The sequence below is a fragment of the Dunckerocampus dactyliophorus genome, chromosome 12 (assembly GCF_027744805.1).
Source record: "Dunckerocampus dactyliophorus isolate RoL2022-P2 chromosome 12, RoL_Ddac_1.1, whole genome shotgun sequence".
In the NCBI taxonomy this organism is placed as follows: Eukaryota; Metazoa; Chordata; class Actinopteri; order Syngnathiformes; family Syngnathidae; genus Dunckerocampus; species Dunckerocampus dactyliophorus.
Window position 1 is genome coordinate 16,216,761 of NC_072830.1, and position 1,153,433 is coordinate 17,370,193.

The 1,153,433-nt window shown below is 40.6% G+C and overlaps 19 protein-coding genes and 2 long non-coding RNA genes across 54 annotated transcripts; 10 read left to right on the forward strand and 11 right to left on the reverse strand.

Moving 5' to 3' along the window:
* The first annotated feature begins 6,432 nt into the window (after window positions 1-6,432).
* Window positions 6,433-109,097, forward strand: zgc:77784 (uncharacterized protein LOC402947 homolog). Of its 5 annotated transcripts, none has more exons than XM_054793672.1 (25): window positions 6,433-6,848; window positions 23,899-24,225; window positions 50,539-50,696; window positions 51,697-51,956; window positions 59,373-59,500; window positions 69,974-70,098; window positions 72,272-72,443; window positions 72,667-72,872; window positions 77,976-78,057; window positions 78,186-78,354; window positions 84,323-84,489; window positions 86,546-86,667; window positions 86,792-87,008; window positions 87,118-87,236; window positions 95,263-95,440; window positions 95,518-95,742; window positions 96,654-96,696; window positions 97,389-97,552; window positions 97,659-97,901; window positions 99,138-99,273; window positions 101,301-101,593; window positions 101,791-101,907; window positions 104,945-105,103; window positions 105,370-105,473; window positions 106,850-109,097. In XM_054793672.1, exons 1-25 carry the CDS (start codon window positions 6,794-6,796, stop codon window positions 106,859-106,861), a joined length of 3,981 nt encoding a protein of 1,326 aa, XP_054649647.1. In that variant the 5' UTR covers window positions 6,433-6,793; the 3' UTR covers window positions 106,862-109,097. The 5 variants fall into 5 exon arrangements, with proteins under 5 accessions (XP_054649647.1, XP_054649648.1, XP_054649644.1 ...); XM_054793673.1 differs by having other exon boundaries at window positions 97,416-97,552; window positions 106,850-109,096; XM_054793669.1 differs by having other exon boundaries at window positions 97,632-97,901; window positions 106,850-109,095.
* Window positions 109,098-111,458: 2,361 nt separating this feature from the next.
* On the forward strand, window positions 111,459-115,252 carry lim2.3 (lens intrinsic membrane protein 2.3). Its single transcript, XM_054794436.1, has 5 exons — window positions 111,459-111,621; window positions 112,943-113,118; window positions 114,482-114,631; window positions 114,822-114,956; window positions 115,024-115,252. Exons 2-5 carry the CDS (start codon window positions 112,944-112,946, stop codon window positions 115,083-115,085), a joined length of 522 nt encoding a protein of 173 aa, XP_054650411.1. The 5' UTR covers window positions 111,459-111,621; window position 112,943; the 3' UTR covers window positions 115,086-115,252.
* A 5,755-nt stretch (window positions 115,253-121,007) lies between these two features.
* On the forward strand, window positions 121,008-170,819 carry cbl (Cbl proto-oncogene, E3 ubiquitin protein ligase). 2 transcript variants are annotated; one of them, XM_054793663.1, is made up of 16 exons: window positions 121,008-121,873; window positions 128,505-128,752; window positions 146,629-146,775; window positions 148,261-148,417; window positions 151,273-151,394; window positions 152,127-152,264; window positions 152,915-153,002; window positions 153,378-153,509; window positions 156,122-156,340; window positions 156,989-157,120; window positions 163,042-163,461; window positions 163,566-163,654; window positions 163,771-163,974; window positions 164,232-164,320; window positions 164,383-164,583; window positions 167,059-170,814. In XM_054793663.1, exons 1-16 carry the CDS (start codon window positions 121,727-121,729, stop codon window positions 167,364-167,366), a joined length of 2,841 nt encoding a protein of 946 aa, XP_054649638.1. In that variant the 5' UTR covers window positions 121,008-121,726; the 3' UTR covers window positions 167,367-170,814. The 2 variants fall into 2 exon arrangements, with proteins under 2 accessions (XP_054649638.1, XP_054649639.1); XM_054793664.1 differs by lacking the exon at window positions 121,008-121,873 and adding an exon at window positions 121,889-125,092 and having other exon boundaries at window positions 167,059-170,819.
* A 54-nt stretch (window positions 170,820-170,873) lies between these two features.
* Window positions 170,874-202,370, forward strand: sytl2b (synaptotagmin-like 2b). Of its 8 annotated transcripts, none has more exons than XM_054793656.1 (21): window positions 170,874-171,012; window positions 172,173-172,335; window positions 175,670-175,846; window positions 182,282-182,442; window positions 182,547-182,658; window positions 187,216-187,267; window positions 187,359-187,452; window positions 188,061-188,463; window positions 188,601-188,779; window positions 189,265-191,295; window positions 192,787-192,894; window positions 192,967-193,017; window positions 193,546-193,670; window positions 193,780-193,860; window positions 193,988-194,157; window positions 195,916-196,018; window positions 196,124-196,285; window positions 198,002-198,086; window positions 198,174-198,276; window positions 198,364-198,569; window positions 200,348-202,370. In XM_054793656.1, the coding sequence occupies exons 3-21, from the start codon at window positions 175,746-175,748 to the stop codon at window positions 200,494-200,496; spliced, it is 4,476 nt and encodes a 1,491-aa protein (XP_054649631.1). In that variant the 5' UTR covers window positions 170,874-171,012; window positions 172,173-172,335; window positions 175,670-175,745; the 3' UTR covers window positions 200,497-202,370. The 8 variants fall into 8 exon arrangements, with proteins under 8 accessions (XP_054649631.1, XP_054649630.1, XP_054649629.1 ...); XM_054793655.1 differs by having other exon boundaries at window positions 170,945-171,012; window positions 172,076-172,335; XM_054793654.1 differs by lacking the exon at window positions 170,874-171,012 and adding an exon at window positions 171,367-171,402 and having other exon boundaries at window positions 172,076-172,335.
* si:dkey-4p15.5 (zona pellucida-like domain-containing protein 1) lies at window positions 201,930-208,524 on the reverse strand. The gene is made up of 12 exons (XM_054794871.1): window positions 208,520-208,524; window positions 208,342-208,404; window positions 207,943-208,046; window positions 207,636-207,862; window positions 207,374-207,558; window positions 207,223-207,295; window positions 205,159-205,256; window positions 205,021-205,101; window positions 204,759-204,930; window positions 203,202-203,301; window positions 202,735-202,764; window positions 201,930-202,656 (listed from the first exon to the last, which is right to left on the reverse strand). The coding sequence occupies exons 1-12, from the start codon at window positions 208,522-208,524 to the stop codon at window positions 202,538-202,540; spliced, it is 1,257 nt and encodes a 418-aa protein (XP_054650846.1). The 3' UTR covers window positions 201,930-202,537.
* Window positions 208,525-212,625: 4,101 nt separating this feature from the next.
* On the forward strand, window positions 212,626-217,919 carry hspa8b (heat shock protein family A (Hsp70) member 8b). Its single transcript, XM_054793999.1, has 9 exons — window positions 212,626-212,789; window positions 213,669-213,878; window positions 213,953-214,158; window positions 214,937-215,089; window positions 215,230-215,785; window positions 215,863-216,065; window positions 216,192-216,390; window positions 217,138-217,370; window positions 217,441-217,919. Exons 2-9 carry the CDS (start codon window positions 213,674-213,676, stop codon window positions 217,615-217,617), a joined length of 1,932 nt encoding a protein of 643 aa, XP_054649974.1. The 5' UTR covers window positions 212,626-212,789; window positions 213,669-213,673; the 3' UTR covers window positions 217,618-217,919.
* Window positions 217,920-222,732: 4,813 nt separating this feature from the next.
* On the reverse strand, window positions 222,733-640,992 carry grik4 (glutamate receptor, ionotropic, kainate 4). Of its 4 annotated transcripts, XM_054795184.1 has the most exons (23): window positions 640,483-640,992; window positions 584,596-584,687; window positions 582,315-582,413; window positions 555,451-555,630; window positions 464,108-464,241; window positions 414,541-414,705; window positions 406,435-406,532; window positions 356,972-357,137; window positions 339,588-339,766; window positions 329,322-329,375; window positions 299,432-299,593; window positions 293,782-293,934; window positions 290,134-290,238; window positions 266,238-266,345; window positions 257,707-257,910; window positions 250,833-250,946; window positions 234,151-234,260; window positions 232,363-232,536; window positions 231,938-232,103; window positions 226,528-226,753; window positions 225,555-225,683; window positions 224,362-224,480; window positions 222,733-223,448 (listed from the first exon to the last, which is right to left on the reverse strand). In XM_054795184.1, the coding sequence occupies exons 5-23, from the start codon at window positions 464,187-464,189 to the stop codon at window positions 223,065-223,067; spliced, it is 2,898 nt and encodes a 965-aa protein (XP_054651159.1). In that variant the 5' UTR covers window positions 464,190-464,241; window positions 555,451-555,630; window positions 582,315-582,413; window positions 584,596-584,687; window positions 640,483-640,992; the 3' UTR covers window positions 222,733-223,064. The 4 variants fall into 4 exon arrangements, with proteins under 4 accessions (XP_054651159.1, XP_054651160.1, XP_054651158.1 ...); XM_054795185.1 differs by lacking the exon at window positions 582,315-582,413; XM_054795183.1 differs by lacking the exons at window positions 582,315-582,413; window positions 584,596-584,687.
* A 4,214-nt stretch (window positions 640,993-645,206) lies between these two features.
* On the forward strand, window positions 645,207-653,139 carry LOC129191657 (uncharacterized). Its single transcript, XR_008573242.1, has 3 exons — window positions 645,207-645,336; window positions 646,987-647,101; window positions 652,988-653,139. It is a non-coding gene; the product is annotated as an uncharacterized LOC129191657 (long non-coding RNA).
* A 2,099-nt stretch (window positions 653,140-655,238) lies between these two features.
* arhgef12a (Rho guanine nucleotide exchange factor (GEF) 12a) lies at window positions 655,239-696,531 on the reverse strand. 3 transcript variants are annotated; one of them, XM_054793748.1, is made up of 40 exons: window positions 695,389-696,531; window positions 682,535-682,555; window positions 680,043-680,134; window positions 675,986-676,051; window positions 672,814-672,912; window positions 671,039-671,088; window positions 670,838-670,895; window positions 670,587-670,759; window positions 670,363-670,482; window positions 669,850-669,957; window positions 668,727-668,861; window positions 668,500-668,598; window positions 668,307-668,417; window positions 668,128-668,226; window positions 667,994-668,036; window positions 667,815-667,920; window positions 667,572-667,709; window positions 667,447-667,479; window positions 666,929-667,043; window positions 666,739-666,844; window positions 663,799-664,002; window positions 663,592-663,730; window positions 663,479-663,511; window positions 663,248-663,399; window positions 662,971-663,117; window positions 662,801-662,886; window positions 662,084-662,209; window positions 661,845-661,959; window positions 661,393-661,493; window positions 661,195-661,272; window positions 660,463-660,538; window positions 660,210-660,377; window positions 660,052-660,139; window positions 659,740-659,817; window positions 659,553-659,647; window positions 659,267-659,473; window positions 657,470-657,697; window positions 657,170-657,399; window positions 657,028-657,094; window positions 655,239-655,483 (listed from the first exon to the last, which is right to left on the reverse strand). In XM_054793748.1, the coding sequence occupies exons 1-40, from the start codon at window positions 695,418-695,420 to the stop codon at window positions 655,473-655,475; spliced, it is 4,233 nt and encodes a 1,410-aa protein (XP_054649723.1). In that variant the 5' UTR covers window positions 695,421-696,531; the 3' UTR covers window positions 655,239-655,472. The 3 variants fall into 3 exon arrangements, with proteins under 3 accessions (XP_054649723.1, XP_054649722.1, XP_054649724.1); XM_054793747.1 differs by having other exon boundaries at window positions 675,986-676,054; XM_054793749.1 differs by lacking the exon at window positions 675,986-676,051 and having other exon boundaries at window positions 695,389-696,529.
* A 1,194-nt stretch (window positions 696,532-697,725) lies between these two features.
* Window positions 697,726-701,746, reverse strand: tlcd5a (TLC domain containing 5a). Its single transcript, XM_054794872.1, has 2 exons — window positions 701,527-701,746; window positions 697,726-698,243 (listed from the first exon to the last, which is right to left on the reverse strand). The coding sequence occupies exons 1-2, from the start codon at window positions 701,744-701,746 to the stop codon at window positions 697,726-697,728; spliced, it is 738 nt and encodes a 245-aa protein (XP_054650847.1).
* Window positions 701,747-703,440: 1,694 nt separating this feature from the next.
* On the reverse strand, window positions 703,441-729,720 carry oafa (OAF homolog a (Drosophila)). The gene is made up of 4 exons (XM_054793750.1): window positions 729,092-729,720; window positions 708,071-708,205; window positions 707,801-707,981; window positions 703,441-704,535 (listed from the first exon to the last, which is right to left on the reverse strand). The coding sequence occupies exons 1-4, from the start codon at window positions 729,329-729,331 to the stop codon at window positions 704,261-704,263; spliced, it is 831 nt and encodes a 276-aa protein (XP_054649725.1). The 5' UTR covers window positions 729,332-729,720; the 3' UTR covers window positions 703,441-704,260.
* Window positions 729,721-738,316: 8,596 nt separating this feature from the next.
* LOC129191348 (uncharacterized) lies at window positions 738,317-758,712 on the forward strand. 3 transcript variants are annotated; one of them, XR_008573192.1, is made up of 7 exons: window positions 738,317-738,447; window positions 738,528-738,565; window positions 740,536-740,659; window positions 753,350-753,505; window positions 755,212-755,264; window positions 755,405-755,572; window positions 756,746-758,712. It is a non-coding gene; the product is annotated as an uncharacterized LOC129191348 (long non-coding RNA). The 3 variants fall into 3 exon arrangements; XR_008573194.1 differs by having other exon boundaries at window positions 753,350-753,420; XR_008573193.1 differs by having other exon boundaries at window positions 738,368-738,447; window positions 738,531-738,565.
* pde9ac (phosphodiesterase 9ac) lies at window positions 744,113-774,098 on the reverse strand. 5 transcript variants are annotated; one of them, XM_054794603.1, is made up of 21 exons: window positions 772,690-774,098; window positions 772,550-772,616; window positions 764,092-764,322; window positions 763,864-763,997; window positions 761,317-761,387; window positions 759,984-760,061; window positions 757,078-757,121; window positions 756,936-756,990; window positions 756,727-756,797; window positions 756,543-756,630; window positions 754,767-754,848; window positions 754,611-754,685; window positions 754,392-754,478; window positions 751,668-751,772; window positions 751,477-751,559; window positions 751,137-751,293; window positions 750,958-751,071; window positions 750,688-750,792; window positions 749,832-749,960; window positions 749,649-749,744; window positions 747,676-748,720 (listed from the first exon to the last, which is right to left on the reverse strand). In XM_054794603.1, the coding sequence occupies exons 4-21, from the start codon at window positions 763,930-763,932 to the stop codon at window positions 748,670-748,672; spliced, it is 1,560 nt and encodes a 519-aa protein (XP_054650578.1). In that variant the 5' UTR covers window positions 763,933-763,997; window positions 764,092-764,322; window positions 772,550-772,616; window positions 772,690-774,098; the 3' UTR covers window positions 747,676-748,669. The 5 variants fall into 5 exon arrangements, with proteins under 5 accessions (XP_054650579.1, XP_054650578.1, XP_054650575.1 ...); XM_054794600.1 differs by having other exon boundaries at window positions 764,092-770,052; XM_054794599.1 differs by having other exon boundaries at window positions 764,092-769,730; window positions 769,829-772,616.
* Window positions 774,099-775,630: 1,532 nt separating this feature from the next.
* On the reverse strand, window positions 775,631-791,831 carry hepacama (hepatic and glial cell adhesion molecule a). 3 transcript variants are annotated; one of them, XM_054795249.1, is made up of 9 exons: window positions 791,690-791,831; window positions 790,676-790,945; window positions 785,729-785,863; window positions 782,458-782,805; window positions 781,922-782,203; window positions 780,287-780,377; window positions 780,114-780,181; window positions 776,438-776,508; window positions 775,631-776,311 (listed from the first exon to the last, which is right to left on the reverse strand). In XM_054795249.1, exons 2-9 carry the CDS (start codon window positions 790,776-790,778, stop codon window positions 775,943-775,945), a joined length of 1,467 nt encoding a protein of 488 aa, XP_054651224.1. In that variant the 5' UTR covers window positions 790,779-790,945; window positions 791,690-791,831; the 3' UTR covers window positions 775,631-775,942. The 3 variants fall into 3 exon arrangements, with proteins under 3 accessions (XP_054651224.1, XP_054651225.1, XP_054651227.1); XM_054795250.1 differs by having other exon boundaries at window positions 790,676-790,921; window positions 791,690-791,752; XM_054795252.1 differs by lacking the exon at window positions 785,729-785,863.
* Window positions 791,832-800,187: 8,356 nt separating this feature from the next.
* Window positions 800,188-810,509, reverse strand: LOC129191578 (neurogranin-like). 2 transcript variants are annotated; one of them, XM_054795041.1, is made up of 3 exons: window positions 810,342-810,509; window positions 807,944-808,102; window positions 800,188-800,764 (listed from the first exon to the last, which is right to left on the reverse strand). In XM_054795041.1, exons 1-3 carry the CDS (start codon window positions 810,354-810,356, stop codon window positions 800,741-800,743), a joined length of 198 nt encoding a protein of 65 aa, XP_054651016.1. In that variant the 5' UTR covers window positions 810,357-810,509; the 3' UTR covers window positions 800,188-800,740. The 2 variants fall into 2 exon arrangements, with proteins under 2 accessions (XP_054651016.1, XP_054651017.1); XM_054795042.1 differs by having other exon boundaries at window positions 807,944-808,099; window positions 810,342-810,500.
* Window positions 800,785-822,376, reverse strand: LOC129191576 (serine-aspartate repeat-containing protein I-like). 2 transcript variants are annotated; one of them, XM_054795035.1, is made up of 7 exons: window positions 822,164-822,376; window positions 821,823-821,984; window positions 821,671-821,741; window positions 821,554-821,597; window positions 819,213-820,261; window positions 819,047-819,123; window positions 800,785-801,110 (listed from the first exon to the last, which is right to left on the reverse strand). In XM_054795035.1, the coding sequence occupies exons 2-6, from the start codon at window positions 821,974-821,976 to the stop codon at window positions 819,047-819,049; spliced, it is 1,395 nt and encodes a 464-aa protein (XP_054651010.1). In that variant the 5' UTR covers window positions 821,977-821,984; window positions 822,164-822,376; the 3' UTR covers window positions 800,785-801,110. The 2 variants fall into 2 exon arrangements, with proteins under 2 accessions (XP_054651010.1, XP_054651011.1); XM_054795036.1 differs by having other exon boundaries at window positions 800,785-800,984; window positions 801,097-801,110; window positions 821,823-822,376.
* A 596-nt stretch (window positions 822,377-822,972) lies between these two features.
* On the reverse strand, window positions 822,973-827,254 carry LOC129191577 (uncharacterized). 3 transcript variants are annotated; one of them, XM_054795039.1, is made up of 9 exons: window positions 827,167-827,254; window positions 826,789-827,094; window positions 826,647-826,694; window positions 826,416-826,526; window positions 824,056-824,080; window positions 823,935-823,975; window positions 823,812-823,856; window positions 823,600-823,718; window positions 822,973-823,440 (listed from the first exon to the last, which is right to left on the reverse strand). In XM_054795039.1, exons 1-9 carry the CDS (start codon window positions 827,213-827,215, stop codon window positions 823,309-823,311), a joined length of 876 nt encoding a protein of 291 aa, XP_054651014.1. In that variant the 5' UTR covers window positions 827,216-827,254; the 3' UTR covers window positions 822,973-823,308. The 3 variants fall into 3 exon arrangements, with proteins under 3 accessions (XP_054651014.1, XP_054651013.1, XP_054651015.1); XM_054795038.1 differs by having other exon boundaries at window positions 826,410-826,526; XM_054795040.1 differs by lacking the exons at window positions 826,416-826,526; window positions 826,647-826,694.
* Window positions 827,255-837,126: 9,872 nt separating this feature from the next.
* LOC129191488 (multiple epidermal growth factor-like domains protein 6) lies at window positions 837,127-849,057 on the forward strand. Its single transcript, XM_054794876.1, has 18 exons — window positions 837,127-837,242; window positions 837,319-837,471; window positions 837,548-837,749; window positions 838,428-838,568; window positions 838,665-838,850; window positions 838,980-839,051; window positions 839,122-839,248; window positions 839,316-839,449; window positions 840,964-841,161; window positions 843,159-843,308; window positions 843,517-843,696; window positions 843,941-844,057; window positions 845,591-845,740; window positions 845,826-845,978; window positions 846,064-846,279; window positions 846,353-846,457; window positions 847,734-847,878; window positions 848,838-849,057. The coding sequence occupies exons 1-18, from the start codon at window positions 837,129-837,131 to the stop codon at window positions 849,055-849,057; spliced, it is 2,763 nt and encodes a 920-aa protein (XP_054650851.1). The 5' UTR covers window positions 837,127-837,128.
* A 3,321-nt stretch (window positions 849,058-852,378) lies between these two features.
* On the forward strand, window positions 852,379-918,735 carry si:ch211-286b4.4 (zonadhesin). Its single transcript, XM_054794877.1, has 63 exons — window positions 852,379-852,430; window positions 852,498-852,597; window positions 852,746-852,909; window positions 854,306-854,542; window positions 854,628-854,800; window positions 857,546-857,669; window positions 857,906-858,056; window positions 858,196-858,335; window positions 858,588-858,734; window positions 859,071-859,193; window positions 859,907-860,062; window positions 864,928-865,044; window positions 865,180-865,341; window positions 867,102-867,320; window positions 867,467-867,637; window positions 868,788-868,928; window positions 871,383-871,598; window positions 872,020-872,198; window positions 873,769-873,871; window positions 873,951-874,109; window positions 874,186-874,348; window positions 875,452-875,555; window positions 875,654-875,833; window positions 875,896-876,117; window positions 877,192-877,371; window positions 877,449-877,640; window positions 879,867-880,016; window positions 881,993-882,096; window positions 882,551-882,753; window positions 884,605-884,825; window positions 884,894-885,040; window positions 885,146-885,310; window positions 885,419-885,570; window positions 887,350-887,518; window positions 887,603-887,711; window positions 889,608-889,744; window positions 890,574-890,699; window positions 891,729-891,908; window positions 892,466-892,690; window positions 892,773-892,899; window positions 894,707-894,906; window positions 895,706-895,918; window positions 896,900-897,045; window positions 897,145-897,272; window positions 897,350-897,494; window positions 900,740-900,872; window positions 900,948-901,091; window positions 901,177-901,303; window positions 901,378-901,589; window positions 903,625-903,790; window positions 903,882-903,949; window positions 904,034-904,194; window positions 905,058-905,175; window positions 905,468-905,589; window positions 905,691-905,727; window positions 906,771-906,917; window positions 906,993-907,325; window positions 907,389-907,486; window positions 907,549-907,628; window positions 907,699-907,778; window positions 913,633-913,652; window positions 913,727-913,819; window positions 914,077-918,735. Exons 1-63 carry the CDS (start codon window positions 852,379-852,381, stop codon window positions 914,206-914,208), a joined length of 9,393 nt encoding a protein of 3,130 aa, XP_054650852.1. The 3' UTR covers window positions 914,209-918,735.
* Window positions 918,736-982,201: 63,466 nt separating this feature from the next.
* Window positions 982,202-1,061,618, forward strand: drd2a (dopamine receptor D2a). Of its 3 annotated transcripts, none has more exons than XM_054794858.1 (8): window positions 982,202-982,578; window positions 1,027,688-1,027,998; window positions 1,039,274-1,039,383; window positions 1,048,607-1,048,743; window positions 1,052,769-1,052,977; window positions 1,057,314-1,057,400; window positions 1,058,967-1,059,351; window positions 1,060,570-1,061,618. In XM_054794858.1, exons 2-8 carry the CDS (start codon window positions 1,027,720-1,027,722, stop codon window positions 1,060,764-1,060,766), a joined length of 1,404 nt encoding a protein of 467 aa, XP_054650833.1. In that variant the 5' UTR covers window positions 982,202-982,578; window positions 1,027,688-1,027,719; the 3' UTR covers window positions 1,060,767-1,061,618. The 3 variants fall into 3 exon arrangements, with proteins under 3 accessions (XP_054650833.1, XP_054650831.1, XP_054650832.1); XM_054794856.1 differs by lacking the exon at window positions 982,202-982,578 and adding an exon at window positions 994,975-995,165; XM_054794857.1 differs by lacking the exon at window positions 982,202-982,578 and adding an exon at window positions 994,979-995,165 and having other exon boundaries at window positions 1,057,314-1,057,397.
* A 34,267-nt stretch (window positions 1,061,619-1,095,885) lies between these two features.
* ankk1 (ankyrin repeat and kinase domain containing 1) lies at window positions 1,095,886-1,129,071 on the reverse strand. 3 transcript variants are annotated; one of them, XM_054795326.1, is made up of 10 exons: window positions 1,129,017-1,129,071; window positions 1,109,113-1,109,309; window positions 1,108,760-1,109,042; window positions 1,106,246-1,106,397; window positions 1,106,038-1,106,087; window positions 1,105,751-1,105,906; window positions 1,103,873-1,103,997; window positions 1,102,610-1,102,643; window positions 1,102,094-1,102,334; window positions 1,095,886-1,097,330 (listed from the first exon to the last, which is right to left on the reverse strand). In XM_054795326.1, exons 2-10 carry the CDS (start codon window positions 1,109,292-1,109,294, stop codon window positions 1,096,277-1,096,279), a joined length of 2,277 nt encoding a protein of 758 aa, XP_054651301.1. In that variant the 5' UTR covers window positions 1,109,295-1,109,309; window positions 1,129,017-1,129,071; the 3' UTR covers window positions 1,095,886-1,096,276. The 3 variants fall into 3 exon arrangements, with proteins under 3 accessions (XP_054651301.1, XP_054651300.1, XP_054651302.1); XM_054795325.1 differs by lacking the exon at window positions 1,129,017-1,129,071 and having other exon boundaries at window positions 1,109,113-1,109,407; XM_054795327.1 differs by lacking the exons at window positions 1,106,038-1,106,087; window positions 1,129,017-1,129,071 and having other exon boundaries at window positions 1,105,751-1,105,863; window positions 1,109,113-1,109,407.
* Window positions 1,129,072-1,153,433: the final 24,362 nt, after the last annotated feature.

Consider the following 1,153,433-nt stretch of genomic DNA (forward strand, 5'->3'; position numbering starts at 1 on the left):
ACCGCAGCACACAATCCTGACAAGTATAACTTTTTTTCCCCAAACAAATTCTCCAAAAATTCCAGCTTTATTTTGTTTTGTTTTGTCATATTACAATTTTTTTGTAATATGACAAAAACATTTGTTTTATTCCAACTATATGCGACCAATATGATGTTATTTTTCCCGACATTATGTTATTCTTGTAAAATCACAACTTTTTCTGAGATTGCAACTTTTTTCTCTTAATATTTTTACTTTAATCTTGCAACATTAATGATGATTTTTCCATTTTTGCTCCTTTTTTCTAGTTTTCTTGTTAAATTATATTTTTAGAATGCGCCGCGGGCCAATAAACACCCCTGACCTTGGGGATGTTCCATTATAATTCAAACAACTTGCAAAATTGGAAAAAATCAAAGGCCAAGCTGCTTCCTGAGCCGTATTGTGTTTGCCTTCAATGTTTTGCTAGCTTGTAAACACATAGTGTGAGATAAATATGGATTGAGTCACACACATAAGGTCAGCGCCCAGGGGGGTCGAGAGGCCGACAGCTGAATCTTACATTCTTCACTGCAGTCAGACAGGCTGCCACATCCCACCATCTGTACCCCCCACTAGTGTCACCACAGACACACACACACACGCACACACATCAACAACAAAAACACGGCACATAACGTACAGTGGTAACGTTTCAATTCACAGACGCAAAATGTCATGAATGCTTAATCTTTCTTACAGACTGGTTTGTGAGAATGTACGTTCTTTACAAATATATCTTTTTAAAGGAAACCTTGACATAGTTATTGCTGAGCTTTATGCACATTTCCAGGAACTCACTTTTCCTATGTGAAAAGGAATCCATTGACAAACTGTCATTTTATCAAATTACCCTACTGACATGAACATAAGATAACCCCTCATTTTCGAAAGCCATTTTTTGGACAAATGACAAAAATCAAATACAAAATGATTATTGTATTTTCAGTGTTTGCAATGATGTAATAACAAAGGATATCATATTTCCTAGCTTCTTGACAGATCACTCCGCCTCACTGATCAGCATCATAACTCCTAATTTGCCCAATGGCTGCGTTTTCCCAGGTGTGAGTGACAGGAAGAAAAGCTCTGACTTGCTTGGAGATGAGTTGTTCGGCGTTTTTCAGACTTACACATACCCTGCAGTAAAACAATACAAATAATTTTGCTTGCTTCTCATAACACCCCTTTCTAAGGCTGGTGTTTTTCTTAGCTGTTGTGACGTTACACATGATGGTGCTTTTGCGCATATTTTTCCCGGAGATGTTGGTGTATTTACATTTTGAGGTAGCATTGTGGTTTAGTGTTCAGTAGGAGACAATAAGCATGAACAGTTTCACTGCATGTCAAATAAAAACGCACAATGTCAAGGACAATCCATGGGCAACTCACGCGTAAGTGATGAACGAGTTGTTCAAAACTCACAATTTTCTTAAATGAATCATGACTCACGGGTACTCGTCTCTGGTAGCTTGTTTTCTTACTCACCCCTGCTACCTGCTGGCTAAATGAAAAATGGAAGCCAGTTAACATGTAACCAATTTTGCAACTGCTACTCTAACTCAGGGGTGTCCAAACGTGTTCCAGCGAGGGCCACACACAGATGCAAGGGCCACTTTTGTAAAGCAACACATGTAGATATGGTAAGAAGTTACATGTGTATATTTCAAGAAAAAAACTGCGTCTCAGCTTTGTGATATAGGTGGAAAAAGTGTATTATTAGTATCCACTTTGGTCTTTTTACTCATTTTTGTGGTTGTTGTAAAAAAAAAAATTATATATATATATATATATATATATATATATATATATATATATATATATATATATATATATATATATATATATATATATATATATATACAGTATATTTAAATATTTATTTCTTCTCAGGTAATCCTCATAATTTTTTTCTGGTAATATTACTTTATTCCCATAATATTTTGCCTTTATTCCTACAATATTATAAATTTTTTCCCAACTTAATTTCACCCAAAAACATTTTTTTATATTTTGACTTTAATTGTGGAAAATTGCTGCAGATTTTTTCATTTTTACTGCATTTTTTTTTGTAGTTGTTATTTAATTAATATTTTTATTAATGTTTATTTAATATTTTTAGAATGTGACACGGGCCAATAAACAGCCATGGGCCGCAAATTGCCCTCAGGTCACACTTTGGACACCCCTGCTCTAACTGTAATTTGTATAAATGTATTAACCCTGTGGAAAAAGCAACATATCTGTTCCTTGCTTTAAATCTACTCCCCTATCCCTTCCAACCCAAGATGTGTGATTGTTTCACTGACTCACATGTGCTCGGGAAAGTCTTGAGTTTCACTGACTCACAGGTGCTTGATGAAGACTTTAGTTTCACTGACTCACAGCGGCTTGGGAAAGTCTTGAGTTTCACTGACTCACGGGTTGACGATGACTTGAGTTTCACTGACTCACGAGTGCTCGATGAACTCTCAAGTTTCACTGACTCACAAGTGCTTGATGAAGACTTGAGTTTCACTGACTCACAGCGGCTTAGGAAAGTCTTGAGTTTCACTGACTCACGGATTGACGAAGACTTGAGTTTCACTAACTCACAGGTGCTTGATGAAGACTTTAGTTTAACTGACTCACAACGGCTTGGGAAAGTCTTGAGTTTCACTGACTCACGGGTTGACGATGACTTGAGTTTCACTGACTCACGGGTGCTCGATGAACTCTCAAGTTTCACTGACTCACAGGTGCTTGATGAAGACTTGAGTTTCACTGACTCACAGCGGCTTGGGAAAGTCTTGAGTTTCACCGACTCACAGATTGACGAAGACTTGAGTTTCACTAACTCACAGGTGCTTGATGAAGACTTTAGTTTAACTGACTCACAGCGTCTTGGGAAAGTCTTGAGTTTCACTGACTCTCGGGTTGACGATGACTTGAGTTTCACTGACTCACGGGTGCTCGATGAACTCTCAAGTTTCACTGACTCACAAGTGCTCGATGAAGACTTGACAATCAATAACTCACAGGTGCTTGATGAAGACTTGAGTTTCACTGACTCACAGCGGCTTGGCAAAGTCTTGGGTTTCACTGACTCACGGCTGCTCGATGAACTCTTGAGTTTCACTGACTCACAAGTGCTCAATGAAGACTTGAGAATCACCGACTCACAGGTGCTTGATGAAGACTTGAGAATCACTGACTCACAGGTGCTTGACAAAGACTTGAGTTTCACTGACTCACAACGGCTTGGGAAAGTCTTGAGTTTCACTGACTCACGGGTTGACGACGACTTGAGTTTCACTGACTCACGGGTGCTCGATGAACTCTCAAGTTTCACTGACTCACAAGTGCTCGATGAAGACTTGACAATCACTAACTCACAGGTGCTTGATGAAGACTTGAGTTTCACTGACTCACAGCGGCTTGGGAAAGTCTTGGGTTTCACTGACTCACAGGTTGACGATGACTTGAGTTTCACTGGCTCACGGCTGCTCGATGAACTCTCAAGTTTCACTGACTCACAAGTGCTCAATGAAGACTTGAGAATGACTGACTCACAGGTGCTTGATGAAGACTTGAGAATCACTGACTCACAGGTGCTTGATGAAGACTTGAGTTTCACTGACTCACAGCGGCTTGGGAAACTCTTGAGTTTCACTGACGCACGGGTTGACGAAGACCTGAATTTTACTGACTCACGGCTGCTCGATGAACTCTCAAGTTTCACTGACTCACAAGTGCTCAATGAACACTTGAGAATCACTGACTCACAGGTGCTTGATGAAGACTTGAGAATCACTGACTCACAGGTGCTTGATGAAGACTTGAGTTTCACTGACTCACAGCGGCTTGGGGAAGTCTTGAGTGTCACCGACTCACGGGTTGACGATGACTTGAGTTTCACTGACTCTCGGCTGCTCGATGAACTCTCAAGTTTCACTGACTCACAAGTGCTCAATGAAGACTTGAGAATCACTGACTCACAGGTGCTTGATGAAGACTTGAGTTTCACTGACTCACGTGTTGATGAAGACTCGAGTTTCACTGACTTACGGGTGCAAGTTGTTGCAGACGTGTGAGTTTCTGCACATTTTATCTGTGACATTCGATTTGTGACGTGTCACTCCAATACCCGATTCACTGGAGAGGCTTTTGCGCAATCAATCTGTGACGTGTGACTCGAGTGAATCAAGTACCCAATTCACTGGAGGGGCTACTTGTTGCACATCTGCGAGTTTCTTCACATGCGCTTTGTGACGAGTGACTCGAGTACCCAATTCACTTCAATGTCAGTCAGAGTCAGTAGAAATAATTGAGTTTCCCATCAGTACAACTCATACATGAAGGAAGTGAAGTTATATGGAAGTATCCAATGACTCTTTTGATGCTTTTAGTAGAAAATAAGATGAATCCCCTCAAGTAACATCTTCAAGATCATTGCTTCACTCTCCTGTTGAGATACCTCTATTTGCCCTTTGTGGCCCTTAATAAGGTCCACAGTGAAGCAGAGTCGCCACCATTGTGGGGCCCCTCTTTGTGTCCCACTCCGCAACAAACATCTGGACTCCTCTTGTGTTGCTCAATTCCCACTCCCATTCAAAGGGAACAAAGGCGAGCAGGCGTCCGAGCGTCCAAAAGTCGCTTTCCATCATGTCGCCCTCTCCCTGCCTGACACAGAGACAATGAGGTGCAGGGACGATATGCGCCGGCACCGATGAACCAGTCTGGTCTTTGCTCCCAGTGAAAGTGAGCTCGTACCCCCCAGGGAGACGTGTGTCCACTGCGCTCCACAAGAGCGAGACCTGTGCGTGTTGTGAAGATGCCAACTGGGCCAGATTGTGGGAGGGAAACAGCAGATGTCTAATAAATCATCTGGGAAGCTACATGGGGGGTGGGGGTGGTAGGTGGCTATATGTGTAATGGCCAGGACCAATTGTGCTTTTATACTGGGCTTGTTTGCTCTCTCAATATGGAAGGAAGGTCATCTTACACAGAATCTGTTTCCTACCTTTGAACTAAAATCCACTATTGTAGAGATTTATGTAAAATTTAGATAACAGCTTGGGTGCATAAAATTCACTTAGCTCTCTTAGCATCCTTTTATTAGCATTTTGAAAACACAAACCAAATTAAAGCCCTTGTTAGCGTCTACAGTCCGAAACGGACATTTGCAGAATACATTTTTCCGAATTAAGAAATAATGTAAATCCAAATAATGTGTTCCAGAAAGCTAAAAATGTTAACACAAAAGATGTTTTTATAGTTTTACAACTATAGTTTCACATGCAGAAAACAACATGTGTCATGTTGTGTGTGCTTTCTGCTGCCCTCTATCTGCCATGTGTTGCAGCACACTGCTGAGCCACTTGGGGGGAGCTAATCGACACACCTGTGTGCAATTAACCATCCAGCTGCATTGTGCTACCTAATAGGATGCTGACAAGAAAGAGTGTTTTGTGAGTAAAAAATACATTAAGAGCACAGTTGGACTGATGCAGTGTATTAACACGACAAGACTCGCACCATATTGGACGCTAACTGGAGAATGCACATAAACCCAGGCAGAATGGTGGCGGCAATTTTCTTAAAACACGTTCGCTGATGTTCCACTGCATAGCAACGAGTTGGCCACCGTTAGCTTGTGCTAGCATTATTAACCACTATGGATTGACTAGCAGCCTGTTAGCACTGTTAGCTCTCATTTGAGCTTGTATCTTTTGGTAGTCGTGGGTGAGCTTGTATTAGCAGTGTTACTTAACCCTTGTTAGCCTTTATTAGTTGCAGATGTAGCCTCTGTTTTGAAAACACTGGCCAAACTGAAGCCTCTTTTAGCAAGTATTAGCCATGTGTTAGCACCTCTGTTGGCTTGTACTAGCAGTGAAACCATTATTGTTTAGTAGCCTCTTAGCACTGTGCTAGCTTGTGTAATGGATGCAAACATCCGTGGCTGTGCGATAGTATGTTGCGTAAACCTCACTCCCTGAGGCCTTAAGAGCTACGCTGGACATTGAGTTGACAGTCCAGGGCTATTAGCTCGTTGGCTAGCTCTGTGTGTGGACACGGGTTCCACAGATCCCCACTGAATGAGTGTAGCAGCACTGGCAACACATTGTCCAGCGCTGCTCTTAAGGCATCAGGGAGTCAAGTTTACATTTCGTTATACTGTCTAAAATCAGCTATTCATTATTGGTTTTCTATTTGCTTGGAATAATTTTAATTATGAGTCACAATTCTGCTTTTTTTAATTTATAAAGAGCTAGTCTATTATACTTAACCAAAAAGAGGGGAGTCTGCGTTATTTGGGCATTTGTTTTGTCTGCACACAGGCGCACACACACAGGCAGCGTAGATGGCGTGTCTGTCCCTTTAAACACTGGAGCTTGGTGAGGATTTGTTGCGGCTATGAGGCAGGAGGAGTGTAGCCCTGCATGCTTTGCTTCATATCGCCACAAACTGGCAACGAGCGCACACAGAAAGCCGACTTCTCATTCAGGACTGAGCTAAATTGAGTGAAACCTTAATTTTTGTTGGCTCCAGTGGAAGAAAATCCTTCGTGTGAGACCATGACGGGACTATGTCATGCCGTGTTTGAGTTTTTTTAGGCTCCTCGGCTGCTCCTGCCGCTCCTGCTGCTGATGGTGATGATGCCGACATGGCTCTCTCTCAAGCAGCGACAGTAAAGTTTTTGGGGGGCTGATTTCCCTCGCTTGAAATCCTCCAGCTGAGGCTCGTTGGAGCTGCTTGAGTGTCAAAATCTGGGAGTGTAGCCGGTTTGAAGATGAACTTTGGACATCTGCTGCTTGTGTTGCTCACCTTCACAACCATTTCATCAGGTAAGACGATAAGTGCATGTTGATATCACACTGACGTTTAATACATGAACTAGATCCTATGTGTGGATGACCACTGGGCATCCTCCACATACTCATGATGTAATATGTTCCGCTTAGTGAATTCAACACAGCAATCAGGTATTCACATGTAAAAGTACATGTTTACATGCTGAATGGTTACAAAAAAGTGGCACACGATTTAAGAAATGGTATGGTCATTTAAAAGTATATATGTCTGACAAAATGTCCATGCGCATAAATATTCACCTCTTTCCTCCTCAAAACATTACATCTATGTAGTTAATTGGGATGTTCTAATCTATATTATACTAAACTTTGTCAGGATCTTTTAGAATGGTCTACTTTAGGATACTGTCCAATAAGCTTGGGGTAGCAATAATCAAAAAACAAAAATAATGTTTATAATGGTATCCAAAATCTGAGTTTTGTTTTTTCAATGGCCACTGGCATATTGTAAAGATAATGTAACAGTTTCACAGAATTATTTATTGTAATAAATTATTGCAAGAGTTGTTCATTTTTAAATCGGAGCAGATTAGGATTATGTTTAGAACCTTGCGTACTGATATAAAAAATATAATAAAAGTATATGCAGTAGTCTTTCTCCTCTGGTGGGATGCAATCGTACAGAAAATGTCATTAAGTTTCGTGTTTCTTGGTTATAGTTAGACATTTTATATATGCACATACTGTATATGAGCATTTATATACATATACATTAATCCCTCATACATGAATCCCTCAAGGATTCCTTATTTATATGGAATATTTTTGCAGTTGGAGCATACAAAACCAGTGTAGAACTTCTGAATACAGTTTTTAACATCATGAGAGCCCTCTAGACATAAAATAACGCCCCTCTAGTCACATTTACACTCCTATTACCCAATAGTAGACATAATAATAGTAGATTTAAGACATAAATAAGAATAAATGTGTTCCCTAGGGGAGATGAGTGAAGGACGGACGGGAAGTGAGGTTGGGGGTTCAGCGTCGAGTTTTAGCTTTGCTTGGGTAAAGGCGGCAAAAGTAGCCGTGTTTTTATGAGGGTTTATTGTGCCTATTGTGAGATAATTCAAAGCTGCAGTAAAAGCCACTCGTTCCGGCAATTAAGTCTGGTGCTTGTGTGTCTCACCGAACATTACAGTAGCATTACTGACACCTAGTGACCAGTGGAAAATACTACATTTCATCAACATCTTTGAATGCGTCTTTTGAATGCCTTACATTTGGTTTTACATCTTTTAGCCATTTTTATGTTTGAAAATGCTTAATTTAGGCAAAATAATATGTTAAATATGCATATTTTTGAATGATAATAGGCCACATTCAACCACAAAATGTGTATATTTAGGAACATAACTGTGCCCTTTTTAGCAAAAACAAAAACAATACCCTAGTAGTCCAGTAATTAAGTCCTATGGGGTAATGTAATGTAATGTGCCCCTATTTCTGATTGTCCCAGAGGCAGTGTCGTATTACTATTTGCACGCAGAGACGGTGGCCATAGCTTGAAAAGGCCACCTCCATACCCTCTAACCCCCCATGGGGGAAAAAAAAATGCTTTTAAACGCTTATTTCTTATTACCGTTGAAAGAGATTATACAGTATTCCAACCATTGCTTTAATAACAGATTATATTTCCAAAGCTTTAATCCGAACCCCAAATTAAAGCTCAGGAAATAATTCACAAATGCAGATTCAGATTGTTGGTTGATCATTTATATCCGACTGTGGTTAAGATAAATAAATACAATAATAAATCATCCAAAAAAATCCACCTGGAAATATTCCATAATGTCATGCACCCTTCTAATCTTTTTTGTTTTGTAGTTTTAGTAACATGAATGAAATGGTAAACATGATTGTTTTTATAAAGGCGCGTGCAGGCCTCAATACTGTAAATACGTTTTGGTTTATGACGTTTCATAGTTACGACCGCATTCCCATAAATTAATTAAAAGCGTAATTTTCTCTGTAAACTTGAAAATCGCTCGAGCATTAGTTACCACGCAAGAATATGCTCATGATGGGTGGAAGAATGCAAATGCCTGCACAGCCACACCGAGGAAGTATAACATCGCTTTTTAGTTCAATTTTTGGACTTCATTATGTCCCCTGAGCGGCAGTGTGCCAAAGATAAAGAAAACCATCACCATGAAATTGACAGAACATCATAAAAAGCTCTTTTGGTTCCAACCGCTTGACTGTCATGACCATCATAAATATTATTGAATGCTAGTGAATGAGGTCATGGATTCTGTGCGCTGTTACAAAGACATCTGGGAGAAGAGGAAGTTATCATCCCAGACTAGCCTGGGACAATATTTTAAGAAGGGATAAGAGTAAATCATGTTTCATTGTTACTGTATATGTAATCTTTTTATAACTCCATGTGTTCTGTGTACAGTGTGAGTGACTTAGGAGTTAACTCGTTCGTAAGCCGAGGGCCACCTGTACGACAATGATTAGAGACATAAAGTCATTTCCTTGCACAAACTTTCTTTAAACTTCTGCAAAAAGTTGAATTAGGCCAACTTAGGTCAAATATTAGTAGCAAATGTAATCCAAAATGCTGACTTCCACTTTATTCTAGTGACAGTTGTGACTTGTCTTGTTTACCATCAATCTTCATTGTTCAAACAGTAGCGTTGCCCCCTGGCGGCCAGTAGAAGAACCATCAGGTGCTTAAATGTTGCCTCCTAATCTCTGCTATTCACTTCTCAGCGTGCATTTGCATTAAATCCGTTATTTAATTATTTAAGGGGTCACTGACCTTTTTGTATTCTTCTGTGAGTTGCTCCTCAGCCCTTCTCACGGCGCTACAAGATGGTCACACTCTGTCGCCCTTTGCAACAGCTCGTGTGTGTACCTAAGTGGTGTAACTTCTCACCATCTCAGGTGCTCTCTTAACACCCACACCTACATTTCTGCCCACATCCATTAATACTGTATGGAGAGGCTCCAGCTCATTTAAACTGCATATTTCCCTGCGCGTATTTGCAGCAAAGCACTCACACAGGCTTGAGTGGATTCTAACAGGGTTGGAAAAGGTGAGGATCATTTGGTGGTTTTAATACACACAAATACTGGATACTAGATAAAATATTGGTGAAAGTGTAGCTACATTCTGTGTTACGCTGGGCACACAAAATTAAGTATTTTAAAATGACACCTTTTTAAGTGTGATATTGAATTGCCTCCAAAGATAGTTAGTGTTAAACTGTACAGACTTACTGATGCTTCTTTTCCATGCATGGAACCTACTCAGCTCTTTCAGCACATTTCCATGGATAGAAGCAGGTACTACGATGCACCTTTTGTGGTACCTGGTCAGCCAGGTGTCCTAGCAATTGAGTAACATTTGAAGATATCGTCCATGGCTAGAAATGACCTAAAGCATCAGTGTTACCTTTCTCTGTTGATGTGCCTTATCTTGGGGCAGGCAGTATGATACGCCACAGGCTGCACAATGCTGCTGCAGCCCGTTTTCCCACTACCCTCAGTCTTCTTGAGTAAAATTTGCCTCAATACCACAACAATCGGTCACATGCGAGTAAATGCTAGCGATGTCCTGATCCACATTTTTTGGCAAACAGTCGGATTATTTTTTAATAGTCTTGCCGATCTGATCCAATCCAGTACATTATTATTTTTTTTAATAATAAGCTTTTGTTACAAACATGGATTTGTGGAATTGAATATGGTTATGAAAATAGCCCTTCAAAGCATTAAAAATAATGCAACCAAATTTACTGTTTTTACTTAACTTTTTAAACTTTTTTGTTAAACCGTATGACCAACAATATTGTTTGGCTTTTGTAACAAACCTCTGTAAATCAGGTCCCTAATCCAATACAAGTCCATCCAATAAAAGATAAAATTGGAAAAAATGGGCATGCAAAATACTTTTAGGGTAGGAGTAATCATGTGACAAAGTTAATGATCAATTTGTGGTGTTATTTAGAATTACTTTTTTTTTTTTTTTAACAAACTCAGCAATAGTAATTTATTGACGGTCCCTAGTATAAACAACCAGCGGTTAGAGTGCACTTCCCATGCGAGCTCCCGGCACCGTGACGCAACAGTCCGGGCACAGTGAGGGGGAACTACCGCTGTAGCTACAGAGCCAAATATCCAATTTGTTGAAATTTGTTGTCCGTGACCAGCACGTAGAGGAAGTAGGGTCTCAGGGGGGTTGCAAGTGTGTCGTACTCATGGAGCAAGTGATTTGTGACACACGTGTGCTCGCCCTCCGTTGGTAGCTTTTAAATCGTTAGTGCGGCATGCGACTCGTGCGAGCTAGGTGTGCTTCATGTAAGACTGTCATACGTTCCACTCACTGGGGACGTACCATGTGTGGGCATCGTACAAGGCTCGTGAAGCCCACTCACTTCAATTGCAAGATGGGCGTACGGGCTTCCTACGGCACTTACGGCTAGCGGGACCGGGGGAACCAGAGTGTACAGCGGGAAAGAGCCGCCCGCCGTTGCCAGGTAAGGTGCATTAATTTCGGATATGCTTGTGAGCAGCCGTCGTGCGTCCACGGAGTTCGAGTGTACAGCTGGAGGAGTCTCAATGTACACAATGTACTTTTAAACTTGCAACGCACGTAGGAGCGCGTACGTCGGGATGCAACTCCCCCTTATGGCTTATGCTTCATGGTTTTGTAGTTTCCAGCGGTTTTATTTAGGCAACACTGTCCGCACCAAACCTATTCAATATCCATATATTTGAAGACATATTTGTGTTATTACAGTTGCCCCTTGCCACTTTGTGCTTCAATAAATGTTATGTATTTTTTTGCTTAAATTAAGCATTTGAAGCATAAAAATCGCTAAATGCACCTGAATACAAATATAAGGCATTCATAAGATGTATTCAAAAACATGATGCAATGTAGTATTCTACACTGGTCACTTGGCATTAGTAATGTTACTGTAATGTTCAGTGAGACACACAAGCATCAGACATGATCGCTGGAACAACATGCTTTTATTGGAGGTTTGAATTATCTCGACAGCCACAATAATCCCTAATACAGGTTACTGTTGCTGCCATAATCCACGCCAAGAAAAAAGTCAACAAATAAAACGATAAATAAATAAAATTTAAATATAACCCATATAAGACTCAGACTCAAAGACATTATGACATATCTTCATTGTGTGAAGATACAGTACTTTGATGAGACAACGGCCACTGCAGTAAGTACTGGAACTCTACCAATGCTAACGTGTTAGTCTATATTTTGTCTTATTCATGCCTTATGTCTTATTTTCTCACGTCTACTATTTTGGGTAAAACGGGTGAAGAGGTGACTATAGGGGTGTTCATGTCTAGAGGGCTCTAATGTTAAACGTATTCAGAAGGTTGTAAACAGATATTTTTTTTAATACTATAACAAAGAAAATATTTCATCTATAAATAAGGAATTCTTATTTGGCTGAAATTCACTAATCATGGTGGGGTCTGGAACCAATTAACCGCGATAAACAAGGGATTACTGTAAAAGCAAATATAATTCACACACTATACGACCTACTTAACTGTGTTCATACTGATGCAAGAAACAAATCTCTCTTAATTCTCCATTAGATGCCAGCAAGATATCAGTTATCTTGGCGTGCGGTGTGACAACTGATGCCAAAACAACTTTGGCCTCGTCGTTCGTCTCCACTCTCTTTGTGTCCTTCTGGTTGCAAAATGATAAATGTAGCTGGAGGCTGATTAAAGCATCCCCTCCCACCCGTTTTCCTTTCTGGCCACAAAAAAAAGGATGATGAGGCCTCCGTAGAAGGTAGTCTGTCGTGTAATCTGCCTGTCTGAGTCACGCTGCTGATGATGCCGCTCTTTCGGGTAGAGCCGGTGATGACATCAGGCAAACAATGTCTCAGACAATTCATAGTGATACCAGAAGAAAATCTTACCTAACTTTTTTTTTTTTTTTTTTTTTTTACCCCCTGTGCTTTAAATGTCGTTTAGAACACATTGTCAGCCTACTGCAGTGCGTAATTGGTGGCGCGACAGAACCCCATCTGCTTTTATTGGTCTTTTGAGTATGTATTTATTTGTGTAAAGTTGTGAGGTGTTAGATCATCAACCTCGCAGCAAAAAAAAAAAAAACAAAACACTGGACATCCCCTATTTTCACACATTAGCGTGACACTTATGAGTACATTACTGCCACTAGAGGGCTTTAACATCACAACATTCTAACAAATGACACCAGTTATGCAACGCTCTGCAGCTAAGAGCCAAAAAAGGCCGAACACATCCTAGAGATGAAGGGCGGTTTTCTTATCCAGCCTGCTAACCTTGTGCGGTTGATGGGGCGTAAACACGTGGAAAGACGTGTGTTGCTTTGCAATTAAGAGCGATGTTGCAGCTTGTCTGTCAGAGCGTCTAATGGTTTGGGCCCCGCTTCCTGCGTCTGATGTGTTTGTGCGGTGGGAATAAATGAATAAATCCTTGCAGTTCAGATGCAATCGGAGCAATGAGCGCTTCTAATCATCCTCGCAGTCTTGTCACAGTACGTGAAGTCACATGTACCACTAATAAATAGCTAAAGTTGTCTATTTGGATGGCGGAAGGGTAAATATTAGTGATGAAAATATTAAATCGAGAGCAATGGACTGTAATCCTGGCTGAAGAGCTGCAGATTTCACTCGTGTGCACACAGGCCACTAGTGTGCAATGAATTAATAAGCTTGCACAAAACCAGCGACATTTCCTCATTTGTCGATAAAACACAATAGCTCAAGGTTGCACTTCGTAGTTACTCTGTGGAATGTCTGCACTTTATTTTGCCAACATATTGAACGTCCCTAAGGAGGTGGAACAATACAGCACACACGATAGAAAGAACAGAGTATATGGTGCTTGCGCCGTAAAAGAATGGAATGCACTGAGAGAATATTTTATTTAATTTTGAATACAGTCTAAACCACCCCTGGTTGTCCTTCAATTTGTTTGTTTTGTAATCATTTCTCCCATAGGAAATTGCAGTAAATGTTCCAGGATCACACAAGTGCATTCTAGTAGTCACACAAGTGTCAAAATAAGTTGTAGCTAGTGTATGTGTTAGGAATGGAATATTTTCCATTACGTTTTAGACATTTGCTTATCTACCACAGAGAAATAACACACTCGGATGACCTTTCACTTGGAACGGATGCACCCTGTTGTTTTTATCTGCGTGCACACACACACAGTTTTTAGATATTCCACCTTTTTAATCTCTGTCTGAGGAGCGATTAGCTGTCCAGCCGAGACTCCCTGGAGCCCAATATCCCAACAACTAAAAAAGGGAAGTTTACACCCATTGCACCATCTCTCTGACAGAACTCACAAAGTCCTCTTTGGATATTGATTGGACTTCACTAAACCTTCACTGGCAGCTAATCTCTCTCTCCAGGGCTGGCATTGCAATTACTTGTATCAACTTCTGTTTTAATTATATTGCAAACTGTCCTTGAGATGCCTAGTTTCATTTCACAGCTTAGAATAAAAAAACAGTAAAGCCAAACAAAAACTAAAAAGAAGGTAATATAAGAAACAGAGGACCACACAATTCACGCCGAGTTAAAAGCCAGAAAATAAAAGTGGGTTTTGAGACTAGACTTAAGCCATTCAGCTGTGGGGGGCGTTTTTACTTGATTGGGAGAGAGTTCTACAGCTTGGGCTGACTACAGAAAAGGCACCGTCACCTCTGGTCTTAAGTCTCGCCTTAGGCACCACTAGTTGGAGCTGGCCTTCGGACCTCAAAGAGCGCGCTGGAGTGTAAATTTGGATGAGGTATGAGGTGTAATTAGGGGCCAGTCCATTCAACACCTTAAAAACAAACAATAAAACCTTAAAATCAATTCTATACATACAACCAGCAATACACAGATTTTGGTTGAATTCTGAGTTGTACTACTTCAGAGGCATTGGATTTCATATAATATCTCACTAGAATGCTGACTGTTAATATAATATTTCCCCAAACATCAATTAATTTAACAATATATCCCCTGCATCATACTATGTATAATGTTGGATGGTAAATCTATTACAATGAGAATATCAAATATAGTTAATAATTACCAGGGTTGTCAAAGTCAATGCAGAAATAATGCGTTCACGGAAATTTATTTTTTTTCACTTTTTTTGGGACGCACGATTAACATGCACACATTCTGTTTGACACACCGTAGCTTGAGGAAACTCAGTGGTGGATGTGGAGCCACAAGCAGGAACAAGTGTTGAGCAGAAATGTACAAAGAAAAGGGTATTTTGAATGGTAAGCGTAGCTTCAGGCAGATGGCCCCCTCTTGACAAGACCAAAGTTATTTGTATCTACTGTCTCTGTGAGTTGAGTTATCACGGAGTATGTCGACTGCCAGAGAGAAGTGAGAAGTTACTGGAGCCTCTACCTTGCACTCGTATTACCCAATATAGTAGCTATAATAAGAGTAAATAAGCCATTTCAGACATAAATAAGACTTATGCTCGTGTGCTGCCGTGAATGTGTTCCGGTGCTCGGCGAGTAAAGTGCCGGGCGGAGAGGAAGTGACGTCAGTGGTTCAGAGTTGAGTTTAACCTTGGGGTCGCTTACAGCCACAACAATAGCCTGTGTTTTTTTTAGGGATTATTGTGCCTGTTGTGAGATAATTCAAACCTGTAATAAAAGCCTCTTGTTCCGGCAATGAAGTTTGGTGTATCTCACCAAACATTACAGTAGCATTACTGACACCTAGTGACCAGTGTAAAATACTACCTCATTCACAGCATCTTTGAATGTGTCTTCTGAATGCCTTATAATTGTATTTTAGTTCATTTTATTCTTGAAAATGCATAATTTAAGCAAAAATATGTACAATTTGCTGCAATATACATATTTTTTGACTAATAAGCAGTTTTCAACCACGAAACAGCATGATGAAATGATGAAACCGCAAAATTTGAAGTGGGAAGTGGTGAGCGACAAGTGTAATAAGTGCTTTTAATATAGTTCTATTGAAGGTGAAATTTTCCTGAATTTTTGGGCCCCCTAGGGGCCACAGGGCCCTTAGCGTTGCCTATATTGCCCAATGGGCCAGCTGGCTGTGAGTTGTAAAATGTTACATGTAGCAGAGAACTGAAATCATACAGTGCAGCTGTACATCACAATAATAATACACGATATTAAATGAATACCTCTCCACCAGTGTCAATGAAAGCAGATGATTATCGTTGTAAAAGGAAAATTTGTAATGCAGCTCTTACATTGAATGACTGCATCACGCAGGTCTAACTAATGGAGTGTCTGCTGTGTATTCTGAACATCTGACTATATCTACATTTGCATAAAAACCTCACTGCGGAGTGCAAAAACTAAAACACCTCCAAAAGGTGTCCATTATTTGACCACATCTCTCACAGAACAAAATGTACCATCAGAGGTACGTACTTTCCCCCCTGAAAGGTGCTTTCAAGCAATCATCTTGTTACCACACAAACATGAGATTGAAGGTCCTTTCTTATATGCCGAGTGTGTGTGTGAACATGCTTGGTGTGGTGTAGACGCTTTGCTGATTGCAGACTTGTAACTGGTACCTCTATCCAGCCTTTCTCCCTATCCATAAAATGAATGAGCCAGAGTGGTGTCACGATGACAATGTGGAGCGTTCAAACAAGTGAATGCACTCAGGTTGTCACAGTTTTGTACACACAGACAGCTGCCGCTCTTAAAATCGCGGACAGGACCAGCCAAAGCAGGCTTGTGTGTGACACAATGTTTCAAATGGCTGCTTATTAATAAGAAGCAGGCTCAGTTATGGCGAGGCGTGTCATTAATTTAGTTGGTGAGACGACATCAGGTCATTGGTCTGTGAATTAGGTGCTCCGTTCCAACTGTGAATAGAGACATTTCAGCAGACTATTTGAACACAGCAGTTTGAAAATAACTGCTTTTTGTTGCACGCCGTAGCTTCCTCCTTGAGGAGCTTACAGCACAAGGATACAAGCAGGCTGGCCATTACTTCATTTAAATGACCAACACCTTCGAATGGTTCCTCGTTCAAGTAGAGATTTGTTTAATCTCCTATTTAGGACATGGGTGTCCAGACTTTACTGAAAAATGAAAGGATGCAAGGGCCACGTTGATATTATCTAAACCTACACATGTACATATGCTAAAAAGATATCTATATTTCAAGAAAAAGATGCATTTCAGCTTTGTAATAGTCGTCCCTCGCTACATTGCGGTTCAAACATCGCTCCCTCACTGTAATCGTCAAAAAATATTGAAAGACAAGTTATATCTTGTATTGTGCTCACTAGGCATCAGTAATGGTACATTGATGAGACATTAGATTAGATTACTTTAACACTGCATGGAGTCAGTCATGGCATGTCCAACATGATAGAGTGGGGGGGAAAAACAGTTCTCCTACCAATCTGTATGGAAGTGGTGAATTTTTGGCTTTTTTCTTTGTCCATCTCTCCCACTCCGTTTGAATGCCTTCTTTTAAATTGAGAAAAAAATGGACACTAACTAATTAACTCCAACTTCTTTGTTACACATTGTTATCTTGCTTAATTATTTTCTCTTGGAATTTCAGAACTGGCAAAGGGCGCCTGTTGAATAGGAAGTGAACACATTTCTTAGCAATTGATGTGAAAGGAAGAGTTTAGGATGGAAAAGTGACAAGATTTCTCTGTCAGAAAAAAAGGTCTTGTGGGCACTATAGGCCTGGGACGCTGGAAATGAAACACATAATAAATGAAAATGAACTCGATAATTTTGCCTGCCTTAATATATTGCCATGAGCATGCGTGTCTCCAGGGGTACACCCTGGACTGGTCGACAGCCAATTGCAGGGCACATATAGACAAACAACCATTCACTCTCACATTCATACCTATGGACAATTTATTCATTGCCAATTAACCTCACATGAATGTTTCTCCGGAGTACCTGGAGAAAACCCACGCACACATGGAGAGAACATGCAAACTCCATAGAAATGCCCAACGGCGATTCGAACCCAGATCTTCCCGATCTCCTGACTTTGTGGCCAGCATACTAACCACAAAGCCACCGTGCGGCTCAGGATTGCAATATATTGTCATATATATTTTTTAAAAAGTAATGTTTAAAATCTTGTAAAAATAAAATAAAATCTTGTCTTTTCTCATCGTAGTAGAACCAATCACGTGTATTGCCTCGCAGCGGTTCTACTTGTCTACTCGGTTCTACTTTTTCTCTCAGGGAGAGCCCAGCCACCCTCCGGAGAAAACACATTTCGGCTGCTTGTACCCACTATCTTGTCCTTTCGGTCACTACCCAAAGATCATGACCATAGGTCTATGAACAAGAACCCGATATACTTAAACTCCTCCACATGGGGCAGGATCTCGTCCTCAACTTGTAGATGGGACTCCACCCTTTCCGGGCAAGAACCATGGACTCGGAAGTGCTGATTCTCATCCCGGCCACTTCACATTTGGTTGCGAAATGATCCACAGTGACAGTTGAAGGTCGCAGCAGGACCCCTCAACGCCCTGACTGTGCCTAGAAATTCTGTCCATAAGAGTAATGAACAGAATCGGTGACAAAGGGCAGCCCTGGCGGAGTTCATCCCTCACTGGAAACGGGTCCGACTTATTGCCACCAATGCGAACCAAACTCTGACACCGGTCATACAGGGAACGAACAGCCTGAATTAGCTGGTCCGATACCCCATATGCCTGGAGTACTCCCCACAGAATTCCTCAAGGAACACGGTCGAATGCATTCTCCAAGTCACTGGTTGGGCGAACTCCCATGCACCCTCAAGGACACTGCCGAGAGTGTAGAGCTGGTCCACACTTCCACGACCAGGATGAAAACCACACTGCTCCTCCTGAATCCGAGATTCAACTATTCGGCGGATCCTCCTATCCAGAACCCCTGCATAGACCTTACCAGGAAGGCTGAGGAGTGTGATGCCACAATAGTTCGAACACAACCTCCGGTCCCACTTCTTAAAAAGGGGACCACCACCGCAGTCGGCTGATCCAGAGGCACTGCCCCTGATGTCCATGTGATGCTGCAGAGTCACACCCACGGCATCCAGCGTCTTAAGGAACTCTGGGTGGATCTCATCCTCCCTTGGGGCCCTGCCACCGAGGAGCTTTGGCAACCTCAGCAACATCAGCCCCAGAGATAGGAGAGCTCACCGTGGAGTCCCCAGGCACTGCTTCCTCATTGGAAGACGTTTCAGTAGGATTGAGGAAGTCTTTGAAGTATTTCTTCCACCATTCCACAACATCTTGAGTCTAGGTCAGCAGCACACCATCCCTACCAGACACGGTGTTGACTGTTCACTGCTTCCTCCTCCTGAGACGGCGGTTGATGGTGGTCCGGAAGTTGTTGCCTCAGCGACTGCCAGAGCCGCAGACCGCTTGGCCTGCCGGTACCTGTCAGATGCCTCTGGAGTCCCATGAACCAAAAAGGCCCGATAGGATTCCTCCTTCAGCTTGGCGACATCTCTTACCACTGGTGTCCACCAACGGGTTCTGGGATTACCACCACGAAAGGCATTCAGAATGTACCACGGGCTAATTTATGAAAAAAAGAAAAAGACATGTGCTGCAAAAGGCTCCAAGGCCATACTTTGGACACCCCTGTTTAAATGAATCTGCGGCCATGAACAAAAAGATGACCTGCTCTGCTGTCAGTGTGGGATTTGGTACATTCCCTTTCCGTCTTGTGTGATTGTAATTTGTCTTGCCTTTTGATAATGTGTTTTCCTGAAATGTAAAACGTTTCACAGTTTTTTAGTGTTTTGCACATATCTATGGTCACCATCAGTATAAATACCATCACTATGTGACATATTGTATTAATTTTCTTCCTATCTTCCAAGTCATTTACTGCCATTGAGTGTTGCGTGTGCTTGCATGCTTTTATGAACAGCCTCTCCGTGTGCCTTGAATAGCCTCTGGGGACGAATAAAGTTTTTATAATTGAATTGCTACGATTCTATTTGCAATAATCACACACCAACTTTTAAAGAGGTTTGGTAGCAGAGCTGACACAATGTCTTTTTAAAGACAGGTGCCGAATGACACTTTTTGGAAAGCATGGTGTGGAAATGTCTGCTATAAAGTGTGCATGGGAAGCACAGTGTGTTCCTGCAATAGTTTACAGGGAAATTACACAAAGTGTTAAGCAACAAATCTGACTGGACTCTTTTCTAGCAACATGAGTATGGAATGTACTTGTGTGAGCTCTGTCTGTGTTTTACAACAAGTCCTACAACAACACAAACGTGTCTGTGTTAAAACCGTTATATGGAATGGTATTTATTAAAGTGATTAGGGCTTTAGAATTTATTTATACAAATATTTCACAGCACTACTATTTGCAGTCCAGTTTTTGTAGAAAATCCTACTAATTTCTCTTGGGAACAGGTTCTATGGTATATCTTTTGTTACATTGAGGGATGGGCTTTGACTACATTTCCTTGATCTACTCTAGACAAAATGAACAACCCATCAATTATTTATTTCTTTAAGGGTGTACTAGTTGTCTGTTACAAATGTTCTAATGGCAGCCTCAAATGTTGTTGTTTTCCCATCGGGGATTTTTCTCCTCCTGTTGCATCTTCTACTGTTATCTCTCCTTCCGCCGTGTCTTCCTTTTTATTAAATCTATAAAACTTAGTTGTGATCAACCTTGCTTTCTGTTTACCGGCATTTCCGATTTCAGCACCTTCTTACCCCCAATATGCACTGCTGACCAAAATTTTAAGATGCATTAAAAAATTACAAGAATTTACATTTTGCACAGTTGGATCTTAATGAGATTCTAAGTAGAGCTTCAAATGCAAAAAAAAAAAGAAATGTGAGTGAGACAAAAGTTTTTTGGTTTATTGCAAACAAGCAAAATAGGCTGTTCATCAAAGCCCACAGCCTTTAAAAGCCAAAATCTTGGCAGAAATGTGGATTCAGTGTCATTTTCTGTCAGGTATTCACACGGTCCTGATCTCTTGATGGCAAAGGCAAAACAGCTTTCTCTCTTTTGAATGCGGTGGGATTGTTGAGCTGAATAAGCAAAGCCTCTTGCAGCGCACCATTGCTGCTGCGGTTGGACGCAGTAAGACAGTCATTTGAAACTTCTTCAAAGAGCCTGAGGGTTGTAGAACAAAAAAAGTCAAGGGTCACAATATTTTACCAGGCCTGAGCCGTAGGATACATATGGCTGTTGGTCAAGACACGGGACCATCCTCGGACCGAATGAAGGCTGTTACGGGTGCCGAGTGCAGTCCAATAACCATCAGACGGCCTCTGCGAGAGAAGGCTTTTAAGAAAAAACGTCTCCCGTCTCCTCACACACTACAAAATTGCCCTTTAGGAGAGTACCAAACATGGGACATTGATCGGTGGAAGAAAATTTTATTTTTTTATGACAAAAAAAAATCTAACCTTGATGGTCCCGATGACTTCCAACGTTACTGGCATGACAAAGAGTTCCCACCTGAGATGTTTTCCATACGGCACAGTGGAGGGGGCGCCATCATGGTTTGAGGTGCTTTTTCCTTCAGTGGAACAATCGAGCTTGAGGTTGTGCAGAGGTGTCAAATGGCTGATGGCTATGTGGAGATGTTGCAGGGGTTCATCTCCGATGACTGAAGGCCCTCGCCTGTGTGGTAATGACTGGCTTTTTCAACAGGACAACGTTGCACTTCACAATGGCCCCCTGACGAGACTTCTTCCAGAGGAATAAACTCACTCTTTTGGAACAACCTGTGTGTTCCCCTGATCTCAATCGGATTGAGAACATTTGGGGATGGATGGCAAGAGAAGTTTACAAAAATAGACATCAGTTCCAGACAGTGGATGCCCTCCATGAAGCCATCTTCACCACCTGGAGTAACATTCCCACTAGCCTCCTGGAAAAACTGGCGTCAAGCATGCCCAAACCCATTTTTGAGGTGATTAACAAGAAGGGAGTAGCTACGCATTACTGAGTTGTCTTTTGTCCTTTTCTATTTTAGGCAGGTTTTGTTTTTTTTTGGTTTTTTTTTAGCTATTTTCTTAGACTTCTGACTTTTTGTCTAATGAGCAGCCTAATTCAGTTTCAATGGCAGGATTGATAGTCAAATCAGACTCCTCCAAATCGAATCATCAAATAGTTGACTATTCTAAGACACCCCTAGTTGTCATGTTACACAGCACCCTGAGATGACATTTCAGGTGTGACCAATAAGGATTTACAGAAGCTAGTTCAAGAATGCCAAACGTCATCCAGTCATTGTTTTTGTGATGTAATTCATCTTGCAGTGGAAAACAAAACGGAGTTTAGAGGGATGTAACATCTTTTTTGAGAATGTATTTAACATCATGGTGAAAAGTGATGAAAGTGAATCTAACCAACCAGGATGTTGTGAAATGTGAAAAGCATCAGCTCGTGGATCAAGCATGACGGGATCTATTTTTAACGGCGTGCTAGTATTTTTTTTTTTCATTTATTTTTTTAATGGCACGATTAGTCGCCCTCCTCATCGTTGCATTAATGTGTAGAGCAGTTTGTGACCTCAGGGTGTTAGCGCTCGCATTGCTCTTTAGATGTTTACTTCAGGTTCATGCCATGGTGATGCCTCGCCGTCCACATGGATCAAATCAGTTCACGAAGACATAAATCTGCTTAGTGCTGCAAAGTGAGGATTTATACTCATGCTGACCATTAAAGTCAAATGTAAGAGCAGCATGTGTGTCATTAGGTTACTCCAGACTACGCATCTCCAATCATAATGGATGTGTTTTTTATGTTGTCCAGATTATGTACTGAAAATAATGCAGCTCAGCCACACAGTGACCATTTCATTTTCTTCTTTTTTTTTTTTTTTTTTTTTTCTTTTTAATTCCGGGAGGGAGAGACCATCTGTTCTTCAGAATCAACCTAAAAGCAGCGACGTTTGAATTATTCATCTCTAAGAGTAACACATTGTTAGGGACATTTGGTCTTGCTCTAAAAGCTCCCCGTAAATCTTTAAGCAGTGGCCGTTTTTTTTCTCTGTGCCAAGGAAAGCTAGTAATGGATCCCCAGGGAGATTATAGAGGACTTGTCTGCATCTCCATGGCCCCCCTCTCATTCTCTCAATTTCCATCTTTTGGCCCAACAACTGTCTCCCTCTCGAGTGCAACAGCTCTGACACAGGCTGACCATTAATATATTAAATCTTTCATTGCATTCTCCGTGTTATGCTTGTCCTCTGAGAAAATGATGTCACGTTTTTATGCACTTCGGTAGGTACACCTGCATCCTCCTAATACAAAAATTCAGCCTTCACAAATATAAGTACATTGTTTTGCCAATCTAGCAGAGGTAGGCTATAGTACAACTTTTTTAGTGAACATCTTTGAAAACAAACCATAAAAAAGTAACTGCAAAATGTGGAGGTATTTTGTTATTTGTGGCAAGCAGCATAAGAACAATATATAGCAATATAGCAGAACATTCTCTTCGCAAGCCTCTACTACTGTGAGTACCCCTTAATACTGACATTTCAACAGTGGTAAGTTGGACAATATTACCTAAATTTTATTAGTGGAAAAATAAGTGTTAAAATTGGCCAATTATAACCAATTATTCTCTACAGGCTACAATTGGCCAATTTAATCGGTCGGGCCCTAGTTTACTATAGTTTACTATATATGGAGTATTATGGCCATACGAGGGACAAAAGTCTTGAACCTTGAAGATTTGATGTTGGGTCTGTGATCCAGGATGCGTACACTGTAATACAACAGTTTAAGAGCAATGTTGTAGAATGACCGAGACAGTGTACTATTTTACTATTACTTACTATTTTTCTCATATTTTTTTCATTTTGTATTTTCTATATTTTTTCTTTGTTGCCCTAATATGCCTTACCAAATTGGAAATTCAATTTCTTTTCAGTGAAAAATAGCCTTGTAATGTACTACAGTATTTTTTTTCTGGGGTTAAAAATATCCATTAATTTCCAAATTAATTGTGACGGTAATAACACCTTACCACGCCTCCATTTTACAGGGTCTCGAGTGCGCTTCGAAGACAGCGCCCCTCGGATTGTGGAGGACCCTTCAGACCTGATCGTTTCCAAAGGGGAGCCGGCCACCCTCAACTGTAAGGCGGAGGGCCGACCCAGTCCAAGTATGGAGTGGTACAAAGATGGAGAGAGGGTTGAGACGGACAGGGACGATCCCCGCTCTCACCGTATGCTCCTGCCCAGCGGCTCGCTCTTCTTTCTGCGCATTGTGCACGGCCGGCGGAGCAAACCTGACGAGGGTGTTTACACCTGTGTGGCACGCAACTACCTGGGGGAGGCCATTAGTCGCAATGCTTCGCTGGAAGTTGCAAGTAAGATGCTGTAATTTTGAATGTGGGGTTAGACCTCATAGTGTTTTTCACATGACTGTAAGTAATAGGGGTGCGACTGTAAATAACAGGGGGTGTCAGAGATTGGTTTGCATTGCCGGAAATAAATCGGACCGTTTCCAGTGAGGGTTGGACTCCGCCAGGGCTGCCCTTTGTCACCGATTCTGTTCATTATTTTTATGGACAGCATTTTTAGGCGCAGCCATGGTATTGAGGGGTTCCGGTTTGGTGGCTGCAGGATTGGGTCTCTTCTTTTTGCAGATGATGTTGTCCTGCTAGCTTCATCGAGCTGTGACCTTCAACTCTCACTGAATCGGTTCGCAGCCGAGTCTGAAGTGGCTGGGATGAGAATCAGCACCTTCAACTCAGAGTCCATGGTTCTCGCCCGGAAAAGGGTGCAGTGCCATCTACGGGTCGGGGATGAGATCCTTCCCCAAGTGGAGGAGTTTAGCTACCTTGGGGTCTTGTTTAACGCAAGATTGACAGGCGAATTGGTGCGGCGTCTGCAGTGATGCAGACTTTACGTTGGTCTGTTGTGGAAATGCAAAGCTCTCAATTTACTGGCCGATCTACGTTCCTACCCTCACCTATGGTCATGAGCTTTGAATAGTGACCGAAAGGACAAGAACGTCTGTACAAGCAGCTGAAATGAGTTTACTCCATAGAGTGGCAGGGCTCTTAGAGATGTCATCCGGAAGAGACTCTGAGTAGAACTGCTACTCCTTTGCATTGAGAGGAGCCAGATGAGGAGGCTTGGCCATCTGGTCAGGACGCCTCCCTGGGGAGGTGTTCAGGGCACGTCCGACTGGTAGAAGGCCTCGAGGAAGACCCAGGACACATTGGAAAGACTGTCTCCCAACTGGCCTGGGAACGCCTCGGTATCCGCCGGGAGGAGCTGGGCGAAGTGGCCGGGGAGAGGGAAGTCTGGGCCTCTCTGCTTAGGCTGCTGCCCCGCGACCCGACCTCGGATAAGCTGTGGAAGATGGATGGCAACGGTTAATTCACTACATCGATGCATTGATTTATATTCCTATGATCCAACTACATCTATTTTTTAATTCTGGACGGCTTATATCGAACTAACATCGTTTAAAATGTTATCAAACAATTGAATCGATACTAGGAAATAAAGCATTGGATTCAAGCACGACAGGCTTTATATGGTCAGGTCAGTTGATTCACTTCATTGAGTATTCATATTTAACTCACCTGTCCTTATTTGAAACTCCTTTTAAGTGATGTTTATGGGGACAATATGCAAAGTAAGGATGTTTTGTACGGCTATAGACGGTAGTTTACGGTCCAGTAGCGGTGACGCTTAGTGACGTCATCATCCAGCGCGGAGTGTCCAGGTCAAAACATACGCTTACGTACGTGGAAGCAATAAATGGCGCGCACGTGCATTACCACGTTTCCTTACGCTGCTGCACACCATCTGCCATCACTTCACATGCAAAGCATCTGTTTGCTCTCCCAGTTTGGTCTCATCATTATCAAAACTTATTATCCTAAACCCCATGACACCAGGGTATCCTGTTAAGTGCATCATCAAGACGGAGGACCCATCCCGACCCTCTCAGCAGCAAAAGGTACAAGGAGGCCACAGTACTTGCTTGTTGCTATGCTGTTCTTTCAAATGGCTGCTCTGATCATGAGTATCATCGCCACACAAAAGCCCCTGCTTCCATTGGCCCGTACAGGTGATAAAGTTTCAACACCTAATTGAAGATACCATGCCACATTAATTTGCTGAGAAATTTGCATAATGTCCCTCACCTTTGGGTGCAGAGTGCAGGATTAGATTGCACTATTTAAAGTAAATAATTAATCACGGCAACTCTGTTCATCCTGATTTTGTATTGTATTTTTAACAATTTTTTTGTACTCATTGATCGTTTATTCTTAAGTATGTCAGCATTATTAATAATTTATACCTGATTCCCTTACAACAAAACAGGAATCTAGGAAACTTCACCTGTCCAGTATCCAGGTATTTATATCACAGTCACACTAGTTGAAATTTTGGCTAAAAAGTTACTGAATCGTTTGAAATCATAACGTTCTAAATGAACCAATATCGTCCTTGAATCGTATTAGCAAACACGAATCGTAATACAAATCGAATCGTTACATCCCTAGGAAATAACATTTGTGGCGCCTCCCCTGTGGTTTTGAGCGCCCTGTTCTTGTATGATATTTCCCCTGTTCTCATGCGCTGTCTCGGTTATCGTACAGTATCGCGTGTACTACTGTTTGCTCGTGTTAGGAATGGAATAATTTCCACTCTATTTTGTATAAGTACTGCCACAGATTTGCACTTGTTTTTCACAGAGACATGAGACACGATCACAAGGCCTTGCACTTGCAACAAGCACACCCTGTTCTTATAGTTGTCTTGTATACGAACACACATAGTTTAATGGAGTGAGTCACCTTCCCGTTGCATGAGATGCTCAGCCACATATCCAAGACTGGTTGAAACCAGATCAGACCAATACACCAACAGACAGTTAACGGGAAGTTTCCTGATCATTGGGACTGCATTCACAGAAGGCATATGTGGAACTCCGTTTCAGGTTAGAGACCACTCAGGCTTCCCTGGTTAAAGGGCCAGACTGAACACCCTGTACTGTTTCATTCCGCAGAATCGAGTGCCCAAATAAAACACCCTACGTGTTGGTGACTCACTGTCTGTGCTTTTTTTAAAGTTTTATTTTGAGTGTGACTGCTAAATAACCCACTTTGGGGCCAGCAATTTGATACAGAAGGTGAGAAACACTACTGAATTCAAGAAAAAACTAAATGCAAAGTACAAAAATGGCATACTTTTTTTCTCCAACAAGAATCTTCAATAAATTTAAAAATTATAAATTTATCCATTTCATTCGCCATTCACTTTGTTTTCTGCATGTAAAACCACATGTAAACTCTATAAATGTGTTTTTGTTCATATTTTTTTTATCTGGAATAGATTCATTAGATTTACATGATTTCCTATGGGAAAAATTGCTTAGGCTTTTGTCGGACCTTCAGGTTCAGGTTCACGAAACAAAACAAGGTACCACCGTACGACTTGCTTGATGACGGCCATGTTTTTCATCAAATCTCCCTCAAAGTTTTACAGACGTGCTTGGCAGTCCCATCACGGAGTTTACCAAATTGTGTGGTAATTGGAAAGTTAGAGTGGGTGTTTTGAGCTGTGTGAGAAATTTCAAGTCCGACTTATGGGGTCAAGCTTTGAGCAACCATGTCGTGTGTTTGTCGGAAGAATAATAGCTCAGCCAACAGAGTAGGTGTGCATGTTTTGACAAATTTGCACCCTTTTGTGTGCAGAAGTTCAGTAGTAGAAGAGTTGTACTTTGAAGTTAAAATATGAATGCAATACCGTTATACCGCTCATATTAAAAGTCATATGAGCAATTTAATTTTTACATTTTAGGGTTCAGATCGTCAAGACTTTTGATACATCTCATTTTAAAAATGGATGGATGCTCAGTGTTGTTTTCAAAGGATATTGAGAAGAGGATGGAGTTGAGGTCAAAGGGCTGATCACGAGGTTTGTGTTGCTTCTCAGTGCTCAGCTCGTCAATACGTGTAAATGTCAAGGATGTTTCATGTATTTTCATCCGTCATCTGACACATGATGGATGATATAGCTGATGTCAAAGGTCATTTCAGTCGCTTTCAGCGATCGCTGTTTTATGTCAGAGAAGGAATGTTACAGCTCTAAGTTCCTCATGGACATTAAACCGCCTCTGACTAGCCAGATGAGCCCGTCCAGTGTATATGTCAACCACCTCACAGAGGGCAGCTTTGTTAAAATGAAAGAAAAAAAAAAAAAAACAGGCTTCACTACATAGTTTAAAGGAAAAATTTTGCCCATAATCTGCAATGAACACACGTGTTTACCTTTTCTGTGCGTTCTGGATGGCCAACTCGTGCTGGCAGTTTTTCATTAAGAATGCACATAATTGGGATTCAGCTGTAAGCCCTTTTAAAAAACCTCCCAACAAACGCTCCATTTACATGCTGTGACCTGCATATTAACCAAGCTATAACGACATACACGGCTAGATGGACTGTGTATACACTGTATAACTGTGATGCCAAGCACTACGTGTTCCATGTATCAGAATCAATATCATGGAGACTTACTCGATGAACCGTGTGGTCGACCTGGCCGGGGGCGTCTTTTCAAGTAGATTTTGGGTAGGTTTTGTTAGTGCTAACAATTCTTCGTTCGCTGTGATGCAATCTCTTGGGGCAGCGCCCTCCTCACCAGATACACAAAGCCTTTCCATCGATGGTAACACTGTATGCCACTCAATGCAGCAGAAACACTCCATTTCCGTTGGCATGGCTTGGCAAGCTCCACATTTACACCACCAAGTCATGCCGGTCCTGACTTGCAACAAGCACACCCTGTTATTATAGTTCTCTTGCATACGAACACACATAGTGAGTCACCTTCCCGTTTGTTGCATGAGATGCTCAGCCACATATCCAAGACTGGTTGAAACCAGATCAGACCAATACACCAACAGACAGTTAACGGGAAGTTTCCTGATCATTGGGACTGCATTCACAGAAGGCTCCACATTTACACCACCAAGTCATGCCGGTCCTGACTCTCTTGACCCCTGTCTGTACCGTTTGACTCCCTCTTCTTGCCCGCTCAGTTTCTAAAACCTGTAGCTCATCCTCAATATATACAGGCTCAAAAAGATAAGGTTGTGGATCCTCATTGGTCCCAAAGTAGTTGGCGATGGTGGCTCGAACCAAGTTCTTGTCTCACATAGGGATTGTGGTTGAAGGACAGTTGTTATTTTTATTTTATGCATTTTCTTTTAAAAGAAAGCCTGCCAGCTGGCAGTCAGCTACAGACATGGACGCTGTAATTTTGACCATCCTGTTTTTGTTCAGCAAATAGACAAAAGTACCATGATGTGGCTGTTAAAATGTGACTGTAGTGTTCGAATGTAATTTAGCACTATAGTTCACGTAGCAATGCTAGTGATGTTTGTGCCCTCCTGTCCCACTCCTTCACGTCAGTAAATTTCAGTCACAATTTACAAGTGATCGTATTTCAGGACTTATGGATCCATGCCCATGAGGAAGAACTCTATAGATCGGGGTGTCCAAAGTGTGGCCTGAGGGCCATTTGCGGCCGCAGTTCATTTTACAGGCCCGCAAGAAGTTTTAGGGACACTGTGAAAAGAAAAAAAAGTTTACGAGAAAAAGTTTAAGCTGACCAACATTAACAGCATTGATAATCACCAAAATTTAATTTACCGGTATATCTACGTTCCTACTCTCATCTATGGTCATGAGCTTTGGGTAGTGACCAAAAGGATAAGATAGCGGGTACAAGCCGCCGAAATTAGGTTTCTCTGTAGGGTGGCTGGGTTCTCCCTTTTTGATAAGGTGAGAAGCACTGTTATTGGGGAGAAACTCTGAGTAGAACTGCTGCTCCTCTGCATTAAGAGGAGCCAGATGAGGTGGCTTGGGCATCTGATCAGGATCCTCCCCTGTCGTCTACGTGGGGAGGTGTTCAGGGCATGGCCGCCCGAGAGACTACGGCTCTCAACTGGCCGTCAGGAGGAGCTGGACAAAGTAGCTGGGGAGAGTGAAGTCTGGTCTTCCCTACTTAAGCTGCTTCCCCCGTGACTCGACCTCGGATAAGCGGTAGAAGATGGATGGATAATCACCAAAATCATTTTTTCTGTAACCAAGCTATAACGACATACACGGCTAGATGGACTGTGTATACACTGTATAACTGTGATGCCAAGCACTACGTGTTCCATGTATCAGAATCAATATCATGTAGACTTACTCGATGAACCGTGTGGTCGACCTGGCCGGGGGCGTCTTTTCAAGTTGATTTTGGGTAGGTTTTGTTAGTGCTAACAATTCTTCGTTCGCTGTGATGCAATCTCTTGGGGCAGCGCCCTCCTCACCAGATACACAAAGCCTTTCCATCGATGGTAACACTGTATGCCACTCAATGCAGCAGAAACACTCCATTTCCGTTGGCATGGCTTGGCAAGCTCCACATTTACACCACCAAGTCATGCCGGTCCTGACTTGCAACAAGCACACCCTGTTATTATAGTTCTCTTGCATACGAACACACATAGTGAGTCACCTTCCCGTTTGTTGCATGAGATGCTCAGCCACATATCCAAGACTGGTTGAAACCAGATCAGACCAATACACCAACAGACAGTTAACGGGAAGTTTCCTGATCATTGGGACTGCATTCACAGAAGGCTCCACATTTACACCACCAAGTCATGCCGGTCCTGACTCTCTTGACCCCTGTCTGTACCGTTTGACTCCCTCTTCTTGCCCGCTCAGTTTCTAAAACCTGTAGCTCATCCTCAATATATACAGGCTCAAAAAGATAAGGTTGTGGATCCTCATTGGTCCCAAAGTAGTTGGCGATGGTGGCTCGAACCAAGTTCTTGTCTCACATAGGGATTGTGGTTGAAGGACAGTTGTTATTTTTATTTTATGCATTTTCTTTTAAAAGAAAGCCTGCCAGCTGGCAGTCAGCTACAGACATGGACGCTGTAATTTTGACCATCCTGTTTTTGTTCAGCAAATAGACAAAAGTACCATGATGTGGCTGTTAAAATGTGACTGTAGTGTTCGAATGTAATTTAGCACTATAGTTCACGTAGCAATGCTAGTGATGTTTGTGCCCTCCTGTCCCACTCCTTCACGTCAGTAAATTTCAGTCACAATTTACAAGTGATCGTATTTCAGGACTTATGGATCCATGCCCATGAGGAAGAACTCTATAGATCGGGGAAAGTTTACGAGAAAAAGTTTAAGCTGACCAACATTAACAGCATTGATAATCACCAAAATTTAATTTACCGGTATATCTACATTCCTACTCTCATCTATGGTCATGAGCTTTGGGTAGTGACCAAAAGGATAAGATAGCGGGTACAAGCCGCCGAAATTAGGTTTCTCTGTAGGGTGGCTGGGTTCTCCCTTTTTGATAAGGTGAGAAGCACTGTTATTGGGGAGAAACTCTGAGTAGAACTGCTGCTCCTCTGCATTAAGAGGAGCCAGATGAGGTGGCTTGGCCATCTGGTCAGGATCCTCTCCTGTCGTCTACGTGGGGAGGTGTTCAGGGCATGGCCGCCCGAGAGACTACGTCTCTCAACTGGCCGTCAGGAGGAGCTGGACAAAGTAGCTGGGGAGAGTGAAGTCTGGTCTTCCCTACTTAAGCTGCTTCCCCCGTGACCCGACCTCGGATAAGCGGTAGAAGATGGATGGATAATCACCAAAATCATTTTTTCTGTAAGCCTGGGGCCATTTTCAGCTGGCAGTTGTCACCTATAACACAAAGCCGACATGCAGGCAGTTTTTTTTCTTTGCAGCCTTTAAAAAAAAAAAAAAAAAAGGTTTATAAAATTTGCAGCGTTCAGCTGGATTTTTACTGGCCTGAAGCACATTCAAACAATAAAAATGATACAAAAAAAACTAAAATAAAAAAACAACTAAGAATGGAAAAAGAGCAGAAAGGCGCCATTACGTACATTTTAATGTCAACATAAAAATGTTTATTTGGTTATTGTGTGTGGCCTAATAAATCCTTGTAAGCACTGTACCTTGGATTGTTTTTAACATCTTTCATGTACAAAGTGTATCAACTTGGCCCCGATGCATTTTCAGTTCTCCTCTATGCGCCCCTTGGTGGAAAAAGTTTGGACACTCCTGCTATAGATGTTGAAACATATCTGACCATGCATCCATTTTCTATGCCGCTTATCCTCACCAGGGTCGCGGGGGCACGCTGGAGCCCATCCCAGCTATTCGTTTTTTAAATGTAGGATTTGCGGTAGAAAGAAGAGGTTCTCCGTCGGCAGATTTATCTCAAGGTCAGAGCTAAACCTAACAATAGTAATATTAATAGCAACGGTACTTATTTGTTACTCTTTGGCTTTCCTTTATTTGTACACACTGATCAGCAACAACACATTATTTATGAAATGTGTTTATATAGAGATGCAAGCATTTAAGGATCATTTGAATACCTCCACCAACTTGTATAGTATTTATAAGTTTTAATATATGTATTATTTGATCACATATATGACTTAGTATAATAAAACAATGTAGCATCCGACACTGTCAAGCTGGAGGGCAGGTGAAATAATGAGGTGCAGGAAGCCGAAGGAGGAGAAGGTTTGGAAGGCCATCAGTGATGTTCCATGGTGGTACCACACACCTGGCTGTCCTGGAGCTCCATCCTGATCATGATTATCTTTACTTTAAAACTATCCTATTCTATTTGTCTTCTTGATAAGGTTTATGGTGGACGTCGTTTGTGTTGATATGATTGAGAGAGTATTTTCTTTGAAAAGGGTTAGTGAGATGGCAGTGTAGATCACCCTTGCACACCCACTTGATGCATGATGGAGACGACAGTGGAGACGTGCACCAGTCCACATGATGTCCCACTGACAGATACAAGACATCTTTGTTGATAGAACACATATGCAGTCATACTCAAATAATATTTATTTTAAATACATGTTTAATAATAGGCACTGTGTTTTAATTCATGTCTAAAATGTAGCACTTGCTGCCGTTTGGTGAGCCTGTTATAAATGATAGTAATTTACGCTACTTGTAAAAATGAAGTTGAATGCAGTAAATCATTTGTAAGGTAGCAGATCCCTATTCATCAGTCTTTGCAATTAATATGGAACATGAAAATCACAAGAGCAGTAGTTTCAGCACAATATTCATTGACATTAAACACTGAAAACGTTAAAAACTGAAACCATAATTTTGTTTGCCATATTATCATCTGAATTTGTACATAGTCGATTTTTTTTATTGTCCTTTTACCGTATGTGCTCGTGAGCCTGTGCATTTCCTGATTGTTCTAAAGACAGAAGCAAGAGAAATGTAAACCCAAGATCACAGTAAGTAACAATTAACACACGTACAAACATTCATAAAAGTTAACACACAGAATTTCCCAATAAAACATGTACGTGATGTACGCAAAAACAAAATTACTTCATCTTGTTCTATTTATATATGTAATATGAAGTGTTAAGTATTATGTACTAGTAGGCTGCAGATCCCGGATTCACACCATTCACGCTCGCATTCATACCTAACATGCATGTTTTTGGAATGGGGGAGGAAACCGGAGTACCCGGAGAAAACCCACGCAAGGGGAGAACATGCAAACTCCACACAGATTTGAACCCAGGTCTTCCCGATCTCCTGACTGTGTGGCCAACATGTCAACCACTCGACCACCATGCATCCCCATATCTGACCCAAATAATTAAATGGTAGCTGGGGGTCAGAGTTTATATCAGGACATAAAGGTGGCTTTTTGCAAGATAGAACTTGCTGTGTTTAGTCTGGGTGTGTTACAAATGGACATTTCACTTGTATTGTTGCTGAACTGTGGTGTTGTTCTTTAATTGCGTCGTGAGATTTGTGTGTGTACGTGAGGAAGCGAGCGTGCAACTTTTGTTGTGCAGCTGTGTACAGCAGAGTAGGGTATATGTAAATATATATATATATAAAATGTGTGCACTGTACTTGCTCACTGCTCTGTGGAAGTGCATCTCCCACTTGGAGCCGCCGCTATTATTCTTCCTCTTCGGTCCGGGACACGTGCCATTGTCTTGCCTCCTCCTAATTGTGCCAGTGTGGCTGGGCCCTGGGCTGAACCGCCGCTCGCTTTGGCACGAGAAAATGGATTAGTCTGTGGGTTGATTAGGGGAAGGAGCAGAACAGATTAGCAAGGTCGAATCGTCCTCGTAGGGATACACAAAACACAGCAGTTGGACTCTTATCTAGCAACAGAGGCTTTCTGACAGGCAGTGTGTTCTGCCTGGCTGGCCTCATCTGCATCTTACATTCCTCTAAAAAAAAAACTAGCTGCTGCCTCCTAAGATTTGCAAAGCTGCGTGGCGATATGAAGTATATACTGTCAGCGTGGCTTTTTAAACTGTACATAATATTGAGGTTATTGAGATTACATTGCTTTCGCTTTGGTAAAGGCATGCTTCCCCTGCAGCCACACAGTGACTAACAGTATTAATATGTTTTGTTCTAATCTGGCTTCCTCCAGCTTGCAGGGGCATATGTTAAACCAGCATGGTGGTGGTCTTAGACTCCCCTCGCCGTACCTCTGAGGGTGGTTGTGCTGACTGTAGGCTAAAAAGTGACCCAATTAGCTCTGGCAAGGAAGATGAGGGTGTGTGTGTGTGTTAATTACAGGCAGTTTTAAGCTGGTGGTCTTTCAGAAGTGTGTGTGGCAGGACAACAGGTGGTGGGAGGAGGATGTGGCTAAAACTCCAACTGCGCACTAATGAATACTAATACATCTGTTGTAGTGCTTGGGCTTGTTCACTGTGGATGACTTTGCAGCACTCTTACAGACTCCAACTAGAATGACACTCAAAAATGGGATTTTAAATACATTTTTATGGCTTCTATTCCTTCCTTCTATTCCTATTTAACCACAAAACATGTATAGAAATGTCGCCTTACATTAGTTTATTGCAATGGCAGACGCACCAATGCGTGTTTTATACATAGAGTGGAACACTGCTGCTCCAAAATGTTCATATTATAAAACAATTTTTCCATTAGAAAATATTGTACAGTAAATTCATCATATCCAGGATCTAACTTGCATTCAGAAAACATTCAACCTATAACTCATAACATTAGTGGAAGAGCATACAAAACTCCAAATTGAAATGATAATGTCTCGTAATTTCCATGAATTTTAATTGAATATGAATTGCAAACAAAGTAAAATTGCAATTCAAATTTGAATTGATGGAAGTAGAAGTGAAATTTCTTATGTCTTATGTCACCTTATGTTATGTCACCACCCTTATGTGGTGACATAACAAAAAAGCCAAAGAAAAAGCAAAAACTATTAGTGTTAACCGAGAACTGTAGTGAGAAAAATACTTGTAAAAATACTTGTCCATGTGTTGTAAGAGTCATTCATAATCCACGGAGAAATAGTAATTTCTGCATCATCCTGCTAACATTAGCTACTGTATTGTTCTGTGAATCTTCCCTTATATGGGCACCTCATCAGGTGTCCTATTGCCACTGAGTACCTTGTGCTTCCTCTGCTAAGAGATGCCAGCAACATTCATAACACTCGTTAAGTGTGAGCCTCCAGCTGACTTGCTTTGCTGCTTAAAAAAAAACAACAAAATAATGAGACAATGGGGGAAGGACTGAAATTCTCCTTCCCTCCCAACTGCCTCATTGTGAAAGGCGTAAGGAGAAACATGTTGCGACGTCTATTTCAGAGCCATGAACGCTAATGTCTCAGTGAAGGGACAGTCACATGGCGGTGGAGGATTAAAGTAAAGTAGGACAAATAAAAAATAAAAGTTGCTTTAAAAGGCTCTGGATCCAGATGTTCCTTACTCCTGATGAGGGATTATAGGAGGGATCAAACTTGGACGAGAGCTGTTTTCGGCGGCATTACGTGTGATTATTTGGACACGGACTGTTTCTGCCCCTTTATCTTATACCATCAGCTTACAGCGATACAATGTGGAATTTGTTGGACACAGTATCTAGAAAGTAAGTATACCATTATTAGGTGCAAGCATAATAATAAACATATTAACATGTCTTGCCCAGTGTCAGTCAAAACTAAGAAGCATTATTATTTTCTTATTTTAGCAGAATTTTCTACACAAGTCATATTGGATCTCATTAGATTCTGCACAAAGAATCATTCAATAAGTTAATATTTTGATCTTTGCCGTGTTTTGATTGAATCCTACAGTAAACGCTGTAGTTATAGCTGGAGCAATTGTTTACCTTAACTGCAAAAACGACGGGGCGATACATGAGGAGAGAAATTTGAAAATGACTTAAATATACGGTATGGTATTGTTTGTTTTTATTTTTTTTAAACGTGAATAATGATTTGGAGTGCATGAGAAAATGGAAAGGACAACGGTGGTCTCTTTGACCATGTCTATTATGTACTATATACAGAAGGGGTGAGCAAATTTTTTGACTTGTGGGCCGCATTGAGTTAACAAAAATGCCCGGGGGTCCAGACTATATATTTGATACATGCACACTAGTTTAAGCTTATGATTCTAACAGTCCACCTGGAATTATTTGTCTTATTTTATCTGTAAAAGTGTAAAAAATCTGCTATATGTGCTTGTGTCCCTTTGTCTCCCTTCAGGAGCACTTTAAACAGACCACATCAAATAACAAAATTGAATTTTAGATGTTTTTTTTACTGAATAAACCACCCGCAATGTACATGAATAAACCATGTGTGATATACAATACGATAGAACATTTATTATTAAGGAGTATGTGAACGTCCCTCCTTTTTTACGTCACAGACAGTGCAGTGGGTAGGTTAAGTTGTGTGTCACATATTTGTTGACTTGTTTGTTTGGCACCATGGGTGAGGTAGTGGATCGCTGCATGTGAAAAGCTACTTCAACCATCTATCAATCTGTAGTCTCAGATTGACTGGCTCTGCTTCTTGCAAGTCATGTTGCCAGCTTGTATGTTAAATTAAATACTTTGGAAGAAACTGGCGGGCCGGATTCAAACCCTGACATACAGGTATATTGCAGAACCATTGTTGTACAGTAAAAGCGGTAAGGAGAAAACTGCTCAGCCAGCATTAATAGTGGTGTTAGTAGTTTCACACCAACAGTTGAGTAGTGCAACATTTCAAAGCGCATGCAGAGGCAGATAATGCTGTATACTGATCGCTCATGATACTTGAAATGCAACTATTTCGATATTGCGGCAGTAATTAACAGCCACAGCTAATTTTTTTGACCTTGCGCTAATTAGAAACCCTCTGTGGTTATTTGCTTTTGGAGACTCCACACCAAAGGTGGGAGAAAGTCTGTTTTTTTTTTTCAAGTCTTAAGTAAGCCTCAAGTCTTTAATCCCAAGTCTCAAGTCATCAGACTAAAGTCCGAGTCAATGCCCAAGTCACTGATGTCAGCAAAGTCCAGGAGGAGTTACAAGTCTTTGTCAAGTCATGTCCAAAGTCATCAAATTTGTGACTCGAGTCCAAGTCGTGTGACTGGAGTCCACACCTCTGGTATACACTGGGCAGCTATTTGAGGCTTGTTGAAGGCAACAATTTTCCGAGTAGAAAACACAAAAATGAGTTTATATACAGTGCGCAGTGATGAATCATTTTGCTCACAGTCCCGCACTTTTAAAAAAAGTGGAAAAAACACCTTTTACATTTCTAATCTCATTTAATGGTGAAGGAAATTACAGCGTATGAGTTCCTCAAAGAAGCTCACAGTGTCATCCTCCATTCTCACAATGAGACAATTGAAGGATTAAAGTAATCTCGGTCTCCTCAGTAGGCAAAGTCTTCATTAGCTGTGAGGGGGCACTGCAATGAAACCACTTCCCTAATGGCGTTACAATAGGAGTGAGGAAGCATCCTTTAACATTTAACCAGCAGCCTTCACACATATGCTAAGCCTGCGCTCCGTGTCGCCGTGTATGGAGTATATTTTCCTGTCCAAACTGTCAACCATCACGTCGTCACCTCCATTATGTAAATGGCCCGTTTCCCGTTGAGTAATTCTCCCTGTGCCTGCTACTTTTTTGACCGTCACACTCTGTGATGCGTAAAAACGCCATCAACGATTTCATCCGTTAACACAACCACGCTGTTTTTGTTTTGAGTAGTCACTATTATATTGCTTCCCTGCACTCATGTCTGCCAAAATACAAGAAAATGGCCTTTCTGCAGTGCTTAGTGTAGATGTAAAGTAAATGTCAGCTAAAGATCGAGTAATGAACATCCATCCCCCTGTGGATCTTGTAATCGCTTTCCTCCCATGAAACTTCTATAAGTGGATAGAATGATGATGCAACAGTCATTTAGTGCTGTTTTGTCTTTATTTAAGTGCACAGGAAGTGCCTCGGGGACTTGGAGGATTTGTCTGCTATGAGGAAGACAGGGTCAATCCTCAGCTGCCCCGTGTGAGGCGAGTGTGTGGCCACAAAGGGAGAGCGAGCGGGCTCCATTTAGGAGAATCACTTGCTAGACTTAGTCGTATTATGTCTAAGATGTTAGGGTTAGGGACAGGAGCCCCCTGGGATGGAAGAGGATGAGGACGGGTGCACGGGGGAGGGATTCTGTGTTTCTGAGATGATTTGACACGTTGTCATGGACTGATGAATCTTATTGACGTTAAAGTCGGGGAAGATAGGATCTCATAAACTTCAACTATAAGTTAAAACTCTCGTTGGGAAACAATGCAAGGAAGAGCCTAGAGAATTATTCATAAGTCATCTTTGGATGTGTATACAGTAGGTGTTTAGTTAGTTAGTGGCTGACACGGCAGCTACAGTCTACAAGCTAGACATAATTAGTAGGGGTGTAAGGATTCATTTTAATAACGATTCGATTCGTATGACAATTCATGGTTGCCGATATGATTCAAGGACATACAGGTATATTGCAGAACCATTGCAATAACCATTGCAATAACAGTGCAGGTGAAGTTTCCAAGATTCCCGTTGTTCTTTGTAAGAGAATCAGATATAAATTATTAATAATGCTGACATACTTAAAAATTAAATGATCATTGAGTACAAAAAAATGAGTTAAAAATACAAACAAATACAAAATCAGGATGAACAGAGGGTGGTATAGCTTGGGATAATAATCCTCCTGATCAGAGCAGCCATTTGAAAGAACAAGCAAGAACACATTGACAGACGTTTTGCAGTGCACTTACAGTATGTTAGGAATGTTACAAAATTTGTGAAATATGTAAAATCAAGTCTGGGATTAATTCTGTCTGATAAAACATGACTTGAACTTGAATTTGATACTTCATTCACTTCTCTACCCCAAGTATTAAAGAAGTTAAAGCAAATTTCATAACGGAAAATAGTGCCTTTGGTGCCCGTTGTTTTAACACTGAGTCAAGACAAAAGCTGTGATCAATCCACGAAACTTGAGAAGTACAACCGTACTACAAAATATATAATAACTTAGGCCGGAACATTTGTTTTAAACATCAACAAAGTAGCCATTACATTTTTTTGGATCATCAATAAGTCTAGTGAATAAAATCAAGTGTCAGAAATGCTAAAATACGGAGATTGTATTTGTAACATTCCTACATATGTGTTTTGACCTGGACATAGTTGAATATGCAAGTTTTGTCATACAAGCTTGAAATATTGTGAGAACATGACAAATATGAAAAACCTCATAGCATGTTTCCACTCGAACGAGGACAAAAAACAGCCAGCTGAAGTTACTGTCGACCAGAGAACCATCGAGCAGGTGATACATTTTCTCGGAGAAGGCGCTGTTATGTTATGTTATGTTATTACTGGAAGCTAGCGGCTCATGTGCTGCAAATGAGAAGAATGAATGAGAGCCGTACGGGTGCGAACATGGCTGAGCTGTTCAATAAGAGGCATGTCGATTTCCTGTTGCCCATTCATTTGTATATTTTGTTTTATTTGTGAATAAGGGCAGCCTAGTTTTTTATGGTTATTCACAATGTACTAAAGTCTGCAAGCATCTTGTATGATAGCTGCTGGTACAGTAATTATATTTTGCAAGAAAGCTGTTTCTGACTTTGCTATACAGCAAAAATATTTTTTGTCAGATATTCTATGATCAAGATTTTTGTTTTTTAATTCAGAAGTCTATTATTTAGCAATAATGGCAGATTTTTTTTATGTTGGCTATTCAGAATATGCTGAAATTTGTGTTAATTTTATACATGCTGCTACTGGTGCATTACTTTTCCTGCTGGTTCTGTACAATGGGAAATATGTTGGTAGATGTAACCTTCCAATTATTAAGATGATGGAAGTAAATTCATCTGTTTTGTGTGTATTTTAATTGTGGGTCATTACAAATATGCTTTGTTTTAGTAGTACACTGAGTAAAAAGAAATTATATATAGAAAATATTGCGCATTAAAAAATGGACAAACTATTGATCACAAAAAAAGATGCATCGATAACAGTTTTATCATTGCATCGCAGGCCTCTGAGTCGTAAGCGCATCGAATCGTGATGTGGCCAGAGATTCCCACTCCTACTGCGGGGTCCTTTTCTCCTACCCAAAAAAGTGATTTTCTGTAGCCTATTTTGTAACGTTTTCTGTTCACCTCAGACTATTTTTACTCACTCACTGTAGGAATGAAAAGTAAAAAAAAGTTAGTGTAGCGGGTTTGAAAAATGTTTTTTCTTTGTTTTCAAAGCTTCTGCACCTTCTCTGAAGTCATCTGGCACCTCCCAGGGGAGGCCCGCCTCACACTTTGACAACTCCTGACCTAAACTGTGATTGAATCACTGGACCTTACTGTGAGGCGGCAATGCAAACCCCCGAGCGCCATGATTTCAATGCCCTTAACTACACTCATGGACTTCATCCCTGACTCTCTGACCCTCTGGCGGTGACCCTAATCCACACCTTTATCACCGCCAGTCTGGATTACTACAATGGACAGATTCTGGTACCTCTCTCTCACCAGTGTCCTCACCCATACTAAATGCTGGCAGCACATCACCCATACCCTCATTTATCGCCACAACTTTGGATCAAGTTTATCTGCATGCCCAGGCCTGGCCTTTCCTCACTGGCCTTCCACAGCCTATTGGGACATCCAAGGTGCAGAATAGAAAGCTGAGTTTCAAAGTGGAGAGTTTCACAAACACTTGCAAAACACCATCTGTCTGTCAAAGTGTTTAGCCTCAGATAACTTTATCCCCCTTTATTTAGTGCCCATTTTTAATTAATTCCTCTGGGATGCATCAGATTTATAGTTGGTTGGCCTCCAGATGATGATTTTTTTTTTTTAGTTCAGACAACAGGTTGTACAATTTCAAGAAAATGTTCGTTTTTTTTATTGAGGACAAATTAAAAAAAAAATTTCACTGGATAGCATTGACAAGTTTAAATGAAAAAGACAATGATGTACATCTATTATTATTGTAAACTTTTCATGGGGGTTAAGTTTCAGAACCACCAACGAGAAATGAGAAATTTGCCCATACGGCTCACTGCCCCTCCCCCTCCAAACACTCTTGCTCGCCAGATAGTGACATTCTCCTCTGATTTGAAATCAAGATTTGCAAGAAACGTATTGTAATTGTTACGTTCGATTCAGCTCCAGAACCCTTCCCGTCTCTCTTCAATTGCCATTGTTCACTCCCGACACAATCCAGATTTATGTCCTAAATATGCGTCACACACTTGCAATGAAACACATTTCAAGTATAAAATGTGTTGGTACTCACCACTAATGAATGATAATGTAAGATAAGATGATACATGAACAGATGGAGTCAGAGTCGCCGTATAGCCTCAAGCCTGGTCGTCAGCCTGGCTAGCGCTATGCAGGGGTGTCACACTCGCAAGGGCCACATCGCAGTTATGGCTGCCCTCGGAGGACCACTTGTAACTGTCAATATATAAACAAACATATGAATATAACCTCATGATATTATTATACAATTACCTATGCATTTGATTGTTATATTTTTACGACCAAATTGAGGGATAACTTCGAAATGAGGTGAAGTGAAGAGCATGATTGACAAATATTCCCAGGCTTTCGTGGGCCACATCATAACAAAACATGCTTGGAAGTTCTTGTTGCATGACCAGATAATATTAACTCATTCAAGCCATCTGCGATTGGCTGGCGACCAGTCCAGGGTGTACCCCCCGCTCTCGTCCGAAATCAGCTGGGATAGGCTCCAGCATACCCGCGACCCTAGTGAGGATAAGTGGCATAGAAGATGGATGGATGGAATCCCAGCCATTCTTCAAAAGACAACCCCTTCAGTACTGGCCATTTTAGACAATTTTGACTGATCTTTCAAGGCGCACAGAATATTGTGTTCTATGGCTATATAAACATGGAACAACCACCAAAAGAAAGATTAGACTTTAGGTCTTTCATCAGAAAAAAAGTTTGTTTCTACCTTTTTCCGTTCTTTAGTAATCAGCAGTAGAACATAGGCAGGATAACATCAGTTCCCGACTAGAAAAGGGAGAACACCAGCTTTTTGTTTTTATTTCAAGCATAGCTTTCACTTTGACATAAATATTGTTTGCTATTGTTACAGCTCAAATATCTATACCAACTATGCCAACATAAACAACACAAAAAGGTGTTAATTTACATCAACACCATGAACTATGTACAATTTTCACATTTGGAACTGAACTGTGCGTGCATGTAAATTTTCTCTACAATGTGTAACCTTCTGCACGCTACACTCCTCCACGCTCTCTCACTTCCTCCTTCGTGTCATGTGATTTTTCTACATGATCCCTGCCGAGCTCTTATCAAATGCACTTGTGCCACCTTGTGGCCGTTTTTATGGCTTCAAATTGCTCTGAAGTGAAATGCATAGTGGAGAGTTGCATCATCACCTCTTTTTGCCTGGCGCACAAAAAAAGCGCAAAAGACGTTATCGGGCGTTCGGGTTTATAAAAACGTATAACTACGTCTTTGGTAGTTATGAGTTAATGTGAAAATAATTACTCTGTCAAAATGAAAGAACAAATACATTTAGAAGGAAAAAGAGTGCATGAGTGACACACATTATTCCCGGGCTGCATAAAATGATGTGCCTGGCTACATTACGCCCCTGGGCCTTGCGTTTGACACAAGTGTGCTGTAGAGGCTAGCAGTAGTAGTAATGACTTACCGTTCACCCATCCATACAGCTAGCAGTAGTAGTAATGACTTACCGTTCATCCATCCATCCATCCATCCATCTTCTACCGCCTATCTGAGGTCGGGTTGCAGGGGCTGCAGCCTAAGCATGGATGCCCAGACTTCCCTCTCCCACTTTGCCCAGCTCCTCTCGGAGGATCCCGAGGCGTTCCCAGGCCGGTTGAGAGGCATAGTCTCTTCAATGTGTCCTGGCTCTTCCCCGAGGCCTTCTACTGGTGGGACGTGCCTTGAACACCTCCCCAGCGAGGCGGCGTCCAGGAGGCATCCTGACCAGATGCCCAAGCCACCTCATCTGGCTGTTCTCAGTGCGAAGGAGCAAGGGTTCTACTCTGAGTTTCTCCTGGATGACAGTGCTTCTCACCTTATCTCTAAGGGAGAGCCCATTTCGGCCGCTTGTACCCGCGATCTTGTCCCTTCGGACACTACCCAAAGCACATGACCATAAATGAGGGTAGGAACATAGATCGACCAGTAAATTGAGAGCTTTGCCTTTCGGCTCAGCTCTCTCTTCACCACGACGGACCGATGCATAGTCCGCATTAATATCTTACTATCATCTATTAACTTATTTTCACATTGCTGCAAATTTTGAGGCCACATTAACTGTCAAAACTAGTGCTTCCATAGCCAAACACAATAATGGTGCTTTCAAGGACCAACAAAGTGCGAAATCTCAAAGCTTGACAAAAAAATGTTATTAGTGGAGACAAATATATGTAAAAAGTGTGGGCTTTCTAACAGTGTGCTGTACATTTTACCTGCATTTTCACTTATTCATAAATTATTATCGACCTATGGTGAATTAGATGTGGAAAAAACAGTCTGTTCTTGTAGGGGAAAAAAAACCTACCAAAAATCCACAAATTTGCGGGACCGTGCATGCTGCATTACGAATGTGTAGGGATCCGCTGTAAATAATTAAATAAATATATAGAGCAAAAGTTTGGTTGTTAAAATCTTTGAGTAATTTATGCCCAACAATCCAAATAACATTACAAAACATGAACAGTATCTCATAAAAGTGAGTACACACCTCACATTTCATTACAGAAACATTTTTATTACAGTATATTTTCTTAAGGGACAATACTAGAGGAATGAAACTTGCATATACTTAAGGAGTAGTCAGTGTACAGCTTGTATTGTAGTATAGATGTACTATGCACTGAAAATGATTCATCACACAGACATTATTGTCTAAACAGCTGACAACGCAAGTGAGTCGCAAGATAAGTCAGCATGGTGGTGGTATTGTCATGGTCTGGGGCTGTACTACTGTACCTTAACTGCTGATAATATTCTTTTTTTGCTGGATGTAAACTATTTCAAACGTCCATATTGAGCCCTCGTGTAGAGAAAAGTTCACTTTTTCTCGGTCTAATTAAGGATTAAAAAAAAAAAAAACAAAGTTGAGGTGCGTCTGCCAGATGAGACTTCAAACTGCTGCCTCTCTTGTAAAGTTTCGGAATATTCATAGCCGTTTACCCAAGACAGTTAGCGCCATCAAATGAGAGCGAAGGATGATTTTCCATTTTTAAAACCCTGCGATAATTTAATTTCAAATGAGCCTCACCGGAGCCCTGCGGGTTTGAATATTGATGCTGCATTCCAGCCGAGAGCTTTTGCTGTCGACAGACCTCTCAGGCGCGCGTGTGGATAATTGATGTGGCACAGTTTTTATTGACTTAGAAATGAACATTTTTTTTTAGCCACTTTGAGGTTGATTATCAAAGAAGTTCTTAATTTTAATTCTTGATGACTAATGACTGAGGGAAGTACAAGAGTTAATGACGGACTGAACTTTAGTATGAAACACTGGTCTGTGGTTTTCATATTTTTGGGACCTTAACTACAAAAGTTCAAATATTGATTGCGCATATTTTTAAATACATTATGGTGGTGTACGGAAGGATACACAGAGGTCTGGGCCTAACTATGTATTAAAGTTGGGTCATGTGGTATTTCAGTCTATTAGGTTATGAACTGTTATAAATTATATGGTTGATAGAAGCATCTTTGTCAACATTTGCATTTGAAAATAAGACAATTTCCTGAAAATAAGATAAATTCCTATTCAGTCACAAATCTTGTACTTACGCTGTATGTCAGCGGTATTCAACTAAAATTCAAATACACGTAGGTCCACTTACAGAAAACCTCAAGTGTAAATATGTTGCATTATTGACCCAAAACAGTGGATAATATTCCATTCCGAAATATATATCTATGTAATACATACAAAACAATACCATAATAATAATAATCTATCCAAATATTTTCCCCTATTTTTCGGAAAAGTAATGCAACATTTTTGCACTTGTTCCTAACAATGTGGAACAAATTCCATTCCTAACGCTTGTTCTTCTGTGTCACTCTATTTGCTTCTCTCCTCTTTCATCAGTCTCTGTTGCTGTTAGAGAGGTGGATTTCCTGAACTAATCAACCAGTATCGTGAAGAGTAAATAAAGCATGCACCCCATTAAAACGTCCATCCATCCATTTTCTATGCCGCTTCTCCTCACTAGTGTTACGGGGGTATGCTGGAGCCTATCCTAGCTGACTTCGGGTGAGAGGCGGGGTACACCCTGGACTGGTCGCCAGCCAATCGCAGGGCACATATAGACAAACAACCATTCACACTCACATTCATACCTATGGACAATTTAGAGTCTCCAATTAACCTAACATGCATGTTTTTGGAATGTGGGAAACCGGAGTACCGGGAGAATCAAACTGACATCTTCCCAATATCCTGAATGTGTGGCCATTATGCTAACGACTAGGCCACCGTGCGGTCTTGGACGCCGTCCAGGTCTGGACTTGGTCCGCCAGTGAGTGGTCCCTGTTCTATATCATTCAACTTGTATGCCTAACTGTAATTGGCTTAACTTAATGAAGCGAATAATCAGTCAGACATTGATTTTTTTAAATTCATTAATTCATTTTTTGTCACCAAAATTTTGCCTCTGTTTTCATACTCTGTCATCTTTTTCTAAATGACTTTTTCTCAGGTGGATTATGCGTGAATCTTAGAACACATGAAGAAGTATTTTTTAAAAGGTCTATTTTTCTCAATATAGTTCTCTGTTCATACCAATTGTTTTTGCTTTTTCTTTAGCTTTTTTGTGATGCCACCAGATCATGATATCTGCATATAAGGCCTATAAAAATGTGATGATGATCATAGTAAAAGAAATGTAATTCATTGCAATGTAGTGTCTCTCTGTCCTGGCTGCTCAGTACAATATGGCTAGATCCATAATAAGTCAACAATAATAATAATGATAATAAAAAAACAGAATGTACACAGCAAAGTGAGCTGCATGAAGTCTTTATGCAAAGTGTGAGCATACATTTATTGATTTGATGTATTTTTAGAGCAGTGTCGACTTTAGGCTTGTTGTTACCATCAACAAGATTTTGTTTGCGGCCCTATTTCGGTCTATAATATTATAGCCAAACCTCAGCCTAACACCCCAGTTTTTGTAATATTTGATTTTCTGCGGAAATTTTTGCCCACTTTTTTCAGTATTGTACGTACCAAACTAGTCTGTTTGCTCTGTTTCGCAACATTGAGTGCTCAAACAAAGAACCCTGTGCTTTGTTACTCACTGTCTGTGGGTTTTTGATTGAGTGTGACTCCTAAACAACCCGCCATGGAGCCACAGGAAGTTGCGAGTACCAGCACTGTTAAAGAAGGTGACAAACACTGTTGAATTCCATCTCACCGGGATTAACGGGAAGTCTTTTTTGTTAATATTTCTGGAACTCTAGAACAAATTAATTGGATTTAGGGGAAAAATTGCCTCGGTTTTCATACGTTTCGGTTTTTGACGGATTAATTTGGAACGGATTAATAATGAAAACAGAGGTTCCACTGTATTGTGGCCACGAGGTGTCGCCAAACATCAATTACCACGCCACTTTGAAAGCAGCACAACCACAGTGGATTTTTAAAAAGTTCAAATAGTTAGACATTTACAGGAAACTATTTAAACGGGAGGGCCATAGGAAAGAAGGGCAAAACACGGGTGTTTCCCAGGGAAAACGAGAGAGTTGACGGGTGTGGATAGAAGAAATATAATTAGCATCATAGCAGGTACTGTTCAACTCCAGTCGTGTAGATCAGTGATCCTCAGATATCAGAGGTTGTATGCTTGCGGGTCTATGCCTGGGCAAAAAAACAATGTTACCCATGAATACACCTGCAGTTCTTGTCTGTGCTATTCACTTGCTACGCTGCCAACAGGTGTGTTCCATGTTTATGGGCTACTTTGTCACATCGGGTGGGGACTTAAAGGAAAACTGCACACTTTTTGGACTTCATCCACAATCCTTTTGTGAGACATGAACACACATCTTATTCATTTCTATGCATTCAAAATATTCAAAAACTGCTAACATGAGGCAGCTAATAATCCAATGTAATGGGATTCACCTATTCTGCCTATAAAGACCGTGTGGTAACATGATCACATGTAAGCATAGAAAGCATGTCTAGTACCACTAAACATGGCATACTTCATGAGAGCCGCCGCTGTCGCCAACAATTTTTTTACTTTTATTGCCCCAGGCAGAGAATAACGTTGCTGGGTGCTAGGCAGATCCAGCTATAGTGGAACCCTAAGCCATTCTCATAGCCTTATCATGTAGCACGAGTGCTAAACATTTCATTGACAATATAAGAGCATACAGTAATAAAACAGTCTATTACAATGTCCACTCTCACTGGGATGCTGACTGGTGGGATGACTGCATCTTTCAGCTCCCCGTTGAGCTTGCAAATTCAGCATAGTCGTCGGGTAAAAAAAATGCTGAGCGCAAGCACTAATCAGTATCTAGCCGCGTCTTCCTAGCGATGTCATCGGGTCTAAGTTGAGAGCCAGTATCCACTGCTTCAGTCTGTCTGGATTTTTAGCTTGTAGCGTGTGGAATCTCAAAGTTGGCCAACTTTTTCAGCTTATGTTCTGCTATGTACGTGTGAGGCATGATTTATAGCCTCGCATTAACTTTTCCAAACTCACAGGCGATGCAGCAGCTCCAGTAGCTTACATTACTTATTTTTAGAGGGCTTTATATGCGTAATAGGTGCTTCCCATTACGTGCATTGTTAACTGCCTCGTGCTAGCGCTTTTTCTCTCTTCAGAATGCACAGAAAAGGGAAAGACGTGTGTTCATGGTTCATATAAGGATTGATGGGCAAAATTCCAACAATTCCTTTAAAGGGGACATATTATGCGTTTCCTCTTTTCCGACCTATAAATGTTTCAATGTTGTATTCTCGTGTTAAACGTTGCCGACGCGTCAGATAATGAGGTTTGCACATTTGGAGGTGAGACCTGAAAGCAGTTTTGGATGGCTCTGCATGCTGTGTGTTACAGTTTTTTTAACACAGAGTTCCACTGATGCCAACACAACCCGGACTTCCTTATATGGGGGCATGCCCAGATAAACGGCGTAGGCCTGCCCTCCCCCGCTTTGCTTCGCTCTGCTCTGTTCACCATGTTAGCACATATGGCTCCCAGGAAATGTTTGTTTGTGTCTAATACAGAGGCAAAACAAAGGCCGAAAATTTGTATAACAGGTCCCCTTTAACACGCTGTGTGGCCGACACACAGCGGCAGATATCTGCTGGAGAGAAGGGCGCCATAAAGCGAGGACAACATCTCACCACTGCAGCTCACCTGAAATAAAAGATATTTGACAAGTTTGAGTCTAAAAAAAATTCAATTTGGGTCACCGCGTGTCATTGAGGGGTGATGGTGGGCACTGCAGCCAAACCAGTTGAGAACCACTGCTGTAGATGGCGATAATGTGCAATACTAACGCCACATGAAGCAAGCAGCTCCATCTGCTGGGTCTGGTGGGTCACTGCCACAATGCGAACGGACTATAACTGTGAAAAGCAAACGATATATTAGGGATGAGCTGGGTACTTCTTTTAGACGAGTATCCGTTACGAATAATGCATATTTGCAGAGTACGAGCATGAAACGAGAGCAGCTCGTCATTATCCGTAATCATGATGAAGGCAAATCCTCATTGGGTAACTACTTATGTAGTCACTCTTCACGGTCTGTGACTGGCCAGTCACGCACAGCGACCACCCTTTCATAGACAGACTCCCTACAGCCAGAGAGAGGCGCACGCGGTACATTTGACAAGACAGAGCTGTAAACAGCTCGTGTTGCGTTTGCTTGCTTCTAATTTGGCTGGTGGTATAAAGTCATTTGGAAAACTTTGCTCGTAGTACTGAACGCGGTGCTTTTGAGAAAATTACAGTGAACAAGGCTGACGGATTATTTCCCTGTTTGCCATCACTGGATGTTTGCATGAATCAGCAACTTCACACATATCATGCTAAAAATTAATAAAATAATAAAGTCTTAGAGATCACTTACACACATACACAGTAAACATTTAACTGGATAATAAACAATACATAAAGCAACTTCTGATCAATCCATGTCAATTTCAGACTTAAAATAATGTACCGATTTAAGCCTCACCCATTTCCAGTTAAACCACGCCCACTTACGGTTTATTCCCCGCCCACTCCTAGTACAGATATGGATACAGATAATTTAGATGGGTGAACAGACCACAGATACAGATATTGGTATACTCGCTCGTCCCTACTATACTATATATATCTACATGTATATATATATGCATGTGTGTGTGTGTGTGTGTGTGTAATATTCAGCAAAACGTTTTGTGCTTTGTGAAGTTAACTGGGGGAAAAGTGGACAAAAACAGAAGCATTTGCGCTAACAGTATTCACTGAAACTTGCAATGTCCGCATGGGGTCGAGGGTGTTATTGCTGCCAAATGTGCAGCTAATCACATACAACCACTATGCAAATGAGCTACATTTTTTTCACAACACTGAAGTGTATTTCTGTTAGTTGTTGAGAAGGTATTCTCTGGTGCTTTACAGCTCTCTGATAAAGTTCTAAAAGTTGATCTGCACTGGAGAGATTGTGATGATTGATTCACCCATCATTCAGACGGCTCCAGTTGACAGTCACGCTTTCGTCTGCCAATCATGGCAGGAAATTAAAAGATATCACAGTTTGCAAAGTCAAACTTCTGCCGCGTCCTGCAGTGCAAACTCAATGCAGGTGTGACTTCAGGCTCCAATCCTGAATTTAGTCACGTCCCAAACCATATTGCCGATTTTTAAGATAACGCAGTGCTTTTGTTGTCATTTTTTTCTCACAACTGCACGCATGTGATGAATTATGAATGTGATGTTATTTGTTTACTCAGTGTAGGACCGAGCGATGTATGCATTATTCATTTGCTACGACAGGATGGACAGCAGGAGGAGGCGCAGGCCCCGGAAAACGCTAATCTCGAGCGTGATGGAAAAAATGTGTAGGGGGGGATATGAGATGTCACACAAATTGTAGACTTTTGTTTTGAATTAAAAAAAAAACAAAAAACAGTTTCACTGAAAATAAGTATCACCGCCTGTCTGCAACACTCCTCACTGATCAGTAATTCACTCTTGTCTTCCCTGCAGTTTTAAGAGATGATTTCCGGCAAGCTCCGAGTGACGTGGTAGTGGCCGCTGGCGAGCCAGCAGTCCTGGAGTGTGTGCCCCCGCGTGGTCACCCTGAGCCCCTTGTATCCTGGAAGCGCAACAATGTTCGAGTCAACACTAGAGACGAACGCATCTCTGTGAGTTATGAGAATAGAAACATTTACTGTTATGATAATAATGTCCAAATATTATGAAAATTATATATAATATATATATATATATATTTTTTTTTACTGTCATAATGTTACAAGAATGAAGTCATAATTTTTGACAATGTCAAAATTCCTGACACACATGAGTAAAGGCTGCTACATTGTAGACGGCGTCTTGATCCAGGCTCTTCTGCAGGTCATACTTGTCAACATTTGCATTATAAAATAACTCAAATATTCCCGGAAAAGAAAGGGCAAATGAGGGAAATTATGATCTTGCACAAGAATTTCCACAAGCACATGACCAGCACCTGACTTTGTGTTACACCAATGTTGCCAGAGTGCCAAGTGGACTAGAAACTATGCTGCTCCACCAGCAAAAAATACGGGAAACTATTAAAACAGGAGAGGACCAGGAAAGAAGGGAAAAATACGCTAGTTTCCCCGGTGAAAACTTGAGGGTATGGGCAGAGACTGAGCACGTGACTTGCCTGCCAAAAAGGTAGGGGGCGGTGTTTGCCTGAGAGTGAGCAACCACAGCTTTCGTTGACTAGCCGTTTAGCTTCCTGTGTAGTAGTGAACAATGGCGACTGAGGTGACATCCAAAAAGTTGTAGGAGGTGTAAATCATCTTTTTGAAACAACAATCACTTTTACTGTACGCTCACCAATGTTTTGTAAATAATTGTACTTTAAAAAAGCTGACCAATCACAGCTTTGCGGTATGCGTCGCCTTCAATATGAGGTTCAAGTTTTTGGGAGGTGACGGAGCAGCATAGTGAAACCTTAAGTGTTAATTATTGATTGATTTTAATATTCTCTTACATTATATTACAACTTCACATGTCTGTGAATATTCTCATTTGGACGACAGCTGTCCTATCCAGTCTTTGAGCATGAACTGATGAGGCCTACTGAAGTCCAGCTATGACCGACTTATTTTCAGGGTCATCTTACATTTGGGTCAATGTTGTGTTTGTTTTTAGGTGCGGGGAGGCAAACTGATGATCTCCCACACGAAAAAAGGTGACGCGGGCATGTACGTTTGTGTGGGCACCAACATGGTGGGAGAACGTGACAGCGACCCCGCTGAGCTGGTGGTGTACGAGCGGCCCGTGCTGGTGCGAAGGCCCGTCAACCAGGTGGTGATGGAGGATGAAACCGTCGACTTCCTTTGCGAGGTCCACGGGGATCCTCCTCCCACTGTGCGATGGCGGCGAGAGGATGGGGAACTCCCCCGTGGGAGGTGAGTGACAAGTTAGTGATGCCGAGTGGGAAGAGGTCACGAGACAGTTCACGAGACGAGACGATACACGAGATTGGGTCTACGAGAACAAGATTTTAACATTACTTTTAAGAAAAGTACACTCAACAAAAATATAAACGCTTTTGTTTTTGCTCCCATTTTTTATGAGATGAACTCAAAGATCTAAAACTTTTTCCACATACACAATATCACCATTTCTCTCAAATATTGTTCACAAATCTGTCTAAATCTGTGGTAGTGAGCACTTCTCCTTTGCTGATATAATCCATCCAACCTCACAGGTGTGCCATATCAAGATGATGATTAGACAGCATGATTAGTGCACAGGTGTGCCTTAGACTGCCCACAATAAAAGGCCACTTGCCAATTGCACGCTCCCTCAAATCTTGCAACATTTGTGGCATTGTGCTGTGTGATAAAACTGCACATTTCAGCACTTTTATCACACAGCACAATGCCACAAATGTTGCAAGATTTGAGGGAGCGTTCAATTGGCATGCTGACAGCAGGAATGTCAACCAGAGCTGTTGCTCGTGTATTGAATGTTCATTTCTCTACCATAAGCCGTCTCCAAAGGCGTTTCAGAGAATTTAGCAGTACATCCAACCAGCCTCACACCCGCAGACCACGTGTAACCACACCAGCCCAGGACCTAACTAACTAACATGGCCCCGAAAAATAAAGATGTGGTGACAGCAGCTGTGTGTGGGGGGGCCCAGTTTGATTTTATTTTTGGGGGGGACCCAGAATTCCTGGCAACACTGCTGTGTGTGTCTGACTGGCTTTCTGTTTTTGAGCATATGAGGCTGCTATAGTCAAGCCCAATGAACACTGCCTAGCAACAAGTGGCATGACCCTGAGCACTTCCATTAATAAATTATTATAATTAATATATTACAATTAATTAATCATGATTAATTATTATATTAGAATATTTTAAAATATTTAAAACTCCATAAATAAATGTGTATTGTTTTTTATTTTTAAATTATTTTGTTAGTCAGAGGCCCGAGCAATTGCTGTAACCACCACCCCCACCACCCCACCGCGCATTGGATGCCCCTGGACACACACAGACAATAACTCACAATACAATAAATCACTTCCTGTTCGTCCCACCACTCAATTCCTCGAGGGAACACATTTATAAACACGAGCACGGATCTTATTTTCTGTTCTTATTAGGACTTTTTTTTTCCCATCTGAGTTAAAAAGCTACTTACTACTTAGTGGTCAGGCAGAAGCTGTTGCAATTCTAGATTCCAATCTACATTTGATCAATTTTACTTAAGATTTGTCAGATCAACCCACATAGATATTTTAACTTGTCTGCACCCTTAATCATGGAGCGGTTCTATTGATGCTCATTGAATTTGGCTAAGTGTCAAATTTCAAGCACCGGAGATCATCCGCTTCACAACACACCTGATACACAGAAGAGATCTGTGTTGACAATTTAGCGACACGATCAATATATTTAGCAAGTGCGTGTGCGCATTTAAGTGTTTCTTGCATCATGCATTTATTCAGCAGTTAGATACAAGCCATCAACAAGGGTGACGTGTCCTTCGAGCAGGTGAGCGGGAGTGAGGTCAGCCTCCACACCGCCGTGCAATGCACATCTGAAGGCTATAAAAATAAAACTTTTTAAAAACCTCCACAATGCAACCCAGCCCTTGACCAACATTGACAAGAAAGCAGCGCTTGGACACACTCGCCTTCCTGGCAAAACATGCTATGGAACGTGCCTCATTGCAGAAATAAAATAAACAAAAACCCAGCAAAAGTGGAAAAATAGAGCAAAAAGGTATAATGTAACTAGAAAAAGCTAAAATTACTAATAAACTAATAACTAATGAAAACAGATTTGTCCCCACTTGTGGCTCCACAGCCACCGCTGCGTTTCCTCAGACTACGTTGTGGGCCAAGGCTCAAAAAGGACGTGCAAGTAAAAAAAAAGAGTGCCGTTAAAGGAAACTTCCATTAACTTTGACAGCCCTAATTAAATTATTCTTATTTATTATTATCATATATTATGATAACAGTGGTTTATTGGGGCTCAAAAAATGTTGACAATAATATCTTTGCGCATCAACTTGTGGGACAATAAACATTTCAAAACGGACCTGCATTGTTTTGTGTTTTAGCCAATAAAAAAGTTTGTTTGTCCAGTCCTATTTTTTCATTGTACTTTTCTTAAAATTAATGTTACAATCTCGTCTCTTAGACGCAATCTTGTGCATCGTCTCATCTCGTGAGTTGGGTGTCTCATGACAACCCTAGTTATGTCTACTATATTGGGTGATACGATGTGACTATAAGGGTGTATTTCATGTCTGGAGCGCTCTAATAATGTTAAAAACCGTATTTAGAAGGACGTAAACAGTTTTTTTTATGCTCTTACTTTAAAAATATTCAATTCATAAGATTTGGTGTTGGGTGTGTGATCCAGGATGGCTGAACAAGCAATACTGTCAACTTATTAAAGGGTATAATAAAACAATTTGTTCATTCAATTTCTATGGCACTTAATTCTTATAAGGATTGCGGTGGTATGCTGGAGCCTATCCCAGCAGCCAATCGCAGGGCACATATAGACAAACAACTTTTCACACTCACATTCATACCTATGGACAATTTATAGTCGCAAATTAACCTAATTGAATGGAATCCGAAGCCAGATCTTCCAGCTCTCCTGACTGTGGTAACCACTTGGCCACCGTGCGGCCAGAACAATTTGTGACATGCAATATTGTACGATAACCGAGACAGGTCATGGGAACCAAGACAAAATTTTGGCAAAAAAAAAAAAAGAATCTTACAAAAACTGGGGCGTTCCACTGTACTAACAATGGCAAAGCAACACAGAAAGCTTTTGATCGACATTTTGATCGACATTTCGAGCACATAATCAGACAGCCTGTTTCAAACTCAACTCCTAAAAGGGAAACTAGAGAGAAAATGGGAAAGAGGTAGGATCATGGAACATCATAAAACATTTAATAATGGCACAGGCAATGTGTGTCATAACACTTTAACATTTCTTATTGTCATACCAGTTTGAGCCAGTCTCTTTCACACAAATTTAACATTAAGAAGTTTCACTTGTGAAAGGGGCGCGGAAACTGCTATATATACTCTGTGTGCTTTCATTCTGGGCTCTTCATTGGTCTTCCTTGTTGATGATGGAGTATGGAGAGATGATGGAGATGCTCTAACCAAATATACTGGTGGTATGTTTTAATACAATTTGAAAACATTTTAAATTGTGTGATCATCGACTACTTCTCTGATAGCATTGCGGTCCCAAGAACCGGGAAGAAAGGCTAAAGAAAAAAACCAAGTGAGGATGTGTTTGGCGATGCTGCAGTTTGACAGATTTGAAACTGAGGACTTGTGTCCCTTGGCCTTAATGCAACTAGTAAAGCCTATAGAACATCTTATATAACCTACAGCAACATATGTGGTAAATGTACGTCATTAACTGATGTCTCCGGATCAGTGGATTGATATAATGAATAAAGTAGAGACCAGAAAAAATGGATTCATTACTCGATTCAGTACAATTATCCTGTGACCCATTTCATCCTTTTTTCTCCTTCTCAACTCAATACAACGTATATTTAGCTAAGCCTTTTCAATTATTACGCATTTGCTCACTGTCTACTTTTAGTTCTGTTAATATTTGCATTGGTTTACTGACTGATAAATAAATAAATCTTATTCGGTACGGTTAGTGTTTAACATGGCAACACAAAATTCCTACCTATTTCAAACCAGTAAATACCCTGAGACAAAAATTAGTGCATCCTAAAGACAAGGCTCCAAACCAGAAACAGAGCAATGTGGTCTATTCCATCCACTGTAAAGATGAGGAATGCAAAGAGCACTACATTGGGGAAACTAAGCAAATGCTCCAAAAAAGGCTTTATCAACATCGCAGGGACAATGCTAGTGGTCCTCAATCAGCAGTACATCTACACCTGAAAGCTACCAATCACTCTTTTCAGGACAGCGAGGTAAAGATTTTGGCCAAAGAAAACAGATGGTTTGAAAGAGGAGTAAAGGAAGCTATTTTTGTCAAACAACAGAACCCATCATTGAATCGGAATGGTGGTTTGAGGTTTAATTTGGACCCTGTGTTCAGCAGGTTACTGAGACCAAAACCCACAGCTCTTAGTCTTGCAAATGAGGTGAAGGCAGGGCCGAGCCAGAACAATAGATGCTAACAAGCCAGTATCAGAGTCGTTCATACCCTATTCAGGGAGCGACACTTCCCTTTTATCGGAGGTGTTAATAACAGGATAGGATTATACCACTACTCCGCCCAGGCTTAGTGTAACGAACCAATAGGAGGAGGGTGTTGGCACACCAATTCCGCCCACTCTTACTGTATTTAAGGCCTAGGCTACCAGCACTTATTAGTTCGCTGACGAAGCTCTTCGGATGAGGAGCGAAACGTCCGACACATTCTTCACAGAAGTACAGATGACGTCTCAAGAAGCCTTTTCCTCGTTTAACATGTAGAGTATTAGTTGTCACTCTACCAAAGTTGATTAACCGTAAGTTACACTTCACAAAACAACAGCTGATCCTTATTACTGCTTTAAGTTGGGCATTAAAGTTACTTATTAAATATCAACTACAAACATCATTGTGCTTGGAAACAACATTATTTCTTCTTTTTACCCTTCATGTGTTTTGCCATTTACTTTGATAATCCTTTTTTTTAGTCCAAAATTACTTCATCACTTACATTTACTTGAAAAGATTCACATTGATAACAAAATAAATATTAATATTTGTCCCTTGAACTGTATTTTGAATGTATTTTCTGCATGATATGAATGGTTTTTAAACCTTTTCTTAACTAAAATCAAAGATATTTTTGTAAATTTGGGTTTGGAAAGAATAAAAAATAGACTTGCTGGCCACAACATTAGGTACTAAGCAATAATGCTTGTGTTTTCAGTGACACTGTCAAAAAACATATTACTGTGGTTGTAATTTGTATGCTATACTAAAGTTGCAAATATTATTACCCAAAATATTACAAACAACTCTCAGCTCTCAGTGTGATGCAGAGCAGTTTTATAATTAACATTAACATTAACATTAACATTAAGAATGATTCACCACCCCACGTTAACTTAAAGGCAGCACATGTTAAATTATACAGTCCTGATCAAAATTTTAAGACCAGTTGAAAAATTGCAAGAATTTACATTTTGCACTGTCGGGTCTTAAGGAATTTCTAAGTAGAGCTTCAAAAGAAATGGAAGTGAGACAAAAACAAAATCTTGGCAACAATGTGGATTTAATGTCATTTTCTGTCAGGTATTCACACTGTCATGATCTCTTGATAACAAAGGCAAAAAAGCTTTCTGTCTTCGAACGCGGTGCGATTGTTGAGCTGAGCTGCTGCTGAGGTTGGATGCAGGAAGTCAACTATAACAAGTCATTTGAAACTTCTTCAAAGTCAACTGGTAGAACCAAAAAATATAACCGGCCCTGAGCCGGATGATTCGATTGGCTGTCCGTCAAGGCACGGGACGATCCTGAGCCCAGATGAAGGTTGTTACTGGTGCCGAGTGCAGTCCAATAACCATCAGATGGTATTTGCGAGACAAGGCTTTTAAGAACAAAAAACTTCTCCAAAGGCCTCGTCTCCTTTGACGTCTCCTTGCCCTTTGGAATTTGCATGAGAGCACCAAACATGGGACATTGAACGAACATTGGGCAACTAGGTCTTCGGCGGCCAAATCTGGTGCAATGTGGTTTTCGGCTTGGTCGCGGAACACTGGACCAGCTCTACACCCTTGCAAGGGTACTAGAGGGTACTTGGGAATTTGGCCAACCGGTCTCCATGTGCTTTGTGGACTTGGAAAAGCCGTGTCCTGTGGGGGGTGCTCCTGGAGTACGGGATTGGTGGCACGCTACTGCATGCCATTCAGTCCTTGTACAACCGGAGCAGGAGCCTGGTTCACATTGCCAGCAGTAAGTCGAGCCTGTTTCCGGTGAACGTTGGCCTCCGCCAGGGCTGCCCTTTGTCACCAATTCTGTTCATAATTTTCATGGACAGAATTTGTAGGCGCAGCCAAGGTGTCGAGGGAGTCCAGTTCGGTGGCCTTAGAATCTCGTCTCTGCTATTTGCAGACGATGTGGTCCTGATGGCCTCATCGGGCTGTCACCCTCATCGTTTACTGGGGAGGTTACTGGGGAGCTTCTGGGATGAGACTCAGCACCTCCAAATCCAAGGCCATGGTTCTCAGTCGAAAGGTTGGAGCGTGAGGTCAATAGGCGGATCGGCGCAGCATCTGCAGTAATGCAGTCGCTGTACCGAACCGTCGTGGTGAAGAGAGAGCTGAGCCGGAAGGCAAAGCTCTGAATTTACCAGTCGGATCTATGTTCCCACCCTCACCTATGGTCATGAGCTTTGGGTAATGACTGAAAGAACGAGATTGTGGATACAAGCGGCTGAAATGACTTTCCTCCGTAGGGTGGCTGTCTCACCTGTGGAGATGGGGTGAGGAGTTCAGTCATCCGGGAGGAGCTCAGAGTAGAGCCGCTGCTCCTTTTGATGAGCTGATGAACAGCCTATTCCACTTTAATGCTTGTTTGCAATAAATTGCTTACTCAAAATGTCTTTGTCTCACTGCCATTTCTTCTTTTTGCTTTTTGAAGCTCTTTTTTTTTTATTTTACTTAACCTTTATTTAACCAGATGAGACCCAGTGAGATCAGGATCTCATTTACAAGGACAACCTGGCCAAGAGGTCAGCAGCACACGTCATAATAAATACAAAAATGTAAACAGTTTAGGGCAATAAATGACAAACAATAAACAATTAAACACACAAGCATTGTTCGTAGGTTTCTCGCTGCCTAGTGTGTAAAACAGAATGAAAAGCTTTGACTGAGACCAGCTCTGACATTTTCAGTTCAGTCTGTATGGTATTCAAAGCGGTGGGGGCAGCATAACAAAAAGCTATTTTCCCCAATTCAGTTCTGACTTTTGGTACATTTAGATGGTATATTGTGCAAGACCGTAAGACATAGGTGCTCCTCGATTTATGAATTGGGGAACATAGGTAGGATGGAACTAAACTAAACTGTACAAAACATCACCATAATCAATCGATAGAAAAGCTGCATAGACAAGACATGTCTGAGCTCTGAGGCCAAAACAGGATTTCTTTTTGTAAGAAAATCCAAAATCTCTACTTAGAACCTGCTTAAGATACAGACCAAACTGTGAATTGTCGCAATTTTTCAACTGGTGTGAACATTTTGATCAGGAGAATAGGATGATATCACTTGAAACGGTCACAAAAGAGAAATGACATCACATCTCACCGCCGTCTACTGTGTTATTCTTTTGTCTCTCGTTTGTCAGGTTTGAGATTCGCAACGGCAACAGCCTGCGTTTATTCCGTGTGAAAGAACAGGACGAGGGGGCGTACACCTGCACGTCTGAGAACAGCGTGGGCAAGACCGAGGCCTCGGCCATGCTGCAAGTGCACGGTGAGAAAGTCATCATGCATTTTGTATAGAGGCTGCCAATGCGCATCCACTACATACTGAAGCATGCATAAAATGCTCTTGTGGGCAGTTCAGTCATAAGAGGGCCTAGAGTCACATGGAAACCACAAGTGGGGTGGGGGTTGGGGGGGGGGGGGGGACTCTTGCTATTCCCTGTTCAGTGCTTGTTTTGGGCAGAGCTGGTGTTCAGTGCATCTGTCAGGATTATGTTAAACTGTTTGGATTACCCTATTTGACGTTTGCTACATGTGTGCTTGAACTCATTGCCAGCAAGCAGATCCTCTATTAATAAGACATGACCCTCTTCATCTCTGTTTCTCTTTCTTACACACACACACACGCACACACACACACACACACACACACACACCAAACCGCTCCCTTCCGTCCTGGTTCAAACACTCTGAGACAAATTCATCCACTAATGTTTTTATCAGTGTAAATGAAATCCAATCCCAGCAAATTGCCGTTCACTCACTTTTTTGTTGTTTTTGTCGCCTCTATGCTATCAGCGGTTTTGTGATGTCGCTGTCGTGTTTCATCCATCTCATTAATTTTCCATCTCCTTGTCTCCTTTCAAACCCGATCATCATTCCAGCTGGCCTGCTGTGTAAGTTTTATTCCCATTTCCTGTTCCTTTTTTGTCTTCTCCTTATTGTTTTATGTACTTTTATGCTCTTCTCGCCGCGCTATTCTTATATCCTCGCACAACAAAAATGCAGCAATTAAAATGACGACATCAAAGGCTCATACGTAAATCAAAAACTCTCCCTACAAAGCATTTCTTCCAGTGAGAAGATGCTGCACAATACTATAGAAATGAAACTAGATCACATTTTAAAGTAGTCAATGTACAGCTTGGATAGTACTATAGATTTGCTATCCACTGAAAAGAAGTCAAGATGGCCATTATTGTCTAAATAGCTGGCAGCACAAGTGAACATGTCCAAAGTGTGAATGTTCAGAGTGAGCACCATTGTTATCTTGCACTGCCTTAATCCTCTTGGGCATGGAATTCACCAGAACCGCACAGCTTGTTATTGGAATCCTCTTCCTCTCCTCCATGATGAAGTCACTGGATGTTAGACACCTTGTACTCCCCCAGGATACGTTCAGGTTCCGCAGCAAGGCATTTGTCAACTTGCAAGTGTGTTTGGGCTCCTTATCATGTTGGAAAACGGCCATACTGGTCCTTTTTGCACCCGATTGTCACTGCACATGTTAGAAATGAAAATTGAATAAAATGAATAAAACATTTTTTATGATATATCAACTCTATGCTACTAAAGTGACAATATTTATCCTCATAATATTACAAGTTGATTCTTGTAAAATTGCAACATTTGTTCTAGTTAAAATGAAACTTTTTCTTTCATTTCTGCTGTTGCTGGCTTTTTTTTGTGTGTGTAATTTTACAAAAATTTCAACTTTCTTCTTGTAGATTTTCTTTTCTTAACATCCGCTTTCCGCCTCTGCTCTCTTCGCTTAATATTATGACTTCAGTTCATTTTAATGCCTGATACAACTAAAGGTACCTTTGTTTGGACAAATACAACAATTACAACAAAAATAGCTCATAAGAGTTAATTTTTTTGGCAGTACAATGCTACAGCTATTCATGTAAGAACTTGGGATTTTGGTTATTATCAAGAAAACCATGAAAGTTGCTAGATATCAGCTCTTAAAGTAAACTCTTATGAGCTATATTTGTTATCATCATTATATTTGTCCAAACAAATGTACCTTTAGTCGTACCAGGCATTGTCATGTTATCTTTGCCCTCACCGCAAGTACGATGGTTAGACGAGTGTCATCTATGTCGCAGAATTTATCAGCACAACTGCACCAGGATCTCGTTACGTGCAGGTGGTTTAGCATTCAGTGTGACGAGTTTGATGATTATTCTACAAAAGAAGAACTCCTGACACTTCTGCCACTGAAGACAACAACAAGGGGAATTGACATTCCCAACGTAGTGAAACATTTCTTTGTGGAGAAAAAGGTGCCATTAGAGAAGCTGGCATCGGTGACAACAGACAGGGCCCCAGTCATGACAGGCCGGCATTCCGGCTTTATTACGCAATGCAAAGGTGATCCAGACTTCCAGAAATTTCTACACTACCACTGCATCAATCACCAGCAAGCGTTATGCGCAAAAGTGACCGGCTTTGATCATGTGATGACTCCTGTCGTGAAGATCATAAATGCCATCCGCTCCAAAGCCAAACAACACAGGATATTTCGTGTGCTATTGGAGGAGTTGTGTATGGTGACCTGTTACCACACACAGAAATCTGATGGCTCAGCAAGGGACAAATTCGGCAGCGTTTTTTGTCACTTCTGAGGAAAACCAAAGGGTTCATGCAGCCTAAGGGGAAAGACGCATCGCTGCGTGACCTCACGTTTTTAACAGATTTTATTGAGAAACTGAACCATTTGAATTGTGAGCTGCAAGATAAAGGTAAGACTGTCGCTCACATGATATGATAGGTGCAGGAAAGGCATTTACAGAGCAAAAAAATGCTGCATTTCCGTCTGTGCAGTCAGTGTTAGATGACAATGCTTCTGCACCTGCAGCTTTGGATAAAGCAGTAAACAAGTACTCCCAAGTCATAAACAGACTAGGACAGGAATTTGAAGGCAGGTTTTGCGACTTTGATCAACTTGAACCATGTGTGTCATTCATTACTAATCCCTTCATGCAAGTGGACATGACCTCCAGTGCTGAGCAGCTAGGTGCTTTGTTCAACTTGGACGTTCGACAGGTAGAGATAGAAATCCTAACTCTTCAAAATGACCTCCTCCTCAAAGCCCATCAGTCTGCACCAAACTTTTGGTGCCTTGTGGACAAAGAAAAGAACAGTTGTGTATGCACAACAGATATGAAAATTGCCTGCTTTTTTAGTTCCACCTATCTATGTGAATCAGCCTTTTCCAACATGAACTTTATGAAGAACGAACACAGAATCACGCCTGACTGATGCACATTTCCAAGACTCACTCAGTGTTGCAGTGTCAAATTACACACCAGATTATGACACACTGGTGAGCAGAATGCAGTGCCAGGCCTCCCACCAACATACGTTTGTTTTGAAAACATCATATCAATATTGCATGAAAAATATTGCACAACATGTTTAAACAAGGGGCGGCACGGTAGTCTAGTGGTTAGCATGTTGGCCAACACAGTAACAGTCTGGAGATCGGGAAGACCTGACCTGGGTTCAATTCTCCCTTGGGCATTTCTGTGTGCAGTTTGCATGTTCTCCCCGTGCGTGCGAGGGTTTTCTCCGGGTACTCCGGTTTCCTCCCACATTCCAAAAACATGCATGTTAGGTTAATTGGTGACATAGGTATGAATGTGAGTGTGATGGTTGTTTGTCTATATGTGCCCTGTGATTGGCTGGCGACCAGTCCAGGGTGTACCCTGCCTCTCGCCCAAAGTCAGCCAGGATAGGCTCCAGCATGCCTCCGTGACCCTAATGAGGAGAAGCGGTATAGAAAATGGATGGACGGATGTTAAAACATGTTTAGAAAAAAAAAATGGCCTTTAGAAGATGGATAAAAAATGTTCCAAATGATCATTTGCACTACAAGGATAGCGGGTGTTCCCCCTGACTTTCAAATATTTGAGGACATAAATATAAATGAATGTTTCTTGTTTAAACATGTTTTTCTTACCATTATTGTGGAAAATAATTACCATTGCTATGTGAGCAGTGCCTTCACATAGTGTTACAACTACTGCTATTCTTTTTATTCCTACTAAAAAGTGATCCGTGCAGTTGTGTTATTTTGGAAGTTTGACGCAAACAGGTCATGTAGCCTTCATACTATCGGTGCTCACGAAGTAGTCCTCAGCCTCAAAAAAGGTTGGTGACCCCTGTTCTAAATACTTCAGTATTAAAATCACCCCCGCTATTTAAAATATTCCCTGTGAAACTAACTCAACTAACAAACGACACATACGAATGCCTAATTAGGAGAATAAATGGCTCACCAGGCATCCCGAGGAGCTAGCTTTGTGGTCCAGTTATGTGGTGTAGCTGACTAGTGGATACACTTTTACGAAAGTGGCCCAGGGCAAAGACGCCACTCAGCCGGAAATGCATGTAAGCGAGCTGGGTGGGGCTCGGCGCACAACACTGTACAATGCATTCACTGAAGTTATGCGCAGTGCGTACTCTTTATTCCCTGGGAATGAAAAAAACATTTTGAGGAAGCAATTTATGCAAACAAGCATTTAAGTGAAACAGGCGGTTCATCAGCTTATCAAAAGTTTAAGACCACAGCCTTTAACACTAGAAGTCCCACAGCCCAACCATTTGGCTTTTCTAACTATAATGCCCAAAGGGCAGCAAAGTTGATGTATTAATTTTTATGTTTAAACTAACATCCTAACTGAGGTGTGAACAGCCCATCTTGTCACCATTGTTCTGTAAATGAAGCAATTACTCTCTATTCAATTACCAAATGGGAACCGATGGTGCTTTGCTTGAAATCAGTGTGTTGTAACATAACAAGAGTGTTTCCAACTACCACTGTTGTGAAAAGATTCACCAATGACATAGATAATATGGCAATTAGTGGATTATTATTATATTATTATTGATTAATGATATTAGTGACCATCTCCCAGTATTTACAATTAATAATAAAAACCTTGGGGAAAAAAATAGACAAAAAAACAGAATATAGACGAGTGAAGCAGAACATAAATATAAAAAAAAAATAAGTAAACTAATATAAGAGTAAGAAAAAAAATATAAGGAGATATTAGAGAATAATAAAAATAACATTAAACAAAAGATGGAAGATACTAAATAATATAAGACACAGCAATACACACAGTAGCTTACCTCAGTATTTTATTGATAAGGATATAGAATATTGTAACATGGATAAAGTAGCTAATAGATTTAATGAATTTAATGAAAAAAATAGCTAAAAAAATCCCTGATACTGGGAATGATGGAAGGTATCTACCAGAGAGCAATCCTTGTGAGCACACAGTTGTTTGTGTGTACTTGAGCATAACAGTACTATTTGTAAATACTGGTCGATTTTGTTTTTCAAAAGGTTGGCAGCCATAGACTAGGACCACACATTCATTACCATTCCAATAAATTGATTAACAAAAAGGTTAGTTTTTATGACCATTAGGCACAACAGAAATTTGATTTAAAAAGTGCTTCTATTATATGGATAATTAACTCCCAAGTATTTATACAATGCAACATTTATTTCACGGCAATTGTCTGGCAACCAGTCCAGGGTGTACCCTGCTTCTCGCCCGAAAAGACAGCTGGCATAGGCTCCAGCATACCTCCAACCCAAGTGAGGACAAGCGGTACAGAAAATGGATGGATGGAACATTCATTTCAGTAGTGGCATTGTTAATACACTTGATAGACATTAGGCTCTAATCATCATCATCTAATCATCACGTCATCAATGACATGAAGTCAACCAATCATCCAGAGAAACAAAGTAGCTTTAAGCTATATTGTGTGGGACTACACTTTGAATCTTGGCCACTGTCCTGTTTATTTCCAACTACCAGTTTTCTAAATGTCCAACGTTTTTATGACACATTCTGTAACTGTCTTTTGGAAAACTGAAAAATTACAAACCTGGACCGTCTTCGTGTGCAATTAATGGCTGCACAGTGTGCAGTGCGATCATCACAATGCAGTGTTTCTGGATTCTGCTTCCCATCATGGCAGCCAAACCACCGCAGGGTGTGCTACGGAACTGGCTGCAGAGTAGCCAGTCTGATCTATCTAGCGTCTTTGACTCAGGGGCCGTGTTTGAATACGTGAAAACACATGACTGTGATCAGAACCGTCACTTTGTGACACGGACGCTTTAATCTCCCACGTGGCGTGGGATCTGTGAGCAAACCGCGGATGTGCCAGAATTTGGAGTCTGCAGCCTCCTTGTGTGCGCTTTTTGGGCTGCATGACGTCTTTGCACCATCTAAAGGCTGTCCAAATAAGAAAGTCTGTGAAGGTTCCTCCAAATGCAGCCAACAGATGCTTCTTCCTTCTCCATGGAATAGAAGTCTGCATTCCACGCAGATGAAAATCGGTGCAGAATTTCACACAATTCACAAAGTGAAGGGTCATAAAAACTGCATGCTTGAAAATACGACTCCATAAAGCTATAAATCAGGCAATTATAGACAGCAGTGCAAGAATGTATGCTGATGCTAAGCTTCATCATTCTGATGCACAGCTGCTCCAGGAAAAAAAAAATGTCGTAATTGCTTAAAAAAGCGCAAAACGTCATCTGGACTCTTTGACACACATGACTCAGCTCCCCCTGTGTGTTGAGCCAGTGTTGTGTTTGCGTGCATATGTACCCCGCAGAGAGAGGAGAGGCAGCAGAAACTTCTCATTCAGCGGCAAGTGTGAGCCAATGACACAACCGGCGGTCAGTGGAAATCAACATGAGATCCCATCATGTGAATAATGCAACCAAGCTGGCCAGACTGTTCTCCAAATAAACAACACATATAACGCCTTGCTAAAAAAAAGGCATTTTAAGACCCGGAAACCTCTAAATCTCATCTTAGCACCCCCCCCAAAATTCCATTCCCTATAGTATCAATGATAATGCTTTAATTTTAATCAGTAATTGTCATTGTTTAATTATCTTACTTATACAGATCCCATAATGCACCACAATAGCTGAGGTTTTCCCCTGCTTTTCTGTTGGCGTTGACATTCATTTAGTTATTTACCAGTGTGGGTGTGCGTGTATACACGTTTATACTTTACAATTCAACATGTCCAAAAAGGAGTAGGAAGAAGCAGCGTTTATTTAATCCTACCCCTTTTTCCAGTCTGAGCAGTGGTGATGGGAAACTCGATTGCTGTTATTGACTCAAGTTCTTATTGAGCCACTCACTCACTCGCATCAACCATCATAGAGCGCATGCGCAGAAAGTCGCACATGCGTATTCTCAGGGCAGTCAATCAATCGCAACTGGACTGTTCAGGTTTTCTTAGATATTTCTCCCACTCTCATCCAAGCAGGCTTCATCAGTTCTTGCTCAAAGACCAGTCAGACTAGATAGGACAGCTTTAGTCTGAGAGCCTCCAAGACAGATCCACACACAACCCAGAACAAGTATGTCATTTGCTGGAACTTTGCTTCAATACCACATACTGTATTTTCAATTCATGGGAACTTTTAGCACGGTTGTGCTATGGTGTCTTTTCATCCCTTCCGAAAAGACCACCTCTAACAAATAAACAAGGCACAGCCACCTTGGTTTCAGGTGGCTCCATGACCATCATTACATATGAATTGGATGCTAACAAAGGTGTTACCACCCAAGCCACCATCGTTAGCGGGCAGAGGACTGACTCCATTGTATCCTAACGATTGTCATTTGACACCACTAAAGAGCCAAACCACCCCTGTCTGGACCTGCCTCCTCCTTGAGAGGATAAATAGGATCTTGCACCAAGCTCTGATTAGAGCTGTCCTATCTAGACTGACTGGTGTGTGTCCCACCTAGTCTTGAGCAATAACTGATCAAGCCTGCTCGGATGACAGGCGGAACGTCTTCTAAGACAATTTGGACAGTCCAGTTGCGATCGATTGAATGCCCTGAGAATACAATGACCTGGATGAATGAGAATATTCACAGTAGGGATGAGCGAGTACACCACTATCTGTATCTGTATCTGTTCACCTATCTAAATCATCCATATCGTATCTGTACCCGGAGTGGGTGGACCACAAACCAGAAGTGGGTGTGGTTTAACTGGAAATGGGTGGGGCTTAAATCGGTACATTATTTTAAGTCTGAAATTGGCATGGATTGATCAGAAGTTGCTCTATTTATTGTTTATTGTTCAGCTATATGTGTACTGTATATGCCTGGAAGTGATCTGTAAGACTTATTTATTTTTAATGATCATTTTTTAGTGATCAACATCCACTGTTGGCAAAGAGGGAAATAATCAGTCAGCCTTGTTCACTGTATTTTCTCAACAGCACCGCGTTCAGTAGTTTTCCAACTTTATATCACCAGTTTTGTGAAATGCACCGCGTACGTTACGAAGACTTTATATCACCAGTTTTGTGAAATGCACCGCGTACGTTACGTGCATACTTCAACGTATTGAGAGGGGTGTAATATTTTACCACGCTTATGTATAAAATGTAGTATAATAGCCATACAGGCAGAATGCGTGATGCAGCTGTGCAGGTGTACCTAATGTTGTGGCCAGTCAATGCGTGTTACTTTTACCACTGTCCGTGTACTGCCACCTGAAAATTAACTAAATTCCTACATTGTAGGTAGCACGCCTGTTTTATGATGACTTCATGGAATAACACAAAAATACATTACAAGGAAAAAAGCGGTCATGCTACTCCAATTAAGTTGAGTTGAGCTCCTACGTGCCTGCACAGTGTGTCTCGACAGGGGCGGTCGCTGTGTGTGAAACCTTTATTCTATTTGTGATAATCCAATAAAGGTACATTTCTCTATGTTTTCCAGCTCTTGTCCATATTAGACCTGGTCCACTTTAAAAACCACAAGACTCAGACGTCTCAAAGCTGGACTGGAATAATCTGCAGACCCCAAAGGTTCATAAAAACACAGTCTGTGATTTGTGAAACCTTTATTGTAATTGTGAAAATCCAATAAAGGTGTTTTCCAGCTCTAGTCACAAATCACAGACTGTGTTTTTATGAACCCCCAGGGTCTGTAGATGAACACAAATAAATAGCAACATAACATCTCCGCTATCAACAGTACACTAAACACATTGAAATAGTATGACTTTGCTCAGCCCTTAGTGACCATCTCGGCAGCTGAATGCTTCAGGCACACAACACGTACAATATCATGGTGCAAACAGCATCTAGCATTGAACGAATGACAAATAACCAGGTTACTCACACCTATAGACGCACACTCTTAGTTGAACATCAAAAACAACAATTATTGCACTGGTGTGTCTTAGGCTGGTCATAATAAAAGGACACTCCATGATGTCCACTTTTACTGTACTACACATTTTGGACTGGCCTTTGATCGTGGCAACCACGCTTGATTATTACAGCCTGATTATTGCACAGGTGTGCCTCAGGCTGGCCATTATAAAAGGCTACTCCATGATGTGCAGTTTTACAGCACTGCATAGTTTTGGAGATGCCTTTTGTTGTGGCCACCATGATGTCGAAGGCACACTTGATTATTATAGCATGATTATTGCACAGGTGTGTCATGGGCTGGCTATGATAAAAGGCCACTCCATGATGTGCAGTTTTACAGCACTGCATAGTTTTGGAGATGCCTTTTGTTGTGGCCACCACACTTAATTACTGTACTACACATTTTGGAGTGGCCTTTTATTGTGGCCACCACATTTGATTATTACAGCACAATTATTGCACAGGTGTGTCTCATGTTGGTCACAATAAAAGGACACTCCATGATGTCCACGTTTACTGTACTACACATTTTGGACTGGCCTTTGATTGTGGCAACCACGCTTGATTATTACAGCCTGATTATTACACAGGTGTGCCTCAGGCTGGCCACTATAAAAGGCTACTCCATGATGCCACTTGATTATTACAGCATGATTATTGCACAGGTGTTGTCTTGGGCTGGTTACGATAAAAGGCCACTCCATGATGTGCAGTTTTACAGCACTGCATAGTTTTGGAGATGCCTTTTATTGTGACCACCACACTTCGTTACTGTACTACACATTTTGGACTGGCCTTTGATTGTGGCAACCACGCTTGATTATTACAGCCTGATTATTGCACAGGTGTGCCTTAGGCTGGCCACTATAAAAGGCTATTCCATGATGCCACTTTATTATTGCACAGGTGTGTCTTGGGCTGGCTACGATAAAAGGCCACTCCATGATGTGCAGTTTTACAGCACTGCATAGTTTTGGAGATGCCTTTTATTGTGGCCACCACACTTCATTACTGTTCTGCACATTTTGGAGTGGCCTTTTATTGTGGCCACCACATTTGATTATTACAGCATGATTATTGCACAGGTGTAAATCAGGCTGGCCACAATATTGCACACTTGATTATTACAGCATAATAATAATAAAACAGAATAATGCATATTTGAATTGAGGTTTCCATATCTCCAAAGGTGTATCTGTACTGTACTGTATTTTCAAGTAAAAATATATCACATATTAGTTCATGTAGAGATATGTGGCTTGTGATTTTTTTTTTTTTTTTTTGAATCTACTTTCAAGGCTGAGCAAGACAGACCCCGGTTACAAATGCAGTGGAGCTCAGGGCAGGCTGAAAGCCATAGTGTAATGGCGTATCAATCATTTATGAGTTGTAAAATCTTACTGTTTGGCTGGAATGGTGATGGCCAGCATTCAGTGAAGGAAGACAGTGCTTAACAAGCTGAACTTCATGTCTGCTTGCCTCCCCTCTCTTCTGCAGTACCACCTCAAATCGCAAGCAAACCCCGGGACCAGACCGCATCCCAGGGGAGGAGCGTCACCTTCCAGTGTGGCACGACAGGAAACCCCCCACCTGCCATCTTCTGGCAGAAAGAGGGCAGCCAGGTGAGTAGCAGAGACAGCTCAGCATGTTGGAATATTTTAACACTAGGCAAACTTTCTCACACTTTCTTTTGTCTCGGGGTGTAATTTGGCAAAAGGCGAGCACTTGCATCTTTCATTGCTGTTCCTCCTGCACATCACAATATAACTGAATCGTGCTGAGCGGATGGGAGGAGACGTAGAAGGAGAAGGAAGGAGGAGTTGCAGGAAATACACTAGGTGTGTGAACTGCTTCTTGGGGCATTACCTGCAGACAAACGCTGTCCTCCTTCCAAGTTACAGCTATAAATAAACTGTTGCTCCTCTTCTGTGAGAAGCTGCTTCAGATGTTTTTATGGTGTTTGGGGGATTATCTGCAGCCTTATAACCCTGGTCCTTCCACTGAAGTCTAAGCCTCTTACAGGAATGAAATTGATGGATGTGCACCCCCACCCCAGTGACGTCTCAGAAAATGGAAATACTATGAAACATCTGTTAGTGGGCATCATGTGGATAACACCAAAAGAGCTGTTCATAATTTTTTTGTTTTTTTTTTCAGTTTGCTTAACATGCAGGATGCTGTACGACAAAGCAGTTAGTTATACATCACAAAAACATTGTGCAATGTCAGAATTTTTTCTGTTACTGAAAGACAAGCACAGTGGCACTTCGGTGTTTGTGACTAATTTGTTCCAAAAGGTTAAACTATAACCGAAAAGTACGAAAACCGAAGCGATTTTTCCCATATAAAATAAGGTCAATCCAAAATGACACCCAAAAATATTCCCAAAAAATAAATGTTATAAATGGTAATGGTAGTTTAATTTATTTCGAACATGCATACAGTTTACATTGAATGCTTCATGTTACAATTCACAATTCCACATGTCCATAAGGAGTAGGAAGAAGCAGAGTTTATTTAATCTTACCCCCTCTCCGTATCACATAATTACTAATACATATGTTCACTTCCTGTATTCAACATGCACTAATTCATTATTTACATTATTGTTCCATACACTCAAAGCAGTTATCATAATTATTATTATCTTTTTTTTTTAACTAAAAAAACAAAACAAACAAAAAAGTTCTTCCTTTTTCCCTGTAGTTGTCCAGATTCACTTCCAGGTCTTCCTGTCCGTCTTTTGTGTTGTACTGTGAGTGTCATTGAATGTTGAAACATGAGTTTGTAATTCTAGTTGTTTGTTGAGCAGCACGATATCAAATGTCTAATGTTATTTTATAATGAATATTTATAGTTGTACATGCAGATTACTTACAAATATTTATAAATAATTATAAATGATGATAAATGACAAATTAAATGGACAAATGGACATTGAACATACTGATGACTCTTGTTGGCGAAGGCAGTGAGAAGGAGGGGACGGGACGCCATCCTCGTACTTTGCGATGAGTTTTTGCTTGTATTCAATAGTTTTTCTCACCTTCTTCATCAAATTGCTGGCGCTCACAACTTTATTTGGCCCCATGGCAGGTTATTTAGCAGTCAAACTCATTTAAAAAATGCACGGGCAGTGAGTCAGCAACGCATAGGATGCGCCGTTTGGGTACTCGATTCCGCGAAACGTTACGTTACACTAGTTTGTTACGCGTAACATTGTGATTTCGGCGAAAATGTTTGTTTGTCGAAAACCAAATCATACGAAAACTGGGGCATTTGAAAACCGGAGTATGATTGTATTTATGTTATGAAAGTAGTAGCTTATTTGGGGTTGCCATGGCAATGGCAGAAATGAAGCCAGTGTCACATCCTACTGACTGTAAAGCTGAATTTTTTACACAGTGTTGCTTTGACTCTCTATTTATATCCCCGGTAGTTTGTTTGTTAGTTAGTTAGCAGGACTACAAAAACGACATACCGTAAATGCTCCAATAACACCCTTTATTGTACAAAAGACGTGGGTCAAACAACATAGCTGCATCTGAAGTATCACAACCTCCGTGTGCAGGATGTTGGTTTTGTTGCGGCTTTGTTTGGCAATATGCTTGTTCATTGTATGTAATAAATGTACGAGACTTACGTTTTCCTTTCCACTTTCTCATGCACTCCAAATCATTAGAGTCAAGTCATGTGACTTTACTCCCCAACAATGAGCCATGGTCCATTTTAGCATTTGCTGTCTTGTCACCTGTCACCTGTTCAGTCGTCGTAAGGTTGTGTGTTTTTTTTCAGATGCTGCTGTTCCCCGGCCAACCGGCCTCACAGTCTGGCCGTTATTCAGTGTCTATGAGCGGGCAGCTGACCATCACTGACATCCACCCAGAGGACTCAGGGTTCTACATCTGCCAGGCCATCAGTGTGGCAGGAAGCGTGCTGAGTAAGGCTCTGCTGGAAGTAGAGGGAGGTGCGTTGGATCAGGCAGAGTTAATTGTACCATGAGTGTTAATAGCATATTAATACAAAGTGCAATTATAGACCTCATGCTGGATGAGCAATTCACGTCAGCCTTCTTGTTAATTGCTCTTAACATCTCATGCTTTACACTTTATTAGCTGCAGACTTTTTCTTTATTCATATCAAACAATCTTTACCGCTCACCTCATAATAATCAGATTCTTCTCTTATAGGACCGTCAGGCCGGATCCCGCCAATTATCCGCCAAGGCCCGGCCAATCACACAGTGTCACGCGGTGCGACGGCTCACCTGCACTGCCACGTCATCGGAGGACCCTCGGTAAAGATTTCCTGGGAGAAGAACGGAGAAAGAATTGAGGGAAATAAAGCCCGTCAGACCTTGGTGGAGAATGGCACTTTGGAAATTAGAGACATACAGGTGAGCTACAGTAAGGAAGAATACAGGTGGTCCTCGGGGTACAAACGAGTTCTCTTCCTAGAATGTGACGTAAGTCAAGTTTTAGTGCAAGTTGGGACTTTACCTAAATTATACCTACATCAGGGGTGTCCAAACTTTTTCCAGTGAGAGCCACGTAGTGAAAAATTAAAGGATGCAAGGGCCACTTTGATATTTTGGCAAGCATCACATGATATGCTAAGAAGTGTGGGAATGTGGGAATTTTTGTCCTGTGGCTAATAGCATGAATGTCCTGACTTTTAATGAATGAGTTGATGGTTGGAATGAGGCGAATCGGTTGAGAAATGTGAAAGAAGTAGTAGTAGGTAACAGCAGTTTTACAGAAAAGTATGAATTGTGGGAAAATGGAATGGCATGAATCGGTTGAGAAATGTGGCAGTAGTAGCAGGTAATTAGATGTAGGGGTGAATTTGGGAAAAAAAATTAATTGAAAAGTTCTGAATGGATTTGGATGAAATTTTCAGGAATTGGAAATGGGATACGGAAGAACTGATTAAATTTTGGGGGTGATTCGTATCACCGTCTGGATCCAGGCATTTTGAAATGATTTTTTAACATTGGGGGACAGGACCCTTTTCGGCATTTGTGCATAGAACGCCACAAAAAATGGTCGGAGCACTTACCAAAAAAATACAGGACAAGTTTCCAACAGATTCTACAAAATATTAAAGGCTGATCCAAAAAAAATTAGGATTATTATTTTGGTGTGAATCACAATAGGGGGGAAACTATGGCCCTTGATGGAGGTGTGTGCTCGCCGAGTGCTTTTCTATTTGTTTTTAATGTTACATTATGTTGTAAGATAAACTGAGGTGTTTTTGGAGTTTAAAATGTATATTAGTTTATAGATTTAGTCTGCGTCACCATGGTGATAATGTCTATGTGCTCATACCATGATTAAGATACCAAGATTTCAAGGTCAATGTAAAGAAGCCTGTTTCGCCTTCATTTCCCTTAGTTTTGTGTCCGCTCAGTCCACATCGCTATTCATTATGAATTCCAATTTGCCTTAGAACATTACGACTGAGTTTCAAAGACTCGTCTTTCCGAGGTGGCCCGTATCTCTCCATTGCAATTATGTGCTCACGCGGTGTATAATTGTCATGGTAATGAAGGTTTCTTGTTTGCAAACGCTAATGTGTTGGGCTTTGATGGAAGAGGAGTCAGTATCGCTGCCATAACCCCACCTGGAGGTCCGCGAGGCAGCATCCTTTATCCCTAATTGACTGGAGATAGACAATTAATCATCTGACTGGCTTTTAATTAAATCGCCTGCTTATTTTCTTCCCCAGTCTTGGCGGCTCGGCAGTGCTGTGCTGCAAACTTGGAGCATTAACGTTTGCTCCAGTGGACCACTAGTTGGAGAAAGAGAGAGGAGGGGGGTAGATCTGCCACGGCGATGTGCTCAATGGAACAGAAGAGATGCATTAGTGTGCCACTGAGAGGTTGGCAAGGGAGTAAAGCGAAAAAAAAGAGTGGAAATGGAGATGACGAGTCAGGGACTAAAAATATTTACCCCGCCGATGCCCTCAACGCACCATCAATATTTTAGTGGCAGTTGAAATCATCTAAAGAAGTTCACCTGCCTGCACGCTGTGCTGCTGTCAGCCAAGGTCATCACTGCAGAGAATGTTCTAGATCTTTGCAGCACAGCGCAGCAGTGCAGGGCGGGGCGGGGGAACAATGAGAGTCATGACACTAAGAGCACAGTGTGCTCCTCCTTGACATGAGCACACACAAGGTTGCTTTTTTTCCTCATTGGAATGGTCACCATCACTTTACAGTACTCCATATAGAACAACTTAGGACAGGGGTCTCGAAATCAACTTACCTGGGGGCCGCTAGGAGCTGGGTGAAGCTGGCACGCATCAAGTATTCACTCCAGAGTCACGTTTGAAATAAATAACTATCTTGTCAACAAACACCACTCGAAGCTGTCAAAAGCCTGACATATGGTCGGCTGTGAGTGACAAAAAACGTACTGTAATTACAGTCATCCAGCTTCACTCCATCACTGTTTTTCAAACATATATTAATTAGTAAATCATGCTGTTTTACGGTTGAATGTGACCTATTATTTATCCAAAAACATGCATACAGTGGTGCCTTGGTTAATGTCATCAATAGTTATAATTAGGGATGCCTCGATCAGGTTTTTATACTGCCGATTCCGATATGATCGACCGTGAGTGAAATCGGCCAATACCGTTGGATGGATGGATGGCATGGTGGTGTGAAAAAGTCTTTGCTCCTTCCTGATTTTTTTTTCCCTTGCATGTTTGTCATACTTAAATGTTTCAGCTCACCCAGCAAATTTAAATATCAGTCAACCAAACACGACTGAACATAAAATGCAGTTTTTAAATGATACTTTTTATTATTGAGCGGGAAAAAAATTCAAACCTACATGGCTCTGTGTAAAAAAAGTGATTGCCCCCCCTTGTTAAAACATGACAACTTAGATTAATTGAGATCTATCAGTCTGGAAAAGCTTCTAAAGCCATTTCTAAAGCTTTGGTCCTCCAGTGAACCACAGTGAGAGCCATTATCCACAAATGGCACAAAAATGGAACCTTCCCTGGAAGGCTGGCCAACCAAAATGACTCCAGGAGCCCAGCGACGACTCATCAGGCTTGTCTCAATTTTGAAACCTTTGACAAAATTCTCTGTGGTCTGACGAGACAAAAGTTGAATTTTTTGCAACGCGTGTGTCCCATTCCATCTGGCGTAGAAAAAGAACATCATACCAACAATAAAGTCTGGTGGTGGTAGTGTGATGGTCTGGGGCTGTTTGGCTGCTTCAGGACCTGGAAGACTTGCTGTGATAAGTGGAACAATGAATTCTGCTGTCTACCAAAAAATCCTGAAGGAGAATGTCCAGCCATCTGTGACCTTGAGCTGAAACCAACTTGGGTTCTGTAGCAGGACAATTATCTAAAACACACTAAAAACCCTCCAGTGTTGCTGAATTACAACAATTCAGCAAAGATGAGTGGGCCAAAATTCCTCCACAACGCTGTAAGAGACTCGTTGCAAGTTATCGCAAACGCTTGATTGCAGTTGCAGCTCCTCAGGGTGGCCCAACCAGTTATTAGGTTTAGGGCACAATAACATTTTCACAGGTTTCTATTTTTTTCTCCCTTAATAATAAAAAGTTTCATTTAAAAAATGCATTTTGTGTTCAGTTGTGTCGTCATTAAATTTGTTTGATGATCTGAAACATTTAAGTGTGACAATCATGCAAAAATATAAGAAATAAAGGCGGGGGCAAACACTTTTTCACATATCACTGGTAAAACTTAGTCTCCTTTAAGGAGACTTTGAATGTTAGAGTACATACAGGGCTTCCAGTAGCACGTTAGTGGGTTCCAAGTGAGAGAGCAGCCAGTGAACCCAGTGTCTTCCACCAAATTACAGCTTTTTAACATGCTACCCCGGCGAGATATTTTTCTTGGCATATTCTGCAGGGCGCAAAATTTATATCACTCTCACAAACGACAGCTACGTCCCACATGGCAGACATGATTGTTTTGGGTTTGGCACACCTGCACTTGTGAAGGAAAGGAAAGTGTCATGGAGACGCTGCTACATGCTGCAATTGTACGGGCCAGAGGTGATCAGCTTTTGTGAGGCTGCTCATCTCATTTGATGAATTCAATTATTTTTGGGGTTATTAGCTTAGCCGTCTGACTGTCACACACATACGGGCGAGTGTTAGCCACAGGGCTGCGTTAGCTGCCGTGACAGTGAGCATCCAAAACTCAACCATACTCCGCCAAGTGTTGTTCTTAAAATGCGGTTTTAAAGCTTTTTAATGTGCTACCCCCGTCAGGTATTTTTTGTGGCATGTGTTAGCAGGTAGGTTCCACACGGCATACATGGTTGTTTTTGTTTTGAAGGAAGTGGGAGGATCGCGCTGCCAAAGACGTTAGTTTGGGCAAGACACTACGCTGCACGAAAGGGTCGCTTCGGAGCTGCAATAGCGCTAGCCACAGGTGATCGGCTTTTGTGATAGGCATTGCCTGCGTTTTATCGGCATGTGCCGTTCACGCAATTTTTCACGGAAATGGCTGATCGATCGGAGCATCCCTACATGATAATACTAATAATAACACAGCCTGCGGCCATAACCTGGCCATAATATCACATCCTGTCCACCACCTACTCTGCTGCCTGCTAGCACCAGAATACATTTACTGCGACAAACTCAAGCATGAGTTTTATTTACGTCTTAAAATGGATTTTGATTTTTGTCTGATTATATATACTAAATTGGGTAATACTAAAGTAAAGGTGACAATATGGGTGCTCTAATAATGTTTAAAAAACATATTTAGATGATCAGAAACAGGTTTTCTATGCCATAACTATGAAAATATTCCATTTATAAAAGAAGCAAGTCTACTTTTTGGAATTTCACTCATCATGACCGGGTCTGGAACCAATTAACCGCGATAAATGAGGGATTACTGAATAACCAGATAATGCTGTGGTGCTCTTGAGTTTCCCAAGCGTTGGTTAGAGGCACTTTTTATTTTGGCAAGCAGTAGCCACAGTGGAACTCATAATAAGCTTGTCAACACAACAGAAACAGCAGGCGATCATGACTCAACATAACAGTCTGACTCACCGTGTCATAGAAAAATAATGCTATAACCATCACACAGCAAGTTAACTTGGAGACTACAAGTATGAATGGAGACTAATGAACATCTACCTTTAGTCTAAACATGTACTTTGAACAATTATTTACAAAACAAGTGCGGCAAGGCATGCTGGTAGCGCATTTTCACAGGTCTGGCGCAGATTTTCATGCAATCTCTGTGATCTAGAATGGGTTGCCTGCACCTGGGGCAAGTGAAATGTTTGTAAATATCCCCCAAACTCGTGGATAGCATGCTTCTATTCCACCAGTCCAGTCGTGAGACTTTTTCACCCTTTTGGGCCACCGCAAACGCAGTTTAATGATGAACACTGCTACTTCAACCACTACTGCTACTACAACCTATTTTTGAAAATTATTTAAAAATGTTTTTTCCGTGTACCATTTACTATTTTCCACAGGAAGCAGACTCGGGCATGTACACGTGTGTCGCTTCCAGCACCACCGGGGAGTCGAGCTGGAGCGGGATGCTGACTGTCAGAGGTACTCACGCCAAACCTCTCTCTGTACGCTCTGTCTTTGTGTTACACTTCACACTCTGTCAGCGTGCTGCTGCAAAGTGCAGAGGAATGCTTGGGCTCCGAAATATTTGACCGCCCCTTCCTCAACAGAAGGCGGGGTCCCCTCCACATCCAGAATGTCTGAGTTCATCCAGCTGCCAGGTCCCCCGCAGAAACCCGTGGTGACTGATGTCACCAGAAACAGCGTCACCCTCACTTGGCAGTCCAACCCGCATGAGGGCGGGGCCGCCGTCACCTCCTACATTATTGAAGCCTTCAGGTGCGCACCTTATTGCCAACAATGTGCTTTCACCGGTCACTTCATTAGGTACACCTGCACAATGAAACGAGATCCGGTACAAAATCTATATAAAAATTCTGCAGTTTTGTCAGAAATGTATTTATTTAACAATATATTTTATTATTGTGGTGTGTGGAACTGCAGTGTCTCATACTCGATACATTTCTAATATTTTAGCTCACCTAATTAATGGAATGTGATCAGCATGGCTATTCAACTCAAGGTACGGGTCGTGGTAGAGATAAGGAAGGGGGAGAGGCAAATATCTGCCTTCATTATTGTTCTTATTTTGTATATAATGTCAATGCAAGACTCAGTGATTTCAGTCAGTACTTATAAATACAGTCAGTACTTATAAATACAGTAATAAAGTCATATATTAAAACAGAGAAGCACTGTTTTAACACTAGTCAAAGATCCTCTACATGACAGGAGGGCTCTGCTATTTTTAGGAGTCTGCTGCAAAAAAGATGGTCAAAGATCCTCTTGTCTGTATGAAAGGCCGTTCTGCTGTTTTTTTAGGACGTACTATGAAAATGTTGGTCAAAGATCCTCTATATGACATTAGCACTCTGCTGTTGTTTTTTTTTCCAAAGTACAGCAAAAGTGCTACTCAAAGATCCTCTATATGACAGGAGAGCTCCAAAGGAAAGGGTGATCAAACGGTCACATACAACCTATACGATACTGTGTCTTTTCAAAGACTCTGTCAAGACGCTTATAATAGACTTGGTGCTAAGCCGAAGTCAAGTTGAAATGTTGGTATCTACGGAGATTTATCATAAGCCGAAATAAAGCTAACAAGCAGATTTTTTTCCACTGTCAGAGCCAAATGTGAGTGTTTATAACAGAGAATCACCATGAAGTCAGCACAAAGTGGCAGACAGACAGAAAAACTGTGCCAAGTATCAAGGTCAAAGATACTCTGGTGCTTGGAGACGGAGCCATATCGCACATAAACATAAAGAGTTACTTCCAGCTATCCAAGTGCCACTGTCTCTGACATCAGTGGCAAAACAAGGGGTGAAACATCTGATTGTTCATGTAGGTGCAATGATTGTCAGAAAGCAACAGTCTGAAACCTTAAAAAAAGACTTAAATAAACTATTTGAGAGTCTTGATAAAGTGGCAATACCAACATCTGTCAGTGGACCTCTCCCAAACATCGACAGTAGGATGAACAAATTCAGCTGGCTACTTCAGCTGAACACATGGCTGTCCAAAATCTGTGAGACTTCATTGAGAATTTCAATCTCTTCTGGCAAAGAGAGGATCTGTTTAAAGGAGAAGAGCCACACCTGAACAGGTGTGGAGTGAGACAACTGATGGATAACCTCCTCCATGCTTTAAGGCATCACAGTGGGCCTGGACCAGATCCTGTGCTGCCACTGAGAGATGAGAAGAAGAGCGAAAGAATAGCTCTTGTCTCCCCACCCAAGGACCTAGCAAAGGATTCAGCCACATCAACCACAGCCGCTCCTCCAGAATCCAGACCTCGGGTTTCAGATGCAGCAGCTCCTCACTCACCTTCACCACAGGCCTCACCACAGGCCTGGGCCCCACCTGCTGCATCTACACCCTCCGGAGATGCTTCACTACTGTTCCTGTCTCCACCATCACCCATGAGATTTCCTGACTCTCTTGAAAGCTTGGTGGAATCAGGGATTAAAATGGTTCCCCTCACTCCTGACATGGCAAGATCAAGGATTCTATCCTCAAAAAAGAAACGGGCCCCTCTCCCTCCTCAGCCCATTACACCAACCAAAGCTCCATCAGCTCGGCCTCCACCATCTGCGCCCATAACTGTTATTCCTAACAGCATCAATGCTGTTGTCTAGGACAGTAAGGGCCTGTGTGTTGCTAAACAAGTTAAACAAGTTAGCGCAAGTTAAAGCTCCATGTTCATTATGAGGTTTACAAAGAAAAGCTATGTGTTTTCAAACAAACCTTACGTAGAACAAGGCAGAGGTATTTTTCTGAAATCATCACCTACTGTAGTAACAACTCTCGTGTACTGGTTCCTGCAGTTAACAGATTAACAAACCCTCCAGTTTCACTGCCCTTACAACTCAATTCTACATCTAAGTGCAATGAGTTTGCAACATTCTTTCATGGTATAAAAAAGGTATAAAAATGCAATCATTTCCACAACACAAATAACTATTCTGCAGCCAGCTAGCAACTCGAGCTGACACTTTCACACCTGTCATTGACAATACAGTCGAAGAGATCATCTGCGGTGTGGTTCCAACAACGTGCTGCCTTGATGAGTTACCCACTAAATTTCTAAAGTCTGTGCTGAGCAGTTTGCTACCACAACTCACAGATGTAGTTAACATCTGACTTCAGACTGGAACATTTCCAAAGTCCCTAAAAACTGCTGTGATTAAGCCTCTTCTGAAGAAGAGCAGTCTTGATGCCACAGTACTGAACAACTGTCGCCCATATCGAACCTGTCATTCTCGGGAAAAGTCTTAGAAAAGGTTGTATACCAACAGCTTACTGACTTTCTTCTCTCTAAGAATGTGTTTGACACTTTCCAATCAGGCTTTAGGGCCCACCATAGCACCGAGACAGCTCTGACCAAGGTGACAAATGACATCCGCCTGAAGACAGATGCAGCCATAGTCTCACTTTTAGTTTTGCTGCACCTGAGCGCTGCCTTTGACACAGTTAACCATGTGATTACGGAGGAAACATTGCCAAAATAATGGGAATATTGTCTAAAACAGATTTAGAGAGACTAATCCAAGCCTACTGTAACAACCTTCTCACAGGCCTCTCTAAACAAGCTGTAAAACAGCTGCAGTACATCCAGAATGCTGCTGCTGGAGTCCTGGCTACAACCAGGAAATACGACCATATTAGTCCAATACTCAGGTCTCTGCACTGGCTTCCTGTCGCTCAGAGAATAGACTTTAAAACAGCTCTGCTTCTGTACAAGTCTTTTTTCATGGTCGTGCTCCATCTCTTTACATCTCTGTCATGTGAGAGCCACATGAACCCTCTTGGGCTCTGAGAAGCTCTGGGAGTGGTCTTGTGCAGTTGCCCAGAGTCAGAACCAAACATGGTGAGGCTTAGTTTCAGTTTTATGCTGCCAAAATCTGTAACAGTCTTGCAGAAGATGTGCGACAATCCTGAACTTTGGCAATGTCCAGATCCAAGCTGAAAACACTTCTATTCAGAGGTGCATATGACAACTGAAAGTATTTCATCTGCACTCTTCATTTTTAATCTTTTTTTTTGTTTCTGTGTTTTATGGAATGATTCATAGAACTTTATGTTAGGATTTTAGAATTATTTTGTTTTTATGGAATTATTTTATGAAGTGATTTTACCCTTCTTTTCTGTAAAGCACTTTGAATTACCTTGTGTATGAATTGTGCTAAAAGACTAACTTGCCTCGCCTTGTTGTTTTTAAACACCTATTGCAATTCGTAAGTCAAAGATCCTTTATGTGATGGGAGTGCTCCATTGTTTTCAGGAGTCTAGTGCAAAAAATGATGGTCAAAGATACTCGAGTCTACATGATAGGAGTGCTCCGCTGTTTTACGGAATCTACTCCACAAACACCTGTCAAAGATCCTCTATATGACAGGAGCGCTCTGCTGTTTTTTTTAGAAACTACTGTTTTAAGCACCTATTGCAATGCGCAAGTCAAAGATCCTTTACATGACAGGAGTGCTCTGCTGTTTTTAATGGTGTACAGCAAAAATTGTGGTCAAAGATCCTTTACATAACAGGAGTGCTCTGCTGTTTTTAATGGTGTACAGCAAAAATTGTGGTCAAAGATCCTTTATATGACAGGAGTGCTTTGTCGTTTTTCGGACTTACTGTAAAATTGATGGTCAAAGATCTTCAATATGACAGGAGTACTTTTTTTTTTTCGGAATCTACTCCAAAAACACTCATCAGACATCCTCTATATGACATATGACAGGTGCGCACAGCTGCTTTGTAGGAACTACTGTGAAAATGACAGTCAAAGATCCTCTATAGATAGACAGCACTCTGCTGTTTTTAAGAAAGTACAGCAAAAATGCTAGTGGAAGATCCTCTATATGACAGGAGAGCTCTGCTGTTTTAAGCACCTATTGCAATACGCAAGTCAAAGATCCTTTACATGACAGGAGTGCAAACATGTCAAACATCCTCTATATGATAGAAGCGCTCTGCTGTTCTTAGTAATCTACTACAAAAATGTACGTCAAAAATTATCGACATGACAAGAATCCTGTGGTGTTTTTAGCAATCTGCTGCGAAAATGTTAGTCCAGGCCAAGTTTTGAAGTGATGGCGGGCCCGTGTGATGTCATCGGGCCGAATTTAGTAGCCCTGATATACAGTATCACAACCAGTTGGAGGATACCCAGTGGGATACATTGTGGAATGGGATGGATGGTGTGAAAATATCGCAATCAATTGCACTGCACACCAAAATAGTAAACATATTGTTAAATAAATGCCTCTCTGTGAGCGTTATGGTCTTCCTAATGGCAGACGTGTGGCTATAATGCTTGGTGTAACTTACTGTATGTTGTGACCAGTAGATGTTTATCAAAATTGAGTACATGATGTTTTGATTAATGTTCCACTTTTTGGGGGTTTTGACTCTTACAAAAACTGGAATGTTTCAAGTGGTATTTGACTATTAAGGCTTATTGAGTTCAGTACAACAGATATTTTGATTCAGCACTTTCCACCCTGTTTTATCCAAAAAATTATCTCTAGTTATTTTAGTCGTACCCACACTCAGTCGGCGTCTGTTTTAATCTGTGACTTTCCCCATTGAAGCCGGCCCTCTTCATCTTTAATCACTTACATTTTACCAACGACTCATTTCCGCCTGAGGGAAAAACGGTTCTGTAAAGTGACTGTGTCAAGGGAAGGCGTGACACTCCCAGCATGTCCTGAGGAGATCCAACAACCAACTCGGTGCTTCAGCGAGACAGACAGGCAGTGAGTGAGACAGGCAGCGGTCACATGGACAGCTCTGTCCTGTCCTGGGGCAACGGAAGTGTGGGCTGCTTCAGACAAAAAGTCCACTTTGTTGCTGAGCTCAAACTGTACTGCACACTCCGCCACCAGCCAGACACTGCATCACTGGCACACCTGCAGATCCATTACATTATGATGCAGTGCAAGGCTATGCAGCATGTATGTAACTATTTCAAATGGATTTCAAGATAGTGCAGCAATCAGTGATGGTGTCAAATTATCTCACCATATTCTGCTTAGATGTGAGAAGGAATAAAACTTGTCATTTTCCTGTCCTAGAGCTGCAACCGAATCCAAAAATGTCACGCTTGTCGCTGGTGGCTGTTCAGAAGTTGATGATTGCGCAAAGTTTTCGCACTAGCTTTTTTTTTTTTATATATACATAGTTCAGCATTTGAGGAAGTACACAATCATGTGCCGACATCTGGGGGGCTTCTTCTGCAGTTTCATGGCTTTATGAAGGGGAGCAAAAATCACACAATCCTCATTGTCATCCTTTTAAAAACTGTAGTTTTCATAGCGTTGTTTCAGGACAAAATGTGAAAACCGACCGGGTCTGGTTGGCACTGACTGGATTGTTGAATGAATGAATCAAAATGAAAATAAGAACATATGACTGTATTCAACCTCCGTGGTTATTTTAAGTAGTATTTTCTTTAAAAGTAGCCATCTTATCGTCAGGCTGGGAGTAGTGAGCCAACGTCATTACCTTGTTATCTGAAGAGACTGGGACAACAAAGCCATGCTCGTCAGATAACAAGAGTGAAACAATGTGAACATGACCTCATGAAGTGCAGTCTATTTAAAATGTTGCATATTGAATTATCAGTGTCAGCAAATATGCTCTTGATTAACCTTTAGATGTGTCAACTTGTGAATTTCACCTGCTGTCAGCACGTTTGTGTAAAGTCACTGTAAACGCTTCTTTTTTTTTTTTTCATTCCCCACAGCCAATCGGTGGGCAGCACCTGGCAGACTGTGGCCGACCAAGTGAGGCACGAGCGGCACACCGTCGTGCGACTCTTCCCCAACACAGTTTATCTTTTTATCGTCCGAGCGGTCAACTCTTACGGCTTGAGTGACCCCAGCCCGATATCTGAACCTGTCAGGACGCAGGGTGAGTGACATTCATCGTTGAAAATCCAGTCCATGTTTTCCGTGTGACCTTGCTTGCACTACAGGTACCTACAGTACCTGCAGCTTGTGTGCACCTTTGAAGCACAGAGAACACTGGAACAATATGTGGGTTTTTAATTTTTTGTCTTTTTGTTATGCTGTAAACATACTGTTGCTCCCCAAAGCTGTTTTTTGTTGCACTGTATAAAAAGAAGGCTGAAATAACAATAATAATACTAAATACAGTAATCCCCCATTTATCGCGGTTAATTTGTTCCAGAATGGGCTGCGATAAGTGAATTTCCGCAAAGTAGGATTCCTTCTGTATAAATTGAATATTTTCGTAGTTGTGGCATAGAAAGCCTGTTTACGGTCTTCAAAATATGCTTTTTAACATTTTAGAGACATGAAATAACACCAATATAGTCACATTTCCATTCATATTACCCAGTATAGTAGATATAATCAGAAAAAATCAGCAATTTAAGACATTTTACCTTGTAAGGGAGCAGAATCAATGGCCTTTGGTCGCAACAGTAACCCAGTATTATTCTGATTATTATTCAGTGGTGGTCTCACTGAACAGTTACTGACATCTAGTGACCAATGTAGAATACTACATTCGGAATTTAGGTTTATTGACTTTTGTGTTTTTGTGCATTTAGCCATTTTTACGCTTGAAAATGCTTAATGTGGGAAAAAAATATATACAATTTGCTTGAATATGTATTTTTTCTAAACTAATAATAGGCCGTAGCCAACCACGAAACAGGTCAGGTCAGGTCACACTCGTAGCATTTCAGCCGTTGGGGCACTGAGATGTCCTCCTCCAGGTTTCCTTATCCTGCGCCATTCTCATGCAGATTTCCGCCAGCTTCTCCACCCATATCCTCACATCATCCACCCAATTCCTCTTTGGTCTTCCTTGAGCTCGCCGCCCATCCACCCGACCATGCATTACCGCGTGCGCTAGTGTGCCTGGCCGTCGAGTGACATGTCCGAACCACTGCAGCTTACTTCTCTTCATTTTGTCCAGCAGCGGTTCATAATCCCCGATTTTCCTCCTGATGTCTTCCAGCACCGATGCATTGGTGCGGCGATCCACGAAACAGTGATCATTTATTAATTCATTAGTGTTTGAAAAGGGATGTTCGGACTCGATGTAACGAGGGACGACTGTAGCTTGTGCGCTACGTTCACTTACATCCTGTGCATCACCTGAGGGTTAGCCTCCCTTGCCCTTAAAACCCAGTGGCACCTGTGGGGAAGGCACCACATTCTTCCAGCAAGAATGTTTGCTGCTGCGTGACAAAATTTCCTTAATCGCCCATGTGGAAAATTAACAATTATTTCTGTATTCAAATTATATGGACGAAAATACTAAGGAAAGTGTGTTTTTTCCACATGGATATTTTTATCTAATGTATTTTCCTGCTCTATATGTCCACCAATTAATGGATTGCATTGTGTCTAGCTCTAACCTATTGCTACTCCAATGAAAAATGCCACAGTGCTGTTTATGTACTCTTATCAGTAGCCCTTATTCTACTGCACTAAATCAGCTCTGGTTGGGTGTTTTACACTTTAAAATAGTACCACAGGAAACTTTAAGAAAAAAACAAACTGCATTGAACACATCCATGGAGGAAAACAAGGGTCTCCTGTATTTGCTTTTCAGTAAGCACACAATTGACTGAGGGCACAAGAAAATGGACCGTGGAGACTGTGGAGTGTGTTTATTTTGGTCATTTCTAGCTGTGTACCATCAAATATACTTGAAATAGCACCTGGTAGTACCTGCAATAGAGAAGTGTTAGTGGCAAAGTAGGTACTTTGCAGGGGAAAAGGTTTTTTTTTCAGATGCATTCTCAACTTCAATGTAATGAAAACTATTTGACCTGAACTGTGTACTGATTGGTGGAAACCTGGCTTAAGATATGATAACAACTAATTGCTTTCTCTGTGTTTTCCTCCCCCGAGTCATGTTGGATGTCATCTAAAGTTTACCTTTTCTCTGAGCTGCCACTGTTAGGTATTTATAGAAGTATGTTTTCCAGATGGTAGTCCGCCAGAAACTGGTGTGGACCACAGACAGGTGCAGAGGGAATTAGGCGAGACGTCTCTCTACCTGCAGAAACCCATCGTTCTGTCTCCCACCAGTGCCAAGATTTTTTGGAGTGTAAGTGTGCCCACAGAGGAAATATGTTCCTTGCAAAGCTGACATACTGAGTGTGGCGGATACGCTAATCTTCTCCAAAACTTCTGCCCCCCATCGCTTAATCTGCTTTGCTGACTTTATACAGGTCGGTCGTCATTCCCGCTACGTTCAGGGTTACCGCGTGTTTTACCGCACCGTCGGCAGCCCGTGGTTGGTCCAGGATGTGGAAGCCGCATCGGAGCATAGCACCATTTTAATAGATCTGCTCAGCAACACAGAATACGAGGTCAAGATACGGCCTTACTTCAATGAGCTGCAGGGGCACGACAGCCTCATTGTGTTGCTGCACACCCCGCAGGAAGGTATGATTAGGGATGACACCAGTAGCAACAATGTGCACGCTTGATAGTTCAAATACCACTTTTGCGTGTGAATAATTATACCGACACTATTCATTTCTTATCACTGCAGCGTTGAGCGCAGCACCACAGGCTGTGTCAGTGGTGCAGCTCACCAACAGCACCAGAATCAGCGTGTCCTGGGAGCCGCCGCCTCATAACGCTCAGAGCGGCATCATCCGGGAGTACAAGGTGATGTTGAAGCATGAGTCTCTTCCTGTGACACTTTTCTGCAATAAAAGCAACAATATGGAGTCATTTCACCTCCAAATAAGAGCTCCATAAATATTAGGTTGCCATACCATAGATCAGTGCTTCTCAATTGGTTTGGCTGCAGGACCCACCATCAACCCTCAATGACAAGCAGGGACCCAAATTACAGAAAATTTCAACTCAAACCTCTCAAATATCTTATATTTAAAGGAACAGTTTGCAGCACAACGTGAGCTGCAGCAGTGAGACACTGTCCTCTCTTTATGGCGTGGTCTTCTCCAGCAGACATCTGCAGCTGTGTGTCACACGTTAAGTCCCCACTCGATGGCCTTCTCCTCCTGCTCAAGCTTGACAAAGTCGCCCATGGCACCACATGGTGCACAGCTTGTGGCGCTGCAGCATAGTAGCTCGTAGAACGCGAGGTGCATTCACCCAAGGTCGTGACCCACGAGTTGAGACGCCGCGGTCCTTGAACACACCATAGTTGTTGCCGATTACTGGTGACCGATTCCATCTGTTGATTATCTTACGTTATCATTCATTAGTGGTGAGTACCATTTTATACTTTAAATGTGTTTAAGAAGTGTGGGAGGCATATTTAGGGCTTAAACCTGGGTTGTGCCAGGAGTGAACAAAGGCAACTGAAGAAAGTGGGTTAGGGTTCTGGAGCTGAATCGAATCTAAGAAGTGCAACTGTCACTCTTGTGGATCTGAAATGGGAGGAAGACGACAACGTCAAGCTAGCAGGAGGGTTTGGAGGAGGGTAGAGTGAGCCGTGTGTAGACATTTAGACATTTTTATGGGCCTCAATTTGTCATGATTTTTCATCATTCACTTGTGGCCTGGGAATGTAACACCCACAAAAAGTGAGGCTGTAATGGACTGAATGGAATATGTATATAGAGTGGAACCTGTTTAAGTCGGTCTTGTTCATGTGGACACCCCGTCTATGTCGACCACCTCATCAAGTCCTGGTCCATTGTGTTCTTCTTATAAAGCCAACATCGGCATACATTTTGTCGACATAAAATCTGAGACCCAAAGGGGTAATTTCTATGAAAAATGGGTCCGTTCATGTCGACAGGTGTTGTCGTATCGTTAACTTCCTCATGATAGCTAAACAGCGTGAATGACAACAAAACTCCACAGCATTAAAACGTACATACAGTCACTTCCTGGCTGGAGGTCAACCGTATGGAGGTCAACCGTAGGTTCAAAAATCTTTTATTATTGCCCATTCTCCTTATGTAGTAAATGTGCGCAATGGCTAGGTTTGGTTATGTCGATAACCGCTTATGTCAACGTCTGAGGCATAAATGGGTTCCACTGTATATTTCTACTTGCCGTTAAATATCACCCAATGGGCCACAAGGCAAACTTGGGCTGTCCGGTATATCTTATATAACTTGACTGACTTCTTGGCCAATGCACATTGGAATCGCTGTCTGCACATATCACAGGAGCTACAGTCATGGAAGAAATGATTAGACCACCCTAGTTTCTTCATTTTCTTGTTCATGTTATTGCCTGGTACAACTAAAGGTACCTTTGTTTGGACAAATATAACAATGACAACAAAAATAGCTCATAAGAGTTAAATGTTTTGACAGTACAATGCTATAGCTATTCATGGAAGAACTTAAATGATTTTGGTTATTATCAAGAAAACCATGGAAGTTGCTAGAAATCAGCTCTTAAAGTAAACTCTTATGAGCTATATTTGTTATAGTTGTTATATTTGTCCAAACAAATATACAGTAGCTTTAGTACCAGGCATTAAAATGGATCAATAAACTGAAGAAACAAGGGTAGTCTAATCATTTTTTCCATGACTGTAGAAAAACAGTAAACAGGACAATCCTTCCTTACTGCAGCTTTAATGCACACAGTCCTTGGCACCAACTATGGTCTGTAATAAGAAAGCGGAACAAATCGTCCTGCTAATCCACCTTCGCTCGGCTTCGTACCAAATTTGCTGTGTATATTCTTGCATTATACAATTAGCAATTACTCACGGCCTCTTATCGGCTTCCAGTACGCGGCGTTGTCATCTGATTCTCAGCTCCACTGTCCCTGTCATCTCTCTCCGATGAAACACAGCGTTCTGATTATCTGTCTCCTAGCATGAGCGCTGATGACTCATTATTTTCACTGATAGAAAAAGAAAAACAACACAATTGAAATCGAGCACAGAGTTCTTAAGTTCTTTTTGTTTTGATTCATTTCAACCGTGTGTCTCTTATGTGTAGGACTTTATGTGAGAAGTCTTATTAGGATCAGCCTTAAGCGAGGATCACTTTTAATCCCTTGAACAGTCGGTTGGCTGAGAATACAACTAGTAATGGTTTGGCCAAGAATCCCTCTGGCTTAAAAGTCACATTTAAACATTGAAGCAGGAGCATTTGTACACGTATTACAACTAGTTACAACCTCCAGTGCGGTCTATCAAGACTTCCTAGGTGTTCTTATTTATTCACAATAGTAGCATCAAACCAAACAGTGTGTTCTTTAGTTTAGAATAGAATAGAATGGAATACAATACTTTATTGTCTGTCCCAAATGGTGACAGAAATTCTTCTTTGACAGGGCTCACAAACATATTTAAACATTCAAGACATATTTTACATTAGAAACACGATAAAAACAAATAATTCGTTTTGTTTTGTTGCGAATGTCACAAAACATATACTGTACATTCCTGATGAAAATTTTTAGATGAGTTGAAAAAGTGTAAGAATTTACATTTTGCACTGTTGGATCTGAAGGAGGTTCTAAGTAGAGACCACAGCCTTTAAGCCAAAATCTTGGCAAATATATGGATTCTGTAGAATTTTTTGGCAGGTATTCACAGTCATGATCTCTTGACCGCGATTGGCTGGTGACCAGTGCAGGGTGTACTCTCGCCCGAAGTCAGCTGGGATAGGCTACAGCATGCCCCGGTGACCCTACTGAGGATAAGCGGCATAGAAAATGGATGGATGGATGGATGATCTCTTGATGGCAAAGGCAGAAAGCTTTCTCTCTTTGAACGCGGTCGGATTGTTACGCTTCATGAGAAAGGCCTCTTGCTGCTGATGGTGGACGCAGTAAGACCGTCATTTGAAACTTCTTCAAAGATCCTGAGCGTTATGGAACAAAAAAGTCAAATGGTAGACCCCAAAAAAAATCTCACCGGCCGTGAGCTGGAGGATTCCATTGGCTGTCCGTCAAGACACGGGATGATCCTCAGCCCAAATGAAGGTTGTTACTGGTGCAGTCCAATAACCATCAGATGGCATCCGCAAGGGAAGGGTCTTAAGAAAAAAAAACAGTTTTCAAAGGCTTCGTCTCCTTCAACGCCACATAATTACTCATTTGGAATGTGAACGAGAGCACCAAACATGGGACGTTGAAAGGTGGAAGAAAGTTTTATTCTCTGATGACAAAAAATGGAACCTTGACGGTCCTGGTGGCTTCCAACGTTACTGGCATGACAAGGAGATCCCACCTGAGATGTTTTCCACACGGCACAGTGGAAGGGGCACCATCAAGATCTGGGGTGCTTTTTCTTTCAATGAAACAATGGAGCTTCAGGTTGTGCAGGGGCGTCAAAGAGCAGCTGGCTATGTGGAGATGATACAGGGGGCATCCCTCATGACTGAAGGCCCTCGTCTGTGTAGTAATGACTGGCTTTTCAACGGGACAACGCTGCAGTTCACAATTCCCGCCAGACAAAGGACTTCTTTCAGAGGTATAAAATCACTATTTTGGACCATCCTGCATGTTCCCCTGATCTAAATCCAACTGAGAACATTTGGGGGTGGATGGCAAGGGAAGTTTACAAAAATTGACATCAGTTCCAGACAGTGGATGCCCTCTGTGAAGCCATCTTCACCACCTGGAGCAACATTCCACTCCTGGAAGGAGTCTTCTTGGGATCCTGCGCTGCTCCGTCGCCAAAGCGGGTCTCTCAGCACTTACGACAACTGTGGCATTGTGCTGTTTGGTAAGATGCTGCTGTCTAATCAGCATCTTGATATGCCGCACCTGTGAGGTGGATGGAGAAGTGCTCATTAATAAATTTTGATTGATTTGTGGACAATATTTGAGAGAGATAGGCCTTTTGTGTACATAGAAGAGGTCTTAGATCTTTGATTTAACCTCATGAAAGATGGGAGCAAAAACAAAAGTGTTGTGTTTATATTTTTGTATTTCCATTCTTTCCTATGGGGAAAATGGCAAGGATTTTGTTCCATTCCAATGTTGCATGTTCGGTTTATGTAAGCACCACAGATACAGTATGCTGCTGGGGGACTTTTACCAAGTGTCTCACTCTGTACTTACATGTTTTGCAAGAGTATTACAGAGCACAAGCCAGATGTGGGATTTACCCAAACATAATCTTTCTGCCCTGTGAAGGTGAATGGCACGTATGTGTTATTTAATACATGGTTTTATATCTGTCATTTGCTGTTTCTTCTTCAATTTGATGGAACTTTGTAGTGACATAAAGGGTTTTTCTGTTGCCAAATGTTATCACAAGGTAATGTATTTGTTATAGTGATGGCCGATGAGTCCACTTCTGAAAAACAGAAGCTACTTTAATGACAGTATGCTGAGTCACATTAAATCATTGTAGCTGTAGGCACAAAACAGATAACAAGCCAATTTTTGACAAGCACCAATGTAAACATTAGGGATGTCCGATTTTTTGCCGATGTCTGATATGCCGATATCGTACAACTCTCAATTTCCGATTCCGATATCAGCCGATACCGATATGTGTAACATCACATACTGTATCTCCTGTCGTGGAATTAACACATATTTGTTGTGAAACTAATGGATACAGCATCAGCAATTAGCTTCTCGACGTGACTGTAAACATGTTGCGCAAGCGAAATACTGCGTCTTGCCTGCCACTATTTCCATGTTTTTTTACATTCTCGCTACCCCATAGACATATGAATTAGGGTTGGGCGGTATGGACCTTAGCATGTATCGCGATACTTTTGGGCTGCATGACTATATAATGAAATTCAGCTGAGTATTGTATAAAAAGCTACAAACCCTAACCCATATAATGAAAAAGAATTTAATTTAAAGTAAGTTTACCAATGGCACTGTGTAGAGCACAGGTCTCAAACTCAATTTACCTGGGGGCCACTGGAGGTGGGGTCTACGTGGGGCTGGTCCGCGTGAAGTATGAGGACTAGGGCTGGGAATCTCAGGGTACCCCACAGCACGGTTTGATATATCTCCATGCAGTGATAGGGTGAAACAAAAAAAACTCATTTCATAGTTTGTATTTCACTGCATTCAGCTGGGGTAGGCTCCAGTTTAACCGGGACTCTGATGACGACAAGCAATAGAAAATGGGTGGAATTTTTGCAGCATATTTTAACCAGAATACAAACAGCAATGGCGCAAAAAGAATGAGGATGTTTTAGTGCAGCAAAAGTGTAAACAGGATTTTAGTTTAGCAATTTTAAACTCATTCAGAAAACAAAACATCTCATGTTTGAGACGCGAGTTTGAGACTGCTGGTGTAGATAGTCTTCAAAGCAAGTTGTTGGAAAGAAGCAGCAATTTGTCCATCTTGTTAGGGAGTTAACGTTGGCAAGATGGATAGATGGGAGAGCAGAGCGAAAACCTCTTTTCCTCAACCTCACGAGCACAATGGCTCGTCTTCCCCGGAGGCGGTGCCGTCTCACCGTCTCCCATTGCTGCACAACAAGAAGTCTATGGGCTACTATCAACTACTATCAAAGGTAATTGTTCAGTCTTACCTGTGAAATGTTATTCCCTGGGATTTGGTTTGCAGCACATTAATGAGGCATCTTCTCTGCTGCAACTCTTGCCACATCCAATGTGGCGGCGAAGTTGACATACGGCTCAGCACTCGATGCAGCGGCTACATACTGTATAGATGTCTATGAGCTACCCTGCTCACCATTAGCAGTGTTTTGACAATCCACTACGTCCTGCCACACCGAACACGGTTGAGCAAAACATCGGCTCAAGTTTATTCTGCGTGTTGACTGTTACTGTGCGAAAGCAATGTTGCTTGTGGTGCTTAAAGGGCCATATCAGCTTTCAACATAGGGAAAAAAAACGATACCGATATTGACCCATATTACATTTTTACACAAATATCGGGCCGATAATATTGGTGGGGCGATATTATTGGACATCCCTAGTAAACATCCATCCATTCATTTTATGTAACGCTTGTCCTCATGAGAGTCGCGCACCGCATATGCTTATAAAATAAACGGAATAGCATTTTTTTTACTGTTGTCTTTCATTGGGATGATGTGTCACCCAAGTTACATGCAAATTACAAATAAATCCCAAAAAATAAAATCTGAAATACAATATAAATACCCTTATTCCAGCCACCTGTTTTCTATGCTGCTTAATCCTCATTAGGGTCGCGGGAGTATGCTGGAGCCTGTCCCAGCTGACCTTGGGTGGGAGGCGGGGTACATCCTGGACTAGTCGCCAGTCAATTGCAGGGCACATATAGACAAACAACCATTCACACTCACATTCATACCTATGGACAATTTAGGGTCACCAATTAACCTAACATGCATGTTTTTGGAATGTGGGAGGAAGCCGGAGTACCCGGAGAAAACCCATGCATGCACGGGGAGAACATGCAAAGAGATGTACAACGGAGATTGGAACCCAGATCTTCCTGATCTCCTGACCGTGTGGCCAACATGCTAACCACTCAGCCACAACTATATTCAACTAAGTAAAATAACTGTATGCAAAAGATGCAGTTTATAAAAGGCTTATATACAACTATATGCAAAACTATGTACAAAACTGATGGGCGAGGGGAGACGTATTTGGTATTATTTTCAATAATAACAATAATGATAATAATAATTGGGCAGGGCTGCACGGTGGCCTACTGGTTAGCATGTTTTGCCACACAGTCAGGAGATCGGGAAGATCTGGGTTCGAATCTCCATTGGCCATTTCTGTGTGGAGTTTGCATGTTCTCCCCGTGTGTGTGTGGGTTTTCTCCGGGCACTCCGGTTTCCTCCCACATTCCAAAAACATGCATGTTAGGCTAATAGGACATATGGAATATCTGACCGCTTGTTCGGTGTCGATAGTAACACACGCAACCGACTTGACTGCTGGAACAACAGGCTTTTATTCCAGGTTTGAATTGACATAACATCAATAACAACGTAACAATAACCACCATCGCCATCATCATAGTCATACAGTAATAACATGGGCTACTGTTGTGGCCATACTCCAGCTAAAACGCAACTCTGAATTTCAGACATCACTTTCTGTCCACACATCCAACATTTATTGAAACACACGAGCACAAGTCTTATTTATGTTTTAAAGGTCTTATTTCCTCCCTCAGGTTATGTCTACTATATTGAGTAATATGAGTGTAAAGGTGACTATAGGGGTGTTATTTCATGTCTAGAGGTCTCTAATAATGTTAAAACCCATATTTAGAAGGTCGTTAACTACGAAAATATTTGATTTATCAACAAAGAATACTACTTCAAAGAAATTCACTTTTATCGTGGTCAGGTCTGCAATTAATTAACCGCTCGATAAACCCTTGATAAACAAGGGATTACAATCCCTTACAATTGGATATTTACAATCCAAAAGTGAAACTTGGAAATAATCCCAGGCCGTAGACATACTGAGTTTGTTGCTCTGTGGAGCCATTGTGCAACAATATCATTATTGTCAGAAAAACCGATACCAATGTAATCCGATACCTTGTTTTTATGCCAATATCAGCAGATAATATCAGTCAGACATCTCCTGTTGGATCATGCAGCTGATGCTTGGCAGCCAGTTCAGGTTGGAGTCTGCCTTTTGCCTGTCAGCTGGGATAGGCTCCAGCCTCTGCCATGATCCTTAATAGCATTGTCAGTATTGAAAATGGATGGATTCTAAAAAGGAATGACAGATATCGTTCTATAATGACTACATACAGTAAAGTCTGACCAGGCGTGTCCACTGTCTTCAGGTGTGGTGTGTAAGCAGCAGTTTGGAGCAGGAGAACCACATCAACCGAACAGTGGATGGCGCTGTCCTGTCCATCCTGCTGAATGATCTGCTGCCGGATGTCCGCTACGCTGTCACAGTGGCCGCTGTCACCAGCCTGGGCGTCGGTGCGCAAAGCCCACCCGTCGACCTTCTTCTCAGTGAGTCTAACTTTGAGACAAATAAGACATCCTGTGTTGCTTCAGGGCTCTCCACTCACTCTCTGGTCATCCATCAGCTCTGCCGGGGGTTCACACCTTAACACCCGTGAGGAACGATGGCAGCGGCAACGTCAGCATTTCGGAGCAGATCACCATCGTCATGCGGCAGCCGGCGTTCATCGCCGGGCTTGGCATGGCCGCCTGGCTGGCTCTGATGGGCTTCAGCGCTTGGTTCTATTGCCGCCACCGCAGGAGGAAGCAGCTGGGCCACTACACCACCTCCTTTGCATACACCCCAGCAGGTAAGCACTTAACACAGACTGGTTCAGGCAAAACGACAGTGGGTGTGTTTTGCTGTTGAAAGAGAAGAAGTGAACTCGTGTTCAACCTCTGAAATGTGACACTTTTGATTTAGTGGCAGATGGGGGCAAAACCAGGAGCTGTCAAAGTATGAAAGGTTACTTTGGCAAAACTCGTGACTTTCAGTTTTAAGTCACCTTCTGGCGCGGTCTGTCACATCTGCCAGCTCAAACAGAAGAAGAAAAGAGACAGCTTGACAAAATATCATCCCAACTAGTGAAAAAGTTTTTATTAGATCTCAAGGGAGATGCGAGGAAGAGATGCTTTCAGTTCTAGTTTTTGCAATGCTTCATCACATTTTTAGATAATTAAAATGTTTTTGTCTCGACGATAGAGAGGAAGAATTTAGAACATGCCCTTTGACATACAGACACATGTGTTGTCTTGGAGAAGGACGTTAACTCATGAGGATAAAAGTGCGGCCCGGGGCCTTTTGAAGCCCGTGGCTGTTATTTTATTGGGCCGTTGCACATTCTACAAATAGAATTTAACAAGAAAATAAATAAATAAAAAGGAAGAAGCCACACGGGATCAAGGGAGCAAAGAGAGTAGTTGATGAAATATATAGGACTTTTTAGCATTACAAAATATCAAAGTGACCCTTGCATCCTTTCATTTTTCACTATGTGGCCCTCGCTGGAAAAATGTTTGGACACCCCCGCTTTAATTCATTTAAAAACCAAGGCTAAAGGACCCCTTTCACCTCATGATTTCTATTGCAAAGGTATCACTACTGTATACACATTTACATAGTGAGGCTGCCTTTGCTATAATCAACAAAAGGTCATGTTTTCCAAAAATATAAATAAACAAAAAACATGTTTGATAGTGACAATACTTTTTCGTCCTCTAGTTGGCTTTGCTCATGGGGAAGGATCTGGAATCATCAATGGAGGGTAAGCTGAATAACATTTAAATTCTGATGATTATTTTAGCTGTGCCTGTTTGCAGTCATGTAAGCTCACTGGACATGTCATTAGGTACGCCTGCACCATCTAATGGCTTCCAGTACAAGAGCTGTATCAAAATGTTCTGCCTTTACAGAGATCACGTTGACTTTTCACTTTTTTAGCGCCGTTCTACACCACCACTACTACTATAGCAGAATGGCAAAAAAACATGACTCATGGTGCAACCAAAAACAACACAGCAAGTAACACATGAGGGACACAGGCTATGTTGGTATTAAAAAATGCTTACACACTTAGTATACACATGCAAAGCAATAGTATTTTATATTAACGTATAACCCGCAAGGCATGCTGGGTAACTTTCTTTTGGGAAGTATTGTGTGGGCTTCCCAACATGCTTTGCAGGTTATATGTTAATAAAAAATAGTATTGTTTTGCATGTACAGTATATTAGTGTGTGTTTAGTTCAATACCCGCCTAATCCGTTATTTTTGGTTGCACCGTGAGTGAGGTAGGCATTTGGGTGGATGATGTTTGAGGAAGGATGTATTCCCCACTTTTAAAGAATTTGTTTAATTATATTTTGATCAAAAATGTAAGCGAATGCTGATGCTGTACAACAATAATAATAATAACATTGTTGTATAGATTATGCAGGTGTGCCTAATGTTTTATAGACATACAGTATCATGTAGCCTTTCCAGTCCTAGCATGTTGGGATCAAATATGGGCACCTTCCCCTGGCTGGCCGACTCGTGGCCCACTCCGAACCTGATGCACGCCAGCAAAGACTCCATCAACTGCTGCTCTGGCAAACTGGACTCAGATAAATATTACAACGGTAAGAGAGCATTGAATGAAGCACCTCCACATTACACAATGAAGGTCACGTTTACCACCACCTTCCACTTTGCATTCAGCTGTCGGTATCGCCAATTACCACCCAGAGAAACACAACGAGAGTCCCATCTACAGCACCATCAACACAGCGGCAGAGGAAGACCTGCTCACCTATTATGACACCTACTCCAGCGCCTCATACAACCAGGGCCCTGACCCGTACAGCAGCAACCCAGCGCTGTCCAATAATGGCCTCGTGGGTCTGGAGCAGGACCTGGATCATTGGACCATCCAGTCTGGTCATTCCACGTCTGAATACGCCAAGCTTCAGTACTCCAAGAAAAACAACGGTACATGACCTTTTTTCAAATTTACTCACAGTACTGTATATGTACTCATAGCACTCGCTTTTTTTTTCCTATTTGAGTCTTAACATGGTACATTGTACCAGGCGGGTTGCATGTGTAGTTGAAGAATAAACGTCATCATTCTGTCCTATTACAAAATAAATTGTAAATATGTGTAAGGGATGCCAGCTGGTGTGGCTGTGCATTGGTTAACCTCACCCCCTAACGGGCTACCGCTGCTCAACTCTCATTTAGCGGGGATCTGTGGAGGCAGCCAGGCAGGCTAGCATGCGTAATCTCTCCTCGTCACAAGTTCCACAAACACTTTGAAAATGAAAATGAAAAAAAGCAATAATAAGGAGGGTGTCCTTCATGTAGAGCAGGGGTGTCCAAACTTTTTCCAGTGCGGGCCACTTTGATATTTTGTACAGGAACACATGTAGATATGCTAAAAAGGTATACAGCGTATATATTTCAAGAAAAAGGTGCATCATAGCTTTGTTATATGGGTGAAAAAGCCTGTTATTAGTATCAACTTTGTGCTTTCCCCTCCAATTTTGCTGTTTTTTTTTTTTCTCCAATTATTTCAACTTTCTTCTTGGATATTCTTTGTAAATTTTCATCTCGTATTAATGTGACTTTATTCCCATAATATTTGAAGTTTTTTCCTCCCACCTAATTTTCAAAAAATTACAACTTCATATTGTTTTGTTTGTTTCTCATAATATTCCGACTTCTTCTGTGACTAAAATGGCATTTTTCCTCATATTACAAGTTTATTCCCGTAAAAATACAGGGTTTTTACCATTTCTGAGGGATGTTTTTTTTAATTTTGCAAATATTAAAATTAACATTTCTTGTAATATTATGACCTTATTAACATAATATTTTGACTTTTTCCCCATAATATTATAACTTTTTTTCGCCAAACAAATTCTCCAAAAATTACAAATTTATTGTTTTATTGTTTGTTTTTGTCATATTACACCTTTTAGATTACAACAAAATTTTTACTTTATTCTTGTATAATTACTGCAGATTTTTCCATTTTTGCTGCTTTAAAAAAAAAAAGTTTTCTTGTTAAATTCTATTTTTAGATTGTGCCAAAGGCCAATCAAAAAACAGCCGCAAATGCCCCCCGGGCCACACTTTGGACACCCCGGAAGTAGCGCAAAGTCTACTAAAAGTGTTTTGAGTGTGTGATTAAAGGAGCTTCTTTCACACATTCTCTGTGGGTAGATAAACTGCTAAAGCAAAGATCTGCTGGTTCCGTGTGCAAGTCCACTCCGCTCACCTGGGTGGACGTGCTGTCGCTTCCTCTCCCGGCCAACAAGGATGGAAGTCACCCAAAGGCTGATGAAGAGGAGCAGCACAGGTGAGACGTGACAGCTATCAATGTAAATATGATCTTTCACAACCGCTGCGTCTCTAATTAAGAACTTTTGGATGAGAGTTAAAGTGTGTAGAGTGCAGAGCCAGCCCACCGGGCTGCCAAACGGAATTTTTGACTTTGGGGATTTAGCAAATTAACAAAAGTCGTGGCTGCAGGCAGCGAGCAGATTGCGCTGTGTGGTTTCGGAGGGGGGAGGGTGTGCGTCTTCTCTAACAGGTTCTGACAGCTTGGATTGCAGACATAGCAACGTGGGATTGGAAGGCTGCTCTGACCATGCCGTGTCTTTTCTAATGACATTAACCGCAATCTGACAGCATGAATTAACTCTGTGATTTCACTGACATGTCCATCATTTAATTGGGCCTGTCGGCACTGCCATGAATATTAGTCACACGGGTGTTTCTGGTCCACCGCTTCTACCTAAAAGCGACCGCAGGGGAAGTTTGTCTGGTTACATCTGCTAAATACAAACTTCTACATATTCAGTAAACAGGAGAGAATCCATTACATTTTGCTGTACAGTCCACCTGCATTGGAGCCAAGTTCCAACAGATGCCACTGCACTGGATGTTTCATAATGTGAACTACTGACACCTACAGGACTGGAGTGGAACAGCATTGCTCGTTTTTAAATCAAAAAGGCCACAGGCATTCTATACAAGCAATGCACACAACTCTGTATAATACAAGACATGCTGGAAGTTTGGGAAAATGTGCGTGTGGGCTTCCCAGCATGCCTTGCGGGTTATAAATTACTTTTAAATAGTAATTGTTTTGCATTTACACATCTCCAGTCGTCCCTCACCACTTTGCCTTTAGAATTTTGCGGCTTCACGCTGTCAGTGTTTCACAAATATCCATCCATCCATTTTCTATACCGCTTCATCCTCATTAGGGTCGCGGGGGTATGGTGGAGCCTATCCCAGCTGACTTCGGGCGACAGGCGGGGTACACCCATGCTCTTTTGTGGTTGAATATGGACTATTATTAGTCAAAAATATGCCTATTGAAGCAAATTTGGGGTATTTTTTTGCCAAAATTAAGCATTTTTAAGCGTAAAAATGGCTAAATGAAGTAAAATACATACACTGCATTCAAAGATGGTGTGAATGAGAAGTAGTATTCTCCACTGGTCACTAGGTGTCAGTAATGTTACTATAATGTTCAGTAAGACACATAAGCACCAGACTTGATCGCCGGAGCAACAGGCTTTTTTGGCAGTTTTGAATTATCTCACAACAGGCACAATAATCCCTAAAAAAAAACGTAACCGCCGTAACCCACGCCAAGCTAAAACTCAACTCTGAACCCCCGACTTCCTGTCCGCCTGCCACTCATCCCCTCTAAACACATTTATTGCAACACACATGAGCACAAGTCTTATTTGTGTTAAATGTTTTTTTTTTTATTATTATGTCCACTGTATTGGGTAATAGCAGTCCTTCTCAAATCTCAAATTGAGATAATTGAGAATAATTGAGAACCACTGGGTAATTGGAGTGTAGTGGTAACTATAGGGGTGTTACTTCATGCCTAGAGGGCTCTAATAATGTTAAAAACCATATTTAGAAGGACATAAACAAGTTTTCTATGCTCTAACTATGCAAATATTAAATTCATGAATAAGGACTCCTACTTACACTTACTGCGGTCAGGTCTGGAACTGATTAACTGTGAAAAACGACGGATTACTGTTGATTATTATTATTAATTAAGCAAATTAATTTCAAAGAGACAGCACTTCCTCAAGCAAGTTGAGGTTTGTTGCAGACTATTCTCTGTGCAAATCAAGCTTTACCAATGTAGGGAACATGAGATGGGTTTTCTAAAAATAAATGGCCTAATTATGGAGATTATAAGCACAAATGGCAGGGTTTCCCAAAAATTTGCAAATTTACATGGTTAGGAATAGAATTAATAAAATGCAGTGAAAGTAGGTTTTGAATATTTACCACTTGCTTTTAAGACACACACTCATGCTTCTGTCACTTGTGCTCGTCCTCTTCTAGCTCCGGGGAGGAAGATGACGACTGGTGTCCCCCGCTGCCCGCCAGAACCTACCTAATGGACGCCCCTAAAGAGGAGCCTTCCACCAGCCACCAGCCGGCCTGGGAGCTGTCATACCCAGCTTCCCCTCAGCGGGATACGTTAGAGCCCAACGGGAGTCCGCGGCTGCAGCACATCGACCTCATGGCCCGTCACCACTCCCAGTTCTCCCAGTCCAACCCGGATCTATTTACCAAGACGCGGGATGCCGTTGAGGTGTACCACACCAGCCAATGGGGCAACAGCCTCTGCAAAGGTCAGTTTGAATCCAGCCTCATGTCTTCTCTGAAGGCAGCGCACTGGAACACAATGTCATTAGTAATTTAGTTTACCATGTGACCCAGCAGACATTACTTGCACATGAAAATCATGTCAGATTTATTTTGAAGTCCATCTCTGCGCCTTTAGTTTCTCTTCAGTTCCTCGAGGGTGATAAACACACTTTCTTGTCAGGACAATCTCTTGCTCCAGCCGGCGATTTGAGCCCTGCAGCCCAAGCACACAGATCCAGGAATAAGAAAAAACTCCCCAAGGATGGACAACTCAGACGGGAGCTACACAACCAAGCAGGTATGACGCACACTGAGGCATTCTTTTAATTGTAACAACGACAAGGAACGCTGTGATCTCTTTAAGCCGGTTTTTGGATCAACAACCTTATAATAAGAAGTGAAACCCTGACACTGAAATCTAGCTTTAAACATGTAATTGTATGCAGCACTTTAAAAAATATATATGTATATTTAATATATTTTCATTATTTCCCGTAGGAAATCATTTAAATCCAATTCATCTCTTCCAGACACCCAGAAATATGAACAGATATACAGTAGATTTAGTTTTACATGCAGAAAACCAAGCAAAATACATAGAAATGACAAATGAAATGATTTAGTGGCCGATTCTTCCGTTTGCGCTTCAGCCTTTTTCTACGCGCTTGGAGTTACACGCGTTTCCCTTTTTCATGTTCTCCCATCCAGACCCGTGCGCTCAATTTGTGAAGGAAGGCACGCTTATGTGATTCATTGACTGAAGAGGCGGACTTTGCCATGGCAGCTTTTTTTGGGGCTGTGTGAAAACCATGGAACATGGAGTTTTCCCAACACTTGTGAATGTCATTGAAAGCCATGAAAAAGATAAAGCCAATTTTTAATTTGAAAAGGCCTTATCCATTGAAGGAGAATGTAACAGGTTTAATTGATATCTGCATTTCACCGTGAAGAATATTTGGCTACATATACTCTGATGCATAGCCAGTGCTTTTGCTCGTGTGTGTCGTCATGGTGATGTAAGTGTGTGTACTGTATATACGCTTCAACCAGGGGCCTCACTTATAAAACTGTGCGTGGAAATCAAACTACAAGTCTGTGTACGCCAGAAACCCAAAATGTGCATACCTGACAAAAATATTCAGACCTAAAACATTTGACAACACCCTCATTTTAGGGTTGCTCCACCCAATGTGTGTATCTTGAATGAAAGTGCGCAGTGACAGACTTAAGGAGAGAGCCGCACAGCCAGTATCCGCACAGCTTGGTGTTTTTCACCGCTTAAGCAAATGGGAGAATGGGGCCCTTAATGAACATTTAATATCACTTTTTACCTTTATTGAAGACTCATCAATCAGCGCAGGGCGCACATTGCTCATTAGGGGGAAGAAAGGAGACAGAAACAGAGTCGTTCATTGTTCTGTGTGCGTTCTATGAACAAATGAACCTGTCGCAAACACACATAATAAAGATGATGCGCGTAATCTGCCTATCGTGTCCGAACTCTAAAAGAACCAATATCTATTCTTCACACGTGGATGCTTAGTTTGGGAACTCTTTGGCAATGCAATAGGTTTTCGTACCACCCAGTTTTCGACGAAAATGATTGCCAAACACACTTCTCGGTTTTTGTGCTCTGTCTCGGTTATTGTACTCGAACTGTTCCATTTGTTCGGTTCGTCCCTTTTTAGCAGGGGAGGAACCACAAAGGTTGTTTCATTCTATCAGCTGGGAAACAACTACATTAACTCAAATAAAGTAGTAAGTTTAAGTTTACTCCAATAAGAGTAGATAGTGACAATGGCAATGCCAGCGCTGGAGAGAAGCGATCAGCCACCAACCGAAGCAAAGCCTTGTGAAGTCTGAGCAATCTCTGAGGAAGAACTCTGGTCAATGGAGGTAAACTTCCCTCTTAGTTGTTGGGACATTAGTTTAAACTGGTTCCAGCCAGTCTTGGATGGATAGCTGATCTAGAAACTGTATGTGTGTTTGTTCCAAGTGAAAGGCCTTATTATATATCTCAGTGGTGAACAGGCACAAACATGTTGCTGTGCCAAAAGAGAGCGTAAAATATTCCATTCCTAACACCTGCGCATCATTCTGCTGAATCGAGTGCCCGTACAAAGAATCCCACACGTTGGTGACTCAGTGTTGTTGTGTGACTTGTCTTTATTACAAAACATGCCTGATAGCCTGCATCAGCTCCCACCGGGAAGTCATTGTCCCCCTGCTCCATCGCCTCTCTATGACATCATCAGTGCTTGACTCTTTAGTTCGTTGCTTACTAACACACTTAGACCACAAGTCTTTTATTGAGTACCGCTGCAAAATAACCACTATTGGCCAAAGAAAGTTGATAAAGAAAGTGAGAAACACTATTGAATTCAAGAAAGACGTGGCAGCAAAACACAAAGATGTGCATGTGGCTCGCGCTTTCCTGTCTTTGCAGAAGAGTCTTCAATAAAGATAAAAAATTATGTCAAATGTTCATTTATCCATTTCATTGGTTATCTATAATTATTTCACATTGTTTTCTGCATACAAAACTATAATTATTTTCTATCAAATTTATTTTTTCTTAATATTTTTAATATTATATTTTGAGATTTTGAGATTTGTACATATATAATCTGCACCAGACTATAAAATGCACATGTCCATGTCATAAAATTACATATTCTGTCACGCACATGTCCGTGAGGACCAGGCAGCTCTTTATTTGACAGGAGCCAATCAGAAATTGCAGGAGGTCATTACTTAATATAACAGTCTGACTCACGGTGTCATCTTAGAAAGAACTCTAAAATCATCACACAGCAACTTAACACTCACAAGTTAGCTACCTCTTGTAATTATGACTTTATCCCTATAATATTTTATAACGTGTTGTAATATTTTTGTAACGTTGCAACTTTTTCTGTAACCTAATTTTCCAAAAATTACAACTTAACTTAATTACAACTGAATAATTATAATAATATAAATCTTTCATCTTTCAACTTTCTGCTACTGAAATGATGCTCTTTTATTCTCATAAAATTATGACTTTTTCTGCCCGATCTTGTTTTTTCTCTCAATATTTATTTTATTTTTGTAAAATGACTGCTTTAAAATTGTTTGCTGTTGTTGTTGTTTTTTTTCTTTTTAGTTTTCTTGATAAATTGTATTTTTTAGAATGTTCCGCGGACCAATAACAAAATTTGGATTCAACGTTTGGATGCCCGCTCGCAGTGATAGTTGGCCCTCCGGATTTAAGAAGCCTATTTTCCCCATGAACAACTGTCCCACCCCATTTGTATGAAAGCAGGATGTTTCCCCTCTGTATCTACAACATCTAGAGCTGCCCCCTCCTCCAGCGCCTCCCCCCGTCGACAACTCCCTGCAGCTCCTGGGCGACGCTTCGACCCGAAAAGAAGGCAGCGACTCATCTGGTTCTCAGAGGAGGGACGAGCATCTCTCCCCCCAGAGGAGAGGAGCTACAAAGTGGTCATCGCAGGGTAGGAGGTTATGTCTTATTGGCATCAACAAAACAAAAGAGCACTTCCTTTCTCAGCAACACAACAGCTGCAGCTGAAATGAAGGACTTTTAATGTGATTGTACGACAAATCCCAGTTGGCCCAGAAAAAAACCCAACAGGTTCCATTGTCGCATGCATTGCTCATAGTGGCTGAGGGGGGTCTGTTTGCAGTCTGTTGCATCACTTAGGTTTTAACCTATATAAACACAGCTGCAGCTCTTCACTGATCCGCTTGTCATCTGCAGATGAGAATGTAATCCAGAACGGGCCGTCCCACCAGATGTCAGGCTATGGGTCACTGGGTGGCGTCTTTACCAGATCACCCCTTTCTGGACGGAGGAGGGATGAGGTAATGGTTAGAAAGCTACACAAAAAAACCACATTAACAGCAAAAATGGAAAAAAAAAGCCACCTGTAATTTTACAAGAATAAATTCAAAATATTATGAGAAAAGCACCGTGATTTAGCGCTCTAATATTATGAGGAAAAATAATGTTATTTTAGTAGCATAAAGTTGGAAAGAAAAAGAATAAATAGTCAAGTCATTTTTTCATTTTTATTTCAATTCATTCATTTTTCAATTTCAAATTATATTGCACATATTTTAACCAACGGAATTTTTAAACATTCGTATTTTGCTTTTTTTTTTTTTTGATTCAATGAAATTTACAGAATAATTTAATTTTTTTACACTGAATGTTTTATTTACATAGAATTTTTTACACAAAATTTTGTGAACTGAATTTGAAAACACCATTATTTTAACAAACTGAATGTTTAAACTTTCTTATTTTGCTTACGAATTTTTATTTAAGAAAATTTTCTGCATAATTGAATTTTTTTACGCTGATTTTTTTTTTATTTACATTGAACTTTTTTTACACTGAATTTCTGTGAACTGAATCTTAAAGCACTGATTTTAACAAACGGAATTTTTAAACATTCTTTTTTCGCATATGAATTTTTATTCAATGAAATGCACATCACAATTGGTTTTTGTACACTGAATTTTTATTTACATCGGATGTTTTTACACAACATTTTTGTGAACGGAATTTTAAACATTGCATTTTAACAAACTGAATTTTTAAACATTCGTATTTTCCTTATGAAATTTTCTTCAATGCAATTTTCACCATAATTGATTTTTTATATTAAATAATTTTTTTCAGTGAATTTTTTTACACTGTATTTTAACAAACTGAATTTTTAATCATTCTTATTTTGCTTATGAATTTTTATTCAAGCATAATTGAATTTTTTTACACTGAATTTTTGTGAACGGAATTTTTAAACACCATATTTTATCAGAATTTTTAAACACACGCATTTTGCTGATGAATTTTTATTCAACGAAATAATAATGCAATGCATAATGCATAATGCATAATGCAATGTAAAAAAAAAAAAAAAAAAAAGTTCCCAAAATTGAAAGACAAAAAAATTCAGTTACATCAGTTCAGTGTCTAAAAAAAACAAATGTAATAAAAATAACAATAGATAATAATATTAATAAAAACTAATCATTGTTGTCATAAGAAAAACAAATCAATATTAGTCTAGCAACAAACTCCAGGAAAAAAAATGTTTTAATTCTGTTTATATAAAAATTTAAATGCAATGTTGACGTTTCTGCTTAGAAACAAGAACCGAGATTTTAAAAATGTGTTTAATTTAGCGTAATGAGGGTATTCTCATTTTATTTTATGTTTTGTTTCCTTCCAGAACCTCATGTGAGCAATTTCCCGAAGGACTGTTTTCCATCTTTGTGAACCACTGGTTAGTCCTTCCATAAAAACCGAAAGGTTTTGCATTAGAACTCTTTGTAAAATGTCCCATCTTCAATCCGTGGCATCATTTCACCTCTCCTGCAGTGTTTAGAGCACCTGTCCAAACAAAAACAAAACAAGTGTACAGATGGATCAGCTTGTGTTTTTATCTGCATGTCTGCAACCTTCCTTCTTGCAGCTACACAACCAATCGTGTGCTTCCGTGTGGTTGCTGCAACAATGACACATGCATTCTTCCTGCTCAGCCTTCCTCTGATGCCATTTTTACTGCTAAATACTGTGTAAACATGCACAATCTGGATTATCTGTGTGCCAAAGTCTGGAGGCTACGTCACTTACATGTTTGAATCGTCTGCTGCTATTTCAACCCAAACCTTGACTTGCCGGTGTCCATTATTACAGCAACACCCATGACGCTATTGTGAGACAACAGCGGCCACTGCTGTCTAACGTAGGAATTACAACCACTCTGGCACATTGTTTTCTTGTGAACTGATGATGATGGTGATGAAATACAAGAATAAAATAAGCAAAATAATTTAGAATTATATTTCACATTTTGTATTAATTAATGGAAATTTTAATACGATAATTTAAATTTTTATTAATTAATAGACTTTATGTTTATTTCATTTTATACTATTTAAACATTAAAGAAAATCCAAAATGTTTTGCATATTGTGGCTTTAACCTCCCGAGACCCAAAAAAATAATGGTTGCATTTTTTAAGAGCCCACAACAGCACTTGTTCTTGCCAAGTGTTTCACATTGGAAACAAGGCTGTGAAAGGCTCGTCTCAGGCGGCTAAAAAGACAAAAAAGTTGTGTGATGTCCCTTATTTATTGTCTTTTATATTTTACCTGATTGCTCCTCTGTGTAAATAGACATCCTTCCCATTTTTTTTATCACCAGCTATGTTACTAAATCGCACGACGGACTTTTAGGGCCACATTAAAGAAAAACATAATCGGAGATTTCGAGAATAAAGTCGTAAATTTCCGAGAATAAAGTCGTGAATTTCTGAGAAAAAAAAAGTCCTAATTTTACCTTTGCCCGAGGCCAAAGGTCACATAAGTTCCCCCCTTTTCACAGCTATCTCAGGCAATGGCCTTGGGCACGTGGCGGGGGCGGGGTAAGGAAGGCGGAAGTGAGAAGGGCTAGCATGCTAATCTGTTTTGCTGCCACGTTATCAATAAAAGCTTGCCTGAAGAGAGAGGAACGTTTCTTACGATGTTATTCTCGTAAATTTACGTTACTCTCGTAAATTTACGACGTTACTCTTGTAAATTTACATTATTCCCGTAAACTTACAACGTTACTCTCGTAAATTTACGACGTTACTCTTGTAAATTTACGTTATTCCCGTAAATTTACAATGTTATTCTCTTAAATTTACAACATTATTCTCATAAATTTACAAGGTTACTCTTGTAAATTTGCGCCGTTATTCTCGTAAATTTACAACGTTATTCTCGTAAATTCACGACGTTACTCTCGTGATATTACAACTTTTTTTTCTCCTAAATGTACGACTTTTTTTTCCTCACAAATTTATTACCTGATTCTCGAAATCGCCGATTATGATTTTTTTCAACGTGGCCCTAATACGCCGTCGTCAAACAGAAAGGAGAGCGTGTACAAAAAGAAACAGTATTTTTGGGCAATGAAAGTGAAAGATGACATATTGTACAGCGGATTCTTGAATGTATCTTGGGTTTGATCTCGGCCATGTTGTGTTTCAAGAGGCAGAAAGTTGAGTGTATACAATTCACGCATGTGTGTGTGTGTGTGTGTGTGTGTGTGTAGGTGTGTGTGTGTGTGTGTGTGTGTGTGGTGTTGTTGAGTGTTCCTGTTTTACTTTTTCACCTCTGTGTGAGTGTACTGTGGTTTGTTTCATTGAGATTTTTTTTTTTTTAAATAATGAATAAAAGACAACATTGGTGAAAAAATGTTTATTAAGGGACTTTATTTTCTTGTGGAGATGTAAATAGATTTTTTAATCAGAATGGATCGTGCATTTTACGGAGAATATTGGGTGAAAAAAATGACGTGAACTTGCAAGAAACAAGATGGAATGTTATGAGATGAGTGGAATTTCACACCACATACGTCTATTGTCGTACAATGAAGATTTTATTGTGCTAGAATTGCCACATTATTCTTGCAAGATAACAAACAAATGAAATATATATATATATTAATTTATTTTTATTTGTCGTATGATTTTTTTTTCTATTCATGCCTTCTTCCCAAATTCTCTGAATTAATATTCATTCATTTTCTATGCCGCTTGTCCTCACCAGGGACAAGAACATTTTAAATATATATATTAAAAGTATATGACATAAATATCAACCAGTCCAGGGTGCGCCCCGTCTCTCGCCCAGAGTCAGCTGGGATAGGCTCCAGCACACCCCCCCTAATGAGGACAAGCGGCATAGAAAATGGATGGATGGATGACATAAATAGATGTATAATAAAATCATGTTACTCTCTGCAGTTCAGTACATAATTGATTGTATTTATTTTATGTATTATTAAGTTTTATTTACTTTATTATTATTATTTGTTAGAGTTTTCATATTTTTTTAATATATTTTTTTATATATCCATCCTTTTTCTCCCGCTTATCCGGGTCCAGGTCACGTAAATAAAAATGTATTTATTTCTTTTTTTTCTAGTATGATTTTTTTTATTATGCCCAAATTCTTCTTTTGACTCATAATTCATATGTGTTCATATTACTAGTGGCCATTTAATATGACACAGTACTAAATATGGAACTAGAAAAGCATTCGGCCATGGCCATGGTCATAGCCATTCGTCTATTTTCTTCCACTTATCCGGGTCTGTAGTATTTATTATTTTATATCTTATTAACCTTTATATGTTATATAAAGTGTACACCACTTGGAATGTAACTTATGTCGATACTGGAAACATCCCAGCATGCGTACCTCCACCTGGTCGCTGAAATGTAGAGGTTATCACGTGTCACCACTGCGCCCTCCAGTGCTACGACAGCAGTACTGCAGCTTCTAGATTCAATGATCACATTTTTTTTTGTGTGTGGTCTTTTGGATATTTCATTTGGCTTTATGCATTATTTGTCTACATGCAGCTATCATGTTCTTCCTCATTTCCTTCGCAAAATGCCTTCATAAATTCCTCTAAAATGCACTTTGGACATGTAATTATGTGTATTCATGTTTCAAAAGATGACAGGCGAAACAAATACATTTTTAAAAAATAAAGCTCACGAATAAAAGTGTAAAAAAAAATACATATGTGATACATGAAAAATAACTTAAATAATAGTGTAAGCAAATAAAATAAAAACAAATGAATAAAAATTTAAAATAACTTAAAAGTGTAAAAAGAATAAAAATGAACGCATACACGACTTAAAAGTTGCAAATAAAGCCTTAAAAATGTAATAAAAAATAAAAACAAAAATGACTTAAAGATGTACAAAATAATAATAAAGAAAAATAAAAATGACTTTAAAGTCTTAAAAATAATTCAAATAAATACAAGTAAAATGACTTAAATAATGGTAAAAATAAATACAAATATATTACAATTACTTAATAAATAGGAAAAAAATGTAAATGCTACACACTGAAAAATAAATTTAAAAAATACATAAAATTGTACATTTTAACCCCAGAAATCATCAAAAAAAGGAACCATTATTGTTTTTTTGTTTTTTTTTTTTACATAAGAATTATATTTCATTGTAATGTTTTCATTATCATTCCCTTCCTTCACTGATAGGCTAGGAGTGAACCACATGGTTCTACTGGGTTCTACTGCCTTACAGTGTGTATAGAACTATATATACTTTTTCAATGTATTTAAGTACCACCTGGAATAAATATTTTTGCTTTGAAGTACCACCATTTTTGCTTCCTTTAGCTTTGGATATTCCGCTTGTTGTTAATTGGTTTGTTGCACATAAAGTTAAGTGTTCAACATGAACATTTCAGCACATTTGTGGTTAATATATTTGTATGTGTGCAATTATTTTATTTACTTTTTAAAAACTTTTTATCTGTGCACTGCTAGATGGACCCTGCGTACCACCAGTGTTACTCGTCCCACAGTTTGAGAATACGTATCTACGTATCTATTTCAACTTTAAGTGACCAAACATGGTTCCTTTCCTTCTAAAAGCTTACATATTGTAGGCACACTTGAGGCAAATTGACCTCTCTGGGTTTTTGGCTGCAGACTGTTGCTCATACAGTACATAGATAGTTAGTGCAGCTGCTAAGCACAGCAAATGCATTTGTTAACTAAAACAGCAGCATCTACCAAGAAAAGAATTAGAAGGCATAATAAGTAAGTACATTAGTCAAAACAAAAAACGTTTAAGGGAGGTGGTGTAACATGCGGCTGGCTGTCCACTGCGATGGTGGCAGCATTTTGAAAGCAAAGCCCCGAGTCAGCGCTTTACTTTAGTGAGGTACGCTTTAACAGTTTTGTCTTTTCAGCAGATTCCCTCCACAACACAAAACTGCTTTGCAGTGATTGGTTGTGGCTGTGCGTGCTCCATTGTTCCACGGGCCCGTTTGTTTCGCCGGGTTTCCTTTCAGCTAACAAAACTTTCCCGTCACTCTGAGCAAAAATATCGGGCTCCACGAGGCTTTGACAGCCTGGAATATTGGAATCACTCTACTTTGGAAAAAAAAAAACCCCACCAAGGTAGGTCAATTAAAACAAGCCTTTCTTGTTCTTATTATTTTTTTTTACATTAAATGACCCTGATAGTTGTACATCTATATGAAATATTCAATTATTTGTTATTTTCATATAAGACAATGACGTAACTCCTAGTTTTTCATATGAAATATTAACACCGTATACGCCACTCATAGTACGAGTACATATCACACATTCTTTTTTTACTAGCATTAAAAAAATCTATTTCTAATCATGATATACCAGTTTAATATACCTGTATTTCAATATACCTCATAAACATTTTCACCTGGGATAAATTTTTAATTTAAAAAAATCTTTAAAAATAATTAGCATGTTTGATATATCCATCCATCCATCCATTTTCTATACCGCTTCATCCTCATTAGGGTCGCGGGGGCATGCTGGAGCCTATCCCAGCTGACTTCGGGCGACAGGCGGGGTACACCCTGGACTGGTCGCCAGCCAATCGCAGGGCACATATAGACAAACAACCATTCACACTCACAGTCATACCTATGGGCAATTTAGAGTCGCCAATTAACCTCACCTGCATGTTTTTGGGAATGTGGGAGGAAGCCGGAGTGCCCGGAGAAAACCCACGCGCACACGGGGAGAACATGCAAACTCCACACAGAAATGCCCAGGGGAGAATCGAACCCAGGTCTTCCCGATTTCCAGGCTTTCCTGTATTGGCCAATATGCTAACCACTAGACCACCGTGCGGCCCAATGTTTGATATATATGAATATATATTTAACAAATACAAAATATATAAATATGTTTAATTTATTTTTATATAATGCGTCATTCTTTAATGTGTTTCATCATAACTTGGATGATCATGACCTGTCTTCACTGTATTTCGAGCCCCCGCTTATGCCACATTACAAAGTGGACCACAATAGCGGCAATGCACATGCCGTACAAGTGTAAACATAAGTTAAAAAACGCGATATTAACACGTTCAGGAACTTTAAAACACTTTTCATTAGAGTTGTTCAGTGTCCCTTTATTTCAATATGTGATTTAATTCAAACGTGTTCATGATGAGCATCACCTTTCTTCTGATTGGCTGGGAGAAATCACATGGTCTGCTTCACGCGTGACAACCATCCAGTGTAGTTCAATAGGGCACTCACGCATGTTGCATTCATAGACAATAATACCATTTTTCACTGTATTTAATTTAAACCTTTTCATTATCATTTGACTATTTATGATTGCCTTATTAGGTGCATCAGTAGGTGTAAGCCATTGATCTTGTATTGGACCTAGTTGTGACTGAATGGCCTTTTTTTGGGGGGGGGTGGTGGCGGGACAGGATGTACAGCTTCATGGGAGGTGGCTTGTTCTGCGCCGGAGTGGGCAACATTCTCCTCATTGTCTCCACGGCAACAGACTACTGGATGCAATACCGCCACTCCAGCAACTACATGCACCAGGGCCTGTGGCGCTACTGCGTGCCCGGCAAATGCATGACGCACACGGACAGCATCGGTAAGGAGGAGGCCGCTTTATTAGGTACACCGGCACAATTCAAAAAATACTGACCAGTTTTGCAGTCCCTCGCAACATTGTTTTATGGTTGAATACTGTCGATTATTGATAAATTTTAAAAAATGATTGCACATTTCGTCAAATTGTGCTTATTATTGGCCTAAATGGCTAAATGAACTCATTAAATTAACTAAAATACAAATACAAAGCAGAAGAAGCAGTGGTATTCTACACTGGCCACCAGGTGTCAGTAATTGTTCAGTGAGACAAGCACCAGACGTGATCGGCAGAACGGGCATTCATCGCAGGTTTAAATGATCTCACAATAATAATAACATCCATCCATCCACTTTCTATGCCACTTATCCTCATTAAGGTGGGGGCATGCTGGAGCCCATCCTAGCTGAGTTCGGGCGAGAGGCGGGGTACACCCTGGACCGGTCGCCAGCCAATCACAGGGCACATATAAGCAAACAACCATTCACACTCACATTCATACCTATGGACAATTTAGAGTCTCCAATGAACCTAACATGCATGTTTTTGGAATGCACACATGCACGCTCCACACAGAGGTGCCCGAGCAGAGAGTCGAACCCAAGTCTTCCCGATCTCCTGACTGCGTGGCCAACATGCTAAACACTCGTCCACCGTGCGGCAATAATAATAACATAACAATCATAATAATAACGGGAGCCATAACCCACGACAAGCTAAAACTCAGCTCTGAACCTCCAACGTCAATTCCTGTTCTCCACACCTCTGTCCATTAACGTCCGCTGGGGAACATATTTACTGTTACACACACAAGTGTTAAATGCCTTATTTACTCTTATGTCTGCTATATTGGTTCATACGAGTGCTTTACAATACAATGATGAGACAATAGCCACTGCAGGAAGTACGACAGTCCGGAAAAAAAGCAAGGAACTGCTAATTGCGTGAGTCAATGTTATCTTACTTGTGTCCGATATGTCTTATTTTCTCTGATTATGTCGAGTATATTGGGTAATACAACAGTCAAAGTGACTATGTGGGTGCTATTTCAGATCTAGAGGGCTCTAATGATGGTAAAACCCGTATTGAGAAGATTGGGATCAGGTTTGTACGCCATAATTATGAACATATTCAATGTATTAATACTAAATTCTACTTCACGGAAATTCATTTATTTGTTGTGGAATGAAAAGAGTCGTCCCTCATTTATCACGGTGAGCGTTATCTTTGTCGAGGCAGAATGTCGTTCTGTGTTGGATTGTGCAGGTGTACTTAATGAAGTGCCCGGCTGCCCGTCGATATCGATGACGATATAAATGGCTTGTTGAATAAATGCGACGATGAGATAACATGTAAACACATGCAGCGTACTGGGATGCCACCCGGGCCTTCATGATTCTGTCCCTGCTGGCGTGCTTCATCGGCATTGTGATCGGGGTCATGGCCTTCATCCACTACTCCTCCTTCGACGGCTTTGACAAGACGTTTGCAGCCGGCATCCTCTTCTTCATCTCCTGTAAGCTCTCGTCACTCCTCACGTCAGTTGTCCCACTGAATAAGCATCTAATTCAACTTTTACGTCACAAAATATGGTTCCTCCACGACAGACATGAAAGAATGCTGAGCCTAGCAGAACACACTCGCTACCCAAAACAGCAGCACCTATCAACAGTGTCTTCTTTTTCTTTTTTTTATGATCTTTGTAGGCTTCTTTGTGCTGCTGGCCATGGCGGTGTACACGGGCGTGACAGTCAACTACTACGGCAAACGCTACGGGAGCTGGCGCTTCTCGTGGTCGTACATCATGGGCTGGGTGGCAGTGGTGCTCACCTTCTTCTCAGGTATAACGCCACTGAGACGCGCTTCCACCCTTCAAGTTGCTGAGGTTTCATGGCACCTCTCTTCCAGGTATCTTCTACATGTGCGCCTACCGCATGCACGAATGCCCGCGAAACTCAAACTCGCGCTGACCTGGCGGAGACGAAGACACACACGTGTGCCGGCCGACGCAGTACCACTAACCAATAACGTGTGACCTCGAGGAATTAAACACCCTTATGAACTCTACCACCGTTGAAGCTTCATGAATATTCATCAAGGAGCTCAATAAATGAGAAAGTGCATTTGTCAGTTGTCTACTTTTTCTCATGCATGGATTGTTACCAACCTGAAACCTTTTTTTTTTCTTTAATGTTTTGACATTCTTAATTGTGCATTTGTGTAAAAACAAGCTTACCACTCATCCATCCATCTTCTATGCCGCTTATCCTCACTAGGGTCGCAGGTATGCCGGAGCCTATCCCAGCTGACTTCGGGCGAGAGGCGGGGTACACCCTGGACTGGTCGCCAGCCAATTGCAGGGCACATATAGACAAACAACCATTCACACTCACATTCATACCTATGGACAATTTAGAGTTCCCAGTTAGCCTAACATGCTTGTTAGTACCTGGTTTCCTCCCACGCACGCACGGGTAGAGCATGCAAACTCCACACAACGGAGATTTGAACCCAGATCTCCCGATCTCCTGACTGTGTAGCCAACATGCTAACCACTAGGCCACCGTGCGGCCGTGCTTACCACTCATGTAAGATAAATGACATAATGGTAAAATGTATAGCAGTTATCATAAAACTATGATAATCAAAGATCCTCTCTATATGGCAGAAGGGCTCTGTTGTCTTTAAGGACTGACTCGAAAATGCAGGTCAAAGATCCTCTAGATCTGGGGTTCTCAAATGGTCTCACCTTGGGACCCACATTTTCCACTGGTCATTAATTTGCAGCCCACTTTTATTTAAGTCATTTTTATTTTATTTATTCTTATTAGAGATGTCCCGATCCAAATTTTTTGGCTTCCGATCCAATCCGATTTCTTTCATAGTCTTGCCTATCCGATCCAGTACCGATCTTTTTTTTTTTTTTTTTTATAACAATAAGCTTTTGTTACAAACGTGTATTTGTGGAATTGACTATGGACTATGGAATTGAAAATAGCTCTTCAAAGCATTAAAAATAATGCGACCAAAGTATTGCTGAATTTACTTTTTTATTATACAGCCTTTTGTAACAAACCTCTGTGAGTCAGGTCCCTAATCCAATAAAAGATCCAATAAAAGTCCATCCAGTAAAAAGATAAAATTGGAAAAAAAGGGGTGTGCAAAATACTTTTTGGGTAGGACTAATCATTTGACATGCTTATAGATCAGTTTGTGGTGTGATTTAGAATATTACATTTTTCAACAAACTCTCTTAGGGCCCTATGAAATCCATTTTATTTTCCATTTTATTCTGTTTTTTCCATTTTAATTTTTTAGAGTTCCGTTTTTTTTTTTTTTTTTACCTTTTCCACTTATTTTACCAGCATAGAGTGTGTGTTTTTTGGGTTAGTGAATGAATTAAATGCAAAAATCCTTACATTTATTGATGCAATACATCATTGGCCCATTTTGTCCAGTAATTGAGAAATTGATGTAGCTTAGCTAACTTTTCTAATGGGATGTCAGCCTCAGCACATATTGATACTAAATCTTTAACAAACTGTAATGCCCGTGCTTGTGATTAAGAAAGATGTAGTCACAGATGTCATTCCAATCGCGTTATTAATCTAAGATATTTTTATGACACCCTTATTTTGTTTCCACAATTAGACAAATGTGACAAACGGCGCTCTTATTTTGAAGACCGGAATGTGTTGTGTGTGTTGAGAAACGCAATTGACGGTTGATATGCGGTGGGTGCGAGAATAAACGTGCCTCTCGTCTTTTTTCACTCAGAACCTGCACGTCGTCAGTTGGGATTGTAAATTGGTCCTTACATTAAAGCGGTAAAACACAACACGGTCAAAATATACAGTACTCATCCCGCCTGAGTCGCGCACACACACACATCTGCACTAGCTAAACTAAGCGAACCCCGCTAGCTTCCATTCACGCTCCCTAACTGAGGAGTTTCCAAGGTTTTTCGCCGCCGTTTCGACATGTTTGTTTGTAGTGTTTGTGCAGTCCCTATTATAAGCAACCAGAGCGGCACTTTCTGTGCAAGCTCCCTACACCATGAGGCTGCAACTACCGCTGCAGCTACGGAGCCGATTATGCAACGTCCAACGTGAAAGTAACTTCACCACGGTACACCGCTGACATGTCTGCATGGTGGTGTTGCGTTGTCTTCTTCTTGCGGGTGGCGCGAGTCAAGTGGCAAACAGCTTTGAAACATCAAAAATACCACAAAATCAGACATTTCACTTTTAACTGTGCAACGCACATACACAAAGGAGGAAAATGACTACAGTATTACTCAATTTTACCTCAAAGTGCATTTGTAATTTCCAGGATGGATCTTCTCACCCACTTTTGGTTCCCCATCCACCAGTTGAGAACCACTGCTCTACATCAAGGGTCCCCAACCACTAGGCAGAACTTTCAGGAGCAATAATTTTTATAAAGACAAATTCTTAAAAGTGTTTTGTAAATAAATATCATTTTATTGGAAAAATAATATACTGTATAGTATACTGCGCAGCATAGAAAATGGATGGATGGAATATACAGCCATGTCAGAAAATTAGAATATTGTGTAAAAGTTCATTTTCTTTCGGAATATCATTCAAATTTTGAAACCTTCATATAGACTAGGTTCATTGTGAACTATTCAAAACTATTCAAAACCTTTTTTGTGTCTCAATTTAGATTTTTATGCCATACAGCTAAAAAAACAAAACAAAATCCAAGTGTCACAATATTGGAATATTCTGACAGTACTCAGTTACTCAGTCTCAAAGTACTCAGTTTGCTCATTTAAAAAGCAGCTAATCAACTCAAAACACCTGTTAAGGTTCCCTGAGCCTATACAACGTGTCAGCCTAGTTCAGGTCACAAAACCACAACCATGGGGAACGCTTCTGACCGGACTGATAAGCAGAAGACCGCTATTGACATCCTCCACCAGGAGGGCGAGAACCAAAAAGACATTTCAGAAAGATTTGGCTGTTCACAAAGTGTCGTTTCAAAGCACATAAGAGGAAACGCTGGGAGGGAACGCTGCACAAGCAGTAGAGATGACAGGAACTTTAAGAAAATTGTGAAGCAGAGCCGCTTCAAAAATTTGACTGCACAAAGCAGTGGAATGAGGCTAGAGTGGGCACTTCAAGGAAAACCGTCCACAGACGTATCCTAGAAATGGGCTACAGAAGCCGGATCCCCAAAGGTCAAGCCAGTCCTGACCTCAAAACAACAAAAGAAACGTCTGAGCTGCAGCAGGACATCCTGCAGCACTTCATGCTTCCATCTGCTGAAAACCTTTTTGGAGATGCTGATCATATTCCAACTTGACCTGGCACCTGCCCACAGTGCCAAAACCACTAGTAACTGGTTTACTGACAACGGTATTACTGTGCTGGACTGGCCTGCAAATTCACCTGACCTGAACCCCATAGAGAATCTGTGGGGTGTTGTGAAGAGGAAGATGAGTAACGTCAGACCCAAAAACAGAGATGAGCTGAAGGCCGCTATCGAAGCATCCTGGGCCTCCGTAACAGCTCAACAGGGCCACAGGCAGATTGCCTCCACGCCAGATCGAATTAAAGCAATGATTCAAGCAAAAGGCGCCCCAACCAAGTATTGAATACAGTCATTACACATAATTTTCAGCGGATTTAAATTTCTGTATGATAAATTACCATTTTTTAAATTATTTTGATGAAATATTCTAATTTTTTGACACAAGGATTTTTGATTTTCATGAGCTAAATGATATAAACATCAAGATTTAAAAAATAGAAGGCTTGAAACAATTCAGTTGATGTGTAATTAATCTAGGATGTCTGAAGGTTTATTTTTTTTAATGATATTACTGAAGAAAATTCACTTTTACACAATATTCACATTTTTTGACATGGCTCACTGTTTGAAAGCTCATAGTTTTTTGTCGTTTTGTTTCATTAGGTTTGGCGGATCGTTTAATCCCAGCGGCCAATGAACGCACCACAGATGTGCGAGCGGAGACCAAGTCTACGTTTCTCCATGCTGCCAGAAATACTTATATTTTGCCCGTTCTTCTTTCACCCCATTGCTGATCCCAAATGCGTGTGAATTCATAAAAGTGAGCTTTGATGACGATATTATTATGTGTGTGTTGTTTAGTGGCCATGTTTGTGTTTATTCAATGTTAAGTGAATTCATGCTAGTACGCTGGCTGTTACCCACACATCCAAAAACGATGTGGTCATCTTTCTGGAAAACCAACTCCAGGCTCGTAGCAATGGCGAGTCAGTGTTCATTTTGTGCGTTTAGTTTGATGTTGTTGAAGCAGCTTTTCTGTGACTTTTGTTCAGAGAAGGGCCGGAAGTGTGTTGTTGGTTGTCGTTTCCGTCATGTTAATCTTTCACAACGGTAATGGTCATCTTACTAAGACCCTCAGTTATATATGATGAGGTTTTATACACAACACATAGATAAATTAGTAGCATTACATTACAAAAAATATATTAAGAAGCAAAAATAGGAGTGGATAAAAATGTGAAAAGTAAGGATGAAAATAGGATTAAGATTTAATTAAACCGATAAAATAAGAATACGATATAGAAATAAGTAAGTTAGAATAAGTGGAGGCATCAAATATGACAAATTAAAATGAGAATAAATATAAAAATACTGGAGTAAACATTTTGACTGACTCTCACATTTTACAAGTAATTTCTGTATATAAATTAATAACTTATTGTTGATAATCAACTCAATGTGTTTAACATAAATGTTTGAATTTGGCATAATGTGGTTGCCGATTGCTGATGACTTCAAGGTGCATCAAGTCTTTGTGAGTTGTGGTTTTTATTGTCTGTGTAGTGGAGATGATGCCATCTTCAGTATTTGTCCAGTTCCTTGATGTCTTTGACAACAAAGTACTTTGGCTTCCTCTGGTCCTCCATCAGTTAGCGCTCCAAGTGCCTTGAATTTTCCCCTGGTTCCTTAAGTGGCATTCGCTTTCTTGGTGATGTCAGTGCTGTGTTCCATTCAATGCTCATTGATGTAGGTGTTTGTTCCTTTCAGTATCTCTGCCTCAGAAATACCATCTTGTTTTTTCTGTTGATCTTTGTGATAATAGTAGGTGCGATGTTGTTATTCCTGCCAGACATTGGAGTGCATGCATTGCTACCACTTGGATTGCAGAAAGTTGGCCACGCGCTGCTCTGTTGAAGCAACTTCTTGTTTTCCTCCTGTTATCAGCTGCCCTGGCATACAACTTGCCTGTAATGTGGAGCCCAGTCACAATCACAGTGTTCATTCAGGCGTAAAGTTTCAAATCGTCAATTCTGCACATTGTTTGCAATATAATGTGAGCCTTTTCATCATTTTGCTTCTTTAAGGCATCCACTTTCTCTTCCAGCCCACCCACTTTTCCTTGCAGACCATCATTTTTTTAATGAAGAGATGTGTTATCATTCCACACTTCCTTGATGTGTTTCATTACGGATGTCATGTTGTCATGCTGTTTATTTTTTTTAGCTCCTTGTTCCAAATAAATATACATTCATACTGTACATATACAGTACACAGTATATACATACGCACTTACATAGATATACATATAATGTACACAGACCTATACATACATACACAGATGCAGTACATACAAACATAGGTACATACATCGATACATATTTACATGGATAGATGCATGCATACAATACATCGATAGACACACATACATACATCCGTGAAAGAGCATTACATGTCAAAAGCGTCGCTCGTTTCCAATGGTGAACAGCCCCCCCCCCCTTTTTTTATGAATGTTGTGTGCAGACATACGCGCGCTCCCGACTACGTTCATGCGGCGTGAACCCGCGGAGCGAAGGCGTGGAGATTGGGATTTTGAGGGAGGGAGGGTGGGTGAACGGAAGGAGACGAACAGGAAAGGAAGGGACTGCGTATACACACGTCATAGAGAAGGGAAATATTAAGAGGGAAAAAAACCCAACAAAGATACTCGGCGATGTTTCATATCCACCCTTGTTTGGTCGCTCTTTTCCATCCTGTCGCTCTCCCCCGCCTCCTCAGCAGCAGCAGCGCCACTTCCTCACCGGAGCCCTCGGCGAGTGGTCTCCGCCACCAGCCAGCAGACAGCAGCCTCGCCGCCGCCCGGTGCCCGGACAAGGCTGTCACACAGACAACGCACCACTTCCCGTCGACAAGCAGCAGCAACACGGGTTGAGAGAGCTCTGGCTGCTGCTGACTACACTGGAGCTTGTCAGGAGGACAGAAGGGGTGCCATTGTCCACTCTCTCGGCTCCCGTAGACGGGCTGCCCTCACGCCGAGGCTAGTCTAGCATAGCGAGATCTCCACTCAACGTGGGGGTTGTGTTAGCCACAATCGGGTTTTTATTTAACAAACTGATGGGAACCTTCACTCGATAGCCCCCTCTCTTCCTCTAACCCACCGGGTTAGGGGAAATCACCGGATTAGCCACACGGGCGCTGTCCTCGCCGAGGGGGGCTCCGGCCGGATTCCTGCAGCGGGTGCTTCGGTGTCCCCCCGTCTCTGACGCCTGCCGCGCCTCACCTGTCTGCGGCTCTGGAGAGACCCTAAACGCGGACAACGAGACTCTTACTGAACATGGCAGGCAACCTGAAGAAAGGCGGCGGGCTCATCGGCATGATGAAGGATGCCTTCCAGCCACACCACCACCACCTCCATTCGCACCACCAGCCCGGGGCTGTGGACAAAAAGACCGTGGAGAAGTGCTGGAAGCTGATGGACAAGGTTAGTTAGCCTGGATGTGTGTAGATGCTAAGCTAACTGGCTTTAAGCTAGCTAATCGTGTGCTGCTGGCGTTGCTAAGCTAATCAGCTGTGGTGGTTAGCTTGTGATTGCTAATTGGCGAACTACGTTTTAAAATTACGTTTATCATTATTTTTCCATTGTCAAACCAAAGGACTTTTAAGATTACTGCGTCAAAGGGTGTCCTAAACGCTTGCAAATACTTCCCCATGCACTCTTTAACTAAATATGTATATACGAAACAATGTTGTACTAATACTGGCGTTTACCAGTGTAGTAAATCGTTAATTGTGTAATTTCACGGGGGAGACTCGTTTCTCGGAAAAGCCTCTTTTGCATTTTGACCTCCAGTTTCCTGTGAGCTTCTTCACATATTAAGAGTCAAAAGGAAGACAAGACACTCTTTTGTCTTCTTCCTCTTTGTTTTACCACTAGAATACAGTAAGGAGGAGACTTTTTCTTACATTAAAAGTGAACTATCATTTCTGTACAGCAAAAATATCTACATATAGTGGTGTGAAAAAGTGTTGGCCCCCTTGCTGATTTATTTTTGTACGTTTGTCACACAAGTGTTTCAGATCACCAGACAAATTTAATCAGTCAATGGCAACACAACTTAACACAAAATGCAGATTTTAAATGAAGCTTTTTCTAATAATTATTAATCAAATCACTTGCACAAGTCACCTCATTTAAATATTGATCCTTTGCTTTCTTTTTGAGTGTCACATTGAATCCATCACTAACAAATTTAAGTTGTAACCTAGCCACACTCTACCGTTGTGTAAAAATGGTTTACCTTCAGATCAGAAAAAGAATTGTCTCTGAATTATTACTTCCTATTCTGGACTATGCTGACATTGTTTAGCAGTACACATTTTAAACATACTGTACCTCCAACCTCTAAATGTCATTTACAATAGTCGATGCAGATTTACTATTAGGTGCCCATATCGAACTCATCACTGCTCCTTGTATGAATCTGAACTGGTTACCTCTAAATAGAAGACATTACCAATGGCTCCAATTTACTTTGAAATACATTCACTTAAACAGTCCCCCTTATCTAAAACAAAATTTAATCCCTTTCACATCACCATACCCTCTCAGACACACTCACCTTTTTCTTTGTTTCTAAAACTAAAAGAATTTGACAGGCATGCTTTGAAATGTAAAGCTCCATCAACATTGGAACTATTTACCAAACAATATACGTATAATCAATTCGCGTAATCTTTTCAAGAATTCCATATTTTGCTTTCTTAAAACATTATGTAATTGCTTTTAATGGTTGTGGTGATATTAATTGTGGAATATTTTAGTATATTAGTGCTTTTGCTGTTCTGTGGATGGTGTAGTAATGGTGTGATATGTTGTTATATAGTATCGCCATTACTACTGCCTTAATAATGTTAATGTTGACATTATTGCTATGGCTGGTACTATACTATGTGCTTTGTGTGGGTACTGTAGGCTTGTGGAAATGTGGGGGTGGGGTGGTAACTTTGAGCCTGTGTATGCTTGTGACTGTGTTGTATGTTTTATGTTGGACCCCCCCCTTGAAAAAGGGGTGGTTCATCTCAAGGGGCTATCCATCAATAAATTTGTTCAAATTATTAAGGGAGAAAAAAATCCAAACCTACATGGCCCTGTGTGGAAAAAAATGATTGCCCCCTAAGACCTAATAACATGTTGGGCCACCCTTAGCAGCAACAACTGCAATCAAGCGTTTGCGATAACTTGGAATGTCTCTTACAGTACAGCGCTGTGAAGGAATTTTGTCCCACGCATCTTCGCAGAATTGTTGTAATTCATCCACATTGGAGGGTTTTTGAGCATGAACCACCTTTATAAGGTCGTGTCACAGCATCTCAAAAGGATTCAGGTCAGGAATTTGACTAGGCCACTCTAAAGTCTTCATTTTGTTTGTCTTCAGCCATTCAGTGGTGGACTTGCTGGTGTATTTTGGATCATTGTCCTGCTGCAGAACCCTTGAGGATTTTTTGGTAGACTGCAGAATTCATGGTTCCATTTGTCACAGCAAGTCAGCAAAACAGTCCTAGACCGTCACACTACCACAGCAATATTTTACTGTTGGTATGATGTTCTTCTGAATTGCGGCGTTGCATTCAGGCCAAATGTAATGGGACACACACATTCCAAACAGTTCGACTTTAGTATTGGATTTATTTTCCCAAAGGTCATCAAGATGTTTTCTGGCAAAATTGAGACAAGCCTTAATGTTCTTCTTGTTCAGCAGTGGTTTTCGTCTTGGAACTCTACCATGCAGGCCGTTTTTGCCCAGTGTCTTCTTTTGGTGGCGTCATGAACACTGACCTGAGCTGAGGCAACTGAGGCCTGCAGTTCTTTGGATGTTGTTGTGGGGTCTTTTGTGACCTCTTGGATAAGTCGTCGCTGCGCTCTTGGGGTAATTTGGTTGGCCGGTCACTTCTGGGAAGGTTCTCCCCTGTTCCATGTTTTCACCATTTCTAGATAATGGCTCTCACTGGTTTGCTTCATAACATTTTCCAGATTTACAAATCTCTATTAATCTCAATTAAGTTATGTTTTAACATGGGGGGAATGGCTTTTTTTACACAGGGCGATGTAGGTTTGGATTTTTTTTCTCCCTTAATAAGTTTCATTTAAAAACTGCATTTTGTGTTCAATTATGTCGTCATTGTCCATTTGTTTGATGATCTGAAACATTAAGTGTGACAAACATGCAAGACATATAAGAAATCAGGAGGAGGGCAAACACTTTTTCACACCATATATTTTATATATCTATATTGTCTTAAAAGTAAATACAAGAGAACCTTGTTTTTTTCCATACATTGTTGTTTGTTAGCCTAATATCACTAAGCTAAAGCAGTTCAGTTAAATTCTTGATTGTGCTTTTTTTTGGACCAAATACTAAAAAGACATTACAGAGCTTTGTTGTCCCCATGATTGCTAAAGTATTTTTGTTTTCTTCTCTCGCTCTGGACTTAGATAGATGGTATGTTTTCCAGGAACCAGTCTTATATGTTCTACATGGCAGAAACGAAGCGTGTTCTTGCTTGTTTACAGTTGAGCTCATAGAAGAATGCAACAAGTGTCATCTCCAGGCTTCCAGGCTCCAGAACACGTCTTCAACCTCGCTACCAGACAGCCCTATGTTCTGAGTTGTTATCTTTCTTTGCGTCAAGCTGAGTCACGGTAACGTTCTGTGGTTGTGATAAAAGTTGCATTAACATGGAAAGTGCCTTAACAGCTCTGAGGCATTGGGGGTGCTTGGAAAGCGTGCACCTTCCACCAAGCCTTGTTCATAATCTTTTTTTTTTCCTGCATAATATAAACTTTAGGGAAGCATCTTCATGTATTCGGCCAACAGGCAAAGTTGGTCGGATCAATGTCACAACATCCATATTGTCGATACTCAGGTTTCAGATACGGGTGTTTATTCTCATTCTACAATATCGATATTTGGACACATTCTAGTGAGGTGTGTGTTGGAGAGAATTGACATGTAATTTTAGTCTGTGCTGTGTTTATCAATTAATATCATTTTAAAACAGCAAGTGTCTCAGTGATACAGTGTTTGCAAGAACTATTTTCCTTCCGCCTTCCGTAAGTTGTTTATTCAGGCTAATTTGGCCCACTTTTTAGTTTGCAGTATGTAAAAACCTGGCTGGCTTTCTTGTCAACATAGTAATGCATATCAGTGTAAAGGTAAAGAAGTCGGATTAAATATAGGCCAAATATACTCGTGTACACGTTGGCTAATTCGAAGTTGATTTTGTATACTGCATAACTGGTCAGTTTAAAAAAAAAAACAAAAAAAACTTAACTATAAGCACCTATTTTAGCGTAATTATGGTCTTTGATTATGCAACTGATAATGGTGGTGCATTATCAAACCATTGCTTTGCAGCAGTATCGGCGAAATAATGCCGTTTTTCACTTGGTATTTGGGGTATCGCCAATCACCAATGTACGTGTTTGCCACCGTAAACATTTAAAAAGCTCAGCACAGGCTAAACAGTTTCATGGGAAAATTAACACTTTTTATTTTATTGCACAGTTTTAGATTTGCAGATTATTTCAAGAATTTTTATTTTTACAAATGTTTTCACAGTTAAACAGATCTACGTATTTGCTTGCATTCCATGCTGTGCAACACAACAGCTTGTCAAGCTAATCTAGTTGGGACTGAATCAACAGTACCTCTGCTGGTGCATTTTCATTTACCCTCAATAGCTTCACATGTTGGTAAATAATGGTGTTTTTTAAACCCTTTGTCCACAGGTTAACTAATGGATTTTACAGTGCAGGAACAGTGATGTGTACGTGACACAATGAAGCAGCAGTAGAAAGCAACCGCTCGCATTTAAACAAGAACAACGCGATAACTATAAAAAAAAAAAAAATGAAAGATGGACTTTTAACAGCTGCTGGACTACAAAATATGCATTTACCAAAATGCAGCCGGGAAACACTTCGCCGTCCTGCCGCACTCCAAAAACAAGCATGTTAGGTTAATTGGCGACTCTAAATTGTACATAGGTATGAATGTGAGTGTGAAAGGTTGTTTGTCTATATGTGCCCTACGATTGACTGGCAACCAGTCCAGGATGTACCCCGCCTCTCGCTCCAAGTCAGCTGGAATGATAGGCTTTAGCATACGCACGAGCCTAGTGAGTATAAGGCGGCATAGAAGATGGATGGCAGCTTTTACTTTGTAACGAAGTAAACGCTGTTTTCAAAGAATATAACCTGCGGACGCACTTTCAGACGAAACATCACAACTTTACCCCCATCCACCATTACTATTGATGTGTGGGGTGGTTCTGGATTTTAATATTTGGACCCGTGAAAGACTCTGGACTGTTGTGGCTTGCCGCAGCACAGGTAATATATTTTTTTGGTAAAAATATATTTTAAAATATATTTTTTATGTTAACATCTGGTCCTTAGAGTGTCTGCCGAATGCCCTTGGACAAATGTAGTTGAGGACCCCTGCTCCAGTCTGTCTCCTTGTAGTCTTTTTTTAATGGTAGACAACAAAGTGACTCACGTGCATAATTGCAGCAGTACAGTAAGCCGGGCAAAACATTACTGAGGATGAGGCAAGAACGTGCAGTCTAGTGATGTGTCTGGTTGATCAATGACAAATATTCATACACTTTAAACGACCATCAGATGGAAGATTGTCTCTCAGTTCACCAATTGCTGTATTCATCTTGTGTCAGTGAGTGTTTGCTCGGCTAGATAAGTGAAGGATCATTGTTTTTTTGTACGTTTTTCCCCATTTCACTGTTATGGAATTTGTATCAGGGCTGTAACTAGCTACAGGAGTGGCTCCAAATATTAGAAACCGGTCCCAAAGCAGTTGTCAATACAAAGCACAACCACATTAAGAAACATATTGTGAAAGGTACTGTTAAAGCACTTCATCACTGATAAATTCGCTTCTAGCCATAAGGAATGTAATCGGTGTTTGAATCATATCCAATACAGTGTTCCCTCGCTGTAATGCATTTTTTTTTGTGTGCAATTTTTTTTTTACAGCGTAGCATGCTTTTTTTTCAGTGTATGAATGAATTGGGTTCTGCCTCCTGATTCCCTAAGGGAGAACCTGCATTGTCCTCTGCGTCCCGATTGGCTAAGGGACTGTAGAACATCAGTCTCCTCCATGCCATGTGTCCTGTACAATACAGAATGCGCCAGCATGCCCAATTTACATTTACATTGTACGATCGTTAGCAGTGTGGCTCTTGAGTGCTGTATGTTTGCAAGTTTTCTCCCCGACAAAACTCACAATGTCGACTAAACGCTCTGCACCGACAAAGGCACCTGCATTTGCACCCTAAAGGCAGAGGAAGATGCTAACCATTGCAACAAAAGTTGGAATTCTGGACATGATGAAGGAAGGTAGAACTTGCGCAGCTGTAGGGCGCTATTTTGGAATCTTCGGTTCGTACCATAAAGGAGGAAAATAAAATAAGGACGACAGCAGCAATAAATTTGAACAAGGATGCAAAAAGGGCTTTAACTGTCCGCAACAAGACCACGGAGAGGCTGCCTCTGCGGATGCCGGGGCAGAGGCATACGTGAACAAATTTAAAGCCATCATCGAGGACGGGGGATATAAGCCTGAACAAGTTTTTAATATGGATGACATGGGCTTATTTTGGATGCACTACAATACTGATTGAGCCCGTTGACCAAGGTGTGATCGGCGCTTCAAGGCCCTCTAAATGCGCAACATATGTATTTTCTCATGTCTGAGAAAAGTGGATAAAGTTTGTGGATGGGGTGTTTTACATCCTTAAAATATATATAATAAATGGAAAAAACATATCCTGTAAACGAAAAAACATGCACTGTAAATGAAAAAACATAAATGAAAAAAACATATCCTGTAAAGGAAAAAACATTCTGTAAACAGTAATATACATAATGAACGAAAAAACATATAAACCGCCCCCCCAAAAAACAACTTTTCACTTAACACTAGTATTTTTTAAACCTAACCTGTGTTAAACGAGGGAACACTGTAGTACAAAGATGTCCCCTCAAAGAGCTTCTCTTTCTGCCTCTGTTTAAATGCATCCACCATCTGTTGCAGGTGGTGCGCCTGTGCCAGAACCCCAAGTTGGCGCTGAAGAACAGCCCCCCATACATCCTGGACCTACTGCCAGACATGTACCAGCACCTGCGCACAATCCTGTCACGCTACGAGGGCAAAATGGAGACTCTGGGAGAGAATGAGTACTTTCGAGTCTTCATGGAGAACCTGACCAAGAAGACCAAGCAGACCATCAGCCTTTTCAAGGAGGGCAAGGAGCGCATGTATGAGGAGAACTCGCAACCCAGGTGAGCATCAATGAAATCCTTGAAGGATGTTTTTTTTTCTCAAATGGATGGATTGGTGGTGTGAAGTTGACAATACAACAATTGAATAGTTGAGACAAGGCTGGTACAGAGAGTGAACAGTTGCTCCCAGCCCTCGGGGCGCTTTCAGCCTGTATCAAAACAAGACTTGAGAGGGGTTGTGGTTGGAGCGTGTCAGCATCTGTGGTCAGAACAGCGCTTCATCTGCAGATGCTGTCACTCTTGTTTGTGCCTCCCCCAATCTCTACCATCTACATGCAAACGTTGCCTTTATGTGTAAAGCTTTGTACCTTTGTGCTGTTTTGGAAGTGCATTTAATACAAGATCTTAATAAGCTTAATAAGATACAAGATCAAAATAAGCCTTATTTTGACTTAGGACATATTGGACCTTTTCGTCACATTGCTGTAGTAATATGTAAAGGTGCATCCCACTTTTTAAGATACTTTTCTTTGTGTTGGTTATGCTGTTACCGCTGCCTTCAGGAGCTTCTGTGTTGATCTGAGGGACAGTGGCGTTAAGCAGATGAAAACAGGTGGACCAGAACCACCTGAGAGTAGGGTTGAGTAATGAGCAATGGTTGAAGTTGAATCGAGGCAAATGGACTCTTGTGGTTTGTTGAAGCCATTTCAGTTTTTTTTTAACCTGTCCTGTTTAGCAGCTTAATCATGCAGTATCAGTGAACTGTATGGTTGTTTTGCCAGAATTGTTTTGCTTTACAATAGGTGAGTCTGGTATACTCCTCCTGTTCAAATTGCATTGCAAATATGTCGTACCACCGAACAGAAAATGGCTAAAGGGACAACAGACAAAGAAGGAGAGATGAGAGAAGACAGCGTTAGGTCACATCAGTAACTGTGATCTGAGTAGGGCGTATTGGGGAAAGGTTTAGGAAAGAGAAGGGATCAGAATGTAGCCACAGATGGTGGGCGCATACACTTCATCGCCTGTTTCTGGAGTGGTGGATGGGCCAGATCGTCAGCTGGTGCAGGAATAGTACGGGTGTAGTTGTGAGAACCGATTGAAGAACCTTGGGACTGGATATACAGCCGAGTAGGAGAACCTGGGGATGGACGGAGAGAGAGAGGGGGCGAGACATACTAGCGGCATACAACAGCTATACTGTAGTAAAAGTATCTTTCTGTATAGTTACTACTCCTACGGTTACTGTCATTACTGTAATAATAATATAATTGCAACGACAGAAACAATTCTGATAACAATACAGTTTTGACTCATTTATCATAGGGGATAGGTTCCCAAAATATCCCGCAATAAGTCTCATCTGCAAAGTAGCCAACTTTATTTTTGTAGGGATGTCCCGATCCACATTTTTTGGCTTCTGATCCGATCCGATTTTTTTATAGTCTTTCCGATCCGATACCGATCATTTTTTTGTTTGTCTTTTTAAAAATAAGCTTTTGTTACAAACATGAATTTGTGGAATTGAATATGGTTCTGAAAATAGCTCTTTAAAGCATTAAAAATAATGCAACCAAAGTATTGCTAAATTTACTTTTTTATCACACAGCATGACCAACAATATTGTTTGTTCTTTTGTAACAAACCTCTGAGTCAGGTCCCTAATCCAATAAAAGATCCAATAAAAGATAAAATTGGGTGTGCAAAATACTTTTAGGTAGGACTAATCATTTGACATGGTTAGAGATAAATTTGTGGTGTGATTTAGAATATATGATTTTTTTTTTTTTTTTAACAAACTCTTAGTGCCCTATGAAATCTGTTATATTTTTTCCCAAATTCATTTTTTTCTGTTTTAATTTTTTAGAATTCAGTTTTTGGAAGTAGAGAGTGTGCTGGAGTGTGTGCTATTTGGGTTGCTGAATAAAATGCAAACATTCTTACATTTATTGATGCAATACATCATTGGCCCATTTTGTCCAGTTATTGAGAAATGGATGTAGCTTAGCTAACTTTTCTAATGGGATGTCAGCCTCGGCACATATTGCTACAAAATCTTCAACAAACTGTAATGACCGTGCTTGTGATTAAGAAAGATGTAGTCACAGATGTCATTCCAATCGTGTTATTAATCTAAGATATTTTAATGACACCCTTATTTTGTTTCCACAATTAGACAAATGTGACAAACAGCGCTCTTATTTTGGAGACGGGAATGTGTTGTGTGTGTTGAGAATGGCAGTCCTGGCACAGTGAGAGGGAAGTGCTGCTGCAGCTACGGAGCCGAATGTCCAACGTGAAAGTAACTTCACCACGGTACACCGCGGACATGTCTGCGTGGTGGTGTTGCATTTGCTTCTTCTTGTGGGTGGCGGGAGTCGAAAGGCAACCAGCTTTGAGACGCTTTACTGCACCTACCTACCTGCACCTACCATACAGCGGATCGGCAATCGATCACGATCCTGAAGATCGGAGAGGGACATTCCTTTTTTTTTTTTTTTTTTTTTACAATTATTTATGTTTTAAGGCTGTAAAACCCCTCACCATACACTTAATATAAACATTTTCTCACATTTCTCGTTTAAACACTCTCAAAGTTCAAATTTTGTTTTAATTGTAATGATCAACTTACTAGGTAGGCTCCAGCATGCCCCCGTGACCCTAATGAGGAGAAGCGGCATAGAAAATGGATGGATGGATGGAATTTACTAGGTTGGACACAAGAGATTATTAAGTGAGTTGCACGTATTTCCTCTTTGTCCTGGCACCGCTCCACTGAAGCGTTTTTGTGTCCTTGTTAAAACATATCGCGCCTGTCGTCGTATTTTCCTCCTCGTCGTCCTCCATGAACCGAAGATTCATTTACTGCTTAATGGCGCCCAACAGGCCCCCTTCAGCATGTCCAGAAGTCAACTTTTTGTGCACTGGCAGGCTTCCTCTGCCTTTTGGGTGCTAAACGTTTAGTCGACATTCAGGGTTTTGTTGGGGAGAAAACTTGCAACCATACAGCCTTCAGAGTCATACGTTTAGCTTCTTCTGTTTCTTCTATTGTTTATTGGTGGTTGTCAAGCAGATCACATGGTTAGCTAGTTTTCAAGCGATGGCCACAACAGGAGACGGCACAAAGAAGTTTGTTTGACAATGGTCTACAGCCAATCAGCACGCAGAAGACAATGGGCACCGGCACCTCATGCTAAAGCACAGAACTACAACACTCTCTTCCCACAATGCAATTCTTCTTGAAGGGCTAGGCTCGGCCTGTAATAGCGTTCATATGCTGTAAAAAAAAATAAAAATAAAAAAAAGGCACTAAAATTGCACCAAAAAAAAAATCTGCGAAACAGTGAGGTGAACCGCGATGAAGCGATGGAACACTGTAATACTAATAATATTAAGTATTGAATTAAAAGATGCTGAAAACAGACCATGCATTCATCAGAGTTGTGGCATTAAGTGTGTTAAAATGGGTCGATTGGAGCCGCTGCTTGTTCTCCCTGGGACTGCCGTGCTGCCCCTATGCTCCGGACGGCACAGAAGACTCTACTCAGTCCAGACCGGCCCGGCCCCCCAACCTCCAAGAGCACAGGAGACCCACAAAAATTCCAACCCCGGTAGCCCAATGCCCAATCCACCGAGGGACTCACAGCGGGGCGTGAGGATGCTCACAACCCCAGCGGGGTAGACCCCAGGAACAGGAATGGCAGGGCCACCAAGCTGGCCACCAAGCCGCCGCCCCGCCCGAGGCCACCAAACTCCATGCCCAGCAAGTGGGACCCCCCAGCCAGCGACACCTCCGAACTCCCCATAGGCAGACCGCCAAGGCCCCGCCACAGGCCGCCCCCAAGGGAGGAGACAGAGCACCTCCGCAGACTCCACATTTTACAGACTATTTTTCATTCTCACGGTAATAAGGGACAATTCTCGGGCGTACTTTTATCTACTCACAACGTCCCATATTTTTGTCACAAATCTGACCAATTAGTCGCATTCTGGAGCCCTGATGAAGTGAATCAACGTTAAAGCAGAGCTCGCGCACAACAGTGAACAGTAGCCAGGCTTAAGTCACAAAGACTGCCTTTGTATGTGGTAAAGGCTATAACTACCAAATGCTATGGAATCAACCAATGACTTGATTGACGATAGCATCTTGTTGTGACCACCAGTCACACAGGAGTGAAAGACTTTGGGCGACCCTAAGACTAGTAAGTTGGATAACCTGTAAGAGATTTACAGACAGCCTCCTGAAGGCTCATAGAAAGCGTCTTTACATAGCAAAGTACACCTAACACTGTGTACCATAAGCCAACATTTGCACATGCTGTTTTGCAGTGAGAGGCTAGTCTTAACTTCACTTTGGAGTTGAGTAGACGGGAGGTGCCTATTATTATTTAATATCTATACTTCGAATAGACATTTGACTACAGTATATTTGAGACATAGATATTGCGTTGACTGCAGAAATGTTTGCTCTTCCAGCCACAAGGCAGCATATGACACGAGTGGGATGTCCGCCCTTTAATTCATTATATACCTCAAATTGTAATTTTACTTGAATATTGCATCACAGCAGTATGCCTAACTTAATAACTCAGATTATAATAAGCACGACAATCGATGATAATCGATTATCCAATTAATAGAACAACTATTTTGGTAATCAAAAAATCGTTTCATTGAAAAATTTACTGTACATACCCAGATTTCAGCCTCTCAAATGTGACTATTTTTTTTTTTAAATTTCCGTAGTCATCCATGAAAACAGACCTATTATCTTTGTGTTTCAGGCAAAACAAGATAGTCACACACATCAGCTTTGACTTTGGAAAAGATCAATGGACATTTTTGCCTCTTTCTGATATCTTGCCAAGCAAACCATTGCAGACGTGTGTGCGTAGAGCGTCCGTAAGAACATTCCCACGCAAAGTTGAGATTTGTTACTTTGAGACTTGTGCGTAGGAAAATGCATACATTTATGCACAACCCTTACCATGCGCACACACAAAACCTGGTGGTAGAACAGTGACACTCCATATAGCTATGGCTGTGCCTGTCCAGCGCAGGCCATATCGTCTTGCTACGTGCTTCACAACTTGACCATCAAACAAGGCGCCACCACTCCCCGTAGAGCAGACGAGCCGATGCCAAACGCAAAACCTGTCCCTAAAATTTATGTTATTTCTTATTTATTTATTGGTGATGCACATGTAGCAGTCTGTTGATTGTTTATACAGTCTTGGAAAAAAATATTAGACCCCCCCTTGTTTCCTCAGTTTATTGATCCATTTTAATGCCTGGTACAACTAAAGGTACATTTGTTTGGACAAATATAATGATGATAACAAATATAGCTCATAAGTGTTTAATTTAAGAGGTGACATCTACTCCCATGATATTCCAACTTCCATGGTTTTCTTGATAACCAAAATCACTTAAGTTCTTACATGAATAGCTATAGCATTGTACTGCCAAAAAATTTAACTCTCATGAGCTATTTTTGTTGTCATTGTTATATTTGTCTAAACATAGGTACCCTTCAGTTGTTTCGGGCATTAAAATGAACAAGAAACTGAAGAAACAAGGGTGGTCTAATAATTTTTTCCCATGACTGTACGTCTCTACTTCAATTTCGGTGTCAGAGAAATTCCCCTTCCTCGTCCTCTTTGCTATCATTTTGGGGAGAGAAAAAGTGCGTTCATTCAGTATTAAAGGGATTGCTGCTAAGAGGCGGAATTAAAAATGTGTTTTTTTTTTTAACCGATTAATTGATTAATTGAAAAAAAATAATCGACCGATTAATCAGTTAATACAATAATCATTAGTTGCATCCCCAGTATACAGTATGTATATCACATGGCATAACATTCAGAATATCGGGGCCCAGAGGAGGTCTGCTTCTTCCTCAGGCCACAAAGCAGTTGAGACTTGATAACAGCCAAAACTGCACTCTGTTTAGCTTCAAGATGCAGTTGATCAATTCTACACAGTAAATAATTCTCACTGGTTAATCAGCTAAAAGTGCCAAGTTATACTATTTTTCAACAACTTTAAACTTCTCCGGGCTTTATTTAAGATGTGTAGCAAAACTGTCCTTTTTGGCATGGTGGACGTACACTGGAACTAGCTCGGACTGGTTCAGAGGTGGTATGTCTATGAGGAAGGAGGGTGTGAAACTTTAGAACAGGGGTCACCAACGTTTTTCCTTGTAAGAGCTACTTTTCCAAAATGAAAATGGCCAAGAGCTACTCATTTTTGTAACATTTATTTTCAGAGCTTATTTTAAACCCAAACAAAGCCACTATGCTTGTTTTACCAGAACATTAACAAAATGCTGGTGTCTACAACTCACATTTTGTATTTCAGAATGCATTTCTTTCTACTGTTCTTTCATTATTAACTGAAAACTTGAATGGAAAAACAGGCTTGCGGGCACCTCATGTGGTCGTGGGGGGCTACCTGTTGCCCGCGGGCACCACGTTGGTGACCCCTGCTTTAGAACTTCAAAAGCAACTGTTGGAGCAAAAAAGTGAAACAAAACTAGTGCAAGTGATGACTGATGAGTGGTATTTCTTGCACTCTGTGCTCATAAACAGGCTCTAGAGTAAAGCAGCGCTATTATCTGATCGTATCGTGATAGGTGATAAATTTCAGGTCAGTGAGCATATGTACTCGGTCAAACATGGTGGAAATGTCCATGACAGCAGCCAGCCAGAGTCAACCTTTTCCTGTTATGTTGCTATTTACTTTGTATGTTAATACAATTTTGAACTAATGACTTCCACTTTTCTTTACATTTATTTCCATTTAAGTTTTTAGTATAAATGCTTTAAAACTGGCAAGTGAAAAACAATATAAAAAATTGCTATAATGATCTGAAAAAATATAGCATGAGAACTTTTTTTTGCCAATTGGCCAATAAAAATGAATTTACTTATTGTTTACTTATTATTTATAATTTATTCTTGCACCCAGCTAGTCTTAGAAACATTCTCAACACACACAACACATTTTCGGCTTTCAAAACAAGAGCGCCATTTGCCCCATGTCCTCTAACTGTGTAAACAAAATAAGAGTGTCATAAAAAATATCTTTACATATGCAGTTGGAATTGCATCGGTGACTACATCTTCCTTAATCACAAGCACCGGCATTACAGATTGTTGAAGATTTTGTAGCAGTGTGTGCAGAGGCTGACATCCCATTAGAAAAGTTAGCCAGTCTGGGCAAAATTGTACATTGATGTATTGCATCAATGAATATAAGGATTTTTGCATTTAATTAACAGGCATACACGCTATGCTGGTAAAAATAAGTGCAAAATGAAAAAAACGGCATTCTAAAAAATGTAAACAAAAAAAAACTGAATTTGAGAAAAAATCAAATGGATTTCATCTGGACCTACTTGGTGTACTTTACTGACAAATGAGTGCTTCACATGTAACATGGTTGCAGTGTCCAGTGTGTCTTCACCGACAAGGTGCATGTATATGTTAACCATTATCCGGCTGGTAGCCTTTGAGCACTTTAACACAGTAGAAGGTTGATCAATGTGTTGACAGTAAAGCCCCCGGATACAGCTTTGACCTCTCAGAAAGACTTGTCTTTCATCTGGTCCCTGGATGAAGCTTCAATCGCATCCTGACCACCATCCATAGGTCCAGCTGGTTGCAGGAAGTGGTGGGCTTGTAGGCGCCGTGGGAGGCCGTGCACTGTGCACAGAGCGATGGACCTTTAGGCTAATAGTGGTTTGGAAAAGATGTTCTCTTACTGACAATTCACATGTGTTCATACTTGTCACAGGACCAGACAAACGTGATGTTTGTCCTGCCAGTTGTGGAGCTGATCATTTGTTGTTTTGATGAGAAATTGCTGATGCTGAAAGTGTTTGATTAAAATGTCTACAGCATTAAATATATTCACTGGAGCTATTGAAGGCCTGCTGCGTTGGCAATGTCTGTAGTCAAGCTTGTGCACAGAAAGAAAATACAGTCAAACCTAGGTTTTTGTACACCCTGATTTGGTTTTTTTGAACATTTTTGCTAAATTATTGCACTTAACTAGTTGGTTTGCCCTGTACTGTACAGTATTACTGTATTGTTCCATGAAATCAAGTGCCCAAACAAAGCACCCCGCGCCGTACTCGTCCAAGAATTTTATATTGAATAACCTGCCATGGAGCCAAAGAAAGTTGCGAATGTGAGCAATTGGATAAAGAAGGTACCAGGATGTACGGGAAGTCCGCATCAACAATAAGTTGCATTCATTTGGCATTTATAGTTATTTTGCATTGTTTTCTGCATGTACAACTGCATTTATTTTCTATTGAATGCATTTTTTAAAATATCTTTTGGTGTGTCTGGAACTGAATTGGATTATATTTTTCCTATGGTTAAAATTGCCTCGGTTTTCATACTTACCGGTTTTCGTCTGACCTTTTGGAAGTACAATGAAAAAAAATATGAAAATATATTGTAATCTACGAATGTAATTTCAATTGCGTTACCTTGCATTGCTCCTCACGAGGTTACACTCTGCTGCACTTTTTGTGTGTATGCTACCGGCCCCGCCTCCACCCACCGAGACAAAGAGACTGTATGACAGACATGAGGCCTCACTTTCTTCATGCCATTGTTCTATGGAACACGCATGCCAAGGTGCTGAAACCAATGCACAGAGTGAACTTTCCTCCTGCCTGTTTGGAGGCGAGAGACGAGGAAAACAGACACGCATCCACATGGCAATATATTAGGAATATATTGAGAAAATGATCCGAGTTAATTTTCATTTATTGTGTGACTAATTATGGGCATGCCTGTAATGCATTGCAAAGATGCCATATTAATATTCATCCTGATGTTTAGCTTTTATTTGATCTTATTCTTCCACTTTTTGTGTGATTAATGCCGCAAAATCCGCAAGAAGAATCCCCAAACAAGTTACACTGTCGGATTTGTGACGTTCAGGAGCAGGGCGGTATTTATCTTTTGGAACAATTTGTGTAACCATGGCGACGTTATTAGTGAAAAAATGGGCCAATTGATAAAGGTACACCTGTTCTATTTTTAGAAACACCAGCAGACCAGGAGAAACAGCAGCATTTTCCGACTTTTCAAAGCCTTGTAGCTCAGGCATACGGTCACGTAGAAACACGCTTAATGTCTCATTTTTTAGACACCCTTCTCGACTCTCTCTGTGCCTAAACAGTTTTTTTGTCAGATGTTTTGTTTTGGCTCTATCGTCATCAGAAGAAGGTGAGTGCACAGCAAAAATCCACCTCTTCTCGCAAGCCAAAAAAATAACTTCTTTTTTTTTTTTTTGCAAACACCTCCTCCGCCTGGCCACACCGTTCAAGCTAACTTAATGTGCTTTGGTGAAAACATAGACATTTCCGCCCTGCTTCCAAAAATGTCACTTTGGATTGCATTCTATTGCCTCTTGAAGCGACAAAAGTCTGAAATTTCTCCCACTGACGCTAATATAAAAGTGGTCAATGTTTTTTCCTCAAAATTTTCTATGTTTTAAACTCGCCCTATTTTGGCTATTTCTGCACTGATTTACAATGTGAGCTGATGTATGCGTAGCCTAAAGCATCAGGGCACTAACGGTGGTCTTGTGGTGTCAATATCTCAAATCGTTTGGCCCTAAGAAGCTTTTGTTCGACATGAAGTTTTTTCATACATTTTTCAATGGTTTTGCTGAATCACTGTCAAAATGGCCGACACCTGGTACAGTTGAGTTGAGTTCCCGCTTTTTCTCTGCCCCTCCCAACCGGAAAATCGTCCTTTTCTCAGCCCCACCCTCCTAATACACTACACTAATGTACTTAATGTGTTTTTTTTCATATCATTATAAGCATATTTACATTGAAAAATGTACACACACCTGTGACCATGCTAGCTATTTGCATGCTAGCTATTAGCATCTTAGCATTGAATTGCTGTTGGCATTCTCCCAATAAATAAAAGTACTGTCTGCAGTGATGTGCGACCCCACTGACTTCCTTTCCCATCCGATACTTAGTCAAATTCAGGCTGCTGTCGGCCATGGCGATCCGATGACGATACTTTGTGCAAATACATCTCGTGTGTCTGGTAGTATGTTTCAAATGAAGCACAGTGTGTGCAATGACTGTAGTATCAAAATATCAATATTTTAAGAAACCATTGTAGAGCATTAAACTCTGGTATGAGAGGTATCGATATTTCAGTATTTATCTGCACGTTACTAGCTGTCTGCCTTGGTTCGCTACTGCAGGGCTAATTGGAAAAACACACATGGCATTGAGCGTTGTCTTGCTAGGTGTTACCATGATAGCTGTTAGCATGTTAGCTATTTAGTTAGCAAATACACACATGGGATGATGAGGGACTCTATAAAACTGCCATGAGCCTTTCGGTACATTGCGCTATCTAGCTTGGTGCTAGGATGCTAACTGTTAGCATGTTAGCATTTAGGTTATTTTACTCAAGTCTGAAGGCATATATGTACATGTCACGATATAGGAACACTAGGACAGTCTTGGCGCTTTTGATACTAGCATGCAAACTGTTAGCATGTTATTATTTTAGCTCATTTACTCACGACTAAAGGCTAATACAGACATGGCATGATGTAGGAGTTTCAAGCTCAAGCTTTTCCTTGGCACTCTCGTTCGCTAGCCAATGGCTGGGCTGCACTATATTTGTTTACCAATTACTGTCGTGGCTTACATTGACCATTTGGGCACATCCTGTTATTTGGATATGACACATTTTGCTTAACCCTCCTTTAAACATGACTTCCTGTTTTCAAAAGGTCATTCTGGGAGACAATCTGTAAGCTTCCTTTATCGTCACATCTCTCTCATTGCTTCAAAAGATCTGTTTGTGTAGCCTTGCATGGAACAATATGCAAATAGTCGAGTAGATATCAATGCTGTTTGATCAAGCTGATTAAGGAAGTTGCATGGAAATCAGGAACTCATGTATTATCGCTAGCTTCTGGGCAAATGTTGGCAGAACAATGTGGCTACTCACATTTTAAACAGTAAAACACAGTCATGGGTTGTGATAATGAGGATTAGTCCTGTTAGCCTTGTTTGCCTGCTGAACGTGGCAGGGCCTCATGCTGCAGGAAGGAGCTCTTTCGACTAAAGTACTATGACAAGACCCTTGTTTTTCAATTCTTCATTCTTCAGTTTCTACAGAAAATGTTGAAAGGATAGCAGCCAGGCTGTATTCTCAAGAAGCATTGTTCCGTTAAAAAAAAAAAAAAAAAAAAAAAAAAAAAAAAAATATATATATATATATATATATATATATATATATATATATATATATATATATATATATATATATATATATATATATATATATATATATATATATATATATAAAACCGCCAACCTCATTGTTGTTTCACACCTCTTGCTGATTCACATTTTGATATGAACCAAACTGAACATGTTGCTTTTGCCTCAGCTAACTTTACGGACACTACTCAAGAAAGACGGGGGCGGGGGGATGTTAGTGTTTCCGTAGCTGTGCTAGCAGAACGAGAGTAAAAAGATGTTTTAATGGTGGGCCAAGCATGTAATACCATCAGGGTCTCTCACATAGGAGACTGAGGATGTTTGCAACCATGCATTTATGTCATATGAGTCATAAGTCCTAGTTGATTAGCACACACACACACACACACACAGTGTGCTAGTTCTTCAACACTGAGCTGAAATATGCACACATTCTGTGTATAACTATTTAAGAGGATTATATATACCCTCATAAATTTAGGGGCCGGTTGAAAAATTGAGAATTTATATTTTGCACTGTTGGATATTCAGGAGGTTCTAAGTAGAGCTTCAAAATGCAAAGTGCAAATGCTGTTCGTTTTTTTTTTAGCTATGGTAAACTTTTGCTTAGCTGATGAACAGCTTTTTTCACTTGAATGCTTGTTTGCAATAAAGTGCTTATTCATTCATATTCTTATTCATGTTTTGTCTCACTCCTATTTCTTCTTTGTGCATTTTGAAGCTCTACTTGAAACCTCAAAGGAAAACTGCACTTTTTTTGGAGTCATCCACAAGCCTTATGTGAGACATGAACACATGTCTTTCTCTTTTCTGTGCGTTCAAAAGATCTAAAAAGACAGCTCATTACTGCACGTATGGGACTTACTTTTTGTGCCTATAAAGTCATCTGAAAACGTCTCCAAAAAGCGCCAACAGCGCCCCATGTACATATAATGTGACATGCATATTAACCAAGCTATGACGACATTGTTATTATTATTATTAACATTGTTACGCCGATTGAGCTACAGTAGACGCCCCTACAATGTAAATAATCCGTTCCAAGAACCTTTATGTTATAGGGATTTTATGTTATACGAAGCGTAAAATACATGTAAATAGCCTAATCCGTTCCAAGATCTTCCCACACTCACACCATTGGGCCTTCAAAATATTCAAAGTCCACCAAATATGGTGGGAAAATATAACAAAACAGCATAAACATAGTAGTGTAACATTCCAATATAAAATAAGGTAAATAAGGTATAATGGTCGATGGGGAACGGCCGTATAGTCTAGCAACATCACTTAATTTCATACCACCGTCATGCTTCTGGATCATTTCCTGCTTTGTTTCGATCGACAACTTTCCCCTTTTTTTCTTCTCACTTACACTTGGTTTAGGGCCCATGACTACGGTCATTTTAACACAAAAGTAAACAAATTAAAAAGAGATTTCAATGCATTCAAACTAGTTTAAGGGCGACTACGATGAGGAAGGGAGCTCACACACAAACTTGGACGCACTGGATAAGTCAGCCAATGAGATGAGAGCGTAGGCGGTGCCCCGATCATCAGCCAATGAGAGCATGAAACGTCAAGAATTTGTGGATAACTTCCTGCTTCCTTTCCATCAACAACTTTCCCCTTTTTTCTTATCCCTTACACTTAGGGCCCATGACTACGGTAATTTTAACACAAAGAAAAGTATGAAAGTCAGCCAATGAGGTAAGAGCGTAGGCGGTGCCCCGATAATCAGCCAATGAGATGAGAGTGTAGGCGGTGCCCAGATAATCAGCCAATGAGAGCGTGAAGCCAGAAGGCGTCACCAAGTGTACTCTTTTAGTCTCTCTGCCGCTTGCACGGACTTGACGCTTTACGTTATATGGAATTCCTTACGTAATACTATGTGGAAAAATTTACATCAATTCTTTACGTTCAGTGGAATTTACGTAAAAGGAGGTTTACGTTATGCGAGGTACTACTGTACTTTACTGGTGCATTGACTCTCAGCCATACCACACCGAGTTGCGACTAGCGCCGAACTTCACCACAGATTTGTCATCCCCACGCTCACAACGCCTCAGACCACTACCAAAAGATAACGCTACATATTCGAGATGCCGCCAGTGCTTTTGTGTTTTTATTTTTGCGTTAGTTAACGCTAGGTGTAGGTGTTCGCTTCTATGCTGCTATATGAAATCAATGCGCCGAGAAAGGAAGTTCCGGTAATGAACAAAAAACGCAAAATACTGCACGTTTTACATGTCATCATGAATGTACCAGTTACTACATAGTCACAGCATGTACTGTATATAAAACCATCAAACGTTGTTGGAGGTGTTTTAATAGCAGCCTTTGGAGGCAGCATAGGTGGATCCCAGAGCTCGAGCTGTCTTCTTATCTTTCGAACGCACATAAGGGATTCTCACATAAGGATTGTGGATGATTGGCAAAATACAAAATAAAAGTGCAGTTTTCCTTTTAAGATCAATCAGTGCAAAATGTAAATTATTGCAATTTTTCAACTAGTCTTAAAATTTTGATCAGGAGTATATATTTTAACACTAACACGTAGAAGTTGGTCAGGGACTTGTGGCATTTAGGTGCTTGTATGGTTGGATCAATATTCAAGTGCACTATGTGTGTTTTGTGTGCTATCACGGCTGTTTCCTGATGAAGATATGGAGCGACGCCAGTTTCGGAGGAGTTGAATTTGTAGAGTGATGACTGGAGATAATTGGGACAAATTTCAAACACAAGCATCCACTGTGTTGTGTTTCGTTTACTGTAAAAGGCAGCATTCAACATAGTAACAAGTTTATTTGGTAGGAATATTATTTGCCTTCTCCTACATTTTCCACATAAAAACCATTTTATAAAAGCCAGTTTAAAAGCGGAACACAGGATCTCTCTCTCAAACCTGTGGAGGACTTTCTCACGGTCGCAAAACATGATAATGTTGTATAATCAATGTGATCGTTCCTCCCGCCATTTATTGATGACAAATGCCATCTTAAAGTTCGTAAATAAAACATTGCAGCAAAAATAGTCCACACGTGCTTTTTCCATGTTATTAATGATAACCCTACATTGCATAATAGAATGCTTGAAATCAGTGACAGTGATATGTGAATGTTTTATCTTAATGGTCAAGTAAAGTATAGCTTGGTTCAGCCAGGATGTAGCTCGGTCTAAATGTTTGTTGAGCAAATCCACAAAAACAGAATGAAGCGGTGACTCTGGTGTCTAGATAAAGAGCTTTGTGTTTGAGCTTACTTCAGTGATCTTAAATTACTTTAAATGTCATCTAAACAACATCTTCAAGCCTTCTTTCAAGACTCTGGCTTCATTTCTGCAATCTGAATTTCCCTTTAGCAGCAAAGATAATACAGCTGCACGCTGACATTTGGGCTACTTGTGAATCCACACACACACGGTCATTCTGTAAGGGCTGACCCTTGCTGCTGTGCTGCGCTGTACTAGCGATGTGTGCTGTCTGGCTGACGAGCCGCACTACTTTATCACAGCCAGCAGGAAACAGGAAGGGAGCAGCCAGCTGCTGGGTCAGAGGTCGGACTATAGTACGAGGGTGAATGAAGGGGGACAAAAAGCTAGTGTTAAGGGGGGGGAAAAAGCTGTTGCTCTTTGCTGTGGTTGTTGACAGTGGGAGATAAAACATGGCAATCAAATAAACGTGATTGTGTTGTGCAACATGTTGGCACAGCATCTTAGATAACAGCAACGGTTGAAGGGGGTAGAACAAACAATGACTACACAGATTCCTGGGAAAGACTCATTTATTTATTTTATTAAGTTTTATAGGGCTGCTTTTCTCTACTTCTGTCAAGGGTCAGGTTAGCCTCTGTCACATTTTCATTTTAAGCCACATATCGACTTAAAGCTGCTGTATGTCACTGACTCAAGATTCCATTTTTTTTCAACCAAAAAATATTAACACCACCACCACCGGCTTGGATATGTTAGCAATTGTGGTTTAAAAAAATGTTCACGAGTTAAACTGCATAAAAATTGGCATGAATAGTTGTTCGGAAAGAATAAGATGACCGGTTACTCACAGCTGGCCGGTATTCACGCGTACAGTCGTCCCTCGTTTATCGCGGTTAATTTGTTCCAGACCTGACCGTGAGTAGTGAATTTCCATGAAGTAGGATTCAATATTAATAAATAGAATATTTTCGTAGTTAGAGCATAGAAAACCTGTTTATTACCTTCTAAATGCTTTTTTATACCGTGATTACAGACCTGTAGACATGAAATAGCACCACTATAGTCACCTTTACACTCATATTACTTAATATAGTAGACATGATAGGCGATAAGACGCAACTCACAGATTAGCATTGGGAATGTTCCTTGTTGTAGAATTGCGAACATAAGTCGGTCGATCTTAAGGTATTTAAAAAAAAAAAAATCATCCATCTTCCTGATGTCTGTTTCTACCATGTTGCGCAACTCTTGCATGCAGGCTGCGGGGTCTCTGCAGGGACACAACGGACGGTCGCCATTCATTTTTGAAAAATTGCGATAGTGTGAGGTGAGCGATGTTCGAACTGCAAAGTGGCAAGGGACGACTGTACACACGAAAGCAGCCTCAGAGAGGCAATCAAGTTCCAGTCATGATGTTGTTGTTATAGGCTTTACATTCGACGCAAGCTAACGTTAGTAGCTAAACTTAGCCAAATTGTTATCATTACCTGACAACAAACATAAGTAGTAGGGATGTCCCGATCCACATTTTTTGGCTTCGATCCGATTTTTTTTTTTTTTTTTTCCTGATTTGATCTTGTACAAATACATTTTTTTAAAATAAGCTTTTGTGGAATTGAATATGGTTATGAAAATAGCTCTTCAAATCATTAAACATAATGCAACCAAAGTATTGCTGAATTTACTTTTTTATTACACAGCATGACCAACAATATTGTGTTGTTGGTTGTTGGTGCCTAATACAATAAAAAAATAAAATAAAAAAAGAAAAAATGGGCGTGCAAAATACTAGCATTTGACATTTTATTTTTTTCCCAAATTTCTGTTTAATTTTGTATACCGTTGTGTATACTTTTCTCATGGAATGCCTCAGCACATATTGCTACAAAATCTTAAGCAAACTATCATGTCCTTGCTTGTGACTAAGAAAGATCTAGTCACAGATGCAATTCCAATCGCTTAAATTTTGTTTACACAATTAGACAAATGTGACAAAGAGCACACTTACTTTGAAGGCCGGATGTGTGTTGGCAATTGACAATTGATACGAGCTAGTGTAAGAATAAACGTGCCTCTTTTTCACTCAGAACCTGCACGTCGTCAGTGTGCATTGTAAATTGGGCCTTACATTATAAAATGGTCCTTACATTAAAGTGGTAAAACACAACACGGTGAAAATATACTCACACACACACAGCTGCACTAGACATTCTGCTAAACTAAGCTAACCCCGTAAAGTCCCATAAAGTTTATGCAATAATATTTTTATAAAGTTCAAGCTTTAAATATATACTTTAAAGCTCCATTGTTACATACACTTTAATTATGCATCATGAATTTCAAGGAATTTCAATTCTACTTTCTGCAATTTGAATTTGAATTGCAATTCTGCTTCCTGTTTGCAACTGCAATTCAAATTTTGAACTGGAATTTAGAGGTCATTCTCAATTAACTTTTGAATTTTGTACTGCTCCCTCATATATATCACAATATACAACGTAGCAGCAGGACACAAACGTCAGCATAAGAACATATTGATGAAACAGGTCTCAAGTCTATAGCTTTATTTTAAGATATGTCGCAAAGCCTGATTCTTATAAAGTTGTTTAGCTGTTCATAAACAGGCTCTAGGAACACATGACCGTTACGGAGCATCATTCAAAAGTGAATTTAGTAATCCGTGTGTCCTACAATGAAGTGCCTACCATGAATGTTTCAAGTTCTGAGACGATAAAGCAGCACACAGTCTGGAAGGATATATGCAAGAGAAAGGGGAGTGGCATCAGTTTTAACATGGAAGAAAGAGTGGCGTAAGTCTGAAGAAATGCAGCGTCACTACAACTTGACTTTGCAGACATGACATTGGAGAAGAGAGAACCATAGCCTTCAAACACATGCAGTGATATTACATGGGAAAAGCTTTTTTAAAACATTACATATTCAGCTTTGGTGATTAGAAAGAAGAGGAAAAAAATAGATGCTTTCTTGCACTGCCCTTTCTCTTTGATTCTTGTCGGTTTCCTTGGAGAGATCCTCCCAGCAAGCAGCACTGGTTGGTGTTGTACACTGATCTTCATCAGTCCCCCTTAGGCAATGTTCTCCATTTGCAACGCCCTGTGTTGCTTCGTAGGGTACATAGTGTGGTGTGCGGCAGCTGCAGTGTGCGGTGTGGCTGCGCTTTTTATTACTGTTGCTCCAGTGCATGTCAATTCCCACTGCCCAACAACCACACACAATCTCCTTGTGTTTAGTTGTGGCCTCACTATGTGACAGAACTTCTTTATAAGAAAAGCAACAAACAAAGTGGGATAGTGCTGCTGTCTGAGTAGGCTAACTAATATAATAACAAAAAAGTCAAGTTACACATTGTTTGTTGTGCAGTAGTACTTTGACCACAGTGCTCCACAGTCCTTATTACTTCTTTTTCTGGCTTTCACAGGCGCAACCTCACCAAGTTGTCGTTGATCTTCAGCCACATGCTGGCCGAGCTGAAGGCCATCTTCCCCAACGGTCTGTTTCAGGGCGACAACTTTCGCATCACCAAGGCCGACGCCGCGGAATTCTGGAGGCGCGCCTTCGGGGACAAGTGAGACTTAAATGTTGTATGCGTTGAATATGATATTACTGCACAGGATTCATGACAGGAGACAACCACAGCGTTACCTTTCCTTCTCTTTATGACTTACTCTTAATCCTTGACATGTGTACATAGTCTACCTTTGAAATCATAATACAACAGCAATATTAGTATATAATAATTATTTTGAAGGGAATTCAGATATTCAATATAGAGTCATGGCCAAAAACATTGATACCCCTGTGCTTCTGTCAGATAATGCACCACGTCTCCCAGAAAACTGTAGCAATTACAAATGCTTTGGTATTGACATGTCGAATCTTTGAATATTCTAAGACACCCCCAGTATTGCAAGCTTGCCATGCTCCTTTGGAACCTGTGGCAGGAACAGGTGCTGTCAATTTAGAAATCACACTTGCAGCCAGTTAATACTGAGAAAAAGGTGTGTCTGTGTGTACCACACTGAGCTTTTTGGTAAAGCACATCACAGTACTGTTTACTGAAAACGAAATGAGGCCTTCAAAGGAAAGAACACGGTTCCTATGGTCAAACATGGTGGAGGTTCACCGATGTTTGGGGTTGCTTTGCTGCTTCTGGTGCCGGATGCTTGCGCTCTTTGCATGACATCATGACCCAGTGTCAGAAAGCTGGACAAGGACCCAGCAATGAGTTTAGATGTAAATCTCATTGAACACCTGTGGAGAGATCTCAAACCAGCAGTTACGAAGAGGCACCCTTCAAATCTTGAGAGACCTGGAACAGTTGACAAAAAGAAGAGAGGGCCAAAATTCCGGCAGAGAGGTGGAAGAAACTTGTTGATGGTTACAGGAAGCGATTGATTTCTGTTATTTTTCCAAAGGGTGTGCTCCCAAATATTAAGTTGAGGGTACCAATCATTTTGTCCAGTCCATTTTTGGAGTTCTGTGTGGAATGATCACAAAAAAAATAAACATGTGACTACCGAGGCGTTTGTAATTGCTGCAGTTTTCTGGGAAAAGTGGGGCATTACCTCACAGAAGCATGGCCATGACCGTAAGTGTACTTTAATCACTGAAAGTAGAACGTTTTTCTTCTTGATGAAGACTAATATTTAAGTCCTAAAGTACAAATTCACAAGAAATTGTAGCAGTAAAAGCCGAAATTACCCTGATTAGGCTTGTCTTTCCACCATGTAATGTGTAGGTTGGGTGGAGATAGGACAGTTATGTTAGTTCGAAATGTATGAAGAAAAGAAGAAGGCATTCCAATCCAATGGCTTTTTATGTTCCATTTTAACACCAAAAAAGATGAACAAAGGGGTGGTGTTAAAGTGGAGCGTTTTGTGTCAGATATTCTGGGACCTTTTACAGTGGAATCGCAATTGAAATGTTTACCGAAGTGAACAGAACCCTATGGCTTGGTGAAAACAGCCCTTAAACTGGGGATGGAGGCATGCACAGAGGCCTTAACACTGCTCATAATTGCCATTTAACATTGTCATCCTTTGTTCAAAAGGACCATTGTGCCTTGGAAGGTGTTCCGTCAGTCCCTCCACGAATTTCATCCAATTAGCTCCGGTCTGGAAGCCATGGCCCTCAAATCCACCATCGACCTCACCTGTAATGACTACATCTCCGTCTTCGAGTTCGACATCTTCACCAGGCTTTTCCAGGTAGTCAATTCAACCCATTTCGACTAACTCCACAGCTGATTTTGCCATTTTGAGTAATGTTTGGACGCTCCTTCCCAAAGTCAACATCCCTATTACGTGTAATTAACAGCCCAGGATGACATTTACACATGAATCATGCATCTACTTTCTGTAATCACACGGGCGCTAATCAAATACTCATTAAAAATGCAGTGTTGCTGTTCATAATTTGTGTAGTGCAGGCGTGACTCTGCTGCTTTCCTTGTGTTTTGCATGGAAAATAAGCCTCAGGAGAAAGGGGGTCAGAAAGCGGATTTATCTTCAAAGCTTATTGAGCTTATAAAGTGTGTGCGAGCATTTTCTTGTCTCGTACCAGTCATTGAATGTGCGGCGGGCCAATAAAAAACAAAAAGAAAAAAGCAGTATGCTGCATAGGCCGCCACGCACCACTTTAGACACCACTGACACATTCTTCTGACACTTCCTCACATTGAAAAAGCATTTAAATGTCCGAAAACTCCAAAGGGGAACTGAGCCATTTGCACTCTGTCCTTGACGTGCACCTTACTGATGGTGATATGCTGCATCGAGTCCTTTCCACGTCTCTCCACACACGTGTTTTGTCTGGATGATGTTTGCTTTCTTTGTGTTGTTTAATCATAAGCTGAGCTGACCCTGAGAAAAGGGAACTTGGCTTTTAAAGGAAATTTTGGGCATCATCCACAATCCTTATGTAAAACACAAACACATATTTTTTCCCTTTTCTGTCCATTCTAATAAGAGAAAATAAATTAGTATGAGCCAGCTAACATTGCACGTCATGGAAGGTACCTATTTTGACTATGAAGCCCTCTAAAAAAAAAAACCTAACAACGTTTTATCCTTTTTTTCATATACAGGTCAGTTATGTAAATGGAACAGTGTTGCCGTTTTTTAAAGGTTTTTTTTGTTAGGGCTTTAGTGTCAAAATAGGTACCTCCAATGACGTGCATTGCTAGCTCGCTCATACCAACTTGTTTTATGTCGTTAGAACACACAGGAAAAGGGAAAGAAATATGTGTTCATGTTTTACATAAGGATTGTGAATGATGGACAAAATTTTAAAGAAAGTTCAGTTTTCCTTTAAAAAGAGACAAGAGATATTTGATTAACTACAATAAGAGAGCTAATGCGAAAAAGCGAATGTGGCTAAGAATGCGGCTAAGGAAGACTGTTCCTTCCTTTGTGCATATATTATATATACTGTGTATATATATTGCTCAAAAAAATTAGAGGAACACTTCGAAAACACATCAGATCTAAACTGGCGGAAAAATGATCTTGAATATCTTTCCTGATAATAAGTGGGTGATGTATTAGTAACAAAATGATGCCACATAATTTGATAGAAATGAAAATGATCACCCTATAGAGGGGGGAAATCAAAGACACCCCAAAAATGAAAGTGAAAAAATGATGCAGCACACTGGTCCATTTTGCTAAAATGTCATTGAGGATCTCCTCCGAGATCTGGACCAGGGCATCACTGCGGTACCTGGACGCATTGAGGAGATTCCAGGAGACAGGTAGTTGCTCCAGGAGAGCTGGACAGGGCCGTAGAAGGTCCTTCAACCCTCAGCAGGATCGGTATCTGCTCCTTTGTGCAAGGAGGAACAGGATGAGCACTGCCAGAGCCCTACAAAATGACCTCCAGCAGGCCACTGGTGTGAATGTTTCTGACCAAACAATCAGAAACAGGCTCCATGAGGGGGGCCTGAGGGCCCGACATCCTGTAGTGGGCCCTGTGCTCACTGCCCAGCACCGTAGAGCTCGATTGGCATTTGCCATAGACCACCAGAATTGGCAACTACACCACTGGTGCCCTGTGCTCTTCACTGATGAGAGCAAGTTCAACCTGAGCACATGTGACAGACGTGAAAGGGTCTGGAGATGCCGTGGAGAACGCTATGCTGCCTGCAACATCATTCAGCATGACCGGTTTGGTGGTGGGTCAGTGATGGTCTGGGGAGGCATATCCCTGGAAGGACGCACAGACCTCTACAGGTTAGATAATGGCACCCTGACTGCTATTAGGTATCGGGATAAAATCCTTGGACCCATTGTCAGAACCTACGCTGGTGCAGTGGGACCTGGGTTCCTCCTGGTCCACGACAATGCCTGACCTCATGTGGCTAGTGTATGCAGGTAGTTCCTGGAGGATGAAGGAAGTGATACCATTGACTGGCCCTGACGTTCACCTGACCTAAAACCAATAGAACACCTCTGGGACATTATGTTTAGGTCCATCCGGCGCCGCCAGGTTGCTCCTCAGACTGTCCAGGAGCTCATGGATGCCCTGGTCCAGATCTGGGAGGAGATCCCCCAGGACACCATCCGTAGTCTCATTAGGAGCATGCCCCGACGTTGTCAGGCATGCGTACAAGCACGTGGGGGCCACACAAACTACTGACAATCATTTTGAGTTGCTACAATGACATTTTAGCAAAATGGACCAGTCTGCTGCATCATTTTTTCACTTTCATTTTTGGGGTGTCTTTGATTTCCCCCCTCTATAGGGTGATCATTTTCATTTCTATCAAATTATGTGGCATCATTTTGTTACTAATACATCACCCACTTATTATCAGGAAAGATATTCAACATCATTTTTCCCCCAGTTTAGATCTGATGTGTTTTTTAAGTGTTCCTCTAATTTTTTTGAGCAGTATATATAAAATATATAAAATATATGCATGTGAACATATAATTGTGGTATTTTTTAATATATAGTAATTTTCAGCATTGCAATATTGACTTACTTGTCACACTTGTTTCCTGTGTGTGTGTGTGTGTGTGTGTGTACATGCGCACGTGTCTGTGTGCGCGCGTGTGTGTAGCCCTGGTCATCCCTTTTGCGGAACTGGAACAGCTTGGCAGTTACTCATCCAGGCTACATGGCCTTCCTCACTTATGACGAGGTCAAAGCACGGCTGCAGAAGTTCATTCACAAGCATGGCAGGTGAGAAATTTATTTCCTATTGGAGATAAGGGGATATTTACAATATTTATTTATGTATTTTTTTTTTTTTATGTGCTACCAGTCTTTAGTGGTATGGTTTATTTGTTTCGGACAAGTTACATGCAGGACCATCACATGTTTACACTTACACAATGCAACATGTCCAAAAAGGAGTAGGAAGAAGCTCAGCTGATTTAGTTGTACCCCTTCCTCAATGGTTATTGCTGATAATTCATTCACAAAGAAAATGTGTGGGGCCAAATGAGATGAAGTTGCGCATTTTTTATGCAAAATAATGATTTGCATTGACAAGCAGGCATTGGTTCCAGTTTGGTTAGGCGTACTTCGTGTGAGCGTGTGTCTTTGTTTGTGTGTGTGAATGATGGCTCCAGTGCAGTGTAGCACTGGTACCTAGCATCAATGGTCCGATTGTACAAGCTACAAAACGATGTCACCGCTTTGGCCTGGCTTGCATAGCGAAACATTCACATTTTAGCATTTTATTGGTCAGAGTTGAGCACAGTGACACAACAGATTGTAATGCACTTCTTGCAGTTAGAACTCCTCGTAGCACATCAGTTCATATGTTGAAAGACGTCAACAGATTGTCATAGCGCATCATGCCAGCGTCTGTTTGCACCCAACCCCCCCAAATATCCTCATTAAATCAGCGTGAAGCTGTCCGCTGCTTCAGTACGTCATATTGTATTTTCCTCATTCATGTCTCCTCAGTTACATCTTCAGACTGAGCTGCACCCGGCTCGGCCAGTGGGCCATCGGCTACGTGACTGCAGATGGAAACATTCTCCAGACCATTCCTCACAATAAACCTCTCTTTCAGGCTCTCATAGATGGCTTCAGGGAAGGATTGTAAGTCCAGAAAACATTTGCCTGGTGCACTCGTACAACATGCAAAAAAAATCTTATGCAACCACTAGCTTTACTGTGACAGTGTGGCGTTAATGCAACACAACAGTAGCTAAGTGGACACTTAGTTACCACACTATATTTCACAATATTTTGTGAAGGGGTGTCACATGGGCCAGCCCAATTCAGGTTTAAGCCCTAAATATGCTGCACACACACACATTTTTAATGATAAAATATACTCACCACTAACCATGTCAATGTTTTTGTTTTTTTTTCTAAGTTTGACTTTCGCTTTGCCTTAGTGCATTCAAGGACCGCTGAATAAAGTGCTTGGTGAAAAAACATCAGCGAAGTTTAAAGACAAAAACATGTAAAAATTGTGGGCTGGTACATGTATGCTGTGCACTTTACCTGTATTACTACATATTTGTAATTTATTACCAACTCCAGGTGAATGAGATGTTTTCTTGGGAAAAAACTGTCTATTTTCAGAGGGGGAAAAAAGCGTTTGACCAAAAATCTGCAAATTTGCAGGGTTGCAAATGTCGAACTGCAAATCTGGCGGGATCTCCTGTATACACAGTATAGTTAGATATGTTTTCAGGTACATTGGAATGAAGTCAATGTGTGTGTGCCTTCCGTGTCTCCAGCTATTTATTCCCAGATGGCCGGACCCAAAATCCAGACTTGACGGGACTGTGCGAGCCTTCTCCTCAAGACCACATCAAAGTCACACAGGTGAGAGCAGTGGACACGTGTGATGTCAAATAGCTGCTTTTTGGCTGCAAACACAGTGGAAATATTGTTTGAAAAGTAATGTTAGGGCAGTAATCAATGTAAATAGTAAAGCATGCGGGGTGATATATGTACTTTAAAAATAGAAACGTGTCATCCACCGAATTAAATGAATTTGTATCCCAGTATTGGTGGAAACCTTGGGGATACTAAGGTTTCATAATAAGTGTAATATAATAGTTACTGCATTGTTCGACAAAGTGCTCCTTTGTCAGATTTGATGTGTGGCAAAGCCCCATCAGTTCTACAAAACTACAAAAACAGGCAACTGATAACAAGTGCTGTTAACTGATGGCTGCCTCTTGTCTACCCCCACAGGAGCAATATGAGCTCTACTGTGAGATGGGCTCCACCTTCCAGCTGTGCAAGATCTGTGCAGAGAATGACAAGGATGTGAAGATTGAACCCTGTGGTCATCTCATGTGCACTTATTGCCTCACTGCATGGCAGGTAGGAGGAGGAGGCTTGTGTGGATTTTGTCGTCAGTAGGGGGTGTAATGGTATGCCATAATAACGGTTCAATACGTACCTCAGTACCGTAAGGCAACAAAATACAAAAAAATGTTCCCAAACAGGAGACTTTAACAATGGAAGAGGATTTTTAAGCCATGACTCCCGCTCGTCAAAGGCTCTGCTGCACTCTATGCCTGTACAAAGTGGACACCTGACTATATCGCAAGGTGCTAGCACTTTGTGCACCTCATTTAGTGTGTACTGAATGGGAACTCAATACGGTACAGAGGTATTCCGTACCGAAAAATCTGATTACAAATACACTAGATTCCCATTTTTCACGGGGATCAGGGTTTCCCCTATGATTTTTGGAAGCTGTGGTGGTGGGCTGCATGGGAGGGCGGACTGCCGCCGCTGTGTTGTGCCACTGCTGCGTCAAAAGTAAAAAAAAAAGACAAATAGCAATTTTTCATGACTTTTTTTTAATGAACTGATTTAACTTTTTTCCAACAACTGGCAAAACATGAACCGAGAACATTGCAAAACTGTTCATTTAATTGCTGAGGGCACTGCCAACATTTAAATTGCACTTTATTTACAAAGCACATCTCCACTCAGTGTGCTTATTTGTCATTAAATACAGGTGTCATGTTTGAATACAATACCTATAAAAATGCTATCAGGTGAAGCAAATATTCTTTGAACTACTCAACATCAGCTGGTGAGCTACTGCTATCTTATGTGATACCTGTTGGAGACCCCTGTGATAGCGTCACCGTCTAAAGATGTACACACTACGTGTTTCAAGTGCACAACTCGACACACAAGTAGTGTTTTGAAGACAAGCCATAAGTATTATAATGATAGCAAGAGAGCAGGACTGTTAAGTGACACTTTAAAAAAGAAAGTTGTGATGATAATTGATGATTGATGTCCATAAATGTAATAGCCACCTGTAGCGGCGAGCTAGCTAGATGCTGTCAGCCAGGCGTGTAAACAGAAATGCCAGAAAGTTACACATTTTACAGGCTATTTTTCATTCTCCTGAAAATAACAAAGTTAACACGAGTGTCACGTAACTGGTCACTGGTCAAGTGCCAGCAAGGCAGACAGGCCATTCCGATGCATGCTTATAAAAATAAAGCGCCGTGAAAAGTAAAAATTATAACTTTGTTAAAGTCTAAAAGGTATAAATGTACAAAATGTACATTTTACTTGTATTGGCACGTACGGAGGTGTGGAAAAAGTGTTTGCCCCCTTCCTGATTTCTTTTTCTTTTCTTTTCTTTTTTTTTTTTTTTGCATGTTTGTAACACTTAAATGTTTCAGATCATCAAACAAATTTAAATTTTTAAATGAAACTGTTTAGTAAGGGGGAAAAAAATCCAAACATACATGGCCCTGTGTGAAAAATTGATTGGCCCTTTGTTAAAACATAAGTGGTTCCAATTTTTTCTGGCCACACCCAGGCCTGAATCCTGCCACACTGTTGTCAATAAAGAAATTACTTAAATAGGAAGTGGACCAAAAGATCCTCAAACGCTAGACATCATGCTGAGATCTAAAGAAATTCAGGAACAAATGAGAAAGAAAGTAATTGAGATCTATCATAAGAAAGACGCTGGGCAAAAATGGCCTGCATAGCAGAGTTCCAAGACAAAAAACACTGCTGAAAAAAAGAACATTAAGGCTGAACCTTACCAGAAAACATCTTGATGATCCCCAACATCTTTGGAAAAATTCTCAAAAGTTGAACTTTTTGGAAGGTGTTGTGTCCCATTACATCTGGTGTAAAAGTAACGCCGCATTTCAGAAAAAGAACATCATACTAGCAGTTAAATATGGTGGTGGTAGTGTGAAGGTCTGGGGCTGTTTTGCTGCTTCAGGACCTGGAAGACTTGCCGTGATAAATGGAACCATGAATTCTGCTGTCTACCAAAAATTCCTCAAGGAGAATGTCTGGCCATCTGTTGGTGAACTCAAGCTGAAACCAACTTTGGGTTCTGCAGTAGGTCAGTGATCCTGAACACATCAGCAAGTCCACCTCTGAATGGCTGAAAAAAAACAAAATGAAAACTTTGGAGGGGCCTAGTCAAAGTCCTGACCTGAATTCTTGTGAAAATGCTTTGGCATGACCTTAAAAAGGCGCTTCATGCTGAAAAACCCTCCAATGTGGCTGAATTACAACAATTCTGCAAAGATGAGTTGGCCAAAATTCCTCCACAGCGCTTGATTGCAGTTGTTGCTGCTAAGGGTAGCCCAACCAGTCATTAGGTTTAGGGGACCATATTTAAATTTCTTTGATCTGAGACGTCCAAGTGTGATAAACATGCAAAAACATAAGAAATCAGGAATGGGGGTAAACACTTTTTCATACCATTGTATTTATAAATAATTACCAGCAGGTGAATGAGATGCGTTTTCTGGGAATTAAACGGCCTATTTGGAGGGAAGAAAAATACAAATTGTAATTTTTGTAAAATATACAAATCTTTGAATTTGCAGGCCTTGAATGCTGAATCCCAATCAGATCTACTATTCATGTGCCCTGACACCACTAGTTGTCAAGTATGTAAAAAGTGTACATTCACTCACTCCTCTCGTGTTCAGGAGTCGGAGGGTCAAGGCACCGGCTGCCCGTTCTGCCGCTGTGAGATTAAAGGTACGGAGCCCATTGTGGTGGATCCCTTTGACCCCAAGGACAACAGTGGGGGCTCCTGCAGGGGCATGTTCGGGGCCGAGGGCGCTCCGTCTCCCAGCTACGACGACGACGATGACGACAGACTTGAAGACCCCCACCTCATGATGAGCAAACTCGCTTGCACAAAGGTAAGATGGATGCAGATTTGTAGGTTTTGTTCTACTGGGATGCACCTGAAGATTGTTACTGACAGATGAAACACACCTTTTGATTTTTTTTGTGTGTCAAACTCACAGCTGCTATCTGAAGTCTTTCATCTCTGTGTGTCTTTCATGGTTTCTTGTGTTTGTGCCTCTCACTTGTTCATATGTGGCTGCCTTTCCTGCATTTTTTTATGAGCTGCATTTTACACACTGGCAACTTTAATGTGGTCAACTTCCTCTTTTGGACTTTTTTTTATTTTAACCATGAATGACTAGACTGTAGCTAGCTCATTATATTTGTTTGGTGTGAGTCACGGTTGCTCCATTACATCCTCTGAAAAATCAACAGTTAGCCCAAAGTTTCAACACATTAAAAAGCTTGGGCATTAAAATTTCCGATTTCCGCCCCCCAGCAGAGGTGGTTCCTCCTAATGAGATGTTTACCGAGCTGCGGCTTGTTATTATTGAATAAATAAGCATTTAGCAGAAATTTGACAGACTGTAAGAAGTAGTTTTCTGTCATGTCATCCAGTTTGAGGAAGTGGTAACTGTATTTCAGTCTGTCAATATTATGAAGTATGTGTTAAAAGAAAATGTTGCCCTGAATGCTACATGTCTGCATGCGTGCTGCAGGTGGAACGCCCCCCATCGCCCATGTCCATGGCTCCTCAGTCTTCCCTTCCACCTGTGCCGCCCAGACTAGACCTGCTTCCACACAGACCCCCCAACCCGCCTGGCGCCTCCAGTCCCGGAGTCACGACAAAGGTCAGTCGAAGTGCACTGCTTGGGTGCAACCAGTGTAGGCACTGTTGATTAAAGCTCATTTTACTTAATATTGTTGAAAAAAAAAATCACAAATACCCATTGTTTTAGATAGCGGAGGCATTTGCCCCACTGTTACAGTTGTAAATATAGCAGAGAAAGATAGTAAACGTGCAGGAAGTGACTCATATTACAAAGGTCTGAGCCAACCTATTACACCAGTGAAGTGTAGAGGAAGTAGGCGTATTCTGTTGCTGTGTGGTAGTTGTTCATGCAAACAGGCTGACACATTTTTTTCCCCCGGTCTTGAGCTAAGCTATGCAAACAAATGGTTGCTTCATATTTGGCATGCAGAAACGTCAGTGGCTTCTGTCAGATGACATATAAATACATTGTCTAAAATGTCAATAGGAAAAGTTTAGTTTTCGGCCTTTATAGTGTGGTATAAAATATCTATGACTAAATGGCATTTTTGGGTTAAGGTTGGTTGAACAAACTGTGCAGCTCAGTTAATGACGTGTCTGACTACTCTATAGTACTGGGGTGCCCCAAGTGCGGCCTGGGGGACATTTACAGCCCGGGGGTGTTTTTTTTTTTTTTTTAATTGGCCCCTGGCACATTCTCAAAATACAAGAAAACTAAACAACATTGAACAGAAACATTGGAGGAAAAAAGGACAGTAATTTTACAAGAATAAAGGCATAATATGAAGATAATAAATGCATAAAGTTGAAATATTAAAGACTAAAAATTTAATTTAACAGTCATTATGAAAAACAAAGCAAAGAAGAAAGCTGCAATTTTAGGAAATGTTGGTTGTAGGTAAAAGTTATAATACGATCATGAAATCAACATTTTATGTGAATAAAGACATAATATTATGTAGGGATGTCCCGATCCTATCGGCTGCTGATCTGCTGTATTTTGAACATTAGATAATATCGGCTTCCACTATGAGATTGGGCCAATCCGGCTGCCGTTATGTATAACGTTGTCGGTGCGGTAATGCACCTCAAAGTTGGTTGCCACTTGACTCCCACTGGTTGTTTATACTAGGGACCGTCAATAAATTACTATTGGGTTGAATATTTGTGGGGAAAAAAAAAAGTATAGTCTAAATCACACCACAAATTGATCTATAACCATGTCAAATGTGTAGTCCCTAATTGGAATAGGGACCTGATTCGCAGAGGTTTGTTACAAAAGCCAAACAATATTGTTGGTCATGCTGTGTAATAAAATTGTAAATTCAGCATTACTTAGGTTGCTTTATTTTTAATACTTTGAAGAGCTATTTTCAATTTCTTACTCAGTTCCACAAATTCATGTTTGTAACAAAAGCGGTACCAGATCAGATGGGATTGGCAAGACTACTAAAAAAAAATGGGATCGGATCGGAAGCCAAAAAATGTGTATCGAGACATCGCTAATATTTAGGAAAAAAATCTACAAAAAGAAAGTTGAAAAAAACCCAGCAAAAATTAGCAATAAAGCGTAAAGTAAGGAGAAAAAGTTAATTCATACTAATAATATGATTGTCAACGATAACATAGGTGGGATGCACGCAGTTTTTTCTTTAAAAAAAACAAAACGTTGCAGTGTATCTGCATGGGTTGGTTTAGAAAAATAATAAAAGTGGCCCCCGCATCCTTTCATTTTTCACTATGCGGCCCTCTCTGGAAAAAGTTTGGACACCCCTGCTATAGTGGAACCATGTACAACAGCTAAGATAAACATAAATAACCGCCAGGGTGTCTTATTAGCGTCGGCTTAAAAACCATTGGCATTAACAGCTGTTTAATTAATTGGTTCCAGACCCGACATACGGAATCACAGGAGTGCCAAAATTAAAAGGGACTACATGTGGAAATACAGAGAGAATCAATAATAATAATAAAAAAATATATACAAACGTACTCTTATTCTTTTCCCATTTTGTCATAGTTTTTTCTGTATTGTCTTTTTGTTCTTTCTATATTTGCTATATTTATTTATTTGAATTTGCCCTCACTCTGCCAGGGTGACCAGTCCATACCTGATCACATCATTGTTTTTTCTGTATTGTCTTTTTGAATTAGTATTTTTGTTCTTTCTATATTTGCCATATTTATTTATCTATATTTGCCGTCATTCTGCCAAGGTGACTAGTCCATATCTGATCACACGATTCCTGCTTAAAGTGTTCATGACACCAAAAAAAAAAACAATAAATAAAAACAATTTGCAAAAACAATAACAAAATGAAAGTACTGCCTTTAATAAAACATTTTTGACATACTGCTGTCAGGGATAAATAAACAGCTGTGAAATTAAGTGATTATTTTGACACGATTTGGATACGCCCCCCCAGCGAGTTGCTGAACCGCTGCCATCTTGGCTATGACGTCGACCCTGGAAAACCTTTCGGCTGTCATCACCCCATGGAGCAAGAACAAAGCGAGAAGAAAGACCTATTTTCTGACATTTCAAACTGTTCTTCGATAATTAAAGACTTTTTTGAAGTAGAAGAAAATGGAGTGTTTGAGGGAGCGTGGGCATCAGTCCATCGAGATTTGAGCCATATCTTGACGAGTGAAGGCGTTGTGAACGTGTCTACACCAGCAGAAGTAGGAGACAACAAAATAAAGAACGGTAGGTCATTGTACCTTATGTAAGTGTATATAAGTTATATACTATATGTCTTATATAGTATAAAGTAATTGCTTTATACTACATCAGCTCATTTTGAAAATGTCCAACAATAACAGCAATAATAATAATAATAATAATCTGACAGCTAATATACTAGTATGTGCTAATGTCTGCAAATCTGTGTCAATGTAATCATGTTTTAAACTTGATATTTATTTCATAGGTGGTTATGAGGGTGATGTGAGCCAATGAGCTCTGTGGAAGAGAGTGTGAAGAAAGAGCAGCCCAAAGTGATGGTGAAGACGAACCCAACGTCAGCTGCATAAACCAACACACTGGATTTGAACCCGTGTCTCAACACCGACGTCTTGGCAACAGTATACAGTTCTTAACGTGGACACTACCAACATGATGCGGGGAATGTTTAAGAGTTACCTCGCAGTACAGGCCAAAAGTTTGGACACACCTTCTCAATCACTTGTGGGCACATTCTCAGTTTTTGCAATTTTCCGGACTGACTGACCTCATTTCTTAAAGTAATGATGGCGAACTTGTTCCTCTTTACTTAGCTGGTTGGTTCTTGCAGTAATATGAATTGTAACAGTTGTCCAAAAGTGTTGTTGGCTGTGTATCAACCTGACTTCTGTGAGAATCTACAATGCAAAGAGTCATGAAAGTTAAGAAAACTCATTGAATGAGAATGTGTGTCCAAACTGTTGGCCTTTACTGTATGTGTAAACACCGTATATGCATAACAGTACCTGAAATATGCCTGTGAATACGCTCATTCATCCATTTCATTGTATTCTCAGGGCATTCAATCGATCGCAACCTGAACAGTTCAGTTGTGATCGATTGAATGCCCTGAGAGTCCCTGAAATGGGTAAATTAGCTTTTTATTAATTTTGTCATTTTCAATCTGCAAAAGATGTTAGTCTCAGTCCCATTTTACTTTAAGGCATATAATGTACAATAAAATAACGTGATTAAAACGTCATCAGCTGGAAGAAGTACATTGCCTACAGACAGTTTATCCGCTGCCACTCCTATCATGTGCTGTAACTGCAATCAGTAAATATTTTTTCAGTCGATCATTTTTTCAGTCTTCACTGTTTGAGCAAAATATTTGCTATTTGTCACAGATATTGTTGTTGCTCTTAATAAAGACAATATACTGTATATTATTTGTGTTAATGCTGTTTATGTTACATTTATTAAACAAATTTACATGTGCTCTCACAGCATCTTTTTGACAGTATGCAGCAGTCAGTGGCAAGTGTGCGTGTTGAACACACAACAGGTCCTTGAAGTCGTCTCCATCGTAGTCCTTGCTCCAACAAACGTCTTTGACATGAAAACACATACGGTTCTATGATTGGTAGAATATACCTAGCACAAGAATGTAGATTTACTTACTGTCACCTTGGCACGCTTTCCACAGTTAAACATCTCGGGTTTTTTTATATTGCCGTCTCGCACCCGGTCTGTATGCGGTGAACAAGCTAACTCCTTCTGCTCGAGTGGTTGAGCAAAGGCCTACCACAAAACGCTCAGGCGTAATATAAAAAAATGTATAACAGAAATTCAAAGAACGAGCCACCATAACACAGAAGCAGTGGAGGGGCGTCCTGGATTGTCCACATTTGGTGTCAGAATAAGGGGAGGGAATGTTTTTATTGACAAAAACTTAAAAGTCATCATTCCAACACACATCTAACATAGGAAATATGCCTTTCAGTGTATTTTTTCCATAAAAAAATAACATTAACATGTGTTTTGGTGTCATTAGCACTTTAACTTTCCCTCTTTTACTTCAGATAAATGTCTATGTGCGTCTACATCCTGTCCGTGACATCTACGGTAAACCGTGCGAAGAGCTAAAATATAAAAATTGATTAAATACGATATTTACCATTACTAAAGTGCTGTAGACACCAAATAACACCCTGATAGTCTCCTTTACACTCCTATAATTATTTGTTGCATTACTATACCACATTGTTAATGCGCAGGCTACAAGGTCACTGCGGGGACACGAGACGGCCATGGATTTAAGCATAGCATGCTAGCGAGCTAAGTAGTTAGCCTCCAATTTATTCATCCTAAACTTAAGAAGGGGTTTCAAAGGGAGTGTAGAAAGAAGCCAAAACCGTATCACTTACAGGGAGGATACTTTTTTTTTTTTTCCACTCTATCATGTTGGGCGCGATACGGCTGACTACATGCAGTGTGAATGTAATGTTATGTCACGTCTCATCAATGTTTTTTGTCATTACTGATGCCTAGTGACCAGAATGGATGGATGGATGGATGGATGGATGGATGGATGGATGGACTTTAATCCCATATTATTATAACTTCTCCAATCTAATTTTCAAAAAATGGCAACATAATTTTTTTTGCTTTTGTAATATTTAAAAAAAATGTTTTCTTTAATATTTCAACGTTATGCACTATTGGATTTATTTGCACTATAGTATGTTTCACAATAATTTTCACAATAATTTAATAATACTGCAACTTTAAAAAATAACGTATTTCAACTCTATGCTACTTATGAAGTAATTTTTCCTTGTAATATTACAAGTTTATTTTTGTAAAATTGTAACTTTTTTTTCGTTAGAATATGACTTTTTTCCCTAATATTTTGACTTTAGCTCGGTGTTTTTTCAGTTCTGCTGTTTTTTATTTTTTACTATTTTAATTCTCTTGTAATTTTTCTTATGTTATTCCCTTAATATTTTCACTTAATTCTCATAACATTATTAGTATTTTTTATTGTATATTATACATTTTTCCCCAACCTAGTTTTCCTAAAAAATATTATATTACGACTTAAAAAAATATATATCAACTTTATGCAATTAAATTATTTTTCCTCATAATATTACAAAATTGTTCTTGTAGAATTATAACTTTTTCTTGTTAGATTACAACTTTTTTGTCTACATATATATTTATATTCGATTATTGTAAAATTACTGCTGATTTTTTCATTTTTGTTGTTGTGGGCCAATAATAAGAATTTTAAAAAACAACAACAAAAAAAAAAACAGCCGTGGGCCACACGTTGGACACCCCTGCTGTAACACATTATTAAAGTTTAAAAAGCTATACAATTTTGTAAATAATAGCCTCTCCAACTACAGTATCACCGGCTTCCAATTAACAGCATGTTCCCCTTTGCGGTTTAGGTAATAAACGCTATGGCCATAATGAGTCATTACGGTGGTTCTGAATGTTACTTGACCCTAAAGAGGCGTTTCCATCACACTCTTTTTTTTTTTCTCCAGGTAGCATCTCATCACAAAGACAAGCCCCTCCCACTCCCCCCAGCACTGAGGGATCTCCCCCCTCCCCCACCTCCCGATCGCCCTCACGTGGCCGCCCCATGCTCGGATGGTCGCATGCAGAGGCGTCCCTTACCTTGTACACCCGGCGAGGCCCCTCGAGATAAACTCCCACCAGCGCCCCCAAACCGGCCGCCCGCTGACTGGAACTCCCGGCCCGTCCCCAAAGCCCCAACTTCTTCCTCCTCCTCTTCTTCATCATCCTCATCTTCTTCGTCCAGCCAAGTTTCCGTTGTGGACCTCCGTACAGGTGTCAGGGAGCTCTCCAACCGACACTCACTCCCTCTGGCGCTGCCCTCTACTCTCATGGACACGCGCACAGACCCACAGAAGAACAACTCCATCAGTTTGGACCATCAGCTGGTTAGCAAAAAATAAACTAGACCCACACTTTGAACCTGCTTTCTTGGTTGGTTGTGGTCCGTTTTCTTGGTGATATTTTTGAAATTCTTCTGCTTCTCTTTCAGAACTTTGTCTCCGTGGTTGGTCACGATTTCGACAACCCTAAAGTCAAGCCATCATCCTCCGCCAATGCCATCTACTCACTGGCAAGCAGGTACTTTTATTCATACAAGCAGCGCCGTGCACCCGTGGTGAGCACTGCTGCCCCACTGCAAGGAGGTTGTGGGTTTGAATCTCAATTAAAAATCTCTGGTTTTGATTTGCTCCCAGACAGCCTTCAGCCCTGAGGCCACTGGCAGCTGAGGAGGCCCGCGACAGTGAGGAGGAGTCGGAGTACATGATCCCATCCTCTCGCCCCGTCCTACCCCCCATCACAGCGCCGTCTATAGGAGAGAGCCCTCCAGTCCCGAGACCCCCTCAGCCTCTGTATACCTTCCAGATGCAGACGCAAGGCGCTGCCACGTTCAACCCACGGTAGTCCTTTATGTCCTACATGAGTGTTTCCATTTTAACTCTGTTGTTAAACAAAACAGCAGCACCAACTACTGAGGCAGATAAACCGTTGCTCAAAGAAGTTCTCTGCGCAGTATTAAAGTGATCTTACCGTATATGGAAACATATCTTCATAATAGTAAATATTTTATTTAGTTTAATTGCCCTCCACCTGCAGTTGAGGAAATAAAGCACCCCCAAAATGCGTTGAGTATGATTATTGATCATAATCATTGCAGGCCCGCACTGACTGACCTAGAGGACGGCCCTCCAATGTATGAAGCCATGTACAACATCCAGGCCAGGTCGCAGCAAGCCAGGGATTCAGGTACTTCAACAAATGAATCATCTTAAGGTATAATGCTGAATCCTGACATATTCCTCTTCCAGATTACTCCGAGCTGCCCCCTCTGCCCGTGACCAATGGCCCCCGGGAGCCTTCAGTCGAGGACAGGGAAGACGAGGACAACGGCTACGACTACCCCAAACCCCGACTGCCAATGCCGCCCACCCGACGGCCCCTTTCAGAACTGGGAGGGCCATCCGCGTCGACTGCATCCTCCTCGTCGAGCTCGTCATCTGGAGCAGCTTGTAAGTTTCATTTTTAGCATCCTAGTGGAGAATAAAACCTTGGCTAAGTAGAAGTTAACCAGAGTAATACAGACAATAAAGCACTAGGCTTGCACTGGCAAAACTTTATTTATCTAGCACTTTTTATGTACAAAATGCGTATAATCATGTCCCCAAGGTTCTTTGACAGCTCTTTGGTCTTGCCCTTGGTTAGGAAGAGGTTTGTGACGTGTCTTTTATCCACATTTCACGGGGGTGTCGAAAGTGCAGCCTGGGGGCCCTTTGTGGCCCAAGGCACATTCTATTTAACAAGAAAACTAAACAACAGCAAAAATGGAAAAGCAGCAGTAAGTGTACAATAATCAAAGTAAAAAAAAAAAAAATACGAGAAAAAGTTCTAATTTTACAAGAATAATATCGTAATATTATGAGGACAAATAACATCATTTCAGCAGCATAAAGTTAAAAAATTAAAGATATTTTCTTTTTGTCGTAATAAGAACAAAATTAGGTTGCGGAAATGTTAAGAGAATAAACGTCAAAATATGGGAATAAAGTTAGAATTATGAGAAGAAAAATTGCAAGAAAAAAATTGAAATAATTGGGATAAAAACAACATAAATGGAAAATAAACAGCTGTTAAGTTAAAATATTGAGAGAAAAAACGTATTTTAATGAGAAAAAGGGTGTAATTTTACAAGAATAAACTTATAATATTCTGAGGAAAAATAATGTCACTTTAGTCACACTGAGTTGAAATATTGAAGAAAGATTTTTTTTAAGTTATTATATTATGAAAAACTTTGTAATTTGTGGAAAATTAGGTTTCGGAAAAACAATGTTAAGAGGATAAAGTCATGATCCTGAGAAGAAAAATTACCAGAAGATAACGGAAGTAGTTGGAAAATAGAAAAAGCTGTAGATATGAAAAAAACTGTAATTTGACAAGAATAAAGTCGAAATATTAAACGAAAATAAAGTCGTATTCTAACAAGAAGAAAGGGCGCAATTTTACAGGATAAGCTCGTTATATTATGAGGAAAAAATGTCACTTAATGAGCATAGATTTGAAAAAGTAAAGAAAAAATAGGTTATTTTTTAAAGTCATAATATAATGAGAAAAACAGAAGTAAGTATATCATTTTTGGAAAATTAGTTTGAGGGGAAAAAAAGCAGCCCTTTCTCATCCGAAAATAAAACAATCACCCAGTTTCACTTGTCAGTCCACCTTTAAAAAAAATGTTTTTTTTAACTTTGGCTTGGTGAATAGATGTTGCACTGCCTGTTCGTTTCTCCATAATACAGGGTTAGCAAGCAGCAAAGCGGCGGCATGTTCTTCCTAACACGTTGTTATTGAATTGCTTGGCTGCGGAGGTAAATATGTGCAAACAGGATCTTATCAATGGCTGGACAGTGTTGGTCATTGTGTTGTTACCTCTTGTTGTTCCTTGTCACTCCCTGATTTGCATTGCAAAATGCTCCAGAATAAAATGTTATGTTTATTTAACATACAGTTCAAGTTGGATTGTATTTTGTGCGCTGCATGGATTTGCTGTGTGCTGAGAAAGCGAGAGAAATGGCCAATTGCACACGCGTGAAGCGTAGCGGGAACATTGGTCCTGCTTAAACCAGACAGTATGAAAGAGTAGAAATTAAGTGTCCAGGTTTATGCGCAGGTGTATGATGTATCCCACTTCCGGCACAATTTATGGCACTTTAACAAAAAGAAAGTAGAGGTGAGCAATTTGTGTTTTATGTGACTGCCAATATTTCCATTGTACTTTATTTACAAAGCACATCTCCACAGTGTGCTCATTGTCTTTATGCTAATTGTTCCCAATTGTCATTAAATACAGGCATCATGACTGAAGTATAAAAATACTAAAACTTGAAACAAATATTCTTTGGTGAGCTACTCAACATCAAGAGCAGAGAGCGAGGTTGTTAATTGACACTTAAAAAAAGTAAGTTAGCATTTACCCAATGAACGTGACAGCCATCGTAGCTTCCCTGTGGGACAAAAATGAGCTCCGAATGAACCACGTTGCTTGTTTGTTTTTAAAGACAAAATGTCACCGTGGTCAAACAAAAAGTCACATTTGGAGTCCGTAGACCAGAGGCTAGGTGGATAACTATAGCTAGCTAGATGCCACCAGAGAAAAGAAAGTGAGAACCAGGCAAAATATGTAAACAAAGATGGGAGAAAAGTCGATTTGATTCGATTGAAACGTCAGCGAACTCACACACACTGGCCTCGATAGGAGTAGACTGTGACAAGTTGTCGTTAATTGACTCCACATTTTACAGACTATTTTCCATTGTCACGGTAATAGTGTCTTTTATCTGCTTGCACATGCGCAAGTAGATGAAAAAAACACTATTAATGTCTCATATTTTTTGTTGTAAAATGCAACCATTTAATTGCAGGAGCCCTGTACATGTTTCAAAACAAACAGGGGAGCAAATACTTATTTTCCCCATTGTATATTCCCTCAGGCATGTCAGATCCCATTGAAGCGCCTGAGAGACCCCCCAAGCCTCTCCCCAGACGTATCAACTCAGAGCGCCGCCACAGCCCCGTCCCGCCCGTCCCGCCCGTCCCCGTCCCACCCGGCTGCGGGGCGATGGGAAGAGGAGACGTCAACCTTCAGATTAGCAGCGAGATCGAGCATCTGATGAGTCAGGGCTACTCTTACCAGGACATCCAGAAAGCACTAATGATTGCACAGAACAATATCGAGATGGCCAAGAACATCCTGCGGGAGTTTGTCTCCATTCACTCCACCGCGCACATTCTCACATAGCGCTCTTTGGGGTCTTCGGCCGGCTCACTTGGCTCGGGTCCTTTTTTGTTTTGTTTTAAAGGTCGGCCTGCAGCGCCCACCTTCTCCTTGGTGCTTGCCCTCCATGCCCAAAGCTCTTTCAGCCAGCCATCACCTCTCAAACTTCCTTTTTTTTTTTTTTTAAAGGAGCATCTCACCAGACATGAGGACAAGGTTACATTTTGGAAGCCCCTTGCTGAAAAATGTAACCAACACCTCAAAAAAAATGTATGTCTATATAAAAGTTTAATATATGGGTAAATGTATATTAAATGTGTGTAATATATACAGTCTGTATGTGAAACGATGTCCGCTTGCAGGGTCGCTGTTTGTACAAGCGTACAAATGCACACGTGGGGGTTGACAGGATAGACACCGTGTGTGTGTGTGTGTGTGTGTGTGTGTGTGTGAGAGAATGAATGAACAAACAATTAAGGCCAAAATGATTAATAGCCTGGTCAAATTTTGAGTTAAAAGTGTTTGGGGTTTTTTTTGCGTGTGGAATGGTTGGAAATGAGACAGAAAAGTGGTAAAAGATGATGATGCTTAATTTTTTAGAATTATTTTTGCATTTTGACAAAAATGTCAATAGTTAATTAGAAGGTCTTTTTTTAGAAGGTCTGTTTTTTTTCCCCCATCATGGAATGTAAATGAAAACCAAACTACAGTTAAAATGTATCAGTTTGGTGTTTAAAATACTTTATTTTTCTCAAGGCACTGTGTCTCCCCTGAAATCGTCGTCTACATACAGACTAAATAAAATAAGATATATATTCTAAATATATGCATGGATTAATCATACAAATATAAATGTATTAAAAATTCACTGAAATTTCACATTTCTGAAATATTTACTGTAATTAACTTCATATGACACAAGCCAATTACAGTGGAACCTTTAATTCGCTCCAGAAGTTCCGACTCTAACTGAAACAGGTGCTAATTGAATAAACGGTTCCCATAAGAAATCATGGAAATCCAATTAATCCGTTCCAGGATGCCAAAAACGTGAAGACAAAATGTTTTTATAGTTTCACCATTAGCTTTACATGCAGTAAACAATTCCAAATGCATATAAATAATGAAAGGGATAAATGAAGATTTAAAGTTTCTTTTACCTTCATTGAAGGCGTGATTCTTGATGTGACTTCCAAAGACACGATGTGGCAGCGAGACACCACACACACCGACAAGCTGTTGTGCCATCCATCTTCCATGCCGCTCATTAGGGTTGCGGGTATGCTGGAGCCTATCCCAGCTGACTTCGGGCAAGAGGCGGAGTGCACTCTGGACCGGTCGCCAGCCAATCGCAGGGCACATATAGACAATCATTCACACTCACATTCATACCTATGGACAATTTAGAGTCTCCAATTAACCTAACATGAATGTTTTTGGAATGTGGGAGGAAACCCTATTTAGGACCAGGTTTTAAACCCCGAATATGCGGGTGAGCTAGCCGTCTAGCATGTGTTCTTGAATTCAGTAGTGTTTCTCAATAACCCGAAAATTAAGCCACAAAGTTTCACGTGCCAGCATTTTGATAAACAAGGTGAAAAACACTTGAACTAACTCATGTCTGTTGTCTCACTGCCACATCGTGTCTTTGGGAACACATCAAGAATCACATCTTCAGTGAAGGTAAAAGTAACCTTAGATGTTGATTTATCCCCTTCATTCATCAGTTATATGCATTTAAAATTGTTTTGTGTGTGTAAAACTATAAAAACATGTTTTATGTTAACATTTTTTAGACTTTTGTTCCATTTGCCATTTTGTAACGAGCTAGCTTCTTAGAACAGGCAAAATTTGGGCGTAAATTTGCGACGTTAACTGAAAAACATGCTAACCGAGGTTCCACCGTAATTTCTCTGGGAGACTAATCTAAATATCAAAATAAATGGAAGTGACACATTCCTTGCTGAAATATTATTGATTAACTTACCTAATACACCACAAGCCACGTGTTAAAAGCTAAACCGTGATGGCATGCCGAGGTAACAATGGCATTGTGTCGTGCCATTTTCACTAGTAATTTTGTGAAAATGCCGTTGATATCTAAAATAACTTTGTTATCAAGTGTTTTACCACTTTTTGTGTGTTACTTCCAGCTATATAAGCCAGTTCAACAAATTAAAATTGACTTAATTCAGGTTATGAATCATTTGGAGCGTGTGGAAACAGTTCATTAACAACCGTGCTTTGTTTCCCAATGCCAACTTGTGTGTGTGTGTGAGATGTTTACATTAATGAATGAATGAATGAAATGTTGACCACCGTGTTCTACTCCGACCCGAGGTGGCTGAATCTTAATATTTTTTTCCCTCCTGTCTTGTGCGACATCATCGTCTGACTGGTTCAGGGTTGGCTCTCCAGCTCAGAGCGGTGTTATGATACAAAAACAAAACTATTGTCATTGATTTCCCTTTTGGTAATAATCTAAATATTGTTGTAATGAATTCAGAAGTGCTTCACTGCTGCTATTATTATTAGATGAGTGTTAAAGCCTTAAATGTACATTTGTGAATATTTTGTGTTCTGGTCCTTTAAAGTGACAGTATCGCCATTCAATGTAGCATACTTGAACGTACAAGCAGCTTGAGAGCTGTTGCAGTGTTTAATCTTTCTTTTCTGTCAACAAGCTCCTGTAGAAATGGGCAACAGTCTCTCTGTGATAAGCAGCATTAGGGCCGGTTCGAGGAAAAAACTCAGGAAGAGTCTTTGAAGTCACACTTGTAGCCTTTTTTTTCTTTCTTTTGCACATTGTTTTCCTTTTCCACCTATGAGCAGACTACAGCTTAGCCTCCAGGTACTTTGAGGTGCAGCATATATGAAGAATGTGTGTGTGTTTTTTTTTTTTAAAGAGAGGCATGTCATCCATTTCTGCTTTTCCGTTCCTCGTTGCCTTCAGAAATGAATGACAACAGCGTGTCATTCTTATTGTTTATTGATTCACACACACGGCATATATACCAAATTGTGCTCTGATGCTGTCACTCTAAAGGAGCTGGTGGTTGTAGAACAGAAAAAGAATGCTGTTTTTCTCATTTTACATTCCTTTTTGGTCCAAAGGTTTTGTTTACTTCTGTGAATAATTCTCATAAGCAGTGCCATTTGTGTTGAGATTATGTTTATAGATGGAGGCCTTTTGTTTTGAAAGTGTCTTATGTGTGTGTGCTCTGCAGGAGCTTCATCTATGAGCACCAGGCCTCAGCCTCCTGCTGTGAGCCAAAACGATGAACCATTACCGGATGTGTAGCTCTCCCCCCTCCCCACCCAATGTGTGCAAGATGAGGTCAATATGTGCTTTTTGGCCACAAGAGGGAGCTGTTGTTCCACAACTTAGAAAGAAAAAGGCATCCATCAACTTTACCATTGTTTTTAAAGCTCATATCAAATTGGAGGAATGCACAGTGCTGTTAATAAAATTGTAAGCAGTAGTTACTTTGTCTTTTTAAAGAACCCTACTTTTAAGTGGATACCGTGTATGTCTCAGTAGCTTTTTTGGGAGGGGGAAGACATTTTACTGTCGAATTTGTCGTGCATTGAATGTGATGTGTTACGAATTACAGCGCGATTGGACTGCTGAAGTTCACCAGGAGGCCAAACAGCAGCAGACAAGTACAATGTAAGTACTGTACAGTAATTGCTCGTTTACCACGGTTAATTGGTTCCAGTTTGATAAATGGATTTCTGGGAAGTACAATCTCTTATTTTGGTAGTTTACGACCTTGTAAATACGGCTCGTAACATTATTAAAGCCCCCCCACCCACACACACACACACGCGCGCGCTTATAGTCACCTTTACACTCGTAATGCCAAGTAATAGTGAATAAGCCGTTTCTAAGACGCGTGTTACTGTAATTGTCTTCCCTATGGGATCTGAAAGGGGGGCGGACTGGAAGTGATGTTGCGTGCTAGTTGCTTTTTAGCTTTTCGTGGGTAACGGCCGCAAAAGTAGCCCGTGTTTTTATTTATATGTAATTGTGCCTGTTGTGAGACAATTCAAACATGCGGTAAACTAACATTACTGTCCACACCTACTCAACAGTATAGAATACTAGACCAGTTGCGGGGCCATACATTTTTCATTGCATGGCCAAGGTCATCGCCTCGGCAGTTAATGCCTCTTGTTTATACATTGACACACGTACTAATATACCTGGGAAACAGTTAGGCACCAAAAACAATGTATTTGATCATTTTTTGGTACCTAACTGTTTCCCAAGTATTTTCGGGCGTGTGAGAATGTATAAACGAGAGGCACTGACTTAAATTTCTTTGTAGAAAAGCGCTTTATGAAAGTAAGTACATTTGCTATTAATTTACAACGCAGCCTTGACACATTCAATATGGCGATGAGGTTGACGTATCGCGGCAGTGGACAAACTCACTCGGTGCGGCGTCTATAACTATGGTCTAGATGGCCCGTGGCGTGGCCCGAGAGTGACTAGGGGCTGGCCACCCTGTAGCTACGCCAGTGGTTTTGACATGAAAAGTCGTAGTCAACCGCATATGATTTATTAATTTTTTTCTTGAAAAAACGAAGTGAAGCCGCGAAATTCGAAACGTGAACTGCAATTTTGAGCACTCCATATGGGAGATTATCATCATTTTACAAGCACGTCACCCGAGCATCCCATAATTTATCTAATTATTTTTATTCTTTTATTTATTTCTTTTTATTAGTGCATTTCTATGCTTGGACACTCCCTGTAGTCAAACAGCAGCCTAGATGGAGTTAAACAATGACCCCTGCTGGCCGCCGGCTGCTATTACACCGCAGGTACACCGTCGATACAGGAAACGCTTCTCGTCCGAGGAGGATGTGGCTTTGGGCTCCACATGTCCAGGTTGGTGCAACCCATCTGCAGAGTACCGCCCCCTTCTTTTCAGACGCAGACTTGAGGAAGTCCAGTGCATCCAGCAGCAGAAGACCAGGAGAGGAGGTAAACTCTTTTCTGAGCAAACGTAACAATAGTATGTCTGTTGTGTAGGTTCATGAGGGGTGTTTCTAATATCTTGTCTATTAGAAACAGCTCTCACTATGATGCAGCGCAATTGCACGCCACTGCAGCTACAGTAATAAACATGTTGTTCAATTAACATTGTTAATTTTGTGTATTGGATCTAATCAGATTGTGTACCTAATGAAGTTTATAAAGCTTTATTTTGTTCTACCTCTCACTGTTAAAGGTAGAATGTTGTTTTTACACTTTGAGAACATATTTGACCTTTTCTTAGCCGTCGGGAACTAAGTGTTGTATAGAGTTGTTCATAAAAGTGCAGGAGCAAAGTGGAACGTGTTTCCTTGTAAGACTGACACCTCAGCATTTAAATATTCTTGCAAGTGAGTGTAAATATTTGAAACAGTTTAAACACTGCCAACAGGGCTTGTATCTACAGCCAAGTCATAAATTGATCATGAAGAAGTTCACTTTCATGTCAGAATGGACACTATAGCACAACTTTATTATTATTTTTGTAATACTGGTACTATCTTGTCATTTATTTTCCACATTGAATGATTATTGGTGATGATGTTCACAATTATACCTCAGTCTGTCTGCCAAGTGTCAGTGCTGACAAAAAAGTCAAACTTTGTCATCTGCTGTATTGTAAATAAACATGAAAGAAGGCAGACACTAATTTGGGGGAATTAATTAAGTTAGTGAAGTACAGTATGTGTAATTGTCCGTCCTTTAATTGGTTGCACATTGTGACAGGAATGAGCAGTTATTTGCTGCAAATTATTGGGAGCTCAAGAAAAATGCTCCATTTTGAATCTAAACCGTATCATATATTGGAGTTAGTTGAATAAATGTGAAGAAAAGAAAGTGAAGAAATAAAATCAACCTTTAACCTGACTAATATCATATATTATAGTTTTCTTGTTAGCTGAAGAAATAAATAAAAGAAAATAGGGGGAAAAAAACATAAGTTCAAATATTATATGGATAATTTCATGTAGTTTGCTCGGTAGCGTAATAATAAATACAATAAAATAATATAAGTTAAAATTAAATTTAAAAAAGGCAAAAAAATAAAGAACTACGTGTTAATATTAATAATAGAGTAAAATAATAATATAATAAGAAATAATAGAGGGGGCCGCACGGCCGCACGGTGGTCTAGTGGTTAGCACCTTGGCCAATACAGGAACAGCCTGGAGATCGGGAAGACCTGGGTTCGATTCTCCCCTAGGCATTTCTGTATGGAGTTTGCATGTTCTCCCCGTGTGCGCGTGGGTTTTCTCCGGGTACTCCGGCTTCCTCCCACATTCCCAAAAACATGCAGGTGAGGTTAATTGGCGACTCTAAATTGTCCATAGGTATGAATGTGAGTGTGAATGCTTGTTTGTCTATATGTGCCCTGCGATTGGCTGGCGACCAGTCCAGGGTGTACCCCGCCTGTCGCCCGAAGTCAGCTGGGATAGGCTCCAGCATGCCCCCGCGACTCTAATGAGGATGAAGCGGTATAGAAAATGGATGGATGGATGGATGGAAATAATAGAGTCTGTTTGTTAGGTGAATAAACACAATCAAATAAAATGAAAATAGAAAAAATAAAATAAATACATTGAAATTTTAATATAAAGGATATATATAATATTGTTAGTTGAAGAAAATAAAATAAATCATATAATTAAAAAATGTAATTGGAAGAAGTGCATTTCAAAATAATGGTATCATTGCATTAAAAATAAATAAAAAATACAAATGCAATAAATTAAAAAAGGAAAAAATAAAGAAATAAATGTTACTAAAAATAATATATACTTTGCTACAATAAACACAATAAAACAATGATATAAAAAATAAATAATTTGTATGATTTAGGAATAAATACATAATTACAATTAATTATTAATATAAAGGATATACAATATGTAATATTGTCAGTCGGTTAAAAATAAAATATTCATATAAATATTATAATGGTATAGTAGAATAGAAAAATAATATTCAAATAAAATATTCTTATCATTAAAACTAGAAAAGCACTTGGAGAGAGCAGACCTCCACCAAGCGCCATAGTTCCCCCCCCATATTGTGATTGACACCATAGTCCTACGTTTATTTTATCTACTTGTTTAGATTCCGTGACCATGAATACATACCATTAGCAATTGGATTCACAATGATGTCAATATCAGTTTTGTAGTTACTCACAAAAACCACATTTTCCGTAATGGCGGGTTCCTTCTGGATCCACTGTAGCTCCATAGCTTTTGAAGATAGAACAAATCCGTTGGCACACTAGTCACACTCCAGTCACTCCTGTCACCTTAGGGCAGGGGTCACCGACTCGTCGAGCACGAGCTACTGGTCGATCTTTGAGACATTGCCATGAGAAAAATTTAAAAAATTATATTTATTACATCAATATATGTAATAATAATAATAATAATAATAGTAATACATTTTATTTATATAGCGCTTTTCAAGGTACTACGCTTTACAATGGAAGATTAAAAAAAAGGCATAAAGCTAAATAACAAACACAACAGAGAGGCACATTAAAATACAACAAACAGAAGTAGAAACAAAACAAAGCAAAGCAGCAAAGTCTAAAAAGTTAACCATTAAATACCGTTTAAAATAGCTGGGTTTTAAGTTGTTTTTTGAAGGTGGGAAGGTCGAAGCAGGCACAGAGTGGTTGGGGCAATGAATTCCAGCGGGTGGGGGCGGCAATGGAGAAGGCTCTGTCTCCCCAGGTTTGGAGCTTGGTCCTACAGGGAAGGGTCAGGAGGTTGGAGTCTGAGGAGTGAAGGGAACGTGAGGGATTGTGTCCATGGAGGTCTGTGAGGTATGGAGGGGCTAGATTGTGGAGAGCTTTGAAAGTGATCAGGAGGACTTTGAAATGGATGCGTTGAGGGACAGGGAGCCAGTGGAGGTTTTGAAGGACAGGGGTGGTGTGTTCACAGGAGCGGGTGGAGGTGAAGAGGAGGGCAGCGGAGTTCTGGATGTACTGTACTGGATGGTGTACCATAGAGAATGCTATTGCAGTAGTCATTTCTGGATGCGACAAAGGCATGGATGAGGATTTCAGAGAATGTGAGAGATGGACGGAGTCGGGCTATGTTCTTAAGATGGAAAAATGCAGTCCGGGTTATTTGTTTCCCTTCACTTTTGCTGATACTCTTTTGTCATAATCAGGGACATCATAACTATCATTCTGTGTATGTGTATTGTGTAAATAAATACTTTCCCATAGGTGAAAGTCACAGCAAAATCTTAAAAAGTGATCTAAAAAAACATGTGACACGCTTTCCTTCTACAGGAGGGAACAGAAGTGAGTTATAGTGAGACCCCCCACATCCCTCAGGCTCACCCCAGGAAGAGGAAGAAGGGCGACCATGATCGACCTGAGCTACCTGACGGAGGAGGAGCAGGGGGTCATCATGACGGTGCTGAGGAGGGATGCCCAACTCAAGAAGGCAGAGGAGCAGAGAGTCAGGTAGGAAAAAAAAGAACTGAATTAATAGACATGTCGAAGGAGGATTTGAAGGTGGGGGGGTGTGGTGGCGGTATTTACAAAAGATGACACACCTACCTGCTGACGAGCAGCACATTTTCATTCAGCAAATATTTGAACTTGACACCGCCTCTTAGCAGTGACACAAGAATGTCAAATATTAGCTTAAAAGTGCCAATCCAATGCCCATCAAAGCCATGTGGGAGGGGTAAAAGCATCCTGGCCACAACTGTAGGTATCCAAATATAACAGCAGGCGCCATCCAAATCACATCCCAGCATTTTTATTGACATGACATTTAAGTCTTTGACACAAACTATTTGAGTATTTTGGTGGAACCTCAACAAATGAGACAAGACTAGACAGTAGTCAACCTTTTTCTCCCCTTGGGAAATAATGGAAATACAGTTCAAATAATCTGTTCCAGGGTCAAACTGTCACCATCTTGCTTTATTTACTGTACAGGCCACTTTTATACTGCTTTTTTTGTATTTTTTGCTGTCAAATGATTAAACACGATTAAACATTTTAATCAGATTAATCACCATTTTCAAATTAATTAATAATGATTAATCACCATTTGCAACTATGTCTGAAATATGTACAATTTTACTGTATTTTATAAACAGAAAGACAGGGCAGGATTTTATATATGATTATATATATTTGGATAAGGGATGCTCCGATTGATCGGCCTATAACCAATATTGGCCTTCTTCCGTGGAAAAGTACATGATCGGCACACGCCTATAAATGCCTTTCAATGCCGATCACAAAATCCGATCACCTCTGGCCTGTACTGTTGCAGGCTGCAGCTTTTCGCGATCCCTATGTGCAGTGTAGTGTCTTGCTCTCACGTCTTGGAGAAGCATCCCCCGCCCACTTTCCTTCATACTGCGCAGGCATGCCAAAACCAACAAACATGTCTGCCGTGCGGAACATACCTGTCATTTGTGAGAGTGATATGAAATGAAAAAATGCCCCAAAAAATACCTGGCAGGGGTAGCAAAAAAAATAAGATTTAATTTATTCCGGCATTTGAAGAACAAACACTTGGCGGAGTATGGTGAGTTTGCGAGGCTCACGGTGCAGCATCAGTCAAACGGCAACTCATGCAGCCCACTCTGCACCGTGCGCCAACCAACGCCTAACCACTAGCTTGTTGCTTCAGCTGCCATTGTCAACTGCATCTTTGGCATTGAAGAAGTTAAGAATTAGATTGTGGGAAGTTCAGTGTCTCTCTCTTCCATCTCTCTGTCTGCACCGCCCATTGTTTTCTGCATCCTGATTGGTAGACCATTGTCAGTCAATCTCCTTTGCGCCGCCCTGCCGGGTCTCCTGTGTCATTGCTAGCTTGCTTGCTTTTAAATGACTCTTTGGTTCGAAGGAGGAGGACTGCAGCAATATGTTTTAACAAGGATACAAAAATGCTACAGTACAGTGGAACGGCGCCAGGACGAAAAGGCAAGGTCACAGGAGCGAAATACGTGTGAGTGACTTAATAATTTCTTGTGTCCGACCTGTAGGTTGATCAATAAAATTCAAACAAAGGTTTGAACTTTTTGGAGAGTGTTTAAACAAGAGAGAAATGTGAGAAAATGTTATTGCCTGTCTGAAAAAAGTGTGTAAAATGTATGGTGAAGGGTTTTACAGCCTTAAAACATATGTAATAATTGTAAAAAAAAATGGAAGTTTGTTATTTTGCAGATTTCACTTATTGCGGGCTATTTTGGGAATCTATGCCCCGCGATAAACGAGGGAACACTGTAATGCGCCTCTTATTTCTGAACATTCTTAGCTGTCAACCAAGTGTAAAAAAAAGTTCACCGAAAAAGAATTTCACCAAAACTCTCGATCTTAACCTTGATGGGGGACCATAGTGCTCATTTAAGATATTTGATCCCAGCGGGGCACCTAAAATAAATCTCAAGCCTGCGTACATGGCAAATCTGCGTTCTTCTCCTCTTGGCCGAAACACTCAATTCGGCAGCCTCCTCCCCCCTGACCACACCTACTCTTTTGCCATTGGTCAAGGGTAGATGGTCACCTGCAGCCTCCCACCCTCCAGCTACTGCTTGGAGCTGCATAGAGACACGCCCCCCTTGACCGGGTACGTGCTAATTTGCTAATCTAGTTTATGATAATAAGTTGGAAATGTAGGATAGGGTCCCTTTTAATGACAACAGTGATTTGTTTGCTTGTTTTTGAACATGCTTAGCTATCACACGTGTGAAAAGAAGTTAACCCCTATAAAAACAACAACACAAACTTTGGTTACAAATGATGACATAACTATTGGGACACTTGGAGTCTGGAGTCTTGCTACTTGTGCAGTGTGACTTCCTGCGTATGTTTGTCTTCTCGTAACACACCTCCTTTGGGAATTTAAACCAAAAAAAAGACAAGGAAAAAGCGAAACACACACATACACAAATTTAATCCTTTCATTCATCACTCATCCAGTATGCAGAAAAAAGACGAACATTATTCCAAATGGGGGTCAGAGTTCTACTATAGAAACACTTCAAAGCCTTGGAAGAAGTTTGGCCATGTAAGAATGTGAAGAAACAATGTGCTTCTCATCAGGAGCTAAGTGGAGGCGTTTGGTCCAACTCGTTCACTCAAAAGCCGCTGTGTGTCCAAGCGTCGTCTGTAAAAGGATTAAGACGACGTCCCATAATAGATCACATGACAAGAATCTTTGTTGATTTGATTTGGATTTGATGGGGTTGTTTGCCACTCTCTTAAGTCGCATCATGTGCTGATTCTTATTCAATCATAACATAAGAGCAGTGAGGGCTACATACTGAAAAATGAAAGAATGCAAGGGCCACTTTGATTTTTGGAAAGAAGTTATATCTATTTCTCACCTTTGTGATACAGGTGAAAAAGCCTATTATTAGTATCAACTTCGGTCTTTGCGCTTTTATTTCCCATTTTGTTGTTTTTTTAATTAATTTTTCAAATATTTCTTCTTAAAAAAATCTTCCTAAATTTTTTTTCTCATAATATTATGAATTTATTCCCATAATATTTCAACTTTATTCCCATAATATAACTTTTTCCCAATGTAATTTAACAAAAAATACAACTTTATTTTGTTTTATTTGTTTCTCGAAATATTACGACTTTACAAAAAACAAAACAAAAACAATTATTTAATATTTCAACTCTATGCTCCTAAAATGACATTATTCTTCCTCATATTATGACTTTATTCTCATAAATGACTGCCCTTTTTTCATTTCTGTCGTTGCTGTTTTTTTTCCAACTATTTCAACTTTCTCCTTTGTCAATTTTCTTCTCGGAATTATGACTTTTTTCCCATAATATTTTGACTTTATTTTCATCACATTATAACTTTTTTCACATTATAACTTTTTTCAGTTACAAATTTTCAGTTACAAACCTTTTTGTTGTTATCATTTTCGTAATATTATGACAAAATAACATTTTTTTTTTTATATTTCAACTTTATGCTACTCTACACTACTTTATGCTAAATCGTATTTTTCCTTGTAATATTAATGCATTATTCTCATAAAACTCCTCCATGAATCACCACCTTATCGTGGTGGGGTAGTTTGAGTGCCCGAGTGAGCCTGTTGTCTGGGACTATATGCCCCTGGTAGGGTCTCCCGAGTCAAACAGTTCTTAGGTGACGGTCCTAGGTGAGTTATTCAGGAGACCCTATGAGCAAACACAAGAGGAGGGACCGTACCTCAACCAAACATGGGATAACTGGGCCTCACCCGGGAGCCAGGTCCAAGGGATGGGCTCACAGGCGAGCGCCTGGTGGTCGGGCCTTCACCCGTGGGGCCCTACCGGGTCCAGCCCGAAGAAGCCACACAGGATCTGCCCACCCTGTAGACCCACCACCTGCGGGGGCAAGCATAAGGGTCCAGTGCAATGTGTTTTTGGTGGCAGTCAAGGGCGGGCGCCTGGGCGACCTAGTCTTCGGCGGCCAAATCTGGTTCTTGGGACATGGAACGTCACCTCCCTGGTGGGGAAGGAGCCCGAACTTGCGCGAGAGGTTGAGACATTCCGACTAGATATAGTCGGACTCACCTCGACCCGCAATTTGGGTTCTGGAAACAAACTTCTCGAGAGGGCTGGACCTTGTTCTCTGGAGTTGCTGCAGGGAACAGGCGGCGAAGTGGTGTGGGCTTATTAATAGCCCTCCGCTACCTCTGTTGGAGTTATTTATCCCCAGTGAACGAGAGGGTAATTTCCCCACACCTTCGGGTTGGGGAAAAGGTCCTGACTATCGTTTGTGCGTACACGCCAAATGGCAGTTCAGAGTACCCTGCCTTTTTGGAGTCCATCAGAGAGGAGATGGAGAGCACCCCAGCTGGTGACTCCATAATTCTACTGGGACACTTCAACGCCCATATGGGAAATGACAGTGTGACCTGGAGGGGCGTGATTGGGAGGAAGGGCCACTTCAATCTGAACCCGTGCGGTGTGATGTTATTGGACTTCTGTGCGAACCACAGTTTGACCATAACAAACACCATGTTCAAACATAATAATGTCCACAAGTGCACTTGGCACCAGGACACCCTAGGCCTCACATCTATGATCGACTTTGTAGTCGTATCATCAAACCTGCGTCCACATGTTCTGGACACGCGGGTGAAAAGAGGGGCTGAGCTGTCAAGTAAAAAAAAAAGGTGCAAAGTGAAAATTTTATACAAAAAAATAAAATTGTACTACAATTTACTACTACTAATAGTACTACTAGTACTACTAGTTATTTCATGAGATAAAGAGGTGAAAAAAGGTGCACATTTTTTAGAGTAATGTTGTAGTAAAATTAAAAAAAAAGAAAACATCCAATTGTAATTTTCTAAGAATAAACTGATAATTGCGAGACCAATAGTAATTATAATTTTGTAGTATGTACAGGTTGAGATGGTATTTCCTGCTGGACATTTTGCCTGTCGCACCTCCTCCAGTGCACTTTGGGTCAGATGCAGGATCGTCAGCTGGTGCCACCTTTCACTGATGTTTCGCCTCCTAGCTAGTACATCTCCAGGTGGGGGGGCAAGTGGCATCTTGGGACGTCTCCCTACCACTCCCTGCATCTAACCCTATTGGGGTGTCTGACCCCATCTGCTATCTTTCCTCCTTAACCACAACCAGTAGCTTGCTTTTTCTGCCTCTTCTGCTAGCTCCTTGATTGCTCGCTGTAGTTTTGCCCCTGTTGTTCCTAGCGTGCGGAGAAGCTGGATCGCTGACCTGCCAACGAAGCCCCTGCACCCGACCTCCACTGGGTGGATGGATGCTGCCCACCCTGCCTCTTTGCACTCTGCTGCCAGCTCGGTGTACTTGAGCTGCTTGGTCTCGTGTGCAGATGGTATTCCCTCTTCCCACAGCACGGTTAACTCAATGAGGAGGACCCGCTTGGCAGCTGTGGACCACATCACGATGTCTGGTCTTAGGGTTGATTGCACACTCTCGCTTGGGAAGATGAGCTGCCTGTCCAGGTCGACACGCATTTCCCACGCCTTCCCAGGGGTTAGCAATGATCTTGCTCCAGGTGCTCTGCCAACTTCCTCAGCACTTGATTGTGCCGCCATCTGAGACGTCCTTGTGACAGTGCCACTTTGCATGATGCCAGGATGTGTTGGAGGCCTACTTTGTCACTTTCACACAGCGAGCACCTGTCCTCACTCCCAAACCACGTGGAGAGGTTCTGAGGGCACGGGAGGGTGTCGTACGCTGCCCTGACCATGAAGCTGAGTCGTGCCTGTGGGGCTTGCCAGATGTCTTGCCAGGTTATGACCCTGTGGATGGTGTCCTCCCAACTGGTCCATGCCCCTTGCTTGCCCTTGGACACCGCTTTGATGAGATACTGCTCTTGTTCTGCTCGAGCCACTTCCTCCACAATCATAGCCCTTCTCTGCTGTCTTGAGGCTTTTGACCAGAATCTCATTGGTTCCCCAAAGCCGACTCCAGCCCGGCCTTCCTGCACTCTCCCGGTGATCTCTCTGTGTTGCAGCCTGCTGACAGCCTGATTCACTTCTGGTTGGGCCCTCCATTTGCGCCCCGTTCTGACGGCTACTGCCGCGGCTCTTATTATATTTACATAATAAAGTTGTATTATTACAAAGACCAAAATTTTATTTTGCAAGATCAGAGTCACAATTTTATTTTTTAAAAAGCCTTACATTTGCAAGATTAAATTCATAATATGAAAATAAAACCATTATTTTATTTTAAAAAATTGTGGCAGTATTGCAGTAATAATACAAAAAAAGTTGAAAATGTATGTATGAAAATAGAATTGTAATTGTAATTGTAATTGTCAAAAATAGGTGATAATAATGGAATATACATCTGTCGTCACCTTTCTTGTACTATTTTTTTCTTGTTTTTAGTTGTTTACCATACTTATTTGCACATATCCTTCAGGAAACTAGAGAGCATCCTCAGCGAAGGTTCATCGCTGCCAGACTCCAAGCTTAAGTATATGACAGGCGAGTGGTTCTACGAGGCCAAGTCACGCAGACACAGGGACAAGATCCATGGCTCTGAGATCATCCTGGCCTCCATGAAGCAGAAGAGAGCTTTTGGTATGTGTGTGTGTGTGTGTGTGTGTGTGTATATGTGTGTGTTCAGCACAATGTAGTCTGCAAAAACAAACCAATTTATACTTCATTTGTGTTTTCTGTTGCAGAAGAATCTTTTAGAGCCGAAAGACCAAAAGTGCCCAGCAGTCAAAGTTCTGACTCGGGGGCTCCACCAAAACCTGCCAGATATTTGGATTCATCAGAGCCACAGGAGCTAAGGTACACTTTTATCTTACATGGCTTTATGAATTATGATTTATTAGTATCTCTGACTGTCTAGTATGTTTTTTTACTATGATGCTTCCAACATCCAGACGACAAAAATCATTCTTTATGAAACTAAAAAAAAATGAATGCAATTGTAAATCCTCTAGCAAACACAGCAGCCAAGACTAACAGAATTGCTGTGATCCACTTCATCCACATGAATTTGTGGAATTGAATATGGTTATGAAAATAGCTCTGCAAAGCATTAAAAATAATGCAACCAAAGTATTTACTTTTTTACATACACAGCATGCCCAACAATATTGTTTGGCTTTTGTAACAAACCTCTGTGAGTCAGGTCCCGAATCCAATAAAAGTCCATCCAGTAAAAGATGAAATTCGGAAAAATGGGCCTGCAAAATACTTTTAGGGTAGGACTAATAATTTGACATGGTTATAGATCAATTTGTTGTGTTATTTAGAATATATGACATTGTTAAAATAAATTATCTTCAACGCAAAAGTAATTTGTTGACGGTCCCTACTATAAACAACCAGCAGTTAGAGCAGCACTTCCCATTCAAGCTCTCTGCACAATGACACAGCAGTGAGGGGGAACTACCGCTATCGCTACCGAGCCGAATATCCAACATCCATCGCAGATGGGCAGACACTGAGGGCACGGCAGACTCCGACTCTAGTGAGGGAAACAGTGGGGGTCGGTATTCGTAGGCATCATTGATCGGAGACATGCCTGTGGCGGAGCTGACGTGAGTATTTTACAAATACTCAATCCAAGGTAGGTTCAAGGACCATGAAGCAGGTTGCTGGTGGCAGACGCACCGGGTGGTGGCCTCCAAGTCCTGGTTGGCACGCTCAGTCTGGCCATTGGACTGTGGATGGTACCCTGACGACAAGCTGAGAGAGGCTCCCAGATCCTTGCAGAAAGCCTTCCAAACTGCTGAGGAGAACTGTGGCTCCCTGTCTGAGACCACGTCCAAGGGGATTCCATGTAACCGGTTGTTGCGAGCAGAATGTGGCTGCCTGGAGCTCGAAGTGCAACTCGCACTGGGTGAGGAAGGATCGAACATCTCAGAGTCGCCCGAGAAACGCTCTGGCCTTGACACTGTGGGCAAAGTGCGGCCGTGCTGTTATCTGGTGGTGGAAGGGCAACTTGGTCCTGCGGAACGGCTGCAGTGGCAGGAGGCAACGTGGAAGAAGGGTTTTGAGCTGAGTTTTGAGGGTCTCCAACCGGGCGTCTTGACGATCGGCTATGCCTTTGATGGCTAGGCCTGGTGCGTCTAACTGCTCCTTCTGTTTGCTGACACGCTGTGTCAGATTATGGAGAGCCAGTTTATTTGTGTCTACCTTCGTGGGTTCCATAATGTGGCTGGATTATTCTGTTGTGTTCTGACAAGTGCTGGACCCCGGATGCAGAGGCACGAGGCAGGTGAGCAGGTAAGACACTTTTAAACACTTGCAAAAAAACCAGCAACTACAGTAAATGACATCATGAAAGAAGGCCAAGCTGGAGCTCAGGGAACTACCGGGTGTGCCTCCTGGGAAACGCTGAGCAGACTGATTGCTCAAAAGAAGAGAACTTGTGAAAGCACTTCAGCAAGACCGCAGTGGTTAATGATGGATATAGATATCAACAGCATCGACACTTGCGTCCCACTATATGGCAGACACAACACCACACCTGTCATCATTGTTAAGTTCACCAACAGGGAATTGAAAACTGCACTGCTGAAACACGGAAAGAAGCTGAGAGGCACAAACGTCTACATGAATGAGCATCTGACAAAACGCAATGCCGACATAGCCAAGAAAGCACGTGACTTGAGGAAGCAGGGAAAGATACAAAGCACTTGGAGCACCAACGGTAAAATCTTTATCAAACTAAATGGAGATCCAGGAGAAACAAGAGTGCAGTGCTTGTTGTCAAAGATATCCGCGATCTGTACACATTTTAAAGTTACATTATTGACAATAAGGATAATGGAGAATAGAACCTACAAGAAAGAACCAGGCTGACCGAAAGGCGTGCTCCATGGCCTCACCGAACTTCTCCCACACTTGAGTTTTTAGCTCGACAACTGCCGAAGCTGCGTGCCACTTGGCCTGCTGGTAGCTGTCAGTTGCTTCAGGAGTCCCACAAGCCATTCATGCACGATAGGACTCCTTCTTCAGGTTGACCGCAGCCCTGACCTTCAGCACTAATTATTAGATATTTATTATGAATGTTATATAATTTATCAATACATCTCAACCCTTAACTCATACTGTAACACATTGTGATACTGCCTTATCATTTTCTTATGGTGTTTCTATTTGGTTTCTCTTTCAAATGGTACATGTTGAACACAGGAAGTGCACAAAAATTTTTTTAGCAATTGATGTGAAACGGAAAGGGAGTAGGATTAAATAAGTTTTGCTTCTTCCTACTCCTTTTTGGACATGTGAAATTGTGACTTGTAACGTGATGTATTCCAATGTAACCTGTGTGGATGTTCAAAATAAAATTAAACCATTACCAAAGTAATATAGCATAATAAGTAATATACCAATATTTTTTTGTTTGACCAGATTAAGACTGACAGGCTGACAGACACACACTATGGAAGTTACTCCAACAGCATTGCAATAACTATTAAGATACAAGACAAAGGCCACTTTTTTAATGATTTTTTTTATTAGGCCACTCCCACATGAAGAGTCAATGTCATTAGAATGAGCTGTTGTTTAAAGTCTTTTAGCAAAACAAAGAACATTGACAATGTTTGCTCATGTTGAAGCTTCTCTCCCACACTACTTGTGTGTGTCTGTTGGTGTGTTAAGTGTGTGTGCGTGTGTGTGTTAGTGTGTTAAATGTGTGTGTGTGCTGCATTGTGACTTGTGTAAACAAAGGTGGTTCCAACAAGGAACATGTCAGTTCCATAGGCTGGTAGCGACTGCCGACAAGGCTCGCCGTGGTTCATGTTCTGTGTTTAAAGAGATAGTTTGGATTTTTTGACATGAAGTTGTACTACATCCCCATCAGCAGTGGACTATTTCAACAGTGACTTACCCCCCTCCCATTTAGTCTTGTGAGTCCAGTTCTGGTCGGATTTCCGTGACGAGGAACGTAGTTCTGCTTAGTTGCTAGGTCATTTAAGTAAAGAGTTTGGCTTCTCAAAACAATATGCGTGGAACACATGTAAACAACATGGCCGCGGCGCGGCGAGTATCTTCATCACATACACACAAACAGAGAGGCGGCAGGGACACAGTGGGAGACAAATATAACGCCAAGTAATTTGTGAGGTCTGATTTTTTTGAGGTGGCATTTGTATAATGCAAATGTATTACTCTTTTGAACGCATATTGTTTTGAGAAGCCAAACTCTTTACTTAAATGACCCACCAACTAAGCAGAACTATGTTTCTCATCACGGAAATCCGACCAGAACTGGACTCACGGGACCAAATGTGGGGGTAAGCCACTGTTGATATAGTCCACTGCTGATGGGGATGTCATACAACTTCCTGTCAGAAAATCTGAAATATCCCTTTAACTGGGTAGAGCTCTCTGAGTAATTGCTCTGAATGAGACATGGCCATTCTGACAGGCTCGGGGGCTATTCCGGACACAGAATTCCATGCAATGTTTTGTGGATTCTTTTGTGATTGTATAGTTTAATAAATATTGTTGACTTGTTAAGGAATTTGTTGGAAGGGAGTCTGACACATGTTTTAGTCGTCTAAAGCAACTGGCAAAAGTGGCTCTTTCAACACACAGTCAATATTTGATTTTTTTTTTTCTGCAAATATTCTCCAACATTGCATTTGACGTGATTATGTGAAGGCCTCAAAGTGGGCTGTTTTGCAGGCTTTATCTTTGGATAACAAGAAAAGGAAGAGAATAATTCACTTTTGTTAAAAATGTTGTTTTCAAATAGGGTATACTTCTTAGTCCAATTTATTATTATTATTTTTTTTAATTAACAAAAAACATTTGTGTTCTTAGCTTTTATATATGCACCATATCCTTCTCGAGGAAAAGCTGATACTTTGTTGTAAAGGTCTGATCACTTTCTGGTGAGCTTGGATACATCCTCCCTTTTGGCAGTCAAATTTATTCATTCATTCATTCAGCAGAGCATAAAACTATATTTAATGTGTTTGACTTGCTGCTCTCCAGCTAGTGCTGATCCAACTAAGTGAGTGCACTCAGACAGTAGGCAGGGCTTGCGCACTAAGCCAAAAGGAGACACTCGCAGGAGCCCCATCTTAGGTTTCTGCCCTGTTTTTGATCAGGAAATGTGCAAATTCAGCGATTTTTACTTAAGAAAGTTTTAAAAACGATTGGAATCATACAGAAAATACATTTATATTACATTTCAATTGCCAAATATTAATATTCCATGCTATCATTAACATAATTTATTTTTATTTTACTTGTATGGCCTCCCCTGACCCTATGTATATCACTTACATGCCAGAAACTGCATATTTGCACAAAACTTCCACATAATTAATACTCCATAGCCACCTTTTCTCATGCCAAACATCTTCTTATATTTCCTAGCAGCAATGCAGAGAAAGAGGACTTCAAATCAGCCGTCCACTCTCCAAGAATGGTATGCATCCATGTTATACAATTTTAAAAGTTTTTGTTGGTTTGGTATGATTTGGTATCATTTCTGAGTTATTGCTTTGATCATCTCCAAGACAAGACACAACCCTTTCAACAGAGTGTCCCTTAATGTTGTCGAGCCCACTGAAGATGCTTACATCCACTCAAAGAGTCAAGAGCCAGAGACAGGTAAGTCTCAGCAATATAATATAATCTTCCTTCTTGGTAGATGTACATTGCGGTTATAAGTGAAATATCTGATTTTGTGGTCTTTTTGCTATTTGGACTGTTATTCCAGTCTATTCTGTGTATTGAGATAAACGGTGATGAAAAACAACAAAAACATGATGTGAACTATGGGAAGCTGACATCCATGCAGACCTCCACTATGGAAATTCCATTGGGCAGCATTATTTTGACCAAAACAACATTGCCACAGAAACAGGAGTTCAGGACAATTCAGAGAGAGATTCTCCCATCCCGTTAAAAGTAATATTGACTATACAGTAAAGGATCTTTGACTTGGGTTTTTCCAGTAGATTAACACTCTACTGCTCGTCAAAGATCCTCTATATGATGGCATCACTCTGTGGGTTTTAGACTTATACTGCAAAATACGCAAGTCAAAGATCTTCTATATGAGTTTTCTACTGTTTTTAAGAATGTCTCTTGAAAGTTTGATGTAATGTTGCAGGCCGCTTTGAATTACATTTAAAGGGCAGACTTGGCCAGCGGGCCATCAGTTGAATAGATCTGGAATATAAGTTAACCAATATGGTGTTTTACTGACCTCTCAGAGCCCGCCTCCTCCCTGAAGTATCAACAACCAAGTGGGAGCAGTCAGACCTCAGAGACTTCCACCACGTCAGACGGCTCCTTTGCAGGGTTCAAGCCAGTGCCCAAAAAGAGGACATTTACCTCAAAGCAAAACACCAGCCAGTCAGACAGCAGTGGCGTAGCCCTGGACCCTCAGGTGGGCTCAGTGGGGGTCGTCCCCGCCCCGAGGCAAAGCCTCTGGCAGGGCTCGAGCGGAAGCTCCAATCAGTCCAACCTGAGGGGTCAAAAAAGTGAAGCTACGGTGTCTGTCCTACCGTTCCATTCTGACGGGATGTCCCAGCAGCCCCTGTGTGACGTGTCTCAGGTTATGTCTCATTCCAGTCTGGAGGGAGACAAAAAGCTATTTTCCCTAAATGTTGACAGGTGAGTAGAAAGCTCAGAAAAGCCTTTTCCTTCAATTATTTTTGTCAGGCTTCTGAGGGGTTGATATCGCCCGATGGTTAGATCTTATGGTAGCATACATATGCTTGGACAGCCTTACAAAATATGTACCCTTTCAGAACATTCCCAAGAGGCGGCGAGTCACTCAACACAGAAAAAGCACAGATGACCAAAAACAATTTAACCCAAAGAGATCAGTCCGATGGAACCACAGGAAGCATCCTGCATCCAGAGACTAGAGGCAGTGTGTTCACAGCACTGGAGGAACATGAGTGGAGTTTACCTCCAAGTATTGTGGGTACGTTCACCAGAGAGAAGTTAAAAGTTCCTGTAATTGCAGGTGTTTTGGACCCCAGGTTCCATGTAGCCGTCCATTTTCTAGCATTTATCTTTTTCTGGGGAAGTTGGAGCCCATCCCAGTTGGCTTTGGGTGAGAGGCAGGGTAGACCCTGGACTGGTCACCAGTCACTCACAGGGCACATACAGACAAACAACCATTCCCACTCACATTCACACCTACAGAAAGAGAACTGATTCCATGCTGACTGCAGCAAAGTCCAGGCCGCCTGGTGGCTATTTTCAGCTTTGATTCTACGTGCCTGAACCTCATGGAGGGTCATTAAATAAATTAAAATCAATCATTTGTCTTCAATATTCAAAGAACATGATATATCGAGCCTCTCGCCCAAAGTCAGCACATGACAAGATGTATCAAAATTTGGTGAATCGGTAAGACAATTGAAAACTTACTACTGTATGTACTGACACTCCACAACGTTTTAGGTGGCGATCCTCCAATATCATACGATATCAACTACACTGAGTTGTCTGAGCAGAAAGTGCAAAAGAGATCACATCAGAAACATGCTTTCAAGTTGACCACGCAGACCTCCAGTCCCACCGGCAATGATGAGGACTCCATTGCAAAAGTGCTGGACTGGTTCAACCGTAGCACCGATAGTAGCAACTGGCTGAATGCCAAAGACGAGCCCGAGGCTTCAAAGAGTCACTCTGGAAGCCACTATGAGAAGGATGCATTGGTAACTGAGTTAATAAAGAAAGATGCAGGAGGTGTTGGAAGTATTCAGGAGACGAAGATGAAGATGCTTTCAACGCAAGGACAAGAGGATCTGCTGCCAAAGGATGCTGGAGATGGGATAGTGAAAAATGAAAATGAAAGCCAAACACACAAAAAAATCAGCAACAGATACCCAAACACTATTACATCCATGATCCCGAGAGGTACAGTAGAAAAAGAAGAATTGGGAATCTTCATTGGAAAGGTAACCTATGCCAAAAATGGAGAGGATGAGCTGAAATATTTAAGAGACAACCAGAACGAGATTGAATTAGATACACACAGTGATAGCTTAACATTAGGGAAGGGTTCAGACGTAGAGATGTTATGTGTCGAGCAACTGGCGCCACAATCACAATCATCTCTGAGATCCAGCTCAGAGTCAAAGGAGCTCATTTCTGTCCAAACATACCCACAAGTGGACACCAGTTACCAGTCCAGAGATCCGGCAACAGAAGAAGAGCTGTCATTGTTGACCCACACTCAACTCGTTGATCCACTCTCTGAAAAGTTGTCAAGAACCATCCACCCTGCACACTTAAAGACACATGGGAACAATGTTGAGACGTTCAGTAAAACACAGAGACATTCAGGTGAAGATTTGACAGAGAGACACGGTAAGGATCAAAGTGCTCAATCAAGCATGTCTCCCAAAACAAATGACCAAGCTGACAGTTCTCAATCCTCAGTCCTCATTCCTCAAGAAAGCACCACAAAGAAGATCAAGCAGCTTAAATCCTTCTGGGAGCAGGAGAAAACCAAGCCTGTGGTCCATGACGGTAGACCCAACGCAGCTTGGGTTGCAAAGCTGAATAAAAGATTCTCCAAATCAGAGTACGACTTGAGGGCCATTAGCAACAATTCAGGCAGCGATGGAGAAGACTGTCAAAGAAACCATTCAAATCTGAGGTTAGAAAAAACGTCTCCGACACTTGGCACAAGCCGAGAGCACTTTAACAGCTTACTGGAGTTCTGGGGTGATGCTACACCTGCCTCTAAGTCTGTTGACAAACCCAAAAGCCCCAGAAAACAACTGAATATTCAGCATACACTTCAGGAGTTACAGATTTCCGAGCCAGAGTCGTGCTGCTTATCTCCTACTAGAACATCTCATAATAGACAGATGAATGATGCCACAAACAACCTTCCCAGTCCTCAGGTAGCTGAGTTGAGTGCATCAAAAGAACCCAAAGAGATTGTGGGAAGAGAGGAGAAAGCCGCAAAACCACTAACATCTCAGACAAAGGAGGCTCATTCTCCGAAGAAACGCAAAGACAGCTTCAGCCATTCCAGCAGTCATGGCAGGTCTATGCGTCGAGCCACCAGCATGTTCACACTTATTGATTCAGAACCAAGTTATGGTCAGCTGAAGATAGATGTAAGCCCTGTCCACTCCCACAGCAGGAAACAGAGTGGATATCACAACAAAAGGCAAGCCTCAGAGGGAAGTGAGACTCCCCTCGCCAGGGCCTATGTTCCTCGAGACTACCGCCACTACTTGGGGATGGCAGATGAATCGAGCGCCCACTCCACCCCGAAGGAGGAGGTTTCTGAGGCCTTCAGTGGGCCTGTGAGGACCAGCACTCCTGTGGGCTCAGGGGAGAGAGGCTTCAAGAGGAGTACCAAGATGAGTCCGCATCACCTGTGGGCAAATAACAGCAGCACAGACGCTGATCCAGAGACTTCTGTAAGCAGCATGTCTGAATCCTGGTCCAAGTCGAGGAATATTTCCAATGGTAAGAACAGAACATTTTTACTAGGGATGAGCTTTTGACTAGATGACTACATGGAAAATTAACAAAGAATAGCTATTTTTTTTAATTGTACTTTTAATGTGATGGGAGAGTATCTCTGTGAATGTCCTTTTCTTCCTGTTTCCATGCCAAAGTCATGTTGGTCAAAATAATGCTACCCGAGGGCGTTTCCATAGTGATGGTCTGCATGGTTGGAGACTGAATCAACTGTCAATTTCAATCGACAGAATTCATAACAATGTATTATTCAAACTAATCAATTACTATACTTGCCTCTAATTTTTACCAAGGATATTTGTTGTTTCTCATCACCATTCATCTCAATACAGAGAATGGACCATTATAACAACTACTATAATAAGACATTGCTACAGCAGGTTAGTGTTTGTATTATAGACACGAGGTTGTATCCTTGACATTGCATCCGTGTCTGTGTTACCTTTATTTGCTGAGGTTAGTCTTTGTCTACACTTTTCTTTTGCCCGTGTTTGGTTTGTGGGCCAGGAAAGTTGTAACATCTGACACCACACCAGTAATACTAACAATTTGTTACTTTCACATTCTTTGGCAATGTTGCGGAATTGATTGTTGATAAATCACTTCTTGAAGCAATTAAGGCAAGTGCACTACTTGACTGCAGCTGGGGATGCGTTCCAAAACTCGCTATCATAATGGCACTGGTGCCAACATAAATGGTTGTAACTGGACAGATAAACTAAGTAGCTGTCGGTGCCTCATTTTGGTGTTAATGCAGACTCGGCCAACTGCAACAAGTGCTTGAAGGTGATATTGTGCAAGTAAGGTACTGTAAGTAATTCCGACAGAGAAACAGTGAGTCTCGCAGTCTTTTTAAACTTTATTGCTGACCTTAGCAAACCAACAGCGGTGCCTAGTTCCAACACTGCAAACGCGTTTCTCTGGCTCTCAGAGAAACATGCACGTAAAGTACTGTAAAATTACAATCACATTGCCTGTGTTCTGCATTGCTGCTGGTTTTGCTATTATTTATTAATTACTTATAATTTTCTATACAACTTAGATGTCACAAAATTAAAAAAAAACAAAACACATTGTTTTTGGACAAAACATGTTTTTTTACCGAGCAATCGGGCACCGTTTATGCACCAGAACTGATTTTGCACCGGTATCTGACAATATGTAAACGATGCCCCCCAACCTGAGCTGCAACCAGCAGCGGCACTGTTGATTCTGTCTCAACTAGTTTGCTGTCTAAAGAAGCACAGCATGATGTCAACAATGGGAAGTGCAGCTCCATCCACGCAGACCTCCCCTATGGCACAGCTCTTCTTGGCAGCTCAATACTGTATAACACTGGCATGGAAAAAGGAGTTCAGAACATTCACAGATTCTCCCATCTCATAAAAAAAAAATCACATTTAAACATCACAATTGATGCAATAGTTGTACTGTATGCAACAAATTTTATGTCTATGTATTTCTCTCAATTGTTAGGTAAAAATTATGATGACGACCAAAATCCTGTGAGGAAAGCGTTACGGCGAGCAGAAGCTCGACCTAAACATAAAAGTTTGGAGGACCTCACCGCATCCTCGTCCCCAAGTGAGCATCATCTCCGATTGTTTTTTTTCCCCTCAAATAACTTTTGATGACCTTTTGGCTCTTGTCTGGTAGGGCAAGAGAGAAGACAAGATCCAACCGTTGACATGAGACGAACCAGCAATGGTAACAATCTCCGTCTAAGTCATTGTGAATGCATACAGTGGTGTGAAAAAGTGTTTGCCCCCTTCCTGATTTCTTATGTTTTTTGCATGTTTGTCACACTTAAATGTTTCAGATCATCAAACAAATTTAAATATTAGTGAATGACAACAAAACTCAACACAAAATGCAGTTTTTAATTAAAACGTTTTATTATTAAGGGAGAAAAAACAAAATTCAAATTCAAACCAAAATTCCAGCGCCTTAAGAGACTTGTTATTGCAAATGATTGATTGCAGTTGTTGCTGCTAAAGGTGGCCCAACCAGTTGTTAGGGGCTTTAGGGGGCAATCACTTTTTCAACACAGGGCCATATAGGTTTGGATTTTTTTTCTCCCTTAATAGTAAAAAAGTTTCATTTAAAAACTGCATTTTGTGTTCAGTTGTGTTGTCATTGATTAATATTTACATTTGTTTGATGATCTGAAACTTTTAAGTGTGACAAACATGCAAAAAAATTAGAAATCAAAAACACTTTTTCACACCACTGTAGATTTTTTCACCTTGTGCTTTTGCACTGCTTTAGCGGTCATGCCGTTACCTTCTTCAACCTTGTTCTCCGATGCGGAGAACCTGAAGAAGATGAGCAAATCGGTTCCATCATTCTTGCAGAAGGAGGTACAAATGTAGCTGTCTTGGTACTCTGTACTGTAGGCCACAGCATGCTCTTCATTCCTGCACACACACACACACACACCCTCCCTTGCATGTTTACTGTATGTCGTAGGATGACAACAACATCTATGAGGACGTTTTCTTCCAAGGAAGACACATGATGGACTTCTCTGACATGGCCTCTGTCTCGTCTGTACGTCAACTCACAGCTGCATGAAGACTCTGCTTATTAACCACTTGCTTACCAATGATACATAATTGTCATTAAACATAATAATCATGAGCATCACGAGTGCAACCGCGTTCCTTTTCACTGGCAGTTGAGCGGAAGTGTGATGACCATGGACAGTGGTGACTTTGGCAATGTGGAGGTTCAAGGGAACATCCAGTTCTCCATCAACTACGTGAAAAAGCTCAGGGAGTTCCACATCTTTGTGGCCGAGTGCCGAGACTTGGCCTCTGTCAACCCCAAGAGGGGGAACTCGGACCCGTGAGTACTGGAATTGATTTTGCACAACATTTACTGTATGTAAGTAATTGGAAGTGTAATTTGTTTTATTAGATCGGTTAACTGTTGTGTTGCATTACAGTCCCTTGCAACTTCGCACTTTGAATTCCGCCGTTTCACTCTATCACAGTTTTTCATAAAACAGTAATCCCCGTTTATCGTGGTCACTTGCACTCTACACACTGCTAACCATGCTATCACTAAATACAGTCAACTCTGGCTAGCTGACATCCCACAAGTCACTTCCCAGAAGACGCACACAGCAAGTCACAGATACTCTATTACACCACATATCATGTCTTCTGAAAGCTTTATATTTGTATTTTCATTCATGTAGCCAATTTTAGGCTTGTAAATGCTTAATTTAGGTCAAGAATATATACACTGTCAACCACTAAACAGTGATCATGAATTAATGAATACATTTTTGTAAAACCGTGATATTTTTTTACCTAAATTAAGCATTTTCGAAGCATACAAATGGCTAAATGAAGTAAAATACAAATATAAGGCATTCAAAAGACATTCACGTTGTGATGATATATAGTATTCTACACTGGTCACTAGGTGTCAGTAATGTTACATTGATGAGAACAGCCACGCAGGAAGAACAGGATGCTAAAAAAAGAACAACAAGAAACTCTCCCAATGCTTACATGTGTGGGTCTGTATTATGGCTAATACTGGGTTATACAAGTGCAAAGGTGACTATAAGGTGTTATCTAATAATGTTAAAACCCATATTTACAAGGTCATTAACAGGTTTTCTATGTTCTGACTACGAGTATGTTAGATGGATACAGTAAATAAGGAATTCCACTTTGCGGAAATTCACTTATCGCAGTCGTGTCTGGAACCAATTAACCGTGGTAAACGAGGGATTACTGTACTGTTAAATGAAATTACAGTTTCAAGGTTGCACTGTGATTTAGAGGTATATTAACAGAAGTGACCATCCTGTCATTTTGCATGGCTAACTACAATCTATGTAACAATAATAATCCTTTCATTTACCCCAAAACATATCTTTACAACATGTTTTTTGCAATACCTAAGTAGTATGAAATGTCGTTCTTCTGTGCACTGATAAGACGTGAACATTCCAGTCCTAATCACTTTACCGTGCATTCTGTGGGGCTTTAGCCCACTCAATAAAGTCAAATTAAATTGTCTGCGGAGCCCAGGTTGCAAAATTGAATTAAACTATTGCTAAATAAAACAAAAAACACTACTTAGATCATTACATTGCATTGTGACAGGGAAATGATCAACATTTTACCCTAATAATGTGGTAACTTACAATGTGTATATCTCTTATTATAATGCGACATATTACCAACCCATTTCCTAATGAATGCATTCAGTTAAATAGATTTAAAAATGTGGATTACAGCCGTACAGTTCTCGGAATGCCTGATCTTGTCTGTTCTCAGAAGCTAGGTGGAGTCAGTCGGGCCTGGATGGTACTTGGAATAATAGGTTTCAAATGATGTTTGAAGCAAAAACTGATACCTTAAATAACAATCATGTTAGTTGTACACTGGCTTGTAATACAAATACAGTGATGATGGATAAGAAATTGTAGTAGTCTAAAATAAATGATACAAATTTTAATTAAATATAAAAAAGAAAATCAACAACAAAACAATGCGTATAAAATGTTAAATGATATAAAATATTGTTTATCATGTGCTGAAGAACTTTAGCTCATAACTAATTGAGTTTGGCTCATTTTTCTAGCTATGTCAAAAGCTACCTTGTCCCTGACAAAGTTCGCCTAGGAAAGAGGAAAACGTCTGTGAAGAAGAAGACACTTAATCCGACTTTTAATGAGATCCTCAGGGTAAGTGTACACAGATGTTACATCAGAAGTGCGAAGGCTACACACACACACACACACACTTTCCCACACGTTACTGTTGATTAATATGTCTCTGTGTGTCTCCAGTATCGAGTTGACATGGACTATCTCAGGACGCAGATGCTTGTTCTCTCCGTTTGGCATAACGACACATTTGGTAGGAACAGCTTCTTGGGTGAGGTGGACGTAGACCTTTCCAAATGGAACTGTGACCACACCCAGATGAACGACTTAGCCCTGAAATCCAGGGTAGGACACACACACACACAAATACAGTCAAATTATGCACCATTGCTGCTTATCAGATACAGTTGAGCACAATCTTAGAATATGGAAGTTTTCCCATAGAAAAGATTTCAATTCATGCACTTATCTGCCATTTATTGACCTCACAAGCAGGTGTAAAAATAAAAGTGTAAAAATAAGTTAACCACTGTAAAATAACACCAAACCCTTGATGATGCATGATGGACGCAGAGCATATCAAAGAGTGCCGAGAGAAGATTGACGGAACCAATCGACTTCATGCGCCATGCTTGCTCTTAACTGTCGAGCAAGTGTAAAAAGAAGTTTAACTGCGGTACAGTCGTCCCCCGCTAGATCGCAGATCAAACATTGCGCCCTCACTCTATCGGAGTTTTCCAAAAATTAATTAATTCATAAATGATCGCTGTTTTGTGGTTGAATGCAGACTGTTATTAGTAAAAACCAAATAGTAGTTATTCTTGGGTAAGCATTTTTAAGCATAAAAATGGCTCAATGAACTAACTAAAAGAACTAAAATAGAAATACGAGGTAGAAGAAGCGTTCTAATTGTGAAAGTAGTGTTCTATATTGGCCACTAGGTGTCAGTAATTGTTCAGTGAGACACACACTAGACATGATAATCAGAACAGGCATTATTGCAGGTGTAAATGATCTCACAACAGGCACAATAATAATAACATAATAATCCTAATATTAATACGGGATACTGTTGTGTCCATATCCCTTGACAAGCTAAAACTCAGCTGTGAACCTCTGACGTAACTTCCTGTCCTCCACACATACTGTATGTCTGGCCGCCACTCAGGTTCCCTAACGAACACATTTACTGTGACACTGCTCGAGCAGGAGTTTTATTTCTGTCTTAAATAGCATATTTACTCTTATTATGTCTAGTATATCGGCTAATACGTGTATAAAGCCATTTAAAGATGCCATTACAATACAGTGATGAGACAATAGCCACCGCAAGAAGTATGCCGTCCAGAAAAAACCCCAACAAGGAACTGCTAATGTGTGAGTCTATGTTACCTTATTTATGTCTATGTCTTATTTTCTCTGATTATAACTACTATATTGGGTAATACAAATGTAAAGGGTGTTATTTCATGTCTAGAGGGCTCTAATAATGTTATATAATGTATTTAGAAGGTCGTAAACAGGTTTTCTATGCCATAACTACGAAAGATGCTATTTATTAATACTGAATCCTACTTGGCGGAAATTCCCTTATCGCGGTCGGGTCTGGAACCAATTAACTGCAATAAACGAGGGTTGACTGTATATCAAAACCTTAAAACAATAAATGATGTCTTACTATTACGGTAGCTATAATCACTTGTGAGAGAAGGAAATCTCAAGGTGTGTGTGGATTAAGAGGCTGACTTTGGTTCCTCTTCTCCACATACAGTATTGTACTGAGCAGCCAGGACAGCCAAGACGTGTGTACTGTGTTCCTACTTTGAAATATGTTCTATTTCTGTTTCTGTTGAAAAAATCAAAAAAATCAAAATATGCATTTTTTTTGTGTACTTTTTTTTTATTATAGTTTTTATATCTGAATATGCAGTGTGGACCTCAGTTTTACACTCACATGGCAGTTAAAGGTGTTAAAACATTTCTTGTACTGCAAATAAAGGTAGTATGGTGTTACATTTTAGTGTAATTGAGCAAGTTGTGTCTAATTGATTCTTCTTTTAGACATCACCCTCTCTGGCGCCGTCAAGTGGTCGAGGAGAGATGAGACTTGCCGTACGTTTCCTGCCAAAGGTCAACTTGAGTGAAGGTCTTCATTCTCTTTCACACACAAAATGCTTAAAAACACTTTAGCAAAGTTTTTTTTTAATTTCAAAATTCTTTGTCTCCTTTAAAGGGTTAGCGAAAGATCGTCCGACTGCAGGAGAGATTCACATTTGGGTAAAAGAATGCAAGAACCTGCCTTTAATCAGGACCACCATCGACCCATATGTCAAGTGGTACGCACAACAGGAGTGACATAATTTACAGCGGATTGTTGACTTACTGTATATACTGACTAAAGATGTTTCTTGTGTGACTTCAAGTTTCGTACTGCCGGACACAAGCAAAAAGAGTCGGCAAAAGACGCGCGTGCTGAAGAGAACGACGGAGCCCGTGTTTAACCACACCATGGTGTATGATGGCATCAGAGAGATGGATCTGGTGGAGGCTTGTGTGGAGCTCACCGTCTGGGACCGAGACAGGCTCACCAGCAACCTGCTGGGGGGCCTGAGGCTCGGTGCTGGGACAGGTACTGTACTGTACTATTGAGATACCGTTTAGGTAAGGATTCGAGTTATGGTCTCATGGCGTTTTACGGTTCATACCGTCAAAGTAGTTATTTTGAAGGCACATTTAAAAAATATATGTAGGCAAACCTAAAAAATAAGTTTTTCAGTGTATTCAAACTAATCTTCTTCAATGTCACTGATAAAAATCAGCGTGTGAGAGCAAAATGCAAGAGCCTGTACTCCAAATAGTTCAAGGACAGCTTTACATTTACTTTGGGGTTAAATTATAAAATGTGCAGATACTCACCTCAAATGAATACAGTAATAATGTAAGGTGATCCATGAACACATGGAATTGGCGTCACGGTGCAGAAGTTATATTCAGCAATCCCTCGTTTATAGTAGTTAAATGGTTCTAGACCCGACCGTGATAAGTGAATTTCCGCCAAGAAGGATCTCTTCTTTATAAGTGGGATACTTTTGTTGTTATGGCCCAGAAAACGAGTTTTCGGCCATCTCAATATGTTTTTTTTAACATTATTATAGCCCTCTAGACATGAGGTAACACCCCTATAATTACCTTAACACTGGTATTACCCAATATAATAGACATAATAAGAGAAAATAAGACATTTAAGACGTAAATAAGACCCATGCTTGTGTGTGTTACAATAAATGTCTTGCAGACGTGTGGACAGGAAGTGACCTTGAGGATTTAGAGTTGAGTTTTAGCTGGATTGCGGCCATAACAGTATGCCGTGTTGTTATTATTATTATGTTTACAGTCATCCCTCACTATATTACGGTTTTTGACATTAGATTACCTTTCACACTGCATGGAGACTGGCTACTGAACCAGCAGAGCCGAGCCGACATGCCATGGCTGAGATCGAATGGAAAAAAAGGTTCTCCTCTCATTCTGTGTGGAAGTGGTTTGTTTTTCGCTTCTTTGTCCTTCTTCCCTGCTCCGTTTGAAACACTTAAATAAGTTTAGAAAAAGTGAATTGGAGAGGCTAACTAGTTAGCTTGCTAGCTTGCTATGCTAGCAGGGGCCGTCTGTTGTGTCCCTGCAATGATCCCGTAGCCTGTGTAATGTGATGTAAACAAAGAATAATAGGAGTAAAAGTGACTATTAGGGTGTTATTTCATGTCTACAGGGCTTTAATAATGTTCAAACCCGTGTTTAGAAAGTCATAAACAGGTTTTGTATACTCTAACTATGAAAATATTATGTTTGTGATTATTGAATCCTACTTTGTGGAAATTCACTTATCAGAGTCGGGTCTAGAACCAGTTAACCGGGACAACTGTATTGTGTTATTATTATTATTGTGCCTGTTGTGAGATCATTTAAACCTGCAATAGAAGCCTCTTGTTCCGGCGGTCAAGTCTGCTTGTCTCACCGAACAATTACTGACACCTAGTGACCAATGTAGAATACTACTTCTATATTCAGAATTTGAATGCAGCTTCTTAATTACTTGTATTTGTATTTTAGTTCATTTAGCAATTTTTATGCTTGAATATAATTAATTTAGGCATGAAATACATAACATATGCTTTAATATGCATATGTTTTGACTAAAAATAGGCCGTACTGCAGTGTCGCAAATGTGCGGGGATGTACTGTATTTGGTTTTAAACATTTGAGGTGTATTTATGCTCAGTTGCAAACATACAGTACATAAAAACACCGCCTCCTGCTGGTGGAGGAAATAGATTGCATTTCAAGTCCTGTAAGAACCAGCTACGCCAGGCTCTAAAGGGCAAAGGTCACCAGAACTTTGTCTGTCTTTAGGTCAGAGTTACGGGTCGGCCGTGGACTGGATGGACTCTACTCCCTCGGAGGTGGCGCTGTGGGAGCGCATGGCGGCATCTCCCAGTGAATGGGCGGAGGACGTGCTGCCTCTAAGAATGCTGACCTCTGCCAAAACTGCCTTCAGATAAGTAAAAGTACATGACTGTTATCATACTGCCTTAACAACAAGAGCAGAAATATTATAATAAGCATGACGTGATATGAATACTTTATCTGAACCACAAAAACACATATACAGTGACCATCGGTCTGCACAACGACTGCTACATGAACAACCAACTAATGGCCCTTTCGAAAATGCCTTCACCATATAGTTGTTTCAATGGTATGTTATTTTTTTCCCCATTTCTGCAATATACAATCTTGTACTCTTTCATTTAACACCACAGCTGTCCTTTTAACTGAACAAGTGGGGTTTGTTGCTCTCGCGCTCCCTCTACTGGTGTTCAGTGTCACCTACTGTAAGTCACCATGGTGCAGTAAATCCAAATGGACAATTTAAAAAGTATTAAGAGAAAAACATGTAGAAGATCCAGGGTTCCCATGGCAACAACATACACACACTATTCTCTTTATTACAAGCATTTTTAACATGCTTTTTAACATGCATACAATTAATATATTATTTTGTTTTTCAGAGAGAAGATTATAGCGCCGCTGCTTGATGTGTGTGCTAACAGGCAGTGTGCTAGCATGAATTAACTTGAGGCTGTGCACACAACAAATATACACATTAGCACTAAATAACGTCATCAAACTTTCCCTTTATGCATTCCCACAGAGTATCAGCATTTGGGAGCCCGATAAAAATACAGTATAGTTGACAATCTGTGCAGAGTGGGAGAAGGCTAACGCAAGTACAATGGTGCATTCAAGGACTGTTAAACAAAGTGGGACACTCACAACAAACAACATAAACATGTAAAATTTTCAAACTATATTATTTTTTAAATAAAATAATGGCCCATATTTCCAAAATTGATATGCATTGACTTAAAATTGTATTTAGTTTTTTTACAAAGGTATTTTTTTCATCATTGCGCCTGAAAGGTTTCCTCGGCCCAGTTCGGCCCCGCCCACGGACCGTTACTGGGCCCCTGCCAGGTGGTTGGGGACCCCTGCTTTAGAGGGTCAAAAAATTGTATTGCTTAATTTATGGAGTACAGAATTTTTTATATGTCCTATACGTAGATTCCAAAGTTATACCTGAAAGAATTACAAAAAAAGAAAACTTACTTTGAGAAATCAAGCCAACTTAGAAAGATATAACGAACAGTTATGCTGTTATTTAGATAAATATAAAAAAATAAAAATGATCAAATTTAAAATGAATTAATTCTGTTATGCATTATTTTATAAAAGTATTTAATTACTGAAAGGAATTACAAATAAAAGTTACAAAGATGAACAAAATTAGAGTATTTCTTTAAATAAAGAAAAAAATCATTTTTAGAAAGTTATGCTCTTGAGAGGAATTTAAAACATGAACAAAATAATTCGCTCCTAAGAGGAATTGAAAAACAGGTTTACAAGAATGAAATACAAAAAAATATACTTAGAGGATTTTTTTTTATACATTTAGAGGATTTATACATTACACATGAAACACGCAATACAAAAAAAGTCATCAACATCCTAACTCTTTGTACTCTCCATGCCATCTTAACATCCATATCTTTTACAAGCTCTTATGCTAACATTGTAGCTTTAAAATCTTGATCGTAACAACTATGTATTGCATGTATCATGAATTACACTGCTGAAAATGTTATATTGACATGTGAAAACCTAAGTGGCAGTATTGTTATTTACTGGTTGAATGTGACTGCATGTCTGCTGTATGATGAACTGTTGCACTTAATTGTAACTATTAAAGAAATGTAGTGTAGCTACAGTACCGTGAGCCTCCTTTGGCTGTTTTGTCCAATAAAATCCATGTATTTTACATTTATCTGAGAGATAGACTCATGGACCACAACTGCACAATAAACAATCATTTTCATAATGGGCAATGTATTACTACATTTTATTATTGCACAGATTCTGAGCCCTTGTCACCATGTTCAAATTCAAATAACTTACATCTACCTGTATAGGGCCTACAGAACAACTGAAGTACTGGTAGCCATGCTTTATCGATAGTGTGGATGTTGCTTAGGACATGATTGTTCATCTTTGCTTGATGTAATACACAAAGTAAGCAGCCGTTGCGGTGAAGAGGACAGCCAGGATGACGATGCAGACAATGACCGCCACCACGGGGTCGCTGTAGCTGCTCTCTGACGACTCTGAAAGATGCACAAATAGTCAAATATTGAATGATTTTTCTTTCAAATAGACAGCAATCGGCACATTTACATTCTTACCAAAAGGAGCTGCATTGGTTTGAAAATCTCCTGAAAAGTAAAAATAATAATGAATAAATAAATGAATTCTTTACCAAATTGAAAGGGAAAGTTTAACAAGCATGATAAAGCAGTATCCAAAGTGCAAAGATCCATTCAACCAGCGATAAAACCTCATTTTCGGGGGAATCCCCACACTCTCATCCCGACACGCACATACATTGGCAGGTTTTCACAGTGCGGGGATTGAACACCAATATAAATGAAATCTTCGAGATTAAGCACTCTTAATGCACAACATAATCATCAAACGTACTTATTCATGTAACTCACACAGAGCAATGAAGAACTTCATGCTCTGTCCCTCCTTCATTCTTTCTGCTCTGACTGTGTGCTCTGTACTGTGAGGCATTCAGGCATGCTCGTAATTGTGAGTGAGAGGTTAATTGTTTTTCAATTTTCAATTCAATTAAAGAAAGAAGACACACCTGTGCCCTGTTTGGCCACCACAATGGCTGGCGAGGTGACTGTAGCGTTAGCCAACACGTCATCAGCCTCTCTTCTTCGTCTTTTCTTAGTTCCGCAATCCTGTTCAAATTGAATAATACAAGTATGAAATTAATATCATTCTTCTGCAGAAACCCCCCAATGATAATCCCGTGACCAAAGTCAACAGTCACCTGTCATTCCTCTGTCAAAGGTAATATTTTATGGCATTGTGACCATTTTGTACTCAAGCTACATTGCTAATGCTAACAGCTGGGCCTCTGCATGTTGTGCAGCAACAGCCATGTTGGCCACTTGAGATGTGTTCAGGGACATCACGTAAAAGAAGCCTTCAATGTATTTATTCTGTATTGTAAATTGGATTACAAAATTGCATTAATGCCAATACACGTGAGAGGAATTTGGAATTATAAAATGTGAAAGTAACATAATTTAAAATGTTGTGAATTATAAAACTTTAATCAAACAATCCACCATATAATCATAACCAACTGAAACACTTTTGTCTTGTAAAATGGAATTCATTTTGTCATTGAAATGCTTAGAGCTGTGAGGAATGAGACACCTGCCGTTCCTCTGTCAAACTGTGTTACAGGGCACACTGAAATTAAAAGAGGTCTGCATGTGTGATGCATTGAAGCGACATCATTGTGGAGCTGCATTTCAATAAAATGAAGTCCGTGATATGAAAATGCTAATAAAATGTGACTGTATTATAATATCATACACTAAGTAAACAGTTAGCAATGATGCTAGCGTTAACAGAACATGTGTATAGAATACAGAATATGCCATTTGTTTTTGAGATGGCGTGTTTCAGACAGAAATACAATTACATGGTACACACAGGATGTCATATGCATGCATTTGCATGTGAAAATGTGGGGAATTTATTGTAAATCTAAATCTCAATATAAGACATTTTTCTGACTTTTTCTTGGGGAAAAAATACGGTCTTATATTTGCGTAAACACTGCATATGAGGCGTCTTCCTTCAATACTTCCTACACATAACAGAAGTATCAAAAAATGCGGGGGCCACTTTGATATTTTATGTTTTGTAAACCATCCATCCATGTGTCTTCTATGTGGCTTATCCTCATTAGGGTTGCGGGTATGCTGGAGCCTACCCTAGCTGACTTCGGGCGAGAGGCGGGGTACACCCTGGACTGGTCGCCAGCCAATCGCAGGGCACATATAGACAAACAACCATTCACACTCACATTCATACCTATGGACAATTTAGAGTCGCCAATTAACCTAACATGCATGTTACATGCATGACTATTTTGTTGAGACAAAATGTTTCAAATAAAGGTGGCACTTGTTGTAAAATTTGTATAGCATATTGCAGCGGTTGTCGTATTTTGTTTTATTTTAAACAGTGTTTATGTGTGAAATGCATCCAGTGGCATCACAGTCAAAAAAAAGCATAAAGTGTTCATTACATGAAAATCATTAGAAGAGCTACTGCCAATATCAATATCGGGTGATATCGGTAAGAAAGCCAATATTGAGCATCTCCAGTGTAAACTTACCGGCAGTAGGTCGCTGCACGTGGACACCTCACACAGCCTGGTGACACAGTGCAGGTAGAACGTGGACACGGTCAGATTTTTGTGCTCCACAAATCTGAAGGCCTCAAAGGAGAAGCGCGCCTCCTGGGACTCGCCGTTGAGCTCCACCGTGGTTTGGGCGTCACGTGTGCATCTTAGGAGGACAAAGAGAAGCGTGGGTGTTGTCCGCTCGCGGGGAAAGAGAGCGCAGTGTCACGTTAAGTGGGAGGCATTGTGTACTCACCCGATAAAAAGGTCATAGAAGGAGTCGAAGTTGGGATACGGGCTGGTGGTGGCGTAGCATCGATCCAGCAGCACGTTGAACCTTTGGAAAAGACCAAGTGTCTTTCTTCTGTTACATGTTAAAAGTAAATGCAGTTACCTGTCTGTTAGGTTGGTGGCTGTGACAGCAGCATAGATCTTGGTCTTCAGCTGGAGACCAGTCGATGGGATTGTAAGCGGATTCTGGTACAGCTCATCCTGACCAATCAGACCAAATGCAGCTTATTCAATATGAAAGTGGTAAAAAGTGGTGGAGCTCTGGGAGGTGGAGGTCTAGGCAACAACTACCACTTCTATTCTCTCCAGGGACGTCGACCTACAAAATTTGCTGAATTGTCCGGAACAGAAATGTGAAGTTTCATGCCTGAGACTCACTTCTCTCGCCCTGTTGTGTTCAAAGCAATAGTCAAACAAATACAGTGGAACCTTGGTTAGCATCATTTGTTCCAGAAAGTCCGACTCTAAACCAAATGGACGCTAACTGAATATTTTTTGCCCCAAGAAATAATATAAAAGAAAGCTAAAAAGGTCAGCATATTCTTATAGTGTTACAATTATAGTTTTACCTACAGAAAACAAATCCAAATGCACGTAAATACCGGTACATGTAAATGATGAATGAAATGAATAAATGAACATTTAAGGTTACTTTTGCCTTAATTGAAGATGTGATTCTTGACGTGACCGCTCCCAAAGAAACGATGTGTTAGCGAGAAACCACATAGATTTCTCACCTCAATAACCCAAAATGGAGCCACAGAAAGTTTCAAGTGCCAGCAGTTTGATAAAGAAGGTGAAAAACACTCTTGAATTGAAGTGAATTTAAGAAATAACAGGAAGATGATGTCCGTGTTGTGTGTCGCTACCACATCGTGTCTTTGGGAACACTCACATCAATAATCACGTCTTCAGAGAAGGTCAAACTGTTCTTAAATGTTAATTTATCCCTTTCATTCATAATGTAAAACTATAAAAACGTGTTTTGTGTTAACATTTTTCAGAGTCAACCGCTGATGACATCATAGACGCGCTACGTAGCTGACTTCCAGGTCTGGTTGCCATTATGTTAGCAATCTCGCTTCTTTGTTAGAAGCTAAGGAAGCTCAATCAGTGTTTCACTGCGCCGTATTGTACCTTAACCGGAAAATGTACAGAAATTGAGGCAAAATTTTGGCGTAAATTTCCGATGTTAACTGAAAAACACGCTAACCGGGGCGGACGCTAACTGAAGTTTTATTGCATTGTATTGACCGGAATATAAGACAAACCCTCTTTTTCAAGACCAGTTTTTGGTAAATATTTTTGAAGGCCCAATCAAGGGCAATAATTAATTATTAAGTTTTTAACATCTGTGAAAAAAACAACTGGTCACAGTTCACAAAAGCAACTGGACAGCTTGTTTGATGATTCTGCTTTATTGATCAGCATTATCCTCAAATTAGACCCATAGCTCCTCCTTTGTTGTTTCTTGTTTAACAACCTAGGGGTGTCTGGATACACCACAGGGGTGTTAGTCACCAAATTATATTATTGGTGTAAAAATGAGATATCTGTTCATATCAAGCAACAAGCTTGCTAGCTCGGTATGTCCGCTGTCTGGAATTATTTCCAAGTTTGCAAAGCCATGTGAGGCATCTTCCTTTAATACTTGTAATTTAATATCACACCTCTGGAAGAATCACTTGGACTCACACGCAGCTCACGTTCATGCAGCAAAATAATCAGCGACCGGAGACGTGTTTACAGTATAAGTTTATCATGTCACTGACTGTATTAGTCCAGCGTTTCATACTTTGCACTTTACTCTGTTCTCATACGGGTGTTTGTGTCACATAGAAATGTGCAGCTTTCCAAATTGCATTGTTGCCCTCATTATTTAATTGAATTCTTATTTCTGAATTGATTCGTCTTACTTGCCGATGGTAGGAGATCATGTTATTTTAGTTGCTGGCGTATTTTTTTATGACTTTTGTTGAGACAAAATGTTTAAAAATAGTTTATAACTTGTATTGCATATTGCAGTATTTGTCTTATTTTGCACTAACAGTGTTTCTTTGTGAAATGCATCTAGTGGCAAATACGGAATCTTATACATCATACAGGACGCTTCCCCCATCAACCTAAACAGGATTACCACTAGGTGGAAAAATCTACATTGTCTTACTTCATAGAGCTGCAAGCTGAGTGTGCTGATGAAGCTGCCGTTGTTGTCTTTTATGGCCAAACTCACACCAGACCTGTAATAAATGGAGGCAGAGGTTCATGTGTCCCACAAACACGGCATGGCACGGCGCCGGGGCGCTGCCCCCACTCACACGCCCAGCTGAGTGTTGTTCAGCAGATACTGCATGGGGTAAAGGCAGGAGAACTTGTAGAAGAGCTGCGGCCTGTAGGTGATCATACCCGCTGACGGGTCGATGGAGGTCACGTCGCCGGAGATGTTGACAAACTGGACGTTGGAGAAGTCGGCGAACGCCCCGCTGCCAACCTGGTTGATAATCTGTAGAAAGCCATGTTTACGTTACAATCAGACTTCTCAGTCGTTTATTTCAAAGTGGCTCCAAAGACCATGCATACCTTAAAGTCATTCCCGCACAAAGTCAAGGAGCTTTCATTTATGGGGAAGCTGAATTTTAAGACAGGGGGGTCGACGGTCCAGTCCGCCTCCCCAAAACATTCGTTTTTGGTGAACTCATTATTGAGCACCATCAGTGACTCGTTGTAGAGCTCTTGGTAGATGGGGCAAAGGTAGATACTCAGGTCCATGTGCTCGGTACCGCAGACCACCGTTATGTCTGAGTTTTCTGGGTCAAACACAACAAAGTGTAACCCCCCCTCCACAAGAATCTGCAAAAAAGTGTGACCATATAATAAGTATACATACCAGGTGGTCTGTTTGTGTCACTGGTAACACACTGAGCTGGAATCTGAGCCTTGGTCCTCAAAATAAGTCCAAGCTGGCACACAAGGAGGGCCAGTCCCGTTGATCTGGACAAATACATAAGGAGAAAGTTGTAAGTTGAACGTAAGTAAACACAGACACGTAAGGAGAAATGAGAAATATAGGAACTCTTGCAATGTTAAAAAAAATAATAAAAACAAACATTCCTCCCAAATTTAGCCCATTATCGCCCGTGTACAAAGTGATAAAATTAATCACTAAAAAATAGAATAAATATAAAAATAAGAAATCATGATATATTATTGCTAGAAAATTATTTTAAAGCATAAAACCAGTTATTTTATTCTTAAAAAAAAAAAAAAAAAAGAACAGGGGTCTCACCTGTAAATCATCATCATGCTCTCCCAACGGTCCACCACCAGAAGACTCCATTTATACTGTCGCCTACAGGGCGTGTGAGGGAATCCGTTGGACAATAGCGCAACATGAGCTGTAACTTTAACGTCACTGTTTTGTTCGTACATTTTATACTTTGAAATTCTAATACTTTTCAGCGCACTTCATTGCCAGCCAACATTATGTGCACCTGTGCTATCTAGTGAGATCCAATACTGTATCAATAAGCGCCATTGTAAATATGTGTATTATTGTGGTTGCAGTTTGCAGCAGTGGAGAGCTGCACTCAGAGCTGTTTTTGCTCACCACAAGTGTTGTTTCCAATAAGCAAATTCAAGGTTCTGCACACATGTCACGGGTAATGTATTGGAAAAAATATAGATGCAATTGTCAGTACCATTCAAAAGTTTGGAGACACTTTCTCATGCAAATGAATGACAAAGTGTCTCCAAACTTTTGACGGGTATTGTTCATTATCCACAATGTGTAAACATATGCACTGCAGTTGTTTATGAACGTTATTATTGCATGCTAAATATAGAATCTCCGTTATTCCTTTGCGTGTGTGCAGTGCATATGGGCGTCGCGAGTGTTGCATAGGAACCAGTAACATACAGTACACACACAAACAAAGTTTTCCTTTCCACAGAAGAACAACTATTCTTCCTCGCAGATCTTTTGATGTGATAAAAGTGTGGTTAGCGCTCATCAGAGTGTCGTAATGGAGCCCCCTTTTGTTATGGCCTCGGGCTGCAAACTAAAAAAAAAAACAACGTCAAAGGAATATCTTGTCACTGTTCTGAACAGTCCATGAGAAGGACACACCCATCTAGGAGGAATCTAGTTCTTCTTTGTGTGGCATCCCCAGGAAAAGGGTCAGGGACTGCTATAGCTTTACTGGTCCCCGATGAGTACTGCTACAATGCGCCGAGAGGATACCATCTACAAAATGAAAGGTGCCTATTACAATACACACAGTAGATCACGTTTCAAATGCCATTTTTAATCACTTTTGTTGCACAAATAAACAAAAATGCATTGATCTGCAAGCCATGCCCTCGGTGTTACTTGAAGGCACATTCTGTTGTCTTGAACCCGAAAGCAATAAATCTGGCCACCCTTGGGAAATATGTGTATGGATTTAGACCAAGATCCCTAATTCAAAACACCATTGCATGTTGTAAAAGCCTGACACAGAAACGGGTTCAACGAGCAGTGAGCCTTTTGAAATGTGGATTAAAACAATTAAATTTGCCCTTTTAGCTGTGCTTCTATACTGTCTCTGCACCTTTATCCAGATTTTGTTTTATTTTGCATTGACTTGCAGTTTACTATTATTACTGTAAGTCATTTACTTTTAAGTATTTTTAGGTGTTTTTTTTTTTTTTTTTTTAGCAGCGGTGTCCCGTCAGAGCCTGCAAAGCCTTCTCTGCTGGCCTAAACACCATCAGAAGCACTGACCTACATTTACAAGTTAAATTGTAGTATTTGTTCCATGAAATTGTATTATCTATTATCTTCATTTCATAGGGTGTATCTTGGATTCAGTGCTTTAAGTAAGTGGATGTGTATGTTCAGGCTTTATTCTCCAATCAGTGTGTTGCCATGTCAATATGATCTGCCGAAGGCCTTCAGACTCTGCAGTGCTGGCCCATGTCACATACACACGATTAGCAATTGGGCTGTTTCTTTCAGTCGGATTTCAGATTTGCCTCACAGGCCAACTAGCAGGCGTACAATAACGACAGCATTTTCCCATCCTCTGATTGGTTGATGTCTAACACTCGAAGTTACCAGTGTGCTTGAACGCATCATCACATAAACAGCTCAGTGCTTAATTGACCCTGCTTTGACACCAAGAAAGGAGACAGACACAATGTTGTTCATCATGCTGTGTGAGTTATATGAAGAAACAAGTGAGTTTATATACTACCAGTCAAAAGTTTGGATACACTTCCTCATGCTATTGAATGAGAAAGAGTGACCAAACTTACTGTAAGTCAGCCTAAGAAAGGGTTTGCTCGCCACTTCCACTGGAAGTCTTCCAAACCTGTGCTTGCGAGTGAGTGTGAGGTGTTTCAATACATTTTCTATGTTTTTGTCATGTTACTAGATAAATATCGATTCTGAATTACTCCTGATGATGTGGTAGTGTAGAGGTTTGGTTTAGTTTAGAAACTATGTATTCAAAGATAAGGGGTTTGTTGCTTTAGTAATACAGTAATCCCTCGTTTATGGTGCTAATTGGTTCCAGACCTGACCATGATAAGTGAATTTCCACAAAGTAGAATTCCTTATTTATAAATGGAATATTTTCATAGTTAGAGCATAGAAAACCTGTTTACAACTCTTTAAATACATTCTTTTTGTACCATTATTAGCGCCCTCCAGACATGAAACAACACCTCTACGGCCACCTTTACACTCGTATTACCCAATATAGTAGACATAATAAGAGTAGATAAGCCATGTAAGACATAAATAAGACTCATGCCCGTTTGTTGCCATAAATGTGTTCCCTGCGGACTGGAAGTGATGTTGGGGGTTTAGAGTTAACTCTCAGCTTGGCATGTGTTACGGCTGGAATAGTAGCCTGTGTTTTTATTCGGGATTATTGTGCCTGCTGTGAGATAATTCACACCTGCAATAAAAGCCTGTTGTTCAGGTGATTAAGTCTGGCGCTTGTGTCTCTCACCAAACATACAGTAAACACTACTGACACCTGGTGACCAGTGTAGAATACTACATATTAGCAAGGTCTTTGAATGTTTCTTTTGAATGCCTTGTTGTATTTTAGGTGATTTAGCCATTTTTATGCTTGGAATTCTTTAATGTAGGCATTAAATATGTAACATTTGCTTAAATATGTATATTTTTGAAAAATAATAGGCCATATCCAACCACAAAACAACATGAATTATTAATTTAAAAAAAAAAACTGTTATAGAGTGAAGCCACGAAATCCGAAAGTGGCAAGGGACGACTGCAATGGTATTCATACCCAATTCTGTAATGACACACATTATTATATATGGTCTGTATTATTTTGACGTAATTGTGGTTGTGTAAAGCGGTGGATTGGGCCACTTTGTATTTGTACTTTATTTATCCCACAGCTCTTCACTTAAAGTCTCCACTGAAGGCCCCGGTACCAAATGTACCTTTAAGTCAACTCAGACAAACATTTCTAGTCGCATATATTCTAGTGCAGGGGTCACCAACGTTTTTCCTTGTGAGAGCTATTTTTACAAAATGAAAATGGCCAAGAGCTACTCATTTTTGTAACATTTATTTTCAGAACTTATTTTAAAACCAAACAAAGCGAATATGCTTGTTTTACCAGAAATGCTGGTGTCCACAACTCACATTTTGTATTTCAGAATGCATTTCTTTCTATTGTCCTTTCATTATTAACTAAAAACCTGAATGAAAAGCAGGCTTGCGGGCACCTCATGTGGTCGTGGGGGGCTACCTGGTGCCCGCGGGCACCACGTTGGTGGCCCCTGTTCTAGTGGTTTTGACATCGTTGACATTACACATAAAAACGGGACATTTTTAGAACCGAATGGACTGGAAGTGGTTAAACTTTTTAAATTGATATTAAAACATTTCAGCAGCTTATTAGAAGAAGTTGATGTATTTATGTAACTCTTTTCAAAGTATTCCTTCCAAACACAAACCTATCATTGAAATATTCCCAAATGAGCTCATCTCTGCAAGGTTGCTGTTCTTATGAGTAAAAAGCTTCACCCAAATCTACATGATTTTTCTTTACATGCTTTCATGCTTTCATGCTGTCTGTCATGTCAGTAAGTGTGACTTCAGGAACAAAGGCATTCATGTTTACAGTGAAACGTGAATGTACAGGTATGTATACCTCAGGGGGTCCAACAAGTGACTTCTACTGTATGGTGATATAATGACTGAACAGCATTTTCAGCAGCTCTGTGCTCTCCTTACATTAGAACAGGGGTTTTCAATTGTGAATATAGGGAATCGAAGCAATTTGAGTCCTAAAGTAAATGGTACGATGTATGTGAGAGATATTAAATGAGTGACTGTGATACACGAAATATCTCGTAAACAACGTTACAGTCATCATGCGTAAATTGCCGTCCTTTTTGTCCAATTAGCTTTGCCGTAGAACGTCTGACGCAATTACGTGTCACATAAGCGTCACGTAAAGAAAAGCAATTCATACCATATATTTACTTCCGGTATCAACCTGTGACGTAGGGGAAAAGTCGTATTTTAATTGGACCCTTGCTCCGTGTGGGCCACCCTTGCTCCGCCTGTCCTTCGAGAGTCTTCGGTAAGTTTCTATGCTGCACTCTTTTAAGGAAGCGTCTGAGGCCACACCTCATTCATTTACCTGCTACCCAAACCAGCGAGTGGACCAGTCAAGCACCACAGAGGCTCAGCGTAAAGTAGAGGTGAGTAATGCTATATTGTTGTTTAAAAAAAAAAAAAAAAGTAGTAATGTCTATAGCAATAGTATATCATATACACTATTGTATAATGTTGGTCGACCATATGATTACGGTTAATCATCCTCGATCCAGTTGTTCAAGTATTAAACTGTTTAAGTGTTGCACTAGTTAGATAAATAACTTTAAAATGAGCCTCTATTGTTGTGTATTTAGACGTGGTTATGAACGCTACATCGCCTTTTCTAACTTGTAGCGTACTTAATGTCTCTGGTATCTCCAGTATATCAAACTGCAGCGTGTCTGACAGATGCACCTATCTAATCCCATACTGACGGGTGTTTGTGTATAAATATAACAGAATACGTCGTAGTTCCCGAGAGTTTGTCAATGTTGCGTAACACAAAAAAACTGGAATGGTCCAGAAAGTCTATGCCTCAAGAAAGTGCCACACCCCAGCATGAGCTGAAGGTGGAGCCCCAAAGCGCATGCGAAGATCGTCACTATTCATGAACACTCCCGCTGCATTGTCTTTTATATAATCATAATACAGACTTTAGCCTCTTGCCTAAAGTCAGCTGGGGAAGGCTCCAGTTCACCTGTGAACCTAATTAAGATAAGTATAGTTTAGTTTAAAAAATACACATTTAAGCTGTTGCACTTTACTAACATCTGCATAATGTATCAAGTCTTGACCACCAGACAACATTAAAACCAGTTTAGGAAACTACCCATTCTCCATGTTGACTAGTTTCCACCATAAGGCATCAGAAGTGCTGAGGCTTGAAAACAGGTGCTGTGGACACTTAGTTTCCTCTTAAGTCTCTGCTAAACTTGTCTGTCAAGATTAGGGCTGACATCACAGCGTTTTTTCCATCCTCTCAGGAACCATGTCCAAGGGACCGGCAGTGGGTATCGATCTGGGCACGACCTACTCCTGTGTAGGTGTGTTCCAGCACGGCAAAGTAGAGATCATTGCCAACGACCAGGGAAACAGGACTACACCCAGTTATGTTGCCTTCACTGACACGGAGAGGCTGATTGGTGACGCTGCAAAGAACCAAGTTGCATTGAACCCCACTAACACAGTATTTGGTATGCAAGGTTTTTGTTGACAAATGACCGTGTGATTGTTCTGCATAATAATCACGTCTTCTATTGCCCCACAGATGTGAAGCGACTTATTGGACGCCAGTTTAATGACTCAGTTGTTCAGGCTGACATGAAACTCTGGCCCTTCACTGTCATCAATGATAGCTCGCGGCCCAAGGTCCAGGTGGAGTACAAGGGGGAGACCAAGACCTTCTACCCAGAGGAGATCTCCTCCATGGTGCTGCTGAAAATGAAGGAGATTGCAGAGGCGTATCTTGGCAAGGTATGGCTGCATACTTTTCATGATATACTTGACAAAAGATGTAAGGGCTGTATTTTTGGTATACAGTGGAACCTCCAAAGCATTTAAACCTCTGATTTTAAGAGTGACTCAAAGCTGGATTTGACAAACTGTACCTGTAATCAAATATGACATCACTGCAATTAACAAAACATTAAAAAAATAGCGGTGGCTAAGAAGTCCAAACTGTGGCTCCAGCTGACAAAAGTCGGTATCTTCAACGACGATACAAGGCCGGTCATGAACTCACAGATTGCTGTAGCCCTCGGGTCGTCTCTCGCAAACTTTTCGCACTTTTTCAAACGTTGCAGCGATGGGAACAAGCCCCGGGTGTCTTAGTGATACTGCCGTTTCAGGTTGCTGATAAGGTTTGAAGTGTCAAAGCCCCCTCGTCGCCGAGCATGTGGTGCAACTAGCATGTGAAATGTCTTCCTCTGAAACAGTGAATGCTTGTTTGAGCTCAGGGAAAGTTACGACAGGTCGTTAATATCACAGGCAGGAGAAAAAAGGAGCGCTTGATTTGGTCACTCACAGATGATCTCACCTCCATTGGAGTTATCTGTATGACGTTGTAATAATCAACCCAATTATCATGCATCCGTAACTTAAAGCTAAGATGTTTTGTGTAGACAGCCAAAAAATCCAAAGAAAAAAAAAAGTTTTGTTTTTTTTGGATGTAAGTGTAATTGTTTTTTCCAGAATTAGATGCTCCCACTGCATGTAAAGTCTGTAGCGTAAGTGTTGTCTTTTCCTTTTGCAGACCATAACCAACGCTGTTGTGACCGTGCCGGCCTACTTCAACGACTCTCAGCGCCAGGCCACCAAAGATGCCGGCACCATCTCCGGGCTCAACGTCCTTCGCATCATCAACGAGCCCACAGCTGCGGCTATTGCTTACGGCCTGGACAAGAAGGTGAAGCAACATGTGCCACTTAATGAGTACCTTTTGAGTTGTTTCGTATAAAAAATCTTTATACGATACACATTGTTTTTTTATTGTGATATCTGATTTTGAATTTCCCATTTTCATGAACGATCCTTTCACAATTGCAGGTTGGCTCTGAGAAAAACGTCCTCATCTTTGACCTGGGCGGCGGCACTTTTGATGTGTCCGTCTTGGCCATCGAAGATGGCATCTTTGAGGTCAAGTCGACGGCAGGCAACACGCACTTGGGGGGCGAAGACTTTGACAACCGCATGGTGAACTTCTTCATCGCCGAGTTCAAGCGCAAGCACAAGAAAGACATCAGCGAAAACAAGAGGGCGGTGCGTCGTCTGCGCACAGCTTGCGAGAGGGCGAAGCGAACCCTCTCCTCCAGCACGCAAGCCAGCTTAGAAATCGATTCGCTGTACGAGGGCATCGATTTCTATACCTCCGTCACCAGGGCCCGCTTTGAGGAGATGAACGGAGACTTGTTCCGCGGAACTCTAGAACCTGTGGAGAACGCTCTCCGTGACTCCAAGCTGGACAAGAGCCGAATTAATGAGATCGTTCTAGTGGGAGGCTCGACTCGTATACCCAAGATCCAAAAGCTGCTGCAAGACTTCTTCAATGGGAAGGAACTCAACAAGAGCATCAATCCAGATGAAGCAGTGGCCTACGGTGCAGGTATCATCTACAAACACATTCCTTTTGTGCTTATCTATCATCAGATTACTGAACACAACTTCTTATTCCGTTGGCAGCGGTGCAGGCCGCCATCCTGTCAGGCGACAAATCGGAGAACGTGCAGGACTTGCTGCTGCTGGATGTGACCCCATTGTCTCTGGGCATCGAGACCGCCGGAGGAGTCATGAGTTCACTCATCAAGAGAAACACCACCATTCCCACAAAGCAGGCGCAGGTCTTTACCACCTACTCCGACAACCAGCCGGGTGTGCTCATTCAGGTAAGAAAGGCACACAGTGGCTGAGCTCTGTGTAGAAATGAGCGTGTAGTAGTAGTAGTAGTAGTAGTAGTAGTAGTAGTAGTAGTAGTAGTAGTAACAACCCTGAACTTGACCTCACCCCTGCAGGTGTTTGAAGGTGAAAGGACCATGACCAAAGACAACAACATTTTGGGTAAATTTGAATTGACTGGAATCCCCCCAGCACCCCGAGGGGTTCCTCAAATCGAGGTGACCTTTGACATTGACGCCAACGGCATCCTGAATGTGTCTGCGACCGACAAGAGCACCGGGAAGGAGAACAAAATCACCATCACCAATGACAAAGGTCTGTTGCTGCTTTTAGGGCTGCAACTAAGGATTATTTTCTTAAGTCGATCAATCATGTAATCGGTCAGGCTCCAGACCACGTGTGTCAAACTCGTGCCATGGAGGGCCGAGACACTGCAGGTTTTCTCCCCAAACAGTTTCTACAGCAGGAGATTTGATTGATGAGCTCCTTCAATCAAATTTGAAGGTGTTGATCATTAAAATCAGCTTCTGTAGTGACCGGCTGGAAAGAAAACCAGCAGTGTCTCGGCCCTCCGTGGCACGAGGGCTCTAGACGGACCAAATCACTATCGATCAAACACAAACAGTTAATGGTTTGGTCTGCAACATATCAGAAAAGAAGCAAAAATGTCAATCACAGTTTTCCCACATGAAAGCTGATGTGTGTGAATATCTTGTTCTGCCTAAAGCACCAAGATAATACATGTAGCTCTGCTTTCATTTATGACTCAGGAAATTAAAAAAATGTTCACATTTGATTAGCTGAAATTAGAATATTTTTATTTATAAATCAAAAAACGATTAATCGACTACCGAAATAGTTGTTAACTGGAAAATCATTAATCATTGATTAATTGTTGCAGCTTGTTAATTGATTTCCTGGTTTTACCACATTTTACCTATTTTCCTGTTTAAAAAAATGTGTGAAGTAACTTGTAGCTCCTTCTGACTTGCCTAAAATGGAAGTCCAGGTAGGATTTGTTACATTGTCCCCTAATGAATAGTCACATGCCACTCCCTGCAGGTCGCCTCAGCAAGGACGACATTGAACGCATGGTGAGGGAAGCGGAGGACTTCAAGGTAGAGGATGACCTGCAAAGAGATAGGGTGGCAGCCAAGAATGGCTTGGAATCTTACGCCTTCAGCATGAAATCCACTATGGAGGACGAAAAGCTGAAAGACAAGATCAGCGCTGAAGACAAGCAGAAGATTCTGGATAAGTGCACAGAGGTTATCAGCTGGCTGGACAAAAACCAAGTATGTTTTTTGTTTGTTTTTTTTGAAGCGCACTAACTGTACATAAAATTAATCATGTTTTTCCCCTTAGTCTGCAGAGAAAGATGAGTTTGACCACCAGCAGAAGGAGCTGGAAAAGGTGTGCAACCCCATTGTGACCAAGCTGTACCAGGGTGCTGGGGGCATGCCAGGAGGCTTCCCTGGAGCTGGCGCTGCTCCTGGTGGAGGCGGAGCATCCTCCGGCCCAACCATTGAAGAAGTTGACTAAACTGCACATGTGCCTCTGCTTCATAGACAAGTGTCACTTATGGTTACCTGCTTTAACTTGTAACTATCACCACTTTGGCTAATCTAAGGTCATGGCTTTCAGCTGTACTGCTAAGATTCCTGCCTAAAATCTAAACATTACTCACTTTTTATTTTGGGGATTTTTTTCATGTCTTTGCAATACAATTTTTTTTATGGGGTGAGTTATTTTTTCCACAAGCTCTGTGCAATTGATATGACTTTGCACTTTTTATTGAAGCAGCTCTACCTTGTTTTCATTAATAAAATCAGAAAAGCACAACACTTTTGTCATGTCAGATGTCTCTTTAATCATTCTTGATAGCTTTTCGTAGTATAGTGGAACATCTAGCGCTGACACGTTGTCCTCACGTCCTGCTCTGCGCTGCCCAGGGCAAGTTGGCACCGCTGCCCTGGTTCTTCCTGCTGATGCATGGCTGATACCACCCCAGCGAGCCTTGCTGGCTATTATGGGAGGAGTGATGGCGTTAATAGACTTTTTTTTTTTTTTTACTGTGCATGAATAAATACTGTGGAGGAGGCAAGTGTGCCATGGTTTTTGTTTGGTCTTTCTATTCATTTCTATTAACGTTCAATGTCCTCTGGGACCTCCCATAAAAACAGACTAAAAGACCAGTGGCGGTTTCATTAAAGCAGAAGACCGTGAGAATGAGAAGTAATAAAAAGTGAGATTTCTTGAAAATGTTAAATGCAAGGCCCTGAACGTGGCGTATGTGTGTGTGAGGAACTGTCCCAGAGAATTGCAATCTCCAAGTATACCATGTCCTAAAAATTTAGGACTAGGTATAATACACATAATATATCACAACCTAAAAAAGTCATACACAATATACAGTACATCATGTACTAATCATACACAATAAATCAGGGGTCTTCAACTAAAATTGAGTAAGGTCCGTTTACGCAATTTTTTTCACAGCGCAGGTCCGAGCCTTATTTTGCCTTAAAACAGACTATCTCATATGAATATCAAATGTAATGAAACCCTGCACATCACCCTACAACACAAATTATTTTGGTACCTAAATTGCATTTAATAGAAAACAGGACCGAAAAAGTTTGACTGTACAAACAATGAATGAACACAAGAGGCTTATTTTTAACTTAAATAAAACTGCACCGGTTTCTATGAAAAAATAATATTAAATAATTGAATAAGTGTAAAAGCTGCAACAGTACGTCCTCTTAAAGTTTCACATTTTCTTATTGTAGCTGAAGTTGGAATTTGCCTGAATTTGTCACACAATTCCTCTTTTTGTTTACGATCTCTGCAGCAGAAGCACTCCTTCCCGTCACAACTCCCCCGTCAGTGAAAGACGTTTTGTTTTGTTGCAATATCCATACAATCCTTAGTGAACACTCATTTGCACGTTGCTGTGCTATAAATGAATGTGCTATGACTCCTACATTTGTCATACTGGGATCTAAGCTCCACACCGCGCCACACTCTCACATCAGACTGGGTGGATACTTGCCCTCCAATGATTTTGCACTGTTGAGCAGCTAGCACGTGAGACAAAGCGGTTTGGCACTGGATTCTGGAAGAATGAACATACATCGGTCCGTCCATTCACTTTTAAATGTCCACTTTAGTTTTCTTACTTTTGAGCAAACCATGGTCCCCATTCGAAGATAAAGCGTCATAGAAAAAGGATGGCTGGATGGTTGTCATTCTCTCGGCAAGTAAACAAACGATTTCATTGGCTCATTTTAAATGACGTCACTGCGTTTGCTGTTACGTAACCGTAATAACTGAAGTAATTAAGGCCCGCAAACTGCTGCTGCGATCGGTCCGCGAGGACGATGATATGGCGTTATTATACTTCCCATTCACTTTAATTGGTCACGGGTGTCAAGGGCTATCACTGGATCCAGATCTGGACCATTTGGTGATGGCTGCAATAAACATGGTATATTATACATATACTTTACTTTATACATCATGGCCTCAGTAAGTCAAACTATATATCATGTCCTAGAAGTTGTACTATACATAATATAAAGTACATCATGTCCTAAAAAGTTATACTACACATAATATACACTACACCATGTCCTAAATAAGTCATGCTATGAATCATGTAATAAAAAGTAATACGATACATATTATGCAGTACATTATGTCCTAAAAATGTCATACTATACGTCATGTCCGATAAAAGTTATACTACACATAATACACATTATGTCATGTCTTAAATAAGTCACTACATCATGTCCTTAAAAGTAATACTATACATAATATACAGTACATCATGTCCTTAAAAGTCATACTATATTGATGGTATTCACATTTTTTTACAGGATCGTGCAGCGCTGCTATATTTCATGTACTAAAAAGGTAGACCATACATTATGTCCTAAAAAAAGTCATACTGTGTCCTAAGAAAATGTATATGCAGTACACCATGTCCTGTGAAAGTCATACTATACGTCATGTCCTAAAAATGTATACTATACATAATGTACAGTATATCACATCCTAACTATGTCATTGTATACATTATGTACGAAAAAAAAAGTTGTACTACGCTTTACATAATATATAATACATCATGTACCAAATAAGTCATACTGTACACCATTCCTAAAAAATATACTACACATAATATGCAGTACACCTGTGAAAGTATACATCAAGTCCTAAAAATGTATACTATACATAATACACAGTATATCCATCCATCCATTTTCTATGCTGCGTATCCTTACTAGGGTTGCGGGGGTATGCTGGAGCCTATCTCAGCTGACTTTGGGCGAGAGGTGGGGTACAGCCTGGACTGGTCGCCAGCCAATCGTAATACTATATATCATGTGCTAAAAAAGGTTGCACTATACATAATATACAGTCTGTTATGTACTAAATGGGTCAAATTATACACCATGTCCTAAGAAAATGTATACTATACATAAGTACACCACGCAGTACACCACGTCATACTATACGTCATGTCCTAAAAAAACGATGTACTGTATATTATGTACAATATAGCATGACTTTTTAGGAGGTGATGTACTGACTATAATTATGATGCATACCATACATCATATACCTATAAAAGTCATACTGTAGAACTTATAGTATACATACTGTATGACTCCTAAAAATACATGCTATACAATGTATAGTACTGTAGTACTTCAAGAAAGTAGTTATTGGGAATAGCTTGTTTGCGCTTTTGTTTGTCAGACCGCAATCAAGCACGACAGTACGTGTCTTTTTTCCCATATCCAACAGCGGTCGGTAAAGTGTGACAACATGACCGCAATTCATCTCAAAGCAATTCTTAGCTTTGTCTAACATAGCATCATCAAAGTATGAAATTGCATCTTAAATAAAGCAGAATTGCATATTTGTTGGTGTGGCAGCTTGATGCACAACTCTCCTGAACGTATGGGGATATTTGTTAAATAGCAGTGCATTTATTTAGCTTTCCTCTTGTTGTGCTGTTATGAAGTGTTGCAAAGCCGTCATCTCATACGCAGCGTTGCTGAACGGAACTACGTATTATCCACTAGTGGGAATCTGCACTGCTCGGTCATCATATTGCAAATATATGAGTGAAGATTGTGAACGGACATCGTTGAAACTGGGCAGCAGGGCATCACCGTAGCACGCCTGGCATCTGTAAAGCTGGTGTTTATATCATGGCGGTTCATTATAAAGTGCCGCTGATGAAATGATGCCATGTTTACAGTCCGGTGCAGGAGATTTCACACTAATGTATTCTAAGTTTTGCAAATATAAATGCATGAAAATGTCACAGCGTCTCGGGACGACGCGACGTGAAGGAGCCCTCGGGCGTTGTGTAACCTATCGCATTCAATTTAACGTGAGCTGCCTTGACATTTCAAAGAACACATGTCAACTGCTGATATAAATACAAACATTCTCATTTTACCTCGTGGATCTACCGTTTGTTTGTCTTTGTTTGTATTTTATTTATATGCCGCTTGTTGGCCTCAAGTCATTCTGGAATATTTCCTCCACGTGTGTTTACTTTGCCATCAAAGAGGTCATAAGGAAGTCAGGAAACAAAGGAACAGACTCAAACCGGCAATTTTGCACCACCAGAGGTCGTATCAGAGCTGTAACAGAGGCGGCACAGTGGCTGTGTATAAGGGTATCACGGAATGCCAGGACTTTTTCCTCTGGGTGAAAGTACACACAGTTCCGGCAATGTGCCGCTTGTTAAAGTATGTTCTGCATTTTTTCCTCACTGTCGCTGTTCTGTATAAACAGCACCGACACGTAGGGGGAGGAATGAAGTCGCCCCGGCAATTTTCCACTTTAGACGGTAGCCTCAGAGCTGTAACAGAGGCAAGACAGCAACTAAAAAAAGTGCATAATCCCTACCATCTGATTGTGTCACTGTGTGAAAGTGCACACTTGATGCTGTGTGGAAGGCACAGGCAAATAAATTCTTGATATTCTATTACAGCTGGAAACATTATTCTGCCTTTTTTCCATGTGACAATGTTCTGTATAAACAGCATCAGCAACAAATAGGGAGGGAACAAAGTCGACCAGGCAATTTTCCACCATTGGAGGTAGCATCAGAACTGTAACAGAGCTGTGTGTGAGGGTGTGTGCAATTATTATGAGGTTTATTACCAGTGCACAGGGAGGGGACGAAGTCAACCAGGCAATTTTCCACTGTTTGAGGTATCAGAACCATAACAGATGTGGGATGGCAGCTTTGTGTGAGGGTATGTGCAATGCCAGGATTATTATCAATGTCATGTTGCTGTGTGAAAGCGCACACAGTTCCAGCCATATCCCACCCTGCCTGGTGCTGTGTAAAAGGCACAGGCGAATACATGCCAAATCTTCTCAGAATCTATTTTTCTGCCTTTTTTTCTCCTCTGTATCACTGTTCTGTACAAAAGGCACCGACAAGCTCTGATGCTGCAATTTTGTGATATTTCTGTGTGAAAGAGGGAAGATATTTACTTATATATTAAGTATTATGATTTCATCTGAAGATTTGCATGTTTTTGTGCTTTTTTGGGGGGAATTTGAGGGATGCTCTTTTCAGACATAACATACATGTGAGATTAAAAAAAGTTCCTTTTTTAATGTCATCTTTTCCCAAGAACAATATAACAACAATATTCAGTGCTGATAATCCAACAGAGGACAGGAATAATTTAAAAAGGTGGGGAGGGAAATAAAGAAACAGCACAATGATAAATGACTGCATAGTACAAATGGCCCCTGGTCGTTTGTCCTCTGTGTGTCCTGTTTGAAAGAGCACTGAGGGCCAGCATGAGACACACTCATCAGTTTTTCCTATGAGCAAGGAAAAAAAATCAGCCCCAGGAGATTCCAAAAAAAGACCAGTCAGTACTTTCGTTCCCGAGTTCGGGCCAAAAAAAGCAGTAAGAAGCATGTCAGCAAAGTGGGTGTCATTCAGGTTCGCTGCTATTTGTCGTCTTGTCCCACTCTATGCTCTCCTCGCTAGGCGTCGGGGACTGCAGGCCCCCGCCGGGTCGCATTCTGAGTCCCTGGAAGCGTCGGCACTCGGGGCAAATGCGGATGTGGCTGCAGCCTCTGGCCACCAGGGCGGCCTCTTGAGCCAGTCTGTGGGAGAGCGGCTCGGGCAGTCCGGTGCCGGCGCACAGCTTGCCGTTGGCCAGGCTGACGGCGGCTGCTCGCGCCCGGCGCTCCTCCTGGGGGGGCAGGGGGCGCGGCCGCAGGACGGACGGGTTCCGGCGGCGTCTCACCTGCAGGCTGTCGTGACACAGTACAATGCCGTGGAGCTCGCGGAGCATCTCCTCGCATACCGATTGCTGCAAGCACACACAAGGGCAGAGGGGAGGGGGTTGGGCGGGGGGTGTAGAGAGACCACACTGAGGCACACATTACAGGTTACATGACAGAACCACCATCAACTGATATCAGATTCTTTCAAACATGCCCAAAAAGAAGTAGGAAGAAGCACATCTTAGTTCATTCAGACATTTTATCGTACTTCAAATAGTGTTGAAAAAAAAGGACTCACAAGCTGACTTTCACATACTGCATGTTTATTGAATTAAAAGTCACAGTGTGGTCCAGTTGAAAAAAGCCCATAACAGTTATCTAGTACCATTTTAAAAGCATCACAAGTAAAACACACCACGTGCACATCTCGTTGAGGTGTAGGTACATTTTTTTTATAAACGTAAGAAACCGCCATCAGCAACGTAACGGCTTTTGTGAAAGAAGGCAAAGCTAGTTGCTGCTATAGCGGCAACAATGTGAGGCTACACTTGCTTTTATTACAGTGCTTACCAAACCATTTGAAAAAGAACTTCTCCATATAACTTCTCAGTTATAATTGCTCTGTTAGTTTGAAGAAAGACGACGTTAGCTTGGATTAAAGGTTAAGGTAGTACAATCACACAGGTCTTGCTACAAAAAAGGCTACGGCTGCCAGCACCATTAATTCACCAAAAAGATGTGAGTGCATTCAGTATGACATATTCTATGCAACACATTAGGACTCTAATAGAAAATAATACATATATGCATGGAGTCCCAGTGAGGTAAATCTTTGGTTGTTGTGCTGATTGTGTCTACAAGAAGACGCCTACGTTTCAGACCTGTTCAGTGTGTGTGTGTGGAGGGGGGCAGGAGTCTGGCAGCCCCACGGAGGGGGTGAGGGCGCCAGTGGGGGGAGAGGGAAACAAAGCAGATGCATGTTAGATAGCCCTCTCTCACCTCACTTCCGGGCGTGTGTCTCAGCATCCACACAAACTCCAGCACTGCCATAAAAATGGCCACCAGCAGGCCGCACACCAGCACTACAAAGATGCCGCCGATGTTCTCCATGCCCAGACCTGTGGGGAGGACGGAGCAGGGGCGGAAGTTGGATCAAGCATGGGTAGGAAGTGGGATCCAGTGTAAGAAGTGGGAGTGAGTGTAGGACAGAAGCAGGATGAAGCACAGGTAAGAAGTTCCATCAAGTGTGGACGAGAAGTGGGATGGGGCATTGGTAAGAAGTGGGATCAAGCATGGGCAGGAAGTGGGCTCAAGCATAGGTAAGAAGTGGGATCAAGCATGGGCAGGAAGTGGGATCGAGGATAGGTAAGAAGTGGGATCAAGCATAGGTAAGAAATGGGAGCAAGCATGGGCAGGAAGTGGGTTCGAGCATACAGTAGGTAAGAAGTGGGATGTGCAGGAAGTGAATCAATCATAGGTAAGACATGGGATCGAACATAGGCAGAAAGTGGGAACGAGCATAGGTAATAAGTGGGATCAAACATGCACAGGAAGTGAGATCGAGCATAAGTAAGAAGTGGGAAGTGAATCAGACATACAGTAGGTAAAACATGGAATCAAAAATAGGCAGGAAGTGGGATACAGCAAAATTAAGAAGTGGGATCGAGCATGGGCATTAAGTGGGATCAAGCAAAGGCAGGAAGTGGAAACGAGTATAGGTAAAAAGTGAGATCAAGCACAGGTAGGAAGTGGAATTGAGCATAGGTAAGAAGTGGGATCAAGCATAGGCAGGAAATGAGATCGAGCATAGGTAAGAAGTGGGATCAAACATAGGCAGGAAGTGGGATTGGGCATAGGTAAGAAGTGGGACGTGAATCGAGCATGGGTCAGAAGTGGGATGAAGCGTAGGCAGGGCGTGGGATTGAGCAACGGTAAGAAGTGGGATCAGGCATAGGCAGGAAGTGGAACTGACCATGTTTGGGAAGTTGGATCAAGCATGGGCCGGAAGTGGGGTGAAACATGAGAAGTGAGAAGTGGGATCGAGCATAGGGAGGGATTCGGATGGAGCATCCACAGGAAAAAGCACAGATGGGTAAATTGGTGGCGAGAAGTTGGTCGAGTATGGGCAGGAAGTGGGACTGAGCATAGGCACAAGACATAAGAGGATTGAGAAGATGAACTAGAAAACTAACCTTTGGCCCGGTGGTCCTCTTCCTTTGGACACTTGCCACCATCCCACCACTTCCTTTTGAGGATTTCTAAGCGATTGTCCTCCTGAAGCTTGAGGATAGCCAGGTCAAACTCGTCCCGGTACACTGAGCCTGCACAGAAGTAAGTGTACCACAATGTCCCAGAGAACGAGAAGAATCTACACATTTTGAAGCGGATGGTGCTTTGCTTTGCAGTATTTCAGAACAGTGTCAAGAGTGCGGAGGAGACACCGGGAGACAGGCTTGATTGACACACAAGTCTTCACCGGTGGTTGAAACAGGGTCGCCTTTCTGGTTACCCCGCATATTTTTAATGGGGTTTAGGTCTTTTGCTGATTTGGATGTACCGCTCATCCTGTTCACCGTTCACAGTGAACATGAGCTGGAGCCTATCCCAGCTGACTTTAGCACACCCTGTCAATCACAGAGCACCAAACTTTTTTGGGGGGGGACCCGTGCTTGTAAAATGAAGTGAAATGTTCCTCAAATGCTGATTCCCTGAAGTGAAGTGAAGTCATCCACTGGGAGGATTTTCTGTGAGGCATGTCAGCAGTGTAGAACATCACCGTATAAAAGGGAAATTGAAATGAGTCCTGTTGACTTTCAAGGTGTGTTTTCCCCCCTCCGTCGACAGTTCCGCTCATCATGTGATCAAAGTGGAAGCAGACATTTGAGTCTCAGAGCAGCCGTTGAACAGGAACCGAATTTCCTATTTTTTTATCTTGGCTTCTCCCATCAGAGCTTGGAAACAGACGCTGTATTCAAAAAGCCTCTTTTTGCATCATCTCTCCTCCCCCATGACAGCTGCTAGTAGTTTGCCTTTGCTCAGGCATTACTTTGCAAGTCAACTCTCAGACTAATGCTCCTCAAGTTGCCGCTGAAGAACCCTCAGGTGAATTTATTTTACATTTTAACTTTCCTGCTTTTTTCCCTTCCCCATGTTTTGTCAACTCACCCAGTGGCATGCCGATACCGTAGCCCTTGGTGTCGAGCAGCCCGCCGATCTGCGTCAGGTTGCAGTTCCTCTGGCGGTAGTACTCGTTCATGGTGCTCTCCAGCAGGTAGGCGTAGTTGGAGTTGAGGACGCGCGCAATGCCCTCCTCTGTGCTCTTCACAAACACGCTGGGCTGCTTGGAGTGCATGAAGTTCCACATTCGCTGGTAGGTCTGGTAGCGAGAGTTCTGCCGAGATCATTGCAGCATCAGTAGACACATCAGAGTCGTCCGGGCACAATTTTCCATGCATTTATTTGAACTAAGAACCTGACATTCATGGTAAATATACGTACCACAAATACCTCTATTATTAGTCAAAACATACTGAAATACAAGTGATATGTAGTATTCTAGGCGGCACAAAACAATGAGGCATTAACTTACATTACATTAATACTACCACATTACAGTGCATGAAGTCATGAAGTCAGCCATGGTATGTCCGACATGATATTGTGACAAAAAGTTCTCCTCCCATCTGGTGTGGAAGTGGTAAGTTTTTGGCTTCTTAAGTTTAGAAAAAATACATCTGAGGCTAACTGGTTAGCTCACTAGCTAGCGGCCGTTTTGAGTCCCTGCAGCATAAGAGTTGTGCAGTGTGTCGTAAAAATGAATAATGTATACAGGGCTCTAATTATGTTAAAAAACATAATTAGAAAATTATGAACAGGTTTTCTTTCTATGCTCTGACTAAGACAGTATTCCATTTATTAACATTGAATCCTATATTGCGGAAATTCATTTATCATGGTCGGGTCTGGAACCAGCGATAACCGCGATAAATGAGGGATGGCTGTATTGCAGCCTCTTGCAATAACAATATACACTACCAGTCAAAAGTCATGCTACTGAAATATAATAAATAAATGAGAGACGACTATATTGTGAGTTTATGCACACAATACTGTAACTTTTTCCCCAACCTAATTTTCCAAAACTGACAACTTTATTTTGTTTTGTTTTTGTCATAACATTATGCCTTCAAAACGAGACCACATTTTTTATTTCATTTTTCAACTCTATGCTAATAAAGTGACATTATTTTTTGTCATATTACGAGCTTATTTTGGTAAAATTGCGCCATTTTTTCTCATTAGAATGCAACTTTTTCTCTTAATATTTTGACTTTATTCTAGTAAAATGACAGCGTTTTTTGTTTTTTTTCATTTCTGCTATGGTTTTTTATTTTTATTTTCCAACTGTTTCAATTATCTTCTTGTAATTTTTCTTCTCATAATTATGACTTTATTGTCGTAAAATTACGTTTTTCAGCAATCTAATTTCCAGAAATTACAACTTTTTTCACAATATAATCAGTTTAAAAAACTCAATGCCACTAAAATGACATTATTTTTACTTACAATATTACAAGTTTATTCTTGTAAAATTGCTTTTCTCTTAATATTTTGACTTAAACAATCTACGACTGTCATTAGTTTTTATAATTTTTGTATTTTAATTTCATTTTTTATTTAAAAATTTTTTTTTACAAACCTCACTCCAACTGTTGCCTGCTTCCAATTACTGTATTGCTCGTCAGGTAAACAAACACCTCAGCTATAATTACAGCATTTATGGTGTATTATGTATCATAAACAATTTGAAATTCAACCACAATTTTGGGGGAAACACACCAACAGTTTTTCTTTGGCCTTTAGTGACATTTTAGTGACATTGATATGAGAAGTATACAAACAGGAAGTGATGTGAAGTATCCATTAGGTGTCATATCTAATGATAATTATGACGCTCTTGCTTCTTTGTGGAGGCGGGGCTACTAGTGAGTGGATACAGAGCGGTAGCGGTTAACCTCGTGAGGCAGCATACGCTAACATGAATGAAGCGATGGTTTCTGAGGCGAATGCCACAGCCGACAGCCCCAGTGTGGGAATATTTCGGTTTTAAACAGAATGAACAAGGTGAGCGCATGAACACTGACGACCAACATGGACAGTTTTTTGAACTGGGGGAAAAAAAATACTGATGGAGGTGCGTCAGGCAGCAGAGCCTTCGTCCCGCCAGTCAACGGCAAAGTAAACATAAACAAAAATTTGCAAAATGGTGCGCGCTTACAGACAGACAGACAGACAGACAGAGTGTCGCTCGCTACATTGCAAAATAAATGCAAACAGTCAATATGGTTATATGGCATAAATGTTGTATCATATCGTTGTGATGTTTCCGTGAGCCATTAAGAACGATAACGTGGTTACTCTCGAACGTCTTTTACTGTGAACAGCTTGCAACTAAGCCAAAAGGCAACTTCTGTGTCAAGCTAATGTGGCTCACATAGGTACACTATGCTTGAGTACCATCTAGTGGTTCAAATGTGAATTACGCCTCTCATGACAATAATGAATTATAAAATGGTCTCAAAAAATTTTGAAAATATCGATTATCTCCGATAATTTGCAGCACAATTATCGACCAGCAAAATTTGTTAGCGCGACAGGCCTAGCTGCTAATGTTAAATATATTGATTAAAATGTTACTTAAAACATTGCCTGTGCAGTTAACAAAAGTATTATGATGCTGACCGTTTGACCTTGGTATGGATATTTTCTGTTTCCATCTTTTCCTGTGGGAACATTTGAACAAATTGGTGGTGTGCCAGCGTGCTGGACCTCACGGCTATATTGATTTTTCAAAATGAGCTTTGTGGATTCAAACAATTACTTGGCATCAAATGACTTCTTTGACAGAAATAGCTGCAGTGCACATTTTGTCACTTTGAATGCGCAACAGATTCTTCACTTACTGTAACATTCAAACTTGTCCTCTTTGAGTTTGCCTTCACTGACATCATTAACAGTGGATTGGATAATAAAGCAGCCACTACTAGACAAATATATGGTGTTATTTCACTCCAGCATACGCTTTGTCTGTTTCTTACAGCTTTTTCTCTGTAAGGTCAGGGCGGGTGCTTCACTAAAAAACCCTGAGGAAGCCACTATTGAATGTTTGTGGTAAAAGAGGCAGGAAACGGACAACACCTGTGGTGAGAGGAGCTGGACAGGAAAGCCTTTGACCCCGCAACTAAATGAACCGTGTACAGCGGCGGGAGTAACAGCGTGAAAAAATAACGATTGTTTTCCAGTAACAGGTAATGTAATGATCAGATTTTCTGGACTATAAGTCACCATTTTTTTCATAGCTTGGCCTGTTGTGCAATTATATATTAGTATATTATAATACTGTATATCAGGGGTCACCAACACAGTACCCGCGGGCACCAGGTAGCCCCCCACGACCACATGAGGTGCCCGCAAGCCTGCTTTTCATTCAGGTTTTCAGTTAATAATGTGAGAACACTAGAAAGAAATGCATTCTGAACCATAAAATGCGAGTTGTGGATACCAGCATTTTGTGAATGTTTTGGCAAAACAAGCATATTTGGTTTGTTTGGGTTGAAATAAGGTATGAAAATCATTTCTACAAAAATGAGTAGCTCGTGGCCATTTTCATTTTCTAAAAGTAGCTCTCGCAAGAAAAAACGTTGGTGACCCCTGCTGTATATACTATATATAGAATAATCTATGCCACTTCAGTGGCCACAATCATTTATTGAGTTGAGCTGGTGACAAGTTAGGCACACAAATTGAATGATTACTGCCAGCACTGCCAGTAATTTTTAATGTCATTTATACAGTGGTGCCTTGGCATACGAGTGTCCCAACTAACGAGTGTTTTTTAGATGCGAGCTGTCCTCGGCTGATGTTTTTGCTTTGAACTGCCAGCTAAAATTTGGGTTACGAGCTGCTAGTTACCGGCAGGCATAGCTGAGGACAGCTATTTGGGGGGCTTGTGTCAATGTGACCATAGCTGAAGACAAAAATGAATGTAAATAGCATTAGCAGCGCTAGCATTAGCGGTGCACTAGCTAGTCACCGGGAAAAATTTTCAACACATCAGTAAAACGTAGATTATAGCCATCTAAGTGATCATATTTATTATCTACTGTGTAAAACTATGACAGGAACAACATTACCTGTATCTGTACCTGTATCTGCATCTGTTGACCCATCTAAATGATCTGTATCCATATCTGTACTCTGACTGGTCGGGGCATAAGGCGGAAGTGGGCGTGGTTTACACAGAAATGGGTGGGGTATTGACATGGATTGATCAGAAGTTGCTGTATTGTTTATTATTCAGCTGTATGTGTACTGTGTATGTGTGTAAGTGATCTGTAAGACTTTACTATGGAGTTATTTTTTAATGATCTGTGTGAAATTGGTGATTCATGCAAACATCCAGTGATGGCAAACAGGGAAATAATCTGCCAGCCTTGTTCACTGTAGTTTTGTCAGAAGCACCGCGTTCAGTACGACGAACAAAGTGAGGATTTTCCTTCAGCACGGATAAGTACGGACAGTACGGATAATGATGAGCTGTACTCGTTTCATGCTTGTACTCGGCAAAAATGCATTATCCGTAATGGATACTTGTCTAAAACGAGTACCCGTCTCAGCCCGAGTTCAAGGACCGTCGAACCAAGTGGAACAAGTCGCCACTCGCATTAAACATGCCAAAAACTGTGGGATTTGTAACTGCATTACATATTTGGAATGAAATAAGGGCCTATATTTCCAAAATTGATATCCCTTTACATAAAATTTTACGCAGTTATTTACAATTTTTTACAAAGTGTTTTATAATCATATAACCAGTGTATCTAGATGAGTATCGAGTCATTTACCACAAAGAGATTTACATCCCTTCTTTTTATAGATAAAAACTTCTTTCTGTCTGTGATTAATTCCGATTAATTATGAGTTAACTATGGTCAAACAGTGATTAATCATGATTAAATATTTTAATCGACTGACAGCCGTTATTATAATATCTAAATAATAAAATAAAATACAAATATAATAATAAGAATTATATAAGTGCTAAATAACACAAACATAATAAATTATATACATTAAATATAATAATAATAATGAAAAAATAGAAAAATAATAATAAATAAATAAATAATATGTTAGTATAGTAGTTAGTCAACAAGAGTTGTGGTTGCTCACGCTCAGGAAAACACTTCCCCCTAGCGTTTTGGTAGAGAATTGCATGTCACAAACTCAGCCTTCAGCATAATGTCATGTACAGTAGCATCCCTAAACGGCACACGCCGCTACAAATTCTTTTGCCTATTACATTTTTTTTTTCAGAAAAGTCATTACTTCCCCTGGTAATTAATTACATTTCTGAAGGACTAATCCCGTGAATAGATTCAATTATCTTTTTTGGAAAGTAACTAGTAACTATAACTACTTCATTTTTTTTAATAGTAATTTGCCCAGAACTGACTGTGTGTGTCTCAACCACTTAAACAATCTATGAAATGCAACAATGTGCCTGACCCCTGACCTGGAAGAAGGTCATGGTGGAGCCCCCGTGCATGGTGCCGTATTCTATGGCCGTCTGATCGGCCAGGTCATCCACTGACTCGATGGGCACCTCCATCCTCTGAACTGTCAAGAAGGCAGCCAGGTTGGCGGTGTAGGAGGAGATGATGATCAATGTGAAGGCCCACCTGTGGAGGACAGACCAGAACGTATGCATTCTCTTGTGGGAGGCGACAGGAAGGTGCGTGGAAGACCTGCCCCTTGCGAAATGACGCCGCCGCATGTATACGGCCAACATTTTTTTTTAAAAAACAGGCTTTGCTACACGTCTTAAATGGCATCTATTACGTTGGCCAAGTGTAGACTCTAATGAACGTCATCGTTTGGTTGAGAAATATCAGCAAGTCAAGGTTGGAGCTAATGAAGATGATCTGACGCCTCACTGACCACACTCCGCTGACGCAGCGCGTGGACAGAGCCCTGGGGGCAATGGTGGACCCTTGCTGCATGAAGCCTCCGACGGGAAACCACAAGCTGTTGCCGAGGGAGTACTGGTTGATGAGCAGGTTGCAGCGGCCCTTTAGGCAGGGGTGGGGGTTGTACCACTCGTAAGGCGTCAATCTGGGGAACAAACAGGACACTAACGGTTACCTTAAATACAGTAGATGGAGCTGGAGGCAAGCAATATGATGGGAATAAAAGTCAGATAAAGTATTTTGAGTGGAACGAGAGGAGTTAAGGAGTGTTTACTAACTTCTCACTCCCATGTGTTGCCTGCTTCAAACAGTAAAAGTGTAAAAAGGACCATGCAAAAGTTATGCAGGAACTTTTTTTTCCAACAGAAACATTGGCAGGGCTACTGAGTCCACATCTACTGTTTATTGCACCTTTTTGGAAAGAAAGGAATATTTCTTCAGTAGTATTTTCATTGAATTTGAGAGATACCATGAAAAAAAACAAGCATTTATGTGTTGAGCAAGAGTTATTTGCAGGTCCACTGAGGCTGCACCTCATGTTTACAATAAAATGTCTATTATTGTGCCTTTTTGGAAGGAAATGCATATTTATGCAGTGGTATTTTTGTTGAATTTTAGAGATACCATCAAAATAAACAAGCTTTTATGTGTTGATGAAGAGTTATTTGCAGGTGTTCTGAGGTCGCACCTCCTGTTTGCAAGGAAATGTCTATTATTGCACCTTTTTGGAAAGAAATGCATACTTATACAGGCACATCTTCACTGAATTTCGTCTTGAGCAACAGTTCTTTGCAGGTCTATTGAGGCCACACCTCCTGTTTACAATCGTATGTTTATTATTACAGCTTTTTGGAACTTTTTGGAAAGACACATTTATTCAGTGGTATTTTCATTGAATTTTAGCGATACCATTAAAATAAACAAGCATTTACGTGTCGAGGAAGAGTTCTTGCAGGTTTGCTAAGGCCATGCCTCCCCACATGCACTGAAATATCTATTATAGCCCCTATTGGAAAGAAATCAGTCACATGTTCATTGGCTTTTACAGATATTGTTCCAAAAACAAGCATTTATGTGTTGAGCAAGAGTTATTTGCAGATCATGTGAGTCCACACCTCTTATTTACAATTAAATGTCTATTATTGCATTGTATTGGAAAGAAAAACAAATGCATATTTATGCAGTGGTATTTTCGTTGAATTTTAGAGATACCATAAAAATAAACAAGCATTATCAAGTTGTGTGCAAAAGGTCTTGGCAGGTCTACTGAGGCCACACCCCCTGGAGCTCTTAGCAAGATTACATAAGAAATTGAAGTCAAAAGTGCTTCTGGTTTTGACGATAAAACTATTTTTTTTAATGAAGCACTTTTTAACTTTGCAATTTGCTTATCTTTGGTAATATGTAGGATGACTTCTGACATGTTACTTAGAAAATTACCTGCAAATCTTGCTAGGCCTTTAATTTTTTTGCAGTGTACACTGTAATTTATATTATAACATCCCTTTGTAGAGAGAAACAGCTTTTAATATTGTGCAACAGTTCTGTCAGTTCCATGTGTGACCAGCAGGTGTCAGTGTTAAGCTGAAAAAGAAAGCCCAGGCGAGGCAGCTTTCTCTGTGGTGGACATGATCACCTGCAGAGAGTGAAGAGGATTAAAAACATCTGTCTCCACCCCCGTAGAAGCAACCATACAAATACGCTGCTGCTCTCTGACCTCCCTGCCTTTTTTCTTTTCTCTCCGAGTCTACTTGTGTACCTGGCCACCAGGAAGAGGACGCAGCTCACGGCCAGGTAGGCCAGCAGCATGAAGAGCCACACACCGGGGGAAAAGGGGTCAAGGAAGGAAAAGTAACCCGGTCGACGACCCTGAAAACACACACAGGACAGAGTTTAGGTCCAAGGCTAAAGTAACTATCCAACGCATGGGGGCCAAAAGAGTGTGGCAGTAAAGAATGGTTGTTGGACTGGATAAGCTGATGCAATTAAAGGGCCTCTTGTTTGCACGTTAGCATTCACTCCAGCAGTCGTAAACAGAGAGTCTCACATGGATTGTAAACACAGTGGAGTGGTGGTGAATATTGATACTACATGGATAATTATAAAGTGTTTATTCCCAGGATACAGGCAGTAAAAAAACGGAATTAACACGATTTGTGTCAAGTGCTAAACACTACACACTCTCAAAATTAAGGCAGAGCATCTATTATAACCACTTCAATAAACACAATTTCATGATACACACTCTAATACACGATATTAACTTAACTCTCATGTTGGAAACAATATGTTGTCTGAAGTAATGATGTTGGTCGCAATAGTTGTAATTATTGGAAAATTAGGTTGGGGAAATGTTATAATATTACGAGAATGAAGTCAAAATATTATGGGAATACAGTCATAATATTATGAATAGAAAGATTAAGAAGATTAGTTAGGAAAAAAGTTGAAATATTTGGAAAATTAAAAAAAAAACAACTTTCTGCATTCATTAGTTCATAACCTCACGGCCTGAGCTGTGTCGTTGTTTGAATGGCAATCAATTTCCATGAGCGATACAACACCGGAACCCTACAATCCTCTGGTAGAACTGAAGCAAAACCAATTTTATGAAAACAGAAAAGAGTTCAAACAAGCGCTTGAATTGGCAAAGCGTACAGTCCAAGTCAAGAAAATGTCAATAATAACTCCATAAAACAACAAACTAATCAGTCTAACTTTGAAGCAAACTATTAGCAGCTATGAATGGTGCAATACCATCCATGGTATCATCCATATGAATGGTGCAATACCATCCATGGTATCATCCATTTATCACCATGCAAAAACACTATTATGTACTAATATGTAAGATGCTCTATTGGCTGTTATGGATAATGGTTATGGATTGGCCACAATGTTAGTGGAGCTAAAGCAGCAGAAATAGAGTTCATAAGTACTGTAGCAGACCAGAGGGACTGTATGGCTTAATTCCTAGTGTTTCATTATCTATCACCAACAGCCATTGTCCTCCAAATGGACCCAATTACCAGCAAAGCGCTTATTTACGTCTGTATGTCGCACAGGACGACTGACCCAACATTCAGGGAGGAATATGATGCACCTTGTGCAGAGATGCACCATCTGTTTAGTGACCATTAAAGAGGGTCAGCGGGACAGTTAAACAGTGGAGGCCATCACACGGGCCAACTGTTGTGTTTATGAGGACGCATCATGTAGCATCGTGACATCGTTCTTCTGCTTTGGAGTCAACAGGCAGCAAAAATGACTTCTATGCTGAACAGCCTATGTCGAAGGGATGTCAGAAATGCAAAAACTCTGCGCTAATGTGTTGTCGGGACTCGTGAAATTTAATTTGCAGCAAGAGGGCAAAATCATTTTGTTGAAGATTTGTTATGATCAGTTCAGAGATGAGCGGCTGTAATTACTGGCATATTAGCCTGCCACTGCCAACGAAGATCAGGAAAGGAATGACTTTTTACATTATCTTAATTCTTTCAAATATCCTTTATATGACAGGACTGCTCTGCAATTTTTAAGGACCAATTGCAAAAATCCTGTTTTTAAGGACCTACTAAAAAAACGAAAATAAAAAAAACAAAAGCCAGTCAAAGATCCTTTACATAACAGGAGCGCTTTGCTGTTTTAAGGACCAACTGCAAACAAAAATCCTTTATATGACAGGAGTGCTCTGATGTTTTTAAGGCCCTGCTGCAAAAAAGGCTACTCAAAGATCCTTTACATGACAAGATCGCTTTTGTTACGATCACCTGCTGCTGCACCCTGTTCTCTCTCTCTCGCTCTCTCATCTCCTACAGCTGGGCGTGCGGCAGAAGCTGGGACAACTGGACACACCTGCACCTAATTGGTCCATCCCCTACTTAACACGGAGTAGGGGCAGCTGTGAGATGCTGGTTCCTTTCGTTGTATTCCAGTCCGCTCGCAGTCGGGACATGAAAAAGCTGTTCATCGCTCCTCCTGCTTCCGCATTCTGTGGTCCACCACACACTCATCTTTAACAGCTTTACTGTTTTCAAAAACCTACTGCAACAATACTAGTCAAAGATCCTTTATGCGACAGGGGTACATTGCTGTTTTCAACAACCTACTGCAAACAAAGATCTTTTATCTGACAGAAGTGCTCTGCTGTTTGTAAGGACTTACTGCAAAAATGCACGTCGAGCATCCTTTATATAACAGGAGCTCACTGTTGTTTTTAAGGACCTGCTGCTAAAATGCTTGTCAAAGATCCTGTATGTGACAGTAGTGCATTGTTGTTTTCAACGACCTATTGCAAACAAAGATCCCTTTACATGACAGGAGCGTTCTGCTGTTTGTGACGACCTACTGCAAAAATGCTTGTCAAAGATCCTTTTCTATTACAGGGCCCTTCTGTTGTTTTTAAGGACCTGCTGCAAAAAAACACAAGTCAAAGATCCTTAATGAGACAGTAGTGCTTTGCTGTTTTTAAGGACCTACTGCAAACAAAGACCCTCAATGTTCCTTTATATTAGAGGAACACTGTTATTTGTTAAAGACCTATTGCAAAAATGCTTGTCAAAGATCCTCTATCTGACAGTAGTGCATTGCTGTTTTAAACAACCTATTGCAAATAAAAATCTTTTACATGACAGGAGCGCTCTGCTGCAAAAAAACGCTAGTCAAAGATTCTCAACTGGTGGGTCAGTTTTCAGAGGGGTTGCGGGTCTTTGCCTGTGCACAAAAAAAATAATGACCCGATGTCCATGAATGCACCTGCATTGCTGTCTGTGCTATTCGCTTGCTATGCCGCCACCAGGTGCGGGCCATGTCCATGTCAAGTTTGAGCGGGAGGTGAAGGACATCGAGTTGAGACTTAATGTGCAGGCACACAGCTGCAGATATCTGCTGGAGAAGAGCGTGCCATTATATAAGATATTTGAGAAGTTTGAGTTGAAAAATGTTCGCAATTTGCCACTGAGGGGTGGTGGCGGGTCCCGCCGCCAAAGCAGTTGAGAACTGCAGCCCTACGTGATAGGAGAGCTCTGTAGTAGCATATGAGGCTGGCACTGCCAAAGAAGAAGAGGATGGTGATGATGAAAACGTGTTACTGCGAACAGGCGTATGTGCTGACACGCCTCCTCTTTGCTGGTCAAGACTGCTGCATGCTGAAGCAGCGTTCTGTTTTAACGGCGAGGCCCTCTTCCCTGCATTTTTATGGTCCCAGCGAGGTGCCATTACAAAGATGAAGAGGAGCAGCAGAGATGTCGACAGATGGTGGAGAAGAGAGCCAAAATCGCGACAAAATGAGAGCAAAAAAAAGGTTTAACAACGTTGTGCTGCAGGTTTCCGCTCACTGTGCTTTAATATGCTATGCTTTCAAGAACATCCGCCAGGATGCAGCTGCACACAAAACTCTATTTCCATTTTTCTACTTTCATCAACATCTCCTTTCATCATCTCGAGACAAAAAAAACACTAATGGGCTCCTTCTTTACCTTGAAAGTTGTGGTCTAATTTCCAGCTGTGCCAGATAAACATGTATCTGGCCTGCATTAATGAATACAGCAATAGCATTATTTTTGCTTAATGCTTTCATAAGAAGCTCCAAAAGTTCTGTAATATTTCAGTGAATACCTTCAAATGTAACTTTAATTGGAAAAAAAAGTCACAGAAAAGTCACACAAAAACTTTGCTAATGCTAATCGCTTGTGTAGTGGCAAAATCAATATTTCCACTGTATGAACTTTTGCTGTGTTTTGTTGCAATTAGGCCTGTCACAATAACCCATTTAGCTGGATGGTAATTGTCCTGCAAATGATTGTCGATAATCGATATTATTGACAACATTTTTTTTAGACCATTGTTCTATTAATTACTGTATATGGCATAATAATGCAAGTACACCATATCAAATGCAGTAAACTTTTAATTTCTCAAGTGTATTTAAAATTGTAATTGGAGTGTCAAGAGCTTTTAAATAAAATCGTAGATGCAATTGTAATATCTTTATTAATGTAAGCTACTTTTATGACACTCTTATTTTATTACAACTATGAGACAGGATGTTATTATTTATTATTTTGAAGGCCAGAAGTGTGATGTGAGTTGAAAATGTGTTTTGACTGTGGCTAAGTAATATATAGCCTCTTGAAGCAGTGGTTGTTGTCCCTATTTCACACACAACTTGCACGAAGTCAGCGGCCAACCTAAAAACGTCGGGTTACATTAACAAGCACTAAAGCGCATCTCATACAGCCTGAGCCTGCCGCTGTGCATGAGCGGTCGCAGGGAAATATATCCACACACTCTTCCCGTGCGAGCTCCCCGCACCATAGAGAGCAGTCCAGGTACAGTGAAGGGGAACTGCTGCAGTTGCTACGGAGCTGACTACCGAACTGCTAACGTGAAACTTAACTTCACCAATGTGCAGAGTGAACCCTCTTGTCATCCAGCTTGTGCGGTAAAGAGAGAGGAGAGAGAGAAAAACAAACACGCATCCACATGTCAATTTATCGAGGTGAGCAAAATGATTTATCGTGACATACCTAGTTGTAATTTTTTTTGTGTGAACTTTTCACCTCTCACTGTTGTTTTATCTTTATCGTACCTAGTTAGGTATGTTCTGGTTGGCCTGTTTTTGCTATCTCAAAGCTGGTTCCTCTCGAGAAGCAGGAGTCCCCACTCCTGTACTTTCTCAATCTGATTAGATTTATATGCCTGTTTGCGTCTTTGTTCCTTGCACTGTCGGGCAGATGGCGTTGCTGTCTCTTCAACTGTGTCTCAAAGCTTCGATAATAAAATAGACAAAAGACAACATGGTTTCTCTGGACAATCTTTATTGATTGAAAAATTGCCAAAACACTTGCCAGCCTGCTAGTGTCAGCTGTCACTAGTTTTCAAAGCGAGTTGTAATGTTTAGAGGCTTTGATGGTGGTTAGATTATTTTTACACTTCTGTCACTGTTAAAAAAAATCAGGTGTCAAAGCTCATTTGTCATTTAAATGTTGTGTTTGAAGAATTTTTAGGACAGCAGAAAGTTGGCAGCGCTTGATGTCGACCAACTCATCAACTCGACTCAAAAATATATGCAGTAATCCCTCACCACTTCGAGCTTCGAATTTTGCAGCTTTACTCAATGACGGTTTTTCAAAAATATATCACCTAATAAGCCATCTCTGTTTTGTGGTTAAATACAACCTATTATTAGTCAAAAAATATGATTATTTAAACAAATTGTACTTATTTTTTGCCTGTATTAAGCATTTTCAAGGATAAAAATGGCAAAATGAAGCAAAATACAAATATAAGGCATTCAAAAGATGCATTCAAAGACATCGGGATATGTACTGTACTATTCTACACAGGTCACTAGGTGTCGCATAATCCTACATCGATGAGCCACCGCTTGAAGTACTGTACAGGAAGCGGAAATAAAAAAAAGGCACAACAAGGAATGAATTCTCTCAATGCTAACATGTTTAAGTAAGCATTACATGTCTAATTTTTCCTATTACAGTATGTCTACTACATTGGGTAATATATTGGGTGGATATAGGGGTGTTATTTCATGTCTAAAGGTCTCTAACACTTTTAAAACCTGTATTGAGAAGGTTGTTTTCTACAAAACTACAAACATATTGCATTTATCAATAAGGAATCCTACTTTGTGGAAATTCACTTGGGTTGGGCCTGGAACCTGTTCGTATATCTTTCAATGTCATTTATTTTTACAATTACAGTTTATTTCATGGTTACAAATGTTACTTTAAACGCTTCCTGTCCAGTTAATAAAGATATTAGGCAAGTTTAACAAAGGAACACAAGAATAAAAAGTAGTGGTATTTATTTATTTTAAAGATTAGAGTCCTTTGCAGTTGGAAACGTCAACTCGGTTGCACACAAACTGAAACTTTCAACTTATGGTTGGTAAACTGTAGATGAAGCCTATTTTGATCTGATGTCAGACGCTTACAGTACATGCATATTCTGCAAGGTCAAACGAGCGCGAGTACTTTATTAATCTGCTGTGATGACATTAATCATTCCAACAGTGAGTGTAATTGAGCACTAAGTGTCACTGAAAGGTCAGCGTGCTTATTAATATCGCGCAGGCAAATATTGAAATATTGAACGTGCTTTCGAAGACACTCACAAGAGTGTTCCACTCCATGTTTGCCTTGTGCTCTCTGTATTTCTCACTGTTTGTCTGTGCATGTTACCTGAAGAAATATACTGTATGAGTCAAATACTTTCAGGCTACCGCATAATACACTTGATAGAATGAATATATTGATGTTTTCCACCATATTTCTGCATGCTAGCATGCAATGAATGGTTGAATGTTTTTAACCTTGTTTCGCCAACTGTTATATAGTAGTCTTGTAAGATACACTTGACTACTTTTAAAGGGAGTCACCTGCTTGCCTTGGTTAGAAATCTCAGTGTATTTATCTTCAGAGAAGAGTTGGAAACGTCAGATCATTAAAGGGGACGGTTTTGCGATCAAAACACAACCGATCCCCAGGAGGCAAACAAGGGGCAACTCAGAGGAGGCCGCACTGCCCCAAGGAACCAGATCAAAGAGAAGCGTCAAAGAGAGACCCCCCACCTGTCCATGTGGGGAGAGCCCTCTATAACTGTTGGTTGGAGATTGAGGAAAATCTGACATTTTGGGAGCAGCCACGCCGAGACGTTTTCCCTTCTCAAGAAGGCCACTTGAGATTGAAGCTTCTTGGCTGTTTGTGCTGCCGCTCAGCAAAAATATGCACCTGGGCAGGCCAGAGTGGAAGGTTCCAGTAGGTGGAAACACAGCGTGTACACTCACATAGTTCATGGATAATAGAGGATTAAAGGGTTCAAACTAGGGACGCTCTGATCATGCTCAGATTCTGATACCAATCATGAGTGAGATCGCCGATACCGATCAATATATTAACTGTAAATTTTTCAATTTATTTATGATGTGCTATTGGCCAGGGTCGCCATGTAGGACAATTCCAACCCAAACATTATTAATAAAATAATAATTATCATTAAAATCTAAAAAGGGGTGGGAGCCAACTACATTTTTTTTTCATGGGGCCTAGAATTTTTGGCTTGACTCCTGCTATTGGCTATACGATCTGGCAAAACAAACCTTAATATTACCTTAACGACTGAAGTTAGCTGCCGTTTGAATGTTGCTGGATCGCGAGACTCGCAAAGTCACCTTACTTCATCAAGTGTTTGTTCTTCAAATGCCGTATTAAACTTGGCAACTTGGCCGACCAGTACTAGATCAGTACTGTCTACCAGAGGTGTGGACTCCAGTCATGTGACGTGGACTTGAGTCACAATTTTGATGACTTTGGATCCGACTTGACAATATCATTAAAGACTTGCAACTCGACTTGGCCTTTGATATCAATGCCTCGGGACTTCACTCGGACTTTAGTCTGATTACTTGAAAATACTTGAGATTTTCAGTGAGTGTGTTGAGTAAAATGTGTCCCCATTCAAAGTATTCCATTAACATGACCGTTATTATGTCATTTCCAGCAAGACAACAAATTTCCCTTCTCAATCTGCATCATTAAATGCGTCTATTAACGTCCAATCAGGTTTAATAACCAACAACAAGGCTGTGGATTACTTTTCTGTGAGCGCCAGACTGCTGGAGAGTGGCAGCGATTAACACTGGGACGTGTCAACTTGCTACCGAGAACAATTTCATTTTGCATTCGCAAATTACGAGGTCATGGTATTTTAGTTAGTAAACATTTAACTTATGATTTATGACAGAACATTTGAAGCCTATGACTTCAGCCTTGACTCGACCTGTTTTGTTTTGACTTGAGACTTGGGTTTAAAGACTTGAGATTTGCAAAACATTGACTTTCTCCCACCTTTGCTGTCTACTCTACTATCTGCACTTGTCCAACATAATAGATGTCATATATTAGATATAGCAACTTAACACTAAGGAGTGGGACAGGAGGACCTAAATGTTAGCAGCACAGTGACCTACGGTGTGAACATTAGAGTCGCATCTTAACGGAAACATCATGCTAGTTTAGCCTAATCGCTGATGAAATGCAAAATAATGAAACTTACAGCTGCCACACCTGTAGATGACCGACTGATAGTTTGCAGCGCTCTATTTTAAGATGTGCAGGAAAGCCTTCTTTTGCAAAGCTGTCTTCCATGACGTGGTGGGCTTGTACACAGGCTAGAGGCTAGGGTAATGGCAGGTCATAGGCGGTATCATGTCCATGAGGAAGGAGGTTTTTCCCTTATCACGTCATGAAAAAATGCAACTTCAAAAGCAAGCCTCTTTTTTTGAAAAGTGGAGCAAACAAGTGAGGGAGATGATAGATTTTTCTCATGTTTAGTGCTTGTAAACAGGCTCTTGGGACACATATTGCTGTGAGAATGCCATTAAAAAGTCCATTTTGCTTAATAGGGGACCTTTAACAGCCAGAAGAGGCCATTCTTTCTTCCATTGCTGGCCTCTCATTCCAGCTCGGGTCTGTCTAAATAGATTGTGGAGATGCCATTGTTGTGTCTCTAAGCCTCTAAAAGAAGCTGGTGAGGTTATCCAAGTCAAGGATTTCACCCAGTCATCCTGCCTCTTCGTATGCAACACCACATTGTTTGCCCACCCCCCCGGGAGACTGCCTCCATGACTACTGACTCACTGAAGGACGCTACGCAGTGACAACTGAACTCATCCTTTCCTCTCTTCTAGCATCTCTCCATTTCTTCCGTCTGCATATTTCTCACAAACACATGCAACGGCCACATCATTAGGTATAGCTGCCCCTTCAGTAAGACCCAGTGCACCACTCTGTGGCATGTGTAGTCTAACCCAGATATACCTGCTCATAATGAACATATGTTATGCAGCGCATCTACACTTTATTATATAGTCCTCAGTCAACCCCAACCACATTGACTCATGAAAAACTCATTGTTTGCGTCATGCGGCTTTGTGCTGCACACACACACACGGGCGACAAAGGTGATGGAAGTTTTCTATGAGAAGCAGGCTGACAATTGCTCAAGGTTACATTGTGTCAGCGTTCATAACTGTGACGCCCGATTGAGGCCATCAGCACTGACACGCACATAAACCGCCTGCTGCTACTCTGTGGTGATAGACACACAACTCTTAGGCTGTAGATAATTCATACCTGTCAAATGACCAAAATGTCTACAGTGGAACTTCTGAAGGTCAAACAAACATTAGGCGACCTCATAAAGACTGACTGTATAGGCAGGGGTGTATTTAGTCATTTGGGGACCCAAGGCAAACCTAGTCATTGGGGCCCTCCACATCCTTCTTTTTTTTATTTTCATTTTTACTAAATGTGAGTATGTAATTTCGCCCGCTTTTTTCCTGCTTTTGAAATCTGTTAGTTATCTGTCAGCTTAAGTTGCTAGTTGCATAGCTATCTTTATACCCCCGCCCCAAACAAAAACAAATGATTTTAAATATTAAAGGGATTGTTTGGATTTTTTGACATGAAGTTGTATGACATCCCCGTCAGCAGTGTAATGCATCAATAGTTGGTTGGGTCACGTGACTGAAGCGTTTTGCTTCTCAAAACATTATGCGTTTGAAAGAGTAATGTCACACATTGCAGAGACATTACAAAAAGTACAAAGAACATCCTATACCATACCGATTTGTGAATGTAATACTCTTTTGAATGCATATTGGGAATTAGAAAATCAAGCTGAATAAGTCCCAAAGCATCTCGATAGTCAAGGGAGAGCTTAAGAATGTGAGGTTCTGCATTGGTGCCGACCCAGTACCGATGGTGTCAGAACAACCAGTCAAAAGCCTGGACAGCTGGTACAACGCAAGCCTCAGGGACAGAGACCAGGTACAGGTACTAAGGCAGGACATCACCAACAGTCTGGATACTATCAACAAGACAATGCTGCCAGGGAAGCTCAAAAACTAGTGCCTGAAATTTGGACTTCTCCCTTGGGTAATGTGGCCACTCACGATCTACGAGGTCCAGATAACAACGGAGGAGAAGATGGAGCGAACCATAACTTTGGATGTGAAGAAGTGGCTTAGGGTCCCATGCTGTCTGACCAACATCAGCATCTATGGCAAAGGAGTCCTTGAACTACCCATCACGAGCCTCACCAAAGAGTACGAGTGCTCTAAAGTGAGACTACAGATGACACTGAAAGACTCCAGAGATCAGACCATCAGCAATGCTGCACCACCTCTGTTAACAGAAAGGAAATGGACATCATCCGACGCAGTACAGAACGCTACGTCAACCCTGAAGCACAACAACATTGTGGGACATGTCCAGCTGGGAAAAGGAGGATTTGGCGTTGCAGTGAATAAACCAACCTGGCATCATAGCTTCAGCTTCACAAACAGGAAAATGGTGGCAGAGGAAGTGCGCCATCAGGAGGAGGCTGAAAGAAGCGCAAAGGCTGTCTCTCTTGTCAAGCAGGGACAGTGGATGAGGTGGGAAGGCGTGGAGAGGAGAAAGTTCAACTGGAGGCAGCTCTGGGCTGCTACATATGATGTGCTCCCATCCCCAAAAAACCTTCACCAGTGGTATGGCGAGGACCCAACCTGCGCCCTCTGCCCAAACCCAGCGACTCTCAAACACATCTTGACCAGTTGTAGGACCAGCCTCACACAAGGCCGCTACACCCAGAGGCACAATCAGGTCCTCAAGAACAGTCTGGCAGCAGCCCTTAAGAGCAAGAGGGCTACCAATTCCATCTCTGTGACAACATTCATTCGAGAAGGACAAAAACAGCCTAACCACCCCTCACCAAACTGGAAGCTGGACAGGTAGCCATGGCCCGGGATTGGAAAATGCTAGTTGATATCAGCAAGCAACACATTTTTCCCCCAGAGGTTGCAACCACCACCCTCAGGGCCAGACTTGGTGCTATTGTCCCCTTCACGAAAGGTGGTCAAACATCATAAAGAAACTGCGCTATGCAGACCTGGCGGCAAATGTACAACAACTAGGATGGAAGGCCAAGGTCTATCCAGCTGAAGTAGGATGCAGAGGTTTTGTGACTTCCTCTACCATCAGGCTCATGAAAGACCTTGGCATTGATAGACAGGTTCTGCTACAGACAAAGAGATCAGTCTCTGAAGCAGCCCAAAGAAGCAGCCAGTGGCTATGGATCAAGTGCAAGGACCCTTGCTGGGCTCAAAGCAGCGAGGGGGATGCCAGGTGTTGCCGATGAGCTCTCTGGAGGTGTTGTAGGCCTAGTATCAAGACACCTATTATCAAAACTGTCCTGTGGGGCAGTGTGTGTTCACAGGTCGGGATCTCACTGCCTAACTCACTGCTTGGATGAAGCAAGTGAATTAAGACTAAAAACTAAAAAAGTAATATGCACTTTAAATCAAAGAGAAAAAAAATCAATAATCTGTTTTTGTGAGACTTTTGGGAGCCCCTGGAAATTGCGGTGCCCTAGGCAATTGCCTGTGTTTGCCTAATGGTAAGTCCGCTCCTAAGTATAGGCAATGTTTTAAGTAAGTATGTTTGTGTTATTATGATTAAGAACAACTTTCCTAAAGTTAATGGTGATGAAGACGAATTTTGAAGGTGATTCACTTTGCAGATGAGGCTCACAGATCTTAAACATTTGACTTGCCACTTAAGAGTAAAAAGAAAAGGGTTCCCACTTATTGTCTAGTAATTTTCCAGGACATTTTCAGCCACTACAGAGACAAGTTCTAATGTTATACAGATCAATACTAACCACCAGCCAGAGGTGGGAGAAAGTCAGTGTTTTGCGAGTCTCAAGTCTTTAATCCCAAGTCTCAAGTCAAGACATGCAAACCCAAGCCAAGTCAAGACAAAACAGGGTGAGTCAATTCCGAAGTCCATAGGCTTGACATTTTCGAGTCCTTACTAGTCATAAGCACTGTTAAGTGTTTTTGTTTACAAATAAAATACCATGACCTCGTAATTTGCAAATGCAAATGAAATTACCCTTGCATGTTGACACATAGCGGTTTTAATCACTGCCACACTCCAGCACTCCGGCGGTCACAGAAATGTAAGCCACACCCTCGTTGTTTGTTCTTATACCTGATTGGACGTTAATAGATGCATTCAATGCCTTCAATGAGGCAGATTCAAAGTCCTCAAGATTGTGGTTCGATTCTGACTCGAGTCCAAGTCGTGTGACTCGAGTCCACACCACACAGGGTCTGAAAAGTTGCTAAATCTCGCAACAAGATCAATTGGGAGCCCTGGGTTGCAGAACTGCTCTGAACGGAAATGCAAATTTGATTGGCGTCACAAGGGGGGCAGTGCCGGCTAGAAGCAGAGAAACTCTGCCATAATGAAGATAAGGTGACAACAGACATGCATGCGCTTAACTTTGAACCCTTTTGCATTCACTAGGTAGAGGGAGGATTAATCATTTCCAGGATAAATTCACCGTTTCCAGGACATTTGACTTTTTCCATGTTTCCATGACTAGAAAATAGGTCAATAGTTTTTTACCTATTTTTGTTTTTTGATGGTTTTTGAGCACGCGTGGGAACCCTGAAGAAGTTTACCACGGCAAAATGTAAAAACGTAAAAAGTGCTGTAGTTTGACTGCTTTGAATATGAACATTTTTTATTTTTTCACAGTTACTGCTATTACAAAGGTTAACTTTTTCGTAAACCTGGACTACAATTAAAAATGTTACAAAATACGATGCATGAGGTTCATTTGTGTTAGAGTTTTACTATTTTCGTAAATTACTTGTATTATTACGGTGCTTTAACTTTCATCAAAGCAAAAAAAAATTACAAAATAAAATACAACGGGCTTATGTTCGTGTTTTATTGCTTTGACAACTTACTAGGTGTATCACATGGTGGTTAACTTATTTTTACACTTGTGTCACAATTAAAATAAGATATGTAATATGTAATAAAATAAGTGTTTACTTCGTTGACAGATTAATAAAAAAAAAATTAAAAATTCAGAAAATGTATTTTTGCTTTATGTAACAATTAGACACATCAAACTTGAAATATAATTCTGTAGTATTAAGTAATGGCATTTTTTCTTTTTGCTACTATGAACTGAACATAAAAACTGCAAAACAACAAGCGATTGCCTTTTTGGATTTAATCTTGCGCAAGATGAGAAAGAAGAGTTGCAAACAGGCATACAGGGCACAGGTTACAAGGCATCTCTCTCCTGACAGAATTGTTTAGATAGTGACGTCTCTAACGACGCACAAACCCCTGACTGATTATTTTCCCATAATGTGCCAGGCTCAAAAAACAAACATATGATTGCACATGACATAAATGACTTAAACAACAAAATATGTGTGTTTTAGACACAATCACCCTTCCGTCGTGTCTGATCCAGATCTCATGTGGTTCGCACAGATTGATTATCTGTTCAATTTATACTAAGAATCACAGACATTTCCATTACATATAATGTCGAAGATATTTAGAAACTTTTAGGGAAATTATGTGTTTTAATCACACTATCATTGATCTGACAGAGAATTTCATTTAAAGTTTGAACTGCGCTGCAACCTCCATTGTAGAAATTGTGTGACACATCAATAGCGCATTAGAAGCAAACAAGTGCACTCACTCAAATTATGAAGTATTGAATAAGAATTGAACAAGGAGGTGTTCCAGTCTTTTCTAACTCTCAAACACTCACCAGTGGATTTCTTGAAGGTATCCAGTGCTGTTGTAGAAATACACTAATTATTGTATGTCTGGCAACTATGATGGTAACTGCAGTGGTTCGCCGTCAGGACCAGCAAAGCCTTCTCTGCTGGCTTACACACGATCAGAAACACTGACTGACCCAGATGTACAACTTAAATTCTAGTATTTACTTCAAGAACTTGTATGCATTTATTCCAAACAGTCTCTTATTATCATGTAGGGCCTTCAGTATCAGTAGCGCTGGCACTACTGATACATACACACTATTTGCAATGGGGCTGTTTCTTTAACCAAATCAGACTTCTGATTGGCCTCACAAGGCCAGCTAGCAGGCCCACAATAATGTCAACATTTTCCGTCCTCTGATTAGTTGGTCAGAGCCGAACTGTTTCACAAGCCAAGTTACGCCCTCAGTGGCTGACTAAGGAAGATAAATTGACAACTCCACGGAGTAGCTGTATTTTATTTACAGGTTTTGTCATGCTATTAGATAACCATTGGATCTGAACTACTCCAGATGATGTTGTAGTGTAGAGGTTTGGAGTGGTCTGAACCCTTTATAAGCTGCTACTTTTAAGCTTGTTACATTTGCCCGAGCAACAAATTTATGGGCGCCATACACGGGAGGCGACAAACAACTGCGAGTGGCGAAACTCATCGCCAACACATGGCAAACCCTGCACACGGGAGGCAACTAGCTACACTGGTTAGCGAATTGTATGAGTCTCCCAAGGTTTTGATTGGCTGTCAGATGTGGAGGGAATTTGGGGGTATCAAAGTAGTTCAGAGGAGGAAAAGTGACCGGTGTTGAACGAGTACTCTTGCTAGTACCGGATCTTGCTAGTATTGAAGATAAACTTACATAAATGTCTGTGTGAATTAATGTAAACTTACCCGATATGTTTACTCTGGCGCCAACGAGTTCCCATGCAGCTACTTTTTTCCTTATATCTCTATATTCTTTTTTAGAAATGTCAAATAGCTCCAGGAATGGCAAGTATTCATTTTTCCCGCATGATTACCTGCGAGAGCGTACTGATTAGCATCCTGTCTGCTCATTGGTTGATCAATGAAACTCCCGCTTATTGGTCCTCGTCTGGGCGACAGCAATGAAAAGTTGAACATTTTTCAACTTTCTGGGGTCGCGTCGCAAGCCAGCGTGTGCACGATGACGTGCACAAATGTTCACACGCACGAATTTTGCGTGTTGATCGACCTTACATCTTTACAACGTCCAGGCAGACATTACGTGAAACCATTTCTCTGTGATGCCACGCATTGTAATTGCATTTTTGTGTATTATTGACAGTTTGTATACTTGCAAAGTGATAGTGGTGGTATTAAGAGCTGGATTAAGTGGGTTAAGTTCCCACTGCAGGCCCAGGCACCAAGTACACGGCCCACCACTGGGTAACTGTTGCCATTTAATGACCACTTGCCAGAAGACGATTGCGTCATGGTGGCTCACGTCTGCGTTCATTTAAGCAAGCGATGGTGTGTGAGCCCAGCAGGCTTCAGGCAGTCTCCTACTAGCCTGCAACCCTTTTAAACGCTGCACCTGCCGAGGCCATCAATTGACTTTGGAGCTCAATTGAAGTGCCTCGCTGCTACACCTATTAGCACTGTGTGCTGACCACAGGGAGGTTTACAATAATAAGCCAGCAATAGGGAATGGGGGTGAAAAATGCTCCTGGAGGACGCCAAAAGACAGTAGCAACCAGTGCTGTGCTCAGGCCCCCTAAGTCACCTTGAGTGTTCAAAGAGAGCAGTGCTGATTAATGGACCTCTGATTCCACAAACATTGGCTCACATCCTGCTGCACTTGTGTTGATGCAAGGCTTCGGTATGCTCTTCAGATAGAAGACAGAGGGTAAAGAGAGAAAAGCAAGAAATTAGCCCTGTTTTCACCAAGCTGGATTGTTTTACAGACAGCCATGGGGCTCCAGAGCACAGCGGTATCGAACTAGACACACTAACAACAAAACAGAGGAGAACAAGGAGCTCCTGTATGCACTTCTCAACATGTGGTTGTTGATCACAGTAAGGAGACACATTTTATCCAAGAGGAGACTGAGGGTAGCAAGAAAACATGCCACAGCAGCCAAGTGGAAACTGTGGAGTATACTGTAGCATCACTGTGTTATTGTGTTGTTCAAGGTCCTATAATATATTATAAGCCTTTAATGCTGAAATGTTTCTGTTTGGTATCTGATAATATCAAATCGGGACACCCCTAACTTTAAGATGTGTACCTAAGCCTGTTTTTTTTATCAAGTGTTGGGCATATACACCGGACGGGCTCATCTAGCTAGGGTCAGAGGTGTTGATTTTTCCTTTATGATGTCATGAATACATGGAAAACTGCTGACCAGCTACTACAAATAGCACCTTAATAGTACCCAGTTTGCCCATGGAAAATCGTCAATTGTGAGTATAGCTGAGCCAACTTGGTACCGTGCAGTGCATTGTTAACTTTATTGGCAGAGACTGTGTCGCTAGTGGGACATCATACTATTTCAGTAGCTGACACTTCTATTGCCATCCCGCCTACACACCATGGGTTTATTGCTCAAACTGTAATATGACAAACTGAGTGCAACTGCTTGGTGGCAATAGCTAGTGGCTTGGTGGGACGAGCGAAAGCAACAAACAATAGTCTAAGAGATTGTGGAACGATTCAGACAAACTGAGCACCTCCTTCTTCCTTAGCTGCTGTCTGCACAAAGTGCACTTACAGTAATGTACTTCGATCGTTTGGAGCGTGTGGGATGTAACTCACCAGGTGGACGCGGTACATGATGCTGATACCAAGGGTCATGAAGGGTTTGGAGAAGTCGATGACCTTCTCACGTTCTGCTGTGATGGTGAGGCCAGCCACTGCCAAGTCAGCTTTCTGAAAGACAAACAATGGGACATGCTGAAAAAAGCTCCTCTAGTTGCTTCTACTGCTGTGCTGACTGTATGTACACTGACATTGTGTGTACTGCGGTGTATTATTACACCAAGGGTGTCATTTGATAGTTATTTGTTTGGTAGCAAATGATTTATTTTGAAAAAACATCAAGCTGTTGAGACTCCATTTCCCACGATCCTCCACTGAAGTGTCTACTGCAGTGTCATAGCCTAATCTCTGTCTGATTTAATGACAATTAAATCATTTTCCTTGAATATAATTGACAATTATCTTTAGTAAATATTCATTTATAGTTGACTTCTTCTGACTTCTAGCCGATTCATCTTCCAATAGTTGGCGCTCCAACAAATATAAGGCTCAGGAAGGATCCTATCCATTTCATTGGTCGTTTATAATCATTTTGCAATGTTTTCTGTATGTAAAATTATAATTATTCTTTGTATGATGTATTTTATAATACTTTAATCCCTTGCTTATCACGGTTAATTGGTTCCACACCCGACCATAGTAAGTGAAATTTGTAGTAGGATTCCTTATTTACAAATTGTATATTTTTGTAGTTAGGGTATAAAAAAAAACAGTTTACAACCTTCTAAATATGTTTTTTAACGTTATTAGAGCCCTCTAGACATGAAATAACACCCATATGGTCACCTTTAAACTGTTATTACCCAATATAGTAGACATAATAAGAGTAAATAAACCATTTATTACATAAATAAAACATGCTCGTGTGTGCTTCTATAAATGTGTTTCCTAGGGAAGCTGAGTGAAAAGTGGACAGGAAGAGACGTTGGGAGTTCATAGTTGAGTTTTAGCTTGTCGTAGGTTATGGCAACAAGAGTAGCCTGTATTTTTATTAGGGTTTATTGTGCCAGTTGTGAGATAATTAAAGGGATAGTTCGGATTTTTTGACATGAAGCTGTATGACATCTCCATCAGCAAGTGGGGGGTAAGTCGCTGTTAATGGACAACAATGTTGATGGGGATGTCATACAACTTCATGTCAAAAAATCTGAACTATTCCTTTAAAATGTGCAATAAAAACCTGTTGTTCCGGCAATCAAGTCTTGCGCTTGTGTGTCTCACCGAACGTTACAGTAACATTAATGACACCTAGTGATCAGTGTAGAATACTACAGATCATCAACATCATTAAATGTGTCTTTTCAATGACTTATATTTGTATTTTAGTTAATTTAGCCATTGTTGTGGTTGAAAATGCTTAGGAAAAAAAAAGTAAACATTTTTTGAATATGTATATGTTATGACTAAAAATGGGCCGCTTTCAACCACAAAACGACATTATTTGTTAATTGATATATTTATGAAAAACCATGATAAGAGTGAAGCCGCGAAATTCGAAGTGCAGCGTGTCTATGCTCTAACTATGAAAATATTCCATTTATTAATATTGAATCCTACTTTGCGGAAATTCACTTCTTGCGGTCGGATCTGGAACCAACTACCCGCGATAAACAAGGGACCAGTGTATATCCATGTTTCATCGATATACAAGATATAGTGTTCGGTGCACCTGGCCTTGAGTGTGGCCTTGGTCTGGAAACAACACTTGGACCAACAAGTAGCTCCAGCAGGTCAAATAAGCGGTCAAAGCAGTGGCTGGAAAACCAAAGCAATACAAAATAGCCAACAAGAAAACAAGGCGGTAAAATGTAACTGCAAGGGAGTCTTTATCCCCCTGAGGGACACAGAGTGGAAGCTGGCGAACGAAGGGTTCTGTGACGAATGGGTGGGAGAGTGAATTGAAGGGAGGGGCAACACTGCATCGCTGCAGATGCTGCTGCAAATGCATGACCTGCTGTTCATTGTTAGATTTGTTCCTTTAATGAATCAAAGCCTTAGATCACATTTACCAGGCTGGCCTTTGAACCCTCACCTCCTGTTAGTCATCTGCCTCAATGATTGCACTACACCTTTACAAACTGTGCATACACAAGCCCAGCTTGCATCGTCCTGACCAATCCTCAGCCTGCAGGCTTTCACCCTTCATCATTATCAGCAAACCTCCGCCTCATCTTTTCTTTTTCTCCTTTTTTTAGAACTCACAGTCGTTTTGAAAGTCTGATCGCCTGCGCCCAGCGCCAGAAGGAAACCACACGCAGGGAGCGGCATCGTTTTGAAAGTCTGATCGCCTGCGCCCAGCGCCAGAAGGAAACCACACGCGGGGAGCAGCAGCCGTTGAAGCAATTTCTACAAAGGCAGATACTTTGGTGAGATGAACGCGCAATCGCGGCTGAATTATTTATGTGACAATAGAATATTAATATTGATAACTGCATTTCTGTGCCTGCCTGCTGTTATGCCTTCTAGTCCTGATAGCTTAAACATGTTGCTGGTTCACCATCATATTAAAAAAAGATGAAAATGAAATGTTAGGAAATCGTGTGCTTGTCTGGACTCAATTGTTAGGCTGTCTGACAGCTGTCAAAGTAATGCAGTGAAATAGTGTTCAGTGAGTGGCCCTGGCAGGGGTACACAGGTATTATTGTCCCTGAGTAACCCCGGGCTGTCTTCTGTCACTGCTGCCAGCTTAACTGGCAAATACAGCACTCTCTGTCTTCTGTTTTACTTCCATTTTCTCCTCAGCCAAACAAGAGGGCGAAAATCCTTTGAGATGACCTTTAGCCTATGACAGATATCAATTCAAAGCATGCCTTGACATTTGGTCAACCCCCCCACAGCTCATGCTGCCGTTGAAGACACAGAATGACATGTTTCCACGGACCAAGTGGCCAGTGCATTCAGCAAAGAACACTGCAGTGGAACCTCGGTTAAATACCCAAGTTTTCGCATGATTCGGTTTTTGACTAAACTTTTGCCCAAATTTTGCCTCGGTTATCGTACAATATTACGGTTGTTTTACCTTTTGGAATGTTGACTACTCCCAGCATTGCTTGCTTATTCAGCCACCTTGGATCACACATCCAACACCCAATTGTCCCCCAGCTCCATCACCCAACTATGACGGCATCTCCAGTTAACTCTTTAGTTCCTTGCCAATTAACATAGTTCCAACACAAGTCTATGCTTTTTTTATTGAGTAGGCTACAAAATAACCCACCATGACGCCAAAGTTGCAAGAGACAGCTATAAAGTGATAAAGAAGGTGACAAACACTATTGAACACTATTGAATTCAAGAAATAAGCCATAGCAAAGTACGAAGGTGTCCTTTCCTCCCTCTCCTTGCCAACAAGTCTCAAAAAAATAAAACTGATGTCTAATGTTCATTTATTGCTTTCATTCGTCATTTATATGCATTTTGTATTGTTTTCTGCTTGTAAAACTATACTTGTTCTAATTAAAAGTGTTTTGGGTGTCTGCCATGGATTAATTGGATTTACATTGCTTTCTATGGGAAAATGTTCATATGGTTGAGTTGTAGACACACCCTTTGGAACAGATTAATCGTGAAAACCGAGGTACCACTGTACTGTCAACTAATCAACTGCTCTGACTGCACTTTGGCTGTGTCCATTCCAGCACTCTGTGAAAGGGTGCTTAATGGAAAGAGACCTCCTCTACTGTAAATGCTCCAATTGACGCCTCTGCTCAAAAACCAGAAAGTCTCATATGGCGTATGGTGTACAAAAATAAATAACTGCCAGGGTCTCGAATTAGCACTGGGTCAAAAAACATTGGCATGAATAGCCATGGCTGTAGGCAACTTCCTGCTGTATTAAGCGGAATTAAGGCTGGCTGAGCTTCTTAATGCTATTACAACATTGGTTCTGTTGCTACTCTCTTGTTAATAAATGACCATGTGGTCAAAAGAGCTTTCATTTCATGTTTTCATTTCCACTTTCTCATGCACTCCAAAAGGGAGTCCAGCTTCTCCAGCTTCAGTAGTTCCTCGAATGGATATTCTTGCTACTTTTCCCAGTTTTTTCACACATCTTGTCCTCCTCTACCTTGCCTTTTAGGCTTTCCACCAAGGGATATAGTTAACCTCACTACCTGGTTGGCATATGGCGACTTGACAGCAGGCTTTGTCTTTCATCTCTATTGCACAGGTTGCACTTATTTTGGTACACTTAGCAAGATTAAATTTTTTTAAAAAGACTCTATAACAATGGTGTGCATTTTTCTTTTGTACTGGGGCTCTAAGGCGCCACATGACCTCCCTTTAGAGATGGAACAATAACAACATGAGTCACTCAGCATGAAAACACAGTTGTTAAAGGCCAGCTACATTGACATTTGAATCTTCCTCAAGGCTCATTATAGGACTTTAACCCTTAAGAAGTATACATGCTGTCAATCATTTGACAAAAAAAGGTCAGCTTCCAAAAACTGCTGTAAAAATATGATATATTTGCTATATATGAATTCACCAGCGCTACACTTTCAGCAGGGTCCTTGAGGGTGCATGGGAGTTTGCCCAACCAGTCTACATGTGTTTTGTGGACTTGGAGAAGGCATTTGACCGTGTTCATCGAGGAATTCTGTGGGGAGTACTCCGGGTATATGGGAAATTGGACCAGCTAATTCAGGCTGTTTGTTCCCTGTATGACCGGTGTCAGAGTCTGGTTTGCATTGCCGGCAATAAGTGACCAATGAATAACCCATTTCCAGTGAAGGTTGGACTCCACCAGGGCTGCCCTTTTTCACCGATTCTGTTCATTATTTTTATGGACAGAATTTCTAGGTGCAGTCAGGGCGTTGAGGGGTTCCGGTTTGATGGCTGCAGCATTGAGTCTCTGCTTTTTGAAGATGATATGGTCCTGCTGGCTTCATCCAGCTGTGAACTTCAACTTTCACTGGATAGGTTTGCAGCCGAGTGTGAAGCGGCCAGGATGAGAATTAGAACTTCCAAGTCCGAGTCCATGGTTCTCGCCGGGAAAAGGGTGGAGTGCCATCTCCGGGTCGGGGATGAAATCCTGCCCCAATCTACGTCCCTCACCTACGGTCATGAGCTTTGGGTAGTGACCGAAAGGACAAGATTGCGGGTACAAGCGGAAGCCAAAATTAGTTTTCTCTGTTGGGTGGCTGGGCTGTCCCTTAGAGATAAGATGAGAAGCACTGTCATCCTGTAGACCCAGTACACATTGGAGAGACTATGTCTCCCAACTCGCATGAGAATGCCTCGAGATCCACCGGGAGGAGCTGGACGAAGTGGCCTGGGAGAGGAAAGTCTGGGCCTCCCTGCTTAGGCTGCTGCCCCCGTGACCCGATCTCGGATAAGCGGAAGAAGATGGATGGATGGATGGATATACAGTCAAACTTGTCTATAGCGGCCACTAGAGGGAGACTGCAAAAGTGGCTGCTATAGACAGGTGGCCTCTTTAGACAGGTTGGCGTCCAGTTTGAATGTTGACCAGTAGAGGAAAAAAAAGAAAAAAAAAGGGAAAAAAATAGCAGCACGGACAGGGACAGGAGCAGGATAAATAGACTGATCAGGAGAGCGAGCTCTGTCCTGGACGGTCCTTTGGACTCCGTGGAGGAAGTGGGGGAGAGAAGGATGTTGGCTAAGCTGACATCCATCATGGACAACACCTCTCACCCGCTACATGACACTGTTGTTTCCCTGGGCAGCTCCTTCAGCAGCAGACTGTTACACCCACGGTGTAAGAAGGAGAGGTTCTGCAGGTCCTTCATACCGACCGCTATCAGGCTCTACAACACCTGAACCATTTTGTATTCACTATGTCACTATGCATTCTTTACTTGTGTATCTTGCTTGCTGCTGTAACAAGTGAATTTCCCTGCTGTGGGATTAATAAAGTACTACTACTACTACTACTACTATTTGCTGCGGGGGATTTTTCAGTGGCTGCTATAGGCAGGTGGCCGTTCTATAAAGGTGGCCGCTAAGACAGGTTTGACTGTATATGAATTCTGCTTTTGAGGTTTTTAATCCTTTAAAGGCGAGTATGTTTTGTAACTATTTTTACAATAAAAAAAATCCAAAAACTACAGTAATAACTAGGGATGCTCCGAATGATCGGCCACTAATCAGTATTGGCCGATTTCAGGGGACTTTGCAATTGAAAAACAACTATCTTTTCCCCCTAAACGGCACCTCTGGCCAATAGCACCCATCAATAAATAGAAAGCGGGTAAAATCCACTGTATGAGTTGCTGGCACCAGCATCGTTCAAGCATGAATAAAAACACTAACAGACCTGCCAACCTTGAAGAAATTTGATGATTAATCCCCCCTGCCTCTCACGCCCCTTTGACACCTCACTATTTCAGAAGCACAGACATAAAGGATTGTATTAGTTTATGACAGTGCTTCTCAAATAGTGGGGCGGGTCCCCCTGGGGGAGCGGTGGTGAACAGTCGGGGGGGGCGTGAGAGGCAGGGAGGACTTTCAATAATAGTGCAGACCTGCCAACATGTATGAATTTGTCATAGTCAGCATGCAATTTGACTCTCGAATACGCTTGTATGCTTCACTGCTCTCCATTTTGTTGCATTTCACTGGCGTTAGTTTCAAATTGAGTCTGTGCAGTATAGATAAATAAATATATATATTATCAGTTTCTCAATAGCATTTCAAATTGTCTCTAGAATCTTGTCAGGGTTTTGAGGTAACTAGTTGTACCTTTTCCAGATCTAAAATGCGACATGCATATTTCTAGGCTGCCAGCTGCCACTGTGCTCCTGAAGGTTCATTAATGTACTTTTCCCCAAAGAGTATTTGTATTTGAATATTTGAGAGATAAATATGGTAGTTTAACATCATACAACATATGTGTGTATTTACATACCCTCGAAATGAGCTCTCCAACCATGCCAGCCCATGTTCCGTTAGCTCCAGGGACTCCATAAAGTCCATCCCCCACCAGCCGGATGCGATACTTGAACTTCAATATGTCTGCCAGCTCCTTCAGCATGTCCACACAGAAGCCTTCATAGCGCTCATTTCCCTCCAGGTCCTGGTGATTGGGCCGCAGCATCACATAGGGATTCTCCTGGATGACAGAATAACACACTTCATGTCAGACTTCCAACTTCTGGAATCAATTTCAATTGCTGTATTGACCCCAAGATACAGTCGATACATTCATTTTTCCAAGACCGGTGTTCGACAAAAAAACAAAATGGGTATTTCTCACAATTTTCATAAATACGTATAATAAATTAATCTTTTTAGAAATTATATTAAAAAGGATATATTTCTTAGCTGTGTGACAGTTTGATGACTCATTGATCACCATTATCTTAAATTTGCTATCCCTCCGTGCCCCCAAGTTACTGAACTCATTCAACACCAAAGATATATTTATACCTATTTATATGTCTTTGTTTATTTGCGCGAGAGGCAAAAAGAGGTGATGACGCAGCTGCACACTAAAAGATGCCACTTTTCAAGCAGTTTTAAGCCATAAAAACGGCTACATGGTGGAAGAAGTGCATTTGAGCTTGGCATGGATCTTTTGTATGTAAACACACTCGACAGCAATGAGGAAGTGGAAGTGCATGGAGGAGGGTAGCGTACAGAAGGTTACGCATTGTAGGTAAATTTTAACGCATGCACACCCACACAAGAGCGCGCACAGGAATGCACACGTGTTCATTTGAGGATCATCTCATGTCTTGACGGACAGCCAATCCATCCATAACCCTAAGGATGTTTGAAGAAGTTTCCAATGACTGTCTTACTGCATCCAACCTCAGAAAGCTTTTTTTCCTTTGTCATAAAGAGATCATCACAGTGTGAATACCTGACAGAAAATGACATTGAATCCACATTTTTGTCAAGATTTTGGCTTTTAAAGGCGGTGGTTTGGAACTTTTAATCAGCTGATGAACAGTCAATTTCACTTTTTGTCTCACTCCCATTTCTTCTTTTTGCATTTTGAAGCTCTACTTAGAACCAACAGTGCAAAATGAAAATTCTCTCAATTTTTCAACTTGTTTTAAAATTTTGATCAGGAGTGAATATAAAATAACAAAAGCATAAAAAACTTTTACAGAATAAGAAATTAAAAGAGATGTTTTTTTTCTGTGAAAAAATTGTTTTCATGTCAATTTGGTATTTCCATACCTGCTAACATTTGCATTTGAAAATAAGTGATTTCTGTAAAATAAGGGACAGTGCGGGAAATTCCACCAGATTCCAACCCCCAACTCAACAAAAACATGACTCCACCTACTGTGGTGCAACCGTATTATTTTACCTGCAAGATTTTGAAGACCTGACTTTACCGGTTACAGGATGTGATATGCCAATGTTGCCCGAGTGTGGCTGAGTGGACTGCAAGGTGGACTAGTCCGGCAGGACCGGAAGCATTTTTCTTTTTTACATTAAAGTTAAAATACGGGAATGAAGGCACTGGGAAAGATGAGCAAAATAAAGTAGTTTTACGATGAAAACAGGGGGGTTGACATGAATGGGTATTTCTTACGGCAAGGTCAGGGTCACAACCACAATGTGTCATTTTATTGATGAGATGTTAGTCCAAACAAGCTTGGTTCCAATTATGTACAAAAAAAAAATAGCTTTGACACTTTCTGGTGAGTGTAGTCTGAGTGTAATAAGTGATTAGAACTCTTTGGATGCAGTGTTTTAGATGGACTTTTCTGCCCGCCAAGTTAAATTGTGAAAGTGTCTCTCTTTATGGTGTAATAAACTTCACAGGCAATAAACACAAATATTTTACAGTCAGCAGGAATGGATACAACAGTCTTTTTTCTCTATAAAAGGTGAAAGTTGACGTTAAAATGAAGCGTACACATTTAAAGAGTGCAGTCGGGGAAGAAAAGGTCTTCTTTAGTTGTTGATGTTGCAAGATTTTACGAGGTCCTTGCTGCACTATTCTTCAAATAATACAACTGTCAGGCTCCAGTACATCTAAAATGCTGGTGCACTGTTTACACAAGCCAGCAAAAATACGTCTTGTAACAACACAGGATCAGAATGCTTTGTTTTGCTGACTTGGCCCACTTCTACTAATACTATGTAGGGTTGGCTCTTTTGGGACAAGACGCACTTTTGCCAATAAATCTAAACACACACAGTTACCATGCGCTTTGTTAACATACATGGTCATGTTTGTGCATACGGAATGCCACGAGACATATAGTAATTAGGCTGTATATCTAAAGCACTGGTTCCCAAACACTGTGTGCCTCGGGATCCAATTACCAATATCACTTCATTGGTCTGAAAATCGTCTTAGTTTATCTTGTATGGTTCATATATTGACTGTAGGCCTGCGACTTATAGCGACAGGCAGAACAATTACATGCTCTTCCACTAGATGGCAGAAGGCACCTTATTGATAATAAAAGCCTACTGAGGAAAAAGTCCAGTCTGGATAAATGTCAGTCAAGATAAACTATTGTGCTGGGAGAGGCCCTGGATGATTCTAAAATGTTTAATCATGCTGCAGCTGCATTGCAAAGAGAACGACAATACACTATTATTAATACAAGTAATGTGTTAAGTATATACCAAGGCTATAGTCACTTGGTAAAAAAACAAAACAAAACCAAAAAATGCTATAAGGAAAATATATCCCTGTGATAACTGGGTTAAAACACCAACACCTCCAGGGTCATATCTACTGGAGGCACATTGCGCACAAGGCACAATATAAATGCTAATTTCCAATGGAGAAAAAATAACAATCAAGAAAAAATAACAACGGGAACGCTTACTTGCAACATCCTCTCAAAGCGAGGATGATACATGTTTGCATCGTGCAACATGTAATTATGTGGCAACAACATGATTTACGTCCACGCCTCGTGTGGATTTATGTACGTGAACAAGGGCCGCATCATTGGGGGTTTTACGAGCAAAATGTTGATGTTAAAGCTTTTACATCCTCTCTTATGTGCTGATCAACACCGAGTCGTAAAATTAAACCTAGCGATCATCCGTCACCCAAAGCCTACAGGAATCAATAAAAAAAAAAAGAGTCTGTCGTTTATGTTTGCTGATGTGTTGGCCTGATGGGGTCATGCTGGGGTTTTACAATCACATTTTCTTTTTTTCCTCTCCTGTCAGAATTATATTATTTCTAAATGAAGACATATTTTGTCTGCAGGTGAAAGTTTAAAGCCACTCTTAAGTTGATAACCACCACAAAACCAATCAATAAACCCTCATTAACCAGCAATCCATTCAGGTTTTTTTTCCATAAGAAACAATGGAAATAGAAAACTGTTCCAGGGTCAACCTGTAGCTATTCAAACTGCCCATGAGAACGCGAACAGCTATAAATGTAAAAATAAGTTCATGTTTTGTTGATGGGTAGCGAACCTCACATTCAGACTGCACGAATTCCGCTTTTGAACAATCTAAACCGTCATGAAAGTGTACAAAGAAGTTAAGCATTGTTTATATCAGGATGTAAATCAGGGGTGTCATTTTCCAGTCAGGACCACATAGTGAAAAATGAAAGGACGCAAGGTCCATTTGGATATTTTGTAAAGCAACACATGTAGATACCGTAAAGCACCGTGTATAAACCACACTTTTTTTCCACTGGTAAGAAGCAAAAAATCGGGGTGCGGTTTATTCACGATGACAGGTCTGTGACCAGACGCAGAAATTGACGAGAAGCCCATTTTAGAATAGCCGTCTGTGGGTCAGACAGTTGCTTTGACTTTAGCGCCCTCTGCTGTACAGTTGCTGCAAATGCTTGTGTATGCAACTAACTTATCTGACGGCTGTCTGTATTTTCACACAGTGAAACGATCTCTATATACACTGAAGCTAACCTAAGCTAAGTTTATTCAAAGTCACACTGAAGCAATGCAATAAAATAATAATAGAGAAAGAGAAGCAGTGAAAGATAATCATCTTTGAAACATCTCTGAAAATTGCAAATTTCTTTATTTTGATTTTTTATTATTATTATTATTATTAATCTGTGCTTAGCCATAATATTAAAGATCTAGATGCCGCAATTCAGATTTCTCCTTTATTGTTCTTTTTGAAATTGCTTAGTACCTTTACACATGTTGATTTGAGATGAAAGAGTTGGCAAACATTTATGAACTAAAAAATTTTTTTTCCCCGCCGTGAGCCTGAAAATGGGGGTGCGGTTAATACACGGGTGCGGTTTATACACGGTGCTTTACGGTATGCTAAGAAGTTATATGGATTTAAAAAAATTGCATCTCAGCTTTGTGATATAGGTGAAAAAGCCTATTACTATCAACTTCACACTTTGATCTTTTTCCCCTTTTTTGATGTTTTTTTTTTTTTATTTTACAATTACTTTAACTTTCTTCTTAAGTAAACCTCAGAAATTCAGAAATATTATAAGTTTTTCCCAACCTGATTTTCCAAAAATTGCAACGTTATTTTTTTTGTTTGGTTGTCATAATATTACAACATTTAAAAAAATCATTTTTCTTTAATATTTCAACTCAATGATATTAAAATTAAGTTATTTTTCCTCATAATATTGCAAGTTTATTTCCATAAAATTGTGACTTTTTTCTCTTTAGATTTGGACTTTATTCTTATTCTTGGACTTTATTCTTTATTCCATTTCTTATGCTGTTTTTTTTCCAACTATTTCAAATTTTGTCTTGTAAATTTTCTTCTTGTAATTATGACTTGCTTCCAACAATATTTTGACTTTATTCTCATAGCATTATAACTTACCCCGCAACCTAATTTTCCAAAAATTACAACTTTATTAGTTATTTTGTTTGTCTCACATAATAGTACAACTTTAAAAAGACCATGTTTTTTTTTCTTCAATATTTCAACTTTTGCTACTAAAACCTTCTTTTAAAATTACAACTTTTTCTTGTTAGATTACAACTTTTTTCTCTTAATATTTTGACTTTATTCTTGTGAAAATATTCGTGATTTTTTTCATTTTTTGCTGTTGTTGTTGTTTTTCAAAATGTTCTTGATAAATTATATTTTTAGAATGTGCCGTGCTCCGATAAAAAAAAGCCGCAGGCCCCACTTTAGACACCCCTGATGTAAATGCAATGAAACATCTTATCCATCTTAATTTTAATGACAATTTTTGATGGGCAGCTCACCTTACACGTGGACTTCATGCATCTTGCTTTTTACCATTTCCAACAGTCATACAAGTGCAAAAATAAGTGAGCCATGGTATATAGGCGGATGTAAAAACAATGAAACATCTTCTCCAGCTAAACTTTAATGACCGGCAGCTCACTTCCCATGAAAACCTCACACATCTTGCTTTGTAACATTATACTTTTCAAGTGTAAACAAAAGTTAACCACAGGTGACATTAAAGCATAAACAAATCACTCAATATTAAAGACAAATGCGGTGAAAAAAAAAGGGATTTTACTCACAGGTGAGCCTCACACGTCTCACTTTTAACATTCTGAATTGTCACTCAAGTGTAAAAAGAAGTTAACCGCTGTTGATAGCTAAAGATAAAAACTATAAAAGTGACATACTGTATGTGGTAATGCTGGGGTTTTCCTACCTTGAATTCATGTAATTTCTGGTATATATTCTCCTTTTTTTAAATAAAAATAAATGTCACAAAAAAAGGACAAAAAGCAAAACAAGCCTATAGTTAATGTTTATCAATTTTGTTTTGACATCTTGCATGCATGTGATTTGAATATAGAAATTTTATGCAGCTTTAAAGGCCCATTTTTGCCAAAAATATGACTTCAGAGGTTGCACATTATTCTAAATGGGCATGAAAAGCCTATTGAGGGAAATGCTAATGTCTTTTGCACAAACACACACGCACACACACACCCACACACACACACACACACAGGTAAGGATGCAGTTTAAGTTTGATGATAAAACAAAAGGCAGACTTTTTCAACCCGCCTCTTATTCCCAGGCCAAGAAGTCTGTGGTGGACTGATAAGTGTGTTGGATGACTCGTATGGGAGCTCCGTGAAAGACGCAACCAAGGACACAGGTGCACATTCACCAGCCACATTATTAGGTATATCCACACAATGAAATCATATGCACTTTGCAGCGGTGCAGAACTGCACTTTCTAGTATTCTGATTGCTTTATTTAGCTCAATGAAAGGGGCGCCACTACCATAAAGATAGTGTAATTCTTAGTCAGAAAGATCCACAAGCATCAGGGCTCGGGTATCTTCTGGTGCAGGACAGCAATGCAGGCCAACAGCAGCCAGAGGGAATGGAAGCTATCAAAATGCAAACAGGCTGTCCCTTTTTACGACTTGCCAAGATACTGCAACAAAGATAAAGCCAAATAACACACAACACATAAAGGCGATCTTTTTCTCACAGAAGCCAATAATTAGCTTTTTTTTTTTCCCAATTTCACATGCCTGTGCTTGCTGAGGTAATGAACAGGAGTGTAAACTCAGCATGTAAAAATGGCATCAGTGATTACAAACACATGACCTGGTAGCCCCGCTGGGAAGCAATTGTAAATTGTGTGACTGTGACAGCGATTGTGTAATAAAACTGTTGAAGGCGTAGAAGCTATGGAATTGTGACATGTGCAACCGCTTGAAGGAGGGGTTCATTATTACTTTTAAGTGCTAATTCAAGTGTTTGCAGGTAGAAACTGCTTGAGCTGCTGCACACCAGACAGATAAGAGCGACACTGCAATCATATCGTGATAAATGAGCGGCGATACGCCCTGAAAATTGCCCCGCAGTGGATTCCAAAGTTTGGCTGGGGGACGCTATATCTCTGAAATTAAATCAATCCCCCGAACTCGCACAATTCATTCCTTCACTCCCACGTTCTGTTGTGAAAGCAGCATCTCATTTGTTCTGACCCACAGACAGATAAACGCATCTTCATGCTGCCGTCTGAGTCAGTCTGGGTGTGTTCGAGGTTTCTTTCTTAAATTGAGTTTTTCCTTGCGAGCGTCTCCAAGGTGCCCTACACTGACTCTTGGTTGTGTTTGAGGTTTCTTTCTTAAAGGTAGTTTTTCCTTGCCTCTGTTGCCAAAGTGCCCCACACTGATTCTTGGTTTTGATAGGCCCATATGGAGTCTCGCTTCTGTTCTAGGTTTCTTCCTGAGAGGAAGTTTTTCCTTGCCTCTGTTGCCAAAGTGCCCCACACTGACCTTTGGTTTTGTTCAGCCCGCACTGAGTCTTGATTCTGTTTGAGGTTTCTTCTTCAGAGGGAGTTTTCCCTTGCCTCCCTCACCAAAGTCCCAATACTCAGTCTCTGCCCTGTTCGAGGTTTCTTCCTGAGAAGCAGTTTTTCCTCACTTCTGTCGCCAAAGTGCCACACACTGACCGTTGGTTTCGTTCAGCCTATAAGGAGTCTCGGTTCTGTGCGAAGTTTCTTCCTGAGGAGGTGTTTTTCTGTGCCTCCGTCACCAAAGTGCTCACACCGAGTCTCTGTCTGGCTTGAGGTTTCTTCCTGAGAGGGAGTTTTTGTCTTGCCTCTGTCACCAAAGTGCCGCACACTCACACCTGGTTTTGTTCAGCACACACTGAGTCTCTGTTGTGTTTGACGGTTCTTCGTGAGAGGGTGTTTTTCTGTGCCTCCTTCGCCAAAAGTGCTCACACTGAGCCTCGGTTCTCTTCGAGGTTTCTTCCTTAGAGGGAGTTTTTCCTTGCCTCTGTCACCAAAGTGCCCCACACTGACTCTTGGTTTTGTTCAGCCCACACTGAGTCTTTAATCTCTTCAAGGTTTCTTCCTAAAAGGTTGTTTTTCTGTGCCTCCGTCGCCAAAGTGGTCCATTCTGAGTCTTGGTTCTCTTTGAGGGTTTCTTTCTTCGTAGAAGTATTTCCTTGCCACAAGTAAGCGTTCAGTTGGTTTTCCTTTTCGACAGTATTAGCTCTGTTGGCGCTATATAAATAAAACTGGCTTGACTTACTTTTAAAGGTTAATGTAAATTCAAACTGAAGTGAGTGTTTTCCGTACACGAGTATTTAATGTGTTGCGGTTTTAAGGAAAATATAATATTTTAGGTTCCAAATGAAAATGAGGCCCGACCTAGAAAGCGTGTTTTTGCATTGTATTGCAGTTTTTTATGTATGCATGGGTCCTTGATGCCTAATATTGTCTGAAGTTCGAAGGGATTCTTATTCAAGAAAAAAAGGCAACAGGTAGCTGAGTGAAGGCACTGAAGCGCTCCTCACACGATCTATATTTACGACACACACGGAGGAAGGCTGACATAGTGAATTATTAGCTCCGGCTGATGTGCTGTGATATAGCCTCCTCTGAGGCACTTCGGGGCAAACAATTCACACCATCGCTTCCTCTCATCCCAAGAAGACCGCAAAATACATAACTGTTTTTTTAATATGGAAATTTCATAGAGGAGCTGCGTTAAGCGTTGGCTGTGGTGTATGCATGCTGTGCCACTTACCAGTATTGTTGTGATGGTGAGAGTCGTGTTGAAGAGGGTGTCCGTCACGTTGATGGATGGCAGCGTTTTCTCCATCGACAGTCCCGCTTCAGAGTGCCACAAGCCAATCTGCACACACATACAATAAACACACAGATCAGTCATTATGTCCAATGGGCAATCGAAACAGCCAGGAAGACCACAATGACCTTCAGGAAACTGAGTATGAGCAGACAGAAAGGTCAGAAATATGCCAGATGACAAACACTTCGGCGGTGTCTCAATTTGTGCACTTCCATACTTACACTTTCCATACTTATGCACTCAGAATGCAAAGTGTAAGTATGTAAGTGCGCGAATTGACTTTGTAAGATTGCAGTAGGAAGCAAAAGACAGCACTTGTTTGTTTCCTGAAGGAGCTGTTCAAGGCATGTGTTCAATCAGTGGCGGCATAATACATTCATTAAACCAATTAGCAGCGTTTCCTGTGGCAGGAAAACCCATTCTCATTCTTATTAGAGTGCGGATTTGCAACACTTGACAGAGCAGATGTCTCGCAAGTCCATCAGGGACAGAACTCATTGAAACTGTCGGGCAGATTCAGAAACAACCTCGAAAAAAAGCTAGGTGATTGGTTGTCGCATCGATTAGAGGCCAGTTGGATCAATACGCAGCCTGTGTCCTTGGGGAAAGAAACCATAACATAATAATACACAAAATAAGTCCAAGGAACTTGAAAAATGAGAAGAAGCCACTTCTAAACAACTGCCCATTCCAAGATCATATCAGTTCTCGGAAGATCTACGCTGTCACCTTAAAGGGATAGCTCAGATTTTTTTCACATGACGTTGAATGACTTCCCCATTAGCATCATAGTCCAATAACAGCGACTTACCCCTTTTTGTGAGGCTCGTCTAAGAGTGTCTTAGAATAGTCGGCTATTTGACGATTTGATTCTGAGGACTCTGATTTGACGGTCAATCTCGCCGTTGAATCATGTAAAAATGTCAGGTGATCAAGATTGCACCATTCTGACTACACGGGGGGGTGACCATGGCTGCTGCAGAGCATACATTTTTTCAAAGAATGTGCTAGTTTTTGTTGTAAATACTACTTTGATACAGAAACAGCCTATTTTACGTTAATGAAGAATTGAAAATGACATGTGTGTTTAACAGAAGACCTATACTTACCACGCATTCATGAAACCATCCGCTTCAAAGGAGCTGAGGTGACTTAGCGGCTCCAGGAAGTGAAGTGCAACTTGTGTCAGCAGCTTCTTACATATCACACGACAACAACCAACAGCGTATCATTTAAAACAGGTAAGATTGTTGCGGCAACTTCATTTTATAGCCCGACAGTGAATTTTAATGCAAGAAATGAGGCTGCAAACTGAGAGTTGTGGTAAGTTCTTTTTCAAGCCATGTTGTTCCTATTTTATGTGCACTTTTCTAATGTGTGCTGACACCTACCATGTTTATTTGTTTATCTGAGTGTTTTAGCCTTTTTCTGTGAGGTGGAGAAAGTCGTAAATGAGATGTTTATGTGTCGGGATCACCATTAGATAAAAAAATAATAATAATATTAGTCAATTATGGACAAAATCTAACAAATCAGATTTGCCCAAGAAAATCCTTTGTCGAAAACAGCAATAGTCGTCACTCTTGACAGTGTTTTGCTTTATCGCTTCAGAACAACGGAAGTCCACATCCAATTGTATCAGTTTAAATTGCATAAGATGGATTTGTAAGATTAAACATTTATACCGTGGTGGATCGCTAGCCTTGTTTTCCCCATCCATTGTCACCTGATTCAGCTTTTTCAACAAAACAACGATTATAATCTTGATAAAAACTTGATATAAAAATAACTGTTTTTCAGGCTTCCGTTTTTGCTTTTTCCCTTTCCAAAATCTAATTTATTTGCTCTGACCTTGAAGCATGTAAGTCAGTCAGCTTATTAAATCCTTTCCAAACTCTAGATCAGATGAAGAGACAAACCCTGACCCACAAAGACAAAACACAACCAATTTCAATGTCCTTGTCATATCAAATGTTTTACTTATATACCTGACACCAAAAAATATATAGCTTGAATATGTGGTGTCATCAGATAACACAGGAAATGTGCTTTTTATTACTTTTTATCCAAGTGCTGTTTTAATATGTGAGATACGCTACGAACCTGAGGCCACCTGCAAGCAGAATGACGCGACACACCACAAAAAACACATTTTTTCATGAAATATTCATGAGGAGCTCTGTGAAAATGTGACTCTCATTGAAAAACATTACGGTGTCAATTCGTGACAAATTTTTCTAATCATCCACATTCAAAATCCGTGGTCGAAAACATCAAGAAAACTTCCTGTTTCAAAACATGTCTGTAGAATACCATTTATCACAAAATCAACCCCACCTCCGTTTTGAATGTTGTATAGGAAGAGCAAATGATTGCTTCTAATTCAGCCTTGATGCATTGTCACTGGGTGGAATGCAAATGAGTTCTCTTGACTTCATGCTGGCACTCCTTTGGGGATACTTGCTGTTTGTTTGTTGGAGTCAGAGTGAAGTGGCGGAAAGTCTCACAAGAATAAACGGCAAGAAGCAGCGCAGACTGAGATTACCCCTGACAAGTTACTTACACGGACGAGGATCTGATATTACTCGTGTATATCATGATACAGTAGATCCCCGCTTTTTGCGGGAGTTAGTTAGGCTCCACGCCTGCCAGCGAACGGCTAAAATCCACGAGTAATTGACATGCCTATAAAAATGTCTATTTTTGACACATGGCTCCCTCCAACCACTACAAACCCTTCTGCTAGCTTGACATTGACGCACATTTCTGGTCTTCACAACAAAAACGGCGCACATTATATTTTGTCAAGCGGCAGCTAACAAACAAGGGTCTAAAAAAAAACTTCTTTTCAAATTTTTTTTTTCATAATTATGACTTAATTCACATAATATTTTGACTTCATTCTCATAACATAACTTTTTCTGACACCTAATTTTCCAAAACCTACAACTTCATTCGTTGTTTTATTTTTTTCTCATGTGATCATGACTTTTTAAAAATAAAGTCTTTTTTCTTTGATATTTCAACTCTGTGCTACTAAAATGAATTTATTTTACTTCATAATATTACATTATTCTTGTAAAATTACAACTTTTTCTTGTTAGATTACAATTTTTCTCTCTTAATATTTTTACTTTATTCTTGAAAAATATTTTTTTTTTTTCAATTTTTGCTGTTGTTATTTTTTTCTTTTCATTTTTTTTTGTATTATATTTTTAGACTGTGCCACGGGCCAATAAAAAAACATTCGTGGGCCGCTCTTTGGAAATCCCCGACATAAAGGAAGAGCCAATATCGTTATCGGTTGATATTGGCATTGGTAATGAAGTCCTGGACAATATCGATATATCAGATATCAGTAAAAAGCCAATATCAAGCATCTGTAAACATAAACATAAGATTTTTGTTGTTTTCAACAGTGGTACATGTATGCTGTACATTTGACCTATAGTTTACGTATTTATAAATTAGTACCGATTTAGGATGAATGAGATGTGATTTCTGCAAAAATTAATCGTCAATGTGCGGGGATCCACTGTATACATTTTTGTTCTTTAACACAAGTAATAACATAAGCCTGGAGGACACCGTGTTGCATTGCCGTGACAACTAAGCTGTGTCTCAATTCGCACACTTCCTTACTCGTTGAAGTGCGTCAGTGGAAGCACCCGGATGTTGCGCTCAACACGCCCCAGATTGTGAGTGTGTAAATGAACAACAAATTGCAAACATCATTTCTAGTGAGCAACGACAGTAATCGATTTGGGACAACACTATTTGCACCCTGATAAAGTGAGTACACGGAGTACATATTGATGGAAGCATTCAACGTCAGACACATTTTACTGCGAGATGAGTGAGTACCAATATAGTCATTTTCAGACTTTTTTCAAGAGAAAAAAACGTAAACCAGCTTCATGATTAGATTGCACCTGTGACACAAAGAGATAACACACTATGGAAACTCCAGTGATGGGCGCCACAAATAGAGAATGAGGAAAAGCATGAACCTATATGGTGTTGAAGCAATCACTTCTCCCTGCGTGTTTAGAGCCTATGGCTTGGCTGATCTCAGCGGGAGTCTACGGGGGGCTGAGCATGGGCGGTGACAGAGAGGATAATGGTGTGGGGGTGTCACTGTGACGCCTGCAGGAAAAGGAGGAAAGGAAATGAGCAAGATGAAGGAGCCGTGAGCAGGAAGGGGAGTAAGATGCGGCTATCAGGGAAAGGAACCGGCCCTTCGGTGGCCCTGCCTTCAACTCTCTTTGGGCCGGTCGATGAGAAACGGAGCGGTGCCGTCGGTGAGTCACAGGAAGGGAAAAATGTGTGTAAGCAAGAACGCACACAAGAGAGGAAATATAGTACGTGCCACTGATAAAGTTATCACACAGTCTTTGTGAAACTTCTCTGTACTTGGATGCGTGTACAGTGATATAAGGCGCCGAGTAAAATGCTAAGACACTCTTAATTGCATTGTACTTACAGTACACAAACGCAGCACGGAGATTATGTTTTTACCGGCGTTTATCTGTTTGTTTGCGTTGAAAATATCTTGAAAAGCTCTGAATTGATTTGCATGACATTTTCAGGACTTGTCGGAAATGGCATATGGAAGAACTGATTCAATTTCCAATTCAAAATTCAAGATTTTCCCAAAATGGATCACCGTCTGGACCCAGGATTTTTTTTTAAAGGATTCTTTAACATTGCGTGATAGGACCATTATCAGCTTTTGTGCATATACAAAAAATGGTCTGAGCACTTGGAAAAAAAAATACAGGACAGGTTTCCAATAGGTTCTACAAAATATCAAAGACTGATCCAAAAAATGTAGGATTATCATTTTGGTGTCAATCACGATATGATGCAAATCACATTATAATACACACCTGACCAAAATTTTAAGAGCAGTTGAAAAATTGCAAAAAATTACATTTTGCACTGTTAGATCTTAAGGAAGTTCTAAGTTGAGCTTCCATCCATCCATTTTCTATACCGCTTCTCCTCATTAGGGTCGCGGGGGCATGCTGGAGCCTATCCCAGCTGACTTTGGGCGACAGGCGGGGTACACCCTGGACTGGTTGCCAGTCAATGGCAGGGCACATATAGACAAACAACCATTCACACTCACATTCATACCTATGGACAATTTAGAGTCGCCAATTAACCGAACATGCATGTTTTTGGAATGTGGGAGGAAACCGGAGTACCCGGAGAAAACCCACAAGGAGACAAGGAGATCCCACCTGAGATGGTTTCCACACGGCACAGTGGAGGGGGCACCATCATGAACTGGGGTGCTTTTTCCTTCAGTGGAACAATGGAGCTTGAGGTTGTGCAGAGGCGTCAAACGGCAGCTGGCTATGTGGAGATGTTTCAGGGGAAATCCCTCATTTTTTTTTGTTTTTGTTTTTTTTTTTCACTGTATTTGTCCATATATGTCCTGCAGTTTCATCTTGCACATGATTGGGTACGATCATCACTGCATCGCCAATACTATTGGAAAACACCACCTACTTGATCAACTGCCATTTTTCAGCCTACAAAGACATTTTAGGTCAACTCTACGCTTCCAACATTGTTGCAACAGAATGGAGATAGTCTGATATCATTGACCTCACATATGTCCTTCTGGATGAATGGACAAAAATTTCGCACAGACAAATCCAACAGAATAAAGTCGTATCCTTATTGCAATTAACACAGCAAAATGTGCATTTCATTTTTTTCTACTGTTTTGAGGCTCCACATTAACAGCCAAAACAGTCGTAATTTGTTTGTGAGGCAACGGCATTGCTTAAAACCCTTTAAACCAAACCAATAACCTTTTATCATCGTGGCACGCAGCAGACTGTGCACACATCTATATCAAGAAATCCAACTTGCACATCTGGGCTGTTCTTAATTTGGTATATTTACAATGCAATCACAATAAAAAGCACAGTCTTAGAGTGCTGATGGCTTGGGCGCTGTGTTGCAGAAAAAGGGGTGGAGGCAAGATGAGGAATTGAACATCATAAAAGAGAGGGTAGGAGTAAAAAAACCTGGGGGTGGGTGGGAAGAAAATCAATGAGAAAATATGAGCAGCAGCCAGCTAGGGACGCAGCAAGGAAAAGGAAAGACAGACAGACTGAAAGAGGGTTCATGCAAGTGTAAAATCAAAAGCCAAGCCAAAGAATGTATGACAACATGTAGGATGACGCCCCTATGAGGGAATACCTTCCGCGATGTGGAAATAAAGCTAAGTGCTACAGGGATTAAGGTGGCAGCTCACTCAGGATTCAGCCAGGATTGGTTGATTCTTGCTGTCAGGCGTCATGCTGACAAAAACATCCATCACAAAGGAGGAGGAGCTGTTATCAAGTACAGTATAATGTCCTACAGGCCACTTAAAGCCAGACTAAGCCCTCGGATGGTACAGCGAGAATTTTTATTTTATTTCATTTTCTTGGAAACTATGCCTCGCACTAAAGTCGCACTAAGTTGCACTAAACTTCAGACGTTGGACCAGCCACAAAAATTCAGCATATACACTCCGGATCAATATTTTAAGACGGGTTGAAAAATTGCAAGAATTTCCATTTTGCAATGTTGAATTTTAAGTATGGGATGTGAGACAAAAAAAAAAGGGAGTCAGCAATTTATTGCAAACAAGCACTAAAGTGAAATACGCTGTTCATCCGCTGATCAAAAGTTTAAGACCACAGACTTAAAAAGCCAAAATCTTGACAAAAATGTGGATTCAATGTCATTTTTTGTCAGGTATTCACACTGTCATAATCTCTTGATGGCAAAGGCAAAAGAGCTTTCTCTCTTTGAACGCGGTTGGATTGTTGAGCTGCATAAACAAGTCATCTCACAGTGCGCCATTGCTGCTGAGGTTGGATGCAGAATTTTGTGGTGGTGGCTTGTGGTAGACCCAAAATAATGTCACCAATCCTGAGCCTGAGAATCCGATGACACGAGACTATATTTGACCCAAATGAAGATTGTTACTGGTGCTGAGTGCAGTCCAATAACCATCAGAAGACATCTTCGAGAGAAGAGTTTTAAGAACAAAAACGTCCTCAAAGGCCTCATCTCCTTTAATGCCACAAAATTGCCCATTTTAAATTTTCACGAGAGCACCATACGTGGGACACTGAAAGGTGGAAGAAGGTTTTATTCTCTGATGAGAAAAAAAATGTAACCTTGACGGTCCTGCTGGCATGACAAGGAGATCCCACCTGAGATGTTTTCACAGTCATCATGATCTGGAGTGCTTTTTCCTTCAATGGAACAATGGAGCTTCAGGTCGTGCAGGGTCGTCAAACGGCAGCTGGCTATTTGGCGATGTTGCAGGGGGCATCCCTCGTGACTAAAGGACCTCGTCTGTGTGGTAATGACTGGCTTTTTCAACCGGACAGAAGAAGAAGAATGTCCGGCCATCCAATCGTGACCTCAAGCTGAAACAAACTTGGGTTCTGCAGCAGGACAATGATCCAAAACACACCAGCAAGTCCACCTCTGAATGGCTGAAGAAAAACAAAATGAAGACTTTGGAATGGCTTAGTCAAAGTCCTGACCTGAATCCTATTGAGATGCTGTGGCATGACCTTAAAAAGGCGGTTCCTGCTGGAAATCCCTCTAATGTGGCTGAATTACAGCAATTCTGCAAAGACGAGTGGTCCAAAATTCCTCCACATCGCTGTAAGAGACTCATTGCAAGTTATCACAGACACTTGATTGCAGTTGTTGCTGCTAAGGGTGGCTCAACCAGTTATTAGGTTTTCTCCCTTAATAATAAAACGTTTCATTTAAAAACTGCATTTTGTGTTCAGTTGTGTTGTCATTGACTAATATTTAAATTTGTTTGATGATATGAAACATTTAAGTGTGACAAACATGCAAAAAAATAAGAAATCAGGAAAGGGGCAAACACTTTTTCACACCACTGTATATCAGGGGTGCACACAATATTTCAGCATGTCAATTACAAAATGATCTTCCTCATACTATAAAACATATATAGTGTATAAAATCTACCTGGTAAACTTTGAAATTACTATACTAAATACTAATGATTAGTATTTCACATTTACAGTCAGTTTTGATCAGAGTTTACAGGTCATTAAAATAGTTGATATTATTCAATAATTCACAGTTCAATTCAATATGGCAATAAAGATAACTACACATTATCCCTCAGTAGTTCTGTACATAACCTCAGTGGTATTATTATACACACAGTTCATGTATTACGTCCAGTTAGCATTTGCTATCAAACATTACAGATACACAATAAATGAAAATGTTTATGCAATGCAAAGCAGCCGAAGTCAAGTCAACATATTAAAAAGGTTTCAGCAATGGGCACATTTTACAATTAATCATAAAATAATAGTTTCACAAACGAAAGTGTAGAAAACATGCATTTCTACAGTGGAGTTCAGGACACGGAGCAGAGCCACCCAGCAATTGACTGTTTTTCTACATAACTTAGCCACTACAATTAAATGGACAACTTTTATTACGGATACACGCATTTTACAAGTTAGTTTATCCGTAATCTGAATAATGTTGATGATGAATGTTGCATTTCCGTCTGTCGTTTGAGACTGCATCTGCTCACCACTTAATCTTTGCTGTGGAGGCACAACAGTGAATTAGGAGGGGAGCTTAATGTCAGCTGACATCTACAAAATTACATTTATGACATGGGTGACACATGCGATGTAATGGGCACCCCTGATGTAAATGATACCCAACCCTAATCAATAAGTTGAATTGTTGGCATGTGTTATGCTTTTTCTTTGCAGTACTTATTCAAAGAGCACAACCAGCATGGATGAAAGTGAACTGCACCTCAGTCATATTTAGAGTACACCCACTCTCACTCAGTATCAAAACAAGCATGTGCATGTACACAAGAAAAGCCCTGCAGAAATGTGTGTGTGTGTGTGTGTCGCATGTTTTCTCAGCGGACTAGTGAGCTTTGAGTGAAGCTCTTGCTGGCATGACTCACATGGCAGGATGAGAAGAATCAGGGTGGATTGTGGAGGCATTCACAGGTGCTGAAGTGGGTGGCTGACATTGACGCACAGTGAGGAGGATCGGGCAAAGAAAATGTGGCGACTTTGAAGAAAATAACTTCTTGCAATAGCCTTTTTTTTAAATTAGGTCCAGCTGGAAAAAGACAAGAGGTTCAAACTCTGTGTGTGTGTGTGTGTTACTTCAGACATTTTGCTCCCGATGTGATGATTAAGCTTACCAATGCGTTCATTATGTGGCATCATGATGAAGGTTGCTCTTGCTCGTGTTCAAATAATTATGGCTCAGAATGGAAGAGAGTTTCTTTTGACTGGCAGGCTGGAGCTTCATGTTCTCAGCGTCTCTTGTTAGTAACAAAGCAAACCATAGAAGAGCCGCAGTTGCTTCTCAGCGGGTGAACCCCGACACCACCTACTGTTCACAAAGCCTCATGTGCACTGGCAGGGGTACAACAACAAACAAGGAGCACAGAGGAAGACCTTCTGGCTGCTCTTCTGAACAAACACAAAGAAGGAAATCATACTGACACTATGTTTTATTATGGTGGGTAGGAATTGTGAAGAGGAAGACATTTGTGGCGCCCCGTATGGGTTGAGGCCAAAATGCTTTGGAAGACTTGTTAGCATATGTGTACTACAGACATCCTCAAAGTTTTGTAAATCAGTAGACAACTGCTCAATGACTTACCAATGGATAATTAGATGCATCAGTTGGAACAAGACATGCTAACAAACAAATGAAGGAGAACGAAGGCCTCCTCTATTCACTTCTCAATAAGAAGACCAATTGTATCCATGAGGACACTGCAGGCAGCAAGAAAAGGGAGCGCTGCAGCAAAGCGGAGACAGTGGAGTATACCAAGTGAGCTAATGTTAGCATTTGCGTTTGTAATTTTTTCAGTTGTGTCTGCTCAAATGTTACAATATTGTGGCTGACCAGGTACTAGAAATAGTAACTGCTGGCACCTGCAATGCCAATGGAAAACATCAATAGTAAGTAGGTACGGTGCAGTGGAAAAGAGGCATTGTAACTTCCATCCATCCATTTTCTATGCCGCTTCTCCTCATTAGGGTTGCGGGGTATGCTGGAGTGCGAAGCTGACTTCGGGCGACAGGCAGGCTGCACCTGGACTGCTCGCCAGCCAATCACAGGGCACATATAGACAAACAACCATTCACACTCACATTCATACCTATGGACAATTTAGAGTTGCCAATTAACCTAACATGCATGTTTTTGGAATGTGGGAGGAAACCGGAGTACCCGGAGAAAACCCACGCACACACGGGGAAAACATGCAAACTCCACACGGAAATGTCCAATGAAGATTCGAACCCAGATCTTCCAGATCTCCTGACTGTGACTGTGTGGCCAACAAGCTAACCACTAGACCTTGCTAAACGCATCTGTAATAGATCTGCAGCTACTTGAGAGCTTTGTTGGGAATTTAAGAGTGAAAACTGACAACAGTGGGACGCATTTGGATTATGCAAACGCACATGAACACACACACATACACATAGCCTTGAAAAGACTGTTGAGGGGGATCTTCAACAACAACTCAACATTCTGCTTTTGATCTTATTCCCCATCTCCAGCCAGCAAAGTGTAAACTGAGGAAAACAACAGAAGAACGGGGACTGACGTGTGTCTCACTGAGACCAAACAAAGCACAACGAGTACATGCTCGTGCGTGTGCGTGTGCGTGTGTGTGTGAGTCCCTGACATATCATATTCCATCTGCGTTTCAGAGTGAAGATGCAAATCCAGCAGAGAGAAGGTTGATGACTCAGCCTGACTGCTTTCTTTTCAAATGTGATCCCAACACATGATTGGCTCACTTGAAGTGGTCTTGTGGTCACATGGTGTCTCTATTTGTTGTCCTGCCGACTATGTTTGTTTTTGTTAACCAATAAATCTCAACCAAGACACAGAAAATGGGAAGAAGAAACGTCAGGGAAGAAAATAACATGTCAAAATCTGACGAGGCAAGGCGGTTCAGTTGCAGTGCATTATCATCAACATCAATTGCATGCACACTGACACACTCGCCTTTACATCACTGCTAAAAATGATTGTGTGCATTCAAGCCTGCAGTTCACAAGATGGCATATGAACATGCACATACTCTCCAGTAACGCCAAGCCGGACTTTCCAATTAGACTTGGAAAGCAATGCATTCATGTAAGACACACCTTTCCTCAAAATTCATAGCTTCTTTGACCTGTGTGTCTGCTGGACTGAGGACATCTTTGGAACAGAAGCAGGTCTTTGTGTAATTAACTGGTGCATGCATTCATGCACTGTGTGACATTGTGGGTGTAAACATGAAATCTTTTACAGACTTTCACAGAGGAGAAGTTCAAGTATCTCGGGGTCTTGTTCACGAGTGAGGGAAGATTGGAAAGTGAGATCGACAGGCTGATCGGCGCAGCGTAATAGTAATGGGGTCGCTGTACCAGAACATTGTGGTAAAGAGACAGCTGAGTCGGAAGGCAAAGTTCTCAATTTACTGGTCGACATATGTTCCCACCCTCACCTATGGTCATGAGTTTTGGGTTGTGACCTGAAGAACAAGATTGTGGATGCAAGCGGTCAAAATGAGTTCCCTCCATAGGCAGGCTGGACTCACCGTAGAGATACGGTGAGGAGCTCAGCCCCCAATATACAGGATTAAATACTCAATCAAGAAAAGACTTGAATTTGAGTCAGACTCCCATTTTGTCAAAAAAAGTCACACTTTTGATGTGTTTGGACATGACTTGACAGTATCATCAAAGACTTGCATCTCGACTTGGACTTTGACATTGACTTTGACTAATGACTTGTGACTTGAAAATACTTCAGACACACTCTGTTAATTAGATAAAATGAATGAATGAATGGATCTTGAACGTCTTCGGAAGTTTATTTGTTGTTGTACTGGTTTGCACTGACTAAATCCTGAATGCTACGTCAGCACTCCTTTTCTGTCTTGTCACCCTGGTCTTTTTATATTTAAAAAAATGTAAAAAATGAAAATGCATTGATTGTACATGTCCAATTTAATTGAATGTAATTTATTCGGTAAACACTAAACAGTGCTTATGACTTGTAAGGACCCAAAAATTTGAAGCCTATGACTTTATCTTGACATAACTTTAGACTCGATTTGGACTTGCACGTCTTTACTTCAGACTTGAGTCGCGACTTGAAAAATGAAATACTTGAGACTTACTTGGGACTTGCAAAACACTGACTTTCTCCCACCTCTGCACAGTACTATCCTGGCTGTTATACTGGATCAAGCTATTTGTAGGACGCCATCTGGAGCGGTTTTAAGTGCCCATCTAAAGCGTGTATCACTGAGGCCTGTAAGATGTGTTGCTCTCTGCTGGAGTACGAGTCACATACACCAAAAACAGAGGCGATCCAAGTCCAGTTGTGATGTGTGGAACTCCACTGAGCCCCCATGATGATGTCCTTCTTGAAAGAAAAAGGATGGAGGCAGTCTGGAAGTTGCCGGCCTGCTGTGCCACACCACATATCTCCTCATCCTCTATCTGTCCTCCCTTGCCTCCTCTTCCTCATACTGCCGCAGCAGAGATTGAAGAGAGAGCACCTGCATGCGTGGCTGGCAGCTCAGGTAATAGTGTTCTCAGAGGCAAGAGTACAGAAAAAACAGTGTGGGGGTAAAAAGCAGATTGCCACAATAAAAGTAGAACTGACAGGAAATAAATAAATCCTCTATATAATAATAATAATAAAAAAAACGTTTTAACTGGAGCAAGTCTTGTGTAAATAAAACAGATCCAATCATTTCATGCAAATAAGGAGCGTGGGCCCATGCGGGAAGCGTCCATCACGTACAAGGCAGGCCACCATAAACAGGCCCGTCTCCAACTTTAAGGACGGTGACACAAGGACACCTGGATGGGATGTTGGAGTAATATATCAGGACAGGATATATACACTGACAGGACTGAACTATTTACACTTTATTGATGATCCATTGAGAAGAGATTCACAACGAGGAGATGGAACAGGAATGAGAACACAGGGGGGATAAAAGGTAGAGGACGCCATTAGTAAGAAGAAAAATCAATGAAGGTTTAAGGAAGCAGGTGGCGAATGTTTGGAGGATGAACATGTGGAGCATCTTCATCACTGCTTTGTATTTAGGCAATTCACCGTGAATGCTGCCAATTGGGGACACTCGCTTTCTATTTCAGTAAATCCGCTGGGGGTAGCTTGTTCATTCACCTGGGGGGGGATTTCTATTACCTCACCCACGAAGAATAACATCCATTGAAGGCATCTCAGTTTGAATGGATTTGGCATGACTCAAAATAGGATGACGCTTCAGAGACAACAACTAAAACCCGAGTCAACAATGCTCCTTTTACTACCTGGCAGCGACTTTAAGGTACTCTTTCTATTTCTCAATCAGATTTGTCATTAAAACATTTGAGAATAGACATCTGGAAATAACAAAAATAAACACACATGCCAGACACTGCAGTACTGTACTCCGCAGTCTCCACTTTGCTGCAGCGCTTTCTTGCCGCCCTCAGTCTCCTCTTGGATAAAACGTATTTCTTTAGAGAGAAGTACATTCAGGACATTGCCGTTTTCCTTCATTTTTGTTGTTTGTTAACCTGTTTCCGCTGGAAAAGCAGCGTGGTGTTCAATTTACCAACAGTGGCGGATTACTTTCTCATAAGAGGCAATGGAAACAGAAATAAATTGCTCCAAGGTCAAGCTGTCACCATCGTAAAATCTTAACGCAATTCCAATTTATTTAGGATAGCCCCTTGAGGTGCAGCATCTCGTTTTCGAGGGGATCCCAACTGAATAGATAATATTTTAAGCAACATTTTAACAAGTGTAAAAATAGTTAACCACAATAAAAGACGAATCTTAACTTTGTTGACGAATTCTGAGTCGTAAATAGAAATAAAAATAATTGTAATAATTATGTGGCCATAATTATGCTGGTGTCAGGCTGTCACCATCATAAAACCTAATTTACTTAACTGCACAGACACTGATTCATGTAACATTGAACATACAAGTGTAAAAATAAGTTGACTACAATTAATAATAGCTTGTTTTTTCATGGGCCTGTGGCACAAAAAATGGCAAAACACAGCAAAAAAGCATAATGGAACAAGATCAGACTGCAATGTTGATAATTACAACTACTAACAACACAAAGATGCCTTTCATTATATGTATAGTGTTTTTTTAGCCTTTTCAAAAAAAATAATTTTGGCCAGTTATACAAATTAGATGATGACCGATGACCCACCCCTTCCTCAACTCACCACCACAAATACAGTGCAGTCCGGTGGGAACCACTGAACGCTGAGCTGTGACCAGCGACATGCAGTCACTATTCTTGCTAAGCAGACAATCAAATACATATGAATGTCATATGGGAGGCACTTCCAGTACTGCTGCATCCTGAAGGGTTCAGGCATGTGTGAGCTGCAAGGTGCTTGTCACTGCTGTTCTTCCAGAGAGGAAAAGCAGCAGCAACACTAACTAGCAGAAAGGCAACTGCAAGATAATTTTATGCTCTGTTGTATGAATGAATGAATTTGATTGCCAAACTCACCAGGAACTGATCAGACTTTTGCAACAAAGTAACAGAACTTTGCCTGGAGAAGGAAGAGCCGCATGTACTTCATATACAGATAAAAGGTAAGAACAACAATGTTTTCCAGTTAATAAAAAATTCGGGCTGTCAAATGATAATTTAAAAAAATTCAGATTAATCACGGTTTTCAAATTAATTAATCGTATTATCATATCATATTAACTTACCATTTTCCTATGTACTGTATTTTAAACTAGGAAAGAGTACATTTGGAATACCGGAAGTGAACAAATGTATTGCAATTGATGTGATGGGGGGTAGATATAAATAAGCAGTAACTAATGTAACTTGTATGCATGTCCAAAATAAATTAAACCATTACCATTATCTGAAATATTCCCATTTTTACTGTATTTTAATGAAAGAAAGATAAATGGCAGGGCAGGCATGTTTTGATTGTACAAATTGTACTTCTGCATTAAGAGTTACAAAGCAAGTGATAAGAATATCAACTTATTACTTACTTATCAACTTACTCTTTACATTTCTGTTTATTTGGACCACCCATACACGCATTCGGAGTGTCCGTGAATGCATCTCACGGTCTGTATAGTGACAATGAGGAAGTGTCCTTGCAATGACGAATGGACTAGAGACGTGTTTGTATATATGGTGATGGAATTGCACTGCTGTTGATGTGTTCAGTTGGCTTGCCATGATGCATATGCGTTAATTACGCTAAAAAAATGTACATCATTGGTTTGGTTTGGTTTGGTTTAGTTTTATTTGAACATGCATGAAGGTTACAATGGAATACATGTCATGAATCATTGCACAGTTCCACATGTCCAAAAGGAGTAGGAAGAAGCAAAGCTTATTTACCTACCCCACCCCATCCATTCCACATCTTGTGCAGTACAAATTATTCACTTCCTGCATTCCATGTAATATTTTTATATAATAATCATAATTTCCAGTATAATAATCAAGACTCTTCTGCCTTATATTTAGCAAACATCAACTGCTTGTATTGTTTTTTGAATTTGCTCATCTCAGTACGTTGTTTGAGTAATTAATGAAAAATATTAGTTACCGTGTTAACGCGCTACTTTTGACAGCCCTAAAAAAAAAAAAGAAGTATCTGAAAACAATTTGAAGACATTTTTTTTTCAACAAAGGTGAATTATTCTCCTCTTTTTCTCGTTATCCTCTCTATCCTCTTAATGAGCAACCTGTATTAACATTGCTGTGGATATGAGCCTGCATAGTGAGGCTTGTGCATCTGTTTAATCTGGATAAATGTTGGCAATATAAGGTACATAAGCCAAACAAAAAGCAAAACATGCGAGCTAAAACTGTGCTTTTGGAAAGTACTGCATGTCCTTACAATTGTACTCCTACTTGTGGTGGCATTATAGAAAAAGCAGTATGCACAAAGTTCAAGTGGCATACAATGATGGCATGAGGATGCTGCTTACCACCCTGTGCTGTTGCGCTACGGAACCTCATGTAGCCTACAGATGTAAGTGGAGGCTAACACGCTCCGTAAATGGCATCACATACACTCTGTACCAACCCTGTACAAAGCTCCGTCAGGTTCTTTTCTAGTTTGTGGAAACACTGGCACCTTACCTTATACAAGTATAGCAATGGATAACCATCTTTTACTATGTCTTGTTGGTGATGTCTGTTTTGTTTTTAATGTTCTATGGATGTATGTGTCTGAAATAAATTTGTTGATGATGATGATGATATGCTGACATCTTGTGAGAGGTTGTACGTGACAGCGGTTAGAATGCCAAAGTTTAAACAACTTTTAGAGGCTTTAACTCCATAAGCCATTGGATACTAAAGCACTGCTGGGTGAGAAAAGGGACTCATGGCTGCCTATACAATCACAGCCTGTCTTCAACCCCAAAAAAGAGATTTGATGTGCTGTTTCGCTCCCTCTTTGCTGTTTGCTTTCCCACAGTCTTTTGACTAAGTGCTTGTATGAGGAAACTTAATTAGTGATTGCCTCCTCTGCAGGAGCTGTTCGCAGCCTGGTAGCTCCCTGCTATGAACACGTGTGAACAAAGCAACAGTACTGCAATAATGGCTCATTTTATAGTGTCCTGTATTTAAGAGACAGGCTCCATGAGGACAAAGAGGGCCGGTATAGGAGAGGCTGCAGAGGCTGGGAGTTTGTTTTGGAAGACACTTCTGAATCTGTTAAAAATGCATAGATGGCAGCGTGTGTGTAGCCAAGAAGCAAGTGGCGGCGTCGGCGTCTGGCATCATCCCCATCAGTGCTCACGCATAACTGCTGATGTGCACGCAAAGAGAAAAAGCCAACATGCAAACAGTGCTGCCAACTGATGTCAGATTGATCAGTCTGCAAGCCGCATGCTCACCCCAGCCCAGCGCCCCTCGATGCAATCCAGCAAACACATGATGTGGCCGTCCATTCTAGCAACAATTACTAATGATACTGGAGAGGAAAGACAGATGAGAGGGAGAGAGAGTGCCTTGAGAGCAGAGTGATATTAGCCATTTATATATCAGCAACGATACTGTTTTACAGCCGACTCCTGCTGTTCATACCATCTGGAGAATAAAAAACACGCCAGCAGACTCCTCCTTTAACTTACTCATTATGGGATGTAAGTAGCAAAGACATCCAGCCAATTCCATCAAAATAATATGATTAGGCATTCCCAGATGATAAAAGGGTCAATTGCATTTAGTAAGAGGTCTGATGACAGTTAAATTGAAATGGAAAAGCCTCCTGCTGTTTCATTAGGATGCATACATTCATAATGCCCTCCTACTTTTTCTACCACTTTTTCTTTCTTTCCACATCCCCTATTACGCAAAGTCGACTTTGAATGATGTTCTAACAGTGCTATGTGTCCCTAGAGACGATTTAAGACCACCAAACATGGGAAAACTTTTCCTTCACTTGTTTGTTTTTCTTCAGCGAACCTAGCATGATGTTGCTGTTAAAATATGAGTGTGATGTTAGCTCACATAGTGTAGCTCACATAGCTACTGTTGCTAACGTTTGCCTCCTCCTGTCCCGCTCCTTAATGTTACATTGTTGTATGTGATTTATTACGTTGGACACGTGCAGTCGTTCCTCGCCACTTTGCAGTTTGAATTTTGTGGCTTTTAATTAATAAATCATGCTGTTTTGTGGTTGAATACAACCTGTTACATATTTTTTGCCTAAAGGAAGAATTTTCAAGTATAAAAATGGCTAAATGAACTAAAATACAAATATAAGGCATTTAGAAGACGCATTCAAATTGTGATATGCAGTATTCTACACTGGTCACTAGGTGTCAGTAGGTGAAACATACATGAGCCAGACGAGAAAATAACACAGAGCGATTGGGAGGTCTGACTTTTTTTGTGTCAAACCATTTTGTGATGCAAATGTATTAGTCTTTTGAAAGCATTTTGTTTTAAGAAGCAAAACGCTTTACTTCTGTGACCCCACCAACTATCCGGAACTACTTTCTTCAACACCAAAAACAAAACTAACCAGAACTCGGCTCACCGGACAAAGTGGGGGAAAAATCACTGTTGATGCACTACAATCCTGATGGCCATGTCATACAACTTCATTTAAAGGGCTTACTATAAGAAATGGTCTATATTGCAGCATCAAGGCGAGATTTTTGCCAACGCACTTGCAATACATAGTGTAATGTGGGACCTCTGACACTTATCATATAACATGGGACTTTCAACAGTTTCTTGTGGGTAAAACCAGGCCGCAGTGTTATCCTTGGAGAAGCAGCTGCTTCATTTACTTTCCAAGATATCATATTTCTCGCTTCACTGCACTGGCCACCTACAAAATTTAGAAATGAGTTTAAAATTCTCCTCAGCACATACAAAGTACTACATGGCCAGGCATCAATGTACCTTCAAGAGCTTTCGGTGCTTTATCAACCTATTACAACGCTACGCTCCCAGAGCTTACACTTACTTATGCTCCCAAGAATCTTTAAAAGTAGAATAGGAGGCACAGCCTTCAGCTATCAGGCTCCACTCTTGTGGAACCATCTTCCCCATTCAGTCTGGGGGGCAGAGACTCTCTTTATTCAAAAGTAAACTTAAAACGTACCCTTTCGCTAAACTTATAGCCAAGCTTGGCTCAGACATGTCCCGGTCATGTCTTAGTTACGCTGCTATTGTTAGATGTACAGATGTGTCATCCTCATCCATGTAGTATGTTACGAGTGAGCCTTGCCCTCAACCGTAATAGATTGGTTTGTGCCTCCCCTCCCTGCCCTCACCTCAAAGACGTTGCATGGGAGGAGGTGGAGGATGAGCGACAAGCCTGGTCCAGCGGAGCAGTCCCTTACCCCCATAAAACCCCCAATTAGGTCTTCCCTTAACCCCTAAACTACTCACCATCCATAGTGCGTTACTAACCTTTCCTTGTCTTTTATTCTCTTCCCTGTGGTTGCAGCTGATGAGAGCACCATTGCACCTTCACATTTATCTGCTCATTACTGGTGGTGGTGAGGCCGGTGACGCGGACCATTATTGTCATTGTTGTTATGGGACTATTACTGGTTTTGAGACGGCTGTTGTCGTGCCCCTTGTTCTCTCTAAACCTCTCAGTTCGAGTTCTCTATCTACCCTCTGTTCCTCAAGTCTGTTTATCTCAACCCAACTGTTCGAGACAGAGAGCCACCCCACAGAGCCTGGGTCTCCTTTGGTCTTCTTTGCCACCATTGCCAAGTGCTTGCTTATGTACGGTTCAGTTACTATTCTTTAATGTATGAGGAGTGTGATTTTAGACCTGCTCCATTTGTAAAGTGCCTTGAGATAACTTCTGTTGTGAATTGACGATGTACACTCCTTATCAAAATGTTAAGACCAGATGGAAAATTGTAAGAATTTGGATTGGCACTCTTGGATCTTAAGGAGATTCTAATTAGAGCTTCAAATGCAAAAAGAAGAAATGGGAATGAGCTTACGGTATCACTCAGACACTGTGAACAGCCAGCGTTTTGGCATGACGACTATTTTGATGAAAAATATTCCGAACAAAGTCGACAAGCTAACTCTAGTGTTTGTTTACTCTGCTAAGATGAGAGCCGTCTCTACGCCGATGTCACCTGGGAAACGCCGAACGACTGCCGAACAACATGGCCGCCGACACTTACAAAAATGTCAATTTTACTAATTTAACACTCACTTTCAAAAAAGCAAACAACATAGAACATAATTACAAATAGGCTGCTCAAAAGATCAAAAGTTTACGACCACAGCCTTTAAAAGCCAAAATCTTGGCAAAAATGTGGATTCAATGTCATTTTCTGTCAGGTACTGACACTTTCATGAGCTCGTGATGGCAAAGGCAAAAAAGCTTTCTCTCTTTGAACAAATTTGACAAGTTGACCTGCATATGCAAGTCCTTTCGCAGTGCGCCATTGCTGATGAGGCTGGACCCAGTAAGACAGTCATTTGAAACTTCTTCAAAGATCCTGAGGATTATGGAACAAAAAAGTCAAGTGGTAGATTCGAAAAAATGTCACCGGCCCTGAGCCGGAGGATCTGATTGAATATCCGTTAAGACACGGGACCATCATCGACCCAAATGAAAGTTGTTACTGGTGCCGAGTGCAGTCCAACAGCCATCAGACGGCATCTGTGGGAGAAAAGTCTTAAGAACAGAAACAATGTCTTCAAAGGCCTCACCTCTTTCAATGCCACAAAATTGCCCATTTGGAATTTGCACAAGAGCCCCAAACCTGGGACACAGAAAGGTGGAAGAAAGTTTTATTCTCTGATGAGAAAAAATGTAACCATAACAGTCCTGATGGCTTCCAACGTTACTGGCATGACCAGGAAATTCCACCTGAGATGTTTTCCACATGGCAGAGTGGAGGGGGTGCCATTTTGATCTGGGGTGCTTTTTCCTACAATGGAACAATTGTGCAGGTGCGTCAAACGTCAGCTGGCTATGTAGAGATGTTGCAGGGGGCATCCCTCATGACTGAAGGCCCTCATCTGTGTGGTAATGACTTTTTCAACAGGACAACGCTGCAGTTCACAATGCCCTCCTGACAAAGGAATAATCCAGAGGAATAAACTCACTCTTTTGGACCATCCTGCGTGTTCCCCTGATCGAAATCCAATTGAGAACATTTGGGGATGGATGGCAAGGGAAGTTTACAAATATTGACATCAGTTCCAGGCAGTGGATGCCCTCCGTGAAGCCATCTTCACCACCTGGAGCAACATTCCCACTAGCCTGCTGGAAACATCGGCATCAAGCATGCGCCAACACATTTTTGAGATGATGATCAAGAATGGCACAGCGACTCATTAAAACTTAAAAAAACTTAAAACTTTTGATCAGCTGATGAACAGCCTTGGTTGTTTGTAATAAATTGCTTACTCAAAAATGTTTTTGTCTCACTCCCATTTCTTCTTTTTGCATTTTGAAGCCCTACTTAGAACCTCTTTAAAATCCAACAGTGCAAAAAGCAAATTCTTGCATTTTTTTCAACTGGTCTTCAAAATTTGATCCTCAAAAAATAAAAATAAAAAGCAAAACATGCGTAGTTAAACCTCTGGATTTTTGTGCAGAGAATCAAGTTGCACTGAAGTCTCATACAGAGCTTCAAATGTTCATGCTTTAATAGTGTGGAGGTGTGCAGAAGGGTTGAGTGCGTTTGGCTGGGAGGTGGCAGTGAGCCAACTTTCTTATCTCTGCCAAAACCTTCACACCTTGTTTTTTTTTTTTGTTTGTTTGTTTGTTTAAGCCCCCGAGTGCCCAAAGCTAGCAGTATGTGGTGCACGAGGTGTTAGTCAACAAAAAAAAAAACAACACATCTAAAGCCCTGCCTTCCCACATGAGCGTAACCAACTTCGGCTTGAAATCCCCGTATTTGACATGATTGCGTTAGCCTCATCTTACACTGGCCTGGTGCCAGCGTAAAGACAGGAGACACAAGGAGACACAGACAAGGTTGATGAAAGCAGATGAGCTGATGCCTCATGAGGTAGCATCTTGAAAAAATTGTTACAAAGCAACACCCTTCCATTAGCATAATAGCTGCAGTGGACAGGTGAGCAGCATATGCATTTGCAGGATTACACTCAATGGCTTTACAACAGGATTTAAAGCAGAAAGTGATATAAAGTCTCGGCACTGACAGAAAACAGGAGGGCTTAAACGCTGCTCTTTGTCATAATCTCTGCTCTTCGTGCATAAGAGGATGTAAGAATAGAAGATGCCGGTAATCACTTATTATCCCATCACAGCAGCAGCGTGGAGGAGAGGACACGGGGGACTCTGAATGAGGAGGAATGACTATAAAGTGTTTGTTGGACAAAGGGAGCTTAGATGATCAGCTTTGTGTGTGATTGTGTATGTATCCACACAGATCTGCTGGCTTTGGCAACCCATGATAACTAAGTGGTATGGTCTCACCAGATTATGCATTTGTCTGCAAGTACACAGCACACATACCTCATTGACTAATACAAGGGGTTAGATTCTCTTTACACTTGTGTAATAGTTAAAGGCGCTATTGTAACACAATATTGTAACGCATTGGCCTACGATGATGTATGCAAGTGTAAAAATGTCTGACCAAGTGTGCCCAATAAACAAGGATGGACATAAACTGGCCATAACATTAGGTACACTTAATCTAATGAGGTCACTGACTGGCCACAGCATTAATTGAGCAATGTAATGAGATCCTAAACAACAGCTGTATCAAAATGATCTTGTAAAAAACTGATGTCATGCAAGATTATAAATGCAGCATAACCTGCAATGACCTCACTATTATTAGCCTTCATGAACGGTTTTATCTCAATCCCCTTATGTCTAGCTAGCTCATCTATTTGAGGCCATACGGCGTCTCTGCTGCTGATTTCTATCTCACATCACCACTTTTTGCCTCCCATCCATAATTCGCATCCACTCTTCATTCCTAAGCTTTCTCCTGCTGCCGCTGACTTCTGCATGGGTTCCACTGGTGCATTTTAAGCAGGCCTTGATGGATGGGAGAGAATTGAGCAATGGCTTCTTTCTCCCGCTTAGAAAAAAAATGATGTTCCCCTGTTAGTCTTGGATTTTGAGGTGGTTTCCCAGGAATGATGAAAACAATAACGTCATAAAATGGTTACGGCTGCTGTAAAATATGTTGCATTGCTGGAATGGCAGGATGGCTGTTTCTCTCAAGCACACACACAAATCTGGTGCGCAAATATGATTTGACACATGCTGCCTGATGACAAATACACAGCAAAAACATAAACGCAACACTTTTTTATATTTGTTTCCACATTTGTTATGATTTTCTATGCGCACAAAAGGCATGTTTCTCTCAAATATTGTTCACAAATCTGAGCATTTCTCCTGCGTTGAGATGATCCGTCCACCTATTGCACAGGTGTAACTTAGGCTGGTCACAATAAAAGGCCACTCCAAAATCACACAGCATAATATCACAGATGTCGACGGAGCGTGCGCTAGGCATGCTGACCGCAGGAATGCCCCGTGACTTGAATGTTTCTCTCTACCATAAACCGCCTCCGAAGGCATTTCAAAAAATTTAGCAGTCCATCCAACTGGCCTCACAAACCCAGATAACGCGTAACCACACCAGCTCCAGGACCTCCATATTCAACATCTTCTCCTCTGGTAATTTGGAGAGATGTTCTCTTGATAGATGAATACAGTAAAACTGTACACCTCGGAGTGGCCTTTTATTGTGGCCAGACTAAGACACACCTGCTGTCTAATCGGTATCTTGATATGCCACACCTGTGAGGCGGATGAATCATCTCGGCAAAGGCCGTTCCATTTCTATGCATGCTTCTTCTCAAAGACCCAAGGTTTCACATGTCTTTTAGGTCTTGCAATATACATTATAGACATTAACAGTAAAGTGGACTTAATGAGATAATTTTGGAGTGGCCTTTTATTGTGGCCAGACTGAGACACACTGTGAGGTGGATGGATTACCTTGGCAAAGGAGAAGTGCTCACAGACACATTTAGACAGGTTTGTGAAAAATATTTGAAAGAAATAAGCCAAAGGCTTTAGATCTTTGAGTTCAGCTCATAGAAATGAGAGCAAAAACAAGTGTTGCCTTGATATTTCTGCTGAGTGCATGAAATAGCATTTTTTTTTTACCATTTTAATGATTGACTTCTGCAATTCACCCATACAAACTGGACTTGTGGCCGTCACTTTACCTGCCTTAGGCCGTCCCTGCCGCTCTGCATGATCCTCAGGGCGTAGTTGGAGCGTTGTCCTTTGCTGTTGAATTCAATGTGGCCTGTGAGCCCTTCCAGTTCTACCTGTCCAACAAAGAGACAGCAGCACATGAAAGGGCCTCTTCATTCAACCCTCTCAGCTGTGATTATGACAGATGATACTGGAGGTGACAGGCTGCCAGCCACTCTCTCTCTATCTGCGCATTTTTTTCTACTCTGCAGAAAAATGTCATATTCAGAATAATAATTTGAAGATGGAGCCATAATAGCTCAATAGCGAGGTGGGTGGAGGGCAAACCCTGCTCAGAGCATGGGATGATGCCTATAGGACAGGAGACCAGCAGGCCTATAAAGAGGCATGCTGGTCCTTGCACATAGGCATCAAGAACACCACGAAGAGCGCATCCAGGAACCTCAATAGCAGCAACTCTACTGTAGGACATGTTGCAGGGGATTGTTGCATGACAGCAGCATGTCATCTGACTCCTCAGACAGCACCTTATTGGACACCCTGTACCAGCTCTTTGCCCACTTTGAACATGGAAACCCACACCTATCCTACACTTCTGGAGAGGTCCAGCTGCAGCAGCAGTAGGTACCCTGCGCGAGGAAAGCAGCCGGTCCACAGTGTGACAGGAAGGGTGCTTAAGGGATGCGCAGACCAGCTAGCAGAGGTTTTCACCATCATCTTCAACCTCTCGCTACTGCAGTCTGTAGTCCCCACTTGTCAGACATTGTTCCAGTGCCCGAGAAGAACACAGTGAGCTGCCTGAACGACTATGCACAGTTGCTCTCACACCCGCAACCATCAGACATCAGGAGAAACTCATCCTGCCTCCCACCAGTACAAACACTGTACCTGGCACAGTCATTGACTCTGGACTGAACACTGAAGCCAATTGGGAGGCCGTCTATAAAAAAGGGACATCGGCGCCTGCACTGTCTCAGGAAATTGGCTGTTTTCAACATTGAGAAGAGTCTTGTGACTTTTATTGCACTTTTATTGAATCACTTTTATCTTTCTGTTTACTGTCTTGGTTTGGAAATGTGCCTGCAAAAGATAAGACGGTCCTCAATCAGATTTTCAAATGGTCTGGCAAGCGGACTGGACAGTCACAGGTGAGCTTGGAATCACTTTACACCAAGCAGCGGGTTGGAAACAGAGGTCTCGTATTATGCAGGACCCGCCCCGCCCCTTGAACCACCTGTTTCAGTCTCTGCCATCACGACAGAGACTGGTGGTCCAAAATGCAGATCTGATGCCTCTCTCATACCTGGATAATTCCAACACCGATATGAGGATGCTGTTTGTGGATTTCAGCTCGGGATTTAATTCAATTCTACCCCATAAACTGGTTTCAAAGCTGAGCGTCAGCAGCTCACCGTGCACCTGGACACTGGACGTCCTCAGCAACACACCCCAAAACGTCAGAATGGTATTTAACACCTCCTCCACTCTCATCCTGAACACAGGAACACCTCAGCGATGTGTCCTCAGTCCCCTCTTCTACTCCCTCTTCACACGTGACTATTCTTCCTTTCGCCCGAGCAACACCTTTGTCAAATTTTCTGCCAACACTAGCCTTGTAACACTGATAAGCGACGACGAGAAGTTAGCCTACAGTTAGGAGGTCCGACATCTCCAGCGATGGTGTGGAATTGACAACCTGGACCTGACTATAGCCAAGAGGAAAGATATGGTCATGGACTTGTCAAAATCCTGGAGCATGGAACACACCGCCTTGATGGAGAGGCCGTCGAAAGGGTAGAAAGCTTTAAATCCCTCGGAGTCCACATCTCAGGAGACCTCACCTGGTCCACCAACATTTGTTATCAGGTGAAGAAAGTATGCATAGGAATGTACTTTCTCAGGAAACTACATCAAGCCCAGCTCCCCCAATACCAGCTGAAAAACATCTACAGATCCACCGCAGAAAGCCTCCTGACCTACTGCTGTACAGGAGGGACCTGCAGCAGGTTGTGAAAGCAGCAGAGTGGGTGATTGGCTTCACACTACTCCCCACCCCAGTGACATTTACACTGGCTCTTGCAGAAAGCCAGTGGACTTACCAAGGACCTCAACCCCAAACCTCTGGAGGAAGTTATGGGATATTAAAGACTAGATGAAATGAAAATAAATAGCAATGCCGCAGACTACTATCCATCCATCTTCTATGCCGCTTATCCTCTGGAGCCTATCCCAGCTGACTTCAGGCGAGAGGCGGGGTACACCCAATATATATAGACAAACAACCATTCACACTCACATTCATCCTCACATTCATGGAGTCGCCAATTAACCTAACCTCCATGTTTTTGGAATGTGGGAAGTACCTGGGGAAAACCCACACACACATGGGAGAACATGCAAACTCCACACAGAGATGCCCAACGGAGATTCGAACCCTAGTCTTCCCGATCTCCTGACTGTGTGGCAAACATGCTAACCACTAGGCCACCTTGCCTCGCAGACTACCATTTATATCCAAATATGGCCGTACAGTATTCCCAATTTCGAAATAATTGTGTGTTATTGATCTTCTACTTTTATTTTCAATGCTGCTAATTAGGAAGAGATGCCAAACTGAATTTCATCCTGTGACAGTAAAGTTCTATTCTGTTCTACAATGTGACGCATCCACAGCCAAATAGGAGAGCCGTTGGCAATATTTGTGTCTACCATACAACACGCTCACGTATTTTACACCGATTACTCAAAACAGGAAAACACAAAACACCCTTTATCTAAGCGCTGTCCACTTTCTTACAGTATAAGAAAGACATGGTGACCTGGCTTAGTAGCGAAACTAACAGCTTAGCTACGAAGTACTATTATGGCTGTAGTGTAAAGAAAAAAAAAAGGTCAAAATAGTCATAATTTTACAAGAAAAATGTCATATCACAAAGAAAACATTTACATGGGGAAAGTTTATATGGGGAAAAATACTTGAAAAACATATGTTTACAAGAATAAAGTTGTAATATTACAACCATCAATGTATACCTAGCCAACATATACATTGAAAACTTTACTGATTGTAATATTAAAACGTTTTTCTTGATAAAATACATATTTACTATTGTAATATAACATTTTTGTTATTAGTTTAACAATACAAAAAACTCTACTGTCTATTAAATTTACATGTGAATAATTGTGATTTTATTTTGATATTACAAAACGTTTTGGGATTTTTTTTGTGATTTAAAAAAAACCCTTCATAAAATACATATTTATTCCCTGAAAATTAAAATTGAAAATAATTTTACAACTATATTCTCTCAACAGTACAATAGAACACCTACATTCTGCTCATATATAAAATGTGATTTTGCCCTCATAAAATTTGCCCTTACAAAATTACAATTAGACTTCATTGATGTAATATTTCGATTTTTTTTACTGGAAATTTCCCACCTTTATTATTATAATAATCCGACTTTAAACAGGTTGGCCTCACAGGAGGTCGTGAGTTTGTATCGCCATTGGAACGTCTCTGATAAAATGTTCCCCATTTTGATTGACCACCTATGAACCCTCTGAAAAAAATACCTAAGATAATTAGTCGCCAACATTTTTGTATTATTATAATTTATTAAAGTCACATCCGGTGTGGCCCAACTTACCATCCTAAGATAATTCATGAGGCTGGTGCCGTGCTCCCAGATTTTGGAGGACTTGCAGGAGAGCTGAGTGGCACCTACATTTTGGCTACGGTTCAGCTCCTGGACCGCTGCCACCACCACGTACACGGCATCAAAGAGGAGAGCCGAAGAAAGCTGCAGAAGACGGAAGAGGGAGGGAGGAGAATGCATTATGCATACACAAACACACACGTATACAAGTATATACCACAACAAACTGCCAGTGGAAGGTGTGAGTACTGGTTGGCGTTCAGTGAGGGGTTAAACCATCCCTGGAGTGGCACTGAGATTATTCCATTAGATCATTAGACAGACTGTGATCTGCTGACAGGGTTGAAAACTCTCTCTCTTTCTCTTCGAGACATTCTGTCCTTTCTTCCCCCAAAAGAAGATGGCAAACAGCAGTCACTGTGAGTAGTGCCTCGCTTCCTCTGATGTACTCTGCCTCAACTTCACCACAAATGCATCCTAAGCTAAGCTAAGCAAGGACGGACACTGTTGAGAGAGCCTTGATGCTGTGACGAATAACGATGCATCTTATTGAGGAAGACTACCTTCTTCACTAGGTCATTCAACTGCAACACCGTGATGTGTTATATTGCTTTGAATTATTCCACAGAAATGTGGACAGCATATTAGTGGAAAAGCGAAGAAGATATTACAGTAGACGCATGGCTCAGTGCTCTTAAGCTTTGCCATATGGGAATGTTATTGCAGCGGAGTCACGTCATTAAAGTAGCATTTCAAATAAAACACCTTGTGACACCGAGGAGAACATGCCATGCATGCTTCATGTTTGAATATCATCTGCATTGCTTGCAGTACAGAAGAACCGATAAAATCCACATTTTGATTGGCTGGCGACCAGTCCAGGGTGTACCCCGCCTCATGCCCGAAGTCAGCTGGGATATGCTCCAGCATACCCCCGCGATTAGGATTACCGGCATAGAAAATGGATGGATGGATATGCCACAAATGTAAATGACATTTGTGGCGCCCCCTGTGGGATGTGCTCAAAATGCTTTAGATGGCAGTTGCTAAATTCTACGAGGAGTGTTAGGGCTACATAGCAAAAAAAATCAATTTCAGATTTCGAGAATAAAGACGACGTACATTTATGAGAACAAAGTCGTAAATTTAAACAAATAAAGTCATACATTTACGGGAAAAAAGGCGGAAAATTACAAGAAAAAAAGTCCTACATTTACAAGAATAAAGTCGTAACTTTACGAGAAAAAAACTCGTAACTTCAAAAAGTAAGTTACGTCATTTATTATGAGAAGAAAAATTAGATGAAATGGTTCAAAAATAAATGCAGAAAATAAAATAAAATAAAAATTCTGCTTTTTAAAATAAAGTCCAAAATATGGCCTCTAGTCAGATTTCCCGGAGCAAGTTGACATTTCTCAAAAAGAATATATGGATATAAAGAAAAAAGCAGCATGGGAACTCGTCGGTGCCAGAGTAAACACATCAGGTCAGTTTACATTCATTTTACACTGACATTTATATAAGATTATTTTCATTACGAGTAAGATCCGGCACTAGCAAGAGTACTCGATCAACAGCGGCCGCTTTTCCTTCTTTGAACTACTTTGAAACTACTTTGATACCCCAAAATTCTCTGTGCATGGTTTGCTACGCGTTGCCGATGAGTTTTGTTCATGTTCTGGTAAAACAAGCATGTTCTGTTTGTTTGGGTTGAAATAAGCTATGAAAATTAATGTTGCAAAAATGAGTAGCTCTTGTCCATTTTCATTATGCAAAAGTAGCTCTCACAAGAAAAAAAATTTGGCGACCCCTGATATAGCCAGTAGTAAATTTTAAAAATTACACTAATAATTTACGTGATCAGTATTGGCTGATTTCACTCATGGATGATTGGTATCGGTAACCCTGATCGGAGCGTCCCTACTTTTTAGCATCGACATGTGTTGCTTTACAAAATATCAAAGTGGCCCTTGCATCCTTTCTTTTTTTAATATGTGGCCCTCCCTGGAGATACTTTTGGACACCGCTGCTCTAAAGTCACACTGGGTGTTTTGTGGAGTGCATTGAGCTGTGTGCGAAATTTCAAGTCAATCCAACTTTTGGGGTCAAAGCTTGGATTTATAGCACCACCATGTGGCGTATTTGTCAGTTCAAGAGAAGAAGAGTTTGCTTGTACAGTACAAACAAATACATACAGTGGCAACTTGATTCATGAGTATCCCAACTGAGCTTTTCAAGATACGAGCAGTCTCTCGGCTGACTTTTTGCTTTAAGTTGTGAGCTAAAATTCGTGTTATGAGCCATTTTCAGATACACCTCCACCGCAAGTTGGCGTAGACGATGCCACAGTGAAAACTGTCACATCCACCCAACATCCGGTGTCTCGTGTTGTGTTGTGCTTGCAGTTACTTTCATTTTTCCAACCATGTGCCCGAAAGGTTGCAGAGGTGTTATTTACCACCCACGAACCCCTATTTTTACACTTTTAGGATAATTAAGCAGAGCATATTACTTTACAATGCCTCTATTGTTGCTAAGGTTTTATCATAGCCACAGTTTGATTTCTGTTTCGTATGGGATTTTTTTTTTCATGCATTTATTTGCAGCATAAACAAAACAAAACAAAAAAGCTGCAAGCGTACTACTGTATGTTACCAGACTGACATTTCCTACGATGATATTTGGATTGACGTCTTATTGAAAACACATTAAGGCCTCAGCATGCCACATGCAAAGAGATCAATAGCATGTATTTGTTGCATATACAACATCAGCCCCCGCAGGTATAGTTATACATCAGACCTAATTACCGTCAAAGACAGCATCATCTGCTAATCACTTTCTTGCAAAAGTGCCGTCGGCCCTTTTTTCCCCTATCTCTCAAGTTTGAAGCTAATTACTCATAAAGCTACGAGAAGCTGAGAAGTATTCAAGCAACCTGCTGCGAGCGCAACAGTGCAACTTTTATATCATGCTGCGTTCTAAACGCGTGTTGGCCTCTTCCACCAGCCAGCTTGTTTGGAACACAGGGGGGCAAATTGTTGAGCGTTGTCTAATGGTTATATATTCTCTAAAGTTGAATTACACACGGACACATTTACTAATTCATCGACTGTGTTATTGGCTTCCAACTATGTTCTCGACAGAACTAATTGTTCTTTAGAAATCATTTTATTTTCTCCAAAACTAACAAGAATTCCATGTCTTTTCATACATCAAAGCGAATACACGCCTTATATTTCTCTTTCATTGCAGTGTCTTCTCAAGGGACAACAATAAGAGAAATTAAACCTGGATATACTTTAGAGTAGTCAGCGTAAAGCCTTTTTTTGTACTATAGAGTTACTATCCACTGGAAATGACTCAACACACAGATATTATTGATGATATGATTGTCTTCCCTAAGTCAAATACAGTGGTGATAGCAGCATGGCATGGGGCTGCGTGAGTGCTGCTCTGGGGAGCTGCAATTCATTGAAGGAAACAAATTCGTATTGGGAATATGTGAAACATGTACCAACATTTTTCCCTTGGGAAACTATGTCACATGGAAGTTTTCCAACATGATAAGCAGCCAAAACACACCTCCAAGGTGCTTAAGTGTAATGAACAGGGTAACAACAAGAACAAGGGTAATGAAGTGACCAAATATGTCTCCTCCAGACCTGAACCCAATTGAGCACCTGTGGGGAATCCTCAAGCAGAAGGCAGGTGGAGGGGTGAAAGGTGTCTAACAACCACCAGCTCCACAAGTGATGTCATTATGGAGGAGTGGAAGAGGATTCAAGTAAGCTCTGGTCAGTTACATGCCCAAGAGGATTAAGGCAGTGCTAAATAACAATGGTGGTCACACTAAATATTGGTACTTTGGACATAATTTGGACATGGTCCCTTGTGTCATCAGCTATTTAAACAATAATGGCTGTGTGTTGGCTTATTTTCAGTGGATAGTACAGGAAATGTCTACTGCTATTCATTCCCGATCTAAATTTTAAGACCATTTGAAAAATTGCAAGAATTTTGCACTGTTGGATCTTAAGAAGGTGGTAAGTAGAGCTTCAAAATGCAAAAAGTAGAAATGCGAGTGAGACGGAAATTTTTTGAGTTAGCACTTTATTGCAAACAAGCCTTAAAGTCAATCATCAGCTGATCAAAAGTTTAAGGCCACAGCTAAAAAAAAACACTTAAAATAGAAATACAATTTAAAAAAAGTAGCTGGTCCCTTCTTGTTAATCACCTCAAAAATTGGTTTGGGCATGCTTGATGCCAGTTTTTCCTGGAGGCTAGTGGGAATGTTGCTCCAGGTGGTGAAGATAGCTTCACGGAGGGCATCAACTGTCTGGAACTGATGTCCATTTTTGTAAACTTCCCTTGCCATCCATCCGAAAATTGTCTCAGTTGGATGTAGATCAGGGAAATGGTCCAAAAGACTGAGTTTATTCCTCTGGAAGGAGTCCTTTGTCAGGAGGGCATTGTGAACTGCAACGTTGTCCTGTTGAAAAAGTCATTACCACACAGATGTGGGCGGTTATTGGACAGTTATCGGACTGTACTCAGCGCCAGTAACAAACTTCATTTGGGGCGAGGATGGTCCCGTGTCTTGACGGATAGTCAGTCAGATCCTCCGGCTCAGGGCCGGTGACATCTTTTTGGGTCTACCACTTGACTTTTTTTTTTTCCATAACCCTCGGGACCTTTGAAGAAGTTTCCAATGACTGTCTTACTGCATCCAGCCTCAGCAGCAATTCCGCTCTGCGAGAGGCCTTGCTTATGCAGGTCAACAATTTGTTCAAAGAGAGAAAGCTTTTTTGACTTTGCCATCAAGAAAGAGATCAGGACAGTGCGAATACCTGACAGAAAATGACACGGAATCCACATTTTTGCCAAGACTTTGGCTTTAAAAGGCTGTGGTCTTAAACTTTTGATCAGCTTCACTTTAATGCTTGTTTGCAATACATTGCTTACTCAAAAAAACTTTTGTTTCGCTCCCATTTCCCCTTTTTGCATTTTGAAGCTCTATTTAGAATCTCATTAAGATCCAACAGTGCAAAATATAAATGATTGTATTTTTTCAACTGGTCTTCAAATGTTCCATCTGGAGTGTGTAAGATGTGCACTCACTACTCTTTAGTACATCCAAGTTTCATTTGTAGTAAATGCTTGCTGAAATGTGAGTGGTGCCGTCATAATGCACTTCTTAATGAAGTGTCTCTGAATACTGATATGTCCCCTTCCGTGTGTCTGACAAACGCAGAAAAACAATCAACACACGTGTTTCCCTCTTTGATGAACATGAAGGTGCAGATTTAACCGTGGCATTTTAAATGTTGAGCTGCCGTGCTTTCAACATTGTGCAATCTGTAATTCCTCCAAAGTGAATGAAGAAGCCATAAACGATTTTAATGAGGACGCCAGCGAACGAGCTGCCAGGAATAACAACTGGCTGAGGACATCCGCAGCAATTACGGCAGTTAACTGGATAAATGTCATACTTGTATATTTTGTATGTGCCGTTTTGTTTTGGATGAGGGAGCTTGAGGTGCCTTTTAAAGGTCTGTTCGGCTTTTGTAAGGAAATAAATAACAATCATGACAATCTCAGTGTATGTGTGAGTGTATGTGCGTGTGTTGTGTGTACTAACCGGTGTGCCAGCGAAAGGAACATGTTCACAGTTCTCTTGCCAGGAGCGGTTGAGGCTTAGCACAAAATCCTGGAAGAATGGATGCGCTTGGTTGAAAACGGAAAAACCCACAATGTTGACCCGCTGGTCCGCCACATCATCCAATTGCAGCATGGAGAATTCCTACAAGGGTGAAAGGAGATGAAGACATAAAGGATGTAAATGTGGCATACATGACTTTAAACCAAGCTCTGATAGCCTCTGCAGGATCAAAATGCATGCATCAGTCACTTTTGTTACAATTCTGGTTGACTGACAGGTGAGCAAAAAACAAAAAAACAAAAACGAGACTAAGAGGAGGAAATAAAACGACAAAACAATGGTAATCGTCATTTTTTTTTTACTTTACGTGTGACATGGGCCAGCGCTCCCGATTCTGAAGGCTCTGGGCAGATTGGATTGTCATGGCAACAACTAGAAGCTGAAATCTGATTGGACAAAACAAATACACATACACTACTGGAAGCAGTGCAGCCAATGTACACCCTTCCAAAAATAAAACAATATTGCTGGGAGTAATATACAATTTCATGGAACAAATACTAGAACCTGATCATCGACCGCTGGTTTACTTACACTTGCACGATTCAACATGTCCAAAAAGCAACATAAAGAAGCAAAGCTTATTTAATCCTACCTCTTCGCCATGTCTCAGCAATTTCTGAAAGTTTGTTGGTTTGTTGTTTGTTAGTTTCCAATAGGTAGTTTGTGCGTTGAAGAAAGAAAGGAAAAAAGAACAAAAAAAAAAACAAAGACAAAGTTTAAAAAGGCCAGAGAGTGAATAATGATGTTCATAAACAGTCAAAAAAAAGTGGTGCACATTGGAATGTAAGCAGTTTGGTCGCAAGCTGAGAGAAAATAATAAAGATATTTCTTCTTCTTGCTTTTAGGGATGAGCTGGTTTGCCTCTGCCTAGGGGGGGAAGCGCCAACTGGGGACAGGCGGAGATAGAGATGAGAAAGCGAAGGAAGGCGAGGAGTGAAGGCGGACTGGGGGGAGGAATGCTTCCTGAAGCCTAACCGAGGTGTCAGAAATCCAGATCCACCCCCCCAAGCCCTGGCAGCCTCTGTGCCATCTAGCATTTGACAGCCTGACTGTCACCTAGCGAGGCCACAGATAGTGAAGATAAGCAGGGGTGCACGGATGGAAGACTGAGGTGGAAAACAGGAGAAGGTGTGAGGATGAGGTGTTTGTTAATATTTTTTGTGAGCAGGTTAAAGCAAAATCAACTTTGTACAGTGATGGGACATGAACCAAGTAAGTTGCATTTTTTTGCTAGCTTTTTCCTTCACATCGCAGCACTTTCTAACCTTTTACTTTAATTATATGATGCATAATGTATGACTCTTAATGATGGGGCATATGCGAACAGCTGCTCACCTACGAAGGTGTACAGTCTGGTCCTGATCCTAAATGGGGATTTGCAGAGTTACAAGCTCTACTTGCTGCCCATTGTAGTCTAAAAGCAGAACTTAAGGGATCAATATTTGCTTTTCCTTGTTCAGTTTTGCACCGTAAACGTTCAAACGTTCAACTCAAAGTCATGTGCTGTAGTCAGAACAAATTGCTAGGCTTGCTAAGAGACGGAAATACATGCAAATCCCTGATACATTTTGTCATGTTCGCTAAAAACCAAAAACTGATCAGTAAAGCAGCACATCATACTACAAGTTAGTGTGACATCAATGTGTGCCAATATTAGTAAAATCAAATGGAATATTGAACACAAGACATTTTATAAGCTCAATAACAAACAGTATTTTCCTAACAATGCTGATCAGACTTCTATTTAGAGTTTATTTCATAGTTCATAGATCACCTGGCATGTGTTTTTGTCCTCAAATTTGTGCACATTTGGGCTCACAATTTGGAAAAATAACCCAGCCACGACCAGCCAAAGAATAAGTCTATTAACTATGTAACTATTCATGCAGCCTGCTAGGGAAAACTTGTGAGAAAGCCTGTTTTGGCTTGAATAAAATAATAGAGAAGACAGCAATGTAATATATTCAGATTTTTATGAAAAAAGAACTTGTGCTTATATGTTAATTAGACAATGAAGCAGTGGAATGTTAATGTTGTCTATCCAAGCCCACCATTAATCTACATTTGGTGTGCTTCAACTAAAACTGTGTCTGCTTTCTAGTGGTCTGGTATCTTTTAGCCGTCCCTTGTGGGGCCAATTGAGCCTTTTGGGACTGACCATATAATTACTGGCTAATTGCACTAATTAGAGGCAGTGCTGTGCAAACAAGACCGTAGTTATGCCAACACATGCAGTTATACGGGCACCAAAAAATAGGGCGCTATATTTGTAAGCACATTTTAAACACAGATTAGGGCCTTTTACTACAGCAATGGTGCTCTCTTGCATACCAAACAAGGCAGGCATGTACTGAGCATTGCTCAGTGGTGGACGGTTAGTTCTAAGCAGTTGGAAAGTGAAAGGAAGACACGAAAGACGAAAACAGGAGATAAAAGGCTGTTGCTTCACCTGACAGGGTAAATATCAATACCTATGTCTTCTATTTTCATTCCCAGAGTGGCTCTTGTAACATTTTATATGGATCAGGTCATTTGCTCCAATAATGGACCATTGCAGTCTGCGCTCAATACACCAAATACACATTTTCCTGAAAGTGCAGTATGAACATTCAGTGTTGATTTCACCGATGAATAATGAGCTCCCAAGAGGACTAATGCAGCTGACAGTGCAATAGCCTCCCATGAACATCACCATCCTGCACACATCCGCTTTCATATCCACACACACACACAAGCGCACGTAGAAGCCTGAAATCCAACTTTAAAGCCGGATATAGTATTAAATGAAAAATCTCTTGAAGTCACTAGCTTTCTTCAATATGTCCGTAAGCCACGTGGCTTAAGGATAGAGTGGACGTCGGGGAATTGGAAGATTGCCGGTTCAGACACGCTGAAGAGGAAGATGACCAACCCTCAAAAGGATTGTCTTTTTATTCTCTGTTCATACCCCCAATGATGGATTACTGTATGCGCACTCGTGAGAGATGTCAATTGTGTGGAGGTAATTGTTGATTAATCACACCTTGAAGCCAATGAAGCAAAATGATGTGCACAACTTGGCGGAAACCAGCAGGGGTGCTGCATCAAAATAAGAGTTCAGAACATTCAGAGAGCGATTCTGCCATCCCTGGAATGTAGCCTCACATGCTGATGCAAAGCCAAGTTCGCATGTTAAGATCTTTGTATTACTTCAACTGTTTACATTAGCTAGATCAGCGGTTCTCAACTAATTTGGCTGGGGGTCCCACCAACCGGCAACCAAAATTGGGGAATTTTTTCAACTCACACTTCTCAAATATCTTCTATTTAAAGGGACTATTTGCAACACAACATGAGCTGCAGCGGTGAGACACTGTCCTCTCTTCATTGTGCATTGTTCTTTATAGCAGATATCTGCAGCTGTGTGTCGGACGCGACCCACTCAATGTCTTTCCTCTCCTGTTTAAGCTTGACTGTGTTACCCATAATGATGGTAGACACCACATGGCTGTGTAGTAAGTGCGTAACACAGAGGTGCATTCACGGACATCGGGACATTTTTCTTTGCCCAGCTAGATGATGTTCTTTCCATGTTCTCAATAAGAACCAGTGAGATGTCGTTACAAATACTAATTTTCTAGGGTCACGGGTGATTTGTCGCCTTTCCAAGCTGGCATTGGGGAAGAGGCGCGGTACACCCTGGACTGGTCCCCAGCCAATCACAACCTTTCACTCTCACACCGGCAGTCACTGAGCAGCAATTGAGCCTCCCTGGTAGCATGAACATGTGCGTATGCCCGTCCACGCTTATAATTTGTAATCACTGTGAGAACGTAGGCCACCATTAGTTTTATAGCTTTTTCTCAGTAAAAAAAAAAAAAAAAAACTGAAGTAAAAGTCTAATGTTGTAGATGTTAACGGACTAAATCATCCTACACCTGGGTGATAACTCTCAGCGGTCGATCATCATAAAGGACACCTTTCACATAAGCCGTAGTCGTCTGATCCATTCCCAATTTAGCAATGTTAATTAACGACATTTCCTGCACTTTCTGCACCCTCCGATAAAAGGCAGTCTTGAGTGGTGATAACTGCTGATGATTTGAAGAATAAAGGGCAGATCTGTCTTATCTCGCGAGGCTGCACTGCAAACCAAGCAGGCAGTCTTCAACTAAAGTAATGTTTCTATAAATTGCATATTGATTGTTGGAATGATAAAGTGCTAATTAATGATCTCCCTGCCCTTTGATGAAAAAGAGAGTGAGGTGCAGGCTTCACTTTGTGATGAAATATATTTATTTTTAATATGCAAATTGTTCATGCATGAAAATGTAAGCTCTAAGCGCTCTAAAGCCTCCTGCAACCTCTTAAACCTTGAGGCGCTTTTAAAATGAAGTTACACTTTTTACCCTTAAAATGTAATATATGTATACTGTATATATTAACCCCGCTCATAAAAGTATAATAAAAATGTAATACATATATATTTTTTTCTATAATTTTCAACAATTTTAGACCTAAGCAACATATTATATATTGCCTTGCTCTTTTTGTCATAATGGAACAAAACAATTCCAAAAATGAGGTGCAAAGTGAAATATTTGTGATGACTTTATTGTAGCCTTGACTAAGTCAATAGGTGATAAGACATAGATTTTAATGCATTATTTGTTTTGGTGCAAATGAGTCTTTATTAAAAAAGTCACACTTTTTACCTTCAGGTCCCAAAAACGCTCATAAAAGTCAAATAAAAAACATAATATTTACTTTTTTTTTCAAAATCTTTTCACGATTTCACACCTAAAGATAGATATCTATTTTATGATTTAATATTTTTGCGACTGCAAACTGTTCTTGCAGACTTCAAACATGTAGAAACATGCTGCGGTATATAATGCATCCAATAGGAGAGAGAAGACTCTCTGTTGATGAAGTCAGGTTTCATACAATTAGCCTCAAATCTAACCCATATAGAGATGCTCAATAATGACTTTCTTACTGGCATCCGATGTTGTCGAGCACTTCATTGCCGATACCAATATAGGCAGCAGCTTTTCCCTCAAGCTAATGTAGTGAAATGAACACATTTATGCATCTACTGGATGCATTTCAGTATTTATGAAACATAATGCAAGTTGCCTTGCTCTCCCCTCACATTAACTAGCGCTTTATGTCATGTTCCGCATGACAAGTTGATCTTCCATTTTGGTTTTCCTTAGTTTTCATGTTGTTTCCTGTTTTGAGCTCTTATTTTGGCTTTCCGTTTCCTATTTGGTGTGGTGTGCAGCTGTTCTGCGGCCGCTACAAAGCCCATGCAGCGGTCCCTGTTTCTCATTAGTGGTCAGCACCAGAGGTGTGGACCTGAGTCACAATTTTGATGACTTTGGACTGGACTTGGACTTTGACATCAGTGACTCGGGACTTGACTCGGACGTTAGTCTGATGACTTGAAAATACTTAAAATTTTCACTGAGTGTGTTGAGTAAAATGTGCCCCATTTAAAGTATTCAAATAATGTGACAGTTTTGTTATTTCCAGCAAAACAACACATTTTTCCAACTTGCACGTCTTCACTGGTATGTGTTGCTTGAGCCACTCGGCTGCCGCCGGTCTCCTCTGTGTTGCAGTGCACCTGAGGGGCGTGTCTGGGAAGAGCCATCTGGCCACACCTGGGAGCAATCTTCTCATTAGGCCTTTATTACCTGTGCTTTGACTCGCCTTAACCAGACTGTTGTTTCTCCTACACCTGCCTCCAGCATTCGGTCCTGTTCTTGTTTTGCTATTTGCTCGTGTAATTTGCTCTTTGGCCAACATTGGCTCCTGAACTTTGTGAATACTTTTGTTAGCTTTTGCTAGTGCTGCCTTTTGCTCCCTGAGTTACCTTTTAACTGTGGCTTCGCCTGGCTTTTTTTTTTTGTTGTTGTACTTTGTTTTGTGTAATTTTGGACCACTTTTCCACTCAGTTTGAGGGCACTTTGTTTAATACACTTCTGTTTATTTTGTTGTCTCTACTTTGGGGTCCAATTCTGGCTTCCAGCCGTTTCTTAACATTTACTTGGGACTCGAGTCAAGACTTTTGATGAAAGACTTGAGATTTACTTCTCTCACCTCTGGTCAGCACTACTTTTTAGGTGGACCAGCATTACAAGCAAAGAGCAAAATGCAACACTTTATACTAATTGCAAATTGTATTTTACAATCTGAAGGTAAAACCGTGGACAAACTGAGCTAGCATACAAGCTGCTCTGTGGAGGACATCCTCACTCGATATCATCATTAGAAAAAAAAAATATCAGTATGATCCCATATCTAATTTTATTACATCCCTAATTGAGAATTAAAAAAAAAAACATTTGGTTCCCCAAGGTGCCTCGAGGCTGAATGTGGACGTTGCTGTCAGGGAGGGAAGGGGCCTTATCAAATGTTATGGGAGATTTGTTGTGGAAAATTGTGAAAAATGATGTAGTGATTATCCAAACAGCTGGACACAAGATCAGACACGGTGGGGATGCCGAACCTTGCAGCTCCAGATCAGAGAAGAACGATCACAGCATTTATCTAGAGGCAGCGTGCTGTTAATACATTAGCTTTGTTTCAAAGCTTATAATAGAAGCATACATCAAAAACAAATCTGGCTGAGCTCCTGCAGGGTGTTTGGAGAAACAAATGGCCAGGTTTTCTTCTATTATTCAACATTATTCATAGCATTGGCTTTGACCTGTAACAGGAACAGCCTATTTGTGAGGCAGGGAACTTATGCCCAGATTAATATTTAGGTCGGCCGAGTCCAAAAGGCATAAATATTTCAGACACTGACATATGTTAGGAATGTGAAACAGTCTCTTGCAGGACGTTTTCCATGGAACAATGCGCAAAAAATGTCAAGCCTTCTGCTCGAATTAGAGCATCTATAAATGAGCAAGCAGTAGGTCACTCTTCCATTCTTACTAATGACTTCATGCAGTTTATTAGGCCTTTATAAATAGTTTACAAGAGAATTAATACTCACTGTATAAACATTTATAGACCCTTTTTATAGGGGTTACCTATAAGTGGTATAGAATACTTTCAGCTTGGCTCCCTAGCATCACCATTAAACTGACTAAAGGTCATACTGAATTGTCATCAAAGGGATGGTTTAGTTGTGAGGAAATGGGAATCAAAAGACGGAGGTTTTTTTATGCACCTTGATTGTATGAAATCTAATCTTTTCAGACAAGCTAAAGTGATTTTTTTGTCCTTGCTGGATGTTGATGAATTGATGGTGACATAAGCCACGCTGAGGTCTTCAGTCCCAGGAATAGAGATTGCTGCCTCCTTAAGAATTTGTTTGCATGCATAGTTCTGCTGCATTTTTTTTTTTTATCAGATCAGCAGCTTTGTGATGGGAATACAAGTTTAAAAGCATACACTCCACAAGTATTTGGTCAGGGACACGATATTCTAGTTTACACTCATGATCAAACTTTTAAGATGAGTTAAAATATGCAAAAATTTACATTTTACACTGTTGAGACTTAAGGAGGTACTAAGTAGAAGTAAGTAGATCAGGGGAACACACAGGATTGTCCAAAAGAGTGAACCATTCCAGAGTGGACAGAGGTTATTCCTCTGGAAGATGTCCTTTGTCAAGCAGGCATTGTGAACTCCAGCATTGTCCTGTTACCACACAGACAAGGGCCTTCAGTCATGACAGGTGCCTCCTGCAAAATCTCCATCTAGCCAGCTGCCGTTTGACACCCCTGCACAACCTGAAGCTCCATTGTTCCATTGAAGGAAAAAGCACCCCAGATCATGATGGCGCACCCCTCCGATGAGCCGTGTGGAAAACATCACAGGTGGGATCTCCTTGTTTTTTTCTTATCAGAGAATAAAACTTTCTTTCAAAGTCCCATGTTTGGTGCTCTCGTCCAAATTCGGTTTGAAGCAGACAAGGCCTTGGAGACATTTTTTGTTCTCAAAACCCTTCTCTCGCAGTTGCCGTCTGATTGTTATTGGACGGCACTCTGCACCAGTAACAACCTTCGTTTGGGCCGAGGATTGTCCCGTGTCTTGACGGACAGCCAATCAGTTCCTCCGGCTCAGGGTTAGTGACATTTTTTTGGGTTTAGCACTTGACTTCTTAAATCCATAACCCTCAGGATGTCTGAGGAAGTTTCAAATGACTTTCCTACTGCGTCCGACCTCAGCAGCAATGGCGTGCTGCAAGAGGTCTTGCTTATGCACCTCAACAATCCGACCACGTTCAAAGAGAGCAACCTTTTTTCCAATGCCATCAAGAGATCATGACAGAAAATGACGTTGAATCCATATTTTAGCCAATATTTTTTTTATTTTTGCCAATATTTGATCAGCAGATGAACAGCCTATTTTACTTTAATGCTTGTTTGCAATAAATTGCTTACTCAAATTTAGTTTTTTTTTGTCTCACTCCCATTTCTTGTTGTTGCATTTTGAAGTTCTTTATAGAAACTCTTTAAGATCCAACAGTGCAAAATGTAAATTATTGCAATTTCTCAACAGCTCTTAATCTTTTGATCAGAGGTGTTTATGCTTTATTAAAAAAAGGTTTTCATGCCCTGAATTATTCCACAGGAAAAACACAAAATATGCAATATTCTCCAAAAATGAGGTGCAAAGAAGAATATTTGTGATGACGTTATAACAGCATTGACTAGGTTAAGTAATAACAACATTGATTTTGATGTATTATTACTTTTGGAACAAATGTGAGTTATTTACAAAAATTACACTTTTTACACAAAAATGTTATACTAAACATATTTTCTTCACTGCACCTAATCTTTTGTACGATTTCAAACCAAACCATAGATATTGTGTATTTTATAATACCAAACAATTAGTTGCTCAGTCCTGCCCGTGCCTCTGCAAAGATGTTTTGCTTGATGCCGACCATGTTTTTCAACACATCTTGCTCATATTTCACACACAAAGGCATCATAGTAGGGGCACATGTTTTGACAAATTTGTCCTTTTGTGAGCAGTGATTCAGGAGTAGAGAATTACCTTAAAAAAATTGTGAAAAATTAGGACTTTCTCTGGCTTTTATAAAACATTACCGTACAAATGAAGTTCACAACACAGACTCGACCCAAAATCACCACTGAGCAGGAGGTGACCCATAAACACATTCTGCTTTGAATATTTTAGAGCCACTTACTTATAAACAAAATCATTATCCTTAAGCGGCACTTGTGTCTTTTTTTAAAAACAACAATACTGAGCTGCTAGCAGGCTAAATGCATGAATACAGTATTTAATTGAGGCACACTCTCTAACATTAATTAAATCCTACTTTGATACATTTCACACAACATGGTGTGCATGGGAAATAAATGAGTCCCAGTGATAAAGAAACAGAAATGATAACCACTTAAAAGCTACATTACACGGTAGTCAAGCAGTATTGTGAAAAGTGTGTGCCACAAACAATGACCCATGATGCTTATGTAGAATCCATAATGATTACCAAATGAAGCGGCCATTGCAATGTGTTTCATTGCCATTTAATTGTGCTGAAATCAAATTATAATACAGTCGTCTCTCGCCACATCGTGCATCAAATGTCCTATTTAATGTCTACGTTATCTTATTTTCTCTTATGTCTACTCTATTGGGTAATAGGAGTGTGAAGGTGACTATAGGGGTGTAATTTCATGTCTAGAGGGATCTAATGTTAAAAAAAACATATTCAGAACGTTGTAAACAGGTTTTCTATGTTCCAAATATGAAAATATTCCATTTATAAAGAATAAATCCTACTTGATGGAAATTCACTTATCACAGTCATGTCTGGAGCCAATTAACTGCAATAAACAGTTATCGTATGGCCAAACATTGCACGGAACAAACTAGTTTGTTTGTATCCTTCCGCAAGATTGCCCATATACCCATATACCCATATAAAGCAGTACCCATATAAAGCATCCCAAGCATCAGTGACTCTGTCTTGGTGCTTTTTTTTTTTTTTTTTACTGAGTATGGCTGCAAAATAACCCACCACGGAAACAAAGAAAGTTGTGACTGCCACCAGTAGGATAAAGAAGGTGAGAAACACTACTGAATTCAAGACAGAACTCATGGCAACGTGTAAAGGTACCTCTCCCTTCCCATCCTCATTTGTCACGCCTCGCGGTCATTGCCAACAATGTTTTCTCTTTACCAGTCCAGCCATTAGGGCAGATAGTAATGTTATAGATGCCCTCATGTGCTCAACAGATTTGCTCTGCCAGGGGAAAGTGTGAGACACACTTCCCCTGTTGTACAGAATTTATTTGACTTTGATGAATTGTTGTTATACAAATTTGGAGCAGCCGGACCGGAGCATGAGGGGATAGAGAAGAAGAGCAAAGAAAACAGAGAAGGGGTGTGGGGATGATAGGGGGACAAAAAAGAGAGAGAGACAAGGACAACAGCAGCAACAACAATTGGGACAACAATTACAAGACAACAGAAACAAACAGGACTACATCAGCAAATGTCTGTGACGTGCTATAAAGACGCTGACGGAAAGGACACAATAATATCAACAACCACAATGATAATACTGCATTAAAACAGTCACACAAAATAGTAGTATTAGTAGTAGCCTACCCTAACAAAATTATTAACTATGATCGTGATTGGAATGACTAACTGTGATGCACACAATTGTAAAAACTATAATCATATTGCCGACATCACCGTCACTTTATTAAAACCAACAACATAATAACACCTTGGCTAACTCAGTGACTAATGTGGGGAAGTACGTATGTACTGTGAGTGTGCATATGTACGTGCGTACAGGTATCTCTGTATGTGTGCAAGTCTTCATGTAATTGTCACTGAGAAAGCATTTACCATTTTCATTCAGCAAGTAATGCATGTAAAACTATCATTACTCTCTCTAAAATGTGTTTTTTGTTGACATTTGTTATTGTCTGTAACCCATCAATTGGATTTACATTATTTCTTATAGGAAAAAATCCTTTGATTTTCGTACAATTCGATTTTCATCTGACTTTTCAAAAGGATTACTAACAAAAACCGAGGTGTGACTGTATATGAAAGGTTTTGCAAGGCATATATAAAGTATATTGTATTGATTGTGTGAAATTGTATCTTGAAGCAATTGATGCAAAATGGACTGCAACCAGCAGAGGCGCAATTGATTCAGTCTCATTTTGTTAGCAAGCTAAAGAAGGACAACATTATCAGACAACAGATTTGGCCAACAACCAAGCAAACCTATTGTGCTATGGCACAACATTCATTGGGAGATTCTCCCACCCCTACTCACCCATGGAAAATCAATAGTGTGAGCTCAATAGAAAAACAAAAGGGAAGTTTTTGATAGTGCTCATCCGCCACATGGTTGTGACATGACGGTGAGAGAAGGAGTTAGTAAGTTAATAGAGCATTGAAAAAAAGTCAACAAGCAATTCCAACTTTCCTTTTGCAAGAGGTGACAGTAAGCTGTGAGACTCAAGGCCAGGGATTAAGAAGATAATAGACTGTAGTACAATTGCCTTCTTCATTGAGCCATCTAAAAGTGGATGTGTGCGGTGAAAAAGTAAATGGCGACAAGACGGATGAAGAAGAATCATCACGCGGCAACCCCTCACACAAAGCAGATCATGAAGGTCGAAATGGTGCAATGCAACGCTCAAGTGTCTATACTCATTTACACACAACAAGCAGAAAGAAACCTTAAGCTGCCTCTATAGTGTGGTAAACAAGCCCAAAGTTAATACTGGTCCCATGTTTTTCTATTTTTCAACAATTTTAAATAAGGCTCAGAGGTTTTGGAAGTGTCTCGTCCAAAACCTAGCCTTGATTTTAGACCAGGGTTCTCAAATTCAATTTCACTGGGGGCCAGTGGAGGTAGAGTCCGGGTGAGGCTGGGCCGCATCAAGTATTGGGAGTAGGGCTGGGAATCTCAGGGTACCTCACGATACATCCATGTGATAACACCACTGTTAGTTCAGTGTTGGTGTTTACTTGCCCCTGTAAGTATGTAAGTAACACTGAACTTGCCCGGATGTCGCAGGCTGCAGTTACACTACTCTTTGATGTCCAGTCGCGGGCCTCAAGATACGATTTGGTGGGCCGCAAATCGCCGACGAACCACGGGTTTGAGATCCCTGTTTTAGACAGTTTAAAAAATGCTTTTAGTTAAACCCTGCTGGGAAAATGCAGTTCTGTGTGTGTGTGTGTGTGTGTGTGTGTGTGTGTGTGTGTGTATCTCTAATGCTAATGAGCTGTGTTTGTCCAAGCCTGTCTACGACAGTGTGCGGCTCAAAGAAACCCTATTGTGCACTTTATCCACTTTTTACACATACAGTGGTGCCTTGGTGAACATCATTATTCCGTTCCAGAAGGTCAGACTCAAACCAAAACAGACTCTAACCAAAGCAAATTTTCCCATAGAAAATAATGTAAATCCAATTAATTTGTTCCAGACATCCAAAAATGTGAACACAAAACACATTTTATAGACAATAACTTTAGTTTTACATGCAAAAAATGATACAAAAACAATCACAAATGACAAATGAGTAGACAACTGAAAATTTAACATCACTTGTACCTAGTTTTGAAAAGAGGGAGGGGGAGGAGAGGAGATTATGCTCGAAGGCAATCAACTCTTTCTGCAATTAAGCCACAAAAAATCTATGCAAAGAGGTCGGTGAAAGGCTTTTTAACATGCACAGTTTTACGTTCAAAAAACAATTGGCAAAAATGTAAAAACTATATCAAACTAAACATCAATGTTCTACAACCATTAAACATGTACTTTGCCGTTTAACATAGAAAATGAGGGAAAAAAAACAACCGCTGGTGGCAGTGATGTCACGGAAGTGCGCCAACAACCATATCTGTTGACGTTTGCTATGTTTGACTCCGGAAGCCACAAACATGCTACAGCACTGATTCTCAAATATTTGCCGTGTTTATGCGCCCCCTCCATTTGAAATGCTATTGAGAAATTGATCTATTTATTTATCTGTACTGTGCAGACTGAACTCAAAACTGAAACCAGTGAAATGCGACAAAATGGAGAGCAGTGAAGCATACAAGCGTATTAAAGAGTCAAATTGCATGCTGAGTACGACAAATTCATACATGTTGGAAAGTCCTCCCTGCCTCTCACGTACACCCCCACCCCCCTGACAGTTCACGGCACCTCCTCCCAGGGGAACCCCACACAATGCTAAGGTAAGTTGAGTGCTTTAATGTGAAAGAAAGGAGTAGGGGTGCACTACCCAATACATCACAGCAAGCCAATACACTGCACACAAGGTTCTCTGCAGTCTGCAATAGTATGAGCCACAAATAATATTTTTTTGATATACTGACTGGTGGCTGATCAATTGGAGCATCCTGACATTATAATTTGTTTCCTCTGTATGGATAGAAAATTGTTACATTATGAAATACTATATATAACTAAAGACACAAATTCCAAAGGAAGAACATTCAAAAACCAGCACAAAAATGATTCCAACGGCAGAACAACACAGGAACCTGAGGTCAAATGCTTGTTCAATTTCGGAATGCAACCAATATTTTTCAGGAAAAAGTTCCACAAACTTCGGAATTTGAACCCTCCCCAATTTTACAAGACTTCAACTCAGGAAGCGTCAGAGGATTAAGTATGTGCATGTTTTGCTTTTTCTTTGGCTTTTTGGCAACACTAATTCAATTAAAAAAGCCGTCTGCACGACAGCCTCTCAGGGATTACGTCACATGCAGGCTTGATGCTGCTCAATTTACTGAAAAACAATGAAAACCGGAACATTTTCATCACACCAGGACAGGATGTGAAAACAGGACATGTCCTGGGAAAACAGGATGTTTGTTAACAATACTGTTAGTAACATATTTAAAAATGCAAGTGCATAACCTTAACAAATGGCTGCAACGCTGTAAACCCTGTAAACACATTGTCTGCAATAGGATTCCATTATGGTATGTACTGTACCTTTTCCTACTTCTAAGGCCAAAAAGGAACAGGTGAAAGTATCTACCTCAGTGATATTTCCTAAATGTAGAATGTCATACTTGTCTCAACTTTACCCACAGAATTATTTATAAATGATTCATTCGCACACCCTGTGAATCCTGATGCCTGCATCAATGCCTTCCTCATCCTGTTCAGTATGTGAGAACATGGTGCTGACCTTTTCCCTCATTGAATTGGGTGACCAGATGACTAAAGCGTGCATCATGTACCGACATATCATTTTGGGCACTTGAAGCTGCACACAGTACATCTACAGCTTCATGCCTATGTGTGGGAAAAGGCTCATTTGCAATTATGCATTTAATTGTGATTGGAAATAGGGTGTTTTTTCATGTCTTGGTTACAATAATTGACAGGAAGGGGTGGCAATTGCATTATCAACCTCAATATGATACTGTGAATTGGTGGTTGAGTCAACAAAGATTGGCATTAACAGCTGAGGCTCTTGACAACCTCTTAAAGTAATTAGTATTAACTCCACAAGATGGCAGTAGTTGCATTTGAAGTATCATGAGTGGTCAGCATCTAGAGCTTTATCTACTTCTGCATGCACTTTAAAATGTCAGCTGTGTTGGTGCGAAACTCATCCCTGGAACACTTTCTGTTGTTTACAATGAACACATCATTGGTTCTGTTGTGCAAAATACTTGTTAATAAGTGACCATGTGGTCAAAGTGAGTTTCGTGCTCCTTTCCAGTTTCACATGCACCCCAAATCATTGATAAATTTCAACTAATGAACCTACATATCATAACTTTTCAAATTTCATAAATAACAGCCTCTCTCCAATTATTGCTGGCTTCAAATTAACACCCCGTCCTCTTTGCAGGATTAGATTATTAACAATGATCAGGAATTATGTTTGGATGTCTTGCTAGTTAAAAAAGAGCAGCTGGCTCTAGATGCACTCCAAATGTAGCACATAGACAAACGGCAACATAATATCTTCACAGCATGCTTAATTACAGTAGCTCCTGAACGGCATGGAAACATTAAAGATTCAGGTGAATGTGGATGTCGATTTAACATAAGCGCTCCACCAAGGTCTTTTCTTGTTAGTTGAGCACAGTTACTATGCAAAATAAATACCACAACTAACCACTGTTAGTGCAAACCATGACCTTGACTCTTTCTTGATTATATAATTCATTGAAGGTTGAAGATCAAGTGTGATCTAAATGAAATTACTGTGCCGGGGTAGAGTAAATCATAACATTAATACATAATTTATGATGGACCACGGAGACTGGCACCTATACTGCATAAAAAGGGTAATGAGTCATTCCTGGTATGTATGCAAATGGTAGGCAAGTGCACATTATTTATAACTTACTCTATAAACAACACCTTCCACATAGCACATTACTTTTTCTATTTCTCAGCTGCTTGTGTCCAAACGTGGGAATATTACTTTACAAAAGGCACGGAGGGGAATTAATTAAACCTCAATTATTTCCACAGTCGCAATGAGTGCCCTCCAAAGCAGCCTGACTGACAAAATGCTTTTTAGAATGCATAGAAGTAGATGGAGGGCAAGGTTGGTGGATGTTTTTTTGTTTTAAAGAAAAACTACCTCAAGCCATTCAAATATTGAGAGGAAAATTCTGCCTGAGCAATAAACACATGAAATTGAATTTTGTATCACCTTGATAACATTTTTTATCAAGGCTTAAGCCACCAAGAGAAAGGCAGAGGAGGGAGAGGGGTTCTTGAGGATTGGCTGTGAAGGGAAGGTGAAATGACAAAAGCAAAATGAGAGTGCCATTGGGCAAAACAACTCTACAAATGTTATAATAAGGTGAGAAAGAAAAAAATGTAACTGTTCATGATGTGCTCTTAAGTGATATATAAATAATGAATTATAATAATAATTAGAAGCATACACTATGTTGCGCTCAGAATCCCAATTGGGTAATACAAAAGGATAGGGGGCATGTCAGTGTCTGAGAAAGAATAGGGATTAACTGTCGGGACACCAGCCTCAAAAGTTTTAACTTCACTTTTTAATCCAAACCAAGCCAATAGCCCTACGGAAATGGATAAAAAATAAAATTATAAAAACGTTAATGAACAGTTGAAACTCTAATTCCAACTAAGCTTGTATTTGGAATTCAGCAAGGCAGTGAGATCCCGACCTGGGACCAAACACTGCGCCGCCGGACCGGGTCTTCGCTCAAACTCCCCCCTTGCTCCCACATTTTATCCTTGGGTAAGGCCAATAAGGGGGGAGGGCTTCAAACTTCATTATGGTCATCAGGTGGGCAAACTCTTTCATTGGTGTTTCAATGTCAGGCCCAGTGATAGGTCTACGACACCTCCAGGGAGCTCATTGGCAACACCTGGCGTCCCAGTTTTGTCCCCCTCTGCTTTGAGCCCAGCAAGGGTCCTTGCGCTTGATCCAGGTTGCTTCTTTTGACCGCTTCAGAGACTCATCTTATAGTCTATCGCAGAGCTTGTCCATGAATGCCAAGGTCTTTCATGAGCCTGATGGTAGAGGAAGTCACAAAACCTCTGCATCCTGGATCGTTTGTAAGCCTCTTCGGTGGAATCCTCCCATGGGGCCGTGAGCTCTATCCTGTAGAGCACGTTTAGTGAAGGGGACCATAGCACCAAGTCTGCCCTGAGGGTGGTAGTTGCAATCTTTTTGTCCCGTCGCTGTGCTTCATTCGAATGATTTGACTGGTTGCTTCATAAGAAGTACTGCTCAATGCAAGGCTCTTGTCTCTGCTCTCTCAAGCACCCTCTCTTTCCTTGGTGGGTCCTCAACCCAAGCTATATTGTTGCATTGAACGAAAAAGCAGCCCAGATTATGATGGCACCCCCTTCACTGTGCCGTGTAGAAAACACCTCCAGTGGGATCTCCTCATCATGCCAGTAACGGAAGTCATCAGGACCATCAAGGTTCTTCCAGCTTTCAACGTCCCATGTTTGGTGCTCTTGTGCAAATTCCAAATGGCCAATTTTGTGGCGTTGACGGAGACCATTCCTTTGACAATGTTTTTTATTCTTAAAACCCTTCTCTCGCAAATGTCGTCTGATGGTTATTGGACTGCATTTGGCACCAGTAACACTCTTATTGCGTCCACCCTCGCAGCAGCAATGGTGCACTGCGAGAGGCCTTGCTCATGCAGCAACAATCTGACCGCCTTCAAAGAGAGAAAGCTTTTTTGCCTTTGCCATCAAGAAATCATGATAGTGTGAATATCTGACAGAAAATGACATTGAATCCACATTTTTGCCAAGATTGGTCCTAAACCTTTGATCAGCTGATGAACAGCCTATTTTACTTTAATGCTTGTTTGCAATAAATTGCTTCATCAATTTTCTTTTGTCTCACTCCCATTTCCTCTTTTTGTATTTTGAAGCTGTACTTAGAACCTCCTAAAACTCAACAGTGCAAAATCTAAATTCTTGCAAATTTTGATCAGGAGTGCATGTCTTTGCAAAAGTTTCTAATTGGCTTGGGCAGATATAAAAATGTGCACACCAGTGTGGTGACTGCCTTAGCATGACTTTATTCTTACAGAGATTCAAAACGATGCTGCAGAGTTGCTGGCAAGTCCCATCCCGTGCTCAGCTAACTTCCAAATGACATTAGGGGTCCCATCATATGATGAGACACTGGCAACTTGATGTGATTTATTCAATCCCACCGAGTAGCTCGGGTGGCGGGGAACAAATCACTTAGATGGAAGCCATGGCGCTAAGACGGCGAGTGCCAGCGGGACTGAAAATGTGTTTGCCAGGAGCGTGTGCGTTTGTGTGTGTGTGTCCTTTTAGCATTCTTTGTATGTACACACACCGCCAGCTGAAGGTAAAACAAACTTGTGTGTGTTTTTGTATGTGTGTGCTGTGTTAAGTTGCTGCTGAGAGGCTGCATGATGTCGGCTGTTCACACTTGCAGCCGCTACAAAGCTGGAAAAGCAAATCTTTAAAGTCTGATGCTGCCGTTCCATTTCTTTGCAGGCTTCTTCTCATCCAAAGACCCAAGGTTTCACATCTATTAGGTCTTGCAATATAAATGATGGATTTTAAGAGTAAAGTGGACTTAATGAGAACTTTAAGAAGAATTTTGAAGTGGCCTTTTATTGTGGCCAGACTGAGGCACACTGTGAGGTGGATGGATTATCTCGGCCAAGGAGAAGTGCTCACTAACACAGATTTAGACAGATTTGTGAACAATATTTGAGAGAAATAGACCTAACATAAGTTTAAGATCTTCAAGTTCAACTCATGAAAAATGTGAGCAAAAACAAGTTGTTTGATGAGTGTAATTTGTAGAACCTCCCACTGCACTTTTCTATCACAAATGATTGATGAAACCAGTCAAAACAGAATAAAAACCCAGAATCAGAATAGTACAAAAAGCTCAGATTGACAGGTGAGCGGTGGCAGGATGTTGATGAGCATCCTGAGATGACTCAAGGGAAATAGACTAGGCAATGAAGCGCCACGGAAAATCGTTAGTCAGGGACATCAGGGTCGGAGATAAATGAAGTGCCAGTAGCGATTTGCCCAACTGGTCTACATGTGCTTTGTGACTTGGAAAAGGTATTTCACTGTGTCCCTCGCGATGTCCTTTGGGGTGTGCTCCCGGAGTACGAGATTTGTGGCATGCTACTACGTGCCATTCGGTCCTTGTACAACCAGAACAGGAAACAGGCTTGAATTGCCAGCAGTAAGTCGAGCCTGTTTCCGATGAACGTTGGCCTCCGCCAAGGGTCTCTTTTGTCACCGATTCAGTTTATAATTTTCATGGACAGAATTTCTTGACACAGCAAAGGCCTTGAGGGAGTCCAGTTTGGGGGCCTTAGGATCCCGTCGCTGCTATTCGGAGACGATGTGGTCCAGCGCCTCCAAATCCGAGTCAATTGTTCTCAGTTGGAAAAGGGTGGATTGCACCCTCCGGGTTGGGAGTGAGGGCTTACCCCAGGCAGAGGAGTTCAAGTATCTTGAGGTTTTGTTCATGAGTGAGGGAAGGCTTGAGCGTGAGGTCGACAGGCGAATTGGCGCAGCATCTGTTTTGATGCGGTTGCTATACCGGATCGTCGTGGTGAAGGGAGAGTTGAGCCGGAAGGCAAAGCTCTCAATTTACCGGTCGATCTATGTTCCCACCCTCACCGATGGTCATGAGCTTTGGGTCGCGGCCAATTGAGGTGGCTAATGGCATCTAGTATGGATGCCTCCCGGACACCTCCCTGGTGAAGTGTTCCGGGCATGCCCAGATGGGAGAAGGCTCCGGGGCAAACCAAGGACACGCTGGAGGGATTATGTCTCACAACTGGCCTGGGAATGCCTTTGGAGTCCTCCTGGTGGAACTGGAAAAGGTGGCCAGAGACCGCGAAGTCTGGACTTCTCCACTGAGACTGTTGTCCCCGCAACCCAGACCCAGATAAGTGAAAGAAAATGGAATGGAGTCGCGGTAAAGCAGACAGAAGCAGACTATGCTCGGAGGAAACACAAAAAGGAGAAGAATGAGACAAAACACTGAGGAAGGATGGAGCAGGCTAATTTATGGCCCGAAGTTGAAGAGAAACAGTGGAGTTGTGCATCATAAGCAATTACATGACCTCAAATTCACTTTAGAGTCATAAACGAATAATTTGCACTTAATGTGCATGTATTAACATTGTATTATATATTACATTTCATGTATATTTAATCTAACATTACCTTCCTTAGGAAGCCATTAATTTATCATTGCTTGTCCTTAAACAACATGATAATTTTAAACTGAATTTCATTCTTATACAGGTGCTGCTCGGTTTAAGAACCAGTTCTGTCCCTAGACTGTGCTGTTAGTTGAGTTTTAATGTCGGAACATACACACTTTCGGAACATACACACTGTACACAGAACACATAAAGGACATATACAATACTAGGGATGTCTTTCAGTAAGGATTTTCATAGCCAAATCTGATTTGTTGTTTTGTCCACAGTCGACCAATATGCCAATTTTTTTTAAGAGCACCGTGTATCCCTACTCTCCCTACAAATAAACAGAACTTATTTGTGACTTTTTACTCCTCAAAGAAAACGGCTAAAAAACTCAGAAAAACAAATGAACATGGTAAGCGTGCAACGACATTATCTTTATTTATTTATTCACATATTTATTCGTAGAGATGCACAGTCCTCCACCTTTGGTCTTGCCGGCTTGAGCCATTGTTCTATCCATACATCCACATGCATGCTGTGGAACAGAGACACTTCACTTTTACATTTGTGGAGTGAAGAGGAAATAATCCAAGATTGGGTCTCGGGAGCAGCAGCCTAAGCAGGGAAGCCAAGACTTCCATCTCTTCGGCTCCTTCGTCTAGCTCCTTCCGGTAGATCCCAAGGTGTTGCCCAAGCCACCTCATTTGGCTCCTGTTAATGTGGAGGAGCAGCGGTTCTACTCTGAGTTTCTCCCGAATGACAGTGTTTCTCACCTTATATCTAAGGGAGATCCCTAGCCACCCTATGGAGAAAACTCATTTCGGACACTTGCAGCTGAGATCTTGTCCTTTCGGTCACTTGCCAAAGCTTGTGACCATAGGTGAGGGCTGTTTAGTCATGTGAATGTCATGTGAAAATTATGATGTTGCAGTCCAAACATCTCTTTCTGTGAGTGATGTGGAGCTGTAACTCGTCCATTTTATTCACTCAAGACCGCACATTAGCGAGGAAAATGTTCTGTAAGGAAAGTCTGTGCGGTGTTTGCTCGAGCTTAGCTGGTATTCCTCTGCACCTTCCTCACCTCGGCTGGGATAGGCTCCAGCATACCCTTGCGACCCTAGTGAGGATCAGCAGCATAGAAAATGGATGAATGGATAGTCTGGAAGGATAACCTCTTCTCTTCCCTGATATCCTTTTAACAACAGACAAAATCCATGACCCCCCCAAGCATTTATTAGCATTCAGTAGCCTTTATCCTTATCGTTTTTAAAAAACAGACATGTCCATGAGCGTATCAATTACTCACAGATTTGCTGGTGGCCCCGAAAAATATGTAACCCCCACAAAATGAGTTTATCTACTGTATATGTAAAAAGTGGATTGCTTCAAAAGTACTTTTAAACAGTCTAAAGGCTAGATTTTGGACAACACACTTCTGAGTCTTACTTTATTTAAAATAGCTAAAAAATACTATTAAATGTGGGACCTTTAATATTGACTGTAACCAGACAGAAATGGACTCAAATAAAAGTAAAAGTGCGTCATTATAAAACACACCCTTTATTTGTTCCACAGTGGAAGTTAATGAGGTCCAAATCACTTCCCTCTAATTGCAGTGTGGAGAGAGTTCACTTCAAGCTGATTTATGTCTGTCTCATTACGACGAGTGGGCGAACTCCATCTTCCAGACCCTTGAAATATTCACTTCTCTTTGTCACTCTTTGCTGTCCTTTGTTTTCACGCATAAATAATCCCCTCCCATCGCTCCGTCTCAGGCAGTGTGTGGGACACGATGCAGAAGCAATGAAGCACCATTGTCCCCTCAGTGACTCGTCTCCAAAGCTTGTGCATTAAACCCACTCAGACACAAAAGTGCAAGAGTTTTTTCCACAGCAAACACATCTCATTCACCCTAAGTTGATAAAAAAGTATAAATGCTTGATAGAAAAGCATATAATGTACATAAAATTCTTAAAATGTACATTTAAATATAACATACATATAAAGTAATCCCTCATTTATCGCGGGTAATTGGTTCCAGACCCGACCGTGATAACAGCATTCCCACAAAGTAGGATTCCTTATTTAGAAATGGAATATTTTTGTAGTTAGAGCGTAGAAAACCTATTTACGACCTTCTAAATACGGGTTTTAACTAGGCATGCTCTGATTGATCGGCCACCGATAAATATCGGCTGATTTCCGTGGAAAATCACGTGATCATGCCACGAAAAATATTTTGCGGGGGTAGCACGTTAATAAGTTTGAATTTAATACGGCATTTGAAGAACAAACACTCGACAGAGTATTGTGAGTTTTCGAGGCTCATTGTGTAGCGTCAGTTAAACGTCAGCCAAAATGGTGGACAACACTCGCCTGTATGTGTGTGACAGTCAGAATGTTATGCAAATAATCCGAAAAATAATTGAATTAATAGGACTAGATGACCAGCCTTTTCTCAGCGGTGGAAGACGCCAGGTTTGCCGACTGCTCTCTCCCTTAGAGCCCACCTATGTTGTACCTGGAAGTCCTGCTAGAGCTCCAACAGACAATGTACTCTTGCATCCAAAGTCTCCTTAAAGAAGGCTTTTCATCCTCTGTAAGTTTAATGAAAAAAACAAGCGTTCTCTTGTAAAAGTAAGTACAATACGTTTTTGTCTAAATTAAGGTGATTTTATGGTTCCTTTTTTCATATCATAGAGCCAATAGCGGCCGCATGTTGGTCTAGCGGTTAGCATGTTGGCCGCACAGTCCAATCTCCCTTGGGCATTTTCTGTGTGGAGTTTGCATGTTCTCCCCGTGCGTGCGTGGGTTTTCTCCGGTTTCCTCCCACATTCCAAAAACATGCATGTTAGGTGAATTGGCAATTGACGACTCTAACTTGTCCATAGGTATGAATGTGAGTGTGAATGATTGTCCATATGTGCCCTGCGATTGGCTGGCTACCAGTCCAGGTCTGTACCCTGCCTGTAGCCCGAAGTCAGCTGGGATAGGCTCCACCATACGCCCGCGACCCTAATGAGGAGAAGCGGCATGGATCGGCATAGAAGATGGATGGATGGATGGAAGATGGATGTATGGATATCCAATAGAGCAGGGGTACAGTCAGGAATTCTGGGCCCATGAAAAACAAATCACGTTGGGCCCACCCAAAGTCCCCCTTCCTTTTATTTTGTAATAATTACTTATTTTTTGGGCCACCGGGCAGTCAGGGGACCTTGGAATTGTCCTAACTTTTCCTTTTAGATGGCAACCCAGGCCAATAGCACTCATCATAAATAGATTGAAAAATGTACAGTTAATACATGTAATCAGTAGCAGCATTGGTATTGTCCGATTACACTCTGTATCGGAATCGGTAGCATAAAACCTTGATTGGAGCATCCCTAGTTTTAACATTATTAGAGCCCTCTAGAAATGAAATAACACCACTGTCACCTTTACACTCCTTTTACCCAATATAGTAGACACAATAAGAGAAAATAAGCCATTTCAGACATGAATTATGCTTGTGTGTATTGATGGAAATTTGGACAACAGTGGCCTGTGTTAGGAATTATTTTGCCTGTTATGAGATAATTCAGCATGGTGGCCGAGTGGTTAGCATGTTGGCCACAAAGTCAGGAGATTGCGAAGATCTGTGTTCGAATCTCCGTTGGGCATCTCTGTGTTTGTTCTACCCGTGCGTCTGTGGGTTTTCTCCAGGTACTCCGGTTTCCCCCCACATTCCCAAAACATGCATGTTAGGTTAATTGGCGACTCTATATTGTCCATAGGTATGAATGTGAGTGTCAATGATTGTTTGTCTATATGTGCCCTATGATTGACTGGCGACCAGTCCAGGGCGTACCCTGCCTCTCGGATAGGCTCCAGCATACCCGCGACCCTAATGAGGATAAGCGGCATAGAAGATGTGTGGAGATAATTCAAACCTGCAACAAAAGCCTATTTGTTCCAGAGACCAAGTATGGTGTCTCACCGAACATTACTGACACCTCGTGACCAATGTAGAATACAACATAACATCACGTCTTTCAAAGCATCTTCTGAATGCAGAAGACGTATATGACATATCCCCACAACAGACGTAAGCGTGACTGGTGCCCTAGCCTGAGGTCCAGGTTAAGGGCTAGAACAGGGCTGTCCAAACTGTTTCCAGCGAGAGCCATATATTGAAAACTGAAAGGATGCAAGAGGCACTTTGATATTTTGTAAAGCAGCACGTGTAGATATGCTAAGAAGTGTATACACTGTACATACAGTATTTCAAGAAAAAACTCCCTATCTCAGCCTTGTGATATAAGTGAAAAAGACTATTATTAGTATGAACTTCGGTCTTTATTTTTTTTTCCCATTTGTTCCAAATAGTTAAATAATCTTTGTACATTTTCTTATCCTAATATTATGACCCTATTCCCATAATATTTTGAGTTAATTCCCATATCAAAACTTTTTCCCTAACCTATTTTTCCAAAAATTACAATTTCGTTTCTTATAATATTACAACTTTTTTAAAAATGTATTTTTTATTGACTAGTTCAACTCTATGCAACTAAAATGACATATTTTTCCCATTATTATTTCTATATACTATAGGCATACTATTTCCTATTATTTTATGAGTTTATTCTCGTAAAATTACAGAAGTTCAACTTTCTGTAATTATAACTTTATTCTCGTAACATTAGAACATTTTCTGCCACCTAATTTTCCTTCTTTCTTTAATATTTAAACTTTATGCTAATAAAAGGATATTATTCTTCCTCATAATATTACAACTTTTTCTTGTGAGATTAAAACTTTTTTCTCAGAATATTCTGACTTTGTTGTTGTAGAATTACTGCTGATTTTTCTATTTTTGCTGTTGTGTGTTGTTTTTTTTTGGTTTTATTGTTAAATTATAGTTTTAGAATGTGCCAATAAAAAACAGCCGTGGGCTGCAAATGGTCCCCAGGCTGCACTTAGGACACACCTGGACTAGAGAGCGACTGGATTCCATCTGTTCTATTAATTGGCTTTCATTATCATTCATTAGTCGTGAATATCTATACATTTTATACTTCAAATCCCTTTAATAAGTCTGTGAGGCATATTTAGGGCTTAAACCTGGATTGTGCATTTAGCATTTAGCTTGTAGCTTAGCTTGGTGAATGGAGTGGTAGGAGCAAGCCGTGTGTCAAAAATAGACATTTTTATGGGCGTATTTATTACTTGTGGCTTTTCGTGTGGTCTCGGAAGATAAGCCCCAAGAGCCAATCTATCCAATCTAGAAACATAAGTGCTAACAGTTCAAAACAACCAAAAAGCTTTATTACCAGATAGCAGTACAGTAAATGGTGGAGCGAGCATACAGTACAAAGAAGCAAAGGTCATAACAGTGAACGAGCCTACAGGGAGTATAATTTATTTCTGGTTTGCTCTTAATTATGACAGAGTCTCACTTTAAAGCCTGTAACCTCTAACCTCAACCATCAACTAGTTGACGCGCTTGTGTAACCGCCCATAGTTATAAACGAGCTCATCGCGGCACTTTGTAACAGGATCTTATGCTGATAAACACCAAAATTTACAGCTTGCAAAATGCTCAGTAAATTAAACAACGCTCAAGCAGATCAATAAAACCTCAAAATTACAGTCTTTGCAAGAGTAGAATTTATGACTGCCCTATAGTTTGTTTGTTTTTTTACTAATGCAACACTTTTTCATTGATAATTCTATATTCTTCCGTATTTCTTCATGCAGTGGCAGGTTGTTTTTTTGTACTCCACTCCAGAGAGTACCAGACAACTATTATTATGTGTACAAATGCATTTTTAAATATTAGTATAATGGTTATAAAACTATTATTGTCTTCGTATTGACCTGAACATAAGATACATATTTTTTTCATGGAAAAAAAGGCCTGAAATAGAAAGGTCATGTTATATTCACAGGCTGTATACAGTAGAGCTTCACTTTCCGTGGGGGTTACCCTCCAGCCCTACCAGCGAGATTGTACAACTGTTAACATATATCAGTAAGTTATTATTTCAGACTGGAAAATTTCCTAACAAAATGAAAATAGCTAAAGTAGTTCAAATTTAGACAAACATCAATTTACAAATTACCGACCAGTTTCCTTATTAACGCAATTTTCTAAAATTATCGAGAAGCTATTTAACAATGAGTTAGACAAATTTATTAATAAGAATGAATTACTAGCAGGTAGTCAATACGGATACAGAGCTAACATTTCCACTTCTATGGCACTGATTGAAATCACGGAGGAAATTTCTAATGCAATGCTATAGACCACAGAAAGTGTGCAGCTGCAGTATTCATGGATCTTACAAAAGCTTTCGACACAATTAATCACAATATTTTAACAACAAAATTAGAAAGGTACGGAATAAAAGGATTCATTTTGAATTGGGTTAAAAGCTACCTAGCAAACAGGAAGCAATTTTAAAGATAGGAGAATACACATCTGCAAGTTTAAGTATCATATGTGGAGTACCCCAGGGGTCAATATTGAGACCAAAACTGTTCCATTTTATATTAACAACATTTTTAAAGTGACAAAGGATATGTACGGCCAAATACAAATGGACGGGGTGGATATTGAAAGAGTGAATGAAAATACATTTCTGAGGATCATAATAGATGAAAAAATGAGTTGGAAATCTCATATCAAAAATATACAACAAACGGTGGCGAGAAATAATTCAATACTGAATAAAGCAAAAAATGTTCTTGATCAAAAATTACTCCACACTCTTTAGTGTTCTCTGGTATTACCATATCTAACTTATTGTGTGGAGATATGGGGCAATAATTATAAAAGCAATCTTCACTCACTCAATGTATTGCTAAAAAGATCGGTGAGGATAATCCATAATGCCGCATCTAGAGAACATACAAACCCTTTATTTTAAAAATCACAGATATTAAAATTTGCTGATTCAGTGCACTTTCAAACTGCTAAAATAATGCAAAAGTTAACAATAACTTAACAATAACCAAAAATGTCCTACAGTATTTCTCTAATAAGAGAGGAGAAATATGATCTTCGGGGAAAATTAAACTTATATGCGAGAACAACGCTGAAAACCTACATTATTTCAGTATGTGGAATTAAATAATGGAACGGATTGAGCAAGGAACTAAACCAATGCACCAAGATGAGCGAATTCAAAAAACAATACAAGCAGTTGATGTTTGCTAAATACAAGGCAGAAGAGTCTTGAACTTGCTTTATTATACCTGTCTTCATGTTATTTATTTATTATTATATTGGTTATTATATTTATTGTTCTGTCATGCTTGTTTTTATTTATGATTATTGATTTATTGTTACACTGATTATTATATGGAATAATATTATATGGAATACAGAAAGTGAATAATATGTACTGCACAAGAAGGATGGAGGGGTAGGATTAAATAAGCTTTGCTTCTTCCTACTCCTTTTGGACATGTGGAACTGTGAAATTATTCATGAGATGTTTTCCATTGTAACCTTCATGCATGTTCAAATCAAATTAAAGCAAACCAAACCAAAGGAATTGCGAAATCTTGATGAAAAAATGTAAGCATAAAGCATAAAGACGTAACCTTGCAAAGTGGTCTTAACTGTGGTACATGTATGCTGTACATTTTACCTGTATTATTGCATATTTCTAAATTATTACTGACTTAGGGTGGATGAGATGTGTTTTCTGCGGAAAAAAGGGCTGTGAATCACAAATGTGCAAGAATTTACTGTACATGCAAACTCACAGGTGGTGCCAAACGACTTCTCCCCGAGCGAGTCAGCACTTTTCTTCCTGTCACTCGCACAATTAAGCCCCAAAATAGTCATACCTTAAATGTATAGTGCAAGTGGTGTCCCAAGTTTTTCCACCACTACTGAAAAATGAAAGAATGTAGGGGCTAATTTGATATTTTGTAATGCAACACATGTAGATATGCTAAGAAGTTAGCTAGATTACATAGATTACATTCCCCCCCCCCCAAAAAAAGTTATATACTGTATGTTTCAAGAAAAAACTGCGTCTCAGCTGTGTCACATAGGTGAAAAAGCACATTATTAGTATGAACTTGCATCTTTGCTTTTTGCTGGTGTTTTTTTTTATGTTCCAATAGTGTAAATATGTATACACACACACACTGACGCCACACACAAATGCACACACACGCCCCCCCCCCCCCCCCCCCCCCCCCCCACACACACACACACACACACACACACACATATCCAGATTATATAGCTGGAGTGATGTCGACAATGTGGCAGTATTTTTCGTTAAGGTCAGAAAACGACGTTGAGGCTGAGTGCAAAACTTGTCATGCACAAGTTTCCCGTGGAGGCACAGAACCGGGGAAGTTTGAAATGACCAACCATTTGAGGCAGGATTTTTGCAAGACCACAGCTTCCTGAAACACCCACCACCACTGTTTGACATTGACATTTACAAAGTGTGAGAAACTCCCGCGGGACGGCAAAAAGTAATTGGCAATAACAGAAAAGAATCAGCCCCTTTTGGAGGTGAGTAATTTCAGGTTTAAAAGCTTCATTGAGCATCTCTAGGTCTCGCTAAATTACGCCTATTGAGGATACAATTATACCCCAGATGGTAGACGATAATTAATTAAAAAGGCATTTTTGCCCAACTGCGGTCCTTTTAACCTATAAGGCAAGTTAGGGCCAAAGATGGAACGGGTACATTCCTAAATTTCAAGGGTACAAAGCCTGTGGCTTTTTGACGGCTCCATCCAAGTGTTTGCATTGGCTGTCCCACAATGAAAGGTTGGATAGATTAGGATTATGTTATGACAGCTCCCCAATTGAAACTGAATGAATGGATGGACAAGAAATAACATGAATTCCATGTGAACTTGCATGGGTTTCAGCCTCAGCAACCAGGAACGGTTCTGTGAGTGCACACAGTATGTGTCTCAGTCAACTCTCACTACCTGCACCTGTTACATCCATGGCAGGGGAGCTATGACAATAAACAACAAGGATGCAATAGGAACCATTGTTTACATAGTAAATTCACGCAAACACAGGCAAAATGCCCAAAAGAAGCACTGGAATGCACAAGCTGGGCACATTTCTGTGGGTTATCAGCTAAATTGACAACGCTTTAAAGGCAGTTAAAAGAAAGACCTGTGTCCTGTATGTTGCAGCATGCGTTGTCTTTAAAGCTTTTAAAGTTTTCAGAACAGCATATAGTAAAAATGTGGGATATGTTGCATTCATTTGCCACAGTTAATGGCTTAATTCCTTGGTCTATGCAATACCCATCTACAAAGTCAATATGCTTCATATACCACATCCAGGTAAACAAGCAACTGACAAAAAAGTGTGAAGGAAATAAGAAAGCAAGCACGTAGGAAAGCCTGTGACAGTGTGACAACACTCAGCACTGACTTTGCATAATCTGGCCACCATGTCACATATCTGTCTCGGGTCCTGTCAGCTTAAAATCATCCATCCAATTATTGATTCAAGTAAAACCATGTTACATGTGCGGCACTGCTCCCGTGTTAGTACAACTGTATGTTTGTATCAGCTAAAGCGGGCCTTACATCACGACGTACGTGTTACCACACGCATGGGCTCCACAATTTTGGGGAAATTTGTCTGTGGCCAGCATGTAGAGGAAGTAGGGTATCAGAGGGGTTGCAAGTGTGTCGTACTTCTTCATGTAAGACTGTCATACAGTACGTTTCACTCGCTGGGGACGTACGTGTGTGGGCATCGTTGCAAGATGGCCGTACTGGATTCCTACAGCACCTACGGCTATTGTGACCGGGAGAACCAGAGTGTACAGCGGGAGGAGCTGCTGCTGTGGCCGGGCAATGTACACAATGTACTTTTAAACTTGCGAAACACGCACTCCTCCTCTGCCTTGCCCTTGCGACCTGGCTGCGTGCTTTGCGTGCTGTCTGCGGGTTTGAAAATCAGAGCGGATCACATGCGTGATTCTTGCAATTTTCCCCATTTTTGCACGTAGCCAGCACGTAGGAGCACGTACAGTACGTCGGGATGTAAGGCCTGCTTAACTCTTCTACTCCTGCACCCCTGCACACAAAAGGGTATGGACATTGGAGGTTCCACTGCATTTGTGTGTAAAAGGAAAGAGCAGCTTACCAGAGAGGTGAAAATATACGTGTAGTAGATTGACAGCATTCCCAGCTCTGATGCCTGCACACAAAAGAGGGGAAAGAAAGTGCAAGTAAATTAAAGGTTTGGATTTTGAGAGAAAAGACATGAAGACAAATTACAAAGTAGAGCCAGAGAGTGACGAATAAGAATGGGTGAAAGGTCAGTGAACTCAAGCTCCACTCTGCAGCACACTGATCAAATCCCAGCCTTGATAAGAACAGACATTTATCAGACTGCGGCTCATGGGTGGGGGAGCAATTAAATTTCTGAGGTGAATTAGTATGCTGCTCGACAAGTGTCTGACAATTTGATTAAATCAAAGTCACAGTGGAGAACGCCTGTGAAGGAGATGGTGAACTTTTCAGAGTCGCTGTCATTAGCCCCGAAAGAAGGTATTGGAACAATCAGACAATACTCCCTGCATTTGGAAACAATGACCTTGAAAACTTCAAAATAGAGATCATTCTTGAATCTTGAATAATTCTAACCTGTAATGTTGTTTCGGTGATCAAGTCTGGTGCTTGTGTGTCTCACCAAACATTACAGTAACATTACTGACACCTAGTGCCCCACTGTAGAATACGACATATCACAATTTAAATGCGCCTTCTTAATGCCCGATTTACAGTATGTATTTTAGTTCATTTAGCCATTTTTATGTTTGGGAATGCATAATTTAGATGGATGTTTTGACTAATAATAGGCCGTACTCAACCACAAACCCACGATAGATAGCGCAGTAGCACTGGGTAGCACAACTCGATGAGGGTGCACAGCTGAACAGGACACCGGCATTGTTCAGTGTTGATCAGGGATGGTGCTCCAAATTGGAACTTTTATTGTTACACTTCAAGGGATAGTTTGGATTTTTTGACATCCCATCACATACACATGCATGCACAGGCGGCAGTGCGCAGGGTTATGGCAGGAGACAAATTTAACGCCAAGCGTTTGGTGAGGTCTGATTTTGTAGAGGAGGCATTTTTGTAATGCAAATGTATTTGCATCACTCTTTTGAACGCATATTGTTTTGAGAAGCCGAACTCTTTGCTTAAATGACCCCAGCAACTCAGCAGAACTATGGACTTCATCACCGAAATCCGACCACAACTGGACTTAGGAGACCAAGTGGGGGGTAAGTCGCTGTTAATGGACTATGCTGCTGAACAGGATGTCATACAACTTCATGTCAAAAAATCCAAACTATGCCTTTAAGGCAATAAAGAACTTTAATTTCCTAAATATGAAATCTTCATTCAGATTGCTCAAACTGTCACTGTTGCACTTATAATCATAACACAGAGAGAAGCAGAAATGCACTTATCATCATATAGAAGCACCATTTCAAGAACAATTTTTCACAATTTAAAGTCTTTGTTGAGATGTCTTTGAAAGACTCCTTTGGGTATTTAACCATCCGGTGCATAAACGCTATTGCAATCCTGTTAAGCAAAAGGAAGTAATGCTGAAGGAATGGAAGATTGTTAAATTAGCAAGCCTTTGGCGAGGTTGCACACTGTAGCAAGCCGATCCTGCTCGAGGTCTGTGCAGCTGTTCTCTGACTGAATGAGATTACATTCACAGTGCTAACACCACTGACCTAAACCCCTCTGAATGCTAAACCCAACACAGAGCCAAACCTTTGTCCAGTGAGGATTTGGATGGAGGATGTACATTGCAGGGCGGGGCGGGGGGCGTGGCGGGGGCACAGGGGGAGGCTCGCGGGGATGTCTTGCATGACAAAAGAATGATCCAAAAAAGGAGGGTCCCTTTTGGACAAGCCTGGCGTCTCTTATCATCATCCGAGTCTGGCAAAAATGTCGGCACGCTGCTGTGATATGTTTTGTATTCTCTTGAGAGATGGGGGGTGCTGAGTTTTTACCACCCTTGTCTAAATGACGTCCACATTATCCACAGTGTAACACAAAAGGAGACAAAAAGAGTAAAAGAGAGAGCAACGACATGATGGGAACATAAAATTATCTTCTCAACATGGGTTAAGTGTTGAGACATTTATCAACTATAGCACCTTTGTCAAACGTTGATATTTGAGAGTTTAGGCTGGCGGTGCCCAAACTTTTCCTACCAAGGGCTGCACACACAAAAATTGAAGGATGCAGGGTACACGTTGATATTCTTCATAAAATATCAACAAAAGTCCCAGAGGCCCCAAGATAGTGGATTGGAGGTGTGTTGGCCAAAATCTAGCCTTGATGCTGGAATTTATACAGTTTAAAAGCAGCTTTTTGTAAGCTATACTGGGAACACACAGTTTTGTGTGTCTGTAGCTTTAATGCTAATGAGCTGCGTTTGTCCACGCCTGTCTCAGACAGAGTATGTGGCTCCAAGAAGCGCCATTGTACAATTTATCCACTTTTTACATATAAACTTTAACTCTGCACTTGTCCAACGTCATAAGTACCATATATCGCATGTAACAACATGACATTAAGGAGCGGGACAGGAGGGCAGGAGGACAATGTTAGCAACAGTAGCATAGCTATGTGAGCTACAGTGCTAACGTTACACTCACATTTTAACAGCAACAACATGCTCCCTGTTCGCTGAAGAAGAACCAAATGATCAAACCTACAGCTCCCACATCTATAGCTGACTGAGAGATAGTTGGTGGAGCTCCCGGCTTTATTTTAGGATGTGTAGCGAAACAACTATCCTCCATAAAGCGGTGGTTATATCATCAGTAAAATAGTAGAGTGGTCAAAGTTAAGGGGAATTCCCTTTAACGCCACTATTAATGTGCACACTTCCTGTTTGGCCCTCGGCCCGCACTGTAGTTTGCGAAACGCAGCGGTGTGGCGGTTGATGTGGAGCCAGAAGCGAGAACAAATGCTGAGCATAAATGGACAAAGAAAAGGAAACAAGACCAAAGTTATTTGTATCTACTGTCGCTGTGAGTTGAATTGTCACCGGAGTACGTCGAGTCTCAAATGCCAGAGAGAAGAGAGAAGGTACTGGAGAACTGCAGGTGTTTTTTTATTGTCATTCATACAGTGGCACCTCGGCATACAAGTGTCACAACTAATGAGCGTTGAGCCATCTCTCGGTTGATTTTTTGCTTCGACCTGACAGCAAAAATTTGGGTTACAAGCTGCTAGTTACCGGCAGGCATACCTGAGGACAGCTATTTGCAGGGCTTGTGTCGTTGTGACAAAGGCGGAATTGAGAGAGCATACACATAGCGCTCAATGAGATGGCAGTAAAGGCTTGTGAGGAAATTTATTAGCGTTTGTGCTTGAACTGCTGTGTTTGTCAAAGATGACAAAACAAAACTTGCAAGTTTCAAGCCTGCGGCATGTTCTTGAAGTCACCAGACCAAGAAAAGTGTGTGTGTGTGTGTATGTCTCTGTGAAAGAGTGTTTGGAAGTGAAGTATAAGTTATAACCTGACTGCACTACAGTATATACAGTAGGCGCGGTCCTAGTTCTGTAAACTACTGACTGTTCATGAACACTTTATTTTTTGTAAGTTGTCAATATTTCATTTTTCGAACACCCTGTTTTCATTTTATTTAGTTCAGGGGTCGGGAACCTATGGTTCTGGATAATGCGGTAGCCTACCGGGTCACTGAGATGTCAAGAAGTAAACGTCCCGCCTTTAGTCAGATAGCTAGCAGATGGCAAATACTGTAGCGCAAACACTTTTGACAAAGAGGATGGCGAAAAGAAAGCAAGATGAGAAGTACCGTAAATTTCAGCACGCGTATCCATTACGGAAAATGCATTTTTGCCGAGTACGAGCATGAAAAAAAGTACAGCTCATCATTATTCGGAATCGTGATGAAGAAAAATCCTCATTGGGTAACTACTTATGTATTCACTAATCACGCTCTGTGATTGGCAGTCACACACAGTGACCGCCCCTCCCTAGACAGACTCCCTACAGCCACAGAGAGGAGTACGCGGTGCATTTGACAAGACACTTGAAAACGGCTCGTGTTGCATTGGTCACTGCCCCCACTTTTTTCTTTCTAGGTTTTCCTTAGCTCAGCTCGTATCAAAAGTTACTTGGCAAACTTGTTTCGTTACATATGCGGCGCATTCGACAAGATAGAGCTGTAAACGGCTCGTATTGTGTCGGTCACTTCCGGTGTTTTTTTTGTTTGTTTTTTTTTCCGTCTGGCTTTTTCTAATTTGGCTGGTGATGTAAAGTCAGTTGGAAAACTTTGCTCGTAGTACTGAAGACGGTGCTTTTGAGAAAACTACAGTGAACAAGGCTGACAGTTTATTTCCCGGTTTGCCATCACTGGATGTTTGCATGAATCACCGACTTCACACAGATCCACCCATCCATTCATTTTCTATACCGCTTCTCCTCATTAGGGTCGCGGGGGCATGCTGGAGCCTATCCCAGCTGACTTCGGGCGACAGGCAGGGTACACCCTGGACTGGTCGCCAGCCAATTCCAGGGCACATATAGAAACAACCATTCACACTCACATTTATACCTATGGACAATTTAGAGTCTCCAATTAACCTAACATGCATGTTTTTGGATGTGGGAGGAAACCGGAGTACCCGGAGAAAACCCACGCACACACGGGGAGAACATGCAAACTCCACACAGAAATGCCCAGGGGAGAATCGAACCCAGATCTTCCCGATCTCCAGACTGTTACTGTGTTGGCCAACATGCTGGATAATAAACAACAAATATAGCAACTTCTGATCAATCCATGTCAATTTCAGACTTAAAACAATGTGCTGATTTAAGTCCCACCCATTTCTGGTTAAACCATGCACACCTCCGGTTTATGCCACGCAGATACGGATACAGATCCTTTAGATGGATGAACAGATACAGATAGTGGTGTACTCGCTCATGCAGAGACAGAGATATTCGCCTTCATGGAGAGCAGGTTTGGCGCTGTGTCTAATATGCAGTGATCAAATTTCGTCAATGAAACGGTCAATATAAAGCGGCACTTCGACACACACAGCGCTACATCTGTATCTAAATATCACAGCCTGAAGAAGGCATGCCAAGAGCTACTGTTTAGAGTGAAAGCTAGTCAGCAGCAACTCTGTGCATGGAGCCGACAAGCTGACTGGTCTTTGGCCAGCTTTGCTGGTTCTTGAGCAATAGTGAGGAACGGATCGCCATTCACAGATGCCAAAACATTCAAGCTTAATTGGCAAATGAACTTTTTGATCACGTTTTAAATGAATAAAAGACATGCTTTCGTTAGCAAGAACTGTTCACGATTGTACCATCATCAAACCAAGTGGAGAAAACCCAAGTGAAGGCCATGAAGCTTAACCTCACCACATATCAGCAAAACCATGCAGCACCAGAAGTCGCATTAATGGTAAGAACTATTTGAATGTATTACTGATTAGCTTCATTAAAGCAATGTCCTTAAAAATAATAAATGCAGAGACGTATTATTTTCTAAAATTGTTGGTCTTGTCTAAAAATGCACACATTTAGTTGTATTCAATGTTAAAAATAGGATATGGTTCTCACGGAAATACATTTGAAAACAAGTGGCTTTCATGGCTCCCTTAGCCAAAAAGGTTCCCGACCCCTGACTTAGTTGAAGAGAATATGTGAGTGATGGACAGTTTACCTTACCAGTGTCTACTTGTTGTATATCGTCTTTGTTTTCTACACATTGAGGTCCATTTGGTGCTGAGCTGTTTTAAAGAAACGAATATTTAATATAGAAACATTTGCATAAAGCAAACATATTATCCAGTCTTATGTTGATAGGTGTATTAAAAACTTCTAAATGATCTTTCAAAGGTAAACTTGTTATAGATAAAAACTTCTTGGACTATGGACAGCATACAATTAATGGTAATTAAATATTTTAATCAGCCCTATTAAAAAGTCAATTTTGCATCAAGGGGACTTTAATAGCTGTTTTATATAGCGATGTGAGTCGCATTTTCAATTACTGGAAGTAAACTTTGGGTTTCACAGCTAGGTCTCATGATAGCAATGGTGTGGTTCTGTTGATGAGGGCATCAAAGACGGTGGGGGGACGTAAGGGGTTACAAAAGGCGGCAACAAGTGAGACATCCCACTGCGGGCTCCCACTGCTCTTTGGCCCATGGTTGTCAGGGTTGCTATGGCAACTGGATGACCGCTGATGACAGACCGAATGCTTGATTGAGGAGACTCTGAGAAAAGAAGGAATGAGAAAACGGCTTCGCCTCTCCCAACCTCATTATGCGGCCACTTGACGTCACCCTCAATCTCCCCATCCATGCATCCATCCATCGTCTTGCAAAAATAATGAGGTGTGTATTAATTACATCAAGGCCATATGCCACAGCCAAACATCCTCGCTTCCCCAGCTCCAACGATCACCTTTATTGACGCCATCAAGGCTCTTAGAGACATTAAGTCTCCAGTCAAGTGGAGCTTCAGCATTTTAAATGTGTCCAAAGTGTGAACAGTGTTCTGAAAGGTTAATTATGAGCATGTGCTGTAGAGGAGGACGTAAGGATCATATTGTTCTGCTGGAGACAATGTTTACTGCTCACTAATGATGTCGTAAAAATGTTCTTCCCTAACACAATGAGCTTGATGGCTTTGCATAATCATCGCTGTAGTTACGAACTATGTTGTTGCTTTTGCACATAACAGTGGGAAGAAGATGGAAAAAAAATGTCTATTGTTAGATTTATAATGCAAAGACAAAATGTCCAGTTCAGATTTAATGCTCCTTTATCATCAAGTGATCCAACCATAAATAACACAACTATTAAAGTTCCCCTATGAAGCAAAATGTACTTTTTAATGATGATATAAACCCACCACTTCATGGAGGATGAGTATTTGTCAAGATGCAGGCTTTGCTGCACATCTTAAAATAAAGCCCGGAGCTCTGCCAACTATCTGTCAAGTCAGCTACAGACATGGGAGTTATAAGTCTGATCATTATGTTTTTCTTCAGCACATATGCTAACCTAGCATGATGTTGCTGTTAAAATGTGAGTGCAATTGTTTTATGTGATGGATGGCATCTATTATGTGGGACAATTGCAGTTGTTACAGGATATATCTTGGGTTACTTTCGCTACATAAACTCAATCTACTATTAAACACGGAATCTGGAGTAAATTACATAATGTGAACGAAATGCTGTCATCTGAGGAGAAATATTGGGGAAATATTTCCCCAGTGGGCTGCTCAATCGTGGCTGTATCCCCTCACAAACACAAACCAGCCCCCTCCCGAACTAAACATGTCCAAGCGGCCACCTGAAACACCGGCTAAATTGGTGAAAAAATGTCGAAACTCGTCTCTTACTCGTTAGCAAGCGTGAGTGGAAGCTGGCTAGGTTAGCTTAGTTTAGCAGAGCATGCTAGCGCAGCTGTTTGTGAGCATGCGTTAATTACAGTAAACGTTTTAACATAATGAATGAAATAAATTAGTTACCGCCATAAACGCTGTGTTTTTGACAGTCCTAATATAAATGCATATAAATGATGAATGAAAGGGACAAATGAACATTTATGAACATGATTCTTAACGTGACTGAAAACAGGAAGGTGGCGGCGGTTGGTTGATCTCGCTGCCACACCGTGTCTTTGGTAACAGTCACGTCTTCCGTCAAGGTAAAAGTAACCTTAAATGTTCATATATCCCTTTCACTCATCATTTATATGCATTTAGAATTGTTTTATGCATGTAAAGCTATAATCGTAAACCTATAAAAACGTGTTTTGTGTTAACATTTTTGAGAGTCAACCGCTGATGACATAATAGATGGGCAATGTACGTAGTCACTTCCGGTTCCGGTTGCCATTTGGTTTAGTTAGCTAATAGGATGCTAAAAATATATATGAACAACACAGTTGGACTCACTGCAGTTGTACACCAACTGAGTAATGCACGCCAACGAGGCAAACTTGTGGCATACATTTTTTACGTTAACCGAAAAACATGCTAACTGGCGAACACGAACCGAGGTTCCACTGTACTTACTAAAAGCAAGTTTAAAAGGTCTAAATTCCAGCGTTAAAGCCAGATTTTGGCCAACACACTTCCAATACACTACTGTGGAACCTCTAATACAGGGGTGTCAAACTCGTGCCATGGAGGGCCGAGACACTGCAGGTTTTCTTTCCAGCCAGTCACTCAAGCAGGTGATTTTAATGATCAACACCTTCAGTTTGAGGGAAGGAGCTCATCAATTAAATCACCTGCTGAAGAAACTGGTTGGAGAGAACACCTGCAGCGTCTCGGCCCTCCAGGGCACGAGTTTGACACATGTGCTCTAATACGTATTTAATTGTTGAACAATAGTATACTCTGGGACCTTTAAATTGACTACATAGATTTTAGTCGGCCTGAACTGACTTTCCCCCCCATTAGTTTTAAATGCAGGTAACCTCGGTATTACTCTACAGGCAGTCGCTGCCGATTGTTTTCCTTATTTAATGATCTAATATACCCTATTTATAATTATTTAATGCTCTATGATTTCATTGTAGTTTGGATTAACTGTGGGTGCATTGTTAATTCATTGTGCTGCTTGGTTAGACCAGGGGTGTCTAAACTTTTTCCAGCGAGGGCCACATAGTGAAAAATGAAAGTATGCAAGGGCGACATTGACATTGTGTAAAGCAACACATGTAGATGTGCTAAGGAGTTATATATATTTCAAGAAAAATACTGCATCTCAGCTTTGTAATACAGGTGAAAAAGGACATTATTAGTATGAACTTGATTTTTCCCCCCACATTTTTTTGTTGTTGTTTTGTATTTTCCAAATATTTAAACTTTCTTCCTAAATAACCTACATACATTTTCTTTTCGTAAGACTATGCCTTTATTCCCATAATATTTTGACTTTATTCCCACAATAATATAACATTTTCCCCAGCCCAATTTTCCAAAAATTACAACTTTATTTATTTTTTCTCACAATATTAGGCCTTTTAAAAAATAACATATCTTATTTAAAATTCAAACTCTCTGCTACAAAAATGACATTATTTTTCCCCATAATATTATGAGCGTATGCTCATAAAATTGCGACTTGTTTCTCAATCAAATGCAGCTTTGTTCTTTAAATATTTTGATATTATTCTGGTAAAATGAGAGCTGTTTTTTTTTCCCATTTCTGCTGTTGTTTTTATTTATTTTGTTTATTTTCCAACGATGGTAGTTCAACATTCTTCTTGTAAATTTTCTTCAAGTAATTACAACTTTATTCCCAAAATATTTTCACTTTATTCTCGTGGAACTTTTTCCGAAACCTAATTTTCCAAAAATTACAACTTCATTCATTGTTTTGTTTAATAATAATAATAATAATAATAATATTATGACTGTAAAAAAAAAAAAATCTTTTAATATTTCAACTACTACGACTATTGTTACTAAAATGAAATTATTTTTCCTCATAATATCATGACCGTTATTCTAGTAAAACTCTGACTTTTTCTCATTAGATTACAACTTTTTTCTCTTAACATTTTGACTTTATTGTTGTAAAATTAATGCAGATTTTTTTTATTTTTGCTGTTGTTGTTTTTGTCGTTTTTTTTGTTAAATTAAATTTTAATTCATTATTTCAAAATGGGCCGCGGGCCAATAAAAAAACAGCCGCAGGCCGCAAATGGTCCCAAGGCTGCACTTTGGACACCCCTGGGTTAGACGCACGTGTGTTTATGTCACTGGAATACATCTTCTCATATCAGGAGCTTTAAATTGTTAGTTTGGCAGCAAATCAACGTGCTTGTCAGTGACAGAGCACTTAGTAATGATGACTCATGCTTTGAAACTCAATTGTATGCTGTCATGGCTTTACTTCATTTTTTTTTTTTTTTGCATGTAACAGCATATTTTATGTATATATTTATTTATTTCTTGTATTTACTAACTCAATTCCGCTGCCTTTATTTCGGACAATTTTTGTGAGTGCAGACTGATGATGCTGTTCTTTGTGAAAGCCGTGCCCTCAGCCAAAAATGGGACAATTTATCTTTCTCGTGATTCAAGTCAACAAATGGATTATGGCAGTGAAAAAAAAAAAAAACATTTTGCACTTTCTTTATTTTCTTCTTTGTCTTTGTCCCCTGTGGGAAATGCAAGCTACATCTCAATAGATCAGAATGAAAGCCAAGCAAAGTCTTTCTTTAAGTAAAGAAAAAAAAAAGTAGAATGCTCTCTACATATTGAATAACTTTTAGCCTTGAACACTTCTTGCCGTCAGCATTTCTCCAGTCCTTGGGGACGTATGTGGAATACTTCTATTTTGTGGACCGCACTCACCCGCTCCAGAATGATGTGGGACATGGTGGCATTGGCGTCGACTATGATGGTGGCGGTTTTGTCGTCTCGTATCTCCTTCAGGAGTGGCGTGGGGTCCTGGCTGTCGTCGAGCATGCGCACTGACAGCGTCTCCTTGGAAATGAGGAACTGCCTCAGGAGCTGCTCCAGGTTCAATAAACCTGAGAAACACACACACACACACACTTGATGACTTATAATGAAGGCAAACTTTACAAGGATAACCTTTTAAAAATAAGTTAAACTTGCAGAAAAGCCATCAGGGTGTGTGTGCAGAGTGTAACCATGGCAAAAGTAATGTTACAACACACAATGTCCGGCTTATTCTTAAAATCACCTCTGATTTCACAAGGTGGGGAGAGGGGGGCACAACCATTTAATAAAGCGTAGTATTGTTTTTGGATGGAAAAGCAACAGGGGGCCAAAACTGCTTTTTGAAAATATGCAGGGGACATGTACCTGACCGTGTCCCCATCCACAAATCCACATCCACACGTCCGTGGTCTCTCACACTTGCCTTTTTCTCTACACCGCGGTAGTACAGACAACCATCCAACAAGCTTAAAAGGGATTTGTCTTAATTAAAACCTTGGACAACTTGATCCAAAGGCTCCTGGCAGCATTTATCAAGTCACTTTGCATCCTTACATGTAAGCAGAGAGACCCTGTTGAGAGATTATTTGGCTAATATGCCATATAGGGAAGTCAGAAAACACAGTTATCTGGTCAGGCCACACACGGTCATGCGGAAACATGTGGGCAACCCATGAAACATTGATCTTTTCTTTATTAACATAATGAATACTGTATCTTTGAGGACACACAGTGACCTCGTGGTTTGCATGTCGGCCTCACAGTCAGGATGCCGTTCGGGCAACTCTGTGTGGAGATTGCATGTTCAATTGGAGACTGAATATGAGTGTGAATGGTTGTTTGTTTATATGGATCCTGCTATTGGCGGGCCTCTCACCCAAAGTCGGGTGGGATAGGCTCCAGTCCGTGAACCTAATGATGACAAGCGGAATAGGAAATGGATGAAAAAATTGCGTAAATCCTGAAAAAATCCTGCAGCTCACCATCAGAGAATCTACTATGACTTTCATTGTATCAGAGTGTGCTTCAAGAAAACCTGAGAGCATTTCGTCAAAAACTGAAGATCTTTCAACATGACAATAACGCAAAACATTCCATAAATCCGAGGTGTCCAAAGTGTGGCCCAGGGGCCATTTGCGGCTGGCAGCAAAAATGGGAAATGTAACCAAAGGGCAACATGCAAAGAGAAGAAGCTGAAAGTTGGATAATAACTAATAATAACAACTAATAACTAGTAGTGTCCCGAGACACTTAACTCACAAGACAAGATGATACAAGATTGGGTCCATGACAACAAGACAAGCCCGAGTTTTTAACATTAATTTTAAGAAAAGTACAATGAAAAATATGACTGGACAAACTTTGAAATTTGTATTGTCCCACAAATTGATGCTAAGCAATATTATTGTCAACATTTTTTTAGAACAAATAAGCCACTAATGTTATGATAATATATAACAATAAGAATAAAAAATAATACCTGCAATGCAATATTTCCTTTAATATCGCTTTAATATCAACTGTGAAGTTGTGGAATTTAAGTTTCGCAGGCAATTTGTACTGGCTTTTCTTTTCTTTTTGTATTGTCCAAAAAGGAACAAGATATATTTTTCAAAAAATAAAATAATAACAAAAATAATAATTGTACATTCACTCACACATTCACCCAGACCCCCTTGGTGCGCACAGCGTCTAGATGATATTATATTTAGCCACAGATAGCGATGGACTGCTTTTAACTGGTTGGATAGACTGTTAAGGCATCAAATAGTTATATAGTTTGTTAATGAGGCTGTAAGGCATCAAATATTTTCCACAAAACAGTATTGAACTGCTTTTCTTTGTTACTGTCTGCTGAGATAGATTTCTCAATATTCAAATAGAATGTCAATAATGATTTCCATTTTTCCATGCTGGCTTTTCAACTGTATTAAAGACCAGCATTTCTTTTGTGATTAATTTCTGTGAACGCACACCATTTTTTGCTGTTTTGTTTGTATTTACCTTGCTGACCAAATGGCTTAGTGAGTGTTGACTGTCAGGACGAAAGCTCTGCATCTTGATGTGTAGTTTTTTTTCCCAGATGGGAAAACTGGGTCGGGTGGATATGTTTGCAGTGAGCAAATTTGTTTTGTTGCCTTTTATGTTGCTACCATTGACTCGTTCATGTTGATGGGCTCACCTTGTTCATTATTAATATTTCCACAAAGAGGCTGTGGCATTTGGACTTTGCAAGCATCTTTTTCCCTCCTAACTTCTAGTACGTTACCTTGCATTGCTTCTCAAGCAGCTCCACTCTTTTGCTGGGTGTGTGTATGCAAGCGGCCCCGCCTCTCCACATTGAGAGAAAGCAACTGTATGACTGACAAGAGGTCTCACTCTGTTTGCCGTTGTTCTTTGTAACGCCCTTTTTCTATGAAGCATCTAGGTGCTGAACCTGCCTGTTTGGAGGCGAGAGACGAGGAATACAGACACGCATGCACACGGCAATGTATGGAGGCAGGCAAATTAGCGAGTTCATTTTCATTTATCACGTGAGATGAATTAATTAATCTCTTTTCATGTTTTAATCTCACGAAAGTGAGTTATTGAATTGGCTTGATGTCAAGTAATGGCTTTTTTATGTCAAAGATGGCTACGTTTTCTAGTTTGATTTAAATTTTCAATTAATTTGGAGCTGTTAATACATACCGGTACATTTAATGTCCTGTTATTTACCTTTCTGTTAATAAAATACAGTAAAGGTGGGCATATTTCACACTTAGTTGCAAATGATGATTAATCATAATTAATTAGATTGAAAACTGATTAATTAGCTTACAAATTTTAATCCTTTGACAGCCGTAATTTACATGCATTTGGAATAGTTTTCTGTATGTAAAACTATAATTGTAAAACTATAAAAATGTGTTTTGTGTTAACATTTTTGGCTTTCTGGAAGGGATTAATTGGATTTACATTATTTCTCAGGGGAAAAATTGATTTGGTTAATGTCTGTTTCAGTTAGAGTTTGACTTCCTGGAACAAATTAATGACGCTAACCAAGGTTCCACTGTATTTTAAACACCCAAGAGTGTGTGGCTCCAAGAAGTTATATTGTGCCCTTCTACATATATAGGGCCCTGTGAAATCCGTTTATTTTTCGCGAATTCGTTTTTCTTTTTTTCCCAAATGTCGTTGTTTTTGTTTTAGCTGTTTAGAATTTCGTTTTTTTACCTTTTACACTTATTTTACCACTGTAAAGTGTGTGCTTTATGTCAGTGAATAAAATGTCCATTAATTAAATGCACAAATCCTTATGTTTATTGATGTAATATATCTATCACCTGGTACAGTTCATGAGTTATGAATCTGAACTCATGCATCAGTGTATCAGTGGTATGGCTTTGGCTGCCAAAGCGAATCATGTCGAACAGCATCTGTAATGATGTCTCTGCCCTGGCCTGTTTGTGTATTACCGAGTGTGTGTTTGTTTTCCTGCAATGTGGCCGCCCGTGACACTGGTCTTCCTCTTCTCAGGCCTTGAACCTGTCAGTTCAACTCCCTCTGTAGTTACAACACAGAGCGTCTTTGATGAGCTTGAAATAGCTTGGACTAAATCACCCTCCCTTGTCTGCCTGCCTGCCTGCCTGCCTGCTTGCTTGCTTGCTTGCATGCATCCACCCTCCGCCGCCTGCTCGCAGGGACATCAAGCACAATTTCACGTCGACTTTATGACATCAGATGGTGAACTGTGCTTGACGTGGCTGTGTACAAATATAGTGACACAAACACACACACACAGGGAAGTTCATGCTCTTCTCAGTGTTCTGCATTGCATTTTTTGTTTAGTTTCCATCCAATGAAAACAACACGCAGCTGAATATGAAAACATGTAACTGATATGGGTTTGGTATTTTGAAACAGATGCAGCAAGACTTTAGCCTCTTTCACACAGAGATACAGCAAAATTGACAGACTTAGCAGTAGACCCAGTATCTCTGTGCATTCAAAATGCAAATGCAATTTTTACATGGACCAAGGAAAAAGGCATTTATAAGAGAGAATTTTTTTTTTATTTTTTAGCTCTATTTTGGATGTTTACAGCACCAGGACATACTGTAAGTACAGAATTGACTGTCAAAAAAAAACAAAAAACGTGTCATGTGTCACCATCATGTATGTTAGAGCTGCATGATGCTGCAAAAAATGTGAATCTTTTTGCTGAGAACTGAGATTGCAATGAGTTTTGTCACTGATCACAATTTCAAGACCAGTTGCAAAATTGCAAGAATTTACATTTTGCACTGATGGATCTTAAGAAGGTTCGAAGTAGAGCTTCAAAATGAAAAAAAAAAAAATGAGCGTGACACAAAATGTTTTGAGTAAGCAAAGCAATTTACTGCAAACAGGGCTGCACGGTGGCCTAGTGGTTAACATGTTAACATTCCAAAAAAAACGACTCTAAATTGTCCATAGGTATGAATGTGAGTGATTGGTTGTTTGTCTATATGTGCCCTGCGATTGGCTGGCAACCAGTCCCGGGTGTACCCCGCCTCTCACCCGAAGTCAGCTGGGATAGGCTCCAGCATACCCACGACCTAGTGAGGATAAGCGGCATAGAAGATGGATATATGGAATTTATTGCAAACAACCATTAAACTAAAATAATCATCAGTTGATCAAAAGTCCACTGTTTGGGCCCAAAAAGTGGACACAATCACTTATATGATCTGAAGAAGTGCAGCAATTACAGAACAATAAGCTTGATCAGCCATCCGAGTAAAGTGTTGCTGAAGATTCTGGCAGACCGGATGAAACCTCAGATAGAAGCTGTACTCGCAGAAGAGCAAGCCGGCTTTCGGGCTGGAAGGAGTACTGTGGAACAGATCTGCAGCTGCCGCATTCTGTGCGAAATGAGACCATCAGCGAGAAATACACCATAACTTTGTCGACTTCAAGAAAGCCTTCGATAGGATGTGGAGGAAGGCACTATGGTATACAATGCGGAAAAATAACATTAGTCCAAAACTGATCCAACTCTGTGAGTCACTATATGATAATGCCACTAATGCAGTGATGTATGACAGCAGGACTCTCGAATGGTTCCAAACCAATGTTGGTGTCAGGTAGGGATGCATTCTCTCGCCAAGCCTCTATTTCTGGGGCAGATCATGATGGAAGCACTCAAAGATTTTGATGAAACAGTCGCAATCGCGGCAAGGCCAATCAGCAATCTGAGATTCCCTGATGACATTGACCTTGTTGCTGGAAATACAGAAGAGCTAGCAGAGCTGACTTGGTGCCTAGACACTGACGTGCGCCGATACGGCATGGAAATTAGCCATGAGAAAAGCAAGATAATGATGACTTCAAGACAGAATAAACAAGATGACTAAGCACAGGAGATACGGGTGGACGGGCACGCGCTGGAGGAAGTCCACCAATTCAAATACCTGGGCGCCATGATGAATGAAGAGGCCACTTCAGCAACAGTAATAAAAACTCGAATGGCCATAGCTACTATTCATAATATTCATGTAATAAAGGCAAGTAAAAGATGCCAGTTAATGTGATCGCTTCTCCCACAAGCTTATGAATAAATAGCCAGCGTGCTCTCCTCGAGCCCACGAGGAGAGTGTAGGGACATGCAGTCCTTGTGTAAAATTGTTTTGTTTAAGTAAAATTACCAATATCTGTTAATGCATGTTTGTGTGAATCGAGTTCGCAATTATTATGATTTTTTTCGTGCAGCCATAATATGTATGCGAGATGACACATACCCAAAATTGAGAGCAAAAGCTTCTGCATACATTGGAGACAATGAATGTTACAGTAGCAGAGGCTGAACTCCACAATGTGTGTAGGTGAATAATATATTACCTTTGTGATGACTCATCATTTAGCCTTAAGCAGAGTAAAGACCTTCTTTTATATGACTTTGCTACCAATGTGAACTTTTAAATGTTATAGAGGATATATGCCCAAGTATTGATGTGCCAGCGGAATCGCCGTCCCATTAACCCAGAAAAACCATGACGGAAGGTACCATAATTCATCAGCGCCTTTCCATCAGGTGCATTCACCTGACACAATGCAGTGCAGTTGAAGGTTTTAGCTGTAAAATTTAGGTCAAAGCACTGAGGTTTTTCATGTTCTAACCAGGAAGAAAAGCTATATTTATACTGCGTATTAGGGGTGCAATGGTATGCCACAAGCACGGTTTGGAACATACAGTACTTCGGTTTTAAGGTCGCGGTTTAGCACAGTAGGGGAACAAAATGCTAAACAAAAATCACCGGAAAGGGGACATGCTCCCAAACAGGAACGTGGTATGCCTCTGTACTGTACCGAATGTTCCCTACCCAAAAAATTGTTACACCCGTACTGGTAAATATTTGCAGCGTTGCAATACTGATACAGTATGTGCATTCTTTTGTATGCATTCGCTTCTAATAATGATGACAATCCCTTTCTTCTGTCATGCAGTTGGACTGCAGTGCAGTACCCCATCTGAATGTGGGTCCAGCACAGGCTGACACCTGAGATGATAAATCGTCAGTGTCTTGTTATTCTTATCCACTACATTGCCTCCCAAGCACTCACTTTCAGGATTTATGCTCCACTTCAATTTAGTGTCATTATATAGGACTCACTCCACCGCAATGTTCACCTTGTAGAAAAATGTGATTCCAGCACCAATCTTAGGGGCGGGTGGGCGTGTTCAAGCGGCATTATCAACACTTAGACTGACCACTTATTCTAAACGGGATTGGGGAAAAAGTCCCCCCTAAAAATGATTAGTAACTCACAATATACTTTTCCGAACATGCTCTGCTTCACAATGTTGGAATTCTTGTTTCCCTTAATGAACCGAAGCTCCCCAGTGCCGGCAGCACTCATGCTACAGCCACAATTATACTTACTTTAGACAATGTGTCGGTGTGTTGAGTCATTTTCAGTGCATAGAAAATATACATAATACGACTACATAATCTGTGTAATGACAGATATTTGTATTTTTTTTTGTTCATTTGACTAAAAAAACATAATAAACGAGAATATCTTGCCAGTGATGAATACATCAGAACAGCATTATATATTTCTTCATTTGTGTTTTGATTGCCAATTTCATCCATCATTTAAAAGACAGAACCCAATGGAAGACAAATGGAAGACATTTGCTCTCAAGCACACTTCCATCTGCCCACAAAACCAAAATCCTAATAGACTAAATCAGTGCTTCCCGACTCCTATTCAGCCAAGGTACATGTTTTATATGAGGAACCAGCAAACAAAAATGTGTGAATGGCAACAGGTGGATTACAGAGGTTAATTATTGTCACCTTGTTAAAATGATGAGGTCATAGGCGATTTTACCAGAGGTGGGCAGCATCATAAGGAGTTGATTTTGGAAAAAAAAATGTCAAAAGATGAATTTGGCAATTATTTTAACAAGGTAACGTTATGTACCTTGTGCTATGGAGTGGAAGAGCATTTGGTGGGTCTGCTAGTCACTATATGTCGCAGGCATAGATAGATGAAGAAACATACATTATTTGTACAAAATAAATCATTTTTGGACGAATTATCGTATTTTCCGGACTATAAGTCATACTTTTATCATAGTTTGTCAGGTACTGCAACTTATATGTGTGTGTGTGTGTGTGTGTGTGTGTGTGTGTATATATATATATATATATATATATATATATATATATATATATATATATAGGATATACATATTCCACATGACAAAGAAAACACATTGAATGAGAAGGTGTGTCCAGACGTTTGGCCTATGCTGCACGTAGTGATGGGTCGATTGCGAGCGAATCGATTCTTAGAGTCGGATCTTTGAAATAAACTACGAGAGCCAACTCGCGTCATTGGGAGCCGATTGCGAGCCGATTCGTTTTTCCTCATGTTTTTTACTGTTATAGGCGAAACCTCCACCATTTGGTTATCGTTTAGGATGCTATCATGCTCAGTTTGTGGTAAGTGGTAGTGTGCTAACGTGAGCATGTTAGCATTGCTAGCATGCTATCATTAGCATTGTAGCATTTTTAGCCATTTTCATTAGTTTTTGCCTTTTTTTTTAATTTGGAAGTAAAGCCGTAATTCTTTGACTTCAGTTGTTAGACTTTGTGAATTTGACTTAAGTCTAACTAATATACTGTATACTATGTATACTATGTATATTATATGTATGTATACTATTCCTGCTCCTATTTTTTTCTTATTGCTATTATTCCTTAGCACTTAGCGCTATCATGCTAGGTTTAGCATATTAACGTTAGCATTGCTAACATGCTAACATTGGTTAATTTGTGGTTTTTTCCCCCCTTCATCCCTTCATTCACCTCACTCTTCCTGCTCATTTCTGTTTTTCCCCCAATTCATCTCTTCATTCAGCTCACACTCGGTATGTTTCACACTATATATATATATATATATATATATATATGTATATATATATATATGTAATATATGTATGAAATTTAAAATGTGCTGCCTTGGCCTTCTCAAGCTGTTTGTGAGTTTCGTTATGGGTTCGTTTCGTCGCAGGCCTTATGCTTTGTAAGTTAGACCTTTTTGCTTAGCCACTTATTTCTCATTTATGTGCCAGTTGTGGTTACTCTTTCGTTTCATCTCCTGGTTACTTTTCCTCCGCCACTTTCGTAGTGAACATTCTGACTTTGGTTTCCTTGGTGTGGACTAGTTCAGGCCTTTCGCCTCGCACTTATTTTTCGGTGGAATTTTTTTGTCTCCATTTTCTTTCACAAGCTGTGTGCTTCACCTTCTGCTGCCCTTTTTGCCTTATGCTGGAGGAATAAAGACACTCATCTTGTGCCGCATCTGCCTCACATTTTTGGGTTCCCATAACTCAGACCCTAACAGGAATACCACACACATTTAAATGCATTTTCTGAATGTCTTATGCTGTGTTAGTATTTTCGTTCATTTACCCATTTTTAGGTTTAAAACTGCTTAATTAATGCCAAGAATATGTATGCCGTATTCAACTAAGAAACAGCGGTAATTTACTTAGAAGAAAAAGGTGATTAGAGTAAAGCTGCGAAATTCAAACTGCAAAGTGACTGTATAGTGACTGTATGATTATCTGATACCTGCATGGATTGACAAATGTGGTATTTTACACAGCAGTGTTGTCTAATTAGGACGCTAATTGTGACTAAGCTTGGACATTGTAGCTGCTGTGTCAGCCACTGACTAACTAAACACACACACATGATTTTCACTCTTATCTTCATTCATTCTACACACCGGGATGCATCCAGGCGTCATGTCACATATTAAAAGTGTCTTCTACAACAACATTCTGATATTTATGAAACAGGTAAGTTTTGATTGCATCCATACGTGAATGGCTCAGATCAAGGGTACCCTTTGCTGTCTTCAACTTCACTTGAGTAGTATTTGAAATTGTTGTTCTGACAATGTGTACTACCCCTGTCACTCTGACGTTTACAGAGTGAGGAAGTTTACCAAGCCATAAATTAAGCCTGTTCATGTTTTTATTTTGCGCTAGCACGGCTATGTTGTAAAAAAGTGTCTATATTTGGACAATGAAATGTTACATGTAAAGCTGATTTGGTCATGATGTCTACTTAGAATTAAAGAATGATGTCTGAAATTGGTTTCTAATGTGTTTTATTCAAATATTCTCAGTGTAAAAAAAGTGAAAAAAAAGTGAAAAGTACATAACCTTCGTGTCCGCCTGCCGATGAAAATCTGGAAGAACATAATTCCATGGAAAAACAAACCCCATGATGATTACAATGGTATATATTCATGGAATAATTACTCAACTCTGCAACTAAAGTGATTTTTTTTGTGTATAAAAGAGTAAAATAAGATTATTTGAACAAAAATCTAACACCGAGTGGACACCAAGTTATGTACATTACATTTAAGAAAGAGTGAACTTCGGAGGGTTGCTATGGGAAATGGAAGATGTCTCGAGCTCTGGTATGTTGGGTGTGTGTGTTTTGCAATGTTTGAAGTTTGTGTTGATAACATTACCAAGGTCTATCCACGAGTTTGAAATTTTGAATGTAACACTTGGGTACCCTTGATCTGAGCCATGCACATATACTTAATAAACGTGACTTATTTCAGCTTTTGTAGCTTTAGTTTGTCTCCTTGTTGGTGTAAACATTGCCATCTCCCTCGGGTTTTGTCTTATTGTCTTTTGACGTGAATGTCGTTGATACCCCTAAAAAAAAGATGCTCGTTCTGATGATAGCTCCAGCATAAATACCGCTAAGTACCACTTATGTTTTTTTTTTCTCTTCATGACGCATTTTTAGAATCATAACCCGGAGCGACTCATAGTCATTTCCAGCAGCACACATGATGATCTCTCACGGTTTACTAATGTGCTGCGGCGCAGTGGTTAGGAATCACTGGACTAACTTGAGTAGTTTCCAAAAAAAGCAGACAGCACCTCCTCTGCAGGTTAATTACCATCTTCAGTCCCAATAGTGTACTGTATATACCGAGTCCTGCAATTATGCTCATCTTGTCAGCCCTGCACACTTTTGTGTATACTCATTAGATCGTAAAGTCATCTCTTTTACCTGGCCAACACTGATTGGAGGTTACCAGTGGGGATTTTAATGTCAAGCGTCGCACATTGAGACAGTAGACGAACTAATTATCCAATCACAGGGAAATACAGCTCCCTAAAAAGCACAGGAGGATTTTCAATTCCTTGCTTTTTTGGTGGACAAAACCTTAGACCGTGTCTTTGTTTCATGAAGCCCATCATTTCATGATGGAACACTGCCATACTGCATTTTGCATTTTGATTTCTATTCATTTGTTTCTATTGTGCAAGGTGGAAATTGCTGGTAGGGGAAAGGTCGTACTGATTGCGCTACACATCGTCATTGCACGCGGCTGTTCTTTTTATTGGCCAGCAGGACATTCTAAAAACATAATTTAGAAAAAATAATTGAACAAATGAGTCATTTTAAAAGAATAACGTCAAATATTAAGAGAAAAAAGTTGTAATCTTATGAGAAAAAGTCATAATTTTAAATTAAATTATATGATTGTAATATGATGAGGGAAAATATTCACTTTAGTAGCATGAAGTTGAAATATTAAAGAAAAAAGGGGTAATATTATGACAAACAAACACATTTTTTTGGAAAATTAGGCTGGAGAAAAAGTTATAATGTTACACCAATGTTTTTAAAATATTATGGGGATAGAGTCATAATTACAAGAACAAAATTTGCAGGAAGAAAGTTGAAATAATGTAGTTGGAAATTAAAAAAAACAACAACATAAATGCAAAAAAAACCCACTGTAGTTTTACAAGAATAAACTTAAAAAAAAATGTAAACTTAAAAAATAATGTAATTTTAGTATCATAGAGTAAAACACTGAAGAGAAAATATGTTATTTTTTAGAGTCAGAATATTATCAGAAATTAATTAAAGCTGTAATTTTTGGAAAATTACTTTGGGGAAAAGTTCTAATATTATGGGAATAAAGTCATAATATTGCAAAAAAGTTTTTACAAACATTATTTGAGAAGAACATTTTCATATTCGGAAAAAATAACACAGCAAACAAAGGAATAAAAAAACAGCAAAGACCAAAATGTATGGTAACACCTGACGTTGTGCATTGCTCTGTGTGCAGTATATGAAGAAATAAGCAAGTCTGACAATTACCTCCACCCAGGGCAGCGCAAAGCGCAAGCGCAGTGCGGAGGCTATTTTCGCCGGTGTTTGTCTGTTTGTGTTCAAAATAACTTGAAATGTTCTGAGTGGATTTGGATGATATTTTCAGGACTTGTCAGAAATGGGATATGGAAGAACTGATTATATTTTGGGGGTGATCCAAAATTCATTTTCCTAAAACGAACCCTTTTCCCGACAACTAATTATTGTTACCTGCTACTACTGCCACATTTTGATTCACCTCATTCCAACATCAACTCATTCAACAAAGTCATTCATGCTATTAGCCACAGCACAAAGATTCCCACATCTTTTCTTCAGGAAGGCAACATGCCTTTGATCTAAAGAGCTCTATAGCTACTTCCACATTTCTCAACCGATTCAGACCACTTCAACATCATAGCGTTCAACTAATTAAGGACATTCATGCCATTTTCCACATACCAAAAATTTCCACTTTTCTTCACATTCCCATTTTTCGGAATGCAAAATGTCTTTGATCTAAAGAGTTCTAACTACTTGCACATTTCTCAACCGATTCAGACCATTCCAAAGTCAAAATTCTCAATTCATTCGGGACATTTAGCCTTCCCGCCATCACGCTAGGTTTTACCATTCTAGCGTTAGCATGTTAACATTGCTAGCATGCTAATATACTAGCTTTTTCATGGTAGACATATACAGTATATAAACATTTAATACAATCATGCTAGGTGTTAAAATGCTAATGTTAGCATGTTAACATTGCTAGCATGTTAACATTAGCAAAGTAGCATTTTTAGTCATTTTCATAGGTAGACACTTATATAAAGACTTAGCACTATCATGCTAGGTGTCAGCATGCTAACATTAGCACATTAACACATTGTAAGTATGCTAAAATTAGCATAGCAGCATTTTTTTGCCATTTTCATAGCTAGACACATATAAACACTTAGCACTATTATGCTACGTTTTAATATGCTAACGTTAGCATGTTAGCATTGCTAGCATGCTAACATTGGCATAGTATCATTTTTAGTCATTTTCATAGCTAGACACTCATATAAACACCACTATTATGCTAGGTGTTGGCATGCTAATACTAGCATGTTAACATTGCTAGTATGGTAACATTAGCAATCTAAATATGTAGATAAAATAAATGTAAGACTTATACAGTATTTATGGTGTGAATCACAATATGGGGGGGAACTATGGCGCCTGGCGAGGTCCGCACTCTCCGAGTGCTTTTCTAGTTAGTTTGTGCATTAAAAGTGTTTAATCTTGAAGATTTCATTTATATTAGTGTTCCAATTCTCTCACGGCACAGTGGTGAAAACCTGTCACTGTGAGTGGGGATTCCACCGAAAATGAGGCTTTATCGCTGGTTGCGATTATTTTTTATTCCAAATACTGCTTTATCATGATTGCTAAACTTTCCCCTTCAATTTGGTATTAAATTAATATGCAGACTTAAACCATAGCCATCGTGAGTGGAGAAAAAAAGTGAAGCTCAATTTCAATCCATTCAATGTGAATGTGCTCATGTGAAACTATCAAAATAAGACCATAAGACCATTAAATGTGCAGGAGTAGGGGTTACATGGTGGCTTCAGATCAAATGTCTAAAGGGGTACCTGACTGTAAAAAGTTTGGGAACCACTGGTGTAGATTAACACTGGTCCCGACGCACAAAAACCTGTCATTTGGGCAAGGCTCCACTCCCGTTTGTGCACAGCCATGGCTGGAACAGATTCCTGAATTGGTCACCCTCTATTGTGCTGTCAGTGGCGTGGGTGATTAATGAGGCCAGAACACGTGGCCGAGGCATGACAGCAGGCTGCCACCGTGGATGACTGACTGCAAGAGGGCGGGACCCAAAGTCAAACGTTTTTTTGTGGATGCAACACGAGGCTTTGCTGCCACTTGTGGCATTTTCAACTGAATGAGAAAGGGTCTCAGGAGAGCGTGGAATCAATATGGCCATTTTGTGAACACCCGCTTCAACGTATTAATCCACCTTCCTCAGTCCAATCACTATATTTTACCTCCACCTGTTGAACAGCATCCTCAACTAACCCCTCTCCTCCTTCTTTCCTTCTTTCATTTCCTCTTCAGTCCTCTTTCAGCCCAGCAACACACTGCCAGAGGTGGGTAAATAATGCTTCAAATTGGTTTCTTTAGTCCCAAAACGCCAAAGTCAATGTCTAAAGGGCACCTGAGAGGCCTGCCTTGTTATTCTAATATAATTTTTTTGGGCCAAAAGCTGTAAGCTGTAATAAACAACTCTCTTGTTACAAGATCAACATCTGAGAGGCACACTGGGTAGAAAATGCAATATTTGTAAATAATCAGATTTGCAAATAATATGCATTGACACATGGATACCCCTACTATGCAAAATTCACCTTTTAATACATTTTACTTCACAATAAAGAAAGTGAATGAGTAAAACACAAGCAGTAAAATACAGAAAGTATAAATCGTGTGGAAGCACACCTGAGCACTGAAAGGAATGTGAGGATTAAACATGGACAGCCAGTTTAATTAATTAGGTGCGTTTTAGCATGTTTTGAAGGTGGACAGTTCAGTGCAGGTACGGGCGGGTGCGGGGAGAGAGTTCCAGAGGGAGGGGGCAGCAAAACGAAATGCTCTGTTCCCCCAGGTTCAGCGCTTGGTCATCGAGGGTGGTGAAAGGAAATTAGCATCAGATGAGCGAAGGGGACTGTTTCGGGAGCGAAGGTGTAGAAGATCAGTGAGGTAGGGAGGAGCCGGGTTGTATATTGCTTTGAAAGTGAGTAAAAGTATTTTGACCTACAGTATATGCCATATTGGACTGGGAGCCCGTGGAGGTTTTGAAGGACAGAGGTGATGTGGCCAAAGAGGTGAGTGTGGGTAAGTAAGCAGGCAGCTGAGTTCTGCATATCCTGTAGTTTATTGAGGGTTTTGCATGGAAGTCCATAGAAAACGCTGTTACGGTAATTGAGTCTGGTAGTAATGAAGGGGTGGAGGAGGGTTTCAGCAGCAGGAAGGGAGAGGGAAGGGTGAAGACGTGCCAGGTCCTTGAGATGGAAAAAAAAAGCACTTTGGGTTATCTTGGTGATGTGGTGCTCAAAGGAGAGGGGTGGTGCCCAGGAAAAGGCAAAGAATTCAGAGGCGGGGTGAGGGAGATGTTGCCAGTGTGGAGGGAGAAGCTGTCGGCTGTGTTTGTGAGGGATTTGGGACCAATGATGGTGACGTTTGATTTGTCACAGTTCAGTTTGAGGAAGTTGAGTTGCATTCATGATTTTATTTCGGAGAGGCAGGAGGTGAGAGCTGTGTGTGTGGAGGAAGTGATGGATTTAGTGGCTATGAAGAGCTGAATTTACTGATGATCTTACAGCAATACGTGTCCATAGAGGCTATTTATGCACACCAAACGTGAGAAAAATGGATCATCTCCCTCACTTGTTTGCGCCACTTTAGAGAGAAAAGCTCGCTTTTCATGTCATGACAACATCCTTCCTTAAGGACAAAATACCACCTCTGACCCACCCCAGCTAGATGAGCCCACCCCGTGCATACGCCCACTACTTGACAGATAGCTTTATACAAAAGCAGGCTTCGCTACACATCTTCAAATAAGCCCTGTAAATGCCTCAGCTATGTCAGATGTGACATTTTCAGTAAATAGGTTAACCTAGCATGATATTGCTGGTAAAATGTGAGTGTAATGTTAGCGCTCTAGCTCACGTAGCTATGTTAGTGTTGCTAACGTTTGTGTCCTCCTGTCCCGCTTCTTAATGTTACGTTGTAAGTGCAGAGTTACAGTGTACAGTCGTCCCTCGCCACTTCACGGTTCGAATTTCGTGTTTTCACGTCTTTTCAAAAATATATTCATTAATGAATCATGCTGTTTTGTGGTTGAATACGGCCTATTATTAGTCCAAAAATATGCACATTGAAGCAATTTTTTGACTAAAGTAAGCATTTTCAAACATAAAATGCAAACATAAGACATTCAGAGGAAGCATTCAAAGATGCTGTAAATGATATATAGTATTGTCCACTGGTCACTTGGTGTCAGTAATGTTACTGTAATGTTCGGTGAGACACACAAGCATCAGACTTGATCGCCTGAACAACAGGCTTTTATTGCAGGTTTGAATGATCTCACAACAAGGACAATAATCCCGAATAAAAATACTGTTACAGCTGTAACCCACGCAAAGCTAAAACTCAACTCCGAATCCCTGACGCCACTTCCTGTGCGCTCGCCACTCAGCTCCCCAAGGGAACACATTTATAGCAGCACATATGAATCTTATTTATGTCTTAAATTGCGTATTTACTCATATTATAGCTGCTATATTGTGTAATATGAGTTCAAAAGTTACTATAGGGGTGTTAGTTCAAGTCTAGATGGCTCTAATAATGTTAAAAATGTATTTAGAAGGTTGTACAGAGGTGTTCTATGCGCTACCTACGGAAATATTCCATTAATAAATAAGGAATCCTACTGCATTTCGCGGAAATTCACTTATCACAGTTGCGTCTGGAACAAATGAACCGAGATAAACGAGGGATTACTGTATATGTAAAAAGTGGATAAAGTGCACATTAGTGCACAAACAAACGCAGCTCATTAGCATTAAAGCTACAAACACCAAGTAGGGCTCACTAAAACACTGTCTAAATTCCAGCAACAAGGCTAGATTTCAACAAACTACTGTGGGACCTCTGGGACTTATTTAAAAATGTTGAAAAATAGTATGAAACCTTCAATGTAGTGTGACCACGTCCTTTGGTTGGAATGTGGTGTTTTGAGTCAACAGTCAAAGTGTAAGCTACAGAACGATACATTGAGATAGTGGAGTTGGGTGGTTCAAAGTGTCTCAATGCACTCTGTGTGCCGTCTGATATATGGTTAGGCTGTTTGTGCTGCTCAAAGCATTAAGCTGACTGCGAGAAAGGGAAAAAAAAGAGGTTAGCTGGTGCCACTCAGGGTCATGCTGCCTTTGTCTGGGGAGTTGTAATTACTGCTCGTTGGACTGCAAGAGGGTGGGAACAGGCCATGATTTAATCTTCCTTTCTATTTAGGATAATAAATTCGCCCCAAGGGGATTGACAGGCTTTTTTGAGGCCATTCAGTTTAGTATCTTTAGAATCTAACGACTGCCTTTGACAAGGAGGTGCTGAGATCAATGCTGGCCTCAACTGCACACCTTGTTCGCTTTTTCTTTCATGCTTTTTTTTTCTTTCTGACAATCTGAAGTGTTTTCTGGAGTAGTAGACAGATTTTTCTCCATGCTATATTTAATTTGAATTTTAAAATGACAATGATGGAGAGCAGGTTGTTTATTTTGGGATGTTGGCATCACGCTCGTTCTGTGGATTGCAGCAGTGTGTCAGAGGGGTGAAATGTTGATGAAGTGCTGCATCTGTTAGGGGAACAACGTTGTTGTGCATCTGGAAAGGCTCAGTGTGGCAACACATCTTAAAGGATAACACATAAAACACTGTTTGCACGATGTCGACAGGCGTAGGGATGGCACTGTGTGAACATTCTTCCCCAGGTGTTTTTTGTCATGTGGGTGTTCATGCTGTACTCACAGTCGGCCTGTGCACAGATGAGGCATGCGGCGGTGCTGTTAAAGAAGGTGAGAAGGCTTGCTACAGCCAGGCTGACATCCGAGTTGGTTGGCCTCAGGTCCAGGGTGGTGAACCGAGGGAACTGCACCTTTAGAATGTCTTCTGGAGCCACCTTCACGTAGGGCACCTGCACAGAAATACGGACGTCAGTCGTCGTACCATTCATGGGTCAAAATATGGATTACCATCCCACTTTGCATACCTTTTGTCACAGAAATTTGAGCTGTACACTCGACCCTAATTTTACACATGGGTCAAATTATAGCTAACAGCCCCTGTCCTGACAATGACTCTGACTGTTTTCCCACAAAGGATAACCAGGATTTGAACCTGGGTCAAATGGCTGACCATCTCACTTCTGACAACATTTATTGACTATTACTGTGAATTTAAATTTTAGTGCAGGTCAAATCACGGCTCACAATCCCACTTTTGACAACATTCGTCATGGAACTGTAAAAATTAGTCCCCTTAACTCTGATTTTAACCTGGGTTAAGCCAAGAGCTGCCATTCCACTTCTGACATCAACATCAATAGAAGGCTGAAAAGTAGTACACTCAATCTGGATTTGTGCCTCGGTCAAAACATGGCAAAGCAACCCACTTCAGACACCAACTATTATAGAAGTCCGATAAGCAGTTCAATTCAATACACATTTTAGTCTGTGCCAAATAACAGTCCAACTTCTGACAATATTTGTCAGGAATAGTATGCTCAACCCAAATTTGAACCCAGGTCAAATCACAGTTTACCATCCAATTTATGACATAATTTGTTTGAGTAAAAGTACCTTCATCCTGTAATGGAATCAAACACAACAAAGCATCCAACTTCTGACATCATTTGTCACAGAAGTCTGATTTTAACCCTCCTGGCACTATTTTTTGCATTGTTTGAGGTAATCTAGGTTTGAGGTAATAATAATCATAATCTAAAACTCAACATGTCATGGTAATCATCCCACTTCTGACGGCCTCTATCAAAAAAAGTCAGAGTAGTACCATCAATCCAGATTTTAACCTGTATCAAATCAAATCAGTCGTACTTCTGACTGGGGATGTGTACCAAAACTTGGTACAATAATGGCACCGGTACCTATGTAAACGGCAGTAACTACACACAAAAAAGTAAATATTGGTGCTTCTTTTTGGTGCTACACTGAAATAAGGTAAAAATGAAGTATACCGCTGAGTCAACTGTGTTACAGTGTTACGCTTGACAGTAAACGCCCAAAAGTTTGGTTGTATTTCACATCAGGAGAAGCAAAAGATGCAAACTCAGTCAAGGAAGGTGATATTGCGCATGTAACGTCGTGTAAGCAACTTCATTTTGCTCAATTAATACACTACTCTTGCATGTAGGATTAACTAGCAAACACTGTTGTAATGATAGACATCGCTAGAATTTTGTATTAATTATTTCTTCTCGAATTGTTTGGGATGTATGCACTCAAAGTACTGTCAAATCTTTCACATTTTTTGGCGCATTCGCTGTATTCTGTATTGCTGCAGGTTTTGCTGTGATAATTATGACAATTTGGTACATTTATTATTATTAAGTTATTATTTTATTTGTATAATTTAAATATTTAAATTACTATTCTGTTCAACATGCAAGTCAGAAAATGTGTATACAGGCATTGTATTCCATTAGCGCTGCGATTGGCTGGCGACCAGTCCAGGGTGTACCCCGCCTCTCGCACGAAGTCCGCTGGGATAGGCTCCAGCATACCCGTGATCCTAGTGAGGATAAGCGACATAGAAAATGGATGGATGGATGTATTCCATTAGATTTAAACTACCTACATAAATAAGGTTAATTTGAACACCCCCTCATCAACTTGCTTAAAACATCTGCTAACAAGACTATGGAGTAGCTTGCTTGTGCGATTCCAGGTGACATGACAACAAAGAACAACTATACTAACGTACTATACTAATGTAGTTGCTGGTAGGAAATCAACATCAACTACAAATGCATGTGTTAGGCATCACACAGTTGTTTACACTGCAGGTACTTAATACACGATATCAAGTTGATGATTTATGTAGCTGTTAATTTGCAACAAAAATCTGTCTGACAGCCTTGATTGGTGAGTAGTGTACAGGATCCTGAATGGATAAATTAGGGGGAAAAACTGCTACCTTCATTGTGTCATCAATAATTAGACAAGGGGCAAGAAAAGGACAGTTAGCCAAGGCCGTCGATAAGAATCACTAAATACAATTGTCCTGTCCCCTTCAGTGGGGCACCCAATCTTCTAATTGATTGCCTTGTTTTTTTCTGCTTTGATTTGCTGTAGCATTATACAGTGTCTTCCCTTATGAACACTAATTAATTTAGCCTATACCAAGCACAATTGTACTCAAAGGCGTGTCTAACACAGATTAATTTCTGCAGCCAGTGAGCTACTCTGATGCCTGAGAGGGAAGCGGGGTAAGAGCGGGTAGCAGGTGTTGGGTCGGTCAGCTGGCAAGACATTAGGGTGGAGCTCAGTGGGGCTTGAAGGAGATACTGGAGGACGTGCGAATAATGTAGCCAGAGTGTGAGAAGAGGAACACGGAAGGGAGCCTCTTCATCATGGCAGATTGCCTGTCTGTGGGCTTCTCAGTGCCCATACATCGCCTTCCTCCTCGTCCCCATAGCCTCTCGATTGGCTTTCCATCCTTGCCCATCGTGGTGTAATGGAGTCCCTGGGTGTCTGGATGGATGGAGGTGCAGCCGGTACTGACATTTTCCTGGTGGAAAGCTCAAACCTGGGTAATAAGAAGCCCTAAACCTGGGTAATAGTTGTACAGCACACTGGGGAAATGAGCACCGCTTTGGGTGTATCTTTCATCGTTGCAGTTGGATTTGGACAATTTCTCACTCTCCTTTTCTAATTTCTGTGCTGCTGTCTTGTTTCTCCATTTTGTGTTTCATGGCTTACTTTGCTTCCTTCCCAAAATTGTGACTTGGTGTTACCTATGTCACTTTAAAACCCGCTTCCTATTCAGGATGGTCATAATAAGCCATTATTTTATTGTTATGAATTATGTCAATGCTTGTGCAATTGTGGTAAAATAGAGCACACTACTAAGTATACTTCACAACACAACAGCGACAGAACCAATGTTGTAATGGCGGTAAGGCGTAAAGTGCTCAGCCAGCATTAATATCGCTGATGAGTTGTACAGCTACTGTAACACGCATGAGTTTCAGACCAACTGTGTAAGCGCAAATAACATTTTAAAGTTATATATCCGCTAGTTCCTGACTACTCATGATAGTTCAAATGCAGCCGTGAAGTGAATAAAAAAAATACATCAGGCGGTTGCCTACAGCCACGGCGGTTGGTGTCAATGTTTATTGACACAGCGCTAATGGAATTCAAATTGAACAATTAATAATTTAATAATAATTAAATAATTTATGTCCAATTAAAGGCACAAAGAGAAGCAAGTAGACAATGTAAATTCTGTAACAGCGGTAAGCAAAGGATGAGAAAACAGCCCACACAGAATTCGGTCAGTTACTGCATATAAGAAAATGCTAAAATACTCAACCCAGGAAAATAAACAAGGACCAGATAAAATTACTGATTTGAGCCACTCAAACTTTGGGAAGAAAGTCTGTAAGTGGTTTTGTACAATGTGGCCTGCAGGCCCCCATGTAAGATATCACAGAGTGTCAACAAAGACCTGACAAGTGTCCCATTTACTTTCCAGCAGACAGTCACAGGCTTCTGCAAGAGGTTTCTGTCCTCAGGCTGATTGAATGAAACCAGCTGGTGATCAAGAAGGTGGCAATGCGTTCCATGAAGGTGTCTTAGCATATCCTGAAAATGTTCTGGTTTATTCGGAAAGAGTTTATCTTCTCTAGGAGGTACTGTCTCTGCTGACTTGGACTTCCATTGGAGGAGAATTTTAGGTATTTATATTCCTCAACATGCTTCACTGGCTCTCACCGTGGATTGTGGTGGTGACTGCTGCAGCACACTTCCCCTGCTTGTTGTAAAAGGTCACCACCAGCTCTTTGGTTTTGCTGATGTTCAGCTCCAGACATGAGTTGTCACACCACTCTACAAACTCCTGGCGGGCTGGTTCATGGGGCTGTGACGAGTCTGACAGCAGAGACAGGAGGACGGTGTCATCAGCATATTTCAGCCGATGAGTATGAGGTTGTGTAGATCTGCAGTCGTCAGTGGAAAGGATGAACAACAGAGAAGAGAGCACACAGCCCTGAGGGGAGCCAGTTGAGATGTGTCGTATGTCAGAGAAGATGTTGTTGACGTACACTCTTTGTGACCTGTGGGTGAGGAAATCCAGGAGCCATGGGATAAACTGGTCGTCCGGGTGGAAGAAGGACCAGGAGAGTTTGTTGGCTAGGATGTCAGCCTGAAGAGTGTTGAACGTGAGAACGAGGAGAACGAGAAGAAGTCGGCAAACAGGAATCTGGCTGAGGTATTAGGGTGCTTCAAGCATTTGTGGACGGTGTCTAGGATGTATATTTTGGCATCGACACCTCTACTTGTGTGGTTCACGAAGTGGAGAGGATCCATTAGAGAGTTGGTTGCACCCATGATGAGGATAATACTCTCGAGTGACTTCACGAGGGAGATGAGAGCCACAGTTCTGAGGTTGGTGAGTGCTTTGGTTGTACTCTACTTGGGCATCTGCATTTCACGATAATACAACTCTTGGATTGAAACGAGACTTCAGAACATTCACAGAAAGATTCACATCCCATCCCATCCCAAATGTCACATCCCATTAAAAATAATATTAAAAAAAAGAATCATTTATCAAGGAAATTTTGCAAATAGCCCTTTGGGAACATACAGACTCACAATTACAAACAAACTATTATCATAGATAAAGAAATGGTAGGCTAAGACTTTATACTATAACAAATTTAACCTCAGGTTATCAATACACGCAACATTATCATTATCATAATTGACTACTTAATAGTAACAGTGTTTTGACTCAGCGGTGCTGGCAAGGACAGAAAATCAATGTCCAAATGAGGAACACTGTTTTGTCAAAGCACCTGACACATTTCTTATCTGCTAGCAAAAGCTAGTCTAAGACATAACCCTAACCCGGATTCATCAAATTAGATGAACAAATGGTCAATGGGACTAAAAATGGAGACTAAAAGCAAAGGTAAAAAAAGAACTATTTCCTGCCATCTTCATGGTAGCAATGTTAGATAGCAGATGGGGATTTCTTACAATGATTCCAAGGTATATATTATATAATACATATTATTATATATTATTCAAAAAGACAAAAAATATATATATATGTCGATAGATACATAGATAGATAGAAGTCAATCGATTACAATATTTAATCATGATTAATCACATTTTGTCCATCGTTAACTCATAATTAATCACAATTAATCACAGATACAAAGAAGTTATCTATAATAAGTAGAGATGTAAATCTCTTTGTGGTAAACAATTCCTTATGCATCTAGATACACGATTAAAAACCGATATACAGTATTTTAAAAACAGAACGATACAATTTGATACAGCGTACAAATGATGCAATTCAATGCAATTCGATAGTGTACAAACAATATGATTGATATGCTTCAACGGTTACATTTGTTAATGTAATCTTACATTATAAAATAAAAAAGCCAATTAAAAGTGGCATTCTTACAGTATTTTCAAATGTGTAAAAGAGCACATCATATCCCCAAGTATACTGGAAGGCAGGGGTCCCCAACCACCGCACCGCGGGAAATGTTCAGGCGCAATGATTACAAAACAATACTTAAAAAAAATAAAATAATTTGTAAATAACTACTGTATTTTATATTTTATAAGGCACACTTAAAAGCCTTTAATTTTCTCAAAAATCAACGGTGCGCCTTATAATACGGTGCGCCTTATGTGTGCACTGAGTTCCAAAATCTGTAAAAATGTTGTGCGACTTGGGTAAACGCTCTGCTTGGTTGGCTGTCGGACCATTTCCCGCTGACACAGGGACGTAATACGTACCGGACGTACGCTGGCAGGGATAAACCAATCAGAGAACATTACGTAATACGTACAGTACGTACGCTTACTTCCGCCACGCCTCCGGGAGGTATACTACCGGTTTTCTGCAAAACAACATTTGTAATGAGAAACAAACGAAGCGAGTGAAGCTAATGAATTCGGAGCGGCGAGCGGTGTGCAGCTTGGGAGCACCTTTACTAAGACTGGGAGGCAGTGCCGGGAGAGTTACGCCACCATATGTGAATGGATTATGGATGTCTGTAAGGTATCTGCTTTAACTGTTCTCCGAGCTTTCGCGAAAGCCAGCATCATTGCTGAAGAGCCACCTGACAACGAGACTGACTCCAACAATGATGAGAGGGAACGTTTGATGGCAAAACTGCTCAGCTGTTCAATTCAGATACAGAAGATGAGGACTTTGATGGATTTGTGGGAGAAGATTGATTTAAAAATATGGTGAGTGTATTGTTGAATAGTAGAATAATGTTCAACTGAACTCACTGTTTCGCTTTCATTGCCTTTTTTTGTAGACAGTATGTTTTAGCATGCGCCTTATAATACGGTGCGCCTTATGTATGGGTTAAGTACAGAAATAGACCCTGTAATTGAGACTGCGCCTCATGGTGCGGAAAATACGGCACATACATTTTATGTAAAAGGTTATCAATTTTAGAAATATTATTAAAAAATAATATACAGTAAGCAATCGAACAGTTTTGCATATTTAATGCGAGCGGCCACTTTCCGCACCTTGTTCGGCGGTCTTTGAACGCACCTTCTCCCACAACTACTACCGTACTTTCCCCCTTTTTCTTTCACCTCATATTTGGTTCAAAATGCTTATACTATATGCGAATGAATAAAGGTAAGATTTGATGACCTTATTGAGTACTAATGTGTGAAAAACAAACTCCAGGCTCGTACTGGTGGATGGTGGGTCTGTATTGATTTTGTGCTTTTAATTTGATGTTGTTCCTGTCATAGTTTTACACAATGCATCATAAATAAGATCAATTACATTGCTTAATGTACGTATGTTTTGCTGACGTGTAGAAAATCTTTCCCGCTGACTAGCTAGCGTGCTGCTAATGCTTCTTACATCCATTCTGGTCTTCAGTCATGGTCACATTGACACAAGCCCCAAATAGCTGTCCTTGGCTATGCCTGCTGGTAACTAGCAGCTCGTAACCCAGATTTGAGGTGTTCAAAGCAAAAAATCAGCCGAGAGACAGCTCACATCCAAAAAATACTCGTTAGTTGGGACACTCGTATGCCACGTACCACTGTATAAACGACAATTTTAAAAAAATACCGGCAGTGCTCAAGTACCTTCTCACTTCTCTCTAGTAGTCAATGTCCTCCGTGACCACTCAACTCATAGCGACAGTAGATACAAATAACTTTGATCTTGATGCAAGAGCCATCTGACAGGGCTTTGAAGCTAAACTTATCATTCAAAATACCCTTTTCTTTGCCCATTGCTACTCAATATTTGTTAGCGCTTTTGGCTCCACATCCAGACTCTCACCGTCACCGTCACCAGACATGTGGGCCTAGGGTCAAACAAGTCGTTAAAGGAAATATCCGTAAAGCGTTAAGTTTGACAGCTCTAATATATATACTGTACAGTGGTGTGAAAAAGTGTTTTCCCCCTTCCCGATTTCTTATTTTTTTGCATGTTTGTCCCAGTTAAATGTTTCAGGTCAACAACCAACTTCTGTCAGCATTTGTCACGAGTCTGAGGAGTTTGAGCCTGGGTGAAATCATGGCTAATCATCCAACTGCTGACACCATTTGTCATGGAAATCTGAGCGGTATTACCCTCAACCCTGATTTTGTCATCAGTCTAATGATCACACTTCTAATTGAATCTCATAAATTTAAATTAATCACATACTGGATGTTTTTAATATGCTGATAAAAACAAATCACATATTTTCAGCGAGGCCCAAAACAAATATCCACGAGTAAACATTTGCTGAAGCGTCTTATATTTTTATTACAGACATCTGCTCAGAGTCATGTCACTATTGCTATGGGAGTGGGACTAATTACATCAGAAAAAGAAATGATCAACAAGGAGGCCCAAGGGTGGCCTGCGCTTTGCCGGTGTTTTTATGTCACTTTTAACGAAATGCCACTACGACGGCTGCTGACAGAGACAGATGTTTGTCAAGGGACTGAGGGGAGGATGAGAAGAAGATAGAGTGCAAGTCAAAGAGGCGAGGAAACTGACAGCTGGATTGTCAGATGTGGAGAGAGGCTGGGGGGTGGCTGTCAAACGGGAAATATACAGTTACCATACAGTACAACGACAATAAAAATGAAATCAGAAAAATAAAATCAGGCATATGCCAAGTCAATTTGTGGAGTAACTTAATTCTGCGCAGACAGCCTGTCTAAACGTCAAGGACATGATGAGCTTAGGCATCATTGAAATGGACAACACATTTACGATACAGGGTTCAAGTGAAGCAATTCCAGTTTGTTGCCCTCAAGTTGCACAGTTCAGATATGGCTGAAAAATGAATGTATGGAATAACAATGTAATTTTCCGAATGTGGATAACACACATACACATCGCCAATGCAATCCATTCATTCATTAAACCTTTTTTATTTTTTTTTTGTTATATTTATTTCAAGCATGTATATAAAACATTCAGAGTGTAGTTCACCACAACAAACCAACCCCAAAAAATAATAAAAAAAATATATTTCACATATTCGGAAGGGAGTGGGAAGAAGTTAAAACTTATTTACTGTCTTCACTTGGATCAAAATATCTACCTGTGCAGAAGGTAACCAGTTCATGGTTCAAAGTAACCACAACCCGGCACACACGCAACAATGTGTGTGCACCCGTTCACGAGCAACAATCACTACAATCAGCAGAACCCACCCTACAATTTACAGCATAGACAAAATGAGCCTCTAACTACATTTCACAACCAACATGGACAGAAGAGCATCAATGGTCTTGTTTTAAGTGAGATTATATCAGAAAGAAGGAATGAGACAAACTTGTGTTCGTATGGACACATTGACCAGTCATACTCTGATCTTGCTGCTTACCAGTTGTCATTTCTACCTCCACTGCAGTGATTAAAAAAAAAAATGTTTAATTTAAATTTAAACTTAATTTTTTTCTCCCTGTATAGTGTGTTGCATTAAAAAGCCAGGGTGTAGAGTGGACCAGTTGAGAGTGAGCAATGGCCCCCAGTCAACGAGCCCTCACCCTCACCCTGACTACTCATAGCTGAATTTGTCAGTGATGTTTTGATCCTTTGCTGTGTGATGCGTTAAAAAGACGAGACGTTTTGAGTCTGTCAGGACGGAGGGACCAACTGATCAAACTGAAGACGGTGTCGATGTGCCAAACTATATATGAACACTTCATTGTCAAATTTAGACTTTACTTTGCTTTATGATTAATTTTACAAGATACGGTTTTTGTATCTGTGCACAGCAGAAAGGGAGGCAGGTACAGCTGAACCAGATACATTTAATTTAATTTAAAAACTGTACTTTCTAGTTTAAATAAATGTTGGTAATGATCAAATACACGTTTAAAAAATACATGTCAATGTATTTTTTTTATCTGAAAAATATTGATCCATGACACTAAAGTATCAAACTGAGCCGAACAATGAATTTTCCGTATGGCACCCCTAATATTTATGTTCATCATACATTCTTTTTCTCCTAATTTATATTACAATTTTATCCTGGTAAAATTACTTGTGTTTTTATCATATAAATTATCACTTTATTTTCCTCAATGACAACTATTTTCTTGTACTATTACAACTTTATTCTTGTACATTTGTTGTTTTTTGATAGTATGACTTTATTCTCCAAAACTATATATTTTTTCTTCTACTGTTAGAACTTTATTCTTGTAAAAATGTTTTATTGGACAAATACTATGACTTTACTCTCTATAAATTATGTACTTTTACTCTTTTTTTTGCTGCTGTAAACCTGGAATTTCCCCGTGTGGGACTAATAAAGGCATATCTCATCTTATCTTTGCTTGTAAATTCACTACAGTTATTTAAATTAATGGCAATGTTTTGGGCTCAAGGGTTCAAGGGTTCAAGATAACAGTGTTTAGTAATATTGTAAATAGGACTAATCATCTGAACATATTGATTGGTTTAAAGATTTTTTTTTTTGTAACTGGCATAACAGTTTGTAATTATTAAGTGATGCCACGTTTATACTAGAGCGAGTTGAAGACCAAGCCACAAATGATGCATGCATTCAGCGTTTCGGTGCATGCCTTCTGGCTCTAGCTTGTATGTGTGGAGACATACACATTGTGCTCTTGTCCACGTGGCTACATGTGTGTTTATGTGTGTTCCCTGCCCAGTGACATGATAGATGGCAGGTCTGCAGACAGTGGCATGACAGGCGTTTAATGAGACTTTGCACAAAGAACACTCGTGCACACGCTTGGGCACACACTGAGCAGCCAGGGTAAGCAGGAAAAACACATGTTGAAACAATTAAAATGTGCTTGCAGTGTGTTTACCATCATTACTAACACTGTACTCTGATATGCTATCATTGGCTATCACTGGCCTTAACTTTTTCACATGGCTGTAAAGGATGTTGGCGCCCGCTATGGGCTGTGCTCTAAATTCTTTGGAAGACATTCTAGCGTACATGTATTACACCCCTAAAATTGTAAAATGATTAGACAAATTTTCACTTAGTTAGGACTTAGTTGCTAAGCACCATGCCAGCCACGCCCCTGCAAAGACGTTCTGCTTGACAGTGGCCATGTTTTTAACCAATCTTGTTCAAATTGGACACGCGTGTGCATGTCACTCCCCAAAAGTTGTGTACCAAATTTTGTAGTGATTCGACAAAACACCCTAAAGTTACAGAGGGAGTTTTGTAGAGCGGATTGGGATCTGTGTGAATTTTTGTGTGCAGTGGTTCAGGAGTAAAAAAGTTAGCTTACACAAACAAATACATACACAGACTACACCAAAAACAAGAATTAGAGGTATTTGACGTTTAGAGGGTTATGCAAAAAATACAATTCCAGAGGGAACCTGTTTCACTCTGCTTGCAAAAGCAAGGAATTATCGGAAGTAGTGTCATAGCTGTAACAGAGGTGGGACAACAGATCACGCACACCCGGGACCAAAGTGTCAAGTTTAACACCTTTAACACCTTAGTTTGAAAGCAATTGACACATGTAATTATCTGATCCGAAGCCAAGTCTTTGTGTGAAAGAAAGAGACAAATAAATTCTGTCTCTTCTGCGGCAATTTTCCCAAATCTCTGCGTGATGTTATATAATGTTATATAGTATTATGTTACAATCCACTTGCATTGGGCCCATGTGGTGCAGTGACAAAGCAGATGGAGGTGCCACCTACAGGGCATGGGGGAAGTAATGTAGCGTGTTTAGGATTCTTCTGCCTTGGTAAAAAAAAAAAGTAATAGTTTCGAATTTAGGTGGAGAATTACACTGAGCTGAAGTAATTTCCATCCAGCGCAGTCAAGTGTGCGAGTCATGGCGCTACCTGTCTGCTGTGAAGCCAAGTGGAGCCTGCTGGGAAGGCAGCGTGACTAGACGGGCGTGCCATATGGAGAGCAGAAAGGTAACGTGCGACTACATCTGTTGGCTTCCGCTCACAGCGGCAACAGAACTAAACCTCTTGATCACAACACTTTTTATGGGTCATGAAACATGTCGTGGAACGGAGGGTCCGGGGCACAGCAAACGTTCACACAGTTTGGCGGCGCAGTGTTGTTTGAAGGGTGTTGTTTACATTGCACATGGCCCAAAGTCCTGGCTGTCAATTAGCACATGACACAGCCTGGGATGACAAACTGATCTGTCCTTGAAACAACTTGTCGCCAAATGGTCGGCAGCCTTTCAGCCTCATAGTACAATATACTTTGTATATACACACAATATGTTATAAAGTGATGGACCACGTAAACATGCTGCTCTTATGAAGCAGTGTACATTGCACCTTCAGAGAGGAAAACATTAATTTTTGGTCATGTCATCCGTTAAAAATGGATAAAGTGCATGGTTAGTTGGTTGTCAAATGTCCATTCGTATGTGAGGCTTGTTAAATTGACAGCAAGACAGCAGGGGATGAGGGGTTTGCATGAGGTAGTTAATTATATCTCCCTGATCCCTGTTCACATCAAATGGCTTCTGGGAGCTTTATAAGATCAGCTGTTGGCTTGAAAAAAAATTGCTAAGTAAAAAATCGAATGGAAAATAAAGGAAGCCACAAGTCTGCTCTTCCTTCTAAACCAGCTCATCTTGGTGTCAGTCCCGGCAGCAAGATCTCAATTTGTGCTAGTAATGAGCCCGCTTCGGGGTCCCAGTGGCCAGAGTGGAAGCAGACCAGTGATAAAGATGAAGTGTGCTGCTGCTCCCATGGTGCCTTTTAGGGAAGTGGAACATTGACCACGAGATCTCTATCTCATTGATCAGCTGGTTTCAGAGAGGTGGGGAAAAAAGTTAATTTCATCCACGGGTTTCTTCCTCACTCCACCGTCCTTTTAGCAGAGCCAGTGGACAAAATGCTCTTCTGCTGGGCTACAGCGTGTTTTGGGGAACATCGCAGACCTCCACAGACAAAGTGCCAGCAACAATCTGCATAATCAAGCAATTCTTACAACATGGACTACTCCTCTGGCCCTACCAGAGTGAAAGTGGAAACAATATAGCATGAACTGCACAACCATTCTTACTAAGGGTGCCAGATTCAGACCAAAAGTAACAATATGTATAACAACTAAAAACGACTCCACTTTATAGTACACCCTGTCTGTAAAAAATAACACCTTAAAGATGTAAAATACAGGCAAAAAGTGCTAATTTTAACGACAGCAAAGCATGCTGGGAAATGCAAATTGTGATGTTTTTGTGTTGATATAAAATACTGCGGCTTTTGCCAGCACGTTGCGATGATATCAGGAACGTGGTCATTTTATTGAAACGAACAACCACGCCAAAACAACCATAGTCATAGTATATGGCGCAGCACTCAGGATACATTCACCACCTAAGAGACTATCGAAAAGTAGAAATCTCAAGCAGGACTGAACGGACACAAAGACAGATATATACAAATTTTTGAGCCTGGATCATTGGAGCATCTCCTGTCATGTGATGTGATGATGACGCATATGAGCGTGCTACATTCACCACTTATGCTGGTTAAAAGGACGAGAAGGTTTTGAAAATCCACATTAAGAGGAGCCAGATGAGGTGGCTCTGGCATCTGGTCAGCGCACGTCCAACCGGTAGGAGGCCTTGGGGAAGACCCAGGACACGTTGGAGAGTGTCTCTCAACTGGCCTGGGAACACCTGATTGTGCTATGGGGAGCTTGATATGCTTTTTTTTTATCTAACCATATTCTCAATCCAGTTCTGGGAATCTAGCCAACTGTTTGACTTATACAACCCCCACTTAGCCAGCTATTGGCAAAGAGATGGCCGACAAATCTTGGAGAACCTTTGAGCGGATGTTGTTAGAAAGACAAAAGAGTTTTGATGAGCAAGTCTTCAACGGCATCGTATTCATTCGCTGAGTGTTGCAGTCATCATAACAGCATTGTAATACGTACTTGAGCAAAGGCGCTTCCAAACCCCCCCTCAAACAATCAGCAAAATTTAAAAAACAATTTGTTGTCCACTCCACTAACCTGGGAGTCTCTCGCTGTTCTTGGCTCTCTTTCATCTCAGAGACTGTATTCTAATGACAAGATAATGGATTTGGATGTGCACATGATGGTCGAGCTGCTTGCCTTGACAAGACACATCAATAGTGCGGTGAGAAAAGGGCCAGCCGAGGTGCAACCAACAGATGTGCCCCATAATTATGATCAGGGAAAAAAAGAGAAGGACACATGCTTTTGCAACACCAGTATACCTGTATGAGCTATGGTGCTAACACGAGAGACGAATATTAACAGCAACGTCGTGCCTATTTGCGGTAGAAAAACAAATTTACAGCTCCTACATCATCTGAAACTGACTGACGGATAGTTGGCAGAGCTCCAGGCTTTATTTAAAGGTGTGTAGCGAAGCCGTTTGAGTGCCTCTTCTCTCAAAAACAAGTGAAGTCCATAAGTCACCACCCTATAAAAGTGAACCATACTGTACTACTATGACTAATTCCTCCAAAATAAAAGGTACTGAAAAGTGGGATGAGAAGGGTTGGATATTTTGGGTCAGTTTGCAATGGAAAAACTGCGTACTGTACTGAACTGCTTAGTGGAAACGAGTCTTTCATATATTAGTGTATTTTAGTGTACTATTCTAAACTACTACACTGCAGAAAAATGAAATTAAATATCTAAAATCAAGGTCAAAAACACTTATTTTTGACAAAAAATATATTTTTCTTACCAGACGCATTCTATGTGAAAATGCTTGAGATATACTTGAAAAATTACTATACAGTCATCCCTCGCTACTTCGTTGTTCAAATTTTGCAACTTCACTCTAGCAAGGTTTAAAAAATATATACATTACAAAATAGAAAAAAATTGAAAAAATATATTAGCTGTTTTGTGGTTGAATATTTATTAGTAAAAAATATGCATACTGAAGCAAATGTTATATATGTTTTGCCTTAATTAAGCATTTTCAAGCATAAAAATGGCTATATGAACTAAAGTACAAATATAAGGCGTTCAGAAAATGCATACAAAGATGCTGTGAATGATACTGTATGTAATATGTTACACTGGTCACTAGGTGTCAGTAATGTTACTGTAAAGTTGGGTGAGACACACAAGCACCAGATTTGATCGTCAAAACAACAGGCTTCTATTGCAGGTTTAAATTATCTCACAACAGGGACAATAATCCCTAATAAAAACACAGGCTACTGTTGCGGCCATAACTCAACATCGCTTCCTGTCTGCCCGCCACTCTGTTCCCCATAGTGCCCGAACACATTTACAGCCACACACAAAAGCAGAGTATTATTTTCTGTTATTGTGTCTACTCTATTGGGTAATATGAGTGTAAAGGTTACTATAGGGGTCTTATGGCATGTTTAGAGGGCTTGAATAATGTTAAAAATGTTATTTAGAAGGTTGAAAACAGGTTTTCAATATTCCATTTATAAATAATGAATCCTACTGCACAATAAATGAGGGATGACTGTACTCAACAATAGAACAAGAAAATGCCAAAGTGTTTTGGCAAGTCAATTTTTCTCACATTATTTGGCATATTTTAAGTCCTATATCATTGATTTCGGTAAATATTACAGAAGATATGCAAATAGGTTGAGCATAGTAAGGAAAAATATATTTTAATCAAAAATAGGTATTCTTCACCTTGATGTTAGTTGCGGAATCTTGCTTATTTACAATTATTGATCTTTTGTCCCCATGGCAATTCTCACCAATTCATAATGTAATTTTTGTGCCATGTTGCTCTGTTATGAAGTACCTATATCGCTGCATTTTATGTCCATATGACTGACACCAAGTCCAGTAAAAAAAAAAAAAAAAACTTTAACTCTAAAATATTCATTCGCAGCTCTACATTTTACAGATTTTTAAAAGGGCACCACCTCTAGCGGGCACACCGGGGGGCGAACTACTTTCTGCAAGACATCCCTAACCTGAGTACCTGTTGGAGAGGAGTGTAAAAAATTCAGAGAGCCTAGCAGGTGGATGTATGTCTCTCCCTGGTGCCTGAATAAAGAGATCTGAGAGAGAGCAAAAACTTGAATGTGTAGAAAAATCTGCAGCCAAGTGCTCTTCTCTGAGAACCTCGTAAATCCACTCACAATGATTTTTTAAAAACATGGTTAGATTCTCCATGTTATGCTGCATGTGCAATCACAAGCGTGTAGCAAAACAACCAGGGACAATATGTTTTAACAAGTACAGTGAAACCTCAATTAGCGTAGGTCTTGATTAGCATGCTTTCGGTTATAGAAAATGTATGCCCAAATATGCACATTGTCCAGTTGGGAAACAATATGGCGGTTATTAATACACTGCGTGAATTCAACTGTGTTAGTAAGTTATTTTTATCATGAAACGTCCTTGTTAGTAACCTATTAGCTTGCTACTACGTAGAAACAGGAAGCGGAAGTCAGCTGCATCGCCCGTCTACGATGTCATCAGCGGTTGACTTTGTAGTTCTTTGATAACTAACACACTTAGTTTAAAAAATTTTGACCACAAAGCATGATGAATGAAAAGGCACAAATGAACATTGAAGGTTACTTTTACCTTCATTGAAAACGTGATGACGTGTTGACAAAGACTCCATGTGGCACCACCTTCATGTTTGCCATGAGTTATTTCGTGAATTCAATTGTGTTTCTCACATTCTTTATCAAATACTGACACCTGCAACGTTTTTAGGAATGGAATATTTTCCACTCTGTTTTGAATAAGTTCCGCAACATGTTTGTGCTTATCTAACACAGACATAACACATTCACAAGACCTTTCACTTGGAATATCAGGCACCCTGTTGGCACCCACACACATAGTTTCTAGATATGCCACCATTTTAATTTCTGTCTGATGAGTGTTTAGCTATCCAGACTTGGACTGGCTGGTGCCTAATAGCCCAACAATTAAAGAAGGGAGGTTTACACTGATTGCTGTGACAGAATTCATAAAGGAAAGAGGACCAGAGATCGATTGGACTTCGCTAAACCTTCATTGGCGGATAATCGCTCTCTCCAGTGCTGACATTGCAATTATTTGTATCAACTGCTGTTTGAATTAAATTGTAAACTGTCCTTGAGACTCGTAGACTCATTTCGCAGCTGTTAGAATAAAATAAATTCGTGTGGACTTTCGCCCTGTGAAAGGGCTGGTCCGAAAGGTGTGGTGTTGATATTCCTGCCAGACATTGTACTACATGTATCAATGTTGTTGACATCCACATCCATTTGATTGTGGAAAGTCACCTGTTGCTCTGTTGAAGCAACATCATCTTGTTCTCCTCTGTTATCCGCTGCTCCGGCATAAGACCTGTGTGTAATGTGGAGCCCAGTCACAATCACATTGCTCATGCATGTGGACTGTTCCAAATCATCAATTCTGCATATCACGTATGCTATAATGCAACCCTTTTCATCATTTTGCTTCTTTAAGACATCCATTTTTTTCCAGCCCAACCACTTTTCCTTCCAGCTTATAATTTTTTAATGAAGTGATGGTGGTATGTGTTTTGTTAAGCACTTCATGTCATCATGATGTTTATCTCTTTTTTTATTCAACCTGCCTCTCATTCATTCTGCCCATTCTGTTGGTGGTCAACAGCCTTAAAGTTGGGACGTCAGCGACGGTTAGGTTGTCCTGCTAGCAATCGTTGCTGATCGTAAAGTTGATTCCAGCAGAAAGTAATTACAGATCTGTAATTATGGTCGAGATGTGTTGTTGGGAAAAGTGCCAAAATGGTCTGAAACTTGGGAATCAGTGGATAGCGCTTTTCAGTCTGTCCGTCTGCACAATCGTGGAAGCATGTTTTACTTTGCAAACAAACAAATAAAGGAAGCCATTATTATGATGTAGCGTGCAGCATCTTGCAATGTCCTACAAAACATGTCTTTATGTAATCTAATGAGACGAAATGTAGACAGGACTTTAAATGAACCGTGTGGGCTGGATGCCGTACCATCACAGCAAGTCTAATTAAGTGCATTTTGTCTTTGCCGTGTGAAGAAGAAGACTGAGCTGCAAGCGTCCATTGAGATTCAGCATCACAAACAATTCATTCCTTCTGGTGGTCATCTCACTGCACTGCCATCATTTAGATTCTTCCCATATGGTTATTACCTTACTGACCCAAATGTGAGACGGGTCATCTTATGATCAGGGTCTGGAGGTTTATACATGTAAACCAACAAGCCTGACAGCACTTCTAACACATTTTCTATTATATATTTATAATTTCTGCATGCTCTTCGCTGTAATTTTAAGGGTGGTCTGTGTCTGTGGAGCATTCTCGACTGAGTGCTTCATGGAGGCTGCAAAAACGGTGCTCTTTAAAAGTTATTTTAGAAGCTTTCAGTGAAATCTGAGCAGCCGGCAAAAATAGCAGAATATGAAAACAACCGACAAATTCAAGTCCATGGGCGTCATTTCATTTTTTAGTTACGTCTAGGGCTGCAGTTATCAAATATTTTAGTAATCGAGTATTGTACTGAAAAATTTTCGATCAATCGAGCAATCAGAAAAAACATATTTTTGCTTGGTTAAAGTGCAATTATAAATACACAAGAGAAAATAAAGCATTTTACTAAATAATGAACGACTGATTGTTTAAATTTTTTTAGATAATCAACCGTTTTATTTCTTAAATTCACATTCACAGAAACAGTATTTTCTTGGGTCTGATGGACTACATGATGGTGCTTTTGTAGATGAATTTATTCATCCTGGACTGTAACTACTGACTGGAAATGGAGAGAAATAACAATTACTTTACTAAGACATTACTATTACTAAATAAATGAATTATGTTGATGGCTGTGCATTTATAAATCCTAAACGTAGACAGCCTGACTAGAAATGAGACGAATATTCTTTATAAGATAAAGACAAAGTAAAATGAAGACACCTGTAGTGGAATATATTACTCTCAACTAAGTGGGTGAGACACACACTTCCTTGTTCCATTACACAGTATTGTCTGCTTGAAATGAGCAGTGACTGATCAGTGAGCTAAAATGTTTTTATTTTACATTTTCTTAACTCACAGCACTGTTTTTGCAGATAAAATAACCCTGTATGAAGTCATGTTACCATCGTAATAAACTGCCACAAATTCGATAGTTGTCATAATTAAGAGAAAGCTAGCCCTCCACACGGCAAACGTTATGTTACATTAACATTATGGTACATTAACCTTAATCTCACTGATCTTCCGCTCCATTCGGGAGGAGATGATGCAACATATAAGATGTGCTGTTGTGGTATGTAAGCGTCGCGTTACAACGGATACACATCACGGTGTTCAACTTGCTGTTTAGCCACATTTTACGCCTGTTTTTTACATTTTGTTTTCCTTCTCTTCCGTAACCTTTTTCTCACCTCTTCAATATTCAGTCTTTTTTTAATTGAGGTACTCAAAATATTGGCGGAATCGTTGCATCCCTAATTACGTCACACAATATGTCACGGAAGCTGCCCAATCATGTCGTTTACTTTATGAGAGAAGGAGAGGGAGTGTTATGATCGACTATATTCAGCGTTGTCTTATATTTTGGTTGATACGGTATACCAGTACAGTCGTCCGTCCCTATATTGCGGTTTAAATATCGCTCCCTCACTATATCGTGGTTTTTCCAAAAATAATTAATGATCTCTGTTTCGTAGTTGACTATGGCCTATTATTCGTAAAAAAAATATTGAGAGATAAGTTATATGTAGGATATTGGTCACTAGGCATGAGTAATGTTATGAGACATGGCATTTATTCCATTACATATTACATTACATTACCTTTCACACTGCATGGAGACTGACAGAGCCGAGCACGACAAGCCATGGCTGACATCGAGTAAAAAAAAAAGTTCTCATTACGTGTGGAAGTGGTAAGTTTTTGTCGTCTTTATCGTTTTTACCCACTCCGTTTGAAACAATTTCTTAAGTTTGGAATAAGTAAATTGGAAAGGCTAACTAGTTAGCTTGCTAGCAGTGGCCGTCTGTTTTGTCCCTGGCCCTGCGGTGATCCCGTAGCCTGCGAAATGTTATGTAAACAAAGAATAATAAGAGGGACTATAGAGATGTTACTTTATGTCTACAGGGCTCTAATAATGTTAAAACCCATATTTAGAAAGTCATAAACAGGTTTTCTATGCTCTATGAAAACATTCAGTTTATTAATATTGAATCCTACTCACTTATCGTGTTCAGGTCCAGAACCAATTAACCGCGATAAATGAGGGACGACTGTCTCACCATTTAAGGTTAAATATAGCATCTCCACTGGTGCTCAATTACAAGAGGTACTCGTTGACCCCCCCTGAGCAGAATAAAACAGACACAGCATACAGTATTTAGAGATTCTGTCGGAGACCGGTGGCAGCTAATTGGGAAGAGGCATAGTATAGACGGGGCAGCCCTTCGAATGCCCCGGTTTCCATTAGTTTTCTGAAGCATGGCTGAACCGGTGATCCTTTATAAGGAGCTCAGCGCGAGGGGAAAGGGCGATAAAGAGACAGGTTGTGACTAGCGACTGATAAAATAAGCACCACGCGAGAGAGAAGTGGAGACAGAACAACAAGTAAAACGCAGAGTGAGCCCAGACTCGTGTAGAAGCAGTAATAACGGATATTAGAAAAATGTACAGAGCCGGAGAGGTGAAAATTGACTGAAAATATCATACGGCAACAGGATAGGAAAGGAAAATAACTGATGGCCGTATGGCAACAAGAGCAAAGGATTTTGTAATATTGACAGGCAAAGGGATGTCATTCATTGAATGTGAAGATTTCACATTCAAGGAAATGAAATGGGCTCAGCAGTGTCTTAGATAGATACTAATATACTGTAGAGGCTTTGGTTTGGAAACCTCTCAGCTTTTAAGAAATGCAGTCCAATGCAGCACAAGTCGTACATTTTGGGATTAAGTGGACTTTTTCTGGAAGAAAAAAAAACTCAGCTTGTTATTTGGCTGTAATAAAAAGGACTTACAGTGAAACATTGGTTTGCATCATTAATCCGTTCTAGAAGGTCAGACCCTAACCAAAACGGACTCTAACCAAATCAATATTTCCGATAAGAAATAATGGAAATCCAATTAATCTGTTCCAGAAAGCCAAATGTTAACAAAAACATGTTTTTATAGTTTTACAATTATAGTTTTACATACAGACAACATTTGTAATGCATATAAATGACAAAAGACAGGGATAAATGAACATTTAAGGTTACTTTTACCTTCATTGAAGACGTGATTCTTGACTTGACCGTTCCCAAAGACACAATGTGGCAAGCGAAACACCTTCCTCTTCAACACCACTTTCCTGTTTTGCCACTAGTTATTTCTTGAATTCAATAGTGTTTCTCACCTCAATAACCCAAAATGGAACCAAAGAAAGTTGCAAGGGTCAGCATCTTGACAAAGAATGTGAGAACCGCTATTGAATTCAAAAAATAAGCCACGACAAAACAGGAAGGTGGCGTCCGTGTGGTGTCTCGCTGCCACATCGTGTCTTTGGGAACAGCCACCTCTTCAGTGAAGGTAAAAGTAACATTAAATGTTCATTTATCCCTTTCATTCTTCATTTATAGTCAATTAGGATTGTTTTATGCATGTAAAACTACCTAAGCTGCCACTTCGTTAGTAAGCTAAGGATGCTAACAGGATGTTTTGTGATAAAAATACATTAAGAACACAGTTAGACTCATCCAGTGTATTAATAACACAAAAAGGCATGTGCCATATTGTATGCTAACAAGAAAATGTACGCAAACCGAGGCAAAATTTTGGTGTACATTTTCAACGTTAACGCTAGCCGAGGTTCCACTATACTCTTTTCAGGTTTTGCTTTATCTTTAGCTTTTGTTTGAAATTTATTCCAAAAGAAGTAGCAGAGTGAGAAGACTTGAGCCTGGGTCACAACCGGCCGTACGAACGCACACGTTACGTGCTGATTTTCGAGGAGTAGACTGGCAGCGCACAAGTCTTAGCCATGTCAAACAAATTCTGCGGGCGCTTTTCCAGGTTGCAAGACAAACTTACTCACTCTGTATGTCGTTGTGCGTCGTCCGTACGGCCAAAATGTGTCTTTCATATGTTTTGCTGGTGTCGTGTTAGGGCAAAATTTCGTACGTCACATTTCTATGTGTGTGGTGCGCCACATGTGCACCCCACATACATAATTATAATAGTGCGGCCAACGCACATTCAGATATTTCGGACGTCCTCCATTGGTTTCGAGATCTTACACCATCATGGTCAACAACGTTCTCCATGAAAAAAATAAAACACATGGAAAAATTGTACAGCCAAAAAATCGTATGTCCGGTTGTGACTTAGGCTTTAGTGAGCATGCAGACCCCACCATGAGGTGGCTATAAGAGAACGCGCAGAAAAAAGAAAGACGTGTGTGTTCTTGTCACGTAGGAATTATAGATGATGAAATTCCATAAAAAGTGCCGTTTTCCTTTAAGAGCGCTTATCAACAAATGAGTTTTCGCTCGAGGACAACACGTCCGACGTAATGAAACACTTTTCAAAGCATTTGCGGCTTCTCATCCTGCTCACGAGTCAGGCACGGTGTATGCGTCACGGTACACATTTTGAACACGTATTAGTGTTATTATTATTGACTATCATCTTTTATTGTTTTGCACCGCTTCTGGCAAGTAGCAGCTGATAAAACATCTTTTAAAAAACCCATCTCCGCCATGATGAAAGGAAAGAACTACATTACAACATGATGTCTAACAGAGCATGACATGTGCAACTAAAGAAATATGTCAACTAATCCAAAATGAAAGGGGTTTATTTAATTCATAATTAATGCCATTATTTCTGGTGGATTCTTTCCCCCTGTGGCTGTTTCAAATGTGCGGTTGATGTTATCATGATTTGTGAATGAACTATCTGGACTGTCAGAAATGCCTCAAATTCCTTTGATCTTTTTATCATTGGATGGATTGTGATTGTGGTGAGAAGGAGATCTTACATGTGTTATCCCCACTCACCAAATCCCCCGCGTATCATATCTGCAGTAAAAGTATTGATCTTATTTAAAACAACGACACCGGCCCTCCAGGCACCGTGGTCGGACATTTAATGTGATTTCCGCTATTATGCACTTATGTCGATTTGTTCTCCTCAATATAGCTTACAAGTTCCCTCAGTGTGTGATGGTATTACGCCTCTTGAACGCCACTTTGTTATTTCTCACCTGGCATTTCGGCTGTATCCTTTTTAATTAGACTCTGCTTCAATTTTCTCCACTTAGTCCCACCAGGCAGAACACAATTTAAATGGCATTCTGAATAACAACATGCTGTTAAAAATGAACTCATTTGCCTCCCTGGCATTAGAGAGCAGGTAGACTTTGTGGGCGATTTTGGCATTCTCGGGGCTGCAATGCTTTTGGAGTAGAGCGTCAAACGACTGTGTTATTGTGTGCTGGCTGCACCACGATAGCAGCTGCCGTGTGCCGGCCGGGCTTTGACCGACGCCTGGCAGGAAGACGCTCTAATTTAAGCGTAGTTGCAGTGTGAATGCTCTCCGGCCAGAGAGGATTTGCAGGGTTGGCTTCCGGATTTATGGAGTGACAAAAAGCTGCTGAACAGCTTGGAAGGCTCGCAGGTGTAAATCAGTTTTTGACAACTACAAAACACCGGACAGCAAACTGAGAAGACACTATGACGCATGTGTGAATGGACAAACATCCGGATTTACAACATCATCCGCTTCTATTGTTTCATTAAAATACTTTTTATCATTATGTCCTGTACTTATCCAAAAAATGTCCACAAAAATTTTGCCTCGGTTTTCATACACTGTCTCGGTTTTTGTACAATATTGCACTTAAACTAGCCCGTTTGCCCTGTGCTGTATCATTCCACGAAACTGAGTGTCGGAGCAAAGCTCCCCATGCATTGCTGTCCGTACATTTTTTTAATCGAGTGGAGCTGCAAAATAACCCGCCATGGGGGCAAAGAAGTTGCAAGTGCCAGCAATTTGATAAAAACACGACTGGATTTGATTGCATTTGATCTCGAAGTCCACATAAATTATAAACGCATTCTCCGCATGTACAATCCAAATTTAATTCTTCTCTAACATTATGTTGATGGGCCTAGTGGTTAGCATGTTGGCCACACAGTCAGGAGATTGGGAAGATCTGCTTTCGAATCTCCGTTGGTGGTCGATCGCATGGCATTAGAAACAATAGATGCCAGCATGATGCATCTGGCATGCACGTACCCGCTGCAAAAATGATGGACAAAGCCGGCGTGGTTTTTCATTGACACACCTGCACACAATGCACAGCTCTCACGCACAGGCGAAGGGACACAAAAGACGGCCATCGCTTTCAGCATAGCGAGCTACTGAGCTAAAGAGTCAAGCCATAAACCTGCCGCTCTCATACGTATTGGGAGGAGAAGTTTTTCCCACCATGTCATGTCTGTGACTGACGTTCATTCGGAAGTGTGCTTGAGGCGGGGTATCAGCAGCTACTGTCCAGACTGTGCAGCCGTGGCTGATGCAAGTGGATGCAGTGCAAGTCATCAGAGTAAGGCAAGGACAAAAAAAAATCATTTAAAAAGCAGTTAGCAGGCTGAAAAAGTGTGGATACCCCTGCTCTGTAAAATGTATTTTTTGTTCATTTTTGTGGGTGTCTGGAATGGATCCATCGGAATTAGATTATTTCCTATGGGAAAAATGGCCTTGGGTCTTTGTACATTTCGGTTTTCATCAGACCTTTAGCAGCAAATTAATGACAAAAAGAGAGGTTCCAGTGTCAAATGTTTCTGTCAATTTGTTTGTTTATTATTACTGATGACAAACTCCACAAATTCTTTCCTACTTTTTTAAACTTTTAGAAGATTGGTAACCTAGTTAAACACAGGAAGTGAATGGAGTATCAGTACCTGCTGATCTGCTTCTCCCTTCTTGTTTTCGGTCAAGTGTAAACATCAGTGTAACACTGTCTAGTATGTTTGAACTAAAGCAACCATCACCATGATATGGCTATTTTCTGGAGAAACAGCAAGATGAGCCTGCTATTCCAACCGTGTCGCTCAGGCCTTTGCATTTTCGGTACTTAGTGCTATCTTGCTATGTGCTACCATGCAAACTAATTGCATGTTAGTATTTTGGCTATTTTAGTCATGTCTAAATGCATAAATACATACATGGGAAGATGTAGGAACACTATAGGATAGTCTCTGCATTTTTTATCCTAGCATGCTAACTGTTAGCATGGTAGCATTTTTGCTAATTCACTCATGTCTCCATGATAAATTGCAGTATACATGGCATTGCTTGCTAGCATGGCACAACATGCTACCAAACACCATGCCAGACCATAGCATGGTGTGAGGACACTATACAACTGCCAGGACACTTTTGGTACTGAGTGCTATCTTGCTCGGTGTTAACATTTTAGCTAATATACCCATGTCTAAATGCAAACACATACATGGCATGATGTAGGGACACTATAGAACAGCCTTTGCACTTTCGGTACAGAGTGCTCTCTTGCTTGGTGCTAACATAGTAACTGTTAGCATGTTAGCTAATTTTCATATGTATATAGAGCAATGGTGTGATGTAAGGACACTATAGAAGTGCCTTGGCACTTTCGGTACATATTGCTATGTTGCTAGGTGTGAAGGCCTTGCTAGCCAACCAGTTAAACAGTTCCCAAAAGGAGATGACAGAAGCAGGTCTATCTTCTTGAGCTTTTATAGGATTTTGTGAAACTGTAATACGATACAGAACTTACATCAGAATGGCACAACTGTTGGCTACATGTAAATTTTAGTTAACAACAGGAAAAAAAATAAAGCTACATAGCTACATACAAAAGAAAAAGCTAGCTTAGCCTACTAGGGCTACACCAGCTACCATTACACAGGACTGCTTCATATTAAAAAACACAGACTGCACTTACAGATGTTGCTTTAGCTGTAGGACCAAGGAAAGACAGGGTAGTGGAACTGGAAACCGAAAATGAAGAGCAGGAGTGGAAATGTTCACTGAGATATGAACAGACTACTGACAAGTCACGTTAATGTAATGTTTAGAAACAATGGAAAAGACCCATATGTACAATAATGAGCATTGCTTAATACGTCCACAAGGGGGTGCTATTACACAAAAAACATAGGCTCTGCTAAGGAGACTGAACACTAGGTGTTAGCATGCTTACTGTTAGAATGTTAGCATTTTAGATAACTTCTTCATGTTAACATGCAAATATAGACATAGCATGATATAGGGACACTATAGGACAGCCTTGGCACTGTTGATGCTAGCATGCTAACTGTTAGCATGTTAGCATTTTAGCTAATTTAAAAAAAAAATTATAGGACATTCGTACTTAGTACTATCTTGCTAGGTGCTAGCATGCTCACTGTTTGCGTATTACCATTTTAGCTAATTTATTAATTTCTACATGCATTTCCACAATTACAGACATGGCATGATGTAGGGACACGATAGAACTGCCTTGGCAATTTCAGTACTTAGTAGTATCTTGCTAGGTGCTACCATGGTAACAGTTAACATGTTAGCATTTTGGCTATTTTACTCATGTCTTAAGTCATATATATACATGGCACGATGTAGGAACACTATAGGACAGTCTTGGCACTTTTGATGGTAGCATGTTAACTGTTACCATGTTAACATTTTTACCTCATATGGCATAACGTAAGGACACCGTAGAACTGTCTTGGGACTTTGGTACATAGTGCTATCTTGCTCGGTGCTAGCATGCTAGCATTTTAGCTGATCTAAATTATACATGGCATGATGTAGGAGCATGCTAGTAAACACCGGGCCAGAGGTTCACAACACAGGGCATGCCCGTCAAAATTTCCCCCAGGACTTTTCTACATGACCTTTATTGCTGACAAACACAAAGTCCTGGTCAAAACAACGAAATAAGAAAAGAAATACATAAAAAATACATGTAAGGATAGGTGAAAAACAAAAGTGGAAATGCCATTACTAATTGTAGCCTGTTGAACACACAGTGTACCATCAGTTCCCTTTTAGTAACTGAGTAGAGTAGAGAGTGATTGTGTTATTTACAGAACAAAGGTGACAAGATGGGCTGTTCACACCTGAGTTAGGATATTAGTTCAAAATTAATCCAGCCAATCCAGCCAAATGGCTGGGCTGTGGGACTTCTACTGTTAAAGGCTGTGGTCTTCAACTTTTTTTTTTTTTTTTTTCAGAGAAGAAGAGAAAAGGAAACAGGGGGGGTGCGGGGATGAGAGGGGGACAAAAAAAAAAAAGAGACAAGGGACAAGGACAACAGCAGCAACAACAACAATTGTGACAACAAGAACAGAACAACATAAACATACAGAACGACATCAGCAAATAAATGTCTGTGACAACTATAAAGACGAACAAGGACTGAAGGACAAAGGACAAAACAATATCAACAACCACAATGATAACGCTGTCAATGACAATCACACATAATAGCAGTCATGAAATGATGAATTATGATAGTGATCACAATGACAATACTGCATTGAAACAGTCACACATAATAGTAGTCATGAAATGATGAACTATGATAGTGATCACAATGACAATACTGCATTGAAACAGTCACACATAATTGTAGTAATGAAAATGATTATCCATGATAGTGAACAGAATGATAATTACTGTAATGCACATCATTGTAAAAAAAAAAAAAAAAAAAACTATAGTCATACTGCTGATATCACCGTCGCTGTAATAAAACCAACAACATAATAACACCCTGGTTAACTCAGTGAGTAATGTGGGGAAGTACGTATGTACTGTGAGTGTGCATATGTACAGGTATCTCTGTATGTGGGGAAGACTTCATATATATAAAGGTGCAAGAATGTGTGGGCGTGTAATTGTCACTGAGAATGCATGAAAGGAAAGGGGCCGCCTTCCACCTCCCAGAGAGCCCCGCCCCAAATAGCCAGGCCGAGCCCCCGCCGTCAGAAGGCCACCAGGCCCACAGGGGCAGGCAGCACAAAGATCAGTGCCCCAAGAGCCAGCCCAGAGAGCCCTCCCCCCCGGGAAGACCAGCAAGGGGCCGAAGAGAGGTAATCCCAGCCAAGGACAGGGCGCCAGCGGGCCGGAAGACTGCCAACCCCCGAGACCAGCGAAAGATCACACCCCACAAAGGCAGACGAGTACCGGGCGCCACAAACCGACAGGCCCAGAGACGCCCCCACAACCGGAAAGAAGCCCGCCCGCGCCGGAAGCGCCAATCCCCGCCCCCCGCCACCCCCACCCCCAGGGAGCGGAGCCCGGCCCTCCCCGGGCCAACCCCCGCCCGACCCCCGACACAGGGCCGCCCCACCCAGGGATGCAGGAGGCACACCCTCCACCCACCCAGCGGAGGCACGGGCGACAGAGATGTATCACCCAGCACTCGACCCCACGGAGCAAACCCCTGTATGCCCCCCTCCCCAATAAATAACTAAAATAAATAAATAAATAAATAAAAGTACACACACGCACGCACATACACACTCCTACGCACCCACACGCACGCACATATACAGTACACACCCCTACGCCCCCACGCACACGCGCATACACACTCCAACGCCCTCAAGCGCGCACACCCACGCACGCACACACACACGCGCGCGCACACACACACACGCACGCACGCACGCACACACACAGTGGTCGACTGCCCAACACCCGGAAGCCTCACCCTATCCCCGTTGGTAACCCAAGGAGCAGCAGAGCTGGGGGCCCCGGGGTCCCAGACATACAATCCAGAACCCAGGCGCGGAGAGCACGGACCGCCGGGGAGTAGGAAGACACCAGGCCACACCCTCCCAACGGTAGGACGCCGCCAGCAAGGCAGACAGGGGAGCCAGCAAGGAGGAAAGCGGGAAACCGAGCAGGCGGACGGGAAAACGGGCGAGCAGCCAGGCGAACCACCACACAGCGGCAACCGACACCCGCGGGCCAGCAAACCCCGAAGAGGGAGCGGGAGCACCGCACCCCAAGCCGCAGGGAGGCCAAGCACCAGAGCCGAGAAGGCGAGACCAGCAGCAGACCAGCCGACGGACCCCACAAACCACCAGAAGCCAGACCAGCCACATGCCACCAGAGCCGACAGCGCACCACCCGCGCACCGGAGCCCCACCCCCGACAAGCCCGCAGACAGACCGGGGGAGGCGAGGACACAGACAGCGGCCCAGCAGAGCACAAAGCGCAACGGCGACAAACGCTCAAGCGCCCGGCAGAGCACAACCCCCCCCCAGCGGGCCCGGCCCCAGGGCACCCGCCCCTCCATCCCCACCCCGCCACCCAGGCCCACAGTACCCGCAAGCATGACCAAGCCCCAACCCACCAGCCGGCCCGGCGCCCCAGCAGCCGCCACAGCGCGGCAACCACCAGCCCCCGCGGCGGCACACGGGCCACCCGCAGCACCAGCACCGCCCCCCAGAGACCGCCGAACCCGCCCTAAGAGCGCAGAGGCGCCCGCAGCATGTGTCAATCCAGGGGAAGCACCGCAAGCCGCCCCACCCCCCCCACCCCCAGGCGCGAGCCCCGGCATCAACAGGCCCCAGAGGGCCACCCCAGGGGAGGGTAGGCGAACCAGACATAGGCATCCCACAGGCCAGGCCACCCCGGGCGAGCCACCGCGACGGCCAGGCCCCCGGCCACCCCGTCGACCCTGGCGGGCAGGCGCCGCGGTGCACGAGGCACCCCAATCCAGCCCGCCCCACTCGTGTATGTAATAAGGTGTGATTGTATCTATAATGCAATTAAATAAATAAATAAATAAATACAATAAAATAAAAGAGGACAGCTACTAAAAGCTGGTCTCTGTGACCCTGATGGGTGTATCTGTGTGCATGTATATGGGGTGTATGTGGATGATAGCTAATGATGCAATTAAAATCGGGGGACAGCTGCCGCTCGGAGGGTCCCTCACCTGACCAGCCCCCCCAAACCCTAAGTGTCTACTCTGCGATTAAAATTGGGGGGCAACAGGTCAGTGGCACGGCAGGAGCAGAGGAGCCCCCAAGGCAGCTCCCCACCCCAGCCACACCCGACCGTAGGCCACCCCCAAAGTCCTATATATATGTGAGGTGGTGCAGTGGCACAGGAAGGACGGGGGCCCAACACCCCAACGCCGCCCAAACCGAGCAGGGGGGGGACCAAGGACACATGACCGACCGGCCACCCACCACAGCCCAGGCTCGGGCGAGCCACAGGCCGCAGGTCACACCACAGGCCCTACCCGACCCGCCAGGACGCCCAGTCCGGCCCACCCAACCCCCCAGAGGCGATACCCCCAGCGCCCCCCAACACCGGAGCCCCACCGGAGGTAGCGTCCACAGCGCCACCCCCAAACCGCCAAACACCACGGACCAGCCACACGCCCCAAGGCAGATCCGACCGGCACCAGGACAGCGGGAACCGCGCCCACGTGCCTCCCGCATACCACCACGGCCGGCAAGGGAGCAACACCACGACGACCACAAGAGCGGTCTTCAACTTTTGATCAGCTGATGAACAGCCTATTTGACTTGTTTGCAATAAATTGCTTACTCAAAAATGTTTTTGTCTCAGTCCCAGCTCTACTGTAGAACCTCCTCAAGATCTAACAGTGCAAAATTTTCAGATTGGTCTTAAATTTGATGAGTAGTGTAGATTTTTAACAGCGGTTTCTATAACCCATTTCACGTGTTAAGTTACTCAAATGAAGACTAACATGAAATAATGTCAGACACCAAACCACCCTGGCATTTAGCTCAAAGGCACACTCATCTTAAAAAGAAAAACAACATAGTTTCCTTAAAGAGCGTATTTATGATGCTGTACCACAGTCGAAAAATCACAAGAAATTCAAAAGAGGCTGAGCATAAAAAGTCCTATGAAATAATTGAAAGGGAAAAAAAAATCAAAAGAGAGTGAACCATCAAAGCAAAATTCACATAAATGACAGCAATTTGCATCTGGTTCATCCAGAAAGGAGCCTTATTTGCGAGTGTCTGTGTTTATGTGTTTGGGTGTGTGAAGGCATAAATCTCATTAAAGTTTATCTCCCGGGTTTGTGACCCCCACCAACTTCAAAACGGTACTCTTTGTTTGCCCACCTGACCCCAGCCTCACCTCTAAATCCTACCTGAGTGCCCCCCCCCTGCACCGCTACCATCCATCAGCATGTAGTGGTGTAATCTGTGTGTACTCCTGCAAGCAGATGGCTTTGCACGCCCCGAGCGAACACAAGAACATCAGACTTGACATTAATATTCATGACTCTGACACATTTGAGTCATAGAGAAGAATCTCTCTCCACTTAGACACAGGAATGATACACATTTCATGGTAGAGGACGGGGAGGGAACTGGGTTGCAAAAACAAAAAAGCGATCTTCAAAGTTGCGTGAAAACTCTGAACTTTCTCCCAGCATGACGTCACACTGGATCTCAATCAGTACCCCCCTCATATTCCAGCAAGCATCTTAGTGTATCTTCTCAAGGGAAAACACCATAGAAATGAGAGGTGGATATACTTTAGAGTAGTCAGTGTACAGCTTACATGGCAGCGTAGCTTTACTGCCCACTAAAAATAAGCCAACACACACACAGGACATGGAATTCACCAGAGCTTCCTACGTTGTTACTGGAACCCTCTTCCACTCCTCCATGATGACATCACTGGTGGAGCTGGTGGATGTTAGACACCTAATCACTAACCACTTGTGTTGACAGTGATGGCTGTCTGTTGAGTGACCTTCAGTTGATAGTAAATCAACACTGCGGTACGAGCGGTACACTGACTACTCTAAAGCAGGGGTTTTTAACCGGTCACATCCCGGGACCCACGTTTTCCTGTCATTAAGTGGTGACCCACTATTATCGTGGTCAAAGCAAGCTTAAATTGTGTTTTTATTTAAAAATAGACTTAAAAACGGACGCATGTCATCAAAAAACATTTAATTACATATGGAGAATGTATTTTAGAGCAGTGATCCCCAACCCCTGGGCCGGGCCGTGGGTCATTTGGTACCGGGCCGTACAGAAAAAAAAAAAAAATTTGTTGATGATGTTTTATTTTGAAAAGTGTCCGGATTCTCTCTGTTACATCCGTCTCACTTGACGCATGTCCATTGTGTGTGTGCTAACTTTCTCTCTACTGTTGCTGTATTTTTACCATTTTTCTTTTACCTCATATTTGGTGTCAAATGCTGATACTATGTGGGAATCCATAAAGGTAAGTTTTGATGACTTATTGAGTGCTAATGTGCACATTTGTCTCAAGTAAGTTCATGCTAGCGCCTTTACCACACACGTCAAACAGCGATGTAATCATCTCTCTGGAAAAACTCCAGACTTGAACTGGTGGATAGTGGGTCGGCATTCATTTTGTGCTTTTAATGTGATGTTATTCATGTCTTAGTTTTACACAATACATAATAAATCTCCCGTCCGCGGGAGATTTGTGGGAACACAAGCCGGTCCGTGGGTCAAAAAAGGTTGAGGACCACTGTTTTAGAGCACATTATTGAGACGAGGAAGGCCAACTACAAAAAAAAAATGGGCCACTGATAAATTTAGAGTGACAGTCCGTCTTTGTAAGAAGGAGTTTGCTTAACACCGAGGCAGCTCAAGTCTAGTCTACCACATCAACGCAAAGCACCCTGTCGCAAGTGCAGCCACAGCTAACGTTTAGCAGCGAAGACATGAACAATTTAGTGAGCCATAGCAAAGCTCTTCACAGAACTATACACAAAGAGAACATCCCGTGTCTGCCATTGACCACGATACAAGCCACCGTGCAGGACTACAGTCACTACACTGACGACCCAAATCAGCAAGATGTAATATGGCGAAAAGAACAACTAACTTACGATTTTGGTGGAGGATTTACCCAACTGTGTTGCTAGAACCGGAGATCACTGGACTTCAGTTGGTTCGTTCGGTGTTCAGAAAAGTGTCCTTACTGTTTTTTGATGTGTTAACTTTAGTGCTTTATATGGACCTGATATTTTATTTTATTCTGAAGTTCTAATTATTCGGAAGTTGGTAAAAGATCACACCAATATCCCCCCCTAGTGATCGAAACTAAAGGTTGCAGCCAGCACTCGGGACAGTCTCGAATACAGTGGAAAATAAACGGCTAGGACTGTATCAGTTCAAGTCTATTAAAAACAATAAATTACTTCGTAAAGCCACTTTTGTTGTTGTCTATCAATATTTAGATCTGCCACAATAATGTAACGAATTTAAATGAAAATACCGCAAGGCAGAGGTGGGAGCAAGTCAGTGTTTTGCAAGTCGCCAAGTAAGTCTCATGTCTTTAATCTCAACTCTGGAGTCAAGTCTTAGGTCAAGACAAGACAGGTCGCGTCATGTCAGCAGTCACAGGCTTGAAATTTTCGAGTCCTTACAAACAAAGAAAATGCCATTTTTAACAATGTAACAATCGATTCGATTTCACAAATACAATGAATGCATTTTGAATTGTTTTATTTTTTCAATAAAATAAAACCAGTGTGACAAGATTTTGTCACAGAAAAAGAGTGCTGACATAGAATTTAAGATTTATGTAATCCACACCATCGTTGTTTGTTCTTAAACCTGACTGGATGTTAATAGATGCATTCAATGACGCACATTCAAAGGGAAAATGTGTTGTCTTGCTGGAAATGACAATATAGGATCACTTTAGCTGAATACTTTGAATGGGGACACATTTTACTCAACACATTACCTTAAGTATTTTCAAGTCATCAGACTATAGTCAGAGTCAAGGCCCGAGTCACTGATGTCAAAGTCCAAGTCGCATTGTGAGTCTTTAATAATATTGTCAAGTAAAGTCCAAAGTCATCAAAATGATGACTCGAGTCTGACTCAAGTCCACACCTCTGCTTCAAGGTGAGGGGTTTTCATTTTTAAGCGCGATTGAAAAAGAGATTAATTTGATCAATCAATTACATAATTAGTCATAATTAATTAATCTCTTTTTTTAATCTCTTGAAAGACAACACTATCATTTTTGTATAGAAAAAAGAAAAAGATGCCAATCAAAACTGTGTTTCCCTAAATATTTATATTTAATTAAAAAATATAGACTTCAGACTATCAGACATTAAATATTTTAATATATTTTTTGACTTGTCGTCTACAACCCAGCCAGAATGGGTCCGTGACCCACTTTTGTGTCCCGACCCATCAGTTGAGAAATGACTGCTCTAAAGTAGATCCAAATGTCATTCCCACAGCATTGTCACTTGAGAAAATGTCAAAAAAATGGCTCTTCAAATATGATGTCTCACTTTTGTGAGATATTGCACTTGAAAATATTGCGTATAAAGTTAGTTGTTATCATACCAACATGGTTCTAGTAAAATTGACACACACAGATTAGATTTTGCAGCGAGTCTAATCCGAAAAGCAGTCCGTCTTTTATATGAAACATACATGTTACATAAGGATAGAGAGTTTATTTTAGCATTTTAGTCATTGTGCGGTATTTTCTTTCAACTATTTGCACTTGATTTTACTTCTATACAGCACTATGGTCAACTACGGTTGTTTTAAATGTGCCACCTGTATATGAATCAACTTAAATTGAATTGAAAACAAGAAAAATAGACCGTAAACTGCAGTTACTGTGGCAGCGGACAGATAAGCAGCATGTCTCTTATCCAATGTGTAACTAAATGTTTCGCATTAGTCAATATTAATCTACCCTTGCACAATAGCCTGAACCCCAAGGTTTTGCACGCTGTGCTGGAGAAGATCGAAACATGTCGCCAAACAGTGTGGCGTGCACAGCGCCACCATTAGTTACTCTGAAGCCCAGATGGGCTGGGTCCCCACGGTGGAACTTGTACCCACAGCAGCACATAGTGATTGATAGGGACCGTTCGTGATGTGCTGATCATCTAGTGGGGTCTGTCAGCCGCAATATTGCAGCAAATGTCCCGGACATGCTGCCACGGGATGGCGCGGCATCTGTGGCCTTCCTTTTAACAGTGAGGGATTAGGTGAGCACAGTGGAGAGAGCGGGGTCGTGCACAAACACACATAAACACACACACACACACACACACACACAAAAATAAAATCTCTCCAGCATATTTTGTTCAGGGTGACCCGCTTTCACCTTGAACGGCGGAAAAAACTGATGATGTATTAGGAATGTGACAACGGCTGCCACATTTTATGTCCACTTTCACCTGATGAATCATTGATGCTTTTGGCTGAACAGCCACACTTCACTTCAACCTCCATGAACGCAACATCCATGATTTTTATGATTTAATTAGCCTTTCATGAATGTTTCTGACAGTATTTATACTCCTGTGTTTATCATAGTATTTATTGTTATGTATGTTTTTATATTCATTTCTTTCTTTCTTTTTTCCAGCTTTGTATTTATTTATTTATGTTTTAACACTACATTTTTTTGCTGCATTTCCTTTTTTCCATCACTACATAAGCTACCCATTTGATACACATTCTAGAAATGAGACATGAAAACGGGTAGGATTAAATAGCATCTGCTTCTGTTACTGCTGCTGCCTACAAAACTACTTCACTATTCCTCATCCGTGCAATGAATGTTAGGGAAACTGTAGTTCTGTGCAATACTTTAATGCAATACGTTGTTTATAGTGTGTTTTGCACTTTTATTGAGCTGGTTTTCTATTGAGCTTTGCACTTTTTATTACTGTTTGTACTGAAACAAGAGAAGCCTTTTTTAGTCTCGTTGTACGTTGTATAATGACAATAAAGGTATTCTATTCTATTCTTCCTACTCCTTTCAGTCATGTTGAACTGTGCAAGTGTAATCATGTGATGTTCTTTAATGTAACAAATAATCAAAACAAATAATACGCTGACCACTATCGTTGTGACTCCCCCTCAACTTTCTGCTTTAGCTCTGAGTGTTTTTTTGGGTGGCGGGGGCTGTGATACACAAATCTGATTTAGGATGCAACATTAGGCTACCAGCCAATCTTCTCATCTCCTGCAGAGCACTTTCTCCAAGGCCTGCTGCTGCTGCTGCTGCTGCTGCTTCAGACTGTTCGGCTATCAAATATTCAATATAGGTTTATTTCCCAAAGGCTGGTTTCTCTTCCCAAATTGCTGCAGTTTCAGAATTATTGAACACTCTTGATAGGTATAGAAGCAATCTGTGCTTTCACCCTTTTCAAATACGGGGAGCACAGATTCCCACTGCCATATGTATTTAATATGGATAGATTCTTTAGCCGCACGGTGGTCTAGTGGTTAGCATGTTGGCCACACACTCAGGATATCAGGAAGACCTGGGTTCAAATCGCCATTGGGCATCTTTGTGTGGAGTTTGTTCTCCCCGCGTGTGTGTGGGTTTTCTTCGGGTACTCAGGTTTCCTCCCACATTCCAAAAACATGCATGTTAGGTTAATTGGCGACTCTAAATTGTCCATAGGTATGAATGTGAGTGTGAAAAGGTTGTCAATTCACGACTGAGGTTTTTTTTGTTTTGTTTTTTTAACTTAAGGCATTGAGTGTGATTCCGGTGCAATTGTTTTTCTGAAAAATACACATGTTATATGTTGTTATATAAAATCCCCATACGTCTGACTGACTTGGAATTTCTCCCACAGCTGAATGCTCCCTGCAATCTCCCACTGTAACTTTAGGCCGAATTACTACGAAATTCGGCCTAAAATTCGGCCTAAAAAAACGTCACTTCCTGTTGTACGGAAAGGACGCTCACGGAAAAGCTCCGTCCGCTATTACCGGAGTTTTAAACTTTTGCGACCTTGGTGAATACAGTTCGTGATCACAACTTGTGATTACAACTCTGCAAGTGAGTGCTGAGACTTCTGCCTCAACTTGGACCCGCGAGTGGACTAAACTCACCAAAAGAGACAATCAGGTGGAGCCGACAGCCGTTACAAGCAAGCTATCATGCTAGCCGCGGTTTGAAGCCTGATTTCAATAACAGGATAACATTTGGAGTTTTCCTGTGCAGCTTTTTCGGCCCACGAGGACTGGTGGGACTTTGGTGAGATACTGGTGAGAGATAAACTCGCCGTTATAACGAAGATTATTCACCGAAGGCATTGCACCACAAGTCAACGGCTAACTGACGGCGTTACCTAGCAACAGTAACAATGTCAAAGGCTCGAGGGAGAAGAAGCGCAACAAGCGGTGGCTCTAGTAGTTCTGGTCGAAGTACTCCAGATTCAGTCATATATACGGATGTCGAACAGATTCCTGAGACAACTGGAGGTGCTCACCTATTACCACAACCGCCGCCGAGACCTTACAAGGATGACACAGTTAACCAGTTGACACACCTGAGTGGAAATACAGACAAAGCAACAGCGACAGCCTTGCAGAAGGTTAAACACCGCGCAAACAAGCAAGAAAGAAGTTCAATGGAAAAGAGTGAGTATACTATGGCGAAAACCATGGAGGATTATGGAAAACAGATGCAGCAACTTGTGGAGAATTCCAACTCCCTGCATCAACTAATTTACAGTTTGATAGAGACTACCAACGCCATACAAAGAGAAATGCAAGGTCTGAGAGTGGAGAATAAAAAATTACAGGAAAGTTATGATGCACTGGGAGCCACTCTCAAAAAAGAACGTGAAGAAAAGGATAAAATCATTGAGAAGCTGAAAAACACCATAGATGATATGGATCAGAACACACGAATGAATGACGTGGTCGTGACGGGACTTCGAATTAAACCAAGGTCCTATGCCAGAGCAGTGGCGAATACTGAAGAACCAGACGAAAGGGATGTCGCCTCAACAGAGCAACAAGTTGTTGATTTTTTGCAATCGAAGGAGGTGGATGTAGACATCCAATCTATTGATACTTGCATCCCACTGTATGGGAGGAACCGCACTACACCCGTCATCATCGTCAAATTCACCAACAGGAAATACAAGGTTGCCCTGCTGAAACAGGGAAAGAAGCTGAAAGGAACAAATGTCTACATGAATGACCACCTGACCAAGCGCAATGCTGAGATTGCGAAGAAAGCACGTGATCTGAGGAAGCAAGGAAAGATTCAAGGAACATGGAGTGCAAACTGCAAAATCTTCATCAAAGCAAATGGAGGACCAGAGGCCAGAGTTCTTGCTGTCAAAGACATCAAGGACCTAGAAAGATATTGAGGTCTCCCAACATGGAGGAAAACAGCTTTAATATGCTACAAGAAGATCTACAATTGGACACTTTTCACTTTACAGATCACAAACAATTGGATATGGAAAAAGACATTGATCCAGACTCAAATTTTTTCTCTCACATTACAAACGACTGCCGTTATTATACGGAGGAGCAATACAACAACAGTTTCATCAACGACGACAAGTTATCCATCATACACATAAACAGCAGAAGCTTGAACGCAAACTTTACTAATATTAAACAATATTTGAATCAATTCAAAGAACCTTTCAAAGTTATAGCAATCTCAGAAACTTGGATTAATGCTAACAAAGGAATGGACTTCGAGCTGGAAGGATATGAAATGACGTGTGCAAACAGGAACAATGCAAATGGAGGAGGTGTGGCCTTATACGTGGACAAACATTTGAACTACAAAATGGTAAAGAATATGTCATTTGTCATTGATAACATTTTAGAATGTATAACAATTGAAATCTGTAAAGAAAAAAGCAAAAATGTGTTAATAAGTTGTGTGTACAGAACTCCAAAGTCAAAGATTGGAATGTTTGAGGATTGGATTAAGACAACGTTTACAGACATAGGTCAGAAAACTATTTTCATATGTGGAGACTTCAATATTGACCTCTTGAACTCACACAAGTGCAAGGAAACAGATGACTTTATAAATACAATGTATAGCTTGAGTTTATATCCTAAAATCATTAGACCAAGTAGAATAACAGACCACTGTGCCACCCTCATCGATAATATATTCACCAATGACTTTGATAACAACACCATCAGTGGCCTGCTAATTAGTGACATCAGTGATCATCTTCCAGTGTTTACAATCTACAATGAACATTATAAGAAAAAACAGGCGGAGGCAAAAAAGACTTTTCAAAGATTGCGTACAGAGGACAACATCCGTGCCTTCAAGATAGGTCTAGAAGAACAAAGTTGGGAGAGTGTCTACAGTGCAACAGATGTGGACGAGGCATATGACAGCTTCCTTGGTACTTATATGGAGCTCTACGATAAGAACTGTCCCTGGCAAGAAAAGCCCAAGAAGCAAAAGAAAAACCAGCAGCCATGGATGACAAAAGGACTAAAAAACGCCTGTAAGAAGAAGAACACATTATACAGGACATTTATCATTCAACAGACTAAAGAAGCAGAACAAAAGTATAAGACATACAAAAACAAGTTGACAACTATCTTGAGAGTGTGTAAGAGGGAATATTATAGTCACGTACTAAATAAGAACAAAAATAACATGAGAGCAACTTGGGGCATCTTAAATAGTATTATAAAGAACAACGTTAAGAAAGCAGACTATCCTCCCTATTTCATGGTTGGAAACACTTACAGGAATGACATGAATGCGGTAGCTGAAATGTTTAATGAATATTTTGTAAATATTGGACAAAAACTGGAAGAGGAAATTCCAAAACAAGACACAATTGATGAAGGGATTGATATTATCGATAGGAATCTTAATTCTATGTTTCTCACTGCTGTAACCAAAAAGGAGATCACTGACATTGTTAACCATTTTAAGGCAAAAACATCAACTGATTGTCATGGAATCGAAATGGAAACAATTAAAAGGGTCATCAATGAGATCGCAGACCCGTTAACATATATTAGTAACTTATCATTTCAGACTGGAATATTTCCAAGCAAAATGAAAACAGCCAAGGTGGTTCCAATTTTCAAAAAAGGAGACAAACACCAATTTACAAATTATCGACCAGTTTCCTTGTTACCACAATTCTCGAAAATTGTGGAGAAGCTATTTAATAATAGGTTGGACAAATTTATTAATAAGAATGAATTATTGGCAAGTAGTCAATATGGTTACAGAGCCAACATTTCAACTTCTATGGCACTGATGGAAATCACGGAGGAAATCACTACTGCCATAGACAACAGAAGATGCGCAGCTGCAGTATTCATGGATCTGACAAAAGCTTTCGATACAATTAATCACACTATTTTAATTTCAAAATTAGAAAGGTACGGAATTAGAGGTTTAGTCTTAAATTGGGTTAAAAGCTACCTAGCAAAGAGGAAACAATTTGTAAAGCTAGGAGAATATACATCTGGGAGTCTACACAATACGTGTGGAGTACCACAGGGGTCCATACTGGGACCAAAACTGTTTAACTTGTACATTAACGACATTTGCAAAGTAACTAACAACTTAAAATTGGTCTTATTCGCCGATGATACCACTGCTTTCTGTTCTGGTGAAAGCACACAAGAACTCATTAAAAAGGTCAAGGATGAAATGGTCATATTAAAGTCATGGTTTGACAAGAATAGATTATCTCTGAATTTAAGTAAAACTAAAATAATGCTATTTGGTAATAGTAGAAAGGACACGTACGACCAAATACAAATTAATGGAACGGATATTGAAAAAGTGGAAGAATATAAATTCCTTGGGGTTATAATAGATGAAAAAATGAGTTGGAAATCTCATATTAAATATATACAACAAAAGGTGGCGAGAAATATCTCTATATTGAATAAAGCAAAATATCTTCTTGATCAAAAATCACTCCACACTCTGTATTGTTCCTTAGTATTTCCATATCTAACGTATTGTGTGGAGATATGGGGAAATAATTACAAAAGCAATCTTCACTCACTCACTGTACTGCAAAAAAGATCTGTGAGGATAATTCATAATGCCAAGTATAGAGAACATACAAACCCTTTATTTTTAAAATCACAGATATTAAAATTCGCAGATTTAGTACACCTTCAAACCGCTAGAATAATGTATAAAGTTAATAATAACTCGTTACCCAAAAATCTAATCAAGTATTTCTCAATCAGAGAGGAGAAATATGATCTTAGAGGAAAATTAAACCTAAAACATTTATATGCGAGAACAACGCTGAAAACCCACAGCATTTCCGTGTGTGGAATTAAATTATGGAACGGATTGAGTAAAGAACTCAAACAATGTACAGAGATGAGCAAATTCAAAAAACAATACAAGCAGTTGATGTTTGCCAAATACAAGGCAGAAGAGTCCTGATTGTTCTGTCAGGTTTGTTATTTTATTTTATTTATTTTATTTTATTTTCTATTTTATTTTATTTTATTTTATTTTTTATTTATTTAATTAAATTTTATTTGTTATTTATTTATTTCTATTTATTTATTTATTTTTTTTTTATATAATTTTCTTTGTTGTGTTTAAAAAAAAAAAAAAAAAAAAGCTTTGTTCTTATTTATTTATTTATTTATTTAGTATTGTCATCATTATTATTATTATGAATGTTCTCTCTTTTTTTGGGGGGAGGGTTATCTCACCGTTATCTATTATGTGTTATCCTGACTATCACTGAAAACATGACATGGAATCCAGGAAGTGAACTACATGTACTGTACTAGATGTAGAATGGATGGGGGGTAGGATTAAATAAGCTTTGCTTCTTCCTACTCCTTTTGGACATGTGGAACTGTGAAAAAATGATTCACGAGATGTATTCCATTGTAACCTTCATGTTCAAATAAACTAAACCAAACCAAACCAAATTTGTCGCGTACTGTTCATAGACCGATCAAAAGTTTAAGAGCGTACCTAAAAAAAAAAAAAAAATAAAAAAAATTAAATGTTCAAAAAAGAACTTAGGAATGAGTAGCTACACGATTCTTGTTAATCACCTCAAAAATTTGTTTGGGCACCAGTGTTTCCAGGAGGCTAGTGGGAATGTTGCTCGAGGTGGTGAAGATGGCTTTAGGGAGGGCATCCACTGTGTAGAACTGATGTCCATTTTTGTAAACTTCCTTTGCCATCCATCCCCAAATGTTCTCAGTTAGATTTAGATCAGGGGAACACACAGGATGGTCCAAAAGAGTGAGCTTATTCCTCTGGAAGAAGTCCTTTGTCAGGCAGGCATTGTGAACTGCAGCGCTGTCCTGTTGAAAAAGCCAGTCATTACCACACAGACGAGTGCCTTCAGTCATGAGGGATGCCCCCTGCAACATCTCCACATAGCCAGCTGCCGTTTGACGCCCCTGCACAACCTGAAGCTCCATTGTTCCATTGAAAGAAAAAGCACTCGAGATCATGATGGACCCCCCTCCACTGTGCCGTGTAGAAAACATCTCAGGTGGGATCTCCTTGTCATGCCAGTATCGTTGGAAGCCATCAGGACCATCAAGGTTACATTCTTTCTCATCGCAGAATAAAACTTTCTTGCACCTTTCAATGTCCCATTTTTTTCGTTCTCTCATGCAAATTCCAAATAGGCAATTTTGTGGCATTGAAGGAGATGAGGCCTTTGAAGACATTTTTTGTTCTTAAGTCAGGGTGTAACCCACCTCTCAGCTGGGATAGGCTCCAGCATACCCCGTGACCCTAATGAGGATAAGCGGCACAGAAGATAGATGGATGGAAAACCCTTCTCTCGCAGATGCTATCTGATGGTTATGATGGTTATTGTTGTTTTTTTTAGCTATGGTCTTTTTGGTCAGCTGATGAACAGCCTATTTCACTTTAACGCTTGTTTACTCTTCTTTTTTTTGTCTCATTCCCATTTCTTATTTTTACATTTTGAAGCTCCTTAAGACCCAACAGTGAGCCAACTGGTTTTAAAATTGTGATCAGGAGTGTATTAGCTTGTGTTCACCTTGCTGCAAGTTTTGAGGCAGACATACTTTTGCGTCTCACAACACAAATACGGTGTGTTCAAGGACCCCCAATCTCAACACTTGACAAAAAAACATTATCATTGACGCATAAAGACATAAGCATGTAAAACCGATGAGCTTTCTAACAATGGGACATTTATTCTGCATATTTTACTTGTATTATCACATATTTATAAACTACTACTGACTTTGGTGAATGAATTGTGTTTTCATCTGAAAAAAAGGCAGTTTTCAGAGAACATAAGACATTTGAACAAAAATCTGCAAATCTGTGAATGTTGAATTGAGAATTACAAACAAACAATAGCAAATGATGCGTTGTTTCACTACCACTCTCACTACTTCAAACTTATTTCGGCAGCATTCACAGTCCTCCAATGTCCGCACTGTAACGCTATGATACAGGAACAGGTGAGGCGCAGAGCTCGTAATTTCCAACGGTAGATACAATGAAACAAATGTTTGTTGGCATCCATTTCTCACTAAAATGGGGAGGCTGAGGTCCCCGCCAGCAGTATTTCACACGACAGGAGGATTAGATCTTGTCGCTGCAGGCTAGCATTTATTTCGAGTCCGACTGTATAGCTTGACAGTTTTAGAACTCAGTTTTGGAGGGGGAATAACCCAAACCAGGAAATGTCGTGGGACTGTGGGATTGTGTAGTGCAGGATCCACTCAGGAAGGTACATTAGTCAATTCCACATGCTTGAGCTTCTTTCATAATAACATACACAAAATACACCATTAGCATGGTCTTCCAGCCATGCAGCAACAACCTATCACGAGCATCATGTGTCACTGGCAGGTACACTAGAATACCAGAAGGACATTTTGAGTCTATAAATCGTATTTATCTCATCAAAGAATGTAAATAGGAATGAATTAGTTTCAACAGAAAAACAACATTTTCAAAAAGCTCTTTGTTCTACGGCATCGCTCAGGTGGTTGGCGTGATTGTCTAGGGCAGGTGTGTCTAAAATGCCCACGGCTGTTTTTTTACTGGCCCATGGCACATTCTAAAAATAGAATTTAACAAGAAAACTTTAAAAACAGAGGAAAAATCAGCAGTAATTTTACAAGAATAAAGTCAAAATATTAAGAGGAAAAAGTTGTAATCTAACGAGAAAAAGTCCTAATTTTCTCATAATGAGAATAATGTCACAATATTATGAGGAAAAATAAATTTTTAGTAACATTAAATTAAAATATTTTACCACGTACTCCGGCTTCTTTCCACATTTCAAAAAAATGCATGTTTGGTTAACTGGTGACTAAAAATTGTCCATAGGTATGAATGTGAGTGTGAATGGTTGTTTGTCTATATGTGCCCTGCGATTGGCTGGTGACCAGTCCAGGGTGTACTCCGCCTCTCGCTCAAAGTCAGCTGGGATAGGTTCCAGCATACCCCCACAACCCTAGTGAGGACAATATAAAAAAAAGGAATGAATGTTATTTTTTTAAAGTTACAATTATGAGGGGAAAAAACCCAAAATAAAGTTGTATTTTTTTTTTTTAATAGGTTGGGAAGAAGTTGGAATATTATCAGAATTAAGTGAAAATATTATCGGAATAAAATCATAATATTATGAGAAGAACATTTAAGAAGATTATTTAAGAAAAAAAGTTGAAATATTTGGTAAATTAAAAAAAAGAACAATGGAGAAAAAAAAGCAGCAAAGAGCAAAATTCATACTAATAACAGGCTTTTCACTTATATCACAAAGCTGAGACACAGTTTTTCTTTAAATATATATACATATATATAGCTTCTTAGCATATCTACATGTGTTGCTTTCCAAAATATCAAAGTGGCCCTTGCATCCTTTCATTTTTCACTAAGTAACCCTTGTTGTAAAAAGTTTGGACACCCCTGGTTTCGTTAGAAAAGGCCTGTACAAGGGAAAGAGCATTTACCAGTACCATTCTGAAGGCTGAAATTAACGTGAAATTCAAAGTGGTAACAGCATGTCATGTATTTATACATTATCCACTGTTTCTGTCAGGTTTTTACTCCTGTATTTATTTACGTATGTAATATTTTTTCTTATTCATTCAAACAAAATGTTTGAAATAAAGTAATCGATGTTTATGACTCAAAAAATCGAAAAAAAAAAACGTGAGTCTCCCAGGAAGGGCGGGTTCACGAGCAAGTGGTGCAAAAACTTAATTAGTTCCACATCCGAGTGTACTGCATTACTGATGGAAATCTAGGATATAAAAGGACACACCAACAAACTGCTCACAAGACACCTACCATTCCCTTACCCAACACTCTCTGCAACTGAGCAAATAAGACACCCACAGCTACTATTTGTAAAAACTTGACGCCCATGGTATTCTTTGAAATATGTGAAATTCCCCTTTGTGGAATCTTAAATATTCATACAATTACCACATCAGTCAGCTCAGACAATCAATACCAAGTGACACTTAGAACAGCAGGGTGTCTTTGTCTTGTTTTCTTGTCTAACAGACTTGAAAAATGGCTCGGAGGACACGGGCATGACAAACTGCAGGGGTAAATAAACGCTGCCCGAGTGTACGCTAACTGTCTTCATGAGCACATGACAGCATGAATGACTGAAGACCTCTATGAACACTGATATGCATTTCTTTATACTGCGAGTAGAAGGGTGTTAGTGATTCATAGTGTAGCAGCAAGCATCTGAGAGGGCGGAAAGGCAAATGTATGCAATGTTCTGGTTTGTGTTCCACTTGTTATGCTGTGTGCTGGTTATTTTTTTTTACGTTACTTTATTTTCTCTGCTAATTTTTGGTTTTCTGTCGATAATTCTTTCTCGGTTTCCGCTTCCTTTTAGACCCTAGGTCCGCAAAAGCTTTTCATTTGGTCTACCAAACATCAGCAAATAATGTAAACCAGGTGGCACAGCTGTTTGTTTTTTTTTAATTTTTATTGGCACGCGACATACGGAAAGTTATACGGAAAGTGGTAATTTTACAATAATAATGTCAAAATATGAGGAAAAATAAAGTCATTTTAGTAGGATAGAGTTGGAAAAATGTTTTCTTGTTAAAGTCAGAACATTATGACATTAAAAAAACAAAATAAAGTTGTAATTTTTGGAAAAAATCCCTGGACAAAAAGGTATAAGATTATGAGAATAAAGTCAGAATATTATGAGAAGAACATTTACAAAGGTTATTTAAGAACAAAATTGAAATTTTAATAATTAAAAAAAAACAGCAGCATAGCAAAAATGGGGAAAAAGAAAAAAACAACGGAGTTCACACTAATACACTTTTTCACCTATATCACAAAGCTGAGAAGCAGTTTTTCATGAAATATATGTAACTTTTTAGCATATGTACAGGTGTTGCTTTCCAAAAATATCAAAGTGGCAAAGTTGCATCCTTTCATTTTTCACTATGTGGCTCTCTGAGAAAGTTTGAACACTCCTGGTTGGTGTAAACCGTTCCGTCTAACTAGAGAAGTGCTTGTTAATGCAGTAGTTCCTCTGCTCTGCAGGGGGCAACAGCAACTAGACTACAAAATATGTATATACCGGAAATGCAGTCGTCATTGTCATTGCAGTACACCACTCTCCTGCAGAAGGCGGAGTTTCCCATTCGCACCTGTGTCTGGTTACTCATTTGGCCTTCTTAAGCACGGCAGCAGGAATCCACCTTTGCCAGATTGTACCCTCATGCTCCACACACTCACCGCTCAGCCCGGCCTCGTGTCACTTGTTACCCTGACCCTGCTTTCTGGCTTTTATTCTAGTGTGGTATTGCGTGTATCTGCCCGCCTGTTTTTCAGCGGTGTATTTTTTTTTGTTCAGCTAAGGTTACTGTTCCTGCTCGTGTTTTTGTCAGCAGTGTTTTTTCGTTTCTGCCTTGTCACCTGTCTCCTAGTTTAGTAGTGTATCTTGGTTAGTACTTTTTGTCAGTGGCATTGCCATCTTCTTTTGTTGAACTTTTTGCCCTCTGCGAGGACACTTTTCCTTAATAAACATTTTGTTTTTTGGGAACGGATTTCGTCTCTGCATCGCGGGTTCCAGAACCAACTCACAGCGTTCCGTAACAGCGATGCTACTTATCTTTCTTTGATACATCTTTGTTTTCTGTTTTTCGCCAAGTTGCCATTATGGACGACGTATATCGATCTAACGTTGTTTAAAATGTACTGTAATCAATCGATTGCATCGATAGGAAATAAAGCATTGGATTAAGCATGGCAGGCTTTATATGGATGGGTTTTTTTTTCAGTACTTTTAATGATTTTAAACCTTAGTCGATTCAGTCTGGCTGTCTTTGACGTCAGACAACAAAACGTTGCATGGCGGATGGCAGAGGACGAGCCGGCGAGCGAGAAATAATTAAGCCACCATTGCGGTCCAGTGTGTGGAAACACTTTGGCTTTTGCAAAGAGGGAGATGTCCTAAATAAGTCATATGTAAAGGTCAAGTAAAATACCACGGCAACACGACAAATCTCTCCAACCACCTACTAAGGCACGTGTCAAACTCGTGCCCTGGAGGGCCGAGACGCTGCAGGTTTTCTCTCCAACCAGTTTCTTCAGCAGGTGATTTAATTGATGAGCTCCTTCCCTCAAACTGAAGGTGTTGATCATTAAAATCACCTGCTTGAGTGACTGGCTGGAAAGAAAACCTGCAGTGTCTCGGCCCTCCATGGCACGAGTTTGACATCCCTGTACTAAGGCGTCATGGGATTTCACACAACGCACCTCCTGCAGTAGCAAGTAGCAGGTAAACCTACTGTTAATTCAACCTGAAGAGATGTTGGTTGAGCTTTATTTTGATATTAATAATGTATATTTATATTGGAAAACAAAAGCAGAAGTAGCAAGTAAACTGCAGACTGTTGAAATGTTGGTTGCACTTACTGTACTTTTATTGAAAATGTATTGAGTATTGAAAAGAAGAGCAGAAAAGGTTAACCTCCTGTTAATTCAACCTGAAGTGTTGGTTGCACTTCATTCAAATAAAATGTGAATGCATTTGCCATTAATTGTTGTTTACTTGTTTGCTTATATCCAAAATTAATTTATACTTGATTTCCTTACAAAAAACAACAAGAATCTAGGAAACTTCACCTGTACTATCCAGGTATTTATTTCAGTCATAGTGGTTGAATTTTTGGGTAAAATTTACTGAATCGATTTAAAGATACTGAATCGTTTCGGATCGTATCCTTCTTGATGAATCAATATTGTCCTTGAATCGTATCGTTACACCCCTGCTTTACATGAAATACCGCTGCCATGCGCATAATCTGTGTTCATCTTGCTGGTATACTAAAACAGCTTTGTTTAACAACACATAGTTCAATGTTAGTGGGATGTGTGACAGCCATATCAAATAAAAACATTGAAAATGTGGTTTCTCATGTCAGGTGAACATAATGGGCCGGCGCTTGTCATTTTTGAAACTTCATTATGTAGCTGAGTAGCCCTGCTATGACCTGATTACTGGCGAGAGGCGGGTCCAGGAGGCGCACCTGTAGCGGATTTGCAATTCGGCTTTTTTTAAGCCGCAGCTGCAGAACGAGGATGCGGGGTTCATTTTTAGCACATGGCAATGACGCCACATGCTCTCGGCTTCCTTCTAGGACTTCTCCGTGTTTACAAGCTCCAGAGTTGGCATCCATAGATTCTTTATTCTTTTTGCAGTTTGTGCCATTCATGCTGCATTATATTCTATTTTTGTTTTATGTGCTGTGCCTATTGTGAAGACTTTATTGAAAAGATAATATTTTTTCTTCCTGTGAACTATTTTTGTTGTTGCATCTTGAGTTCCACCTTTTTTACACACCGTAAAATATGCGTAGCCAGGCTTACATGATGGAGATGTTTTCACTGTCAAGAACACGTGGATGGAAGGCGTCATGCTGTCATTTCATATCCCAGAAATCAGTGGGGTATGAGGATTTGCTGTGGATGGTTTTCCACAAACTGATGTTTATGAACGCAAGCTCATTCACTCACTTGACGTTCAGAGCGAGTGAAGGCAGCGCTTAAGTGGAATGAATGAAAAGAAAAACGAGGCCGGACAAAATGAACCTAAAAAGCAAAATAGCCAATTTCACAGAGCATGCATTCTCTGTACAAATTCATTAGCTACACTTGTAGGTTACAACTTCCATTACAACGTTGATTACAAAGACAATTCAGCTCAGTTTTGCTGATCAGAAACTGAGAAGTATTTATTGGACTACGTTTTTAGCATTGAGGTTTATAAAACATGGACCATTCTCCAAGTTGTAATGCTTCCCCTCCTGAACCGCTGCACACGAAAAGGTGAAAATTTGTCAAAACATGCACCCTTACTGTGTTGCCTGTGCTATTAATTTTCTTGACAAATGCACCACATGCTGCTGTTAAGTTTAACCCTATAAATCAGGCTGAATTGAAATTTCTCACACAGCTCAATGCGCTGTGCAAAACACCTGCTGTAACTTTAGGGCGTCCAGCCCAATCACCACAAAATTTGGTACACATCTTTAGGGGACTGACAAGCACAAGTGTGTACAAGTTGAGCAAGAATGGTTGAAAAACATGGCTGCCATCAATCAAAATACCATCGCAGGAGCATAGGCAGGACATAGCAACTAATTTCCCATAAGTCATTGACCATTTGTCTAATAATTATAAAACTTTGAAGATATCTGTATTACATGTATGCAAGCATGTCCTCCAAAATATTTACGCATAGGCTGTATCACAAAGGTCATTTACAGTCATGTGACACCTTAGGGTGTCCTAATTTTTTCACATGACTGTATGTTTGCTGAGATTTCTGTCAAAATGGACACCGCAGACATCACAAGCAAAGGTCAGTGAGGCCCAGCAGGGTAAAGTGTTCTGATGCACCTTACCGAAACACAGTAACGAAAAAACCTCAACAATGAGCGCTGCTCTTTAATGCTAACTTACCTCCTTTTCGCCGCAGATATTGCTGATGATGGAGTTGGAGGCCGGACTAGCAGAGGGACCAAGGACTGCCACCACCCCTTTGGACATGATTTGGCACACTAAAAGAACAAAAAATGAAGGATGTTAAACATTCAAGAAGCTTCTACATCTTGATGGTCCTCCGGGTACAAACGAGTTCCGTTCCAAGACTGTTGTTAGGATTGGAATATTTTACACTCTGTTTTGGATAAGTAGTGCAACATATTTGCGCTTGTTCATAACAGAAAGATAACGCACAATCACAAGACCTTTCACATTGAAGAAATGCACCCTGTTTTATAATTATCTCACGCCCAGTTTCTTTATGCGTCATCTTCCTATCACCGGGCTGAGTGTCGAGCCAAGACTGATGGAAACCAGGTCAGACCAATACACCAACAAACGGTTAATGGGAAGCTGTCAGATCAAATCGCAGAAGACACCGGCCCTCGTCAGCTAGAAAACCACTCCGAGCCACGGTTTGTACTTCCGAGCCGCCTCTATTTTTTTTAGGTTTTGTTGATGGTAGTAATGTCATAATACTCGGAAAAGACTAATCTACAGTTACGGTTTTTCCAAATCGTTATCACCTCCTAATACAAACTACAGTTAAACCTACGTTTTAAAAATAATAGCTATGAAAAGGTTATCTGTATTAGTCTTGAGAAGCAGGAAGGAAGTTATCGGTATTGGCTTGAAGAAAATATACTGTGCATCCCTCGTTGGGATCAAAAGAGCAGCCAGTATTGGTAGTGTGACTCCTCCCTCTTAGCTTTTCATGTTCATTTTCACTTCCATGGTGATGGCTTTCCTTTTCTTTGGCGAACTGCCGCTTGGGAGACATATTTGTGAAATACAAACACGTGGAAGGTGGGTCCACTGTGGCTTTTGAGAAAAGCTGAATTTTTCCCCATTTTGCTTCTAAATGATCTAAAGAAAAATGATTGGATTTAAACAAAAGTACAAAAACTAAACAAAGGCAACCATATTTAAAAAAAAAAAAAAAAAAAAAAAAAATTGGCCATAGCCTTTTGCTTTTTTATGTATTTATTGAGATTTCTCCGGGTACTCCGGCTTCCTCCGACATTCCAAAAACATGCATGTTAGGTTATTTGGCATTCATAGGTATGAATGTGAGTGTGAATGGTTGTTTGTCTATATGTGCCCTGCGATTGGCTGGCGACCAGTCCAGGGTGTACCCCGCCTCTCGCCCATAGTCAGCTGGGATAGGCTCCAGTATACCCCCACGACCCAAGTGAGGAAAAGCGGCATAGAAGATGAATGAATGAATGTATTTATTGAGGAAAATTATCTTTAGTCATTTGTGCGTGGCAACACGACAGGAAGTGATTTTTTTTCATGAACTGGCGGATCATTTTTGGCAGTAAACTTAAAAGGAAAAGCATTCAAATTTTGTGACATACATTTAATCTATTGTAGTTCTTACATAGTTTTCGGATTGTTTTTTTTAGATCATGTCTTCGATAACTTCTAACAAAAATAGAGACAGGAAGAAACAAGGAGGTGGTAGATGGAGAAACGCAATAAAAAGCCAAGAGAAAGGCTTTAAAAAGCAGAAATAGGTTGTGATAACATTTGCAAGTTAATTCAACCATTTGCCACACTTTCTTAACAACTTCAACTCACACCCGCTTTCTATGTTTTACCTTTGGGGATGAATCCAAATAAATAAATAAATAAATAATGCAGTGAATGTGATTTTTATTTGTATACACAGACCATATATTTTAATCCCCTATACCAGAAAACAGACATTTCTTGCTGGTTTTATAATCCCTGGTTTCTCATTAAACTTCTATGGCCAATGAAGCAAGACAGACACAAGTAAAAAAAAAAAAAAAGAGAAAAAAATGTGTGTAAACCTGTTTGTGTGTGATATGACGTTGGTTACTGGAACAGGTGCGAAGCATCAACCAGCTCTCTGTACGTGTTTTCAGGCCCGCTCGGTGTATTCAGAGCCAGTGAATCAAATGATTAATAAGTGATCCCTTAGTCACCCATTAGGACACATGCAGTGCACCTGTTTTCATGGCTTCAGCAGGTTAAGAGGCTGATGGATGTGACTGTGAGGCACCATGCAGAGGCATTTCCATCCACACAGGGTAGGAGGTGCCTGCACGCGTGTCCATTTTATGTATTAACTGCATCCTGTGAATGTCCATCAGGGTGCTGAACAAATTACAATAAAGGAAGCCACCGGGTAGCGCTGTCGTCCATTTCGTATGCTTGACATCGACTTTCCGGTGATCAATACAGGCTATTGGAACCTTGGAATGTTTACTGGGTTGTAATGAGTTGGAGTAGAGCAGTGGTAGCATTAAAGCATTAAAATGTCAAAGTTGTGCAATGTTGAGCACTGATAAATGAAACGACTAGTAGGGTATAGTTTTTATAATAACTCGGTGTTAACTTGGCCAATACATGCTCAGAATTATTCTGTCAGCGGTCCGTCCTCGCTCTATTGGCGGTGACAGTGTTGCTTTTCACAGTCATAATCCTTTGGGAACTCCTCATAACGCTCCATAATAATTACGTACTCATTTTTTTGTAAAATACACTGGCTGGGATCGCTTCACTTTTCAGCGGAAGTAGAATAATACGACGTCAAGCGCCCCCTTTCACGTGAACGCGTACTTAGCACAAAGCCGAAAACCGGACTTGACAAAGTAAGTTGATAACCACCGTTGCGGGTCCAATTAAGTCTGATTGCGGATGTTGGGTTTCTTGAGCACGAAGCCTGAGTTTGTTGAGCCACTTTCGCCATTTACCCCGTCAGCCAGAGAGTAGTTTTGTTGTTCTGTATTATTAACAATATTGTTGTGTGGAAATCTTTGCACTAAAAGCTGTTTTGCACGGAAAATGTAGCCTGCTTTGTTTTTTCATGTTTATACGTGTTCAAGTCATGGTTTACGCACATTCACAGAATTTGTACAAAGGCTAATTCAAAATAGTGACGTCGCTGTCAAAGAAGAGTGAAGGGGGCGCCACCCTGTGGAATATTTAAAAATTAAAATTTAATCCACACGTCAAATAAGGTTATAATCAATATTTCAGAATAATTCAAACTCATATTTGTGGGATATCTACATTCATTCCTCCCGGTGATTGTTTCCAAAATAAAACGAGTTAAGGCCAATAGAATATAAAAATGAGCCAAATGAGACAGTTTTTTGAACGGCTCTTTGAAAGGAACGGCTCACCAAGATCCGGCTCCCCTCATCTTTATTAACCACATCTGATAGTGTTGTAGCTGACTCGCTGCACCGGAGGGCATAAGGAGTAGAAAGCTGTTCACAGATGGAGAATACATGAAAGAGTCGTTCATAAAAATATCACAGATTCTCCGAATTAAAAAAATAAATAAGAAATTATTCAGAAAATGAAAGAAATGCCACTCCCTGCTAAGACAGTAAAGGACAAGACTAATAGAATGGGAACAAACATCACCAGCAAATTGATGTCATTCATTCATTGCAAGCATATTGAATTGGCCGTGATGAATCAAGTGATGTAAATGATATTGAGCAGACACACAGATATGCGGATATGTGAACTTTTTTTATGTTAAAGTTGGCAACATTTTTTTTTAATTGTACACAAATACGGGGATGACTCAAAAGAGCCTACATTGTTCAGTGTTTAAATTATTTCAAAGTAAGCCTACACATGGACTCTGAACTTCTTGAATTCTGTAACAACTAAATTAAAAAAAAAATAAAACTTTTTAAGTGTATAAGCTGTGTCATGTTTTGCGGCTCCAGACAGGAGGCAAAATGGCTCTTTTGATAGCAAAGGTTGCCATGTTGTCATGTTTGTCCAAGAATGTGTGGCTCCAAGAAGCGCTATTGTGCACTTAAACCACTTTTTACATATACACTGTAACTCTGCACTTGTCCAGCGTAATACTGTAGATGGCATACGGTAATCCCTCATTTATCGTGGTTATGAGTGAATTTTCCACAAAGTAGGATTGCTTATTTATAAATAGAATACTTCGGTAGTTCGACCACAAATTAAATACATTTTTTAACATTATTCGAGCCCTCTAGACATGCAATAACAACCCTATAGTCACCTTTACACTTGTATTACCCAATTAGGTACTTATAATCAGAGACATTACACAATTTAAGACATAAATATGTTGCAATAAATGCCTGGTGCGTGTTACTAATGACACCTATTGACCAGTGTAGCGTACTACATTTCACTGTTTTTTAATGCCTTATACTGTGTTTGTGTTTTAGTTCATTTAGCCACTTTTATGCTTGAAGATGCTTGAATTAAGCCGTAAACTGTGCTTACATGTGCATATATTCTTACTAATAACAGGCCAAAGTCAACCACAAAGCAGTGATGATTCAGTGCTAACATGACACATTTTAACAGCAACTTCATGCTAGGTTAGCCTATTCGCTGAAGACAAACTGCATTATCAAACTTGCAGCTCTGTAATATACAATATAATCTATATAATCTTGTTTTGTTGTGTTATGTCTACACTGCGTGAGTCCAACGGTGTTCGTCACTTATTTTTTTATCACAAAATGTCCTTTTTAGCCGCCTATTAGCTTTTTAACAAAATGGAAACCGGAACCGGAAGTCAGCTGTCACCCATCTACAATGTCACCAGCGGGTCGTTCTTTGCTAACTAACACAGTTATGCCACAAGTCTCTACTTTTCTTATTGAGTGCATCTTTCTGTTGGCAGAGTGTAGCAAAACCTGTTTTTGGGTTGTTTTTTTTTTTTTTTTAAACAAAGTTAATATATATACTGTACATACACACATGGTGGGCTCATCTAGCTGGGGGAGGATCAGAGGTCAGAGGCGACATCCCGTCCATCAGCAAGAGTGTGTTTCCTTCAGGAGGTAATGAAAATCCGGAAATCCAAAAGCGCGCCTCTCTCAAAAGTGAGGGAGATGATTTTTTTCTCACATTCGGAGCTAATAAACAGGCTCCAGTGATAAATTACTGTAAGAACTTCATTAAACAGACAATTTTGCATAATTGCTTGGAAACACAAGGGTGCACTAAAGCTACAGTATGTGTTTGTGTCATGATGCACTCCTGAGTCCTGTCATGTGTTTCTTGCGGGTAATTTCCCAAAGAGGCACCAATTTAGAATCCAGTACAGAGGAATGAAAGAGAATCTGGTTGAGGGAGGGTGCATGAGAGTTTTTCGATCAGGTAGTGCTCCCTCCGTGATATTTCCTATCTAACTGCGGGCACTCATCCATCCCTAATCCAGTTTCTCCATGTAATTGCACACACTAAAGTGGACAACAGACAATGCAGGCACACCAACCTGCTTAAAAACACATACAGTCCACAAGAGGAAGCACACATTTAGGGAGGTTGTCTATGTTAAGCAGAATTAATGATGTCGTCGTTACAGGAGCAAGTGAAGCATGTGTTTCCATTAATGGTGTCAGTGATAGTAGCAAGGACTGGTGAAAAATCAATCCACGCAGATGCAGTCATAGCAGATTACAGCAAGCACATACAGTATAATGCATACGCCCAAGTCATGCGATATCGATTTCAGATACGTTTGGATGAAGATATATATATATAAACATGGAGAATGGCAGTGGCGTCTCATCTATCGAATGCCAAACATTGCAGACGTAAAACATGATGGATAAGAGAAGGATTTATTTATTTATTGGAATTTTGTGGTTTACTTCCATGTCCCTTTAAGCAGGCAGCGAGCACCTTACTTATGACAAGTTGACCAGTTTAGCTATTGTACCCCCCCACACCCATTTAATGTGTTACAGGTTTGTTTGCATACAGAATCTCACCAAAAGTGAGCACAACCCACACATTTCATTATTCCATTATATCGTCTCAATGGACCATACTACTACGTGCAGCTTGTATAGCAGTAAAGATTTAATGGACACAGGACTCAACACACAGCCATCATTGTCTAAATAGCTCACGACAGAAGCAAACATGTCTAATTTGTTTCCAAAGTGTCAATATCTAGTGTGAGCACCATTGTTATTTAGCACTGCATTGATCATTTTGGGCATGGAATTGACCAGACCTGCACAGGTATCGTCTTCCACTCCTCCATGATGACATCACTGATGGAACTGGAGGATGTTAAGAGACCTTGCACTCCTCCACCTTGCTTCTGCTTGAGGATGCATACATCACCTTCACCTTCCTCAGCAAGGCACTTGTCATCTTGGAGGTTTGTTTGAGTTCCTTATCATGTTGGAAAACCATGCGGGCCATTTGCCAGGGGAGGGAATCGTGCTCTGCTACACAATGTCACTGTACATGTCGGAATTCATGTTTCATCTTATTGAACCGTAGCTGCTCCTGTGAGGGCAGCACTCATGCAGCCCCAGGCCATGATGCTACCACCACTGTCAACTGTCAAGACACAATTATGTGACTACTCATTTCTGTTGCCAGCTATTTAGACAATAATGGCTGCGTGTTGACTCATTTTCAGTGGATAGTAAGTGCATCAGTAGAGTCGTGTGCATTTTGGTAAGCTTGTATTTGCTGCAGAACATCAACAAAAAATTGCCATTTCCTTCTTTTTGAGCAAAAAAGTGAAAATGAATACAAAATAATTGGTAAGCTTGCTCACTACACCAAAAACTACAAAAAAAAATAGTGAAAAGGAAGCTACAACAGCTTTTCCTGTTCTACTACATGTTGGAGCATGTGGGAATTTATGTCCATTTGTGAGGTCAGTGATGTTGAACCAGTTGGCCCTGGGGTTCATCCCACAGGTGTTTGAGGTCACACAAACTTGCTCTTTATGGTCCTTTATGGTCTTAATGGCTTTGTGCACAAAGTTGGAAGCTTCGAGTTGTGCAAAATGTCCTGGTGAGATGAAGACCTAAGGGTTCTAGCTTGACCCTAAGGGGTGTGTCCAAACTTTTTTCATTATACTACAGTATTTTCCCAAAAGTCTGTTCATCCCTCCTACTTCATCAGCAATTTTATCATATCTGTTTCGATGGACCTAAGAAAAATACTATAGAAACTACAGAAATGAACCTTTGATATAGAGTGGTCCGACAAAAAACTAAATATGGGAAAATTGAGGCAATTTTCCCCCTCGGAAATAATTTAAATCCAATTAATCCATTCCGGACACTTAAAAATATAAACAACAAATACATTTTATAGAGAATAATTATAGTTTAACATGCAAAAAAACAGTGCATAATAATTATAAATGATGACTGGATGGAACTTGTTGTTGATGCAGATTTCCCGTACATTCTGATGAGATCAATAGTGTTTCTTCTTTATCAAATTGCCGACACTCACAACTTTCTTTGGCCCCATGGCGGGTTACTTAGCAGTCACACTCAATAAAAATATGTAGTGTGCTTTGTTTGGGCACTCGACTTCACGGAACCACATAGTACAGGGCAAACAACCTCGATTGTATACTGTACATGCAATATTGTATGACAACTGAGACAGCGTACGAAAAACGAAGTAGTGGATTCAGGGCCCCAACTGTAATCCGTATTATTGTTATGATAATTATTATTATTGTTATCTTGTCATTATTGTGCCTGTTGTGAGATCATTCAAAACTCCAATAATAACCTGTTGTTCTGGCGATCAAGTCTGGTGCTTGTGTGTCTCACCGAACATTGCAATAAAATTACTGACCTATTGACCAGTGTAGTATACTACATATCACAATTTGAGTCCATCTTCTTAATGGCTTATTTTGTATTTTAGTTCATTTAGCCTTTTTTCTACTTGAAAATGCTTAATTTAGGCAAAAAACCCCATTTGCTTAAATATACATTTTTTAAGCTAATAATATGCCGTATTCAACTACAAACAACATGATTTATTAATGAATACAGTACATTTTTGAACCGCAATGTGGCAAAGGACGACTGCATTGCTTGACAAGCTGTACATTGACTGCTCTAAAGTATATCCAAGTTCCATTTTTATAATCTTGAAATGTGAGGTGTGTAGCTTCAGAGAGTCTAAATGTGACAGTTTGTAAACTCAGTCGGTGGATAAAAAACATATTGCAACCACGGCTCAATCTCAGTTACTCACTTGTTTCCCCCATCTCATATTCGCTGTCTCTGAGCAGCTCAAAGATGTCCACCTCCAGCTTGCCTGTGGTGGAGCGATTGCTGCTCCTGTTGATGCTGTCTTTGGCCAGTGTGATGGCCAGACGCTCCCCTCTGCTGCACTCCATCGGGTCATCAAGGATGGCAGCTGCAACGAAGAAAAAAAAAAAGAAGGAGGTGGATAAGGAGGCATTGAGTGCGGACGACAAAGACAAGTGATCATTATCCTCCAGTCAGTCAGAATAGCTTTTGTATAATTGATGTCTTTGGCAGAATTACAATAGTCTCCCACCGTCCTGCTAATGTGGCTCTTAAAGTGTACCAACAGTCCTTCAGTGGAATATTTTGTGCATGTTTTTCTTGATGAAGCTTTTAAGACCCTTTTATTGCAAATATCTGATAACGATATCTGAGTAAAAATTTCAAAATCGAGCCATGACGAGACTGCTGCAACTACCCCTGCAGCATTTGCTATACACTGTGTATGCAATGTGGATGCTATTATAGTAGGCCGGGGGTTGTCAAAGTGTGAGACGGGCCTCCCCTGGGAAGCACAGGAAGACTTCAGGGGAGGTGCAGCAGCATGAGAAAAACAAAGAAAAAAAAACTTTTAAAAACCTGCAGCGCTAACTCCAGTTATGGCTACAGGCAAAATGAAAAATGACTTGTTTTAGTTCATACATTCAGCGAGTGCGCAGAGTGACTAGAAACCCCGCAGAAGTTTTTCAGGGAGAACGGGGGGAGTTTAGAGGAGTTTATATTCTCTGGCGGGAGGCTCACTATGCCACACTTTGAAAACCTCTGTTTTAGGATGCATATTGGAATATTGGTGATGAGACTTTTTATGAAGAAAGTAGTGCATTCTGTCGTCACAATGTTAGAAACCCATGAGTCATACAGTAGATGACCACAATGTATCCCATGGAACATCCTCCCTGTTGTTTATGGTACTGTATACTGTATGTATGTAGCATAAAACAATCAGTTTGCAGGACTTAGGCCAGCTCTTACAGCAAAAAATTGCATCAATTCATCAAAAATTGAAGGCAACTACTTTTGGGCCCATGTTGAGATGCTAACAAACAAACCAAATTCCATTCAGTGTGATGCAGTGTGTGTCCTGTGCACAATGTGTGTCCTATACACAAAATATGCCAGCATACAATAACAAAACAATAATGCTCATAGCAAACAAGTGTTTTATTTTCTCAATAGTAAACTTCTAAAATGTGACCTTTAGCAGATAACATGCACAATTGTTGTCATGGTAGATGAAGCACAATAAATAGAAACAAAATTGAATGTCATGTCTACTCTTTAGGGGTATAATATACAGTGTATAATATACATATACAGTGTTATCACGGTTCGGTTGATATACCTCGGTTTTAAGGTCGAGGTTGGGTTCATTTTTGGGTACAGTAAGGGGAAAGCTTTAATGATGCTTCAAAATGAAACAAAACAAATTCAAACTGCACGCAGGTAAATGTCCAATAAACACAACTGTTCAAAATATGTAAAGTTTCTTTTGAGTAAAGTGCAACAATGCGGACAAGTGCTACAGTCAGGGTTCAAACAGCAGAGGTGCGAGAAAGTCCGTTTTTTGCAAGTCTCAAGTCTTTGATCGCATGCCTCAAGTCAAGTCTCAAGCAAAGGCGTGCAAGTCCAAGTGAAGTCTCCAGCCAAGACAAGACAGTTCGAGTGAAGTCATAGGCTTCAAGTTTGAGTCTTAAGTCGTAACCACTGCTAAATGTTTACCAAATAAAATACCACGACCTCCTAATTTGCAAATGCAAATTCAATCCATGGTACCATTCAACAGCCTGGCGCGAGTCCCGAGTCATGATGTCAAAGTCCAAGTCGAGTCGCAGGTCTTTGATGATAATGTCAAGCCGAGTCCAAAAGTCATCAAACTTGAGTCCACACCTCTGACAAAGAGTCTGAATTACTATTTTATTTTCATGAAATTAAGCTTCCTTATTTCCTAAAGTGCAGTATTAAAGGTGCTGTTTCTCATAGGTGGTTATTGCGGTGAGTGCGCTAGCGTTCAAACATACTATCGTAACACTCACACGCAGGAAAAGGTGAGGTGAGTTTCTCTTAGACTGCGGGCCGAAAGACAAATGTCATTCAGTTTAACTCATACTTGAGAAGGATGTTTACATTTTTTTGTGCAGTCTGTTCTGAGACCACAATTGCTAACATACCCTAGCTGGGGTGTTTTTTTTTTTTGGTGAGAAAAGTGTACTTTGGAGCCGAGAGAGGGTTTTCAAGATTCTGCTCTGCTGCCGCCTGTCTGCTGTGTTTGTTGCAGTGCACTGCTGGTAATTACTCACCTGGCCTTCTTAAGCATGGCAGGCAGAAGGACTCGTTCAGTGCCAAATTGTTCCTCGGACTTCACTCGTTCTCCCCTCAACCCTGCATTGTGTTGTTCCGTGTTGTGTGAAGTAGCTTTCCGGTGTTTTGTATTGCCTGCACTGTGAGTATTTTTTCCCCTGTTTGGCTTCTCCAGCAGCGGTGTGTTTTTTGTGCTTCAGCAGTAGCACAGTATTGCATTCCTGCTTGGTGTCTCCTCATCTATGTTAGTCATTTTTTCCCTGCTAGACCTTTTGCCTGGCAGCGTTTTATGTTTCCTTTTTGTGTGGCGTTGCCCTGTACTTACTTTGGACTGTATGTTCTTATATTCTTCTGTATGTATGTTTACTCCTGTGGAGGACTCTTTTGGTATTAAACCTTTTTTGTTGTACATCGGATTGTGTCCTCTCTGCAATTTGTTATCCAAACTCCGGCTTATGTGATTCGTGACAACGTGCTCATAGTAACTACTAACATAGTAACATCTCTTCCTCACGCTCCACGTCCACCGCTATCGCCTTTAATTTACCGCCTGTTTCTTCCACCTCATTAGTGCTAAATATCCTTGACAAGAACAAAAGGTGTGATATCATCCCCTCCAGCGAGGCTCCATCACAACATAGCACATTGCACATGTCTGAATACGTGTAGCCAAGCCGTTAAGACAAGTAGGCGTACGTCTGTTAAATGAAACTTCAAAATCTGACATCCTCTGGTCGCCCAGGATGTGACATTTTAGGTTGGTCAATACATGACAGCTGGCAAACAAGGAAGAGTGATTCCACTACGGAGAAAACACAAGCCGGGGCTTGATCCAAAACAATCAATGCGTCGCTGGGAGGTGTGCAAAGGCTGTGGACCGTGGAAGAAAATCTCAGTGATGGCAGGCATGAAAAAAGAGGATTCCTGAGAGAGCGCAAAGCACCAGAAAGTGATCTTAGGAGGTCTATTAGCTTCTCTTACAGATGTGATCCTTTTGTAAACATGCACGCCTGGCTGATTCGCTATGGAACACCCTCTGAGCATTAAACGGCACAAAACTATTAAGCAAATCAACTTTTTCATCTGCAATAATAGTTGAGCGAGGCAGGCTGGGAGCTTTATTGCAGTGTGCAGTGCAGTTACAATGGCGCCATTTGAGTACATTTTACAGCAATGTTTTGTCTCTCCAAGCGGAAGAGTTTGGTTGGGTTCACTGGGGTACAGTTCGCAAAGGTAAACCCTGGTCCGGCGTATGGTTTCCTTCACAGGTGTGCAGGAGGGATGCCAAAACTACCATTGGCTACATACACTAGTGCAGGGGTGTCCAAACTTTTTCCAGCAAGGGCCACATACTCAAAAATGAACAGATTCAAGGCCGCTTTGAAAGCCTCTCAGCTGTGTGATATACAGTAGATGAAAAAGCGCATTGTTAGTATGAACTTTCATCTTTTTTTCCATTTTTGCTGGGTTTTTTTTCCCCAACTTTCTTTGTCAATTTACTTTTTGTAATACACTAGGTCCCCAACTTACGAACACAACTGGTTCCAGACGACCGTTCAGAAGTCGATTTGTTCGTAAGTTGAACAAAAGGTAATATTACCAATGATATAGGTACTACATGTACGTGTATACATATGCAGTATATGTGTATGTATGTAAATATCAGTTTGGATGCAGTAGTAATATTAAACAAGGATAATTAATGAAAAAACAATAATAAAAATGATATAATAATACGTAATGATAAATGTTATTTACCTTTGAAGAGGAGTGGTCGAGCATACGTCGTTGTCGTGGAAGAGGAGGAGGAGTTTTTGAAAAAAGAACAAATGGTCATCGTCGTTAGACCATCTAAAAGAGGTAGTGTTCTGTGGGTGGTGTAGAATTAAGCAGGCCTATTAACTCTTCATAAACTTTAATCACACGCTCTGTCCGGGTTGTATCATACAGCTACAATTTAGCTTTCCATTTCTCCTTTAAACTCTCTCCCCACCGTCTTCCTCTACCTGTTGGTCCCATTAGCAGTGTCACAGTGCCCTCTACTGGTCAAGCATGTAGCAGTATAAATATGGAGTTACTACGAGGCAAAATACATGAAAATATAAACCAGTCAGCTTGTGTTTGTATCTCCAAATGTTCACAAGTCGGATGTTCGTAAGTAGAGAACCCAGTGTATAACTTTTTATTCTCATATTTTTACTTTATTCCCCCAATATAACATTTTGCCCAATTTTCCAAAAATTACAACTTTATTTTTTTTGGTTTGTTTCTCATAATTGGCTGCACGGTGGTAGAGCGGTTAGCATGTTGGCCACACAGTCAGGAGATCGGCAAGACCTGGGTTTAAATCTCTGTGTGGTGTTTGCATGTTCTCTCCGTGCGTGGGTTCTCTCAGGGTTTTCTCCCACATTCCAAGGTTAATTGGAGACTCTAAATTGTCTATAGGTATGAATGTGAGTGTGAATGGTTGTTTGTCTATATGTGCCCTGTGATTGGCTGGTGACCAGTCCAGGGTGTACCCCGCCTCTTGTCCGAAGGCAGCTAGGATGGGCATACCCGTGACCCGAATGAGGATAAGCGGCATAGAAAACAGATGGATGGTTGTTTCTCATAATATTGCAACTTTTACAAAATAAGATGCAATTAAAATGACTATTTTATTATTAGAAGTTTACTTGCAATTTTTCTTTTCTCGTTAGAATACAACTTTTTTCTCTTAATATTTTGATGTTACTTTTGTAAAATTAGAGCAGATTTTTTTTTATTTCAGCTTTGTAATTGTAAAATATCGTCCATAATGATGACTTTATTCTATTTTTTTTTATTTTTTTCTATTCTAACTATTTTGACTTCATTCTCATAACGTTTTCTGCAATCAAATTTTCCCAAAATTACAACTTCATTCGTTGTTTTGTTTCTCATAATATCACTGTCACGGTGTGTCAAGGACGAGTTGAGGCTGTCGCGTGCCTGACCCCCAGTGTGCAGAGATGAGGCGGTGGCGTGCGAACAAAAGATCTTTAATGGTGCACGGACAGGTGCAAACAAAAAGCGACAGAGGAAAAAAGGCTCTGTGAACACAGGGTACTGGTAGTTCAGGTAAGTCTACTTCTCAGGTGACAGCAGTGGTCCGGAGACGAGGAACAACGGCAATGAACCAGCGTCGTACATTCGACGGTGCTGGCCTTTTAACCGCCACAAATGTTAATTGCCTGCAGCTGCGCGGCCACCAGGCGTGAAGCGACTGCCTCTTCCTCCCCGGAGAAAGAACAGCCCGTCAAAATAAAAGCGCAGAACAGGAGGTGCCCGCTCCTGTTCTGCGGAACATGACAATTACAACTTTAAAAAAACCCCATCTTTTTCAATTTCAACTCAAATTTCAACTAAAACGACGTTGTTTTTTGTCATGTTACGTCATTCTCTTAATATTTTACTTTATTTTTGTGAAATTACAGCTGCTTTCTTCTTGTAAATTTAGTTCTCATAATTATGACTTTATTCCCATAATATTTTATTTTTGTAACATAAATTTTTCCGCAACCTAATTAAAAAAATATATAACTTCATTCATTATCGTTTGTTTTTCATATAATGACTTTTAAAAAAATCCATAAATATGTCAACTTTAATTTTTTTTATTTTTTCTCCTTAGATTACAACTTTTTTCACTTAATATTTTGACTTTACTCCTGTAAAATCACTTCTGATTTTTCCATTTTTGTTGTTGGAAAAAAAAAACAACTGCGAGCCGCAAATGTCCCCCAAGCCGCACTTTGGACACCCCTGGACTGAAGGCTGCTACTTAGTCTGGCTGGGAAGGTGTTGCTGTTTTATGCAAAGCATCAACAGCAACACTAAAAGCTTAAAAGGTCCCCTTCTTCTGTTTGCACTCTTGCACCTGCTCATTCACGCTACACACACCAACAGAAATGGAGTGTTTGCTTTAAGAGAAGTAACAAGTGCTAAATGAATGCAAGAACGAAGGCATTCAGAGTTCAACCTGCATCAGGAAGGGGGTCATGTTGTGTGGAGTTTAGTAACAGGGCCTCAAGAGAAAGGCGCAACCCCAGTCCGGTGGTGCCTCAGGAGAAACACATGTTCTCAGTTTCTGAGTTTGAGAAAAGTAGCAGTCTAAAAAAGTCATTATTCTTTTGAGGAATTGTCTATTATCCGAGTTGCTACAGCTCTGTGCAAGTTTTAAATACATATCAAAAGAAATAGCTTACACTGTATTTCATGGGAATGTGATTCTGGGTGTTGATGGCCGGAAAAGACTGAACTGGTGGGGGAAAAGGGCGGATAGTGCACAGGGGATTTGAAATGCTTTAGAAGAATTTGGATATTGTGAAGCGATTTGACACGGCTTTCATTTGAATTGGATTTTCCATTCATGTTTTATTCAAACGCGTTGGTTACTATTGACCGTATTTGGGCTCTCACCGGTTTTATTAGCTACACGGACCACACCTCATGCATCAGGTAATTGAGACTCGAGAATACATTTCCACTGAAGGCAGTGATGCAGAAATCTAACACTTTTCACAAAGAAAAGCCAATATACTATTAAAGTATGATACCGCGTGGACATAAAGTTGTGCTTATTGACACAACTTGTCAGAAAAGTGAGAAGGTTCTATGATCTGAAAGGAAACAGCAGGGGTCTCAAACTCGTGACTCACGGGCCGAGCTCGACAGAACACTAACTACAACCACGGTGTGAACACAAAACAATGACAACAGAACATTTAACAGGTAAGCAAACACACGTAGGACAACAAGTACTACTATGGGGAATAATAAACAACAACTATGTTGACTATAAATATATAACTTTAGCAACCTATTACAAAACAAGTGCCGCAAGGCATGCTGGGAAGCCATAAACACTCCCAGCGATGCTACGTTAGACAGTAATCCCTTGTTTATTGCGGTTAATTAGTTCCAGACCCGACCACGATAAGCACATTATACGCAAAGTGAGATTCCTTATTTATAGGTAGAATATTTTTGTAGTTAGAGCATAGAAAAACTGTTTACGACCTTCTAAATAGGGATTTTAACATTATTGGAACCCTCTAGACATGAAATAACACCTCATAATCACTTTTGCACTCGTATTGTCCAAATATAGTAGACAAATATAAGACATTTTAGGCATAAATAAGAGCAGTGACAGCGTACTTCCTGCGGTGGCTATTGTCTCGTCAATGAAACATTACTGACACGTAGTGACCAGTGTAGAATGCCGTAAACAGGAGCCGCTGTCGGCCACAACTCACGCCAGTCATCCGCACTCTCCACACTGCTAGCCATGTTAACGCTCAGCTAAACACAGTCAACTCTAGCTAGCTGACGTACCACACGTCATTTCCCAGGCCCCGCCTCTTAAAGGCGCACACAACAAGTCACAGATACTGTATTACACTACATATCAAGTAAAACATGACAGAAATCAGTGTTGAAAAATAACATTACAAATATAAAACTTTTAATTTTAATCCATCCATCCATTTTCTACAGCAATCCAGGTGGCCGGAGCCAATGCCAGCTGTCCTTTTGATATTTTTCGGGTCAGACACTAAAACTCGATTATTACTGGATAAAGCAGTAGCCTACTCCGGTCATTGATATGTCAAGAAGTAAACTTCCCTCCTTTAATGAAATAGTCAGCGAGCTAATTCTGCAGAGCAAACCCTTTTGACGAAAAAGATGGCGAAAAGAAAGACTAAAGTAGAGTACGGTGCAAAACCATGCAGCACCAGAAGTCGCATTAATGGTAAGTCAGTATAACAATGTTAAAAAAAATTATAAATTCAGAGGCTTTTTATATGCATGCTTAAAAATGCACACATTTAGCTGTATTCCATGTTAAAAAATGACCATATGGATCTCATGGAAATACATTTTAAAATATGTGTCTTTCATGCCTCCCTTAGCCAAAAAGGTTCCCAACCCTTGTCCTACATGAATACTTGCATGTACATTCTGACCAAAGGTTGCAATGAAAAGAACACATCAAGGTTGCAGACCTCACAATTGAAGTCTGTCCTTTCTCAGCAACTATATTCCGCTGACTATTACTATCATAGCATTGTGCATTTTTGTCCACAAAGCCACGCCGACGAGAGTCATTCAAATGAATCATTTCAGATTTTCCATCACCCGTGACATGGCTCCGTTCCTTTCAAATTATGTCATTGACTTGTGATTCAAATTGGCTGCTTTATCTTGCAGAGGTCACTGGCGTTATTGCAGATTGTAATAAGCATGCACGGCTGTGCATACGTATTATGCAGCTGCAGAGCATAGTTTGAAATAAAATCATTGAAACGGTAACCTTTTGAGAGACTCACTTTTAAAAAGTTAGATTTTTACAGGTATATCAATGGAAGCTTCTGGAATTTTTCATTTTATTGAGGATTCCTTTGACGTTAAATGTTGGTTACAGTTTCAAATAAGTCTCAGAGGTCCCACAGTAGTGTACTGGAAGTGTGTTGCCCAAAATCTAACCTAGATGCTGGACAGTTTTAGTAAGCCTTACTGGGAACACGTCGGTTTGTGTGTATGTAGCTTTAAGAAGTGCGACTGCACTTTATCCGCCTTTTTACACACTGGAACCGTTCTTAGCGTCCTTAATCAGTTGTAATAAGATGTCATATATCGCATACAACAACGTAACATTAAGGAGTGGCACATTTTAAACTGTGTAGCGTTTTTTTTTCACAAAGGTGTCGATGATGAAAATGTTCCCTTCATAATGTCACAAGAACTTGCAAATTCAAAAGCGACTGAGCGCCTCTTCTCCTCTTCTCTCAAAAGTGGAGCAAACATGTGAGGGACGTGATAGATTTGTTTCTCATTCGGTGCTCATAAACAGGCTCTTGGTACACATATTACTGTTAGAACATCTTTAAAAACCACTTGTCAGCAGGGTCCTTGAGAGTGCATGGGAGTTTGCCCAACCAGTCCACATGTGCTTTCAACCGTGTTCCTGGAGGAATACTAGTACTCTGGGAGTATGTGGTACTGGACCACCTAATTCAGGTATTTGCTCCCTCTATGAACGGTGTCAGAGCTTGGTCCGCCTTGCCGGCAATAAGTCGGACTCCTTCCCACTGAGGGTTGCCCTTTGTCGTCGATTCTGTTCATTACTGTTATGGGCAGAATTTCTTGGTGCAGCCAGGGCGTTGAGGGCAGATGATGTGGTCCTGATGGGCCTTCTGCTCCAGTCTGTTTAAAACACTTAAGTTTAGAATAAGTAAATCGGAGAGGCTAACTAGTTAGCTCAGTAGCTTGCTATGCTAGCGGTGGTAGTCTTTTATGTCCCTGCAGTGACCCTGTAGCCTGCGCAATGTGATGTAAACAAAGAAAAACAGGAGCGTAAAAGTGGCTATCGGGGTGTTATTTCACACCTACAGGGCTCTTATAATGTTAAAACCCATATTTACAAAATCATTAACAGGTTTTCTATTTTACGATGCTCTAACTGCTTCAACTGGTCTTTTGATTGGAGTGTATGCCTGGTTTTGCTGCTATGCTGCTCTAATAGAAGACCTACCTTTCACACGGGGATCACACGAGGGTTTTGAACTTACCCTTACTGGCAACTGCATTTCTGAAGAACAGTGAGTGCAGACGAGTTTCCTCGAGGATTACAAATGAGCTGCAACAGCGGGCCAATGAATGGTACCAAACACTGACCAATTAAATCCCTGGGTAGTCCTCTTTCTTTCTGTGACTTCATAAGAGTCTTTGAATAAATATTATGTAATCGTATAAGGATTTGTGTCTTTCTAATGTTTCATGTAAATGCAGTTGACATAATCTTGTTTGGTACTGTATATGTTCGCATTTGATGATAAGGCCACGTTCACACTGCTGGGTATGATGCCAAATACAGATTTTTTATTAGAATCTGATCTTTTATGTGGTCGTTCACATCACCCCAAAAAAAGAGACTTGTAAATGTGTATGCCATGTGTCTGGGAAGTGACGTGCCTGCGCAAAACATGACGTCACACTCACCGCCGTGTTTATTGAAGTAAACATTGCCCCTGTTTGTGCTTTCCTCAGCGCGTTTGTGGCAATTTCAAGGATTTTGCGCAGAGGGAGTCAACATTTCCTTAACCAAATGATTCCATGTGGAAGATTAGGAAGGAAGAGGGCAATGTCAATGCAATGTCTGTGTGGGTGCGTGTGGGTGGATGTCGGAACCAGGAGTGATGAGACACAGATGTGGAAAATGTTTTTCAATGACATATAAGTCAAATATACAGTATGCAACCTGACTATTCAGACTGCAGTAGATCAGATGCATACAGTATTGGATTTATATCTACATACAAACGAGGCCTGAGTTGCATTTGAAAAAAATCGGAATCGTACTGTTCACACTGAAAATCAGATCCAGGTCACATACGAGCCAAAAAAATCGAATTTTACCTGCACTGTGAATGTAGCCTTAATGTATGTATGGGAGGTAAAGCTCACAGCTTTTTATTCAGCCGGCCTGCCCTCCCTGCTTCCTAATCAGAGTCATATGCCTGAAGTTGTATATTAATTTTAGTAGCTCTCACCAATTCACTTCCCTTGCAAAATTGTCTATCAGGTATAAAGGTGGGTATCACAACCATCCTCAAAACTGAATTGAGTGTGTAGGCTACACAAGGTAGGCACCAAACTGTTATGATTAATTTCTAGCTACGATTGACAGTTATTTATTGAAACATGCACACCGGTAATTAATCATTGTGTTTATAGTAATAAATACGGTGCATCCGTGTTGCGGAAAACACAAAATAACAGAAACCCATGCCTACAAAATAAATTACTTTGGAGATCTAAATGAGCGTGACATCAAACCGGCTGGCAGGCCCTTTCAAAAATAAGTCAGGTCACGCAGAAATGAGCTGTCCAGATGGTGATGGGGCGCCCACTCCACCGCCTACCTGAGTGAAACGACAATACAAAAGCCATACAAAATAAAACCCCATCTGAGGGCTCGCGTTTGTTTGCTTTATCATTGTTGGAGTGTATCATCGTTCTTCTCACTTTCCTCTCTATCAGCTGAGCCCAGAGCAACACTGCAAATCCTGATGCCCTCATAGTTACTAATCGCCTTCCACACTCACTAGCTGCTGGCAAACATTTCAATTTCAGAAGGACAGAAAAAAAGGCTTATAATGGGCAGTGATGGCGGTGATGTGAGGGAGCAATGGTTGTCATGCAAAGACAGCTGGGGAATGTGGTTCAACGTGAGCGCCACCACCACACTGCAGTGGGATTGTCACCAGAAACAAACAACTCCATCGCCAACGGACATACATACTCTACATGCCTTTGTAGTCATGCGCAGTCGTTAGGGATGAGCATTTCGCACATTTTCTTTGATCAATTACAGGGGCAATTAACGTTCGGAACTCCTGTCTCCATGCCAGTGTTGTATTTAGCAGAATGCTGCTGCCTGGACGAGGGGCACACCATTTTTATGCAACTTTTCAAGTTGATTTGTGAGTTAAATGAGCAGTGAGGATTGGTGACCTTTTTGAACAAAATAACAGCATGTTTTATGGTTATTACATGATCATATGAGGGCGCAATGACGACATGCTAACAGATCTGAAAAAGTCCTCATCAAGGCCTTTAGTTTGATGTATAGTCGCGGTTCGAACTTCGCTCCCTCACTCATCGCAATTTTTTGAAAATGAATCAATCAAAAATATTGAAAGACAAGTTATATTTAGTATTCTGGTCACTTGGCATCAGTAATGTTACATCAATGAGACGTTAGCTTAGATTTGATTACCTTCACACTGCATGCTGTCAGCCATGTCCGACATAACATATTGAAAAAAGTTCTCCTCCCATTCTGTGTAGAAATGGTAAGTTTTTAGCTTCTTACTTTGTCCTCCTTCCCCGCTCCTTTTGAAAACCTTTCTTAAATTTAGAATAAATAAAGTGGTTGTTAACTTGTTAGCTCGTTAGCATGCTATGTGTAGAGCGGTGGCCGTCTCTTGTGTCCCTGCAGTGATCCCGTAGCCTGCGCTTTACAGTTGAGCAAAGAATAATAGGAGTGCAAATGTTACTATAGGGGTGTTATTTAGTGTCTACAGGGCTCTAACTACAAAAATATTCCATTTATTTATATTGCATTCTACTTCGCGGAAATTCCGTTATTACAGATAAAGGAGGGACGACTGTATGACTTGAATGCTTGGTTGCTTGGTTTTTTCATACAAAAAATACATTTCGGCCGAAATGAGTTTTCTCCATAGTGTGGCTGGGCTCTCCCCTAGAGATAAGGTGAGAAGCACTGTCATCCGGGAGAAACTCGGAGTAGAAAAGCTGCTCCTCTGCATTGAGAGGACCCAGATGAGGTGGCTCGGGCATCTGATCAGGACGCCTCCCTGACGCCTCCCAGTGGAGGTGTTTTGGGCACATCCGACTTGTAGGAGGCCTCGAAGAAGACACAGGACACGTTGAAGAGACTACGTCTCTCAACTGGCTTGGGAACGCCTGGATGAAGCAGCCGGGGAGAGGAAAGTCTGGGCTACCCTGCCTTCCCTTCCCTTGGGCTGCTTCCCCCATGAACCAACCTTGGATAAGCGGAAGAGTATGGATGGATAGATGGAAAAAATACATTCATATTACAGTTCGATGGACAAACTTTCATATTTATTTTATGTTGTCATTATTTGTTTTTTTTTTATTTTGCCTCTCCTGGCCTGAGGCACTTACACTTCCTGTCCATCACTCAGTGCGTTCACGTCTGTACCGTACCAAATGTACCGCATCAGAAAATCAGATTACGCATACATTACACCGCTAATGTGAATCAATGTACATGACAGCCACCACCTATTATTACTGAACAATGAAGTGGTTTAATGAGTCTCAAGTCCCCAAACAAACAGACATCATAGTCTGTCAATTAGGACCCAATCATGTCACACCCTGCCTTCTCTCACCAATTTGTCGATAAGTGCGCAATATTACATCCAAATCGGCATTTCAGCCATCACTTATTTAGTCTTGTATCCACAGACTGAACTAAAGTCTGAATAATTATTCCTCTCACTAAAATGAGGAAAGCTTGTAATAAACACACACACACACACACACACACACAGAGTTAATAAAAACAAATGAAACTTTGAATCAATGAAACGCTGAGAAAGCATTACGGGGACCAATATGGGGACCAGAGAAGTTATAAAACCCAGAAATAAATCAGGGTAGACTGGTTGCAATCAACAGATGGTGCCTGAGAAACAAAATGAAGCGGCGTGAAGAGTGTGACACAGGGATAATCTCAGCAAGGGGGATATTATGAGGAAAATAGGCATGATGATGATGCAGTTGGAGCTGTGAATCTAGAGTGGGACCCCAGGAATAAGATGTTGGATGGCAGGAAGGCAAAATAAAAAATAAAAAAAAAGAAACCCTTGGGGAATTTGCGCCCTCACTGGGTGTCATTACCTGTCAGTCAACCTATCTCCCTCTACAGGCCTGGGCCTCCAGATAGAGGCATGTAATTGTCTGGAAGGTCAAGGGAAAACAGCAGACAGTTTGAGGGAAAGGGGGGAAAGGTTAAGAGAGAGGAAATAGGGGAAATAAAGAAATCAGGGAAGGGATAAATATTGAAGGCAAATGTTTATGCAGTTCATGGAAAATGAGTGAAGCAATGCAGTGAAGGCCTGGATGGATTCTGACAGGAGGACTCAAGCTAGGAATTTGAAAGCTGGAGTCGTTGTCTTATTGATGTGGAGGGATTCGATAGGACAGAATAAATTCCAACTGGTCTTATATGCACTGTATTTACCCGAATATCAGAGCTTTTCTCCCTGTCACACAACAGTGACCTGAGGCAAAGCAGTCGTGACCAGGTGTAAGATTTTCAGTTTAAAAAATGGCCTCTTACTAGCCCAGGATAGCCGTAGCATCTAAAGTATACGCCAGAAGCCGAGGTTGCGAGCTCATCACATTTATTGCAGGTACCGCAAGACAGTCCGACAGCATTTTCCCCAGCACACAGAACAGGACACACACACACCAATTCACCCAGACCCCTGTATATAGTGAGAACCCAACCATAACTACTTAATGGGAGGGTGAGGTAGTTGCTATAGAAGTCATATTTGCACCCTCCAGATCTCTTCTTCATGTCACAAATGCATTCCAATGCCAATTCATTTAGGCCTCAACCTCTGTACACGTCATCCTCTACATTATACAATATGTAACTATGTTGACAAAAAGCACGGCATAGTGAACCATCCCCTCCTCCAGGTGAAACTTGGAAGAGTCCAATTAGGGTGATGACATGCACCTGGCCTGCACTCACATGGGCGCGCTTCCATGCTTGTGCCCCAACCAATCACCTCAAAAGAAAGGAGACACTGATGAGAAATTACAAACAAATAACTTCTGTGAAAAACTAACTACTTAAAGATCCAATCAACAGTTAACAGAGATTAATTGGCAAATAAATATGATATACTAGATACATTGTACACATAGAAAAGTGAGTGTGTAGGCGGGGCATACACCTGATCAGTGAGGGAGGGTTGACAGCTCCCTCACACCAGGGTTGTGAGCAATAAACCGACTGGATATCCGGTTTGACGAGATTAAAATCAGACATAAATCCTTAGATTAATCGATTGTAGATACACGTATCGCAAGACTAGCAATCAGTGCCTCTCTAAAACAAGGCAATATCAACTGTCGATTGTTGCACATGTTCCGTAGATTACCATGGCTGAAGAGGAAAATGGATAAAAATAGTAGCAGTGCGCTAGCGCCAGCTAGTAAAAGCAACAGATTTTCAACACATCAGCAAGACAAAAATCTTAAATTTGGAACGTCTTTGGATCTTACAAGGATGGAAAACACGACAAAAGCCAGGCCACGGCAGCTCTGACGTACACTGGCAGCACAGCAAATCTTGACCAGTGAGACCAACAGAGTGGACCATGGTATCCTTTTTTCTAGGGCTGCTGCTTACCTTGTTTGGTTTGTAACCTGTTTACGTTTAAATATTGTGCCTTTGTTACCTACCTTGAGTGTTCAAAACACTGTGCAGGCTGAAATGTTGCACAGTTATTTTGAGTTTGGATCATTTCAAGTTAACACAGGATGTTCATTGCACTCATGTGGCGAACTGTGCTATTTATTTATCTTTACTTGAAAACATTTGTGCCACGTTTGAAGATATTTGTCAGTATTTGAGGGGCTTTGAGGGGGACTAATGATTTATTTCTTGATTGGACCGAAGGCTAGGACTTCCTTTTTTTTTATCTCATCAAACAAAAAGATGTTCATTCAGGAAGTCTTTTTTTTTTGGTCCGTGTATTTGATTCTGTTGTTGTTTTGCTGTCAACTTTATTTTTGCCAGTGCCTTACAGCATGTCTTGGGATATGATGTGCTGTTTCACACATTTGAAAATACTGTGAGAATGACACTTTTATAGAATTGGCTTCTTTATTTTATAACTGAAGAATACTGAATACTACATCAACAACTGTTAACCGTAGAATCGTACAGAATCAAATCATATTGAATCATATCTTTTGTACAAGAAATGCCAAGAAAATCCAATTCCTTTTCGTTATGATCAATAAAATAGCTTTACAGCATATCGCTTTCACCTAAAAAAAAATGGACATGCAAACCACGCAGCGTTTTGGCATTTTTTCTATAACTTTATTGCATATTGCAGTATTTGCACAAACAGTGATTACGTGTGAAATGCACCCAGTGTAAGAAGCGTAATGAGTTCATTACACAACATTAGCTTATGAGAAGAGCTGCTGCTGATATTATGATAAGTATTATCATAATATTATGATAAGTGTCCGCACAGGCAGCAAAAATGTATAAACACGCTATGATCTTCTCACATATCACTTGCACATTTGGTCACAGGCTAGTATTGCATCTCTGAAACCCTTGCAGTCACTTCACAAATGCACTATACAAATTTTGGATTAGAAAGCACACGTTTACCACCATTGTCCAATATTAGATAAATACAGACTACTCAGCTGGGACAAATGTCTCTATTATTTATCAAATTATTCACGAGCTATCATCTCCTCTTCAACAGTTTGTCAACATCTGAATAGCTTTTCATAGCAAATTTAGAGGCACTGAGAGGGGAAATTACATTATTCCTAGGCCTGTCACGATAACAAAATTTGCTGGACGACAATTGTCCTACAAATTATTGTCGATAATCAATATTGTTGACAACATTTTTTTAGACAATGTTTTCATTAATTATATGGCATAATAATGCCCGTACATCGTATCAAAAGAAATAAACTTTAATTTCTAATTATTTAACGTTTTAATTGGAATGTTAAGAGCTTTTAAATAAATTAAACAAAAAAAAAGACAATTAAAAAAGTCAATGAGAATATAATGGACACTGAATCTCTTTCACCAAAAATTGCACTTCTATAAAAATCACAATCATAACCAAAAAACAAAAAAACAGACCGTCTCTCTGTTAAGAAAAAAAACAGACACACATGCAGTTTTACAGTGTATTGTTAAAATAATGTAGGGGGTCATATTTGAGCTGGACCACATATCTGTGGTGGCGGAACAAAATGCAATGTTTCTGATGTCCTTCAACACGTCTTCTTTCATTCGGTTATACAGTTCAGGATTTGCTGTTTGTGACATGTACGTTCCCCCAGGCAATTCGTGCTGTCAAACATTTCTAACATTTCCTGAAATGTTGTCTTTTCAACCGTATTGAAAGGTTGGGGTTTTTTTGTAATGTAGCGAGCGACACTGTCTGTGAGCGCAGACCATTTTGCGTTATTTCGTTTACATCTATTTTGCCGACCAAACGCCTCAGTAAGCGTTGGCTGTCGGGAGGAAGGCTCTGCTGCACCTCCAGCAGTATTTTTTTTTCCCAGTAGGGAAAACTGAAAAGGATGGTTGTGTTTCAGGTGTGCATACAAGTTGGTCGTGTTCCCCTGCTTCCTCGTCACTACTTTCGAACAAATGCGACATATCGGTTTGTCAGTGTTCACGCACTCACCTTGTTCATTCTATTCAAAACCGAAATATTCCCACACTGGGGCTGTGGAATTTGCCTAAGAAACCATCGCTTCTGAGGCCAAATTGCTCTGTATCCATTCACAAGTAGTCTCGCCTCCACAAAGAGGCTGAATGAAAGGAGGGTTCACTCTCTCCCTTCATTCCACTATAGAACCAATGCGCACAGACAGATGTAGAGTGAACCCTCCTTTCATGTACAGGTATGTGTCTTGGTATGATGTTTGATTGTTGGCTCATTGTGTTCCGCTTATTCGATTATATACACTTTTAGCAAATGGGGTTAGGACTAGGGACTACAGAGGAAAAATAGCTAATAGCTAATGGCTAATTCTGGCAAATTGACAGAAAAGTTTATGAATATCTTGAATTTAGTTTATGAATATCGGAATTTTTAAACACAGAAAGTGAGCGCATAGTAAGTTGCTGAGATACGAAGAAGGGGTCAAATTAAATGAGCTCTTTCTTCTTCCAACTCCTTTTGGGTAATATCAAGCAGGAAGTATGTGTTGAGATGTGTGTCATGTGTGAGCTACAGGCTGAATGACATGTGTCGTCCGTATTAATACAACGGTTAGCCTTCCCTTAAGTGTCTCTGCTGTGTGAGGACACACTGCGAACCACATATTACGATACATTTTGTTTGAGTCAAGGGCTATTCTTTTTAAAAAAAGGATAGAGGTCATTGTAAAGAGTGTTGACGCTGACACACTTGATTAGGTTTGATGACTAGTGCAGAGGGGTGAAAAATGAAGGATTAGTGTCAGTGTTATTAGTATATACAGGGATCATCAATTTGTCCAAGGACTACAATTTTTACATTTTTCTCAGCGGACACTGTGAGGGCCAGATGGTATCGCTTATTTACTAAAAGGAAGTCTATGGATCACTCTGTATCTAAAGCTAAATCTGTGCATCTAACCAAAGTTATACCATAACTAAGTCTTTTTCTGTGGCCGTGAATGGGAAACAAACAAAGACAGACAGCCTGGTGTTGGTCGGATCATGCATCAAAAAAAAAAAAAAAAAATCACCAAAGTTTGACAAAGTGGTACTGACGAGCGCCACTTATCTACCTGACGTGAATGGCAGAGTGTGAGAAATTGAGCTAAACTGAGCTAAGGGAAAAATCGTCCTCTCTCTCTCTCTGAAGAGAATAAAAGTGCTTTTGAAAAGACTAGAAAAGATCAAGGATGATATCAGGGAGATATGGATTTAAGACATACTGTATCTACAGAAGGAGAGAAAGAGAGAGAGACATTTGAGCAGAGGAAGGATGACAGGTAATGTGGAAGAGGTGTACCCAAGGGAAGCCAAAATTCCCACAGCTTTGCTCAATACATCTGCAGGGAGGACAAACAAAGAATCAATGACAATTACAGGGTGGCGCTTTTTACCTGAATCCAATGGTCATCATCATCATCATCATTTCACAAGCAGGTGGCCACTTATCTCAAGCTGTACCACTGGACATTTATTATAGAAGCTGTGTTGTAGGGATATTGATAACATCATACAGGTATATAATGCAGTGGAATATTGGTAAGCGTCATCAATCCGGTCCAGAAGTTCCGACTCTGACCAAATAATTTTTTCCCACATGAAATAACGTAAACCCAATTTGTTGCAGAAACACACCGAAAACACTTCAAAATGCATATTAATGCATATACATGAGGAATGAAAGGGATAAAGGAATATTTAAAATCACTTTTACTCTTGTTGAAGACGTCATTGTTGACAAAGACACTGATGTGACATGTTTTGCTAGGAGCTATTTCTTGGATTCAATACCTTCTTCTTCAAAATTCTGGCACTTGCAATTTTCTTTGGCTCCATTGCGGGTTATTTGCAGCCGTGATCAAAAGAAAAATAGAGACTTGTGGCATAATTGTGTTAGTTCGCAAAGAACTACAGAGTCAACAGCTGATGACATCAGCGACAGGCGATGGTGCTGACTGCCGCTTCCGTTTTCCATGTTCAATATTAGCAAGCTAATAGGATGCTAACGCTGATATTTTGTGATTAAAATACAATTCATATTAAAATACTCACACAGTGCATTAATAACACGAATGTACACTAACTGAGGCATTTTTTTTTCTGGGACGTATGCTAACCGAGGCTCATCTCTCCAATGATAATATCCACCATTTGGAAGTAAGCGTGAATACCGTAAATGCTCTTATCATGGCATTTACGTAAACCACAAAGAGGATAAGGTGTTAATTAGAAGCAGACAATCATTTGGAGTCAAGCTGAAAGGAAAACACAGCTTTCTTTGACCACCTGGCTAACCCCTAACCACCGGTTAAGTTCTTAACCCGCCGTTAGCTAACCGACCGTTAATTATGTGTTGTTCAAAACATGGTTAGTCACGTTGTTAGTTAACGGCACCGTCAAAGTTTACCGTGTGGTTGACATCACTGGTCAGCGCGAATATATCTCACAATTCCTCATCTTGTTGACTTCCGGTTTAGCGAAAAAATTGATCGCGAAACAATTTAACAAATTAACAAAAGAAATTAGACAAAAATATTTTAGTTATATATAATGTTAATTAAAGTAAGCAATATTTAACATAGTTTCCAGCTTTACAGCAAAATGAACCACGGGCCCTACGCCGGATACCGGAACTACTTAACCAGCCTTCTAAGTAAGAGCCCAGACGTGCTTAACTTAAAACTGTATTCTGCAACAAATGAAGCTAAACGTTTTACGAATTAAAACAAGCGAATAATTCATGAACGACAAAATTAAATACAAATATTCAGAATATGTTCATAGTTAGAGCATAGAAAACCTGCTTATGACTTTCTAAATACAGTTTTTACCATTATCAGGGCCCTCTAGACATGAAATAACACCCCTATAGTCAGCTTTACACTGCTATTATTAGTTGTTTACACCACATTGCTCAACACTAATGTGCAGGCTACGAGACCACTGCAGGGACATAAGAGGCGGCTGCTGCTCATAGCATGTAGCAAGCTACTGAGCTAACTATATAGCCTCCAATTTATTTGTTCTAAACTTAACCCTTTAGGCGCCAGAGTTTTTATCAGTTTTGACGTTACTATTTCAAAAGCTTGTAGCATGAAAATGGTTAGAGATAAAGACATATTGTAAATTAGAAAAATCATTAGTATGACCCAATGTTTGTGGTGGGAGTACATTTACTCATCTAATGTGCATATTATGACGTTAGAATTTGTCAGATCCCTGTCTCCACGATACCGGCTCATCAAAATGTCAGATCCACTTGTGATACTCTTCCTCATCTCTCAAGCAAACCCAGTTGTCATCAGTTTCATTTACAGCAGGATCTAGAACACCACTGCTGCCTGCACCGCCATTATTACTGCTATTATTACATAGATGGATCAAAATTATGTATATATCTATCGTATGTATGCCTGTGGATTTTGTCATTCTTCCGTAATTTTTGCCGAAGAGTCCCCCACGGTTGGTATTGCGTCTGCCCCGCTATTTCCGCGTTTTTTTTTTACATTCCCGCTAACCCACCCATTAGCGGTCACCTCCTGCTACCCTGAACACGGTTTAGCAAAGGATCGACTCCAGTTTGCTGCATGTGGACTGTCATGTCTCATTAACACTACTGACGTCTAGTCACCAGAATACCACATAGTCTCAATATTTTCTGACTAATAATGCGCCATAGTCAACCACAAAACAGGGGTCATTAAACAAATTCATTTTTGAAAAACCGAGAGAGTGAGGGAGCGATGTTCAAACCACGATGTAATATGCAGGGGTAGATAAGACAGACCTCAAATTCAGCTACTCCCACCTTGTGGAGTTAATAAAAAAAAATATATGTCAGGAGACTGCCTACAGCCAAGTTTCCGTAGGTTTTTAGTCTCTGCAAGCAACAAGTCTAAAAGTAAATATGTTACTGTAATTGGACCTTCTAAAAGGACCACCGAATAAACTATCCGCATGGGAGTCCCCTGCTGAACTGTGTAAACAGCGATAAGGTGAGCCAAGAGCAAAGGACAGGACAGGACAACTGGGAGCGGACAATAATCCAAAGTGTTTCCCGGCAGGATTGCACTCTGTAATCTGAGGTAAGGAGATAGGACTAATACAAGCGAGACAATCATCCACTCACACTGGACACTCAAGGTGGGGGGTCCACTGGTGGTGAGGAGAATGGAGGGGCCAAAAGTGGAAAGGAAATCAAGCCAGGAAGACACACAGGTGCAACGCAGGTGCATACCCGCAGAGCTGTCAATTGTTTCAGTGCGTAGTGAGTTAATAACACAGCTGGCTGCACAGTGAAAACAGCCATCCTGTTTATACACAGCTAAACTACTACCGCAATGTCCTACAGGCCCTGTCCTAAAAGTGTGCTTAATTACGTCTGCGCGTATCTCATCAACAATGTCCACAAAGCCCTATGATTAGATTCATCCACTTCTGCCTCTGTTCTTTCTACATCAACTATATCTGTGGCTATATTTAGCACTTATTGGGTGTAGTGTAGTGGTACAAGTGGCTACCATAGATGTGGTTTACAGTCCTAACACCCAGCCATTGTAGAGCTAGCTCCACTTTCAAAGCGTGGATAAATAGTAAAGAAGGGCAGTCAGCGTAAAAACTAATCCGTGCATGTTAGAAACTGGCAGTGGCAAACCCTCACGGGAGAGGCTGAAAGAAGAAGGGTGTGCACTTGTCATGTTTGGTTTGGTTAAAACACTAGTGCGTTCTCTCTGCTAGTATGGTTAATTTGGTCAAGTGTGAAACCAGGGTGTGCACCAAACAAGTAGACCGAGACCGCTGGAGTGATGGGTCTTGGTCTGCTTCAAAGTGAACTTTTGGGTTCACTTGAGCTCACATGTGAACACATGGAGTAAAGACACTGCGTAGCAATCAAAAAGCATGTATTCAACCCAGTAGACAACATTTTGGTCTGGAATATTTGTGTTGGAAGTTGCCCAATCAAGTCCTTACTTGATGCATTGTGTTCTTTACTGCACATACTTTGGTCCCATAACAAGAATACTAGTATGAATGATCAGCACAAAAGTGTGCACCAAGGGCCTGGTATACTATTGGTTTGCGTGTATAAAAACACGTGCAAACTTGATAGCATCCGCAAATCTGATGTATTGATGCCCGGAGCAAAATAGCACTCGCTGTTTGCCTTCATGAATATGCAGAATATATGTAGATTATCAAAACGTACAAAACACTGGGAGGAAGAGATGCAAATGTAGTCATTTAGCTCCCACAATGTGATTTATCAAAACTGAAACCTGTTTGCAGCCTGTATTTTTGTATGTATATTTAGCATGTTTGGAAGGCAGGTACAAACTGGCACAGCGGTATGCACAAATGGCTGCAATCATTGTGGCGAGAAGGAGGCATGTGATGGCAGACAACGGAGAGAGAGAATCTTCCATTTGTTTTCGCTCACAATTAAAAATACAAATAAAAATAGAAAAGGTCAGAAATAAAAATATAGAGATATATCGTCTATCCAGCAATGCCATTTTTGTGATGCTTTAACCTAAGCGCTTATTTGGAGCCAGTCATAAAAAGGAGCTATGCTATGTCTCATATGGAAAAACTCCTTGCGACACTGCGTTTTCTTGCGTTGGGATCAAGTGCGAACACAGCCTTAGACCATTGCCATGAGCCTCCTTTGTCTCCTAAACCTCATCCTTGTCTCTAGCATTCATGACATTCTCTACGCACTTGTTCCTCCCAGACTACACCAGAGGTCCTTGGGCTGGACACTTTCAAGCCCTGAGGCTATCTGCCTGCAGGGCCCTTTCCCCTGACTCTTCAACCCCCACAGGCATTCAGCCCTGTCAAATTCCAAAGAAATGGCTGCCTATACAAGGGTCCGTCACAACCCAAGATGTCCAAATCATTAAAGTCACATCGCTTGCCAGTGATCACATCAAAAAAAGCAACTACTTTTAGTTGCATAAGACAGATACTGTCTTATGTGTCATCAAAACATGTGTTTGCCTTGAAGCTTGTGTCTCATTTCCAGTGTGTACTGTTTCATTGTGACACCCATGGATTCAGCCAATGCAAAACTAGAAATGCATGGTCGGAGATGGCTACAGAGTATCTCACCAAGAATCCTCACATTATTTATGATACTCTGTATGTACCACAACAGTACATAAAAACAACATGTAATGGATATGTATGGGGCAATAATCAGTCACGGGTTTGTGAGTCACTCGAGATGCCAAGCTAGGAAATTATGTTTGTCATAAGAGAGACGCCATGTGACATGCATGTATGCCTGCATACAATGCGTCTTTCTCATCTTGCACAAGTGTAAATCCAAAGATTCCTCTGTGTTTTCCAGTTTTATTCCAGTGGTGATAAAGAAAAATTGCCTTCACATAGTATTAAGACTACCTCAAATAAAACTGTCTTTTGAGTTATGTTGAATGAATGAATAAAAACATGCCGTTAAATATTCTTTTTTGACATGGTTGGGCTCATGTTAGGTTAGGAATGAAATATTTTCCACTCTGTTCTCGATGGGAACTGCAACATGTATATGCTTATCCACTACAGAGAAATAACACATTCAATACGAGCTTATTCACTTGGAACAATAGACACCCTGTTCTTTTTAATTAACCTCATAGACACACATAGTTTCGTTATGAGTCGCCCAGCTCCCTAGCCAAGAATTGGGTGAAACCAGATCAGACCAGTAAACCAAGAAACAGTTTACGAGACGTTTCCTGATCATTGGGACTGCCTCCATAGCAGGCATATAAGGAAGAGGGACTCAGTTTCACTTTAGAAAGTGCTTAGATCTCGCGAGACCTTTACTGGGGGGGGGGGGCTGATCGTTCTCTCTAACGTTGGCATTGCAACTGCTTGTATTTACTCCTTTTATTATTAAATTGTGAACCTTACTTGACACTCTTAGCATTATTTCACAGCTGCTAGAACGAAAGAATCTGGGTGGAATCTGGGCAGGTCCAAACAATAGGTGATCCAAATTAAACTGCATGGACAAGTGTACAGGCGTTTTCTTTCTGGAAGGCGCCAGAAGACTTCAGGAGAGGCGCAGTAGCTGGAGAAAAATAAAGAAAAGCATTTCTTTGTAATGGCTGAAAGTAAAAGTAAAAGTCTGAGGTGCGCAGAAATCACAAATATGCTCCTAAAATCTGTTTTTTGGGAAGTAAAGGAGGCCCCAACCTGTATTATATTCTCTGAGGGGAGGCCCCTCTTTAAAAAACCCTGCAATAGAAGATAATTGGTGTACAGTACTTATTTTAATTCAATCTTAAAGGATTTTTTTTCTTTTTTGCTCTTGTTTGAATACAATGGACTGTGAAGTACTACCATCTTTTGGAGAAAAACTAACAATTTCGGGATAAGCAAATTGTGCCGCTTGGTGATAATCCAGATAATAAAGTAAGGGGAAAAAAACAACAGGAAAAGTTACAGATAAGTATGTGTATGAGTCTCAGGTGGGTTAGGGGAAGCGTATGTATGTGCAGGCATCCTTGTTGCCAGAGGTTGTGCTGGAGGCAAGGACAACAACTGTGGATGACTCTGCTAAGCAAATGTAATGTCATCTAACCTGGCAACACAGCAAGGGATCGGGTTCCACTTGTTTTTTTCCTGCCATGAAATTATGTAAAAACCTACTAAATAATAACAGGGGTGTAAGAGCATGCCATTATCACGGTTTGGTATGTACCTTGGTTTTAAGGTCATGGGACAGTCCATCCATCCATCCATCCATCCATCCATCCATCCATCCATCCATCTTCTTAACATCTTCTTGCCTGAGGTCGGGTCGCGGGGGCAGCAGCCGAAGCAGAGAAGCCCTTCCCTCTCCCCGTCTACTTCATCCAGCTCCTTCTAGCGGTTCCTGAGGCGTTCCCAGACCAGCTGAGAGACATAATCTCTCCAACGTGTCTTTGGTATTCCCCGAGGCCTCCTACAGGTCAGACATGCCCTAAACACCTCGGTAGGCGTCTGGGAGGCATATTAACATGATTTTGTCTCAATGTGGAGGAGCAGCGGGTCTACTCCAAGTCTCTCCCGAATGACAGTGCTTGTCAGAGAAAACTCATTTTGGCCGCTTGTACCCTTTCGATCACTAACAAACCACTGACAATGGACAGTAAACTAACAAAATGCAAAACTGCGTAACTTTTGAGTAAACAGCATTAATCATTTTTTTAATGAAACAAAAACTGCTAGCTGGCAATTCTCTAATAAATAAAATCGTCAAATTAAAAAAACAAAAGTTGAGGTGACTCAGGCATCTGGGCATGCCCACCCAGAAGGAGGCCCCAGTGTAGACCTAGGACAAGATGGAGGGATCATGTTTCACAGGTAACCTCATCCCTGGTGGACCGGGACGAGGTGGCCAGAGACTGGGAAGTCTGGGCTTCCTTACTGAGACTGCTGCCCCTGGACCCGGACCCGGATAAGTAGAATACAATGCAATGGACTGGGGAAAAAAAGGTTCCGTGCCAAACTATATGGCCACTATGGCAGACATCACAGAGTTGCTCAAACATCGTCACAAAGTTTGAAGCTGTCATATAAAAAACAATAGTAGTTCCACTACCAGAAACAGTTTATCACACTGTTGGAAAACAGTGACAGAGAATACAGTTAAATAAATAGGCTGTGACGAATCTGTAAAAATATAAAATAAAAATACTGGGGAGGGACAAAGTCTCACAGCTTTTTTGAGGCTGATGTGAGACAAAGAAAACAGAAAAAGCAACAAAACATCCTGCAATCCTCTAATTCTAGCAATTACGGGTGCAATTTGTGGCAGAGCAATTGCAATACAGTCCTGCTGTCAGTTATTGTTTGTCATTTACCTTTTGTTCAGTCTAATTAAAATTGATAAATAGCTGAAATCAAGTAGAAATACTGTGTCATTGAATTCAATTGAAGTGTTTGTACATTTTTTAATTATTCAAGCAAAGAAATAATGAATGCTTGTGCTGCTGTGTCTTACCAGCCTGACTAACAACAATTTAAGGGTGTACTCACACTAGGCCAATCGTACTGGGCCTGGTGCCCACTTCCCACTGAAAGCACGGTATGTTTGGCTAGTGTGGCGAGAGGTGGTCTACTGTGAACACAGCCTAACAAAAGCCTACTCTTTTCCTACCAAAAACCTAATGACACACCACAGTATACAAGGCAGACTATTTTCTGATTCCTGCATTTTCTTTTTTGCTATATTTACATGCACTGCAGCAGCATGTGCCGCATGATAAAGGCCTGAAGAATGGAAACATTATTACAAAAAGTCGATTCTCAGTCATCCAGGTCATTGTAATCCGCACAGGTTGAATCATCGAAGGCCTTCAGAAGCCAGAAAAGGAGAAAGGAATCCCCCGCTGTATATACTTGTACTATTGTACATCTTGCATTTATGGACTTCCAAACATTCACAAGGAAGGAGCTCCACTCAGGCCCGGCGTCGGCAGAAACAACTCCTCCAGCTTCAACATTGCCAAGTATCTAGCCATGATTATTTCTCCACTGGTTGGCGATACCCCACACCATATCCAGTACTCCAAATACTTCACCAAAAGGTCCGAGACCTGGGACTTGCCAGAGATTAAAACCATGGTATCATTTGACGGCGCCTTGTTGTTGACATGCAACCCACCATGACCATGATGTGGTCAGGAAATGACTGAGACAAGACTCCGGTCTACAGGACAGAACCAACCTCACTCCAAACCAGGTATGCAATGTACTCCAACTGTGACTTAGCACTTATTTCCTTCCAATTCAACACATGTTTCTACAAGCAAAATGTCCCATGTGGCCAACATTAGAGGACTTAAACCCAGCCTCTGGTTGAGATATGTTGACAACACATGGATTAACATCAAAATCTGCAAAGTAGTAGATCAGCTCTGTGGACAGAATCATCCAATGAACTTGGGAAGACATCAAAAGGTGCTGGCAGGAAAGGATAGAAAACTGACCCACACAGACCAGTACCTGCTCTTTGACTCCCACCACCCACTAGAACACAAGCTAGGCGTTACAAGAACCCTTAAGAATACAACAGAGAAGATCCCCACCACTGACATGGAAGGCAGAAGGAGCAGACACACATCAGGAAGGCTCCTTCTAACTGTGTGTATCCAAACTAGGCCTTTGTCAAGTCCACCAGGAGAAGAAGCGCCACTACACCCAAGCATGACGACAGAAACAGGAGAGAAAATGTTTTGGGTCCTGTACGTTTCTGGTTTGTCAAAAAAACTCAGAAGCATTTTCTCCAAACATAGCATACGGATGCATTTTTCAAACACATTCACTTTTTATGCAGTGCAGTGTAGTGACGAATGCAATGACCACTACATTGGAGAGACTAAGCAGCCCTTAGGAGATCATATTCTTCAGGACTGCAGTTCATTTGCATATCAAAAAGAACGGACATTCCTTTGAGGACAATGATGTCCAATCTCTTGATTGGGAGGACCGCTGGTGTGAAACAAATGTGAACGATGGCGTCTATGTCAAATTAAAAAGGCCCTCTTTAAGTAGTTCCAGCTACGCCGGGCCACGATGACAACAACCACCTTACTGTGACTACCCCCAGAGGACACACCCACAAGGGAAACTCCACACCTAAAATTTTAGAACTGAAGAACCCTGTTGGATGTAACATCTCAAACAAACAGGAAGCGTCCAGTTGCCTCCATTCAACCTTTGCGGATGATTAGAAAAAGTGTTTCCTTGGCATGAATAACAACTAATCAAATCGTCCACCTCTAATTCCCCTTAAAAGCAGCGCTGTCCACAACGCATGCACCGTAATGGATGAGGAGAGGGGAAAGCTCCTCGGCACAATAGCTCTCACTGGCTCAGAGGAAATTGATGTCCTTGTCTGGGAGATGCAGCGTTGGAAGGTGCAAATGTGCGCTGAATAAAAATAAACCAGGGGAAATGTACCTCTATATTCCTCCGTGAAAAAAGGTTATTGAGGCCCACGCTGCTTACATGAAGAATGGTGTGAGGGGGTGCCTTGTGATTTTTATGTTTTGGACCACTTGTAAGCCGTCCAACATTGTACATTATTTATACGGCTGAGAGGAAGCACTAGGGGAATTTAAAAAAATATGGCCATGACAAGCCTGCTGAGATCCTGGTCAACTGTGGAAGAAATAAATGGTGAAGGTGACGAAAGAAACAGTATGTCAAAATCACTAGTATGAAGAAGAGCAGTAAGATTCCATCTACCTCAGCACTGTCACTGGTTATCAAAGTTACAACAGAGTCACAGTATGCATTGTTTTTACGTTTTATAGTGGCTAGCTCTTTTTCACACTTGCATTATTCACAAGAATGTCAACAAAATTGACACATGAGCTGCAGCTGAGATGTGAATCACCTTCACCTTGTGACATCTCCTTTACTTCAGGACTACTTTTGTTAGAACACTGTGCCACTCGCAAGTCAGTGAGAAAAAGGTAGCAGGAGCCAATCACAAGCTATCAGTGTACTCACAACAAGCTTGTCAACCCACTGGAAAATGCAGGAGGTTATACAAGTATATACCAGTATAACAACATAACAATCTCAAGACTCACGGTGTCATCTTTCAAAGAACACTTTACCAACTACACTAAATTCATCACACAGCAACTTAACACTCAAAAGGTGTACAAAGATACAAACATGTAGCAATATGGCTTTGAAATAAGAAAAACACATTTTAAGGTTTCCCCATAAGGCACTGCGTCTGAACAAGGCATTAATTTGGATGCTGCAATGACGTCAGCTTCCCTCTGGGTTTTGGGCTTCGTGTCCTCTGGCTCCCTCTGGTGGACAGAGACAGTATTGCATCACCATCCACCATTTTCTATGCTTTCTATACTCTTCTAATGAAGTGGGTTTCTCAAACGAAACTTAAAACTTAAAATTGTTTTTTTTCATTTAAAAGTTTTATTGGTACATGTTTGTAGGAAGCTGGAAGCTGGGTTCGAATCTCCGTTGGGCATCTCTGTGTGGAGTTTGCATGTTCTCTCCGTGCGTGCGTGGGTTTTCTCCGGGTACTCCGGTTTCCTCCTACGTTCCAAAAACATGCATGTTAGGTTAATTGGAGACTCTAAATTGTCCATAGGTATGAATGTGAGTGTGAATGATTGTTTGTCTATATGTGCCCTGCGATTGGCTGGCGACCAGTCCAGGGTGTACCCTGCCTCGATGGATGGAGTGTACTGAATTGACTTAAATAATTGAGTTTTTGAGACTGATCTGGGACATGAATTACCTTCACATTATCCCTTATCGTTCATCATTAAAGTTAAGGATGAGTGTTTTATTGTTTTTAACTTAATTTTACACTAGTGTGACATTTGAGCCAGTGGAAGATTATTTTGATGTGTATACACTCCAGTGACTTAAAAAATAGGATTTGAACAATGGGAAATAAAAAAACATCCCCTACGTCCAGCCTCTATAAAAGTGCAAGTAATAATCTGCTGATATAAGAAAAAAATGTCCAACTATTCACCCCATTGCCAACAATCCTGCAGACGTTGAAGCCTATGCAAAATAGAGTAGTAAATTTGGAATGAGGGTTTTTGTGGATGACATGATACAAGTAATTATCACTCCTCAGTGCCAACCAGTGCTTGACAATCCCTAATGCAGTGATGAGCATCATCGAGATCTTCGGTAATGAATCCCTGGGCTGAAAGATATGACGAGGTTTGAGAGTGAAAGCCGCAGTGTGCATACAGCCATTAATTAGATAGCCTCGCTATTACTTTTCTTAAAGTTTAAAGGGATATATACAGAGCTACAACTTACTTGCAGACTCTTTAGCAGTGTAGCCTCCAATGACGGGGAAAGAAAAACACACCAAGTGGTAACACTATTGCATTGGACTGCATTTGATTGTTTGCCTCTATTTGTGCCAACACCCCTGGCCTTATCACAGACTTGTCACAGTAGATGAATAGTTTTTTGTTTTTTTTTAAGCCCAGCTTGCAGTGTTCTACCGTTCTCTCTACTCCACTGTAAACTCCAAGAATACACTCCTACTATTTCATGGCATACTGTATGGTAGACACTGCTTTTCCCACAAAGTTTACTGTCGACCATAACCTATGCCAACAAATACAGTGTAACCTTGGTTTTTGTACGCACCGGTGTTCAACGAAAAATATGTTTTGGTTTTCGTACACTGTCTTGGCTATCGTACGGCCAAATAGTGTGTCTAACAAAGCATCACCACGTCAATGACTCTGTGAAGAATGGGGGTTATCTGTTGATAGAACACACACAGAACAAGTAACAATCCTTCAACTTTATAGTCAGTATGCGGCGTGCAGTGTTAAGGCAATTACACTAAATACGCCTGCAAAAAAGTTGCAAGTGCCAGAACGTTGATAAGGAAGGTGAGAAACGCTATTGAATTAAACGAAAAGAACTTATAGCAAAGTATGAAGGTAGCATGTTACAATAAGATTGTAATGTAAAGGTTCCGTGGTGAAAAATAGTGAGCAAAACTATTTTATTAAATGGTTAAATGAAGTTAAAGTGAGGAAGTGAACTGGGTATCCAAAGTACAGGATGGGGCCATTTACAGCCCGTGCCTGTTTTTTTTTTTTTTTTTTAATATCACCCTTCAGCACGTTCTAATATACAATTAAACAAGAAAATATAACTAAAAACAACAGCAAAAATGGAAAAAAGAGCATCATTTTTACTAGAATGAAGTCAGAATATTATGACAATAAAGTTAAAAGAAACAAGGTATGAGAAGAAAGTAAAAAAAAAAAAAAAACGACAGCAAAAAAGTGTAATGTAAAAAGATAAAAGGTCTGACTAATAACGCTTTAACACCGATAACACAGAGCTGAGATGCAGGCTGCTCCCTTCCTTATAAAAAACATCTTGGCATTAGGGATGCTCCGATCTTTTGGCCACCGATCAGAATCTGCCAAATTTCATGGAAAAGTATGTGATCGGTATATGCTGATAATGACTTTCATGCTGATCACAAAAACCGATCACCCGTGGCTCGTACTATTGCAGCCTGCAGAGATCCCTGTGTGCAGTGTAGTGTCTTATATGGCGCCACTGGCCACTCATCATAAATAAGTTGAACAATGTACAAATAATACATGTGATCGACTGATCTCACTCATGGATGATCAGACAGCAGCATGTCTACAGGGGTTGGTAAAAAAAAAAAAAAATTAAGTCCATCCTTTGATTTTTGAGTATGCGGGCCTCCCATTCTCTCTCGACTCTTCACCGCAATACTGATGACACACAATTATACCTAAGAACAAACCCCACTTCTCCCGCTTCCCCTTCAAAAGCATACAGAGACTACAGTACATTGAGAACAGCGCTGCAGGATCCTGAGGATCCGCAAAAATGATCACATCACCCCCGTTCTGAAATCTCTTCACTGGCTTCCCATCCCACTTAGAATAGAATACAAGGTCTCCTTCCTCATCCATCAGTGCATTCACTGACATGCCCCCGCTTAAGGAACTCCTCAACCCCCAAACTTCCTTATGCACCCTCCGGTCCACAACCAAAAACACGCTTCAAGCTCCCAGAAACAAGTTCGGCACCATGGACGATTGGGTTTAGGTTTAGTTTTAATTTGATTTTAAAACTTAAGGTACTCGTGCTTTGTAAACCTCATTTTTGTCACTTTGTAGCACTTTTGTCACGCTCCATGAGTTCTGTATCCTGTGTGACAGTTTAGTTTGTTTCCACTATTCATGCCTAGTTCCTGTTTTATGCCTTTATTTTGCATTACGTCCTGTTTTGCCATGTTTTGTATATTCCTGCTTTGCTTTTCTGTTCCAACGCACCTGCCTTTCATTTGTGTGTGAGTATTTAGTTAAGCCGTTGGCGTGACTCGTGTGTGGGAGCATTCATTTTGTTACTTCTGTTTTGTGGATTGCTGTCGATGCATTGCAGCCAAAATAATTTAAAGTAGACTTTTACCAACACTTTGGTTCTCTCATCTCACACATCCTGGGGTCGCCGCCACAACATCACCATGCCTAGATATGACAACTTTGAGACTGCTAAAATGTAAAGTGCAATATAAATAAAATGTATGATCATTATTATTATTATTATTTGCATTATTATTATAATTATCACCATGTTCACCAGCAGGTCTTCAATAAAGGTAATAGTGATGTTAAATGTTGATGTATGCATTTCATTTTCATGTATATGTAATTTGCTTTGTTTTCTGCATGTAAAACTATAATTATTCTCTATAAAAGGGGTTTTTCATTCATATTTTTGAGTGTTTGTAAAGAATTAATTGGATTTACATTATTGTATTTCGTATAAGAAAAATGGATTCGGTTTTCGGATGTTTCAGAACGGATTAATGACAAAAACGTTCCACTTTAGTGGGCCTTCTTTTTACCACCAAAGTGCTCCTTCTTCGTAGTCCTCAACCAATTAGCAGCCACTCTCTTACCCAGAGATTCATACACTGCGATCACTGACCTCCAGAGTTCAGCAACAACAACACTATGAACTGACTGAACCTTCGCTAACCCATATTGTTGTTGTTAGTTTAGCATTAATAGTGATTGTGAGCTGCACTCAGTCCAGGTCACCAGGTCACCCAATGCAAAACAGCGAAAAACATTTAAAAAAAATATATATGGAAATCATTCTGCAGCAAAATCTTCACTGAATAATTATGTTGATGTTGTATGATTGCACTTTAATGAACTAAGCTCATCAATAAACATCCGTTGTAAATACTATATTAATAATTTACATACTAGTGTTTTTGAGTGCAAAAGGTTGGGAGGGGTGAAACTACTCTGACTTCATTCTATGGCTCAAAGGGACTTTTTGTGAGTATATGCATTTTTTTTTTTTAAATCAATAATTCAATAATTCAGGAAGGCGTGTTTTGTATTAGTGTATGAATGAAACACACAAACACTACACACAGGACTGTTGACCGTGACAAAATTCCTGAATAATATATGTGGAAAGGCAGCAGTGTGCGTAATTGTGGAACATCGCTCCTGTCATTTTGGCCATTAAAAGAAAAACGTCTGCTCTCAGCACCTGCCCTGGTAATTAAAACCTCAGAGATTTGCTGTAAACTCTTCCCTTGGGGTGTCCGATACCTGTGCATTGAAACGGTCCTACTCTTGACGGAAAACGCGTCAAATCTGCAAATCTGCTGTAACTTTGCTGATTGCTTTTGAGGAAACATTCTGCCTCAAGTACAGGTGTAACGGTCATCACAGAGTGAAACGTAACTCGGTTCTGAAGGTTTGTTTCATTTTCAGTCCAGTAAGGGAACCAAAAAAACTGAAAACTGTTTAACTTTTGTAAAAATAGCTTTAGTGTGTTTTTTAATATATTTTTTTAAAATTAATCCAAAATCCCAAATAGTAATTATTAAATATTAATATTAAATATTTACTTTTTAATTCTCAAATAAACAAGAATGTGAAATATAGAATAGCTTACAACATGTATTTTTCGTAAAGTGCAACAATGCAGACAAGCGCAACAGTAACAGTCTGAATTATTGATATTTTTAGGAAATAAAACATCCTTATTGGCTGAAGTGCAGCACAATAGTTCCAGTTTGTAGCCCCATCTTGATCTCTACTCATCAATACTGGCACACCTCTTTGTCTTTTGTCTTTGTCTGTTCATGTTAGTGATGTGCGATACCATTGATTTCCTTTCTGATCAGATACAGAGGAAAACTCAGGCTTCGATACCGATACCAGTACTGAGAGCAAATACTCCAAATGTGCCTGGTAAATTTTGAAAAGTAGTGCATTTGAAACAATAGCATGGATGACAGCATAAAGAATACACAACTCTGAAGTATATTGAGGTAGTGTCAATTTTGCCAGCCTCAATATATTGTCATGTGGATGCGTGTTTGTTTTCCTCGTCTCTCGCCTCCAAACAGGCAGGAAGGACGTTCACTCTGTGCATTGGTTTCTGTACCTTGGCATGTTTGTTCCATAGAACAACGGCATGAACGGAGTGAGCCCTTTTCTCAGTCATACAGTCTTTTTGTCTCGATGAGTGGAGATAGGGCCTGTAGCGTACACACAGAGTGCAGAAGAATATAACGTAGTAGAAATTAAATTAGTTGGGGCCGCACGGTGGTCTAGTGGTTAGCATGTTGGCCACAAAGTCACAGTCTGGAGATCGGGAAGACCTGGGTTCGATTCCCTGGGCATTTCTGTGTGGAGTTTGCATCTTCTCCCCGTGCGTGGATTTCCTTCAAAAACATGCAGGTTAGGTTAATTGGCGACTCTAAATTGTCCATAGTTGTGAATGGTTGATTATCTTTATGCGCTCTGCGATTGGCTGGCGATCAGTCCAGGGTGTCAGCTGGGATAGGCTCCAGCATGCCCCCGTGACCCTAATGAGGAGAAGCGGCATAGAAAATGGATGCAAATTAAATTAGTATATTGAAATACATTCTCATATTTTTTTTTACACTTTTTCGTTATACTTTTCTTAAAAATGAAGTTAAAATTCCGTCTTGTCTCGAGTGTCTCTTGACATAAAAATACACCCCTACAATGATTGGTCATCGTTTCAACAAATGGAGACTGACTTACAAATTTAGACAAGATCTCAATAATGTTCCTTTCCGCTGTGTTCCTGTTAATCAGATGCATTACCTCAATTGACTGAAGTATTAAAATATCAATAGCTGGGCTGCACTGTATTTGTTTATGGAGTAGACAGGTGACTATAACACGAGGCAGTTACACTTACTGTCCCTCACCTAATGTTCTCCGTGTGAGAATTCGGTACGCCCCTGTCCAATGTTCCATGAATACATGTATGGTTCACACCCCGGGTATCAAGGAGTAATATTTCCAGCCAAATACTCTGCAACAATTGATGTTATCTCTCTCTGTGGCAGAATTTGTCTTATTTTCTGTCCTCTTTTCGATGCAGTTTCAATACCTAGCTGCCATTTTTGAAGTGAAAGCATGAAAGCAACACGCAGCAGGCTAGGGGCAAGGATACAATGACTCATTTGCAGCCAGCCTCAATAAGTCACTACAAGTGTTGATGTGGCTCAATTGGGAAATCGACTGTTTGCTGCTGCTGCTGAATTGTGGCTATTGGGAAAGCAGTATCAGTAATATCAGTATTGGACTTGGATTTCAGCAATCTACACTGCATGCATGTGGGCCTGCAGGCATATACTGTAGAGGACTGCTGTGAAGCATGAACAACATGTACCGTATCTCAGAGGAGTACGCTTGGTCATGCCATCCATGAGAGTTATTTTATTTTTATGAGTGTTTGCTCGCATGATGTACAGACAGTTCCTTTCAGTGTAACCGCTGCGGTTTGTCTGCTAGATAATGAAAAAAGTAAACAAGGGGCAATAAAAGTAACTACAAAAAGGGTATCCCGCTGGCATGACCACAGGGACAATACTTGATACACAGTATTAATCCTGTCCAGGAAACCCATCTCTTTTCAGTTTGCGATCTCATTGTGGCTAATGATTGACGGCAAGAGAGGTGCATAGAAGACACAGCAGGTGTTTGCACTTTGAGTGAATTATCTACGCTAGGCGTCCCTCCACTGAGAATCACCGCCCCACCAGCCTTCGCCTTCATACATCTATCGCAAGAAGAGCTCTAAAACCACACAGACAGCGCCAAGGATGCCAGTCTAGTCTGGGGAGGCTGTGTAAACACGGTGCAGGCACAGAAAATGGAGCAAATTCAATAAAGCCTACCCACATTTCTTCAACGTATTCTACCACAGACATGCAAAGGGGGAAAAAAGGAAGGAAATCAAGACGGGGATTTGCCTGTCTTGTCGTGGGGCATGCGCTCAGCGCTGCAGGATGCTTTGTTGCTGCTTCTGTATAATAATAACATCTAAAGAAACCTGGAAGTTCTGTTTACCTGCCTCGGGTTTATCTCTTGTGGAAGTAGAGTATACTGACGTATTTGCTTATTGATTTTTTTGCAGAGGAATTTTCTCAATGAAGTTACAAAATAGACAGGAGTCATCCGTGCTCAGTTGGGTTCAGGGTTAGAGGAGACTTACACTCTCGATCAAAATTTTAAGAACAGTTGGAAAAACTGCAAAACTTTTGCAGTTGGATTTTAAGGAGGCTCTACAGCTTCAAAATGCAAAAAGAAGAAATTGGAGTGAGATAAAAAATGTTTTTAGTAAGCAATTCGTTGCAAACGAGCATTAAAGTGAACTAGGCCGTTCATCACCTGATCAAAAGTTCAAGCGCCATCATTTTATTAAAAAAAAATAACATACAGTTACAAATCCCATAGTTTTGACATTTATATGTTGTTTGGTGCAAGCGGCGACCCGTCCCACTTTGTTCGACGGTCCCTGAACGCACCATCGTGCGTGCGCTAACTTTCTCTCATGCCGCACAGATAGACTACTACTGTATTTTTACCATTTTTCTTTCACCTCATATTTGGTGTCAAATGCCGATACTATGTGAGAATGCATAAAGGTAAGTTTTGATGACTTATTGAGTGCTAATGTGCACATTTGTCTCAAACAGCGATGTAATCATATCTCTGAAAAACAAACTCCAGGCTTGAACTGGTGGATGGTGGGTCTGCATTCATTTTGTGCTTTTAATTTGATGTTGTTCATTTCTTAGTTTTACACAATACATACATAAATACTATAAATTGGATCGCTATAATGTACAAACTGGTCCGCGGGAGATTTGTGGGAACACAAGCTGGTCCGTGGGTCAAAAAAGGTCGGGTACCACTGCTCTAAGGTATAACCAGGTTTAATTTATGTAGTATTGTCCCTTGAGAAGATACTATACACAAGAACCTGAACCAACATGTATGCACACACACCTGAATAAAAAAACCTGAATGGATATCCGAGCCTGCAGAGTACCTATTATCTGACAGTCCAGTCTGCAAATCTTGCCAGTATACATAATGCGGTATAAGCCTAAAACTGTCACATGAAGATTAATGTTGGGCGGGATGTTGGGTCGACTCTCATTGGTACACTAAATTGATGGATACTGATGCTTCTGAACTGCACACTCAGAAGTGAAGCAACCATATGCCTGATCACAGTGCTCATCATATGCTTAGGAAATGTGATTAGATTATAAATGTGATGATATTCAGACCAGAAGGCATCGCATGAAAACAACATTTTCATATCAGTGTAGATTTTCAGCACCGATCACAGCTAAAAGAGGACACAATGCACATCGCTCACGTAATGCCAGTAGGCTTTCTGCTATTAGGGTGTGAAGCTATTCATGTGTATGCATCTTCACATCACAAGGTGCAAGCTAAGCATGCAATGTAGGTGATGCGTATTCAAGACGCCCCTGCAAGTGGGAGGAGAGCAAAAGACAGGACACGCTGAAGGATTCCCCGGCTCAGTTGGAGTGCCGGAGGATGCTGCCGTGCTGAGGGAAATATGATCGGTGCTCTGACCCATTTTGGTGAGTGTGACAACAAGCCTCTCAAGAAAGGCAAGCCGGGGAAAAATTGTGAATAAACGGGCGAGTAAAACTAACAAATACGGACAGGCTGGACCTCTCGATGTGTCCCCGAGGACCTAATAATGAAAAATGGTTTACAAACAAATGTCAGCAGTGGGGAAAATAGTCTGTTCTAAAACATTCCTCACTTGCCTTTGTGCAAAACTTGTATACAGTGAAACATGAACTGGATGGATTTATTCTGAAATAATGACATGAACTACGGTAGATAGCATCACATTTAGTGGATTTACATGTTCATGTTGTTTAACATAAGCTGTAAATGCAATGTAATGCAACTCCTTGCTCTTGAGAGCTGCCAATTCCATCTCTGTGCCAACATTTGTTCGAGAGTGACAGAAACAACCTCACCACCCGGCTACCAAACCAGAACCTGGACAACTAGCCACGGCCCGGGATTGGACGATGCTAGTTGATATTGGCAACCAACTAATCTTTCCCCAGAGCAACGGCCCGGTTGGGGAGGGCAGTCTTTTTGGTCTTACTGCCCAGCTCATTGGACACTTCTTCTAGCTAAAAGCATAACATGATACATGGGGTTTATCATTGGTCATTTTGAAACACATCATGCCAGAACATTCAGGCCATTCCCTTCACATCGATAAATGATGGTTTTTATCAGACAGCAGCAATAAACACTCCAGAGTTATCCCATTTCAATTATCTTAATTATATCCCACTTCATAAAACTAAAGGCTGTCAGGACCAGAAGGACCACACGCTGACTAACAGATATAAATACCAAGCGGCACTTAAAGCCTTTGGAATGAGGTCACATTCGACAGCAGTAAAGTGTGTTGCGTTCAGGTTAATGCATCTGCAATAAATATCCTAATAATATACCGCTCTCAATGTTATCATTTCCTCGCAGAAGTTATTTGTTATATAAAGACGCGTTTCATTTTTGCGAGAGCTTATTCAATTTGTAGAAGTATGAATGCGTTTCAAATCACATTTCTTTCTTGAAATTGATTAGTTTAACGCAGACTATGAAGTATATGCAGGTGGGCTAAGCTATATTTGGGCACTGATTGACGATAAAAAGGCTTTTATAGTCACAGGAGTCGAAGGTGGATGCTGCCGAGGTGAGGACAGAGTGAGTGTAGTGTTAATGGAGACTGACGATGCTAACGGCAGACACTTATAAGTGGCGTGTGGTGCTTCCCTCCATTTTTCATTGATGGGAAAAAGATTGTAGTAATGAATTTGTGGCAATATGATTTATCAAAATTAGCATTATCAGCTGCATATTGGTTGGTTGAAATCAATCATTCATTTCTATGCCGCTTCATCCTCATTAGGGTATGCTGGAGCCTATCCCAGCTGACTTTGGGCGAGAGGCGGGGTACACCCTGGAACTCCGTCGTAAATCATCATAGAGTGGAACCTCCGTTTTTGTATGATTTGGTTTTCAAAGAAAATGATTTTTTGGACACTCTTGGTCTTGGTTATCGTACGGCCAAACAGTGCTCCCAAAGCATCCACACGTTGGTGACTCAGCCTCTGTGAAGAATGGCTAATGGCTCTTTTCGGTTGGGACACTATAGTACAATTAGTGGAGCTTAAAAGACCAGCGTTGACAGACGTACGGTGCTGGTTCATTGCCATGACTGTTGCTGTTTCCTCTGTTACACTTGTTCCTCGTCTCCGTATCTATGCTATCACCTTGAGTTACTTACCTGGACTACCTTGTTCACAGAGCCCTTTTTCCTCTGTCGCTTTTTGTTTACACCATTAAAGAACCTTTTGTTTTTGCAAGCCGCTGCCTCGTCTCTGCATATCGGGGGTCACACACTCGACAGCCTTAACTCGTGCCTGACAGACCGTGACGAGATCTTTATTATGTGTGTGTGCGAGTGTGTGGTTTCTTTGTTCATAAAATACACACAGAATGATGAACAGCTTTGTGTCTGACCCCTTTCTTTCTCACTGTGCACTGTGAAGCCCTGCGCTGATGAGGTGTTCAAGCGCACTGTGTATTTCTGGGTGCTGATGCCAAAGAAACTTGCAGTTACCAGAACTTGGTAAAGAAGGTGAGAAACACGACTGAATTCAAGAAAGAAGTCTGCTATAGGATTGTAATGCAAGTTAACTAGTTAACGCACATTGCAGGGGGAACAGTTTAAGGGAGACCCTACAGGAAGTGAGCCACGCCGGCGTGTGTAATGACGATGCTGCTGAGGTTTCCAATAAAGTCCAAGTGAGCAAGTTTGTATAAGTAGACATCATGTTGTTTAAATGCGTCATAAAACATCGGCATTACCATGAAGACCTTAAAGTAAACCTCCACTTTTTAGGAGTTTTGTACATCATCCTTATGTGAGACAAGAGCATACATCTTTCCCTTTTCTGTGCATTCTAGATATGGATGTAATTGGGAGTCACCTATGTCGCTAATAAAGCCATCTAAAAAATAAATAAATAATCAAAAATCGCCAATAGCACTCCATGTACATGCATATTGTATATTAACCAAACTACAGCTGTCATGAGCTGTGGTGCTGCTCTGCTGCCCTCTGTATCTTATTTGTTGCAGCACACCTGCCGACCCATGTGGGAGGAGCTTGTGCACACCTGCAATCAATTATCTCCTGGACTACTTAGACCCTGCTTCGTCACCCACCTGTTGCCAGATTGTCTTCCCCTGCACGCCTGACTCCTGCTCTCATAGTCTCGTTATTTCCTCATACTGTACCCTAGCTTTCCGGTCTACCCTCCCTTGTGTTTGTAAATACTAGGATTTCCCTGCTTGCTGGACTGCTGCAGTGTTTTTTTTGTCTGTACTTTGTATTTTTGTTGCTGCTTGGTTTTCAGCAGCTATTTCTGTTCTCGTTATCTTTGTCCTGCTAGTTTTTTCAGCAGTGTCTTTTGCCTCGTGTTTTTTGCTCCTGCTATACCCGTGTTTTTAGTTAGTCTTCTGTTGTATATTTTTTCCCGCGGCTAGGCTCGGAGTTTATGTTGTACTTTTTACCTGTTGGCGTTTTTGTTCTTGTTATATTTTTTGTGGACTTGTTTATACATTTTTCTTACACGGACACTAGTCTTTCTGCATCTTGGGATGGTAATTATCGGCTACACGCCGCCCGTGACAATAGCGACTTTGTTATTGTAGTAGCTAACACCGGATTGCTAATTTTCTGGTGTCCTGACACGGTTAGATCGACTGCGTGATATTAAGCCCTATGTGTTCCATGTATCAGAGTCAATATCCACCTTATGTGCATTATTAGCCCCCTCGTGCTAGCAGTTTATCAATATTTACAATGCACAGAAAAGGGAAAGACGTGTGTGTTCATGTCTAATAAGGACTGTGGATGATAACCAAAATTGCAAAAAAAAAAAAAGTGCAATTTTTCCTGTAATGTGCAATCTGTATTTGTTCTGCGTTTTTCTTTGGCTATTTGTGTTTTAAAAAGTAGCAAAGACAAGGAGTCTTGAAAAATGTTACAAGAATACACACTGAAATGTATGCAAAATAAAGGAATTCATATTCAAAATGCTACTTAATATCACTTGTTTTTGTGAAATGACTTGGGAGTTAACTCCTTTTTATTCTTGCATGACAAGTAATGCAATATACCCGAATTGTTACGGATAACACTGAGTGTTATGAGTGATTATATAATTTCCGTTATTCCTGTTCCATTATTTCCTTTGGTAAAAATTGTTTCGGAATCAAAACAGGAAATTGACCCTTGTTTAGGTTAGAATCTCTGTTTGTGCATTTGCTTGTTCTACCGTTGCTTGCATGGGTTTTCTCCGGGTACTCCGGCTTCCTCTCACATTGCAAAGACATGCATGTTAGGGCAAATGGAGACTCTAAACTGTCCATAGGTGTGAAAGCTTGTGTGTCAATATGTGTCCTGTGATTGGCTCACGACCACCCAGGGCGTACCCCGATTCTCGCCCAAAGTCATCTGGGATAAGCTTCAGCTCACCCATGGCACTAATGAGGACAAGTGGTGTAGAAAATGATGTTAGATAGATTGATGGTCACTCACACACTACCATTTCCAGATAATTCCATGGCCGTGACACGGTAGCACTCAATCACAAGTGTGTCGGTGCATGTAGTAACTATCTAACACTCATCTATCTAATTTAGCAAACAAATGTCCATTTCACATGAGCTGCCAAACGCACTGCAGACAATGATTGAACTTGTGGCAGGGGAATGTGGCGAGAGTGGGGAGGTTGTTTTTGGCCCTCCTACATTTTGTGAAGGCCAGACCGTGACATTACGCCAGCCAGCCAGGACTCCGGGGACAGCCATGTTAAATACCAGCTCCTAGAGCACAAATGGCAGTGGTGTTTGGGGGATTATGTGTTTGTTATGTGTTTTTTGCATTATGTGCATATTCATGATTTGTACTGTGCATAAACACACAAAAGACAGCAGAAGCTCTGTGCATGATGTTAGAGGAGAAGGGAAAAACAGCCCCACCGCCTAATTATCCGTCAACAATGCATCTGGAAAAAAAATTTAAAAAAATTAGAACACAAGTGCTTTTCTACAATTGTGTGGGAGACATTGGGGGACATTGGCTGCCACATTTTTCAAAAATAATAACAAAGAAAGACTGATGTGATCAAGGATGCGTTGATGCAGATAACTACGCTAACAAGCTGTGTTCTCAAAAACAAAATGCTTGGGGTGTCATGCCAAATGAGCAAAACAAGATGCTGGCAGAGAAACAAAAAAACAATTCCAAAGTCATACTAAGTGAGACATGTTGACAATGTTGGACACTTGATCAAGTCTGCAGTCCTGGAGGAAGAAATATGTCCACAGCTACGGGAGAGAAGATAATGATCCACTGTATATTCACATGGCTTTTCCTTAAAGACTCTGTTTGCAACGGTTCCGCGGCTTCCTAGAGGGCGCTAACTTGATACGTAACGTGCTGCAAGCATTATATCCTGCCCTCTTCCTCATTGGTGTCAGCTAATGATAGCGATTTGGCAACGTTTATGGCCCTGTCACACCTTGACAATTAGCCAGCGCATGCCCGACATGATCATTTTGATGGCATACGTTGAACTGTCGACGTTTTTTTCAATTTTGGGCGTATACATAGCGTATTCATAACGAGTTCGACGTATACATGACGTATTAGTAACTTATACAGAACCTTTCTATGACTTATAGACAACTTATACCAACGGATGCGTAGCGTGTTGCCGGCGTTCACAACTTATGCCCAATGCCAGTATAACCACACGGCAGCAAATGGCCGATGATCACGTGCCGTAGCCTATAAAAAGGCTGCCACTTGATAACTCACCTCACTAGACATCGCGGTGTCAACATCACCATCATGCCGAAGGAAATTTCGAAGACCGCTGCCAAGAAGTATCAGGGCAGTGACGGAGTGGCCTCCATCTCCTCTCAGCCTATCCTTGCCAAGAAGAGAGCCAAGAAGACACAGTTTTGTCTCAAGGTATGTTGACCTATTATGACTTGTGCGTAACTTACAAATATTGTGTGTGATCGCATAACTTATTGCCCGCGTATGCGGGACGTATGAATCATGCATTGACTTGGACTTACTACGATGTATGCCGCCGTGCTTCAGCGTGCTCTTAACTTATACAAAACTTACCCGTAACTTATTCGACGTACGCCAGCGTATTGTCCAAATTTTTCATACGTTGGCATACGCTGGCTAAATCATCAAGGTGTGACATCAATGATACCTACTAACGTTAGCTATCATTCAATGTAGCCCAGGGGTGTCCAAAGTGCAGCCCGGGGGCTACTTACGGCTGTGGCTGTTTTTTTAAACATTTAAAAAATGCAATTATACAATTAAACAAAAACTAAAAATAAATGTAAAAATTGGGGGGGGGAAATTTATGACAATAAAGACAAAATATTAGGAGGAAAAATAAATAAATAAAGACAGACAGGTGTCATTTTTATCACATAAATACACACTCCTGATCAAAATCTTAAGACCAGTTGAAAAATTGCTGGAATTTGCATTTTGCACATTTGGATCTTAATGAGGTTTTATGTAGAGCTATGTATGCGGCCCTCTGTAGAAAAAGATTGGACACCCCTGGTATAGTGCAGGGGCGTCAAACTCCTTTTCACTGTGGGCCACATTGCGTTTATGGTTGGCCTCGGGCCACCTGTAACTGTGAAACCGTAAACTGTAAATGTAGAATTGCCTCATGATATTATTACACATTTGATTATAGTATTCTGATTATCATTTAATTAGGTTTTACGAACAAACTTACATTGAAATTAGAAGCCGAGGTGTGAAGCAGAAATTTGAGTATATAACAATCGTATAATTCATTTAAAAAAAATAAAATAAAATAAACTCCAACTGCATGCAGAACAAACTTTCTGTCAAAATTGACAGAACTAATACATTTAGCAAGAAAGATTAAGTTGTCCTTTTGATTTTTTAAATTATTTTACTTAAAAAAAAAATATATATATATATATATATTTTTTTTTTTTTAAAAAACAAATTACTTAATGAAATTAAATGATTTGTTTGCCTCAGCTACAGGAGGTGCAATGTGGTTTTGCCCTGGTTGCGGAACACTGGACCAGCTCTACACCCTTGCAAAGGTACTAGAGGGTACATTGGTGCAAGCGTCTACATATGTTTATGGAAAAGGCATTTGACAGTGTCCTTGGCAGTGTCTTGTCCTGTTTTAAACCACTAATGGTTTGCCAGCCATTCGTGGTTTTCTTATATTTTGTTTTGGTTTAATAAATGGAATTTTAAGCCAGTTTCAAACAGCCCTTCAAATTCATGTTTTCATAATTGCTGGAAACTATTTGCACCAGATATTTAAAAAAATATTTTCAGAATGCCTAAAGCAACTCCATTTTCAACCTAAAAAAACACTTAATTAAAAAGATAGAAAGTACTCTTTAACTCCCACTGAAGCACCAAGAAATAGTCACATGTTTAATGTATGGGCTGAGTTAATGTTCCAGCAGACTTATAATACCCACATGGGGATCGTACCGAGGCTTTTGCATTATTAATGCCCCCCCCCAACCTGAAAGTGACTCCACTATGGGAGAAGAAATTGAGTCACTGGATAGGAAAAAGACACAGACACCCAGACTCATCTGGGTAATGACAAGGTACCAAACATACCAGATCAACAGATTCTAGTACCAAAATTCCTTCTTACGCGGCCAAGAGTATTAAATATCCTGTATATAGTGCAGCTTTGTATCACTTTGTTCACAAATAAATGATACATGATAGGTTAAAAGTAGGAGTGTAACGATTCATTGACCACATCGATGCATTGATTTATAGTCCTACGATTAAACTACATCAATCTGGGTTCTCAAGTTTCCATTCAGGACGACATATATATACATTATCGGTCTAACGTCGTTTAAAAGGTAATCAATCGATTGAATCGATACTAGGAAATGAAGCATTAGATTTAAGCACAGCAGGCTTTATATGGATGTGCTGTTATTAGCACTTTTAATGATAAAGACGTTTAACATTACAGTCTGCCTGTCGGTGACGTCATCGTCTTCCGGGTACGTGGGGGTCATGGGAGTTGTAGTTGACCTGTGGAATGCAGTTGATTCACTGCTTCTTCTTTTGGTCGGTTCATTCACTTTATTCGGTATTCATATTTAACTCATCTGTCCTTATTTGAAACTCCTTTTAAGTGACATTTACGGGGACGATATGCAAAGTAAGGACGCTTTGTACGCCTGTGGGTGATAGTTTACCATCCAGTAGCAGTGACGCTTAGTGATGTCATCATCCTGCGCGGCGTGTCCAGGTCAAAACACATATGTAGGAATGCTACAAATACAATCTCCTTATTTTAGCGATGCAAACATCTTACACTGTGCGTGCACACTCAACTAGGAGAGTCCGTGGGACCGTCCTTTAAAAATATTTTTTTCCATATGATATCGGGAGTATTTTCATTCGTATACACAAAGGTTAAATCCAACTTCAAGCCTTTTAAACTCATGGATTGGAGCTTCAGGACAAGATAAGAGGTTGTAGGATATAAATTCACTTTAATATCTATCTGCAGATGAAATTTCATTCAAATCTGATTGCGCGAAATATGTTAATTTTGGCATGGAATTACTGAGTACATGCAATTCGTAGTGTGGCGTGGAAACAAACACAGCCTGCTGCTGCAGCATTTATGACACTTGATTTTCTTCCCTGGACTTATTGATGATTGATTGATTATTAAAACAATGTACATGGCTACTCTGTTGATGTTTAAAACAAATGTCAGAGTCTAAGTTATGACACATTTTGTAGTACGGTTGTACTTGCCAAGGTCCGTGGGTCGATCACAGCTTTTGTCTTGGCTCAATGTTAAAGCAATGGGAACCGAAGGCACTATTTTCCGCTTTTTTGCTATAACTTCTTTACTACTTGGGGCAGAGAAATGAATGAGTCATGCTTTATCAGAAATAATTAATTACAAACTTGATTTCACACATTTCAAAATTTTGTAATATTCCTAACATACTGTATGTGCACTGCAAAACTTGTATGTATGTATTCTTGCCTGTTTGCAGCACTGTTCTTTCAAATAGCTACTCTGATCAGGAGGATTACTAGCCCAAAAAAAGCCCATGCTTCCATTGGCTCGTACAGGTGAGAAAGTTTCAACACCTGATTGGAGATACCAAACCACATTCATTTGCTGAGGAATTTGCGGAATTTGAGGTTGAAAAGCTAACATTTGAAAAGCCAACAGTAGGAATTGCGTCGCAGATATTAGCAACATTGCATCTGAGCTCACTGCCTTGTCTGTTTTTATCTACCTATTGCGTTGCTGAGTGTAGTCTTTTTACACCATGAGTAGGATTGGTTTGTGATGTCGTGACGTCCGGCAATTCGTGAGTGTTCTAGTAGGCGGAGTCTGTGTATCAGGTACCCAATGCTTGAGTGCCATCTAGTGGCGTAAATATGACAAGACAAAAAGAACATTGACTAATAAAACAAATGATGTTTTTAAAAAAAGGTTGAAATGATCGATTATCGTCGACAAATTTTAGTACAATTATTGACGAAGATCTTTCATCCTGCTGCTCGGGATTTTATTGACACCATGTAGGTCATATTTCTGCAGTATAATGGATTTAAACATTTATACTTGTATATATACATATGTATCCATTGTCTTTAGTAATTAACATTCATACATTTTATCAAACTGTATACACAGCGTATAACTTTATTTTATACTCAGCTCAGTGCTAGTGGATGCGTTGTACACGATTGTCCTTTACTGTGCCTTAATTTATATCAAATGAAACGGGTTGAAAACTGAATAAATAGGTACAGGGAGAAATGTAGCGAAACAGCAAGAACTGAAGCAGACTGGATGGAACTAAAAAGAAGTGTAGCTCCCCCACAACATTAACATGGAGGCACACAACATTGCGGGGTGACCACATGAGATTCTACTGGAAAAGCAATCATCTCCACATAACGAGATCATCTTTAATACTGTGCGGGGAACATACACTCAACTCAACACTAATTCATCTGAGGTCACACAACATTGTGGAGCGACCACACGAGAGTCTAGACCAGGGTTGGCAACCCCGCTACCACTAAAGAAAAACAGTCACACAACAAATGTTTACCTGTTACAACAACAGAGTACAACAAACAGAGCTGCCGTTTGCATGTGAAGGCTGACTTTGAAATAATTTCAGCCAGGGGTGTCCAAACGTTTCCACCAAAGGCCGCACACTGAAAATCACAACGTGTGTGTGCGTGTGAGTGAAGACAAAGCTTTGTGTAATTATTAACACCATTTCAGCTTTTTGTCTTTTACATTTTGCTCTGTTTTTCACAATTTTAATTTTTTAATTTTATTTCTAATAAAAAAATAAGCCGTGGGCTGCAAATGGCCCCTGGGCCTGAGTTGGACACCCCTGATTTAAACACTAGTTATGCAGGCCTTTTTAATTGCTTCCTGTATTTGTGTAAAATTCAAATTAAACGCAGCCCACACTCACATAAAAAAACATAGTTACAGCTTAGCAGTTTTAAAGAAGTAAACATAAATGTAGTCTTTGACAAGTCAATTTGCGTGTGCTCTCATCCTTTGAGGGTTTCTTTCTTGGCGAGCAATCAACCAAAGCATCTGATGCGTCTGTGTAGGCTCTCAGTCGTACAGGAGTTGTCCATCGAGGGAAAGGCTTCTTGAGACGTCATCTGTACTTCTGTGAAGAAGGTGTCGGACGTTTCGCTCCTCATCTGAAGAGCTTCGTCAGCGAACTTTTGAGGACAGCGAGGTAAAGATTTTGGCCAAAGAAAACAGATGGTTTGAAAGAGGAGTAAAGGAAGTTATTTTTGTCAAACAACAGCACCCATCATTGAATCGGAATGGTGGTTTGAGGTTTAATTTGGACCCTGTGTTCAGCAGGTTACTGAGACCGAAACCCACAGCTCTTAGTCTTGCAAATGAGGTGAAGCCAGGGCCGAGCCAGAACAATAGATGCTAACGAGCCAGTATCAGAGTCGTTCATACCCAACTCAGGGAGCGACACTTGCCTTTCATCGGAGGTGTTAATAGCAGGAGATGATTATACCACTACTCCGCCCAGGCTTAGTGTAAGGAACCAATAGGAGGAGGGTGTTGGCACACCAATTCCGCCCACTCTTACTGTATTTAAGGCCTAGGCTACCAGCACTTATTAGTTCGCTGACAAAGCTCTTCGGATGAGGAGCGAAACGTCCGACACTTTCTTCACAGAAGTACAGATGACGTCTCAAGAAGCCTTTCCCTCGACAAAGCATCTGATCACACGTGAATAAATGTATTTTCTGAAAATGTGTGTATTAAATGCTAGCCTGCTCACCTGCTTAATATGACTTCTGTTTTTGGAGACCCATGCTGATCTTCCCTATGTTGTGGCTGGAAGATGTGACTTTGATCTTCACACAGGAGTGTAGGCTCTCATATGTGAGGCGGGCGCAATATTTGGACCTAATGAAGTTCATGCTTGAGAAAAAATGCTCACATACAGTAAGCATGCTGAGCCGTAGATGGACAAGAAGCCAAATGTGTACTTTTTCATGTGCATGTACTGTATGTGTCGGGAATGGTGCTCATTGTTTCAAAAACAAGTTTGTGGGGTTTCGGGAGGTTTTCTAAATCATTCCATTTGTGCTTTTTAGCAAGAGTGACCTTCAGATGGAATACTTCTTCTAGAGCCGCTGTCTGGCTTTTGAACTTGGACACCCGTAAGTGTTTATCCGCTATGTCGGCCAGACTTATCCCTGTGAATGTGGACATGTTCAGCAGGGATGAGTGAATGTTCAGCAGTGTGACAGGGAAGGACGGCGTTTTTTTCCCTTTCTGAGCCCGCTGACTCCTTCTCCAAATGCAGCTCGCATTGCCATAATTGCACATTGTTTCGACATGGATGTGACATACAGTATTTTAACTGACAAATGATACAACTTTTTAAAAAATTTGATGTTAAAGATTCACCACAAACTCTAAGAAAACTGTGCAACAAATTTAACAAACGGAGCCACAACAAGGAGGATGAAGCCGCGCGCTGCAGACCCCCGGTCTAGACTGTCGATTTCAACCTACCTATTCTGAAGGAGAGCGGGCCACCAGAGGTGCTTGTCACCCACATGGCTAAGAAGAGCAGAAGCGCCCAGACAGTGAGCATCTTCTATAACTCCTCATGGGTCCTGCCCCGGGGGTGCCCCTGTCACAGCCACCTGAAACACACAAGTACAATAAAGTAAAATGTGACAAAGACCGTGAGAGAAAGCAGGTATTTCATTAAGTGTGAGGATGGTTGACAGTGTTCTAATTAAATTGCATTACTGGAAGCAAATCGAGTTGCGAGTTCTGGAGTAAAAATGGTTATTGTTCCCTTTAAAGAATGTGTTGAAAGTCATCTCTGCCTCTCGTTGCATGCTGGGAAGCTATTAGTCTATTAGTGAGAGTGCTGCAAAGCTTCACCTGAGATGTGCAGAATGTCTTTTCTTTCTTTTAGCCATCTAGTGATTGGCTGGTGGAACAAATTCAACATTATTTTCATGGAAAGAACTATTGATACAAACAGTATGTACAGTATGTATTAGGGATTACTGTATGTATGTATTAGGGATGTCCGATATTGGCTCTTGTGCCGATGCAGACATTCTCCAACTCTCAATTTCCGATTCTGATATCAACTGATACCGATATGTGTAACATCACATCTTTTTCTTGAGTAAAACTCTTAAGTAATAATACGCTTAAATAAGTACAATTGTTTTGTTGACTCCTCCACCCATCTCTGAGTAGATAATTCATGTATTACATATTTTATATGGGGCCACACGGTGGCCGAGTGGTTAGCATGTTGGCCACACAGTCAGGAGATCGGGTTCGAATCTCCGCTTGGACATCTGTGTGTGGAGTTTGCATGTTCCCCCCATGCGTGCGTGGGTTTTCTCCGGGTACGCCGGTTTCCTCCCACATTCCAAAACCATGCATGTTAGGTTAATTGGAGACTCTAAATTGTCCATAGGTATGAATGTGAGTGTGAATGGTTGTTTGTCTATATGTGCCAGGCGATTGGCTGGCGACCAGTCCAGGGTGTACCCCGCCTCTCGCCCAAAGTCAGCTGGGATAGGCGCCAGCATATCCCCGCGATCTGAATTACAGTAGGTTAAGCGGCATAGAAAATAAATGGATTTGTTTCTTGTGCCTTGATTTATGTTATTTTTAGAAAGATTTTATTTATTTTTAGTTAAAGGGGTATCGTTTAAAATACATGAATTTGCTGATTATTTATATTAGTGCATGTGTGAGAGGCATTAACTTCAGTTTCTTTGTAGCAAGGCATCTAAGTACTTGTATTCACTTACAGCGCAGCATTGCCACATCCACTATGGCGGTGTCTACGTACTGTATATGGTTTTGACAGCAGAGCTTCCTGTTTCCCAGCGTGCTTTGCTGTACTGTTGTTGTCAACAGCCGCTAAGTTACATGTTTAGAGCTCACATAGTTGTCGGTTATTCTGCATTCGTATACTGCACTCGTTGGCAGTATCTTGTCTGTTGTTATCTACCTGTTCGGTTGCTGTGTGATGTTTTTTTTAGCTCTCTCTGTAAAAACGATGAAAATGAAAACAAATTTTTGCTTTGAACTGCGAGCTAAAATTTGGGTTACGAGCTGCTAGTTATCGGCACGCATAGCCGAGGACAGGTATTTGGGGGCTTGTGTCACTGTGGCCATGACTGAAGATGAGAATGGCTGCGAATAGCATTAGCAGCGGTAGCATTTGCAGCGCACTAGCTTGTCACCGGCAGAGATTTTCAACACGTCAGTAACACATCAGTAAAACATACATTATAACGATCTAATTGATCTTGTTAATTGTGTATTGTGTACAACTAAGACAGGTCCACTATCATATTAAAAACACTAAATGAATACATACCCACCATCCACCAGTACCAGCCTGAAGTATGTTTTGAGAGATGCATCGCACACATATGCACATTAGCACTCAATAAGGTCATCAAATTTTACCTTTATGCATTCCCACATAGTGTCAGCATTCGGGACCAAATATGAGGTGAAAGAAAAACGAGAAAAATACAGTATAGTAGTCTATCTGTGCAGCGTGGGAGAAAGTTAGATGGTGCATTCAAAGTGGAACAAGTCGCATTAAACATGCAAAACTGCGGGATTTCTAATAAAATAATGGCCTTTATTTCCAAAATTGCTATCCCTTTACATAAACTTTGATGTAGTTACAAATTATTTTAATTTAATTTAATTTTTAATTTTTGTAAGTGTTTTTTTTTTTTTTTTTTTTAATCATCGTGCCTTAATGTTTCCTGCGGCCTGGTGGTAGGTGACCCCTGCCTTGCAGCATGCTTGGGGATATGATGTGCTCTTTTATGCATTTGAAAATACTGTAAGAATGCCACTTTTATAGAATTGACTTCTTTAATTGATAATGTAAGATTAACATCTACATCAACAAATGAAACCGTTGAATAGTATCAAATCAAACTGAATGGATCTGCTTTTAAAATATATCATTTTTTAATTGTATCTCACCCTGTGTATCTAGACGTGTGAATCGTTTACCACAAAGACATGTACAGTATATCCCTACTTATTATAGATCAAAACTTACTATCTGTGATTAACTGTGATTAATTACAAGTTAACTACAGAAAAAATGTGATTAATCACAATTGCATATTTTAATTGATTGACAGTCTTAGTATGTGTGTGTGTGTGTGTGTCTTTTTTAATATATAGATCAGGGGAGGCATGATCATGAAAAATAAGCGAAAAATAACATAATATTTTTAAAAAATTCTTACATAAAAATTGCTGCATATGCACGCAGTTAGTAAACCAATAAGTTGGATTGACGTGAAATGTTTCAGTTAGTTCTGTGTGCTCTAAAAAACACCCAATGTAACTGTAGGGTGTTACTGAATCAGTTGGTACACACATTTAAGGGACTGACAGATTTGGTTGAAAAACATGGCCACCGTCAAGGAACTGCCCATAACGGTCCCCGCAATTTGTCAAATGATTGTACAAATTTGAGGATCTGTATTGCATGCAAGCTATCGTGTCTTCCAAAGCATTTTGTGATTTTAGGGATCAAACCTTCTGCGTAATGAGCTCCATGTATAGCAAGGAGAGCTAATCTGCCCCACTGTGTAAAAAAAAATAAAATATATATATATATATATATATATATATATATATATAATAAAATCCTGACAACACATACTCACTTCAAGCTGCAGCATCTCCCTCAAGGTTAGGGGAGCAGGCTTCACAATGACAGCCTATCAAATGTATTTGTTACATATGAATGAATGACTCCTGAAACACCTTAGGATTTCTTATTGTGTCACTGTTTGACGTTTTACAAACAATTCTTCTTCTTGAGAGTAGAACGCCAAGTTATAAAAATGAGCCAGATTCCATCTGTTTTACTGAATTCCCGGATAAAAGAGTAAAGCGAGTTAAAAAGAACAATTGCATAGATGAATGGGTACATCTAAAAGAAGTTGGTAGTTCCCATACATGAGGATAATGAGGCACATTTTGAAGGCAAGGACAGGGTCCCTTGTTATCAGAGTCATTTGTCCCCACAGTAAACTGAGTTTATTTCCACAAGCTTTAACGCTACAGCATCCTGCACATCATTAGAATCGGGTGCGTTTTGATATGTGTGGCAATGCAGTTTGACCCACGGCTGCGGTCTCCAGCCAATATAATATAAAACGTTTCGCTTTGTGGAGATATTGGATCATCAACACGCACAAGTTTAGGTGGGTTAGGTATTGATGTGGATGAGTAACATGAAAAATCCATGGAAGTCTGTAACAAAAAAAAAAAAAAAGTCAAATACAAAATTACAAACTAATACTGTAGGTGAATAATTGGTATGTTACGAATGATTGTTCCCTCTGTTCCTGTTAACCTGGACGTAAACTGCCTTGGAGATGTTTAATTTCATGCTCAATTACAAGACAAAGAAAATACATCAACCATGAAACAGGACTGATTTTGAGCCATTTAAAAAAAAGAGATTGAATGTTGATTGCACTGTGCAAAATTCATCATGTTGTAACCAAAACACAACAAGGATGCATACAAGTAGAATGTCTGTAACGGTAAATAAGACATACGTTTAATTGCAGTGTGTCATGGATGGGTCTTCCCAGCATGACAATTACCCAAAAGACACAGCAGAGGCAACAAAGGAGTATTAAGGCCTCTGGACATGAATTCCATTGAATGCCTATGAAGGGAGCTGAACGTTTGTGTTGAAAAGCAACAGATTCAAAATCGTCAGAATTTGGAGAGAACAGTGAAACTTTGGTTTTTGCCATTAATTTGTTCCACAAGTCCACTGAAAGCTGGGGTGTCCTGATACAACATTTAAACTTTTGATACGATACCGAGATTGCAGGCCTTGAATATCAGCCAATACCGATACAATATCAGCACAAAGACTATACGTGACATACTGTTATTACTTATTTTGTAGTGTAAAAAAAGGCTTGATCAAGTGATATTACTCAGAGAACAATAAACATTAACAGTAGGCATGTGAAAAACTGACCCATTTACTTCTTGATGGATCTAGTTTTATCAACAATGAAAATTCAACTTATCCAATTTAGAGGTTTGAGGTCCTCAATTAAGTATTTCAACACAGGACTCCCTCTTTTCTGTTATAGCCTATGACGTTTTGTCGTCCCGTGGGAGTTTCCCCGTGTGATTCTGCTCCAAATGCGCAATGAGGTCGGTCGTATTAAACTTCCCCGGTTCTGTGCCACCACGTGAAACTTCTGCATGACAAGTTTTGCACTTAGCTTCAACGTCTTTTTCAAACTTAAAAGTACTGCCACTTGGCTGACATCACTCCTTGCTAAACACGTTAGCACATGCTGTTGTTGGTCACATGGGCTCTACATGGCTGCTGCCGGATAGGCGTGCTGGAGCGGCGTCTGGAATCGACTTCTTTATGGGCGTGCCAGTATCTGAGATTTTAGATGCAGGTCAATATAATCGGATACTCATTTACTTGCTGATATCGGCCGTTACAAAAACCCGAAACATACGAAAACAGAGGCAATTTTTCCCATAGGAAATAATGTAAGTCCAATGAATCCGTTCCTGACACCCACAAATATGAAGACAAATAAGAAATTAGACAATAATTATAGCTTTACATGCAGAAGACAATATTAAATCATTCTAAATATCAAATGAATCGAACTTATTGTTGAGGCGGACGTGGCGTACAGATTGAATTCAATTCTTCTTTATCAAATTGCTTTCTCTGGCCACATCGTGGGTTATTTAGCAGTCACACTGCTAATAAAAAAATGCACTGACTGTGAGTCAGCAACAGAGCAGGGTAAACGGACTAGTTTGTCAAGTGCAACTTTGTACAAAAACAGAGAGCGTATGAAAATTGAGCAAAAATGTCAACAAACCCCGAATCCTACGAAAACTGAGGTGTATAAAAACCGTGCTTTGACTGTATGTGTAAAGTGGAGTAGACTAAAATACCTCCTAAAACACATCTGACGTTTGAGCTTGCCAACAAGGATTTCGCCACCTAGTACTAGGTCATGTAGTGTTTGAGGTCCAAATACTTATTTCACTCAGTCACTCACAGGTCTTGATTGTCGCGTTAAATCATGCACGACTGCGCTTCAAAGTTTTTTTGCAACTTAAGCAAGTCACATTTTTCTGGTTTTGAATTTTTGGCCCTATTCCAAAATGTAAACCTTAGGGGAAGTTAAATGTGGAGGTTAAAAGGTATAGCACTTGCTGAAGGCAGCAGGAGAGGCATCAACCAAGGCTCAGATTTCTTATTCAGTCCATCGCTTCATCAAGGTACTGAAGGAGCGCCAGGTTTTTCTAAGCAGAGATGAAGAGCTGTTTTCCGCTTTCAGTGTTTATGGACCATAGCAAAGTACATCATTTCAAAAGAAGCCCAGGAAGGTCAGCGAGGTGCCAGAGACAGCATGATACTGCTAATCAGACTGGAATCATATGAAAGGACATGACAAAAAAAAAAAAAAAGACGTGTGTGCCAACATGATGTGGAAGAGGCACAGAGGACAATGTCAGACAGGTACACCTGTGAAGATGGCAGACACTTCTATTTTTGTGCAGGCACAAAGTCAAAAAGAGGAACAAGAGGAAGTCACGGTGCCATTTTCATCAGGAAGATAATCGTTTTGGTTTTGTGAGCAGCATGAAAATGTCAGAAACAAAAAGGTTAAGCTGCACTTCATTTTTTTGAGAGCTAATGTCTGTGACGATTTTTTCACAAATACACATCCGATTTTTTTGTACAAGCCAACTTGATTTTACGAAGTCCACCCAACCGACCATTTTCTATGCCGCTTGTCCTCACCAGGGTCGGGGGGGTAAGCTGGAGCCTGTTCCTGCTGACTACGGGCGAGAGGCGGGGTAAACCCTGGACCGGTTGCCAGCCAATCGCAAGGCAGATTTTACAAAGTCTGAACAGCAAAAAAATCACATTAACTGGCACAAATTAAGAAAAACTTTGACTTTTAATTAAAGAAAAATGCAGCGGCCCCATCGAAACCATCCAACCCAAACAAAAGGACAGCATGGACAATCAAGCGTCAGGGTCTGTTTTACACATGTCAACGATGATGCTTTTACTTTAGGTTTTGATGCAGTGGTAGAGTATAAGTCTGGCAAGAACCGTCTCCATCCCCTTATTTCGTTAGTACTTTCATTGTAATTTAAGAGTGTACATTTTCTTGGAATGGAAATAGTGAACCAGTGCTCATAGTTTCATTACAGACCAGCATAAAGTCGTCCCTCTCAATATCGCAGTTCGATTATCGCTATATCGCAGTCTTTCATAAACTAATAAATGATAGCTGTTTCGTGGTAGTCTACGGTGTATTATTAGTCATAATGTATTGAAATACAAGTGATATGTAGTATTCTGGTCACTAGGCGGCAGTAATGACACAAAACATTGAGACATTGCATTATCTTAACACTGCATGGAGTCATGAAGTCAGCCATGGCATGTCCGACATGAGTGGAAAAAAAAGTTCTCCTCCCATTCTGTGTGGAAGTAGTAAGTTTTTGGCTTCTTAAGTTTTGAAGAAATACATTTGAAGCTAACTTGTTAGCTCGCTAGCTGGCTTGCTAGCGGCCATCTTGAGTGCCTGCTGGATAAGCGTTGCGCAATGTGGTGTAAACAATGAATAGTAGGAGTGTAAAGGTGACTGTAGGGGTGATATTGCATTTCCAGAGGGCTTGCTGTTAAAAAACATATTTAGAAAGTCAGAAACAGGTTTTCCTTCTATGAAAATATTCCATTTATTAGCAATGAATCCTATATCGCGGAAATGTATTTATTGCGGTTGGGTCTGGAATCAATTAACCACTATAAACGAGGGACGACTCCCTAGTTTGTCAGGATAACATACGGTCAGGAGCAGTTGAGTCCACACGCACAGGTGGCACAAAAACTATTATGCTGCATATACTGTGTGATGAACAGTCTGAGTGAAATGATACGACCATAAAAATATCAAAATTATGGTGTTTGGTTAATGAAAAATAAAAACAAACTCATGAAAAGTAACAGTGCCCTAATGTTCCTACAGTTGAGTTTGTTGGTGTTTAAGCATTGCCTAGCAGTGCACAGGAAGCTAATAAAACAGAACCTGCAAGTTTTCAGACTACTTTGCTGAGCTACTGCCTGAAAAGCGCCAGGGAGCACTGGATAGAGCTGTCAGCACAGAGTTAAATAAGATATATACATCCACAGACCTTTTGCCACAAATCTATGCAAATAACAGCAGTACAAGCTCCCAGAAGAGAAAAATCCCAAAAACAGCATTGAATGAAGGGTCTCTTCCAAAAATTAATTGAGCAGCGTAAATTCCTTGCAGCTTATATCATTATGTACACAAGAGGATTTACCTTGCTCTATTCTTCATGGATCCTGGATCTGGAACAGGCATGTTGTAAGCGATGCTTGGAGATGTGCTCATGCCAGGAGTACATGCTTATTACCGCAGCAACATGAAAGATATTCTAAATTTAAATTCCGTCCCAAAATGTTGGAAATAATGGTCTTAAGCAAGAGGGGATAAAAGAAACATACACACAGCTAGCACATAGCTATGGTTAATCAATATCAATCACAGCACAAATGCAGAACATCTGATTTACAGCACGAGCTGTAATACAAAGGACTCTTCACTTAGATCTACTATCCCTTTTCATTCAATATTACAGTCGAATCAAAACGACTTGAGATGGGGAAACCAAGGGTAAACAAGGGCCGTAAAGACCAAGAGCAAGGGGAAAAGTAGACAGGAAAAGTAGAAAGAAATGATACATACTCAAGAGAATATTTCAAGTTGAGTCTTACAGCACAGACTGGATTGTTGGAGAATGAAGAGAGCAATCTCTTTTGCTGTGAGTTGGCACGGATATATAAAGACAGGCAATCATACAGTATAGGGTTATATTTCATTTTCAGCATAAGCCTGGTCTGAAAGCTGAATAGTGAATGCAACACAGAGGCAAAACTATATAGCCTAATTTCTCCAAAGCGAAAATTGCGCACTATACCAGCAAGAGGGTGTGGAATTTGTAAACTAATCAAAATGAAAAGCTATAAATTGCATTGGGTGTCCTAATTTGTTCACATGACAATGAATGACATTTGTGGCCCCTCCAATGGATGTGTGTATCCCGACAACAAACTGGACTGGTCGACAAACACAGATGCCTTGTACCGGAAGGGACACAGTCGGCTCTTCTTCTTCAGAAGGCTCGGGTCTTTTGATGTATGCAGTGAAATGCTGCATATGTTTTATCAGACAGTGGTTTCCAGTGTTCTGTTTTATGCTATGGTCTGCTTGGGTGGCAGCAACACTAAGAGCAACTGGACAGACTGGTGAAAATGGCGAGCTCTGTGCTTGGAAATTGTTTGGATTCTGGGCAAATGACAGCCACCCTCTTCACAACATAATCGAGGGCCAAAGAAAGTAACCTAACACACTAACACAGTAAGCTAAGACAATAACAGATGAAAAAAAAGTACAAATAAAAAACATAATGACAAAAAGATGTGTTTTATTGTAGCCGGAAGAAATCATTCATGAATCTTTATCAGCAGCAATCCTTCCTGCCCAGTTATTCTAGGAAAATGCCTGAAAATCCCCATATTCACACGCAGAGGAAGTCAGCTAGCCTAGCTTTGAAGGCTAGAACCACTAGACCTCAACTATAGCAGATGCAGACAGCAGTGACCATCACCCGAGACAAACTGATTGAACTCAATGGTAATTCAGTCAATAACCCCCAGCCGACCTTTGATATAAGTCATACCGACTGTCTGACTTTAGCACCAATTCGCTCTGCACCAGTCTGTGATTAATCTATTCTGATTCTCTCCTTCCCCAGGGTAAGCAGCAGCAAGCCCCACTGTGAGTGATTGGAAGAGCAGATCATGTGGAACCTCTCGAGTCAAATACCTCTTACGTCAAACCATTGCACTTTTTGGGAAAGATAGACCTCTAATGTTGCATAAAATATGCATGGTGTTGCACAATATCAAAAGGGTGAAAATGTGTAAACACATGCACCCCCATTGTGTTGTCTGTGATATTATTTTTATGACAAATACACCACAAAGCGCTGCTGTTATTTTACTTCCATAGTATAGTTTGACCTCCGTGAGTTGGATTGACTTGAAATTTTTCACACAGCTCAATGTGCTCCATAAAACACACACTGTAACTTCATCATCAACATCAGTGCTTGAATAAACGGACCTGTGCTACTTGGACACGTCAGTGAAGAACCCAAGGTAATAGGGTGTTTCGGGTCTTTAATCTTCATACACCCTCGGCCAGGCTACCCAGCCGGGAGTGCTCAATCCCCAGTTTGTGTCCAAGTGGTGCGTTGCTCCACGGGTCCCCCTTACAGATCCACAGTTACCTCAAGGCCTTCTCTGCGGCCTTTTGGATGTTCCGCATGGTTCTCTTAGATTTCAATCTTTTCACTCCAAGGAGTTTGAGGGTTAGCAGAAGTTAATTGCAAGCAAACACCTGGGCAACCGACCTTGACTGTGTCACAGCGGACTTTGGAGCCATTGCTATTTAGCCCTCTTTTGCTTGTTGGCCTCTTCGATCCGGTCTTCCCAGGGGATAGTCAGTTCCAGGATAACCACTTGCTCGGTAGACTGAAATTAGTACCATGTCTGGGCAGAGAGAAGTGGTTGTGATGTTACTGGGAACTTGAGCTCATGGTCAACTTGAAGCTGCCAGTCCCGAGTCATGGTGAGGAATCGAGCAACTGCTTTAAGATGTACTTCAGGGTGTCCCTCTTCTGGCAGAGCTTACACACGGAAGTGTCTACCAGGCCCCAGATGCACAGGTTGGCCAAGCTTGGGCAGAGGTGATAAACTGATTGGACAAGAAACAATGTCAGATGGCTCTGATTTCCAAAGTTCTGCCCAGATTATTTTGCAGGAATCTGCATGCTGCATGCTCCCATGACCATGCTTCTTGTTTGGACATGGTGACCATCTTTCTCAAGACTTCTTCCTCCGCATCTGCTCATATCTCATCTACCCTGAATGAGTTAGTACTTCTCCTTCCCGCAAGTCAGGCTCTAACATGGTTTTGGAAAGTAACCAAGACCTTCTCCTCCCATTGCCAAGGAGCCCACCAGCGTTGTATGCCTTAGTCGCACATCAGCTCTAGTGACGGCTTCTTGCGCCTGCCACTTCCAATTATTAACTACGTGGTTTTCTTTTTGAACTTAGTATTTTTGAGAGTTTTCTGCCAATGGAAGCAAGAAATGAAGTCATTGAAATTACATGTGATTTATTTCAATGAAATTATCAAGTAAGGCCTAGTAGAGATGCATAGTGTTGGAACTCAGAAGGCACAAACATACATTTCCTCCAAAAGAGCAGTCTATCAGCTGTAATATTATTTGGAGTCTGCTCCAAGTGTACACAAAGGTCAATCAAACTAGTACACATTCAGCAAGACGCCCTGTCAGACACAATACAATCAGAGGTGCCGTCTTAGCTTAGCAATCAAGAGCGTGAGGCTGTCTGCGGTGTCTCAATGCAGCAGGATGAGGAGGATCAATGACTGACAAGGACAGCATGGTCTGACAGCTGCTTGACTTGCCCGTCACACCGACACTGTACACAATTCAAATAATCCAAACCGCCAATCAAACATCAAACACGAAGTAATTCACTCGCAAATGAACCATTCACTCGACAGTCGAGAGGCCAAATGCGACCGGCAGGCATAATGAGAGTCGCATCGTTTGTATTTATTCATGTACTGTTGCACCGGGAGTCTCTGAGGTCGCGTAAAGCAACGTGTATGTAGATGGCAACAACTTGTGCGCGAACAATGTTCAAATGAATATGCATGTACTACGTATAGTGTTTGGATGAACAGTTTGAGATCAAAGCGAAATGTTTGAAATGTGAGGGAAGTAGTAGCAGTAGTATGAAATATTTGCGTACGGAAAACATCCGTCACTATCGACTACGCTGGAAGGACTTGGGAGTTTCTGATTTGGAGTGAACTATACTGGAACTGCACAGGACTAAAACCAGCAACAGTCCAATCATACCGTGCTTATGTGAGTGCACTGATCCATGCCCCTGCACGGTACACTCCCCTGCCTTTGTCATGATTGGATGAGGTCATCGTAATTTCAACAATACCAACGACAGGTCAAAGCACGAAAGCTATGCTATGCTATTTTCTAAGATGTTTGAACAGACAAGTGAGACTGATCTTTAATTAGCCTTGGCTAATAAAGTGTCAAAAATAACATCGTATTAGATCTTGTCAAAATGCATCTTTGACTTGCCAGAAAACTTCCCAAGAGAGGATATGCAGGCATCCAAAATGCCACGCCAATCGTAAGACACCTAATGTGGTCAGGTTATCAAATGATCCTCCTATTTCGCCGGCCTTTTGTTGCTGTCAGCTCTGACCACGAGTGAGTCAGGCGAGACCTGAGGTGGTAACAAATTGTTAATCGATAGCTATTGTAGTAGCACAGACTTGCTTTGCCCTGCCCTCCATATATTTTGTCCAGCCACTTTTTTTTTCCCACCATAGTCAACAACATGCTGTCAAGCAACTAGAAGGTAAGATGTGCAGTGTTGGAATCCATACTACATTTTATGTCTCTCAGTGCAAGCCGAAAAGGTTATTCTTTCTATAGATTGAATTAAGCTTTAATGAGACAGATTATCCGTGAATGTAAATATCGTACAATGGCTAAAGCTGTTTATACAATGTGGTAATGTCCGACCCGCCCTTTGCTAGATGAGCCCGCTCCCTTTATGTGTCCAAAACAGCAGTGTAAAAAGGCAGGCTTCACTACATACCTTAAAATGAAGCCTGGAGCTCTTCTAACTATCCATCAGTCAGCTACATAGTCTACATGGGCGCTGTAAGTTTGATCATTTTGTTTTTCTTCAATAGACAGGCTAACAAAGCATGATGCTGCTGTTAAAATGTGACTTTAATGTTGGCACTGTAGTGCACATACAGTAGCTATGCTAGTGTTGCTAAGATTTGTGTCCTCCTGTCCCTAATCAAATACAGAGTTAGTCTCATTTATTGTGGTTAATTGGTTCCACATGCGACCATGATAATTGAATTTCAGCAAAGTAGGATTCCTTATTTATAAATGGATAATTAGAGCTAAGAAAACCCTGTTTACAACCTTCTAAATTGTCAAACTTTAACATTATTAGAGCGCGGTAGACATGAAATAACACCCCTATAGTTACCTTTGCATTCGGACTACCCAATATAGTAGACATAATCACAGTAAATAAGATATTTAAGTCATAAGCAAGACTCTTGCTCATGTGTGTTTCTATAAATGTGTTCCCTTGGGGAGCAGAGTGGTGGGAGGACAGGAAGTGATGTCAGGGATTCAGACTTGAGTTTTAGCTTGGCATGGTTACTACGGCCTGTGTTTTATTTATACCTGATTTTTTAAAATTATGGATTATTGTGCCCGTTGTGAGATAATTCAAACCAGCAATAAAAGCCTGTTGTCCCAGCGATCACGTCTGCCATTTCTGTGTCTCACCGAACATTACAGTAACATTACTGACACCGAGTGACAAGTGTAGAATACCACATATGATTCACAGCATCTTTAACTGTGTCCTCATATATGTATATAGTTTTGTTAATTTAGCCATTTTTATGCCTGAAAATACTTAATTATGCAATTAATACGCAAGAAATATGTACAATTTGCTTCAATATGAATACTTTTTGACTAATAATAGGCCGTATTCAACCACAAAACACAATGACTTATTCATATATTTTTGGAAAACCGTGATAGTGTGACGTCGTGAAATTCACACCGTGAATAGGCAAGGAATGACGGTGTCTGTAAAAGGTGGACAAAGTCCGTTTTAACAAACATTGCAACAATGACAACCTAGCTGTTTATGCTCTGCTAATATGGTGTGTTGCTCGTATTGATGGCAATCTTTGATGCAACTCAATACTTTAAATTATCTTGTTAGCTTTATTCCAACCCTGATAGATGTTATAGCAGACATTTGCACTTGTTAGACTCCATTTGCAGTTGTGTACATTAGGTTGGAATATTGCTTCTGTGTGTACCTGGCAGAAGTTCACTTATAAAACACAGTGGCATTCATTTCAACAGCAGCCATTTTGGTGCTAAACATTTGGACTGCATTAAAAACAAAACAGCCAATGTGTGTTTGATGAACAATTTTGTCAATGCAGACTTAATCTGAAATGTCTGCAGCTGTTTATACTGTTTATACTGTTTATACTGTCAGTAAATACTGTCGTTCTATAACTCGAAATGACTTTAAGGGGAAGATAAAACTGGTGGACTTTTGGGCAGCATCACAACCGGGTTTGATTGCTGTAAGAAAGGTGGTTGAGTTCTTGTTGAAGCGATGACACTGCATTATGAATACAGTGGAACCTTGGTTAGAGTCATTAATTTGTTCAAGAAGGTCCGACTCTAACCAAAATGGACGTTAACCGAATCATTTTTTTCCATAAGAAATAATGTATATCCAATTTATCCGTTCCAGAAAGCCAAAAATGTTAACAGAAAACCCGTTTTTATAGTTTTACAATTTTACATGCAGTAAACAATTCCAAATGCATACAAATTCATATAAATTATGAATGAAAGGGCTAAATGAATATTTATAGTTACTTTTACCTTCATTGAAGACATCATTCTTGATGTGAGTGTTCCGGAAGACTCAATGCGGCAGCGGGACACCACACGGACACCACCTTCCTGTTTTGCCATGAGTTGTTTCTTGAATTCTATCATTTTTCTCACCTCAATAACCCAAAATGGAGCCACAGAAAGTTTCGACTACCAGTATTTTGATAAAGAAGGTGTAAAACAGAAAGATGGCGTCAGTCTGACTGCCACGTCATGTCTTTGGGAACACTCACATCAACAATCACGTCTTCAGCGAAGGCATAAGTAACCTTAAATGTTAATTTATCACTTTCTATTATCATTTATATGAATTTTGAATTGTTTTATGCATGTCAAACTATAAAGACCTCTTCTGTGTTAACATTTTTGAGAGTCAACCGCTGATGACATCATAGTCAGGACACATACCTGGCTTCCAGTTCGGGATGCCATTTTGTAACTTAATCGAGGTTCAACGATATCAAGTTAATAGACATTGAGTTACTTCCTTGTTGCATCGTCATTGTGCACTGCAATGACACCAATGGTTGCAGAGATAATGCTGTTGACAACATTCTCTGACCTGGAAAAGTGGATTAAAACGCCGCTCAAAGTTCCATCAGGATTAATTCCATTGCTAGTGTTGTGCTTTTTCTTTGGCTTTTCGTGGCTTTATTGCGATACAAGCCAACCTCAGACAAGACACCAGAAATTGCGTGAAGAAAACAGACCTGCATCGAGTGGGCTTTGTTGGCTTTGTGGATGACATATTGTTTTTACCTATTTCATTAAATGTTCAAGAGCAGGTTTATATTTTTATATATTTATTTGTTCTCAGGTCGCATCTATGCTCGTCATTGAAATGGTCTGTAAATATTCTCTGTAGAGCCAGGTATGTTCCGTTGGTTTGTAATTGTGTGCGCAAACTAATGAAGCCAACACCCACACAAATCACTCCCGCTGCTGCTTTAGCAATGCAGCTGTTAAACCAGAGTGACAAGCTGTTACATTTTAGTGGGACATTGATTTTCAAATGAAATTTGTTTCCCTCCAGTGCTTTCAAGTGAGATGCGTCGCTACCTCCATCTGCAGACAAGCTGATTTTCAGGTTTCTCTCCTGGTTGTACAGTTTGAATGGGAGTATATCAGCCCCCTGCACCATACTCACACAGGTAAAAGGTCAAATGCAGCAGTTTGACCTGTGTTCTCATCTCAGTGACACACAAGTGGATGACAGCGTTGCTCGAGCCAGACACTCGAGACGGATCAGATGAGCGCTTGTTCCGCATCCATTCATCTTTTGATTCAACCCTGCCCTTTTCCTCTCTCCTCTCATTCATTCTCCTTGTCCTTTTGGTCCTCATCTTGCACTTCATGCAATAACACTGATTTCTGCCTCTCCAAAGGCTGCTTGCGAATTTAGCCAGCCATCGCGCGCGGCACCTCTGTGTTCAGAGCACAGCACCAATCAGATGCAATTGTTGTTGGCTTGGCAAAAAAGGCTCATTCCATTTGCATGGAAAGTGGGATTGGCCAGCTATCTGCCATCTGTCGTAATAATTTTAACGTAATAGGTCACTGTGTTTTAATTTACAGCATATGTTTTGTTTCTTTCCTTGACCGGTTTTTGCTAATGAGAATGGCGGCTTAGGCTTTGATCCGTCTTTTCCTGGATCAAACCATGTCATGGAACATATATAGTCGTTCCTCGCCACATCGCCACTTCTTTACTCTATCACAGTCTATCAAACATATTCATTGACAAATCATGCTGTTTTGTGGTTGAATATGTCCTATTATTAGTCAAAAATGTGCACATTTAAGCATGCATATTTTTGTGTTGTTTGCCGAGATGACGCATTCTGAAGCATAAAAATGGCTAAATACACTAAAATACAAATACAGTCATACTCGTCTATAGCGGCCACTAGAGGGAGTCTGCAAAAGTGGCCGCTATAGACAGGTGGCCTCTATAGACAGGTTGGCGTCCAGTTTGAATGTTGACCAGTAGAGGAAAAAAACGAAAAAAAAGGGGGGGGGGGAAATAATAATAATGTTGACCAGTAGAGGGCACTGCGGACTGCAGATAAAAGTTGTACAGCACTACTAGGCTTGTTATTATCATGGTTCATGGTTTTAATCCTGAACATGCATGAGTCAAACAGTAGCACATCACATAGTACAATTCACAATTTTGCATGTCCAAAAAGGAGTAGGAAGAAGCAAAGCTTATTTAATCCTACCCCTCATCAGTTTCACATTAGTTGCAATACATTTATTCACCTCTTGTTCTTCCAAGTGTACTTTGTAGGTCTACATTACAATGTAGTGCAATCATAGCCAAGGTTTTTACTTACTAAAAGGAAGCTAGAGGCTTAATAATAACTGATAGAATATATCCACGACCCACAGAACAAAGCTGTGCTAGTAATGTCTTACGCTTGTTTTTAATATTTTACTTTTCATACGGCAGAGTGTCATTACAGCTTTAGTTCATCAGGAAGTGGTTTGGTTTTGGTTTGGTTTAGTTTATTTGAACATGAAGGTTACAATGGAATACATCTCATGAGTCATTCTTTGACAGTTCCACATGTCCAAAAGGAGTAGGAAGAAGCAAATCTTATTTAATCCTACCCCCCTTCCAATCTACATCTTGTACAGTACATGTTGTTCACTTCCTGCATTACATGTCATGTTTTCAGTGATAGTCAGGATAACACATAATAGATAACGGTAAGATAGCCCTCCCCCCAAAAAAAAGAAAGAAGAAAAAAAAATTATATATATACATACACATACATTAATAATAATAATAATAATAATGATGACAATACTAAATAAATAAATAAAAAAGAACAAAGCTTTTTTCTTTTTTTTTTAAACACAACAAAGAAAATTATATAAAAAAAAATAATAATAATAAAAATAAAAAATAAAAAATTAAATTAAATTAAAAAAATAAAATAAAATAACAAACCTGACAGAACAATCAGGACTCTTCTGCCTTGTATTTAGCAAACATCAACTGCTTGTATTGTTTTTTGAATTTGCTCATCTCTGTACATTGTTTGAGTTCTTTACTCAATCCGTTCCATAATTTAATTCCACACACGGAAATGCTGTGGGTTTTCAGCGTTGTTCTCGCATATAAATGTTTTAGGTTTAATTTTCCTCTAAGATCATACTTCTCCTCTCTGATTGAGAAATACTTTATTAGGTTTTTGGGTAACGAGTTGTTATTAACTTTATACATTATTCTAGCGGTTTGAAAGTGTACTAAATCTGCGAATTTTAATATCTGCGATTTTAAAAATAAAGGGTTTGTATTTTCTCTATACTTGGCATTATGAATTATCCTCACAGATCTTTTTTGCAGTACAGTGAGTGAGTGAAGATTGCTTTTGTAATTATTTCCCCATATCTCCACACAATACGTTAGATATGGTAATACTAAGGAACAGTACAGAGTGTGGAGTGATTTTTGGTCAAGAACATATTTTGCTTTATTCAATATAGAGATATTTCTCGCCACCTTTTGTTGTATATATTTAATATGAGATTTCCAACTCATTTTTTCATCTATTACAACCTCAAGGAATTTATATTCTTCCACTTTTTCAATATCCGCTCCATTAATTTGTATTTGGTCGTACGTGTCCTTTCTACTATTACCAAATAGCATTATTTTAGTTTTACTTAAATTCAGAGATAATCTGTTCTTGTCAAACCATGACTTTAATATGACCTTTTTAATGAGTTCTTGTGTGCTTTCACCAGAACAGAAAGCGGTGGTATCATCGGCGAATAAGACCAATTTTAAGTTGTTTGTTACTTTACAAATGTCGTTAATGTACAAGTTAAACAGTTTTGGTCCCAGTATGGACCCCTGGGGTACTCCACACGTGGTATGTAAACTCCCAGATGTATATTCTCCTAGCTTTACAAATTGTTTCCTCTTTGCCATAGACAATCTTCTGTTGTCTATAGCAGTAGTGATTTCCTCCGTGATTTCCATCAGTGCCATAGAAGTTGAAATGTTGGCTCTGTAACCATATTGACTGCTAGCCAATAATTCATTCTTATTAATAAATTTGTCCAACCTATTATTAAATAGCTTCTCCACAATTTTTGAGAATTGTGGTAACTGGGAAGCGCTCTGTAGTCCCCATGGCAGTGACGTTGACAGCATGACGCACTGCATCACAGACTATATAAACTTCTGTGTGGAGAACACTGTGCCCTCCAAGTTGGTGCGGTGTTTTCCCAACAACAAACCCTGGGTGACCTCCGAGATTAAGGCCCTGCTGAACAAGAAGAAGAGGGTCTTCAACTCGGGGGACAAGGAGGAGTTATGCAGAGTCCAGAGGGAACTCCGGCACAAGATCAGGAAGGGGAAGGACTGCTACAGGAGGAAACTGGAGAAGCGGCTGGAGGAGAATAATGCCAGGGAAGTCTGGAGAGGCCTGCAGACCATCACAGGCCATGGTAAAGGAGTGGGGAGAGACCAAGCCAGTGGGGACAAGATCTGGGCAGATGAACTCAATCTGTTTTTTAACAGATTTGAGTCTGCCCTCCCTCCCTCCCCTACCAACTCACCACTCTTCACCCCCACATCCCCATCCCAGCCATCCTCTACTCCCCTCTCCATAACTGATGATCAGGTGAGAAGTCAGTTGAGGAAGATCAAGGCAAGGAAGGCCCCGGGACCGGACGGCATCAGCCCCAGAATCCTCAAGGACTGTGCTGACCAGCTCTGTGGAGTTCTCAGGCACTTGTTCAACCTCAGCCTGAGCCTGGAGAAAGTCCCGGCCCTGTGGAAGACCTCCTGTGTGGTCCCGATCCCAAAGACACCACGTCCCAAGGAGCCTAACCACTTTAGGCCTGTTGCCTTGACCTCTCACCTGATGAAGACCATGGAGAGGATTATCCTGCAGCACCTGCGACCCCTGGTGGGCACTCAGCTGGACCCCCTGCAGTTTGCTTACCGGCCTCGGATCGGAGTGGACGACGCAGTGATCTACCTGCTGCACAGATCACTGCTACACCTGGAGGACAGCGGGAGCGCTGTGAGGGTCATGTTTTTTGACTTCTCCAGTGCCTTCAACACCATCCAGCCGGCACTACTCAGAGTGAAGATGGAGAGTGTGGGAGTAGACCAACACCTGACTGCATGGGTTATAGACTACCTCACCAACAGACCACAGTATGTGAGGCTCCGTCACTGTGTGTCTGACATGGTACTCTGCAGCACAGGTACCCCTCAGGGTACGGTGCTCTCCCCTTTCCTCTTCACCCTCTACACCTCGGACTTCACACACAACTCCACACAGTGTCACATCCAGAAGTTCTCCGACGACACAGCTATCGTTGGTTGTGTTTCAGAGGGGAATGATCTGGAATACAGGACGGTCATCAGGGACTTTGTCAGCTGGAGTGAGCTTAACCAGCTGCAGCTCAACACCAGCAAGACAAAGGAGATGATCATTAACTTCCAGAGGAAAACATCTCACTTTACACCGGTGAACATCCAGGGAGCGGACATAGAGTTGGTAGACAGCTACAAATTCCTGGGTGTTCACCTTAACAACAAGCTGGACTGGTCCGTCAACACCCACGCCCTCTACAAGAAGGGCCAGAGTCGCCTTCACCTGCTGAGGAGACTGAGGTCCTTTGGTGTGTGCAGGACTCTTTTACGGACCTTTTATGACTCTGTGGTGGCCTCAGCCATCTTCTATGCTGTGGGCTGCTGGAGAGGGGGCAGCACGGACAGGGACAGGAGCAGGATAAATAGACTGATCAGGCGAGCTAGCTCTGTCCTGGACGGTCCTCTGGACTCCGTGGAGGAAGTGGGGGAGAGAAGGATGTTGGCTAAGCTGACATCCATCATGAACAACACCTCTCACCCGCTACATGACACTGTTGTTTCCCTGAGCAGCTCCTTCAGCACCAGACTGTTACACCCACGGTGTAAGAAGGAGAGGTTCCGCAGGTCCTTCATACCGACCGCTGTCAGGCTCTACAACACCTGCACCACCTGAACCATGTTGTAGACACTATGCTTTCTTTACACTGTTCTCTTTACTTGTCTTGCTGCTGTAACAAGTAAATTTCCCCGCTGTGGGATAAATAAAGTACATACAATACAATAACAAGGAAACTGGTCGATAATTTGTAAATTGGTGTTTGTCTCCTTTTTTGAAAATTGGAACCACCTTGGCTGTTTTCATTTTGCTTGGAAATATTCCAGTCTGAAATGATAAGTTACTAATATATGTTAACGGGTCTGCGATCTCATTGATGACCCTTTTAATTGTTTCCATTTCGATTCCATGACAATCAGTTGATGTTTTTGCCTTAAAATGGTTAACAATGTCAGTGATCTCCTTTTGGTTACAGCAGTGAGAAACATAGAATTAAGATTCCTAAGTGACGGGAAGTGACGGTGGCCGACCCGAGCAGGAGAGCTAGGCTCAGTGCTAGTTGTGAGTTTGGAGAGAGTTGGGAAGTGTGTTTATGTTGGCGTGGATGTAAAGTCCTGCAGTGTTCTCCGCTGTTAATAAAGCCATTAAAGTGCATCGGCGACGTGAGTCTCTCCTTCCCCACAACAAGCAGCATTACAGTATTGACCAGTGCACACCAGGAAATAAACGGTGTCACTTGTTACAGGCATTGGCTGGACAGCTATGTAGTGGGGCTTGTTTAACGTTTGCCTTGTGGGCAAGCAGGAAGAAGAGACGATGCTGAGAGATGTGTGTGTGTTCTGAGCTGCTGTCTGGTGGCCGCGTTCAAGAAATAAAGTTGGCAGTAGCAACAGGAGGAGTTTCCTTCTTTGCTTCGGAGCTGAATAACACTGTCAAGTTAACAGACTAGTTGCGAACGGAAAAGAAGACGGCTTTGTTTGTGTCGAATACAGAAGATGAGGACTTTGATGGATTTGTGGATGAGGATTGATGAAAAATAACATGAGTACATTCTAAAATACTTCAATTTAGTACAACCGAACTCAGTTTTGCTCCCGCTGCCACATGCATGCTGGCGTATGTTTTTTTTTTATTGTAGCGTCGCTGGGAGCACGTCCTGTTCCCAGCCTACTTTGCGGTAATGTTTTGGTGCAAATGCTCTTAAAGTTACATGTTTGACCAGGAAATAGCAAGCTCAAAAGAAGATGGCTTTTTTATGTGGAACAACTGACAGTTTGTGTGGATCTTGTGAATGATTGTGACTGAGCTAGGACTCAGTATTTAAAGTCTACACACGACGGCTTCATTGATTGAAAAACAAAACTTTTTCGTGCATGAAGCTTCTACTTGAGTCGGTAATTCGGCCGCTATATGCAGTCAGATATTGACCAAGGGAGACAAAATAGATGGCCGCTGGCCGCGTTGGACAGGTGACTGCTATACACAGGGTCTATAACATGTAAATTTGCTGCGGGGATTTTTCAGTGGCTGCTATAGGCAGGTGGCCGTTCTATAAAGGTGGCCGCTAAGACAGGTTTGACTGTATTCGGAAGACACGTTCAAAAACATGTAGTAGTCGACACTGGTCACTAGGTGTCCGTAATGTTCATGTAATGTTTGGTGAGGCACACAAATGCCAGACTTGATCGCCGGAACAACAGGCTTTTATTTGCAGGTGTGAATTATCTCACAACAGGCACAATAATAATAACAAAATTACCATCATAATTAGAGATGCTCCAATCTATCGGCCACCGATCAAAGTGGGACGATTTCCATGAAAAAGCATATGATCTGCATACGTCGATAAATGCCTTTCAATGCCGATCACAAAAGCCGATCACCTCTGGCTCGTACTGTTGCAGCATGCAGCCTGTAGCGAGTGCCTCCTGCCCACTATCCTTTCCTTCACACAGAGCAGGTGTGCCAAACCCAAAACAATCATGTCTGCCGTGTGGGACTTACCTGTCGTTTGTGAGAGTGATTTTGCACTCTTCAAAATATGCCACAAAAAATCACAAAACTGGGAATCACAAAACTTGTTAACAGCACACGTAACTGCCAGGTTGCTGATGCTATGAAGCCAACAGTAATAACTAGGCAGTGGAGTGGACCCAATTGACAAGGAAAGATTGCTAGTGTTTCATTTAATTCTTGTATTTACTGTTTTATTACTGTATTCTATGTCTTTCAACTCATAGCTAACCCGAGAACCACCCGTACTATTAAATGCTGCCCATCATATAAATAACACCCGACTGCAATACAGTAAGTGACTTTCCACAAAGTAGGATTTCTTCTTTATATATGGTATATTTTGTGGTTAGAGCATAGAAAACCTGTTTACGACCTTCTAAATATGTTTTTCAACATCATTAGAGCCCTCTGGACATGAAATAACACCCCTATAGTCACCTTTACACTCGTATTACTCAGCATAGTAAACATAAGAGTAAATGATCAAGTTAAGGCATACTGTTGTAAATAATACTCATACTCGTGTGTGTTACAACAGTATAAATGTGTTCCCTACGTCTGAAAGAGAGGCAGCCAGGAAGGGTCAAAGGTATGTTTCCGCAAACGTAGTCCATGTTTTTATTAGGAATTTTTATCAAGGATTATTGTGAGATAATACCAACGTGGAATGAAAGCCTTTTGTTCCGGTGATCAAGTCTGGTGCTTGTGTGTCTCAACGAACATTACGGTGGCTACGTTTACATGCAGTCAAATAACCCTATCATAACGGGAATATTAGCAATAACCCGGTTGCGCACGGCCATGTAAACACCAATAACCCTTTTGAAAAACCGGACTATGCTCACCAAATGGGGTTACTCCTGTCATTTTCTTACAGTATTTCAATTTGGTTTCCACTTCAGAATTGCCATATGGTACATGTTGAACACAGGATGTGCACAAACAAATGCATTAGCAATTGATGTGAAACAGAAAGGGGATAGGATTAGATAGGCTCTGCTTCTTCCTACTCCTTTTTAGACATGTGGAACTGTGAATTGTTCAGTTTTCCAATTTAGTTTTCCAATGTAATCTGTATGCATGTTCAAAATAAAATAAACCATTACCATAAGTGTCACCCAGGTGTACGTAGGTTCTGCTTCTCCATTGAAAATAGGAGGCCATTATCTAACATTATCTACCACTTTTCTTCTTCCTGTCCTAAAAGACCCTCAGTGCTCCTCTAAGAGGTACAAGCCTGACCTCTGCATGATGCTACAATTCCGCATACATATACATATACTGTATATGTTCCTTTTGCTGAGCCATTAAGGACACGCTGTTTGCCAGACAAGTCCTCTTCACCACCACGTCAAAATGGCACCCATTAATATCATACACCTAAGGAGGGCCCACAAGGTCATTTTATAGTTTGCTGAACTATTGCTCATGTTAACCAGACACGGTTATCAACAAACCTGAAATAACTGTGGCGGAATAAAAAGCGTCGGGCGCATTTCTTCCGGTTGAGCATTGCTATACAATGTTTAGAATTGGCCAACAATGCGGCCGTGATATGATGAAGACAGCTCCATGAAAATCTGTTTGGTAACTCAAGTGTGAAAGAAATGAAGAATAATGGTCATTTCTGCATATGGGATCAAGAGTGAATGTACTGTAGATTAATTAATTCAATAGGTTTAAACCGCCATGCCGATGTGGGTCAAGTGTATTATGTAATTAACTAAAGGCTGTTCATCTTGACACATGGACTGCAACTAATTACTCCGTGGCTGCTCCTGCTGCTGCCGCAGAAGCTATAATGACGCTCGCTCGTGTCACGAAGATGCTGTCACGCTCGTGTCTACGGGGAACAGATGTTGGGGAAATGTGCTGTCTAAAGAAGGACAATCTGGCGTGACAGGTATATGAAGGTGAACGACACTACATCAACGCACACCTCAACTATGAGACAACTCCTTCAGGCAGCTGCTCGTAATCAACAGCGGCATGGAAACAGGAGTGCAGCTCAACATTCAAATTGCGTCTTGGTGAAAATAATCGGAGGAAATATCAATCAATCATGGAAATGTTGCCAAATACTCATTCCCTCTCACAAAAAGGGAGTACCATCCCTCAAACTTGGACATATATACAGTAGTCAGTGTACAGTTTGTACAGCAGTATAGATGTACTATGCACTAGAAGTGACACAGCATGCAGACATTTTTGTCTAAGGCCCTGAACACATGGGAACATTCCTGGGTTGTTGTTTTTTTCTGGCAGATTGAAAAAAAGTCACGTCCACACAGTGTGGGGTTACTACAGTACATAGTTTTATCCAGACGGGAATGGATCACTGGGTGCAAAACGATGTAATACACAAGGCACAACTACGTGTAAACAGCCACGCATACGGAACCACGTGACACACCAAACTATAGAAGAAGAAAGAATGCAGACACATACGTAAATCCGTTGTCTTCGGGTTTCCAAGGCCCATCTAGACTTGCGAAGAAGTGGAGTCATTTTGGAGGATAAGACAACAAAATATCAGGAGAACGTCGACTGCTGTGAGTCGTGTCTGTTTAAATATTCAGATCTTATGTTGGCTTGTTGTCAAAGTTCACTACTGGTCACGTGACGGCAATGGGGTGACGACGAGTCATCGTTTCTATAAAACAGAGTTTCGGCTGTCTACACAGAAACGGCAAGCCAGCGTTTTCAGATTTTCCCACTCTGGAAGCCGTTTTCAAAAACTACCATGTCAGGGAAAACAGAATGCCGTTTCTGTGTGTATGAAAGGTTGAAACTATAAAATACTTTGCCGTTTTGACTTGAAAACGTTTAAGTGTGGATAGCCCTTAAATGGATGGCAACACAAGTGAATACAAAGACAATTGTGTCTTGACTACAGTCAAGCATGGTGATGTTAGAGTCATGGTCTGAGGCTGCATGAGTGGCTGGCAACTGCAGGGAGCTGTGGTTCATTAAGGGAAACATGAATTCCAACATTTTGGTGACTGTCTGTTCACAGCAGCTGAAAATAAAAATGGAATAAAGAATGATTTTGTCCAGGTTTACAGTAAATGGACCGGTCTCTCTTTCCGAAGGGCACAGGTGTGAACCTATGTCTCGTCTCTGGTTATGCTCCTGGCTTTCCGTTTGAGGTGCTCAGTGCACACAGCCCCATGAGGCGACTGCTTTCTGTTGTTTGTTGTGCAGCTGGTGTACCACACTGACACACCAGCACAGGGTGCTTTCTTTTGTGCCCCTGTCAAAGTTTAACAGGATTCGGGAGTGCAGTCTGGTCCCCTTTAGCCTTGTCAGGAATAGTCTAGGAGGAGCTTTCTTTGATGTTCAGGGACCATGTGAGATCTCTGGTGATGTAAATACCCCAAGTACCGGAGCAATCTCCACCTCCTCACTGTAAGATATTATACAGTCTAATAGTTCAGTGCATTGTCAGTCCAATAACTTCTAATAGGTTCCTTCAGGACACACACTCACATAGCACAATCACAGTTGCTCAACACTTAAGGATATGACTCATAATTACTGGGAGACAATAGACGCATCGTTCTCACTCACACCAACTTTGATTTTCACACAGGATTTCCGGGTACAGAGGCCTAGGCTTCACTTTCTAGAGGGGTGCGGCAACTGTGCACTTTTATTCTGGGCTCTTTTGTTGACTGTAACCAAATATATTGCCCTACCTTTTGTGTGATGATTGCTGCTGGAGTTTTTAACTATTTTGGTGTCTTCCTGACCACACTTTGTGATCACAAGACTAGAATAGTGCGCTGATATCTGCAACTTCAACTCAGACCAGAGAGAGGTACAGACTCGTTGAAATAAACAAATTATAAGCACGGACGGACATTAGCAAGGTAAGCTAACAGTCCTGAGCCACTGTGTACATACAATGCTATGTCTAAACACTTTTGCACTTACTACTTATTCTTCATTTGTTGAAGTACTTGAAATATTAGTGTCTGTACTCACTCATCATTGAACGATGCTTCTGTCAACTATTAACCTTTTCATCACTTATTATATAATTGTCATGAATGTTATAGAACTCATCTATAGTGATTATAATCCTTCACGCCTATTGTACCACATTGTTATACTGCCTTATCATTTTCTTATGTGAAATCAAAATTCAAAATTCGGCCGCACAGTGGCCGAGTGGTTAGCATGTTGGCCACACAGTCAGGAAATCGGGAAGATCTGGGTTCGAATCTAAGTTGGGCATCTCTGTGTGGAGTTTGCATGTTCTCCCTGTGTGAGGGTTTTCTCTGGGCACTCCTGGTATTACAGGTTTCTTCCCCCATTCCAAAAACATGCATGTTAGGTTAATTGGTGACTCTAAATTGTCCATAGGTATGAATATGAGAGTGAATGGTTGTTTGCCAATATGTGCCCTGGCGACTGACTGAGATTGGGGTGTACCCCGCCTCTGTGTACCCGCGACCCTGGTGTGGATAAGCACCATAGAAGATGGATTTCAAAATTTTAAAGTGTACATTTGGAATACAGGAAGTGAACAAATGTATTAGCAATTGATGTGAAACAGAGAGGGGTAGGATTAAATAAGATTTGCTTCTTCCTACTCATTTTTGGACATGGAATTGTGAATTATAATATGTGATGTATTCCAGTGTAACTTGTAAACATGTTCAAAATAAATTAAACCATTACCATTACTTCTCGGATAGCAATACGATCGAAGAACCAGTCGGAAAGGCTAAAGCAAAGAAATAGCCATTACAACACCACCACTTATGTGAATCGGAGAGTATGCGGTCTTGGGTTTGGTGGTATTTAACACCAAGCTGTTTTGCAGACACACATTCTGCCAGATGCATGACTTCCTCTTGGTTAGTGATACATCTTACTTGAGTGGTGTCATCAGCAAACTAAATTACAGTAATGGTGGAACAGATGGGGGTACAGTCATGCGTGAGGATGGTAAAGAGGCAAGACTAAGCACTCCTGTTTTGATGACCAGGGTTGAGGAGATCTTGTTGCCAATCCTGTCATGCTGTGGTTTGTTGGTGATGAAGTCCAGAATCAATGTCCAAAGTGAGACAGGTAGTCCCAAACTGCCGAGTTTATGCACCACGTTATGAGGGATTATGGTATGGAAAGCAAAACTAAAATAAATAACACATACATATTTGGATGTTCCAGATGAGATAGGGCTGAATGAAGCGCAGTTGCATTTGCATCATCCACGGACCTGTTTTTCCCAAAAAGCAAACTGATGGTTATTGAGATCTTTGGGTATGACATTCTTGATGTGGGATAGAATGATCCTCTCAAAACGCTCAAAACTTTGAGACAGGTGGTGACTTCTGCGTGTTTCAAGCAGAGGGTAAAAATGTCCGTCAGCATTTCTGTCAGCTGGTCAGCACATGACTTCACTGTGCACCCTGTGCGGTCCAGCTGCTTTATTCATGTGAATTCTCTTCAGTGTGGATTTCAAAATAGGCAAAAAAAAAGGGTTCGGTGTGTCTGGGAGTTCACTGTCATGGCTGATCTAAGGGGTGCCTTTAAAGTCTGTGATGGCTTTGAGTCTTCTCCGCATGCTTTGGGAGTTGTTGTCGGAGTGATTCTCAATATCTGTGCTTAGCGTCTCTGATGGCTTTCTTCAGGTGCCCCCGGGCATTGCTGTGGTCTAGTGCGTCCCCGTACCTGAAGGCATTTTCCCGAGCCCTAAGCAGCAGTCGCACGTCCCAAAGGACCCTACACAATATTAATGATGGTTTGTTATAGAAAGTTTTGGGAAATTGTGAAATGTATGTGTCTCCCTAACAATAGGCAGTGTGTTATATAAGCTGCACAACTACTCTCCCTCCACTGACTTGGCCTTGCCCTTAGATGCAACCCTAAATGTTTCATAATAATGAGCTCATCTTCTGCAGCCACCCGTGCCTACTCCACATTCATTATCTGTCAAGATCCAAGTCATGTTTGGCGACTGCACGTCATAGGTTACACAACTCTTGTGATTTAATTCTATTTAACGTACAGCATTACACCGTGCCTGCTCGGGATACCACCAATCACTCAGCCCTAATGAAAGATGGAAAGCAGATAGAGCAGTCAGTATGCGGTGGGTGTCAACGCACACACACACACACACAGAGTTCTTGGAGGGTTTCTATGGTGTGTAGCCATAATATTAAACAGCCATTCCAGTCATCAATCACAGATGCCCGGCTGGAAAACGATCACAGACTTAGTTTACCTCTGTGACTGTGCACAGTGGGCAAGAGAAATAGCTTGTACCTGCAGGGTGTTGGATAATGGAGGTTAGCGTTGGAGGCAGCAAATCATGCTTTGGCAGCACCACAGGATTGGTCCATACTAACAACAGCAAAATAATTCTGGAATTTAAGTAACAGCAAAGATAATACAAATCCAATTATTTTCAGGATCAAATGTCAAAAATAGCAAAGTGCAGAAAAATATTGCTACTCGATAGCTTCCCATGGTTTGTTTTTGCCCTTTACATGATTAAAACAATTGTTCTTTAAATGTTGTGATGAACTAAAACATACACAAGTAAATGAACGTCCGTTGTTGGCATGGGAACTACACAGAACGTAAACAATATATCACCTTTTGGACTGCCCTTTGCCGCATATGGATCAGCTCATCTGATGCATGTAGGAAATGTCTCCATGATAAATGCTAGTTATGAGGAGCACAATCATTACTATAGGATAGGGGTCCCCAACCACCGGGCCACAGAAAACATCATGATGATTAAAAAAAAGACACTCTGACGGTCCTTAAACGCACCATAGTTGTGTGCGTGTGTGTGTGTTAATGTCCTGTGACGCTGCACTGATACTTGTTATTCCTGTTCTTCTTTCACCGCATCCTTGTTCCCAAATCTGATGCTGTGTGTGAATGCATAAAGATATCGTTTGATGACACTTTTTATGTCTGTGTTGCCTGCTGTTTGTTCGAGTGGTGCATAGTCTCAAGTTAATGCATGCTAGCACGCTGCCTGTAACCAACAATGTGATCATCTCGAAATAAAATTCATTTTGTGCTTTTAATTGATATTATGCCTGTCTGTGCGACCTGTCACTTTGTGAGGCCTTAAAAGTCGTGCTCAACATCAACTCGACAACTTGAGCTTTTAGCTTGATGGCTTGCGCTCTCGACTCTCATGTGTTGGGCCCTGGTCCGATCCCTGGACGTGTGCAGGGATGGACCAGACGACTTACATTTCTCTTTTTGACAATACAGCACATAATAAATCAATAGCATTACATCACTAAAATGTTTTCAGACAGGCAGTGCACATAACCTGAATCAATGCTGACTGCAGGGAGACAGTCAAGGGAAGGATTAGACAATGTGCCAATGTGGAGAAACATTTTCAACACCCCAAGTTGCATTTCTTCCTCTTGTTGTTTTTAAGTCATCAGTCTTTCAACTAAACACATGAGGATTCATGAAGCGTGGAGGTTTTTTATAGGGAGATGTTTTATTTATGTCCAGACAGACAAAGAAAGGCTGGTTGTTTCAGTTCTTTGTTTATAAGTCCTCAATGATTGCATGTGCTGAGTGAGGGTGTTATACAGTCTAACAGCTCAGTGCATTGTCAGTCAAATAGCTTCTTATAGGGACCTTCAGGACACACACACACACTCACCTAGCACAATCACAGTTTCACAACACTTAGATATGACTCATGGAAAATTACTAGGAGACACACGCTATATGTACTGTTCCCACTCAGACTAGCTTAACTCTCACTTTCACACAAACTTTGCTTTCATTTTCCAGGCACACAAGCTTAAGTTTCCCTCACTGATTTCTTTTTGTTTTTGTCACATTCCAATGTTTCAGATCATCAAACAAATTTAAATATTAGTCAATGACAACACAACTAAACAAAAATGCAGTTTTTTTTTTTAATGAAACGTGTTATCAAGGGAGAAGAAAAATTAACCTACAAGGCTCTGTGTGAAAAAGTGGTTGCCCCCCCCCCGTTAAAACATAACTTAACAGAGATTAACTTGAGATCTATCAGTGTGGAAAAGGTGTTAAAGCAATTTCTAAAACGTTGGGACTTCAGCAAACCACAGGGAGAGCCATTATCCACAAATGGCAAAAACATGGAACAGTGGTGAACCTTCTCAGGAATGGCCGGCCAACCAAAATTACCACAAAAGACCCCACAACAGCAGCCAAAGAACTGCAGGCATCACTTGCCTCAGTTAAGGTCAGTGTTCATGACTCCACCATAAGAAAGACACTTGGCAAAAATGACCTGCGTGGCAGATTTCCAAGACCAAAACGACTGCTGAACAAAAAGAACATTAAAGCTTGTCTGAATTGTGCCAGAAAATATCTTTATTATCCCCAAGACCTTTGGGGAAAATACTCTGTGGTCTGATAAAACAAAAGATGAACTTTTTGGAAGGTGTGTGTCCCATTACATCTGGCGTAAAAGTAACAACGCATTTCAGAAAAAAAACATCATAAAGTATGGTGGTGGTAGTGTGATGGTCTAAGGCTGTTTTGCTCCTTCAGGATCTGGAAGATTTGCTGTGATAAATGGAACCATGAATTCTGCTGTCTACCAAAATATCCTAAAAGAGAATGTCTGGCCATCTGTTTGTGACTTCAAGCTGAAACCAACTTGGGTTCTGCAGCAGGACAATGATTCAAAACACACCAGCAAGTCCACCTCTGAAAGGCTGAAGAAAAACAAAATGAAGACTTTGGAGTGACCTAGTCAAAGTCCTGACCTGAATCCTATTGAGATGCTGTGGCATGACATGAAAAAGGTGTTTCATGCTGGAAAATCCTCCAATGTGGCTGAATTACAACAATTCTGCAAAGATGAGTGGACGAAAATTCCTCCACAGCACTCTTGAAAGTTATCGCAAATTGGGTGGCCCAACCAGTTATAGGTTTAGGGGTGAATCACTTATTCACACAGGGCCATGTAGGTTTACATTGTTTTTCTCCCTTAATAATTTAATTGAAAATTAATTTTGTGTTCACTTGCGTTGTCATTGACTAATATTTAAATTTGTTTGATGATCTGAAACATCCAAGTGTGAACATTTAAGTTTTTATCATAATAGGTAGGGATGTAACTCTCTTTTAGGTAAATGATTCAATACGCAACTACAACAATAACTACATAAAATGTTTTATTTTATTCAAAAAATAATATACAAATAGAAATCCCTCAATTTTTGCATGTTTAATGCGAGCAGCATTTTGTGTCCCTTTGTTTGACGGTCCTTGAACGCACCTTCGAACTTTGTCCCACGCTGCACAGTACGACTATTATTAAACTGTATTTTTACCCTTTTTCTTTCACCTCACATTTGGTTCCAAATGTGTATACCAGGGGTCACCAACGTTTTTCCTTGTGAGAGCTACTTTTACAAAATGAAAATGGCCAAGAGCTACTCATTTTTGTAACATTTATTTTAAGAGCTTATTTTAAACCCAAACAAAATGAATATGCTTGTTTTACCAGAACATTAACAAAATGCTGGTGTCCACAACTCACATTTTGCATTTCAGAATGCATTTCTTTCTACTGTTCTTTCATTATTAACTGAAAACCTCAATGAAAAGCAGGCTTGCGGGCACCTCATGTGGTCGTGGGGGGCTACCTGGTGCCCGCGGGCACCACGTTGGTGACCCTTGGCGTATACTATTTGGGAATGCATAAAGGTAAGATTTGATTACCTTTTTGAGTGCTAATGTGCATATTTGCTCGGTACACAACCTCTCTGAAAAGCAAAGTCCAGGCTCGTACTGGTGGATGGTGGATTAAAAAATAATAGTACAGTTAGAAATCCCCCAGTTTTTGAATGCTTAATGCGAGCGGCAATTTGTCCCATTTTGTTTGCCCGTCCTTGAACGCACTTTCTCCCGTTCTCACACGTTGTACAAATAAGATACCTCATTAATCTCCAAGAGAATTTCACACAGATGGAATATTATACTATATTTTCACCCTTTTTCTTTCACTTCATATTTGCCTCCAAATGCTGATACTATGTGGAAATGCAAGGTAAGATTTGATAACCTTACTGAGTGCTAATGTGCACATTTTGTGGTACACAACCTCTTTGGAAAATAAGTCCCAGGCTGTATCTGTATTCATTTCGTGCTTTTAATTTGATGTTGTTCTTTGTTGTTGATGTTGTTGTAGTTTTACACAATACACGATAAATACGCTAAATTAGATCACTATAATGTACGTATGTTTTAACGATGTGTTGATGACCAGCTAGTGCACTGCTAATTCTAGTGCTGCTAGTGCTGAATTGACAGATGCCCCAACATAGCTGTCCTCGGCTATGCCTGCCTTTAACTTGCAGCTCGGACCCAAATTTTAGCTCGCAGTTCCAAGCAAAAAATCAGCCCAGAGACGGCTCGCTTCTATAAAAATAAACACTCCTTAGTTGGGACACTCGTATGCTGTACCACTGTATAAATGTAAATTTAAAAAATATCAGCAGTGCTTCAATACCTTCCTGTTTCTAACTATAACTTTGGTCTTGTTGCAAGAGACATCTGCCAGGGCTTTGAAGCTAAATTTACCAATCAAAATACCCTTTCACTCCATTTCTGATCAATGTTTGCTCCAGCTTATGGCTACACGGTGACCACTACGGCATCAGCCGAGGGTCAAACAGGACGTGTGGATGTTAATCGGGCGTCAAAAAAAATTGTGCCGTTAAAGCGCTACAATATGCAAAAGCAAGAAGGGGGAATGAGACAAAAACGACTTTGAAAAAGTAACTGATTGAAAACAACAATTAAACTGAAATATGCTGTTTATCAGCTGGTCAAAAGTTTAAGACCATCGCTCAAAAAATAACAAAAAACTCTCCAAACCAGAAAAAAAAAATGTTCTCAGTAGGACTCAGTAATGAGTAGCTCCACCGTCCTTCTTAATCACTTCAAAAATTGGTTTGGGCATGCTTGTGGGAGGCTAGTGGGAACATTGCTCCAAGTGGTGAAGATGGCTTCACGAAAGGCAACGACTGTCTGGAACTGATGGCCATTTTTATAAACGTCCCTTGCCATCCATCCCCAAATGTTTTCTAGGGGATTTAAATCAGGGGAACATGCAGTTTGGTCCAAAAGAGTGATGTTATTCTCCCAGAAGAAGTCCTTCATCAAGCGAGTATTGTGAACTGCAGCGTTGTCTTGTTAAAAAACCCAGCTGTTACCACACTGACGAGGGCCCTCAGTCATGAGGGATGCCCGCTGCAACATCTGCACGCAAGCAGCCACCGGTTGAAGACCCTGCACCACCTGAAGCTCCAGTGTTCGACTGAATCAAAAAGCACCTCAGATCATGATGGACCCCCCCTCCACTGTGCCGGGTAGAAAACATCTCAGGTGGGATCTCCTTGTCATGCCAGTAACGTTGGAAGCCATCTGGACCGTCACGGTTACATTTTTTCTCATCAGAGAATAAAACTGTTTTCCACCTTTAAATGTCCCATGTTTGACACTCCCTGGCTGGAGACGAGGTCTTTGAATTTGTTTTTTGTTTTTTAAACCCTTTCCCTGCAGATTCCGTCTGATGGTCAAAGAACCAGGAAGAATGGCGAAAGAATAGCCAATAAAAGGACATTTATTCACCAGAATTTAAAAGCGGGAAATCCATACTTAAGATGACGGTTGAGTGGCGTCAACAGATCTTGCTTAAAGTAACATACAGGTAAACAGTCCCAACAAGTACAAAATGTCCATCTTCTGTGGTCAACATTACTCCAGAAACATTGCAAGTAAGGGACACACTGTCTCCATCAGCTTCTTTAAACTGTCTTTCATTCCCTTATGTTTAACAACTTGACTGATGCTGTCAGTCAAGAAACAACACATGGCAGCAACAACACATGGCAGCACCCCCTCTTGTCACCTGAATTTGAACACTGCCAATCAAAAATGCAACAATATTCGGATATTAGATTTGATTGTAAGTATGGTTTGGACTTAAAGAGGACCTATTATACTAAGTTTTGGGCCTTTGTATTTAGTTCTGGACTCCTATTGCTACACATGATAATCCACAAAGAATCCACACAGAATTGTCTGAATACTTACACAAAATAAACACAGTTAGGACACTGATAAATTGTTACTTACAGCTTGCTCTCCTGACTCTTCAACACGATCAAGTAACGTCGGAAAGGTGTCGGACTTTAGCAACACCTTGGCGGATAGTCCAGCTTCGTATTGGCCCATGTTCACAAAACAGTCCTGTGTGAAATGCCTATTTTTTTTCTTGCTGGCCAGAAATCAGCAACTCCAACCACTTCAGCCAAACAAACATTTCCTGGGAGCCATACGTGCTAACGCAGTAAACAGAGCAGAGCGAAGCAGAGCAGTGGGAGGGCAGGTCTACAGCGTTTGCCTGGGCATGCCCATATAAGGAGTCCGGGTTGCATGGACGTCAATGGAACTTGGTGTCATAAAAAGTTCTGTCACACAGCGTGCAGAGCCATCCAAAACTGCTGTCAGAACCTCATTATCTGATGCGTTGGCATTGTTTAACACGAGAATACAACATTGTAACAACATTTATAGGCCAGAAAAGAGGAAAAGCATAATAGATCCCCTTTAAGATAACAATTGGGCCTATGGAGGAGACAAATCACATGTTATGAGTGTATATGAATTTCAACAATAATAATACTAATGTTTGGAAGATGGACAAAATAATTTCCACCTCAACCCCATTGAACAATTTTGTAGGATTTTAGCTGGCGATCTGTCTGATTGATCTCCAAAAATGTTGTTGTATAATATCCTAGTGTTTCATGAATTATACAAATTAAAAGTCCTATTTGGATCCCCTCAAGAAGTTGTCTGATTGGTAACCAATGATTTTCCTCAGGAACTGGACAGGGAGTCCAGTCTATGTTGAAGGCAACCGGTTTGTGTAGAGCTCTCAAGCTAGAATTGGCGCTCCAAGACTGTCTTCTGTCAATGGAGGTAAATCCATATTTAGTCTATGTATGTCATGAACTTCTCTACCTGTAGTAGGTAATACCGTTTCCAGAGCTTTAGAAACCAACACTGTTACCTCATAATCTTCATCCTGTTGGTTAGTACACCTCAGTTTGCTATAATATCACGATTACTTGCTTGGTGTACTGTTCTCTCATCCCCAACCAAGTAGTATGGTACTTGCCTGTCTCTGTCCTGTAGCTGGTGCTCCTTCTTCCACAGGTACAGTCATTTTTGTAGTAGTACAGCCAGTAATATTCTGGACAGACGACCGCCCCACAGAGTCTAGGTTCTGTTCGAGGTTGGCTTTCGTTAATATTTGAGGAGCATGGTACACGATTTGCTCAGAGTGTAAAGTGCCTGGACATAATTTTTGCAGTGAATTGGTGCTATATAAATGAAAGCGCCTTGACTAAATATGTGGAACGATAAATATTTAATTACTTCATGAGCAGTTACCAGAAGTTACCAGAAGAACCCATGGACCATTCAGTGTTTGTTTTTTAAGTCACACAGCCCAAAACACACGTATGTGTTAGGCATGTCCTCCAGTGCAACAACAAGGACACTCAAATATATTGACCCCCATTATATTACTTCAGTCTGAGAATTGAGCCAGTGGCTTTACACTTTACCGTATTTAAAATCTCCCTGAAATACACTTCCCATTTATTCTTAAATACACAACCAATGATACACAAGTTGTACCCCCGTTATCTCCTAATTTAACCACCAGAGGGATTAATTTTCCTGATTAATGAGGTATGTAAAGGTCTGCAGTACTATATTCTGGAAGCCTAATCTCGGTGTGTAGATGCACAGCCGTGTGCCGCTCCTCAGCTAAGCCTCTGTTAATGCTGCAACAAATTTCACAGTGATTAATTTCACCAGGATGTGTGATCTGTGGCTGCCATACTTTATTGTCACGGCAACAGGATTACTGTGCTTAATTACTGCCCTGTGTGTCTTTTTAGTCAAGGAGTCCGGGCAATAGAATGTGTTGCATTAAATTCAAATAATATAAAGAGAGAACTGAAGGAGAATAATTTTGTATTTTGGAGGGGGCAAAAGCACACATTAGAAACCACAAAGGAGGGCATTGTGAAGGGCAGCAGATAATATCCAGACACCACCATCATATATCTTTTATGACTATTCTATGTGTGCTGCTCTGACCTTGACTCGCAACAGGAATCTTTTATGAGAGTTTAAAAAAAAAGTTTATTTCGTGGGACATATAGCATGTTTTATAGTCTACACAATAAAAATAGCTAACAAACTTTGATCTGTTTCACTGAATGGTATCAATCCATTTGATAGAATTTCTCTATTGGGGAGATTTTGGTCATTGTCAACTAAGTCAAATGTATGTCTTCACCTTGGAAAACCACCGTGTTCAGTCCGGCAAACTGGAAGACAAATAGGGTAATATAATTATTATAATTTAGTATGCCACTGCAAATATCCGATTTTATATGATCAACATGGGCATTAGTTACTCGCGAGAAGCTAACAACAAGGCAAAGGCAGATTGCATATATTTCTGTATATTTTTACTCCTTTATTTATGTATTCTCTTATTACTGAATAAGATAGACAGACTGTATTAGCTTCAGTATTACACACTCTTTACCCCTTTTTCCATATTACAATATGCTAACCTGGTGCAGGTTAATTACAGGAAGTGAACAAACTATGGGATGGATGGCAAGGGAAGTGTACAAAAATGGACATCGGTGGAAACCCTGGCATCAAGCATGCCTAAAACAATGTTTGAGGTGCTTAACCAGAATGGCGCAGCTACTCATTAGTGAGTCTTTTTTTGAATATTTTATTTATATTTTAGGGGGTTTCGTTTTTTTTTTTTTTAAGCCATGGTCTTAAACTCGTGATAAGCTGATGAACAACCTGTTTCACTTTAATGCTTGTTTGCAATAAATTGTTTAGTCAAAAAAGTTTTTCTTTTCCAGTTTTACCAACTGGTCTTAAAATTTGGACCTTTGGGGACCTTTCACAATGCAACTGCAATAAAATTAATACCGTACAGAAGTGTACTGAACTGTACCCCTTGATGGAAACAAGGTTATAGTGAGGCTCTGCGTGATGGGACAGAATGTGCAAGAATTCAAGGTTCCAGGAAGGACATGGTGATGTTGAAAAGGCAATGTGTGAAGGTAAATGAAGGGGGAGGGTCCAGTTAAGGCGAAGGGGAGGATCAAGGGTAGAGAAAGGGTGATTTCTCCATAGCCCAGAGAGACAAGTTGTACGTTTTGCCACATGAACACTCTCACTTTCACACAAAAAGGTTTTGTGTGTGTCTTTCCTGATGAAGGCGGCGGGGGGAATGGCGCCTGTGATCGTACATCTGAAGGTTTGTTGCAGCTCTTCCCCTGCAGTACCTTCATCCCTGTCTTCATCTTAAATGAGCCCAACTAACGTTGTCGCTCAGACGGGCGACTCATTATAATTGAATCTCTGATGGTGCTTTCAAATAATGAACAGTGACACAGCAGCACGGAGAGAGAGAGACTGTTACAGATTACCTAATTACATGCATTGTCTTTAAAACACCTGGCATGAGTCATGGTTTGCTGAACAAAGACTACAAATGAATCTGCGAAAGAGACAGTAGAAGAGGATTTCACGAACATACAGTATTCCTTTTATGTACTGTATGTTGCCTGCGGGCTGCAGTTGTTATTTCAGCACGTTAAGTTTATCTAGCTAAGCCCAAAAGTGATCCCTAATACCTGAAAGCTTTTAAGAAGTTTTTGGCTTTTTAAGTATAGAAGAAATAAATTTGAGGCTAACTGGTTAGCTCGCCATCTTGCTAGCTCGTTCGCTCACGAGCTTACAAGCGAGCGGCCATCTCGAGTCCCTGCAGCAAAGGAGTTGTGAAAAGTGATGTAAACAATGAATAATAGGAGTGTAAGGGTGACTATAGCCGTGCTATTTCATGTCTACAGGGCTCTAATGTTAACAACCGCATTTAGAAAGTCTAACAGGTTTTCCATGCTGCATGAAAATATTCAGTTTATTAACATTGAATACTGTATCGCAGAAATTCATTTTTCGCGGTCGGGTCTGTAACCAGTCGGAAAAGGGTGGATTGCTTGGGAATGAGGTCCTGCCCCAGGTGGAAAAGTTCAAGTATCTCGGGGTCTTGTTCATGAGAGAAGGTTGGAGCGTGAGGTCGATAGGCGGATCGGCGCAACGTCTGCAGTAATGAGGTCGCTGTACCGGACCGTCGTGGTGAAGAGAGAGCTGAGTCCAGTCCCGGGTGTACCCCACCTGTCGCCCAAAGTCAGCTGGGATAGGCTCCAGCATGCTCCCGCAACCCTAAAGAGGAGAAGCGGTATAGACAATGGATGGATGGATCTATGTTCCCACCATCACCTATGGTCATGAGCTTTGGGTCGTGACCGAAAGAACGAGATTGTGGATACAAGCGGCTGAAATGAGTTTCCTCCGTAGGGTAGCTGGACTCACCCTTAGAGACAGGGTGAGGAGCTCAGTCATCCGGGAGGAGTTCAGAGTGGAGCCGCTGCTCCTTCACATCGAGAGGATCTAGTTGAGGTGGCTCGGGCATCTAGCCCGGATGCCTCCCGGACGCCTCCCTGGTGAGGTGTTACGGGCATGCCCAGCCGGGAGAAGGCCCCGGGGCAGACCTAGGACACGCTGGAGGCATTATGTCTTATAGTTGGCCTGGGAACGCCTTGGTGTCCTCCCGATGGAGCTGGAGGAGGTGGCCGAGGACCGTGAAGTCTGGGCTTCCCTCCTGAGACTGCTGCCCCCGCGACCCGGACCCGCATAAGCGAAGGAAAATGGAATGGAATGGGTCTGTAACCAATTATCCGCTATAAACGAGGGATGACTGTATGTCAATTATGCAATTGTGCGATGCTAACTTAACTTTAGCGATTAGCATTAGCAATTTACATGGCGACATGGCAAATGTCTCCAAATATGACTAACTAATTACATATTGAAATGTACATTCCACGTGAAGTGATGATGCATAACAATTAAGGAGGAGTGAGTACACCACTATCTGTTCACTGAACTGTATTATTAACAGCACATAGGTTGCTTTATGTATTGTTTATTATTCAGCTATATGTGTACTGTGTATGTGTGTAAGTGATCTGTAAGACTTTCTTATTTAATTATTTGTAATGATCTGTGTGAAGCTGGTGATTTATGCAAACATCCAGTGATGGCAAACAGGAAAAAAATCTGTCAGCCTTGTTCACTGGGGTTTTCTCAAAAGCACTGCATTCAGTACTATGACCAAAGTTTTCCAATTGACTTTATATCACCAGCCAAATTAGAAGCAAGCAGATGGAAAAAAAAACCCAAAAACGACGCAACACGAGTCGTTTACAGCTCTGTCTTGTCAAATGCACCGTGTACGTAATGAAACAAGTTTACCAATTGCACCACATACCTGTACATGACCGAGGCACGGCTCCTCTCTGACTGCAGCCTGCAGCAAGTCTGTCTAGGGAGGGGCAGTCGCTGCGTGTGACTGGCCAATCACAGAGCATGACGTGTAAATATATAAACAGTTACCCACTGAGAATTTTCCTTCATCACGATAACGGATAATGACGAGCTGTACTCATTTCATGCTCGTACTCTGCAAAAATGCATTATCCGTAACAGATACTCGTCTAAAACGGCTCATCCCTCATAACAAGTACAGCATAACGTACTTTCAGGCAATCGTTTTCTATGGCTCGACAAGAGAAAGGGCTAGCACACAGTAGAAATACACTGCAAAAAAATGTCTGTCCCCTAGGGCGGAGGACAACACATGGGTTGCCCTAACTTATTAATGTCTATACTTCTTGACCAGCATATCAATCAGAAAAGGTAAAAAAAAAACAATTCAGCCACTCTGTTGCCGATGAATGCTGTTCTTTGCCACCAATCATCTCTTATCAGCAGTTAAACATTATTGAGTGAGCACAGGACATCTTCTTGGACTTGAGCGGCACAGGGAGATGAATGGACAGGCTAACACTTTGGGAAGACCTTCTTCATTAGACACCTTTCATCAGCAGTTAATGGCTGCCAAGCAACATCAAGTCTCTGCATTGGATTATAGGACGAGGTAGTAATAACTATTTTGGATGTGTATGAAATGTTATTTTAGCACATAGAGAGAGTTGCTTTATCTTGATATTCATGAAGTAAGCTGTACTAGTATATGCGGTGCAATCCTTTCAGAGGACGAGCAGATCCTCACAGAGTAGGCCAAATCAATCTTAACAATTCTAATCCTATGCACTTTGATAAAAAATGATGATCAGGTACTGGGCTTTACTGTGCTGCCTCTAATTTATCTCCTCCCATAATAACATACTAATGAAAAGCTTGCTATGGCTTTCATTAATATGGTAATATGTCACATTCTCTTTGACTCCGGAGAGCAGCAGTGAAAAGAGAACAATCCAAAGACATAAGAATAGGCAAAAAAGTTTTTTAATGACTTATTTGGATAGTCTTAGAATATGAAGTTGATACTTGTGGCCTTAAGCACAACAATAGTGACAAACATAAACCCAAACGTTTTATCTTTTCCATAAAAACGTTTCCCTCGAAAAGACATTGAAGACTCGTGTATTCAGAGTGTTTAGTTGCCTTACACCAGTAGTGTCCAAAGTCTGGTCAAAGGTCCATTTGCAGTCCACAGCTCCTTTTATTATATTTGACTTTGGCCAAAATAAAAAAATATATACTGTATATATATATATATGTATATTTATTTTATTTTATTTTATTTTATTTTATTTTATTTTATTTTATTTTATTTTATTTTAATCACTCAAAAATGTATTGGGCCCCTGTAATACTAGTATTTGGATTATCAGGAAATGAAAAACTGAAAAATACTCCAAGTACAAAAATATTCTATTTCTAAATGAGGAATCCTACTTTGCGGAAATTCACTTCAAATTACAGTCAGGTATGAAACCAGTTAACAACGATAAACGAGGTATTACTGTATTTATCTATTCCATGTAAGTTCTTTATGCCATTCCTTTAGGTCAGGGGTTTTCAAAGTGTGAGGCAGGCCTCCCCAGGGAGGTACCAGAAGACTTCAGGGGAGGCACAGCAGCTTGAGAAAAATAAAGAAAATCAACTTTTTCAAACATGCAAAGCTACCTCCTGTTATGTTGTAATAATTTTGAGTTGCTACTGTGAGTTCAGGCAGGCAGGCGTACAACCTATTGTTATGCATGACGGTCGCTCAGGCCAGGCTACAATCACAACAACCCTATTGTGACCACCCCTAGGGGACACACACACCAGAGACATAAACAGGGAAAAGCCACACCTAAAATTTTATAACTGAAAACACCTTTTGGACGAAGGGTGACAACAATCAAGAAGAGTCCAGTTGCCCCCATTCAACCTTTGCGGATTCTGCAGAAAATCATTTTTGGGGGGAGTAGTGGAGACACAGCTGTATAATATTCTGCACACCCCTGCTTTAGGCAACATTGAACAACATGCTGTTAGTAACCACTTTGTATTCACCCCGTCTAGATATACAGTATTTCCACGGCTAGCCATTGAAGCTAATGCGTATGGAAGGCTTGATGTCGATAAGGCGCCGGGGTACCTAGGATTAGCCTTAACTTCCATTCATCAAAGACTTATGACCCTGACACTTAATTTGTGGCATTGTTAATGCAAGGCAGGATCAAGCAAGATAATCCTACAAAGCAAGAGTGGAGACTTCTCTGAATCCTGTACTTCACTTACCAGTACTTTAACTTTTGGAGCGAAAGTTGAGAATTCCACAAAAAAGTTCAAGTTGCATTCACAGGCTATTCGAGAAGGCTATTCAAGAAATTACTTGTTGTTGATATGGCTGTTGTTATGCCCATTGTTCTCTCGTCCCTCCCCCGATTGCTAAACCCTTCTATCATGTTTTTTCTCCCTACGATACGTTCCTTTACTGTGTCTCGCTATCTCATCCCAACCAAAAGGGCCTTGGTTATGTTCGGGGTTTCTTCCTTAGAGGGATGTTTTTCCTTGCCTCTGTTGCTGATATGGGGTTCAGTTGGTTATCTTTTAATAGTAGTCCCGATACAACAATTTTACTTTGGATACGATAACGATATTGCAGTCTTGAATATTGGCACAAATTATACACACTTTTATGACTTATTGTGTAGTGCTGAGTGTTATAAAAGGCTTGATCAAGTGATATTACTCAGAGAACAATAATCAGCAATGGTAGGTATGAGAAAAACTGACCACTTCAGTTCTTTATGCATCTGGGGGATAGTTTTATCGACAATGTAGTGGCAGCGAGACATAACACAGCTAGGTTCTCTATGAGGTGTTTAAGGTGTTGGCAGGGGCGAGATCATGATTTTTTTCCGTGTCGTGGGCGTTTCCAATGCGACGAGGCTTCAAATGCCCGATGAGGTTGGTCGTGTTAAACTTCTGCAGTTCTGTGCCACCACGGGAAACTTGTGCATGACAAGTTTTGCACTCAACTGCAATGTCTTTTTTGTTCTTCAACAAAAAATACTGCCACATGGCCAATGTTGTGGAAACAAAACAAGACAGAAGACTGCTGTGAATGCATATACACATGCCATTACTTAACTTCTGTTACAGTCACATTTTAACGGACATGCTAAGTAAACCTGTTCACTGATTTAAGAAAAAAAAAAACAGAATGATAACTTGCAGCTCCCATATCTCACTGACGGATAGTTGGCGGAGCTCCGGGATTTATTTAAAGATGTGTCGCAAAGTCTGCTTTTTGTAATACCGTTATGAAAGAAGCTATATGCACTTTCACTGGGGACAAAGGCTGAATAAGCACTCTACAGGTGTACTCTAGACAGACTGTGACTTACATTTTCAAAGCTCAACTTTGTGGAAATCCTTCTGATTCAATTTCACATTCTACAAGAGGTGTTTCATCAGCCAATAACCAGCAGGGATACTGAAGCAGACGCGCAGGTTGGCTTTGAACCTGCAAACACCTCCATCGCTTAGGTCTTTCTTGAGCGTCCCCCCTTCACGCATTCGCACTCCGGCTTCAAATCTCCAATAATCTTTTCCTATTTGTCCTTCCATTGCTTGTATCTGCTGTTTACTCCCTTGAGCCTCTTGTTCGCATTCCTCACTCGCCGTAAAAGGAGACATGGCAAGACTACAACGTCCTCAACTCATGACTGCCTCCTATTTACTCTGAAACACTTCACTTTTGTTTTTTTGAAAATGGAAAAAAAAAATGCTGCAACATGTGCCTCGCTGTGTCACCAGCTACAGCATATTTAATCTTATTTGGTTACAAAACACAATGAAATGTGTCTACTGTCCAGTGAAGCGGCCATATGCAATGCATTATGGGGATGCCGTGACAGTGATTTGATTATCTGGGCTTCAAAATAAAATAGTCAGTTTTTTGGAAAAAAATGTAAGATGGTTATTGTGTCTTTGTTTTGAAATTTGCTTCAGCATTTAACCCATCCTTCTGAGAAGTAGTGGGCAACTATCATGCAGCCCTGCGGGACGGGATCTGGGTCGTAGGTCAGCACCTTGTTCAGTGAAGCATCCATGTGTGGGTGACCCCGGGGGCAATGTGGGTGAAATGGCTTTGCCCAGAGACACAACAGCAGTGACTGGGATGGAGGAAGCGGGATTCAACCCGCTCTACCTCCTGAGCCATGCCGCGTGACGCAAACTATTGGGAGCCAAAGTTGTTGCTAAGCAACTGCTCATGCCAACTCTTCAGCTTGTTTATAGCGTAAATACTGTGCAGGTACTGAGATAAGTACTGAAACATAAGGCGATATCATTTGCAGTAGTACGGATGAGGCTGAAATATCCACAGCTAAACTGACTTATGCACTTAAAAAGGATGACGTTCCATACATAGCAGTGAAGAAACACAAGACACAGTGGAACCCCAATCCGGGAATAAACCAGTTCAACCAAAATTCTCCAAAAAAATATGCCTTAAATGTCATAAAAATGTCTTAGACTTTCTTTCAGCCAGCAACAATGAGTTCAGTTCTGTTTTTTGCTCGGGGTTTTCGTACGCTGTCTTGGTTATTGTACAGTATTGCACGTAACAAACTAGTCCATTTGCCCTGTACCGTATCATTCCACGGAATTGAGTGGCAAAACAAAGCATCCTCCACGTTGCTCATGTAACTGTCCGTGCGACTGCCAAATAACCGCCTGGGGCAGGGATCGGCAACCTTCGACCCAACTATCAAAAGAGCCATTTTGACCTCTCTTCCGCAAAAAAAAATGTCTGAAGTCGCAACACAGCTTATAAACTCATCTTTCTTCATTTGACCTCTTACAACAACAGAATACAACAAACAGAAGTCCAGAGTCCATTTGTAACATATGCCAACCAGTGGGGTTGTAATAGTATGTTGGTTAAACCTCACTAGCTGAATATACAGCCTGTTCCTTTTAGCTTGCTGGCTAACACTGCTCGACGTAACTATCAAGCAGTGGACATATGTGGTTGTCGGTTCAAGCCTGTTGTGTGCAGGGCTGGACTTCACACACACACTTGCTTCCCCTGCCTTTCCCTTGCTCATCCACTCACCAGTCAGAACTTAGCCAGGATGCATTTACAGGCTACCAGATTGTCGGATATTTTTAACTCTTTTCAAAAATGTGCATTTTCCCCCACACAGGTGTTAAAAAAATATTCGTGCAATGCAGGGAGCCACCAGAAGGAGACTGAATAGCCGCGGGTTGCCGATCCCTGGCCAAAGAAAGTTGTGGGTGCCAGCAATTTGATAAAGAAGGTGAGAAACACTAATGAACGTTAGAATTAACTCATTGCAAAGTATGAAGATAGCGCCGGATCCCCTCCTCCCTCTCCGCTCCTTGGCGTCTTCACCAGCAAGTCTTCAATAAAGGTAGAAGTCATGTTAAATGTTCATTTTCCAGTATTTTTGCATTGCTTCATGTAAAACTATAATTACTATAATGTAGGAACACACATTACTATTAGAACATTTTTTTAAAAGTCTAGTCTATTTTTAGTGTTGTTACACGTGAGCACCGGCATGTCAATGGTGCGCATACAGAGCAGAGGATAATTAAATGAGAGATGGAGGGGAAGAAAAATATTTGATTTGACATATTTTGGCACCATCTGCCTGTTAGCTTAACATTCCTCGGGGTTTGACGGAGATGACAAGGCGGAAGGGTCATTTAAGGAGCTCATTTCCCACGACACGAGTCGTGAAAAACACATCAGAACATACACGTTTATTTTGGACGGAACGTAAATATTATGGTCACGCAAGTTAGACTCTTAGGCCGCACTGAAGGATGAATGATGGTTATGGTCATGGTTTTATTCATTTCAAACACTGTTGTTTGAAACAGATGGGGGTTAGGATTAAATGAGCTTTGCTTCTTCCTGCTCCTTTTGGACACGTGGAACTGTGAATTGTACTATGTGATGTATTTCATTGTAACTTGTATGCATGCTCAAATAAATTAAACCATCACCATTACCATAAGATGCTTTACAAGTCATACTAGTATCACATGTTTACTCAACACATCCAGAAAAAAAGTAGGAAAAAGCGGAACTGATTTAATCCTACCCCTTCTCCATGTCTCAGCATTTAGTAATAGTTTGTTCACTTCCCTTTTCTAAATGTTACCATTTTCTAATAGGGAGCGGGAAAAAATAGAAAATGTTTAACAAGAGATAGCTTATACCAGGGGTGTTTTTTTTTTTTTTTTCACCGAGAGCTGAATACAGAAAAAATGAAGGCTGCAGGGAGCCACTTTAATATTCTGCATCTTTTTGTGCATTAAACGCGCTCCAATTTATACAGTGTGGGTCAAAATGAACTACAATATTTAACAAAAAACTAGCCTAACCTCAGAAAAAAATGAAAACACCTTGTTAGAATTAGGATTAGTGTGATATCTTGTGACATTCAACATTTCACCTTTTTATTATATTCTTTTTCTTTTTCAGAGCCGCATTTGTCAAAATTGTCCCCCACGGCCACTGGGGTTGCTGGAGAGTGACCAAGGGTGGCCACGGCCACCCCTGGCCACCCCGTAGCTCCGCCACTGCCCTATTCTTTATAAAGTGGGTTGTGCGTGCCGCGGGGCAATTAGTTATTAGTTAAGAAAAAGAAAAAGGAAAAATTAAGTTTTAAAGGTCTAATAATCCAAAACAAAATAATAATATCTAAAAATTAAATATACAAAATAATAAATACATAAAAAATTAAAGATGAATGAAAAAATAAAGACAGGCTGACAAAAACTGAAACATTGTCCCCTTGTACTACAGGCTGCTATGGCTTTTAGTCCACATACATATATGTAGGATTCAAAATCAACCTTTTCTGCGCAAATTATCCAGCACTCGCACTGGAATCATGTATACAGTCAATAATGCCCCAAGGTGTTTGATTTCGTAGAACATATAGAAATAAATGTATTGCATTTTGTGTGGAGGAATGATATAAACAACAACAAACCTCCAGGGAAATAAAAAAGACGTCTTCATAAATGTCTGCAGTGCGACAAATCATCACTGTGACATGAAAATGACGCAACACGTGTCAAAACATGTCACTTAACCTCAGCGGCTGTCATCTACTGTGTTTGATTTGTGCGGGCGACAATTGGAGCGGTGGGTGTCATTAAAAGCTGCGAGATATGTCAGGCTGTGACATGATTATCCTCACAACGGCCACCCCTAGGGCCTGATTAAAAAGGCCCTGCAGTCAAATGCCGAATGCCGCGCTTGCTAGCTATCTAGCTGCGGATCTCTACGGAGTCTCTCGCTGTTGAAAATGAGGAATTGAAGTGAGCTAACTGAGGAGGTTTGATGAAAAATGAAGGGGATGACCAAAGTTGATGGCAAACATTGCTGTCTGCACCATCAGATACATGCCAACGCATTTCAAAATTACAAAATGTCAAGCAGCTCTCCATGAACATAAGGACGACCAAAGGCAGAATAAGCGTCTGGAAGAATCTACATCATACTTATTTGCATGACTCTTGTTTATGCAAATACAAACATTATGCCACCAAGGAAAAAACCTCAAAAGACTGCCTACCTAGCCATTCATCCATGCGTTCATGCTCTAAATCATATGTGTAATAGATTTCCCTAAGAAATCTATAAAGACCCTTCAGTTAGTCCAAAATACTGCCGCAAGAGTCTTAACCGGAACCAGAAGAAGAGATCATATTTCACCCGTATTAGCCTCACTGCACTGGTCACCTGTCAAATTTAGAATTGAGTTTAAAATTCTCCTTCTTACATATAAAGCGCTACACGGTCAGGCACCGGTATATCTTAAACAGCTCCTAGTACCCTATCAACTCAGTAGAACACTGCGCCCCCAGAATTTATACTTTATATTTTTAGAAGTAGACTGGCGGGTAGAGCCTTTAGTTATCAGGCTCCTCTGTTAAGGAACCATCTCCCTGGCTCAATCAGAAGGGCAGACGTCCTCTCTCTATTTAAAAGTAAACTCAAAACCCACAGTTTTGCTAAAGCATATACAGTAGACGCCCCTACAACTTAAATAATCTGTTCCGAGAACGTTTACGTTATAGGGTTTTTATATTTTTATAAGAAGCGTAAAATACATGTAAATAGCCTAATCCGTTCCAAGATCTTCCCAAACTCACCCCTTTGGCCCTTCAAAATATTCAAAGTCCATCAAATATGGTGGGAAAATATAAGAAAACGTTAGCATAAACATAGTAGAGTAACATTCCAATATCAAATAAGGTAGTAAATAAGATTACTGTAAATGAATAAAACTGAAAAAACAAAAACAATCAACTAGTTTAAGGGTGACTACGATGAGGAAGGGAGGTTGAAGGCAGAAGCCTGTCTCTCACACAAACTCACGTACCTGCTGTATAAGTCAGCCAATGAAATGAGAGCGTAGGCGGTGCCCCGATAATCAGCCAATGAAAGCGTGAAGCGTCCGAAGGCGTCACCAAGTGTACTCTGTTCGTCATGGAAAATGCTTCCCCTCTCTCTGTCGCGCGAGCTATTCAAATCGAATCTCTGAACTTGCACCAACTTGATACATTACGTTATATGGAATTTCTTACGTAATACGATGCAAAAACTTTACATAAATTCTTTACGTTCAGTGGAATTTACGTAAAAGGACGTTTACGTTATGCGAGGTACTACTGTAATTACAACTGATCCCTGATGCACTGATATGTATCAGAGACACTCCTCTATGTTCATTGGACTAAGATAAAGACTCCTGTTTTCTGGGCTTGATCTACCATCTATCCCTCTACTCTATTTTTCCATCTCAACTCAATCGGTTGAGACAGATGGCCGCCCAACAGAGCCTGGGTTTTGTTCAAGGGTTCTTCCCCAGAGGGAGTTTTTCCTTGCCTCGTCTTCGCGGGCTTGTTCATGTGGGGTTTCACTTGGTTCTCTGTTTTCATTTATGAGTGTGACTTTCATGTGCTAAGTGGCAACTGTTGTTGTGGTTTGGCGCTATATAAATAAATGTAATTGTGTCAAACTCAAGTCTGTGCTGCATTTTCATGGCCCGCATTGCAGACGTCAACAAATAGAGTTTCCAACGATCTGTGCAATCAAGTGATTATTCCAGTATCAGCTACTCCTCTGGCGTTACAAGGGAATTGTCACAGTATTATATATATGTATAGCACAAATTGCACAACCATTCTTACTAATACTGTAGTGCCAACAATAACAATAATTCAACTGTAAACGACTAAAAACAACAGATTGTGATGTTTTTGTGTTGATAAAAAATACTGTGTCTTTTGCCCGGACGTTGAAAGGATGACGAGAAGGTGGTCGATCAACCATCGCTTTATTGAAACCAAACAACCACACCAAAACAACCACAATCCCCCTCCCTTTTCCTGGCTTATCCAATGAGCAGTCAGGATACATTCACGGCCTCAGAGAGAGTAGAAAGTAGAAATTTCAAGCAGGAATCAACAGACCCGAATACAGATATTTTCAAAAATGCATTTCCCCCCACACTGATGTAAGAAAAAATGTCCACGCAAATGAAATAAAAAAAAAGTATATCCACATAAAAAAAACATTCACCAGCTGTCATGTGCATTTTTTCCTAGCCTGAAAACACAATCACAGCTGACTGGTGCATGATATTGGTATGTTCCAATCCCAGCACTGCGCGTGCAGGGAACTGGGATAAAGGGTATGTATGCTTACTTATCTATGTGTCAGTGCTAATGTGACGTTTTGTCAAAATGTACTAACTACTAATTTTTGAGCATGGATTATTGGGGCATGGCCCGCGCGACCTAAAGTCAGCTTTGAGTTTTTTGACACCCCTCTAAATCAATTATCCTGTCCAGGGTCGCGGATACCTGGAGCCTATCCCAGCTGTGTGGGAGTACAACTTAAACAGGTCAATCACAGGACTGACACAGTGAGACCGACAACCAGTCAGACTCACACCTACGGGCAATTTAGGAGTTTTTGGACTGTGAGAGGAAGCAGGTAAAATGTAAGAAGGTGATATTGAACTGTGGACCTTCTTGTTGTAAGGCATCACTGAGTGTGTGGATCCAAGAAGCACCATTGTGCACTTTTTAAATATACCCTGCAACGTAATCGATGTATCGCACACAACAAGGTAGCATTAAGAAGTGGGACAAGAGGACAAAAACATTAGCAACACTAGCATAGCTGTGTGAACATCGTTAGCCTTTAGCTGAAGAAAACCAAAATCATCAAACTCACAGCTTCTACATCTGTTGTAGCTGGCAGAGCTGCAGGCCTTAATTTAAGATGTGTAGCAAAGCTTGGGGTGATGGGCATATACTGTACACGGGGCAGGTCAGAGGTGTGATTATATTCAGGAGGAAGGGGGTTCTTCCTTGATGACTCCAACACATATTAGCCCAGATTTTATTTTAAGATGAGTAGTGAAGCCAACTTTTAATTTTTTTTAAACAAAGCCTTCCTCCTTAAAGTGGCGGCCATATGAATGAGGCGGGCTCCCCTAACGAGGCAGAAGTGAGATAATAGATTGTTTTCATAATGATGCTCATTAACAGGCTCTAGCGACACGTATTCATGTTTTATTATGATTTATTATTATTATTTATTTATTATAACATCCATTAGACATTCACTTTGCATAATAGGGGACCGCAGGTTTGGAATTGTAGACGTAGAAGATTCAATTCTGTCTATTTTTTTGTGTTGTCACACATGAGCATAAAGCTCCCCTGAGAGTCATTAAGGACAAATGAAGACAAACCACGCCATGAATGGAATGAAATACATAAAGCTAAAGTATATTTACTCTGCATTTGCAAAATAATCAGCTTTTACATTTTGTCTTACTGCATTTTCTACTTATTTTGTGCAACAATTGGCTGTGGGCTGGACTTCTCCCGACTATTAAATGCAGTGCCAGTGAATGCCGGCCTTCTGTTGTGTAGACTGGTGGAGAACAGGACCAGTGTTGAAGCAACCAATAGAAGCCACATATACTTTTTTTTATTAAATAAATGTTTTTTTCCAAACAGTTCTGAACAGTGTAAAATGACAAGTTAAACAGTAGCCTACCAGAAAAGTCATTCATCGCTGTCCTCGTCTTCCTCCTGGGAACTTAAACCACGAAAGTCGTCGTTTTCAGTGTCGGAACCAAGCAGCCCCACAATTCCCTCGCCACACACCCAGGCTCTCTCCCTCTTTCATTGTCACTCCCAGCACCACCCCTGCCCCAAAGCAAATTAGCACCTGAGCCTGTGCTGTCCTCCCTAGCACACAGCAATTCAGCTCTCCAAAAACTGCTGGTGATATTGGACTCCACCCGAGCAAAAGCCGCTAGATCAATCGCCTTCATGCATCTCCACGCGTTCTCCATGATGAGGGCACGCGCACAAAGCAGGAAATGCTTTGAAGCAAAGAAGATGTTGCAAGACCAAAACACGACTACAAATTTGCCGTATCACTGTAAAATCTGCAGGGTTCAAAACATGAGCAAAAAGTAATGGCTTCTACACCGGAAATTAGAGTATAATAGAGTATAATCTCTCCATCTGCATTTGCAATAGGATCACTTCACTTGACTTAAGATTCATGCCAGCACGGCGTTGATCCCACTAGGGTGACCAGACATCTCCAGCTTGCATGATCCTGGCTAGGGGTGGGAACTTCTGGGTTCCTCACGATACGATACGATACCCGATACAAGGCTCACGACAACGATTATCTCACGATATGGCGAGACAGCGATTATCGATATATTGGTCAGGAAATCAATCTACAATAATCTGCCATACTACTATTAAAGAGAAAAACAGATATTTTAAAATGAGAAAAAAACATGTTTATTTGGCACCATCACTTTAACACTTCCCGTCTTAACAGTGAGAGTATTTTACATCGGACCAACGGGCATGCGGTCGGCCAAGAGGACGTCTCCAGCTGGCTGTTGACTAGTCAAACTCCACTTTGTCCTGGTCAGCGAACATGGCGCTGGGCAAGGACATTGAGGATGTTGAGCTTGAGTTCGCTCCTCACTTGAGGCGTGATACCACCAGAGTGACCAGATCTCTGCCCCATAAAGGAGCACTGACAGCGGCGTTGTGGACCCAGAGCTTGGTGCAACGGGAGATGTCATGCCATCTCCATAGTGGTCTCCAGAGGCTTTTCATGACACCAGCAGCCAGACATCGGCGTCTGTTCACCTCGGGCAGTAGTTACCTTTGAGTCCAGGCCAAAGATGATGGGGGGAGTGGCTCAGGACCTAAGCATGCATTAGCTTAGTTTTGATCAAGAGAATCAGCTTTTACATTTTGTCCTACTGTCATACTGCTAGCAACCAGTCCAGGGTGTACCCTGCCTGTCGCCCAAAGTCAGGTGGGATAGGCTCCAGCATACCCCCGCAACCCTAGTGAGGACAAGCAGCATAGAAAATGGATGGATGGATGTTTTTTCTGCTTATTCTGCGCTGCAGTTGGCTGCAGGCTGGACTCCTCTCCACTATTAAATGCAGTGCCAGTGAATGCCGGCCTTTGCTTGTGGAGACTGATAGAGAACAGGAGCAATATAGCAACAACCAATAGGAGCCACATACTCCATACTGAAGAATAATCTCTCTCTGCATTTGCCATAGAATCAGCTTTAATGTTTTGTCCTGCTGTGTTTTCTGCTTATTCTGCATTGCAATTGGCTGCAGGCTGGACTTCTCCCCACTATTAAATGCAGTGCCAGTACAGGCCAGCCTTGTATTGTGGAGACTGGTAGAGAACAGGAGCAATATAGAAACAATCAATAGAGCCAAAGGAGTGCGGGTGTTGAGCGGTTCTTTTGTGTTTGCTCGCATGATTGTACATGTACTGCTGCTGCCTGTGGAAGTGTGTAAGCTGAACGTGGCCCCGTGCACTGGCTTTGATGTGTCCCTTCCTTGGAGATTTCAGACAAACAGGCCGTAGCTAGAACGCCGGGGCGCTTAAGCGTGAGCTGAGCTAAGGATGAGCTGTGTGGGTGCCACCTACACGCCGCGCAGCTCTTTGCTTCTTCCAGCTTCGCTTCCACACCTCTCCATGGCTTCAGATTGCGGAAAGCTCACCCCTACCACCGCCTTGCTTTGCTTCAGTATCAAGTCCAGGATTTGGAAAGGAAAATCATTTACTGCTGATTCTATTTATTGTCTGTAGAAGTAGTTTCCATTTCAAAGGTCTCTGATCTGATTGATGGTCTCTGATTGGTGATTTTCCCCGCTTTCAGCTTTTCCCTGTCAGGGGTCACCATAGCGAGTCAATCGCGTGAATGGTTTTCACTTAGTTTTTACACCGGATGCCCTTCTTGACACCACCCTGGCTGGGAATCGAACCCATGCCCTCTGAAAAGTGTGTAATGTGACACCACCAGGGATACATCAATGATGCTTTAGTCAAAAATGCCAATCACAATAATAACACAATTTCCGACAAGCAAGGAGTTCTTTTTGTGTGCATTCAGAATATAAGCTCGATCACCTTCGGTTTCCCTTGCCTGTGTAAAAATTACATAACTACATCTTGCCTGGACACACCTCCACTTCGGGGCACTTGGTTTTCCACTTCAAAATGGCAAAAAGCACAATGCATTGAACGGATCTGTTGAAACGCTGACAAACGACTATGGCATCAATTGAGGGTCTTCTGTATAAACTTGGGAAGAAGATTCAGGAAGAGACTGAGGGCAGAAGGAAAACAGACCACTGCAGCAAAGTGGAAACTATGGAACATACATGACTACTTGTACTCCTTCTACTCCCAAACTGCTGCACACAAAAGTGTGTTTGTCAAAACATGCACCCCCACTGGCGGACGAAAAAACAAAATATTCCCATAATAAATAATATAATTAATGGTTCCAGACACCCAAACATATTCATAAAAAACATTTTATGGAGAATAAATACGAAAATAGAGCAAAAAAAAAATGCATAAATGATATTTGACATCACTTTAACCTTTATTGAAGACTCTTGTTGCCAAAAACAGTGAGGAGTGGAGTTGGATGAGGGGAGGGGTTGATCCATACCAAAAACCAATTGCTCAACATTGATCGTTTGTGATCCCCTTTCACAACTGGCTTCATTGATTTCTTATTTCAGGGTAAAACTTATTGTTGATGGGTCAAACAGACTAGTTTGTGTAACATTCTCAATTGGGTTTGCCAAATGAATAAGCCTTACAGAATACCAGATTGGTCAGATTTGGTGTTGGGTGTGAGATCCAAGATGGCTGAAAGCAATCCATCCACATTTTCATTAATACCAGAAGATCCTTCTGGTATTAAGCTTGAAATATGGGTTTTCTTCCAACTATACTTTCAAAGTATGGAATGAATGAATAATGACTACAGCTTGGCGCTCTGAGGAGTTTGTTAACCTTGTGACTGTTGACGTTGTTATCATTAATATTATTATTATTATTAATAGTGGTAATAATGGTAAAGATTGTTACTGTAATTTATTTTTATGTACTTGTGTTGTAGTTGTTATTGTTTAATGCTTTTAAAAATAAGTATATATTGTTGTTAGTATTATTGTTATTGTTATTATTATTTTTTTTAGTAATGTATTTGTATATCTTCTCAATTATTTTGTGTAAATTTCTATATTTTTAAGTGCTTTAAAGCTGGGATTGGGTTGGAGTTGGGGTTATTTCCTTTACTTTAATTACATATATATTTAAATACAAGTGTCAATGTACCAATAGTTTGTGCGATAACCGAGGCAACATCCATCCATCCATTTTCTATACCGCTTCTCCTCTTTAGGGTCGCGGGGGCATGCTGGAGCGACAGGCGGGGTACACCTTGGACTGGTCCCCAGCCAATGGCAGGGCACATATAGACAAACAACCATTCACACTCACATTCATACCTATGGACAATTTAGAGTCGCCAATTAACCTAACATGCATGTTTTTGGAATGTGGGAGGAAACCGGAGTACCCGGAGAAAACCCACACACACACGGGGAGAACATGCAAACTCCACACAGAAATGCCCAAGGGAGAATCGAACCCAGGTCTTCCCGATCTCCAGACTGTTACTCTCTTGGCCAACATGCTAAGCACTAGGCCACCGTGCAGCCCACCAAGGCAACATTTTAGCGAAAATTTTTGTCGAAAACCCAATCATGCAAAAACTGGGGCGTTTGAAAGCCAAGGTGTGACTGTACAGTGGTACCTTGACATACGACTGTCCCAACTAAAGTTTTTTGCTTTTTGAAGGGCTTGTATGACCTGTGTTTTGACATGAACAGTGGGCGGGGACAAAGGTGTAAGTGTGAGTGCTACAAGTAGATGGCAGTGCGTCAGGTGGAGAAGGAAGGTGCGCAAGGGAAAGTGCTGGCGATTTATTTGTGTTTGTGCTTAAAGTGCTACGTTTCTCAAAGAACAGCATAAAATCTGCATGTTGAAAGACCCGCGTTGTCATACTTACATACAAGTCAAGTGTGTTACCAACTTAACAGGCCGATTTAAAACATTCTAATGTCATATTTTTATATAATATTCATTATTGTTAAGTGCATTTTTCTCATTTAAAATCATGTAGCAAAAAAACTGTGGAACGGATTCATGACATTTCAATTCATTTCAATGGGAAAAATTGTAGTTTGACTAACGAGCTACGTCACGAAACAATTCAACTGGTAAGTCAAGGCACCACGATACTTGTGGAAGCTTTGGTACCAAGAACACGACTATTTATGACAGCTCTCCCAAGTGTGCAACCTACAAAAAGACCAAGTAGGGACACTGTGGGGTAAAAGCTAGCGAGACACTGCTGTGACGGGAAAAGGAGAGAGAATGTTAAAGCTCACTGCGCTTCACATTTTAATTGAGAACAAGTTAAGCCGCTGATTTAATCTATCTGTCCGCCGTCTGTGCTGTAGCGGTAACTGTGTGCAAAAAAAAAAAGCCTGTATCTTCACCTTTACTCCAACTCTTTCTGTGAAGATAGCTTTTACAAGGCCAGGGTACAGTATATTGGTGTGTCTGTGTGCACATATATCTGTTCTCTACAGGGGTGAACTTACTTTGACTATCTGCGTTTTTTTTTTCTTCCCCACCCCATGAGGTACTGCACCATTGCAATGTAGCGAAGCAGGCGTCGGGGGAAATCACAGCAACTGCAAACCCTCTGTTAAGACATTGCTGTGCCGCAAAAAAATACTTCATGTAAGAGTCGCCGACAAGACTATTGTCTTTTTGTTTGACGAACAAAGCCATTTTCTTCAGAGAATGCGGGATCGCTGGTGTTCTAGTCAGTCTGGGACTGGAGGTGTTCACGCTGAATACAATGCTGTGCCATCACCATGTGGGGCCCTTAGTGATTTATTGGCCTTGTCATTACCAATATCTCCTTTTAGCAAATTAAAATCAAATTCATCATGATGAGTGGGTGAAGCTCATTGATAGCAAAAGAAAAAAATTCTTGGCAATGTTTTGCACAGCGCGATTCACAATTATCGGCTATTCTGACACAATCATGAGCTCTGCCAAGATACAGACGGAGAGCACGCTAATGAGATGTCAACACACGAGCCAAATGGAGGACCAAAAAAAAAAACCTCTGGCCCATGGATCAACTGAACTAAAAAAAAACTAAAGGTTGATCAGAGATGCGAAGCAGCGGGATAAAAACTTTCAAAGAACACATGTAAGTAATTGTCAGAGCGTGAAAGAGAATGGATCAGGGAGATCAAAGGAAACCATCCCCAAATTTGGCAGAGTTAACAGGTTGAGTCAAACCACAAAGATGCGGCTTCATTTACTCCCTTGTCAATTTTGTCATCACAGTGTTCGGTCCAGCCCTTTTACCAGGGCGGGAACCACCCAGGTTCTTTAATGCTTTCAACTGTGTAATAACTATCTGAGTCAAAAAATCTGTTTAATTTAGAGTGAATACAAGCAACTGCAATGCCAGCACTGGAGAGAATGAACTGCCACCCAGCTAGGAGTCTAGCTAGGTCCGAGCGGTCCCTAAAGTGAAATCGGTTCCTCATCAGCCCTCTGTGAAGGTGGGCCCCATGTACAGTATGTTTGTTGCTCTATTGGCCTGATCTGGTTTCAACCAGTTTTGGCTACGTGCTTCGGCGTATCAGCCAGGAGACAGGAAGGTGACTTATAATGAAACTATGTGTGTGTGTGTGTGTGTGTGTGTGTGTGAGATAATTAACTCTTTCAATGCCAAAGATGTCTATTGACGTCTTTTGCTTTTTTTCGCAGGAGCTACAGATCAAAGTCTTATTCATCCTGTGTGTGAATGTCTGACTTGTAGGCAATGTGTTTCTGTCCCAGTAGGGGGCAACAGTTCTCTTTTCCTCCAACCGGCAGCGAAAGATTTTCTATGAAGAAGACGGAAGACAGAGGAAAAGAGAAAATTGTGCGGAGACAAAAAATACAGGCATCTAACACTGTCACAGAGCTTGTCTGGCGGTGGAGCTGCCTTCAAGTGACGCGATCGCGAAAGATAGAGGTGATGTGGGTGATGTAGGTGACGTAGACACAAATGCAGTTGACAATGGCAGATGAAGCAACAAGCTAGTGGTTAGCGTTGCTAAGCCATGTGGCACGACACCGAAAGCAGTTCAGAGTCGGGTGAATCAGAACCCGACCCTGATTCTTCTGACGAGTGGCTGGCATCTGGATCGGTCAGCAGCAGGGATTCATCCCCACGTCCAACAGACCCCACCGTCACTCTGCTTGAATTTGCTTCTCTGCAGAAAAAGCTCATTTTCTCTGTTTTTTTGGTCAAAATCTGGTGTTTTTCCTGAAACTACCTTTTATTCTACCGCCAATGTCTAAAGACCAAAAAAAGGTTAGAAACAAACGTTTTTTCCTGATGAAAGAAGAGCGTCTCAAGTTTCTTTAGAAAGTTCCAATGTTTATGTAGTCCTAAAACTCAATATTCTGTGGGTCTTGAAAGTTCAGCAAAATTCCCCAAAACTATGACAGTATGGAGCTCTGCTCTGAACATGACTGGCAGTCAATGTGTTAAAAGAACAGAGTATGTTTGTTTTTTTTAAGTGAAAGGCCTTGTGATTATGTGTTATCTCTCTGCTTTGAACAAATATGTCAAAGTACTTAACCAAAACAGAGTGGAAAACATTCCATTCCTAACAGCATGCATGAATAAATAAATAAAAGCAGCATTTGGATTTGGCAATATGGTAACGGCGGCACGGAGTCCATGACCTCTCTGGCATTCATTAGCATTCAATAATCCTCATCTTTAATGATGGTTGTAACTAGTGATGTGCAATACCACTGATTTTGTTTTCAATCCAATACGGAGTATAATTCAGACTGATCCGATCCGATACCGATACAGGTAGTTTGTGCTATGCAATGAAATTCTTGTTCTGTTCATTCTCCCAAAAAGAAAGACAACACAAGAAAAAGAATAAGAACATAAGAAACATTAATACCAATAAATTAAGCAACAACAACAGAAGAGACATGAATACCAATGAATGAATGAATGAATAAATAAATACATAAATAAATAAATAGAGTTATGAGTGTGTGCGTGTGTTGCGTGTGGCGTGTGTGAGTGCTTCGTTGAGGAGCCTGATGGCCTGTGGGTAAAAGCTGTTCGCCAGTTTTGTTCACCTGTGTCTGATCAATTTTAACCAGTTGTGTATTTCATATAATAGCATAAACAATACAAGACATTTTATCAATGTATTAATGAAATAAAGAATTAATTAAAATAAATTCTTAATTTAGCTTAATAATTTGTTATTAATAGTTTATATTTACTGGTAATTTAATTTGGTAAATGTATTTATTTATTTTAATAAATTTATTTAGTTATTTTATTAAATGTATTTAGATATTTTAAACCCCAAAGTATTTTGAGGCAGCACCATGATTTATAATATAGCCAAGCTAATATACAACAACAGAAAAAACACAAAAGGACAAAATGGTATTTTAAACAATAAAAAAGGAAAATAAGTAAAACACTATAAATGAATTATTCATTCTTAAGAACTTTATTCACAATTCACACACGGCTCTGTTTCAACAGACAAACGTTTCAGACAAACATTACCTCAAATGAGTGGAGTATCAAAAGTGTCGATATTTTGATTTGAGAATTGATTTTAAAGCATGGAGAGATGGTATTAGAAGTATCGATACTTGAGTATCGATCTGCACATCACTAGTTGCGACACCTGAGCAGTTAAGGCCAAAAGAGCGGCCAATATTGGCGGGCATGTCTCCTCTCTCTGAGCTTTGTATGGTGTTCATGTTGACTTCAATGCTGATGGCTTTCCTTTTCTTTGGCACACTGCCGCTTAGGAGACATAATGAATTGTAAAAAGCAATGTTAGTCTTCCTCAGTGTGGCTGAGCAGGCACACACTGTATTCTTCTGCCCCGCATGAGGCACACGCTGCATTTGAATGATGTGCTCTCTGCCGGCGTGTGCTGTAACTAGTTCTCGAGCAAGACTGGACTTCACAGAACAAAATTAATTAATAAAAGAAAATAATATTAATAATTTTTTAATTCATTTATGGGAGCGTGTTCATTTTTGTGGTAGCTGTGGTAGTTTGTCCCCAAGATGCCAACATTCAAACAGGACAAAGCCACCAGTGTCAAATACAGCACATGCATCTTAGTCCACAGTCATTATAGAGGACAGGCATCCCGGATTTCCCATAAGGCAGTGCAGCACAAAGAGGCGAGCGCAGAATGCTCCCAGTGATCCTGCTGCCATCTGCTATGCCGCCATTGATTTCTCCGCCGTGTGGATGAAAGCCTGTCTATTTGTCAGTGACCTGCAACCCGTCCCTCACTCGGTCCATGTCCTCTTGCAAACACCTTGTTGCAAGACGACCTTAAGCCTTAACACGCAGTCCAATTAGAGGCAATGGGGGATTTTGACAAAAACCACCACAGTGATAAATTGGAAAGTGTTTTTTCCCGTGCAATTTCTCATAGACTTAGCGGATGCTACAAACGTTTCCAAAAATAAACTGGTATTAGTCACACTGCTTTCTGTTTTCCCGCAAATGTCATTTTCCAGACATGAAAAATAAATGCTTTCCAGTCCCAACAGCTGTCATGTGTATGACATAATTAAAGCAAAGTGGAAAGCGCTGCAGAAAATATTAATTTGTACATAGAATCACACACCAATTCTTTTTCAGTGTTGATAAATACAAAATGAATATTAGACAGAAACTAGAGACGTCCGATCATATCTGCTAATCGATATAAAAAAATGATGCATCGGTATCAGTTTTTCTGCCGATAATCACGGTTATCATAAGTGATATCATCAACACATATTTCTTTCCCTTTTCTGTGCGTTCTAAAGAAAGAAAACGAGTTATCTTTAGTTAGTTAGGAAATTGGTGAATCCCATGACATGCATTGTTGGCTCCATCATGCTAACTCGTTTTCTCCCTTTAGAACGCACAGAAAAAGGAAAAAAAATGTGTTCATGTTTCACATAAGGATTGTGGCTGATGGGCAAAATTCCCCCAAAAAGTCCAGTTTTCCTTTAAGCTTGCCAGCTCAGTACATCTGCAGTATTTCTGTCACCTTTGAAATGTAAATACACAATTTGCAATGAAAGCACTTGTTATGTGAGGGAGGAGAATGGTGTCTTCCTTTAATGCTTCTAATCTAATGTTTCCTTCATGCTGTTTTCATTCAAGATTCTGTAATACTTGGTGGTGGTAACAGTCTCTATGCATGTGCTAATGTAGCCAGTAACAGCAGACGCGTATTCATCCAAATCAACAGTACAATCTTCCCTCCCCGCTGCAGTTTTAAACACATCCCAGTTTGTGCAGCCAAAGCAGTCCTGAAGTACTTGATCAGTTTCTTCATTCCACATTCATTCATTCATACGTGATGTACCGAATGAGGCCAGTGTATAATTTCACTGACTGTATTAGTCCAGTCTTTTCCAGTCCTTTTTTTTGCCCTTTTTTTGCCATCAAGAGATCATAACAGTATGAATACCTGAGAACAAATTACAGTACACTAGGACCCCAACTTATGAACACAATTGGTTCCAGACGACCGTTCTTATGTCGAATTGTTCTTAAGTAGGGGAAAAGGTAATATTACCAATGATATAGGTACTACATGTACGTGTATACATATACAGTATATGTGTATGTATGTAAATATGAGTTTGGATGCAGTAGTAATATTAAATAAGGATAATTGATGGAAAAAAACAATAATAAAAGTGATACAATAATACGTAATGATAAATGTTATTTACCTTTGAAGAGGAGTGGTCGAGCATATGTCGTTGTGGTGGAGTTGGAGGAGGAGATATTGAAAAAAAGGACAAATGGTCGTCGTCGTTAGACTCTTTTAAAAGAGGTAGTGTTCTGTGGGTGGTGTAGAATTAAGCAGGCCTATTAACTCTTCATAAACATTAATCACACGCTCTGTCCGGGTTGTATAATTTAGCTTTCCATTTAGCTTTATCTCCCCAGCGTCTAACTCTTCCTCTGTTGGTCTCATTAGCTCTAAGGCTGCCTCTTGGTCCCATTAGCAGTGTCACAGTGCCCTCTACTGGTCAAGCATGTACAGTAGCAGTATAAATACTGATTGAGCGACTACAAGGCAAAATAAAATAAAATATAGACCAGTCGGCTTGTGTTCGTATCCGCAAATGTTCGCTAGTCGGGTGTTTGTAAGTTGGGGACCTAGTATACATCGAATCCACATTTTGGCTTTTAAATGCTGTGGTCTTTTGAATCAGCTGATGAACAGCCTATTTCACTGTAATGTTGCTTATTGGAAATGCTTGAGTCAAATTTTTAACTCACTTTCATTTCTTCTTTTTGCATTTTGAAGCTCTACTTAGAAACTGCTTAAGAGTGCAAAATGTAAATTCTTGCAATTTTGATCAGGAGTGTATATTGGTAAGAAAGCCATATCGGGCATCTCTAAAAGGGAACTGTGACATTTTACAACACAGTGCTAAAATATTTGTAAAATGATTCCAGTGGTGTGTTAAGTCATCATATTAGCCATTATTACAGTTTGTTAATTATAGTTAGCATACGTGCCTTGGTTGTTTGGTTCATTTTTGGTATACAGTAAGTAAATGCAAAACTGCTTAGCTTGTATGTCAACAACTTTAATGAGTTTTACACTGAAACATAAAAAACTGCAGACTGCGAGCTACACTTCCTTTCCCTCACTCAGTGTGCACCGTGTGGGAATTTGGTACGCCTCTGTGCCATGCCAAATGTTTCGTATCAAAAAAATCGATTACAAATACATGTGAAATGACAGCCAACAGAAAAGTAACAGAAAACAGTTTTCCAAACATTCCTCGGAAGGCATCCTATAATGACAAGCAAAAGGCCCGGCTTTGTGCGTCCTCTCAACATTGACACATCATCGTTACACATCGCTTCCATGCTTTAATCACGCCAGCCAATGACTGAATGCTGATCTCAAGCATTAAAGATGCGCCGTGTGGGAAAAACCTTACAGTATGTCCGATTGAAGTTGAGTTAAAAAAGACATATTACGACATTTATGTGGGAGGGTTTTTTTTTTTTTGCACTTGTACTCCTCTGCCTCTAGGCTGGCGAGCATTCTCTTGGCAGAGTGCGAGAAAGAATGTTGACATAGTAAACTTCATTGGCTTGACATTATACATGAGAGTAAGAAGAGACTGCACTCGAGCTGGTGCAGTAAGGCCTAAAGGAACAACCCAAGTGGTTGGTTGCATATGCTTGATTTCTGGCTAAGAGATTCTTGCATTATTCACTGAGGAATCCAAAAACAATGTTGAATAGAGGTTGGGGTTAAAGGTCCCTTATTATGTAAATTTCACATTTTAATGATGTTCTAATGAGGGATGCTCCGATCAGGGTTTTATGTTGCTGATTCTGATACGATTATCCAGGACTGAAATCGGCTGATACCGATACCGACCACATGCATTAATTATACATTTTTCAATTTATATATGATAACTGCTATCTGTCGTATGATATGAAAAAGGGAACATAAAATGACCTTAATTTAGGTTCTCTTGGACCATCCTGAGTGTTCCCCTGATCTAAATCTAATTGAGAACATTTGGGGATGGATGGCAAGGAAAGTTTATAAAAATGGACATCAGTTGCAGACAGTGGATGCCCTCCGTGAAGCCATCTTCACCACCTGGAGCAACATTCCCACTAGCCTCGTGGAAACACTGGCGTCCAGCATGCACAAACCAATTTTTGCGGTGGTTAACAAGAATGCTGCAGCTAATCATTACTGACTTCTTTTTGTGCAAAATGTAAATTCTTACTATTTTTCAACTGGTCTTTTTTGATCAGGAGCATGTGTATATTGGGCATCTATTACGTTGGACAAGTGCAGAGTCACAGTATATACTGTAGTTAAAAAGTGGAGCCACACACTCTGAGACTGGCATGGTTATTAGCATTAAAGCTACAGACACACAAAATGGCGTCTTCCCAGGCGGCATTACTAAAAGCACTTTTAAACTGGGCCAGAATTTGTCCAGCACTCATCCAATACGCTATTGTGGGACCTCTGTTAAGTACGGTTGAAAAATAGGATACTATTGCGCCTTTTATACGTACTGGTGACATTTTCCAGGAGCATACTAAAGAACAACCTAGTACTACTTGGCATTGTCAGTTGGCCTTTTACTCTCTTCTCTATCTGGTTTTTGTGTTGAAAAGCAGTGACTCTGTTTAGTGTCAATGGGCAACAATGACAGTTTGTCCGCGTCAAGTGTGGCATGTAAACGTCCAGCACCCAGATAAAGCCGCCTCTCCACAGCACAGCAACAGCAAACAGCAGCTATACTGCCAAGCATGTTGTAAAACACGTGCCAAAACCATACAGTTGCAACGCAAGCTATTTTCATCCATTTTTTTCTATTGGAAAGAATGAAATTACATTATTTAGAAATGTGTTTTCACTGGTTATTAACTACCGTGGATTCATCTAAGACCTCTGAAAAATCGCTGCTAGACATTACATAAACTATCCTGTTGGTGTCAAGAGCGGTCAAATAAAAGTGGCCAGTGAAGTGTTTTGTTAAATAACAGGTTTTATTCATGACATTGCCATTTTCAGTATACCTAATCACGTAAAATATATGCAAAACAAGAACGCCATAGACCATAGACCTCCACCAAGGCTTAAAAACAATTTTTTTTTTAATATTGAGTGTCATAATGAGTCCCTTTATCGCCTCCAAACGGTATTTGATATTATTACCCAATCCTGCTAACACACACCAACAGTGTAAACAAAAATGACCAAACAGTAAAATTCATCACGGGTCCCACTCGGCTCATTGTGTTATGCTGCAAAAAGGCCTCAAAGGTGGAGGACTGACCACAATAACAGTGTGCATTAGTATGTTTAATGGTGAGTTATACAGCTGTACTCCTCTAAATAGATAAATAACCTTTTGTGTTATGCTTAAATGAAAATAAAAACCCTAAAAGCTGCAAGGTACAAACTGTACCTTGTACTTTTGCTGCGACTCCAGTCCAGTATTCATCTGGTGGACTGCTGCACCGTCACAGATGTCCGCTGGCATAAAAGACAAACAGACTGTGAGCTCTCAATTTGCGAATAATATATAATATTGTTTCTGGGAGTTGGAGCCAAATAGAAATCGCTTTTTTGATGCATCCATTAAAAAGCTGTGGCGCACCCCAGTCCAAAAAATGCGACAGATGACACAGGCAAAAGTACCTAATAAAGTCAGGGAAGGTTTGGAGCATATTTAACACAGCGTGCATTTTCTCCAACTGCCTTGAATGGGAGGTAGACATCAAGCCAATGACTCTTTTCTGTATGTTAGGTTCACTGGAGCTTTTAAAGTCCTTCTGTCAAAATAAAAGCTAAAGCCTAGCATGTAGAGGTGAAGACGTTTGACAAGTGGGCTTCACCCAATGGGACATCATCCTGCCACGATGTGACTCGTCTTTCACCATCCTTGGCTGACATCTGCACACATTTGCCGAGTATTCGATCTAGGATACCTCCGCCATAATCTAGTCCTATACAGCTATAACTGGGCGAAGGGTTATTGCACGTTTTATGGTCTGTAGCTGCTAGTTTTGGCTCGGGTTGCAAAAATGGCCATGCGAATGTATAATCATTTCCCTATGATGTTAGTAGCGGCAGAGAGCACGGCTCAGCGCTTTTGTGCACAATGCTCAACAAAAAAAGGACTCCGTTATTTTCTACTATGTCCCCAAATGGTTAAGATGGTGCAATGTTGCCCCTGAAGAGGCCGAAACGGCATAAGCGTTCACAGCTGCGGTGCTCGACTAACACAACTGCCCTCATAAGGCCGGAAAGCTGCTCGCTGCACGAACAGTTTAATATTAAAGACAAAATCGATTTTTATTTGAAAATATTCTTTTCAAAATCAGTGAAATAATTAGAGGATAAAAAAAACGATATGCTGTATGTATATATTGTATGTATACATTTCTTAGCAGCTCAACAGAAGGCTAATTGATCAACTTTGTTTTGTGAGTGAGTCGCGAGAGGAAAGTCTCAAGACCCCGAGTAGAAGACGACCTGCCTTTTTCAAACCTATTCCAAGTGGAAAAATAGTCTTATATTCGGGACAATATAATTAACTATAAAAAAAACTACTGTATTTGTCAATATAAATTTGGTGGACTGATGGTGATCTTTGGTTTGCTGCCGGTACCATAACATATAACAATGTCACATTGATGACACATTACCTTACATTACATACAACATACAACTTGCGCTGTGGAGTCAGTCATGGACGCAGAGTCCGACATGACAGTGAAAAAAAGTTCCCCTCCCATTTCGTGTGGAAGTGGTACGTTTTTGCCTTCTTACTTTGTCCTTCTTCCCCACTCAGTTTCAAACTCTTCAGTTTAGAATCAATAAACTGGAGGCTAACTAGTGAGTTCGGTAACTTGCAATTCTTAAAGTGGCGGCCGTCTCTTGTGTCCCAGAGATCCCATAGCCTGCATGTTAGAGTTGCGCATTGCGCAATGTGCCATAAACAAGCCAGCAGTAGTGCACCAGTGTTAACTATTTTACGAATGTACGACTATGTACGCCAGATGCGTGTCAGACTGGCTACCCTGTATATCAATCAAACGACAACTAATGTAGTGAGGATGGATGATAAACTGGCTTTTTAAAAATGCTTTTTTAAGGCTTTTTTTTAATGCCATGTGATTGACCCACACTACGTTCGAGATGCCACAAAAAGGGACATTCCCAATGCTACATGTGAGTTATTATGTCTTATTATCATGTCTGCCATATTAGGTAATTTGAGTGTAAAGGTGACTATGGGGTGTTATTTGACTGTCTGTACACATCATGATGTTTTAAATAATTTTGTTTGAGAAAATAAACTTTTTCTAGAACTTACTTACATTGCATATTGCAGTATTTGTCTTATTTTGAATAAATAGTTTTTACTTGTGAAACGCATCTAGAGGAATCACAGTACAAGAAGCATAATTCACTACACGAGATGTGACCTGACATTAATAGGGAAGAGCTGCCTGTATCGGTATCGGCAATGCAGTGCTGGACATCAGTATATGGGATATTCTTAAGAAAGCATGTCCACCAGTTGAAATACTAAATAGTTTAACACATTTTTTGCAAAAAATGCACTTCTAAAGTTGTGTGGAATCGCGGAAACAAAACCTTGATCTGCAAATATTGAAATAATTTGGAGTATCTATAACAAATAAAATTATATTATTTCCTATGGTGGCTGAGTGGTTAGCATTTTGGCCACACAGTAAGGAGATCGGGAAAATCTGGGTTTGAATCTCCACTTGGACATCATCTGTGTGGAATTTGCATGTTCTCCCCGTGCGTGGGTGGGTTTTCTCCGGGTACTCCGGTTTCCTCCCACATTCCAAAAACATGCATGTTAGGTTAATTGGCGACTCTAAATTGTCCATAGGTATGAATGTGAGTGTGAATGGTTGTTTGTCTATATGTGCCCTGTGACTGGCGACCAGTCCAGGGTGTACCTTGCCTCTCGCCCAAAGTCAACTGGGATAGACTCCAGCATACACCCACGACCCTAATGAGGATAAGTTGCATAGAAAACGGATGGATGGATGGATATTTCCTATGATAATATATGAACAAAATTTTAATTTTTAACAAATCAAAAGCTGATACAAGTCCCAGATTGGATTGTGTGCCGACCTATCAGATTCCTCACTTCCTACCTTCAAGGACCACATGAAAGTTTCCAAGATGTTGAGTATTCTCTTTGTGAATCAATGCTGCTATGTGCAAGCACACAACTACAGTATAGAAACGAAAGAGACGTTGCGCAGTGGAATGACCATCATAACTCAGCCACGGCGGGAATGGAATTTATTTGCATTATAGTGTTGTGCCTTTTTGTCCTTCGTGTATTGATGTGTCCCTTCCTTGCACCATCTTCCATGCCCTTTATTATTATGTAATTTCTAGCAGGACGCCTCCTCTTCCCCCGCCTCTCGTGTCACCCCACAATCTTTCATAAGGTTCCTCAAGTGAGTGAAGGTCAGCGGCAGGTTGAGATGGACCCTTAGGGGAGGATAACCTGATGAATAATATAAATGAAGGAAAGTCAATCATTTTTTAATAAATTGGATCTACATTGACTGACCCAACGTTTTAATCAAATCTGAAGGTAATGGTTATGTGTAACGATCATGATTCGTGTCATTTACATGCTAAGATTTATCCCAAAGTGTCACATTTATTGTTAGAGGTTTCTAAACAGAGTGAATGATTGAAGAGATCATTTAGCCTGTGGCAAGAGAAGAGAAACACCACGCTTGTATCCATTATATCAGGGGTCGCCAACCCGTCGATCGTGAGCCAGTAGTCGTTCTTTGGGACTTTGCCGGTCGATCACGAGAACATTTTGAAAAAAATGTATTATCATATCAGTGCCCTCACCTCCCGGACAGCGATCAACAGGCACGCATTTTGTCCACTGAACACGCCCGTAAGTCTTGCCACTATCCAGGCAGCAACCAGCAAGGTTGCCCAGTCCCCAAAACCTGGCTGAAGGTGCACTAGTACACCGGTTTCGCCTTGTACACATCGCCCCCGGCTGCACTGTTAAACAACTTTTCAGTTGCTAGATGATGCCATCTTCTAATTTGCATATCATATTCATATGATGTGAAATGCTGTAGAAAAAAAAGCATAACCTCGTAGGACAGACAAAAAAAAGTGAGTAAAAACACCTTAATTACGTTTAGAACTACGAATAAACTTGATTCTTGGTTTGTGAATTTAAAATTGTCCATCACTTCATCCAAATAAAACAACTTTAATATTTTATCTCAGTCAGCGCCTCTCAAAGTTGTCCCATCACACGTTGGCTATTGACAACTTTTTTTAAATTAGAAGTGAAGAAGATCAGAAGAGCGAATAACAGATTACGCTGTGTTTATTCTATGGCTCACACTAACAAAAAGTCACTGGATTTGTCGCTAGTCACTTTTGAGAACATATGTCGTCAAGGGGGGTTGGAATGTTGCCAGATCTAACGACAAAATCGCCAAGTCGGCAACACAGCCCCGCGCAAGCAAAAAGGTCAAGCAAGAGAGGGAGTGAGTGACAGAGCGTCGCAGCAATGTGCTTGTGCACACAACAGCAATTATTGCACGTTAATAAAGCTCAAAGTCTGCCTTTGCTACCGCAAAGTTAAGGCACAAATATAACTCCATCTCCAAAAAAATGCTTGAGCCGACTGTTGCAACACATTGACCAGCCCCTCTCTGCTCACTCTGCATCGCTCGGCCACTACACTGAGTCAATGTGAAAGAAATTGTTTTAATTGAGAGGTATCGTTGTGAAGGGTTTGTTATGAAAATGTACTAAACACTGTTGGAACTGGACATAAATTAACCAGCAATATTATTATCACTCCTATATCGTAATAGTGTTAAAGTGTGTTGCCCTGTAGGAAGGTCTGTTTTAGGAATGTGACCTAGCAACAGAGAAGATGGCGACTCATGGCGCCACCTTGTCTGCTGAATCCAAGGATGCAGTCGCATACTAACCGATGTCCTTCAATGCTATGCTGAAATGTGCGTCATACCACACATGTATTACGAGACACACACGTACACAAAACAAATAGTTGTGCAGCTGCTTGCTACCCCATCCCTTAGAGTTGCACAACCTTGTAGATAGGGAATACCCAAATAAAAAGCGAGAGCTCAGAGAACGTATCCAGAGCGGTGTGGGATGCAACTCTGGTGCGTCCCTTCGTTCTCCTCGCGAGTGAAAAGACAATCTTGGCTGGTGTGAGTCTGTTCCTTTGAGTAGATATACAGTCCAGTACTCGTCTTGGTTATCTATGGGGATTTCCCTGACAGTCAACAAGCCAAATAGTTGTAGTTTACTCATGAAGCCGACACCACAAGATCCTGTGCAGATTCACAGCCCAGACCAGGGATCTTGGTCTCAAAAAGGTTGGTGACCACTGCATTATATCAAGCTTGTTCTTGTGCTTCCATATCATCACACAGTAGTTAAACTGTGACTTTTTCATGAAATGCATTCATTTTAATTTATTTTCTGTTAATTTATTAAGCAATTATTCATGAATTATTTACTGTTTTTTGCGTGTGTATTAACTGTGAGAAGGGGGTAGGACTTTAGTGCAAGCAGGGGCATGTTTGTAATGGGTCTACTGCTACATGTCTGTATAGTTGTGTGTTTGCTGATCCGTGATGCAACCAAAACATCTTCAACAACTATCACCTTTGCAGGGTAAAGTCAGTTGTCAAGAAAATTGATTTGGGGCATGGTGTTCAGCAAGCATTTTTAGTCGAGTTGCAGCTCAAGGTGCCATTCATTATTAGTTGGATGACAGCAAAAGCTTTCAACACGTCTTAATATACTGAGAAAGTTTTTGGGAGCAGTCTATAAATAGCATTATGGCTTGAAAACACTGCAGTGTGTATGAGATGGTGGGGGGGATGCAAAGTGTAATGTATCAGAGGAATCTCTCTTGCCTTTGTTCAACCAAGAAACTTTCGAGCTCAAGGACAAGCTGTTGTTTTGGAAGGAAATAGACGACACGAGAGTTATTTAAAAAAAAAAAAAAAAAAAAAGATAGCAGCAGACTAGAAATGGAACAAAATGGTGAAAAATAATGCTAATTTGTTTTGCTTTCACCGTCTTTCCTTATTACTCCTCGCAGCAACATGATTTCATTCATTGACTGTAAAATCATCAACTTATTCATCAGCTGTTGCATTGAACCGTAGCAATAATTGACATAAAATGAAAATAACCACGCAACAAAGTATTACAAAAAATACGTAAAAATACATACACAGCTAATGCTTCCTACTACATGGCCCGGAGACTTGAGAAATTAGCCTTGGAATCAAATGTTGATGTTACGAAGCACCTTGAACAGGATGTTTTAAAGATGCAGTCAAATTTATGACCTACCAGTGATTTCAGCCAGGAGAGGCAGATGAGGTAGAGCCATTAAACTTATTACAAATGTATTTTCTGTATGATTGCAATTGTTTTTAGCATTTCTCAAGTAAAAATTGCTAAATTTGTACATTTCCTGATCAAACACAGGGCAGAAACCTAAGATGAGGCTTCCGTGGGCGTTTCCTCCTAAGTGCGCAAACCCAGTCTACTACCAGTTAGATCACGGCGGCTGCCAGTTTCAGCCAATAGTATAATGTTGTAGAAACATTTCTATATAATCAGACAATAAAATCAGTGTCTATGTTTTTGAAATGTTACTGTGACTTCAACTAATGCGTGTTTGCAATTTTGGGTTACTATATTTTAATTCACTGTTTGTGAAAGCTTGTGCAGCAGCCCTCTTGGCCAGCCCACCCTGAAAATGAAATCTTGACCTCAATGGGGTTTTGTCTAGTAAAAAAATAATTAATGATGACTCTGCTCCATTGACTGCCATTATCTTAAAATTTGCATCATCACTATTGTTTGCAAAGGGTGCATTAACAAATGTTTATATTTGGTTCTGTTAGTGCGGTTCGTTTGGTCAAGTGTGAATGCAATCTATAGCTTCTTCTGCACAGAAGACGATCCCTATTTTGTATCGACTGTTTTCAAGGGGTGAAAAAAGTGTCTCATAATTGTGGCAACGCTAAGGCTGGTTTTACACTTTGTTTGGTTTGGTTCTCTGGTCAATCCATGATCGTTTTTCTTCCGCTTGTCTGTCTGCGTCCGGGTCGTGGGGTACGCAAGTCTGTGAGACATAATCCCTCCAGCATGTCCTAGGTCGGCCCCCCGACCTCCTACTGGCTGGCATGCACGGATCACCTCACCAGAGAGGCATCCAGGAGGCATCCGGATTAGATGCCCGAGACACCTCAACTGGCTGCTCTCGATATGAATGACTAGCGACTCTACTCTGAGCTCCTCTCAGATGACCAAGCTCCTCACTCTAGCTCTCAGGGTGAGTCCAGACACCCTACGGAGAGAACTTGTTCAATCATGCAATCTCGTTCTTTTTATGATCCAAAGCTCATGAACATAGTTGAGGATGGGAACATAGATCGACCGGTAATTTGAGAGCTTTGCTTTCCGGCTCATCTCTGTCTTCAACACAAAATCTGTTTGTCGACTGCTCTCACTTGTGAACAAGACCCAGAGATACTTGAACTCAACCACCTGGGGCAAGACCTCACTCCCAACCCGAAGGGTGGAATCCACCCTTTTCCAGCTGATAACCATGGTCTCAGATTTTTAGGTGCTGAGTCTTCACACTCCCCTGCAAACAGTTACAGTAAAATGTCACAAGCTGATGAGGCCAACCAAACCACATCATCCGCGAATAGCAGAGGCGAGATCCTAAGGCCCCCAAACTGGACCCGTTGGCTGTGCTTTGTATATTCTGCTATATTTACCAGCTTAGAACTTCTAAAATATACTCTTAAAGAACACCACTGTCAGAAAGGCAGAAGGAGCATTTGAGGTCAAGTGAAGTGAAGCACCAGAGTTCACTTGCACTTGTTTGGTGCACTCCAGGGTTCAGATGATCACAGTCACATTTGGCCAAACGAACAGAACAAACGAGTTTAACTGAACCAAGCATGACAAGCGAATGCACCCTAAGGTTCAGGGGGAAATAAGATGTTTAGTCTCACCCCTGATTAAGAAGTGTGTCTGGATACTTTTGTCTACATAGTGTCTATCTAAGGAGAACAAATACTAGTGTGAAAACATCCTTTCCCAGAGTTACTGTAAGTTGTGGTGTCAGAGCCTCTGGTCCCTCCTGAGGACTTGCACAAGAGTGGGGCCAGAATGCTAAATGAGATCTGCTCGAGACAGAACAGAAGCCATGAAAACCCAGGAGTTTTAAGAATTGACTGCACTGTGAATTGCATTCTGCTTCAACGCCTTCTGGGTCAGGCAATGAACTTTGGGAAAAAGCTGAGGTGTTTTGTGAATGGTTTGTGTGCAAACACTTGTCTATCATGTACATAAATAGTTTCCACGTTTCCTATCCTCATAAGTCTTCTGACATTCCTGCTTGAAAATGACACACCCAAAATAAATTCATTATTTCTCTACAAATACAAACTCTGTATTGTAAAGGATTGTGGTTTCAATGAACATTGGAAAAAAGTATTGCCTCGTCTACGTTTATTTTTGTATTTTAGTCAGTGTAAGAAACAATAAAGCTGGCTTCACACGCCCTCAAGGTGTATGTCCTCCTCTTCCAAGCTCTGCGGTAATATGGGGCTTAAACATTGCATGAAATCCATTACACTGCGCATGTGATGTAAATTGTCATATCAGAATCATTGTGTAGCAAAATGATTAACGGTGCTCAGCAATCATTCCTTCTAACGTCCATTCTTTGGTTATTCCCTCTTACCCTCAACTCCTGGCTGGGATCCATTTATATTTTACTGCTCCCCTTTAACGGCCCATCTCATATAAATTCAGCAGCAATATGCATTAATCAGGACCAATCCATCTGTCAATCTGAAACACTTTCAATGCTCAAAGCAATCCACTGGGTTGTCATAGATCAAAGATGATGCTCTTCTAAAATAAGGGTAGAAGTTGTCATGTAAATTGAGCAACTTCTCTATGCGGGAGGTTGATAGGGAAGACTACCTCATACCTTTCACCACGGGCGCCGTAAAGTGGGCGAAAGTTAGGACAATTCCAAAGGCCCCTGATTGACAGGGGCCCCAGTAAATAAGTAAAGTCATTTTGCTATCTGGTTGTGATTTTTTTTGTAATTATAGTCAGAAAACGATGAAAAGAATCTCTTGTATTTGGTAGTAACAGTTAATTATCCATGTTGACCACGTTCTCTATTTCGGTTTGTATGATATTTAAAGTTAGTTGGTAGACTTGTTTCATTACATACGCGGTGCATTTGATGAGACAGAGTTGAAAACGGCTCGTGTCGCGTTGGTAACTCCACTCTGGCCGGGTTTTTTTTAGGTTTTCCTCAGCTCAGCTCGTATCTAAACTTACTCGATAAACTTACGCGGGGCATTTGCCAAGACAGAGCTGGCTCGTGTTGCGTCGGTCACTGCCTGTATTTTTATTTTTATTTTTTTTTGTCTGCTTGCTTCTAATTTGGCTGGTGATATAAAGTCAGTTGGAAAATGTTGGTCGTAGTACTGAACGCGGTGCTTTTGAGAAAACTACAGTGAACAAGGCTGACAGATTATTTCCCTGTTTGCCATCACTGGATGTTTGCATGAATCACCAACTTCGCACAGATCATTAAAACGTTATTAAATAATAAATTCTTACAGATCACTTACACACATACACAGTACACATACAGCTGAATAAATAAATAATAAAGCAACTTCTGATCAATCCATGTCAATTTCAGACTTAAAATAATGTACCAATGTAAGCCCCACGCATTTTCTGTTAAACCACGCCCACTTTCGCTTTATGTTCCGCCCACTCCGAGTACAGATACGGATACAGATCATTTAGATGGGTGAACATATACAGACAGAGACACAGATACCGATAGCGGTGTACTCGCTCATCCCTGATATGCAGACTGTTGCATGGACAACTCACTAGCAGTAAATAAGGTGGCCCACGGTGATTTTTTTTTTTGTTATGGGGCCCAGAAATTCTGGGTTTCAACGCCCTGCCTTTACCCTTTACGCCATATCCTCTTTTTCCCCTTGGGATGGGTTGTAACCCTATGACCTAGAGGCAGTTCGCCTCATCACTTCCACTTTCCCGGAGAAACCACCGAATGCACAGATGTTGGACTTTCGGGTATTATTATAAAGGTTTAAAGCCGAATATCAAAGCCAGACATCATCAAGAAAGACATTTCACGATATCTAAGAGGATTTCCTAACATCACTGAAGTTGACATTTCAAACTATCTGGTGGCCCACACTTCCTTCGACACCCTCAAGAAGTTGAAGAACTACAAAGTATGAAGGATCATAATTTCTTTACATCTTCTTTTAAGGCTATGAAAGACAATGGTGGACTTATTCGTGCATGGGTTGTTTATCGGAGAGGGTTTCTGCGTTGTCAGGCTGTTCGCTTAAAACTTTTCCTGTATTTTTCTTCTCCAATATTTTGTTGTCATCTATCATTTGGCGTTTGCGGTTGTTTTAATGGTGTGAAGTTAATGCTTTGCTTCAATGTTTAGTTAGAGTTTTCAGTCGCTTCCCAGTTGTCCAACCCTGTTGCGTTGCATAAGTTTAGATTATGTAGATGGCAAGCGAATGTTTTGCTTCCATTTCTTGTCTAAAATGAATAGATTCTAGGGGTGTCCTAAGACACTCGTGAGACGAGATGATACATGAAATTGGGCCTGCGAGAACGAGATGGGACGAGATTTTAAAATTACTTTAAGGAAAGCACAATGAAAAAAATATGAAAATTATTTGACAATATTTGCAATCTACTAATGTAATTTCTACTACAGTATCTTGCATTGCTCTTCACGAGGCTACACTCTTCTGTACTCTGTGTTTGCTACCGGCCCTGCCTCCACCCACCGAGACAAAGAGACTACGACTGCCAAAAGGGCTCAATCTGTTCTGCCGTTGTTCTAGGGAACAAATATGCCAAGGTGCTGAAACCAATGCACAGAGTGAAGCCTCTTTCTGCCTGTTTGGAGGGAAGAGGGGAGGTAAACAGACACACATGCACATGGCAATAAATGAAGGCAGGCAAAATTATCGAGTTCATTTTCATGTGTGATTAGCCCTAGTGCCCACGAGATTAATCTTGCGAGATCTTGTGACACGAGATTATAAATCGCCAGACATTTTCAAGTTTAGTTGCTTGTTGCTGACATGCATATGCTGTCATATCCATGATTTTTCTTGCCAACTAAACCATTACTATTACCATCTTTTGAAACACTCGGTACCCCGCATCTGCGATTTTATATCCACGGTTGGCCAAGCTGCACCCAAAACTCCTCAGTCACTATTCACATTATCCTTTTATCAATCCAATTAGCGGCATCTGTTGTGAGCTGCTAGCAGCCCTGCAAAGTGTACCAGCGCTAAGCCTCGCCAAGCTCCATGTAGAAGCAGGGTGGTGATATGATTGGGAGTGGGGACGTGGTAATGTTTCTGACAATTATCATCCTCAGAATCAATCAGGCTGATGACGATCTACAGAGTCTACAGAGACTGGCCATGGTAATCAGTTTAAAAAATACAGTACGCAAAAAAGAAGATATCAAGGTCATCAAGCTGAAATGATAAAACATTGAGCTAAAATTGTACAACTGTTGCTGTGATTAATAACACTGTAAGGCAGGGTTATTCAACAATTGAAATAATCTGGCCCATAAAAGATATCAGACCAGCCTGCAGGTTTAGTTCAAAACAAGCATTTTTTGCAGCAAATCCCTAAACTCAGCAGCACATTCTTTGACAAGATTTTTTGCAGTAAGCCCTTATAAACAGCAGAGTACTCCTGTCATTTACATAGAGGAGCTTTGACTAGCGTAAACACATTGTTTCTATTTTAACAAGCCGTAAGCTTTTTAAACTGGCGCTGTGCCCTTCAGATCACAGGTGACCTGTGATCAAGCTGGCCTGATTAATGTGTATTGCAGTCTCCTCCTGAGGCAATCGCACTTAAAAGGGTCAGACCAAACTAACAAATAGGATGGTCTGCAATCGCGTTTTATTGCGTCAATAACCTTGACTATTGATTCATCAGCATTCAAATTTTACAGGAGAAACATACCATAATTGCTCTTGTGAGACGGGCTCTGCTGATCTCAGACTCCCTGATTGCATGTGGTGTGTGTGACCATTTTCATTATGGGATTGGGCGGTAAATATTTACACAGGAAGTACCCATGTAGTCTCAGTTAATTGGTTACTGGTGTAACACCACCAGTTGTGCTTCAAAATAATTCCAATGCACTATAATGTTATTGCCAAAATTACGCACAAATCACTGCTGAGATTACATTAGCACAGGGGTGTCCAAAGTCCGGCTCGGGGGGGCCATTTGCAGCCCACAGCTGTTTTATAGTCTTAAAGAAATGGCTTACCTCCAAAATGCTTAACAAAGTTACGATGAAGTACATCACGTGTTCACACTTGCACAATTCAACATGTCCAAAAAAGAAGAAGGAAGAATACTAGTTTGTTCACACATCCTGTGTTTAACATGTGACAGTTTAACATTGTCATAGTAGAGTTAATGCTAGGGATATCCAATAGCATCTGATAAAAATGAGATATCGGTTGATATTGGTATTGATTTTTCTGCCAATGATGATATTGATGTGCAAGTGATGATGTGCTCCACACAACAACAAGTTTGCTCGCTCAGTATAATTTCCAAGTTTCGCCGTTGGGCTGAAAAGTTGCACGGACTGTAAAGCGCTGGAAGGGAGGAGTAAGGCATCTTCCTTTAATAATTCTATGTAATATCACACCACAGGAAGAATTACTCGGAGTCACATGCAGCTAGTGTTCATGCAGCCAAATAATAAGCAGCCGGTGCTGAATGAGGCCAGTTTATCATTTCACCGATAGTATTAGTTTCATATTTTGCAATTTGATGGAAATGTGCAGCTTTCCAAGTTGTATCATTACCTGCATTATTAGTTGGATTCTTAATTGTGAATTTCTGTAAGAAAGACTGCACTTTTTTTTGGAACTTTGCCTATCATCCACAATCCTTATGTGAAACATGAACACACGGCTTTTCCTTTTCTGTGCCTTCTAAAGACAGAAAACCAGCTAGCACATCGCAGTTAGCAATATAGGTAATGGAACGAACCTATTCTGCCGATAAAAACCCTCTAAAAAAAGCCCTCCAAAAATGCCAGCAATGTTCCATTAACATAACCTGACCTGCATACCAACTAAGCTACAGCGACATGGTTATTGTAGCAGCAAACACTGAATAACTACTTTCCTGGCGTAGTGACACAGCTGTACATGGTGATACCGATTTGATACCAGTACTTTGTGCAAATATGCCTAAAGTGTTGGGTAAATTTCAGTAGTGTATTTCAAATCATCCCATAGCTCATAAAATAAACAATATAAGACATCAGAGGAATTTATTCATTTATTTCAAACAACTTAATATCATTTAGACGAGGTCTCAATAATTTAGTTACTTTCCACTGTGTTGCTGTTAAAGATATACATTACCTCAAATGACTGACATAACAAAGTATCAGTACTTTAATATGAGAATCAATTTTAAAGCATAAAGATCTGGCATCGGATGGATCGATATTTCAGTATTGATCCGCACATCACTACTACCGGGAGGTAACTTAAGCTAAATGAGTTGCCTCGCCTGTGAGTTTGAATTGAATTTACCAGCTCAACGGGGAGCACAGGTCTCGTGCTGAAAGACACAGCCATCCCAGTGAGTCGGCATCCCAGTGAGAGCAGACATCGTAAGCGACTGTTTCGTGATGATTTTGTCAGTGAAACTTTCAGCACTAGTGCTTCATGCTAAAGATACGAGAATGGCTTTGTGTTTCACTATATCTTCCTAGCACCCAGCAACATTATTCTCTGCCTGGAGGGAGTAAAAGTCAAAAGTATTAGTCCCCCCTATGATTGGTGATGGCAAACACTCTCTCAGTGCTGCTGCTGTTGACGGAAGTAGCATTCGTTGTTATGGGCTCTGTGAAATCAATGCGTCCAGGAAGGAAGCCTTAAAATGACCAAAATACTTTAAGTATTACATGTTATCATGAATGTGCCTGCTACTACATGGTCACAGAATACAGGGTGTTTCAAAAAATGTGATATCATTTTGATAACTAAGCGAATTCCCGTTCAAATGTCTTCTCTTTTTGACAGCATGTTTTTAAACAGGTCAGAATTTGCTGATTAATGTTTGATGTTTTTATCTTTACAGATATGTCCCTCACAACAGGACACGGTTGACGAAATCAGCCTTAATATAGAAAAGGTCTCTTTTTTTTGTATTATATTTTTGATCACAACATTCATGTTTGATGCCAATACATTGCATTCCTGTGTGTGTCAGTCTTCAAACATTAGAAACACAATGGGACTTCTCAATACAGAGATTTGTGCTGTCCAAAATAGCTTTCTTGTTTTTCTCTCATCTTTTCTTGCCTTCTCGTTAATCATCGGCCTCCCTACATTAGGTCACTGTAAAATGGAGCTGTGTCTGCACCAGATAGCTGTGGTAATTCTCGGTACAGTATTTCACAGCCCTGGAGGGGGAGATGGACACAATACATGATCTCTAACCCTGCAGAATCTATACTTTGGAGGGAAAAAGGTGCCCAGAACAACAACTAAACACCAGAAGTTGCAATACCTAAATACTTTATGTATCGTTTTGTGTCAAACTGTAGACTCAAGCAACCAAAAGATAAATGAGCCACAAGCCATCATCACTTCATAAACCAAAAAGACTTGAAGGAGGGATCTAACGGTAAGTGTATTCATAATCTGACATTTTTGGACTTCTCCAGCACCTTTAACACATCCAACCTGAGCTTCTCAGGGACAAACTGACACAGATGGGAGTAGGATCACACCTGGTGGCATGGATCACAGATTACCTGACTGGCAGACCTCAGTACGTGCAGCTGGGGAACTGTAGGTCTGACACTGTGACCAGCAGCACGGGAGCACCGCAGGGAACTGTGCTCTCTCCTGTTCTGTTTACCTTGTACACGTCCGACTTTCAGTACAACTCTGAGCTCTGCCATATACTGAAGTCCGTCGGTCATCGTGGGATGTATCAGGAATGGGCAGGAGGATGAGTACAGAAAACTGATCCAGGACTTTGTGAACTGGTGCGACACAAACCACCTGCATCTCAACGCCATCAAGACCAGGGAAATGGTGGTGGACTTTAGGAGAAACAGGACACACCCAGTAACTGTTCTCATTAAAGGTGGCGGTGTAGAGGTGGTTCACACCTACAAATACCTAGGAGTGCATCTGTATGATAAACTAGACTGGACTGCCAACATGGATGCTTTGTGCAGAAAAGGGCAGAGCCGTCTGTCCGTCCTCAGAAGGCTGGCGTCCTTCAATGTATGCAAGAAGCTGCTACAGATGTTCTATCAGACTGTCGTAGCTAGTGCCCTCCTGCGTCAAGAACGACGCCACATGCCTGGACAAACTGGTGAGGAAGGCAGGCTCTGTCATTGGCACTGAGCTGGACACACTGACATCTGTGGCAGAGCAAAGGACACCGAGGAGGCTCCTTTCTATCATGGACAACCAGCATCATCCAATGCACAGCATCATCTCCTGACAAAAGAGCAGTTTCAGTGGCAGATTACTATCACTACCCTGCTCCAGCGAAAGACTAAGCAGATCAATTTCTCCCCCACGCCATGCGGCCTTTCCACACAACAGAGGGGGAGCTATAAAGATTCAAGATTCAAGAGTTTTATTATTATGTATTATTAGTATTTGTTATTTATTATTGCACTACACATTTGATGTGATCTGTCCTATATTTATTTATTTATTTATTTATTTATTCATTCTATTACTTATTTTTCTTGTCGCTCATGTCTTGCCTTGGTTGTTTTATTTCATTTTGTGATTTAAATGATTAAGTTCATTATGACATTTTAGCACAGCTGCTGGAAATGTGAATTTCTCTTGGAGATCAATAACGTATCTATTAAGTATCTATTAAGTTATGAAATGCATTCAATGAGGGAGATTCAAAAGGAAAATATGTTGTCTTGCTGGAAATTGTTATTATGTAATCACGTTACTTGAATACATTGAATGGGGACACATTTTATTCAACACATTCACTGAAAATCTCAAGTCATCAGACTAAAGTCAGAGTCAAGACCCAAGTAATTGACGTCAAAGTCCAGGTCGAGCTGTGAGTCTTTGATGATTCTGTCAAACCGACCCTAAGGTCATCAAAATTGCGATTTGAATTTGGCTTGAGTCCAAGTCCCGTGACTCGTGTCTACACTTCTGACTTTGGCACCCAGCTCTACTGCGCATGTGTATGCAAGAAAACCTGTTTTCAATGTTCTAATTAAATGTGTCCCTTTTGAAGTAAAGTATAGTTTTAGACATAATAGCGCAATGTTAGTGTATTACTGTATTAGTATAATAGTGTAATGATATATAATGTAATCCTTTATATTTCTTATTTTATTATACTGTATATAAATACTAGGGGTGGGGGAAATAATTGATTCTTAGATGCATTGCGCTGCGGACATTGACGATTATTAATCGGTTCAAAAATGTCAATAATTGACGGAACAAAACAATGGAACAAAAAGTCGGAAAGCGGAACAGTTTATGGCGGTACACCTAAGTGTAATACTCTACCAAAATGGCTGACCCTAAACTCCGACTCGCACCCGCTGGATTTACAGCGAGCGTCTGAAGGACTTTGGCTTTCACGTAGTTGAACGTAAAAATGAGCTGAACAAGAGCCAGACAATATGCAAGCTTTGTCACACAAGCATAAATTATTTTAGGAACACGACAAATATGAGAAACCACATAGCACATTTCCATTCAAACCAGTAGAAAAAACAGCCAGCTGAAGTTGCTGCCAACCAGAGAACCATCGAGCAGGTGCTAACTAATTTTCCACCCAACTCGGAAAAGGCGGAGCAATCACAAAGTCAAAGGGTTTGTGGCCATATACGGTTGTTGAGAAGCAGGGCTTTTGTGCTTTGTTGCACATTTTGGAACCCAGATACAACGTCCCATCACACGTTATTTCACTGACACTGCAATTGTGAATAAAGGTAGCATAGGGTTTTTTTAATTTTTCATAATATACTGACGTCTGCAAGCATTATTCTTGGATGAGAGCCGCTGGTACAGAAATCTATATTTTGAACGAAAGCTGTGTTTGACTTTGCTATACAGCAAAAATCGTGCTGGTGGCCAGAGATTTACACCCCTAATACTGTATATACTGTATACACACACACACACACGCATATTTATATATATATATATATATATATATATATATATATATATATATATATATATAAAACACAAAAATTTAGGATATTCATGCGGGCATGTCAAAAATCACTTTCTTTAAAGGTAACGCAGCATTAGATTACAACTTGATATAATATTAAGATAGCTTATTTCAACCTATTAAACAATGACATTTATTATTTATTACAAATCAAAAGAGGACATCACACTCTGGCACTATTACATTGGAGAATCAATAAATTAGCTACCTTTACCTTTTGTGGGGGGGTGGATGTGGCTCATTCTCAGATGCGCTCAATAGTCCAGAATAACAAAAATTTGGTGCCACCTGTTGGTTTGCTTGTATAGAGCTGTAGGCCCTGAACATAATATGTGCTGTCCTCAGAGAGCTCTTTGCCATGAAGTGCCACGTTGAACTTCCAGTGACCAGTATGAACGCGTTTCAGAGTAAACACAAAATTTTACCCACCTTCTCTCCATTCACACTTAAGAACTTGTAAAACACATGACCCCTAGGAGAAAAAAGGCCAATTGGACCCAGTTTGAACAGTTAAACATAAGGGTGTAGTCACTTTTGTTTAGATAAAAGTATGTGTTGTTACATATTCACACGGTTATACAAGCTGTGCACTAACTACTTTACGTGGTATCAAACTGCTGTTTCTTTAATGATGTCCCATGAAAAGATATAATAAAATTTTGCAGTATCTCACTTTTGTGAGATACTGTATATTCAGGGTCAATGCAGCCATTCTGAAGGATCACCATCCAGAGTGCTTACAGCTTTTCTTTACTGCTACTTTTTTGGTAGTCACTGCACTCCCTTTTTAGTGACTTTATTGACCGTGTCAAAGCAGTAGAGTAGATACAAGAGTGACCTTTACACCACCCCAAAAATCCGCCTCAATGTCATACACATACTGTATATGCAAATGCACACAAGCCATACCGGAGTCTCTGTTCTCCAACCGGCTGTGAAAATGGGTAATTTGAAAAAGGCCATACCATGGAGACAAGCTGAAAGGAACCTAATAACAGAATAGCCATTTAATGGACGTCCCTGGAAGCTCAATCTTTCAATCTACATTAGCCTGCTCACGAGGGAACTCTCCAACCAAAGTCCTTTCTGCACTATCTGCAAGGACTAATAAAAATGAAACACATAAATACAGACGATTGGTTATAAATAACCACAGAGAGAGACCTCTGAATGATCTAGTATCCGATATCTTGACACAACGTGTAATAACGAAACCTTTTATTAATTTTTCTAGCTTCTCCCTTCTCACTCGTTCTCTCGCTGTGCTGTAGCTGATAACTCAAAGAAGGCCTTGCATGTCCCCCGGACATTTTAATTAGCCGGTCTTTAAGTCAGCCTGACCCCCTTTCAACTGTGATCAACCAGTGGGAGCGGTGATAAAGACCTGCCACTCACATTAAAGCGGCTGTGGAACCCAACAGCAAATTGACTCTCCGTTATTGGTCGACGCTCTCGGACTGTGCCGTCACTGGAGGCTCAGTGCGAACTGGAAACACAGAGACACTGATAATATGTGTTCATTCATCCCTGCCCTCCATTTACTACAGTGTGGAGGCCTTGACAGTGTAGAATACCAATATGCGTGGTTATTAATACACAGGAGATGTCTGAAAGCAAAATTAATGTGGGACACTTTTTGTATTCCATACCTAAAGGCAAGCAAGTGTGGTGAAACTACATGGAGCCTCATATTAATGAGGCCCAGTGAAGGCAAACAAGATAGTACTACAGCAGGCTGGAAAAATAAAGTACATACAGTAGTTCATTTTAGCATACGTACACACCTCACATTTCAGCAAGCATTTTGTTATATCTTCTCAAGACAATACAACAGAAGTGAAACATAGATATACGTTAGAGCAGGAGTGTCCAAAGTGCAGCCCAGGGGCCATTTGCAGCCCGCAGCTGTTTTTTTTTATTGTCCTGCAGCACATTCTAAAAGTATATTTTAAAAAGAAAAAAAAAAAAAAACAGCAGCAGCACAAATGGAAAAATAAGCAAAGTCTAAATACCTCCAAGTCAAGACAAGACAGGTCTTGACTTGGATTCGCACGTCTTTACTTGAGACTTGACTCGAGACTTGCTGGCTCCTTATCATGTTGGAAAACTGCCATGCGGCCCAGTTTTTGCTTATTGTCACAGTACATCATGGAATTCATGTTTCCTCTCACTGAACCACAGCTCCTCCAATGCCAGCAGCACTTGTGCAGCCCCAGGCCATGAAGTGACAAACACTATGCTTGCCTACAGTCAAGACACAATTGCAGTATCTTGATACTCACTTGTGTTGCCAGCTATGTAGACAATAATATCTGCGTGTTGACTCATTTTCAGTGGATAGTAAATCAATACGGCTACAGAGGCTGTACACTGACTACTCTTTATTTCTATACTATTGTCCTTTTGAAGAGATATACTATAATCCAAATGGTTGCTTAAATGTGAGATGTTAGATACCGTAATGTTGCACAACAATAACCAGCGTCTAAAATGTTGCTTGTTCTGTTTGCAATCCAAAAGAGACCTTCTATGTACTCTGAAAAAGGCGACTGGGGAAAGATTATTCACATTCGACAGTCAGTCATGTCAGATATACTGAATAGAGTATTTCAGAGGATCCCTGGCGCACCTGTTCCCTAAAATACAAGCGAAATCAACATGAGAACATCTGTATCAGATAAGGCCCAGTTTAAAAAGGGATGCATGTCAGGCATATAAAGTGTGCCAGAATCAAAGCATCAAGACAAATCCTCTCCGTGCTCTGTGAGCTGTGCTTTGCATGGTTACTCTCTACCATCCTCTTTTCTACAGCAAAAACTGAACCCACACCCACCTTTTTTTTTTTTTACACAAATTAAAATATTCATGGGAGAAAATGTGATTGGAAAGCAGACACGATCAGTGATAAAGCACACTCGGCGTAACCAATCTGCATTGAAATACAAAAACATTCTCCACATGCTACTGTCACTTCACCTGAAACTTTTCTCCAAAAAGTTTCCTAAATCCTCTGCCACATACCCGTCTTTAACCGTGGCTCCATATTGTGTCTTATCCTCCTCCTCGGTTGAGCCTCATGCGTCTTAAAGTTCCCTCTCTGCTGGTTATTACTTTCCTTTATTATTTTTTGTTTTACTTCTTTTCCATTGAAAGTCTCTCCCTATTGCACTCCGTGTCTGCTCTTAGAAGGCAGTGTTTTGCATACATCTGTAGTTCACAGAGCAGAAACTCGTTTTATTCGCCCTGCGATGAGCTGTCAACTTATCCAAGGTATGGTCTGGCTTTCGCCTTCGGTTAACTGGGATTAGCTACAGCCCCTGCTGTGAGCTTGACCATGGACGGATGGATGGATGTATAGAAATTTGGGTGTTGAAGGGTATCAACTCAGCATGTATGCTGTCCAATGGCTTGGCAGATACTGTGCATGAGTAGAATTGCTTCATTCTGCAGGTGGAGTGAATGATTGGATGTGTCACAAATTTCAAATGCTTGTGGTCGCTGCACTGCTGCTGTTTCAGGGAGAACATTTCAGAAATAAATTGTCAGTCAGCAGCAGATTCATTGTCCAATTCATTCATAAGCTGTGCTCATTGTTGTCAAAGCCTGCATCTTAACTCCTTCTGAACATCCTTGCAATGCTTTCTTTCTTTCTGTGCAATTTACAAGAAAAGGAGGGCTACACAGTCAAAGCTTTGGCAGCACGCAGATACAGTATCTAATCTTTACTCCAATTTCCACAGTCGTACAGTGGCAACAACAAAACTGGGTGCACAACTACTGTAATGTTTGCATTCAAAATGAATGGTAAACACAGCCCAACTGTGTTTAGCATAAATTGTGCTTACACATTAATTTAAAAAATTACCTTTTGCAGACTTAATGTAAATGAAAATGCTCAAATTAATGGTTTATTCAGGGTCTCCCATAGTCGCCGGGTGAGTGGTCTACAAAGGCAAATAAGTACCGGGATCTCCAATTGGTGCAGGGTCAAAGAGCACTGGCTATAGTCAACCTACAGATGTATTTTTGTTTATTATTTACACAAGACTGGAGTAGCTACATTTAAAGTGTCACGAGTAGTCAGGATCCAACAGATTTATCTACCTCTGCATGCACATTGAAATGTTAGCTGCTGCTGGTGTGAAAAACGAGTGTTACACTTACCGTACTGTTGCTTACAGTGAAGTCATCAGTGCTATTCATGGTGGCTGAGCACTTTGTCACAATTACAACACTGGTTCTGTTGCCTCTGTGTTGTGCAATATACACTCCTGATCAAAATGTTAAGAGTAGTTGAAAAATTGCAAGAATTTACATTTTGCACTGTTGGATCTTAAGGAGGTTCTAAGTAGAGCTACAAAATGCAAAAAGAAGAAATGGGCATGAGACAAATACATTTTTGAGCAAACAATTTATTGCAAACAAGCATTAAAGTGAAATTAACTTTTGATCAGCTGATGGACAACCTAAGACCATAGCTCAAAAAACCCAAATCCCCCCTAAAATAGAAATCAAACGTTCAAATAGAACTCAGTCATGTTTAGCGGCGCCATTTGTGTTAATCATGTCAAAAATGGGTTTGGCCATGCTTGATGCCAGTGTTTCCAGGAGGCTAGTGGGAATGTTACTCCAAGTGATGAAGATAGCTTCATAGAGGGCATCCACTGTCTGGAACTGATGTCCATTTTTCCCTTCCCTTGCCATCCATCCCCAAATGTTCTCATTTGGATTTAAATCAGGGGAACATGTAGGATGGTCCAGCAGAGTGAGCTTATTCCGCTGAAAGAAGTCCTTTGTCAGGCGGGCATTGTGAACTGTAGCATTGTCCTGTTGAAAAAGCCAGTCATTACCACAGAAACGAGGGCCTTCAGTCATGAGGGATGCCCCCTGCAACATATCCACATAGTCAGCTGCCATTTGACGCCCCTGCACAACCTGAAGCTCCATTGTTCCATTCCAAGGAAAAAGCAGCCCCTCCACTGTGCCATATGGAAAACATCTCAGGTGGGATCTCCTTGTCATGCCAGTAACGTTGGAGGCCATCACAACGTAAAGGTTACACTGTTCTCATCAAAGAATAAAACTTTCTTCCACCTTTCAATGTCCCATGTCCCATGTTCATGTCCCATGCATTTTGAAGCTCAGTATACAGTGCAAAATTTAAATTCTTGCAATTTTTCAACTTAAAATTTGTCTTCAAATTGTGTGTACTTGTAAAAAAAAAATATGGCCAATAATCACGTTTTTTTCCAACCATTCTTTGTTCAAACTGCCAAAACAAGAGCCTTGCATGCTTCCTTGTTGAACATTTCAAATTGTTCTCATTACTAATCAGGAATCACACCGCAGCGACTGAGAGTGTGACTCATATGACCCATCATGCTGATTACACAACTGATTAGAGGTTACAGTATATATAAATATACTGTATACAGACACACGGTATATTTAAATGGCATTGTACTGGACGTTCTCTCAAGTAATTGGGCAACCATCAGCAGCAGCCGGCATACAGGGGGAGGCTGTGATCAGCTCAGCCATCCGGCGCAAGTTCTTTGGCCTCCAGCAGACTGGCACTGCCAGAGCCCTTGTACCTGTCTGCCTCAGTAATCTGCCAGGGAGCAGACAAACATCAGTGAGTCTTATCTTGACTCTCCAGGAGCAGTCAGGGAAGAAGCAGAGAAAAAAAGCCATGGGGGCGAGGCAACAAGCAGGCCAGACTAGGGGGCAGGGTGAATTCAGTCAACACATCAATGCAAACAGTTCATTAAAGCCAACACACAAATGCAACCACACACACAAGCGGGCAAACTGGGGTGAAGACAGGCTTTATCCAATATGTCATCACTTTTTTTTTCTGCAAGGCAGGTAAACATGAATCTCCGACAAGCCAGAGCATCAATGAGGCAGTAACCAAAGTGCAACAAAGTTACCAGTAATGAAAATGACAACACCAGAAACCGCTTTTCATTCCCAGCATGGCTGAGCAAAAAGGATTCACCCAACGGCAACACTGAACACTGCTTGACACATACTAGGGGAGGGGGGCTATAATACACCATCTGCACCAAAGTGATAGTCAATACTTGCATCTCATGCAAGATTGCACATGTGGGCAATGAAATTGAAACCGTCTCCGAAAAGCTATTTTCCGTGTGCCAGAGTTTGTAAAAAGTCACACTCTGACAGTAGCGGATTTTGCCTCAGAGAAATTTGTCTTTACAGCGGCACTGTGGATGCTGGCGTTCATATTCGCCGGAGGTGCCTGTGGGAGAGTGCGGTGGTGAAAAAAATGATGAAAAACATGTTAGAAATGGGTTTGTCTGTCACTTAGCATAAGTAGGCCTATTTTCCAAGTAACACATAGCCACACGCCATCTTGCTCCAGCAATTAAGCGGCCCTTTTCACATGAATATACAGTCCTCGTTTATTGCGGTTAATTGGTTCCAGACGGGCTGTGCGGTGGCTTAGTGGTTAACATGTTGGCCACACAGTCAGGAGATCTGGAAGATCTTGGTTTGACTCTCCGTTGGACATCTCTGTGTGGAGTTTGCATGTTCTCCCTGTGCGTGAGCGGGTTTTCTCCAGGTTGTTTAAACTCCAGTGACCACAGGGGTGCAAGACTTTTTCTGTTTCAAGTGTGCGCACCTCCTGCCTGACTACTCCGTTTGAAGGGCTAATTCTCCCCAGTTAAAGTCAAGACCTCTAAGTCAGGAGCGAAAAGGACTTATGTGTGCAGCCTGATGTGTGCAGACGACCATACCACATCCAAACCATGAACAATAGAGCAACCGCTTAATAATGTTCATAGCACTGGACCCTACACTTTGTGGCTGCTCCTCTTCTTATGATTTAGAGCACTTGGAATTGACCTGAGAAAATTTACTCATCTAAATATGATCAGAAGGACCTTTAGGAATTTTAAATGATAAGCCGGAACAACCTAGAAGAAATTCACTTGAATAATCCTGCATACTCTTTTGTATCAAAGAGGGCTCAGGGTGACACTCTTTATATTTTTTTATAAAGACAAAGGTTTAATAGAAAAGACTGCAAGGAATTATAATCAGTCATAAAGCAATAAAAAAGATAAAAATAACAAACTAACTCCATTGATTATACTTGAGCTTCATTCCCATATACTGTATCGGGACAAAAAGAAAAATAAAACCTTAGAACCCATCCTCTGTCCAAAGTTCTTCAAAAAGAAACACGAAAAGGGCTTTATCCAAAACCTTAATTTTGTCCCGATACAAAATCCCGAAGCAAAGACGAAAAAGTTCCAAAAATAGTAGTCACTGCTAGGGGATAATCCTAATGCTGGCGAATGTCGACTCTTCTCCAGTAAACTCCAAGGCTCTGGGTTGCTTTTGGTTTGTGAGGATAGACTCACAAAAAAGAGAAAAAGGCACGAATCATATGAGAAAAAATTATGTCGCTTTAGTAGCACGCAGTTGAAATATTAATGAATGAATACAGTTATTTTCATCATAATATTATGAGAAACAAACAAAACAAAATAAAGTTGTCATTTTTGGAAAATTAGGGTGGGGAAAGAGTTATAATATTATGGGAATATAGTCAAAATATTACGGGAAAGGTCAGAATGTTACAAAAAGAAAATGTATGAATATTATTTAAGAAAAAAGTTCAAATATTTGGAAAATTGAAAACAAAAACAATAGCAAAGATGGAAGTTCATACCAATAATATCCTTTTTCAATGATATCACAAAGCAAGTGGCCCTTGGATCCTTTCATTTTTCAGTATGTGGAAAAAGTTGTGACACCCCTACATTATTGGCAAATAGCTACAAAGCCCCGCCCGTGTCCCTTCAAAGACATATTTTCTTCCTGCCCTCAGTCTCCTGTTGGATAAAAAGTGTCCCCTTACCATGAGTCAACACACTGGCAAGTTGTTGTTTGTTAGCATGTAGCATGGTTTCCACAAATTCTTGTTGTACTATTTCAAGGCTGAAAAACCGACCGTCCCAAACATAAAAGAGTTGAGTTAAGCTGCACGGTCATACTTATAGTCATATTTTATATCCACGGGATCCATCCTTCCAACTTGTGGAAGCCCTGCACTAAAAAAGAGTGTTTATATTGGTGATGGACAACTCCAGCTACTCCCTCGCACCCATAGGTTACCCCCTTTTGTTTTTTTGCCTGCAAGTATAAATAAAAAAGCAGAACAGGCAGCAGGTGTCAGGAGGCTTTCAGGCAACAACACATTTTGTCCTCAAAGTAGAAAGCAATAAAACGCTGTCATTTCCTATAGGGCATCTTTATCTACAGCACGCACAAAACATAAGAGGGAGGTCAGGGAGAAAGGAAAGAGGTGGCCCTGAGAGGATGCCAGTACAAGCTGTAATGGCCTCTCTTTTGTTTGTGTTCCTGGGATAAAAGGTTTTCAGTGTATGTATGTATGTCATATTCAACAATATCAAGGCATATATTTTATTTATCATGATTTAATGATTGATGATTGAAGTCATTGCGGAAGAGATATCCTGTTTTTATTTATACATTAGAAAATGTATATTTTTTTTTTACTCCTGTGTCCATTCGTAAATGGTTTAAATTGATTTTATTTCCAATTTAATTATTTATTTACTCACAATTTTTTTTCTTTTTCTTCTTTTTCTTTTTCATTTTCTTTTATTACCGCACCAGCCAGCGGCGCGCAAACTATCTCCACCGAGGGAAGAATACAGAAAAAAAGTTACAAAGCCGACAGCCACTTAAATGAACATAAACACATAAACGCAACAAAAAAAATAAATAAAATCAATACATAAAATAAAATAATTCAATAACTAAATAAAACAATTAAAATATAACAATATAAAACAAAATAAAAACATTAAAAATAATGCAATAGAATAGAAAAGAAAAGAAAAGAAAAGAAAAGAAAAGAAAAGAAAAGAAAAGAAAAGAAAAGAAAAGAAAAGAAAATGTTTTTTAATATATATTTTATACATATATTACATAACTATACTACAAATAAAATACATAAATATAACATATACATATTCTCTATTATTTCCTCTCTGTCTATGCAGAAATTGAAACACGAGAAGTGAACTATTAGCAATTGCTGAGACATGGAGAAGGTGTAGAATTAAATCATGTAATCATGTGATGTTCCTTAATGTAACTTAAGCATAGTTGAATGAGGTTCATTTGGTCTATCATTAATAAATTCTAAGCACTTCTTTGTTACAGACCAGAGGTGGCTAGTTTTTCATACCCAACAGTTTCGACTGCTTACTTGCAGTCTTTCTTGCAGTCAAAACTCTCGGGTATGAAAAACTAGCCAACTCTGTTCTGTAAAAAATAACTGTTTGGGATTAACTTAAAGGGATAATTGGCATTGTTTGACATGAAGTTGGATGACATCGGCATTGTAGTCCAATAACAGCCACTTACCCCCCACTTGGTCTGCTAAGTCCAGTTCTGGTCAGATTTCTGTGATGAAGAACGTAGTTCCGCTTAGTTGCTGGGGACAATTAAGTCATGACTTTGGCTTCTCAAAACAAAATTTGTTCAAAACATAAATAAATTTGCATCACAAAAGCCTTCTCAAAAAAATCCGACCTCACAAAACGCCTGGCGTTATATATACGGTATGTCTCCCGCCGCATTCCTGCACACTGTTGACTGTGCGTCCATGTGTATGTGACGAAGACGCTCGCATCTACTTCCACGATGGAGCGCCGCGGCCATCTTGTTTACGTATGTTTTCCACAGCGGAAGAAGATGTGAGTGTCTTTCGTCACATTCACATGACCGCACAGGTGACAGTGCGCAGGGATACGGCAGGAGACAGATATTACACCGAGTGTTTTGTGAGGTTTGAGTTTTTGAGAAGGCATTTTTGTGATGTAAATATTTTAATCTTTTGAACGCTTATTGTTTTGAGAAGCCAAACTCTTTACTTAATTGTCCCCAGCAACTAAGTGGAACTATGTTCTTCATCACAGAAATCTGACCAGAACTGGACTTAGGAGACCAAGTGGGGGGTAAGTGGCTGTTATTGGACTACAATGCTGTCATACAACTTCATGTCAAACAATCTGAACTGTCCCTTTAAGCATATTCGATATAAATAAAACCATGACCATAAAGAATGGGGAAATATCTCTCTTGCCTTTGATCTCCGGAGTTGCAGGGCTTCTAGTCCATTTTTCCGCGCACCGGGCTGTCAGACGTCAGTGGTTGTGGTTGCCCACTTAGCTTCTCCTCATCTCACAAGCACAAATACGGTACGTGCCACCAGCTCCGCCCAAAACGTGTTGAAGATTCTGCTAAATGGGATTCAGCTTACAGACTGGAAGGAGACAAGGGAGAGAAGAAGTCTGAGTCAGAAAACACAGTTGAAACGTCGTTTGATTACTGCAGACAGAGATTGAATAAATAAGACATTTGATGTTTTGTCCCACAGAGAAGTCGTTGTTAAAAGCAACTTAACAACGGTAGTGCATATTTAATCATCTAACTGGTCACACTGCAGAGGACATCCAATATCCACTCGAGAATTGGCTGTGTAAAATGCAGCTTCAGAGTTTACTGTCTACTTTTGCTGATGTTTGTTTTACTTTGCCCCTGACTCAGCACCCTTCGTCTTTATTTAGCACCTTCGACATTTTTCATACTGTCACACCATATACTGAGCAAACTCATCAGAAGTCAAAGAAAGATCAACCACAAGACAATTTCCATGGTAAAATAAGGAGGCGTTAATCTCGTGGCATTGCATGTTAATGGCACCCTTTGAGAGAGAATTAAACTTCTCTGGGCAGATGCAGAGACGAGCATGCCAATTAGGAAGGAAGAACACTGTTGAATAATTCCTCAGTAGCAACACGGGGACTGCTGGAGAAAATCTAGTGGAGTATGACTTACATTATCTCACAAATGTGAGTACAGTCCTCATATTTCAACCATTTTGATGACAGTATAACTTCTCAAACACTATAGAAAGTAAACTTGGATGCACTTTTAGCAGGATATATTTACTATGCACTTCAAATGAGTCAACACACATCCATTATAAATGGAAACACATGTCCAAATTCCTCTTCCACTCCTCCATGATGACAATTGTGAAGGTGGTGGATGTTAGACACCTTGCGCTCCTCCACCTTCATTCCGCTTGAGGATGCCCCACAGGTGCTCAATTGGGTTCAGGTTTGAAGGAGACATCCTTGGCCACTCCATCACCTTCAGCTTCAACTTACTCAGCAAGGCACTTGTCATATTGGAGGTGTGTTTGGGCTGGTGGACACCTGGTGGACATCCTTATGCTTGAACATGGTGTTGGTTACGGACAAGCTGTGACGAGCACAGAAGTCCAATAACAAAACACCGCTCGGTTTCAGATCAGGGGGGCCGTTTCTCTTAATCACGTTTTTCCAGGTCTCACTGTCGCTGTCAACATGAGCGTTGAAATCCCCTAGCAGAAAAAGGGACTCCCCCGAGTGAGCACTCTCCAGTACTCCCTCTAAAGACTCCAAAAAGAGCGGGTATTTTGTACTGCTGACAGTCAGGACCTGTCCCCACACCCGAAGGGAAACTACCCCCTTGTTCACCAGCGTAAACTCCAACATACTGGCCCTGAGCCGCGGGGGCAACAAGAATTGCCACCTCTGCCCGTCGCCTCCTACTGCTGGAACGCCAAAGTGGAATAAAGTCCAGCCAGGTGTGTCCTACTAGTATATCTAGCCGCAACTTCTCCACCTCGTGCACGAGCTCAGGCTCCTTCTCCACCAGAGAGGTGACGTTCCACGTGCCAAGAGCTGGGTTCGGAAGACGAGGATTGTACCGCAAAGGTTACCGCCTTCGGCCGGCACCCAGCTCACTCTGCACCCGACCCCTTTGGCTCCTCCCATAAGTGGTGCGCTCATGGGCGAGGGGAACCATATTACCTATGCCTGGCCAGGCCCCATGGGTGCAGGCCCGGCCACCAGATACTCGCCACCTCCAGACCCGGCTCCAGAGGGGAGCCCCAGTGACTCACATCCAGGCGAGGGAAATCTAGATCCAACATTATTCCCTCCCCTTGCACCTGTTTGTCATGTCTGACCCTACCAGGGGCATGAACGCCCCCAACAACTTAGCTCCTAGGATCACTGGGACATGCAAACTCCATCACGACAAGGTGGTGGCTCAGGAAGGAGCAATTGTCTTGCAATGTACGGAATTGCTGCATCGTAATAATATTGTTAATGTTGGCAAAATATTGCAATTACATTATAGTGCAAGTATAAGAAAAGATGACACCACGATAATCAATCAAAAATATATCAAGACAGGCAGCTGCACAAAAAAACAAGTGAAAAGCACTCCAAACATAACCTCCATGGAGAGGTAAGAAGAGACACTTATTCTGAAAGCAGGGACGCAGGCAGAAAATAGATGAAGGGATAGGACTAAGAAGGCAGCAGCACCCTGAAGGGCACTTTCCTCTACTCATGATTTGTCGTCTTGTTTTTTAAATGTCATCAAGTGAAGCTCTTTCACAACAAAGACTGGTAGGTGAGCGCCTGGAGGCACTGGAGGTAATCAAATCCAGAATAATGTTAAATTTGCTGCTTAGTGGCTCTGTTACCAAACAAACTATGTTCAATTTTGCCTATTTGGTATGAATTAAATGATTAAACCACAGGTGGTGAGTTTGTTGCAGTCACACCAACACATGTGTTTAATTATGTCTGTGTAGTTAAAAAGAATACTCCTTCCAAGCTGCGAGGCACATTTTGAAATATAAACAACTCCGGAGCGGCAAAAGCTACATTATGAAAAGACAATTCCAAGTACTTCGGACCATCTGTGAAGAGAGGGGCTTACCCCCCAGACTTTTGTGTTTCTGCAAACTTGCATTATTACAGGAATTTGGTTCGCAGTAGCTGTAAAAGTGGTGGTGAATATTTGTGGCCAGATGTTCCACAGAGTGGATATTGTAACAGTAGCAAACAAGCATACTGTACATCCCAATAAAAGACATGATAGGAGGATTCTATCTCTTACAAAATCTTTTTACATGGATTTGATGTATAACTAAAACTCTAACTAAAATCTAGCCTTGGTGCTGGAATTTTAAAGTGTTGTGTGTAAGCCCCATTGTGTGTCTGCAGCTTCAATGCTAATGTGTTGTGTTTGTCCACGCCTGTCTCCAAGAAGCGACATGGTGCACTTTATCCACTTCTTACATCTACACTGTAAACCTGTGCTTGTCCGACGTACTGTACATTCCTGATCAAAATTTGAAGACCAGTTGAAAAATTGCAAGAATTTACATTTTACACTGAAGGGCACAGGTGTCAAATTCAAGGCCCGGGGGCCAGATGTGGCCCGCCACATCATTTTATGTGGCCCGCAAAAGCCTGGGAATAATGTGTGTCAATAATGCACTTCATCTTTTTCCTTTGTAAATTGATTTATTCTTTCATTTCGACAGAAAAATTGTACTGTGTGCAGTTTTTCTAAACTTTTTTATATTATCTGATCAGATATACCGAGCATTTTTTGTTATCAAAAATAAATCCCTGAATGTCTGCTTGTCAATTGATTGCAAACAAGCATTAAAGTGACTTTTTTGTTCCATAACCCTCAGGATCTTTGAAGACGCTTCAAACGACTGTCTTACTGCGTCCAACCTCAGCAGCAATGGTGCGCTGCGAGAGGCCTTGCTTATGCAGCTCAACCATCTGGGTTCAAACAGAGAAAGCTGTTTTTGCCTTTGCCATCAAGAGACGTTGACAGTGTGAATACCTGACAGAAATTGATTCATTTTCCCATGATTTTGGATCTTAAAGTTTTGATCAGCTGATGAATAGACTGTTGAAGTTTAATATCCCAAATATTTCAACACAGAAATGTTCTACTTATTCAGGTAACATCTGCTCTCTTTTCTTCATGTTTCTAAAATGTCCACATTTCCCCAATTTCTAACATTTCCACAAAATGTTCTCATCGAAAATGAATGGGCCATTTTTCAAACATCCACACTTCTTACATTTTTCAACGAATTCAAAACATTTCAATTATGAAAATTCATTATTTTACACGTTCAAAAAATTCCCACTTTTTCCAAATTTTCCTATTTTCCGGAACCCGAATTTTTCTTTTTCTAAGAAAAGTTTCACGGTCCACATTTCTCAACCGATTCAAGCCAACGTCAAACTGTTCAACACGTTCAGGATATAATTCTATCTATTTTTCAAATTTAAAAAATTGTAAAATATCGCAAAATTCTTATTTTTAGTAACACCAGTTACCTTTATGAGGATAATATTATTTCCACATTTCTCATCCGATTCCCCGCATTCCAACATCAAACAATTCAACAAAGTCAGGACAATCATGCTACGGGCCACAGTACGAATTTTTGTAAAATAAAAAATGTTTCCTAATGCTGCTTTGTTTCAATGGGCTTCTTCCAACGGATGGGCGATTCAATTTCTCAACCGAATCAAGCCATTCCAACATCACACTGTTCAACACGTTCACCACATTCAGAATCCCAATATTTATACTGAACAAAAGTTCCAAATTTTCCCAAATTTTTCTTCTTTTTGTATTTTGAAGCTCTACTTAGAACCTCCTTAAGATGAAGTAAAGTCAATTCTTGCAATTTTTCAAAAAATGTTGATCAGGAATGTAATAGATGCCATATACAGTAACACATACAACAACGTAACATTAAGGAGTAGGACACGTTATCAACACTAGCTAGCTGTGTCCACTGCAGTGCTAACATTACATTCACATTTGAACAGAAACATCATGCTAGGTGAGCCTATTTTTTTTTTCCAATCAAAAAACTAATGATCAAACTTACAGCTCCCGCGTCCGTAGCCGACTGACGGATAGTTGGCAGGGCTTTATTTTAACATATTTAACATATGTTTTACAAAGGTGTCTAACGCAGCCTCGACAAATAAGTGTGGGAGATGATCAACTCTCGGAGGCAAATTAGGGTGCACTCCTTGGTTGATATACAACAACATGATCCTCCGAGCAGCATCATTCTGCTCTGACACTGGCATTGAATAAGGAGTTCAGAACCTTCGGAGAGAGACTGTCCCACCCCTTCAGATGCCGACATAAAATGTTAGGCTTTTATCTATTTAAATGGTGTACCGCCTCGTTAACTCAAACATAAGGGCCTCTACTTTTTGTTTTGAAACACACAGAAAAACAAGTGGGCCGTGAGGATATATTAGACAGAAAAAGGTTCTGAAGCTACATTAAAAAAAAAACAAAACCTTTTACTTTAAAGCGCAAACAATACTTTGAAGCATGTTGGTAGACATGATGAAAGATCTCCTCTATTTTAGCAGTTCCAGCTCCAAAACCCCCACTGAAGATTTGACAGCATCCTCCAGAATACCACCTCTGTTCAGCATGTATCCAGGCAACAGATGAGCAACAGAAATTTGCATCCAGCCTGTTACATATGCCAGACTTCATAATTAAAAGGTACTCCTAATTAGGAGTCAAAACGGTGACTGAATCTTTTGGGTTCTTTTCATCTTATTTACGCTTTAATGACTCAGTTAATGGGTTTGTTGCCTTGTAGTGCATGTATGTTTATGCTTATACGTGCGTACGTTAAGCTTTTGATTCATTCATAAACCATATTTGACCCACTTCTCCCCTCCTGTCACAAAAACATAAAATGTATTTTGCAGGAACCTGGCTCTACAGTGCTGTTGTAAATTAGCTTTCATGCTGATTTGATCCTCAGCAGCAGTGTCTGCACCAGCCAGACACATGAAATATGTGCATTGATATTTTGCCATGGAATCGATGTAATATGGAAGCGAGGCAGTATGGATTTTCATGTTTTGTTGTGAGACAGCCATCAATTTGAGGGGGTAAGAACATTAAGACAAATTGAACAAAAACATTTCAAATGGATCCTCAGCGTCATGTGAAAGATTTACTAATACTAGGGTTGCTAACGATAAACCGATGCTACCGGATATCCGGTTTGACAAAGGAACGATTCCGGTGGAAACTTTCTGTAACGATAATAATCAGCCATGAATCTTTAAATTAATTATTGATTGTGGAGACGTGCACCGTTATCACGAGAGTAGCAATAGCTTGACTCATACACAACGCCTGAGCCTGGGCTGCCGGCGCAAGGATTGCCATGCTTGCTCCATAGCTTGCCGTGGCTGAAGACGAGAATGGGTGCAAATAGTAGTGGACGCTCTAACTAGCTAGCTAGGAACTATTTCCGATTCAACACTAGTTACCACTATTTATTAGTCACCGCTTAGCTAATCACCACAAAAGATTTCCAACACATCCCTCCCCTCAGAAAACTAAAGTTTGGAATGTCTTTGGAAACAGCGGTGAGTATGGTAACTTTTTTTGCTTTGTAACTTGTTTACGTTGAAATGTTGCGCCTTTGTTACCTACCTGGACTGTTGAAAACACTATCATGCTCAGTCTGTCGGGATCAGTGCAGACACATAAGTTAGCCTCACTAATTTACTTATTCTAAACTTAAGATAAGGTTTTAAGGTTTTCAAACAGAGAGAGGAAGGACGAAATAGGAAGGCAAAAACCACTTCCACACAACATGGGAGGAGAACATGTCGGACATGCCATGGCTCACTCTGTGCGGGGTGAATGTCATGTAATATAACGTCATGTCTCATTAATGTAACACTACTGACGTAGTAATACTACGTATAAATTCTTTTTCAATATTTTGACTAATAGGCCACAGAAAAAACGAAATATAGTGAGGGACGACTGTACATCCTATTTCAGGCTGAAATACTTTTAAAACAGTAAAAAATATTAATACAGTGGAACCTCGGTTAGCGTCCGCCCTGGTTAGGACGTTTTTCATTTAACGCCAAAAATATCCATCAAAATTTTGCCTCGGTTAGCGTACCATATGGGGCGCTTATTGGCGTGTTATTAATACACTGCTTGAGTCCTACTGTGTTCTTCATGTATTTTTATCACAAAACATCCTTAGCTTCTAAAAAAGAAGCTAGCTTGCTAAGTTACAAAATGGTAACCGGAACCGGACATCAGCTATGTAGACCGTCTATGATGTCATCAGCGGTTGACTCTCAAAAATGTTAACACAAAACCCATTTTTATAGTTTCACATGCATAAAGCAATTCTAAATGTATATAAATGTCAAATGAAAGGGATAAATAAACCTTGAAGGTTACTTTTACCTTCCTACCTTCATCTTGATGTGAGTGTTCCCAAAGACACAATGTGGCAGCGAGACAACACACATTGTTTTGCTATGAGCTATTTCTTGGAGTCAATTCAATAGTGTGTCTTTATCAAAACGCTGGCGCTTGAAACTTTCTGTGGCTCCATTTTGGGTTACTACGGTGAGAAGCACTATTGAATTCAGAGCAAAAGAGAAAAGTGGCGTCCGTGTGCTTTCTCGCGACCACATTGTGTTTTTGGGAACATTCACATCAAGAATCATGTCTTCAGTTCAGGTAAAAGTAACCTTAAATGTTCATTTATTCTTTTCATCCATAATTTATATGCATTTTGCTTATTGCATGTAAAATATATAAACCAGGGGTCACCAACGTTTTTCCTTGTGAGAGCTACTTTTACAAAATGAAAATGGCCAAGAGCTATTCATTTTTGTAACATTTATTTTCAGAGCTCATTTTAACCCACAGAACAAAGAGGACTTCCTGTCCATCTCACCAGAGAGAGCCTTTGCAGACTTCCTGTTCGCTCACACTGTCCTGCATCTTGTTGTCATGAACTTCATTGGTTGATCATTGGACTAGATGACCAATGATGACTAGCTCTCTCCAAACAAAGCGAATATGCTTGTTTTACCAGAACATGAACAAAATGCTGGTGTCCACAACTCACATTTTGTATTTCAGAATACATTTCTTTCTACTGTTCTTTCATTATTGACTCAAAACCTGAATGAAAAGCAGGCTTGCGGTCACCTCATGTGGTCGTGGGGGGCGTTGGTGACCTCTGATATAAACTATAAAAACTTTTGTGTTAACATTTTTGGATTTCTGGAACAGATTAATTGGATTTATTTCTTATGGGAAAAATGTATTCAGTTAGCATCCGTTTCAGTTAGAGTCGGACCTTCTGGAACAAATTAATGACGCTAACCAAGGTTCCACAGCATGATATTATTTGATGTTAGGGTTTAATGCATGAGTAGATTTCAAGGATCTTTTAAGGCAGTGTTCATTAACTGGTGGACCGAGGTCCAAGGAAAGATATTAAAGAATTTCTTGACTGAAGGTTTTCTATAGTTTTTCTATAGTATTTTACGTTTGGACAGGATGCTTCTATTTTGATCAGTGGAACCTTTTTTACACTTTACCACCGAAATCAACTGCATACGAGGTAAGCCAACCCAGGTGATGCTACTCAGGCAATAAAAACTGTGCATTGGCGCGAACCACTACGACTGTAACTACAGAGACAGACGAAAGAAAAAGCAAAGCGACTGACACGCAAGAACGAGTGACTTACGGAACAAGAAGACAGAAACGAGGTGGAAACAGAGGCAGGGGCGTTCGGATAGTTTTCTGCACCAGGGCCTATTTGAATTTGATGTCTATACCCCTGTGTTGAGGGTTAAAATGTAGTGACGTTCAGTAGTTGCACTGAGAGATTAGCCTCACTGGGTTAGAACAACATAGAAGAAAATTTGACATGAGCATGACATTCGTTGTTCTAATGCTTTCTAGCTCTTTCCTCTGTTCCCTCTGATGCCATTCTTAACGTTGTATGGAACACTATATGGCTACCTATCAGGTCCGTGCCATGACCCTAATTGAAAAGCCATATTCACTGCAACATAGGAGCAATGAAAGGCAGCTGTGAGCTGCCCGGGCAGTCTGCAGAGAGCCGATAAAGCTTTTAGAATTCACGAGCTGTCATCTCACTGTCCGTGATACTAACCCAGCCCCCTTCCTCTTCCTCCGAGGCATTAGGTAAAAAGTTGAAGACACCTTAAATAGCAGATCTACGGAGGCAAATCCTCATGTCTGTACCTACGCAAAAAGTGAGTGGATATGAAATACGTCATTGAGAAAAAGAAGAAAACAAAGCAGTAATCCTTGTATTGTTACAGCATTTTTGTTGAGATTTACAAAACCACAATCCTTGGGCTTTTCATTATAAGCATTTAAAATGACGGTAAAACAAGGTAGAAACTTGAGCAACAGTAAAAATTGAAACATTTTAAATGGTCCAAAGAAATATTCTATCACTTTAAATGTATATTCATGATGTAATCTAAACGGTGCGGTCACGCCAAAAGAAAAGCGTTCATATACTGTAGATTCCAGGTATGTTGGGAAAAAATGATTTTGTGTGTAACTTCTCAGTGAAAAAGGGTAGTTCTGCTCTGACCCGATACTCTGTTTTGACACAGTACTTGTTGGTTGAACAGCTCCAAGGAACAGGCGAACGAGGCGATGGTACGGTTTTACAGACTTTATTGTCTGGCCAATGTCACATAGAAGGAGAACACAGTGCTGGTGTCAATTAGCAAGTACAGATACAACATCTTCACCCCAAACGCGTGAGGTCTTCCTTTATACCTTGGAGGCGTCACTTCATCGAACTATGTGGTTAAATGAGTTAGATGGACCTCGATCTGTGTCACTGAATTAAAGGTACTGTTGTTGCACACCTACCATGTTTACTTGTTTATCTGAGGTTTTTTAACCTTATTCTTTGAGGTGGAAAAAGTTGCAGATGAGATCTGTTTATTTGTCAGATTTTCCAGAATTCCAGAATTTCTAGCTCCACTCTTAAAGACAACAAAACGACAAACAAAATATTCGACTATTAGTTGACTGTAGACAAAAACGAATCAGATTTGACTATGGAAATCCTTTGTCGAAGACAGCCCTCCTTGTATGTCTTCCAAAGCATTTCAAGCATAACCCTATTTTGTCTGTTTTGTCGAGTGCATTTTTTTTTCGCATGACTGGCAACGCCAATCTTAGAATATTATATAGATTAATATTTCTGCTCCATATTTTCTACTAGCCGTTCATGCAATTTATTTTTGGAGGAAACTTAAAAAATTGAAGGTCAGGTCCATTTATGAAAGTTTTTAGAAGCAAAAATCCGTGCAACCTCGCAGGCTTTAGCTCAGTGAGCATCTCTTACTGACATCAAAGTTAAGAGTGAACCCACGTTGTATTTTTTTTGTTTTTACATTGACAGTGAAGAATGTCAAATTGACCGCTGATCACAGTTCTTCGCCATAAACTTCTGCTATGGTTCTAGTGTGCCCATGCCAAAACTGAAACCAGAATGGGAGGGCACGTTGTGGTAGGCTGCAATCCGTCACGTTCGCCATTGCAGGACAGAGCAGACTCATTTAGGTATCTGCGGTCGATGCTGCTGAATGGCAATAGTGCTTCCTCTGCTTGCTGCTTTCAGGGACGTGCCCGGAGTGTTGAGTAGCCTTCTTCCTGTGGCTTTAAATCAGTTCTGCACAAGACACACAAAGAGCAGCTGCAAACTCTCCTCCCTCTCTCGTTGTTTCTACCACACTCTTTCATGGTCAAAAGAGAGGCCTCATTTGCTCGTGGTGACCCCGGGGTGAAACTTAAGAAGGCAACATCGACCGCCAAACTTGACGACATCTAGTGGGGACTGGAAACATCTCTGATTTCATAATGAATCGACATTTAGTGGTGAGCTAATGGGGGGGCTTTTTAAAGCATTCGGATCAGTTAGGAAATGTGTTGTGGACATCCAACACGCAAATGAGGCAGACTTGAGCTGTGCCACAGAGTGGAAAGACTCCAGACAAACTCATCTGGACCCAAAACAGCCAGATTGCTTGCTTGTCCTTGCAGGTATCCCCCTGGTGTCCACTATTACAAAAGAAGCATGCCTTTAAATCCTGTTGCGTTTTAACATCACCTGCTCAGGACAGCAGTTGTTTGGGTATGGTGCATTTTTTCCTATTCATTTATAATGTATGACATGGACGACACAATTCTTCCCTGAGGATACACACACACACACACACACACACACACACACACACACACACAGGTATATGCGTAATTCACCATATATTGTGTGCAAGTGCTGCCGCCAAGGATCAGCGTTCTTTATAGAAATCCTGCCGATCACATTCTAAACTCAGTCTGAAAATGCAGACTTGCAGAATACAGTTGATCCCCGCTTTTCATGGGGGGTTATTTCCGGAGCCACCAGCGAATGGCAAAAATTTCGACACCCATAAAAACGGTCATTTTGACACACGGCTAGCTCCCCCATCAACCCCCCAAACCCCCTTGCTCGCTTGTCGTTGACATTCTCCTCTGACTTTAGATCAACATTTGCAGTAAAAGTGACTGTTAGATAGTTAGATTAGATTAGATAATGATCGGATTTCAAGCCGATATCAGCAAACAAACAAATTATTTGGCGTGCATCTAAAATATCATCTTAAATACAAGGCAGAAGAGTCCTGATTGTTCTGTTTGTTATTTTATTTTATTTTATTTTATTTTATTTTATTTTATTTTATTTTATTTTATTTCATTTTATTTTATTTTATTTATTTATTTATTTATTTATTTATTTTTTATTTAATTAAATTTTATTTTTTATTTTTTTATTTTTATTTTTTTTAATATAATTTTCTTTGTTGTGTTTAAAAAAAAAAAAAGGAAATGAAAAAAAAAGAAAGGAAAAAAAAAAAAAAGCTTTGTTCTTATTTATTTATTTATTTAGTATTGTCATCATTATTATGAATGTTCTCTCTTTTTTTGGGGGGAGGGCTATCTCACCGTTATCTATTATGTGTTATCCTGACTATCACTGAAAACATGACATGGAATCCAGGAAGTGAACTACATGTACTGTACTAGATGTAGAATGGATGGGGGGTAGGATTAAATAAGCTTTGCTTCTTCCTACTCCTTTTGGACATGTGAAACTGTCAAAGAATGATTCACGAGATGTATTCCATTGTAACCTTCATGTTCAAATAAACTAAACCAAACCAAACCAAAAAATATCCGATATTGGCACTCCAATACAAGCATTTGATTCCAGACTCCACCAGAACACGTCTACACAGCAGCGGCTGGATAGAGTCCATGTGATCACCACAACAGTGAGTGCTAACGTGTTAAGCAAGGAGCAGGAGTGATGTCGGCGATGTGTATTTTTCGTTAAAGTCCAAAAAAGACGTTGCAACACTTGTAATGTTCAAGTTCCCTATGGTGCCACAGAACTGGGGAAGTTTAATACGACCAAACCCATCTGCCATTTGAAGGAGCCTTACACGGGAAACTCCCATGGGACGACAAAAAGTCATTAGCTACAGCAGGAAATGTCCAGCCCTTGTCGGTGGTGAGTAAAATCGGGTTTAAACGTTTAATTCAGCACCTCCATTTATTATTATGCCTAGTCACCACTACATAGTGGATAAAACTATACCCCGGACACCCCCGAGTAACTTTTGAGTTTCACAGCAATTATGGTGTGTTCAAGGACCTCCAAACAAATTGCGAAATGATAATAATGCTTGATGAAAAAACACTATCAATAAAGCATTGTGGCCTTTTTTAACAGTGGCACCTGTATTCTGTGCGCATTTTACCTGTATCATCACTAAAAATGCAACGGCACCTGGTAAAATACTGGACCGTTCGGGTCAATCCTCCCTTATGGACCGCGTGGACCCCCCCTCCTAGCCTCTACATCGAGGTGGGGTGCAGCTGTTTTTGAACACATCACCTCCCAGTGAAATACATAATAGCATGTTTGTAGTTGACTGACAGAGCTCCAGGCATTATTTTAAGATGTGTAGTGAAGCCTGCCTTTTTTTAATTATTATTTTTTTACAAAGCCATTCTCTGGCTTGTCAATAAAGTGCAATAAAGTGGGCGTATACAGTGTTCCCTGGTTCATCGCGAGGAATACGTTCCCAAAATAGCCAGCAATAAGTGAAATCCGCGAAGTAGCCAACTGTATTTTTGTATAATTATTATATATGTTATATATGTTATATATTATTATCTATGTTACCATTACTATTACATACGTTTTACATACATTTTAAGACTATAAAACCCCTGACCATACACTTTATACACGTTTCTCAGACAGGCATTAACGTTTGATCACATTTTTCTCTTGTTTAAACACTCTCAAAGTTCAAATTTCATTGGACTTTTAATATCAATTTACAAGATTGGACACAAGAAATTAAGTGGCTGATCGTGGCTTGTCCTGGCACCGTTAGTCTGTAATGTTTTTGTTTTTATTCCTCCTCCTCGTCCTCCATGAACCGAAGATTCATTTACTGTATTCCAGGCGCCCTATAGTTGCGTAACTTCTGCCTTCATTCAGCATGTATCGTCACTAGCTGTGAGTGATCATACAACAGGAAACCGGCAGTCCTGCATGAAGGAGATTGATTGTCAATGGTCTACAGCAGGGGTGTCCAAACTATTTCCACTGAGGGCCGCATACTGAAAAATCAAAAGATGCAGGGGCCGCTTTTACATTTTTTTTTAAACAAACCCAAACAAAATATTTAATATTATATATATATATATATATATATATATATATACATTTACACATAATATATATTTATTCATTTTATCAGTTATAAAATGTAGTATTATTATTATTATGAACGGTTTCTCCTCATATTACTTTTTGGCTGTTTTTTTATGTTTACAAATATTTCAATGTTTTTTTCTCATACTAATATAACTTATTCTCATAATATTTTGACTTTATTATCATAACATTATAGCATAATTTTCCTAAAATTTCAACGTAATTCTTTGTTTGGTTTGTTTCTTATATTAAAACTTTTTTCCTATAATATTTCAACTTTATGCAATTTTTTCTGTTAATATCATGACTTTATTCCCTTAATATTGTGTCTTTATTCTTGTAAAATTACTGCTTTTTTTCATTTTTGCCGTTGTTTTTTTTTTTTTATTTGATTGTTTAATTGTATTTTTAGAATGTGCCGAGGCCCAATAAAAAGCCAATCGGGACTGTTGTGGCTCTATATTTACTGAGACAAACCGGACACGTCTGGACACGTCTTCAACTCTCACGTGAGTATACAACACCCTCTACTGGCAGCAGAAGTAAATACAATAACAGACACATGCAACAGAGCGCTGATAGATCACTGTAATACACCACAAGCACTCAGAGCACAATGCTAAATGTTAAAAAAACAAAACAAAACATGCACAATTGCCCTTTAAAAAAATCTGCAAAAGGTGTACAGCGATGTTGCGAGGGAACACTATACACGGGTTGGGCTCTTCTGACTTTGAGCGGGGCAGACGGGTTTTTCCCTCCATGACGTCATGAAAACACATAACTGAGCACCTCAAAAATGGAACACACAAGTGAGGGAGATTTTTCTCATCATCAAAAGTTCTTGTTTTTATAATCGGGAACATCTAATATCTTGTTTAACTCTCCTGGACTTTCAGTTAAATCGAATAGGAATAGGATAACCTTTGCGACATGCTGCTTTGTCTAAGCCTGTAAATGTGTACATGAGTCATTCAGAGATAGTCAAGGTATTTTCATGTGACAGCAATGGAATCCACCAATCATCCGACAATGACCCCTGACTCACAGATATAACTGCAGCAAATTCCCCAATAAATCATTCTGTTCAAGGTGTACCCAACCTCTCTTGACTAATATTAGCTACAATTGACTGTGTGCCACAAGCTAATTGACACACACGAAAGCTTCCAGTCCTCTGTTGACCCAGGTCTCATTCCGTATTCTTTGGGTACGTCCGAGTTTTGTTTTGCAGTCTGTTTCCTCCTCAACCTGTTTGCCTGTCACAGTCTTGACACGCACAGAGAACAACAAGAAGAGGCCCTAATGGCTCTTTAATGAGATGCTTGACCGTGAAGACAAGCAGACATTGAGGACAGGCCTTGAGAGAGCCACATAGATGTGGGTGGGGGGCAATGGCTGTCTCATTTATGGACACATTAAAAGTGTCTACCACTGCATTAGCTCGGACATAGGGCTTTAAATTAAGTGACACTTAAACTGTACTCCTACATATGTTTGGAATATACTGATTTCTTTCAATCTGTTGCTAATTCGGGGTGTGTTCATTATAGTACTCATTTAGAAGCGATTAAAACCTGCCGAGAGACAAACCCATGAGAAGATCAATGTGTGCTTTATTTCTTCGAGATCAAGGCTTTCTTTCATGAACATCAAACATATCCATCAAACGAAGGCCACCGGCAGGCTAATGCTTTAAAATGAGGCGGCACATTGGACATGTTAAAGGATTGATACAAAGACAATGATGAATAAAGAAGACAAGAATTAGGAACATGGGAGCACATAAAGGAGGACTTTCAAGGGTGGGGTGCGTTCACACTGGCCGTGTTTGCTTCGGGTAAAAAGAAATTCAGTGCGTTTGTTCTGCAAGTATGGTTCGTTTGGTCGAGTGTGATCGCGATCATCCGAACCATGGTGTGTACTCGTGACGGGAATGTTGGCTCTTCTGAGGCAACTGGTTCTGTTGGCTCTGCTTCATAAAAAGAGACAGCTCTTTCGGATCCGAAATGGCTCCTCTGATTTATTCTTTTTTTTTTATTGCTTAAATGTAGTTCTTCCCAAAATATATGTAAAATATATTTCTAATGTAGAAAATATAATTTTATCAAATGTTTATTGTTTATAGGGCTTGATTTATATGCTCATCATGGAACCGATTGCAACAAAACACAAAAACAAAGGAGCGTCTCAAAAGGTCCAATCTAATTGGGTGTATTATTTGTAAATTTCCAACTATTTGCAGTGAAACAACATGACAAAACATTACACAACCAAAGATTAATTAAAATGTGCAAAACTAAAAGAAAAGCAGCATCCGTGTAACAGTTTTTTGTCGTCTTTAGTGAAGTAAATCAATGAATCCTGTGTCCGTGCACTGTCTGCGGTCTGTAGTGTTGGTAATTTCCTTGGTTGTTTCCATTAGTGCCATGGAAGTTGAAATGTTCACTCTGCGTCCATATTGGCTATTAGCTTTTCATCTTAGAAAATAATTTATTGCCACGATATTAGAAAATTGTGGCACTACAGAAACTGGTCGGTTGTTAGTAAATTGGTATTTGTCTCCACTTTTGAAAATTGGTACTGCTTTAGCTATTTTCATTTTGTTTGGAAATGTGTCTGTTTGAAATGCTATATTCATGATATATGTCAGTGGATCTGGATCTCATGAATTACCTTCTTTATCGTTTCTATCTCAATTCCGTTAAAATCAGTTGATGTTTTTGCTTTAAATTGATTGGCAATATCGATATCTGATATTGAATTAATTTGTGTAGTCCCACTAGCAAGTATGTTGCATCTGAGGTTCAAAGAAAAGCACCTTCCGCTCTCATTTTGGATGAGAATTATAAGCATTCTCGACATGTTCTCTCTGGTTTATTGACCCTTTCGCTGACATCTATGCCTGAGTTGTTCAATTCGAAGGAAATGATCCAGCATGTGACAGCAACAACACTTTCAAGCAACAAACTGTAAACCCCTGACTGAACACATTTTTATCAGTAAAAACGGCCTTCTGAGTTTCACGGCCTTTGTGCTCTTCAAAGGATTACTTCCTGCGTTCCAGAGATCTCCATGCCTCATGCCTCATGTTTCATCTTCTCATGTAGCTTCCCCGCCCACCCTGTCATCTCCCCCGTCGTCCCGCGGCCTCCCCGTTAATTTGATCATCTCAATTGCATATTCGAAGGCTGTAATTGATTTACCTCATGCCAAATTAAGCTGCGACTCACAAGAGAAACGTCTGATGTGCAGTTCAAAGTTGATTTAGAGCGCCTGAGAAACAAACAACCCGGCAGCGACGATGACGACGGCAAAGATCTTCTCTGAGCTCATTTCTTTTCTTTTTTTGTTCTTGAACTTGAAACCGACATCCTTTTATTGATGGGTGCTAAATAGCAGGGGGCTGGGGCCCAGGAAATGAGTATGGACAAAACCTGGAACAGGAAATTAGTCGTGGAGTGGCAGACGTGAGACTTCAAAACTAATGAATCTTTTATTTTACACTACAAAACACTGCTTAGCATCTACAGTGTAAATGGCGTGCCGCTGATTACATCGAGAATTCAGTCGCTGTTTAATATCCAACGGACGACTGGCTCACACAAAAAACACCAAATAACTGTGTAACTGATAAGTGTGTGAAGTCTATATGACAGTTATTGTTTAAAATTTTAAAGCAATTTGTCCTTCTGGCAACATTTCGGACGCGGTGCAAAGCGTTCGTGCCTCAGAAGCTGGCAGCAACGTCTGACAGCCATCAACCTTTCATGTCAGGAGCTTAAATGTTGTCCAACTTGTCAGAATACCAGAAAAATATGTTTTGTCTCAATGGGAAATTGTTACTAAGCTTCTTTGACCATGAATGACAATACAGTCGTCCCTTGTTTATCGCGGTTAATTGGCTCCAGCCCCGACCACCATAGGTGCATTTCCGTGAAGTAGGATTCAATGTTAATAAATTGAACATTTTCGTAGTTAGAGCACAGAAAACCTGTTTATCACTTTCTAAAAACGGTTTTCAACATTATTACAGCTCTGTAGACATGAAATAGCACCCCTATATTCACGTTTATACTCGTATTACCAAATATAGTAGACATGATAAGCGATAATAAGACATAATAACTCACCGTTAGCATTGGGAAAGTTCCTTGTTGTTGTACTATCTCAAGTGTAATGCGGGTTGATTGCATGGCATGGCTTTTAAAAAGAAGATCGACATCCTCACGATGAAGTTTGTCACTTGATTGATATACAAGACAGCCAGTCTAACATTAATCCGCCATATAGTCCAACAATAATGCTAACCAGCCTCCAATTTATTGATTCTAAACTTACGAATAGGTTTGAAACTCAGTGGGGAAGAAGGACAAAGTAAGAAGCCAAAAACCTACCACTTCCACATGGAATGGGAGGGGAACTTTTTTTCACTGTGTCATATCGGACTGGCTGCAAGTTAAGGTAAACAAACGATCATTTTTCTGGCGTGGCTATATTAACATGTTCATGCGTGTTTGTTTTCCTCCTCTCTCTACCAAACAGGCTGAATGACAAGAGGCTTCACTCTGTGTATCCATCTCAACATAGGTGCGCTGGTTCTACAGTGGAATGAATGGCGTGAGTGAACCCTCCTGTCAGTCATTCAGTCTCTTCTCCCCAGTGAGGAGAGGCGCGCTACGCGCTGGCGAGTGCACTGCTTGCTGTCTGTGTGTGTCGTGTGCTACACAATCGGAAACTTTCTTGGTGCCTATTGTGTAACACCTCTCTGTGCACCAAATGCATTTTGCTGCATCCAAAACATATACTTTGACCAAACTCCGACAAAATGTCACACCTGATTAAATGTAAACAGCGTATTCCACACACAATGTTGCTAAAAGTAAATCAAGGACGTGTATATGCAAATGAGCTGATATCTGCATTGACACACTGTCAACTTCAGGGTGTTTACGGGTTATTTCTTTATTTTTAATAATAAAAGTGACACTGATTCAAAATCAGAAATTCTGTGATTGATTGGGATTTTTATTTAAGTGCAATTGTTGCTAAAAGAGACTGAGAGTCCATTTTATTTTCATTGGGGTTTTTTTGTTCTTTTTTTTGTTTAATTTAGTATGTTTGTTTAAATTATTTTATTTAAAAGCTCTTGGCATTCCAATTAAAATGTTAAATACTCTTGAGAAATTAAAGTTTATTGCGTTTGATATAATGGACTTGCGTTATTATGCCATATATTATGATGGTATTAATGAAAAAAATTGTCTCAATATAATGTTGACAATATTACATACATATATTATCATTACATTCATGAAAAAATGGTCTCAAAATAATGCTGACACTAATATCGTTTATCGACAATAATTTGCAGGACAATTATCGTCCAGCAAAATTTGTTATCGTGGCAGGCCTACCCACTATTCACCATTACCAGCCTGGAATTTATTTTTCAGAGAGAAGTTTACAACATCTCTGTTTGAGAGAGAGAGAGGCGGTGTGCTAGCATAAATTAACTGAACAAACCACTCAATAAGTTCATCAAATCTTACCTTTATGCATTCCAATATAATATCAGCATTGGGGACCAAATATTAGGTGAAAGAAAAATGTGAAAAATACAGTATAGTAGTCGATCTGTGGGGGAGAAAGTTATGGTGTGTTCAAGGACAAGTGGGACGGGTTGCCGCTTGGCGAAACACAATGAAACAAAACACGCAAAAACTGTGGGATTTTTAACTGCATAATATTATTTGAATAATATAACGGACGCATATTTCCAAAATGAATATGCACTTACATAAAATTCGATGTACAAATTTATTTTTTTGAAGTGTACTTTCATTGCGCCAGGGCTAGTGGTCTGGGACTCCTGCCATACATCACATACACACAACATAACTTTAAGGAATGGGACAGGAGCTAACAAACATTACCATAGCAAGATAATGCTAGGTTAACCCAGGGGTCACCAAACACTGGACCGCGGAAAACTTAACTACATCAAACTCTATGTAAATGCATATCAATGTTTCTAATATTTTATTTAAAAAAATATATATATAGTTAGCGTTTTTTACATTTTTATGTTGTTTGTTACGAGCAGCGACCCTTCCCACTTTTTTTGACAGCCCTTGAACGCACCATTGTACGTGTGCTAGCCTTCTCCCGCGCTGCACAGATACTGTATTTTTACCGTTTTTCTTTCACTTTAAATTTGTTCCCAAATGCTGATACTCTGTGGGAATGCATAAAGGTAAGGTTTGATGACGTTATTGAGTGCTAATGTGCATACTTGTTCCGTGCAAGTGAATTCATGCTAGCACACTGCCTGTTTCCACACATACCAAACGACGACGTTATAATCTCCTCTCTGAAAAACAGACTCCAGGCTCGTACTGGTGGATGGTGAGTCTGTATTCATGTTGTGCTTTTAATTCGATGTTGTTCCTGTATTAGTTTTACACAATACGTAACAAATCAGATCACAGAAATGTACAAATCCCACCCGGTCCGCCGGAAATTTGTGGGAACACGAGCCGGTCCATGGGTCCAAAAAAGTTGGGGACCACTGGGTTAACCTGTTTACTGAAGAAAACAAAAGGATCAAACTCCCTCGTTTTTATCTGAGTGACAGATACTGGGCAGAGCGCCAGGCTTTATTGTAAGATGATGCCTGGTTTTTGTTTGTTTTTTTTTTTACGAAGCTGCCCTGAAAACCAGGAACTTTGAGTGAGTGCCTCTTCTCTCAAAAGTGAATAAGTGAGGGAGATCATTTGGTGCTCATAAACAGACTGGAGGGACACACATTACTGTTAGAAGATAATTAAAAAGTCCACTTTGCAGAATAGCGGCCTTCCATTTGACCATATTTAATAGCAAGCTACTTCCTACATTCAGTGCATCCAGATGCCGGTGGCACCTTTTCCTTTTCTGCCTTTATGATCTCTGTTGTGGTGTCTGTCGCATTCCCTAAAACAGCAGGACATCTAAAAACATCTGCTCCAGCACATGGCATGCGACACAGACACTGTGGGCATCACTTGCGGTGCCTTTCAAAAAAAGAAAACAGAAACCCTTTCCTCTGTAAAAACAATATTAAAACAAATCTACAAAATGTAGATAGGGTCATCCCCCGCTGACTGCAGAGCAGACTTTGCTGTTTCAGAGCACTACTTTGGTGATTAAACGGATGACATCTGGAGACAGAGAGCGAGCGAAAGAAGCAACCTCCAAACCGTGTATGCTTCTCAAGAAAGTGACTTGAATATAATCAAGCTTCACCCAGATACAGAAATTGCCTCGAGCAACACGAGTGGTTGAGTGGGGAATTAGTGAACAAGGAGCAGACAACGCCACGTCTTCTCCAACATATCCAACATATTTTGCGTTGAATACATTCATGAGACTGTAAAATAATATGAAATAAGCTTAACATCCATGGAGAGAAACAGAAAGTCAAGTGGGGTGAAACAAAGACAAGTGCAGTTAGCTTCCCAACTGAATTAGACAGGCTAATCTGTCTAATTCATGTATGTGAGTGTGAATGGCTGTTTGTCTATATGTGCTCTGTGATTGGCTGGCGACCAGTCTAGGGTGTACCACACCTCTCCGCCAAAAGTCAGCTGGGATAGGCTCCAGCATAACCCTACGACCCTAGTGAGGACAAGCGGCATAGAAAATGAATGAATGAATTAGGGATGTCCTGATCCGGTCTTCAGGATCGGGATCGGCTGCCGATCCGCTGTATTTGTGTAGATCGGATAATATCGGCTTCCACCACGAGATCGGGCCGTTTCGGTTGCCGTATCACGTTCGTAACTCTGCGTGCCCAGACTGTTGTGTCATGGTGTAGGGAGCTCGCACGGGAAGTGCTGCTCTGGTTGCTTATAATAGGGACCGCACAAACACTACTAAACATGTCGAAACGGCGGCAAAAAACCTTGGAAACTCCTCTGTTAGGGAGCGTGAATGGAAGCTAGCGGGGTTCGCTTAGTTTAGCTAGTGCAGCTTTGTGTATGTGTGTGTGTGTGGGTGTGTGTGTGCGCATGAATCAGGCGGGATGAGTATATTTTCACTTTATTGTGTGTGGGCTCTCAGTTGTACAGGAGTTGTCCATCGAGGGAAAGGCTTCTTGAGACGTCATCTGTACTTCTGCGAAGAAGGTGTCGGACGTTTCGCTCCTCATCCGAAGAGCTTCGTCAGCGAACTAACAAGTGCTGGTAGCATAGGCCTTAAATACAGTAAGAGTGGGCGGAATTGGTGTGCCAACGCCCTCCTTCTATTGGTTCCTTACACTAAGACTGGGAGGAGTAGTGGTCTAATCCTCTCCTTACAATTAGTACAGAGCCACGATATGTCCCTCTGGGACATCATGGAGGCCATTAATGCCTTAACTACCAACGTGGCTGCGCTAGATCAGCGTTTAGAGCTGCCTCCTCGCTTAGCCCAGCCGCCGCCAGCCCGCCACAGATACTGCCTCTCGGCAACCAGCCTCACAGAGAGCCAAACGTACCAATCTGTTTCTTGCGAGCAATTTTTACATAAATGCTCGCTCGTATTCGACCAGCAACCTAGCACCTACTCCACCGATCAGGCCAAGGTGGCGTTTATCATGAGCCTGTTGACAGAGAAGGCAGTCGCATGGGCAGTCGCCGTCATCAAGGCTAAATCCGCCATTCACTCTTCGTTTTCTTTATTTTCAAGCGAAATAAGAAAGGTTTTTGATCACCCCATTTGAGGCAGGGAAGCAGGACGCTCTGTGGCAGCATTTTCAATCAAATTTCGGGTATTGGCGGCAGAAAGTGGATATGACGACGTAAGCATTAAGGGGTATTTCTCGCAAGGCTCTCCATGTTCACATAAAGGACGAGTTCTCAGTACGTGATGACACCACTACACTAGATGGCTTGATCGACCTAACCGTCTGTGAGATCGGGACCGGGAGCAGGCTATTTCCGTGTATGCAGTGTTATTAGTTATTAGTTATTCTTTTGTTTTCTGTTGTCCTTTTTCTCTGTTGACATTTTTGTTCTTGTTATACTTTTCTGGACTTTTTTGTTACACGGACATTTGTCTCTCTGCATCTTGGGATCCTAACTATGGGCAACATGCTGCCCGTGACACATCGGACTATAAGCCGCACATGTCCACGTCATAAAATGGTATAGTGTGGAGCGCACGGGTCCGTGGGGACCAGGCAGCTCTTTATTTGACAGGAGCCAATCATGAGCTATGAGAAACTCTTACATTACATACAACAATCTCACATTTTTACATGGCGTGGAAAAAAGGCTAGATGTTCTTATTTAAGATTGTCTAGTTCACAAGCCGAAGGAGGATTACAATTACCAAAAATGACAAGCAAGCCAATTGTTCCACTCCACTCCAGACAAAGACTGGATCAACATAGAAAGGAATTTAGACATCAATGTACAGAGTTTATATTATATGGAAAACCTACCTGATGAATTGAAACAGAGCCCAATTCAAGCTACTTACAGTATAATATTCTAAAATGATGTCATAATATACTTGGAATGAATCCAGCTGCATCTTCATGAATGAAAAGGTCGTCAAATGGAATACAGTATATGGAAAGATTGAGGTATTACTAGGCTTCATCACATTATTCATGAGAACTCCTTTAAATCATTCAGTGAATTATTTGATGAATATAATATACCCAGAAGTCAATTTTTTAAATGATATCTCCTTAAAACATGCTATAAAAATGTATAGCTTTTGAAAGTATTACTTGTAACAAACATGAATTTGAAGATACGCCTTTAAATCAAGATTTAATTCAGAAAAATGCAGTTAAAAGCTTTTATAGGATAATAAATGAACATCATACTAGGAATGCAAATAATATAAGTATTAAGAAACGGATTACTCATTTAGATATTTTACTAAATGATATATCATGTGATATTTAGGCTATACAGGCTGTGTCAATTTTAAATTCTAAATAGATTGTATTTTACACCTTCTCATTTGTTTAAAGCGGGCATAGTAAATACAAAGTTATGCATAAAGTGATTGGCAGCTGAGGGAACCCTGACGCATCTATTGTGGGAATGTCAGAGAATAAAAGAATCGTGGTCTAAAATAACAGGGGAGGCAATTTCATTCTAAAATATAGCTATCCCAATGACACCACAAACCTGTATTCTTGGAGATTTGCATCAATTTCACAATGTGCCATCGAAGAACATGACTGCATGTTTGTCAATATGCATTATAATAAAAACAATAATGCTGAACAAATGGATAGATGCTGACTGGTACAGTATACACAGGCTATGGAGATGATATCATTAGAGAGAAGGGCATTTACATTGGATAGTAGTGAGTCTGACTGTTAAATATGGGATTCATTATATTAAATAGACTTCAAATGTAAGCTTTTTCTCTCTTTATGTAAGTGGAATTGTATGATTTTGAAGTATAAACTGATGAGTGGTGGCTGCCGTGTGGTGCACTGGAGAACTTGCTGGGCTTGTGAGATGCAAGTATAAGGCATTGTGATTACTGTCATTACTGATGGTGTGGTAATGTCTGTGGGTGGTGGTAGTCATGATGGGGATGGTAAGATTGTTGTCATTTATTCTTAAGTTGTTTTTTTTTTCCTTTTTGTGCTTATTATTGTCGGTCTGATGCTTTTGAAAAAAAAAAAAGTTCATGTTGTTATTGTTATAATTCATTATTATTACTATTGTTGTGATTGTTGTTGTTATCATTATTATCAGTGTTATTTTGATTGTGTGTTTGTGTGTCTTCTTTTTTTGGTTGTTTTATGTGGATTGTTGTCTCTTTGGTTGTTGTGGGGTTGGAGGTGGGGTTGTTGTTTCTTTTTTATTATTAATTAATTATTAAAAAATATAATAAAACCCCCAAAAAAAGAAAAATCTCGAAGAGCTTGTCAACCCACTGGAAATCGCAGGAGGTCATTACTCACGATAACAGTCTGACTCACGGTGTCAACTTAGAAAGAACGCTAAAGTCATCACACAGCAACTTAACACAAAAGGTAGCTAGGAAATATACAATACAAGTACCAGAATGAAAAACAAAAACTATTTTAACGGTTTCTCATCATGCATTTCTTCCCACCAAAGCATTTCATTGGCCATGGCGGGCCGGGGCGCCGCAATGATTCATTCAGCTGCCACAAGCTCGTCGTGAGTTCCCTTAAAGCTCATGATTGGCTCCTGCCAAAGAAAGAGCCACCGTTTCCTCACTGACTCACGAACGTCACAGTATTTAAACGATTAGTAATAGTTCTGAAGTAAGAGATGTCAGAAGACTAGAACACGGCCATAAATTAGCTGCACCCCGCTGTACAAGCCGGAGGGTTCAAAGTTTAACAAAAAAGTAGCGGCTCATACAACGGAAATTACGGGATAATATTACGACTTTATTCTAGTAAAATAATAACTTGTTTTTGTAATGTTATGATAATTGTCCCAATATTTCTACTTTATTCTTGTAAAATTACTGCTCTTTATTTCCATTTTTTTTCTTTTTCTTGTTCAATTCCATTTTCAGAATGTGTAACAGGCCAATAAAAAATGAAAAAACAAGCCACAAATGGCCCCCGGGCCGCACTTTGGACACGGCCGCTCTAGCATGAACAGCATGCACAAGCGTATCCCGTAAATGTGCAGTTGGCGTGAGGTCACAACTGCTGGCGGTGCACTCCATTCCTTCTACTCCCAAAACATCTCTGATGAGCATTGTTCACAAGAGCTGTCTTCTCGGAGAACAGTCAGTCTCCTTCTTTCCTATTGTTCCCAATATTGTGTTATTACTGTACATTAGCAACCTGCCCACACGCTTTAAAAGGTACAGCCACAAAAAAGAACCTGTCATGTTTGGGTGGGGGAAAAAAAAGGATGTTTGAATAACCATGATAAACGAAAGACGTCCCTATGGACAGTAATTGCATCGAGCTCGATAATGGCGCCCCGGTTGGGAAATTTAAAAAACTTGAATCTATGAATTTTTTTTTTTTTATCTCTACCTTCGATACGGAGGTGCTCTGCCGACCGGGCCCACAAATTAAATTCGTTGGAATCTCTCTCCACCTCTCTCACTTTTGCAGCCACTCCATCAAGTTATGTGATAAATGGTCCCACTTTCAGGAGCAAATCATTCTTTTTGCCTGAAATGTCCTGTGTTTCATTTTCTGCTATTTGCATAAGCTCAAGTAGATGGATGCCACAACGGAAATAGGTCCATCCCGGATGTCCGCTTTAGGAATAGATAATGAGATCACATGAAAACATGTGCCTATTTTCAACAGAGAAAAATAAAACTCTGCTGACCAGAGACACCCCTCGATTGTTCTTTTAAAAGTGTCCCTGAGCCAAATGCAGTAATTGCCTATAAAAATAAGCCATAAAAAAATGATCCTTACTTATTGACACAGCATGTGGCCATTAAGTAACACAACCACTTCATTTGCATTATATTCCGTCAACTTTAACATCCTTTTACTGCATCATTTATGCTCTTTCTAAACCAAAACTGTCTTTTATTATCTTAAATGTACAACCTTCACTCCCATTCAAAAATATTGATATTTATCATGACTAAAGAGAGCTGATTGAAAGACATCAGTGGTTATTTGCTTGGTTAAAAAAAGGTTTGTGCCCTGTTTTGGGGGGAAATAAATATTTGACTGTATTGAATCGACATCATTTATTGACATATATAGTAATCTCTCTTTTATCGTGGTTAATTATACCGACCATGATAAGTAAATCTTCAGGATTCCTTTATAAACGAAATACTGTCGTAGTTGTGGCATAGAAAACATGTTTACAACCTTCTACATGTGTTTTTTGACATCATTACAGCCTCCTAGATATGAAATAGCACCCATATAGTCAACTTTACATTCATATTACCCTATACAGTCTATATAATCCGAGAAACTATTATCATCTGAGTCACAGGAAGTGACATCGGGGTTCAGAGTTGAGTTTTAGCTTGTTGTGGGTTATGGCCACAACAGTAGCCCGTGTTATTATTAGGCCTGTGCCTGTTGTTCCGGCAATCAAGTCTGGTGCTTGTCTCACCGAACAATTACTGACACCGAGTGACCAACGTAGAATACTACATTGACAATTTCAATCGTCTTCTTAATGGTCCATATTTATATTTTAATTCATTTAGCCATTTCTATGCTTGAAAATGCTTCAATAGGACAAAAAATAAGTGCAATTTGCTAGACTAAAAGGCCGTATTGAACCACAAAACAGAATGATTTAAACCATTACCATAAATCACATGAAATACTCTTGTCAAGCTTGCAATGTTTCAGATGGTTACATGTGTGGTACTACTGCATCCAATGTGAGAACAGAATGATTTTAGCACCATTCCATCACATACTGTGGTTTTACCTTGATGTAATGTCTCCTCTCGGCAGCACCTCTGGTAAGGAATTAGCCTGGTGCAATGCTGCATTGGCTTTCAAGTCCAGTTGACACCTATTGTGCAGACTTTGGCAGAAAAGAACATCATGTCTGAGAGGCCCTGTAGCGATTACAGACATCAGAATACAGTAAAAGCATAAAAAGTGACCTATGAGGGGGGATAGGGTGGGGCTTCCGGGTGTCGGGCAGTCGATCACTGTGTGTGTGTGTGTGTGTGTGTGTGTGTGTGTGTGCGCGCTTGAGTAAGTAAGAGTGTGTATGAGCGTGCGCATAGGGGTGTGTTTGTGCGTAGGAGTGTTTATGTGCGTGTGTGTGGGTGCGTAGGAGTGTGTATGTGCGTGCGTGTGTGTACTTTTATTTATTTATTTATTTTAGCTATTTATTTTTTTGGGGGGGGGGCATACAGGGGTTTGATCCGTGGGGTCAGGTGCTGGGCGATACATCTCTGCCGCCCGTGCCTCCGCCGGGTGGGTGGAGGGTGTGCCTCCTGCATCCCTTGGCGGGGCGGCCCTGTGTCGGGGGTCGGGCGGGGGTTGGCCCGGGGCGGGCCGGGCTCCGCTCCCTGGGGGTGGGGGTGGCGGTGGGCGGGAGTTGGCGCTTCCGGCGCGGGCGGGCTTCTTTCCGGCTGTGGAGGCGTCTCTGGGCCTGCCGGTTTGTGGCCCCCGGTACCCGTCTGCCTTTGTGGGGTGTGATCTCTCGCTGGTCTCAGGGGTTGGCAGTCCTCCGGCCCGCTGGCGCCCTGTCCTTGGCTGGGATTGCCTCTCTTCGGCCCCTTACTGGTCTTCCCGGGGGGGGGGGCTCTCTGGGCTGGCTCTTGGGGCACTGATCTTTGTGCTGCCTGCCCCTATGGGCCTGGTGGCCTTCTGGCGGCCGGGGCCCGGCCTTGCTATTTGGGGCGGGGCTCTCTGGGGGGTTGAAGGCGGCCCCTTTCCTTTCATGCACTCTCAGTGACAATCACACGCCCACACATTCCTGCACCTTTACATATATATGAAGTCTTCCTCACATACAGAGATACCTGTACATATGCACACTCACAGTACATACGTACTTCCCCACATTACTCACTGAGTTAACCTATGTTGTTGGTTTTATTACAGCGACGGTGATATCAGCAGTATGACTATATATATATATGTGTGTATGTGCGGTATATATGTGTATATATATATATATATATATATGTATATATATGTGTATGTATGTGTATGTATGTATATGTATGTGTATATGTATATTTTTTTTTTTTACAATGATGTGCATTACAGTAACTTTGATTCTATTCACTATCATGGATAATCATTTCATTACTACAGTTATGTGTGACTGTTTCAATGCGGTATTATCATGGTGATCACTATCATAATTCATCATTTCATGACTGCTATTGTGTGCGACTGTTTCAATGCAGTATTGTCATTGTGATCACTGTCATAGTTCATCATTTCATGACTGCTATTATGTCTGATTGTCATTGACAGCTTTGTCATTGTGGTTGTTGATATTGATTTGTCCTTTATCCTTGTTCGTCTTTATAGTTGTCACGGACATTTATTTGCTGATGTCGTTCTGTATGTTTCTGTTGTTCTGTCACAATTGTTGTTGTTGCTGCTGTTGTCCTTGTCTCTTGTCTCTCTTTTTTTTGTTTTTGTCCCCTCTCGCCCCCCCCCCCCCCTGTTTCCTTTTCTCTTCTTCTCTGTCCCCTCCTGCTCCGGTCCGGTCGCTCCAAATTTGCTTTATAACAAGCATCAAGGTCGAATAAATTTTGTATGACAGGGGAAGTGTATATCACACTTCTCTCTGGCAGAGTAAATCTGTTGAGCACTTGACGGCATTTAGGTATACAATTCTATCTGCTTTAAAGGCTGGACAGGACAGGGGTAAAAAAAAAAAAAAAAAAAAAAAAAAAAAGTGACCTATGAGCTGAAACAAACTGAATGCAACAACAACGCTCAGGTAAAACAAAGGTCTATGGAAAAACGCATGTCATGATGACAAACTCACTATATGGACTCAAGTCTTTGGACGCACCCAACTTTATATCAATGAATGCCCTCTTCATGGGGTGTCCTAATTTTTTCATGTTTGTCTAAGACAGGGGTCTGCAACCAGCGGCTCCGGAGTCGCATGCGGCTCTTCAGCCTCCTTGTTGCGGCTCCCTTTGCTGAGCTTGGTGATTTTTTATTTTTTTTAACATAGAAGTAGGGGAAAGTGCATTTTCGAGAAGAATCTGAAATATCCGACTCACCGCAAGTCCGTGCATGCATCTGGACTGCATTCTGACTGCCGATTGGATGAGCAAGGGAAGGGGAGGTAGGCTAGTCCATGCGGTGAGTCTCACTGGAAGGAAAAAAGTTGACCGAGTTTGGCGTTGAGACTGAAGCAAGTTGCTGCACAGTTAAATGAAACTACAGAATTTACCAGAGCATAGCAATATGTTTTATAATGAGAAGCGCGCTGTAGCTATTATGTTCGTGACACGCTAATCAGCAAAGTGGTGACTCTGGAAGAGGCGGATAGTGTACTGCAGGAGCTGACGGTGTCACCCCGCCTGTGACTGCTGTAAGGCGGGGCAGAACAATATGTTTTTTCACTTTTACAACTCCAAATACCAGTCCCTACATTTGTCGCCAGTCGCTTTTTGGGAAAGTAAATCACCAAGAGGGTTTGGAAAGTCGCCAGATTTAGTGAGAAAAAGGCCAAGCTGGCAACACTGGGCTGCGCACGAGATCGTAAAAAGAGGGGGATGCCATTCACAGATGGAGAATACGTGAAAGAGTCGTTCGTAAAAATATCAGAGCATCAATTTTTCGAATTAAAAAAATAAACAGAAAAGGAATGCAAAGACAGTCAAGGACAGGCTCAATAGAATGGTTATTGATGGCAGTTCAGCACAGGCATTAACGCTATTGAGCAAACATGCAAAAATGTGAACTCTGATAAGATTTTTTATGTTAAAGTTAACTACATTTTGTTTTGTTTTTAAACAAATAAGGGAACCACTGAAAAAGGCATTTAAATAATTTCAAAGTAGGCCTACACATGCTTGCTGCAGTTTTATTTATTGAATTTTGTTGCTGTAACAGGTAACATTTCAAAAAGATTATAACTTTGACAAGTTTATAAGCTGTGTGATGTTTTGCGGCTCCACACTTTTTACTGAAAGAGGAGGCAAAATGGCTCTTTTTATGCTAAAGGTTGCCGACCCCTGGTCTAACATAAGGCTTCTACTTCTCGATCGCTGCGCACAAAATGGTTAAAATTTGTGAAAACATGAACCCCTACTATGTTCCCTCTGCTAATTTTTTTGTAAAACCACACCCCATAATTTATTAACCTTGATAAATCCATAAAAGCTATTTAAAAACATGACTTGAAATCTCCCACACAGCTCAATACCCTCTCCAAAAACACCACTGTAACTTCGGGTGTTTAGCCGAATCCCCGCGAAATTTGATACACACCTTTAGGGGACTGACTAGCACATGTTGACAAAATTTGAGCAGGAATGGGTAAAAAAAACATGGCTGCCATTAAGCAAAATGTCTTTGGACTTGGCAACTAAAGTGGCAATAAGTCGCTGACCATTTATCGAATGATTATAAATCTTCGAGAATATCTGTATTGCACATGCTTGCAAGTCTTCCAAAGCATTTCGAGCACAATCCCTTGGGGGTGCCATAAATGTATGAGCATATTTACTCAATCAAACACGCCGGAAATGTCTGTGACAACTGCCAATCAGAGTCGACCTTTTCCTGCTCCTCTTCCGTTTGTAAATTGCTAGAAAAGTAAACAGAATGAATGAACGTGGAAATGCAGAGTTGGAGGCAGTAAAATAAACTTGCAGTTATCCTCTGAAGATGAGGTTGTTGTTGAGAAGAAAGGTTCCCTATCTTCCAGGGGTGTCACAAGATCTCATGACAAGATTTCTCATTCAGAGGAAAAATGTCTCCCGACAATAACTGAATTAATCACAAGATAAATGAAAATGAACTTGATAATTTTGCCTGCCTCTATATATTGCCATGTGCGTGTCTGTTTTCCTCGTCTCTCGCCTCCAAAGAGAGGAGAGCGTTCGCTGCGTGCTCGACGTTTCATAGAACAACAGTCGTACACTCACTTGGTCTCTGTGGGGGGAGGTGGGGCCGCAAGCATACACACGCAGTGCAGCAAGAGAGCCTCGTGAGGAGCAATGCAAGGTAAGAAATTAGGAGGAAAAAAATTCCATAGCCAATATTGATAATGAGCGAGATGAGCCCATCAACACAAACGAGCCAGAATGCCAAATTTGTTCGAAAGTGGCAGAGACATAAAAGGCAACACAATGAACTTGCCCACCTCAAACATATCCACCTAACATAGTTTTCTCATGTGGAAAAAAAACTACACATCAAGATGCAGAGCCTTCGTAGCGACAGCCAACATTCACTGAGACGTTTGATTGGCAAATTAAATACAAACGTTGCAAAAAAAAATGCTGCTCTTTAACACAGTTGAAAACCAGCATTTCCAGAAATGCTGCCAAAGTTTGACCTACAGCATGATTGCCTGTGAGAAAATACATTTCACAAACGGTAATTCCACAACTTTACAGAGAATGAATGACGGCATATAAAAGGAAATGCTGTACTATTTCGATATACAGTCAAACTTGTCTATAGCGGCCACTAGAGGGAGACTGCAAAAGTGGCCGCTATAGACAGGTGGCCTCTATAGACAGGTTGGCGTCCAGTTTGAATGTTGACCAGTAGAGGAAAAAAAGGGAAAAAAAGGGAAAAAAAATAATAATAATAGCCAGTAGAGGTAGACCAGTGGAGGGCACTGTGGGATTGCGGATAAAAGTTGTACAGCACTACTAGGCTTGTTATTATCCATGACCCACAGAACAAAGCTGTGCTAGACAGGTTTGACTGTATTATTATTGTCATTATCATTATCATTATTACAATTATTATTTCATAATATTAATGGTTTATTTGTTCTCAATAAATGTTGACAATAATATAGTTTAGAGTAAATTAGTGGAACAATAAACATTTCAAAATGCACTTGCATTGTGTTGTGACTTGGTTAAATTAAAAAAGTTTGTTTGTCCAGTATATTTTTTGGACCAAAGCAGCAATCGGTAGTCTCTGTATTATTCGCTTTGCATGTTGAACTAATCTCTAGTTTATTTAGTTTTTAGTCCAGGCGCTTTCAAACTGGCAGGTTAAAAACAATATTAAAAATTGGGATAGTAATTGAGATTGGACATATGAAAAAATATATCGTGATCATTTTTTGCCATATCACCCAGCGCTAGCTTGGATTTATTTTACATGGAAGAACTTGAGAACCCTGACTGTGTAGGCTCTCAGTCGTACAGGAGTTGTCCATCGAGGAAAAGGCTTCTTGAGACGTCATCTGTACTTCTGTGTAGAAGGTGTCGGACGTTTCGCTCCTCATCCGAAGAGCTTCGTCAGCAAACTAATAAGTGCTGGTAGCTTAGGCCTTAAATACAGTAAGAGTGGGCGGAATTGGTGTGCCAACACCCTCCTCCTATTGGTTCGTTACACTAAGCCTGGGCGGAGCAGTGGTATAATCCTATCCTGTTATTCACACCTACGATAAAAGGGAAGTGTCGCTCCCTGAATTGGGTATGAACGACTCTGATACTGGCTTGTTAGCATCTATTGTTCTGGCTCGGCCCTGCCTTCACCTCATTTGCAAGACTAAGAGCTGTGGGTTTTGGTCTCAGTAACCTGCTGAACACAGGGTCCAAATTAAACCTCAAACCACCATTCCGGTTCAATGATGGGTTCTGTTGTTTGACAAAAATAGCTTCCTTTACTCCTCTTTCAAACCATCTGTTTTCTTTGGCCAAAATCTTTACCTCGCTGTCCTGAAAAGAGTGATTGGTAGCTTTCAGGTGTAGATGTACTGCTGATTGAGGACCACTAGCATTGTCCCTGCGATGTTGATAAAGCCTTTTTTGGAGCATTTGCTTAGTTTCCCCAATGTAGTGCTCTTTGCATTCCTCATCTTTACAGTGGATGGAATAGACCACATTGCTCTGTTTCTGGTTTGGAGCCTTGTCTTTAGGATGCACTAATTTTTGTCTCAGGGTATTTACTGGTTTGAAATAGGTAGGAATTTTGTGTTGCCATAAGATCCTCTGGAGTTTTTCGGAGACCCCCGCTACATAAGGGACTACCACTCCTCTCCTTTTTGCTTCTGTGGGCTTTTGGGTTTCTTTCCCTACTCTCTTCTTTTGACATTTGTTAAAAGCCCACCGTGGGTACCCACAGGTTGAGAGCGCTCTCTGGACATGTTGTGTCTCCTTTTTCTTTCCCTCAGCACTAGTTGGTATTTGTTCCGCTCTATGTTGGAGGGTCCTAATAACCCCTAGTTTATGTTGTAGTGGATGTCAACCATCCACTACAACAATACCCAATTCAGGGAGCGACACTTCCCTTTTATCGTAGGTGTGAATAACAGGATAGGATTATACCACTGCTCCGCCCAGGCTTAGTGTAACGAACCAATAGGAGGAGGGTGTTGGCACACCAATTCCGCCCACTCTTACTGTATTTAAGGCCTAAGCTACCAGCACTTATTAGTTTGCTGACGAAGCTCTTCGGATGAGGAGCGAAACGTCCGACACCTTCTACACAGAAGTACAGATGACGTCTCAAGAAGCCTTTTCCTCGATTGAGAACCCTGACTTGAACACTGTCAAACACTTGGGATGAACTAAACGGAGCTCGTCAGTGACCTGTAACCTCACTAATTATTTTCTATAAACAGAAAATCGAACAAGAGTAGAACCAAATATCGCTGCAAAGGGAACTTCATATTTCCTTATCGTGTCACAATATTTTTTTCTCCATATAGTGTGTATCCCACTTATTCACAGCATATAATGGATAAGTGTCTAGAGTGTGTAAAATGCACCCTGCTGAGAAAGAGTAGGGGCAGGCTTACATTCCTGCTGCTACTAGTGGACAAGGTCAATAAGGAATTAAATCAGCATAACCTAATATTTCACCTTTAAGCAGTAGGGGACTGGCAAACCTAAAAAAAAGGAAAGCTGCGTGGATGAAAACCAAAAATTGGCAGTACGACTTTGTTGTTTTCGAACAAGTAGCGCTTCCTTTATCTCTTTGTTTTTTACCACACCGTGTTTACTTTTCATTTACCGGGCGCAAACATCAATGAGGCGTGAAAGACTGAACAGTGACATGTCCCTCCGTTCCCCAAAAAAGTGTTTGTGCAACAGAATATTGACGTCATGCAAAGTGGCTGTGACATGGTTCAGCAGCTATGCAACAACAGCTCTTACAAGCGCATATTCTTTGCACACATAAAAGTGCATTGCAGGGAACAGATAATGGTTTGTCGTAAGAATTGCGGTGTTGCGAGGTAGACAGAAGGAGAAGAAAAAGCATGCAGAGAGAGGAGCTGTGGTACATGAGGAACAGGACACGTATAAGGGCAGCAAGACAGCAGTGAGGTGCGCTGTAGGTGTCACAGATAGGTTCAAAGTGGAGGTAGGACTGCATCAAAGATCAGCCCTGAGCCCCTTCTTGTTTGCTATGGTGATGGACAGCTCCATGGACAATGATGACACTGTGATCTGCAGTGAGAGCAGAGACCTGAAGAGAAATGAAGGTCAGTTGTAGCAAGACGGAATGCAAGCGTGTCAATGAAAGAGTATCAGGTGGAACTGTGAGGATGCAAGTAGTAGAGGTGAGGAAGTACTAAGGGGCTGTCCACATGTAAAAGTTTTCAGGTCAAAACAACAAAATATTTTATGGTTTCACCTTTTCATCCACATGGAAATGAATTTGCGGGTGCACTGGGTGCAGTGGCTGGTGAAGTGCACCAGGAGTACTTTGCAACAAAAAAGGTATCGGCAAAAGTAAAGGGAAAGAATTTCAGGACGGTAGTGAGACCAGCCCTGATGGGCACAGCTGAAGATGCTTAGATTTCAGATTGATTCTTAGATTTTTTTTTTTTGTTTAGTGACGAGGATGGATAGGATTAGAAATCATCGAGAGGAACAGCCCAAGTTAGACGTCTGAGAGAAAAGGTCAGAGAGGCCAGACTTACCGTATTTTCCAGACGATAAGCCACTCGGGGGTAGAAGTCGCACCAGCCAACAATGCACAATTAACTCATTGACTGCTCTTTTCAAAAAGTAACGTTGACTGCCAAAGACGTCTATTGACGTCTATCGACGTCTTTTGCCTTTTTTGCGGGAGCTACAGATCAAAGTGTTATTCATCCTGTGGTTGAATTTCAGACTTATAGGCAATGTATTTCTGTCCCAGTAGGGGGCAACAGTTCAACCGGCAGCGACAGCTTGGCTATGAAGAAGACGGAAATTGGTGGATTCTGGGTTGAGAGATGAAAATGGCAAAGCGCTTTCGGAAATTGTGCGGAGACAAAAACTACAGGCAGCTAACCCTGTCACAGAGCTTGTGTGGCGGTGGATCTGCCTAGTGACGCGATCGTAAAAGATAGAGGTGACATGGGTGATGGTGACGTAGTTGATAATGGAAGCCGGAGCAACAAACGAGTAGTTAGCGTTGCTGAGCCATGTGGCGCGACACCGGAACAATTCAGAGTCATACACGCACACATACTATACTAATACTGTAAATACTTTACCTACGCACACACACACACATAAAGTAAACAACTGTTTACTTCTATGAAACAAATATCTGTTCAAACAGATGTTTGAGGTGTCACTAAAACTAAAAAATATGACGTCAGTCACTGTTCTGCTTGAATTTGCTTCTCTACAGAAAAAGCTTTCTCTGTTTTTTGGTCAAAATCGGGTGTTTTTGCTGAAACTACCCTATGTTCTAAAGCCAATATCTAAAGACCCAAACGACCCAAAAAGGCTAGAAACAAACTTTTTTTTCTGATGAAAGAAGAGAGTCTAAAGTTTCTTTAGGCAGTTTCAATGTTTATGTAGTCCTACAACTCAATATCCTATGGGTCTTGAAAGTTCAGCAAAAATGGCCAAAAGCTCATCATGAAAACTCTGGCAGTATGGAGCTCTCTTCTCTGAACATGGCTGGCAGTCAATGAGGTAAGAAGAAATAACCTTGTCTAAATCGCACTGGACTATAAATCACATTTTTGTGGGGAAATATAGTTTATAAAATCAGAGACCAAGAACAGACATTTTATCTTGAAAGGCAAGTTATAGTAATAAATACATTGGAGACCAACAGGCTAAATAGGCATCTGTTAACATAAAGTATTAAGAGTTATTCAGAAAACTATAGCCTAAACAACATAACACAACTAGTTGCAGCTTGTAATCTGCAGAATATGATTTTCTTTATGGGGCATTTGTGTTCTGTCTTTCTCAGTTGATGTTTTTCATTGTACATTTTCAGTGGTACAGGAGTGATTGGAGTAGCATATACTGGCACACGAGCCTAGAGCGCCCCCTTGTGACTGTCAGTGTGAAGAAACATATATAAGTCGCTCCGGAGTATAAGTCACAGGACCAGCCAAACCATGAAAAAAACTGTGAATTACAGTCCGTAAAAAACGGTAGATTGTTTGGCCATGTGAGACAGACGGGTTTGGACTATAGTGGTAGAAGGATGCAGAAGAAGAAGGGGAAGACGAAAGAGGATGTTTCTAGATCTTGTTAGAGATGACATGCAGGTGGTAGGACTGACAGAGGAAGATACAAAAAACAAGGCAAGATGTTAACACATGATTGGCTATGGCGACCCTTAAGGGGACAAGCCGAAAGCAGAAGAAGAAAAAGAGAGAATTGCAGTGTTGAAAATGATGCAATGGTTGGACAATTTGGATTACAACCATGATTTTCAAGGGAAATGCCTTAAAAATTAGTGGCATGAGATCCCCCTGAGCTTTCTACCGTCCTCTTGAGACCCAGAAATACATTTTTGTCCTCTGTAAGGGACAAGCATTTCACAGCCTAACTTCAACAAGAATAAAACCTGTTGGGCTGTGAAGAGGACAGCAGATTATCATTGTCCATTGCAAAGAGCATTGCATCCAAATAAATCAATTTGTGGCATATTATTTTCACCCAAGACAATGTGAAAAAATTCTGGAGGCTATGTCTCCTTTGCTTTTTCTTTAGCTTTTTGTGGACAGCTGCAACCGAAATGTTAGCTTGTCGAAAGTGTTCTCTCTCTTAAGGAAGCCGAGGTGCTCTTCCATAATAATGTTGGATTGATGTGCACATGGGAGAAGAGGAAGAGATGTCTCATGGCGCAGTGAAGATGATGATGTGTCTGTCAGAGAGGTTAGAACATTGTGGAGGACACGTGCGGCTGCTGGCGAGTCAATGTTCTGTACCTGCTATGTTTGTCTCCCTCCCCTGGGTTCCATCCCAATGATCCAGCAACAAGCCATCTGTCACTGTCATTGTAATTAATCTGCTGCTATTTAGTGGATAATGAGATGCTGTTGTTGGTTTTATGCAGCTTCACTTCCCGGAGACTCCGTCGGGCAGGAGGTGTTAGGGGAAAAAAATAGATGCAATAGAGTCGTTCGGCGTAATGCGTGGTCGGAATGAAGTAGTCATCAGCCGAAAAGGCTACTTTGTATGCAATCCATTTGGGACATGACAGCTGTAAAAGGTGGGGAGATGGTTTCAAATCATGTTGAGAGGTCCTGTTGCGAATGTCCCCTTTGTGCGCCATTACTCACTGGAAATGGGGCTGAACTATTCTGGAAAAAATGTGACTCACTGTTTTCTTGCTTATAATTGAGATTACAATTCTCTGGGTGCCGTGCGCTTACATTTTAAAGAAATAACACTTTTTGTTATTATTAAGGATGGGTCAGACTCACTGCCTTGTGCGAGGCTCGATGGTGAGTGGGAAGAGAGAGGAGGATGCTTTGGCCTTTAGCGTGGAGAACCAGGGCAGTGGAACCAACTCTGCCTTACCAGTGAGGTTCGTCCGCGGGTGGGATATTCATAAGATTTGCTGTCATTGGAAATTGGATTGTGATTTCTTTAAAGATATATTTTGTGCAGCCCCAACACCCCTTACACTGAAGACAAGCTGACACGGAGCAGAAAAATCTTTTGCAATCAAAAGTGAAAAATGTTATCGCAAGGCCTAGACAGGGCCCTGATGGAAATTACCCTGCCATATGCTCTATCTCACAGTAAGAGCCAACACTCACATCATTTCTTGAAAAAATGATTCATAGGTGAAATTGTAGGTGAAGGTGAACACCTCTCCAGCAAGGAAAGACAATGTCAGGGCCGGTAAAACTTCAGAAAAACCTTGATATAACTCATGAAAGAACAGATCACGCCTGTACTATAAGAAATAGATGCAGAAAGGAGAGCAGAATTGGATAGTAATAAGTCAATTACCTTGCACTTAACTCCACGTCACCTTAACCGCGAAATAGAGCAATGTAATCGGCTCTAACAGAGCTGCGAAAATCATAGTGATGAAGTAAATTTATAAAGTTAGACAGCTAAAAGGGATGACGTAACTCAACACAATTTACTGTCCGTCAGCCAGTCACTTTACCTCTCAATCACGAAGGCTGCTGACAGCCACCCAAAAACCACAGAGAAAGCAAGCCAAGGACGTGACAAGGCAGAATTTTAACGGGACGGGTGAATGATGTTTGCGAGCCTCTCCGGTCTCGTTTTCTACATATTTACTGCCAACGGCTTCCATTATCAGCATTCTCTACAGTCACTCCAGTGGCAGCTTTCAACAACCCTCTGTGTATTAGCCAACAAGAAGACAGTTGAATTAAAAAGTTACAGTCAACCCTTAAAAGTCTAATGCCCCTGAGGTTGTACAAATCAGGACTGGACAAATATGCCTCGGAAGTCAGACAAAGGCAGTGTCTCTGCTTAGTTTACAGCACAGGTGTCAAACTCAAGGCCCGGGGGCCGGATTTGGTCCGCCATATCATTTTATGTCTTGAAAGCCTTGAAATAATGCATGTCAAAAGGACACTTATTTTAATATTATTTTTAAAAATATGTGTATATATACATATATTGTAATTTTGTTATTAATATTAATTTGGTCTTTTATACTATTGTAAAATTATATTTATATTATTATGTTTTATATGTATGCTGCAATTTTATTTTTTAATTTAATATAAATATATTTAAATAAGTAAAAAAAATTATAAAAATACTTTTACGATCATATAAAAATAAATATTTAAAACATATTTTTACAATAATTTAATAAACATTTACCATTACATTTACAATAAACAATAAAATATTATATTAAAGTAAAAACTAAATTAATATTACTAACAAAAAAATTATCAAAAAGACAATCTTTCTTGCTAAATGTATTTGTTGTCAATACTGACAGAAAACCTTATTTTTTTTTTTGCTGTCAAATCCAATTTAAAATGACTATTTTTTATTAGTTATTAATGTAATAATTATTAGCAAATTTCTAAAATAGAATTATAAAAAGTGGCCCTCTGAGGATAACCAGAACTGCGATGTGACCCACGGTGAAAGCGAGTTTGACACTCCTGGTTTACAGTGATGGGGGGGCTGGTTGAGTGGTACGAGCACTGACACAAATGTGCATGTGCATAATGATAGGGTGTCCCGATATCAACATGAATCAAACATACATTATTACTCATTTTGTAGTGTGCAATGCTAGAAAAGTGATATTAATCAAACAGAGAACAATAGTCAGCAACTATAAGTATGAGCAAAAACTGACCCATTCACTTCTTCATGCACCTGGGGTATAGATTTATCCACAAAATAGTGGCGGCTACGCATCGCGTCACTCAACATTAACAACATTTTAGGTGGTCTTGCCAAAATCTTCATGCTGTTTTTTGTGATGCTGCATCAAATGCGCGATGACATTGGTTGTACAAAACTTCCCCGGTTCTGTGCCACCACGGAAAACCTGTGCCTGACAAGTTTTGTACTCAGTTGCAACGTTTTTCTTTTTTTTTCCGACTTAACAAAAAAAACAATCAGGCCTAACTCAGCATACATGCTGTTTTTCAGCCGGTTCCTGCTCTGCGCAACAAGAACACATACATCACTACCACATCAGCCAGCATAGGACAAATCACGGGCAACCTGTGGCAAAAGGCAAAAGCTCTCATCCCATTCTGTGTGGAAGTGGTAAGTTTTTGGTTTCTAAAGTTTAGAAGAAATTAATTCAAGGCTAGCTGGTTAGCTTGCTAGCTTGTTAGCTCGCTAGCTTGGCCGTCTCGAGTCCCTGCAGCATAAAGATTGTGCAATGAATAATAATAATGGAGTGTAAAGGTGACTACAGGGGTGTCATTTCATGTCTACAGGGCTAATAATGCTAAAAAAAAACTTATTTAGAAAGTCATAAACAGGTTTTGCATGCTCCAACTGAAAAAATATTCAATTTATTAACATTGAATCCCATATTATTTTATTATATTATATTTTATTATATTATATATTCATTTATTGTATGACATATTGTATGTCTAAAATGTCTTATTTTGTATTATTATGTACTATATTGGGTAATACAAGTGTAAAACTGACTATAGGGGTTATTTCACGTCTACAGGGCTCTAACAACGCTACAAACCGCATTTACCAGGTCGTACACAGATTGCCTAGGCTCTAATTCTGAAAATATTCCATATATAAATAAGGAATCCTATTTAGCAGAAATTCACTTATCACTGCCAGGCCCGGAACCAATTAACCGCGATAAACGAGGGATTACTGTTAATAGAATTAACCTTCTGGCGGAGGCAGTGTTTCGCCGTTCGGGGGTTGGGGATTCCAATTTAATGGCAGGGGAAAGACCGATATGGAGAAAAACTGTTTCAGAACAAATGGAAGATGGACCCGCTTGCTAAAGTGAGCAACCCATGCAAAGTAATCATGCAAAGTCACTTAAAGCATGCCAAGCTTTGCGATTCATTCCGTGATAACATCAGCGATTCAAGACTCTCATTAGTTTTACATGATGGAGTTCAGGGAGTCCACTTAGAGACTATATTTCACTGGCCCTCACCAATTCCATTTAAAATGCAGCTTTCTGGGGGTTTGGTGACGATCATCATGATGATTAGCTGCCAGAAAAAAAAGACTCTGAGATCAAGGCAGGCTAAAATGTGCTTTGCAGTTATCATTATCATTTGTATAAGAATAAAAGCCTCCAGGAGATTTACTCGCATGAGAGTAATCCAATTGCAAAGATGGAGTGCAAGCCATCCAGAGTGATTCCAAAAATTGTTTCCTTCACAATTAACAACATTCATTACAGGCCGCTACAGCTTGACATGGACAGTTCTTAATAATTGTTTAATAGACTGTGTTTTTTGGACTTGCTGCCTTGCATACCGTCAGTAGTGTCCAGGCTCTTTAAACACAAGAGTTACTGTATGAAGGAGCGGCAACAGTGTTGGAAGGGGAGCACTGCCAGGATATGTTAATGCATGCTACTGTATCTTGACATCCTGCACTGAAAAAAACACTGCACTCCAAGGTCAAATATGACCTCTTTTTAAAAGCATTTTTCTTCCCAATGAGACTGGGACAAAAAGCGCAGCATACCATGCTGTAACATATGCAGTACATATTCTTTAAATGCCTCGGAGACAGTGATTGTGAATTGACAGGACAAATCTCTGATCAACATGTCACAGCCATTACTTAAGCCTTCATTCGCATCTGCTATTTAAGTACTTAATCAGCAATGTTGGGCAAGTGACTTCCAGAATAACCTCCACCGTCATTGTCAAAACAGTGCAGTGCAACCCAATGAGGTTTGCCGCCTCATGGAGGCTATTTTGTGTGTTCCTTGTCGGTTAACTGTCACCTTTTAGTAAGTTCCATGCAAAATGCAACCTAGAATAGAATATCCTCTATTGTCATTGCAAAAGGCAGCAGTACAGTGCAATGGGATGAGGTGAGCAGCTTAATGTAGGCTATTTTACGGCTATTTAAGATCAGCTATAAACCTTCATGACTTGAACTCAGAAGGATTAGGAAGGAAGTGGATGCATAACCTCTTGTCTAGAATAACCATTTAAAACATGAAGCAGGGCAACTAAGCACAAGATTTTTACAGGAGATTAAACCTAATTTCCCTTCACAATCATGCCTGTTTCTTATAGTACGTGCTGTACAATCAGTACTTGTTAGCATATCACTCTGGGTTTTAAAAGGTCAAGCATCTCAATTAAGATTGCATTATAATGCAGAACACCCTCAGCTGTTGTTTATGCGGGGCAAATCTACTTGATCTTTCAGCTTGGGGGGGGGGGGGGGGGTTTCGCTACAAACAGGGAGGAGGAGGGAAAGGGGGGGGCGATGCAGGACGTGATAGGTCGCTGTAGTCTTTGATTAAGCACAGGGTGTCTCGATTCGTTATGTCTATTACAAGACTCTCTTTAAAAAGATGCTTATCGCACAGATCTGCGCCAATATGGATTCTTCTTGGTCATCGTGCTACACTTTTACAACATTTTGAGGAAGTAGGTATCCAGGGTATTTTATTAACACTGAGCTTCCGTATACTCTACAGGTAGCAGTTAGAACAAAAATTATGGCTTGCAATGCCCATATAGCGATATGGCGCACCTTTGTGCTAAATGGGACTTAAACGGAAATGTCAGGCGGACTCATTTGGGTGATAGAAGCACAGTGGAGTGGTCATTAAGTGAAAGAGTAAAACAGCTCACAATTTGGAGGCTGATGGATGAAGCCAACTTTATTCACAGCATTGCCCCCTCTTCCTTATCATATGGGACACATCTTTGCATGGCTTCTTTCTACCCCATAAAAAAAACAACTTGGAGCCTCTTGAGAAGCCGCAATCATCAAAGCTGTACAGTGGATCACCACCGCACATTCACCAGGCACCTGATTCGACCCAACATTTGTGGATTTTTAGTTAAAAAACATTAATACCCCTACAAAAATAGGCCTTTTTTTCTGCAGAAAACATCTCAAGCACCTTAAGCCAGTCATCATTTCTCAATACGTGATAATCCAGGTAAAACGTACAGCATACATGTGCACTGCCACAGCTAAATACAATCATCTGTTAATTGATCAATCACTTGCAGATTTTGCACCAGCCACAAGGCCCAAAGGAAGTTGCGCAATTCATGTCCTCAGCAGGCCATGGGAAGGCCAAAAGTAAGTTCACTTGTTTGTTTTTCTGTATCGTCAGTGATATTTCATTTATGACTGGATGAAGGTCAAATATCAGCACAGCCCTGTTATCTAAATTATATTTTTGATGTTATTTGTTTATTTTTAAAATACAATTTTTAGTTGAAGCACTGTAATGTGGTTTTTGTCATGTATTTGCAAATTATATGCTAAAAACTCACTCCTGTTACTTTGGCCTGTTACCCCAGGGGTCAATATTAGGACCAAAACAGTTTTTTGTATTTCAACGACATTTGTAAAGTGACAAGGGTCTTAAAGTTGGTATTATTTGCGGATGATACCACTCCCTTTTGTTCTGGGGAAAGCACACAAGAACTAATTAAAAAGGTCAAGGATGAAATGGTCATATTAAAGACATCCATCCATTTTCTATGCCGCTTCTCCTCATTAGGTTCGCGGGGGCTTGCTGGAGCCTATCCCAGCTGACGGGGTACACCCTAGACTGGTCGCCAGCCAATTGCAGGGAACATATAGACAAACAATCACGTTCATACCTATGGACAATTTAGAGTCGCCAATTAACCTAACATGCATGTTTTTGGAATGTGGGAGGAAACGGGAGTACAGCAATGGCACGCTGCGAGAGGCCTTGCTTATGCAGTTCGACAATCCGACCACATTCAAAAAGAGAAAGCTTCTTAGCTTTAGCCATCAGGACGGCATGACAGTGTGAATGCCTGACAGAAAATGAACATTTTGAGCAGATTTTGGCTTTTATAGCCTGTGGTCTTAAACTTTTGATGAGCTGATAAACAGCCTATTTCAGTTTAGTTGTTGTTTTCAATAAATTACCTTTTTCAAAATGCTTTTTGTCTCACTCCCCCTTCTTGTTTTTGCATATTGTAGCTCTACTTAAAACCTCATTAAGACCCAAATGTGCAAAATGCAAATTCCAGCAATTTTTCAACTGGTCTTAAGATTTTGATCAGGAGTGTTTATGCTACTGTATATCAGGGGTGCCCATTACGGCGATCGTAAAGGTAGTGTTGGTTGCGTGTCACCTGCATCATTACTGTCACTTCATAGCTGTCCTATGACATCAGTCAGCGGCTCCTGATGTGCAGCTGTGCCGCTGCAGCAGCATTAAAAAAAAAAGTGGAGAACAGATGTCCGCAAGCACACACAGATAATGCAACTTTCACCTTTATTATTCCGACCACGAATAAACTAACTGAGCGGTAAGATGCCTATATGTATAACAAAAGTTATGCGTTCACTTGTAGCGGCTACTTATGTCGTTTCATGGCTGTGCTTCACGTCATGAACTCTCCTAGTATAGAAATGTTTTTTCTCCAAGTTCGTTTGAATCACCTGTCTGCCCTGTTGGCACAAGGAGTTGAAGAAAAGGCAGAGAGAAAAACATTTAAAGTTAATGAATGCATTTGTTGTTCAAGCCTGTGAAAACGACCCTGATGTTGACATTATTACCGACAGTAAATTTGAAATATTTAAAACTAAATTCCTGCCACAGCGACGCAGCAGCGGCACGACGCAGCAGCGGCACGACGCAGCGGCGGCACGACGCAGCGGCGGCAGTCCGCTTCCCATGCAGCCCACCACCACAGCTTCAAAAAATCCTAGGGGAAACCCTGTGTAGTGTTAGTTTTGTGGTTTTAGACTGTCTGTGAATGTGAGTCCTGAGTGTGTGTGTGTGTGTGTGTGTGTGTGTGTGGGTGTGTGTGTGATGGAGAAGGATAGTTGAGTCTGCGGATGCTGTTTTATGGTTCGGCCAACAGTAGCCTGTTTTGTTATTGCAATACAGAGATTGTTAATCATAATCAATCACCTCCTCGCCATTCTTACAGTGTGCAGGTAGACATATACAATACGATCTTTATCCTAATGACTGTCATGGCAGTCCAGTACCGGTATTTAGAGTAGTGTGGCTTTGCGTGAGCTGCATATAATGTATTCTTCCGCTGTAACTCATTCTCAAGCGAGCCTCTTGTTCAAGGGGCCAAAATTCATTTTTTAATTCATTTACGGGAGCACATACGTAACCACGAAAGTCAGAACGGCATAAACTGAGAACCACCTGTACTGTATAGTGTATTACTTGTACTGTAAAAGCAGTTTGTGTGTACAAACCCGGACACAAACAGCACAGCCGAGTCATAGAATGACTAATGCAATCGCTATCAATTATAAAAATCACCTTTAATAAAAGAATTCAATAGAAAAACTCCAAAATAATCCACTGAGTCAAAACCCGCTCACTCATCAACATGTGTCATATAATGAATGCGACCGTTCCGATGTGTGTAATACAGAAAGCAGAAAACTATAAATGCGCGACCTAATAGAAACAAAAATGACATGTCATTGTGTAAATAAGAAATAAATATGATTTGTTTTATTTATTACAAGAAAAAAGGTGTAGACCTGTTCAGTAGGAAAGCTATTACTTCTTCCGTGCGCTGGCGCTATATAGAAAATAAAATTAACTCGACCTTTCTACTAAAGGCTTCATGGTGTTGCTCCTGTTCATTTTATTTGCAACAGGCTTTGCACAGCTGATGATCATACTGGATGTTTATCATTTTATTTGTCTTTAGGCTGCAACAGCATATTTGTAAAGGGGATTTTACATTTTTTCCATCCATCCATCCATCCATCTTCTTCCACTTATCTGAGATCAGGAAGAATTTTTTATCATGAGATGAAAATTAAAGCTACAGTTTTTGAACAAATATATGTGTAATGTCACATACATCAAACCATCAAAATCGGATGCACCAATCAGGGTTTTATGCTGCCAATTCCGATACCAATCATCCATGAGTGAGATCGGCCGATATGGATAAGATGACATGGATCAACTGTAAATTTTTCGATCTATTCATTATTGGCCAGAGGTGCTGTATGGGGGGGGTTGGACAATTCAGAGGCCCAAAAAATAGGTAATTATTACAAGATAAAGATGGGAGGGGGGGGTCCAACATGATTTTTTTTTTCATGGGGCCCAGAATTCCTGGCTTTTTCAAGAGAACATATATCACTTGTGAAACTTACAGAGGATTCGCCTTCTTTTGGGAGACTTTCCCTGCAAGAGTGCAGCATCTGATGGACCTCTGGCAGGACTTCCAGGTAGCAGAGTTGGGGGGCTCCAAGTGAGGAGTGTCTTCACGCATGTACGGGCGAGTGTTGACTATGTCAGCTGGCTGTTGCTGCAACGTGAGCCTCAAAAACTCACCACACTCCGTTAAGTGTTTGTTCCTCAAACGCCGTATTAAGTTAAAGCTTTAACGTGCTTACCCCCCGCCGAGATATTTTTTCCATGTGTTGCAGAATGCAAACGTCCGACCATCCCTACCAAGAACATCTATGTAGACCTTCAGCTGCAGTGAAAAACCTTACCTATTTGTATTTTATTTATCTTTCAAGAAACAGCTGCGCTCTGGCGCTATACAGAAAATTCAATTAACTTGACCTTTTAGAGCGGCGAGGCACCTAATATAATTGTAGTGGAAACACTGACAAGTTTAAGTAAAATGAATGTAGTGCAACTTCCCATATCTTCTCCTACCAGTGGACACTGGTAGGAGCTTCAGCTCCTGCTGGTTGCAGCAAAGTATAGCGCTCCATTTTGCCCAAATTGCGTCACAATGTGAATAATCAATCCATTTCAGGATGGTTGGACCTTATGGAAACTGTTGCAGAGATGAGTCGCATCAAAGGTAACATCGCCTAGGTTACAGGTACAGATCGCCTTGTTTTCGTCCATCATTCAATCTTTATATCGACAACCTGTCTTGTCCACTGAAACGATGTTTCTGCTCTAATGACTTTACTCCATTTCCTCTGGCCTGAAATTATATTTGAACCACCTCATGGAAGATTTGATGGCCTTTAAGCTTGTTGTTGTGCATAGAATATAGTGGTGGGCTCGACTGCCAAAGACTGAAAGCACTCGAACATCAGACGGGCTGAGCTGGGGAAAAAACTGATGACCTATGGCGCTGAAAAGAAAGGCAAAAAAAAAGGCACTGCTGCAGTGTGTGATTTCTCTTCAATTTTCATGTTATTGGACAGACAGCAGAGTAACCAGCTGCTTGCAGGAGAAAGGCCAGTCATGTTACCAGCTTGAAAAGCATCCCATTTCAAACCAAATTCAGTCTAATGTGGATCCCCTTCAGCTCCCTGGTTGACATGTCTGATTCAGGGCGGTTTTGTCTGGTAATGGCAGCCCTTGTGTCAAGCCAGACAGGTTATGGATGAGATTCTCCGACAGCTATGAAAAGTGAGGCCACTCTCCACATGACAAACACCCTCGAAACATTTATCTTGAGTGTTCACATCATTCTCTGAAAGACATGAAACCACTTATTCCAGTGGTGCACCACACTTAAACTTGTTGGGAATTTAGTCAAATGCTTAATTCAACAATAAAGGGCTCCCTCTGTTGACATCTTAAGCTCCTAAACATGATTAGAGCAGAGAACAGAGACTCACTTAATAATTTTACCACAAATGTATGCCGTGAAAACAAGAAACACGACCGGGGCTGAGTCAGAGTCCTAACTAAACGCCTACATATGTGCTTATTAAAGACCGCCACCGCTGCAGCTTTTAATTAAGGTGATGTCACATCCCATTGAGCAGAGTGCTGCCGTCTCTCGTCAGCCTGCCGAGGACCAGGAAAGCGTACGCACAAGAAGAGTCGCATTAATCCCCAGAGACATACACTTTATCTCCAGTGCAGAGAGCTGAAGAAACAAGCAAGGGATGGAGCAAGGTCAGAGAAGAAGGAGGGAGGGAAGAAACGGATGAATGGGATGATGATAATTGGAGGCACGGCGGGAATGCAGATTGTCTGTGGGTGGAGATGGTGATGTAAAAGAAGAATGCTCTGTTTTTGAAGATCTATGGATTAATAAAGTCGCAGTAAAGTACAGTGTGTACAGTGAGTTAAAGCATTCATTTTCATCCATGAAAAGGTTATTATTAGCCGTGGTGCCAGGGAAAAGAGCAAAGAGAGCAAATCAAACAGTGCGTGACTGCATGCTTGGCAGGCCAATGTTATTTGTCCAAGCCGATCCATCAAATCATTGTTAATTAGGATAGGGGTGTCCAAAAAAACTGGCATGGGGGGGGGTCACTTTGATATTCTTCAAATTTGTATTCATTAAATACGCTAAAAATGGGCACCGTCATGATCTGATGAGTGTTTTTTCCTTCAATGGAATGTAGCTTCAGTATGTGCAGGGGCATCAAACGGCAGCTGGCTATGTGGGGATGTTGCAGCGTCCTGTGTGGTAACGACTGGGTTTTTCAACAGGACATCACTGCAGTTCACAATGACCGCCTGACAAAGGACTTCTTCCAGAGGAAAAATGTCACTCTTTTGGACCATCCTGCATATTCGCCCTTATCGAAATCCAACTGAGAAGGTTTGGGGATGGATGGCAAGGGAAGTTTACAAAAACGGGCATCAGTTCCAGACAGTGGATGCCCTCTGTGAAGCCATCTTCATCACCGGGAGCAATATTCCCACTAGCCTCCTGGAAACACTGACATCAAGCATGCCCAAACCAATTTTTCATGTGCTTACCAAGAACGGCGCATCTACTCATTACCGAGTCCTTACTGCATTTTTTTGGGCTATGGTCTTAAACTTTTGGTCAGCTGATGAACAGCCTATTTCACTTTAATGCTTGTTTGCTAGGGGTGTCACAAGATCTCGTGTCACAAGATCTCAGGAGATTAAAACGCATTAAAACGATTTCTCGTTTACAAAAAAAAATTCTCGTGGGCCCGAGGCCTGGGACGATAGTAAATTAATTCATCACACAATAAATGAAAATCAAATTGACAATTTTGCCGGCATCAATATATTGCCATGTGCATGCGTCTGTTTTTCTTGTCACCAGCCTCCAAACAGGCAGGAAGAGAGTTCTCTCTGTGCATTGGTTTCAGAACCTTGGCGCGTTTGTTCTATAGAGCAACGGGATGAACGGAGTGAGCTCTTTTGTCAGTCATACAGTCTCTTTGTCTCTGTGGGTGGAGGCTGGGCTGCTAGCATACACACAGAGTGCACAACAGTGTACCGCAGTAGAAATTAAATTAGTACATTGCTATATATTGTCATATTTTTTATATTTTTTAATTGTACTTTTCTTAAAAGGAATGTTAACATCGTCTTGCCTCGTTCTCGTAGACCCAATTTTTATAATTGTCTCATCTTGTGAACTGAGCATCTCCCTGCTTAAGATCCAACAGTGCAAAATCTAAATTCTAGCTATTTTTCAACAAGTCTTAAAATTTTGATCAGGAGTATATGGCTCATCAATAATTAATACAATTATGTTTCAGAATATGCCGAGGGCCAATAAAAACGAGCTGCAAGACGAAAATGGATTTTGGACACCCGCGGTTTAGGATCTTTGTGTTAGTTAGAAGAAATTCCTGTTGAGTCACACACACACATGTGCAGCTCTGAAATAACAGGAGAGAGGGATGCTATTTAGAAATAAGCCATCACCGAAACCTGATGAACAAGTTGCCATTTAAATTGAGGCAACAAAAAGAGTGCGACACAGTGGCATATAACTGAGCTAACATGAATAATGTTGTCACCTCTGTGTTCTAGTGAGTCACAAAGTGAAGCCGTTCACACATACGAAGCTGGAGCTATTCTCATGTTCATGGAGACAAGCAGGAAAACAATCCTTCCTATTCCTCGTTGAATGTTAAAAGTCATTTTCAGTGTTCAGCGTTTACTTACACCTACAAAAATATTAACAGCAAGATCAGTCATCCATATCTTCACAGTCTGCTACACGACTACCGCCTGCGGCAAGAACACACATGCATCATCTTCCTATTGGAAGATTTTTACCGATGTCAATGCGAGAATTAGCCTTTTGATGCATCCCTGGGTATAGAAGCACATATAAATATACACAAGCGCTGAGGTGGGAGGAAGACGCAACCTCCTACTGCTTTCCCTCCCTCCTTTTCCTTGCTCCCTCACTCTTAGGCTCCCTTATCAATCGTGCCCAGCTCTCCCAGGGCTCTGTAATTTCCAAATAAATAAATCATTAGCCTCGCCAGCGCGAGGAGTAATCAGTGGCTGCTTCTGTTGCTTTCTGCCTTTCCGTGGGAGTGTTCGCTCCCTCCCACAACACTCACATCGAGCTCCATCAGACGCAACTGGCCAAGCGACGGTAACTGGCAGCAGAGTTGTGTGGGGGGGATTAGGAGTGGCAGCATGGAATGGCCACCTAATGCTCATTACGTGGTCCTCTCTTAAAACACCTGGTTATTCTGCAGCTCTCAGATTAATTGTGACTTTATTAAAGAAGAAGAAAACATTGGATTTAATGCTTTTTCATGTGTTTGGGCTATCTATAATGGAAATCGGGGATTTGTGGAAAATAGGACCAGAAAAGGTATTGCCAGCAACAACAACATACAGGAGCTAAGAAGACCATACATTGTGTCCATAAAAGGTCCACTTTTATGCAAAATTGACTTTTTAATGAGGTTCTAACAGTAATGTGTTCCTGAAGCCTGTTTAGTACCACCAAATGTAGAAAAACTCCATCTACTCCCTCAATTGTGTGCTCTACTTGTGAGAGAACGATCGCTTTTCAAGTTCTCGCTTGTCATGACATCACGAAAGAAAAACGTCCCTCCTCGTGGACGTGAGACAGTCTCCGACCCATCCCGAGTTAGGTGAGCCTGCCCGGTGTACTAACCCACCACTTTTCGGAGGACAGCTTTGTAAAAAAAAAAAATGGAGGCTTCGCTACACATCTTAAAATCAAGCTTGGCAGTCAGCTACAGACGTGGGAGCTGTAAATTTGATCATTTTGTTTTTCTCCAGCCAAAAGGTTAAACTAACATGATTTTTTTGTCCAACTGTGACTGTAATATTAGCAATGTAGCTCACATAGTGCTGCTAGTGTGACAGCAACAACGCTAGATTTTGGCCCACACACTTCCAATACACTGTTGTGGAACCTCTGAGACTTACTTAAAAATGTTGAAAAACACTATAATATTGCATCTGTAATTTAGACCAGCAGGGGGGATCTGTTTAAACCTTTAAAATGAATACATTTTTTCCGATATTCCTGAATTAAATAACATGACAGGACAAGGTGTTTGGCCATTACCCTGCAAATGGCCCAGAGCCGTGATGAGACGGGGCAGATTTCCATTCATCCTGATGCCTGACTGTGCTCGTAAGTCTCTCGGCTCTCTGTCTTGTCTTGCTGTGAGGGGGAGAGTCAACATGACCTGAGCCAGCAGGTTTCTATGAGGGGTTACGGCACTGCTGTGAAGGCGTGGCACACATCTGCACCATATCTATTCAGCCAGCTAGAGATTTCAGCATCCAATCCAGCAATAGCAACAGCAGCATTACCACCCCATTAGATATGGATGCTTGGTGAAGGTACAGCTTGTGTTGAATGTGTACAACCTGTCATTTCCGTTAAATACTACTATTACAGCACAGTACCAATGCCAAAGTAAGACAGGTCAGAATAATTAGACAAAACATTACAGCATATGTTTTTTTGCAAGGTACATTATGGAAACCGAATACTGAGAACGACAGTGTCTGATATCACTTATTGCAGGGAAAATATTTGTGCTGATGCCTTCACATCAGTGGCTTTTATGGTCACTGAGGGTAAGAATTAAGATTGGAGGTTAATTCTTGCCAGTGGCTGAGATTAGTGCAACAAGTCACACGCGGAAAGTATTAAGCAGTGCACTGTCCACAGCAAAATTAGCATGCTCCAATGAAAGGGAATTAATTTAGTAAACCACCCGGAGTGCTATGAGAGTCAACTGGAAGAGCTAAGGTAATTGCTCGGACAATGAGAACCCTGCCACGATTCCTATCTTCATACTGCTGTGAAGGTAAAAAAACGAAAACACGCACACGGCTGTTCAAGAATAAAATGAGCATCCCTGCTGCAAAATACACACTCTGCTTAGTTAGAGCCAACTGTTGAGCTTGTATTATTAAATGAAAATCAGGCCGACAGATTTGAAATGAACTTTGAGCCCCCCTGGAGCAGCAAGCTGCGCTTTGCTTGTCTGTTTGCCAAACGTGAGCTGGCAACACTTGAGGCTTAGAATTCTTGTGAGGAGAAGTCTTGTTTTAACAAGAAGTGATGCCTACATGGACACACAACACACGCAGGACGTATTTTGTGAGTTAATACTGCAAATATATAAGCCTATATGCACATACAGTATTAGGAGTGTAATGCTACACAGGGTTTCACAGACACTCATTTGTGGAGGCCCGCCACAGTTAAATTTGGACCGTAACAGATTTGGTGCTCCCTTTTTATTTTCTTAAATTTGACGTCGTTCACCCAAACAATGGGATTGTCTGTGTAGGTTGTCGTTACAACTGTGTATAGGAGGGGTGTCCCAATCCAATATTGATGTTGGATATCAGTCCGATCTCCGCAAAAAAAAAAAAAAAAAAAACAGATTACAGTCGTCCCTCGCCACATCGCCACTCAAATTTCATGGATTCACTCTCATATTAATAAATCATGTAGTTTCATGGTTGAATATGGCCTATTATTAGTCCAAAAATATGCATATTTAATCAAATGTTACATTTTTTTGCCTAAATTAAGCATTTTCAATCATAAAAATGGCAAAATGAACTAAAATACAAATCTAAGTCATTCAAAAGATACATTTAAAGAAAATAATATGTAATATTCTACACTGGTCACTAGGTATCAGTACTGTTACTGTAACGCTCAGTAAAACACACAAGAATCAGACTTGGTCGGCGGAACAACAGGCTTATATTACAGAATTATCTCTCGCCTCTACGCATCCACAGAATGAATCACGCATGCGCGAGGCGCGACGCCACCGGGTAAGATCTCGCCCTGTTTTACAAAGTGGGATCTAAAACGTAAATGTTTGTTAATCTTCATTAAATTACCACTCATTACACTCAAGCCTCATTCGGACTCTGTCACTTCCCTGTCAGTGTATCAGAACATGTGATGGAAGAACGTTGTGTGATAAAGAAAACAAGTATTCCTAACGGCAAGATAAAGAGTGGAGGCTGGATGCAATTATTACGTTGTCTAGACTTTGAGAGGTGCAGGCCGAGATAAAATATTAAAAACATTTTATTTTGATGAATTGATGGCCAATTTAAATGAACAAACAAAGAACCAACTTTATTTGTAGTACTAAACGTAATTAAGATATTTGTACTCACATTTTTGTCTCTCCTACGAAGTTATGCTTTTTTGTCCTGCAGCATCTGTCACATGCCGTATGCAAATTAGCCGATGACATCACCCAGCGACTTATACGACGGCAGTGGGCTAGATCCCTCGTTGACCACATGCGTTAGTATGACGGTAGTATCTCACAGCCACAACGCACAGTTACATCCATCCATCCATTTTCTATGCCGCTTCTCCTCATGAGGGTTGCGGGGCCATGCTGGAGCCTATCCCAGCTGACTTCGGGTGACAGGCGGGGTACACCCTGGACTGGTCGTCAGCCAATCGCAGGTCAGCACAGTTGCATGTAGTGCAGTAACTATCAAGAATGTGCGTGTTATAAGATGCACGCTGCACACCTACCCCTGCACAAATTGCAACCAACACCCTCAAGTCAATAACTTCATGCTCTGTTGTTAAGTAAGGTTTAAACACATAAGATAACGTTGCACATTTCTTATGACACAAACCAAAAAGATCAGTTTTATTGCATCATGGCCAATTATGCAAATTAGACATGAAATCCAAGCCCAATCTAAATGTTACTTTCTTTTTTGCCCATGCACATAATTACAAATGATAGCTGCGGGGGGGATAAGAAAGATGAATCTCTATTTTAAGGGTGAGCGGACTTGTACTTGCTCAATGACTTTTATGGACTTATGCTAAGCACAACGTGTACAAGCCAGAGCGCACTTACTGGGCGCCATTGACACCCGGCTTTGCAGACACACACTGCAGCCAAAAACATGACAGCACGCTGGTAGAAAGAAGCATCGTAAGGCGCAATTTGTTTGGGAATACAGGCTGAATAAGACAGGGGTGAGGCGGAGGAGGAGGAGGGGATGGTCAGAAGACAAGAGGAGACAAAGTGCAGCTGAGCGAGGCAGAGGTAATGAATGAGACAGGAAGGGGAAAAAAAAAAAGAATCAGCTCGGAGTGCAGAGAGGAGCGATTCCAATTATCATCGGTGTGCTGCTGCAGTCGGTCTGTTTGTTTGGAAAAGAAGCACCACAGCATTTCTCATTGATAGCAATCACTCTCAAGGACTCAGATGATTCAAAACCGTTTGCAAATGATATTTTTAAATATTATTAAGAGACTCAATTTAATCCATTTTAAGAGATCCTAGAGACATTTTGTGCCATTCAGTTACAGTATGTTTATATATATTGAGATTTACCTATTTTTGTCCTAAATGAAGCATTTTCAAGCATAAAAATGGCAAAATGAGCTAAAATACATATATAAGGCATTCAGAAAACATACTGTACTCACCCATTCAAAGACGAAGGCCTGGGTACGCGTATCTACGTAGCATCGTCATCAAACAAGGTGCAGCATATTTTCACAGGTTAGAGGTTGTGTGTAAGAACTGTGCATGTGCGCCTGTGTGTAATTACCAGAAGTGTGGAAAAGTGTCAGTGTTTTGCAAGTCTCAAGTAAGTCAAGTCGTTAATCTCGAGTCTCGAGTCAGGTCTGAAGTTCGGGATGTGACACCACTGATTTAGAAAATTCAGGCTGGCTTCGGCGATATTTGGCAGACATATTAGGTGAATTTGTACAAGGTTGTGTATTTCATATAATCAACCTAGATAAATTATTTATTTTAAAGCCTAAAGCATATGGCGGTAGAGGGATGATTTACAATATTGTACAAAAAGAGAAAAAAACAGAGGTCAAAATCATTTTTGCTATTTGAAACAAATTGTGTTTGTTGAACAATTTGAATGGGGACACATTTTATTCAACACACTCACTGAAAATGTCTATGTAAGCATTTTCAAGTCATCAGACTAAAGTCCGAGTTAAGTCCAGAGTCAGATGTCAGAAGGCTCGCAACACCAATGTCATCAAAATTGAGTCCAAGTCGCAAGACTCGAGTCCACAAAGCAAATTATAATGTACAAGTACATACATATTATTACTATGTAGTGAGCGTCTCAAATGAAACCCTAGGCCGGAGGTGGTGTGTGTGTGTTGTAATGATATTATGTGTTGCTTCAGGGGGCCGCACGGTGGCCAGGTGGTTAGCATGTTGGGGATCTGGAAGATCTGGGTTCGAATCTCCATTGGGTGGAGTTTGCATGTTCTCCTTGAGTACTCCGGTTTCCTCCCACATTCCACAAACATGCATGTTAGGTTAGGTTGGTATGAATGTGAGTGAGAATGGTTGTTTGTCTATATGTGCCCTGCGGCCAGTCCGCATCCACGACCCTTCAGCCGCTCCGCTGCCACCTGTCGCCCGTGTGTGGGCGGAGCCATCTGGTCACACCTGGGAGCAATCTTCTCATGATTAGCAGTGCTTGGACTTATCTTAGTTGCCAGACTGTTGTTTCTCCTGCACCTACCTACCAACGTTAGTTCCTCAGCTTTGCGAGTACTTTTGTTAGCTTTTGCTATTCCTGCCTTTTTCCCCCTTAGCTAACTTTTACCTGTAGCTTTTTGTTGTACTTTGTTTTGTGTATTTTTTCAGTTTGAGTGTGCTTTATGTTAATACATTTTAGGAAACTCTCTTTAGTTGTCTCTGCTTTGGGGTCCAATTCCGGCTTTAGCCGTTTCCTAGCAGATATGTAGTATTCTACACTGATGAGACAATAGCCACCAATAGCTAAAGTATTGTACAGAAAGAGGAAGTAGAAGAGCAACAACAATAAAATCTCCCAATGCTAACGTGTGAGTCTATATGTCTTATTTTGTCTTATTATGTCTATTATGCAGTATTGGGTAATACTTCACGGAAATTCACTTATCATGGTCGCGATAAAGGGGGGATGACTATATCGCAGTTTTTGGGAAGCTGACATTTTTGGTCCTTAGGATATCGAATGTGAGTTTTGCTTTCCAGATACTCCGAAAGAAAACATCCATTTTAAAACTAAAATGCATTTCATATTTGATGCATGACGTGTATTTCAGGTTGAAGTAGTTTAAAAGGCTTAAAGTTGAAACAAATATTGGAGAATTGCTGTCACCTTACACCGAGGTATGTACCGAGCAGTAATCATAGGGTACGGTATCTAATGACATAGGATCAGCGTGCTAGCCAGCATTCTCTTGACAGAAAAAGTCCTGTAAAAAATGATGGCCATTGTGGTGGTCCTTTAGAAAGGTTATTCACACAGCAGCTATTCACCATTCATTTGGTAGGAAGGAAAGGTATGTAATACAAGCTAAGTTGTGCTTGAAGCATTCAGCGAGAGAATTACGCAGGTTGTGATTTCAGTCTGATCTGAACAGTTCTAAAAAAAAAAAAATACTAAGACTTTAAGCAAATAATCTTTGGTGAGCTACTCAACTGATCAGTGGCGAGATACTGCTAGCTCACGAGCTACCTGTTGGAGACCCTACACTGCATGTTTATGTTCAACAACTCAGACACACAATTAGCGTTTTGAGGATAAGATATAATTATTATAATGATAACAAGAGAGCAGAGTTGCTAAGCGACACTTTAAAAATGTAAGTTAGCATGTACCTTACAAACGTAGCCACCTGTAGCTTCCCCGTCGGACAAAAACAAGCTCTGAGTTAACTGCATTGCTTGTTTGTTTTAAAGACAAAATGTCACTGTGGTAAAAAGACACATTTGGAGTCCAAAGACCAGAAGCTAGGCAGATAGCTCTAGCTAGCTAGCTAGCAAGCTGCTGCCGATATGAGGCAGAGTGACAGCCAGGCAAAGTGTGTAAACAAAGATGCCAAAAAAGCGATCAGACACGCTGGCATCGACTGGCTTTGCCTGTGACAAGCTGTTGTCTATTCTTAAGGAAATAAGGGACAAAGTGCGTCTCTTCTCAGCTCAATACGGGACGCATACTTTTATTTCTAAATACAAGACAATTTCATTTTTCAGTGGACGGTTGTAAACACTACTTTGTAGTCCAGTACTCTAGTCCAGACTACTTTGACTGGTTAGGTTTAGCGTTCACACTTTTGTTAGCGGAACGAATAATGTTCAGGTAAGCATATGCTGTGTTCGACAGTTTCACCAAACTGAGTAACACAACCAAACAAACGGTACTAGCAGAGCAAATAGACTACGGTTCATTTTAACTGAAACGAAAATGACAAATGGGGATGCACCCTGAGAGGCCATTGCTGTCAAGAAACAGTCTGAAGCCAACACATTTTTCTGATTTCTTCATGCATCGAATTCCCTGAATCAAGTCAAGTGGATGCAATCATGACGGATGTCAAGCAAAAGGAGATTATAGGAAGGAAGATCTGACAAATACAGGCAGGGACAATTTTCTGACAAATTTGTATGCGAGTCCAACTTTGTAAATCTCTCGTTTGCTACATGTACTGATAGGATTCTATGTGAGTTGCCCAAGTTCATTTGATAGAAAAGCCCTGAGCGTTGCTCACCCAGCCAGTGGCATGATTCACCGCATTTAGTAGTCAGAGTAGCCGTGTGTGCTGCTGGGTGGACACACTATTGTGGGTTGCCCAGAAAGACATTCTCATCACAAGAGCAGCAGAACCACCGAGCCCACACAATGTCTGTTGCCATGAGTGTCGCAGCTTTGCTGTTATGTAACTTACCTGGTTTCATTGATTGTTGAAATGTAATTGTAACTCTTCAGAATGCAATGGAAAATGTCCTGAATAAAAGCGTTTCACTTGGGAAAGGTTGGAATGGGTTGAGGAATGTGCAAGGATTAAGAACTTCAAAAGGGAAGTGGCAGAAAATGTTGAATTACGGGGAAAAGTGGGAATTTTTTGAATCTGGGAAATGCTAGTTGGATGTTCTGAAGGAGCTGAGTGGTTTGAATTGGTTAACATATTGAACTTCTCCATTCATTTCAGTGGACATTTTTGGGCCAGAAATGTCTGGATTTTGGAAAAATCGTGAATTTCGGGGATGAAAAATATAGGTGGCCTGAATGAGCTTAATGTTTAGAGGTTGGAATGGATGGGATCGGTTGAAAAATATGGAACTTGGTCAACTTAAAGGGAATTTTTGGTCCAGAAAATGCTGAAATTTCACAAAAACCTGGAATTTGGGGAATAAAAAAAAACTAGATTAAATTAGCCTGAACGTCCCTAAATGAACTGCGTATTTTGACAGTGGAATCATTTTAATTAGCTGAAACAATGTGGAAGCAGTAAGTATTACGAAGTCTTTGACATGTCATAGTTTTCCTGCCAACAAAGAAGTGGTGCAAATCTGCTAACTTCCCTTAATGACATAGCATGAGCAGCTCTATCCCAGTGGAGCTGTGGGCATTCATGTGGACCACCACCCTATTACAGGTGTGAGATGGGCGGCTAAATGGAGAGAAATGAAGTCCACTCAGGCGGACAGGACCCTGTCCCCAAACAGTAGTCCGGCAGTTTGATCTGTGGCACATTATCTACCTACTGCAGCTCCAGCACACTACAAACCCACAAAACATCAGGGGAGGTGAAGATTAATCATTGGGTCAATGTGATCAGGCGGCCTTGCTTCACTTCTGCACAAATTCCCCATAAAATACAATTCGCAAACTATCTAAGGCCGCACTCACATTTGTCATGTTTGGTTCAGTTAACAACCTGCAAATGAGGGTAAAATTAGTTTTGTTTGTTGTCACTAATAATAACAAAGTTACGGTACTAACATTAGCTTTCACTGAATCATAACAACAGCAAAGGCTAACAGGATTGTTTAGTGGAAATATAGATCTGTATATAATTTCATGCAAAGTTTGGAGTAAAAGGAGGCATATCACCTTTAAGGCACTCACAAATTTAAAATATAGTCAGTTCAACATCAGTGGCAGTTTGTTTTTCCGAAAGACGAACATTCCAGCCTTCTCGGCTGTCAGTCTGCTCCTGCTTTCATGGAAAATAATGGAGGCTGTGCTGAAGAGCCTCTCGCTGTCCACACTTGTTGAAGGTTGTATAACGAAATCTTCCAAAACAGAAGTGGATTGAATGACTGTTGTCAAGGCTCTCCTTTCTAGCTGACTAGAAAAACTCTGCAAACTGCTTTTTGCAATGTCCAGTCCTTGAGACGCTCGCATCGTACAAATTACACTCCGCTACATTTCTCTTCTTTGCTCTCGTTGTGCTTGCAAGTCAACTGTGGTATTTAAGCTCAAATGTGAACGCTATATAGACCAATGTTACAATGACAACAAAAGGCATGCAGATATGACAAATATCTAAGGGAAAATGTGTTGGAAGTGTGTCTTTCTGTTCTACTCCCTTCCTCTGTTTGCGTGTAAGTAACAGTGTTCTTCAAAAGTATATTTTATTTTCTTTGTGAAATCCAAGCTGGCATATATAGTAAAATATAAATATACATATAAATAAAATACATATTCAACCCAGCAGTTTGGAATATTTGAGTTATGTCACATAATATGTTATGAATGAGACCCAATGAAGTCCTTAAATTATACGTATGTTCTTTACTGAACACCATTTGGTCCCATGACAAAAACACCACTAAGCACACAGAAAAATAGGGCTGCAACTAACGATTTTTATCTCAGTCCATTAATCTGAGCGCTTGTTGTTTCGATTAATCGAGTAATCGTTTAGGCCTTAAATATTCACATTTGAGAGGCTGAAATCAGAGAGTATTTGCATTTTTACATCAAAAAACAATTAATCGAATACCAAAATAGTTGTAGATGAATTGGACAATGAATGGATAATCGATTCATCCACTTATTGCTGCAGCCTTGGTGCCAGAGTCCAGACCAGAGTACCGAACAACAAGTGTGACGCCAGCCTTCAAGGACAAATTAAAGGTGAACGTTGAATCAGCTTGAGTGCCCGTACATTATGCACTTGGCTAACTAAATGGGATTCTGTTGTGTTTGGCTGGCCCAGCATATGCTTGAAAATATGGTCACAAATTGTGCACACAGTAGTATAACAGCTCATAAAGAGAACAAGTGCGAGGAGCTCATGCTTGATCCTCTCTAGCAGACAATACAATCCCTTAAGTATAATGACGGATACATTGTGTAAATTCTCATTGCATGTTTTTATCCAATGGGAAACAGGAGTGTGCCTCAATGGCGTCTTTCTGGATAATGAATTATACTTCACACGCCATAACCCTGTTTGATTGTTTGTGCCGTTCCGCGCATTGTATTCACTCAACTTTTATTGCAGCATGTCATGCCAGACGAGGTTTAATACACGCTTGTGTTGTGTTTGTGAACACAGAACATCTCTGGCTAAAGGGTGTTCGTCTCTGGAGAAAAAACGCCCACTGTACCTGACCCATAATGCATTTAGCCTTTGTTAAAACGTGCTTCTTTGGCTTTGGTTGGCACTGACCTCGGCAATAAACGTTTGCGCTGTGATGAAAAGCCTAGAAGAAGAAACAAGAGACCTGGACTAGCTTTGGCAGTGTGGTTACTTCTTACAATAAATGATGTATTACGTAAAGTATATACGACATCTGCATTCAGGACAATACACAATAAGCCATTTTAATTAACTTGATGGTCATTGTAATGGTAATGGATTTAAATAAGCTACATTAAAGAACATGACATTTTACATTTGCACAATTCAAAATGTTGAAAAAGGAGTAGGAAGAAGCAGATCTCATTTCCTCCTATGCCTTCTCCATGTGCATGATGGTCTACTCATTTCCTGTATTTAACATGTACCAGGTTCCCATTTGCTGTTTGTAAATGTACCAGATCAGCAATTAGTAATTTAAGGAACAGAGTGTTTGTGTGTTCTATATCATATCCTATATTATCTCATAAGGGTAAAGTAAAAACGTCACTGTGTTGATCCCTTTTGTCACAACCCAAAGTTGTCATTTGTATGCTTACATAACTTTAAAACATGTTGGAAAAACTTTCTGGAGCGTCATGAATGAAATAAAAAGTTCATGTAATTAAGTGGAATGGAAACAGAAAACAGGGAACCCCTGGGAAAGCACCTTGTGGAACCTGTGTAATATAATAAGAAATTGAGTCATCAAACACTGCGTCTCTAAATACACAAACCAATTTGCCAGATCGATATATCAGTCCCAACTCCCAAGTCTCATGTCTATTAATACCATTAGTTTCTGTAAGAAAGCTTGCCAACGTTTAGTGGGTGGCTGTAATTGCCAGATCAATACATTGCCAAGGACCGGCATTTAATCAGCTTCAATTAGGGCATAAAAATACAACAAAGAGCTGAAACCTAGATAATGTACAAGCACTTACACTTCAGCAATATTTGCCAACAATGCTCAGAGGGAAACTAAAACAGGCCAGTCTAGAGCTGTGACAAAGCCATCACCTTCCTTTGGTAATCTTCACCTGCTGCTTCCCCTCGACTTCTTCCAGAGCACCGCTAAATCGATAGCCAACTCCACAGAACACACCACGTTAGGCTGCGCATCCGCTGATCCAAATCTCCGGCAATCAGCCGATAACGCCACAGACGGGGAAGGGCAGCACAATAATTGCCTGCAACAAACTCATCAGCTTTGGAGAGCTTCTCCTCCCCAACCAACTCATTAGGTTAATTAGGATGGTAATAAGAAGAAGGGGGAATCTGTTGAAACCTGTAAGAAAAGTAGAAGCTAATCTGACACCACTAAGGACCTGATGGAAATCCATTGATAGTGTTTGCTTGTTACGATAGAGCACACAGGTTCTTTATCCGCAGCAGCTCTCAGTTGCTGCGTGTTTCTCCTCAGTGGCACAGATCGCCTCCAGGCCTCATCTGCACAAGTGTTCTCAGATGGCAAACCCAATGCTGGTAACTAAGCTAAGACTGAACGGATGTAGTGACACCTTGTTTTCTTCCAAGGACCAAGCAGGTGTTTTACTGTAATAAATTGCCCGCAAAACATGTGTTGCCCTGAAACAGGAGAATGCAGGTGGAGCACTGGGATTAGAGATGGTGATATAACGTGCCCACCAGCAAGAGTACAGACTTGTGGCTTTCTGCAGAGTCGTGTAATCTAGTTAATGCAAGACTATACTTGGCGGGCCTGAATCTGCTCAGAAAAGCAGACAGTCTTAAAAGGATGTGCACCAGCATGAGTGAAGGTGCTTTCAGGACAATTAGGAATAAATAAATCTTAGCAATTGATTCCGAAATGAACATCAAGATGCCAGGGCTAGCGAATAGCATGGGTGTTCCGTAATCTACCGACAAGAAAAAACAGCTATTGAAAAGTAACTAATCAGGGTCCGACAGTGCAAGTGTTTTGTGCCTAAAAGAGATGTGTGCAAATTTCAAAATACATTTAGTAACACTTTTATATTGCACAAGCCCACTGCTACTAAAATTCTTCATGTACAACTACCATATTTTCCGGACAATAATTTCCGGAATGTAAGTCGCACTGGACTATACGTCGCATTTATATTGATATCACAAAATTCATGACCAAGAACAGACATTTAATTCAGAAAGGCGAGTTATTGAACTAGACAATAGCATGGACGCACGTTTGAGCATCTCTGGGTAGAGTTTGCATGTTCTCCCAGTGCGTGCGTGGGTTTTCCCTGGGCTTCCTCCCACATTCCAAAATAATGCATGTTAGGTTAATTGGAGACTCTAAATTGTCCATAGGTATGAATGTGAGTGTGTTGTGTATGTGTGTCTATATGTGCCCTGTGATTGGCTTAACCTAAAGTCATACCCCTTTAACCCGAGTGAAGGCAAATGGCATAGAAAATGAATGAATGAATGTTGACGTCATTATTATTCAACTACACAATAACCATAAATAACATACCTGGGAGGCTGAATGTGCTAAATTAACATAACAGGCCAGCGAGTCCAAAAAGCAAGTAAGTTACCGGTGAGCAAGTTCACCAAACTCCCGATCTCATCCCACATCACTAAATCACACAGGAGCAGCATATACTGTATATATATATATATATATACACACACATATATACATATAGATATACTGTAGATATATATATATGGATATATACAGTATATATGGCTATATAAGTTGCAGGACCAGCCACACTATGAAAAAAAGTGTGACTATTTACTTATAATCAGGAAAATGTGATAAATGTTTTGATTTCATAGCACTTGTGCTTGTGGTGGAAAAAAATCAGCATCAAAGCTCTGCTAATGTCGAGTTGTCCTTCTTATGTGTCACATGACAACTATTACATTGTATGAGTTGCTGCATTTTTTCCCCAACCAATTTCAGACCGTTTGCAAGAAAGCAACTTTGATAAATTTGCTGTTCTAGGTGAGACTAGTGAATACGTCAATTAGTTCATTTCAGTTGCCTCAATGGCAGGTGGACAAGGTGGCCACTGGGCTCAAATAACACAAACAAATCACTTAATCAAAATGAATGACTATAATTCTCTCAGCATAAAGCATTTCTCAGCAGTATAGAGGACAAAGCATAAAAATCAGCAATTATCCCTATTAGCAATCAAGCTGGCAAATACTGTACACGGAGCAAAATCCATTTTGTAGCACTCCCTCATAGTATAGTAGTGATGGCTTAACGCGGGCTATAGAAAAAAATTACCAATGCATACGTGAATGTCTTGCTTGAAAAGGTCAGAAAAGATGGTTCGGTAATGATGAAGTATCATGTTGCGCAGAGGAAGAATGTGTGTCTCTGTGTGTGTGTGCATGCAAGCTTGTGTTAAGTATGTGCACTAAAAGAAAGCAGATGCTTCTAGCAACAAGACGCTTTAGACATTTTCGACCCTCTTTTCCCTTGCAGGTCACACACACTTTGATCAGCGTGAGCATACAGGTCATTAAAGCAATCAGTTCAGCAGTGGTTCATCTCTCCTCACATTTGTGCTTATCAAAGACAAGACAAGACCTGGCAGGAGATGTACAAATCACGCCAGGTAAAGCTGAGAGGGCAACAGAGAAAGACTTACATCTGCATGATTGCATATTCTAGTCCAGATTTTGTCTGTCTCTTTGTGATGCATTGTTATGATGAATTTGTTTCACTGGATTTCAGTCGGATAAAGGGATACATGTAAAGCAATATCAAAGCCAAATAGCCGCCTCTGGGGTTCACAATAATACTTCTGGTGCCATCACAATAATCTCTGAGCACTTCCACAATGTATATTTGGTGCATTTGTGGCCATTTTGCTGCATACACAGTAGAGAGGTTCCCACAGGACTAAAATCTATTTGTGGTACTGGGTGGTCGGGGGGAAGACGTCATTGTGCATGCAATTTTTAGGTACGCTGTGGGAGAGGCAAAAAGTGAACAAAGAACATGAAAAGCAAAACAAATACGTTTCGAAATAAAAATGAACTTTCTTCTGTTGATGGATTCTGTTTGTTTGTTTTTTATGTCACAAGCAAGACGGAGCAGCCTATGAGTGCTTTTAGGTGGGGGCGGGGATGTGCCACGGCAGAACCCGCTATCCGTTAAGACATGCGATGCGTGCTCTCATGTTAGTCTCAAGCGTTCAATAAGACCAGAAAAAGTTGTGAAATTTATGAATACAGTAATCCCTCGTCACTTCATGGTTGGAATTTCACGGCTCTATCACAGTTTTTCAAGACTATATTAATAAATCGTGCTGTTTCCTGATTGAATATGGGCCTATTTGTCAAAACATAGGCATATGTTACATATTTTTGGCATAAATTGAGCATTTTCAAGCACAAAAATGGCTAAATGAGCTAAAATACAAATATCGGGGATTCAGAAGATGCACTCAAAGGCGCGTGAAGCTATGTGGTATTCTACACTGGTCAACAGGTGTGACACACAAGCACCAGACTTGATCGCCAGAACAAAAGGCTTTCATTGCAGGTTTGGATTATTTCACAACAGTCACAATCATCCTGAATAGAAATCCCTAATAAAAACACTGGCTACTATTGCCGCCGTAACCCACACCAAGTTAAAACTCTGAACCCACAAAGTCACTTCCTGTCCATCCGCAACTCCACTTCCCTAGGGAACACATTTATAACTGTCTACTATACTGGGTAATACGAGTGTAAAGGCGACTATAGGGGTGTTAGTTCATGTCTAGAGGTCTCTAATAATGTTCAAACCATATTTAGAAGGTTGTAAACATGTTTTTAATGCTCTATGAAATCATTCCGTTTATAAATAAGTAATCCTACTTTGTGGAAATTCCCTTATCATTGTCAAGTCTGGAACCAATTAACCGCGATAAACGAGGGATTACTGGAAATATGAGAAAGTCGCCAAATTGGCAACACTTAACCCACCTGCTCTTTTCATTCTGTGGCAGACCAGGGAGTATGAGGTGTGTTAAGAAGCAGAGTTATGATGCCATCTACTGTACAGAGCTGTAATGGCAAGCTACGTTCACAGACAGCCACGTTATAATGTGTTCACGAGCAAGGCCAAACAGGTAGCGCCAAAACCATTTGTGGAACAAATAAATAAATGAATGTATGGGAAACACTGCAGTGTATCTTCCAAAATGACTGCAACATGTAAAAAGTAATCCCTTAAGCCTGGCTCTCCGCCGTTTGTTGTTCTGCAAACTGTACTTTACACCTCCGACCTCCCACAGTTACTAAGACATGAAGGATTTGCAGTCTGCAGACTAATGATGAAGCAACTTGGCTCAGATCAACAGGCTCTGGTTCGGTTTGAACATAAATAATAATAATTGCTGTGCCTTTTTTTTCTAACATTACTGCCTTGATACAAGTTTGTTATCAGAGGTTCAAATTTCAGAGGTTTGAGTTTTCACGTCCAGCGGAACCAGCATTTACTGGCACAAATGCATGTGTGTGATCAGCTGAGACTGTTCCTCAGTCAATTCATCAGTCTGCCCTCGCCAAATGCAATAAACAATTCACAACACTATTTTATTAGGCAGAGCATTGTATCATTGTATTTTAAAAATAGCAAGCGGTATTTAGTCTGACTGGAATGTTTTCGACCAGTAGATAATCCTCTTAAATAAGTTGCATTTACACGGGCCGGCCTTTTTCTGTCAAATAATAGTAATCGAAAGCTATACCAAGACACAATGTGACAGTGACATCAACCACCACCTAAAATGTTCATTTATCCTTTTCATTTAGCATTTATATGGATTTACAATTGTTTGTGTTAACATTTTTAAGAGTCAGACTTATGATGACTTACTGTAACAGACAGGCGTCGTTGCTGACTTCCATTTTGTTAGCAAGCTATGCTAAACAGGATGTTTGTGATAAAAATACGTAAAAATAGATTAAGAACGCAGTTGGACTCACACAGTGTGTTGATAACACAGCAAGAAGCGCGCCATATTGTACGCTAACTGAAAAACCACAAACATTTTACAGAGTTAATCGAAAAACCCACGTACCGCGGCGGACGCTAACTTAGGTGCCATTGTACATGCATGTTTAATTTGACAGTTATTTACAAAAATACAAAAATAATGACATCAAATTATTGATTTTTCTATTGCCTCTGATGGCTGGGGACCCTTGGCATAAAATATAATATCAAAATTCAGTCTGTGGCTGGCATGGAAGTGGTTAACTTAACAAGGTTACGTCTATGCTTTCCCCATATTCATTCATGGCTCGACATGACTGTGCTATTTTTGGCCCTCTTTGATCTCGCCGCGTTAACTAAAATCTTTTGATAGACTTGAAGCTATCAGAAAAAGGCCAAGTGGCGACTCTGCATGCCTGCACCTTTTACACAGGAACGCAGTCGATGTGTTCTATTCATACGCAGAAAATGAAGCGAGAACACGCTTGAGGTCGGCCAATCTCATCATCTCTAAAATGCTATTAACACATATAGCGTCATCTGCTGCGCTCATCATAATGGAGTGAGTTCACAGATAAAACAAAATCCTTGGTCGTTCAATTCAACTCCTATGTTCCCAATCTCTCCACAGGAGAGACTTCCATCTGAATACTGATGCGCAAGTGGGCCGAGGCAGAACACGGTTGAGGAGCCATAATCCCAAGGCCCCGAACGCAAGGACGTTGTCCTTGAACTGTAATCACCCTTACATCTCTTATCCGACCCAACCTGGAGTACATGATTAAAAAGTGGCCGGGACATTGTGTCTCTCCAGCTGACTGCTCCCCTCCTGCTGCATGTCAATCAAGAAGAAATGTGCGCATGTGCAGCAACTCATGACCCGCACCGGCCAATTAGAGTCGACACGAAGCAGATGGTGAATTTTAAGCGTTCTCCACAGAATTATGCACAGGCGCTACAGGTGAATGCTTGAGCTTTGGATTTACGTTTACATCCACTGTGTACAGTGGATCAACAGTGTACCAGTACTGTACATTCTACCTCAGTTGGACAAGAGACTGTGGACACCCTGGGGCTAAGTTAAGCCCCGTTTCCACCAAGTGGTCTGGTAAGGGTCAGGAAATACACAGCACAAAGCATGTCACTTGTCCCACTGCCACGCTAACTGGCACTAAAAACATTCATGTTGTAGCGCTTTGTCGTTGTTGCCCACATAGAATGGCCGTTCATTGTTAACTTCAATGAAGGTAAACGTCACTTTGTATCAAACGGTGTCTAAAGTCCAAAGCGCGGCTCGGGAGCCACTTGTTTCTTTATTGGCCGCAAATTTGAAAAATATAATTTAAAAAGAAACTACAAACAAAAAAAAAAGGAAAAAACAGCAGTCATTTTAGACATGACCAGACGAGAATGTCGTAATATTATGAGGAAAAATAGCGTCATTTTAGTAGCATAAAGTTGAAATATTAAAGAAGAAAATCTTCTTTTTTTTAATTTGGGATATCATGAGAAGCAAGCAAAACAACAAATAAAGTTGTACATTTTGGAGAGAAAGAGAAGAAAGAGATTTAACATTACAAGAATTAAGTCAAAAGTTTATGGAAATATAATCAGAATTACGAGAAGAAAACTTAAACTTACAGGAACAAAGTCGGTATATTGGAAAATGTAAAAAAAAAAAAAAAAAAAACAGCTGTAATTTTATGAGAATAAAGTCAAAATATTATTCTAATGAGAAAAAAAGTTTTAACAAGCAATTTTACAAGCTTAAACTCGTAATATTTTGTTGAAAGATAACACCATTTTAGTAGCACAGAGTTTAAGTATTACAGAAAAAATACTATTTGGAAAATTCATAATATTATGCAAAACAGGTTGAGAAAAAAGTCATAATATAAAAAAAGAAAATGTATGAAGATTATTTAAGCAGAAACTTGGGGAAAAATGGGAAAAAAAAGAGCAAAGTTGATACTAATAATACACTTTTTCACCAGTGATTTTTCTTGAAATATACATAAGTTCTTAGCATATCTACAAAATCTCAAAGTGGCCCTTGCATCCTTTCATTTTTCAGTTGTCACCTCAGTGGTAAAAGTGCGGACAGCCGTGCCTTATATGTTCGTTTATCCCTTTCATTCATCATTCGCATGAATTTCTACGCATTTTGGTTTCTGCATGTACAGCTATAACTGTAAAACTATAAAAACGTGTTGTGTTGACATTATTGGCTTTCTGGAACAGATGAACAGATGATGGATTTACATTATTTATTGTGGGAAAAATTGATTCGGTTCAAGTAGCCTTCCGTTAGAGCAGGGATGTTCAAGCTCCCTCCACCGAGGGCCGCATACTGAAAAATCTAAAGATGCGGGGGCCACGTTTACATATTTTTTAAAGCAACCCATGTACATATGCTGAGACATTTTTTGTATTTTAAGAAAAAAACAGCCTGGATCTCAGCTTTGTGTTATCAGTGATAAAGTGTGTTATTAGTGTGAACTTTTTCTACATACATCATTTTTTTTTTTTTTTTTTACAAATAGTTCAACTTTCTTCCCATTCATTTTTTCTTGCAATATTATGGCTTTATTCTCATAATATTTTGACATTTTTATCTTAACATTATATTCTTTACCCAAACTAATTTGACCTAAAATTGCAACTTTATTCTTTGTTTGGTTTGTTTCTCATATTAGGACTTTTCTTCCCTTTAATTTTTCCACTTTATTCTATTTTTGTCTCTTAATATTTATTCTCTTAATAGTTTGTCTTGTAAAATCACTGCTTTTTTCCATTTTTACTGTTTGTTTTTTTTGTTTGTTTTTTTTAATTGGCCTCCGGGCCGCATTGGACACCCCTGGGTTAGAAGCAGACCTTCTGGAACGAATGAATGACCCTAACCAAGGTTCCACTGTATTTCTAATATTTTACCCATGTAGCTATTTCATGATAACCCACATTTTGGAAACAGCTCCCAATATGATCTGTAGATTATACACCAGTGCCAACTGCAACAACAGTACTAAACATGTTAAATGACATCTCTGGAGGTTAGATATCTGATGCAGTGGTCAATGAGTGGATTATTTAGCTGAAGAGTGATACATGATATTACGATTATGCTGTACAGCAAAAACTGCAATATAATAATGCACTCTTATCAACACGTCCCTCAAGTATATTAAATCCACTACGAGAACTCTGCCTTGTGATGATAACAACAATCATCTTTTGTAACCACACAGCAAAACATAGCTTTCTCTCGTTCCAACAGGGGCAGAAGTGTGGAAAGGAACTAAAATACATAAAAGAAGAAGCAGAAAAGGTGATGCAAACACTACACTGAAGAAGTTAATTGGCGTTAGCTACATAGCTAGTAGCATGCTAACGTTAAACACCATAGTGTCCAAGTATAAATAAGTGACTTTTTACCAGTCTGGGTGACTTTTGAGTCTGAGTGGGTGGATAAAACATACAGTATTTTCATCTGAAAGGCGTTAAAGGTGACGACAAATTAATGAACAGGTGTGTTGTTGAAGATGTCGCAGCACTCATTGCCTCGTGTCAGGATACGTGTGGCAGATGGACGCCCCCTACAGGCGGCATGCTCGAGCCCTCATGCTGCTCAGATGTGAGCAAACGAAACGTCCACCGCCGGGGGGGTGAGTTCCCCGCGGGGCCTCAGCCCTCAGGTTAATTACAAGGTTAAAAAAGAGAAGAGGAGGGCCAACGATAAAGGTATGGCGATATAGCATTAGCACTTTATGCACACCACATTGTGGAATGTACACGATCCAATAAGCTAACTTTTGGTGGCTATAGGCTAACTGCTGCTGTTCATGGGTTTTCTTGAATGAGAGTTTTACTTGTGTAAATGTGGATGTATGTAAATCAAATGCAATTGAAAGGGAGCTTGTGCAATATTTTGGAGCACCTTCTGCAGTTGTGGGAGTGTGTTTGCTTATGTTTTATTTTACACTACTGGCTATATTTTGCTCAAACAATTGTATGCCACGAAATGGAATTAGGATATAATTGCATTATGTTGTTGATTTTGTCACAACATTGTTGTATATTCTTGTATGCATATGTAATTGTTCACAAATAACATTTTTCTTGTTGACTGAAAATCTTTCTTTGATTATCATTGTAAAGAAAATCACAAAACCATCCCTTGAGCTCGACAAATTTCAAGTAAAAGGTACTGGTATCCGTATCGGAATGGGCATTACTGGCCCTGTATTTACTGGGTATCAAATCGAGACCAAAATTAGCAGTATCGCCCACCCGCCCCAACTGCAAATAAAGAAGAGTTATGATCAAGTAATTCCTCTGTAGGGAACATAAGGTCTTTTCTAAAATGTTAATGAGCGAGACGATAAAATGAAAATTGACCTGAATATTGAAATGATTTCAATGGTGAATGAGATAAGCATCGTGTGTGTGTGTGTGTGTGTGTGTGTGTGTGTGTGGACACTGTGAAGGCTGGAAAGAACACAGTCACGCATCCCACACAACTGCGAGAGCAGCTTTCAGACGTTCCCATCTCGGGCATCAAGGTTACGCACTTAAAGGCCAAAGACAGATTGAAATAGAGTGGACATATTTTCATGGCTGCGGAAAGGACAGCTGAGATCTTATTATATATAATCATCTGGCATTTCTACAAACGACATAAAGAGACACAAAGAAGTGGAAATGTAAGCGCGGTCTATTATGAGCAACGTCATATGCTCCTTTTCTACACACGCGAATAGGAAAGACATGCAGATGCAAGGTGGGCTGCCTATCAGTCATTCACTGCCCAAAATACTCTTCTGTGGCATTTTTCTCACACATTCGGCGTACCATCTGTGTCCAAACCTGTTCCAAAAATGCACTAGTTGAATCATCTGTTTCTGGATTAAAAAAAAAAAAAAAAGTAGATGTGGATGCAACAGCCATGTATCCTCTCCAGACAATTTGTGGTATTTGATTCTGGATCAAAAATATATATAAAAAAAAAAAAAAGGTAAAAGTAGATGTGGATGTTGCAATTTGCTGCAGGTTTTAAACGATTTAAATTTGTACATTATTAAATGCGGTGTCCAATGTAAGGCGTGGGGGCCATTTTTGGTCCGGGTCTGTTTTTTTAATTGGCCCACTGCACATTCTAAAAATATAATTGAACAAGAAAACTAAAAAAAAAAAAAAAAAGCACACACACACACACACAAACAGCAAAAATGGAAAAATCTGCAATTTTGCAATAATAAAGTCAAAATATTCTGAGAAAAAAGTTTTTGAAAGTTGTCATTTCATGAAAAATAAACAAACCAATGAATGAAGTTGTAATTTTTGGAAATATGGTTGCCGAAAAAGTTATAATGTTACAAGAATTAAGTCCGAAATATGGGAATAAAGTCATAACTACAAGAAGAAAGTTGGAAACTTAAAAAACAACAACAGCAGAAATGGAAAAAAAACAGCTGTAATTTTACACGAATAAAATCTAAATATGAAGAGAAAAAAGTCATATTCTAACGAGAAAAAAAGTCACAATTTTACAAGAATAAACTTGTAGTATGTAATATTATGATGAAAAATAATGTCTTCATAGTAGCATAGAGTTGAAATATTCAACAAAACAAACAACAAAATAAAGTTGTAATTTTTCTGAAAAATAGCTTTGGGGAAAACGTTATAATCCTATAAAGTAGGGCTGTCCAAGATAGTGTTAATTTATTTAATTCATAAAGTTAAAATGTTTATTGTAATTAACGCATGCGCACCGTGTCAAGCCAACCCGTCTCTGTTATGACGGCAGACAGAGACACAATAGCATCTCCAGTCCGGACAACACTTCTTCATTGTCACTAGACGACAGGGAGTTGCATTCAGGGGCACTTCGAACATCACAACGTCTTTATTATGCGTGTATGTGGTCTAGATCAGGGGTGCCCATGACGTCGTTCGCGAGCTACCGGTCGATCGCGACGGTAGTTTGAGTCGATCGCATAAACGTCACTTTGGAGATGTCATTGACATCAGTCAGCTGACATTAAGCTCCCCTCCTGATTCACTCTTGCTCCCCCACTGCAATGGTGAACTGATGTCTCAAACTACACATGGAGACTATCATCTTTATTATTCCGATTACGGATAAACTAACTCAGCGGTAAGATGCTTATATATTTATCTGTTCACTTGTAGTAGCTAGTTATGTCCAAAAAAAAGTCGTCGTCAGTTGTCGTCTTGAACTCCACTATAGAAATGTGTATTTTCTACACTTCCCTTTCTTAAACTCATGATTAATCATGATTAATTGGAAAATTTGCCCATTGCTGAAACCCTTATGTTGCCTTGACTTCGGCTGCATAGTCTTTTGCATAATCATTTTCCTTTGATGTATATCGGTAATGTTTGATAGCAAATGCTAACTGGATGTAATACATGAATTGTGTGTCTAATGAACGCTGCTTAGCTATTTTGACTGGCTACTCGGGTTATGTACACAACTAGTGAGGAATTATGTGTAATTATCTTTATTGCCATATTGAATTGAATTGGATTTTCTATGCCGCTGATCCTAATTAGGGGTATGCAGGGGTATGCTGGAGCCTATCCCAGCTGACTTCAGGCGAGAGGCGGGGTATATCCTGGACTGTTATGTTTCTTAATATTTGCCAGTATGTTGTATTATTGTTATGGCTGTTTCTTGCAGTGGCATAGAAACGTGCTAAGGGTGTATTTAATATTTTGTCCCTCTCAAGTGGTAAAATGTATCTAAATTAGAAATGCATGGATGTAGACAACTTGTGGAATTTGTTTGTTTCAAAAATATTGGACTGTAAAAATGTCAAATGAGATCTGGATTTTGCAATTTGCTGCAAGATTTTTTGACAAAAAAGTTTGCTTTTTTGGCACTTTTTGGCACTGTTTCCTCAAAATATGCCTTTCCAGTAATAATCATGTAATAATAATAAAGATAATAATAATAAGAAGAAGAATATTGGATTTATATATACATTTCTATAATCGGACAATATGTTAATTGTTAATCATTGTAATTTTTTTTTCTGAAATCATCATTTTGTTTGGCCATTTTTTATTCTTGGAATCGAATACAGTATATCCTCATGGAGGGGCGATGAATAGATCTACTGTATATCTATAATTCTGGTTCACTTTAGATGATGCTGGTGTACCTAATGTTATGACCTGTGATTGTATGTGAGGTATCGTCTCCTGTATTGATGTACTACTACAATATCATGTATTTATTGACTCATCACCACACAATGACAAAGTACAGGGTATGGGACTGGCTGCTATGGCAAAAACTAACAGATGCGATGTGTTTCAAAAGTCTTCTCCCTTCTTAATGAGGACAAAAAACAACAACAACAACAGACCCACGTCATGCGTTTCCAAAGCAAATCGGTGGCCTTTCTGGTCATCTGTGAAATTAGACGTTAATCACAGCTGATTACGTCAAAACAAATCAGCAAGGTCCGTCCAGCCCACTTGCAAATCCTTTATTACGTTAATGTGTTATTGATTTGTCGTTGTGCAAACCCAACCTTCCCTGTAACATCATAATGAGTCCGAGGCTGCGGCAAGGAGACTATTTATCTGTGTCAACAAAGCGCAAAAAGAGGAAATTACACATCTCTGCCATCTTTATGGGAGTCTTATACAGCAGGCCCTCCTTGGAAGTTACGGTGAAGTGCATGCACTAAACGCCGGTTTCATTTGCTTTGCTAATGATTAGCTGCCAACTTGAAGCATCAGAGAGACAGCAGTTCATGCTGCATTCAAGACTGCTGGGAAATAGGAAACAACCCACTTAGGGCTTTTGACAGGACTACTGAACTGGCAGCCCCGCGGGCCAAATCTATCCCACGAATGACATCAGACAGTTCAGTTCCAACATTGGGAGCGATGAACGTTTGTTGTAGCAGATTCCTAAAAACAGCAGGTCACACATCTCATGTCGAGTGGTTTGCTTTTTTGCCCCAGTGCATCCTTAAAAACAGCAAAGTAGTCTTGCCATATAAAGGCTCTTTGATTGGTGCAGTAGGTCCTTCAAAACAGGACTCTGCTGTCACATTAAGGATCTTTGACTTGTGTTTGTCAGGTTGCATATAGCAACAGACTGGAAAGCCTCACAAAATCAAAATTAAAGACAGCAGAGCATTCCTGTCACGTAGAGGATCTTTGACGAGCGTTTTTGCAGTAACCCCCTTAAAAGACAGCAGAATGATTCTGTCACACAGAGAATCTTTGTTAGTTTTTGTTAGTAGGTCCTTAAAAAACAGCAGAATGGTTCTGTCACGCAAAAGATCTTTGATTAGCGTTTTTGCCATAGGTCCTTAAAAACAGCACAGTAGATCCCTAGATCGGCAGAATGATTCTGTCACATTGAGGAGCATTATTGCAGTAGGTTCTTAAAAAAACAGCAGAACACTCTTGTCACATAGAGGATCTTTGACTCATGTTTCTGCAGTAAATCGTTAAAAACAGCAGACCACTTCTAAAAACAGCCCTCCTATCACGTAGACTAGGATCTTTGATTAGTGTCTTTGCAGGAAGTAGTTAAATAACAGCAGAAGACCCGTGTCAAATAGAGAATCTTTAATTAGCATTTTTTTAGTACGTCCTTAAAAATAGCAAAGGAGATCCTTAAAATCAGCAGAATGATTCTGTCACGTAGAGAAGATCTTTGCTTACTGTTTTTGCAGTAAGTTGTTAAAAACAGCAGAACACTTCTAAAAACAGCAGAGCCCTTCTGTCACAAAGAGGCTCTCTGACTAGCATTTTTTTTTGCTGCAGATCCCTAAAAACAGCAGAATGCTCCTGTCACATAGAGCATCTTTGATTACCTTGAGTAGGTCCTTAAAAACAGTAGAGTAAATCCTTAAAAACAGGATCTCGATTAGCATTTTTGCAATAAGCCTTTATAAACAGCTGTACACCTATAAAAACAGAACAGCGCTCGTGTCACACAGAGGACATTTGACTAGTGTTTTGGCAGTGGGTCCCCAAAAACATGAGTGTGCTCCTGTCACATGGAGAATCTATGATTCCCGATTTTGCACCGGGTCCACAAAAACAGCACAGCGCTCCTGTCATGGCCAGCAGTGATTCCTAACTGCTGTGCTCCGGTAAACGAGTGGTGTCGTGAGAGACCATCAGGTGTGCCGCAGCAAATTATCCAATTTCACTTAATTGGTCAGAAAATGTCTTGATTAATTAGAAATCATGTAACTTTGTTCATCTGTCCATGCCAGTGACGTATCGTGACAGATGGCAGGAGTTACATAATTCCACCTGTTACATTTTTGTTTGACGGTGCGTGCCGTGATATTTTTCTCATGGAAAATATGTGCCTTCTTCTCAGCAAAGGTTGGGAAACACTAATTATAGAGGATCTTTGACTTGTGTAAACATTTGATTAAAGGTTTGATCTTTGACTTTACGTATGACTCATGGTGATGTCATCCATTTAGTGAGGTACAAATATGAAGGTATGACAGAGCCTTGCATTGACATTATATACAAAATAAGAGTAATAGGAAAGGGAGCATATTTATATGATTGAGTCATATATGTTTACAAAAAGTCATATCCATAGTCTATGATTTCCCAGTTTCCTGGAAGGCAGCATTAGGTGTCATTTCTCATATTTGCACGCCGATGCCAAGACTGTGTCTGTGTGTATTTACAGTGTCCATCTCTCGGCCGCAGGTGGGTCAGCATCCATGCAGGTGCTTTATCTATGGCAGCCTGCCTCGCACAGAACCTCCGTGTCGTTTATCACTGTCTGAGCAGCCGACAAGTAGCGCGGTGGATATGGATCATCTTGGACAGTTAGATGAGACACTCCTAAGGGAACTCGTGCACACAGAGGGATACTTTCAGGACAACGACAAAAATGAAAAGGTGTCACGAAAGAGGTCAGGAGAGGTGAGTATTGTGCAACCGTGCTGCCAAAATTAAACAAAAAAATGACATATGGGATGTAAAGACAACACGGTTGTTATCTCTTATCTGATCAAAGCCTCCCTGGAGTCTCCATCTGTGGTGATAAATGAAGAAGTGCATGTGGAAAAAAGGATTTGTCTCGTACATGGTGGGTCAAATTACCTTCACCCTGAGGAACACTACTGAATCTGCAGGTAAATGAGGCATCTAAGGCACGGATATGCCGCAGATGGTTAACCGACAAATCATTGTGGATTCGGACAACAAAGCCATACTTATGCTACATTAAACTACATTTATGTCAACAAGGTTTCTGCTACATGGAATGGATCGTGGCGGGGCGCCACAGCTCAATCAAAGCCGCCACACCTTGGAAATTGGGTTTTTTGTTTAGTTTTTTGACGTGAAAACGATGTTGAGTAATACAGTGTACGGATGGACATACAGTATATGCTACTGTATATCAGGGGTGCCCATTACAGTGATCGCGAAGGTAGTGTTGGTCGCTTCACCTACATCACAACCGTCACTTCGTAGATGTCATATGACACCACTCTGCTGACATTAAGACCCCTCCTGATTCGTTCTTGTACCATAAAAAAAACAGATGGTGAACAGATGTCGGATCGCACACGGATAGTGCAACTTTCGTCGTTATTATTCCGATCACGAATAAACTAACTGAGCGGTAACGGTATTGTAACAGTCCATTTTACTGCAAATGTTGATCGGAAATTGGAGGAGAACATCAACATCAAGATAGCAGGAGCGTTTGGAAGGAGAGGAGCAATCCGTGTGTCAGAAATAGACATTTTTATGGGTGTATCAATTATTCGCGTTTTTTCGCCATTCACTTGTGGTCCCAGAAAGGAACCCTCCCCTACCCCCCGCCCAGGGGGACCACTTTTAAATTTTGATATATCTTTTTAATTTGGTAAAAAGGCTGACAAAATGACACAGTCTGGAGATCGGGAAAATCTGGGTTCGAATCTCCGTTGGGCATCTTTGTGTGGAGTTTGCATGTTCTCCCCGTGCGTGCGTGGGTTTTCTCCGGGTACTCCGGTTTCCTCCCACATTCCAAAAACATGCATGTTAGGTTAATTGGACAATCTAAATTGTCCATAGGTATGAATGTGAGTGTGAATGGTTGTTTGTCTATATGTGCCCTGCGATTGGCTGGCGACCGGTCCGGGGTGTACCCCGCCTGTCGCCCAAAGGATGGATGGATGGATGGATGGATGGATGGATGGATGGATGGATGGATGGGCTGAAAAAATGTTCCACAAAGACAAAGCTTTGTGTTACTGTTAGTTATTGATATCAACATTTCACCTTTTTCTCGTTACATTATCCCTTTTGCTCTATTTTTTCCATTTTTTGCCAGGGGGTTTAATTTTATTTCTGCAATGTGCCGTGAGCCAAAAAAAAAAACAGCCCCTGCGCCGCACTTTGGACCACCCCTGCTTTTATAGCTCTTCATCAATGGGTTGAGCATGCGACGTGACATCTTTTAGATTGTCAGCTTCCTTCATCGCTAACAGCCGATGGTAATTAAAGAGAGAAGGGGAGGGTTTTATTATCATTTTTATTGCAAATGTTAATCCAAAAGCTGAGGAGAAGGCATTTGCGGAGGTGAGCTGTATGCACAGGTACTAATGTTCTTCCGCGAGGTTATAGTTTTTTGGAGGTGAAGACTTTGAAAGACAGTTGTCTTATTTAGTGTTTTTTTTCCTAGGCTATCTTACCGTCATCTGATTGTGCACAATGTAGGTCGAGCGTGGGTGCGTCACTGAAGTAAAAATATATTTCCCCGATAATTGACGGTAGTTGAAACCCTTTCATTTCTATTCAGGTTGCTCTCATCAGACAAAGATAGCATAATGCTACCTCTTGAACATACGCAATAGAAATGGGCACTTATACAGCATATACAATACATTTGCCCCACCTGGGTAAACATCTTTTGCTGAAATGTCTGCCCTCAAAGCAAGTACCGTGCTGTTCAGCCTAGAATGATATTCCATTCCATGTGTGCATGAATAGCGAACAGGAAAGTGGAGACGTATGAACGTACCCACTTTATCATGTGAGGCTCACTGTTTGGTGTAACCTTGAAAGAGATTATTTCCACTTACATGAACACAATAGACACAAATATTACTTCCCACATGCAGAGCCTCTTCTCCGGATTGTATTTCAGATCTGCTATAGATGATCAGCATTTCATTTCATTCTTGACTGGGGCTATTCCGTGGCCTTCCCGTGCCCCATTGCTCACCTCAATTGCTGCACCTCCAGTAATATACGGAGCGTTTAAGTGCGGAACAATTACCCAAGCAAACGGACTCTAAATCTGATTTCCAGGCAGTGTGTTGAAGCGTGCAAAACGTATGTTAGCATGCAGCACTGTCGCTTTGTAAATACACCCTCAGCAAGACTTGGAATGGAGCTTGGATTTAGGATATTCCATACCTACAAGGTGTGTTCCAGGACTGTTGATGTTGCTTGCATTCTGCAATGTGAGGGGCAACACTCACTGAGTTCTTGCCACGGTTGAACTGGTTGATCGTATCGATCAACCAGCAAGAGAAGAGGCGAGAGTTGTTGCCGCACAACCGGCACCCGCTTCACATCGCCATGCGGGAGCAACCGCCCCACCCACCCGTCCTGTTTTTTTGTGTTTTTTTTTCCCTCTTTCCCCAACTCAAGAGTGTCACCAAGGGGACCCCTTTTGAAGGCGTGGATGACATCAAGATGGGTGTAGCGATGGAGATGCGGAGGATCCCGGAAGAGTCCTTCCAGGAGTGCATGAAGGCGTGGCGGAGAAGGCTGGGAAAGTGGATGAGACTCCAAGAGGATTACTTTCAAGAGGAAAACGAGTTTGGATTTGAAATCGAGTCAAACCTCCGTTTTCCAGCGCCCCAGTTTTCGTATGATTTGGTTTTCGACAAAATGAAAGGAAGCAAGGACCACTTTGTAAAGCAGCACATGTAGATATGCTAAGAAGTTCTATATATTAAAAAAAAAAATGCATCTCAGCTTTGGTTTAGTATGAACTTTGCTCCCTTTTTTTCCGTTTTTCTTCATTTGCAAACTTTCTTCTTAAATAACCTTCATAAATGTTCTTTTTGCAATATTATGCCTTTACTCCCACAATATTTTGGCTTTATTCCCATAATATTATAACTTTTCCCATTATAACTTGTTTTGGAATTTTGCCCATCATCCACACTCCTTATGACATGAACACATATCTTTCTCTTTTCTCTGTGTTCTAAAGATATAAAAACAGCTAAAAAAAAAAAAGGCAGCTAAGAATGCACGTAATGGGTGAATATTAACTAAGCTACAGTGACATTAACATTATTATTAGTATTATTATTAACGTTGTTACACTGAAGAACTACTTTACTGCCGTAGTGACACCTCACCACACCACACCGAGCAACCTAGCTTCACCACACACTCGCTCACAACGTGTCAGGCCACTACCGAAAGGTAACGCTACATATTGGAGCTGCTGCCACTGCTGCTGTGGTTTTACTTTAGAGTTTGGAAAAGTTAACGTTTCCATGTTGCTATGTGAAATCAATGCGCCCAGGAAGGAAGTTCTGGTAATGCTTAAAATGACCAAAATAGGGCAAAATACAGTAAGTTTTACATGTTATCATGAATGTACCTGTTACTACATGGTCACAGCATTGATATAAAACCATAAAATCTTGTTGAAGGTTTTTGGAGGTGCTTTTGTAGCGAGTTTTGTAGGCGGAATGGGTGTGCATTAATTAGTTCCCTCTTTTTATCTGTTTTTACATCTTTAGAATGCACAGAAAAGAGAAAGACGTGTGTTCTTGTCTCACGTAAGGATTGTGGATGACAGGCAAAATTCCAAAAAGACAAAATGTCAGACAAATCCTGAGAGAATGGTCATGAATTAAGCATGTTAGCGGACAGTTTTGCCCAGTTTAAACCAAGCAGGACAGTTCGGTGAATTTTAGCATGGTACGATTGCACAGTCACTGTCAAAAGTTGTATAATTTTCCAATAACCTGAATCTGCACGTCATCCGCTGTTGTTTACATGTCGGCCTTAGTTATTCAAACATATAAGCATTACCTCTTGTTTGGCTTTTTTTAGTCAAAAAAAGAAGCCGCGCCAACAAGAGTAGAAGAACACAAGAAGAGAAGAACAGGAAGTTACAGTCAAAGCAGCAAGGCTCCGGTGAGATTCGTGCACCTCACCAGACCTCTGTTCAGACAGCATCAAAGGATCACTTTTGCCGAAAAAAGGAAGCAGCATCACAAAGAGTAGAACATGGGAAGAGAAAAAGGATACGCACAGGAAGTTGCATTAAAAAGACGTCGCCGTTAGCCAATAAAGTTGCATGCAAGTCAAAAATATTCTTATGTGACTTCAACTTTCATTGAAAGTTCATTCATCACTGAAGTTAAGACTTTGTGTTTTGTTTTTGTTTGTTGAAAATATGAGCTGTTGACTTATTTTTATACTTGCGTGACTGTAACGTTAATTAAGATTTTATGATAGTTTGACCCTGGGTTAGGGTTAGGGTTTTGGTTATACGGGTTAGGGAAGTGGTGCCCAAAGTGCATTTATAGGCCTGTGGCACATTCTAAAACTATAATTTATTTATTTATTTTTATTTATTTATTTATTTATTTTTACCCCTGTCCTGTCCAGCCTTTAAAGCAGATAGAATTGTAATTAGGAATTGTAATTTTTAATTAGGTTGCAGAAAAAGTGTCACGAGAATAAAATACAGTATGTTATGGGAATAAAGTCATAATTATGAGAAGAAAATTTACAAAAAAAATGGGTGAAAAAAGCAAAAGTGTAAAGTTGATACAATTTTTCACCTTTATCACATAGCTGAGATGCTGCTTTTTTCTTGAAATATATATCACTTCTTAGCATATCTCTACGTGTTGCTTTACAAAATATCAAAGTGGCCCTTGCACCCTCCATTTTTCATATGTGGCCCTCGCTGGAAAACGTTTGGACACTCCTTGGTTAGAGGTTAGGGTTTAGTTTATTGCGGAACGGCTCGAAGCGGAAATGCAAATTGGACTGGCCAGTAGCGTCACGTGGGGCGCTGCGCTGGCTAGAAGCAGAGAAGCGCTGTGCTTTTAATGTTAACACCAGACACGCATGCACGTAACTTTTACCCCGTTTAAACCAAATTCACAAGGCAGGTGGTGGATAAATTATTTTCCAGGATAACATCACCATTTCCAGGACAATTGATGGGTTTTTTTTTCATTTTCCGTATGTTTTCCATGATTGGAAAATTGGTCAATCATTGCCCAGGTATTGTCAGATGCGTAGGAATCCTGCTCTCATACGTGGCCTTGTTTAAAAGGGTTAGGGTCAGAATTACGGATATACACGTTGAAAGGTGGAAAATTGCAAGAATTTACATTTTGCACTGTTGGATCTTAAAGAGGTTCTAAGTTGAGCTTCAAAATGCAAAAAGAAGAATAGAAGTGAGACAAAAATTGTTTTGAGTAAGCAATTTATTGCAAACAAGCACTAAAGAGAAATAGGCTGTTCATCAGCTGATCGAAAGTTTAAGATCATAGCTCAAAAAAACCCGAAACTCCCCTAAAATAGAAACACATGTTCCAAAAAGGACTCAGTAATGAGTAGCTGCGCCGTTCTTGTTAATCACCTCAAAAATTGGTGTGGGCGTGCTTGATGTCAGTGTTTCCAGGAGGCTAGTGGGAACGTTGCTCCAGGTGGTGAAGATGGCTTCACAGAGGAGCTGGAGCTGATGTCCATTTTTGTAAACTTTGCTTGCCATTCATCCCCAAATGTTCTCAATTGGATTTAAACATGCAGGATGGTCCAAAAGAGTGAAGTTATTCCTCTGGAAGAAGTCCTTTGTCAGGTGGGGCTTGTGAACTGCAGCGTTGTCCTGTTGAAAAAGCCAGCCATTACCACACAGACGAGGGCCTTCACTCATGAGGGATGCCCCCTACAACATCTCCACAGTCAGCTGCCGTTTGACACCCCTGCACACAACCTGAAGCTCCATTGTTCCATTGAAGGAAAAAGCACTCCAGATTATGATGGTGCGCCCTCCACTGTGCCGTGTGGAAAACATCTCAGGTGGGATCTCCTTGTCATGCCAGTAACGTTGGAAGCCACCAGGGTTACATCAAGGTTACATTTTTTCGCATCAGAGAACACAACTTTCTTCCACCTTTCAATGTCCCGTGTTTGGTGCTCTCCTTCAAATTCCAAATGGGCAATTTTGTGGCGCTGAGGGAGACGAGGCCTTTGAAGATGTTTTTTGTTCTTAAATCCCTTCTCTCGCAGACGAGATGGTTATTGGACTGCACTCCGTGCCAGTCACAACCTTCATTTGCGCCAAGGATCATCCCGTGTCTTGAAGGACATCTGATCCTCTTTTTTATTTTCACATTTTTGGGGGTCTACCACTTGACTTTGTTTGTTCCATGACCATCAGGATCTTTGACGAAGTTTCCAATGACTTACTGCATCCAACCTCAGCAGCAATGGTGCGCTGCGAGAGGCCTTGCTTATGCAGCTCAACAATCAGACCGTGTTCAAAGAGAGAAAGCAGTTTGATCAAGAGTGTATAGATGCTTAAATGTTGCGTAACGTGGGTTACGTGGGTTAGGATTAGGGTTAGAGTTGGCTATAAAGATGATGTATTTGTTGGGCAATGTGTGTGGTAGTTACCAGGGAATTCAAAACACTTTTTTGTACAAATCATTCCAAACCAAGAGTCTTCAATGCAGTAAACAAGAAAGAAAGCTTCCTATATCTACTGTATCGTATATAGCAACTAGTCATAGTGCAAGTGTGTTCCATCTGTCAGCAACACCCTGCGGTTCTCTGTCAAAACACTTCTGCAATGCACAATACTGCAAACAAGCACACAAATAAAAAAGTAATGCCCATGTGAGGAAAAAGCAGCACCATAAAACTCCATTCAGGGGGACCCCAAAATTGAATTTACAACAAGTGAAAATGGATAATGTACCGGCAGCCGTGCCATAAATGTCATAAATGCAATGGTATCGTACAATACGATGCTTGAGATTGTAATGTTGTATTCTTTCATGTACTGTAAGTCTTGAACAGTGTTGTTTTCATATGAAGTACTGTCTCTTTGCGATATGATGGGTTTTCTATTCAAACTGCAGTATTTTATCGTTAGATGGTGATTGCTCCAGAGCAGTGATGGTGGGTCGATTTTATTGTGAGGTATCGGGGTGGCGTGATAGGGACTATACACAAACATTTTCTTCAAGGTTGGCATGTCTTTAATCATGCTTGAACGATGCTGGTGCCAGCAACTCATACGGTGGTTTGTACAGATACGTAAATAGATATCAGGTTCTCAAACGTATGATGCCAGAAAATAATTGAGAACCACCGCATAAGCTAACACATAACACAAAATGTCATAGTTGTTTCCCAACCTGGAGTTTGGCCTGCCACTTGTTGCTAGGCAGAGTTCATGGGGCTCAGCCCCATCAGCCAATCAAAAAGGCTGTTCTGTCTCCTCAAGCAGCTCTTACCGGTAAAAATATTTTTCTTGCAAATGTGCGATAATTATTATCATTAGCACTTGGCCGCTCTATAATGTCGGCGGACGAGCCAGGACTGTTAGCACTATCATAACAAATATTCCTTACTATAGCTTTAATGGCAGGGACCAAATGAACTTTAAAGTCTGAATTAATTCCACTCATGATGAAAAGGGGCCAATTAACTATATGTAATTGCAGCAGATGTCCTAATGCAAGGGATCCTCATCGCAAGTTGGCACGACCTCAACTTACATTTGCTAGATTAGCTTGGAGTCAGCTAAGCATGTTTGTTTGCAACTGCTGCATTTTTTATTCATTTTGGGATCAACACACAAACTACTCCAAAGAGAAGCGATTTCCAATTACCAAAGACATGCAAAATTGCAATTTAAAAAAAAAAAGATACCTCAGAGGGGTGGGAAACAAGCGTGTAGATCTTGTTATTGTAACATTCTATTGCCTGGAGTCCTAATTAACCAACATGCACGTTTTTGTCCACATTATGAGAATGATAAACAAATGAATGATTATGTAGCCTACAGCAGAACCTGCAGGGAAGCACCCTGGAGGACGGTGTTAAAAGGGCTTCTACCATCCCTTTATGATGATTTTGTTCAGCATATAATGCATCATATATTGATGTTTCCCTGTGGCAAGGAGGAAAAAATGGAGGCAAACTAAATGGGGCCACAAGGGGGAGCCAAACTGTGGTGTTCAATTGTTGCACCACCTTATTTTCCTGCTTTTGCATAAAAATAATCTAATATTTCTGCTCCATATCAGATTGATAGATAGACAGACAGACAGATAGATAGATAGATAGATGGATGGCTATATAGATAAATGCATTCATTTTTGCAACAATTACGCTGCAGTGGCAAGTTGCAACCGTGCACATCAATGAATTACCTAAGTTTAAAACATAAAATGCACAAAGGTTCGATCCCAGAAGAGTTTGGAGGGAGAAAACAGTCCAAGAAGATCTTACCTGACTGCAGAATCCAGACAAGTAGACAAGTGTTGCCTCCTTGAGAGGTAAACACATGAAATAAGAGCAAGAGTAGTCCAGGTGATCTTTTAGTGAGCTTCTCATTCCCCTCTCGGCGCGAAGTGAAGCTCCTCCAATGCCAAGTAGTTGCAAAACGTCGTGCGCTTCACCCACGAAGAGCAGCAGTCCATTTTAAGCCCGCCAAGAGTTGCATCTGACTCACCATGTCCGCAAATCTAGCGAACCGAGAGGAGGTCCATCATCGATTGGGCTTATCAGAACCTGCACACCAGTGATGCTGCGTATCCCGCATCCCACAGAGGCGCAACAATACAGACATCCAAAATATATTTAGCTTTTTTTTTCTTCCTCCTCGTTGACTTTTTCCTTCTTTCCCTTCCTAAGCTCCTTGTACATGTTGTGTTGCTGTTGTGTTTTAGTAGTCCCGTCAGCTCCACTGGATTCGCTGCAGTCCTGTGGAAGGATGCAGAGCAGACTGAGGAGTGGGAGACGACAGCGAGCTGCTTCTCTTGCTCACACACACGCGCACGCACACAGATGAGATTACGGTGCCTTCGCCTCTCTACATAGCTGACCAGGCGTGAAAATGGAGATGCCCTGTCGAGATTGTATTTATATAATCATGAAACAATGTGCTCATCTTCTCATCAATGTGTCATGAGAGGGAAACACCGTTAAAGGTGGTGAGGGTTTAAAAAAAAATAGCCAAAATATCACTCGAAACATGGATCAGGAGGTGATATATGCTGTAACATGCAGCAGAGAAAGGACAGGGAGAGATGGCTGGCCTGACAACCCCGAAAATCCTCGTTTTGGCAACACAGTGCCACTCCAGTCCTGTAGGTGGCAATAATACAAATCACCAAGTGCCACATGCAGCAGTTACAGTCCAGTCCTACAGGTACTGATAGTACACATCACAAAGTAGGCAGCAACTGCAAAAAAAAAATTTAAAACAGCAGAAAAAGGACAGGAAGAGCTGGCAGGAACAGGAAGTCACACAAAACGCACTACCAACATCATGTGAACAATCTACGTGGAGATAAAACACATCACAAAGTAGGGACAAGCTGCAACATGCGGCAAAGAAAGGATGCATTCAGGCGGATGCACAAAAAGGCCGCTAAAAAGACTTCGACAACAGTTCAGGTAGTGACAAAACACATTAAAAAGTAGGCACCGACTGTAAAAAGAAAGGACACGTAAACAGGAAGTCAAATTACAAATTCGGATCCGACTGCAAAACGCCGCAGAGAAAGGACAGCGAGAGCTGGCAGGAACAGGAAGTCAGACCGATTTCCTTGTTTGTCTGAAAAAAAATCATAATGTGGCGTTCCACTCTAGTCCTATGGGTGGCGATATCACACACCACAAAGCACCGCTCACACCAGAGACAGAACAGGAAGAGTGGCAAGAACAGGAGGACAGATTATGAGAAAAGTTGACTTCGACACATTAATTTGGCAATTTTATCCTTATTTTATGTACAGTATTTTCACCACAGTGCCATCTGCTGGATCTGTTTATTTGTATACAAATAAATACTTTATTTGTACTCTTACTTGTTGCAGACACATTGACGCTGGTGCTATTTGTGTATTTCAATTTTTAGAAATTCCTCTCTATAGAAGGACATCAGCAACACGCACCTTCCAGCTCACGTGCAAATGTGTAAATTCAGATATCAATAACAAAATACATATTTATACTGTACATGTGTTAAAATATTGTTTTATCTAATATTATCGTAATGTTAATTATGATAATATTAATAGCTATTTTATGTTATCACTTTTCATTCTTTTTCACCTGCCTCCCTCACTGCTTCTCTATTGGAAATCAATGCGTTCGAGTTAAAAATATCCCCCTTAAAAGCCATCGCTGTCATTCTCCGACATGTGCAGGATGACTCACTTCATCGTTGTTGTTTGGCGTACGTGTCTTGGAGATGTATCGTCTTCATTGACTCACGGCACAGCAGCAACAAGGTGTTCAGGTGCCAGCACGGTAACCTCCAGAGAGGAAATCCTGATGCTGACCTTCAATCAGCGCACACACGCACACACCAGCCCGCCATTGCACTTTGACACCTGTCAACACACTCATGGGAGGTAATGAAGGTTCATTAAGGTCACACACTCGTGGCATGCTCTGTTTCTATTTATTACATAAAACAGGAGAACTGCACACTTTTAATGGCAAGCTTGTTCATGTGGACCGCAGTTAAAGGCGATGGAGACAGTTGGGAATCATGTCTTGGCATTTTCTCTACGTCCCTAGTCTGCAGGATTTATTATACTGTGTACATTTAGCTATCAAGCTAGCAGGCACAATAATCAGCAGAATTGCTCAGATCTGTCATGTGACACTAGTTGCCAGGCAGAGTTTGCCATTTGCGTCCCAGTACAGTGACACCTGTTCGTCGGCTTGTCGCAATACAGTTTCTTAACTCCACCACCCTAGACAGCAGAGAACGGACAGGGAGAGTTGGCAGGAAGAGAAAATGTCACTTTTTTTTACCGCACCTTTGGCTGGTGGGTCCCCGGCCATGTTTGGATTGTTAAAAAAAACAGTGCTTTATCCAGATCTGCACCAAAATGTTTGAAATTGTTTGACTTATGTGCTTTTCCTCACACTTTCTTAGACTTGCCCCAGTACAACATTGCTTGTGTTGTTGTGTTTGGAGGATGTACGGTTGCTGTGCTAACTTATATGGTCATTTATAAACTATTATTTTCATAAAAAATGGATTCAAGATCCTATAACAGGAGCAATCTTAATGTTTTTTTTAATTTGTATTCAGTGCGGCTTTATAGAGTTGCGTTCTATAAAAGGTGACAAATGAAAAAAGAGCAACAGTTTGCCTACCAGTTGCCAGGGTCGTCATTCATTATGTGTTGTCTACTGCCCCCAAGTGGTGAAAATAAATCTGCACTGGAGGGTCTCGTACTGTTAGGTTCATGAGTCATATTCGACGTTCACAGTGGCGGATGTTTTAACGTGCACACGTGACGTCCCATTCGGATAAGTGACAGTGAATGGGGCGTGACGTCACAAATCGTACCATGTGACGTGCGGCCGAGGAAGGTGGTCGGGTTCCAATCTCTGTTGGAACATCTGCTTGTGGTGTTTGCATGTTCTCTGTGTGCAGACAACAGCGGTTGACACGGAGTGGGGGTGGGGGTGTCCTCCCCCCACTGTCGTATTGATTGACAGGAGCTGGCAATGTGCACCAAGTGGGAATTTCAAACCAAAAAAAATCACTGACAAATCAGAAGACGGCTCGTCAGCCATTCCTCTTCATTTGCATTGAAAGTGGGGACGTATCGACAAGCTTTTCGGCATATGATTCATCCCCCATCAATCGCCTCTTTCCCCATTTACTTCACTGGAGAGAAAGATACCGTGTAAAACTGCTCTCTTGTTATTCTGTCCCTACGCAGTGAAAAGACCCTGAACGCACCATCTCTCTGTATGACTAACAAGGTCACGCTTGAGCTCCTAATCAATAATTTCACAGAAAAGACGCTATATGGCCGCTTCACCTCTCTGCTGCAAGCACATGACAGCAACAGTTGTCAAAGATCCTCTTTATGACAGGAGCGCTCTACTGTTCTTGAGTATCCAGTGCAATAATGCTCATCAAAGATCCTTAACGTAGCAGGAACAATATGATGTTTGTGACGACCCACTGTAAAAATGCCAGACAAAGATCCTCTATATTGTAGGAGCACTCTGCTGTCTTAAAAGTTTTTTGTTTTTTTTAACCCAGTCAAAGATCCTCTGTACGACAGGAGCAATATGCTGCTTAAAATGACCTATTTTACAGGACCACCCTGCTGTTTTTGAGGACCCACTGCAAAAATGCTAGTCAAAGATCTCCAATGTGACAGGAGCAATCTGCAGCTTTAAAGAACCATTCAAAAACCTTTTACATTTTTGCATTTAAAAGAGTTTTACAGGAGGTTTCTGCTGTTTTTTAGGACCTGTAGGAAAAATGCTGGACGAACATATGACACTCTATATGACAGGAGTGCTCTGCTGTTTTTGAGGACCTGCCGCAAAAATACAAATCAAAGATCCTTTATATGACACGAGTGCTCTGATGTTTTTAATGATTTACTGCAAAAATGCTAGTCAAAGCTCCTCTATATGACAGGACTGGTCTGCTGTTTTTGAGGACGTACTGCAAAAACACTAATCAAAGATCCTCTATATGACAGGAGTGGTCTGCTGTTTTTGAGGACGTACTGCAAAAACACTAATCAAAGATCCTCTATATGACAGGAGTGGTCTGTTGTTTTTGAGGACGTACTGCAAAAACGCTAATCAAAGATCCTCTACATCACAGGAGTGCTCTGCTGTTTTTAATGATTTACTGCAAAAATGCTAGACAAAGCTCCTCTATATGACAGGAGTGGTCTGCTGTTTTTGAGGACGTACTGCAAAAAAAACGCTAATCAAAGATCCTCTATATCACAGGAGTGTTCTGCCGTTTTTAAAAGAACGATGGCAACAAACACTCGTCAAAGATTCTCTATATAACAGGAACACTCTTGTTTTGAACGATTTCCTGCAAAAAAAATGCTAGTCAAAGATCCTCTATGTGGCAGGAGCGCTGTGCTGGTTTTGAGGACCTGCTTGACAGGAGCACTCTGCTGGCCCAACTGCAAAAACGTTTGTCAAAGATCCTCTATAAAACACCAGTCAAAGCAAGTATCGTGTTACTCTATTCCAGGGACCCTGAATGCACCACCTTTCTGTATGAACAACGGGGACACGCTTGAGCTCCGAATCAATCATTTCACAGGAAATATCTTCTTATTCTATAAGGTGAGTTCCCCTTTCTGCATCGCAATGATTTAAATGTAAAAGTTGGTGAAAGAACACAAATGCCATAAAATGTTCGCGTGAAAGTGAGGAGCGTCATCGTGTCGGCGTGTGTCCAAATGCCGCGTCTCACGCAGCACAGATGGCCAATGATGATGGTAAGGATGACGGCGGCTAAGTCATACTTGCAGTGATGCGTCCCAATGGGGGAATAGCGTGATACACACACGTGACGTGTACAGTAATCATCATGTGTCACGGGGGCCAAATGGCAGAGCCTTCACCTTGAAAGAAGCTTGCATTATTGATGGAACTTTTAGCCACTGCTGCTTCCAGCGGCTCACTTCCTCAATATTCATCAGAATCAGGAAGCAGCTGCACTCTTGTACTCCTTCACGCCTGCCCATGCATCACCTTGCGTGGCATGTTGGCAGTGCGTGTGCAAATACACTCCTCTGTCTGCTACCGCCCCCTACAAAGGGCGTTCCAGTAATTAGTACACCTCCTCACAGTGAGAGGAAATAAGCATTATTATGTGAAAGCCACAAGACAAAGCACCTGCACCATTTATCCACATGAAAATGCGAGAATTGTACCAAAAATTAGGCCGTTTTGATTGAGAGGCGTTCATTCAAAAATATGTTTATTATTGTGCCTGCATCAAACACACATTGTGGTGTTTGTATCTATTTCATGTATAAATACTGATACATATTAATGGTGCACATTAATGCGTTCAGAGCACCCGGTGTGTTATTCATATATTATATCATATATTATTATTATATTTATGTTATGTATTATGTATATATATTAAATACAAATTAAAACTATACAGTTATTATATTTACATTTTTATGTTTCTTTGTATTTTATAAAATCAGAATTATTATAATTGTATATTCATACAATTTTACATATATTATATATTAATATGTTATAATAATGATATGAACTAGTTCTTTTATTATATTAATGTAATATATTGTTATATATGAACATATTATTGTATTCATATTGATATTAGTATGTAGATGACATACATTTATTCATATATTATATACTATAATAGAGAATTACAATATATAATAATAAATAATATATAAATACATAATTAGAATACTCTTTGAATACTCTCCCCAATATATCATATTTTATATTTAATACAGAGTTGTTAGTCAATTGCAAAACTAACATCACCTTAGTCTGCTGTTTTTTTGGAGTCCGATATCCTTGGTGGGACTTCCTGTTCCTGTAATAATTTGATTTAGGGCAGTTTTGACTGAGCCCCAATGAAGTCTGCCTAGCAACAAGAGTTGCTACGTTACCTCAAACATGACCTGTCCAGTTCATGAAGGACGCATGAGTTCATTGTTAATTCATTTTGCATTGACTCAAGTTTGTCATTGGTACAACAAGGTGGCTGTGTTGTTGTCATGTTAATGCGCCCCAGCACAAGGACAGCTGAAGGCGCTCTGTGGGGGTCCGACTCATATAGTAGCTTCTCCTGCCAAATAACGCGCCCGCCAAGTAGTTTTAGCAGGATTATCAGCACCTTTGCACAACTCCTGTGTGAATTTAACGCTAAGAGAAAGCTCCCCTTCACGCTTTAGCGCCGATGATGAGTATCCACTACATCCTCGGCCTTTGCAGGAGGCAGCAGGGTGCTGTCAGGAAGCGGGCCCTTTCCAAATGACTCGTTCCGGGGCATCCATCCTGCAGAGAGAAGACGGAGAGGGAGCAAGAAGTCGTTTCCAATTCTCCTCAGGTTTTGTTGTTCTTTTCTCAACTCTTATCTCCTTGTGTGCATTGCTTGTGACGCTAACATTATTGATTAGCGCTCTGCGGGGAGCTTGTCAGATTAAATCACCTGGCCCAGGTCTCGGTGCATCCACGTGCCCCCCCATCCTCCGTAGAGACGCATGCATTACTGCCTTATCTTTGCTGCAGCCTTAATATGAAACATCATGTATTCACGTGATGCGGACAGGAGGTGCTCACAATCATGTATAGAATTTCACAGCACTGAAATGGAAATAGAAAAAAAAAAGGGAGGGGGGCCCGGATATGAAAAAAAAAAAAAAAAAAAGGTGAGATGAGATTCGCAGACGCTTTTTTCATGGATCCTCTTGCTGAATTAATTTGGCAGCGAAAATGAGATTCAGCTTCGTTGAGGAGATTCACCCATGACCAGGAAGTTCTCCCCGCCGCCCCCCACCACCCCTTTCCTCTGAAGACGCGATTTACAAACGCTGTCAATGTAAAACAAACCTGTTCAGCTTCGAAGCTCATGTAAAATTCATGCTCATGCTTAAAACATAACGCAAAGCAGCGGTTGGGCATTAGAGGACATGTAATTACGGACGGGCGATGTTGCTGAAGAAATCCACTGCACTTGCCTCTCGGTGCAAACGATGCTGCCGTGTTATTCCGTTTATTTTTTGGTACATTTCTGCTTCTTTTTTTTCCCGCCGTAAACATTTTTTAAGATTTTAGGATTGTGGGATTTTAGCCCTTTAAACGCCATTATAATTATTTGAATGAAGACAAAAGACACGAAAAAGTCATGATTTTCCAAGTATTATTAGAATCTTGGATATGCTGAAGCTCAGCAACAAAATGGATTAAATCGCAGGTGTCAAACCCAAGGCCCGGGGGCCGGATTTGGTCCGCCATATCATTTTATGTGGCCCGCGAAAGCCTTGAAATAATGCATGTCAAAAGGGCACTTCTTTTAATATTATTTTAAAAACATTTGTATATATATTGTAATTTTGTTATTAATATTAATTTTGTCTTTACTTTTTGAAGCTTGGTTTTTCATGACTTTACTTTTATACTGTTGTAAAATGATATGTACATTATTGTATTTGTATAGGTATGCTGCAATTGATTTATTTTTTACTTACTATAAAGATAGTTAAATAAGTACAAATTTGATTTTTTACAAAATATTTTTACAATATAAAAATGTAATATTCAAAACATATTTTTACAATAATTTAATTAACATTTACCGTTATGTTTACTATAAATAATAAAACATTAAAGCAAAAACAACATGAATATTACTAACAAAAAAACTGAAAACAATTTTAAATCAAAAAGACAATCTTTATTGCTAAATGTATTTGTTGTCAACATTGACAGAAAACCTCATTTTTTTTGTTGTCAAATCCAATTTAAAATGACTTTTTAAATGAGTTATTAATTCATGTAATCATTCATGATTAACACATATCTAAAATAAAATTATAAGAAGTGGCCCTCCGAGGATAACCATAACTGCGATGTGACAACCAGTTTGACGCCCCTGGATTAAATTGCATGAGTATTTTTTATGTAGGGCCAAATACAAAAATGTACCCACACACAAAAACTACTATGAGATCATCACACATCAATATTTTTCTGGGGAGTTTTTTCATCTTAAATATTTAGGACTTCTGAATTTTAACCGTTTGATTATTTGAACTATTCATTATTTATTACAAAAAGAGACAAAAAAAGTCATGGATGGTTTTCCATAACAAATCTTAGAGGCTTGGATGCGTCAAAGATCAGCAAAAGAGTTGATTTGATTGCATGAAAAACCCCCACTGGACACCTTCGTGGCCAAAAATGTACCCGCACACAAAAATTGCTATAATCCTCATACATCAATATTTTTCTGTTTTTTTTTTCATCTTAAATATTTTAAGATTTCAGGATTTTATCCCATACCCGGGTAATTATCTGCTTTATTAATGCAAAATATAATAAATATTAGAATGTTGGATATGTTGGAGATCACATACACAATTGATTCGATGGCATGAGTATTTTTATGCAGTGCCAAATGCTCTCTATGGGCACCTTCATGGCCAAAAATGTCTCATTGCCTTCCATGAAAACTGCATTACATAAAAAAAAAAAGCATACAATCTGTCAAGGTCAGAATTGCATTTAGAATAAAAGTAGTGACATTTGACATTTTGTTGTATTTCCACGGATTCAGCTGTTGCAGAGCGGGCAATGATCCAAAAAGCTACCTGAGAGGTGTGCACGGTTAAGAGTCCATCTGGAGCGCCTGAAGCTTTTTTTTTCTTTTTTTTTGTTCTCCAGCTCCTCCATCAAAGTGCTGTGTGCTAATTAGACAAGGTTAATGCCAAGCAGCCTCAGGCTTTGTGTTTCTTTCATTGTTTAGTGCAAATCACTTAGCCCTTTGACTGTTTGCCATCCATGGCTTTCTGCATCCACTCACTTCATCTGCGTCAACGTGTCGTCTCCACGGTGTTGACACGCTGATTGCTCCTGGGAGCTTCCATGGATTCATCCCACTGGCGAGGAGACAATTGATTTCCATTCCCGTCCATCTGATATTGGCTCCATGCGGGGGACCTGGGGGGGTGCGGCGTGAAAATCAATGTGTTAGGATCACAGGTTGCTGATTAGGAAGCAGGTTAGAATGGAGGCGCATGCATGCGTGAAATACTAGACTGTGGCAGACATGTTGCTCACACATCGGCAACACAATGCAACATGTGCACCTTAAGGTCATTCTGTTATATCATACACATTTGTATACATGGATATTGCATTGCATATATTGCATTTTTATTATTGTTTCAATTAATATTTGATGTATTTTTCCATCCATCCATCTTCTATGCTGCTTATCCTCACTAGGGTCACAGGTATGCTGGAGCCTATCCCAGCTGACTTCGGGCGACAGGCAGGGTACACCCTGGACTGGTCGCCAGCCAATCGCAGGGCACATATAGACAAACAACCATCCACACTCACATTCATACCTATGGGCAATTTAGAGTCGCCAATTAGCCTAACATGCATGTTTTTGGAATGTGGGAGGAAACCGGAGTACCCGGAGAAAACCCACGCACGGGCAGAACATGCAAACTCCACACAGAGATGCCCAACGGAGATTCGAACCCAGATCTTCCCGATCTCCTGACTGTGTGGCCAACATGCGAACCACTAGGCCACCTCGCAGCCCCACTATATATTTGTATGTATTAAAAATATTATTAAAAATGATCATTGCTTCCAACTGGAACTAATACCAGTGGTGCTGCCAAGAATTTTTATATTTCAATGTATTTTTTGTTATATATATAATTCAACTATTTTTTATTGCAATATTTGAAAGGGCTTTAGACCACTGCAAACTTTAAATACAATCTAATAAAAATGATAAAAAAACACTACTCATAATAATAAACATAATCATAATATAATTGATACATTTTCACATTTTTTGTGTGTATTTATGCCCAATTTATTTCAATAACATTTAAATAAAATGTGAAAAATAGATATGTACTATATAATACATAAATATGTACAAAAATATAATAGATATGATTTTTGTCATTTTTGTACTGTTATTGCTGCTACTGAATACTAGAATATGTGTCTTTTTTATGTATACATGTATAATTATTTTATTCCCAATGTATTTCTCTAATTTAATGAGTGTGTTTTTAATTATACACAATTACAAAATAAATGTCATTCTATACAATTAAACCATGCTTACTGCAATATTTGAAGTGAAACTTTAAATACAGAATAAAAAATAAATAAGATATACTACTTACAACATTAATAATACTCGTAATATAATTTATATTTGTGTGTATTTAGTCCCAGTTTATTTCAATAACACTTGAAAAAAATGAGCTTTATTATATTTGTATATATTTGTATATTTGTCAGCAAGTGGTAAGGGCAGCATCGTGATTGCATATTTGTCACATGAATATCGCCACAGGACAACACATGAAGTGAAATTGAGTATTTTACACCCCCCCCCCCCCCCCCCCCCGACCCCGACCCCGACCCCATAGAAAATAGAGGCAATTAAAACACACAGCAGAATATTGCGTGCGACACCAACAATGTGATTCAATTGTATGTGGTGACGCTGCACAAGCTGCGCACACGCTAGTAAAATAGTCAATAAATATGAGCTCAGGAATTAGCATATTGATGAGAAAACCTCTTTGGGGTGACAACATATGTGAATGCTATTATTCACACGGTGCACCGTCATCATTGTCGCCATGCGGGATGATTGCAAACGCTAGATGTCTTCCTGTCGCAGGTAAATCATTTTAGTCAAGCATCCTTATCTAGGAGTTAATCACCATGGCAACCTCAGCCCACTACTACAGCACCCCGTCAACGCGGTTAATATGTGCAAATGCGCTCAATAGGCATTCAAATTAGCGCCGTGTTTGCTCCGCACAAGAAAAAGAATAATGTTGATGTGGCTGGGAAGTGACCTACTGCGAGGCTTTCTCCTTCCTCCCAAGGAACAACCGCGCTGAATGTCCTTGACGCTCTTTGACTTTCCTCTCCCACATTCATTGTGGACAACGAGTCACGGGATTTAAAACTCAATACGCTTTCAAAACAGACGGCAATGATAATAATAGTTTTTATTCAGCCTTTACCGTTGTTTTTGACATTATCAGGTATCTTATTTTGTATTTTATATTCCACTGTATATTTTACATGTGTACTCATTTTAATCATTTATACAATGGACAGATTTTTTTTTCAATCTAATATTTTTAAACTGAAAATAGGATTAAAAACATTTTTTTTTAATATTTCAAGGAAATGTAATTCATTAAAGTATTGTAAATACAAATAATTCTCAAGAAAAATTGTGGTTTTAAAATCTAATCTTAAAAGTAAAAAAAAGTAAAATATATAAAATACAATTATAACTTTAAAAAATGTATTATTATTATTCATAATATCTGTTATTATATTCGAGAGCATATTTTAGATTTGTACTCATTTTAATGTATACAGTGAACTGAATAAATAAAAAAGAAATTGAGAAATGCATTTTTCATGAACTTTCTTTTATGAAATTGGGATTAATAATATATTCTTTTTACATAATTCAAGAAAATTAAATTCATTAAATAAAAATAATTCTCAAATAGCGAGCTAATAACTAATCTTTAATTTCAAAAGTTCAAAATATAAAAAAATATAGCATTAAAAAAAATAAAAATTATATATATATACACACACTTAGCAATTTAAACAGTTTATTATTGTCTTATATTTCAGTGTATATTTTACATTTCTACCAATTTTAATAATTTATACAATGCATAAAATAATTTCCAAAAATTCAAGAAATCTAATATTTTTTAATGAAATTTTATGAAATTAGGATGAAAAACATGTTTCATATCATTCAAGAAAATGTGTAGTATTAACTTCATTACATTCAATAAAAAAATAGTTCTGTTGGAGTTTGAAATCTAATCTTAACTTCAGTTTTTAAAAAAATCCAATAAATAAAATAGAACTTTTAAAAAATAAACGTCTGCATTTACCATTGTTTTGAAACACCAACTTTAAATAGTTTGTTCTTACTACGTGACGTCTGCTACTTCCACTGCATTATTTCATTCATTTATACCTTGATGTATTTTTAAATAACTTTTGAGTCATTTACGGTATTTTTGGTTCAGAATGCAAAAATAATGGTGACCATTATAAACTCCAAGCACAACCATGCACATATTGTTAAGATGCAGGATGTCCTTGTCACCACTCTTAACGTTCCCCCCTCCCACCTTGTGTCCATCCTTGTCATCTCCTCCTCTTCCTCTCTCCGCAGCAGCAGGAGAATCAGCAGTGTGTCCACAGCCAAGGTTAATGGAGACAGTGGGATGGAGGAAAGACAAAGAGACAAATAGACACACACAAGATGGAATAGTGCCAAGGACGCTTGATGTGACGGCCACAATGTACCCCCCGCCTTCTCAATTTTACCTTTCTGCACCCAAAATCGGCGGCAGTCCCGTTGGACCTTCTCGACCAGAGATGTGTCTGAACGAAGATACTATATGACTCATGTTGTTCTAAAAAAAAAAAAAAAAAAAAAAAGACGCTAGCGGGACAAGTCTTGAAGCGATTGAGACAAAGTGGCGTGCACTACTTGGTTGCAACCAGCAGAGGTGCTGTTGACTTGCTATCACCAAGGTTGCTGTCTAAAGCAGGCCAACGTGCAGCGACCTCTGACTTCCTGTGTTGCCTATTACAGTCAGGGATGACATGCTAGGACAGGGGTATTCAACTGGCGCCCCACGGGCCAAATCTGGCCCATCAGACTGGTCCGCAGGAGATTCCTAAAAACAGCAGAGCACTTTTTGTTTTTGCACTAGGTCTTTAAAAACAGCAAAGTGCCCTTGTCATGAGGGTCTATGACTCGTGGGTTTGCATTTGGCCCTGTCATAAACTGGATCTGTGACTACCATTTTTGTGGCAGATCGCTAAAAACGGCAGAGTGCTCCTGTCATGAGGATGTATGACTAGTGTTTACGCAGCAGTGTCTGTTTTTGCAGGTCCTTAAAAACAGCACAGTTCTCTTTTCATGAGGACCTCAACTACCATTTTTGCAGTAAGTCCGTAAAAATAGCAGTGCTCTTCACATGATCTATGCTTAGTGTATTTGCAGTTGATCCTTAAAAACAGCACTGTTCCAGTCATAATGAGAATCTGTGACTAGCGTTTCTGCAGTAGGTCCCTAAAAACAGCAGTTCTCCTGTCATTAAGAATCTGAATAGTGTTTTTGCAGGTCTGTGAACGCAGCAGAGGCCTCCCGTCTTGAGGATCGCCAACTAGTGTTTTTGCAGTTGGTCGTTAAAAACAGCAGCATACTCCTGAGGAGCTACAATTACGATTTATGCAGCAATCCTTAAAAACAGCAGTTCTCCTGTCATTAGGATCTCGACTACCATTTTTGCAGTTGGTCTGTAAAAACAGTAGAGGTCTCCTGTCTTGGGATCTATAACTAGCATTTATGCATCAGTGACTAGCCTTTTTACAATGGGTCCTTAAAAACAGCAGAGTTCTCCTGTCATGAAGATCCATAACTGCCGTTTATGCAGCAGTAACACCCACCGATTTTGCAGTGGGTGTCCAAAAACAGCAGTGCTCTTCTCATGAGGATCTGTGACTAGCGTTGTTGCAGTAGGTTCGTAAAAATAGCAGAGTGCCCCTGTCATGAGGATCTATGACTAATCGTTTTTGTGGTTGATGCTTAAAAACAGCAAGAGTGCTCCGGTCATATTGAAAAAACTGTGCCCCCCCCCCAGCAGTTGAATAGCCCTGGCCTAGGAGAAGAAAATGAAACAAGACAAGCATACCGTACATACGAGCTGTAATCTAAAGACTTTCCTTTAGAATGGGGTCATGGCACCATTTATTTATTAAAGTTATGCATAACCTTCCAACATGATCATGGTACAGCACATGTTGAACTTCATGACACGATTAGAGGAGACTAGCAGGCAGTTAGGATCATCTTGGGGAGGGTGGGAGCGCTCCTTGAAGGAAGACGGGGAGGGGGATAACTAAGCAGGCCTTGGCAACAGGACCAGATCCGAGCCCCTCGTGGGTCTCTTCATTCTAGTTCAACGCCACACAGAGAAGTTATGTCAACTCCTGCACTTTGAACACAACACAGAAGATTTTTTTTTGTTGTTTTTTGTTTTGTTTTGTTTTAAACCTTTAAACAGGGGTTCTGTACAGCAGGATAAAGGTGAGCCTTGCTAGCATTCAACACTCACACCAAGCCCGTGTGACTGAAGAAGATGCAACAGCATGCACGCAACGCAGGAAACACTTTTTTCTTTTCAAAATAAAAAAACAACAACAAATGAAACAAGGAAAATAAATACATCTTGGGATTAAAAAAAATCTTAATACATTATCTTAAAATTTTCCTTTTCTTGCCTGTGTTTCATATATCTAAATATATATATATACATAGACGTTTATGTATGTATATATATAGACTGTATATAAACCCACATATCTTTGTACATTTTGGTATAAGTTCTCTTTCTTTCTTGCAGGGGATGTGAATGTTTCTTTTTTTGATTGCCTTGTGCTGATGGGCAGGACACATCGACTCCGCCCCTTTCAAGTCTTTGCTCTCTGTGGTGAAGACTGCCATGAGGAGAGGGGGTGGGGGTGAGTAAGGGGGGAGCTCAGCAGTAGAGAGGACAAGCTTATGGAAGGTCCACAAAGTCCAGGACACGCATAAAGTAGGAGCTTCATGAAGCGTCCCTCAAAGCCAAAAGGTGCAGCAGAGATGTCCACTATCTCTTATCTAGGGAGACCATAACAAAACACACAGATATTTTTAGTAAATAATTTAGTCTAAATCGGGTAAAATACTTCATACATACTGAACTAAAAATATGAATAAGTACATAAAGTATTATATTGATAAAGTATCGATTAAGGGTTGTGGTTATTTTGACTTTTCGCATCCAATGCAACATGCGAAAAGATCATTTCAAACTAGCTTTTCAATATGAATACAGTCTTCCCATGTTTAGCGCGGTTAATTGGTTGCCGACACGACTGCAATAAGTGAATTTCCACGCAGTAGGATTCAATATTAATGAATGGAATATTTTCGTAGTTAGAGCATAGAAAACCTGGTCATGACTTTCTAAACACAATCTTTACCATTTTTAGAGCCCTGTAGACATGGAATAACACCCCTATAGTCACCTTTACACTACGCAACATATTCTTTGTTTACGCCACATTGCTCAACTGTAATGCACAGGCTAAGGGATCACTGCAGGGACACAAGAGATGACCATGCTTTAACCATTAGCAAGCTAGCGAGCTAACTAGTTAGCCTTCAATTTAATTATTGTATTGTAAACTTAACATGGGGTTTAAAACGGAGTGGGGAAGAACGACAAAAAAGCCAAAAACATACCACTTCCACACGGAATGGGAGGAGAACTTCTTTTCACTCTATCATGTTGGACTTGCCATGGTTGATTCCATGCAGTGTGACGGTAATCTAATGTCATGTGTCAATCATGGAACATTACTGACGCCTAGTGGCCAGAATACTACATACACCTTTGTCTTTCAATACTTTTTGACTAATAAAAGGCCACAGTCAACCACAAAACAGGGATCATTTATTAATTAATACATTTTTGAAAAACTGAAATAGGGTGAGGGAGCAATAATTGAACCGCGCGGTATTGCGAGGGATGACTGCAATATACTCTACACTAAAATATATACAATACAAGACAATGTAACTTAGGTTTGGCAAGAATTAATGTTTGTTGCTTGCTTTGTGTGCCTTTTCCACAAGTTACTTTCTTCAGTGTTCTGATAAGTTAAAAATAATAAACACTAGTACATTTTTTTAAGAATAGGCCTGTATTTTAAGCACGTGTGTTGAAAAGAATAACGTACATGTTTTTTTTGTTTGTTTGGGGCCTTCATCAGGCTTCTGATTGCTAAACATGTCCCTGGGGTGACAGTGCCACCTGTTGCTTTGGCACGCACTTGATAGGCTGTCAAGGCATTTATCTTGATTCATGAATCTTTTCCCAAAATTATTTATACCATGGCCAAATTTTGCCGTGAAATAAATGTTAAATTATCCGGAAAGTGGCAAACGATTGTACGATAAGAGAGGAAAAATTATTTTGAAAGATCCATGTCTAAATGTATTGATACTAGTTCTCCATACATTAGCAAAACTGTCTAACTCAACTTCTCGCAGTCGTTTGCCACTTTCTTCTTTTTCCACAAGTAAAAAGTGTCTTTAAATGGGAATTTGGCCAGTCAGTGAATCATTTTGGTGTTAAATGTACATGTGAGCATCAGTACCTTTGTTTCCATCTGAGTGTGCGGCTGACCTCTGATGTAGAAGATTATTATACTTGGCTTCAACCTCCTGCAAGAAAAGATTCATCCAGTGAGATGGGGGCACCCGTTAACAGCCGTGACCGCGCAGTTGATGAGACGTTACCTTCAGATGATTGAGGTTGGCCTGAAGGTTTCTCAGGTGAGACAGGACTTGTCTGCTAAAAGACGACAGGCTGCCAGCATGTGACGCAGCTGAGAACCTCAGGTTGATGCCTGAGTCGGCGGCGCAGCGTTGCGACGCGCTCAGCTGCTTCCCTGCAGGCGACGCCAGGATGTCGTCGTCGGTGCTGCTCTCCCCCGGCCCGCCGTATCCTTCCAGGACTAAATATCCGGCTGATGGGTCAAAACGTCAGTTTAGCATGGAAGCGATGCCAAGCATGGCATGACGTGCCACTATACTCACCATAATCTTCAGGGGACTCAAAGAACCCAGTGTCCCCTGAGCCCAAGTCCTGGGCTGGGTCCTCAGTTTGGGAGGTGTTCCTCTCCGAGCCGTTGTGGACCTCAGGACCCCGTTGTGGGGTCCTCAGAGAGGTGGTCCTGAGGAGGCGGGCCCCGGTGGAGCGCTTGGTTCGCTCGGCAGCCTCCTGCGACATGAGCTGCGTCACCAACACCTGCTTTAGCGACGACACTGGACGACCAGCCAAGACAAATAGGAGTTATTTGACTAGCAAGTTTAATTTGTTGTTTACTATGATGGTCATGTGTATAATGCGCTGGCAATTTCATTAGGTACCTCAAACAGCTGAATATGACTAAAGCAAAGACACAATAAAATATACAATAATAATAAATACAGTAATCCCTCATTGATTGCGGTTAATTAGTTACAGACGTGACTGAGATAAGTGAATTTCTGCGAAGTACGATTCAATATTAATAAACTGAGTATTTTCATAGAATACAGAAAACCTGTTTAAGACTTTTTAAGTACAATTTTTACCATTATTAGAGCCCTGTAGACATGAAATAACACCCCATAGTCACCTTTACACCCATATTACCCAATATATTAGATAAAAACAGAGAAAATAAGCCATTTAAGACATAAATAAGACTTGTGCTCCCATGTGTTTCAATAAATCAGACGTGTGGCCAGGAAGGGACGTCGGAGATTCAGAGTTGTGTTTTAGCTGGAACTATGATGATGATGATGATGTTGATGATTATTATTATTATTATTATTATTGTGTCACTTGTGAAATATTTCTTTAATACAATTATGAAATACAAGCCTTGTCGTTGGCAATCAGCATTTCATAAACGTCTTGTATTGCCTTAAACTGTATTTGTATTTTAGTTCATTTAGAACTTTTTTATGTTTGAAAATGCTTGCATTTCTAGGGGGGGAATAAACATTGATAAACAAGAGCAACACTAAAAACCTTCAGCATCTCAGTATGTGGATTCAAATTATGGAACGGATTGAGCAAGGAACTCAAACAATGCACTAAGATGAGCGATTTCAAGAAACAATACAAGCAGTTGATGTTTGCAAAGTACAAGGAAGAAGAGTCTTGATCGGATGACGAAACACATACTCTTCATTCTTTCGTGAGTACATTGCCATTTGTCAGTGCTATGTCTAATCACTACCACGCTTATCACTTAGTCTTCCTTTTTATGAGTTCATTGTCATTACTCACCTATAATCAAACTGTGTTTTGTGATGTCTAGTTCATATTATTTGTTAGAAATGTCTTACTTATATAAACATATAAATATTTGAATACTTACTGTACACATAACAAAATGCTTTTTTTTTTAAAGATTATATTTTCTTAATTTAAATAATTGACAATTGTTTCTGTTTCAATTGGTTTTACATATATTTAATTTTAGCACGGAAAAAATCTCTACCAAAAGTACTTTTGAAAAATATCAGTTATGTTGGCTTATTTAAAATAATATTTATGGACATTTGGGATGAACTTTTTTGGTGCAGATCTGGACCGTACAGGCTGCTGCAGCTAGTATTTGGATGTTTTGAGATGTCACTATGGCGCCATCTATCTGTTAAATCACCTTCCACACACTAGGATGCAGCAAAGAACAAAAACAACTATCCAACCGTACACCAATTGTTTTTTCACTTTCATCTATATTTTGTCATTGTTATCTTTGATACAGCACCTACAATGTGTCTTAATTTTATAGTGCAGCTGTACCTAATGATTGGGTGTACAGGGTGTGTGTTTACATGTTTTCAGTGCTTCATCCGCTCTGGAGGGAAACACATTAAAGGAGTCTCTTCCACCATCTTCAGTCCCTTGGTATGGCAGCTCTGGGTCCACAAACCCTTCCTCCTCCTCCTCCTCTCCATCCACCTTTACCACCTCAAAGGGGTTATTACTAGCGGGGAGAGGGCTCGGCGTCACGCCCCTCGTACCTGGACTACTCTCTTTATCTGACAAGATAGAAATCAGTTAGGCATCATCCTGAGAAGCGCATTGATGTAAAGGGAGGGAGGATGTGTCCCCAGTCACCTGTGGATTGAGTGCTGCCAGTGGATGTACGGTCTGAGTCTTTACTCAGCCGGGAGACGCCAGCTGTGGTGATCTCCACGCCATCTCGCTCCCCGCTGGCACACAGATAAACACACATAAAAGCGATCTCAAAGACGAAGAGGAAGGCTTGTGGTTTGGGGAGTGAGGGAATGATAAATGAACATACTCTGTCTGCGGTAAAGGTATGACGCTGTGAGGTTTGACTTTCATAGCATCGGCTCTCTGTGTGATCAAATTCTGCCACCTTGTGGAGAGAAAGGAAAACGCATATCAGCTGCCCTCATACAAATATGTGTAAAATGTTGTCTGCTATAGTCTACTGTAAATTTTTAAATAAATGCCAAGCAACTGGTATGTAAGAGAAGATACTGTTCCACTCCAGTCCTGTAGGTGGCAGCAATGCACAAATAAGGGGCTAAACAACTGAAAGCCAAAAGGCCATGCCAGCAGAGTTGATCAAATAGTGTTTTGGTCTCACATTCTCTGGTCCGACACAGTGGAAGCCATCAGCTCGTAGATTTGTGCGCCATTTTCAGACATGGACAGCACGAAGAAGGACTTGTTGTCTGGCGGGAGAGAAGGATGATTAAGCTGAATGTTCTCCTTGAGTGTATCCCGGAAGAGCTGTGAGCATACCTGTAGCCACTGAGCGTACCAGCACAGTGTTTAACTTTATAATGGGGCTGAAGATGTGCTTGGTGTCGGCGGTACCCGATAAGTTCTTGCTGTGGCACTTGAGGATGAGACGCTCATCTTGTTTCTGGAGCAGAACCAGGATGTCCTCTAGCAAGAGAGTGTAGAGCTCTTAGAAGACACAGACAGAGGGGACAGGATGTTTTAGATGCCCACAAATTAATGCGTTATTTTATTTGATCTGTAGATGACAAACCAATTGTCTTGTCCTTGTTCACTTTCCATGACAGCGGGCCCTCGTGCACCATGGTTTTCTTGGTCAGATCCAGGTTCTGATGGAGGACATTCAGACATGTACATATACATGTTATAAGTAATAACTACAAAGCAGTACATAGTAAGCACGGTTCCAAAACAGCAGCACCCACCGAGACAAAGTCTTACCAGTTGCCACTCGGCCGTTGTAAATGAGTTCCCTGCACATCATTTTTTAAAATTTATTATTTTAATTGTCTTTCCCTGTACAGTATTAAAAATAATGTTATGTAAGGTGGAGACAGCCCAATGTGCCTCTGTACAATCTCCCGAGGGTCATTCCAATTTGGTGTAAAATCTTGTTTCATATTGCGATATGAAAACTAGATATTGTGAATATAAGATGAATATTTGACTACACTTCCTTGATTGATCAAATTGGAAAAGTTACGCATAAATCAATTCATTATTATAAATTAGACCTCCCGACTGACAAATGGCTTATAGTAGCTTGTTACCTCTGCCATTGAGTTTGACGCTGCTGGCCGCTATTATGAAGAAATACAGTAATTTTAATCTTTAAATGGAAATGTTCCCTTTATTTCATTATTTTTCTTTCTGCTCACAAGGTACAACTTAAAGTGAGGCGTCCATATAATTTAAGTTGCCAAAAATGAGTTCCTTGCCCCATAAAGGTCTACCTGAAGCTACAAAGTTCATGCTACTATGTCACCTTTAGCTCCTGGATCATTGGGTTGTCTGTTTGCTTCAGGGAAGACAGGTCCAGTCTTCTTTGATAGTCCTCCAACCTCTACAACAAGAAGAGTGGGTGGGTGGTAAACATATAAGTGCTTTTTAAATTGAGGCCACAAACTGAGTAGCAAAGAAGGCACTAATGACAAAATATATTAGGTGACAGAAAACATCCCACCTGCTTGTCTTCCGACTCCTTTACCGCCTGGTTTACATGATTGAGGATCTTTCTACAGCAGTCTGCCGCCTGCTTCACTTTGTCCTTCTCCACTGCATCGTCTGAAAAATAATATGACATCAGCGGTGAACTAAGGCCTTCTTGGTTCTGCAGGGGAAATTTATGTTCCACCCCCAAGTATGAACTTAGTATAAATCACAAAAGATGGGCATTAGAGCTGCATAAAAATATGGTTCTACTGTCACAAACATTGAGGCCACGGCCAACGATAACGAGTGCTACATTTGCTAAATTATGCACCACTGCTCCTTGCCCGTTAAACTCTTTATCTCCCATTTGTAATTTGCTACTCACCGACAGCAGAGCCACACAACTGTGGGTGGTTTGCATAAAAAAAAAAACAAAAAAACACATGTTCTACACTGACATCATTACGGCAGCATCTTTCCTACCTGTGTACTTGGAGATATTGTCCAGCAACAGTGGGTACTTGGTGAACCTCAGCATCTCCACGGGAATGATGTCCTTCAGCTGGAGCCGTCGACACAAGCGGTTGCTCTGTGCCTCCTGAACAGAAATGAGGGTCCATTTAAACAAACGGAATGCAAATGAACAGACTCCATAAATAATTTGGAGCATCCGTGCAGTGCAGCCACTGAAAGGCTCTGCTGTGTTTTCAGCGTAATGCTACCTGGATGAACGAAATGAAGCGCGAGTCTTTCTTCTGCTTGGTCTTGATGATCTCCAGAGCAAACGGCTGATTGCTGCAGAATGTCCCCACGGCCTGCTTGATTTTCTCCTCCTCCCCACCGCTAAACTGTAAGCAGCCAGGCCGAGACAGGACGGGGGAGAAAATAGACAGATAATGTGGGTCAGGGGCAGTTGTCATGGGGACACAGTGTTTAACCATCACATTGAGCAGAAACTCCCAGAAGAGTGGGGGGGCAGGCTTACGCCCCATGGCAGGGGTGGCTTAAGTTTACATGTGGACTACACCCTCAGCAGGGAGCGTTTAGCCTACTTATGCCTCCATGGAGACATTTTGGATGAGCCTGCCAGCTGATACGTGGCGAACTAAGCTACATCTCTTACCACGCTCATTTGGTGGTACGTGTCAGATAAATCTGGGGCATGGTCTGACATGACCACTGAAAAATGAGCTTCCATTGTACTGTAGTACACTTCCATTTCCAAGATGATGATGCATGATTTAAATGTCATTACACTTCTGTAAAGTACAACACAAACAGCAAATGGTGTATGAGGCGTAGGTGTGGAACAAAAGTCATCTCATGCTTGTGTTTTTCTTATTTGCCATGAAGCAATCACAGTGGCCACTTTTTCCCCACTCTACCCTATCAGTCATTCTGAACCAGAAATACAATTTCAGCTTGAGAAATGCACTCACCCAGGAGAGCAAGTCATCTCCTATCTGATCAATTACTGAAGACTCATTTCTCTTTCGAACGGCTGCCATTTGCTCCAGAATGGAAACTGAATTGAAAAGGGAGGAACACTAGTGAACAGGCAGTCATGAGTGTGTGCGTGTGTTTGCATGTACTGTGTATAATTGCGAACCATGCAATTGACGAATCTCTTCCAGGTTGGTGAAGATGTTCTTGAGGTCAGCAGGGGGCAGGATGGCCTCTTTAGAGAGCTTCTGGTAGAAGACCTGATCCAAAACTCCCAGCATCCGCACATGTGCACGCTCCGTGTAAAATAGCTCTGCAAACGCAGAGTTTAAGTTAAAAAAGAAAGTAAACACTAGATTGCAGTAATAGAAGATTAATAATATTATGCATGGTTGGTATCTTTCAAAGTTCGATACAGTGTACCATTAATACTAAATCCTCACCATTGATAACCTCCTGTCTCTTGATTTCGTGAGGCCTGAGACCCGCCAGAACCTCACGTCCCACCAGCTGCTGCCAGTTGAGGGGGTCATGCTCTGAGTCTGTTCCCTGGTCGTCCTCACTCTGGACGTCTGCAGCACCCAATCCCTCCAGCCTTGGCAAGAAAAGATGGAAGTTTTCGCACTGCATGTCTGGATTTATTGACATGTAATAGCAAACAAACCAAAGCTCACCTTCTGATGGCCTTTGGCGTTCCCTCGTGGGTTCTGCAATGTTAACAGACAGATGAGTGATCACATGCAGCTGATGCAAGTATTACTGCTAGTTTGAATCAATGTGTAAGCACCTGTCACTTTCTCTGTCGTCCTCTTGTAGTTGGTCCAGGTTGTAAAGGTCAAAGTGCGAGGCAGGGTCTGGCAACCCATCGAGGGGGTCTGACTGAAGACCGTCGCTCAGCCTTGAGGAGCCTGAAGTTGGAGTCCCGCCTGCAAGTCGACATAAATTTGCACGCTTGCTCCTTCTACTCTAACATTCATTCGCATTACCAACTTACCTGTATCCATTTCTCGGCCAGCATCTGAGCTGTAGGTGCTGCTGTTTGGGGATGAGGTGGTGACAGATGTGGAGTGTGTGAGCTCAGAGCCCTCGCTGGATTGGCTGCCCCTTAAACGACCCCCATCCGTATGCTCGCTGGCCCCCAAACTAGGTTGAGACAACTGTTTCTGAGGCCTGGGACGACCGTCAAGGGCTTTGCCCACTAAGAAAAAAGGTGGAGGAGTCACAATCTCACAAAACATCTCAAGTGACATTTTTTAAGGGGACATATTGTGGAAAACTGATGTTTTGATTGACTGTATACACTTATTTGGGTCAACCATCAGGTGTGAAATTCAATGTTTCCTATACATTCATTTGTGTGTGGCGGTAATCAAATAAAGGCAGTCCGGGGAGGGTGCATGACCACTGCTGTGAAAGGCGAGGTGTGGATGCATGCAGAAAACCTTCACAATCAGCTTTTGACTAGCGGGAGTCATGACTAGTGATAGTGCTCAGAAGGCAAAGATTGGAGACACTCTTCAGTCGTTTGGTAACACTTAGCCTTCCCGGTGAAATATATAAACGAGGGGTGTCCAAAGTGTGCCAAAAGCTGATATAATGATACAGCCATCCATCCATTTTCCCTGCCACTTATCCTCATTGGGAATGCTGGAGCCTATCCCAGCTGACTTTGTGCAAATAACTAATAACTTGAGGTGTCACAAGATTAGTCCATGAAGCTGAACTATGGCATCGCTACTGTGAGCAATACACGTAATATGGAAATGGCAGTGTGCGAGGCAGGATTGGAACCACGCATTAAATGCTTTACGCACACTATAAACCTTGCAGTGCTACCTGCACTCGGTGTTCCCAGCATCACGCTCGTGACGTACGTCGTAGAAGCGTTATTATTAATATTATTTATTATTATTTATTAGCACTTGTGCCTGAACTGCTGTGTTTGTCAAAGATGACAGAATAAAAGTTGCATGTTGATAAGACCCGCGGTGTCCTACATCATGCCGTTGAAGAGGTAAGAAAAATTTTATTTGAAGTGTGTGTAAAAGAGTGTTCTGTGTGTTTGTCTAAAGAAAGGTTTGGAAGCGAAGTATAAGCTATAGCCTGACTGCACTGCAGTACATGGGCGCAGTCCTAGTTGTGTAAACTGCTGACTCTTCTTGTGCACTTGTCAATATTTATTTTTCTAACACGCTGTTTTCATTTCACTTAGGTGTGTTTTTGCACACCTTTATTTGTAATGTTAGTCACAATTATATTTCGTGAGATTATTTGCCCGAAGAGAATTATATCTGAGTGATGGGCAGTTTACCTTAGCAATGTCTAATTGTTGTCCATTGTGTTTGTTTTTTAGACAATGAGCTCCATTTTGTGTTGTTCTGTTTAAGAAAACAGAATGTTTACATCCAAAAATTTGCATTAAGCAAACATATTATCCAGTCTCATGTTGATAGGTGTATTAAAAACTTTAAAATATTATTTCAAAGGTACTGTTATTACCTCCGCCAAGCACAAGCGAGGGGGTTGTATTTGCCGGCTTTTGCCTGTTTGTGTTCAAAATAACTTAAAAAGTTCTGAATGGATTTTGATTACATTTTCATGAATTGTCAGAAATGGAAGAACTGATTAAATTTTGGGGGTGATCCAGATCACCGTCCGGATCCAGGAATTGTTTTAAAAGGATTCTTTAACGTTGTGAGATAGGACAATTTTTGGCATATATGTGTGTGTACAAAAAATGGTTGGAGCACTTGCAAAAAAATACAGGACAAGTTTCCAACAGATCCATTCCAAAAGATTACACAATAGAGCCATACAAAAGACTGATCCAAAAAATGTAGGATTATAACTTTGGCGTGAATTGCAATATGGGGGAAACTATGGCGCTTGGTGGAGGTCTACGCTCTCCAAGTGCTTTTCTAGTTATAGATAAAAACGTCTTTCCATCTTGTGATTAATTACAAGTTACTGTGGAAAATGTGATTAAATATTTTGCTTGATTGACAGCCCTAGTCTTTACATAACTACACATGACCATAATTGATTTGCAGTAGCAGCTACAACTGCCGTCACTATTTTAACTTTTTGTTTAAAATTGTGGAAAAAAGTTAAGACAGTTAAAAGCATCATGCTTCGGGCATGCATGCAAATTTATAAACCATTTCAAAATGTACCTGCATCGTTTTGTGACTCAGTTATATAAAAAAACTTTTGCCCCTTCCTAAATTTTGTCACTGTCGATTTCTTAAATTTCTTTAATCCTAAAATATCATCGTGTCATTCTCATGAACCCAATATTGTGTATTGTCTCGTGAGCTGCAACACCCCTAATAACACAATGATTTGTCTTTAACTAATGTTTTTTTTTAGCCTTTTTAAAAAATGACATGCACATGTGTCACGGTCAAATGATGCAAATTACACGATGACCTATGGACCTATGTCCGAAAATGTGAAACAAGGCATTCATATTGAAGCTCTATTGTGACAAAACAATAGTTGCAATTTACATAGGACCGCCCTGAGCAAAGATCTGCCGTTCTTTTCTCGCGACACTACCATGTAAAAGCCAAAAGTTAAGAGGAGCTGCAGCGCTGTTGGATGCACCAATCATCACACATCACTACGACTTAAGTGGATTCAACGTATTTACAATTTATAGCCGACTCCAGACATTGACGGGGAGCTCAGAGAAGCACTGTCTGCAGCTCCAGAGCTGGTGCCTGACTCCAGAGCTAATTTCTCTCCAATGTAGCAGTAAGTGTACACAGATTTGGGATATAATTTTCTGGAAACCGGCTGTTCTGAACAGGGCTGCTCGGAGAGGCTATTACTTGTCCTCGAATTCTTGATCTTTGAGGTATTCTGGGGTATTCTATTCATTTTAAACTGAAAACGCAACTATGATGTTTCCTTTAAAGTGTAAATAGCTCACCTGATGCTGCTTCAATGCGGCTCGGCCTACGCTGAGGTCCAAGGATACTGGGAAACCTGGGCTTCTTTACCTTCTCTTCTCCCTCCTTGTCCGTCTTGATGCTTTTCTATTGGTGAGCAATTCAGAGAGTCAGCTTGGTGACACAGGAAGGAAGAAGGAGAGAGGGAGGGCAGTATGAAAATTGGGATACCTTAATCTTAGGAAGGAAGTTGATCCGGACCCGTTTTGACTCCAGACTGCGAGGTTCCTTGACCCTCACACCAAGGTGCTTCATGTATGTATAGATGACATACTGCATTGTAGTGCTGATGAGAGAGGAAACCCGGAGCTTGTTACATCCAAAACATTGTAATATCATAAACAGATCAGGAGCCATATTGTGCCTTGCACCATATGGCCGCACATACCATCTGGGATAATGCTTCCACCATATGGTGTTGCACACATACACACAACTATTTAAATAATTTATACTTTTTATTATTTAATATAAACATATTGTGTGAACACCATTCTTTAATTCATGGCCTGTCAAATTTCTGGATGTATCAAGACTGACATGTAATCAATTTGGCATTGGGAATGATCTGTTATTTTGAGTTACTGTAAATATTAATTTAATTACTCCACACATGGGAGCTCTGGCGGCCCTAAGTGATCATCTTCATACACTCACTCATACACATTACATGCAGTAAATTAGCTTACCACTTCTCTTCTTCTGTTGTCTGGGCAGTAACCCTGCAAGCAACAAACAGGAAAAAAAATATATGTGAGTGAGTGATTGTATTTATTGGCAAGTGCATGCTTATGTGTTGATCTACTTCACTTACAGGATGTCTTCTATCTTGGTAATGATGTTTTCAGCATATGAGCGTTCACGCTCGAGGGTGACGCGATCTCTCACACCTTCTTGGTCCAGTCTGCCCAGCTCCCCTTCAGCGACAGTTAGGCCCATACTGCGCTTCTGCCTGCATGCACCGACACATTGTATTATTATTATTATGTTACGTGCATTATGCGGTCAGGTTGATTAAAAAAATCTGTTCCGTGATATGGCTGCAGAGGACCGCTACCGGAAATCCTCCAAGTTCTTCTGGATGTCTGGAAGCAAAGAGTCCTGCAGTGTTTGAACATGATGTCTGTTTATTTCCTCCGGGATCAATTCGGTCCGTCGCCGATCTGAAAGCACATGTATTTAAGGTAAGTCATGTATCTGAAGGTGATGACACATGAGAAGGCGGGAAAAACCAACCAAGGTCGGCGGAGATGGAATCAGGGACAGCCACTTTCAAATGCTGAAAAAAAAAAAAAAAAAAAACGTCAAATACCTGTGATGACATAACTTCCGTTTTCTGCTATTGTGTCCAATGTGATAATAGTGCTTACTGCTCCCCGATCAATAAAGAAGTTATGGAAGTCCATGAACACCCGTCTGGTCTCTTTGGAGTTGGTCTGCTTGTAGAAGTCGGCATAGAGGTAGCACAGCTGGGGACACACGATAAGCAGCTGAATGAACGCAAACAATTCAGTAAAAAAATAGATGTACTGATTAAGCGGGTTCGTACCACGGGGGCCGGATCAAATTGAGATATGACGTGATGCAGGAAGGCTGCAAGGTGGGCGGGCCGAGACTTGAGCTGCTCGATGCTGGTGAAGCGGTTACACTGGCCATTTGTCTGAAAAAGCAACATTAAACATATAACAGTTTAGCAATGAATGACAATAGATGCAATGTTATGATGTGATGACGTAAAATACCTGCTCTTGATCAGAATCGAAATAATCATCCTCAGCTCCAATGATGTGCGAGACGAGGCGAGAGGAAGGACTAATGGCTGTGGTGGGTGACAGAGGGCCCTGTGGACAACACAATAGTGCGACATTGTGGGATGACTGCTTCCTTTAAATATCTGTACCAAGACTACCATGCAGTTGGTCATTAAATACTGTATGTCTGACAAAGACAATGCAGGCAGCAAACAAACCAGATCGGTGGCATCCTCTGTTTCCGGGGAGTGGCAGGAGTTGAAGCTGTTCCTGGGTGTGCTCTTTGGGCTAGGGCAGGACGACTCCCTCTGGCATAAACTCACTGGGGACCCGAGTCCCAATCCAGAAGAAATCTGTATGTTGGATGTATCACAACTCACAAATTAAGGCCAATCATCAAGTACAGGTATAGGAACAGGATATTGAATTGCCCTGACTGAATTGTAGGGATGCTCCAATCAGGGTTTCATACTGCCAACTTCGACAATTGATAAGTGAGATCATAACTGTAAATGTTTCAATTTATTTATGATGACTGCTATTGGCCAGGGGCATCGTATTGGGGAAAAGTTAGGACGATTCCAAGGCCCCCCCCCCCAAAAATAGGTAATTATAAAAATTGAAACAAGGTTTTTGTTTTTTTTTCTCCATGGCGCTCAAAATTCCTGGCTGCACCCCAGCTATTGGCTTTATGATCTAAAAAACGGAACCACCACAGCACCTTAATTTAGACAAAGACATATTTTTCTTACTTTTTCAAGAGAACATGTATCACTTGTCAAACTAACAGATGGTGAGACTTTCAATGTAAGAGTACACCGTCTTATGGCGCTCTAGCAGGGCTACGTCTGCGAAATATTTCCTTCCGGGTAGCACGCTTAGCATTCTGGTGGTGTTGCACAGCGTCACACCGTGAGCCTATAAAACTCGCCATACTCGGACAAGTGTTTGTTCTACAAATGCATATTTAATTAAAGCTATTTATCGCGCTCCCCCAACGAGATTTTTCATGCCATGTGTTGATGCAAATTTTACATCACTCTCGCAAATGGCATGTAAGTTCCACACAGCAGACATGCTTGTTTTGGTTTTGTAGCATCACGCCTGCGCAGTATGAAGGAAAGGGGAAGGGGGAAAGTAGCCCAGATATTAGAGCAAGAGACTACACTGCATGCATAGCATGAGCCAAAGGTAATAGTTTTTTGTGATTGGCATTGAAAAAAGCATCATCGGAATATGCCGATCACATGCTTTTCCGCGAACATCTGCGGATACTGATCGTGGCTGACTGATTGGCGCATTGCTACTGAATTGTTATTGGGATTGGCAGTGATAACTTACAGGGGTGCCGCTCCAGGACATGTCAGCACTTTGGTCTCCCACCGAGGGAGGAGTGTCCTCAGTCTCAAACATGCTACCATCATCTGCATCTCCACGTAGAGCAGCCTCCTACAAGTGCATGGAGAAACATTTGTCATAAACAGAATACATCACAGCAGAGGCTAAAACATCTACAAAAATACAAAATAAAGGCTGTGGTACTTTATACTTTTCCAAAAATACCCCAATTACTCGTGTCTTTTTAGGCAGTAAGTAGGTCTGCTGTCAGCGCAAATAAACACATCATGGAGCAAAATTGGCCTAGTAGCAAAATAAACACCCTATCCAGACACAGTAGAGTAGCTTTCCACAGGAGCCTAATCCTCAAATAAGATCAGGATTAATGGTCGTCTAGAGCCTGAATGCTCTCCACGATACATGAATGATACAAAGACATTAGGGATGCTGCTGATGCATACTTGCTACCCGACTGTTTATTTGTGAGTAGCAAAGAGCGGGTGCGATGTGTTGTACCTGCGTTGCGCCAGTGGACTTGAAGAGCTGACCCTGCAGCTGTGGAATGTGTTTCTTAGCTTCCTGGTTGTCTTTCAGTAGTTTGGGGGAGGGGTTTTTGCTATACTCCTCCTTCATTGCCTGGACAGGGCAGCAAGAGATGTACAGTCCAAATAATGCATTACAAGCAGAAGAGGCTTTGAAATCACTCTCTGTGCAAAGCATGCCATGTCATTCATAAGTACCCATTGGGGTTGTGTGGAGGCGAGACGGTCGTGAGGACTGTATGGGCGCTCTGTTGCTGGAGAGTTTGGGGAGGAAATGCTAACGCCTAGCATTTCAGACTCTGCTTCAGACAGGGGGATCTGGGCGAGCCCCGGAGGGCGACCCAGTACTGTGAGGGCCACATAGGAGCCAGCTGCAACCGGGAAGGGTGACGTTAGATTGTTGCTTAAACATAGTATACTTTTCTGTTAGAAGAAGACAGAAGACTTACATTTGATAAGCTTCACCACTTCAATGTGGTTTGATTGCGTAACAAGGGTGCCATTAACCTGTAAGGCATCATTTGTACCATGAACATTAATAACTTAACAGTGAGGACTGACCAGGAGGTGGCAGTCTACAGTCTGTTTCAGGCTTGGGCAAGAAAACATTAGACTTAGCATACAAAGAGAGAGGCAGACAAACACACTACCTTGATGATCCTGTCTCCTGTCTGAACGCCTGCCCGCATTGCAGCCCCATCTGGCAAACACACAGTCATCACAGAATTAAAGTAGCGTAACAGAATGAAAGAAAAGGGAGACAATTTGGTTCCAACAACAAATCCTGCAAACCAAAGCAACTATTTGGAGTACCATAACAGTGGTTATATTTTGTGAAAGACCTGTTTCACAGCTCCACCCCAAACAAAGGGATTTAGGTACAGTACGAGACAGGCTTATTTTGACTCCAGTCAGCTGAAACCGTTTTTCTTCATGTGATTCACATGTGACATATAAGTGTTGTTTAAAGCAGTGGTTTTCAACTCGTGGGTCGGGACCCAAAAGATGGTCCGATTCCATTCTGGGTGGGTCGCAGACAGCAAGTAAAAAATTAAATGTGTAATATACAACTGATGTTTCAACTATTTTGAAGTAAATTTGAGCAATGTTTTAGTCATCTTCCTCCTTGGTATATGTTCATTGCATATAAATTCATTGCATTATAAATAAAATATCTGATTTTGTGGTCTTTTTAATATTTCATTTTAATTTATGCATTATTTGTATGCATGCAGTTATCCCGTTCCCGCATTTCCTTGATAAAATGTCTTGGAATGTAATTATGTGTGTTAATGTTTCAACAGATGAGGCGATTAAAAAAATACTTTTGCTTGGTTTGACTTAAAAATATAAAATATATACACAAATTAAATAAATGAAGGAATAAACATAAAAATAAAAATGACAATGTAAAACAAATATAAAAATAAAAATGACCTAAAAGTGTAGAAAAAACAAAAGGCAATAATAATGACTTTTTATCGTGTAAAAATCATAAAAATAACTCAAATAAAAATGACTTTAATAAAAATTTTAAAAAACAACAACAAAAAATGACACCACAACTTAATGACCTTTTGAAAATGTGTGTGCCAGATTGGGACCAATTGAAAACCCGTGATTTAAAGGCAAGACTGCCAGTCTGCTATCATTATGAGTGTGCGTAATAAAAACACTCCTCGCTTGTGTGGATATGTACAGAACATCAAAACAAAACTTCATGAGGGGACAGGGGACACAAATGGGACAGGTTGCACTGTTGTAGGGGTACGTTTATATGACAGTATTTGTTTCTTTGTGGGATTTTTGTAAAGGTAACAATTTAAAATCTTATATTATTCACATGAAGCTACAAAAAAGCCTCAAGACGGTCATTTGCATATGGCGCCTGTACCATGCATGGGTGCACAAACTGCTTGGCCTCCTGGTCTTATCTGAAAGCCTATTTTAAATAACACCAAAATATACTGCATATATTTGGATAATGTGTCGCAGTAAATGTACTGGACTTCTACACTGTATTTATCAGTAATCATTTCCACTTTGAATGTTTTACTCACACAAAAATAGTCCAAAACTACATTTTTATGCATTTTTAAATATAAACAGTCTCATGAGCAGCATAAACAGCCCCTAAGTGTTGAGTCAGAGAGCGAAACAGCAGCCAAACAAAGGGAGATAAACAATGCCGAGCGGTGATGACAGTTCTTTCTTTGTGACCTGATAACAACCCACACCATCCTCCCCAGTCAGCAACACACGATGCCAGTGACCACATATCCTGGTAAAAAGTCCCATTTAAAAAAAAAACAACAACAAAAAACATAACACAGGTCCTCTCTCTGAATATACACCATCAGAGGCTATAAATAATGTGCCAGAATAGAAATTATTGAGAAAACATAATGAGAACAAGTTGAGTCACCTTCTTTGACAAGCTGCACAAACACGGGGTTGTCACCACTGACTGTGAGCCCGAAGCCATTTTCGTCTTTCTGGATGATTACACATCGCTGGACCAGACCTGTAAAGAGAGACAGAAAAAAACCCCCCAACATAATCAAGTCAAAAAGCTAACACCTGTATGAAATCTCACACACTTATACAGTATCAAACTTAAATTACAAAACAGTCTGCAAATGACAGGCTATGCTATCACTGAACACTATTATGTTTATATTACGGTTGTGTGTGTGTAGAGAAGAACAGCTGCACCATGTCTTTTTGACGGGAAATGGTTGAAACTTAGCTGCATAAACCTATTTTAAGGGGGAAACCATTCTTCTAAGGTTCTTAACGCTTGGTTTCATTTGCACGGCAAGACAGATTAGAGCTTATCTAACGTCTGGGTGATAATGAATGGACTGACAGGACAAAATGCACAAAAAGGCAAGACAATGTAAATAATTATATAAAGAGTTGTGATAAAGCAAAAAAAAATGAAATAACCATGTTTGTTAGAAGATTATTTAAAAGTGAGTAAGAGTGTACGGCGTGACACTTGAACTAGTTTCTTGTTGTGACAGAGATTTCTTGACCAGTGCAACAACCAGAGAAGCCTATGGATCAATAAGGGCAGGGGTATGGTGGTGGGGGGTTGGCGAGTGGAAGAAATGGGAGCTAATAGATGGGGAGAGGTTTGGGAAAGCCAAAAGCCCCAGGCTCGGGGGGAGGAGAGCAGAGGAGAGTAGAGTCGGGGCTAGACAGGGCTGGGGGGTAAAAGGGGGGAAGGGAAAGGACAAGTGTGTCAAGGTGATTAAAGCATAAAAAAGAGCTGGTGTGAATTTACCTCTAGATGTTGATTTTGCTTTCTGTGCTTAACGGTGGTTTAGGTCAGAGTTTATGAAATGTTGACGAGCGGGAGTGCTGACATGGTTATTGATCAGGCTAATCCATCTCAACTCATGCATTACTCAGAGGCCTTAACTGATCTTTTATCGGCACCCTTTGCTGAAAGGCAAGAAAAGTGCACTCTGGGGCCTAAAGTGACATTTAAAACTGATAGAGCACCCTCAGCAGATGCATCTTTAAAGAGAAGGAAACCAGGGTTTACTACAGATGGACCGCACATTAAAACTGTTTGAGAATAATATACAGATAGGGATGGAATCATGGACAGATAATAGAAACAAATCATCACTTCCAGGGTCACACTCTTTGAGAAATCCTTGGGAACAAAAGTTAAAGTATGTAACACAAATAATAATTTATCTATACATCTAGCTTTTGGCATCACAAACATGTTTATTAACTATTTTGACATTCTTAATGGCTATACAAGTGTAAAAAGAAGTTAACCGTGGTAATTATAAAAACTCATAAAAACTTATTATCGTTCTTTTAACATTCACGCCAAATATTGAGTAAACGTTCCTTTAACTTTTTCTCATTCTTCATTTGTTGAAGTGCAAAAAGAAGTTTAAGTGCTCATGACACCAAAACACCTGTGAATCTTATTTCCTCTGTGAAAAAGTTTCATCCGTTTTTCCAGGTGTGGAGGAGCAAGTGACGGCCACACCGGGCCGTCCCACCCGGAAGTTTTCATTCACTGCAATGCATTCCCTGTTATGCTCCAGTTCTCTGTCAAATTTCTTTTGTTTGTTATGTTTTTTTTTTTATGCCCGCTTGTTGTGTTGAAGGCTTTTGCTGGAACACTCAAGGAGACAGAGTCAGCTTGTTCACATTTCTAAAAGATACCACTCGCCTCGTCAGATGATCAACAAACTTTGTGGGACAAATGTTTCAATACTAGCAGTAAGTCAATTCATAGTTCTCCTGCTAATATGCTGCATAGGAGCCAGCCTAGTTCTTGTGGTGGTTAATGTAGAGGCTAATGTGGTATCTGTTTTGGCTATCACTGCCAGTAAAACATGTAATACACCTCACAACACAATAGCAGCTAATGTTATTATTGTTGTGAATACGTCACATTCTTCCTATGCGTTCATGGCTGTGTTTGCACTGTGTTGCCGGTGTCACTTGTCTTTCTAGCCTATCTTGCAGTTCATCTGTCAGTTTCAGTAAGTAAATCCATCTTTTTTTTTTTACTAGATCTATTCTAGGAATCTTAGAATAACAGTATGGGGTTTTGTTCCAGGGCTAAATAATCAGCAATCGCTGCTCGCTGGTCTTTTATTTTGTTGGCGTCTGTGTCACTTACTTACAGTCAAAAAACATACTTGTGGCCATTTTTTGTGTGCGTTATATCATACTTATCACAACACAATATCAGTGGATGTCATTATTGTGTTATTGTTGTGAATATGTCACTTTCTTAGCTTTGCTATGACTTCATGGCTGCGTGTGTTTGAATCTGGTCCCTGGAACACCAAATTAAAAAAACTTGCTGGGGGCGTGTCAAAATCACCACTTCATTCCTCTCCTATTTCATAGTTGTTTATTTATCTATGACAGCAGTATCACAAAAATGTTTTGAGTACTTTGATTGTGTTGTTTTTTTGGTGTCATGAGCACTTTACAACTGCTGTATGTCACAGAGAGAGCACTAACTTTTAACATACCGCATGCATAAATCCCACCCTCTTCCTGCTTTGAGTACATAAGCAACACCCGACCTAACACTAACTCGCACTAGTTATGTTTGATACTGTATGAGCTAATGATAGCGATTTGGCTAAGTTTAGCTAGTAAACATTAGCTATCTTTATATTGTGTCGCCTGTAAGAGACTGTTTTTGTGTGTTAGTGAAGTACGTTGTAGTCTAGATTTACTGATATTTAATGTTGACAAAAGGCATATTTATCCTGCCGGCTTTCCACATTGTAGGACCTTGTGTGTCCCAAACGCTTGATGTACCACTGAATAACAAACGGTTCTGATAATTTCCCCCGGAGATGCCCACCTTCCTGATTTCCAGGTATTGCCAGGAGGCACAAATGAGTACACTCCGTGCATTGTTATTTGGAAATCAGGGAGATTGGGAGACGGCATCTCCCCAAATAAAAAGGGGGAAAAGGCAGTTATAATGACTATAAACAAACAAACAAAAAATTATCCTAGAGGCACTGTCACACCAGCATAGATGTTAAGTATGTAGTGATGTCACACACCAGTCATTCCAGCAAGAGCATCCTTACCACAGGACTCAGGCTTCCCCTCTGCTAGCACACTGCTGCTGCCACTCTTCTGCACCACCAGAGCGTCTGCTAAACAGCCCCACAACCACGCAGACAGCACAGCGGGCGTACACAAACACATGCACACAAACAGACACATACCAACATAAGGAAAGGAAATATAGAAAATCATGAGGGAGAAAAAAATGATCATGGGAGAAGAGAATAGATAATATAAATAAAATGAACACAGGTTGTTGAAAGGAACAATGAGCGTTAGTGTCCCTGAAATGATCACACTCTACACGCTTGGATGAAAATGACTCGTTTTCGTTGAGTATGTTTTCAAGATAAACTAGGTTCTAAAATTTTGAATCTTAAGTTGTCACACCCCTACAGCTGCAACATATTTTCAGCACTCCAAAAGCTCCACTATTATGCAAAATTGACTACTTAATGAAGTCATAACAGTAATATGTGTAATTGTGAGCACCAAATGAGAGAAAAATCCATCATCCCCCTCACTTGTTTGCTCCACTTTTGAAAGAAGAGGCGCTCAAACGGTCAATTTTTCATTACATGGCGGGGAAACCATCTTCATCATAGACATGACAGCTACTATGACTCGTCCCTACCTTGATCATCCCCGTATATACGCCCACGTTTGTGCCCTCCTGTCCCACTCCCTAATGTTACGTTGTTGTATGTGATATATGGCATCTATTACGTGGGACAAGTGCAAAGTGCATATGTCACAAGTGGACAACAGCACTCCTTGGGGCTCACACACCATCAGAAGCAAGCGTGGACAAACACAGTTCATTAGCATTGAAGCTACGAGACACAGGAATTGTTGTTCTCCCTGTACGGCTAAAAGCACTTTTACACCATCTAGATTCCAGCATCAGGGCTAGATAGTGGCCAACACACTTCCACATCTGAGACTTACAGTATTTAAAAAGATTGAAAAAAATCAGAGACCTTCAAAACATACAATCTTGTGCAACTGCAGTAAGGCCACATGCAGTTAGACATTAGTGGCTGACGTTAAGTGTAATTAGTAGGCATGTACATCTCTTTGTGATATACAATTCAGAATGCATCTCAATACATGGGTACGGGACGATTCAAAAACAATATATTTTATAAAACAGAAGAAGTCGATGGGATTCGATAAAGTATACAAACGATACAAATCAATACGATTCTATGGTTACATTTCTTGACAGATTCTAATGTTACATTATAAAATAAAGAAGTCAATTCTACAAAAGTGGCATTCTTACAGTATTTTCAAATGTGTAAAAGAGCACGTAATATCCCAAAAGCATTTTGTAAGGCAGTGGTCCCAGACTAAACACTTAAAAAAAATGAAATACAGTAATTTCCAGTCTATAAGCCACTACTTTTTTGTTGAACCCTGCGGCTTATACAGTGGTGTGGCTAATTTATGGTTACGTTATAATCTCTTGACATCTCCTTTACTTCAGAACTACTACCAATTGTTTAAATAGTGTGCCGCTTGCGAGTCAGTGAGGAAACGGTAGGGGTGTGACAATACATGGATTGAACCGTTCAAGACACATGGGTACCGAACCGTGACCCCTGTATCGAACAATACGTAGTTTCATATTTATTTTATCAACTTCTGACGCCGCTCTGTGCTGAAAGCTCAGTGTATCTGTGATCACTTTTGATAAATGTTGGCAATTTCAATAAAATTCAAATTAAAAAAGGCAAGGTAATTTATTTTTTGTATCAAAAAATATCGAACCGTAACACAAACGTATGGAGTCCAACCGAACTGTGAAACGGTAGCTCTTTCTTTGGCAGGAGCCAATCACAAACTATCAGTGAACTCATCACGAGCTTGTCAACCCATTTGAAATTGCAGGAGGTCATTACTCAATATAACAGTCTGACTCACAGTGTCCAGGGTTTCTGCTACATGTAATTGATCGTGGCGGCCCAAAACTACAAAATAAAAGCCGCCACACCTTAAAAATGAAGTTGTTGTTTTTTTTGTTTTTTTTACTTTAAAACAATTTAAAGTAATTTTCTTGTAAGAATATATATGCACTATATAGGTACATATATAGCTTATTATTTAGGAACATATTGACCACAATTGGTTTGAAAACGATTTTAAAATATCAAAAAAATGTTCACTGCGCTTCACTTTGATAAGCATGCACCGGAATCCGTCTTGCTGGCACTTGCATATGTGTAGTCTGTGTAGTCAAATGACGACAGCTTGTCACATGCTAAGCCTATCTATGCCAGCATGTGTGATCACTCACGTTTCAATCTCATTCGACTTTCTGGCATTTTTACTTACATGCCTGGCAGGCGGCATCTATGGCATGGCGATGGTTTATTTTTATTTGAACATACATACAAGTTACAATGGAATAATACATCACATAATACAATTCACAGTTCCACATGTCCAAAAGGAGTAGGAATAAGCAAAGCTTATTTAATCCTACCCCCCATCCGTTTCACATCTGTTGCTGTACATTTATTCACCTCCTGTATTTCACAAGTTATCTTATAAATACATAGAAAAGTGATCAGGTAATGTAAAAATATGGTATTATAATTGTCAAGGTTTTTACACAATCATAATAATCATACAATTATCGATATAATAACAAATAAATAATAATACATACAAATAAGCATAACATAACAAATTCAAGACTCTTCTTCCTTGTATTTTGCAAACATCAACTGTTTGTACTGTTTCTTAAAATAGCTCATCTTAGTACATTGTTTGAGTTCCTTACTCAATCCGTTCCATAATTGAATTCCACATACTGAAATGCTGTGGGTTTTTAGCATTGTTCTCGCATTTAGTGTTTTAAGTTTAGTTTTTCCCTGAGATCATATTTCTCCTCTTGTGGGTTTAGATTTTTTGGGGTAGCAGGTTATTGTTTGCTTTATGCATAATTTTAGCTGTTTAAAAATGTACTAAATCAGCAAATTTTTGTATTTGTGATTTTAGAAATAAAGGAGTTGTATGTTCTCTATACGCGGCATTATGGTTTATCCTAACTGATCTTTTTTTACAGTACATTTAGTGAGTGAAGATTGCGTTTTATAGTTATCCAAAAAGTCCTTGGACAAAAAAACAGGGCCCTTGGTGTGCCCGTGGAAATCTTTTCTAACAGCCTACTGAACACATCTTGCTTGTGTGATGTTGCATCATACAGGGATAATCCACCATGTGGTGCAGAGGATTTTTTTTTAGATGTTTTGATTACAGAAGCTTCAGTCATACTGTGCTCATGGATGACAGATACCACAGGGAGTGTCACCAAATCAAACTGGTTTTTGAACTAATTCTAACCCCTCTCAAAAAAAACCTCAATTTGTCATAAACTTGAAGTGCACTGCAGTGAATCAGGCTTAGAGGCTTTGTAAAATGCGCATTGAGACCACCCAAACACTTCACATATACACAAGCCGCAGTCGCACCAATGTGCGTGAAACTGCGAGGTCCCTGCAAGCGTTAAAAGACGCAAGCAGCTGCAGAGACAAAGGACCTGTGAGCTCTCTAGGATGTCTAATGTGGACCGTGAACAAACTATACAGTGTGTCAGTTGACTGATTTCAAAAGGAAACCCATTTAAAACACATTTAGAGTACGATCAGCAGTGTTTCCAACAGGACTGCAATCTATTTGCGGTGGCAGGTTGGGTGGTTGAATGGCACAATGACGTAACTGTCGTGATTGACGTAATTGGCCGTGACGCATTTGCAAAAGTGAGTAATGTCCAATATATCTTTACGTGCAAGGACAAACAAGCAGCACCAAATCTATTTGAGGCGGGAAACATACATGGGGAAACGCTGATCAGACCACACAAAGAATAGACACACACACTTTCAGCATCCCAGCTGCCTTGCTGTAACTGTCATCAACAGGCATCTTTTTTAAGACTGTGTGTTTTGTGCAATAACAGAGAGAGACAAACAGGTGGGACCACTGGAGGGCCGGACAGTTAGATGAAGCAATGAGATGTGGGGAAAAAAAAAAATAAAAACAGGTATTAGTTTGTGAGTGAGACATTACCTGTCGGGTCAAACTCATTGGAGGGAAGTGAGGCTTTGTCACTTTTAGGCTTCTTGTCCGGGGGGTGGTCTTTGCTGAGAATGCTGCTGGTTCTAAAAAAAAAAAAAAAAATACAAATATGGATCATTATGGTTTCGTGTTGGCAAACCTTGACCCCCTTTCTAGGATTTTCCTTCAGACATCAGTAGCTTTAAATGTGCACAACAGTGAACCCCCTTAAAGTCGAATGACCCCGGGGTTGTATAATTCCTAATTCAAACTTTTCAAGAAAAATTGGCCTCCAAATCCAGCAATACTTTTCAATTTCAGAGTATTTTGATGTCAGCATATTTCAAGACGGCGCAAGTCAACGTAACGCAAAAGGATAAACATGATATATAAGGATAAACAAAAGGATAAACGTGTTTGCACAGCTTTTTTTTCAGCAACTATTTTAAAAAGGGTGTTAAGAAAAGACTTTATGGCTTTATGTAATTTTTTATTTGTAAAAAGGCTTTAAAAATTGTGATACATACTGTATTTAAAGAGAAAGCTTTGTGTTATCACAAATATCAACATTTCAGCTTTTTCCTGATTACATTATACTTTTTGCTCGATTTTCCCAATTTTGCTGCTTTTTGTTTTATTTCTGAAATGTGTACTGTAGTGAGCCAATGAAAAACAAGCCACGGGCCGCAAATGACCCCTGGTACGCACTTTGGTCACCCCTGCTTTGATAGCTCTTCATCATGGTTGAGCATTTGACGTGACGTCTACTCTGTGAGCAACCACAACTCTGGTCCATTATTTAGTTTGTTAGTGGGAGTGCACGATAAATACCAGAAAATCCAAAAACTATAGGGCCGATATGAGGAATTATGACATCATAACGAGAAAACCGATAACGTTAAAAAATAGCTCAGACAACCAATAATGAAAAAAAAAACACTTTAACGAGGCGAGATTACCCCTATTGTGCTGTAGATGGGTTAACGTGAGCAAATCAAGTGCTCCGTTTCTCCTATGCATAACGTGCTGTAAACACGTGTTGGAAACAAACATAGCGTCGATCGTGTGGGACATCCCCAGTGCCTCTGAAGGAGCTGCCACACCAAATGCCGCGGCGTCCTCCACCATCACCAAAACCACCAGCCCTAATTGGCCAGCAAACCACTCTGAGCCACGGTTTATACTTCTGGGTCATCGCTATGGAAGTGGCGCCACCAAACCAAGTTTCACTGTATATTGTGTGCACTGACAAAAAAACATCTATTATGGTTAACGACAAATCTACAGGACCAGTTTGTCAAATCCAACTTTGAGTCGTTCTTACCTTCAGGTGTGCACCAACGACAGGTAACATAAAAAAATAGATATAAAAAGTAATAATAATAAAGTAGTAATAATAAATATAAAAGGTTATCAGTTATCGGAATTGGGTCTTGAGAAGCAGGAAGTCGACGGCATCGGCTTGAAAAATAATTTTCATGCATCCCTACTTGTTAGCTTCCTTCGTAGCGAGCGAAGTGGCAATTAAAGAGAGAAGTGTTACTGTAGCTGGAACTAATCGATATAATTGATCAACCAATTGATATTTTAGCCTTAAAGCAGAAAACTGAAACCAGCAAAATGTCACAAAATGCATACCTGAGAGCAGCAAAGCATATTCAAAAAGTCTAAATGCTTGCCGTGTAAGACAAATGCATACATGTTGGCAGGTCTGCCACTGTAACTTTGGGGTATTTAGCCGAATCACCATGAAATTTGGTACACTTTTTTTTTTAGGAGAATGACAAGTACATGTTTATAAAATTTGTGCAAGATTGGTTGCAAAAGCGATTAACCCTGGCATGTACTATTTGGATTATTTCCGAAAATTGTTCAACCAAATTCCACTGTTTTCCTGGAGGGACACGGCTATGTTGCATGCTTTTTTTTGCACTACACAACCATGGGTGCAGTGCACATGCAGCAAGCTCGTCTATTATTCCGACACACAGAACCAGCAATTATTCACTTCATCACAGAGAATAATAGCCCGTTAACCTCTTAGTGTATGACTCATGGCGAGTGTGTCATGGTGTCAAATGTGACAGCCAGAGAGGATGTAGAGCTGCTCTGCTGAGCAAGGCCAGAGAAAGGACGTTCCCTTAAAAAAAAAAAAAAGTGCCATAAGTTCAGACTCTGGCTTGGACCTCAGCAGGCCATGTATGGCTGGTGCTGCTACTGCTGCTGCCTATCCCGGCCCCAAATGTGAAAGGCCACTGTTCTGTTCACAGTGAAAGGCAGCAATGGGCCGCTCTTAGAAGAGGGAACGCTTTGTCCCTCGCTGTGCGTGTATGTGAGTTAGATGGGCGAGTGATGGAAGAGAGGGGGTATGTTTAGTCTGAACTCAGAAGACTTCTGTGTTGCAGCAGCAGCAGCAGGCCTAGTAAAACCAGCCTCATTTCCTTCAGCTGTGCTTATATGCAAGAGGCATAACTGCCCTTATCATGACAAAATAAGATTCTTACCTGTTTGCTTTCTTGGGAAACCTGTGGAACAGAACAGAAAAAATATCTGTAAGTATCTCACAATGATGACCTGATAGAGGGCGCAAACAAGACTCTAGGCAGTGTGTTTTTCCTGAGACCCATATACTGTATTGGTAAACACGATAATCCTGATCAAACATTAGAGTTCTTGAGAAGCAGCTTAAAGCCATTTTCAGGTCAAACGTCCTCTCTGCCTCACAGATCTCTGCTATGTGCATAACATCCTTGACATTACAACTGTAGTAGTCCTATCCTAATCACTTCCGTGGCCTGTTTGATCCATAACGATGTGCAGATCAAATGATTTAGTGACACTAACAGGCGCATCTGAACGCATGGAAATATGGCTCGGAGGCAAAATTGTTAAATCTCACAGGAGAGTCACATAAATATGGCGTGCATGCATGCAGCTAATATGATGTACAAAATTATTACAACACAGCAGCCTTCGCTCTAGCAGATCACAAATAATCACAAATAAGTGCTGCACCACAAATAAACACCTCCACACTTTCCCCCCGGGTGGTGGAGAAGATGACAACTTACAACTTTATTTGCCACTTTATGAAGAAATACAGTATATAAATATAATCATCGTCGCTATTTTACTACAATGAGGGAGAGCCCCGTTTCCTCATGTAGGCAGCGGGTTTGAACGGCGCTTACAGTACATTGTTACGCTGCTAAATAACATACAGAGTGCAAAACAGGGGAGCGAGCAAGTACACGAGTCTTCACAATGGTTAGGTCTCCTGACTAACTAACCGCCATTAACTCTCTTTCTCCAGGCGACAGTGTGTCCCATTCACAGCCCTATACCGGGCAGCTGAATGGCCCGTTTATGAAAACGCCTAGGTCTGTAATAAGTTCCAGAGACTCCGAGAGGGAGAGAGAAAAAGCCACTAAGCTTTAAGTAACCAACTCCCATGAAACCTCAGAATCGGAGAGACGGAAAAAATCTGCATATAAACACAGAGTGAACTGGTACGTGGGTAAGCGCCGGCAAAAATGAGTAGTAGGCATGTTTTGGTTTGCCGTGCACATGCTAATGAAAACATGACAGTCAAAATCGGTTACGGGGGACTGCATGATGCATCAGGACGACTGTAATATTTATTCAAGGCTGTTTTTAACTACTGCAGGAATTTAGACACTGAAAATAGACACTGAACATGAAAGGTTCCTTAAACTGTTCTGTCTGATATATTCATGAGTTGTAGGTAGGTTTACAATCTAATACACATATAGGTACTTGAGGAGTACTGGGGAAATATTTATCTGGATTTTCCACTGTAAAATGACAAGTGGGTCAAAGCTTGTAAGGGAAATGTCTTCTCTAAATCTCAGTGGAGAATCATACTGTTTCCGCATTAGCAGTCAATTGTCTGTCTTCCAGACAACACTGGCCCATTGTTCCATTTCCCCATGATAACTTAAATACTCTAATGAATGCCGTAATGAGAATGGGGGCGGGGAGAGGATGGCAACACGAACAGGATAAAACACTTAGCAATGAGTTTATTCAATTTCAGATCCAGTTCGCTGTTGGGGCACTACAGTACCTGATTGACTAAGCTCTAAAGACAACAGACCTCTTGACGTCAATTTTATGGTCTTGCTGAACAAGGCTCAGTTATTTATTATTATGTGTTTGCCTTGATGATAACTGGGTCTACTCTTTCTCTGCAGCCATCCATCAACCAAAACAATGCACTCTGGCCATGACTGTGTGTGTGTGAGCAACTCAGGCTGGATGAGCGTTTACACCATGTTGTATTTTACCTCTTTAATGTAGCCGAGCCTTTTATAATACCCGCTGACGTCGTGCAGGTTCTGAGTGAATAGGATGAGAGGCACGTTAATTCTTGCACACAGCCCGTCTTAACTGTCAACACACCTTCTCAACACACACAACACTCTTCCGGTCTTCAAAATAAGAGAGGTGTTATCTATATCTCGTGTAATTGTGTAAACAAAATAAGGGTGTCATAAAGAAATATCTTAAATGAATGACGTGATTTGAATATCATCGGTGACTACATCAAAAGCAGTGGTCGGCCTATTGTCGGTCGGGCCATTAACTGTGGCTGATATTTGAATTTTTGACATATCGCTGTAACGGCCTTTATTGAAATCCGACGGTCCGATATCAAGAAATCAATTTAAAACTGGGTTATTTCGGACGTGCCTCTCTCTCTCCCCTGCCAGCTGCAACTTCTGTCTCCAGTACTGCTCCACCCACAGTGCCATCTGATTGGTTAATCAAGCCACAGCACGCACTAGTGGCAGAGCCAGTCTGAAGCGGTGGAAACATTTCAGGAAGCTATTTATTTAAGTTTTTATTGAACTTCTAAGAGATGCTTCTGCGTATAGGAACTGGAGCTATTTTTCGTTTGGTTAAATAAACATGCTTTAGGCAGTTAAACAAAGTTCAGTGTTTGTAGTATTCAAAATTTTTACTGCAAACGAATATCGGCTCTCGGCCTCTTTAACTACTAATAATTAATATCGGTCCTGAAAAGCCCATATCGGTCGATCTCTAATTTTTTGTATTTTTTCTCTAATGAAAAGCATGGGCATTACAGTTTGTTGAAGATTTTGGAGCAATGTGTGCAGAAGCTGACATCCCATTAGATAAGTTAGCAAAGCTACATCTGTTTCTGAATTATGATTTTGCCAATTGTATTCCTTAACCCCAAAACAACACACACTTTGCTGGTAAATAAGTGTGAAAGGTAAAAAAAAAAAATAGAAAGTGAATTTGGAAAAAATAAAACTTAATTTGGGAAAAAAATATAACAGATTTTTTTGGACATTTGGAGCTGTAAATTGTACTATGTGATATATTTCAGGGTAACTTGTATGTTCAAAATAAATGAAACCATTACCATTAAGCCATCGCGACCTAGTTGTGCTTCTCAAATAGTGGGGTGGGCACTGTGAGATGTCGGGGGTGGGGTGTGGCTTGAGAGGCAGGGGCTGCTATACTCATAAAATAATAATAATCCATAATAATTACAATGGACCATTTTGACAAACACCGACGCAAATACGTGCGCTGAGTAGCCGAAGAATGACAGAATGACTGTCATGCGATCGCTCCTCACCCGTCGTATGTGATAACTGTCACCTTTTATAAAAGAATTTAATAGAAAGACTAAAAATAATAATTATAACAGGTACTTTTGGCAAACACGTGCACAGAGTAGCCTGGTCACAGAAGGACTGTCATGCGATCGCTCCTCACCCGTGGTATATGATAACTGTCACCTTTTATAAAATAATTCAATAGAAAGACTCTAAATAATAATAATCCATAATAGTAAAAAACAAAGTTAAAACTTGCCTCATATAGTTAATGCGATACAATTGTAAAAGGGCGACAATGTACAGACGGTAATTATATGGTTTAAATAAGTAAAATAAGGCTATTTAGTTTGTTTAATAAAAGTACAAGCACAACAACAAATGACCTCTCTCGTGATGGTGCTGTACGGAAGATAAAATTAACTTGGTCGCTTGGGTGGCTTGGAGTTGAGAGTTGTGTGGCGGGGTGCCGCTGACGTAATGGGGGGAAACAACAAATACACATTAAATTTGGAGGGTAAAAACACGAGCAACCACAAATCTAAAACTTAGCACAGCTGACCATGGTGATCCAAAAATCATTATATAATTCTGTACTCAACATTCTGAGACAAACAGAGAACATCAGGTTTTTCCCCACATAAAACAGTTATTCACAATTTTCCTCAGTCCATTTCATTCGGATACGTTGTAAATGTCTTTAAGTCTGATATCCTCGTAGTCGAAATGCACCGAGAGGAAGGAGTGTATAAAACATGGTGCTCTAGTGTGTATGGGGAGAGGGGGGTACTGATGGACTGCAGCAGGCCTGGACTTGAATGCTCCATTGAGGTTTGGTGTTTTGATGGAAAACTGTGCCAGAGCTGGGCCAACTTCAGCAACAGTGGCAGCAAGGGAGACTAGATCAAAGCATTGCGAGAGAGGGAGGGAGAGAGAGAGAGAGAGAGAGAGAGAGAGTAGTGAAGGGAGGGAGGGAGAGACACCGAACAGTCTTATTTTTGTGAAAGAACCTCCCGAAAGGAAGCGGAAGGGGAAAAAGGTGAATAATGAAAGGCGAGATGAACAGAGGCAGATTCAGGGGAAGCCCTCCCTGTTGGTTAGGCTTGGTGCCTGTTCGAAGGATGGCACGGTTAAAATCAACTAACACAATTTATTGCACTGTGACGTCACTTTGGTGTAAAGTGAGCCAGTGCGTTCATGAAGAGACAAGTGATGTGAACAAGCTTTCTCATTAGAGATGCTGAACAAATTCCCATGTCAATAATGGGGAGACAAAGCAAAAATTCTACCAAAATACTATGTGATCTTGGTACATGTTCAGGTTTGATGTTCCGTCATTTTGGATCAAATTTGCTATCCGCACAATTTCGAACCCCCTCTCTTCCGGGCTGTGAATGGAAGCTATCATTAGCTAGCAGTATTCTTTTTGTGTGTTTTGTACAGCATTTTCATTTGATGTTTTGTTTTTCTTAGTTTAAAACATCAATACATGCCAATAACATTCCATTACTCATGTCTGAAGTGCATCCATCATCCTTTTTTTCCACTCCATATATTCTCCAGTCCGTTAAGAGGTGTGACAGAAACAAGCCGGTCCACAAGCTCCAAAAGTTGGGGACCACTTTAATTAGAGACAATTCTATGTTTTTCTGTAATCTGATTTCAGATACATGGACCATACCAGCAGAGACTGAGCCAAACATTTCGCAGGTGTGATGGAGGTGGGGCGAGAAGTAGGATTGGACCATCCTGGGAGTTGCCTTTAGGCTGCAGACATCAGAATGAGGAGGGTTCCATTCAAGGAAGAAAAACAACATTTAACAAAAATTATCTTGCGCCAAAGAAAGAAAAGAAAAGAAAACCAGGCAGTGGTTCTGTGTGGCATGATCTAGCGCTGGGTCAAGTCTGTGGACTACCGAGGACCAAGATTTCCAAATCGTTTCACTGATTCTATCTCCGTTGTGTTATGGTGCCGCGCCTGCAATCCTTCCAACAGGAGACGACACACACTGAGCGTGATCTCATCTGTATACCTGTGACACACGCTGCATGACACTGTCACCGTAGCTTCCCTGCGTCTGAGAAAGGAGGAGTCTACAGCCACACACTAACAGTCCCCCTTTAAAAGCACCTTCTGTATCGTAGCCATGTCTAATTTCAATCAGGCTGGTGACCTTAACAGAGCCCCAAGGTATCAATGCGTTAACTGGGGTAAAGATTTTTTTTAAAAAGAAAGTGACGAGTGAGCGTAGGAACCAGATAGCGAGTGTTGAGGGGAGGAAAGAGAGAGTGGTGTCATTAGTGTGGTGGAAGAAACAGAAGTAATAGCTCTAGAGCTCAAGCTAAAGCCTCGGGGAAAACGGTGCCCTTTCTGCCCCAATAAACCTCATCAGGATTCCTGACATGAAGGCCTGGGGGATAGACATTTCTTCACGCTATGCTGTCTGCTGTCCTCCACCACTGAGTAAGGAAAAAAGAGTAGACCAGCATGTTACACCAGGGCTTTTTAAAGTGCGGCACATTGAAACTCCCCTCAGAGAATATAATATGATTGGGGCCTCAGATACTCCCTGAAAAACGTTTTTTCTCTGACCATATTGTGTGAAGAGATGCTTTTTCTTAATTTTTCTCAAGCTGCTACCTCTCCCCTGAAGTCTTCTGGCGCCTCACACTTTGAAGATGCCTGTGTTACGCTGCCGTCTTACAAACTCTCTCTGATCAATGAGAAATGTTCCTGGCATGATCAGACAGGTAAACAAATCATTGTAAAGCTTAGTTCTCCTTGTTACTTTCATCTGAAATGTTTTCTGTTCTGCTGCCAGCTCGCATGAAAAACTGAACCACAGCTCTGGAGTTTACGGACGGCCACAACAACAATGTCTTGTACTCATCCTGGATCCAAGTTAACAACACAACCTGTGCTCTGATCCTGCTCTGTGCTCTTTGAGAAAGTGCTGTGGAGCGGTTATGCCCTGAATCAGCAGAAACTAGCAGCACAAGGTTAATCGCAGTGCAGTGGGAGGTTGCAGCTCCCTTTCCCCTCTGCACATAACCTTTGCTGGCACAGAGTAGCGTGTTTTAGATCATCCCGAGGGCTGCTTTAGCACAGTAGTTTCAAGCCAGCCAACACGGCGCTGCCTCATCCTGCAGAAACTGCACAGCAGAGGTTGGAAGAGCTCTGAAGCGATGCCTGTGAATGACCAAGAAATTCCGGGTGGCTTATTTAAGAAGTATTAGAATGTAAATATGGTAAATTCAAACCGAGGTGCTGAGATTGATTTTGCAATAAGAGACAGGCACCCAACGCAATAATAAAAAAAAGTAGGTGTGAGGCCCTTTCATGTCTTTATGTCTGGTTGGAGGGCAACAGCTGTTTGTCGACAAAAAGAGATGCCATTGCAAACGTTGGAGGCAAAACACATGAGGGAGAAAAATAAATCTGTGCAATTGAGCTTAAACTATAAGGTGTAAGGCATAGAGCAAAAAAAGTAAAAAAGTACTGAACTGAAACAGAGCCTTGTGGTACCTCAATGTCCATGTCCATGTCATGTTTTCTGTGTGTAATGGTTCATCAAAACTAATTTAAAAACTGTTTTCTGGTAACTGTGCAGGAGGATTTCATGGACAAAATACTAAGATTTCAGTGAGTCTGAGTGTTTTTGCTGTGGCAGGCTCTAAAAGCGGCCTGGAAAAGAGTCCCAACATGCCAAGCGTAAATCACAGCTATTCAACAGCAGGGAAACTGCACTCTAATAATTTACTACACTGAATCAAAATCCCCGCACAGTCGCAATTCTGCATTCAGGGCCCCGCAAATGCTTGAAATATAACATTTGAAATATTGTTCAAAATGGTTTTAGTATTTCTTTTGTTCCCTTGGGTTTTTTTTTTACCTCATTCGCCAAAAGTCGGTAATAAATATTATAAATAATAATATATTAATATAATACGCGATAATACAGTCGTCACACAAGTAACTGGTTCCAGACCAGACTGCGATAAATTCAATATTAATAAATGGAATGTTTTCATAGTTTATAGTTAGGCTTTTAACATTATTAGAGCCCTGTAGACATGAAACAACACCACTATAGTCACCTTTACACTTTTATTACCCAATATAGTACACATAATACTATAAAATAAGCCATCTTAGCATTAAATAAGGCACGTTAGCACTGACAGTGCTATTGTCTCATTAATGTAATGTTGCTAACACCGAGAGACCATAGCAGAATACTAATCCAATGGTGCCGTTTGTGGTTAAGTCGAGACTCACACTGCATTTCAATTGCTTAATTAACTAAGAGAGAACATATGGAGTGAACATTCACACAGGAGCTGCTGCCTGCCACTCTACACTGCTAATCTGCTGCTAGCACTCAGCTAACAGTCAACTCTAGCTAGTTGACGTCACACACACACACAATTTCCCAGCCCATCACAGATACTGTATTACACTTCATATCACGTCTTTTGAATGCCTGATACAGTAATCCCTCAGTTATCGGGGTTAATTAGTTCCAGACCCGACCGCGTTAAATTTCCGCAATATATGAGTCAATGTTATTAAACGGAATATTTTCATAGTTTGAGCATACAAAACATACCTGTCTATAATAGGGATGTCCCGATCCACATTTTTTGGCTTCAGATCCGATTTTATAGCCTTACCGATCTTTTTTTTTTAAATAATAATAATAATAATAATAATAATAATAATAATAATAACCTTTTATTACAAACATTATTTTGTTTAACTGAATATAGTTATGAAAATAGCTCTTCAAAGCATTAAAAATAATGCAACCAAAGTATTGCTGAATTTACTTTTTTTAATTACACAGCATGACCAACAACATTGGCTTTTGTAACAAACCTCTGTGAGTAAGGCCCCTAATCCAATATAGGCAGGTTCACAGCCGAGACCGCAGATCTTGGGCTCCGAAAGGTTGATTGACCACTGCGCTAGCATATCAATTACTCATGGATTTTCGCCATTCACCGGTAGGCTCAGAATGTAACCTCTGTGAAAGGTGCTGATCTACTGTATATTGACAATCCTTAGCCTATATTTAGCCAATATTTGCAATATTGTCCTGACATCACCACCACCCCTTCCCCCCTCTCCCCAAATAAAGGAAGTGAAAGCATTTTCAGATGACAGTAGTTTAATAAAATACTTGTCGGGACAAGACACTTCCGACTTTCATGCCTTCGTCTTTATTTTCTCTGCTGTAATGATTTTTTTGTGGTGTGAGAGTATTGTGCGGTTCTGGAGCTCTCTCGCTATTAGACATTGCCCATAAAGATCAGCATCATCAAGCACAGAAATGTCTGTGCTTGATAAAATGTCTTACATCACCATCCCTACGCATTGCCATTATTTTTCTCCCTTTATTTCACTCTCCTTTTCAATGGTGCTTCATTTACCTTTATCTAAGACAGGTATCAAGCGACCCCTTATATTTTGATGCAAATCTGGACAAATATTACAGTCTGCATACACTGTGCCAAATAGGGCAATGCCATGGATGGATTTGCAACCACTTTGTAATGCGCTCTACTGCCACCTTTACATTCAACATTGAATGTAAACATATCAACATTTAGTAAGACTAGAGACATGAATCACAAGTCACCATGCTGGCATTCCAACAACTTGAGTACTCTGTGGTCATCTTTTATCGTGTTACTCCGTAGTCATGGCAAATAAACAGATTCAAACTATTTGCAAGCCACATATAACCCCCTTTACACAAAAAACGATAAAAATGTGTACCTGACCTACACTAATGTCCCAATGAGAAGCACACACAGCATAGTGAGCTAGCTTGCTCCCACTCAACGCCATTGTTTACTATTAGTGATGTCACCAGCACCACTTCCCGGGAGGGCCTCAGGACAGGACAGGCGGTGGGGTGGGAAAAAAAAAAGTGGAGATCAGCAGAACTCCATGACAAAGAACTAGAAGCTCACTAAAACTGACCCCACAGGCTGGCGGGCCCATCCCCAATCCTGATAGATGTTAACACGCATGCCCCTATCCCCAACGTGGCCGACAGAGTGGAAGCAAAATGCAAAACATTTTGCATCCGAGGAAGAACAGCAAAATTGTGCCGACACAAACAACCCAAATGTAATATTGTTGATCTTATTTTACCTCCACACTATTTTTCACGGTGCTTTGCATTTATTTGTTTTTGGAAGAACGGTCAGCAACGCATCTCAGCTGCCACCATTTTGACATCAACACGCTTCCACTTAGGACTTGGTCTCCAGACTGGCCCCAGCATTCGGCACACCTACACAATCTCACCAGTACCAATGTGGACCAGCCACATCAATCAAACTTTGGTATTTTTCACATCCTTTAAAAAAACACACCACTGAAGTCGCAAATAAAACCCATACAAAAGTACCAGTCAGAAGAAAACATGATACTAGATGCAGAAAGGGATGTAAACGGCTCAAAAGCTCCTGTCCTAGCTAATCAGTGCAATAAACAATACGGTGCAAACCGGACTCTCACAAGGCAACTACAGCGCTGAGTCAACTTGATCTCTGCTGTTACTCCCAGTCCTGGCAGCTCAGTACAACATGGCTATCTTGACAATAATAATACATCTAGGAGAAATTTGTTCAATTAAACTCCTTTACGTTTTACAGCAGTGGTTCTTATGTACTTCAACATTGCCCATGTAGTTAATAAAGGTTTTATAATGGTGGTAGCTTGACCCTGGAACAGATTATTTCAAATTCTATTATTTCCAATGGGGAAAAGTGAAAAATGAAAAATGAAGCAGACTGTGTGGACTTGAAACAAGATAATAAAGTGTATCTAGTCTAGTGTAAGTGACATTGCAACAAAAAAACTAACAGCAGCAGAATTAAAGTGGGTGCTAACCACTGCTGCCATGGCTGCAAAGGGTGGGGGGATGGGTCCGAAGCATAATGGGGCCTTGCTTTTACATGACGTTCCATCATGCCTGCTTCAGTCCTAAACCAACCGAGAACATTCCAAGGTCTGCTTTCCTCACAGGTATGTGAGATTCAGGTACGAAGGGCTGGTCTAGTGTAAGAGAAGATGTGGAAAAACCACACTGTAATGAATCCAGTGTATCCCATTGGATTAAACTGGAATAAACACTCATCAAGCAGGATTTATTTGCCACTGAAGCGATAAAAGCGATGGCGGTGTCCAAGCTCTCTTGACGGATTCCTCCAGTAAGATGATTACAAGGTTACGTCTAAATCCACAGCTTGTTTTAATGGCTGCAGAAGGAGACAAGCGTTAAAAGGCTTAGGGCAGGGCCAGGCATCTAAACCATTCATCACTTAGCTGTTTTTAAGGAGCTGCTGCAACAACACTAGTCAAAGATCCTCTATGTGACAGGGGTGCTCTGCTGTTTTTCAGAACCTACTGCGAAAGATCCTCTATACCAGTAGTTCTGAACTGCCCCCCCCCAATCACATCTCAGTGACAACGTTTCAACTCAAACACGCTCTTCTCCAGCAGATATCTGCAGCTGTGTGTCAGACAGACGGCACGTTAATTCCCCACCCAATGACGAAGTCGGCCAGAAAAATGGCATGTACCACTTGATGGCGTAGAAAGCAAATAGCGCAGACAAGAACGCAAGGTACATTCAGGGACATCAGGTCATTACATTTTTTTTTTGCCCAGGCATAGACCCGAGACTTACTGAAAAGAGCTTTGTGACCCACTTTTGGGTCCCGACCCACCAGTTTAGAATCATTGCTCTATATGGCAAGACTTCTGTGTTGTTTTTACCTCCTAGAAAAATGGTAGTCAAAGATCGTCTATATGACATGACTGGTGTGCGCTGGTGTTTTTACAAATGTACTGTCTAACATCCTCTATGTAAACAGAGGACTTCACTGCAGTTTTTAAAGACCTACTGCAGGGGTGTCCAAACTTTTTCCACCAAGGGTAGCATATTGAAAAGTCAGAGGATGCAGGGGCCACTTTGATATTTGTATGTTTTTTTTTATTTTGAAAAAGGATCAACGTACAAAACGTACAGTATAATTACAGACAAAGCCTTGTGTTATTTGTCAAGCTTTCTCTCTTTTACATAGTGCCTTTAGCTCTATTTTCCACGTTTTTGCTGTTTCATTTTTGAAATTATATTTCTACCATGTGTCGCAGTCCAATAATAAAAAGGAACCGTAGGCTGCCAATGGCCCCCAAACCGCACTTTAGACAATCCTGAGGGTCAGCTGGGGAAACAAACGTTCCTTCTCTTGACGATGACAGCATTTCATTCACATTATGTCAACTTTCGCAAGATATGGCATTTAACAGTAGATTTTCACACATGGGGCCCTACGCATAACACTATCACTTGCAATCTTGCGTCTCATTGGTTCCGCCATTTCTGATTATGCCTCCGCAGATCGCTTTCTTTGGGGAGACACTGTCTTGTTCAAGACAGTAGCGCCACATAGCGTTTAAACTAAGAAGCACAAAAGAGTTAAGTAGATGTTATATGCAGGCCATAGTCAGTTAGATTTTTAGACTTTGACATGTGCCATTTAAAAAATAGATTGCGGGCCGTAGTTTGGACACCCCTGACTTACTGCATACATGCTTGTCAGATATTTTCTATATGATGGGACTGCTCTGCTGTTTTTAACCTGTACTGTCAAAGATCCACTATGTGACAAGGGTGGTCTCCTTAAGAACCTAATGCAAAAATGCTAATCAAATATTTCCTGTGACAGGACTGCTCTGCTGTTTTTTAAGAACCGACGGCAAAAACGCTCACCAAAGATTCTCTATAATCAGTGGTGCCCAACCTTTTTGGATCCATGGACCGGCTCGTGTACCCACAATGTTGGGGATCCCTGCTCTATGTGACAGGGCTGCTCTGCTGTTTTTAAGGACCGACTGCAAAAAATGCAAATGAAGTATTTTTTATATGACGACAGGATTGTTGTGCTGTTTTTAAGGACTTGTGGCTAAAACACTAGTCAAATATCCTCTATATGAAAGGAGTGCTCTGCTGTTTTTGAGAACTGACTGTCAAAGACCCTCTATGTGACAAGACTGGTGGGCCTTTTTAAATATATGAAAGGAGTGCTTTGCTGTTTTGAGAACCCACTGTCAAAGATGGACTATCTGACAGAGCTGCTCTGCCGTTTTTAAGGACGTACTGCTGTAAATGCTTATCAAATATCTATATGACAGGGCCGCTCTGCTGTTTTTAAAGCAAAAACACTAGTCTAAGATCCTCTTTATGAAAGAAGTGCTCTGACGTTTTTGAGAACTGACTGTCAAAGAACCTCCAGACAGGACTGCCGGGTGTTTTTAAGTAACTGCTGAAAAAATGATAGTCAAAGATCCTCTACATGATAGTGCTGCTCTGCTGTTTTTAAGGACATACTGCAAAACTGATAATCACATATTTTCTATATGACAGAACTGCTCCGCTATTTCTTAAGGACCTATTTCTTAAGGCCTGATATGGCCTGTGCCGTCAGTTGGAAAGCCCTGGTTTGAGTGTAACTGGGACATTGCATCTTCTCTTGAGACACTTTAAGAGCATCTGCAGAGGGAGAGAAGTCCATTCGCCATGCTGACATCAGCAGGGTTTCCATCAAGATGGGACGCAGCTGCTTTGTAATTAGATTGTATAACACAGTTATTAGTCAGCACATTTCCACAATGCAGTGATTGAGAACACCACGTATAGCGCGCGTTTCCTGCACATATACTGTACCTGTCAGTGAAGCTGGACTGTGTGTCACTCATTGGGCTTCCGTTTCTAGATTTGCAGCGATTTATATCCGATTAACATTTTCCAGAGTGTGATGAGGCGACTTGGTGGAGGGTCGTAGAAAAAAAGGAAAATAAATATAACAGTAAAGCAGATATCCTCAATCTATGTTTGGGAGTTGGGGGGGGCAGCAGCAGCAGCAGCAGCTAGGACTCCAATGGTGCAGACCTTAAAAATGAATCAGGGCCTGTGGGGGAGATGATAATCCTTCCCAACACTGCTGCTGCAAGTTGCATGCCCTTGAATTCACATCCCAGTTTCCCGTGCGGTAATCCAACGTTTTGTAGTCCGCCGGCCTGCACCCCTGCTCGGCTTGAATGGGGACTAGACGTGCCTGGGAGATGCGGCAAATTCCTCCAGTGTCCCCGTTTGCAGTCTGCCTGATTCTCCCTCGGAAGAATGGCGCTGAGCGAGGGTGTTATTTTAGTAACAAAAACAGCAGCTAGCGTTAGAATAAAACATAGATGGCAATAAAGCTTGCTTGTAAGAAAATCCTCAAAGGAACGGCGTCCAATCTCGCTAGCTTCCAGCTAACAAAACAGATGAAAAAAACTTTGCGTCGTGTGCTTGCTTGTTTCGACAGCAAACTAAGCAACGAGTGGAAAAACAACGCACCGCATTGAAATATCAAGTGGCTTTTTTCTTCTACCTCTACGTTCTTCGAAACGTCACCGTGAAGGGTGGTGGAGGGGGGAAAATCCAAATAAAGTCTTTTAGCACCGCCAGACGCTCCTTGACTCCATGTTTCCACAGTCCGTGGATGGAAAACCAAAAGCTAGCTAGCTCACGTAGCCAAAGCTAACGGGACAGAAAGTGTAACGCAGTCTCTCCAAACCAATTATTTCAACAAAAACGGAGTCCAAAGAGGTGCCAAAAACATTCAGGCACACTCACACACCTTCCCCTCCAACGTTCGGCGTCATTTGTTTAAGGATATAAGTTGAGGAAAGGCAGGGGGTGAAATGCCACAGTGTGCCGCTAGCAACGCCCTAGCCTGCTAGCCCAACAGGAGCCGCTTCCATCAACCACTTCCGCCAGGAGATGGGCGAAAACTCCTAAACCATAAACTATATTTAAATAGATACAACTATTGCTCGTTCATTCAAAAGAAAGCACAATTTTACTTGGCGTTATATTACACAAACTACTACATTATACATATTAAGTGCTGAAAATTCAGTTTATGACGTGTCTGACACGTACATAACAAGCAAGGAGGGGCTGACTAAAAACACACACGCAAATCAAAAACGACCAACTAAATTGTGTCCTGTTTCACTACTTTTAAACTAGCCTAATCCACTTCATAGCTATGCATGCAGCTGTTTGTTATTTCATCACATTTATTCACATTTTAAAGCCCCGCCTCTTAATCCCAATCAATTTTATTAATCAGAGCCAGCCAACAAAATGGCAGATAATAACAGTACTAAAAAACAAAACAAAACTGGTGTACAGTACACTTTCCCAAAGCAATCAAACAGATAACACCACAGCACCATCTCATGGACAAATATGGCACTTCTTCCCATTGAGGAACAGCTGAATCAATGCAAGAAGTCAATTAAAACACAGTTTAAATATATTTAAATCCCTTACAGACACACCTATGGCAAATAAAAAAATGTTTTTTTTAATTTCCCATCCCTTTAATGACGCTATAGACAAAAGGCATACATTCAGAATACTAAGGCACACACCAGTACAAGTTTTTTTTTGTTGCTTTCTCTGTATGTCCTGTATTTACATGCTGATCCCTACCAGTAATCACCCCAGTGTTAAAAGCAATGGAAAATGTGTTTCAGTATATTGCTGCACAAATAAATATGCATTCAAATCAGAAAAAGGCCCCAGACAAACAAAATTAATTAATTCATATCCACTAGCCACTGCACTAGGTACACCCAATATTGAAAAATAATGCGTTGGAGCTTGTTAGATTGTTGATTCACTTGTTATTGCATGATAATAAAGTACTTTCACATGCAATTGCATGAGGGAAATAGCAGAGGAATATCATTTCAAAGCAGGCTTCGATGAATGACTTAAAACTAAATAAACATTTACATTTTTTTTTCCCTGAGTACACAAAAATATATATAAAGTCTGACATATGACTCACGCAAGGATTGTGTGTTGTAAACAAACTTTGGAGCCACTTTTTGCTTGGTTGCATTTCACCGTAACCAAGAGTGTGTTATGTTTTACACAATAATATCACTTTCATCTTTTTTTTTTTGCATCTCTGTGTATTCTGTGTGGTCAGCATGTAAAAATCAATCAGTCCGTTTTGCTTTCATTTTCACGAGCAGCCTCCTGCCGCCGTTTGCGCCAAGTCCTGCTCTTGCGGATGATAAAGCGAACAATGTCCACCATGAAGACCCAGGAAAGCACATACATGGCCACTCCCCCGCACTTGATGAAGAATCTGGGCCTCGGCGAGATCAGCTCACAGTACAGCATTGTGCCTCCCACGAAGACTCGCATCAGCACAAAGAGCAGCACAAACAGGATGTCCACAGTGTCGGCCAGCGGCGTCCCGTGTCGACCAGTCTGCTTGAGGAACCAGCGCGCCTGCAGGAGGGGGTTGGTGATCTCGCTGCCGAAGAGCACGGCGCAGCCCTCGATGCCCGACTCCCCCAGCCACAGGGTCAGCAGGATGCCCAAGATGCTCACGGTGTGGTGGGCCAACATAACGGCCCCCTCGGTGCGGAAGTATATGCACCAGGCCATGTCGAAAATGAAGTAGCCCAGGCTCAGCACCAGGGCGCTTATCTGTAGAGGTGTGTTCTTTGTACCTTGCACACAAATATGCACACATAAATAATATGAATAAAGGCATAGGTGTCATGCATATTGTTTGACCGTGACTGCAAAACAACCCGCCATGTGGCCAAAGAAAGTTCCGAGTGCCAGCAAATGTTCATTTATACATTTCATTCCTCATTTATAATTATTTAACATTGCTTCCTGCATGCAAAAATATCATTATTAGAGATAAAAAGCATTTTTTTTTTATATTTTGGGGTGTCTGCAGTGGATGAATTTGATTTACATTACTTCCTTTGGGAAAAATTGCTCGGGCTTTTGTCAAACCTTTTGAAACGAATAAATAACAAAAACCGGGGTACCACTATGGTACTTATGACTAAATAAAGAAATCATAACCAAAACAGTATTTGCTTACATCTCTCTCACAGTGTCAACGTCCTAAAGCTTGCAAAATTTGCAAACCAAACAAAGTTATCAAGAAAAATACACCTTTAAAACGGTTGTGCCGCCATCATGTGTGACATCAGCTTTTTGTATCTTTGTGAAAGGAACAGAATTTTGTGTTGTTTTGTTGTTTTTTTTTTGCTATTGTTTTGGGAGATACCACCACAGCAGGGCACCCACCAGTCCTGGCAACAGGACTGTTTTTTACTGTATTTTATTGAAAGAAAGATAAATGACAGGGCAGGATTTTATAAATATATATATTTGTATGTATTAACAGCGCCAAATTAACTTAACATTTAAATAAAGTTAAGAGATGGCACACATGTCTGAAAATCTATTTATCTAACACTATTTTCTTTAATAGCAGAATATTTGAATCACACTTTTAACTGTTATTATGACCAATGAAGAGTAGCGTTCAATGACGCCACGTCACTTAAGTTGAAATCACGTTTTGAGTGAATTTTCTGGGATTTCCGAGCACACTTAAATGCACTTTCGCATTAAAAGTTACAAAGTGAGTGATAAGAATATACACTTATTGATTTTCATTGCATTTCTGTTGATATAGACCACCCATACACGCATAATAAAGAGGTTGTTGTGATGTTCGAGTGTCAGTGAACGTATGTCGTGGTCTGTCTCGTGACAATAAGTGTTGTTGCAATGAATGGACCAGAGACGTGTTTGTTTGGAGTAGGAGATGCATGTATGGTGTTGGATTGCATTGCTGTTGATGTGTTCAGGTAAGAATAAAGTTATAAAAGATCGTCAGACACTATGTGACTGTGGGGAGCGACACTGTGCCGCCGTCTGTCGTCACAGTAGAGAGCTGTGGCTTGCCATGATGCATGTGCGTTAAGTACGCTAAAAATTGTAACGTAATTAATCAAATATATTTGTTACTGCTGTTACCGTGCTAAATATATATATACATAGTACTTTGTGTTCTATAGCTGATGTAATGTGAATTACTTACTGCGTTGGATCAAAAAAGCTCTTATCTTGGCCATCTGAGAAGATCAAATACATTGTTTTTGGGACCCAACTGTTTCCCAAGTATATTAGTGTGAATGTATAAACGAGAGGCTTTAACTTCGATTTCTTTGTAGAAAGGCGCTCTATGAAGTACATTTACTTGGATTCACTTACAGCGCAGCCTTGCCACATCCAATATGGCGTCTCCGTATATGGTCTTGACAACAGCGCTTCCTGTTTCCCAGCATGCTTTGCTGTACTGTTGTCGAGCGGTCACATAGTTGTTATTCCGCATTATTCGTTGGTAGTGTCTTGTCTGTTATCTACCTACGTATTACGTTGCTGTGTGATGTTTTTTTTTTTAGCTCTTTCTTTAAAGACACTGTGCGTAAGAATGGTATGTGAATGGTAACCCTCCCCCCCGCGATTTCTATCATGCTGGTAAGTTCATTGTGAGTTCTGTTGTTACTGCGCTTGCTAAATATGAGTTACTTCATCCTCGAAGACTTGTGAGCAGCACAGTATTACCTACATGATGCAGAAAGTTCAGCAATGTTGCAAATTCGCCACGTTGGTGTTATCGGCTTTGATTATAGGGAAAAAAAAAAACCAACACCGATGTTGGCCGACATCACATTTTCATGCCAGTATCAGCCTGATAATTATCGGTGGCCGATATTATCGGACATCCCTAGTGAATATGTAACTTTTTTTCTGCACTAAGATTCTGTTGCAAATACTCAGCGGCTGCAGATAGAACTTTAGCTAGTAAATATGATTCATTGATATTTTTGTGATTAGGTCTTTCATAAACAGATAATGTACGTATTAGTTGAAAAACACCTGACATTAGCCTATGTATTATCACTTTCAGCCCAATGCAGCCACTTGTTTTTATTTTAAAGTAAAGGAAGAGTAAGGTGTGGAGTCACTTCACAAAAAACTCAACAGGCTTTACGTGAGATGCAACATGTGCAGTGTTCAAGTTAGTCAGGGATCCAGCACCAGCAAAACACTGCAAATTTGTGACAACACCTAAAAGTAAATCACAAAGAGGCATGTCCTTACGTTGACAGTGTTACGAATTAAACTTCCTCATTTTTATTTTGTCTTCTGCTTCTTAGTATTGTATCTTTGGATTGTATTATATGTGCCCTGCGATTGGCTGGCGACCAGTCCAGGGTGTACCCCGCCTGTCGCCCGAAGACAGCTGGGATAGGTTCCAGCATACCCCCGTGACACTAATGAGGAGAAGCAGCATAGAAAAGGGATGGATGGGATGTCTTACTGCACCCAACCTCAGCAGCAATGGCACGGTGCGAGAGGCCTTGCTTATGCAGTTCGACAATCTGAACACGTTCAAAAAGAGAAAGCTTCTTAGCTTTAGCCATCAGGAGGGCATGACAGTAGAATGCCTGACAGAAAATGAAAATTTTGAACCGATTTTGGCTTTTATAGCCTGTGGTCTTAAACTTTTGATCAGGTGTTTAAATTACAATTTCCAAATGTTTTTAATCTCACTCCCCCTTCTTGTTTTTGCATATTGTAGCTCTACTTAAAACCTCATTAAGATTCAAATGTGCAAAATGCAAATTCGAGCAATTTTTCAACTGGTCTCAAGATTTTGATCAGGTCTGTATATCGGTATCGGCCCCAAAAATTCCATATCAGTCGGATTCTGGTTGAGAAGCAGTTTGTTCTTAAAATAAACTTAACTTCTTAGCATAAATCAGTATGTGTTGCTTTAGAAAATATCAAAGAGGCCCTTGCATCCTTTCATTTTTCAGTATGTGGCCCTCAGTGGAAAATGTTTGGACACCCCTGGGCTATTCTACACATAAGTGGCAGCTACCAACAGTAATGGTACGATGGACAACAACATACCTGGATGGGTGAAGGGCCATGGTCCATCCACATAGCCGATGTACGCTGTGACGCAGACGGCCAGGATCCCGTGCAACAAGGTGACAAGGCGACAGTTCCACTCGGAGCTGCGGCGCCCATTGACACAGCACAGGGCGAAGTAGAGGGACACCCACCCGGCGAGGCTCAGGAGGGCGCTGACCAACAGCATCTTCTCCTCTAGAGAAGACAACAACAGCATCCTGCTGCCGAGTGAGATCGCTTACAGTGATATTCTTTGTCACAGCAATAATAGCACTACAGTCGGTGGGGTGAGGGGGACGTCCGTTGGTCAGCTGTGACGTTGTGTACCATGCAGCTGGAACGGACGGCCCCTGCCAGCTCCATGGGCGGTGCAGACGCTCATTGCAAAATGCATAAAAACTAGATGAGAGATGACTCGGGCTCAGACAGTCCCTGTGGGAGACTCTTGAGCAAGTCAACAACATATTTGAAAATGTTTGCTGCTCCCACCACTATACAAAAAACCCCTTCCATCCGTTTTCTACACCACTTGTCCTTATTACAGTCTTGGGTCCATGCTTTTGGGATGTGGGAGGAAGCTGGGTTGCTTGGCAGGTGTATACTTTTGCCCAGAACTAAGCATGTTATTAAAGTTAAGCTACATTGTTTTACATTAACCTCTTTTTACACTTGTATGACTAAAAACATTACCTGTACGGCTATAAAAGGCTTTATGATGGTGACAGTTTGACCCTGGAACGGATTATCTCCACTATTTCCAATGGGGGGGGGAAATTGTTTTGTACGAAAACCAACTATGATACTAATAAACAGTCCACATTAATGTCAACCATGAAATATAACTTAAACACTGTAAAATTAACTGAATAGACGAGAAAAAGTCACATATAAGTGAAATGCTACGGTTTTGTGCTTATGGGCTTGATGAGCGCCACCTTCAGGAGCCATAAGGCATTCACCCATTAATACATTTAGATATGGGATAGAATTCCCTTTGATTATTTTATACTTAACCCAAAATATACATTGATTTTGACGGCTGTGTGTACACATTGGATCACAATAATAGCGACATAATATTTACACATGATGGATGTCAATGCAACACATTATTGAACAGGATGCTGTCTAGTTAGCTAGTACAAGCTAACATGCTAACAAAGCGTTTCCCCTATTTAACACGCATGTAAAAATACACAAGAAAATAACACTACCTTGACGATGCACATGTGGATGTTAACTCCGATATTACGTGTCCAATGATATGCTTCCTTGAGTCAAATGTAGTCGTCGTCTTCCATATGGTGTCCTACACTCCCTTCAAAACCTTGTTCTCCCTCTTCCACATTTTTACATGCACACCTGGCGAACGACGCCTTCAAAAAGACGACGTTTGTCTTAAATTACATTTACACTCTGAGGATTTGTCGGTTTTATTCCATCTTCATTAGCAAAACAACCTGCTCGACTCCTTCCAGACGTCCACAATATGATATGCACGTTTTGTCAGACCGCGACTCCATGTGGTCAGAGGTGAACATTACATCCGCAGACAGAGATGATTAATTTATTAGTGTAATCATTTTAAAAAGTAGTCCAATATGATTTTTAAAAAATTAAATTTACATTTAATAGAAAAATGTCTATAATTTAATTTAAAATAAATTATGTCATTTAAAAAATATAGAAACAAATGGCATTCATTGAATTAAAATAGGCTGAGTCTGGTGATCATGATGAGTAATAACTGCTTGTGTCGGTGATCCATCGCTACATTACAAATTAAATTGTATAACATTAAAATAACAGTCAATTTAAAAAGATCTTAACATTAAAATAGCCAAATGTGATGATCATGCAGGACATGAATATTGATTGCACCTATGAAATGATGTCAAATCAACAATGCCGTGCAAATTAAACACTTTATTGAGACGACTCTTGAATGGCACACTGCTTCATTTCCTCCTTACGTAGAAAATCCATACATTATAGTAAAAACTCTTTCATGGGGTGGGGAAAATATGAAGGCACTTGCTCAACGAAGGGGGGGGAAGGCCATAGTTGGTACGGTAAACACTGCTCTATTTGGTCCCGCATGTTCAAGAAGTGCACCTTAAATAATGTATATTAGGATCATGGGTTTGAGCTGCATAAATTAAAGAACAGTTCACTTTTTACAAAGCAGCAAAGAAATGTTAAAAATGGACCACCAGATGGCAGTATAGCGGTTAAAAGTGAGTGCCATCACCGTCCAGTGTCTGAATAGCATCTGTTTAAACTTCCTGACAGCCTTTGCTTTGACTTTGGGTTTATTTGACGCAATCAGGCTGAGCATGTGAGTGCTGGAAATGAGCCTTGATTTAAAAAAAAAAAAAGAACAACAAACAAAAAACAATACAGTTGAGACACAGTTGTGGAATCCTATTGTTTGAGGAGCTGTGGTTTATCAACAGCATGCTTCCATGCAAAAAAAGGATATACATAAGAAAAATATTTTTTTAAACAGTCCGTAGTCGAGCAAAATAAATAAATCCAGCATTGCAAAGCATTGTCCGTGTCTGTGAGCTTGTTGATGAGGTTCCTTAGCTGGCGTTTTTTGTCACTAGTGACAAATACCATCCTCTTCAGATGTAAAGGCCACTTCACTTTAAATCACAGTGATGTTATTGTCTCATTTCTTCCCCAGTGTCAACTCGTCTGCTCTAAACAAACAAAATGAGGCCCAGCACTAGGTCTCCTCGTCCCATAAGCAAAGCTGTTTTTGGGGGACGTAGTACGTGAAGTGGTAGCCCTTGCTGCAGCTTTTGATGCCGCACTTGTAGGTGGACCCTTTGCCCGTATTGTCCCGGTTGCGGCAGTACTTGAGGAGACACGGATACCACTCCAGACGTAGGCTGTATGTGCAAAGACACGGCTGCCACATGTCCTTAGTGGCGTGACAGGCCTGGAAGTGGGGCGCCTCGGTCGTATGAGGTAGCACCTCAAAAACGGAGCCGTCCACGCCTGAATAAACAAGAGAAGGAAGAGCTATTAAGAGGACAAAAGAGGAGACATCCAATGTGTGAATCTGGAGTGGAGATGATGCGGGGGGAAGCTTTCTTATGCAAAGAGGATGCGTACTGGAGATAATGGTGCAGGAGCATGACATTGTTGGTGCTTTCATGCATATTCTCCTCACCCTGATGCAATTTGGACTTCATTGTCTCCATGTTGAGAGACAAGCATCCACCACTTGATGCTATTGTGTGTCAGAAATGTGCATTTTTTTAATGCCTCACATTTTTATCATATCTTCTCAAGGGGCGATGCTATAGAAATGAAACTTGGATATACTTTAGAGGAGTCAGTGTACAGCTTGTATAGATTTACTATCCACTGAAAATGACTCAACACACAGCCGTTACTGTCTAAATAGCTGACAAATACAAGTAAGATCATTTTATCTTGCTTACAGTACAGTCAAGTATGGTGGTGTCATGGTCTGGGGCTGCATGAGTGCTGCCAGCACTGTCGGAGCTGCAGTTCAAGATTCTAGAGTTTTATTGTCATATGCATAGTAAAACGGACAGTTATACTAAGCAATGAAATTCTTATTCTGTTCATTCTCCCAAGAAAAGAAAGAAAAACACAAGAAAAAGAATAAGAACATACGAAACTGAGGTGAGGTGAAACATGAATTGTACTGTGACAATGTGAAGCAGAGCATTGTCCCTCTCCCTTGGGAAAGTGGGTGGCATGGCAGTTTTCCGACATGATAAGGAGTCTAAACACACCTCCAAGAGGACAAGGTGATGGAGTATGTCTCCGCCACTCCACTCACTTTCAGTGGATAGTAAATCTATACTGCTATACAAGCTGTACACGGTTTGCCAGCCATTTTTTTGTTTACTTTGCAGTGAGTAACTCTGAGGTCGGACCTGTTCCAAGGGGAATGCTTTGTAACTCCTCGCTGCGTGAAATGCAACATCAGTGTAGCCATGTGGGAGTACAGTACATCACAACCAAAACAACAACAACAAAAAAAAAACACAGCGCATCGTGACCTGAGCACATTCAAAAGCGAGCAAAACGACTCAAAATAAGCCAGGCAGTTAGGAACGTTGCAGTAAAAAGCATCATGAATCCTGAATGTGAAAGAACAGCATGCATATAAGTTATAATGTATCATTCATTTACAAAAAAATACGTATTTTACATTAACATTTGCAATGAAAGTGACTGGACCCTTCCCTTCTCTCTTCAATTGCCATTGTTCACTCACAATCACTGACACAATTCAAGTTTAAGCCCTAAATATTTCTTTTTATTTAATTTTATTTTCGGTTGTCATTATAGGGAAAAACCCAATACCGATATCAACCGATATTACATGTTTATGCCAATATCTGGCTAATAATAGCCGTAGGCTGATATTATCGGACATCCCTAACAAAATGTGTAAGTACTCACTACGAATGCATGATAATGTAAGACGATTGAGGAACAGATGGAATCTGAGTCACAGCCACACAACTATGGTGTGTTGAAGAACCACTGAACAAAGTTCGAAATCGCAACACTTGATGAAAAAAATAACATCATCAGTGAAGCATAAAGACATGAACATGTAAAAATTGTGGGCCTTCTAACAGTGCTTTATTAAATTATTTCTGACTTATGGCAGGGGTGTCCACATTTTTCCACATATTGAAAAATTCAAGGATGCATATTTTGTAAATGAATACATATTTCACATTATTATTTCCAAAAAACAGTGCATCTCAGCTTTGTGTGAAACAGCTTTGTAATATTAGTATGAACTTCGGTCTTTCGTCTGTCTTTGCTGTTTTTTTATGTTCCAAATATTTCAACTTTCTTCTTAAACAATCTTTGCATTATATTATAACTTCACCATATCATATTTTCACTTTATTTCCACAATATTATAACTTTCTCCCCAACCTAATTTAAAAAAAAAAATGACAACTTTATTTTGTTTTGTTTGTTTCTCATAATATTACAACTTAAAACATATTTGTCTTTAATATTTCAACTTTATGCTACTTAAATTACATTTTTGCTCAAAATATTACGTGTTTATTCTTGTAAAATTTAAACTTTTTTCTTGTTAGAATATGACTTTTTTTCTCTTAATATTTTAACTTTGTCATAAAAATTAGAGTGTTTTTTTCCATTTCTGCCAATTTTTTTTGTTATTATGAATTCATTCCCATAATATTTTTACTTTGTCCTCATAACATTACATAATTTTTTTCGCAAACAGAATTTTCAAAAAATGACAACTTTTTCATAATATTGCTACTTTAAAAAATATATTTATTTATTTAATATTTTAATTTCATGCTACTAAAATGATGTTATTTTCATTTATAACTTTTTTGTCTCAAAATTTTTACTTTATTCTTGGAAGATTACGACAGAATTTTCCATTTTTACTATTTTTTTTTTATTTATTTTAGGTTTTCTTGTTAAATTACATTTTTCTAATGTGCCGCGGGCCAACAAAAAAAACAGACATGGGCCGCAAATGCCCCTGGGACTTACTTTGAACACTGCTGACTTATGGTGAATAGGCTGTGGGAAAAAAATAATCATTTTTGACCAAAAACCTGCACATTTGCGGTGTTGTGAATGCTGAATCGTGACTGTGCGGGGATCCGCTATGATTTTGATGAAAGAAAAATGTTTAACTTGTAGTGAATGGGCGGGCTATTATTTTTCCATGACCAAAAGATTGGAATTTCTCATCATATGCAGCCAAGCATCATGTATCCTATTAATCATCCAATCAGACTGCACTGATGCCATCACATGTCATCCACTGTCTAATCAGACTGCTCACATGCCGTCCCTTTAAGCATCCAATCAGATTGATTCTTTTGATTCCTTATCCTGTTAACAGCCACTTCTCACCTGGGGGGTTGCTATGATACAGTATGCTGTGATGTATTAACCAGCATTATGGCTCTCGGACGCATCTATTTTTGGCATTTTAGGGGCCGGCTTGGGCAGGTTTTGAATGGAATTTCTAATTATTGCTTTCCCCACCACCCATTCAGCAATAAGGACATGTATTAGGAATGGAAGCACCAAAAAGATAATTCCTAGAATTAGTTAAGAGGACAGAAGTGTCTGAGTGCTATAAAGCAGAGATGTTAGTGTCACGCTAATAAAGAGTGTGAGAAGAGAGCTAATGGACAGCGGATGGCGAGAGAGGAGACATCCTATGACAGTTGGAGAGATAATTGAAGATAAGACGAAGCGTGACCTTTGTCCAGCCAGTGCTTGACATCAGCCTCCCTGGTGTAGATGGCCTCTCTGGCCTCGCTGCACATGTTGTGGATGTGGCTGCTCAGCTGCCAGGCTCGACTCAGATTGACCGAGGCGCTCATGGTCAGCTGCTCCAGGCCTCGGCGTTCCTCTGCCAAGCGAATGGCATGAGGGTTTTTCTGTAAGCCCAAAAAAAAAGAAGAAAAAAAAAAAAATCACACCAAAATCAACACCTGAAACCATGCCTTGGTGTAAAAAATGGTGGTACCTGTCTGAGGCGGGCCATGGACTCGCTGGGGATGATCTCATTGCGGTTGAGGCGAGAGATGAAGCACAGGGCCTGGTACTGGTTCTGCCCTCTTTCCAGCTCGCCCAGGATTAGCGATCGGAATATCTTCACTTCCTGCCAAGAGAAGCCAGAGATGAGCAAGAGCACAAGTCGTAGGATTTTCCACAAGACAGCAATTACACAGCCAAGAACAAATATTATTCATACAAACATTATTTGTAGTTAAGTGTTGTTGGTTAGCAATTCCAGAACCTCATTAAAAAGTGCAAGTGCTGTTTTGATCCGTTTGTTACTTGGTTGTTTTGTTTATACAAAAAAAACAACTTTGTGAAGGGGAATAATTTTACTGCTAATATGAATAACAATGACTTTTAAAAACACATTTTTTTACTTTACTAGAAATGTTTCTCTTGTTGCCATTTGAGTCCCAATGAAAGTATCCAGAATCAAAAACGGTACAGTCCAATTGCTGTCTGTGAACCAGGAAGTAGCCTGCTAATATAATAGATGCTAGCTAGCATGCTGTAGACTGGGTAGCAAATGTGCTAAGAAGAATAATTCTGGTGCAAAACAACTTCTTTGAACATTTACACATTTGTTTTTTTTTTTTAAGAATTTACTTTCTCTTTTTGCTATTTAAGTCACAATGGAGGCGTTCACACCCCCCCAGAATGAAAAAATGGTATGGTCATCATATTTTGTACTGGCCTGCAAACATATAATAGATCAGGGAAGTGCAATCTGACCCGCGGCACATTCTAAACATATAATTTAACTAGAAATCTACAACAATGTTTTGAGAGTCGTACCATTATGAGAAACAAAGAATACAACAAATAAAGTAGTAATTTTTGGGAAAATTAGGTTGCTGAAAACATTCTAATATTACAAGAATACTGTATAGCCAAAATAAGGGAATTATTCATTCCTAATTATGAGAAGAACATTTCCAAGAAGAGAGTTGAAATAGATGGGGGAAAAAACAGGAAAAATAAAAAAACAGCTGTAATTTTACAAGAATAAAGTCAAAATATTACAAGAAAAAAAGTTGTATTCTAAAAAGAACAAAAGGTGGAATTTTACGAGAATAAACTTTGCGGCCTGCGGCTGTTTTTTATTGGCAGTTTTCCGACACGATAAGGAGTCTAAACACACCTCCAAGAGGACAAGTGCCTAATTTAACGAGAAAACATTAAAAAAAAAAAGTAAACAATTTTAAATTAAGCTGTAATTTTTGGGAAATTAAGTTGGGAGAAAGCTATAATATTATGGCAGCAAAGTCATAATATTATTTAAAAAAATTCCAAAGATTATTTAGGAATAAAGTTGACATATTTGGAAAATTTTAAAAAGCAAAGATGGAAGTTGAGACTAATAATGTGCTTTTACATATCACATTCTACAGTATATCACAAAGCTGAGATGCAGTTCTTTCTTGAAATACTGTATATATAACTTCTTAGCATATCTACATGTGTTGCTTGACAAAATATCAAAGTGGCAAAGTTGCATCCTTTGATTTGTCATTATGTGGCGCTCGCTGGAAAAATTTGGGACACCCCTGCTGCTAGCTCGCAACTTATAAATGTGTTAGGGAAGAATTTCGATGCAAAATTTCTTTTTTTTATTATCGTAATGTCATTTTTCTTTTTGCATTTTCAGTCACAATGGAACCTTTCACCCGCCCCATAATAAAACTGGTACAGTCCTCTTGTCTATCCTGTGAACCAGGAGGTGGCCTGCTAACATCCATCCATCCATCTTCTATGCCGCTTATCCTCACTAGCGTCGTCGGGGGATGCTGGAGCCTATCCGAGCTGACTTTGGGGGAGAGGCAGGGTACACCCTGGACTGGTCGCCTGCTGACGTATGGATGCTAATTGTTAAATGTTGTATGTTCAGTAGCTAGGTAGTCTCTCTCGAGCTATGAAATGGAAAAACATGTCCTCCTCCTGTTTTATGTGGAACAGTAGAAGTAGGAAAATGGTTAGAGTGGAGAATCCATGAAAAAAAAAAAAGACTTGTTGCTGTTGGCAAGCATGCAAGAGATCTGGCGCCAAACCCAAGGCCATAAAGAGTCTGGATGATGGATGAAGGATGATGGGAAGCTCCAACTAGGAGAGCAGACCTGTCCTCCTATTCATCTGACATCAACCCTCTCCCCGTCCCACCCCCCGACCGAATCCTCCTCCAGCTTTAGCCCTCGACAGACCCATTCCCAAAAAACACCCCTCCTCCGCTTTTCACACTGCCATATGAAGCAAACAGGCTGCTGAGGAGAAGCCCCCCCCTCAAATAAACATCCCCCAGATAACCCTTAATGAGCTCCGCTCCCATTTCCTGCATGCAAAACAAGAATGCAACCCCCCCCCCCCCCCCCCCCCCCAGAAAGTTCTTTATTGCTTTACTTTGCATGTTGCTCATTTGGGGTAAGTATTTTTTTTGTCAGTCAAGGCTGTCTGACAAGTACACAATAAAAGCAAACACGCCATGTGACACTATTTGACCTTTAGGGAGCAAATAACTGAGCAAATATTGCTTCAGGGACTTTTTCTGACATGACTCTCATAGGTCTCTGTGACATGTGGAGAAAAGACACGTATTTAGATTTGTGCAAACATGGGAGAGCCCCTATTATGCAAAAAAATATTTTTAATGCAGGGGTCCTTCATTAGTAGTCAGCAGTAGAACATAGGCAAGTTTCAGGAAAATATCAGTTCCCGACTAAAAAAAGTGAGATAGTTTTTTGTGATAAGATACATTTCAAGCATAATTTTCACTTTGACACAATTTTTTGACCAAAAAAAGAGTTGTTTTATGTCAAAATAACAGTTTATTGACAAATATAACACCATTAACTATTTAGAATTTTCATATTTCGAACTGAACTGTGTGTGTGCGCACGTGTGTGTTCACGCGTTAAAATTTCCCTCCCTACAATGCTTAACTATTTGCATACTCCATTCCTCCTCGTCCTTCCACTTCCTCCTTGCTGTCATGTGTGATTTTCCATTCACATTCACATGTCCTTATCAAATGCACTTCTGCTACCTTGTGGCTGTTCTTATGGCTTACAACTGCTCTAAAAGTGACATCCATTAGTGTGCAGTTGCGTCATCACCTCGTTTTGCCTCTCGCACATAAAAGAACGTATAAGTACATCTTTGGGGATTGGGCGTTCGGGTTTATAAAAATGTATAAATACGTCTTTGGTATTGAATGAGTTACGTGGGCAAGCAGTGAAATTAACGGAGAGTTTGAGGGGGTGGGCAGTTGTCCCTCGCCACTTTGTGGTTTGAACATCACGTCCACACCATCGCGGTTTTTCAAAAATGAATTCATTAATGATTGCTGGTTTGTGGTTGTTATTAGCCAAAACATACACATAATTAAGCTAATATCACATGTTCTTGGACTAAATTACATATTTTCAAGCATAAAAACTGGTTAAATGAACGAAAACATAAATACAGTATAAGGCATTAAAAGACGAAATGTAGTATTGTACACTGGACACCAAGTGTCACTCGTAACACACGTGCCAGATGTGAACAACAGGCTTTGACTGCAGGTATAACAGGGGCTGCTGTTGCGGCCGTAATCCAGCTAAAACTCAACTTTGAACCCCCAATGCCACTTTCTGGCCACACGTCCAGAAGACGTTTATTGCAGCACACATTAGCACGAGTCCTGTTTATGTCTTTAATGGCATCTAATTATGTCAAATATATTGGGTAATACGAGTGTAAAGCTGGCTATAGAGGCGTTATCTCATGTCTAGAGGGATCTAATAATGTGAAAAAATATATTTAGACGGCTGTAAACGGGTTTTCTATGCTATGAAAATATTCTATTTAGAAATAAGGAAATTCTTCTTGTGGAAATCCACTTATCACAGTCGGGAACTAATTAACCGTAAATAAACAAGGGATTACTGTACAATCACGGTGTGAACACAAAATTGGCAAACATGTAAGAGGTAAGTCAACACACCTTGAGGCAAACACTACTACTACTACTACTACTACTACTACTACTACTACGAGGAATAATAAACAGCAACTACGTCAACTCGAAACATTTCCCTTTAGCAACTGCAAGGCAAGGCATGCTGGGTAGAGACGCTCCAGCCAATGCCGTGTAAGAGGAAGCGGTGCCAGGTCTCTGGCAGCAAGAAGTCGGCAAGAGAAGCCGATGTTCTGAAGAACCGCTCATGACATTTTTGAATATTTCAGTCACACTCTAAAGACCAGGAAGTGACCTGCTTCAAAACGGCTCACTGCGAGTTATTTTGTCCTTTTCCATTTGAATCCCAATGGAGCCATGCTTCATTCTTGTCATAGCACAACACGTTGTTTTCATTGACAATCCAACCTAGTCTACCATGTGCCTTTTTTTTTTTTATTAAAAGAAGAAATGATAACTGAGCAGAGGAATCACTTAAACAGATGCCCAAAAAAGCCAAAAGAGATAACAGCAAGAACACCGTTTCCCCTTAAGTGCAGGGAGGGCCACAACTTCAAGACCTCCCATATTGTACGCACATACTGGGACTGTTTGTGTGTCTGTGTGTGTGTGTGTGTGTAGCCGAGGAAGAAAAAGCAAAGGGCAAGGCATTCATGTCAGCCACATGGATTTGCCTCGGGGCTGGCTGGGTAATTACAGAGGAAAGAGTAGCTGTACCAACTCTGTGTGTTTGGAAGACTGCTCTGTAGTGACTACAGTGTGTATACACACACACACGCACACACACATATATCCCCTCGTCTCGTGTGTCATTATGAGCACACATGAATGATTATCTGCTTCCAATGCCCGCTATTTGGATTGAGACCAAAAAGGTCAAGACATGGTGACTTGCAAAAGGAAGGCTTACAAAGAGCAGTTTGACCCTTCAGGAAATGGAATTAATGACGCTACATTAAGCAAGAAAACATCAAATGGCTTACGAGCCTCTTAATCCAATAAAACTCAAGTACAGTAGATCCCCGCGCATTTACGGCCCTGCTAATTCACCGATTTTTGGCCAATTAAAAACAACGGTACTGAAGATTTTCCACAGAAAACCCATTTCATACAAATGTAAAATGCACAGCGTACATGTACCTTAATTGTTATGTTTATATCTTTATGCTTCGCTGGTAAGATTTTTTTCACCAAGCTCTGGGATTCCGCACTTTCCCGCACGTGAACGCACCACGGTTGGCGTGAGACGCAAATGAGAAACGTATTTATAGTAATCCCTCGTTTTATTGCGGTTAACTGGTTCCAGACCCGACTGTGATAAGTGAATTTCTGCGAAGTAGGATTCTTTATGTATAAATCGAATATCATATTTACAACCTTCTAAATACGGATACCAGCATTTTGTGAATGTTTTGGTAAAACAAGCATATTTGCTTTGTTTGGGTTGAAATAAGGTATGAAAATCATTTCTCCAAAAATGAGTAGCTCGTGGCCATTTTCATTTTCTAAAAGTAGCTCTCGCAAGAAAAAACGTTGGTGATCCCTGGTCTGAATAATGCTAATGATGCAAGCGTGTATCTTCGCTATGCGAGTCTACCATGCGAGTTCAAAATGGATTTCACAATTGAGGAAAAAATCAAAAATGCTTCTTTTTTAAAAAGGATCTTAAGTCAACCATTAATGGAATGACGGTTAATTGCAGGCCCGGAACAAAGTAATAACAACTGCTGCTATCTTAGTGCTTTAGGTGACGCGAGGATAATAATCAGTTCGGGCTTTTACAAGCAAACACGCTTCAAACTATGACATCATCTTGTCCGGAAATACCCTCCAAGACAGAAGTAGTCGGGTTTGCTTGGACTCGGATCACGTATGCCGGCCAAAACCAGCACCGCTGCTGAATTATTTAGAGAGAAAATTATGGAAGAAGCAGAGTGAGAATGTGCTGCGCTGCCATGAAGGGATCTCTTAAAGACAGGCAGTAATCCCACAACAGGAGCTGGGAGCTACATTCATGAAAGTACCACAATAGAGACACATACAGGGATTGACAGCTGTGGCTGTAGGCGACCTCCTGATGTACTTTTTTTTATTAACGCTAAAAGATTTCTACATTTGAAGTGTCATTTGAGTGGTCAGGCTTGTTAATAGATCACAATGTGATCTAAGAGAGCTCCGTTTTCCTTTCCACTTTTTCATGCACTCCAAATTATTATTTAAGTTAAAAAAGTTGATTTATCAAAAAGCCTGTATAAAAATGTTCACCTGCTTCCAATTAACGCCCTAATCTCTTTGCAGGAACATAAGAAATTAGGTATTTACAGTACATGAGACCACCTGGAGCCCTTGCAACTTTTCTGTTTGCATCTCTACAACAACATTGCGGTGTAAAAGAACAGGCAAACGACCCAGTCCAGTGGGCCGGTCTTGTTTTTTTGCCATCATGGTGTGAAAGTAACTCTGGGAAGACACTGGTAAATCACTTTTAGCACATCATCCTTAAGTAAACCTGCAGCTTGTAAATAACAGCAGGAAAGCAAAGTCAATATTCCTGAACACAACATTTGCCATGACTACCACCATAAACAAATCACTTAACACAGACAATTCATTCGTTTTCCAGCCTCTTCAGCTTATCAACAGGTATGAACGTAGTAGATTATCAAGCGTTGCCATGTTACAAAAGAAGAATGGCATAGCCTTTAGGCTGTTCCCCTCACCAGAGCACTACAAATGTCAGCACGGCTATAAATAATCCACACAATTACAGATTCCGTAGCATTGCTTCCTCACACCCAAGACTTTGCAGGCAAACGACCACTGGCTCGCCGCCAAACACAGGCGGGCATTCACGCAACCTCGCCTTAGCGGGTCATACTAAAAACCTGTTAAAACAGGAGAGAGCCGGGTGCCGCTTTCATTGCACACTACCTTTGGTGGGCCTTAAAAGACACACAAAAGACCATTCAAACCCTCAAAGGGTGCCATTTATAGAGAATACTCACAGCCACTGTGGTCGTAACCCAGCAAGCCTGACACACTATGTATAAAAGTGAGCATTAAAGAGGTTTGCACTCAAAATAATTAAATGTGACGTTAATTTTTTAGATAGATGTGAGCATGCATGAACACATGCACAATAAAAACAACGGGCCCGTCTCTGAGCAGAGGCTTCCCCCAATCCCATTCACCGATCCCCTCTTAAGACCTGGAATCCTGATAAGGCCGATGGAAGGCCCAGAGGGAATACTGACGGGTCACTGTGGATCACTGTGGAGCTAAGTGGCTAATTGACCGCGCATGGAATGTTTATTTGAATCACATGATTAACGACTCCTGTGAAGAGATGCGCAACAGCTACAACTAGAATGTGTTGGATCGGCTTGTACCCAATGCAAACAGACTGTAACAAAATGTAAAAATAAACTTTTTAAACTAAAGTTTTTGTGTAATCCTGCCCGCTACAGCTTAATCCTCAACAAGCGGGACAGGTCAGCGTTGCATGTTTAATGTGACATACAGCAGCAGTACAACACAACACAATTCAGTACAGCGCTAGGTGCTGACAGTATTTATAAACAAGCGACACAATATGGTTTTGAATACAAAGTTTTAATGTCGGCAAAAAATGCTTAAAAACAGCAGACTGTTGTGTTCCTTGGCGTTGCATTACTTACAAGACATTACCTGCATAATATCACCTTCAAGCTCTTGTTGCAGGTGGCTTCGTTTGCATTTTCTGCACCTAAGCTACGACCGAATACCTCGGCACCAGTGCCATTACGATACGTATCGGTAGGCTTCCGTAATGTTGTGTGGCCTTTTTCGCTTAACCTTTCTGCTTGAACTAAAAATTAAGCCTGTCAATCGATTAAAATATTTAATCTTACTTAAGCACATCTTGCCCATAATTAACTTGTAATTAATCACAATTAATCGCAGATTAATTGTGACAGACAGAAAGAAGTTTTATAATAAGCGTACCTTTGAAAGATCATTTGAAAGTTTTTAACACACCTATCAACATGAGACTTGGTAATATGTTGGCTTTGTGCAATTTTTTTGTTTATTAAACATTTTGTTTTGTTTTGTTTTTTTTTTTAAACAGCTCAACACTAAAACGAACACAAACAAAATGGACAAGTAGACATTGGTAAGGTAAACTGTCCATCACTCACATGTCATTCTCTTCAAGCAAATTATAATAATAAACCAACATTATAAAACACCCGCCAACTCAGTGAAGTAAAAATAGGGTGTTGGAAAACAAAATATTGACAATTTACAAAAACTAAAGTGCTCAAGAACAGTCAGAACTAGGACTTCACCCATGTACTGTAGCGCCGTCAGGCTATAGCTTATACTTCACTTCCAAACACTCTCTTACAGCGACATACACACACACAAACACTCATTTTAACACACTTTATTACACTTTCTTTAGTGTGGTCTTCAAGGACAGGGAAGTATGACACCACATGTTTTATTCTGTCCTCTTTGACAAACACAGCAGTTCAAGCACAAACGCGAATAAATCACGAGTAAATAATAACGCTAACAGATTCCCTTGTGAGCCTTTACTGCCATCTCATCGAGTGCTGTGTGTGTGCTCACTCACTTCCGCCTTTACCCCCACATACTAAGGTGACACAAGCCCTCCAAATAGCTGTCTTCGGACATGCCTGTCAGTAACTAGCAGCTCGTAACCTAATTTTAGCTTGCAATTCAAAGCGAAAAAAAATCAGATGAGGGAGGGCTCGTATCTAAAACACGTTAGTTGGGACATTCGTATGTCAAAGTACTACTGTATAAATGACAATAAAAACGCAGGGCTCCAGCAGTTTCTCCAGCTGAGTCCAGCAAGTGGCATTTGAGATTTGATGTACTCGGTTGACTTCAACTCACAGTGAATTCAACTCACAGCCACAGTAGATACAAATAACTTTGGTCTTGTACAGGAGAGAGAGCCATCTGCCAGGGCTTTGAATCTAAACTTACCTTTCAAAATACACTTTTTTTTTTGCTCATTTATGCTCAACATTTGTTCCCGCTTGTGGCTAAACATCAATTGCACCTCTGCTGCGTTTACTCAAGCTACGGTGTGGGCCGAGGGTCAAACAGGACGTGCTCATGTTAATTACGCATAAAAAAGAAAATCGTGGCATGAAAGGGAATTTCCGTTAACTCATGATTGCGGTAACTTTGACAGCCCATTCATTTTGTCTTTGACGGAAGTGAAGTTAGCTTAGCAGGTTTGAAAAAGACATTTATCTGTATTTTACTCACGCTGATGTACCTCCCCCGAAGAAGGGTCTCAAGGGAGGCCTGCCTCAATCAAAAACACACCCTCTTGTCTTGCTTGACTCCTGTTTGGTAGATGTACAGATTTGCCTTTTCGGTGGCTACTTCTGGCATCACAACAACAGGAAGTCACTGGAATGCGAGAACCTGCAGCTTCAGGAGCATAGAGCCCCCGCTCAACTCCCCCCTCTTTTGGCCCCTGTTTGTTAAAAACCTTACGCGATATACTTGTACTGTTTATCCAACCCCCCCCCCCGCGTCCGGCCTAAATGGCTCAGTTTGCTGTTTTAAAAACAACACACAAGGATTGAAGATGTTTGTTTATGGGGGAGAATGTCTGCCTTGGTGCACACAAGAGAAAAAGAAACAAAAAACAAACTCAGGTGTATGGTAGGGACTAAAGATCATGATGGGAGACAAAAATACCGAGGAGAGGGACGGGGCGGGTGGGGGTAGACACCCAGACAAAAGAAGTGGGAGAAAAGCCTTGGCGCTAAGAAATGCCTGAGTGGAAGCTAATTACAGAGGCTCTGACGCCAGGAATGCAGAGTCACATTGGGGGCTCGGTCACACCTGGCTTGTCCAAAGAGCAAACCAATTGGAAAAGAGTGGAAGCCAATGACAAATAAAAAGACCCAAGGGTACGGAAAGAAAGGCACTTCTCGAGTCGAACCTGTGAGTGTGTCATCTTTAGAAACCCTGCCCCCCTCAAAATTATTGCGTGCAATTATCCCACCACCGCAACAGTTTGTGGGAAAGCTTTGCATTCAGGAAATGAGACCGCTAACAAGGAAGGAAATGAAGTAGATAGATAAGAAGATGACTGTGGTCCCATTCAGCCTTTGGCTGGTGTCCTGCAGCTTTCATATCCTGTTGCAACACACTGTCATGGGTAAGGGTTAAACAATTAAATCTATTATCTGACTTTATTTCAATTCAAGTCATTCGCTGCCATTGCATATTTATGCCTCGAGTCATTGGCTCCTCACTTTGCTTACGCAGGTTGAGGTTACCAGATTTTAACGTGGGGTTTTTATTTCGGTGAGCTCAGTCAGGTGACCGATTTTGCCCTTTCCTCTTTTCTTCAATGGGCAGCATTGCTGAAGAACATCTGGTCTTCGAGGGGAAAGAAGGAGGATAAAGACATCACCAAGGGACCGAGGGCACCACCAGAGGCCAAAGGGGGCCCGCCGCATGCGCTACTCAAAAGGGCCACAGAAGGAGCACAGGGGAGGCTAAAACAGGGAACAAAGAGCGGCTATGTGAAAGGCTGAACAGGAGAGCTTGGTAAAAGGTTGTTCATTTGCGTGTACGGATATGAAATTCCTGGTACAGAAGCCAACAATGTCTTTGTAGGACCCATTTAATGCATAGATCAGATTTTTTAAAAACTGTATTTACATGTATTTTCAAGTGACCCATATCTGATATCCAGTGACGTGCAGGCGGGTGAGGCTGGAATAATGATAACATAAAACAGATATTAATATTTGTTCATTGAACACTGTTCTAAATGTCATTTCTGTATGAGTCCAATCTTTTTTTTTGTACATTTTCATAAGTAAAAGACACTGAATTTGCACTTTTTCTCAAGTGAGGATACCACCAGCGTTTGTCAGCATGTGGCCAATGATATATTGTTGCATAAACATTTATTATACACTATTCGCCGTGTAAAGTCTTTCATATAAGTGTGACATCATTATACTGGCTAATCGGACAATAAAATACATACTACACTTGCAGTACCACTGTATCCTGAAGGGGTGAGGCATGCGTGAGCTGGAAGGTGCTTGTCTATGCTGTTCTTCCATTGAGGAAAAGCCAGTGTTTTTGTTTTGTTTGACAGCAGCAGCACAAATTAGCAAAAAGTCAAATGCATTCAACATATTTTTATGCTCCGCTGAATGAATGAATGAATCTGACTGCCAAGATTGAGGATTACATACCCAAGCTCACCAGGAGATGATCCAACTTTTACAACAAAGTATCACAACCTTTCCTGGAGAATGGACGGCTGCATGTACTTCATATACGAAAAAAAAAACCCTCCAAAAAAGTCAGTGCCTCACCAGCCATGAAACTCACCACACGTCACTGCCAATATCAGTATTTATGCAACACCTGAAACAGCCTGCAGGTGGCCACAATACACACAAATGTTTTGCCTATTTAATGGTCTGCGCAATAGGGTGGGACGATAACTTTAGCTTAATTTAGCATGCTAATGCGGTTGTTTGTGTGTGACTCGGGCCACACGAGTATATTTGAACCGCGTTATGTTTTACCGCTTTAATGTAAGGAGCGTTTTACAATGCTCAATGCTGACATGCAGGTTCTGAGTGCAAAAAAGACGAGAAGCACGTTTATTCTTGCACCCAGCTCGTCTTCCAGGCATTCTCAACACACACAGGACACACTTCCTGCCTTCAAAGTAAGTGCTCCATGCCGTCCAACTGTGTAAACAAAATAAGATTGTCATAAAAAAATATCTTACACACGCAGCTGGAATTGCATCGGTGACTACATCTTCCTTAATCACCAGCATGGCCATTACAGATTGTTGAAGATTTTGTAGCAATGTGTGCAGAGTCTGACATCCTAATAGAAAACTGTTCATTGATGTATTGCATCAATAAATATAAGGATTTTGGCATTTAATTAACAGACATTTTATTCACTAACCCATAAAGCACACATGCTATGCTGGTAAAAATAAGTGTAAAATCTAAAAAAACTAAATTCTAAAAAATTAAAACAAAAAAAAAAAAAACAAAAAAAAAAAACAGATTTCATTGGGCCCTAAGCATGGTCCAGTGCTGGCGGAGAAAGGCAGAGCAGAGACAACAAAAGAGAGAAAATGAGCATGACTGCAAGTGGAGGACAAGCGGAGACTATAGACGGAGAAATTGCTGCTAAACGAGGAGGTACCTCTTGTAATATGGAAGTGGTTTGTTTTCGATTTGGAGCAAGAGACCATAATAGACAAACTTTGCAAAGCAACGGTGACGGCAAAAGATGGGAACACGACCAATTTGATCTACCATCTCAAGCGCAAACACTGAGTTGAGTACAAAGAGTGTGTCAAGAAGCGTGAGACAGAGTCAGCGAGCACGTCTACACTTACCCAGTCAAAAATACGAAACACTTAGTTTAGTAGACACTAAATGCATTTGCTGTATTGCACAGTTTGTTATCCATAAATCAATAAACGTGCTTTACAATTTGAGACAAGTGTATTTAATCATATGGGTTAAGGTTTGTGGCTTTTTATACAAGACTCCACTGAATTTAATTCCATTCCATTCAATTCCATATCATGATCCATCCCAAAAATATTGTGTTAAATGCTAAGGTCCATATTGCCCAACCTGCGCACATCTAATGTACCATATTTACACCTTATTTAATGCTCTCTGCTTTAACTGTAGGTCCCGTATTATCATTACATTATCCCGTATTCTAGTCACAAAGGTGCCATGATAGTGTATTGCAAGTGTGACGCCGATTTGTGTGTCTGCAACTTTAGCAACACAAGCATAACTATGTGAGCTACTGTGCTAACATTACACTCACATATGAAGTGAAACATCACGCTAGGTTAGCGCAGTCGCTGAAGAAACACAACATGATGAAACTTCCAGCTCTCGCATCTGTATATGACTCACCAATTGTTGGCAAGCTTTATTTAAAAGACATGTAGCGAAGCCTGCTTTTTTGTGACGGCCGCGTACGCAGGGCGGCCTCATCCAGCTAGGAGCGGCTCATAGGCGCACCATGTCCATGAGGAAGGAGGTTTTTCCATTCATGACTGAACTTCAGAAGAAACCAGTGAGCAATGACCGGCGCTTCTCTTGAAAGTGGAACAAACAGGCGAGGGAGATGATAGATTTGATAGTTTGGTGCTCACAGGGACACATATTACGGTTATAACATCATTCAAATCAATCAATCTTGAAATCATCTTTGTATAATGAGGATGTTTAAAATTAACATGTGACAATTAGGTAGTAAGCAGCTAACATTAATTAGAAGGTTAGTTTGGTCTCTTTTCCCAATTGTTCTCTTTCCAGCATTCCAATGAATTATTAAGGGATCGCGGATGCCCAGTCTGGGTTTCATCAATGAATGACTTCATCTATTCAGTGATGAGTCATCGTGGGCTTTTAAGAGGAGTGTATTCAAGCCATTTTATGGACGCAGCAACCAACAGGTGACACTTACCTGTTATGGAAAGAGAGCGGGCAAGTTTGTGCAAGTGACAAAGAGTGACAGTCATGGGAAAAAGCTACATCTCCTGGCAAGCACCAGCATTTCCCACAATAGAGTGCCAGAAAGTCGCAGTAAAAATCCTTCGGAATAAATTTAATGAGAGTCACAGGATTGAGAAAAGCACAAAAAGATTTAAGGATGGACATCAGCCAACAATGTGTCACAGATAAGGTCCAATCCCGAAGTGAAGACAACCAGCGAGCCAACTCGCATTTTCCTATTGTGCTTTAGGGTGCATTATATCCTATTCTTTGTTCCAGTAAAATAGGTGTATCAATAACGCCTGAACACAACACAACAGGTAACCTACCTGACCTGGGCTGCCTTTTTAACTCCGTAAAAGACTGCACTGTTGTATACACGGTACTTGATTGCGCCCTGGGATAAAATGGCGCAATCGCTTGCTTTCTCTCTGCTGAAGTGTAAACATGTGCTCAAAGTTATGAGCCAGTGCAGAGAAACAGAAGGGTGATTAAGTGCAGCCTGAGATCTTATCAGCACAAAAAGCTTTGCCCAACATGATACGGTCATAGCGCGAGCTCAACCGCATCACCATTTCCACATGTCTGCATGCCTGAGGGGTGATCCTCCTGAAAGCATCCACGCAGGGATTCACCACCTTCATGCAGCAGACACTTCATCACATTCTCATCAAATTGATGCTTTCTAGCAGCTGGAATGTTCAAATTTATTTACTGTATATATATATATATTTTTAAAAAGTTAGTTCGTTCACTTAGCTGCTGTTAAATTCAGCCCTAATTCTCCTCCTCGCTTCCTTTTTTGTGTGTTTCCACTGTGTCTGCAACCAGCGGTGGCCGTCTAAAACAGCGATTCTCAACTGGTGGGTCGGGACCCGAAAGTCAGTCATAGATCCATTCTGAGTGGATCGCAGACAGCAAGTCAAAAATTACATTAAAATATGTCATATACAACTCATGTGTGACTTATTTTGAAGTAAAATTGAGAAATATTTTCTCTTCATGTAAATCGCACTTTTGGACATGTAATTACAGTGTGTGTATTAATGTTTCAAAAGGCGAAAAAAGAAAAATTAGCTTTGTTTGACTTAAAAAAAAGTAGAGAAAATATAAACAAAATAAATAAATGAAGGAAAACTTCTATAAAAATATATTAAAAAAATACAAATTAAAATAAAAAAATTACAAATTAAAAATGACAAATAAGTGTAAAAAAAATAATACAAATAAATTACAATAAAAATTACTTAAATAAAAGTGTAAAAAATAATACAAATAAATTACAATAAAATTACTTAAATATTAGTGTAAAAAATAAATGAACATAAGTAAAATTAAAAATGACACAAAACGTGTAAAAAATTATATAAAATCAAAAGAATTAAAAATGACTATAAGTAAAGATAAAAATACATAAAAATTAAAAGTGACTTAAGTAAAAGTGGGTCTCAACTTTGGAACACATTGGAAAACGTGGGTCCAAGGTTGAGACCATTTGACAACTCCTGGTCGACAGCACAACAACATGACGTCAGCTATGGCAAGTTGAGCTGTCTCAACTTCTTTAGGCAGTACTATTCATCTTTGGGGTATGGAAAAAGGAGTTCAGAACATTCCAGGAGGGATACTCCCAGCCCCTTTTTGAAAAATTCCAAGGAATCGAGTAACTGATCCACAAGCAGACAAATGCCCTTCCTGAAATAATACGATCGTTTTGTACCAACCACAACATTATGGTATGATGTGACGGTCGTCGGGCGGAGTTAGACACATACAGTTCATTGACAAACTGTGATAACATTTTCGACAGTTATCATACAGTTCCAAAATGTTATCATCATATTTAGCATTACTCTAGCGTGGCTGAATCAAAATAGTAACCTCCGTATCTAGATTTGAATCGAATAGTCTATCACAAGGAGATTTACATCAACCAAAAAAATCTGGTTTCAATAGTAAGATCAGCTCAAAAAATACAGTTAACCGACTCTCGAAATATAGTGGTAAATTAGTTTTCGTAGAATTCGGTTTTCTATGAAATTTATTTCTAAAAATCTGTCTCACTTTTGGTACAGCCAAACACGGAACCGAACAAGCTAGTATCACCGTATCATTTTACAGAATCGAGTGCGCAAACCAAGCATCCAAGCGTTTCTGACTCAGTCCTTGTAAAGAACGGGTTCTTCCAGCTGCCTACAGTGTGCCAAGATTCGAACGTACTGCAAACATTATATCCAGCCGTCTTCCTGTTTTGAGTAAAAGTGCTACGCTTGACATGACACACGCACAACCTTGACGGTCCTGATTGCTTCCAACATTACTAGCATGACAAGGAGATCCCACCTGAGAGGTTTTCCACATGGCACAGTGGAGGGGGCGCCATCATGAGCTGGGGCGCTTTTTCCTTCAGTGGAACAATGGAGCTTCAGGTTGTGCAGGAGCGTCAAACGGCAGCTGGCTATGTGGAGATGTTGCAGGGGGCATCCCTCATGAGTGAAGGCACTCGTCTGTGTGGTAATGACTGGCTTTTTCAACAGGACAACGCTGCAGTTCACAAGCCCCACCCGACAAAGGACTCCTTCCAGAGGAATAAGCTCACTCTTTTGGACCATCCTGCGTGTTCCCCTGATCTAAATCCAAGTGAGAACAATTGGGGATGGATGGAAAGGGAAGTTTATAAAAATGGACATCAGTTCAGTGGACAGTGGAAGCCATGTTCATCACCCGGAGCAACATTTCCACTAGCCTCCTGGAAACACTGGCATCAAGCACGCCCTAACCAATTTTTGAGGTGATTAACAAGAACAGTGCAGCTACTCATTCCTGAGTCCTTTTTTGAACATTGTGTTTCTATTTTAGGGGGATTTCAGGTTTTTTGAGCGACGGTCTTAAAAGTTTTGATCAGCTGATGAACAGCCTATTTCACTTTAATGCCTGTTTGCAATAAATTGCTTACTCCAATTTTTTTTGCCTCAATCCCATTTCTTCTTTTTTCTCATTTTGAAGCTCTACTTAAAACCTCCTTAAGATCCAACAGTGCAAAATGTAAATTCTTAAAATTTTGATCAGGAGTGTATGAAAGACAACAAAACGTTCTAACTTTGTCAGAGCTGAAGAAAGACGGAGCGTTTTTGGATGTCAAGTACGTTTACACACAGAATAACACTACCATGTGTGTTCGGTGCACAAAATAGGCCTAAGAGGATTTTAATGTGAGCAAGTTATTTGCTCACAATATCGGCACAGAGTACGCTTCCATGTTGTATTTCTTTCTATGTTGAATTTATTGGCACTTGACGTAGATGACGCAGCCATGGCGAGACTTGAAACATGAGTGAGATCGGCGTTTACCGCACCGCAGAGACTAAAAATGAACTCTCACTTTCGGTGTAAATGTGGCTTTATTGTCCTCTCCCTAGCCTCCCTAGCCTGATCCTTTTTCCTCAAATACATCCAGTACGATAAAAGTCAACTTTCAGTCTGATAACAAGGTGAAATGGCTGGCTTTACTCCCTTCCTGGAATGCAACTCACATCCACACATGTGGCCAAAAGAGGACAATGATGCAAGTGTTTAACATCACTGTTAAAACGCTCTTCTTCCCACACGCACAGAAGATTCATGGCAGCTGGAAGTGACAGCTCATCCAACTTTCCATAAATCTTGGAGATAGTGCAAGGGGCGCTGAATAAAAAACACATGGCGGGGAAAAGAGAACAGGAAGCAAAGAAAAAAGGTGTGCGTGTGTGTGCATGAGTGTGTGTGTGTGTGTGGAGGCTGACCTACTGGAAAAGATAAAGCAACAGAAGACTACAGTGATCTCACAGGTTCTATTTCAAATAAACAAAACCATATGTGTGTCTGGATGAGAGGGCCTGCATGAGTGGGGGCGCACCACAATGGGGCCCCTCTACAACCCTGCCGATGCCTCTCAACTCAAAGTTCAGGGCTTGTCCCTTTATTGTGGTGGGGGAAAAGTGGGGGTCATCAATTATTGGAGGGTACGATGGCCTCTTCTCTCACTCTCCTAAACTGCAAATTAGCTGTTTTGGTTAGCCGAGCAGACGCGCTACATCAAAAAAGGTCAGACATGCCCACTTAATCCTGGTAGATGCCCCCCCCCCTTCACATCTCACCAGGCTGTCAGCTTCTGTGTGACAGCAACCATCACACACACACATGCCTTTGCACTGGGAGTCACACACACACACACACACACACACACACACACTCCCTTTATGCTGTAGCTTCCAGAATTGACATGTCTCCCAGTACAGTCGTTTTCTAAAGTGAAACAATGACATCTTTCGAAATTTGATGTCAGCCTGGGAAGGGACACTCGATATGTTTGGCTACTTTTAGAAAAATGCAAACTTTTAGAAAAATGCTACATAAGGTTGCTGAATATGAGCAGCCGCCTTTGAGGACATAGAAGTGGTGGAGGGCGGCGTGGGGGTGGGGGTGGGGGCGTAGGCATATCCCACATCTAAGTAACAGCAGCTGTCTTGACCTCAGTGAGACTTAAGATGAAAAAAAAACGATGAATGAAAGTTAGTTATGCTTTGCCTGAGGGGATTGGGACTTTTTGGTGGTGGGGGGTTGGGGGGGTATTAGTTTTTTTTTTAACTTGACATCATTGTGGTTTTAATGTCTAGCTAATTAACTATTTCATTAACACGGGGGGAGAAAAAAAAGCAATGGCTTATAACTGGGGTGGTATCCTCTAAAGGTTTTTTTGTGCATTAGGTCCTTCAAAACAGCAGTAAAAGACCCTCTGTATGACACGAGTGTGCTGCCGATTTTTGGAATCTGCTTCAAGACGCTCGACAAAAAAAATCTGTCATGTGATAAGAGCGCTTTGCTGTTTGTTTTGTTTGTCTGCTGCAAAACATTTGTCAAAGATCTTCCGTATGACAGGAGTGCTCTGCTGTTTTTTGGAATCTGCTGTAAAACCTTCATCAAAAGTCTTCCACATGGCAGGAGCACTCTGCCGTTTTTATGGAGTCTGCTGCAAGACGTTTCATCAAAGATCTTCCATATGACAAAAACACAAGTGGTTTTTTTTTTCTGCAAAAGGTCTTTCATAAAAGCAGTGAAAGAGCCTCTCTGTGATCGGAGCGCTCTGCTGTTTTTTGGAATCTGCTGTAATACCTACATCAAAGGTCTTCCATATGATAGGAGCACTCTGCAGTTTTTTGGAATCTGCGGTAATACATCCATCAAAGGTCTTCCATATGATAGGAGCACTCTGCCGTTTTTTGGAATCTGCTGTAATACCTCCATCAAAGGTCTTCCATATAATAGGAGCACTCTGCCGTTTTTTGGAATCTGCCGCGAAACCCTTGTCAAAGATCTTCCATATGACAGGAGCGCTCTACTGTTTTCTGGGATATTCTGCAAGACCATCCTCATAGATCTTCCATATGACAGGAGTGCTCGGCTGTTTTTTTGGAATCTGCCGCAAAACCCTTGTCAAAGATCTTCCATATGACTGGAGAGCTCTAGAGTTTGTTTGTTTTTTTTTGCCGAATGTCCTTAACAGCAGTGAGAGACCCTCTACATAACAGGAGCGCTCTGCTGTTTTTAATAACCTACAGCAAAAATGTGAGTCAAAGATCTTTGATAAGGCAGATGCACGGTGGTGGTGGGGGTCAAGACAACATCTAATTTGTATATTGGTCGTGACTGATACATGTGCATGTAAGATTTAAAAAAAACATAATCCATATATTAAAAGACAAATGAAATGCAATGCAATGCATTTGAATCATTGTGTTTTACAGCTTTGTAACTCTCTCGACGCCCTATTATTAGTTCTATGTGTAGGTTGTGCCTTGAGACACACAAATGGACGAAGTCACAGTAGGGGAACAAGGGACGGCTGTCAACCTGCACACTGGTGACACACTGTGAAAGCCCTGGTTAACAAGGCAGTGGGTGGTTAGTTAGTAATTAGCCCATTGGAGGACAATAGTAAGGTTTGTACCGTGAGGGACAACAATGGACTACTACTTGTTGCAGTATAGCCAACGGGGGGGGATGATCACTTTGATCCCAAAGGTTTCAGCTGTAGACCAATGTTGATCCCTGAGTATCCCAATACAGTAGTGTGTAGGCCCAAAGAAACATTATTATGCAAAACATACATGTACAGTATATCATTTAGGGACATTAGGGTAGATTACACCCCGATAGTCTTGATTAACAAGGCCGTGGGAAGTTAATGAATGTTTACAACCGTCAGGGTTTGTTTTGGAGTTTGTAGCCTGGGTAAACAACACATATTAGCTTTTTAGGTACAAAAAGGTACCCTTAAAAATGTACTGTTTTTGTAAAACGAAAAAATAAAAAATATTCTCTATGTAACAGAGCTGTTGTGATGTTTTTAAGGATCTACTGCAAAAACACTAGTCAAGGATCGGAGCAGACCGACTGCAAAAATGCTAGATCTGCAAAAAATAAAGATCGTCTATATGGTGGGAGCGCTCTGCTGTTTTTAAGGACCTACTGCAAAAACATGATTCAAATATCCTCTATTTGACGGCAGTGCGCTACTGCTTTTAAGGACTTACTCAAAAAAAAAAAAAAACACTAGTCAAAGTGGGACAGCTCTGCTCTTTTTAAGGACCTACTGCACAAACACTATTCAAAGATTCTTTATATGACAGGAGCACTCTGCTGTTTTTCAGGACAAACTGAAAAAAAACACTAGAGCCTCTATATGATGGGAGTGCTCTGCTGTTTTTAATGTCCTCTGCTCTATATGACAAGAGCACTGCTGTTTTTAAGATAGATACTTTATTGCGCTCCAAGAGAAATTCACAAATTATACTTACTGCACAAACCCTTGTCAAAGTAGCAGCATTCTACTGTTTTTAAGGACCACCTGTGAAAACACTAGTCAAAGATCATAACAGACGTACTGCAAAAATACTCGTCAAAGATCCTCTACAGTATATGGGCCAAACGCTCTGCTGTTTTTAAGGACCTACTGCAAAAACTCTATTGAAAGATCCTCGACATGACAAGAGCGTTCTGGTCTGCTGTTTTTAAGGACTTCCTGCAAAAATGCTAGTCAAAGATGTTCTACGTGAGAGGAACCCTCTGCTTTCTTGAAGGACATACGGTAAAAACAGTTGTCGCAGATTCTTCACGTGGTTTTTAGGTATCTACAGCAAAAATGTAGTGTGACAAGACCTCTCTGCCGTTTTTGAGAACCTACTACCCAAAATGCTAGTCAAATATCTTCTAAGTAGAGGAGATCTCTGCTGTTTTTAGGAATCTACAGTACTACCTTTTGGCCAGCCAATCGCCAGTTGAAAAGCACCGGTCTAATGTGTTGGAAGGATTCTGTAACATAACATCGGGTCCAATACACTACACTAGAGGGGGTCTTAACTTAAAAAAAAAACAAAAAAACAACAACTTTAACATGTATCACCAGTAAACAATACAAAAGTTCCATCTTTAAAGTTCCCACCTGTTTGAAGTCCGCCACAAAAGTGACGAGGGTCCCATCTCCCAGCTTGAACTCCACAGATATCGCGTCTCTTTCGCTGTCCGCCTCCAAGACCTCGTCGGTCACCAGTCCGTCGGCGAGCCGGACCCGAACTCTCAGCTCGGAGCAAAGTCCCAGGGAGCAGAGGAGCAGCAGCAGGGCGCAGAGACGGACCGTCAGGACGGACCGAACCGAAGCCGCACGGATGCAACTCGCACACATCCCCGAAGACGCAGAAGCGAAGGCAAGCGAGGAAGATTCGAGAAGCAACCCCGAATGTCTGCGTTCATATCGCCTCAGCGGTGTCCTCACATAGTCCGTGAACGCAACGTTCCTCAATCACTGCACTTCACTTGGGACCATTTCCCTTTTCTTCCGTTGAGAGTATTTCGCTTCCGGTACGTTGCTGTTCCCACAGCTTGGTGTTCATATTAGACCATTTGGTTCACCTCCGAGCAGCACAAACTTTTAGCGTGTGTGTGTGAGGCCATGGTGCTAGTAGTAAACTCTTAAAGCCACACACTCTCTCACACACACGCCAGCCTCTGAACACTGTGCCCATCCCCCTAAAAAAAGGAGGCCGCTCATGTGATCCTCCTCCTGCACGCTCAACTAATAATACCCCTCTACAGACTTTGCATTTTCTAAAAACAAAAATAACATTTCATGACGCTGCTTTGCTAGTGTTTTAGATACAGTAGCTACCTAAGGCAGAGCCACAGAAATGCTTGTATTCTACTTCCGGGTTTACGTCACAAATTGCTAGGCAGAATAAGCAGGCATCAAGTATTGCTGCCCCATAGGTCAATGGGAAAATTGGCACCTGTAAGCCACGCCCACTAAGGGGGGGGGCCTCTTCACATTGAAGCCATCCATCTTTATATTAATAATAATAATTATCAGTTAAATTGTATTTATCCACAGTAAGTGCAAATACAACTAGTAAAACACGGATTAACTAATTTAAATTATTAAATTATTGTATTGAAATATGTATGTTAACTTGTCTTAACTTAGGATCTGTCCCAGCTGCCTTCAAACATGCTGTGGTTAGACCCCTCCTAAAAAAACCTCATCTCGACCCCTCTGTGCTGTCCAATTTTAGGCCTGTCTCACACTTGCCCTTTCTTTCAAAGGTTTTAGAAAAAGTTGTTTTTACTCAGTTCCAAACTTTCCTAGAGATGAACTCTGTTCTTGATAAATTCCAGTCTGGTTTTAGATCCCGACATAGCACTGAGTCGGCGCTGTTAAAGGTGCACAACGACATTGCCCTGTCTGTTGATGCTGGGAATCCCGCTGTGTTGGTGCTGCTGGACCTCACAGCGGCCTTTGATACAGTTGACCATGCAGTCCTGGTATCCCGCCTAGAGCGCTGTGTCGGTATCCAAGGCATTGCTCTCCAGTGGTTTAGGTCATACCTGGCTAATAGGAGCTTCTCCGTTATGATCGGTGACCTCTGCTCCTCCCATGCGACCCTCTCGTGCGGGGTGCCACAGGGATCCATCCTTGGCCCTGTTCTTTTTTCTCTGTATTTATTACCCCTGGGTTCAATTTTGGAAAGACACAATTTGTCTTTTCATCTCTATGCTGATGACCTGCAGATATATCTGCCTATTAGACCCACTGACAATACTGCTCCCACGAGACTGCTCGATTGTACTACCGATGTAAAGCAGTGGCTGGATCGGAACTTTTTACATTTAAATGACAGCAAAACAGAGTGTATTTTATTTGGTATGTCACCAACATTGCACACTGTTGAGGCGAACTTCGGCTCTCTGGCCCCCTTTTTTAAACCTGATGTCAAAAATGTTGGGGTCATATTCAATAGTGGACTCAAATTCGACAAACAGATTAGCTCTGTCATTAGGACGAGCGATCCATGCTTTCATCAGCACAAGACTGGACTACTGCAACGCACTTTACCTTGGCCTGAGCCAGACCTTAATATCGCGTCTGCAGCTGGTCCACAACGCTGCTGCCCAGTTTTTAACAAACACGCCCAGACGTGAGCACATCACCCCGATGCTGTCATCACTCCACTGGCTTCCCGTTCATTTTAGAATCGATTTTAAAATTTTAATATTTGTTTTTAATGCCATTAACGGCCTTGCTCCGTCGTACCTGTCGGAGCTTTTAACTATCCGCAATCACGGCAGGGCCCTGCGTTCCTCGGGACAGCTTCTGTTAGAAGTCCCACGGGCAAAATACAAACAGTGGGGCGAACGCTGTTTCTCCGTCGCTGCTCCCAGACTGTGGAACAAACTGCCCACTGATATTCGCACCACTACTGAAGTCGGCCTTTTTAAATCGAAATTGAAAACTCATTTATTTAGACAGACGTTCAACACCGACTAGGGCGGTCTTGTATTTTATGCATTTTTAGTTCTTGTTGACTCCCATTTGATGTACTTTTAAAGGCTTTTAGCACTCTGCAGCACTGAAGCATTTTCTTATAGAGTTTTTATTTTGTGTTTACTTTGTGTTCATGTTTTATGCTGTGTTCTTATGTATCGGCTTATTGTAATGCACTTAGGGAGCCCGCGGGCTATTGTAAAGCGCTATATAAATAAACTTTGATTGATTGATTGATTGATTGTATAATACCAATAACATTATTAATATGTACTATTATTTTAAAAAACATTGACGTAATTCCGTCTCTACTCAAAATTGCCGATAAAATATTGTGAGGTATGGAAAAACAGCACCATTTGGTGCATCAAAAGAAATCAGAAATGTCATTTTGCATGAACGAATCATCTGCAAAACTTGCATTCAGTCGTGCAAACACAAATTTTCCATCATCCGTCACTGAAAATAATGAAATCAACAAGCACTTTGGACCAGTAGAAGACTTGCCCACGATTCATCTGTCTTTGTTTCATGGAAAAACATGACTAACTTGAGATGGGATCTACCAAAACATCTAATCTGAAGACTTTATGCTTGATCACCCCTCTGCACTTTGCTAAAAGAAGCATGTCATCCCCGCACTGAACCATCTGAGGTCTTTATCTCCCTCCTGACAAATTCCGGGTGGGCTGATGAACCCGAATGTGCCAGCACTTGAGAGCTGCACGGGCTGAGAGAGGTGGTCGCTCCAGTGAAGGAGAAAGCAAACACAGAGAGGCCATCAAGTAGAGCAAACACAGTTAGCCTCGCAAAGACTGGAAAACCAAACCGGAGCCCCGTGAACAGACTCAAGGAGCCAAACAAGATCTCTTTTGTAGCAACATTTGGTCATCAACAAGAAGACATCTTACTTCCAGCCTCCACAAAGCTCAGCGATATATTTTAATACGTTTTTAACATTAAAAATAATAAACATTGGCCATTGTAGAATATTTAGTTTTAAGTAATGTTTTAACGTCCTTGTTATATTTAACAATATTTACACCATAAGAATAAAGTCATAAACAACAGCTAAGAAGGCTTCAAGTACAAAAAATTGAGATTTTTTTTTTCTAGAAAAAAGGTAAATATTTTCTCTAAAAAAAGTCATATTCCTGAAAAAAAAATTTGAAAAAAATGCATTTTTAAGATATAATAAAAGAAAAAAATTTAAAAAAAGGAAACAATTTTTAAAATTTTATTTTATTTTCAAATTGCACAGTTTCTAGAATGAAGTTGTATATTCTGAAAAAAAAGTGACAGTAAATCTCTGCCTTTTTGCAGTTCGGCATCCTTTTCTCTGCTTTAAGTGGCAAATCATTAGTTTGCTTTGTGGTAACTTGATGGCAGTACCTGACGACTTCAAACGTGTTTCATGACTGTGAGAGGCAGGTTATAGGGACTAGAGCAGGGCTGTCCAAAGTGCGGCCCGGGGGGTCATTTTATTAGCCCCTCGACATATTGTAAAAATACAGTTGAACAGAAAAAAATGGGAAAATAAGGCAAAAGTGCACAATGTAAAGAGAAAAAGCTGAAATAATAACTCAAAATAACATACGGCTTTGTTTTCAAATATACAGTAGTACCTCGCATAACGTAAACCTCCTTTTACGTAAATTCCACTGAACGTAAAGAATTTATGTAAAGCTTTGCATCGTATTACGTAAGAAATTCCATATAACGTAAAGCGTCAAGTCGGTGCCAGTTCAGAAATTCGACTTGAATAGCTCGCGCGACAGAGAGGGAAACATTTCCCATGACTATATAAAATAAAATAAAAAATAAAAATTCAAAAAAAATTTGGACACTCCTAGATTAGAGCATTAGAAATAGCATTTTTTGGTTGCATTATATGGGTGCGTGATTTTTCGGAAGAATCTACTGTATATTTCTCCCCCACCCCCCAAAAAAAATCAAATATGTTTGAGAAAAAAGTCATATATTTTACCTGAATAAATTAGTATATTAAAAAAAAACCCTCACATAAATATACATCTAAATATATATATATACACTGTATATCTATCTATCTATATACTGTATATGTATACAGTATATATATACAGTATATATATATATATACTGTACTATATATACACAGTATATATACTATATATCCTAATTAGGGTCACGGAGTTATCCCAGCTGACTTTGGGCGAGAGGCGGGGTACACCCTGGACTGGTCGCCAGCCAATCACAGGGCACATATAGACAAACAACCATTCACACTCACATTCATACCTATGGACAATTTAGAGTCTCCAATTAACCTAACATCCTACGTTTCTGGAATGTAGGAGGAAACCAGAGCACCCGGAGAAAATCCATGCACGCACGGGGAGAAAAATACGTAAGCATAAATAATTGTGAGTGTCACCTCGCATAAAGAGTTGACGCACCTCGGTTTTAAACAACTGTCAATCAGGTGTAAAAATATAATTGAATACGTATAAATATAATCCATAAATTAAGGATGGACATTTGGCAAGATTCCCTCCATGAACTATGGGAGAAATAATCAATGAATACATTATTGACGATACAAAAAGCGGCCAATGGTGTGAGGCAATGTAAGCCACACTTTTGTTTGTGTGTGTGTGTGTGTGTGTGTGTGTGTGTAAGTGTTGAAAAAAGGAGTGATTGCTAGTTAATAATAAACAGCCTGTACACACTGTGGCTTGTGTCTGTCTTTGCTATGCGTCACGTACGTGACACAGCTACTGCACTTTGGACCAACTCATGTGCGTCTTTTTCAAATGACGCAACAAGTAAACACTGAATTTTGATCATTGGGCTGGAGCTTGACAAAATCATCACGGTGAACCGCAAAACCTGTAAAATTGGGGAGAAAAAATTGTACTATAAGCAAAAATAAGTTGACAATAAGTGTACAATAATAATAAAAGCAAGTGTAAGTCCGACTTGGCTGCAGTCATCAGAAGCGCTGTTGTGTTAGTCTCAATTAGTCCAGGAATAAAGCCGCATATTTTTTGTAATTTTTGTGAATCACTTTGAAAAAAAAAACACACTTTTTTTCCAGAAAAATGTGTAACTTATGAGAATAAAGTATATTTTGAGAATAAAAATATATTTGGGGGGAAAAACAGTCATTTATATATTTGAGGAAAAAAACTTGCACGTTTTTGAGATTTTTTTTTTTTTTTTAAAAGGTTAGCTGTGATTAATTTATTTTTACACTTGTTAGGATAAAATGGTATATCATTTTAAAAAAATGCCAATTATGTGTAATGGAGTGCACTACTTGGCTGCAACCAGCAGAGGCGCTGTTGTATCAGTCTCAATGAGTCCAGCATGACATTAGCGACAGGAAATGCAGCGACGGTGCATCCACACTGTGGCGACACAACTCTGGTATGGAAACCAGAGTTCAGAACATTCAAAGAGACACTCTTTCATTCAAAAAGATCATTTCAGTCAATCATGAAAAATCCGTAGTATTCATACCAAAAATACAAAGTATAACATCCCCTCACATACAAACCTAAAAACAATACCTAAATATTTTGAAAACAACTTTCAAGCGAAAAAAAGCCGTATGTGAATAAAGCCGTATATTTTGTGTAATTTTTGTGAATCATTTTGAAAAAAAAAAAGCATATCTTCCAATTTTGTTTTTTTTTGGAGAAAAAGCTGCAACTTATGAGAATAAAGTATATTTTTGAGAATAAAAGTTGCATGTTTGGGGGGGTAAAAAAAGAGTAATTTATATTTTTGAGAGAAAAAGTTGTACATTCGACAGAAAAAAGTAATGAAATTACGAGAATGAAGTTTTTATAATTTTGAGAAAAAGGCCATATTTAATTTTTAAAAAGTCATTAACAGTGGTTAACTTACTTTTTCACTTGTTATTTTTTGAATTGAATACTAATAAATCCATTTAAAAATGTAATGGAGTGCACTACTTGGTTGCAACCAGCAGAGGCACTGTTGTCAGTTGGCTGTCTAACGGGAAACCCAAACAGTTCAAAACATTCACTTTTTTCTTCGTTAATCACTTTTCCTCATCGTCAATCAAGGAAATTTAGTAAAATAACCATCCTTGGTAGCCATATTAAAAATGCATAACATCCATTTCAACCTAAATATCCTATTCATGCCTCGAGAGTGACAGCTTTACGTCAGCCCCTTCCTTGAACTGTTAAAAATGTGAAGCATTTCTCCTCTTTGAGGTTTTAATTGTGAGGCATGCGCTCTGCACGTACAGCACGACATTCCAGCCTGTGTGTGTGGACATGTACGACATAGTTAGAGTCAAACCACCGCCTTTGACGGGGGATTTACGCCACATCGTCACTTCAGCTGGAGAGCCCAAAGCACGACCAAAGAACGAGACGTGCGGCGCTTGAGCAAATTCATCAGACAGAGAAAGCCGTGTAGATGTTTCCCAGCTGCATCATAGCGGAATGAGGACATCCAGTGGGGGAGTGAGGGGTCAGCGGGTGTCTGTGCTTGATCTCTCCTCCCCTCCCCTCTCCTCCACACACATGCGTGTGTGTGTGTGTGTGAGCAGTATTTATGTAAAGCATCACAGGAGCCAAAAAATCAAGCTGCTGCTGATGATATTTTCATATATTTCCCCTCTTAAGCTGTGTTCAGCGTCTCGGGCCCACAGCCAGCCAGCCAGGAGCTCAGCAAGGCCCCTGACTCTGAGGAGATATCCTTTTACACATAAAGCCCAGATGAGGACTAACAACACAACCGTGGCGGTGCACAGGCTCACATGGAGGCGACGAGAGTATGAAAAAGTCCAATGGCAAGACAAGAGTCAAGCTACCTTGACATTACGTCACATGGGATGGCTCCTATTGCGCTGCGCTGCACTATCACGTCCGTGCACAAATAAAGGGGCCTCCACAACCACAGTGGGCGCTATGCTCATTTCAAAACAAGGTTTTATTTGCACAAAGTATATCTCTATATGTTTGGTCAATTTAACATTTTTAAAATAAAAAAAAAAAGAGAAACGAGGCTGAATATTTTAAGAAAAAAGCCATACACTAATGAGAAAGTCAAAACTTATAGATGTTTGATTTTTTTTTTTTTTTCGAAAAAAGGTAAAATATTTTCAAGAAAAAGCCATACACGTTTTAAATTTTTGAGAAAAAATGCACACAAATATACTGTATATTTATTATTTTTATTATTTTTTTTTACAGTGAGATATTTTCTTGAAGAAAGAGAACAAAGTAGATTTAAAAAATATATGGTATTAGATTTTCCAGGAGTAATAAAATAAGTAGTATGTTAAAAATAAACAGTATTATATTTTTGATTTAATAAAGTTTAAAAAAAAAACTTACATATTTTTTCAAGTAACGAAAATATGTGAAATATAAAATAATAATAAATAATAATAATAATATAATTTTCAGAAGAAAGAAGATGAAACCGTATGTTTAAAAAAACCCAGTGTTATATTTCAATTTTAAAAAGTTGTATATTTCCAAGAAAAAAATGTTGACTGTTATTATTAATTATTAATATTTTATTACTATATTTATTATTTATTAATATATTATTAATATATTATTAATTTTTTCAAGAACAATTCGTATTTGTTCTAAAAAAAAAAAAAGTTGGATATTTTTGAGAAATAAACGTCACATACATAAAAAAATAAACCTACATATTTTCTCAAAGAAAGAGAATAAAACCTTTAAAAAAACCCTTGATATTACCTTTTCAAGAGTGTTGTATATTTGAAAGAAAATGTTATATTTCTTTTAGAAAAACGGTTGAATATTTTCAAAAAAATGCCAATAAACTTACAAGGATAATGTTCTTCACGTTCAATAAATTGTTTTTATATTTCTGAGAAAAAACGTTGAATATTTTCGAGGGAAAAAGTATACATTGTCTCAAGTTGTAAGCTTTCCAAGAATACAGAAGTTGAGAAAAAAAAGTAGTGTATTTTCCTGAAAAAAGTTGTATTTTTTTTTAGAAGAAAGTTTGAATATTTTCAAGAAAAAGACGTCATTTTCTGGAATAAAGTAGTGTATTTTATATTTTCATTTCAATTGATTTCATTTTTCAAGTTGTACATTGGTGTGAAAAAAGTGTTAAAAGCGGGCAATCGCTTTTTCACACCGGGCCCTGTAGGTTTGGATAATACAAACTTTCATTTAAAAACTGCATTTTGCGTTCAGTTGCGTTGTCATTGACTAATATTTACATTTGTTTGATGATCTGAAGTGTGACAACCGTGCGAAAAAAAAAAAAGAAATCAGGAAAGTTGAAAAAAGTCTCAAAGAAATTAAATTAAATAAATTAAATAAAATAATAAAATTAAAAAAATAAAATTTAATAAAAATTAAATAAAATATATATAAAAATATATATATTTTTTAAGCAATAAGGTTTTACATTCTTGACAAAAAAAGTCCTATCTTCTTCTCATGAAAAAAACCTCCAAACCTGAAAAACGTGCTTTTCCACTTCTAACATTAAAAACATGTAAGTTTACATTTTGGAATGGCCTGTACAGTTAATAAAGGCTGCGTGTAAAAATATTCCATATTACACTGAAATCAATGCTGAGAGTCGTATTCTTGTCAGCGTTGATTCAGCCACTAACGGTCTGTGATGTCGACGTGTGCAAATATTTTCGACGACTCTATCGGCCATGAGAGTGTCATCCAGATGTTCCTGCCTCATCATGCGGGTGCGAAGTTCAAAAGCAAAACATCCCCACAGGAGGGAACATTTAACTCTTGCCTTTCCCAGATCAGACTTTGCATTAGTAGCCCGCTTATTTTGTGAAGCAATTCTCTGGAAACTCCCATAAAGTTCATGACAGAACGAGGGGAGGGGGGGGAGGGAGCGTGCCTATTGATTTACGGAGAACTGAATAAACATGTTTGGGAGCATGAAAGCTCACAGTAGTGACAGTGTTTCCTGGCACGGGCCCAGCGTTGTGATGAAGGGTGAGACTATCATTTATCTTTCCATATCATTGGAGGTCAAAGCTGTTATGGTCTTATATCACTGCTCTCTCTTTCATTAGCAGCATTCCCTCATTGGGCGCACGTTCAATCCGCTGAGGTCAGTATATTAATAATGCACTTAAATTATAGCTGTTTGGCCATGAACCTTGCTGGTGAGGACCAGAAAACATCTGTTTCCGCTTGCTCGCCTGACAGGGTTCGTTTTTAAATAAGGGATTCAGATGTGCGCTTTCAGGAATCAGTGATCCAACCACCACAATGTATGGCGACTGCATTAAATGTGGAAGAAAATGTGTTTGCACTGGACACTTGGCTTTACAGCACTGCCATGGCTGGATTGATCCAGTCAAGATAAGCGCCAGCCAGGCCTGCTGCTGATGTTCTCCCAGAGATTATCACGCCTCCCCCTCAGCGGACCATCAGGCCCCTTTCATACCCTGGCACACTACACCAATCAAAGGTCCTCGATATATGACAGGAAGGTCCAAGTGCAAAAATGCTGGCAAAAGATCCACTGGATTACAGGATTGCTGTGTTGTTTTTCAGGACATCTTGTAGCACAAAAATGCAAGTCAAAGATCCTCTACATGACAAAGGTGCTCTTCTGGTTTTAAGGACCTACCGCAAAACGCTAGTCAAAGATCCTTTACTGCACATTAAAGGAAGGACTTACTGCAAAAATGATGCTCTGCTGTTTTTAAAGACCTACTGCGACAACACGAGTCAAAGATCCTCTTTCTGACAGGAACGCTATGCCATTTTTAAGAACATATCGTACTGCAAAAATGCTAGTCAAAGATCCTTACCTAACAGGAGTTCTCTGCTGTTTTTAAGGAGCTACTGCAAAAATCAAAGTCAAGGATCCTCTTTGAGCACACTGCGGTTTGTCTATCAAAAATCCTCTTCCTGGCAAGAATGCTCTGCTATTTTTAAGAACATACAACAAAAATGACAAAGTCAAAGACCCTGTATATGACAGGACTGATCTCCTGTTTTTTAGGACCTACTGCAAAAACGCCAAAGATCCTCTTTTTGAGGATCAGCGCTTTGCTGTTTTCAAAATCACACCATAAAAATGACACTGCTGTTTTTAAGGACATACTGCAAAAATGCAAAAGTCCTCTTTTTGACAAAAGTGCTCTGCTGTTTTTAAAAACACACGATAAAATGCTCGTCAAACATCCTTCATATGACAAGAGTGCTTTGCTGTTTTTAAAAACATACTATTAAAATGCTAGTCAAAGATCCTTTATATGACAAGAGCGCTGCTGTTTTTAAGGACCTACTGCAAAAACGCCAGTCAAAGATCCTATTTTGACAAGAGAGCTCTGCTGTTTTTAAAAACATACTATAAAAATAACTCTGCTGTTTTTAAGGACATACTGCAAAAATGTCTATCAAAAATCCTCTTCCTGGCAAGAATGCTCTGCTATTTTTAAGAACATACAACAAAAATGACAAAGTCAAAGACCCTGTATATGACAGGACTGATCTCCTGTTTTTTAGGACCTACTGCAAAAACGCCAAAGATCCTCTTTTTGAGGATCAGCGCTCTGCTGTTTTCAAAATCACACCATAAAAATGACACTGCTGTTTTTAAGGACATACTGCAAAAATGCAAAAGTCCTCTTTTTGACAAAAGTGCTCTGCTGTTTTTAAAAACACACGATAAAATGCTCGTCAAACATCCTTCATATGACAAGAGTGCTTTGCTGTTTTTAAAAACATACTATTAAAATGCTAGTCAAAGATCCTTTATATGACAAGAGTGCTGCTGTTATATGACAGGAGCACGCTGCTGTTTTTAAGGACCTACTGCAAAAACGCCAGTCAAAGATCTTCTTTCTGACAAGACCGCGTTGCTATTTTTAAGAACATACTATAAAAATGATGGTCAAAGATTCTTGATACAACAGGAGCGTCCTGCTGTTTTTAAGAACATACTGCAAAAACACTAGTCAAAGATCCTCTTTCTGACCAGAGCACTCTGCTGCTTTTAAGAACATACGATTAAAAATGCTACTCAAAAATCCTTTCTATGACACGACTTCTCTGCTGTTTTTTCAGGACCTACTGCAAAAACACTACTCAAAGATCCTCTATAAGACTGGAGAGCTGTAATCTGATTGTTTAAAGAAAAAGCCCCCTTGAAGTAAAATCGGGCCAGCACAGCTGATTCTGAAGGCCTTGGGTAAGCTGAAATCTGATTGGACAAAATAATGTAAACTACACATACATGCACTGGAAGCAGTGCAGCTAAGAAATATGTTACACAATGAAGATAATAGACTGTTGGGAATAAATGAATACAATTTCATGGAACAAACACTGGAATTGAAGTTGTAAGAGTATATAGGAGGTCAGTAGGTCAGTCATAGTGATGGTGCCGTAGCAGAGAAGACTTTGACGGCACACCGATGGACAGCAGGCTGCAAAAAGCAAAGTAAGACTGAATGGAGAATGAAGACAGCTGTTGGTAGTTATCCTTCTTCAACCGCAGTAGCGATGTTGCAATAAACCACAAGGAACGTCGCAACATAAAAAAATATGAATGCCATCACGACACGCATTGTTTCAACATCCAAAATGCTGGAAATAAACACACGCTGGAGTGTTTCCTTGAGGGTGAAGTATTTTATTAGCCTCTTTTTTCAGTGCCGTGTGGAAACATTTATGGCTTTTTTTATCATTTAATTGCACAGGTGTCTTTGTGCCCCGTGGCAGAGTGTGTGAGGTCCCCTGAGCTTGTTAAAAAACAAACTGTAGCAAAAAAAAAAAAAAAAAGTGTGTCAGCGGATATCAAATTGCGAACTTTAAATGCTGCAATTTTATCACAGGCGTTTATTTAGCTAAAACACAGAGGACGGTGCGTTAATTGGAGGCAGGGCATGATTCATGTGAAAGGTCATTACATACAGTACAGTATAACCACACGTTGTAAAAGTCAAACCTCGTTTTTGTTGACAATTTTTGGCTATCGTACAATACTGCATGTAACAAAGTCGTCCATGTGCCCTGTGCTCTTATTGTTCCACGAAAACAAAGCACCTAAACGTTGCTGACTCACTGTTCGTACTCTTTTTTAAACATTTTTTTATGAAGTGCGACTGCTAAATAACTCGCCATCGGGCCAAAGAAAGTTGCAGGTGCCAGCAATTTAACAAATGTGAGAAACATTATTAAATTCAAGAAAAAAACTCATCGCAAAGTACGAAGATGGTGTCCTTTCCATTGAGAGTCTTCAGTGAAGGAAAAAGTGATTTCAAATGTTTACTTATCCCTTTTTAATTCATCATTTAGAATTATTTTGCATTTTTTTCTGCATGTAAAACTATGTTTATTTATATTTTATTTTATTTATTATTATTATTATTTATTTATTATTATTTTGTATTAATTATGTATATTTTGTTAATTTATTTATAATGTTTTATAAATATTCTATTTATAATATTGAACAGTAATACCTTAATAATAATAATAATAATAAAGATAATAATAATAATAAATATTATAATAATGACAACACATTTATGTCAATATTTAATATTTTTTATATATTCTGAACTGCTCTAGTTAATATTTTTGAGTGTTGGGAACAAATTAATTGGATTTACATGATTTCCTATGGGAAAAATTGGTTTTCATATGTTTTGTTTTTTGTCCGGCCACTTGGAACAAATTAATAACGGTGTGGACTCGAGTCAGACTCCAGATGCCATTTTGCTGACTTTGGACTCGACTTGACAATATCATCAAAGACTTGCAACTCGTCTTGGACTTTTACATCAATGATGCGGGACTGGACTCTTTTCAAGTTTGACTTGAAAATAATTGAGATTTTCAGTGAGTGTGTTCAGTAAAATGTGTCCCCATTCAAATTATTCGACTATAGTGAGCGTTATTACGTCATTTCCAGCAGGACACCACATTTCCCCAGAGAATGTGCCCCATTGAATGCATCTATTAACGTCCAGTCGGGTTTACGAACAAACAACAAGGGTGCGGCTTACATTTCTGTGAGTGCCAGCCTTCTGGAGAGTGCTAGTGGTTAACCCCTGGATGTGTCCACACGCTCCCAAAGATAATTGAATTTCACAAATTACAAGGTGATGGTATTTTATTTGCACTTTCACAGTGCTTATGACTTGTAAGGACTCAAAACCTTCAAGTCTGTGACCACAGACACGACTCGAGCCGTCTAGTCTTGAACGTCTTCAGTTGAGACTTGGCATTAAAGACTTGAGACCTACTTGAAACTTGTAAACCCCCACCTCTGACAAAAACCGAGGTGCCACTGTTTTTGCCTTTGTCGACCACGCACTCAAAGACTATAAGAGACTTCTAGAATAACGTTTTACTCACAGCAATGGCTGTGTGTAAGTAAATAGTAAGTAAGAGGGGAGTCAACTAAAATACATTTAACGTGGGGATTTAATGCTACCTTGCTCATTATGTTCTCTCTGCCTGTCCGGTATGAGTGTGCAAGCTGCAAGATTCCCCGACACATCTGTGTAAACACATGAAATTTCCCATTATCTAGTGCCAAAGCACAGATTAGACGGACGCATTAGTCAGACGAATGAGTCACCCACACGAGCCAGAACTGTCCCATGTGAGAAAACCACTGCAGACACTGATGTTCCTGTTGCTGGGGTGGTTAAAGGTTCAAAAAGTGTCGTTGACAATGCTGGTGACAGCAAGACATACAGTGGTTTGTACAGATAAATACAATTGTTGTCAGGTTCTCAATAATATTCCAAAACTGTCCCCGCAGGGTGAGCATGACAGAAAACAATTGCGACCCATTGGTGGTAGGGGCGCCCAAAGTGCGGCAAAAGGCTCAATTAGAAAAAGTTTAAATGTTGAAACCAACAACTGATAATAACACAAAGCATATATAGTATAGTATGTATGTATATACAGTATATATATCCCCCTTGTTTGGGGGGTTGGTAGATCTTGGTCTCCAGGGATCAGACCAGGGATCTTTGTCTCAAAAAAGTTGGTGACCACTGCCCTAGAGCCTGTTTATGCCCACAAAAATGAAAACAAATCTATCATCTCCCTTACTTGTTTGCACCACTTTTGAAATAAATAAATAAATAAATAAAAAACAGGCTTTGCTACATGTCTTAAAATAAAGCCTGGTGCTCTGCTGACTATACGTCAGTCAGCTACAGACGTGGGAGCTGTAACTTTGATCCTTTGTTTTTCTGCAGCGAATAGGCTAACCTAGCATGATGTTGCTGTTAAAATATGACAGTAGTGTTAGCACTGAAGCTCTATTATGCTACCAGGATCCTTTCCTTCCTTCATATTCCCATTCATTCAGGTCATTTTGTTCTCAGGGCACTGAATCGATCGAAACTGGACAGCCGGACTACAGCTGTCCTATCTAGTCAAGACTAGTGCTGTCCTATGTAGTCTTTGAGCATAAACTGATTAAGCCTGCTTGGATGAGAGGCAAAATGTCGCTCAACGTCCTGAGAAGTTCACTCCAAATTGTCCGACAGTAACGTACGTAACGTTATCTTAAATTTGTACCCACTTTCTTGCGTCTTTTTCGCTAAGATGAAAGCTCACACAGCGCTGAAGTACAATTTTGTTGCCACTTTCCACACATGAAATTAGACAAACGACCAGTAGACCTGCTGCTGCATTTAATGTTGACAAACAAGGAACAAGCGCACAGATGTGATGAAACGTTGCGCATCATCTTGTCACTATGCAAAAAAACAAAAAAAACAATCCTCTTCATTTGTCAGCGTTTCAAATCACTGGCCGCGCTTTTACGTTTTGAAAGCACACTCCATATACTTCACACGCCACGTGTACAAAACTACATTCATTCAAACAAACCGGGGCAGACGCACAATTCAGAAACGTCTCTTTCACAGCAATAACAATACACATCATAACAATAATGTGGTTGTTTTGTCATATTATTGCTTTGAGATCATCTATAAGACACAAAAGAAGAGCTATGGGGCGAGCGCCATCAGAGTGACACAGATTTGAAATGCTCCTTGAAGAAAATAAATAAATAACGTCTTCGGTGATTGTACCGTGTTCATTGACGGGGCTCTGTCGTAAAAAGTGGGCGGTGTTCAGTGAATATATAATTAAATCATCAGTAAAAACGCACCGTAGTAAAACACTGCCGTGTGTGTTGGAAATGACGGGTGAAAGCGCGAGGGAGGAGCGGTATGATAACATCCAAGGGTGCCACTTGAGCACGTGTAGGTCGGAAATATGCGCATAAAGTGTGTTTTAGTTTTGTCTTAAATAAGTCAACTGGTGATACATGGTAGGTCCAGAAGTGTTGGGAGGATGATAGAAATTATTTTGTCTTGACACACCACCACGTACAATATCGCGTGTAACAAACTGTTGTATTTTACCCTTTTGGTATATATGTGGACTGATACTGCCAGCATCATTCTTGGAGGCGAATAAAGTATCTTCTGTATCTATCTATCCTTTTGGATCACACACCCAACACCAAATCTCACGATAGTTAGGGCCTGTCCACATGGGAACATTTTCAAGTGGAAAGGATAAAGTATGTTATCGTTTCTGCCTTTCATTCACACGATTCATTCAACGACGACCCCGTGAAAGTTACTGCTGCAGAAAAAACAACATGATATCGGTATACGTCGAGCGGCATGACTCCCAGTCGACATTTTCATCTCTCATGTTTTTTGTCTTATACTCCAAAGTGACTTGGTTTTAAGTCTAGAAAAGCTGGACAAGATGATGGCCGTTGCGAGCATGCGTTCTCTCTTCTTCTGTAGTTTCGGTTACAGCGCCGCCTGTATGTGTGCCTTATGTGTTACAACGTTTTCACCCAGCGACGCGTTCCCTTCTGGACGTGACTAGTTATCAGAGGTGGGAGAAAGTCAGCATTTTGCAAGTCTCAAGTCTTTAATCTCAAGTCAGGTCTCAACTAAAGACGTGCAAGTCCAAGTCCAAGTCTCAAGCCTCGAGGCGAGACAGGTCGAATCAAGGCTCAAGTCGCTGGCTTGAAATTTTCGAGTCCTTACAAGTCCAAATAAAATGTCATTTTAACAGTGAAACACTATTAATTTAACTTGACAAATACAATGAATGCAATTTGAATTTTTCTATTTTTGAAATAAGACCAGTGCGTATTTTCAAGTCATCAGATTCAAGTTTGAGCCAAATCCCGAGTCATTGATGTCAAAGTCCAAATCGAGTTGCAAGTCACGTCCAAAGTCATCAAAATTGTGACTCGAACACGACTTGAGTCCAGACCTCTGCCATTTCCTGATCTGAAACTGCGTGGACGCCAAAAAACCCCCCAAAAACGCCCGTGTGGACGGGGCCTTAGTTTACACAATACTTTGGCATCCTATGGGAAAAATTGCTTTGGTTGTAGTACATTTCAGAACCTTTTGGAACGAACAAATAACGAAAACAAAGGTACCACTGTACACCCCAGTGTCTGTACTATTATTTTGACCTGAAATTTCTCCCACCGCTCAATGTGGCGCTCTACGAAAAAACCCAAGACACTGTAACTTCAGGGTGTTTTCCTGGAAAAAAAAAATTCAAGAAGCAAAATGACTTAGCCACCAATTGGCAAGAAGTCATTGACCATTTGTGTAGTGCTTATAAAACACCTCATAGAGGGCGCCACACATTTATGAGTCATGTATTTGTGTGCCATGGTACATGCCGCCGCTGCCTTTCGCGCAGATCGCACCGGCACGATTCAAGGGTACCTGCCGTAAAAACTACGGCAAATCAAACCCGCGATGAATTCGCTCACAAATCCATGTGTTTTTGAGAAACCACTTCAATTAAAGTTGGACTGACTTGACGTGATTGTTGATGGTGGTGGTGTATAAAGGCAAAAGCAGAAAAACGGCAAGTACCTCAGAAATGTGGAAGTGAAGAAGCCATAGAAGAAGTGGAAAGACAAAACAAGGCACTATTTTAGTTGTCTTTCTGTTACTGAGGCTGAATGTTTCATACACACAACGCTCATTTCTATTGTGGTTTGTTGTGAAATGATCACCCCCTATTAGGCAGATTTTTCTTGTATTTTGACTATAACATTTGGACATTTTCACCTGCAACTTGAACAAAGGCATGTTCATCCACCTTACAAATCACATGTTCTCGGAGAAAGGCTTCTTCTGAGCGTTTGCAAGGCTGTCAAACAAGAAAACAAATAGCGATCGTAACATAAACCCCACAAATAAACAGACAAGAGGTCATGGGGTGTCCTCTTCGTTACATGCGGTGCAAAAGTCTAAGTCAAAGTTCAAGATGTGATGCCCCCTTTCGGTGCCTAAGTTTAGTTCAGTATGTAGCCGAGTGGTCTCTTTGCTCTCCCCTCACGCTCCATCTGTCGTCTTCAGAACGCAGCGCAGCGTCTTCACCCAGACATCCACCCCTCACTCGCTTTTTTTAAAGTCTTTCCTGAATTTGAACACAAAAGAGGACCCCTGCAATGAAATCAGACCCCCAGTTAGAGAAATATGAGGAGACTATAATCTACTAAAGCAAGGGTTTAAATTAAGCAGCAGCTCTTTGACAGCCGTACATCAGCTCTATTTAAGACATAACCCCCCCCCAGTGAGTTGAAATGTCCACGCATGGACAGCCAGGCTTCATTCTTAATTCACTTCAGTGAAACACACTCACCTGACACAATATTAGGCACACAATGAGATCCAATACATGAGCTGCATTTAAAAAGATAATAATGCTCACCTTTAAGATGCTAAATTATGATAAAACAATATGTTCATTATTATGGGTTACCCCTCCCGTTCGTCAAAAAATGCCACCAAAATATTAAAACCAGCTCCCATTATGATGCCTAAAAATTACAAATACAAAAGAAAAAAAAAACATCTGCTTATATGAATTAGAAACAACTATTGGTATGATGCAGTTGGGTTCAAAACCTTTGTAGATGTCTTTTTTTGTTTATTTTGGTAAAAAAATAAAAGGTTTTACAGTGGATTCAGCATTCACAGCCCCGCATATTTGTGGAATAATCATAAAAAAATATATATTTATTTTGATTTGTGGGAACACCTGCCCAGTTGTGCTTTTTCTTTCCAAAAATAGCCAGTTTTTTTTTGCACAAGACCCATCTCATTTACCTTAAGTCGGTAATCATTTAGAAATACATTTTGTCATACATGCATTGCATGTTGTAAGACAGAATTCAGCACATTTATTATGGAAAGTTTGTGTGTTTCTGAACATTTACAATGAGGGTTGAATGATTTCAAGGGTATGTACGGGATCTCCTACAAGTGCGTCCCACCTTTTTCCCACCGACGACTGAAAATCAAAAGGATCCAGGCGGTCACTTCCATATTTTTATGTATTTTTAAAATTTTGTAAAAAGGCTAAAAAAAAAACTTTATATATACTGAAAGACAACGCTTTGTTTTATTATTAGTTATAAGTATCAACATTTCAGCTTCTTCTCTTTACATTTTGTCTTTTCGCTCAATTTTTCCCCATTTATGCTGGCTCTTTTGGTTGAATTTTATTTCCACAATGTGCCACGGGCTAATAAAAAAACACGCTACGTGCCGCGAATGGCCCGCAGGCCGCACTTTACACTCCCTGATCCACCGTGGTACTTCGCTTTCTTGTCTTTTCGACTAAATTGATGAATTGAAAAAAAACTAATCAAACTTGGGCATTCATTTCTATGTAAAGACAAAGCTGTGGCTGTAGCACACATCGTGGATCTTATTAGGTGGTGCACATCAAGTGTTTGGTGAGTGTTTTTCAACATATAACAAAGGAAAACAGGTCATAGTCTGACTTCATGAGCAGAAATGGTAAGGTTAAAAAGAGAAAAAAAGGATGCATGACAGTTTCATCACTTAGTTTTTCAGAGGATTGTATTATTTTTACGCATAGAAATATAGAAATCTTTGTTCTGTCCAAGCTGTTTATTGCAACAGCCCTGTAGCCTTGCATGGGGCACTACGGGTAAAAAGGCAAATGGAGTGTGATGAAAGTGTTTCGCATGTTGCTGCAGTTCCGTCTCATGTCGCTACAGTACTCAGAAACGAGGAGTTGCTGCAGAGAAAATAGTATAGGCAGACAGTGCACTCAGGACTACTAACACTAAGCACACAAGCAAGGAGTCAGTTGGCTTTTACTTACATACCACTGCACTCACTCACTGCACAGCTTACTTCTTCTTCCCGCCTAATGACATATTTTCAGTTTTTTTCTTCTGTGCCTCATTGAACAAAAGACACACCTTTATGTTAGCAAGTGGCTTTGGAGCGCATGCATGAGTGTATCTCATATACACAAGAGTTTGGCACGCTTGTATGGCGTACACACTGTTTTGGAATTGTTGATTGGGGGGGGGGGTCACTAAAAACTAAAAAAGTGTTCCAAACTACAGACAGTACCCGTCAAAAGTTTGGAGACACCATCTCATTCTATAGCATAGGAAAGTGTGTATAAACCTTTGACTGATACTGTATGTAGACTTTTTTGCAATCTGCTGCGCCTCCCCTAACGTTCTCTGCCACTCCCCGAAAAGGAGTCATGCCTCACATTGCTATTTTTTTTTTTTAACTAAAATACATACAATACAGTCAACCCTCGCCAAATCGTGTTCAAATTTGTCAGCTTTGTCAGCTTATGTTTTTTCAAACATATACTGTATTTTCCAGACCATAAATCACACTTTTTTCATGGTTTGGCTGGTCCTGTGACATATCACAGTGGGTTTAAAACACCCAAATAATTCAGCATTGTGCTGTACTCGTCTCAACATAGTAAATAAGTAAATAAGCATAAATATGTAAAGGCTAGATCGTCACCTGGCTAACATACTGCATAGCTAAAGTTAGTTTAGCAGGTTTAAAAATATTTTTTTCTTTATTTTTCTCATGCTGCGACATCGTCTGGTGCGCCTCCACACTTTGAAAACCATTGGACTAGATCCGACCCTTTCAAGGAACTCTTATCATAAAGACTATGGAATTCTAAGACACCAGCGATGTGAGACTTTTTAAAAAAAAATTCTCTATTGCAAAAGCTGACATGCACACTAAACCCCCATAACTTCATTCATGAAGCGAAATAATAGGTAGAAAGTTACATAAATGGATAGATAGATAGATAGATAGATAGATAGATAGAATAGGTTCTACCTCGGTCATGGCATCATCAATCTGCTTAAGCTCCTCATAGTGGTCCCGGGAGTCCCTCAGAGGTTGAACCATGATCTCCTCAATCTGAGGGAAAAGCTACCCATGAAGACAACAAAAGGCAAAAAAAAAAAAAAGTTAGTCTGACGTACTGGTGCATACTTACTGTCCAGTAGGTGTGTCTACCTTCATGACGGTTTCAAACATGGGGATGAGGACAAACTTGATGAAGCCTATCTGAGCGGTGGGTTTGGTGACCTTGTCTCTGTCCATGAAGGGGGCCACCGGCAAGCCCTCAGACTTCTCCCGGTCACTCTGAGAGACATAGATGTCGACACCGGGTGTACTAATCATATCGTGCTCAGGCCCAGCTCAAAGCTAAAGCTCATTTGAGCGCTCTGATCCGTGCTCAGAGCGTACGACAACCGAGGCAACTTTTCCCATAGAAAATCAAATTAATCCGTTCCAGACAGCCAAAAATATTACCAATAATTACATTTTATAGAGAATAATTATAGTTCCCACATTACAGTACATGCAGAAAACAATGCAAAATAATTAGAAATGAGAAATGGATGGAACTTATTCCCGTACATCTTGGCAAGACACAATTCAATTGTATTTCTCATTGTCGTTATCAAATTGCTGGCACTCGCAACTTTCTTTGGCTCCATGGAGGGTTATTTAGCAGTCACACACAATGAGAAAAATGCACAGACAGTGTAGGATGCTTTGTTTAGGCACTCGAGTTCGCAGAACGATACAGTACAGGGCAAACTGACTTGTATCCAATCATAGGAAAAAAGGGGGTGCACAAAACCCACGTTTGACTGTAGAAATAAATAAAGACACAAAATAATCCAACCCACAGCATGCTCGTTCAACTGCGTAATAAAGACTAGATAAGTAATTAACGACACAAAGTGAATGACTCGGGTTAAGACCAGAAATAAACCACAATATTGGGAAATTGCAGAACACACAGCAGAACAGACGCATGAATGGCCTAATGTGGGTACATTTACGTTTTGGATGTGCTCACCTGCATGAAGTACTCCTCCAGTAGGCAATCCACCCATGGTTCAGCTACCTCGGTGGGCCTCACCTCGTTGGAAATGTCGCAGCATTTGATCAAAACCATCTTGAGCTTCAAAAACACAAACAGCAAGAAGGAATCGGGAGATGATTACTTGTGTCTTGAAGCAATTGAGGCCAAATGTTGTGCACTACTTGGCAGAGGCCGCTGCTGCTTCGGCCTCAACCAGTTTTCTCAATGAGTAAAATCTGCTTGGGCTACAAAGTGCACACTTACACATGTCACATGCTCCTCATTGGTGAAGTCAAAGTTGTCCACTTTCTGCTTGAAGGAGTCCAGTATCTCGCCATGTCTGGCCATGTCGGTGGCAAGGATGAGGGTGATAATGGCCTGCAGTTAGAAAGCAAGTCAGCTTCATGTTCACTTGGGAATAGCGAGATTTTAACAGGGAGCACCTGTCGAATCTGCTTAAACGCCTCAGGATCCACATTTGCAAATATATTGCACTCGGGAAGGGAAAGGATCTGGAAAGCCACAGCGCAATGATGGTTCTCCAGCGGTGATATGTCATTGTAGCGCACCGCCAGCTCTGTGCGGGCATTGATTTGGTACCTGATAGGTGCAAGACATGGGAGGATGGATTTAGAAGGGTGGGATAGCTAAAAAAAAAAAAAAAGAGAGAGAAATAGTTTCACAGTTCATTGACAACAGTGTTGTGTTCAGGGTGTTAAAACACACTGGGGTCAATGGCAGCTCATCCGTCAACACCCCCACACGAAGAATAGAGAGTCTTACGTGTTGTTGTATCCAGGGTGGTCCAGGTCATGACACACTGCAGCTGTCATTAGAATGCCCATGTCCGTGAGAGTCAGCTTCTCCTGCATAACAGTGAAAGTTGCACAATGTCGGAAATGTCTAAACATTATTCGGTGGGAATTCCAGAAAAATCGGGAAGAGCAGAGGGAGGCCCCTCACCGCCTCCTCACCTGCAGGTTGCAGAGGTGGATCATGCCGTACATCATCTGACTAACGCAGAAGCAGTGACGGAAGTTGTGGAAGGGGTTGTTTCGGTAGTTCTCCTGGATAGCCAACTACAAAACATAGTACACAAATTGGCAAAAGAAAACAGGTGATGAACGCAGTCCATATCTGTTGTGGAAAATTTCCTTTAGCACTGGTGGAAAGTAGGACTGTCAAATAACATTTTTAAAGCAGATTAATCCAGGTTTCAAATTAATTAATCATGATTAATCACAATTCCCAACTATCTCTGAAATATGGACATTTATTCTGTATTTTATTAACAGAACAATAAATAACAGGACATGCTAATATAGGAGGGCACACGGTGGCCTAGTGTTCAGCATGTTGGCCTCACAGTCAGGAGATCGTGGGATTATATCTTCGTTGGAACATGGGAGTTTGCATGTGCTCCCCGTGCACACTCCTGCTTCCACCCACATTTTAAAAAAATGCATGTTAGGTTAATTGGAGACTCTAAATTACCAGTACAGAGTCCAGTCCCTGTCTCTTGCCCAAAGACAGCTGGTATAGGCTCCAGTATACCCGCAACCCTCGTGCGGACAAGCGGTATAGAAGATGGATGGATGGATGGTTATATAGACCTGTATTTGTATATATTAACAGCTCCTAATGACCTGAACCTTTAAATCAAGCTAAAATATAGCACACATGTCTGAAAATCTATTTGCCTCATATTCCTCTCTTTAATAGTAGTAAAACATTTGAAAGACACTTTAACCGTGAGGGGGTGCGTTCTAATACACCACGTAATTAAAGCTGAATTCACATGGTTTGAGTGCAGCAAATTGTACTTTCCCATTAAGTGTTACGCAGTGCACTTCAATGCATCATCATGTGAAAAGCTCCTGGTCAGCACCGAGAGCACGGTGCTTTTTACGACCTCCTCCGGCATGCAGAAAGGAGACAATTATGGAGGTGTTCATTGTTTGTGTGTGTTATGTGAACCAATAAGTGAGTTTAATGATTATGTTTTACATCAAGTGGGAGTGTTAGTGATAAGGATACCCACTTACTGTTTTTCTTTGACTTTGTGTTCATTTAAACCACACATATAATGTACTTCTATATAATAAAGATGTTGTTGTGATGTTCGGAGTGCCTGTGAATGCAACTCTGTGTGACTCTGTGGGGATGCTACACTGCTGTCATAACAGAGACGTGTGGCTTGCCATAACGCACATACATTCATTACGCAAGAAATGTGAACTTAATTTAATAATTTAGTTAACGCGTTATGTTTGACAGTCCTAGTGGAAAGAAGAAAACTGTTCAATAGTCATAGTTATCCTGCGCAGAACGAGACAGTCAAAACAAACCCAAAGCAGTCCGATGCATGTGAAGGGACAGAAGCATGGTTATGCAAACTTTATCAAGGAAGGAAAAACAGGTGCAAGGCCGTATTTTAGGTTTCTCAGAAGCCACTGACATGGAAACGCTGTTGAGAAGGCTTGTTTTTGGAGAGAAGAGATGGTAGTGCTTCGGCCTTGAGCAGTTAACCATAATATAGCACCTACTTCTAGCAAGCCTGTGTAATATTAATGTGTATATTATACATATACATATACAAGTATGTTAATTCACAATTGTTTTCTGTTTTCCTCCCCTCTTGCCTCCAAACATGCAGGAAGAGGGTTCACTCTGTTCGTTGGTTCACCTAGACGCAAACGACGACGTTCGAACGGAGTGAGACCTGCTGTAAGTCATACTGTCGGGGGAAAGGCGGTGCCGCTAGCAAAAGCAAGCTCGCAAAAAAGTGGACACTCGTGAGGGGCAATGCAAGGTAACATAGAAGAAATGAAGAGGAAGAAATATGATTGCAAAGCCAAATGCCAAAGCTCTGTGCGGGAATGAGCAAGGAGCTCATCAACACGAACGAACCAGTATGCTGAATTTTTTTTCGAAAGTGGTGGCAACATAAAAGGTTGCCCACCTCAAAAACATCCACCCGACCCAGTTTTCCCATCTGGGAAAAAAAGTACACACCGACAGTCAACACTCAGTCAGACGTTTGATCGGCAAAGTAAATCCAAACGGAAAAGCGCAACATGGTGTGTATTCACAGAGTGTATTTTAACATCTCAAAAGAAATGCTGCTCTTTATTACCGATGAAAAGCCATCTTTTCAAGAAATGCTCCAAATGTTTGACAGATAGTACGAATTGCCTGTGAGAAAAACAAAAAGTCACCAACGGCAATTCGCAACTTTACAGAGTGAAATGACATTTAAAGAAAATATTGCCCTATGATCATATATTATTATTATATATTATCATAACATTAGTGGTTTATTGGTCTCAAAAAATGTTGACAATATGGTGACGTTTAGCATCAATCAACATTGGCATTGACAATAAACATTTCAAAATGCACCTACGTTGTTTTTTGACTCAGTTCAATAAAAGCATTTCTCTCTTGTGTATCACTTTAGTTGAGGCGAGTATGGCAAAAAAAAAAAAAAAAAAAAGAAAAGTGCCCCAAAAAAGCAAAAGACACTTAATCCTTTGATTCTTGTCGAACTTGACACTTGTGGGATATGTGGACTTATTGTGAAACACCAACGTTTTATGTGATTTTCATCAAAGTCCAAATCGTACAACCTGAGGCATGTTCAACTTCAGAGGTTCAGCTGCATTGGTGCTACAATCTGCTGCGTTATTGTTCCTTACCAGCCAGCGTTTGAGCGTGATGGGGTTCATGTTGAATTCTTTCACCAGTCCCAAGTCATGGTACATATACTCCAAACAGCTCAACATCTGTGGCCACAAAGCAGCATGAAACACGCCACAAACAAAAGAAGATAAAAACCATACAAGCGCACACCATGTAAGACTGCTGGGATATCTTGATTAAGTAGATTATTTTTGCTCTTTTGTGGGCACACTGACCTCATTGTGCTCCCAGTGCCAGACGTCAAATGTTGGCTTCTTCAGTGCCTCAATGGTCTCCTGAGACAGCGTGTACTGTGTTGAGGACAGAAGTAGGAGGACAAACGGTGAGAACCGCATATTATGCTTTGAAATGAAGCTTCTAGAGTGTCGCACCTTTGGATAGTTAGGGACATCTCGTCTCGGAGTGACTTTCTTGCCGTCATCGGAGAAATTGTATTTGCATGGGCAGTTGACCCTAAATTACAAATACTGTTTTAACTCATGGGTGACAAAACTTTTTCCACTCGTGGGTTTCATCTATATATATATATATATATATATATATATATATATATACTGTATATACACACACCTGTACACACACAATAGAGACCTGCTTTTAGCAAAAATACACAAGTAATTGATATGCGCATAAAAGTCAATTTTTGACACACAGCTCACTCCTCCCCCTCCTGCTAGCTTAACGTTGACATTCTCCGACGATTTCAGCTCAATATTTACAATAAAAGAGAATGTTGTAATTATTATTTGAACCCTCCCCATCTCTCTTCAACATGCCATCCATCCATCCATTTTCTATATCGCTTCTCCTCTTTAGGGTCGCGGGGGCATGCTGGAGCCTATCCCAGCTCACTTCGGGAGACAGGCGAGGTACAAACTGGACTGGTCGCCAGCCAATCGCAGGGCACATATAGACAAACAAGCATTCACACTCACATTATACCTATGGACAGTTTAGAGTCACCAATTAACCTAACATGCATGTTTTTGTTTGTTTTTGGATGTGGAAGGAAACTGGAAACCGGAGTACCCGGAGAAAAGAGAACATGCAAACTCTACACAGAAATGTGTGGAGAATTGAACCCTGGTCTTCCCGATATCCAGGCTGTTACTGTGTTGGCCAACATGCTAACCACTAGACCACCGTGCGGTCCTCTTCAACATGCCTCACATTATAGGTATGTTATAGGTACTCACCACTAATGAATGATAATGTAATCTGATACATGAACGGGGGAATCACAGTCATGGTGTGCAAGTTTTATATAAGTGGTGCGTTCAAGGACCATTGAACAAAGTGCGAAACCTCAAGGTTGGACAAAAACAATGTAACGAGTGAAGCAAAAAAAACAAACATGAAAAAATTTGGGCTTTTTTTTTAAAATAATGATACATGTATGCTGTACATTTTACCTGTACTATTATTCATGTATAAATGATTACTGTACAGTATTAGGCTAAATGACATGTGTGAATAAGATGTGTCAGAAAAAAAACAGAAAAACAGTCCACATGGAATTATTTGTCTTAGCTGTAAAGGTGTGGTACAATCGGGTCATCTGTAGGTTTCTTTATATTTCTGCACGCTAAATATGTTATCATGGCGGTCCACCTCAAAAAACGGAATTTAACTTTACAGGTTTTGAATGAATAAAAGACAGAGAATATACATGCATAAAGGATGCGGGATGTACAATATAAACTATAAACGACAAAACATTGACTGTCAAGAGTAGGTGAACGTCCCTCCTTGCTTACTTCCCGGACGACCTCCTCCACATTTGTTGCAATCAAGCAAAAACATGGCAATAAAGCGACAAAGAGCATGGCGAAATGTAAAAAACAAAAGCTAAACAACACCCCTCAAATATCAAATAGTACTTTTCTGCAGAACTTTGTTGTGGTAGCCTTGCTTCTAGGACCCTCTTCATCACATGGGCTCCAGCTGCTCTGCCCACAGATCCCCACCCACTCTGCTTTTGCTCAAAGAAGACATTTGGCGCCACCTATTGGTTTGCATCTATAAATCTCTAGACCCTACATATAAGACGACTCATCGTTTTTTTAAGACTTTTCTGTAGGGGAAAACACTGTGGTAATTGATTAGGAGAATTTAAGGTATATAAACAATATAGAACATTGCGTCACCTGCCACCAACTCTCGAAGTCATCTCATCCCGCAGCTTCTTCAGATCGTTTTTACACTTCTCAATCTCCACCACTTTCAGGCCCTCCACTGAAACATAACCACGACATGATGATGTTATTATCTTTCGTGCTGTTTTTTTCTTTTTCCTGATTCCATGGAAGCACATTTAAATCGACCGCTTACACTCCACTCTCTTCTCCAGCATGGCAAGCCTGTTGGTGACCTCCGTCTTCAGCTCGTTGATGCGAAACGCTCTAAGAGAAGACCAATGACATTGCGGCAAATTGGCGTCTGATTGAACTTGTCTCCAAGGAGCTGAAGCGTGCAAAATCATCAGTGGATGGCGAAGGGTAGGCTTCACATCAGAGCGTAACGTAAACAACAGGCGTTACCTGCTGAACTGCTCGGCCACCTGGGACAACACATTCTGAAACATGTCCTCCTTCTCTGCAGACACATACAATGCATGCAAAAAGCACTATACATAATTGTTATAATTTAACGGTGATAAGATCGTGGTTGAAGATACGTTACCTCCAAGTTGGCCAGTAGACAAGGGGACAACTTTGTACAAGGAACTGCACAGAAAGCAGAATATTAACATGAGTAATTATTGTTACTACTTCATTCGCTTTGACTCATAATGACGAAAGGCTGAACAAGGTGCCTCCACTACTGTTCTTAAAGGATCAAGGAACTGAAAAGATCAACTCGTCCCCGCCTAAGTCACACACCACACTTTCTCAAAATACATTCTCAGGTTTTTGAGTTATGTGCATTCCAGAGCCAGACTCAGATATTGATCGAAATCATAACCAAATGGGAATAAAGCAATCAAGATCATAACCAGATGGGAATAAAACAATCAAATTTAATTTAAAAAACAAACAGTTTTGAGCTCATTCATTACCATGTCCTTTTTTTTGAAGTGGTCAAAGAATGGCACAGAGTGAATTGCAGATATTTTCCAACAACAAACCTGACAATTCCCAATTTGGAGCAGCACCAGAATTGTAGATCTGTCTCCGGATCATGATTAAAGGTTTATCAATTCATTTGATTCAAATTTAACTAATTCAATACCAAAGACATAGTACGTTTTATAAACCCCAACACCGGATCTCAACAATGTATTTATACGTCTTTTACGTTTTTTTGCGTGAGAAGCTAAAAGAGCTGTTGACGCAACTCCCCACTAATCCATTTGGCTTCAGAGCAATTTTAAGCCATAAAAACGGCCACTAGGTTGCAGAAGTGCATTTGATGAGAGCTCAGTAGAGATCATGTAGACGGAAGAAACACACATGACAGGAAGGAGGAAGTGGGAGAGTGTGGAGGAGTTTAGCGTGCAGAAGGTTATGCATTGTAGGGAGATTTTACCGCATAAGAGGCATCTAGCGTTTTGGGAGGCACACAGCACATGGCGATGATTTCAGGAATCTGACTAATTTAGTGCATGGAAACGTATGGAATGAAGTTCTGCTGTCGATACCCACAACATGCGGGGAACACAAAATTCGGAGAAAATACCAGCACCACACGATTAAAACACGACACTTTGAGAAAACACAGTGCCAGTCTGTAACATAAAATGTGGCGTGACCTGCGTGTCACTGCGCAATACGTAGCCGGAACGCAATCGGTTCAACTGGGTTCTACGCATGTGCAGAACGCGTCAACATCCGGTATGCCTATTTTTCGGCAGTCACATGTTAGGCACGTGTAATCTACGCCATCCGTCAATCTATTTTACGGCAGCAAGCAATATACGTCACCTCTCCACTAGAAAAACTGAAAAAGCTGAATTGTCTAGATTAATCCATCATTGCACTCTACTTATGGTTGTTTACATTGAAATATAACTGCATTTTATGTTTTTTATTCTATTTATTTATGTATGTTGCACGTAACCGGATATGACGTTTACGCCTGCGCTAGGTGCATTGCATACGGTAAGTTTTTACGTAGCTCACTCTGGGTGGATGTCATAATACGATAGAAACATCGGCATGCTAACCAAGTATTTTAACAAGAGTCACTTATAAAATAACCTCCCAACATATTACATATATGAAGTACGGTTATTGACCGTTTATGTTCATACATTTAAAAAATAATAACTACCACAGTGCGTGATGTCGCAGAAGCACTGTCGTAAAAATTTCCTAAAGGAGGAAGTGACGTAGTCCTTGCACATGCGCGGGACCGACTTCGTTCCGGGTGACACTGCATAATATGTCGACTTGTTCTTTGCGGCAAGTAAGCTGTTTATTATGTTTTGCCAACTGCTGCACAATAAAATGTGAATCGAAAGCATTACAGTTTCCGCATTCATCGTTCAAGTATCTATCACTAATACAGTGAAATTTCGAGGAAATGTGAATATTTACCTTGCAAGTCGATTTCGGTGTGCACCCCAAAATTTTCGGCTTGCGCTCCAAAAATTTTAAGTCAGGGGCCCACTGTGCTCCTAGTAAAAAAAGTTAGTCTGGAGCCCTGCATACGGCGCACAAACCATCCTAATTCCGATCAGTGCCTGAAATGTGGGTCGTGATTATGATGAAAATGTTACCAAAATCCATTTACAGCGTTTAGAGTATTGTATGTGTTACAAACAAGATCATACCTGGCAACGTTTGCATTTGAAAATAAGGGACATTTGTCAAAAAATAAGTGACAATGAGGGAAAATGAGGGTTAATTCTGGTCTTCCCACATGGGTGCTGGTGTGAAGACCCGACTGCCTAATGTGGTGCTTTTACTATAAAGGCCTTACTTTGCTGTGTTTACGCCGAAGTTGCCCAATTGTTACCGAGGCGACTGGAAGCTGTGCCAGAGAAGTTTTTTTCCATTAAAGTTAAAATACGGTTAAAGTATGGGGACATTTTAAAACGGGTTGACGGGTTTCAACAAGATCCAGAGTCTAATCTAGATCGTAAACATATAGGAATACAAAAAACAAATCTAAGCAAAACCTGTTTTGATTTCCATTTCCCATTTTCCCCCCAAAGGATCAAAGAACTAGAATGGGAATTCTTGGCATCACATACCATAGCAACAAACAGAATTTGATCAGGATTAAAACAAAACCCCTTTTTGAGCTACACTGTTAGCAACCAAACAATGAACAAACATAAATACAAACAAACACGACATATTACATCGGATGAGGTAATTACTTCAAGGTTAAATACTAGGAATGTCACAAGACGCAAAGTTCATGAGACGAGACGATACGATACGCGAGATTGGGTCTACAAGAACGAGATGAGATGAGATTTTAACATTACTTTACAAGTACAATGAAAAAAGTCCCCGTCCTAGTGCCGACGAGACATTTTTTTCTGGTCACGTTTCTGGTCACATCTTGCAAGATCCTGTGATACCAGATCTTGTGACACCCCTATTAAATGCAGTATTATATTATAGTAGTGCGCTTACTTGGGAGAGTTGGAGGGCATGGTGGGATCTATAGATACCAGGGCCCCTTCTGGATCCACCATCATGATGGCAGTGTTCCTGTACATTAAAAGCACACAGCAAGAAAGGTCTCAATTAATTTAATTCGACTGCTTTTCACACTATCTACCCCCAAATAATTTAAACTAACTGCAGCTGAGCCAAAAAGAAATGATACTATACAACTATATGAAATAGTTTACTGTATAATAATCATGCTAAGGAGGCTAACATTAGCTTGATTTGTTCATACAAGCAAGAGTGCTTGCAGTTGTTCTCTGGTCATATACTGCCCCCTGCAGGATTGGAGCGTAAAGTGCAAGTATCTGTACACTATAGCTTAAAGGGGACCTATTACACTAATTTTCAGGCCTCTGGACTTCTGGACTCCTCCTTCTGGACTCTTATAGAGCAGCTACACACAATAACCCACGATAACTTTCTAGATCTTCCAGACTCTTCCTGCAGTATTTCCTGCCTCCCGCCCAAACGGTCTGTGTAATTTACTCCACCCCCGGCCCTCCTCCAGGTACGCCTCCCGCCGAACCCACTCCACTGTGACTGGTCACACTTGAAAGCGCTCCCGAGGACCTCCAGACAGCTGCCGAACCCTTTTTGTCTGATTACTTACACAAAATAAACACAGTTAGGACACTGATAAATTGTTGCTTATACTGTAGCTTTCTCTCCCGACTCTTCAACATGACCAAGGAACGTTGGAAAGGTAACAGTTTGGCGGATAGTCCAGCTTCGTATTGGCCCATGTTCACAAAACTGTCCCGTGTGAAATGCTGTTGACAGATGAGCATATTTTGCTCTTGCTGGCCGAGAATCAGCAACTCCAACCACTTGTGCCTGATGCTTGCCTCTTTAGGCAAACCCCAACACTTCCTGGGAGCGATGGCTTCACATGCTAACACTGTGAACAGAGCGAAGCAGAGCGGGGCTGCGTGGCATGCCCATGTAAGGAAGTCCGGGTTGCATTGACATCAACGGAACGCAGTGTTAAAAAAAAAAAAGTAAAACACCGCTTGCAGAGCCGTCCAAAACTGCTTTCAGGGCTCACTTCCAAATGCGCAAACCTCACGCCTTGGCATCGTTTATCACGAGAATACAACATTGTAACAACTTTTATAGGTCAGAAAAGAGGAAAAGCATAATAGGTCCACCTTTAACTTTTTTTTCATACTTTTTCCATATTTATGTTGCATTTGCATATATGTATCATCTAAAAAGCCCATCAAAACATAGTAAAAGTGCTTTTAGAGACAATTAACAAGCAAATAAGTCTCATACTGGAAGCACTGGTACCAACCTCGGAATGTTGGAGGAGGAACATAGAAGTTCCTTAATATCACAAGGACTGCAGTGCCGACTGAACACCACCTGGGAAGGACACACACTTCATGTAGCGCTGCGTGACTTTTCATGCTAAATAGAAAAAGCAGCCAAGAACTTTGTGCGTAGCTACCTCATCAAATGACACCAATGGGAATAAACGGTGCCTTATGAAGACCTCTGATGTATCATCAATGACCTTGACAGCCATTATGTTTTTTTAAACGAGGTGCATTGTTATTCCAGGGTGGGGACGGAGATCTAATATGACAGCAAGTATAAAGCGTTTTGTTTGATAACTGAATAGTCAGCTGAGAGGCTGCGCCGTCCCCACCTGTCATGCAAAACAAATCAAAGTCTCCATTGCGTGACATGAGAAAAAAAAAAAGGGGGATGTGCGCATGAAAACCGACAGCAACTGTGATCTCGCATCTTGAAAGGAGCAGGTGTAGCAGACAAATAATGAGTCGTGGGCTCGGGCCTCTTGAGAAGACATGTGTCATCAGCAGCTCTCTACTTGAAGCACTCCACAAAGTACTGTCGGCCTGCAAGTGTTGCATTTAAGATCAACCTACAAACGGCGTGCTGGCAATGCTGGAATATAATAACGTCTAAATATAGACAGCCATGCTTGTCTGGTTTAAAGCTAGGCTAACTAAGCTTATTGCTGCGAATCACCTCTGGAAGATAAGTCACACTTTCATGGTTGTTTACCTGTTTGTTGGCAGCTCTACACAAGCATGTGTAAATGTGGCGTATGAGCCTGTTATGTCATAAAGTCACCTTTGTGAGGTACCTTCAAGGCAAGGAACCATATTTGGCAACTTAAATGCCTCAATATTTCGAAAGTTGTATGTTAATAAGGAAACACGTAATAGTATATATGATGAAAGAAAAGCATATTATAAAAGTATGTTTGTTATTTTAAATGCAATTAGAATAAACACAATTTGTCAAAAAAAAATCTACTTAAGCAATAAGTTTTGTGGAGATTTAAAAATATTTAAATAATATATTATATATAAAATATAATACCATCCATCCATTTTCTATGCCGCTTCTCCTCATTAGGGTCGCTGGGGCATGCTGGAGCCTATCCCAGCTGACTTCGGGCGACAGGCGGGGTACACCCTGAACTGTTCGCCAGCCAATCGCAGATAAGATACAATACAATATATATAATAATTAATAAAAATGAAATATAAATATTTAATTCATATATATATATATATTCAAATTGTAATAATTGTAATAGATTAAAGAGTCATAAATAAATATATTAAATACAAATTATAATAAATAATTTTTCATTCTAATATACTGTATGTAGAGTAAATAAATACATAATAATAGATATAAATAATCTAAATATTTATATATAATCATTATATTTGTAAATAAAAGATCAATATAATTACAACATTATTTCAACTATTGAAAATGTTATGAAAGTAGAAATAACACTCTCTCATTTAAATAAAATATAAATATGACACATTTTTTGAAAATCATATTCTAAATACAATTACAATAAATAAGAAGTCACTCTGAAAAATAAAGTAAAAATAAGCTATGCAAGTACCATATTTTTCTATTTGTATTATTATGTTATTTTACGGTTAAAATTATATTTTACTTAATACAATATGATGAAAGAAATGAATATTATATGTGAAAATCATAATACTAAATGTAACAATGAAAAATACTTAAAAATTGCAAAAGTGCCTTGAGTAATACAGTACTATATACATAAATATATATAAATACATTTGTTTACTTAAGCAAAAAAACCCAATATTCTAATTATTCCAATTATTCCAATAATTTCCTGAGGTTTGTTTAAAAAAAAAGATCATTTTCGTGAATGTTAATGAATGAATCAATCTGGAAAATGAACAAAATGTAAATGACTTATATAAGTTAGGGTATGAATGAATGATCAGCACTATAATCAATACAGAAATGGGGAAGGATTGTATAAGACGCTTCTTCCTATACTTCTTCAGACATGGCGAATTGTTCAAATACTACTTAATGTAACCTGTTCAGCGTGTCTGAAATCTCCAGGCCAAAATTGCAAAGTTAACATTTTTTCAAATTATAGGAACTTTTAGGCCCTGGTGGAGGTCTACCCCGTCATCCTTTGGACCTATTAACTGTACCTGCTGCATTTCCAAACTCAAGGCACAAACACAAATGTCAAAAGGGTGATGTACTGTGTACTGAAGCTGTTTGCCGTTAATATGCAGGAAAGATGATTTCATAGTAGTGTGAAGCTGCTGACACCGTGTCAGAAACACCTCTAAGCGCTGTAAACGCTCTGGGGCACGAGAAGGCTGATTTTAGTTGTGATTCGGGTGCTTATCCAACATGGTACCACGGCAACTCATTTTTTGGTCCTCCTGAAGACCACTTTTAACATGTTAAATTTAGATTATTGTCTATACTAAACGATGACGACATCACTGACACTGCAAGCCATGGAGTTTTGATGGAAAACACACAACTTTTAAATGATTACCTTCTGCACTTTCCCATCCACATCCAGATAAATGGCTTTGGGGGCATAGGAGGAGGAGCTGGAGCCCATGTTTGACCTCCCCTCTCCTCCCGGAGCACTGACGGACGATACGGCAACAACCAGGATGTGTTTTCCTGGGGTGGGGTGGGGTGTGTGTGGGGGGAGGTAACGTGAGCCACAGGAAACACTCAATGCAGCAAAATGCGAAGAAAATACACTATTACTCACAAGGTAATGGCGATGATAACTTCTCCGGGTGCTGATGCTGCAGAAGCTGACTGGCTTTGAGGCATGCAAACTCACGCTGGCCGAGGTTAAGGTGAGGGAGACGGCAGAAGACGAGAGGCGCTGTGATGGTGTACCATCAATATAACTGGCTCTCTTAGCCGGTTGCCAGGGTGACGTTACTATGGTGAGAAATAAGACAACCCCCTGTGACCCTGCGCTGGTCACACAGGCCTCATCAGAGAGGGAGGGGGGGGTTTGAGATTTGGTTTTATTATCTGGTGATTTATACCTGTGTGGTGCAGATAATTAATAGGCACCCATAAGACATGCAGAGCGCTAACTTAACTGGTGCAGGCAACTATGAGAGGGGCTCCCTAATGCAAGGGTGTCCAACCTTTTCCATCGGGGGTAATGTACAGAAAAATTGGGATGTGGGGGGGACCACTTTGATATTCTTCACCCTTTGGTTTATGATCCACATTAAAACAAGCCATGTAGGTCAAGACATGCAAAGCTGCTACACTGCATTTGAAGGAAAAACACCCTACATACTAAATAAATAATAAATATATACATTTTTATTATGTACAATTATAATTATTTCGGTATTAATTCATTAAATTATTTGTGATGATCCAAATACCACATAAACTATATAGGTCAATACATTTTTTTGTTAAGTCAAATATAAGAAATGTTCAATATGTATATATTTTAAATCATTACAAAAACAAGTATGATTACAGATAATTCTGATTAAAATCTTTTTGATAGTCTGTTACTGAAAATTATAATTTTAATGACAAGCTGCTATTTATTTATTGCAATTTTAATTTAAGTATTCTTTTGATATAGCTTTTAATAGCTTTTTCCCTCTAAACCTTGTATGGCATGTTTTATAGTATTTTTTTTAAAATATGCCACATGCCAGTAGCCAATGTTTGCCACAAACGGCCCCCTTGGCTGACTTTGGACACAGTGTGGGTGTGCACCTCATCATCCACTCATGCACTCCTCCTTGTTGAGAGCAGGTCTACCAGATGGTTTGGTCACATAAGTTGGGCCGTGCAAAAGGCACTTGAAGAGATTTCAGAGTACGCTTTTATTTTTAGGAACAATTTATAGCCAATTGATCCACAAGGGGAACACCTGGTCTGATGACCAGCAATGCAATAGCGACTTGGCGCCATGTGGTTGGTTGGAGGAGTCCCTTTCGTGCATGACAAATCACACACACTCAATTAACACCCCCCCCACCCCCCTCCCCCATCTTGGTTATCATTGAAGTGGAGCTTGTTTGATATGAATAGCACAGTTAACAATGAGTACGCATGGCTGATTGAAGGCAGGCTTTTAATCAATGAAAAATTAGATGAGCAGTGATTCATTTAAAAAATAAAAAAAGACCAACAAAGTGAATATTATTAGAATTTAAAATTAAATGTCTTTTAGGGTGACTATAAGTTATTTTATTTTTTATTTATATTGTTACAAACTGTGTTTATTTTGAGAAAGTTTTTTTTTTAGTGCATTAGTATCAAATATGTATCTACCATAAAAGTGAATTATGGTAAGAATGATACACTCACTTTAGCCACATTATTGGATAGACCTGAGCAATTTCTTAATTATTATAGTACTAATAATTACATTACATTACTGATTTTATTTAATAAAAGTTTATAGACGAACCAATGGTGGACATAAATGCATACATATAAAAAAATGCAGGCTATGGAGACCATCATTCGAGCCTCTCGGTGGGTAGTACGAGGACAGAAGCTCAGACCAGGTCTCTGTCTCCCTCCCATCAGAGCGTTCACGAACGACATGACCATCCTCACCACAAACAATATGTCCCGACGGCTTGTTGTAGGAGAACATCCAGTGGGCCCGGATGGAAATAAAACCGAGCAAGTCGAGGAGTATTTCAGTCGTCAAGGGAAAGCCGTCGGGTCAGTGGTTGTACATTGGCGAGGAACCTATACCAACAGTATCAGAAAAGCACGTCAAGAGTCATGGGCGTTGGTATAACGCCATCCTATATCAACAAGACCATTCTCTGGTCTTCCACACTTCACAAAGTTTACATAATTGAGCTCATTGCTCCCTGGGAGGATGCTGTGGAGGAGGCCTTCGAATGCAAGACCCTCAAGTAGCGGATGTCAAAAAACAAGGATGGCGAGCCAAGGTTTGCCCCGTGGAAGTCGGCTGCAGAGACTTTGTGGGCTAATCTACCATCAGTCTGCTTAATGACTTGGGAATTTGAGGCCAAGTCCAAAGCCAAACCTTCAAAGCCCTCTCAAGAGCAGCAGAGGAAGCTAGTCGGTAGCTCTGGGTGAAGAGGCGAGACATTTCCTCTGGCCCCAAAGTAACATCAGTAACAGAAGGGTTGAAAGCAGAGGGGGCACATTTGGGACGCCAGGTGTTGCCAATGAGTTCTCTGGAGGTGTCGTGGGCCTATCATTGAAGCACCAATGAAGGAGGGTACCCACCTGACGACCCCAATGAAGTTTGAAACCCATCTCCACCCATGACGTCACCATACATCGCCACAGCTTCAAGATGACTGATGCATACATCATTATCATTCATACCCCAAGTATTTCTTTTCATTCATTTTGCACCTAGTCCTAAAACAGAACTAACGGCAATTAAAATATTACTAATACAAAAAGTAATCTACTACTACTATTACTGTCAATAATAATAATAATAATAATAATAATAACACCAAATGATAAAATAATTAAAGTGCACCATAAAGTGTGTTTCACAAAAAGTGACTTGAACTGAATTATTGGAGCATTTTAATAATAAGTGTATTTTTACTGTATTTATGAATGTATCAATCAAACATGCTATTAAACTATGACCTTTATATTTTTTCCTCGGCTGATCATAAAAGCACAAACAACATATAATGTACTATCTTTAAATGATTAAGTTGCATCGTATTATATAAACTTATTTAACTTCTTTTATTTACGTTTTGATTTCATTATTTCCAAATAATGATTTAGCAAAGGTAGCCTACTTCATTGGGTGCACATGAACGATCAAATAAACCATATTAAAAATAATTTTACATTTCGATTTAATAATCGTCGTCATTTAGCAATGACTTTAAAACTGAGAGCCGTTGTGATATTTTTTTGGTTATGTTATGAGGGACAAAACATTAGAAACATCTCTCAGTGTTAGAGTGCAGTTTTATAAACATAAACTAAGCATTATATTTGTTAAAAATTCATTATTTGTTAATAATAGCATATTGCATAAATATATTAGGGCTGCCAATCGATTAAAAGATTTAATTGTGATTAATCACATTTTGTCCATAGTTAACTCATCATTAATAACAATTAATCTAAGCTGAAAAAAAAAGGTTTTATCTGTAATAAGTAGGGATGGAAAGCTCTTTGGGGTAAACTATTTGATATGCATCTAGATACACAGGTTAAGACTATTCAAAGACAATGTATTTTAAAAACAGAACGATTTCAAACGATTTGTGCAAACAATACGATTCAAAAGCTACATTTGTTGATGTAGACATTAATCGTATATTATAAAATAAAGAAGCCGATTCTATAAAAGTGGCATTCTTTACAATAGTTCAAATGCGTAAAAGAGCACATCATATCCAACCGCATGCTTCCACAAGATTGCTGTCAGATTGTGTCCTCCAGTGGGTGCACAAGCCACCGAACCCCTCACGTGTCCCTTCGTCCACTGAGACACACGACTAACCGTTCTCCCACTAGCCAGTCGCTAATTATTAAGCCCCATTGACGCTTTACAAGCGCCCAGATAAGACTTTCCAACAATAATGTCACCCTCCTCCCTCCCTGGGGGATTCCACATCATCACCATCATTATCATCAACAACAGCAGCAGCAGCAGGAGGAGGAGGAGAAGGACATTAGCGAAATGCTCCAGCAGGCAGGAGTAGGAGGTAATGAATTAGTGATGGAGAGCATCTCTAATCAACTCATGGACACCTTTCCCCTCCACAGACACGCACGTAGCTGTGATGTAGGTCCCGAGAGTCTGATTAGCAACCTTGCATGTATGTCAAGTACAACACAATGGAACAGACGAAGTGATTCATGCTTCAAGCTTAACAAAAACACCTCTTTATATATATATATATTGATGTAAGCCACAGGTGATCATGCAGGTGTCTCAGAATGCATATTCAGGAGTTTTTCTGTGTGTTTTCATCAGGAAAAAAAAAGGCCAGATGAAGGGATGTGTCACACCTTTAGCATGCAAAGTGATACATTTTAGGATAAAAGCCATCAATCACATTTTAAATGACAAAAGGTGTCCCATGCAGCTGGACATCTGAGTGAGGGATACACATTATCCTGATAAAAGCGGTAGGTTTTGGTGGGTTTGGGCGTGGTTTGTCCCTCGGATGACTGAACATCCCATAAGCTTTTCATCCTTTTCATTTCAAACTACAGTGTAGCTCCCTAATGGGGATGTTCTTCATTTAATATTATATCTTATGTTTATATTTGTACTTCTGTTTTTGTTTTGTCTGCGTCTCATGTAGCTAATTGTTTTAGTTTTTTTATTGTGTATTTACTTATTTAGTAGGGGTGTAACAAGACACTCGAGGCGATACACAAGAGCCGAGACGAGACTTTAACATTACTTTTAAGAAAAGCACAATGAAGAACTATAGCAAAGATATGACAATATATTGCATCCATCCCATCTTCTATACCACTTCTCCTCACTAGGATCGCAGGGGAATGCTGGAGTCTATCCCAGCTGACTTTGGGCAATAGGCGTAGGGCACAAATAGACAAAACATTGACACTCACATTCATACTTATAGACAATTTAGAGTCGCCAATTAACCTAACATGCATGTTTTTGGAATCTACTAATTTAATTTATAGTACGTTACACTCTTTTGCACGTGTGTATGCTACCAGCCCCGCCTCCACCCACCGAGTCAAAGATGACTGACAAAACAGCTCACTCAACTGGTCCACATGTGCTTTGTGGACTTGGAAAAACCATTCGACTGTGTCCCTCACGGTGTGCTCTGGGGGGTCCTCCGGGAGTACGAGATTGGTGGCGCGCTACTACGTGACATTCAGTCCTAGTACAACCGGAGCAGGAGCTTTGTTCGCATTGCCAGTAGTAAGTCGAGCCTGTTTCAGGTGAACGTTGGCCTCTGCCAAGGCTGCCCTTTCTCACCGATTACGTTCATCATTTTTATGGACAGAATTTTTAGGCGCAGCCAAGGCCTTGAGGGGATCCAGTTTGGGGGCCTTCGGATCTCGTCTCTGCTATTCACGGACGACGTGGTCCTGTTGGCCTCATCAGGCTGTGACCTTCCGATTTTACTGCGGCGGTGTGTGAAGCTTCTGGGTTGAGACTCTGGGTTCAAATCCGAGGCCATGGTTCTCAGTCAGAAAAGGGTAGATTGCACCGTTCGGGTTGGGAGCGAGGTCTTCAAGTATCTCGGGATCTTGTTCATGAGTGAGGGAAGGTTAGGTGAGGTCAACAGGCTGATCAGCAATGCGTCTGCAGTAATGCGGTCGCTGTACCGGACCGTCGTGGTGAAGAGAGAGCCTTCTGGTGCCGATCCATCTGCAGTATGTTCCCACCTTCACCTACAGTATGGTCATGAGCTTTGGGTCATGACTGAAAGAACGAGATAGGGGATCCAAGCAGCCGAAATGAGTTTCCCCCGTAGGGTGGCTGGACTCACCCTAAAAGATAGGTTGAGGAGTTCAGTCATCCGGGAGGAGCTCAGAGTAGAGCCGCTGCTCCTTCACATCGAGAGGAGTCAGCTGAGGTGGCTCGGGCATCTAGTCTGGGTGCTGGACGTCTCCCTGGTGAGGTGTTCCGGGCATCCCCAGCCGGGAAAAGCTCCCTGAGTGCAGACCTACGACACGCTGGAGGGATTATGTCTCACAGCTGGCCTGGGAATGCCTGAGGAGGTGGCCGGGGACCTCAATTACATTCAAAAAAACATATTTTGTCTTCTTTAAGATTTCACCTTTATGTTACAAAAATTATGTTATTTTTATTCTCGTAAAATTCCAACTTTCTTGTTACAATACAACTTTTTTCTCTTAATTTTCACTGTATTCTCCACAAATGGCCCCCCGGGCTGCACTTTGGACACACCAAGGTTACATTGAAGCACTTCACATGTTTACAGTTATACAGTTCAACATGTCCAAAAGGGAGCAGGAAGAAGCAGGTCTTTTGTAATCCAACCTGTTTTTCTATGCAACTGAGAGTTTACCATTTTTTTTAAATAGCAAAATAGTTACATATTCTTTATTATTATTTCCTTAACACAGGATATGGAGTATGCGTAGGATTAAATAAGCTCTGCTTCTTCCTACCCCTTTTCGGACATGTTGAATTGTGCTAAACCTGGGATGTTCCTTAACCTTACTTGTGACAATGTAACATGTTTGAAACAAATAAACTGTGGCTATGACCAAATAAGGAGCAAATACAGTATATAATACAAAAAACAACAACATGTTATCTTCAAATGGAACATTTGGCTGAGGCATGAGTGTTTCCATTTATAGTCAATTGACTGGAGGTTACATGATTGCACCACTTTCAATTGAACATTGATTGTACCGCTGAACTTGTCACGACATGGAATTTAAGTCTCTCAAGGTTGATTGGGCGATCCATCCATTTTCTGTGCTGCTTATCCTAATTAGGGTCGTGGGGGTATGCTGGAGCCTATCCCAGCTGACTTCGAGCGAGAGGCGGGGTACACCCTGGACTGGTCACCAGCCAATCGCAGGGCACATATAGACAAACCATTCACACTCACATTCATACCTATGGACAATTTAGAGTCGCCAATTAACCTAACATGCATGTTTTTGGAATGTGGGAGGAAACCGGAGTACCCGGAGAAACTACTCACACTCCACACAGATGCCACAGCGAAGATTCAAACCCAGGTCTTCCCAATCTCCTGACTGTGTGGCCAACATGCTCACCAATCACTACCGTGCGGTGATTGGGCACGCTTTTTTTTTCAATTTAATTGTATTAATTTGCCTCCAGTTAGCGTACAATATGGCGAGTGTCTTGTCATGTTCTTAATACACTGCATGAGTCCAACTGTGTATTTTTTTTTATCACAAACCGCCCTTGTTGGCAGCCTATTAGCTTGCTACAGCTACAGTAGATATTATACAGTCTCACAGCTCAGTGCATTGTCAGTCTAATAACTTCTCAAAGGGGCCTCATCTAGCACTATCACAGTTGCACAACACTTAAGAAAGGGGTGTCCAAACTCTTTCAAGTGAGGGCCACATACTGAAAAATGAAAGGATGCAAGGGCCCCTGCATCTCAGCTTTGTGATATAGGTAAAAAAAGTGTATTATAAGGATGAGCGTTGCTTGTTGCCCGTTTTGTCCCCCATTTTTGCTGGTGTTTTTTTCATTTTACAAATATTTAAACTTTCTTCTTAGCTTATCTTTATACATTTTCTTCTCATTATATTTTTTCTTCATATTTTGACTTTTGATGGGGTTTTTTGTTATTTATTTTCCATTTATTTTAACTTTCGTCTTTTTCTTCTCGTATTATGACTTTATAACAATAATATTTGACTTTATTCCCATAATATTATAAGTTTTTCCTGAGCCTAATTTTCTAAAAAGTACTAATTTTATGATGTTTTCTTTGTTTCTTATAATCTTCCCACTTAAAAAAAAACCTTAATATTTCAAATCTGTTACTAAAATTACATTATTTTTCTTCATCATATTATGAGTTCATTCTTGTAAAATTGAGACTTTTTTCTCCTTACTGTTGTTTTTTTCCCCCCAACTATTTGAACTTTCTTCTGACAATCACAACTTTATTTGTTGTTTTTTTTGTTTGTCATAATATTAAAACTTTTTTTAAAAAATCGGAATATTGCGACATTTTTCTCGTTAGAATACATCTTTTTTTCTCTTCATGTGTTTACTTTATTCTCATAAAATTACATATGTTTTTTCGCCATCTCTGCTGTTTTTTATTTTCCAACTATTTAAACTTTCTTCTTGTAAATTTTCTTCTCGTAATATTCTGACTTCATTCCCATAATACTTTGACATTGTTCAAAAATGTTTATTTCCCCCCCAAAGTAGTGCAACGTTATCCTTGTAAAATTTCGTCTTTTTCTCTTTAAATTACAACTTTTTTTCTCCTAATGTTCTGACTTTATTTCATAAAATTAATGTTGATTTTTCCATTTTTGCTGTGTTTCTTTTTCATGTCTTCTTGTTATATTTTTAGAATGTGCCACGGGCCAATAAAAAAACAGCCATGAGCCTCAAATGGCTCCAAGGCCGCATTTTGGGCACCTCTGATTTAAGATCTGACCTACGGAAAATTACTCGGAGACACACACTACTGTAGATGCACTGCTCTCACTCACGCCAGTTTGACTCTTACTTTCATTTTCCAAGCTTAAGTGTGGACGCTTTCCTCGATCTTCCTCACTGGTGATAAGAGTCCAGCGCTGTAACCAAAAATATCACACTTATTTTTTAATACAATTTGAAAACCTTTTAAATTGTGTGATCTTTGGCTACCTCTCATGGAAACAGGAACCAGAAGTCAGCTTCGTCGCCCGTCTACGATGTCATCATCGGTTGATTCTGTAGTTCTTTGCTAACTAATAGTGATAGGTCAGGGAACGCCGACGCGTATAATGTATTTAAAAAAATATGTTTCCCTCCCTTACAGTGTGACTAATGTGACATTATTATTATTATATATTACTCAGTATGTAGATTATATAATTAAAACTGTAACAATATAACAAAATAACCTGCAAGTGTGGGTAGTGCCACACATGAAATCATTCATTACCATTCCACTAATCAGTTAATTACCATTCCAAGCTATTTTTTTTTTAATCTGGTTATTTTTTCATGACCATAAGGAACAACAGAAATTTTGATTTTTTTAGTGATTTTAAAGTACTTACTGTATATTATATGGATATTTAACTGGACGTATTTATACAATGCAATACAATTAATTTAACAGTAATTCTGGGTCAAAAGTGTGTATTTTGCACGGAGACATTTTGATAAAGTTTGACACGAGCACTGATAAATAGAGAAGTAATCATCCTATGTATCTTTTGTTCACTTTTTTGGTCTACTCATGATGGCGATGGTTTAATTCTGAATATTCATTTCATACCAAATAGAAGGGGAAAGTTGAACAATCATAATAAAAGCAGTATCTGTCCGAAAGTGTATTTGTATAACATTGATGCCTGTTATAGGACATTTTGTAACATTGTCTTACTGTTATGAACAACAAGCGGTTGTTTTTGTAAATATCACGTGATTTGGGCTGCATGTGCACGTTTGGGTGTGTTTTCTGTGACTTCCAAGGCTACCTGAATGCAGCAACAACTTGTGCCCAAGGAGTTACGTGATGCACCTGAATGCACCATTCCGAAAAAAAAGCTAGCTCAGCTCTGATATAAGTTTTGCTAGTTTTGATCCTGCTTGTTGAGTACGAAGTGTCCGTCATTTGTGTTCGTTGTGTGACGCAACAAGACCACACATACCCCTTAGGACAAACCCACGGTTCTCTGGACACATATACCTGTATATTGCTAAAACAGCTTATCTACTTGCATAATAAAGATGATTAAATGATTATCTGAGCGGAATCTTTCCATGGTGGCCCAACTCTACAAGAACCACTACCCCCTTCCTAATAGTATCCCAAATACAAAACTACATACAACCAACATAAAGTCTCATTTTCGGGTGAATCCCCACTCACAGTGACAGGTTTTTCACCGCTGAGCCGTGCGGGGATTAATTGGAACACCAATTTAAATGAAATCGTCAAGACGTAATAGTCTTAATGCACAAAATAATCATCAAACTTACTTATTTGTTCATATGATGCACACAGAGCAATAAACAACTTGACGCTCTGTCTCCTTCCTGCTCCGGGCTCCTCGCGACGTGAGGCGTTCAGTGCACTCGTAATTGTGAGAGTTAGCGGCAAATTTTGGGTTTTTTTTCACGTACCCCCTACGACAATTGGCATACCCTTGTATACCATTCCATTAGTATACCATTCGTATACAAAGTATACTAATATACTTGGGAAACAGTTAGGCACCAAAAATGTGAGAAGATCAAATAAATTGTTTTTGGTGGCTGTTTCCCAAGCATATTGGTGCGTGTGTGAATGTATAAACGAGAAAATTTAACTTAAATTTATTTGTAGAAAGACGCTTTATGAAAGTAAGTACATTTACTTGTATTCATTTACAGAGCAGCCTTGACACATCCAATATGGCGGCGACGTTGACGTACGGCTCAGCGCTCGATGCGGCGTCTATGTATGTCTATAGCCAGCGGTGACGACCAATCTCACGTCAGCAGCAGAGCCAATCCATGAGCTTGTGGGCGGTCTAAAAGGAAGTAGGCTTCAACTTGGGCGGGCGTTCTCCGCTTGCTCTCCTTGCTTGACCCGTCTCAATTTGCAATTAACATCTTGGAACAGTGTAAGGTGCAGCCGTCCATCGACACAATGGTGGGAAAACTCCTGGTTGAGCGTAGATATGTTTTTGTTCATCATTTATTGTGCTTGCTTCCCCATTGACCTTTCAATGCCAAGCAATTATATCCCATTTATAATTGTATGATTAATATGAAGGAAGTATTAAGGAGAGTGCACACTTAAAGTTAGCAACGGTTTGTCTCCTTTAGGATTTCACGCAACGAGTTTCATGAGAACGAGTAGAATGTGTGAGTGACATCTTGTGGACTAAAACGGTATAACAGGCTTTCTAAAAAAATCAAAATTAAAATATACCCCAAGCTTAATTGAAAAAAAAAACATAATAAAGTATACACAATACTACTACTTAGAAAATAATTTAATGTAAATATTATTAGCTATGTACTGTATTTTATAATATGAAATTGACTACACATATAATACTTCTACTAATACAACTATTTTAAAATAATAACTATTGCTATTACTTAAGGGAATCATGATCAAATATTTATATATCACAATGTGAAGGGACCTGTATTATTTTTAAACATATAACGTTGCTATTACCCTATAATTATTATTCTTTTACTTTTCACACAAAAAACAAATAAAAGATACCTAATTACAAGACTACACAGGTAAAACAACATACCGTAATATGAGTGATATTTCTACAATGATTATAATTAAATAATATCACAATATTTTATATATCCATATATATTAAAGTGGAGCAATTTGACAACATACAAAGTTTTCTCTTAATAATAGTAATAATGAAAAAATATATATTGACATATCGACGATGAAATAATACCAGTGACCAACTACTTTTTGAATTGGCCACCTGTTGAAAGTTAGTACATTTTTGCCAGTAAATATAATTTACAATGATAATTTATGATAATAACAATGATAATAATTTTGAGTGCAACTATATATGTAGGTAAGAAAAAAGAGATCAGAAAGTATAAATATTGTCGTTTTTTTTTTATTTTGTAGTTATACAATAAGACCACTTTGAGGTTTTAAAAGATAACACAGAACAAATGGAAATCCCTAAACTACTTACCAGAAGTTCCCAGCGAATTAATAATACATCCAAAAGGAAAACAATTGATACCAGAGCTCTGCATAGTACATGTAACCTATGACTTTTACATTACAGGATGTCATCAAGAGGCTACACAAGTATTGCTGGTGGCGATGGAGGACTCGATGGTGCAAACTTTAGCATCCTTTGCCCTGTGCATGCATCATCCTCCTTGGAAACATACAGCACACATGATCAACAACACGCCGTCACTGCTGGGGAGGACCCTGTGTCTTCTCGCTGGGGGTGGGACTCTCAGCCTCCACGGGCAGGCGGATGTTGGGGATTCCGACCGGGGGCCGGACCTTTCTGATGGGGCTGAAGCTGCGTGGGGACGAGCAGGGGGAGTGGGCCGGCGAGCGGACGGGCGTGTGGGGAGGACCCGCGGGGGGCGCTGCTTGTGGGAGGAGCTGCGCCAGTGGGGAGGGGCTGCGGGAATACCTGCGCGGGGTGGTCCAGATTGGCTGCTCAGTTCTGTGGGCGTGAGGGGGGAGGACCGGGATGTAGGTGGCTGGGATACTGATTTCTGATTGGCTGAAAGCATTGCTAGAACTTTCTTCCAAACGCTCCAGAGTCTCCTGAAACAGGACAGAGGGCTATTTCAGATAATAGGCCTTTATTCTGTATTTTAATCATGTAAATATCAGAAGCCTTACATTTAGGCAGGCATTATTATGAACACTGGAAATTGATTGTTCACTCACATCTTCGTTGAGTACATAGAGGGGCATGGGGCTCCTTCGACCGAGCGTGCTTGGTTTTGGTACGACATCGACTGCAACAACAACATTCAACAGATGTGATTCCAATCCAAAGTGTATGGGTTCTTAAAAAATACACATTTATTAATAGGACACATTTGAACAAAAATTTAATTAAAAATAACATAAAAGACACAATACGTTTCAGGTTTTGACTTTCAGGTTTTTCTAATTTCAAGACAATTCTTCCCATAGGAAATAATAGGCTGATTTAAAAGTTGTAAGTAACATGTCAATATGAAGATTTGTTAACCTGTAAAATAAAACTAATTAAAGTAATACTAAGATAATATCTGGCAATAACCTCAGTAATAACAACACTTCAAAGTAAAACTTATCTCCCTTTGGAATAATAAATACAATAATAATACTAATAATAAATAAACTAATAAGATAAATATATGTGTGTGGATTCAGGACACAAAATAAAAAAGAAAATATTTTTTTTTAATAGTAAAATAATGACATAATGTGCACACAGAGCACTACTGTCACCTACTGGTGTTTCCTAAGTAATGCTGGAATTAAAGCGTCTTAGAACTGCTTAGAACACAATTTTGTGGTTGTTTTGTCAATATGCATGGTTTAAGTAATTAATACTCAGCATTGTTGGTTGCGACATAGAAAAAAAATGTTCCGAGCACCATTTTATCACAAAAAAGACACAATAAAACAAATTATTTAATTTTTTTACAGCGTTTTTATTGAACGCTTCCCGCAGCCTGGTGGTTGGGGACCCCTGCCTTACAGCATGCTCGGGGTATGATGTGCTCTTTTACGCATTTGAAAATACTGCAAGAATGCCGCTTTTTTTGAATCGGCTTCTTTATTTTAATAGTAAGATTGATGTCAACATCAACAAATGTAATCGTATTGAATCACATCATTTGTACACTGTATGGAATCGTATCAAATGGTTCTGTTTTTCAAATATATCGTTTTTGAATCGGATCTTAACCCACACGTGTACATGCGCATTGAATCGTTGACCACAAAGAGATTTACATCCCAAATTATTTGAGATAAATACTTCTGTCTGTGATTAATTTGCGATTAATTTCGAGTTCACTATGCACAAAATGCGATTAATCATTATTCAATATTTGAATAGTTTGACAGCCCTAACAAGCAGTCAAAAAAAAAAGAAGTAAAAACATGCACCCTCCAACTGTTGCCTGTCCTATTATTTTGACAAATACATGCATCCCAATGTCTGGCATGAATAACAACACAACACCTGTCATCATCATGAAGGTCAGCAACAGGAAATACAAGGTAGCATTGCTGAGGCAGAGGACTAAGCTGACATAAACAAACGTCTACATCAATGAGCATCTAACAAAATGCAATGCTGATGTCCCCAAAAAGGAATGCAACTTAAGGACGCAGGGGAAAATTCAAAGCACTTGGAGCACCAACAAATGTACATCAAGATAAATGGAGGACCGGAGGAAGCCAAAGTACTTGTTGCCAAAGACATCAAGGAACTGGACAGAGATTTAAGATTACATCACGTCGACTACAAGGAAATTAAAAGACATAACCCTACAAAGACTTGATGTCAAACATCCTCAATCTTTTATTTCATTGTTTTCTTTAATGTTTTACTAATTCAAATTTGTTCCTATCTACTTGTATTATTAACAATTTATTCCCAGTTAGTCATTTTTCAAATATTATTTATTCCCTTTCCGTAACACTGCACAGGCTTTATAGTGTCATTATTTTAACTTCAAATAGCTTTTTTTTTAATTATTTTTTTTTAGCTTCTTCCTACTCCTTGTCAGACATTGTGCAATTGTGCAAATGAAACCATGTGATGTTCCTGTTTTTAAACCCCAAAGTTTGACCCCCATAAGTGGCAATTGCTTGAACTTTCTCACATAGATCATCAGTGCGCTCTACAAAACACCCACTGTAACTTTAGGGCAGGGAATGCAACTTAAGGACGCAGGGGAAAATTCAAAGCACTTGGAGCACCAACAAATGTACATCAAGATAAATGTCCAAAGTGCGGCTTTGGGGCCATTTGTCTCCCGTGTAGTTTGTAATTTTGCAAGAATAACGCTGTAATATTATGAGGAAAAAGAAATAATAAAATTAGGTTTACAAAAAGTTATTATAATATGGGAATATAGTCAAAATGTTACAGGAATGAAGTCATAATTACGAGAAGAAAATTTACAAGAAGAAAGCTGAAATAGTTGGAAAAAAAATGCTGTAATTGTAGGAGAATAAAGTCAAAATATTAGGACAAAAAAAGCACAGTTTTACAAGAATTAATTCGTAATATTATAAGAAAAATAATGTAATTTTAATAAAATAAAATATTAAATACTTGTTTTTAATTTTTTACAAGTTGTAATACGACAAACAAAACAAAGTTGTAATTTCTGAGGAATTTGGTTAGGAAAAAACATGAATATTTTAGGAAAAAAGCTCAAATATTATGAGAATAAAATCATAACATTACGATCAGATTGTTTAAGAAGAAAATTGCAATATTTGGGAAAAAAAAGAGCAAATTCAACAAGTTCATACTAATAATACGCTTTGTCATGTCAGGTTCCGCAGGACAGGAGCGAGCACTTCCAGTCCTACACTCTTACTTTGGCGGGCGGCACTTCCGGCTGGGAGGAAACTGCAGCCGCTTAACCCCAGGTGTTTCCTATTGACATTAGTGGGCTTTAAAAGCCCAGCACCGCCTCGAGTACGGCGCTGGCTCATTGCCTCTAGTCACCTCTCATGTGCTGTACCGTGAGTGAACATTTACCTGCCTGTTGCTCCGTTCCCGGACTAAACATTGTGTTTTCACAGAGCCTTTTCCCTCTGTCGCCTTTTGGTTTGGTTTGGTTTGGTTTGGTTTAGTTTATTTGAACATGAAGGTTACAATGGAATACATCTCGTGAATCATTCTTTGACAGTTCCACATGTCCAAAAGGAGTAGGAAGAAGCAAAGCTTATTTAATCCTACCCCCCATCCATTCTACATCTAGTACAGTACATGTAGTTCACTTCCTGGATTCCATGTCATGTTTTCAGTGATAGTCAGGATAACACATAATAGATAACGGTTTGTTTGTCAGTACCCGCACCAGCGTGATTAAAGATTTTTATTCGCACGCTACCGCCTCGTCTCTGCATCCTGGGGGTCAAGCTGCCAACAGCAACCAGCCCGTGGCCAGATCGTGACATGTCACCTATATCACAAAGCTGAGATGCAGTTTTGTTCTTGAACAATATATAACTTCTTAGCTTATCTACGTGTGTTTACTAATTGTCAAAGTGGCCCTTACATCCTTCCATTTTTCAGCATGTGGCCCTCAATAGAAAAAGTTTGGACATCCCTTCGTTCGCGTGTTTAGCTGGATCATCACAACATTTGGTACAAATGTGTGCAAAATTCGAGCAAGGCTGGTCGAAAAACATCCAGCAAAAATACTTTGCAGGTGGAAGGGCGGGACTTAGCAACTAACTGCCCATAAGTCATTGACTACATGTCTAATGATTATAAAACTTTGAGGATATCTGTATTACATGTGTGCATGCATGTCTTGAGAAATACACATGTACATATTTACAGTACTGGCGATACTATTCATTCGTAACAGTTGCTCACCATCGTGGCCATTTTCAGTCTGCTCCATATAGATGGGAGCCCTCTGGGGGACGGGCCTATGCTTCTTTCTACAGTGTAGCAGGGTAGAGAAAACAACAACAACTGTAAATGCGTGTACGCAACAACAGGCAGACTGAAAAGGGGAATTAATGGAAAAAGTGGAGCGCGCTCACTTGGAAGGCTTCCAACAGGCACACACAGTCACCAGGGTGATGAGGAGGAATATGCCCCCGGTGGACAGGATGATGTACAGCGAGCTCCGTCCTAAACCAGAAGCATAGAGTACATAGGGACGACCAGAAAGAATAACTACATCGGGGGGCAAAGCCTGTTCTCACATTGGATTACTGATTGCCCCCCATGTCTTTGTGGAATATTCTTATTTTAGACATCAATAAAACAGTCTGGCTCGTATGTAACCATACAAACAACGTCTTTAATTTAATTTCACATACAGCACAGAGAAGTGGTGCAGCACAAGTAATACAGATGAAATAAAGAACTCCACTGGGGCACCTCCTTTTTCTTTCTCCCTACTCATAAATAAGAGTCCATTCATTGGATGACAATGCCTCTCCTTACTTGTGGCTCCCTGCTGGCGCCCAGTATCAACTCGACTGCCTAGATTTACACTTGCAGTCAACAACACTGTTGGAGGCTGCGTTGTGGTTCGGTACTTGGTGTGCACTTTGGCGCGGTTCGCTGAGTGTTCACACTACTATTTATGTCATGGGACCACAGGCTGGGCAGTAAACACACACATATTACGTGGCATTACTCAAATATTCCAAAGTAAATACGCTGTCTATTGGGTCGAATATGTAGGCGATTTACATATGCTGCTCTATTTACCTGCTTAGACTTCACAAAAAGCTTCTAAAATATACTTTCCAAGAGCACCTTTGTCACATGCAGGTGCTTACATGTTTGTCGTTTCTGCAGGCTTTCGCTGTCGTTTCAACACTGGTGGCCTGCATAGCTTAGGTGGGGGCAAGTCGGTGTTTTGCAAGTCTCAAGTAAGTCTCAAGTCTTTAATCTCAAGTCGGGTCTCACGTAAAGACGTGCAGGTCCAAGTCAGGTCAAGTCGAAGTCATAAGCTTGAAATTTGAGTCCTTAGAAGTCAGAAGCACTGTTTAGTGTTTGCCAAATAAAATGTTCAGTCATTTGTATTATCCAATTTAGTAGATATAATCATAGAAAAAAAATACATATTAGACATAAATAAGATAACATAGACTCACACGCTAGCAGTTCACATGTATGCTGGAGCCTATCCCACTGTATCAAGAGCACTGTATCAAGATATCAAGATCGCAAATCGTATCGTATCGTGAGGTACCCTGAGATTCCCAGCCCTACTGTCCATAGTTGATGCGGCCCAGCCTCAGCCAGACCCTACCTCCAGTGGTCCCCAGTGAAATTGAGTTTGAGATCCCTGATTTATTAGTTTGTTTAGCCATTTTTACGCTAGAAAATGCTTAAATTAGGCCAAGAATAAGTACAATTTGTTTAAATATGCACATTTAAAAAATAATAATAGGCCATATGCAACCACAAAACAACGATCATATATTATTAACTTTTGGAAACCGGGACTGGGTGTTTGAACCACGATGTAACGAGGGGCTACATTGGTATATTGTAGTTTAGAACCTTTTCATCACAATACTTACCGAAGTGTGCACCAAGTATCTTTTTTTTTTGGACAGTTTTTGGTACAGACCAGGTTGCCGAGCCACAAACACAGACTTCTAACCTTGTTTTCTCGACGTATTCTCGACATCCCACCGGCTTAACATGCCACCTACTGTAGACGGTGAGCCTGACGGGGGTGCTTCTCATGCTGCTGATGGGGTTCTCCACCGTGCAAGTGTAGACGTCATCGTCCGACATGAGGACGCGCGAGATGGTCAGCACCTTCTGGTCGTGCGAGAGCAGCAGGCGAGAGTCGTTGGTCTGCACCTTGCCTCCCTTCAGCCAAGAGTACACGGGCTTGGTGCCATTGTCGTGGGAGCAGTGCAAGTGGAAGTGCTCGCTGTACTCAAGGACAGACGACGCCACCATCTGGATGTATGGCTTGGAGACGGGGACTGGGGATGACAGCATCACCACATGGACCGGCGTGAGATGTGGCATGAAGACAGTCATGCATTATGTACCATGACTTCCTTATTTTCATTCAATTTAACAATGCACTTTCGGTAGCACAGCAATTTCTCCTGACAAAATTTGAGTAGTGTTTCAAGACTAATACATGATAATAATGTGAAACAGACCTTGAAATTGTGTAAAAGTATTCTAGCATTCATAGAATAAATAAGACAGAGCAGCATATTATACCTACCATCCACCGTCAGCTCAATGTAGTGCTCCCCTGTGAAGGTGTCATCCGTGATGGAGATCTCCACTTCGTAGGCCCCTTCGTCCGACAGCTGCAGGTTGTGAAGCAGCAGCGAGCCGTTCTCGAGCACCAGGATGCGGTTGCGGTACTCCGGCCGAAGGTTCCCAATGATATCGGTACCGATGGATTGCACCACGGTGACGGGTTTGACTTTGTCCCTCTTCAGCTGCCACTTGATGACCGGCTTGTCTGTGCTGCTGCTGGTGTAGCTGACGGACAGGAGGGCCTCTTTGCCCACGATGCCCCTCACCACCTGGGTTTGGCTGGTCACGTTGACCCCTGACACCTCGCCTGGAGGAACAGGAACAATGGAGGTTGCACGAGGGCTTAAATGAGGAGTAAGGGGTATTTTTGTGGCTCTTTTGCTTCTTCTTAATACAAATAAAGTGATACTAGTGCATGGTGACATAACAGGTCCACTTACACCACTAAAGTAGTAGCTGGCATTGCAACTATAAAAGAAGCAATACCAAACATGCAGGACAATCCCTCCCAATAGGTGCAGTTGTACTAATAAATATGACTAACAATGATGATGTGGTTCCTCAGTCTATTGGAGCTTTGCAGTAAGTCACAATCATGTGACAGCCAGCCAACACAGCACCGCTGATGAAATCCAGGCCAAATTAATTCTCCAGGAATTCCATTATGTCCAGGCTTTCTGTTCTTTGTTGCGTGTGCATCGACATGTCAGACTGACTTTGCAATATAAGGCAGAGACTGTGGTGCATTTTTCACCACGACAGGTTTCTGCTTATTAAAAGATGTTTGTCTTTACTTTGAGAGCCCAACTTACATGCTGCTTTTTGCAGCCATTTTTGCTACTTTTTATTAGCCCTGAAAGACGTCAGGTATTTTTTTGTTGGTTGGTGTCTTAGTTAGCAGCGACAACAACAATTTACATGAAGCTTTCTGGAAGAACCCATTAAAATTTGGTACAATTCATGACAAAAATCCAGATATTATTATTCCCTATTTTTGCATCTATGCCCAATGGCATTGTGTAATCTGCAAAATAAATACAATGCAACATTATTTTTTTAACGATTGTTCCAGAAATGTAATGTCTTCTTAGCGCTTGGAACTGTTCCTCCCCCACCCAAGAATGAAAAATGGTGCATTCCAGTCATCTTACCTTGTGAATCTGTGGCAACAGAACAAACACAAACATGATTCTCCACAATCAGGGGGGTCCAAAATGCAATATTTTTTTTCAGTTGGAAAATTATGAGAAACAGACAAAACAGTGAATAAAGTTGTAATTTTTGGAAAATTAGATTGCAGAAAAAATGATAATGTTACGCAAATACAGTGAAAATATGTGAATAAATTGACAGAAAGAAAGTTGAAATAGTTGGAAAAAAAAAAGAAAAAATATCCGAAAGTCAAAATATTAAGAGAAAAAAGTCGTACTCTAACAAGAAAAAAAGTCACAGTTTTACAAGAATAAGGTCATAATATTGTAAGCAAAAATAATGCAATGTTATTAGTTGAAATATCCATCCATCCATCCATTTTCTATGCCGCTTATCTTCATTAGGGTCGCGGGTACGCTGGAGCCTAAGAGTTGAAATATTAAAAAAAAAAAAATTGGTTATTTTTGTTGTAATATCATTTGAAACAAACAAAACAAAATAAAGTTGTAATTTTTGGAAAATTAGGTTGCGGAAAAAGTTACAATATTTTGGGAATAAAGTCAAAATATTATGGGAATAAAGTCATAATATTAAAAAGAGGAAATTTATGAAGATTATTCAAGGAGAAAGCTGAAATATTTGGAATATTTAAAAAAAACAGCAAAAGTGGTAAAAAAAGAGTTCATAATACGCTTTTTCAGCTAAAATCCAAAGCTGCGATGCAAGGGGCCCTTGCATACTTTCTTTTTTTTTTTTTTTTTTTTGGCCACCAGTGTCCGAAATGTTTGAAATGTAAATTTCTCTTTTCGCCATTTGAGTCACCTTGAAATAGTTCCCCCTATCCCAGAATCCAAAATGGTACAGTCCTCTCCTTCGGAAAAATTCGGCACGCCACAGTTTTTTCCCCTTTTTGAAGTTTTGAGTTATGATGAAACCCCCCGATTCCGGAATAAAAAAATTGTACAGTCCTGTTTTTTTATGTCATCCAATGTCAACCAGGAAGTGCCCTGGTCATAAACAACACCCAAACACACACAAATATGATACTCCATGACTTTTTAGAATTACATTTCTCCTTTTGCTGTTGAATCACAACGGAATGACGCCTCCCCACCCCAAAATAAAAAATAGTATGGTCTTACATCGTCCTCGTCAAGCAAAGAAGAATTCCAAAACGTTGTAACATTTGTTGAAAGTAATTTACCGTAATCTCTCTTTGCACTGTTGAGTCACAATGTATCAGCCCTTGCCCCAGCATGGAACAAAAAAGTGGTACGGTCCTGTCATTCTTTGTGAACGAGGAAGTAGCCTGCTAGCTAACATACGGACAGAGGAACCAAAACGAATATGGCACGTTTTGTTTTCGAGACATGATGGGACCAGTTCCCCTCACCCCAATCAAAAATGGTACAGTTCAATTGTTTTATGTCATTCTCCATAAACCAGGAAGTGAACTACTGATGTCCGATAACCAAAGACGATTGCCACAACTTTGTAACTTTTGTTAAAGAGCAACTAAATTTGTCTTTTTCCTGTTGAATCACAATGGATCAGCGCAACTCCCCAGCACAGAACAAAGAAATGGTACGGTCCCATCATTCTTTTTGAACAAGGAAGTAGCCTGCTAGCTAATCAAAAATGGTACAGTCCAAATTGTCTCATGTTATGGAAGTAACCTGTTGATGTACAACAACTAAAGACAAATTCCACGAATTAGGATCTTTTGTTAAAGAGGAATTTAATTTCTGTTTTTGCTGTTGAATCACAGTGCATCCAGTACTTCATGAACAAGGAAGTAGCCTGCTTGCTAAAAAACAAAATAAATATGGCACATTTTGTTTTTGAGACGTGATGGAACCTTTCTGCTCACCCAAAATAAAAACTGGTACAGTCCAGTCGGCTTATGTCAGCCTTTGTGAACCAGGAAGTGACCTGTTAAAAATTGGCAATGACTTTTTTTTTTGTCAACAGTTCTATAAGTGGAGGCGCACCATGTTCTTGATCTCTTCAGACTATTAGTATAGTACTTGATGCAAGCTTTCAAACTCGACAAAAGTCACATATAAAAGGACACTTACCCGAGTTCAACATCACAGCAAGGCTTTCAGTAGGAGTGGCCATTATCTGCTGTGGCCCTCTTGTTAACGGTCCCTTTGATGCCGACTTAATGAGTCCAAATTCTTTGCATTGGTGCCTTAATGCCTTAGTATGCTCTGCACACAAACAAAACGAAAAAATGCGCCCACATTGTGCTCATGCTCATGATTGTCTGCATCTTGATCACTAATCTGCCTCTCAGAAGCTGCAGGACGCCCTCCTACCTCTCATAGTGAACATGTAATACACTAATTTGGATTTGTCTGCATCAATTCCGCCCCTCCTCCCATTAGGCATTAGATAGACAGACACATTTTATGGTTTAAAGTGGAGCCCTGTCTGGGTAACCAACACAGCATAGCACCTATCTTCCCTGTGGAGGTTGCTGCTGCCCTCGTGGACACATGGATATCCAAATATTGGAACCTTGGACGGGTTTGGGGCATCCCACTGTTCTGCATTACAGATTGACCGAGCAAGACTTGAGGGAAAGTAAGAGAGAGAGAGAGAGAGAGAGATTGTGCACTGTTGACTAATTCTTTGCAAGCAGGCAGTTAGCAGGGCATCGCCTCCCTGCCATGGCAACCATTTTGGCCGCCTGACAGGGGTTGTCAAGGCGAGAAGACAAAGGGCAGGATTGTTGGAGCTAACTTGAAAAGAGCGCGAGAGAGAGTGGGAACCAGAGAGAAAGTCTTTGTCACTGGTGAAGTTGGAGACCGGCACCGGATCGCTGAGCCTAAGTTGGAAGTTTACAATGGCCCTCCACAACATTTACTAGAATACAATCAGTTTTGTGAATAATCCACAACTTTTACTTGAATAAAATCAGTTTTGTTTATACACACAGACTAAATTTCTCAAAGAAAAGTAAAGAAAAAAAACTCTTCTGACGTAACTAAAAGAATAAAATCATGGGGCATCGTTAGACCTGCCATGACAATCAATAAATCAATTAACTGCACGATAAATAAAAACAAACTTGTTTATTTTGCCGGCTTCGATATATTGACATGTGATGCGTGTTTGTTTTCCTCCTCTCTCTCTACCTCCTCAGGCTGGATGACGAGAGGATGACCTACAGTACATCAGTAGGTAAATGTGCTAACACTGTCAAAGTGCTTAGAGTGAAAGACCATTTACCATTTCTCAGTTTTTTGGTCAATATTCAGACAATAACCAAAGTGACACTAATTGAAAATCAGAAATATGGTATAGTGTTCATGACACACTGTACGTTTTGATTTTCTACTGATGTATTTTTTTCTAATCAATACCCTGGGTGGAATTGTTGTGAATTTCTCTTGGAGATAAATAAAGTATCTATCTATCTATCTATCTATCTTTTACATCGTGTTTCCGCATGTGTTTAATTTATTTGATTCAAAACCGCTTGATATTTCAATTACAATGGTAAATACTCTCGAGAAATGTAAGTTTTTTGCTTTTGATACGGTTTACTCCCATTATGATGACATTTATTATCATTACATCGTGAATTTCTCTTGGAGATTAACAAAGTGTCTAGCCATCTATATACATTAATGAAAAAATGGGTTCAAAATAATGTTGACAATAGTATTGTTTATTGGCAATAATTAACAATTACATATATATATATAAATAAAATTTAACAGACCTGGGAGACCCCAACATGTAGAGAGGGTGTGCTGGGAACGTCTGGCAGTCTCACATTCGTCGAGTCTTCAAATTTCACCACCGGCAAGGCTTCGCCTGCATCCCGGGGGAGGATGAGGATATCATGTCTGAATGGGCCGTATTCTGTGCCTCCATTACTGAGGCAGCTGATCGGAGCTGCGGCCGCAAGGTGATCAGTGCCAGTCGTGGCGGCAAGCCCCAAACCCAGTGGTGGACACCAGAGGTCAGGGCAGTTGTCAAGCTGAAGAAGGAGTCAAAGCAAGCATGGATGGCTTTTAGGACTCCTGAAGCAGCTGATAAGTACGGTAGACCAAGCGGCACGTGGCTTCGGCGGTGGTCGAGGCAAAAACTCGGGTGTGGGAGGAGTTAGGTGAGGCCATGAAGCACGACTTTCGGTTGGCCTCGAAGAGGTTCTGGCAAACCGTCCAATGCCTCAGAAAGTGGAAGCAGTGCGGGGTCCACATTGTTTACAATGGGGACGGAAGCCTGCTGACCTTGACTGAGGATATAGTTGGATGGTGGAAGGAATACTTTGAGGCCCTTCTCAATGCCACTGACATACCTTCCATAGAGGAAGCAGACTCTGAGGACACAAACGCGAACAGTTCCATCACCGTGGCTGAGGTATCTGGGTTAGTCCAAACACTACCCAGTGGCAAAGCTCCGGGCTTGGAAGAGTTTGGCCCTGAATTCCTCAAGGCTCTGGATGTTGAGGGACTGTCCTGGCTGACATGTCTCTTGAACATTGCGTGGAAGTCGGCAACAGTACCTCTGGATTGGCAGACCGCGGTGCTGGTCCCCCTTTTCAACAAGGGTGATGGGAGTGTGTGTTCCAACTATAAGGGAGTCACACTCCTCAGCCTCCCTGGGAAAGTCTATTTCAGGGTGCTGGAGAGAAGGGTACGACCGTTAGTCGAACCCGAGCAGGAGCCTGGTTTGCATTGCCAGCAGTAAGCCTGTTTCTAGTGAACGTTGGCCTCTACCAAGGCTGCCCTTTGTCACAGACCCTGTTCATAATTTTCATGGACAGAATTTGTAGGTGCAGCCAAGGTGTCGAGGGAGTCCAGTTCGGGTCCTTAGGATCTTGTCTGTGCTGTTTGCAGACAATGTGGTCATGATGGCCTCATCAGGCTGTGACCTTCAGCGTTTACTGTGGAGGTTTGCAGCTGAGTGTGAAGCTTATGGGATGAGACTCAGCACCTCCAAATCCGAGGCCATGGTTCTCAGTCAGAAAAGGGTGGATTGCACCCTCCGGGTTGGGAATTAGGTTCTTCCCCAGGTGGAGGAGTTCTCAGGGTCTTGTTCACAAAGGTTGGAGCGGCAGGTTGACAGGCAGATCGGCACAGCGTCTGCAATAATGCAGTCGCTGTTCCGGAGCGTTGTGGTGAAAAGAGAGCTGAGCCGGAAGGCAAAGCTCTCAATTTACTGGTCGATCTTTGCTCCCACCCTAACCTATGGCATGAGCTTTGGGTCATGACTGAAAGAACGAGATTGCGGATACAAGTGGCTGAAATGAGTTTCCTTCATAGGGTGGCTGGACTCACCCTAAGAGATAGGGTGAGGAGCTCGGTCATCCAGGAGGGGCTCAGAGTAGAGCCGCTGCTCCTTCACATCGAGAGGAGCCAGGCTCGGGAATCTAGTCCTGATGCCTCCCGGACGCCTCCCTGGTGAGGTGTTCCGGGCATGCCCAGCCCTGGGGCAAACCTAGGACACGTTGGAGGGATTATGTCTCACAGCTGGTCTGGGAACGCCTTGGTGTCCTCCAGGTGTAACTGGAAAAGGTGGCTGGAGACTGGGAAGTCTGGACTTGAAAAAATGGATGGATGGATGGCATAAATTTATAGGTCAAATATCGTCCAGCAAAATTTGTTATCATGGCAGGCCTAGGCATCATACTCACATGTGTTAGTTTGAAGGTTACTTCCTGGTTCATGGAGGATGACATATGGCAATGAGACTGTACAAGTTTCAGAGATGGAGGCGGGGGCAACGGTTCCAATGAGACTAACAGCAAAACGGAAAGCTCCCTTCCTCAAACATCTATCAGTCTGGAGAAGGTTATAAAGCCATTTCTAAAGCTTTGGGACTCCAGCGAACCACAGTGAGAGCCATTATCCACAAATGGCAAAAACATGAAAAAGTGGTGAACCATCCCAGGAGTGGCTGGCCACCAAACAAAATTACCTCAAGAGCGCAGTGATGACTCATCAAAAAGGTCACAAAAGACCCCATAACAACAACAAAGGAGATGTCACAGGATTAAAACTTAGCCATAAATTAGCCGCACCGCTGTATAAGCCCCAGGGTTCAAAGTTTAAGAAAAAAGGAGCTGCTTACAAACCGGAAATTACAGTATAATTTTAGAATGTGCCGCAGGCCAATAAAAAAACAGCCGCGGGCCGCAAAAGGCCTCCGGGATGCACTTGGATACCTATATAGTTTTTGGCTACTTCCTGGTTCACGAAGGTCAATGTAAGACAACAGGACCATGCCATTTTTCATTCTGGAGCTGGAAAAACAATTATATTATTTTTTATTATTATTATAAAAAAATTATAATAATATGCATGCAAGTTAAGTGCAGACTCTAAATTGTCCATAGGTATGAATGTGAGTGTGAATGGTTGTTTGTCTATACAGTATGTGCCCTGCGACTGGCTGGCAACCAGTCCAGGGTGTACCCTGCGTCTCGCCCAAAGTCAGCTGGGTAGGCTCCAGCATACCCTCAACCCTGGTGAGGACAAGCAGAATAGAATATAGATTGATGGATATATTTCTCTAACAAAATGTTTTAAATATTCGTAGGCCACTACCGCTTCAAAATAAAATGACACTAGTTTACCGGCTACTTCCTGCTCCACATGTGACAAAGCATGTTGGCTTAAACCACATAAATTAACCCCTGACACTGCACCTTTATCCAGGTTTTCACCAAAATCCATCAGCCATAAGTACCACAAGTACTCACAATTATATACAGTATGTCGTTTTGTGGCCTCACCTTTGTAACTCCCAAAGTAACAATGAGCAGAACAAAACATCCACCTTTTGCAGTTGGCGGAGGTCATTAAAACCCTAAATCTCCTGCTCTGTGCTCCTTTGAGCTTACGATGGGGGCCATCAAATAAACCACTGTGCAGACAACACAGTGAAAGAAACCTGCATACACATGACTGCACAAACAACATGTGTGAGGAAGAGGTGAGCTGAGTACGAGTTTTGTTGTGAGGTTTTTGATGTAGCTTGGGTGGTAAAGAGAAGTTAGGACGCACCTGTAAGGAGTTGCAGGAGGAGGCCAACCAGCGTGAGGAGCTTAGGAACGTCAGCAGAGAGAATGTCGCCTGAAGAGGAGCTCTTCCTCTCCTCCACCTTCATCTTGTTTCCTGGGCAGAGGCGTTCTCCCACTTAGTGAGCATGGTTTAACCACGCTGGGCACGTCTCTGTGAATCAACACTGCCTGCAACACTGGCCTCTTCCTGGCCACACTGACTGAGCCCCACTCTCGCCTCACAGCACCCCTAGTCACAGCCAACAACAGACAACTGTGTGTGTGTGAGTGTGTGTGTGTGTGTGTGATACAAAGTATGGATGAGCTTCCCATTTACACGCCACATTGCACTTTTAGAAAGCAGCTCTAGAGAAAACCACTCCGAATATGAATTAATTGAGAAGTGGAGCTGCTGAAAGCCTCATGGACTTTGTAAGAATCCCAGTTGAAAGTATGACTGTACAGTACTTCACCGGTTTTGAAAGGGTGCCCCACTTGAGCTTGCCTTTATTCGTTCCAGCTCACATTTATGCAAACTCACAAATCGCTACTTAGCAGCCAGCTATGCTTTTGGCTCGTACATGTAGGAATTAGGGCGGCACAATATTAAATGTTTCAACAAAATAAGGAAAAGTTGTCATATTCAAGATGACCGCAAGGTGGCGGAAAAGCTGCATTAAAGCAGAAAGCAGTGCAGAGCAGAGTCCTTCACCACTGTTAGCAGCATAGCTTTTGTTGATTTTGTCCCGGAATAATAACTAGTGTGCACTGCGATTGGCTGGCGACCAGTCCAGGGTGTACACCGTCTCTCGCCCGAAATATAACAATAACAACAAAAATAGCTCATAAGAGTTACATTTTTTTGACAGTACAATAGCTATTCATGTAAGAACTCAAGTGATTTTGGTTATTATCAAGAAAACCATGGAAGTTGCTAGTAAGTTAGATATCAGCTCTTAAATGAAACGCTTATTAGCTATATTTGTTATCATCATTATATTTGTCCAAACAAATTTACCTTTAGTTGTCCCCTGAAAGTGCAATGGACTGTTTCCTGGTGTCCTGTTACTTGCCAGATTGTCCAGATAATTATTAAAGTAACAGCAAATTGTATTTGTGCTTCAAATTTCATTTATTGGCGCTCTTTAATTAACTTGTCGATACATATCATACAACTTCCTGTTGCTTTACAGTGTAGCACACCCTGCTGACCAATTAGAGAAGAGAGTTACCACTTTGTGGCGCATTTCGCTACGCTTGGATTGAAAGGTTTTTTTTAGGGCTAAAACAACGTGGTTTTGTGTTTTATTTGCACAACTGGACAATAAAAAACATTTAAAAACGCACTTTAAAGTGAAATGGTTTGAAAATGGCGCGGCCATTTTTTAAATGTAAGCAATTATAACCGTTGTATGAAAAAACAAAGGACACGCAAAGTGTTCTGGAAGAGACGGATCTTTTGGCTCCCAAACGGCTCCTCAGATTTCTTTGTTGCTTGAATCGATTTTTTTTTTTTTTTTAACCAAAATAAGTGTAAAATGAATTTGTAATGTAAAAATATAATTACATCAAGTGTATTGTTTTCTCAACTACTGCACTGCTTGGTTGAACAGCTGGAGATGTTTAAGCGTGCAGCTTCACACACTCCTCGCACTGGAGTGCCAAGTTTTAAGGTGGTGAAAAAAAATTGTAGTGCTTCCAAACTTGGCAGTCACTTTTTTTGTGGCACTCACTACATCTCATTTCATCTTATTGCTCATCTGACGACTCCAAAGAACCTCTGAATTACTGAACCACTGCTATTTCTATTACCAACCAGTTCCTCCACCACAGATGCTCTTCTCCTCCTCCTTCATGCACAGAGGGCTTAAAATATATATTGATATACAGACCTGATCAAAATCTTAAGACCAGTCGAAAAATTGCTAGAATTTGTATTTTGCACATTTGGATCTTAATGAGGTTTTAAGTAGACATACGATATGCAAAAACAAGAAGGGGGAGTGAGACAAAACGCACTTTGAAAAAGTAATTTATTGAAAACAACAATTAAACTGAAATAGGCTGCTTCTCAGCTGATCAAAAGTTTAAGTCCATCGCTCAAAAAAAGAACAAAAAACTCTCCAAACCAGAACGAAAAATGTTCTCAGTAGGACTCAGTAATGAGTAGCTCCACCGTTCTTGTTAATCACTTCAAAAATTGCTTTGGGCATGCTTGATGCGAGTGTTTCCAGGAGGCTAGTGGGAACATTGCTCCAAGTGGTGAAGATGGCTTCACGAAAGGCAACGACTGTCTGGAACTGATGGCCATTTTTACAAACTTCCCTTGCCATCCATCCTCAAATGTTCTCTATGGGATTTAAATCAGGGGAACATGCAGTTCGGTCCAAAAGAGTGATGTTAGTCTCCCTGAAGAAGTCCTTGGTCAAGCGAGCATTGTGAACTGCAGTGTTGTCCTGTTGAAAAAGCCCGCTGTTACCACACTGACGAGGGCCCTCAGTCATGAGGGATGCCCGCTGCAACATCTGCACGCAAGCAGCCACCGTTTAACGACCCTGCACCACCTGAAGCTCCAATGTTCCACTGAATGAAAAAGCACCCCAGACCATGATGGACCCCCTCCACTGTGCCGGGTAGAAAACATCTCAGGTGGGATCTTCTTGTCATACCAGTAACGTTGGAAGCCATCTGGACCGTCACGGTTACATTTTTTCTCATCAGAGAATAAAACCTTTTTCCACCTTTCAGTGTCTGAAATGTTTGATGCTCCCTGGCGAAGTCTAAACGGGCAGTTTTGTGGCGTTGAAGGAGACGAGGTCTTTGAATTAGTTTTTAAACCCTTTTCCCGCAGATTCTGTCTGATGGTTATTGCACTGCAGTTAGCACCGGTAAGGACCATAATTTGGGTCAAAGACGGCCCTCTGTCTTGATGGACAGCCAATTGGATCCTCTGGCTCAGTGCAGGTGTAATAATAATAATGCTCAGGATCTTTCAAAAAATTACAATGACTGTCTTACTGCACCCAACCTCAGCAGCAATGGCACCCTGCGAGAGGCCTTGGTTATGCAGCCCGACAATCCGACCACGTTCAAATAGAGAAAGCTTGGGACTGCCTCCACAGAAGCCTTATGAGGAAGGCGAACTCACTTTAGAAACTGCTTTGACTTTGCTAAGACTTTGGTGAGGGGGCTGACCATTCTCTCCAGTGTTGGCGTTGCAATTGCTTGTATTCACTCCAAATGGAATGAATTATTAAACTGACTTTTTGACTAAGATTTTCACAGTTGAAGGAATTAAAGAACATGAGTGGTAGGGCTGGAAAGAAGAAATAAGTCACAAGCAAAACAAAAATGATGGGCCCTGTTTTTGTTTATGTTTACAGAGGGTCTTTTCAGTTGATCCCCGACTATTCGCAGTTTGCCAGTTCACTCCACTTATTTGCATATTTATCTATTCTGGTTTAAGTTGTAAATAATCCCGTTTTTTGTGGTAACTTCAATAGAATAGAATAGTTTGATGGCACTATCTGCACGGGGAAAAAAGAGTGCTGCAGCTATAACACACACACAGACACACACACCATCGCAGCATCCTGATCCTTGGAAGGCCTTGATGTGGAATCCTTGCCGCATCATCTTTGACGGCATCGCTTAAAGCCTTGCCCGGAGGAGGAAACGTAACTAGATTGTTATTAACACCGTGTCTCTTCACTGTTCAATGGATTCACCTTCGCTGCTTGATTCGCTGCCCAGCTGTCCCTGCACTGCCCAGCGAGGATTCCCCCCACTCATGTACTCTGAGTATCAATACAGTCTCGACTTTTGCTCACACTAGAGTGTCTGCATTTGTGAGTTCAGCCCACAACCCTGAACTCATCCCTGACAGAATGCTGTATTAACTTTTATGTGCTGTATATTGCCTTCAAAGTCATTTGTCCATCTTGTGCTCACAGCCATCTTTGTCCCAGGGGTTTATGTAACGACAGAGCAAGTACTTTATAGAGAATCAGCAGCACGACTTGATTGAAAAACCCAAGCAGGAATGCGGAGAACAGACTCCTGTGTAGTGAGCCATCAAAGCCCATTGCCCCTAACCTCCACCCACCCGTCTCTGCCCTCGCTAACAACAGCATCGCCCGCTTCCTCTCATCTGCTGCCGCACTTCAAATCAAAGGTGACACTTTGCACTCAACAGAAGGAAGTAGAAGTGGAGAGACCCAAGTGTATGTGTGCGTTTTGAAAGGCACCGCTGTCACATTCGGTCTTTAAGACATTTGATCTTATTTGGCTCACACGGTGCTCATTTTCAACTCGAGTCCTGTTGTAAGCGCTTTGATTTTGTGTCCTAACAGATAGTATCAACAAGGTAGTAGATGCACTTATCGATGTTGTAAAATTTGGAGTACAACAACAAAAACAAACAAAAAACATCTGGAAATCGAATTTACCTAAACCACAAAGAGGACTGGGCGATAACTGGAGAAAGGTTATTTCCCATATTAGAAAAGTTATTATACATAATAACTAGAAATGTACGCCATTAGCTTTCTTGCCAATATACACTAGGTCCCCAACTTACGAACATCCGACTAGCGAACATTCGCGGATGCGAACACAAGCCTTATTTTGCCTTGTAGTCGCTCAATCAGTATTTATACTGCTACTGTACATGCTGGACCAGTAGAGGGCACTGTGACACTGCTAATGGGACCAAGAGAGGAAGAGTTAGATGCTGGGGAGATAAAGCTAAATGGAAAGCTAAATTGTAGCTGTATGATACAACCCGGACAGAGGGTGTGATTAAAGTTTATGAAGAGTTAATGGGCCTGCTTAATTCTACACCACCCACAGAACACTACCTCTTTTAGAAGAGTTATATCACTTTTATTATCGCTTTTTTCATAAATTATCCTCGTTTAATATTACTACTACATCCAAACTTATATTTACATACATGCACATATACTGTATATGTATACACGTACATGTAGTACCTATATCATTGGTAATATTACCTTTTCCCCTACTTAAGAACAATTCGACATAAGAACGGTCGTCTGGAACCAATTGTGTTCGTAAGTTGGGGACCTAGTGTACCGATATTGGTCCAACACTTTATTACCGATGCCGATATCAACCGATACTGATATAGGCAGCAACTCTTCCCTCAAATTAATGTCAGGTCACATCTCGTGTGATGAATCAACACATTCTGCTTCTTTTACCGTGATGCCACTGGAGGCATTTCACAAATAAACACAAAATATGACTAATACTGCAATATGAAAGTAGGTTATAGAAAAAGTGCAATATTTATTTGAAACCTTTTGTCTCAACAAAACTATATAACAGTCAACTCTAATAAGAACATGTAAGTATCCAATTACTGTATATATAAGAATCTAATTAAGTAATGCTGTTTGTAAAGCTGTATGTGGCACATCTGTGTGAGAACCAAGTGTAAACTATGAAAGTCTAGACCTCCTTTTTGTGCCTTAATAATGATTTGGAGTGCATGAGAAAGTGGAAAGGAAACTGTGGCTCTCTTTGACCACATGGCCATTTATTAACACGTCTATTGCGCAACACTGCAGTAACAGCTGATGACTTCATTATCATAAACAAGTGTAACGCGCATTAATTTCACACCAACAGCTAACAGAGTAACATAACCAACACTTTAAAGCACATGCAGAGGTAGATAAAGGAATAGGGAGCTGCACACTTCAACTGCCACTACCATCTTGTGTGAATATATAAAAAAAAAACCATCAAGAGTGGACGTCTTCCTAATCGGAAGACGTGTCAGTGGGGAGGTCTTTGAAGTAGTCATTCCACCGGTCCACAACATCTCAAGTCAAAATCAGCAGCACACCTTCCCCGCCAAACACCGTGTTTCCCGCCCCAGGAAATCGTTCTCCAAGGCCTCCCCAAACTCCCCCCGCATCCGAATTTTTGCTGCGGCGACCGCTAACGCCTCAAACCACTTGGCCTGTTGGTACCTGTCAGCCGCCACCGGGTTGGACTCCTTCATCAGCGTGACGGCATCCCTCACTGCCGATCTACAAACACTCTAAGGCTGAGTATTTTTGCTTTATTTTAGCTGTATTCTACTGTGGTTAACTTACACTAGATTGTGTTTGACTTCTGAGGCATTTTCTGAGCACTTGCAAAGCACATTTTTCCCTTCCCTTCCTCTTGCCTGCTGTTTTTCATGGTTCATACATCTCTAATTGCCACCCAGGAGAGAGCTGCCATCTTTCCTGCTGACAAGTTGTCTGAGAACGACCCAGCCGAGCTTTCAGATGAACTATTAAAATGTTCAACATAACAAGCGTACCACTAATAAACCCTTTTCGAATATGACTCACTTGAGGAGTGTTCATTTTTTTTAGGTTGTTTTTATTTTTGCAAACCTCTCTTTTTTTTTCCCTTTATTCTTCGGCAACCAAGTGGGTGTTGTGCTACATGCTCGGAGGTGTGCACATCGTATTGATTGTTCACCCTCAGTCATTAAAGAGACAAGAGAACGTGGCCGCGGCACCTCAGGGATTGAGTAGGAGAATAAGAAGAGAAGTAGCTCCACGTGAAAGCCATAGAGGATGCTTATCATCCTGTGGCAAAGGGGGGGAGGAAGGAGGAAGTGGCTTTTTGCAAAACAAAACACTCATGCTGCCTGTCCTCTCGTTGCCACACAACATGCATGTGTGCGTGTAAGCGACAATGAATGACTCAAGTATGGACTAAAGTATGCACGGCTCTGTCTTTTCTTTTTTTTTTTTGCCTTGTGTGAGAATGCATGTGTGCTGTGCTGTGGCTCAGATGTGCGTGGGCGGGCTGAGTGGGAGCACTGGGAGGCTGAAGATGCTCTCGCTCGTTTCTCATAACGTGAACAAGACTGCCTTGACACACCAAGCAGAAAGAAATATGACTCTTTTTTCCCCCCACTTAAACAGCCATATGCAATAAAGGACTGTTGACAAGTGCAGATTCATAGCAATAGACTACCGGACACAGATGCATGATTACAGTACTGCAACTGTATACATGTTTTTTGGTCAAATTTTAATGATTTAAACTGGATGGCCACTTGAAAAATGAGATCCAATACAAGTCATTTATATGAATTCTGCCTTTGCTAAGAAAACAAATGCAATATTTGGAGCTATCAACGGAGCGAATGTTTTTTTTTTTTTTAATCAATGCGCAAGAATAAAGACAAAAATTAGGAGGAAAAAAGTCCTAATATTGAGAGAAAAAAAATAGCATAAAGTTGAAATGTTAAAGACTAAAAAAGTCGTACATGTTATGAGAAACAAACTAAACAAAATGAAATTGCAATTTTAGGAAACTTAGTTTGAGTAAAAGTGATAATAAAGTCCAAATATTACGAGAATTAAGACATAAGCAAAAATGTTCAAGAAGAATGCTGTAATATTTGTAATAAAAAACAAACCAAAAAAAAACAGAAAAAAAGTTGAACATAAGGAGAAAAAGTCTATTCATAATATTCAGATGCTCGTCACCGATAACACGAAGCTGAGATGGGGGCAATTTTTTTTTTTTAATATAAAAATGGGTTGGTTTACAACAGGGGTGTCCAAAGTGCGTCCCATTTACGATTCGCAGTTGTTTTTTTTATCAAGCCTCGGCACCTTATAAAATTTAATTCAACAAGAAAACTAAAAAAAAAAAAAAAAAAGCAGTAACTTTAAAAGGGTAAAGTCATAATGTTAAGAGAAAAAATTATATAAAATTGAAAAATTAAAGGAAAAAAAAGATATATTATAATAATGTGAAAATATGACAATAAAATCATAATATTATGAGAAAATATTTACTAGGAAAAAGTAAAAAAAAAAAAAAAGAAAAAGTAATGTGATAACACAAAACTGAGATGCAGACTGTTTATTTTTTTTAAAGATTAAAAAAACATCTCAGCATAGCTACATGGGTTGGTAAAACAAAAAATTTAAAGTGGCACCCACATTTTTTGATTTTTCCGTATGCGGTCCTTGTTGGAAAAGGTTTGGACACCCCTGGTTTACACCAACAAGGAGACAAACTAAAGCTACAGAAGCTGCTTTAGGTCCTATTTGAATAATGAAACAATAAAGCCGTACCTGTATAATAAATGTCAGAATGTTCTCAAAGAAGACACATGCTGGACGGTATGTAGAAACGTATCAAACAGACGCATTTTAACACCAAAACTGAATTTTTCTATTCACAAATTAATTAAAATAGACTGAAAATCATGCATGTGTATTTTGTGAGTCGGTGGCTGACACAGCAGCTACATTCTCCAAGCTAGACATAATTAGTATCCAGTGTTAAACAACACCGTCTAAAATATTTCTCAGTTCACACAAGCATCATATACTGCAATTATAGTCGCACATTACTTACAGACAGACAGTCACCAAGGCAGAAGCGTATTAGAAAACAAAAAGCGACTGGTGTGCTTTGTAACATTCCTAACTGCGTCAGAAGCTCAACTCAATTAATTATTGCAGCCAGTTGCCGCCAAAAAACGACCACCACCCTACTTTAACTTAAAGGCAGCATATTAAGTTAAATTATACAAATTTTTTTTATATATCTAAGTCGTAGGACCAGCCAAATGATGGAAAAAAAGTGTGACTTATACTCCGGAAAATACGGTACCTCACCAATCAGTGACGCAGCAGTTATACACCCGACAAACACAATTAAACACACAACAGTGTTGAATTATGGGCATTATTACCTTTGCAAAGGCAACTTTTGATATAGATGTTGTTTTATATCGATTTATATAGATTGTGTAAGTGTTGACAAAATTGTGTTTAATGCCCGCTAGAGTTTAGTAGGAAATTGCACAAAAAGAACAACATTACCTTCAAAGTCAGCATGAGGGTCACCTCTGAAAGAACACTGCCCAAAATAACGCATGGAAGTCCTGCAATGACACACTTCTGAAAAATGACAAGACAAAGCTGTGCTGAAAATGCACAGAAGGGTTTTGGCATATCAAGAAAATATATATATTAATTGAAAATATCATTCAAATAACCCCTAAAACATGTCCGTTTGTTATAATGTAATTACAGTGTGACAATTTTTGTGCAAAATCCTTCGAAATTCTCCTGGGTTCACATGAAAAGTCGCTGTGTGAAATAACACCCTTAAAAGTCAAAGGTGCCACCAAACCTTTCACAATGTACATACGATGGATTTATTAGTGTAATGTCATGGCGAAACAACACAGGGTTTGTTTTTAAGCGTAAAACCTTGAAAAATATGAACCAAAGAGCATTTCTTATACCCGATTTAGCTCAAGTAAACCCGCCAATACAACGACAAATAGACTAGATGCAGTGTCTCATCAGATTAGAGCTGGATTAAATGCATGCGGAAAAATACATAACACACAACGTAAATACTGCATGCTAACTTCTCTGGAAGATCAGAATTTTAGGGAAAAAAAATGAAGGCGTTGTCAAACGGGATAAGAAATAATACAGCATACATGGGTACGTTTCTTTAGGTGATTTTTTTTTAATCTTTAATTATCTTTGCAAGCGAGTCAACGGATAAGCAATAATAAGATACAAGCATGTCAGAAAACAAGCAACAATATTTAAGCCACGGAAGTCTAATGCTGATGATGCACACACAAGCCCTGTTATGCATTTAGAGCACATTCATTTTCACATTCACAGATCATCATCTAAAAACTAGCACACAACCAGAAGTTTCACAAGTACATGCAGTGAGTTGCAAATTGTGGGTCAAAGACATCCGCACTGTTGAAGACTGCTGGAGAAGCAGAAGTCCAAAAAAAAAAACAAAAAACATCCTCAAACTGTTCATTTTCTATTACCGCTAACTTACGCTGAACAGAAATAAATAAATCAAAAAAGTGGTGAATAGGTGCGTTTAAAACCCAACCCAGCCAGTTTGTGCCAGCCAGCCAAATACTTGCTTGCTACCTTGCTTAGCCCCTCCCACTTCTCTCTCGCTTTCTTTCTTCGTCCGTGTCAGAAGAGGGGTCATCGCTGCTCTGGCACAGCTGTGTCATCGCTCTCTACTGCCCCCGATCCTCCTGCCTCTAAAAACAGACATAGGCAAGCGGCGGTAAGTAATAATATAACAGCCTTGGTGCATTCTGTTACCATCAAGGTGAAAGCCTCCAGTGGTTGTTGGGGACTCACTCTTGAAAAAATTGGTCTGAAGTGCCCTGTGGAACCTCGAAGTCAAACACAGTTTGTTCCAAGATGGTCGTCCATTTGTTTGGATTTTTTTTCCATAGTAGAACCTAAACTATACAACTGTACAGCATCATTGCAAGTGTAAAAATAAGCTCACTGTTAATATTAGCACGCAGATCAAACAGGCGTCACACCCCTTTTTCACCGTGGGCCATGTTCCAGTTATGTTTACCTTGAGAGGGCCGCCTGTAGCAATGAAACCATATAAATGTATAATCACCTCATGATATTAGGACACATTTGATTATTAGCATTTTCACTTGGTATTGTTTTACCAACAAACTTGCAATAAAAGTAGCCAAGGGGCCATGCAGAAATTTGAGTATACAACTACGGTCGTCCATCACTACGTTGCGGTTTGAACTTTGCACCCTCATTCTATCGTGGTTTTTCAAAAATTAATTAATAAATGATCGCTGTTTCATGGTTGAATATGGTCTACTATTAGTAAAAATATATTCAAATTAAGCAAATTGTCCATATTCAAGGCCTAAATTAAACATTTTTAAATTACTGAACAAAAATTCAAATATAAGGCATTCAAAAGTCATGACATGAAGTGTAATGCAGTGACTTGTTGTGTGCGCCTTTAAGAAGCGGGGCCTGGGACGTGTAGGACGTCAAGCTGGCTGGAGTTTACTGTTAGCTGAGTGCTAGCAGCAGTCCAGCAGTGTAGAGAGGGGCCGAAAGCAGCTCCTGTGTGAATGTCCACTGCATGTGTTCTCTGCTTATTTGTAAAGCGATTGAAGTCCATCATGAGTCTCTTTTTAACCATAAACAGCGGCAGGAGAGTAGTGCTCTACACTGTTCTCTAGGTGTCAGTAACTTCACATTGATGAGACAATAGCCACCAGAAGGTGTGAGTCTGTGGCTTATTTTCTATTCTGTCGACTATATTGGGTACCCGGAGAAAACCCACACACGCACGGGGAGAACATGCAAACACCACACAGAGATGCCCAACGGAGATTCGAACCCAGATCGTCCCTTTCTGACTTCCATTTAGAAACACAAAGCATCTTACTTAGCTTTTGTTTCCCGCCTGTCCAGCTTCCTTGTGTGTGTAACCCCTCCCTCCCCCTCCTGCTTCGTGACGACACACACGGCACCACACATTTTGACCAACCACGTGCGGCTATAACAGAAAGACGAGAAAAAAAAACAAAACGTCTCGTTCGCTTCAAAGAGCTGTTTCCTTAAAACGACCCATCGCCACCAGTGATGTAAATATATCATATCTGTCATCTGTTTATACAAGGTGTCATATGTCAAGCAAAATCATATCTTTAGCGTTCACTATCTGCTCAAAACACTTCACTCTCCAAGGTTGGGGGCGGTTGTAATTAAAAAAGTAACACCGATTGGCTCGAATGTTGACTTTTTGGTTTTCCTCGGGGGTGAAAGGTCAGACATGTCTTCTTCTTTGACTTTGTTTGGCATTTGGCGAGCACATCGGAATGAGCACTGCCGAAGACTTGAGCATACTTGATTGTCTGACATTTCACAAGAACACATCTTGTTTCTGTGTAGGCTCTCAGTCGTACAGGAGTTGTCCATCGAGGAAAAGGCTTCTTGAGACGTCATCTGTACTTCTGTGTAGAAGGTGTCGGACGTTTCGCTCCTCATCCGAAGAGCTTCGTCAGCAAACGTCGTTCGTCGTTCGTCGTTTGCTGACGAAGCTCTTCGGATGAGGAGCGAAACGTCCGACACCTTCTACACAGAAGTACAGATGACGTCTCAAGAAGCCTTTTCCTCGAAACACATCTTGTTGTTCAGCCTATGGAAAAAAACCTTAAGCTTTGTTATAAACATAAACTGTGACCTATTTTCTCCATGCAAAAAAGACTTTACATCAGGTATGAATTATACACATACATATGAATAATTATGTTGTGTGCCGCGAAATGTATTATACATGCTACTGCTAATGTAACACATGACTTCTGTGGTATACAAGTGAGCCCATCATTGTACTTGTACTAATGCACGATAAAACATCATCATTCAATGGGCCTCATTCATGAAACGTTCTTACGCACAAATGTGTTCATGAAGCCTTCTTACGAAGATTTTTGGCATTCACGAAACGTGTTCTTAACTCACAGTTCTTAGATCTAAGAACAAATTCCACGAACGCTCAGGAGGACTCTTACGCACAAATACAGCTTGCACTTTCAATGCGCAATCGCCCTCATGATGGATTTTGCAACCTGATCCCAAAAAATGTAGTGCAAATAAAGTATCCCAACAATTATTTATCATCAAAACAACTAAAATATACTCCATCAATAAATATATATTCAAATCCCAATTCATTCATCCATTTCCCTACCTCAATCGCAAACGGTATCACTCAATTAATATCCAAATAATCTCAGATTCGCAACAAGATTCTGAATGTTGTTGCAAGTTTCCCTGGAGGCACACACGACTCCTACATTTTCCGAAATTCCTCCGTTGGAATGCGCCTGAGTCATGGTGCAGCATGCGACGGATGGTTAATCGGTGCGTAAAATGTTAATTTCTTGCCTTTTGCATGTTGTTATGTGGCCATTAACTTATTTTACAGGTGATCGAGGCTATGCCCTGGCACCTTGGCCCATGACACCATTGAATAATCCGCAGACCCCACAAGAACAAATGTACAACCAAAAGCACACACGTACACGCTCCTGCGTGGAGCGGAGCATCGGTATACTCAAGGGACGCTGGATGTGTTTAGACACTGCAGGTGGAAGGCTGCTCTACAAACCAGAAAAGGTAGGTTTTGTAGTATTTAATATTAGGTTTTAGTTTATTTATGCTTTGGAATGGCAAAAAAATAAGAGGCAAACATTCTGATTCTTTCTGAAGGCTCTCATTAATCCAGGAATTCTCCATTGCAAATATGTTTTATTTGGTCAACTGGATAAATAATTGATTCTCTGTTGTTGCAGGTGTGCAGGATCATAATGGCCTGCTGCGTCTTGCATAACATCGCAATGAAACGTGGTGTGTCTAATGTGCACGGAGCACCCCCAGATAACGACATGCACCCCCAGCCACGTCTTGAGCCAGAGCACAGGGCTGCTGTATTAATTAGGCAGCGTCTAATCAAATGTAACCACAGAAAAAATAAACTGTCACACACAAACTATGTATTTTGACTTTATTTTTCCATCATAATTGTGTAAATATTTTGTAGAGTTTCCGAAATGGTTTGGTTTCTCATTGATGGCCCGCCTCCCGTTTCCTCCAAATCCCTCCGGTGCAGTCCAATCTTTTTTTTGGACTCAAACGACTTCTTTTTAACCTCTGCGGTGGTGCGTTTCTCCGTGGAAACGGCATTTATGTTGCCTGCAATGGTGCTCCATGCCGACTCTTTTTGGATGGCCTGATGACCGGTGGATACACGTGAAAATAAGGTGGTCTTGTGTTCGGTCACTCCTTGTAAAAGCACCTCTATTTCTGTACAATTGAAGTTTTTCTTTCGTTTGTTGTCCAGCTGCTCCTCAGTCTTGCCCTTGCACTTTGGCATCTTGGCCTCTAGCTGCCTGTTGCGCACGGCACATTTTTGCCCTTATATAGGAAATAATAGGCGGTGACCTATGCAAATTAGGCCTCACATGCACGTGCATCCCCGTTGGCATTCATCAACCTAAAAACACCGGTGCAAACAATTATCCCTACTTAAGAACGTGTCGTGAATGTGGCACAGTTTCCAACCCGCGCCTTCTTAAGTACACTTCTTAAGAAGACTTTTAAGAAGATGTTCGTGAATGAGGCCCAATGTTCTTGAATGGATAGTTCGGATTTTTGGACATGAAGTTGGATGACATCCCCATCAGCACTGCAGTCCAATAACAGCCACTTACCCCCCACTTGGTCTCCTAAGTCCAGTTCTGGTCAGATTTCTGTGATGAAGAACTGAGTTCCGCTGAGTTGTTGGGTACAGTTTGGCTACTCAAAACAATATGCGTTCAAAAGATTAAAACATTTGCATCACAAATCACCACTGTCGCCTGTGCGTTCATGTGAATGTGACGAAGACAGTCGCATCTTCTTCCGCTGTGGAACATATACGTAAACAAGATGGCCGCGGCGCTCTGTGACGGAAGTAAATGCGAGCATCTTTGTCACATACACATGAATGCACAGGCGACAGTGCGCAGGAATACAGCGGAAGACAAATATATAACGCCTAGCGTTTTGTGGGGTCTGATTTTTTTGAGAAGCCATTTTTGTGATGCACGTAATAATATTTTGAACGCATATTGTTTTGAGAAGCCTTAAGTCCTTACTTAATTGTCCCCATCATGGAAATCTGACCAGAACTGGACTTAGGAGACCAAGTGGGGGTCCGCTGTTATTGGACTACAATGCTGATGAGGCTGTCAACTTCATGTCAAAAAGTCCAAACTATCCCTTTAACTCAGTGTTTTGTCTCTTTAATGCTATATTCACGCAAGACTTACCTTCTTTGCAGTATCTTCACAGACACCCTGAGCGGGAGTGATGTGAGAAGCTCAAAAAACAGATCTTGTCGTGAAAAAGGGGGTCTCCCCCAGTGGGAGGCTCGGGATTCAGTCTGACAGCGTCATTAATCCTGCTCGGCCCACTGAAGTCTATCCTATGTCTAATGCACCTGCAGCTATAAATACACCCCCTACATAAATGAGGGTGGAAAAGCAGCTGGCAAGTGTGTTTGTCAAGTCTAGTGTTGGGCCACAGCCTCAAAACCAGCCAGTTACTAACCACGGTGTTTCTCGTACAGGCTTGCCACAGATAAATTTGGACCACTACAGATTTTTTTGCCTTAAAAAAAAAAATGTTTGTAGATGTGGCACCGCCTGTTCACCCTCACTCACAACACATTAAATGGGACTGTCTGGCTAGTTTGTCATTACAACTCCGTACAGTAGATAATCACAAGACGAGGCAATGCACAAGATTGGCCCCACAAGAACGAGACAAGATGCAATTTGAACATAAATTTTTAAGAAAAGTATAATAAAAAAATATGACTGGACAAACAAACCTTATTTAACCGTGTCACAAAACAAGGTACGTTTTGAAATGTTGATTGTCCCACAAATTGACGCTAACCGATAACGTTGTTAACAGTTTTGAGAACAAATAAACCAGTCATATGATAATATTTAATAAATAATAAATAATTATATATCATAATAGTCAAATATTTCCTTTAGTACGTCATCTTTCACTCTGTAAAGTATTTTGTCACACACATTTCGGACTGTCTGGCTTTTCAATAGTGGTGTCAGCATTAAATAGTTTTAGTTTGTAGTTGAATAATGCCAGCTCAATGTTTTTGTCTTATCTACCGCTCTATTTACGTCAGGGCTGTCTAGCTGTCCTTTGATATTTATAATAAAACACAATTTATTATAAAAGATACCTGTGAAGACAAATGGTTGTGTTTTTATTAGTTATTAGGATCAACATTTTAGCTTTTTTTTAATGTTACATTATTCCCTTTTGGTCTATCTTTCTGGGTTTTTGTTTATGTTATTTCTGCAGTGAGCCACGTTCCACAGATGGCCCCTGCGCCACACGGCGATGGAAGAGTGTGCTCAAGAGCTGCCTTCTTAAGTACTGAATAAATGCATGACACAAGAAACGCTTCCTGTCTTTCACTTTTAATGCGCACCTCTACTCGCTAAATATAGCGACCATGTTGCTACGTTGTCGACACAGATCTCTTCTACCTATTAGGTATGTTATGAAGTTGGCGCTCAGCCAAAGCAGAGTGTAAATATAAATAGAACTGCTCCGTGATTAAGAGTGCAGAGAAGTCCAAACATCTGCGTGTTTTGATCTGACAAATCTTAAGTAAGTTTAATCAAATGTAGAATTACTAGAGCTTCTCCTTTGGAATAAACACGGATGCAGTTATTCAGCTCCGAAGGAAAAACAGTCACTTGCTGATGCTGGGAACACCAAGGTAGGTTGGATTGCAAGGTGTGCGTAAAGCACTTACCTCATTCGACCCCAGCCATTTTTCAAAAGACGACCCCTTCAGTACCGGGCATTTTAGATGACTTTGACTGATCTTTCAAGGCACACAGAATATTTTGTTTTATGGCTATACAAACATGGAACCTACCAACAAAATGATAAGACTCACGTTTTTCATCAGAAAAAAAGGTATGTTTCTACCTTTTTCTGTTCTTTAGTAATCAGCAGAACATAGGTAAGTTTCAGGAAAATATCAGTTCCCAACTAGAAAAGGGAGAAAACCAGCTCTTTGTGTCTACTGCTGCACAAAATGAAACCAATGCCTGTAAGTCAATAACTTCCTGTTCTGCTGTTAAGTGGGGTTTAAAAACATGAGGTAATGTCACACATTACATCATTGTCACACGTCATACACACACAAACACAGAGTGAACAAAATCTCCACTCTGGCCAATCATGGCCAATTATGCAAATTTGATGATGTCATCAAACCCCCTACCCCCACCCCACCCACCCAGTGCAGTCTTGTGGTAAATACTGAACCACATGAGCTTTTAAGGGGCTGAACATACACTTGTTCTTGTTCCTGCTACTACATTTTTTAGATGTTCAGCTGCATTAATTGCAATGTCTTCAGGAGAGTAACGGCTTGCATGCTCAATTAGCACTTCAGTTATCTCGTTGGTGATTTAACAAGAACATGTTGAGTATAACTGGATTCATTTATCAGCGCTTTGAGAGAGGATTCAATCAGCAGTTGCTTGTTGGAGAGCCTGTGGGGTAATTAAATGAGTCGCTCAGTTATATATTACATTAATCACACATAGCATTGTTCAAAAGACAGGCTCCAATTGGTGTAATTAATTATGTATGGCTTTTAAATGGTGTTGTCTGCAAGGTAACAAGCAAAATAAGGCATCCCTGTCTGTCATTTGGAATTGGAATTGAGTCGCGTCTTTAACGTCACCAAACAGAATGCATTCTTCAGGAGTGACCCGAACTGGAGTATCACCCAGACATGACCCCGTGACCTCCTGGCTGCAGTGGTGCACACTGCTCACCTCCTCTGCTTCCGCTTTGTCCTCTGGCTTCATCTTCTTGCGGGTCATGTGGCCACGGAAGCCAGCCTGGATCTTGGCAGCTGCCCTGTTGGCCTCGGGGTCGTCCAGTGGGATGTCCATAATGTCCTCCTCCTCCTGGGGCCGGCTGCGTTCCTCCTGCTGAGAGGACCACGGCATGCATGCAAGCATGGGGACGTTACACGGGGACATGCTTTTATTTGATAGAGAGAGACCAAAGAGGTCAGGAACCTAAATTGTCTCTTCATGTTCTCTCCGTTTCTCCTCTTGTTATATTCTGCATGATTGAGTTTATTTACAAGGAATGACAATTATCTGTGTTTTATCACACTGTTTATCATCAGTGTATTAACCAGACAAATCATAGGTACACCGGGGCACTCTAATGTACTGTTCTCCTGTTGATTGACACTTTTTTTTTTATTGTGGTTATACCTTGCAGTGGTGTAGGACTGAACTCATACTAGGAGCTGTTTCTAATCATTTTGCATTCCTCATCTAGATAAATAAGGTGGCTAAAATATTAGAAACACCCCAAGCAAGCAATACAACCTCAATAGTAAACATCCTTGACAGCATCATTCAAGCCAATTTTTGGATCATCAATACAGTTGAGAAACACATTACATTTAAACACAGTAAAAGTGCAGATAGAGATCAAGTATGACTCTAAACAAGGGTTGTCCAAAGTGCAGCCCAGGGGCCATTTGTGGCCACCGGCTGTTTTTTATTGGCCTGCATATAATATTGTATGTAATTTTACAAGAACAATGTCAAAATATTAAGAGAAGTTGTAATCCAGCAATCTAGTCATTTTACAAGAATAACGTTGTCATATGATGAGGACAAATAACGTCATTTTAGTAGCATAACGTTATGGTATTTTTTAAAAGTCGTACTTGAACAAAACTAAATAAAGTTGCAATTTTTGTAAAATTAGGTTGGGGAAAAAGTTAAATTATGGGTATAAAGTCATATTATTACAAACAAATGATTTAAGAACAAAGTTGAAATGTTTGGAAAATAATTTAAAAAACAACAGCAAAAATGAGGCGCAAAGATCTTAGCATACTGTATGTACAGAGAAATAAAGAGAATAAAGAAAATTGTGGAAAATTAGTTTGCAGAAAAAGTTATAGTTATTAGTAATGTTATGACAATAAAGGCAAAATATTATCGGAATAAATACGGGAATTACGAGAAGAACATTTACAAGTAGAAAGTTGAAATAGTTGGAAACTCAAAAAAAAACCCAACAACAGCAGAAATGGCTGTAATTTTACAAGAATAAAGTCAAAATATTAAGAGAAAATGTTGTATTGTAATGAGAAAATAGCTGCGATTTTATGAGAATAAACCTGTAATATTATGAGGACAAATTTTAGTAGCATGGACTTGAACTATTAAAGAAAAATATGTTATTTTGGAATATGTTAAGTTGGAATATTATGAGAAACAAATAAACCAAATGAAGTCACAGAAAAATTAGGTTGGGGAAAAAGTTATAATATTATGGAAATAAAGTCATAATAATACTTTGAAAGAAAGTTGAAATATAAATAATAATATAATATAATATAATATAATATAATATAATATAATATAAATAATTAAAAAAACAACAACAAAAAGACGTTCATACTACTACGCTTTTTCACCTATATCACAAAGCTGAGGTGCATTTTTTTCTTGAAATATATACAATTTCTTAGCATACCTACATTGTTTTACAAAATATCCAAGTGGCCCTTAGAGCCTTTATTTTTTTCAGTATCTGGCCATCAGCGGAATAAGTTTGGACACCCTTGCTCTAAACCCTAGGATGAAAATGACAACCCTACAAAGATGCTGCAGGAGCTCCTTCAATCAGCATCCAACATCCCAAAGGAGACATGTAGTAGGCGTGAGAATAAATTCTTAGTCTTGTCACACACACACAAAAAAAGTGACACGGCACCGAGGCTGTCGACAACTTATGTAAACACCGATTCTCCACTTGGAGCATTGCTGGGAGACAGAAACGCAGATTGACATTTTGCACAAAAAAAGACAGCCCACACGGAGCCAGGGAGCTGGGCTGTCGTCCCACTGCATCATGTCTCCGGTGTAACACCCTCCAGTGTGGGAGGGTGACCACCCACCTGTGCAGCCAGGATTTATTAGCCTCTGTGTCTGACTGCTCACTCAGCTGCCAGGATGCTGAGATTGTGCTCTATTGTGTATAGATACACTCTAGCTCTCGAAACATTATGTCACAGTGTTTGAAACACATGTGATGCAAATCTCATGTAATATGATAAAAAGTACTACATCTAAACAATGCAGATTTCAAGCAAACTAGTGTGTCTACTAAGAAAGTTAACATGAAGACAATACTCACATTATGGCAGTCCATATCTGCGACCTCAGTTTTCAGGTAGCTTAACCCCAGTATGACTTCACTGCTGCCCTCTGTAAGTCACTCTGCTTTTATACAGATGCCTCACTGCCTCTTACTAACAATCATTGCATGCTCAGTAACATCCGCTCACGCAGAGGGATAGAGAGAGAGAGAAAACATAGAGGGAGGAAAGGGGAGGGAGGAATAGAGACCTCCTACAAACATGGCAGCATGTGTTCTGTTTTTTCAGCCTAATTAAGGTTGCTCACCTGCGGTGTTACCATTCCAGCACTAGAGGACCTTTAACACAACTCGTGTGTGCATGCCCATGCAACAATTTTAAGTTGGACAGATGGAAAAAAAAGCCACCAGAGCACCGATCAGTGTTTCCCATACACGGTGCCCGCCGCAAATACATTTGGAACGGTACAGATAGATTTGGGTTAGATTAGATCTTTTTACCCTTGCTTACAAACCCACGCTGTCATTTCTGATATATAAGCTGCTACTCTTTTATCACACTTTGAACCCTGCAACTTATACAGTGATGGAGCTAATTGATGGCTAAAACAACTACAGTTCCCATGATGCTGAGAGTGTAGCTTCAGGAAGTAGTGAATTGGACGAGTGAAGTGAACACTAACATCACGTTTTCAACTTTTATGCAGCAATCGTGTTTTCGTTTGACAAATGTTAAGTAAGTTTGATCAAGAGTAGAATTACTACACTGTTACATATTACTTCTGTTTAGACTGCTTGGACCACTGCAGATGTTGAACTCCAATTAAAAAAAGCGTCTCACGTCTCATCATGGGAGCTAACGAATGACCCTGGGAACATTGAGTGGAGGTAGGATTGCAAGGTTTATAGTGTGTCAAAAAATCCACATCACCAATGGATTTCGAAAGGCTGGACTACTGTGCGAAGATAAAGGGCTAATTCACCTCGAAACGAAAGTGACACCGAGAGCGTCATCAAAAGAGAGTGAGAGACTGACAAAGCGTGTGACGGAGGAATTCTGAGGCTGTTCAATTCTGACGCTGAAGAAGACGACTTTAGTGGTTTTAGTTCTCAGGAAGACTTTTCTGGTAGGCTACTGTTCAACTAGCTGTGTTACACACACAGTTTAGCGCTGTTTGGAAAAAAGCATTTATTTAATCAAAAGTAAAAAACATTTCTGTGTAACATCTTTCTATGTACTAAATATCTTATGTTGTGACGTGGACACCTGCGGCTTATAGCGCGGTGCAGCCTATATCTTTTTTTCTCTCTAAATTTGATGGGTGCGACTTACATACCAGTGCGGAAATTACAGTAATAATGGGGCTGTCTGTGTAGCTTGGCGCTACAACTTCGTACAGTAGATAGCATTGTCACTCTGCTTCCTAATACACCTCATACGGACATGTCACAACCAACGTGGTTGCACATTATAACGCACATGCCCATCAATATTATAGCAATCTTGAATTGTGCAGGAAACGGACAGATGCACCTCAGGTGGACACCAGAGGTCAGGGCTTGCGTCACGTTGAAGAAGGAGTCCTATCGAGCATGGATGGCTCGTGGGACTCCTGAAGCAGCTGATAGGTACCGGCAGGCCAAATGGCATGCGGCTTCGCTGGTGGTGGAGGCAAAAACTCAGGTGTGGGAGGAGTTTAGTGAGGTCATGGAGGACGACTTTCAGTCGGCCTCAAAAAGGTTCTGGCAAACCATCCGGCGTCTCAGAAAGGGGAAGCAGTGCCCGGTCCACACTGTTTACAGTGGGGACGGGGGCCTGCTGACCTCGACTGAGGATATAGTCGGACGGTGGAAGGAATACTTTGAGGCCCTTCTCAATCCCACTGACATACCCTCCATAGAGGAAGGAGAGTCTGAGGGCACAAACGCGGACAGTTCCATCACCGTGGCTGAGGTATCATGGGTAGTCAAAATGCTCCCCAGTGGCAAAGCTCCGGGAGTGGACGAGTTTCGCCCTGAATTCCTCAAGGCTCTGGATGTTGAGGGACTGTCTTGGCTGACATAACTCTGGTGGTCCCCCTTTTCAAGAAAGGTGACCGGAGCAAGCTCTAGTTCTAGCTCTACACCCTTGCAAGGTTACTGCAGGGTACTTGGGAGTTTGCCCAACCGGTCTACATGTGCTTTGCGGACATGGAAAAGGCATTCGACCGTGTCCCTCGCGGTGTCCTGTGGGGGGTGCTCCGGGAGTACGGGCTTGGTGGCGCGCTACTACATGCCATTCGGTCCTTGCACAACTGAAGCAGGAGCCTGGTTCGCATTGCCAGCAGTAAGTCGAGCCTGTTTCCGGTGAACATTGACCTCTGCCAAAGCTGTCCTTTGTCACAGACTCTGTTCATAATTTTCATGGACAGAATTTCTAGGTGCAGCAAAGGCGTTGAGGGAGTCCAGTTTGGTGGCCTTAAGATCTTGTCTCTGCTATTTGCAGACGATGTGGTCCTGATGGCCTCATCGGGCTGTGACCTTCAGTGTTTACTGGGGTGGTTTGCATCTGAGTGTGAAGCTTCTGGGATGAGACTCAGCACCTCCAAATCTGAGGCCATGGTTCTCAGTTGGAAAAGGGTGGATTGCTCTCTCTGGGTTAGGAATGAGATCCTGCCCCAGGTGGAGGAGTATCTCAGGGTCTTGTTCATGAGTGAGGGAATGTTGGAGCGTGAGGTCGATAGGCGGATCGGCGCAGCGTCTGCAGTAATGCAGTCGCTGTACCGGACCGTCGTGGTGAAGAGAGAGCTGAGCCGGAAGGCAATACTCTCAATTTATCGGCTGGTCTATGTTCCGACCCTCACCTAGGGTCAAGAGCTTTGAGTTGTGACCGACCGAACGAGATCGCGGCTACAAGCTGCTGGAATGAGTTTCCTCCGTAGGGTAGCTGGACTCACCCTAAGAGGTAGGGTGAGGAGCTCGGTCATCCGGGAGGAGCTCAGAGTAGAGCCGCTGCTCATCCACATCAAGAGGAGCCAGTTGAGGTGGCTCGGGCATCTAGGAACTTCTTACATATGACACGACAACCAAAAGTGCATTTAAAATAGGTAAGGCTTATGGAATAAGGAATAAGGTTATTCCTTCATTTTATATCCTGACAGTGAATTTTAATGCAAGAAATTAGGTTGCTAACTGAGAGTTTTGGCAAATTGTTGTTTTTCAAGCCATGTTGTTCTACTCTATGTGCACTTTTCTGATGCGTGCTGACAGCGACTGAGTTTCGGTTTTGTTCATCTTGCTTTCTGTGTTACTTAAATAAATTAAAGTAGTGTTGTTGCGCACTTACCACGCTTATTTGTTTATCTTAGTGTTTTAGCCTGTTTCATTGAGGTGTCAATATTTGACATCGATATTCAAGGTAGCAGTATCGGAATCGGATTGGAAGTGAAAAGGTTGTATCGGGACTCCTCTGTAATGATTAAGTGCTAACACCAAAACATGTAACTTTAACTGTTATTAATAAAGTGCCCGCAAAGCATGCTGGGTACTCCAGTGGCTCTTGACACTACAAAACAGGGAGATATTAGCTGTGCAATGCCGTGTACATTATCTTTAAAATGAGCGCACTCTTACACGGATCCCAGGGCATACCATGAATGTTTTTTTAAATTTGTGAGGAGCACACATGTGCTTCTACTCTGCACAAAATGAAACTAACACCCTGTTCTCTTGTTAAATAAGGTTTAAAAACATGAGATAATGACACACATTTCTTCAGACACAAACCCAAAAGCCACAGTTTTACCCGTCCACACACAAACACAAATGGATTGCACTTCTGTGGGAAACACTGCCCATCATGCACAAATTGCAGATCAAAAGCCAACAAATGAAAAGAATATCACAAGGTTGGAATGCACATTAGATAATAACCGCAAACCACTGACTTTCAATTCCAGCAACTGTAGTAGTGGGAGAATAAAACCAGCGGAAGCATCGTGCACTGGCTGCCGTTATAAATGTATTAAAGGCAGCGTGAGCAAGCAGCTTTCTCTCCATCCCTATGATCCCAGCTGGCGAGGCCGCCCACACGCCGTTGCCAGCCTCAGAGACAAGACGCAGGGGCAGAGAGGAGAAACCAGCCATTAATCTCAGTTCCAGCTCTGGCAGTCATTCTCGTTCCACTCCCATGACATGTTAACTAATCCTCACTCTGATGACTTCACTTGGCTCGTTTGGAGACATCAGAGTCACTTTTCAATTGAGTTTACTCTCATCAAAACTCTAATTTGTGAGGTTTGACTAGTGCAGCGGTTACACAGCAGCATCCACAACATGCTGGCTTGTCGCCGCTATTAAAGTCATGCCTAGCAACAATCAACATCTCCCATTAATTCCATGAACGCAGGATAGAGTAGTGAAGCGTTACCATGGCAACCTTCTCAGCAACTCTTTCCACCACTGTCCGTGTTTTTGAAGACACGCTAGTCCAGGCACATCAGACAGTCTAAAATTTCGGGTGATGATAGACGACTCAATCAAGTTTCAGTCTGCGGGGGCGGCGGCGGGGGTGCCTGTTCCATCAACTGGAGGATATGTGGAAGTAACAGAATTATGGTTTTATGAGCACAAGGCAGAGTCGGGGACCTCAAACGGCATCTTTAAATGGGGACAGACGGCAGACAGATATGGTGTAAAACTGACATAGTGTGTGCTCACTGAACACTTTATTAGGTACACCTAGACAATGTATTGGGGGCACCCACTATGGGTTGTGCTCAGAATGCTTTGAAACACATGCTAGCATATATACAATACAGATATTCTCAAAGTCGTATAATCATTAGACAAATTGTCAGTGACTTATGGACAATTAGTTGCTAGGTCGCCAAGACGTTTCACTTGATGGCAGCCATATTTTTCAACCAATCATGCTCACCTTTTACAGACATGGGTGTACTGAATTTTGTGGTGATTGGGCAGCAGGTGTGTTATACAGCCACATTGAGCTGTGTGACAAATTTCACATCAACCTGACTTCCGGGGTCAAACGTTGGTGTTTAAAAACAGTGACACCCTGTGGCGTATTTGTAGGAAAAATAATAGCACAGGCAACACAGGAGGAGTGCGTCATGTTTTGCCAAGTGTTCACCCTTTTATATGCAGTGGCTCAGGAGTAGAACAGTTAGCTCAGACAAGTACATAAAGTCGTGATTTTTTTTCTTTTACTGTAAAATACTGATGACTAAAATAGGCTGACACATTAGGAGAAATGGAAAGCAAATAATAATACAAAATAATTAAAAATAAATAAATACCAAATAATATCTGCCTCTCAGTCAGTCACTAAAATCCATAATAATAATAATAATCATAATTAATTTATTAATAATTATTATTTTAATTTTTTAATGATTAATTATATTTTTGTCCAATACAATCCATTTTATTTTAATTTTCCTCTTTTTTTCATTTGCAGTCCTTTTTTAATTGTTGTTTTATACACATACAGGTATATACATATACAGTCATGGAAAAATTATTAGATCATCCTTGTTTCTTGAGTTTCTTGTTCATTTTAATGCCCAATACAACTAAAGGTACCTTTGTTTGGACAAATACAACAATGACAACAAAAATAGCTCATTTTTTGGCACTACAATGCTATAGCTATTCATGTCAGAACTTAAGTGATTTTGGTTATTATCAAGAAAACCATGGAAGTTGCGAGATATCAGCTCTTAAATTAAACTCTTATGAGCTATATTTGCTATCATCATTATATTTGTCCAGGCATTTAAAAAAAAACACATATATACACATATATATATATATATTATATATATATATTAAAAATAGAAATACACATATATACATACTGTATATATATATACAGTGGTGTGAAAAAGTGTTTGGCCCCTTCCTGATTTATTTTTTGTTCGTCACAAATGTTTCAGATCATCAATCATCAAACAAATTTAAATATTAGTCAATGACAACACAACTGTACACAAAATGTACTTTTTAAATGAAACTTTTTATTATTATGGGAGAAAAAAATCCAAACCTACATGGCCCTGTGTGAAAAAGTGTTAAAACATAACTGAGATTAATTGAGAGCTATCAGTTTGAAAAAGTTTATAAAGCCATTTCTGTAGCTTTGGGACTCCAGCGAACCAGAGTGACAGCCGTTATCCACAAATGGCAAAAACAAACTTATCCCAAGAGCGCAGCGACGACTCATCCAATAGGTCACAAAAGACCCCACAACAACAGCCAAAGAACTGCAGGACTCACTTGCCTCAGTTATGGTCAGTGTTCATGACAAAAACGGCCTGCATGGCAGAGTTCCAAGGCGAACACCACTGCTGAACAAAAAGAACATTAAGGCTCGTCTCAATTTTGCCAGAAAACATCTTGATGATCCCCAAGACTTTTGGGTAAAATACTCTGTGTTCTGACGAAGCAAAAGTTTAACTTTTTGGAAGGTGTGTGTCCCATTACATCTGCCGTAAAAGTAACACAGCATTTCAGAAAAAGAACATCATAACAACAGTAAAATATGGTGGTGGTAGTGTGCTTCAGGACCTGGAAGACTTGCTGTGATAAATGGAACCGTCAATCCTGCTGTCTACCAAAAAATCCTGAAGGAGAATGTCCGGCCATCTGTTCATGACCTCAAGCTGAAACAAAGTGGGCTAGTCAAAGTCCTGACATGAATCCTGTTGAGATGCTGTGGTATGACCTTATTAAAAAGCCGGTTCATGCTCAAAAACCTCCAATGTGGTTGAATTACAACAATTCTGCAAAGATAAGTGGACCTCCACAGCACTGCAAGAGGCTAATTTCAAGTTATCGCTTGATTGAACGCTTGATTGCAGTTGTTGCTGCTAAGGGTGGCCCAAACGGTTATTAGGTTTAGGGAGCAATCACTTTTGAATTTTTTTCTACCTCAATAATAAAAAAAATAATTAAAAAACTGCATTTTATGTTCACTTGTCTTGTCATTGATTAATATTTAAATTTGTTTGGTGATCTGAAACATTTAAATGTGACACACATACAGAAAAATAAGAAATCAGGAAGGGGGCAAACACTTTTTCACACCACTGTACATCTCTCTAATACCGTCATAACCTACAAATATATAACATCATGACTACTACTATTTATCACTCTTTACTTAGTTTCTTTGTTAGTTTTCTTAGTTTTTGCCAGCATACAGCCCACTCATTCATTCATCTTGTGACATCTCTACACAATGCACAACCCTCCCTTCCTCTTGTACACCATTGTTATATCCATCAGTGCTGTAAATACACACTCAAGATTTGCAAATGTAAAAAAAGGAGAAATGGAGAATTAAAATTGTCGATGTGGGTCACCGATCTCTTAAGTGGACACCACAAACAGCACATGTCTCTCAAAATCAAAGCATGTGTGTAATGCCCCATGATGCCGTGGAGGAACGCAGTCGTCCCCGAGAGGAGGACAAGGACATCAAGGACATCCCGAGGCCAACAGCCAGGCTCCGTAATCCGTAATCATATGACCCTCAAGACGATAAAGCCAAGGGACAAAGCGGAACGAGAGGAGGTGAACGGCATGGTACATGGAACCCCAAAATCCAGGAGCTCATAGGTGTCACTACATCATGTAATTCTCCACACGATAGACACTACTCTTGCATCAAATTGAATTTCAAGCCAGTAATGCTATTGTAATCTTATTATGTTACATCACAGATCATTTAAAAGCCATACATAATTGATTACACCAGCTAGAGCCCACCCTCTGAGAAATGTTATTTGTTATTAATGTAATTAATTAATGTAATGCATAACTGAGTGACTCATTTAATTACCCCATCGGCTCCCATGCACCAGCTGATTGAAACATCCCTCTCTCAAAGCACTAATAAATGACTTGTTAATCTTATTGTTAAGAACTAATTGCGCTTTCATCTTCCTTCTGCTCATGCTCACCTTTAAACATAGAGATTATAAGACCATTTTATGTTGCTTTTTATTTTTTAATGCTCATTGATTTTATGTATCACACTGTATAACTTGTACTGTATAAATTTCGAGTATCTTTCCTTGCCGACTGCAATGGAACATTTATGTTCAAATAAAAAATGAGACAAGTAGTAGTAGTAGTATATGACGAGATTCATTTACTTTGGCTAGGAAAAAGCCCATGCATCTACATATAACAAACACTCCAGTTAACGCCTCATTCTGCTATAGTCGCAAGGAGTGTGGTGTGTAACAGTAAATAATCACCGACGTCTCTAATAAGCGGCGGTTAAAAAAACAAAACAAAAAAACTTTGGCATGAACAGCTGCAGCTGCTGGCAACCGCCTGATGTGGTTTAACTCCACAAGATTTTTGCATTTATCATGAGTGTTCAGTATCCAGCAGCTTTATCTAAATGTTGGATGCGCTACCAGTGTTTTTTTTTTTTTTACATAAATTTGGACCGCCACAAATAGATTTGGCGCTACCCGCACATTATAACACACCTGGTCGCACGGAGAATAAGAAAATGTAGCACGAGGTATCAGTCTTGCCAACGTAGATTTGCCAAGTTTTGCCATTCATACTTTTTACTCACTTTTTGAAAATGCATCATGACCAATTCTGCAAATTTGCCGAAAATGAATTATTCCACCTCGCAACCAACCACAGCCACAAATAGATTGTAGTCCTGCGGGAAACACTGGCTCCAGAGCTGTTAGTGTGAAACTTGTGTTACACAATACCTAATCCCCGTGTTGATCATCATCTTCTGCTGCATCCTTTGGCCCCGCCTCCTCTGGGTGCTCATCAACCGCATCATCTGGAATAAAAATTGAGGTGTTCTTCATGCACTTACTCTCTTTTTTTCATCCTCACCATCACTAAGGTTGTTCAAAGCCTCCATTGTACCTTTTGTTTCCTCTTTGTTCTGGTCATCCTCCATTCCAGGCTCATCGTTGCCTTGCTCTTCAGGATCTTCCACCTCTGTAACCTCTTCTGGACCTTTGTCTTCTTCTGGCTGCTGCTCCATGTCATCACTTTGCTGAACCTCTGGAATCTCCTCAAAGTCAACCTCAACCAAACCTTCGTTGTTGTCCACATTGCCTTCTTCTTCCTCATTAGTGGCCTCCAATCCTGCTCCAACCTCTTCAGTTATCTCTCCATCCTGATCTCCAGCTTCTTGCTCATCATCAAGGGTTTCGCTTTGCCGTTGGATTCCATCGGTTTCTTCAGACTGGATTTGCTGGTTCTCCTCATCAATGGCCTGTGAATTATCACCCTCATCCTCTTTGTTATCATCAGCCTTGACCGTGGTTGCCTCTGGTCCTTCCACCTCTGAAGCCTCTACCTCAGCTTCCACCTCAGCTTCTACCTCAGCTTCCACCTCAGCTTCCACCTTAGCTTCCACCTCAGCTTCCACCTCAGCTTCCACCTCAGCTTCCACCTCAGTTTCCACCTCAGCTTCCATCCCAGCTTCCATCTCAGCTTCCATCTGAGCTTCTATGTCAGCTTCGGCCTCAGCGTCCGCTTCGGCGTCCACCTTACCATCCACTTCAGCATCTGTTTCATCAACCGCCTCACTGTCTACTTCAGCGTCCGTCTCAGCGTCTAAGTCAGCATCCACGTCAGCGTCCACCTCAGCGTCTGTCTCAGCATCCATGTCAGCGTCCACCTCAGCGTCCGTTTCAGCATCCACCTCAGCGTCCACATCAGTGTTCGCTTCAACTAGATCAGACTGCAGCAAAGCATCTTCTGGTTCTTCAGCTTCAACATTCCCTATAACCGCTGAAGCTCCACTTTGTGTGTCTCCTCCTGTACTAGTGGACTCAGACTGAGGTACATCATCGTTTTTAGCATTATCCGTCTGATCAACTTGATCAGAAGCTGGAGCTGAGACTTGTGTGGCCTCAGCTGGCTGTGCGGACTGATCCTCCACTTGAGAGTCAGGCGGTTTATCTCTAAAAAAAAAAAAAAAAGAGCACACAAAAACATACTGTAACTATATTACACATAAAGAGTGTAAATTGTGCATGCTCACATGAGATAACACCACAAAGCACGACAACCATAATATTGTATAATACTTTCCTAAAATACCGACAAACCAATGAGTGTAAATATTTGCCAATTGAAGTAAATCAATGTAATAAATATCACAATTGTTTTAAGCACTCTAAAACTGAATAAATATTGCTTTCAAAATCCACATTTGCAGAATTCCAGTTTACATTACTGTAGTACAGGGACAGGCAAAATGATCTGACACATTTGTAGGTTAAATAAAAGGCAAATAAAGTAAAGAAACAAAAATGTGTTTTTATTTTCGAAAAGTACATATAATGCCATTTTCCCCCCCATATAATGCCATTTTGCTTTGTTTCTTTATAATGCCATTGTTTTTTGTTTCTTTTTCAGTTGCTGCCATGAATTGGACTGGTGAGCATCGCGCTTTCATTGTTGAAACGTTTATCAAAACAAACAAATCTGTAACTGCAACACAACGAGCGTTCCGTTTGCACTTCAATCTTGGTAGACATGATCCCGTACTAGCTTGAAACACGATCTTGTTATGGGTTACCAACTTCAGAGCTACTGGATCTGCATTGAGTGTGTGGACAATAATGTATCCCATTTGACTGATTTAATTTTTAAAACATAATGAAACAGAATGGCATTATATGTACTTTTCGAAAATAAAAACACTTTCTTGTTTCTTTACTTTATTTGCCCTTTATTTAACCTACAAATGTGTCAGATCATTTTGCCTGACCCTGCATATTGCTGCATTTGCACCTCCCAGCTCTGCTCGGTTTCTGTGGACCTCTTCTATCTTTTAATTGTTTTACTTTTACTATTGTATAAACATATTAAAACTTTATTTTTTATTTAACTACTTTTGAATTGTTGTTGTTTATTTATCTGTACAAACCACTGTATGAGTTGCTGGCACCAGCATCATTCAAGCATGAATAAGGACAAACTTGTCAACCTTAATTTTATTACATTTATTACATAATTAAATTAATTAAATGATAAAAAATAATTAAATAATTTGATTGCATTTTAGTATTGTTCCCGCTGCCTCTCACGCCCCCCAACACCTCACCATGCTCCCCCAGGGGGACCTGTCCCACCATTCTCAAATGGTGGGACAGTACAGTAGTATTATTCAAGTTTCCGACAAAAAGTCCTTCAATTGAAATAGAAGCCATTCATTTAGGTCATCTTTATCACTTGGCTGCCAACTCACCGAGACATGGGAACTTCTGTTGCAGGCTCTTGCTCAGAAATAGCCTGTAGATGCAAAAACACAACCAGGTAAATAACTTGTCGAAGAACATGGGCAAACAAGGAGACGTTGCCTTACCTGAAAGGCACAGTTGAACTCATATCGATCTTCCAGGCTGCCAGCCCACTCAGATGGGTCCACGCCACTATCTGCGAGCGAGCCATACAAGGTAAATCCTTCACTTGTGCTGATGCAGCAAATAAGGACACATTCCACGCTTGCTGTTTTACCTTCTCGTTGCTTGAGAAGATGTTTGAAGTGGAGGGCAGCATACTTGGGAATGTCTCCAGGCTGGTCCCGTAGAATTTCTCGGGCCAGGCCTTCTAGGATGGCACCAAATCCCCGAGGGATTCTCAGGTGGGTGTCACCGAACGGCACCGACATGTTGACCACTAACAGAAATTCAGTACTTTAGCTAACGTTAGCCTCTGAAGCTAACCGGCTAGCATTTGTGACACTGTAAAGTTCGTGTAATGTAAGTGAAATGCTTGTTTCTCTATTCTAAACATCCCCTTCGTACGATTAATAACGTGTTGACGTAGCGCGAGTTTGACGACTTAGAAGTACCTACCTCCCTAACCTACCTTGGTCAGCGATTGTTGACAAGCGTTTCTAAGCAACAGCTGCAGCTGCAGATACCGACGAGGCTCAAGCATCAGCTAAACATACTCACAAATAATAATACCAATACTGCCTTATTCTGGACTGTAACTTTGTACCAAACCTTTTCACCGTTGGCGCTTGTTCTTGTGCAGTTAATTTTAGTAGCTTCCTGTAATTAGCATTGCAGTATGTGGAGTAACTTATTGAGTTAGGAAATGTCAGCGTTTGAATGGTTGTTTGCTTATATGCGCCCTGTGATTGGCTGGCGACCAGTCCAGGGTGTACCCCGCCTCTCCCTCGAAGACAGTTGGGATAGGCTCCAGTTCACCTGTGACCCTAGTGAGAACATGCAGTATTGAAAATGGAGGGATGGCTGAATTGAGCAACGAAAAATGTATCTAAAAAATGTATACGTATAAGGCGCTTATGGAAGAAGAAAGCCATGTTTCTGTCAGTTTTTATTGATCCATCTATTTATTTCCTTATCCTCACTAGGGTCTCCGCAACGGTGGAGCCTGTCCCATCTGACTTTGGGTGAGAGGCGGGGTATATCCTGGACTGATTTCCAGTCAATGGCAAGGCATATACTGTATAGGCAAACAACCATTCACACTCATACCTATGGACAATTTAGAGTCGCCAGTTAACATCATACATGTTTTTGGAATGTGCGAAGATGAGGACCCGGAGAGAACTCGGGGAGAACATGCAAACTCAAACCCAGATCTTCCAGATCATTAATTTATTTAATTATTGCATAAGCAGTCTATTAACCTGACTATTAAATATTCTTAATAATTTTCTTTCCCTATAAGAAAATGGTCACCTGGCACATGTTAGACAAAGAGGGGAAACTATTACTACTAGTGATTAAGGTGATTAAAGTGAAAGTGATTATTCATCATTTCTGAGACATTGGACATGAAGAAGTTAAGTAACATCTGTTCCTTTCTACACCTTTTCTGAATTGTGCAGGTATAAACGTGATGTTCTTTAACACCATGACATTTAGTGGCTGTATGTTTATACATCTGATCTGTCCGTCCATCTTTTCTTCATCTTGTTGAGGAGTCAAAGTTGTCAGGCAGGAGCAGTCATGTTCTTGTCTCTCTTTCAGGCGTACGTGATGACCGCGTACTCGGAATTGGTGCTCATCTTGCGGCTGACCTCTTTGGGCTGCGGCAGGTGAAGCCTGTCGGCCGAGCGCGAGGCCTGCCACTGACACCTTGGTTTGCAACCTCGCCACTAAAATCAGAAAAATGGAACCACACTTTGCAGAAAGCTCATGTTGCACTTGCTCTATTTTAGCTGTGCATAAAAAGGGCTGCTTGTTGTTTTAATGAAACAAGTTTAGCAACTGATCTATCAGATTTTTCATGCTACACATTGGATATGGTGTCTCACCTGCTGTGGTTCTTCTGTCGTCAAGTAGCTGACCTGAGTGAGCTCCGGTGTACTGACACCTCTGATGGTAATCATTATGTCAGCATATGGAAACTCAGTTTGACTCTCATTATCTGCATCTGGGGAATCATTTTTCAGTCATAATTCGTGATCATCATCATCATTTCAACAACAACAAAAAATGCTGGAAAGTGATGATACTGCTGTTCCACCTGAGTTAGGACCCCTCACAGTCAGCCGTTCATTTTGTGAGGACTCTGCATCGGGGCGGATACATATTAAGAATTATTGAAGAGTAGCATACCATTTTTCTGTACAGCTAGAGCCCACTTTACCATTCACTGGTGAGCCGACAACTCGGGAATGCAGTGGTGAGCTAAATTGAATTAAAGAAATGCATGATAAATATAAAAATATACAATAAAAAATGAAATGAAATTAAAAAATGATACCAACCCTGATCTGGACGCAGCATCATCCCCTGGAAGGTGTGTCAAAATTTCTCATTAAATTGTGTTTCTCACATTTCAGCAAGCATTTTTTATACAATAATCCCTCATTTATCACACTTAATTGGTTTTGGATTGTGATAACCAAATTTTGTATTTTTTTTAAATTAGTAGGATTTCTTCTTTATAAGATAGATAATCGAGTTAAGCCGCGAAATTCGATACACAATGCGGCCAGGGACGACTGTACAGTCAAACCTCGGTTTTTGCACGCCTCAGTTTTTGTAAGATTGGGTTTTTTGCCCACAATTTTGATGGTTTTCTTACACTGTCTCCGTTTTTATGACTGCTAAATAACCTGCCATGGGGCCAACGAAACTTGTGATTGCCAGCAATTTTATAAAGAAGGTGAGAAACACTACTGAATTAGTCACGCAAGGATGTATGTGAAGTCATCATCAACAATAGGTTCCATCCATCGATCCATTATTTTCATTGCCGCTTATCCTCAGAAGAGTCGCGGGGGTATGCTATAGCCTATCTCAGCTGACTTTGGGCGAGAGGCGGGGTACACCATGGACTGGTCGTCAGCCAATGGCAGGGCGCTTATAGACAAACAACCATTCACACTCACATTCATTTTGAGTCAGCCAATCTCCTGACTGCGTGGCCAACATGATAACCACTCAGCCACTGTGCGGCCCAGGTTCCATCCATTTGTCATTCAAATGATTTTAAAATGATAAAATATATTTTTTGTTAATATTTTTGGCTGTCTGGAACGAATTACATTATTTCCTAAAGGAAATAGATTTGGTCTTTGGAAGCTTTGGTTTTTGTCCGACCTTTTGGAACAAGTTAATAACGAAAACCAGAGTATCACTGTATCTCAAGAAACAATAAAATAGAAATATAACTTGGATATACTTTAGGTATGTATAGCAGTATAGATTTCCTATCCTCTGAAAATAAGTCAACACACAGCCATTATTGCAGGGGTGGGCAAACTTTTTGACTCACGGGCCGCATGGAGTTAACAAAATTGGCCCGGGGCCAGACTATATATTTGACACATGCACCCTATTATCCGCTTATAATTCTAACAGTCCAGCTGGACTTATAGTGTCATACAATCTTTTATATGTATGTGCATGTGTCCCTTTTTTCAGGAGCACTTTAAATATCAAACCATATCAAATAACATTACATTTTACAGGGTTTTTTTTACTGAATAAGACACCCGGAATGTTCATGAATAAAGGATGTGATATACAATATGAACTACTGTATGAATGCTAAAACATTGACTGTTAAAGAGTATGTGAATGTCCCTCCTTTTTTACTTCCCAGACAGTGCAGTGGGTAGGTTAAGTTGTGGGACACAATTTTTTTTACTTGCAGGCGCGGGTTTAGAGAGGGGTGTGGGGGGTGTACCCCCCCTCCGTTTTGAGGCACCCACGATTTTTTTTTTGCCTGATTCTGATGTATGTCCACAGGGTCATGCATATGAAGTATGGGCGCGTGGTGGACGCATATGCCAGAATGCAACCGAGACGCATGCTATTCCTGAACCCACTGTCAGGCTGATAATTTACATTGGACATTGAACGTGTGCTGTACATGGCTATTCAGGTGGAGGTGCAAAATAAAGGTTCTGGCATCATGACTATAAGGAAAACTGTGGTCTATTCTTCATGAAAATTAACCAGAAAAGCAATCCCCAGTGACATAAAATTATACTCAAATCCTCGGAATTTACAGCTGCTTCAAATTGGAAAAAATTTCAGGAAATTGAGCTAAAATGGGTTTCTCCTAGTACCGGGATTTTATAAATAGAATGTTTTGGCTTAGACGATTTATTCCAAGGATAAAAATAACAACAAACTTTTGAAATTAAGGACATAAAATTGGCCTCAGATATCACCAGATTCCAGGAAATGAGGTCTAATTTTAAACATTTTTCTGGGGGAGGGCCCCCAGAGCCCCCGCTCCATTTACAGCGCCTCGGCGTACGGCCTCGGCCACACCCCCCCCTTTTCAAAAAAGCTAGATCCGCCCCTGACTTGTGTTTGCTTGGCACCGTGGGTGAGGTAGTTGTCTGGATCGCTGCATGTGAAAAGCTACTTCAACCATCAAAAGGTTGTCTCAGATTGATTCTGACTACCAGCAAGTCATGTTGCCAGCTTGTATGTTAAAGGTTTAATTACTTTGGAAGCAACTGGCGGGCCGGATTCAAATGCTTGGCGGGCCGCATATGGCCCCCCGGCTGTAGTTTGCCCACCCCTGCATTATTGTCTCAGTAGATCACACAATGATGAACTAGTTTCGTTTTTTTCTCAATTGCACAAGTACAATCATCACCTTTACCATTCCCGCTGCATCTCTTGTGGTTCACACATATATAAACCACCAGTGCAATCAGCGCCACAGCAACCGCCAGTGAAAAGGTTGCCAAAACTTGGATTTCTGTAAATTCCCCTGAGAAAGTTGAAAACATACGCAATTGGTTCATAAATTTGATCTGTAATGTGCATTTAAAAGCTTTTGTGTAACAAAAGCAATGTGTAATGTAAATTAACATAGTGAAGTGACATTTACCTTCTTTAGTATTTGGGGTGACTGTCCAGGGTTTGAGGGTTGTCTGAGCTGGAAAAAACAGTTTCCTCTAAATCACAGCTACAATACTTTGCATTATTTTACACAAAATACTTTATACAACACAGTACACAATCTTTGGTACCTTTTAGATGCACAACACGCTCTGTTTTCTGGTTAAGTTTGGGGTGATCTGTTGCTTCTGTGTAGCAGTAGTAGTTGTACTTGAGATCTTCAGCGGAAACATTGGACACATGAAAATGTACTGTGCAAAATTCGCCATTGTCGTTGCGTCTTTCTCCCAAGCAGGCGGAGGAGACGGGCTCTTTCTTCCAACAGCCCCGAACAAACCCAGTGGAGCAGTTGTAAGCACAGTTTAGTGTGAGGGAGTCCCCCAATGCAACAATATGCAACTCAGAGGGTATCTGACTATCCATGCAGCTCATAAAACCTGCAAAGAGGAAAAAAAAAAAAGCATGACTTCCATTAACGTAATTGATTCTTAAAAGACCATTCAGCTTACCTTTGTTCATCCACAAACAAAGCAGTATTAAATGAAATCGCATCAGCATTGTCTCTCCAATGTATCGTTTTGTGTTATGTTGCACTTGTTTACGTCAATGTAAAGATGTACTGACAAGCCCTTACAGGAAGTGGCGTGCAACGCCTGCCAAAACGAGCCCAAAACTTTCCATTTGTTGCACCTGGTACTATTTTTGTAAAGGAAGATTCAGTTGAGACTGTATATCTTCAAAGATGATGTGCAGACGAGACTGTAAACCCACTCATTGATATTTTAAGGCACAATAAAACTGTACTCATTAAAAAAAAAAAAGGGTTTAACATAAATGATGCAACAGATGTGGTTTGCATGTCTCCAGATGGGCGACTGCTCCTCAAAATTCAACACAACAGGATGTATATGATGTTAATCATCCAATCACACATGTGAAAATGTCATATTAACGCATTTAAAATCCCAACCTCAACCCTGCTCTATTTTCTTGTATCATTATAGCCTAAATGAATTGCACAGGCAACATGAATAATTACCAGAGATAAGATTCTCCTTAGCTCATACTCATGCATTATGAAGGCGCAGGGTCCGGTTACACACCATCACCGAACACCGTTATCAACTTTCGGCGACCCCTGGGGAATCGCATTTCGTGTTCTTGTTTCACTTTCAAGCGACTGAGTGCTTGTCACTTTCTTACATTAAACAGTCACGCAGGCTCAGGCAGTCCTCTGTGAATGAACATGGCCAATAATGGGGACTGTGTTTTGTAGATTGCAAACTTTGGTGACAATGCATGTGTTGTTTTTTTCAGATTTACTGTTTTTTCTGCTTTGGACCCAACTTGGACTCACTTCAGGTAAGAACTCTGATATTAGTTTTAACCAACTAACTGCTGTATCTCACAAAAGTGAGTACACCCCTTATATTTTTTTATTATCATCTCAAAGGACATACAATAAAATTAAAGTTGGATATACAGTACCAGTACTTTAGAGTAATCAGTGTACAGCTTGTATAGCAATACACACATTACTGGCAAATAATTGTGTCTTGTCTACAATGGTGGTGGTAGCATCAAGTTGCTACATGAGTACTGCTGGCACTAGAGAGCTGCGGTTCTTTGAGGGAAACAATGAATTCCAAAACATACTGTGACATTTTGATTGAACTGCGTGGCAATTTTCCAACATGATAAGGAGCTCAAACACACCTCCAAGCTGACAGCTGTCTTGCTGAGGAAGCTGAAGGTGATGGAGTCCTCCAGATCTACAGTATACTACTATACAAGCTGTACACTGACTACTTCAAAGTATATCTGTAGTATTGTCCCCTGAGACGGGTCTACTAACTTTTGAGAGTAATACTTTGTATACATTTTAAAGAATCAACTGAAGCACGTGCAGACTCATCCATCAGTGATGTGATCGACCGTGATCAGTGCCCAGAGGGGACGTTCTTCTCCCACCAGCTTTGTTTAGAGTGCCTCTCTGGTCATTTGTAAGCCATCAACCACTGTGCGATGCTCTATACAAAAGGTATAGTATGGTATAGCGTGGGTGTGTTAATGTTTTACAGTTGCCCTGGAAATGTATCTGCGGCTCAGAGATGCCCATCAGGAACATTCAATCCCTATGCGGGGAAAGGCAGGATCAGTGACTGTAAGGTAAAATAAAAAAGTCACACACTTTTTAATATTTCATTTGACCTGGATACTTCTGCGTAGCTTGCGTACATCACACTGGTGATCATGTGTTCTATTATGATTGACTCTTTATGCATAGTCACAAGTTTGGAGACATTTTTCATGTTATTGAATGGGTGGATGCAAACTTTTGACGAGTATAGCAGATCCCTGCTTTTTGCAGGGGTTAAACTCCGAGCCTTCCAGCGAACGGCAAAAATCAAGGAATAGGTATGCCCATAAGAATGCCTACTTTTGACACACGGCTCACTCCACTCCCTCCTAACCCTCCCGCAAGCTTGATATTGATGTTCTCCTCCGATTTTAAATCAACATGTGCAACAAAAGTGTTATGTGTGGTTTGTAGCCAAACAAATGTTGGCTGCAAACGTCTCAGCACACAGCTAGGGTGCGTTTCTAACATTGGTACATGTGTGCTGTACATTTACCTTTATTATCACCTTTTTTTAAAATAAATTATTAAGGTGAATGAGATGTGATTTCTGTAGAAAAAAATAATGTTAAAATCAGGAAATCAATGTTAATGTTAAAATCAGCAAATTATATTATACTAATTATAATGACTTATAATTAATTATATAGTTATAATAATATAAATATAATAATATATACACTTCCTCCTGTGTGCTGTAGCTTTGTTTTCCAGGGCTGATCAGCTCTGACGACCGAGTGGACTGCAGGCTGTGCCCAGCAGGTTTTTCCTGCTTTCCAGCCGATGGGAGCCTCTTATTATGCTCGCCTGGGCGGCATTCTCCAGAGGGTGTCCTTCATTGTCTACCATGTCCTATGGATTCTATATGCACCTTTGGATTTGCACACAAGGTAACGTGGAAACCAGTGACGTGCAGTCAGGGGAAGCATGTGAGGCAGAGCCTCACTTGTCATGATGAGGAAGAAAAACCTGAGCAATGACATAAAAGTAAATATTCAAATTTGTCCAATGAACTATATTATAAATGTATTTTATGTAAGATTCCAATCGTTTTTACCATTTTCTTAAGTACAAATTGCTGAATTTGCACATTTCCTGATCAAATACAGGGCAGAAATGAGGCCACCATGAGCGTGGCTTCTTGGCTTAGTGCGCAAGCCCCGCCTACTGTCTGAGTGCACACTGAGTTGGATCATGGCACCTGCCAGTTTCTGTTTGTCAGCATGTCGCCAATAATATAATGTTGCAGAAACATTTATTATACGCTATGACTTTCTACAGCCCGTGTAATGTCTTTAATGTAAGTGTGACATCATTATTCTTGTTAATCGGACAATAAAATACACAGAAATGTCATACAGGAAGCCCTTGGAGTACCGATGCATCCTGAAAGGATGACGTGGGTGTGAGCTGGAAGGTGCTTGTCACCACTGCCATCCTTCCGGTGATGAAAAGCCAGCATTTTTGTTGTTTTTTTTTTTTTTTACTTTATTGAACTACACAAACAGTAGTACTGGCTAGAGCTAGATATACAAAAAAGTCAAATGCAAGATATGTTTATGATCTGCTGAATGAATGAATGAATTTGACTGCCAAGGTGGAGGATTATATAGCCAAACTCACCAGGAGGGGATCAAAGTTTTACAACAAAGTATCAGAACCTTTCCTGGAGAAGAATAGGGTGCATGTACTTCATATGCAGAAAAAATGTAAGAACACAAATGTTCTTCAGTTAATAAAAACAATTATGAATGTATCTGAAAACAATTTGAAAACACTTTTTTTTAACCAAAGTGAATTATTTTCCTCTTATTTTGGTTATCATCTTAGTGAGGAACCTCTATTAACATAAAAAAAAAAAACTCCAAAGGAGTCAGTGCCTCACCAGCCATGAACCACACCGCACGTGACTTGTGGAAACACTGTACTTTATCGAGTCATACATCTTATTCACTTCCTGCTTGCCGACTGTATCTTCATGCCTTGCAGTGTGGGCCTGGTAAGGAGCCTAACTTTGATCACACTGAGTGTAATGACTGTCCTCCAGGCTTCTATTCCAGTGTGTGCACTATCCACTGCCTTCAGTGTCCTGCAGGTTAGGAAACAATGACCACATTGTGAGTCCAGTACATCATAAAGTAAAGCTAAATGACCTTCTCACTACCACAGGGAATTACTGTCCAGAAAGTGGCATGTCCCAACCGCTCACTTGTCCACCTGGCTGGTATTCCACACTGGGTCAGACTTCATGCGAAAGGTGCAATGACACCTCCTCACTGTGTGGGGCAGTACCCCGGTGGAGGTCAAGTCAACCCATTGCATGTGGACCAGGCACATACCAACACTCGAGGGATGATCCAGCCTGTATTCTGTGTCCAGTAGGTTAGTGTTTATAGTATTTTAGCCCTAGTGTTCTTTTCTACTGGAAGAGTGATGTTAATATGCATTTGTATATTTTTACCACAGGTCATTACTGTGAAGGAGGTGTAGCTGTACCTTGCCCTGTAGGGACTTATGGTCCGAAAGAAGGTCTGACAGACTGCACAATGTGTGCTGCAGGTAGCGCACTGATAGGATTGTTGATAAATTCAAATTAATTTATTAATTGTATTACATTATTATTAGTCTAATTAGTGTCAAAATACTGCATTTGGCCTTGTTATCATGTTGGAAAACTCCCATGCTCTGCTTCAGAATGTCATGTCGGAATTCATGTTTCTCCTTAATGAGCTACATCCCCTGGAGTGCTTGCTGGCAGCACTCATGCAGCCCCAAACAGTGACACTATCACCACTACCATGCTTGACTGTTGGCAAGACACAATTACTGTATCTTGCTCCTCACTTGTGTTGACAGCTATTTAGACAATAATGGCTAAATGGTAAATCTATACAGCTATACAAGCTCTACACTGACTGCTCAAAAGTATATCTGAGTTTCATTTTCATAGTATTGTCCCTTGAGAAGAATTAATGTAATAAAATTGGTTGCTTATGTACTTACTTTTGCAAGATAATATTATTATGTGATGTTAAAAGTGTTCTTGTACTATCCCCAAATACTTTTCTCTAGGGTTTTACTGTCTGGAAGGTAGCACCACACAGTTCCTGTGCCCCCCAGGCTACTACTGTGAGGAGGGCACCACGACCCCTTACGGGTCACCTTGTCCAGCTGGTACAGCAGGAGAACAACTGGGGCAGACAAGTAGGGCAGCTTGCAAAAGATGCAGCGAAGGACGGTTTTGTCCCCCAGGTGCGTTTCAGCAAGAATACTGACCTACATGGCAGAAGAAATACATACGCAAACACAGGAGTGTAATTACAAAATAATCCCAAGCCAAAATGTTCTGCTTAAAATGTTCCAGTGGGATGCTCTCTGTTCTTGATAGGCTCTTCACTTCCTGGCTTGCCCTGTGCTCGAGGAAGGTTCTGTCCTGCCGGCACACTCGAGGAAGTCATGTGTCCTCCAGGCACCTTCACCCCTAATCAAGGAGCCATAAGTTGGTTTATGTGCTCTTCTATACAAACCGATAATTACGCACTTTTACATGTCTTCAGTCATTCACTGGTTAAGCATGATGCAACTCATCTCAGTCATTCCATAAAAAAAGAAACCAGTGTCTACTTAGCTGCAATGAATCACAATGTAAAGATGATGGATTGCATCAGATGGATGTAAAGAGGGCAGACAAGAATATGTTATGCAGGAAACATGCTGCGAGTTAAACTTGTACATGATAAACTACAGCAGTTTTTTCTACCTCTGCATACATTTTTAAATGTTGGTTGCACTGTTCAGCTGTTTGTATGAAACTCCTGCGTGTATGTTTATTAAGTATGACAACTACGTGTTTGCACTAGGTTTGAAGGACTGTCTCAAATGCCCCGCTGGATTCTATTGTCTCGAGGGGACAAGTGACCCCACGCCGTGCCCACCGGGTTCATTCAACCCCTTAGAGGGTCAGGCGGAGTTGGTTGACTGCAGAGAATGCCATGCGGGGAAAGCCTGCACTCAGGTTGCTCTGAGGGCTCCAGATGTGGACTGCATGCAAGGGTGAGGAGACACTTAGATGCAAGCGTGGAGAGACTTTTGACTGTCAACTAACTTGTACTGAAATTTGCTCTGTTACAAATTACCTGCAGCGTAATTGGATATATGAAACAATTTGGACCTGTTGAGTGGGATACGCAGTACTTGCCAACACCCATACATTTTCCTCAATACCGCTCCCAACTGAATATTATTATTATTATTAATTGTAAAGGTGGATATTTTTGATGCAGTTCTTGTATTGTCTGTCTTTAACTTGTGGAAGTGTACTATGTGTAAGTCTTCATTGCATGTATTTTTGTAAACAATATAGGTTTGTGTGTCCACCTGGTTCTTCTAAACCCAATGCCCCGACCAATGCATGTCCACCAGGGACACTGAGCAACCGCACGGACCTCATGGATCGTTCACAGTGTCAGCAGTGCCCGGCCAGATATGCTTGTCTTCGAGGTTTTCATATATTTTACAGTTTTTGATTTTTTTTTTGTGTTATTGAAAAAAATAACTCAGTTCCAATAATCACATAATAAGTAAAACCAATTTTGGTGGTCCTTAGGAACAGGTGGTGTCCAGAGAGCCCCACTCTCCTGTTCTGCAGGACATTATTGTCCACCTGGCACCAAATTCCCCACCCAGTACAAATGTCCCGATGGGACTTGGAGCGGTCAAAGTGGATTAGAAAATGAAAGTGAATGCCAGCCATGCCCTCAGGGCTGGTACTGTTTGGTCGGTTCGGGATCGCCTTCAGGGCGATGCAGCTCTGGACACTACTGTCCTGAAGGTACACACAGACGTGGAACTTGGTGTAATACTTTATTGACCTCAGTAGAAGACCTAGAAAAAGTCTGAAGAAGACAGACCTTCTCGAGATTTACACAGGTGGTCCTTGGGTTACGTACGAGTTCCGTTCCTAGACTGTGATGGAAGTCAAGTTTTGGTTTACACCGAAATTAACTCCTAAGTCACTCACACTGTGCACAGAACACATGAAGGGCATAAAACACAGTAAGAAAAATATTAAATACTGTACAAGAATTGAATGAAACAAAAAAAGGAAAACAATGGCTTACCTTTACACTGTGGCTTATTGGAAGGAGGAAGTAAAAGAAGCAGGAGAGCAAGTAAAACAATAATAAGACCACAGCAGCACTGCTTGGTTATCACTGTTGCTTTTATAGGAGATGCTTTAAGATGCTGAAGGATACAATCTTTATCCTTAATGATGATCTTGGTAGTTGAACATTTAATACCAAAAAATCGGCTAATATTGGAGTGTTTCTCCACTCCTCTTTTATGATGTTCATTTTCACTTCCATGGTCCATATCTCTTCCATGCCGTACAGTATTTCCACCAGATGAGTCGGCCTTACGCTTGGGGGACATAATGAAGCGCAAAAAGTTAATTAATAAGCAATGTTTTCCACTCCATGTAGCTTTCAATGAGCCACACATTGTATTCATCCGTGGTGCGGCAGACGAGTACACACTGCATCCTTGCAACATGCAGTACATATTCATCCGCTGCACGTGCTGTAACTCAGGCAAATCTGGTGTTTACAAACCAAAATTGTTGCTTCATTTATTGCGCATACATAAACACAGAACTCTGAAAATATTTATATTTGGGTCAATACAGTAATATGTCAAGGCTGTAGGAACTTTAAATGTTCCGTACTGAGGGATTGAAATCAATAGTTTTTCTCCTGGAAAGTAAATTCATGAGTCATTCAAGTGCATATAACTTCATGTCAATGCTGCATTCTCAGGGACGGCATATGGCACCCAATTTCCTTGCCCAGCAGGCACATACAGCCTCCACATGGGCAATAGGCAGAAAGAAGACTGCCTACCTTGTCCTGAAGGCTCAGTCTGTCTGGAAGGCACCTCCAAACCTACCCCCTGCCCACCGTAAGCACTGATTAAGTAGCAGACAGAGAGTACGAGCTCCATATTTACACATCCCTGTTTTGTCTAGCTCAACGTTTCGCCATCTGAAAGGAGGTCAGCGACTGGAGGACTGTTTCGCTTGCCCAGCGGGCTACTTTTGTGCCCACTCAACCACTGTTAACCCAAGAGCGTGTGGAGCCGGAAGCTACTCTGTAAGTCTATCTATTATGACTAGTCAACTGAGACAGCAGATGTTTGTAGTCTCATCACCGACTTATTTTAAGATCTTCCTCCCACAGTGATACGTATTATATTAGTCACCTATATGTAGATGTCAGGGGAGAGCAGTTAAAGTTGTACCATAGTTTATCTTTTTGCTCAAGGTGTTGGATACATTCCTTCATCCTCCCATTAAGTTCTTTCCCAACTTTTTTTTTTGCATCTTGTCGTGATTCCTCCCCCATACTGGCTGATAACTCCATGCATCTTATTCTCGAAACTGTGTAGGACGAAGGCTCTGCAGAATGTTCTCCATGCTTGCCCGGCCACTTCTGCAGTAACGAGACCACAAGTGAGGAAGCCATGCTAAGCGTCATGGTGTGCCCCCCAGGTTTTCTCTGCTCGCAGGGCTTGGCTCGAGACCCTCGACGCTCGGCCATCCTCTGTCCTCGTGGCTTCTACTGCCCAGGAGGAGGCATCGTGAGTTAGATAATGCCATATACTGTAGACACCTCTGTAATGGCTACCTGTGACCTCTCAGCATGTTTCCCTGCAGGACCCCAACCCTGTTCCTTGCCCGAATGGTACCTACAGTGAATATCCTGGTCTAAGTGATGTCAGTGAGTGTGTGCCTTGTCCGGAGGGCAAGTACTGCTACTCTCAACAGCCTGAGGAGCGCCCTATCACCATCCCTGTAAGGAATCATACATGAGAGAATATGTGGAGATAAGTGTTGGGACATCTTGCCGTTAAGTATGGTTAATAAATGAGTCTTTCTCATGCACTCCAAACTATAATTCAAGTTGAAAAAGTAAGTTGTTATCAATAATAATTATTTCTAATGTTGCAGACGGCCCTTTGTCCTGATGGCCATTATTGCCCACTGGGGACTGGGTACCCATATTCCTACCCCTGCCTCGCTGGACAGTACAGGAGCAATGCAGCAGGTCACAGTGGAGAAGTGTGTGTTTCATGTCCGTTCAGACACTACTGTGGCAAACCAGGAGTTCACACACCCGCAGTTTGCCCTCAGGTGGGAATACACACTATTTTATTCTTTATTGAGTAAAACTGTGTAGCAGCTCACATTCGTGCTTGTCACTGGATGTATAGGGCTTTTACTGTCCCGAGGGCTCCTCCTCTGCCCAACCTTGTCCTGAGGGAAGCTACGGGTCACATTCTGCTCTCGGTGATGGAGCTGAGTGTTCTCCTTGTGGAGGAGGCAGATATTGCACCGGTGTGGGACTGGCAGAGCCATCTGGAATCTGTGCAGGACAATTCTACTGCAGAGAGGGATCCAAGTCTGCAGTATGTACTGTAAATGCTGGAATTACGAATAGGAACCATTTTATTACAGTATGGATGTTCTCCTTGTGCATGCATGGGTCTATACTGCTATACAAGCTGTACACAAGTTTGTATTATAAAAACAAAAGTATTGTTCCTTGAGAGGATGTAATACAATGGTGAAATGTGAATTGTGTATTCACATTTGTGAGATTCTATACTTTATACATGTTTTTGTAAGAATTGTTCTAATAATAGAAGCTACAAAATGTTTTTAGACCTGTCTTCATACACTCCCGAGACAATAGTTGTGAGACACACAATTTTGTACAAACTGATTATTGTCTTTGCAGTTCCTGTAGGTGACCAGACAATATTTTTGTCTTTGATTACGTCCAGACTCCAGTGGATGGCCGTACAGGTGGTTTGTGTCCACCAGGAAGCTACTGTCCTCCAGCTTCCTCCTCTCCATTACCCTGCCCGCCCGGCACCTACAGCAACATCTCTGGTCTCAGCAGGCCTGAGGACTGTGTCCGCTGTCCACCAGGGTAACATCAAATTTGAGTAAATCACGCTACAGTAATTTGAACATCATCCACCTGTTGTGACATTGTGCCTATCTTCCTATAAGTTTGTATTGTTTAGGTTCCAACAGCACATCACCATCAGGCTTGTGTTCTCCTGGGTATTACTGCACTGGTGGTTCAGCTTCGCCTACTCAGAATGAAGCAGAGCAGGGTCACTATACATTGGAGGGTGCATCCAGGCCTGAGCCATGTCCTCTTGGGACTTTCCAGCCGGTATAAACAAAATAAAGTTGTACTAATGGATTAACGATCTTATTCGGTGTTGTTTTCTTTATTCTAGGACCAAGGTGCAAGGTCATGTATGGCGTGTCAAGGAGGCCGACTGTGCAACCACACAGGCTTGTCCCAGCCACCACTTTGTCCAAAGGGACACTACTGTCCTCCAGCATCCTCTGTTGCTCACCCATGTCCTCCAGTCAGTATCGTACACAATATGTAAAGGCTGATAATATTATTATGTAAATAATCTACAGTATAATGTGATCAATCAGGGCTTTTACTCGGATCAGCCCGGTGGGGAAGATGTGCACCACTGTCGGCCGTGCGAGGCAGGATGGTTTTGCAGCATGGCCGGCCTCTCTGACCCGGAGGGGCTCTGTGACCCTGGACACTACTGCACATCTGGAGCCTCCACAGCCTTTCCGGTAAGACCACTCGAGCATACAAAGCACATCATTCGATGATAGTTATGTGTTTATAAAATGTTTATCATTCCCTCAGGTTACTCTGGACTCAGGGGGAATGTGTCCAGCAGGGTACGTTTGCCCCAGAGGGACCAAACACCCTCAGCAACATCCCTGTCCTCTGGGCACCTGGAGTAACACAGTGGGGGCCCAAAACGTATCTTTTTGCCTGCTCTGCCCTGCTGGACTCTACTGCAACACGACTGGACTCATACAGCCTTCTGGATCATGTGACACTGGTGAGGTGCAACAGCATATTTAAAAATATAAGAAATGTGTCATACCACCACTATACCATGTAAGGTTTATGCCACAGCTGCTCAAAATGACGAGCATTGGTAATTAATTAAATTATATTTTTGAAGCTAAAATATACTTTCTTTGATTAAAATGGTATATTTTATTTATTTACTTGCTCTTTTGGCATACAATATATTATATAGGCATACTGCATATAAAGTTAATCCTAATAATTAATGGGAAGTTGATTAATAGTTTCAATTTAGTTGATTAAGTTATTGTCTTATAAGTTATAATATAATAATAGTTCTAAGTTATTATGTCTGAAAAAAGCATTATTTCTTTCATTATGTTGTTTTTAGGCTCATTTGAGATATTTCAGAAATATGTATTCTTGTTGATGACAGGTGGTCTAATACTGTTATGGAGAAAATATTATTCCAGCGCAAATATATTTTATCTAAGTATTATGATGGGATATCTGCGTTATTAAACATCATTTTTTTTTTAAATCGCAATCATAAAAGTTTCTCTCATAATGGTAACTAAGTTGAAATTGTGAATTTCTGGTGCCCAATAAATGTGTATTGATTTTCTGTGTATTTTGCTTTGCTATAGTTACCAATAAATGGAGAAAAAGTGTTCTAATAATCAAGTCTTTCACCTTCTGTTTTTAGGCTTCTATTGCACAGAGGGGGCAGTGTCTCCAAAACCTTTAGATGGTATAACAGGGGACATTTGTCCAGTTGGACACTACTGTCCCATGGGTTCAGCATCCCCTACACTCTGCCCTGATGGAATGTCCACAAACACAACAGGTAGGCTACATCTCACATAATATATAACAATAATATATACAGTATACTATATGTATTGCATCCCTACCACAATTTGCTGCCGTATTTTTTCCCCAGGTGCAGAAACATGCCATGAATGTCCCCCTGGGAGCTACTGCCTACCCGGGGAAGGCATCCAGCGCTGCCCCTTAGGTCACTATTGTCTTGGAAGAGGTGGTGAAGGTATCCTTCCCTGCCCTCCTGGCACATACAACCCTCAGTTAGGCCTGAGCCAAGTGGAGCAGTGCCTCATTTGTCCAGCAGGTGATAGCATTGTCTCATGGTTGTCACACATTGACACTCACTGCTTGCATGTACAGTACAGTGTATCACATGTATGCTGGATTTAAATGAAATATCTCATGATTATTTCATAATATATCTGCTCTTCAGGCTTCTACTGTGAGGACTGGGGTCTGCCTGAACCCACCGGGCCCTGCAATGCTGGTTATTACTGCATAGCAGGTACATTTACTGTTATTAACAAGCTGGCAATATATTACATAACTTCATGTCTACAAAACATCTTTTCAAGGTGTAAATGCCCCAACTCCAGATGGAAACTATAGTACTGGAGTTGGAGGAGCGTGTCCAGAGGGGAGACACTGCCCCAAAGGCACTGGTCTCCCCCTCACCTGTCCCCCAGGAACCTACTCAGACAGGTTAGGAGACAACAATATTACAGCAAATAAAAATGTTGCGTTTACAAATTACTCTTTGTGTTTTCAGTCTTCGTCTGACTGAGGTGAGCGGCTGTAGTTTGTGTCCAGCGGGTCACTTCTGCGCTACTGATGGTCTGAGTCGGCCTTCCGGAAAATGTCAGCAAGGATTTTACTGTCCAGGTGGAGACTCGGCAGCCACAGGTACAGCAAGTCAAAAAATAAGTTTATACTGTTAAGTTAATGCTTCCTGCAGTGTAAAATTGGTCAGAACCGATCAGAGCCATTGATTTATTATCTAAAAGAGAGTTCACCTCCACCAAGGTCCTAACTATTTGTTGCCAAGATGTCACATAACATTACAGATTACAACCCAAAGAGATTTGAGAGAAATATGTGTCTGTGCATGTCAAACTGTATTTTTAATGATGAATTTGCAAAGCTGCAAAATCTGGATGAAATCCAAATGAAATTGAATTTGACTTGAAAGCCTCTGCACAGCTTTTCTTTAAATATAATACGTTTTTTTGTATGTCACCCATTAAAAATAAAGTGACTTCTGGGGGTGAATTATATACAGCATATACTGTATATTATATGGTCTGAGCGGTCCCACAATAGTGTACTGGAAATGTGTTGACCAAAATCCAGCTTGATGCATCCAGTTCTCTTGTGTGGCCAACAGATGTGATGTTCGTGAACGAGTCGAGTCATTATTTGAACAGCTCTTTTAACTGAACAATCAGAACCGATTCCCAGTTGTATAGGAAAGGCTCGTTCTTGGATCTTATATTGGTGACTCGGCTCTCACGGTCACATAAGAAAGCTGTTCAAATGACTTGTTTGCGAACGTCACATCTCTATCAGCGAGCCGGCTAGTCAATGACAGGTGTCAGATATCAGTGTATAATAGCGCACCACATTTCACGCAGGTAACGATAAGACTTGAAATAGTACTTCATTACATTAGCCTTTATTTTTAACGCCATTACTACCAACACTGGTTAACCTATTGGCTGAAGAAAAAGAAAATGATCTAACATCCAGCTCCCACATCTGAAGCTGACTGACAGACATTAAGCAGAGGCTCCAGGCTTGAGCCTTAAGATGTGTTGTGTTGTGAAACTGTGAAGTGGCGGTGGGCGCTCATCTAGCTAGGGGCGGGTCAGAGATGGTATTAAGTCCGTGAGAAAGAAGGATTTTTCCTTAATGATGTCATGACGATGCAGAATTTCAAAAGCGACCATAAGAGCGCCTCTTGATGCTTGTAAACAGGCTCTAGGGACATGTGTTACTGTTAGAACACCATTAAAAAGTCAGTTTTGCATAATAGGGGACCTTCAATGCGATGTGTGGATTCAAAATGTAATGCAAAGATGCTTGTACGAATACCCACGTGTCATTAAAAACCCCAGGATGAGTGTTAACACCAGAAGTCACACACAAACAAACAATGGCGGGGGTATTTATCATTCATTCATAATTTATATTCACAGCACTTCAAACACAAATTGAACAGCTGATTTATATGCGCAGAGAAATACTGGCATTACAAAAACAGATGCTGACAAGTGCGAGCAATGTGTGAGAGGGTGTTTTGTTGACAGCGTAGCATGAATTAATCAGCTTTTATCAAAGGATTCATCATAATAACGGCTTAACAGTCAATGATCGCAGCAATTTGGCGCATCTAATTGGGTTTCCCCTCTGCCTCCCAGGCTCTGTAGGAGGTCTTTGCCCAACCGCTCATTACTGCCCAGAAGGCAGCGCAGGCCCAGCGCCCTGCCTGGCTGGATCCTACACAAACCTCACTGGCCAGTCTGTGTGTTCTCTCTGCCCTGCTGGCTACTACTGCCCGGAAAAGACCAGCGACTTCAGCCAGTTTCCCTGTCCACCTGGGTTGTATTGTCCTGATGGTAGGCACTGCTCATTATAGTTCTTCTTAATGTATACTCTCACTGGACCCTTCATTAGGTACAGCTGCGTGCTTAATAAGACCCAATACAAGAGCTGTGTCACATATTTTGGTTACCTTATAAAGCAACATGAGAGGAACAGCTCTCAGTAGGACGGATGCTGTGTATTTGTAAAGCACAATAAGAGAGACATATAAAAAATAATACTGCATTGGCCCGAATATAAGATGACCCCTCATAGTGACAGGAAGAAAAACTCTAACTTGCTTGTGATGAAGTCATTTCTAAGACAACTAATCTTTTTCAGACTTTTTTCCAGTGAAAATATCATAAATCGAATACAGTATGTCAGCATGCCTCTCTGACAATGTCAATCGTAATTGACCATTTTTACCTCTACAAAAAAAGGTTACATTAACTCTGCTTTTGCTTGGAGTATGCATAATTCTGCACATTTGTAGTCTTTTTATTGCATTTTATCATTATGGTACGGTATTTATAAATTATTAAAATATATTTGGTAATACATGGCTTTTTGAGATTATTTTATGTTTTGTTGTACAGTGGAACCTTTATTGGTGTCATTAATTTGTTCCGGAATGTCCAACTCTAACCGAAACAGACATTAACCGAATACATTTTTAGTTTTACTTCCAGAAAACAATTCAAAATGCATATAAATGATGAATGAAAGGGATAAATGAAGATTAATCACGACGTGATTCTTGACGTCACTGAAAACAGGAAGGTGGTGGTGGTTGATCTTGTTGCCACATCATGTCTTTGGGAATACTCACGTCTTTAGTGACGGTGAAAGTAATCTTAAATGTTCATTTATCTCTTTCATTCGTCATTTATATGCATTAAGAATTGATTTCTGCCTAGCTGTTTCTGGTCGGGGTTGCCTCTCTGCGGCCCCTTGCTGGTCTACCCGGGAGGGGGGGGGGTTTTGTGGGCTGGCTCTTGGGTGGGGCTGGTCTTGGGTGGCTCTCAGGTTTTGGGGGCCCGGCCTGGCTGTGTGGGATGGAGCTTGCTGGGTGGTGGGAGGTAGTCCCTCTCCTTTCATGCATTCTCAGTGACAATTACACGTTCACACATTTGCGCACATTTATGTACATGAAGACTTCCCCACATAGAGATACCTGTACGCACGTACATATGCACACTCACAGTACATACATACTTCCCCACATTACTCACTGAGTTAACCAGGGTGTTATTATGTTGTTGCTTTTATTACAGTGATGGAGATATCGGCAATATGATTATAGTTATTGCAATTGTGTGCATTACAGTTATTGTCATTCTGTTCACTATCATAGATAATAATTTCATTACTACTATTATTACGAATGTGTATGACTGTTTCAATGCAGTATTATCATTGTGGTTGTTGATATTATTTCGTCCTCTCCGTCATGGTCTTTATAGCTGATCTTTATAGCTGATGTAGTCCTGTTTGTTTCTGTTGTTTTGTTATTGTTGTCGCAATTGTTGTTGTTGCTGTTGTTCTTGTCTCTCTCTGTATTGTCCCTCTCATGTCCCTGCACCCCCCCTCCTGCTCTGGTCGAGCCACTTCAAATTTGCATAACAACAAAACATCAAAGTCAAATAAATTCTGTATAACAGGGGAAGTGTATCTCACACTTTTCCCGGGCAGAGCAAATCTGTTGAGCACGTAAGGGCATTTAGATCAACAATACGGTTTGCCCTAAAGGCTGGAGAGGGCAAAAAAAAAGGAAGTTAAATGCTGGAGAATATCAGTATATTGGTTAAAAGCGAATATCAAGCATCTCTAGCAATGACCTTAAATTTCCAGTCAGTAAAGCATGAACCGTCATGCAGATGGATATCTATAAAGGTGTACAGTTTAATGCTGATGCAAATAAAGATTTTTGGGCCTTTTAGCTCTTGCATTAGCACTCATTATATCATGCAGGTGTACACTGTTCATAAATAACCATCTAAATGTACAAATATATGCATGCATACTGTAGGTACAAGGCATGCCACCCAATACCCGTGTCCTCGTGGCTACTACAACCCAGAACCCATGACTCAGAGCCTGGACAGCTGCCTGCCTTGCCCCCCTGGGCACTACTGTGAGAAGGAGAGGCTGACCAAAGTGTCTGGAAAATGCAAAGCTGGTCAGTAATGGGCTTTTTTGTGTGTGTCTGAGCTCAAGCAAACTCATTTATCATTGTCAGTACACTGTCTTCTGTGGTCTGGCAGATTAAGCAACAGAACTGCATAAAGCGCATCATTCAAGCAGTCAGTGTTTTATTTTGACGTATGCCTGCCGGCTTGCAGGTTTGTTTGTGTTCCTATCCTAATTGCATCGTATGTTCTTCTCAGGTTGGTTCTGTGTGTCAGCAGCCTGGAACTCGCAACCATTCGACCTAGACAACTACACCAACGCCAACTGCCTGTGCCCAGCCACCGCCACAGGGGGACGCTGCCAGGCGGGCTTTTACTGCCCTGAAGGGAGCTCAGAGCCTGTGCCTTGTCTGCCTGGAGCTTTCTGTAATGTCTCGGGTAATTAGACAACGATAAAGTAGAGTGACTGAATGATGCACACAGCTAAACAATCACCGAAAACCGGCTTTAAATAGTTAGCTTTCCCCTAATTTGGAGGTGCGAAATATTAGAAACAGTAGGATGAAGTGCAATTCCACACTAATACTGAGTGCAACCTCCAAATTACTGTGCATGATTTTTTTTTAAAGCGCAGGCGTACCTAATGAAGTGAATGAGTTAGATGCTGCTTGTCGATCAACAGGTTTGGCCTTGCCGATGGGCCCCTGTTCTCCAGGTTATTATTGCGTAGGGGGAGCCACTGAGGCCAAGCCAACAGATGGTGAAACAGGCAGCATCTGTCCAAGTGGGACATATTGTGGTAAGCGCCCCGCTCTTTTACTGCCTTGGAACAGTTGTGTTGCTAATTAAACATTCAACATTTTTTTCATAAGCTTATCAAAAGCTATTTGGTGAAGGAAGTAAAAAGGGTAATTATTATTACTGATTGTTGCTGTTTGTTAGTGAAAAATATATTAAGGCAATTTGTTCGTTCACAACTGAGTAGTCTTACACACTAGTGATCAAAATATAAAAACACAAATTAAGACATTACACAAATAAAACATATAGAGCAGGGGTGTCCAAACTTTTTCCAGAGAGGGCCACATCGGGAAAAATGAAGGGATGCAAGGACTACTTTGATATTTTGTAAAGCAGCACATGTATAGATGTGCTAAGACGTTTATTGTATTTCAAGAAAAAACTGCATCTCAGCCTTGTCATAAACGTGAAAAGCCTATTAGTATGTTGCTCTTTTTCCCGGTTTTGTTATCAGTATATCAGTTGTTGTTTTAAATTTTCCAAATATATATCAACTTTCTTCTTAAATAATCTTTGTACATGCTCTTCTTGCAATATTATAACTTATTCCCATAATAATACAACTTTTTTTACCAACCTAACTATCCAAAAATTACAACTTTATTTTATTTTGTTTGTTTCTCATAATATTACGACTTAAAAAAAATAATTTAATAAAGAAAAAAATTATATTTCAACTATATGCTCTTAAAATGACATTGTTTTTCCTCATAATATTACTAGTTTATTCTTGTAAAATTGTGACTTTTTCTCCTTAGAATAGAACTTTTTTCTCTTAATATTTTGACATAATTTTCATAATATTACAGCTGTTTTTTTTCCAACTATTTCAACTTTCTTTGCGTCAATTTTCTTCTCGTAATTATGACTTTAATTCCCATAATATTTTGACTTTATTCTCGCATCATTGTAACTTTTTCCACAACCTAATTTTCGAAAAATTACGACTTTATTCATTGTTTTGTTTGCTTATTTTTTAAAATTACATTTCTTTCTTTAATATTTCAACTTTACTCTACTAAAATGACGTTATTTTTCTTCATAGTATTCTGACATTGTTCTTTTTAAAATTACGACTTGTTCTCCTTAGATTACAACTTTTTTCTCTGAATATTTAGATTTTATTCTTGTAAAATTACTGCTGATTTGCCCACTTTTGCTGTTTTTGTTTTAGTTTTCTTGTTCAAATTATATTTTTTGAATGTGCCAATTAAAAAAAAAAAAAAAACAGCCGTGAGCCGCACTTTGGACACCCCGATATAGCGCTATGCTATGGGCATATTCAGTAAAAACAATAAGTACAAATAAAATAATAATAAATATGGTCCATCACATACTGCTCTCTTTAAAAAATGGCATGCAGTACCACTCAAATGTTTGGAGACACTTTTACGTACATTCAATTAAATGAGTAACAATAATAATAAGTGTCCCAAAACTTTTGACTGATACTGTACTTACACTACATCGCCCTCAAATAAATAAATGTCTGAATAAATGATTGCCTTCTCCTCCATTTCGCACTCTACAGTTGAAGGCTCAGAGCAACCAGAGTTATGTCCGTCTGGTACTTTTTCACCAGTGCCTGGTCTAACCAGCAAGGCTGACTGCCAGCGTTGTCCTGCAGGGCTCTACTGCCGTGGACCAGGCCTCAGTGCACCATCTGGGCCCTGTGATGAAGGTTTGGCTTGCTAAAAATTACTAGAGCATTTCAATAAGCTTCCATTATTTTGATCCATTCATATTTTCCATCCTTTTACTGTCAGGTTATTGGTGCCCACCTGGTCAGACAGTGGCTCAAGCTCTACCATGTCCACTTGGTCATTTTTGCATCATGGGTAGTGCAGCTCCAAAGCCTTGCCCATTGGGAACCTACCAGGACAGGGAGAAACAATCAGCCTGTGTTACCTGTGAAGCAGGTAGGACAAAAAGATACTACTTTACTACCTTTTTAAAAAACACTCAGAGTTGTTGTTATCTTGATTCCTTCTCTTTTATAACAAGGTTACTTCTGTGATATCCAAATGGCTGAAGCCAATGGCTCCTTGCAGAGGCCCTGCCCGAAAGGACATTACTGCCCTGTAGGCACAAGCATGCCTGAGCAGCACCCTTGCCCTGTAGGCTCATTCAACCCGAGACAGCGCGCAGAGAGCCTTCTAGCCTGCATGCCGTGTCCTAGTGGACAGTACTGTCCTTCGCTAGGACTTTCAGAGCCGGCAGGTTCGCTCAACAGAAGTATTTGTGTATATTTGATTGCTCTATGTACTATATGATGCCATTCTACCACTTATAGGGCCGTGCCTTGCTGGTTATTGGTGCAAAGCAGGGGCATCCTCTCTAACTCCGTTGGACGGACTCTCTGGTTCTATGTGTCCACCTGGTCATTACTGTCCCGCAGGTGAATTTATTCATCTCTCTTAATTAGGGTTGGGCATCGTGTCTCTAGCATCCATGGGAACCGGGACTAACATTGCCATTCTCCCGGGATTGTTCACATTTTTTTTCGATCCTTAGTTGCGATGCTCACTTCACAAATAGCCACAAACACTAACCAAGATGAAGCGGCTAAAAAGCGGTCAACTCACTACAACATTTGCAACACAATATCGTGCAAGGGAGGGTCAACATGATTTAGCACCATTCATGGTGTGGAAATAACAGGAATACCTATCTACCTATATCTTTGATGCGCTACGTCGGACTTCCTTGAAGCAGTTTTTTTCCCTATTTTCACTGTTTTTTTTAAGTTTACAAATATTTCATCTTTAATAATCTTTGTAAATTTTCTTCTCGTAATATTATGACTTTATTCCCATAATATTTTGACTTTATTCTCCTAACACTATAACTTTTTCCGCAACCTAAAAAAAAAAGGCTTTATTTGTTGTTTTGTTTGTTTCTCATAATATTCCGACTTTAAAAAATAACGTCTTTTTTACTTTAATGTTTCAACTTTATGCTACTAAAATAAAGTTATTTTTCCTCATAATATTACAACGCTATTTTCATAAAAATCAGACTTTTTCTTGTTTGATTGCAATTTTTTCTCTTAATATTTGTAATTATGTATTCTTGTAAAATTACTGCTGATTCTTCCATTTTTGCTGTTGTTTTTTTCTATAGTTTTGTTGTTAAATTCTATAAACAAAAAACAACTGCTGGCCGCACACTGGACACCCCTGATGCAGATGTTTATACCTTTTCAGCTTGCTTCTCTGCCTCGGCCACGCCAGAGGTAGCTAAAGGGTGGGGCTAGAGTCAAGACAGGCTTCAGTCCCATTCCAAACTGCTTTCATGACAATTCCAGGGTCATTTAATGAAGTGCAGCTTGTACTACAGGCTACAAGTAATGTAAGCAAATGTATGCTGCGTGAGGTTGTTTAACTATTCCACTATTTTATTCTCATCTGAGGCTACGATGGTTTATTCATGCTAATTACCATCGGGTGGCTTAAAGGATTTTCTGACAACATTTATTTTATAACTTTTAAGTCCACAGCTTTCCACGTAATAATGTGCACTTGCTTACCCAGAGCGGTACCATTTATTTGATCAAACTTTTTGACCTTGTAGAGAGAGTAATGAATGCATTTGGCTTATAGGGCATTGAATCAAGCAAAAGCAAATATGTGCATGCCTAGTGGTGTCAGAATGAATGTTCCTCTTTTTTACAGGCACCACTGCTCCTTTGGCCTGTCCTAAGGGAACGTGGTCCAACAGCTCAGGCCTGCACAGACAGGAGGACTGTCAGAGCTGTCATGGGGGATTTTATTGTGACGCTGCTGGCCTTACTGCTCCTACTGGACGCTGCAGTGGAGGGTACAGTCTTCCTCCTACGCCGAGGGTGTCCAAACTTTTTCCAGCGAGGGCCACATGCTGAAAAACGAAAGGATGCACTGATATTTTAAAGCAACACATGTCTATATGTTAAAAAGTTATACAGTACATAGTATTTCAAGCAAAAAAGCTTTTTGATACAGGTGAAAAAGCATATTACTAGTATGAACTTTGTTTTTTTTTGCCTCCATTTTTGCTGTTATTGTTTTTTTAATTTTCCAAATATTCTTAAAAAATCTTTTTTTGGAACATTAAGACTTTTTTTTTCCATAATACAGTAGAATAATTTTTTTCCGCAACCTAATTTCCCAAAAATTACAACTATAGTTTGTTTTGTTTATTTCTTATAATATTACATCTTTAACAATAAATAAGGATTTTTTTCTTTATTGTTTCAACTCTATGCTGCCAAAATGGCATTATTTTTCCTCATAATACTGCATGTTTATTCTCGTAAAAGTGCCACTTTATTTCTCGTTAGAGTGCAACTTTATTCTCTTAATATTTTGACAGTATTTTCATAAAATTCCAGTTGTTTTTTTCAATATCTGCTGTGGTTGCTTTTAAAAAAAATGTCATCTTTACGCTTACAAATATTCTTCCTGTAATTATGACTTTATTCCCATTTATTCTATTAACATTCTAACTTTTTCCGTAGCCTAATTTTCCAAAATTTAAATCTGTATTTGATGTTTTGTTTGTTTCTCGTAATATTACCACAATATTACGTTTGCTGTAATATTTCAACTTTTTGCTCCTAAAATGACGTTATTTTTCCTCAGTATTATTATTATTATGTTGTTCATGTAAAATTATGACTTTATTCTTGTAAAATTACTGCTGATTTTTCAATTTTTGCTGTTGTTGATTTTGTATTTTTTTTTTGTTTTCTTGTTAATTAATACTTTTGTAATGTGGTGTAATTGTATGTTTTCATGTAGGTATTATTGTCTGGCGGGCGCTGTCACACCCACTCCCACTGACGGAATCACAGGGGCATCTTGTCGTGAGGGCTCCTACTGCCCTGAAGGAACTGCAGAACCCATACCGTGTGATCCAGGGACCTATGTTGCCGTGACACATGCGACCGTGTGCGAGGCCTGTCTGCCGGGCTGGTACTGCGTGACTGGCTCCTTGCACCTGTGCCCTGCAGGTTTGTAGGCAGGCCATACTGTTAACCCTCCAATCCTGAAGGTGGCGGTAATGCATGTTACTCCAGTAAATGGGTGCCACACAGCTAGCAATTTTACTAGTATCTGCTGGATTTGGTAGGTCATTCCCGCAATTCAACAGCATAACAGCAAAAAGTTCATGTACACCTTTATCCAGATCTGCACCAACCTTTTATGTGTCGCGCAAGCGTTTTCCACTCTTAGTGGAAGAAAATATATTGCATTCCTTTCATTAAGTGCGTGAGATGCTGTTGCCAAAGTAGAATGCGAGAGAGAAATGAATTGAGCACAAAAACTTGTTCAAACATCCCAGCAAATCATCCAGACACAAGTATAGATTACTATAATTGCTTTTTGATGGGAAAAGTCCAATGTTCTTATATTTCGAGCAAATCGGTGGAAACCTGCATTGTCCCTGATGACAACATTCAATACCGCATCTGCAGTTCTCTGGGGCGCCAAGAGTTGAGTGGTGACACTAGACTACTTCGCTGTCAATAGTTGTAACACATGGTGGTGGTGTTGTTCTCCCCCGGCTGACTAGGGACCTCAACACTCTGTTCTCCCATTTTGAGGTATGCTGTATTTGTGCGTCAAGGACAAGGAGCCTTCCACACAAACAAACAGTGTGCCTGCATAGGTCCCTTACCACATTTGTCTATTTACGTTCCTTATTGTCCTGATCTAGTCTTCCGATTAAAAACCATACAAGTGCATTGACATGCAAGATTGTGTTATAAGCTGACGTCTCTAAAACTGAACGTCCCTGAAGTTGTACAATCCAAAATTTGACATGTTTAAAAGTTACAGAAAATTTCAGGTCGAACCACTCAAGTAGGCCTTTTTTCTGAATGCCATCACAAAAGTTCAGCCGTGATGGCAAAGTGGAAATACGATAATAACCATAGTATCGGAAATGTAGCAAATGAGATGATAAATACATTTCTGTCCTGGTTGCTCCTGAGAGCATGTGGTTTTGCTTCTTTCTGGCCTTTCTCCAAAATCAATCACGGTATGGTACCAATGATGGCAAAGTGGAAATACGATGATGACCATAGAATCGGAAATGCAGCAAATGAGACGATACATACTTTCTGTCCTGGCTGCTCTTGACAGCGCATCACTTCTACTTTTCCTTTGGCTTTTCTCTAAATGCCATCCCAGAAGGTTGCAATGATGGCAAAGAGGATGATGGTAACCGTAGAACCAGAAAGGCAAGAAATTAAGCAGTACATACATTTCTGTCCTGGCTATGACTGCAACCACACGATTTTGCTTTTTCTTTGGCTTTTCCTCCAAATGCCATCACAGAAGGTTGCAAATGAAGGCAAAGTGAGAATGTGATGATAACCATAGAACCAGAAATGCGGGAAATGAGATAGCATATACATTTCTGTCGTGGCTACTACTGCGACCACATGCTTTTGCTTTTTCTTTGGCTTTCCCCCAAATGCCATCACAGAAGGTTACAAATGGAGGCAAATGTGATGGTAACCATAGAACCTGAAAGGCAGCAAATGAAGCGGTAAATATGTTTCTTTCCTGACTGCTCAGTACAATATGGCTCATTAGGTATGTCATGAAGCATTTGAACACATCGTTAATGCATGTCCTTGTATAAAATAGTAATCATCCATTATAAGTATGGGTCTGTGCATTTGTGTTGCAGGGTTCTATTGCCCTGAAAGAACTGGCTACGACGTAAGAAGCTGTCCACAGGGCACGTACGGCCCTGACCCGGGATACTGGTCTGTCTCCCAGTGCAAGCAGTGTGACAGCGGCCATTACTGCTCCTCCACAAATGCCACAGCTGTCAGCGGAGCGTGTCAGGAAGGATATTACTGCTCACGTGGAAACACCTCCCCCCGCCCCGTCTCACAGTCTGCAGGTAAACAAATATCTTTACCAGACACGTCCTGCATGTTTAGAATCTCCCTCCATGGTCGTATGTTTGAGAAATGGAACTGTAACCTTGCTCTCCCCATGTCTAAGCAGGCGAGGGAGGACCGTGTCCTGTCGGTCATTATTGCCCACGGGCCAGCGTCCATCCTCTGCCATGTCCTCCTGGTACTTTCTCCAACCTCACCAAATTAGTCTCCCAGGTGAATAAAAAAAACAAAAATCACTCTCATAGGTCAGCTTCTTCACCTAAGTATTTTTAGTAGGATTTTTTAAAAATGTTGCACTATAATTATTTGAAAACTGAATATTTACTGGGTTTTTTTTTTGGCATGAACAGAATATATGAAAGGTCCTGAACTTTGAAATGAATTCAAATATTAAAACAAAATAAATAATTAATACAAGTAAAATAAATTAATAAATATTTTTTTAAATATACATTTTTAAAATATATTTTTGTACAATTTCCAGAATGATCAAGACAAGATATTACTTTTTGACTGAAGAGAAATATTCATTATATGGCATTTAAGGATATAAGGCTATATTAGGCTATAGGCTAGATTTTTTACTTAAATGACAAGTAAATATTGCATCAATACTTTCACGTTACGCTAGTAAGGATAAGCGGCATAGAAGCTGGATGGATGGATGGATACTTTTACGTTATTAAGAATAAATAAATATAACAAATGAATTATGATTTTAAAAATATATAACGTAAGACAACATTTGCATTAATAGCAATATGTGTCGTGTATTAAGCCAATATCATATAAGAAATATAATATAGACCGAAAGCTTTGTGTCGTGTGTACTACTAAATCAGTAGCTGATATCCTCCAAATGTGCTACACCTCTGCTGTACATTACTTACAGGAATTAACGGGTCTCAACGTGCAAGCCAATCAATATTTAACAGTTCATCAATATTCTTTTTCATTAGGTCTCACTGCCTCATCTTCACTCTTCATCTTCTTTTTTTTTTTTGGCCCTTTCGCCTCGTCTCAGGTGGGTTGTGAGCTGTGTCTCCCGGGTTACTACTGTGATGCTGCAGGACTTTCAGCACCTTCCGGAAAATGCCAGGAGGGCTTCTTCTGCCCGGGTGGTGCGGCTCGGCCTGACCCACGACGGTGCCCCAAAGGTGTTTGCTTTCCCATCCACACAAATGAGCCATCTGTGTCTAATCTTGGTTAAGTGGAGCTCACAGGGAAAAAAAAAAGAAAAAACATTGAGTATGAAAATGAGGGATGATGCAGACAAGAGCACAGAACATGCCACAAAAAGAAACATAAAGCAAAATGGAAACTCTGAAGCACATCGTTTAGTTCAGCATTTACATACGCTCACCAAACAGCCCCCGCTGAACGTGTAAACAAAGCTCGTTTTTAACGTAATAGGCCTAAGCATGAGCAGCTGCTGTATTGACAATGGAAATCGAAGCGCATCTGCTGTGGATTGTGAGCGTCTGCTGCCTGTGTGCTTAAGTGTGTGTCTCTTTCATGACTCTCGTCCACACGCAACCAGGTTATTACTGTTCCGAGGGCTCCGCCGCTCCTCAGCCTTGCCCCCGGGGAACCATCAGTGCCGAGGATGGCCGAGGCAGCTGTAGCACCTGTCCCCAGGGGTATAAATCTGTTAATGCACGCCAGACACAGTCACTGCTCACTGTAACCACATGCATATATGCGGATAAATGGATAAAGCTGTAAATGACGCAAGACGAATATAAGCTGTAACGTTCAAATGGTCTACCTTTGTTTTTATTCGGATAGCTTCTACTGTCCGGAAAGCAGTAATGGGTCCTTCTATGAGTGTCCAGTGGGTCATTACTGTCCGGTTGGGACCTGGTCCAAATATCTCTACCCATGTCCAGCTGGGTCCATCAACCCTCACACTCAGATGGCAAAAGCCCAGGACTGCATACCCTGCCCACCAGGTCATGAACTCCTTTTTGCTTAACTTTAAGCTGTAAGTGTTTTGCAAATGGTCAGGAGCATGTGGAAGAGCCAAAACAAGACACAGCCTGGTCACACACTGCTGTGGGATAGCCTTCCAGTCCAAATATGACATGATTATCTTATCTTTGATTATCTTTTTTGACGCAGATCTTGAAGTATACCTAATATTATGTCTGTTATATGAATACAGCATATACCAAAAGTGAGTGCACCCCTCACATTTTTATGATAGTACATCTTCTCAAGGGACAAAACAGTACACAGCTTGTATAGCAGTATAGAGTTACTATCCTCTGAAAATGAGTCAACATGCAACCATCATTTTGTTAAGAGCTAGTCAAGCATGATAGTAGGAGCGTTATGGTCTGGGGCTGCATGAGTTCTGCCAGTACGAGGGAGCTGTGGTCCATTGGGGTGAAACATTAACTGCTATATGTACTGTAACATTCTAAAGTAGTTTTTGAACATGATAATGACGACCTGATTACTGTAATGTACAGTCAAACATCGTTTTTTGTTACAGTCAAACATCAGTTTTCGTATGATTTGGTTTTTGTCAAAGATTTTGCCAGTTTTCGTACACTGTCTCAGCATGTAACAAACTAGTCAGTTTGCTCTGTACTGTATCATTCCGCGGAATCGAGTGCCCAAACAAAGCACCCTACACATTGCTGACTCACTGTCCATTTTTTATTTGAGTGCAACGGATAAATAACCCACCATGGGGCCGACGAATGCGAGTGCCTGCACATTGATGAAAAGGGTAAAAAACAATATTGAATTTAATCTCACCCAGATGTACGGGAAGCCCACATCAACAATTTGTTTCATCCATCGTCATTTCTAATTATTTCACATTGTTTGCTGCATGTAAAATTATAATTATTCTCTATAAAATGTATTTACATTTTTTTGTCCGGTACAGATTCATTGGATTAACATTATTTCTTATGGGAAAAATTGCTTCGTTTTTTGTACATCCATGTTCCTTTTCTATAATATTGTCCCTTGAGAAGATGTTCCGTATTAAAAAATGCTTGCTGAAATGTGAGAGGTGAGGTGTACGCAGTTTTGTATATTGGTAATTTTACCATTTATACTTCGTCAGTAGAGCGCGGAAGAAAAATAAAGTGACTGGTCACACACTGCTGTGGGGTGGCATACCATTCATATCTGGTTCCTTGCCCTTTAAATGAGTACTACTTCATAGCACACCCATTGAAATATTTATCAGTGTAATCCCAGGTGTTTCTTTTGACCTTTTTACCCGTTTTTGTTGTTCTAGCGAGACACTCAAAATTCGATTTGAGCAACCATCACGCTTGCTTGCCCATGACTTTTGTTTAATAATATTCACTTTTTCCACCTCTGTAGGTTTGTTCTGCGCATCTCCCGGCATGTCTGTTGCATCAGGCCAGTGTCTCGCTGGCTATTACTGCCATTCTGGCGCTCGGTCACCCACGCCAGCTGATGGTGGTGTGACAGGTGACCTCTGTCCTGAGGGCCATTATTGTCCTCAGGGTTCCTCAGCACCGTTACCCTGCCCCTTGGGACATTACAGCAATAAAACCAGGAACAGTCAAATCTCTGACTGCATCCCGTGTTCTCCTGGTAGTTTATCTCATTTGGCATGATTAAATCAGAACATACTCAGCTTTTTTTTGCCACGTCAGAACCTTTTCCTTCTATGTTGTAGGGTTCCTGTGCGCCACCAGAGGGCTCTCTTTCCCTTCTCACTTGTGTTCCGCAGGCTCCTACTGTCCTAGCCTTAATACGTCAATACCCTGTCCTGGTGGAAACATGTGTCCACCTGGCTCTCATAGACCAGTACCCTGCTTGCCAGGGACGTACCAAAATGTGCCAGGGCAGGTAAGAAATACATTGTTGAATAGTTTGGACTTGGTTTGACCGGACGTCTGGACAATCTACTAGGCTTAAGTTAGGAAGTCCTCCTCTGTTGTTTGCTAACTTGATAACAACCTTTGAGACAGTTTTTTCCAGTGGGTCTTGTTAGGGGTTGGTACTGGGGTTGTGTACTGAACTCCAAAATGCAGACACATTTCTTTAGACTCAAGAGTTAGTAAATAGGGGCAGAGGGAAGGCTGCGTGATGGGCGAGGCAGGGCTCAGGCGAATCACAGACTGCAAAAAGCGTACAAAAAGCAGCTCAAAATGAGTGACAGAAAACACGACGGAACGATCTTACTTGAACTTTGACAGCTTCAAAGAGAGACGGTATTACCACTAGGGAGTTGACAACAATCTGGTGAGGGTTCCACATCCTTCTCAGCAGCTACCATCAAAAGAATGAGCGACAGTGGCAACAATTAGAGATTCTTTAGGGAGCTGCAGTAAGGGAATGAAAGACAGGTGGGGAAAGGAGGGCTAGGAGGGATCCTGACAGGTCTCTCTGTGTTGCAGCTGCATCTCTCCAGGTCTCTGGTGTGTGTGAGTCACAGGAAAAAAAGCTCTTAATTGCTTTGAGCAAAAGAAGTTGTGGAGGAGGGACCTAAGAGCCACTCGAACGCTGTTTCATTCTCGTCGATTGCAATCTTAACTTTAAAGAGTGGACAGTTAACACTGTATACTTGCTCACTTGAACTTTATTGTAAACTTCAGCAGCAGGTGCAATCGTCATGACACACACTGGCTTGGCTCACTTTCTTTTATGTGTCTCCCTTAAACCGTTCCCCCTGCAACCTGTTTTAACTGGGAACCATTACATTGCGATGCAATTCTAACAGACGCTACAATCGTACTTTGAGTTCTGTCGTGAATTAAATGCGCTGCGCTTGGAGGAGGTAATAAACCACCCACACACACATAATAAAAATGATTAAACGATTCCCTGTCCGGAATCTGTCTATAGTGTCCCGAGTGTGAACATAATCACTATCCGTTCTTCACAGAGACCGATGCATGAATGCTTTGTTTGGGCATTTGACAAGTTTGCTAGGCGCACTGTTTGCTCGTACGATTACCAGAGACATTTTTGTCCAAAACCGGAGCATATGAAAACCGAAGTTCTACCGTATACATTTCTAGACTAGTCTTTTTCATAGTTTTTATCAACACTATAAAGCTTCTCTGACAGATTCAATGAAAAGGCAGTAGTATTAGTTAGTAAAGGCAATGCTTATTTTATACATTATTTTATACACACACAATAAACCATAGGTAGCCCTCCAGCTTTATATACCCGAGTTTTTGTGCAATTGATGCACTCTCGCCATACAGGAAACGCACGACCAACTTGGAACATGTAAGACATATATCTGAACGTGCATTGGCTGCACTTATTACATTTGTGGGGTGCACATGTGGCACATGACACACATAGGAGTCCGCGAGTCCAACGTACGGAAAAACTGACATTTTGCCCGAACCTCACACCACCAAAACACACGAAAGACACATGTTGCCCAGGCGGACGAGGCACAAAGTCGTAAAATGTGCATACGTTTGTCTTGCAACCTGAAAAAAATGTAAGCACCCGTAGAGTTTGTTTGACATGACAAAGAACTTCTGCCGCTGGTCTGCGGCCTGTCTACGGCTCAAAAATCAGCACATCACACGCCCGCCCTCTGTGCGTTTCTTGCCCGTAGACCAACCGTAGGAGCCTGTACGACCGGTTGTGACCTAGGCTTAAGAAGCCGCTGACACAAGTTCCACCTCACTTTTCTGAAGTCATCTTTAACCTTTTCAAAATACTTTCATTATTACTTGGGATGACTTTTTTTAAATAGCCGTTATGAGCCAACAAGTCCTACGATGTCTTCCTAGCATGCAAACCTAGCGTGCACTTCAGCTTCTTTGGATTGTGTCACTGAAGCGGGTGATTTTGTCAATGCGTGCTAAGAATAGGTCTTCTGTTCAACACAGATGTCATTTTCAATACTTTATTAGCAGGTATTACACTGTTTTTGTATCAAAATAGGCTATTTATAACAAAAACAAAGACATTCTAGGTAAAAATGTGTCTCAGCAGAAGCAGCCATCGGCACCCCCCGTGTAGTCCGAATAATTCAGTCTTGATCGTATGACATTTTTATATGATTTGACAGAGAGATTGGGAGTCGACTCAGAATCCTCCGAATCGAATTGTCAAATAGGTGACTATTCGAAGACACCCCGAGGTACTACACTACATTTTGACCAACAGTGCTGTCAGTCAACGTAATGGACTAGTATTGGAACAGCCTACTACTAACAATACGACTCTCAAACATATGCAACTTTCAACACAAATTTTAAAAAGTGGAGGTTGGTGCATTGTGTCTGTATTGTTTTTTCTTTGTTACCTGTCTGGGCACAGTAGATGGAAATTAAAAGTTGTGCTATTATGTGTCATATTTACAACTGTATTTGTTGCAGATGTTTATTAATATGCACTAATGTCGATAATACATTTAAAAAAATGCAATTGCAAAGTTGAATGTTATGGTTCCCCTCTGCATGTGTGCGTTCAACACAAAGTTTATAGATCAGACTCTTACTGCTCTCAAAAAAAGTAGCTAAAGGGTCCACGTCTGTTGATTCTACGCAACATCTGTTCATTGTTGTAATATTTTGTCGGGAAAAAAAAAATCTGCAATTGCAAATTGCCTCTCCACAGGCAGAGTGTGTTACATGCCCAGTGGGATTTTACTGTGCTGGCTCCATGGATGATGATGACAATGGGAAAATGTCCGGGATTCACACTCCCACGCTGTGTCCTAAAGGACACTATTGCCCACCAGGTATGACACCCAATCATAAGACGCATGTAATGTAGTACACCGTCAATTATTATTATATAATGTGATTGTGAAATGTTTGGTTTGTTGCCCAAAACACGTGTTTGTAACGGTAAAGGGTTCCTAATGATGCCAATAGTTATATCAGAGCATAATCAAGATCAAGATGGTGTCCTCATACCGTCCTGTGATGTGTGGTCTTCGACCATCTGTAGATATGATATGCTATTTATCCACAGGGTCACAGTCTGGTGTAGCCTTTCCATGCCCAGCTGGCACCTTCAGCAGGCAGATGGGCTTGTCCAGCGAGTGGGGCTGTGAGCCGTGTCCTCCTGGGACTTACTGCGCCTCCTCTGGATTGGCAGCCCCGACTGGGCTCTGCTCTCCTGGGTAAACACAAGCACACTGAGCACACATTTCATTACGTTCACAGACACTTTGTTAAATATCTGACGTGTCTATAATTAAATGCTTAGATCCGAACTGTCACTTCCATCTTATCTTGTTCTCATCCCCCCTACTGCTTTAGTTACTTCTGCGCCCACAGGTCTGTCTCTGCCCAGCCACAAGGCGAGCCGACAGGGGGACGCTGCCCTGCGGGGTCCTACTGCCCACAGGGTAGCGGTAGTAGAGTCCCTTGTCCTGCTGGCACGTTCAGCTCCATAGAAGGTGACTCATGGCACCAAATTATGATACAAGTACATTTAATTGGACAACAGGACGGCAAGTAGAAGTAGAGTAAAGCGCACATAGAGATAATTAAAGCTGCTGGATGTTGACCACTCATGATACTTCAAAGGCAGCTACTGGGAACAACTACATCAGGAGGTTGTCTACAGCCATAGCTGTTAATGCCAATGTTTTTCAAAGTATTTGCTTTTGTCTGTTTATTGAATAGATGTGTTAATTTGTTTGTTCCAGGGGCGACGTCGACGGAGGAATGTCAGCTTTGTCTACCCGGCCATTATTGTGCCAACGCTGGCCTCTCGGCCCCATCTGGTCCCTGCAAGCCTGGATTCTATTGCACAGAGGGGTCCACAACTGACATGCCCCGGGGAAACAACACAGGTAATGTCAATGGATACATGGAAACATCGACAAATGTTATATTTAGAAATGAGATTTGTGGTTATGGCTTGCTTATGCTGGACGATGGACTGTATAGTGAATGTCAAATGTGGTTTAAAATACATACAGTAAATTATAAGGGTTATGGATTCATTAGATACATTTCTACTGCTTATTGATACTTCTTTTGAACCAATGGACAATGGTTTTAACTCGATTTCACCAGCGAGTTGTCCATTGACCTGTCAGTCTACACTACTTTGTCTAAGTAGCTTGACTAGAAAGGGCTTTTAGGTAATCTAATGAGTTAAGACATGCAACCAAGGTTTATTACAGGAGGCAGCATGTCTTCAATGCCGCTTCCCGTGGAGTCAACCCTGGGTCAGACCCATGGAGACGTGTGTCCTGTTGGCCACTATTGTCCTGAAGGGAGCACAATGCCAAGTCCCTGTCCTCCAGGTACCAACATCATCTGAGTCTTCTCTATAAATTCATCTGTGTGACAATTGTTATTTTATGGCCATATAAAGTTTCTAAGTGCTTATAAATTACTGCGGTTTCAGCCCTTTTACTACTTTGGCTTGTTTCGTGGTGTATTGTGTGATAACCCTCCCCAGACGTATAGTAGAAGCACATAACATATTCAGAACCACAAAGGAGGCTATACAACGTAATGGGATCCCAATAAAGCTGTCATACTGGTCAGTGGATGAACTGAACCAAGTGAATCAATGCAGATTCACAGATTCTTTTACTCTAACAGCTGTGAAATGAGTCTACGAGTCTCCTCAAGGACAGTTTGCATTTTAATTCGAACAGGACTAAACATAAGCAATTGTAATGCCAGCGCTGGAGAGAGTGATTAGCTGCCAAGGAAGGTTGAGCAAAGTCCAATCGATCTCCGAAGAGGAACCCTGTTCCGCTTTCTTTTATGACTTCTGTCAGCGCGTCTAAATTGGACAGATAATCACTCCTCAGACAGAGATTAAAATGATGAAGATTAAAATGATTGAGATTAAAACTATGTGTGTGTGTAGATAAAAACAACAGGGTGCATCTTTTCCAAGTGAAAGGTCTTCTGAGTGTGTTACGTCTCTGTGGTAGACGTTGCTGTACCAGCTCTAAAACAGAGTGGAAAATATTCCATTCCTAACACACTGCCTTGTACTTAGGCACTTTCCAAGGGCGGTCAGGGGCTGAGTCTGAGGCCGACTGTGAAGCTTGCTACCCAGGGTCCTACTGCCCCTCGTGGGCGCAGGCCTCTGTGGACCTCCAGTGTCCTGCAGGGTGGTTCTGTCCACCGGGGTCCGTGTCTGGACATCAGCCAGGTACACTCCCAATAAACCAGTTTTACATGATTTCTAACCTAACCTTTTCATTTTCTTTTTATGATGAATGAAGTAGGGTTATCTATCTACAGTATTACATACGAGCAAACCTAATAGCAAAACCAAATAAAAGGTGCACATTCTAGGATTCCGATGCCCGTCATTTTTCTTAATTTGTCAGTGAATAATACATGAGTGGGCCGCACGGTGGTCTAGTGGTTAGCACGTTGGCCACACAGTCACAGTCTGGAGATCGGGAAGACCTGGGTTCTCCGGTACTCCGGTTTCTTCCCACATTCCAAAAAAACATGCATGTTAGGTTAATTGGCAACTCTAAATTGTCCATAGGTATGAATGTGAATTGTTAGTCTATATGTGCCCTGCAATTGGCTGGGTCGCAGTCCAGGCTGTACCCCGCCTCTCGCCCGAAGTCAGATGAGATAGGCTCCAGCATACCCCCGCGACCCTAACCAGGAGAAGCGGCATAGAAAATGGATGGATGGATGGATAATACATGGGTCTTAATTGCAAAATTCAGGCATTTGCAGGAGGTAGCTATCTATGAAGGTGTACAATTTGGTGTTGATCCACATCCAGGATTTTTTTAACCACCATTTTTCATATTTTTCTTATTTTCTCAAATGAATAATGCATGAATCTTAATCAAACTTTGCATGAGGCGGTAATTTATGAAGGGTTACAAGTTGTCGCTGATCCACATCCAGGCTTTTTCTTTATTTCTCACTGAATAATGCGTGCATCTGGAACTGAATGGAATGGGATGCATGCATCTTAATTACAAAATTCAGGCATTGCAGGAGGTAGCTACAGTATCTATGATAGTGTTGATTTTTTTTTAACCCTCATTTTCGACATACAGAAGATCCTTGCTTTTCTCAGGAGTTATGTTCCACGCCTACCAGCGAATACAGAAAATGCCTATGTATGAGTAATTGATACGCCTATAAACATGTCTATTTTAACACACGGCTCACACCTTCCCCTCTAAACCCTCCTGCCAGCGTGATGTTGACGTTCCCCTCTGATTTTGGGTCAAGATTTGCAATAAAAGGGACTGCTGGAATTATTCGATTAGATCCAGTTCCAGCATTCTCTCTCTTCAAGCCATTGTTCACGTGCAATGGAAGCTAACAAGCTAACTGCATGGGCTAAACCCAGGTTTAAGCCCATAATATACACCACACACCTACTAAACAAATGTATTGGTGTCACAAGGCGGCTCAGTGAAGTAAATTGTACCCCAAAGCAACAGACTCGGTGGTGACAAAATGTAGAAAAAGGTTTATTCACAAAAAGCGCTATAAAAGTAGAGGATAAAAAGATGGGACCAAAAAGCAACTACGACAAAACGTCGAGCGAGCAAAAACGAAACACAGTACAAACAAAAAGCAGCCACACATATCGAAATAACTAAACAAGGTAGGTAAGTAAGTAGAAACACTGTAAACAAGGACTCATGAAGCGATAGGCACTGAGAGGCACTGACAAAAGAAGAGTGATGTCCTGAGAGGTTATAAGTTGTCTTAATTGCCAATGCCAATCAGGTGTGCCCAGGCAGCAGCGTGTGTGCGTGTGTGTGCGTGTGTGTGTGTGTGTGTGGCTTCCCTCAGAAACTACCATAAAAGGCTCTGTGTAGACACAAAAACAGGAGTAGCAGTACATAGCAACACAGGATTATGACAATAGGCACTCGCTAGGGATGCTCCGATCAGGGTTTTATGCTGCCGATTCTGACACGGACTATGGTAAAAAGTCACATTTGGAGTCCGAAAACAAGAAGCTAAGCGGTTGCACGCATGTAAGAAAGATGCAACAAATGTTGAACACCAATAGGTGTGACAAGGGAGTGATCAAACACGCTGGCATCGATTGGCGTGGCCTGTGTCAAGCTGTCAAACTGAAACCAGTGAGGTTGAGTGTTGATTCTCGTGGCAATACAGGACCAAGTGCGTCCCTTGTCGGCTTAATACGGGTGTTGGCAACCCTGCGTGACACAGCAGACATACACATTCTTGTCATTTTTGTGTTGTCATGACATGAATTGTCATGTCGTCGCCTCTCGGCGATCGGTTGTTTTTTACGGAACTCGGTGGCCGATCAATCGGTGCACCCCAAGTACTCGCCACTAACAAATGATAATGATGAATGGAAATCACGGGCTATCGCGATAACATCGCGTCTGTCTGTTGTGGAGCCGTCTCCACCTCACTCTGAAGCGGCTCCCCTGCTCTGCAGGCTGCTGGGTCGTCCCAGGTCGCTGTCGTAGAAGAGTTTCTCCAAGCCACGTCTACAAAATCCACACTGCTTGTTGTAATTTCAGTAACGACTTCCAGTAACCATCATATATTAACATGTGTTCACTTTGCTGCAGGTTTTGAGGCTGGATTGTATACATACGTTTCTATAGTGCGCTCAAGGACCGCCAAACAAAGTGCGAAATCTCACAGTTTGATGAAAAAACATAATCTGTGAAGCATATCAACATAAACGTAAATATTTTATTTTTTTTTAACATTGGTACTGTACATGTACGCATGCTGTGCATTTTACCTGTATTATCACATATTTGTAATTTCTTACCGACATAGAGTGACAGAGATGTGTTTTCCACGTAAAGAAAAAAAAGTGTATCAAAAATTAGCTAATTTGCGGGACCATAAATGCTGAATTTATTTATCTATTAATTATTCCAATGCCAATTATTTTTATATTCTGCTATTTACCAGCTTAGAGTTCATGAAAAGTTTCTAAACATACTTTTAGAGAGCACTGTTGTCTCACACGAATTGCCAGTTTAACGCTTCTGTGTGTCTTTGGTCTGTGAAGCATTCGCATTTGAGTTCAAGTGAACTGAACTGCACTTGGAAGTGGACTGAGACCCACTTATTTTGTGCACTCCAGGGTTCGGATGATCACGTTCACAGCACTAGCAGAGCAGTAGCACCGATCTGAACACGACAAGTATGAACACACCGTTAATTTCTCAGTGAATAATGCATGAATCTTACAGTTGCAGGAGGTGGCGACCCATGACGGTGTACAATGCGTTGCTGATCCAAATTAGGATAGCATCTCATTAGGTTGTGCAGGTGTACCTCTTGGAAATGTTTTCTCCCCACCTTTGCACCTTTTCTTTCCTTCCAAGAGTATTTTGCTAACTTGGGCGTGAAATGAACCAGAAGCTATTAATAGTCGGCAGCTCATTGCTGTCAGGGCGCCTGCTGCTGCTGCTGAGCGGATCCTCGCCGAGCCTCCCTCAGGATTTCTCATACAGGACAGTCTTTCTCTCTCATTGCTTTGTTTCCATGGTATCACGCTGCAGTGCAAGGTGGAAATGTAGGGTCTGTGCCATCTAAGGCTGCGTTCCTAGTTAAAATGAACTCTGGTGCTTTCGTTCTGTTTGTTCGATTCGTTTGGTATAGTGTGAATGTAATCATCCGAGCCTTGGTGTGCACCAAACAAGAAGAGATGGATCTCTGTCCCGTTGCAAGTGAACTCTGGTGCGGTTCGGTTCACTTGATCAAACAATATCAATATGTACAAGAAAATGTGTTGGAAGTGCTGCCTGCCTGCTCTGCTCTCTCCCTCTGTGTGTGTGATAACTGTGCTGGTAAATCTAATATAATATAAAAATGAGCTTTCAAATGACTAAAAAATGTAATCAAATTAATCACAGTTTTCAAATTAATTGAACATGATTAATCACCATTTGCAACTAACTATTTTTACTGTATTTTATGAACAAAAACATAAATGACAGGACACAATTATATAACATATATATATATATATAAAATGAATACATATAATGAATACATATAAATGAAAATTTAACTCAAGCTAAAAGATAACACACGTCTTAAAATCTATTTGCCAAACAGTTTCTTTAACGGTAGCTCAACAGTTGATGAAGAGTTGCGTTCAGAGACACCAAGTTGAACTCACATGTTTTGAGTGTAGATGCATTTTCTGGGATTTCCGAGCACAATCAGATGCATCAAATCGTACTTCCGCAGTAAGAGTTACATTAGTGAGTCATAAGAATATCCACTTATTGTTTTTCTTTGTCTTTGTGTTTATTTACACCACACATAAATAACTAGACATCATTGCGATTTTCAGAGTGTCCCTGAATGCATCTCGTGGTAGTCAAGTAACAATGAGGAAGTATCTTTCCGAGGAGGACTAGAGATGTTTTTGTGAGTTGTAGATACAAATATGCTGTTGGAATTGATGTGTTCAGGTCAGAATAAAGCTAAAAGCTAAAAGAGCGTCAGACTCTGTGTGACTGTGTGGGGACACTACACTGTGCTTCCATCTGCCGTCATAACAGAAACGCGTGGCTTGACATGATGCGCATGCGTTAACTGCTAAAAATTTTAACGTAATTAATACATTAGGGTTAGGGATGAATAAATAAATAAATAAATTAAGGTCGCGGGTATACTGAACCTAACATGCATGTTTTGGGAATGTGGGAGGAAACCGGAGTACCCGGAGAAAACCCACGCATGCACGGGGAGAACATGCAAACTCCACAAAGAGATGTAACTGTGTGCTAACCACTCAGCCACCGTGCAGCCCTATTGCAGATACACCACGTAGTAATTCATAAAAGCTGCCCAATCAAGTCCTTACTTTACGCATATGTTCTTGACTGTGCAGCCTTAGTGAAATACCAGTGTGAACACTAAGCAAACTGCACCATGTTTTACTGATTTTTATGGTGAGAGTATTGAACCACAAGTGTGAATGCAGCTCAAAATAGCCACCAGGTCAGTACCACATATCATAATGCAGATTATTGTAAACAAGATGAGCTTTTTGGTCTGATTGGACCACAGGATGTCAGTGTCCGCCTGGCCACTCGTGTCCATATGGTAGTGCTGAGCCGTCCATCTGTGGCCCGGGAGCTTTTCAATCTTCATCTGGCCAGTCTGCGTGCAACATCTGCCCACCAGGTAAAGTAGTAAAAAAAAAAGAAAAAAAAAAAAGAAAAAGAAAATATATATATATATATATATATATCTATATATATATCTGCAACACTCCCACAATGCAAGCACATTGAAGTGAAACCGTCTCGTCGACTGCAGGTTTTTACTGTACACAGGGTTCATCGGTGCCATCTCCCTGTCCCATTGGCACTGTCATTCCATCATCTGGCAGAACGTCCCCCAGTGACTGCACCCCTTGCCCCTCTGGCTCCTTCTGCAACAGCATTGCTCTGACAGAGCCCTCTGGACTCTGCAGCCCAGGTCTGACACCCTGTTCCCACGGGGGGGATTTAGGAAATGCAGCCCTAAGATACTCTTTGGCTCTACTGTGAAGAAGCCAAGACTGCACTGCATTTGGGGCAGTGTATCACCTATTATACCTCTAGAAAATAGAAATGCATGTATTCACATTTCATGAAATATAAATATGTATTATATGTTCTGTTAAATATGAAATACATGTATTAAGTCTGTACTGGGACAAGTGGGCCATCTTTCTTTGCTCTGTACCAAATATAAAATACATATGTAATGCATGCATTTATATTTAATTGAATATAAATGGGATATTATACAATATGTACTGTCTTATATAAAATGTATCTATTTCACATTAGGGAGCCCATTTGGGCAGGACCTCAATCTTTCTTTGCTCTGTATTTCATTTAAAATACATCTAAAATGCATGTATTTATATCTAATTAATATTATATTATATAAAATATTTCATTTACTGTGAATTATTACAAATAATATATAAAATATAGAAGTTAAAGGTAAAATGTACAGTACAAGTATGTCATAGTTAATACAGAACATCAATTGTGAAATTAATTTGAATATGTGCCAGTGTGTCATTCAAACAGCCCAGCGGGCCATGTGTTAGTTTTGTCATAGGCCTACGGCAGGGGTATCCAAAGTGCAGCCCGGGGGCCATTTATGGCGCACGACTGTTTTTTTAATGGTCCTCGGCGGTTCCTAAAAATACAATTCAACAAGAAAACTAAATTGTTGAGAAGAACAGTAATTTTACAAGAATAAAGTCAAAATATTAAGTGAGCAAAGTCATCATATTAAAAGAAAAAAATAGCATAAAGCTGAAAAATTAAAGGGAAAAAACCCCCTAAGAATTAAGTTGAGATTTTTGGAAAACAACGTCGGGAAAAAGTTATAATACTACAATAAAAATAGAATAAATATTATGAAAATAAATTAATCTTATTACAAGAAAAAATGTACAAAAAGAAAGTTGAAATATTAGAAAAAAAATGCAAAAAAAGTGCACTATAAGGAGAAAAAGTTAACAATGTAATTGTTAACAATAACACAAAGCTGATATGTAGGCTGTTTTTCCCTTTACATATAGAAAACGTCTATTTATATTTAAATGGGTTGGTTTAAAAATGTTAAAACGTGGCCTCTGAATCCTTTGATTTTTCAGTATGCGGCCATCGGTGGAAAGAATTTGGACGACCCTGGCCTATGGGGCAGGTTTGACTATAAATAATTATTTTTTAAAATAAAATATAGAATTATACAACCATTAATTAATTAATTAATTGGCCAAAATTGTCCAGTAAATTCTGGAAGCATTGCAGAAACAGAAAGGAATTTTGGAAATATTCCATATTTGAGACTTTCCCTTGGAATGAATGAGATATACTTAAAAAAAAAGTTGGTTAATTGGGAATTGTTTTAAAATGGTTATTAATCTAATTGTTCCATACTTTTGCAACTCTAAACGTGACAAGAAAAAATCTGAGCTAGTCTGTTGATGTGCTTTGCCTTTTAGGTAGCGGCTTAGATTTGATTTTAGCTGGGAAGTTTTATAATCAGTAAGAAAAATATTTATTTCTATTGGAGTAGAAAATAAGTTCTTGTTGCTCCATTATTTGTTATAATAATAATAATAATAATAATAGTAATAATAAAAACTACATTCATGAATACCTACACTGTCAATGTTACTCTCAATGAGATGTGTAACAAATTTTACTAATTTTAATCTCTCGCTGTCACAGGATATTTTTGTTCACCCGGGTCCCCCGAGCCGTCTCCTGTCTCCCAGCCTCATGGAGACATCTGTCCCACTGGACACTTCTGTCCTCTGGGTAGTGAATCACCCAAACCCTGTCCTATTGGCAGCTATCTCCCTGAGCCTGGAGCTTCCTCCCCCTCTCACTGCCGCCCCTGTCCACCTGGGAAATACTGTGTCAGCCCTGGAGCCTCACAGCCTACAGGTGAGGGGGGATTACACCTGCTTTCCCACTGGTCAGGCACTATTTCATGTGTTTGTAACTAGTTTTGGCAGCAATTCATCACACAGGCCTGGTTCCAAGCTTGTAAATCGCTTTCCTTTCGCAAAGATAATTCCTCCTTGTTGCAGGTTTGTGTTCCGCGGGGTTCTTTTGTACCGGAGGTGCAGACAATCCAACACCACAAGCCAACTCCTTTTTATTTAGCTGTCTACATGAAATTCTGGACATTTATGACCAAAAGAAAGAGAACGTGTCCTGGATGCAAAACATGTCATGCTTCTACAACTCCTGCAGTGCTGGTAAATTACATGTCTATTCACGTTCTACTACAGTGATACAGTGGAACCTCTAGGATGGAACACAGCTCATTCCAAGACACCCCGTTTGTTGGAATTTTGAAATAATGTGGAAATAAAAAAGTCAAACTGTCGTCATTATAAAAGCTTCATTAGCTGTACTTAATAATAATTCTAAAATAAACACAAAGCGCTCGGCCTTTAATGGTTCACTCTGTAGATGCACCTCTCACATCTCATATTTCTAACATTTTTGATTGTCTCGCAAGCGTAAAAAGAAGTGAACCACTGTGATTAATAATAGTTGTAAAAGAACCACTAAAGCACTCCCTCTTAAATTTAATGATGTCTTTAATGAGTTACGTAGAAGATGCACCTCAAGCATCTCATTGTCCTAACATCTTTAATCGTCGCGCAAGTGTAAAAAGAAGCTAACTAGAGTTGTTAGTATTAATGCTAATAGTAAAAGAAACACTAAAGCACTCAGTCTTAATTTGAATTACGTTTTTAATGAATCATGTAGATTCACCTCACGCATATCACTTGTCTAACATTTTTCAATGGCGCGCAAGTGGAAAAATAAGCGAACCACTTATAACAATAAAAATAGTCAAATAAACACTGAAGTGCTTCATCTTAACTTTAATGATGTGCTTAATGAGTCACGTTGTAGATAGACCTCACATCCCATTTTCTAACGTTTTTAATTGTTGCGCAAGTGTAAAAAGAAGTGAACCACTGTTAATGGTACACTGTTATAACAACAAAATAGTCGACCTGCACTTTTACAACAATTTAAGAAAGATCCGCTTACTTTAGTATCACAAAAGGTCTTGTGAGGTTTGTTGACGTCTGGTGGAGTTTTTCATTATTTCGGTGGCGTATTTTCCACAAAGATTTTGGTCAAATTCAGAATTGTACAATCTCAAGGTCATTCAATTTTAGAGGTTCTGCTGTAATTGTTTTATTTTGAAAGGACCCTCAACAAAGGAGAGGCAGCTTTTCAGTGTGACCTTATACTGTAATACTTGTAGTCTCTCTGCATTAGATTTTATTAAATGATGTCCTTGCATTGATGCTATAAACTGTTAATAATCCATAATGTTATAAACTCAGACTTCTTCCATGCATTGTCTGACATGTTCGGTTACAGAGGGAGACTCCAAGTGGGTCAAAGTGGATGCGCCGGACCGGCACTCAGACTCCCTCCATATTATTACTTACTCACCGCGACGCCTCAAGAGTCCACATAATGGGAAATGTGCCACCTACCAAGGAGATTTATGCCCCAAGGGTGGGTGACTCTCCACCGTGAACCTGCATGCCTTTTCAGCACACACACACACACACAAACACAGTAAAGTTACGCTGCCTTTGCACGACAGTAGTCCCACTTACTGTAATTGCAGTGACATATGGCTGATTTCCCCCGAGTGTACTGGTGTGTCTGCTCACTTCTTCTTGCTTGTGCTTGTTTTTAAAAATAGTATTCAATCAGGACAAGATAGAATATGAAAAGCCTTTAACTGCTCTGCATCTTGATGCTGAGGGGCTGACGTGGCGCTCATAAAAGTGACTGAGGGGCCAGCTTAAAATTCTGTTCATTCTACTGTCGGGGTGTAACGAATCGTTTTCATAACCATTCGATTCGTATCACAATTCGTGGTTGCCGATACAATTCAAGGACGGTATTGGTTCATTTAGAACGATACAATCCAAAATGATTCAGTAACTTTAAATCGATTCAGTAACTTTTTAGCCAAAGGATGAAGAGAGGTTGGTATAGCCTGCCATACTTTAAATAGTGCAATCCAAACCTGCACTTTGCATCCAAAGGTGAGGGACATGATGCAAATTCCTCAGCAAATGAATGTGGGATCGTATCTTCAATTAGGTGTTGAAACTTTCCCACCACGATGGCAGCAGGGGTTTTTGTGTGTTGATAATCCTCCTAATCAGAGCACCCATTTGAAAGAACAGTGCAGCAACTAGCAAGAATACACAAATGACAGAACTTTTGCAGTGCACATATTTGTTTTGACCTGGACACGCCGCGCTGGATGAGGACGTCACTAAGCGTCACTGCTACTGAATGGTAAACTACTGTCTAGAGGCGTACAAAACGTCCTCACTTTGCATATTGTCCCCATAAATCTCACTTAAAAGGAGTTTCAAATAAGGACATATGAGTTAAATATGAACACTGAATGAAGTGAATCAACTGACCAAAAGAAGAAGCGAATCAACTGTATTTCACAGATCCACTACAACTCCCATGACCCCCACATAACCGGAAGACGATGACGTCACAGACAGGCAGACTGAATTGAGTAATCATTTGACCCCCATGGCGAAAAATAGGAGCTTCCCAAAAACTGCTGTAAAAATATTATGCATAAATATTCTTGTAATTTTCAGCTATAATACAGCCAAAATGTATTGAAACTAAAAATGGACAAACTTTTTCCGCCGAGGGCCATATCCTCAAAAATAAAAGTATGCAGGGGCCACTTTGATATGAATGAATGAATGCTAAGAAGTTGTATGTATTTCAAGCTGAAAAAGGCGTATTATTTGTATGACCTGTGGTTTTTTGCTATTTTTTGTTAACCATTTTTGCTGTTGTTGTTGTTTTAAATTGTCCAACTATTTCAACTTTCTTCTTAAATAATTTTCATGAATTTATTTAAAATTCTTACTTTTTAACCAAACTAATTTTCCAAAAATATGATATTATAATATTATGAGTAACAAAGAGCATATTTTTTCTTTAATATTTCAACTCTATGCTACTAAATTTACATTTTAATTTTCAAACTATTTAAACATTCTTAAATTTTTTCCCATAGTTATGACTTTATTCCCATAATACTTTATTCTTGTAACATTATAACTTTTTCCACAATCAAATTTTCAAAAAATTATAACTTTATTCATTGTTTTGTTTGTTTCTAATAATATTTACAATTAAAAAAATAAAATATATATTTTTAATATTTCCATTTTATGCTACTAAAGTGACATCTTTATTCATTATATTGCAACATAATTCTTGTAAAAATTACGACTTTTTGTCATTAGATTACAACTTTTTTCTTGTAATACCTGACCAAGACCTGATCAAAATCTTAAGACCAGTTGAAAAATTGCTAGAATTTGCATTTTGCGCATTTGGATCTTAATGAGGTTTAAGTAGAGCTACAATATGCAAAAGCAAGAAGGGGGAGTGAGACAAAAAACTTTTGGAACTTGTCATTTGAACAAAAAAAAAAAAAAAATTGAAATAGGTTGTTTATCACCTGATCAAAAATTGAAGGCTACAGGCTATAAAAGCCAAAATCTGCTCAAAATGTTCATTTTCTGTCAGGCATTCACACTGTCATGCCCTCCTGATGACTAAAGCTAAGAAGCTTTCTCTTTTTGAACGTGGATGCCAGCTGGTGAAGCTGTGTGAGAGTGTGAGAGTACTTTTAGCTCGATGGCTAGCGCTCTCAGCTCTCATTCTGCAGACACTGGTTCGAGGCTGACGTTTGCCTGGTCCAGGCGGGTTGCATGCTGGTGTGGCAAAACCCGAGAGGATTTTATTTTCATGAAAATGAAAGTACGGGAAGCCATCAAAACAGGAGGACACTGGGAAAGGAGGGCGGGATACGGTAATTTCCCGGTGAAAACGTGACCTCGTGTAGCCGTTAGTGTGAGTAGAAGAGTGGATAATTAAGTCCAGTGATACCTTCACCCTACTTTTCAGGTTTTTATTGTCCTTTGGGTTCTTCGTACCCCCGTCCGTGTGAAACCGGTTCCTCCTGCAACCAAACTGGCCTGGAAGCCCCATCAGAGCCCTGTGCTGCAGGATACTACTGCCCTAGCGCTTCTCAAGACCCCCATGCCTACCTCTGCCCTGCAGGGCACTACTGCCCTCTTGGCACACCTCTTCCTGTACCATGTCCTCTTGGGACTTTCCAAAGTAAGCGCATCTAATTTGTGTCTCTGTTTCCTCTTTGTGTTGCTAACTGCTTCCTGCATTCCGGTAATCCCCCATCAATTGTTTATCAGATTAAATATTGATGAATAAGACGCAACACTAAACTGAAACACAACACCTAATCCTCTTTGTTACACTGCAACGTCCTGGTATGAACCGGTGTGTGCTTTTTGCAGCTCAGAAAGGAGGCAGAGGAAGATGAAAACATTCTCCCCAGCAGGCACTTTATGAATTAATTCAGTCACCAAGTGTTTTAATTGTGTAATTGTAATCTTATCTTGAGGCGATATGCCAGAATCTTATTAAATTGTCCCTTTTTATGATTTTTTTAGAGCCAGTTGGATTGCTGTATTGTATGACCATTATGTTGTACAAAATGTTGTACACAATGCTTTTTTTTCAGGTTCCCGTGGTGGCCTCTCAAGGGAGTCTTGCCAACCATGTCCTCCGGGTGATTACTGTCACCAGAGAGGCTTGACTGAGCCGAGTGGCCAGTGTGCAGACGGCTACTACTGTCCAGCGGGACAGAGCTCGGAGAGGCCTCAACAACACGTCTGCTCGGTGGGACACTACTGTGAGAAGGTCAGACCTCCAGTGTCTGGAGCCTTGCAGCTATTGTCACTCGTCACTAGTGCTAAGTAGTGTTTGTGTGAGCTCAGCTCCTCGGGGGGCGTCATGCTGTGCACCACACTGCCGTTTGTCATTGGATGTCATCATGCAGCTTGTTTTAAGGAAAATTTAGTAGGATATTATACAAAAAGTGAATTAACTATTACTATTGCTATGCTAAAACCTGTTTACAGCACATGCTGCACCACACGATGCACTTAAAATACAATACAGTAATCCCTTGTTTATTGTGGTTAATTGGTTCCAGACCTGACCATAAGTGAATTTTCGTGAAGTGAGGTTCCTTAATTATAGATGGAATATTCTCATAGTTAGGGCACAGAAAAGCTGTTAACGACCTTCTAAATATGTTTTTTTTTTAACATTACTAGAGCCCTCTAGAGATTAACTAACACCCCTATAGTCACCTTTACATTCCTATGAGCCAATATAGTAGACAAAATAAGTAGAGTAAATAAGAGTAAGAGTCATAAGGCATTACGTAAGAGTAGTAAGAGTAAATAAGGCATGTAAAACCTGAATAAGACCTGCGCTCGGGTGTGTTGCTATAAATGTGTTTCCTCGGGGAGAAGAGTGATTGGCGGACAGCAAGTGACATTGAGAGTTGAGAGTTGAGTTTCATCTTGCTGTGGGTCAAGGTCGCAACAGCAGTCCATGTTTTTATTTGGGATTATTGTGCATATACAATAAAAGCCTGTTATTGCCTGTTCCGGCAATCAAGATTGGTGATTTGATTGCGTCTTTTGAACACCTTATATTTGTATTTAAGTTAATTTTGTCATTTCTTTGCTTGAACATGTGTAATTTAGGCAAAAAATACATAACATTACCTTAAATATGCATTTATTTGACTAATAATAGGTTTTATAAAACCACGAAACAGCATGATTTATTAATATATTTTTGAAAAAACGTGATAGAGTGAAGGCTCAAATTTTTTGATGTGACTTAAAATGACTTTCTCTCTGACCATGTTCCTGCCAGATATCCCTGTCCTTTTCTTGTTTTGTAGGCCGGCTGTTGCCAAAGTAATAGAGTGGGACCTTGGTATTCGTTATTAATCTGTTCCAAAATCGAAAGAATGTTTCCTGTAGAAAACAATGTAAATCTAATTAATACGTAACACAACACAGTTTTAACAGTTAGAATAATTATAGTTTTTCATGTCGAAAATGCAAAATGCGGATAAATGACAAATGAAACGACTTATTTCTTGAATCCAGTCGTGTTTCTCACTTTCTTTACCAAAATGGCACTTGCAATTTTATTTGGCCCCATGGTGGGTTACTTTGTAGCAAGGCAGATACTTGGTGTAACTGTGGTGTAAGTCCCAGTTACTAAGCTTTGTCATGAGTCTCAAATCTTTTTCGGGTAACTCAACAATATGGACAGTATGTATTGTACTATTTTTTTGTACAAAATCCTGCTAAAGTCCCTCATGCATATTCTTGCACTATGATATTGAATGACACCATAAAGTCGAAAATAAAGTCTAATAAAATGCTGGTAATGTTCATTTCAGGGCAGTGTGGAACCAAAACCTTGCCCTCCAGGCAGCTACCAGAACATACAGGGTCGGGGCAGCTGCATGACTTGCCCTCCTGGCTTCTACTGTTCAAATCAAGGTGACTTGCAGAATGGAAAGATAACTACTGCAGATAAGCGGGTTGCTTGGTCGTCTAAATGCTAAAATGTGTAAATCAGGAACGTCTTCACCACGTCTTTGCGAGAGAGGATTTTACTGTCAGAGTGCATCATCACATCAACGCCCATGCCCAGCGGGCTTCTATGGAAACCTGACAGGCTTGGTTGAAGAGAGCCAATGCTCACTGTGTGATCCAGGGATGTTCTGCAAAGGATCAGGTATGATGCATCCACAGCCGCACCCATCTGGTGACTATCCTCTGTGTGTGTATCATTCTTTATTTCTTTCCGAAAGGGAGGACTTTTCCCAGTGGTCCGTGTGCAGCAGGGTATGTTTGTGTTGGGGGAGCCTTTGAACCATCCCCAACGGACAATCGAACCGGTTTCTTGTGCCCTGCTGGCTTTTTCTGCTCTGTGGGGACTTTTGTACCTCAACCGTGCCCCAAGGGAACATTCAGGTGCATTACCTACCATCGACGTGATTACCATTATAAGTTTTACGTTTCTTATTGTCTGTTTGTTATTCATTATGGCTGGTGAATGTGAATAGCTGCAGTCTGTTTGAGTGTGCAGTATGTGTTTGTATAAGCTAACTTTTCTACTCTTGGCACACAAAAGGGTGAACATTTGCTAAAACTCTACTCCTACTGTGCCTGTGTCATTATTTTCTGTCAAATACCCCACATGGTGGTGCTGTTGTTAAAACCCAGGGAACATTCCTAATTCAGAATTCACCTACCAGAACTAGCACTCCAAATATTGTTCACTAATATGTCTAAATCTGTGTTAGTGAGCATTTATAATTCACAATTCATAAGACTCATTCTTGTGTGTGTCGTAGTAAATGTGTTCCTATGCTAGTGCAGGAGCAGAATGTGTGGCGGACAAGAAGTGACAGGAAGTGGGTGGTTCAGAGTTCGGGTTATCATGGGTTATGTCAACAACACCTTGTGTTGCTTGTGTTGCTCTGGTGCTCAAGTCTAGTGCTTCTTTCACTGAATAATTACTGACATCTAGTGACCAATGTAGAATACTACAATCACAATTTGAATGTGTCTTCTTAATGCCGTAGACAGTATTTCCATTTTACTTATTTTAACTATTTTTATGCTTGAAAATGCTTAATTTAGGGAAAACATAAGTAAAATTTGTTTTAAGATGTATATTTTTTGACTACTAGGCCATATTCAACCACGAAAAGCATGATTTATTTATATGTTTTTGAAAAACTGTGCTTGACTGAAGCCGCAAAATCTGAACCGCGAAATGGCGAGGGATGACTGTATACGGTCCATCTTGAAATGCCACACCTGTGTGGTGGATGAATTTGAAATGCTCACGAACACAGATTTAGACAAATATGCGAACAATATTTGAGAGAGCTAGGTAGCCTTTGTGTACACAGAAGAGGTTTTAGATCTTGGACCTAAATAGAAGCAAAAACAAAAGTGTTGCATTTTTATTTTTGTTAAGTCTATGTATGCAGGCATGTGCTCCAAAACATTTTGACCACAACCTATAGGAGGGCGTCTTATCTATATAATTGAACATCTCTTGACAGTGAGCGAACGAGACTGGTGGACGAATCACAGTGTCGTAGTTGCAGCCCAGGCTTCTACTGCTCAGAGACAGGCCTCTCAGCAGTCTCCGGACCATGCCTTCCTGGTAAAGTGATAATTAGCAGTAATAGTGGCATGCAATGTCACTATAAGTTTCAAAGCAGTTCTTTTACAAACTGTTGGATAAACACTTTTTTGCCCAAGGCTTTTACTGTCTGGACGGCTCTCAGACGGCTGCACCAATATCAAGTGTAGCTGGAGGTGTATGTCCAGCAGGCCATTACTGTGCACAGGGCAGCAGTGTTCCCTTACCCTGCCCGGCTGCCTCCTTCCGGAATGAGACAGGAGGAAAAGGCAAAGATGACTGCAAGCCTTGCCCTCCTGGTAATCACGTCAGTTTTCCCAGCACTATCGTTTCACTTTCTCTGAGGTTCATCTATTTTCAGGCTTCTACCAAGATTTATCAGGCCAGACGGAGTGTAGTCGATGCCCTGTTGGCTTCCACTGCGAGACCCACAGATGGAGCTCCACCAGGGGGAGCTTTTCAGGGCTCTCCAGCCCTCTGCCCTGCCCAGCTGGCTTCTTCTGTCCCAGGGAGAGAGCAGACGGTCGTCCGGTTCCTTGCCCTAAAGGCACATATGGCCCCAGTCAGGGTCTTACCTCTGAAGGTACAACTTGACTTGACCTGAATATAAGACAGCATCTTTTACCCCAGACAAAAAATTGAGACCAAGAGATTTATACATGTAAACCAACAGGTCGTGCCAAAAGTTACCTCTCACGAGTCAGAGCTTTTTTCCTGTCACTCACACAAATCAGTGTCTCAAAGGTTGTTAGGAAGTTAGCAAACAACAGAGGAGGCGTTATGTAATTTTAAAGTAATGGTGATCAGTGAAGCAGAGTCATCAAACAACTACTGTGGTCCCTCAGTTTTTAAAATTAATTTGTTCCAGACAACAACGGAAATGTATGAAAACCAGCACACGTTTTCCCGTAGGAAATAATGTAAATCCAATTAATCTGTTCCAGACAACCAAACATATTAAGAAAAATCTATTTTATAGAGATTAATTATAGTCTTACATGTAGAAAACAATGCAAAATAATTATAACTGACAATTGAAATGGATGAAGGAACATTCAACATCATTTTTACCTTTAATGAAGTCTCTTGTTGGTGTAAACTGGGAGGAGCGGAGAGGGAGAAGGCGTGGGAACTAATCTTAGTACTTTGCGCTGAGCTATTCCTTGAATTCAATTGTGTTTCTCACCTTCTTTATTATAATGCTGACAATTGCAACTTTATTTGGCCCCATGGCAGGTTATTAGGCAGTCACGCAATAATAAAATGCATGAGCCATCAATTTTGCTTTTTTTGGGCACTCGATTTTGCGGAATGATACAGTAGAGGGCAAATGAGCTAGTTTGTTAGGCACAATTTGGCAAAAATACAATTAACATGAAATTAACAGAGGTTTGATTGCAATTTAGTTTAGTATGAATCATAAGATATCTTGTTTTATTATTCCACTGATACTGGAAAACGCAATTTTAAAGAAAATGTTCATTTTTCTTCTTCAAGCCTCATACAGACATTTTTGTGTCATCATTCCTATGATTCTTGTCGTCATCTCTGTTTGTGCATGTGAGTTAAAGGGCCGCTGTTGATGGATGTGACTTGGCAGGTAGCGTGTTTACGCTCAGGACTGTCGTTAAAGCTGCCAGTCTCTTTGTGTTTACAGGTGAGTGCTCAGTGTGTCCTGCAGGTCACTTCTGCGGCTCTGAAGGTTTAGTGGAGCCCTCCGGGTGGTGCACTGCTGGCTATCTTTGCCTAGCGGGGGCCTCGGTCCCCAACCCGACCGACAACAGTAGTGGGTCTCTCTGCCCTCCGGGGGTGTTCTGCCAACGGGGGCTTAAAGCAGGTGCATATAATGACCTCATGTTTGAGCATCACTGTTGTTCAAATGAAAACCATCGCGTATCCCCTGTTGTATTCTAGGTGACTGCCGGGCAGGGTTTTATTGTGGCTGGGGTTCGAGCAGAGTAGATCAGACTGTGTGTCCCGCTGGGTTCTTCTGCCCTGGTGGAACACCAACACCCATCCCCTGTCCTGCAGGAACATTTAGCTCCCGTGCAGGGAACCCCCACCCGAGCAACTGTACTGAGTGTACCGCAGGATACTACTGTCAAGGTGGGGATGTATGCATCATCTAGTCGAAAAAATTCACACAAACACCTCAAAATATTGTAGAAATTCCTTCGAGACCCTGTAAATGCTCCAATGAATGCCTCTATGTCAGTGGTGCGGCCCACGGCTGTTTTTTTATTGGCCCACGGCACATTCTAAATAATAATTCTAATATAATTCAACAAGAAAACTAAAAAAAAAAATACGCACAACAACAGCAAAACTGTAAACATTAGCAGTAATTTTACAAGAATAAAGTCAAAATATTAAGAGAAAAAAAATGTAGAGAAAAAAAAAGAAAGAGAAAAGTTGTAGTTTTACGAGGATAACATTGTAATATCAGGAAATGAAAATGTAATTTTTGTAGCATAAAGTTGAAATCTATTTATATTATTATATTATATATTTTATTTTATTTTGTATTTTTATTTAATGTTATTTTTTTTAAGTAATGTGAGGAAAAAAAACAAAACAGCAAATAAAGTTGTAATTTTTGGAAAATTGGATTGCAGAAAAAAGTTATAATGTTAATGTAAAGTCAAAGTACACTAGGTCCCCAACTTACGAACACAATTGGTTCCAGACGACCGTTCTGAAGTTGAATTGTTCTTAAGTCGGGCAAAAGGTAATATTACCAATGATATAGGTACTACATGTACGTGTATACATATACAGTATATGTGTATGTATGTAAATATGAGTTTGGATGCAGTAGTAATATTAAACGAGGATAATTAATGAAAAAAACTATAAAAATAAAAATGATACAATAATACGTAATGATAAATGTTATTTACGTTTGAAGAGGAGTGGTCGAGCATACTCGTTCTGGTGGAGGAGGAGGAGGAGTTATTGAAAAAAGGACAAATCGTCGTCGTCCTTAGACTCTTCTAAAAGAGGTAGTGTTCTGTGGGTGGTGTAGAATTAAGCAAGCCTATTAACTCTTCATAAACTTTAATCACACCCTTTGTCCACAATTTAGCTTTCCATTTAGCTTTCTCTGCCCAGCGTCTGTTGGTCCCTTTAGAAGTGTAACAGTGCCCTCTACTGGTCAAGCATGTACAGTAGCAGTATAAATACTGATTGAGCGACTGGAAGGCAAAATAAAATAAAATATAGACCAGTCGGCTTGTGTTCGTATCCGCGAATGTTTGCAAGTCGGATGTTCGTAAGTTGGGGACCTAGTGTATATGTGAAAATAAAGTCATAATAACAAGAAGAAAATTTACAAGAAGAATGTTGAAATAGTTGGAAAATGAAAAAAGACAGCGGAATGGGAAAAAAAACAGCTATAATTTTACAAGAATAAAGTCAAAATATTAAGAGAAAAAAATTGTATTCTAACGAGAAAAAAAGTCACAATTTTACGAGAATAAACTAGTAATATTTTGAGGAAAAATAATGTCATTTTAGTAGCATAGAGTTGAAATATTAAAGAAAGAATATGTTATTTTTTAAAAGTCGTAATATGAGAAACAAACTAAACAAAATAAAGTTGTAAGTTTTGGAAAATTAGTTTGGGGAAAAAGATATACTATTATGGGAATTAAGTCATAATAAAATGAAAAGAAACTTGACAAAGATTATTTAATAAGAAAGTTGAAATATTTGGAACATTTAAAAACAACAACAGCAAAAGAGCAAAGACCGAAGTTCATGTTAATAATCAACATTTTCACCTATATCACAAAGCTGAGATGCAGTTTTTTTGTTGAAATATGTACAGTATAACGTCTTAGTATATGCCTTAGAAAATATCAAAGCGGCCCTTGCATCCTTTCATTTTCCAGTTAATAAAGCTCATAAAGTTTGGACACTAATTATTATTCAATTAACTACAGAGTCTCTTATACTGTAGTTGCCAGGTGTAGAACAGCAAATAATTGCCGCAGTCTCTCATAAAAAACTTGAACAGGCATGAACAGCTGTGGCTGGAGGTGACTTATCAGCGCTGTGCACTCCAACTGGGCAGGTTGTGCCTTACCACTATTGCAACATTGGTTTTGCTGCTTCTCTGTAGTTCATAAATGGCCATGTGGTCAAGGAGAGCTATAGTTTAAAGTTAAAGTTAAACATGAAGTTATATATGAAATGCCTCTCTCCAGTTATGGCCTGCTTCCAAATAACACGCACACTCTTTGCAGTTTCAGGTAATTAAAGCCCCATCTGTAATTACAGCATTTATGCTATGTTGCATTATGTTGTGTTATTTTTTGTCGCTGGCTTCAGTTGAAGGAACCGTGCAGCCCACATTGTGTCCCGCTGGATATTACTGCCCCCCAGGAATAACACAAGGACTGGGATTCCCCTGTCCAGCTGGTACTGTCCAAAACCAGCTTGGGTCCTCCAGTCTTGATGCCTGCCTACCCTGCCCTGCTGGTAAGTGTTCATACATTGTTTGTAGCATTTCAGCAATATAGTGTAATAGGATTTTATATGGTGATTTGGCGATACATCAGCGATTTACATACCCTTTTAAAAAAATGGATAGCATTGTTTTTAGCATTGTATTTTATTCATTAGATAACATATCATCTAATTGACATGCTTAACAAATTGCAAATAAATTAGGGCTGTCAATCGATTAAAATGTTTAATCACGATGAATCAAATTTTGTCCATAGCTAACACATAATTCATCACACTTAATCGCAGATAGAAATAATTTTACTCATTATTTTACTCAAAAAAATAATATACATTTAGATGTCCCCCAGTTTTTGCATGTTTAATGCGAGCAGCGTTTTGTCCCACTTTGCAAATGGTCCTGGAACGCACCTTCTAACTTTGTCCCACCCTGTACAGATAGAGTACTATACTGTATTTTTCCACTTCTTCTTTCACCTCATATTTGGTCCCAAATGCTGATACTGTGTGGGGATGCATAAAGGTAAGATCTGATGACCTTTTTGAGTGCTAATGTGCATATTTCTTAGGTACACAACCTCTCTGGAAAAAAAAAATGTCAAGCTTGTACTGGTGGATGGTGGCGCTGTGTTCATTTTGTGCTTTAAATTTAATGTTGTTCCTATCATAGTTTTACACAATACATATTAAATAAGATCAATTAGATCGCTATAATGTACGTATGTTTTACTGATGTGTTGATGACTAGCATACGAGTGTGCCAAGGTACTTCTGTATAAATGACATTAATAAAATACCAGCAGTGCTTCAGTACCTTCTCGCTTCTCTCTGGCAAGTCGACGGCGACGTAGTCCGTGACAATTCCAATCACAATGACAGTAGATACAAATAACTTTGGTCTTGTTGCGATTGCCATCTGCAGGGGCTTTGACGCTAAATTTACCAATCAAAATACCCTTTTCGTTGTCCATTTCTGCTCTGTTCCAGCTTGTGGCTCCACACCGCCGCTTCTTTAAACTACAGTGCGACGTGTGCATGTTAATTGCATGTCCAAAAAAATAGTTTTGTTAAAGGAAACGTCCGTCAATGCATTAACACGTTAACTTTGACAGCCCTAAAATGAGTACAAAAAAATCCGAAATACGATATAAACCCTCACCTCAAAACAAAGATCCTGCAAATAATTGTATAAATAATAAGAGTAATTCATTATAAATACAGCGTTTAACATCAAACAGTTTAAATAACCACACAGTTTGCATACAGTAAATCTATAATATATAAGCAACATTTATACTATGGAATAACTATGTACAAAAACTAAACAAAATAACTAAATACAAAAGCTATATAAATTACCTATACATAATATATAATTTGCAGTAGCTTTTCCATTTTTAGCGATAATAGTAAGAAGTAGTTTTAATATAATTATATTGAAGCTTAATTTTAGCATTTGCCTATGTTGCCCAATGGGCCAGCTGGCTCTTGTGTTTACTATTTAAAAGCACTGCAACATACAGGTGTTTCAAATATTCACCATATTTTCCAGAGTATAAATTGCCCTTTTTTTCATAGATTGGCTGGTCATGCGACCTACACTTACACAAATTGAACGGAGCATAACAGACTCATCTTAGTATGGAATACGTTGTAATAACCTATGTGTCTGTAAGTCATGTGCAACTATAATGATGGTTGAGAAATGTGGTATTTTAGTCAGCAGTGTTGTTTATTTAGGACACTTATCATATCTAGTTTGGAGATTGCTTGTAGCTTGTAGCTTGTAGCTGCTGTGTCAGCCACTGCCTAACCAAATACACACATATGATTTTCATCTATTTGCATTCATTTGTGACTACAAAGATTGTTTTGACTTTAAAATATGGCTGTTTGACGCATTTCTTATAGTCCTGAAAAGAGATACTTGTGGGCTCAGTCTCAGTGTTTTTCTGTTTTAAATTGCGTTCTGCTGCTATTTACTGCAGGAATGTTTTGCTCCCAGCCTGGGTTATCGCAACCTACAGGACAATGTGACGCTGGACATTACTGTCCTGCTGGATCGACAGGCTCAAACTCTTCTGAGTTTCAGGTGTGAATGAATATCATGGATAATTATGGCTGATATTTACAACCCATTTCGTTTACATGTATCCTGAGGGGAAAAAAAAAGCATTTAATCTCCATCTTGCCATGATGACCCCTTTCAATTTCCGTGTCATTACCTTTCCTCCAATTATACCGTCAAATGAAATGTCAGCTTTGTTTACAACACCTAAAAAATGACAGCATTTCAGGTAAATTGTCCGAAGTCCTTTGACAATATTTGATGTTTTTCCATTTGCACAGCCTTGGATTCAAATCTAATTATGTCTACGGGGCCGAGCAGAAATGTCATATCTCCACTCCTCCATTTAGTCACTGTATATATACGGCGATACAAGCATTTTCAGGAAGTCATGCCAGCAGTGCACATTATTTTAAATTGTCATTTTGTGTGCTACACTACATCAATACATGCTAAAATGCTTCTTCTCTTCCCTCAGAGTAATTCTACCAAAAGCCATCTTTGTCCCCTTGGCCACTATTGCCCTGCTGGAACGAAAAATCCAATTCCGTGCCCTGCAGGCTCTCTATCCATCTCCCGAGGTCTAAAGAGCGTTGAGGACTGTCCCCCTTGCCGCCCTGGACGGTTTTGTGATAGACCTGCAAGTACAGAGCTCTCTGACGCTAGTCCTTGTCATGCCGGGTAAACAACTCCTCAATGTCCTGTTTTCCTGTCACGCAGGGTATTTGTTCGCCCTCATACATGATTTACACTGAAATTATTCATGATTATTTGCCTCTAACCTTAAAAACCGGCAATGGAGAGAGTTGTTTTGCTGAAAAAAAATGGAAATGGATTTCTGTTTCTGTCAAATGCAAATGTGATGCAAAGTGCTCTCGGTTGGTCCTTTGACTTCAAGCAGGAGTGCCCAAACTTTTTTCATAGAGGGCCGCATACTGAAAAATCAAAGGATGGATGGGCCACTTTGATATTTTACATTTTGTACACCAACCCATGTGTAGATATGCTAAGATATTATGTATATTTCAGGAAAAACAGAGTGCATCTCAGCTGTGTGATAGAGTTGAAAAAGTATATTAAGCTTTTCTCCTTATTTACACTTTTTTTTGTTTGTTTTTCCATTTCTACTGTTGTTTTTTTCTTCAAATATTTCAAGATTTACATTTTCTTGTAAAATTCTGACTCTAAATTCCGATTCCGATAATGTTTTCACTTTATTATTGTAATATAACATAATGAAATCTGTATTCTTTGTTTTGTTGGTTTTACATATTATGATGACTTTAGAAAATAACAAAGGTATTTCATATTTCATTTGAACAAATTTTTGTTTTAATTTAATGTATTTTTATGCAATTTTCATTTTAATAGTTAGGATTTTCCCTTATAATATTGGAACTTAATTCTAGTAAAATTATTACTTTTTAAAAATCATTATACCATGACTTTAATTTTTATTAAGAATTTGAGGCAAATGGTGGTCACACCAGATGCTGACTGGACACAGCTTCCGGTCTGCTTGGGTACACTCGGGCAGCACCAGTGTAACACATCCTATAGCCGGTGAAGTATGAAAATGGACCTTCCACCAATAAAATAGTAAAATAACACGGTTGCACCACAGGAGACCGTCAGGTCTGTACGTCTTTATAATATCATGGAAGTCCAGAATTTCTCTCATTATCCATTGTTTTCCCTTATTTTAAGGACAATTTCTCTTATTTTCAAATGCAATTCTATTTTTGAGTCTACGGTTTCAAAAATAAGCACATCACACGCGTGCCATCTGTGCGTCCCTTGTGGTTTTTTGCACGTAGACCGGTCGCAGGAGCCGGTACGACCGGTTGTGACCTAGGCTTAAGTTGCTCGGTCCCACCCTGTGCCCCTGCAATAGATGTTTTGCTTGATGGTGGCCATTTTTTCAACCAATCTTGCTCAAATTTTACACACATGTGCTCATCAGTCCCCGAAAGGTGTGTACCAAATTTTGTGGTGATTCATTTAAAAACCTTAAAGTGACACTGGCTGTTCTGTTGAGTGCATTGGGCTGTGTGAGAAATTTCAAGTCAGTCTGACTTATGTGTGGTCATTCGTAGCACGGCATGTAATAGTTATAAAAATAATATGCAGAAGAAGAGCTTATTTTTGATCATTTGTTCACTTCCTGATTGATTTTGATCAGTGATGTGCAGTGAGGTTCATGGCCGGTGAGGCACTTGTTGTCTAATCAATGTTAATGCAGGTTTCTCATTACAACTTTAATATGAATTTTATGTAATCATTATTTGTTTTTATTTTTCATGACGTGACCACACGTCACTGATCTTGACTGAAGATATATACGTATAAATCCGCATAAACGTAAAGACGCATCAGGGTTTGGCTGAGCTCTGGGTGAGAATGCATGATATGCTGCTTGCTGCTGTTGCTGAAGAACTTGACATTCTATTGTCCAGTTGTACTCCACTACTACTTTATTTCACGAAAACACGCAAACGCCAAGCATGTGTTTGTGTCTGCTTCTGCTACCAGCTACGTTTGCTTGGGTGGCAGCCCCAGCCCCGCCCCATCTGACGGTTCTCATGGCTACCAGTGCCCTGCCGGCCACAGCTGTCCTGTTGGCTCAGCCAGAGCTCTGCCATGTGAGCCAGGCACGTACAGTCCAGCTCCTGGAGCAGCTGAGTGCATTGTATGCCCCAGAGGAATGATGTGCTCCTTCTCAGCCACACTGGAGCCTGCCCTCTGCACACTTGGTGAGGAAGTATATTATTGGCGAGATGCCGTACACACCGTATCTACATTTGATGCCCTCTTTGTGTAGGTCATTTTTGTCCTGTTGGAACAGCTCTGCCTCAACCTTGCCCTTTAGGGACTTTCAACAACCAGACAGGTGCACACTCCCGCTCTGTCTGCACAGCCTGCCCTCCTGGACTCTACTGTAGCACATATGGAGCTCCATCGCCACAAGGTGTCTCATTTGTAGCCCTTTTATTTGGTGAAGCAGGCTAATAAAGAAATAGAAGGTAAACTCATAGAGAGGATGATTTATAATGCCTTTGGATTCTGTCTGTAGGTTCTTGTTTGCAAGGCTATTTCTGCCAAGGTGGAGCCGTGGGACCAGCTCCACAAAGCTCAGCTAACTTCCCCAGGAATGGGCCTTGCCCTGTAGGTCACTACTGCCCGGCAGGGTGTCTTGCTCCAATTCCTTGCCCTCTCGGCACTGTCCGTAACACTACTGGTAATCATAAAAGTTTGTTTGTCGCTACAGCCTCACCAATATGGGATGCACTTTGATGTGTTTTGAGTTTATTAAAGCAACTTATTCCCATCTGTTGGTCTTCCAAAGGAGGTGTGTCACTGGAGAGCTGCTCCACTTGTCCTCCAGGTCATTATTGCGCTACTGAAGGTCTCTCCAAGCCAAGCGGGCCCTGTGCCGGCGGTTTCTACTGCCCTTTGGAGTTCTCTTCAACCACTCCATACACCTTGCCGTGTCCCAAAGTAAGTTGCTATTGTTATTGTTATTATTGTTATTATTATCATGAACTGTCACCAAATAATGCACCGATGTCATATCACCATGTGCCCTCAGCCAAGCCCCAATACATCTCTATTTTTCTGCATATTTGGGTATTTTTTGAGTAAAAATCTACCCCGATCTTATGCGTTACATCACGTGAAACTAAGAGCACAACTGATCATACAAAGTGGATTCCCACATGTTCGCAATTTAGCACGTTTTATCATGACTTTTTTTTTTTTTTTTCTGAAAATAGGTATTTTTTCCACAGGAAACACATTCATCCTAAGTCGGTAATAATTAATAATAACAAAATTCATAATTAATTTAAAAAATACATGATAATAAAGCATAAAATGGACAGCATAATAGTGGAGCGTACATGTACGTGGTAACAGCAGATGGCGGTGCCCGGTGCAGACTGAAGCTTCTACAATCAATTTATTTGCAATCCGGCTTCAAAACTTGCAGCAAGGTGAGCATACGTTAATATATGATTGTAACTTCTAACTGGAATTACAACAGGCAAGCAGTGTGGTGGTAGCGCTAGCCTGATGACCAAACTAAAGGCTAGACCTTGAGTCTGATTTAATATTTTCTGTTCATCTTTCATTATCATTCATTAGGGGTGAGTACCTATACATTTTGCAATACATTTCTTTAGGCATATTTAGGGATTAAACCTTGAATATGCTTTTATGTATTTAGCTTTTTATCTTACTTAGTTGCGAGTGAGCAATGGAAGCTGAAAGGAGAAAGGGAAGGTTCTGGAGCTGAATCGAATCTTGTTCGAGCCAAGTTTTTAGTTTGGTGAAGGGCACTGTATTTAGTCTGCACAGGTGCAGAGGGGCGTGGTCTTGTGGGCACAGGTGGGTGTGTGCGCTTATGTACGCAGAAGCCATAAATGGGAAGCCGTCATTTTTGTTGACCGTTTCCTTACAGATTTACATTTGCATTGTCACATGTTGTTACATTGCTGCAGCCATCAATTTCACATGCAAAGTATGCGTTTGCTATCTTGGTATGGTCTGATCATTATCAAAGCTTATAATAAATCTGCACCACACCAAATCCTGTAATAATTACAAAAATCACTTTTATTGCAAATGTTGATCCAAAATTGAAAGTGAATGTCAGTGACCATGTTTTGATGACCAAAAACGATGAGAGAGACTGAAATGATACTGAAAGCCTACTCAAAGATGCCTTACAATTTCAATACATTTAAAACATCGCCTTCTATTTATGGATAGAAAGTTGCTTGTTATATTACAAAATACTTTATAACCAAAGACACAATTTCCAAAGAAAGAATGTTCATTCAAATGATTCAAAAAACAGAACGACACAGGAACATGAGGTCAAGTGCTCGTTAAGTTTTGGAATGTAACCAGTATGTTTGGGAAAAATGTGCCCTTTAAAGTTGCAAGAACTTGGGAATTTGGACCGCTGTTGCACATGACGTCCTCAGTTTTACAAGACTTCAACTCAGCAAGCGTCACAGAAGGCCTCCCACACAGCAGAGCACCCCTATGCCGCTAAATGTAATGAAAAACAATGAAAACCAGGACCTTTATCAAGATAAAATCAAAGACTACAAAAATACAAAAAAAGATCAAATTTCTTCGCTGATGGACAGGTACTTAATTAATCAGCATTATCTTATGGTAATTGGCATCATAACTCGTCCTATATTCATGTATTACTCCTTTCTTTGTGGAATTCCTTGATTCAAATGTCATTCCTTGCTCTCTCTTAAGGGCCACTACTGCCCTCAAGGTTCTGCCGTGGCCCTTCCTTGTCCCACAGGGGAGTACCAGCCACAGCAAGGCGCAGACCGCTGCATCCCCTGTCGACCTGGTTTCTTTTGTGAGGAGGCCATCGTAGGAGAGCCTCAACCCTGCCCGCCGCATTCATTCTGCCCAGCAGGTTCACTAAAAATTCTATAAAATGGTGAAATATACCAAAGGGAAACATATTCCAGAGTGTGCCTTTATGCTAATCTCCTGCCAGGTACCATGGTGCCTCATCCGTGTCCAAATGGGTCATACACTGATCCAAACAAGGGGGGACTACAGGAGGACAGAGAGTGTTTACCCTGTCCCCCAGGGAGGTTCTGCAGGTAAATTAACCAAAAAGAAAGACGCTGGTACAGCTCATCATGCATCACAGCCCTTATGCATGCTCAGGCAGTCAGCTGTGTGCGTGCACCTGTCGCACTCATGTGAGGTCAGGTGGTTCATGCTCATTGACAGAGGTAACTGTTAGCGCTCATGCAAGGGCAGAGCTGCCCACAGGGAAATAATCATGATTTGCTTACACTCACTACTGTACTGTTCTCAAGGTTCCCTACACACACATAACTTAACATCTTGCCATCAGTTACTTTTAACACAGTGAACCAGCAAAGTATCTGTAACAGAAGACCTTGCATTTCTCTTTTATACACCTTTGTCGTAACTCCTGGCCTTTCACACAGCGACACTGCAATTAATGCGCTCATTACATGCATCAGCAGTTGCCGTGACTTAAGAAATTTTAGTTGGCACATTACTTTCAACACAACAGGGGAGACATGAGTGACAAGTGTTGAATTCCACACTCAGTCTCTGTGGCTTACTTCCAAGATTAGGGTTAGCTCTGATACTACCTCCAAAGGCAAAATATATTCATACGTTCATCAATGCATGCGTGTCCCAAGACGTTGTATTTGAAGATGGAGTTGCGTTTGTGATAGAGCCCGACCGATATGGGATTTTTGGGGCCGATGCCAATACCGATATTGGAGGCTGAAAAAAGCCGATATCTGATATATTGGCTGATAACCAATATATCGGCTGATGTATGAAATAAGAGCATTGATATACACAATATATATAATGTACATGAACATAAATTCTTTTAATACCCAAAATACGATTGAACACAAAGAAGCAGAAGACTGCTAAATTAAAATGTGTTTATAAAAGGGCTATTCACAAAAACGTCTTACCAATATCAATTAGTCATATTTACTATAGCTATTGAAAAGTTCCATCTGCAGCCATTCAGTTTTTGCAAACAGCTCAAAAACAAATGCTGAAGCAAACATTAAAAAGTGAAGAAACAGTTGACTACAAACAAAATAAATAATCAAACATGCAAAAGGTTGCTAGACTACAAGGACTAAACTACATTTTATCTAGCAATGTAGCTGCTTTTAAGACATGCAATATACAGTATAAAATTACAACGAAATACATTACTTGGAACATTTTCTAAATTCTATTATATTAACTTGTGAATGTATGAGCCCCTGTAAATCCTGCAGGAAGTGGGAAGTGAGACGCCCTGTAGTCGTCTTATATTAATGAACACAACTTTAAAACGCTGTAAAATAGATTTAGATAATGGTGGACATGTGAGTTAACAGTTGCATCTATCTTTGTTCATCTCACAGAGATGCAACCTACACCAAGTTAAAACACTGTAATATGCTCTCTAAAACTTGTGTGAAAAAAAACTCGAATGTTCTGCATGATGGGCCCGCAGAGACCTTATTCTCATGGGGCGCTAATGTGTAGTGCTATATTGTTTTACAAACTCACAGCTTAAATGCAGTTTTAGTTGTTTCTCTCGTCGTCTTCTCTGCTGCAGCCGAGTGAGTGCGAGAGAGAGGCACTCGGGCAGGGAGCAGCACAGACACACACAGGAACGCAGCGACAGAATCTCCATGTAACAAAAAAGTTATTACATTGGTTACATATTCACCGATGTTGATTTATCGGCGATACGAAATAATCGGCCCGATCAATCGACGTTTGTGATGATGATGAGTTGACGATGTATTTCTGCATTCTGGGGATAATGATACTACTACTACTATAGTAATAATTAATAATGATAATTTTATATATATATATATATATATATATAAATGATATATGTATTAACTATGATTATAATAATTAGGATTAAAGTAATAATCCTAATTATTATTATAATAAATGAGAGCCCTCTTTTTTCCCTTTCCTTACAGAGCTGGCAGGATACAAGGCACATGTGCTGCAGGATATCTTTGTGTTTACGGGAGTGCTGATATGACCCCACAGGGATCAATACCTGACCTGACGCAGTGTCAGTGGGGCGAGCAGTGTGCTGGACTGTGTCCACCAGGTACAACAAAGGCTAAACAGACTTATTTAATGCAACTGGTCTCATCCTGGCACCCACATTTCCCCTCCAAGTCATTAAGTGGTGGCCTACTTTTATAGAGGTAAAAGCAAGCTAATTTATCATAACCTTTAAGGTACAGGGCCTAGCCTCTTTGTGCTGTATAGAGAGAACAAGAAAAGTAAAAAGAAAAACAGCATTTTTTTTAAACAAAAGATGTATCCATAACCACAGTCCAAAAATGAATGCTGCTTGAAAAGGAGAGGGATGGGAGGTGCTGTTCCCTGAATGCATGGACTGCCCTCTGACGCAGCCGACCGGGATCCAGCCGGGGTCCATTTAGTTCATTTAGCCATTTTTGTGTTTGAATATGCTGACTTTAGTAAAAAAATATTTTAAAAAATTGCATCAATGTGCATATTTTGTCACTTATAATAGGCCGTATTCAGTCATGAAGCAGTGATGATTTATTAATAAAATATATTTTAGAAAAAAACGTTATAGAGTGAGGCTGCAAAATTCAAAGCTTGCAGTGGTGAGGGATTACTGTATTTAAAAATAGCCTTCAAGACACACGCATGCCATCTTTTTAAACAAAAATACACTCAATTACATGCCCTTTAAAATAAATACATGTACTTGTACTTCTAAATTAAGACTGACACATTAAATATTTTAAAGCAATTTTTTTACGAAGACCCACTTTTCGGTCTCAGCCTACCAGTTGAGAAACACTGATTTAATGCTTATACACCCTTTTTGCACAAGCCGTATTTAACTGTTTGTGTTAATAGTTTTTCTTTAGTTGATGGTACCTCAACATTTTTTTTAGGGTTCTACTGCCCTGAGGGCACAGAAAAGGCTGTGATGTGTCCGGAAAACACTATCAGAAGTTACCCAGGCGGTGCCAGCGTGCAGGACTGTTTAGCATGTCCACCACAGCACTGGTGTCAACCTGGTATGAACACACACACACAAAAAGGTGTACGCTGTGAAATGCAAATGTAATAAGAATGGAAATGAAAGGGAATGCATGCAGTTATTAAATTAGCTTCAGTCATTAAAGCGTGGTTTTTAATCCCTTCGCCTGGAAACCAACTGTCACAAGTGGCACAAGCCAGTGTAGAGAATCCAAGATGCTGAGAGGACACAGTATGTGGGAACAACACAAAATGTAATACACAAAAATAACTCCACAGGAGTAGAAAGGTGGATAATACAAACATGAAAGTCCAAAAGGTACAACAGAAATTACATGGGCATAGGCCACCAAAAAGGTATACAAAAAACACTGCTAGAAATACGATAGCAGGAAAAATATACAGGGGTAACAAAAGCACGGCTAAACTAGCAGGAAAAATACTAATCTAAAGAATACTGCTGAGAACCAAGCACTGACATAAAAACAGAAGGCACTGCTGAAAACCAAGCAGGAAATACTACCCTGACGAGGCAAAAGAGGACCAGAAAGCTGGCACACAGGTAGGTAAGCATAAGGCAGATTAAACGTGTAAGCAGGCAAGGAACAAGGACAATCTGGCAATGAAAATGCTCCAGCGTCTAGTTTAAGAATGGTGATGGCTGATTAGGTGCAGGTGTGTGCTGGAGACTCCGCCTCTGCAGGATCAGCTATGCGCTGCAAGAGATAGCAGACAGGCGGCAGCAGAGCGACAACCCAGAGCATGACAGCAACATCGGCTTTTGCTGGCCTGCCATGATACCATGCAGGTAATTGGCATCTCTGCGGCCAGCAGAATGTTGGACTGAAAAAAAAATGGCTGAGAGCCGCAAGAGCTCTGTTTTGGAATTATGAGCAGGCCAATGTGATCAATGACATAATGAAATCAATTTTTCAATCTCGTTGCAATGTATGTAATAAATGTGCCATGAAATAGTCTCCATCCATCATTCATTCATCAATTAATTTTTTTTCCTTTACCCCCTCCCTACATACTTCCTAAAAGTTCACGCTTGTTTTTGTTTACAGGAGAGCCAGGCCCTCGTCTGTGCCCTGCTGGTCATTACTGTGACGGTTTGCCTGGAAGTGACATTAATGGATGGAGGGGACCCAAGCCTTGTCCTGTGTTCACCTACGGAGCCTCTACCGGAGCGGGCAGTAAGGATGATTGCCTTCCCTGCCCTCCTGGATCCCACTGCAACAGCACAGGTGCCAAACAAAAAGCACCATTGTACTTCCTAATTAAAGTGGCGGTGCACGAACAGTACTCATAATGTTAATTAAAACGGTGATTGTTGTGGTATATCTTGTAATGAATTGTAAAATATTAGCGCAGAGCTGTATCGCAATGCGCCTCTCTTCTGTCTGACATTAGTCAAAGACATTTCAAAGCAAACTGACTTTCCAGGTTGTGTTAATTTCACTATGTATGCACACTATTATCCTCCTGCCTGAGCCTGCGGTGGAGATAAGGAGCGGAAGAGTTAGAATATGATGGAAGGCATTATATTTAAAGCTCATATAACTGGGGGCTATGCTGATGATTGAGCGGTTGGATTTTTGTAATCAAAAAACTTTTATCAAAGCTGCCTCACACACGGTAAGCTTCTAAAATGGAAGCCATATTGTTGCCATATCTTCTTAATGATACTCCTCTGGTTCTTTGTGTTCATAATAGAAGTGTTAAATAATGACAGTGCGTATAGATATTATCATAAACAATGATGAAGTGAATATAATCATGGACTTTTTTCCCCCCTTTTCAGGACTTGCAGACTACGCCAACACTCCATGCCCACCTGGATTTTGGTGCAGTGGGTCTGGACCCCCCATCTTATGCCCAGCAGGCACTAAGAGGACCCTTCCTGGTGCTGCTGATCCCTGTCAATGTGAACCTTGTGCTGGGGGGACCTTCTGCCCAGACCCTCAGGCTACAGGGAAGCCCAATGTGGAGGGGATACCCTGCAGGGCCTCTTATGAATGCCCCATAGGTCAGTTCAATAATATTATCTCCAAATCCCCTGCAAGGTGCATAATGATCTCCTACATTAAATAGTTTTGCTTAATATCAAGGTTCAGCCTCAGAGAAGCTCTGCAGAGCCGGCTCATACTGCAAAGCACAGACTGCTGAGCCTCAAATCTGTCCGGCAGGTTATGTTTGTACTGAGGGGTCACACTCCTACAATCTTCCTGAACAACTGTGAGTGCACCTCTTTTTTACGGGGGGCATAGAAAACAATTTTTAGAAGGCCATATAGATACTGTGTGAGGGAGCTACTCAATTACATAATAAGTGTTTCAAAAATGTAAGGGCCCAAAGGTCGGGCATGCGCTGTCCCATTATGCTGACTTGATATGAGTCAGCACGTTTTGAATGCTTTTATTTAATATGACTTTCACACGTAGCATTGCACAGACATTGAACTCTTTTTTTAAACTAATCTGTTTTAGTACAACAACAAAATTGCGTCTAATAAAAATAAGGTGCGTGAGAGCAGGATTTCATGTAAAGAAAACAGAAATACTCTCCTGATCAAAATTTTAAGACGAGTTGAAAAATTGCAAGAATTTACATTTTGCACTGTTGGATCTTAAGGAAGTTCTAAGTAGAGCTTGAAAATGCAAAAAGATGAAATACTGTACTGTATGAGCCAGACCAAATTTTTTGGAGAATGCAATTTTTTGCAAACAACCATTAAAACGTCATTAAAAGTCATTTGAAACTTCTTAGAAGATCCTGAGGGTTATGGAACCAAAACGTCAAGTGGTACACCCAAAAAAATGTCATCAGCCCTGAGATGGAGGATCCGATTGGCTGTCCATTAAGACTAGGGACGATCCTCGGCCCAAATGAAGGTTGTTATTGGTGCCGAGCACAGTCAAATAACCATCAGACAGCATCTGCGAGAGAAGGGTTTTAAGAGCAAAAGATGTCTGCAAAGGCCTTGTCTGCTTCAAAATTGCCGGTTGGAATTTGCACAAGAGCATCAAACACAGGCCGTTGAAAGGTGGAAGAAAGTTTTATTCTCTGATGAGAAAAAATGGAACCTTGACAGTCCTGTTGGCTGAGGTGTTTTCCACATGGCACAGTGGAGGGGGGCATCATCATGATCAGGGGAGCTCAATGGAACAATGGAACTTCAGGTTGTGCAGGGCCGTCAAACGGCAGCTGGCTATGTGGAGGTGAGGCTATGTGAGGAAGCGTCCCTCATGAGTGAAGGCCCTTGTCTGTGTGGTAATTACTGGCCTTTTCAACAGGACAACGCTGCAGTTGAAATTGCTGGCATTCACAACTTTCTTTGGGCCCATGGCGGGTTATTAAGCACTCAGTTTAAAAAAAATGAACAACAGTGAGCCGGCAACGCGTATGGTGCTTTGTTTGGGCACTTGATTTTGCGGAATGATACAGCAAAGGGCAAACGGACTAGTTTGTTATGTGCAATACTGTACAAAAGCCGAGGCAGTATATGAAAACGGAGGCAAACGTTTTCTACAAATTATTATTAGGTATAATTGAGTAAACTTTGAGTATCATTTGAGTATCTCATTGCCGAGCCGAGTGTTCTGGTTTTTGGTAATCAGAATATTGTCACCCTACTGCTGACCGTTTTTGAAAGTTTTACATTTCTGTGTGTGTATCCAAACCGATCAGACGGACAAAACGGCATTTATTTTATTACAAAATGAACACACTGCACTTTTGTTAGACGCTTACAGTCGCTGTCAAAAGTCCAATTTTCAGTGTCTGTTGAGTTGATATTGCCATATTTGTTCAAACATAAGCTGTCTTCTACTACTGCTTCATTGTGATGTGTATACCTCCCTGTTGCTCCCTGCAGAGCAGAGTACAGCATGAACAAGCACTTGTCTAGTTCGACTGAATGGCTTATATTGTTTGGGTGATGTTTGGTGGGCCAAATGAAAAGCTGTAGCTGCCTATTGAGGAGTTGGACTCTGCGGGCAATTGTGAAAAGTTACATAAATAACTTTGCTGCTGCCCTCCACAGCTGTCCATATCCCTACTACTGCCCCCCCAATAGCTCTGCAATGAAGTCCTGCGATGGAGGCTTAAAGCCTGTCAACACCAGTGGGCTTAGAGGGTCAAAAAAACGCTGCTGCAGTGTGTGTGAGGAGGGCACATATCGCCCCTATCTATCGACTGTCGTGAGATGTCTGTCATGTCCACAGGGATATTTCTGCCCACCAGGTATGTCCATGCAAAGAGAGGGTATACTCAATGTCACTGCTGTATGCCTACTACTATACTGAAAACACTAAAAGATAATACAGTAATCCCTCGTTTTTTAAACATTATTAGAGTTCTCTAGAAATGAAATAACACCCATACAGTCAACTTTACACTTGTATTATGCAATACAGTAGACATAATAATAGAAAATAAGGCATTTAAGACATAAGGCTCGTGCTTGTGTGTGTTGCTATAAATGTCTTCCCTAAGGGAGCTGAGTGGCAGGCGGGCAAGAAGTGACGCTGGGGGTTCAGAGTTGAGTTTTAGCTTGGTCTTGGTTACGGCAGCAACAGTAGCCCATTTTTTTGTTAGGGATTTTTATTAGAGATTATTATGCCTCTTGTGAGAGAAGTCAAACATTCAATAAACGCCTGTTGTTTTGATGATCGAGTCTGGCGTTAGTGTGTCTCGCTGAACATTACAGTAACATTACTGGAACCTAGTGGCCAGTGTAGAATGCAACATATAATTCACAGCGTCTTTGAATGCGTCTTCTGAATGCCTTATATTTGTATTTTAGTTAAGTTATCTTTTTATCCTTGAAAGTGTTTAATATAGGCAAAACATTCATAACATTTGCTTAAATACGCATATATTTTGACTAATAATACATTGTATTCAACCACGAAACATGTATTCGAACCGCAAAGTGGCATCGGACGACTTACTGCTAAATGGAAAGAACAGGTAAGCTGCAAATGAGGAAAATTGTAATACTCTCCCTACTTCCCTTCTTCCAATTGGCTTGAATGCATAGGTACAGACAACTACAAGAGTACACCTTGCCCTCAAGGGTATGTGTGCCCCTCTGGATCCACACGACCAATACCCTGCCCCCCTGGCTCCTTTGGCAACATCACCCACGCCGAGAAGCTCCAAGACTGTCACCCATGCCCGGCAGATACCTTCAACCACCTGCATGCCCAGAAAGCCTGCTTCCCTTGTGGCAGCTCGTCCACATCAACACCAGGTTTTATTATTTGTTCTCCACTATTATGAGTGGCAAAATATAGTATGACAACAAATGTGTTGAGACACCTGCTGTACAAGAAAATACACAGTTGGTCAGGCCCACGTTCACAATTAGTGTTCTATTTCATTTCAAAGATGAGGTTGAGGTCAGGACACTAGACACCAAAACTAACTCATCCAAAGGGCCCAAACTGTTCCCACAAAACTAGAAGAACAGATCTGTCCAAAATGACAAAAGGTGAAGTGACAGGTCTTGTCCAATTTTGATTGAATACTGTATTGACCCCAGGATAAGCGGCATAGAAAATGTATGGATGGATGTACAGTATTGACCCCAGTATACCTCAATACTGAATATATGACCAGTTTATGGAGAAATATTTTTGAAGACAAAATCTAAGCCAAAAAAAAGGGACAAAATTGATCTTTTTCTAAAAAAATCAGGTTTTCAACTGGTAGATTAAAGAAAAAAGTATATTGCCACAAGAAGCAGTGTAGCCGTAGGTTTGGACCCCAAAGCAGAAAGACACAGAGTGAAGTAAAAAGATTTACTTGAACAAAAGGAGCACGATACAGGTGACTGAAAACAAAGGTGACCCAAAGGGTGTCTGCAACAAAAGCTTGCTATAGGAAAAAATGTAACAACAAATCACAGCACACGCGGGAGGCAAAGCCACACACAAAAAATACAAAGTACAAATCATAAACTGGACGAACATACAAAAAGCTAACTAGCAAAGTTAGGCAGGGCGAAGCAAGGCAAAGCGCAAGACTATGGTTCAAGTGGCACAGAATGGAAGACAGTCCAGTGTCAGAGTGTGGCAGCACTCCTGCAGATAAAGGCCTAACGAGGAATTGGCCTAACAAGCAAAATAACCCATATTCAAGTCAATAGGTTATATTCAGGAGGCCTGCTGCAATACTTTCACACCTATACTGTGCATTTGTAGAGCTGTATTATCTTATATTGTCTCCCAAGGTTCTTCATCGTGTGCCTGCATTGGCAAAAACCGTGCTTTTCAGCACTCAGATGGTTCATGCTTGTGCAGAACGGGCTTCATCTTTTATAATGAGCTGGACTTCAAAAGCTCTGCTTCTGACAGTGAGCTGGACTGCCAGCCTGAGGTCAGTAGTCTTTTTTTTTTTTTCCACAGGAAGATACTGAAAGTAAATCCAATGAATGTATGGATCGCATATATATTACTGTATGTGTGCTTGTCTCAGATGAATCGGCGGTGTGCTGCAGGGCAGGTTCGTCTTGCAGCATCCAGAGAGTGTGTATCACCTTCCCTTCATTCTTGTAATGTAACCTGTGGACCGCATGGAGGAACTCTGGATGTGGAGATGGGCATGTAAATTACTTTTTGAAATTTCACTGTACAGTCTGTAAAAGCAATGAAGCTTTATCTGCCTAATCCCTATCCCTTAGCTGCCACTGTCAGCGATACGTGTCGGCTGAGGAGCTGTGCGGAAATTTCTGCCTCTCCAAAATGCCACAGCTTTCGGCCCACTTCTCCCCAGAAGGACATTTGCTTCTTAGTGTTAAAGAAAGACACAGCACGGTATGGGCCAAGGTGAGATTTTAAGATATGTCGTGGTGGTTGCACCTCTGCTATTGGCTATATGATATGAAAAAGGGAACCGAAAGATCACCTAAATTTAGACAAAAACATATTTGGCTTACTGTATAACATATTAACATTATTAACATTAACATATATCACTGGTGAAACTTACAGAGGTTGAGAGGCCTTCTTTTAGGAGACTGTGAGAGTACATAGTTTGATGGCATTCTAGCAGGACTTCCAGGTATCATGCAGCGGGGCGCCAAGTGAGAGACTGGTGGGCAAACCCGGTGTCATCTAGTTATTTGCTTTGATTGTCATGGGCGAGTGTTGTCCAGCTTTGGCTACATTAGCTGCCGTTTGACTGATGATCATATCGTGAGCCTCGAAAACTCATCATACACTGTCAAGTGTTTGTTCTTCAAATAACGTATTAAAGCTTTTTAACAGGCTATCCCATGCTATATTTTTCGAGGCATGTTTTGCCGGATGCAAAATTTTTGTCACTCTCACAAATGGCAGAGTTTGTCCTCAGTTAATGTCTGCTTTCACTGACATATCCTGTTATTGAAAAAATGCTCTAATAAATCGGATTATGAATACAGCCGTGATATGTCTCTGTCAGGTAAAAAGGCAGTATAAACATGATATTAGAAAATATTAAACACATTTATCAAGATCGCTCCAACGTCTCTTAACATGCCTCAGTCAAAATGTACTCCTGATAAAAATTGCCAGACCAGCTCAAGTATTGCAAGAATTTAGATGTTGCCCTGTTGGATCTTAAGGAGGTTGGAAGTAGAGCTTCAAAATGCAAAAAAAAAAAGAAATGAGAGTGAGACAGTTTTTGTTAGCGAAACCAATTTATTGCAAACAACCATTAAACTGAAATAGGCTGTTCATCAGCTGATCAAAAGTTTAAGACCATAATTCAACAAGACCCGAGACCCTGCAAAAATAGAAATAACATTTAAAAAAAAGGACTATTCTTAATCACCTCAAAAATTGGTTTGGCCATGCTTGATGCCAGTGTTTCCTGGAGGCTAGTGGGAATGTTGCTCTAGTTGGTGAAGATGGCTTCATGGAGGGCATCCACTCTCTGGAACTGATGTCCATTTTTGTAAACTTTCCATGCCATCCATCCCCAAATGCTTTCAACTGGGTTTAGATTAGGGGAACATGCAGGATGCTCCAAAAGAGTGAGCTTATTCCTCTGGAAGAAGTCCTTTGTCAGGCAGGCATTTTGATATGGGGTTTTGTCCTGTTGAAAAAGCCAGTCATTACCACATAGACGAGGGCCTTCAGTCATGAGGGATGTCCCCTGCAACATCTCCACATAGCGAGTCGCCGTTTGACACCTCTGCACATACCTGACAGAACGTTACATTGAATCCACATTTTTGCCAAGATTTTGTCTTTTAAAGGCTGTGGTCTTAAACTTTTGATCAGCTGATGAACAGCCTATTTCTATTTCACTCATGCTTGTTTGCAATAAATTACTTACTCAGAAATTTTTTGTCTCACTTTAATTTCTTCTTTTTGCATTTTGAAGCTCTACTTAGAAAATCCTTAAGATCCAACAGGGCAAAATGTAAAGTCTTACAATTTCTCAACTGGTTTTAAAATTTTGATCGGGAGTGTACCTCAAGGTTCCCAGCACACTTAAAACCCTCTAGAAATAGCCCTGTTCAGAGCAGGCAGTTTACGGGCGCTGTCCTGTCTCATGCAAATGAATCACTGCGCACCCTAGCCTTTTAAAAATAGTGCTGAAACAGACAGATGTGATGAGCGAGCCCTTTAAGGTTGAGCAAGCGAAACTACAGCTTGAATCTTATTTCTGCATAGGAAAAAAATAAGGGGATTAACCCTGAAGTCAAGACATTACAGACTTCAGCCTTGGAGGCACAGATGGAGCTCTTCTCCCAATCTTAAATAACATGAATCCACTTTACTTTGATGTCCTCTCTTGCTGGGAGGTGATATTATGATGTCTGACAATCTGTCGGTGTTGGGCAAATTATTTATTTACTTAACTTAGTTACAGTTACTAGTTACTTTCCCTAAAAAGTAATTGAATTAGGGAATTACTACTTTACAAGTGTAATTAGGAAGCATGGACAGTGATCATTGAGTTACTTTTTTGAAAAACCTTCAAATATGTAAGAGAATTGGGATTGGGCTTTGTTACACACAACGGACACAAACTAATTGTGTTTTTTAAACGGCTCTTTTAAAGTGCTCTTGTCACCAAAACGTGTGTTCATTTTGTTATTTTTGCCATGAAAAACAACATTGAAAGGCACATTTCCTGTTTTTTAACACTTTTCATCACGGAAATCAGTTTCCGGAAGTGAGTTGGAGGCGGAGGAAGTGAGAACCGTCCCACCCGAAAATGTCCATGAAATACATTGGTTTCAAATTGTTGTGGTGCAGTTTTGGTTCAATTTCTGTTGTTATATAGTTTTTCAAATTATGCCTGCTTGTTGTGTGGAAGGCTTTTGCTCAAACACTCAAGGAGACAGAGTAAGCATGTTCACATTTCCAAAAGACGCCATTCGCCTCGTCAGATTCTTCAGCATTGTATTTTGGCACATTTCGAGGACAGTTGTTTTGATGCTGTTCCTCAGATCAAGGAAAGTTTGGGAGAAAGTGTGTATTACCGAATGTCTTTCCTTGGCCCAGACTGGGGAAAAAACAAGCACTGAGGAGAATGGAAATAAAAAGTCCAAAACCCAGAAGCTGTTCAACCATGGAAAAGTAAATCCACGCTTGTCGATCTGTCAGTGTCAATCACTGCCAGTCAAACAACATACCTGTTGCGGACGTTTTTTTGCTTGCGTTATGCCATACTTAACAACAACACAATATCAGTGATTGTTATTATTGTGTTATTGTTTACTGGCGGATGACAGAGGTATGACGAAAACCATTTTTTTAAGTGAGTACTTTTTTTGGTGACACAAGCACTTTGATTGAACGATGAGGACCGATTCATAATAAAATAAGGACAATATTTCTTCTATTCTTATATCTGCGAATTGGTTCCCATCGTGCACTTAAAAGAACTGCTCAAAAGACTCGACTCGTTCATAAACATCACATCTCAATGAGCAAGCTTGCAAATGCTATTCTGTACACAATCTGTACATCCAACAACACCGCAGCTCTGCTTAGCTTTAAACTTAGACAATAAGATACACCACCCTTTTTAATAACCCACTATGTTTCAGTTCCCATCGTATTTTTCCCCCCAGACTTTAATGGATGTCCTAGGACCAGATATCCATTCACAGGATATTAGGAAAATCCATTTGGTTCAGTTTGACCCTCAAGGAGTGTTTGGTTGGATTCCCAGACAAAGACAGGACGTTGAGCTGTTTCTCTCGGGTGATGAGACTTTCTGTTCATTTTGCCTCAGTCCAATTTCATTTTCAGTAAAATAATTCTGAAGACTCTTTTTAGAATCTTCAGATGTCTCAGCCCCGACAAACAGAAGGAGGAGAAGCGCAGGAGATCACAAGGAGGTGCTTCCTCGAATTCCAAACCCAGTCGCCTGCCTGTCCACTGGTGATATGCTTATTTTCCGTCTAACCATTAATCACACAGGTACACCATCAGCTTTCATGTAATGTTAATCATTTCAAGTAAGCTTGCTTATATTGACTCTACTCATTCATTCTTGGCCCTCCAGATCGCAATCTCAGCCACTTCCCCGTCTATGATAAAGACCACTTGTTCAACAGTAACCCCAGCTGGGACTTTGGGGTCTTCAGACGTTTGCAGACACTCATGAAGCAGTCAATTCTGAATAACACCTGGTAATGCACTGCAATAACAGCGACTGAAGTGCTAATTTTTACATGGTATAACATTAAATTGTTTCTTCTGGTAGGTTTGCCCATGTGTTTTCCCAAACAGGAAAATATGCATTCATGGACAGCGCTGTCCCACATTGGAGTTTGGTGGTGGTGGTGAGTGAGGATGGGACAGAGTGCGACCCACGGGCCACGGTCTTTCAGCCCATGACCCCGACGCAGCTTGTCAGGTTTGGAGTTGTCAAGCAGCATCGACTAAACCTCCTACCGGACTGGGGAGTGATTACAGGTCAGTGGTGTGGTGTTTATGCTGCATTTTATCATGAAGTGTGTTCTAATGGTTTTCTGTGGCCCCAACTCCCTTGACATCATTAACTCCATCATAAGCTCATCCCTGGTCCCTCACTTCAGAGTCAGAATCACTTTTACCCCACAGGGTGAAATCTTTCATGGAGCTCCAGAGCAAGGGCAATTGATCGTTATCTTGAATTTCTTCCATTTCCAAATTATTGAACTAACAGTGCATCATTTCTCATCAAGCTTCTTGCTACTGGTCTTTGAGTCCATTCCTGTCAATCGTTGGTCTTAGCTATGACGGTGGAGACTGTTTGTGTGGCAGGTGCCTTTTTATGTGCATAGCGAGGTGATGTTAGGAGTACTTTCCTAAAGGGACAGGGCTAATTTGTGTGCTTCATGGACACATAACCGGTCTGTGGGGGTCAGATCAAATACTTATTTCCCTCAAATTGAGCCTAACCTATATTTATAGACAAAGCTTTGTTTTATTATTAGCTATTAGTATCAACATTTCAACTTCTTCTCTTTACATTTTGCCTTTTCGCTCTATTTTTCCCATGTTTGCAGTGCGTTTTCGTTTAATTTTATTTCAACAAGGTGGCGCTGAATTCCTTTTTTCCGACAGGTTTGGTGAATCCAGAGTCTTGCACAATAGAAAAGGCCCGGTTATCCAGTGAGATACACTCCATGATTTTCCGATTGATGGCTTTTGGCCTGGGAATTGGAAGTCTTGAAGGTTCCGCCTCGCATAACCAACGCTTTGCAGTCATTGCGAGTTGCAAGTTTAATATCCGAAGGAGACACGACAGACATAACGTTAGTCAGGCGCGAGCTACCTTGTTACTAGCTACCCACGGTTATTTGCACGCTTCAGACATGGTTTGATGAGGTCATCATTTGCACGCAGGAAAATACAGGAACCCATTGGCCTATATACAGCATTTTTAAAAATTGTTTATCATTATAGGGAAAAAACCCAATATTGACCGATATTACACTTTTATGCCAATACCGGGCTGATAATATCAAGCCCGCCTGTGGAGTGCCCACCGATATTATGCATGTTTTTGTTTATTAAACATTCTGTTTTTTTAAGCAGCTCAATGCAAAATGGACCTCAATGTATAAAAAACAAACGCAATGTACAGATAGACATTGGTAAGGTAAACTGTCCATCACTCACATATCATTATCTTCAAACAAATAATCTCACAAAATGTAATTGTGACAAACATAACATGACAAATAAAGGTTTCCAAAAACACCCACCAACTAAGTGAAATGAAAACAGGGTGTTAGAAAAGTAAATATTGACAACTTGGAAAAAGTAGAGGGCTCAAGAACAGTCAGTAGTTTACAGAACTAAGACTGCACCCATATGCTGTAGTGCAGTCAGGCTATAGCTTATATTTTACTTCCAAACACTATTTTGGCGACTTCAACGACATGGAAGCATGACACTGCGGTTCTTTCAACATGCAGCTTTTGTTCTTTAGTCATCTTTGACAAACACAGCAGTTCAAGCACAAACGACAAATAACTTTGGTCTTGTCGAAGGCGCCATCTGCCTGGGCTTTGACCAACTCTGCTCAATATTTATTCCGGCTTGTGGCTCCACACCACACTGCTGTGTTTTCTCAAACTACGGTGTGGGCCGAGGCTCAAACAGGACGTGCGCACGTTAAAGGGATAGTTTGGATTTCTTGACATGGAATTGTATGACAGCATTGTAGTCCAATAATAGCAACTTACCCCCCACTTGGTCTCCAAAGTCCAGTGCTGGTCAGATTTCTGTGATGAAGAACATAGTTCCACTTAGTTGCTGGGGACAATCCATTAAAAATGTTTGACAATGTGAAGAATGAAATTGTATTTAAATATTGTAGTGCGTACCGTACAATGGAAATAGTTACTAGGGTGTAGTACAGTTCTACATCATTGCTACCTACTTGGCCATTCCAACAGCAATTTTTGATCCAGGTCAAGTGTGCTAGTTTCTATTATATATTGTGTATGTAACTCTTTAGGCCTCCTAAGTCTACTGTTAGTGGTGGTTGTGGTGGTGACCACAACTGTGGTGGTGCTTTGGCCCAGCAAAGCAAAGCTGGTCTGTGGTCAGTGGAGGACAAAGCCCAAGTGGCGCAGTCTTGGCGACCCCCCTCATCCTGTGGAGTGCATTTGCAATGGAGACAGGTATGCCATTTTGGAATACAAATGTACTGTAAGACCCCAAACAAAGTCATTGATTCACTAATATGGCTTCTGTTTCTTCTGTCTCCTCAAGGTTGTGTGCAGATAGTAGAGGTGTAGCAGAGGGAGCAGAAGGTGAGGAGTCTGACCTTTCCAAAGGAGGTGAGTTCACTATTGATGCCCAAAAAAGGATAAAAAGACAGGAAACACTATTGGACACATTATTTGTGCGCTGTGTCCATGCAGGAGTGGTGTCGGAGCGCTGTCATTTAGAGGAGTTCAATGTAAGGACTTTATACGACAAACTGGAGGACCAGAACCTTCATGTGGCCTCGCAGCTGGCCCGACACCGCAAGGACACGCAGGAGTTTTATCGGAATATCTGCCAACAGGTTGAAGCACTACAGGTAACGCAGTCTCTTTTATACACATTCATACATAATAGATTTTAAGGTTGACCCGATGCAACTTTTTCACTTCCGATGTCGATATTGCAGAGTTGAATGTCGGCTGATAATGATCTTGATCCGATATCAACACGAATCATACTTACTTTTGTTGTTAATTTTGTAGTGTGGAATGTTAGAAAAGGCTTCATCAAGCGATATTACTCAAACAGAGAACAATAGTCCACAACAGCAGGTATGAGGAAAAACTCACCCATTTACTTCTTTATGCATGCGGTGTATAGTTTCATCCACAATGTAGTGTCAGCTAGTCATAATATAACGAGGTTCCAGGTGCTCAATGAAGCTTTTAAACCCGACATAACGCACAGGGGCTGGTCATCTTTTCTGTTACAGCTAATGACATGACTTTTTGCCGTCCCGTGGGAGTTGCCCGTGTGATGCAGCTTCATATGCGCGATGAGGTTTGTTGTATTAAACTTCCCCAGTTGCGTGCCACCACAGGAAACTGGTGCATGACAAGTTTTGCACTTAGCTGCAACGTCTTTTTACTGCCACACGGCTGACATCACTCCTGCTCCTTGCTACTTTGTTAGCATGCTAGCAAACACTGCTGTTGTGATCACAAGAGCTCTATCCGGTCGCTGCTGGATCGACGTGTTGAGGCAGTGTCTGGAATTGACTGCTTGTATTGGAGTGCCAACATCGAAGATTTGAGATGCAGGCCCATATACTGTAATCTGATATTGTTTTGGGGTTTTTTTTGCTGATATCGGACCAATATTGGATATCAATATCAGATCGGGACATCCCTAATAGATTTTATGTGTTTTTTTTAATCAATGAAAACTTGTTTTTTCAAGCATGTTTTTGCAAACATGGATGGCAAAAAGCTGAGTCTGATAAAAGAGCTGCTAGCATCCCAGAACGCGATGAAGGACAATCCATACTGCAACTCTGATCAAAAGATACATGTACAAGGTAAAGCTACTCTTCAGCAAATATAACAATGTTTTTATTAATATTCTTATTGACTTTCTGTTTGGGATTTGAACATATACCTAGCATCATCTGAGCTAACGTTAGCGTAAAGGACATGGACATGGTAGCGTAAACTACCATGGTTTAGTGCTCACATCATTTAAACTGAAGGCACATTTTTAATTTATGTATTTCATCATTTAAATATTTAACAAAACAGTTTTCATTTTACACAAAAATTTAATTTGTTAGTCTTGACACATATTTTCCACCCTTTAATGCTATCGCCCAGCCAGTGACTCCACAGCATTGCTGGGAGCTGTTCTCAGGTCAGTGGAGGCACTGTTGTATAAGCTAAATGGAAGCACTTGGCAGGACCAGGATCTGCAACCTACTCATGCCAGGGAACCACAAGTGAGAAATTACCCAAACCAGTGACACCAGTACTACCAGTATGCTATGCAGTTTGCAGTATTGGAGAGTACCATTCAATTATTTTAAATGTGCATCCACAGGCTTCATCAATGGAGTTGACCCAAACGGAAGCACCAGGTAGGGAAGAACCATGCATATTGGGTTTGCTGACAGAGAGTATGCCTTTTCTTATAGGAATCTGAGGGGTTTTTGCAAAATGTAACAAACTGCAATTGGTATAAAACTCACAGCTAGTCACTACAACACTATATTGTGTTTTTGCAGAACATTAAGAGTGTTGTTCACTATGGCACAGTCGTCCCTCGCCACATCACGGTTTGAATTTCGTGGCTTCACTCTCACAGATTTTCAAAAATATATTAATAACTCATGCTCTTTTGGCCTGTTATTAGTAAAAAACTATACATATTTAAGGAAATGCTACAGATCTTTTGCCTAAATTAAGCACTTTTAAGCATAAAAATGGCTAAATGAAGTAAAAATACAAATATAAGGCATTTGAAGACGCATTCAAAGATGTGATGATGCTATATAGTATTCTACACTGGTCACTAGGTGTTAGTAATGTTACTGTAATGTTGAGTGAGACACACAAGCATCTGACTTGATTGCCAAAACAACAGGCTTTTATTGCAGGTTTGAATGATGTCAAAACGGGCACAATAATAACATAATAACCATAATAATAATCATAATAATAGCACGGGCTACTGTTGCGGCCACAGTCCATTCCAAGCTAAAACTCAACTCTGAACCCACGACATCACTTCCTGTCCTCCACATATGTGCGACACATTTATAGCAACACACATGAGTCTTATTTATGTTTAAAATAGTTTATTTTGTCTGATTATATCTACTATATTGGGTAATATGAGTGTAAAGGTGACTATAGGGGTGTTATTTTACTGTGTGTCTACCATGCTCTAATAATGTTAAAAACCGTATTTAGAAGGTTGTAAACAAGTTTTTTATGTTCTAACTAAGAAAATGTTAGATTTATAAACAAGGAATCCTACTTTATGGAAATTCACTCATCACAGTCGGTTCTGGAACCAATTAACGGTGATAAACGAGGGATTACTATATTTGATCTTATTCGCTTTCAAACTAATTTAATGCTCAATGGTGTATCCTGTCCTGTGTCTCTCTCCCATTAGGCCATTCACAGAGCACAGAGCCTTTTCTAAGTGATGTGGACCTATCCAGGGTAGTCTGCATTACCCCCCTATACAAGACCCTGCAAGAGATCCAGCAGTCCTTGCAGAATTTCCCCCCAGCTCATCCCAGGCGACCTCTCCCTAACGGTACACAAACACACAAATAGAAGGACTAAATCCACGAAAGGAGTTTAAATAAAGTGATTCTCCTTCTTCTTACAGTGATTTGTGATTCATCCCAGGAGAACCCTGAAGTGCGACTTATTCCAAGCGCCCTCGACAGCCTCTCGGCTCGGCACTCAGCTGTCTTCCTGTTTGGTTGCCGGGTGATGAAACTCCTTGAAAAATGGTCCTCTGTGTTCCCCTCCGTGCTCCTCATGCCAGCCAAGTCTGTCCCGCTTTGGTGCTGCGATAACAGTTTGCTGTCACATTGCTCGGGGGACTTTTATTTTGACGCCGGTCGTCAAGTCCTTTATCTGTCAGAAACCAAGCTGGAACACGTGGGGCATTTTATCGCCACGATCCTTCAATCCATGGCCCACATCGCATCATCAGGTGAGTCTTAACAGCTGTGACAATCATCTTTGGAAAACGCAGCATATTATGTTTTTAATCCAGGACTGAAAGCCCAGAGCTTCATGCGAGCGCTAGATGAGGCCATCTCAGCTCTGAGCCTGCAGCTATTCAACATGTCTTCCACGCTGAGCACAGCAGAGGTGCGTATGTGACATTTCAAAGCCTTCACACTGCATCATTTGATTGCATCTTCTCTCGCCAGCAGGGTACATTTGGAGAGGAATTTCTCAGCATAACCGCTCCTACAGAAACACACTTTACTGAGGATCTTTTGGCTGCAAGGTGCATTTAAGGCCACAACCTAAAAGTTTTTACCTATTAACAAAATAACACAATGGCCGTTGTCTTTCAGGCTGGAAAAATACAAATATTCAATTTTAGAGCAACTCATTGAAAGCCTCAAAGTAAATCCAACTGAGGACACAGAGACAGGTAAGACAAAAACAACAGGGGAAATACAGTAATAGATGTCCACCTGTTATACACTACTTAATACCAGCATCGGGCAAAGTACTTTGAAAGAGTAATTAGTTGTTGTTAGGGATGTCCAGGAATCTCATCCGACTGATACTGTCAGCCAATATTGTCATGAAAATTAAATATTGTTTCATATTGGTATTGTTTTTCTGCCGATAATGATATTAAGTGAGGGACAGTCTGCCTAAATGCGGACAAAAAGGCGAGGCATTTGGCGACAAGAGTATAGGACAGAGTATATCTCAGAGATGTGTCGGCGATGCAAGGAGGGTGCGCAGGCCCAGTGGATTTCCTCAGCTACGTGACCAACGGGCCCCCTGCCTCCTGGCCCCGATGTAAATGTGCGGTGCACCTGTTTTTGAACACTTCACCTCCATAAACAGATAGCGATGACTGCATAAGATTTTTCAGTAGAGATGAGAGCAGTTCTGCACGCTGCAACTATTAACTCTGCACTTCAAGTAAGGAACTTTACCAAAAATTAAATAATAATGACCCTGTTCAAACTTTTACTGTTGCACTTGCACCTCTCTATAAAGAAGCACTGTAACCAGGTGTCCAAGGTACGGCCCAGGGCCCATTTTCTGCTCGCAGCTTGTACTTTGTTGTTTCTAATGAGATATATCATTAGATATAATACTGATTTGTCACCTGTAACACAAAGATTATATAGCTTATATAGATTATAAGTACAATATAATGATTGTTTTTAACATTTTTAATGTTCCGGTTGGCCACGGCCAAAATACTGGATTCCAAGATGCAGAGACGAGACAAAATTTATTACAGAAAGTGTCCCCAAAAGCAGCAAAAGACAAAAAGATAAAGTACAACACAAAAAAAACGGGACCCAGTCACGGGAGGAAAAATTACTTGAACTAAAGGCGCTGCTGTACGCGGAGGAAAAATAGCAAGGGAAAAAAAGTCAACTCTTACAGAAGGTGCTGCTGACAAAACGAGCAGCGAAAGTACTAACAAAAATGCACTGCTGAAAACCAAGCAGGAACAAGTAGCTAAATGCTAGCAGAAGCCACTGCTGGAAGTACCAACCAGGGAATCAAAAAGTACTTACAAGACAAGAAAGTAGCGAACAACTGAGCAAGAGAGATGCTGGGAGGAGCAGGTTGTAGGCCAGGAGCAGGCAATGAGTGAAGCCAACCGCACAGTTTAAGAAGGGCCAGGTGGTAATTGCCAGCAGGTGTGTAAAGGTAGCTCCTCCCAGGCGGCTTAGCAATGTGCTGCAAGACACAGCAGACAGGCGGCATCAAAGAGCACACAGATCATGACATTTAATGTACACATCAAAGTGGCCTCCCACAGCCTTACATTTTTTCTGGATGCTATAGCAATAATTTGATTTTTTATTTCAGAAATTTATTTTTTAGATAATCTGCCAGTAGATTGCAATTTTATTTTTATTATTTATTTTGAAAATCCATCCATCCGTTTTCAATGCCGCTTATCCTCATTTTGAAAATCATTTAGTGGTAATAATAATAATAAAAATAAAAAATAACAAAGAGGATTTGGGGAGAAAAAAGGGTGTTCTTTTTACGCGCAAAAACCCTACCGAAACCATAGCCCAAATACTGACGGACTGTTCCGTGGGTTACCAATCTTAATTACCATACGTATCTATCTATTTTTGTCATTGAATTTTTTTTTTTTAATCAGAGATTTTTTTCTTTTTTTTTTCATGAAAGTTGCTACGCTACGCTCAGCAGTTTTATGTTTTGCATTTTTTGTCTTGCTGTACCCAAAACGAACCAAACCGTGACCTTAAAACCATGCCTATGGCGTACTGTTCCACCCCTAATATACAGTACAACATGCACACAATAGTTTCCAATATTTTCATGAGGAACTACAAAGAGGACTCATTGGCCACAACATAAGGCATATTTAAAAACAATTTAAAGCGTTATACCACAGGGTCCTTAATTGGTTGTTTGTCTTATAATCCATGCTTGTTAGGGCTTGTTTTGCTTTGGTGCTTTTCCCAGTGAAATGTATCAGCTTTCATCAGTTGTACATTCTAATTGTTGTTATCAGCCTTCATGGTCGAGTGCAAAACAGTCCCCCAACCCCAACACACAACCAACTGACACCAGCTGATGAAATATATTAATATGCAGTATTTATATGTTTATCACTGGCTGTGTGCGTGTGTTTGTTTGTGGCTGTCACTTTGTAGATTGTGATACTAGGATAAATTGCGCCGTGATTATGCTGCAAACCAATTTCCCCGCGGGCACAATTAAAGTATCTATTTGAAAGTAAAGCAGCTGAAAAGTCGACGCTGGTGCCCGCTGTGATCATTTCTAGAAGCCCAGAGGCCTGGAGGAGGAGATGCTTAGTTTGTTTGACTAATAAGAGCAGGACACTTTATTGCTGATGGAAACAGTTTTGCTGTATCAACATTACGTGCAAAACGCTTAATTGCTTCAATTAATTCATTATTTTGTGATCATATATTCTGTTTCATACAGATGACAGCAAAGAGGCACATGTCAGCAAATATGATATACTGAACAACAATAATAATACCACAACTATGGATGTGGTATAAATGTGGAAACACTCAACATTAAAGTATATATTCTCAAGGGTCAATACCACAGTACAGAAATTAAACTTGGATATACTTTAGAGTAGTCAGTATACTGTAGATTCATGCCCTTTAAAAATAAGTCAGCAGACAGCTATTAGTGTCTAAATAGCCAGCAATAGAAGTGAGCACATCAAACACTGAACATGACATATTGTGTCCTAAGTGTCAATACTTTTTCATTTTGGTGTTTTTTAAATTATTTTTTTTTATCATCTTATTATGCTGCATTTGGCCCAGTTTTCCAAGGAAGGGCACATGTCATATAGTACATCCTGGGATTCGTGTTTTATCTCATTGAACGGTGGCACCTCAGTGCCGGCAGCACTCATGCAGCCCCAGACGCTACCGCCACCAAGCTTGACTTGTCGGCAAGACACAGTTATCTTGCTGCTCACTTGTGTTACCAGCTATTTAGACAATAATGGCGGTGTGTCGCGATGAACGCGATTGAATCTACGAGAACGAGACGATATTTTAATTTTAAGAAAGGTACAATGAAAAAACATCACTGGATAAACACACTTTTTTACCGTCACAAAAGTCACCGAACAATGCAGTTGTCTTTTGAAATGTTTATTGCCTCACAAATTGCCAACGTTGTTTGAGACAAAATAAACCACTGTGTGATAATATGTAATAACAAATAACAATATATGATAATAATGCGATATTTCCTTTAATATGTCATCTTTCACTCGGTAAAGTTGCGGAACTGGTATTTGTGACACGTATTTTCTCACAAGCAATTTGTAGTCTGTCAAACATTTGAATCGTTTCTTGAAATGCTGGCTTTTCGATAGGGGTGTCAGTATTAATAGTTCCAGCTTGTAGTTGAACAATGCCAGCTCACTGTTTTGGTCTTATCTACTTGTCTTTGTTTAGTGTTCTCTCACTACACTGCGGTTCACCTTTCACAGGTTCGCCCTTTCATTTAAGCCCTTTCATTTCTTTTAAATGCAATTTTGCACTTTTTTTTAAACAGCGTATGAACGTGCATTGAGTTCTGCTTCCTTGTGGTGTATTAGAGCGACCAATCGGTGCTCTGTTGCTTTGGTCTGTTATTGTATTTACTACTACCACCAGTAGAAGCTGTTGCATACTTATGTGAGAGTTTGAGGACATGTCCAGACATGTCCACTTCATCTCAGTATGTATTGAGCCACAACATTCCTGATTGGCTAAGAGAGAACCATTGTGTTCTGTGTTCTGATTGGCTGTAGAGCATTGTCAATCAATCTCCATCCTGCTGGGCCGCCTATTTCCTGTTGTATGATTGCTAGCTGCTAGCAATCGTACATGCTGAATAAAGGCAGAAGTTGCGGGGCTGTAGGGCGCCTGGAATACGGTAAATGAATCTTCGGTTCATTGAGGACGAGGAGGACGAGGTGTTTTAACAAGGATACGAAAGTGTTACAGCCTAACGGCGCCAGGACAAGCTACGATCAAAGGAGTGAGTCATAAGTTGATCATTAACTATTTTGTGAATCTATATATATATATATATATATATATATATATGTATATATATGTATATGTATATATATGTGTATATGTATATATGTGTATATATATGTATATATGTATATATATATATATATATATATATATATATATATATATATATATATATATATATATATATATATATATATATATAATAAAAATGGTATACATACACTGTGTGCACAATTCTGAGGCAATTTGCATTATTGATTATTAGTTTTATTATTTAACAATAGCAGTGCTCATTGTGCTCACAGTGTATATTTAAAGACACATTTTTGTGTTACCTTATGTTTTTTGCTCTGTTTTTTTCAGTTTGCCGTTATTTTATTTCTGCAATGAGCCACCAGGAAGGCAAGGTGTTTTCAGGCTCTGTTTAATCACGTTTCATCTCAATGAACCGTAGCACCTCAGTGCCAGCAGCAGTCACGCAGCCCCAGACCATGACGCTACCGATTAGACAATGATGGTTGTCTGTTGAGTCATATTGAATAGAATAGAATATTGAATAGTAGTACACAGACTACTCTAAAGTAGGGTTGTGAACGATAAAACGATGCGACCGGATGTCCACTTTGACGGGCAAACGATTTGGCTGTGCGGTAGAAGCCTCCTGTATCGATAAGAATCAGCCATAAATTTTTAGATTAATCGATTGTGGAGACATGCACCGGGTATCGGGAGAGAAAAACATCTTTTATGAAATGCGAGAGTCCGGGTTCCCGGCGAAAGGATTGTCGCACATGCTCCGTAGCTTGCCATGACTGAATGGATGGATGTAAATAGCAGCAGGCACGCTAGCTAGCGGCTGCCTGGCACTCCTCCTAGCTCGCCACCACCTAGCTAGTCACCAAATTAAAGTTTGGAACAGCTTTGCATTTTACAAGAAGGCTGCAAAACTTGAGCAGCCAGACCAACAGAGGCGAGTATGGTAACTTTTTTGCTTTGTAACTTGTAATGTTTTGTAATGTTCTTGCACCTTTGTTACCTACCTGGAGGGTTAACAACCCTATGAATCGTATCGTAACGTGTGTATCTAGATTTGAATTTACCAGTATAGCCCTACTCAAAATATATCCAAGTTTACTAATGGTATTGTCCCCTTAGAAGATAAATAGAGGCAGGTGTGGTTCATTTTGACCATTGTGACTTAATAGCATGTATCCTTTAAAGGGAAACCTTTCGAAATACTTATTCTAAAATAGGATATTATGTATTTTTTTGCTCTTCCGGTTGCATGTTTGAAATCCAGGCATGGAGGGGTACCAGAAAGGTCCCTATTGCATGTAACATGTACAACGGTCTACCTTTTTTCTTGGATTGGTTCTTGGAAGGGCTGAAATTTGTGAAATCGATTTGTTTCACAATCTTTTCAAACACATTAGAAAGTTCCGCATTGAATAATGATAATGGACCCATTCAAATAAACAAACACGTCAATTTGCAAAATGATAATGGAGGTCTGAGCCAACAGGGCGTCCAGGGGTAGTAAATGAGAGTGAAGTCAATTTGCAGTGCTTTCATTTAGTCAAAACAGGTTTTAGTTCCGGAAGAATAGTGTTGGATGTAGTTCATGAGTGTAATGACACACTGACATGGGGGTCACTCTACTTTGAGATATGCAATTATCATATTTTATTGACCTACTATCAATATAAGGCTTCTCACATCTTCAACTGTGGCATCTCCTACCAGCATACGGGACTCAAGCAGAGGTATGGCTTTTCCTAATCTTAATTTGATAACTCAACCTCTGGGATGCAGTCCATTAAAAATAGCTGTCTTCCAGCTGGAGGAAGAGATGGACCGCTTGAACGAGGTTTTCTTGGAGCTCAGCATGCAGCTGCAGAGGAGTGCTCATGAAGAGGGAGAAGACGAGGTTGTAGTAATTAACCGGAAAATTACACATAAACATGTATTGCACATACACGTAATGTTACACTGTATACCGTGCTTTTATGGATGTTTTTATGTGAAAAAGTTGTGCACATACCAGTAAAGTATTCTGTGGCCAGTGAATGTATTTATTGTTTATCTTTCATCGTTTTACACAAATAATTACAGTTCTGCTGCTGAGCGTCCAAAAACACAAACACATTATCATTAATAACAAACACTGTGTGGTGTGTCCTGTGGCAGAGGGCATCGTCGTCAAGCCTGGGTCGTAATGGAACAATCCCGCTGGAACTGAAGAGACGCTCCATATCGCAGCGCCTCAATCAGCTCCAAATCACATTAGACCGGATCAGACAGCAGCAGCAGGTTCAGTGATGGGGTGAGAGGCCACACACATGCATGCACCACCACCACCACCACCACCACTCAGCAGGGCCAGGAAAAGAGAGCTGTGCTGGCAGGCAATGTTTGTGATTCCTCCTGCAGTATTCCAGCTGGCAGCAGCCAGGGCCAGCAAACAGCAGAGACTAGAGGTCTTGATAAGTGCGACCTTGAGAGTGGTATTTCTGAACAACTAAATGACTAACACTGTCCAGAGCTCAAACTTTGACACGTTCCTGGACTACCACATACCAAAGAGTCCTTTAGATCACAGTTAAAAATACACACCTAACACAAAAGACAAACATGTGATACATGCTCTCGCAACATCAGCCACACCCGCCAGGTCTAACATATAAAGGAATACTCGGGCCACACTGAAAAAGTCAGAGTAAAGTTAAAGAAAAAAAATGAGAATGTGTAACTTAAAGAGAAAAAATTCAACTTTAGGAAAATAAAGCAGTAATATTATGAGGAAAAAATACAGAAATAAAATCATAAGCTTATGACCATAAAAAATGATGACATATTTTAACTACTTAAATAATGTATTTATTATCCTGATTAATGTATTGCAGGTCTTTGATTGATGTGGGAATTGACTTAATTACAAATGTATTGTCATTTTGCATCTTCATTCTTTTATTATATTAAATTATAATTCTTTTATTATATTAATTTTTTTCTTTTTTCTTACAATCTTAAAATGTTTTCTCTTCATATTTTATACTTTATACATTTTATATAATTACAAATTGATTCTTATATTACATTTATTTCTATAAAATAGTAGCATTGTTATTCTCTTAATATTATGTGTTTTTTTCTTATAACTCAACTTTTTTCATCAAATTAGATTTATTTCACAATCTAAATTTTTTTTCTGCTTCATCTTAAATTACACTTCTAAGATTACAAATTAATTCTCATCATATTACATTTCTTACTATAAAAATATTATTGTACAACTTTGTCTAATCTTTTACACATCTTCATTGTCATAACATTGAAGCTTTTTTGTAACTTATTACAACTTAACCAGTCCAGGGTGGACCCCGCCTCTTGCCCGAATTCAGCTGGGATTGGCTCCAGCATGGATGGATATTCTCGTAACTGTACAGCTTTTTCTTGTAATCTTTAGACTTTATTTTCCTTTTTAAAAATGTACCTTTTTGTACATAATTTGTTTGTAATATTTAATATATATATAATATTATGACTTCATTATCATATTATGACATTGTTTTCCACACGGTGGTCTAGTCGTTAGCACGTTGGCCAATACAGGAACAGCCTGGAGATCGGGAAGACCTGGGCATTTCTGTGTGGAGTTTGCATGTTCTCCCCGTGTGCGCGTGGGTTTTCTCCGGGCACTCCGGCTTCCTCCCACATTCCCAAAAACATGCAGGTGAGGTTAATTGGCGACTCTAAATTGCCCATAGGTATGAATGTGAGTGTGAATGGTTGTTTGTCTATATGTGCCCTGCGATTGGCTGGCGACCAGTCCAGGGTGTACCCCGCCTGTCGCTCGAAGTCAGCTGGGATAGGCTCCAGCATGCCCCCGCGACCCTAATGAGGATGAAGCGGTATAGACAATGGATGGATGGATGGATGGACATTGTTTTGTAATTTTTGACTTATTCCCACAATTTTATGACTTACCTCTCATTATTGGTGTAATTAGGCATCTTTTTTCATCTAATTGTATCCTTTTTTGTTCGTGTGGCCCTTATAGACCTTTGTGCTAATGAGAGCCTATAGTTTATGAGATGATGTCTATATATTCATACAGTGTAGACTACTAATATGTCTTGTTTAGAAATGTGGTGTGTGTTGTCTTTTCTACCATTCTAATGTACGATTTGTAAGTACAGGCACAATTAACGCAATAAACTTGAAGTGAATGAATAGAAATATAGCCTGTGTGTGTGTGTGTGTGTGTGTGTTCCCTGTCATAAAGGGTGATGACCAGCATGTGTCCACGCATAATTCATCATTTCACAGCCTGTTATACAATTCACCTCCACTGTTGAAGAACCCTGACTGGCTCTAACATGCTGGCTCATTCCAGGACCTCTGCTTTGCTGTGGTTGCACGGCCAGCAGCGAGCTCATGCACAGGCTTCTAATACAGCAAGCGTATTCCTTCAGGGTGTGTGAGCCAAATCAGAAGGTCAGACAGAGCAAGTCTTCACTGACTATCAGTGTTTGTTTGGGGCCCGGTGCCGAATTCCCCCCCGGTGGAATCTGGCCTGCCCTCCAGCTCTTTGTGTGTGTTTGTGCCCATTGCACACTTTATCAACTCGATTAGCTGCAGTGCGCTTCTGAGCTGGCCTCTGTGTCTCTATATGTGTGCCTGTGTGTGTGTGTGTGTGTGTGTGTGTGTCACTGTGGGACTGGATCTGAGTAAGGCTTTTGTATTGCTTTCATGATTATATTTTCTGTGGTTGTTTACAGACACACAGGTGTTTTTATATACTCAGTGGATGTGTGACTACATACAGTATATGTGGCGATAACCATAGAGCCAGAGATGGCACTTACTGTGACATCGGAAAGGATTTTGCTGTTCAGGAAAATGTATTGAATACCTTTATTTATAAAAGGCCACTTGGTAAACCGTATTGCATATACTTCCAATTCCCGCACCTTAGCTCTTCAAGCCTGGGGACTCCCAGGGCCCGCCCACGTCGCTTCAAGCCTATCCCGGCACCACGTCTCAAACCACCACCACCAGTACTTCCGCTCCTTCTCCAGTTCCTGTCCTGGCGTCTCCCATACACCAGCCTGCTTTGCCTGGAGGCCTTTTCCTGGCGTCTTCCTCATGCCAGCGTGCTCCTTTTCAGTTCGTGTCCTGGCTTTTTCCCCATGCCGGCGTCCTCAACCTGCAGTTCCTGCCACAGCTCAGCTAATGCAGCCTCCCCGCCGGGCATGCCGTCCCCGCCGTGCTGCGGAGAGGCTTCGCGGCTCCTCCACGCATCCCTTTCTTTACTGTCACTCCCTGAATGTGTCCCTGTGTGACAGTTCATTTATGTTCCCTTTTAATATATGAAATATTCTATTTATAATCAGGAATCCTGCTTTGTGGAGATTCACTTATCTCGGTCGGTTCTGTAAACAATGAACCACGATAAACGAGGTATTGCTATACAATACTGTAATTGACACAATAAGCACACCATTGATTACTGCTTGACAACCACTCTGTCGTTACGGTGCCAATGCCAGATTTCCAGATTTATTAATCAATAATGTTGGTGGACCAGTCTGGACACTTCTCATGCTGTGTTGGTTGTGTGTTCATTTTCATGTAGTAGTCGTTGACGAGCTATACTTACTTACAGTCCATATTCCCAGCTTTCCCAGCATGAGATTAACATTTCACTCTCACCCAACATGTGTGCTGTAATCATGTTATAATCTTGAAATCCTTCCAAATCCCTGGAAATCTGCTCGAGGGAACATGCTTGAACATGCGTGAACATGTGGTGAGCCACAACAGTTGGAGACATTCACCAAGGAAATGTGCCTTTGGGGGGCACATGACTTCCAGTTCCGTGTTATGAGATACTTTAGGCTGACTGAGTTGTCAACATTGGTTCGTTTTCTTGTTTAGCGGAGAGTAAAGTGTTGATTCAACTCATCTTCTACTTCAGTCTCATCAACCACACGTTACACAGCATGTTTCATCTTTTATTGTAAACGTCTGTACTTGCTGTGTGAGACTGCGTTCACCACGTGCTGAGCACAGTGTGTGTATGCTGTCACAAAGCAGGGCCTCCTTCTGCATGGTCGCCATGGCATCACCGCATCACTGTTGCTATGGTTCCCCTATCTCCAGGATGTGGCTGCCATATTTAGTCCCCTGGCCTGCTGCCGATTTAACACAAGAGTGCACTCAGACACATTTTTGGTCCTCATGTTAAAACGCGGCAACGCACACGTCAGCAGTTTCTCGCGTTTTGCAGCTCGACATGAGAGCTAAAAATAGAAACTGGGATGTATGCTCAACTCTTCCGATTCTTCATCTGTTCTCAGTCCCGCCATGACTTCACATAGATTAGCTGCCAGATTAAACAATCTAACAATGAGGCCACTGCAGCTCCTGAGAACACTTCACAATTGCCTCATTCTTTTTTTTGGGTCACAGAGTTGACAGATTACATAATGACACACCACGCTAATCCACATCTGCTGTGTCTCAAAAGAAATAGGTTTGAATTTAGAACTATAAGATTACTACTAAGTAACTACTCTGCCACTACTAAGATGACGCTGCTGCGTACACACTGGAATGATCCCCTGTCAATCACAGAGATAACATATGCAGTACAGACAGGCGACCATTCACACTCACAGTCACACCTAAGGGCAATTTAGAGTCTTTGGACGGAAGGGAAAATCAAGTTTTCATAGACTAAATTAATTACACCTTTTATCACACATGTTTATTTTATTAGTTTATTTTTTATTAATTTTTTATTTATTAATTTATTTATTATTTATTTTCTTTATGAAATGTCTCCCCCCAAACGATCACTAATATTATTATTATTATTATTATTGTTGTTGTTGTTGTTATTATTATTTTAGTTTTGGAGGGCATGCATGACCTACCAGTAATCTGCAACAAATAAAATGTCCAGAGAAAGAGCTAAACCAGATGATGTTAAAGAAAGTTATATAACATTGAACAACTGTTCAATGTAAAAAAAAAAAAAAAAGAGTATTTTTCATTATGCTGGATGTACTACAATATACCCCTAATTTCCACTACACTGACACTAACACACATATGCCTTTATAAAGAAAATAATGCAAAGTTTTGATTAACATCGTCAGGGAGGTTGTGATTATGTTTATATTATTGTGGCTGTGAGAGTTATTGATTTAACGTTATGTTTATCATTGTTAATGTAGGTCGCAGTGGTTGTTTTGTATTTTTCCAAATATTTGAAGCCAGCATGTCATGCAAACAGGCCCAGCTGACTTGCAAATGGCACCCAGTAAACACAGTTAGTGTAGGTGGGAGTCGCTTGCGCATGCGCACTCGCGTGGTTAAGTGGAAAAACAAAAGGAAGAGAGAGGAAAGCCGCGCGAGGGAAATGTCCTCCTTTAAATGGGAGCGGTTTGACTTTAAACAAGCGTTATTGTTATTATCCCTGCGCTAATTATCACATTCAATGACTGTTTTCGTTGTGTGTGGAGTACAAATCTCAGAAGACGTCAAGAAGGTCTGCAGAGACTCCACAGGTCGTCGCTTTTGGAATCATGCCAACTGAATGACCACGCTACGGTGAGCACCTTTAAGTTGACTTCATGGCAGAAATAATGAAGTTAGACGATGTATGGACCCTTAGTTTAGCGTAAAAGTCACGTCTTTTACGTTTAAAAGAGATTTCCTGTCACCTAGAAGAAGAAGGTTGTAATTTACGGCTTCGAGGACGGAAGTGAGCAACCGAGGAAAGGCGCTGTCCTCGGTGCTGAAGTGTCTTCAGGGACAACGCGCACCTAATTGACTGTGGGACAGTGAGTGTCTCCTGCCAAAAGAAACGCGTCAACTTGAGCTCCAGTGTCTCCAGGAAACAGCTGAACATGCAAAGACATCCAGGCCGAATTCATCTGACAACTTTGCTGTTTTTGGTTTGTGTGGGTGAGTATGAACACAAAAGTATTTGTAAAGTGTTTTGATGTTGCTGTCTTTATGCATACACGTGAAATACAACGTAAAAGATGGGCTTAAAGTTAAAAGTATACACTTTCAACTTTAATTCAAGAAATTGCACAGAAACACATCAGACTTGCATATGCTGTCATTAAGCCCATTTCCAGGGGCTCAAAAGTATCTGGGCAATTGGCATGATTGTAAATATAAATAGAACTTTTACTTTTAATGCTCCTGAGAGTTGCTTTGACCGGTCTTGCCAAAGTTGTACTTTGACATTAAAACAAGTACCAAAACAGCAACTCCAATGGTGCTCTAATAGTGGAGACATTTTCATAGTGCTGTTAAAGCTGTAAAAAGTATTAGTGTTGATTAGACGAGGAGATAATGTATGTTAGCAACACCAGCATAGTTATGTGAGCGACAGTGCTAACATTCACAGTCACATTTTCACAGCTGGGTTAGCCAATTCGCTGAAGAAAAACAAAATGATCAAACTTGCATCTCCCACAAACTGTCACTGACTGATGGATATTTGGCAGAGCTTTATTTTAAGATGTGTAGCGAAGCCTTTTTTTTCTTTCTTTTTTTTTACAAAACTGTCCTTTGTGAAGTGGTGGGCTTATAGACAGATTTGATGTAGTTAGGGGTGGGTCAGGCAGTCCATGAGGAAGTAGGTTTGCCATTAATGACGTCATGAAAACTGTCATGAAAGTGGCAGTTTGAGCACCTCTTCTCTCAAAAGCAGAGTGAGGTTGATGATAAACTTTTCGCACATTTGGTGCTCATAAACAGGTTCACTGCGATTACTGCGACAACGTCATCAAAAAGTCCATTTTGGAGTAATAGGCGCCCTTTGAGGGTACAGAGGTAGTAAATTTAAGGCAAGTCATTGTTAGGAATGGAATGTTGAATATGAGTACTGCAACATGTATGTGCATATCTACCACAGAGAGGTAACATACTCACAAGACCTTTCACTTGGAACAAAGACACCCTGTTGTTTTTAATGAATCTCACACACACACACACACGCACACACACACACACACCTACACACCTACACACACACACACACAGTTTCATTGAGTCACCCTATCTCCTGGCTGAGGTGCCCACCCTCATACCCCAGATTGGTTGAAACCAAACCAGACCAATACACCAACAGTTAACGGGAATCATTGGGACCGCCTCCACAGCAGGCATATGAGGAAGAGGGTCTCAGTTTCACTTTAGAGATTGCTTTCCCGGACCTTGGCTGGGGCGGGGGGACGGGCTGACCATTCTCTGCCATTGCAATTGTTTGTTTCTACTCCTTTTAATATTAAATCATAAAGCTTGCTCGAGACTCTTAGCATTGTTTCACAGCTGGTAGAACAAAAGAATCTGGGTGTACTTTGGCCTGCTAAGAGGGCAGGTCCTAACATCATTGTATCTCATCTGTGGAACTGAAGTTGATGAAATGTGTCTTAAAGCAATTTAGGCAAACCAGAGTGTGGCAGGGGCACTTCTGATTCAGCGTCAACTCGTCTGTAGAAGTACAACATGACGTGAGCTGTGCTATATTTCTTTGTAGTACTAGTAATCAAGCATCACCTCGTTGGCTGAATTACCGGTAAATAGGACTCCTGTGTTCCTTGCCCACCTGAGGGTAACAATTGCAACTTTCCACATTGCAGTAGTCCAGTGGTTCTCAATCATTTTCTATCATGCCACCACTGGGGGACAGAAATGTTTTCGCACCCCCACGCCCAATTTGAAATACTATTGAGAAACTGATGTATTTATTTATCTGTACTGTACAGACTGAACTTGAAACTGAAACCAGCGAAATGCAACATGGAGAGCAGTGAAGCATGCAACCGTATTAGCTGAGTACAACACATTCATACATGTTGGCAGGTCTGCACTAATATTGAAAGTCCTTCCTGCCTCTCACGCCCCTCTGACAGTCGCCCCCCCCCTCTATTTGAGAAGCGATACATGAATGACCTCTTTGTGGTTTATTCACAGGATTTATGTTTCATTTTTCACCCCTTTGTGTGCTTTTTTGCACTCTTCCTCTCAGTGGTTGCATTAGAAATTGTCATGTTCTGCATTCTGCTCTGCTGCCCTCTGCTGTTTTTGTGTTGCAGCACATCCCTGAACATGACCCAGACCTAATCACACACACCTGCAGCTCATTACCTCCTCCCTTCTTAAGCTGCAGCCAAACAATCTACCAGTGCCAGATTGTACTCCTTGACTCCCTGACCTCCTGTTCCTTGCTCCCGCTTAGCCCGGCTTCTTGTTCCTTACCCTGCATTCTGGCTCCCTTACCTGCTTGTTCATTCAGCCTTGTATCCAAGATATCTCCTGTCAGGTTTGCCTACAGTGTTTTTTGTTTGTACTTTGGTTTTTGTTCCTGACAGCCTTTTGCTGTCAGTGTTTTTCGTTGGTTAACCGTTAGTGGATTTTCCTTAGTTGTACTTTTACCTTGTGGACTCTTTCTGTTCCATATTAAAGTATTTTTGTTACTATTTTTGACTCTGGTTGTCTGCATTGGGATCCTGATTCCTGTCGTGGCTCCCACCACGCCTGACAGAACAATCTGGCCAAAATGGATCCCGCAGACATGGAGCACTTCCGCTCGGCCCTGGCACATCAAGGCCAATTAGTCGGTGGCCACGAGAAGACCCTCCAAGGCATCATTGAGGCCATATCGGTCCTATCTGCCGGCATGGACGCTCTAAACCTACGACTCGCCAGCACCTCCTCTCACCCGCCACCAGAGGTCAGTACGTCTCCACACGCCTTAGACGCACCTAATGGCGCAGCTGCACACGCACCTGTATCTCATCAGCTGCGAGAGCCTAATATCCCTCACCCTGCTCGCTTCTCTGGAGATTCGGACTCCTGCAACCAGTTTCTACACCAGTGTTCCCTCGTTTTTGACCAGCAGCCCACCACGTACACATCGGACCAATCCAAGGTAGCATTCATAATGAGCTTACTCTCGGGTAGAGCCGCTACGTGGGCTATGGTTGCGAGCACATCTATGCCTGCCATACGCACCTCCTTACCCATGTTCCTGGAAGAAATCAGACGGGTTTTTCACCATCCCATTCGGGGAATGGAAGCAGCTAGCCGACTACTAGACATGAAACAGAAAGGACGCTCGGTGGCAGATTTTTCTATTGATTTCCGAGTGCTTGCTGTAGAGAGTGGGTATCCCGATACCGTTCTCCGAAGTATTTTTCGCAAAGCACTCGATGTACACATTAAAGATGAGCTGGTGGCTAAGGACAACACTACTTCCCTCAACGGCCTTATCAATTTAGCCATAGAGTTAGAGAACCGCATAAGGGAGAGGGTGAGAGAGTACACCAAGGAGGGATACGGCGGCAGGTTGTCAATTCCTACCAGGATACCATTACCATCTCCTGAGGGACAGAGGCTCGAACCAGGGATCGGAGACGCCGTGGCCGTACTACCAGAGGTTCCCATGCAACTTGGGGGACGACGCCTCGCCGCCGAGGAAAGAGCACGTCGTCGCAAGCTGAACCTCTGCCTCTACTGTGGAGATCCGGGGCATCGACTCCTCCAATGCCCCATTCGACCACATCGTCGCCAAGGATCGACTTCTGGATCAGCAGCGGAGTTAAAGCCAAGATCCAGGAGCAACCAACCGGCTACGGAGGACCATCCAGCCATGGGGAGCTGTGAGTACCTCCATGATTCAGCCACTACAGCGGAGGAGGTTTCCTTCAAGAGACTTCAAATTAAGGGAGTAATTATAAAGAAAGAGAGAAGTATTGACATAACCGCACTTATTGACTCGGGCGCCGATGACTGTTTCTTGGACACTACGTTTGTTCTCAAACATAATATCAGCATGATTAAGTTACCTGCTAAGAAGGAGGTCTGGTCTTTGGATAGGCGCTTCCTGGCGGCCATTACACACCAAACCGAACCGCTTATCCTTCATCTCTCTGGTAACCACTCCGAGACCATCCGTTTTTATGTCATGCCCTCCCAGTCCGCACCACTAGTGCTGGGGTTAACCTGGCTTAAGCTTCACAACCCACTCTTAGATTGGAACAAATTGCACGTCTCCAGTTGGAGCCCGTTTTGTCACGCTAACTGTCTCCGTTCGGCTCGATCCAATGTTCCCTCTTCCATATCCCCAGAGGAAGTTATAGATCTTACAGGAATTCCTAGCGAATACCACGACTTAAAGCAAGTGTTCAGCAAGGACCGTGCGCAAACACTTCCCCCTCATCGACCGTACGACTGCGCCATAGAATTACTCCCTAACGCCACATTTCCTAGCGCCAAATTGTATAACATCTCCGCTCCAGAACAGAAAGCCCTCAAAGAGTACATTTCCTCTTCCCTAGCAGCCGGTCTTATTCGACCCTCTTCCTCGCCACTGGGGGCGGGCTTTTTCTTTGTTGCCAAGAAAGACAAATCTCTACGGCCCTGTATCGATTACCGGGGGCTCAATAGCATCACGGTCCGCAATAGTTACTCCTTGCCACTTATGGATTCTGCCTTTTCCGCTTTACACTCTGCACGCATTTTTTCAAAATTGGATCTCCGCAACGCCTATCATCTGATACGCATAAAGGATGGAGATGAGTGGAAGACCGCGTTTAACACACCGCTGGGGCATTTCGAATATCTGGTGATGCCTTTCGGTCTCACGAACGCCCCGGCGGTGTTCCAAAATCTCATTAACGATGTTCTCAGCGACATGATAAATCAATTCTGTTTCGTATATTTGGATGACATACTTATCTTTTCCAGGAATCTTCAAGACCACACCACTCATGTCCGACTAGTTCTCCAGCGTTTAATGGAGAATAGGCTCTACGTTAAGGCAGAGAAGTGCGACTTTCACGCCACTTCGGTGCCATTTCTGGGGTACATTGTGGAGAAAGGTCAACTGCGTGCCGATCCCGCCAAGATCCAGGCGGTGGTCGAGTGGCCTACTCCCAAATCAAGGAAGCACTTGCAGAGGTTTCTCGGGTTCGCCAACTTCTACAGGCGATTCATACGTAATTTCAGCAGCAAAGCAGGACCTCTGACTAGGCTTACATCACCTAAAATTCCGTTTGTATGGACCCCAGAGGCTAATTCTGCGTTTAACACACTCAAGACCTTGTTTACTTCCGCTCCGGTTCTGGTACATCCTGATCCTAATTTACAATTTTCTGTTGAGGTTGACGCTTCTGATACGGGAGTGGGAGCCGTGCTGTCCCAGCGGTCCCCGGTCGACCAGAAGCTGCATCCCTGCGCCTTCTTCTCGCGTCGCCTCACACAGGCTGAAGGGAACTACGATGTGGGCAACAGGGAGCTGTTGGCCATCGTTCTCGCGCTGCGGGAGTGGCGGCATTGGCTGGAGGGCGCAGTTCATCCTTTTATAGTTATCACCGACCACAAGAACTTGTCCTACATCAGAACCGCCCAGAGACTCAATGCCAGACAAGCCCGTTGGTCACTGTTCCTAACACGCTTCAATTTCTCCATCACCTACAGACCCGGTTCACGCAATATTAAACCTGACGCCCTGTCCAGAGTCTTCAGTCCCACGGAGGAGGGAACAGCGCCGGAAACCATCATACCTGTGGCCCGAGTGTTGGGCGCTCTTCGGTGGGAGGTGGAGAAGAAGGTGTCGGAGGCAACTAAAGGGGAGGAGTCTCCAGAGGGTTGTCCTGCTGGTAAATTGTTTGTTCCTGAGACGCTGAGGTCGGACGTATTGCAGTGGGGTCACGCTTCCAGAGTTACCTGTCACCCAGGAACCAGACGAACTCAACTGGCATTGGCGCAGAGGTTTTGGTGGCCTTCCATGGCGGCGGATGTGAAGGAGTTCGTCGCGGCCTGCTCTGTCTGCGCCAGAAATAAGTCATCGAATCGACCTCCGGCGGGTCTGTTACAACCGCTGCCCATCCCGACCCGTCCCTGGTCACATATAGCTTTGGACTTCGTTACTGGACTACCTGCTTCCAGAGGAAATACCACAATTCTGAACATTGTTGACCGGTTTTCCAAGATGGCACATTTCATAGCGTTACCTGGACTACCTACTTCACTGGACACAGCGCGACTCTTGGTGAGACATGTCTTCCGCATCCACGGAATCCCAATCAACATTGTTTCCGACAGAGGGCCCCAATTCACTTCCAAGGTCTGGAAGTCCTTCTGCAAGATGCTCGGGGCATCAGTGAGCTTATCATCCGGTTACCATCCACAGACAAACGGCCAGACAGAGCGGGCCAACCAGGACCTCGAGGCCGCCTTACGCTGCGTCTGCCACCGACACCCGTCATCCTGGTCCATCCACCTCCCCTGGGTGGAGTACGCGCATAACACCCTTGTCAGCTCGGCCACAGGTATGTCACCCTTTAAAGTCGCCAATGGATACCAGCCTCCTCTTTTTCCGTCTCAGGAGGCAGAAGTGTCAGTACCATCGGTCCAGATCCACCTTCGCCGCGCCCGAAGAGTTTGGCGAGAGACGGTAGCCGCACTGAACCGCACGGCGGAGCGCAATCGACGCCTGGCCGACCGCCACAGAATTCCGGCACCCGTCTACCAGGTCGGTCAGGAAGTCTGGTTGTCATCCAGGGACTTACCACTGGCCGGAACCAGCCGGAAGCTTGCACCCAGATTTGTGGGACCATACCTAATTGACTCCATCATCAGTCCCTCTGCCGTCAGACTTAAACTACCTCCAGCACTCAAAGTACACCCGGTATTCCACGTCTCCTGCCTCAAACCTGTGTCCTCCAGTCACCTGTGCCCCCCGGCCGAGTCGCCTCCTCCGCCGCGCCTGATCGATGGCCATCCAGCATACACGGTGAAGGCTATCTTGGACTCCCGAAGGAGGGGCAGAGGATTCCAGTACCTGGTCGACTGGGAGGGTTACGGCCCTGAGGAGCGTTCTTGGGTCTCCCGCTCCCTTATCTTGGATCCGTCACTCATAAGCGACTTCCACCGTCTCCATCCTAACAAGCCAGGTAAGCCGCCAGGAGGCGTCTTATGAGGGGGGGACATACTGTCATGTTCTGCATTCTGCTCTGCTGCCCTCTGCTGTTTTTGTGTTGCAGCACATCCCTGAACATGACCCAGACCTAATCACACACACCTGCAGCTCATTACCTCCTCCCTTCTTAAGCTGCAGCCAAACAATCTACCAGTGCCAGATTGTACTCCTTGACTCCCTGACCTCCTGTTCCTTGCTCCCGCTTAGCCCGGCTTCTTGTTCCTTACCCTGCATTCTGGCTCCCTTACCTGCTTGTTCATTCAGCCTTGTATCCAAGATATCTCCTGTCAGGTTTGCCTACAGTGTTTTTTGTTTGTACTTTGGTTTTTGTTCCTGACAGCCTTTTGCTGTCAGTGTTTTTCGTTGGTTAACCGTTAGTGGATTTTCCTTAGTTGTACTTTTACCTTGTGGACTCTTTCTGTTCCATATTAAAGTATTTTTGTTACTATTTTTGACTCTGGTTGTCTGCATTGGGATCCTGATTCCTGTCGTGGCTCCCACCACGCCTGACAAGAAATGATGGAATCAATGTTGTCACAGTCTGCCCCGGGGGGGCTTTGGCTTATATAAGACAACTGTACCCAGTCACACAAAGCCCTGAACAGAGGCTGCTGCTGCTGCTGCTGCTGCCACATTTCACTTTAGCGCACATCCATCTTTGCCTATGGAATTTCTTTTATTCTTTGCCACGCTTCCTCCTCACTTTATTCTGCCTCCTATTATTTAGCCGTCACATTTGTATGCACCCATTAGTTTTTGTTCGGCTTCTTCTACGCCGCCTACACAAATGTCCTCCCGCCCCCGCGACAGCAAATACTAATGGGTAGAAGCCATCATTAGTGCTTACTGGCCTGGATGATCTTGGATTTGCGATCAAGTATTGTGAATCAAGGCTCTTCCAGTGCTTGCAGAGCTGGAAAATTGAGTAGACGTCACTTTAATGCTGGCTGAGGTTTGGCATTTGCTCCAAATTGGATTTAATGGAGACTGTGGGCCTGCTGCACTCTACTTTTATTTGATTATATATTATAACAGTAAATCACAAATGATTTGTATTGACTGTGTATTCAATCATTTATACAGAGCGTAGTATCACAGTGTAACGCCATTAGATTTTATTTTACAATATTTTTGGTGCATTTTGTTTGTGTTGTTTATCGAATAATTGACTTAGCTTGCTGCCATAGTATTCATTTAATGTAATATTTTCATTTGCAAATGATTAGTTGTTTTTGATTGATGTAGACTGTCAACCATAGTATAAATAAAATAAAATACGGTAAAATTAAAGTCCAGTGTTACACTTAAGTATTATATATGAATTATTTTATTGTATTATTAATTACCAATAAATTGTGTTTTCTACATAATGTTTTGTTTTATTTCAGTTTACATGTACTTTAACTAGAAATGGCATGATTAAAACAACTGTGGAATATACAATAAAGTAAGCATCTTCCCTTTCATAAAATGTACAGCGTTAGCAAGTACAACACCTCCCTCCAGCTATTTAGCACATCCTGGACAGGTGTTGAGTGGTGATTCAGTTCTATGCTTACTGCCCAGTGCCAGTGTTTAGCTTCTAAGCTTATCATGCCATCATTTCCTTGTCAGTGCACCTGTGCCAGCCGGTATGTGTGGACATCCCATCAGAGACGGAGGCCGTTCTGGGAAAGATGATGAAGCTCACGTGCATTTCCTGCATGAAGCGTGAGGAGGTGAAAGCCAAGACCCATGTGGACTGGTACTACATGCCCAAGGCAGAAAAAAACAACAAAACCCTTGTGGGTTAAAGTTTTCTGAAATTATAGTTTTTTTGTTGTTTTTTTCTTAAAAAGCTCCATAACAGATGTTCACCTGTTTTCTAGATATACAAGTACGAGGTTGACTTTCCGGTGGAGGTGGAGGGACCGTTTAAGGGCCGCCTGGCGTGGAATGGGAGCCAGGACTTGCAAGACATCTCCATCAGCATCAAGAACGTCACCTACAACGACAGCGGCGTCTACGAGTGCCACGTGCTCCGCGAGTTTGAGTTTGGCTCCTTCACTCCGTCAGCCTTCATGATGAAGAACATCACGCTGAAGGTGATAGAGGAAGGTGCGGCATGATACTTTCTCTTTGTGTTGGAACGAGCTCAGATTACCGGGGTTATTTTCAGAGTGTCATTTAGGTTTTAGGATGGCGTAATCTGCCTCTTCAAGGTTGTCACTGTCACAAGTGCACTGCTGGGAGATAACACTGGAGCGTAGCTGATGAAGTGAAGAGTTCCTTCACTCCAACATTAATCTTGAAGCAGTAGAGGCCAGAGCACACCTGGGTTTGTTTGTCCAACCGTACATTAGCCCGGTTTTTGGAGGACGACATAAGACATTACAAATGAATCGACGGGATGGTACCTTTTTATTCTCGGCTATATCATGATTATGACTTGACTATGATTTGTCCGTCTGTCCATCACTTAGTCCATGTACAGACATAATGTACACCTGCAATAGTGAAAATATTCAGGGTGACGCATGGTTAATATCAGCTGTACACACTTCAAATCCAAACAAGTGCCAACTAAACAGCCCAAAACTGGGAGAAATAGCGGAGCAATGCTGGGCTACTTCTGCAGCACAATAAGCGAGTCTCCCGGGAGAGCTGGCAAGTGTCAAGCAAAGACAGCCAGTGCCTATGATATATTTTTTTCATTGTTAGAAATATTTGAAAATTACAACCAGGACCATTTTCCTGTCTGATAAATCACATCATAGGAAGTTGCACTGTGCATGCATAAAGCTCGTACTAATCATGTGATCACATTGTGTCAGTCAACATGTCAGTGTTACAATTGTCAATATTTCAGATGTGACATGCATTAGTGTGAAGGTCCGACACGTCTCCCATCGTCGTCCTTTTGTGGCGACCTTGACAACTGAAGGATTAATTGTGTGTCTTGTTTTGTCTGCCCTTTGTCTCCGCTTTCTTTTATAAAAGGGGTAATGTATTCTGCTTCATGCTTTCTTGGCTTGCTGAATGCTTCATTCCACAGTGACTATACAGTGCAATACATGTATTTACACTAGAGTCACAGGTCACACCTTGTTATGCCTAATGTCCATACAGCTTTTGTATTGGATATCATTGTTAAAGAGTATTGGGACTACAATACAGTAGATCCCAGCATATTTGCAATTCAGTATTCACGCCCCTGCAAATTTGGTAAAAAAAAAATCAATTTTAATTTTTTTAATTTTTAAAAATGTATTTATATGTTCCTTATTTTATATTTTAAAAATGTTTCCTCGGAAAACATCCCATTCACTCTATAAATATGTGATAGTAAAGCATAAAATGTACAGCATAATAACAGAGCATACATTTACAAAGTAACAACGTGACGTCAGTTCAAGATGGCGGCACTCTGCGGCAACGAAGGCATTAGCTTCTACAACTTCAACCGACTTACAATCTGGCCTCAAAACATGCAGCGAGGTCAACAAAAGTTAAAATATGATTGTTACTGTAAACAGTGACTGGAATTGCAACAGGCAAGCAGTGTGGATTGTGTAGACACGGCTTGGAGAAACGCCTTCTCCGACAGCGTAGCGGAGCCGCATACCAGCCTGCCCACTTCAGAGGTAGATGGAGGTGGCGCCACAACAGACGATCAGGTGTTTTTTCCCCTAAAAAGGCTCCTCCTTCACATCCCACTGCTATGCTATCAAATGTTACAAAGCCCACACACCAATGTACTGTACCCGACAGTAGCGTTTTATGTTCCAGTAATGATGTGCGTTGTAGTGGAATGGATTAGCTCATGGCAAACGTTTGCGTGCACTTCCCCATGCGAGGGATTACTTTACAATAATAGGCTCTATTTGCAGAAGCTGCACACAAAGTGAAAGCTGGACTGGCTGTCTGGTCAGCAGGCTTTCTGGAATATTGCACTCACGGTGGTTCACAGTGGCAGGTTTAGATCAAAAGATGATGTAATAAGATACATTTACATGAAATACTTTATAAGCTTTCCACCTACACACTGCCCCGAAGGCCGCCGTGACTTCAAATCATTCATCTAAAATCATGTTTTAAAGGTAACTTGGGGAGTTTTTTTAACCACTGGTGTCTCGATGGAGTTAAAGTGGGACACAGCTTTGTTCACTTTATGAAAATGAAACACTCCACAAGCTACCTTAAACATCCAAGGTTGTATCGTTTGTAGCATGGGTAATGCAAGACCTGTTTCCAAAAATATCTGCTTATATCCGGTGATCATTCTGGTTTTCTATCTGCAAGTGCAAAATATTAGAAATATATCTCAGTGAGGCATCTCAGTCCTCATAGCAACTGCAATAGTAAATATGTTGAATGAGTAGCAAGATGAGCATCTTCGTAAAGGCAGAATTTTTGATACAGCTCTTGTAATGATCTCATTACGCTGTGCAGGTGTTCCCACCCATATGGAAAAGAAATAGAACTTATATATCATACCATACATGTTTCATCCATCCATTTTCTATGCCGCTTATCCTCACTAGGGTTGTGGGTATGCTGGAGCCTATCCCAGCTGACCCCACCAGAGGCGGGGTACACCCGCAGGGCACATATAGACAAACAACCATTCACTCTCACATTCAATTTAGAGTCGCCAATTAACCTAAAATGCATGGAAACCGGAGTTCCCGGAGAAAACCCACACACGCACAGGGAGAACATGCAAACTCCACACAGAGATGCCCAACGGAGATTCAAACCCAGATCTTCCCAATCTCCTGACTGTGTGGCTAACCACTAGGCCACCGTGCGGCCCCATATGTTGACATGTGGTTATATACCACATACATAGTTTTCACATGATTCTTATCACATTTATTTTAATATCTTGTATGAAAAAAATGCAAACGTGGCCACTTTCGAGAGTAAATCATATAAGCCTTAGATGATGCACAATATATGATAAACATATGAAGGTGACTGAAAGTTTAATTTTAAAAATGTTTTTTCTATTTATTTTCCATATGGGCAATAAAGCCAAGTTCATGCATCATGAGAGTAATGTTCAACCAATCAACTGTATGCCAATGAAGAGCATGATAACACACATGGCTGAGTTATGATGAGGCGTACTAGAAACACAGCAGTATCTGTGAAAAGAAAACACGTTTCTCGCCTCTTGTTTGTGCCCCCTGCAGCCAGTCTGGACACCACGGCGCTCTACTCGGAGGTCATGATGTATGTGCTGCTGGTCTTCTTGACCTTCTGGCTGCTGATAGAAATGGTCTACTGCTACCGCAAGATCTCCAGATCTGACATGCAGACGCAGGACACAGCGTGAGTATCACTAGAATGAATGGCAAAAATGATTGAAAGAGCGTCTATGTTTTTGCTCCTCTGCGCTATGCCCTTTTAGATTAGTTCCCCCATTCTGCCTCTGTTTACACTGCCTAGGTTATTTCCGTTTTTTCCTACTTTCTCAACAAATACCGTCTTCCCTCGCCACTTTGCGCTTCGAATTTTGTGGCTTCGCTCTATCACGTTTTTTCCCAAATGTGTTAATTAATAAATTATGCTGTTTTGTGGTTGAATATTAGTCAAATATATGCATATTTAAGCAAATGTTATGTATTTTTGCCAAAATGAAGCATTATCAACTAGGGACGTCCCGATCCAATCTTCAGAATTGGGATTGGCTGCCAATCTGTTGTATTTGTGAAGATCGGATAATATCGGCTTCCACCACGAGATCAGGCCGATCCAGTTGCCGTATCACGTTTGTAACTCCGAGCCACACTCCTACATGGTAGGTGCAGTAATGTGCCTCAAAGCTGGGTGCCACTCGAGACCGGTTGGGCAAACTCCCATGTACCCTCCAGTATCCTCGCAAGGGTGTAGAGCTGGTCCAGTGTTCCACGACCTGGACCACACTTCTTGAAAAGGGGGACCACGACCCCGGTCTGCCAATCCAGAGGTACTGTTCCTGACTGCCACGCAATGTTGAAGAGACGTGTCAGCCAAGACAGGCCCTCAACATCCAGAGCCTGGTTGAATTCAGGGCAAAACCCGTCCACCCCCTGAGCTCTGCCAGTGGGGAGCGTTTTGACTACCCCAGATACCACCGTGATGGAACTGTCCGCGTTCGTGTCCTCAGACTCCGCTTCCTCTATGGAAGGTATGTCAGTGGGACTGAGAAGGGCCTCAGGGGTCTATTAATAAGTTCACACCAGCTCGCCGCCTCTCCCCTGCAGCAACTCCAGAGTAGACTCCGGTGTGGCTTCTTCGGGCTGGGCCGGCTGGGCTGGGAGCAAACACTTTTTCACACCACTGTATGAATTTCTCGTACTCAGCGTGCAATTTGACTCTTGAATATGCTTTTATGCTTCACTGCTCTCCATTTTGTTGCATTTCACTGGTTCAGTTTCGATTTCAGTCTGTACAGTACAGATAAATAAATAAACAGATTTTATCATTTCCTCAATAGTATTTCAAATCGCGGGGGTGCGAAAACATTTCTGTGCCCCCGTGGGGGCATGAAAGAAAATAATTGAGAACCACTGAATTAATCTAACATGCATATTTTGCGGATGTGAAAGGGAACCGGAGTACCTAAACCCACCCAAGCATGGGTGGAAGATAGATTCTGCCCGATGTTCTGATATTCCAGAGCCTCCTAGCTGAGAGGCTGACATAAAATAATGTTGTAAAAATAAATTGTTTCAATAAAAGTCTCCCCGTTTATACTATAAATACCTTGCCTTATCGAATAGATGCCTGGTCCTTTCTGCAGTTGAGTACATGTAAACACCCCTGGCCACTGTATAGAGAAATATGGTACTCGCTTAGTACTGCACGATGCTATTGTAGTATTGTTATAAGCACAAACACAACAATAGTGCTGTGGTCGTTATGCTTGTTGACGACACTATTCAAGACCGTTTTCAAATACGTGTATTTTCGGGCTCCAAAATATTACTGTCATGTAACCAAAGACATCATATATATCGCGTTTCAGTTTAAAAAAACCCTGACAAACAGCTATTTAAATGGCCTGTATAACATACGCGCCAACTATAGCTCGTACCTCCCATGCCATTGACTTTCTATCACTACAGAATAGCTGTTGTCCATGCCTGAGTTTCGGCTGATTACATCAGAGTCATTTCAAAAGTGACAAAGTGAGGGAACTAGTAAGCAATCAAAGAGTCGAGAAAGAATAGGAAGGAGCTGAGGGGAAAAGGAGTCAGACAGATGAACAGAGACGTAATTGAGTCCACACTGCATCTGTTTGTAACCCTCCTGTAACGGTAATCTGTCTTTCCACTTTACTCTGTCTTGACAGCTCTGAATAAATCTCTGCTGAATGGTCCTTTTCTTTTTTCCCCACTGTGTCTTGCAACCGTGCTGCAGCTCCATCAGAGACTAGGGTGTTTGCGTCACCTTGTCAGTGCTGACAAAGACCCAAAAGAGCGTCTGGGTAGTCAGCTCCCTTGTGGATTGCCGTTGTGTTGACGAAGCCAGTCAATCCAGACTGACAACGTTTAAAAAGACAATTTATGTCTCGTGCGGAACAATGGCGAGCTGTTGGGTTTTATGTTTTCTGTCGACAATTAAGGCTGGTGCCAGAAGTTTGCAGACGATTTACTGCACAATGCTTTTCTGTCCAGATAAATATACAATGGATAAGCAGAGAAAACATTCGAATTGACTCCCTTTGCACTTTTTCATCTGTCATACACTCCTGATCAAATGTTAAAACCAGTTGAAAAATTGCAATTCAATCAATCAAGACTTGAAATAACTCCCAGTGTTTGCCATCCAGACATACACATGATGTTAAACCCCAATTTCCATTCATCATAGGATCCTCCAATGCCAAATCCACCTCATCCGTCAGCCAGGAGGGCCGTGTTTCTCATTTTGGACTGGTGTCATTTTGCTTTTTGGCAACCGCTTTGAACAGCAGTTAGCTGGTTAGCTTGGCTTTTTAGCAGCTGTCAGCACTTGTAACTCGTTTATTTCAAAGAATCTGTACATCTTGCCTGTCTGAGGTCAAGTTGAGGATGGCAGCCACCTGTTCTGATCTCGTGTTCCCGAAGTGTAGTCAGGAAAGCACCAAAAACACCCCAACAATAGCAAGAACGGGGAAAAAGAAGCAAAGCAAACCTAAGTTCGTACTAATAACAAGCTTTTCCACCAATATCACAAAGCTGAGATCCATTCTTTCATTTCAGTATGTGTTTGGACACCCCCTGTTCTTGGCACATATATTATTGTCGAAAGAGCATTAAAACGTCCGGTTTGTATAATAGGAGACCTTTAAAGGCAATAGGCTCCAGTTCTGTTAATGAAATAATGGTGTCCATTTCTGATGCAACTGCTGCCTTTATTAGCGAATTCCATGCACGCATCCTTTGGAAGCTAGCTGTGTAACATTACATGTTAGATATTAGGCACACTACTCATTACTCTTTTGTGGCATCTATTAAAATGTGTGCTTCCATAGCAAAGGTCATGCTTTATAAAAACCATTCCTCACATTCTAATGCTCTGCAGTTTCTACTGCAAATGTGCATGATGATGATGATGATGACGCTAAACATTCCGACAATATAGGAGCCTTTCAGATGCTCTGTTTCTCTACCAATGTACCTGCAGGACCAACTACCTCGCCGTTCCCTCTGAGCAGAAAGACAACCCAGTTTCAGCTCCTCCCATTTCCGAGTAAGCGCGGCGGTCAGTGACGTGTTGTTGAACGTGCTCAACATCGTCATCATCGGCTTTCAAACTCATGTTGTGGCGGTTCAGTCTTGTTTCTTCAGCGCTGAGTCCTTTGTTTGTATCCATTCAGTGTGCCATCAATCACCTTTCCTACCAGCAGGCCATAACAATAGGTACACTTGCACACTATACTGGGACACGTTACAAGAGTTTTATATATATATATATATATTTTTAAAAGCTTTTACAAAGATAATACTGCCCGTTTCAGCAAGGTATTGATTTAACACAATGCTTTTTATTGTGGCAGAGTTTGAAGTAGAGCTCTTCTATGTCATGCCACCCAAGTGCAGTCAATTCTGTTTGTATTTATATAGCAGCAAATCACAACATCAACTGTTATACATTGAAATAAACCAACTGCACCCCTAATGAGAAAGCACTTACGGAAAAATCGTTTCTATGTGTGTAACCTCATTTTGTGTCGGGTAAGTCTATTATGTAAGGTTAAATACAAAAAGTGAAAATTGAACACAAGAATAGTTGGAAATAGTTTTAAATAGAATAGTTTTAAATTTATGAGAGGAACAAAAGACAATCAAAATTGTCTTTGTCCCATTTCTTTTTTGTAGTTGCATAGTTTTTTCACTCATTCAAATTATGAATGAGTGTCAAAATAGTACAATACAGTCGTGGCCAAAGGTTTTGAGGATGACACAAGTATTGGTTTCCGCAGAGTTTTCAGATAATTTTGTCAAACGTTACTCTGGTATACTGAGGTATGATTACAAGCATTTCATAGGTGTCAAAAGGCTTGTATTGAAAGTTACATTACGCTTATGTAAAGCGTCAATATTTGCGGTGTTGACCCTTCTTTTTCAATTCACCATGGCAGCCGTCAATTCACTTCTAGGCCACATCCTGATTGATGGCAGCCCATTATTGCATAATCACTGATTGGAGTTTGTCAGAATTTTGGGGTTTTTGTTTGTCCATCCGCCTCTTGAGGACTGACCACAAGTTCTCAAAATGATGAAGGTTTGAGGAGTTTCCTGGCCCTGGACACAAAATGTTGATGTTTTGTTCCCCGAGCCTGTAAGTTATCACTTTTGCCTCACGGCAAAGTGCTCAGTTTGACAGTTTGGCATCAAACTGTTCTTGGATGGTTGGGAGAAGTTGCTCTCAGAGGATGTTTTTGTTATCATTCTTAATCCATGATCCTTCTCTGGACTAGGTCTTTGCTGGATGCCCCCAAACAATCAGAAAGGGGATTCATAAGAGAAAATGGTTTTACCTCAATCTTCAGGAGTCCAATATCTGCATCTTTTGCAGAATACCAGTCTGTCCTTGATGTTTTTCCTAAAGAGAAGTGGCTTCTTTGCGTTCTTCTTGACACCAGGCCATCTTCCTCAAAAGCCATCGCCTCTCTGTGCAAGCAGATGCACTCATAACTGCCCGCGACCATTCCTGAGCAAGCGCTGCACTGATGGTGCCCCGATCCCGCAGCTAAATCAACTTTCGGAGACAGACTTGACGCTTGTTTAACTTTGTTGAGCGCCCTGAACCCTTCTTCTCAACAACTTCTTCTGTACTTGAAGTTCTTTTTGATCAGACAAATGGTTAAAATGGTGCAATCTCACTAGAAGCAATATCCTTGCCTGTTAAGCCCTTTTTGTGCAAAACAATGATGAGCACACGTTTCCTGGCAGGTAACCATGTTTAATAGAAGAACAACAGTCCGTAATGCGACAACAGTCCGTAATTTGACCTTGTCAGCATTGTCACATGTTAACCACAGAACCAGTAACAGGATGTCAGCTGGTCCTTTTGTGGCAGGGCTGAAATGCAGTGTAAATGTTTTTTTGTCAGTCTTCATAACATTCAGTTTGCAAATTTCCATCATAAAAACTGAAGCAGCAGACTTTGTGAAAATGTATTTGTGTCATTCTCAAAACTTTAGGCCATGAGTGTATATTATGGCTTTATTCTCATAAATGCATGCTTTAATTCTTATACAATTCCTATCCAATTTGATTTTATTCCCCGGAAAATTCAACTATTCTCATAACATTACAACTATTTTTTTTTTAAATAATCACTTGTTTCTTGTAATATTACATTTTTTAATTAAAGTTACTATGTTAAAGTGTGATTTCAAAATCATATATATTATTATTTTCTATTTGTATTATTATTATTATTATTATTATTATTATTATTATTATTATTATTATTATTAAATATGTGCACCACTCTCACAGTGTGTTGCTGTTTGTATTTGTGTGCACAGAGAGCACAGACCCTCATTTATTTTATATTACGGTAATACGAGGATGCAGCTATTATATTTTAATAAGATGATAATGTGCTCTCTTTTGCCAGATATTGAAGCCTCCTGCTGGGACTTCTGCACCACAATAAAGATGTCGGCGCTGTCAGAGTCCTGCCAACAGAACCTCCCTCTTGTGTATTCTCCCGTAAGAAAGCCAAAAATATCAGTTTATTACCTTGTGGTTGCTGGGTTTTTGTTTTTGTGCTAAGCTAAAGTGCCCTCGGTAGTAATAGATCCAATGTCAGCTGAAGAACCTGGCAGCACTTTTGAACATCTCTTCTTTGTACCATGTAGTGCCTATGTGATGTGGACCCTTTAAATAGAAACAATCAAGTGCAACACACTGCTGTCAAGGCTATACTGTACAGCTTTTATTGGCTGTAGGTTTTTTTTCTATGATAATATTTTATAAAGATCTACAGAGGTTTTATTAGTATTGGCTAATAGCTTTGTAAGAAAAATCGATTGTTTTGTTGTTTTTTTTATTACCGATACGTTATGCATTGCTCGCACCGGTGGCAATATATAAGGTGTATACAAACATTATTGTGCCTCTCTGCTGTATTTCTGATGATTTTCTGAACTCACCCCGGTGGCTCCCATTATCTCTGCATATAAATCTTTAATCCATATTCTACAGTGAGGTCAACGTTCCCAAAGCTTAGCCAGTTGTTGCTGGTGCTCTCCATGCATATGCAGGCTACACGTGTGCCTATTTTTTCATCACAATGTGCACACTTTGTGGTTGAGTTACGTGATGCCGCTCCTCCTGTAATGTTTCGCCACTGACTTCAATGCATTCCGCCACTGTTGTTCGTCTAAAATCATACATTAAAACATGAAATCCCTCAAAAGTTGCGTGTGGATGCTGAGTTGAAATGCTAGTCAGATCTTAAGGATGACATGATTACTCGCCTTAGAAGTCCTATGATCTTCTGGTGAACCTATGACGACGCTGGCGTTCCTGAACTGATTTCCGATAGGAAATGATGGAAACAGAATGTGAACAGTTTTCATGCTAAAACTTGTATTAACTGTACAGTCAATGTTTGACCTAACATTTGAACACTATTAACTGCCATACATGTGGGAAAAGAAGCTAACCACTGTTTACGTTAAAGCAGACTTTGATGAAGGGTGACGACTGACAGACCGACCACTTGGTTTGGAGGTGAGTCTCTTCACATAAACTCATCTCACTTACAGGGGGTCTTTTATAAAAGTGTTTTATTTATGACTTTTTAGGAAACAATATGTTAAGTTTCCATGAGTCCCTCGAAAGGCACTATATAGTGGATTTTTGGTGCAAAAAAAATCATCTTTTTATTGATTTAGTTATCTGAAAATAGGCCATTTTTTCTGCAGAAAACACACCCACCATGAGTGAGTAAGAATTTAGAAATATGTGATAATACAGGTAGAATGTACAGGACACATGTGCCCACCATTTTTCATGTTTATGTCTTTATGCTTCACTGGTAATGTTCAAAACTGAGATTTTGCACTTTCTTTGAAGGTTTGAAGGTCTTTAAATGCACCAAAGCTGCTGTGAGACACAGAAGTGAAGTTTATATATATATATATATATATATATATACATATACTTTACAGTATATATTTGATATATTAGGGTTGTCAAATGACAAATGATTAGTCACTATTGTGAACTACGCACATTTTGCTGTATTTTATGAACAGAAATATAAAAGACAGGACAGGATTATAATACTTTTGTATGTATTAACAGCTCCAAATGAACTGAAAATTTTAATCAAGCTAAAAGATAGTACACATCTGAAAATGTATTTACCTAGCACTGGTCTCTTTAATAGTGGCATCACATTTTAACCGTTTTATGAGCCATGAATGGTTGCAACACCACGTCATTTAAGTTGAATTCATATGTTTTAAGTGTAGGCATTTTTTGCCTTCCGGCTCAGCTCTCTCTTCACCACGACGGTCCGGTACAGCGACCGCATTACTGCAGACGCTGCGCCGATCGGCCTATCGACCTCAAGCTCCAAACTTGAACTCCTCCACCTGGGGCAGGACCTCATTCCCAACTCAGAGGGAGCAATCCACCCTTTTCCGACTGGGAACCATGACCTCAGATTTGGAGGTGCTGCGTCTCATCCCAGAAGCTCCACACTCAGATGCAAACCGCCCCAGTAAGCACTGAAGGTCACAGCCTGATGAGGCCATCAGGACCACATCGTCTGCAAATAGCAGAGACGAGATCCTTAGGCCACCGAAGTGGACTCCCTCGACGCCTTGGCTGCACCTAGAAATTCTGTCCATGAAAATTATGAACAGAATCGGTGACAAAGGGCAGCCTTGGCGGAGACCAACATTCACCGGTAACAGGCTCGACTTACTGCTGACAATGCGAACCAGGCTCCTGCTCCGGTTGTACAACGATCGAATGGGACGTAGTCGCACGGCGCCAATCCCATACTCCCGGAGCACCCCCCACAGGACACGAGGGACACAGTCAAACACCTTTTCCAGGTCCACAAAGCACATGTAGACCAGTTGAGCAAACTCCCAAGTACCCTCCAGTACCCTTGCAAGGGCGTACAGCTGGTCCAGTGCTCCGCGACCACAACGAAAACCACATTGCACCTCCTGTAGCCGAAGTTCGACTAACGGTCGTACCCTTCTCTCCAGCACCCTGGAATAGACTTTCCCAGGGAGGCTGAGGAGTGTGACCCCCCCTATAGTTGGAACACACTCTCCGGTCACCCTTCTTGAAAAGGGGGACCACCACCCTGGTCTGCCAACCCAGAGGTACTGTTCCCGACTTCCACGCAATGTTCAAGAGACGTCAGCCAAGACAGTCCCTCAACATCCAGAGCCTTGAGGAATTCAGGGCGAAACTCATCCACTCTTGGAGCTCTGACGTAACAACATAATTAATGAAATTAGTTACCACCGTTACTGCATATATAGATGTATATATATATATAGATATTTATATATAGATATATATTTAGAGAGAGAGAGAGAGAGAGAGAGTTTATAGTCTCTAATCGCAGATGTTCTCACCTGTGTGCTATGAAAAGTGCGGTTTTGAATCATTTCATGGCTCTTAAGCTGGTATTATTAGAAGTGCAATGGCGCTTTACATTGTTGCGTTTTTTTTTTTTTTGTTCGCTTTGCTGCACAATAACCTCTTACTAAGGTATTATATGATTACTGGTCCTTAAAGAGACGCCACAGCGTGCCTAATGGGTTGCTCATTTAGCAGAGGAGTGACAGATACAGCAGTATACGTTGTCATGGCAACCCGGGTATCACAGCAGACTACAGTAGAACTACAATGCATCAGGGTGCGTTCACGCTCGTCTTGTTTGATTCGGTGAAAAAGCAACTCTGGTACGGTTCGTTTGGAGAAATGTTACGTGAACATCTGGTCACTGGTGTGCACCAAATAAGAGAGCTGGATGCCTGTGTTGAAATGATAAAAGCAAACGTGACGAATATGTAAGAGAAAATGCGTCTGAAGTGTGTCGTTTAAGTGCAATCCAGAACATTCCTATCCTGCCTCCATTCCTACTCAACCTCCTCTTCCTGCCAACATGCTGCTCCCCTTTCCTGTTATCATTTACTTCCCTGCGGACACAACCCAGTAACATCCTTGCAAAAAAACAAGAACGACAAAAAAACATTTCAATTAAAGCAGCAGTCGGTGGCAAGCATTTCCAGTCACTCTGTACGTGTGACAGTGGCGCCCTTTAAAAGTAGAATTTACAAGCTATTGGTCAATTCCAAGTTATAGCATAATATGGTATGGCTAATTTGTTTGAGAGATGCTTAACAAGTCACAGGAAGGAACATTATGTGGTTACATTTGCACATTCAGGAAGAAGCAGAGCATTTCCGACAGTATTTCACGTTTATCATTTACATTCTCTTCACTTTCTGTGCGGAAATTAAGAAATCCCGACAACAGAAACCTTGTCAAATAAACAATGTAAATATAAGATTACAAATACGATTAAAATGTAAGAAAACGTGACGAAATAGGAATAAATAAGTGAGAATAAGTGGGGACATGAAATAAGACAAATAACATTGAGGATAAATATTTAAATGCTAGAGAACAAAATTGACTGCATCACAAAATTTGTATGTAATTTAATTTCTATGCAGGACAGTGGAACCTTGGTTAGCATCATCAATTTACTCGTTCCAGAAGGTCTGACTCTAACAAAAGAAATAATGCTTAAAGCTTAACTTACTGGTGATCATCAATACATTTCTGATAAGGTTTGGAACACCACGTAATATGTCACAAAAGCTGCCAAATGAAGTCCTTACTTTATGTCAGTGCTTGTCAAAGCGTAGGGCAGTACTCTATACTACTTAGTATGCTACACTGTGTGCACAATTATTAGGTTGGGGTGGGGTACTGGTGAGGGCTGGAATTATTAAAAGATGAGCTTGCTGGGCCTTTCCAGGTAGAAGATGGACTCAAACTCAACTCCCAAACCTACTGCCACTTTTTTCACACAGCGGTACAGGAAAAAGTGTGCATCTTTCAAGAAGACCACGGTTTTTACGCTGGACAACGCTCAATCTCACGCATCCAAGTACTCCACTGCGTGGCACTGCTATTGTTAAATAATAAAAGTAATCAGCAATTATGCAAATTGCCTGATAATTGTGGATGCTGCTTATACTTACATTTCTTCAAGGTTGCAGGTGTTAGGAATGGAATATTTTGTTTGTTTTAGACAAAGTACGGCAACGTGCTTATCTACCTCAGAGACAAAAAGATGCACCCTGTTGTTTCTATCTCTGCGCACACACACACACACACACACACATACATAGTTTCTGCATATGCCACCATTTTAATCTCCGTCTGAGGAGTGATTAGCTGGCCAACTGAGACGGACTGGTGCCTAACATCCTAACAACAAAAAAATGGAAGTTTACACCCATTGTATCACCTTTCTTACAGAAGTTATAAAAGAATGCGCAACAGGAATCGATTAAACTTCGCCAAATCTTCATTGGCCACTAATCTCTCTCTCCAGTGCTGGCATTATAATTGCTTATAGCTAATCCTGTTTGAATTAAATTGTATACTGTCCGTGAGACTACTAGACTCATATGTTCTTTAGTGTGCAAGCTTTGGTCCTATGACAAAATTTATAATTTTAAAATTTCTAGTCCGGACCAGAGTATTTACTATTGTTGTTTACAATTCATAGGGCATAGGGGCTGCTTGTGTGTTCTGCTTCCTACCGGGGTAATGAATGGACTTCCATTCAAAAATTCCAGCCAGTCAAGGTCAGATCTATAGAGTTGGATTGGCACTTCCCTTTATCCATCCATCAAGTTCATATAAATTGGTTATTGATTGGGCAACGCAACCCATAAGCCGTGTAACAGCTCGCCATTATGGCTTTGAGATGCATCATTAAAGTGCAATCCTGAGCACTCCTATCCTGACTCCTCCTCATCCTCTTCCTGCCAACATGCTGCCCCCCTCTCCTGTTACCATTTACCTCCCTCAGGATACAAGCCGGTAACATTCCAGGAAAAAAATAAAACATTTCAATTAAAGCAGCAGCCTGTGGCAAGCATTTGGAGTCACATCACATCAGCCACTGAGACGGGCAATGACTATAAACACCTTCATTTGGACTCTTTTGGGTAAAAGGAAAACACACATGTCGCTGATGGCACAAAGGGTGTTGCAGGGGTCGATAGAGCACATCCTCCTTTTGCAAAAACAACAAACTAGACTCTAAATTCACATTCAAATCTGATCTTTATGCAACAGAAGAAGGGTCTTTGTCTCCATCTAGTGTAAAGTGTGCCCAGCCATCAAACATGTCATCCAACAGCATGCCCGCATATGTTTGTGTGGTGTGACCCGAGATGCCTTCCATGGCAGAGGGCACGGGTTCCATTCCAGGCCAGGGTTGCAGAAAGAAGGGAATCTCGTTCCAAAAAAAAAAAAAACTATGCCGAAACCGGCGACCCTAAGCGGGAAAAGTGGGAAAAAAATGTTTGTGACGCTGATTTATTGAGTCTGAGTCATTTCATACAACCACTTGATGCCTGAGCTTTGATGATGCGAAATGCTGTATGCCACCAGACATCTCAGTGAACCAGAAACACACCTTATTGATTATGGATCAATAGTCACTTTCCCTTAGAGCCGAGGTCTATCTTCTTGTAGTATTTTTGTGCATCTTATGCGTTATGATAGACGGGATTGTATTGATACAATGCAAAGTGCGTCATTATTATCCTTGCTTCACCTAGTTTCCCTTCCCTTCTTCTCAGTTTCAGGGGTTTCAAATCACCCCATCCAACCCAGTCTAGACTTCGACTGTCCCTGCCGCTTCTCCCTCTCTTTTATTTGCGTTCTACGGAGTGAGTTGTTCATTAAATCAGTGTTTCCCAAACTTTATTGAGCCAAGGCACACATTTAAATGAGAAAAATGTCCCGGCACACACCACCAAGCATGACTAATTCTGTTGTATGAATAAAAATGTTGCAACAGGTGGATAAACAGGATAATTATGTACCTTCTGCCATCTAATGAAAGAGCATTTTGTTGTTATGCCTCACTGTACTTCCCTGGCGTACACGGATGAACAAAGATGTTTGTTGTGAATAATACAAAAATAATATATAAAATATATAAATATCATATAAATATATAAAAATATAAAATAATAGACGTAAAGTCGTCCCTTGTTTATCGCAGTTGATTGGTTCCAGACCCGACTGTGATAAGTGAATTTCCACGAAGTAGGATTCAATATTAATAAATGTAATATTTTTGTAGTTGTAGCATAGAAAACATGTTTATGACCTTTTCAATACTTTTTTTTACCATTATTAGAGCCCATGACATAACATGAAATAACACCCCTATAGTGACCTTTACACTTGCATTACCCAATATAGTAGACATAATAATAGAACATAAGCCATCTTAGAGATAAATAAGAGACTCACACGTTAGCATTGACAGCATACTTCCTGGTAGCTATTGTCTCATCAATGTAACGTTACTGAGACCAGTGGAGGATGCTACTCTACTGTTGCAGTTTGTGGTTAACAGGAGACTCCGATGGCTTTATTAACATGCAGAGAACATATGGAGTGAACATTCACACAGGAGCTGCTGTCGCCCGCTCTCTACAGTGCTAACCTGCTGCTAGCACTCTATCTTGCTGACGTCACACTCGTCACTTCCCAGTCCCTGCGTCTTAACGCTGCACACAGCAAGTCACAGATACTATAATACGCTTCACACCACCTCTTTTGAATGCCTTATATTTGTATTTTCATTCAGCCATTTTTATGCTTGAAAATGCTTACTTTAGGCCATTAATACGTACAAAAGGGTATGTTTTTTTTTTTTTTTTTTTTTACTAATAATAGACCATTTTCATCACAAAACAGCTATCACTTATTCATTCATTACTGAAAAACTGTGATAGGCAAGGATGCGATGTTCGAACCATGATGTAGCGAGGGACGACTGTACTGGGCGCAACGCCAAGGTAAGTATAAGAAGTATAAGTATAAGTATAAGCTTATTATAAAATGCAAGCGCTCATCTGTCTCCTCCACACGAAACTCCAAGCATGGGCAGACAAAGGCAGAGAAGCGTCAGGAAGACCGGACACAGGAAACGAAACAGGATCGAAAAACTTCTAACAGTAATACGTGTCCCTAAAGCCTGTTTATGAGCTCCAAACGCACCAGAACAGCATCTAACAGGCATTTACTGTCATTAAAAAAAACAGAACATGATGTCCAGCATCTCAAATGTCAGGCTGACAGATAAAGTTTCTTCTTTTCTTAAAGAAAGATTTCCCTGTCAGAATCGTGACACTAATTGGCTGCGTTAGCACACTCTCCTTATCTTGCCGGAGCAATATTTGTTTATTTTTCTCTCGCTCCTTCCTATGAGTCATATATTGTTCACATTCAAAGCTCATCATAGAACAACAACTACGGATGCTCCAATGGATTGGCCACCGATCGGTATCGTCTGATTTCCGTTAAAAAATCACGTTATCAGCATATGCCCATAAATATTTTTCGGACGGCGATCACAAAAGCCGATCACCTGTGGCTAGTACTATTGCAGCCGGCAGCGATCCCTGCGTGGAGTGGAGTGTCTTGCCCTGACTGATGTCTTGGGCAAGGAAAGGCACGTTTATTTATAGAGCACAATTCATACACAAGGTAGTTCAAAGTGCTTTACACAAAAGAATCACTTCATAAAATCATTCCATAAAAACCAAAAATCATTCTAAAATCATTACGTAAAGTTTCAGAAATGCTTCCATGAAACAAAAAAGATTAAGAAGGCTTTCAGTTGGCATATGCAGAGTTGAATCGAAGTGTTTTCAGCTCGGATTTGAACATCGCCAAAGTCGAGGATTGTCGCACATCTTCTGGAAGACTGTTCCAGATTTTGGCAGCATAAAACTGAAACGCAGCCTCACCGTGTTTAGTCCTGACTCCGGGCAGCCGCAGGCGACCACTCCCTGAGCTTCTCAGAGCTCGAGATGGTTCATGTGGCTCGAACATGCCAGAGGCATGGATTAGTGCCTCCCACTTTCCTTAACAGTGCGCAGGTGTGCCAAAACAAAACAATCATGTCTCCCGTGTGGAACTGAACTGCCAACACATGCCACAAAAGCTATCTCACAGGGAATGCCGTATTACTTTAAAAAGCTTTAAAGTAATACGGCATTAGAGGAACAAACACTTGACGGAGCATGGTGACTTTTCAAGGCTCACGGTGCAGCATCAGTCAAACGGCAGCTATCGCAGCCATGTGACAGTCAGAAGGGTAAGCAAATAACCCCAAAAAATCCTTAAAGAAGGCGTCTCATCCTCTGTAAGGCTGCATCCCAATTCGACCCCTTAGCCCTTCCCCTTCGTCTTACCCCTTGTCTAAGGGGAAGAAGCCACTCAGAAATGGGGCAGCAGAAATACATATGAAATAGAAAACAATATAACAAACGTCGTCAACAATTGTGTAAACCTTGTCAAGCATCATTTCAAGGTTTAAAAACCTCCCTGTTTCGGCCTTGCTCTCCTCGTGTCGTTGATGTTGTCTCTGATTGTTTTGTAAGAAAGTCCATAATTGCATTTTGTTGTATTTGACTTTTCCATACTGAGATTGTCGCTTATGAAAGGTCATGGAGTGCTTTATTTTGTAGCAGCTGACTTCACTTGGCTCAGCATTTCCTGCAGGAATGGCACATATGCATGAATGATGGGCTACAACTATGAACTCTTTGTAAATACAATAATAATAGGAATAGTAGTATAGTAATAGTATGCTGAAAACAAGTATAGCGTGACGGTAAAAAAATTGATGGGAAAACAAATATGGCCATGTTGTTTACGTATTTTATTTAGCTCACTTCCTGAGCATCCATGCTGTATTCTGAATAAAACATATCTCACCATGACAATTGTTGGTGGACTGCGTTGAATGATTAGATTAGCAAACGCTAACGTCACTGTACACTCTGGAGTGCGGCCAGCCACCTGCCATGGGCGGGCGAGGTGCATCCAAGCAGCCTCCGCGCCGCCACGGAGCTCGGGAGTATAGAGGAGTTGGGGATATCCACCAGTCGTGGCGCTTTAGTCGGACACAAACATGGCACTCTCTCGGCCAGTTCAATGATGTAGTAAATGTGGTAAATAAATTCCTGTTAGTCAGCAAAACAGACTTATGTGCAGGAGTATAAATTCTACAAAAATGTCTGCCACTTAGGCATGCATACATTGGTCGTCGTAGGATAAGGTTTAGCTTCAAATTGGATTATCAGCCAACTGCTGCCTTGGCTGCGGCACAGAAGCGGGGAAGCATTGCCAAATATCTGCCATCGTCTTTTAAAAAGGCTTCCCTTTCCACTTTAACACAACGTAATTACAAATCCACAGGGCGCCTCCACCACTGCTATCACCCTCACAGTGATGCTTCATTGTCTCTCCCACAGGAAAAACGATCGTTATGATAAATGTTCGCCTAATCAACAGGCTCCTTGTTGATGTAAAACACGAACCCAGCCAGTGTGCCATGTAATGTTGTGTATTGTGCTGTTTCGTTGTGTGCAGGGCGTCAGGTGTAGAGCTGTGCGAGTCACGAAGCAGTCGTTCAAAACTCGTGAGTTTTTTACTGAATTGGGACTCGGGGGTACTCAATTCCGTTATTTTGTTCACTTACTCACCCCTGCTACCATTAGCTAAATGAAAAAGGGAAACCAGTGAACATGTCACTAATTACGCAACTGTTACTGACAAAAACAAATGATACGCCCGCTCAGCCCATCGATTTCCCTGACTCACGGGTACTCGACAAAGACTCATTTCACTGACTCATGTGTACTGGATGAAGACTGAATCACTGACTCAAGTGTACTTGAGGAAGACTTGAGTTTCAATGAGTCGTGGGTACTAGAGGAAGACTCGAGTTTCACTGACGCATGTGAGGTTGAGGAAGACTTGAGTTTCATTGACTCGCGTGTCCTGGAGGAAGAATCAAGTTTCACTGATTCACGTGTGCTCGAGGAAGACTCGAGTTTCACCGACCCGCAGGTGCTGGACAAAGACTCGAGTTACACCAACCCTTGGGTACTCGGAGAGAAGACTCGAATTTCACTGACTCACAGGTACTGCAGAAAGACTTGAGTTTCGCCTACTCACGTTTGCTTGATGAAGACTCGATTTTCACTGACTCACATGTGCCGCGCGAAGACGCGAGTTTCCCCGACTTACGGGAACTGGACAAAGACTCAAGTTTCACCGACTCACGTGCTTCCGAGGAAGACTCGAGTTTCAATGCCTAACAGGTACTGGCCAAAGACTCGAGTTTCGCCAACTCACAAGTAGTTCAGGGAGACTTGAGTTTCACCAACTCACAGCTACTGGACGAAGACTCAAGTTTCACCGACTCACGTGCTCTCGAGGAAGACTCGAGTTTCACTGCCTAACAGGTACTGGCCAAAGACTCGAGTTTCGCCAACTCACATGTGGTTCAGGGAGACTTGAGTTTCACCAACTCACAGCTACTGGAAGAAGACTCAAGTTTCACCGACTCACAGGAACTGGACAAAGACTCAAGTTCCACCGACTCACCTACTCTCGAGGAAGACTCGAGTTTCACTGCCTAACAGGTACTGGCCAAAGACTCGAGTTTCGCCAACTCACATGTGGTTCAGGGAGACTTGAGTTTCACCAACTCACAGCTACTGGACGAAGACTCAAGTTTCACCGACTCACGGGTACTTTATGAAAATATGAGTTTCACGTCTCATGGGTGCAACGTGTTGTGCATGCCCCCCCATGTGCTTTGTGACGCAAGTGAATTGAGTACATGACTCATTTCAGTGAGTGACTCGAGTCAGTGAAAGGAATCGAGTTTCCCATCACTAGTCCGGTGCGGTTTGTGGAAAAAACCCAAAACAGCAGCGATTGAGCACATCCCTGGCAGCCAGGTGTTCATTTCACTCATAATAGAGCAAGCACGTCATTGTGCTCGCTTCGCTCACTCACATCACAAATAAGAGCCTCGACTTGTAAATGCTCTTTTTATTTAAGGCATCTTCTTTGTCATGCTAATCAAAGATGCCTCTTGTTTGAAATGCGAGCGCATGGAAGAGCGGGGATGGGGGGCGTGGGTGGGGCGGGAGGGAGGCAGAGATTATGACATCCTAATATGAATTCATAGATTCAGTTGTGATGAGGAGCAGGGCTTTTGGGTGGCTCCGTATTTATCACTTGTTGGTCGTGACACAACAGATCTGGAGCTGGTGCTTAATCTGTCTGATCATTTCGAGTGGGTGGGTTGACCAAATATCGATAGTATCAATACAGTATCCATACCGTCAGTTTTGGATCAATACTAGCACGATGAGATTGGTATTTTTCAGTGTGTAAATATCTGTGTGTCCATATTGTTACATTGTTGATATCGCTTTATGTGCAAAATGCAAAAATTCTGAATCAGAGCCAAAAGCACTTTTTGCTTCTGTTTACTTAAAAATAATGTAATCAGTTGTATGTCATAAAAGGTAATCATTGATATCATTACATTGTCTTATATCGTTGTATTTCTGTATTGTTAAATTGTTCTCTATTAACTTTGCCTTCCGTCTTTGTCCAGTGATTTATGCCGAGCACAATCAAGATTAACAAATTAAACAACAAAATCCAAATCATTCAACGATCTTGAAAAAGGAAAAATTTGCAACGCTAGCCCTGGACAGTATTTACTTGGTATCGCATCGAGACCAACATTTGCAGTATAGCCCACCGCTACTGATAGCGCTGTGTTTGTATGACATGCACAGTTGTAAAGCACTTCTTTATTCCTAAAAACATATTGCACCTTGTGCTAGTCATTTATTCGGAATGCCACCGGGCAGTGAGTGCTTTCAGAGGGGACACAGAGAGAGAAAATACAACAACAGCAACGATAACAACTGCTGCAACCTGAGGCTTGTACGACAAAGCAGCATTTCCTCTTATCCACGATAAGTGTGAGGATATGCCATACAGTAGAGTTATCTTCCAAGGCTAACGGTGAATGGCGAAAACTATGGCTAGTTCAAGGACCCCCAAACAAAGTCGCACATCTCAACACTTGACGAAAAAACATGATCAGTGAAGCACAAAGACATAAACATGTAAAAATAGTCTGCTCGTATGCGCTGGAACTCACCTGCTCGAAAGCAGGCGATGTCTGAGGATGAAAGATCAGAGCCGATGTTAGCGCCACCATCAGTTCTCTCTGAAAAATGGCCTCACCGTTTGAGGATGCTGTGCCAGCTGCAGGGGCCGTGAGCGTCCATACGTTTTGTTTTGCCGCAGGAACGTTTCTGTATGCCGTGCGTGATGCTGAACACGCCAGTAAAAACACTACATCCAGAAGCATCCATCAGATAGCACATGCACTTGAATTGCGAAATGTGTGTCGCGTTCTACGAGCACTTGCCCACACAATCCATCAAGGAAGGATTTTATGGCATTACAGGTACAGTGCCCTCCAGAGGTATTGGAACATTGAGGCTAATTCTTTTTTTTTCTTGTTGTTGCAGACTGAAAACATTTGGGTTTGACATCAAAAGATGAATATGAAACCCGAGAGCAACATTTCAGCTTTTATTTCCAGGTATTTACATCTGCATCAGACGCATAACTTAGAAGATAGCACCTTTTGTTTCAACCCACTTGTGAGCAAAAGTATTGGCACATGTGACTGGCAGGTATGTTTTGTTGCCCAGGTGCCCCCTCATATCCCAGGGGTCGGCAGCCTTTACCATCAAAAGAGTCATTCGGCCTCCTCTTGCAGTAAAAAAGAAAATAGTCTGAAGCTGCAAGACATTACGCAGCTTATAAACTTTTAAAAGTTGTAACCTTTTTAACATTTTATCAGTTCCAACAACAAAATTCAACTAACAGAAGTGCAGAGTGCATGAGTAGGCCTACTCCTGCCAACTCGAACAGAAAAAGCCCTTCAGAGTTCACAAATCTACATATCAGTCTCAATTCCGCTAAATTTGGTGACTTTCCAAATCCTCTTATTTTCTCAAAAGGGACTAGCGACAAATGTAGGGACTTTTCCTTGCGTGGTTGGGGACTTTTCCGGTATTTGGAGACTTAAACGTGAAAGTCTTTTTCCGCGGTTGCCGCCGAGAGGCCACCCCGCCCCAAAGCAAGCGCCCAGTGCACAGTCAGATCCTGGAGTCACACTACCTGTCTCTCCCGGAGCCGCAACCTCTGCGATTAAAGTGTCACGGGCTCCGAGCACAGAGCTACAGCACGCTTCTTGTTATAAAACGTATTGCCGTGCTGTCATTAATTACATAGTTTTATTTTACCAAGCCTCCATGTGAAGGCTTCAGGCTGAGGGAGAGGAAGAGTTTTCTGTTCCTGTATGTGACGGAGTGAAAGAAACTCCTACGCCACTTGAAGACGCAGCACTGCTCCCTCTCTCTCTGGCCAAGGCTGTGTGCACGCGCTGCCAGGGCTCGGACATGTTCGTCTCCCACGAGGACGTCAAAGGACTTCTCCCGTGTGCCCATAAACATTTTCCCCCGCGTTTGGACGCTCCACTGAAAGAAAAAAAAAAATGCCCAATGGTAAGCCACAATTATGGTAAAAAAAATTGAAATTATGAGATAAAAAGTCAAAATTACAGTTATGACATAAAAAAAATTTTAATTATGAGTTAAAAAGTCAAACTTTTGAGATAAAAAGTCAAAATTATGAGATCACATCATAATTATGAAATTAAAGTCCAAATTTTGAGATAAAAAGACAAAAATTATGAGATAAACAGTCAAAATTATGAGATAAAAAGTCCAAATTACAGTTATGACATAAAAAAAATTTGAATTATGAGTTAAAAAGTCAAACTTTTGAGATAAAAAGTCAAAATTATGAGATCAATTCATAATTATGAAATTAAAGTCCAAATGTTGAGATAAAAAGACGAAATAACGAGATAAACAGTCAAAATTATGAGATAAAAAGTCCAAATTACAGTTATGACATTAAAAAAAATTTGAATTATGAGTTAAAAAGTCAAACTTTTGAGACAAAAAGTCAAAATTATGAGATCACGTCATAATTATGAAATTAAAGTCCAAATTTTTAGATAAAAAGACGAAATTATGAGACAAACAGTCAAAATTATGACATAAAAAGTCAAAAATACGAGTTAAAAAATCATAGTTACGAGATAGGAAAGTCACAATTAGGAAATAAAAAACGTGCTGAGTGCCATGTGACAAAGGCTCCAGTGAATCTGCTGTTGGCGCCAAAATAGCCAAGAGACAAGTTCTTTGAGAATAATGAGAGGTACAACGTAAAATCACTTGCAAGACACAAATCAAGACAAATCAATACAACAAAAAAAAATGTCTGACTATTCATGCTGAAATGTTAGTTAATACAGTATAGGCGACAACACATGCAACTGGGAGGGGTTATCTCCTCCTCCTGTAAAGGACGGAGACGGGGAAGGGCAGGCTCACATGCCTGGATAATGAGGTGAGAAGCACGTGGATGTGGCGGACTTCTACACAAAAGGATTCTGTTCAAATCAGATGAAGAAGGCTAAGGTCATCATACGACAGGACACGATGATTCATTATTTTATTATTTATTTACAATGAATTCATAGGTTTTATGGTGGGACAATTTGACCCTGGACTTATTTGCATTGCCATTATTTATTACAGGAAAATTGCTTCTACTGTCTGGTCGTTGTAGCAGAGTTGCAACAGAGTTCCACAGTATGGGCCAAGCAATGTCGAGCCTAATTTCACCAATAACTCCCAAGTCTATAAAAAAAGGCAAATAACTCTTCCCTTGCTGAGAATCCTCTGGGATCAATTAAACCCCTTGTCTGAGTCACAGACACAATTTTTAATCCCATTTCTATTTTTTGTTAAATCCCAGTCAGTGTGGTGGTGGTTCTATTATTTGCATACAGTAGATCACAGCACGACCATCTTTACTTTGATTGAGCCTTCCAGCTTATCCGGCAGAGATAAACGCCAGCGTGGTCTGTGTCTGGACTGATCACTGGGAGCAGCACGTAATGAACACGATGGATCAATAGCAAAACAACGCAGCGTTGGACTGTTGCCATGCTGTTTGCTTTTGCATGGCAAAAGCGTCTGACGACCGGTGGGAACAGATGACCTTATTCGCCTCCGCCGTGGTGAAAGAATCAGCTGGGAGAAGCATAAATAAAACACACAGTAAAAGGTAGCCTGTGTAAAAACATCAATGACTGTCAACAATAGAAAAAATAGTATAAAAATCAGTATATTGGAACACAAGTCAGCGTCATCCACCCTCTGGGGACCATGACCTTTTTGTACTGCAGTCAGTCAACAAACACTTTATAGTGTCGTATTTACTGTAATATTGCTTCCATATAATGATTGTATCATAATAATAATAAAGATAATAATAATAATGTTATGTCATAGTGAATGCAGTGATACAAATATGAACAAATACGTTAAAAATAGCATATTAATATATAATAAAATATATAATTCTTTATAATAATATTTGCAATATAAATTAAGACATGGTAATAAACAAATAAACAAGGTACACTCATTGTATACCTTTTTTAAAATTAATTAATGATAATTTTATTAATTAATTTAATTATAAAGATAATGTAAGCACAGCAATTTAAAATGTTTGGCTGGTATGCCGTATTGCCACAGTCATGAATTCATATCATATTTTACAGACATCTTTCTGTAAGTATTTTGTAGTAAAATATGATATCAAAGTGAGCAAAAATTGCAAGCTTTTATCTGCTTCATTTCGCATTTACATTTTCACTCATTTTAAATCTAATAATGAGGTGAAAAGTTGGACTGATTTGTGCTAAACTGGATTTTGTGATACAGCAGTGTCCAAAGTGGTTTTGCCTTTTTGAATTGGTCCTTGGGAGATTCTAAAAATAGAATTAAACAAGAAAAATAAAAAAAAACACACAATTTTTTTTTTAAGTTGAATTTTTACAAGACTAAAGATGAAATACTAAGACAGTAAAGTCATGATAGGAGAAAAAGTTGAATAATTGAAGGAAAAAAAAGTCATAATATGAGACAGAAATAAAACAAAGAAGAAATTGCAATTTTTGGAAAATTAAGTTGGGAAAAAAATGATAATATGATAATAAAGTCAAAATATTTAAAAAATAAAGTCATAATATTACAAGAAAGAAAACTTAAATAATTGTTAATACATTTTGTCATAAATTACACAAAGATGAGATGAAGGTGTTTTTTTTCTTGAAATATAAAAAAATATATGTTAGCATATCTCCATGTGTAGTTGCGGGCATGCTGGAGCCTATCCCGGCTGACATGGCTGACGTCAACCGCAGGGCACATATAGATAAACAACCATTCACACTCACTCACATTCACACATACCTATGGGCAATTTAGAGTCTCCAATTAACCTAACATGTTTTTGGAATGTGGGAGAACACACTGGGAACGCACTGGGAGAACATGCAAATTCCACACGGAGATGCCCAATGGAGATTCGAACCCAAATCTTCACGATCCCCTGATTGTGTGGCCAAGATGCTAACCACTAGGCCAGCGTGCGGCTGCAGCTCAACATTCAATTTAAAAATTGTAAAAAAAAAAAAAAAAATCTCATAAAAATACCATTTTATTATCCAAATATTACAACTTTGTATTTAAAAAGTAAGCTTTTTATCATAATATTATTACTTATTATGTTTTTTTCCTTATCAGTGTGGCCCTAATACTCTTTCCAATGAAATTCTCATTGTATTGCAATACATGCAGAGATTTGCCGCTATTACCAATGGCATGTTGTCACTGTCAGTAATGGATTGCATTCATTACTAATCCTGTCTTGGCAGAGAAATGGTAAAATGGATAAAAGGAGGCAGGCTGTAAAAGAAAAGACAACATTATGACCACGTGCACGAAACACAGCTCCATTCAGTTGCACTTCTGCTGTGGTGTGCATCACATTTACTTTCCCATGTGGATTGAACGTACAGTAAACCATACAGATCACTTAACCAAGTGAATTTGATCTAACTTGAATGCAATCTTGCTTGCTATGCTGATTGAATACAGCGGTGTGTGTGTGTGGGCCTCGGCTGAGGCGAAGCTTTTGGAACAGTGCAATCAATTAACCCGTTGTCATTGTCACATAAAAATTGGACAGTGTTCCTGAAGACCAAGGACACACGCCACAAAGCCAGACTAGAAATCCAAGAGGGTGCGCAACTAACAATGGGAGCATTTCTATGACTATTATACCACATGGCATAGTGATGCATTCAGCTAATGATTCACACACACAGTAAATTGAGTGCGACAAGGCTCTTAAAGGCACAGACGGCCAACCAATAGAGGAAACCTAATTTAGCCATTCTTTCTCATTGCTTCAGTCGCTCCCCAAAGGGCAGTGGAAATCAACTACGAAACCCATTTTCACCCTCAAGCTCAAACAACTCTTTTGCAAAGCTTGAAATCACATTTGGATCATATGCTTTATATTAAGGATGTTCGATAATATCGGTCAATATCAGTATGTTGTTGTTTTTTTTTAAATGAAAGCCAATATGGCCCTCTAAGCGCCACAAGGAACACTGCTGTCGCTTTAACAGTCAACACACAGTATATACTTATGACGATGCTTTGCTTAACATCGTGGTGGGATGTCAAAACACCGCTAACAGTGAGCGGAGTAGCTCATAGACGTACTGTATATATGTAGACGCCGTATCAAGCACTGAGCTGTACGTCAACGTCGCTGCCATATTGGATGTGGCAAGAGTCGGAGCGGAGAAGATGCCTCATTCATGTACGCCAAACCAAATCCCAGGGAATAACATTTCACACGTAAGACTTAACAGTTACCTTTGATAATACTGTATTTGGCCCATAGACTAGCAAAGTTACAAAACCAGTATTTTAGCGATGCAAAAATCTGACACTGTGCATGCGTGCTGGATTTGGAGAGTGCGTGGAGACGTCCCTTAAAAATGCAATTTTTTCATAAGATATCGGGTGTATTGTATCGGGTGTGTTGGACCACATCGAGTCATATGACAGAATGTTCAGTCCAACTTTAAGCCTTTCAAACTCATGGATCGGGACTTCAGGACAAGAGAAAAGGTATATAGGATATTAATTCACTTTAATATCTATCTGCAGACGAAATTTCATTAAAATCTGATGGTGCGAAATGTGTTCTTTTTTTTACCCAGAATTACTACATGTCGAGTTTGCATTGTCCTATTTTCAATATGGATGCCTTGATTGTAAAGATAAAAGCCAATAGAATATCGATAATTTTGGATAAAAGATCAAAGATGTTATTATAACAAAATCATGCTAAAAACATAGATTTTCTCAAATATGGATTGGATGTTGGTGGAGTTTATACATTCCCATCATCATCTGCATCTGCACTGTGAGGCATATACATAAAAAATATGACACTTGATTTTCTTTCCTGGAATTTCATGATCAAAAAAATGTAAATGACGACACTGTTGACTTTTAAAACAGATTTTCACAGCCTAATTCATCATATATTTTGTACTACGGTTGTACTTGCCAAGGTCAGTGGGTGGATATCTTGACTCCCACTATGGAATTTGCTCTAACTTCTTTAATACCTGTATTTGGGCTCGAGAAGTGAACGAGGTATCATATTAAAGTTCAAGTCCTGCTTTATCAGACAGAACTAATCACAGACTTGATTTTACATATTTCAAATGTTTGATTTGGCCATTATAACATCGTTTTGATTAATAATTTGCCGACATTGCGAAAAACACTGTATTCCTTCGCACAATTCAGTCATTCATATGTCTATGGGGTAGCGGGAATGTAAAAAATCCACAGCAAAGCTGAGAAAGTGACATATTCACTCTTCACAATAACACAATAACAATCATTTTGTTTCCATCTGCAGGGCAGGATCAAAACAGTTGTCCCTCGACATTTGCCAATGCATGTGACGAGGCGAGTGGTGTGTTTTGGAAATGTGAACAAGCTTACTCCGTCTCCTTGAGTGCTCCAGCAAAAAGCCTCCAACATAACGAGCGGGCAAAATACAAATAAATATATAAGATACAACAGCAATTCATCCAGAACTGGACCATAACAACTGAGAAAGCATTGGTGTAGAGGACAGCTTCTGGGTGGGAACTTCTGGTTTAAACGTCACTTGCTTCTCCTCGAAAGTGACGAAAATTGTAAAATAAAGTTGTAACTTTTTCAGCATTCGAGCGCATGTCTAACACAGGATGCCTTTCAATGTGTTATTCACGGCGAAAGTAAAAAGAATAAACATATGTTTTGGTGTCATGAGCACTTTACTTTTCCCTTGATGGAAGACGTGATTGTTGACAAAGACAACATGTGGCAGCAAGATCCACATCGACGCCGCCTTTGTGTTATTTCTTGAATTCAAAAGTGTGTCTCACCTTCTTTATCAAACTGCTGGCACTTGCAACTTACTTTGGCTCCGTGATCTGTGAGTGTAGTCGTGATCTGAATTCTGGGAATTCTGAAGAAGTCCCAAAGGAGACTGTACTTCCTGAGAAAACTGAGGAAATTTGGCATGCCCACCACAATCCTGAGTTGCTTCTACAGATGCACTATCGAAAGTGTCCTTACCGCCTCCATCACTGTTTGGTACGGTAACTGTACAACACGTGATAGGAAGGCACTCCAGCGGGTGATCAAGACCTCACAGAACATTGTTGGGGCAGCCCTCCCCTCACTGCAAGACATTTATACATCTAGAGTCCTACGCAGAACACACAACCTCATCAAGGACAGCACACATCCACAACACTCATTATTCACACTCCTACCGTCAGGCAGACGCTACAGGAGTTTGAAGTCCAGGACCACAAGGCTGGCAAACAGCTTTTACCCACAGGCCATCAGGCTCCTCAACGAAGCACTCGCACACGCCGCACGCAACACACGCACACACTCATAGCACTTTATTTATTTATTTATTTATTTGCATTATTTACTTGTATTAATGTCTCTTCTGTTGTTGTTGCTTAATTTATTGGTATATATGTTTATGTGTTTATGTTTCTTATGTTCTTATTCTTTCTTGTGTTTTCTTTCTTTTCTTGGGAGAATGAACAGGATAAGATTTTCATTGCATGGTATAACTGCTGTTTTACTATGCACATGACAATAAAACTCTCTTGAATCTTGAATCTTGAATCTTGAATCAATAAGAATAGCAGAGACTTGTGGGGTAACTGTGTTAGTTAACAAAGAACTACAGCGTCAACCGCTGATGACATCATAGACGGACAAGCATGCTAATAGGCTGCTAACAAGGACGTTTTGTGGTAAAAATAATACATTAAGGAGACAGTTGGACTCACGCAGTGTATTAACAACACGGTAAGACACGCACAATATTGTAAACCAAAACAAAATTTTACTGTAAATGTTCGAAGTTAACCGAAAAACATGCTAACCGGGGCATAAGCTAATCAAGGGTCCACTTCTTACATTTGACTATTTTTGGTGATTGCGGTCATTTAATTTCAACACGTCTGGGATTGCTTGGCACGCCAATGATGTCCGGATCCAGTAAGATCACCATCACAGAGATTCCGGATACTTGGCCAACATTCTTTTGGCTACCTCTGTAGTGTTTTGCATATCTTTATCCTTTCAGATGCCACAATCTTTATCATCTCTCGTCATAGTCTTGGACTAGGACTTCTTTTCCTTTTCAAACTCTGAATTATCTCTCCTGGAAGCTTCTGCCAGGGAATCTGAAAACATTCTATCCAATCTGGCAGATAAGTGGAACAATCTGTTCTGGGTCATGAGGTGGTTGCAGATCATGATGGTGAGAGAGAAAAGAGGGTGGAGTGGAAGAGACGAACACTGGAGAAGGACACGCCAAGGTTGACGTCGGGGTTAAGTCTGTAACAGAATAACACGTTTAGAAACATTAAAATCTGAATGATGTTCAGCTGCTCTGCCGACAATAAAATGCTGTAAATACATGACTAGATTCAGTCATTTTTAAATGGAATGGTGTTATTTCAGACCTGCCAGCCTTGGAGAAATTTTATGAGCACTCCACCACCACCACTTTTCCCAACTCGTGTATGTTTTCAGACCCTCCAGGATTTTTGCGATGTTGTGATAGCAGTTCGAGCATCGTCTATCATTTACCAACAAAAAGCACCGCTGTTGCCGGGTTTGAACATGTGACCCAGAGGCGGTTCACGTCACTTAGTGTGAATCCACAGGGGGGCAATCTTAAACTACGGCCACATGCACACCCAGTGTAATATTTTGGAGATTAAAGCCAATGAAGGCACGTCATTGACATTATGTGTTCCAATTGAGTGTACACGGTGTGATGCATGAAGACATTCAAAGTTAGTTAGTTGAAAACAAGACGATGAATGACACTTTTATAGAATTGGCTTCTTTATTTTATAGTGTAAGATTTATGTCTACATCAACAACAACAACAATTCAATAACCCTTGAATCGTTTCGAATAGTATCATTTGTACACAACATTGAGTGCCTTGGGTGCCCTGCGGCTTCCAGGTGTCGGGGGAGCGACCACGGTTTTTATTTATTTTTACCTATTTATTTATAGATCTTTATTTATTTATTTGTTAATGGGGGAGGTACACGGGGGTTGGCTCCGTGGGGGCGGGGGTGCTGGCGAGTGGGGAGTGCTGGGGGGGGCATCTGGGCCCACCGGTGTGTGGCCCTGGTGCCCATTTGCCCTTGTGGGGTGGTTTTATTACAGCGTTGGTGATGTCGCCAATAAGATTAACAGTGTTTATCTTTTCACTATTATAGCTAATAGTTTTATTACCACTGTTACCACTAACAGGTTTGCCTGTTTCATTAGTATCACCATGGCTGTTGATATGACTTTGTTTTTTCCATGATGGTCTTTATGACCGTTATAGACATCTGCTGATGTAGTCCTGTTGTTTGTTTCTCTTGCTTTGTTACTGTTGTTGCTGGTGTTGTTGCCTCTCTCTGTATTGTCCCCCCCTCGTCCCCCGCACTCCCCCCTCTGTCTTCTTTTTTCTTCTTCTCTATCCCATCCAGCCGCTCCAAATTTGCATAAAAATAAACATTGAAGAAAGTCTATGGAACAGGTGAAGAGTATCTTACAATTTTCCCTGGCAGAGAAAATCTGTTTAGAATGTAAGGGCCTCTAGATCAACAATACTTTGTGCCCCAATGGCTGGACAGGACGAAAAAAAGAAAAAAAAAAAGGAGAGAGATTTACATCCCTGCTAGCGAGGTAGAAAGCCTCACTTCCAAGCCCTCCGTGGAGCATCGCTGACACATTCTTCCAGGTATGTCTGCAGCTCACATTTTCAAGTTCCAACTTTGATTTTAATATAAATTGTGCTTCTTGTTGCTCACTGTGAACTGGAGCGTGTAAAAATAGGTAGCTTCCCTGCGTTTCTTGGTTGTTTCTTCAACTTTTTCTTGTTATGATGGACTATCTTAGTAATAGCGTTTTCCGAAATACATATGTGAACGATTTCCACATGCGAGAACGGCGCATATTTGCGGTATTCTTGCTCTGATTTTACATGACTTCTAGTTACGAATATGCTCATTTGCCCCCCCCCCCCCATCTCTTTGAGGTGACGCTGACCACAATCGGATGGGACATCATGTGAAACCCAGCATAGATCGGGCTTAACGGTTCTACAATGTGTCGGAACATAAACCAAAGTTTATGCTCGACAAGCAATTTTGAAGGGTAAAAATACACAGAAAATCTGCAACTTGTGGACGACGGAGCAGACGATCAGGGAACCTTTGGTGGTGTTGTACATTTGTGTGAATTGGGTCATATGTGTAAAAACACTGTAGGTGCGTGTTGATTAAGAGACGTAGGTACACTAATACTTAACATACATTTTTAAGAATAAAAAATATATTGAAAATGACATTAATAGGTTTATGTACGTATAAGTACAGTATTTGTGAGAGAGAATGTCCTCTCAACCATTTTTACTGCATATTTTCAAGTCAGAATACTAGAAATGAAACTTAATAGTGTACAGCTGACAGCGAAAGTGTAATTTCTAGAATAATGTCCAGCATTGTTTAGTCTTCAGCATAAATGATTTTTAACAGTGAAAGTTTTTTCTTGTAGTTTTTTCTCATGTGAAGGCTGAGATAACATTTTTATATTTTTCTTACAAGAGAGGTGTACTTTGTTGTGGCTGAGTAAAGCCTATTTTGCACATTTTTGTGTGCCATGTTGGTAAAATGCCTTTTTTCAGAGAGATCCTGGTGGGATAGCAAAAGCTGAGGCATGTTATTGAAATGTTCTCGGGCAGATCGTTGATCTAAATGCCCTTGCGTGCTCAGCAGATTTGCTGTGCCAGGGAAAACACTTCCCCTGTTACACAGAATTTATTTGACTTTGATGTTTTGTTGTTATGCAAATTTGGAGTGTCCGGAACAGAGCAGGAGGGGATAGAGAAGAAGAGAAAAGAAAACAGAGGGGGGAGTGCAGGGATAAGAGGGGGACAAAAAGAGAGAGAGACAAGGGCAACAGCAACAACAACAATTGCGACAACAATAACAAAACAACAGAAACAAACAGGACTACATCAGCACATGTTTGTGAAGGCTTTAAAGACCATGACGGAAAGGACACAATAATATCAACAACCACAACGATAATACTGCATTGAAACAGTCATACATATTAGTAGAAATAGTAATAATGAAATTAATTAATGAGATTATTATGATAGTGAACATAATGACAATAACTGTAATGCACACAATTGTAAAAACTATAATCATATTGCCATCCCATGCCCGACCCCCGACACAGGACCGCCCCGCCAAGGGACGAAAGAGGCACCAAGCACCAAGAGGCACCAAGCACCCCAAAAGCCAGGCCACTACGGGCGAGCCACCGTCCCGTGACGGCCAGCAGACAAGTCCACAGCCACATCCCCGACCTTGGCGGACAGAGGCCGCGGAATAGGCAGGAGCTACCCCAATCCAGCCCGCTCCACCCGTGGATGTGATAAAATGGGATTGTGGGGAGCATTGAGACATATTTGCTTCCAGAATTCTGGGTTGCAGGTTGTAGATAAATGTGAGTTCCATTTGGAGATTGGAACGTTGGAATTGGAATGTCATTTTTTCGAGAGATCTAGTTATTTAAAAACATTTCCAACCAAGCTGTCAGAGTGGTGCTTAGATGAATACTTTTAACAATTATTTTTTCTAGTAATGTAATGTAATGTTAAAACCTGTATTTAAACAGGTTTTCTATGCTCTAACTACAAAAATATTCTATTTATAAAGAAGGAATCCTGTGTCACGGAAATGTTTTGTTTTCGACTTTCAATGTCACAAAAAACTGCCCTCCACCGTTTATAAATTCCCAGCATTTACTATCATTGTATTTTAATGTCAAATCTACTGACTTTTGAAAAAAGTTTGCTGGTACTTCTCTCAAGTAATTATTTGGGACTCAGTGTGTTTGGGTGTGGAAGCACTAATGAGCAACCATTATAGTCAGTCGGCACCTATACACACTCCCATTCCACATCCTTACATGAGCATTAAATGGCTTTTCTAGCACTTACCTGCTATTTTGCCAGCATGATTTGAAGTTAAGATAATAATCTTTCAACACAATACAATTGTAATACTAATATAATACTTAATTTTAATGATGTGATTAATTATGAGATTATGTATTCATGGAAGGCAAAGCTCTCAATTTACCGTTCGATCTATGTTGCCACCCTCACCTATGGTCATGAGCTTTGGGTCATGACCGAAAGAACGAGATCGCGGATACAAGCGGCTGAAATGAGTTTTCTTCGGAGGGTAGCGGGACTCACCCTAAGAGACAGGGTGAGGAGCTCGGTTATCCGGGAGGAGTTCAGAGTAAAGCCGCTGCTCCTTCACATCGAGAGGAGCCAGCTGAGGTGGCTCGGGCATCTAGTCTGGATACCTCCCGGACACCTCCCTGGTGAGGTGTTCCGGGCATGCCCAGCCGGGAGAAGGCCCCGGGGAAGACCTAGGACACGCTGGAGGGATTATGTCTCACAGCTGGCCTGGGAACGCCTTGGTGTCCTCCCGGTGGAGCTGGAGGAGGTGGTCGGGGACCGGGAAGTCTGGGCTTCCCTACTGAGACTGGTGCCCCCGCGACCCGGACCCGGATAAGCGGAGGAAAATGGAATGGAATGTATTCATGTATTTAGAATCTAAATAAGTTCTATGTATAGACAAAAAAAAATGTAATGTATTAATTCCAATTAATTCATTGAATAAGTATATTTAATTACTTTGGGCATTTAAAACCATTTTTTTAGGTCAATCACTCTGCTGCGTAAGTGGATAAACAATAAAAAATATATATATGTGTAATTTATGAGATAGTGTCATTATCCTTAATGAAATTTTATGGAAAATTAAGGCACATACACAAACCACTATAATATCGATAAGGGAGTACTATATATAATTGGAAAAAGTTGCTTAAGTAAAAAAAAAAAAAAAAAAGGAGTGTAATATAACATTTTTAAAAGTAATCCAAACATTTTATAGTGTTATTATAATGTGAATTTCCAAGTATTTCAATGGAAACCACAATGATAATATTTCTATCAAACCAGAGCATTATTATCCTTATAAAAGTTGAATTTTGGACACACTCTCGGCCTGGATCTCGTTGCACAGGTAAACTTAATATTGTGACCACCCATGACACTAAACCTTGCTGTCCACTGACTTGCCCTTGAAGCTCACACAGGCGCTCCTCCTCCCCTCTTGGCTATCAGGCGAGACATTAATTGATTGTGAAAGGTTGTGAAGGTTCCACAATGTGACAGTCAACAGCACCTTCAGTGGGAAGGACTTGCGTCGACAGTGTGCACAGACAAACACACACACGTGCAGTGTATCACACACATACATATGCCACTCAAGTGTCACTATCACAACGGGGACAGAGGGAGCTGCCAATGCCACAGATGTTCCGCTGGTGGCCTGCAGTACCACTCCAAAAAAACATCAGCGAATATTTTTATAAGTTGTTTACAAAACAGCATGTTTTGGAGGCACAAAGCTTTGTGCTCTCACAGATCCCAGCCGAGCACAATGCACACTATGATTGCAACTGTGCAGATAATACACAGCGGGGTGGCTTCGCATTCCTACTTGGTGGTGTCTTTTGGTATTATACATGGCCTCTCGCCAGTCTCTGCGTGCGTTTCTTGTTCTTTCTCACCCATCTTCTCATCTCTCTCTCTCAACTCTTTAATTCCGCTCTCCTCATCCTTTCCCTGTCTTCTTCCTTGCGGCATTCTAACGGCAGCAGCTGCACAACTGAGGCAGTTCGCTACAACTTGCACCCCAATCTAAAGGATGCAAAAGCTACATACTGTAAAGGATGTAAAGGGCACACAAAACCAGCGAAAAGCAACCAAATAGTCACCATGCAGTGCACATATTCTCATGAGGCGCCCTGGTTTGCGCTTAAAATGCTTTGGAAGGCATGCGAGCATACATTTAATAGATATACTCAAAGTTTTGTAATCAGTAGGCAACTGGTTAATGACTTATGGAGAATTCATTGCTAACTCCAGCCCATTTTGCTTGATGGCCGCCATGTTTTTCAACCAATATTGCCCAAATTTTACACCTAAGAGGTGTGCAGAAAATTGGTGGTGATTTGTCTAAACACAGTCAAGTTCCAGTGGTTGTTTTGTCCAGCACTTTGGGATTTGTTGGAAGTTTCAATGCAGTCCGACCTATGGAGTTCCTTTAAAATGCAGTATTACATTAACATTTGTGCATAAATGCAAACAACGCGTGTAACTTAAAAACAAGACTTATAACGATGACCTAACACAGAATTCCCAGATGGAAACACTTGACGCATCTACTAAACTGTGGAATAAATTGTTACTTACGTTTCACAAGAAAATATAAAGGTTGACATATGGTAAAGGCAAAGTAAACTTCCTTATCAAAATGATCTAATTAGAATTTTAAACCATATGTTGCAATCAATCTGTTCAAAAGTCAGTGAGGCATGTGTGCACAGCTGAAGTGATCAGTCAATATAAAACAGATTTTTTTAAAATGTGTGATGACTTAAGACATGTACTTTGTAGTCAGATGCATTTGAGTTGGAAAAGTTTGAGCAACTTCTGTAAAGAAATAAATAGGCCAATAAATGAGTTTGCATCCACTTAAAATTTGAGTCACAGTTGTCCAGGTACTGAAACCATTCTTCCCGTAGGACACAATAGAAATAATAAGGGATAAAATCAGATTGATCAGCCACTGATCAGTATCAGCCGATGTCCGTGGAAAAGCATGTGATCCGCATATGCCGATAAATACCTTTCAATTCCGATCACAAAAGCGATCACCTGTGGGTCGTACTATTGCAGCCTACTGAGAACCCTGCCGGCTGTGTAGTGTCCTGGTGAAATGTTTTATGTAGCGTTCCAGAAAAGGAAACACAAAAAGCAAAACAATCCTCAATGAGACTCTTACGTCTTGTGAGTTGATGTATTGCACCACGTTTTGCACCAACGCCAACATTTTGAGTGACTTTAGATTTTATTTATCCCAAAATTTCCCAACTTGTACGACCTTATTGGTGTTCACCGATACTTTATAGGCATAATAAGTGCATCGCAATACCAGTGATGACACTAACCAACCATGAAGATGGATGGTATGAGGGAGGAGGGGGGACTTTATGTTTGTCGTTGACAGTAAAAGGCATATGAATGCAACACATGATGGGGTGAAAGTGGGCGAAAGACAAAAGATAGCGAGGAGGGCTAGAGAAAGGAGGCCATGTGACACACGTCTGGATGTTGACAAGGGGAAGAACACAAGTTGGATCCCAAGGAGCCCGGGGATGCACAGCGATCACTCAGGAACCCAACGGCAAGGAGACATCCTGCCTTTATGTTAATACAAATCAGGTCTTCCCTTTTTTCACTTGGTGGGTAATCTTGGGTATGCAGACGAGATGTCCTATTCGCTGTCGTGTAAGCAGGTAAGTGTAAACCAGCGTGCCATTCCACTGTCAGGAAAAATCAATGCTTGACCTTCGACCTGGAGCAGGTATGCTTCACTTCCTGTTTTAGACATGATTCACTTTCTCCACCTTTCATGTGTTTGTTGTTTGCTGACATATTTGCATGTTCGCTCTTTCACTATTTTTCCTCAAGTAACGCAGATTCAAGAGCGATCCCGGTCACACTGACTGCTTTTCATAATTACCGGCATAAATTAAAAACTGTAGGCTGTGACCTTCTCGGGCCGAATGAAATATTTATGCTGCGGATTGGCTTGTTGGATAATCAAATGAGGTTTGCGTGCATGTGGTCAGATGGCAAGACATGATGGTACACGTTTAGCCCATCAGGCAGAAAAGGCCAAAGGCTGCTGGCGTGGGAGTAGGATGACAACAAATCAAGCCGTGCAGGGTCTTTGCTTTCACGATGGTGTGGGCACTCTTGTCTCAGCATCACCTATTAGTGGTTGGCAGACTACAAAGTCTTACTACCACATGCTGCTGCTGCTCTCTCTGCAGACACCATTGCCGCCATAGGACCTCAAGCATTGTCAGTGAGTGGCTGCAGGATTGTGTCGTGTTGTGTCTCCAGCAGGTAAATCATTTTGGGTGTCACACTGACATTAGGGACAATAGTGTGTCTGTCATTACCATGGCAACCTAGGATCTCCTGCTCTAGTCGTCCCTAAAATTGACGTATTGGACTGGACACACTAGAGTGGCAAATCACTCTGGGTGCTTTGGCAACAGAGGCAAGGAAAACCTCCTTCAAACATAGAAACCTCGGATGAAGAAACCTTAAACAGAACAGGGACTACGTGTCTGCATTTTGGCGAAAGGGGGCTAGAAAAAACTCGGTGTCTGGACACTTTGGGGACAGAGGCAAGGACAATTCTCTGTAACGGAAGAAAACTCAAAAAGAACCGACACTCAGTGTAGGCACTTTGGCAACAGAGGCAAGGAAAAACTTCCTCAAAGAAGCAAGCCGTGAACAGAACCGACACTCAGTGTAGGCACTTTGGCAACAGAGCAAAGAAAAAACTCCCTACACTGTAGGTACTTTGACAATAGAGCCAAATAAAAACTTCCTCAACGGAGGAAACCGTGAACAGAACTGACATTCAGTGTAGACACTTCTGCAACAGAGGCAAAGAAAATGCCCTCAAAGGAGGAAACTGTGAACAGAACCTACAGTGTAGGCACTTTGGCAATAGAGCCAAGGAAAAGCTCCCTCAAAGAAGGAAACTGTAAACAGAACCGACATTCAGTGAAAGCACTTTGATAACAGAGGCAAGGAAAAACTCCCTCAAAACAGGAAACCGTGAACAGAATCAAAACTGAAATTTGATTGAAGAAACCCTAAACAGGGACTTTGACGAGGGAAAGAAAAAGCTCCCTCTAAGGAAGAAACCTCGAACAGAACCAAAAACTACTTGAAAACAATTTCAAACAGAATCAAGAATCAGTGTGGAGACTTTGGCAAACAATGCAAGGAAATGATGCATTACAATTGAGTACCGTAACGTAACATTAGCTAGTAAAATCAAATATCACATTTCGAAGTAACTTGCTCAACAATGTTTACCACTGGTTATGCTTACCATAGGGACTTCAAAGAATTTTCCGAAAAGCATCAAGGCACTTGCCTTTGACACCAGCACAACATTGGTGTTGCCATGACTAGAGAAACCGATTTCTTTTCATTTTGCTCCAGTTTTCGGTTATGATTTCCTCCTGATTCTCTATGGCAATTTTTAAATGTGTTGCATCTCTCACACCTTTCCAGCTCATTTCTCATGCTTCTATATATTCCAGCACCACTGTACTCCCCACTGTTCTCTCTGACAAAGATAAATTGTAAGCACTCCAACTTGACGTCACGGCTGGAGCATCAGTGGAATCCTGGGATGAGTTGGAATATTCTTGGCACCCCGATGTTTTTTTTCTGTCCATCCTAACTGGAACCTTTCCCCCTTTCCTCTGACCTGGATCGCCATGTCGGCTCATTGTCCTTGCCACTCTCGTTTGCGCCTCACTCAGGAGGAAAGCTAATGATCACATCACAGAGCGTCTTTCAGTGCTCACTGGTTTCCAATTAAAGTCAAGAGTTTCTTCTTTAAAATAATGATCCTTGTCCTCCTGCTCCCAGGGACATTTTGTCTGCCGTCATTAGTGCACGTTCTCTGTCCATGTTTCAGTGTAATTTACTTCCTATTTTCAGCGTTTTTCGTGTGCATTTTTAAAAACGTTTTTGTTGACATTCTCTTTTTGAACAGCAAAAAAGTCAAGTAAGACGAATTGTCTGACATGGAGGAAAATAAAATTCAAGCCCTGTCCACATGGACATATTTTTATATTGTCTTTCAACTATGGCTGAGCCGGATATTCGTCTAAAACGAGTATCCGTTATGGATAATGCATTTTTGCCGAATACTGGCATTAAATGAGTACAGCTTGTCATTATCCGTACTCGTGCTGTCCATGGAGGGGTGGTCGAGCATGAAGAGTGAATACATAAGTAGTTACCCGGTGAGGATTTTCCTTCAGCACGAGTACGGATAATGATTGAGGTGTACTCGTTTCATGCTCGTACTCGGCAAAAATGCATTATCCGGCTCAGCCGGCTCAGCTCAGTTAAGTCCAATACTTACAATACTCAGTCCTATATATTTTTTTTAAGTAAATGTAACCAAAAAACAAAAACATGAAATACTGTTTTTGTGTTTGTTTGTCCAACTGTCTGTTAGATAGAAGGCTGCTTCCTGGTGGCTAGCTGGCTAAACCAGCTAACTAACAATTAGCAATGAAAAAAAACTTTCCACTTTGAAGACAAATTACACAAATCAGTCCCTCTGCCCATTGTAACTATGAAAGAAAATGGGACTTTCTTAATGTTGAAGTAGCATTAGTATGGAATCTGTCTCCATTAGCATTCTCCTACTAAATATTCAGGGGGAAAAAAGTGCATGTGTTTGTCGACAAAATGACACATTTCCACATTGTAAAAAGACTCGCAGCCATTTCCCCATGAGTGTTCTCCTGAGCAGATGTGATACATATGAGGCTGTAAAAGTGACACACATTTCCTACTTGAATACTTAAACTCTCAGTTGGCATTTGCAAACACGGAATACAAAACCCTGATTTTACTTTATTTTGGGAAGGGGGGGGCACTGATCCAGTGAACAATGAGGAAGCAGACAAAACAAAACCAAATGTTGCCACTCTTGACCTGCTTTCCTCACTGTGTCTCTTTGAATCCATCTGTACAGCATTCTGCTTACTCCCACACAGTCATCTTTGCACTGGAGGTCAAACTAAAATGGTTCATTGTTTGTGCAGGCAAGACACTGCAAACTCCAGCTACAGTAAACGGTTGCTTGTTGTCTCATCTAAAACACATGGAGGTCAATGGCAAGGAGACCACACTACAAACAATCCCTGGGCAGTTATTATGTGGCTACACTAGCACAATATTTGTTAGTTCGCAATCTACTTACTGGTAGCTACCTAGCTAATTAACAAATGCTAACTAACTAATTGGCCAGCTTGTTAATGAGCAAGCTCCTTCCTGACAGCTAGCTAGCTAAATGTCAATCAAAACAATGTATTTACATGGTGCTTTAATAGGGTGACCAAACAAGGTTTTCCCAGGACACGTCCTGTTTTCAAATGCTGTCCTGGCCGTCCTGTTTTTTTTTCTTTTTTAGAAAGTGATGTCCCGGTTTTCACTGTTTGCTGAGATGCAGTTGTGCATCTTTTTGTCCTTGTTTTCGGTAATCAAAATATGGTCACCGTGGCATTCATGTAAAACTAAAATATCAATCACTCACGAGAGCCCAGAATTCCATCGAGGACAAAACACAAAGCGGTGTTAGATGTTGAAGTCATACAGGCCCTGAAGGAAAAAAATCCCTTTGTCGGAGATATCAGGCGACTGTTAGGGTTTCTAAGCTATTACTGGGCATATGTGCAGGATTTTTCACATATAGCGAGTAGAGATGTCCCAATAGATCGGCCACCGATCAGTGTTGGCCGATTTCCACGGAAAAGCCCGTGATTGGCAAATGCCGATCATTGCCTTTCAATGTTGACTGAGTATGGTGACTTTTCAAGGCTCACAGTGCAGCAACTGTCAGTCAACCAACAGCAAACATAGTTAACATTGGGCAACACTCGCCCGTATGTGCGTGACAGTCAGAAGGATAAACAAATTAAACAAAAAAAATGAATTCATTAGACTAGATGAGCAGCTTTTCCCAGCAATGGAAAACACCGGGTTCCTCTCTCAGTTGGAATCCAGCTATGTCCTGCCATGAAGTGCTCCATCAGACAATGTACTCTCACACTGAAAGTCTATCCAAGTCTCTGTACGGAAAAACAAAAGGACCCCAATAACCTTCACGCAAGCCAGCAGAGTGGAACACTCAGTACCAACAAATCATTGAACACTTCATTGACATATTGACCAACCCGCCAGTGTTAGCGTACCCAGTCTTTGAGAATCCATTGATAATACATACCAGTGCATAACAAAATTACCATTTCCAGAGTGGAAAACTGGAATTTTTAGCTTTGTGTGGCTAATTCAGAGATTACCTGTTTGATTGTTGCCCATTTAATTGTCCATACTAATAGCAATCCCCTGACTTACATCTGAGTACCACTAAGCTTAATGCAGTGGGCCATCGCTGGGTAGGGTAGTTAGCAGACTTTCACTTTGAAATAAGATACAAGCCAGGAAAACTGAATATAGATTCAGATACCCTTCCAACACCTATATGACTCATTGCTCAGAAAGATTGTCAGTAGAGGCAATGTGTGCTGCCTGGGAAGGTAGTAGGTCAGCTCAGCAGGGAGGGGTAGCCCTTAACATCGCCTCCCACCTGCAGACTGTCACAAAACCTTTCCCAACAATCGACCACAGTGAACTGGCAAATGAGAAAAGGAAGGACACAGTTATTGGAAAAAAATTGGCATTAAAGGAGGAAAACACAGGAACTACCAAAGAGATGGAGAAAACTGAACAAACAGACAAGGAAACTTTCCAGAGAATGGAGCAGGTTATGTATGAAGATTAGTCTCCTTTAAAGGGATTCGCTCCCCATCCACCTATAAACAGACAACCCTCCCCTGCATGGCAAGATGCGGCATAGTGCTGTGGAAAGAGTCCTGAGGCTAGCAAGAGAACGCTTCTACTGACATTTTAAGAAGGGGGACATTGAGGATATATTACCAGGAAGTCCTGACACGTTATACAGAAAAAGCCCACCTCGCATGACAAAACTTTGAACCTTGAATTTATCTGCATAGACTTTCTCCACCTTGAGACCATTCTTAGTGGCTATGTGTATATCCTGGTTGTTATAGATCACTTTAAAAAGTCTGTCTAAGCATACCCTAGCAAAAACAAGGCAGGAAAAACTGCTGCTGACAAAATTTTTAATGACTTTGTTACAACATTTGGATACCCTGCTAGGCTCCACCACAATCGATTGCAGCTATCTGGGTCGGGCCACCCCAGGACCTCCCCTTTCCACCCTCAAGGTAACACCGTGGGGAGGTTTAACCTAGGGATGAGCCGGATACTCATTTTAGACAAGTATCCGTTACGGATAATGCATTTTTTGCCAAGCATGAGCATGAAACAAGTACAGCTCGTCATTATCCGTACTCATGATCTGTAAGACTTTACTATTTAATTATTTTTTTAATGATCTGTGTGAAGTTGGTGATTCATGCAAACATCCAGTGATGGCAAACAGGGAAATAATCTGTCAGCCTTGTTCGCTGTATTGTATTGTATTTGTACTTTATTTATCCCACAGCGGGGAAATTCACTTGTTACAGCAGCAAGCAAGATACGCAAGTAAAGAGTACAGTGTAAAGAATGCATATTGATTACAACATGGTTCAGGTGGTGCAGGTGTTGTAGAGCCTGACAGCGGTCGGTATGAAGGACTTGCGGAACCTCTCCTTCTTACACCGTGGGTGTAACAGTCTGCTGCTGAAGGAGCTGCTCAGGGAAACAACAGTGTCATGTAGCAGGGGCACCTGTGCTGCAGAGTACCATGTCAGACACACAGTGACAGAGCCTCACATACTGTGGTCTGTTGGTGAGGTAGTCTATAACCCATGCAGTCAGGTGTTGGTCTACTCCCACACTCTCCATCTTCACTCTGAGTAGTGACGGCTGGATGGTGTTAAAGGCACTGGAGAATGCACAAAACATGACCCTCACAGCGCTCCCGCTGTCCTCCAGGTGTAGCAGTGATCTGTGCAGCAGGTAGATCACTGCGTCATCTACTCCGATCCGAGGCCGGTAAGCAAACTGCAGGGGGTCCAGCTGAGTGCCCACCAGGGGTCGCAGGTGCTGCAGGATAATCCTCTCCATGGTCTTCATCAGGTGAGAGGTCAAGGCAACAGGCCTGAAGTGGTTAGGCTCCTTGGGACGCGGTGTCTTTGGTATCGGGACCACACAGGAGGTCTTCCACAGGGCCGGGACTTTCTCCAGGCTCAGGCTGAGATTGAACAAGTGCCTGAGTAGCTTCTCAAAAGCACCGCGTTCAGTACTACGAGCAAAGTTTTCCAACTGACTTTACTTTACTTTATCACCAGCCAAATTAGAAGCAAGCCGACGGGAAAAAAACACAGACGCAACACAAGCCGTTTACAGCTCCGTCGTGTCAAATGCACCGCGTATCTTACAAAACAAGTTTACCAAGTAACTTTAGATACAAACCGGAGTAGAGGCGAGCTGAGGAAAACCTAAAAATACCCGTCCAGAGTGGAGGCAGTCACCAACGTGACACGAGACATTTTCAACTCTGTCTTGCCAATTGCACCGCGTACGTTACAAAACAAGTTTACCAACTAACTCTAAATATCATACAAACCAAAATAGAGATGAGCTTTCGAAAACTGAGTATTAATTTGGGCAAAGTGAGCTGGAGTGAGGCACTGCTCCTCTCCGCCTGCAGCAAGTCTGTCTAGGGAGGGGCGGTCGAGCGTGAAAAGTGAATACATAACTAGTTACCCAATGGGGATTTTCCTTCAACATGATTACGGATAATGACGAGCTGTGCTTGTTTCATGCTCGTACTCTGAAAAAAATGCATTATCCGGACATATACGGATAACGGATACTTAGTATCATTAGTATCCAGCTCAGCCCTACTAATTAAGCATTACCCACATGAAAATGACCAGTTCAATGAAATGTTGGAAGGCATACAGACATGCACAGAATTATGCATATAATAAAAATGTGTTTATTCCATCATGCATGAAATATTTATATTTTCCTCATAACATTTTTGAAAAACAGAGGCAGCATGCAATTGGTCATTGATGATATTTTTGTTCTATATTTGTATTTGTGTTTTTTATGCTTTATATCATGTATAATATTAACCTACTAACAATCCATATTGCATGTATGTACGTCTGCCAACGTTTCATGGAAGCCAACAGAGCCAATTCTTGATGATGCCGATAAAGAAATGTCTCACGCTAGTGACTGAGAGACATGTTGAGGAGGTCCAGTCTGACATCAAATCTACATTGAGGAAAGCCACCGGAGATAGGTTGCCCTAGTCAGATGTCAACCTACACATCCATTGGTCAACCAACTTTCCAGCTGCACTGCACTGTCAGTGCAATAGGAACTCAGCCGGCCTTTTTTGCACCCCAGTACCCACAACCTTACTCCCATCCATTCCAACCTGTATTCCTGTAACTTTCTTTGGCTCCATTTTGGGTTATTGAGGGGAGAACCACTAATGAATTCAAGAAATAACTTATGACAAAACAGAAAAGTGGTGTCCGTGTTGATCTTACTGCCACATTGTGTCTTTGGGAACAGTCACGTCAAGAATCCCGTCTTCAATGAAGGTAAAAGTAACCTTAAATGATCATTTATCACTTTTTTTTTTTAATTTACGTGTATTCATATGCATTATGAATAGTTTTCTGAATGTGAAACTGTAATTGTAAAACTATAAACATGTATTTTGTGTTAACATTTATGGCTCTCTGGAACAGATGAATTGAGCTTTCCATTATTTCTTATGAGAAAAATGTATTCGGCTAGCGTTCATTTCCGTGTGTGGCGTACAATCTGACAAAAGTTAAAGTTACCATATTTGCCCTATAAAGGCCAACCCATGATAAAGTCTATAAGCTATTAATCAGAGTCATACGAGACAGGAATCATAATGTAAATGCAGAACAGAGTGCAGTTGCTAGTAAGAGACATAGGGTCCATGCCCTTGTGTGCATTTCTGTTTGGTGCTGTGGGGTGGTGGAATCAAATTATTTCCTATTGAGTCCAACTCTGGTGAGCAAGGCCTTGTCCATTGCCCTCCAGAAAGCAGACACACATACACACACACACACGCACACACACACACACACACACACACACAAACACAGTCTCTCCTGACTCACCGGGAAAAAGCTTTTTAAAGTTGAATCAGTCTGCAATCAGTTCCACAAAGTGGGAAAAGAACATGAAAGGATCTCTGCAAATGGGGCTAAGTCATGCGGAGTAACGCACAACAAAAATACTGCAATAACCTTTGGAATCACAACTCAGCACTGTGAGTGACAACATACTTCAACGTTGTGTTGTCCTTTCTCAAGACATGGCCATTTTTTTTTTACCAATAAAAAGTTATACATAGATAAAACAATGGCACCAAAATACAAAAAAGATTATTAAGTTTCTGGCATTTTCATAGGTCAAAGCATAAAGGTCTTGGTCAAAGATCAGTCTCACAGCAACAATAAACACAACAAAACTTCTGTAATTTTTATCTGATACACCCCAAACTTGGTGGACATGCAGTAGGGGGTAGGGGTTCAGGTAAGCCAGGGTGTGGTCCGTACCTCGGAGTACTATAAGCTTTGTGTTTTAGGTGTCAAAGCAAATTAATGTGTTATCCAAAAAGATCGCTCATTAATAACCTATTTTTACAGTAAGTTATGGGCCAATAAAGAACAACCTGTGGGCTGAAAAACACTAATCCTTTAGACACCATTGTTTTTACAGTGTTTCTGTTTAGAAAGGTGCAAGTAAGACTTTGAACAGGGTGATGATTTTTTTTATTTTTGGTCAAGTTCCTTCCCTGAAGTGCAGCGTTAATAGTTGCAGCCTGCAGACCCTCGTCTCTGCTGAACAATGGCAGCGCGCTGCTCATTTTTGTCCGTTTACGGAGGTGAAGTGTTCAAAAGGTGCACCGCACCTTGGCGACGGGGCCAGGAGGCGGGGGAGCCTTTGTAGGTAATGTAGCTGAGGAGATCCCGCGAGAGCCCTAGTCGGGTCGTAGGTATTTTACCGTGTATCATTGCATTCCTTATAGGCAGATTAGGTAGATTTAGTGGATTTGATTTTTGGTGCTGACTGACTTTTACCTTATAGAGCAGGGGTGGGCAAACTACAGCCTGGGGGCCACATGCGGCCCACCAAGCGTTTGAATCCGGCCTGCCAGTTGCTTCCAAAGTACAGTATTTAAACCTTAAACATACAAACTGGCAACATGACTTGCAAGTAGTCAGTCAGTCAATCTGAGACGTATTGAGTCAGCAACTGAGTCACACATTGTTTTAAAAGCCTTGTTGAGGGCTGTCTCAGTGTGTAACAATGTTGACAATATGCCCTCATTTGATGACATAACCAAAAAACATGTTTTTGGCCAAAATCTGCTCATATCCTTCAAGTGAACAAACCATTTCGATATTACCAGCTTGTAGTTCATTTGGACAAATGTTGACGAGAGATAATTAAGAGTATTCGGGCAAAAAAATAAAATAAAATGTAAGCAGACTTATTTAACCCTACCCCTACCCCAATTACAGATCTGTTGAATGTCTGTGAAACAATTCTGTAGCTGTCTTGGTAAATGTCAAATACAAAAAATTCAAAAGAAATGTGAAAGTCGTGGAACGCATTCAAATTCATAAAAGACACCAATATTGGAATACCCATCCATTCATTCTGTTTCTATGCCGCTTATCCTCAGTAGGGTCGCGGGTATGCTGGAGCCTATTCCGGCTGACTTCGGGTGAGATGATATTCGAATATGTCTAGTGAATTTCATAAAGTATATTACATGTTGGTCAAGGCGAAAGGGAAGCTTCTCAGATGATCATCTTAACAACGGGATGACCTTGAGCTTCACTGTCTCACTCTATATTCTACTCTCTCTCTAAAAAAGCCTGAAGTTGTGTCTCTGTTTCTCTTTGTGGACCAAAAGTCATGTTGTGAAGGAGTCTGAGATTTATTTATTTATTTTGCATCCCTGCATGTATTATTAACTAGACAGCCCCTGTACTTATATTTCACTCAGGACATGTCTGGCTGGAAGTTGCTGCACTCAGCTAAGTTTAGTGAGACGTTCAACAAGAAAATGTGTCATTAAACAAAATAAAAACTCTTTTGAGGATGAGGACATAAAGCCCAGTTGCAGAGTGCCTCTTATTTCTTATGTTGACTGTTTTTTCCTCCATAAGATCCACTTAAATTTACTTTCCTCCTAATACAAATAAGATCTTCTTTTAATTCACTTTACCACAGCAAATCTATAACTTTTTTCCCCACTGCTATTCCACATGTTTTATGGCTTTTTATCATATTTAGCAGCTTTGGATTCAGTGCTTCTCTCACTGGTACGTTGGTCGAATCTGAAATCCGCTCACAACCCCAACAACACAGTTTTAAAGTTTAATTTTTTCCCCTGTCATTCTCACTTCCACTTATTTTAGTAGCGGCTGCCTCTTGAAAACAATCGTCTGAAGAGGGTTTTCTACAGGAGAAAAACACTTTTTAGATTTGTTTAATTTCGAACATGTAGCCTCGACAAGGTTAGGCTGGGGTACATCTCATGTTTACACTTTCATAATTCAACATGTCGAAAAATAAATTTGTTCACTTCCTGTGTTCAATATACACTAGTCACAAAAAGCCAGGGACACCAGGGACACCGCCACCTGCACAGGCAAATCTTAACCCGACCCTTGCCAACTCTCCAAAAGTTCAAAGCTCAAGCATGCTTTTCACAACAAGAACCCATACATGGACCAACATACTGTATTTGATGGTTCAATTGGTAATGGAAGTCAAACAGTCCACTTCATCATTCCATGCACATCTCAACACCATGACACCAAGATGGCACCCAACCATCAACCATGAGCAGGGTACCTCGCCATTGCAGGATAACAGAACGCCACCAGCAGGCTGTGGTAATCTAAGCCGCCCGACCCCCTGCCAGAGGACAACCAGCCAAAACACAACCAAAACACCAAACAGCAGGACTCGCATACCCAGAGCCCAGCGAAGGTCAAGCCAAGCCCACCCGCAGAGGCCACTGCACATTCCTCCTCCTTCCCAAAATTCCACCCAAAATCCCATATGCATTTTTTTTAGTAACAGCAGGCCATATTCAACCACGAAACAGCATGATTTATTAATTAAAATAGTTTCGGAAAACTTAGATAGAGTGAAGCCATGAAATTTGAACGTGATGTGGTGAGGGACGACTATATACATATTTTTTCTTGTGGACATACTGTAAAATGATGCATGTCATATGATGACAATTATAATAAACTTTATTTATATAACACTTTTCAAAACAGGGTGCTTTGCAGGACATCAGCAAGATTAAAAATATCTAACACATTCAAGTGCAACTAAGGATAAAAATGTAAAACAGGATAGATAAATAAGTTGCAATCAGCCCATTAAAAGCAGACCTGCAAAAGTGCGTTTTAAAAGTGATTTAAATAAAAACACACAGTAGAATCTGCTTTCCTGATCTCATCAGGAAGGTTGTTCCGGAGAATCGGGGCTCTGATAGTGAAAGCCTGGAATGAGAAACAACCAGCAAGACCTTGGCCGAGGATCTCAGGTTACGGCTGGGCACACATGGGGTAGGGTTGTCCAATAAATAGGGAAGTGCTAGTCCAAAGAGGGTCTTAAAAGTTAAAAGTCAAATTTTAAAATCAATTCTAAAATTTACTGGAACCAATTATTCATCTTACATGTTACTCTCTAAAATTTACCATGCCATTTTTATTTTATCATATTTTATTGATTTATTTATGTATTTCTATTTTATGTGTGTTTATTTTACAGTGTCCTTGGGTTCCATGAAAGGCGCTTACAAATAAATTGCATTATTCTTCTTCTTATTATTATTTGTTGTTTGGATCTATTAGCATTCTGCCTCCATCCCCTCATCAACACTAAGTTAATAGAGGCCATATCAGGCAGCAGCAGGTTACAAAGTTTCCTGATGGCAGTCTGCATTTACACGACGCATTTATGCGTCTACACACCATAAAACTGTGCGAGAATGATGCGTATGTGCATATGAGCGAGCGTTATCCCGTGTGGATGCTCGTGTGCTGGGTGGCACTTGTTGTGCTTTTTTTTTTTTTTTTACTGTCAAGTTGAAGAAACAAACAAGATTTGTGACAGGATCTTTGCCTGACTGGCGTTATCCCCTCATGGTGGCTGCATTCAAATGTGTTTTCCACAACATTGCTGGCTCAAAAAGCGGGGGAAAGAAAAATCAGAACTATATACAGTGGTGTGAAAAAGTGTGCCCGTCCCCGATTTCTTATTTTTTTGCATGTTTCCATCCATCCATCTTCTTCCGCTTATCCGAGGTCGGGTTGCGGTGGGCAGCAGCCTCAGCAGGAAAACCCAGACTTCCCTCTCCCCAGCTACTTTGTCCAGCTCTTCCCGGCTGATCCTGAGGCGTTTTTGCATGTTTGTTACACTTAATTGTTTCAGATCATCAAACAAATTTAAATATTAGTCAGTGACAACACAACTGAACACAAAATGCAGTTTTAAAATGAAACTTATTATTACGGGAGAAATAAAATCCGTAACCACATGACCCTGTGTGGAAAAGTGATTGCCCCCCATGTTGCTCCCCGCCAGAAAGAAAGTAATTGAGATCTATCAGACTGGAAAAGGTTCTAAAGCTTTGGGACTCCAGCAAACCACAGTGAGAGCCATTATCCACAAATGGTGAAAACATGGAACAGTGGTGAACCTTCCCAGGAGTGACCAGCAATCAAAGTCACTTCAAGAGCGCAGCGACGACTCACCCAAGAGGTCACAAAAGACCCCACAACAACATCCAAAGAACTGCAGGCCTCACTTGCCTCAGTTAAGGTCAGTGTTCATGACTCAAACATAAGAAAGACACTGGGCAAAAACGGTTCTCAGACGAAAACCACTGCTGAACAAAAAGAACATTAAGGCTCATCTCAGTTTTGCCAGAAAACATCTTGATAATCCCCAAGACCTTTGGGAAAATACTCTGTGGTCTGTTTAACTTTTTGGAAGGTGTGTGTCCCATTACATCTGTGGCACAAGTAATGCTGCATTTCAGAAAAAGAACATCATACTAACAGTAAAGTATGGTTGTGGTAGTGTGATGGTCTGGGGATGTTTTGCTGCTTCAGGACCTAGAAGACATCTGCTGTCTACCAAAAATCCAGGAGGAGAATGTCTGGCTTGGCCCGGTCCAGTCTGTTTGTGACCTCAAACTGAAACAAACTTGGGTCCTGACATGAAAATGACATGAAATGAAAAACCCACCGGCAAGTCCACCCCTGAATGGCTGAAGAAAAACAAAATGAAGACTTTGGAGTGGCCAAGATGCTGTGGCATTACCGAGGCGATAAAGGCGCTTCATGCTCGAAAACCCTCCGATGTGGCTGAATTACAACAATTCTGCAAGGATGAGTGGGCCAAAATTCCTCCACAGCACTGTAAGAGACTCATTTCAAGTTATCGTTGTTGCTGTCAAGGGTGACCCAACCTGTTATTAGGTTTAAGGGGCAATCACTTTTTCACACAGGGCCACGTAGGTATGGATTTTTATTCTGCCTTAATGATACAAAGTAGAACTTAAAAACTGCATTTTCTGTTCAGTTGTGTTGTCATTGACTTATATTCAAATTTGTTTAATGATCTGAAACATTTACATGTGACAAACGAAAAAAACGAAATCAGGAAGGGGCACTTTTTCACACCACTGTAAATCTGGCCATGAGGTTTTCTAGGGGTTCTCAGTGCAGCGGAATACTTCATAAAGGCACACCTGAGAGTTGTATATAAAATTCAGCCTTTGCCAAAGGTAATAATGCTAACTTTTGACAGTGTCATAGAGTGTCAATTGTAGGGTAGATACAGTCATTAACAAGTAGGGTTGTAGTTTTTCAAGGCAGGTTTCTGGAAATTTACAGTGTTTTTGTAAATCATATGATGCAAGATGACTTTTTTTCCCCAGACTTTTTTAAAAGGGAACAAAGTCTTATATTTGGGTCAACTTGTTAAAAATTGTCTGACTTTTTTTTTTAATCAGTCAGATTATTATCTTTGTAAAAGGTAGAATTTTTCATATTATATACTGTACAGTATGCAAAAAAAACTTTATCCGAGCAACAACCCTCATTCATTTGACCCTGGAAACTGAGGTCTTGAGAAAAATTATACACGGTTTATCATCTCCTCCTCTTCAATAGTTTGTCAACATTCGAACAGCTGTTCATAGCAGAACTAGAGGCGCTGAGAGGGGAGATTGCATTTTTCCCTTTAGGAAAAGTGTATTTGGATCAACAGAGTTCTCCGTTTTAGCTGCTACTGGGAACCTCACCCCCATAGCCATTAGAAATCAAAACACATATAATATATTCAAGATCCAGTTAAAGAAATGCCTTACTGACAATCAGAACTGCCAACCCTAACAGATACTGACGTTGTTGGTATCCTGTCATGTATGCTTGTTTCTTGGCATGATGTTGTTTGATTGTTGGATTAGATTATATACACCTTTAGTAAATGGGATTAAGACTAGGGACTACAGATGAGTAATAACCTTCCGGTTAATTCTGGTAAATTGACAGAATGTCACTGTAAATCAATACAAAAATACCAGTTAATACAGTAACCACATGCATTTCTTGAATAAGGTTTAGGTACTATTATAATATTGTTTGTAGCAGTGGTTAACATATTTTTACACTTGAAATATGACTTAAAAACTGACAGTCAATGAAGGTTTTATGGCGGTGACAGTTTGACCCTGGAACAAATTAGTTTCTATAGCCATCATTTCCTAAAAGAAATAATCTCCCGTCTGCAATTATTCTCTGAAAGGTTTTGACAACCGTACTAAAATGAGATGAGAGGGCTATATGTTATTATAATTAGGTTTATCAAGGCATTTCAAGTATTTACATACGTTTTTGCACAACAACTTAAAGCTGCAGAAGCCTACCAAAGTGAACTAAAATGCATAAGTGCACGGTTCCAAATGTAATTTTCATTTTCGTTTAATTTCCCGCTACATTACCATCTCCACACCCCCGAGACACTATTATGTGGCTATGGTGCTGCACTGTGACTGGAAGGTCGGCGTGAAACTCTGTGAGCGATCTTCCGCCTATTATTATTATTATTGTTATTATTATTATCATCATCATCAAGGGAACGTGCGGGGCTGGACAGATGTAACCCCGCCTTTTCACCCCCCTCCTCCACACTCCTCCAGGCAGTCAGCACCGTGCGCCTTCCCACTCAGTCGGAAGGTAACTCCGTGCGTAAAAGCTGCAGCGAGCGAGGAAACGCGCGCTCTTGCATCGTGCAAAAGAGGAGATTATATATATATATATTTTAACTACACTGCCTGTGCACAGTTATGCATTAGAGGGCTCAACATTACGGTGAATATTTATCATTTTTGGTTCTGATTTGTCTGCTTTTGTATGCTGTCAAACGTGCCCGATGCCGCCCACGAGAGCGGATTGCGCCCATCAATCGCTGTGAGATAAGTCATCAAGGTGCAAATGAAGAAGAATAAAAGTGCCAGGTAACTGTGGATGCCGGATTTAACTGGAGGGCAATAGAAAACACAGCAACAAAGAACCATCCACTCCAACTTATGGCGTGAAGGTAAGATGGGGATATTTCAATTCAACTTTGCGTCACCCTGCATGCATGTTGCTAATTATCCCTAAGGAGCTGAGATTGAGGCGTTTAGGTCATGTTAGGATGTTGCAAAGTGATGTGTTCGTGGGGGGCTGCACCGATATTAACTTTCAAGGTGAATTTATTCCCATTTTACATGCAAATAATACAATTTATTTGTTAATATGCAACTATATGTCCGGATGTCCTTTGCAGGCGTTGTGTGCATGCAATTTCCGAGAGTGCAAGTGGTGCTGCTTTAAAACCACCAAGAAAATGCACTTTAAATGTTGACTTTGTGTGGCTTTTTTTCCAATGCCTGATGTTGACCTTCAGGCTTCACTACAGATTTATGCTATATTTTTATTTGGCTGACATGTAAGCGGAGAGGAGACACCAGCATTGTAAATAATTTGTTGATATTTCATGAGCAGCTGCTACTGCTGAGAATAATGTCATGTACACTTAAGAACCAGGTGTCAAACAGGGACTGTCAACGCCCCCCCCCCCAAAAAAACCCCACTCAACTAAAGACAGGTTAACACATTTTGTGATGTATAATTTATTGTACATGCAACAAGAAATAATCAAACTAGTTCAATTTGAGAGTGTATTTGATGAGTGCATTTGTACTGTCCAGCTCCAGTCCATATGGATTGTCCTCATTCCTCACTCAGATGTGTCACATCCTTACCGGAGCCTCCTGTGCGACCGCACTTATCAAGCCAGGCAATTTGACACAAATAGCTGCAGTAACGCAAATCTACTGGAGGGATTCTGACAACACTGTCTAAAATGCATGTCCACCCCCAGTGTGCATTAGAGGACATATTAGGAAATGATAGCAGAAAGCATCCTTGCTGTCCTTTCACCTAGGCGGGAATGGGCAGTCTGAGAGGTATTTACATGCGCTGTCTTTCAATGGATAAAGGCACAGTAATACCACAATAGTGGAGGGATTTAAATCTAAATCACTTCAAGCGGCTGCTCGGTCAATACTGACATTTGAATTGAACAAACTGCTCTCGAGGGAGGCTGTATGTCTTCAGCACACAATGCAACCATCACACAACATACAGTGGTTTATAAAAACAAACACTAACACTAGCGAGTTTGTTTGTTTCATTGAGTCCTGGAAATCCCAACTTCAATACACCTGAGAGCTGTTGTGGATCGCTGCCACACATGCTGACCCGTGGTGCTCACTGTGTGATAGAGTTTTGGACCAAAAGCATGCTTTGATGACAAAGTGATTCAAATGTAGGGCAGAAAAGTTAACTAAATATGGGAAAATGAAGTTCTTAAATTGGAGTTCTGAATAGGTTTAATGCTATATTTAAATATACAGTAAGTTGTTCGGTCCAGGGCGGAAACCACCTGGGTCCTTTGAATGTTCGAACTGTGAAATAACTGAGTCAAAAAATTAAGTTGAATAATTCTATTTGGAGTGAGTACAAGCAATTGCAATGCCAGCGCTGGAGAGAATGGTGAGCCACCCAGCCAGAGTTGGAGGTCCAAGCAGTCTCTAAAGTGAAACTCAGTTCTTGTAAGCCTCCTGTGGAGGCAGTCCCAATGATCAGGAAGCTTGCCCTTAACTGTTTGTTGGTGTATTGGTCTGATCTGGTTTCAACCAGTCCAGTCTGAGTGTCCAAGCCAGGAGACAGGAGGATGACTCATAATGAAACTATGTGTGTGCGTGAGATAATTAAAAAGAACAGGGTATTTGTTCCAGGTTAAAGGTCTTGTGGGTCTGTTATCGCTCTGAAATATGTTGTATTACTTATCCAAAACTCAATGGAAAATATGTAATTCCTCACAAAGTGTCTGTGGTTAAGACATCCTCTTACAATACAATACTATAACATACCGTACTATACTATACAATACCGTAGCGCACAATACGATACCCAAACATAGCATGCTATACTAAACCACACCGTACCATATCATACTATATTTATCTATCTACCAAACCATGCGATCATATGATGCTATTCTACACATGCATACGTACAGTCATGGAAGTAATGATGTTTTCTTCAGTTTCTTGTTTATTTTAATGCCTGATACAACAAAAGGTACATTTGCTTGGACAAATATTATGACAACAACACAAATAGCTCATTATTTTTTGGCAGTGCAATGCCATAGCTGTTGATGTAAGAAGTTTGGGAGTACGGGAGATTTTGGTTATTATTAAAAAAACAAACAAACATGGAAATGGCTAGATATCAGCTCTTAAAATAAACTCTTATGAGCTACACGCAGTGGTTCCCAAACTTTTTACAGTCGCGTACCCCTTTAGACATCTGAGTGGAAGTCATGTGCCCCCGACTCCCGCACACAAACCGCACAATGAAACATCTTTGATATATTATTAAATATAAAATACTGTATATTATGACATTATATTTAAAAAATCATGTCTTATTTTTCTACTGCACACATAGGCTACTAATTTAAAATGGAGAGGGTGTTAGAGGGCTAAGATATCTCCTGGCAGGTTTGTCTTCTGTTTGGTGAATTTATTTGTATTTGTATGTGTAGTGAGCATTTAAGTGGTTACAAGCTGTGTTAAGATGTGGTAAACTGTGGTCTTTATGATCTTTTGCTCTGCTTTGGTCTGCAACAACATGGAAACATGAAAACAAAGGCACATAACGTACAGAAGTCAATAGGGAAATTAATTCAAGACGAAGCTTATTCCTGAGCCAAATGGACATATGAGAACGTATAGCATGGGATTATGCACAGAAAACGCGCAGCAGCACAGAGCTAACATAATTAAACCTCACCTCTGTGCTTTTACGCACAGCCTTAACATCTGTGAACTAGGATGAGGTGATAGGAAGAATAGAAAGCACACGTCTGTCTGTTCAGCGTCGGAGAAAGTCATACACGTAAGTCTCAATCTGCGTCACACATTGTGTGTTCAAGGACTGTCAAACAAAGTGGCCGCAACACCCCAAGAAGACACATTATTTGTGAAAGCGTAAATTTACTTACATGTGCAAAATTGGGGGCTTTCTAACATAGACATAGTCAACAAACAAACGACAGGCTCATACACCTCAGAAAACACACTAATTAGTCACAGCACTACAAATACGTAAGAAGACCAGCTCTCATTTAGCACAGTGGTCCCCAACCTTTTTTGACCCACGGACCGGCTTGTGTTCCCAGAAATCTTCCGTGGACCTTTTCATACATTATAGCGATCTAATTTATCTTATTTATTATGTATTGTGTAAAAGGAAGACATGAACAACATCTGAGAGATTGTTACATCGCTGTTTGACGTGTGTGGTAAAAGGCAGTGCGCTAGCATGAATTAACTTGAGACAAATGAGCACATTAGCACTCAATAAGTCATCAAAACTTACCTTTATGCATTCCCACATAGTATCAGCATTTGACATCAAATATGAGGTGAAAGAAAAATGCTAAAAATACAGTAGTAGTCTATCTGTGCGGCGAGAGAAGTTAGCACACGCACAATTGACATGCGTCACATGAGACGGATGTAACAGAGAGAATCTGGCCATTTTTCAAAATAAAACATCATGAAAATGATTTTTTCTTTCTGTGTGGCCCTTTACCAAATGACCCACGGCCCGATACCGGGCTGCGGCCTGGGGGTTGGGGATCAATGATTTAGCGCACAATATAAATGAACTTGAAAAATCTTCAAGATTAAACACTTTTAATGCACAACGTCATCATCAAACTTAGTTATTTGTTCATCTAACGCACACAGAACAATGAACAACGTCATGCTGTCACCTTTTTTCTGCACTGTACTACTAGCTGTGGCTGTTCACATGAGGCATTTGACCACATTACATAAATCTCAGTGTTTGGCGCTAATTTAGTCAAGCCGTTTTAAATTTTTATTCACGTACCCCTTACAGCAATCCGTGTCCCCCTAGGTGTATGCGTACCCCACTTTGGGAACCTAGGAGCTACAGTACAAGCACACAAACACACTGTATATGTGTGTGTCTGTGTACTCTACTCCAGTGGTTCCCAAACTTTTCACAGTTTACTATTCTAAAGAATACTATGGAATTGGAATAAGACAGTATATGCAATGATATCATGGCAGCATCATTGTGAATCAGGTGGTAAAAAGGCTGAGCGGGAACATTTTATTTGGCCTAGAATGACCCAAAAAAGGCAAAGCGATGCAGACAGGAGCTTCTGTGACCTTTGCGTGTGGTTCTCTCAGGATCATCAGTGCGCTGTGTTGAAGTACATACAGTAAATACTTTCTTGCAGTGCTACCTACTAAACACATGCAAGAGCTGACCTCTGAACAACACACTGTGTCAGGCACTCCCCTACCCTCCCTAAATAGCGGTAGGATTCGTACATATTTTAGACATATTGCATAAGTGTCATGTGACCGTCCAGCAGCAGCACAATGCTGACGCAGGTTGCATTCTTATGTCTTGCAGCGTGGTCGTGTTTCTCAGGCGGCCCTATTGTCTTTTCACAAGCAAGTGATTTAATTATATTGGGTCTTTGTGAATCCATCCAAGTGGCCTACATTCCTTCTCTCCCCCTCCCTCCCTTCCTCTCCAGAAGGCCATTCTTTGGCCTGTCAAATATGTCGCCTTACCTGGGGAACAACAGCATCACTTAAAAGAACGCAGGAGGACCAATTAAGTCTAAAAAATCAATTGGTGATGGTTAAGCTCCAGGTTCTAGTTATATGTTGATAAAGTTATTACTGTTTGTGCGTCCATACATTCAGGGTGCATCTTATTGATCTATGTGCTGTATGGAGAGTTTGGTGCATTATGCATGAGAGGTTTTTTGTTTCATTCAGTGTTGTTTTTCACAGAATCTTCTTTATTTTTAGCACCATCACACATATTCTGTTCTTGGGATGCCTACGTAATCACGTGATGAGTTACCCACACACCTCACATTGTAAGGTCTTACATTTGAATTTAACTTAACACCTTTGCCGTCATGCCTTTTATATTTAGAGTGAGTGCAAATCCAAAACAGCCCCCCTCTCGCTCAACCTCCTTCCCTCTCCACAGTTATTGCTCTGATGCTCACTTGCTGGTTTGAAATGCATCAGCACTTTTAATTTGAAAAACAGCCCGTTGATTTGAGCTTTTTCATGCATGAATAACAAGGCAGACGAAAGGTGTGTAAAAAAAAAAAAAAGAACAGAAAACCTTCCCATGACTCCACTCGCACTGATCCAGAGTGCAGCTAGACACACATGCACACACATGCACGCACGCACGCACACACACACACTTTACTCCTGGGGGACGTTTTTGGTGATAGCTAGGCGACATTGTCAAGCCTCTGCAGTTACATGCATGTGCATGGACATGCACGCAAAATGAATGTCATTGAACAGGGGTGGTTCCAAGTGACTGTAGTTCCTATATGCACTTAGTAAAATGTAAAATGTTTGAAATGCGCAAACTTGATGAAAGACTGGGAGGACTGAGGTAGTAGCTAAGTATAATATTAAACTTTAAAACAATGATGGCCTATATTAGATTGGATTAGATTGGATAGAACTTTATTCGTCGCAAGAACTTGTGCCCGCAGGAAATGAAAGTTCCAATAACAGCAACATGGGAAGCAGCATACAAGAGAGTGGCAATAGCAGCACAGACACAGAGTAAACAAGTATACATAAAATAGAATGATCAAGTATCAAGTATGATCAATCCTTTTGGAGCTAATTTATTTTCGGTTTATATGAATATTTAGATTCTGTTCGGTATATATACTGTATATGTATATGTATTTTTTGTTTGTTCTACCCAGTGTGGGTACAATGTACACACAAATATACAATATACAGTCAAACCTGTCTATAGCGGCCACTAAAGGGAAACGGGGTGAAAGTGGCCACTATAGGCAGGTGGCCGTTATAGACAGGTTGGCGGCCATTTTGAATTTGTGCGCGCACATATTAACATGTCTGTGATTAGAAGCTTGTTGTGTTTGTAGATACATATAATTATACTGTTACATGTTGACCAGTAGAGGGCACTGTGGGACTGCAGATAAAAGTTGTAAAGAACAACTAGGCTTGTTTTTCTACACCACCCACAGAACAAAGCTGTGCTACTATATATACAGCAGAGTGTCATTACAGCTTTAGTTCATCAGGAAGTGACGGTGGCCGTCCCGAGCAGGAGAGCTAGGCTGAGTGCTAGAGAGAGTTGGGAAGTGTGTGGATGTTGGCGTGGATGTAAAGCCCTGCAGTGTTCTCCGCTGTTAATAAAGCGATTAAAGTGCATCGCCGACGTGAGTCTCTCCTTCCAACAACAAGCGGCATTACAGTATTGACCAGTGCACATTGTCTCACACCAGGAAATAAACGTTGTCACTGTCTGCAACAAGCTCCAAAGAAGACGGCTTTTTAATGTGGAACAACTGACAGTTTGTGTGGATCTTGTGAATGATTGTGACTGAGCTAGGACTCAGTAATTAAAGTCTACACACGACGGCTTCATTGACTAAAAAACGAAACTTTTTCGTGCATGAAGTTTCTGCTTGAGTCGGTATTTTGGCCGCTATATGCGGTCAGATATTACAAAAGGGGTGGCCGCTGGCCGCATTAGACAGGTGACCGCTATACACAGGGTCTATAACACGTACATTTTCTGCAGGGGATTTTTTTTTTCAGTGGCCGCTATAGGCAGGTGGTCGTTATAGACAGGTGGCCGCTAAGACAGGTGGCCGCTAAGACAGGTTTGACTGTACTACAGATTTATTTTTGTATGGCTTGAAATAAAGAATCAATCAATCAATCAAAATAAATTGAGGTGCACTGATAAGATGCTTTTTTGTATGTTGATTCATCCACATCATAAAACAACATGGAACAAGATAACTGTACAATGCTAAGTTCATGAAAAATACCGGCAAATAAAAGCTTGCACTCACAAAACATTAATGTCAGTTGTGATGATTGGATGGTTTTTAGATAGCAATATATAAGAACCCAATGTTTTATTCACATGGAGTGATTTGGCCACAAAACTATAGACTGGCTTCTCGCAGCTGGTGTGTGTTAGAAGCAGACAGACAGAAGATGTTCAAGGCGCTTCCCATTCTAGGCAGAAATGATGTGTACTTTGCAAACAGCACATTAATAATAACTTCCACTGCAAATCATTTTACAGGATGTGATTACAGTTAATATCAGAGCCACTCAATAAAACCATTAAATTAATGTCGGGGTTTTGTGTCCTTTTCTTTTCCTCTCATATCCAGGATGAAATCATCAATCAAGAAAAGACCTACTGTTATCAAAATAATTGTATCCTCATTGCACCTCAATAATGTAACAATTACAACCATGGAATTTTCATTTCACCGAGGAATAAGAATTTAAAAATATGATCCTTATAAAGATCACTGCAGGGTCGGAGAATGTAATCTAAGGCAGAAGACAAATTATTGCATATTGTCCAGGTGGCAATGTACAGTATATAGTGTATATACATTGTCAGTGAGAATGTAGTGTTTATTGTCCAATTTCAGCAGGAACAAAGCAGTCTTTAAGTCTTGGTTTTGATCTTAGGGTGGAGCAGCCTGTTGCTGAACAGGCGTGATGACGACATGCAGAGGGTGGCTGGCATCTATGATGCCCAGCGGTTTTCCAAAGATCTTCCTTCTGCAACCGTCACAAGGGAGTCCAGCTTCATGCCAATCACAGAACTAGACTTCCTTTTTAGTTTGTCCAACTTGTAACGTCTAGCCACAGCTTGAGGTACTTGTAAAGGCTTACCACTTGTACCTCACTTCCCTCGATCAGAATTAGTCGTAGACTTGTTCTGGACTTTCCAAAGTCTATAACCAGTGCCATTGTGTTTAGAGTGTTGACCTGCAGGTGGGGGCGGCACGTTGGCCTATTGGTTAGCATGTTGGCCACACAGTCAGGAGATCGGGAAGATCTGGATTCGAATCTCTTTTGGGCATCTATATGCGGAGTTTGCATGTTCTCCCCGTGCGTGGGTTTTCTCCGGGTACTCCGGTTTCCTCCCACATTCCAAAAACATGCATGTTAGGTTAATTGGCGACTCTAAATGGTCCATAGGTATGAATGTGAGAGTGAATGCTTGTTTGTCTATATGTGCCCTGCGATTGGCTGGCGACCAGTCCAGGGTGTACCCCACCTTTCGCCCGAAGTCAGCCAGCCAGCGACCCTAGTGAGGATAAGCGGCATATGTAGAAGATGGATGGCTGGACGGAGCTGCAGGTGGCTGATATGGCTCCAGATGGAAAAAACTCTCTGCTGCTGACCACTGTGTCAAACATGACGTCCTTTAGCCGTACATACTGCGGTCTGTCTGTGAGGTAGCAGTAGATCCAGGACACCAGGCAGGGATCCACATGGATCTGTGTACGTTTTTTCTGGAGCATCAGGGGCTCTATGGTGTTGATGGCTGCTTCCCTGGTCCAGGTGGGAGTGGGATCAGTTCAGCAGGTAGAGGATGGAGTCCTCCCCACCAGAGGGCGGGTATGTGGGTAGCGTCGTAAACGATGGCATCCGGTATGAGGTTGGTTAGCCATATGCTTAGCCACATTTAGCCACTTAGCCACATTTCGATTGTTTGAAATTCCTTCAGTTGTCAGCTAGCCTAGCCCTGAACTAAGCTCTTCTGGTATGTGTATTCATCATCACAGCCAGGGTTTCCTCACTTGAATAAATGAGATTACTGGCCTCTGGTCGTGCGTCAAGGTTACACATATCTACAGAATATTTACACTTCTCTGCGAAGGAACCTGAAAAGTGAAAAAAGGTGAAAAACAAGTTTAAAAAAAAAGGCGCTGCCATCTCATACAGCACTCGGAAGTGATATCTTATATCAAGACAACAAACATAAAATTCATACAATATGAAGACGGATGTACCATTTTTGGCCAAAGTCGAGATGTTAGTAGCAGCTGTAGTAGTAGTAGGGGTGTAATGGTACATGTTGGCATAGTCAGATTTTTCGGTATGGATTTGTACTGTAAAGGGATGGTCGAGTTCCACATGGCAGTGATGGAGGGGAAGTATTCTGTACCAGCCTCTCATCACTCGTCTACTACTTAAACAAATACTGTGTAGCCGAGGCTTTGGTGGGAGACATGGCTAGCCATAGTGCCAATGAGAAGCCAGAAACAATTCAACTACAATTTACTTCACTTCACCAATTCAATTAAACTTCCAAACAAATAATGTGTCGCAATCTTACAGTAATAAGATAAAAAAATAGTGAGCATTGTTCAGTAGAGGGAAATTTCAAACGGTGGAAGGTAGATGAAATAGGATGACTGTGTCAATCAGACCCGCCACACAATGCGCGTCTCTATATGAGAAATTATTTTGTGTCAAGTGCCAAATAACACTGGTGTGATATTAAGCAGCATTTTCACTGGTGTCTTCCTTGACATTTTACTCAAGAGGGCTGGGAGGCTTTTGTTGGGCGAACAAAGCCAGTTTAGAAGCTTCAGCCCCAGATGACCTTTTGTTCTTACCTCTAATTGATTATTGTTCTTTCAAGTACTTGCTGCTTTCATTCAAAGAAAGACTGGGAGAGGAAAAATAAACTTTTTGAGTAACTCATAAAAAGTTATACTAGATAGGAGATAAACCCTTGGATTCAGCACTGAATATAATGTGACTATAACAATGCTAAAGATTAGAAGGTTAAAAAAAGACAACATTATTATTTTTTCAAAATCTTGCATGCCATATTCCCCTGAATAACAACTGGTAGATTTCTTAGCTGCTCGGTTGCAAGTAAAAATGTCTATGTCTACTAAATTGGGTAATATGAGTATAAAGGTGACATTAGGGATGTTATTTCATGTCTACAGCGCTCTCATAATGTTCAAAGAATAGAATCAGAATAGCCTTTACTAGTCACCAGTCCAAGGGAAATTGTGCAATCGTCCGTCCATACATATACAACATACTATACGATGAGAGGCTGCACGGTGGCCACACAGTCAGGAGATCAAGAAGACCTGGGCTCGAATCTGCTGGTGGTCCCAGCGTGGCCAGCAGCCAATGCAGCCATAATCAGCGCAAGCTATGGTCCCTGTCTCGCCAGCATCGGGTTGGGATAAAGCGCGAAGGTGTTGGATGAGGGAAGGGATGTGTGTGTGCAATGCAAAAAACTTTATTTAGAAGGTTGTAAAGAGGTTTCCTACGTTCCAACTATGAAAATATTCCATTTAGAAATAAGGAATCCTACTTCATGGAAATTCAATTATGGGTGGATCTGGAAGCAGTTAACTGCGATAAACGAGGGACGACTGTCCTTGTAAATATATCAATATAGTACTGCAATATGATCATTTTCTCTGACCTACGCTAAGGCTCAATGATTTTAAAGTGTGCGTCTGAAGCGTGGTGATAGTGTTCCACTCCACTCCTCTAGGTGGTGGTAATTAAGCACCAGCTGCCACTCACAGCCAGCTTTTTTCCCACCGCAGCTTCATCTGTTGGATATGGTGCGTCGCTTGACCTCTATTCTAACAGCAAATAAATGCCAATAAAATGCTTTTATGTGCATTGGTACCAAAATGTGATGGGTTCTTCCTGCGCCTTCATGGAATTGTTTTTTTTTTTCCAATGATCTTACTAACTGAGGAGGAAAACACATTCAGAATATAACCCCCTCACCTCAAGAAGCAATAACACATAATATGACATCCCTATTTTGCATATCCTATGTCCCACTGTGCATATATTCACTCTCTGATAATTGTTTGGGTGCCACTTACAACCTATATAGCCGTAGGTAATTAATTTTCTCAGACCATCTCTATTTAGAGACCGCAAAGAACGAGTAGAAAAGAGAGCTGAGCCTGACTCATCAACAAAGAAATGTTTCTCATGCTCCCAAATTTATTAGCGACACAAAACACAATTCTATTTATTTCTTATTGCTTCCTCTCAGCTCAGCGTGTCATCAGAGAAGCTTGTGATTTTGGTGGTAGAGAATGTTTGTTGAACCAAAATGTCCTCCTGAATGATGTTACCATGGATATATGCCCGGGTGGGAAATTGAAGAAAACAGATATTTTAGTATACATATGTGGTAAACATACCGCTTGCTTTCCCAGAAATATCCCTGCGGCACCAAGAAGCTATCTTCACAGTTGCGCTTACAGGAAAACCTGTGGTTCAGTATAAAAATGTTGTGATTTTTTTTCAGCTCTTGTGTAATTGTATGGGCAGTAAAGCATTCAACTGGCATGTCAGTTTAATACAGCTAGTCTCAAATGTAGCCCAGTTCTAATCAGCACAATCAACCTGAAGTTTGAAATTGGCGTAATCGGTGCCTCGGAGGCACGAAGGAGCTGTTGTTTTGAGTTGGAGACAGGTTTTTGAAGTATACGAGTATTTAGGGCAGTGATTCTCTACTGATGGGTTGCGGGTCTTTGCCTGGGCAAAAAAAAAAGGTAATGTCATCATATGATGTCGGCGAACGCACCTCACTTTTTTTGCCTGTGCTATTGGCTTACTACGCCGCCATGAGGTGAGTGCCATGTTTATAGGCAACTTTGCTATCAATCTGGCACACAGCTGAAGATTTCTGCTGGAGAAGAAGGCGCAATAAAGGGAGAGATCGTCCCACTGCTGCAGCTCACGCTGTGTTGCTTGGGGGAATTCCACCCACAGTGGGGACTGTTCAGGTTTGAAAGTTAGTGCCCTGTAGGCAGCCTTTAAATACTGCATAAGACATTTGTGAAGTTTGAGTGGGAAATTTCTGCAGTTTAGGTCGCCGCTTGTCATTGAGGGGTGATGGTGGGTCCCTCAGCCAAACCAGTTCAGAACCGCTGATGGAGGGTGCGTTCAGACTTGCCATGTTTCGTTCGGTTAAAATAAACTCTGGTGCATTAACTCTGCTAGCACGGTTCATTTTTTTGGACCGCTTGAGAGATTGGTCTCGCTACGCTTGCGAGGGAACTCTCGTGCGGTTCGGTTCAAATGAGCTACACGGACTAAAGACAGAAGAAATGACAACAAAAAGCATGCATTGAGTAATACCGTAGTCACACTAGAGGTGGAATGAGCCAGAATGCCGTCAAAATCAAAATTCCTGGTTTACTCCTGGCGATATTTGAAGTGCATTCTAAAAATTCAGAGTGCATTCCTAATATTAGGGCCTATTCTTGAGGCCTCCCGAATGTTTTGAGCATGCTAAAAACCTTTGCTGTGGATTCGAATTGAAAAAAATATCGGCATAAACAGCATTCAAAAGGTATTCCAACTGCACTCTGTCTGCATTCTAAATATTCTTACGGTATTCCAACAGCATTCCAAACATAAAAAAAAAATGCAGTCAGATGCTGCTTATTTATTCCTACATACCCAAGAGGTGAAAGCTGAAATGTCACTCACCATTGACGTGTCCCCAATTCAGATCAAGTCATGCCGCCAAGGAAAAAAAGAGCCAAGCTCCACCCCTGGCCACCGGAAAATCACGTCATACCATCAAGGAAAAAAGGAGCTAAGCTTAACACCACCGGCTACCGACGTGGACAGCATAGAGGTGCAACCCAAGAAGCCCCTGAAGTGCCAGGTCCTATTCCTATGATGCTACACCACCAGACTTCGTCCAGCAATCTAATGGCACTTGTATAGCATTCAAAGTGCTTTCTAAATATTCTGACGGCATTCTAACAGTATTCTTAATATTCCAGCTACATAATGTTCCGACTACATTTGAGTTGAATGTGCAAGAATGATTTGAGACGGGTTCGAAACGTAATCTAAGTATTTACATCACGTAATACTTCATGAAAGCTTCCCAATCAAGTCCTTATTTATATGTTCTTTACTGCACAGCCTTTGGTGACGGTCCCATGACAAAAACGCTAGCTGGAAAACAAATACAAGTCAACGATGTGAAATAATCACACTTCTTCAACAATTCTTTCTGCCCTAATGGCTGGACAGGACAGGGAAAGAAGAAAAAAAATGAAATAATCACACCTAGGTGCATTTTTATTACATTCATTGCATAAAATAGCATACAAAACCCCCTTGGGCAGCAAACAAATACTAGCATTTCCTCTGACAAGGAAATTTGTGTTGCTTTTTGAAAAGGCAGCGTGTTAGCAATATGACCTTTGATCTCAGCGCCCTCTGCCTTCCTGAGTCGGATATTCCTAAAAATCAATAGGGTTCTTACTTACAGGCAGAACAGTAATGTGCAAAGGTCAGTTGGAAATTGCAACTGCAAGAAAAAAAAATACAGATTGCATACTGTATTTTACCTCTGCTACGTTGACTCTTTTGTGTTACAAGTCAAGCAAAATTAATCAGATTTTTATGCTGATGTTGCAAAATGTTAGAACTATGCCAATTTGAGAAGAACTGTGACAGGTTTGGCATATTTGCTCACTGACAAATAAAGGAAACATGATTAAATTGAACCTACAACTCGCAATGTTAACAAAAGTAAAAAAAGACGGAGGAATATACGAAGCAAACATTAAATCTGGCAATCAATGATCAATTATTCATTTCAAGTAGAAGCATGATTTAATAAGTTATTGCTTAAACGCTTGCCTGCATTTGTTTATACAGTGCAACCTCCGTTAGCATCTGCCACGGTTTTTAAGTTAACGTCGAAAATTTCCGCCAAAATTTTACCTCACTTTATGTACATATTCCGGTTAGCGTACAGTACGATGCGCATCTTGTCGTGTTAATAATACACTGCATGAGGCCAACTGGCTTCTTCATGTATTTTTATCACTAAACGTTCCTAAAATTCTGACAAAGAAGCTAGCTTGCTAAGTTACAAAATGGTAACCTGGACCCGGAAGTCAGCTACTAGCCTGACTATGATGTCATCAGCGGTTGACTAGTTTTGCATGCATACATGTTGAATTGTGCAGCTGTAATCATGTGACGTTCCTTAATGTAACTTATTAAGCGTGTCCAAAACAAATAAAATCATGACCACGATAAAGGAAATCGTGGATCCACACCTTTTTTTTAATGGATTCTATCTCCAATCTACGAAGTTATGTGGAAAATTGTTCAAGGTTTTTGCATAATCTGGTTCACTAATAAACAATAGCAAAAATAACATTACAAATTGAAAAGAAATTCACACCTTTATTTGGATCCTCACCAGTGGGTTTCGTTGTGTAATTTTTGCAAGAACCACCACCTCGGTACACGTTAGCGCTGCAGTCGTAATAAGGCGAAAGCACGGGTCGCAATCTGCAAAAACAAATCAATTCGCCTCATCTGAATGATAAAGCCCATAAGTAGATGTAAGTAGGGCCTGCAGAATACCTGGAGCCTTGCTTGTGTGCAGCCTGCCCTTTTTGTGTTCATGGGTGCTTCAATGTGTGTAATGGAAAAGCGTCCAGAAGTGTGTGTGTGTTTGTGTGTGTGTGTGTGTGTGTGTGTGTGTGTGCCTCACATGAGACAAGACTGGTTGTTAGGTTGGAGCCTCCCTGCAACCTCATGAGGCTGATGGAGCCTCGTTACCAGCCTCCACTATTCCCTCCTTTCCTCTCCTCTGTGTGCCCCCTTCTGACTGCTTATACTTTAAGTAGGTAACCTCCGAAATCTACACCCCCCATAACCTCATATTTAACCTTTCATGTCGCCTTGCCCTATTTTTAATTTTATTGTGTGAATGCCTACAAAAGGCATTCACACTTATAAAATTCTGCACCAATTCTTCTTCTTCTTTTTATTCCGTGTCGTTTTTCGGCCGCTTCCACAGGCCACATTTTTCAACTTATCCCAAATATTTCAACACAGAAATGTTCTACTTATTCACGTAACATTAGCTCTCTTTTCTTCATGTTTCTAAAATGTCCCCATTTCCCCAAATTCTAAAATTTCCACAAAATGTTCTCATTGAAAATGAATGGGCCATTTTTCAAACATCGACAGTTCTTACATTTTTCAACGAATTCGAAACATTTCAATTGTGAAAACGTTCCACTAACTAAGCACTTCAAAATCCATTATTTTAGATGTTAAAAAAATTCCCACTTTTTCCAAATTTTCCTATATTCCGGAACCCAAATTTGTCTTTTTCGAAAAAAAAGTTTCACGGTCCACATTTCTCAACGGATTCAAGCCATTTCAACGTCAAACTGTTCGACACGTTCAGGACATTAATTCTATCTATTTTTCAAATTTAAAAAAATTCAAAAATTTCACAAAATTCTCGTTTTTCGTAACACTAGTTACCTTTATGAGGATAATATTATTTCCACATTTCTCATCCAATTCACCGCATTCCAACATCAAACAATTCAACAAAGTCAGGACAATAATGCTACGGGCCACAGTATGAAAAATTCAAAATTTTTGTAAAATGTAACATTTTTCCTAATAATGCTTTGTTTCAATGGGCTTCTTCCAATGGATGGGCGATTCAATTTCTCAACCGAATCAAGCCATTCCAGACTGTTCAACACGTTCACGACATTGAGAAACCCAATATTTATACTGAACAAAAATTCAAAATGTTCCCAAAATTCACCCTTCTCGCTAAAACTAATTACCTGCTACTACTGCCACATTTCTCAACCGATTCAACCCATTCCAACATCAAACTGTTCAACACGTTCAAGACATTCAGGCTTTTAATATCTATACTGAGCAAAAATTCAAATAAAAAACTAAAAAATCCCGTATTTTCCGCGGGAACGCAAAATGCCTTTGATCTAAATACTTCGACATTTCTCAACCCATCAAACCAATGAACTAATTCAGGACATTCTTGCTAAAATATGCTCATTCAATTAAACGAAAATTCAACATTTTTTCCGCAAATTCCACTTTTTTGTAAAGACTAGTTACCTGGTACTATTTCCACATTTCTCAACCGATTCAGCTCATTTCATCATCAACTCATTCAGCAAAGTCAGGACAGTCGTGCTATTAGCCACAGCACAAAAATGTAAAAATGTTTTCTTCCAGAACGCAAAATGCTTTTGGTCTAAAGACTTCTAACTACTTCCACATTTCTCAACCGATTCAGACCTTTCCAAAGTCAAACCTCTAAACTCATTCGGCCCAAGTCAAACCTCTAAACTCATTCGGCCCATTTAGCCGCCCTGGTATATTGCGCTATCATGGTAGGTGTTAGCATGCTAATGCTAGCATTGCTGGCATGTTAACATTAGCATAGTAGCATTTTTCACTATTTTTATGGGTACATACATATATAAACACTTAGCACTATCATGCTATGTGTTAGCATGTTAACATTAGTATGTTAGCATTATAAGCATTTTAACATTAGCACTATTGTGCTGTTAGCATGCTAATGTTGGCATGCTAGCAGTTTTTGCTATTTTCATGGGTAGACACATATATAAACAGTTAGCACTGTCATGCTAGGTGTTAGCACGCTAATGTTAGCATGTTAGCATGCTAACATTAGTATCTTAGCATTGTTAGCCATTTTTATAGATAGACCCAGATATAAACATATAGCACTGTCATGATAGGTGTTAGCATACTAATTTTTTTTTTTGCTATTTTCATGGTTAGACACATATCAACGCATAGCAGTATTATGGTGGGTGTTACCATTTTAACATTAGCATGTTAGCATTTCTGCATTCTTAAAGTCATTCACACTCTTTGTCCATCTTACATTTCAGCACATTTCACATACACTACAAATTTTTACATTCATTCTACATTCTACTACCGTTCTTCCGTTTTTCCAATTTTTCTGCACTTCCACTCATTCCCACCTTCATTCAACAAATTTAGACATTCATGTTCCATTTGAACATTCATACATTTCAACCCCATTTCAGTACAGCTTCAGCTCATCTTCCAAAATATTCCTACAGTCATTCTACATTTCAAAATGCAACCATTCTACAATATTTCAGTTAAGCTTCTGCATTTCAGGCATTCACACGCAATTGCGACAGAGTCGAAATTGCATTCTCTAGTTTTATTTAATGTTACTCCCCGTGACACCTCCAGGATGGTCTCCGGTGTTTCATTTGCTTTTCCCACTTTGTGACAGCATGGCCACAGAGAACGCTCCTCTTCCGGTGTTAAAATATTTTTATTGAGTGACAGTTGTGCTGACAAAGGTTATTGCATATGTCAGTCAAATAAATGACTCAGTCAATGGCTCTGCTTGTTCTCTTTAAAGCAGCAGAAAGGACTACAGACAACCTCATATGTCCACTTTAAGTCCATTTTGAAGGTTGAACGTGAGCTTGTCAGTGCTCTCCTGCATGTACTGTGAAACGTGCGAAGCTAAACAATCAATGAAAACCTGTTTTATCACAATAAGTATCACCTTTGGACAAGAAAATATATCTCCCCGCTTCAATTTGTATTCACAACAGCAAGGACACTCAAAAAAGTCGTTGGAGGGCCACAAAATTTCCGGTAACGAATGTAATGTTTTGAGCAGATGAGTATTATCATTCATCCAAGCAATTGTATTCTCAGGGCATTGAATCGATTGCAAACGGAGTGTTCAGGTTGTGTTCACATTGATGCTAAGGCTAACCGTTTTTTTTTGTCCTGCCCAGGCTTTAGGGCAGATTGTATTGTTGATCTAAAAACTCTTACGCGCTCAACAGATTTGCTCTGCCAGGGAAAAGTGTGTGATACACTTCCCCTGTTATACAGAATTTATTTGACTCTGATGTTTTGTTGTTATGCAAATTTGGAGCGTCCGGACCGGAGCAGGAGGGGATAGAGGAGAAGAGAAAAGAGAGGGGAGTGCGAGGATAAGAGGGGGACAAAAAAGGGAGAGACAAGGGACAACAACAACAATTGCGACAGACAGAAGAGAGAGAAGAGACACTACCACCTGGCAATATATATTTTTGTTAAAAATAACACAATTAACAGAATAAAATAACAATTTATATATCTTTCTCATAGAAATCTGTCCTGTTTAAGCAGAAGTGTAAATTGAGGGTGCAGGTTTTCCATAGCGCAGGTGTATCCAACTTCCAGCACTATTAAAGCTACTTTGACTAAAGAAAGGAGAGGTGAGCTATTTGTGTTTTATGTGACTGCCAACATTTCAATGGTACTTTATTTACAAAGCACATCCCCAGCGCGCACGTTGTCTTTATGCTATTTTGTGGTCATTTGTCATGCAGGCATCATGTCTGGATTGAAGAGTTATAAGATTACTAAGAGTTGAATATCCTTTGGTGAGCTATTGAAAATCAGAGCAGAGAGCAAGATTGTTAAATGACACTAAAAGCAAGTTAGCACGTACTCCATGAATGTGACAACCACTTTCCAGCCAGCTTCCCTGTGGGACAAACACGATCTCCGAACGGACCGCATTGCATGTTTGTTTTAAAGACAAAAGGTCACCATGGTAAAAACATTTTAAAAAAGGTCACATTTGGAGTTTGTGGATCAGGGGCTATCGAATAACTCTAGGTAGATACAGTAGCTGTCGCCACAGAGACAGAAGAAAGTCAGAACCAGGCAAAATGTGTAAACAAAGATGGTAGAGAAGTCGATCGAATTGAAATGAGAGCGATCACACACGCACACACTGTGACAAGCTGTGGTCAATTGATTCCATATTTTACAGACTATTTTTCTCACGGTAATAAGGGACATAGTGCGTCCATCGTCAAAGGCCGTACTTTTATCTGGTCGCACATGCGCAGAAAACGCACTCGCGAGGTCTCGTATTTTAGTCGCAAACTGCGACCATTTAGTCACAGCCTGGAGCCCTGAACTCTATTTTGTTTACCTTACTTGAAACCTTAAAATGCCTATGACACCAACACATATGTTCATCTTGTTATTTCCTCCGTAAAAAATAACACTGAAAGGCATATGATAGACGTGTGGTTGAATGTTGATATATATATATATATATTTTTTTTTTTTTACATTTTTGGCACTTCATCCGGGACTTGAGGAGGAGGATGAGTAGCAAGTGATGTCAAAACCAGACAGTCCCACCCGGAACTTCCCTTTCACCACAATGCATTCGGCAAACTTAGTGGGACAAATGTTTCAATACTGCCCTGCATATCGAAATAAAAAGACAAAAACCCACAAGACGTTCGACTGTGGAAAAATGATTTGCTAATACAGTAGACTCCAGCGTAACCATCCTCGTGCTGGCGGCTAATGTAGTGCTAATTCCTTTCTGGTTTGTTATGATACGCTAGCTAGGTGGCTAATGTGGTAGCTGTTGTAGATTGCAACAATAAATCCAAAGGGTTGTCTTTGACCGCAGCGTCACTACTAACCTTAGAATAATAATATGGGTTTTCATGTCAAACTGTTTCAAGAGATAACAGTCGTCGTCTCTCGTCTTCAGTTCTGTTCAGCGTGCAAAGAGCAAGCTGATATCTGTCAGTGGCTGTCACTGCTGATAAAACATATTCCTCACAACAGAGCATTAGTTAATTCATGTTATGATTGTTGTGAATATGCCGCTTTCTTCGCTTGCGTTCATGGCTGTGTTTGCACCTGGTCGCCCGGAAGTGTTCTTGACGTGAATTGCGAGCACAACACGGATTGTTGGCACCTGTCTTTCTAGCATACCTTGCAGTCAATTCCAGTCAGTAAATCCATATATTTTTACTAGATCTACTCTATGAATCTTAGAGTAATAGTATGAGGTTTCATTCCAGGGCTACATAAGCAGCGATCGCTGCTCACTGGTCTTCTCTGTTGCAGTCTACAGTCTATTTTGTCAGTGTTACACAGTGGACAGTCAAAAAAACATACTTGTGGCCATTTTTGTGTGAGTTGTATTATATCTATCACAACACCATGTCAGTGAATGTTATTGTGTTATTGTTGTGAATGTCACTTTCTTGGTTTTCCTGTGAGTTCATGGCTGCATGTGTTTGAATGGGTTGAATAGGGCCAAGATGGCGTTGGTCCAGAAAATTTGCTGGGGGGGGAGGCGTGTCAAAACCACCACTTGATTTCACTCCTATTTCATAGTTGTTTATCTATCTATTGAACCTGTAAGACAAAAATGTTTTATTAAAAAGGATAGTTCGTATTTTTTTTACGACATCTCCATCAGCATTGTAGTGGTCCAGTTCTGGTCAGATTTCTGTGATGAAGAACGTAGTTCCGGATACTTGCCATACCCCTGCGCACTGTCGCCTGTGCGTTCATGTGAATGTGACGAAGACACTCGACTTGACTCTGTATTGTTAGCACTGATGATCGGGCTGACAAATCATGATGTGCTGTGATGTTTTAGACCACTAAAGTGGTGCTATGGGAACAGCTCTATTTGCAGTACTAGCATTGGCATTGATGCTAGAGCTTACCCAACACGATAGGTGTCCACGCTTGTTCAGGATTGAGGCAGCAAGGACAGCAACTTTATTGTTTCCGCTTACAAGCCAGTTCATTCATTCGTTTTCTACCACTCATCTTTTTCTACCATTAGTAGTAGTAGTAGTTTTGAAGGTGTTATTTTAAGGTGCATTTGTTACATTTGTGAACAATATTTTTGCCATGTAAAAAAATATCCCTTGTAATTGTTATCCTTACCCTTAATTGACATCCCTCTTATTTCTAATTATATTCCCCCCATCTCAAAGGGCGTACCAGCCAAAGTGAATGCATGTTTATGGATGTGACAGGGAAATCTTTGGTAATGATAAGTGCAGCGAGAAGAGGCGTATAATTGTGATGCCAGCATAGTGACACGGTAATTGGTTGACTCAGAATGTGCAGGTTTATTTTGAGTCCCCGTTAAAGTCATCGCTGCCTCAACCTCCGCAGCCAGTCCGCAGAACATGGCAACATAATTGTGATTTTTGACCTGTAGGCGAAGACGCTTGTGGCGGCTAGAAAACCAATTAGGTGGAAGGCTATCACGGGATTGGATCAACGTGTAGGCAGTATTGACAAAGTGGTATCAGTCACTGGTTGAGCCATCATCTTGTATTGCCAGATACTAGAAATCAGGATCTGTTTTATGTGGCTGGAGCTTTGTGTGACGAAAGTCAATATTCTTGCAGCTCTGCATAAGCCTATTGCATAAACAGGTGTGAAGAATTGGCTAATCCATCTAGAAATACAATTACCATGACATATTTAAGGCTTCATATATCATGAAAATGCAACATTAGTTTTGAAACAGCTGCTCAACGTCCCCTGATGTTCCTTAAACATGGAAAAAACAGGCATAATAGTCTCATACAGTGGTGTGAAAAGCGTTTGCCTTCTTCCTGATGGGTTTTTTTTTTTGCATGTTTGTCACACTTGCATGTTTGACATCATAAAACAAATTTAAATATTAGTCAATGACAACACAACTGAACACAAAATGCAGTATTTAAACTTAACTTTTTATTATTAAGAGAGAATCCTAGTGAGGGGAAGCGGCATAGAAAATGGATGGATGTAAAAAAAAACTCCAAACCAACATGGCCCTGTGTGAAAAAGTGGTTGCCACCCCTGTTGCCCCCCCCTCCCAAGAAAGAAGAGATCTACCAGTTTGGAAAAGGTTATGAAGCCATTTCTCAAGCTTTGGGACTCCAGCGAACCACTATCTAACAATTATCCACAAATAGCGAAAACATGGAACAGTAGTGAACAACAGGAGTGGCCAGCCAACCAAAATTACCCTAAGAGCACAGCGACGACTCATCCAAGAGGTCACAAAAGACCCCACAGCAACATCCAAAGAACTGCAGGCCTCACTTGCCTCAGTTCAGGTTAGTGTTCATGACTAAACCAGAAGAAAGACACTGGGCAAAACCTGACGGCACGGTAGAGTTCCAAGGCAAAAGCCACTGCTGAACAAAAAGAACATTAAGACACGTCTCAAGTTTCCCAGCAAACATCTTGATGATCCCCAAGACCTTTGGGAAAATACTCTGTGGTCTGAGACAAAAGTTGAACTTTTTGGAAGGTGTTTGTCCCATTACATCTAAAAGTGACGCCGCATTTTAGAAAAAGAACATCATACGAACAGTAAAATATGGTGGTGGTAGTGTGATGGTCTGGGGCTGTTTTGCTGCTTCAGGGCCTGGGAGACTTGCTGTGATAAATGGAACCATGAATTCTGCTGTCTACCAAAAAAATTAAAAGAATGTCCTGCCATCTGTTCGTGACCTCAAGCTGAAACGAACTTGGGTTCTGCAGCAGGATAATGATCCAAAACACACCAGCAAGTCCACCTCTGAATGGCTGGAGAAAAATAAAATGAAAACTTTGGAGTGGCCTAATCAAAGTCCTGACCTGAATCCTGTTGAGATGCTGTGGCATGACCTTAAAAAGGCGTTTCATGCTGGAAAAACCTCCAATGTGGCTGAATTACAACAATTCTGCAAAGATGAGTGGGCCAAAATTCCTCCACAGCGCTGTAAGAGACTCACTGCAAGTTATTGCAAACGCTTGATTGCAGTTGTTGCTGCTAAGGGTGGCCCAACCAGTTATTAGGTTTAGGGGGCAATCACTTTTTCACACAGGAAATGTCTTCACAACCTTTTCCAGACTGATAGATCTCAATGACTTTCTTTCTGGGGAGGGAGGGCAATGGGGGGGGGGGGGGGGGGGGGCAATCACTTTTTCACACAGGACCATGTAGGTTTGGATTTTTTTCTCCCTTAATAATAATAAGTTTAATTTAAATACTGGATTTTGTGTTCAGTTGTGTTGTCATTGACTAATATTTGAATTTGGTTTATGATGTGAAATATGCAAGTGTGACAAACATGCAAAAAAAAAACCCAACACTTTTTTACACCACTGGATTTAGCAGAAAATAAAGTAAATGATATGTCTATTTTATGTGGATGTGCTAAACTGTTGATTGAATGAGATTTATAATAGCATTGACTGTGCTTTGACTGTGCGTTTTATTGTTAAGGTTAATAAACAAGCATGGCAGTAGGAATAGGAGAGGAACAGACTGCAATTATTGTTTTTTTCCCCCTCACCCAAATTACCAACCATTCAGGCAATTGATGGGCTCAATTAAGAGATAGTTGATATCTATGAAGCATTGTATTAGCAGTTCATTTTCAAAATAAACTGGTGTAATGGTGCCCGGAAACAGCAGGTAGGATGTCATTTCTAACTTGTAATAAATAAAAAGTATTCCTAATTTTTGTATGACATGCCTAATAAAGTAAAAAAAAAAAAATCTAAACATAGATCATAATGCTCAATCGTGATTAACACTGCCAGAGAGGTGTTAATGTAACAACATGAGGATAGATGGATGGATGGTTGCCGGATTGAGCACCAAGAGAGGGGCAAAATGTGTATTTCATAATGAGATTAATTCACTGTGATATCCTAATCATAAGTATGTCTATAAGCAAACGTCAAATCCAAATCTGTTTTTAATTTAAATACAGTCAAACTTGTCTATAGCGGCCACTAGAGGGAGTCTGCAAAAGTGGCCGCTATAGACAGGTGGCCTCTATAGACATGTTGGCGTCCAGTTTGAATGTTGACCAGTAGAGGGAAAAAAAAGAAAAAAAAAAGGAAAAAAAATAATAATAATGTTGACCAGTAGAGGGCACTGCGGACTGCTGATAAAAGTTGTACAGCACTACTAGGCTTGTTATTATCATGGTTCATGGTTTTAATCCTGAACATGCATGAGTGAAACAGTAGCACATCACATAGTACAATTCACAATTTTGCATGTCCAAAAAGGAGTAGGAAGAAGCAAAGCTTATTTAATCCTACCCCTCATCAGTTTCACATCAGTTGCAATACATTTATTCACCTCTTGTTCTTCCAAGTGTACTTTGTAGGTCTACATGACAATGTAGTGCAATCATAGCCAAGGTTTTTACTTACTAAAAGGAAGCTAGAGGCTTCATAATAACTGATAACTGATAAAAGTACAGTTAAGTACAACCGAACTCAGTTTTGCTCCCGCTGCCGCATGCATGCTAGCATATGTTTTTTTTTATTGTAGCGTCGCTGGGAGCACGTCCTGTTCCCAGCCTACTTTGCGGTAATGTTTTGGTGCAAATGCTCTTAAAGTTACATGTTTGACCAGGAAATAGCAAGCTCAAAAGAAGACGGCTTTTTTTATGTGGAACAACTGACAGTTTGTGTGGATCTTGTGAATGATTGTGACTGAGCTAGGACTCAGTAATTAAAGTCTACACACGACGCCTTCATTGATTGAAAAACAAAACTTTTTCGTGCATGAAGCTTCTACTTGAGTTGGTAATTTGGCTGCTATATGCAGTCAGATATTGACCAAGGGAGACAAAATGGGTGGCTGCTGGCTGCGTTGGACAGGTGACTGCTATACACAGGGTCTATAACATGTAAATTTGCTGGGGGGGATTTTTCAGTGGCTGCTATAGGCAGGTGGCCCTTCTATAAAGATGGCCGCTAAGACAGGTTTGACTGTAATAAGAATAATAAATTCCCTGATTTAACTTTGGGGGAAATTAACACTCATTGGTATTTTGAAAATACAGTGCAACCTCTGTTAGCGTGTGCCCTGGTTAGTGTATTGTTAGGACAAAAAAAAAAAAAAATAGAACATAATTTTGCCTCTGTTTACGTACATTTTACAGTTAGCATACATTATGTTGTGCGTCTTGTGTGATTAATACACTGTGTCCAACTGTGTTCTTAATGTATTTTTATCCCAAAACGTCTTTGTTATCATCCTAATAGTTTGCTACTACATGGAAACAGGAAGTGGAAGTCAACTGTGTCGCCCGTTTATGATGTCATTAGCGGTTGACTCTCAAATATGTTAACACAAAACACATTTTTATAGTTTTACGTGCATAAGACAAGTCTAAATGCACTAAATGAGACCACCTTCCTGTTTTATCATGAGTTATTCCTTGAATTCAATTGTGTTTCTCACCTTCTTTATCAAATTCTGGCACTTGCAACTTTTTTTTGGCTCCATTTTGGGTTATTGTGATGACAAATTACACACTTTGAGAACAGTCACGTCAAGAATCACGTCTTCAATTAAGGTAACAGCAACCTTAAATGTTAATTTACTGCATCCCTTTCATTCATCATTGTCATTTTCTGTGTGACAGGTTGGACTTTGGTCTCTTATTTTGTAGTTTAGTTTCCTGTTTTTCCTCTGTTGGCATCTTTTCTTTCTGAGGACTTTCAGCGCACCTGAGTTTGTGTGGCAGTTAGCTTGTTATTTAGTTCAGCTGTTTTCTCCTGCTACTTGCCAAATCATTGTCTTTTTAAGTCTTCACACTTGTTGGTTGTTTGTTTTCACTACCTGCATGTTACATTCCACTTGCATTGCGCTTCTTAGAAGTCCCTCTTTTTTCCCCTTTACTGTGATAAAAGACTTGACTTCACTCGCTGCCACGTTTCCGCATCCTGAGGTAACACTACTCGCTACAAAAGCGAACCGTGATGTATTTATGTGCATTTTGAATGGTTTTCTGCATGTGAAGCTATAATTGCAAAACCATAAAGCCGTGTCTTATCTTGTTAACATCTTTGCCTTTCTGGAATGGATTAATTGGTTTTACATCATTTCCTACGGGAAAAATGTATTTGGTTAGTTAGTTTTGATCCAAGGTTTCACTGTATTGTTTTCCTGAATGTCCTGAACATTCGTTTCAATCTTAACATTATAGTAAACATTATTTTAAAGGTCTAGATCAGGGGTCACCAACGTGGTGCCCGCGGGCACCAGGTAGCCCCCACGACCACATGAGGTGCCCGCAAGCCTGCTTTTCATTGAGGTTTTCAGTTAATAATGAAAGAACAGTAGAAAGAAATGTATTCTGAAATACAAAATGTGAGTTGTGGACACCAGCATTTTGTTCATGTTCTGGTAAAACAAGCATATTCGCTTTGTTTGGGTATAAAATAAACTCTGAAAATAAATGTTACAAAAATGAGTAGCTCTTGGCCATTTTCATTTCGTAAAAGTAGCTCTCACAAGGAAAAACGTTGGTGACCCCTGGTCGAGATGTCAAGCCTGGCAACCCTCATGTTCTTATTGAGACGCCGCATGTTTTTTCTTCCATTTTAATACTTTCTCATATTTTTTCCGTTTTTCATGGAGAAAAAAAATACTTCCCATTTTCTCTGCAACACTCGAGCAACATCCTATAGCAGGTCAGGCCTTCAAAATAAAAGAAGCGTGACAGTAGAACAACTGTTGCACCACAGCAGGCATTCAGGTCTTTCCACCTGTGTAAAACAATTTTCTTGCATCCGAGAGTGAGGGAGGTGAAAGGTCAGAGTTTCCAGAATTTCCCTCATTTTCCCTTTATTTTTCTGAAAAAAAAAATCCCTTATTTTATAAAGCAAATGTCACAGGTATGCTAGATGTACCACATTGAAAGTACAAGCTACTTAGAGCGAGGCTACACTTCATCAACCTGTACTTACTGGTAATTCTTACATGCTATGGGTCTCTTAAAAATAATCACACCCCAATTGAGTGCGTGTTTTTCAACAGCATCTGCTGTACTTGATGGTGCTTTAACAAACCCCATGGCAACAAGGGCTGCTGTAACACCCTCATCCATTGCTCCATGTCAGGTGTTGCAACCTCTTTCTGTTTCCTTTTTGAAAGTGTGACTTTTTTTTCTCACTTTATCTGATGAAAGAATGAACAGCACAGAGGAGGATGAGTTTGTTGTTGTGGAGAAGGCAAACATCATTGCTTGTGTTTCTTATCTGAGTGGCTTTCATAGATCAGTGTCAAGGGTCAGCGGGGAATAAGTGGATGCGGTCAGATGCGAGACGGGGGATTGTGGGTACAAAGTGAGGTCAGGCTATTTAAGAATTCTATCCAGGGCGGGTCAACTGGTCACAATGCAGATGTCAGTCGGGTGGCTTAAGGTACTGTTTAACTTCAGCTACTGGCTGAATTTGTGTAAAATCCAACATGTAAACTGGAGAAAACTATGTTGGTGATGATCATGGTTGTACTTGGATTGGACATGCGTCACAAGTTATATTAAATAACATCCAGTGTTTCTACTTGCACGACTATGTACAATTCAAAATGCCTGATAAGGAGTAGGAAGAAACCTATTTAAGAAGCTTATTTAATCCTGCCCCTTTGCTATGTCTCACCAGTTACTGAGTTTGTTCACTTCCTGTTTAAATGTTATCATTTCCTAATAGGGAGCGATTCAGTGATGAAAGAAACAGAAGAAAAAGAAGAGTTAAAATCAACAAATAAACAAATAATATACTCTACTGTACTTCCATCCATCCATTTTCTGTGCCGCTTATCCTAATTAGGGTCGCGGGGGTATGCTGGAGCCTATACTGTACTTACAAATAATTATAAAATGTTCAAAAAAGGACATAGTAAAGAGTAATAGTTGCACCATTCTTGCTAATCGCCTCAAAAATTGGTTTGGCCATGATTGATGCCAGGGTTTCTAGCAGGCTAAGATGGCTTCACGGAGAGCATCCACTGTCTGGGCCTGATGTCCATTTTTGTAAACTTCCCTTCCATTCATCCCCAAGTGTTCTCAATTGGATTTAGATCAGGGGAACATGCAGGATTGTCCAAAAGAGTGATGTTATTCCTCTGAAAGAAGTTCTTTGTCAGGTGAACATTGTGAACTGCAGTGTTGCTCTGTTGAAAAAGCCAGTCATTACCACACAGATGCGGGCCTTCAATCATGAGGGACTCATCTCCACATAGCCAACTACCGTTTGACGCCCCTGCACAACCTGAAGCTCCATTGATACATTGAAGGAAAAAGCACCACAGATCGCGATGGTGCCCCCTCCACTGTGCCGTGTGGAAAACCTCTCAAGTGGGAGATAACTCTCCTCGTCATGCCAGTAACATTGGAAGCTACCATCAAGGTCACCTTTTTTCTCATTAGAGAATAAAACATTCTTCCACCTGTAAATATCCCGTGTTTGGTGCTCACGTACAAATTCCAAACGAGCAATTTCGTGGTGTTGAAGGAGATGAGGCCTTTGAAGATGTTTTTTGTTCTTAAAACCCTTCTCTCGCAGATGCCGCATGATGGTTGTTGGACTGCATTTGGCACCAGTAACAACCTTCATTTGGGCCGAGCATTGACCCGTGTGTTGATGGACAGCCAATCAGATTTTCCGAATCAGGGCCAGTGACAATTTTTTTGTGTCTACCACTTGACTTTTTTGTTCCATAACCCTGAGGATCTTTGAAGAAGTTTCAAATTACTGTCTTATTGTGTCCAATCTCAGCAGCACTAGTGTGCTGTGAGAGGCCTTGCTTATCATGCAGCTCAACAATTGATAAATAATAATAATACAAATAATAATAGCCATTCATTCATTCATTCAATCCGACCATGTTCAAAGAGAGAAAGCTTTGCCTTTGCCATCAAAGTCATGACAGTGTGAATACCTGACAGAAAATGACATTGAATCCACATTTGCCAAGATTTTGGCTTTTAAAGGCTGTGGTCTTAAACTCTGGATTAGCTGATAAACAGCCTATTTTACTTTGTTTGTAAATTTTTTTTGCCTCACTCCCATTTCTTCTTTCTTAATTTTGAAGCTTGACTTAGAACTAAGATCCAACAGTGCAAATTTTAAATTTTGGCAATTTTTCAACTGGTCTTAAAATTTTGATCAGGAGTGTATTGTTGGGTTTAGCATCTTTAATGCGCAAACTGTATCAAAGTGGCCCAATGCATGCTTACATGTTTCTGTACGCGGCTCTCGGTGGAAAAAGTTCGGACACTCCCAATTTTGATGAAGCAATATTTTATTCCAATTATGTGATGAAATTCAGGATAAATCATAGACAGTATAGCTCTTCACTAGTCTCCTATATTGAACAATGGTCCAGGCCAAACATCAATAACACTTGCAATACGGACGTATGTATCTGCACACACAATAATGAAATTCTGCTTTATATCCCACACTGCGTGATTCTAACTGTTTCTGTCAAAGTGGTCTTATTACAGCCCACAAAGAAAGATTTACGGCACTCTGCGCTTCTATTGCAAAGTCATTTCATTTTTTTTAATTTTCTGCCTACAGCGGGCTTATTCAAGCACCGTGCACACCTTAACCGTTATTGCATTAGAGCTTCATTATTACCTATTTTGTGCAACTCATCTCAGCAGCTTGCTCACTTTTGAGAAAAAAAGTACACTTTTTTTTAGCAGTTGCATCTTGTCCCTTTCCACCTTTTAAATGAGGATTGGGAATAATCCCTGTCCGAGGATAGAGATAGAGAGAGGCGTGGTACTTTTTGGGTTTGTTGCCTTTAAATAATGGCAGTGATAGCATTTTTTTTTCATTTTAATTTATTTTCTCTGAAAAAAACTCAGCAGAAAACACATCTCATTCACCCCAAGCCAGTAGGCATTTATACTGTATATACTGTACAGCATACATGTACCACTTGTAACCAAAAAGCCCATCATTTTTACATATTTCTGTCCATAGGCTTCACTGATACGTTTTTTCGTCAAGCATTGAGATTTCACACTTTGTTCAGTGGTCCTTGAACTAGGCATGGACCGGTTTGAGATTCTGACAGTATGATAACCTTGGGCAAAAATATCACGGTTTGACGGTTTGACAGTATTGTTCTGTCGATCATCTTACGTTATCATTCATTAGTGGTGAGTATCTATTACTGGTCAATGTTCGGAATTTTGACGTATACCGGTATCAGCCTTTATTTAAATCTGACGGGCGGATGGCAAGAAATCAATTTCTATTCTTTATTGGCGGTTAGCAAGCAGCTCACACAGTTTGCTAGTTTGCTAGCGACGGCACAAAGAAGATTGTTTGACAGTGGTCTACAGCCAATCAGGACGCAGAACCGCAATGGGTGGGTTCTCCCGTGGCCAATAAGGACTGTTGTGGCTTTATATTTAGCCAGCCATTGTCTACTGTGGGTTCCTAATATGCTTGTATAGGCACGTAAACACACAGAGATGAGGTGGAGCTGCACAAGTCTTCAACATGAGTATACAATACCCTCTACTGGTAGCAGTAGTAAATACAATAACAGACACACACAACAAAGCAATTATAAATTGCTGTAATACACCACAAGGACGCGCAACACTATGCGCGTTCATACGCTGTTAAAAAAATGCAAAATTCATCCATCCATCCATCTATGTCGCTAATGCTCACGAGAGTCGTGTGGGTATGCTGGAGCCTATCCCAGCTGACTTTGGGTGAGAGGCGGGGTACGCCCTGGACTGGTCGCCAGCCAATCGCAGGGCACATATAGACAAACAACCATTCACACTCACATTCATACCTATGGACAATTTAGAGTCGCCAATTAACCTAACATGCATGTTTTTGGAATATGGGCGGAAAACGGAGTACCCGGAGATGCAAACTCCACACAGAGATGCCCAACGGAGATTCAAACCCACATCTTCCTGATCTGCTGACTGTGTGGCCAACATGCTAACCACTAGGCCACCGTGTGGCCCAAGAAGCAAAATTGCACTTAAAAAATCTGCGAAACAGCGAATCCGCAATGTAGCGAGGGAACACTGTAAACAAATTGGGGGCTAACTAGTTAGCTCGATAGCATGCTATGTTTATTTTTTTATTTTAATTTTTTTTAGCATGCTATGTTTAAAGCGGCTGCCATCTCGTGTCTCTGCAGTGATCCCGTAGACTGCGCAAGCAATTTGAAGAATACTAGGAGTGTAAACATGACTATTGAGGTGTTATTTTATTTTGTCGACAGGGAACTTGTCATGGTAAAAAAAGTCATACACAGGTTTTCTATGCTCTTACTATGAAAATCTTCCATTTATTAATAGTAAATCCTACTTTGCGGAAATTCACTTATCGCGGTCAGGTCTGGAACCAATTACCCTTGATAAACTAGGGCCGACTGCAGGTGAAAAAGCGTATTATTAGTATGAACTTTTTTCCAATTCTTTGGTTGGTGTTTTTTTTTTTTTTAGAACCTTCTTAAAATGTTCTTTTTTGTAATATTATGACTATTTCCATAATATTCTTTATTCTAATTATGTTTTCCACAACCTAATTTTCTAAAAATCACAATTTGCTCATTTCTCATTATATCACCACTTTCAAAAATATCACAAAATATCACAAATGTTTCTTTAATATTTCAACTTTATGCTATGAAAATGACTCATATAAATATTACCCGTTTATTCTCGTAAAATTTCAACTTGTTTTCATTGTTAGAATACAGCTTTTTTCTGTTTATACATATTTGGACTTTGTTCGTAAAATTACAGCTATTTTTTTTCCCGAATTATTTTAAATTTCTAGTTATTTTTCTTCTCGTAATTATGACTATTCCCATCATATTTTGACTGACTTTCTCATAATATTAAGAAGTTATTCTTGTAAAATTATAACTTTTTCTTGTTAGATTACAACGTTTTCTCTTATTTTTTCCATTTTTGCTATTAGTATTATTATTTTATGGATAAATAAATTTTTTAGAATGTGCTGCAGGCCAATAAAATAACAAATGGCCCTTGGGTGCATTTTGAAAAAAATACTGTTTGCTCTGTGCAGCGAATTTAAGAGTTAAATAAATCATTGAAATCCTTGAAGCCGATGTTATTGTCAAGTTTTAATTGTGCTTTACACAAAAACTTGTAACTAATTGAAACTTTCTTATTGCTTGTATACACAGCCTTGTTTTCCGTTTTGGATTGCAGCGAATTCTAACTTTTCAGTTTGCATGAATATTTGCTCAGAAATAGCCCAGTAGAGGTTTTAAGTGTCTCTATTTTATTCTTTAGTCGTTTTACTGCACAATTTTGTCAACAAAACCCCCATGAAGAAAATCATTGCAACTGAATTTCAGACATTGGCATTTGGAAGTCGGCTCTTTCTTGTTCATCTTCAGTATGGAAATCATGTCACCCCCCTTAAAGGCTTTGTACTCCATTCCGGAGTGCAACTCTTTCATGACAGCACTGATCTTCACAAACACCCCAAGCTCTTTCAACGGTGGAAGCTGAAATAATTAAAGCCCACACACTCATGCTTGCATTTCACATCAAATAAGCCTTTTCTCACAACTCTCCTGCCACAAGAGCCCATTTGATACACTTTTAGCATTGTTTTCACAATTTGTTTGGGGGATTGAAGAATGCCTGTGGGCTTCCAGTTCAAGTCTACTTGAAGTTTCCAATTACAGTGATCATGGAGGTTTGCTGGAGAAGTCTTTGATACGCTTATTTATTGGCTATGCTCCTCATGTACACTTCAAACACACAGACATAAGACATGAGAGGATAAAAGCTGGCACATGCTGTAACACGTAACATCCTGACGTAGTCCATAAGATGCTCGTAGCTACATCTGAAGTATGAGTGGTCAGCATCCAGCACTTTTATCTGCCTCTGTATGCGCTTTAAAATGTCGTTTGTGCTACTCAGCAGTGAAAGTCAGTCGTGTTGCATTTCCTGTACTGTTGTTTGCAATGAACTCATCAGTGCTATTAATGCTTGCTGAGGAGTTTGCTACTTACTATCATAACATTGGTTCTGTTGCAGCTGTGTTGTGCAATATGCTTGGTGGTGGTCAAAGAGACCTATAATTTCCTCTCCACTTTGTCATGCACTCTAAATCATTATTAGGGATGCACAATGTTATTTTTCACCGATAGCGTCCTCAACACCAATATTGATACCGATAACCTTTTAAATCTATTAATGCATTTTTTTTAGATTTAACTGTACAACTGGAGATAAGAACGACTCAAACAAAGTTGGATTTGACAAACTGTACCTGTAGATATCCCCCAACCAAATATTGAAATCACTACTGTTAATAAAACATTAACAAATAGTGGTGGCTTAGAAGTACAAAGTACTCAAAGTGGTTTACTAGCTGACAAAAGCTGGTAAAGGGCTTTTCATCCAGCGCTATCATTTCCATGATGAAATCCCAGATCGCTTTAGCCTTTGGGTCGTCTCTGGCAAACTGCACTTTTCAAATGCTGCAGTGATAGGAACAAGCCTAGGACCCTGGGTGTCGTAGCATTGATGCCATTTCAGATGGCTAATAAAGTTTGATGTGTTGAAGCTCGATGTTTTTTTTCCCCTCATCACGGATTGTATGCAGAACATTTGGTGCTACTAGCACGTGGAATGTCTTCCCCTGAAACCGTGAAGAAATCTCATTTGATTGACGCCATGTTTGTTTCCAAGTGAGTTTGCACACGCCACAGGTAGGAGAAAAGAGCGCTTGACTTGCTCACTCTAACCCACCTACAGCAAACTATGGTTAATCTCACCTCTTTGGACCATTTTGTTTATCGGTTATCAGAGTTTATGTTATCGGTACGATGTTATAACACCTCATATTGGCCTGATAATTATCGGTCCGATATTACTAAAGTTGAATAAATAACTTATAAATAATGCAGGTTAGGCAATAAAAACTAAAACTAAAAATAAAATGCAATTTTAACAATGTAACATTCTATTAACTTTGACAGATACATTAATTCAATTTCTTAGTCGCTTGTCCTCATTAGGGTCGCGGAGGTATGCCGGAGGCTGTCTCAGTTAACTTTGGGCGAGAGGCGGGGTGTGACATGGACTGGTCGCCAGCCAATCACAGTTGACAAATACAATCAATGTATTTTGAATTGTTTAATTTTCTAAATAAGACCAGTACAGGACAGGACTTAGTCACAGAAAAAGAGTGCTGATAGCATTCAGGATTTATGTAATCCACACATTCATTGTTTATTCTTAAAACTGAATGGACGTTAACAGATGCATTCACTGAGGCAGGTTGAGAGGGAAAATATGTTGTCCTGCCGGAAATGACATGACAATCACGTTAGTTGAATACTTTGAATGGGGACACATTTTACTCAACACAGTCACTGAAAATCTGAAGTATTTTCAAGTATTCACACTAGTCAGAGTCATTGATGTCAAAGTCGAATTGCAAGTCTTTTAGATATTGTCAAGTCGAGTCCAAAGTCATCAAAATTGTGACTCGAGTCTGACTCCTGTCCACGTCACGTGACTCGAATCTACACCTCTGCCGACTTGCACTTTAATTCGATTTATGTGTCATTAGGAACAGAACTCGTTCGTAACACGAGGACCGCCTATACAGACATCATATTTGACCCAGAAGTCAAAACCTGAATGGCTAATGACGAGAAACGAGAAAATAAAGCGTGTTCACAAATTTAGAATAATAGTTGTGTACTGGCCAGATCGCTAGGTACATGTTCCCCGTCAATTTTAGACCTGTTTTCACTTTTTCAGCGAATGATTGCATCAAGATACATATTGCCTTTGTAGGGAGGACACACATGCGCACACACACACACAGACAGATTGATGTATGTGATAATTAATTCAATAGACCACAAAGAACTTTATCAAACTGTTGCAGTGTTTGGTATTGTGCTCATTGGATTTGGAAGTTTGACACAAATCATTTGGTACCATGCCCAAACGAATCCTTGTGATTGATGCACAAGGGTCAATGCGCAATGTGTGTTAGCAGTTGTTAGCAGTGGATTACAGCAGATTCCTCATTGTGTATTCATGCTGGCTCGGTGTCTAATCGTGTTTGTGATATTGCAGGGAAGAAAATCGTTAAATATCCATTGTCACAGTCTTCGCCAAGTGGCTATTATGCCTGCTTCCTTGAGCCTCCTTCCAAATACAAACAATTCATTCTCCTGTATTGTAGCACTGCTTCATTAAATGTGTACAAGACATTTTTGTGGGTTTTTTTTTTCTCCGTGTGGCAAGAAGAGGAGCTTTACGCCAGCCCTCGAACACATGCCGGCTGTTGTCATCATCATCTTGTGTTTTTCTTTTCCGAGCCACCGTGTCACCTGTGAATGACACTTTTAGATGTGGGCGGAGCCTCGGCAAGCAGCACGCGTTTGGCTGAAGAAGAGCAGGTGACTGATTGACTAAATCGCATCATTGTGACCTGTAATTACTTTGTAGGCGACGGTGCTGCTTGCGTGGGAGGGGATCAAATGCGTAGAAACGTGTTAACATGTTCCAGAGAGCAGCACTCAGGCTTGTAGGTGGTTCAGAACAGTCAAAATAATGAAGCAGAAATATAAGCATTGAACTGCCTGCGTGACTTGTTTACCCCTAAGATGTGACATCTGCATTAAAAACACAAGTGGAGGGATTATTATTTATAAACTCACTGCTCCCCGTAGTTTTTCCACTCCTGCAGATGATGGTCATTTCATGAATAAAGTGCTGCCTTAATCAGTACAAACTAGGGATGCACCAATCAGGGTTTTACGCTGCCGAGTCCGATGCCGATCATCCATGAGTGAGATCGGCCGATACAGATCACATGTATTAACTGTACATTTGTCAGTTTATTAAAGATGAGTGCTACTGGGGCCGCACGGTGGTTAGCGGTTAGCATGTTGGCCTCACACTTTGGGCATGTGTGTGGCGTTTGCATGTTTTCCCCATGTGTGCGTTTACTCCTGGTACAGCGGTTTCCTCCCACATTCCAAGAATATGCATGTTTGGTTAATTGGCGACTCTAAATTGTCCATAGGTATGAATAGATAGTGCATTATGACAATAAAACTCTTGAATCTTGAATGTGAGTGTGAATGATTGTTTGTCTATATGTGCCCTGCGATTGGCTGGCGATCAGTTCAGAGTGTAGCCTGCCTCTCGCCTGAAGTCAGCGGCCGTAGGCTCCAGCATACCCCCGCGACCCGAGTGAGGATAAGCGGCATAGAAATTTGATTGGATGAGTGCTATCAGTCAGGGGCACCGTTAGACAATTCCAACGACCCCTGGCAAATAGATGCATATTAAAAAATAAACGTTCGGGCGGATTGTCTTTTTGTGTGACAAAAAAAGTGTACTATTTGACACAAACCTGAACTTAATTTGATGCGTGTTTTGGAGTAATATGAATACAAAAAGTGGGACAAAAAGCATGTAAACAAAGATGCAAGAATAGTCAAATGCAGATTGGTTTGGTAAGGGAGTGATCAAACACGCTGGCATCGATTGGCGTGTGACAAGCTCAATACGAGGCGCGTCATTGCACGGCATGACGCAGCAGACGTAGTATTCGCTGCTGCACGCCCGTCGGTTTTTGTGATCGGCTTTGAAAGGCATTTATCAGCATACGCCGATCACGTTTTTTAATGGAAATCGACTGATATGATGGCCGCATCCCTACTACAAACATAATTATGAAGTTGCTGAAGCAGATGCAATACAGTGCACTGTAAGATTTTTTTGGCAGCAAAGTGGAGACTGTGGGACAAAAGGCACAACTAAGCCAGTGTTAGCATAATATTTTTATTTTTGTCATTTCTCATCATGCATCAGCTCGGCCACTGCAAAACACTACCGCAATAAAACTGTTAGTTTACTTCTATGACAGTGTCAATGACCAGTGAACGTTATCTTTATATAGGCCAATGATTAATAGTTTTGAAATTCCTTAGATGTGTACCCAGTGAATATATAAAATAATCCAAAACAGCAGCTATCAGGCCAGCTGTGTGAACAGTTTCACATACTGTACCCAAGCGGAGCATTGAAATAAATGCGATTGGACAGCAGAAGGCATCTGCAGGGTACATCCACAGTCTGGTGCCCCACAGCAATGCTTGCACATCATTCTCCCTTCACTCACTCACGTTAGTCTTTCTTCTCATTGTTTCTCTGTGAAATGCTCTCTCTCATTGCAACTGACACTTTCACTTGGCCTCCTCTGGCACTTTCTCGTATTAAAATATGCTGATTAGTTGACAGAAAAAAATTCTGCTGCACACACACAGCTCGCCACGGCAAAGTGTGGACGCGGCTTCATTATGTAGAACATTTACATATAGCGTGTGAGTGTTGATGCGATGATCACCCTTCCCTGCATTTTCGGTCTCTGAAAGTCCAGTGGGAAAACAGAAGACTTGTGTGATAATGTTGCTCAATTTTGAACCACACAGTCAGAGAATTTCTTATGAGTAGAACAGCACTGCACCATTCTGAACGGTATTTTTAATATTTGCTACATGCGAGTTAGAAACACTCCTCAGTATAAGAACCACATCTTACAAGGAAAACTTCACTTGTTCTGGAATTTTGTCCATCAAGCACAATCCTTATGTGAGACATAAACACACGTCTTGTTTCTGTGCGTTCCAAAGATATAAAAACAGCTAAAAAGAGGCTATTAATGAACGTAATGGGACACAACTATTCTGCCTGTAAACCTCCAAAAGGCGGCAACAACGCTCCATTAACATAATAATGTCTCACATAAGGATTGTAGCTGATGGGCAAAATTCAGTTTTCATTTAAGCCCTGGGCAGTTTATCAAAAATAACACATCCAAAATAAGTAACTTTTTACTCTGCAACCACAAGGTCTGCATGGAAGATTTTTGTATCAAAGTAAAGGGGAGCCTTTTATGGTTACTGTAGACATGCTACTGAGTAAGTGTAAATGAAGATGGAACATTGCTTTTTGTCATTCAATTTCACTGTTCCCAAAGGTCAGATGAAAAGCGAAGCAATATTTTTCCATTGGAAATAATGTAAATTGAATCAATCCTTTCCAGACGCCCAAAAATATGAAAAAACACACATTTTATATTCTCTTTTTCATGAGTGAGAGAAGGTTTGAGAGTGAGCTCGACAAGCGGATCGGTGCAATGTCTGCAGTAATGTGGTCGCTGTGCTGGACCATCAAGGTAATGAGAGAGCTGAGCCAGAAAGCAAAGCTCTGAATTTACTGGTCGATCTATCTTCACACCCTCACCTATGATCATGAGCTTTGGGTCATGACCGAAAGAACGAGATCACTGATGCAAGAGGTTGAAATGAATTTCCTCCGTAGGGTGGCTGGACTCACCCTGAGAGATGCGGTGAGGAGCTCTGTCATCCTAAAGGAGCTCAGAGGAGAGCCGCTGCTCCTTCACATCGGGCATCTAGTCCGGATGCCTCCTGGATGCCTCTCTGATGAGGTGTTCTGGGCATGCCTGGCTGGGAGGAGGCCCAGGGACAGACCTCGGACATGCTGGAGGTATTATGCCTCACAGCTGACCTGGGAATGCCTTGGTGTCCTCCTGATGGAACTGGAAGAGGTCCCCAGGGACTGGGAAGTCTGGATTTCTGGAGACTGCGGCGCCCGCAACACAGACTTGGAAAAGTGGAAGAAAATGGATCGACGGATGGACTCTATTTCACTCTAGTCCAGTTCTTTTCGAATAGTAGGGCAGACCCCTTTAGGTGAGCACAGTGAGGTGCCTTCTTGAGGAGATATCTCCGGCTTTAACAAGGACTGGTGAGAGACACAAAGTCAAAACGAATATTAAACTCCGGAGGCAGGGTAAAACAAACTAACGGCTAACTGACAACACTCAAGACTCAACACTCAATAATTCCAAAGATTAAAGAGAGAAAAAGCGGATCCAACGGTCTGTACCCGCCCCCCGTGTCCGATATCCGGAGGTGCAGGTTTTGTACCCACCCCTCCGCCGCCGAGACCTGACGATGAGTACATGCTTTATTGGAAGTGTCAACTGAGTAATCATGTGGATGTACAAATGGGGAAAGCTACGAAGAAGTTCTAGGAAGAAAATAACAGCGCAAAAGCAAGAAGGTACCCTAGCGCAAATTTGACTGAAACTTAACAAGAATCTGGAGCATATTGAGGAGAAGGTAATGAAGCTGATACCCATGCAAAAAAATATGGGCTCCGTGCAACAAAACATAGGCTCCTTAATGCAGAAGGTCCAGGACTGGTCCAAGATGAAGTTCAATGTTTGAGAGTGGAGAACAAAGAATTACAGGAAAGTAATGCAGCACTAAGAGACACTCTCAAAAAAGAGACTGAAGAACAAAACAAAATCACTGAGCAACTGAAAACCACCATGGATCAGAACACGCAAATTATGTGGTCGTGACGGGGCTTTGGATCAAGCCCAGCTCCGATGCCAGGGCAGCGGCGAATAAGGACGAACCAGATGAAATGGATGTCGCCTTAACGGAGCAACAAGTTGTCACCTTTTTGCAATCTAAAGAGGTGGACGTAGGCATCCAAACTATTGATACTTGTATCCCACTTTATGGCAGGAACAGGACTACACTCGTCATCATCGTCAGGTTCACTAACAGGAAATTCAAGACTGCACTGCCGAAACAAGGAACGAAGCTGAAAGGTACAAACGTCTACATGAATGACCATCTGACAAATGGTGCAATGCTTAAATCGCTGAGAAAGCATGTGATCTGAGGAAGCAAGGAAGGATCAAAAGGTACATAGAGTGCAAATTGCAAAATCTTCATCAAATTAATTGGAGGACCAGAGGCCAGAGTTCTTGTTGTCAAAGACATCAAGGATCTAGATAAATACTGAGGTCTCCCAACATGGAAAAGAGACATGGAATAATATGCCACAAGGAGATCTACAATTGGACAGCTTTTGTTTCACAGATCACAAACAATTGGATTTGGAAAAAGACAGATCTGGGCTCAAACTTTTTTTTTCTCATCACAAAATAGATGACTTCATAGACACAATTTATAGCTTGAGTCTATATCCTAAAATCACCAGACCGAGCAGAATAACAGACCACTGTGCCATCCTTATCGATAACACAACTACTGGCCTGTTAATCAATGACATCAGTGATCATCTTCCAGTGTTTATAATTTACAATGAACATTATAATAAAAGACAGATGGTGGCTAAAAATACTTTTCAAAGACTGCACACAGATAGCGTCAGTGCTTTCAGGAAAGATCTAGAAGAACAAAGATGGGGGAGTGCCAACAGTGCAAAAGATGTGGATGAAGCATGTGATCACTTTCTAAGCACTGATATGAGGCTCTATGATCAGAACTGTCCCTGGCGAGAAATGTCCAAGAATTTTATCATTCAACAAACTAAAAAAGCAGAACAAAAAGACATATCAAAATAAGCTGACAACAATCTTCAGAGTGTTTAAGAAGGAACATTATCGTCAATTACGAGATAAGAATAAAAATAACAGAGCAACTTGGGGTGTTCTAAAAATAGTATTATAAGGAACAGCACTAAGAAAGCAGACTACCCTCATTATTTTATGGTTGGAAACATTAATAAGGACGATATGAACAAGGTAGTTGAAATGTTTAACAATTATTTTGTAATCATTGCACCAAAACTGGAACAAAAAAATTCAAAAAATGTTCAAACCGCTAAAATAATGCATAAAGTTAACAATAACAATTAAATAAGCTTTGCTTCTTCCTACTCCTTTTGGATATGTGGAACTGTGAATGTAATTATGTGATGTGATGTGTCTTTAAAGGCACTACCCTCTGAAATAGGCTTATAAGTAGATGGTCGACCAATAGAGATGTTTAGTACTTGTACAATACTTGATGGCAGCTGTCAGTGCTCTCCAAAATATCCATTTTCCGTTTGGCAGTGACTATTGTACGGCTTGAAAGAATGCCTCAAAGCTACTTTTCTGATGGGGACTGTGCTCCATAATGTCTTGGTGACTTTCTAATCTTGTCATTGATTTAATACACACAATGCGGAGCAGAATAAAAACAAACAGTCTTGTGCTGTAAAATTGCAGTCAGCGTCTTCTTTTGCTTGTGTGTTTGTCATTCACAGCTACACAAACAGATTCAATTACCAAAGAGCTCCACCTGGGTTTCAATAGCGCTCACTAGTTTTTTTGTTGTTGTTTTTTTTTTTATATATAGCTGTGTTCCACCTTGACCCGTGCTGACACTAGCTTTGTTTTGTTCAACGTGTATTATGAAGGTTTTTGCTGTCTATGTTGCCGTGGGTTTGCCCGAGGCTCTTGAGATATCCTCACCAACCTCAGTGGGCTTCGGCTGTCTAGTTGCTTCTTAACAACACATCCTTAAGGCATCGGAATGGATGGATCTTGTGAAAAAGAAAATGAAAACCACTGTGTTTATGAAGGACTTCTGATGCTTTCAGGTCTCCGTAGCATGTTGAAGTTGCTGTTGTTTCTTTAAAAGCTAGTTTGTCGACACTTGAATTAAAGCAGTGCTTCTCAAATAGTGGGGCGGGGCCTGCTGTGGGTCACGGTGAACTGTCGGTGGGAGCGTGAGAGGCAGGCAGGACTTTGAATATTAGTGCAGACCTGCCAACATGTATGAATTTGTCATACTCAGCATGCTATTGGACTCTTGAATACCCTTGTATGCTTCACTGCTCTCCCTTTTGTTGCATTTTGCTGGTTTCAGTTTCGAGTTCAGTCCGTACCATCCAGATAAATAAATAGATATCAATTTCTCCATAGTATTTCAAATTGGGGGTGGCAAAAACATTTCTGTCCCCCAGTGGGGGCATGACAGAAAATAATTGAGACCCACTGACTTAAAATAATAATTTCTTATGAGTCAATTTTGCGTATTCTGTGTGAAAGAGCCTCCCTGCTCGCCTTCATAAGTGAATTTCTTTCCAGAGATCAGTATAATATACGTTGGAGAAAAAATGTTAATGGTTTAGGTTAATTTCAAACATGCGTTAAAAAAAGTTACATTACAAAAGTATTTGCATTTGCACAATTCAGCATATTTGAAAAGAAGTAGGAAGAGTTTTTTTTCATCCTGCCCCTTCTCCTGTGAATAAATGTTACCATTTTATAATGAGAAAAGGATAATGAACCTACAGTACTGAAGTTTTGTTGACGGCTTAAGTCAATCTAATAAAGAACATATAGAATTTTTTTGTCTTTCGGTTTTGGAGGTCGCCACAGCGCATCAATCACATCTTTGATTTGGCTTAGTTTTAACACCAAATTCCCTCTCTTGGGAGAGTCACTGTACATTTCCAATGGCTGGGCTCTGGCCGGAAATTGAAACTGTGCCATCTGCACAGAAGACAACAGTGTACGCCATCAGGGCAAAGAAATATAGAATAAATACAGTGGTACCTCGGTTTTTGGTATTAATTCTGTATACCAAAATGTACAAAAACCAAAGCAATTTTTCCCATAGGAAATAATGTAAATCCAATGAATCCATTCCAGAAACACAGGAATATAAACAAAAACATTTTATTGATTAGTTTTTCATGCACAAAATGCAAAATAATTATAAAGGACAAAAGAAATGGACAAATGAACATTTCACATCATTTTTACCTTTATTGAAGACTCTTGGGCCGCACGGTGGTCTAGTGGTTAGCACGTTGGCCAACACAGTAACAGCTTGAGATCGGGAAGACCTGGGTACGATTCTCCCCTCTCCCGATTCTCCATTTCTGTGTGGAGTTTGCATGTTCTCCCCATGTGCGCGTGGGTTTTCTCCGGCTTCCTCCCACATTCCAAAAACATGCAGGTGAGGTTAATTGGCGACTCTAAATTGTCCATAGGTATGAATGTGAGCGTGAATGGTTGTTTGTCTATATGTGCCCTGCGATTGGCTGGCGACCAGTCCAGGGTGTACCCCGCCTGTCGCCCGAAGTCAGCTGGGATAGGCTCCAGCATGTCCCCGTGACCCTAATGAGGATGAAGCGGTATAGAAAATGGATGGATGAAGACTCTTGTTGGGGAGGACAATAAGGAGCAGGAGGAGGGCAACGCCACCTTCATAATTTGCGAATTGATAGGCCCTACGATTTTGCAGAATATAATGATTATGTGCAGCAGCAGCTTGAACTTTCCTAACCGTAAGCACCTTCCTTTTCTTGTAAACTGTTATGATCAATGACACAGTGTATAAAACAGATTTTGTGCCAACAGTTTATAATGCATACATGGTGGTGGTTTATTGTAAAGTGGTTGTTGGGTTTGGTGTGAAGTGTTACCCTAAAATGCAAAGACCATGGCTGATGCAGTCAAAGTCTCTTGTGAAACAACAGATGAGCAGCATGACACCATCAAATACAAAGTAGCAAAACTAACAAAGAAGCTAGGAGGGAACACGAAGGCTAAACACAAAGGAGAATTAATCCAGATAACATGAAAAGTGCAAACAGAGATGCAAAAAGGCCCGATCAAGCAGACAAGTGCAAGAGTCCAAAGAGAAACAATGCAAAGACAATTCAAAACACAAGTCATGGTGGTGGGAGGGACACATAATGAACCGGTGACTAGCAGAAGCCCCCAGCTGAACTAAATAGGACACTAATTACAAATGACACACAGGTGCGCTCCCGGCTGTCTCTAACCAAAGTAAAGGTGATGCCAGATAACATAAATAACAAAATAAGAGCGCCCAACAGGAAGGTGAAACAGAGAAAACCATAACAAGAGTCCAACTTGTCATGTGGACCGTGACAATGGTACTGAAAAGATGCTGTGTGTGTAATCCTAGACCTCTGGCATGATCCTCTGCAGACAAACAGCATCTTATTTGTAGCAGTGAACAAGAATGCTGAGCAAGAAAAAGACTGATTTAAGTGGAAAGAGCCAAGACGTATGCTGACTTGTGTCTTCTTGGTTAGCCTGTCTGTGTATCTCCCCACCACTGTCTATTTCTGCTATCCTTTCTTCAGTCGGATATTTTTACATGGAGTGAAGCGGTGTGTGTTTGTGTGGCGGTTGTTTCAAAAGACGGGAAGTAGTAGACACTTGATTCTGAGGTTTGCTCTTTGAGTCTTTGCTTTGCTTTGAGCAACAAAAAGCATTATTCTTCAAGAAACATGCTCTTTTTTACGTTTAAAGCCACAACTGTAATGTCATTTCAGCTCGTCAGGAGATACTACATTGAAATATAATAATTTGGTAGATGGCAATGCTGATTTTGTACATCATTTATGTGTTAAAACGTTTGTATTTCCAGACGTACTATAATAGAACCTCTCAGGCTGAATACAATCAGTTCCGTGAAACTGGTGGATTGTTTAGTTCATGTAAAGATGATCCAATCAGATACTCGATGTCGACAGTATCGATGTCAGTCTAATGCTGGCCAAATTTACTGTATCGGATAAGTGATGTGTGGTCAGGTGAGGCCGAAGAGGGTCTGCCTCACCTCCCATCCCTTAAAAATATTGTTTTCAAATACTTCTTAGTCCCATTTGTTTATTTTTTTTATGAAGTGAAAAACATTTGTGGTCTTACCTTTTTTACATGCACCCTATCCTTCTCCAGGAAAAGTTTGCTTTGTTGTAAACGTCTGATAAACTTCTGTTCTGTCTGAAAGCCCAGTTTGGAGAAGTTTTTTGAGCTTGGATATATATAATCCTTGATCTTGGCAGTTGGTGGATTCATTCATTCATTCAAATATTTCTACTGTATTTGACTTGTTGCCGACTCTAGCTCTAGCTCGCTCTGCTGTATGTGTATTTCAATCAAGCTTTAAAAAACACTCGTGCTGGCTTTTCCTCTCTATAGTAGGACGGCAGCGACAAGCATCTGCCAGCTTACGTATTGTACGCCCACGTCTCTTCACGGTGTACGACATTTCTGTGCATTAGCAAGAATGATGATGCCACACTTCCATTAAAGGCATTACACAGGCTGTAGAAAGTCATGGTGTGCAGTAATCGCTTGTTTGTCGTGGTTTATTGGTTCCAGACCGTGATAAGTGAGATAAGTTGGATTCCTTGTATATAAATCTAATATTTTCAAAGTTAGAGGGAAAACTTGTTCTAAAGACAGTTTTTAACATGAGTAGAGCTATCCGCTATTAAATAACACCCCTAAAGTCACCTTTACACTCATAAATAAGACTCATGTTTGTGTGTGTTGCCATAAATGTGTTCCAGTGCTAGGGCAGCTAAGTGGGGTTTAGACAGAAAGTGACGTGGGGGGGGGGGAGTTCAGAGTTGAGTTTTAGCTTGCCGTGGGTTACGGCCGCCCAGTAGCCTGTGTTAGGGATTATTGTGCCTGTTTTGAGATAATTCAAACCTGCAATAAAAGCCTGTTGTGCCGGTGATCAAATCATTGCAGTACTTACTGACACCTAGTGTCCAGGGTAGAATACTACATATCATCACAACATCTTTGAATGTGTCCTGTGAGTGCCTTTCATTTGTATTTTAGTTCATTTGACTGGCGACCAGTCCAGGGTGTACTCCGCCTCTCGCCCAAAGTCAGCTGGAATAGGCTGACTTTAGGCCCCAGCATATCCGCGACCCTAGTGAGGATAAGTGGCATAGAAGATGGATGGATGGATGTTTTCAAATGTATTTCCATTATTTTTGCGCATCTCCTAACTGGTGTTTTCCCGCTGTGTGTTTCCAGGGCCTGTGTCTGGCCTGCATCACTCACAGCTAATGGATGTCTTTACCCACTATGCCTACAATGACAGTTTCTATGACAATGGAACATGGGGCTTCAACGAGACGGAGCAAGAGCAGAAGCACGAGTACAACTACTACGCCATGCTGCTCACGCTGCTCATCTTCGTCATCGTGTTCGGCAACGTGCTCGTGTGCATGGCCGTATCTCGGGAGAAGGCTCTGCAGACCACCACCAACTACCTGATCGTCAGTCTGGCAGTCGCTGACCTTCTAGTGGCTACACTGGTCATGCCCTGGGTTGTCTACTTGGAGGTATTAGATACAACACATCCCACATATAAATACAGTCTGCCAGACATGCTTTGCTTCTGCCTTTAAAAGAAAAATGCACTTTTTTGGGGAATTTTGCCCATCATCCATAATGCTTACGTGAAACAACACACGTCTTTCCCTTTTCTTTTTCGTTCTACAGAGAGAAAAAACAGCTAGCATGACAGATCGAACAATGCACATAACAGGAGACACCTATTTAGACTATAAAGCCCTCTTAAAGAACAAGCATATGAACAACTACCAATAGACCACTAAATTATCCATCTTTTGTTTATATACAGCTAGATGGACTGTGTATATATAGTAGCTATGATATCAATGGCTATGTACTCCATGTATCACAATCAATATCATGGTGACTTACTCGATGGACAGTTGTCCGCTTGGGGCGTCTTTTCCATTTTGGGTAGGTGGAAAAAAGTTTCTCCCGCTGGGGGAGTTGGTTGTGCTAACAGTTCTTCGTTTGTGGTGATGCAATCTCTTGGAGCAATGTCCTCGTCATCATATACACAAAGCCTTTACTGTACATCTCTGTGTGGCACTCAGTGCAGCAGAAACACCCGATTTCTGTCGGCTTTGTTTGGGAATCTCCACATTTACACCACTAAGTTATGCCGGTCTACTCTGATGTTTCACCCTGTCTTCTGGCCCGCTCAGCTTCTAAAACCTGTAGCTCATCCTTCATATAGTCAGGCTCAAAAAGATAAGATCTTGGATCCTTATTTGTCCAAAAGTAGTTGTTCCCGGCGGCTCTCGCAAAGGCTGCCATAACACAGACTACAGACATGCACTTTCTATGCTGCTGTTGTTGATGGAAGTAGTGTTCGTTGCTACGGGCTCATGAAATCAATGCGCCTAGGAAAGAAGTTCCGGTAATGCTTAAAATGATCAAAATACGGCAAAAGTCCTGTATTACATGTTATCACGAATGTGCCTGTTACTGCATGGTCACAGCATATATATACAGTCAAACCTGTCTTAGCGGCCACCTTTATAGAACGGCCACCTGCCTATAGCGGCCACTGAAAAATCCCCCGCAGCAAATATAGACCCTGTGTATAGCAGTCACCTGTCTAACGCGGCCAGCGGCCACCCATTTTGACTCCCTTGGTCAATATCTGACCGCATATAGCGGCCAAATTACCGAATAAAAAAAAAAACATACGCTAGCATGCATGCGGGAGCAAAACTGAGTTCGGTTGTACTAAATTGAAGTATTTTAGAATGTACTCACGTTATTTTTGATCAATCCTCATCCACAAATCCATCAAAGTCCTCATCTTCTGTATTCAAAAAAACACAATACAAAAAAAAGCCATCTTCTTTTCCGTTCGCAACTAGTCTGTTAACTTGTCAGTGTTATTCAGCTCCGAAGCAAAGAAGGAAACTTCTCCTGGTGCTTCTGCCAACTTTGTTTATTGAACGCGGCCACCAGACAGCAGCTCAGAACACACACACATCTCTCAGCATCGTCTCTCCTTCCTGCTTGCCCACAAGGCAAAGGTTAAACAAGCCCCACTACATAGCTGTCCAGCCAATGCCTGTAAGAAATGACACCGTTTATTTCCTGGTGTGCACTGGTCAATACTGTAATGCCGCTTGTTGTGGGGAAGGAGAGACTCACGTCGCCGATGCACTTTAATGGCTTTATTAACAGCGGAGAACACTGCAGGACTTTACATCCACGCCAACATAAACACACTTCCCAACTCTCTCCAAACTCACAGCTAGCACTGAGCCTAGCTCTCCTGCTCGGGACGCCCACCGTCACTTCCCGTCACTTCCTGATGAACTAAAGTTGTAATGACACTCTGCCGTATAAAAAGTAAAATATTAAAAACAAGCGTAAGACATTACTAGCACAGCTTTGTTCTGTGGGTCGTGGATAATAACAAGCCTAGTAGTGCTTTTATCCGCAGTCCCACAGTGCCCTCTACTGGTCAACATTATTATTATCATTATTTTGTTTTCCAATTTTTTTCTTCTACTGGTCAACCTTCAAACTGGACGCCAACCTGTCTATAGAGGCCACCTGTCTATAGCGGCCACTTTTGCAGACTCCCTCTAGTGGCCGCTATAGACAAGTTTGACTGTATATGAAACGATAAATGTTATTGGAGGATTTTACAGTGCTTTATAGTCAAAATAGATGTGTCCCATAACATGCATTGTCAGCTACCTCATGCTGTTTTTCTCTCTTTAGAAAGCACGGAAAAGGGACAGACGTGTGTTCATGTTTCACAAAACAATTGTGGATGATGGGCAAAATTTTAAAAAAGTGTAGTTTTACTTTAAGCATTTATCTTCAATTATTTTAACAGGCGAAAAGCAAAACCCAAAAAATATAGTCATTTTACCTCAACATAATAGCTTTGAAATAATTTCCAGCTTGAAATAAGGAGAAAAGCATCTCCGCTGTTTCCATGGCAACCCTGCACGCCTTCTCTGTGCTCTATGATATTGGTTTGCCAGCCTTGACACCTAACATTACCGTTAGCTGTGCAAACTTGGCTGTGTAAGAAAACGCAATAAAAACAAAGCAATCAGACAATACTTATTTCAAGAAGTTAAAGTCAATTACATTAACTGCAGGGAGCAAAAACATTTTATAAAGTGCTGCCAAGACACCATCACGCCATCAGAAAAAGAAGAACACATTACATCTTATAGATTAGTGATTCCCAACTGGTGGGTATTGCGGGTCTTAATCGTTCATTCTGAAGGGGATTTTTTTACACAACGTGTTGTCTATTAATATTCCTATAGGTGGCGACGACGCTCTGTAGTGCTGTTTGAAGGCCGCAGTCATAGAAGAAGACCAACAGTGTTTATTAGTAGTCTCCACACCAGCAACATGTGCAATAACCATACACCCCTGACCCCTCACATGGACAGGTGCAATATTAGCTAAATTAGCCGACCGGACTGTTCTTGTGCGCTATATTGAATGTCTTTTTTTTTTTTTTTTACTATATCTTTATATTTAAACTTCTTGGCTTAAGTGGTTGGCATGTACAATCGCTGATGCTAATCGATAGCGTGTATATGGAATTTTCAATGTAAATTAGCATCGAGCTAGCGCCTCTGTTTAAATGCATTTCGAAGTTGTTATTGAGAACCTGTTATCTATCGGCTGAGCTAGCAAGTACACACCAAACATTAGCAGGAGCAAAACAGAAACCCTTTACAGATACTTTTGGTAAAAATAATTTGGGCTTGATAGATAAAAAGTTATTGTTCCTGAAATTATTTTTCACTGATTAAAGACATTTGAGAAATTGGAGTTAAAAAATCGGGTCACCGTTGGTCATCAAGGAGTGATGGTGGGTCCCGTCTCAAGATTTGCTGAAGTAAAAATTTTGAGGGCTTGCGGAACTTAGGTGCGGAATTTGTTTTGTTGTTTTTTAGTGAACAAAATGTTTTTTTTTCTCCTCCCCAAAAATTGGTCCAACTACAAATTGTGCAACCGCCTGGTGTTACAATTTAGAGGTTCCACTTGGCATATACTGTAACTCTTTGAGTCTGCAGAAATTAGTGAGAATCTAAGGGTGCCTTCACGCTGGTTATGTTTAGTTTGGTTCAAATGAACTCAGGTGTGCTTGCTTTGCACTGCTTGCAATCATCCGAACCCTGGTTTGCACCACACAAGAGGACTGTGGTTTTGGTCCGCTTGCAAGTGAACTCTGGTTTGCTGCAGTTTGCTACCTTACATCTTACACAAAGACGCATTTTCAATTTTTTTTGTAATTTTCAAAGTTTCAAAATGACTACAAAAAACATGCAGAAAGGACAAATACAGAAGAGAAAAATGTGTCCCTCTATGATTTTTTTTAATAGTCCTCTTTAAAAGTGTATTTTTAAAGCTTTTTTGTGAAATCTCAGCTGGTAAAAATAGCACAATATAAAAAGAAACTGTATCCAACCCAGAAGGCGGATATTTGAGTTGCGCCACGTAATATATGCCTTACTTTATATTTATATAATTTTTCTATTTAACTTTTTATTTAATGTGGCCCCATGACAAAAATACCTATGTGAAAACTAAACAAACCGCACCAAAGTGAGCATCACACATCTATTTTCTTTTTAATTTTTGGTCAGACCAGCGCACCGAACCACTGTAACACAGCAGTGGCAAGACAGCAGTGATGTGCAGTCAGGGGAGGCAGGTGAGGCAGTCAAAAGCCTCAAAGATGAAAAACAAAAATAATATAATAACATAATGACATAAAACAATATTATTTGTCCATTCAACTCTATTACAAATGTATTCTTATGATTATATGCTAATCGGACAATAAAATAGACACTGCAGTACGCTCCTCATTCTGAGTGTACTTGAGCTGGAAGGTGCTTGTCACTGCTGTCCTTCCATAGAGAAGAAACGCCAGCACCATCTGGAGAGCAGCAAGTCAAATGCATTAAAGATATTTGCATGCTCTGCTTAATGAACAAATGACAACAAAGTATCAGAAGTTTTCCTGTAGAAGAATATGGTGTATGTACTTCATATACAAATAAAAGGTAAGACCACAAATATTTTTTCAATTTATGAAAAAACTAAGAAGTATTTCAAAACAAAACAAAACAAAAGGGAATTATCATCTTCTTTTTCTTGATATCCTCTTAGTGGGCAACCTGTAATAAGATGAAAATCCTCCAAAGGAGTCAGTGCCTCACCAGCCATGAACCTCACGCACGCGTCACTGGAAGAAGTCCTAGTACAACAGTGTTTTGTGTCATGCAAGGTGCCTACATTCATCAGCAGGTTAAAGGCTCAAGGTGAACACAAGTTGAAGGTCGCATTGGCATTGCAAATACCAAATCAACAGTATGGCTGATATTGTAGCGACAACGTCAAAGGCAAGGCAAGTTTATTTATAGAGCACAATTCATACACAAGGTAATCCAAAGTGCTTTACAGAAAAGAAGGATAAAATCACTTCATAAAATCATTCCATAAAAACAAAAAATCATTCTAAAATCATTACATAAGGTTCCATAAATGATTCCATAAAACAAAAAGGATTAAGAATGAAGAGTGCAGATAGAATGCTTTCAGTTGGCATATGCAGAGTTGACTAGAAGTGTTTTCAGCTCGGATTTGAGCATCGCCAAAGTTGAGGATTGTCGCACATCTTCTGGAAGATTGCTCTAGATTTTGGCAGCATAAAACTAAAACGCAGCCTCACCGTATTTAGTCTTGACTCTGGACACCCGCAGGTGACCACTCCCTGAGCTTCTCAGAGCTCGAGATGGTTCATGTGGCTCGAACATGCCAGAGATGTACTTTGGCGCAAGGCCATGAAAAAAGACTTGTACACAAGCAGAGCTGTTTTAAAGTCTATTCTCTGAGCAAGAGGAAGCCAGTGCAGTGAGACCTGAGTACTGGGCTAATATGGTCGTATTTCCTGGTTGTAGCCAGGAATCGAGCAGCAGCATTCCTGAGACAAAGGCATGGATTAGTCTCTCTAAATCTGTTTTAGACACTATTCCCTTGATTTTAGCTATATTTTTAGGTGGTAAAAAGCTGATGATGTTATTGATTTAAGGTGGCTGTTAAAAATCAGATCTGAGTCCATCATTACCCCTAGATTTCTAACCCGATGACTAAGTTTTAGAGAAAGAGTCTCAAGGTGACTGATAATCCCTTGGTTCTGTGGGCCAAAGACTGATTTCAGTTTTGTCTTATTTTAGCTGGAGAAAGTTGTTTTGCATCCACACACTGATCTGTTTGATGCAGTGAGAAAGTAAATCTGCGGGACCGACATACCGGCCCTCAGTGACACATAGATCTGAGTGTTGGGTGCATAGTTGCGGTGGGACACGTTACACTGCGTATTAGTTGGCCTAAAGGAAGCATGTACAGATTGAACAATAGGGGTCCCAGGATTGACCCCTGGGGGAACAGGTCATTGTTCGGAGACACAGTTTCCAATGTCGAAATGTCACAGCAGAAGTCACAGGTCACATGATGACTTGATGAGATGATAATTATGAATAATTCCTCATATTTTGGGAGTCCATCATTTGACACTGCGGCATAATAGAAGCTTCAGTATGACTCGTTGGTGCCGGGAACCTTAAAATGGTGAGCAGAGACGTGGGGTGTACTGTATCTTTAAATCTAACAAAATCAATAGCAAGCAGGATGTGAGTCCTGTGAAAAAGATAGATGTCTTTCATCATCTTTTTTTCTTGTGGTCTGGATGCGAGGGCGACATCTGACCAGGTCACGCCGTGTAATATAGAGAGGCAATCCAAGAGTGCAGGGGCATTAATCCTCCAGTGTTTTACAGTGAATCATGAGGATTAGCACAGTGTCACATTACATTACAGCATTTTCTTACGCGCCAGGTCACGGTGGCGGTGCATGTTTCTCTGGACATATAAAGGTGGATGGTGATGGCAATTGTAATAGTAGGCTTTATTATTTAAGGTTACATGAAAGAACATCACATGTTTTAACTTGCACAATTCAACATGTTCAGAAAGCAGTAGAAAGAAGCTGCTCTTATTTCACTCTACCCCTTCCCTTCTCTATGTCTCAGCAAATGCTGATAGTTTGTTCACTTCCTGGGTAGGGATGGGCATCGTTTGAATTTGAATGATTCAAGTTTAGATTCCAATTCCTCGTTTTGAATCCAGTTCCTCACGATTCTCGATAGTTTTAAAAGGCAGGGGCATAAAAGTTTATGGTTTAAATGAGGTTGCGAACCAGAGTTCTTTTTGGATGAAATGTCTGAACTTCTCAATGATCTTTTGTAATGATATGAACTTTTTATCGACTTCACTATAAATTTCTTCCAACCAGTACATAAATATCAATCCATTCAACTGAACTCAACAACTAAATATAAATGTTATGAAGTTTCTTTTTTCAAGGAGTACACCTTCACAAAAGATGTTTACTTTTGAAAGGTAGTATACTTTGTTTGCTGGCTCACTGTTGGTGTAAGCTATTTTTTATGACACCCTTATTTTGTTAACACAAGTAAGCATAATAGTGCTCTTATTTTGAAGGCCGGAAGTGTGTTGTGTGAGTTGAGAAGGTCCCTTGACTGTTACTAACAGAGACGGACTGTGCCAATAATAAACTTGCCTAGCCGTAGCTCCCGTCCTTTATTTACACCGAACTTCCACATCAGCAAGCATCCTGACAGACATGGCTTATAATCTGACTTCCCTGATTCTGATTGCTTAGAGGAAGTCTGACGTAGTGCATCAAAGTCCAGGAGCAGGTGCCGGCCACAACTCACGCCAGTCACTCGCACTCTCCACACTGATAAGAATCAGCAAAACACAGTCAACTCAAGCTAGCTGATATCTCACACATGACGTCTCATTGAAGGCGCACACAATTCCCAGATGTTACACTACATATCACTCTTCTGAATAGCTTTCATTTGTATTTTCGTTCATTTCCCTATTTTTATGCTTGAAAATGCTTCATTTAGATGAAGAATATATACAATTTGCTTAGATATGGATTTTTTAAGACGAATAATAGATTGTATTCAACCACAAAACAGCGATAATTTATTAATTAATACATTTTTAAAACAACGCGACAGAGGGCGTGATTTTCGAATCGTGATTTAGCGAGAGACGACTGTCATGGTAAAGACTGAGAATCTTATCATGTTTACAAAGGCAATAACTTAATCCAGCGACAATAGAGATGTTTACTTTGAACAGGACAGACAGCACTTTGAATTCTTCCAAACATTATAATTATTGTATGAATGCCTTCATTTCATTGCAACTGCCTGCATTACTGCATTTTCAATTCCTCATCACAGCACCTTTGCATGTTGAGCCAGAATTCTGACACAATTTGAAATATGAAAACAATTTTAACGCATAAGTGAAAGATTCTGCCAAGAAGCACACCTTTGTTTGGATGTTGCTGTCGAAAAAGCACAGGGAGTAGTGCCCCATTGCATTAAGTGTGTTTTCCTGCTCTGACGTGATGTTTGTGTTCTGAATTAAACTTGGCAAGAAGCGATAGAGAAAATCTTCTATCGGCATTGTCAAGACAAATGTCAGGTGTTAAAGGTTGTAAAAAATTAGTAGAAACGAGAAGTGGCTGCATCAAGGAGAAGGCCACTCATTAGGATGTCAGATCGTTGTAGCCAAAAGCGGCAACATACGACTCTTTAAAGGGGCTGTTCATTTTATTAAGACAGCGCCTCTGGGATAAAGTTCAATTGCCCATGGCGATACATAAGTCTCACACAGCTGTAAGAGGGAGCAGGTCGGCTGGCGTCTGGCGAGATGGGTGGGCTGTCAGTACATTGCTGATGTGAACGTTCACAGTAGGATTTGTAACCAAGCACTTATGAATGTATTCTCCTTGATTGGACAATTACAATTCCCTCACTCACTCATACACACAATTTACATGTCAATTATTACACATAATACAAGTGATTGGACCATTACGTACTCAGTCTTCATTGGTCAATCTACATGCCAATCATTGAATGCAATACCAGTCATTGGACAACTATGTCACCCACTCTTCATTGGTCAGTATAAATGTCAATCATTGCATGTAGTAATAGTAATAATAATAGTATAATACACTCTAGTTTAAGACCAGTTGAAAAATTGCAAGAATTTACATTTTGAGATGTTGGATCTTAAGGATGTTCTAAGTAGATCTTCAAAATGCAAAAAGAAGAAATTGGAGTGAGACAAAAAAACATTTTGAGTAAGGAATTTATTGCAAACAACCATTAAACTGAAATAGGCTGTTCATCAGCTGATCAAAAGTTTGGCCATAGGTCACACCCCCCCTTCCCAAAAGACCCCTAAAATAGAAATAGAATGTTCAAAAAAAGGACTCAGTAATGAGTAGGTGCGCCGTTTCTGGTTAATCAACTCAAAAATTGGTCTGGGCATGTTTGATGCCAGTGTTTCCAGGAGACTAGTGAGAATGTTGCTCCAGGGAGTGAAGATGGCTTCACGGAAAGCATCCACTGTCTGAAACTGATGTCCATTTTTGTAAAGTTTCCTTGCCATCCATCCCCAAATGTTCTCATTTAGATTTAGATCAGGGGAACACGCAGGATGGTCAGAAAAAAAGTGATCTTATTCATCTGGAAGAAGTCCCTTGTCAGGTGGGCATTGTGAACTGCAGCATTGTCGAGACGAGGGTCTTCAGGCCGTTTGACGCCCCTGTACAACCTGAAGCTCTGAAAAAGCAGCCCAGATCATGATGGTGCCCCCTCCACTATGCCATGTGGAAAACATCTCAAGTGGGATCTCGTTCTATAACCTCTGGATCGTTTAAGAAGTCTTATGTGTCTCTACTTAGAAACTCCTTAAGATGCTAAATGTAAATTCTTGCAATTTTTCAACTTAAAATTTTAAATAAAAACTTTAACTTGATCAGGAGTGTATTTATGTCACTCCGTCTTTATTGTTCAGTCTACATATCGGTCATACCCAATACCAGATGGGATAAATGTGACATGTAGGTTTCGGGTGGACCCCAATGCAGAGCAGAGACAAGGTGAAGGGTTGACTGTGACTTTATTAGGGACAGGCAAAGTGCAAACAAAAGCACCCAGGAGAATAGGTAGCAAAAACAAGGGCTGACAAAGCTGAGAACGGTGTGAGGAGTCTGTCAATAAACAAAAATGGCTAGGTAAAAGCTACTTGGAAATAATCTTGGCATACCCAGTTGCAAAGATGACCAGGAGTCTTGCGAACAGGCACAAAGAGCAGGAGCGGCTAGCACGTGTCAAAGAAGAAAGTAAAATACTTCAGTGATGAATGTGTGCTGGCAAGCTGTTTAGCGCTAATAACAAATCATGAACTGGTGAGGCTCCTCACACTGCTCGGAGGGCAAACACAAAACAGTCATTAGGTAAGAACAGGAAGATGTCAAAATAAAAGAAGCCATAGATGGCTGACCACGACAGAACATGACTATAAAGACGTCACACACTCGCCATTGGTTAATATATTGTATGCGCAATCGCTTGATCACTTATGTTACTTTTCATTGGTCAGTCTACGTGTCAAAAACTTAACACACATTTTTCTGAAAAATGTCTTTTATTTCCAAATGCAAATGTTGACATGTATTCTTTACACAAAACAGTGCAACCTCGGTTTTAGTCATTCATTTGTTCCGAAAGGTTTGACAAAATCCAAAACGTACAAAAAACATATCCATTTTCCCTGAAGAAATAATGTAAAGCCAATTACAGTGGAACATTTTAGCGTACTGCCCGGTTAACGTAAAAAAATTACACCAATGTTTTGTCTTGCTTTGTAGATATTTTCTGGTTGGAATTTGGGCTATCGCAATATATTTTTTCATATTGTCCAATTTTGATTATCTTCACAATTTCTTATATTGTTTTTAACCTATTTAAAGCATCTGACGTCGAGATTAGTTCAACATTGTATTGTAATGTACATAGTAATGTAACATACGAAGTAAATAAGGCTGTCAAGGCAACATTTTCTGCTGGCTTCAAAACAGACAAGAGACAAGACAAGTTGCTTGGGAATACTGACAGGTACAATTCAGTAATACTTGCATGCAAGGAGACAAATCAATACAACCTGAACGAACATCTTCTAGAGAAAATGTCATGCTAAAATACTCGTTTCTAGGGATTATGTTGGGCGCATTGTTTGGCTGTACAATAACCGAGACCACGTACTAAAACCAAGACATAATTTCAGCAACTCCAGCAATTCCACTGTATCAATAATTGGTCACAATTACTTCACTCGCTTGCTTCAGTCCACATGTAGTCACACAGTCAAACCGGGCAGTTATTAGGCACATGCAAAAATCGCAATCAATTACGTGACTCGCTGAAAAAGAGGAAAGAACAAATAGATTTCTTGATGGCAAGGATGTTTTTAGTCTTTCAGTGGCTGATTATCGCAATAGCGCTGTCTCTTCGACTCCTAGTTGTTGACCTGATTGGCTCCTAATGGACATATCAGACAGACAGGCTCTTTTCCAGATGAATCTTTGAAACAGATCATCTGGCATGTCTGTCTCCTGTCAGCCATGTTGAGCTTAATATTGATTTTCTATTCCTACATTTTCTCTATCACCCGCTATTCCTCAAGTGAGGCCAACTACCACTGGAAGCATTCCAATATTCATAATACATCAAAGCTTGTCTGTTGCACTGTATATCTCTGCTGAAAGCCCCCTCAGCTTTCTTCTGTTGATGCTTGGACAGAGCTGCCACTTGTTGGTGTTTTTCTCTCGCAGGTCGTCGGGGAGTGGCGTTTTAGCAAGATCCACTGTGACATCTTTGTCACTCTCGACGTGATGATGTGTACAGCCAGCATCCTCAATCTGTGTGCAATCAGCATCGATCGGTGAGTTGGCCGATGCTCAGATTGCTCATTCCTTCCTAGCAGCTTTGGATAGATTTTTTTTTTAAAGGAAATCTTTACCTTATGAATAACAGGAGAGCTCCAAGCTGTTTCAGTGCATGCCCATCACAACCCTCATGTCTTTTAACAGATGATTACACTTCAACCCCTGCATTTTACACTCTCCTTGTCATGTATTTTTGACGCAATGTACAAAAAAAGGTGGCAAGCCGGTACTTTAGTCACAAGTGGAATGGATTTGTTTTACACCTGAAAGCATAGACAAGATGAATCAGAAGTGAAAAGAAAATAACACAGACTATGGAAGTAAAGCTGAAGAATTACACGACTAAATAAACCCTAACTATTACGTGAAAATAGTTTTCAGTCATCCAAACCCGACTGCGATAAATGAATTTCTGCAATGTAGGATTCTATATCAACAAAAGGAATATTTTCATAGAGCATAAAAAAACCTGTTAATGACTTTCTAACACTTTTCACCAATAATAGAGCCCTGTATACATGACATTACACCCCATAGGCACCTTTACACTCCTATTATTCTTTGTTTACACCACACTGCTCAACTGTCAAGCGCAGGCTACAGGATCACAGCAGGGACACAAGAGGCGGCTGACGCTTTAAACATAGAATGCTACGGATACTATTTATTTATTCTAAACTTAAAGTGTTTTAAATGGAGTGGGGAAGAATGAGAACATTAGAAGCCGACAACTTACCACTTCCACAAGGAATGGGAGGATTCTTTTTTTTTTCACTCTATCATGTCGAACATGCCATGGCTGACTACACGCAATGTTAAGGTAATCTAATGAAATGTCATGTCTCATCAATGCTTTTATGTCATTACTGACGCCTAGTGACCAGAATACTACATATGACTTGTCTTTCAATATTTTTTTACTAATAATGGGCCACAGGTGACATAGCAGATAATCCATCCATCCATCTTCTATACCGCTTCTCCTCATTAGGGTCGCGGGGGCATGCTGGAGCCTATCCCAGATAACTTTGGGCGACAGGCAGGGTACACCCTGGACTGGTCGCCAGCCAATCGCAGGGCACATATAGACAAACAACCATTCACACTCACATTCATACCTATGCGTCGCCAATTAACCTAACATGCATGTTTTTGGATGTGGGAGGAAACCGGAGTACCCGAGAAAACCGGGGAGAACATGCAAACTCCACATAGAAGTGCCCAAGGGAGAATCGAACCCAGGTCTTCCCGATCTCCAGACTGTGTGGCCAACATGCTAACCACTAAACCACCGCGTATCACATTATCATTATTATTATTGGTGTTAGCATTTAAAATTGTTCTCCTTATGTTATGGGCTTTTTTTTTTTTTTTTTTTACGTTTGCTGTTTTTTTATTTTTATTTTTTTTCTTAATCAATTTTATTGTCAGAATATGCCAAGGGCCAATAGAAAAACAAGCTGCGGCTGCAAATGACTTTGGACACACCTGCCCTACTGGAAACATGGGTCATGTCAGAGGTGATATCATGTCCACGAGGAAGGAGGTTTTTCCTTCATGTCATGAAAACCCTAAGCTTCTACTGCTAAAACATTATTGAAAAGTCAATTCTGCATGATAGGGGACCTTTAAGGTTGGTATTATTACATGGCTCAAGTGTCTTTTTTTTTCTCAGCAAAAATTCTAAAACAAAACAGTTCATTCACCTTGCACGTCTGATTTCAGAGCGGTTAAAGAATACAGAAATGATCGAGTGCTATTTAAAAATCTTGACGCATTAACATGTTTTGGTTTTGAGAGCCAAGCACGCAAAGCCTTGCATTCATTAAAAAAAATCTGCAGGAAGTAATCATGTAATCCTGTGAAGCACTTTGCTGTGTCTGTGAAAGATGTGTTTGTTCAAGGACACAATACATCACATTTTCCTATTCTATAGACTCCTGTCATATGTAATTTTTCCCTGATTTAATGCTCGGCTGCACATGCGGAAAACAAATGCTCAGCATGGTCCCTCTTTCACACAAAGACACACAAACAATGTGGCCTCTCATTGATAGAATTAGAACACACATAAACATGCCTCTCGCTTGTTGGGTAAACCGCATCAAGCTCAGATAATCTCCTGATGGATCATCCTTGGTACTGGAAATGAACGTTACACGTATGCCAAAAAGGTAAACGGCACCACAATTTGCATTTAGATGCTATTTATGAGACATGGATATGATGATGGCTGTGTGCATGCTTGAATGCTTGAATAGGAGAGAGAAGAAGACTTCCTTCGCCTGGCTTGAGAACTTCTAATGTCCACTGAAGTGATGATCATTTGATGGACAAAATGTTTGTTGTCATCACCTTGAGCAGCTGGAGGCAGCATCCTTTTTTTTTTTACATGAAAGGCTGGTTTGGATAGCTTCACCTGTGTGCGTGTGTGTGTGCGTGTGTGTGTGCGCGTGTGTGCGTGTATGTGCACATCAACAAGTTCTCGTTCATCAAAGTGTGGCAAATTGGATGGGGCTCCCATTACACAGGCTCTATATTTGTTCCATACGCTCACGCTGCAGCTGCACGCACACACACGCCAGTGTTCATAACTTGCTTAGGAAATGTTGTAACGTCAAGATAGAAAGTAGGTTAGCTACTTATCAGGGGTGTCACAAGAGCTCATGTCACGAGATCTGGCAAGATTAAAACGTGACAAGATCTCATGATAATAAATGAAATAATTAATCACACAATAAATGAACTTGATCATTTTAATTTTGCCATGTGCATGCATGTCTGTTCACCTTGTCTATTGCCTCCAAACAGGCAGGAAGCTAGTTCACTCTGTGCTTTGGTTCAGAACCTAGAAGCTTCACTTAAAACAGAATTCCATCGAACAACGGCAACGGTTTGAGACCTCTTGTTCGTCATACAGTCACTTTGTCTCTGTGGGGGGAGGCAAGGCAGTTAGCATACACACAACAAAAGAGAGGAGCAACAGGGCTCCAGACTAACTTTTTTTAGTGAAGCACAGTGGCCCCTAACATAATATTTTAGGGCTGCAAGCAGAACATTTAGAGGTGCACACCAAAATTGACTGGCAAAGTAAACATTCCCATTTCCTCTCATTTTCACTGTGTTACTGATAAATACTTAATACCGCCCTCTTTTCACCTGTTTGTTTTGTGCAAGTAATCGGACAAAAGCGGTTGTCTGTGTAGAATTTTAGTGTCCATACAGGGATGTATGTTAAAAGCGGATATTTTAAAAAGATAAATCGCCGTTTACTATCAACTCCTGTACGGGCAAAATTAGAAAGTGGGTTTCGGCAGCTGTCTGGAAATCTCTGGGAGTGCGACCAATCACAGTGGAGTGGGATCGGTGGGAGGCGTACCTGGAAGAGGGTAAGGGGTGGAGTAAATTACACAGACAGTTTGGGCGGGAGGCAGGAAACACTGCAGGAAGAGGTGCAGAGTCTGGAAGACCGAGAAAGCTTTCTGTGCAGGTTATCGTGTGTAGCTGCTCTGTAGGAGTCCAGAACTCAATGCAAAGGCCTGAAAATGAGTACAATAGGTCCTTTTAAAATTAGTGTTAATATCTTGTCTCGTTCTCTTGGACGTAATCTTGTGCATCGTCCCGTCTTGGGTGTCTCATGACGGGACCCTTACTAGTTATGCATTTAAAATTGAGGTGCCCTCAAGAATAATGACAAATTATATATGCTGCTTTAATAGCACAAAGTGTACAGGAAATGTTTTAAGCAGCATCTTAACTTAAAAATAAGTTAACCAATGTTATTATTAAGATGTTATTAACCACTGGGAAGTAGAAAGGAAAATGTTAGTAAACGCCCATGTAGTCAAAAGAGCTAAAACAGAAGCAATTGAACCGATGTTGTAATATGCTATGTCCTATCCACTTCGTTCCATGGTGTCCAACCAGCGGACTCCCTCTCTTTCACTACTGTTCCGCCTCCAGGTGGTCTCAGGCCTCCAACGCTGTCCCTTCCCCTCAGGGGGCCATGTCATAGCGGCCGTGCAGTCGTTGTCAGCCCCTTTCTTCAATATATGCCCAATAAACGTCCATCATCTCTTGCAGATCTCCATTCTCAGGCTCTCCATTCTGGCTTTTTCCAGCACCATTTCGTTGCTATAGTGATTTTGACACTGTTTCAGTATCCACTGGAGGTATTTGGTTTAGAAAACGTCATCCAGCTTGTTGTCTCAGAATCATGCAACAGTACAGTCATCACCAACGGCCCATGCTAGTCAAATTAATGTTCCTGAGGCTGATGAATGTCGCTCTTGCCCTGGCCAGTCTGTTGTTTATGTCCACCGTACCACCTCCTTCAGTCCATACGAAAGGCTCCAAGGTACTCAAGCTGCTTAACATCTTCTGTGGGTTTCCTGTTCATCGTGATGTGCTCGGCGTTCCTGGTGTTCAACCGCATCATCTTGCACTTGTCTACTTTCACCTTGAGTTCTGTGCTTTGCCATTCTCAACCAATCTGTGGGTCTTCTGATGGATCTGCTGTTTGGGCGACATCGTCAGCATTAGTCAAGATCGTCTAGCTTCATGGCCATCTGATGCCGTTCTGCACTGTCCTTCTCATGATCCAATTGGTGATAAGCAAGAACAGGAAGCCAGACATGTTGTACCAATGTGGTAATAGCCATGTCATACAGATGGCAGGTGCTGAGCCTAAGCACTATGGTTTTGAGCCCATAATACCCGGCTACTGGGCAACGATGCTCTGGCTATATTGCTATATTAGTTAATAATCGATAGTCATCATCTATGTAGTGCAGCTAAGATCTCAGCAAAACCAAATTTTAGCTAAATTCAAATTACAAGCACTTAAATAGCCAAATGTCAAGAACAAGCGAAGACTCCATCCTTCCACTGCTAAAACTCCCTGGACATGAAGTTTGTAGAGATTAGTATTTATGATCATGAATCTCGTCTTACCTTGGCTGTTTTCTGTTCATAACTTTGTTTCATATGCACGAAGCACCTGTTTTTATCTTAGTCCATTGTTTGGGGTTACACTGAAAGGGTTTAGGCCAGAAACAGTGAAAATTTGCAGTTCGGTACACAGATTTATGAGGAGCAACATGAGAAATCACTATTGGGCATGCATCATTTTTGCCAAAATGTGTTATTTAGTGTATAACATTACTCACACGTGAACAGATGTGTTGTAAATATGCTATTTTTTTTAGATTTCTCACATAAAAAGGTGATTTACACCAATGCATTGTTTTTGGACAGAGTCTAAAAATTGTATTGCTTCTTCTACTAAAAGCTTTAGGATGTTATACAGGCTTAGCACAAGTTTTTGGTCATTTCTTGAGTTTTTGGATTGCCACCGCGTATTTGTAAAAGGGGGTTTAAGTCTAAATAGATTTTTTTTCATTCTATGAAAAGGAAATCCACAGTTTCTGCTTACCCATCTGCAGTATGCGGCCCTTTAGATCACATGCGGTGAGGTTTATGGCTGGTGAGGCACTGACTCACAAGATGCGATGTCTTAACTCACAGTTAATTCTACACAAAATAATCATGTGATCCGTTTTCCCACACATGCAAAGCTTTTAGGAGACTTTCAAACAAAATTACACAGAAAATCGATGCATGCCAGACACTATAGGAAGCCATGCATTTCCTGTCCTGGTGATTACAGCAGCCTTCACTAATAAGGTCAACTAATGCATTAAGGTTAAATGATAAGAGTTTTCTGCAGCGCTCGGAGACCAAAACTAAGCCTTCCTTGCAGTGTAGCACCTGCAAGCACTATCACTCGAGGTTCACTCCAAGGAAACTCAAGTATCATAAATCACAACACCTGTTTGGCCTTTCCATATATATGCAGATTGAGTATTCCCTGAATTGCTTCCGTCGTCATCAGGCATCTAGATGGACACCTTTTTTTTGCTACGCGCCTTGCTATGAAAGATGTAATGTGATGTGATTTGTCTGGAATGTTAGACATGTTGAAGCTAAATGGTCTCAGTCATTTTTTAAAGTACTGCATTCATGCCTGGAGGACCCCCAAATGGGTGCTGGAAAATGAATAATCTTAAAAGTACATTGGATGAAAGAGAAAAACTTGAATCAATGGCTGACAAGCAGGTTTTATTATGTCATTTTGGGTGTCAGGGCATATAGCAGCCATGAATGGGCTTGTTTGTTCCACCAAACAAAACGATCCTAGCGAACTACATAGCCCATGATAGTAATCCCTCGCCACTTTGCGCTTCGAATTTCCCAGGTTCACTCTATCACGGTTTTTCAAAAATATATTAATTAATACAGTAAATCATGCTGTTTCGTGATTGAATACGGCTTATTATCAGTCAAAAAGTGCATATTTAAGTATTTTTTGCTTAAATTAAAAATGTCCAAGGAGAAAAATGTCTAAATGAGTTAAAATACAGATTTAAGGCATTCATAGATGTTGCAATGATATGTAGTATTCTGCGCTGGTCACTAGGTGTCAATAATGTTCAGTCTTTAATGTTCAGTGAGATACCCAATCACCCAACTTGATTGCCAGAACAACAAGCTTTTATTGCGGGTTTGAATGATCTCACAACAGGTACAATAATCCTGAATACGGCCTGTCACGATAATCCATAAATCAATTCATCAAACGATAAAAAAAGAACAAAAAAGTCGATAATTACGCCGGCCTCGATAAATTGACATGTTCATGCGTGCGTGTTTCATTTCCTCGTCTTCGTAAACCACACAGGCTGGCTGACAAGAGGGTTTACTCTGAATCTGTCTGTGTGCATTGGTTCTATAGTGGAATGAACAAAGAGAGTGAACCCTCCTCTCATTCAGCCTCTTTGTGGAAGCGGGGCTTCTAGTGAGTGGATGTAGAGTGCTAGTAGCAAGTTAGCCTCGTGAGCCAGCATACGCTAACATGAATGAAGGGACAGAAGCAATGGTTTCTAAGGCGAATGCCACAGCCCCAGTGTGGGAATATTTCGGTTTTAAACAGAATAAACAAGGTGAGCGCATGAACACCGACGATCAACACCGACAATTTTCCCAACTGGGAAAAAAATATACTGATGCGGTGCTGCGGGCAGCGGAGCCTTCGTCCTGACAGTAACTGAGGTGTTTGGTCGGCAAAGTAAATATAAACAAAATTGTGCAAAATGGTGCACACTCATGGTGTCGTTCACTATATGTTAACCCTTCATGTCAAGGAATGCAATTTTGTTTACAAAAACTTGATACTCCATTTTATTTATTTTGTTTTTTTTTATTTTTGTTTGTTTATTAGGTTGTTTATTTATTTTTTTTAAAAGCTCATGACATTCCAATTCCAATGTTAAATACTCTTGCGAAATTAAGATCCATTGCTTTTGATACGATGAACTTGCATTATTAGTAAATAGTCTAAAAAAAAAATGTTGTCAATCATATCGTTTATTGACAATAATTTACAATTATCAACGAGCGAAATTTGTTATCGTGACGGGATACTGGTGTGGCCGGAACCCATGCCAAGCTAAAACTTAACTCTGAACCCCCTGACATCACTTCCTGTCCGCGCCCCGCTCAACTCCCCAAGAACCGGAACACATTTACAGCAACACACAGGAGCACGAGTCTTATTTATGTCTTATATCAGTGGTTCTCAAAGTTTTCACAGTCGCGTAGGCCTTCAGACGTCTGACAGGAAGTCATGTACCCCCTACTCCTGCACACTTAAAAAACATAAACCATACGATGAAAACATCTTTTAAATATATTATGACATATATCAAAAAGAATTTGTCTTATTTCTCAACTGCACAAATAGGCTACTAATTTAAAACAGAGATGGTGTTAGAGTTGTCTTCTGATTGGTGAATTTATATATATTATGATTTATTATTATTGATTATATATTGCGTTATATGAAATGCTGACAGGCTGTGGTAAGATGTGATGAACATGATTATAAATAAATGATGATACATAATTATAAATAATTATGAAAAAAGGCACATAACGTACAGAAATCGATAAGGAAATTCAATACGAGGCTATTACTGGGCCAAACGGACATCTGAGCACATATAGCATGAGATTATGCACCAAGACAAAATGCACAGCGGCACAGAGCTAGCATTATTAAAGCTCACCTCTGTGCATTTACGCACGCAGCATTAACATCTGTGAACAAGGACGAGGTGAAAGGAAGAATAGAAACCACACGTCTGTCTGCGCAGCGTCGGAGAAAGTCATACACGTAAGTCTCAATCTGTGTCACACATGGTGTGTTCAAGGACTGCTGAACAAAGCGACAGAAGAAGACGCAGTATTTGAGAAAGCATGACTTTACTTACACGTGCAAAATTGGGGGCTTTCTAACATAGTCAGTGCATCCAGTCAACAAACAAATGACAGAAAACACACTAATTAGTCACAGCACCACGTAAGAAGACCAGCTCTCATTTAGCACACAATATAAGTGATCTTGGAAAATCTTCAAGATTAAACACTTTTAATGCACAACGCCATCATCAGACTTACTTATTTGTTCATCTAACGCACACGGAACAATGAACAACTTCATGCTGTCACCTTTCTTCTGCAGTGTACTTACTACCTGCTGGGAGTGTTCACATGAGGCATTCGAGCAGATTATGTAATTCTTAGTTTTTGACGCTAATTTAGTCAACCTGTTTTTTATTTTTATTCACGTACCCCCTACAGCAATCTGCGTCCCCCACTTTGGGAACCTAGGTCTTATATTGGGTAATACGAGTGTAAAGTGCTAAAAAAAATGTATTTAAAAGGTCGTAAACAGCTTTTTTTTATGCTCTTACTACAAAAAGATTACTGTGCTGAGAGATGAAGCAAAACCTTCTGGAGCTGAGCAACTAATGTCACCACTTGAAATGGTAAAAATGCTGAAATCTTGGCATGAATCATCCAGGAGAAGGAAAGTGTCTGTCACCAGCACCTGCAAAACCATTCCGAAAGAGGGGTTGTCTTGCCAATTACCTCTCATTTCCTCCTGTTGTCTTTCCCATTTGCACAGCAGCACAATTGTCATTGCTTCCCCACTGCACAGGTTGACATCCCTGAAGTGTGACCGACTTGAAGTTAAACTGTGATGTTTAATTTTTGAGCCTTGAGTACAGAGCACAACCCGACCTTCAGCAAAATTGAAGTGAAAAGCTTCTTTTTGGAGATGAAAGTCACTTTTTTTTTTTTTACTCTCTGTTTTAGTTACACGGCTGTGGCAATGCCGATGCTATACAACACCCGCTACAGTTCTAGAAGAAGGGTGACGGTCATGATCTCAGTGGTGTGGGTGCTGTCTTTCGCCATATCCTGCCCCCTGCTGTTTGGGCTCAATAACACAGGTAAGACAAAAAAAAACAAAACACTGTCTATGTTGTAATAAAAGTTAGGGGGTCTGATCTACTAAGATCCCAAATATACATCAAGCGATCCATTTTCTATGCCGCTTATCCTCATTAGGGTCGCAGGGTATGCTGGAGCCTATCTCAGCTGACTTCGGGCGAGAGGCCGGGTACACCCTAGAGTGGTCGCCAGGCAATTGCAGAGATCCCAAATAACAAGCGCTAAATTGAGTGAGCAAACTAAAAAAAAAATCACGTACTGTTAGTGTGCGCGTTGCAGGTGATCTACTATGATTGCTTGCACAATTTTTAACAGGTGCAAAAGTGGTGCGGACAGCCCTGTTTAAAGACATGAAAAATGAGATTTGAAGCCAAGGAGTTGGAGGTCTTGGTGGAGGATGCAAATAAGCACACTTCTAAACTGCAGCAGAGACACCGCATTATCATAATAATGCCTTATTAGTGTATTTTGTCATCTCGTATACACGTTCTACACTACATGTTGTGTGTAAATATGCGTGTTTTACACTACAACCTATTAAATGATGACATTTACAATTGATTAGGTTATGATAGTCATTTCAACATGTCCAAAATACTCATATAGCTTTATCTACTCACACACAACTTCGATAGCTGCATATCCAGGTGAAATCCACACTTTTGGGCAAATGGACGGGACTGGGGTGGCACCGACACTAACTGGTGCGGTGGAATGATTCAGACACAAGAAAATGCGTTGCGAGAATTTTCTGTTGTAGGAGATATGGCATGGCTGCTTTTTATGATTGGCTCCAAATCAGCCCCTCCAGCAGCTCAAAAAAGACTTTGCTGGATAGATGATATGTCTCTACTATTTTTATTTCTAACAGTCCAAATGTGTTGACAAATGGACGGAAGATTCTCTCTCTCTCCATCATCTGTCATTGCACGCCTCCTTCTCGCCACATCCTTTTCGTAAGTGTTGGAGATTAAATTAAACCACTAAAGGTCAAAGGACCGCTTTGGAAAATTAATTAAGCCAATTTCACCTCCCCCTTACGTGTTCCTTAATCTCCGGTTATGAGAAGGAAAGAAGACTCACACACCAGATTAGATTGACAAAATGTATTGAAAAATAAGTCAGACAGAATATCTTAACAGTCTACGAAGCCTCGGACCCCGTCTCATGCACCGGTTCCCTGCTCCTCCAGCTGATGAGAGAGAGTCCCGATCGATCGGCCCATCTGCCGTTTTATACTTGTTTTGCTCAGACCGTTGGCGGCAGCCTCTCCAGCATTAACTTCCTTCCGGATTCCTTGACTAAGTTGAGTGGCGCCAACAGGTGGTAGTGCCGAGTTGTTTTAACTACATTCTGGACCATATCTGGCTGCTGACCCTGGCTGCTTAGCTAATTATTTAATAAAGCATTATTTCTCTAAACTCACTAAGTTATTAGATGAATTGACTAAACAGTTATGTCTATACTGTACTTGTTTTAAGGCACTCAACAATAATTCACTCAATAGACATCAATGCAAACACTTATTCTAAAATCGACTTGTAATAATTATTTACCCACTCAGTAAATACATTTTTGCCTACATACACGATGCGGCAATTTGCACCTGCATTCCAAACTTGCTAAAAAACCGCCACAAACATATCAACTTCAAACAAGTTTCAGGTATGATCAGTCACAGTGAGGGTGCAAAATGATTACCTTTACATATCCTACTCCCAATATCTTGTACATTCTTTTGATCTGCATATATTCTGTTTGTTCACGAAGGCAACCGTGCAAAATGGACTGAGAGTGCTATTTTGCTCATTTGATAGACACAATCCTCCTTGCACCCTGTTAGTACTGTAGATGAGCCTTGCACAAGTTTACAGGTTTTTATACACGTAAACCTTACACAGTAGTAGTGTGACTCAATAGCGGCTCAATACGAGGATTGGCTAATCTATTGTATCCTTATCATCCACCAATTTAACCTTTGACCTGAGCTACTTTGGTGTGGAAAATGCTTTCAATCAATATGGGACAAAATAATCCCTGAAAGATTAACAAGATGACAAGAACATCAACCTTAACTACTGAGGTCCCGCTGGGTCAAGAATCCTTTAAGATCTACAACACTGCTGCTATGATGTGGTTGGATGAGTTGAAGAGTGTACTGTGACATTGGGTTATGATGGCAATGACAATTATTCAAAGTTTTATCATTAAAAATGATGGCTGGTACAGTTCTTATAGGCACTGATTGGACCTTTAAACTCACTTACTTGACCCCACATTGGCCATCCTCTGGCGGTAACCACCACAACTGATATGCACTTTAAAGACTGTTACTCTGTGACATTCAACAAAAGCGAACTGCATTTGTAAAATATGCGCTAACCTGATGACACTTTTAAAAATGACAATTACGTAGATAACTAAGGTGCACATTCAACTTAAACAACTGATGTATAATAAGCATAAATACTTACAAGAAAACACTTTCTCAGGCTCAATAACAGGCAGGACTGCCACATTCAGCTAAATGGCAGTAAACTACTAACAAACATTGTTGGTCTTTTATGACAGCGGTTTTCAAATATCACGACAGTGCCTTCCTGCCACCTGTAGGAGTATTAATAGATGACACTCCACTGCATCCCCTTCAGAATAAAACTGCAAGGTTAAGATCTACGGCAACATTGTGACCCACCAGTTGAGAATCACTGGTTTATCAAATCCCCAATGAGCACCCGGTCAAAAAACATGAGCATTAACAGCAGTGGCTGTAGGCAACGTAATGTTGTTTTCATTAACTCCACAAATAGTTGTATCTGGATCAAATTGCTGTACTGAACCAAAAACTTTGCACAGATGTCCCACTCAGTAGACATTTAAAGTGAGGGACAGGAAGTGTACATTCAGCGTTGCGATGGGTAGTGTGACTAAAAGTAGCCTATATTTTTATTTTATTTTATTTTTATTTAAGATTTGTATCTATTGGAGAATTACTTGCCAGCAGATGCAAATGGATTGTCGTGCTTTATTTGAAAAACCATTAAACACAAAAGCGGAGCAATTTTCTGTTTCACATTTTGCTTCCTTATTGTACTGAAAATGAAGTGAACCGTGGCCTTAAGACTGAGGTGTGTATCGAATCATGAGGATGCTGTACAGTTACACCCCTAATTATGAGTGGTCAACATCCAGCAGCTTTACCTCTACATGCGCTTTAAAACTGTGCCACTCAGCTAATTGGTCTGCAACCCGTGCTTGTTACACTTGCCGTACTGTTGTTGACAATGAACCCATCAGCGCTGTCGATGCTGACGAAACAGCTTGCTCATTACCATTGTTACAACATTGGTTCTGTTGCTGCTGTGTTGTGCAATATACATGTTAGTAAATGACCATGTGGTCAAAGAGAGCTACGTTTTCCTTTCCACTTTCTCATGCACTCCAGGTTATTATAAAACTTTTAAAAAATAAGTTGTCAGTCTCTCTCCAATTATAGCATATTAACCCCCCAGCTATAATTCAAGGAACTGTACAGTATGTATACATTGAAATGCTCTATTTGCCTTCCTAAAGCATCGAGGCCGCTGTAAGGGACATGGCGTTTAAAAGGTGATTATATCAAGGCCATCTCATTATCTAGCCAGCAGTTAGACAGACTCAGGAAGGTGTCTGCAAAACAAAGACCTTCGACCACAAAAGACGGCATCAGCACTGCCATGACTCACTTGTTTGAGTCCCTCAGCTGCCAGAAACAAAAAGGATTGTCGTGTTCCAAGCAAAATGGGCAGCAAGGAACACAAGGAAAACAAAATTTGCTTGACTAACCCCTCCCCCAGGTGCAGTGAAGTGATATTTTTTGATGAATTTCCAAGAGATTGAACTCCAAACAACACAAACCCAGTTATTGTGAATGCAATTTCTAGCCACAGCATGTTGCGGCGTTCTGAATGAAAGTCTTCTCACGGTACTAAATGACAACTAACGAAAAATACTTTTTCTCCCACTCTTTGGTTCTGTCTCACAGCCACTCGGGACGCCTCACTTTGTGTGATCGCCAATCCCGCCTTTGTGGTGTACTCCTCCATTGTGTCCTTCTATGTCCCCTTCATCATCACTCTGCTGGTTTACGTGCAAATCTACGTGGTCCTCAGGAAGCGCAGGAAGCGAGTCAACAACAAACCCAAGCAGCGTGCGAGTCAGGCCGCCGTACCAGATGCGGCCACTTCACTCAAGGTGAGCTTTCGTCGCAATCATGCGTTCAAAGACCGTCGAACAAAGTGTGACGAGTCACACCTAAGAAACAACAACAAAAACATGTAAAATCTTTGGGATTTGGAAACTCTATTTTTTTTTTTATCATTGCACCTGAAAGTTTCCTGCAGGGCCAAACATTGCCACGGCCCGGTGGTTGGAGACCCTTGGATTAAAGGACGTTGATGAGCTGTAGTCTACACTGGCCACTAGGTGTCACTAGCACTACACTTGATCAATTTCAACAAAACTTAATGCAAGTTTGAATTATCTCACAACAGGCACAATAATAACGATCATAATAATCATCATCATAATGATAACACTGGGTACTGTTGTGGTCATACTCCAGTTCAAACTTCCCAACGTCACTTCCTGTCCAGACAACCAGAAGACATATATTGAAACACACTTATACTTATTTATGTCTTAAATGGCTTGTTTTCTCTGATTATATCTACTATATTGGGTAGTATGAGTATGAAGCGCTCTAATAATCATTAAAAACTGTATGTAAAAGATCGTAAACAGGTTTTCTATGCTCTAACTACAAAATGATTTGATTTATAAATAAGGAATTCTACTTCGCCGAAATTCATGTATCGCGGTTGGGGCAGGCACCAATTAACCGCAATAAATGAGGGATTTCTGTAAATACATTGACAGAGACATGGTATCGGAATGAATACGTAGAGCAGGGGTCTCACAACTTTGGCCCAGGCCATTTGCGGCTTAAAGGAAGCTTTTTTATTTGGGCAAACAGCAGCCACTAGGGATGAGCGAGTACACCACTATCTGTATCTGTATCTGTATCTGTATCGGGGTATAAACAGGAAGTGGGCATGGCTTACCCGGAAATGGGTGGAGCTTAAATCAGTACATTATCTAAAGTCTGAAATTGACATGGATTGATCAGAAGTTGCTATATTTATGTTTATTGTTTATTATACAGCTGTATGTGTACTGCGTATGTGGGATTGCTGCTTACATCCGGGTAAAGTATGCCGCTCTCATTGCCATGGTGAATCGGTGACTCTGTGATCAATAGTGGGGCCTATTTAAGGAAGCCATAAGCGCACTGATTCTGAATTGGTTTCACCTGGTTTGAATCATCTGTGTCTACTCATCCTGACTTGGATTTTGTGCAATCAATTAAGTTTAGATGCTCTTGTTTTGGGTTGGTTGAACTCAGCTCAGTCATTTATCCTGGATGTCTGAATTCTGCTTTTGTGCAACGGGCCCTTGTTGCTGTGTGATGGTTATTTCTTTCATCACACTGTGACTCAGACTGTTATGTTGAGTAATGACCTCTTGTTTGTTGATGTAGCCCAGCATCACTCATACGCTTACCTCCAGCGGCCCCCACTTGGGTTGAGTTTGAGACCCCTGAAGTAGAGGATATGCGATAACACCTTAAATAATACAAAATAAACTGACAGAAACATTGTTTAATAGATAAAAAACAGCAGATACACTGCCTGGCTAAAAAAAAAAAAAAGTCACCACCTGGATTGGGTAAAGTGGGTAGGAACCTCTCACTGAATAATGACTGCATGGGTGATTATGTTTCAGTTGGCAACAAGTCATTTAACCCTGCCTAACTGATGCACTGGAGTAGCTTCTCATTTGTTGAACAACCACGTGGAAAGACACATCCTGTGATCATGGAAAAGGTGTCCATCTGTTTGAGATGGGTCCAGTTATTGCCATGCATCAAGCAGAGACATTGTCTAAGGAGATTGCTAAAAGTACTAAAACGGGGTTTAGAACTGTCCATTATTAAAAAGTGGAAGGAGAGTGGGGAGGCTTTGTGCAGTTGTCCAACTTTCCTGTCATCACTACAAGATCTTGGCAAAAAACGTATGCAACTCTGGACAGAAATAAAAGTGATTTTGCAGAATTTTGTGGAAACAATGCCATGTTAATGGAATCGCGGACAATCTACTGTTAAACGTGGAATCTCGCGGAAACTGACATAACGTGAGAATAAACTGGCTGTCCTCTTGAGGGGAAGGAATGTTTGTGTGGGGAAGTATTTACCCAGTGGACCGCTCAATTGTGGCAGAATCTCATCACGAACACCAACCTGCCCCCTTGCGAACTAAACATGTCGAAACAGAAAAAACTTTGAAACTGAATAGAAGCTAGCTGGGTTAGCTTTGTTTAGCAGAGCATGGTAGTGCGGCTGCGTGTGAGCGACTCAGGCTGCGTGTGTGTGTTTACACCGTGTTGAGTTTTACCGCTCGTGAACATAACCGAGCGTTTTACGATGCCCGCTGACGTTGTGCGAGTTCTGAGCGATATAAGGACAAGAGGCATGTTTGTTTTTGCACCCGGCTCATCTTAGCCGTCAACAGACCTTCTCAACACACTTCCGGCCTTCAAAATAAGAGCTGTTCTCCACATCTTGTCAGCACAATTTGAATTGCATCGATGACTACATCTTCCGTAACCACAAGTACAGGCATTAAAGTTTGTTGAGGATTTTGTATCAATGTGTGCAGAGGGTGACGTCCCATTACAAAAGTCAGCCAAGCTACATCCGTTTCTGAAATACTGGGCAAAACTGTCCAATTATGTCTTGCATCAAAAAATAGGAAATGGGAAAAATAAGTGTAAAAGGTGAAAAGCGGAATTGTTTTTTTAAACTAGCAAGAGTGCATTTGGAATACAGGCAGTGAACAAATGTATTGCAATTGATTAAAACCGATGGGGGGGTAGGATTAAATAAGCTTTGCATAAAAATTATATATTGGATGATATCGGTATTGGAGCTTCTGCTGATTGTGATATCAGCGCACTAGTGAGGCCTCAGCAAACAAAGCTTGCTAGCTCAGTTTGTCCATGAGCTAGAAGTATATCTAAATTTCAACATCAGATTGTAAAATTGCAATTTACAATGACTGTAACGCGCCGATCATGCGACAGGAGAGTCTTCCTTTAATGCTTTTCATCTACAGCAGGAATCACACACAGCAAACCGTCTGCAGCAAACTAAATAGGAAGCGACCAACCTTACTGAAACAAAAAAAAATACCCAGCTCTAACCAGTTTAGAATTTCACTGATTGTATTAGTCCAGAGTTTCATACCTTTGCACTTTACTTTTTTTCTGCGGATGTTTGTGCCACGTAGAAATGTGCAGCTTTCCAAATTGTATCATCGCTGTTGATAGTATGGGAACATCTTATAACAGATGACTATTGGTCTGCATTTTTTTAAATAACTAATTTGGTGAGACAAAATTTATAAAATAAATGATACTTTATGATACTACTTGTATTACATACTGCAGTATGTGTCTCTAGTTTGCACAGACAGTGTTTATTTGTGAAATGCATCCAGTGGCATCATCGTAAAAAGAAGCATAAAGTGTTCATTCCTTACATGAGATTAGTTTGGGGGGAAGAGCTGCTGCCAATATCGGTATCGAGTGATATTGGTCATGAAGTGCTGGACTATATTGGTATATCGGATACCAATATCGAGCTTCCTTTCCCTCCAGTTACCTTATAAACACCAGATCCTTGTACTGTCTCTAGCTCAAATGAGTACATTGTTTGAGTGCCTTCCTCGACATGTTCCATAATTTTATACTCCACATACGGGAAAAGCTTTTAGTGTTGAGCGTGCATCCAGTTATGGAGTATTTTCTCTCATTCTTGCACATTCTCTCTGCACATTCTTAATTATAAAAAAAGAACATAAATCTCTCTGGTGAGTTAGTCCCATTGTACCTCATTCTTTTAATGGGCAGGTATTGTATTACATAACAAACCCAGACAAGAAGACAATTGATTATTTTCTCAGTTACACCACAGGCAGCTTCTTAAAGTTGCTATTTTCAGCCACATGACATGAATTAGGCTGTATTTCTGGTATTGATTCCACACACACACCATAATGACTAGTAAGGTTTTTTTGTTTTTTTTTGCAGGGTGGATGACAATACAATCCAACGGCCTGTGAAGTCGTTACATGCTAGCATATTGACAAATGAGCAGATAATTATTATGATGAGAAAATAATCATTATACAGCAGACTAATCACATTTCAATACAGCTGCTCAGCTGGCCTTGTAGTGAAATAACCTCCGTCTGTACTTTATGATGCTGTCAAGTTAATGGCCTTGACTTTCAGCAGCACATCACATTCTCACTAAGCTGCCTTGCTGTGCCAAAAGCTCCGTGTATCCGGCTTTGACCTTCCATCCAGGTTGCCATATTTACGCTTTGACAGCTCCCTTTTTGTCAAATGTGCATCCGCGTTGCAACCCTGCCACTTGCTTGACGCTTGTGTTGTGTGTGTTAAACCCTAGGATAAGTGCACTCATCCTGAAGACGTGAGGCTGTGCACGGTGATTGTTAAGACCAACGGGAGTTTTCCTGCCAACAAGAAGAAGGTGGTGCGTCTTTGTCTGTGCTTTTAGTTGACCTTTTGTTTTTGCTCTGAAAGACGGATGAATAAATGGACAGATGACTCAATAGATGTTTCCCGTCATGTAATAAATCATAAAAGTAATGGAAAATGAATTACAGGCGCCACATAGCGGTTCGAATTTTGAGGCTTCACAGTATCACGGTTTTCAAACATATTCATTAATAAATCATGCTCTTTCATGGTGGAATACGCCCTATTAATACTCAAAATTATAGCAAATGTTTGCCTAAATTAAGCATTTTCAAGCATAAAAATGGCTAAATAAACAAAAATACAAATACATGCCATTAAAGTTTTTTTTAAGTATTCTACATTGGTCACTAGGTGTCAGTAATTATTTGGTGAGACGAGCACCAGACTTGATCCCCGGAACAACAGGCTTTTATTGCAGGTTCAAATTATCTCACAACAGGCACAATAATAATAACATACTAATAATCATAATAATAACAGAGGCTACTGTTGCAGCCGTAACCCACGACAAGCTAAAACTCAACTCTGAACCCCTGATGTCTGATTATGTCCACTATGTTGGGTAATATGAACGTAAAGGTGACTATAGGGGTGTTATTTCATGTTTAGAGGGCTCTAATAATGTTAAAAACCTTATTTAGAAGATCGTAAACAAGTTTTATACTTTATATCAAGTATTCCATTATAAATAAGGCATTCTACTTCGAATAAATTCACTTACATTTGTAATAAAATGTTAAATAGATAATAATAATAATAATAATTACATTTAATTAAATTTTTATATATTAACTATTTAATTAAATGTTTATATATTAACTGTAACAGTTTTGAAAATGTAAACACAATGTAATGTAAAATTAAAAAGTGACTCCCAATTATTTTGTGCGACTTTTGAGGTGTATATTTACCCAAAATATTGTCTTTACAGGCATTATTTTTAAGTAACATTAATAAAGTGTAAAACTAAGCTACCACTGTAATAATAATAATGCTTAACATTGTTATGGAAGATTTAAAACATGCATATGCTAAATATACTAATATAATGTTAAATCAATATCACACTACCTTTTAATAAATAACATTATCTACAGTTAAAGTGTGACTTCCAAGTGTCTTGTGCGACTTTTGAGGCGTATATTTATGCAAAATGTTCACCCTTTACCGCAATAGGATTTGGAGGTACCACTGCACATAATGATCATGGTAAACAATGTGACAAAACTATAAATTAAAAAATGAATAGCAATAAAGAGCACTGAGGAGAATAGGATGTGTACAAAGGATCCCCACTTTTCTCAGGGGTTACGTTTCTAGCGAAAATGCTCAGAAATGAATACGCCCATGAAAATGTTTTAAAGTTTTCAAACAATACGAACATAGGTGCATTCCAAACTTTGAGGTAGCACCTTACGTAGTAACCATTGAAAAATAATATAATTTCAAAAATAATAATACAAATATAAATTGTATTGGGAGATTTGGGTAAGAGGATTAAAATGCATGGTACAAGTCATGATTTTTACTCCTGTCTGCTCCTCTTCACATTGCTCAGATATTCATTAAAGACGTGGCCAACGAAAGGGAAGATATGGAGCTGGATGAGCTCAACAACAGCGGCAGCAGCCAAAAGCAGAAGCCGCAATGCACCCTGGGAGACACTCCGGCCACTAGCCACCAGCTGCTGATGCCCAGCAAGGACGGCAACGCCAGCCCCAACTCTTCACCCCCGACGCCCCCCGAGGAGAGCCAAAGGGCTGAGAAGAACGGAGATCCCGGCAAGGAGGCCCTGGGGGATCCGGCGCAGATGGTGGCCAAAGTCTTCCAGACGCAGACGCTGCCTAACGGCAAGACTCAGACATCTTTGAAAACAATGAGCAAGAGGAAGATCTCCCAGCAGAAGGAGAAGAAGGCCACGCAGATGTTAGCCATTGTCCTTGGTAAGGACCTTTGCTTTCTTATCGGCATGTTAATCAATCAATGAACGCCTACCAGCTAGGATTTTTATTCGTATTAGGAGAAAAGGTTTTTGGCAAGATGGGGTGTGCCCAAAGTGTGGTCTGTGGGCCATTTGCGGCCTGTGGCTGTTTTTTATTGGCCCCCAGCACATTCTAAAAATATAATATAAAAAAACAACAGCAAAAATTGAAACATCAGCAGTAATTTTACAAGAATAAAGTCAAAATATTAAAAGAAAAAAGTTGGAATCTAACGAGAAAAAGTCGTAATTTTAACGAGAATAAAATAAAATTAGTAATAAAAAAAATATGTTGAAATATTAAGAGAGACAAACAAAACTAAATAAAACAACAAAAATATTACATTTGTAATTTTTGGAAAATTAGGTTGCGGAAAAAGTTGCAATGTTACGAGAATAAATAAAAATATTAACAGAAAAAATTGTATTCTAAAGAGAAGGAAAGTCACAATTTTACAAGAATAAACTTGTAATATTATGAGGAAAAAATGTTTTCTTAAAAGCCGTAATATTATGAGAAACAAAAACAATTAAGTTGTAATTTCAAAATAAAACTCGTACGGATTTTTCTCATTAGATGACAACTTTTTCCTCTTTATGTTTTGACTTTATTCTTGTAAAATTGCTGCTGCAATTTTTTCATTTTTGCTGTTGTTAGGTTTTTTTTGTTTGTTTTCTTGTTAAATTATATTTTTAGAATGTGCCACGGGCCAACAAAAAAACAGCCACAGGCCGCTAATGGCCCCCAGGCTGCACTTGGACACCCCTGGTGTAGCGGCTTATTTATTTATTCTTTCTTCTTCAGGTTTTCCCAAACCTGACACCAGCAAAACGTACGAAAGACACGTGTCGGCCGTACGGATGACACACAAAGATGTACAGAGTGCGTAAAGTGTGTCTTGCGACCTGAAAAAAACCATAAACGCCCGTAGAGTTTGTTTGACATGACAAAGAACCTCTGCAGCTGGTTTGCGGCCAGTCTACGGCTCAAAAATCAGCAGGTCACACGCACTCTGTGCATTTCTTGTGTTTTTGGAACGTACGCCGGCCATAGGAGCCCGTACAACCGGTTGTGACCTCGGCTCGAGACAAGTTGAGAACCCCTGACCTAGAGGCCAACCCACTGGACATCCCTAAAACTCTACCTTTAAAAATCCCCCATTTTCTCTTCTCTCCTCAGGTGTATTCATCATATGCTGGCTGCCATTTTTCATCACGCATATCTTGAACACCCACTGCACAAAATGCAAGGTTCCCGCCGAGATGTATAACGCTTTTACATGGCTGGGCTACGTCAACAGTGCTGTCAACCCCATCATCTACACCACCTTTAACGTGGAGTTCCGAAAAGCATTTATAAAGATTTTGCACTGCTAAAATGCGAACGATCAGACTGAAGAGGGATGAATACAAGCTTTGCAAATACCTCATCCTGGAAAGGAAAACACACCACATTGCGAGCGGGAATTAAGATTTATTTTCTAAGTGACTGAAAAAAAAAAAAAAGAGACTTTTTTTCTGAAAGGTTCTTTTATGTGAATTGATCGAGGAGTCCTTTTTTTCTCCCAAACTGAATGTACAACAAGAAATGTCTGTAATGATGGCTTGTTTGGTGAAGACAAATGTACCTTGTTATTAAAAAAAAAAACAGAAATTGTGCTTGTCACTACATACTGTATACATCACACACATACAGGTTGACAACTGCTATTTATCGTGTGTATTTCATGTTTCTTAAATGACAAAATGTTCTGCAAATCTTATATAGTATATACAGAGTATATACATACATATATATATATATATATATATATATATATATATATATATATATATATATATATATATATATAAGTCAAGTCAGTGTTCATTGCAGTGTTCAGAGATGTGCGCTCTTATTCTGAAAAGCTGTCACTAATTGGGATTTGTGTTGATGGCAAACAGACTCTTTATGGTACTTTGCTGTGTAATGTGGCTATGCCAATACCTACATCATTGCAATTTTATAAATTGGACCTTCATATTTCATGATTAGCGCTGTTATGATTTGCTGTAAATATGTTTTTTTTCTTAACACATTTACTGTGTTGTTCAAATGATTATGATTATGATATGCCTGTGATGGAAATGTGATGCATGCCACACTGTTTCTCTACTCTCAGCTTCTCATGAATTGTATGTTCAAACGTCCAAAGTGACAAAAGAGGTCCAATAAATGATGAGACGCTGTCACGTGCTATTTGATTATCAGTGTGGATGCGGATGCATCTGTCAGTTGCCATTGTTCAGCAGTCGTTCTCAAGTATGATTTAAAGTTTCACTCATGATCTTTCCTGGGAGAAACTGCTGAGTCGTTCATCACCAAAACTAATGACTTTAAAGCCGCAGGAGGAAACAAGTGATAAAATTAGCCTTAATTAACGCTTTAAATGCACTGGGATTCTGATAAATGACTTGAAAACTATCTCCACCATTAAGAACTTGCTGGCGTGGCTAGGGTTAGGTAACATTTAATCAGCAAACTTTATTAAGTCGCTTACACATTGCAATGTAATGCAACCCAAAATGCCAAAAACAATAATCAGCTTTAACCGCTATGTTACGGTTCGAACATTACTCCCTCACTCGTGGTCTTTCAAGTATTAACAAGTGACCATTGTTTCGTGGTTGACTATGGGCTATTTTCAATCAAAAAATATTGAAAGACAAGTTATAAATAGTATTCTGGTCACTCGGCATCAGTAATCAGTTCCGCCATCATGTGTGATGACAAATTACGCCCTGAGATGAACCGTAACATTGGATTACATTAGCTTCTCACTGCATCTATTAGCAAGCTGCTAATGGACGTTTTGTGAGCAAAATACATTGAGAACACAGTTGCACTTTACGCATTTATGTTATTAATTTGTTACAAAAAGCAAAAAAAATAACTTACAAAACCAAAGCAATTTTTTTGCCAGAGGAAAAATCTAACTAAAAGTAAAGTAAATACAATTAATCCATTCTAGACACTCAAAATATTAACAAGAAATACATTTTATAGACAGTAATTATAGTTTTTCATGCAGAAAACTGTGAAGATCACTTTTACTTTTCGTGAAGACGCTTGTTGAGAAGGAGATGAGTTTTACCAAAGGGTAAAATACAACAGCTTGTACTGTACAATATTGTACGATCATCAAATGTATGACAACCAAGGCAAAATTTGTGCAAAAATCTTAGACAAAAAACAAGGTTTGACTATTACAACTATCATAATAAATCCATTTTTTATCATTCTGTATTTTATAGTTACCAACTGCCTTGTTTCGGAACTTTTGTTGTGTTTGTCACATGGAATGAATGTCCCTTTAAACGTTGCCGTAATCTTCAGATTTACCGATGCCACGTCAGCTCTGCAGCCATGTATAGCGGTGCCACATTTTTCCTTATTTTTTATTTTTAGGGTAGAAAAGGGAGCATCAATTTGAGGTGTGGTAATTATTTATTCAACGGGACTTGGCGATTAATTGGCATCTATTTGACTGGAGGCCATTTGAGGAAATACAATGTGTTCATTGTTGTTGTAATTTGCATTTCTGTGGAACCACACTACATTGGTTAAGGTTATGCTTTAATTTTATTTGAACATGCATGCAAGCTACAATGGAATACATCACATAATTCAATTCACAGTTCCACATGTCCAAAAGGAGTAGGAAGAAGCAAAGTTTATTTAATCCTACCCCCCATCTTGTCCACTACATTTTATTCTCTTCCTGTATTCCATACGTGATTTTTTTTAATACATAGAATAATGATAAGGTAATGTAACAATATGATTATGTAATTAAGATTTTTTTCACAATTAATATGATAATCAGTATGATAGTAAGTAGAGACAAGCATAACACAACAAGTTCAAGACTCTTCTGCCTTGTATTTCGCAAACATTAACTGCTTGTAACTGCCTGAGAACATGCAAACCCACACAGAAATGCCCAATGGAGAATCAAACCCAGCTTTTCCCGATCTCCAGACTGTGACTGTGTGGCCAACATGCTAACCACTAGACCACCGTGTTATTACCAATTACCAAATAGCATTATTTTCATCCCCAAATAATACCAACTTTAAGTCTTTCGTCATTTTACAGATGTCATTGATATACTGTACAAATTGAAAACTTTTGGTCCCAATATTGACCCCTGGGGTACTCCACACGTAATATTTAAACTTGCAGATGTGTATTCTCCTAGCTTTACAAATTGCTTCCTGTTTGCTAGGTAGCTTTTAACCCAATTCAAAACTAATCCTTTTACCTTATATCCTTATACCTAATAACTTCTAATTTTGTTATTAAGATGTTGTGATTAATTGTATCGAAGGCTTTTGTGAGATCCATAAATACTGCACTATCTGTGGTCTGTAGCGTTAGTAATTTCCTCTGTGATTCCAATCAGTGCCATGGTTGAAATGTTAGCTCTGTATCCGTATTGACTATCTGCGACTAATTCATTCTTATTAATAAATTTGTCTAACCTGTTATTAAATATCTTCTCGATAATTTTAGAAAATAATGATAAGTTACTAAAATATGTTAATGGTTCTACGATCTCATTGATAACCCTTTTTATTGTTTCCATTCCAATTCCATTGCAATCAGTTGATGTTTTTGCTTTACAATTATTGACAATGTCAGTGATTTCCTTTTTAGTTACAACAGTGAGAAACATGGGATTAGGATTCCTATCTATGGTTTCGTTCCTTTCCTCCATTGTTCAGAATTTTGGAATTTCTTCTTCCAGTTTTGGTCCAATATTTACAAAGTAGTTGTTAAACATTTTAACTACCTCATTCATACCATCCTTATTAATGTTTCCAACCATAAAATAGTGAGGGTCGTCTGCTTTCTTAGTACTGTTCCTTATAATACTATTTAAGATGCCCCAAGTTGCTGTAATGTTATTTTTATTCTTATCTAGTAATTGACTATAATGTTCCTTCTTACACACTCTCAAGATTGTTGTCAACTTATTTTTATGTCTTTTTTTCTGTTTCCTTAGTTTGTTGAATGATAAACTTCCTGTATAATGTATTCTTCTTCTTACAGGCGTTTTTTAGTCCTTCTGTCATCCATGGCTGATTATTTTACTTTTGCTTCTTGGACAGTTCTGATCATAGAGCTTCATATAAATGTTTAGAAAATGTTCATCTGCTTCAGGTTCACATCTTTTGCACTGTAGACACTTTCCCTTCTTCTAGATCTTTCCTAAAAGCGCTGACGCTGTCCTCTGTGCGTAGTCTTTGAAAGGTCTTTTTGGCCTCCATCTGTCTTTTAGTATAATGTTTGTTGTAAATTGTAAACACTGGAAGATGGTCGCTGATGTCGATGATTAACAGGCCACTAGTTGTGTTATCATCAAAGTCATTTGGTGAATATATTGTCGATAAGGGTGACACAGTGGTCTGTTGTTCTGCTCGGTCTGGTGATTTTAGGATATAGACTGAAATGATACATTGTATCACTGAAGTCATCTATTTCCTTGTACTTGTGTGGATTCAGTTGTTGGAGCTGTTTTGCTTTTCCATGTTGGTATGGAGCTCAGTATTTATCTAGATCCTTGGTGTCTTTGACAGCAAGAACTCTGGCTTCTGGACCTCCATTTAATTTGATAAAGATTTTGCAATTAGCAAACAAAGTACCTTGGATGCTTCCTTGCTTCCTCAGATCACATGCTTTCTTGGCGATTTCAGAATTGCGTTTTGTCAGGTGGTCACTCATTTCGACGATTGTACCTTTCAGCTTCTTTCCTTGTTTCAGCAGTGCAGTGTTGAATTTCCTGTGAGTGAACTTGATGATGACGGGTGTAGTCCTGTTCCTGCCATACCGTGGGATGCAAGTGTCGATGGTTTGGATGACTACGTCCACCTTCTTTGATTGCAAAACAGTAACAACTTGTTGCTCCGTTGCCCTGGCATCAGACCTGGGTTTGATCACATCATTCATCCGTGTGTTCTGATCCATGTCATCTATGGTGATTTTCAGTTGCTCAATGCTTTTGTCTTTTTTTTCAAACTCTTTTTTGAGAGTGGCTCTCAGTGCTGCATTACTTTCCTGGAATTCTTTGTTCTCCACTCTCAGACTTAGAATTTAATCCGTCAAGTCGTGGACCTTCTGCATTATGGAGGCCATTTTTTGTTGAATGTGATCCAGCATCTGTACTTTCTCATCTATATGCTCCAGCCTCTCAATTTTCACAAGTTTCTGTAGTATTTGTACTTGGGCATCTTCTTTTGCAACTGCTTCGATACTCTCTCTACTTGTATATCAACATGCTTAGTCAGTTGGCGCTTCAAATGGTTTACGTGCTCGGCAGTGGGGGGCGGGTACAAAACCCGCACCTTCTTTCATCTTAGGTGACTCCCTGTCTATAATCGAATCCGCAGTGCTTCGACCTGAACTACACGAGCCACCATCGGATCCGCTTCTTTTCTCTTTTATCTTTGGCATTATGGCGATTGCTAGGCCGTGTTGTCGATTATCCCGTTAGCTTCTCTGACACTGCCTTCGGTGTTAATATTTGTTATAAAAGTGAGTTTGTGTCACTCACCAGTCCTTGCGGCAGCCGAAGGTATCTCTTCCCGAAGACTCCAAGATATTTTAAGAGTCCGGCTTCGTGAGCAGCTGCTGCTAGCCTGATAGCTTGTCGGCTCCTACGATTTGTTTGTTTTGGTGAGTTTAGTCCTCTTACTAGTCCGAGTTAAGGGGATTAAGAGATGTGAGCACACTCTTGTAGAGTTGTGATCAGAAGCTATGGTCAGGAATATCCCCAAAAAAGTTTAAAATTCTGATAGTAACGGATAGTAATGGGACTCTTTCCGTGAGCGTCCTTGTGAGTGAGTGAAGTGAGTGCATGTTGTTTCACTACATTGCCCTTAGAGCTATCGCCAATGTTTGTTTCCTCACATATTGACCCAAGGGTGTTTATTACTTAACTGCAGAGACAACCAGGTGTCTTTATGGGTGAGGGATTTATTAGAGGGATGACTTTTATTCATACAAATGCATTTTTATAATAATGTATTCCATTTTTGAGCAATTAATGATGATAACTAATTAAATGATCCAGTGGACCCAGGGATCATTTGTTGTCCATTATAGTGGAGGTGTTTATTATTGTGGTTGTTGTTTACATTGGTGTTGACCCGCATTGCGTCATCCTTAGCACTCTTTGGATATTATTTCAAAGCACTGCGAATGACAACCATAATAAAAAACATGTTGACATTTTTAACGCAGTTCTGCATCTTCTCACATTGTGCAGAGATAGGTACAATGTTTGAAATAGGCTTGTGTGAAAGTAGTCCCCATATTTACATTATGTGAAGAGAATTAGCTTCAAAAGCAAAAATGCATAATGTAAGGTGTGTGTGCGTGTGGGTGTGCGTGAGAGAGATGGAGAAAATTCCTCCCTGCAAAAATAAAAATGTAAATTACAAAGTTGACATTCTACGTGGTGTCACATTCTGCCTCAGTAACAGGACTACAGGAATCTATCACAGTCTCACTGTGGCCTGGATTGTTGTGTTTGGGACTCAGGGTTCAGACTGCCATGGGAATGCATACAGTATGATGCACAGTGCATTCATTCTTCAGCATGCGCGATGTTATGATGATGAGCCCAATCATAATGACAGCCACTGTTCAGAAATTACACAATAGATGCCAGCAAGATATGGAGGTTGCTGAGCAGTTGCTAATATTGAGTGACCCACACTACTGTGCTTTGCAAAGCAATTCATCAAGTTAAGCAAGCACTGCTGCTGCCAAGAAATGCAGAGTTTGACTTTTTTTATGTTGAGCTGCTTTCTTTGAATCAAAAGAAAATGAATTGTTTCTCCATGATGGATGAATGCATGTTGACAGTGTCAAGAAATGTGGATTGGGGACGATTGATCGTTGAACTCTCCCAATGAGAGATGGGGAAAAACGAAAAGCAATTATAAGACAAAAATAATAAAAATATGGAACTCTATGTACAGTGGTGTGAAAAAGTGTTTGCCCACATCCTCTTTGCTTTATTTTTGCATGTGTTTGTCCCACTTAAATGTTTCAGATCATCAAACAAATGTTTATATCAGTCAATGACAACACAACCAAAGACAAAATGCAGTTTTTAATTGAAACTTCTTATTATTAAGGGAGAAAAAAATCCAAACCTCCATGGCCCTGTGTGGAAAAAGTGATTGTCCCCCATTAAAACATACAGTAGCATAACTAAGATCTATCACTCTGGAAAAGGTTATGAAGTCATATTTTTAAAGCTTTGGGACTCCAGCGAACCACAGTGAGAGCCATTATCCACAAATGGCGAAAACATGGAACAGTGGTGAACCAGCAACAGTGGTCAGCCAACCAAAATTACCCCAAGAGCACAGCAACAACTCTTCCCAGAGGTCACAAAAGACCCCACAACAACATCCAAACTGCAGGCCTCACTTGCCTCAGTTAAGGTCAGTGTTCATGACTCCACCATAAGAAAGACACTGGGCAAAAACGGCCTGCATGGCAGAGTTCCAAGAAGAAAGCCACTGCTGAACAAAAAGAACATTAACACGATAGTTCGGAATGACATCCCCATCAGCATTGTAGTCCAATAACAGCGACTTACCCCCCACTTGGTCTCCTAAGTCCAGTTCTGGTCAGATTTCCGTGATGAAGAACGTAGTTCCACTTAGTTATTGGGGACAATTAAGTAAACTTTGGCTTTGGCTTCTCAAAACAATATGCGTTCAAAAGATTAATACATTTGCATCACAAAAATGCCTTCTCAAAAACTCAAACCTCACAAAACGCTCGGCGGTATCTGTCTCCCGCCGTATCCCTGCGCAGTGTCGCCTGTGCGTTCATGTGAATGTGACGAAGACACTCGCATCTTCTTCCACTGTGAACTGCAGCGTTGTCCTGTTGAAAAAGCCCGTCATTACCACACAGACGAGGGCCTTCAGTCATGAGGGCTGCCCCCTGCAACATCTCCACATAGCCAGCTGCCGTTTGACACCCCTGCACAACCTGAAGCTCCATTGTTCCACTGAAGGAAAATGCATCCCAGATTGCGCCCCCTCCACTGTGCCGTGTGGAAAACGTCAGCTTGTCATGCCAGTAACGTTGGAAGCCATCAGGACTGTCAAGGTTACATTATTTTTCATCAGGAAATAAAACTTTCTTCCAACTTTCAATTGGTCAATTGGGGCAATTTTGTGGCGTTGAAGGAGACGAGGCCTTTAAAGACATATTTTCTTCTTAAAACCCTTATCTCCTGCTATCTAATAGTTATTGGACTGCACTCGGCTCCAGTAACAACCTGAATTTGGGCCGAGGATCGTCCCGTGTCTTGATGGACAGCCAATCGGATCCTCCGGCTCAGGGCTGGTAACATTTTTTAGGGTCTACCACTTGACTTTTTTGTTCCATCACCCTCAGGATGTTTGAAGAAGTTTCATATGATTGTCTTACTGCGTCCAACCTCAGCTGCAATGACGCACTGCGAGAGGCCTTGCTTATGCAGCTCAGCAATTCGAGCACATTCAAAGAGAGAAAGCTTTTTTGCCTTTGCCATCAAGAGATCATGACAGTGTGAATACCTGGACAGAAAATGACATTTTTGCCAAGATTTTGGCTTTTTAAGCCTGTGGTCTTAAACTTTTGATCAGCTGATGAACAGCCTCTTTCACTTGAATGCTTGTTTGCAATGAATTGCTTACTCTAATTTCACTTCCATTTCTTCTTTTTGCATTTTGAAGCTCTACTTAGAACCTCCTTAAGATCCAACAGTCTTAAAATGACTATCAGGAGTGTATTTTAGGGCAAACCAATAAGAGTGAGATGCCAACAAAGCACCTTTTTTTTTCTTTCTAAACGTCAACAATGTTTCTCCTTCTTTTTCCTGGTATCCAAAAGGTGTTCTGTCATTTTCTCTCAGTTTCCTTCAGGCACTGAATGACTGATGTGATGTGCTTGGCAACACAGTTTAATGGACTTACAGCATCTCTCAGGACGTTTACATTTTATTTCCCCCCTCCTGGCTAATATAAAGCAGAGTGAAGTGTTTATGATACAACTGGGAGTAACTAGAAACTGGAAGACAGGAAAAGCATTTAGACAAAGACTTATTTCAGTCTATAGGTGATTCTACCTAATCAGGTTGTAGTCATGTTTATGTACATGCATTACTTCCAGAGAATGTCATATGATCCATGTGTTCCATATGGAAGTTATCCAATAAAACCCCAATCATTTCCCACATGAATGCACTGGACCTTTCGGGATCATGTCCGACGTGTTCTATCACGGCACTCGTAATGTCCACACAAGTCAATGTAACGACTGACTCATGTATAGGAGGTTGTTTGTTTTGAATTATTGTGTGCATACAATTACAATATATCTTTAAAGGACCTCAAAGGAAAATAAGAATGCATAAAATTATGTTGGGCTTTAGCCTGCTGTATTTGGGTGGAAATCTGGGTACACCCTAGACTGTTTTTTTAAGTTTGAGCCATCTTATTTCCAAGGCTGTAAATAAAGTAAATAATTAACTCATCATGTAGTTACTTTGTGGGGTAAAAACCAACATCGGAATCGCATCTGAATTCATGAATAATTGCACAGTGCGTGCTCAGCTCAAGTCCTGTCACAGACCCTGACCGTGCGTACATGCACACAAACACTGTGTGGTTTGTCACCACACTGGAAAAAGGCTTCATTTGTTAACCCACAAGAGATGCTAGAGAACATTTAGTGCCATTCAGTGTATTTTATTTTCATTTTTTTAAATTGTCACCCGTTTCTTAAATTAGCCTGGCAACATGACACATAGACACAAAAGTCCCATTAAAACTATTTTTGTGCCCACATTCACATTAACAAAAACTAATAGAATCCTTTGTTAAAATGTCACTTTTCATTTTTTTTAAATCATTTGTCCACCCTGTGGCATTACAAGTATTTATTCCCATTCAAAGCACACATCAGCATCCTTTTACATTTTATGCAAGGATGCCTTGCTCCTGAAATGATCAGTGTGCTGCTACTGATGGTAAAAGTAACCGTTTACAATTTAACATGTCCAAAAAGGAGTAGGATGTCGCATACCTTACATAATTCTACCCCTTCTCTGTGTCTCAGCAATTACCGATAATTTGTTCCACTTCCTGTGTTTGGCAGGTTAACAATTTTGTGAACAAGAAAAGTTTAGTAGTAAAGTTAAAAGGCTGTAGATAGCTTGTTCAATAATGAAAAAATACATTATATGATATTGTATTTTATTTTATAGGCTAAAAATGATAGCTAAATAAATGATAACAAATTTGAAAAATAGCCAAAAAATCAATAAACACTAGTTGATGTTGGATAATACTGGCTTTTAAAATGGGTTAAAATCCCCAAAATACAGTTAGTATTTGATAAGAATATCCGACATGCCGATATTGTCCAACTCTCAATTTCCAATTCCGACATCAACCGATACGGATATGTGTAACATCACATGTCTTCTGTCGTGTAATTAACACATCTCTTTTGTGAAGCTAACGGATACAGCCTCGGCAATTAGCTTCTCGACGTGGCTGTAAACAACATTGTACAACTGTAAGCAAACATGTGACAAATACTTGCGATTGGGCATGGCAAAGCGTGGCTCGAGGCACGATGGAAAAGGGCTGCTTTTCCGATTGACGGCTTTCGTCCTGGGAATTGGAAGGAGACAATGATATCCGAAGGAGACACCGCACCCACGGTTGTTTGCACGCTTTGGACGCGGTTTGATGAGGTCATCGTCTGCATGTGGGAAAATACGGGAGCCCATAGGCCTATATACAGCATTTTTTTCTTTTTTCTTTGTTTTATTTTTATTTTTTAATTTACTTTTATTAGGACACTTTTGCAGAACTGCTGGAAACTTGATTTTCTCTTGGAGATGAATAAAGTATCAATCAATCTTTCAAGCAGTTCTGTTTGTTCTCTTGCTATTATCATCTTTTCACTAATATATTCTATCCTATGGATATGGACTCGTCCACGTCGAGACGTGTTTATTCAAGCACATTTTTAAATGCCATGAAAGCGACGTCCACCATCGGTGTGATTGCCTGTTTAATATTGAGGGGCCAAGATGAAAGCTAAGTGGATAGCTAGGAAGTGGAGATTCAAGCCTTTGTTACCTTCTATTATCATGGGAAACGTGAATTCACTACCGAACAAGATCGACGAGCTGACAAAGAACATCAAGACCTTCATGGCTAACAGCGAGTATCCTAGATGCTAACATGGTGAGCTAGCGGACTTAGCACAGTCAGAGCGGACAGGGACATGAGAGCCTGTGGAAAGCGCAAAGGAGGTGGGCTTGCACTGTATGTGAACAAACTGTGGTCATCCTGGCCATGTGAACAGTCAAATTTCCATCTATATCAGGGGTGTCAAACTCGTGCCATGGAGGGCCGAGACACTGCAGGTTTTCTTTCCAGCCAGTCACTCAAGCAGGTGATTTTAATGATCAACACCTTCAGTTTGAGGGAAGGAGCTCATCAATTAAATCACCTGCTGAAGAAACTGGTTGGAGAGAAAACCTGCAGCGTCTCGGCCCTCCAGGGCACGAGTTTGACACATGTGATCTATATCATCGTTTTTCAGAATTGGGAAAAAAAAAAATCCTGATACCATATCTACCAGACTTTTTTTTAAGTGGAGAAAAATATTACTTTGCGGTGGAACCTTGGTTAGTGCTAAGAAGAATGTTTTGTAATAAAAATATGTTACAAACACAGTTGGACTCACACAGTGTATGAATAACACAACAATGCGCGCGCCACATTATATGCTAAACAGCAAATGTACCCAAACCAGCAACATTTGTACGTACATTTTCAGAAACCAAAAAACATGCTAACTGAGGTTACATTGTATAATGTCCTTGGGAAGCGTACGTTTTTGTCGCCGGAGACAAATGAGTGCGGATATTTAAAAGACATCTTAAGGTAGGTAAGCCTGATTGGTTTATAAGCAGGTGGACGTGATTCATTTATTTATTATTGCAGCTCCACTTATTAACTTCCTGGCGACATCAGGCAAGGATTTCTTCATTGTTGGCCATCTAATTTGTCTTTAATGCACACCCACACGGTGCAAAAGCAGACACAATCAAACACTATAGACATGAACGTCCTCGTCAATCATCCCCAGCCTCGTCTCTTATTAAGACATCCTACAATGACGCACGGCCGCGCGCCACTGCTCAGCTGTGATTTATGATTCTGCACACCCAATCATCGATTTTGCTGCGAGGAATGTCCGAAGCAGTGCGCGACTGTTGGCGTCGCATGATGGGAGATCCTGCAGCGGCTGTCTCAGACGAGCACGCCTGCCCCCGCTGCTCATCTTCCTCCGTAAGAGTGTTTTCTCTTGTCACCTTTTGTGCACCACTTGGCTGGCCTCCACTTGGTGACAAGCGACTCTAAAAATAGTGGCAAGGGGTCACAGGAGGAGAGTTCAAGCTGAAGTGGTCTGCGTTTTAGCGGTCTTAGCGTAATGCACATGTGTCGTTATAACAGGAGAGACAATGTAGTGGTGCATCACTGTTGGCTGTTTAGTAATTCACTTCATCCTGGGCTTCGGGAAACACTTTTGCTCAGCCACATCGCAGAAATGCAAATTGGCCAATCAGGGAGCAGCAGGGAAAAGGCTCCATGTATTTGTGCTCCATTCAATTAAATGCAATGCTATGATTTTTTAAATATAAATAAAAATGAAAGACAGTGCAAAGACCGTCAAGGACAGGACCAATAGAATGGTTATTGATGACAATCCGGTGCAGGCGTAAAGGATATTGAGCAAACAACACTGATATGCAGATATGTGAACTCTGATGGACTTTTTTTGTCTTAAAGTTGGCTACATTTTGTTTTAATTTTACACTTCTGTTGTCCTGTTGTGTAACAGGTAACGTTGAAAAAAGATGACAGGTTTTACAAGTTTATCAGCTGTGTAATGTTTTGCAGATCCAGACTATTTGTTTTAATGGAAGAGGAGGCAAAATGGCTCTTTTGATGGTAAAGTTTGCCGACACCTGGGTTGGTGTAAAGGTTTAGGGCTAGAGTTTACAGTTAGGGTTAGGTTTTAGGGTTTACGGTGCCAAACCAAATCAACAGTCCAAACAAAAAAGCTAACCTAAAGTTTCTGGGTGTCTGAGTTCACAGGCGGTGTAAATGTCTTCATTTTCTTCTTTTCGTTTTTTTTTTTGGACAGTCGACAGATTGAATAATAATAGATTAGATGTATATAGCGCCTTTTAAGATATCCACACCACTTCACAGTGAAACCCATTATTCACTCCACAGTCACCTGTGGTGGTAATCTACATCTGTGGTCACCTGTGGTGGTAATCTACATCTGTGGTCACAGCTGCCATATGGTACACTGACAGAACGGGGCTGCCAATCCTTGCCTACAGCCGCCGCCAACTATTCTTTCACATGTACAGTATAGTGTGGGCTGCACTGGAGGGAAGGTGGGTGAAGTGTCTCGCCCAAGGACAGGGACAGGGATGGAGGAAGAGGGGTTCGAACCATGAGGTTCCATGAGTGAGGTCTTGCCTCAGGTGAAGGAGTTCAAGTATCTTGGTGTCGTGAGGTCAACGGGTAGATCAGCGTGGCGTCGCAGGTCTAACTATGTTCCCATCCTCACCTTTGGTCATGAGCTGAAAGAAAGAACGAGCTTGCAGATGCCCAAATGAGTTTCCTCTGTAGGGTGGCTGGACTCCCCCTAACAAATAGGGTGAGGAGCTTGGCCATCCGGGAGGAACCGCTGATCTTTTGCATCGAGAGGAGCTATTTGAGGTGGCTCGGGCATCTAGTCCTGGACGCCTCCCTGGTGAGATGTTCCGGGCATGCCCAGCCGGAAGGAGGCTTCGGGGCAGAACGAGGACACGCTGGAAGGGAATATGTCTCACAGCTTGCCTGGGAACACCTCGATGTTCCCCGGGTGTAACTGGAAGAGGTGACCAGAGATCAGGAAGTCTGGGCTGCAGCCTCCGCATCCTGGATCCAGATAAGCGGAAGAAAATGGATGGATGGATGTGTTTGAACCACCAACCTTCCGGTTTCTGCTGACCATAAAATAACCATTGGGATGGTGACTGGTGCGGACTCACGTGTGCAAACATTGCAGTTTTTCTAGAAGTGAGCAGGGACAGGCTACAGGTAGGGCTGGGCTGGTTAATGGATGGATGATGACCTACTTGTAAGTGGAGATACATAAAATGATCTCCTCAGAGATATAGTCCATCAGCAGAGAGCACAGCCAATACACTATATGAATATGAATGGTTATTAAGGTGTTCATCTGAATTTTAGAGGGCTGAAGCAGCACTAACGCTGCCATTAAGGAGGAAGTGACCTGTGTTGTTCACTGAGGTTCTAGTAAATTAAGAGCTTACAAGAAAACAAAATGCTGCTTCTTCTTGTCGCTTTAAATGTGCCTGAGGGATGGAAAATGTTTGACATGAAAAATGCTAGATTTTACAGGACTGGGCCAACTTGATACTCCTCACAAACAAATGACCAAAACCAAACCATCCTCTCTCTAACGAGCTTGATTCCATCTGGCTCTTCCTCGACGAGCACCACAGTCATTTGTAACCATTTAATCCCCCCCAAGCACAGTATCAATCTAAATCTAAACACAAGCTAGCCAATCAGAGGCAATGAGCGTGGAATAAGGGTGGTAGGATACGCTGTTAATTGTGCTGGGAGTCAGCATGAGAGATTGGAGTGCTCTCCTGGTGCAGATAGCCGTAATCACATTCTTAGTGTGATGACTTCTCCACTTGAGCTGTGTTTTACATCATTCCCTGTTCTGCTCGGAGACACAGCTACATCCCACGCGGGACACATCTTACCGTATGTTTATAAATATGTTTTTAAGCAAGATGCGGAAATGTTTAATCAGAGTGCGAGTAGTTTAAAGACGCATTTGAGCTTCACAACCAATTCCAATAAAGCTGGAACCTTTTTTTTAACTTGTTCATTTTAAAAACACTACATGTTTACATGGATGGCAGCAATGAGACTATTAAAGCAAAACAATCCTACTATGTCTCACCATCAAATGCGTAGAAACTAGGGATGTCCGATAATATCGGCCCACCCATAATATCGGCCCCATATCGCATAAAAATGTGATATCGGTGTAGGATTTTTGAAATTTTCGGTAATGAAAACCGATATTAAAAAATGCTGTGTAGATGGACATTTTAAAGTTCACATGGCCAGGACAACACCACAGTTCACACACAGTGGAAGCCCACATCCTTTGCTCATTCCACAGGCCCTTATGTTCCTGGCCGCTCTGACTGCACTGAAGTCGGCTAGCTCCTCACGTTAGCCTCTGGGATGCTAGCTCTTGAGGTTTTGACGTTCTTGCCGGGAGTGAATTCACATTTCCCATGATAATAGAAGGTACCCAAGGCTTGAATCGCCACTTCCTCGCAAGCCTCTCAACTTTCATCTTATCTCCAGCGTGGCCGCCTCAATATCAATGGGTAGGCAGGTAATCACACCGATGCCGGACGTTGCTCCCATGGCACGTAAAAATGTGTTCGAATAAACAAACAAATTCTCTTGAAAGGCTGCCACTCGACATACATACATGGATCCAGAGATAGATAGGTAGATAGATACTTTATTACTCTCCAAAAGAAATTCACATTCCCAGCAGCTCTGCAAAAATGTGCTCCCGTATTTGCCGGCAGTGCAAAAATGACCTCATCAAACCGCCTCTCAAGCGTGTAAACAAATGTGAGTGACCAGTAGCAAACTAGCGTGGTCCTTCCATCCATCCATTTTGTAGATATGCCCCCTATCCTCAGCAGGAATGTAACAATTTCCGGAAGTAAGTGACGATAAAATCTGACGATGTGTGTGCGCGCTCGATTAGGAGAGTCTGCGGGGACGTCCGTGAAAATGTTGCTTTTTCATTTGATATCGAGTGTATTTTCATTCGTATACGTTTGTTAGGTAGATTGTTATTCTGTCGTTATTGTGCCTGTTGTGAGCTAATGCAAACCTGCATTAACAGTCTGCTGTTCCGGCAATCAAGTCTGGTGCGTGTTACTTGTGACACCGAGTGACCAATGGAGAATACTACGTTTCTTCAGTGTCATACTACGAGGGGTGTCCAAAATGTTTCCACCGAAGGCCGAATCCTGTAAAGTCGACATTGGTAGCTGTTTTTTTTATATATGAGACACTGCCTACTTCAAGACAGTAGCTCCACCTAGTGTTTAAACTAAGAAGTACAAAACAGTTAAGTACATATTATATGCGGGGCATAGTCTGTTATATTTTTAGACTTTGACATGGGCCAGTTAGAAGTAGTGTGTGGGCCAAATGTGGCCCACTGTAATTTGGACATCCTTGCGTTGTACGGTCTTTGTATTTTAGTACATTTTACCATCGGTATGCTTGAAAATGCTTAATTTAGGCAAAGAATATGTAAAATTTGCTTACATATACATATTTGTTAAACAATAGTATAGGCCACAGTCAACCACTAAACAGCGATCATTTGTTAATACATTTTTGAAAAAAAAGTGTGAGGGTGCGATGTTGGAACCGCAAAGTAGAGAGGGATGAATGTATCCCTATTTTGGTGTTTGTGAAGGCATGGTCCCACACTTTAAAAATGGGAGTTTTAAAGAATATGTCTTGATATATTGTTATACATTAGAGCAGTCATGAAAAGCATAACGTGTCAGTGTAAGAACATCTATTTCAGTCACATTGATGTTTAGATCAGCACATGTTCAATCAAAGCCACACTGTGATTTAAATCGTATTTGTGTGTGCGAGTGCGTGTGCGTGTCGCGTCGCGCCTCAGCCTGATTGATTGCTGATCAGCCTGCACACCTGCCATCCATCATCTCATCATCTGTGCAGAATTTTAACATGATTTTCATGCGGCCGTGGCCACATCACTGATTCAGCCAGCGTGTGGGGTCAGCTTTGTCATCTTAGCCTGCCCTACTGGCAGGTTTGATGACACACCACCAATGTAAACACAATCACTGCATGCCTGCGCATGATGCTGGTTGTCTCTCCACCTGACCTCCCGTCTGTATTCCTAAAACTTTGTTGTTTTGCCTTGCTTGCTTGGGCCGTCAGCAGCCTCTCACCTGCAATGACCTCTCTCCCTCAGCCATGCTAACCTCAAGAGAAGACAGCCTTTTCCCTCATAATTCCATTTACTTGCCCTGCATTTTGATTGCAGTAGAAGTCACTACATACTTGTACTTGCATACAAGGAGGAGCTTTTGTTTATATTGATAATGGTAAGTATATAAAGGTCTGAAACATAATTCTAAGATTGTTTCCTTAATCATTTAAATTGTGTGTGCTTTGTGGAATTCCGGCTCAACGTGCATTAAGTCAAAGTTTTATGAATGGACATAAAACCAAGACAGTTTAAAGGGAGAAATATACACGCATAAAAGTAACGATTGTGTATTTTTGCCACTCAGGTAAGCAGATCGTTATCCTGTCAAGGACGTGCCAAAGCAACAGATATTTAGCACTACATCACCGATCAGGAGCCTGAAGAAAGTCATGACCAGAAAAAGCACGTTAACAACAATGCCAAGTTAAATACTTAAAAAAAAAAACTCCCTGAATTACTGTTGTGGAAGTAAGGCCCAAAAACAATGACCAGTGATTGTGTAGACATGGCCTAATTAAACTTCACTCACAGTGGACACCTTTTCTCCCTGCTTCGCCCTCGCCACTGGACCATATGTCACTCTTTTGGACCATCCTGCGTGTTCCCCTGATTTTAATCCAAGTGAGAACAATTGGGGATGGATGGCAAGGGAAGTTTATAAAAATGGACATCAGTTCAGTGGACAGTGGAAGCCATGTTCATCACCCGGAGCAACATTCCCACTAGGCTCCTGGAAACACTGGCATCGAGCATGCCCAGACCAATTTTTCAGGTGATTAACAAGAATGGCGCGGCTACCCATTACTCAGTCCTTTTTTGAACATTTTATTTTTATTTTAGGGGAGTTTTGTTTTTGTTTTTTTTATCTATGGTCTTAAACTTTTGATCAGCCGATTTCAGGTTAATGGTTGTGGGCAATGAATTGCCGACTCAATTTTATTATTTTTTTTTATCACTCCCATTTTTTCTTTTTACATGTTGAAGAGCTACTTAGAACCTCCTTATGATCCAACAGTACAAAATGCAAATTATTGCAATTTTTCAACTTTTTTTGAAAAATTGCACTGTGTCCAATGCTTTCTTTAAGGGGTGCACAATAATTATCTGACGGATAATGATTGGACCGATGTAAGAAATTGTGCATTCTGTGCTATTGGTGGGTCGTGTGGGACTTCTCGCTGTTTCAGAGGAAGACATTTCGCAAAATGCTCCAAATGTTCTGCAAACATTTCATGACGAGGGAAGAAAAGGGAAGAAAGCTTCAACACGTCAAACTTTATCAGTCACCTGAAACGCAAGCATCACTACGATGCCTGGGGCTTGTTCTTATCGCCGCGGTGTCTGAAAAGTGCAAAAAGGTTTGCCAGTGATGACACGAGGCCTAAAGCGATCTGTGATTTCGTCATGGAAATGATGGTGCTGGAGGACCAGCCCTTTACCATCGCTGAAGATGCCAGCTTTTGTCAGCTAGCAAACCCCTTGGAGCCCTATTTCTACTCATGGGCCGGCACTATTTTTTGTGTTTTGTTAGTGATGTCACATATATTTAGTAAGGACAGTACAGTTTTATTTCAAAGCCAACTTTATTTGACTTGTTCTTACGTCAGGTGTGCACAAACTACAGTTAAATCTAAATTTAAAAAAGAATCGCCATAAAAAGACATTGGTAAATGCTTCTTTGTTTCTTTATTACTTTATTACAAACAGAAATAAAAATGTTCTTTCCATTTGGACTTTTCTATATAGGGTAATGTCCCCAATGGTATACTTACTGCAGTCTTCTCCATATTAAAACATTTTGGTTCACTGTTTTCATTCCTTCACTTTTGAATTGGAAGGATTTGAGTTGCATAAAAATAATTCTGCAGAATTGGTACACCTAGACCTCCCTCATCTTTAGATTTAAGTAATAATTTGAATTTTATTCTATGTTTTCTGTTATTCCAAATAAAATCTGCTAACATTTTATTCCATGAATAAAAATGCATTTTTGACAATAGTATTGGTAAAGCCTGGATATAAATATTGGAGAGAAACTGTCATTTTAATAGTCTCAATTCTACTTAGATTTCCATATGAGACTAATTTCCATCTATTCAACTGCATTTGTACTTTGTTTTCTAATACACCATAATTCATCTCAAAGAGGTCCTGTACGTTCTGACTAATACTGACTCCTAAATAAAATGCTTATGGTAAATGCTTCTTTCTATCCCTCCTGGAGGGGTTTTATGTGCCATCTGCTTAGGAGATTCTCTCCCGTCCCAGAGGACCCTGCCAACAGCTAGAGCGTATATACAGTACAGTCAGCTTAGCACAAACAACAAGCTTACCAAGGATTTATCCTTTAACTGAGACTAAATTACTGAAATCCAAAGAGAACAAAGTCCTACTAAGTGGTGTGTTTTGGATCACAGAATATGCAGGTCAACAGAACTTGTAGCGCCATGTTTCCAAGCAGGGAAGGTCAAAGGAATAAATGGCCTGCTGAAACCCGCATTGCACAGAAAAGAGGCGAAGGTGGAAGACGAGAGGTGGCTATTCTTGCACTATTCGTATTGCATTCATTATGTTATCCTGGAGAGGGTTTTAGATGAATAAGCGGCGGCTACTTGGCGGCAGTTTATGGCGCAAACAATACCTCCATCCCTATCTTTAGCTGAGATAAGCGCTTAGCTCTGTCAACACTCGGGTAAAGCAATTATGACCAAGTGCATTTGAAGCCAGTGGTCAAAGCCTTCCATTCAGAGGCCTGAACACCTCTATCAGCAAATTCTCAGAAGTGCTTTTCTTAAGGTTGAGCACCATTGAAATGACAGCCACAGTAGGTTCTATTCACACTTACACCGACTGAACTCCATCATAAATGCAAGTGGGTCGAGAAATGTGTATAGTGTCCCGTGTGTGACAATGGAAATGTTTTTTTTTCATATTAAAACTTGTCTGAAAAGGACTAAGAAGAAGCAGAGTTTATTTAATCCTGCCTTAATATTTGCAATTTAATGCATAGAGTGTTTGTGTGTTCTCTGTAAGCATGCTCCCCTTTTGCAGGATGGTTAGTGAATGAAGTGTGCCTTGCTCATAATTTCCAAATGATCTCCAGATGATATTTCAGACATGGTAACACCAGTGGACAGCAGGGATTTTTTTTTCAAGATTCAAGATTCAAGAGTTTTATTGTTTATGAGTATGTATTTAATTAGTGTCGCTACACCCAGATTGATATCCGCCCAAAAGAGAACCGGATTCACTGGAAGCTGCCATGTTGTATTGCGATGAGTTACGCTGATGTCGATGCAGCATTGCAGTCTGCTGGAAAGTAGCAAATATCACACTTGGGGCTATTTTGATGAGTACGGGTGTACTGTGTATGCATTTCAAAGCCAGTGTCATGGTCTGTAGTGCTGCGCTGCTGCCGCCTGTCTGTACTCTGTTGCAGCACACTACCTACTGGCCAGGGAGGGGTCACCAGGTCACACCTACAGCCAATTAAAGTTTGTTTGTCTGCTTGGTTTGCAGCAGTGATTTTTTTGTTCTACGTTAGTGCATTTGCCTGCTTGTCTCAGCAATGCTTTTGGTATTTTTGGTTTTTCCCTGCTGTAGACGCTGCTAGACACGGGGATAGCAGAGCGCAATTGTCATATGGTGGGTATTTGACTCGTGTTTCAGCAGTACTGTAGGTCCTCAAAAACAGTTTTCAGACATATAGCGGTTCTTTGATTAACGTTTTTTTGGGTGGGTTCTTAAAAAACACCTGACCGCACCTGTACAAACGTTTTTTTTGCAGTAAGTCCATAAAAATTGAATATTAATGCCATTTTGGCAAAAAAAAAAAAAAAAGAAAAAAAACCTTCAGTAGCATTTCATGCCTTTTACAAACTGAGAAGCCCCAAACCATTTGACATGGCAGGTTAGACCAGATTGCTTTTCAGAGAATTCCAGGATCTGCACCAGATAAGTGCCAAAAGCAGCCTTCAAGCAACAAGGCGAGGGAAAAGCAATTTTCATTCATCAAAATTTCATTGCACCCGAGTGATTTAATTTTACTACTTTCCTGCAATGAATAGATTGGGGAAATCTATTGATAGCTATTATTCCAAAATGTCATGGGAATAACACCGTATATGCCTACAAAAGCATTACGTTGCTTTACTTCTTCATTCTAACACACACACATTACACACTGAATATACATTTTTGTCTATGCTTGGCAATTGCTTGTAAATGAATGAAAGACTCTAATGCATTCTTAATTCATTTTTCCTGCCTTGCAGAAGAATATCAAGGGAAATTTAGCGCGGCATTTAAATGAGATTTCAGCAGAAATTTCATCGGGGTCACATTTGTGACACAGTCAAGATGATTGCAAAGGCTGTGAAGTACAAGGAAGACGTTGTTGTTCTGGTTTGTCATTATTTAATCCCCTATCATAATTCAGCCTGAAATACATAAATCAAATATTCATGGTATTGTGACGTTCTTGAGTCGCAGCAGAGATGGGCAGAGGCACTTCAGAAATACACTCCTGATCAAAATTTTAAGTACAGATGAAAATTTGCAAGAATTTACATTTTGCAGTGTTGGATCTTAAGGAGAAAAGAAGAAATGGTCGTGAGACAAAAACATTTTTGAAAAAACAATTATGCAAACAGGAGCACTGTCTTTAAAAAGCGAAAATCTTGCCAAAAATGTGGATTCAATGTCATTTTCTATCAGGTATTCACAAGGTCATGATGTCTTGATCATAAGCAAGGCCTCTCACAGCGTGCCATTGGTGCTGAGGCTGGACGCAGAAAGACGGTCATTTTAAAATTATTCAAAGATCCTGAGGTTATGGACCAAAAAAGACAAGGGTTAGACCAAAAAAAATGTCACCAGCCCTGAGTCCGCGGATCCGGTTGGCTGTCCGTCAAGACACGGGACAATCGTCGGCCCAAATGAAGGTTGTTACTGGTGCTGATTGCAGTCCTATAACCATCAGACGGCACCTGCGAGAAAAGGGTTTTAAGAACAAAAAACGTCTTCCTAAAAGCAACAAAATTGCCTGTTAGGAATTTGCACGAGGTCAACAAACATGGGACATTTTAAAGGTAGAAGAAAGTTTTATTTTCCGATGAGGAAAAAATGTGACCTTGACGGTCCTGATGGCTTCCAACGTTACAGGCATGACAAGGAGAACCCACCTGAGATGTGTTCCGCACGGCACAGTGGAGGGACGGCATCATGATATGGGGTGCATTTTCCTTCAGTGGAACAATGGAGCTTCAGGTTGTGCGGGGGCGTCAAACGGCAGGGGGGCATCCCTCATGAATGAAGGCCCTTGTCTGTGTGTTCATGACTGGCTTTTGCAACAGGATAACGTTGCAGTTCACAATGTCCGCCTGACAAAGGACTTCTTCCAGAGGAATAAGCTCACTCTTTTGGACTCCTCCGTGTTCCCCTGATCTAAATCCAATTAAGAACATTTGGGGATGAATGGCAAGGCAAGTTTACAAAAATGGACATCAGTTCCAGACAGTGGATGCCCTCCGTGAAGTTATCAGTCCCTCTAACACTGCTTCAACCACATTGACATACTTATTTGGTCCTATTGTTCAGTCTCAGAATGCTATTGGGTCATACATCTGTATAAAAGGCCCGCCCTCAGGTCAAGAAGTAACAGAAACTCCAGATTTTTGAGACAGCATCGTCCCCTCGATTTACTGGACTGGATTTATCAAATTGAAGTCAGTAAAATGCTTTAAATATTTTTTGGTGTGTTTATTACAGTGTCTAGAACAGGGGTCACCAACATGGTGCCCGCGGGCACCAGGTAGCCCCCCACGACCACATGAGGTGCCCGCAAGCCTGCTTTTCATTCAGGTTTTCAGTTAATGTGAGAACACTAGAAAGAAAAGTATTCTGAAACATAAAATGTGAGTTGTGGATACCAGCATTTTGTGAACGTTTTGGTAAAACAAGCATATTTCATTTGTTTGGGTTGAAATAAGGTCTACAAAAATTAGTAGCTCGTGGCCATTTTCATTTTCTAAAAGTAGCTCTCACAAGAAAAAACGTTGGTGACCCCTGGTCTAGAACATGTCCATATGCAGTCATTGTGGAAAATTGTGGAAACTTATGATTTCTAACCACCCTCAACACTCAGTAAAGCAGTTATGGAGGATCCTTGGGGGAGGACATTGTTTCCATTGTTCCACACCAGGTGTTGATGTTCAGGAATGTCAGGTGGTGGTGTACGTTGGAGGCCACCTGCATACCTATTAGTATGGCAATCAGAGCTTAAAATGATTGGGTTATTCACGATTGTGTGACCAGTTAAATGTGTGAAGGTTACTTCAGTGCAATGTGTAAACACTTCATATTGAAATCAATCTCCCCACCATCTCCGCATCATCAGCATCCCCTCATCCCCTCAGCATCAAGCAGTATGTGCAAGGCAAGCCACACCCATGGGGGTTCAAAGCATGGGTGAGAGCTGGGATCTTTGGCATGATGATTGACTTTGATGTTTGTGTTTGTGATGTGTGTCATTCTATGCTGGACCAGAACCTGTGCAGGTGATTCAACACTGGGATAAAGCCACCAAACCCTGCACGGACGTTGAAAGGCCTTACACTCTGGGTACCTACAACAAATACAGTACATGGGAGGCGTGGATTTGTCAAAGAAGGAGATACTGAACATGAGAACGTTCCAGGCACATGTTGCCATGTTTGTGATATCTTTGACTTATTCATTCTTCTCTGTCCCGGTGGACAGTGGACACTGTTTCTGGCACTATCACTGTAAATACATGTCAAAGTTCTTGTTGCAATAAATGACTGTTTATAACAATGTGACTGAGATCTTTATTTATTTTTGTGTCATACTGTTCTGGGACAAATGCAAAACCCTGCAAATGAATCCTTAATTCTATAATGTTATTCAGACAAGGAGTACAAATTCAGGAGATTCTGCTCCCCATTGAGCCCAATATTACAACATTTCCGTAAAAACTTGCAAAAAGTTTGTTTTTTTTTAATTTACAGCCTCAAAGACCTCCTACAACAACATCCTTATGGTTGAACATTTTTTGTGTGTGTTTTTCTATATTTGGGTTTTACAGGTTTAAGAACAAACTATGCTGTGTCACCATGGCTTTCCCATGCTGTGCAATGCTGCCACGCATGACTTTCCACAGAAAAGAGCAGCAGTGACAGCGCTAACTGATGCTTCTGCATGTGAGGCTTTCTGAGGGGCAAAAAAAAAGACATCTACTGTAGAAGGTTGGGTTGTAAATGCTTTGCCTATAAGCCCGAGGGGATAGAGGGAAGTGGAGAGGAAATGAAAGCGATACATATCTGAGTGCTCTTTAATTCACTGTGGGGTTCAGACCTGCTGGCAATTTGCAGCCGAAACGTGTCGGGATGTTATGATACTATGATTTCCAAGGCATCGCTCTCCCTACAACACAGCAACACAGCTTTGTTGCTATTAATCTGCAGCATGGCCATAATCTACATCTTAGTAATTAACAAAAAGTAGTTGATGAAGACGTGACATAACTAAATTCAGGGTCAGCAGCTGTCGAAATTCAAAAGAGCGCGACAGCTCCTTCAAATGCAGCCGACAAATGTGTGCTTTGTCTCCAGTGGATGGAAGTATGCATTCAGACCATCCTTCTTCGTCTTTCATGTCCTCACATCCTTGCAGCACTTCTGCCCGGCCCTCAAAACAATGGCAAGATCACGCTGCAAAGTCGGGCGAAGGCTAAGTATTGATTTATTTGTGAAAAGCTTGGACTGTCAATTGTTTGACATGTAAAGGCTGATGTGTTTATATAAAGACATAACACTTCATATTATGTAGATACACACGTTTTCTTGGGAAATTCTGTGTTAAGTTTTCTGAATGTTTGCGTCCCATATGTTTTACCGCACAGTCTTTGGTCCCATGACGAAAATATAAGTGTGAATGCTAAGCAAACCGCACCAAGAGCACACCAAGAATTGTTTTTTTAAATTATTTTAAGTTTGGATCAAAGTGCCAAACCAGCAGAGTGTACACAGACCGTTGAGAAGCATTCCGAAAACTGTATTTTGCTCAGGCAAGCAGATTAGTTTTTTTTCCTTGTGAAGATTGGAAGTAGAGTCATGAGCACATGCTGTGAATGTTGCATAATTAAATGTCTTCCATAATTGCTAAACCCACAAACTCTCCGGGATGAAAACCTGAAAATTACACGATGATGATGAGACTCATAATCAAAAAAGCCTGATGACTTTTTTGTTGTTGTTCATCTAAAAAGGGCTGTTTAATTGGTACGGTGCATCTTCAGCACATAACGTATTGTTTCATACTGCTGGTACTGTATGATGATCATGATTACTACTCGTCTACGCTGATTGTTATTCAGTTTAATCATCCTGTCATAATCACCTCAATCATGAACTGTCTTTGTCATCTTTCAAGGTTGTAGCCTAACAATTTGTGATGATATAACCTGCCTGGTTAGCTTATTATTTTAACCGGGGTGGTCTAGTGTTGCAAGGTGTTCAATTTTAGCCCCTTCCTGTCATCTCTCCTGTTCTTCATTATGTTTATTTGTTGTACGGAAAACTTTTTTTTACAATAGAAAAACAACGAAACATCATCTTAGCAAGCTCATTCTTTGCAGGTTGTGGAAAAATGAACACCCTGTGAGTCCCCAAGACTCATCCTAGCTGTCGTGCAAATGACAGCTCTTCATAGGCTTCAATGAATGCAAGTGTTTGAGCAAGGGTTGCTTGTTAATTAAAAATGTACTTACACAGTGTGCTCACACACACACAAAGCCTTCATCCTGCATTATTTCCTTGAGGAGTTAAAAAAAAACAAACCCTAAAGATTGTTGGTGCTATTGAAGTGTAGCATGTGAAGGGCCTTGTTTTCTCCAGTGTGCTCTTATTATCCCTTCAAGCTCCCTTTTCTGGTTCTTGTCATATTCCTGTGAAATGATTAATGGTGGACGTCACAGTTATCTCCCAGACACAGCGCACACACACTTACTGCCTAACTTTACAATATTTGAAAGCAATACAGGCTGTACTGATTGGCAGCATCATCTCTGTGGGGACGCTCGCATGTTTCCTATCTGTAGAAGACACACTTTGCTGCAAGAATCACAATGACCCTCAGAGTTCATTTCATGCTACTCTTATCTCTCCTTCATTTGATCTGCAATATCAGCACATCTGATGATACAACTTTTATATCAAGCAAACACCATAGAGAAAATGTGACTCAGAAAGCTTCCCCTTTTGCTTAGAATGCAACAAAGTATCAGAAAAACACGAAAACAACAGGAAAATCAACCACCAAGTCTTGTCTCTGCACAGGATAACAATGACTTGCGTTAACATCTTAAATCCTAGTATTTGTTCAACAACATTTTATTAATTCATTAACAGTTTATTATCTTCATTTTATAGTAGTGTAGTGTAATGTTTGTGTATGTGTATGTTGGATTTTTTTTTAGCTTCCATGTGTTGCCATGCCAATACAGGTATAATCTGCCAAGGGCCTTCAGAATCAGGAATGCTGGCCCATGTCACATACACACTCAAAGCAATGGAGCTGTTTTTTTACCAATCAAGTTTCAGATTGACCTCACAAGGCCAACTGGCTGATCCACAGTCACGTCAGGATTTTTCCGTCCTCCGATTGGTTCATTCCCTTGTAGTTTAATTCTGTAATGCCATGCGTTGTTATACTGCGTTTTTATATATTATTGATGGTTTGTATCATTGTTATGTGATAGTGGGGGAATTAAGAGGTGGACTAGGTTGCTGGAGTCCTCACTGAAGGCCCAGGTATGAAATGCACCGTCCGCCACTCGTACTGTAGGACAGTGTTTCTCAATCTTTCTTGTCTTGTGTACCCCCAGAGCCTTTTTGTCTTACCATGAGTACCTCCTCACTCCCCAAAAGTAGAATGTAACACAACTGTTATGATTTTGGCACAGCTGTATCACAGGTTATTGTATCTCTGGGGAAACTAGTTGTAGTGCACACGTTACATTTTATTGTCCGGCCTCATATGAAATGACTGAGAATTTTACTTCTCATCTTGGAAATAATGTATTATTTAAACCATCTCAAGCTCTGAGAATCTCAGGAAGTGATCTCCTGCAGGCGCCCAGAGTCAGGACGAAACACGGTGGGGCTGCGTTTCAGTTTTATGCTGCCAAAATCTGGAACAGTCTTCCACAAGATGTGCGACAAATTCTCAACTTTGGCAAAGTTAATTCCAGGCTGAAAACACTTCTATGTGCACATGGCAACTGAGAAAGTATTTTATCTGCACTCTTCATTTTTAATCTTTTTTTGTTTGTTTTATGGAATTATTTATGGAATTGTATCTAATGATTTTAGAATGTCTTTATGTTTTTATGGAATGATTTTATGAATTGTGTCTGTAAGGCACTTTGAATTACCTTGTGTATGAACTGTGCTCTACAAATAAACTTGCCTTGCCGTGCATTGTCTATACTGTATGTTTCCACGTACCCCCTGCAATTTGCTCACGTACCACCCTACGCGTTGCTGATTCGCTGTTGGTGCATTTTTTATTGAGTGTGACAGGTAAATAACCCGCCATCAGGCCAAAGAAAGTTGCGACTGCCAGCAGCTTGTTAAAGAAGGTGAGAAACACTTGAATTCGATCTCGCAAGGATTTTCGGCAAGTCCGCGTCAACAAGAAGTGCCACCCATTTGTCACGTCTAATTATTTTGCAATGTTTGCATGTAAAACTGTGTTTTATTCTAGATAAAAATTGTACTTTTTGTTAATATTTTTGGGTGTCTGTAACAGATTACAGTTATCCCTCATTTACCGTGGTTAACGGGTTCCAAACCCAACCGTGATAAGTGAATTTGTGATAAGTGAGTATGATTCCTTCTTTACAAATTGGATATTTTCGGCGTTAGAGCACAGACAACCTGTTTACAATCTTTTAAATATGTTTTTTAATCATAATTATACAGTAGGCATCAAGGCATTAAATAACACCCATATAGTCACCGTTACATCCATATTACCCAGTATAATGGAAAAAAAAAAGCCATTAGACATAAATAAAAACAAATAAAGAACAAGTAAAGCAGTAAATGTGTTTGTGATGTGGAGGACAGCAAATGACATCAGGGGTTCAGAGTTGAGTTTTAGCTTGTTGTGGGTTATGGCCGCAACAGTAGCTCCGTGTTATTGTTATTATTATTATTATTATTATTATTATTATTATTATTATTATTATTATTGTGCCTGTTGTAAGATAATGTAAACCTGCAGGAAAAGTCTGTTGTTCCGGCAAACATTTATTGACACCTAGTGACCAATATAGAATACTGCATTCCCAATTAATGAAAACATTCATGGCTTATATTAGTACTGTATTTCAGTTTACGAAAAGTACTCTTCATCGAATACATAAAAAAAAAATAAAAAAATCTAATTAATTTGTTCTGGACACCCAAAAATGTTAACACATCACACTTTTTTATTGTTTTATATCCACAAAGTAATTTGAAATGCACAGAAATTAGGAAGGAAAGTGTTCGGACCGGACCTTTTACAGTGCGAGAGTTCCACCCACATTCTTATATGTGGAAAATACTCAATTCCTCTTAAGCCCCCTATTCAGGTGACCTTTAGTCACCCAGTATGGGAACCAACTGTCAGGAATGGAATATTTTCCACACTGTTTTAGACTGAGACCTGCTTATCAACCACAGAGACATAACAGATAACCATTCACTTGGAAAAAATGCACCCTGTTGTTTTTATCTGCGCACGCACACACACACACACACACACACACACACACACACACCTACACACTCACGCAGATACACGCACACAGTTTATAGATATGCCACCATTTTAATCTCTGTCTGAAGAGCGATTAGTTGCAACAAAGGTTTAGTGAAGTCCTATCGATCTTTGAAGAGGAAACCTGTTCAGCTTTCTTTGATGACTTCTGTCAGAGATGTAGTCCATAGAGGTGGTGAATAAAAAACAGTGGAAAATATTCCATTCCTAACAAAAGGGAGCTCTGTACCACAATCATTCAAAGTGGTTGGAATCAAACAGCTTCTAAAAAAAACTTGATCCACATGTCTTGGCTAAATACACACCGATATCCATCCATCCATCCATTTTCTATACCGCTTCTCCTCTTTACGGTCGCGGGGGCATGCTGGAGCCTATCCCAGCTGACATTGGCCGAGAGGCGGGTACACCCTGGACTGGTCGCCAGCCAATTGTAGGGCACATATAGACAAACAATCACTTACACTCACATTCATACCAATTTAGAACAATTAACCTAACATGCATGTTTTCTTTTAATGTGGGAGGAAACCGGAGTACCCGGAGAAAACCCACGCACGTACGGGGAGAACATGCAATCTCCACACAGAAATGCCGAAGCGGAGATTTGAACCCAGCTCGTCCTGATCTCCTGACTCTGTGGCCAACATGCTAACCACTCAGCCTAAATTCCAGGTGGTCCTTAACGACATCAAGAGTTGGTTGAACACAAAATGAAGGTTTTAAATGAAAGTTTTTATTTTTAAAGGGAGATAATCCAAACTTACATGGCCATGTGTGGAAAAAGTGATTGCCCCCCCATCGAAGAGGTCACAAAAGACCCCACAAAAACATCCAAAGAATGCAGACTTCACTGGCCTCAGTTAAGGTCAGTGTTTATGACTCTACAAAAATGGGCAAAAATGGCCTGCATGGCAGAGTTCCAAGATAAAAACCACTGCTGAACAGAAAGAACATTTAGGCTCGTCTCAATTTTGCCAGAAACCATCTCAATGATCCCCAAGACCTTTGGGAAAATACTCTGGTCTGAAGGGACAAAAGTTGAACTTTTTGGAAGGTGTGTGTCCCATTACATCTGGCATAAAAGTAACGCCGCATTTCAGAAAAAGAACATCATGCCACCAGTAAAATATGGTGGTGGCAGCGTGATTGTCTGGGGCTGTTTTGCTGTTTCAGGACCTGGAAGACTTGCTGTGATAAATACAACCATGAATTCTGCTGTCTACCAAAAAATCCTGAAGGAGAATGTTCGGGCATCTGTTCGTGACCTCAAGATGAAACCAACTTGGGTTCTGCAGCAGGATAATGATCCAAAACCCACCGGCAAGTCCACCTCTGAATGAACAAGCAGAAAATGAAGACTTTGGAGTGGCCTAGTCAAAGTCGTGACCTGAATCCTATTAAGATGTTGTAGCATGACCTTACAAAGGCGGTTCATGCTCGAAAACCCTCCAATGTGGCTAAAATACAACAATTCTGCAAATACGAGTGGACCAAAATTTCTCCACAACGCTGTAAGAGACTCATTGCAAGTTAGCACAAACGCTTCATTGTAGTTGTTGCTGCTAAGGGTGGCCCAACCAGTTATTAGGTTTAGGAGGCAATCACTGTTTCACACAAGGCCATCTAGGCGTGGATTTTTTTTCTCCCTTCATAAAAGTTTCATTTAAAAACTGCATTTTGTGTTCAGTTGTGTTGTCATTGACTAATATTTAAGTTTGTTTGATGATCTGAAACATTTAAGTGTGACAAACATGCAAAAATAAAAACAGAAATCAGGAAGAGGGCAAACACTTTGTGACACCACTGTATTAATACAATTGAATTGAATTGATGACGTCATAGAGGGGTGACGGAGCTAGGTTCGGGTTTCCAGGTGCTAACGGGAACGTTAAAATAGTTGGACTCATGCAGTGTATTTATAACATAACAAGTCTTAATTAGAAAATGTACACGAACCGAGGCAAATATGTGACTATATTTGCCTAAACTGAAAAACGGGTGCACGCTAACCACGGTGCCAATGTACATTGGACACACAATTAAAAATCTAACATAATAATAATAATAATAATAATAATAATGTAATGTGCTGTGTGTTTGCCTCTATCTGCCATGTTTTGCAGCACACTGCTGAGCCACCTGGGAGGAGCTAATTGACACACCTGTGTGCAATTAACCCACCAGGCCTTCTTAAGCTGCATTGTGGACGACACTCGTTGCCAGATTGTTACCCGCTCTTCGCCTGCTACCTGCTCCTCCCAGCATTGTGGTTCCCGTGTGCTTAGTTGCTTTCTGGTCGCATTTTTCCTCTCTTTTTATAAGTACCTGTTTGTTACCTGCCAAGCTATTTCCTGCAGTGGTTAGTGCTAGTGTTAGCCAGTGTATCCTGCTTGGTTCTCAACAGCGTTTTTTCCCTGCTTCCTTTTTAGCAGCTCCTTTAGTTCATTCGTCGTTTTTTTTTTTCCCTGCTCGTTTTTCCATGCTCAGCAGCGTTTTTCGTTCTAGTTTTTTTTCCCCCGTGACTAGGTCCGGGTTGTTTTCTGTTGTACTTTGTATTTTTGTGTTTCCTGTTTTTCCTACTGTGTGGACCCTTTCTATTAATACATTTTTGTTACACGGACTTTCTCGACTCTGCAAATGGGATCCAGTACTCTTGGCTTCAGCCGATCGTTGCAACTAACAGGTTTCCTTGTGTTTGTGGTACCATGCATCAATCTTACTGCACATCTTCTTCCTGCCTTGCTGTACAATAAAAATGAGTATGTGCCATAACTCAATTAGCGGCTCCAATGCATCACCCGATGTGTACAGAGGTTGGAGCGGCACCGTTGATTAAGCTGATTAAACGTTGTCAGGAAAGGTGAGTTTCATTGTTGAACGCCTGGAATGCCAACAATGTGCACAGAGCATATTTGACTGGTGGAAGGACAAAAATGTTGTTAAACAGGCGAGACAATGACACCATCTGCATTGATTCTTCAGACGTGTGTCACCTGTTTAAACTACTGTTTACCATGCACGGTAGTCACAACGTGGTTTATATGCAACTTTTAAGACAGCAAGCGGAGCCCTAATGGGCACTTCCTTCTATAAAACACACAGTAAAACTTCTTTTCATAATGCTCCTTGAAGTCTAGGGGATAAATTACGGCAAGTGCAAGGTCAACACATCCTTTTCTCCAACGACAGCATAAATCAGCGCCTTGCTCATCTAAATCTGTGGCAGCGACTCCCTGATGGCTGTCAAAAAAACTAGAAAGGAGGTAGCGTGGATTTATTTGAGTTTATAAAGGATTAGGATCGAGAGAATGGCAGCTAATCAGTTCCACTGAAGAAAAGCCTTCTTAGTGTAAGCTGGTGTTGAATTGAGGTTCACCGTAAATTGGTGGTGGTGGTGGTGTTGGGGGGGGGGGTTCTCCCCTGCATACTGAGGTGATTAAGATGTTCTGGAAAAACTCCAAAGCACAAAATAACAGCGATAGAAGGAGCATTTGCTGTCATTCACATGAAAGACATCATAAAGTCACTTTTACTTTTACTGTGCATTGACAGTCATTTGCTGTGGCTCGACTCCCAGGGTGTGGAAGTGGAATGTACAGGTCAACACTTCTCCACTCTCCGTGCATTTCATTTCAATTTAATAAGGTGTCACTGCGCTAAATGAGCGTGCAGGCGAATGTGCGGGATGAGCCGCTCTCTTTGTGCATCAACAGACTAATCACCGGCGTTATCTCTGCCGTGACGCTGGCCGTTGGAGCACTTTTTAATTAGAAAAGTTCTGCCAAAAGATTCTGATTTGTGCAAATAATGGCCAACCGATGTAACATTAGAATTTTGGACAAAAGAGAAGTGTTTAACCTAATAAAAGTCTCATCGAGCAAAATAGTCCCTCGTTTATCACAGTTAATTGGTTTCAGACCCGACCACGATAAGTGACTTTCTGCAATGTAGGATTCCTTAATTATAAATGGAATATTTTTGTAGTTAGACCACAGATAAACTGTGTAAGACCTTAGAAATGTTTTTTTTTTAGCATTATCAGAGCCCTCTAGACGTGAAATATCACTCGTATAGTCACTGTTACACTTGTATTAACCAATATAGTGGACATAATAGAAAATAAGACGTCTTAGACATAAAAACATAACAAACTTACATGTTAGCATTGACAACCTTGGTAGCTATTGTCTCATCAATGTAATGTTCCTGACAGCTAGTGGCCAGTGTAGCAGAATACTACTACAATGGGGCAGAGAACACATATGCGTCGAACAGTCACACAGGAGCTGTTGTCAGTTACAACTCACGCCAGTACCTGCACTCTCCACACTGCTAACCATGCTAACACTCAGCACCTCTACAGTCGCTAGGTGACGTCTCGCACGTCACTTGGCAGGCCCCGCCTCTTAAAGGTGCGCAGAACGTCACAGATATTGGAGTAAATATAACATCTTCTGAATACTTTCTATTTGTATTTAGTTCATTTAGCCATTTTTGTGATTGGAAATGCTTAATTTGGGCTAATAATATGTACAATTTGCTTATACAGTATATTTTGACCTAATAATACAGTATTCAACAACGAAACCGTGATAATTTATTAAGTTTTGAAAAAATGCGATAGAATGAGGGCGCGATGTAGTAGCTATGCATGTAGCGGGGGACGACTGTATTTTGAATTGTGTTCTGCATGTAAAAATATAATTGTCAAACTAAAAGAATTTCTTTTGTGTTAACATTTTTGAGACTTGTGGCGTGTTAGGTTTTTTTTATGTCACAGCCTTATTCCAAAATGGATTAAAAAAAAAAAAAATTCTAAAAAAATTCTACACTCAACACTCCATAATTATAATGCAAAAAAAATTTTTGAAATTGTTGCAAATGTAATAAAAATAAAAAAAATGAAAACTCACATGTACATAGGTATTCACAGCCTTTGCCGTGAAGCTCAAAATTGAGCGCAAGTGCATTCTGTTTCCACTGATCATCCTGGGGATGATCAAGGAGCTTAATTGGAGTCCATCTGTGGTAAATTCAGTTGATTGGACATGATTTGGAAAGGCAAGTGCATGTCAAAGCACAAACCAAGCATGAAGACAAAGGAATTGTCTGTAGACCTCTGAGACAGGATTGTCTCGAGGCACAAGGCTGGGGAAGGTTACAGAAAAATTTCTGCTGCTTTGATGGATCCAGTGAGCACAGTGGCCTCCATCATCTGTAAGTGGATGATGAAGTTTGGAACTACCAGGACTCTACCTGGAGCTGGCCAGCCATCTAAGCTGAGTGATCGGGGGAGAAGGGCCTCAGTCAGGGAGGTGACTGATAACCCGATGGTCAATCTGTCAGGGCTCCAGAGAGGAGATCCTTCCAGTGGGATAACCATCTCTGCAGCAATCCACCAATCAGGCCTGTATGGTAGAGTGGCCCGACAGAAGCCACTTCTTAGTAAAAGGCAAATGGCAGCCCGCCTGGAGTTTGTCAAAAGGCACCTGAAGGACTCTGACCAAAACCTGCTCCAGAGCTCTCTTGACCTCAAACTGGGGCGACGGTGCATCTTTCAGCAGGGCAATGATCCTAAGCACAAAGCCAAGATGTCAAAGGAGTGGATTCAGAACAACTCACTGAATGTCCTTGTGTGGCCCAGCCAGAGCCCAGACCTGAATCCAATTGAACATCTCTGGAGAGATCTGGCTGTGCACCGACGCTTGCCATCCAACCTGATGGAGCTTGAGAGGTACAAAGATGTGCCAAAGTTGTGGCATCATGTTCAAAATGACTTGAGGCTGTAATTGCTGCCAAAGGTGCATCATCAAAGTACTGAGCAAAGGCTGTGAATACTTATGTACATGTGATTTTTCACTTTTTTATTTTTTAATAAATTAGCAACAATTTCAAAAAACTTTTTTCACATTGTCGTTATGGTGTGTTGTGTGTAGAATTTTTGAGGAAAAAAATTTATTTAATCCATTTTGGAATAAGGCTGTGGCATAAAAAAAAATGTGGAAAAAAAGCGCTGTGAATGCTTTCCGGATGCACTGTAGCAAAGAAGTACAGAGTCAACTGCCATATTTCACCCTTGCTGGAAAATGTACGTAAACCGAGACAAAATTTTGCCATACAAAACATGCTAACTGAGGAGTATGCTAACTGAGGTTCCACTGTACTATAATGCTGAAAAAGAGTCTATTAGCCAAATAAAGCAATGCTAATTCCTCACTAAGGAATATAATATATAATATTGTCATTTTGCTTGCTCACAATTTGTGTTTTGTTGTTATATTTTGTATATTTAATCACACCATAACATATTTTCTTAATGTTTTTAGGGGCTGTATAAATAAATTGCACAGGCAAGAATTAAAATTTGAATTAAATAATTTATTTTAAAGCAGCTTTTGCAAAATACATATAAAAATATAAATCCATTTTTTTAAAAAAGAAAGAAAAATGAGTTCAATTATCTAACAATTTCCAAAAAGTGTCTATCTTATTCAGGCAGCTGGAACATTGAAATTGTGGTGCATACTTTGTGGTGACAGAAAGAAAGATCACGCAAGTAACAATTGTGTGTGTTTTTTTAGAGCGATTGGAACATCGTGTGCTGCGTTTTTGTACTGCAATGAATGGAAGATTAAAAAGCAGCAGCATTCAAAGAACTGGAAACTAGAAAGTAAATCTTGTTTTTTTACCTGAGGAATTTACTTTCTTTAGTCATGATCTTCCCCCATTGATCCGAGGGGTGAAATCATCCGTATTGTGTTGTCTTTGAATGTTGCAGTTTCATTTAGCAAAAGGCTTCAGATTGTCTCTCTAGCAGTTGCACTACTTCACATTTTCCATGCCTCTTGGCAACATCAACAGGGGCAGATCCAGAGCAGTCTTGCAAGGTCGTGTCTGCACCGTTGAGCAGAAGCGCCTTCACGATGGGCACGTTGCCCTGCTGGGCCGCCAAGTGCAAAGGCGTCGCCTTTGCTGTGCTGACAGCGTTCACATCAGCCTGATGAGAAATCAAGTGGAGAACGCTTGGGAAGCTGAGACTGGCACAGGCCACGTGTAACGGCGTCCAATGCTCGCTGTCCTCCACCACGTTGGGGTCGGCCTTGGCTGCCAGGAGCTTAGCCACCAGTTGGGGCTCGCTCTGGTGGCAGGCGATGTGGAGCGACGTCCATCCGTTCTCGCCTGGAGCGTTCACGCTGGCGCCCAGGCTTTTCAGCTCCATCACGGTGGTTTCGTGTCTCTTGATGGCGGCCAGGTGCACGGGGGTCCAGCCCTGGTGCGTTTTGACGTCCGGGGTGGCCTTCATGGAGAGCAGCTGCCTGCATATGCCGGTGTGACCTTTAATCGCCGCAAGGTGAAGCGGAGAGTAGCCTCGCCTGTCGACACTATCAACCTCAGCTCCGTCCTTCAACAACTGCCGCACTATCCTGTTATGCCCCGCGTTGGCTGACAAGTGAAGAGGAGTGGACAGGGAGGCGTCTGTAGCGTTGGGATCGGCCCCCTGAGAGAGGAGCAGCTTGGTGATATTCATGTGTCCGTAGGCGGCGGCCAAGTGGAGTGCCGTCCTCTCCTGCACCTCCTCCCTTTCCCCAATCGCCTTGACGCACAGCCGTGTCAGCAGCAAGCGGACGACGGCCTCATGGCCATTCTGGCACGCCAGGTGGAGCGGCATCCATCCCGACTTTTCCCGAGCATCCGCCACCGCTCCTTTGTCCAAAAGGATGCGTAAGGCCCTGTCATCGCCATTCTGCGCCGCAAAATGAACGGCGGTCCACTGGTCCTCGTCTCCCTGGGCGGGGTCGGCGCCATGATCCAGCAACAAGGAGACGATGTCGTTAAGTCTGCGGAAACGAGAGCGTTTAGGCACGTTGCTTGAGCTGCATGCTAATTAACGGTCATGATGCAATGATAACAAAAACCTTTGATAACAATCTTGCGTCACCCAGTGAAATCAAGAGCACGACTTAATTTGTTTCCAATAATAGCTGCAACTTTCATGATCTGTTATCATTATTTATAAGTAATTACTCAAGCTACAGTAGACCCAGAATTTATTCATACACCCCATACAATGTATATCAGCGTTTTACTCCTGCATGTATTCATATTTTACATTGTTCTTTTTTTACATTTATCTTTAATGTTAGTCATTCTTTTTTTACTATTTTTTTTTCTACCCCTTTTCTTTCATCACTGCAGAAGCTATCCTGATTAGAAAATGCTAGCATTTAAACACAGGAAGTGAAAGTAAATCAGTAAATGCTGAGATGTGACGCGGTAGGAGCAAATAAGCTCCGCTTCTTCTTACTCCTTTTCAGACGTGTTGAATTGTGCAAATGTAAACATTTAATGCAAACCTGTCTGAAACAAATATGGCATGACCGTGAAATGAGGTTCAAATAGGGAACATTTAAACATAAAGCTGTGTTCACAATGAAATAACAAAGAAAATCTGTGCAAGATCTGAATTTAAAACTGAAACGTGAGCAGCATTATTTCACACACAGTGAAAAGGATCAGCTCCTGCTACCGTCTCACCCTCAACGGTTTGTATACAAAACGCAAAGACAGAGGCATGCATTTTCATTCTTGAAACCAACTAATTACCACACCTCATGCCGTCAATCCAGCCGTCTAAACCCACTTCTACTACTAACTGACAAAAACATCCCCTGCAACTACAAGTATTGCACAACATGTCAATGCTGGCGTGCATGCATGCTACCTTACCAGCCTAACCGCAGTACTTTAGTGTGGCACAGCTTCTCAGGTTTGGACGTGAGATTGAAAGGGAAACTAAGATACTGACTACAAATGTCATCATTCTACTGGCAGATTTATTTGGATTAATTGAAGAAATGAAACTTGGGACATTCTTTCGAGCAGGGGTGTTCAAATTGTGGTCCAGGGGCCATTTGTAATTTTTTTAAATAAAAAAAAAATGTGAAAAATATAATCGAAAATATTACTTAATAAGAAAACTGAGAAGCCGCATGGTGACCGAGTGGTTAGCATGTTGGCCGCACAGTCAGGAGATCTGATAGATGTGGGTTTGAATCTCCGTTGGGCATCTCTGGAGTTTGCATGTTCTCCCCGTGTGTGTGTGGGCTTTGTCCGGGTACTCCGGTTTCCTCCCCCATTCCAAAAACATGCATGTTAGGTTAATTGGTGCCTCTAAATTGTCCGTAGGCATGAAAGCGAGTGTGAATGATTGTTTGTCTTTATGTGCGATTGACTGGCGACCAGTCCACGGTGTACCCGGCCTCTCGTCCGAGGTCAGCTGGGATAGGTTCCAGCATACCCGCGACCCCAGTGAGGATAAGCGGCATAGAAGATGGCTGGATGGAAGAAAAAAATACAATTTAAAGTTGAAAGATTAAAGAAAAAAATTATGTTTTTTTAAAGTCGTAATTAGGAATGGAAAATGCAAAGGAGGTGGGCTTGCACTGTGTGTGAACAAACGGTGGTGTCATCCTGGGCATGTGAAGATCACATCTATAAAGCATTTTTTTTAATTGGTGATCATTATAGGGAAAAAACCTCATACCCATATCTACCGATATTACAATTTTAGGCCAATATCGGGCCAATAATATCGGTGGGCCGATATTATTGAACATCGCTAGTCGTAATATTATGAGAAACAAACAAAACAGCAAATAAAGTTGTTTTTAGAAAATTAGGTTGTGGAAAAATGTATAATGTTACAAGAATGAAGTCAAAATATTATGGGAATAAAGTGAAAATATTACAGGAATAAAGTCATAATTCCGAGAGGAAAAAGACGAAAGTTGAAATAGCTGAAAAATTTTTTAAACTAACAACAGCAGAAGTGGAAAAAAAACAGCTGTAATTTTACGGGAATGAAGTCAAAACATTAAGAAAAAAATCACAATTCTAAGAGAACAAACTCATAATATTATGAGGAAAAATAATCTCATTTTAGAGAGTTGAAATACGAAAAAAAATGTTATTTTCTAAAGTCGTAATGTTATGAGAAGCACACAAAAGAACGGCTCAAGTTGTAATTTTTTGGGGAAAATTAGGTTGTGGAAAAAGTCATAAAGTTGCATGACTACTGTAAAGTCAAAATATTATGGGAATAAAGTCATAATTCAGAGAAGAACAAAGTTGAAATATTTCGAAAACTAAAAAAAAAACAGCTGTAATTTTAAAAAGTTTAAAAAAAGGAAATTGGTGATATAAAGTAGTACAAATTTTCAAAAACGGAGACAAACATCAATTTACAAACTCGACCAGTCTCTTTATTACCACAATTTTCCAAAATTATCGAAAATCTATTTAACAACAGTTTGGATAAATTTATTCGGAAGAATGAATTGCTTGCGGACAGCCAATACGGATACAGAGCTAACATTTCAACCTCCATGGCACAGATCGAAATTACCGAGGAAATGACCAACGCTAAAGGCCGCAGAAAGTGTGCAGCTGCAGTATTTATGGATCTGACAAAAGCTTTTGATACAAATAATCACAACATTCTAATTACAAAATTAGAAAGGTGCGGAATCAGAGGATTAGTTTTGAATTGGGTCAAAAGCTACCTAGAAAACAGGAATATGTGAAGATGTGAAGCTAGGAGAATACACATCTGCAAGTTTCAATATTATGTGCGGAGTACTCGAGGATATACTTCATGTAAAGTGACGAAAGACCTCAAGCTAGTATTATTTGCAGTTCTGGGGAAAGCACATAAGAGCTAATGAAAACGGTCATAGACGACATGAGTATCCTAAAAAGATGGTTTGATAAAAGTAGATTATCCTTGAACCTATCCTTGAAGTAAAACTAAGCTAAAACTAACTATGCTATTTGGCAATAGCGCAAAGGATACGAACGTGCAAACACAAATCGACGGTGTGAATATTGAAAGGGTGAATGAAAATACATTTCTGGGGATCATAATAGATGAAAACATGAACTGGAAATTTCATATTAAAAATATACAACACAACGTTGCGAGAAATGCCAGAATTTTGAATAAAGCTAAATTTGTCTTTGATCAAAAAATCACTCCATACTCTTTACTGTTCTTTGGTATTATCATATCTAACTTATTGTGTAGAGATATGAGGTCATAACGATAAAAGTACTCTTAATTCGCTAAATGTACTGCAAAAAAGACCAGTTAGAATTATCCATAACGCCGCGTATAGAGAACATACAAATCCTCATATATAGAATTATGCATAAAGAAAACAATAACCTGCTACCCAAAAATGTCATACCATACTTTTCAACAAGAGAAGAGAAATATGACCTCAGGGAAAAACACTTATATGAGCTAACAATGCTAAAAACCCACAGCATTTCAGCATGTGGAATCAAATTATGGAACAGACTGAGTAAGGAACTCAAACAAGGCACCAAGATGAGCAATTTGAAGTAACAATCATAATATTCATGAATATTCATTCATTCATATTCACATAATAAAAGTCATAATATTATTGAAACAAACAAATCAAACTAAAGTCGTGAATTGAGGACAATTTAGTGGGGAATAAGTTATAATATTATGGGAATAAAGTCATAATATTAGGAAAAGACAAAAATTCTTAAGTATAAGTTTAAATATTTGGAAAAAATTAGCAAAAATGGGGAAAAAAAAAGAGCGGAAGTTCATACTAATAATATGCTTTTTTTACTTACATCACGAAGCTGTGAAGCAGTTTTTTCTTGAAATAATATACAGTATAGCATCTTAGCATTTCTACATGTGTTGGGTTGCGAAATATCAAAGCGGCCCTTGCATTCTTTCATTTTTCAGTGTGTGGCCCTCACTGGAAAAAGTTTGGACGCCCCTGCTTTAGAGTGGTCACTGTACGGCTTGTATAGCGGTATAGATTTACTATCCACGGAAAATGACTCCACACACGGACATTGTCTAAATAACATAAGCGAGTACACCTCAATGAAAACGTCCAAAGTGTGAACACCATTGTTATCTAACACTGCCTTAATCGCCTTGGGCATGGAATTCACCAGAGCTGCACAGGTTTTACTGAAGTCCTATTCCACTCTTTCATAATGACATCACTGGTGGAGCTGGTGCATTTAGCAACCTTATTCTCCGCCACCTTGAGGATGCCAAATTTGGCCACTCTATCAGCCATCATCCTTCAGCTTCCTCAGCAAGGCACTTGTCATCGTCGAGGTGTGTTTGGGGATCCTTATCATGTTGGATAACTGCCATGCAGCCCAGTTTCCCAAAGGAGGGGATCATGTTCTGCTTCACAATGTCACAGTACATGTTGGAATTCATGTTTCACCTCCATGAACCATCTCCCCCATTGCTGGTAGCACTCATGCAGCCCCAGACCATGCCGCTACCACCACCATGCTTGGCTGTAGGAAAGACACAATTTTCTTGCTCCTCACTTGTGTTGTTGTGTTGCCAGCTATTTAGACAACAATGGCTGTGTGGTGACTCATTTTCAGTGGATAGTAAGTCTATGCTGCTGTACACAGACTACTCTAAAGTCTATCCAAGTTTCACTTCTATAGTATTGTCCCTTGCACAGTAATCAAAATGCCTGCTGAAATGTGCGGGGTGTACTCACTTTTGTGAGTTAGAACAGACCTGTTGAGGACGGCAACAATCAGCGGCGTGTAGCCTCTCGTCATGGAACAGTTGACGTCAGCACCCAGACTCAGGACGTGCTCGACGCTCTTCTTGTCCCCACTGGCCACCGTGTAGTGCAGCAGACTCTTGCTGCCTGTAAACTGCGTGCACACATGCTCTCGCCTTACCGACGACCTAAAACTACCAAAGTCCTTCTGTAGGAGGAGGGAGAGCACACCGTCCTTGCTGGAATGTTTGTCTGTGGAATGAGAGCAAAGAGAGTGCATGTTAGAGGAACGTTTACAAAACGTGGCATCGTTCAAGTTGTGTTTTTCGGTGTAATGCACAAATTGCATGTCAGACCTGTCTGAAAAACTGTTGCGGTAGCGAACAAAAGGACCAGTGAGATTGCTTATGAACGATTTCTGTCATGCTTGATATAAAGGCTCCTTTTATGCTCTCACATGAATTGATTTAAAAAAAAAAACAACCCTGCTGGCTGATTCCACAGTGCACCATAGAGTATGTGTTTACCTGGAAGAACGTCCGACAACTGAGGTGAGGAAATCTACAATGCAAAAGACAAAAAGAAAACATTACAAACTTCATTGTGCCTCATGACGATTAATAATACACAAACAACAATCTATGTGATATATTAAACTGAAGTAGGTTGTTCATCAGCTGATCAAAACTTTAAGACCATAAATACAAAGAAACCAAACCCCCGAAAATAGAAATAAAACATAGCCATCTGCCGTTTGACGCCCCTGCACAACCTGAAGCTCCATTGTTCCAATGAAAGAAAAAGCACCCCAGATCATAATGGCGCCCCCTCCATCATGAGGAAAACATCTCAGGTGGGATCTCCTTGTCATATCAGTAACGTTGGAAACCATCAGGACCATGTCCCATGTCTGGTGCTGTGGGCAATTTTGTGGCATTGAATTTCCTAAAACCCTTCTCTCGCAGATGCCGTCTGATGGTTGTTGGACTGCACTCTGCACCAGTAACAACCTTCATTTAGGCCGAGGATCGTGCTGTGTCTTGACAGACAGCCAATCGGATCCTCCAGCGCAGAGCTTGTGACATTTTTTCGGGTCTACCAACTGACTTTTTAGTTCCATAACCCTCAAGATCTTTGGAGAAGTTTCAAGTGACTGGTCAATTGTGGCAATTTGGGGCGTTGAAGGAGACGAAGCCTTTTGAAGATGTTTTTTTCTTCTTAAAACCCTTCTCTCGCAGATGCTGTCTGATGGTTATTGGACTGCACTGAGAAGCAGTAACAACCTTAATTTGGGCCGAGGATCGTCCCTCGTCTTGACGGACGGCCAATCGGATCTTTTTTTGGGACTACCACTTGACCTTTTTGTTGCATAATCCCCAAAATCTTTGAAGAAGTTTCAAATGACTGACTTACTGCGTCCAACCTCAGCAGCAATGTTGCGCTGTGTGAGGCCTTGCTTATGCAACTCAACAATCCCACTGTGTTCAAAGAGAGAAAGCCTTTTGCCTTTGCCATCAAGAGACCATGACAGTGTGAATACTTGACACAAAATCGCATTGAATCCACATTTTTGCTTAGATTTTGGCTTTTAAAGGCTGTGGTCTTTGATCAGCTCATGAACAGCCTATTTCACTTTAATGCTTGTTTGCAGTAAACGTCTTCTTTTTTTTTTTTTTTGCATTTTGAAGATCTACTTAGAACCTAGTTAAGATCCATTAGTGCAAAATGTACATTCTTGCAATTTTTAAACATTACCTGCTCCATTTGTATACTTATCAAACAGAATTTACTTCATAAATAGGGAAAGCTGGACATTGGTGTTCCAATCTGTGTCCGTTTCCGCTGTTGTTCTGACACTGCATCGATTCGGGGATCTTCAAGATTTCACTCAGGGCCTCTGTTTTCTTCACAGTTTCTGCAACAACACAACAGTGGTCACATTCGGCAGTCGCTAATTTACCTAATTCAACAAAAGCTTGCATCTTTGAAAGCCTGGGTGTGCCCTCATCATCACTGCAGCATTATTATAGAAAGTACCTTCACGCATGACTTCCAGGTTAACGTCCACGTATTAGCTGCTTCGTATGAATAAACACGACTTGGTAAGAGTGTGTGTGAGCAAATATGTTATCACAAGCTGTGATTATACAAACAAGCAATTCAATGTATGACAACCACTGTTGATGCAGCCAAGTCTTATCTTTGTCATATCTTCTTGGCAACAGATTGATAATGGTAGAAATACCAGTCTTTGCACCTACTGTACCTATAAAATCCTATTGCAATGCCATGCACACAAACTGAAGAATACTTTTTTTTATTAAATGTGATTCCAATAGTGATACCTTGATAACAGGAGGTATTCTTATAACACCCTTGACTTTTATCAGCAATAACAGATGACACTGTTCCTTCTCATAGCAATACATGAAGGATTTTCTTTCTCTTGCAGCGCCAAGTAATTAGCCCTTCTCAAAATAGAGGAAACCAGACCAGACAAGGTAAAACTTGTCCTTACAAGTACATGTCCTTACAATGCATAATACTCAATTTGAGCAAAAATGCTGGCACACCATTACACCTGCAGAAACTGACAATCTCAAAAACGTAGTGTTTGTCTCCTCTGTGTGTCTTTCCAGGTCAGAGGTCACCGTCAAGTACCCAAGGTCCATATGATGAGAGACTTTTCTTTATTATACTGTGTGTAAATGGACAGACATGGTTTACATTAAGTCCCTATGTGAATGGGCAGACTGATACATCCCTAATGCGTACGTGAATGAACACACCAATGCTCACATTAAGTGCATATGTGGACTGTTTGCATTGTGTGAATGTATAGATTGATGGTTGGATTAAGTGTGCATGCAACTCAAGAGATGGATGCTTACATGAATTGGAGGTAAACGGACAGACCATATACGTTATGTGTGCGTGCGAAGGGATAGGCTGTTTACGTTATGTGTGTATTTAAATGGACAGACTGATGGTTGTATTGTGTGTTGGAAAGTAAGACCAATGTCTACATTCAGTGTATATGTGAATGGATAAACTGTTTGCGTAGGGGTAATGTTTATATTATGTGTGTGGCCGGAGTGGGCTTATGAATGTTTAAATTAAGTGTGCATGGGAGTCGAGAGACTGGTTGCATTAACTGCATATGTGAATGATCAGACTGTTTGCATTGTGTTGTGAATGGATAGACAGAGTGGATGTGTGACTGTTTACACTACGTAAATAAATAGAGACGATGTTTATGTTATGTGTGCCACAAAAGTAATGGATGTTTACATGAAGTGCATTTGTAATTGGATTGACTGGTGTTTACATTAAGTGTCGTTGATGTGAATGGACAAACTGTATACATTATGTGTGTATGTGAATGGATAGACTGTTTACATTAAGTGTGTATGTGAACGGACACACTACTTACCCAATGTGTATATGTGAATGGAAAGACTGATGGCAGTATGATGTGTTGGAAAGTAAGACCAATTAAGTGTATATGTGAATAGGTAGGCTGTGTATGTGAATGGATAGGCTTACGTTAGTCGGAAATAAAGATTTTTCTCATATATCTTGGTAAATCGGGATTCAGGTGGGACTCACAAGTTTAGCATAACCCCCGATCAATTATACAGTATTTTCTCGGATTCAGCCTCTCGTACCAGAGAACTGCGGTCTCTTTTGGCGCTCCTGATCCCAGCAATGCTGCATGATGCTGATCATCTGATCACACTCCCATGGCCTGTGTTCAGGCATTATCTCCACACTGGGTCTCCTGCCATGTGACACATGTAAGAGCACGGTGGTCATACTGCACCCTGCATCCACAAGACAGACATCAGTGCAGATATTCATATCCATTGTACTGGAAGTTTAGTTTTTTGGAGTTAGCTGACACCTTTTCCATCTGTTTGTATGACTTTGAAAAGGAAATGTAATTTATTCTTACCCGTGTAAGGCTTCTGTTGTGTCAGAATCTCCCAGATTACAATTCCAAAGCTGTAGATAAAGTGGTACGGGAAAATTGAGTTTTAATTTACAGCTTTCATCTGTTTGCATAGAATCGAACTCCAAGATGAAATGAGGTCTGTAAAAGAAGACTTGGATGAATCCTGTTAGCCCTGCTGTAGAATATACCCTAGTCATTTATGAGGCACCTGTAAACATCGTAGGAAGGTCCTGGAGGACTGCAGTTCTGACTGAAGGCCTCAGGAGGAATGTAGCTGATATTTCCTCTTGCTATCAGATGCTCTATGAACGGCTTCTTGTCCGTCCCGTCTTCCCAGTGGATTAAACCAAAGTCCGAAATCTGTAGTAAAACCAAATCATTGCATGAAAAATGAGGCTCACAGGCATACTGTAACATTCAAACTTTTTTCGCAAACTAATTTTCCAAAAATGACAACTTTATTAGTTGTTTTGTTTGTTATTCACAATATTACGCCTTAAAAACATTCTTTTTGTTTAACATTTCAACTTTATGCTACTCAAATGCTGTTATTATCCTCCTAAAATTACAACTTTTTCTCATTAGATTACAATTTTTTTCCTCTTAATGTTTTGTGTTTATTCATGTAAAATGACTGCTGATTTTTCAATTTTTGCCGTTGTTGGGTTTTTTTTAGTTTTCTTGTTAAATTATATTTTTAGAATGTGCTGCGGGCCAATAAAAAAAACACACTTTGTAACCCCTGATGTAAACTAACGTGTAAACAAACTAAAACTCCTGAACCGCTGCACACAAAAGCAAAAGCGTGAAAGTGTGTCAAAACATGCACCTCTACTGTGTTGCCTGTGCTATTATTTTTCTGACAAATAAACCAAAACACCCAACGTAACTTTATGGTGTTTAGCCGAATCGCCACCAATTTTGGTACACACCTTTTGGGGGAAAGATTGGAGCAAGATTGGTTGAAAAACATGTATTCTATTCAGGAACATGGGAGGGACTCAGCAACTCATTGCCCATCAGTCGTTGACTATTTGTCTAATGACTATAAAACTTTGACTTTCACTGTCATAGTTATTAATTTCATTACTACTATTTCTACTAATATGTATGACTGTTTCAATGCAGTACTATTATTGTGGTTGTTCATATTATTTTGTCTTTTCCGTCATGGTCTTATAGCCATCAGACATTTGCTGATGTAGTCCTGTTTGTTTCTGTTGTTTTATTATTGTTGTCGCAATTGTTGTTGTTGCTGTTGTCCTTGTCTCTCTCTTTATTGTCCCCCTCTTGTCCCCGTACTCTCTCCCCTCTGTTTTATTTTCTCTTCTTCTCTATCCCCTCCTGCTCCGGTAAAAAAAAAACATAGAATAAAATTCTGTCTTAAAAAATAAATAAATAAATAAAACTTTGAGGATGCCGGTATTACATGTATGTTAGTATTTGTTCCAAAACATTTAACTACAATGTTGGAATGGAGTACAACCCCTATACTGTATATACTGTATATATATATATATATATATATATATATATATATAAATAGGCCTGACACGATAAATCAATTAATCGAACTATAGAAAAAACATAGTTGAGCATTTTTGCCGGCCTCGATAAATTGACGTGTGCATGGATGTGTGTTCGTTTTTCTCTTCTTTCTTTCAGGCTGACAAAAGGGTTCACTCTGCAGCTGTCTGTGCACATTGGTGCTACAGTAGAATGAACTGAGAGAGTGAACCCTCCTTTCACCTACCTATGAGCTATGAGCTTTGTCCCAGTACATGGAGGCGGGGCTACCTCGGCTGGCAGCAAGTTAGCCTCGTGAGCCAGCATACGCTAACAGGAATGCAGGCACAAAAGTGGTTGTTTCTTAGGCAAATGCCACATCCTTAGTGTGGGAATATTTTGGTTTTAAACAGAATGACCAAGGTGAGCGCATGAACACAGACGAACTGATATGTCGCATTTGTTCGAAAGTAGTGACGAGGAAGCAGGGAATACGACCAACTTGTATGCACACCTAAAACGGAGGTGGAAAGGAGCCTTCGTCCCGACAGTCAGTCGGTGTCGCTCGCTACATTGCAAAAGAAATGCAACATTTCGGGAAATGTTAGAAATTTGGCAGACAGTACGAATTGCCTGGAAGTACGTACATGTACAACATGCGACAGACAGCAATTCCTGAACTGTATAACGATTGAAAGAAGAAATCTTGAAAGACATCATAAACATTGCATTTTACTCTGCCACCACAGATAAGTTGTCCAGCTCAAATACGACCCCCTACATTAGTTTAACAATACACTACATAACTGCGTGTTAACAGAGACAGAGTCCATTTTATTTTCATTGATATTTTTTATTTTTTGTCTTATTTTATTTAATTTATTATGTTGTTTGTTACCCCGCCTCTCGCCCAGAGTCAGCTGGGATAGGCTCCAGCATACCCCCGCGACTCTAATGAGGATAAGCGGCATAGAAGATGGATGGATGGATGTCGTTTGTTTAATTTATTTAAAAGCTCCTGACATTCCAATTACAATGTTAAATACTTTTGAGAAATTAAAGGTTGATTGCTTTTGATACCATGTACTCTCATTATTATGCCATATCATTCATGAAAAAATGTAAATATCAATTATCTACAATAATTTGTAGGACAATTATCGTCCAGCAAAATTTGTTATCGTGACAGGACTACATATCTCTGTAAGCCACTGACCTTGACATGAAGATGATCATCCAGTAGGATATTGGCTGTTTTCAGGTTCAGATGAAGTAGCGGGGGTTGCAAGCTGTGGAGGAAATTCATGCCCATGGAGGCCTCGTGAATCATCTGGAACTTCTTGGGCCACATCAGATTGAGACTACTTAGGAGATTGTTGAGCGATCCATTACTCATGTACTCCATTACAATGGCAGGTGATTCAGTGCACAGACCATAGACGGATACCATGTACTTGAATTTCACTTTCGCTATGCTGGATGCTTCTTCAATTATTCTCCTGCAACATAAAAAATGAAGTCATTAAAGAGTGCCGCCAAGATCTTTTTTTAATGCGGTCATTGTCCCACCTGTAAATGTGTGCACACGCACTTGTGTCCAGAACTTTAAGGGCACACTTCTCCCGCCATAGCTTGACCTTGACTTGGTACACTTGACCAAATTTACCTTCGGCCACTTTAATCCAGTCCGTCTCAAAATCCTCCTTCTTGAAGTGTTTGAGCAGTCCATGGGATGTTTCTGGGCAATCCATGAGTGCCGTCTTCCCCTTCACACAAGCACAGTTAACAGTCACTGTCTAATCCCAGTCATCAGTGGGGTTCTTCCTCAAAGCTGCATCAATCGGTGTAAGCACGGGGACGTGTGTGTGTGTGTGTGGGTGTGTGTGTGTGTGTGCATGCACAAGTCAGTAGCTGAAAGGTCTGTACAGTCAACTACTGTGGGAGGATCCAAGCCTTGGAAACCGGCTTGCGTTGCAATGTTGCAAAGCCGGTTTTAAACTAACCACGATGTGGTTCTTCTTTGTGTCCTGCACATTAATGGTCCTAACCCTTGTTTTTCACAGCAGTGACAGTGCTTACGGTAATTCATCTTAATTATTATGATACCAAAAAAATGGCGTAGTGCCACCCAGGTAGACTACATGCCTTTCTTACTGTCTGATATGCTTTTTTTTTTTTTTCAAAAAGCAACTTATTTAAAACTAAACATAAACAATTTACCTCCTCAAGATTATCTTTTAAAAAAATATTTTTCTAAATAGATTGTAAAAAAAAAAAAAGGATATTATATTTCCTAGCTACTAGACTGTTGTTTGATGGCTGCTTCATTGATCAGCAGTACCTTCAAATTTGCATCACAACTCCTCAGTGGTTTGCTGACTTTCCAACAACCGTTTGAGACATTTTTTTTCAGCGGGCTGCATCTCTCCAGGTCACTGGTGTGTGTGAGTGACAGGAAGAAAAGCTCTGACTCGCTTTGGGAAAAGTCATTTGGCTTCATCACGAAAATATGATAACGAAATATGATAAAACTGGGAAAAAAAAATATCACTTGTATTCAGATCAATACGGTTTAATTCAGTGGTTTTCAACTGTTGGGTCAGGGGCCCAAAAGTGAGTCGCCGACCCATTCTAGGCGGAACAGATGGCCAAAAATAATATTAAAACATTTAATAAATCATCATGTTTTTGTTTCTTTGTATTTTTTAATGCTAAAATATAAATAGTTTGATCTTTTCCTTGTTGGTATATTCTCATAAACTTTAACATCCATGGTCTTATTTAGTGCAATTTTTTTTGTACTTTACTCATTATTGTTAAGCATGCAGTCATATTCCTCCTTTCTAAATAATAAGGAAATGGGCTATTTTCAAACAAAAAATTGCAACTTAATGACCAAAAAAAGTATATATTTTTAAATGAATTAAATTATTATATCTATTTAAAATTTCAATTCCAAGTCGCCGACTAGGTTTACATGGCTAGTGTTTTTTATATTATAGGTCTACCAGTGGAACACATCATATTATCCCTTTTTTGTAAAATTATTTTTTTTTTACATGTTATTCTGCTGCATAATGCGGGACAAACCATGCAAAGAACCCCCACATATGTTATTTCACTGCTCTAGGTCTTGATGAGGGGAAGTGTGTGATTTATAGTTTGTAAGATTCTGTGTAACCGTGACGACGTAAATCAGGGGTGTCAAACTGCCATGGAGGGCCGAGACACTGCAGGTTTTCTTTCCAGCCAGTCACTAAAGCAGGTGATTTTAATGATCAACACCTTCACTTTGAGGGAAGGAGCTCATCAATTAAATCACCCGCTGAAGAAACTGGTTGGAGAGAAAACCTGCAGCGTCACACATGTTTGACACATGTGACGTAAATGGTAAATGGTCTTTCACTTGTATAACGCTTTTCCACCTCCAAGGAGCTTTGACACTGTTAGCGCATTTGCCTACTGATGACGCAGCATCAGGAGCAACTGGGGGTTCAGTATCCAAGTTGTGAGACGACCACTCTACCATGCCGTAAGTAACGAGCAAAGTTGAAAACGGGCCACTTGAATAGGAACCCACCATTCAGGCCATACCGTGCATATACAGGAACATGCTAGCAACCTGCAAGGCCATAAATATACAACAGGCAGGCCCATTTAACATTTCCAGGACTACCCCAATTGCCCCAATTCAAAATCTACTCATATAGCATCCAGCCAGATGGTGTGCTTTCTAAAGAAACTATATCGGCATCCACACCCATCATGAATTGTTCAATCCCCAATCTCCAGTGAGGCTTTGTATACCTTATATAAAGTAAATGATGTGCTTAATGGACCAACCACTCCTATCAAACTGCACTTTAACAAGGCACTTCACCCCCGGTCGCTACAGTTGAATGCCTCAACGGTCTTCAGGTGTACTATTACAGACTGAAGCCATTCAATGTGTGGCTCATTTTATGTGTGTGTGCATGTGTGCACCCCAGTGTGTTAAATACAGCGTTGCATTTAATTCATGTGAATTAGTTGGTAGACTTTTTAATGTGCATGTTTTGACCTCTTAAAGTATTTCTTTGGAATTTAAATACACGTTTAAGGTGGTACGTTTTATGTAGATTTCATTCTGAGTAGAAATGAATATTGGCAAATGTTTTTTGGGCACAGAGCTGAATGCAAATCACTCTCCATAAAAGGGATTGAAAGCAAAAGTCGAAGTATTAATTCATGGCTTCTTGTCAGATTGCTTTCCTCGTCTGTCGTCCAAAGGGCACAAAACCTATTTTTAATTAGCAGCACCAGTAGATACATCTTTTTAGTAAGTTTGTCAGGCATTAATTCAACACCTCAAATAAAGCCAAGGCTTTTATTTACATTAAGTGTCTACAAGGAGTCCAGCCAACATTTGCTGTGTTCTTTTCCTACTTTTTATGCCTTCAGAAGGTCCTGCTTTTGTTGTATTGAACACATCATGTGGTATACTCTGGATCAAACGGTGTTTTAAGTCTTGTTCACACTTGGCATTCCATTTTTTTCCTATGGTCTAAAGCATTTGTTTGTCACCACATGGATCACATAGTCATAAATTAAAACACAAGCAATGTGTTTACGCTGGTCAAAGATCCTCTATATCGTGGGTGTCCAAGCTCTTTCCACCATGGGTATACCGTTTGACGCCAGTTGCCGTTTGACGCCCCTGCACAACCTGAAGCTCCATTGTTTCATTGAAGGAAAAAGCACCCCAGATCATGATGGTGCCGTGTGGAAAACATCTCAGGTGGGACCTTCTTGTCATGCTAGTAACGTTGGAAGCCATCAGGACCGTCAAGGTTACATTTTTTCTCATCAGAGAATAAAACTTTCTCCCGCCTTTCAATGTCCCATGTTTGGTGACCTCATGCAAATTCCAAATGGGCAATTTTCTGTTGTTGAAGGAGATGAGGCCTTTGAAGGCGTTTTTTGTTTGTAAAACTCTTCTCTCACAGATGCCATCTGATGGTTATTGGACTGCGCTCGGCACCAGTAACAACCTCCATTTATATCGTGTCTTCGTGGACAGCCGATCGGATCCTCCGGTTCAGGGCTTTTGACATTTTTTTGGGTCTACCACTTGACTTTTTTGTTCCGTAATCCTCAGGATATTTTAAGATGTTTCAAGTGACTGTCTTACTGCATCCAACCTCAGCAACAATGACACGCTGCGAGAGGCCTTGCTTATGCAACTCAACAATCCGACGGCGTTCAAAGAGAGAAAGCTTTTTTTGCCTTTGCCATCAAGAGATCATGACAGTGTGAATACCAGACGGATCTGAAGATTTTGGCTGTTAAAGGCTATGGCCTGATCAGCTGATCTTTCACTTTAATGGTTGTTTGCAATAAATTGCTTTCTCAAATTTCTTTTGTCTCACTCCCATTTCTTCTTTTTGCATTTTGAAGCTCTACTTAGAACCCCCTTAAGATCCTTTCGATCAGGGGTGCATTAAGGACTCACTGTAAAAATTCTCTACATGACAACGTTTTCAGGAATCGACTGCAAAAATGTTAGTTGACGTTTTTAAATGTTCAATAACCTTGGTGTATTTTTTTATGGTTTGGGACTTTCCGTATCAGTGTCTTCATGCGTCGTGTTCATGTTTGAACGATACACAAGTTCTCAAACTAATCAACAGGCTGCCTGGAGAAGAAATATACAGGAACACCCGTGTGCAGAGCTGATGAAGGATGAACGCAGGAGACGTTTTTGACAGAAATGAAAAGTAAAACAAAAGAGGCATCAGAGGCAAGGAAAACAAGTGACGATAACCGGAATAAAAAGACCAGGAAAAATGACGATGCCTGCATACGGTAGGGGTTGCAACAGTATTAGTAATGGGGGAAGAGAAAAAAATTCTGTCCCTTTTCGGGGGGGGGGCATAATAACTGAGAACTACTGCTGTAAGAAAGAGTTTGATACTCAAGACAGTATATTAAATGTAAATGTTAAATTATGCAGTCAAACACGCTTTGCCAACGTGTGCCTAAGATGTTTACACTTTAGTTCAGAGTGTGCCAACCCCTTTTATCACGTTTATAATTAGCCCCCCTCATTTGCATCATCAAAGGAGAGTGGTTTATTATTCTTATCTCCATAACAAATGGTTTAAAGAGTATGGTTTAGGAGAGGGGATTAGGACACTTCTTTAAAGAGGTCTTTTTAGGGTTTATAGGGTCATAAATTGTGTGCCGGAGACATACCATTCATTATATAAAGGGTGTGTATACGTTCCAGTAGGCCACTAGTAGCTTTGTACACAAATATTTGGGCCGTCTCCCGTGGGTTTTGTCATCTAAAGTACATTTAGATTCACCATGACCCGTGCTGTGAGCATGATGCACAATTGTGTGCAACCCTCGCTGGAAAGCAGCCCATTTCCTTTTATCGTTTATAAACTGTAAATGTGACTCATTGTCAATTTTGTCCCACAGTTTGTGTCTCCTGGGGGAGGGGAGAAACATCACTGACTCTGTTGTCCTTTTTGACTAGCTCTCATTTAAATACGAGCTTGGCAACATGAATAATTCTCCTCCAATGGGATTTTTCATCACATTGCAAGCCCGGACAAGGATGCACATGAGTGGGAGGTTTTACTGCACATTCAGACATGTCCTAGGGTCCACAGTAAACACGTTATTGTCAGACTTAATGCGATCACAGATTAAATTATACTTAATTTTACCAAAGCTCACAGTGGAACATTATGGCGGGCTGTCAAAACCGTTTTGGTTCACATGTGAGGAGACATCAGGAGAAAAAATGATGATATAAGCGTGCACAGGCAGCAGCAATTAATACACACCTCTGGAGGAATCACTCAGTCACACGCAGATAGGGTACCTGCAGCATAAGGGTACACTCTAGACACTTTAGATGTGTTGAATAAGCCCGGTTTATGACACACATCACGAGCGAGTAATGCTGGGACCACCGAGGTAGGTTGGATTGCAAGGTTTATAGTGTGCACAAAGGACTTAATGTGCGGTTCCAATCCTGCCTCGCGTACTGCCACTTCCATATTGCGTGTACAGTAATCCCTCGTTTATGGCAGTTAATTGGTTCCAGACCTGACTGTGATAACTGAATTTCCACGATGTAGGATTCCTTATGTAGAAATTGATTATTTTTGTAGTTAGAGCCTTTAAAAAACTTGTTTATGACCTTCTAAATATGTTTTTAACATTATTAGAGCTCTCTAGACATGAAATAACACCCCATAGTCACCTTTACATTCGTATTACCCAATATAGTAGACATAACAAGAGAAAATAAACATATAAGACATATTGTAGACTTACACATGTTAGCATTTGGAGAGTTCCTTGTTCTTTTTTTACTTCTTGTTCTGGCGTGTCTCATTAATTTAACATTACCGACACCTAGTGACCAGTCTAGAATATTACATGTCATCGTGTTTTTGAATGCGTCTTCTGAATGCCTTATAGTTGTATTTTACTTCATTTAGCAATTTTTATACTTGAAAATGTTTAATTTAGGCCAAACATACGTAAAATTGTATGTTTTTTTTGACTAATCATAATCAGCCACAATGCAGCATGAATTTTGAATTAACATATTTTTGTAAAACCGTGATAGAGTGAAACCTTGGAATTCGAAGTGCAGAGTGGCAAGGGACGACTATGTTATTATTTACAGTAGCGATGCCATAGCTCACGGTCTGATAGACTTCTGGCTGTCCTGTTCAAACAAGAAATATTCTCACGTTTTAATCTCACCCCTACACATTGCACATTTACAATCCAAAGGCGAAACTTGGAAATAATTCCAGGCCGCGGACATACTGAGCTAACAAGCCTGTTGCTGTGTGGAGCACAGCGTCATGATCACACGCGCACCAATATCATTAGTTTCACAAAAAATTATACCCATATTTTTATGCCAGTATTGGCCAATAATGTCAGTTGTCAACAAAAAATTTATTCATTTTGAAGTTAGCCCAGGTGGTTTGAATTTTTTTTTTTTTCTGTCAATCTGCCGTGCCCCATGAAGACTCCTGCCGCCTCACACTTTGAAAACCACTGCTTTAAAGCGTCCCGCTCCTTTTTGAACACATCTAACTCCACCTCTGCATGCAGGTGTTGTAACAAATGAACTTAACATTCACCGACAGCCTCGGTTCCATGCTTCGCTAACTCCCACAATTATTCGGGACGGTCTCACAGATTGATGTTCCAATGAAAACCCGCTGCTCGTGATGGGATTCCTGATAGGCTACCTGAGGGCAAAGAAGTCCATCTTCGTTGATGGAAGCTGCACCTCACAAGGTGGTAGCTGTGGCCAATCGCATTAGCAGGCTCCACCACACCGGAGAGAACTGACTAGCATTGCCCCCCCCCCCCAATGTCCTCTGTTAAGTAACCTGCTTTTAAAATCCATTGTCCTTGTTCTGTTTCCTGCATGCTGTTGAAGGTGCAAAAGACACCCAAACAGACTAGGGTCCAACTGCTTTTTCAAGCCCCTCGACCCCTACTTTTATAGACTTAAAATACCGTAATTTCCCGCTTATAAGTCTTTTATTAAACTTTTAATGAAATTATTTTTTGCAAACAGTGCCCGCCAGACAGTGGTGCAACACAGCTATTTAAACAGTGCCGAATAGTGCATGTAACATACTGTAGATGGACACATACGTTATTCATCTCAAAGAGAAATTCAGATAACAATAGCCTACCAGAAAAGTCATTCATTGCCGGCCTTTTGGGAACTAAAACCACTAAAGTCTTCCTCTCCCATGTCAAAATTGAGCAGCGTCATAATTTCTTCACACACGTTGTCTGTCACTTTCTATCTTTTGGTGTGCTCTCCATGTCCTCCTGCAGTAGTCCGAGCCTTTTGAAACCAGTTGAAGATAGTGTTTTTTCTGCTCCACGCTCTAAGGATCTGTGCAAGACTTGTGCAAAAGTTGCACATAGCTCCGTCTCGGACAGACAAATCCATCGTCTTTAACTTGTTAACACTGTGTATGTGCTCAACACATCTGCATTCCACTACAGTAGGTGGCAGTATGCACCTAAATGTTGGTTGCAACCTGCCACAAACAAAACAAAGAAGAAAAACGCGTCTACATCCAGGCACTGCGTCTACATTCCGGTACAGTAGGTGGCGGTATGCACCTAAACATTGGTTGCAACCCGCCATAAACAAAAGGAAGAAGAAGACAGCGTCTATATCCAGGTGTCTATAGTGTTATGGTAGGTGGATAGAAAGCAACTTTACTAATCTTCAAGAGAACAACCCAGCATTTTATGTTTTGGTTTATATGATTGATTGTATCTGTATTTCTATTGATTGATGGATAGTATACATGAGAGGATATGACATGTACGCCTGTGGTGCTACATTGCGTAAGTTTTCCATAGGTCACTTGAAGAATTGCTGGCTATTACACATTATTTTTGCTGCAGTTATCGCTCTGGACCACGGGACAATGGGTCCGGGGATACCATGGTCTGCCTTTGAGTCATCATAGATGCAGGTATGTGTCAACAACGCGATCGCTGCAAAAATTCATACATCCCCTCTTTTTTTTTATAAATTAAAAAAAGTTAATTTATGGTGTTTATTGAATAATCCAAATCCAACAATGTTTTACATTTGATTTGAGTATAAACTGTGCTTGTTGTTGCTGACTGTAAACTGCAGCGTGTGCATAAAACGGCTCCACTCTGCTAGAGCGACAAGTTGATTTGGTTGTTTCCTAATTTTTTTTTGCCGTTGTTGGATACCTTAGTTATAGCTTTTTCTGAAATACGTATTTAAACGGTTAGTAGTAGTTCTGAAGTATACGAGATGTCACAAGATTAGAATGTGGGAAATGTAGTTGTTAGCCATAAATTATCCGCACCGGTGTATAAGCCGCAGGGTTCAAAGTTTGAGAAAATAGTAGCGGCTTATACACCGGAATTTACGGTAGTAACATTTAAAACTTGCTAAAACTGTTTACATTGGTCACTTTCATCGTCTTATTCTTTTTCAGAAAGGTACAGTCCTCCCTCGTTTATCATGGTGAATTGGTTCAAGACCTGACAAAATCAAGTAGGATTCAATATGAACTCATTCAATTCCAGCCATTTTTCCAAAAGACAACCCCTCCAGTACCTGCCATTTTTGACTACCGTAATCTTTGAAGGCACACAGAATATTGTGCTCTATGGCTATACAAACATGGAACCCTACCACAAGAAAGAATAGACTCCCGTCTTTCATCAGAAAAAAAGTTAGTTTCTACCTTTTTCTGTTCTTTAGTTTATCAGCAGTAAAACATAGACATGTTCACAGAGAAATAATTGTATCTTTTGCAAGTCATAACTGACATGCATTATTTCTGTATGTTCAGTTTCAAAGTAAAGGTGTTGAAATGGAACTAGCAAGCAGAGACTGACCTTATTGTATATATTGGGAGAAATGAGATTACAAATACACTTACGGTTAAGCCCCTACACAATACTATGCATGCTTTACCACCATCGTTTGCGGTCATGGTCTCAAATCAGTGCACATAAGCTAATTGTTAATCTGCCCGGAGGGAAAACCTCCCATCTGCGTGTATTTTTCTGCATGTTTGTTAGTCCAAGGGTTGAATTTTTATCACTTTTTAAACAGAGATCAAATTTCATTAAAAATGATAATGATCATTAATCCACAAGGGAAATTAACTTTGCACAGACTAATTGGCCTAAGATGGAAACATTTCTCCACAGTGAGGGGTCCCTAGCCCCTAAAAAAAAAATGTGAGAACATCTGCTTTCAAAGCTGAGCAATATGTTCAGAATGGACTATACTCAGACTAGGAAAAAGTAATAAAAGCTCTTTTCTGTTGGATCCTTTTGTAGTCCATTTTAAGGATGTTTCAAATGAGGACTGATATCTGTCGGGTTACAAAGGGCTACACAGCGGTACCAGGTTTTTACTTCCTGTTTTGGTTCCTGTTGCAGTTGGCTGATTGATAGGACTCTCATCGAGCAGCGTTTTGTGCACAAAGGACTTCCATTTGGATGTTATCCAGTCACTGATGTTGTGCCTTTGATTCTCATCTCTCAAGTCTAAATACAGTATAAAAAATCTTTAATAAAATCATTTTAAAAATGATTTTTATAAAATCATTATTTTATAAAACAAATTATTAAAATTATTATAAAATGCCCTAATTTCTGGGGAACAATGTCATAGTAAGAGAGCATAAATAGAATATGAGCATAAATTTAGACTGTAGAATGTTGAGTTTATCATTTTATTTTATTACATTAATATTGAATATATTATTTGAATATACTGTAGGTATATATAGTGTGTCAATATAATTTTATTTATTTAATTTAATTAATTTAATTTATTTCAATTATCATACTTTTCATATTTTCACAGTTTTTTCTTGGAAAAAAAATAGGCTTTTTTGTAAAATTACACCTCTTTTTTCCATTAAAATACGTTTCATAATATTATATTTTGTTGTCATAGTAAAAAAAAATAAATAAATAATTTTAAATGTAATTTTAAATGTCATTTAAAATTAATAATTTATTAAAAAAAAATATATATATATTTTATAAATTATTAATTTATGTTGTGTTCTCAGCGCACAGCAAATCCTTCCAGCGCAAAAAAATAAAATCCAACCTCAACTGTAAATAAAATGTTCTCATAACATTACAACTTTTACTATTACAATTTTGTGGAATATTATACGTTTTCTTGACGATATGACTATTCTTCTATGTCTGATTATAACTTTTCTATTTAAAAAAAATAGTACAGTAATTGGTTCAGACCCGACCTTGATAAGTGAATTTCCGCAAAGTTGGATTCCTTATTTATGAATAGAATTTTTTGTAGACAACCTGTTTATGACCTTCTAAATACAGTCTTTAACATTATTAACCCTCTATACATTAAATAACACACCTGTAACAACGACCCCTCTAAGCTGCGCGCCTGCGCCATCGTGTTCTGATCTTGTGTTCTCAGCACACAGCAAATCCTTCCAGCGCAAAAAAATAAAATCCAGCCTCAACTGTAAATAAAATAAACACATAACCATTTATTCTGGACCATTTCGCAATGCAACTCCGAGAGTGACGGGCGACAACAAGCGGTACCAACACAATGGCGAACACTGTCCAGCCCATGATAAGATTCCGTTGGTACGTATTTATTTATGCAGCCAATCAATTCATTAACAGCGCGTTACATGCAGTAGTACATGCCTCTGTTTTGTAGGGTAGAGCATAGCTATTGGTGCAGGGGAGTTAAAGGAGCTAAATGCTGCTTGCCAACCACACATTATGGCAAAACGAACAGGCAGTGCCACATCAGCTCACCAAGCTAAAATTAAAAAAAAAAAAGGTCTTTTAAGGTGGACAGGCTGTCAGAGTATGTGGGAACAGAGGAACAAGAGTTGAATATGGGTGAGATTTTTTCTTGTTCAAATGAGAAAGGGCTGCTCTGAGACGGTTTTCTGAACGAAAACTGTCTGGCTGAGTGAAAAGTGTTGACTAAATGAGTGGCTTGACTGTGCATGTGGTACTGGGGCATGCTTTTATTTCGATGGCCGCCACTTACCATGTACAAGAAGTGTTACAGGTGGTTATTTTTTTCAGTTGAGATTTTTTTTTAATTTTCATTTTTTATTTAGACAAAAAGTAAACACATACGGCAAAAGTGTCATCACTTTCAAGTTCATTTCCAGAATGAAATAGTGCTCGAGCAGGCTGCTGCAAAACAGAAAGGAAATAAAAGTTCCGTATACATAATTAATGAAGTAAATGGTAAACAAGAAAAGAAATGTAATGCGAAAATGATAAACTAGGTGTTTCCTACTAGATTCAGATCATGAATTGGATGAGAAAAACCTGTACGCCTTGCTGACCTCTTGAACCCACTCATATACAAAAAAAAAAACACAGAATGAAAGTTCAAGTTCTCAGGTTTTGGACAGGTGTGATACTACAAGTGTGCACGCTAACAGCGGGCGATGCTCAAGTCGTTTCTGTGTATGCTCAGACACTTGGAAAAATTTGCAGGAACAATGACCTAGGGTCACCTTTACACTCATATTACTCGATATAGCAGACATCACAAGGTAAATAACCCATTTAAGACATAAATAAGACTCATGTATGTTGCTATAAATGTGTTCCCAAGGGGAGCTGAGTGGCGGGCGGACAGGAAGAGACGTCAGGGGTTCAGAGTTGTGTTTGAGCCTGGCATTTGGTATGGCCACAACTGTAGCCTGTGTTTTTATTCTGATTATTATGATTATTATGTTATTACTATTGTGACTGTCGTGAGATCATTGAAACCTGCAATAAAAGACTGCTGTTGGGGCAATCAAGTCGTGAGCATGTGCGTGTGTGTCACACCAAACACCGACACCTAGTGACCAGTGGGGAATTCTACACATCATTCACAGTGTCTTTGAATGTGTCTTCTGAATGCCTTACATATGTATTTTAGTTAATTTTGCCATTTTTATGCTTGAAATATTTTTGGACTAATAAGTGGCCATATTCATCCGCAAAACAGCATTGATAAACATACAGTCGTCCCTCGATAAGTGAATTTCCACGAAGTAGCATTCAATGTTAATAACTTGAATATTTTCTTTAGTTAGAGCATAAATATGTTTTTTTTTTTTACCATTACTAGAGTGCTGTAGACACAAAATAACACCCCTATAGTCACCTCAACACTCCTATTATTCTTTGTTTACGCCACATTGCGCAACTCTTACGCGCAGGCTAAGGGATCAATGCAGGGACATAAAAGACATCCGCCGCTCATAGCATATAGCAAGCTATCAAGCTAATTTGCCTCCAATTTGTTTGTTATAAACTTACGAAAGTGTTTCAAACAGCGATCATTTCTTAATTGGTTTTTGAAAAATTAGGATAGAGCGAGGGAGCGATGTTTGAACCACGATGTAGTGAGGGACGACTGTCATACTTTTTATTCTTTTAATATTTTGACATTTTTATTGGAAAAAAAATGTGACTTTTTGTACTATTACCATTTTTCTTCACGATATTACTACTTTTTCCTGGAAAAAAAGATGACTATTTTTGTACTATAGAGGATAGCTAATATTTCTTGCTTGATTCTATGCGGATGACAGAATTAAGGGAGCTGTTTATTATTTAGAATTCAATTCCAAACACATCTTTGTCATGATACTGATTTTAAATATTTATCAACATTTTATTATGCATTAGGGACTTAATATCCGGTGATCCGCAGTATATTAATGTGTTGGTCCAGCTTTGATGGCTCTGGGCTGGTCTCCAAGTTCTCCCTCTGTTTTTTTTTTTTTAAACCTGTTTCACTGTGTTAACTTGTGGTGCTACTGAATAATACAAATCTTTTAGCATTTCCTTCCTGCAGCAGTACCTTCCCCTCACATTTGCTCAAGTTATTCTGTGCTTTGACTCTGGCTTTCCATTAGCTTTGGCTTTGTGCTTCAGCATTTGGATTTCTCCCAACTCTTATCGACTTCTCCCCTTAGTTTGTGTTTACGCATGCAACCATACGGTCTCCTATGGGGAACAAGCGGGTGTTTATCTATGCTAATTAGGACCATGCGAGGAAATGGGTTTTTGCCAACAAAGATGCTTAAAAAATAAGAAATAACCATTTAAAAATGAGTTATCAACTCCTGAATCTGACATTACTTTCTCGGGTAAGAAGCCCGTGTTTACTTATTGCATGATTTGCCATGGTGTTATTATTCACAACGTGACTGCGATGATATGGGGGACCTCAAAAGAACACAATCAATATTACAGAGGGTTCTTATTTTCTCGCAGTGATAAATGAGCATGAATTTCCCGCATCCAGACACCTTTGCTAAACTGTTCATCACAGCGGCTCGATAGAAATGTCAAGTCACAAATGCACACATGATATTAAAAGCATTATTAACCAGCTAGGACTCTCAACGTGATATCCGAAGAGTATTGATTTGTTGGCTCCAGGACGGGAGCCGCCTTTCTTATGTTTGGGCGCGGTGTGGATTTTTCGAAGGGGGCTAATGGAACGCTGATGGCTAAGTGTGAGATTTGACTGCAGCAGCTGTGTCACCTACGAGAGGACGTGTGAATTGGATGGCTCCTCATCATCCAGTCTGCTCTGTGCTCTGTTCGGGACTAATACGATTGACTGCCACCAATGTCTGTTGTCTAATGCAATTGTCTGTTGCTATTTTGGGAAAAGGGCACGATCAGCGTAATTGGCAGCACTCCTTCTTCGGTCACAGGAGGCCTGGCTTTCCTCCTGCGTACATATAGAAAACAAGGTGAAGTTGGTCAAGCCTCAATGAGCAACTGAAGGTAGGTCAGTCACTACGGTGATGTAAGAGCTTGATGGGTGCATGCACAAAAGTGTAAAAGCAAGAAAATACGGAATTGCAGTCCCGAGCGCATACAAATGAGAGGCTCGCATCAAGCAAGAAGAAACATGAAGCCTAAATATGGTTGGCAACTCCCTGGAAAAAAAAGGGACACTTGGTTGGCTGGGCCGGCCGACGCAACTGTTTTCACTTTTACTAGTGTCGTAAAATTTTTTTGTTCTCCTTTTTATTTTTGTGTGAAACGATTTTGATACTGTTTGACTCAAACACGATTTTAGTTAGATGCACATTTTGGGGTTTCGTCATCCCTCATTTATAGCAGTTAATTGGTTCCAGAACCGACCGTGATAAATGAATTTCTGCAATATAGAGTGATTGGTCGCTTTAAGGTGTAGATGTACTGCTGATTGAGGACCACTAGAATTGTCCCTGCGGTGTTGATAAAGCCTTTTTTGGAGCATTTGCTTAGTTTCCCCAATGTAGTGCTCTTTGCATTCCTCATCTTTACAGTGGATGGAATAGACCACATTGCTCTGTTTTTGGTTTGGAGCCTTGTCTTTAGGATGCACTAATTTTTGTCTCAGGGTATTTACTGGTTTGAAATAGGTAGGAATTTTGTGTTGCCATAAGATCCTCTGGAGTTTTTCGGAGACCCCCAGCTACATAAGGGACTACCACTCCTTTCCTTTTTGCTTCTGTGGGCTTTTGGGTTTCTTTCCCTATTTTCTTCTTTTGACATTTGTTAAAAGCCCACCGTGGGTACCCACAGGTTGAGAGCGCTCTCTGGACATGTTGTGTCTCCTTTTTCCTTCCCTCAGCACTAGTTGGTATTTGTTCCGCTCTATGTTGGAAGGTCCTAATAACCCCTAGTTTATGTTGTAGTGGATGGTTTGATTCAAAAAGCAGGTATTGGTCAGTGTGTGTGGCCTTTCTAAAGACCTCTGTAGTAGCTGTCTGTCCTCTCCTATAATTACCTTGCAGTCTAAGAAGGCTAGTTGGTTCTCTATAGTGTCCTCGCGAGTGAATTTGATATTGGTGTCCACCGCATTGATGTGATCTGTGAAAGACTGAATTTCCTGTTTTTTGATTATGACAAAGGTGTCATCCACGTATCTAAACCAGCGCCTTGGTTTTGTCCCTGAGAAGGATGTGAGAGCCTGTTTCTCCATCTCTTCCATGTACAGATTCACCACTATGGGTGAGACTGGTGAGCCCATAGCACAACCATGAATTTGTCTGTAAAATTTCCCTCTAAACTGAAAATATGTAGTGTTAAGGCAAATTTCCAATAATTGGCAGATGTGGTCAGCACTAAGTTTTGAGGACAGCGAGGTACAGATTTTGCCCAAAGAAAACAGATGGTTTGAAAGAGGAGTAAAGGAAGCTATTTTTGTCAAACAACAGAACCCATCATTGAATCGGAATGGTGGTTTGAGGTTTAATTTGGACCCTGTGTTCAGCAGGTTACTGAGACCGAAACCCACAGCTCTTAGTCTTGCAAATGAGGTAGAGCCAGGGCCGAGCCAGAACAATAGATGCTAACGAGCCACTTCAGAGTCGTTCATACCCAACTCAGGGAGCGACACTTCCCTTTTATCGGAGGTGCTAATGGCGGGAGAGGATTAGACCACTACTCCGCCCAGGCTTAGTGTAAGGAACCAATAGGAGGAGGGTGTTGGCACACCAATTCCACCCACTCTTACTGTACTTAAGGCCTAGGCTACCAGCACTTATTAGTTTGCTGACGAAGCTCTTCGGATGAGGAGAGAAACGTCCGACACCCTCTTCACAGAAGTACAGATGACATCTCAAGAAGCCTTTCCCTCGATGCCTATAGTCACTCCTATTATTAGCAAGCTAACAAGCTAGTGAGCTAACCAATTAGCTTCAAATTGATTTCTTCTAAACTTAAGAAGCCAAAAACTTACCAATTCCACACGGAATGGGAAGAGAACTTGTTTTCACTCTATCATGTCGGACACGGACACTGTCACGCAGTGTTAAGGTAATGTAATGTAAGGTAATGTCTCAGTGTTTTGTGCCATTACTGCTGCCTAGTCACCAGAATACTACATCACTTGTATTACTTTGTTTTGACTAATAGACCACAGTCTACCACGAAACAGACATCATTAATGAATTTATTAATTTCTGAAAAACCACAATATAATGAGGGAGCACAATATTGCGAGGGATGACTGTAATACGACGGTCACGAGTACTGACCGAAAGGGCAAGATCGCGGGTGCAAGCAGCCATAATGAGTTTTCACCATAGGGTGGCTAGGTTCTCTCTTCAAGATAAGGTGAAAAGCACCGTCATCTGGAAGAACCACTGAGAGGAGCCAGATGAGGTGGCTTGGGCGTCTGGTCAGGATGCCTCCTGAATGCCTCCCTGGGCACCCCTTCAGGGCACCCCTGACCAGTAAAACCAGTAAAAAAACCTGGTCTTGATTCTGACAACCTTGCTAATTTCCACCCCATATCCAACCTCCCCTTCCTGTTCTTGAACGTGTCATAGCTGCTCAACTTCAACAGCCTGTTTGATCCGCTCCTGTCGGCCTTCCGTCCAAAACATAGCACTGAAACAGCTCTTCTTAGTCACTAATGATCTTCTCTCCTCCAACTCCGGCCATCTCAGCATCCACATCCTCCTGGACCTCACCGCAGACTTTGACACCATCAGCCATTCTATCTTCCTGTCTCGTCTCAAGACCACACTGAATAGCACCGACTCTGCTCTGTCCTGGCTTCAGTCATACAGTTTGTGCATATCAACTGCTGCTCCTCCTCCACAGCCCTTTTATCACAAGGTGTTCCACAAGGTTCAGTGCGTGGTCCTCTCCTCTTCATCCTCTACATCCTCCCACTTGGTAACATCATCCGTCATCATGGCCGCAGTTTTCATGCTGATGACATACAACTATACATCTGTACCACCTCCATCAACTCCAATAACCACTTCACCCTCACCAACTGCCTAACTGATATCAAAACCTGGATGAAACACAATTTTCTCAAACCTAACAGTGACAAAACAGACATAATCATCATTGGTCTTAACTACATCACAAAATCCGCTCAGGACTTCTTGCCTCAATCTGGACAACGCCACCATCACTCCATCCCCATTCACCGCAACCTTGGCATCCTCCTCAACTCTACCCTCTCATTTGACCCACATGTGAAACAAATAACCTAGACTGCATTTGTCCATCTGAAGAACATAGCCCGACTCCATCCATCACATACGTGAAATCCTCATCCACGCCTTTGTCACATCCAGAACTGACCACTGCAATAGCATTCTCTATGGTACACCATCCAAAATCCTCAACAGACTACAGTACATGCAGAACTCGAGCCTCCTCCATCGCTGCCCCCACCATCTCGAATTTATTGTCCCAACCACTGCGTGCCTGCTCCGACCTTCCCACCTTCAAAAAACAACTTAAAACCCATTTGTTTAATGTTGAACTTTTTATACATTGCTGCTTTGCTTTGCTTTGTTTTGTTTCTAGTTCTGTTTGTTGTATTTTAATGTTCCTTTCTGTTCTGTTTGTTATTTAGCTTCTTCTCTTTTTATCTTCCATTGTAAAACGTCTTTAAGTACCCTGAAAAGCGCTATACAAATAAAATGTAGTAGTAGTAGTAGTAGTAGTAGTAGTAGTAGTAGTAGTAGTAAAAGACCTCGGAAAGACCCAGGACATGTTGGAGAGACTATGTCTCTCAACTGACCTGGAAACACCTCAGGATCCGACGAGAGGAGCCGGATGAATTAGCCGGGGGGAGGGTAACCTGGGCTTCCCTGTTTAGACTGCTGCCCCTGCGACTCGACCTCGGATAAGCGGAAGAAGATGGATGGATGGATGGACCACTTCCCAGGAACCAAATGGTTCAATCAGTTATTTTTGGTGTAAAATAACAAATTACTGTAAACAGTCTTGGCCTGGTATCAAACCGGCGCCCCCATGCCATGCAAGCCAGAAGCGTATACCATTACACCACCAGGGATTCGCAAGAGAATGGGTGAATTATGCCATTTATTTTAAAGGGCAGAGAATAAATTTGCCATAAAATTTAATTTAAAGTGCCAGGTCATATAATAGTTCCATTGACATTTTACAATGTATTTTTCATTCTCACGGTAATACGGGACACTCTAATACGTGTGCCCCTTCTGAACTCAAAATCGGACAACTTTGTTTCTAAATAGGGCACAATTCCATTTATCACGGGACGGTTGGCAGCCCTTATATTAAAGTTGTAATATTATGAGGACAAAAATATGGGCATATAAATGTAGACAGGTGAGGATGTTAAGTGTCTCGTATCAGGATTTTTTCCCTAAAAAATATGGCATCATTGTACTATTAAAACGTATGGTGTAATATTACAACTTTTTCCTGAAAGAATATCACTTTTCATACTATTACAACCTTTTTTGTAATATTGCAACTTGAATTAGCACAACCCTTTACTTTGAATATTACATTTTATTAAAAATATATATATATTGGCAACATTACAATAGAGTTTTTCACTTGTTTTTTCATGAAAACTTATACTATTCTTGCACAATTTTCAGCTTTTTTCGTGAAATATGGCATTTTTTTTCTTTAAAAAAAATAAGACCAGTGTAATTTTTGTTTTTATTTCAACTTTTTTCATAAAACAATATGACTTTTTATACTACTACAATTTTCTTAACAGATAAATATGTAATATGCGTTATTATCCTGCAAAAAAAGAGACAATTTTCCTAGAATTACAACTTTTTTCTTGTATCATTGCATTTTTTTTTTCTCGTAATATTTTTTTCCTTAAAAACTAAGACTTCAGCGCAAATATTTTCATATTTTTTCTTGAAAAGATATGACTGTACTGTTACAACTTTCTGCATTGTTTTCTTTAAAAAAAGAACTAATTTATTTAACTTATTTTATTTAACTTTTTCTTGCATTGTTTTTTGTATGACTATTGTGGTACTACTTTTTCTTGTTGTTTCAAATGTTTTCTTTCAAAGAACATGACTATTGTGTTCTATTTTCATACAATTGAGCACAAATAATTCTGATGTTTGTTATTTCAAATTGAATTACAAACAAACGTCTGATTAGGATTATTCAGAAGTACAGTACGTCCCCCAAGACCTTTCGACACTTCTTTAATATGAACCCAATAAGAACTGCAGTGTTTGCTGTTCAATATGTCAATATGTCTCCTTCTGTCGCATGCTTCAGATAACTGGGATCTCTCATTTCCCCGTGGCAGTGCTAATGATTACTTCGCCCCTCTGGGAAGGTAGAATTCTTTCTTTGTTTTACTGCGACACAGAGGCGTGTGCGATTCCTGAGAAAGGTGACAATAGCACGTGGACTCTCAAAGGAACAACGCTTGTCTGCTGAAAGCAGTGTTAAGAAAAGACAATAGAAAAATGTAGGGTGTGAAAAATGTCATGAGCGGCAAACAGGTAATTAACTTTTTGGAAGAAGGGTTGTTGGGTCCTGCTTTTTCTCTGAGATAGCGGGGCCGATGCAGACACATGCTAAGTGAAATAAGGCAGGTGCGGCTCTGTGATGAATGTTAAAAAAGGAATATAGGCTTGTAAGGGACATTTAAACCATGCAGCCTGTCTGTGCCATTGGACAAACAAGCTATTGAGATACTGTATAACGTATGCCGCTTATGTAAATGATTTGTCTTGTAGGCTAGGATGAATTAAAATCAAATGTTTGATTCATCAGCGTACACCAGGGGGGGCCAAACGATTGCCAACAAGGGCCACATACTGAAAGTTGCAGACAACTTAGATAGATTCATATTCAATTAAAATTATGATCAGGTCTATCGGTAAATAATTTATTTCATGAATTACGTTAACATTTTTTGCTGTCATTAAAGCATGTGCATTGAGTCAAGCCACATCTCTCTGTTATGACGGCAGTTGGAGCCACAATAGCGTCCCCACAATAACGTCCCCACAATAGCGTCCCCACAGACTCTTTAATAACTTCATTCTGAGCGGAACACATGAACAGCAGTGCAATTCCATATACAGTATGTATCTTCAACTTACAAACACGTCTCGAGTCCGCTTGTCCTGGGAACGACACTTCTTCCTTCCTCACTAGACCACCGCGAGATGCATTCACGGACATTACGAAAATCACAACCTCTTCATTATGCGTGTATGTGTGGTCTGCACGAACAGAAAGACAGAGAAAACCAGTAAGTGGATATTCGTATCACTCACTAACGTAATTCTTAGTGCGGAAGTACAATTTGCTGCGTTTAAGTGAATTCAATGAACATGTGAGTTCAACTTGAATTTGTATGTATTAACAACTCCAAATTAACTGGGAATTTTAATGAAGCTAAAAGATATCACACGTCTGAAAATGTATTTGCCTAACGCTAGTATCTTTAATAGTAGCAGAATAACACTTTAATGGAGTTATTGTGAGCCATGAAGGGTTGCGTTCAAAGACACCATGAAACTGTTTAATTGTGTCCTGTCATTTATCTTTCTCTTCATAAAATACAGCAAAAATTGGCAAAATTCACACATAGTGGCAAATGGTGATTAATCAAGGTCAATTAATTTGAAAACTGTGATTAATTTGATTAAACTTTGACAGCCCTAATGATCAAACATGCAAAAAGCAATCCATTGTAGGCTAATATGTTTAAAAAGTAAAGAAAAAACAGCCCACGGGTCAGATTTATGCTATACAGTACGTGATGGAACAAATGGTAGCTATTTTAAACAACCTGGACACGATTGTCCAAAACCCGTGGATACCACTGCTTTCGGGCGCTTGATTGTAGGGTTTTCCCCTCTTCTGCCTTAGGCTTTCGCAATACATCACATGACGCCACACCCCATTAAACTGTCTTCATTCCCTCAACAGCAGGTGATAGCAGGTGCTATCACATCATCAGCATCCATTTTCTGCACTGCCGGTGCTTTTCCACAACTTTGCAAAGCCCATATCTGACCTTCAGAGCGCACAATGACGTGACGCATACTTGATGAATAAAGCGGCGTGCGTGTGGCTGCCCCCTTTTTCTTTGCCGGTATGTCACACCCCTCACACCGAGGAAACGGCTTCAGAGAGTTATTGCGCGAGATGACGTGTCTATTATTCATTCCTTATCCACTTTAAGAATGGCTTTTATGTGTTTTTTTCCCCCCCATATTTTATTAAAAACATCGTCTCGCCTTTTGATTTTTAATACAGCCCCAAAAAATATCTTTGCCCTTTCTTGCAAGTAAGTGTGCGTTCGGTTTGCTTTGGTTAAAACTCTGCTAGTACGGCTCGTTTGCTCAAATGTGAACACGATCACCCGAACAAAAACAAGCGGACGGCGCTTCAGAGATCTCGGTCTGTTCGTAAGTGAACTCTGGTGCGGTGCGGTTCACTTGAGTTCCAGTGTGAACACTACACAAACCAAAGACATGGACAAGTGTTGAAATGTATATATATTGGGTAATATGAGTGTAAAAGTGACTATGGGTTGTTATTTCATGTCCAGCGGGCTCTAATAATGACTAAAAAAACATATTTAGAAGATCATAAAGAGGTTTTCTATGCCATACTACGAAAATATTCCATTTATAAAAGAATCCTACTTCACGGATTCAATCCTTATCACGGTCTGGAACCAATAAATAAATAAATGAGGGATTATTGTAGTCCTTGGAACCCTTAGAGAAGTGGGGTCTTCTTTAAACTCCCATTTGGCTTGGATTCCCATGGCGATGTTCCTATTTGTAAATAGCTCTTAACATTCTAGAGCCATGGTGGACTGCATTGAATGTAATAGTTTTAGCCTGACCATCGGGGTTCTGGGTAAACTATTATTGGGATAAGCAGGCAAGCAACTTGATACACATTGTTTCGTTCAAGTGTATTATATTGTAACTTGAAAACATGTAGTAATATATTCCTTCAGCCACTACATGTAAATCACTTGCTTGCGTTCATTACCCACACTCACTGCTGCCTTACCCTCTCACAGCGCTTCCTCGGGCAGGTGCTGAGATCACAGTGCACGTAAGTTACATAGTAATTAATCATCTGCAGGAGGCCAACGGCGGGGCCGGCATGGCTTGACAGGGCACCGAGCAGCCGCACGGTCCACAGCCAAACCTAAGAGACCAACGCAAACCTTAACAGAAGAGGAAAAAAAGGTAGACAGGTCTTGTCAGCATATACGTGCCAAACCACATTGCACAGTAAACACGAAGGCAGTGAAAAGGCAGACCGGCTTGCGATCAATATTTTAAATTGAATGGAGTTGAAAGGTTAAGAGAAAGGAAATCATGTTAGATAAAGGTCAGCTTCCCTTTAATATCACTGCACATGTGTGCTTTTATCAAATTGGGCTTCATATAGAGTATTTATACATGGAATATGACATTTTTTGGTTACATTGTTTTTGTGAATTAATGAGTAAAAATTTTGTATCTACTGTTTTTTCTCGTGTATTTATATATTTTATTTCTAAGGTCTTTGTTATCTATCCAAGGTTTAAAAAAAAAATCTTGTTCTTTTTTTTAAAATGTGATTCTACACTGGATTATCTCGGAATTATCACGGGTTGATGCTGCCACACAGAGATAACACAACAGTAGTCTTGCATGTTATTTGAAAATGATACACGCTCCTCCAGCTGAATAAATCGGCATCGTGTACAAAATGTGTGTTCTCCCATAAACAGAATGACATGCTCGCATTATTGTTATGAATAATTCATGCATGTAATTTTATAATGTGTTTAGGAATAATATGTCACGGTCTAACATCGTCGTAGAAAACATGTTTTGTTGTTTCTATTGTACACTGTGATGATGCAACGTGAACGCTAAAAACAGTCATTTAAAAGGAATGTATGTAAACCCCATTCCTTTTACCGACTCAAGGTTTTATGAGTAACTCGTTCACTGAACTGCAGTATTCGACTCACTTGAGTCACCCATCATGGAGGAACAGACCAACACTAGTTCAGCAGCTGAGATATAGATGCTCAGCGAGCGCCCGCGAGTCAGTGACACTCAGGTCTTTGAAGAGCACCCGTGATGCAGTTGGGAGTTGGGGCAGGAAAGGGAAAGGAGAGCTGATTTAAGGCAAGATGCTTTTTCCATGGGGCTAATGCATTTATGCCAATGCAGTTAGAGCAGGGGTGTCCAAATTTTTCCCACAGAGGACTGTCATGTTCCACAGGACAGGAGTCAGCGCTTCCTGTCCTGCGCTCTTATTTTGGTGTGCTGCACTTCCTGCTACGGGGAAGCTGCAGCCGCTTCACCCCAGTGGTTTTATGCACAGCTGGCCGCAATCGCAATTAGTGGGGTTTAAAAGCTCAGCGTCGTCTAAGGTATGGCGCTGGTTCATCGTATCTTTGCTCGTTGCCTGTGCTGTCACATGAACATTCTTCCGACCTGTTCATACAGTGTGTGATTTTTCACACGGTATTTTTTTTCACTTCTGTCGCTTTCTGCTGTTTATCCTGCACATGCTTGATTAAAGTATTTTTATTTTCCACCACCGACGCCTGTGTCTGCATACTGGGGGTCAAGCTGTCATCAGCTCCGCGTTTCATGACAGAAAAACCAAAGGCTGCAGGGAGCATTGCGCTATTTTTATCTTTTTTTTTTTTTTTTTTTTTTTAGAAAAAGGCTGAAAAACACTATTTACATATATTTAAAGCCAAAGCTTTGTGTTATTAATTAGTATCAACATTTCAGCTTTTTTCTTTACATTGCGCCTTTTTGCGCTATTTTTCTTCACTTTTGATGTTTTTTTTTTGTGTTTAATTTTATTTCTACATGCCGCGGGCCAATAATAAAGAAGTCAAGGGCCGCAACTGGCCCCTACTTGCAGAATTACTCACATGAATGACTCGTTCACGACGCACACATCCATGTCCTTGATTTTATTGTGTCAATTTGAACATTGTACTTGTTTGGAACAAAGGTTGGTTTTTTTAGCAGTATTCAGCAGTTTACGTATTTTTATGTATTTTTGGTTAAAAAAAAACATATACAGTGATGCTTTGGTTAACGTCATTAATTTGTTGCAGAGGGGCCGAATCAAACCAAAACGGACTCTAACCAAAGCAAATTTTCCTGTAGAAAATAATGTAAATCCAATTAATTTGTTCCAGACACCCAAAAATGTTAACACATAACACATTTTACATGCAGAAAATGATGCAAAAAATAATTACAAATGACAAATGAATGGGCAACTGAACATTTAACATCACTTTTACCTAGTTTTGTTGGAATCCCCGACCCCCACCCCCTCTCCACAAAAGCATCAATGAACAAAACGACACAAAATAAACACATTCTGCTGCAACCACAATTTGCAATGTTGTAGAACCGTTTAATATGGAAAATGAAAAAAAAAAACAACCGCTGGCGGCAGTGACGTCATGGAAGTGCGCCGGCGAGGATGCCTTATGTCTGGTGACGTGTGCTATGTTTTACTGTGGATGCCGCAAACCTGTCACAGTAAGTTGGACGACTTATGTTTTGTTGCTGGAAGCCGAAATGCGTGTTATGGATGTAAAACGAGACAGGCAGAAACACCGAGTGTCACCCTCGATGCGCTGCCGGGTCGATAGACTGTTATGCCCGGCGCAAAAATTGTATTAACTGAAAAACGTGCTAACCGAGGCGGACGTTAACCCAAGTATCACTGTACAGTACTGTAATTCCTTGTTTATCATGGTAAATTGGTTCCAGATCCGACTGTGATAAGACAATTTCCACAAAGTAGGATTCTTTATTTATAAATTGAATATTTTTGCAGTTAGAGAACAGAACACCTGTTTACAAACCATCTAAATACGTTTTTTAACATTATTAGAGCCCTCTAGATATGAAATAATGCCCCAATGGTCACATTTACACTCGTTTTACCCAATATAGTAGGCATAATAAGAGTAAGTAAGCCATTTAAGACATAGGTAAGACTTGTGGTGTGTGTTGCTATAAATGTACTCACAAAACACTTCAATAAAAAAAAAAAATCAATTTATCTTCGACTGTTGTATTTGAACCAGAATTCAAAGCAGCCCATTTTTGTACACAGGTGTCCTTCTTGAGCCACTGAAATAGCTCAACATTTTCAAATACATCAGCGAAATGAAAATGAACAGTGGTGGTCGCTGGTGTGTGTGAGTGACTGGAAAAAAAAACTATCGACTCCCTTGAGAGGAAGTTGTTTGGTTCCACCTGTTGGTTTGTCCACATAAATCTCTAGACTAAATAATAAGATGATGCATTTTTTTTCTGAGAGAGTTTTCTAGGTCAAAAATATCATGTTACATTGGGGTTAGTATGCGTGCCTGTAAACTGGGGCATGTCCAATGAAACAGAGTGGTCAAACCACTGTAGCTTATCTGATGTCTGGATATAAACACATGCCGTGCTTATCATTTAACTGCAAAAAGTACTGAACGCCTTTGATTTATCCGTATCAGTGATTATAACAAAGAAACATAGCAATATCGGAGAAAACTTTGCCAGGAGATAATAGGACCCTGTGGGAGATGGGCAGCTTAGAACCCAGGTAAGAGGAACTAATCTGGAAAGCAGAGCACATACAGTGAAAACTGCATAGATGTGGGGAGGCATCTGAGCATGGGAAAGATGGGGAGAGCAAATCTTAGAAAAGAATCAATCTGAGAGGTGGAACAGCGGCAGAAATCATGGGAACATGGTTCAAAACAGTGGACACTCGGAATATAAGAGACTGTTACCCTGGAAAGATATACATATCCTTGCTAATGCACTGGGAGAACTAAATCTGGGACGGAAGGGGCATTGGGACATATAACTGGAGAAACATTGGAATAAATCTAGGGAACATAAAGTAAATAGATGAGGACACCGGAAGCACAGGGATACTGTAACTCTTGAAGCATATGGGATCTGGAAACAATAATACTGTATGAACAAATCAGTATACAAAAGAGGAATGGTAGCATAAAAATATATATTGGGAGGGAAAAAAGACACGTAAATCTTTGGGATACACCTTACATCTCTCTGCAAAGTAGGTCTATGGCACTGACCTAATAACCATGTGACACAAATGTGAGATGGATGTAGGGGTGTAAGTGTACGCCATAATCACAGTTCGGCACATACATGGGTTTTAAAGGGACCATATGCATCGGCTTCCCCGGCTGCCTCCAGGGTGCCAACATGTGAATGTGCTAAAAGCATTACTGTACATTATATGACGCCCTCTTCCTGCTTTGCATAAAGGCATAAAAACTAATGACAACTCTCAAAAATAAATCAAATACTAAATATGAAAATTGATGTTTCTTTTTAGGAAAGTACAGCGATAGAGTAGAATCTTGCTTAGCATCATTAATTACTTCCAGAAGGTCCGATTGTAACCAAAACAAACATCAACAGACTAAAATTTTCGCCAAAAAAAGTATTGATCATTCGAAATGCATGTAAATACATATAAATGATGAATGAAAAAGATTAATGAACCTTCAAGGTTATTTTTACCTTCATTGAAGACGTGATTCTTGATGTGACTGAAAATTTGATGATGGTGGTGGTGGTTGATCTCGCTGCCATATTGTGTCTTTGGGAACAGTCAGGTCTACAATAAAAGCAAAAGTAACTTTAAAGGAAAAAAACACTTTCTTTGGAATTTTGCCCATCATCCACAACCCTTATGTGAGACATGAACGCACATATTTCTCTTTTCTGTGTGTTCTAAAGATATGAAAACAGCTAAAAATAGACAGGTAATTAATGCACGTAATGGGACACATCCTACAAAATCCGCTATTAAAACACCTCCAAAAACCTCCAACAACATTTTATGATTTTATATCCATGCTGTAACAGGCACATTCATGATATAATGTAATACTTATAGTATTTTGGTCACTTCAAGCATGATTGCAACTTTCTTCCTGGGCGCATTGATTTCACATAGCAGCATCGAAACAAATGCTACAGCTGTTGTTAACTTTTCCAAACGTTGTGAGCGCGGCGCTGACACACTATGAGCAAGTGTGTGTTGAAGCTAGCCGGTGTGGTGTGGTTAGGTGTCACTACACGAAGAACATAGTTCTTCGGTGTAACAACAGTAATAATAACAATGTCGCTGTATCTTGGTTAATATGCAGGTCACATTATGTAAATGGAGTGTTGTTGGCATATTTTTTTTAGGTTTTTTCAGAAGACTCTATGTATTGGTGGAATATGTGCTTCCCATTACGTGCATTTTTAGCTGCAACTTCTTAGCTGTTTTGCGATATTGAGAACGCAAAGAAAAGAGAAAGACATATGTGTTCATGTCTGGCACAAGGATTGTGGATGACGGGCACAATTCCCCAAAAAAGTGCAGTTTTCCTTTAAATGTTAATGTATCCCTTTCATTTGTCATTTATATGCATTTAGAATTGTTAAATGTATGTAAAACTATAAAAACGTGGTTTGTGTTAACACTTTTGAGAGTCACTGCTGATGACATCGGGCAACTTAACGTAGCTAACTTCCGGTTCCAACTGTCATCACGCAATACGTACTAGAAACGCAATCGGTGGATGACATCCACCAAGACCGAGCTTTGTGAAAAGTAACGCAATGAACGTAGCGCAGACGTAAACGTCATATCCGGTTACGTATACCATAATCAGAGTGCAATGATGGATTAATCCAGAGGATTCGGCTCAATTTTTTTTTAGAACTAATGGAGAACTACCATCCAAACATATCTTCCTAGCAAATGCTTTTTCGTCTGTATTTTTTCAGTGGCGAAAAAAACTTAAAATAATTTATGGAACCAAGAAAAGAGGGCTTATGATTTATCCACTTGCACCACATGGATGATTATGATAGATTATTATTATTCCTGCCGTAAAATAGATAGACGGATGGCGTAGATTACACATGCCTAACATGTGACTGCCAAAAAATAGGCCGACCGGATGTAGACGCGTTCTGCACATGCACAGAACCGATTGCGTTTCCTGTACGTTTTGCTAGCTAATAGGATGCTAACAACGAAGGACCTTTTTGTGATGAAAAAAATACATTAAGAACACAGTTGGACTAACGCAAGGTATTGACGCGACAAGACGTCCGGGGTATTGTACTCTAACCGGAGAACGTACGCAAACCGAGGCAAAATTGTGTCGCAAATATGACACTTTAACCAAAAAACATGCTAACTGGGGCGTACGATAACCGAGGATCCACTGTATTCTTTTTACAAAGTGAAAGTTCCTTATTTCTTAACATGCAGCATTAATAGTTCCAGCCTGTAGCCCCATTTCCGATATCTACTGAACAATGACAGCACACTGCTTTCACCTTACCTACTTGTCTTTGATCATTTATGTATTTTACCAGGAAGGCCAAGTGTTCCCAAACAGGAGACTTTAACAACAGAAGAGGGTTTTCAAGCTCTGGCTTCTCCTTGACTTCCGGGAGCCAAAGACTGGTCTGCACTGTCTTTGTTTACGGAATAGATGTGCGACTGCAGTGATCCCTCGTTTATCGCAGTTAATTGCGTCCGGACCCAACCGTGATAAGTGAATTTCCGCAAAAGTAGGATTCCTTATTTATAAATGGAATATTAGATAATATTACAGCATAGAAAACTTTGAAATACATTATTAGAACCCTCTACACATGAAATAACACCCATATAGCCACCTTTACACTCCTATTACCCAATATTTTAGACACAACAGGACAAAATAAGACATAAATCAGACACATGCTTGTGTTTGTTGCTGTAAATGTCTTGGAGTGCTTGGGGAGCTTAATGGGGGTGGACAGGAAGTGACGTCAGGGGTTCAGAGTTGAGTTTCAGCCTGTCGTGGGTTACGGCAACAGTAGGCCGTGTTAGGATTAGAGCTAGGCACCGTACTAAATGTTCTGTTACAAAAAATCAGATAAATGCAATATGGAGCTGGACGCATTTGTGGCAGTGAGAGACAGGAGGACACTGGACAAACTGCTCTCAATCATGGACAACCTCACCCACCCACTCCATCGTACAATAGAGGGGCAGTGGAGCTCATTCTCCAACAGACTCTTCCAGTTCCACTCCCACAGTGAACGCTACAGAACTTTATTCATTCCACATGTCATCCAGCTGTGTCTGTAAAAAAGATAATCCTGTATTAGTCATCATTCTGTATGTCCTCCCTTCTGTATAGTGTAAATTTACTTGCATTTATTTATTTTTACTCGCTATTTGTAAATATTATTATTTATTTTCTTACGCAATTGAGCTCCGGCAGCCAAGCAATTTCCCTTGAGGATCAATAAAGTCTGTCTAAGTCTAAGTTGCACCCCTAATACAAACGATATTTATAATTGAGGTGTGATGCTGTGCTGTTCTTTAAACACTATTATGAAAGCAATAGAGGTGAACCTTCCACAGGGCAGATAAAGAAGCTGCAGCAGTGTGGAGTCCAGACCAATGAACCGCTATCTCTCCTTCATCCCAACACAAACTGACCCTTGGCATTTTGTGCTTCTCACATCTGGGCTTTGGCTATGCTTAATTGTGTTTTTTGGAGAGGTTTCTTTTTGGAGGGTGGGGGTCAGCAGTGTGTGCTCTGTAGTCTTTTCAATTGTCTGTGCAGGTGTTGTTTCAGATTCAGAGTTACCTGTGAGTTACCTAAGTTACCTGTGCTTGCAATAATCCTCCTGAGAGTCACAGCTCTCTTGAGGTTTTCTGTGGTCGTCACACACAGAGGTAAAACCAGATCTCTTTTGCCTTGTCCACACCGACACTGGGATCTTTCAAAGCATATGTTTCGATGGATTTAGTCTGTTTTGGCACCATGCAAATGTCATCATTTTACAAAAACACCATTTTTTTAATGACTTTATTCTAGGGATTCCATAACACACATAGAAGAGATCCCGGTTGACAAATTATCGACACGGTCGCTATATTTAGGGAGAAGGGGTGCGCATTAAAAGTGCTAGAAGCTGCATCAACCCCTCCGTAATGCAGCGCGACAGTCTCAAGAAGGAAACGTTTGGACACATTACTCAGTCGCTTAGCAAAGACTCGCCTTCAAAGACAGTCTGGCTCGCAGGACAGGCATGGGTGTCCAAAGTGTGGCCCAGGGGCCATCTGTGGAACATGGCTCATTGCAGAAATAAACAAAAACCCAGCAAAAGTGGAAAAATAGCAGCAAAAGGAAATACTGTAACTACAAAAAGCTAAAATATTGATACTAATAACTAATTAACAAAAACAAAAATTTGTCTTAAGTTTGACAGATGAATTGCAACAAATGCCAATTCAGCAAATTTACAGAGTGAATTAAAGAAAATGTTTGCATTACAGCATTATATTTTCATTATTATATAATTTATATATATAATATATAATAATATACATGGACCAGCCCAGGGTGTACCCCGCTTCTTGCCCAAAGTCAAAGTCTTGTGAGTTGGGTGTCTCGTGACACCCCCACTTGCCCCTATTCACATTATATTTTGACTTTATTCCCATAATGTAACTTTTCCACAACCTAATTTTCTAAAAATTACAACTTAATTTGTTTTGTTTGTTTCTCATATTACAACCTTAAAAAAACACATCTTTTTCTTTAATGTTTCAACTTTATGCTACTAAAAGCACTTTTTTTCATTAGATTACAACTTTTTCTGTTGATATTTTGACTTTATTCTTGTAAAATTACTACTGATGTTTCTTTTTTTTTAGTTAAGTTTTTTTTTTTTATTCTCTAGTTGGATTGTATTTTTTTAATGTGCCACAAATAAAAAAACAGCCGCGGGCCGCAAATGGCCGCAAGTGCCCCACTTTGGACAACCCTGCCATAGGGCGTTGTGGTTGCAGCGAACACCCACTTTTGTACTTGTATCATCTTTTATGTACAGAAACATTCAACTTTTAAGGTCATTTTTCAGGAATAAGGGCACAAAAAAGTTTACATTTGAAGGCTTTGCATTAGGACAGCCTTCATGGGGTGTCAACATCATTGGGCGGATCGCTAACCAACATTCATGGCGAGGTGTTCAAGAGAAGCAGCTCGAATACAAAACTGTATTTAAAGTATGAAAAAGTCTGAAAAAGACAAATCGTCTTAGAGGCGCCGTTCAGAGATTTATACATGCAAGCCCACAGGTGGCGCCAAAACGACTTTTCTCTAAGCGAGTCAGAGCTTTTCTTCTACAAGCTTATAATGGAGCGGATATTGAAAAAGTGGAAGAATATAAATTCCTTGGGGTCGTAATAGATGAAAAAATGAGTTGGAAATCTCATATTAAATATATACAGCAAAAGGTGGCGAGAAATATCTCTATATTGAATAAAGCAAAATATGTTCTTGACCAAAAATCACTCCACACTCTGTACTGTTCCTTGGTATTACCATATCTAACGTATTGTGTGGAGATATGGGGAAATAATTACAAAAGCAATCTTCACTCACTCACTGTACTGCAAAAAAGATCTGTGAGGATAATTCATAATGCCAAGTATAGAGAACATACAAACCCTTTATTTTTAAAATCGCAGATATTAAAATTCGCAGATTTAGTACACTTTCAAACCGCTAGAATAATGCATAAAGTTAATAACAACTCGTTACCCAAAAACCTCATACAGTATTTCTCAATCAGAGAGGAGAAGTATGATCTTAGAGGAAAATTAAACCTAAAACATTTATATGCGAGAACTACGCTGAAAACCCACAGCATTTCCGTGTGTGGAATTAAATTATGGAACGGATTGAGTAAAGAACTCAAACAATGTACAGAGATGAGCAAATTCAAAAAACAATACAAGCAGTTGATGTTTGCTAAATACAAGGCAGAAGAGTCCTGATTGTTCTGTCAGGTTTGTTATTTTATTTTTTTTTTATTTTATTTCATCTTTTATTCTTTATTTTTTTTTATTTTTATTTTTTTTTTAATAATTTTCTTTGTTGTGTTTAAAAAAAAAAGAAAAGAAAAAAGCTTTGTTCTTTTTTATTTATTTATTTAGTATTGTCATCATTATTATTATTATTATTAATGTATGTGTATGTATATATATAATTTTTTTTTTCTTCTTTCTTTTTTTTGGGGGGAGGGCTATCTTACCGTTATCTATTATGTGTTATCCTGACTATCACTGAAAACATGACATGGAATCCAGGAAGTGAACTACATGTACTGTACTAGATGTAGATTGGAAGGGGGGTAGGATTAAATAAGCTTTGCTTCTTCCTACTCTTTTTGGACATGTGGAACTGTCAAAGAATGATTCATGAGATGTATTCCATTGTAACCTTCATGTTCAAATAAACTAAACCAAACCAAACCAAACCAAACCAAGCTGAGACCTGCTCAAAAAGGAAGGTCTCAAAGCGAAGCAAGTAAAAGGAGTTATTCTGATAATTTTAAGATAATGGTGATCAATGAAGCAGAGTCATCCAACTGAGCTAATTATATTGTGTTGACAGGAACTATTTTCTTTCCGCCTCTGATTGTTAGTATCCAATTTCGTGGTAATTCATTTGAAAATGTTTCACGCAAAGTAAATTGCATTGAACTCCAAGTACAGACTGAAAAATATCGCGCTACCTTTTGTTTTTTTCTCCTAGTATCATCAACAGTAGTATGATAAGAGTTTTTCCTGGTTTGTTGAAGCACAATGTCAAGGTTGGTGGCCGTGAGGTTTCATCTTTAAATGAATTCATCCATTTTAAGTCTGTGCTGCATTAAAATAATCTTTTTCCATTACCAGCTTTTTTTTTTTTTTTTTTTAAACAATTTCTCCGCAACGGTATGATCAATTGTCGCTTCACCACTGGTCGTGTTAGCAGTGATAAAGCGTAGCCAGTCGTCCCAACAACTGGCTTTTATTAATGATCCCTGTAGGCGAGCTCCCTTTAGTTAATCAGTCACAGCTCCACAAAGTGCTTGACTTATTGGGGTCATTTCAGTTAACTTATGCTTATTTGCTGTATCGCCTTTGTTCTCAGTAGGAGCTGTCCTACGTGATCTTATACACGTATCGTAATTCCATAGCTTGTCTTTTCACTTTGAATACTGTGTGTGTTTGATATTCATTGAAAAACTATGCGAAGGTGAAATGTGCGAACTATTATTAGTAGTCAAAGCAAATCCATTCAATTTTAGAGACATTCAATGTCATCACAAAAACCGTCACATTTGTTCCTAAAAAACAAAAAGTGTCTCACTGAAAATGCCATTTTTAAATTGGATGCAATACTTTGTCAGTGCTTCTCAAATAGTGGGGAGGGCCTCCGGGGGGGGGGCCACAGGGAGCTGTTCATAAAACTTCTCCCTGAGTGGCAGGTCTGTGCTTGAACAATGCTGGGTCCAGCAACTCATACAGTCATCCCTCGCTACGTTGCGGTTCGATCCTCATACCCTCACTCTTTTGCAATTTTTCAAAAATTAATAAACTATTTCTGTTTTGTATTTGAATAAGGTCTATTACTAGTAAAAACAAATGCACATGTAAGCAAACTGTATGTATTCATGGCCTATTAAGCATTTTCAAGCATACAAGAGGCTAAATGAACAAAAATACAAATATAAGGCATTCAAAAGACGTGATATCAAGTGTCATACGGTATCTGTGACTTGTTGTGTGCGCCTTTAAAGAGATAGTTTGGATTTTTTGACATGAAGTTGTATGACATCATACTCATTAAACTCTTTATCAGAACTGGACTCAGAGGACCAAGTGTGTGTGGGGGCAGGGGGGAGTCAGTGTTGATGTACTACACTGCTGATGGGGATGCCATACAACTTCATGTCAAAAAATCCAAACTATCCCTTTAAGAAGCGGGATCTGGGAAGTGACGTGTGTGACATCAGCTAGCCAGAGTTGACTGTTAGCTGAGTGCTAGCAGCAGGTTAGTAGTGTGAGAGTGGCCGACAGCAGCTCCTGTGTGAATGTTCACTGCATGTGTTCTTTGCTTGTTAATAAAGCGACTGAAGTGCGTCGTGAGTCTCTCCTTAACCGCAAACAGTGTCATTGCAGTAGTATTCCACACTGGCCTCTAGGTGTCAATAACACTGATGAGACAATAGCCACCAGGAAGTACAGGGGTGCCCATTACATCGATCACGAGCTACCAGTAAATCGCCAAGGTAGTCGGATATCATCTTTATTATTCTGATTAGAGATAAACTAACTCAGCGGTAAGATGCTTAGATCTATAGCAAAAGTTATCTGTTCACTTATAGCAGCTAGTTATGTCGAAAAAACAGTGTATCGTCTTTTGCTTTGCTTTGCATCATGAAGTCCACTACAGAAATCAGTGTTTTCTATACGTCACGTTTCTACACTTCTTAAACTATTATTTCATGATGAAATGAAAAATGTGCCCATTGCTGAAACCTTTAATGTGTTGCCTTGATAATTTCGGCTGCAATGTTTTTTGCATAATCATTTTCAATTCTTGTATATCGGTAATGTTTGATAGCAAATGCTAACTGGATGTAATGTATGAATTGAGTGTCTCCGAGTGAACGTTACCTTTGACATATTACCAGTACTCAGGTTATGTATACAACTATTGAGGAATTATGTGTAATTATCTTTATTGCCATATTGAATATAATTATGATATCAACTACATTGATTACCTGTAATCTTTGAAAATGTGAGTGTGAAATACTAATCATTAAAATTTACAATAGTATCTCAAAGTTTACCGGTTAGATTTCATATATGTTATGAGTTTTATAGAAAGAGCTAGATCATTTTGCCTTGTTACTTGCATGCTGAAAAACTGTGTGCTAACCTGATATACATGTATAACGTACATAAACACGTACTCATTTTTTAAAATAAATATAGTAAATATAAATATTTACTATCTTTATAGTCGGATTTGGTCATTTTAAAAGTAGCTCGCAGGGTGAAAAAGTGTGAGCACCCCTGATTTAGAAAGTCAGGTTTAGAAACAGGTCTTCTATGCTATAACTATGAAAATATTCTATTTATTAATATTGAATCCTACTTCAGAAATTCACTTATCGTGGTGGGGTCTGGAACCAGTTACCGTGATAAATGAGGAATGATTGTTCAGTAAAACTGTACATTTTGGAGTGGCCTTTTATTGTGGCAAGGCTAAGACTGTCTAATCAGCATTGTGCTAATAATAATAATAATGATGATAATAACAATAATACAGGGCCGCACGGTGGCCTAATTGTTAGCATGTTGGCCACACAGTCAGGAGATCGGGAAGATCTGAGATCGAATCTCCGTTGGGCATCTCTGTGTGATGTCTGCATGTGTTTTAATTTGTGTTTTGAGAGTGTCAACTGAGTCAAGTAGACAGCTGTATAGTGGTGGTGGGTGCCACAGTCTCGATGCTGAGCAGCTGAAAGCCCAAGCGCCGGGTGTATCTTGAAGCGAAGAGTCGCAAGAAGGGCAGCGAATGAGAAACAGAGTGAGCGTGACGGGTTGTGAGGACAGATCATGTTATGTAAGTATGGAGGAGCAAGGTTGTGGAGTGCTTTGAAGGTTAGGTATAAGGAGGGGTTTGTATTGAATTCATTGTTGAACTGGAAGCCAATGAATCTTAAAGAGAATTGTGTGATGTGCTTTGAGGATTGAGTGAGGGTAATTATTCTGGCAGCGCAGTTTTGAATAAGCTGTAGTTGATGGATGGAGTGTAAGTGGGAGACCAGTGAGTAGGGGGTTACAATAATCAAGACAAGAGTTGACCAAAGCATTAGTGAGAACTTCTGATGAGAGGGAGAGAGAGAAGGCTGACTTCGGGAGATGTTGCAAAGGTGGAAAAACGCGGCATGTGAAATATTATTAATGTGGCATTTGAATGACAGCCTGCCATCCAGGATGACTCCGAGGCTTGTGACTTGCGAGAAAATTGCAATATCGAAGGAAAAGTAAAGACGTAAGAAAATTAGGGGACCATGGACTGAACCTTGGGGAACACCGTGAATAAGTGGTGAGCATGAAGACTTTACATTATTTCTTTGGATAATTTGTGAACGGTTGGACATGTAAGACGTAAACCATTGTAGGGCAGTGGCAGAAACCCCAATGCAGGCTAAACAGTCCAGGAAGACAGTGTGGGATATGATGTCAAAAGCCCGCACTGAGGTCGAGGAGAACAAAAATGGAGGAAAAGCCTGAGTCCGCTGCATGGAGGAGGTCATTGGTGATCTGGATAAGAGCTGGCTCAGTCATGTTTGGACCGAAAACCAGACTGAAAGGGCTCAAACAGATTGTGAGTAGATGATCCTGAAGTTGAGTGGCTACTGTACGTTCAAGTATGAGATGAATGGAAGGTATGGGTCCAAGGTTATTAAGAACATTGGGGTCTCGTCCAGGTTTTTGGAGAATTGGTGAAACTGAGACAGTTTTGGGAGATGAGGGAATGGTACCAATGGACAAGGAGACGTCAACAAGAAGAGGGGAGAGTGTTGGTACACATTCCAATGGGGTCGGAAGAGCGTCAAGTTGACATGATTTGAAGACATGATTGGAAATCTGGTGACAGGGTTGTAGGAGGAGAGCCGACATGGTAGGGTAGGAGCCAAGTCACGACTGTGGTTAAGCCAAATAGAATTTGTCAGGGTCTGGTGGACAGAGTGGACCTTGTACTCTATGTACACTATGTACACTTCAGGAGTAAGTATTTTTAAAAGATTGACTTGTTTAAAGTGGAATATACAGTGTGTGTATATATATATATATATATATATATATATATATATATATATATATATATATATATATATATATATATATATATATATATATATATATATATACAGTCAAACTTGTCTATAGCGGCCACTAGAGGGAGTCTGCAAAAGTGGCCGCTATAGACAGGTGGCCTCTATAGACAGGTTGGCGCCCAGTTTGAATGTTGACCAGTAGAGGAAAAAAAAAGAAAAAAAAGGGAAAAAAATAATAATAATATGTTGACCAGTAGAGGGCACTGCGGACTGCGGATAAAAGTTGTACAACACTACTAGGCTTGTTATTATCATGGTTCATGGTTCATGGTTTTAATTCATCCTGAACATGCATGAGTCAAACAGTAGCACATCACATAGTACAATTCACAATTTTGCATGTCCAAAAAGGAGTAGGAAGAAGCAAAGCTTATTTAATCCTACCCCTCATCAGTTTCACATCAGTTGCAATACATTTATTCACCTCTTGTTCTTCCAAGTGTACTTTGTAGGTCTACATGACAATGTAGTGCAATCATAGCCAAGGTTTTTACTTACTAAAAGGAAGCTAGCGGCTTAATAATAACTGATAGAATATATCCACGACCCACAGAACAAAGCTGTGCTAGTAATGTCTTACGCTTGTTTTTAATATTTTACTTTTTATAAGGCAGAGTGTCATTACAGCTTTAGTTCATCAGGAAGTGACGGGAAGTGACGGTGGGCGTCCTGAGCAGGAGAGCTAGGCTCAGTGCTAGCTGTGAGTTTGGAGAGAGTTGGGAAGTGTGTTTATGTTGGCGTGGATGTAAAGTCCTGCAGTGTTCTCCGCTGTTAATAAAGCCATTAAAGTGCATCGGCGACGTGAGTCTCTCCTTCCCCACAACAAGCGGCATTACAGTATTGACCAGTGCGCACCAGGAAATAAACGGTGTCATTTCTTACAGGCATTGGCTGGACAGCTATGTAGTGGGGCTTGTTTAACCTTTGCCTTGTGGGCAAGCAGGAAGGAGAGACGATGCTGAGAGATGTGTGTGTGTTCTGAGCTGCTGTCTGGTGGCCGCGTTCAATAAATAAAGTTGGCAGAAGCAACAGGAGAAGTTTCCTTCTTTGCTTCGGAGCTGAATAACACTGACAAGTTAACAGACTAGTAGCGAACGGAAAAGAAGACGGCTTTGTTTGTGTCGAATACAGAAGATGAGGACTTTGATGGATTTGTGGATGAGGATTGATGAAAAATAATGTGAGTACATTCTAAAATACTTCAATTAAGTACAACCGAACTCAGTTTTGCTCCCGCTGCTGCATGCATGCTGGCGTATGTTTTTTTTTTTTTATTGTAGCGTCGCTGGGAGCACGTCCTGTTCCCAGCCTACTTTGCGGTAATGTTTTGGTGCAAATGCTCTTAAAGTTACATGTTTGACCAGGAAATAGCAAGCTCAAAAGAAGACGGCTTTTTTATGTGGAACAACTGACAGTTTGTGTGGATCTTGTGAATGATTGTGACTGAGCACGACCGTTACTCGAACCGCGGCTACAGGAGGTGCAATGTGGTTTTTGTCCCGGTTGCGGAACACTGGACCAGCTCTACACCCTTGCAAGGGTACTGGAGGGTACATGGGAGTTTGCCCAACCGGTGTAAATGTGCTTTGTGGACTTGGAAAAGGCATTTGACCGTGTCCTTCACAGTGTCCTGTGGGGGGTTTTCCGGGAGTGCGGGATTGATGGTGTGCTACTCCGCGCCAGTCGGTCCTTGTACAACCGGAGCAGGAGCCTGGTTTGCATTGCCAGCAGTACGTCGAGCCCGTGTCCGGTGAACGTTGGCCTCCGCCAAGTCTACCCTTTGTCACCGATTCTGTTCATAATTTTCATGGACAGAATTTCTAGGCACAGCCAAGGCGTCAAGGGAGTCCAGTTCGGGGAATTAGGATCTCGTCTCTGCTATTTGCAGACGATGTGGTCCTGATGGCCTCATCGGGCTGTGACCTTCAGCGTTTACTGGGGCAGTTTGCATCTGAGTGTGAAGCTTCTGGGATGAGACTCAGCACTTCCAAATCCGAGGCCATGGTTCTCAGTAGAAAAAAAGGTGGATTGTTCCCACTGGGTTCAGAGTGAGGTCCAGCCCCAGGTGGAGAAGTTCTAGTATAGTTCTAGTATATATCGAGAAGTATCTCGGGGTCTTGTTCACGAGTGAGGGAGGGTTGGAGCGTGAGGTCGATAGGCGGATCGGCGCAGCGTCTGCAGTAATGCAGTCGCTGTACCGGACCGTCGTGGTGAAGAGAGAGCTGAGTTCCCACCCTTACCTATGGTCATTAGCTTTGGGTTATGACCGAAAGAACGAGATTGCGGACACAAGCGGCTGAAATGAGTTTCCTCCATAGAGTGGCTGGACTACCTTAAGAGATAGGGTGAGGAGCAGTCATCCGGGAGGGGCTCAGAATAGAGCCACTGCTCCTTCACACCGAGAGAAGCCAGTTCAGGTGGCTCGAGCATCTGGTCCGGATGCCTTCCGCACGCCTCCATGGTGAGGTGTCCCGAGCATGCCCATGCAGGAGAAGGCTGCGGGGCAGACCTAGGACACGCTGGAGGGATTTTGTCTTATAGCTGGCCTGGGAACGCCTTGGTGTCCCGCCTTGGTGGAGCTGGAAGAGGTGGCTGAGGACTGGGAAGTCTGGGCGTCCCTACTGAGACTGCTGCCCCTGCGAATCGGACCCGGATAAGCGGAGGAAAATGGATGGATGGATGTATACAGTCGTGCCTCGCAATATCGCGATTCGATTATCGCTACCTCACTCTATCTCATTTTTAATAAATAAATAAATAAATGATTGCTGTTTTGTGTAGTAAAAACAGGGACAGACAAAGGTATGTGTAGTATTCTGACCACTAGGCATCAGTAATGTTCTATTATTGAGACATGACATTAGATTCCCGCCACACTGCATGGAATCAGCCATGTCATGTCTCATATGATAAGAGTGAAAATAAGTTCTCTTCCCATTCCGTGTGGAAGTGTTAAGTTTTTGGCTTCTTTGTCCTTTTTCCCCACTCTGTTTTAAACGGGTTCTAAGTTTAGAATACAGTAAATACATTGGAGGCTAACTAGTTAGCTTGGTAGCTTGCTAATGGTTAAAGCCATGACCGTCTCGTGTCCCTGCAGTGATCCCATAGCCTGTGCATTACATCTGAGCGATGTGTTGTAAACAAAAAATAATAGGAGTGTAAAGGTGACTACAGGTGTCTACAGAGGTCTAATAATGGCAACTATTGTATTTAGAAAGTCCGAAACAGGTTTTCTATGCTTTAACTCAAAAAATATTCCATTTATTAATATTGAATCCTACTTTGCGAATATTCGCTGACCGTGGTCAGGTCTGGAACCAATTAACCGCGATAAACAAGAGATGACTGTATTTTTATATTTGTACAGCATTTCTGGGGAAGGGACAAATGAGTGGCGATAATGGAAGGACTTCTTAAGGTTCCCAGTTTTCCTGTTTATTTTTGTTTTCTTCATTGTAACTTGTTTTGACAAGAATCCAAAGTAAGGAGAAAATCCCTTCAGGAGAGGTGACATACACCATCCAGTGCAAACAGATGTAAAATCTTTATTTAATGAGGGCTGGTCTGAGAGGCAAACACAATGTTGTGTCATTATAGCAATCTAACAGTGACAGATGATGATTATTGTGAAGGTTGTTTCTGCTCTATTGTTTCATTCGTCATTAGACGGGTCAATCTGGCGATGAGTGTTTTTACCGCCGTAATTTATAGGCCAGGATTTGAATGAATATGCTTTATAGTGCAGTGTTTAGACCTTCCATTTGTTTTGTGTTATTAAAGCTGTTCTTTTAACGATTGTTCTCAGTAATTGTATGTGAGTGCTTCACCGCAGAGGTCACTTTAGTTTGCATGCTGTCGCTCTCACTTTGATTTGCCTCATCCGTTAGCCCTAACAAGGACCCCAGCATGGCACTATTTACATATTTTGAGTTTAAGTTTGTCCTCAGTATTTTCAGGGAGTGAGCTTGTTATCCCTTTCCGATTACAGGTGGCAGGTAAACGGTCACCTTCCAACAGCGTGAGATTTGTATTCCGCTGAGAGGGCATTAATATATTTTATTTTTTTGCTTTGTTTTGCTTCTGTTTTACTGTAGCACACTCAAATTGTGTCTAGTGGTTGAAAGGAGCGCATTTACCTGAAGTAATGAGCTGACATACCTCAGGGACACATGGTGAAGCTGCTAACCTTGCTATATTTGCTATCATCATAATATTTGTCCAAACAAATGTACCTTTAGTTGTAAACTGAAGAAACAAGGGTGATCTAATAATTTTTTCCATGACTGTAGATGCCACAAACTTGGAGAGTCAAAGACTTTACAGTAGAGGCAGGTTTTATTTGTGTGTGCCTGTCACATAGAACCCAGTTCCTGGTGTGATGTATATAATACTTAACCAGCAACAATTGCAACATAACGGGAGAGATTATTAAGCTTCTTTAACTGAGCAATTCCCAAAAAATTGTTGCATCAGAGACTGGTAGAAGCGGGATTTATCCGCCTGTGCTTTTCACACAGAACCCAGCATCTGGTGTGATGCAATACTTGTAGAATGTCTACATTTGCTTTCAAAGCAACGGAATGGGACAAATAAGTGTCAGGTGTTAAACTTACCCTTTCACAAAGCCGCCGCTCCGCCTCTGTTACAACTGTGATACTACCCCAGAGGCGGGAAAAGGCACGAACTTGCTGGTTCCCCTGCAGTGTGTCATGTGTTCGTTTGCAAGTTTCAGTCTTTCACCCATTTTTTTTAAGGATTTGGAGGGAGTGGTGGGACTTTGGTCAGGGATAACCTGTTTGAATTTTGGTTTGGATCCAAGATTTTCAACACGACATCGCCTTGTCTTTGTTGCAAGCTACTTTCACTTGTTCGTGGGTGTCGTCGTGGTACTGCTGAGTCACATATCCGTAAACCAGTTTGTCAGCACAGAAATCTTTTCATGAATTCTATCTGCTCCCTTTTTAGTGTGCTCCAACTTACAGTGGAGGAGATGCACTGTAAACCCGACAGTGAGGTTGAGGATTACTGAAATAAAAACTGGTCTTACACTAGCACGGTCACGCTACATCGCCAGTATTCAGATGTCTCCGAAACGAGGTGTTCAACTGTGAGAAGACTTTGGGTTGGACCAAGAACAAGTTGGGTGAACTGCAGTGCTCTGCAGAAGTATTGGAACAGTGAAGTCAATTTGGTTGTAGACTGAAAATTCTGAGACAAAAGTTGTATGGACTGATTTTTGAGGCTCATCACTGTACTTTTTAGCAAATTCCAGCCTGGCCTTCTTATTCTTCTTGCTATTGCATCTTCTGGTGTAGCCATTGTACTTTTGTTCATGAAGTTCTTTACAGCTCTCACAATGCAGTCCTTGGTCTACCTGTTCGACATCTGTAATCAGTACACCAGTCGTTCCCTTGTTCTTCAAAGCAATTCAAATGGTTCTACTGGCTACGAACAATATTTGTGCAATGGTTCTGACTGATTTTCCATTTCTCAGCTTGTTTTTCACCCGTAGACTATTAATTTTCATGTTGTTTTCACCTCTAAATGCAGCCTACAGAGACAAAACCTACCCTACCCGATCTGAAACTGAGCATGGACATTCAGCGCTATTTATTGATTGAATAAGAAATGTAATAGGACACCCCTGGGCAACAAACCACACCTGGAAATAAAAGCTGAAATGTTGCTCTCTGGTCTCATTCATCTTTTGATGTCAAACCCAAATGTTTTCAGTCTACAGCAACAATAAAGGAATTGACTGTTCACTGTTCCAATAGTTCTGGAGGGCACTGTACGTCTCAGAGCTGGCCTGGAAATACCTCAGTATGGTGGAACTACAATTTTAGGAGGAGGCCAGAAAAGGGATGTCTGTTTAAGATCGCTGCCCTTGAACTAGGATACCTTCTTTGTCAAAATGTTTTCCTCTCCGAGTGGATGATGGATCACAGGACAGCTAACGGACACTCATGGCATCCTTCTTTTCATTATTGCCCTCATGTCGTTTATCATCATTACTCGGTGCTACAAGTTTATCGTGTATTAGATGGAGATAAGGACAGAAACCGTGAACCCTCTATCTACTGATGGGAGAGTAATGGAGTCTGTGATTGCCATTATCATGTACAGTTTGGAGCAAAGTGAAGGGTTTCATGTATCTGTGGACAAGTGAACATTAGGCTCAAGGGGTGCTGTTAATCACTCATTTAAATGCAATTGAAGATGTATCTGTGTGGTGTCAAACAGTCACTTGGCAGTAATTGTGTGTGTGTCAGTGTATATTCTCTGCAGGTGGCTTCTCAGTGCAGATCCACTGTGTCACTGTGTCATTTGTTCCCTGTGGTAACCTTGGCAAAACTTCTGTTTCACCCCTGACTGCAAACAAAATATGTCACTCAGGTCTGTTCCTTTGAAAGACGATCTTTTCAAGACAATCACATTATTCAGGATACATTGCGTTACTGGTATGCCTCTGCAAGGATTTTTCTTTTGTGGGTTTCTTCCAAAAAATTCTAGAACAATGCTGTTCTTCAAATACCGCAGAACAACTTGGGAGATTCAACTGTTGTCGCCTGCTCTTAGACTTCATCTTGCTAAGCATTCCAAAGGATTAATTCCAAGTGTGTTTTGATTGTTTAGCCTTTTTGTGACCATAGAAATGCAACACATGACAGCAGTACACACCTCCGTCTTGGCTGGTCAGTCAAATATTAGCAATACAAGTAATACAAGTAATATTTTATTGTATACAAAACCATGCCATATTTGCATCCATTGCCATTTGTAATCTCGGAAAAAATGTAAAGGCTGCGCAGTGGGAATGGAAGAGTAAATGAAATCTTCTGAATCCTTTTCAGACATGACGAATTGTGCAAGTTTCAATGTAACTTTGTAAAGCAAGTTGGAACTAAACCATTACAATTACCATTGTAAAGGTCAACAACCTTGCTTTGCTAATTTCATAAAGATCCTTGCTGTGCCGTCACACGCATGAGGAGTTAGATCTGATTCTGGGATCCAATTAACCGGAGTAATGAGGCTTTTTGTAATCACAGTTTCTCTGGTTTTGCTGGTATGCATGTATGCTCACTTCACTTTCACCATATCTGATTTCCACTCCCACACACACACACATCCTTTTTGTTTTCTCAAAACCCTTTTATTAAGCCTCCCTTTGGCTTTCTGGAGCATAGTTTATTTTGTGGTGAAAAGTGGATTCCTATTTTATTCTGGTATCACACGCACTGGCTAAACCAACAATTCACAAAACAACTCACAATTCCCTCCTTTTTAAATTCACATTTTCGTAGAGAAATAACATGTTTGAGACTTTTGGTCTCCAATATAATTAGGTCTCCGATATAATTAATACCCATCCATCCATCCATCTTCTATCGCTTATCCGAGATCGGGTCGCGGGGGCAGCAGCCCAAGCAGGGAAGCCCAGATTTTCCTCTCCCCGGCCACTTCGTCCAGCTCCTCCCGGCGGATCCCGAGGCATTCCCAGGCCAGTTGGGAGACGTAGTCTCTCCAACATGTCCTGGGTCTTCCCCGAGGCCTTCTACCAGTCAGACTTACCCTGAACACCTCCCCAGGGAGGCGTCCGGGAGGCATCCTGACCAGATGCCCAAGCCACTTCATCTGGCTCCTCTCAATGCGGAGGAGTAGCGGTTCTACTCCGAGTCTCTCCCGGATGACAGTGCTTCTCACCTTATC

Excerpts from the sequence above, each read along its gene's own strand:
- LOC129191578 (XM_054795041.1), bottom strand. Across the intron at positions 800,765-807,943 it reads ACAAAGCGGAAGCAGAGGAG|AGGCAGGAGGATCGGGGGCA; the intron begins GTGAGCAGTGTG and ends GTCTGTTTTTAG.
- LOC129191488 (XM_054794876.1), top strand. The coding sequence starts at position 837,129 with ATGGCGTGTCAAGGAGGCCGACTGTGCAACCACACAGGCTTGTCCCAG. Across the intron at positions 839,450-840,963 it reads TGGAGACTCGGCAGCCACAG|GCTCTGTAGGAGGTCTTTGC; the intron begins GTACAGCAAGTC and ends TCTGCCTCCCAG. Across the intron at positions 847,879-848,837 it reads ACTGGACGCTGCAGTGGAGG|GTATTATTGTCTGGCGGGCG; the intron begins GTACAGTCTTCC and ends GTTTTCATGTAG.
- pde9ac (XM_054794604.1), bottom strand. The coding sequence starts at position 763,932 with ATGGGCTCCAGCTCCTCCTCCTATGCCCCCAAAGCCATTTATCTGGAT. Across the intron at positions 756,798-756,935 it reads GTGGCCGAGCAGTTCAGCAG|AGCGTTTCGCATCAACGAGC; the intron begins GTAACGCCTGTT and ends GTCTTCTCTTAG. Across the intron at positions 754,849-756,542 it reads ACTTCGAGAGTTGGTGGCAG|GGTCAACTGCCCATGCAAAT; the intron begins GTGACGCAATGT and ends TTTGTAATTTAG.
- hepacama (XM_054795249.1), bottom strand. The coding sequence starts at position 790,778 with ATGAAGGTGGAGGAGAGGAAGAGCTCCTCTTCAGGCGACATTCTCTCT. Across the intron at positions 785,864-790,675 it reads CCTCCTGCAACTCCTTACAG|AGCATACTAAGGCATTAAGG; the intron begins GTGCGTCCTAAC and ends GTTTGTGTGCAG. Across the intron at positions 780,378-781,921 it reads CGTCAGGCTCACCGTCTACA|GACGGAGCTCGCTGTACATC; the intron begins GTAGGTGGCATG and ends CTTCTGGTTTAG.
- zgc:77784 (XM_054793669.1), top strand. The coding sequence starts at position 6,794 with ATGAACTTTGGACATCTGCTGCTTGTGTTGCTCACCTTCACAACCATT. Across the intron at positions 59,501-69,973 it reads GGCCATGCTGCAAGTGCACG|TACCACCTCAAATCGCAAGC; the intron begins GTGAGAAAGTCA and ends TCTCTTCTGCAG. Across the intron at positions 96,697-97,388 it reads TCTGGAATCATCAATGGAGG|ACATACAGTATCATGTAGCC; the intron begins GTAAGCTGAATA and ends AATGTTTTATAG.
- drd2a (XM_054794856.1), top strand. The coding sequence starts at position 995,015 with ATGCCGCCAAGGAAAAAAAGAGCCAAGCTCCACCCCTGGCCACCGGAA. Across the intron at positions 1,039,384-1,048,606 it reads TGTGCAATCAGCATCGATCG|TTACACGGCTGTGGCAATGC; the intron begins GTGAGTTGGCCG and ends TCTCTGTTTTAG. Across the intron at positions 1,057,401-1,058,966 it reads CTGCCAACAAGAAGAAGGTG|ATATTCATTAAAGACGTGGC; the intron begins GTGCGTCTTTGT and ends CACATTGCTCAG.
- lim2.3 (XM_054794436.1), top strand. The coding sequence starts at position 112,944 with ATGTACAGCTTCATGGGAGGTGGCTTGTTCTGCGCCGGAGTGGGCAAC. Across the intron at positions 114,632-114,821 it reads CATCCTCTTCTTCATCTCCT|GCTTCTTTGTGCTGCTGGCC; the intron begins GTAAGCTCTCGT and ends TGATCTTTGTAG. Across the intron at positions 114,957-115,023 it reads GGTGCTCACCTTCTTCTCAG|GTATCTTCTACATGTGCGCC; the intron begins GTATAACGCCAC and ends CCTCTCTTCCAG.
- ankk1 (XM_054795326.1), bottom strand. The coding sequence starts at position 1,109,294 with ATGGATTGCCCAGAAACATCCCATGGACTGCTCAAACACTTCAAGAAG. Across the intron at positions 1,106,088-1,106,245 it reads CCTTCCTACGATGTTTACAG|CTTTGGAATTGTAATCTGGG; the intron begins GTGCCTCATAAA and ends CTTTATCTACAG. Across the intron at positions 1,097,331-1,102,093 it reads ATTGTTGCCGTCCTCAACAG|ACTTAACGACATCGTCTCCT; the intron begins GTCTGTTCTAAC and ends TCGTTTCCGCAG.
- sytl2b (XM_054793656.1), top strand. The coding sequence starts at position 175,746 with ATGATCGACCTGAGCTACCTGACGGAGGAGGAGCAGGGGGTCATCATG. Across the intron at positions 188,464-188,600 it reads TTTTCCCTAAATGTTGACAG|AACATTCCCAAGAGGCGGCG; the intron begins GTGAGTAGAAAG and ends GTACCCTTTCAG. Across the intron at positions 193,861-193,987 it reads ACATGGCCTCTGTCTCGTCT|TTGAGCGGAAGTGTGATGAC; the intron begins GTACGTCAACTC and ends TTTCACTGGCAG.
- tlcd5a (XM_054794872.1), bottom strand. The coding sequence starts at position 701,746 with ATGCTGTTGTTGTCTTCTCTAGAGGAGAAGATGCTGTTGGTCAGCGCC. Across the intron at positions 698,244-701,526 it reads ATGGCCCTTCACCCATCCAG|GTACAAAGAACACACCTCTA; the intron begins GTATGTTGTTGT and ends TTTGTGTGCAAG.
- arhgef12a (XM_054793747.1), bottom strand. The coding sequence starts at position 695,420 with ATGAGTGACACACAGTCCAGCTTCACTGACAG. Across the intron at positions 682,556-695,388 it reads CAGTCCAGCTTCACTGACAG|GTTTCCCAAGAAAGCAAACA; the intron begins GTACAGTATATG and ends TCTGTTCCACAG. Across the intron at positions 660,539-661,194 it reads CAATGATCCAGGAGCTAAAG|AACCTGGATCTGACCAAGAA; the intron begins GTGACATAGTAG and ends GTCCTCCATCAG.
- hspa8b (XM_054793999.1), top strand. The coding sequence starts at position 213,674 with ATGTCCAAGGGACCGGCAGTGGGTATCGATCTGGGCACGACCTACTCC. Across the intron at positions 215,786-215,862 it reads AGCAGTGGCCTACGGTGCAG|CGGTGCAGGCCGCCATCCTG; the intron begins GTATCATCTACA and ends TTCCGTTGGCAG. Across the intron at positions 216,066-216,191 it reads AGCCGGGTGTGCTCATTCAG|GTGTTTGAAGGTGAAAGGAC; the intron begins GTAAGAAAGGCA and ends TCACCCCTGCAG.
- si:ch211-286b4.4 (XM_054794877.1), top strand. The coding sequence starts at position 852,379 with ATGAGCAGCTGCTGTATTGACAATGGAAATCGAAGCGCATCTGCTGTG. Across the intron at positions 854,801-857,545 it reads ACCAAAATGTGCCAGGGCAG|GCAGAGTGTGTTACATGCCC; the intron begins GTAAGAAATACA and ends GCCTCTCCACAG. Across the intron at positions 907,487-907,548 it reads CCACGCTGAGCACAGCAGAG|CAGGGTACATTTGGAGAGGA; the intron begins GTGCGTATGTGA and ends TTCTCTCGCCAG.
- grik4 (XM_054795183.1), bottom strand. The coding sequence starts at position 464,189 with ATGCTCACTGTCTGGGCGCTTCTGCTCTTCTTAGCCATGTGGGTGACA. Across the intron at positions 357,138-406,434 it reads ATATCTGCGGCGAAAAGGAG|GTGCCCTACGTGAAGGTGGC; the intron begins GTAAGTTAGCAT and ends ATTTCTGTGCAG. Across the intron at positions 329,376-339,587 it reads CCCACATCATTCTGGAGCGG|GCATCAGAGCTGGGAATGCT; the intron begins GTGAGTGCGGTC and ends TTTTGTGTGCAG.
- LOC129191576 (XM_054795035.1), bottom strand. The coding sequence starts at position 821,976 with ATGTCGGTGCCGTTCGGTGACACCCACCTGAGAATCCCTCGGGGATTT. Across the intron at positions 821,742-821,822 it reads TCTTCTCAAGCAACGAGAAG|ATAGTGGCGTGGACCCATCT; the intron begins GTAAAACAGCAA and ends GCTCGCTCGCAG. Across the intron at positions 821,598-821,670 it reads AGTTCAACTGTGCCTTTCAG|GCTATTTCTGAGCAAGAGCC; the intron begins GTAAGGCAACGT and ends TTGCATCTACAG.
- LOC129191577 (XM_054795038.1), bottom strand. The coding sequence starts at position 827,215 with ATGCTGATGCGATTTCATTTAATACTGCTTTGTTTGTGGATGAACAAA. Across the intron at positions 824,081-826,409 it reads ATGCAGCGGGAATGGTAAAG|GGGATGATGCTGCGTCCAGA; the intron begins GTGATGATTGTA and ends CACACCTTCCAG. Across the intron at positions 823,441-823,599 it reads CGACAGAAGAACCACAGCAG|TGGCGAGGTTGCAAACCAAG; the intron begins GTGAGACACCAT and ends TTCTGATTTTAG.
- oafa (XM_054793750.1), bottom strand. The coding sequence starts at position 729,331 with ATGTGTGCGAGTTGCATCCGTGCGGCTTCGGTTCGGTCCGTCCTGACG. Across the intron at positions 708,206-729,091 it reads TTGTGGCGGACTTCAAACAG|GAAGTGAAGATATTCCGATC; the intron begins GTGGGAACTTTA and ends TTCTCTTGGCAG. Across the intron at positions 707,982-708,070 it reads CCATGGCCCGCCTCAGACAG|AAAAACCCTCATGCCATTCG; the intron begins GTACCACCATTT and ends TTGGGCTTACAG.
- cbl (XM_054793663.1), top strand. The coding sequence starts at position 121,727 with ATGGCAGGCAACCTGAAGAAAGGCGGCGGGCTCATCGGCATGATGAAG. Across the intron at positions 156,341-156,988 it reads GCAAACTCGCTTGCACAAAG|GTGGAACGCCCCCCATCGCC; the intron begins GTAAGATGGATG and ends TGCGTGCTGCAG. Across the intron at positions 163,975-164,231 it reads GCTGCCACGTTCAACCCACG|GCCCGCACTGACTGACCTAG; the intron begins GTAGTCCTTTAT and ends TAATCATTGCAG.
- si:dkey-4p15.5 (XM_054794871.1), bottom strand. Across the intron at positions 204,931-205,020 it reads TTCTATGACCTTTTTATCGG|ATGCACACGTGACGCCCAAA; the intron begins GTGAGTACACAA and ends TGTCCTCCTAAG. Across the intron at positions 203,302-204,758 it reads CGTGCAGCGACCTACTGCCG|GATTGCGGAACTAAGAAAAG; the intron begins GTAAGTTTACAC and ends CAATTTGAACAG.